Source organism: Triturus cristatus, chromosome 7 (assembly GCF_964204655.1).
Source record: "Triturus cristatus chromosome 7, aTriCri1.1, whole genome shotgun sequence".
In the NCBI taxonomy this organism is placed as follows: Eukaryota; Metazoa; Chordata; class Amphibia; order Caudata; family Salamandridae; genus Triturus; species Triturus cristatus.
Window position 1 is genome coordinate 808141924 of NC_140590.1, and position 1153433 is coordinate 809295356.

The following is a 1153433-nucleotide window of genomic DNA, read 5'->3' on the forward strand; positions in this document are numbered from 1 at the left end:
TCCCCCCCTCAGAGTGCGAGAGAGAAAATGGCGGCCGCCGCTTCCTGGTTTCGACCGATTCGAATGTTTACTAAGATCTAACAGCCAATCAGAATCGCGCTCGCGCACGTCACCGTACGCGTACGGTAAGCGCACCGTAAGCGCACCGTAAGCTGGCTCAGATATATATATTGATTTAAAGGCTATTTTCTCAGAATCTACTGAACAGATTTACACCAAACCTACAAAAGGCACTTCCTTGACCTGTAGACTACCTCTCTGCAAAATTTCAAGGAACTCTGTTCAGCCGTTCGGGCTGTAGCTGTGTCTAAAGGTCCTATGGAAAAATGCATGGGAAAAACGCGTTTTGGGACCCCCCTTTTATCTCAGCCCCCACTTGACGAATCCCCCCGAGACTTTCAGGGTAGGAGCGGAGCGTAGCGCCCCACCTATTTTGAAAATTTCGCGAGGATTCGTCGACCGGCGCCAAAGTTATTCAAAATAGAATGTTGCGGTTTTCCTATGGTAAGAGGGTCCTAACTATAACTACCTACTGGCGACCGCCAGTAGGTAATATATATATATATATATATTCAGTGAAAAAACCATAGGTTTCACACATGATATAGTTAGCTGGACATTTTACTCGTAAAAAACCAATGAAATTGCCCCGTTATAGTTAGTTCAGCTAACTATAACTCGCGCGCCCGCAATGCACTGCTGATGACGTCACATATTACATCACTCATGACATGGTCAGTGACATCACTCATGACATCACTGATGACATCTCAAATGACATCACTGATGACATCACTGATGACATCATCCAGTGAATGTGGGTTTTTCTGAAAATTAAATATGTTTTATATATGTATATCTCAAGGTCGATGGAAGAATAAATGGGTATATAAGTGTCTAAATGGATGAATTGTTTTTGAAAATTTGATTGTTTAACTGACTGATTAAGTGTATCATAGTGAATACATGTTTTAGTGAGTAATGTTTAAATATGTATATATCTGTATCAGTCTCTCACTTTGTGTATAAGTGGCTGCATGGGTTGGTGAGTAGCTACATGGGTGTCTATATAGGTTATTAGTTGGTTTTTTGAGTATCAGTCTGAGTGTCTGCATGGTTCGGTGGGGGGTATTACGTAGTGCATAGGTGCATGAATGAGTGACTCACTGTTTGTATGTGTTGAACAGACCATGTGTGCAGGACTGCATGGGTGGATGAGTGTGTGTATGGGTGTGTTAGTGAGTGAATGACTGTCTCAATAGTGTCTTTATGAGTAACTACATATGTTTAAAACTAGTATATGTGACTATTGGTGTATATATGTGAGTATATGCAAGGGTGAGAGATTGGAAGAGTTCCTGTATGAATAAGTATGTGTTTCTATAAGTGATTGTTTAAAAGACTAAGTATGTGTAAGTTTCCGTAGAAGTAAGTATGGTGGTGTGTGTATAACTGTATATGCAAGTAAATGTATGTTTGATTCTTTATTAGTACGAGTGACTATGTGTGTGAGTAACTCTATGGATGAGTGGCATTGTGTAACAGGATGTATAGGTGTATGAGTACATATGATGAGTGAGTACATGTATGAGTGACTGTATTGGACTGTTGGTGAATGAGTGGATGTGTATGTGGATCTTAGAATTACTGAAGAGGTTGTTGTAACTGGTATTGGTATGTCCATTGTTTTGAAAATTTTAGTCTCTATTTTTGAATGTGTGTGTCAAAGGTTATATTAGGGTGAGAGGAGGTCTGCCACTCTATCACAAGGATGATGTCATCAGTGATGTCATCAGTGATGTCATTTGAGATGTCATCAGTGATGTCATGAGTGATGTCACTGACCATGTCATGAGTGATGTAATATGTGACGTCATCAGCAGTGCATTGCGGGCGCGCGAGTTATAGTTAGCTGAACTAACTATAACGGGGCAATTTCATTGGTTTTTTACGAGTAAAATGTCCAGCTAACTATAACATGTGTGAAACCTATGGTTTTTTCACTGAATTTCTAAGGTTTTTTAAATGCTAATTCCTAACTATAACGTGTGTGAAACCTATGGTTTTTTCACTGAATTTCTAAGGTTTTTTAAATGCTAATTCCTAACTATAACGTGTGTGAAACCCATGGTTTTTTCAGTGAATTTGCAAGGTTTTTTAAATGCTAATTATTATTATTTTTTTTTTTTTCTAACATATTTTTAATTTAATTATCTTACCTTTTATAAAGACTATGATTACATTTTTAAAATTCTTTAATATGTTTTTTTAAATATATTTTTTAAAATAAACATGTAAAATTTATTTGCAGTACTTTTTAAAAAAAAAAAATATTTTTTTAGTACGCGTACCGTAAGCTCACGGTAAGCGTACGGTTTACGCAACGTCCGTAATCTATCTACGCTGCTTGCGTATAGTTACGCACTTTGCGTAGCCGCGCGTACTGCGCGTGGGACGCGTGCGCGCTTACGCTACACGCGCACGTTACGTGGAAGTGTCGGGTAGTGACTGTTATGCGCATGCGCGCAAGCGCGTGTCTTTTTTACGCGCATGCGTACTTTTTGCCGTAAGCGTACCGTAAGCGTACCGTAAGCGTACGGTAGGTCATGTGATCATGAAACACAACTTTTGATTGGTTGAAACTACTTTCAGTTCTAGAACTCTCCTACACCACACCCATTCCCCTCATTTCTGCTTGTGATCCCTTGGGAGAAGGAGCTGGTTTGTCTTTGGGATACGATGGCAGAACAGCAGAGCTCTTCTGAGAGTGAGGCTAGCACTAGCAGCACTGTCTTGAGGCAGAGATCGAGGAAACAAAAGCCCTCTTATGTATGGGATTATTTTACTTTTCCTGAAGGCCAGCAAAAGGTAAATGCACCCTTAGTGACTTGTAAGCTATGTAAGCGTGTACTTTCTAGAGGTAATCCTAACAGGAAGTATTCCTTTGGGAATCACACCATGAAGAGACACCTCCAGGATGTACACAGAAGGACACATGGTCATCTTTTTGGAGGTAACTCTTCAGAAAGACGAGCCAGTACATCCACAGTAGCTCAGCCTGGACCATCATCTGCAGGGCTGACTCCTTCTTCTGCAGGTCAGGTGAGCCCTTCATCTGTGGGGGGAGAATCTCCTTTTGCTGGCCCTCTGGAAATGAACCCTCGATTTCGGAAGGTTGATATTCATTGCACATTTTGTAAAGATCTAATTTGCCATAGGGAGACCAGTGTTTCCCTAGTGAACAACAAAATAGATCAGCACATTTGTCGCTTTGAATAATTTTCCCATGCTTCCTTTCCTCTGTCCCTGCATGAACACAACGGTTCTTTTAAGAGCCAACCTTATCTTTCATCTTTTTTTTACATATGTTTTTAAAAACTTTTTTTTATTTTTTTTTTACCGTACGCGTACTTTTTTTTTTTTTTTAAAAAACACTAAAAATCATTTATCACATTACATTGTCCTTGAGAGACTACAATTATTATTATTGACTTACCATACTCACTGAAAAAATATTTATTCATTTGTTTTTTTAAAAAATAGTTTTAAAAATGTTTGTAGTTTTCGAAAATTTTCTATATCTATCTGGAAAAAAAGAAAAAAGTATTAATATTTTTAAAACATTTTATAATACAGTACACATATTTACATTTTTTTCCAAAAAATATTTTTGCCTTATTTTTGCTGTTTTCAGAATATATTGCATTTCACTATAAATTGTGAAAGCAATTGCATTCATCATTTTACAGCGGGCAAAAAAAAATACCAATCACAAAGATTGTATTAAAAATGCCCTGATTCTTTTTTTACTTAAACTTAACATTATAGAAATGCATAATATTGTAAAAAAATATCATCTAATACCAATAGTTATTTCTTTAAAATACCGTCTGATATGTTTGTTTCAGAAGTATAATCACAATATTATATCTCAAATAACTCCAAAATACATCTGATTTCATTTCCTTTAGACCAAATAGTAATTTAAAAATTTTTTTGGGAATAAATTTCCAACGGTAATCCAATAAAATTCTAAAGTTTAATTTGTCCAGATCTCACCGATTCTCTGTAACATTTTGGTTCACGAAAATTTTTTGAATAATTTATTAAGTCCACAATAGAATTGGTTACTTTTCCACATGGCCAAATAGTAATTTTTTAAAACATTTTTGAAAAAATTTCCAATGGCAGTCCAATAACATTCCAAAATTTAAAATGTGCAGAAGTTACCGATAATCTCTAAATTATTGGTTTTTCAAAGTTTCATTAAAAATTAAAAAAGTCCACATTACAATTGGTTATCTTTCCATTAGGCCAAATGATAATTTAAAAAATCTTTTTTTTACAAAATTGCAATGGTAATCCAGTAAAATGGTAAAATTGTTTTGTCCAGATCTTGCCAAGTCTCTCTAAAATTTAGGTTTCAGGAAGATTAGATAGGAATTTGCTAAATCAAAAGGCAAAGGGAACAGAGTCTTCCTCTTGAACCTTAGACTCTGCATCGGTACTTACTTGTAGGTACCACTAAAAAAATGACTTCATAAACACAACAGCTCTTTTTAGAGCTCCCTAATATCTAAACTCTTAAATCTGCTTTTCATTTATTTATTTTTATTTTTTTTACCGTACGCTTACCGTAAGCTTACCGTACGCGTACCCCGTGATTTTTTTTAAAATCAATAAATGTTTTTTTTGTACTTTTCTGTCCTTCTTTGACCCCCTTACAAATGTTAGGGGGTCTGTAACTCTCCTCATTGCCCCCTTTCCTTGTTTTCACTCTTTTTTTTCAGAGTGAAATACACAAAATGGCGGCCGCCGCTTCCTGGTTTCGACCGATTCGAATGTTTACTAAGATCTAAGAGCCAATCAGAATCGCGCTCGCGCACGCCACCGTACGCTTACCGTAAGCGTACGGTAAGCGTACCGTAAGCGGGCTCAGATATATATATTGATTTAAAGGCTATTTTCTCAGAATCTACTGAACAGATTTACACCAAACCTACAAAAGGCACTTCCTTGACCTAGGGACTACCTCTCTGCCAAATTTTGAGTAATTCTGTTCAGCCGTTCGGGCTGTAGCTCGTTCTAAAGGTCCTATGGAAAAATGCATGGGAAAAACGCGTTTTGGGACCCCCCTTTTATCTCAGCCCCCGCTTGACGGATCCCCCCGAGACTTTCAGGGTAGGAGCGGAGCGTAGCGCCCCACCTATTTTGAGAAATTCGCGAGGATTCGTCGACCGGCGCCAAAGTTATTCAAAATAGAATGTTGAGGTTTTCCTATGGAAACGTGGTCCTAACTATAACTACCTACTGGCGACCGCCAGTAGGTAATATACATATATATATATATATTCACTGAAAAAACCATAGGTTGTCACTGACCATGTCATGAGTGATGTAATATGTGACGTCATCAGCAGTGCATTGCGGGGGCAAGCGAGTTATAGTTAGCTGAACTAACTATAACGGGGGAATTTCTAGGGTTTTGTACGAGGGAAATGTCCAGCTAACTATAACACCCCTGAAACCTATGGTTTTTTCAGTGAATTTCTAAGGTTTTTTAAATGCTAATTCCTATCTATAATTTATCTCTAAAGCTATGATGTTTAATGATTTTCATTGAATTTCTAAATTTTTTCAATTTCAGTGTGTCAATTCCTTTAATTATGTTTTTTTAAAATACGTTTTTATCACCTTTTTTTAACTTATTTTTTCAACTAATTCTTTTAAAAGTTAAAAAATATTTGTTTTTATTGGGTTTTTAAAAAAAAATTGTTAATGTTTTAAAATATAGTTTTATATTTTTTAAAATATTTTTTAACCCATATTTTCAAAGCTTTCTTTTTTATTTTTATTCCATTTTTTTGGGATCCGCGCACCCAACGCGCTAGGAACCGCGCACTCTGCGTGCATTTCGCTGTTTAAAAAAAAAGGGGGCCCCAGGGGGTTCTTCTGAGACACCCTAAGCAACACTAGAGGGTCAGAGTATTTCTACCCTGCCCCTTCACATCTTTCACACACTTATTTACCTTACTTAATCAGCCTCGCTTCTACTGAGGCACAAAATGGCTGCCAACAGTTCCTGGTTTCGAATGTAGACAGACAATTAGCATTCAGCGCGTGATCGGGAGGATGCGCGCTCGGTTCGGGGAGGGTGCGCTTAGGGTGCGCGGATCCTCCGAGGCCATAGATATATCTAATTTTCTCAGGAACTACTGAACGGATTTACACCATTTATGCAAAAGGCACGAGTCTGAACTGAGGACTACCTCTTTGCCAAATTTGGTGTAATTCCGTTCAGCAGTTCGGGCTGTAGCTGCGTCAACAGGTCCTATGGGAAATTGCATGGGGAAAACGCGTTTTGAGACCCCCTTTTTTTCTCAGCCCCCGCTTGACGAATCTCCACGAAAGTTTCAGGATAGGAGCGGACCGGAGCTGGCCAAACGTTTGGAAAATTTCACGAAGATCCGTCAACCGGCGCCAGACTTATTGGGAATAGAATGTTGTGGATTTCCTATGGAAAATAGGTCCTAACTATAAGTACCTACTGGCGACCGCCATTAGGTAATATATATATATATATACACACACATATATATGAACACCAAGACTCACTCCCAGGTAGGAAAGGAGAGACGATGCAGCTCCGGTGATAAAAGTCTTTATTTGCTGTTTCCTGAACAAGTAAATGAAAGTCAAAGAAACGCTTTTGGCAGACCTGCAAGGATTTTGCCTTTAGTTGTCCCCTTCTCAGGCAATCAGTGTTGCCTCCTCTCTCCCCAATTGGGTGGGCGACGCGTTGCAGGTTAATGCACAGCCAAGAGTTGCAGACTCTACGCATTGCTCCAGAACAAGAGGGCGGTCTTCAAGCCAGCGCCTGCTTGCTGGCGAAACACGAACACCAAGACTCCCTCCCAGGTAGGAAAGGAGAGACGACGCAGCTCTGGGGATAAAATGCCTTATTTGCTGTTTCCTGCACAAGTAAATGAAAGTCAAAGAAATGCTTTTGGCAGATGCGTTTCAGCCTTCAAATGGCTTCATCAGTGTCGGTTTTGATGGCTTCTCGTTCTCACAGGGGGGCCAACCCCTTTGAGAACGAGATAGTAATAGTTAGAACCATGTTGCCATAGAAAATGCATTTTATTTATTTGCTTATAGCTTTGGTGTTGTTTGATGAATCTTTACGACATTTTCCCCAAAGTTCCTCTTTTTAGGTCAGCTCCTATCCTGAAAGTTTGGGGGTGATTGGTCAAGGGGGGGCTGAGAAAAAAGGGGGGTCCCAAAACGTGTTTTCTCCATGCAATTTCCATAGGAAACTTTAGACAAGGCTACAGGTCAAACTGCTGAATGGAATTACGCCAAATGTGGCAGGGAGAAAGGTCTTGGTTCAGAAAGCTTGCTTTTGTTTAAATGGGGTAAGTCCGTTCAGTAGTTTTAGAGAAACATAAAAATTTACAGATATAGATATTTGCGAATTCTGACATCTGATTGACTGAGGTGTTACGAGCACGAGCGTGCAGCTCATTGGCTGCAAACTGTTGAAACTAGGAAGTGTTGGCAGCCATTTTGTGACTGAGTTGAAAGGTGTAGGCTGGAAAACAAGAAAATAATTGTATAGCAGGGTATAGTAGGAACACTGTGGTCTTAGTTTAAGCAGTCTGTACGGTGCAGAGGCAGGAAGTTTGAATGTTGCGTAGGCCATGGAAATGACGTCCGCAGAACAACGGTGCGCGGAATTGCGGCAAGGTTGCGTAGGGTCTGGAAATCCCGTCGGGAAAACAATGAACCGTATTGCAGCAAGCAGTGTGTAGGGTGTACACACAGGTAGTGTGAATGTGCGGTATTGCGGCAATGTTCAGTAGGCTGTGTAACGGTGCACACACAGGTAGTGTGAATGTGTGGTATTGCGGCAATGTTCAGTAGGCTATGTAAATCATATTGGGAAAAAAATAAAGCGCCGTATTGCAGCTTTCCTTTAATATAATGCGCAGTAATGATTACTTATAATGCTGTGTTCACTTTTATTACGAACAGTGTCACTTTCTTAGAAGAAATGTAATATTATGTGGGAGAGCATGTTCTGTTCCTGTGCCCGGAACAAAATTAACGTTTAATTGGCTGAGGTGTTGCAACAACGAGCTCAATGTTCATTGGCTGCGAACCATTGAAAGTAGAACTGTTGCCAGCCATTTCCTCCCCGTCCGTGGAGTAGCAGGGACATCTGATTGGCTGACGTGTTCCAAGCAGGACCTTCCCAAGCTTAATGTTCATTGGGTGCAAACCATTGAAAGTAGAAGTGTTGCCAGCCATTTCCTCCGCTTTTGCAGAGTAGCAGGGATATCTGATTGACTGACGTGTTTCAAGCAGGACCTTCCCAAGCTTAATGTTCATTGGCTGTAAACCATTGAAAGTAAAAGTGTTGCCAGCCATTCCCTCACCCTCTGCGGAGCTTCAGGAACATCTGATTGGGTAATGTGTTCCAAGCAGGAACTTCCCAAGGTTAATGTTCATTGGCTGTAAACCATTGAAAGTAGAATTGACGGCAGCGATTCCCTCCCCCTCTGCGGAACACCATGGACATTTTATTGGCTACAGTGTTCCGAGTACAACTTTGCTCATTATTGGCTGGGAACGGTTCACTGTTGTGAACCATTTTGTGATGCACTTCAATGGAGTACAGGAAAAAAAAGTAGTAGCGGGGAAGGTAGGAACACTATGAACTCGATATATTTTAAGGGCCATTTATATAATTGGCGTGGGGTGTACAAATCACGGCGGCAAAATAAGTGGTTTGCGGTCTTCTTTTTATTGAGTTTGCAGGTGGGATACTTCCCAGGAGCACTATTGACTTATAAAGTGGTGTTTACTTTTCTGACGGGGAGTTGTGGTTGCGCAGCAAAAATTTCAGTCTAGGTTTGAAACAGTTTTTATTAAGCAATTACAAATATACTTTCTTCGGAAACTGAAGCTGTATATATCAAAGGTGTGACAAATAAAAATGCAATTCATAAAATATCCCTTAAGCGTGGCCACACCCTCCCTTTTTTTCTGCTATAGTTTGTAAAAGTGCTGCACCATATTCTTCATAATATAAGAGGGCATGAGTTGCTTTTAGATAAAGCAGAAAGGAAGTGCTACAAGAAACACTCCCGCATTACATCATCTCAGGTCGAACAATGACAAGTAAAAACAGTTAAACACAAATAACTTTATATTACATACAAATGTACGCTTTATCATTTTTAAAAATGTCTATTCTGCAGAATTTGGGAAAGTTCTGTCGTAGTGCATAGAGGTCGCTCACTGCTCCGCTAACAAATCACGTACTCCTTTAAGAACATATAGGATAGTAGTATAATAATATACACTATTGGTCTTATATATTCAATAGCGAGAAGGTGAATAGGAACCGCAACAAAGAAAAATAGAAATACCCTTAATAAATGTAGGGTTCATCAAAGATATTTACTAAGAAAGTATGCAAACTAACATTTTTTAAACTGTACTTTCCTAAAATATTATCATTGTGAAAATATTTGATCAAGTAAGTTATAAAGGTTAGTAAGCTGTATTTCAGATGGGTTACTCCTGGCGGCGACAAATCTCCACTTCCTGTTGTGTGGAAATATGACACTCTATTACAATATACAGAGTGTCACTGATGTCACACAAAAAGGAAAAGGAGCATAAACTCATGAATACAAAAGAAGACCAATAACTAAATACATTTCAGTGATGAATATGTTCAGAGCTTCTTTTCTCCGGGACTTCAAAATCTTTCATCTTCGCGCCAACAGGTCATAAACTCCTCTGAGATCACAATGACTGTTTATATTAAAATATACATATTCACAGTATATGATCCCAAAGGGGGAAACAGAAGCTGCTGACGTTACATATAAATCTGTAGTCTTTGCGCCGACGGGTCACCAACACCTCTGACGTCAAGTTCAGTGACAATATTATAATATACAAAGTCACACTATATGAGCTCAAAGGAGCCAGAAAAGGAACAATGTTTGCTGTATTCTGTCTGTTTCTGAAAACAAGCTGCTGACGTTACATATAAATGGCAAAAACAATCAATAACACTATTTTCTAAATACAAGTGTTTAAATATTGACAGATAGCTACGTATTATAAATATCTACTATGCCATAATCAAACAACTTACAACTCTGGATTATGTTTTGTGGCCGCAAAAGAAGAATCTGACTCTAGAAAAGAGCACCTGCATCACTGAATGGACACGCGTAAATAACTTGCAAAAACGAAACTAATCAATCAACGGGTGTGGTTTATATACTTTTTGGTTATTGAGTAGTCTATGGAAGGAAGATGCGGCGCCGCCCATTTATATGTCACGTTTTACAGTTGACACGTGCCCACGTTTTAACTGTTTAACTTGTGCACATGTTGGGAAAAGTTACAAAATGTGAAGTGGTAAAGGTTTCGATTTCGATGCTAACACTTATAAGGTCCTTAATATGTACATACGTTGGAGAGCTTAAAAACTGATACCCGGCAAACCATGTCATTTCCATTCTCATGACTAAATACATCTATTAATTGCCGTAATTCTAAATAAAAGACATTAAAAAATATATCTTTCAAAATAAAAAAAATAAAAAACATGCTAATATTTCTCATCACTATGGTTTTAAATGTTAAAAATGCGAGCATTTGTAAAGCGTACAGCTACCCCTGGAAAGGTGTGCTGGCGCTCGGGGGCGTCTGAAAGATTAAGCAAGGTGTTGCCCACAGTGACATAGTGGTGGGCTAACGTGCCGCTGGAGCCGGGAATCGAACTGTGAATGCTGTTGTTCGAAGTCAGGTATCATAGCTGCTGTGTCACACTTTTTCCACACTTATATGTTAATTACTGCTAATTACGTTTCAAACATTGTTAAATTATAATTTATAACAGACTACTGTTACAGTTGGTTTTTCACTACAAAAAGTATGCACGTCTTTTTAAAATTTACTTAAAGAAAATATTGGTTTCAGGGACATTGTAGTTAGAAATTAGCATTTAAAAAACCATTGAAATTCACTGAAAAAACCATAGGTTTCAGGTACGTTATAGTTAGAAATTAGCATTTAAAAAACCTTTGAAATTCACTGAAAAAAACATAGGTTTCAGGTACGTTATAGTTAGAAATTAGCATTTTAAAAAACTTTTGAAATTCACTGAAAAAACCATAGGTTTCAGGGGCGATATAGCTAGCTGGACATTTCACACGTACAAAACCATAGAAATTCCACCATTATAGTTAGTTCAGCTAACTATAACTCATGCCCCCGCAACGCACTGCTCATGACGTCACATATTACATCATTCATGGCATGGTCAGTGACATCACTGATGACATCTCAAATTACATCACTGATGACATGATCCACATGAAAATCTGATGCACCTCCTCACAGTCTAATATAACCGTTGATACACCCACTGTAAAATACAGACTACCATTTTCGAAACCATCGAGACATCAATACCAGTTACTACATATGCACTCACTGATTCCTAGGTCTACACACACATCCACTCATTCACCCATACAATCACTTATCCATAGAGTCACTCATCAATACAACACTATCATATACACTCATATACATATTCAGACACTCACATACCGCCACTCATCCATAGATTTACTCACTCACCTAGTCAGTCATACAAAGCATCAATCACACTCCCATTTATTCACCGATACAGTTATACACACACCACCTCATGAATTCAGACAGATACTAACGCATACTTAATTTCTTATATAATCACTGATACAAGTACACACTCATCCATACAGCCACTCTCACAATCACTCACTCTCATGTATAGTTATTCATATACACTATCACTCACATATACTGCCTTTTACATATGTAGTTACTCACACATATACCACTGAGACATCCATTCACTCACCATCACACCCATACACACACTCACTCACCCATACAGCTGTTTCCACATGCACTCTTGAATCCATACACCCAGTGAATGAACTACTCGCACATCTATGCACAGGGTCACACACCTCAAACCCACCCACACACACACTCAGTCTCCCATACAAATACTCCTGCAAACAATCAATAGCCCATATACACACTCATGTAGCTACTGACCAACCCGTATAGCAGCTTACACAACAACGGACAGACTGATACAGAGATTCACACAATTTAGTCACTGACCTATGCATTCACAAAGACATGTTTAATCAGTCACTTATACAATCAGTCACACACCTGCTAAATCCCCTATCCAGACACTTATACAACCACTCATTCTTCAATACAGTTTGGCATATATATAAAAAAACAAATTTAAACTTTACAGAAACACACAGTCACTGGATGATGTCATCAGTGAGGTAATTTGAGATGTCATCAGTGATGTCATCAGTGATGTCACTGACCATGCCATGATTGATGTAATATGTGACGTCAAGAGCAGTGCATTGCGGGGGCACAAATTATAGTTAGCTGAATTAACTATAACGGTGGAATTTCTATGGTTTTGTATGTGTGAAATGTCCAGCTACCTATAACGCCCCTGAAACCTATGGTTTTTTCAGTGAATATATATATATATATATATATATATATATATATATATATATATATATATATATATATATATATATATATATATATACACACACACACACACACACACACACACACATATATATATATACATACACACACACACATATATATATATAGCTAAGAAAATAACTTTTTATATGATCACCCTTTCCCCCCTAAACCTTTGGACTGATGCTGCTGGTTTTCCAACTCTGAAGTGCACTGGGCCCTGCTGACCATACCCCAGTACATGTGTTCTGGCCCCTTAAAGTATATGTGTAAATGTTTAATACCTGATTGGCATATTTTAACATACTAATAGGTCCCTAGTATGTGGTACCAAATGTACCCAGGACTAGCAAGTTAAATGTCACAAGTGGACTGCATAACTTATTGTGCCACCACTGCAGTGACAAAGTGAAAGCATGACTCTAGGTCTGCCACTGCAACCTACTAGGACAGCTTCCAAACTGCCAACCCAACATGGGAAAATAAAACCTTTTGCCAAGTACTAATATTAAGGAAGGAAAAGTTTATTTTATGATTTACATGTCCAGACTGTGAAAACTCACCGTTGTCATTTTCACTGTGGCAAGGCTGGAAGTGCCAATGACTAGTATGTGGTTACACTAGCCTAACCACTGAGTGCTAACTTCCATTTGGAATTGAATTGAATTGAATTGAATAGGCTCTTATATAGCGCATGGCTACTCAAAAGCATCCCAGCGCTCAACAAGGATCACCCAAGGACAAAAAAAAGTACCATTAACTAGAGCACGGCTCTATGTCCCCGGAAAGAGCCAGGTTTTCAGCTTCTGCCGGAACACAAGCAAACAAGGCTCCTGGCGAAGAGTCAGAGGAAGGGAGTTCCAAAGTTTGGAGGCATTTAATGAAAAAAGACGCCCACCAGAACGAGATCTATTTATTCGGGGGATCACAGCCAAGTTTTGATCATTGGACCGAAGATTTAGAGGGGATTTGTGGGGAATGACCACATTTTCTAAGATGGGAGGGCCTTTCCCATGGAGGAGTTTGTGTGTCAAACACAAAGATTTAAAGAAAACCCGCTCTTTCACCGGAAGCCAGTGAAGGGATTTGAGAGAGGGTTTGGCTGATGTGCGGTGGTTGACACGCATTAGAAGTCTTGCCGCCGCATTCTGAACGACTTGAAGTCGCTTAGTCGTAGAGGCTGGTACTCCCAAGTACATGGCATTCCCATAATCTATCCTAGAAAGGATCAGAGATTGTACTAAAATTTTTCTGGCCCTTTCTGGCAGTTGTGGGAGGATTTTTCGTATGGTTTTTAGATTCCCAAAGCAGGTAGCAGCAACTTTTCTGGCCTGAGTTCTGAACGTAAGTTCCGCATCGAGCCAGAGCCCAAGGCTTTTAATTTCTGATTTAGAAGTAGGGCCCAGCCCCATACACACAGGCCAGAGGGTTGCGTTGTCAAAGCTAGCCTGCCGTCCCAACAACAACAGCTCTGTTTTCCCACCATTCAGTTTGAGGTGGGACTGATCCATCCAGCGTGCTACAGCCTCTAGACAGTTACGCAGCTGCAGCGGAGACTGTCTAAACTGATTCAAGGAAAACACCAGCTGAGTATCAGCGGCGTAGCTCACCAGCTGGACCCCGAAAGGGGCCACTATCCCCGCCAGAGGAGCCATATACACATTAAACAACGTGGGGCTGAGGGACGACCCCTGCGGAACCCCACATTGTAGTGGAACCGGACCAGAGCAAAAATCATCCTCAAAGACCTTAAAAAATCTGTCCTCAAGGAAAGATTCCAGCCACTTAAGAGCCTTGCCCGTGATTCCCACATTACTAAGACGGGTAACCAGAGTGTGATGGTTAACCGTGTCGAAGGCGGCGCTGAGGTCCAGGAGGATAATGGCTGCGCTGCCACCGTCATCCAGAATCCTCCTGGCATCCTCCACCACCCTCAACAGGGCTGTTTCTGATCCCTGTCCTTTCCTGAATCCAGTTTGTGATGGATGAAGCAAATTATAAGTTTCCAAAAAGGAAGCTAATTGTGAATTGACAAATTTCTCAGTAAGTTTACTGATGCCCGGTAGTAAGGAGATAGGGCGATAGTTGGAAAAATCCCCTGGGTCCAAACTAGGTTTCTTAAGAAAGGCCCTGACCATTGCTATCTTTCTTTCTCTAGGCACAATGGCAGAGATCAAAGAGGCATTTACCATATTCACAATTGATTTGCTAACAGTTGGAAGGACAGCATTTAAAATGCTCATCGGGGCGGGATCACACGGGGAGCCACTCTTTATGGCATTCAGCAAGGTAGGCAGGAGATCCTCCCTAAGAGGAGAGAAAGCGGAAAGCCTAGGATGATCCGATTGATACTGACTAACAGATGGCGCTTTAGAGTCGATTGAGGAAAGTGGGGGAAGCGTATCAATGATCTTTTTAATCTTGGTACGAAAGAAAATCGCCAATTCCTCACATCGGCTAGCTGCTTCATCTGAATCAGGCCGCGGATCGGGGACTTTAGTCAGTAATTTCACTATTCTAAATATCTCCCTGGGAGCATTGGCAGAGGACTCGATTTTACTAGCAAAGAAAGCAGATTTAGTGTTAATCAGGGCGGTCTTGTATTTCTTTAGAGCCGCTCTGTATCTGCTTTTTTTTTCACCGCTAAACTCTCTCCTCCATTGCCTCTCTTCCCTCTTACACTCTTGTTTGAGAGCTCTTAGCTCCTGATTAAACCACGGATGCTTGGTGAGGCCTTTCTTAGTTGTGATCGATTTTTTAGGCACCAAACTGTCCAAGGAGCGTTCTATCCACAGGTTGAACTCCTGATTAGCTCTCTCCACGTCTAAGTGGATTGAAGGTTCAGTATGCTTCAAGATGTTTATCCATTTAGAGAGGTCGAGCTTGGACCAATGCCTAGCTAGCCCTTTACAAAAATTTGAGGACGAGCTAGGCTGAGCCACCTTCCAACCAAAAGGAACCACCATATGGTCTGACCAGGGGACCGGGACGGGTACCTCGATGACGAGGCCAGGGATGTTACAAAAAACAGGGTCCAACAAGTTACCCTTTGAGTGAGTAGGATGTGATACCTTTTGGCTTAGGCCATAACTACCTAGATCCTTTATAACTTCTAAAGCGGCCAGATCCGAGTGTTTATTAAAATAAAGGTTAAAATCTCCCAGCACCAGAAAGTTAGAGACAGTAGTGGCTACATCCATCACTGTTTCAATCAGGTTTTCCTGAAAAAGCCCCAAAGGGCCCGGGGGGCGGTAGATCAGGAAGCCTGCAAAAGAAGTAGCTGGGGATATTGTAATAGCAAAGTGAGCACTCTCACTGTCCGAAATTGAAAGCTCGAGTAAGCGGCAAGTGATGTAGTCCTTATAGATGATGGCGATCCCTCCCCCGGTTTTAGCGACTCTATCCTTGTGCTGGATCAGATATCCAGGGGGCAATGACCGCACAATATCCGGATCTGAAGTGGGGCTCAGCCAAGTTTCCGTAAGAAACAGGATATCCAGAGATTTGTCAACAAGTGAGAAATCTCAACAGCATGTTTGGGCAATGAGCGGCAATTTACTAGTGCCATTTTTAAATCCCGTTCACATCGACTTCTCGACTTATCACTCTCTGTAGTTCTAAATGCACAGGTCGTACACAAAAATTGTCCACGAGCTAAATTTAACGCATGATGGCAGTTCATGGGTATGTTGCTCTTTAATGATAGTAAAGACTGACGTGAATACACAAGAGGCAACATACATACTGAGGCAGACGGTCCTGGCCCTAGGCCCAACCGTGCGCGAACGGGCGCAAACGGGCTTACCTCTGGCGCACCTCCGGCGCATAAACGGCGCTCCCGCTGCGCTAGACCGCTGCGCGTATCCATGAGTCGTTTAAGTAGGCTGACGACCTGACCACCGGAGCGCTAGAGCGCTAACAACAATGGCGCTCCCAAACGGACCTTCCTCCCCCCAATATGGCGGCAATATCAGGACAGGGACCCGCTCTAAAAGCGGTGAAATCACCGATTTAAAGTGCAAGAAATGCGTGACTGGGGAGATAGCTCAACATCCGATGCCACAGATTAAAAACTGGGCAGAACAAATAAAGTCCAACATAAATACAAAACGAGGGGTAAATTAAAAACACACCACAGCAGAGGCTGTGCAAATGGCAGCGTATTCCAGTAGCAAGCAGCGCTTCCAGCACCCAAGGGTACCTTGTTCTAACTGACCCACCTGAGTATGGGATTTAAGTAGGCTGACGACCTGACCACCGGAGCGCTAGAGCGCTAACAACAATGGCGTTCCCAAATGGACCTTCCTCCCCCCAATATGGCGGCAATATCGGGACAGGGACCCGCTCTAAAAGCAGTGAAATCACTGATTTAAAGTGCAAGAAATGCGTGACTGGGGAGATAGCTCAACATCCGATGCCACAGATTAAAAACAGGGCAGAACAAATAAAGTCCAACATAAATACAAAACGAGGGGTAAATTAAAAACACACCACAGCAGAGGCTGTGCAAATGGCAGCGTATTCCAGTAGCAAGCAGCGCTTCCAGCACCCAAGGGAACCATCAAATATAGCACTTCAAGATATTAAATTAATTGTTACACTAAATACGACTTATTGCTGAAGTTGCATTTAAGGTAGCTTTTAATATAAATGTGACTGTAGAAAGTCACCACTTTCCTGTTCTAAAGTTCTTATAGAATTTTTTGATTCACTACAGTGGTTGTTACCTAAAGCAGCCTGTTTCCCTCCTGCTAGGAGATGTGAATGGCTCTCACGAAAGTGGAACAAAAGGCCTTTTGTTGGGAGAAGGTGTAACCTCATCATGCCAGGAGGCCAGAGCTATCTGCCAAGAGACGGCCAAGCTTCAAAGGGCCAGCCAGCTGTCACAGGCAAATGCAAGTCACAAGTTAGCTTGCTCTCTCCTGTGTGCAGATACACAGGTGGACCCACTGCAAAAATGGTTTTCCAGGAGGAGTTGCTCACTATACTGGGCACACCTCAGTGGTGTGCCAGTAGTGCTAACCAAAGGAGCTCATTATGATGGAGGGCGGACATTAGTCCGCCTGCCATCATAATGGTGATGGGATTGCCCGCCAGACGACGGCGGTCCCACCAGCCCAATTAGGATGAGCCCGCCATACTGGCGGGTGCATCCTGGTCTTTTACCATTTCGGACGATGCTGCTGGCTACAGCACTGTCCACAATGGTAAAAGAGCATGCACAGAATTTCCCTGCACCACGTGGCAGGCACCTCGTGGCGCCTGCCACTTGGTGCAGGGAACTGCAGGGGGTACCATGGGTACCCCCAGTGCACCCCCAACACCCCCCGAGGGGGCCCGCAATGGGCCCCCAAAGCCAATCCCCGCCAGCCTTTCCATGGCGGGCTCATCCTAGCTAAAATGTAACTGTATTTGACACAGCATCAGAGACTCATACACTACCACTGGATTGCTGTTTTATAGGTAGCCTCAAACTCCTGCCAAGAATCAAGGCTCCCGGCAGATAGCTGGGTTTTGCTTATCCATCAAAGTTGAACCCAATCTTTGACCCAAATTTTCAATGGACTCTGCCGAAGAGTCCATCAGCAAGAATAAGAAACAAAAAATGTTTTCCATGCGAAGGTAAATGTTTGACTGGGACCACCCCGCACTCAAACTTTGACTTTAGTCTAGACCCTCACATTCAAGGCTCATATACTAGCACTACATGACAAGTGAAAAGCCCTGATTTATAAAACGTTTTCATTCATTGTCTGTGATCTATGAAAATCTTGCAGAAATCATAACTCAGGTCCCCTTCATCCGATTTTTGTCATTTTGGTGTCTAAAGATGAAACAAAATGTAATATTTTTATAAATTGGATTTAATTTTGTGACTTTTACTTATTAACTGTTTTGATACTGATAAATGCTTTACACAGTTTTTTCCTTTGAGTTGAGCATGACTGCTCTGTGCCACAACTACCCAGGAAAGAGCTATGGTCTGATTTAAAGAAACCTACCTGGACCTGATTCAGAATTGTGAAATTATTACTTGGTGTAGTCTCACAACCCATCCCCTAATAATCCACTTTCTCACAACCTTCTTCTCTTGTCTTGTGACATGTCTCAGACTCGGCCGGGATCCAATCCATGTCCAGATCATTAGAAAGGAGGGGGGCTTGGAGAAGATGAGGGAGTGCTCTTTCTTTTCCTTGCTGAAGAACATATAGCCAGTGTGGAAAGGGAAGTCTCAACAACATTTTGCTCAGTAACAGCTGTAAGCTCAACCTCCTGCTATGCTCCTACTTCCAGAAGATCTGTTGCTGGCGGCTGTGGATCCTTTTGTTGACTTTCCTGTGATGATTCAGTTTATTTCTAAGACAATTCAATTTCTGACTCACTACTCACTTTTGACTACAGTGCTCAGAGAAGTGGACTTAAGGTTTGGTGATGGTGTGACTGATGTAGGAGTAATCCTCCTCCCAGCCTCTTCCTGCCCAGAGAGTGCAGTAGGCACCTCACGTTTACAGAAAAAGAATGAGCACTTTATGCCAGTGGCCACTATGTTTGCAGATAACTCCTTCTTTGGGGCTATTTTCGTTTATGGGTTAGCAGTTCACTTAGTACAAGCAGAAGCACTTAGAAAACACTTGGGTGTCGCTGGCAGCTAAGTCCCAGACTTCTCTCTGTCTGAGTTTTGTGTGTGACGTGAAGTCTTATGAACCTGTAGGCAATACAAATTAAAGAGGAAGTAGGTGAGACTTGGGCAATCTAGCCAAAGCAATATTAGTCACCATCAACATTAATGATTAACAGTAGTATACCTATGCTTAAACTATGTTTTGCTAGACATTACACAGGAAAAGGTAACTTGGTGCCATTCCAGATCCCATGGGGACTCTGAGAGCCAGTGGGAGGAATGCATAAATCAAATAAAATGATTACAGTTATTGCTGATGTCCCTCCATGGGGACTCTATGGGAGGTAGGGCGATGCAGACAAAAATCAAATACATTAATAGAATACTTGCTGGTGCCACTCCAAGGACCATGGAGACTCTATGAGAGGCAGGCAAAATTTAAATAAACAAATAAAATAATTGCTGGTGCCCCTCAAGGGCACATTGGGACTTTCTCGGGGTGAGGGGCAAGCAAACATAAAAAAATAATTAAATAATTGTGGGTCGTCCAGAGCCCATAGGGACTCCATGAGAGGTAGGCAAAAATCAAATAAATAACTACTGGCGCCCCCCACGAAGGGCTGATGGGAACTCAATGGTTGGCAGGGCAGGCAAACATCCTCTCCAGGGCCCATGTGTACTCTATAGGGCGCAGGGCAAAAATGTAATAAATTAAATAGCTGCTGGAGTCCCTGCAGAGCCCAATGGGAAACTATAGGAGACAAAGGCAATGAAAGCAGAAATCAAATACTTGAGTAAAAAACTAGTCAGCCTCAAGCACAAATAAACATATCAGGAAAAGAAAAAAGATAAGTTAACAAAAATGAAATGGGCCTCTTGAGTCAATGTTTCTAGAAAATGGCTTTTAAAAGTGGAATGGAATAAAATGATACACATACATGCTGCACAAAATGGTGATAGGCAGCTTATCCACCAAATGGCTTCTGACGGAGGCGTGGAAAAGAGACAAAATGGCAAACAAATACCCTAAGCAAAACTCACCAGATACAGAAAATGGTGGTTGCTGCATGGCCAACAAAGAAGGAAGCACAGAGTACAATGGCAAAATGTTCACACAGACACACGGGCTATAAAAATGACGACAGCCCCATGTCCAGTAAAGAAGGAGGCATGATGAACAAAGCATTTTTGCCCTGCCCTACCTGGACCTGCTTGCCTCCCCAAAAACACGCTGTAGCACTGCAAGAAAATAATTGCGCAGACAAGTATATTATTTCGCCGAAATCTTTACCCACAAACATTAAATCAGCATTACCCAAAATTAACTAAACTTTAAAAACGTACCAAACACAAACAGGGCAAGGGAACATCAATTACACCTCAAAAAACTATTTATGTTTGCAAGAAAACAAGTAAAACATAATAACAAGCATATAACACTTATACAAACTCACAGAAACAATGGTGGTCATGCACATGGGGAAGAAGGTAACTGAGAACAAAAGAACATATGTGGCTACATGGACCTTGACTCCAGGAGCCACCCCGACCCTAACTACCAACAGGCACAGGCAGACAAAAAAATAACCCACATCTTGCATTTAATACAAGGCCATCCCCAAGCCCATTATTGTTTTTAAAACATTCAGCACAGCAGCAAGTATGTAAAAGAAAAAGAATACATCAAAAATACACCTAAGGCCTAGTACAAGGCAGACTAGACCCGAATCAAAACATCATCACAGTACCATCATAAACAAATCAGTACACGTTTCACACAAAAACATAAGATGGCAAGAAGGTATATTTAACCCAAGGCCTCCAGCATCCAAAAATTGTACAAACATTTTCCTTTAAAATAGTTAATTTCACATGGGTCCCTACTCCAAACTACAGGCCATACACCAAAAAAGACATAAAAAGAAAAATACAAAAAATAACAAAAATAATAGTTCCCACCCTCCCCCAAGCACCAAACATTTTCAAAAGGACTCCATTGCACCTAAATGATTTTTCCCAAAAAGTGAAGATTCCAAGTGTGTGAATGTAGCAGAGATGACAAACAAAAAGAGAGCAATGCTTTTCCACCAAAATCCAAATCCAAAATTACCAAGGGCTGAACAAAGTAGTGGAAGGAGTCTTCAGGACAGGAAGAGGAAGGTCCTACAGTATACTCAGCCTCTATGGTACTGCCTTCAAGTTTCAAGATAAAATGCATTTTTTACTCATAATATTACCCTGAACGTGTATAAATTCAACTAAAAATTTTCATTTTGAGTTGATTTTGAGTTGATTTACTGGTCCCTTGCATTCAAAACACTGTCGCTTGCATTCAGATTTGTAGTTTGACACTCAAAAATTACTCAAACTGCCTGCTCTGATAAAACATCTGCCGTTCGCTGTGTTGATGCTACTCCGGTTTGGCTTTATAGTTTACCCGAACGGCCCGCTCGGGTAAAAAAATCTACCTGATCTGTTTATTGACTGCCTGCACTACTCTCTCATTAGGAAGATGCTGCTTGTGCTCATGATGACTTGTTTCCATACATCGCTCATTATGATTTCACCTGATTGAAGTATCATTACCCGATGTGGTGCAACAGCGGTATCTCTGAAATGACTCCCTACACCGGCGTAGTTAAAATTTTGCCCATGCGGGGGGGCCTGGCTAGCAGCCGAAGCAAATAGCGGCTGGCTAGCGGAGCTCCGGATCCCCGGCACTAATCCGACACTATCCTGACCTCATAACAGCAGCATCAGTACCAGAAAAGACGGCTCCCACCACCGGGGACACTGCTGGCAGGCAGTTGGTTCCACTAGCATCGACAGGTGTCGGGAATCACCTGCAAAACCAGAGGCGGATGGCAGAAGCGGATGGCGGCTGATGAATGATACGGCACCCGAGCCCGTAGCGGAGGCAGCGAAGATTCCGGCGGCATCAGACCAGACATAACTGGAGGTGACTCCCCTTGGCAGCGCAGCGGCTGGTGTGCCGGGCGCCGGGGTTGATTGAGAGCCTGCCCGGGGAAAGGAGACTGAGCGCGGGAGGAGTGCGCGTGAAGCTGCCGGGTGACGTCGATACTCGAGGTCCCAGCTTTGCAGGCCCGGGTGGAGGTCTCCCCGAGCCCTGGTGTCGTTGGAGGAGGAGCCAGTGCAGCGCAAGAGGACACGGTGGGGAACAGCCGCGCGTGGTGCCAGGACTCTGACTGGCCCTGCCTTCGCTCGCAGATGATCCTGTGCCCCCGAGCGGGTTTTGGTGGATTCGCGGGCCGGGCTGAGCGCGATTGACCTGGTGTCTCCGACGTGATCCAGGCCCAGCGGAAGGTGCTCCGAGCGCGGAGCAGGCGCCTGTTTCGGCCGCGCTCGGGGGACGGCAGGCCTGGGCCTACGCCTGAGGACGTTGGGTGGCCTGGGCTCTCCACCCCCTTCCCGCTGTTTCTGCCTGGAATACAACTGCCTGCTGCAGCCCCCCCCCCCTTCCCAGAGGACCTGCACAGACTTCCGTGCAGGGGGGGGCGCCCCTGAGTCTCACCCCTGAGGCTGCTGAGAGAGGTAGGAGCTTACACTGCTGGACCATAAAGGCTGCACTTAACGCCAGAGGTGCCAGCATCGGGGTCTGACCCCTCCCTATGGTCAGGGGAGGTTCGCTGCAGCAGAAGAAGGCGATAGTGAGCCATTGGCCTGACAGCTGCAAGGGGCTGGGAGGGGTCCTCTCCAGGGCAACCTCGTGATCCGAGTCGACAGTAAGCCTACCCATTGGAGCCGTAGACTGCGGCGGTAACAGGACCGAAGTGGGCTAATCCTAGGCACGACCATATTGCCCTGATCGGTACCACCTCTCAGCTGCTGTCCCGTATACAGCGACGTCAGTCATGGCGACTGGTCGAGGCCCGAAGGCGAGCGTACAAGGTAAGCTTGCAAAATTCACCTGGAATAAGACTGGGGAAGACCGTGAGACGCAGCGACCGGAGGACCCAGGGTCGCAAAAAGAGTCGGGACCGCAGTCGGAACCTACCATATGGGATGTGTTGAAGGCCATCGGTGGAGTGAGGTCCTCCCTGGACTCCGTCACCACTGAAGTATCCCTACTGCGGGCAGACTTTCGGAAGATGGACGAAAAAGTTAAGGACCTAAAACTGACCACGTCGTCGCTGCAGGATGATACGGCTCAACTCCAAACCCAGGTTGCCGAGCTTCAAAGCCAACACGTGAAAATGGCGCAACAGTTAGATGAGTATGAAGGGAGGGCCCGCAGGAACAATATCCGCATTTTAGGTGTGCCCGAACGGGCGGAGGGGCCATCAGCGGACCTCTTTGTCGAAGGTCTTATAGTTAAACGTCTGCAGCCTAAAAGTCTCTCCAAGTATTTCTCCATTGAACGTGCACATCGGATCCCGGGAGGGAGGCCAAAACCTGGGGCCCCTCCGAGACCCTTAATAGCCCGAGTATTTAACTACAGAGACAGAGATGTCATCCTGCAAACGGCACGGGCGGGGCCCTCACTAAAGGTAGAAAACAGCGACATAACGTTCTTCCCAGACTTCACGGCCAGGGTCCAGGCCCAACGGCGTAGCTTTCAGGCAGTACAGAAAGAGCTCCGGGATCGAGAGGTGAAATATGCCATGTTGGTTCCAGCGAAACTGAGAGTGGAATCGGAAGGAAAGACGTGGTTCTTCACCTCGCCAGAAGACGCGTGGGACTGGTTGGAGGGATGGTGCAAAAGAGGTGGCCACCGTCGAGATCGCAATACAGGGACGAGAAGGCACAAAGAGACCGAGGAGACACCTACAGAGGATGGCCCCGCTGGTACTACAGACCCATAGACGTAACTTTGGTCGAACAGCTGTACAGATGTACAGATGCGGTGGACTGCAGAGAATTCTATCTCCAGGGATGCTTCGGGACATTAGTGAGAACGTTCCGATCTTAACAGTGACTTACTGATTTGAAAGGCATTTGATAGAGTATTTGTTATTGGCGCTCGGCTCTCTTCGAGATAAAGGTTACTTTGTTCCTCCATGGGTCGGGCTGGGAGACCCTAAAATTGAGGTATACCATTGATGACTGCAAAAGGGGATGGGAGACTGCATACCCAAATTTATTTATATGTTTGGGTGGGGAAGAGGCACTCTGCCTAGTTGGGGGGTGGGTAGTTCTGAATCCACGGGCAGGGAGGAAGGGAGGGGGGCAGCGGGGGGTGGCGGTGTTTATCGTCTTTAGGAAAGTTAGATTCACAAAGTGGTCTATGCATACTGCCACATGTACAGTCCGCACCTGGTGTTAGTGACCGGAAGGACAAGCCAGGCTATGCCGTGGCTATATCCCCATCGGGGATGGTTAAACATGTTATTCTGCTAAACTGTTGCATTTTTGTTGTCGCCACTTGGAATGATGGGGGGTAAAATGGATTCGTTGATCTCTATACTTTCATGGAACGTAAACGGACTGGGGGATAAAATTAAACGTGGGGTTGTCCAGCTGTATTTGAAATTACAGGCCCCGGACATAGTATTGCTGCCAGAAAAGCACATGGTGGGGAACAAAAGTAAAGCCCTCACACGATGGGGGTATAAACTACTAGTGCACGCTGACTTTACTATGGGATCCAGGGGGACTGGGATTCTAGTTAAGAAGAGCCTAGCTATTATGGTAAAGAATACATGGGCAGACCCGGGGGGGGTAGATTTGCTGTCCTAGAAGCCCAATGGGAAGGGAGAGCGATTAACATAATTTCAGTCTATCTGGCTCCTGCGTTGGGTGAAGCAGCTCTGATAGCTCTTGGGAAAATCTTGACTGACCTTCCGGTGGGCACACTGATAATGGGGGGAGACTACAACATGATCATGGAGGAAGAAAAAGATAGATACCCCCGGCGGGCCGGGACACGTCCTAATGTGCAGATGAGGGAATTCACCACAGCTAGGGGTCTAGTAGATGTGTGGCGCACTCTAAAACCCAATGATACTCACTTCACGCACTATTCCAATGCGCATAGAAGCTCATCTCGAATAGATTATTTCCTAACGCACGCGGCTTCCATTGGCAATTTCCAAAATCCCAATGTACTGCCAAGAGGCATCTCAGATCACTCTCCAATTACAGTTGAACTCACGCACTGGGAAAGTCAGCCACGTTCCACAATAGTACTAAACCCGTGGTTACTGAAAATCCCGGATATTAAAGCAGCACTATGTCAGCCAACTTGTAATTACTTCAATGAAAATGCAGGCTCGGTAGACTCAGCGGAAACTCTATGGGAGGCTTGTAAAGTGGTGATAAAGGGACATGCTTTGTCCCTGAAGGTGGGATACATAAAGAAGAAGCAGAGCCAGTTAGCCCACTTGGAAAACGAACTTCGTGACTTAGAACAAGAAAGCTCAGATAAACCCGCAGAGGAAGTGGAGCATCTCCTTGAAATAAAACGTGAAGAGTATAGGATCAAAACTAGGGAACATATGTTAGCCAAACACCTCAACATACAACATCGTCTATATGAACTCGGAGACAGGACAGGGAAGACGCTGGCCTGGTTAGAAAAGAGAGAGCAAGGGGAAAGGTGGGTACCGAGCCTGACCAAGTCTGATGGTAGTGCCATAACGCATCCTAAAGATATAGCGCAAGCCTTCGCAGATCATCTAGAGCGCATCTACTCTCCCTCCACCACATACACTGCAGAGGATTCCTGCCAACTTCTCTCTGATAGCAATATAGCAACTCTTTCAGAAATAGAAAGGGAAGCACTGGAGGGTGACTTGACGGATGAAGAGATCCACAAGGCGATAAGTCGAATCCACTCCAGGAAGACCCATTGAATTTTTTAAAGCAACGGCTTCACAGGTTACCCCTCACTTGCGTGCCATGTATAATCACAGCTACAAGTGAGGGAAGCTGCCCAGTGACCAACGAGTAGCATCTATACTTGTAATCCATAAACCAGGGAAGCCTGGGGATCAGTGTGGCTCCTACCGGCCGATCTCATTGATCAATTCGGAAGCTAAGATCCTAGCTAAAGTTTTGGCCACCAGATTGGCCCCGGTTCTCTCATCACTAGTACACCCTAACCAGTCGGGGTTTATGCCCGGGCGCAACACAGCACTGAACATCTGTCAACTTAACAATGTGCTGGCACGGAGGGAGTTTCTGGAGGAGGATGCAGTGGTGTTAACGTTAGACGCCTCTATGGCGTTTGATTCCATTGAGTGGCCATATTTGTTTGAAGTCCTCACCAAGATGGGATTTGGCCCGAAATTCTTAGGCTGGATCAAATTACTTTACACAGATATAAAGGGCCAAGTGAGAGTTAATAACTATACCTCATGCACATTCACATTACGTAGGGGAACTCGACAGGGTTGCCCTCTGTCACCATTGATATTTTCCTTGATGCTGCAACCGCTGGCCGCCTGGATCTGTCGAGATGGGATGGTGTGGGGCTTAAAATGGGCGGAGGGTCAAGAAGATCGAATATCCCTATACGCAGACGATATCTTGCTGTACCTAGCCTCCCCATATAAGTCCATTCGCGGCGTCCTGGATATATTTACGAATTTTGGAAAGTACTCGGGCTACCAAATAAACTGGAGTATGGCGGTGCTATTTATGCTCCGGGGGCAGGTACCCTGTCTACCCCCAAACTGCGCAATCGAGGTGGCGGGGGACGGCTTTCGATACCTGGGAATATTTGCTACTGCTGATCAGGCCTTTTTTTATGGTCGTAACCTGGCCCCTCCACTGGCCCGGCTTAAAATAGATGTTAAACACTGGAGATCCTTGCCCCTGTCATTGATTCGTCGTGCTGCCCTATTTAAGATGCTAGCACTCTCCCGCTTTTTATATATCCTTCAGAATTGCCCATACCGAGTTCCGGACGCATATTTCACAGAGGTGGAGAGTGAGGTAAGAACCTTGCTCTGGGATGAAAAGGCCCCCCGCATTGCCACCAAAAAACTAACGAAAGGTTGGTACGATGGGGGAATAGCCCTCCCAGACCTTCGACTCTACTACTGGGCCTCGCAATTAGTGGTGATAAATCAGTGGATTTACCGCTCTCCCAATGATCCTGCATATATGCTCGACAAATATCAGACGGGGCGTTCAGGATATCTAGGAGCATTGTACTCCAAAGTGAAGCGCGGGAGATATTTGGGACCTCTCGCTCATACAGTTGATATCTGGCACTGAGCCAACTCTCGACTAGGGTGGTCGAATGTCCTCACAAAGGCTACGCCATTGTGGTATGCCCAAAAGTTGGGTTCTCTCTACCATCAACCTGGCTTTGATAGGTGGGACACCATCGGGATCTCCATCATAGGAGACCTGATTAAAAAGGGGTCGATCCTCAGTTTTAAGGAGCTTCATGATCAATACGCAATGGCGCAGGGGGAACAGTTTAGATATATGCAGATCCGGCACGCCCTTATCACTGCATTGCCGAACCCCGCAGAGATACCGGAGTCGTCACCATTGGAAGATCGGCTGCTTGATGGGCCACTACACTCCAAAGCCATTTCACTGACCTACAAAAAACTGTGTAATAACATACCTGACACACTGTACAAGCTTAGAGATCAATGGGAGGGAGACTTGGGAACACTTGAAGATGAAGATTGGCAGGCAGCACAGATGTCCCCTAGAGAGGCGGCCATCACCCTCCGCTTCCAATTGATACAATTCAAAATTTTCCATAGATCGTATTTAACGGGAGTAACACTTACAAAGATGGGAGCCAGGACTGATCCACTCTGTCTCAGGGGTTGTAACCAGACGGCTACCTTTTATCATATGATATGGGAATGCCCGCAGCTTCTACAGATATGGGAGGGGGCCACGACTCATATCCAAACAGCCCTAGGGAAAGTACTGACTCATACACCGGGGCTGGGTCTGCTTGATATATATGGCCGGCAACAGATCTTACAGAGGTGGAACAACAGCTAGCCACACTCGGATACACCCTGGTCAAAAGAAAAATAGCCAAGAGGTGGGGGCATCGAACTTTCCAACCACAAGAGCATGGCTACAGGAGGTTGATAAATGTATGATCACAGAAAAGGAAGTTTTTATAATCCAGGGATGCCCAAAGTAGTGGGATAGGAAATGGGGCAAGTGGAATGTTTTCCGTGGTAATCTCTGTATTTCCCCGACGTTGGAGCTGGAAATGAGACGTGGGGGTGATCGAGCAGCAGAGAACCTGTTAATGTGATTTTCCCTGCCACTGTACATACATACTCATTGATTGCTGAAATATTGATTCTAATGTATGCATAACTACAATTGAAACTAAAAAAAAAAAAAATTAAAATAATAATTTTGCCCATGCATAATCGGAGTAAAGTATGAAGAAATTTCTTTTTTAGTAAAGTAATAAAATAGATGCAGTGCTCACCACATGTGAGATCCAGAGTGTACTGAAGCAGTTATTTGCAACAGTGTATGATTTGTGTGACTTTTTTTCTAGGAGAATATAGGCTTGGTGTGTACACTGTTCTGAGGCAAAGCTGTCAAAGACAATGATCTTTTCTGTATCTAAAAACAAAGCTGTCCATTGAGCTCCTTTTATATAGTGGGTGTCTGTGTTAAAAACAAGGAGCCAATAGGAGTATTTGAGTGGGTTTCCTTGCACCACCCTAATTTCACCTGGCACGCTGTGCCAATGAGAAGCAAGAGTTTGGAAGCAAGAGTTTGACCATTGCCCTTGATCACCATCTACGGATGAGATGTCACAGGAGCCAACCAGAGTGCTAGAGTGGGGTCCCTTGTGCCTCAATGTGGACTGGCACACTGTGCCAAGAATGAACTGCAGCCTGCACTCTCCCTGTGCTGTGCCTGAGGCTTGGTGGCTGGTGCCAACACAGCCCATGACCTCTGATCAACTGAAGCGAACCTTGCTTAGAGCACAAGGATGTCTTCTTCAACTTGTCGGTGGATGGCTTTGGATTGAGCACATTTGCGCCTCAAGAGCTCACAGCTGTATTTGCAAATTGGCCACATCACTTGACGCGCTCTCAACACCGCCACAGGAGGCAGGGGCTGCCCAGCAAGGACCAGGCACCAGGGTACCAGTGCCATGACAGTAGTTTAAGCTGAACTGATTAGGGCTTAAGTCGATATGAGGGTCTGCACTGGAGCATAACTGCTAAGCCAACTGAGATTGTGTGCCTTCGAGAGCGAAATCACAGAGACAGCTATCTATTTGCACTTTTACTGCAAGCCTGCATCTGTGATTTTAGCCTGCTAATTATGTTAGTGCCTTTTCCTGTAGAACCTCATTAGATCTCTGTGCCCCTGTTTATAATCTTTTTGTGCATTGCCTAATAAAGAACTTCTCTTTTTCATAAAAATAAGCACTGGATAGGACAGTTGTTATTTTATTCTATTGGGTGAATATTGTGTGCCGAATATATTACGCACACTACCTCCAAGAAGCCTTGGACTACTCATTACACCAATCTGCGAGTCAAGTGCTGAAAGTATGTACTTGGTCTTGAATGCTATGGTAATTCAAATTGCAGGGCCTCAGCACAGCAGTTGTGGACTAGTCGCACCTGCTTAGCCATGGACTACCTGGAAGGGTCCCAACAGCAGTGCACATTAGGACTGTGTTGGTCCTTTATTGGCTTATGTTTACAGTATTGTTCTTCATTTATATGAGGTTGTATGCCTACGGTAATATTTCCCATTCATTTTTTTGTGTTTATAAAATAACATTGATTTGAGCAGCAAGGCAGCTATATTTGATAGTGTGCAGTTTTTGATACATCAATTTTCTTTTGTATTTAAGATGAATGTGAAGAAAACACTGCCTTTCTATATAAAACTGATTAATCGTGTGATTTCTCCCTTTTCAAAAGTGCTCCTGGTTCCCAAGCATATGCACCTAGCCGTTCTAATAGTGTATTGTACCGCAGAGTTCATGTATAGCTTCGGACTACTGACCCTGCTACAAAGTCTATTAAAGGTGAGTTCTATGATGGGGAACATGAATTATATTAAGGGCAAATGTGACCTGCCTTTTGATACTTCTCAACTGGGTAGCAGCCAACACAGTCTCTCATTCATAGATCTGTATCGTGAATTAACACTGAAGCCCATGTCCTACTCTGGTTCATATGACAACTAAGAAACAAGTTACTTGCCTGTATCTATAGTTCTCCGTCATTGGTACCTTTCATAGATTCACATGCTTGAATCACTCTCCATTGCTGAGGTAGGAGTCCTACAATAATGTATTAGCTCACTCACCTCATTAAACAAAAAGACTCAAAGTCCAGCCAATGAGTTAAGAGTGCCCTGGACAACACACCTCTTCCCCCTCAATCAGTGGCCATCTAACCTCAGATTTCTAGCACAAGTTTGAAAAGAGTAAAGGACTTAAATAGATGAACCTCAAACAGGAAGAAATAGGACAATATGAATGATACAGACACTGGAAAACTAGAGTTCCAGATAGGTAACTTGTTTCATATTCAGTATAGGCTGTTTCATAGATTAACATGCTTGAAGAACAAGTTACCTACCTTCGGTAACGCATTATCTGGCAGACAAGATTTAGCTGCAGATTCCTTACCCTTGAATTTCCCAAGTGTCAGACTGGATCCAGAAGAATGAATATATATATATATATATATATATATATATATATATATATATATATATATATATATATATATATATATATATATATATATATTTCATCATTTCACAACAGGATTCGTTTCCGGGATCCATCTCCCATAGTCAGGTGGCGTGTTGTACTCGGCCAATCCCACCGCCGAGTTTAGATTCAATAAAGTTTTCAGCTCCAGTAAGCAAAACACGCACTCAGAAAGGTACAGCTCGTTGGCGATTTATTCACAAGGTAACGCTACGCGTTTCAGCACAGAAGTGCCTTGATCACACGTTAAACCTTCTACCAATCAGAAACATCTTATGTACAAACACCAGGACTGGTAAATTGAAAACAACATAGTGGAAGGACACTCGCAAGAGAAATAATGATTCGGCCATTTTGAAATGGTTCCTTTCCATTGAATCCCTATTGCATCATAGAGATATGTAATACAGAACAATGGGTCCGATAATTCAAGTGAAACATCCGGACTACATCTGATATGAAAAATACAAAAAATACAAGAATAACAAGATATGCGCATACTAAGTAATATCGCATATATGCATCAGAAACAACATTGTACTCGGTCTAGTGCCCGAAAGGAATCAGTATCTGTAATACAAAAATTGATCAAGCCCAATGGCGAGTAACTAACGTGTCCAATATCAATAAGGTGATCCCGATGGGTGTGACTAGGGATGTTCCAACATGGTAATTAGAGTGCATCTAGATCCAAGGATCAAGATAATTTCCAACGAAAAAAGGGAGGAAAAAAGGGGGGGTAAAAATAACAAAAGTGACAAAGTGTATCTTAGCTTTATCGTGGTGAGGTGATAGTCTTCTATTCAGTTCAGAATGTGAAGATCAGTGCAGTGCTCAGGTTTTCTAAGGAGTGACGTGCCCCCGGCTGACTCCTAGAAAGAAGTGACAAAAACATTGATTAAAATGGATTAAAAACAATATTATTAGTTAATAATTAGCAAGAACAATCAGAAAACAATCAAGCATCAGGACATGAAGGTTTACCCTGGACAACTATGGACAATAACTGGATGAATTAATCAGTATGTAGATGGGTTGCAAGTTCCTCGTCCAAATTATGCCCCCCAGGGAATTTGGTCTCTAATTCCAATATCCATTTAGATTCTCTAGTTCTGAGGGCAAGTTCTCGATTCCCTCCACGCCTACCCACATTGACCTGTTCAATCGCATAGTATCTCAATAGATCGCTATTTGATTGGTGTACATTTTGGAAATGTCTGGCAATGGGATATTTGGGGTCTTTGTTATAGATGGCTCTCAAGTGTTCCTGGACTCTCTTTTTGGCCATGCACGACGTGCTGCCCACATACTTTTTTTGACAAGGACATTCCAAAATGTAGATTACATAGGTGGAGCTACAAGTAAGAAATTGTCTGATCTGTTTTTTTTGTTTGGGTCCCTGGTATTGCAAACTCTTTAACCATCACACTAGACCGGCAGGCCCTACAATGTCCACATGGATAAAATCCACTCAGTCCTTGGATATGTTGGCCCCTTTTATCAGTGATGTCACTTTTCACCAACATGTCCCTAAGGTTGCGACCTCTTCTGTATGTTATGAGTGGTCTATTGGTCAATTTTGGGCCTAAGATGGAATCTGATTTTAAAATTTTCCAATTATCGGCCACTATTTTTTGGACTTGTTTAGATTTTTGGTTGTAGGTAGTTATTATTCTAGGTGGTTGTGATGAGACAATGGGTTTAGGTGTAGGGTTCAGGGTCTCTGATCTCTGGATGATCGATGCTTTGGAAAGGGCTTTAGTCAGTACCCACTCAGGGTATCCCCTGTCCCGAAACCGTTGGTGTATGTTGCTACTCTCGTGTGTGTAATCTGTCTCTTTAGTGCAATTTCTTTTAGCTCTTAAGAGCTCCCCATAAGGGATGCTCCATTTGAGTGATTCAGGATGGGAGCTCAAGGCATGGAGAAGGCTGTTGCCAGCCGTGTCCTTTCTATGGAGTTTGGAAGTAAGTCTACCCTCTTGGATCGTGATGCTAGTGTCCAAGAAATCCACATGGTGTTCACTAATGTTGTATGTCAGAAGTATATTATAGCTGTTTTGGTTGAGCTTTGCAATGAAGCTAACAGCCTCTTCCATGGTGCCCTGCCAGATGACAAAAAGGTCATCAATGTATCTTGACCAAAATTGTACCTTTGTAAAATGCTCTTTGAGATCTTCATTAGACCTAATTTCTTCTTCCCACTTCCCCAAAAATAAATTCGCGAAGTTAGGAGAAAACGCCGAACCCATGGCAGCGCCACGGATTTGCTTAAAAAAGGTTCCGTCAAACATAAATATATTATTACGTAGACAGAGTTTCATCATCTCTATAAGCATAGCAGTATGGTCTCTAAATCCTATTTCACGATTTTTAAAAAAATAGTAACAAGCCTCCATACCCTGGGTATGATCAATAACAGTATAGAGGGCACTGACATCCATTGTGATAAGCATGGAACCTTCAGACAATGTAATGGTCTCAATTTTTTTCAGAAAGTCAGTAGTGTCCTTGATGAAGGAAGGGAGTTGGAAAACATATTCTTTCAGGAAGTGATCTACGTACACTGACAGATTTTCGTTGACACTTCCTATGGAAGATATGATGGGTCTGCCTGGGGGTTCTAAGAGGTTTTTATGAACTTTAGGCAGTAGATAGAAAATAGGGAGTTTAGGAAAATCACGTTTAAGGAAGCAGAATTCATGCCAAGAAAGGAGCCCTTCAATTTGCCAATCATGAAGTCTATTCCATGTTTCCTCTATGCTAATATTGTATTCGTTGGAGTTGGATTTGATGTAAAAGACATCACCTTCAAGTTGTCTGAGGGCTTCTTTGACATAAAGATCTCTTCCCCAGAGAACAATATTGCCTCCCTTATCAGAGGGTCTGAGTATAACAGAGTTATCGTTTGCCAGTGATAGGATGAAGTCACAGTCATGTTTAGACAAATTTCTATTCCTGTTCTCTCTGTTGTATTTTTTATGTTTAAGCTTGGCAAGTTCTTTGCTCACTACTTCTTGGAAGGTATCTATAGGGTCATGTGGCATGATGGGGTAAAAGACTGATTTCGGTCTAAAGCTAGTACATGCAGCCCTATTCATATTTGTTTCCCTCACACCTACAATAGAATCATCAGGTTGACTATCAGATGATATACCCCCTAATACATACATATCTAGAAGAAGGTTTTGGTCATGAATATTAAGTTCAGGTGAATCTACTATTGCCATGGATTGAGGAGTATCTTATATAGTTCTTAATGAATGCCATTTCTGGAGTTTTAGTTTCCTGCCGAATTTGTACAGGTCTATTCGGGTATCAGGATAACTGAACAGTTCACTGGGGCAAAAAGTCAATCCCAAGCAGAGAGTACGTTTTTCTTTTATAGTCAAAGTTCTAGACGATAAGTTTATGATTGTTTTATTTACCATGTCGTCATCCATGGTTAACGTCTTCGTCTGTAGCCGCCTCTTTTGGATCCCACCGGCTTTGTACTCTTTGCGTTTTCTCTGCTGGAACTTGAATCTTCTCTTCTGTGATCTGCTCTTCCTCTTGCTTGTCCTCTTGGTCTCCCACGAGTTGGTGTTTTCTGGGAGGACTGTTGTTGTTGGTATGATTCGGCTTCTTTTTTCCGTCTGGTCCGTAGAACCCTGAACTCTTCTAAAAAAGTCGCCGGTTTCTTAACAACTATTTCAGTCTCGGATGCAGTGCTGGCAGAATTTCTCGAGATATCTGAATCTGGTTCGCTGACCATGGCATTTGAAGAACATGCTTCCTCAGTGTCGTGTACATCAAGAATCTCAATTGGGGGATTTTGTTGTTTATATAAGTAGTCATATTTTGGACTATAGGTGAGTATCCGTCCGCTATCATAGTCCCCGCAATCTCTATGTAGCTTGCGCTGTTTACGATATTTAATGTCCTCCTCGTTCTTTTTTAAGCGCCCTTTGAGCTCTTCCTTAAATTTATTAATCGTATCTTGGTTGGGGTGTTTACTGAATTCCTCCTCAAGATCTTTCAACTGTTTGATTATGGTGGCACGGTCTTCCCACGCATACTTGATAAGGATGCACAACATGTTCTTGCTACTAGTGGCTGAGTTCTGCGACCATTCTTCTAACATTTGCGCATTGGGTGATTCGTGCGATGGGGTGATGTAAATCCTCAGTCCCCGGGGTACCATGCCCTTATCCACATAATCTTGAAGGGATGTAGCCTCCCACCATTTTGATGTTTCTTGTTTCCTCAATTTCTCATATTTTCTTAATTGAAATATCAATAAACTGCTTTCTGTCTTTTCAATTGTCACGGGGCCAGTTCCTGCTTGCCCCGGTCCGCGTGCAAATAATGTGGCAGCCTCTCTTCTTCTTTCGTCCTCTTCCTCCATGCTTATATTGCTATATGATTGTTCTAAGCGAATATGACATGGGATGCACTCGTAGGTTATACCTTGTGAGATATTGATGTATATTTTCGTTTAATGTCTCAATGCTGTTACCTTTCCCTGCCACAATTGGCAGTTCCTGATACCGTATGATAGTTTGTGTAGCCAGAGAAACAGTGGCAGACGTATAGGTATCAACTGATAGTTCCGTATTACACAATAAGATAAATATCTTCTCGGATTTATACGTCTCGCATATACCGCTAGCCCTGGGTTCGAACTAACTCACACTAGTCACCCCGCCCAAACAGAGCCACGTCGCAGATGCGCCGGTGCTTTGAAAAGAAGGGTAAAGAGACGAGAATAGCTCTTACCTTAAGGGCGGATGGCGGTGTTTCTGCTTCTGTGGTTGTCAAAACGAAGTCGTATTTCAATTCGGCCGGTTTGGGTCCCTCCGTATTATTTCATCATTTCACAACAGGATTCGTTTCCGGGATCCATCTCCCATAGTCAGGTGGCGTGTTGTACTCGGCCAATCCCACCGCCGAGTTTAGATTCAATAAAGTTTTCAGCTCCAGTAAGCAAAACACGCACTCAGAAAGGTACAGCTCGTTGGCGATTTATTCACAAGGTAACGCTACGCGTTTCAGCACAGAAGTGCCTTGATCACACGTTAAACCTTCTACCAATCAGAAACATCTTATGTACAAACACCAGGACTGGTCAATTGAAAACAACATAGTGGAAGGACACTCGCAAGAGAAATAATGATTCGGCCATTTTGAAATGGTTCCTTTCCATTGAATCCCTATTGCATCATAGAGATATGTAATACAGAACAATGGGTCCGATAATTCAAGTGAAACATCCGGACTACATCTGATATGAAAAATACAAAAAATACAAGAATAACAAGATATGCGCATACTAAGTAATATCGCATATATGCATCAGAAACAACAATGTTGTTTCTGATGCATATATGCGATATTACTTAGTATGCGATATTACTTAGTATGCGCATATCTTGTTATTCTTGTATTTTTTGTATTTTTCATATCAGATGTAGTCCGGATGTTTCACTTGAATTATCGGACCCATTGTTCTGTATTACATATCTCTATGATGCAATAGGGATTCAATGGAAAGGAACCATTTCAAAATGGCCGAATCATTATTTCTCTTGCGAGTGTCCTTCCACTATGTTGTTTTCAATTGACCAGTCCTGGTGTTTGTACATAAGATGTTTCTGATTGGTAGAAGGTTTAACGTGTGATCAAGGCACTTCTGTGCTGAAACGCGTAGCGTTACCTTGTGAATAAATCGCCAACGAGCTGTACCTTTCTGAGTGCGTGTTTTGCTTACTGGAGCTGAAAACTTTATTGAATCTAAACTCGGCGGTGGGATTGGCCGAGTACAACACGCCACCTGACTATGGGAGATGGATCCCGGAAACGAATCCTGTTGTGAAATGATGAAATAATACGGAGGGACCCAAACCGGCCGAATTGAAATACGACTTCGTTTTGACAACCACAGAAGCAGAAACACCGCCATCCGCCCTTAAGGTAAGAGCTATTCTCGTCTCTTTACCCTTCTTTTCAAAGCACCGGCGCATCTGCGACGTGGCTCTGTTTGGGCGGGGTGACTAGTGTGAGTTAGTTCGAACCCAGGGCTAGCGGTATATGCGAGACGTATAAATCCGAGAAGATATTTATCTTATTGTGTAATACGGAACTATCAGTTGATACCTATACGTCTGCCACTGTTTCTCTGGCTACACAAACTATCATACGGTATCAGGAACTGCCAATTGTGGCAGGGAAAGGTAACAGCATTGAGACATTAAACGAAAATATACATCAATATCTCACAAGGTATAACCTACGAGTGCATCCCATGTCATATTCGCTTAGAACAATCATATAGCAATATAAGCATGGAGGAAGAGGACGAAAGAAGAAGAGAGGCTGCCACATTATTTGCACGCGGACCGGGGCAAGCAGGAACTGGCCCCGTGACAATTGAAAAGACAGAAAGCAGTTTATTGATATTTCAATTAAGAAAATATGAGAAATTGAGGAAACAAGAAACATCAAAATGGTGGGAGGCTACATCCCTTCAAGATTATGTGGATAAGGGCATGGTACCCCGGGGACTGAGGATTTACATCACCCCATCGCACGAATCACCCAATGCGCAAATGTTAGAAGAATGGTCGCAGAACTCAGCCACTAGTAGCAAGAACATGTTGTGCATCCTTATCAAGTATGCGTGGGAAGACCGTGCCACCATAATCAAACAGTTGAAAGATCTTGAGGAGGAATTCAGTAAACACCCCAACCAAGATACGATTAATAAATTTAAGGAAGAGCTCAAAGGGCGCTTAAAAAAGAACGAGGAGGACATTAAATATCGTAAACAGCGCAAGCTACATAGAGATTGCGGGGACTATGATAGCGGACGGATACTCACCTATAGTCCAAAATATGACTACTTATATAAACAACAAAATCCCCCAATTGAGATTCTTGATGTACACGACACTGAGGAAGCATGTTCTTCAAATGCCATGGTCAGCGAACCAGATTCAGATATCTCGAGAAATTCTGCCAGCACTGCATCCGAGACTGAAATAGTTGTTAAGAAACCGGCGACTTTTTTAGAAGAGTTCAGAGTTCTACGGACCAGACGGAAAAAAGAAGCCGAATCATACCAACAACAACAGTCCTCCCAGAAAACACCAACTCGTGGGAGACCAAGAGGACAAGCAAGAGGAAGAGCAGATCACAGAAGAGAAGATTCAAGTTCCAGCAGAGAAAACGCAAAGAGTACAAAGCCGGTGGGATCCAAAAGAGGCGGCTACAGACGAAGACGTTAACCATGGATGACGACATGGTAAATAAAACAATCATAAACTTATCGTCTAGAACTTTGACTATAAAAGAAAAACGTACTCTCTGCTTGGGATTGACTTTTTGCCCCAGTGAACTGTTCAGTTATCCTGATACCCGAATAGACCTGTACAAATTCGGCAGGAAACTAAAACTCCAGAAATGGCATTCATTAAGAACTATAAAAGATACTCCTCAATCCATGGCAATAGTAGATACACCTGAACTTAATATTCATGACCAAAACCTTCTTCTAGATGTGTATGTATTAGGGGGTATATCATCTGATAGTCAACCTGATGATTCTATTGTAGGTGTGAGGGAAACAAATATGAATAGGGCTGCATGTACTAGCTTTAGACCGAAATCAGTCTTTTACCCCATCATGCCACATGACCCTATAGATACCTTCCAAGAAGTAGTGAGCAAAGAACTTGCCAAGCTTAAACATAAAAAATACAACAGAGAGAACAGGAATAGAAATTTGTCTAAACATGACTGTGACTTCATCCTATCACTGGCAAACGATAACTCTGTTATACTCAGACCCTCTGATAAGGGAGGCAATATTGTTCTCTGGGGAAGAGATCTTTATGTCAAAGAAGCCCTCAGACAACTTGAAGGTGATGTCTTTTACATCAAATCCAACTCCAACGAATACAATATTAGCATAGAGGAAACATGGAATAGACTTCATGATTGGCAAATTGAAGGGCTCCTTTCTTGGCATGAATTCTGCTTCCTTAAACGTGATTTTCCTAAACTCCCTATTTTCTATCTACTGCCTAAAGTTCATAAAAACCTCTTAGAACCCCCAGGCAGACCCATCATATCTTCCATAGGAAGTGTCAACGAAAATCTGTCAGTGTACGTAGATCACTTCCTGAAAGAATATGTTTTCCAACTCCCTTCCTTCATCAAGGACACTACTGACTTTCTGAAAAAAATTGAGACCATTACATTGTCTGAAGGTTCCATGCTTATCACAATGGATGTCAGTGCCCTCTATACTGTTATTGATCATACCCAGGGTATGGAGGCTTGTTACTATTTTTTAAAAAATCGTGAAATAGGATTTAGAGACCATACTGCTATGCTTATAGAGATGATGAAACTCTGTCTACGTAATAATATATTTATGTTTGACGGAACCTTTTTTAAGCAAATCCGTGGCGCTGCCATGGGTTCGGCGTTTTCTCCTAACTTCGCGAATTTATTTTTGGGGAAGTGGGAAGAAGAAATTAGGTCTAATGAAGATCTCAAAGAGCATTTTACAAAGGTACAATTTTGGTCAAGATACATTGATGACCTTTTTGTCATCTGGCAGGGCACCATGGAAGAGGCTGTTAGCTTCATTGCAAAGCTCAACCAAAACAGCTATAATATACTTCTGACATACAACATTAGTGAACACCATGTGGATTTCTTGGACACTAGCATCACGATCCAAGAGGGTAGACTTACTTCCAAACTCCATAGAAAGGACACGGCTGGCAACAGCCTTCTCCATGCCTTGAGCTCCCATCCTGAATCACTCAAATGGAGCATCCCTTAAGGGGAGCTCTTAAGAGCTAAAAGAAATTGCACTAAAGAGACAGATTACACACACGAGAGTAGCAACATACTCCAACGGTTTCGGGACAGGGGATACCCTGAGTGGGTACTGACTAAAGCCCTTTCCAAAGCATCGATCATCCAGAGATCAGAGACCCTGAACCCTACACCTAAACCCATTGTCTCATCACAACCACCTAGAATAATAACTACCTACAACCAAAAATCTAAACAAGTCCAAAAAATAGTGGCCGATAATTGGAAAATTTTAAAATCAGATTCCATCTTAGGCCCAAAATTGACCAATAGACCACTCATAACATACAGAAGAGGTCGCAACCTGTTGGTGAAAAGTGACATCACTGATAAAAGGGGCCAACATATCCAAGGACTGAGTGGATTTTATCCATGTGGACATTGTAGGGCCTGCCGGTCTAGTGTGATGGTTAAAGAGTTTGCAATACCAGGGACCCAAACAAAAAAACAGATCAGACAATTTCTTACTTGTAGCTCCACCTATGTAATCTACATTTTGGAATGTCCTTGTCAAAAAAAGTATGTGGGCAGCACGTCGTGCATGGCCAAAAAGAGAGTCCAGGAACACTTGAGAGCCATCTATAACAAAGACCCCAAATATCCCATTGCCAGACATTTCCAAAATGTACACCAATCAAATAGCGATCTATTGAGATACTATGCGATTGAACAGGTCAATGTGGGTAGGCGTGGAGGGAATCGAGAACTTGCCCTCAGAACTAGAGAATCTAAATGGATATTGGAATTAGAGACCAAATTCCCTGGGGGGCATAATTTGGACGAGGAACTTGCAACCCATCTACATACTGATTAATTCATCCAGTTATTGTCCATAGTTGTCCAGGGTAAACCTTCATGTCCTGATGCTTGATTGTTTTCTGATTGTTCTTGCTAATTATTAACTAATGATATTGTTTTTAATCCATTTTAATCAATGTTTTTGTCACTTCTTTCTAGGAGTCAGCCGGGGGCACGTCACTCCTTAGAAAACCTGAGCACTGCACTGATCTTCACATTCTGAACTGAATAGAAGACTATCACCTCACCACGATAAAGCTAAGATACACTTTGTCACTTTTGTTATTTTTACCCCCCCTTTTTTCCTCCCTTTTTTCGTTGGAAATTATCTTGATCCTTGGATCTAGATGCACTCTAATTACCATGTTGGAACATCCCTAGTCACACCCATCGGGATCACCTTATTGATATTGGACACGTTAGTTACTCGCCATTGGGCTTGATCAATTTTTGTATTACAGATACTGATTCCTTTCGGGCACTAGACCGAGTACAATGTTGTTTCTGATGCATATATGCGACATTACTTAGTATGCGCATATCTTGTTATTCTTGTATTTTTTGTATTTTTCATATCAGATGTAGTCCGGATGTTTCACTTGAATTATCGGACCCATTGTTCTGTATTACATATCTCTATGATGCAATAGGGATTCAATGGAAAGGAACCATTTCAAAATGGCCGAATCATTATTTCTCTTGCGAGTGTCCTTCCACTATGTTGTTTTCAATTGACCAGTCCTGGTGTTTGTACATAAGATGTTTCTGATTGGTAGAAGGTTTAACGTGTGATCAAGGCACTTCTGTGCTGAAACGCGTAGCGTTACCTTGTGAATAAATCGCCAACGAGCTGTACCTTTCTGAGTGCGTGTTTTGCTTACTGGAGCTGAAAACTTTATATATATATATATATATATATATATATATATATATATATATATATATATATATATTACCTACTGGCGGTCGCCAGTAGGTAGTTATAGTTAGGACCACGTTTCCATAGGAAATCCGCAACATTCTATTTTGAATAACTTTGGCGCCGGTCGACGAATCCTCGCGAATTTTTCAAAATAGGTGGGGCGCTACGCTCCGCTCCTACCCTGAAAGTCTCGGGGGGATTCGTCAAGCGGGGGCTGAGATAAAAGGGGGGTCCCAAAACGCGTTTTTCCCATGCATTTTTCCATAGGACCTTTAGACAGGGCTACAGCCCGAACGGCTGAACAGAATTACTAGAAATTTGGCAGAGAGGTAGTCCTCAGGTCAAGGAAGTGCCTTTTGTAGGTTTGGTGTAAATCTGTTCAGTAGATTCTGAGAAAATAGCCTTTAAATCAATATATATATCTGAGCCAGCTTACGGTGCGCTAACGGTACGCTTACCGTACGCGTACGGTGGCGTGCGCGAGCGCGATTCTGATTGGCTCTTAGATCTTAGTAAACATTCGACTCGGCCGAAACCAGGAAGCGGCGGCCGCCATTTTCTCTCTCGCACCGAGAGTTAGGTTTTAAAATAAAGCCAAAAAACATGTAAAGGGGCTGTTTAGACAGCTCCCACACACATAGCCATGTTGAGGGAGTCCCCAAAGATCCCCCAAGGCCAAAAATTTAATTTTTATTTTTTCGCTAATTTCGCCGATTACGCTTATCGTACGAGTACGGTAAAAAATTATAAAAAAAAAAAAACTATCCACACTCTCCCCACCCCGTGTGCAATTGTTGGCCGAAGGCCACCAATTGTGCATGGCTTATTAGATATGTGATAAACTCTAATATTTTTAAAAAAAATAATAAAAGAAAAAATTATCCACACTCTCTCCACCCCGTGTGCAAATGGCTTATAAAAATTACGAAAAATTAAAATATTACCTTTCAAAACGAAGTGCATCATATGTCCTCCATGTGCGCACGGTGCGCGAAGCGCATCGTGCGTACATGGCCCATCTAGCGTAACGTGGGCACGCGGTGCGCGTAGCACGGCACTAACTGCGTAAAGTGGGCGCGAAATTTGGCAGAGAGGTAGTCCCTAGGTCAAGGAAGTGCCTTTTGTAGGTTTGGTGTAAATCTGTTCAGTAGATTCTGAGAAAATAGCCTTTAAATCAATATATATATCTGAGCCCGCTTACGGTACGCTTACCGTACGCTTACCGTACGCGTACGGTGGCGTGCGCGAGCGCGATTCTGATTGGCTCTTAGATCTTAGTAAACATTCGAATCGGCCGAAACCAGGAAGCGGCGGCCGCCATTTTGTGTATTTCACTCTGAAAAAAAGAGTGAAAACAAGAAAAGGGGGCAAAGAGGAGAGTTACAGACCCCCTTACATTTGTGAGGGGGTCAAAGAAGGACTGTAAAGTACAAAAAAAACATTTATTGTTTTTTAAAAAAATCACGGGGTACGCGTACGGTAAGCTTACGGTAAGCGTACGGTAGAAAAAAAAATAAAAAAATAAATGAAATTCAGATTTAAGTGTTTAGATATTAGGGGGCTCTAAAAAGAGCCGTTGTGTTTATGAAATGATTTTTTAGTGGTACCTACAAGTAAGTACCGATGCAGAGTCTAAGGTTCAAGAGGAAGACTCTGTTCCCTTCATCATTGAAGTGCACACCATCTCCTCTATAAATGTCTTGCATGTCATAACGCAAGTTGTTGTGGTAAATGGCACCCATACCATAGTCACGGAGGAAAGCAGAAACAGATTTGTTGACGTGCTTTCTTGCTTTGTCAATCTGCGGACAGAAATGATTGGACCAGTTCCATTTTTGCCTTTCGCATATGTTGGAAAACACAAAGGCAGTTTTAGGGAAAAGTGAAAACAGTTGTGCAAAGGTGTCCTTCATAAGCATTTCCAGACCTACCCCAGTCAAAGTGCCTAGGTCATTGCCACCACAGTGCACTATTATGAGGTCAGGGTGTTGGATTTGCATGAAGGATTTCACCAATGGCATCAATTGGTGCCACTTTAACCCTCTCTGACCAATCCATTTAATGTCTACATTTGGCAAAGCAAGGTCTCTCACCATATCTGTTTTCTCTGCAAACTTTTCACTCCAGAAGACATAGCTGTGCCCTACAATCCACACTGTGAACATCTTCAAAGGAGAACTGGATGCACTCAGGAGGTGTCTTTCAGTAGAATGGCAATATGAAAAGAAAGACAGTTTGGAAATGGAGGCATACATATTTTTTTCAAAACAAAAAGAACTGATTGGCTGTTTCATACCATTCTAGAATAAAAACTAGGCTGTATGTGTAAATTAATAGAAGCATGTTTTGTATTGGTACAAAAAAATGTGTTACCAAAGAACAGTACTATGGATTTGCTGTTAGGTTTGAAAAGTCAAGCACTCTTGCTCTGTGGAATTGAAACATTGTGTGGCGAACTTCTGACCTAACTCCACACAGCAGTGTTCCATGAGCTGTTGCTATGGTAGCAGGCAGAAGTCAAGTTGGGGGAAGGGTACTAGGCAGAAGTCAAGTTGGGGGCAGGGTACTTTTGGAAAAGGGTTGGTTTTCAACCAATAGAAATGTGTGATTACATTTGAAAAAAAGGGGGAAGCACTGAGATTTGAAACTTACATGTATATGTGTGGAAAAATAGAGGGAAAGTTTGCCATTATCTGGTTCTGCTGAGAGGAGAGAGGTGAACAGAACAGAGATCCTGGCTCTGATAATCTGCTGTTTGAGTGCCACATTTCTTTCACAACTAACTAATTTTAAAGGTGAGGTTAGAGTTTGAGAGGAGATGTATATGGTAAATTAAGAAATGAATAATAGAAATGGAAATTCTTTTTGTTGAAGTTGCGTTTATCATTTTCTGTTTTGGGAGAAATTTAAATGTGAGGAACATGTAAAATAATATGGACTATGTTTTCACGATAAATTAAGGTGTACTGGAAAAAAAAAGAATAGTTTAAGGGTTTGAGGTTGGACTCAGTAATGCAAATACATTCAGCATCACTAAGGCTGGTTGCCCTTGCTGGAATGTAGGCAGCCACCCAGGTTACACATGGTGGTGGTCTGAAAAAGCAGTTTGGACATGTGCATTTAAAAAAATCAAAAAAGTGGTTTCATAATGTGTCAGTCTGTAAAAGTGATTTTCACTTGCCAAAAAAAAAGAGCAATAAGTGTGCTTTCAAATTGGCAAAGAAATTTCGTTTTGTGACTAATGTGAAAACATGACTCTGTGTGCAAATAGGAATTACAGGCAGAGAATCATTTTTAAAGCAATTTTTAAAAAAAACAAATGAATAAATATTTTTTTGAGTGGGTATGGTAAGTCAATAATAATAATTGTACTCTCAAAGACCTTGTAATGTGATAATTGATTTTTAGTTTTTTTTTTAAAAAAAAAAAAGGTACGCGCACCGTAGGCGTACGGTAAAAAAAAAAAAAAAGTTTTTAAAAACATATGTAAAAAAAAGATGAAAGATAAGGTTGGCTCTTAAAAGAACCGTTGTGTTCATGCAGGGACAGAGGAAAGAAAGAATGGGAAAATTATTCAAAGTGACAAGTGTGCTGATCTATTTTGTTGTTCACTAGGGAAACACTGGTCTCCCTATGGCAAATTAGATCTTGACAAAAGGCGCATCGAATATCAACCCTCCGAAATCGAGGGTTCATTTCCAGAGGGCCAGCAAAAGGAGATGCTCCCCCCACAGATGAAGGGCTCACCTGACCTGCAGAAGAAGGAGTCAGCTCTGCAGATGATGGTCCAGGCTGAGCTGCTGTGGATGTACTTGCTTGTCTTTCTGAAGAGTTACCTCCAAAAAGATGACCATGTGTCCTTCTGTGTACATCCTGGAGGTGTCTCTTCATGGTGTGATTCCCAAAGGAATACTTCCTGTCAGGATTACCTCTTGAAAGTACACGCTGACACAGCTTGCAAGTTACTAAGGGTGCATTCACCTTTTGCTGGCCTTCAGGAAAAGTAAAATAATCCCATACATAAGAGGGCTTTTGTTTCCTCGCTCTCTGCCTCAAAACAGTGCTGCTAGTGCTAGCCTCACTCTCAGAAGAGCTCTGCTGTTCTGCCATCGTATCACAAAGACAACCCAGCTCCTTCTCCTAAGGGATCACAAGCAGAAATGAGGGGAATGGGTGTGGTGTAGGAGAGTTCTAGAACTGAAAGTAGTTTCAACCAATCAAAAGTTGTGTTTCATGATCACATGACCTACCGTACGCTTACGGTACGCTTACGGCAAAAGTGCGCATGCGCGTAAAAAAGACACGCGCTTGCGCGCATGCGCATAACAGTCACTCCCCGACACTTCCGCGTAACGTGCGCATGTAGCGTACACGCGTACGCGTCCCACGCAGAGTACGCGCGGCTACGCAAATTGCGTAACTATACGCAAGCAGCGTAGGGAAATTACGGGCGTTGCGTAAACCGTACGCTTACCGTAAGCTTACGGTACGCGTACTAAAAAAATAATAAAAAAAATAGAAAAAAAGTACTGCTAATAAATTTTACATGTTTATTTTAAAAAATATATAAAAAAAAACATATTAAAGAATTTTAAAAATTTAATCATAGTCTTTATAAAAGGTAAGAAAATTAAAATAAAAATATGTTAGAAAAAATAGAAGAAAAAAAAAAAATTAGCATTTAAAAAACCTTGCAAATTCACTGAAAAAACCATGGGTTTCACACACGTTATAGTTAGGACTTAGCATTTAAAAAACCTTAGAAATTCAGTGAAAAAACCATAGGTTTCACACACGTTATAGTTAGGAATTAGCATTTAAAAAACCTTAGAAATTCAGTGAAAAAAACCATAGGTTTCACACATGTTATAGTTAGCTGGACATTTTACTCGTAAAAAACCATTGAAATTGCCCCGTTATAGTTAGTTCAGCTAACTATAACTCGCGCGCCCGCAATGCACTGCTGATGACGTCACACATTACATCACTCATGACATGGTCAGTGACATCACTCATGACGTCACTGATGACATCTCAAATGACATCACTGATGACATCATCCAGTGAATGTGTGTTTTTCTGAAAATTAAATATGTTTTATATATGTATATCTCAAGGTCGATGAAAGAATAAATGGGTATATTACTGTCTAAATGGATGATTTCTTATTGAAAAATTGATTGTGTAACTGACTGATTAAGTGTATCATAGTGAATACATGGCTTAGTGAGTAATGTTTAAATATATAAATATCTGTATCAGTCTCTCACTTTGTGTATAAGTGGCTGCATGGGTTGGTGAGTATCTACATGGGTGTCTATATAGGATATTAGTTGGTTTTTTGAGTATCAGTCTGAGTGTCTGCATGGTTCGGTGGGGGGTATTACGTAGTGCATAGGTGCATGAATGATTGACTCACTGTTTGTATGTGTTGATCAGAGCATGTGTGCAGGACTGCATGGGTATATGAGTGTGTGTATGGGTGTGTTAGTGAGTGAATGACTGTCTCAATAGTGTCTTTATGAGTAACTACATATGTTTTAAACTAGTATATGTGACTATTGGTGTAAATAATTGAGTATATGTGAGAGTGAGACATTGGAAGAGTTCCTGTATGAATAAGTATGTGTTTCTATAAGTGATTGTTTAAAAGACTAAGTATGTGTAAGTTTCCGTAGAAGTAAGTGTGGTGGTGTGTGAATAACTGTATATGCAAGTAAATGTATGTTTTATTCTTTATTAGCATGGGTGACTATGTGTGTGAGTAGCTCTATGGATAAGTGGCATTGTGTAACAGGATGTATAGGTGTATGAGTACATATGATAAGTGAGTACATGTATGAGTGACTGTATTGAACTGTTGGTGAATGAATGGATGTGTATGTGGATCTTAGAATTACTGAAGAGGTTGTTGTAACTGTTATTGGTATGTCCATTCTTTTGTAAATTTTAGTCTCTATTTTTGTATGTGTGTATCAAAGGTTATATTAGGGTGAGAGGAGGTCTGCCACTCTATCACAAGGATGATGTCATCAGTGATGTCATTTGAGATGTCATCAGTGATGTCATGAGTGATGTCACTGACCATGTCATGAGTGATGTAATATGTGACGTCATCAGCAGTGCATTGCGGGCGCGCGAGTTATAGTTAGCTGAACTAACTATAACGGGGCAATTTCAATGGTTTTTTACGAGGAAAATGTCCAGCTAACTATAACATGTGTGAAACCTATGGTTTTTTTCACTGAATTTCTAAGGTTTTTTAAATGCTAATTCCTAACTATAACGTGTGTGAAACCTATGGTTTTTTCACTGAATTTCTAAGGTTTTTTAAATGCTAAGTCCTAACTATAACGTGTGTGAAACCCATGTTTTTTTCAGTGAATATATATATATATATATATATATATATATATATATATATATATATATTTTTTTTTTTTTTTCATTTTTCAACAAAACAATTTGCTTAAGACAGGTGCCACATATTACAATTGGGAATCAATCGCAAGATAGTGCAAGCATTATCATCAACATCGGGCCACCTATCACCCTCCCTCTCGATCTGTCACGAGTGTCTTATCGTTCTGTTCCTGTCGCTTCATTGATCCAGAAGAGTTTTTCACAAGCAGTACTCCTGCGTGCCAGTAGGTAGCATCGATCGTCTCCGCACAGTGTCATCCGCACCGGAAGTGATGTACACGTCACCTATATAGGCGCCACCTTGGTGTGCTGACGTCAGTTACTTTTCACGACTTTCCACACCAGGAGGGCGGAGCCATAAAGTGCACTGACAAATTAGGGCCCTAAAAGGGATCAGCCTTGACCCTAGTGGAGGAAGCAGGCTCTGTATATGATATCGCCACTAGGTGGTAATACCGTGCACAGAGTCCAGGGGTTCCTCAAGAGTGTTGATTCATACGAATGGCTGTTTGTTATGTCTAAGGCGCTCATACAACCATCACATTCAATTTTTACTCAAAAAAGGGTTTTCACCCCCGGTGCTCTCTAATGATGGGGAGATATACTCTACTCTGCCAAATACAATTCAAGAATTGAACAACAATGATTAACCTCACGAGGCACACTAAATCGATATCAACAAATTCAACTACAGTTTACAGTATAAAGAACAGAGAAAACTTATTTTCTTGACTTGTGGGTTTATTCTGGGTTTTTCTTTCTTGTTAGACCTCCTTGCAGCTTTGGCCAACCTGTGTTTCATGGTTGGGAGGGAACTGTCTCTACGACTTCATCAAGGCTAACATGTTCAAATGTCCTCTGGAGTAAGTCCTTATTGCCGATGTGAAACTCCAAACCGAAAAATGTCACATCATTGTGCCGCTAAAAGGCACTGATGCCAAGAGATGGTAGCCTGCGAGGCACCACTATATGGTTGCAGTTTGTGCAGGAGCGTTCTCCCTAGTAATGGTCTCAGAGATAATCAGCAATGACGTATCTTGCACTCCTTCATGCAATAGTGGCAGTGGAAACTCTCTATTTAAATGTATCTAAAGCCCAATGTGAGAGTGATCCCTAGCAGGAGTATTCATGTTGAACGTCCTGGCGAGTCAGCTCCAGACAAGCCAAAAGTGTACAGGACTCAATGTATAACCCAAAGTGCTCTATTAGTGGTAGTGTGGGTGAGCAGCCTTGGGCCTAACACAGAGGAGTGTAAGACATTTATTGCCAGAAGTGATCAATAATGGACACAACTCAAGAAAGAGATCCAGACCAATTTAAGAAAAGTATACTTTATTCATATTTTATTTTTAAGACCTAGGTCTTTGCCTCACAGTAAGTACGGTTCTCATTAAAAATACTTTTCAGGTTTTAGAAGTTTAACAGTGCAAATGTTATAGCAGTTCAATATTCTAATGTGGAGGAAAACAATTGTGTGCTGTAACAGGAACATATACCACTTACAGTTCCAGTTCAGTCTTCGGGTGTCTCAGGCCAACACTGCGGGCCGTGTCGGTCATGGGTGACTGGGGGTTTCCCACAAGGGGCGGGATCCACTATCTATGCCAAGGCGGTCGATACGGATGATGATATTTACCCTCGCGGTCCGTGGAGAGTATTGTAGCAGGTTGGTTTTCAGCAGACCACCAACACAGTTGCCGTTGCCGTTGCCTGTGCCAGGCTTCTATAGTTCAGTTGGTGGGGTTCTGCCATCATCAAACCATCACAGGGAGGTCTCAGTCGGGTGGCAGTGCAAGCGGGGCAGGAGGCGGTTGACAGGACCCTTGCAGGAGATGCAGGCTTTCGGGCACAGGGCTGGGCACAGCTCAGGTCGTGGGGGCCGTCCTGCTGCGAGGGGTTCTTCCAGCCAGATAAAGTCACGTTAAGACAAGTGCCAGCCTTATACCACTGAGATCGTGGAGTTCTTTTGTAGCAGTGAGTCGCGTCGACACAAGGGTCAGCCCTCAGCACTGTGGTTTGGGGGTTCTTTGGTAGTAGTGAGTCGCGTTGACACAAGGGTCGGTCCTCACCACTGTGGTTCTGGTACCAGCGGATTCCGAGGACTAGAGCCTCTAGTCCGAAGGTAGGTTATTGGCACTTTGATGAAGGTTGAAAGGTTTCTGGGGTTTCTTGGAGGCATTACAGAGTTTCAGGAAGAGCAGCAGGTCCAGTGGTGGAACCGGTTGCAGGTGGCGGGGTTCTTGCCGGAGTTTGTCTGCAGTGGTTCAGTTCCTAGTCTGGCAGCAGTCTTCCGTCTTCTTCTTTGGCCCGTCGAATCTGAGGGCCAGGTGTGGGGGAGCCACCAAAATACTGAATATAGGAGGCAATTTAGGTGAGATAGCAGGTAGGGCCAATGGGCACCTTACCTGGGGTAACTACACCCTCTATTATGCCACCCTCCCGGGGGACGGGGTATAGACCTAGCCCTGATTGGAGGGGTCCCCCCATCTTCAACATGGGGGGGACCAAAAGTTGTGCTTCACCTTGCTTCCCCCACTTTAAAGATAGGAGTGGCAGAGGTGGGCATACCTCTTTTTGAATGTTCCCACCCAAAGTGGGGATGTAAAAAGGAGCTGCCATCTGCTGCTAGAAGCAGAGGCTGGGGGTCACATTCCAAAGGCAGCAGGCCTTTGAAGCTCCCCCATTTGAGTACTGGCCAATCCTGGGGCAGAAGGCATGACACCTCTGTCTAGTCTGTGCATTGTTTCTGTTCCCAGAGAGCAGGGACTCTCTACCCAGGGGCCTAGAAACATGTCTGGTGGTAGCTGGCTGCCTGCAGCCGGTCAGAGACCACACCAGGGTATTTAGGGATTCAGGGGCCACTCTGAGGTGCCCTCTCAGGACATGGTACAATAAATCCTGCACTGGCATCAGTGTGGATTTATTGAAAGGGGCAGTTTGGTACAAAACTGTATTCAGTGAAGCCATCATGGTGCTATGGAACAGGATTTGTCGAGTTCCCAGCCCATGTAGTCTCTATGGCTTTACTGGCATTTACAATATTAGGAAATGGTGCCAAATATTGTAGAGCCATATTTGCTCATGCAGATATGCCCTCACCTAGAGAACAGTGAACCCTGCCTTAAGGCTGTGAGGCCTGCTAGAGGGGTGACTTACCTATGCTGTCAGGCAGCGCTAGCAGGCATGGCGTTCAGGCAGAGTGCATATCAACTCTGTTGTTTTCTCCCTCACAGGGGCATGCAGGTTAAAAGAGCAGTGGCATGGCCGAGTGAGGGGAGTCCCTAGGGATCCTCCTCAGCTCCCAGGCTCTAGGTACCCAGGGTACCATTTAATAGGGATTTACAGGGGACAGAAGTACCAATTGGGGGGTTTGATTTAGGGAAGGAATTCTGGCACAAGGGATCTGGTTGGCAAGGACTCTGTGCAATGCATTTGAAACCACATCAAAACCAGACAAAAAGTGATGGGTTAGCCATGCAAAAGTGGCCCTTTCTCACATGAGCCACCTCTCCCACCCCCCAGACAGAAGAAGATGAAACTAACCTTCCTCTGTTGAGTCTTCTTCTAAGTGGGAGAACCTGGAAAGGCCATCTGCATTGGCATGGGTAGTCCCAAGTCTGTGTTCCACTGCGAAGTGAATTCCATGTAGGGATATGGACCACCTTAGCAGTTTGGGGTTCTCATCTTTGATATGTTGTAACCACCTGAGAGGCCTGTGGTCTGTCTGAACTAGGAAGTGAGTTCCAAACGGGTATGGCCTCAGCTTCTTCTGGGCCCAGACCACAGCCGTGGCTTCCCTCTCTATGACGCTCCAACACTGTTCTCTCAGGAGTAGTCTTCTGCTTATAAAAGCAACACATTGGTCACGTCCCTCATAATGTGTTTGGGCTAGGACTGCACCCATCCTATGCTCATAGGCATTTGTCTGCACAATGAACTGCGTGGTATAGCCTGGAGCATTCAGGACTGGGGCAGAGCACATTGCATCCTTCAGAGTATCCAACGTCTTTTTTACAGTTCACTGTCCAGTTTAATTTCTTTGGCATCCTTTTGGAGATTCGTTCTGTGAGGGGAGTCACTATGAGCCCATAGTCCTTCGCAAACCTCCTATAGTATCCTGTCAAGCCAAGGAATACCTTGACTTGGGTCTGGGTTGTTGGAGCTACCCAGTCCAGAATTGGATTGGAGTGGCTGAACTTGGCCTTCACCTACCAGGTGACTCAAGTACACAAAATGTCTCTGCTCTGTCTGGCACTTACTTGCCTTGATTGTGAGGTCTGCACTTCTCAGGTCCTCAAGAGCCTTGCCAAGGTGGATCAGGTGATTCTGCCAGGTGAAGTTGTAGACAGCAATATCATCAAGACAAGATGCACTGAAGGATTCCAGTCCAGGTCACCAACCATTGGAAGGTGGCAGGGACATTTTTTAGTCCAGAGGGCATCACAGTAATCTGGAAGTGCCGATTTGGGGTGCACAATGCTGATTTTTCTTTTCTTTTGCTCCAGGGGTTAGACCTATCTGCCAGTACCCAGATGTGAGATCAAAGGTACTGAGATATTTGGCTAACCTATCAATTAGTTCATATGCTCTAGGGATTGGGTGTGCATCTATTTTTGTCACAAAGCGATACCAAAGGGGATGATGGACGGAGCGTTAGAGCAAATCAAACACTCACCCCCAGTCAACTGATCTGGTTTTAATCCATCATCATTCTTTAGCTCACTCCACCACCCCAGTTCAGACATGGCCATATGCAAATCAGTCTGACCCTGTGCCTCATGGGAACAGTCCAGCCCGAACTGCCAAGCCATGTTTTCCCTGGACCGGAGACAAGCATCCTGGGACCGGTTTCGGGTTCATAACCCTCATCAGCCAGGCCATCTTGAATCCAGTGGCAAAGTGAGCAAGGGACCCACGTCTGGGCATACCCTGCCAACTTAGGGCGAACAAAGCGATACCAAAGGGGATGATGGACGGAGCGTTAGAGCAAATCAAACACTCACCCCCAGTCAACTGATCTGGTTTTAATCCATCATCATTCTTTAGCTCACTCCACCACCCCAGTTCAGACCTGGCCATATGCAAATCAGTCTGACCCTGTGACTCATGGGAACAGTCCAGCCCGAACTGCCAAGCCATGTCTTCCCTGGACCGGAAACAAGCATCCTGGAACCGGTTTCGGGTTCATAACCCTCACCAGCCAGGCTATCTTGAATCCAGTGGCAAAGTGAGCAAGGGACCCACGTCTGGGCATACCCTGCCAACTTAGGGTGAACAAAGCGATACCAAAGGGGATGATGGACGGAGCGTTAGAGCAAATCAAACACTCACCCCCAGTCAACTGATCTGGGTTTAATCCATCATCATTCTTTAGCTCACTCCACCACCCCAGTTCAGACATGGCCATATGCAAATCAGTCTGACCCTGTGCCTCATGGGAACAGTCCAGCCCGAACTGCCAAGCCATGTCTAGCCCTGGACCGGAAACAAGCATCCTGGGACCGGTTTTGCGTTCATAACCCACATCAGCCAGGTTATCTTGAATCCAGTGGCAAAGTGAGCAAGGGTCCCACGTCTGGGCATACCCTGCCAACTTAGGGCGAACAAAGCGATACCAAAGGGGATGATGGACGGAGCGTTAGAACAAATCAAACACTCACCCCCAGTCAACTGATCTGGGTTTAATCCATCATCATTCTTTAGCTCACGCCAGCACCCCAGTTAATAATAATAATAATAATAATAATAATCTGGCATTTGTAAAGCGCGCAGCTACCTACCAACGGAGGTGTCCCGGCGCTGTACTTATACCGCAGAGGAACCCATCCTGGCTTTCCCTGTGAAGTGTCCACTCCTGGGCACCCCCAAGGTGCAGCCAGGCATCCCCTGCGCTGTTGGGGCCGTTGTGGAGATTAAGCAAGCTATTGCCCAGAGTTGCAGAGTGGGACCCATGATTAGAATAGGCACCGAGGCGAGAAATATCGGTCTGAGGAAATTAAGCCCAAGACCAGCCGAAGCGGGAATTGATCCCTGGTCCCGGGCCGGACCTCTGCATCAGGGTCTGCCCCTCTAACCATTGAGCTAAACTTCTCCACATATGTTCAGACATGGCCATATGCAAATCAGTCTGACCCTGTGCCTCATGGAAACAGTCCAGCCCGAACTGCCAAGCCATGTCTTCCCTGGACCGGAAACAAGCACCCTGGAACCGGTTTCGGGTTCATGACCCTCATCAGCCAGGCTATCTTGAATCCAGTGGCAAAGTGAGCAAGGGTCCCACATCTGGGCATACCCTGCCAAATTAGGGCGAACAAAGCGATACCAAAGGGGATGATGGACGGAGCGTTAGAGCAAATCAAACACTCACCCCAGTCAACTGATCTGGGTTTAATCCATCATCATTCTTTAGCTCACTCCACCACCCCAGTTCAGACATGGCCATATGCAAATCAGTCTGACCCTGTGCCTCATGGGAACAGTCCAGCCCGAACTGCCAAGCCATGTCTAGCCCTGGACCGGAAACAAGCATCCTGGGACCGGTTTTGCGTTCATAACCCACATCAGCCAGGTTATCTTGAATCCAGTGGCAAAGTGAGCAAGGGTCCCACGTCTGGGCATACCCTGCCAACTTAGGGCGAACAAAGTGATACCAAAGGGGATGATGGACGGAGCGTTCGAGCAAATCAAACACTCACCCCCAGTCAACTGATCTGGGTTTAATCCATCATCATTCTTTAGCTCACTCCACCACCCCAGTTCAGACATGGTCATATGAAAATCAGTCTGACCCTGTGCCTCATGGGAACAGTCCAGCCCGAACTGCCAAGCCATGTCTTCCCTGGACCGGAAACAAGCATCCTGGGACCGGTTTCAGGTTCATAACCCTCATCAGCCAGCTATCTTGAATCCAGTGGCAAAGTGAGCAAGGGACCCACGTCTGGGCATACCCTGCCAACTTAGGGCAAACAAAGCTATTCTCTGGACGGAAACAAGCATCCTAGGACCGGTTTGTCACAGCACTGAGGCCCATATAGTCCACACAAAACCTAATTTTGTTCTTTTCACCCTTGAAGCGAGGTTTGGAAACTAGGACAACTGGGCTGGCCCAGGGGCTCTCTGAGAATTAAATGACACCCAATTCCAGCATCTTGCTGACCTCAGCTCGGATGCTCTCTCTGACATTGTCAGACTGCATGTTAATATGTTTTTTACAGGTAGGCTGTCACCAGTGTCCATATCATGGGTACACCAGCTAGTCTGAACAGGGGTCAGAGAAAAGAGTTCAGCATAATGACTTAGGACTTGTTTGCCTGCAGTCAGCTTGCTGTTGGGCAGTGAGGGTGTCTGAAAAGATCACTCCATCCGCAGAACCATCTTGGGGATCAGGGAGAGGTTCAATTTCATTTTCATGTCCCTCATCTGTGACCATGAGCATGGTCATGTCAGCTGAGTCATAATAGGGCATCATACAGTTGACATGCATCACCCTTTAAGGGGTATTTGCAACTGCTAAGGTCCACCAGGTAGGTGACCTTCAAGAACAGGGTAGTGCCCACTCCACTTGTCTTGGAGGGCCCTAGGGGCCACATGCTCCTATACCCATACCCTCTGCCCCGGTTTCAACTCTACCAGAGCAGTCTTTTGGCCATACCACTGCTTTTGCAGTTCTTGCTGGCCTGAGGGTTTTGGATTGCTTTCTCCACGTACTCAGCCATCCAGGACCGAAGGCCAAGCACCTAGTTCACTATGTCTTGTTTTGGTTCTTTGAGAGGTTTTTCCCAACCTCAGAGTACCTCTAACAGGGTGCCCAAACAAATGTTCACAGGGTAAAAACCCCACTCCCTTTTGTGGCACTTCCCAGTAGGTAAAAAGCGAGCATAGAAGTAGGATAAAACATCTCCATCTGAGCTTTTCAGGGAGCCCACCAATCATGCCTTTCAATGTCTGAATAACTCTCTCCACCAGGCCATTGGTTTGTGAATGATAGGGTGTGGTGAATTTGTAGTTCACTCCACACTCATCCCACGTGTTTTAGGTATCCAGACGTGAAGTTTGTACCTCTTCCTGATACCACCTCCTTTGGGAAACCAACCCTTGTAAATACACCAAGGAGGGCTTTTGCCCCCACTGGAGCAGTCATAGCCCTTATGGGAAATAGCTTACGGATACTTGGTGGCATGATCCACTACCACCAGAATATGTTTGTTCCTGGAGGGTCCATGGGGCCAACAATGTTGAGTCCTACCCTTTCAAAGGGTACTCCAACCACTGGAAGTGGAATTAAGGGAGCTTTTCAGTGGCCACCTGCCGTCCCACTGCTTGACAGGTAACACAGGACTGACAAAAGTACTTCACCTTCTGAGATATCCCTGGCCAGTAGAAGTGGTTAATTAACCTACTCCAAGTTGTATTCTGGCCAAGGTGCCCAGCTAAGGCGATATCATGGGCCAAAGTAAGGAGGAACTCTCTAAAATTCTGAGGCACTACCCGCCTCCTGGTTGTAACAGGTTTGGGGTCTTGGCCTCAGTGTATAGGAGCCCATCCTCCCAATAGACCCTGTGGGTGACACTAATATCCCCTTTTTCTGTGCAGCAGCTTGCTGACTCACGCTTTCAAGAGTGGGGCGGGTTTCTTGTCCCTGGCACAGATCCATCCTTGAGGATCCCCCTGCGCCCAAGAGATCTGCCTGGTAAGGCCCAATCTCTTCAGGCTCAGTTCCCTCTAGGATTTACAAGTGCTCTTCCTGGGAAGACGGGGTTCTGACTTTGGATCTTTTTAAAAGCTGGTCCCTCAGTCTTCATGCCCTTTCTCTTGGAGGGCTGGCCCATTCTTCTAGGATGCAGCTCATCTTTTTCAATCAGAGCTCTGCTCTGTGCTCTGGTTGTAATACAACCCCATCCTGAGATACCAACCATGCTGGCATAGATCCTCAGCTCAACTTTAGTCCAAAGAGAAGTCTCCAAGTCATTTCCAAGCAGACAATCTACAGAAACATCAGGTCACACAACCACTTCTTTTTGTCCAACTACTCCCCCTAGTCCAAAGTGGCCATAGCCATGGGATAGACTGTGATGACATTATTAGCATTGGTGACTGGATAGGATCTTGAAGTCAGGTACTGATCTGGGCAAACTACCTGCTGGGCCACCAATGTGACACTAGCCCCAGTATCCCTCAAGGCCTCTATCCTGGACTCATTAATCTTGGGAAGCTGCCTGTATTTTTTTATGTTATCCCGCCAGGCAGCACAAACTAAGTGCACTTCTCCCTCAAAGACTAATATTGCCTCAGTGGAGTTACTGACATGGTCAGGCCACACCTGGGATCCTATCTGGATGTTAGCAACTGCAAGTACTGCAGGTGGGCTAGAGACATTGATCTTTGTTTTACAGCTAAGGTCTCCAGTTCGGTGTCCTAGTGCTTTACAGTCATGACAGTAAGCTTTGTTGGGGTCCCAGTTCTTACCCTGGTACCCACCCTTAGACCGTGTAGAGGCTCTGGGACCACCCTTCTGGGCAGGTTTTGGTCTCCCCCACCAGTGTTAGTTTTGGTGACCTTGTCTTGACCCAGAGATCTGCTTTCTTTCCAAAATCTTGAGGAGCAAGTGGACCTGGGTCTACCAGGAATTGATATAGTTTATTTTGGTGACAATTACTTAAAAGGTACTCCTTCATAACCAAATTATACAGCCCTTCATAATCATCTACATTGTTACCACTTAACCAACCATCCAGTGTTTTTACTGAGTAATCAACAGGATTGGCCTTGGGTTTCCTTGGCTCCCTGAATTTGATCCTGTATTCCTCAGTGCTGAATCCAAAGCCCTCAATCAAGGTACCCTTCAAGAGGTCATAGTATATAGCATCTTTCTCTCTGAGTATCAAGAGTCCATCTCTGCATTTTCTTGAGAACATTTCCCACACGTTCGTACTCCATAGCTTCCTGTGGACCTGCCTACTAAGAAAGACTCCGTCGAATGAAATGAGCCACTTGGTGATATCCTCACCTTCAAAATATTTAGGGACAATCCCTTTGGGGAATTTGGAGTCAATGAAGGCTACCTCCCTATTCATTATTTTGCTGCCACCAGAGATGGGTTCTAGGCCCACCACAGCTCTTTCTTTTTCTATGGCAAGGAGCTTAGCTTCTAGAGCTATCATCTTGGGCAGTTTCTGAAGATCTGCATCTTCATTATCTACCTCATCTGGGACAGTGCTGGGATCACTTCCACCAGTGGTGTTGGTATCTGAAGGGGCAGTGACACAGTCAGTGTCTCCTCCATCCAACTCATCTTCTTCTTCTACTACTACTACTTTCTCCCCGGTGGGGGGGGGGGGGGTTCTGTTTGCCAGGGCCATATCGTTATCTACCAGCAACTGCTGGAGATGAGCTTTATCAGGTTTAGGACCCAAGGCAACTTTCCATGCTTTGCACACATCTCTAAGTTGAGAAACTTTAAGATGTGCATAGGGACCCAGGCTGAGTTCCTGGCTGGTCCCTGCAGTCTCAGTCATGGTGTTTAAAGTAAGTGGGGTCTTATTAGAGGTTTGCAAAAATTCAAAGTATTTCTAAGGCCTTAACTACTTTTTTAATTGTTTTTAAACAGTAGGGGACTTAACCAAGTCCCTAACACTATTTTTAAACAATTTGGAAAAAGAGTCGGCAATCGATAATAAATTCTATCAAAAGACATTTTTTGGACTTCCTCAGTGAAAACAATTATCACTCAAGTGGTACAACAAATGGCAAAGGCTTGTACCACCACCAATGTAGGAAGCCGACTCTGTATATAATATTGCCACTAGGTATTAGTAATGTGCACAGAGTCCAGGGATTCTCCAAAAGTGTACAGGGCTCAATGTAAAACCCAAATGCTCTATTAGTGGTAGTGTGGGAAAGCAGCCTTAGGTCTAACACAGAGGAGTGTAAGACATTTATTGCACAAGAGTGATCAATAATAGACACATGACTCAAGGAGATACAGACCAATTTAAGAAAATTATACTTTGTTTATATTTTATTTTTAAGACCAAGGTCTTTGCCTTGCAGTAAGTACGGTTCTCATTAAAAATACTTTTCAGGTTTCAGAAGTTTGACAGTGCAAATTTCATAGCCATTCAATATTCCCCTGTGTAGGAAAACAATTGTGTGGTGTAACAGGTGCAAATACCACTTACATTTCCAGTCCAGTCTTCAGGTGTCTCAGGCCAACACTTTGAGCATTATCGATCATGGGGGCCTGGGGGTCTCCACAAGGGGCGGGATCCAGTATCCACGGCGAGGCAGTCAATATCATCGATATTTACCCTCACGGTCTGTGGATAGTAATGTACCGGGTTGGTTTTCAGCAGACCACCAACACAATTACTGTCGCGGTCACTGGCTGCAAGCTGCTGTAGTCCGGATGGTGCGGTTCCGCCATCGTCAGACCACGAGGAGGTTGTGGTCGGACGGCATGGTAGGAGGAGACTGATAGGGCCACTTGCAGAAGGGTGTGGGATCTTGGGCACAGGGCTGGGCACAGCTCAGGTCATGGGACCGAGGGGATACCTCGAGGTCATGGAGGCCATCGTGCTGCGAGGTGAGGTGAGCGGTAAGGGCCAATAAGGGTCGGCCCTCACCACTGTGGTTCAGCAGTTCTTTTGTAGTAGTGAGTTGCATCGACACATGGGTCGGTCTTCACCACTGTGGTTCTGTTACTGTCAGATGCCGGTAACCAGAGCCTCTAGTCCGAAATGAGGTTCTTGGCACTTTGGGGAAGGTTGAAAGGTCTCTGGGGTTTTTTGGAGACCTTGCAGAGTTTCGGGAAGAGCAGCAGGTCCAGTGGTGGAACCGGTTGTAGTTGGCAGAGTTCTTGCCGAGGTTTGTCTGCAGCTGTTCAGTTCCTGGTCCGGCAGTGGCCGTATTCCGTCTTCTTCTTTGGTCTGTCGAATATGACGGACGGGCCTGGGGATACTGAATTTAGGAGGCGTTTTAGGTGGAGTAGCAGGTAGGGCCAATGGGTACCTTACCAGGGGTGACTACACCCTCTATTATACCACCCTGGGAGGGGGCATGGACCTAGCACTGATTCGAGGAATCATCCCATCTTCAAGATGGCGGGTACTGAAAGTTGTGCTTCACGTTGTTTTCCCCACCTTAGGGGTAAGGTTGGCACACCTCCTATCTTTTTGATTTTTTCCACCGGTTTTCCCGCCCAAAGTGAGGGGGTGCACCAGGGGCTGCCATCTACTGCTAGCAGCAGAGGCATGGATTCGCAGTCCAAAGGCGTTGGGCCTTTGTAGCTCTCTTCTTTGAGTACTGGCCCCATCTGGGGGAGAAAGCATGACACATCTGTCCAGGATGTGCATTGTTTCTGGTCCAGAGAGCAGGGGCTCTCAATCCAGAGGTCCAGAAACATGTCTGGTGGCAGCTGGCTGCGTACAGTTGGTCAGAGACCACACCAGGGTTGTTCGGGACCCAGGAGGTGCCACTGAAGTGCCCTTTGGGTACATGGTACAATAAATCCTACACTGGCATCAGTGTGGATTTATTGAAAGGAGTACTTTAATACCAAACACTCCTGCATTCAGTGAAGCCATCATGGTGCTGTAGAACTCGAGTTGTTAAGTTCCCAGCCCATTAACTCTCTACGGCTTCACTGGCACTTACAATATTAGGAAATGGTGCCCAATATTGTAGGGGTATATCTGCTCATGCAGATATGCCCTCACCCGTTGTATAGTGTACCCTTCCTTAGGGGTGTGAGGCCTGCTAGAGGGGTGACCTACTTATGCTGTCAGGCAGTGCTAGCTGGCACAGCACTCAGGCACAGTGTCAAGCCAACTGTTGTTTTCTACCTCACAGAGGCATACAGGCTGCAAGGGCAGTGGCATAGTCCCAGTGAGGGGAATCTCTAGGGACACTCTTCAGCTCCCAGGCCCTAGGTACAGGGTACCATTTCAAATCAAATCAATCAAGCTTTATTCGGTGCATAATATACAACCATAAAAGCATTCTAATAAAAAAAAAAGATTACATCTCTAGTAATCATTAAAAGTAAACTAAAATTATTTTTCTTACATACAGACATTCCATCTACAATCTCTATATGGCTACTATTCCAATATCGAACACAGTTACTGTCTTATAACAGAGAAACAATTGATTATACATGAACGTTTTGTCATTACAGAATTAGGTTAAAATCATTCATAAAATATTTTAATCCATACGAATATTAAAAACATTGTTACCCTATAAAAACTACATGTATAAAAACTAAGACTTAAGGACTCGGGACAGTGCTTATTCCAATTTTTCGTATTCGTTTAGCTTATATGAAAAAAGGTAATAAAGTGCAATTTTTCATAATCGTTTAGATCACATAGACAAAGGTAATAAAGTGCAAAATGTGCAAGGCGATGACTAATATCAGGATGAGAATTATAGTCCTTCGTGTGTTCAAATGTCGTGATTCTCATACGTTAAGGCTTCTAAATGAGAATTATCTTTTCTTCTCCCGATTGCTATTTGTATAAAAACAATAAGTGCATTTCTAATTTTATCGTTTTCCAAACTACAGATATAATTAAAAGCATGTTTGTAATAATATAGGTTATTATCTAAAAAAATAAAAAAAGGGGGTTTTATCATGTCCCGAAAAAACTACAATAAATAATAAAATGCAGGATGGATTGAGGGGACTTTACATCACAAGGACAGTTTGGAAGGTTATGACTTAACTTTCCCAATCTGGGGAAAGCTATTAGGTAGTGTAAGAAGCCCATCCTTAGTCTGGTTAAATAGAATTTGTGCTGGATGTTTCTTACCGAAATAAGGTATGGTTGAATGCCCGTCAATAGTGGGCACTCACAGTAAGATTTGACGCTCTGTTTTAAACCAGCTTCATTAGCTCTTGCACATTCCATAAAAATGGCTAGCCTTGTCTTTAAGTCTTTTTTGCTATGAACCTGGATGGACAATGGCTCATGAAGATCAGAGTCCACCTTACAGTCTTTTAAAAGATTGTGAATATACTCTAACCAGGGGATATTCCTACTGTGGTCAAGGGCAAGGCAATCCATGATTATATCCTTACTAAACTTAGTTTCATCTTTCGTCCAGATTCCATGCTAAAAAGTAAGTGCTGCCGTGCTTATAAAATCACTAATGTAAGGTGCGCAAAGCTCTTTATGAACTATGAATGAGGCAGTGGAACTTGGGACTGCCAACACCCTTTTTAATAATTTGTTTTCCTCGGTTTGTAACAGGGTTGTGTTAGCCCTCCCCCATATGGCTGCCCCAGAGCATGCACCTGTTATGCACTTGCTCCTATACAGAGTAAGGATTTCCCATACCGGTTTGTTGCCTATTTTAGTAGAAAATCTAAACATGCCCTCGCATGATCGCAAAAATTTCAATTTACATAGGTCAGTATGTGCCCCCCCAAGTACCATTCCTATTAAAAAGAATTCCCAAATAAGTGAAGAATGTTACTCTGTTAATTTGTGCAACTCCCACGTGATGTTGCCTACTCTGCTTTTCCCACAGGTCATGACGAAAGCTTTGCTAAGGTTCAACTGTAAATCTTTTTCTGTCATGAATTGTGTGAATTTTTCTATTAAACATTGTAGACAATTTGCAGTCCTCAACAACAGGACCGTGCCGTCTGCATATAGGAGTACAGGGGTAGCACATGTGCCAACTCTGGGGGCATCAACACTTAAGTTTTGTAATAATAGATCAACATTATTAATATATAATGAGAATAAAAGGGACGCTAAAACACATCCTTGTCGTATCCCCCGAGTGACTCTAAAATCGGGGGTACATTCGCCTTTTCAGCCAAACCGTACTCTAGAAGTTAAGAAGGTGTAAATCTGCGATAAATAAATAATATCATTTGGAGCACCCAACCCCATTTACTAGGGACTTTACTTGGGACGTACAGGGGGCACAGGTACCAATTGGAGGGTTGTTTTAGGGAAGGAGCACTGGCACAGAAAACCTTGTTGGCAGGGACCCAGTGTACTACATTTGAAACCACATCAAAACCAGGCAAAAGTGGGGGGCTAACCATGCAAAAGAGGCACTTTCTCAAACCTAGAAACTTGTCCGTAGTGCGGGGAGGATGGATGGGTCGGTAAGGAATCTACGGCTAGATCTTGTCTCTACCAGATATCGCGTTACCAAAGGGAAGTAACTTGTTGAGACATTTAGCTGCACATTCCTTACTTTTGAATAGATACCCAAGCAATACCATCCCCGGTGGTGGGCTGCTGGCAAATTCAAAACTAAAAGGTCCTGCAGGACCGATTGGGCGAAGCGCCTACCCCAGCAGACTGGACTGTCCATGTAAAGAAAACAGTGGTTCTGTTGGGTGAAACAATATTTCTTTGTACATATAGCATGAGTCATGCGTTATTCAAACATATGCAATTTTTAGTCATAAGCAACACACAAAACAGTTTATATGGTAGTTTGATTTTTTATATATATAAATTGCGTCATTCATATATATATATATCCACAAGTATTTGGAAAGGCCGTCAAAAAACAAAGTGATAACAAATAGTGACAAAGTGACAAGTGGTGCTCAGTGACAAAGTGCGTGATATGTACAAGATGGTTTAAAAGGTTAAAGATTTCATGGTGGCCAGAAAAACAAATATTAATAGAAAGTCTGCGAAATCAATTAATTCGTTTAACGCAGGTTCTATACACTGGTCCAGGGGATAATGTCGACGTTTCAACCCAGGTACTGCACTACTGTGAGGTCAGTGCGGGTCTTCATCAGGACTTAGGCAAGGGGTGACGGCCTAAGTGTGGTTCAAATTCAAGTGTGGTCTGGACCCTTCAGAGCAGTACGCATCCGATGTAAGTCTCAGGATGGAAATTCCAATTATGGATCAATTAGTGGTAATGGGTCTATGTGGAGTATGTGGGCGGTTGACTCGCACCTCAACCTTGCTGTTCACGTTGCACTCGGGATATACGATGTGCAAATGGAGGCTCCCCGAATATACCTAGTATAGGCCTATCCTACCAGATGAGCCAGGACGTTTGCCTGCCGCCCTTACTTCTGATTAAGAGAGATCCTAAGAAACTCCCGGAATAGAGACGGCCAGCCTCCCGACCTATATTTGAACGAAGATATATTCGGGGAGCCTCCATTTGCACATCGTATATCCCGAGTGCAACGTGAACAGCAAGGTTGAGGTACGAGTCAACCGCCCACATACTCCACATAGACCCATTACCACTAATTGATCGATAATTGGAATTTCCATGATGTAGGGTAGAAAGGCTTTCAATGCCAGTCAGATCATTCAGAGCTCCAGCATGTTTATGTGGAGTTCAGATTCTGATGGAGACCAGAGTCCTCTGATCTCCACCTCTCCCAGATGGTCGCCCCATCCCAAGAGTGATACATCCGTGTTAGAAATGGGGGGGGTCTCTAGTTGGCAAGGGTTTGCACCTTCGTCTGAGTAGGGACCCTTCTTTTAAGTCAGTATAAAAGAGTTACACTCCTAAAATAACACCTGCTCACCCCTTGGTAGCTTGGCACGAGCAGTCAGACTTATCTTAGAGGCTCTGTGTAAAGCTTCTGCACATAACCAACAGTAATACAGTGTAAGCACTACAAAAGGACACCACACCAGTTTAAACAATATCCAATATTTTTATATACTCAAGACAAGACCAAAATCGATAAAAACCCACAATAAAGTACTTCAGTTATCAAAATAACCTTGAAAATCAGTTCCTTGAAGTTGATAGCTCCCTCTGGGGCTATCACGGCATCGTGAACAAACAACTCCAAACAGTTCTGGCTGACCGCGGAGTCACGGGCCAGCTACAGTGTCGGGAAGACCCGCAAAACAGTACCTTTAGAAATGCAGGGTGTCGGCGACCTCTCATTGAGCTCTGAAAGCACGGCATCCACAGGCAGCAGATCTGGAGGTCTGTGCAGGAGTCGCTGGGCCCTTGAAGTCACGCGGGTTGCAGATCGAACTCCTCGCGGTTGAAATCAGGAGCGCTGGCGTTGGCAGGCGTTGGGTGCTGCGGTGCAGGTGCAGCGGTGCGGTGTCCTCAGGTCGCGGTGCGAGAAGCGGCTCGTGGCGGCGTCAGATGGCATTGTCGGTGAGACCAGGGTAGAGGTCCAAAGTGATGCGGTGCTGGCAGGTCAGGGTGCAAGCAGCGGCGTCATCGTTGCTAAAGCCCTGTCGCTGGCTGACAAACTGAAGTCGATGGTGCCGGCAGGCCAAGGCTGCGTTGCGGGATGAGGGCGGTGCGTCGTGTAACCTTACGATCGGTGCCCTCGAACCACGGTGCAAACGTCAGCATCAATTTCGGCGTGAAGCAGTGTAGCCGGGGATATTAAGGCGGAGTCATGAAGCGAGGCGGTGCAGAGTGCGGTACCCACAGGTTGGGGTGCGAGCAGAGGCTCGGTGGTGGTGTCAGCAGGCGTCGTTGGTAAGACCAGGGTCGTGGTGCGGCGTTGCGTCGGTGCCCTCTGGACACTGAGTCAGCAGCAGCATCGCATACGGCATCGGGTTCTTTTTCTTCTGTTGCAGCACAAAACACACAGTTCTCTGTGCTGATGGCAGAAGAACTTAAAGTCTTTGCACAGGGGGCAAGATCTACCTTAAGCCCTTGGAGATACTCAAAGAAAGAAGTTGCAGAAAGTTCAGTCCAGTCCTTTCACTGCCCAAGACAGAAGCAGCCACTGCAAGCCAACACAGCAAAGCACACAGCAAAGGGGTAGTTCCTCCTCACAGCTTCTCCAGCTCTTCTTCTTGGCAGTCTTTTTGGTCCAAAAGAGTTCTGAAATTCAGAGGTTTGGGCCTCACTTTTAATAGCCCAAAATCCATTGCCCTCTCAGGCAGACAGTGCCTGTGCCCAGTCAGAACCAGTTCTGCCCTCTCTGGTGTGGCTTCTCTGCAGGAGGTAGAGACTGCATTGTCAGAGGTAGACCAGGCCCATTCAGGTGAAAGGATATCTCCTCCCCCTACTCTAAATGCAGCCCGGATCTATTAAGCCCTTTCCTGACCCACCTAGCCTCAGCTCCTCCCCAGCCCTTGTCATCCAAAACCCAGACAGTCAATCCACATACCTAGCAGAGGCCTAGTGGATGGCTGAGCAAGAAAATACCTACTTTCTAAAAGTGGTATTTTCAAACACAGAATGTAAAAATCACCTTCACTAAAAGATGCATCTTTAGATTCTGAGTTCAGGCATACTAAACTTTATTTCCCTACCTAGTTCCTAGGGCCAGTTATGTTTATAAGATGTTCTAAACAAACTCCCCATTCTTTCCTATTGGAACAGGTAGCCTTGCAATAGTGAAAAACGAAATTGGCACTAATCCAATATCAGGACATTTCACACACACCAGGGCATGTCCTACCTTTCACATACACTGCACACTGCCCACAGGGGTACTGTGGGCTTACATTAGGGGTGGCTGGCATGTACAAAAAGGGAATGTTAGGGCCTGGCAAGTGGGTACACTTGCCAAGTCGACATGGCAGTCCCAGACTGCACACAGGCTCTGCAATGGTAGGCCAGAGTTACATTTACAGTCTGTTTGCATGGGTGGCACAATCCAGTGCTGCAGCCCACTAACAATATTTGATTTACAGGTCCTGGCACACTTAGTGCACTTTACTATGGACTGACAAGTAAATCAAATCTGCCAATCATGGAAACACCAATCCATAACACAATTTACAACAGCAGCGCTTTCACTTTAACACTGAACAGCAGTGAGAAAGTGCGCAGAGACACTAAGCCAGCAAAAACACCGGGGGGATCAGAAAGCAAAAACACCAGTGAAACACGCCAAAAAAATGCCAAGTCTAACACATGTCTCCCCCCCCCCCCCCCCCCCTAGCAGAAAGTAGGGAGAACTACCCAACCTCCTGGGAGTTTTCTTCACTAAGGCGGAAGAACCTGGACAGACCATCTGCGTTGGCGTGTTCTGTGCCATGGCGGTGTTCCACCGTAAAGTCCATTCCCTGTAGGGAGATGGACCACCTCAACAGTTTTGGATTCTCACCCTTCATTTGCATCAACCATCTGAGGGGCCTGTGGTCTGTCTGAACCCAGAAGTCAGTAGGAAGACTACAGGCTGGTCTAGGCCCTCTTAATTCAGTTCTGAGAGCAGCGCTCCCACACCATGCTCTGAAGCGTCAGTCTACACGACGAATTCCTAGGAGAAGTCGGGTGCCTTGAGCATGGGCGCCATGCACATGGCGCCTTCAGGGCATCATAAGCCAACTGGCGGGAATCAGTTCAGATCACCTTCTTGGGCTGATTCCTGGAAGTCAGCTCTGTTAAGGGGGCAACAATGGTGCCACAGCCCTTAACAAACCTCCTGTAGTAACCAGTGAGACCTAAAAAGGTTCTCACCTCTGTCTGGGTCTTGGGGGATTCCCAAGCCAGAATGGTGTCAATCTTGGGCTGTAGGGGCACCACCTGGCCGCTTCCTACCTGTCGTCCCAAGTACACCACAGAACTCTGCCCGATCTGGCACTTACTGGCCTTGATCATGAGGCCTTCCCTCTGCAGAGCTCTCAACACTTCACTGAGGTGCTGCAAGTGCTCTTCCCAGCTGGAACTAAACACTGCAATGTCATCCAGGTATGCGGCACTGAAATCCTCCAGCCCAACCAACACTTATAGGCTCTGCGCATTGAAATAATATACACTACAGATTTGCATAGGTCAGTGTGCTCCTATCGAGTACATTAAACTTAATTACTTGTATGTGCCAGCTAACTCAGTGGTCGCTAGAAAGTTCTCGAATGAACAAGAAGGGATTCGTTTCTGACAACCGCATAAACATGACAACTTTGTTTCCCTTAGAATCGGAACGCGTTTCAGAATCGTGGAAACAATAGATAACAGTTTCACTCAGTCAATCGTGCATTAGTTCATTCATAATAGATGAGTTCTTGGAGAAATCAATAATCCTAGCTAGGGAAAGTCCCGTTCGGCTTAAGGGTCTGGTTTCTAAGAACTCGTTGTGACGTCGGATGGATGAATGTAGGTGACCATGCCTGTATTTGGTTAGCATGGCTAATGCCTAAATAAGGACTGGGATTCTATGCCTAAATAAGGGCAATGCGAATTGTGCCTATATAAGGACATGAGTCAGGGAAACCTATATACGGGTATCTAAATCGAAACACAACACCCACTCCATTGATGAATGATCAATATTACTAAGTGCTAAACATATAAAATTGAGTATCACATGTTCACTAAAAACATTTGTAAAAGCATACTAATAGATCTTTGTTAAAAGAATGCTACACATGAAATGCAAAGGTGCTGTACATATAAAAGCAATGTTTCATTCTAAGCATATATTTACAGCGAATGCTAAGAGAATGAACAGAAATATATACACATATGTAATGAAATGGACCAGTTTTACAGAAAGGAAAAAAACATTCCAGAGCCATTTCACGACATGATTACATAAATGTGGAAAAAGGTGACAATGTGTCCCTGGAAGTGTTTCAAAGAAGTCTGTTCTCTATGAATAGTTCTACTGTAAGCAGAGCTGTTAGCCATAAAAGAAAAAGTCAAAAGTGCGATCTTAGGAAGTTCCAATTTTTTTGTTTTGAAAAAATGAAGGCCAAATTCCTAGATAATATGGTACACTGTGAGCCAAATCAAAAGTTATTTGACGATGCTGGGGAAAACATGAAATCTTCTAATCCTGTAGACAAAAAGTTGTTTATTGTTGTCGGTGATAGGTCGATTACCTCATTTAGAAGACTAACTGCACATAGATGTGATGCATCGTCAGTAGCAGTGTTTTTTTTTTTTTTTAACACTTTATTCATGACCGCAATGTGTCAAATACATAACATAGGCAATATGCAGTCTATACAGTCTGTGTTTTCCTTTGCCCTTAGTACATCAATTACAATATATATGCCCCCACAGAAATTCTTTTTCCATTGTCCTATAAAACAATAAATCAGTAGCAGTGTTCGTTGATACCTGTGTGCCTGTTGATTCATCTCGTACCTCAGCAGTAGCATGTTGTGTCAGTGAGATCTCAATGAATGCCGTCATCACGATTGGTAGCCACTGGGGACAACACAGAGCATGGGCCGCTATCAGGTCCAACAGAGTATCGATATCCGTTGGCATGACTGATGGGAGTGTTAGACAGATGTCTACCATGCATTCTTCACCGCAAAGCAGGCAGCGTAGAACAGGTAAGATGCAATCGTGCCAGATTGGTCTGAACGACAGAAACCATGTGGTATTTAGTTCTTGTAGACGAGGTAAACCCAATAGTTGCACTATGCGCTCACAACACTTCCTTTCCAGGAGAGCATTCTCCAACGTGCTGTGAGTGACGCTGGTGGATTGGCTTGCCATATCGTAGCAGAAGGAATAAAAACAGGATTCCTGCAACGAGTACTAGAATTAGCGGCAGACCACTAAACACCGAATGCATGAAGTTTGGAATGATTCCGAGGACTGCTTGAAAAGGTGTTAACAGTCCTGAACATATGGTCTTAAATACATGCACAATACCGCTCGTATCAGACATGTTTAAGATACGTCCCAAAATTTTTGTGAAATGTGTAGGGCAATTTGTCCTTAACAGAGTCTGTATCTCAGCCGAAGTCCTTGCGATTTGTAGATCATAGGTTTCTTTGGCCGAGGTCAAAGGCACGGTTTGTTGTAAAAGAATGGCTTTTATTCTGCCTAAAGTATCAATTCGTATAGAAGAGATGTTCAGTGAAGACCATAAAGGCAACTCCCTGACTGTGTCTATTTGGGGGCACAAGACTTGCATACAGCAAGTGGCCCTGGAAGTAACCGTTACTAGATATGGGATGCCTGGCAACATGCCACAACAGCTCTGATCATTCAACATGAGGTAACTCCCATTTGAAAGTTGTCCAAACGTTGGATCAATCACAGCGGCTGGTGAACCTTGCAGGTGGCAGGATAAATTTGCAGTGGAACCACTACAAGCCCCGTGTAAACTAATATTCCGACATATGAGTGAACAGCTCAGTGCATTTTCACAGTGTGTACTGCTAATAAACACTTCACTCCCCCCACTCCAACATCTGTGCGTGTAAGGTAAATCCCAGGATGCCCTGATGTATTCTTTACCCAACCTTTCATATTTGCCTACTGGCATGTGTTTAAGGCAATACTGGAAATGGAAAGTTGTAACAGGCAGAGTTATTTTGCCATGTATGATCCATTCAGTAGCTGGTTTTTCTGCTACCGTACATGGCAATTTTTCCAGTTTCTCAATGCTCAGCACTGTATACTTTGTGCCAGTGAAATTGTAATCAGAAAACAGAGAAGACGTGTTGCTGAAATGCCAAGGCACATAGCCTGCACGCAGGTTTTGTAGCGTCCAGCCTAATGACAGATTAGAACGTAATTGAGACTAGCCTTGACGCAGCAGGACTAAATCTTGTTCCACAAGGTCTATAGCAGAGGATACAATGTTGTTCAATGAATATATCCTGGATGACAGAGTCGTTAACTGATTGTCGACCACAGCAAGAGATTTCTCTAAATTAATACGATCAAGTTCTCGTATTCTTTCTGCAGCGTCTGCTTGGGTAACCTTCCATATTTCATTTTAAGCAGCATTGATGCCGGCATATATGAAACGTTTTTGATGCGTTTTTTTTTACCTAGCAAGAATTCCCCAAGGTCTGCATCTTCTTTAAGTAAAGATAAGTGTTGTTTCACATCCTCTAGTGTAGATGTCTGTAGCCAATCAAGGCATAATTTTCATACACTATATGTTGTTCCTACCCCTGGATGCCGTCTTTGAACATAGCGTGGGTCTGGCCTATTGATTGTTAAACCTTGTGTTTTGTTTAGGAATCTTTCTTGACAGATGTTTGTGTCTGTGGGCCAGAGCAACCATTTTATCCATTCGGAATCTGATCTGTTGTTTTGTAAGATAGTATGTACATCGACCACCCCCTGTGTAGTGCTATTACTTGCAGGTGTAGGTATGGACGGTTTGTTCATGTCTTTGATCTTGTCTAACCCAAGGCAAGACGTTTGTTGGACAGTCTCATTCAAAAACATTATCTGCTGTGGAATGATGCAGGCTCTAAACCAAGCTTCTATCCCCTGCACTTGCCAATCTTTTGTACCGCAGACAGATTTCGTGTCAATTGGCTTTTTCCAAAGGTCGAAACCCTGTCTAGACAGTTGGGCAATAAAGGCTGCAGAATAAATCGGTTTTGTATTAGTTAACATATTTTTCGTTCCTGTTTTGTTCACATTTTTAAAGTAAAATGTTTCTGGATTGGATGTATTGTACCCTGAAAAATATGGAAACTTCATTTCAAACGTTTTTGAGCTACCCCTTGGTGGTGTAGGACAATGTTCCCATTGGTTATACATGAATACATTTCTAGCTGTTGCAGATTTATGCAAGAAATGATGACCATAGTGGTTGTAACAAAAAAGATGTTCATAGTCTGTTGAACCCTCTTAGTATTCATGGTTAGAGAATGCAGCAGATCTTTCTAGATCAGACATCATGTTATAAACAGTCTCAAAGTCCCAATCATCAGAATAGGTACTAGAGGTAATAAAGTCACTTAATGATATCTTGAATAAGTGTGGAATCTTCAAAAGTTCAGACGGACCGAATATATCATAATCCGTTTTGTCTCAAACTATACCATCTTGTATAGGAACGGATGTGATGTTCACTGCTGACAAGTCTCTTGCTTCACGATGGGATGATTTGTGTGGTTTCAAAAGTAAGTTCACATTTTTACTTCCTCTGTCCAAATGAATATATCTTCCATCTAAGCTAGCCAAAGTAGAAAGAAAAATATACCAGAAATAATCCATAGTTCCATCCATGGTGAAACCAGATAAGTCTTTTTCATGTGTTGAAAAAAGTCTTGTGCTTGTTCTTTGAAAGTTCTTTTCGCTGGCGTCATTTCAGGCTCGCTGGCATCCTCAGAAAAAGTATCAAAGTTAATGAAATAGCCAGAAGCATTTCTGTCAATGGTTGAAAATGCAGCAGGATTCATTGAAATCGCTGGAACCAGTGGATCACTTGCTACGTTGGTGTAGAGCGGTGTTTCAGGACAAATTGTTATTTGGGTTTTAAGAGGAATGAGTTCCATAGCATTGTTGCTCAGTCCTTCATTTCTTACTATTGGATTCTCAATGGTGATGAGTTTTTCACTTTGAACCTCTTGGATAGTAGCTAGAGGAGTGCGTCTGCTACTTGGTCGGAGTCCACAAGGCCTACTGCTTAGTATCGGCCACATAGTGTGGTTTGATGAGGTCAATGGACACAAATCTTTTCTCCTTTTTACCAGAAAGGGGCATCAGAAGTACTGTTCTTGATCCGTGGATTGCTAAGACAGGTACTGGTTGTCTGTAAGAAGGCCCAAACTCCTTCTTGTCTGCGATCTTTTCTCTGACTAGATCCCCAAGCTTTGGGATCCAGACAGGCCTTGCTGGGACAGCTGGATTGTCCCCAGTGGTGGTTGGCTTCAGGAACACATTGCTTTGTTTCGATCTTAGTTCATTTAAGTCCTGTAAAACAGCCAAACGATCTTTGATATTAAATGGTTTATTTTCCACCACTGTGCCTTTACATTCGAGATCTGGAACCCACATTCTTGTCCCAAATAGGACCTCATATGGAGTGACCCCTCCTAGAGAACATCTTGATAAATAGTTTAATGAGCGTTGGACCCCATAAAGATGTTTGACCCACCCCTCACCCAAACCTAATACCCCAGCTGTTATAGACCGCTTTATGTCCCGGTTTTTCCTTTCCACAACCAAATTTACCTCAGGATGGAATGGAGAGGAGTACCGCAATGCAACGCCCAAACTGGCCATGGCTTCTTTGTAAGCCCTAGAGCTAAACGCAGGGCCGTGGTCAGAGTGTAGCGTGCCTATTGCATATGTGCCGATAAAGACTCGCAAATCTTTTATAACAGTTCGAGCGTCAGCCGAGCGCTGAGGCCACATCCATAGGAACCTTGAGCACAAATCCACTGCGACCATGATATATTTATAGTTACCATTCCTTTGCAAGGGACCGCAGTGATCCAGGTAAACACAAGCTAATGGTTTATCTAAACTTAACAGGGTCGTCTGCGCAGGACGTTTCACTGTAGAGACTTTCATCTTTTGCCATATTTCACATTCCAAAACATAGTTTTTGGTCTGTTTCCTAATGCCGGGCCACCAATATCTCTGTTTTAATAACGATACTGTGGCGGAAACATCTGCATGAGCAGAGGCTATCCCTTCATGTGCTGCTAGGATTAGTCCTAATCTACGTTCTATGTTTGGAATTACCCTATCCCCCACTCCAGGGATTCGAGCAAACGGAACGTTGTTCGCATCAATTATATACGAGTATTTGAGTGTAAACTTTTTAGGTAACGCTGCACCACTGCCTTTGCTTGAAGCATTGACAGCCAACTATATCTCACTGTCTATTTTCGTTTTTGAATGAGTGATCACAGTTACGGAAGCCGTTTGCATAGCCCCCTTTGCGGCTTCGTCAGCCAATGAATTCCCTGCACCGTGAACGCCATCACGTTGATGACTCAGCGTGTGTATCACGTGAGTGTTTTGTAGTGTGTTTCGTAACTGAACTACTTGTTCCCAAAGCGTTTTATGCTTGATTGTGCCACCTTTTGCATCTTTGAAACCATTTTGATGCCAATTCTGTAAATATTCATTGTATGATTGTACACAGTAAAAAGTATTGCACACTGTAAGTGGGGGGAATTCGCGATCTGTATTTTCAAGTGCCAATTTGAATGCTTGTAGTTCAGCTCGCTGAGCTGTACAATCTCCTAGTAATTGTGTTTTAGTAACCATCGGTCGTAATTTACCATTGCGCATACGACCTTTAACGATCGCGCAGGCTGCACTGTGAGCTTGCTTACTTTCCGTAGCGGGTTGTGCTGATTCGTCAGTATAAATTATGAATTCATACTCATCAAGAGGGAGAATCTCAATAGGCAGAGAACAATAGTGTTCGTATTGCAGGAATGCTTGTGTTTTTAAATAAGGATCAAAAACATATTCAACATCTGTTGCAGCAAGAGAATTAACCTATTTTATCCATCTTGGATGTAAAGCTTTCGCATTCGGAATGCTTGCTTTTGTTACCGCCTCTAAGGCTGGTACTGGAGTCACGACACTAATGTGTTTCCCCTGAGGTAGAGCTCTTTCTTTTGCTACAGTGGTCTGAACTGCTGTCAGAATTTTTTCTGTCGCAGTGAATCGCATTTCCGCTTGTGTGTGCAAATGTGATTTGTATGCAATTGGTACTTTTTCACCTTCATTAAAAGTTAAGTAGGTGAATCTGCATTGACCCAAAATTATTCGGATCACTAAATTGCGTGTATTTACGCGTGTTTGTAAGTGATTTGTTGCTAACATGTGAGCTTGAAGTGAACACAGGATTTCCGTGTGTTCCTGTGTCCAATCTTTGATTTTGAAATCAGGTTTGATTAGTTCGTAGAGAGGTTTAACCCTTTCTGCGTAATTTAGAATGTAAGTTCTTCCAAAATTCAGGAAACCTAGAATCGACTGTAAGTTTTTCAGCGTTTTTAGAGGTTGGAGCAGCACACACTTTTCTAAAAAGTTTGCTGCAAGGCTTTTGCCTTCACTTGAAAGTTCATATCCTAGGAAAAGGACATTGAGATTGGCAATTCTAGATTTTTTAAAGTTGAATTGATAGCCCTCAGAGGCGAAGCCCAGTATAATGGTGTTCACCCTGTTCAAGTGCCTATCCAGGTCATCGTCTGTCAGATAGATATCATGACATATGACAATTCCTCGTCATCATAAATTTGTAGTAACTCTGTTACTCTTGCTGAGAATAACCCCGGGCTGTTCTTGAACCCTTGTGGGAGTCGACAGAAGTGACGCTGGGTCCCCATTATTGAGAAAGCTGTCAAATAGCTACTTTCAGGTGCTATATTTTGACAAAAGAAACCATCTGAAATATCCAATGTGGTTTTATATTTTTTATGCACAATGGTATTCATTAATGCAAAAGTTTTAGAACAAGTGTTCAGGTGTCTGTAATCCAAAACTAGACGATTTGTGTTGTCTGGTTTGGAAACAGGAAAAAAAGGATTGTTCATTGACGAGGTGCATGTTTCAATCACCCCTTGGTATTCAAGTTGATCTAAGATCTCCCTGACCTGTTTTTTAGCTTCTTGCATAATTGGGTACTGCCTTTGTGCAGTAGGTTGACATTTTAATTGGATTTTATGGTGAGGCGAGTCCTCATCCCATCCTACATGACTTTTGTATAATGCTGGGGCCTGGGCTACTGCCCTTTTCCTGGCATAAGTATATTTAAATGTATAGGAACATCGTTGGAGAAAGCTGGCATAATGATGTCTTCGCCATGTGGGCACTCCCTGACAAATTCTGGTGGCCAGTCTTTTTCTGCTAGAAGTATATCATAACCCCATGAAAGCTTTTCCCAAAAGAGCGCTTTCACTTTCCTTGGTATGTCTCCCTCCATCCGGAGTGTTATTTCATATAACTTTTGTGGAGAACTAACCCCTGGTCTCTACAGTTTCAACTGTTATGTATTCATTCAAGTCCACTGTCTCCAGAAGTTCCTTCAGGTACGGGCGAACTATTGTTACTTCTGCTGCACTGTCCAGCATTGTGTGAGCCCATTCTCCGTTCTTGAGTTGTGTCCTCAGTATTTTCGGCATATCTGATCTTCAGACCTGCTACCTTTTTCTTGTTGAATTTAGTTTTTTTTTTCTGAACGTGTTTATCGTCTCTGGACTTCACGCATTCTTCTTTGTGATCTGACCGTCCTCTTCTTTCGGATGTCTGTGAAGATGTCTGAAAGGTACGAGAGGAACATGTATCAGTATCTTGATACCTGTCAGGTTTTTTCAAATTATCCCTATTCCTGAGGTTATACCTCCTGTCAGAGGGCTCCTTTTGAGGAGACCTACCACGGGATTGAGAACATTTCTCTTTTGAATGTTGTTTGTTGTTTTCCCACTTCTTTTTAGAAGATGTAGGATTGTGTTTAATTGAGTCTTTTTCAGGACCCTCAGACAGTTGTGGTTTAACTGTGTAACTCTATTAATTCTTGTATTTGATTAAGAAACTGCTTATCTGACATTGCCTCAATGCCATATTGCTCCTGGTCTACCTAGTGGACCGAGCCTGGAAATGTGATTGTAATGTTTTAGGGTGCCTTTAAACCAGAGATGATGCTCCTGGTATGTGAGTGGAATTTCAACATCCTCGAAAGGAATGTATTCCTCTGGTTGTTCATCTTCTTTGAAGAAGTGAAACATTTTTATTACTGGATTTGATTCTGGGAATACTATCCATGAATAGAATACCTCTGTCTGAAAAGATTCATGTGCCTCTATCACAAAAACTGCTCTACCACCTCTTGGTGTTAGGCCATGTTTTATAAGTTTTAGAGTGATGGCTCTCCTTAGATTTGGATGGATGTTTATAACACCCTCATCGGTTTCATTTAAACCTGTAGTATTAAGAGCTGCTACGACTTGGTCAGCCGGAGCCTCTGTATCAGACATTTTTGTTTAATGAAAAATGTAGAACAAGTTTCAAGGAAACAAAGATAAGGTGCACAATATTTTGGAACACTGTATCCTTCAACGTTGAACAAACCAAACAGCTAATACATAGGATTCTTGTCCTACTCAGCTATGGCGGATATTATCCATACCCACTCCAGACGTCTTATGGAGTATTATGAGTAGGGGTCTCTGAGAAAAGCACGACTGAGTTACTTCAGTATCTAGCGTTAGATTAGTGGCTTACCAAATGTTGGGCGCCATGTAGTGTAGTTCCTATTTCCCTTATAGGCTCTGCGCATTGGAATAATATACCCTATAGTTTTTGCATAGGACTAAGGTCAGTATGCTCCTATCGAGTACATTAAACTTAATTACTTGTATGTGCCAGCTGACTCAGAGGTCACTAGAAAGCTCTCGAATGAACAAGAAGGGATTAGTTTATGAAAACCGCATAAACATCGATACAAAAAACAATGGTCCTAGACCTTCATTTATAAATCGATAAATGATTATATAAATTGTTAGTTTATATAACTAATTTTAGTTTTGTACAACATAAAAGTGCAAATGACCAAGGAACTCGATCACCACATATTTTATTTAGAATAATTGGTGAAAAACCAAACAATATTCAATACGTTTTACGTTTACGTGCATGAAGGAAGGTGCTCAAGTGTGAAGTGAAAGGAAGAGAATTCAAGGAAAGGACTTAAAAAAGGTTAAACATGTCAGAGCAAAAGGAGGACTGGTATAATTCACCGTCCTTGGATATCCTGGCCACAAATCAATCACAATTATATTACATTATTGATTTCAACTAGACATAATTTCTAGATTAGCACGTAGGGGAAGAAAGGGTTCGAGATCCAGGCTGAATGAAAAGAGAGTCGAGCTTTCGATCCGTCTTAAGGCCATAGGGCGATTAATTCCTCGGCCGTGCCGTGGGGCAACCCATCAAATAATTGTCATCTATTAATCAGAGGGATGAACTAAGTTCCATCATTCCATAAACGCGGCAAAGGGCACGGGTAGATATGTTTATCCACGGTAATCTCAAAGGGTGGCAGTGGGATTATATCCAAGAGCATCAAGGTACTTAATTATTATTTAAGGTCCACAGGGATAGGCAAATCAAAACCAACTGATATTTGCTGTTACTTAGGGAAAGATTAATTCCGAAGGTTTAACCATCCAAAAACCGCGTCCGTCTCCTGCCGTATACAGGGGCATACTGTAATAGCAACCGCATAAACATGACAACTTTGTTTCCCTTAGAATCGGAACAATCTCAGAATCGTGGAAACAATAGATAACAGTTTCACTCAGTCAATCATGCATGCTTAGTTTCTCCAGAGTTACACATAAATAGCTAGACGGGCGTTTCAATAAAAGGGTTTATTGAACAGTCTTGTTTCTCGTGTAAGAGATATGAGCTGTTACAATCATTAGTAAGCAAGATATAATATGCACAGCGTAAGCAATAAGAAGAAATGATACTGCAATAGCATTGTCTATTAGCTATGACATATAATCATATATACATACATAAATAACACAGGCTAAGAAGTGAATACTCATCTGATGCTTCTAAAATAGTCCTACCCCGGTGTACCTACCCTAAGTGTAGTACGAGGTAAAAGTAGGTGCTGCTTTCTTATAGTATGGTATATACTAAGTTTAGTATGCCAAGAGTCCCTCTAGGTTCTACTCGGCTCCATACCTTTAGAATGAGCGAGGTGGGAATCTCTATCCGGGTCTCAAACACCCCGCAAAGGGAGTCAGAACACTGGAAGCTGGATTCTCGTGCCGTGATTTGCCATGGTAAGGGAAGGCATATTTATACCTGGAAGGTGCTTAGGAATGCTAGCATTGACGTAAAGTCGGGCAGAGGAAGACGTCATGGATGAAGCCCTAAGGAATAGTAGTTCATGCATAATAGATGAGTTCTTGGAGAAATCAATAATCCTAGCTAGGGAAAGTCCTGTTCGACTTAAGGGTCTGGTTTCTAAGAACTCGTGACATGGAATGGACGGATGTAGGTGTCCATGCCTTTATTTGGTTAGCATGGCTAATGCCTAAATAAGGACTGGGATTCTATGCCTAAATAAGGGCAATGCAAATTGTGCCTATATAAGGACAGGATTCAGGGAAACCTATATACGGGTATCTAAATCGAAACACAATACTCTGAAAGGTGGCAAGGGCATTCTTCAACCCAAAGGGCATCACCCGGAACTGGTTGTGTCCTTCTGGGGTTGAGAATGCTGACCTCTCCTTGGCCCCATCGGTTAAGGCAATCTGCCAATACCCAGACGTTAAATCAAACATGCTGAGGAACTTGCCAGCTCCTAACCGATCAATAAGCTTAGCAGCTCTCGGGATGGGGTGCACATCAGTCCTGGTGACGGGATTTAGCCCACAGCAGTCCACACAAAAGCGCAGTTCTGGAGTGGCACCAGGTGCAGCAGCCTTTGGGAACATAATAAATTGATACTTGTATAGCGCACTACTCACCCGCAAGGGTCTCAAGGCACTTGTACGAATACCGCTGTGGAACCCATCCTGGCTTTCCCTGTGAGGCGTCCACTCCTAGGCACCCCCAAGGTGGAGGCCAGGCATCCTTAGCGTTGTGGGGGCCGTTGTGGAGATTAAGCAAGCTATTGCCCAGAGTTGCAGAGTGGGACTCCATGATTGGAATGGCACCGAGGCGAGAATTATCAGGTCCGTGGAATTTTTGAGCCCAAGACCCGCCGAGGCGGGGAATTGAACCCTGGTCCCGGGCTAGACCTCTGCATCTGGGTCTGCCGCTCTAATCATTGAGCCACACTTCTCCACATGACCACTGGGCTGGCCCAAGGACTGTTGGAGGGCTCAATTACCCCTAACGCCAGTGAGTAACACCTGGGGTCAGAGAGCAGTGGGTCAAACTGTCCCAACAACTGGTGACAGTCGCTCTTCTGCTCTGGGGTCAGTGTAGGGGAGAGGATCACACCTTTCACTGACCCATCATGCTCCTTGGTGGAAAGGAGGTCAGGGAGAGGTTCACTCTCCTCTTCCACCCCATCATCGGTCACAAAGAGCATGCTCACTTCAAGCCTCTCGATGTGGGGCTTGAGGCGGTTCACGTGCAGGACCCTCAAAGGGTTCCTTGGAGTCCGCAAATCTACCAGGTAAGTGACATCACTTTTGCGCTCCACCACCTCAAACGGCCCAGTCCACTTGTCCTGCAAGGCACAAGGTTTCACTGGGGCCATGACCCACACTTTTTGCCCAGGTTGAAACTGGACTATAGTGGCATTCTGGACATACCACTTCATTTCTTCCAGGCTTGCTTCTAGGTTTGCCTGAGAGAGTTTCCTGAAGCGGGCAGTTTGGTTTCTAAAGGCCAGCATGTAACTAAACACATCCTGGGGAGTTTTCCTGGGAGCTGCCTCCCAGTCTTCCTTCACCAGACTCAGAGGTCCTCTCATAGGGTGACCATACAGAAGCTCAAAGGGACTGAACCCAAGAGACTTCTGTGGCACCTCCCTGTATACAAAGAGAAGGCATGGCAAGAGGACATCCCACTTACATCTCATGGGTTCTGTTAGACCCTCAATCATGCCCTTCAAGGTCTGGTTGAATCTCTCCACCAGACCGTTACCTCGTGGGCGGTAAGGAGTGGTGAACTTGTAGGTTACACCACACTCCTTCCACAGGGATGTCATATACTTGGATATGGAATTGGTCCCCCTGTCAGAAACCACCTCTCTGGGGAACCCCATGCGGGAAAAGATCCCCATTAACGACCGGCCCACCACTGGCGCCGTCGCGGTCCTGAGAGGGATTGTCTCCCGGTACCGGGTGGCATGGTCCACCAAGACCAGGATGTACCTGTTGCCCATGGCTGTCTTGGGATCCAGTGGCCCCACAATGTCCATCCCTATCCTTTTAAAGGGTGTTCCAACAACTGGAAAGGGTTGGAGAGGAGCTTAGACCTTCCCCTCACTCATACCACTTGCCTGGCAAGTTTGGCAAGACCTACAAAGTCCATCCGACTGCCTTTGCATTTGGGGCCAGACGAAGTGGGTGACAACACTATCAAAGGTCTTGTCCCGCCCCAAATGTCCTGCCAAAGGCATGTCATGAGTCAGACCCAGTAGGAAGGTGCTGAATCGCTGGGGTACCACCAGCACACGGGCTGACCCAGGCTCAGCGACCTTAGGCTCACTATACAGGAGGCCATTCTTCCAGTAGATCCAATGTGATCCAGACTGATCACCAGCTGCCTGGTCTGCAGCCTGCCACCGCAGACCCTCCAGAGAAGGACACTCTTACTGCTCCCAGCAGAATTCTTCCCTGGTGGGACCCCCTTCTTGCTGCCAATGGGTCAGCTCAGAGATGTCCCCCAGTTCAGCTACCTGCTGCCCTGTAGTTCCCGGGGCGTCCCCCTCAAGGTCCGCCTCCTCCCGGTCCATGGGAACTTCAGGGGCCGGTTTCCCGCACCCCCTGCCCTTTCTCTTGGCAGGGACCTGGGCCACTGTCTCAGGCTCCAGGTCCTTCTGATCACCCTTTCTGGCCGCCATTGACCGAGTGGACACGCATGCCCACTCTGGCAACCCAAGCATCTACAAGTGAGACCTGAGCTCAACATCCTTCCTTAAGGACTGCTCCAGGTTGTTACCGAGCAGACAATCTACAGGCATGGTAGGGCTCACAACCACCCTCAAGGGACCTGAGCCCCCCCCCCCATTCAAAGGCAACCTGTGCCACCATAAACTGGCGCTCTGATTTCTCCACAGCAACTACTGGGTGGAATGCCCCTGGAACTACCTGCTCTTCAGAGACCAGGTGACACCGGATTGAGGTCACACTGGCTCCAGTATCTCTGAGAGCCTCTACCCTTTTCCCATTGATGGTCACCCAGGTGCTATATTTCTTTGTGTTAGGGGGCACCTGATTTCCTGGGACCATCTCACTGTCCCCTTGTGAGACAAGGGTCATTTCTGAAGGATCCCCACCCTCCTTTGGGCACCCCTCCTCCCCAAGCGCTAGACTCGCCAACACCTTGGTCTGCCCACCAGTGGGTGGCTGTGCACTTTTGGGTCACTTTGGGTCCCCCTTCAAGTGACCCACCTGGTCACATAAAAAACACTTGCAGGGGCCGGTCTCAGCATGCTTTGCTGAAGAGATCCCTTGCTTTTTATCTCCTGGGGGATGGGAACCTTTACCCTGGGTATTAGTTTGGGAACCTTTAGATAACTCCTGTGCTTTACCCTTGTCCTCCCCCACTTTTCTGCTGGGGACCTTGCCCACCTTTGGCTGAGTCTCCCCCAAACGCTTTCTTGTGGACTCTGGTACTCATCCAGCGGTCTGCCTCCATAGCCAGCTTCCTGGGGTCAGTCAGCTTATTATCAACCAAGTGCTGGCGCAGCTCTGCAAAACATAGACTAGATAAGTGTTCCCATGCAATCAAATTGTAGTGCCCCTGAAAATCTATTACATTACTGCACTTCACCCAACCATCCAGAGACCTGCAGAACGAATCCACACATTAAAACCAAGGGTTGGCATCAGACTTCTTACTGGACCTGAACTGATCCCTGTACTTTTTAGGAGTGAGTCCATACCTGGTGAGGAGAGCATCTTTCATGGCAGCATAGGTGAGGTTCTGACCCTTACCCAAAGCTATCAGAGTATCCTTAGCTTCTTCTGGGAAGCGAGGCCACAACCCTACTCCCTAATTCCTTTCAGGAACCCCATTCATATGAATAGACTCCTCATACCCTTGGAACCACCTATGTATGTCATCCCCCTTATTGAATTCCTTGCCTACATTCTTGGGGATGTGCACAATTCTGTCTGACTGCCCTGACGAATTACTGCCACCATCTGAGCTGGCCTACTCCTTATCTCCAGCTCCTTAAGACTTTGCTCATGACCTAAGACCATCTTCCTTTCCTCCATGGCTATTCTTTTGTCTTCCCTCTCACTTTCCATCCTGAGTTTTTCCAACTCGAACTTCTTCACTGCCCGCCTGTCCCCCAGCTCCTCTGGGGACAGGCCACTGCTGCCTGGCCTAGAGGGTTCTCCCCCTCCCAAAAGCTCATTCACCCTAGGAATAGGCTCCTCCGCTTCTCCACTGAGATCTCAAGACTGCTCGCTGGCATGTCTGGCTGCTACCCAGGCCCTCAGCGCCTTTTGTAGCTCCTCCTTCCTGGTGAGGCCTCTGACTTGGACTTTTAGGTTTTTGCAAATAACCTTCAATTCTTTCACATTGTAGGATTCCAACCTATCCTCCCCAAAGGCCACTTCTAAAGATGCAGCAGATAATGCTCTTGATTCAGACATGATGAAGTAGCAAGTTCAAGTTCTTAGAAATCTGGCAAGATCAAAAATAGGCCAAAAAGAAAGAGAACCAGTATGTGGTACGTAATGGTCTGTGGTATGGTAGTAGTGCACACCAATCACTGCAAGTCAAGTGCAAACGCGAGTCCTATCCTCACTGCTGACAGCTAATGTTAGAAATGAGGGTCTCTAGTTGGCAAGGGTTTGCACCTTTGTTCAAGTAGGGACCCTTCTTCCTGGTCAGGATAAGAGAGTTACACTCCTAAAATAACCCCTGCTCACCCCCTTGGTAGCTTGGCACGAACAGTCAGGCTTACCTTTGAGGCTGTGTGGAAAGCATTGGCACATAACCAACAGTAATACAGTGTAAGCACTACAAAAGGACACAACACCAGTTTAGAAAAATATCCAATATTTTTATATACTCAAGACAAGACCAAAAATGATTTAAAAAAATCCACAATACAGTACTTAGAAATCTTCAGTTATCAAAATAAATGAAAAACTGTTCCTTGAAGTTGATAGCTCCCTCTGGGGTTATCACGGTATCGTAAACAAACAAATCCAAACAGTTCTGGCTGACCGTGGAGTCGTGAACCAGATACAGTGTCGGGAAGACCCGCAAAACAGTACCTTTAGAAATGCAGAGCGTCGGTGACCTCTTGTTGCTCTCCGAAAGCACAGCGTCCGCAGGCATCGGTTCCAGAGGTCGGTGCAGGAGTTGTTGGGCCGTTGAAGTCACACGCGTTGCAGATCGAATTCCTCGCGGTTGAACTCAGGAGTGCTGGCGTCGGCAGGCATAGGGTGCTGAGTAGCGTAGGGTGCTGAGGTGTGAAATGCAGCAGTGCGGCGTGCGGTGCCCTCAGGTCGAGGTGTGAGCATTGTCGCGGTGCGAAGTGATGCGGTGCTCATCGCAGTGCTGGCAGGTCACTGTGCAAGCAGCGTCGTCGTCATTGCTGAAGCACTGTCGACGGCTGACGAACTGGAGTCCATAGGGCCGGTGTCGGTAGGCCAAGGCTGCAGTGTAGGATGAGGGCGGTGCATAGTGTAACCTTATGTGCGGTACCCTCTAACCACGGTGCAAGCAGTGGTCTTGATTTCGGCGAGGAGCGTCGTCGGGGATACCAAGGCGGCGCAGTGAAGTGAGGCGGTGTGGAGTGCAGTGCCCACAGGTCGTGGGGCAAGCAGCGGCTCAGTGGCAGCATCAGCAGGCGTCGTGGGACCAGGTTTGCGGTGCAGCGTTGCCCTCTGCGGTGCCTTCAGGACACGGAGTCAGCAGCAGCGTCGGGTTACTTTTTATTCTGTTGCAACACAAAACACACAGTTCCCAGTGCTGATGGCAGAAGAACTTGAAGTCTTTGCTAATCCTGAGACTTCTTGAACAGGGGGCAAGTTCTACCTCAAGCTCTTGGAGATAATCAAAGAAAGAAGTAGCTGAAAGCTCAGTTCAGTCCTTTCACTGCCCAAGGCAGAAGCAGCCACTGCAGGCCAACACAGCAAAGTGGTAGTTCCGCCTCACAGCTTCTCCAGGTCTTCTTCTTGGCAGTCTTTTTGGTCCAAAAGAGTTCTGAAATTCAGGGATTGGGCACCCATTTTTTATAGCCCAAAATCCTTTGTCCGCTCAGGAAGAGTGTGTCTGTGCCCAGTCAGAACCAGTTATGCCCTCTCTGGTGTGGCTTCCTCACAGGAGGTGGAGACAGCATTGTCAGAGGCAGACCAGGTTCATTCTGGTGAAAGGAAATATCCTCCCCCTACTCTAAATGCAGCCCAGGTCTATTCAGCCCTTTCCTGCCCCACCTAGACTATCTGGAGCCACTGCTCCTCCCCAGCCCCTTTCATCCAAAACCCAGACAGTCAATCCACAAACCTAGCAGAGGCCTACTGGATGGCTGAGCAAGAAAATACCTACTTTCTAAAAGTGGTATTTTCAAACACAGAATGTAAAAATCAACTTCACTAAAAGATGCATCTTTAGATTCTGAGTTCAGGCATACTAAACTTTATTTCCCTACCTAGTTCCAAGGGCCGATTATGTTTATAAGATGTTATAAACAAACTCTCCATTCTGTCCTATGGGAACAGGTAGCCTTGCAATAGTGAAAAACGAAATTGGCAGTAATTCACTATCAGGACATGTCACACACACCAGGGTATGTCCTACCTTTCACATACACTGCTCCCTGCCCACAGTGATACCTTGGGCCTACCTTAGGAGTGACTGACATGCATAAAAAGGGAATGTTAGGGCCTGGCAAGTGGGTACACTTGCCAAGTCAACATGGCAGTCCCAGACTGCACACAGGCTCTGCAATGGCAGGCCAGAGTTACATTTACAGGCTGTTTGCATGGGTGGCACAATCCAGTGCTGCAGCCCATTTACATTTGATTTACAGGCCCTGGCACACTCAGTGCACTTTACTAGGGACTGACAAGTAAATCAAATATGTCAATCATGGAAACACCAATCCATAACACAATTTACAACAGGAGCACTTGCACTTTAACACTGAACAGCAGTGAGAAAGTGCGCAGAGACACTAACCCAGCAAAAACAGAGTCAAAACTGGGAGGCCAGAAAGCAAAAACTCAGGGGAAACACGCCAAAAAGATGCCAAGTCTAACAAACCGTCACTACTGTGTGATCTGGTTGGGGAAGGGAGAGAGTTCTTCCTCTGACCTAATCGTGGTTTGTTAACCTCCACTGCAGTTCTTTTGCAGTTCCCTCTGAGATATGGATCATGTCGGTGAGACTCCCCTGGTGCTGAGTCCACTGGCACCTCAGCTCCCACTGCAGAGCCCACATATGCCATCTGGCATGTCACTAGTAGGATGCAGGCGGCCATGAGGCCCAGCAGCCTCAAAGTCATTCTCACCGAAATCGAGGATAGAGGCTGAAACATTGGTATCATAGCCTGAATATCCTGGACTCGCCGCTAGAGGGGATAAGCCTAAAACTGTACTGCTTCCAGAATGGCTTTGATGAAAGGAAGCATCAGAGTGGGAGTTTGGTGTGACTTTGGCACGTTTGATAGTGAACCCCAGCGAATACAGAAGGTTTGCCTTAGTCTGGAGGTGGGAGATAACAGCCTGGGGCGATCCCATTTTCAGCAGCCAGTCGTCAAGATAGGGGAAGACTGGTACCCATGATCTGCACAGATGAGCTGCGACCACTGCCATTACCTTGGTGAGCACCCGAGGGGCGCTGGTATGGGCAAAAGGGGGCACAATGAATTGAAATTGCTGGAGGCCTAGTATAAACAGCAAATAACGCCAATGGGAAGGCAGGACAGGAGTATGAAAATAGGCGTCCTGCAAGTCCAACGCTACCTTCCAGTCTCCTAGGTTCAGGGCAGACAAACAATGAGTCAAGGTGAGCATCTTGAACTTCTTGAAGAAGAGGTTGAGGGTTCTAAGATCTAAGACAGGGCAAAGCCTTTTGTTCTTTTTGCGAATCAGAAAGTCGCGGGAATAGCAACCACTGCCTACTTCGGACACCAGAACCCTCTCTATGGCTCCCTTGGCTAAGAGAGCCGTGACTACCTCGCAGATCAAGGGCAAATGATCCTCCGTCTGCCAGTCGAGAGTTAGAGGTAAAGGGGGAGGGGAGGATTTGAACAGAAGGGAGCAGCCCCTCCAAATGATCTGTAAGACCCACTTGTCCAAAGGTATGGACTGCCAGTGGTGGAGAAGATGGCTGATTCTGCCACCAACTGGAGGCCCTTGATCTTGTAGGGCAAGATTGGGAGGGCCTAAAGGCTATGGCTGCAGGGGGTATTGGTGGTTGTGACAGACCTCTGGCTACCTGACCCACAGGGTCAACATTAACTGCATTCTTGCCCCTTCACAGTCTGGAAAGCTTGCATGGGGAGGTGATTGGAGTATGGTTGGTGTGATTGAAAAACTTTTATGTAGCCACAAAAGTAGTAATAAGAAGACTTGGCTGTAGCCCGCTAGTCCTTCAAGCACTCCAGCGCCGATTATGCCTTGTCTCTGAGGAGACAGTTGCCATCAAAGGGCATGTCCATGAGTAAAGCTTGGACATCCCCTGAAAAGCCTGATGTTCTCAGCAAGGCATGGCGTCTAAGTGCCACCCTCATCAAAACTGCTCTGCCCAGCGGGTCAGTCGTATCTAAACTACACCGAATGGTGAACTTTGCTGCATCTTTCCCATCCTTGACTGCTTGGAAGAGCACGGCCTGGGCCTCCTCCGGGACCTGTGGCAGCATTTGCGCAACTATGTCCCACAGAGTGTGGGAGTAGCGGTCCAATAAGTTTGCGGAGTTCACCGACTGCAATGCAAGGCTTGTGAATGAAAACCTCTTCTTCCCCAAGCTGTCCAGCCTCTTGAATTCCCTGTCCATGGATGCGGTAGGGAATGCGCTCCGGGACGTAGAGGCTTGGACCACCAAGCTCTCAGGAGTGGGGTGTTGAGTGAGGAAGTTCGGATCTCCAGGTGCGGGGAATTGGTGGTGGGCAATTGTCCTGTTCACAGAAGCCCCTGATCCGGGCTTGGCCCAGGTTCCCAGTAGGACATCCATAAGTGCTTCTTTATAAGGGAGCAAGGGTTTGGAAGATAAAGCTACTGGCTGTAGCACTTCTGTAAAGATGTTAGTCATGACTGCCACCAAGGGCAACTCAAGATCCAGGACTTCAGCTACCCTCCTTACCACCATGGAATAAGATACTCTCTCCTCCATAGCCACAGTAGGGAGAGAAAGCATACCAGTATCTGGTGATGTGTCCAGACGACTGGCATTGCCAAGTTCCTCACACCAGTCCATTTCCTGACCTTCTAACTGGTATTCTAAAGGGTCCAGTGACCCCCTCCTTGTATTCCTTGAAGCCTAGCCCTTCAGAATAGGCCTCAGGCCATTCTAGAACCCATGGGTCCGGTTGTCACAGGAATCGGCGTCAATCGACACCGTTCCCGGGTCAGTGTAGGGTTCTGGAATGTAAAAGGGACTGGCACTGCTGGTGGGTGCCCACGGCATCAGGAGCATCGGTATTTGGGCCGGCGTCAGAGGAGGTAGCTGTGGCACGACGGGCACCGGTTCGGATATGGGATTGTATCCACGCGGGCCCGTCGGAGCCGAAGCTGCTGGTGCAGAATTCGATGGGGCCCCCTCTGACCCAGCAGGGCCCAAAGGCACACTGGAGGGGTCGGTCTGCTCAAATACTGGGCGCATGGCCTCGTAAAATTGTTTTATTTGAGTGGGGTTGCTCTGGCTCCCGGAAAAGGTGTGAGGCGCCGAGTCGGTCCTGGCAACGATACTGAGGAACAGAGCTTCAAACGTTGATGCTCCTTCGTCTCATCAGCCGATGGACGAGGAGTAGTCGAAGCATGCTTCGACTTCTTGTGCTTCTTCCCTGAATGACCTGATGACCTTAAATGCGAGGAAGAGAACTTGGGGCTCTTGGAGCGGTTTAGCAACATCCCTCTCGATTGGGACTGAGACCTCCAAGTCATCACCTACCAGGCAGCTAGCAGCTTCAGACACCGCTCCGTAAAAGCTTTCGATGCCATGGCCTGGCAGTCCGAGCATGACTTGGAGTTGTGGTTGCACTTGAGACAAGTGAGTCTGTAACAGACATGGCACTATGACAAGTGCCACACAGTTTAAAACCGGTCTTCCTCAAAGACATCACCTCAACACACCAGAAGGAAAAATTCCTCAAAAAAATAATTAGCCAAAATGTTGAAAAAACTTCAAAAAGTGACAAGGGGTAGCTCTTTCTCCAGCTCGGCACTAACTGGCGTGGAAAAAAAGAACTGACATCAGCGCACTGAGGTAGCGCCTATATAGGTGACGTGGACGTTACTTCTGGTGCAGATGATGCAGACAACACCACCGGCACACAGGGGTACTGCTCGCACAAAAATCTCCCAGATCCAGTCTTACACCTGGGGAATTCAAAGGTAAGGAATCTGCAGCCAGATGTCCCTATCAGATTTAGGGCAGTAAGCAGTCTCGAGTACAATCAACATGAACATTATGGACAGAGGGTAGGAAAGACAAAAAGTTCTCCTTATTGACAAAGATGAAAAACTGCTTTTCCCACCAGTTTCATCATCTGCTGCTGTCTGGATAGAATTACTGGGTCGATATTTGGCGATTCTTCCATGTCGCAGCTCGGCAAATGTGCAACAAATGCACACCTGCGTCTAGAGCTGCTGATGCCACTACAGTTTTTGTGGAATGTGCTGTGACTGACTTCATCAGCAAACTACCTCCTTTAGTATGGCAGAACGTGACTGCAGCTGCCACCCATCTTGAAATGCCTTGCTTGGATAAAGAATATCTATTATGTGGGGGGTTGAAATGGACACAAACAGCTAGCCGGATTTCCTGAAATCCTTTGTTCTGTCTAGGGAAACCTTCAAACACCTTTTTTCATTAAGAAAAGGTAGGGCTATTTAATCTACATTAGACGGGTGTTGAAAGAAAGCCTCAATGACTAGCTCATTAAACTAGAACTTGGAAGGCACTTTTAGTATAAAATGTGGATTTGTGAGTATTATCTTTTTCTTGATGAAATGAAGAAATGGCTCTTGAACAGTGAATGCTTAGATTTTGCTCACTAACCCTGCGGATTTTAAGAATAGCACTGCAGTTTTCCTTGTAAATTACTTGGGACATGCCATTAGGATACGTTTGAAAGGGCTCCTCAATAATTGTGAAAAACCCCATTTTGAGTTTCTACCTTCTACTTGGGTGCAAAATGGGTAGAAAGGCCATACATAAACAATACTAGCTTTAGGTAACACTCTTTCCAATAGTTACTCCATATAAACGTAGATTCTGCATCTTTAGAATATTCCTAGCTGCCGGAGTAGAACTGCAAACTTTCAACAGCGGTACACACGCACCAGCAGCTGGCATCATGCAGCTCCACATCGGCATCATATCACCAGAGAAGTGACAGTGTGAACTGCATACACGCGCAACCACTGCACACTGACATTAGTTTCTTCCCTTTCACTGGCCTCAGACACAAAGCATAGAACACTTGTTGGTTAGCGACAGTCTCCAACGTAGGACATTTTTTAGATGTTAAAGAGGGCATTCAATGGCATGCAGAAGAGGTAGGGCAGTGAGGAATCTACCAGACTGATTCCTCTTGGTTTTCTGATGGATACTTCTAACCATTGATTCTTCACCTTTAGAATCGGTACCAAAGCAGTACCTCCTATAAGTGCAGATTCTGGGGAGGGAATTTTGAACCAAAAAGTCCTGCAGAACCAAGAGAAGAGATCTTTATTGTCTTTGGACCTGGCTGTCAAGGCAGTAGTGCTTCCGATGGATACTTCTACCCACAGATTCCTCACTTTTAGAATATTCCCCAAGGTGGTAGGTTTAATCCAGACACGTTTTAGAAATGCCCGGTGTGCACCACTTGGTGGTGCTGTGCAGCTCCTCACTGGTTCTGTACCTACCCGAAAAAGAGTGTGGAGCTGCATTTAAGCTCAACCAAATGTGTTGGTTAGTTCCTTTCTATGCCTTCCGACACAGATCTGAAGCTTTGCTCCCAATTGTGTTGGTCTTCCAACATATATTTAACAAAGTCCATTGCACTACGAAACAATGTCCCCTCCTATAACTTCAAACTATGCATACACTGTTGAAAACAAATGTGAGTGATAGACTCACACAAGGTGCATGTCTGGTGTTTAAACTCTGGGCATGACTTGAAGTCTTGGGAAAAGTGAGTCATCATGCACCAAAGGTGGTCTGTGAAGAGAATCTGTAGTGAAGACAAGAAGTTGCAGACCTCAAGGAAGTCTCAATTACTATCCAGGTCGAGGCTGCGGACCTGCTGTAGTTATCGAGGTCACTCTCGCGAGAGGACAACTTTGCAGCCTAAGCACTGCAGTAAGTCACAGATCAAGCAAATGCAAGAAGGCGAAGTGAGATTCAACCCCATCCCACTACTACCGATATAAAGAGAAGGCGCAAGGGTATTATTATACCAGTCAGTCTTCCACTGGTTCTCCAATTGTGGAGCTAATTTCTCATTTGGTTTTTGTGCACCCTGAATGCTCCAGGACACCAGCAATACTATAACAGATAGATACCTTTAAACAAGACAAGTATTGGATATTTGCACTATGCCGGCTCTCTCTGGTGTGCCTTTGGGCCCCAAAAATCTGCAGGGGCGTTCAGTCAGGTTACAATAGACTGATCTGTCTCAGCACCGACTGGCCCCCATATGGCCCGACACTGACTCCGTACTGGCTATGATTCAAACTTCCACCTCACCACCACAACCTTCGTCAATCTCTCCCTTGTCGATGACGCTGGAGTCAGTGGAAGATCCAGTGTTGGTTCCAATGTCTAACCACGAAACGACCTCAACATTATGTTGACCAATGTTGCACTACAAAATCACAAAAATGCAAGTGGTGACCATACATCAAGGTTCGACTCTAATTCCTCTTCTAGAGCAGACATCCCCTCGGGATTCAGTGTCTTTTTGGCCCAAGTTCTGAGCAAAGCTTGACACCACCCAGAGATGTTGGTATAGATGAAGATGATTTACCCCATATAATTATACTTTTTTCATGGACTAACAAGAGACCAGTGGACTTGATACTTCCCCTGATGCAACGTTGAGCTCACATGTGGCCCACCAATGGAAGTGGGGGCTTCATTTGCAATGTTAATTCGGCATGCAGCTGTAATCTTGAACCGATAACTACCCTCTCTTGAGGTTAGGATGAACAAGTTACTTACCTTCGGTAACGATAGATCTGTAAGAAACATAGGTTAGTTATAGATTCCTTACCTTAGAATTACCCCCAGGTATCAGACCGGATCCAGAAAGTTTTTTCTTCAACAGTACCTCTGCGCGTCGAAAGGTGGCTTCGGTTGGATCCATGTCCTTCGTTGGCGTCATGGTCGCCGGAATGACGTCGCAGCAGCAGCTACTTAGACGCCGCCCTCGCACGCTGACGTCAGTTCTGTACACAACTTTCCCACCAGAAACGCAGAGCCATGCAAGACACTGACCACTGGTGCACAAAACTAGGGCCCTGAAGGGATGTCCTTAACCCTAGAAATCAGTTCGCAGAACGGAGAGGATGGGTGGGGCGGTAAGGAATCTATAACTAACCTATGTTTCTTATAGATATATCGTTACCGAAGGTAAGTAACTTGTTCATCTGAAAGAAACATGTTAGTTATAGATTACCTACCTTAGAACAGATACCCCAGCAATACCAACCCCGGAGGTGGGTCTGCAAACCAAGATCACACCAGAAAGTCCTGGAGACGACCCATCGGGATATAGTCCACTTGTATACGGCCCAACCTTTCTTGGCGTCCACGTAGCCAACAAAGAGCTGGTCATCCACCCGGAACGGTTTGGAGCGATTCAGCTAAAAGGAAAGTGCACGTTTTGGGTCCAGAAGGTGGAGCATCTCTTCCTCTTTCGAAGGATGCGGAAAGAAGGTGGGCAAAGCGATGGTCTGCCCAATGTGAAAGGCAGTGACAACCTTGGGAAGGAAGGATGGACGAGTCCTGAGAAACACCTTGCCCGGATCGACAGACAGGAAAGGAGGCTTGGAGGAAAGAGCCTGGAGCTCACTCACCTTTCTGGCAGATGTGATGGCGACCAGGAATGCAGTTATAAGCGTCAGAAGCCTCAAAGGACAGTTGTGAAGCGGCTCAAAGGAGCGCACATTAAATAGGTTAAGACTACATTCAAGTCCCACTGAGGCATAACGAAGGGAATAGGAGGAAAAAGATGAGTTATGCCTTTCAAGAAACGATTAACAACCAGGGACTGGAAAAGAGAAGGTTCATCTGGAAGCCGAAGGAAGGCAGAGATGGCCGAGAGATAGCCCTTGATAGTGCCCAGAGCAGAGCCCTGCTGGGCCAAAGAAAGGAGAAACAAGAGAACCTCAGAAAGAGGGGCAGAAAGGGGAGCCACAGCCTTTGCTGTGCACCAAGCCACAAATTTGTTCCACCGGCAGGCATATACCGTCTTAGCGGAGGGACGCCTGGCTGCCAAGATGATATCACAAACTTCGGGAGGCAGGTCAAAAGACGTCAACTGCCGCCACTCAATCTCCACGCAAGGAGGTGGAGGCTGGACAGGTTCGGGTGGAGGACCATCCCCTGTTGCTGCGACAGAAGATCCTCCCAAAGCGGCAGATGAGTCGGAGGATCGATGGCCATGTTGAGCAGCTCGGGATACCAGACTCTTCGTGCCCAATCTGGAGCCACAAAGATGACTTGGGCCAGGTTGCGCCTGATCTTCTTCAGCACTCTGGGCAGGAGTGATATAGGCAGAAAGGCGTACAACAGACCGCAACTCCACTCGCAACGAAAAGCGTCGTCTAGCGAGTGCTGCCTTCGAAATTCCAACGCACAGAATTGCTGACATTGCCAGTTCTCTTTGGTGGTAAATAGATCTAACCAAGGTACTCCCCACTGTCGAAAGAGACCTTGCACCACCTCCGAGTGAAGACCCCATTCGTGATCCATCATGCACCTGCGGATGAGTTCGTCCGCCCTGGAATTCAGGGAACCTGCCAGGTGTTGAACCACCAGGAATATGCCCTGATGTTCCAGCCATGTCCATGCCTCCTGACATAGGGTCCACGATCCCACCCAGCCCTGTTTGTTGCAGTACCACATGGCGGTGGTGTTGTCCGTGAACACCTGCACTACTCTCCGCCAGACAGAGGGAAGGAATGCCTTGAGTGCAAGATGGAGCGCCCGGAGCTCCAGAAGGTTGATATTGAGCCCAGAATCCGCCGGAGACCAAAGGCCTCTGATCTCTGCCTCTCCCATGTGGCCACCCCATCCCAGAAGGAATGAGTCTGTCACCACTGGGTGATCTAGTTGGGGAGAGGGAGAGGGATCTGCTGTTGACCCAATCCTGGTTTGTGAGCCACCACTGCAACTGTCGTGCAGTGCCCTCCAAGATCTGGACACAATCGGACAGATTCCCATGATGCTGCGCCCACTGGAACTTCAGGTCCACTGCAGAGCCCGCATATGCCACCTGGCATGATCGACTAGTAGGATGCAGGAGACTATGAGGCCCAGCAGCCTCAGGCTCATCCTGACCGAAACCCGGGATAGAGGCTGAAAGATCGGAATCATAGCCCGAATATCCCGGACTCACTGTTCGGGAGGAATAACTCCAAACCACGTCGTGTCCAGAACCTCTCCGATAAAGGAGCTTCTGAGAGGGAATCAGGTGTGACTTCGGCACATCGATGGAGAACCCCAGCGAATGAAGGAGGTCGGCCGTAGACTGGAGGCGGGAGATGACTGCCTGGGGCGAGTCCGCCTTCAACAGCCAGTCGTCGAGATAGGGGAAGACTGAAACCCCCGATCTGCGCAGATGAGCTGCAACCACGCCATCACTTTCGTGAACACCCGAGGGGCAGTGGTAAGGCCAAAGGGGAGCATGGTAAACTGAAAGCGCTCGTGGCCTACCGTGAAACACAGGTGACGCCGGTGGGCTGACAGGACGGGGATGTGAAAATAAGCGTTGTGCAAGTCCAACGCTACCATCCAGTCTTCAGGGTCGAGGGCAGACAAGACCTGACTGAGCGTCAACATCTTGAACTTCTCCTTCCGGAGCAAGCGGTTAACGTTCCTGAGATCCAAGATAGGACGCAGGCCTTTGTCCTTCTTGGGTACCAGAAAGTAGTGGGAGTAACAACCACGACCTACATCTAGGACAGGAACGGGCTCGATGGCTCCCTTCGCCAAGAGAGCCGCAACTTCCTGTTGGAGAAGGCCCAGGTGATCCTCCGACATGCGGTGGTATTGAGGTGGTATGACTGGAGGGGTTGCCTGAAGGAGAGGGAGTAGCCCCTTCTGACTATCAAAAAACCCCACCTGTCCGACGTGATGGTGCGCCAGTGGGGGAGGTGATGGCGGATCCTGCCACCCACTGGCATTTGATGGGCCTGAAAAGCCGGACAAGGAAGGTTTGGAGGCTGCTGCAGAGGGGGGTTGGTGGACTGGCCCGCCCGCTGGCCCCCTGAACCACGGTGGGGGTTCCCACGTCCCCGGCTGCGCGAAGATTGGGAAACTTGCTGCGGCCTGTGGCTCTGGGCGGGATGTATTGTGGGGTACCCCTTCCGTAGCCATGAAAGTGGTGAAAAGCAGACTGCACAGGGCGGCTGGAGAGGCCCAAGGACTTGGCCGTAGCCTGTGAGCCCTTGAAACGCTCTAGAGCGTTGTCCACTGTGTCGCCAAAAAGGCAACGGCCATCAAAAGGCATGTCCAGGAGGGTATTCTGGACATCCCCCGAAAAGTAAGTCGATCTCATCCAGGCGTAGCGACGAAGGGCTACTGATGTGGAAATCGTCCTGCCTAGAGAGTCGGCAGTATCCAGCCACCAACGGATGGTAAACTTTGCTGCATACCTCCCAGCCGCAACAGCCTGGGAGAGCACTGTCCGGGCCTCCTCCGGACACTGAGGCAGCACCTGCACAACCATGTCCCACACAGAGTGGGAATAACGGCCCAATAGACATGCGGTTTTTACCGACCGCAGTCCCAAGCTGGCGGAAGAGAAACTCTTCTTTCCAAGATGGTCCAGCTTCTTGGATTCCCTTTCCGGTGGAGCGATAGGGAATGCGCTCTTGGAAGTGGCGGCTTGGACCACCAAGCTCTCAGGGGTGGGTTGTTGGGAGAGGAAAGTGGGGTCACCTGGAGCCGGGCGGTGGCGTCGGGCAATCATCCTATCCAGGGGAGCCCCGTGTTGGGTCTAGACCAGGTGCCCTAAAAGACGTCAGTAAGGGCTTCATTAAATGGCAGCAGTGGCTGCGAAGAGCTCGCAGCCGGCTAAAGCACCTCAGTCAGGTTGGTCCTGACTGACACCGTAGGAAGCTCAAGGTTGAGAGCCTTTGCCGCCCTACGCAACACCACTGCTTATGACGCTCCCTCCTCCATAGCCACGGTAGGAGGAGACACCATGCCAAGGTCAGGGGAGGTGTCTAGACCACTAGCATCCCCCAGTTCCTGTCTCTAGTCCTGCTCAGAGTCTAGCTGATCAGTCAGAGGGTCACCTGATCCCTCCCAGTCCTCATCCTGTGTGCGCTAATCTGGCCGAACAGGGACCCCAGGAGTGAACAGGGGCACAAAAACCCAGCTCCGGGTCCATATCAGGATGGAGGCTGGGGTCGACGCCGGCCGGGGGCACAGCCGATGTCGGCTGCGGTAGCGGTGCCGGAGGAAGCGGCGCCGGTGGAAGTGTTATAAGGTCAACCGGCGCAGATCTGGATCCAGGCCTGGATCCAAGGGGGGGCCTGTGGCGCTGGGGGCGTCGCCGAAGGCCTAGGCCCCCCCAACCGAGTCCGCAGGGACCGAAGGCGCGCCAGCGGGTTCGGGCTGCCCAAAGATGGCGTGCATCACCTCGTAAAATTTACGGAGCTGGGCAGGAGTTGCTCCGGGTCCCAGAAAGGGAGGGAAGCCCGGAGTAGACTTTTCCCTCGTCATGTCAGCCGACTAACAGGGAGAAGTCGAAGAGCGATGATGCTTCGAGCTATTCTTATGCTTCGACTTATCCGACCCAGAGTGCGAAGATTTCAAAGACTTGAAAGAGTGATGATGGCTCCGCGACCGGTCCCTCGACCTCCCTTGCGACCGGGACCTCGAACGGCACGGAGCAGACTGCCGGCGCTCAAGAAGCTTTCGGGACCACTCCCACAAAGCCTTCGGAGCCATGGACCTGCAGTCGGAGCACGACTTGGGGTGGTGGTCGTGCTCCAGGCAAAAGAGGCACACGAGGTGCGGATATGTAACCGACATCAGTCGGCTACAGGAACCGCAGGCCTTGAAGCCAGGCATCCCTACATGCATCAGGAGTCGTAGACTCAAAAGAGACGTCGGCAAAAGTTACTCAAATAGTTCAATCAAAAAGTGACTGGAGATACCGCTCTCTCCAGATCTGCGCTGTCAGGGAGCGAGGGCTGCGTCTAAATAGCTGCCGCGTCGTCATCCCGGCGACCACAACGCCAAAGATTGATGCGGTGCCGACCGACGCCAACTTTTGACGCGCAGAGGTACGGCTGACGAAAAAACTTTCCAGATCCAGTCTGACGCCTGGGGGTAATTCTAAGGTAAGGAATCTATAACTAACATGTTTCTTTCAGATAAATGTTCTTACAAAATCTTGACACCTGGGCCAGCAATATCTGAATCATTGCTCCCATGTAATGAGGCCCTTACTGGTACTTTAATGACCACCCGGTTAAAGCCCTGTTCTTTCCCAGCCATGAATAGGCAAGTGGCCAGTCGTTGCAGACCAGCACCTGAAATTCTCCCACCCTGCTCTTGAAAGTCTGGTGGTTCAGGCTTCAAGCAGCAAGGTGAACCCCAACTCATTCCTGGGTGTCTAGGAGGAGTGAGGAGTTCAGAAAACAAATGTTCTCTTTAGCCAATCTGACATTGCTAGTAGCAGTTTTTTTGTTGGGCAGAAATGCACATGCCCTCTAGAACATGGCCAGTGCGATCTTGCCGGCAGTTCCTAAAGACCATAGGGCATTATTGGCTCAAACCATGCAGGGTGTGGTCAGAAACGTGTTGTGCTGATCTTGTTAATGATTGTCTGGGAAAATCTGTTGGCACTAATGTGGTGCTCCTCCTTCCTACATGGATGTGCTCCATAGAATTCTCTGAAGACATACAGCCCTCTCTCATGGACATTCCTTATGATGGTTTACATCGGTTAATTGACAAAGCTTTAGAACGCTTTATTAAAATTAGAACCATGGCATACTCTCTGGGTCTCTTCACTCCTGCCAAACTATTTCCTCATCATGCAAAAGCTATTCTAGGGCACTGGCTAATAGACATCAGCCTCCCCAAACTCTGTTGCAATCACCCCAGTCCTTTAGAGGTTGGGGACAAGAACTATGCAGACACTGTGCAGGCCATCAGGAGCACCAGGCTTCTCAGTTCCATTCCTCCGAGCCAAAAGCTGCAATAGATTGTCATTAGTGGCGCACAATCAATGGGTGGGAGGCAGAAGCCAGCATTTTCTCACAGGGTGGCGATCCATAACACCTGCCAGATGGGTAATTGAAATCGTTCAGCATGACTACACCCTAACATTAATTTCTGTTCTGATGAATCTCTCTCCCCCCCACCCCCCGTGAATCTCAGAGGAACACCTGTCCATTGTATTGCAGAAAGTGCAAGTTACGCCCTCAGAAGCCAGGAAGGTTTTCAGACTCAGAAATAGCAGTGTTGCTACTCTTGCTATTTCCTTGTATCGATTGGCTTTGTCCTACTTAGATCTTCAATCTTCGAATACCTGCCTACCGAAGAACAAATTGAAAATGCTCAAGCTGGGCCAGCTTCTCTATTCCATGGAAGTGGGCGACTGTATCGCATCCTTGGACCCGCAGGATGCACATTTTCCTATACTTATCCTGCAGTCTCAAAGACATTGTCTGCAGTTCAAAGTAAGCAAGGAGCATTTTCAGTTTTCCATGCTCTCCGGCCTCACCAGTGCTCCTCGGGTGCTCATGACTGTGATGGTGTGGTAGCAGCTCATCTTCGGAGGTCAGGGATACCAGTATATCACTACCTTGATAACTGGCTGTAGAAGGCAGGCTCACCACGGCCAGTCATACACCACCCCCAGACCACAGTGAACTTTCTGACATTGGGCTTAACGATCAACAAGTCACAGTCCCAGGTAAATCCTTCGCAGAGGCTTTTCATTGGAGCTATCCTGGATACGATAGTTTTCGGCCTTCACTCCATTGCAATGAGACCAGAACATTCAGGCTATGATCTTAAGTTTTAGTCCCAGCCTTAGATCTTGGTGAGAGTAGCTGTGAGGCTTCATAGCCGGTTAGCCTCCTGCATCCTGCTTAAAAACTACATCAGGTGGCATATGTGATCTCTGCAATTTTTTGTGAAATTCCAGTGGGTCCAGCACCAAGGCAACTGCTCAGATGCCATCCAGTTTCAGAGGTGACTGCACATGATCTGCAGTGCTGGCAGCTTGACCACAATTGAACCAGTGACAGACCCTGTGCCCCTTCCCACCCAGAGCTGAGGGTGGTGACAGACACATCATTCTAAGTTGCGGAGCTCATCTAGGAGAGTCAGAGATCAGAAGACAATGGTCTCTGGCTGAACCTTGGCTCCATATCAATCAGTTGGTGTTGAAGGCCATTTGCCTGGGGCTGAAGACCTTCCTGCCAGCCATCAAGGGAGGTTGGTACAGAACCTTGCGAACACCACCACTGCCAGGTGGTACTGCAACAAGCAGGGCAGAGTGGGGTTCTGTAAGAAGCGGCTCTTCGCCTATGGAAATGGGTAGAGCATCAGTGCTTCTTGATTGTGAACCAGCTGACAGAATCCTTGAATACCAGGGCGAACAAGCTCAGCTGGCAGCGCTTGGCGGATCAATAGCATCTGCATCCAGAGTCCATGACAGCATCTGGAACCCTGGCTAGATCTTTTCACCAGTCGAGAACATGCAGTGCCAAAACTATTGAATACTGGAGTATTGGTGAAATCACTCATCAGGAAACTCATTTGGGCTGGAATGGAGCACTTAACTCATGTATGCCTGCTTGGCTCTGCTATCCAGAGTTCTGGAAAAGATCAGGCACAACCAGGTACAAGTCATCTTAGTGGCTCTGGATTGGTCCTGGAGAGTATAGTATCCAGGAATTCTGGGCATGAGCCAATCATGTTGTCACTTTGGGATGATCTGCTATTGCAACAGCACGGCAGGATCCTGCTCCCAAACTTGCACAACGTACACATTAATTTATCGAGATTAGGCAGTAGCAGTTGGCAGCATAGGCTCCATCACCAGAGGTTTTTGATGATATCCTTGCAGCCAGGCAGTCCATTCATGCAGAACACTGGGACAAATGTGTGACCTGGTGTGTAGTGTGCAAGACTCTTTAAAAGACAAACTGCTGGATGTTTTATTGTGTGGGGATTTTGTTTTTGTCTTTGGCCCAGCAAGGTTTTACAGTGGGCACTATGAAAGGGTATTTGTCAGCCCTTTTGTTTGCTGGACAGATTAAATTTACCAATTGTGATACATTTGAAAGATTTGCCAGACATTTACTCCCAAACCGTTTGTGATGCCAAAGTGGAAACTTAATTTGGTCTTGATATTCTCACATGTACTTCCTTTGAGCCGATGCACAGCAGCTCATTACATCTTCTGAATTTCTAAATTGGTTGAATTTAAAGACTATCTTCCACATAACAAACACTTCAGCCAGTCACGTAAGTGAAGTAGAGGTTCTATTGGTACAATCACCTTAACACCACTTTTTTTTTTTTACAAACTGGAGCTCAAGACTCAGGCAGCCATCTTGCTGAAAGTTGTAACGTCTTTGCACCTTGAGTAACCCATAGCTCTCAACGGCATTCTTCCCACCTTACCCCTCGAAAGCAGAATCAAGGCTCCATTTGTTGGATCTCAAGAGCTCTAAGCCTCTACATCAATAGTACCAAGGACCCTCTGGTGGACAATTAACTTTTTGTGGGGTTCTCCAGTGTGAAGAAATGAAGGTTGTGTAGAGGAGGGCTATGTTGAGGTGGATGGTCCTTTGTATTAAAGTTTGATACACACAGGCTGAAAAGTAGCCACCAGATCTCAAAGAACCCATTTTACCAGGGCTAAGGCTGCAACCACGGTGTTGGTACGAGGAGTGCCTTTTAAAAAAAAAAATATATTTTTATTGAAGATTTCCCACACAAAATCCCAAAAACCAGAGCAGTATCGAAGTCTCCTATATAGCTCACCTGTACACAGCAATAAGTGACCTTCCTGCGTACGTTGTAGTACATGCTCTTTCCCCCAGCCACATTATAATCCATGGGCCTAACCTGCTCAGGAAAGCGGTCACTGAGATATTCATGGCGGCCAGATCCATTCCCACTTTATTTTTTACAGACATCTACAACTCTTGTAAATCTTTCTTTTGTAAGGAACACCAGTCCATGTCCATTTTCCATTGGTCTAGGAAGTAAGTTTTTGTGAATGTATGCTAGGAAGCACATGGTGCCACCGAACAGATCTGGAAATGAAACTCTGCATGCTAATGCAGAGGTCTCTGCTTTAGCTCTGGTGAAATGAGCACGCAAGCCCTCAGGTGTTAGCTTTTTCGGCCAAAGCGTAGCAGATCTTTATACAGAGCACAATCTATAGGGAGATGGTCCGCTTCAACAAGCCCCGTCCTGTCTTTGCTCTAACATACCCCACAAAGAGTTGGTCGTCCACCCGGAACTAGTACGCGGTCAAAGTAGAACTACAGAGCTCTTTATTTTGGGGTTACAGACGGTGAAGTTACTCCTTCTTTAGAAGGATGTGATGGAACATAAAACGTAGGCAGAGTGATGGACTGGCCTATGTGAAAGGAAGTACCCACTTTCGGTTGAAGGAAAGCTTGTTCGAAGTACCAGTTAGTCTCAATAGATGTTAAAGTACGGAGACTTGAATGGCAAAGCCTGAAGCTCGCTGATGCTCCGGGTAGATGTGATGGCCACAAGAAAGGCTGTCTTGATGGTAAGAAGCCAGAGAGGACAATTGTGCACAGGTTCAAAATCAGCACACAAGGAAAGTAAGGACAAGATTGAGGTCCCATTGAGGAATAATGAAAGGAGAAGGTGGGGAAAAACTGTTGCAAACCTTTCAAAAAGCTCACAAGAGGGGATCTGAAAAAGCATTGCTGGTCGGGCAACCACAGAAAAGCTGAAATGGCACAAAGAGAGCCCTTGAGAGTGCCGAGAGCAGAGCCCTGCTTCATTAAGAGAAAGAATGAAGAGTAGAACCTGAGAAAGGGGGGGCAGAAAGGGGATTAATCAGTATTTCTGCACACCATGCCACAAATTTTCCCCAGCGGCAAGCATATACAGTCTTGGTGGAGGGACGCCTGGCTACCAAGGTAACACAGCAAACAAGGAAAAGATGGACAGACACTCACCCCCAGTCACTATTAGATCTGGGTTGAATCCATCATAATTCTTTAGCTCACTTCGCCACCCCAGTTCAGACCCAGCCATTTGCAAATCAGTGTTGACCCTGTTCCTCATGGGAACAGTCCAACCTGAACTGCTTAGCAAGGTCCTGCCACTGGGTTCAAACTAGCCTGGTTGATGATGGGTGTTACCCCAAAACCGTTCCTAGGATGCTTGTTTTCGGTCCAGGGATGAGGTCAGGCTGGACTGTTCCCATGAGAAATAGGGTCAAGACTGATTTGTATATGGCTGGGTCTTAATTGGGGTGAAGTGAGCTAAAGAACAATGATGATTCAACCCAGAACTATTAGTGACTGAGGGCGAGTGTCTGAAAAGTTTCAGTTCTCTGTCCATCTTTTCCTTGGGTTTTCTTTCCAAGATAACACTGCAGTCTTTGGGAGGAAGGTCGAAAGCAGTCAACTGTCGCTGCACAATCTCCACACGTGAACAGTGGACAGATTCGGGTGGAGGACTCTCCCCTGCTGCTGCAACAGGAGCTCCTCCCAAAGGGGCAGCCTGATGGGAGGACCCATGGCCAAGCGCAACAGCTCAGCATACCAGACTCTCCATGCCCAGTCTGGAGCCACAAGAATGACTTGGCCCCGGTCTTTCCCGAACTGCTTGAGAATTGTGGGAAGGAGTGGTAAGGGCAGAAAGGCGTACAGAGGGTCTGAGCTCCACAAGACTAAAAGCGTCTGAGCAAGGGCCGACTTGGAAACTCCAGAGTGCCGAACTACTGACATTGCATGTTCTCGTCAGTGACAAACAGATCTAACCAAGGCTCTACCCACTTCTGAAATAGACCTTGTGCCATCTTTGGATTAAGATGCCATTCATAACCAACGAGGCAAATTCGGCTGAGTTCATCCACCCTGGCGTTCAGAAAGCCTGCCAGATGGTGAACCACAAGGGATATGCCCCGACGTTCTATCCGTGTACAGAAACAAACCATCCACGACCCCACCCTGCCCTGTTTGTTGCAGTACAACATGGTGGTGGCGTTGTCCGTGAACACCTGTACTAGCCTTCCCTTGATGGAGGGTAGAAAGGCTTTTAATGTGAGCCGAATCGCCCGGCGCTCCAACAGGGTGCTATGTGTGAGAAGTTGGCCTGATATATGATGTCACTAATTCTAGTGTACACCTTGTATCAGTCCAAACAACCCTTATGGTGATTGGTTGTAAAGTTAACCTTATAGACCAGCTATCCTAGTGGTAGCATGGACAAGAGCAGTCTTAGGCTAAACTCTGAATGGCATGTGAAGCCAGCTGTGATACCATGTGTAATCCCTTGAATACCAAATGAAAGGACACCACAACAGATATATATAAAAATAGAATGTATTTATTCTAGTCCAACCCTCAGCACTCTTTATGAGATTCGAGCTAAGTACAACACAGTCTTATTTAAGCATACATTAAGTCACACAGGTAAGTAATACAGTTAGGCCCTAGGGGCCACGCAAACCATATACTAAGTAAGTGGTATAAGAACCACTGTCACGAACACAGGATAGGCCTAGGGGATCGCTGGGGCTACACTATACTACCAAAGATTAGGAAGTGGGAGGCCCACGGGATTCAGGTGCAGAGTGGAAACACTCATGCGTAATGCGTAAAAGTCGATAGAAATGCAAGTTATTAGAAATTAGCAGTTTTAGGACACTTCTGGTATAGCTAGGAAGTCGAGACTCGGAAACTAGACCCTTGGATAGTCAATACCCTAGTGAGCACCGAAATGCTCAAGTTACCTAGCCCACGGGCTGCGGGTGCATAGGTGTGAACTTGCGTCGGGTTTCGTCATCGACTCCTATGGATGCCTGAAGGAAAGTTGCTGACAGGCAGTCAGTGAAGAGTGTCCGGTGGATCCCAAGGCTGGGATCAAGAAGAGAGGAGACCTGCAAGCAGAAGGGACAGAGTCTAGGTCACTAGCCAGGAGCCGGGAAGGAACCAGGCGATGTTGTGAAGATGCAGGTGAAGAGGTGAAGCTTGTCGCAGCAGTCACGGGTACCAGGAGGCGTCGAGGACGAACAGGACCAGGAGGTGAGCTGTCCCACGAAGGCTCTTGCTGTCGGCAGCATCGAAGTCGAGTCAGGACCCAACAAGCCTTGGCAAGCGGAACCCACGCAGGATGGAGGACTTGCTTCTGGTGCAGACCAGGATGGTCTGGGGTGCTTCTCTTTCACAGAGGAGCGGGTGCCAGTCTGGAGGAGCCGGACCAGCAAGATGAAAACAAAGGTTCGTCGTCGCAGAGGTCACTAACCAACGGGCCAGCAACCGGACAACACATCGAGCAACTCAGGTGCAGAAGGGCCCCACGCAGAACACATGAAGTGTGGGGAGCTGATCTTCTTTGCAGATGGTGCTCGGGAGGAGGACTTCTCAATTCCCCAAGCACAGCCTCGAGGGAGCCTCGGAAGTCACGCTAGTCAGGTACTAGCCACTTTTCCCAAGTCGCCGGTCCCACGTCCCTCGTCGCCTCCACAGGTCTCAGCTTCGCTGCAGATGTGGATCTGGGTCAGAGGTGTCTGGAAGTCTCGGCGCTAGTCAGTCTCTGCAGTCGTCCCTCGTAGGATCAGTCGCAAAGCAAGCAGCGGTCGCTGGATGGTGCCTGGTTGCCCAGGGTGGTCACTCCTTGGCCACAAGGGAGATTTCTTCAGTCTTCTTCCTGAGGTCAAATGTCGAAGGTCCAGAGATTCTGTACAAGTTGCAGATTCAGGTTAATCTAATTTAGCAGGGCTCAGCTACCTACTGATATACTGGGCTAGGCTACCTGCAAGGTCCCTCCTATGGGTGGGACCAGGAAGGGGAGTTGTTACACCCACTTTCCTTTGTCCAGTTTCGTGCCAGAGCTGGGGCTGGAGTGCCCCAGCGCCGGTTTGAACTGGACTATGCATGGGACACCTTGTGTGCCCCAGGCAGTGTCTAGTTTCATTCAACCCTCCCTGCCCCAATACACTAAATCCTGTCTAGGGTGGTGCTCGCACCTCCCAAGGCAGGAAACCTATTGTCCAAGCCTCCCTCGCTGGAAGGACTCCCAGCAGCAGGAGGTCAGACTTGTGTCTGTGACAGCAGCATCCATTTTGTGATGCTGGGGCTCTGGTTAACTTTAACCGGGTAAGTAGGTTTCAATATGTCTTCTCCCTCTAGAAGGGAGGAATAATATCCTCATTGCCAGAAATGGTATGGGGGTATTATTCCAAAGTGTTAGACACCTTACACGACATGTTTTGATAAAGCCAGACCATAGTTACCGTAACCGTTTAAGATTATAAGGCACTTTAAGAGTATATGGTAGGCTATATCCTAGAACAAATATAAGGACATGGTTCCGAAAGCTGCAGACAGGCTCAGCTCATGCTAGAGCACCATCTCACATGTTACTCTGCCTCCAGGATTGTTAAGGCCTGCCATAGCAGTGGCTGATAGGTACACATGTGTCTAAATATAAGGTAGGTATAGGAATGCTACACCTAAGCAAGGAGTGATTACACGACCTTGCCCCAGCTGAATGATCAGCCAGTTGTGTCATAATGGAAGGCCAGGCCAGGGGTGGCATAATACATGCTGCAGCCCCTGGTAGGCCTAGGGTACACCTATGCCCTGGGTACCTAAGGTACACTGTACAGGGGGCCAATAAGGTGATCCTAACCAATTGGGTTATGCACCTAAAGCACATAGTATAAATTTAGAGAGAGAACAGCAGGGCTGTGGGTCTGATTGGCAGGCCCACAGCCACATCTAAGTCGAAAACCAGTGAAGCAAAAGCAAAAAGTGGGGGTGAACATAGAAAGCAGATCCTACTCTCCTACACAACCCCCCCCCCCCCCCCAAAACTTAGGGACATTAAACTAACCTTGACCAGTTGAATCTTCATGTTCTAAGTGGAAATATCTGGAGAGTCCATCTGCATTGGCATGGTCAGTCCCAGGTCTATGTTCCACTGTGAAGTCCATCCCCTGTAGGGAAATGGACCATCTAAGAAGTTTGGGATTTTCACCCTTCATCTGATTTAGCCACAAGAGGGGCTTATGGTCTGTCTGAATCTTGAAGTGAGTGCCAAACAAGTATGGCCTCAGCTTCTTCAGGGCCCAAACCACAGCAAAGGCCTCCCTCTCAATAGCTGACCAACGTTTCTCTCTAGGGGTCAGCCTTCAACTAATAAAAGCAATGGGCTGGTCTTGACCATCTACATTCAGTTGTGAAAGAACAGCTCCCACACCCAACTCAGAAGCATCTGTCTGGACTATGAACTCTTTGGAGTAGTCTGGACTTTTCAGAATAGGTGCACTGCACATGGCCTGCTTCAGGTCATCAAATGCTTTTTGACAGCTCACTGTCCACTGAACTTTCTTTGGCATCTTCTTAGAGGTCAAGTTATTAAGTGGTGTCACAATGGACCCATAGTTCTTAACAAACTTTCTGTAGTACCCAGTCAGGACCAAGAAAGCTCTGACCTGAGTCTGGGTAGTTGGAGGAGTCCAATTCTTTATGGTCTGGATCTTGCTCTCCAGTGGTTGAACCTGACCCCCACCGACTAGGTGGCCCAGGTATACAACCTTGCTCTGCCCTATCTGGCACTTAGTGGCCTTGATAGTGAGGCCTGCCTTTTGCAGGGCCTCTAAAACATTCCTCAGGTGGACCAGGTGATCCTCCCAGGTGGAGCTAAAGACAGCAATATCATCAAGATAAGCTGCACAGTAGTCATCCAGGCCTGTAAGGACTTGATTCACCAACCTTTGGAAAGTGGCAGGTGCATTCTTCAAACCAAAGGGCATTACCACAAATTGATAATGTCCTCCTGGGGTCGAGAAAGCAGTTTTGGCCTTTGCATCCTCAGCTAGTCTGATTTGCCAGTAGCCTGCTGTTAGGTCAAATGTGCTCAAAAACTTGGCAGCTGCCAATCTGTCAATGAGCTCATCTGCCCTAGGTATTGGGTGGGCATCTGTCCTAGTGACAGCATTGAGACCTCTGTAATCCACGCAAAACCTCATCTCTCTCTTACCATTTTGGGTGTGAGGTTTTGGCACCAGAACTACAGGACTAGCCCATGGGCTCTCTGAAGGTTCAATGACTCCCAGCTCCAACATCTTTTGTACCTCAACTTTTATGCAGTCCCTGACATGGTCAGGTTGCCTGTAGATTTTACTCTTCACAGGCAGACTGTCACCAGTGTCCACCTCATGGGTGCACCAGTTTGTCTGACTTGGGGTCAGAGAGAACATATGTCTGTAGGATTGCAGAACTTGTCTGCAGTCCTGTTGCTGATGTTCAGTGAGGCTGTCAGAAAAGACCACACCATCAACTGAGCCATCATCAGGGTTCTGAGTCAACAGGTCTGGGAGAGGGTCACTCTCTTACTCCTGCCCCTCATCTGTAGCCATGAGTAAGCCCATGTCTGCCCTGTCAACATATGCCTTCAATCTGTTGACATGAAGCACCCTGTGGGGGCTTCTGGGAGTCCCAAGGTCCACCAAGTAGGTGACTTCTCCCTTTTTCTCAACAATAGTGTGGGGTCCAGACCATTTGTCTTGGAGTGCTGCTGGGGCCACTGGCTCCAACACCCACACTTTCTGCCCTGGCTAGTAAACAGTCAGCACAGCCTTTTGGTCATGCCAAGCTTTTTGAAGTTCTTGACTTGCCTCAAGGTTTTTAGAAGCCTTCTTCATATACTCTGCCATCCTGGAGCGGAGGCCAAGTACATAATCCACTATGTCCAGTTTGGGTTGTCTGAGAGGACTCTCCCATCCTTCCCTTACTAAACACAGGGGTCCCCTTACAGGATGCCCAAACAAAAGCTCAAAAGGGCTGTAGCCAACCCCCTTTTGTGGGACCTCTCTGTAAACAAACAGAAGCCAGGGTAAAAGGATGTCCCATCTTCGCCTAAGCTTGTCTGGTAAACCTTTTATCATCCCTTTTAGGGTCTTGTTGAATCTCTCCACAAGCCCATTGCACTGTGGGTGATAGGGTGTGGTGAACTTGTAGTTCACACCACACTCCTTCCACATTGCAGTCAAATATCCTGACATTAAGTTGGCACCTCTGTCAGAAATAACCTCCTTTGGAAAGCGCACTCTGGAGAATACTCCAAGTAGGGACCTTGCCACAACAGGTGCTGTTGTGGTCCTTAGGGGTATAGCTTCTGAATACCTGGTGGCATGGTCCACTATCACCAGTATGAATCTGTGCCCAGATGCTGTTTGGGGGTCCATTGGTCCTACAATGTCTATCCCCACTCTCTCAAAGGGAACCCCCACCACAGGTAGTGTCATGAGGGGGGCCTTTGTGGTGCCACCTGATTTGCCACTGGCTTGGCAGGTGACACAGGAGCGACAAAACTCTTTGGTATCTTCTGACATATGAGGCCAGTGAAAGTGAGGGACAAGCCTGTCCCAAGTCTTTTTCTGACCTAAGTGTCCTGCAAGGGGAATATCATGGGCCAAGGTAAGAAGGAAGCCTCTGAAACTCAATGGTATGACCAACCTCCTGTACACACCAGGCTTGGGGTCTCTAGCCTCTGAGTACAGTAGCCCTTCATCCCAATACACTCTATGGGTACCGTGAGCATTCCCTGCAGCCTCAGCAGCAGCCTGCTGTCTGAGGGGTTCAAGAGAAGGACAGTCTAATTGTGCCTGCCTCAGATCTGCCCTTGAAGGTCCCCCTGTCCCAAGAAACTCAACCTGATCAGGTTCAAGTTCTTCTAGGACAGTTCCTTCAGGGCTCTCAGAATCATCCTCCTGTGAGGGCTGATCCACTACCTGAGGCAGGGGGGAAGGCACAGCCTTGACCCTACTGCTCTTTCTCTTGGGTTGTGTCTGGTCCATTGTCCCAGGATCCAGCACTTGTTCAGTGTTACACGTTTTGGCCTGTGACCCGGTCACAGCAAAGACATGTGCATCTATCCCAAGCATTTCTGCATGGGTCCTATACTCCACTTCAGACCAAACTGAAGTTTCAAGGTCATTTCCCAACAAACACTCTAAGCGAAGGTCTGAACTTACCACAACCTTCTTGAGGCCAGTTACCCTTCCCCAGGAGAAGTTAACAATTGCCACACTATGGGAAGTAGTGGCATTGCTAGCATTGGTCACTAGGTAGTTCTCACCTAGCATGATCTGTCCAGGGTCCACAAAGGCAGGTGTCACCATTGTGACACTAGCCCCAGTGTCCCTGTAGGCCCGAGCCATTCTTTGGTTGATAAAAGGAGTCTGTCTGTACTTGCTCAGGTTACTGGGACCTACAGTAGAGGACAAAGCTATGTCCCCATCACAGATCAGAACAGCCTGAGTAGGTATCCTGACTAGGCCAGAATCCTCCTCAGTTCCCAGGGTTAACCCTACTACACCCTTTTGCTGGGAACCACCACTTACAGCTGGACTAGGGGGTACAGTTGCCTTAGGGGCAATGGTGGCTGGGGGCTTATCCTTTTTGGTGAACTCACTAAACCAATGTGAGTTTGACTTACAATAGTTGCACCAGGGTTTCTTTGGCCATCTTTCTTCTTATCCTTTTTGGAACCACCCTCCCCCTGAGCCTTTTGGGGGCCTGGTGAAGACTTCTGGTCTTTTTGTTTCTGATCATTACCCTTCTGGTCTGCCTTTTTCTGATCACCGCCCTGGTTCTGGTTTTTCTGCTTAACTCTAGTCCTGACCCACCTATCTGCCTTCTTTCCCAATTCCTGGGGAGAAGTTAGGTCAGAGTCAATCAAGTGTTGATGCAACAGCTGGTTTTGACAGTTATTAAGGATTTTTTCTCTCATGATCAAATTATACAATCCTGTATAGTCCTTAACCTTACTACCCAATAACCAGCCTTCCAAAGCCTTAGTGGCACAATCTACAAAGTCAGTCCAGTCCTGAGTCTGTGTCTTCTGGGTATCCCTGAACAACAACCTGTATTGTTCAGTGGTTAGGCCAAACCCATCAATCAGAGCACTCTTCAGGACAGTGTAATTGTCAGCATCCTCATCACTAACTGTGAGGAGCTTGTCTCTACCTTTCTCAGAGAAGGAGAGCCACAAGATAGCTGCCCACTGACTTTGGGGTACCTGCTGTACTTTGCAAGCCCTTTCCAAAGCAGTTATCCATTTGTGGATGTCATCCCCACACTTGTAGGAAGGGACAATCTTGCTCAGGTTTCTATTATCATAGGTCCTGTCTCTATCCTTAGGGATATTGCTGCCACCAGTGGGTTCTAACCCACTTAACTTCTGCTCTCTGGCCAGAGCAAGCTTCTCCTTGGCAAGGGCAAGTTCTTCCCTCTCAATCCTCAGATTAGCTTCCCTCATTCTGGCCTCATGCTCTTTTCTCTGTGGGGAAGTCATTCCCCTGTGAGAAGAGGCATTGGAGCTGTTAGAGATATGGGAGTGGATGGATTCCCTTGAAGGGGATCGGTCTCTCCTGTTTCTCTGGTTAAGCCCACTTGGGGGTCTGAATGGAGGGGCCCCATTCAGACTCCCATGGAGGCTTAAGTTAGCCTGGCTAAGTCTCCCAACTTTGACCTGGCTGTCTACCTCATCTTCTGAAGTCCCATCTGACTCATCTGTAGTGGGTAGACCCTCACCTGTACCTAGGGTACTAGCCTGGGAGGCCCTATGAGCATCATACTCCTCTAGGATCTCTACTAGCTGAATGAGGGTAGGGTTTGACCCCCGTTTTAACTTTCTGGAGGTACACAATTGTCTCATCTCCTGAAAAGTTAGGGTATCAGACGGAGGGGAGTCAGTACTTAAGGCGAGCATTGGTTAGCGTTGGCGAGGAAACGGTAGATTTTACTGACCGCAGTGCTTTGTATCTAGCTTGCGCTTAGCGAGCGAGCGTAATTACGAACTTATCTGTGTGTTTTTAACGGTACATCCTATTTTGTATCTTGGTTGGTTTTCCTTTAGCATTATTCCCTGTTTTTAAAGATACTTACTGCCCTCACACTCACACTTAAATTGTGACCCCACCGCTGCTTTAGCGGCCAGAATTGGTAGTCTTACCTGTGTTTGCGACGCCATCTTGGAAACCCTCGTAGCGCCACCACGCTGAGCGCTCTAGTGCTCAGACGGAGGGGAGGGGAGTCAGTACTTAACCCTCGCATTGGATCGCGCAGCGGTGACGCGCAGCGGCAGCGCCTGACTCGTGCCTAAGTCGGGCCAGAGTCTAGCCCGTCTGCGCCCGTCAGCGTCTCGGCAGCGGCCGGAGCGGGACGGTGGGTTGCCTATTGTTGTTATCTCACAGATATGATTTGCTATATTTCGGGAGACTTACTTGCCTTACGCCCCCCTAGTGGCCAATGTCATTCTTTCTTTCCTGGCAGCCGGGCCTTAAGAAAAGGGTGTCCTACTTGCGGTTGGCGTCTTTCAACGTCTATCGGAACGGCGCTGGATAAAAGTCCGGCCCCTTATCAATGCCTTCTTCTTAATACCAGATCCTTGACCTGTCACTCCCTTGATATCTGGAATTTATTACAGAATTCCAATATATCATGCTTATTTCTTACTGAGACCTGGCTGAGTGACTGCTCTGCACCTGATTTAGCCAACGCCATCCCTCCGGAATATAACATCTTTAGGAGGGATAGAATATCAGGCAGAGGGGGAGGTGTAGCTCTTGTGGTAAATAAAAACATTCCCTGCTCAACCTTCCCGGTAGAGAATATTCAGGGATGTGAAGCCTTGGGTTTCACCCTTCAGCTCTCCCCCCTCCAGGCTTGTACCGGGATTCTCCTGTATAGAGCCCCGGGACTTGCAGGGCCGTTCTTTGATGAACTACAAGTAGCTCTCTCAGTCCCTTGTCTCAGATCTGAGCATTGTATTCTTCTTGGGGATCTCAATGTTCACATGGATAATACAGTGGACCTCGATGCAATGAAACTTAGTGATATCACAGTTCCATTAGGATTGTCTCCGTTTCTGCAGAAACCGACGCACAACAAAGGCCATACTCTTGACCAGATTTTCTCAACAAAATCTATTACGATAACGTCTATACAACCAGTATTATGGTCTGATCATTTTTTGATCTCCTTTTTTGTGCCTGCCACTGCTCTTACTCGGGTGAGAGAATCAATGGAGTCCACGCGAACTTCACGCCCTTTCCATCTGCTTTCGGTGGATATGGTATCTGAGGCCCTTAAATGTAAATGTAAATGTGTGTGTACTTGTAAAGCGCACTATCACTCCTGTCGGAGTATCCTGGCGCTGGGGAACCCGTCCTGGTTTTCCCTGTGAGATGGTCCCTTACTGGGTATCTCCAAGGTGAAACCAGGCATCCCCGGCGTCTGTGGGGGGCCGTTGTAGAGATGAGGCAAGCTTAATGCCCAGAGTTGCAGAGTGTGTTCCTGGTTAGAGTAGGTACCGAGGCGAGAATTATCAAGTCCGTTTTGACCCTGGTCCACGACCCTGCCGCGTCGGGAATTGAACCCTGGTCCCTGGCCGATTCTCTGCTTACGGGTCTGCCGCCTCTAACCAGTGAGCCACACCTCTCCACCTTACCACCGTTCCATGTCCTCTTTTGGGTAATTTGGAAGAGAATCTCAGTCTCTTTCAGAATTGGCTGACAGCCAGATTTCAGGCCTTAATCCCCGAAAAAAAGCTTAAATCAGGCGAACGCAGTGCGTCGGCCCCATGGTTCACTCCCCAGTTAAGGGAGCAGCGGCAGGGTTGTAAAAGGGCTGAGAGAGTTTGGAGACGGACCTATGATATGACTGAGAAATTGAAACTTCGAGTAATAACTAAAGCCTACCACCAGTCAATTTGGAAGGAAAAAAAGGCCTATCTTGAGCGTCGCATTGATGAGGCTGAAAATGGCTGTAAAGAATTTTTTTAAGTTGTTCTGGAATTCACCTCTCCAGCTATCTGTACATCATCTCATACTCATTCAGAAGTATGGATAAAACAGCTTGCAACTTTCTTTACCAGTAAAATCACAACCATTCAAGCCTCTCTTTTCCACCCTAGCTCTCAGTTGGTCGTGGGTCCCTCATCCCCCCTTCATGTAGGGAGGGTCTAGGCCCTTCTCTCTTACAATTTCCACATCTATGCCTTGACACTTCTCTTGAGCTTTTGTCAAGCTTGAAATCAGGTTCTCCACTTGATCCGTGCCCGGCTAAATATCTGGGGAAGGTGGCACCTGCTTTAAATGCCTTGCTGAACCCCCTTCTGAATTCTTCGCTGTCAACGGGAGTGGTCCCGCAGGCATGGAAACATGCTCTGATCCTGCCATTGATCAAGAAGCCTTCCTTGGACCCCCTCATCCATGCCAACTATAGGCCTATTTCCCTTCTCCCTGCCCTGGCGAAAGTGGCCGAGAAATTTGCACATCGGACGATTTCCAATTTCATCGAAGGAAACGACCTGTTGCATGATACGCAATCTGGGTTCCGTGCAAATTTCAGCACGGAGTCGGCTCTTCTCGAGGCCACGGATGCCATCAGGGAAGTTCTCGATTCCGGAGGAAGGGCCATGTTGGTAATGTTAGATCTGTCGGCGGCCTTCGACACCGTCCCTCATGATCGCCTCCTTGTAAGACTCTGGGAGAGCGGCATTCGGGGAACGGTGTGGAATTGGCTTAAATCTTTTCTGGCCGGCCGCCGGCAAACGATCTGGGCGCCTCCTTTCTCCGCTGATATGGCTCCACTAGAGGTAGGGGTACCGCAGGGTTCCATCCTTAGCCCTATGCTATTTAACATCTTTATGGCCCCCCCTGGCGGTAGTCGCGGAGTCTTTTGGCGCCCAGATCGTATCTTACGCCGATGACACCCAGCTCCTGTTCACTTGTGATAGGGGCGGGTTATTCGACGGCGTACAGATCAGGGATTGCCTTGGTGCGGTTTTTGAGTGGTTCAGGTGTAATGGATTAAAGTGCAATTCCGATAAGTCGGAGTTGCTCTTTTTTGGTTGCACCTGTGAACCAGATTGGAAAGCTTGGTGGCCACAAGATCTGTTTCCACCTGACAATGTGTCTCTTAAGGCTAAAAATTTGGGAGTTATTGTGGACAGTGAATTGTCCTTTGGGCCACATGTTTTGTGCCTCTCAGGTAAATGCTTTGGCATTTTACGGATGCTGAGGAAGTTTCTTCCTCTAGTATCTTTCCAGCATAGGAAGATTATTGTTCAGGCCTTGATCGGATCTCGACTGAACTACGCAAACGCCCTTCTCTTGGGTCTACCAAAATATCTTTTGACCCGTTTGCAAGTGGTACAGAACTCGGCTGCCCGTGCTATTTACGGGCTCCCGAGAAGAGCAGGTGCCACGGCTTTACTGAATTCTTTACACTGGCTACCGATCGCTAAAAGAATTCTTTTTAAGTGCCTGACTTTTGCCTTCAAAGCTTTACAAGGATCTGGCCCTAAGTACTTAAGGAAACGTCTCTCCCGATATGTACCTAGCAGGTCTTTGAGATCATCTTTTCTATCCAAAATGACAGTCCCGGTTATCAGGCATGCAAGGATGGGAGGTCGATCGTTCCGCTACCTTGCCCCGAAGGAGTGGAATGAACTACCACTTTCTCTTAGACAGGCTCCCAGTCTCCTTGCTTTTAGAAAAGAGCTTAAAACGTGGCTTTTTACTAAATCCATTTTTTATTAACTAAACTTGATCCTTCTCTTCTGTCTGCTTTTTTAGTTGTTATGTCTCGTTTTGTCTGCCGATATTCTTCATCAAAGCGCCGGGATGCTCCTTGGAGTAGCCGAGCACTATAGAAGAAATAAATTAACATAACATAACATATCTAGAGGGGATCTTTCTAGGATCTACCCCTCCTGGGAGAGAATCACCTTGATCTCCTCTCAGAGACATGATCTAGTGAGGGTGTGGTGTGTGCACCTACCTACACTAGTTGTATCTACTAAACCTTTCTACTAGTTGTAGTCAGGGTGTGCTAGGCCCTTCAACCTACAACAACTAAGTCCAGTAGGACTTAAGTATTTATAATCTATGTTATATGTACCTAACAATATTTTATGTGATCTTTCAATTTAGTATCTCAAGATTACAATGGTATTACAACAGCAAGCTCAGATCCCACCGCTGCTCACCAATGTGAGAAGTTGGCCTGATATATGATGTCACTAATTCTAGTGTACATCTTGTATCAGTCCAAACAACCCTTATGGTGATTGGTTGTAAAGTCAACCTTATAGACCAGCTATCCTAGTGGTAGCATGGACAAGAGCAGTCTTAGGCTAAACTCTGAATGGCATGTGAAGCCAGCTGTGATACCATGTGTAATCCCTTGAATACCAAATGGAAGGACACCACAACAGATATATATAAAAATAGAATGTATTTATTCTAGTCCAACCCTCAGCACTCTTTATGAGATTCGAGGTAAATACAACACAGTCTTATTTAAGCATACATTAAGTCACACAGGTAAGTAATACAGTTAGGCCCTAGGGGCCAAGCAAACCATATACTAAGTAAGTGGTATAAGAACCACTGTCACGAACACAGGATAGGCCTAGGCCTAGGGGATCGCTGGGGCTACACTATACTACCAAAGATTAGGAAGTGGGAGGCCCACGGGATTCAGGTGCAGAGTGGAAACACTCGCGCGTAATGCGTAAAAGTCGATAGAAATGCAAGTTATTAGAAATTAGCAGTTTTAGGACACTTCTGGTATAGCTAGGAAGTCGAGACTCGGAAACTAGACCCTTGGATAGTCAATACCCTAGTGAGCACCGAAATGCTCAAGTTACCTAGCCCACGGGCTGCGGGTGCATAGGTGTGAACTTGCGTCGGGTTTCGTCGTCGACTCCTATGGATGCCTGAAGGAAAGTTGCTGACAGGCAGTCAGTGAAGAGTGTCCGGTGGATCCCAAGGTGGGGATCAAGAAGGAAGGAACCTGCAAGCAGAAGGGACAGAGTCTAGGTCACCAGCCAGGAGCCGGGAAGGAACCAGGCGATGTGAAGATGCAGGTGAAGAGGTGAAGCTTGTCGCAGCAGTCACGGGTACCAGGAGGCGTCAAGGACAAAAAAGACCAGGAGGCGAGCTGTCCCACGAAGGCTCTTGCTGTCGGCGGCGTCGAAGTCGAGTCAGGACCCAACAAGCCTTGGCAAGCGGAACCCACGCAGCATGGAGGACTTGCTTCTGGTGCAGACCAGGAAGGTCTGGGGTGCTTCTCTTTCACAGAGGAGCGGGTGCCAGTCTGGAGGAGCCGGACCAGCAAGATGAAAACAAAGGTTCGTCGTCGCAGAGGTCACTAGCCAACGGGCCAGCAACCGGACAACACGTCGAGCAACTCAGGTGCAGAAGGGCCCCACGCAGAACACGTGAAGTGTGGGGAGCTGATCTTCTTTGCAGATGGTGCTCGGGAGGGGGGCTTCTCAATTCCCCAAGCACAGCCTCGAGGGAGCCTCAGAAGTCGCGCTAGTCAGGTACTAGCCACTTTTCCCAAGTCGCCGGTCCCACGTCCCTCCACGGGTCTCAGCTTCACTGCAGATGTGGATATGGGTCAGAGGTGTCTGGAAGTCTCAGCGCTGGTCAGTCTCTGCAGTCGTCCCACGTAGGATCAGTCGCAAAGCAAGCAGCGGTCGCTGGATGGTGCCTGATTGCCCAGGGTGGTCACTCCTTGGCCACAAGGGAGATTTCTTCAGTCTTCTTCCTGAGGTCGAATGTCGAAGGTCCAGAGTTTCTGTACAAGTTGCAGATTCAGGTTAATCTAATTTAGCAGGGCTCAGCTACCTACTGATATACTGGGCTAGTGGGCTGGGCTACCTGCAAGGTCCCTCCTATGGGTGGGACCAGGAAGGGGAGTGGTTACACCCCCTTTCCTTTGTCCAGTTTCACGCCAGAGCTGGGGCTGGAGTGCCCCAGCGCCGGTTTGAACTGGACTATGCATGGGACACCTTGTGTGCCCCAGGCAGTGTCTAGTTTCATTCAACCCTCCCTGCCCCAATACACTAAATCCTGTCTAGGGTGGTGCTCGCACCTCCCAAGGCAGGAAACCTATTGTCCAAGCCTCCCTCGCTGGAAGGACTCCCAGCAGCAGGAGGTCAGACTTGTGTCTGTGGCAGAAGCATCCATTTTGTGATGTTGGGGCTCTGGTTAACTTTAACCGGGTAAGTAGGTTTCAATATGTCTTCTCCCTCTAGAAGGGAGGAATAATATCCTCATTGCCAGAAATGGTATGGGGGTATTATTCCAAAGTGTTAGACACCTTACACGACATGTTTTGATAAAGCCAAACCATAGTTACCATAACCGTTTAAGATAAGGCACTTTAAGAGTATATGGTAGGCTATATCATAGAACAGCTATAAGGACATGGTTCCGAAAGCTGCAGACAGGCTCAGCTCATGCAAGAGCACCATCTCACATGTTACCAAGCACTCTGCCTCCAGGATTGTTAAGGCCTGCCATAGGAGTGGCTGATAGGTACACATGTGTCTATATATAAGGTAGGTATAGGAATACTACACCTAAGCAAGGAGTGATTACACAACCTTGCCCCAGCTGAATGATCAGCCAGTTGTGTCATAATGGAAGGCCAGGCCAGGGGTAGCATAATACATGCTGCAGCCCCTGGTAGGCCTAGGGTACACCTATGCCCTGGGTACCTAAGGTACACTGTACAGGGGCCAATAAGGTGATCCTAACCAATTGGGTTATGCACCTAAAGTACATAGTATAAATTTAGAGAGAGAACAGCAGGGCTATGGGTCTGATTGGCAGGCCCACAGCCACATTTAAGTCGAAAACCAGTGAAGCAAAAGCAAAAAGTGGGGGTGAACATAGAAAGCAGACCCTACTCTATGGACTCCAGAATCGACCAGATAGCAGAGGCCTCCGATCTCCACCTCTCTAGATGGCTGTCCCATCCCACAAGTTGTGGAAATTTAGCGTGCAAACTGAACATTATCTGCGCCATCTTGCCTCTCCCCAGCGCCACGCACAACGAATGCACGGCCGCCATTTTAGACACCCCGCTCTCTCCCCGCTCACTCTCGACCGCCAGCGTTTTCCCTTGGCGCTGCAAGCATCCCCCGCGCGCCGGCCACCCCCGCTCTCTCATACAGGCCATAAACCCTCTCCTTCTGCGCGACCCTGCTACGGAACCACTTCCAACCGACAACCCATACATGGTCATGCCTCTCCTTTGATAACCCCCTTCCTCTGCGCCCCATTGTCTGAACTGGTCCCAGGCCATCACCTAGCCCTGCGGATGCAGTTTATTGCCCCTACTGTAAGGGAAACACCCCACATCAAAGGGATTACAGTAGAATCAAAGCCCCTACCCCCTGAGACCCGGCCGGTTGCACACACCCCCGGGAATTAGCGGAATTCCCTGCTGCGCGATAGCCATCTCCCACTGCGGGTAGGGTGGGAACCTCTACTGTAACCATGTGTGGGATCGGATCTGAGCCGGGGCTTCAGGGGATATTTCCCCGCACATCAAGGGAATCACAAGAATATACTATGTGTAATAAAGCAATAAACCAGTGTATAAGAGACCAGGTCTCAGAGATGCAGTTAGAGCACCTCGTGACGATACCTTGCTGTCTGATCTGATGTGTTCTGCTCCGACGGAATAAAACTTTGTTTCCTGCCTTCCAGTCTCCGGCGCCTGCCTCTTTTATTGGTAAATTATCGAGTGGTATGAGAGGCGATTACCGCCGGGCAAATACTTGAAAGATTATCGACTGAAACTGCCGCTACCATTTAACAATTGGCGTCCCAAACGTGGGGCCCATCAGAGACACGTGGATCCAGTGGGAGAGGTCCCGACGACAGAGTGAACGACTGCAACGATCGGGAGAGCTCCTGCCCAATAGACCCTCGTCTGGCAGCCGATCATCCGAACTTCACTGGTTCCGAGCAGACCTCTCTCGAGTGATCTACGGTCCTGACTGGGAACCATCAGGAGTGCCGCGGCAAATACGGAGAATAGAGGACGATCGGGCGCTGGAGGCGGAAGACGAGAAACTGTCCACGCGGTCCGGGTAAGGTCGTGAAATACGACAAAAGTGCGAAATAATTGATTGATTGTTTGAATACTAGTATTGCTCATTGATTGTGCTCATTGATTGTTCTCTTTGAGATATTCGCTGTCTACAAACGGGGAGGAGTAGAAATACTCTCTCTCTCTCTCTCCCTTTGCAGATGGTGAAGGGTAGGTAACGCAGACTTTTGTCCCCGTTGAAACCCGTCGTGCCTATCTTTATCTCCCCATTGATTGATTGTCCGAACATTGATTGTTTTGAAGAATAGTGCTTTTTGAGATATTCTCTGTTTGCAAATAACGTAGAATAGGAATATTCTGTCTAGTCTTTGCAAATAGTGAAGGGTAGGTAACGCAGACTTTTGTCCCCGTTGAAACCCGTCGTGCCTATCTTTATCTCCCCATTGATTGATTGATTGATTGTCCGAACACTAGTTGTTCGATATTGGTTCTTTGGAGGTATTCTCTGCTTACAAATAACGAAGAATAGAGATATTCTGTCTAGTCTTTGCAAGCAGTGAAAAGATAGGTAGTGCTGACTTTTGTCCCCGTTGAAACCCGTCATGCCTATCTTCTCCCCACTGATTGGTAGTTGGTTCTGCCCGGACCGCTTATTAGAGGTGAACCATCCGGCTCCACTGGAAGGCACCCCTAATAAGGACATGTTCACTAAATATGGACTAGTCGCCGTAGCTTATAGCAAGCTGTGGCATAAATATACCAAGAAGGACCCCGAAAGTCAGTGGCCACTGATGGGATCCTTCGACGACCGCAAGATAGAAGCGCTAGAAGTAGCTCTGCGTAGCAATAAGACGACGCCTACTATGCTTGACAGTATTGGCATGTGGCGCAAAGAAGCGACGCAACGGAAAAAGAGGGAAGAAGTAAAAGCAGAAAAGGAATTACGAAAGGCAGCTCACCTAGCCGCTAAAAAGTTAGAAGAAGACATAAAGGAGAGAAGGGAAACTAAACTAAGACAGGAGCCCGAAACCTCAGGCCAGTACGCTGTTAGGACCCCTTCTTTGCTCTACCCTGTATTGTCCTCCAAGCAGCAAACGAATGACGAATTACTGTTAGGTCCCCCGACCATTTACATGCCCCCTCCGTATGCACCCTCCCAATCGGTAGTGCAACACCCACAACCCCCGAACACGAACGAAAGCAGTACAGGGGCCTCGGCCCTCACGGCCTCCGCGCCGGCTGAGCCTCTTGTACTGAACCTAACGTCGACTACAACGCTAGACGACCATGAGATGGGAAAGAAAGAGTCCACCAGAATGAATCGGTTAACTAAAGATGAACGAGCAGGAATTGACAAGATAGTAGGGACGCTGGTGGAGCGAAAAGAAAGTGAGGAGTATATAACGGACGTGTATAAATCGTATGCCGACAGCCGCAGACGACACTTCGTCGTACGGCTCTGTTATCACACCCTGAATACATATGAGGATAGGTACCACGATAAAGGTCCCGAAGGCTTAGCGGCCCTATATAGGAAGGTAGACATTGGGGAAGAAGGCGAGGGCGATGTAACGAACCTCTTCACTCGTACACTCGAGGTCTACCGACACCTTAAAGAACATGGACAGACCACCAAAACAGAAACCCCCATAGCAACTAAGCCCCAGGGAGGAAGGGCCGATGCCATGATGCCCATTAAAGAAGCTGCCCCCTATTGGGTCCCCCCACGGGGTCAGGGAACGCACGACGACATCAACCACCAAGATGCGAAGGGAAGGGTTGTATATAACTGGGTCTACCAGCCGTGGGACCGGCAAGATATTTTGACCTTTAGAAAGACCCTACCCGACTTGAGAAAGAACCCGACTGCCTTCTACACTGAATTAGGCACAGCCTTAGGCTCAACGATAATGACGTTAGCAGATATCGACTTGTTCTTTGGGCTATGTCTGCCGGCTGATGTGTGGAAACAAATCCGGAAAGTTGACCACGCTGAGCCGTTCGGATATACCTGGGTACAACTCGATACCATAGATAAACAGCGAGAACCTGGACAGAAACCCCCGAAAGCCATCTTAGAGCTCCCAGACAAGATTGTACAAAAGCTGAAGACTTTAATCCCAGAAAGAAAGGTAGACTGGTCGATAGTGACGGCTTGCCGCCAGAAACCCCAGGAGGATGTGTCTGAATACTTCTCCCGATTCGAGACTGTGTTTTCCGATTACAGTGGCCAAGACATGACCACCGCAACCGGACACCACCTCTTTGTCCAGAATTATGTAAAGGGTCTGTCTCAAGAAGTCTCCCAGAAGCTACAGACCAGCGAGAGTAGCTGGGCAGCCTCCAAACCCGCAGCAATTCTCCAGATGGCCCAATACTACGAAAATCAGAAGAACGAGAACGATAGGGCATCAGAGAAGAAGAAAAAGGAATTAAAGGAGAGGGTGATGATAGCACAGTTGCAAGGGGTGACCATAGGAAGGGAACCCCCAAAAGAGAATTACCAACCAACCGCCCCTAGAAAGCTACCCCCTAGAGACCATACACCTACACCCTACAACGGACGGAGAGACTTAGATGGAAATCAATGTGCGTTCTGTAGAGGGTTCGGACACTGGAAATCCCAGTGCCCGGTCCTTCTGGAAATAAACAAGAATAGGGACCCCAGAGACGCAGCATACGACCACAGAAATAGAGGACAGGGACGAGGGCACACGAACAACACCATCAACGACAGGCCAGGCAGACCAAACACCTTTGATCGCCCCCGCCAAAACCAGTGTCAGCAGTCCGACTATGAGAGCACTCATGACTTCGCATAGGACCGCCAGGGGCAAGGGAGGGATCCAGTCGAACTCCGTGTTGACCAGCAAGGTCCTTACGTCACCGCTAAGGTCTTGGGCACAAAATCTCCATTCCTGGTAGATACTGGGGCGACACGTAGTGCGTTATCTAAACGACTGATTCCTAGGGCACCCTTGTCTGGCTCACACGTAACCTCAATAGGCTTTGACGGAACGCCCTCCACTAACCCCTTATCAGCACCAATCTCCTTTGACTTAGAAGATAACACCACTGACACGACCTTTCTGCTCTCCTCCAACACCCCCGATGCTATTATGGGACTTGATTTGCTAAAACATTTTCGAGCCACTATCAGATGCTCCCCAGACGGAGTTCGAGTCATCCTACACGATAACCCAGATCTGTCCAGACCCTGTCACACTCGGCGTATGCTCTCTATAACCGATGCTGATATGTCCCTACTCGACACATTACCTTCACATCTATGGGCTAAAACCGACTCAGATGTAGGCGCATGGTGATCGACCCGGTACACATAACCGTCCGACCGGACGCAGTGCTCCCAAAGCTTCCACAGTATCGGATATCACCCGAAGGCGAGAGGGCATTGGTGGAAATCATCGAGTCCCTGGTCGAGGCAGGAGTGGTAGAAGAAGTAGTGAGTAATGTTTGCAACAGCCCTATCCTACCCATTGTAAAGAAGCAAGGCGAGGGGGATGAGAAAGCCTACCGTTTCATTGTTGACTTGCGAGAGGTTAACAAAGTAGTCATACCCCAGTACCCCGTAGTCTCAGACATCACCACCATCCTCACCCTGATTCCATCCACCGCCACCATCTTTACTGTTATTGACCTCAAGAACGCATTCTTTTCCATCCCCATCCACCCAGACAGCCGCTACCTGTTCGGCTTCACTTTAAAAGCCCGTTCGTACAGATTCTGCAGGGCACCCCAGGGCTACACTGAGAGTCCCAGTATTTACAGCCAAGCCCTCAAGAGGCAACTGGATGCAGTCCAACTGCCCGATGGAGTGGTATTGATACAGTACGTCGATGACATTCTTTTGGCGGCCGACACCACTCCTCTTGCCGTCACAGCCACCATTCACCTCCTCCGCTTCCTTGCGGAGAACGGTCACAAGGTCTCCAGAAAGAAATTGCAATTCTGCCAGCCCCAGGTAACTTATCTAGGCCACCTACTATCCAAAGACGGGAGGAAACTTACCCCTGACCGAATTCAAACCATCCTAGAAACCCCTGTTCCCAAAACTCAGAAGCAAGTACGATCCCTAGTGGGCCTCACCTCCTTTTGTCGACAGTGGTTGCCAAACTTCAGTCTCACCATAAAGCCTCTGCTTTCCCTGCTGGCTAAGGATGTCCCCTTCCCCCTCCCCTGGACACCCGAATGCCAATCCTCCTTCAAAGAATTACGAGACGCCCTCTGCTCGGCCCCAGTCCTAGGAACCCCAGACTACACTAAACCTTTCTCCCTCTACACCCACGAAAGGGAGGGATGTGCGTTGTCTGTCCTAACCCAGTCCATAGGCCCTAAGCAACGCCCTTGTGCCTACTTCTCTGCCACTCTCGACCCTGTAGCCAGAGCCTTGCCCGCCTGCCTTCGAGCAGTAGCCGCCGCTGCTGTCTCTATCCGACAAAGTGAGGGGATCGTGCTCTCGAACCCCCTCACAGTATTGGTACCCCATGCTGTTGATACCCTCCTGAACCAAACCAAGACTCAACACCTGACTAGCGCACGACTGACTGGGTATGAACTGACTCTGCTTGCACCCCATATCACATTGAAACGATGCACCACTCTGAATCCAGCTACTCTACTACCTCTCCCTGACGCTGACCCCAATGCATCCCCTATACATGACTGCGTGACCCTCACCGACGAACAAACCAAGAGTAGGGTTGACCTCCGGGATACTGCCTTCCCGGACCCTGACGGAGAACTGTGGGTGGATGGCTCATGCATCAAGCTCCCTGATGGCACCACCTCAGCTGCCTATGCAGTCACCACAGCTCGAACAGTTGTTGAGACAGCCCGCATCACACAGCGATCCGCACAGGCGGCTGAACTAATTGCCCTCACACGAGCCTGCATCCTGGCAGCAGGGACAACCACAAACATTTACACAGACAGTCAGTATGCCTTTGGGGTAGTTCACCACTTCGGGCTCTTATGGAAAGAGAGGGGATTCTTGACTTCTCATGGCACACCCATCCTGCATGGAGACCTAGTCTCTGCCCTGACCGAAGCAGTCCTCCTCCCCACACGGTTAGCTGTGATCAAATGCCAGGCACACAAGAAGGTGACAGACATTATAGGTCAGGGAAATGCACTAGCTGACATTACTGCCCGAACCACAGCCGAGAATAGGTCCACGACCCGTATGTACGTGACCAGGTCACAAACTGAGAAATGGAAGGATGCTAGGGAAACGATTAGGGATATCCAACTAGCCAGCACACCACACGAATTAACTGAATGGGCCCGGGTAGGATTGAAGGACGATGACGGTTGTTGGCGAACTAAAGACTCGAACAAATGGCTGCTACCCGACTCATACTTGATCCCCGTGCTGACCATGGCACACTCCCCCGCACACATAGGGTCTGCCCCCATGATCGAACTCATCTCCAAAGTCTGGCACAACGACAGAATACCAGACTCAGCCAAACGTCTGGTCCAACAATGCCTAGTATGCCTCCAACACAACCCTGGGAAAGGAACTGCTGTACCCCGGGGAGGGTTTGGGGTCCCCAATCACCCCTTTGAAGTCCTACAAATGGACTACGTCCAGCTAGAAAGGTGCCAAGGTTTAAAGTATGTGCTTGTCGTTGTATGTGCCTTCAGCAAGTGGGTGGAAGCCTACCCGACCCATGATAACACCGCTATGACTACCGCAAAAGTACTACTGAAGGAATCTTCCCCCGATACGGCCTTTGTCGAATTTTGTGGAGCGACAATGGCCCCCACTTCGTAGCCGAAGTTATCCAACTCATCTTAAAAGGGTTGGGTGTAAAACAGAAGTTCCATGCGGTCTTCCATCCCCAATCGGCAGGCCTGGTTGAGCGACACAATGCCACATTGAAGCTTAAGATAGCAAAAATAGTCGCCACCACAGGACTAAGATGGCCAGACGCTCTCCCACTAGCATTGCTATCAATGCGTTCCACCCCCACCAAACACCACTTAACCCCCTACGAGGTCGTCTTTGGGCGGCCCATGAACCTTTGGACTGCACCAAAACCATCATCCATCCACGACGTCCCGGACGTCCTTATGTCTGACTATTTGTATAACCTAACTAAGACGTTGTCTGTTATCCACCAGCAGGTGCTGCACGCCATTCCCGATGTTTCCAGGGGCCCGGGACACGACATCCAACCCGGCGACTTCGTCTTAGTGCGTAACTTCCAGCGCACCAAGAGTCTGGAGCCCCGGTGGACGGGCCCCCTGCAAGTCCTGATCACCACCCGAACAGCTCTTCGAGTGGAGGGGAAACGCAATTGGCTGCATGCACACCACTGCAAGAAGGTATCACCGACCCTGACAACCACGGACAACATCACCACCCAAGAGGAACTACTGGACAAAGACCGACCATCCCTGAACCGCTGCCCGGATACAGAGACACTTGAGTTGATTGAATATCCCGATCCCACTGTGCCATCCAAAGAAGGGTATAACTTGCGACGAAAGGAGAGAACTTCGGCTAAGCAGACCACAGGCTAAGTGGAAATCTCAGAACGGTAGCCTAGTCACCTAAAAGGCCACCAGGAGAGAAACTAAAACAAAGTCTGTGGTTCTGCCCGCTACCGAGTCTCTTGAAGGTGATGGAAGCGCCCGACATGAAGATGATGGAAGCAACCGGACGTCCGAAGATCCACTACAGAAACCCAAAGACTGACCGAATGCACAGCTTAAAGACTATTGCACTTTTCATTACCCTTCTCTTTTGCCTTCTCCTCGTGGTCACCTTCTGGATCATGGAGGAGAGCACACCCGCTCATAAGACATTACTGACCACCGTTCAACCTACCACCACGAAAGAACATCATCTGATCTCGCTTTCACCCCAACTCCGAGAAAGGCGTAAGGAGTTCTGGAATAACTCTTTTGTGCAGTTGCTCCACCAACACAATCTTGCTACCAACGCCACTAATTGCTGGATCTGTGGACTGCTACCACATGCCACTGGACACTCTATCCCTTTCATCCCTTCACCTTTTTCTGTCCATGGTTCCTGCCTCGCCTGGCTAATCCTCCTGCAAGAAAGCTACAAGGACAATGCCACTTCCGGCAGAACCATGTCACACTTTTACCATGGGTTCTGGCTGAACAAAACTGGAAGAACTTCTGCCCTCTTCTGCCCTCTGAGATCGAACACTTCCTTTCACATGGACATCCCTGCCAAAGAACGAGTTGAAATGCAAGTGTTCAACAATCCAGCCAGACCCACCTTCTCTTACCTCCGGAAACGGACGGCCGCCGCCCTAACAGTGGCCCTGTCCGTCATCAACATCACTGGGTCTGTATGCCTCGAAGGCCTGGGGGCTCAGCTGGTGGGCCACAGCTCCTGCCTCATCACCCGAACATTGGACTCAGTTGACCCACCCTCCTTTGTTGCCTCCCCGAATATGTACTTCGTCTGTGGTACTAAGGCCTACACCTGGCTTCCGAAAGGTTGGGGAGGCACCTGCTACATCGCCTTTGTCCTTCCTCCGACGTATGTGGCTCCAGCAAACCATCACCGACAGAAACGGGCCAAAGACATTGTGCAGGCCGACTCCACCGGAGCACAGTTCATGGACGCAGTCAAAGGCCTTGTTCCACTCTGGGGTCCGATGGCAAACAGCCGTGCCATCCGCCACTTAACCCAGGCAGTCGAAACGGCAATGAACATTACAGCTGGCGCCCTCGCCAACAACACCGCTGAGCTTCAGGCCGTCCGCCTGGTAGCTCTCCAGAACCGCCTTGTTCTAGACGTGGTTCTGGCAGATCGTGGAGGAGCATGCCGCATCATTGGGTCCAGCTGTTGTACCTACGTACCGGATAACTCACCCTCAGTCTACAAAGCAATTGAACATCTCCACAGACTGTCCGCAGAGGTTCATCAAGAACAAGAAGAATGGTCACTGGGGAGTTGGTTTTGGGACACTATTAAAGGTTGGGGATGGAGGCTGTTTTCATTTATCCTGATACCGATTGTGTTACTATGTGGATGTTGCTTGGGGATTCAGTGTCTGCCACCTTTATGTTCGCTTTTTATGAACTACATCTGCCCTAAGACTTTGGACTTTGAAACTGAGCGGATGAAAGCTCTGAACGAGGTGGAGGTACGGGGTATTATGGGGATAGATCCAAACTAGGCAAGCTGGCGAGACATGTTAAAAGGGAGGACTGTGGAAATTTAGCGTGCAAACTGAACATTATCTGCGCCATCTTGCCTCTCCCCAGCGCCACGCACAACGAATGCACGGCCGCCATTTTAGGCACCCCGCTCTCTCCCCGCTCACTCTCGACCGCCAGCGTTTTCCCTTGGCGCTGCAAGCATCCCCCGCGCGCCGGCCACCCCCGCTCTCTCATACAGGCCATAAACCCTCTCCTTCTGCGCGACCCTGCTACGGAACCACTTCCAACCGACAACCCATACATGGTCATGCCTCTCCTTTGATAACCCCCTTCCTCTGCGCCCCATTGTCTGAACTGGTCCCAGGCCATCACCTAGCCCTGCGGATGCAGTTTATTGCCCCTACTGTAAGGGAAACACCCCACATCAAAGGGATTACAGTAGAATCAAAGCCCCTACCCCCTGAGACCCGGCCGGTTGCACACACCCCCGGGAATTAGCGGAATTCCCTGCTGCGCGATAGCCATCTCCCACTGCGGGTAGGGTGGGAACCTCTACTGTAACCATGTGTGGGATCGGATCTGAGCCGGGGCTTCAGGGGATATTTCCCCGCACATCAAGGGAATCACAAGAATATACTATGTGTAATAAAGCAATAAACCAGTGTATAAGAGACCAGGTCTCAGAGATGCAGTTAGAGCACCTCGTGACGATACCTTGCTGTCTGATCTGATGTGTTCTGCTCCGACGGAATAAAACTTTGTTTCCTGCCTTCCAGTCTCCGGCGCCTGCCTCTTTTATTGGTAAATTATCGAGTGGTATGAGAGGCGATTACCGCCGGGCAAATACTTGAAAGATTATCGACTGAAACTGCCGCTACCATTTAACAAAGTGACACATCTGTCACTAATGTCCGATGTGGTTACGAGAGGAGTCTGCTGCTGACCCAATCATGGTTTGTTAACCACCACTGCATACCTTTTGCAATTCCATCTACAATCTGCACCATGTTGGACAGATTCCACCGAGGCTGCACCCACTGGAACTTCAGGTCCTAATGTAGAACCTTCATATATCAGCAGGCATGTATCACAAGAAGGATGCATGAGGCCCAGCAGCCTCAGTCTCACCAGAATCATGGATAGAGACTTAAACATCAGTATCATAGCCTGAATATCCTGGACTCGCCGTTCAGGAGGATAAGCAGGAAACCGCACTGTGTCCAGAACAGCTCAGATGAAAGGGAGAACCTGAGAGGGAGTCAGGTTAGACTTCGGCACATTGATAGTAAAGCCCAGCAAATGCAGGAGGTCCGTGTAGGAAGGTGGAATCTGACTATATGGTTGCCCCCACTTTTTTCTGGTTTATGACTTAGTTGGACTGGGATCCTGCTATTCAGGGCCCCAGTCTATCTGCTTTCTCTGTAAAATGGTTTTCATGTACATTAGGTACATTTCTAATTGGATTCTGGAGTGCCTTATAAGCCCCTAGTATATGGTATACTATGTACCTAGGGCATAGGTACCTCAGAGGCCTACCAGGGGCTGAAGCATGTATTATGCCACCCCTGGGAAGCACTACAAAATGACACCACAGGTCTGCTACAGCAGCCTGGGTAAGGTGGTGCTTGCACCCCTTACAGTGGTATAGGCTACCTAGATCACTACCATTGCACACACATAAAACCTATAAGTAACTCCTATGGCAGGCCTTAACAATCCTGAAGGCAGAGTGCTTGGTTTTTATGTGAGAGGGTGCCCCTGCATGTGCAGAGCCCCACTGCAGCGTTCGGAGTACCTCCTCTGATGCGGTTTGTGGTGCAGCCTGACAATATACTCTTAAGTGCATTATAACCTCGCGGTAAATGCTAACTTTGGGATGACTGCACAGAAACATGTCGTGTTTGGTGTCAAACGCTTTGGAATACTACCCCCCACCAGTTCTGGCGGCGGGGGTAGCATTCCACCCTTCTAGAGGGAGAGACATGTTCACACTGGTCTAACCCGGTAGGACTTTCGACAGCCCTGGCATCACAAAATGGATGCCACTGTCACAGACACAGGTCTGGCCTCCTGCCCGAAACTCCGGCATGGGAGGCCTGGACAATAGGTTTCCTGTCCCAGGGAGGTGAAACCACCTCCGCAGACAGGCAGATGTTTATTGGGGCTGGGCGGGAGCACTCTCTGGTGCTTTGAAGTCCTGCACTGTGGGGGGGGGGGCACACTTGGCATCCCTGTGCATAGTCCAGTTCAAACCGGTTGCAGGGGCTACCTGCCCCTGATCTGGCGCAAAACTGGACAAAGGAAATGGGTGTAACCACCCCTCTTTCCAAACCCTCCCATAGGTGGGTCCCTAGAGTATGCCCAGCCCCCAAACTTTGTATCAGTATGGGAACCCAGTCCTTGCGACTTCAGATTAACCTGGACGAAACTCTGCAATATATATCCTGGACTTTCGACATTCTACTTTGCTTAGAAGACTGAAGAAACATCGCTTGGGGTCAAGGAGTGACTCCCCTGCTTGGCAGGCACCAAAGAAGCAACTGGCCGGTCTGCATCGCTGAAGCTCCTGCTGGACGCCGAAGTCTTTGCATCACCAGATGTGGATTTCCAGCGTTCCCTGAGGCTACCCGGAGTCCACAGCAAAGCTGAGGCCCGTGGCTATCGTGGGTGACATGGAACCATGACCCCTGGACACTGTGAACTTTTGCAGCACCATCATCTTCCTGGTCTTCCTCGAAGTTGTGCTTTGGGCTCCGAGAAGCCCCAGCCTTGAGCATCTCCTGCACCGAAGATTTCTGGCCTCCACTCCACGAGTGACCCGTGGGCCAGTTTCCAGTGGAACCGCTCGAGGCTCCTTCGCGATCGCTAGCCCGTTGGCTAGTAGGTCTCCACGAAGGCAACTCCTCTTCTGATTGGGCTTTCCTGGTTGCTCCAGACGTGCCCTGACTTACCCTCGCTGGGCGAGTCCCACAGACCTTGCTGGTCTGCACCGCCGTCCTTTCTGATTCCAAGTGACTTGCCGTTGCCAAGGCTTGCTGGGTCCAATCTGGTCACCGACACCACAGCACTCGACAGACTTCGTGGGACAGCTCGAAACCAGCTCCTAGTCGTCATCGGCAGCGTCTGGACCTCGTGGCTGAAGAGTCAAGACACCCGTCAACTCACCTGAAGCACCCGACATCTGTGGGCATTGGTCTATCGTGCACTTGGTCACTGGTAAGTGACCCAGACTCTGTCCCCTCTGCTTTCAGGTTCCTTCCATCCTAGATCCAGGCTTGGATCGCTTCGGACACTTCTCTTCATGGCAGCAGCACTTCTTCGCCAGCTTCCATTGAAATCGACGGCACGACCCCACACCAAAAGACACCTATGCACCCGGCTTCCCTGGGTGAGGTAACACGATTAGTCCGGTGCTCCCGTGGGTGCTAGCCCTAAAACTTCCTAAGTCCAAAAGGGTTTGGTCCGGACTCATTTCTAAGTGTCCCTAATCTTTAAATGTCCAACCGCGACATTTCCCATAGAAGCTAACGGGAACCTGTGGCTGTGTTCACACACTGCACACGGCCCCCGTGGGTCCCCTGTGTCACTACCTTGGGTGGTTCCTTGGGGTCCAAGCACTTCTACAGGCTCTAGGCCTTGTGTCTAGTTCAGTCGTGGTTCTTATACCACTTTATTGGTATATGGTTTGGTACGCCCCTAGGGCCCAAACGTGTATTTGTGCTATTACTGTGGATTGCTAACTTGTAACTTAAGTACTTCGAACTCCAGTCTCATAAAGAGACTAGAGGGTTGTGTTTTATCTTAAATACATATTTTATAGATATATACCTGGTGTGGCTGTCCTTTCATTTGGTCATTCAAGAGATTATAGACTGGTAAAACAAGCTGCTTTACATTCCTTCAAGACTTAGCCTGAAGGCTGCTCTCCATAGCTACCACTAGGATAGCTTTCAATAAAGGTCGTCTTTAAGCTATCAACATAAGGGGTTGTTTGGACTGATACAGAGTGCCCACTATAACTAGTGGACAGCATATATCAGGACAACTTCTCACAGTCCGCCATAGTCCAGAGGTGAGAAACGACAGCCTGGGGAGAGCCAGACTTCAACAGGTTAAGAGGTGAAGACTGACACCCCTGATCTCCGCAGAGGAGCTACAACCACCATCATCTTGGTGAACGTGGAGCTGAACAACGCCACCTACCAGCGTGCAGGGGTACTCAGAGAGAATAAATCTAGATCGAGTCTCACGCCTAGAAGTCTAAAACAGATGGAAAATTCTACTTACCAGTATGCATCTGTTCTTGGCATGTAGAGTTGAAGATTCGTATACTTGTGCATAGATCGCCATCTGGTGTTGGGCTCGGATGTTTGCACTTAGTTTTTGTCTTGGAAGAAGTCTTTGTAGTCACAAGGTAGGTGACTCCTCCTTAGACGATAGTGCGCATAGGCATCAACTCCATCTCTAGATTGTTTTTGCCATTAAGGGTTATGATGGAGTTAGTAAGAAATAGAAAGAGATGTCCATGTGTAATGTATCTAAGTAAGATAGTACTGGAACAGATAGAGGTATCCGGGGAGGCAGGTGGGCGTATACGAATCTACAGCTCTACATGCCAAGAACAGATGCATACAGGTAAGTAGCATTTTCTGTTTGAGGCATACGAGCTGTAGATCGTATACTTGTGCATAGACTATACAGCAATTACCTCCTTAGCGGTGGCTGCCTTTATCTGTTGCAGTGGTTTGAAAAAGTGTTCTTAATACAGCCTGGCCCACACTAGCTTGTTGTTTTGCTTGCACATCAAACACAATAGTGTTTTGTGAAAGTGTGGGGCGTAGACCAAGTTGCTGCTTTGCAGATGTCATCTAGGGGAATGTTCCCTAAGAATGCTATAGAAGCCCGTAGTTTGCGTGTGGAATGAGCTCTAGGGTGAATGATTAATGTGTGTTTGGCTTTAAGATAGAATATTTGGATGCATTTAACAATCCACCTTGCAATCCCCACTTTTGAAATGGGAGCTCTGGGTGGAATTATTCTTTTAAGTCCTTCCATAAATGCTTTGATAGCAGGTACTCTAAACAAAGACAAGTGTTGTCTGTTTTGGAGATAAGCTGCTATTGCAGCGAGATGTAGTCTTATGGATGTATATACTAGGTTACATTGTTGTAGGTGTAAGAGATGTTTTGAATAGAAGCATCTAGTGGATTGATTTTGTTGTTTGTACAGTAGATTACAAATTGTTTCCACTTTGCGGCGTAACATGCTCTGGTGGTAGGACGTCTAGCCTCTTTAATGATGTTCATGCAGTCTGGCGGGAGATTGAGGTAGCCAAACTCTAAGACTCCAGGAGCCAGACCGCAAGGTTGAGTTGATTGGGATCTGGATGTCTTTTCTCTCCATGGTTCTGACTGAGAAGCTTGGGTGAGAGGCGTAGCTTTTGATGAGGAACTACTGATAGTTCCAAGAGGGTTGTGAACCATGGTTGTTGGGCCCATGTTGGAGCAACCAGGATCATTGTGAGGGAATGCTGTTTGAGCTTGCGAACCACTAACGGAATTAGTGGGGGGAGGCGGAAAAGCATAGGCAAATTTGCCTGACCAGTTCATCCATAGTGCATTGCCTTTGGACAATGGGTGTGAATACCTAGACGCGAAGCTGGGGCATTTTGATGTGTGGTGAACAGATCTATTTCTGGGTGGCCCCACATCTGAAAGAATGGAAGAACAACTTGAGGATGAAGTTCCCATTCGTGGATCTGCTGTGTTTGACGACTGAGTAGATCTGCAATCTGATTGTGTACCCATGGGAGGTGTTCCGCAAGGAGATATATGTTTTGTGGAATGGCCCATCTCCATATGATTTGAGCTAGGTGTGAAAGCTGTAGTGTGTCCCCCCCCCCCCCTTGTTTCTGTATGTAGTACATTGCTGTCATGTCTGTACAGACCAGGACAGCTTTGCCTACTAGATGGAGTTGAGAAGATTTTAATGCCAGAAAGATCGCCAACAATTCTAGGTAATTTATATGGAATTGTTTTTGCCGAGGGGTCCATATGCCCTGAAGGGTATGGTTTTGAAGATGAGCTCCCCAGCCGGAGAGCGATGGGTCTGCTGTTTGCACTATCTGTGGAACCGGGTCGAGGAACGGCCACCCTTTGGAAAGGTTTTGAGTGTTCCACCACTGCAGAGAGCGATGTGTGCGGCTGTTTACCAACACCAGATCTGTTAGCTGACCTTGAGCCTGGTTCCATTGACGTGCCAAACACTCCTGTAAGTGACGCATTGGTAGCCTTGCATAAGTGACAATGAGAATGCAAGAGGCCATCATCCCGATCATCTGCATGAACACTCGAGCTGGTAATGAGTGGTGAGGCTGAAATGTGGCTATTAGAGCTTGCATAGTGCTTATCCTGAGGGTTGGGGTATGCTAAAGCTTTTGAAGTGTTTATTGTAGCTCCTAGATATTGTTGTGTGTTGGCCGGTTGGAGGTGAGATTCACCGTGAAGCCCAAGTTGTGAAGCAGCTGGATTGTTTAGTGTATGTGTGTTGCACATAGCTGCTGTGTGACTTGGCTTTTGTGAGCCAGTTGTCCAGATAAGGAAACACGTGAATGTGTTGTCTTCGAAGTGGGCCGCCACAACTGCAAGGCACTTGAAGACTCTGGGTGCTGTAGTCACCCCGAACAGGAGGACTTTGAATTGGTAGTGTTGACCGTCCATCACGAACCTGAGATTTCCTGTGAGCGGGGTGAGTGGGAATATGAAAGTAGGCATCCTTTAGATCTAGCGTGGAGAGAAAGTCGCCTTGTTGACGCAGTGGGAGCACCTGTTGGAGAGTGACCATGTGGAAGTGGTCTGACTGAATGTAGAAGTTTAACGGTCTGAGGTCCAGTAGTGGCCTGAGAGAACCGTCCTTTTTGGGGATTAGAAAGTAGAGGGAGTAAACCCCTGTGCCTTGATGAGGTAAGGGGACTGGTTCTATTGCATGTTTTTGTAATATAGAGAGAATCTCTTGTTTTAGAAGAGTAAGATGTTCTGAGGACATTGGACGTTGTCTGGGAGGGATATTTGGGGGGAGTAGGGGTGAGTTCCAGGCAATAACCATACTGGATAATTTGTCTTACACACTTGTCTGTTGTGATGGAATTCCAGACAGGCAGGAACTGTGAGAGGCGCCCCCCGACAGGAGTGGGATGATCAGGGGGAAGTGAAGGGAAGTCACAGATTGGTGGTAAGAGAGTTATGGGTATTGTTACTGCAACCTCTTCCCTTACCGTTGTTGCCTCTGAAACCTCCGCAAAAGTATCCTCTGGAGGACATTTGATTGGGGCTCTTATAGGAAGAAGAGGGATGTTCTGAACCCATGGTTTTGGAGCCAGCCCTGTAGAAGGAGCAGCGAAAAGAACCTCTGGGGAAGGTAATTGCAAGGCCCCCATAGACTTTGCAGTGTCCAAATCTTTTCTAAAGATGTGTCAACTGTGGGCCCGAACAGATGCTCTTGATCAAAGGGCTGATTAAGAATAGCAGATTGCACTTCCTGTTTGAATCCGGAGCCAAGCGTGACTGCGTAGCAAAACGCTAGTGTTAATGGCATGGGATGCAGTATCAGCTGCAGCGAGCGCACATCTAATTGAGGTGTTAGTTATTAATTTCCCCTTCTGTATAAGGTTGTTAGCTTTTTCTTTATATTGGTCAGGAAGGTGTTGCATGAGCTTTTCAAGCTCATCATAGTGAGCTCTGTCATACCTGGCCAACAAAGCTTGGCCATTAGCAATCCGCCAAGTATTTGCAGACTGTGACGAGATACGTTTTCCTGAGGAGTCTATCAGTTTGGATTCCTTATCAGGAAGAGGGGTGTCGCCTGTACTTTGTGAGTTTGCCCTTCTGCGTGCATTTGACACCACAAAGAGAATCCAGAGAGAGCCGACCTTTAATGTAAACTCGGTCATTGGGAGCTGCTTTGTATTTCTTGTCCACACTGGTGTCGGTAGAGGGTCCTTACAAACTTCTGGCACATGTTTTAGCATGCCTTTTCACATTGGCAGGGTGTGCATGGACTTTTGTGAGGGTGCAAAGATTTCGTGTAAAAAGTCTTCCTCTAAAGGGTAAGAATGTAATTGTACCCCGTGATATTGAGCAGCCCTATTAATTAGTGGCGCAAAACCAATATTGTCATCTGGTGGTGATGGCCTAGATGGAGAGAGGTCCGGGTCATTATGGGGGTCGGGATCTGTGTTGTAGTCATCCCATGGGTCTATGTTGTGTGGGATCGTGTGTGCATCATCCTCATCTGGATCTGCATTCCCATCCCCCATAGGTGGTATCATCCTCATCATCTTGTGGTTGAGGTGAAAAAATATGTTGTTGAGTGTGTTCTGGAGAAATTAAGAGATTTGGATCAGGAGGGGAAGTGTTAGTGCCCATTTCCTTTCCTGGGTATTTCATACTTCTGTAAAGTGTCCAGTCTTGTCTTTTTAGGAGCTTTGGTGACATCTTTACCAGTTTCTGGTTCAATATAAAGAGTTTTTTATTTTTGATCCTAAAGAACAAGTTACTTACCTTCTGTAAGAAACATTAGTTAGATTCCTCACCTTAGAATATCCCCAGGCATCATGCTGGATCCGGAAATATTTTTCGTCAGCAATACCCTTGCGCGTCGCTAGGCATCGTCTGCGGCTCCGCGTCCGTCGTCGTGAATGCCGGGATGACGTCGGAGTACTTAGACACCGCCCTCGCGCACTGACATCAGTTTCCGCGCCAGGAACGCAATGCAAGAGACCGACACTGATGCAAAGAATCTAGGGCCCTGAAAGGGAGGACCTCAACCCTGGATATCGGTTCGCAGAACGGGGAGGATGGGTGGGGCAGTGAGGAATCTAACTAATGTTTCTTACAGATATATTGTTACCGAAGGTAAGTAACTTGTTCATCTGAAAGAAACACGTTAGTTAGATTCCTCACCTTAGAATAGATACCCCAGCAATACCAACCCCGGTGGTGGGTCTGCGAATCAAGATCACACCAGAAAGTCCTGGAGAACAAAACGGCCAAAGAAGCCGTCTCTCCAGACTTGGCTGTCCAGGCAATAATGTTTGGCAAACGTGTGCAGCAAGGCCCACGTTGCTGCCTGACAAATGTCCTGCAAAGGGACTCCCCGGCCCAGGGCAGTGGTCGCCGCTGTAGCCCGAGTGGAATGGGCCCTCAGCCCTACAGGAGGTTCCTTTTTAGCTAAGGAATAAAAAGGCCTTGATACACAAAACGACCCACCGAGAGATGGTTCGCTTGTGCACCGCCCGCCCCTTCTTAGCACCCACGTAGCCAACAAAGAGTTGGTCGTCCACCCGGGAACTGTTTGGTGCAGTCCAGATAAGACAATGCCCGTTTTGGGTCCAGACGGTGGAGCCTCTCTTCCTTTTTCGAAGGATGCGGAGACGGAAAGAAGGTGGGCAGTGTAACAGACTGGACGATGTGAAAGGCAGTTACCACCTTAGGGAGAAAGGAAGGACGAGTCCTGAGAACAACTTTGTCCGGTTGGACAGAAAGGAGAGGAGGCTTAGAAGAGAGAGTCTGGAGCTCACTCACCCTTCTAGCAGAGGTGATGGCAACCAGGAAAGCAGTCTTAAGAGTCAGAAGACGAAGGGGACAATTATGAAGTGGCTCAAAGGGAGCGCACATCAGATAGGTCAATACTAAATTCAAATCCCACTGAGACATTACGAAAGGGACAGGAGGAAACATGTTAGTAAAGCCCTTAAAGAATCGAGAAACAACAGGGGATTTAAAAAGAGAAGGCTGATCAGGAAGCCGTAAGAAAGCAGAAATAGCCGAAAGGTATCCCTTGAGGGTGCCCAGAGCAGAGCACTGCTGGACCAGGGAAAGAAGGAAGAGGAGAACCTCAGAAAGAGGGGCGGAAAGGGGATCCACAGCCTTTGCTGGGCAACATGCCACAGCTTTGTTCCACCTGCAGACGTATACCAATTTTGTGGAGGGACGCCTGGCTGCCAGAATAACATTACAGACTTCAGGAGGCAAGTCAAATGGCATCAACTGCCGCCGCTCAATCTCCACGCATGGAGGTAGAGGCTGGACAGGTTCAGGTGGAGGACCGCCCCCTGCTGCTGCGACAGAAGGTCCTCCTGAAGAGGCAGTCAAATCGGGGGATCGATCTATAGACTGAGTAGCTCGGGATACCAGTATCTAAGTGCCCAATCCGGAGCCACAAGGATGACTTGGGCCCGGTCGCGCCTGATCTTCTTCAGCACTCTGGGCAGAAGTGGTATAGGCGGAAGGCGTACAACAGACCACAACTCCACTCGCGACGAAAAGTGTCTCCGATCGAGTGCCGCCTTGGAAATTCCAATGCGCAGAACTGCTGACATTGGCGTTCTCTTCGGTGACGAATAGATCTATCCAAGGCTCTCCCCACTGCCAAAAGAGGCCTTGCGCCACGTCCGAGTTCAGGCACCATTCGTGATCCATCATGCACCGGCAGCTGAGTTCGTCCACCCTGGCGTTCAGAGAGCCCGCCAGGTGTTCAACCACCAGGGTGATGCCCTGATGTTCCAGCCATGTCCAGAGGCGCAGAGCCTTCTGACAAACTGCCCACGACCCCACCCCGCCCTGTTTGTTGCAATACCACATGGCGGTGGTGTTGTCCGTGAACACCTGCACTACACTTCCCCGAACAGAGGGAAGGAATGCCTTCAGTGCAAGACAGATCGCCCGCAGCTCCAATAGGTTGATATGGAGCCGGGACTCCGCCAGAGGCCTCTGACCTCCGCCTCTCCTATGTGGCACCCCCATCCCAGGAGGGACGCATCCGTCACTACTGTGTGCTCCGGTTGGGGAAGGGACAGGGATCTGCCACTGACCCAATCGCGGTCCGTGAGCTACCACTGCAACTGTCTTGCAGTGTCCTCCGAGATCAAGACATGGTCGGACAGGTTGCCCTGATGCTGGGCCCACTGAAACTTCAGGTCCCACTGCAGAGCCCACATCCACCACCTGGCGTGATGTACCAGCAGGATGCAGGAGGCCATCAGACCCAGAAGCCGCAGCACCATCCTGACCGAAATCCTGGATAGAGGCCGAAAGATCGGCATCAGAGTCTGAATATCCCGAACCCGCTGTTCCGGAGGATAGACCCGGAACTGCGCAGAGTCCAGAACCGCTCCGATGAAGAGGAGCTTCTGAGACTCAGATGTGACTTCTGCACATTGATGGAGAACCCCAGCAAATGCAGGAGGTCGGCCGCAGTCTGGAGGTGGGAGACGACTGCCTGGGGCGAGCCCGCCTTCAACAACCAGTCATCGAGATAGGGGAAGACTGGAACCCCTAATCTGCGCAGGTGAGCTGCGACCACCGCCATCACTTTCGTGAACACCCGAGGGGCACTGGTGAGGCCGAAGGGGGGCATGGTAAACTGAAAGTGCTCGTGGCCTACCGTAAACCACAGGTAACGCCGGCAGGACGGTGATATGGAAATAAGCGTCCTGCAAGTCCTACCTGAGCTAAGGTGAGCATCTTGAACTTCTCCTTCCGGAGGAAGGCGTTGACACTCCTGAGGTCCAAGATAGGGCGTAGGCCCCCTCTGCCCTTCTTGGGAACCAGAAAGTAGTGGGAGTAACAACCCCGACCTACTTCTGGGCCAGGAACACACTCGATGGCCCCCTTGGACAAAAGGGCCGTAACTTCCTCCTGCAGAAGTTGCAAGTGATCCCCCGACATGCGGTGGCATGGCTGGAGGGTTCGCCTCGAAGGGAAGGGAGCAGCCCCTTCGGACGATTTGCAGCACCCACCTGTCCAATGTGATGGTACGCCAGTGGAGCAGGTGATGGCGAACTTTGCCTCCCACTGGCGTGGAATGGGGCTGAAAGCTCGGACTAGGAGGGCTTTGAGACGGATGCTGCTGCTCTGCCTCGGCGGAATCCACGCCAAGGCTAGTTCTGTGGCTAGACAGACGTGAGGGGGCACCCCTTCCTTGGGCAAGAAAGGGGTGGAAAGGGGTGAAAAGCGGAAGTTTGCGGGCGCGGGGCCGCGAGGCCCAAGGACTTAGCTGTAACCCTGGAGTCCTTAAAGCGGTCCAGCGCACTATCCGCTTTGTCGCCAAAAAGGCGACGGCCATCGAAGGGCATGTCCATGAGGGTGCTTTGGACATCCCCGGAGAAATTTGTGGACCTCAGCCAGGCGTAGCGATGAATCGCCACCGTGGTCGCAATTGCCCTGCCTAGCGAGTCAGTTGTGTCCAGTCCACATCAGATTGAATACCGTGCCGCATCCCACCCCTCGGCAAGAGCCTGGGCGAGCCATGTCCAAGCCTCCTCCGGACACTGGGGCAGCACGTCCTCCACCGTATCCAACAAGGAGTGGGTGTAATGGTCCAAAAGGCACGCGGTGTTGATAGACCGCAACCCCAAACTAAGGGAGGAGAACAGTTTCTTCCCAAACTGTTCCAATCTTTTGGAGTCCCGATCCGGGGGAGCGGACGGGAAGGAGGTCAGGGAGGTAGAGGCCTGGATAACCAGGCTCTCGGGCGTGGGCTGCACGACAGAAACTGGGGTCGCCTGGTGCAGGGCGGTGGCGCCGGGCCACGTTCCGGTCCACAGGAGGGACTGTGGCAGGCTTGGAGCAGGTGCTCATCAGAATGTCTGTCAGTGCATCGTTGAACTGCAGCAGAGGCTCCGAGGAGCTTACCGGCAGTTGAAGCACTTCAGTGGGCAGATTAGTCCTCACGGACACAGCAGGCAGCTCCAGCCTGAGGGCTTCGGCCGCCTTGCGCAGCACCACAGAATACATAGCACCCTCCCCCATAGCCACGGAGGGAGGAGAGATGAAGCCAGTGTCAGGGGAGGTATCAAGACCACTGGCATCCCCCAGTTCGTCTGCCCAGTCCTGAGATAACTGGCACCGCTGTGCCAGAGGGTCCTCAGACCCCTCCCAACCGTCTGTCATCTGAATCCTGGTATACAGGTGGAAGGGTCAGAGCCGGGCAGTAGATTAATCGGCCATCTATCCGGCACTGCTCCGACACTGAGCCCGGACCGGGACTAAACCGGGGAACGGTGTCAGTCGAGGGCGGCACCGGAGGGGTCGGCGGAGGGGTCGTAAGGTCGACCAGGATCCATGCCTGGATCCCGCGGGGGCCTGCGGCGTCAGGACCAAAGTCGACGCTGGAGCCGCCAGCTCGCTAGGCCTCCCAGTCGAGCCTGCGTGGCCCGAAGGCGCACCGGCAGGCATTGACGGCAGAGCCAGGCTCCTCATGGCCACGAGGAAGTCTCTGATCTCCGCCGTAGGAGAGTCAGACCCAGGGACCGGAGGGTATGGGGGTCGGACGGGACTCCTGCGGCTCAGACGGAGCTGCGCGGGTGGTGCCACCTGAACCCTCAGCCAAGTCACACGACCGGCGAGGGGAGTCAGAAGGGTGATGTCGCCTCTTCGACTTCTTCTTACTGTGCCTCGACTTACCTGAATGTGAGGACTTCGACCCAGACGAGCGGTGATGGCTGCGGCTCCGCGACCGGTCCCTCGACCGGGACCGTGAGCGGCGCGGAGCAGACTGCCGGATCTCGAGCAGCTTGCGGGACCACTCCCGCCTAGCCTTCGAGGTCAAGGCCCGGCAGTCGAGGCACGACTCGGCATCGTGGTCGGCCCCAAAGCAATAGAGACACCGGCGGTGGTGATCCGTGACCGAAATCAGTCAGTGACCAGCGTCACAAGGTTTAAATCCAGGCATCCCTACCGGCAACAAAGTCGAGGTCGACTGGAAATGGAACCAAAAGAGTTCAAAAAGTTTAGTCAAAAAGTGACTAAAAGGGTATGCTCTTTCCAGATCGGCGCTTACTGGCACGGAGGGCAGCATGTAAGTACTCAGACGACGTCATCCTGTTGATCACGACACCGACGACGGACGCAGAGCCGCAGACAACGCCTAGCGACGCGCAAGGGTATTGCTGACGAAAAATCTATCCGGATCCAGCCAGATGCCTGGGGATATTCTAAGGTGAGGAATCTAACCAACGTGTTTCTTTCAGATAATCTGGTACAGACTGTGTAGGTAGTGTTGTAAATTAAAGCAGAATGTGATTAAGCATTTACTGAAAACATTAATGCTTCCCCTTTAGATCGTGTTTTCCTCGTTATGTTGACAGAAGTCCGGACTCCATTTTGTATTGACATGCTGCCATGTGTTCACCACGAGGAGAGTCCGACCTCTGTGTTAGTTGCTCTTGTAATCTGCCTAGCAACAGTTTATAAATAGCTCCCTCTTGTCCATCTGGCGCATGCCCAGACTTGACCACATCTGTTATAATTAGCCTTGCTTGACCATGTGTTTTCGCGGGCTCAAAGAGTGTGTTAGCTCCGCCCATGTATTGATTCAGTATCGAGAATGACCATAAACGGTAATGTTCTTCGGCCTTACGTTGTATCCACCCACTATGAGCCCCTCTGTTGTGTATAAAAGGGGACTGTGTACGAATGTTCTTTGTGCTACTCCATGCAATACTGAAGAGTGTTGTGTGGATTGTAGGACCACCCTTAAGGGTTAATAAATGCTGTTTTTGTACTTTGCAGTTTCCGTGCCAACTTCCTTATAGATTCCGTTACAGGAGAGCGAACCCTTGTGCCTTGCGGGCCTAGCTGGGGCCTGTATTCATCAATTGGCGCCCGTCACGTGGGGCTCATCGGCGACTCGGATGCTCGAAGGACTGGTCGCGACGAAGGTGAGGAGTTTGGCCGGGGACGTGATCACTGCCAGCGGCGTCTTAGCCCTGGCATCCCGAGGTTTTTCTTCCTTCCCTTCCGAGCTGACCGTCTGGGTGGCGCCGGTCATCGACTGAGACCTCTTCTGTCGGTCCTGCCGTGAGAGCCGTTTGGGCGATTGTGGAGCTTGGCAGTTGGAACCTGGACTCTTGATTGGTAAGAACCGTTGTACGGTACTTGCTCCGAGTTTTTGAAGCCTGGGTTGGCTATTTGAGTTTGATTGATGATGACTAGTCATATTTTGAATTTGTCTTTGTGAAAATATATGCGTTGCAACACATATAGGCAGGTAATGTGGAGAGATTTCTCCAGGAGCTGTGTAAACTTTGAACGGCGCAACGATTAAGTGCCATTTTTCCTTATAATATTGCATATTTTGCATTATTTCTAGCATGCCTGCTTTTAGCGCACTCCGTAAGTGGTGCTGCTGTTTTGGAAATCGGTTGAACCTCGAGGAATCTGCTCCAGCTCCCCCAGAGGGGACTCCTAATAGGGATATGTACGTGAAGCATGGTCTTTCTTCCATAATGTACAGCACGTTATGGAGGAAATACACGAGGAAGGATCCTGAGTTGCGATGGCCTTTGTATGGATCGTTTGATATACGTAAGATTGAGTATGTGGAACAGTGTATGTGTAAGCGGCGTGCTCGTCAGGATATGTTTGAGTGTGTGCGATTATGGGTGAAGGAAGTGCGTGAGCGAGAGAAGCGTGAGAAAGCGCTGTTTGATAAAGAACAACGGAAGAATGATCATGTGCGAGCGCAGGAAGCGAAGCGTCGGGAGGACAAAGAGCAAACGGACAGACAAGAGAAAGAGCGTAGGCTACAGGTTTCGGGTCAATATGTTGTTCGTCAGCCACTTTATCCTGTCCTTAATAATCCTGATGATGATTTTTATTTGCTAGATCGCTCTCCGCCCCCTTATGTTGGCGCATCTGCTCCGCGGCCGCAAGATTCTGGCCCGGCTCCGGGTAAGGTCGACACACGGTCCATGTTATCAGCCGAGCATATGGCTGAGCTTCGGAAACTTTCCCTCCGTGCACTTAAGGGCAAGATGTCTAAGGAGGAGTTGTTCCATACTTGGGGGTCGTGGCAAGATAGAGAGAGGGTGTATTTTCTGTCTCATTTCGCAGATGAAGTAATTGCTGCTTTCCGAAAATATTCTAGTGTCCTTGAGCCTGACGAAGTGTCTTCGGATGCCGGAGCATTACGTAATGGTGTTTTTTCTCCCCCTAAGGCTCCTGAGGCGGCTCGGCGGTTGTTCGCTTTGCGGGACGAGGTGCTGGCCCTTAGAGAGAAAGCACGCCAACAAACGGAGGAGGAGAAGCAGTCGGATTCGTCTGCAGCAGGGGGCCACCCATCCGCCTCCCAGTCAGATAAGGATGACATAGTGCATGCTAAACCAATGCGAGAGGCGGCGCCTTTGTATGTTCCTCCTAAGGGAGCAGGGACTAGCTCGGATATTAACTCCGCCGATGCAAGGGGATATTTTGTATATAATTGGGTTTACACTCCATGGCATAGGGCCGATGTTATGGCATTAAAGAATGCGCTGCCTGACCCCCGCAAGAATCCAGCGGCCTTCTATGAAGAAGTCGAGGGGGCCTTGAATTCTTGCATTATGACTTTAGTGGATATAGACCTGTTCTTTGGCCTTATCCTACCGCCGGATACGTGGCGCTCTGTCCGAAAGGTAGATGATGCGGTTGCCTTTAAGGCCCGGTGGTCTGACCTTGAGGATGAGGATAGGGAACGGAAGCCTGCACAGAAACCACCCCAGAATATTTTAGATCTCCCCGCTGCTATTGTGACTAAGTTGAAGACGATTATCCCCCCTAAAAAGATTGACTGGAATATGTTAGCTGCATGTAAGCAGAAAGTTGACGAGTCAGTTGCGGACTTCTTTACGCGCTTTGAGGGGACGTTTCATGATTTTAGTGGCCAGTCGCTTACTGACGACACGGGCCGCCACCTTTTCGCGGACAAATATGTGGCTAATATGCTACCGGCAGTTGCGGCCCGGTTAAAAGCGAGCGAGAGTTCCTGGTCCTCCGCGACGCCGACGGCCCTTCTGACTATCGCTCAGTATTATGAGCGTCAGGAGCACGAGGCGAAGGGCCAGGAAGAGAAGAAATCGAAAGACCTCAAGACTAAGGTGATGTTAGCACAAGTATATGGCCCGCCCCGACGGGGTAATAATAGAGGAAGGGGCGGATCTTATGGTCCCCCTCCGGGCCGATCTGATTTGAATAGGAACCAGTGTGCTTATTGCAAGCAATTGGGCCATTGGGCCAGGGATTGCCCAGTGTTGCGCGCTTCCCGTCAGGGGCATACTCCGGGTGGTCCGAGAGGTAGAGGGGGTTCCTCGAACTTTAGAGGGAATTCTAATGATAATGCCCGTTTCGATACTGCTGGGCAGCACCGAGATAGCTCAAATGTTTTTGATCGCCAGCACCAGTATCATGTATCGGACATCGATCGATCGGGATATCACGATTCTCAACATGCATAGGAATGCGTTGGATGGGGGTCTGAATCAGTCGAGGTGCCGGTCGATCAGACGGGTCCTTATGTATCGGCTGAGGTTTTAGGTTCTACTGATCAGTTCCTAGTAGATACAGGAGCGACTCGTAGTGCATTGTCTAGGTACTTGGTTCCGGGGGCTCCCCCATCCGGCTCAGTGGTTACATCGGTAGGGTTTGACGGTACACTCTCCCGAAGCCCTCTTTCACAGCCCCTTACATTTAAGGTTGATTCTTTTTCTGCGCCCTGTCCGTTTCTGCTTGCTCCGTATACACCGGATAACATCATGGGCCTTGATATATTAAAGTATTTTAGGGCTACAATCCGCTGCTCCCCTGAGGGTGTGAGGGTGATCTTAAATGACAACTACCCCCGGTCTGGGCGGATGTGTACGATATCAGAGGATGCGTTGTTGGCTACCCTCCCACGTGCTTTATGGGCGACTTCGGACACAGATGTGGGACAAATGGTGATTCCTCCGGTCCACATTAGTGTCCAGGAGGGGGCAGTGCTACCACGCCTCCCGCAGTATCGTATTTCCCAGGAGGGCGAGGAAGCTCTCATACAGATTGTGCAAGATTTGATCGCAGTAGGAGTAGTGGAAGAAGTTCCCTATAATATCTGTAACAGTCCGATTCTCCCAATTTTGAAAAAGGACACGGATGCAAAGGTCTATCGGTTCATAATTGATTTGAGGGAGGTAAACAAGATCGTGATACCTCAGTACCCGGTGGTTTCTGATATCACGACGTTGCTTACCTTGGTCCCGCCTACGGCAACCATGTTCTCAGTGATTGATTTGAAAAATGCCTTCTTTTCTATTCCCATTCACCCTGATAGCCGATTTCTTTTTGGGTTCACATTAAACAATAGATCTTATCGTTTTTGTAGAATTCCCCAAGGCTATACAGAAAGCCCTAGTATTTACAGTCAGGCTTTGAAACGGCAATTGAATTCCTTTGTTTTACTCGAGGGGGTCGCCCTCATTCAATATGTCGACGACATCTTGTTGGCGGCTGACACCCTGGAGTTGTGTGAGAAAAGCACGTTATCCTTACTTTCCTTTTTAGCATCCCACAATCACAAGGTCTCTAGGAAGAAATTGCAATTCTGTAGACCAAAGGTGACTTATTTGGGTCACCTTTTGTCTAAGGAGGGACGTGCACTCACATCAGATCGTATCCAAGTAATTTTGGACACACCGAGACCATCCACGCAGAAGGATGTGCGTGCATTTTTGGGTCTCGTTTCTTTTTGTAGACAGTGGATATTGGGGTTTTCACACATAGCTAAGCCATTACTAGCTCTCTTGACAAAAGACACGCCCATCCCGATCCCCTGGTCAGATGAGTGTGATGCTGCTTTTCAGCAATTGAGACAGGCCCTTTGTTCAGCACCAGTGTTAGGGACCCCTGATTATACAAAACCCTTTTCGTTGTATGTGCATGAGAAAGATGGATGTGCATTATCAGTCTTAGTGCAGATGCACGGCGATAAGCAACGCCCTTGTGCATACTTTTCGGCTGTACTTGATCCTGTCGCCCGAGCATTGCCAGGGTGTTTTCGCTCGGTTGCGGCGACAGCTGTGTCAATACGGCAGAGTGAAGGAATTGTGTTGTCCCATAAGCTGTTGGTGTTAGTCCCCCACGCTGTTGATGCCCTGCTTAATCAAACAAAGACGCAGCATTTGACCAGTGCCCGTTTAACGGGATATGAGCTGACGCTTTTGGCTCCTCATATTACGTTGAAAAGGTGCGTGACATTAAACCCGGCCACATTGTTGCCATACCCCGAAACTCAGCCTGAGGCGCGGAAAGCGCATGATTGTATTCTTGTGACTGAGGAACAAACAAAGGGTCGTATTGATCTCCAGGATACGCCCTTTCCAGATGTAGATGGAGAATTGTGGGTAGACGGATCATGCCTGAAGCTACCAGATGGTACGACTTCAGCAGCGTATGCAATTACCACATTACACACGATAGTGGAGACAGCACGCATACCACAGAAATCAGCTCAAGCAGCGGAACTGATAGCATTAACACGAGCATGTGAGCTCAGTACAGGATTATGTGTGAATGTTTATACAGATAGCCGCTATGCCTTCGGAGTAGCGCATGACTTCGGCCTACTCTGGAAGGAGAGAGGGTTTTTAACGTCACATGGAGTACAGATAATGCATGGAGAATTAGTTCATAATCTTTTAACTGCATTGACATACCCAAAGAAAATTGCTATCGTTAAGTGTAGCGCCCATAGGAAAGTGGTTGATAAAGTTGGAGAAGGGAATGCGTTAGCGGATCGAGTAGCACGGGAGACTGCGATGCAGCCCGGCGCTACTGCCATGTATGTAGTAAAATCACAGGTGGAGAGATGGCGTGATGCGAAGGAGGAAGTGCGAGAAATGCAAAGGACCGCTTCTGATAAAGAGCGGGAGAAATGGGCTAGCGAGGGAGAGTTGGATGATGAGGGTTGTTGGAGAAATAAACAGATGGATAGATGGAAGTTACCCACGGCTTTTGTACAACCTATGGTTCAGATGGCACATGGGCTAGCACATGTTGGAGCTTCCGCAATTGTGAAATTGCTTACCCAAGTCTGGGAGCATCCAGAGATTGCTAGCACAGCAAAGAGGGTGGTGCAGACCTGTATGATCTGCCTGAAGTATAACCCAGGGAAAGGCACTCGAACTCCAGCAGGAGGATTTGCGACGCCCACTGCACCCTTTGAGGTTCTGCAGATGGACTACATCCAGCTTGAGCGCTGTAACAATTTGAAGTATGTTCTAGTAGTGGTCTGCGCCTTCAGTAAATGGGTTGAGGCGTACCCTACGAAAGACAATACTGCAATGACCACGGCGAAGCTACTGCTAAAAGAGTTTTTCCCTCGATACGGCGTCTGTAGACTTCTGTGGAGTGATAATGGCCCACACTTTGTAGCGGATGTTATAAAGTATGTCTTGAAGGGCCTAGGCATCACCCAGAAGTTCCACGCCGTATTCCACCCCCAGTCTGCAGGACTAGTCGAGAAATATAATGGTACATTGAAGCTTAAGATCGCCAAAATCCAAGCTTCAACGTCTTTGACTTGGCCAGACGCCCTGCCGCTGGCGTTATTGTCAATTAGGTCAGTGCCACATTCTCGAACCGGCCTTACGCCATACGAAATAGTATTCGGACGCCCAATGAACATTTGGGGTCCACCAAGGCCTAAGGCCGTGTATGATGTACCTTGTGTAATGATGAGCGATTATCTGGCACAGTTAACGGATAACTTGGTTTCTATTCATCAACAGGTCCGAGAGGCGCTCCCTGATCGGTCTACCGGCGAAGGACATGGTCTCCGGCCTGGAGATCATGTTATGGTGAAAGTCTTCGACAGAACGAACAGTTTGGAGCCGAGATGGGTAGGACCTGAACAAGTCCTCCTTGCAACGAGGACGGCTGTGCGAGTCTCGAACCGAAAGAATTGGATCCATTCCTTGCACTGTCGAAAGGTACCGCCCGGATTGGTGGAGTCTGCCGTGCTGACCGATCAACGAGAAATCCTAGCAGCAGAGACAGGCCGTGCTGCGGAGCCAAACGACACTGAGGAGCTCTTTCCGGACCACGCGACTTCTGGAGGAAGGCGATATCATCTGCGACCAAGGAAGTGAGGTTTCCAGTACCGGGACATACTGTCAGAACGGCCCTTGGGTTAGTGAAACGGAGAGCCGATGAGGCAAGGGGGGGGGATCAGCCCTGCATTAGTGTAGCGACACCCGTCTTGGCCCGCTGGTGAAGAAATCAACCGCTGCCCAAGGGGAAGAGTTCTGACAGACTTTTTAGTTTCAGGAAGATATCAGGGTATTGTTTCTTTTGACATGGAGAAGAAGAAAATCCTTTGTGCGTTGGGGTTCATGCTAACAGTAGCTATTGTTGGGATAACCACATGGTTTGTGGAGGAGGTAACTCCTGCTCGGAAAACACTTGTGTTGACAACTCCGGTGCCCGAGGAGCACTACTTTTATACATTACCGTATCAAGAGTTGAAGCATCGACAATCCTATTTGAATAACACTTTCATTCAGATGCTGCATCACACCCACGTTGCTACGAACGCTACGAACTGTTGGATATGTGGGATGATGCCAGCCCATCAGAAGAAAGGAGGTACGCCATTCATACCACTTCCTTTCTCTCATAATGGCTCTTGTAGAGCATGGTACACTTTGCTGTTTGCCACTCGGAAACCGACAGTGGGACGATTGCTTTTTAGACTTAATAAAGAATGCCATCAGGACAAGAATGGGTATCCACAAGCAAATGGGACAATTTGGGAATGGGAAGAGTACCGACCGGACAATGAATCCATTCCCTATATCTTCACGAACACCAGAGACACTGTGGGGAAGGACAAATTCGTAATCCAAGTAGCACAAGCTCAAGCGGACCTGTGTGTCCAGAGTGTGGGTTTTATCCCTGTTGGTGTCAGTGATTGCATAACCGTATTGAACATTGACGGGTTGAATGACAGTACCTTCCTAGCGTCCCATAATACCTACTTTGTGTGTGGAAATAAAGGTTATTACCGTTTGCCGGCTGGGTGGTCTGGGGTATGCTATGTATCATTCCTATTACCTCCTGTATTCCTAGCACCCGCGTCATATCATAAGGATTTGAAACTTTTGAATAATGTGACTGTAAATAGATACAAACGTACTCTATCAATTGATGATGTGGATCAAACCGATACCAGCTTGCAACAGTATATTGATTTTAACTTAGGACTGTTTTTCTTTGTTGGAGCCGCTTTGAATAGTAGGAAGATCCGAAGATTAACAAGAGTGGTAGAAGCTGTGACCAATCAGACTGCTGCTGCTCTTGGGAATCTTACGGAAGAGTTACAAATAACTAGGATTGTTGCATTGCAGAATCGTATGGTATTAGATGTAATGCTAGCTGATCGAGGTGGAGCCTGTAAAATTATTGGAAGTAGCTGCTGTGTGTTCATCCCTGATCATACGCCATCCGTTTATAACGCCATTAACAAGCTGCATAAAATAGCAGCTGAAATCCACACAGAAAACGGCACTTGGTCCTTTTCTGGATGGTTTTGGGCGTTGGTTACTGCCTGGGGATGGAAGGTCTTAACTGGTCTCTGCATTATTATAGCAGTTCTGTTCCTTTTCTGTATGTGTATTCAATGTGGACCATTGTGCTGTTCCGTATGCATTTCATTCTGCATTCCAGATAAGAAAGCTATTGCCAATGTTGCTCGCCAGAAGGGTCTAGCTAAAGAGGTTAAGGGAATGATGATAATTGATATATATGATGATTATTCTTGGAAGCCGGATGTCTTCAGTAAAGGCTGAAAGGGTCGTCTGTTGTAAATTAAAGCAGAATGTGATTAAGCATTTACTGAAAACATTAATGCTTCCCCTTTAGATCGTGTTTTCCTCGTTATGTTGACAGAAGTCCGGACTCCATTTTGTATTGACATGCTGCCATGTGTTCACCACGAGGAGAGTCCGACCTCTGTGTTAGTTGCTCTTGTAATCTGCCTAGCAACAGTTTATAAATAGCTCCCTCTTGTCCATCTGGCGCATGCCCAGACTTGACCACATCTGTTATAATTAGCCTTGCTTGACCATGTGTTTTCGCGGGCTCAAAGAGTGTGTTAGCTCCGCCCATGTATTGATTCAGTATCGAGAATGACCATAAACGGTAATGTTCTTCGGCCTTACGTTGTATCCACCCACTATGAGCCCCTCTGTTGTGTATAAAAGGGGACTGTGTACGAATGTTCTTTGTGCTACTCCATGCAATACTGAAGAGTGTTGTGTGGATTGTAGGACCACCCTTAAGGGTTAATAAATGCTGTTTTTGTACTTTGCAGTTTCCGTGCCAACTTCCTTATAGATTCCGTTACAGGAGAGCGAACCCTTGTGCCTTGCGGGCCTAGCTGGGGCCTGTATTCATCAGTAGGATGTCCTTTTTCGGTGCAGAAGATTTAGGGTCAGAATGTTCTTTAGATTGAGTCTGAGGCCTTCTGCGGGGTCTTGGACCCCTTAGGCTTTGGTAGAGGAGTTTGTGGCTCCGATACTTTTTTGGGCTCTGAAGATTTTTTTGGTTCCGAATGTTTGTCCTTGGTGTGTTTCGATGCAGAGGGCTTCAAGCGTCGAAGCTGTTTTCGGTGCCGACAAAGAAGGGCGTGGCACATCTTTAGTCTTGTGCTTTGGTGCCGAAGGTGACTTTTCGGCACCAGAATGGGGCTGGCTCAAGCCCGAGCCGGAAGGCTCGTCTTTCGGTTTCATTGCTGGGCCCGAGGCATCGGAGACATGTTGCCGGTGTTGACCTGAGCCCGAGGGCGAAGGTGTTACTGGAGACTTCGGTTTGGTGTTTGGGAGAGAGGTTACGGTACTCACGGACCGCTGAGCCGGGGTGACTGTCGCCTCTTCGACGTTGTCTGAGACGGGGATGTCTTCATCAACTTGTTGTTCCATCTGGACATTGGGATCTGCACCGAAGATGTCCGGAATCGAGCTGCTTCTGCAAGAAATTTCGTGTCGTTGAGCCAGACGGTCACGGACGGTTTTCTTCTACCTGAACGAGGCACAGGCCTCGCAGTTCTCGTCTTCGTGCTCCGGGGAGAGGCAGAGATTACAAACTTCGTGCAAGCCCATGTGTGGGAACTTAGCACCACACCCGGGGTATTTTTCGAAAGGAGTCCTTTACATTGACTGCTGGCGTGGTCAGCGCAGATAGGTCCAACGGCCCGCGTCGAGGATCGAGGAGTTTGCTTTAAAGATGCGTGTTGAAAGGGAAAGGCGATCGAGACAATATCGTCGAGTGGAGAGGGATTACCCGTCGAAGGGAGATTCGAAACAGTTATCGACACGGAGCGCAGCAAATCACAACCGAAGTGCAAACATCCGACACCAGATGGCGATCTATGCACAAGTATATGATCTACAGCTCATATGCCTCGAACATTAGTTTTCAAACGGGAATTAATAGAATACATAATGGCAGCACTCCTTGCAATCTTTAACAATCGCATTGTACCAGTGGGCTGTCACTGAATTTGAGTTAAGTGACAGTCAGAACAATACGCTTTACTCTCTAGGGTATTCAGTATAACACCTAAAAAACGAAACAGGGCAAAACCTTGCAGTGTTAACATTTTGAATAACTAAACACAAGCCAAGGTATTGCATTTCGTACACAGGAAGGAACTGCTTTTGATCAGCCAGTTGTCAAGGTATGGGAATACTTTATGACCTCGTAGTCTTGATGTTATGTCACTGGTGCCAACATTTTCTGAAAATCCTCAGCTGCTTTGAGGTTAAAGGGAAGAATATGAGACTTAATGGTGACCAGCTACCACTAAAAACAAGAAGGGAATACGAAGGTGTCTGGATATCTCAAGTAGTAATGAACTCTCAGTCAATAACAAGTTAAGTACTTCTTGCAATATCAAAAAGCAGAATGATTGCTTCCACAGGAAGATGTGGCATTGACAAAGGTCTAGAGTGGGTGTTTATTCTGATAATTTCTTTCTTGACTGGAAGAATCTGAAAGAGAAAACTGAAGTCCTTGGAACATACTCGAGGTCTCATTTTTTTTAATGGTTATAAAGGACCCCAGCTTTGAGCAAGAATTTGTAATGGTGTTTGGTTCTGAGTTTAAGAGGGGGGTGCAGAATAAACTCAAGAAAGTAACCACATTGAATTAGCTGGCAGACCAATTCGTTTGATGTTATTCTGGATTGCTACTTTCAGAAAGAAGGCATCCATCTTCTCTTGCCACACTCCCTCTCTTTAGTCAGCACTGTGGGAAACAAAGAACGGTAGTCTGCACCAAGTAAGTGCAATGCCCATTTTAAATCTTTGATTTCCATTATTGCTCTTGGTTTGTAAATGGGTGTACAGTGACACAGGTGGCAGCCTGTACAACTATTGCTGCCCACAGAAATTACAGCAACATGCTTTTGATTCGTTTTCATATCATGGATATCTGCAACAATGAAAGTTGACTCCTCCCAGTGGCAGCTCTAAAGAGCTGAATGATTGAAGAGCATTGTCAATGTTTTCCAAGCAAGAGTTTGCCAAACATCAGATCTAGTTACGTCTGCAATTCGGATTCTAGTGTTGCACAGAGCTATCCTTATCTGCAGAGTACCACAGTTCGTACCTGCAGTCTAAATCCAATATCAGCCATATCCATAAGCGGAGTCGATATTAGCTGCAAAAACCCTCTCACCCTCGGAGGATTACTTTGGTCTCCTGCATTTTGGAAGCAGGTCAATATACACGACTAAGTCAGACCACATTTGGTAGTCCAAAGATGGCTAAGGAGTTGACTACTCTTATAGATTTGACTTACCAAAAGTATCCATACTTCACCCTTCCCTATCCAGAGAAGCTGTACATGGGGTAGTTAGATTCCTGGATCTACAATGTACTGCTTGCAAAACACTCCGGCCCTAGGGGATTTCCAACTAGATACACTGGAGTGTTGTCTGGAGCCTTGCACTTTCTATGAAATCTTGGGACAATGGTCACAATCATTGATGGTGTTTGCATAAGCTTTAGTACCTCCCGTCAAATATAGGCCCTTATTGGATGAGTTCAAAGATTTTCTGGCTGATTCTCACAAAAGGACAAGTTATTTACCTTCTGTAACGCCTTATCTGGTAGATACGTGATCTAGTTGCAAATGCCTTACTTTTGAATTTCCCAGGTTTCAGACTGCATCTGGCCGATTTTTCTTTGAGCAATACCCCCGAGCGCCAGTTGGTGGTGTTGGATACATTGGCAACATTGCCCGCACCGGAAGGGACGTCTGCATCACCTATATAGGAATCACCTTGGCACATGGACGTCAGTTGCTTTTCAGGACTTTCAACACCAGAAACAAGGAGCCATGAAGAGTACAGCTTTTGGTGTGTTTTTAATAAACTGGGGCCTGTAAGGGAACATCTGAGATACTTGTCTGCAATGAGGGGAGGAGGAGTGGGTTGGTTGGTTGGTAAGGAATCTGCAGCTAGATCATGTCTCTACCAGATAAGACTTTACCAAAGGTAAGCAACTTGTCCATCTGATAGAGACATATAGCCGCAGATTCATTACCTTTGAATAGATACCCAAATAATACCATCCCCGGAGGACAGGCTGCAGACAATTTTCATACTGAAGTCCTGCAGGACTGAGCAGCCAAAAAGGCCGTCCCTGCAGACTTGACTGTCTAGGCAGTAATGCTTGGTAAACTTGTGCAGGGAAGCCCACGTTGCAGTCTGACAGATGTCGAAGACTGGGACTCCATGTTGCAGCGCAGTAATAGTATCCTTAGGTCTGGTGGAATGAGCCCTTAAACCTTCAGGAGACAGCTCCTTTGCTAGAGCGTAGCAAAACTTGATGCAGAGGATGACCCATTGTGAGTTGGTCCTCTTCTACACCGTTCGACCTTAGATGATCAAACTCAATTGAAACTCTGCCCAGGTACCTTCTCCGGAAATTGGAATCATAAACCTCAACTTCTTTTGTGACACAGTGGCACTTCATCTGCTACTCCTACTGAGAGCCTAGATGAATTTGATGAGGAAATAGACTGGCAAACACTGGGCAGCAATACTCATGCCCCTCTTAGAAGAACCAAATCAATTTGACAAGAGGCGTCTGAATGGTTCTCGGAAGATTTAAAGCTAGCCAAACAAACTCCCCCAGGCGGAACGGAAATGGTGAAAAACCTACCTGCCCCAAAAAAAAAAAAAAAAAAAAAAAAAAAGGACATTTGTGTCCAATATCTGAAGTAATACAATCTATTCTGCATGCTAAAACTATTTTCAGAGAAACACACAAACTCTGGAAAAAAAAAAACTAAAGATTTTTAAATTGTCAGTGATTTAACTAAGCCAGAACGAGTGACCTTAACAGTCATTCCTACACAAAATCTATGCGATGCTTTAGACTCCTTTTTTTGCTGATAAAAAAAAAAGGGATAAAATATACAATACCTCCAAAACCAGCTGACATGAAGACTCCTCTTGAAGACATGAACTCCATCTCTTTCGACCTTTCTCATTATCAATCAAAATCGCCAGATGGATTTTACTGGCTAAAGTTAAATCAGGATCCCCGAAAGATGTCTACCCCCCCCTCAGATTCATAAACTATCTTCTACCTCTTCCCGCAAAAAGCTACTTCCCTCCTTAATTTATCCTTAAATCAGGACTGTGTCCCTCAATCCTTTTTGGAGGCAATGCTAATCCCATTCCAAAACGAAAAGAAACACGGGTGAGGGTAACTGAAAAACTAGAGATTAATCTCTACTCCCCTACTTAGCAAAACTTCTAGATGCCCAGGTATCGCAACCTTTATGTTCCTTCCTCAGCCTAATCAGTCCACCTTTTTTGCTATTGCTCAGCCAAGGTCCAACTAAGCTGCGGTATACCACAGGGATCATCCTTATCCCTCCATATTTTTAATCTCTACATACGCCCTCTGGTATCAGAAGCAGAAGGTGCAAATATAGAATTATGCTGACCCAACACCTTGGAATCCATGGAGTTCTTCCAAAACACCATGCTATATATTACAAATTGGATGAACAGCCATCAGTTGAAGTTTAACTCAGACAAGATAGAGATTGTTATTACAAACAAGATCACCCACTGAAATCCCTCTTATTGTTCTCCCGGATGGGATTCCCCTCCACCTCCATACCCAAGAAAGCCGTAAAAAGTCTGGGTATCCAAACTGATGAGGATCTATCCATAAAATCGCAGATAGGAGCAGTGAACTCCTATTTCCTTCAACTTAGGAAAATTAAGAAATACAGGAAGTTTTTCATGGTTAAAAAACTGCCATCAGTCATTATTGCCTTAGTCCTATCAAGGATTGACTATGCAAACGCCCTCAATTTGGGACTTCAACTGGCCTAACATGCAGGTTCCAATTGGCGCAAAATCAAGCAGCGAGACCTGTCTTTTGACAACCCAATTATTGTCATACTTAACCTCTGATAGTACATTGAGCTACAGGGAGCCAATACAGCTTCTCCATCTTCAAAACAGGCTGCACCATCTTTAAATCACTTTACAAAAAAACCCTATCTTTACATCCTCTAGAATCTAGAGTTACACCCTGAAGCATAATGTCAGATCGGCCCACAATAATATTTTAATGGTACCTAGATGCAAGAGCAAGATATTGGGCTGGGCAAGATTCTCATTGATAGAACCCCACACATGGAACTCCTTACCTCTTGAAATAAGATCAGCAGCCAACTAGGAGCTTCAGGAAGCTCCAGAAAACCTGGCGGTTCAGACAATCCTATGGCTAATTTCCTGCTATAGGTCGCCTCTCTAACGCCGCGCAAACGAAACCTTTTTGGTGTGCTTGCACTATACAAGTCTCATAAGGATTAGTTACCTGTAATCCTAGTGATCATCCAGGGGTATACTCATCAAAGTCATAATCTATGAATAATCCCCACCCACATGCAGGATCCCGGAGCATATAGAAAATACATATATATGCATATGTGAAAACATATACATGCAGCCTAAAATGTTTAAAACATGGCAAAAATGCTGAAATTACATAGGATTGCATTGTAGTACCCCTAACCCATAATGAAAAAAGGAAGCACTAAACCAACTGTCTCACAACAATGCTTTATTGCCATAAAGCAATCTTGAAATTGCAGGCATTTGCCTGTAGGCTGCAGCAGAGTATCAAGAAAACAAAGAAAACGGACACCTTGCCTTTAAGGCATTAGAGTAGGGGGACCGTGCCTTTAAGACCTGTAGGAGACCCCCTGCTCCCATGATGCACCACAGGTGAGAGTTAGGTCAGTTATTTTTTATGGTGCACAGGCACCTGAGTAGATCTGCAATCAATTAACAATAGCTTGAAGAGAATGCTCGTCCGGGGAGGTGGGTGGGACTTTGATGAGTATACCCCTGGATGAGAACTAGGATTACAGGTAAGTAACTAATCCTTCTCATCCAGGGGATACTCATCAATAGTCATAATCTATGAATAGAGTAGCAAGCCCATACCCAAAGCCTCGCGGACGAGCACAGAGCATATAGAACATGAAGTAAAATCCCATTCAAATAGCAGTTATGCAAATAAATTCCTCAGAGGCCTGCCCCACGTGGGCATCGGCCTGTGCGTCTGAATCTAGGCAGTAATGGCGTGTAAAGGTATGTATCGAGCGCCATGTAGCCGCTTTGCAAATTTCAGATATAGGAACGTTGCGAAGGAGAGCTGTAGTAGAAGCTTTCCCTCTGGTAGAGTGTGCTCTTGGTCTGCCCTGCAGAACCTTGTGGGCTAGTTGCTAAGACAAGGCTATACAGGAAACAATCCATCTAGAAATAGATCTTTTGGCAGCAGCCAGTCCGGTATTTGTTAAACCATAATTGACAAAGAGCCTGTCAGACTTTCTAAGCGAAAGGGTTTTAGCAAGGTAAAACTTCAATACCCTCCGGAGGTCTAGAGAATGCAAGGCTCTCTCCGGGGGGAGTGGTTGGCTGAGGAAAGAAAGTGGGCAACGTGATCACCTGATTTATGTGAAAATCCGAGACCACCTTGGGCAGGAAGCTCTGATGAGTCCGTAGCACCACTCTATTCGCGTGGAAAACAGTATAAGGCTCCTTGCAGCACAGGGCCTGAATCTCACTTACCCTGCGGGCTGAAGTGATGGCTACTAAGAAAGCAGCCGTCCAGGTCAAATGCTGCAAAGATGCCTTATGGATAGGCTCAAAAGGAGCACCCATCAATTTGGAGAGAACGATGTTAAGCTCCCAGGGAGGAGAAGGGGACCTCACTGGTGGAAACACTTCTTAAGCCCCTCTAGGAAATCTTTGACTACAGGCAGTTGGAAGAATGAGGCCTGGGTAGAGGACTTTCTATAAGCTGTGATAGCAGCTAAGTGGAATCTGATGGAGGAGTACTTTAGACCAGACGTTGCCAAGTGCAGTAAGTATGGAAGAATCACTTGCTCTTGACCTTCAGTCGGATCAAGAGCGTTACCCCTACACCAAATGTAAAACCTCTTCCACTTGAAGGCATAAGACTTTCTAGTGGAGGGCCTCTTTGCTTCTCGAAGAATGTTCATACAGTCAGCCGAAAGATCTAGATGTCCATACTGGATGACTTCAGGAGCCATGCAGTCAACCAGAGGGAGGGGAGATTGGGATGGAACACTCTCCCCTGGTTCTTGGTCAATAAGTTCGGGAGGCAGGGCAACCTCCGGTGTGGCACCTCTGACAGTTGGAGGAGATCTGGGTACCACCACTGGCGTGGCCACTCTGGTGCTATCAGGATCATTCTGGTGTTGGTCCTGTAGAACTTCTGTATGACCGCTGAGATGAGAGGGAGAGGAGGAAAAGTGTACAGCAATGTCTGCGACCAGCTGATCAAAAGTGTATTCCCCCGTGATCCCTGCTGGGGGAATCTGGAGGCGAAGACGGGGCATTTCTTGTTTGCCGTGTCTGCGAACAGATCGATGTCCAGCACTCCCCATTGCCGGAAGACCTCCTGAGCGAAGTCTTCGTTGAGCACCCAGTCGTGCGCTTCTACGAAGTCTCTGCTGAGGCCGTCTGCCTGCACGTTCAGGGTTCCTGGCAGGTGGACTGCAATGATTGAAAGGCCTCTCGCCAGCAGCCACTGCCAAATGGATTGGGCTTCCAGAGACAGGACATGTGACCTGGTACCTCCTTGCTTGTTCAGATAGAACATAGTTGTGTTGTCTATCTGAATGCGGCTGGATTGAAGAGACTGATCCAGGGATTTGAGCGCCAGATGGACCGCTCGTAGCACCAAGAAGTTGATGTGATAACTTCTCTGTGTCGGACCACAGGCCTTGTACCTGAAGCTGGTCTATATGAGCACCCCAGCCCTGCATTGAGGCATCTGTGACCACTGTCCGTGTTGGAGGCGTCTGATGAAATGGGACCCCTTGCAGCAGGTGAGAACGTTTCATCCACCATCTGATGGAGTCCCTGGCAGCTTGGTGGAGAGAGACACTATCTTCCCAGCGACCTGACCTCTGAGATCATTGATCTTCGAGTGCTTGATGTGAAGGCGTGCATTGGGTACAATGTAGATGCACGAGGCCATCGACCCCAGTAGTGAAGACACTTGCCTGGCTGTGGGAAATGCAGTGTCGAGAAGAGTGTGGCACTTGAGAAGCATTGATGATAACCTCTCCTCCGAAGGACACACGTTTGCCTCTGCGGAGTCCAGGGAGGCGCCCAGATAGTGTATCCGCTGAGTGGGATTGAGGACCGACTTCTTGTAGTTGACTTGCAATCCCAAGGACTGTAGCAGGTTGAGGCAGTACGAGAGATGGCTCTGGAGTAGTACAGGTGTGGAACTTTTCAGGAGCCAGTAGTCTAGATAGGGACAGACTATCTTCCGCCTGAGGAGGAAGGCAGCTACCACCGCCATGCACTTGGAGAATGTCCGTGTGGCGGATTTGAGGCCGAACGGCAGTACTCGGTATTGGTAGTGGTGACGAGAGACCTGAAACCCGAGGAATTTGATGTTTCACTGAGACAGGAATGTGGAAGTAGGCGTCCTGCAGGTCGATGGCACACATCCAGTCTCCCTGGTGAAGATGCAGAAAGATTTGATGAAGGGGTAGCATTCAGAATTTTTCCTTCCTGATAAACCTGTTTAGCAGGCGCAGGTCGAGGATAGGTCTGTACTCTTTGGTCACTCCTCGCTTTTGAACTAGAAAGTAGCAGGAGTATACTCCCTGATTTCTTTGGAGAGGTGGAACTTCCTCTATGGTGTTCTTGGAGAGAATAGCTACTTCGTCCTGTAAAAGCCGATTTTGAAGTTGAGGAAGGTGCTTCAATTGCGGGGGCACTTGCAGAGGGGGAGACTTGAACCTTAGCAAGTAACCAATCTGTACAATATTCAGTACCCATTTGTCTCTTGTTATGGTTTCCCACTCTTGCAGGTGAAAAACGATACTTCCTCCTACCGGAGTGGTGAACGAGCGCAGAGGGAGTAAGGCCTCACTGTTTGGGAGGCTGCTCCGTGGTGGACTGTTGCTGCTTGGTGTTCCCTCATCCTCGGCCACAACCCCTCTGTTGGAACTGGGGCCTTTGCTGGTTCTGGGAGGACCTTTGAGGGGTTTGAACCCTCTGCTGAAAGGAACATTTGTCGCCCTGACGAAAGCGCTTCTGATATTCCTTGCGCTTCTCCAGCCCAACCGTCTTGACAGTATCCATTTCTGTCTTCATTTTATTCATTTCGTCATCGGCGTGAGCCCCGAACAAGGAAGAGCCGTTAAAAGGTAGATTTAAAATCTTTTTCTGCGCATCAGACTTAAGGCCTGTTAGTCGCAGCCAGGCTAAGCACCGAGAACAAACGCCATGGGAGTAACCATGAGCGGCGAGGTCTGAAGCATCTGCTGCCGCACTTATGATTTGATTGGCTACAAGCCCACCTTCAAGAAGAATTTTGTTGAAGTCCTGCCTGTCTTCTCTAGGGAGCTTTTCAGCGAACCTGGAGAGGGAATCCCAAAGAGATCGGTCATAACGCCCTAGAAGGGCTGAGGCACTCGCAATTTTCATGTACGAAGCAGACGTATTGCACATTTTCCTGCCATAGGAGTCCATCTGCTTACTGTCCTTCTCTGGGGGGACAGAAGATGACACCGACGCAGAGTGCGACCTCATGGCAGCCGCCACAATAACGGAGTCCACTGGTGGATCCGCTCTGAGGAATAAGGGATCCTCGGCAGGGGCCTTATACTCTTTGGCGATCCTGGAAGGCACGGAGCCCACCGTAGCAGGAGTGAGAAATGTGGCCATAGCTGGTTCCAAGAGTCCTGGCACCAAAGGAAGCAGTGGTCTGGAAGCTGTGCGATGATAAGGTGTCAAATATGATCGATGTGGGAACCACAGGGGTGTGCAACGTGATGTTCAGTTTCTGCGCACCCCTACCCAGGACATCGGAGAAGGTAGCGATGTCATCGATGGAAGACACCCGCGATGGAGGAGTCGAGGAGAAGGTCGGAGAATAGTCCCGGACCAAGGACCTCGTGGAGGAAGACCATGTGGGTGATCTGGTGCGTCGTCTCTTGTGGGGACAGTCGCTGTGATGAGCCCTGGACCTTGATCGGTGTCTAGAAGGTGATCTTGGTCTTCTGGGAGGAGAGGAACGATCTCTGGACCGTGATCGGCATGTCGAAGGCGATCTTGGTCTACCAGGAGGAGACTTGCTTCTCCGCAAGGAGATTCTAGAGGGCGAATACGTGCAAGAGTAGTCCGAGCCCGGACTTCTGCAGTCACCTGTACCCACATCCTCCAGCTAGCGAGGTGAGAGACCGTACTTTTCTGCAGCTTTAGGGTATTTCTCCGGAGAAATTTGCACGATATGCAGTCCTGGGGACGATGACTGGTTCCCCGATGACTATCTGGACCTGGACATCACTTTACGCCGGGTCTCCTCTGTGCCCGCTGCATTTTTATCCCTCGACGTCGATGAAGTCTGCGTCACCATCGGCATCGAACGAGGAGATCTGCTCTGGGAACGCCGTTCCGCTAGACGGTGGTCTCGACGTCGATTGCCTACAGCGATGTGGAGACCTCGACCTTCGCCGTCCGGCTGGAGATCTCAACGTCGACCTTCGCCGTCGGGCTGTTGATCTCGATGTCGACCTTCCATGACGTCGAGTCGGGGTCGATCTTCTTGACGTCGAATGATGGGACTTCGACGAAGCTCTCGACGTCGACAGGCCCACCTGCGGCAAGATGTTCGCCGTCGCAACTCTCGACGCCGACCCCCTCGAGGGTGGAGTGTGTCTCGACGTCGACGGAAGCCTCGACGTCGACGGAGACTTTCCGGGTCTCATAGGACAAACCACCTTCGAGCCCTAAGTGCTGCGCCTCGACGCCGACTTACTTGCATGCGGCGGAGAATCTACGTCGAGATGGTGTTTCGTCTCTTGACGCCGAAGAATGCCTGGGTCTTTTCGACGTCGAATCTTCTGGAACCTTCTTCTTCCTGGGCTCAGGAGAGGTGGTATGTCGCAGTTTTCGGTGTTTGTCTGAAGAGGGTGGTTTGAAGGGTCCATGGTCGCCTCCATGACGGCTTCTTTCCTTCTCCAGCTGGGCATGAAGCTTTATGCGCTCTCTATCGCGTAGAGTGCGCCTGGAAAATTTCTGGCAGTGGGGGCACTGGTCAGGATTGTGTGAGGATGGAAGAAACACAATACACACAGAGTGTGGATCTGCCAGTGGCATCTTATTGCCACAGGAAGGGTATTTCCTGAATAAGGTAGGCATTCTGACTGGAAAAAATTAGAATTAAACCAAAAAAACAGCAGAATAAGCTTTAAGGCGTCAGAAAATGTTGAGTTTTCTGAGAAAATCTGAAGAAAAGTCACTTTCAGTCAAAAAACTGAAGAGCTCAAGCTCCAGGATCCTCATAGAAGGAGCTGGAAAAAATAACTGACCTGTCACCTGTGGTGCATCATGGGAGCAGGGGGTCTCCTACAGGTCTTAAAGGCACGGTCCCCCCTACTCTAATGCCTTAAAGGCAAGGTGTCAGTTTTCTTTGTTTTCTTGATACTCTGCTGCAGCCTACAGGCAAATGCCGGCAATTACAAGTTTGCTTTATGGTAATAAAGCATTGTTATGAGACAATTGGTTTAGTGCTTCATTTTTTCCTTATGGGTTTGGGGTACTACAATGCAAACCTATGTAATTTCAGCATTTTTGCCATGTTTGAAACATTTTAAGCTGCATGTATATGTTTTCACATAAGCATATATATAGCAGACGAGAGGCTATTTAAACACACGTGAGACTTTGACAGTGGCAGAAGCTTTTATACCCCTGAAGAAAGAGCGTACAGCTTTGAAACGCGTTGGGTAAAAGGATTGAATTACGGATGGAACTTCGCCCTCACACGCAATATTAAAGTGAGGTTTTGAAACCTACCTGCTGTGGAGTGCTTCGTTGCTGAGCCCATGTTGAACACAAATTGACACGACAGCTGCGTCGTGGAAGGAGCACTACCCAGTTACTGAGGAAGGAGCCGCCGGAGTATGGGGCCGTATGCACACGAACTTTCAAGTGCGAGATTGGGGCAGCAGTGCGATAAACTAATGAAGGTGACGTTTACATGCCGGGGCCCACTGGGGGCTTCAATATCACAGTGAGACCAAGATAAATCACTGTGACCGTCAAATTTGGAAGCTATACTGCGGAACCCACTGTGGGTTAATTAAAACAATACAAGTCCCACAATGCACACTACTAAGCAGGCAGACGAGAGGCTATTTAAACACACGTGAGACTTTGTGACAGCTGCAGAAGCTTTTATACCCCTGAACAAAGAGCGTACAGCTTTGAAACGCGTTGGGTAAAAGGATTGAATTACGGATGGAACTTCGCCCTCACATGCAATATTAAAGTGAGTTTTTGAAACCTACCTGCTGTGGAGTGCTTCTTCGTTGCTGAGCCCTTGTTGAACATATATATTTATATATATATAATTGTTGGACACACTACGAAGACCATAATTCTTTGCTCATACAGGGCATGGTATCAATTTAAAAGAAGGTGTGTCTGACGTTGCACGTTACAGCCGAGGCTTTGAGAAAGAAGCATGGTAGCTTCAAAACGCGACAGCGGCTGTATTTCTAAAGGACTGTAAAGGCATTCTTTCCTGGAGGTGCATTTTTACCAAATAAAATTACGTTATGCCAATTGTCGGAGTGCGTGTCTGCCCTAGGGGCACTTTGGAGCTTTATGTGAAATGCGGCCGCCCTTGCCGCGAGGACATGCACCAACCCTGGAACTGTGGGTGCCACGAGGCTTCGCATTGGCTTTGCCTTTATGTGGGACAATTGCGACTGGATCTTAAGTGCAACTCTGGAACAGAGGCCCATTTGGGGGCTTGGAACTTTGCCAGTAACAGTAAAGAAAATTGTTGGACACACTATGAAGACCATAATTCTTTGCTCATACAGGGCGTGGTATCAATTTAAAAGAAGGTGTGTCTGACGTTGCACGTTACAGCCGAGGCTTTGAGAAAGAAGCATGGTAGCTTCGAAACGCGTCAGCGGCTGTATTTCTAAAGGACTGTAAAGGCATTCTGTCCTGGAGATGCATTTTTACCAAATAAAGGAATATGCTACTTACCAGTATGCATCTGTTCTTGGCATGTAGAGCTGCAGAGTCACACACTGAGGATAAGATCGCCATCTGGTGTTGGGCTCGGATGATTGCAGGTTGTTGTTGTCTTCGGAAGAAGCCTTTGGTCACGAGATGGGTGACTCCTCCCCTGGACAACAGTGCGCATGGGCATCCACTCCATCGTCAGATTGTTTTTCGCCATGATGGGAAAAGATGGAGTGTATAGGAATGAAAAGAAAGGATGTCCATGTGCGATGTCTAAGTAAGACAAATGCTGGAACAGATACAGGTCCCGGGGAGGCGGGTGGGCGTGTTACTCTGCAGCTCTACATGCCAAGAACAGATGCATACTGGTAAGTAGCATATTCCGTTCGAGGCATATGAGCTGCAGATCACACACTGAGGATAGACTATATAGCAGTGTCTCCCCTTAGCGGTGGTCACCCGTATCCGTTGCAGCAGTTTGAAATAAAGTTTTTAGGACAGCCTGGCCCACTGAGGCCTGTTGTTTGGCTTGCACATCAACACAGTAGTGTTTAGTGAAGGTATGCGTGGTAGACCACGTGGCTGCCTTGCAAATGTCTTCTAAGGGAATGTTACCTAAGAAGGCCATAGAAGCCCCTATTTTGCGCGTGGAGTGCGCCCTAGGGGGAACTGTAAGAGTACGTTTAGCCTTTTGGTAGCATATTTGGATGCACTTAACTATCCACCGGGCTATACCGGATTTGGAGATGGGATTGCCTTTATGTGGTGGTGCGAAAGCAACAAAAAGTTGTTTTGTCTTTCGAAAAGGTTTTGTCCTGTCGAAGTAATAAAGCAAGGCTCTTTTAACATCTAAGGTATGTAGGGCCCTTTCAGCTACGGAGTCTGGGTTAGGGAAAAAGACCGGTAGCTCTACTGATTGGTTAAGGTGGAAAGGGGAAATCACTTTTGGAAGAAATTTAGGATTTGTCCTAAGAACTACTTTGTTACGGTGTAGTTGTAAGAAAGGTTCCTCTAGCGTAAGGGCTTGTATTTCACTTACTCTGCGTAGGGAAGTGATTGCGATAAGGAAAGCTACCTTCCATGTTAGGAACTGTAATTCACATTTGTGCATAGGTTCAAATGGGGGACCCATAAGTCTTGTTAGAACATTGAGATTCCACACTGGGGAAGGTGGTAATCTTGGGGGAAGAATTCTTTTCAGACCTTCCATAAACGCTTTGATGGCTGGTACCTTAAAGAGGGACAGGTGTTGCCTATTTTGCAAGTAGGCTGCCAAGGCTGCTAGGTGTAAACGTATAGAGGAATACGCTAGATTGCATCTTTGCAAGTGTAGTAGATAGCAAATGATGTTTTGGATGGAAGCATCCAATGGATGTATGTCATTATTAGCGCAGTAGATGGCAAATCGTTTCCATTTTGCGGCATAACATGCTCTAGTAGTAGGTCGTCTGGCTTCCTTTATGATATTCATACAGTCTGGAGGGAGGTTGAGGTACCCGAACTCTAAGACTTCAGGAGCCAGATCGCTAGGTTCAGTGTTTGAGGATCTGGGTGTCTGATTTCTCCATGGTTCTGGGTTAATAGATCCGGGAGAGGTGTAGCTTTTGATGTGGAACTAAAGATAGTTCCAGAAGTGTGGTGAACCACGGTTGACATGCCCAAGTGGGAGCTACCAGAATTAGTGTTAGCGACTGTTTCAGTTTGCGTACCACAAATGGAACGAGTGGGAGAGGCGGAAAAGCGTATGCAAATCTGCCTGACCAGCATTGCCCTTCGACTGTGGGTGTGGAAACCTGGCGGCGAAGGTTGGGCATTTTGTGTTTTCGGGAGTGGCGAACAGATCTATGTCTGGTTGTCCCCATTTTTGGAAGAATGGGAGTAGAACCTTGGGGTGTAATTCCCATTCGTGGATCTGCTGTGTGTGGCGACTTAGGAGGTCGGCCACCTGGTTGTGGATTCCTGGGAGATGTTCTGCCAACAGGTAGATGTTTTGGGGAATTGCCCATCTCCAGATTTGCTGTGCCAGTTGGGACAGTTGGAGAGAATGTGTCGCCCCTTGCTTCTGTATATAATACATTGTCGTCATGTTGTCTGTGCGTATGACAGTTTTGTTCTTTAGGTGTACATGAAAGGATTTTAGTGCCAGGAACACTGCTAGGAGTTCCAGGTGATTGATGTGGAGCAGTTTTTGTTGACTGGTCCATCTGCCCTGAGTGGTATGTTGGAGGAGGTGGGCTCCCCACCCCGTGAGAGATGCGTCGGTAGTCAGCACAACTTGTGGAAGAGGCTCTAAGAACGGCCGCCCTTTGGACAGGTTGATGGTGTTCCACCATTTCAGTGAGCGACTGTCCACCAACACCAGATCGGTAAGTTGTCCGTGAGCTTGGTTCCACTGTTGTGCTAGACATTCCTGTAAGGGACGCATTTGAAGTTGTGCGTGTGGGACTATGGAGATGCATGACGCCATCATGCCTAGGAGCTGCATGAACACTCTTGCTGGAAGAGATTGATGAGTTTGAAATTGAGAGATGAGATTTTGTATACTGGTTATCCTGGCAGTGCTGGGATAAGCTATGGCTTTGGATGTATCTATGGTTGCTCCTAGATACTGGTGTAAGTGGGAGGGTTGTAGATGGGATTTGGGGTAGTTGATAGTGAATCCCAAGTTGTGGAGGGTTTGAATAGTGCGATGAGTGTGGAGAACGCATTTTTGGTGAGTATTGGCTTTTATGAGCCAATCGTCCAGATAGGGGATGACATGGATCTGTTGTCTTCTGAGGTGCGCTGCCACGACTGCTAAGCACTTGGTGAACACTCTGGGTGCTGTTGTTACTCCGAATGGGAGAACTGTAAATTGATAGTGTTGCCCATCTACTAAAAATCGTAGATATTTTCTGTGAGCGGGATGCATAGGGATGTGAAAGTACGCGTCCTTGAGGTCCAATGTGGCGAGGAAGTCTCCGTGTTGTAATAGTGGGAGGACTTGTTGGAGGGTGGTTATATGAAAATGATCTGATTGTATATACTGGTTTAGTAGTCTGAGATCCAGTATGGGCCTTAACGTTTTGTCCTTTTTGGGAATGAGGAAGTATAGGGAATATACTCCTGTTCCCTGATGTTGAAGAGGGACTGGTTCTATCGCATTTTTTTGTAACAGGGATTGAACTTCTTGTTTGAGGAGAGAGAGATGATGTGAGGACATTGGACGTTGCTTGGGCGGTATGTTTGGGGGGGATTGTATTAGTTCGAGGCAGTAGCCAGACTGGATAATTTGTCTTACCCACCTGTCTGTGGTGATGGAAGTCCAGACAGGTAGGAATTGTTGGAGCCGCCCCCCGACCGGAGTGGAATGGTCTGGGGGGAGTGGTGGCAAGTCACTGTTTAGTGGCTGGGGAGGTGCGGGTGTTGTTATTGTTTCCCCCATAACCCCCTCGAAAATATCCTCTGTTAGGGGATGTTTGTCCAGAATTTTTAAAGGTGGACGTGGTCTCAGTTCCCAGAAATTTGGAGGCTCCTCTATAAAAGGAGCGACGAAAGGAACCCCGGGTTTGAGGAGACTGCAGTGCTCCCATAGATTTGGCAGTCTCATTATCTTTCTTCATTTTTTCTAATGCAGTGTCCACTGCAGGGCCAAATAGCTGCTCTTGGTTGAAAGGTTGAGCTAGAATTGTGGTTTGAATACGAAGCCAGGCATGTCGTCTGAGTAAGACGCTGGTATTGACCGCCCTAGAAGCAGTGTCTGCCGCATCTAAGGCGCATTTAATGGAGGCATTAGATATTAATTTGCCTTCTTGAATGAGGTCAGTAGCCTGGGATTTAAAGGGCTCAGGCAGATGTTGCATAAGGTCCTCAAGTTGGTCATAATGCGCCCTATCATACCGGGCTAACAGGGCTTGGGTATTGGCAATACGCCAGTGGTTCGCTGCCTGTGCGGCGACTCGTTTGCCTGAGGCCTCTAAAAGCTTAGACTCCTTGTACGGGGGAGGCGTTTCTCCAGTTGTCTGTGAGTTAACACGCTTCCTGGCATTTGACACGACCAAGGAGTCTAAAGGGAGCTGAGCTTTAATGTATGCATGGTCCTGCGGGGCTGGTCTGTATTTTTTTTCGATGCGGGGGTTGAGAACCCTAGCTCTAACAGGGTCTTTAAAGACTTCAGTGGCATGCTTTATAACCCCTTTAATCATGGGCAGTATGTGAACAGCTTTTTGTGACTGCTCAAAAGTATCGAGGAGAAAGTCCTCTTCAAGGGCGTCCGTGTGCATCGTGACACCATGGAATGTTGCTGCCCTATTTATGAGTTGGCCAAACCCCAAATGGTCATCAGGAGGGGAGGGCTTGGAAGGGTAGGTAGCGGGGTCAGGCATGTCAGGTATTGGATAAGACCAGTCATCTACTGGTGCTGTGTCTGGGAACGTAAAAGGGTCGTTTGGATCAAGAGGACCATTAAATAAATCAGGGTCCGCCCCTCCCCCTAAATCATCATGATCATCCTGTGGAGGAGGTGAATGAGAAGGAGATAGTAAAGGTAAAGGAGGAGGAGGAGGGGGGGGGGGATGGGTTAGGAGGTAACACAGGAGAGGAAGGACGAAGTGGTGAAGTAGCACAGTCCTTCTTCCGTATGGGAGCTGGAGGTGGTGTGATGTCCAGCTTCCGTTTCTTGTATGGGACTGCAGTCACATGTCCGGTTTTGGGATTGATGTAGATCCGCTTTTGATTAGGATCTGGGCGAAAAAGTTCATCTGGCTCCGAAAGTGGTGGTGGCGATGGCCGTTTCGGATCTTTATGAACTTTTTTCGGTGTGGACGGAGTTTTCGGTGCCGATGGATTTTTCGGTGCCGACGGAGTTTTTGACGCCGATGGAATCTTCGGTGCCGAGGGACTTTTAGGCATCGATGTGGAAGAACGTTTCGGTGCCGGTGGAGACTTAGGTGCCGAGGAACGTTTTGGTGCCGAAGGAGATTTCGGTCTTGAAGCCTGTTTCGGTGCCGACAGTGGAGTTTTCGGTGCCGAAGGTATTATAGGCACAATAACATGAGGTTTGCTCGAGCCCGAGCCACCTACAGGCTTAGATGTCTTCGGAGCCGGGCCCGAGGGCGGGGCTTCTGAAGAGGATTTTCGGTCGCGACTGGGCCCAGCTGGCGGAGTCTTGACCAATGTCTTTTTGGATGGGGTAGGGGCAGGGGGGGGTGGTACTCACACGCTGCCCTGGAGTGATGAGGTCATCGGAATCGTCGGCCTCGGACACGATCGAGATCTTCGGTGTCATCTTCAGGAACATCCTGAGCAAAGATGTCCTCCGGTTCTGGAGCTGGTTTGGCCATGATGTGGCGTCGAGCTCTTCGGTCCCGGATGGTCTTCTTGGAACGGAAAGCGGCACAAGCTGGACAGTTCGATTCGTTGTGTTCCGGCGACAGGCAGAGGTTGCAAACCTCGTGGTGGTCACTGTGGGGGAACTTCGCTCCACACTGGGGGCATTTTTTAAAGGGTGTCCTGTCCATCAGCCGCTTCCGGAACCGGTCCGAGTTGATTTCGACGTCGATGGAATGAAGATTGAGAAGTTATTTTGATTGCTGGAAGTTTTCTGCTGGAGCGGAAAAAAGATCATCCGAACCCAATGGCGGAAAAAAACAATCTGACGATGGAGTGGATGCCCATGCGCACTGTTGTCCAGGGGAGGAGTCACCTATCTCGTGACCAAAGGCTTCTTCCGAAGACAACAACAACCTGCAATCATCCGAGCCCAACACCAGATGGCGATCTTATCCTCAGTGTGTGATCTGCAGCTCATATGCCTCGAACATGACGTTATGCCAATTGTCCGAGTGTGTGTCTGCCCTAGGGGCACTTTGGAGCTTTATGTGAAATGCGGCCGCCCTTGCCGCGAGGACATGCACCAACCCTGGAACTGTGGGTGCCACGAGGCTTCGCATTGGCTTTGCCTTTATGTGGGACAATTGCGACTAGATCTTAAGTGCAACTCTGGAACGGAGGCCCATTTGGGGGCTTGGAACTTTGCCAGTAACAGTAAAGAAAATTGTTGGACACACTACGAAGACCATAATTCTTTCCTCATACAGGGCGTGGTATCAATTTAAAAGAAGGTGTGTCTGACGTTGCACGTTACAGCCGAGGCTTTGAGAAAGAAGCATGGTAGCTTCGAAACGCGTCAGCGGCTGTATTTCTAAAGGACTGCAAAGGCATTCTGTCCTGGAGGTGCATTTTTACCAAATAAAATGACGTTATGCCAATTGTCCGAGTGCATGTCTGCCCTAGGGGCACTTTGGAGCTTTATATATATATATATATATATATATATATATATATACACACACACACATATATTCACTTAAAAAAACCATAGGTTTCACACATGTTATAGTTAGCTGGACATTTCACTCGTAAAAAACCATTGAAATTCCCCCGTTATAGTTAGTTCAGATAACTATAACTCGCGCGACCGCCACTCTATCACAAGGATGATGTCATGAGTGATGTCACTGACCATGTCATGAGTGATGTACTATGTGACGTCTTCAGCAGTGGATTGCGGTCGCACGAGTTATAGTTATCTGAACTAACTATAACGGGGGAATTTCAATGGTTTTTTACGAGGGAAATGTCCAGCTAACTATAACATGTGTGAAACCCATGGTTTTTTAAGTGAATTTGCAAGGTTTTTTAAATGCTAATTCCTAACTAGAACGTGTGTGAAACCTATGGTTTTTTAAGTGAATATATATATATATTCACTTAAAAAACCATAGGTTTCACACACGTTCTAGTTAGGAATTAGCATTTAAAAAACCTTGCAAATTCACTTAAAAAAACATGGGTTTCACACATGTTATAGTTAGCTGGACATTTCCCTCGTAAAAAACCAATGAAATTCCCCCGTTATAGTTCGTGCAGGCAACTATAACTCACGCGACCGCAATCCTCTGCGGATGACGTCAGATATTACATCACTGTATTTAGACACCTATTTACCCAGGTCTTCTTCCATTAATCTTTAGCTATACATATATTACAAATATTTATTTTTCAGAAAGACACATATGTAATCAGTGATGTAATATCTGACGTCATCAGCAGAGGATTGCGGTCGCGTGAGTTATAGTTGCCTGCACTAACTATAACGGGGGAATTTCATTGGTTTTTTACGAGGGAAATGTCCAGCTAACTATAACATGTGTGAAACCTATGGTTTTTTAAGTGAATTTGCAAGGTTTTTTAAATGCTAATTCCTAACTATAACGTGTGTGAAACCTATGGTTTTTTAAGTGAAGTTAAAGTTTTTTTAAATGCTAAGTTATGTATTTATTAATATTTTTTTCCTTAGGTTTTTCACTGTGCGCGCACAGTGCGCTATATATATATATATATATATATATATATATATATATATATATATATATATATATATGTATTTTCTATATGCTCCGGGATCCTGCACGTGGGCGGGGATTATTCATAGATTATGACTATTGATGAGCATCCCCTGGATGAGAACATGCCAAGCATGGCATCTGACAGCCACTGCTGGTAAAATTGCTCTGCTCAGAGAGTTGTGTCTAAACCACATCAAATGGCTAACTCGGTTGTATTTCTCCCATCTGACACTGCTTGGGAAAGGACACTGTGGACCGCCTTCGGAACCTGTGGCTGCACTTGAGCAACGTTTTTTCCCCTGAGTGTGGGACTAACAGCCCAAGAAGAATCCGGTGTTCACCACGTGCAATGCAATGCTGGCGGAAGAAAAAAAAAAACCTTTTCGTGCCCCAACTATCCAGCCACTTCCCTATATGGGGAATGGAAAGGAATGCTCCATGGGACATAGAAGCCTGGACTACCAAGCTCCCTTGGGTAGGGTGGGTAGTGAGGAAATTAGGGTTGCCAGGACAGGGTGGTGGGCAATTGTCCTATTCACAGGAGTCTCTGTGCTCGGCTTGGACCATGTTCCCAGTAGGACGTATGTGAGGGCTTCATTAAAGGGAAGGAGGGATTCAGAGGAGGAAACTCCTGGATGCAGCACCTCCATCAAGATGTTGGTCTTCCCTGCCACTGAAGGAGGCTGAAGGCCAAGGAACTTAGACGCCCTTCGCACCACCATAGCATAAGTCGCTCCCTCCTACATAGCTGCGGTAGAGGGAGAAAGCATGGCAGTATTTGGAGAAGTAGCCAGTCCACTGACGTCACCCAGTTCCTCATACCAATCCATTTCCTCATCAGGCTGGTCTTTTAAAGGGTACTGCGACCCCTCCCAATCTTCATCCACTCTCAACTCTTCAGGAAACGACCTAGAACCAGGAGGGCCGGTCATTGCCGGATTTGTGTTGGTCTACGCGATACCGGGTCCGGGCCATTGGGGATGAGAATGGGAATGGGACTGATGTCCCTGGTGGGAGCATCTGTGTCGGGGAAGGTCGAAATTGCACAACCCGTACCGGTCTGGATCCATAGTGGGACATCGATGCCTGAGCTGCTGGAGCAGAACCCAATGGGGGCCCCCTTTGACCACATGGGGTCCGAAGGCGCAGCAGTGGAGTCGGGCCATGCAAAAACTAGGCGCCTGGCCTCAAAATTCTCGAAAGTTGAGCGGGTGTGGCTCCAGCTCAGGAAAAATGGGGAGGCACGGAGCTGACCTAGGCACGCGTTCCAGAGAACGAGGCTTTGAAAGCAGAGGCTCCTCCGTCGCATTGGCCGATGTACCAGGAGAAGTCGAAGTACGCTTCGATTTCTTGTGCGGATCAGTGCTAGACTAGCGCTGAAATAAATGTCAGTGCGCCGAGGTGGAACCTATATAGGTGATGTGGATGTCACTTATGGCGCAGACGACGTCCCATGGAGCCAACCAACACCACTTACCAGGGCACAGGGGTATTGTGAATTTGTTTTTTTAATCTTCTGGATCCAGTCCGACATCGATCAGATATACAGCAATCAGTCTATTTCTCTACTGAAAATAGCAGAGACTTTCCCCTAGAGTGTGAAGTAGGGCAAAAAGGTCTGGAGGAGTGCGATTCAGAGGAAGCGTAGCTAGGTCTACTATAGGTGCTATGTAGGGGTCTCATATGACCTAACAAGGGTGAAAAACCTCCTAATTAATTCTTGAAATAATCATTCAGAGTGGGGGTTATCACTTGAGCCACCAAGGGCCTGGCTATCATGCAATGGTGTATTCTGGGCATGCTCGTGGTGACAGTGCATCCGTGTGGGGTAATTGAAGAGCAGACTGTGGCAGCAGCGTAGGAGGATTCAGCAGTAGCTGATGACAAGGAGGTGGTTGAAAAGGTTCTCCCACTGAAAACTTTTATAAAAACCCACCACCAAATACTGTAAGGCTAAGATGGGATCCACTAGTACTTTGAGCATTGGTGGTTCGTGGCATCCTTGTAGTTAGTGTTCATAACGGTAATAACGACTAAGACTGGTTGACAGGATACTCATACCTGAAACATGGATAAATGTGATTGTGCTGTTGTAGTGCAGGTTGGCAGTGCTCAGGACGGGAGAAATATGCTCTCTACATACTGATATTTGACTTTTAACTTGCATGGCTTGGTAGGTATGTTCCATAAACTGTCTTCATATGATTGTTTAGTTTCAATTTTTTTTTTTAAAGGTCTGTTTTGATATAAAGTAAATGTATTACACTGTAAAACAATTGTGTACTTTGAATTGATGAACAATTGTATGTACAGAAACGTTTTGAATATAAACATATATAAATAGAACAGTGTCCTATAGAGAAGGACATTCACCATGCAGATTGTGGTTGGTACGATACTTGCAGAACAAAATTGATAGGTCTCTGTAGCTGCTGCTGGGTTTGGGATAAATTACCCACAAACATTCTTTAAATGAAATTAAATTTTCATTTGCACTAATACCCGAGGGTGTCTAGGCATTTCCTGACGGAATACACTGGGAGCTAGAGCCAAACTCCCTAGAGCTTCTTTCACATGGGTTTTGGCAGAAAAGCCAAAGAATGAGACCTCTGTGGGTGTGGAACACAGCACCATCACTTAAGCAGAGTGAATACCAACACAATAAGGATTGTGTGTTTCATACACCATACAATGCACAATTACTGCTGCTTTAATTTACCAGCCTGATAACTTTGAATTGCTCAAACCTCCAAGTCAACGAACAATCCAATATTGAAAAAAAACTACTTGCCACAAGAGAAAAAAACTCACTGCTCCATCCTATCCCCAGAAGGTGTTCTGGCCATAGAGTATTAAAACTGTACACCAACTACTGAGAATGTCATCCATTGCTTCAAATTCAAATCATACCCATCACTCATGCAGCACTGTATAGGCTATGTTAAGTTCAGCTCCAAAATACTGAATTCCTACTCCTTTCCAACACCAGGCACTTCCACCCCCAGGCAAGGCTAAGTGGAAGTATTTTACTATGGTGGTGAGCAAGGGAACAAATCCTTTTTTAAGTTCCACAACAACTCACAGTCCACTTTCAACTAACCATGCCTAGGTACGACTACATGACACAATAGGACCTCCCACCACAAAAATAACAAGCTAAATGCCGGTCTACTTAACTCACCAAGAGACAACTGAAGTATGTATGACACAAACATTGTTTAAATTACATTGGCTCCTACTGCAAGCTTCTACAGCCCTCAAAAGCTACAGCCTCACTATAAATCTATGTTGGCAAAGTTTTAATTTACTTAAGAGTTCAAACTAGCCATATAAGGATGACAACACAACTGGAAGGCAAACTCTCTGACAAAGCTTTGAAACATACAAACTTTACACACTCTCCTCCCAATCTCTTCCATTTATAAAATAAAACAAATTAAAATTCAAATGCTTTGAATCTCCAACTCAACATTCTGCTTGCTTAACATCTGTTGCTAACCTAAATGATACAGGGCTTCTAGCAATGTTTTCCACTGAGAATCCAAATATCAGCCTCCTACCCCCAAAACAGTACCCATTTCTTGAATGAACAACCTCCTCTCAACCGAACCTGTACAGGGCTTTGCAGCAAATTTTTAAAAGAAATATCCAGTAGCGTCAACCTACAAAATCTGGAGATAAATCCATGCTGATGTTTTCTGAAGAGGGAACAACATTTGCTGAATTGCAGACAATTCTCAGTTCACACAACATTTCTTCAAGCACAACTATCAGATGATTAGTTTCAAATACTAAATCCTATCACTTGTTTGATATGTGCATAATGCAAACAATAATATGCTGACATTACCTTCGACCAAGTAAGTAGGCAAGCTGCAAATAGCGCTGTGAGTGCTTCAGCGTTTGTCAGGTGTTTCACTGAGCAAATCATCTTTCTTTGTTCTTTTATTATTTTAACAATTCTCCAAGACCGGAATGAGTTAAATAGACGGCACAAAAAAAAGCGGTTTCTTCGGTTCCCCGTCAAATTAAACACAGACACAAGACAAACTCCCTGTTGCAATGTAACAAGAAATCTATTTCAGGAGACACTTAAGAGCCAAGCAGCCAGATATTTAAAAAACCTTTCCCACAATTTCCCTCAAAACATATGAGTGGTAAAAACAGTAGTTTATTTCTCTCAGTGATCGTGTTAAGATACATTAAAAAAAAATTCTGATGAATACTTGTTTTCCCTAAGTTTCCTTTAGGCAGCGCCACAGAGTAAAAGTGACTTAAATAGCTGTCGGCGGCTCTCACAGCTTTGAGATGTGGCAAGGTGGGAAGAGGGATGGTACATTAGAGTCTCTGGATGCAAATCAAGTGCTTGGTCTTTCTAAAGGCCTGTCATGTGCAAGTGAAGAGGAAGCTTAACTCTGTTCACTGAAATACACCCAATTTCAGTTTTGCTTTTAAAGAATATCCTTTAAGAAAAAGGCAGAACCACTTCAAAATGAAGGTGGAGAGCAAGAGGGGGAAATGAATCCTGTACATATTTTCAGTGAAAATGGGAGGTCTCTTGGTTTAAATGATCCACTTCTCCTAAAACATTGTTCCACACAAGCTGAAATCTGGGACAAAACTAGAAGAAAAAAAAACCAATGAGACGTAGGGCAGCTGAACAGTATCAAAGGTAGCAGTCCACCAGGATGGGCAACCATTCCAAGGAGCACAACGCTGAAACTCAAAAGGCTGCAATGGAATGGGGAGTTCGGTGCCACTGTGAGTCATCTTCTTGCAGCCAGGTCATTGACGTGGGCCAACAATGCCTCTTCCAGTCCCAAAACCAGGTTTTGTGGGCATACCACCACGGGGAGGTCCCCGAATGCCGCCACCTAGACCACCACGAGGCCCAATCCCACGGGGCCTATTGTCTCGTCGGTCACCCTCCCTGGCAGCTCGTGTTTTTTTCTCTTCCACATTTAGACGCACCTCTCCCCTAAACATGATTGGCTGTGGAAGAAGAAAACATTTAAGAATTAGTGCTATGGCTTGAAGGATTCACACACAATCTAAAGGAACCATGTAGGACGGAGGTAATACAATTTTATACAAACTGCCAAACAGGAAACCAAAATAGAAGAATGACTGCCAGCTGCTAATCTTACTAACTCTTGGAAGCTAAATATTCAACGTCATTTGTGTGTACTAAATTAAATTATATACAAGTTCTCCTTGAGCATTACTATTTATCCACTATCCAGAATGGAGCAATTTGCAGTACCACATAGCCCAAAATGACAATTTCACAGAATTTGTGGACTGAATATCTCCACACATGCGCAGGTTCTCAGTGCTATTCGGAGGTAAAACATAAAACCAACAACCTACCATTCTTTAAATTATTTTAAATTAGCTAACCGAGACCTACCCAAGTGCACCTCAATTCATTCTAACAACAAAAATTAGGAAGGCTCTTGAGTTTTGTTATGAAAAACAGTTCAAAGGTGAAAAAAACACAAAAGACAAGTTGGGTGTGTGTCCATAAATTCAATGAAGGCATTCAATGAACAACAGATAACCTAAATAAAGTCATCTTTCCATCAATGATATTCAGGAACACTAAAAATGAAGCTCATTCCTAAAAGGGCTGGGGCAATTTTTTAAATCTTTTTTTTAAATTTTATTTTGATTATCCAAAAAGTGATACAATACAGTGCAAGAGACATAACATTACAGTGGTGTGTAACAGCCATGTACATAGCGGAGATGCAAAACATATTCACTTTGTCCAAATCAACTACATAGTGATATCCGTGATGCCCGATGACTGCAGAGAGACCACATCTAACTTTGCATTGATTTTTAAGTCGGCGCTACACAACTAAGCCAGCAACCAGGGAGGGCACCCCTCCCGGAGCGCGCCATTACATGCGATCATTATCTACCTTGAACCACAGTTAAGCCTTTCAGTTACATAACTCATTTGAGAGGTCCCCCAGGCACTACAGCAGCTTCAGCACCCACGGCTGTGACGGAATCATTAGATTGCGCCCGGGCCCAGTCAAGAAACGGCTCCCAAATCTCCCTGGGCCTGGAGGCAGGTGGCATAAGCTCCCAGTATGCTGCCAACTGAGTTTGGCCATATGTGACTTCCCTCAACCATTCTTTAATTGTAGGTTTCTTTCGCTTCCCCCAGACAATAGCTATCTGTCTAGCAAATAACAAAAGCAGTGCATGCAACTTGCGCTTTTTAATGTGCGTATGTTTAACATTTCCCAGTAGGCACAACACCGGGGATGGAGGCACCTGGATGCCCAGGATCTGATTGATGGTTTCGAAACATTTTGTCCAGTATACAGCAATGTCCGGACATTCCCAAGCCATGTGGAGGAACGAGGCGGAAGCAGCCCCGCCAGCAGCAATCGTCGTCCCTTAATCCCACCCTACGTAAGCCAATGGGCGTCCTATAGTAACGGTGTAAAAATGTAAAGTGAATTAGTCGAAGTTTGTAGTTAGGTGAGAGTTCGGTCATTTGGGCGCAACAGTAGGCCCATTCGACGTCTGTCAGGGGCGTGGGTAGCTCGACGTCCTATTTAGAGCGAGCACCGGAGGTAACCGCGGGGGCATCTGTCTGCATGTGTGTGTAAAGTCTGGTAATCAATTTGCGTGGCGACGGTGTAGTCAACAGATTTTCCAGGGCATTTAACGTAGGTGGCTGGGATGGGAAATTTGCGTGCAGCTCACAGCAAGCCGCTCGAAGTTTGTGGTGCAAAAATACCTCCCCGAAGGGAACCCTCTCACCATCCACTGCTTTCGGATAGTCCCTGAATACCCCTCCAGGCTATAGGTCTGCAAAGGTATGGCGCTTCATCACCTGTGCAATTTTACTATTTATCTCGTCCTGCACGTTAGGCAGGAGTGGGTTATGTGAGATTGGGATCGAGGGAGCGTACAGTATTGGTATTTTTGCTCTTCTCCGCAGTCCCTCCCACGCCCATCTGATCGTTTCAGTAGTATCCAACCCATCCGTGGGGCGTTTGTAGCTCTGATATACTGCCACACGCAACAGCACCGGTGCAACCGCAGCCTCCTCAACAGCGACATGCGCCTGAAATGGTGTCTGATGGACCCAATATTGTAAGAATTGCGCCTGCGCACAAAATGCATATAACTCCATATCTGGGGCACCAAGCCCTCCCTGCTTAGTCGGTAATGTCAACAGGTCCCACGACACCCTAGCCTGAGCTCCCGCCCACACCAGCGAGATCAACAACGACCGTAACGTATTGAAAAAGGACTGAGTGAGTATGAGTGGCAAGTTCACGAATAGATATAAAGATTTAGGCAGGATAACCATTTTGGTCAGTGTAACTCTGCCAGTCAGCGGGAGCCTGCCCCACAAAGCTACCTTGTCTTCCAACCACTTAACAGCCCTGCCAAAATGTAGGTTCCAGAGTTCTTGCATATCTCGGCTAATCCATATACCTAAATACTTCACTGTGTCGTTTTCCCACTGTAGCGGGAATTCCGAGGTGTCCGCCTTGGTGTTGTCTGTGAGGGGAAAGATCACCGATTTATTCCAGTTAATTGATATTCCAGACAGGCCGCCAACTTTGATAAATTCCTTCAACACCACATCCAAGTTGCGTTCCGGGTTCGAGATGTACAGCGTGACGTCATCTGCGTAGAGCGATATTAGCAGACTTCGAGCACTAAAGCCGATCCCCTTATCAGTATGATGTTGTCTAATCCGCGCAGCCAGGGGTTCCATCGCTATTGCGAAAAATAATGGGGACAGCGGGCACCCCTGTCGTGTGCCACGTGTAATCGGAAGAGGGTCCGAAATAAGATTGTTGACTCGCACCCGGGCGGATGGTTTAGTATACAACAGCTTTATCCACCGGAGGAACAGCGGGCCAAATCCCATACTTTCCAGGATTCTAAATAAGTAAGGCCATTCGAGCGTGTCGAATGACTTTGTGGCATCCAAAAACGCTATCGCCACCTGCACGTCCGGATGGAGGGAATGTATCACTGAAAAAAACGTTCGGAGGTTGTGGGAGGTGGATCTGCCGATTGATCCGGCAAAGCAATCATGGGGAGCATAGGCTGCAGCCTGTTAGCTATCAATTTGGCCAGAATCTTTACATCTACATTTATAAGTGATAATGGCCTGTATGAGTCTAGCTCATTATCAGGTTTGCCCAGCTTCAGTAATGCAATTATAATGGCTTTACGCATGGATGGAGGTAATACCCCTGTTTCGTGTGCTTCCTCATAAACTGCCAAGAGTCGAGGAGCAAGCTCCTCCACATACGCTTTGTAAAATGCTGCAGTCAGCCCGTCCGACCCCGGGGCCTTATCCAGTGTCAAGCTCCTAATGACACTAGTCACGTCTTCTATTGTCTATGGCAAATGCATGTATTCCCTGTGGCTGCCATTAAACCATGCCAATGCCACAGAATCTAGGAATTCCTGCATGCCCTCCTGGCACTCTGCTAGCGTGGCTTTATATAACTGCGCATAAACCGAGAAGAATTCCTCTAAGATGGCAGGAGAACCCCTTATCGTGCTGACCCCATTGTTGATAATTTTGGGAACAAAGGCTGTGGGGCGCTGGACTCTAAGCAAACCTGCAAGTGAGCGCCCTGGTCTCTCCCCCTCGCCATATCTGCGCGCTTCAGCGTATTTTCCTACGAATTTTATGTCTGTGTGCTTCCTCTTCGTATTCAAACATTTTGCTTTTCAGATCTGCAAGCAGGGCAGGTCCTCCCCCGTTTTGTATACGGGTCTCCAACTCTTTTATCTGGGACTCAATGTTGCCCAATGTAGTTCTGATGGCCGTTAAGACGCCAGCCTGCCTAGAGATGCACTTCCCCCTGATAACTACTTTAAAAGCTTCCCAAAGCGAAGCCTCCGTATCCACAGACCCAGTGTTCAATGCAAAGTATTCTGATATATCCGTGCGTATTTCTTCCTTAAATGACTCGTCCAGAAGCGCACTTGGGGGAAGCCTCCAGGTGAATTCCTTGCGTGTAGTGTTGGGTAGGGATAAGGTCAGCAAAAATGGGGAGTGGTCTGATACGGTTCGACAAATGTTTCACCCCGATCACCTAACTGGACACATCCCTCGTCAACAGCCAATAATCTAGGCGAGACCAAGCGCGGCGGTGCTCCGAGAAGCATGTGCCCTCCCTAGTCAAAGGATTTCGGAGTCACCAAATGTCCACCATATCTCCATCCTCCAGCAGGGCATTTAGGACCTTACCGGCCGCAGGGTGGTACGTCCTCGCTGTGCCCTATCTATCTAGATCATCATGCAGAATGGCATTAAAGTCCCCACCCCAGAGGATCGTGGCGCACCCAGTAGCCCTGGCCCAGACTTCCTGAAAGAAATCTGGCGAATCGACATTTGTGCCATACAGTGCAACCAGTGTCAGCAACTTACCCCCCAGGTATCCCAAGAGTATAATGTATCGTCCGTCGGTGTCTGTGTATACCCCCGCTCCCTCCAGTCTAAACCACGTTTTATTAGAACAGCCACCCCTCTGGCATAGTTGGAGTATACGTAGGCGTATGATGACCCCCATTTTTTGTGTCCGAGCTTCGCAGATGTTGGGGTACTGAGAGGAGTCTCTTGTAACATGCATATATCAATATTGTGTCTTGCAAGATAAGCATTTACCATGCGGGACTTCCTACCGTCGTTGAGGCCGCGTATGTTCCAGGTCAAACAATTTATTGTAGTCTCGTGCATGTTAGATCAGTCATATATGTTTCCTCATGGCATCCCCCCGTAAAAGTGAATGTTTCTCTGTATCGTATGTCGTACCAACCATGGCATGGCCACACACCACCAACCCAATATAAAACTGACCCCAACCCCACCCTTCCACCCACATCAACCCCCCCAACTAGGATGAAGCAAAACCCCCCCTTGAAACACAACCAATAGAATACACCAGGGAAACTTCCCATGGGGACGAGTGAGTGCAGAGCGGTATCCCCTACTTGCGTGGGGTGGCCAAGAAACTGCAAGGGATGGAGTTTGAAATGTGCCTCAGCAGGAACATCCCATTGGCTCCAGTAAAATTACCTCGCCCCACCTCCACTTGCGGTTACAATCCGGTACATCCCTCCTACAGCCAGTAGCGCGACCAGAGTATATGCACGATACCGTAACAGAATCACATGTAATAAAACCCAAATACTGTGCATTAGACTAATTTCAATCTGACAATACAAAATAGAGTTATAAAAGCTACAGTGTTCACGGTAGTCCAGAGTCTTTGTGTCGCTCACAACCAATCAGACCAACAATAATACCCCCTGAGCGCAGGCACAGTCAAGAAAGGAGAACCAAGGGAGAACCACAGCACACATATCAGTCATTATCACTTAACTGGTTTTCAGTAGCAACACCAGGTCGAGGGCTGGATTTTTTCGACTTGCCTCCCACGTTTGGCAAACTTCAGGGCGGATTTGGCGTGGGTGAAAAAATTAGCGGATCCATCATATGACACTTTCAGTTTGGCTGGGTAGAGCAGGGAGTAGGGGATCTGTGATTGCATAAGGATCCGTTTCGCTGGCAGAAATCCCCGTCTGTCCGCCTGGACCGCCGGGGTGAAATATGGGTAGAAGGCGACTTGATTACCTTGATATTGTATGGACCCCATCGTGCGAGCTTGGCGCAGTACCAAATCACGATCCTGGTAATTTAAGATCCTTACCAATATAGGACGCGGCGGCGCCCCTACTGGTGGCAGAGGCACCAGAGTGCGATGCGCTCGTTCCACAGCAAACTGAGGTGATAAGTGCGTAGCAAACAAGTCTCGCAAAAGATCAGTTACGTACACTTCCATCTTCGTGATCGCTGTCGTCTCCGTAACCCCCGTGATGCGCATGTCATTTCGCCGCGATCTAGCCTCCAAATCCTCATTCTTCGCCCGGATCACACCTAGTAGTCTGTCCATTTGCGACAGCTGGTCCTTGGTCTGTACCTGAAAGTCGTGGAAATCGGACTGCTTATTTTCAAGAACATCCAATCTGTGTTCGTGCACTCCCACCTGGGTCCTCACGGATTCTATCTGGGACGTCAGAGTATCCAGCTTCGGGTTTATGTTTCGCAGGCTAGAGCGCATTTCCAGCATGAGGGATCGCATGTCTTCACCGCGTTCTTCTTGCCGTCCCACCGTTGCCCCCCCAGAGGCCGATTCCGCGTCTGATTCCAGTTGCCTGGTCGACCTGCGCTACTCAAAGTTGAACTTGGGCTGCTTGGCGTCCTGTTTGCCCATGGTGCTCGGCTGTTCAGGCGCCCACAGGCCGCAGCGTATAGCTGTCTCCCCCTCTTAAACCACAGTTGCCGCAGTATATGCTTGGGCTGCACCACCTTTCTGGTTTGGCATGAAAATGGTCCACGCAAACCCAGTGTGCCTGAAGCATCCACGACACTCCCCTCCACAAGCGCCCGCAGGACCTGGCAAGAGCGTCCAGACAAGTAAATGCGGTGGGCCACCCTCTACACCAAAATTGCGCAGGTGTCTGCCAATGGTTGGGCCTCCGTTCCTTTATTGCGCCCTTCAGCGAGCTGCGGGTTCCTCCTATGTTCGTCGGTGAAAAGCTGCCAATTCGCCCACTTTAACGGAATATTCAGCCAGCCTCTCAGGATGTACTCTCACGGCCGGTCAGTCCCCGAATCGAACACTGGTCAGGCAGCAACCCAGGGGCAGTGACTCTTCGCGCGGGAATCCACTTGCATTGATACTCCTCACCGTTTTGGAGCCCCGCTTCTATGCTGCCACCAGTCTGTCCACATCAGCATACAAAATGGCGGCGGTGGCAGGGTTCTTCACCAGACTCCCCTCCACGACTCCGGGCAGCGCCCGTGCCTTCAGAAACTGGCGGCAGCCTTCAGTAGTTTCCTCCGAGTCTCCGACACGCTCTCGGGCCAGAGAGGCCGCCCCTCCGTACAGCCTCTGCCCTCAGGCCCGATCTCAGACCACGTCCTCGGGCAGCCGCGGCCCGGCTCCACAGCGTGCCGCGCGTGTCCCGTCCACAGCGTCACTGAGCCTGAAAGTCTTCCCGGGATCATCAGATTTGGCCAAAAAGAACACGGCTTGTGGCCACAGGTGTTCCGACGTCAGAATAGCAACAGGAGCAGAAATCCGTCCCTGTATTATGAGCGGATATGTGAAGGATTCTGTCTCGGCCGGCGGAGGTCGCTCAAGTAGCAGCCATTCCGCAGCCTGGCAAGCCACGCCCCCAAGGGCTGGGGCAATTTAACTTAAAATTAGGTGAAAATCAAATGAATACAGAAATGAAAATATAGATCTACGGGAGGTTTATAGGTATTTGAGCTTGCATTAGCCAAGGAAGTAGATTTTTACTAAATTGTGGCTGCCCTCCATCTGGACAGATTTGAAAACAAGTACTTACCTTAAGAAATGCTTTTTCTAAAAGTGCTTCCAAAACTATGCATCTTGTTCAACCAATACATATTCCTTTCAGCAGATTACTACTCTTTGAAGATGTTAATATCAGCAATGATCAGAGAACCTCAGAGTTACAAGAGCACAACCTTCAGTCAAAAAAAAAAAAAACCCACAAAAAACTCCTCTGCCAACCCGCTCCAATACTGGCACGGAAATAAAGATAATACTGGGCAAATGCACGCATTAATGACAAAGCTGCAGCATGCCCAGCACATACAGATTCACCTTTTAAACATGTGATCGTAAGGTAGGCCATAATTCCCTCTGGGGCCTGTCAACTCATTCCATAGCTTCACACATAGCACAACATAACATGCATTTGTAAAGCACACGTTAACCCGTGGTCATCTTGGCGCTGAATAACAGATGTTTGTTGCCCAACTCAATAGTAGTCATTTTATCAACCTCAAAAGGATTAAAGCCAGAGGGGACCCGCTGGGATTTTAACCTGTGACCATGGTGTCAAACAGGCCCCTACATTGGATACATTAGCCCACCAAGCCACGAGACCAGATAAGAAATCTGCATAAAAACAGACCGTGAAAAACAAAATTCACAACTGCATGCTGAAAGCAAGAAAACCCCTTTACAGCAGTAGCGATTTTTCAGAAATCCCCGCTTCGCGGATGGTAAAATTAACCGTTTGACTGAAGGAGCAGTTAAACCGTTTGCACGTCGTAATCATCGAATCCTGGTATGGGAGGAGCCTTGCGCGCAGACTATTTTTAATAGGGTTAGTCATAAAATAGAAGTACAAGTTAATTACCTTCGGTAAAGACGTATCTGGTATAGACGATTCTAGCCGCAAATTCCTTAACGTAGAATAATCCCCAGGCATGAGACTGGACCTGGAAAATGTTCTTGCCCCAGCATCTCTGCGCACCGGAGGGGAACACCACACGACTTCGCCCCGACGTCATCCGCAGGCGTGATGACAGCAAGGTCACATAAGCCTCACCCCGGCGCGCTGACGTCAGTTTGCTTCGGAGAACTTTTCCGCGCCATAACGCGGAGCCATCACAACAAAACTAAGGAGAGCATGGGAACAGTGTGTGAAAAAAGCAGGGAAACAAAACAGAGAAAAACCAAGGGTGATGAACCGCACAAGTTGGCACCAAGGTACCAGAAGGCTTTAGTGGCGAACTCAGCAGGGAAGGAGCAGAGCACCACTTGAGGAACAACTGTGCAAGCCAAAGCGACAGCACAAGTGGGCTCCAAAGTTACAGAAGGCAATAGCAGCGAAAAACCATCCAGGAGGCACAAGCATGTAAAAGCGCTGGAGCAGAAAGAGAGGGAGAGAGAGACTGCAACCATAAACCACACAGTGAAGGGCCACAAGCCCGGAACAGAGGAGCAACAGCAATCCACCCCCAGACTACACTGTCAAGGAGGGCCATATCCCCTGAAAGGAGCAGGAGGCAAAAGGACAGGCAAAAGAATCCCCAACGCAGAAGGGGATCAGAAACCCCAAACAAACAGAGGGAAAAAGAACAAAAGGAGGCCCCTACACTGGAGAGAAACCAGCAGGAGGGAAGCAAAGGCACCCAGAAACCAACCATCCCTGTATCAAAAGAAAAAGGGGGGGTGGAACAATCAAGCAGAACCGGACAGCCTGACCGGAAGAAAGTGAAGAGGACACCCACAGAAGACAAGCCACCCATAGGGAGGCGATTGCAGAAAACCAAGCGGAGGGTCCTCGCAGAACAGGGAGGAAGGGCGGGTCGTGAAGGAATCTACCGAAGGTAAGTAACTTGTACATCTGATAGAGACTACTAGCCGCAGATTCCTTAACGTAGAATAGATACCCTAGCCATACACAGAAGTGAGGAGAGCCCCACCCAGCAGGAGTGACACAGGGCCCTGGCAGGGGACATGTCACAGGAACAAGAAGGGAAGGCCAGGAGATTCCAAGCCCAACTAAGGGAGAACCGCCCAACACCCCGAAGGGGCAGACAATGCCCGAAGGGCCTCAAGGAACAAAAGAACCACCTCGAACCCCAGGGAGAAGAGGTAGAACCGGAGGCAGGGCCCGCCGTAAGAAGCATACACAGTGATAGGAAACAGCAGAGCACACCTCTGCCGCAAGCAATGGACAAGGCAGGACCGGCCCCACCGCTAATAGCGCAGGCGTAAGAAGAAAGGCACAGGTGCATTAAACCCCAGCGGAACCAGAGGCAGGGGCACAAGAGAACACAGCAAAGGGCACGACGGTAGACCAGAACAATCAGGCATGCGCAGCCAGCAGCAGGCAACACCATGGGGCAGTGCACCAGAACAAGCCAGGCGCAAGCCGAAGGCAGAGACCAGGACACACCCCAAATGAGGGGCCAGTCCAGAAACACACTGACCCACAAAAGAAGTGAGACCAGGCAGATGAGAAAGACACGGAGGACGAGCCCAGGACGTCAACCATAACACAGAAAGCCAAGGAAAGCCAGTCCCTCTGGTACACCAAACAGAGGACCAGGCCGAAACGCCAGACAGAAGGGCGCAATCGCCACAACACGATGCCGCAGACAGCAGGCCAGACTTGGCTAGCGACGTAGCGAACCTGGAGAAGGACAGACCTGGGCGCAACATAAGCTGCGCAGAACAAGTGTCAAAGAGACTGCACCTGCGATATACCGTGAGGCCAAGGAGAGCAAGGAACCAGAAAAAGGGTGACCACCCCTCCCCAGCACGTCAGAGCTATGTAATAGCTACAAGTACCCCACATAGGGTAGGCTACGTCCCAAGAAAACATGGGAACACCTCTTAGGAAACAATTCCGCAGCAGAGGACAAACAAAGGCCTGCAGGTAGAACCACAGACGGCTTGCCAAGCAGCCAATAAGAAGACACAAAAGGCCCAATCTCAGGACCTACACGGGCTTACCAACAGCCAAAACCACAAGGTAAACAAGCATTGGCATAGCCAATAAGGTCTCGCCTTTGGGACCTTATAAGTGTTTAACCATGCAACAGTATGTTGTTGCAGGAAGGATATTGTGCTGCATAACTAAATACTTATAAGGCCCCAAAGGCGAGACCTATTGGCTATGCCAATGCTTGTTGATTCTTTTGGATGGATATTGAAGATGGTCTCATTCCGATTCCTCCTTCAAAACTAAAATGCACATCTCAGAAAAATTATCGATTTTATTGTTTCATAGTATAATGGTTCTATTGCTGCATTTCAGTGCAAAAGTATGGAATAGCAACAGCCTGAAAGGATCCTCATGCAATCCTATTGTTGACAAATTAACATTGAATGCAGCTTTCTTTCTTATTTGAATGGTCATAAAAACGTAGCTACATATACATTTTTTCTTGATATTGCTCCCAGTTCTACTTATATTTCTGTTTTACTTTGTAGCCAATCTTTCCTGATAAGGCGCTGCATTTTCCTGCTTTTCGTTATCATGCTTTGAAAATGTGCTGTATAAATGAGGCTCAACATCTGCGAATAATGCAAAAAAGTTGTAAGAAGTGGCCTTCCGTATTCATTTAGCTTGGCAATTATGGTGGTGTTGTAACCAGTACTTTAAAGGGACAGGTGCTCACACGCACTGAGTACTTGCACTGCTTGAGTTTCAAAGGGCGGGTACCTTCTCAGTGGCAGTACAGTACTTTTGATGGGAGAGTTCCGGCACTTCTCAGTAGCACTTAGGTATTCGGGACAATGGGAACCTGGTTGTAACAGTGGGAAAGACCAAACTTCAAAGCATGACGACATCATGGGAGGCAGATTAAAAACTCCGAACGCTCGCGTGCTTCAATTCCAAGCGCTGAAATGAGGCTGTCGGTTGTTTTGGGGCGTTTTAAATAAATGATGCGTTTCACGCCGAGGGCAGCGGCTCCTGCGCAGCGATCGGCTGACGATAAGCGCATGAAATAGACTGGCACATCCAGGGAGCATGAGATGGGGAACGGGTGCAGCGCTTGCCAGGAAAGGGCTAGCTTCAAGGGAGCTTGTTTCTGTAAAAAAATTTGACAGGCAGCAAAAGCACACAGCTGCCAAATATAAAGCAAGGTAGCAGTTGTGTGTTGATTTTAATTTAAAAAATGCAAGCATGGTCCTAAAAAACTTAACATAAAGCACAACGTGCTTCACACTGGCAAAAAAACACCTACAAAACTGTTGCACTCGCACTTAAAGGTGCGGTCACCATTATTACAGCCCAAAAAACATAATAAAACGCGCGGCTTGCATCGTGCTGGCAAAAAAAAACAAGCGTTGGCCGCGCGCGAGCGGCCGGAGACGCAATATGTGGTGGGGGAGGGGGAGAAAAGCGGGAGTTGTGTGTGCGCGTGCGTCATCGTGATCGCTCTGAAAGCGAAAGTGATCGCGATGACGCACGAGTTTTCAAAGTGCTGCTAGCGGCCGGCTTCGCGCGTGCACGATCGCGTGAACGCAAGCGTTAGGCCAGCCAGCAGCACTTTGAAAAGCCCACATACAAAATGTCTCTCCGAGCCAGCGCTCATGCGCTGGGCTCAGCGAGACCTAAAAAGGGGCTGAACCAGCAGCCAACAGCACCAAAGGGCCCACCGAAGAACCCTGAAGGCATACCAACCACACAGAACACACAACCGGGGCTACCGAACACTAGACCCCAGAAAACAATAGGAGACCGCCTCCCAGAACCTAGCAGAGGACCGACATCCATGGGGCAGGAGGATGAAGAGGAGGAGGAAGCCCCACAAAGAACCGCTTAATGGCAGAATCCGCAGGGACGTGAAACAAAAGAGCACCATGAAAAGGGAGGTCAACCAGACGCTCCCTAACATTCTCAGGGAAAACACTCCCTCAGCCAAGCATGGCGACGGAGGGCTACCGAAGAAGCCATAGTGCGACCAAGACCCTATGAAACATCCAGAGCAGAGTGAAGAATAAACGCGGCCAACTCCCGGCCATCCAACACATGGTGCCGCAGATCGGCGCAGGCATCCTCCTGAGAAGCACAAGACAGAAGGGATTCCGCGGAATCCCACAAGCTGGAAATGGCTCTGGCCAATACACAAAGCGTGTTGAGCGCCTGCAAGGCAGCACTGGAGGAATCGAAGATGTTACGCCCCCATGAATCCAACCACTGGGCCTCCTGTGATGGAGGAGAAAACACCGATGGCAAGGAGGGAAAGGCAGTCTGCAGAAGATGACCCCTGGTAGAAGGGTGGAAGGAAAGGCAGACAGGATCATGTGGAGCATGACGGTGGCGGTGCAGGAGGTGCTGGCGCACCGGGTCCCCCGTGGCAGGACAACCCCAGGCCCCCAGAAGAGAATTATGGAGAGAAGCTTCGAAGGGAAGAAGCAGCTCCCGTCTGTAGGAGAGTAGGGTCTGCTTTCTATGTTCACCCCCACTTTTTGCTTTTGCTTTACTGGTTTTCGACTTAGATGTGGCTGTGGGCCTGCTAATCAGACCCACAGCCCTGCTGTTCTCTCTCTAAATTACTACTATGTACTTTAGGTGCATAACCCATTTGGATAGGATCACCTTATTGGCCCCTGTACAGTGTACCCTAGGTACCCAGGGCATAGGTGTACCCTAGGCCTACCAGGGGCTGCAGCATGTATTGTGCCACCCCTGGCCTGGCCTTCCATTTTGACACAACTGGCTGATCACTCAGCTGGGGCAAGGTCGTGTAATCACCCCTTGCTTAGGTGTAGTATTCCTATACCTAACTTACATATAGACACATGTGTACCTATCAGTCACTCCTATGGCAGGCCTTGACAATCCTGGAGGCAGAGTGCTTGGTAACATGTGAGATGGTGCTCTAGCATGAGCTGAGCCTGTCTGCAGGTTTCGGAACCATGTCCTTATAGCTGTTCTATGATATAGCCTACCATATACTCTTAAAGTACCTTATAATCTTAGACGGTTATGGTAACTATGGTTTGGCTTTATCAAAACATGTCGTGTAAGGTGTCTAACACTCGGGAATAATACCCCCATGCCATTTCTGGACATGAGAATATTATTCCCCCTTCTAGAGGGAAAGACATGTTAAAATCATACTTCAACTGTTAGCCTCTGACCAAAGCCTCAGCATCACAAAATGGATGCTGCTGCCACGACACAAGTCTGACCTCCTGCAGCTGGGAGTGATCCCAGCCAGGGAGGCCTGGACAATAGGTTTCCTGCTTGGGGAGGTGCTAGCACCTCCCCAGACAGCCTTTAGTGTATTGGGGCAGGGTGGGCTGAAAGGAATGAGACATGCCTGGGGCACACAAGGTGTTCCTTGCATAGTCCAGTTCAAACCGGCGCTGGGGCACTCCAGCCCCAGCTCTGGCGCGAAACTGGACAAAGGGAAGTGGGTGTAACCACCCCCTCCCAGGTCCCACCCATAAGGCGTGACCTAGCAGGTATCCCAGCCCCCCAGATTAGTATAAGAGTGGGAGTTGGGCCTCAAGAGATTAGATTATCCTGAACCTGCAAAACTGAACAGAAACTCTGGACCTTCGACATTCGACGAAAGAAGAAGACTGAAGAATCTCCCTTGTAGCCAAGGAGTGGCTACCCTGTGCAAACAGGCACCATCAAGAGACTACCCATTGCTTTGTGAAACGTTCAACGAGGAACCGACTGCAGAGCCCGACCAGAGCCTTGATTTCCAGACTTCTCCGACCCTCATCCACATCTGCAGCAGAGCTGAGATCCGTGGAGGCGACGAGCGACGTGGGACCGGCTACCTGGGAAAAGTGGCTAGTAACTTACAGCGCAGCTTCTGAGGTACCCTCGAAGTTGTGCACCGGGGATTGAGAAGCCCCAACCCCAAGCACCATCTGCACCGAAGACCAGCCCCCCACACTCCACGAGTCCTGCGTGGGGCCCTTCAGCATTTTCCTGCTTGCCGCGTCTGTCCGGTTGCTTGCCCGCTGGCTAGTGGCCTTTGTGACGACGCTCCCTGAAATCTTCTGCGCTGGTTTGGCTCCTCCAGACTGGCTCCCGCTTCTCTGCAAAGAAGAAGCACCCCAGACCTTCCTGGTCTGCACCAGAAGCAAGTCCTTTGTTCTTCGTGGGCTCCGCTTGCCAAGGCTTGGGGAGTCCTAGTCCAACTTCGACGCCGCCGACAGCAAGAGCCTTCGTGGGACAGCTCGCCTCCTGGTCCTGGTCGTCATCGACGCTTCCTGGTCCTCCTGGCTGCAGCGACAAGCTTCACCTTCACCTGCAACTCTTCACGACATCGCCTGGTTCCTTCCTGGTTCCACGTGGTCACTGGCTAGTGACCTTGACTCTGTCCCCTCTGCTTGCAGGTCTCTTCTCTTCTTGATCCCAGCCTTGGGATCCACCGGACCCTCTCCCCTGACTGCCTGTCAGCATCTTTCTTCAGGCATCCATAGGAGTCGACGACGAAAACGACGCATCTTCACCCCTATGCACCCGCAGCCTGTGGGCTAGGTAACTTGGGTACTCCGGTGCTCATCAGGATAGTGACTATCCTAGTGTCTAGTTTTCAAGTCTCAACTTCCTAGCTACTCCGGAAGTGTTCTAAATCTATCTATTTCTAAACTGTAACATTGCTATTGACTTTTACGCATTACGCGTGAGTGTTTCCACTCTGCACACGAATCCCGTGGGCCTCCCACTTCCTAACTAACGCTAGTGTAGTGTAGCCCCAGCGATTCCCTAGGCCTAGGCCTATTCTATTTCCGTGACAGTGGTTCTTATACCACTTATTTAGTATATGGTTTGCGTGGCCCCTAGGGCCTAACTGTATTACTTACCTGTGTGACTTACTGTATGCCTTAATAAGACTGTGTTGTACTTACCTCTAAACTCATAAAGAGTGCTGAGGGTTTGCTTAGAATAAATACACTTTATTTTATATATATATCTGTTGTGGTGTCCTTTCATTTGGTATTCAAGGGATTATATATGGTATCACAGCTGGCTTCACATGCCATTCAGAGTTTAGCCTAAGACTGCTCTTGTCCATGCTACCACTAGGATAGCTGGTCTATAAGGTTGACTTTACAACCAATCACCATAAGGGTATTTGGACTGATATAAGGTGTACACTATAACTAGTGACATCATACATCAGGCCAACTTCTCACATTGGTGGCAGCGGTGGGATCTGAGCTTGCTGTTGTAATACCATTGTAATCTTGAGATACTAAATTGAAAGATCACACAGATATTGTCTAGGTACATATAACATAGATTATTATACTTAAGTCCTACTGGACTTTGTAGTTGTAGGTTGAAGGGAATAACACAGCCTGACTACAACTACTAGAAAGGTTTAGTAGATACAACTAGTGTAGGTAGGTGCACACACCACACCCTCACTAGATCATGCCTCTGGGAGGAGATCAAGTAGATGCTCTCTCAGGAGGGGCAGGTCTGCAAAAGACCCCCTCTAGGTATGATACCTTAACATTCCAGGAGATGAGACAATTGTGTACCTCCAGAGGAATAAAACAGGGTGCAAACCCTACCCTCCTTCAGTTAAGACAACTCCTAGAGGAGTATGATGCTCAGAGGGCATCACAGGAAGGTGCCCTAGGCACAGAGGAGGGTCTACCCACCACAGAGGAGTCAGATGGGGCTTCAGATGGGGAGGTAGACAGCCAGAGCCAAGTAAGGAGACTTAGCCAGGCTAACTTAAGTTTACATGGGAGTTTGCATGGGGTCCCCCCATACAGACCCACAAGTAGACATTCACAGAGAAACAGGAAGGACAGATCCCCTTCAGGGGAATCCATCCACTCCCATGTCTCTAACATCTCTAATGCTTCCTCTCACAGGGGAATGACTTCACCTGAGAGAAAGGAGCATGCAGCCAGAATGAGGGAGGCTAATCTGAGGATTCAGAGGGAAGAACTTGCCCTTGCCAAAGAGAAGCTTGCTCTGGCTAGAGAACAAAAGTTAAGTGGGTTAGAACCCACTGGTGGCAGCAACATTCCTAGAGATAGAGACAGGCACTATGATAATAGAAACCTGAGCAAGATTGTCCCTCCCTACAAGTGTGGGGATGACATCCACAAATGGATAACTGCTTTGGAGAGAGCTTGCAAAGTACAGCAGGTACCCCAAAGTCAGTGGGCAGCTATCTTGTGGCTCTCCTTCTCTGAGAAAGGAAGAGACAAGCTCCTCACAGTTAGTGATGAGGATGCAGATAATTACACTGTCCTGAAGAGTGCTCTGATTGATGGGTTTGGCCTAACCACTGAACAATACAGGTTGTTGTTCAGGGATACCCAGAAGACACAGACTCAGGACTGGACTGACTTTGTAGATTGTGCCACTAAGGCTCTGGAAGGCTGGCTATTGGGAAGTAAGGTTAAGGACTATACAGGATTGTATAATTTGATCATGAGAGAACAAATACTTAACAACTGTCAAAACCAGCTATTGCATCAACACCTGATTGATTCTGATCTGACTTCTCCCCAAGAATTGGGAAAGAAGGCAGATAGATGGGTCAGGACTAGAGTTAAGCAGAAAAACCAGAACCAGGGCGGTGATCAGAAAAAGGCAGACCAGAAGGGTAATGAGCAGAAACAAAAAGACCAGAAGTCTTCACCAGGCCCCCAAAAGGCTCAGGGGGAGGGTGGTTCCAAAAAGGATAAGAAGAAAGAAGGCCAAAAGAAACCATGGTGCAACTATTGTAAGTCTACCTCACATTGGTTTAGTGAGTGCACCAAAAAGGATAAGCCCCCAGCCACCATTGCCCCTAAGGCAACTGTACCCCCTAGTTCAGCTGTAAGTGGTGGTTCCCAGCAAAAGGGTGTAGTAGGGTTAACCCTGGGAACTGAGGAGGATTCTGGCCTAGTCAGAGTACCTACTCAGGCTGTCCTGATCTGTGATGGGGACTTAGCTTTGTCCTCTACTGTAGGCCCCAGTAACCTGGGCAAGTACAGACAGACACCTTTTATCAACCAAAGAATGGCTCAGGCCTACAGGGACACTGGGGCTAGTGTCACAATGGTGACACCTGCTTTTGGGGACCCTGGACAGATCATACTCGGTGAGAATTACCTAGTGACCAACGCTAGCAATGCCACTACCTCCCATAGTGTGGCTATTGTTAACTTCTCCTGGGGAGGGGTAACTGGCCTCAAGAAAGTTGTTGTTAGTTCAGACCTTCCTGTAGAGTGTTTACTGGGCAATGATCTTGAAACTTCAGTTTGGTCTGAAGTGGAGTATAGGACCCATGCAGAAATGCTGGGGATAGATGCACATGTCCTTGCTGTGACCAGGTCACAGGCCAAAAAGTGCAACACTGAACAAGTGCTGGATCCTGAAACTATGGACCAGTCACAATCCAAGAGAAAGAGCAGTAGGGTTAAGGCTGTGCCTTCCCCCCTGCCTCAGGTGGTGGATCAGTCCTCCCAGGAGGATGATTCTGAGAGCCCTGAAGGAACTGTCCTAGAAGAACTTGAACCTGATCAGGTTGAGTTTCTTGGGACAGGGGGACCTTCAAGGGCAGATCTGAGGCAGGCTCAATTAGACTGCCCCTCTCTTGAACCCCTCAGACAGCTGGCTGCTGCTGAGGCTGCAGGGAATGCTCAAGGTACCCATAGAGTGTATTGGGATGAAGGGCTACTGTACTCAGAGGCTAGAGACCCCAAGCCTGGTGCATCCAGGAGGTTGGTCATACCACTGAAGTTCAGAGGCTTCCTTCTAACCTTGGCCCATGATATTCCCCTTGCAGGACATTTAGGCCAGAACAAGACTTGGGACAGGCTTGTCCCTCACTTTCACTGGCCCCATATGTCAGAAGATACTAAGGAGTTTTGTCGCTCCTGTGTCACCTGCCAAGCCAGTGGCAAATCAGGTGGCACCACAAAGGCCCCCCTCATACCACTACCTGTGGTGGGGGTCCCCTTTGAAAGAGTGGGCATAGATATTGTAGGACCAATGGACCCACAAACAGCATCTGGGCACAGATTCATACTGGTGATAGTGGACCATGCCACCAGGTACCCAGAAGCAATTCCCCTGAGGACCACAACAGCTCCTGTTGTGGCAAGGGCCCTGCTTGGAGTATTCTCCAGAGTGGGCTTTCCAAAGGAGGTCATTTCTGACAGAGGTGCCAACTTTATGTCAGGATACTTGACTGCAATGTGGAAGGAGTGTGGTGTTAACTATAAATTCACCACACCCTATCACCCACAGTGCAATGGGCTTGTTGAGAGATTCAACAAGACCCTAAAGGGAATGATAAAAGGATTACCAGACAAGCTTAGGCGAAGATGGGACATCCTTTTACCCTGCCTTCTGTTTGCTTACAGAGAGGTCCCACAAAAGGGGGTTGGCTACAGCCCTTTTGAGCTTTTGTTTGGGCATCCTGTAAGAGGACCCCTGTGTTTGGTGAAGGAAGGATGGGAGAGACCTCTCAGACAACCCAAACTAGACATAGTGGATTATGTACTTGGTCTCCGCTCCAGGATGGCAGAGTATATGAAGAAGGCTTCTAAAAACCTTGAGGCAAGCCAAGAACTCCAAAAAGCTTGGCATGACCAAAAGGCTGTACTGACTGTTTACCAGCCAGGGCAGAAAGTGTGGGTGTTGGAGCCAGTGGCCCCAGCAGCACTCCAAGACAAATGGTCTGGACCCCACACTATTGTTGAGAAAAAGGGAGAAGTCACCTACTTGGTGGACCTTGGGACTCCCAGAAGCCCCCACAGGGTGCTTCATGTCAACAGATTGAAGGCATATGTTGACAGGGCAGACATGGGGCTACTCATGGCTACAGATGAGGGGCAGGAGGAAGAGAGTGACCCTCTCCCAGACCTGTTGACTCAGAACCCTGATGATGGCTCAGTTGATGGTGTGGTCTTTTCTGACAGCCTCACTGTCCATCAGCAACAGGACTGCAGACAAGTTCTGCAGGCCTACAGACATATGTTCTCTCTGACCCCAAGTCAGACAAACTGGTGCACCCATGAGGTGGACACTGGTGACAGTCTGCCTGTGAAGAGTAAAATCTACAGGCAACCTGACCATGTCAGGGACTGCATAAAAGTTGAGGTACAAAAGATGTTGGAGCTGGGAGTCATTGAACCTTCAGAGAGCCCTTGGGCTAGTCCTGTAGTCCTTGTGCCAAAACCTCACACCCAAGATGGTAAGAGAGAGATGAGGTTTTGCGTGGATTACAGAGGTCTCAATGCTGTCACTAGGACAGATGCCCACCCAATACCTAGGGCAGATGAGCTCATTGACAGACTGGCAGCTGCTAAGTTTTTGAGCACATTTGACCTAACAGCAGGCTACTGGCAAATCAGACTAGCTGAGAGTGCAAAGGCCAAAACGGCTTTCTCGACCCCAGGAGGACATTATCAATTTGTGGTAATGCCCTTTGGTTTGAAGAATGCACCTGCCACTTTCCAAAGGCTGGTGAATCAAGTCCTTACTAGGTTGGATGATTATTGTGCAGCTTATCTTGATGATATTGCTGTCTTTAGCTCCACCTGGGAGGATCACCTGGTCCACCTGAGGAATGTTTTAGAGGCCCTGCAAAAGGCAGGCCTCACTATCAAGGCCACTAAGTGCCAGATAGGGCAGAGCAAGGTTGTATACCTGGGCCACCTAGTTGGTGGGGGTCAGGTTCAACCACTGGAGAGCAAGATCCAGACCATAAAGGACTGGGCTCCTCCAACTACCCAGACTCAGGTCAGAGCTTTCTTGGGCCTGTCTGGGTACTACAGAAAGTTTGTTAAGAACTATGGGTCCATAGTGACACCACTTAATGACTTGACCTCCAAGAAGATGCCAAAGAAAGTTCAGTGGACAGCAAGCTGTCAAAAAGCATTTGATGACCTGAAGCAGGCCATGTGCAGTGCACCTATTCTGAAAAGTCCAGACTACTCCAAAGAGTTCATAGTCCAGACAGATGCTTCTGAGTTGGGTGTGGGAGCTGTTCTTTCACAACTGAATGTAGATGGTCAAGACCAGCCCATTGCTTTTATAAGTAGAAGGCTGACCCCTAGAGAGAAACGTTGGTCAGCTATTGAGAGGGAGGCCTTTGCTGTGGTTTGGGCCCTGAAGAAGCTGAGGCCATACTTGTTTGGCACTCACTTCAAGATTCAGACAGACCATAAGCCCCTCTTGTGGCTAAATCAGATGAAGGGTGAAAATCCCAAACTTCTTAGGTGGTCCATTTCCCTACAGGGGATGGACTTCACAGTGGAACATAGACCTGGGACTGACCACGCCAATGCAGATGGACTCTCCAGATATTTCCACTTAGAACATGAAGACTCAACTGGTCAAGGTTAGTTTAATGTCCCTAAGTTTGGGGGGGGGGTTGTGTAGGAGAGTAGGGTCTGCTTTCTATGTTCACCCCCACTTTTTGCTTTTGCTTTACTGGTTTTCGACTTAGATGTGGCTGTGGGCCTGCTAATCAGACCCACAGCCCTGCTGTTCTCTCTCTAAATTACTACTATGTACTTTAGGTGCATAACCCATTTGGATAGGATCACCTTATTGGCCCCTGTACAGTGTACCCTAGGTACCCAGGGCATAGGTGTACCCTAGGCCTACCAGGGGCTGCAGCATGTATTGTGCCACCCCTGGCCTGGCCTTCCATTTTGACACAACTGGCTGATCACTCAGCTGGGGCAAGGTCGTGTAATCACCCCTTGCTTAGGTGTAGTATTCCTATACCTAACTTACATATAGACACATGTGTACCTATCAGTCACTCCTATGGCAGGCCTTGACAATCCTGGAGGCAGAGTGCTTGGTAACATGTGAGATGGTGCTCTAGCATGAGCTGAGCCTGTCTGCAGCTTTCGGAACCATGTCCTTATAGCTGTTCTATGATATAGCCTACCATATACTCTTAAAGTACCTTATAATCTTAGACGGTTATGGTAACTATGGTTTGGCTTTATCAAAACATGTCGTGTAAGGTGTCTAACACTCGGGAATAATACCCCCATGCCATTTCTGGACATGAGAATATTATTCCCCCCTTCTAGAGGGAAAGACATGTTAAAATCATACTTCAACTGTTAGCCTCTGACCAAAGCCTCAGCATCACAAAATGGATGCTGCTGCCACGACACAAGTCTGACCTCCTGCAGCTGGGAGTGATCCCAGCCAGGGAGGCCTGGACAATAGGTTTCCTGCTTGGGGAGGTGCTAGCACCTCCCCAGACAGCCTTTAGTGTATTGGGGCAGGGTGGGCTGAAAGGAATGAGACATGCCTGGGGCACACAAGGTGTTCCTTGCATAGTCCAGTTCAAACCGGCGCTGGGGCACTCCAGCCCCAGCTCTGGCGCGAAACTGGACAAAGGGAAGTGGGTGTAACCACCCCCTCCCAGGTCCCACCCATAAGGCGTGACCTAGCAGGTATCCCAGCCCCCCAGATTAGTATAAGAGTGGGAGTTGGGCCTCAAGAGATTAGATTATCCTGAACCTGCAAAACTGAACAGAAACTCTGGACCTTCGACATTCGACGAAAGAAGAAGACTGAAGAATCTCCCTTGTAGCCAAGGAGTGGCTACCCTGTGCAAACAGGCACCATCAAGAGACTACCCATTGCTTTGTGAAACGTTCAACGAGGAACCGACTGCAGAGCCCGACCAGAGCCTTGATTTCCAGACTTCTCCGACCCTCATCCACATCTGCAGCAGAGCTGAGATCCGTGGAGGCGACGAGCGACGTGGGACCGGCTACCTGGGAAAAGTGGCTAGTAACTTACAGCGCAGCTTCTGAGGTACCCTCGAAGTTGTGCACCGGGGATTGAGAAGCCCCAACCCCAAGCACCATCTGCACCGAAGACCAGCCCCCCACACTCCACGAGTCCTGCGTGGGGCCCTTCAGCATTTTCCTGCTTGCCGCGTCTGTCCGGTTGCTTGCCCGCTGGCTAGTGGCCTTTGTGACGACGCTCCCTGAAATCTTCTGCGCTGGTTTGGCTCCTCCAGACTGGCTCCCGCTTCTCTGCAAAGAAGAAGCACCCCAGACCTTCCTGGTCTGCACCAGAAGCAAGTCCTTTGTTCTTCGTGGGCTCCGCTTGCCAAGGCTTGGGGAGTCCTAGTCCAACTTCGACGCCGCCGACAGCAAGAGCCTTCGTGGGACAGCTCGCCTCCTGGTCCTGGTCGTCATCGACGCTTCCTGGTCCTCCTGGCTGCAGCGACAAGCTTCACCTTCACCTGCAACTCTTCACGACATCGCCTGGTTCCTTCCTGGTTCCACGTGGTCACTGGCTAGTGACCTTGACTCTGTCCCCTCTGCTTGCAGGTCTCTTCTCTTCTTGATCCCAGCCTTGGGATCCACCGGACCCTCTCCCCTGACTGCCTGTCAGCATCTTTCTTCAGGCATCCATAGGAGTCGACGACGAAAACGACGCATCTTCACCCCTATGCACCCGCAGCCTGTGGGCTAGGTAACTTGGGTACTCCGGTGCTCATCAGGATAGTGACTATCCTAGTGTCTAGTTTTCAAGTCTCAACTTCCTAGCTACTCCGGAAGTGTTCTAAATCTATCTATTTCTAAACTGTAACATTGCTATTGACTTTTACGCATTACGCGTGAGTGTTTCCACTCTGCACACGAATCCCGTGGGCCTCCCACTTCCTAACTAACGCTAGTGTAGTGTAGCCCCAGCGATTCCCTAGGCCTAGGCCTATTCTATTTCCGTGACAGTGGTTCTTATACCACTTATTTAGTATATGGTTTGCGTGGCCCCTAGGGCCTAACTGTATTACTTACCTGTGTGACTTACTGTATGCCTTAATAAGACTGTGTTGTACTTACCTCTAAACTCATAAAGAGTGCTGAGGGTTTGCTTAGAATAAATACACTTTATTTTATATATATATATCTGTTGTGGTGTCCTTTCATTTGGTATTCAAGGGATTATATATGGTATCACAGCTGGCTTCACATGCCATTCAGAGTTTAGCCTAAGACTGCTCTTGTCCATGCTACCACTAGGATAGCTGGTCTATAAGGTTGACTTTACAACCAATCACCATAAGGGTATTTGGACTGATATAAGGTGTACACTATAACTAGTGACATCATACATCAGGCCAACTTCTCACACCGTCCACCAGAGCCCTGATGGAGAACCTCAAGCAAATGATCCGCGGGGAAATGGGCAGCCGGGTCGCCAATGCGCAAAATCCCTGCGGCCGTGGAGACAGCCCGGGCAAAGGCAGCACTCTACTTCGTAGGGCAACGCAGTGGGGAGAGCAATTCCTCCGTGGGCGACTGCTGTAAGCTAAGCCGGCCGTCCCTCAGACCAACCGGAGGAAGAAAAGGCCAAACTCGGAATGGGGGAAGGTTGACAGACGAGTGGGGATCCTGAGGTGCCTCTGGAGAACACAGTGGGCGCGGGGACGGCGAAGAGCCCTCCTTGGAAGACGCCGGGGAAAAAGCCATGACGCGGCATCCCGTCTCCGGGGACGAAGAGACAAAAAGTTGCCGAACCTCTGGAGAAGAGGGGGTCTCCGGAGACTAATAGATGACCAGGCGCCGGCACGGAGGAGTCCGTCACTGGTGCCAGCGCGACATCGACCGGCGCCTAAGGGGACGCCGAGACGACGACCACCACCACCACCTGCGCAGCGGGAGAACGCGGCGGGGGTCAGAGCCGGGGCAGCTAAAGAACGGCGCTGAAAAGGCACCGACTCGACCTCCGACGAGGCAGCGGCCTGCGTGGAGAGACGAGGGGGACCCGGGGACGCACCCGGACCCCTAGCCAGCCCCTGCGGTGCCGATAGCCGCCTGCACCAGAGTGGCATCAGCTCGGCCTCGGACAAGGCCGCCGCCTGCCCAGAGGACCAAGGGGGACTCTAGGACGAGACACGAGTCCCGGCAACCTCAGGGCCAACACCACAGGGATACTCACGGGGGTTTGCGGCGAGGCAGAGGCGCGGTGGGCCGAAGGAGGGAACCCCGTAGGGCCGCACCCCGACAACACCACATCTCCAAGACCTGAAGCCGAACCGGTCGGTGCTGGAGCCAAAAGGCGACTCCGCAGAAGGCCCGAACATGGCAAGGGATCTGCGGACGTCCCAGGAAGAGGAGGAGGAGGAGCCAAGGAGGCCTGCCTCCATCTGGGCTCTGGTCGTCCCCACGCCGGGAAACTGCGGGTAGGGTGGCGATGCGCGAGGCCGCACGACCCACGGAGAACCTGCGCCACCCACAGGACTGGGACCGGGCCTCGGGGACAAGCTGTGACACTTACCAACGGGCGAGCGACGCCCTTGTGGCCTCGGAGAGAGACTATGTCGGAGAGAGACTATTTCGGAGAGAGACTATGTCGGTGACTGAAGCGGCGGTTCTTGAACCCTTTCGCGGGGGACGGACGCGGTGATGACGCCGACCTGGACATGCAGGCCGAAAGGAGTGTCATCCGGCGGTAGCGCCGGGACTTCGGCTTTATCTGCTGACAAGCCTCGCAGTCCGTGGAGTCATGGTGCTCATATCAACACCACATACAAATGGGGTGAGGGTCCGTCGCCGACATCTGGCACGCGCAAGACAAGTACGTCTTGAAGCCCGAAGGCATTCGCACTCTGTTACCTACAGGAAACGCAAAGCGTGAAAAGAAGGCCTGAAAACAGGCCAGGGACACGATCCGGATCCGCGTGGCACACGGAAAAGAAGGAAACTGACGTCAGCGGGGTGGGGCTTATGTGACCTCGCTGATATCACGCCTGCGGAAGACGTCTGGCAGAGTCGCGTGGTGCCACCCCTCCGGCGCGCAGAGATGAAGGGGCAAGAAAATTTTCCGGGTCCAGTCCCACGCCTGGGGATAATTCTACGTTAAGGAATCTGCGGCTAGTAGTCTCTATCAGATAGTAGCTTTAAATTAACTTGAAGATGGACAGGAAGTTGAATCCATTGCAAAATTTCTCATATCTGAAAAATGGAATAAAGAATCTAGTTGAAAGCTCCCAGAAGTTAAAGCGTTGCGGGATTTTGGTAAATTAGATTCTAAAGACAGTTTCAATAGCCTTTCAAGCCTCGAAGTCAGGCGAACAAAGAGAATAAGTTAAACTAACTTATTTTGTAACTTTTCTTTTAACAAACAGTGGAAAACTTATCTGGGTAAACAAAGGACGCTTTTTATTGTCTGGTGAATCGTCCGCCGGATTATTACGTAAGCATTACTACAACTAGAGATTTAGCTCCGCCCACATGTTGAAAGCCAGGGGTCAGATTTTGATTGGACTGAAGTGGGTGTTCGCACAAAAAAAATTCCTTGCCCTCCACCCAGCTGTGATCATTTTATTTATTCGATCCCTCAACTTGAACGCTGAGGTTTAGGTCTGGATTGACAGTGCAACTGACACCCGACCTGTCAACCTACAATAATATGCTACAGTTCACACAAATATAAATCTATTCTCATGCTATTTACTTATAATGCTTCACATTACCATACATCACACCTTTAAAGCCAGACCTATTGGCATTGCCCATACTTGTTGAATTGGGGAACAAACTTAATGCTGCCAGAACCAGTCAGAAATCACTCTGTGTTAACGGCATTCTCTGCGTACAGGTTACCTCAATATGTGCATCACCTCAACAGCGGAATCCACCCCAAAGCAGGTCACTCATGAGTAAGGTGAGAGGCCCAGGAGAGAAGATCAGGATGCAAGACACAAACTTAACAATAAGGTGTAATGTGCCTTGTAAAGAAAATTATGTCTGCAATACGTAATAGTGGTCATGGGATGACTTTACATGGTTACAACCAGTACGGAACCAGTGCTTCTGAATGAAAAAAATTGACTTAAATGCATTTTTATCAATTTGTTCAAAGGAATGTAAGAAATATTAGAGATGTTCAGACAGTTAAACCCGAGGGGCTGATGCACAAAGCCTCCTACAACAATAGGTCTTCAAGAGATCGGGGCAGCGACGGCTTCAGTGAATTTTTCAAACCAGTATTAAAAACTGGAAACCTTTCATGCTTTAAGGTTTTTATTTATCTGTGCAACGATCTTCTGTAAACCTAGAAGCTTGGGGGTAGATATATTTTTGCTATTAGTTATGCTACAGTTTCTGCTAAACAATGCTCGTAGGGGTAAACGTATAATTATTTGCAATATTTATGTAAACACCAACAAACCAGGTTAAAAAGAAATTCTTCAGAATGTACCTAGAACAGTGTGTGATCATTGCGTGGTTTAAGAGCAGCGGGAGGGGGTTGATTGATTGGACAATGGGATCATGGAGAAAGGTCATTCAGCGGATGAGTCCATTGTGGTGCTCAGAGTGGAGGTCTGCACACTTAAAAATCAGATGGGCGGGATGATCACACTAACCGGGTCACTGGAAGACTGGGCAGAGCATGCCCAGGGAAGCTCCCACCAAAAAAAATCTCCAACTGCTTGGCTTCTCTGAAAGAGCGTAGGATAACACTGCGGAAAATCTACAGTGCTGGAACCGGAACAAGCTAAAAACACAGGGACTTATCGCTATGTTCGTACTGGAAGAGGTGCACAGAGCCCCGATTGCGGCGCCACCACAGGGTGCCCCCCCCTCCCCCCATGGGCATTAATTGCATGGATCCTCAGTAATAGAGACAGACTACATTCTATGGGCTGCAGGAGACAGCGCGGCTGACAAGTACAACAAACATAACATTGCTATCTTCCTAGATTAAAACCCAAAAGCTGCATACACAAAGAAAATCCTTCTTGAACGCAAAGCAAAAACCCAATCTCATGAATTTAAACACATGCTGCTTTATCCGGCACGGATAAGGTTGGTAGCCAATGCCAAGTCAAACTTCTTTGAGAACCTGAGGAGGTCTGGAGTTGGCTGTAAATGCGTAATTAGGTGACTTTTCATGGACCGGCAAGTTGAGTGGTCACGCCGTTCAGGGAGAGGTCAGCACATGACAGAGGGCTCGAGAAGTTAACACCCAGATCTCCCCACGTATTGTTATTCAGGACAGCACCATGGTGTCAAGGGGAGGGGGTGTCCTCAGAGGAGCGAAATGAGGGTCTCTCACCCACATGCAACAACAAAGATAGAGGAGGAACGAAGATAGACCATGGGGTAGAATAGGACTCCAAACTCTCAAGCTTCCTCTTTGTGTGCCTGACAAACCAGTTTGTGGTGCAGGGGGGGGGGGGATTGTGAAGGTGGCTCTGGGTTGTGATGGTACAAGTGGGGCTTATTCACAGTCACATTATGTGATGTTGTGTTTTAGTTATCAGCACATTACAGATGTGTAGTAATCAAGAACAAAAGTTACTTACCTGTAAACTGTGGTTCTCCAGTATTGGTGTCTTTCATAGATTCACATGCTTGAATATTCCTCGAAGTGGGAGTCCCACGGTACATAACATAGCAATGTAGTAATAACATAAGCCTAATAGGCATAAAAAAGTAAAACCATAGAGTTTTTATGGATAGACAACTTGGCACATATATAACATATTACTGTCATTATGTTTTAGTCCAAAATCCAGCCAATCAGGCGTCCACACCCTCTAGAACCTTCTCCCCAGAGGCCCTCAGATTTTCGTAGCACAAGAGTGACATAATAGTCAAATACATGATTGGAGCCTCTGAGGGGAGGTGGGTGGGTCGCATGTGAATCTATGAAAGACACCAATACTGGAGAACCACAGTTTACAGGTAAGTAACTTTTGTTCTTCTCCAGTATTGGGGTGTCTTTCATAGATTCACATGCTTGAATAAGAGTAGTGAGCAGTGATCTCAGAATAATGTGACAGAGTTCTTTCCTCATTTTCCGCAGAACCTTGGGGACTAGAGGTATTGGCGGAAAAGCGTAAGCATATATTTTTGACCAGTTCATCAAGAAGGCATTCCCGCATGACTTTGGATGGGGAAGCCAACTTGCGTAGAATAGGTATGTGCAGTTCAGATATGTTGCGAACCGCTCCAGATCTGGGGGACCCCATAATTGAAAAATGTGATCCAGAGTGGGTTGGTGAAATTCCCATTCGTGATTGGTCGTGGACGATCTGCTTAGGGAATCCGCAAGATTGTCCGACGCTCCCAGAACATGAACTGCTGTGAGGACGATGTCATGTTGAATCGCCCAATTCCAAATTTGTTGAGCCTGAAGGGACAACAAGACGGACCTTGTGCCTCCCTGTTTGTTGATGTAGAGCATGCACGTTGTGTTGTCCGTACGGATCAACACCGAGCTTCCTTGAATGATGGTTTGGAAAGCTTTCAGAGCCATAAAAATGGCCAGTAACTCTAAAAGGTTGATGTGGCTTGTCTTTTGTTCAACGGTCCACTTGCCTTTTACAGTCCGTCCTTGTAAGTGGGCGCCCCAACCCTCGAGAGACGCATCGGTCGTGAGGTGAAATTTGGAGTGTCCGCCAGAAATGGACGCCCTGAGGAGATATTTTCTTCGTGAGTCCACCATAAAAGAGCTCTTTATTCGATGTGTGACTCTGACTAAGTCGTTGAAGGTTCCTGAGACTTGAGCCCATTGTTTGTCCAATTCCTCCTGAACAGGTCTCATTTTTAAGGCGGCAGTGAGGGACTAGAGGAATGCACGAGGACAACATCCCTAGGAAAGATTTCAACTGTCGGACAGAAACTGACTCTTTTAGATGGATAGAAATCACTAGATTGCGAAGACGTGGACGTCTTTCGTGCGACACAAACGCTTTTCCTTGCCTGGTGTCTAGAATGGCTTCCAAGAACAGTCTGTTTTGAGCTGGGAGAAACAGAGATTTGTCCATGTTTAATGTGAGGCCCAGAGATTGGAAGAGGGACCTACAGAACAGAGTTTGTTTGGATGCCAGTTCGAACGACTTAGCCTTCAGTAGGCAGTCGTCTAAGTATGGAAGGATTTGCACTCCTTGTAGACGAAGGTAAGCTGCCACCGGTGCAAGGACTTTTGTAAACACTCGGGGAGCAGAACGAAGGCCGAATGGAAGAACCTCGAATTGGAAGTCCTTTCCGGCTACTCTGAATCTGAGAAACTTTGTGTCTCTGCAGTATGTGAAGATGGAAATGGGCATCTTGAAGATCCAAAGTTGTCATAAACTCTCCTTGGTTTACAAAATGAAGCACTTCTTGAAGTGACAATATGCAAAAAGTTTGCCTTTTGATATATTTGTTTAGGGCACGTATATCCAAGGCGCCAGTCTCCCGACTTTTTCTGTATGAGGAAGAACTTTAAATAAAACCCCCTGCCCTTCTGTAGTTTTGGCACCACTTCGATCGCGCCCTTTCGTAGTAAAATGTTTAACTGATTCAAAAGTTTTTAGGTGAGCAGGAGGGGGACCTTTTGGTGGAGAATTGGGAGGAATCTTTTCGAATTTCAACTCGTGTCCCCTGCGCACAATATCCAGCACCCATTGATCGGTAGTAATTTGTGACCATTTGGAGTAGAAGTGGGAGATTCGACCTCCAACTTTTGAAAAAGCAGGAGGACTCTAGGACGGTGTGCGGTGAAAGTCATTGTTTTTTGGAGGAATCCTTTCCTCTGCAAGAGGATTTCCCTCTGTATTGTCTATAGGTGGAAGAATGCTGCTGTCTATATGACTGCTGATTCTGGGAGGAGTAGCGGTTTTGGCTTTGTCTGTACTGATTAGAATTTCCTCGAAAGGAAGAAGAGGAGCCACGACCTCTTGCGCCTCGAAAAGGCTGCTTTTTGAACTGTAAAGTCCCAAGAGCACGAGCAGTGTCAGTGTCCTTTTTAATAGTTTGAAGGGCATCGTCTACATGCTGGCCAAACAATGATTCACCGTCGTAAGGCATGTCCAGTATTTTTGTCTGTACTTCCCGACGAAAAGACGTGGCCCGTAACCAGCCCTGACGCCTGAGGACTGCTGCACCAGCCAAAAGATAAACCAGTGGACGATGCATCAACAGCGCAATCGATAATTTCCAAGGAAATTCTTTCTCCTTCTTGGAAAAAGTTTTATGCCTCTGGCCTAGACACTTCAGGGATAAGGTCTATAAGAGATGATATGTCTGACCACATTTGGCGGTCGTAACGGCCCAAGATAGCTAAAGAATTGGCCGCACGAACTGTAGTTTCAGCCAAAGTGAAATTTTTTTTCCCTATACCATCCAGGCGTCTACCCTCTCGATCTGGCAGTGCAGACAATGGAGACGATGGGTTTCTGGATCGACACTGAGCTGCCTGAGTAATGATGGAATCAGGCTTTGTTTGCGAAATTAGATAAGCAGGAGAATTTGGAGGGGCTTTGTATTTTTTTATCTAGCCTAGGAAGGATTTTGCATTAGCTTGAGGCCTTCCTGCCAGATAAAATCGATAATTGGAATACAACGGACTTGTTTTTGAGGTTAATCCTTAAAATCATACAGGAAACAATCTTCCTCTCTGGTGGTCATAGGAAGGTGGAATCTTTTAGCTGCTCTTTCCATGAGCAAATGAGAACCACCAATGTCGACCGGTGGAGAATCCAAAGGAGCTGGATCAGCGGGAGATGGCGTTTGGATTTGATAGTTGTCCCATTCAGAAAGAAGGGATCAGTCATCCAGCTCATCTTCTTTGTCACAGTCATCATCCTGCTCGTCGACAATGTCTTCCTCTATGATTTGAGGAACTTCAAGGCGTTGAACTCTGGTCGCCGACGTAGGTGTGGCCACTGATTCCTTATTTGGAAGAGGTTGTGGAGGTACCTGCGGCGTTGGGGAAGTCACAAGAGAACGTGGAAAACAGCGGTAGTAATCATGGATTAGTTACTTACCTGTAATCCTAGTTCTCATCCAGGGGTATACTCAAAGTCATAATCTATGAATAATCCCCGCCCACGTGCGGGATCCCGGAGCATATAGAAAATACATATATATGTTTTCCAAGAGTTCCCCAGATGCGGGACCGCACTCCGTATTAGGTCGGAAACATTCCTTTATTCTTTAAGACATGTGGCTTTCCCTCCCCGTATCTCGTCCCTGGCCTAACGCGTTTCAAAGCGTTCTTAGCTTCTCATCAGAGGCCCTTGCAACAGGTTTAGTTAACAGCAATGCCACACCCCCTCCACACGTATTCATTAATTGACAGGCTTCCAGTGTGCCCTCACAATGGATGACTGTAGCTGATGCACGCTGGGAAGTGTAGTTTATTTCGCCAATTCATACCCTCCAGTGGGTTACCCTGCCGCACTCAATGTAGGACAACAGTGTTCGCAGCCCTCTGGTGGGCTTCAGAAGCTCTCGACGCTGACCCCCTCGAGGTCGGCGGAGAGTGTCTCGACGTCGACGGAAGCCTCGACGTCGACGGAGACTGTCGGGATCTCATCGGACTAACAGCCTTTGAGCCCGAAGGGCTGAGCCTCGACGCCGACTTACTTATAAGCGGCGGAGAATCTTAACGTCGAGATGAATCTCTTGACGCAGAAGTAGTCCTGGGTCTTTTAGACAGTGACTTCGACGGCGAATCTCCTGGAACCTTGGTCTTCCTGGGGTCAGGAGAGGTGGTATGTCGCAGTTTCTGAAGCCGTCTAGCTGAAGAGGGTGGTTTTAAGGATGAATGGTCGCCTTCACGACGGCTTCTTTCCTTCTCCAGCTGGGCATGCAGCTTAATGCGCTCTCCATCGCGCAGAGTGCGCCTGGAAAATTTCTGGCAGTGGGGGCACCGGTCAGGATTGTGTGAAGTTGGCAGACACACAATACACACAGAGCGTGGATCTGCCAGTGCCATCTTATTGCCACAGGAAGGGCATTTCCTGAATAAAGCAGGCATTCTGACTGGAAAACAATTGAAATTATTCAGTAAACCAGCAGAATAAGCTTTCAGGAGCCAGAAAACGTCGAATTTTCTGAAAAAATCTGAAATGAAAAAGTTTCAGTCAAAAAACTGAAGAGTTCAAGCTCCAGGATCCTCATAGAAGGAGCCGGAAAAAAGAACTGCCCTAACTGTCACCTGTGGTGCATCATGGGAGCAAGGGGTCTCCTGCAGGTCTTAAAGGCACGGTCCTCCTACTCTAATGCCTTAAAGGCAAGGTGTCAGTTTTCTTTGTTTTCTTGATACTCTACTGCAGCCTACAGGCAAATGCCTGCAATTACAAGTTTGCTTTATGGCAATAAAGCATTGTTGTGTTGCAATTGGCTTAGTGCTTACTTTTTTCCTTATGGGTTAGGGGTACTACAATGCAAACCTATGTAATTTCAGCATTTTTGCCATGTTTGAAACATTTTAGGCTGCATGTATATGTTTTCACATATGCATATATATGTATATATATGTATTTTCTATATGCTCCGGGATCCTGCACATGGGCGGGGATTATTCATAGATTATGACTATTGATGAGTATCCCCTGGATGAGAACCAACATATACTGGAGGTTGGAAATAAGACTTAAAGGCATTTGTGCCATAGGTAGTTCCTGCGCCGGTTGTGTGTCACAAGTAGAGAAATCTTCCTCTTGTAAGTAATCATCATCATCATCAGATTCCTGACACTTGATTAGAAGTTCAGAGGGACTGCGAGCAGCCCGAAATTGGTCATCTTCGGATTCCTCATCGTCAGACGTAAATAGCACCTTTTGAGGCTGAGAAGGCGCTTGAATTGGCAATAAGGTATCTAAAGAGTAATGTCATTGTTGAAGCAAAGAGCTTGAAGCCTTTAGTGGTACCAGATCTATGGATGGAGTCGTAGCCGGTATTCCCGACGATAAAAGTAGAAGAAGCCACCGTCGACGACGAAGCCACTGTCGTCGACGACGAAGCCACTGTCGTCGACGACGAAGCCACTGTCGTCGACGACGAAGCCACTGTCGTCGACGACGACGAAGCCACCGTCGATGAAATGGGTCTCACCTTAACAGATACCAAAGTCGATGGTGAATATGCAGACGACAGGATCATAGCCGGCTTCATAGACACAGAAGTCGAAGTCGTCGAAGTAGATGCGGCGACGGCAGCTCTCGTCGACGGAGGAAGCGTTGATGAGCTAGTCGGCGAGAGAGGCCATTTCTGAGGTAAAAACTGCGCAGACGGAGTCTTTGACGCCTGAGAATCAGATCTCAGGGGCGTAAAGTATTCAGATAGGCTCCGGTGGGGGTGGGGGGGGGGGGGGGGGGGGGGGGGTTGGGTAGTGGGCTTATCAACATGATGTTTCTTCACCACTTTAGGTCTTGGAGAAACCTTCTGAGAGTCACTTGTTCTCTTCAAGGAGGGAGCAGTTTTGATTGAAGAGACACTCTCCACATCTGAGAGGGGATTATCTGTTCTGTAGCCACAGAAGGAGACGCCCTTATCTGTCTTTTAAAGTCTTCTGAGAGAAGGTCCTACAAATTTTACAATCTTTTACCTGATGTTCAGGATATAAGCAATAAGGAATATGCTACTTACCAGTATGCATCTGTTCTTGGCATGTAGAGCTGCAGAGTTGTACACTTAGCATAGATCGCCATTTGGTGTTGGGCCCGGATGTTTGCAGTTTGTTTTTGTTCTTTGGAAGTCACGAGTTCGGTGACTCCTCCTTTGGTCCGTACTGCGCATGGGCTTCGGCTCCATCCTCAGATTGTTTTTCGCCAACAGGGAAATGATGGAGCGTAGTAATAACAGTGAGAAACCCATGTGTGTTGTATCTAAATAAGATGGACTGGAACGGATACAGGTAGCCGGGGAGGCGTGTGGGCGTGTACAACTCTGCAGCTCTACATGCCAAGAACAGATGCATACTGGTAAGTAGCATATTCCGTTCGAGGCATATGAGCTGCAGATTGTACACTTGGCATAGATTATATAGCAGTACCCAACCTTAGCGGCGACCACCGGTATCCGTTGCAGCGGTTTGAAAAAGTGTCTTTAGTACAGCCTGGCCCACACTAGCTTGTTGCTTGGAATGCACGTCTACACAGTAATGTTTTGTGAAGGTGTGCGGTGTTGACCATGTGGCTGCTTTGCAGATGTCATCTAAGGGTATGTTCCCTAGAAAAGCCATAGACCCCCCTAACTTTCTAGTAGAGTGGGCTTTAGGTGGAACAGATAATGTTCTTTTTGCCTTTTGATAGCAAATTTGTATGCACTTTACAATCCACCTAGCTATCCCTGATTTAGAGATGGGGTTGCCTTTATGTGGTGGAGAGAAGGAAACAAACAATTGTTTAGTCTTCCTGAAAGGTTGCGTTCTTTGTATGTAGTACAGTAAAGCCCTCTTAACATCAAGTGTGTTTAAGGCCCTTTCTGCAACAGATTGAGGTTGCGAGAAAAAGACCGGTAATTCCACCGATTGATTGAGATGGAAGGGGGAAATGACCTTGGGCAGAAACTTCGGATTTGTACGAAGTATGACCTTGCTGTGATGTATTTGTAAGTAGGGTTCCTGTATAGTGAACGCTTGTATTTCACCGACCCTTCTAAGGGAAGTGATAGCTACGAGGAAAGCTGTTTTCCAGGTGAGGAACTGTAGCTCGCATTTATGCATTGGTTCGAAGGGTGGACCCATTAGCCGTGTAAGAACTACATTTAGATTCCATACAGGGGAAGGTGGTGCCCTGGGAGGAATTACTCGTTTAAGGCCTGCCATAAAGGCTTTAATAGCGGGCACTCTGAACAGTGATAAATGCTGTCTGTTTTGTAGATAAGCAGCGATCGCTGCTAGGTGTAGGCGTATGGATGAATATGCCAGGTTACACCTGTGAAGATGGAGCAGATAGCATATGATGTGCTGTATGGATGCATCTAAAGGGTTGATTGTATTGTTACGGCAGTAAATTACAAATCTTTTCCACTTTGCGGCATAGCATGCTCTAGTGGTAGGACGTCTGGCTTCCATGATGATGTTCATGCAATCAGGGGGAAGGTTAAGGTATCCAAATTCTAAGATTTCAGGAGCCAGATCGCAAGGTTGAGCTGAGCTGGGTCCGGGTGCCTGATTTCTCCATGGTTCTGGGTTAGGAGGCATGGGGATAGGTGCAGTTTTTGATGTGGTACCACTGATAGTTGTAGTAGTGTGGTGTACCACGGCTGCCTGGCCCACGTCGGAGCTACTAGAATGAGTGTGAGGGAGTGTTGTTGTAGCCTCCTTACCACTAATGGAATTAGTGGGAGAGGTGGAAAGGCGTATGCAAATCTGCCTGACCAGTTCATCCATATCGCATTTCCCTTGGACAATGGGTGTGGGTATCTGGCGGCGAAGCTTGGGCATTTTTTGTTTTCGTGGGTGGCGAAGAGGTCTATCTGAGGATGCCCCCACTGTTGAAAGAATGGGTGAAGAACTTGTGGATGCAGTTCCCATACGTGTAGTTGTTGCGTTTGTCTGCTGAGCAGATCTGCCATGGTGTTTTGTACGCCTGGAACGTGCTGCGCCAGGAGAAAGATGTTTTGGGGAATTGCCCATCTCCATATGCTCTGGGCTAAGCGGGAGAGCTGGGGAGAGTGTCCCCCCCCCCCCCTGTTTTTGGATATAATACATTGCAGTCATGTTGTCTGTGCGAATGAGGACTGCTTTGCCTGAAATCTGTTTTTGGAAAGATTTTAGGGCTAGAAAGATCGCCAAGAGCTCCAGATGGTTGATGTGGAGCGATTTTTGCTGTGGCGTCCATAGACCTTGCATTGTGAGGTGTAGGAGGTGCGCTCCCCAGCCGGAGAGCGATGCGTCCGCTGTTAGAATCACCTGAGGAACCGGGTTCAGGAACGGCCGCCCTTTGGAAAGGTTTGTGGTGTTCCACCACTGCAGAGAGTGATGTGTGCGGCCGTCCACCAACACCAGATCCGTCAGCTGACCCTGGGCCTGGTTCCACTGTTGTGCTAGGCACTCTTGAAGTGGACGCATGTGGAGTCTTGCATGGGGCACTATGAAAATGCAAGACGCCATCATTCCTATGAGCTTCATAAACACTCTTGCTGGAAGAGAGTGTTGAGGAAGGAATGTTTTGCGTAAGGCTTGAATGCTTGTGATTCTGGCTGAGTTTGGATAGGCAATACCCTTGGAGGTGTCTATAGTGGCCCCGAGATATTGCTTTGTGTGAGATGGTATGAGGTGGGACTTTTGGTAGTTCACCGTGAAGCCTAGCTGGTGGAGCAGTTGAATGGTGCTGTTTGTATGTTGCACACATTGGTCGTAGGACGCGGCTTTTATCAGCCAGTCGTCTAAGTAAGGGAAGACGTGAATATGTTGACGTCTGAGGTGTGCTGCTACTACCGCTAGGCATTTGGTAAACACCAGTGGTGCGGTGGTGACCCCGAAGGGGAGAACCGTGAATTGGTAATGCTGCCCGTCCACCACGAACCTGAGGTACTTCCTGTGAGAGGGGTGTATTGGAATGTGAAAGTATGCGTCTTTCAGATCCAAGGTAGTGAGAAAGTCTCCCTGACAGAGGAGCGGGAGGACTTGTTGTAGGGTGACCATGTGGAAATGGTCTGAATGTATGTAGGCATTTAGAGGCCGGAGGTCCAGAATGGGCCTGAGGGTCCCGTCTTTCTTGGGTATTAAGAAATATAGGGAGTAGACCCCTAGATTTTGTTGATTGACGGGGACCTGCTCTATAACGTGTTTTTGGAGGAGGGAGAGTACCTCCTGTTTGAGCAGTGTGGAATGTTCTTGAGACATTGGACGGTGCCTTGGTGGGATATTGGGTGGGGTAGATGTTAGCTCGAGACAGTACCCTGACCGAATGATTTGGGTCACCCATTTGTCCGATGTTATGGACTCCCATGCGTGGATAAAGTTTTGTAGCCTGCCCCCGACCGGAGTGGGATGGTCTGGGGGGAGCAGAGGGAAGTCATTGTGCGGGTGGGGTGGCAGAACGGGTGGTGATAGTTTTGCCCCTGCCCTTATTGTTGTTGCCTCTGTAACCACCCCTTTGATTGCCCTTTGAAAAGGTATTTTGAGGAGGGGACTTGTAGGAGGTAGAGGCGCTATCGGTGGAGAAGCCTCTGCCTGTGCCACGAAAGGATGAGCGTCGAAAGGAACGTTCAGAGGCTTGTGTTTGGAGTGCCCCCATAGACTTTGCTGTGTCTGTGTCCTTTTTCACCTTTTCCAACGCTTCGTCCACCTTTGGCCCAGAGAGAGTTTGTTGGTTAAAAGGGTGATTGAGTATGGACGCCTGGACTTCAGGCTTGAACCCTGAGATCCTGAGCCAGGCATGGCGGCGAAGCAGGACACTGGTATTTATGGCTCTAGAAGCAGTGTCTGCTGCATCGAGGGCACACTTAATGGAGGTGTTTGTAACTAGTTTACCCTCCTGTATCAGGTCATGAGCCTTGCGCTTGTGTTTTTCTGGAAGGTGCTGCATAAGAGCCTCAAGTTCGTCGTAGTGTGCTCTGTCATAGCGCGCAAGTAGTGCTTGTGTATTTGCAATGCGCCACATGTTTGCAGCTTGGGAGGCGGTGCGTTTGCCAGACGCGTCTAAAAGTTTTGATTCCTTGTCTGGCGGTGGGGCTTCTCCTGAGGACTGGGAGTTAGCCCGCTTTCTAGCTGTGGAGACTAGGGAATCTAAGGGAGCAGGGCCCTTAATGTATGCAGGGTCTGTGGGTGCCGCCTTGTACTTTTTCTCTATTCTAGGGTTCAGTACCCTGGCCCTGACAGGGTCTTTGAACACCTCTGCAGCATGCTTGGTGACACCCTTAAGCATGGGCAAAATAGACGTGGATTTGTCCTAAATGTCAAATGTGTCCAGTAGGAAGTCGTCTTCCACTGGTTCGCTGTGCATGTCCACCCCATGGTAGTGTGCTGCTCTCTGCACTAAGTGATGGAACCCTAAGGAGTCCTCTGGGGGAGACGGCCTAGATGGGTATAGGTCGTCCTGAGGCATATCAGGTATGTCAGGGTTGTGGTAGTCTTCCCATGGGTCTGGGGTCCCCGGTGGAGTGGGGTCCATTGGGGCGTCCGCGGGTCATAATCCGGGTCCCCGTCATGCGGATCTGGGGTCGGGGAGTAATGAGGTAAAGGTGGCGGAGACCTGGGAGGGGGAGGGGGTGGAGGAGGGGGAGGGGGTGGAGGCAGAGGAGGAGGTAGTGGGGAGGGCACTCTGAGGGGAGAAGTAGCAGAGTCCTTCCGTTTGGGTGGTGGAGGAGGAGCCGGAGTGTCAAGGCGTCTTTTCTTGACAACTAAAGTCAATAGCCCAGTCTTTGGATCTTTAGATAGAGTCTTTTGCAAAGGGTCTGGTGTAAACAGGGCCAGTGGAGCTGAATCGTCCGCTGGCGCTGATGATTTCGGAGCCGAGGGCTTTGATGGTTTCTGTGCGCCATGCTTTTTTGGGGCCTCCGGTTTTTTCGGCGAAGGATTTTTCGGCGCCGGAGCGTCGGTGCCGACGGATTTTTGTTTGTGTTTGGTCGGCACCGAGAGTCCAGGCTTCGGCACCGGTGGCTTCGGAGTCGAGCTGGGTATTACTTTCTTCGGTGCCGGATGCTGTTTTTCGGCACCAGGCGTCGGCTGGCTCGAGCCCGAGCTGCCGTGAGACTTTGAAGGCTTCGACACCGGGCCCGAAGGTGGGGTGATAGAAGCTTTGTGCTTGGTTTTACCCAGGCCTGCAGGCGAGGGTGTAACCTGAGTCTCTTTGGTTTTGGGCGCGGGGGTGGGAGGGGGTACAGTACTCACGACCCGCTGCGCCGGTGTGATGTCCTCCACGTCGGAGTCGTCAGCCTCGGAAGCGCTGACGACGTCGTCGTCCTGCTCGGTGTGTAGTTGCCCCGAAGCTTCGGCGCCGTCTCCGAAGATGTCCGGTGGAGCTGCAGACGATGAGTGCACCATGGTGCGTCGAGCTCTTCGATCCCGGATGGTCTTCTTTGATCGAAAAGACTTACAGGCGGGGCAGTCTCTAGCCTCGTGTTCTGGAGAGAGGCAAAGGTTACACACCTGGTGGAGGTCGGTGTGGGGAAATTTAGACCCACATTTTGGGCACTTTTTGAACGGAGTCCTTTCCATCGGCCGGGACCGGAGTCGAGGAGGGCCCGAAGGTCGGTGCCGATGTACGGGATGGAGAAAAGTGCCGCTTCGAGAGATGAAGATGATGATGAAGAAACTCGAAGAAAACGAGGATTTTCCGTCGAGGCTGGAACCGTAGAAGTTCGAAGCCGGAGCACGAAGTATCACATCCGAGCCCGATGGCGGAAAAAAGCAATCTGAGGATGGAGCTGAAGCCCATGCGCAGTACGGACCGAAGGAGGAGTCACCGAACTCGTGACTTCCAAAGACTGTCCAAAGAACAAAAACAAACTGCAAACATCCGGGCCCAACACCAGATGGCGATCTATGCTAAGTGTACAATCTGCAGCTCATATGCCTCGAACATAGTGTTCTTAAAACTGCATGGCCCACACTAGCTGCTTGTTTTGTTAACACATCTACATAATAGTGCTTTGTGAATGTGTGTGGTGTAGACCATGTTGCAGCCTTGTAGATGTCATCTAAGGGTATGTTCCCTAAGAATGCCATAGAAGCCCCTAGCTTGCGTGTAGAGTGCGCTCCAGGGGGAATTGTTAAGGTGCGTTTAGCTTTAAGGTAGCATATTTGGATACACCGTGCAATACCTGCTTTTGAAATGGGATTGCCTTAATGTGGTGGGGAAAAAGCAACAAAGTTGTTTCGTTTTCAAAAAGATTTGGTTCATTCAATGTAATAAAGTATCACTTTTCATATCTAATGTGTGAAGAGCACGTTCTGCTACCGAGTCTGGTTGAGGAAAAAACACTGGTAACTCAACAGACTGGTTGAGATGAAAGGCAGAAACGACTTTGGGTAAAAATGTTGGGTTAGTCCTAATAACCACTTTATTGTAGTGAATTTGCAAAAATGGTTCTTGTATGGTTAGTGCCTGGAGCTCACCAACTCTTCTAAGAGATGTGATGGCAATAAGGAAGGCTACCTTCCAAGTCAGAAACTGTAGTTCGCATTTGTGCAAAGGCTCAAATGGCGGGCCCATGAGTCTTGTAAGGACTATATTAAGATTCCACACGGGAGAAGGTGGAAGTCTAGGAGGAATGATTCTTTTGAGTCCTTCCCTAAAGGCCTTGATAGCGGGTACACAAAACAAGGACAAGTGTCTGTTTTGTAGGTAAGCCGCTATTTCAGCAAGATGAAGTCTTATTGATGTATATGAACAATTGTTACTTACCTGTAAACAGGTGGTTCTCCAGTATTGGTGTCTTTCATAGATTCACATGCTTGAATATTCCCCGTCGTCGGAGTGGGAGTCCCACGGTAAATAATATAGCAATATATACAGCCATAATATATATACATATACATAAATAATCATATAAAAACAGAGATATAAGTAAGTGATAACATCAAGAATGTCCCTATATGAAATCTCCATAGAGATACATGGAAAGAGAAAAAAGACATTCGCAGTCTATCTCTGTCATTATGTTAGTCCAAACTACGGCCAATCAGGCGCCAGCTCCTCTCTAGAACCTTCTCCTCAGAGCTCCTCACCTCAGATTTTCGTAGCACCAAAGTGACTTTTAGAGTGTATGAGGAGAAGAGAGCCTCTGAAGGGAGGAGGGAGGGTCGCATGTGAATCTATGAAAGACACCAATACTGGAGAACCACCTGTGTACAGGTAAGTAACAATTGTTCCTTCTCCAGTATTGGGGTGTCTTTCATAGATTCACATGCTTGAATATAGAATAGCTAGCAGTAACAATCATCATTGTTTCCATGATCACACAGCTTCGAAATTGCAATGACAATCAATCTTCTTATGCATATGACAGTACTGAAAAACTGTAACGGTATAAATGCATCATTATGTCAATATAAATGGAAACAATATGGAGGCGGGAGGAAGAGGCTCACCTTATTTAAAAAGATTGCGTAGCACTGCCTGTCCAACTGCAGCGTCCTCTTCGCTTAAAGTTGCCAAGCAGTAGTGCTTAGTAAACGTGTGTCTGGTCGACCACGTAGCTGCTCTGCAGATGTGTTGTAAAGGTACTCCAGCAAATAAGGCGGTAGATGATGATACTGCCCTAGTGGAGTGTGCTCTCACTGAAGACTGTAGGGGTTTGTTTGCTCTTTGGTGGCAGAAAACAATAGCTGCCGAAATCCAGCATGCAATCGTCGGCTTAGTAACCTGACGTCCTTTATGACAACGTCCATATGCTACAAAAAGTTGATCGGATTTTCGAAACGAAATTGTCCTACTGATGTAGAACTTTAGGCATCGCTTCACGTCCAAAGAGTGTAATCTTTGCTCTGCAGGTGTCTGAGGATTGGCAAAAAAGGTCCTTAATATTACTGGTTCATTAATATGAAAATCAGTAGGCATCTTGGGTAGGAATGATGGATTGGTGCGTAACACTACAGCATCCGGTTTGAACTGCAGGAACGGAGGTTTGATGGTAAAAGCATGAATGTCACTGACACGACGTGAAGACGTTAATGCCAGAAGTAGTGCGACCTTCGAAGTTAGATATTTTAAGTCGGCCTTGTGAATGGGCTCGAACGGAGGTCTCATCAATTGCGCCAACACAACGTTAAGATGCCACAACGGAGGAGGGCGCCGAATCGGCGGGAATCTCCGAAACAAACCTTTGAAAAATTGGCGGATTATTCTTGAGGAACAAAGGGAATTTGATCCATCCTGCCGGAAACGGGAAATTGCTGCTAGGAAAACCCGTAGGGTTGCATGAGACAGTCCAGAATTAGCTAGGTGCAAGAAGAAAGGTAGTAATTGGTGCGCCGTGGAGTGTATCGGGTGGACTCCGTTAGAAGCACACCAGTGGCAGAATCTTTTCCATTTGAACTTGTACGTCCTGATTGTAGAGGGTGCTCTTGCTTGGGCCAAAATATCCCTACAATCCTGCGGGATGTCTAGATGGGCGAACTCATGGTGTTCAGGTTCCAGGCCGATAAGCTCAGTGAGGAGGGATTTGGATGACAAATTCTCCCTTCGCTCATTGTGAGCAGATCTGTCCGATGTTGCAGGAGGATTGGTTGACATTGGGACATCAGGAGCAGTTCTGAGAACCACGCTTGTCGGGGCCAGCGTGGGGCTATTAGAATCAGGTGGCAAGGTTGTCTCTTCATTTTCCAAAGGACCCGAGGTATGAGGGGAATTGGAGGAAAGGCGTACGCAAATAGATTGCACCAGTTTATCAAAAGGGCATTCCCCTGCGACTCTTTGTGGGGATGCCAGCTTGCATAATTCCGGCATTTCCGGTTCTCCGGCGTAGCAAAGAGATCCAGTTGCGGACGACCCCATAGTTGGAATATCCTCTCTAGAGTGGGCTGGTGTAATTCCCACTCGTGGGTCGACGAGGAGGACCTGCTCAGGGAATCCGCTAGGACATTGGATACTCCTGGTAGGTGTACCGCTCTAATCATGATTTGATGACTGAGAGACCAGTCCCAAATTCTTTGAGCTAACCTGGACAGATTTGGGGATTTTGTTCCGCCCTGTTTGTTGACATAGTGCATACAGGTTGTGTTGTCTGTCTGTATTAGCACTGATTCTCCTTGGATCAAGGGCAGAAATGACTTTAGAGCGAGATAAATCGCCATCAACTCCAACCTGTTGATGTGCCAAGTTCTTTGATGTGTTGACCATCTCCCTTTTACCGAGAGATCCTCCAAATGTGCACCCGATCCCTCTAATGAGGCGTCTGTCGTGATTGTCCTGTCCGGCGGCACCGACAGAAAAGACCTGCCTTCTGTCAAATTGGCTGGATTTGTCCACCATGCGAGTGCTGACCTCATTTGATCTGTGACACGTACCATGTCGTGGAAAGAACCCGTTACTTGACGCCACTGAACATCCAGTGCTTCCTGAATAGGACGTGTTCTCAGCCTGCAATGGGGAACTAAGGCAATGGAGGATGACGCCATCCCCAGAAACGATTTTAACAATCTCACAGAAACTGACTCTTTTGACCTGATCAAAGCCACCAGCCGTAGAATCTTTTGCAGACGCTCTTGGGAGAGAAACGCTTTTGCTGATACCGTTTCCAGAGTTGCTCCCAGAAAATCCCTTTGTTGAGCAGGATGAGGTTGGGATTTCGCTGCATTTATGGACAGACCTAATGAGCGAAACACGTTCTGGCATAGAAGTATGTGTTGTTTTAGGTGAGTGCTTGACTGAGATTTCAGGAGAAAATCGCCCAGATATGGAAAAATTTGCACTCCCTGAAGTCGCAGAAACGCTATCACTGGAGCTAGTACCTTCGTGAACACACGAGGGGGCGAGCGCAGACCAAACGGCAACACTTTGAATTGGTAATCGTGTTGACCCACTCGAAAGCGCAGGAACTTCCGATGCCTTTGTAATATAGGAATATGAAAATAGGCATCCTGGAGATCTATTGTAGCCATGAAATCTTCCTGCGAGAGTAGACGCAAGATGTCTACTAGCGTCATCATACGAAAGGATTGGCTCTTTAGGTATTTGTTTAGTGCCCTTAGATCGAGGATGGGCCTCCACTCTCCGTTCTTCTTTGTGATCAGAAAGAATCGGGAATAAAAACCCTTTCCCCTTTGAGATACTGGCACCAATTCTACAGCGCCCTTCTGCTTTAGAAGTCGAACTTGATGTAAAAGTTCTTTCATGTGAGCAGGTGGTGGTCCGGAGGGTGGTGTGGAAGGAGGGAATTTGGTGAATTCTAAGGCGTGTCCTTTTTTCACAATGTCCAAAACCCAACAGTCCCTTGTGACGGAGGACCATTGAGAAAAGAACAGAGAGATTCGACCTCCAACCCTGCATGTCCGGAATGAGTCACTGTCTTTTAGATGCGTTTCCTCTGTATGAGGATTTCCCTCTATACGACTTGGAGGCCTGCTGTCGTGAAGACTGCTGTTGCTGGCCATTCGAATATCGGTTGGATCCTTGATTATAGGGTCTGTATTGATTACTACCCCTGCGAAAATTGGAGGAGGTGCCGCGTCCGCGTGCACCACGAAAATTCTGCCTTTGAAATTGTAGATTTCCTAAGGATCTAGCTGTCTCCGTATCCTTCTTTATGGACTGGAGTGCCTCATCAACGTGACTTCCAAATAACGCCTCGCCGTCATAAGCCATGTTAAGGATCATGGACTGTACCTCCTGACGAAAGGATGTTGATCTTAACCATCCTTGCCTGCGCAGAACAGCCGCTCCGGCAAGCTGACGGAACCCCGTGCAGGCGATGTCTACTGCACAATCAATTATCTCCGCCGATGCTGCTTCTCCCTCTTGAAGCAACTTCATTGAGTCTGCCTTAGATGGCTCCGGCAAATCTTGCAGCACATCTGAAATATCAGCCCACACTTGTCGGTCATAGCGACCCAATATGGCCAAGGCATTAGCTGCTCTAACCACAGTAGAGGCCATTGAAGAGAATTTACGCCCTATGGCATCCATTCGACGTCCGTCACGATCCGGTGGTGCGGTGACAGTCGACGCCAGATTTTTCGCCTTACGTTGCGCTGCCTGCGTAACGACTGACTCAGGTTTAGCCTGTCCCGTGAGGCATGCTGGGGTTCCTATTGGTGCCTTATATTTCTTCTCTAATCGAGGCACCTGTGCCGGCAAGGTATTCGGTGTTTGCATCAACTTCTTGCCTTCTTCCCAAATAAATTCCACAATAGGAATAGCATGAGTCTGTTTAAAAGGTTGACTTTTGAAATCATAAAGGAAACAATCTTCCTCTCTGCGCTCCGTTGTCAGTTTAAAACGTTGCGCTGCCCTCTCCATTAGTTGGTGAAAATTCGCTATGTCCACTGGAGGTGAATCCCCTGTTACTATCTGAGAGAGGGATGGTGTTTGTGCTTGGTAATTGTCCCACTCCGCCATATCATCGTCATCGTTATCCACATCCCCATTATCATCTGGGATTTCACCCTCTTCTGTTTCTTGAGGGACTTCCTGCGGAGGCTCATAGTGAGGCAACACTCTCTCTGGGACCTGTCTTGGTGGGGCAGAGGGTAGCAGAGGTAAAGGATTTACAATTGGTATCTGTGGTATAGTTGTTGGAACCACAGGAGTTGACGGGACCTCAGAACGTTGTGGAGAATGAGGAAAGCGTTGATTATAGTCCAACATGCGTTGGAGATTAGTTATGAGCGACAATGGAAGAGTCGCCGTTGCCTGTTTCGCAGGCACCTGCTGTATGTAAACTGGATCTTCATCCTCACTGCTGTCATCCTGGCATTTAATTATCAAGTCGGATGGGCTTTGCGCCGTTCCAAAGGACTCCGGTAAACCCTCGGACTCCTGATCAGAATCCGTAGCAAATAAAGGTGAAGGAGGCTGCGCATCCCCTACAGGAATAATCTCTTCCTGTGTAGTTGGTAATGGAGTCAAAGGAACCCCAGTGAATGATGAAAGCGACGCTGAAGTTGCGTGAGGTAGCTGTTCCCTCCTTGACCTTTGGGCAGACGATATCCTGTTCACCTTTATCTTTATGAAAGAACCTGCCGTTGACTGCTGCATGGTATGCACTATGGACGTCTTCGGAGAAGGCCTCGTCGACGGAGCTGTCGATAATGGAACGATGGTCGACGGAATAGTCGGCGGAATCTGTGCCAACGAAATCGACGTCGACGGAGCCGCCGTCGACGAGGCTTTAGTCGACGAAGCCGCCGTCGACGATCCCGTCGACGGGATCTTCTTCTTCTTCGTCGACGGAGTGGATGCCGACGAGATAGACGACGTCTTCGTCGACGACACGGGTAGCGTCGACGGTACCTTTACCTTCTTTGTCGACGACGATGTAATGGGCAAAATAGAAGTCACCGCCCTTGTAGTACTGATGGTCACCGTCGACGAGGATAACGTCGACAGAACACTCGTCGACGACGAAGCAGCTGATGTCGTCGTCAGAGTCAGCGTCGACGAGCCTGATACAGCAGATCTCGTCGTCGGCAGCATCGTCGACGAGGCGGACAGTCTTTTTCCTGAGGACTGGGAAGAAGACGCCTCTACAGCCTGAGAACTATGTCCCGAAGGCGACAAAACAGTAGGTGAGACAGCAGAAGTGGCAGCTGTCAGAGTCAAAGACAGTTTCTTTTCTTGAGGAAAGGAGATGGTAACTCCTGCACACTACTGCGCTTAGAGGCTGTCTGAGAACGGCCAGAAAGAAGACTTTCCATATCAGACACAGGGTCATCTTTATCCTTCAGTCTCTGTAGCCATATTAAGAGACGGCCTTCTCTGTCCTTTAAAGTCTTTGTAGAAAAAGTTCTACAAAATTTACATTTTGCCACTTCATGATCTGGGTACAAACAGTAAATACACTTACTGTGTGGGTCCTCAGAAAATAAACGCAGCTTTCCACACGAAGAACATGGTCTAAACAAAGATTTCTTACTTGAAGACATTCTGACTGACAAAAACTGAGCAGAGGTCAGGGAGACTCCCTGTCACACGACGTGCGGTAGAAAATCTGAGGTGAGGAGCTCTGAGGAGAAGGTTCTAGAGAGGAGGTGGCGCCTGATTGGCCGTAGTTTGGACTAACATAATGACAGAGATAGACTGCGAATGTCTTTTTTTCTCTTTCCATGTATCTCTATGGAGATTTCATATAGGGACATTCTTGATGTTATCACTTACTTATATCTCTGTTTTTATATAATTATTTATGTATATGTATATGTATATGTATATATATATGTATATGTATATATATATATATATATATATATATATAATGGCTGTATATATTGCTATATTATTTACCGTGGGACTCCCACTCCGACGACGGGGAATATTCAAGCATGTGAATCTATGAAAGACACCCCAATACTGGAGAAGCTAAGTTAGCTCGTTGTAGGTGTAACAGATAGCAAGGAATATGCTACTTACTAGTATGCATCTGTTCTTGGCATGTAGAGCTGCAGAGCCACACACTTCGGATAGTAGATCGCCATCTGGTGTTGGGCTCGGATGCTTGCAGGTTTTTGTTGTCTTCGGAAGAAGTCTTTGGTCACGAGATAGGTGACTCCTCCCTTGGACTACAGTGCGCATGGGCATCCACTCCATCCTCAGATTGTTTTTCGCCATGATGGGAAATGATGAAGTTTGTAAAAAGAGAGATGTCCATGTGTAATGTCTAAGTAAGACGATGCTGGAACAGATACAGGTCCCGGGGAGGTGGGTGGGCGTGTGTGGCTTTGCAGCTGTACATGCCAAGAACAGATGCATACTGGTAAGTAGCATATTCCGTTCGAGGCATATGAGTTGCAGATCACACACTTAGGATAGACTATATAGCAGTGTCTCTCCTAGCGGTGGTTACCTGTATCGGTTGCAGCAGTTTGGAATAAGGTTTTAAGGACAGCCTGACCTACAGAAGCTTGTTGTTTTCCTGGCACGTCAACACAGTAGTGTTTAGTGAAGGTATGTGTTGTAGACCATGTGGCTGCCTTACAAATGTCTTCTAAGGGAATGTTTCCTAAGAATGCCATGGAAGCCCCTATTTTGCGTGTGGAATGCGCTCTAGGGGGAACTGATAGTGTGCGTTTAGCCTTGTGGTAGCATATTTGGATACATTTAACTATCCACCTGGCTATCCTGGATTTGGAAATGGGGTTGCCTTTATGTGGTGGAGAGAAAGCAACAAAAATGTTTTGCGGAATGATTTGGTTCTGTCAATGTAGTAAAGCAGGGCTCTTTTAACGTCTAAGGTATGAAGAGCTCTTTCAGCTACCGAGTCCGGATTTGGGAAGAACACTGGTAGCTCAATTGATTGGATAAGATGGAACGGAGATATGACTTTTGGCAGGAATTTTGGATTTGTTCTAAGAACCACTTTGCTGCGGTGTAATTGTAGGAATGGTTCTTGTATGGTTGAAGCCTGGATTTCACTTACCCTTCTAAGGGATGTGATCGCAATAAGGAAAGCCACTTTCCATGCGAGGAACTGCAGTTCGCATTTATGCATAGGTTCAAATGGGGGTCCCATGAGCCTTGTAAAAACAATGTTTAGATTCCACACTGGAGAGGGTCGTAATCTGGGCGCAATAATCCTTTTAAGGCCTTCCATGAAGGCTTTAATCGCAGGTACTCTAAATACTGACAAGTGTTGTCGATTTAGTAAGTAGGCTGCTAATGCTGCTAGGTGGAGACGTATGGATGAGTACGCTAAATTACATCTTTGCAAGTGTAGTAAGTAGCAAATGATGTTCTGGATGGATGCATCCAGTGGGCGTATATCATTGTTAGTGCAGTAAATGGCAAATCTTTTCCATTTTGCAGCGTAGCAGGCTCTAGTGGTAGGTCGTCTGGCCTCTTTTATAATATTCATTCAGTCTGGTGGTAGGTTGAGGTAACCGAACTCTAGGACTTCAGGAGCCAGATCGCTAGATTCACTTGACCTGGATCTGGGTGTCTGATTTCTCCATGGTTCTGGGTTAATAAGGACGGGGAGAGGCGCAGTTTTTGGTGTGGAACTAGAGAGAGTTCCAGTAGTGTTGTGAACCAGGGCTGGCGTGCCCATGTGGGAGCTACTAGGATCAGTTTGAGAGACTGCTGCCAGAGCTTGCGTACCACGAATGGAATGAGTGGGAGAGGCGGAAAAGCGTACGCAAATCTGCCAGACCAGTTCATCCATATCGCATTTCCCTTCGACTGTGGGTGGGGAAACCTGGCGGCGAAGGTTGGGCATTTTGCGTTTTCGTGTGTGGCGAACAGATCTATGTCTATTGTTGGAAAAAGGGGAGTAGGACTTGTGGGTGTAATTCCCATTCGTGAGTCTGTTGAGTCTGTCGACTTAACAGGTCGGCAATCTGATTGTGAACCCCTGGAAGGGGTTCTGCAAGTAGGTATATGTTCTGGGGAACGGCCCATCTCCAAATGTTCTGTGCGAGCTGGGACAGCTGGAGAGAATGTGTGCCTCCTTGTTTTTGTATATAATACATGGCTGTCATGTTGTCCGTACGGATGAGGACAGTCTTGTTCTGGAGATGTATTTGGAATGATTTTAGTGCTAGGAATATTGCCAGTAGTTCCAGGTATTTGATATGGAGCACTTTCTGTTGAGTGGTCCATTTGCCCTGAGTGGTGTGTCCTAGGAGATGGGCTTCCCATCCCGTGAGTGATGCATCCGTTGTAAGCACTATTTGTGGAAGAGGCTCCAGGAACGGCCGCCCTTTGGACAGGTTTATAGTGTTCCATCATTTTAGAGAGCGATGTGAGCGGCTGTCCACCAACACCAGATCTGTTAGTTGTCCGTGAGCCTGATTCCACTGACGTGCTAGACACTCTTGCAAGGGACGCATTTGTAGTCTTGCATAAGGCACAATGAAGATGCATGACGCCATCATGCCTATGAGTTGCATGAACATTCTTGCTGGAAGAGTGTGTTGGGTTTGAAATTTTGTGATTAGAGCTTGTATATTGGCTATCCTGGCTGGGCTGGGATATGCCAGGGCTTTGGAGGTATTTATGGTGGCTCCCAGATATTGATGTATGTGGGAGGGTTGGAGATGAGATTTGTGATAGTTTATTATGAATCCCAAGCTGTGTAAGAGTTGAATAGTTTGGTGAGTGTGTAGAACGCATTTGTTGAATGAGTAGGCTTTTATTAGCCAGTCGTCTAGATACGGGAAGACGTGAATTTGTTGTCTTCTGAGATGCGCTGCTACAACTGCTAGACATTTGGTGAATACTCTGGGCGCAATTGTCACCCCGAATGGAAGGACTGTAAACTGATAGTGTTGTCTGTCCACCACAAACCTTAGGTACTTTCTGTGAGCAGGATGTATGGGAATGTGAAAATAAGCGTCCTTGAGATCTAGTGTGGCAAGGAAATCGCCTTGTTGTAGTAGTGGGAGCACTTGTTGAAGAGTGATCATATGGAAATGATCTGAGTTTATATACAGATATAGGGGCCTGAGGTCGAGTATTGGGCTTGGAGTCCCGTCCTTTTTGGGGATTAGGAAGTACAGTGAGTATACCCCTGTACCCTGATGTTGTAAGGGTACTGGTTCTATTGCGTGTTTTTGAAGCAATGAGAGAACCTCTTGTTTGAGGAGCGTAAGATGGCCTGGTGACATGGAACGCTGCTTGGGTGGTATGTGTGTGTGTGGGGGGGGGGGGGTGGGGGGGGGGTAGTGGTGTGTTCCAGGCAGTAACCATACTGGATAATTTGTCTTACCCACTTGTCTGTTGTGATGGAGTTCCAGACAGGTAGGAAATGTTTTGAGTCTTCCCCCGACTGGAGTTGAATGGTCTGGGGGGAGTGGAGGAAAGTCACTGTTTTGTGGCGGGGGAGGTACGAGTGTTGGTATTGCCTCGACCTCGTCCCTTGGTGTTGTTTCCTCTATATACTCCTCTAAAATATCCTCTGCTGGGGGATGTTTGTTGAGAGGTTTTGAAGGTAGAGGAGGTGTCTGCTCCCATATTTTTGGAGGCTCCTCTGTAGAAGGAGCGCCGAAAGGAGCCTCGTGGTTGTGGAGACTGCAATGCTCACATGGACTTAGCAGTCTCGGTGTCTTTTTTCATTTTTTCGAGTGCAGTGTCTACTGATGGCCCAAATAGCTGTTCTTGGTTAAATGGTTGGCTGAGTATGGTACTTTGTACTTCTGGCTTAAAGCCTGAAATGCGTAGCCAGGCATGGCGTCTGAGGAGTACACTTGTGTTTATTGCTCTAGAGGCGGTGTCTGCGGCATCAAGTGCGCATTTAATTGACGCATTTGAGATAAGTTTTCCCTCTTGTATAAGGTCATTTGCCTGGGTCTTGTATTGGTCTGGCAGGTGTTGTAGCAGATTTTCCAACTGATCGTAGTGATCCCTATCATAGCGTGCTAGTAGGGCTTGGGTGTTGGCAATACGCCAATGATTAGCAGCTTGTGCTGCTACTCGTTTGCCCGAGGCTTCTAATAGTTTAGATTCTTTGTTAGGGGGTGGTGTATCTCCCGTGGTTTGGGAGTTGGCGCGTTTCCTTGCGTTGGAAACGACCAAATAACCAAGAGGGAGCTGTCCTTTGATGTAACAAGGATCTTCTGGGGCAGGTTTATATTTTTTCTCAATTCTTGGGTTAAGTACCCTGGCATGGACGGGGTCTTTAAATACTTCTGTGGTGTGTTTAGTGACACCCGTAATCATAGGTAGAATTTGTACTGTTTTTTGAGACTGTTCAAATGTGTCTAAGAGGAAATCTTCCTCGGGTGCATTGGAGTGCATGGTGACGCCATGGTAAAGTGCTGCCCTGTTTACTAGTTGTCCAAACCCCAGGTGATCATCTGGAGGTGATGGTTTGGAGGGATATGGTGCAGGGTCAGGCATATCTGGTAGAGGGTATGCCCAATCGTCCAATGGTGCGGTATCTGGATCCGTGAACGGATCATTAGGATCACCAGGATCACCCCCTCCCCCTAGGTCATCATCATCTTGTGGAGGTGGTGTATGTGATGGAGATGGTAGAGGTAAGGGTGGTGTAGGCAGAGGGGGTGGGGTAGAAGGTTGTATGGGAGAGGAAGGAGGAATAGGTGATGTTGCAGAGTCCTTCTTTGTTATAGGAACTGGGGCAGGTGTGTCCAGTTTCCGTTTCTTACATGGCACTGCAGTGACATGTCCAGTCTTTGGATTAATATAGATCCTTTTTGTGTTGGATCTGGATGGAAAAGTTCTTGTTCTTCAGGAACAGATTTTGGCGCCGATTTTTTCGGTTCCGATCGAGGTTTTGGTTGATCGGTCGAGTCTTTGGCTTTAGGAGGTGTATTATAGTGCTTAGCCGGTGGTTTTGGTGCCGAAGAAGGTTTCGGTGCCTAAGTTAAGTCTTTCGGTTTGGGAAGTTTCGGTGCCGAGGGTGTCGGATCCGATTTCGGTGCCGAGGGGTCTTTTGTCTTCGGTGCCAGGGGTACAATTACATGCGGCTTACTCGGGCCCGAGCCACCGGAAGGCTTATGTTTCTTCGGAGCCGAGCCAGGAGGCGGGGCTTCTGAAGGATGTTTTCGGTCTCGACTGAGGCCAGCTGGCGAAGTCTTGACCAATGCCTTTGGTTTTGGAGGGGTTGGGGCAGGGGCAGTGGTACTCACGTGTTGCTCAGGAGTAATGGGGTCGTCTGAGTTGTCTGCTTCTGAGATGAATTGAAGTTCCTCGGAATCTTCTTCTGGGACATCGGGACCCTCATCAAAGATGTTTTCTGGTTCCGGGGCTGGTTTGTGTGCCATGATATGGCGTCGAGCTCTTCGATCCCGACTGGTCTTTTTGGATCGAAATGCTGCGCAGGCTGGACAGCTGGCTTCGTCGTGTTCCGGTGATAGGCACAGGTTGCAGACTTTGTGATTGTCACTGTGCGGTAATTTTGCTCCACACTGGGGGCATTTTTTAAACGGCGTCCTTTCCATGAGCCGTAGGCCTCACGACGTGGATAGGTCCAGCAGCCCGCGTCGACATCCGGAATCGAGCCGATTAATTCGACGTCGAGTGAAGGTGCTTCGATGTAGTTGAAGACGTTTTTTCGCTTCGAAAAGCTTGTATTTGAGATTTTCAACCGGAGTGGAAAAGTTACATCCGAACCCAATGGCGGAAAAAAACAATCTGAGGATGGAGTGGATGCCCATGCGCACTGTAGTCCAAGGGAGGAGTCACCTATCTGTTGACCAAAGACTTCTTCCGAAGACAACAACAACCTGCAAGCATCCGAGCCCAACACCAGATGGCGATCTACTATCCTAAGTGTGTGATCTGCAGCGCATATGCCTCGAACACGATGTTTTGAATTGAAGCATCAAGCGGATTTATTTGATTGTTATCACAATAAATTACAAAATGGTTTAATTTTTGCTTCGTAGCATGCTCTTGTGGTAGGGCGTCTAGCCTCTCTAATGACGTTCATGCAATCTGGTGGGAGATTAAGGTAGCCAAACTATTTCAGGTGCCAGATCGCAAGGATGAGTAGACTGGGATCTGGATGCCTTATCTCTCCATGGTTCTGTGTGAGAAGCTTGGGGGAGAGGTGTAGTTTTTGATGAGGAACTACTGATAGTTTCAACAGTGTTGTGAACCATGGTTGCCGAGCCCATGTGGGAGCAACTAGGATCATTGTGAGGGAATGTTGTTTGAGCTTCCGAACCACCAATGGAATTAGCGGGAGAGGTGAAAAAGCGTAAGCAAATATCCCTGACCAATTGATCCGTATCACATTGACTTTGGACAATAGGTGTGGATAACTGGATGCGAAGTTTGGGCATTTTGCGTTGAGGTGCGTGGCGAACAGATCCATCTCTGGGTAGCTTGAGGGTGTAGTTCGCATTTGTGTATCTGTTGTCTTTGATGAATGAGCAGATCAGCAATTTGGATTGTGTACTCCTGGGAGATGTTCTGCAAGGAGATATTTATGAGGTATGGCCCATCTCCATATGCTTTGAGCTAGGTGTGAAAGCTGTAGAGTGTGTGCCCCTCCCTGTTTTTGTATGTAGTACATCGCTATCATGTTGTCTGTACGAACTAGGACAGCTTTGCCTACAAGATGTAGCTGAAAAGCTTTCAGTGCTAGATAAACTGCTAGCAGTTCCAGATGGTTTATGTGGAATCGTCTTTGTTGTAGAGTCCACATGCCCTGAATGGTATTTTTTTGGAAGATGAGCTCCCCAACCGGTGAGGGATGCGTCTGCTGTGAGCACTATCTGTGGAACCGGGTCGATGAATGGCCGTCCTTTGGAAAGGTTTTGTGTATTCCACCACTGCAGAGAGCGATGAGTGCGGCCGACTACCAACACCAGATCCGTTAACGGACCGTGAGCCTGGTTCCACTGACGTGCTAAGCATTCTTGTAGGGGACGCATTTGGAGTCTTACGGAAGGAAAATTAGAATGCAAGCCGCAATCATTCCGATCAACTGCATAAACAACCATGCTGGCAGTGAATTCTGTGGTTGAAACTGATATTAGGGTTTGCATGTTGCGTATTATGACAGGGTTGGGGTACGCTAGAGCTTTGCAAGTGTCTATTGTGGCTCCTAAGTACGTTTGCGTATTAGAGGGTTGAAGATGAGACTTGGTGAGGTTGACAGTGAATCCTAAGTCGTGAAGCAGCTGAACTGTCTTGTGTGTGGTGTATGCAGCTGTGTTACGACTTGGCTTTTATTAGCCAGTCGTCTAAGTAAAGGAAGACGTGAATGTGTTGTCTTCTTAAATGAGCTGCGACTACTGCTAGGCACTTGGTGAGGACTCTTGGTACTGTAGTTACCCCGAATGGGAGGACTTTGAATTGGTAATGTTGTCCGTCCACCACAAACCTAAGATATTTCCTGTGAGCTGGGTGAATGGGAATATGGAAGTAGGCGTCCTTTAAATCGAATGTGGAAAGAAAGTCGCCTTGCTGAAGTAATGGGAGCACCTGCTGAAGGGTGATCATATGGAAGTGGTCCGATTGAATGTAGAGGTTTAGTTGTCTCAGGTCCAATATGGGCCTGAGGGAGCAGCCTTTTTTTGGAATCAAAAAGTATAGGGAGTACACTCCCGTCCCTTGACATAATGGGAACGGTTCCATTGCATGTTTGTCTAACAGAGAGAGGACTTCTTGTTTTAACAGGGTGAGATGTTCTGGTGACATTGCACACTGTCTCGGAAGGATTGTTGGTGGAGTACTGGTAATTTCCAGGCAATAACCATGTTGGATAATTTGCATTACCCACTTGTCTGAGGGGATTGAGTACCAGACAGACAGGAACTGTGAGACGTCCCCCGACAGGAGTGGCATGATCGGGGGTTAATGGAGGGAAGTCACTGTTTATTGGCAGGGGAAGTGCGAGTGGAGTTAACTCTACCTCTTCCCTTGTTATTATTACCTCTGTAACCTCCTTGAAAATATCCTCAGGAGGAGTTAGATTGGTTGTTCCCTTTGTAAGAGGAGGAGGAGGGATTTTCTGACAGTGTTTTTGAGCCACCCCTGTAAAAGGAGCCACGGAAGGAACCCCTGCTAGAAGGTAATTGTAGGGCTCCCATGGATTTTGCAGTTTGTGTCTTTCTTCATTTTATCTAATGAAGTATCTACTGATGGCCCGAAAAGATGCTCTTTATCGAAGGGCTGATTATCTATGGGGGATTGTGCATCCAGGGAAGTGAAGCCAAGCGTGTCTTCGCAACAGTATGCTAGAGTTAATAGCACGAGAACCTGTGTGCGCTGCATCTAGGGCGCATTTTATGGAAGTGGTGGTGATGAGCTTCCCTTTTTAAGAAAGTGGCTCAGTATATACTGTTCCCAAATAGGTACAGTGTGCACAGAGTTCACAGTCCCCAGAGGTTTGGCAGAGTCTAAAGTTAGATATAACCTTACTCTCTAAAGTGGTAGCTTCGTCGAGCAGTAAGGGAGTATCAGAGGACAGTGTGTAAAGCATTTGTTGTACACACTCAGTCAGCAAATGGTCTCACACACTCAAGACCTGAACTCTAGGCCAATGGTTTGTATAAAAATATATGCTTGTTTTATTTTAGAACCAATAGGTATCAAAATGTACTTTCTCAGAATGCGATGCTTTAGATCAATACTTTCAATAGGCAATAGACTTTTGAATGCAATAGTTACAGTTGTTGCAATAGGCAACACAATTTCAAACACAATTATACATTGAGCTCAATGGGAATTTCTAGTTGAATGCAATAGATTACTTTCTGGATTACTTTTCTTACCACAGGACTGGATCCTAGATTCAGTCCTGTGACATCTCCTGTAAACAGTTGAGTAAAAACGTTTTGATTACAGTATTGATTTTTAAGGAATATTATTGTATTTTAAAAGTTGACAATTAGAAACTTTTTCACATAGAATCACCAATATTATCCTATGGGAGGAAATTCACTTAGCAGATAAGTGGGGTTATGATTACTTTTTCTAACTCAGTGTTGGATCCTGGATCCAGCACTGGGGCATCTCCTGTAAACAGTTGAAAGAATGTGTTTTTGTGATACAAGCGATTTTTAATGAGTATTTGTAAGTTTGCAAAATCGACACTTAGATGAATTTCTGGTGAAAACCAGGCAAAGATATCCTATGGAGGAAAACCAAGTTATAGGTAAGTACGGTTGTAATTACTTTTCAGGGTCAGTGCTGGGCACCAAGATCCAGCACTGGGATCTCTCCTGATAACAGGTGAGTAAATTAGTTTTCGTAATTCGGCTGATTTTAGATGAATATTTTAAAGTTTCAAAACTCGACACAGAAATATTTCCAAGTGAAACCAGTCAATATTACCCTATTGAACAAAAGTGAGTTATCGGCTTTTGTGAAATTACTCGACTGGCACAGTTAAGGTTCTGGGCATAGACTCAGGGGTCTCCCAGGGTCAGGTAAGTACAGTTGTTACACCCTCAGTGGCACAGGGGCAGCCAGGTGCAAAGTGAGTTAGGCCCAAGGTTATCCTATGGGCGGCAGGGGGCCATTGGTTGGTGGCTGCTGGCTAGCAGGCCACGCGGCTGTGGGAGCTGGGCTCCTGGTCACTTGCTGAGGGCAAATGGGGAAGTAGATTAGAGTAGAAGTTGCACTGCCAGGGGCACTAAGGCGGCTGGGTGCAGGGTGCTTTTGAGCCATCAGGCGCTCATTGGATTTCAATGGAGAAGCTCAAGAACGAACAAAGGCTGCAAGCTCGGGGACGAAGATTTTTCAGGTGCGACCACCACTTTGAGAGGTAAGTTGGGTAGTTGGAGGATAGGTAGGCACCCAGGAGTTGGGCACAGGGGGCCGCAGGGCGCCAGGGTGCCTTTCGGCATCGGGAAATCTTACCCTCTGCTGGTCGGGGTTGGAGGGGTCCCTGGTTCTGAGACTGCAGGCATCGACAGGAGTGTCGAGGTGGGTACTTGGGTGCTGGATTTGGGGTCACAGTCGGTGGGGGGACGTCCTCGTGGTCTTTGTCGCCTCCGGCATAGGCCAGGCTTGGCGCCGAGTGTGCAGGGTTCGCGGTTCCTGACTGATGCCAGGGGTCAGTTACTTGCTTTGAGCAGTACCACTGCTCGTGGGAGTCCAAGTTGGTTAGAGTCACAAGGTAGCCAGGTCCTCAGGAGTTTGTGAGGTTGCAGAGCACTGGAGATGCCGGGGTTTAGCAGGAGCAGGTTCAAGGGTTGACAGGCCGGTAGGGCTGGGGCCAAAGGAGTTGGTGTCTTCCTCTTGTTAGCAGCTGCACAACAGGTCTTCTTGTTTCTTGATCTTCTTTGCGGTTTCGGAATCTGGATCTGAGGAAGGAGGGTTCAGGGTGCCCCTAAATACTAAATGTAGGGGCGTTACAGGTAGGTAAAGGGCAGGGACCAATGGGTCCCTTCCCTGGGGTGGATACACCCCCTATCCTGCCACTCTCCTGTGGGAGGGGGGCAGTAGCCTAGTCCTGATTGGGCAGGGCTCCCTATCTTCAAGATGGCGAGAGCCCGGGGATGTGCTTCACCTCGCCTCCCCCACCTGAGGGGTGGGGTTGGCAGAGGCTGGCACACCCCCTTTCCACACTTAGCTTTTCCCGCCGATCTTCCCACCAGAGAGTGGGTCAGAACCGGTGGGGGCCAGTTGCCGAGTACAGCAAGTGGCCTGGAGAAGCTCACAAAGGCAGCATGCCTTTGAAGCTTCCCCTGCCCATCCTGGGGGAGGAGACCTAGCACCTCGCCCAGGGTGTGCATTGTTGCAGGCCCAGGAGAGCGGATGGCTCTCTACCCAGGGGTTCAGCAACATGTCTGCTGTGTGGCAGCATAGGCAGCCCCTCAGATAGGAAGTGGATTGTAGGTTAGGTTCAGGGGGCATCACTAAAAAGTCATTTGCCGTGCATCTTACAGTAAATCCCACACTGGCATCAGTGTGGGTTTACTGTGCTGAGAAGTTTGATACCAAACTTCAGTCTTCAGTGTTGCCATCATGGTCTTGTAGATTACCTGTTGATGACCTCTCAGCACCATATACTCTTAATGGCAGCACTGCACTTAGTGCCCAGGAATGGACCTGGGTACTGTAGGGGCACAGGCTCATGCACCTGTGCCCACACCACTGGCAGAGGGCACCCAGCTAGAGGGGTGACTGAGGTATGCCAGGGCAGTGTGTGTTGTGGGCATGTCACACAGGGATGTGTGCCATGTCGACTGTTTAGTTCTGCACCAAGACACTCAGCCTGCAAAGGCAGTGTGTGTGTGTGTCAGGGTACAGGGCCTCCAAGGGTGGCACAATAAGTGCTGCTGCCCTTAGGGGCCTTCTCTGGTCACAAGGTCCTGGGTACCATTTTCCAAGGGCTGACATGTGGCCAGAGATGCCTATTGGGTTTTGGCTGCTAGGCAGTTTTTAGGGAAGGAACACAGGCCCTGGGCACCTGATTGGCAGGAGCCCAGGGCACACCAATTCAAAGAGCATCAGTAGTCTGGCAACAAAAAATTAAAAAGGAAGGGGGGGGGGGGGGGTTTACTGCAACAAAAACCCACTTTCTCACACTGTTCTTAAACGCGGTTGTTTGCTTTAGTTTTATATTCCTCTGGTAAAAGTTGCATGAGTTCTTACAACTCATCATAGTGTGCCCTGTCGTAGCGTGCCAACAGAGCCTGAGCATTGGCAATGCGCAAATAATTGACGGCTTGTGAAGCTACTCTTGCCAGAGGCATCAATAAGTTTAGACTCCTTATCAGGAGGAGGAGCGTCGCCTGTAGTTTGAGAGTTAGCTCTCTTGCGGGCGTTGGACACAAGAGAGTCTAATGGTAATTGACCTTTTATGTATACATGGTCTGTAGTAATGGGCTTGTATTTTTTATCCTCCCTAGGTGTCAGTATCCTGGCTCTAACTGGGTCTTCCAATACCTCGTCTGTATGTTTTAACATGCCCTTCAGCATGGGTAAAGTGTTAGTAGACCTCTAAGTGTGTGAATGTTTCTACAAGGAAACCCTCTTCTAGAGGGTCTGTATGTAGTTCAAATCCATGATATTGGGCAGCCCTGTTGATAAGTTGTGTAAAGCCAATGTTGTCATCAGGTGGGGAAGGTCTGAAGGGATACAGGTCAGGGTCATTAGGTTGATCTGGATCCTTATCATAATCATCCCAGGGATCAGTGTCATGTGATATGTCTGGATCTTTAGGGATATGATGATAGTCATTCCCATCCCCAACCCCAAAATAGTCATCCTGTGAGTCAGGTGACATTGCAGGTGGTGAATTTGATGGTGTAATGTCGGGAATAGGAGGAGGAGATGGAGAAGGGTTAGTGCCCATATCTCTTTTTCTTCAGAGGTATAGGGTCATCTTGTGGGAGGTATAACTTCTGTTTTTTAGGAACAGTAGCCAGAAGGTGTCCAGTTTTCAGATCAATACTAAGTCTTTTTTGTTTTGGATCCAGAAGTGTGTCTTGGGATGGAAGTTGTTTGGAAGGAGTATCTGTCCCTTTAGGAGTGGATTTCGGGCATCGAGGATTTGGGCTCAGTGTCGAGAATCCGAATGCTTAGTTTTAGCCGGTTTAGGCTGTGGAGTCTTCGGAGTGGTATGTTTCGACTTCGAACTTTTCGCAGCACAAGTTGCCAGCTCCGAGCTTTTGGGTGTGGAGCGTTTCGGCTCAGAGGCTTCAGGCTTGGACGATTTTGGTTAGGAGTTTTGTTTTGGAGGGTTACGGCTCCGAGGTTTTCGGTGTCGAAGAGGTTTTCAGTGCAGACGGCGTGGGAAGTGGCACATGTTTCTCCTTATGTTTCGGTGCCGAAGGTGTTGGTTCGGCACTGGACTGGGGCTGGCTCGAGCCCGAGACGGAAGGCTTGTGTTTCTGTTTCATAGCCGGGCTAGTGGGCAGGGCATCTGAAACTTTTTCTTGATGTCAACTGGAGCCCGAGGGCTATACCGGAGCCTTATCTATTATTTGAGTGGGTACATGGGAATCTGTACTTACGGTACATTGACCTGGGGTGACGCTCAGGTCTTCTTCCATGTCGGAGTCTGCTTCGGACACGGAGACCAGTTCATCTTATGCAGCAGGACGGTGTTCTTCACCGAAGATGTCCAGTACGGAGCCGCTGCCGCGTTGCATCTTGTGGCGTCGAGCCCGCATTCACTGATGGTCTTCTTCGATCGGAATGATAGACAGGCTTCGCAAGATTTTTCTTCGTGTTACGGGGAAAAGCACAGGTTGCAGACCTCGTGCAAGTCGGTGCGTGAAAACTTAGCACGACACCCAGGACAAAGCTTGAACGTAGTCCATTCCATCGGCTGCTGGTGTGGTCGGCACGGGTAGGCCAGACTGCCCGCCTCGAAGTTCTCAATCAAATGTTTTTACAGTGTACACGATACGCGTCGAAAGGGAAACCGTGATCGAAAGACAATACCATCGAAGGTAGAGGACTGCGCGTTGGAGGGGTTTGAAAACGACACCGAACCGCAGCAATACACATCCGGACCCGATGGTGGAAAAAAATCTGGAGATGGAGTCGATGCCCAAAGGCTGATCAAGAAACCTAAGGATGGCTGAAATGGCCGAGAGGTAGCCCTTTACAGTGCCCAGAGCAGAGCCCTGCTGGGACAAAGAAAGGAGGAACAAGAGAACCTCAGAAAGAGGGACGGAAAGGGGATCAACAGCCTTTGCTGTACACCATGCCACAAATCTGTTCCATCGGCAGGCGTATACTGTCATAGTGGAGGGAAGCCTGGCTGCCAAGATAACCTCGCAGACTTCGGGAGGCAGGTCAAATGACGTCAACTGCCACCACTCAATATCCACGCAAGGAGGTAGAGGCTGGACAGGTTTGGGTGGAGAACCGTCCGAGACTGTCCCCCCCCCGCTGCTGCGACAGAAGATCCTCCCGAAGAGGCAGTCGGATCGGAGGATCGATGGCCATGTTGAGCAGCTCGGGATACCAGCCTCTTCCTGCCCAATCCAGAGCCACAAGAATGAGTTGGGACCGGTCACGCTTGATCTTCAGCACTCTGGGCAAAAGTGGTATAGGTAGAAAGGCGTATAGAAGACCGCAACTGCACTCGCGGAAAAAAGCGATCGACTAGCGAGGGCCGCCTTAAATATTCCAAGGTGCAGAACGGCTGACATTGCGTGTTCTCTTTGGTGGCGAATAGATCTACCCAAGGCTCTCCCCACTACTGAAAGAGCCCTTGCACCACCTCCGAGTGAAGATATCATTCGTGATCCATCATGCACCTGCGGCTGAGTTTGTCCGCCCTGGCGTTCAGGGAACTTGCCAGGTGTTGAACCACCAGGGATATGCCCTGATGTTCCAGCCATGTCCAGAGGCGGAGGGCCTCCTGACATAGGGTCCACAACCCCACCGCGCCTTGTTTATTGCAGTACCACATGGCAGTGGTGTTGTCAGTAAACACCTGCACTACTCTTCCCCAGACAGAGGGAAGGAATGCTTTGAGTGCAAGACAAAATCGCCCAAAGGTTGATGTGGAGCCTGGACTCCACCGGAGACCAGAGGCCTCTGATCTCTGCCTCCCCCATGTGGCCACCCCATCTCAGAAGTGATGCATCGGTCACCACTGTGAACTCTGGTTGAGGAAGTGAGAGGGATCTGCTGTAGAACCAATCCTGGTTCGTTAGCCACCACTGCAATTGGTGTGCAGTGCCCTCTGAGATTTGGACTCAATCGGACATGTTCCCCTGATGTTGGGCCCACTGGAACTTCAGGTCCCACTACAGAACCCCCATATGCCATGTGGCATGGTTCACCAGCAGGATGCAGGAGGCAGTCAGACCCAGTAGCCTGAAGGTCATCCTGACTGAAACCCGGGATAGAGGCTGAAAGATCGGAATCATAGCCCGAATATCCCGAACTCGCTGTTCGGGAGGATAAACCAGAAACTGCGTCGTGTCCAGAACCACTCTGATAAAAGGATCTTCTGAGAGGGGTGACAGGTGTGACTTTGGCACGTTGATGGAGAACCCCAGCAAATGCAGGAGGTTGACCTTAGTCTGGAAGTGGGTGACGACAGCCTGGGGCGAGCCCGCCTTCAACAGCCAGTCGTCGAGATACGGGAAGCCTGGAACCCCTGATCTGAGTAGATGAGCTGCGACCACCGCCATCACTTTCATATACACTCGAGGGGCGCTGGTAAGGGCAAAGGGGTGCACGGTAAACTGCAAGTGACCGCAGGTAATGCCGGCAGGACGGGGACAGCAAAGTAAGCATCCTCGAAGTCCAACGCTACCATCCAGTCTCAAGGGCAGACAAGACCTGATCGAGCGTCAACATTTTGAACTTTTCCTTCCGGAGGAAGCGGTTGACGTTCCTCAGATACAAGATAGGACGCAGGCCTTTGTCCTTCTTGGGCACCAGAAAGAAGTGGGAATAGCAACCCGCCCTACTTCTGGGACAGGAACACGCTTGGTGGCTCCCTTGGCCAAGAGTGCCGAAACTTCCTGTTGGAGAAGGGCCAGATGATCCTCCGACATACGATGGTAGTGAGGTGGCATGGATGGAGGGGTTGTCTCGAAGGGGAGGGATTAGCCCCTTTGGACTATCTGAAAAACCCATCTGTCCGACATGATGGAGCACCAGTGGGGAGGTGATGGCGAATACTGCCACCACTGGTGTTTGGTGGCCCTGGAAGGTCGGACTAGGAGGATTTGGAGGCTGCTGCAGAGGGGACTAGGGGACTGGTGGACTGGCCTGCCCGCTGGCCCCCAGAACCACGGCACGTGGTCCCATGTCCCCGGCCGCGCAGAGGCTGAATAGCTTGCGCCGGTCTGTGGCTCTGGGCGTGACGTGGTGGGGCACCCCTTTCGTAGCCGCAAAAGGTGGACTGCACGCCGGGAGGGTGGGGGTAGAGGTAGGTGGAGAGGCCTAAAGACCGGGCCGTAGCCTGAGAGTCCTTAAAGAGCTCCAGCGCTTTGTCAGCCTTGTCGCTGAAAAGGCGATGACCATCAAAGGGCATGTCCATAAGAGTGGATTGGACATCCGTGGAAAAACCAGTTGACCTCAACCAGTCACAGCGTCGAAGGGCTACTGACGTGGAAATAGTCCTGCCCAGTGAGTCGGCGGTATCCAGCCCACAGCGGATAGTAAACTTCTCTGCGTCTCTCCCTTCTGCAATTGCCAGAGAGTACGGCCCGGGCCTCCTACAGGCACTGAGGCAGCACTTGCGGAACCATGTCCCACATGGAGTGAGTAACAGCCCAATAGACATGCAGTGTTTACTGACCGCAGTCCCAAGCCGGAGGAAGAAAACATCTTCCCAAGATGATCCAGCTTTTTGGATTCCCTGTCCGGGTGAGAATCAGGGAATGAGCCCTTGCAAGTGGAGGCTTGGACTACCAAGCTCTCACGGGTGGAGTGTTGGGAGCAGACAGTAGGGTCGCCGAGGGCTGGGAGGTGGCATCGGGCAATCATCCTGTCTACAGGAGCACCTGTGTTGGGCCTGGACAAGGTGCCCAAAATATGTCTGTAAGGGCTTCATTAAACGGCAGCAGGGGCTCCGAAAAGCTTGCTGACGGTTGTAGAGCACATCTGTCAGGAGGTTAGTCCTGACTGCCACCGTAGGTAGCTCGAGGTGGAGAGCCTGAGTCGCCTTAAGCTACACCACAGCGTATGCCACTCCCTCCTCCGTAGCCACGGTAGGAGGACACAACTTGCCACGGTCTGGTGAGGTATCCAAACCACTGGCTTCCCTCAGCTCCTCTCTCCAGTCTGGTTCATACACAAACTGGTCGGTTAAAGGGTCCCATGACCTCTCCCAGTCCTCACCCTCCTCGGGCTGCCAATCTGGCATGAAAGTACCCGTCTGCGTCGGATCTGGCGCCGGTCCGACTCAGTGTCTACCTCGAGGTGGAGGCTGGAGTAGACGTCGGCTGGGGACACAGCTGACGCTGGTGGCAGACGTGGTGGCGGTGGAATCTGCGCCGGGGGAGTCTTAACAAGGTCGACCGGCGCAGATCCGTGTCCAGGCTTGGATCCAAAGGGACCCTGCGGCACTGAGGCTGAAGACCCAGGGCCCCCAGCCGAGCCCGTGGCGCCCGAAGACACGCCGGGGGAGTCTGGCTGCCCAAAAATGGCATGCATCGCTTCGTAAAACTGACGAAGCTGGGCAGGGGTCGCTCCTGGTCCTGGGAAATTTGGGGGTGGGGGGACCAAGAGCTGACCCTACGGGGAGGGGTACCACCCGCATCCCTCGTCGCGTCGGCCGGGGAGAAGTCGAAGAGCGATGATGCTTCTTCGACTTACCGGACCCCAAGTGCGAAGACAGAGGAAGAATGGTGTTGGCTCCGCGACTGCTCCCTCGACCTAAGCGACCTTGAACAACGCGTGCCGACTGCCGGGCCTCAAGTAGCTTTTGGGACCGCTCCCGCATAGACTTCAGGGCCATGGTCCGGCAGTCAGAGCACGTCTTGGGGTCGTGGTCGCGCTCCAGGCAGTAGACGCACACGCGGTGCGGGTCAGTCACCGACAGCAGTCGGTTACAGGAACTGCAAGCCTTAAAGCCTGGTATCTCTTGTGCACCAGGAAAGGATGGACTCAAAGTTGTCGACAAAAGTCGAGAAAAAGTTCAGTCCAAAAGTGACTGGAGGTACCGCTCTCTCCGGATCTGCGCTTGCTGGCACAGAAGAAAGAAAGAACTGATGTCAGTGCGCGAGGGCTGCATCTATGTAGCTACCGCACCGTTATCCCGGCGACCGCGACGAACGCAGTCGACCAACGCCACCTTCCGACTGTAGGAGAGTAGGATCTGCTTCACATGTATACCCCCATTTTTTTGTTTGCTGGTGTTTCACTGTTTCTCGACTTTAGTCTGGCTGGGACCCCGCTATTCAGGGCCCCAGCCTAGCTGCTTCCTCTCTAAATTGACTGCATGTACTTTAGGTACATTACAGATTGGATCTGGAGTGACTAAGTCCCTAGTACATGGTATACTATGTACCCAGGGCATAGGTACCCCAGAGGCCTACCAGGGGCTGAAGCATGCGTTATGCCACCCCTGGAAAGCCACCCAAAATGACACCACAGGTCTGCTACTGCAGCCTGGGTAAGGTGGTGCATGCACCCCTTACAGAGATATAGGTTCACTATATCTCACCATATTCTGCACATAGAAACCTATCAATCACCCCTATGACTGGCCTCATCAATGCTGAAGGCAGGGTGCTTGGTTATATGTGAGAGGGTGCCCAGGCATGAGCTGAGCCCCTCTGCAGCCTTCGGATTCAATCCTCCAGGGTTGTCAGTAGTGCAGCCTGACCATATACTCTTAAATGCATTATAACCAAACGGTAAATGCTAACTTTGGACTGGCTGCACAGAAACAGGTCATGTTTGGTGCCAAACACCTTGGAATCATACCCCCACCCCAGTAACTGGTGTGGGAGTATGATCCCGCCCTTCTAGAGGGAGACATGGCAGTACTGGGTTACCCGGCAGAAACTTAGAGCCCTGGCATCACAAAATGGATGCCACAGACACGGGTCTGGCCGCCTGCTGCTGACCGAAACTCCGGCAGGGGAGGCCTGGACAATAGGCTTCCTGTCACAGGGAGGTGTAACCACCTCCAAGACAAGCTTATGTGTATGGGGGCTGGGTGGGATCACTCGGAGTGCTTTGAAGTCCTGCACTGGGGGCACATTTGGTGTCCCTGTGCATAGTCCAGCTCAAACCGGTTCAGGGGCTTCCAGACTGAGGACTGAAGAAATCTCCCTTGGGGTCAAGGAGTGACTCCCCTGCTTGGCAGGCACCAACGAAGCAATTTGCCAGTCTGCATTTCCAAAGCTCCCGCCGGTCTCCGAAGTATTTACAGCCCAGGAAGAGGATTTCCAGACATCTCAGAGGCCGACCCGAGTCCCCAGCAAAGGTGAGACCTGCAGCCCTCGTGAGTAGCATGGAACCGGAACTCCTGGTCACCATGCACTTTTGCAAGTGTATTGACTTCGACGTCTCCCGAAGTTGTGCTTGGGCTGACTTGTAGCCCCCACCTAGAGCACAGAATCCACCGAAGATTGTCAACCTAGTCACCCCGAGTGACCCGTGGGTACCATTTTGGGTTTCGTCTCAAAGTCCCTTCGCGATTCCTGGTCCGTCGACTGGTGGGTCCCTGAGGGGGTAACTTTGAATTTCCTTGGGCTTCCCAGGTTGCTCCAGATGTGCCCTGACTCCCAACCAAGTGTTGAGTCTCCCAGACCTTGCTGGTCTGCACCGAAGCATTTCCTCTTTCTGCGTGGGTTGCTGTTGCCAAGGCTTGTTGAGCCCAATCCGGGCACCGGCGCTGCAGCACTCGACATCCTTCATGGGACAGCTCGAATCCAGCTCCTGGCTGCCTCGGCACCTCCTGGTTCTCGTGGCTGAAGAATCAAGCTTTACCTCCTTCACCTGAAATCACCCGTCATCGGTGGGCATCTGCCTATCGCCTCCCTGGTCACTGGCTAGTGACCCAGACTCTGACCCCTCTGCTTTCAGGTTCTTCTCATCTCCGATCCAAGCTTGGATCTCTTCGGACACTTCGCATCTTCCAGGCAGCAGCACTTCTTCGCCAGCCTCCATTGAAATTGACGACGCGGCCCGACACCATTTGACACCTATGCACCTGGCTTCCCTGGGTGAGGTAACACGAGTACTCCGGTGCTCCCGTGGGTGATGACCCAAAGGGTTTGGTCCTGACTCATTTCCAAGTGTCCCTAATCTTTAAAAATCTAACCGAGACTTTCCCCATAGAAGCTAACGGGAGCTAGAGGCTGTTCACACACGGCCCCGTGGGTCTCCTGTGTCACTACCTTGGGTGGTTCCTTGGGGGAGATATATATATGGAATATGCTACTTACCAGTATGCATCTGTTCTTGGCATGTAGAGCTGCAGAGTCACACACTGAGGATAAGATCGCCATCTGGTGTTGGGCTCAGATGATTGCAGGTTGTTGTTGTCTTCGGAAGAAGCCTTTGGTCACGAGATTGGTGACTCCCCTGGACAACAGTGCGCATGGGCATCCACTCCATCGTCAGATTGTTTTTTCGCCATGATGGGAAAAGATGGTGTATAGGAATGAAAGAAAGGATGTCCATGTGCAATGTCTAAGTAAGACAGATGCTGGAACAGATACAGGTCCCGGGGAGGCGGGCGGGCGTGTGTGACTCTGCAGCTCTACATGCCAAGAACAGATGCATACTGGTAAGTAGCATATTCCGTTCGAGGCATATGAGCTGCAGATCACACACTGAGGATAGATTATATAGCAGTGCTTACCCTTAGCGGTGGTCGCCTGTATCCGTTGCAGCAGTTTGAAGGAATATGCTACTTACCAGTATGCATCTGTTCTTGGCATGTAGAGCTGCAGAGTTGTACACTTAGCATAGATCGCCATCTGGTGTTGGGCCCGGATGTTTGCAGTTTGTTTTTGTTCTTTGGACAGTCTTTGGAAGTCACGAGTTCGGTGACTCCTCCTTCGGTCCGTACTGCGCATGGGCTTCGGCTCCATCCTCGGATTGTTTTTCGCCAACAGGGAAATGATGGAGCGTAGTAATAACAGTGAGAAACCCATGTGTGTTGTATCTAAATAAGATGGACTGGAACGGATACAGGTAGCCGGGGAGGCGGGTGGGCGTGTACAACTCTGCAGCTCTACATGCCAAGAACAGATGCATACTGGTAAGTAGCATATTCCGTTCGAGGCATATGAGCTGCAGATTGTACACAGCATAGATTATATAGCAGTACCCAACCTTAGCGGCGACCACCGGCATCCGTTGCAGTTGTTTGAAAAAGTGTCTTTAGTACAGCCTGGCCCACACTAACTTGCTGCTTGGAATGCACATCTACACAGTAATGTTTTGTGAAGGTGTGCGGTGTTGACCATGTGGCTGCTTTGCAGATGTCATCTAAGGGTATGTTCCCTAGAAAAGCCATAGAAGCCCCTAACTTTCTAGTAGAGTGGGCTTTAGGTGGAACAGATAATGTTCTTTTTGCCTTTTGATAGCAAATTTGTATGCACTTTACAATCCACCTAGCTATCCCTGATTTAGAGATGGGGTTGCCTTTATGTGGTGGAGAGAAGGAGATGAACAATTGTTTAGTCTTCCTGAAAGGTTGTGTTCTCTGTATGTAGTACAGCAAAGCCCTCTTAACATCAAGAGTGTGTAAAGCCCTTTCTGCAACAGATTGAGGTTGCGAAAAGAAGACAGGTAATTCCACCGATTGATTGAGATGGAAGGGGGAAATGACCTTGGGCAGAAACTTCGGATTTGTGCGAAGTATGACCTTGCTGTGATGTATTTGTAGGAAGGGTTCCTGTATAGTGAACGCTTGTATTTCACCAACCCTTCTAAGGGAAGTGATAGCTACGAGAAAAGCTGTTTTCCAGGTGAGAAACTGTAGCTCACATTTATGCATTGGTTCGAAGGGCGGACCCATTAGCCGTGTAAGAACTACATTTAGATTCCATACTGGGGAAGGTGGTGCCCTGGGAGGAATTACTCGTTTAAGGCCTTCCATAAAGGCTTTAATAGCGGGCACTCTGAACAGTGATAAATGCTGTCTGTTTGTAGATAAGCAGCGATCGCTGCTAGGTGTAGGCGTATGGATGAATATGCCAGGTTACACCTGTGAAGATGGAGCAGATAGCATATGATGTGCTGTATGGATGCATCTAAAGGGTTGATTGTATTGTTACGGCAGTAAATTACAAATCTTTTCCACTTTGCGGCATAGCATGCTCTAGTGGTAGGACGTCTGGCTTCCATGATGATGTTCATGCAATCAGGGAGAAGGTTAAGGTATCCAAATTCTAAGATTTCAGGAGCCAGATCGCAAGGTTGAGCTGAGCTGGGTCCGGGTGCCTGATTTCTCCATGGTTCTGGGTTAGGAGGCATGGGGATAGGTGCAGTTTTTGATGTGGTACCACTGATAGTTGTAGTAGTGTGGTGTACCACGGCTGCCTGGCCCACGTTGGAGCTACTAGAATGAGTGTGAGGGAGTGTTGTTGTAGCTTCCTTACCACTAATGGAATTAGTGGGAGAGGTGGAAAGGCGTATGCAAATCTGCCTGACCAGTTCATCCATATCGCATTGCCCTTGGACAATGGGTGTGGGTATCTGGCGGCGAAGCTTGGGCATTTTTTGTTTTCGTGGGTGGCGAAGAGGTCTATCTGAGGATGCCCCCACTGTTGAAAGAATGGGTGAAGAACTTGTGGATGCAGTTCCCATTCGTGTAGTTGTTGCGTTTGTCTGCTGAGCAGATCTGCCATGGTGTTTTGTACGCCTGGAACGTGCTGTGCCAGGAGAAAGATGTTTTGGGGAATTGCCCATCTCCATATGCTCTGGGCTAAGCGGGAGAGCTGGGGAGAGTGTGTCCCCCCCTGTTTTTGGATATAATACATTGCAGTCATGTTGTCTGTGCGAATGAGGACTGCTTTGCCTGAAATCTGTTTTTGGAAGGATTTTAGGGCTAGGAAGATCGCCAAGAGCTCCAGATGGTTGATGTGGAGTGATTTTTGCTGTGGCGTCCATAGACCTTGCATTGTGAGGTGTAGGAGGTGCGCTCCCCAGCCGGAGAGCGATGCGTCTGCTGTTAGAATCACCTGAGGAACCGGGTCCAGGAACGGCCGCCCTTTGGAAAGGTTTGTGGTGTTCCACCACTGCAGAGAGTGATGTGTGCGGCCGTCCACCAACACCAGATCCGTCAGCTGACCCTGGGCCTGGTTCCACTGTTGTGCTAGGCACTCTTGAAGTGGACGCATGTGGAGTCTTGCATGGGGCACTATGAAAATGCAAGACGCCATCATTCCTATGAGCTTCATAAACACTCTTGCTGGAAGAGTGTGTTGAGGAAGGAATGTTTTGCGTAAGGCTTGAATGCTTGTGATTCTGGCTGAGTTTGGATAGGCAATACCCTTGGAGGTGTCTATAGTGGCCCCGAGATATTGCTTTGTGTGAGATGGTATGAGGTGGGACTTTTGGTAGTTCACCGTGAAGCCTAGCTGGTGGAGCAGTTGGATGGTGCTGTTTGTATGTTGCACACATTGGTGGTAGGACGCGGCTTTTATCAGCCAGTCGTCTAAGTAAGGGAAGACGTGAATATGTTGACGTCTGAGGTGTGCTGCCACTACCGCTAGGCATTTGGTAAACACACGTGGTGCGGTGGTAACCCCGAAGGGGAGAACCGTGAATTGGTAATGTTGCCCGTCCACCACGAACCTGAGGTACTTCCTGTGAGAGGGGTGTATTGGGATGTGAAAGTATGCGTCTTTCAGATCCAAGGTGGTGAGAAAGTCTCCCTGAGAGAGGAGCGGGAGGACTTGTTGTAGGGTGACCATGTGGAAATGGTCTGAATGTATGAAGGCATTTAGAGGCCGGAGGTCCAGAATGGGCCTGAGGGTCCAGTCTTTCTTTGGTATTAAGAAATATAGGGAGTAGACCCCTAGATTTTGCTGATTGACGGGAACCCGCTCTATAGCGTGTTTTTGGAGGAGGGAGAGCACCTCCTGTTTGAGCAGTGTGGAATGTTCTTGAGACATTGGACGGTGCCTTGGTGGGATATTGGGTGGGGTGGATGTTAGCTCGAGACAGTACCCTGACCGAATGATTTGGGTCACCCATTTGTCCGATGTTATGGATTCCCATGCGTGGATAAAGTTTTGTAGCCTGCCCCCGACCGGAGTGGGATGGTCTGGGGGAAGCGGAGGGAAGTCATTGAGCGGGCGGGGTGGCAGAACGGGTGGTGTTAGTTTTGCCCCTGCCCTTATTGTTGTTGCCTCTGTAACCACCCCTTTGGTTGCCCTTTGAAAAGGTATTTTGAGGAGGGGACTTGTAGGAGGTAGAGGCGCTATCGGTGGAGAAGCCTCTGCCTGTGCCACGAAAGGATGAGCGTCGAAAGGAACGTTTAGAGGCTTGTGTTTGGAGTGCCCCCATAGACTTTGCTGTGTCTGTGTCCTTTTTCATCTTTTCCAACGCTTCGTCTACCTTTGGCCCAAAGAGAGTTTGTTGGTCAAAAGGGTGATTGAGTATGGACGCCTGGACTTCAGGCTTGAACCCTAAGATCCTGAGCCAGGCATGGCGACGAAGCAGGACACTGGTATTTATGGCTCTAGAAGCAGTGTCGGCTGCATCGAGGGCACACTTAATGGAGGTGTTTGTAATTAGTTTACCCTCCTGTATTAGTTCATGAGCCCTGCGCTTGTGTTTTTCGGGAAGGTGCTGCATAAGAGCCTCAAGTTCGTCGTAGTGTGCTCTGTCATAGCGCGCAAGTAGCGCTTGTGTATTTGCAATGCGCCACATGTTTGCAGCTTGGGAGGCGGTGCGTTTGCCAGACGCGTCTAGAAGTTTCGATTCCTTGTCTGGCGGTGGGGCTTCTCCGGAGGACTGGGAGTTAGCCCGCTTTCTAGCTGTGGAGACAACTAGGGAATCTAAGGGAGCAGGGCCCTTAATGTATGCAGGGTCTGTGGGTGCCGCCTTGTATTTTTTCTCTATTCTAGGGTTCAGTACCCTGGCCCTGACAGGGTCTTTGAACACTTCTGCAGCATGCTTGGTGACACCTTTAAGCATGGGCAAAATAGATGTGGATTTGTCCTGGATGTCAAATGTGTCCAGTAGGAAGTCGTCTTCCACTGGTTCGCTGTGCATGTCCACCCCATGGTAGTGTGCTGCTCTCTGCACTAAATGATGAAACCCTAAGGAGTCCTCAGGAGGAGACGGCCTGGATGGGTATAGGTCGTCCTGAGGCGTATCAGGTATGTCAGGGTTGTGGTAGTCTTCCCATGGGTCTGGGGTCCCCGGTGGAGTGGGGTCCATTGGGGCGTCCGCCGGGTCATAATCCGGGTCCCCGTCGTCCGGATCTGGGGACGGGGTCGGAGAGTAATGAGGTAAGGGTGGCGGAGACCTGGGAGGGGGAGGGGGTGGAGGAGGCAGGGGAGGAGGTAGTGGGGAGGACACTCTGAGGGGAGAAGTAGCAGAGTCCTTCCGTTTGGGTGGTGGAGGAGGAGCCGGAGTGTCAAGGCGCCTTTTCTTGACAAGTAAAGTCAATAGCCCAGTCTTTGGATCTTTAGATAGAGTCTTTTGCAAAGGGTCTGGTGTAAACAGGGCCAGTGGCGTTGAATCGTCCGCTGGCGCCGATGATTTCGGAGCCGAGGGCTTCGATGGTTTCTGTGCCTTTTTTGGGGCCTCCGGTGTTCTCGGCGTCGAAGGAGTTTTCGGCGCCGGAGCGTCGGTGCCGACAGATTTTTGTTTGTGTTTGGTCGGCACCGAGAGTCCAGGCTTCGGCACCGGTGGCTTCGGAGTCGAGCTGGGTATTACTTTCTTCGGTGCCGGATGCTGTTTTTCGGCACCAGGCGTCGGCTGGCTCGAGCCCGAGCTGCCGTGAGACTTTGAAGGCTTCGACACCGGGCCCGAAGGTGGGGTGATAGAAGCTTTGTGCTTGGTTTTACCCAGGCCTGCAGGCGAGGGTGTAACCTGAGTCTCTTTGGTTTTGGGCGCGGGGGTGGGAGGGGGTACAGTACTCACGACCCGCTGCGCCGGTGTGATGTCCTCCACGTCGGAGTCGTCGGCCTCGGAAGCGCTGACGACGTCGTCGTCCTGCTCGGTGTGTAGTTGCCCCGAAGCTTCGGCGCCGTCTCCGAAGATGTCCGGTGGAGCTGCGGATGATGAGTGCGCCATGGTGCGTTGAGCTCTTCGATCCCGGATGGTCTTCTTTGATCGAAAAGACTTACAGGCGGGGCAGTCTCTGGCCTCGTGTTCTGGCGAGAGGCAAAGGTTACACACCTGATGGAGGTCGGTGTGGGGAAATTTAGACCCACATTTTGGGCACTTTTTGAACGGAGTCCTTTCCATCGGCCGGGACCGGAGTCGAGGAGGGCCCGAAGGCCGGTGCCGATGTACGGGATGGAGAAAAGTGCCGCTTCGAGAGATGAAGATGATGATGAAGCTCGAAGAAAACGAGGATTTTCCGTCGAGGCTGGAACCGTAGAAGTTCGAAGCCGGAGCACGAAGTATCACATCCGAGCCCGATGGCGGAAAAAAACAATCTGAGGATGGAGCCGAAGCCCATGCGCAGTACGGACCGAAGGAGGAGTCACCGAACTCGTGACTTCCAAAGACTGTCCAAAGAACAAAAACAAACTGCAAACATCCGGGCCCAACACCAGATGGCGATCTATGCTAAGTGTACAATCTGCAGCTCATATGCCTCGAACATAAAGTTTTTAGGACAGCCTGGCCCACTGAGGCCTGTTTGGCTTGCACATCAACACAGTAGTGTTTAGTGAAGGTATGCGTGGTAGACCACGTGGCTGCCTTGCAAATGTCTTCTAAGGGAATGTTACCTAAGAAGGCCATAGAAGCCCCTATTTTACGCGTGGAGTGCGCCCTAGGGGGAACTGTAAGTGTACGTTTAGCCTTTTGGTAGCATATTGAATATGCTACTTACCAGTATGCATCTGTTCTTGGCATGTAGGGCTGCTGACATTCATATCTGTGCATAGATCGCCGCCTAGTGTTGGGTCCGGATGATTGCACATTGTTGTCCTGGAAGAGTCTTCGAAGTATCACGAGATAGGTGGCTCCTCCCCTGGACTACAGTGCGCATGGGCATCCTCTCCATCCTTAGATTGTTTTTCGCCATTGTGGCAGTGATGGAGTAGATACAGTAAGTGATGACCATGCTATACAGTAATTCTGAGTGCTGCAGCCGCTACAGGCGCCGGGGAGGAGGGTGGGCGATATGAATGTCAGCAGCCCTACATGCCAAGAACAGATGCATACTGGTAAGTAGCATATTCAGTTCGAGGCATGTGGGCTGCTGAATTCATATCTGTGCATAGAATACATAGCAGTGCCCTCTATTGGCGGCGGCTACCCGTGCCAGCTGCAGCGGTCTGAAAAAGTGTTTTGAGAACAGCCTGTCCTACAGCTGCCTGCTGTTTTGACTGCACATCTACGCAATAGTGTTTTGTAAATGTGTGTGTAGTGGACCATGTGGCTGCTCTGCATATATCATGCAGGGGAATATTTCCTAGGAAGGCCATGGAAGCCCCCAACTTGCGTGTTGAGTGGGCTCGTGGTGGAATAGTTAATGTGCGTTTTGCCTTTTGATAACAGATTTGAATACACTTAACTATCCATCTGGCTATCCCTGCTTTGGAGATGGCGTTACCTTTGTGGTGTGGGGCAAAGGCAACGAATAGTTGTTTTGTCTTCCTGAAGGGTTTAGTCCTGTCGATGTAGTACATGAGGGCCCTCCGTACATCTAGTGTATGTAATGCCCGCTCTGCAACAGTTTGTGGGTTTTGGAAGAAAACGGGCAGTTCAATAGTCTGGTTCATGTGGAACTGCGATATTACTTTGGGCATGAATTTGGGGTTGGTACGTAGTACGACCCTGTTGGCGTGAACCTGAATAAATGGCTCTTGAACGGTTAGTGCCTGGAGTTCACTAACTCTTCTTAGGGAAGTGATCGCTACCAGGAAGGCTACTTTCCAGGTAAGGAATTGAATCTCGCATGAGTGTAGAGGTTCAAAGGGTGGACCCATCAGGCGTGTGAGGACCAAGTTGAGGTTCCACATTGGAGCCGGTGGGTGACTAGGTGGAATGACTCGTTTGAGTCCTTCCAAGAATGCTTTGATGGCAGGCACTCTGAATAGAGAGAGGTGCTGCCTGGTTTGCAGATAGGCTGATATTGCGGTCAAATGGACACGTATAGAGGTGTACGCCAGATTGCATCGGTATAGGTGTAAGAGGTAACATATGATGTCGTGGATGGATGCGTCCAGCGGGTTAATGTCATTATTACCGCAATAAATGACGAACCTTTTCCATTTGGCTGCATAGCAAGCTCTTGTAGTGGGTCTCCTGGCCTCCTTGATGATGTCCATGCAGTCAGGTGGCAGATTGAGATAGCCAAACTCTAGGACTTCAGGAGCCAGATCGCCAGGTTCAGCTGTTGCGGATCTGGGTGCTGAACCTCTCCATGGTTCTGCGTCAAATGCGCGGGTTTGATCCGCAGCCTTTGATGCGGTACCACGGAAAGTTCGAGGAAGGTGGTGTACCACGGCTGGCGTGCCCACGTGGGAGCAACTAGGACGAGTGTCAGGGAGTGTTGTCGGAGTTTGCGAGCCACCAGCGGTATCAACGGTGCTGGGGGAAAAGCGTACGCAAATCTGCCGGACCAGTTCATCCATATCGCATTGCCCTGCGACTGCGGATGTGGGAATCTGGCGGCGAAGCTTTGGCATTTTGCGTTTTCGCTTGTCGCGAATAGGTCTATCTCTGGGTGACCCCACTGCTGGAAGTACGGTTGGAGTACTGATGGGTGTAACTCCCACTCGTGCATCTGGTGGCTGTGTCTGCTGAGCAGATCCGCCATCTGGTTGTCCTTGCCGGGGAGGTGTTCTGCCATGAGGAACATGTTCCTCTGAATGGCCCACTTCCACATGCTCTGAGCCAGATGAGACAACTGTGGAGAGTGTGTCCCTCCCTGTTTCTGTATGTAGTACATTGCGGTCATGTTGTCCGTCCGGATCAACACGACCTTGTTGCACAGATGTACTTTGAAAGCCTTCATGGCCAGGAAGATTGCCATCAGTTCCAGAAGGTTGATGTGCATCTTCTTCTGTTGTGTCGTCCATAGTCCCTGCACTGTGTAGTGTAGTACATGAGCTCCCCATCCCTGGAGAGACGCGTCCGCTGTCAGTACTATTTGTGGAACAGGCTCTTGGAACGGTCGCCCCTTGCAAAGGTTTTGTGGATTCCACCAATGCAGAGAGTTGTATGCCCGACCGCTCACCAACACTAGGTCTTTCAACTGTCCTTGAGCCTGATTCCACTGACGTGCTAGGCACTCCTGAAGTGGGCGCATATGTAATCTCGCGTGCGGGACTATGAAGATGCAGGAGGCCATCATGCCTATCAACTGCATAAACACTCGCGCTGGAAGCGAGTGATTGTGTTTGAACTTGGAGATCAGCAGTTGTATGCTGTTGATCCTCACTAAACTTGGCTGAGCTGAGGCCGCCAGAGTGTCTATAGTCGCGCCCAGGTACTGTTGTACGTGTGCGGGCTGGAGATGGGACTTTGGGTAATTTAGTGAGAATCCCAGACTGTGAAGAAGGTGAATGGTGCGGGACATATGGCTTGCACATTGCTGGGCCGACTTCGCTTGAACGAGCCAGTCGTCTAGGTAGGGGTAGACGTGTATATGCTGCCTCCGTAAGTGTGCTGCCACCGTAGCTAGGCACTTCGTGAAAACCCTGGGCGCTGTTGTCACGCCGAAGGGAAGGACTTTGAACTGATAGTGCTGCCCCTGAACAGTAAACCTGAGGTATTTTTTGTGTGAGGGGTGGATGGGTATGTGGAAGTACGCATCCTTGAGGTCCAGTGATGCTAGGAAGTCTCCCTGCTTGAGAAGCGGAAGGACTTGCTGTAGAGTGAGCATGTGAAAGTGCTCTGAAAGAATGTACTGGTTCAGGGGTCTCAGGTCTAATATAGGCCTGAGCGACCCGTCCTTTTTTGGAATTAAGAAGTAGAGGGAGTAAACCCCCGTGCCCTGCTCGTGGATGGGTACGAGCTCGATAGCGCCTTTTAGAAGCATACTTTCTACCTCTTGCTGTAAGAGCGTTAAGTGCTCTGAGGACATAGGACGGTTTCTTGGTGGTATTGTGGGTGGAGTGGAAGTTAACTCCAGACAGTAACCGTGTTTTATAATATCTTTGACCCACCTGTCCGTGGTGATGGAGTTCCACGTGGACAGGAACCGTTGTAGCCTTCCCCCGACAGGTGTTATGTGGTCGGGAGGAAGGGAGAGGGCGTCACTGCTTGTTCTTGGGGGAGGACCTGGTGTTGCCGTAGCCACGTCCTCTGCCCTTGGTACTGGAGCCACGATAGCCACCTCGGGTGTTCTTATCGTAGGTGGTCTGCGTATTACCCTTGTTATATGTTTGTTGTGACCCCTGTCCTCTACCTGCCCCCTTGTTTCCGGGGCGACGAAAGGAGCCGCTCCGAAAGGACTGAGTTTGTAGGGCGCCCATGGACTTTGCAGTGTCCGTGTCCTTTTTTATCTTCTCGAGGGTGGTGTCAACCTCAGGTCCGAACAAAAAGTCGGGGTTGACGGGCTGATTGAGTATATTGTTTTGTACCTCAGGCTTGAATCCTGAGATACGTAGCCAGGCGTGACGTCGTAGGATGACGCTAGTGTTGATGGCCCTGGCAGCCGTGTCTGCAGCGTCTAGTGCACATTTAATGGCAGCATTTGTGAGTAGCTGTCCCTCTCTGATAAGGATTTCTGCACCTTCTTTGTAGGGGTCAGGGAGGTGCTGAAGAAGTTGCTCCAGTGTGTCATAGTGCGCTCTATCGTAGCGAGCGAGGAGCGCTTGAGTGTTAGCTATGCGCCATATGTTTGCAGCTTGTGCGGCAACTCGCTTGCCGGAGGTCTCTAGCACCTTGGACTCTTTGTCCGGGGGAGGAGCGTCACCCGTTGTCTGCGAGTGTGCCCTCTTGCGGGCATTCGCCACAACGATGGAGTCGAGTGGTAATTGGCCTCTGATGTAAGTAGGATCCCCAGGTGCTGATCTGTATTTTTTATCGATCCTGGGGTTTATCACTCGTGCCCTGGTGGGTTCCTTGAAAATGTCAGTGGCTGGCTTGAGGACCCCCTTCAACATTGGCAGAGTCTTTACATGTCTTTCTGAGGATGCAAAGGTGTCCATTAGAAAGTCATCTTCGATGATATCAGAGTGAAGCTGTACATCATGGTTGTTTGCCGCACGTTCAATCAGAGCGTTGAACGCCGCAGTATCCTCTGTGGGTGATGTTTTTGGCCCATATAGTTGTGTGTCCTGTGCATCAAGAGGTGCACTGGGGTCTGCAGGGTCGCCCCAAGTTTGGTCAGGGTCCTGCTGGTCATCAGGGTCCGTGTCCACATGGTAGGGGACTTGTTCATCCAAGTAGTCCCCCAATGCATCCGTGTCGGAGCGTGTGGGGGAGGCCCGGTGTGGGTCCTGGTAGGGTGAATAGAAGGGTTCATACAGGAGAGGTTCTGAGTCCACAGGCAGCTTCCTCTTTAGCGGGATCCTGAAAGGCTCCAATGGCGGTTCCGAAGTTATCCTTCGGCCGTGGAGAATCATCCTGCCAGTGTCGGCGTCGATGACGTGTGACGGAGACGGCTCGACAGGTGTAACCGCAGTTTTGGTGACCTGTGTCCTGAGTTGAAACGCCTTCGGGATTGTGGGTGGAGGCAAGCCGAAGGTAATGCTGGTCGGCACCGACGAAACCGCCGGAGCCGAACCGGAACCCGACGGGTCCTGGAGGGCGTCCTTGGATCTGCAGCCTGGCATCGCGCCAGGCCGTACTCGGGGCGCCTTAGAGGTCGTGGCCCCCGCCAGGGTCGTCGAGGCGGCTGCAGATATCTTCTGCGCCCGTGGCGCATCGAGTCGAGGTGCGGAGATCACCGTCGACGTCTTCGACACGTGAGGTTTTGGTGTCGTCGAGGGAGTGCTGCGAGGCGTAGCAGGCGGGACGGCCCTCGGTGTCGGTGGCGTCGACGCCGGTAACCGGGCAGGTTTGTCGGCGCCGATGACCTTCTTCCGTTTGTCGACTCCCATGTCGCCCGTCTCGAGTTCGGCACCGAAGTCTCTCTTGGTGCGGTCGGTGCCGACCCGGTGCGCTGGCGTCGAAGGTGTTGAAGGCCTCGATCCGACTAGCGCCACTTTCAGTTTCGGTTTCGTAGGAACCTGAGCAGCTTTCGGTTTCGGTTTCGTGGAAGGGAAACCAGCTGGCTTAAGCGGTAATGGCTGCCGCTGAACGTCCGAGGCCGGGCCCGAGGGCGGGGCCGAAGGACTGCGTGATAGGTCTCGGGTAAGGCCCGAAGGCGATCCCTCGACCGGAGCCATAGTCTGTGGCGCTGGTGAAATTTCGGTCTGAACAGGTAGGCCTTGTTCATCATCGGAGCTACTCTCTTCGGCTCCTAAGGCCTCCTCGTCGTCTCCTACCTCGGTGTCGTCTTCACCTCTGTGGAAGAGTGACTCGTCGGCCTCGTCCGATCCGGGTTCGTGTTCGTGTTCGGAAACGGGACTGGAGGGTAAGACTTCTACTTCTTCGACGTCGTCAGCCTCGTCGAAGATGTCAGCTGGGGCCGGTGCCGCGTGCTGCGCTTCGAGCCTCGCCGCTCGACGATTCCGCAGAGTCTTCTTTGAACGGAACCGGGCACAGGCCATACATGTCGATTCGTCGTGGTCCGGCGAAAGGCATTTGTTGCACACCGGATGGACGTCGATGTGTGGGTACTTCGCATTGCATACCGGACACCTTTTGAATGGCGTCCTGGATTCCATCGTCGAAGTAGAGTCGATGGACAGGCAAATGCGAACAAAGTCGGTGCTGAAAGTTAGTAAACTAACAAAAAGTATCGAAACCCGATCGATAAACAGTACCGACGCGAACTAAAGGCCTTGTGGCCTCGACAAAAGTTTTTCCTAACTTGAGCTAAGATAGCACATCCGAACCCAATGGCGGAAAAAAACAATCTGAGGATGGAGAGGATGCCCATGCGCACTGTAGTCCATGGGAGGAGTCACCTATCCAAGGATACTTCGAAGACTCTTCCAGGACAACAACGTGCAAACATCCGGACCCAACACTAGGCGGCGATCTATGCACAGATATGAATTCAGCAGCCCACATGCCTCGAACTTGGATGCACTTACCTATCCACCGGCTATACCGGATTTGGAGAAGGGATTGTCCTTTATGTGGTGGTGCGAAAGCAACAAAGAGTTGTTTTGTCTTTCGAAAAGGTTTTGTCCTGTCGATGTAATAAAGCAAGGCTCTTTTGACATCTAAGGTATGTAGGGCCCTTTCAGCTACGGAGTCTGGGTTGGGAAAAAAGACCGGTAGCTCTACTGATTGGTTAAGGTGGAAAGGGGAAATCACTTTTGGAAGAAATTTAGGGTTTGTCCTAAGAACTACTTTGTTACGGTGTAGTTGTAAGAAAGGTTCCTCTAGCGTAAGGGCTTGTATTTCACTTACTCTTCGTAGGGAAGTGATTGCGATAAGGAAAGCTACCTTCCATGTTAGGAATTGTAATTCACATTTGTGCATAGGTTCAAATGGGGGACCCATAAGTCTTGTTAGAACCACATTGAGATTCCACACTGGGGAAGGTGGTAATCTTGGGGGAAGAATTCTTTTGAGACCTTCCATAAACGCTTTGATGGCTGGTACCTTAAAAAGGGACAGGTGTTGCCTATTTTGCAAGTAGGCTGCCAAGGCTGCTAGGTGTAAACGTATAGAGGAATACGCTAGATTGCATCTTTGCAAGTGTAGTAGATAGCAAATGATGTTTTGGATGGAAGCATCCAATGGATGTATGTCATTATTAGCGCAGTAGATGGCAAATCGTTTCCATTTTGCGGCATAACATACTCTAGTGGTAGGTCGTCTGGCTTCCTTTATGATATTCATACAGTCTGGAGGGAGATTGAGGTATCCGAACTCTAAGACCTCAGGAGCCAGATCGCTAGGTTCAGTGTTTGAGGATCTGGGTGTCTGATTTCTCCATGGTTCTGGGTTAATAGATCCGGGGAGAGGCGTAGCCTTTGATGTGGAACTAAAGATAGTTCCAGAAGTGTGGTGAACCACGGTTGACGTGCCCAGGTGGGAGCTACCAGTATTAGTGTTAGCGACTGTTGTTTCAGTTTGCGTACCACAAATGGAACTAGTGGGAGAGGCGGAAAAGCGTACGCAAATCTGCCTGACCAGTTCATCCATAGGGCATTGCCCTTCGACTGTGGGTGTGGAAACCTGGCGGCGAAGGTTGGGCATTTTGTGTTTTCGGGAGTGGCGAACAGGTCTATGTCTGGTTGTCCCCATTTTTGGAAGAAGGGGAGTAGAACTTTGGGGTGTAATTCCCATTTGTGGATCTGCTGTGTGTGGCGACTTAGGAGGTCGGCCACCTGATTGTGGATTCCTGGGAGATGTTCTGCTAAGAGGTAGATGTTTTGGGGAATTGCCCATCTCCAGATTTGCTGTGCCAGTTGGGACAGTTGGGGAGAATGTGTCCCTCCCTGTTTCTGTATACAATACATTGTCGTCATGTTGTCTGTGCGTATGAGGACAGTTTTGTTCTTTAGTGTACCTGAAAGGATTTTAGTGCTAGGAACACTGCTAAGAGTTCCAGGTGGTTGATGTGGAGCAGTTTTTGTTGACTGGTCCATCTGCCCTGAGTGGTATGGTGAAGGAGGTGGGCTCCCCACCCTGTGAGAGATGCGTCGGTAGTTAGCACAACTTGTGGAAGAGGCTCTAAGAACGGCCGCCCTTTGGACAGGTTGATGGTGTTCCACCATTTCAGTGAGCGAAGAGAGCGACTGTCCACCAACACCAGATCGGTAAGTTGTCCGTGAGCTTGGTTCCACTGTTGTGCTAGACATTCCTGTAAGGGACGCATTTGAAGTCGTGCGTGTGGGACTATGGAGATGCATGACGCCATCATGCCTAGGAGCTGCATGAATACTCTTGCTGGAAGAGATGGATGAGTTTGAAATTGAGAGATGAGATTTTGTATACTGGCTATCCTGGCAGTGCTGGGATAAGCAATGGCTTTGGATGTATCTATGGTTGCTCCTAGATACTGATGTAAGTGGGAAGGCTGTAGATGGGATTTGGGGTAGTTGATAGTGAATCCCAAATTGTGGAGGGTTTGAATAGTGCGATGAGTGTGGAGAACGCATTTTTGGTGAGTATTGGCTTTTATGAGCCAATCGTCCAGATAGGGGAAGACATGGATCTGTTGTCTTCGGAGGTGCGCTGCCACGACTGCTAAGCACTTGGTGAACACTCTGGGTGCTGTTGTTACTCCGAATGGGAGAACTGTAAATTGATAGTGTTGCCCATCTACCACAAATCGTAGATATTTTCTGTGAGCGGGATGCATAGGGATGTGAAAGTACGCATCCTTGAGGTCCAATGTGGCAAGGAAGTCTCCCTGTTGTAATAGTGGGAGGACTTGTTGGAGGGTGGTCATATGAAAATGATCCGAATGTATATACTGGTTTAGTAGTCTGAGATCCAGTATGGGCCTTAATGTTTTGTCCTTTTTGGGAATGAGGAAGTATAGAGAATATACCCCTGTTCCCTGATGTTGAAGAGGGACTGGTTCTATCGCATGTTTTTGTAACAGGGATTGAACTTCTTGTTTGAGGAGAGAGAGATGATGTGAGGACATTGGACGTTGTTTGGGTGGTATGTTTGGGGGGGGATTGTATGAGTTCGAGGCAGTAGCCAGACTGGATAATTTGTCTTACCCATCTGTCTGTGGTGATGGAAGTCCAGACAGGTAGGAATTGTTGGAGCCGCCCCCCGACCGGAGTGGAATGGTCTGGGGGGAGTGGTGGCAAGTCAGTGTTTGGTGGCTGGGGAGGTGCGGGTGTTGTTGTTGTTGCCCCGCCCTCGACCTTTGTTATTGTTTCCCCTATAACCTCCTCGGAAATATCCTCCGTTAGGGGATGTTTGTCCAGAATTTTTAAAGGTGGACGTGGTCTCAGTTCCCGCGTTTTTGGAGCCTCCTCTATAAAAGGAGCGACAAAAGGAACCCCGGGTTTGAGGAGACTGCAATGCTCCCATAGGCTTGGCAGTCTCATTATCCTTCTTCATTTTTTCTAATGCAGTGTCCACTGCAGGGCCAAATAGCTGCTCTTGGTTGAAAGGTTGAGCTAGAATTGCGGTTTGAACCTCCGGTTTAAAACCGTAAATACGGAGCCAGGCATGTCGTCTGAGTAAGACGCTAGTATTGACCGCCCTAGAAGCAGTGTCTGCCGCATCTAAGGCGCATTTAATGGAGGCATTAGATATTAATTTGCCTTCTTGAATGAGGTCAGTGGCCTGGGATTTACAGGGTTCAGGCAGATGTTGCATAAGGTCCTCAAGTTGGTCATAATGCACCCTATCATACCGGGCTAACAGGGCCTGGGTATTGGCAATACGCCAGTGGTTCGCCGCCTGTGCGGCGACTCGTTTGCCTGAGGCCTCTAAAAGCTTAGACTCCTTGTCCGGGGGAGGCGTTTCTCCAGTTGTCTGTGAGTTAACGCGCTTCCTGGCATTTGATACGACCAAGGAGTCTAAAGGGAGCTGGGCTTTAATGTATGCAGGGTCCTGCGGGGCTGGTCGGTACTTTTTTTCGATGCGTGGGTTGAGAACCCTAGCTCTAACAGGGTCTTTAAAGACTTCAGTGGCATGTTTTATAACCCCTTTAATCATGGGCAGTATGTGAACAGTTTTTTGTGACTGCTCAAAAGTATCGAGGAGAAAGTCCTCCTCAAGGGCGTCCGTGTGCATTGTGACGCCATGGAATGTTGCTGCCCTATTTATTAGTTGGCCAAACCCCAAATGGTCATCAGGAGGGGAGGGGTAGGTAGTGGGGTCAGGCATTGGATAAGACCAGTCATCTACTGGTGCTGTGTCAGGGAACGTAAAAGGGTCGTTTGGATCAACAGGATCATTAAATAAATCAGGGTCCGCCCCTCCCCCTAAGTCATCATTATCATCCTGTGGAGGAGGTGAATGATAGGGAGATGGTAAAGGTAAAGGAGAAGGAGGAGGAGGAGGAGGAGGAGGAGGGGGGGACGGGTTAGGAGGTAATACAGGAGAGGAAGGACGAAGTGGTGAAGTAGCACAGTCCTTCTTCCGTATGGGAGCTGGAGGTGGTGTGATGTCCAGCTTCCGTTTCTTGTATGGGACGGCAGTCACATGTCCGGTTTCGGGATTGATGTAGATCCGCTTTTGAGTAGGATCTGGGCGAAAAAGTTCATCCGGCTCCGAAGGAGGTGGCGGTGATGACCGTTTCGGGTCTTTATGAACTTTTTTCGGTGTGGACGTATTCTTCGGTGCCGATGGAAGCTTCGGTGTGGACGTATTCTTCGGTGCCGATGGAAGCTTCGGTGCCGATGGAAGCTTCGGTGCCGATGGAAGCTTCGGTGCCGATGGAAGCTTCGGTGCCGATGGAAGCTTCGGTGCCGATGGAAGCTTCGGTGCCGAGGGACTTTTAGGCATCGATGTCGAAGAACGTTTCGGCGCTGGTGGAGACTTCGGTGCCGAGGAACGTTTCGGTGCCGAAGGAGATTTCGGTCTTGAAGCCTGTTTCGGTGCCGACAGTGGAGTTTTCGGTGCCGAAGGTGTTATAGGTACAATAACATGAGGTTTGCTCGAGCCCGAGCCACCTACAGGCTTAGATGTCTTCGGAGCCGGGCCCGAGGGCGGGGCTTCTGAAGAGGATTTCCGGTCGCGACTGGGCCCAGCTGGCGGAGTCTTGACCAATGTCTTTTTGGATGGGGCAGGGGCAGGGGGGGGTGGTACTCACACGCTGCCCTGGAGTGATGAGGTCATCGGAATAGTCGGCCTCGGATACGATCGAGATCTTCGGTGTCATCTTCAGGAACATCCTGAGCAAAGATGTCCTCCGGTTCTGGAGCTGGTTTGGCCATAATATGGCGTCGAGCTCTTCGGTCCCGGAGGGTCTTCTTGGAACGGAAAGCGGCACAAGCTGGACAGGTCGATTCGTTGTGTTCCGGCGACAGGCAGAGGTTACAAACCTCGTGGTGGTCACTGTGGGGGAACTTCGCTCCACACTGGGGGCATTTTTTGAAGGGTGTCCTGTCCATCAGCCGCTTCCGGAACCGGTCCGAGTTGATTTCGATGTCGATGGAATGAAGATTGAAGAGTTAAATCGATTGCTGTAAGTTTTCTGCTGGAGCGGAGAAAAGTTCATCCGAACCCAATGGCGGAAAAAAACAATCTGACGATGGAGTGGATGCCCATGCGCACTGTTGTCCAGGGGAGGAGTCACCAATCTCGTGACCAAAGACTTCTTCCGAAGACAACAACAACCTGCAATCATCCGAGCCCAACACCAGATGGCGATCTTATCCTCAGTGTGTGATCTGCAGCTCATATGCCTCGAACATTACATTCCTTCAAGACTTAGCCTGAAGGCTGCTCTCCATAGCTACCACTAGGATAGCTTTCAATAAAGGTTGTCTTTAACCTAAAACCAATAAGGGGTTGTTTGGACTGGTACAGGGTGCCCACTATAACTAGTGGACAGCATATACCAGGCCAACTTCTCACACCGACGTGCAGGGGTACTGCTGACGGAAAACGTTCCGGATCCAGTCTGACGCCTGGGGGTAATTTTAAGGTAAGGAATCTATAACTAACTGTTTCTTTCAGATGTCTGGTTATTACAATATAAATAAACATTTTCCACTTAGCTGCATAGTATGCTCTAGTGGTAGGTTTCCTTGCTTCCTTAAGAATCGTCATGCAATCTGGTGGTAGATTTAGGTATCCAAACTGACTTCAGGAGCCAAATTACTAGGTTGAACTCCTTAGGGTTTGAAGGTCTGATTTCTCCATGGTTCTCGGTGCGAAGGTTTGAGTTGAGGTGAAGGTTCTGGTGTGGACTTACTGAGAGTTCTAGTAGTGTGGTTAACCATGGCAGAGAAGCCCATTTGGAAGCCACTAGAATAAGGGTAAGAGAGGTTTGCCCGAGTTTCCGAACCAGCAATGGAAGAAGAGGGAGAGGCGGGAAAGCTTAAGCAAATATCCCTGACCAATTTATCCACAGGGCATTGCCTTTAGATAGAGGGTGTGGGAACCTGGAGGAAAAGTTTGGGTATTTAAAATTCTGCTGTTGGAAAGAGATCTATTTGTGGAAACCCCCATTTGTGGAAGTATGGGAGGAGGATTTGGGGGTGGAGTCCTCAATCATGGACTCGTTGCAATCCTGCTTAGGTCGTCAGCAAATTTGTTGTCTGTCCCTGGAAGGTCTTCTGTCAGCAATTGGATATTGTGATGTATTGCCCAAAGCCAAATGGTTAGGGAAGCACGACAACTGTAGAGAGCGTTGTGTGTACCCCCCCCCCCCCCCTGTTTTTGTACATAGAACATAGCCATCATATTGTCTGTCCGGACTACGACAACTTTTCCTATCAGGCGAGGTAGAAATGCTTTTAGCGCTAGGTGAACAGCTAGGAGCACTAGGTAGTTGATGTGGAGAGGTTTGTGTTTGGTGTCCCAGAGACCCTGAACTGTTGTACATGGGCACCCCACCCCGTGAGGGATGAGTCTCCGCTGTGAGCACTATCTGTGGAACAGGGTTGATAAAGGGCTGCCATCTTGTAAGTTTTTTTTGTGTTCCAATACTGCAGAGAGCGCTGGATGTGGCTGTCTATCAACACTAGATCTTTTAGCTTATACTGTGATGGATTCCATTGACGTGCTAAGCATTCTTGTAGAGGACGCAGGTTTAATCTTGCATGAGGCACTATGGCAATGCATGATGCCATCATGCCAAGGAGTTGCATGAAAGTTCTGACTGTTCGATAATGATCGCTTTGGAATAGTAGCAGTATTTGAAAATTGTGAATCCTGGCTGCATTGGGATAGGCTAAACCAGTCTGAGTTTTTAGCATAGCTCCTGCATAGGGCTGTAGCTGTGTGGGTTGAAGATGGGATTTCTGTGCACTGACTTAAGCCCTGGACGCCTCGTATATCAAGGGGAAACCCCAACCATACCTTAATTACTCCCTTCAACCACAGACTCCCAACAAAATCATTTATATGAGGCTGTTAGCCCTTCCGCTTTGGGCTCGGAGGAATGGACAGCTAACTTGTAGGCTTTGTAATTACCCAGATGAGTCTTGGTTACATCTGCTATGCTGTTGTCTCCACCTTGCTCATGACCGCCGTCGACTATTGTTCCCAGTCTATCAGGACAAGCTGCTGAGGCATTGCAGGGAAGCATCCGATTTGTGTTTCAGCAACAATTCCGCTCAGGTTCTAGCAAGGGCTGGGAAGTTTATTAACATTATTTTAACCACACTGCACACAGCTCAACACTAAGAAATAGTCAAAGAACATGACTGGGTCCAGGGGGTCAAATCGGATCTGCTTGCAGGGTCTAACAACGCACTCGCAGAGGTAGCTCACTAAGAGCTGTTGAAGCAATCTCAAGTTCCTTCTTATATTGCCATTGTACAAATGGACTTTGCTGAAAGCTAGGTATTGGCAACTGTAATAAACTCTGGGACATTCTGCTATTGCCTTTTGCACTCCACACTTTCCTTCTGGCTCTAAATGGCCAACTTTGACATTCTTGCCATCAACCAGAAATGCTGCTTGGGAACGGTTATTAATCATTTACTGCTTGCCTTTATAATGTGCTTTTAAACTTTAATCCCTGTTTTAAGTATCAATGCAATGTATGTTATGGTTTTAATTAACTGTATAATAAAGAGAGACTATTATTCCCAGCTGAATTATGGTAATCTAAGTGTGTTGTAAACACTTGTGGTGTGTGTTGGTTTTGGTGAGCCAATAGTCTAGATATGGGAAGACATGAATTTGTCATCTTCTTAGATGAGCTGCTATCACTGCTAAACATTTTGTGAATACGATGGGTGCAGCAGTGACTCCGAATGGGAGTACTTTTAATTGATAGATATTTCCTGCCATCACAAACCTGAGATATTTGCGATGTGCTGGTTGAATACTAGGGACATGAACGTATGCATCCTTAAATTCCACGGTTGACAAAGATGCCTTGCTATAAGAGCAGAAGCACCTGTTGAAGTGTGACCATATGGAAATGTTCTGATAGTATGTGTAAGTTTAATGGCTTTAGATCTAAGATTGGCCGCAGAGAACCGTCTTTTTGGGGGATTAGGAAGTAAAGTGAGTAAACCCCCGACACTTGGTGTTGAACTGGAACTGGTTCTATAGCTCCTTTTGTTAAAAGAGCTTGTAGCTCTTATTTGAACAGTTGTTGGTGCTCCTGAGAGAGCTTGTGAATGCAAGGTGGAATATTGGGAGGATTGCTTGTGAGTTCCAGGCAATAACCATGTTGGATAATGTCCAACACCCATTTGTCTGACGGTACCGATTGCCAAATGGCAAGGCATTGTTGCAGTCTTTTCCAGACAGGTGTATGATGACCAAGGGGAATGGTATTATGTCACAGCTTGTTGGGAGAAAGAGCGGTGTGTGTTGGTGTACCGCTACCTCACCCTTTGAAATGCTTTCCTCTATAACCACCCTTGCAGAATCCTCTAGAGGGGGAGGATGGAGTATGACTCTTATAGGAAGATACGTTAGCATCTGCAGGGGTACGTTTTGAGCTTCCCCTATAAAAAGAACGGCGAAAGGAGGCTGAGAAGAATACTGGTGTTAACTCCTCTGGCTGCAGTATCAGCAGTGTCCAGTGCACACCTGCTGGAGGAGTTGAAAGGAATATGCTACTTACCAGTATGCATCTGTTCTTGGCATGTAGAGCTGCAGATCTATACACTGTGCATAGATCGCCATCTGGTGTTGGGCCCGGATGTTTGCAGTTTGTTTTTCCTCTTGGAAAGTCTTTGGGAGTCACGAGGTCGGTGACTCCTCCTCTGGTTAGTATTGCGCATGGGCTTCGGCTCCATCCTCAGATTGTTTTTCGCCAGCAGGGAAAGATGGAGCGTAGTAGTAACAGTAAAGAAACCCATGTGTATTGTATCTAAATAAGATAAGACTGGAACGGATACAGGTAGCCGGGGAGGCGGGTGGGCGTGTATAGATCTGCAGCTCTACATGCCAAGAACAGATGCATACTGGTAAGTAGCATATTCCGTTCGAGGCATATGAGCTGCAGATTATACACTGTGCATAGATTATATAGCAGTACCCAACCCTAGCGGCGACCACCGGCATCCGTTGCAGTTGTCTGAAACAGTGTTTTTAGTACAGCTTGGCCCACACTAGCTTGTTGATTGGTTTGCACATCGACACAATGTTTTGTGAAGGTGTGTGGTGTTGACCATGTCGCTGCTTTGCAGATGTCATCTAGTGGTATGTTCCCTAGGAAAGCCATAGAAGCCCCTATCTTCCTTGTAGAGTGGGCTTTAGGGGGAACCAATAGCGTTCGTTTTTCTTTGTGGTAGCAAATCTGTATGCATTTTACAATCCACCTAGCTATCCCTGATTTGGAAATAGGGTTGCCTTTGTGTGGTGGGGAGAAGGAAACAAATAGCGGTTTGGTTTTTCTGAAAGGTTGTGTTCTCTGGATGTAGTAAAGTAAAGTCCTTTTGACATCCAGTGTGTGTAGGGCTCTTTCTGCAACTGTTTGGGGTTGCGAGAAAAAGACTGGTAATTCTACCGACTGGTTTAGATGGAATGGAGAAATGACTTTGGGTAGAAATTTGGGATTGGTGCGGAGTACAACCTTGTTGTGATGCATCTGAAGAAAAGGTTCCTGTATAGTGAGTGCTTGTATTTCACTAACCCTTCTGAGGGAAGTGATGGCCACTAGAAGAGCTGTCTTCCATGTGAGGAATTGCAGCTCGCACTTATGTAATGGTTCGAAAGGGGGTCCCATTAACCGTGTGAGGACTATATTCAATTTTTTGTTTTCGTGGGTGGCGAATAGGTCTATGTGTGGATGCGCCCACTTCTGAAAGAACGGGTGAAGAACCTGTGGGTGAAGTTCCCACTCGTGGATCTGCTGTGTCTGTCTGCTCAGCAGATCTGCCACGGTGTTTTGTACTCCTGGGACGTGTTGGGCTAGGAGAAAAATCTTTTGTGGAATTGCCCATCTCCATATGCTCTGTGCTAACAGAGAACTGTGGAGAGTGTGTGCCCCCCTGTTTTTGAATGTAGTACATGGCAGTCATGTTGTCTGTGCGAATGAGGACTGCCTTGCCTGAAATCTGCGCCTGGAAGGATTTTAGGGCGAGGAAGATCGCCAGTAACCCCAGATGGTTTATGTGGAGTAACTTCTGTTGCGGCGTCCATGTGCCCTGTGCTGTGAGATGTAACAGATGAGCTCCCCAGCCGGAGAGCGATGCATCTGCCGTTAGGACTATTTGTGGGACCGGGTCCAGGAACGGTCGACCTCTGGAAAGGTTTGTGGTGTTCCACCACTGCAGAGAGCGATGGGTGCGACAGTCTACCAACACCAGATGTGTCAGTTGCCCCTGGGCCTGGTTCCACTGGCGCGCCAAACACTCTTGGAGTGGGCGCATTTGGAGTCTTGCATGTGGCACTATAAAGATGCAAGAGGCCATCATCCCTATGAGCTGCATAAACACTCTTGCTGGGAGAGAGTGTTGGGATAGGAATTTTTGACGCAGCGCCTGTATTTTTGCAATCCTGGCAGGATTGAGATAGGCTATGGCCTTTGAGGTGTTTATGGTGGCACCGAGATATTGTTTTGTGTTTGATGGTACCAGGTGGGATTTTTGATGGTTCACCGTGAAGCCTAGCTGGTGAAGTAGTTGGACTGTAGCAGCGGTATGGTGCACACACTGTTGGTAGGACATGGCTTTTATGAGCCAATCGTCCAGATAGGGGAAGACGTGAATGTGCTGTCTTCTGAGATGTGCAGCCACTACTGCCAGGCACTTGGTGAACACCCTTGGTGCTGTTGTTACCCCGAACGGGAGCACCTTGAACTGGTAGTGTTGTCTGTCTACCACAAACCTGAGGTACTTTCTGTGAGATTGGTGTACTGGGATGTGAAAGTACGCGTCTTTCAAGTCCAGAGTGGTGAGAAAGTCGTTCTGGGAGAGAAGTGGAAGAACCTGTTGGAGGGTTACCATGTGAAAATGGTCCAAATGAATGTAAGTGTTTAGAGGTCTGAGATCTAAGATAGGTCTTAGGGTCTCGTCTGTCTTTGGAATTAGAAAGTACAGGGAGTAGACCCCTAAATTTCGTTGATTTATGGGGACCTGCTCTATTGCTCCTTTTTGGAGGCGGGAGATCACCTCTTGTGTCAGTAGTGCAGTATGTTCTTGCGACATAGGGCGGTGCCTGGGTGGAATGTTGGGGGGGTGTAGATGTTAATTCTAGGCAATACCCTGACTGAATAATTTGTTTCACCCATTTGTCTGAGGTGATTGTCTCCCAGACGTGAAGGAAATGTCGTAGTCTGCCTCCGACCGGAGTGGAATGGTCTGGAGGGAGCGGGGGAAAAGTCATTGGGCAGGAGGTGTGGCAGAGCGGGCGGTATTTGTTTTGCCTCTGCTCTTATTATTATTGCCTCTGTATTCGCCTCTTTGATAACTGTGAGAAGTTGGCCTGATGTATGATGTCACTAGTTATAGTGAACACCTTGTATCAGTCCAAATACCCTTATGGTGATTGGTTGTAAAGTCAACCTTATAGACCAGCTATCCTAGTGGTAGCATGGACAAGAGCAGTCTTAGGCTAAACTCTGAATGGCATGTGAAGCCAGCTGTGATACCATATATAATCCCTTGAATACCAAATGAAAGGACACCACAACAGATATATATATAAAATAAAGTGTATTTATTCTAAGCAAACCCTCAGCACTCTTTATGAGATTAGAGGTAAGTACAACACAGTCTTATTAATGCATACAGTAAGTCACACAGGTAAGTAATACAGTTAGGCCCTAGGGGCCACGCAAACCATATACTAAGTAAGTGGTATAAGAACCACTGCCACGGAAATAGAATAGGCCTAGGCCTAGGGAATCGCTGGGGCTACACTACACTAGCGTTAGTTAGGAAGTGGGAGGCCCACGGGATTCGTGTGCAGAGTGGAAACACTCACGCGTAATGCGTAAAAGTCAATAGCAATAATACAGTTTAGGAAACGGTAGATTTAGGACACTTCCGGAGTAGCTAGGAAGTTGAGACTTGAAAACTAGACACTAGGATAGTCACTATCCTGATGAGCACCGGAGTACCCAAGTTACCTAGCCCACAGGCTGCGGGTGCATAGGGGTGAAGATGCGTCGTTTTCGTCGTCGACTCCTATGGATGCCTGAAGAAAGATGCTGACAGGCAGTCAGGGGAGAGTGTCCGGTGGATCCCAAGGCTGGGATCAAGAAGGGAAGAAACCTGCAAGCAGAAGGGACAGAGTCAAGGTCACTAGCCAGTGACCACGTGGAACCAGGAAGGAACCAGGCGATGTCGTGAAGAGTTGCAGGTGAAGGTGAAGCTTGTCGCTGCAGCCAGGAGGACCAGGAAGCGTCGAGGACGACCAGGAGGCGAGCTGTCCCACGAAGGCTCTTGCTGTCGGCGGCGTCGAAGTTGGACTAGGACTCACCAAGCCTTGGCAAGCGGAACCCACGAAGAACAAAGGACTTGCTTCTGGTGCAGACCAGGAAGGTCTGGGGTGCTTCTTCTTTGCAGAGAAGCGGGAGCCAGTCTGGAGGAGCCAAACCAGCGCAGAAGATTTCAGGGTGCGTCGTCACAGAGGCCACTAGCCAGCGGGCAAGCAACCGGACAGACGCGGCAAGCAGGAAAATGCTGAAGGGCCCCACGCAGGACTCGTGGAGTGTGGGGGGCTGATCTTCGGTGCAGATGGTGCTTGGGGTTGGGGCTTCTCAATCCCCGGTGCACAACTTCGAGGGTACCTCAGAAGCTGCGCTGTAAGTTACTAGCCACTTTTCCCAGGTAGCCGGTCCCACGTCGCTCGTCGCCTCCACGGATCTCAGCTCTGCTACAGATGTGGATGAGGGTCGGAGAAGTCTGGAAGTCAAGGCTCTGGTCGGGCTCTGCAGTCGGTTCCTCGTAGAACGGTCGCAAAGCAAAGGGTAGTCTCTTGATGGTGCCTGTTTGCACAGGGTAGCCACTCCTTGGCTACAAGGGAGATTCTTCAGTCTTCTTCTTTCGTCGAATGTCGAAGGTCCAGAGTTTCTGTTCAGTTTTGCAGGTTCAGGATAATCTAAAGTCTTGAGGCCCAACTCCCACTCTTATACTAATCTGGGGGGCTGGGATACCTGCTAGGTCACGCCTTATGGGTGGGACCTGGGAGGGGGGTGGTTACACCCACTTCCCTTTGTCCAGTTTCGCGCCAGAGCTGGGGCTGGAGTGCCCCAGCACCGGTTTGAACTGGACTATGCAAGGAACACCTTGTGTGCCCCAGGCATGTCTCATTCCTTTCAGCCCACCCTGCCCCAATACACTAAAGGCTGTCTGGGGAGGTGCTAGCACCTCCCCAAGCAGGAAACCTATTGTCCAGGCCTCCCTGGCTGGGATCACTCCCAGCAGCAGGAGGTCAGACTTGTGTCTGTGGCAGCAGCATCCATTTTGTGATGCTGAGGCTTTGGTTAGAGTTAAACAGCAAAGTAGGATTTTAACATGTCTCTCCCTCTAGAAGGGAGGAATAATATCCTCATCACCAGAAATGGTATGGGGGTATTATTCCAAAGTGTTAGACACCTTACACGACATGTTTTGATAAAGCCAAACCATAGTTACCATAACCGTTTAAGATTATAAGGCACTTTAAGAGTATATGGTAGGCTATATCATAGAACAGCTATAAGGACTTGGTTCCGAAAGCTGCAGACAGGCTCAGCTCATGCTAGAGCACCATCTCACATGTTACCAAGCACTCTGCCTCCAGGATTGTTAAGGCCTGCCATAGGAGTGACTGATAGGTACACATGTGTCTATATATAAGGGTAGATATAGGCATACTATATCTAAGCAAGGGGTGATTACACGACCTTGCCCCAGCTGAGTGATCAGCCAGTTGTGTCTGATTGGAAGGCCAGACCAGGGGTGGCATAATACATGCTGCAGCCCCTGGGAGGCCTAGGGTACACCTATGCCCTGGGTACCTAGGGTACACTGTACAGGGTCCAATAAGGTGATCCTTACCAATTGGTTATGTACCTAGGGTACATGGAGTCCATTTTACAGAGAGAGCAGACAGCCGGAGACCCTGAATGGCAGGATCTCAGGCCAACTAAGTCGAAAAACCAGCTAGACACTAGGCAAAAAGTTGGGGGTAACCATAGTCAGATATCCACCTTCCTACAATAACCTTTTGTAAAGGTAGACTGAGAGGGGATTTATAGGACGTGGATGCACTGTCCGATGAGTAGCCTCTGCCCGTGCCCCGAAAGGGAGAACGGCGAAAGGACCGCCTGGGAGTCTGTGTTTGTAGGGCTCCCATAGATTTCGCCGTGACTATCTTTTTTCATTTTTTCCAGGGCTTCATCTACTTTAGGACCAAATAGATGATATTGGTCGAATGGGTGATTTAGTATAGAGGCTTGAACCTCTGGTTTAAACCCTGAAACCCTGAGCCAGGCATGGCGACGGAGGAGGACACTGGTGTTTATGGCCCTGGAGGCTGTATCTGCCGCATCTAGGGCACATCGTATCGAGTTATTGGTTATTGTTTTTCCCTCTTGAATAAGTTCATTAGCCCTAGTCTTGTACTTTTCAGGGAGATGGTGCATGATGGTCTCTAGCTCATCATAATGCGCCCTGTCGTATCGTGCCAACAGTGCTTGCGTATTGGCAATACGCCATATATTGGCCGCTTGTGACGCAGTGCGCTTCCCTGACGCATCTAGGAGCTTGGACTCTGTCAGGTGGGGGCGCTTCGCCTGACGCCTGAGAATTTGAGCGCTTCTTGGCTGTGGATACCACTAGGGAATCTAATGGTGCAGGGCCCTTAATGTAAGAAGGGTCTGTAGGAGCGGCTTTGTACTTCTTTTCTATTCGAGGGTTTAGGACCCTGGCCCTGACTGGGTCTTTAAAAACCTCAGGGGCATGTTTAATTACGCCCTTTAACATAGGTAGAATGGCAGTGGACCTATGTGTATCATCGAAGGTGTCTAGGAGGAAGTCCTCCTCCACTGGGTCGGTATGCAACTCCACCCCGTGGTAGTGTGCCGCCCTTTGTAACAAGTGGTGAAAACCCAAGGAATCTTCAGGAGGGGATGGCCTAGATGGATAAAGGTCATCCTGTGGGACATCTGGGATGTCCGGATTGTTATAATCATCCCATGGGTCTGGGGATCCAGTAGGGGTGGGATCTTGTGGCACATCTGCTGGATCCAAGTAAGGGTCCCCCAAATCGTCCGGGACAGGGGACAAGGTGGGGGGAACGATGTGGAGGTGGAGAGGGTGGAGGAGGTAAAGGAGGAGGGGAAGGCACCCTGAAAGGAGAGGTGGCAATGTCCTTTCTCTTTGGAGGTGGAGCCGGCTTGTCCAAGTGTCTCTTTTTGGAAGACAATGTCAAGTGTCCGGTCTTTGGATCCTTGGCGAGTGTTTTCTGCAAAGGATCCGGCGTGAAGAGCTCCTGTGACACCGGTTGATCGGTCGGCGCCTACTGTTTCGGGGCCCGACTGCTTCTTAGGTTTGTCGAAGCCGTGCTTCCTGGGAACCTCCGGTTTTTTGGTCGGTGCCGAAGGGGGTCTCGGCATGGGAGTGTCGGTGCCGAGGGTCTTATGATGTTTGGTCGGCACCGGAGCAGGTTTCGGCACCGAAGATTTCGGTGCCGGGTTTGGTGTGGAGGCCGATATTTTCTTCGGTGCCGAAGAGTGTTTGTCGGCACCGGTGGCCGGCTGACTCGAGCCCGAGCTTCCGGAAGGCTTAGAAAGCTTCTTTACCGGGCCCAGAGGTGGGGTGTCAGAAGCAGGTCTTGCCTAGGCCCGGAGGCGAAGGTGTGACCGAAGCCTTTTTCGGGATCGGCGGGGGTGGGGGAATTGTACTCCCGACCCGCTGCGCCGTGGTGATGTCCTTCACATCTGAGTCGTCGGCCTCGGAAGCGCTGACGAGGTAGTCGTCTTCCTGTTCGATGTCCTGCTGTCCCGGAGCTTCGACGTCGTCCCCGAAGATGTTGACTGGAGCGGAGGTCGAGGAGTGCGCCATGTTGCGTCTAGCCCGTCGATCTCTAAAGGTCTTTTTTGAGCGAAAAGACTTGCAGGCGGGACAGTCTCGGGCCTCGTGTTGTGGGGAGAGGCAGAGGTTGCACACCTCATGGAGATCGGTGCGGGGAAACTTGGACCCACATCGAGGGCCCTTCTTGAAGGGAGTTCTTTCCATCAGCCGAGACCGGAGCCGGAATAGGCCCGAAGGCTGCCGTCGACGACCGGAATCGAAGAAGTGCCGAAGAGAAGATGAATAAGATGATTTATGTCTTTGAAGAAGCTCGATGAGCGAGGATTTATGCGTCGATTGGTGAACTGGGAAGTTCGGAACCGGAGCGCGAAGTTTTACATCCGAGCCCGATGGCGGAAAAATACAATCTGAGGATGGAGCCGAAGCCCATGCGCAATACTAACCAGAGGAGGAGTCACCGACCTCGTGACTCCCAAAGACTTTCCAAGAGGAAAAACAAACTGCAAACATCCGGGCCCAACACCAGATGGCGATCTATGCACAGTGTATAATCTGCAGCTCATATGCCTCGAACATTAGTTTTCCCCTCCAGTACTAGTTCCTGCCCTTTTTCCTATGCTCCTCTGGGAAGTATTGGAGTGCCTCCTCTATTTCTTCCCAGTGGGCCCTATCATACCTAGCCAAAAAACCTTGTGTTGGCTATGTGCCAATGATTGGCTTGTTGTGCAGCCACTCTCTTGCCTGAGGCATCTATTAATTTTGGAGATGGTGCTTCGCCTGAGGTTTGCTCTTTTACAAGCATTGGACACAACCAAGGAGTCTAAAGTGGGGGGGTTTGTATATGTATGTATGTATGTATGTATGTATGTATGTATGTATGTATGTATGTATGTATGTATGTATGTATGTATGTATGTATGTATGTATGTATGTATGTATGTATGTATGTATGTATGTATGTATGTATGTATGTATGTATGTATGTATGTATGTATGTATGTATGTATATATATATATATATATATATATATATATATATATATATATATATATATATATATATATATATATATATATATATATATATATATATATATATATATATATATTACCTACTGGCGGTCGCCAGTAGGTAGTTATAGTTAGGACCACGTTTCCATAGGAAAACCTCAACATTCTATTTTGAATAACTTTGGCGCCGGTCGACGAATCCTCGCGAATTTCTCAAAATAGGTGGGGCGCTATGCTCCGCTCCTACCCTGAAAGTCTCGGGGGGATTCATCAAGCGGGGGCTGAGATAAAAGGGGGGTCCCAAAACGCGTTTTTCCCATGCATTTTTCCATAGGACCTTTAGAACGAGCTACAGCCCGAATGGCTGAACAGAATTACTCAAAATTTGGCAGAGAGGTAGTCCCTAGGTCAAGGAAGTGCCTTTTGTAGGTTTGGTGTAAATCTGTTCAGTAGATTCTGAGAAAATAGCCTTTAAATCAATATATATATCTGAGCCCGCTTACGGTACGCTTACCGTACGCTTACGGTAAGCGTACGGTGGCGTGCGCGAGCGCGATTCTGATTGGCTCTTAGATCTTAGTAAACATTCGAATCGGTCGAAACCAAGAAGCGGCGGCCGCCATTTTGTGTATTTCACTCTGAAAAAAAAGAGTGAAAACAAGGAAAGGGGGCAATGAGGAGAGTTACAGACCCCCTAACATTTGTAAGGGGGTCAAAGAAGGACAGAAAAGTACAAAAAAAACATTTATTGATTTTAAAAAAAATCACGGGGTACGCGTACGGTAAGCTTACGGTAAGCGTACGGTAAAAAAAATAAAAAAAAATAAATGAAAAGCAGATTTAAGAGTTTAGATATTAGGGAGCTCTAAAAAGAGCTGTTGTGTTTATGAAGTCATTTTTTTAGTGGTACCTACAAGGTTTCACACACGTTATAGTTAGGAATTAGCATTTAAAAAACCTTGCAAATTCACTGAAAAAACCATAGGTTTCACACATGTTATAGTTAGCTGGACATTTTACTGATAAAAAACCAATGAAATTCCCCCGTTATAGTTACTGTAGGCAACTATAACTCACGCGACCGTAATCCTCTGCTGATGACATATGTGTCTTTATGAAAAAAAAATATTTGTAATATATGTATAGCTAAAATTTAATGGAAGAAGACATGAGCAAATAAGTGTCTAAATACAGTATTAGCATCAGCAGAGGATTGCGGTCGCGTGAGTTATAGTTGCCTACAGTAACTATAACGGGGGAATTTCATTGGTTTTTTATCAGTAAAATGTCCAGCTAACTATAACATGTGTGAAACCTATGGTTTTTTCAGTGAATATATATATATATACATACATATATATATATATATATATATATACACATACAACCCTGGGTGTTATGATACATGCACATACTGGGTCTTTAAAAATGTATTCCGCATGGCGCATCATGCCTTTTAACATTGAGAACGACTGTGTAATGTGTGGTCCCCAATCTTTCAAATAAAAACACTTCTAAAGATTCCTTATGTATAGTGATATGTGGCTACCCTGGCAGTTAACTCCTGATATGATGTGTTGTCATCAGGAGGGGAAGTTTTTGAAGGGTATACATCTGAATCTGTGTCTGTTGGAGGATCTATATCCTCATCCCATGGATCTGGTGGTGGTTAGTCATCAGAGCAATCCCCAGCATCAAGATCTGCATGAGGAGAACTCTGTGGTGTAATGTCTAGAGAGTCTTAACTTGGTATTAAAGGTACTGGTTAAGATGATGGAAGGATACAAGGAATGAGGTGAGAAGCCTAGTAGCCATGTCCTTTTTCAGCGGATTTTTTTATCTTGTGTCCTGTGAGGTAGGTATCTTCCTTTTGGAGGATGGTATCACAGGTTTGTTGAAATATGTCCAGTGTATGGATTTTACATTTTCTTATGTTTTGGATCCAGCTTTTCTTGCATGGTTTCCAGAATTGGCTCGAGGCTTTTAAGGAGCATCTTTCAGTTTCAGAGCAGACATTTTCGGTATGGAGCCGATTTTTCCTTCTTGTCCTTGAACCAAAGTTTTAGGCACCAAAGCCAGAGCCGGAATGCTTCACTTGCGCTTTCGGTGCAGAGCCGGAGGGCGGGGGATTCGAAGCAGAGTCTTGGTGCCTACCACGGCTGAATGACAGCGGTGGCCAAGAAGCCTTTTTATTTGGTGGAAGCGGGCTTTGTAGCCAAAGGGGTTTTGGTACTCACGGCAACTTGACCGGCTGGGACATCCAGGGATTCCAGTTCGATCTCCATTCAGAATTGGAGTACTGTACAGAGAAGGCCTCTTCCACTAAGGATGCTTCCATTTCTTCCTGTTCAATATCGTCTCTGAAGATATCATGGGTGTCTTCGATACTATGCTGCTGCATTTCTCTTCGAGCCAGACAGTCCCACAGGGTCTTTTTAGATCGAAATGAGCAATAGACGTCACAGTCTTCTTCATTGTTCTCCTTGGAGAGGCACAGGTTACAGACCTTGTGAAGATCAGTGTGCGGATATTTAGAGTGGTTCTGGGGGCAGAATTGGAACGGAGTCTGTTCCATCAGCAGATTACTCAAAGTTTTCATTGATTGGAAGTTAGTGGAAATGGCTGAAGGCTGCGGTTGGAGTTTAAGCAATCAAACTAGGAAGTTTTCGATTTTTGACATGCGGAGAATGGGAAACTCAATCGAAACAATATAGACAAGGGTTCAGTGGGTTGCAAACTGAAAGGATCTCGAAGAAAGGTCTCACACTGGGGCACCGCAAACCACATCCGAACTCATGGCGCAAAGAAAACAATTCAACAATAGAGTTGATGCCCTGTGCACTATCACCGAAAGGAGGAGTCTCCTTACCTTGTAACTGGAAAAAACGTAATTGAAGGAAAACAACTTGCAAACATCCTGACCAAACACTAGATAGCAGGAGTATGCAAAGCATGTGTACCTCCAGCACACATGCCTCGAACATAGGATTTTCTTTAAAAGCATTTAGTCAAAAAGCACTTTTCATAACACAGGTGTTTATCTTTTGTATTGTTTACAAGATTATCAATGAATATCTAAAATCAGGCTATACAGTACTTTAGGATGAACAGGGCAATCACGCTGCGATCTCCCAGTGTGGAATCTAGCTGTCCTCTGTGTCCAAAGCTATAAAACATCAGGTATCCTACTACACTGTCATGAAGTAATTTTCCATGTACATCCTTGTGGAATAACAGCTGGAAACGACTAAGTGTGGATCATCAAGGTGCCTATTTGCCAAAAGACAATTGAGGTTTTTGTAAAAAAAGATAAGAATTAACAGACTGCGCTCAAATGCAGTGCTAAGACAGCTCAACAAAGACTAGATTACACGTGGTCAGTGCACATTTATAAAATAAAACTACAATATCAAATGTTTTGTTCAGCACTCCGACAGGTTATTAATCAAAAAACAAGCTGCAGGAAATTCAAGGCTCAGGTTTTACTGTACGCATAACTCACCCTGCTGCCCAGGATTTTCTGAACCGGTTCCGAATCATCAAATACCACAAAACCAAAATTAGGAAGTTTCCCGCCACTGTTAATGCGAAGCTCCAAGACATTGCCCCAAGCTGTGAAAGTAAGAAAATAAGTAACTTTGGTGCAAACTTTACATTTGCAACTATACCTTCAGAAACAAAAATGCATTAGGCAGAGCTGCAGAAGGAGGAAAATCTAGAGAGTTCTTCCCCTTGGCACAAAGCAAGTTTATAGTGGGTTTCAGATTAAATATGTTACTTACCTATCTCAACAAGGCAAGGTTGGTGTATTTCGCAGAGCTACATGCTTGAATCATTCCCAGTGAGGAGGTACCAGTAGTTTTAAACACAGGAGTAAACATCAACATAAAAAATGTTTTAGTAGCACATTCAACTTACTGAAGACTGCCCAAACTAACTAGTGAGGTCAAAGTACTGACTATTTACTCTCCTTTTAGACCACTACAGCTAATATTTCAAAACATTTGTGAGTAAGGATGGAGTGCAAATGTGTCCGCAAAAAAAAAAAAAAAAAGAAAAATGTGTCCAATGCTTAATTTGAACCTGTGGTTTCTGGTGCTCTCCCCCAGGCACTTACTTGTCAACACGGCACAAGGTGGCGCTGATTGCATAAATTAGAGATGAACACAAAAACTGCAGTTTAATTAAATATGCACAACAAATTACTAATACCTGTTGCCCAAGCCATTCTCATAGATTTGGGGGATTGGAATAGTATTAAATGTAATACAACAAGGAGTGTGATGGTTAGTTGTGTTGGTTCTGGCAGTGGCTATGGGTGGTGCAAGCTGCACTGGCCTCCTGACAAGGGCCCTGTCACTTATTTAAAAAAAAATATTAAGCACTGCTGATGTCTTAAACCTGTGAAAGATATGCAGGCCGGAGAACAGCATAGAATTTTTCATAGTCACATGCTTCAATCAGAACAGCAAGCAGTACAATATCAAAGAAGGATGTGAGTACAAACACACTTTACTGAAACAAGCGTGGAGGGCAATCTAGGCAACTGCTGATTCTCTCATGACATCTTTGTTCAGTGTTTACTTCTTCAGGTGAATGTTCTTCAGATACCTGATGAAGACACTTCCATGCATCTCCAGCGATGGTGAGAAGACTGCTTGAATGCCGATCGACATACTATGCAAACATACCATACATGTAGATAGAAATGAAATGAAATGCAATCACTGTAACATGAGCGTAACTTAAAATAAATCATAGCGAGGAGGGGAAACTACACCTAGCAGCATTAAACTGTAGGTCACTAGCTAAACAAATACGAGATCCACGACCTCTTCAGGGAGCAAGCACTGGATGCTCTTTTCCTGACCGAGACCTGGCTCAATGAGTGCTCCACCCCAGATGTCCTGGACACAATACCTGACGAATATAGGATAGAAAGGCAGGACCGTGACGGTCAGAGAGGCGGCGGTATTGCCATAATCTACAAGTCTACACTGAAATGTAAGATTATAGGAATGGATTTAGTAGACTGCGAGGCCTTCTTATTTACACTAGCAGCTACGGAAGATAACACGATAGCTGGCCTACTAATTTACCGCCCTCCAGGTCCATCAGCTAATTTTATTACAAGCCTAGAAGAAATGATAGTACACCCAGCTCTCCGATATAAAAACTTTCTGGTACTAGGTGACCTGAACATACATTTTGACGATAAACAGAACAAAGATGCTAATAATATATGTAAGGAACTTCTGACTTTTAACTTAGAACAAAAAGTGAAGTCACCTACGCACCAAGGGGGGCACACTCTGGATCCCATTTTCTCCAATATCATGGAGATAAAGGTTGATATACCCTGGCCAGTTCCATGATCTGACCACTATCTTGTCCAGTTTACAATACCCTCCCACAGAAGGAGGCAGAAACAGCAGAACAAGGAGATTACTACTAGGAAATTGAATAATTTTAACGCTACTTCCTTCACCCAGGCGTTGTTGGGAGAAAAACCTATGCTAGATACAGACATCAATCAAGCCAACACTAATCTGGAAACTTGGATCACAGAGGCACTAGATATGACAGCACCATGGAGTACTAGAACCCCTAAGAGATAAAAGGAAATGGCACTTTGGTTCAATGATGAACTGAAGATGACTAAACAAAAATGTAAATCGTTTGAACGAGTATGGAGGAAGGAGTATTGCAGTAGGGCGAAAGAAGATTACAAAAAGGAACTAAAACAATATCACACACTTATTAAAAAATCCAGAAGTACTTTCTATACTGAAAGAATTGAAGGAGCAGTAACTCCTCCAAAGAAATGTTTACCATACTTGCGTCCCTCAGAACACACATAGCTAGAGACGACTCGATCGCCTCTACTGAGAGCTGTAACAAGGTAGCAGAGTTCTTTGCGAACAAATGGACAAAAATATACGACACCTTCCCGGTAGAAGCACGACAGGGTATAGGCCTGACACACGGAAGCCAGGAAATTTTTGCAGGGGTGACGCTGGACGGCTTTGATATTCTGGAAATAGATGAACTTACAGCCTTAGCTAAAGGTATAAAATCCGGTTCCCCGCTTGATCCAGCCCAACCTAAAATAATAATGGAGGGAGCCAGTGTAATTATGCTGTACATATCGGACCTTATCCAACGCTCCTTCCAAACCGGCATTGTCCCCACAAAATGGAAGCAGGCCATTGTCAAGCCACTAAAAAAAGAAGCCTTCATTAGATCAAAATATATTGGATAATCTCCGCCCTATCTCACTATTGCTATTTGTGGCTAAAATTGCAGAGAAGGTAGCAAACAAACAGCTGGTAGAGCACATAAATAGGAATGACCTATTGTACCCCTCCCAATCAGGTTTCAGGAGAGCTCACTCCACTGAGTCTGCGCTACTCATGACCTCTGAAACTGAGAAAATATGCAGACGAAGGGCAAACGGCTGCACTGATCCTGCTAGATCTCAGTGCGGAGTTTGACACCGTCTCCCACAAACTGCTCCTACATAGGCTAGAGACGTGTGCCATCAGACAGTGTGCTGAACTGGCTAGCATCGTTCCTCTCGTCAAGGAGCTTTCAGCTTACACAACAATCATATGGCTCCAAGAGCATTCCCCTGTCTCAGGGTGTACCACAGGGCTCAATTTTGAGCCCCACTCTTTTCAATGTTTACGTGGGACCACTAGCAGAGAAAGTGGAGAAGTATGAGGTATCAATTGTCTCTTACGCAGATGATACGCAGCTGATTGTTTTGCTTTCTCAAAACAAGGACCAGGCAGCTGTACGTTTCTCTGAATGTTTAAAAGAAGCAGCACACTGGATGGCAAGACAGTGCCTCAAACTAAATGGCAGCAAGACTGAGTTACTGATCGTAGGTAAGATGCCATCCATATGGTCAAGCGCATGGTGGCCTGACTCTAGGCCAAATACTGACCCCAAAGGCTTAAGTAAAAAACCTCAGAGTGTGGTTCGACTCAGAATTTACATTTCGAGAGCCAAATCAGGAAGGTAGCGGGAAAATGTGATGGCACGATGAAAACTCTGCAGAAAATCCTGGATTTCTTACCACCCAATGCCTGGAAGACCATTGTTCATTCAGTGGTGACTTCCCAACTGGACTATGGGAATGTATTATATCTTGGAACCACTAAGAAGGATCTGGCCAGACTACAGAGGGTACGGAATGCGGCAGCTCGTTTGGTACTGGGTCTGCCAAGAAGAGTCAACGCCACAAAAACCCTGACAGCTCTCCACTGGCTGCCAGTGGAGAAGCGAGTAGTGTTTAAGGCAATGTACCACTGCCATCGAATTCTTCTAAAGAAAGGACCAAGGTACCTGCAACCTTTAATCACTAAATACATACCAGGGCGCTGTTTAAGTTCACTGTATAAGGACTTGGTGACCGTACCAAGAACTTTTAGAGCCAGAATGGGCGAACGCTCTTTCAGGTACCAAGCCGCAAAACTATGGAATAGCCTACCTGCTAACTTAAGAAGAGAGCCATGCGTAATTAAATTTCGTAGGCAACTAAAAACCTCGCTATTTGTACATCCACTTCAAGGATAATCCTCAACTGGCCCTACACTAGTCATACGTGCAGATTGCTACCACATCTCCTAGAACTCTTGAAGCGCAGGGACACACCGGTGGTGTAACCAGGCGCTCTATAAATGAATGAATAAATAAATAAATGGACAGTTGAATACTTGATCTGGGGAGACCCAATACTTTGCTAGGGACTTCAAGTCCCAGGATACGTAGTCAAGGAAGAAAATAAGTTACTTAACTGTGGCTCTCCAGTACTGGTATCTTTCATAGATTCACATGCTTGAATCATTCCCCGAAGTTATTGGAGAAAAGAAATTTGCTTCTATAGCTTGTCCTAGTCATTAGGAAAGGTCAAAAGCTCAGCCAATCAGGAGACAGCACCCTTTAGAACCCCACCACAGAGCCTCCATGCTTTTAGATTTTCTAGCACAAGTGATAATTTAAGAGTATGATATAGTAGAGGAGCCTCTATGGGGAGGAGGGTGGGTTGCATGTGAATCTATGAAAGATATCAATACTGGAGAACCACAGTTAAAGGTAAGTAACTTATTTTCTTCTTCAGCATTGGATCTTTCATAGATTCACATGCTTGAATCCAAACAGATAGCAGTGATACTGTAGGAAGACATTCGTATTTCAGAAAAAACAAAAATATACATTTGGATCAACATACATACACCTGTCAAATATCTGTTAAATCTCAACTTTGTTTCAAATAACATAAGGATAATGCAATCATATAGGAAGGTGGGAAGTAAGAGGCTCACCGTATTGAAAGATTACGGAGAACCGCTTGTCCCACAGCTTTATCAGTATTGTGTGCAGCATCCAGATAGTAATGTCGAATAAAAGTATGCCTGCTGGACCAGTTGCTGCTCTTTAGATCTGTTGAATGGACACATGGCAAAGAGGGCTGTTGATGAGGAGACAGCTCTGGCTGAGTGGGCTTTTGCTGAAGAAAATAGTGACTTGCCTGCTTGGTGATGGCAAAACTGTATGGCTGATGATATCCATCGTGCTATTAGTCTGTTTAGTAACAAGATATCCTTTTCTGGCGCTTTCATATGCCACAAACGGTTGGTCTGCCTTGCGTATGCTGACAGTCTTCTGCAAATAGAATTTAATACATCTTTTGAAATAAAGGGAATGTAGGGATCTTTCCACTGGTGTTTGCGGATTTGGGGAAAACGTCTTTAAGATGAACAACTCATTTAGATGAAAAAATCGAATAGGAGGGATGAAAGTAGGATTAGTACAAAGGATTATGCACTTCTTTGTGAATTGAAGGTTACGTTTCCGAATAGTGAAAGCTTGCATCTCACTTACTCGTCAAGCTGATGTAAGCGCTAGTACGAGAGATGTTTTCCACAAGATATACTTTAGCTCGGCCCTATGAATGGGCTCAAACGGTCCTTTCATTAATTGTGCTAGCATAATGTTGAGATGCCAAAGTGGTGGTGGCAGCTTTATTGGTCAAAATATCCTAAATAATCTCTTTAGAAATTGTTTATGATTCTTGAAGAGCAAAGTGATTGTGAACGATTATGTCGTCGAAATTCGGATCTTGCGGCTAGGTTGACCTTTATAGAAGAATAGAAGAGACTGGATCTTGCCAAATGAAAGAGGTAGAGAAGTATTTGCTCTGGTAGTGACTGGATAGTAGGATGCACCTAGGAGTTTGAACACCAGTGACAAAATATTTTCCATTTGAGTTTGTATGTTTTGTTAGTGGACTGTGCCCTAGCATTACCAAGGACTTCTCGGCAACCCAAAGGGATGGCTAAACCGGCAAACTTAGTTACAGGAGCCGATATTTTAAGAGATGTCGGGTCTGGATGATGGACCTGGCCCCGATTCGTCATCAACAGGTTCAGTATTGATCGTAACTGAATGGATTTGCACTCCGAGAGGAGGAGAAGTTCCGTAAACCAGAACTGATGGGCCACCTGGGTGCTATGAGCAGGATCCAACAAGGTTCTTTCTTCATATCATCCTTGGGATTAAAGGAATCAGAGGAAAAGCGTAGGCATATATCGGATCATTTGATCAAAAATGCATTCTCCCACAATGCCTGTTGGGGTTACCAACTTGTGAAGTACTGGCATTTGCAGTTTTTGCTGGTCGCAAACAGATCCAAACTTTGTTTGCCCCACAACTGAAAGAGGTGGTCTAACATTGGTTGGTGCAGTTCGCACTCGTGGCTGGCCGGGCTTGCCCTGCTCAGGGAATCTGCAAAAACATTGGATACACCTGGAAAGTGTTCAGTTGTCAAGTTTATATTGTGTTCCATATTTGCTGAGCTTGAAGAGACAGTGTAGTCGATCTTGTTCCATCCGGTTTGTTTAGATAGTGCATACTTGTAGTATTATCGCTTCAAATTGGCACCAATGTCCCTGAGATCTTTGAAAGGAAAGACTTTAGAGCCGGCAAAATAGCCTTGAGTTCAAACAGGTTGATATGTAGGCACTGTTGTTGGATGTACCATTTGCCCTTACCTGTTAAACCTTGCAGGTGCGCTCCCCAACCCTCAAGGTACATGTTGTAATTACATATTGTGTTAAGCCGATCAAGAATGAGCTGCCTCTGGATACATTTGGGACGTGCGTCCAACATTTAAATGGCAGACTGATTCATCTTTCCCAGCCCAAATTCAGCAGGTGACAGGAGCGTGCTTGAGCAGGCTGAGAAACCTGAGAAAAGTTTTACATCTTTTGCCTGAAACTACCAGCGGGTCGTGGTCCATTCCATAGTAACGTCTCGCTTGGACTACGCAAATGGCCTTTATCTGGGCCTACTGGCATACCTGAAATAAATTGCAAATGGTTCAGAATGCGGCTGCGAGATTGATCAAACGTGTCCCATTCAGACAACATATCTCTCCACATCTGAAGGAACTGCACTGGCAGCCGGTCGCCAATTGAATCAAATTCAAGGCATTAACCCTAGCCTTTCGAGCATTCCATGGAACTTTCCCCAGCTATCTGAAGCATAGGCTAGGGGCATACAAGCAGGACCGTCTACTTAGGTCTAGCTCGCGGAACCTGCTATGTATCCCTTGAGTCAGGAAAGCACGGATGGGCGGTAGATCTTTCATGCTCAGGGCAGCCATGATATGGAATGCCTTGCCCAATGCCCTCTGCCAGATTACCTCAGAAACGCAGTTTAGGAAAACAGCTAAAACATGGCTTTTTAATCAAGATTAATCTCCCTGGACTCCTGTTTTACGGCATGCTTTCGTACGTGCCACCTGTTTGCTATAGCGCCGGGACACCTCTTCGGAGGTTGTTGTTCGCACTCTATAAATGGCAGTATTATTATTGAAGCGCATCTTTCATCTGTGGTGTTATTGGAGTTATATCCTCGAAGAAGCCCGAGGTCTAACCATTGACTGTCCAGTACATCCTGTAGAGGCCTCATGTGCAAGTGGCAGTTGGGAAGTAGGGGAATGAAGGACGAAAGCATACCCAGTAGTGACTTGCACCTTTGTACTGAAACAGACTTTTACGAGGAGTAGAGCTGCCAGACTGCGTATCTTTTCCTGCCTCTCCTGTGATGTGAAGACCTTGCAAACACAAGGAGACTATGGACGGAGCGCTGAAACTTTTCAGACACTCACCCCCAGTCCCAGATCTGGGTTGAATCTATCATCGTTATTTAGCTCACTTCGCCACCTCAGCTCAGACCCAGCTATATGCAAATCAATCTTGACCCTGTGCCTCATGGGAACAGTCCAGCCTGAACTGCCAAGCCAGGTTTTCCCTGAACCGGAAACAAGCATCCCGGGACCGGTTTCGGGGTAACACCCCTCATCAGCTAGGTTAGTTTGAATCCAGTGGCAAAGTGATCAAAGGACCCACGTCTGGGCATACCCTGCCAACTTAGGGCGTACAAAGCAAACACAAGGAGATGATGGACGGAGCGCTGAAACCTTTCAGACACTCAATCCTAGTCACAGATCTGGGTTGAATCCATCATCGTTCTTTAGCTCACTTAGCCACCTCAGTTCAGACCCAGCTATATGCACATCAGTCTCAACCCTGTGCCTCATGGGCCTTGGCCTGCATGGTGTCGATAGCTGCTCCTAAAAAACGTTCTGACATTTGAGGGAATTAATTGAGACTTTTGAATGTTGATTGACAGCCCTAGAGACTGGAATAGAGATAGGCACTATTGCGTATGTCTGTTTGCCACTGATGAGGAGGTTGCTTTTATAAGGCAAACGTTGAGGTATGGGAATATTTGAATTCCTGCTAGTCTTAGATGAGCAGCCACCGGGGCTAATACTGGGTGAACACTGGAGGTGCTGAAAGAAGGCCAAAAGGCAAGACTGTAATTATAATCAGCACCGGCCACTCTGAAGCATAAAAAATTCCAGTGTTTGGTATGAATGGGGATGTGGAAATAGGAGTCTTGAAGATCCAAGCTCGTCTTATGATCGCCTCGATTCAAGAGTTGTAAGACTTTCTGAAGAGAACATATGAAATGTTTGCTTCTTTAGCAACTTGTTGAGGTGGCGAACGTCCAAGATGGGGCACCAGTCTCCGGATTTCTTTTCCTTACAAGGAAAAATCTTTAATAAAATCCTGTCCCTCTTTGCGTTCTTGGTACCACTTCAATCGCTCCCTTTGTTTATCGGAGACAGCAGTTTCTTTTAGATGAAAGGAGGGCCCAGAGGTGGAAACTTTGGAGGAATCTATTGAAATTCCAATTTGTGTCCGTTGGAAACTATATTGAGGACCCATTTGTCCGTGGTTACGGTGGATCATTTGGGAAGGAAACAGGACATCTTTCCACCAACCTCTAGGAAAGAGGTGTGAGTTGTGGCCGGCACTAGGGATTCGTCACTGCATCTTAAGAAGAGTAACTCTGGAGGATGCCTTTCCTCTATAATGTTTGTAAAAGGTGGCGGTTTGTAGGATTGTTGATTTGTTGTGCAGTGGAGTATCGGGATTGTCCTGGATACGGCTGAAACAGTTTGTACTGGTTGTAACCTTCCTTCTGGGGAGAGGTGCCTCGGCCTCAAGCTCCACGAAATGTCTGTTTTTCATATTGCAGGGTGCTTGGCGCCTTCGCTGTGTCTATCCTTTTTGATTGCTTGTAGAGCCTCAATGAGCTGACCAAAAAGGGATTTTCCATCATAATGTATATCGATTACCTTTGTTTGCACCTCCTGACATAAAGAAGTCTGTCAACCATCCCTATCTTAATACTGCCGCGCCAGCCAACTGACGGAAGCCTGTCGACGATGCCTCTAATGCACAATCAATTACTTCCATGGAGATCCTTTCCCTGTCCTGAAGGATCTTACTTGCTTCTGCTCTTGACTCCTCAGGCAAAAGATCAATAAACAGTGAAATGTTCAACCACATTTGGCGGTAATATCTACCCAAGATTGTGAGTGAATTTGCTGCCCTAACTGTGGTCGCTGCCATAGTGGAGAATTATTTACCAATGGTGTCAAGACATCTACCATCCCTATCTGGAGGAGCGGATAGAGGCGAATCGGGATCTCTGGCACGACATTGAGCTGCCTGCGAAATTACAGCATCCGGCTTTGGCTGACTGATGAGGCAGGCAGGATAGGTGCCTTGTATTTCTTTTCCAGCTTAGGTAGGACTGCTGGAATGGAAGCCAGTGTTTGCCTGACTTTCAGGCCTTCCTCCCATATGAAATCCACTATGGAAATTGACCGAACTTGCCTCTTACTCTGCTCTTTAAAATCGTATGGGAAACAATTAGATTGTTTGGTGATCATGGGGAGCTGAAATCTTTTTGCCGCTCTTTCCATTAGAGTATGAAAACCTCCTGTGTCTTCCGGTGGCGAGTCTACAAGGAGGTGGGGTTGATGGAGAAGGTGTTTGTATTTAGTAATCTTCCCATTCATTGGGAAGGGACACTTCTTCCAGTTCTCCTTCTCTTTCCCCATCAGTAGTTTAATGGTCCTCCACCTGAGGTTTTGGGGTTGTAGGCGGTTAAGTTATGGGAGACGACCTTGAAATCTGATTTGACCTACGAATCGGAGTTTAAGGGATTAAGGTATCTGGTTCGGATGGTGGGAATCTGCTGTAGTAATCTTCCACCATGTGCTGTAGATTTAAAACTAGAGAAGCAGGCATCTGAATAGCCTGTTCTCCGTCTATTCTGGTGGCTAGGGTCCTGATGGGAATAGTAGTAATATTGTTGGTCATCATCCTCTTGGCATTTAATGCAAGATCTGAAGGGCTGTGTGCTACATAAAACATGCCCTCGTCATCAGAATGCTCATTATCATACTCAAAAAGCTCTTCTAGAGGAATAAGAGGTTCCTTACTAGGAGAGATATGCACAGGTAATATTTCCTGCAAAGATCTTCTAGGCTAGGATACTGCAGATTTAAGAGCAGTGTCCTGGACTGTTTGCACATTCGTCGACCTAAGCTCATATATATCCTTCCGTGTAGTAGACAAAATCATTAACGAAGGAACGATCGATGGGGTACCGGACTATGGAATAGTCTATGCTAAAACAACCGTCGACGGAGCTCTCGTTGACAGAGCAGCCGCCAATTAATCTTTCGTCAACATCTTGGGCATCAATGTCCGTTGTTGCAAGCCCGTTGTCAAAGAATTTGGGTCAGTCCTATGCAGCTATCGTCGATAAAAGATTATGTACAAGGGCCGTTGACAACTGCAGCGGCGATGAGAAAGCCAGATGAATCTTTCGCCAACGGTCCTTTTCCCGATGTGGCCGAATCAGTCAATGATGAAGTCTTGTACGCCTAAGTCGAGGTTTTCCGAGACGGTGTTGCCTTCGACATAGAAGGTCTCACCTTCACAGCAACTATGGTTGACGGAGACGTAGCAGAGGCCAGGATAAGCTTAGACTGCGGAGATGAAAAGGTTGGCGTTGTAGTACTAGTGACAGAGGCGGTCGCCGAAGAGGGAGTTTGGCGACATTTTCGTCAATGGTAAATCAGTCTCCGACTTTTGAGGTGACAAAATCATCTCCGGTAGAGATTTTACAGCAGTTTTGACCATAGTGGAGGCCATGGACGGCATAGAGGGTAAAGAACCTCCCATATGAGAGGCAGACTGCTTCCTGGAGGTGGAAGGCTAATCATAAGCATTCGACGAATGGTGTGGTCTCTTTACCACCTAAGAAGCCTTAGGGGAGATGTTTTCTATGTTACTTGCTCTCTTTTTTTTGAGGCAATAGTTTTGAAGGCGGTATCGCTGTTATCAGTCCTTGGTTTTTAACTTCTACAACCACAGAAGAAGACTTCCATCCCTCTCAAGGTCTTCAGAGAGACAGTTCTACAGATTTTGCAATCTCTCACCTGGTGGTCAGGGTGAAGGCAGTAAATGCACTTCTAGTGAGGGTCGTCCAAATGAAGTCTCAGCTTTCCACACCCATCACAGTGCCTATACAGAGATCTTTTAGTTGTAGACATGTTATTTAGAAGCAACAATTTGTCGAGTAGGCCAGAAAAAAATACTGACCAGAGCTCAGAGCAGAAAATCTGAAAGCCTAAAGCCTCTGTGGTGAGGATTCTAAAGGCGGCTGTCGCCTGATTGGCTTGACTGTGGATCTTTCCTAATAACTAGGAAAAGTTATTAAAGTGAATATTCTTTCTCCATCAACTTCAGTGTTTAAGTCATTACTAACTACTTTAAATGTACTGTGGGACCTCCACTGCGAACACAGGGAATAATTTAAGCATGTGAATCTATGAAAGATCCAATGCAGGAGAAGAGGTGGGCCCTTTTAGCCAGCAAGAGCTATAAAGGACCACCATCTGCCCCACTGTGGAGGATATGCATGGGCAGGGACATCCAAGCCCATCAAATGTAGGGAAGGGACACCTCCCTTACATTTAGTTTTATTTCACTATATTTGCCTTCATTCTATTAGAAAAGGGGTTTTTTGTTTACACATTGTTGCATTCCCATGTTATATTGTGAAATATTGCCTTTATGGTGCCCCTATAGCTTGTACGGTTAATTGGTTTTAGTACTTATTTATAAGACCAAATTAAAAATCTAAGTATGGGGAAAAGGAAGGGTGTCTGCAGTCCGATATGTCAGCAAATTGTAAAGAAAGCAAGAATGCAGGTGAGAACTGCACAACTGATGCTACTGACAACTGAAGTGAGGTACATTTGTTATTGCACAAAAAGAATCTGGATAAGCGTATCATGCCGGATGGGAACAAGCACTGGCAAAGCCAACAGGTCTTGCCTAAGCATTGTGTATTAGAGTGGTGCAGAGTGCAGTTGCCTAGAGTAGAGTGATGCAGAATAGTGTGGAGTGGCATAGAATGCAGTAGTGCAGAGTCGAGTGGCATAGAGTTCAGTGGGGTAGAGTGCAGTGTTGCAGAGCATTGTGCACAGTTTTGTAGAGTACACTGGTGCAGAGTGGTGTTGAGCAGTGGCGTAGAGTGCTGTAGAGTAGAATACACAGTAGAGGGGCATAAAGTTCACTGACTTCAAGTACTTCGTAGAGTGTGTGGCGTAGAGTGCATTGACAGAGCAATGGTGTTGTGTAGTGGCGTAGAGTGCTGAAGAGCAGAATGCATTGACATGGAGTAGTGCAGAGTGGACTGGTGTAGGTTATATGGGTGTAGAGTGATGCAGAGTATAGTGTTGTAGACTGCAGTTACACAGTGCATCGGTGTAGAATTCAGCAGTGTACAATACAGTGTCGCAGAATGCAATGGAGTACATTAAACTGGTGCATAATTGAGGGAAGTGGTGCTGAATGAAGTGGCATAGAGAGCAGCTGTATTGATTGTTAGGGAGTGCAGTTGCGTAGAGCCGTGTGGAGTGGCGTAGAGCCGAGTGATGCAAAGTGCAGTGGTGTAGAATGCCTTGGCATAGAGTGCAGTGTTGCAGAGTAGTGTGTCGTAGAGGGCAGTGGTGTAGAGTGGCGAAGAGCACAGTAGCATAGAGCATAGTGGTGTAGCATAGAGTATAGGGGTGCAGCATAGAGTGCATTGGCGTAGCGTGCGGTGGTTAAGAGTAGCCTTTTAGTAGAGTGTAATGGAGGAGAGTACTGCAGGGTAGAGTGATGTAGAGCGTACTGAGATAAAATAGCATAGATAGCAGTGGTGCAGAGTAGGTTAGAGTGGATTGGCATAGAGTACAGGAACGTAGTAGAATGCTACAGAGTACAGTGCAGTGGCGTAGAGTGCAATTATGCAGAGTAAATGGGAGTGGACTGGAGTAGTGTAGAGTGCAGTACAGTAAAGTTGTGTAGAGTGCATTAGCACAGTGTAGAGGTGCAGTCACTTGGTGCAGAGTAAAATGTAGTAGCATTGAATGGAGTAGAGTATGCATGGTGTGGTGGCACACTACCATTACAGACAGCATTTTTTATTGAAATGACCATTACATTTGCACAGACATATCGTTTTAACAAAACTATACAGCATACAAACGATAATGTGTGGAAATGGAATCATCTAGTATATGGATTTGTTTTGATCATATTAAAGTATTCGTTTTCAAAACACTTCTGAATTACCGTAAAATGTGCTACATTTGTGCGTTCGTAATGCTGATATTTTGTGAAATACTTTGATTTAAATATGTGCTAAAAAAAGAAACCTTCCCTACCCCCAGTATCCGGCATGATTGTCACAAAAATCCTCTCACTTTGAAGTCAGAGAAAGAAAAGTAAACACCAAGCCCCCTCAGAAAACAGAGCCTGACATTTGACCTTTGTCTTTTAATGCACAGCAAATTTAACACGATCAGAATAAGATTTACAGGCCTGTTTACAGAAAGCGTTACAACAAACAAATGATGGACGGAATGCTGACAATGCAGACATTCTCCCCCAGTCAAGAGATCTGGGTTAAATCCATCGTTCTTTTGCCCACTACGCCACCCCAGTTCAGACATGGCCATATGCAAATCAGTCTTGACCCTGTGCCTCATGGGAACAGTCCAGCCCGAACTGCCAAGCCTTCCCTGGACCGGAATCAAGCATCCTAGGACCGGTTTCTGGCTATCAGCCGTCATCAGCCAGGATAGCTTGAGGGGTCCCACGTCTGGGAATACCCATCCCACTTAGGGCGCAAAGCGTTACAACAAACAAAGTGGGCAAAAGAACGATGGATTTAACCCAGATCTCTTGACTGGGGGAGAATGTCTGCATTGTCAGCATTCCGTCCATCATTTGTTTGTTGTAACGCTTTTCGCCCTAAGTGGGATGGGTATTCCCAGATGTGGGACCCGTGCTTACTTTTGTAATCCGACGCCGACCTTGACCCTCGACGTCGATTTCCGGCCAGGTGTTGGAACGGATTCCGACGCCGACTCTGTTCCTAGACGTCGAGTGCCTCGCAGATGACATCGTAGTCCTTCTGCGCCTCGACGCTGATCGTCGCCGGGTAGACGACTGCGGAGGGCTTTTGATCCTCGATGCCGATCGTCGCCGGGTTGACGACAGCGGAGGACTCTTGCTTCTTGACGCCAATCGTCATTGGATTGACGATGGCAGAGGGCTCCCTGCCTTCGACGCCGAACGTCGAGTTGAAGGCGGAGGACTTCTGCTCCCCGACGCAGGTCGTCGCCGGGTTGACGACGGCGGAGGCTCACGATTATTCGACGTCGAATGATGTGACGCACCTGTCTGTTGGCGTTCTCTCGACGGCGAGCCCGCCGAAGGTCTTCCATTGGACGTATGTCCCACCGGTGCTAGTTTTCTCAGCGCCGAGCCCGACGCTGAAGAAGAAGAACGAGGAATCTTGCTTCTAGAAGACGATCTGGCCCTCTTAGAGCCCTTTCTCACCGGTGACCTGCCTCTGGAAGATGATTTATCCTTTTCTGCCAGTCCATAAATCCTGATTCGTTCTCTGTCTTTTAGAGTTCCGTTAGATAAAAACTGGCAATGAGGGCAAGTCTTGGGGACATGGTCCTTAGGTAGACAAAGAATAAAGACTGCATGAGAGTCTGACCAGGACTTTTTTCCACAAGGGCAGGGGTCAAAAAGAGATGGCATTTTGGAGTGGAAAAAATGCCAAATTCTGTAAAAAAAAAAAAAGAGCACCTTACTTGACAATTTGAAAAACGTCGAAGTAAGACCAATTTTTCCAGAAATCTGAAGATTATTTCTGACTAAAATCAGAAAGAAGTGGAGCTGTGTAACCAGGGTCCTGTCTGAAGCAGCCGGAAAGAACAACTATCCTGTCACCCCTGAGGCATGATGGGAAGCTAGGGGTCATGGCTGCCTTAAAGGCACGGTGCCAGTTTATTTCTATGTTGCTATGAGTTATCTTTTCAGCCTTTCTAGGCTATGTTTTCTGCAATGCAGCCTGTGAGCTGTCAATGCTTTCAGTCCTATCAGAGATTATGCTAAGCATTAAAACAGTCTTCAAACATGCTTTGCTGTTGTTTTTCCCTGGTTTTTAATGAATAGTTTATGATATACAGGCGAGTCCTTACAGCATCATTCAGCTCCAATAATTAAAGGCTGCATTTGCTTTTTTAATATATATATATATATATATACACATACACACACACACACACACACACATACACGTTTGTCATATACGATTGTGTTTCCTGGGTCCCGCGCATGGGCGGGAATATTCTAGTGCTTATGACTATTGATGATCCCCAGGAAAAGAAATGTGAGTTACAAACCACAAAGCCAACAGTAAGCAACGGGTGGAATTAATTCCCAGAAAAGCTTTCTGAATGTCCCTAATGGGTCTTTAGCAAACCAGAAAGGTGAGCTGTCTGGTAGAGTTCAAACTAAAAAGGTAGCAAAATTGTTTGTAAAGAAAAATAAACTTTCAAAGATAAGTGATTTGCATTTAAAAGAGAAATAAGGAAAGGCTAGCTGCAAGTTGTACATTTTTGGCAAGGGAAACCATGCCCTTTTCTTTAAGCAACTGTGCTTACATCAAGCCCGTTCCAACAGGCTCGAGCCATGTACACTAATTAATTCTGAGGTTGTGGGAGATAGCAATAAAGAGGTGGAGTGCGGTAGCCAACTGTCTTCCCAGGGAGTGGCACCTACTCATCATGTAAATACCTTGACAATGCATGTAATTAATTTAGGGAATTGAAAATAGAAAAAAAAACGATATTAGGCAGGCTAGGAGTTCATTAATTGTTTTTATAAAAAAAACAAAAAAAACATTTTATTTTAAAAGTTGAATGCTCCAAAGCACTGTCTATATCGGAGGGCCTTCTTTTTTTTAATCACCTTTTACTTCCCTTTGGGGAAGAAAGCACAAGGTGCAGAAAAACAGCAAGCTTTGGAAGGATAACTGCTCCTAGCACCTTGGCCACGTCTCTTTACCCTCACAGAATGTATAGCCCGATTGGGGTGCGTAGATGCAATTCTACTGAGCAGAGGTCTGACTCTGCTAGTAACACTGGGCTGTGATATTATACATAAGTCTATGGGTAATAGGTTGGATACCTTTATGGGCTATAAAAAGGTTGAGGAGAGGGATTATCGGGAGATACGACTCCTCAGAACACAAATCCACTTACAAACTGATTACAAGGCAAGATCGACCTAGCCAAATACAGTATTTATGATCCATGTCCCAAACCTAAGAGCTTACAAGAAGATCAGAATTCATTAAACAATAGAGCTATTCATTGGATTAGAAATGTTCAGCAAGGTTGTTCTATTTATTTGGACTTCATTTAGGTTGAGAATCATTCTGATCCAGTGGAGAAGAGGGATCAAATAGAGGTGAAGCCATTAAGTTCCTGGGCAAGATTTCAGATTATCTTGCTTGAACATAGATTTCCCTTTAAGGGGGGCTCTAGAATCCAGTTTAAAACAAAACCTCAGCAATGCAAGACAGCTTGTGTTGCGAATGTCAAAAGGTTTTAAAATATCCTAACATAATATAATCTCCTGAACCTTGTGCAAGTCCTCTGAAGGCAGTCAAGATTGACTCCCACAGGCTATGCCAAAATGTTGTGTGGAGACAGCCTTAACACCTGAAGTGCTCGACTCGTTTGAACAACACAGAGAACTGAAAACCAACATTTGATGTTTAGATACTTTGAACTCTTAAAGTACTGAGACTTTTAGCCCCTCTGGTACCAATGAAAATCTAAAGGATTTCAGCAGTCTTCCCCATTTCAACAAATATTATTCATGAGCAGGTGATTCCTCCGGTCGCATCTACTACATTGCTCAGCTGGGACATAGCTGAAATTAAATCTAAATTAGTAGATATTGACCTGGGGCCTATTTAGTGATCAATTCCATCTTTGTGTTTTTTCAGGAGACACTGACAACTGCTTCAGTATTTAGGCTTGATTTTAAAACTTTAAGCATCGAGGCACATGGATTTATGAAAGGAATACCATCGGAGTTTAATAACATGGGTAAAAAAAAGTCACAAAGTTCAAGCAAATTAATCTGAACTCCGATGAAATCCTAGTATTGATCAGCAAGAACAAAAGTTACTTACCTGTAAACTGTGGTTCTCCAGTATTGGTGTCTTTCATAGATTCACATGCTTGAATATTCCCCGTCGTCGAAGTGGGAGTCCCACGGTTAATAAAGCAATGTAGTAATAACATAAGCCTATTAGGCCTACAGGAAAGAAAAAACCATAGAGTTTTCATGGATAGACAACTTGTCACCTTTATAACATATCACTGTCGTTATGTTCTAGGTCAAAACCAGCCAATCAGGTGTCCGCACCCTCTAGAACCCTCTCCCCAGAGACTCAGGCTCTCAGATTTTCGTAGCACAAGAAGGAAGAGCCTCTGAGGGGAGGTGGGTGGGTCGCATGTGAATCTATGAAAGACACCAATCCTGGAGAACCACAGTTTACAGGCAAGTAACTTTTGTTCTTCTCCAGTATTGGGGTGTCTTTCATAGATTCACATGCTTGAATAAGAGTAGTGAGCAGTAGTAGCAGAATAATACAAGGTACAGAAGAAGCCAGATAGTAGTATAGACAGTGCAAAGATTATATGCATAAAATCGATGTCTATATATATATATATATATATATATATATATATATATATATATATATATATATATATATATAACATCTTATACATAAATATATAAAGAAATAAAAGTACCTTGTATGCAGGAGGAGGGAAGCAACAGAGGCTCACCTTATTTAAAAAGATTACGAAGGACTGCCTGTCCCACAGCTGTATCCGTGTTGTCTGCAGCATCCAGACAGTAGTGTCTCGTAAAGGTGTGTCTGCTGGACCATGTCGCCGCTTTACAGATGGCTTGAAGAGGAACTCCAGCAAACAGCGCAGTGGAAGAAGAAACCTTCCTTGTGGAGTGCGCTTTCACAGCAGCAGCGAGAGGTTTTCCTGCTTGTAGATGGCAAAAGGCAATAGCAGAGGATATCCAACGTGCTATAGATGGTTTGGTGACAGGATGACCTTGCCGCATGCGCCCGTAGGCGACAAAGAGTTGGTCAGTTTTTCGAATGGCGGCAGTTCTCTGAAGATAGAATTTGAGACATCTCTTGATATCCAAAGAATGAAGTGACTTTTCTGCAAACGTCTGAGGATTAGGAAAAAATGTTTTCAAAACAACCGGCTGATTGAGGTGGAAATCAGATGGCACCTTCGGGATATAGGCCGGATTGGTGCGAAGCAGAACAGAGTCTTTAGTAAATTGAAGAAAAGGAGGGTTAATGGTAAAGGCTTGCAAGTCACTGACCCGGCGAGAGGATGTAAGCACCAGGAGAAGAGAAGTCTTCCAGGTGACATGTTTGAGGCTGGCCTTATGTATAGGCTCGAAAGGCGATTTCATCAGCTGCGCCAATACCATGTTTAGATGCCAAGGAGGAGGAGGCCGACGTATCGGAGGAAACATACGAAACAGTCCCTTGAAGAATTGTTTCATTACTCTCGACAAGTAAAGGGAGTTCGAGCCATCTTGGCGGAATCGTGAGATCGCTGCTAAAAAGACCTTAAGGGTAGCATATGACAGGCCTGATTTTGCGAGGTGCAAAAAGAAAGGTAGTAGTTGTTCAGGCTTGGAATGGATAGGATGAATTTTGACATCACTGCACCAGGAAGAAAAGAGTTTCCATTTGAGTTTGTAAGTTTACAGTAGAGGGAGCTCTAGCCTTTGCCAATACTTTTCTGCATTCCACAGGGATGTCCATATTCACAAATTCAAAGTACTCAGGTTCCAAGCTGCTAAGTGTAGAGACGCAGGATCAGGATGGCAAATTTGACCGTGTTCCATGGTCAAGAGATTCGGAAGAGGACGAAGCATGATTGGGTCGCACTGAGACAGAAGCAGCAGCTCCGTGAACCATATTTGTCGAGGCCATCGGGGGGCTATTAAGATGAGCCGACAGGGTTCTCTCCTCATTTTCCGTAGGACCTTGGGGACTAGAGGTATTGGTGGAAAAGCGTAAGCATAAATTTTGGACCAGTTCATCAAAAAGGCATTCCCGCATGACTTTGGTTGGGGAAGCCAACTTGCGTAGAGATCCAGATTCGGGGGACCCCATAGCTGGAATATGCGATCCAGAATGGGTTGGTGTAATTCCCATTCGTGATTGGTCGTGGAGGATCTGCTTAGGGAATCCGCGAGTATGTTGGACGCTCCCGGAACATGGACTGCAGTGAGGGCGATGTGGTGTTGAATCGCCCAATTCCAAATCTTTTGGGTCTGAAGGGACAACAGAACGGACCTCGTGCCTCCTTGTTTGTTGATATAATGCATGCACGTTGTGTTGTCCGTTCTGATCAATACCGTGCTTCCATAAATGATGCTTCGGAAAGCTTTCAGAGCCAGAAAGATGGCCAGTAATTCTAACAGGTTGATGTGTCTTGTCTTTTGATGAACAGACCACCTGCCTTTCACAGTAAGACCCTGCAGGTGAGCGCCCCAACCTTCGAGAGAGGCGTCGGTGGTGAGGGTGAATTGTGGAGAGTCCGCCAGAAAAGGACGCCCCGAGGAGACATGTTCTTCGTGAGTCCACCATAGAAGAGCCTTTCTGAGGCGAGGAGTGACTGACTAGGTCGTTGAAATTGCCGGAGACCTGAGCCCATTGCTTGTCCAGTTCTTCTTGGACAGGTCTCATCTTCAGGCGGCAGTGAGGGACTAGAGGAATGCAGGAGGACAACATCCCTAGGAATTACTTCAACTGTCGGACAGAAACGAACTCTTTTAGATGGATAGAGGCCGCTAGATTGCGAAGACGTTGTCGTCGTTCGTGCGACACAAAAGCTTTCCCTAGAGTTGTATCCAGAATGGCTCCCAAGAACAGTCTGTTTTGAGCTGGGTGCAACTGAGATTTTTCCAAGTTCAGCGTGAGGCCCAGAGATTGGAACAGGGAGCTGCACACCAGGGTTTGTGTTGACGCTAGTTCGAAGGACTTTGCCTTCAGAAGGCAGTCGTCTAGGTAGGGAAAGATTTGGACTCCCTGAAGGCGAAGGTAAGCTGCCACCGGTGCAAGGACTTTTGTGAACACTCGGGGAGCCGAACGAAGGCCGAACGGCAGGACTTTGAATTGAAAATCCCGTCCGGCCACCCTGAATCGGAGGAACTTTCTGTGTCTTGGCAAGATGGGAAGATGAAAGTAAGCATCTTGTAGATCTAGGGTTGTCATGAAATCTCCGTGAGAGAGAAGAGGAAGGACCTCTTGTAGGGACAACATACGAAAAGTTTGTGTCTTGATAAATTTGTTTAGGGCTCTCAAATCCAAAATGGGACGCCATTCTCCCGACTTCTTCTGAATAAGGAAAAACCTTGAGTAGAACCCCCTGCCCTTCTGTAGTTTTGGCACCACTTCGATCGCGCCCTTTCTCAATAAGATGTTTAGCTGAATCAAAAGCTCCTTCAAATGTGCAGGAGGGGGACCTCTTGGTGGAGAATTTGGAGGAATCTTTATGAATTCCAAAGCGTGTCCCCTGCGCACAAGATCGAGAACCCATCGATCTGTGGTGATTTGCGACCATTTGCAGAAGAAGCGGGAGATTCGACCTCCATGTTTTGGAGGAGTCCGTGAGTGAGGGTAAGGAGAGTCATTGTTTCTTTGAGGAATCCTTTCCTCTGTAGGAAAATTTGCCTCTGTATTGCCTGTAATTGGAGGAATTTTGCTGCCGATACGATTGTTGGTTCTGCGAGGAGTAGCGGCCTTGTCCTTGCCTGTACTGGTTGGAATTGCCTCGAAAGGAAGAAGAGGAACCACGACCTCTTGCGCCTCGAAATGGCTGTTTTTTGAATTGTAAAGACCCTAGAGCACGAGCTGTGTCAGTGTCTTTTTTGATTGCTTGAAGGGCATCATCTATATGTTGGCCGAAAAGGGATTCGCCGTCGTAAGGCATGTCCAGGATCTTCGTTTGCACCTCTTGACGAAAGGACGTGGCCCGTAACCAGCCCTGACGCCTGAGGACTGCAGCGCCCGCCAAAAGACGGAAGCCAGAAGAGGACACATCGATGGCGCAATCTATAATCTCTGAAGAAATTCTTTCTCCCTCTTGGAGAATCTTCAAAGCCTCTGGTCTGGATGATTCGGGAATAAGATTGATCAAAGATGAAATGTCCGACCACATTTGGCGATCGTAGCGGCCCAAGATCGCCAAAGAATTGGCAGCGCGTACCGTTGCCGCCGCCATAGTGGAACATTTTTTCCCTATACCATCCAGTCTGCGACCTTCGCGATCTGGAGGTGCCGACACAGGCGATGAAGGATTTCTGGATCGGCGTTAGGCTGCCTGAGAATATTACCGCTCCAAACAAAGACTCTGTATATTAAACTCAGACTTGCCACTCTTCCACTAGCCATTTTAACTTCAAAATGGCCATCTAACAGACCCAATTCACACCTAAATCCAGTTTGTAATATTTTGAATGAGTGAGGAATATTCTGTTTTTCGTGTGGCATAACTCAAACCAAGATCTAAATGGCTTGCCCACTCGTGTAGAGTTTTGGGAATCTCACAGTGGAGGGTGACATGAAGCATATGCAAAACCAATTCTAGTGCTTGCATAGTTGCTTACATTTTTTACAGTCCGCATAATGTACATAAATGAAATTAATCCAGTCCAACTGATGCTTTGCACATTTTAATGAATGTTATGCTTGTGAAATAACTGGATTACAGTGAATGTAATTTATCTGCCGATGATCAAGTTACTTACCATCGGTAACTATATATCTGTAAGAGACAGATTAGTAATGGATTCCTCACCTTAGAATTAGCCCCAGGCTTCAGACTGGATCCGGAGAATGTTTTTACTGAGCAGTACCTCTGAGCATCGATAGGTTGGCATCGTGGTCGCCAGAATGACATTGCGGTATCTACTTAGACACCTTACTCGCGCACTAATGTCAGTTCTATACATTACATTCCACGCCAGAAGCTCATAGCCATGCAAGACACTGACCACTGGTGCACGCAAACTAGGGCCCTGAAAGGGAGTTCCTTACCCTAGAAGTCAGTTCTCAGAATGGGGAGAATGGGTGGGGCGGTGAGGAATCCATAACTAATCTATGTCTCTTACAGATGGAATATGCTACTTACCAGTATGCATCTGTTCAAGGCATGTAGAGCTGCAGATCTACACACTTGTGCATAGATCGCCATCTGGTGTTGGGCCCGGATGTTTGCAGTTGTTTTTCCTTTTGGAAAGTCTTTGGAAGTCACGAGGTCGGTGACTCCTCCTTTGGATCGTATTGTGCATGGGCTTCGGCTCCATCCTCAGATTGTTTTTCGCCAGCAGGGAAATGATGGAGCGTAGTAATAAACAGTGAAGATGCCCATGTGTGTTGTATCTAAATATGATAAACTGGAACAGATAAAGGTAGCCGAGGAGGCGGGTGGGCGTGTGTAGATCTGCAGCTCTACATTCCAAGAACAGATGCATACTGGTAAGTAGCATATTCCGTTTGAGGCATATGAGCTGCAGATTACACACTTGTGCATAGATTATATAGCAGTACCCACCCTTAGCGGTGACCACCCGTATCTGTTGCAGTGGTCAGTAATAATGTTTTGAGTACAGCCTGGCCCAAACTAGCTTGTTGCTTAGTTTGCACATCTACACAATAGTGTTTAGTTAAAGTGTGCGGTGTTGACCATGTAGCTGCTTTGCAGATATCTAATGGAATGTTTCCTAGAAAAGCCATTGAAGCCCCTATTTTGCGTGTAGAATGGGCTTTAGGGGGAACGGATAGCGTTCGTTTTGCTTTGTGGTAGCAAATCTGAATGCATGTGACAATCCACCTAGCGATCCCCGACTTGGAGATGGGGTTGCCCTTGTGTGGTGGAGAGAAAGATACAAACAGTTGTTTGGTCTTACGGAAAGGTTGTGTTCTCTTGATGTAGTAGAGTAAGGCTCGTTTGACATCTAGTGTGTGGAGAGCTCTTTCTGCAACGGTCTGTGGTTGCGAGAAGAATACTGCTAGTTCTACAGATTGGTTTAGGTGAAAAGGAGAAATGACTTTAGGGAGGAATTTTGGGTTGGTACGGAGAACGACTTTGTTATGGTGCATTTGTAGAAAAGGTTCTTGAATGGTAAATGCTTGTATCTCACTGACCCTTCTGAGGGAAGTGATGGCTACGAGAAAAACGGTTTTCCACGTTAAAAATTGGAGTTCACATTTGTGCAGTGGTTCGAAGGGAGGCCCCATTAGTCTGGTGAGAACGATATTTAGGTTCCACACAGGCGAGGGTGGCACTCTGGGGGGAATTATTCTTTTAAGGCCTTCCATGAAGGCTTTAATGGCAGGTACTCTAAAGAGTGATAGATGTTGCCTGTTTTGTAGGTAAGCTGCTATGGCTGCGAGGTGCAGGCTAATGGACGTATAGGCTAGATTACACCTTTGTAGGTGGAGTAAGTAGCCTATGATGTGTTGAATGGAGACATCTAGGGGATTGATGGTGTTGTTGTGACAGTAGACAACAAAACGTTTCCACTTGGCGGCGTAGCACGCTCTAGTGGTGGGTCGCCTAGCTTCCCTGATGACGTTCATACAGTCAGGGGGAAGATTTAGATAACTGAATTGAATATGCTACTTACCAGTATGCATCTGTTCTTGGCATGTAGGGCTGCTGACATTCATATCTGTGCATAGATCGCCGCCTAGTGTTGGGTCCGGATGTTTGCACGTTGTTGTCCTGGAAGAGTCTTCGAAGTATCCTTGGATAGGTGACTCCTCCCCTGGACTACAGTGCGCATGGGCATCCTCTCCATCCTCAGATTGTTTTTCGCCATTGTGGCAGTGATGGAGTAGATACAGAAAGTGATGACCATGCTTGCAGTAATTCTGAGAGCTGCAGCTGCGACAGGCGCCGGGGAGGAGGGAGGGCGATATGAATGTCAGCAGCCCTACATGCAAAGAACAGATGCATACTGGTAAGTAGCATATTCAGTTCGAGGCATGTGGGTTGCTGAATTCATATCTGTGCATAGAATACATAGCAGTGCCCTCTATTAGCGGCGGCTACCCGTGCCAGCTGCAGCGGTCTGAAAAAGTGTCTTGAGAACAGCCTGTCCTACAGCTGCCTGCTGTTTTGACTGCACATCTACACAATAGTGTTTTGTAAATGTGTGTGTAGTGGACCATGTGGCTGCTCTGCATATATCATGCAGGGGAATATTTCCTAGGAAGGCCATGGAAGCCCCCAACTTACGTGTTGAGTGGGCTCGTGGTGGAATAGTTAATGTGCGTTTTGCCTTTTGATAACAGATTTGAATACACTTAACTATCCATCTGGCTATCCCTGCCTTGGAGATGGCGTTACCTTTGTGGTGTGGGGCAAAGGCAACGAACAGTTGTTTTGTCTTCCTGAATGGTTTAGTCCTGTCGATGTAGTACATGAGGGCCCTCCGTACATCTAGTGTATGTAGTGCCCTTTCTGCAACAGTTTGTGGGTTTTGGAAGAAAACGGGCAGTTCAATAGTCTGATTCATGTGGAACTGCGATATTACCTTGGGCATGAATTTGGGGTTGGTACGTAGTACGACCCTGTTGGCGTGAACCTGAATAAATGGCTCTTGAACGGTTAGTGCCTGGAGTTCACTAACTCTTCTTAGGGAAGTGATTGCTACTAGGAAGGCCACTTTCCAGGTAAGGAATTGAATCTCGCAGGAGTGTAGAGGTTCAAAGGGTGGACCCATCAGGCGTGTGAGGACCAAGTTGAGGTTCCACATTGGAGCCGGTGGGTGACTAGGTGGAATGACTCGTTTGAGCCCTTCCAAGAATGCTTTGATGGCAGGCACTCTGAATAGAGAGAGGTGCTGCCTGGTTTGCAGATAGGCTGATATTGCGGTCAAATGGACACGTATAGAGGTGTACGCCAGATTGCATCGGTATAGGTGTAAGAGGTAACAGATGATGTTGTGGATGGATGCGTCCAGCGGGTTGATGTCATTATTACCGCAATAAATGACGAACCTTTTCCATTTGGCTGCATAGCAAGCCCTGGTAGTGGGTCTCCTGGCCTCCTTGATGATGTCCATACAGTCAGGTGGCAGGTTGAGATAGCCAAACTCTAGGACTTCAGGAGCCAGATCGCCAGGTTCAGCTGTTGCGGATCTGGGTGCTGAACCTCTCCATGGTTCTGCGTCAAATGCGCGGGTTTGATCCGCAGCCTTTGATGCGGCACCACGGAAAGTTCGAGGAAGGTGGTGTACCACGGCTGGCGTGCCCACGTGGGAGCAACTAGGACGAGTGTCAGGGAGTGTTGTCGTAGTTTGCGAGCCACCAGCGGTATCAGCGGCGCTGGGGGAAAAGCGTACGCAAATCTGCCGGACCAGTTCATCCATATCGCATTGCCCTGCGACTGCGGATGTGGGAATCTGGCAACGAAGCTTTGGCATTTTGCGTTTTCGCTTGTCGCGAATAGGTCTATCTCTGGATGACCCCACTGCTGGAAGTACGGTTGGAGTACTGATGGGTGTAACTCCCACTCGTGCATCTGGTGGCTGTGTCTGCTGAGCAGATCCGCCATCTGGTTGTCCTTGCCAGGGAGGTGTTCCGCCATGAGGAACATGTTCCTCTGAATGGCCCACTTCCACATGCTCTGAGCCAGATGAGACAACTGTGGAGAGTGTGTTCCTCCCTGCTTCTGTATGTAGTACATGGCAGTCATGTTGTCCGTCCGGATCAACACGACTTTGTTGCACAGATGTACTTTGAATGCCTTCATGGCCAGGAAGATTGCCATCAGTTCCAGAAGGTTGATGTGCATCTTCTTCTGTTGTGTCGTCCATAGTCCCTGCACTGTGTAGTGGAGTACATGAGCTCCCCATCCCTGGAGAGACGCGTCCGCTGTCAGTACTATTTGCGGAACAGGCTCTTGGAACGGTCGGCCCTTGCAAAGGTTTTGTGGATTCCACCAATGCAGAGAGTTGTATGCCCGACCGCTCACCAACACTAGGTCTTTCAACTGTCCTTGAGCCTGATTCCACTGACGTGCTAGGCACTCCTGAAGTGGGCGCATATGTAACCTCGCGTGCGGGACTATGAAGATGCAGGAGGCCATCATGCCTATCAACTGCATAAACACTCGCGCTGGAAGCGAGTGATTGGGTTTGAACTTGGAGATCAGCAGTTGTATGCTGTTGATCCTCACTAAATTTGGCTGAGCTGTGGCCGCCAGAGTGTCTATAGTCGCACCTAGGTACTGTTGTACGTGTGCGGGCTGGAGATGGGACTTTGGGTAATTTAGTGAGAATCCCAGACTGTGAAGAAGGTGAATGGTGCGGGACATGTGGCTTGCACATTGCTGGGCTGACTTCGCTTGAACGAGCCAGTCGTCTAGGTAGGGGTAGACGTGTATATGCTGCCTCCGTAAATGTGCTGCCACCGTAGCTAGGCACTTCGTGAAAACCCTGGGCGCTGTTGTCACGCCGAAGGGAAGGACTTTGAACTGATAGTGCTGCCCCTGAACAGTGAACCTGAGGTATTTTTTGTGTGAGGGGTGGATGGGTATGTGAAAGTACGCATCCTTGAGGTCCAGTGATGCTAGGAAGTCTCCCTGCTTGAGAAGCGGAAGGACTTGCTGTAGGGTGAGCATGTGAAAGTGTTCTGAAAGAATGTACTGGTTCAGGGGTCTCAGGTCTAATATAGGCCTGAGCGACCCGTCCTTCTTTGGAATTAAAAAGTAGAGGGAGTAAACCCCCGTACCCTGCTCGTGGATGGGGACGACCTCTATAGCGCCTTTTAGAAGCATACTTTGCACCTCTTGCTGTAAGAGCGTTAAGTGCTCTGAGGACATAGGACGGTTTCTTGGTGGTATTGTGGGTGGAGTGGAGGTTAACTCCAGACAGTAACCGTATTTTACAATATCTTTGACCCACCTGTCCGTGGTGATGGAGTTCCACGTGGACAGGAACCTTTGTAGTCTTCCCCCGACAGGTGTTACGTGGTCGGGAGGAAGGGAGAGGGCGTCACTGCTTGTTCTTGGGGGGAGGACCTGGTGTTGCCGTAGCCACGTCCTCTGCCCTTTGTACTGGAGCCACGATATCCACCTCGGGTGTTTTTATCGTAGGTGGTCTGTGTATTGCCTTTGTTATACGTTTGTTGTGACCCCTGTCCTCTACCTGCCCCCTTGTTTCCGGGGCGACGAAAGGAGCCGCTCCGAAAGGACTGAGTTTGGAGGGCGCCCATGGACTTTGCAGTGTCCGTGTCCTTTTTTATCTTTTCGAGGGTGGTGTCAACCTCTGGGCCGAATAAATAGTCGGGGTTGACGGGCTGGTTCAGTATGTTGTTTTGTACCTCAGGCTTGAATCCTGAGATTCGTAGCCAGGCATGTCGTCGCAGCATGACGCTTGTGTTTATGGCCCTGGCAGCCGTGTCTGCAGCATCTAGTGCACATTTGATGGAAGCATTTGTGAGTAGCTGTCCCTCTCTGATAAGAATTTCTGCACCTTCTTTGAACTGGTCAGGGAGATGTTGGAGTAGTTGCTCCAATGTGTCATAGTGCGCTCTATCGTAGCGAGCGAGGAGCGCTTGAGTATTGGCTATGCGCCATATGTTGGCAGCCTGGGCGGCAACTCGCTTGCCGGAGGTCTCTAGCACCTTGGACTCTTTGTCCGGGGGAGGAGCGTCACCTGTCGTTTGCGAGTGTGCCCTCTTGCGAGCATTCGCTACGACGATGGAGTCGAGTGGTAATTGTCCTTTGATGTAAGTAGGATCCCCAGGTGCTGACCTGTATTTTTTATCAATCCTGGGGTTTATCACTCGTGCCCTGGTGGGTTCCTTGAAAATGTCCTTAGCTGGTTTGAGGACCCCCTTCAGCATTGGCAGAGTTTTTACATGTCTTTCTGAGGATGCAAAAGTGTCCATTAGAAAGTCATCCTCGATGGTATCTGAGTGAAGCTGTACCCCATGGTTATTTGCAGCACGTTCAATAAGAGCGTTGAACGCCGCAGTATCCTCCGTGGGAGATGTTTTTGCCCCATAGAGTTGTGGGTCCTGTGTATCGAGAGGTGCACTGGGGTCTGCAGGGTCGCCCCAAGTTTGATCAGGGTCCTGCTGGTCATCAGGGTCTGTGTCTACATGGTAGGGTGCTTGGTCATCCATGTAGTCCTCCAATGCATCCGTGTCGGAGCGTGTGGGGGAGAACCGGTGTGGATCCTGGTAGGAGGAATGGAACGGTTCGTAAAGGAGAGGTTCTGATTCCACAGGCAGCTTCCTTTTTAGTGGGATCCTGAAAGGGCCCAATGGCGGTTCCGAAGTTATTCTTCGGTCGTGGAGAATCATCCTGCCAGTGTTGGCGTCGATGACACGTGACGGAGACGTCTCGTCCGGTGGAACCGGAGGCTGGGTAACCCGTGTCCTGAGTTGGAACATCTTCGGGATTGTTGACGGAGGCAAGCCGAAGGTAATGTTGGCTGGCCCCGTAGAGGTTGCTGGAGCTCCGATCGGGCCGGAACCCGACGGGTCTTTGAGGGCCGCCGTGGTTTTGTTGCTTTGCGTCGCAGCAGGCCGCACTTGGGGCGTCTTTGAGGCTGTGGCACCGGGCAGGTTCGTAGAGCCGGGCGTGGATTTTTTCGGTGCCGGCGGGTCCTCGAGTCGAGGTGTGGAGATCACCGTCGACGTCCTCGATACGGGAGGCATCGGCGTCGTCGAGGGAGCGACGCGAGGCGAAGCAGGCGGTATTGCCCTCGGTGTCGTTGGCGTCGGTAGCCGAGTAGGTTTCTCGGTGCCGATGGCCTTTTTCCGTTTGTCGACTCCGATGTCGCCCGATTCCAGTTCGGCACCGAAGTCCCTCTTGGTGCGGTCGGTGCCGACGCGTTGCGCTGGCGTCGAAGGCGTGGAAGGCCTCGATCCGACCAGCGCCACTTTCAGTTTCGGTTTCGTATGAACCGGAGCAGCTTTCGGTTTCGGTTTTGTGGTAGGGAAACCAGCTGGCTTATGCAGCAATGGCTGCCGCTGAACGTCCGAGGCCGGGCCCGAGGGCGGGGCCGAAGAACTACGGGATGGGTCTCGGGTAAGGCCCGAAGGCGATCCCTCGACCGGAGCCAAAGGCTGTGGCGCTGGTGTTCCTTCGGTTTGAACAGGTAGGCCTTGTTCATCATTGGAGCTACTCTCTTCGGCCCCTAAGGCCTCCTCGTCGTCTCCTACCTCGGTGTCGTCTTCACCTCTGTGGAAGAGTGACTCGTCGCCCTCGTCCGATCCGGGGTCGTGTTCGGAAACGGGACTGGAGGGTATGACTTCTAATTCTTCGACGTCGGCCTCGTCGAAGATGTCTGTTGGGGCCGGTGCCGCGTGCCGCGCCTCGAGTCTCGCCGCTCTTCGGTTCCTTAGAGTCTTCTTGGAACGGAACCCGGCACAGGCCATGCATGTCGATTCGTCGTGGTCCGGCGAAAGGCATTTGTTGCACACCGGATGGACGTCGATGTGTGGGTACTTCGCATTGCATACCGGACACCTTTTGAATGGCGTCCTGGATTCCATCGTCGAAGTAGTCGATGGACAGGTAAATGCGAAAGAAGTCGGTGCTGAAAGTTAGTAAACTAACAAAATGCTATCGAAACCCGATCGATAAACAGTACCGACGCGAACTAAAGGCCTTTTGGCCTCGACCAAAGATTTTCCTAACTTGAGCTAAGATAGCACATCCGAACCCAATGGCGGAAAAAAACAATCTGAGGATGGAGAGGATGCCCATGCGCACTGTAGTCCAGGGGAGGAGTCACCTATCCAAGGATACTTCGAAGACTCTTCCAGGACAACAACGTGCAAACATCCGGACCCAACACTAGGCGGCGATCTATGCACAGATATGAATTCAGCAGCCCACATGCCTCGAACTCTAGGATTTCAGGAGCCAGATCGAAAGGTTGAGCTGAGCTGGGTCTGGGTGTCTGATCTCTCCATGGTTCTGGGTTAAGAGGTGTGGAGAGAGGTGTAATATTTGGTGCGGTACTACAGATAGTTCCAGCAGTGTGGTGTACCACGGTTGTCTGGCCCAAGTTGGAGCTACTAGGATCAGTGTGAGGGAGTGTTGCTGTAGTTTGCGCACCACTAGTGGGAGAGGCGGAAAAGCGTACGCAAATCTGCCTGACAAGTTCATCCATATCGCATTTCCTTTGGACAACGGGTGTGGATATCTGGCGTCGAAGCTTGGGCATTTGGTGTTTTCGTGGGTGGCGAAGAGGTCTATCTGTGGATGCCCCCACATCTGAAAGTACGGGTGTAGAACTTGTGGGTGGAGTTCCCACTCGTGGATTTGTTGTGTTTGTCTGCTGAGCAGATCTGCCATAGTGTTTTGGACTCCTGAGACATGCTGAGCTAGGATACATTTTTTCTGGGGTATGGGCCATCTCCATATGCTCTGTGCTAGTTGAGAGCTGTGGAGAGTGCGTGCCCCCTTGTTTTTTAATATAGTACATGGCTGTCATGTTGTCTGTGCGGATTAGGACTGCCTTGCCTGAAATCTGTTTGAAAAGATTTTAGGGCTAAGAAGATCGCTAGTAACTCCAGATGGTTGATATGGAGTAATTTTTGTTGAGGTGTCCATGTGCCCTGCACGGTGAGATGTGATAGATGAGCTCCCCAGCCGGAGAGCGATGCGTCTGTTAGTACTATCTGGGGAACCGGGTCCAGGAACGGTCGACCTTTGGAAAGGTTTGTGGTGGTCCACCACTGCAGAGAGCGATGGGTGTGACTGTCTACCAACACCAGATCTGTTAATTGACCTTGGGCCTGGTTCCATTGGCGCGCTAAGCACTCTTGGAGAGGACACATCTGGAGTCTTGCGTGAGGTACTATGAAGATGCAAGAGGCCATCATCCCTATGAGTTGCATAAACACTCGAGCTGGAAGGGAGTGTTGTGCCATGAATTTTGCGCGTAGAGCCTGAATGCTTGTAATCCTGGCAGGATTGGGGTAGGCTAGCGCTTTTGAGGTGTCTATGGTGGCACAGAGGTATTGTTTTATGTGGGATGGTTGTAGATTGGACTTTGCGTGGTTTACTGTGAAGCCCAGTTGGTGAAGTAGCTGGATAGTGGCATGCGTGTGTTGTACACACTGGCTGTATGAACTGGATTTTATTAGCCAGTCGTCTAGGTATGGGAAGACATGGATGTGTTGCCTCCTGACGTGTGCTGCCACTACTGCTAGGCACTTGGTGAATACTCGTGGTGCTGTGACTCCGAACGGGAGTACTTTGAATTGGTAGTGTTGGCCGTCCGCTACAAATCTGAGGAACTTCCTGTGAGCGTTGCGCACTGGAATGTGGAAATAAGAGTCTTTTAGGTCTAAAGTGGTCAGGAAGTCGTTTTGGGAAAGCAGTGGAAGTACCTGCTGAAGCGTTACCATGTGAAAATGGTCTGAGTGTCTGTATTTGTTCAGGGGCCTGAGGTCTAGGATGGGCCGCAGAGTCTCGGCCTTTTTTGGTATGAGAAAATATAGGGAGTAGACCCCCATATTTTGTTGGTTGGTAGGAACGTATTCTATCGTCCTTTTCTGTAGGAGAGAGATTACCTCCTGCTTTAGTAGTGTTAGATGTTCTTGTGACATTGGGCGTTGTCTGGGTGTAATGTTTGGGGGGGTAGATATTAGTTCTAGGCAGTAGCCTGACCGAATTATTTGTGTTACCCATTTGTCTGAGGTGATGGTAGCCCAGACAGGGAGGAAATTTTGGAGTCTGCCCCCGACCGGAGTGGGATGGTCTGGGGGGAGTGGAGGGAAGTCATTGGGTAGGTACGGTGGCAGAGCTGGCGGTGTTTGTTTTGCCTCTGCCTTTGTTATTGTTGCCCCTGTAGCCGCCTCTTTGGTAGCCCCTTGTAAAAGTGGACTGGGTAGGGGCCTTATATGAAGTGGAAGCGGTGTCGGAGGAGTAGCCTCTGGACGTGCTCCGAAAGGAAGAGCGGCAAAAGGAGAGCCTGGGAGGGTGTGATTGTAAAGCTCCCATGGATTTTGCCGTGTAGGTGTCCTTTTTCATATTTTCTAGGGCCTCATCCACTTTTGGGCCAAACAGATGTTCCTGGTCAAAGGGATGGTTGAGGATGGAGGCCTGTACCTCCGGTTTAAAACCTGAGATCCTTAGCCAGGCATGGCGACGGAGGACACTAGTATTGATGGCCCTGGAGGCTGTGTCTGCTGCATCTAGGGCACAACGTATAGAGATATTAGTAATGGTTTTGCCCTCCTGAATTAGCTCGTTGGCCCTAGGTTTGTATTGATCAGGGAGATGTCGCATTATGGCTTCTAATTCGTCATAATGGGCCCTGTCATACCTGGCTAGTAGCGCTTGTGTATTAGCGATACGCCATATGTTAGCAGCTTGGGATGCAGTACGCTTGCCTGATGCGTCCGAGAGTTTAGACTCTTTGTCAGGTGGTGGTGCTGCGCCTGACGCTTGGGAGTTGGCCCTTTTACGTACTGTGGACACTACCAGAGAATCTAGTGGTGCTGGCCCTCTGATGTAGGAGGGATCTGTAGGGGCGGATTTATATTTCTTTTCAATGCGTGGGTTAATGACCCTGGCTCTGACTGGGTCTTTAAAGACCTCTGGCGCATGTTTTAGAACTCCCTTGAGCATAGGCAATATGGAGGTAGTCCTATATGTGGTGTCAAACGTATCGAGGAGGAAATCCTCCTCCACGGGGTCGGTATGGAGATCTACCCCGTGATAGTGTGCTGCCCTTTGTAGTAGATGAATTAACCTCAGTGAGTCTTCTGGTGGGGAAGGTCTGGGACGTTAGGGATGTCAGGGATATTATAATCGTCCCATAGGTCTGGGGAGCCTGTAGGAGTGGGGTCCCCTGTAGGTAAATGTTGGCGCACGTCTCCTATGTCATCATATGGGTCCCCCTGATCATCATCATAATTATCCGGAGAGGGTGTTGGGGAATGATGAGGTGGGGGCGGAGATGGTGGAGGAAGGGAAGGTGGAGGGGGCGGTGGAGGTGGGGAAGGTATTCTGAAAGGAGAGGTAGCAGAGTCCTTCCTCTTTGGAGGTGGAGGCGGAGCAGGTTTTTCCAGCTGTCTCTTTTTGATGGAGAGCATCAAATGTCCGGTTTAAGGATCCTTGGTTAGTGTTTTTTGTAATGGATCCGGTGTAGAGTTCTGGTGATGTTAGTTGGTCCATCGGCACCAAAGGCGTCGGGCCGTTGGTTTTTTGGCTTTATCTGCGCTGGTTCGTTGTTTGGAACTATGCTTAGAAAAGTCTGATTGTTTGGTCGGTGCCAAGATGGATTTCGGCTTTGAAGTGTCGGTGCCGGTGGCCTTATGTGCTTTTGTCGGTGCCGAAGATGGTGTCGGCACCGAGGAGCTGGAGCTGGTTCTCGACACAGAGTGTTTCGGTGCGGGGCTCGGTGTCGAAGCGGAGGCCCTTTTCTTTTTCGGTGTCGAAGAGTGTTTATCGGCACCGACGGTGGGCTAGCTCGAGCCCGAGCCGCCGGAAGGCTTAACCGGCTTCTTGACCGGGCCCGAAGGTGCGGTGTGGGAAGCTGTGTCTTTGGTCTTGCTTAGGCCCGGAGGCGAAGGCGTGACCGAAGCCTTTTTCGATGTGGGTGTGTGTGTGTGGAGGGGTGTTCTCGAGCGTCTACGCCTTATCCGAAGATGTGGTCCGGAATCGCCGTCGACGAGTGTGCCATGGTTCTTCTGGCCCTTCGGTCTCGAATGGTTTTCTTGGACCGGAAGGACTTACACGCCGGACAATCTCGAGCCTCGTGTTCAGGGGAGAGGCAGAGATTGCATACTTCGTGGAGATCGGTGTGGGGGAACTTGGACCCACATCGAGGGCACTTCTTGAAGGGAGTCCTTTCCATTAGCCAGAACCGGAGCTTGGGTAGGCCCGAAGGCCGTCGCTGACGACCGGAATCGAAGGTTCTTGCCGATGAGAGGCGCGTCGAGTGGGGAGATCGCGATCGAAAACAATACCGCGAGTTGGGGTGAGGATTGCGCGTCGATCGTCAAACTGGAAGCTGTTCAGAACCAGAGCGCGAAGATCACATCCGAGCCCGATGGCTTAAAAAAACAATCTGAGGATGGAGCCGAAGCCCATGCGCAATACGATCCAAAGGAGGAGTCACCGACCTCGTGACTTCCAAAGACTTTCCCATCCGGGCCCAACACCAGATGGCGATCTATGCACAAGTGTGTGACATGCAGCTCATATGCCTCGAACATATCGTTACCAACGGCAAGTAACTTGTTCATCTGAAAGAGAAAATTAGTTATGGATTCCTCACCTCATAATAGATACCCTAGCAATACCAAACCCGGTGGTGGGTCTGCGAACCAAGTTCACACCAGAAAGTCCTGGAGAACCGAACGGCCGAAGAAGCCGTCTCTCCGGACTTGGCAGTAGTGTTTGGTAAATGTGTGCTGTGAAGCCCACATAGCTGCCTGGCAGATGTCATAAATGGATACTCCATGTCCCAAAGCAGTAGTAGTCGCCATTGCCCAGGTGGAACGGGCACACAACCCTACTGGAGGTTCCTTTTTTGCAAAGGAATAGCAGATTTTTATACAAAGACAGACCCACCGAGACATTGTCCGTTTTTGAATGGCCTGACCTTTCTTGGTGCCCACGTAGCTAACAAAGAGTTGGTCATTCACCCGGAATTGGCTTGTGCGATCCAAAAAGAAGGAAAGCGCACGTTTTGGATCCAGAGGATGGAGCCGCTCTTCCTCTTTAGAAGGATGCAGAGGCGGAAAGAAGGTGGGCAAAGTGATGGTCTGCCCTATGTGGAAAGAGGTAACCACTTTTGGACGGAATGAAGTCCTAGTGTGAACGACAACCTTGTCCGGATGAACAGCCAAGAAAGGAGGTTTAGAAGAAAGGGCTTGAAGCTCACTCACACTGCGAGCAGCAGTGATGGCAACCAAGAAGGCAGTTTTCAAAGTTAAAAGTCTGCGAAGACAATTATGTAGCGGCTCAAAGGGAGGGCACATAAGATAAGTCAGAACCAGGTTCAAGTCTCACTGAGGCATTACGAAAGGAATAGGAGGGAAGAGATTAGTAATGCCATTAAGGAATCTATTTACAATAGGGGACCTGAAAAGAGAAGGTTGATCAGAAAGCCTAAGAAAGGCTGACATGGCTGAGAGATAGCCCTTAAGAGTGCCCAGAGCAGAGCCCGGCTGGGCCAAAGAAAGGAGGAACAAGAGAACCTCAGAAAGAGGGGCGGAAAGGGGATCCACAGCCTTTGCTGTGCAACATGCCAAACGTTTGTTCCATCTGCAGGCGTTTACAGTTATAGTGGTGGGACGCCTGGCTGCCAAGATAACATTACAGACTTCGGGAGGAAGGTCGAAAGCGGTTAGCTGCTGCCGCTCAATCTCCACGCAAGGAGGTGGAAACTGTACAGGTTCGAGTGGAGGACCATCCCCTGCTGCTGCGACAGAAGATCCTCCAGAAGAGGCAGTCTGATCGGAGGATTGATGGCCATGTGTAACAGCTCGGGATACCAGACTCTTCGTGACCAATCCGGTGCCACAAGGATGACCAGGGCCCGGTCACGCTTGATCTTCAGTCCTCTGGGTAGAAGTGGTATAGGCGGAAAGGTGTATAGAAGACTGTGAGAAAGTGGCTCTGTATACACTGTTCCCAAATAGGTACAGTGTGTACAGAGTCCACATTCCCCAGAGGTTTGGCAGAGGCTAAAGTTAGATATAACCTTACTCTCTAAAGTGGTAGCTTGGTCGAGCAGTAAGGCAGTATCAGAGGACAGTGTAAAGCATTTGTTGTACACACTCAGTCAGCAAATGGTCTCACACACTCAAGAACTGAACTCTAGGCCAATGATTTATATAAAAAAAATATATGTTTGTTTTATTTTAGAACCAACAATAGGTATTAAAATATACTTTCTCAGAATGACATGGTAAATACTTTTGCAATATGCAATTGGCTTTTGTAGATAGTTACAGGTTGTTGCAATAGGCAACACAATTTCAAACACAATAATGCATTGAGTTCAATGGAAGTTTCAAGTTATTTGCAATAGATTACTTTCAGGATTACTTTTGTAATTCCAGGACTGGATCCTAGATTCAGTCCTGGGTCAGTTCTTAGAAACAAGTGATAAAAGTCGACTTAGTTGCTGGTATGATTTTTAGGCAATTTTTTACTATTTTAAAAAGTTAACACTTAGAGAATCATTGACTGTTTTCTATGAAATTTAATCTATGGAAGAAAATTCAAGTTGCAGGTATAGTATGTTCTTGTTACTTTTGTAATCCAGTACTGGGTGCCTAGACTCAGTACTGGGACCTCTATCTAAAACAGGTAAGTAATTACGTTTTCACAGTTTGTACGATTTTTAAAGAATATTTGAAGTTTGCAAAAATCGAAATTTCACAGAAAAACAGTCAATGATTTCCTATGAAAGAAAATTGGGTTACTGGTAAGTACGGTTGTGAATATTTTTCAGGATCAGTCCTGGGCACCAAGATCCAGCACTGGGATCTCTCCTAATAGCAGGTGAGTATTTTCGTTTTCGTTACTCAGCTGATTTTGGTGAATATTTTAAGTTTTAGAAACTCCACACTTAGAAGAAATTTCAGAACAAACCAATCAATGTTAGCCTAAGGAGAAAATCGAGTTATCGGCTTTTGGATAATGTTAGAAATGGGATTTCTGGTTGGCTAGGGCTTGCGCCAAAGCCAGGCAGAAACCACCACTCTAGTCAAGGCTGGGGAGTTACACGCCAAAGATAACCCCTGCTCACCCCCTTGGTAGCTTGGCACGAGCAGTCAGGCTTATCCCGGAGGCGATGTGTAAAGCGTTTCCGCGCGCACCCAGCAACAACACCCAAGGCCCACCACAAAGGAAACTCCACACAAGGTATTCTATCAAAATAGCCTTTGTATTATACACAACACATTAGATAAAAAGACACACTTTACAATGTGCCAACAGGCACGGGCAGAATTTACAAGGGATTATATGTACAGGGGACAGGGCCACATGGACCACTGTCAGGAATTAGCACTTTGTAGAAATTAGCACATAGGATATAAAATACTGTAGTACAAAATAACATATATAGCACACAACCAGTAACTACTGGTATCAGGTAAGTACCACCTACGCAACCCTAACCACCTTAGGAAAATGTCACGCAGGGAAACATGAACACACTAGCATAACCACTACTAGTAAAACAATCTCCAATGCATAAACACAGTTTAGGAAGACAAATATCATGAAGACATTGCGCAGGCGGAAAAGTACATATCTGAAAATCACCAGGTACCCTAGGGGAGGGCACAACACAGCAGAACTGTCCCCAGGCCAACTGGCCTCTCAGGGGTGCAGAAATGGCCAATATCCAACTGTCAGGGCGCGACTGCGCAGGCTGCGCAAGCCAGGCGCACAATGCACAGGGGCACAACCTACACGATGCAGCTGCCCACTAAGTGCTGGGCAGCTGGAGAAAATGAGCGTGGGCACCACTGTGCCTTTGGAGCCCTCTCTGGGCCACGACAATAGGGGCGCCTTGTGGGTTCAAAACAACAAATGAACTGCCCCCTAGAGCCTTTCAGGGCTCTTAAAATATGGCCCCCGATGTTGGAGCCACGGGGCTCTGAACACAAAAATGCCGAGTTGGAGCCTTCACGGCTCGTGAACAAATGTGCCCCGGTAGAGCCTGTCAGGGCTCTTTCAATTATGCCTCGTTGGAGCGCACTAGCGCTCGGAATCAAACCATGCGGGGTGTTGGACCCCACGAGCGCTCTAAAATGATATCCCTTTGGACTCGAAGATGATGCCTTTTCTGACACGGCGGCCGCTGCCCACTGTCAGGCGGGGCAGCGGGGAGGGGGAACGAGGACGGCGCTCGCCGGCCCGGACTTCGATAGGGGGGGGTGGGGGGGGGGGGGGGGGGCGGGCACCGAGAAGCGTGCCCCGACACACCCCAACCACCCAGTGGCCGAGCCCCACTCACCGGCAGCACCACGTTGGAGTCCCCCTCTGGGACTCAGGAATTCCTGACACCACTCACCGGGGTGAAGGCTCCCTCCGGGCGACGCGGGGCTCTCCGTCACCGACGGAGGCGGGGTAGGCTCCCGCCCTCCGTCCGGATTCCGGCTGACGCTCGTCTTCCTGATCTCCGTCACAGGAGCGCGGGGTAGGCTCCCGTCCGCTTCCTGTTTTGAACGAGGCCCCGCCCACGTCCCAACCAGGACAGCCTGACTTCCTGTCCCAGCCCGGCCTGCGGCGGTGATCCCAACTTCGGCACAAAGAGGGGTAGGCTCCCTCGGTAGAGGAGATATACGGCGGGGTGAGCACCCGCCGTAAGAATAATCAAATAAGCGGGGTGGGCACCCGCCAACACGCACAGCAATGTCCCTGGCAGGGTGGGCACCTGCCAGTGGACGTAGGAATCGGCAAAGACGGGGCAAACGCCGGGTGGCCACCAGCTTTCCGAAATAAAGCGCTCCTGAGCGCTAAAGGGAAATAAAAGCGCTTCCAGGCGCTTAAGGATGCCAAGGAACACAAAGTCTAGCAAAGTTCTTCCCTGCATGCAGCAGGGCAGGGGTGGGGGGCAAGGCTGGACCCAGAGCCAGCTCACTGGGCCTCCAGGCAGGGAGGTAGTCCAAGTGGCGGTCCTCTGGTCCAGCAGCAGCAGCAGCCCCCCTCAGGTAAGATCCTGGCAGAGAACAACTTCTGTGGGGACACAGCCCCATTTTTATACATCTTTTCCCTTTGTTCTGGGTTCAGGGTGAGGGGGAAAACCAGTCGCAGCTGGTTGGGGAGCACCCTTGATGTGCTCAGCCCCTCACTCTATTCACTGGCAGGGCTAGGGTCATCAGTCGCACCACAGGGGGCGGAGCCAGCATTGTGTGGGGAAAACCCTGCCCTATTCAGGACCCAGGTGTACTCCTCCCACCCATCTAGCTGCTGATCTCCCCATTCACCACTGGGTGACTCATCCTGACTCTGGGGAATCCCTAGCCCTTCACATGACCTCAACCAGCCAATCACGCGACAAGGCACACATTTTACACTGCACACCGAAGTGCCCACTTCTAGAAGTGGCACTTCCACACTAGGTACATGCACGCCGCACACATCATCGCGCAGCATTCAATCACACGAGTCCGCACATACCAAACTCGGGCCTGCACACCCCACGCATCAGGAACTACTAGGGACACATACATTCCCCATGCATTCCTATGGGAGGGCAGGCCTATCTCACCACATGCACTCAGAGTGCGCACGCACTTTACCCTGGGACACAGGGAAAGTGCGCAGAAACCAAAAATCACCACACCAAGTCACCAATAAAAACAAAAAAAGTTCAGGGGTGAACCTGCCAGAAGGGCCAAGTCCAACAGGTAAGTACTCGACTGGCAGAGTTAAGGTTCTGGGCACAGACTCAGGGGTCTCCCAGGGTCAGGTAGGTACAGTTGTTACACCCTCAGCGGCACAGGGGCGGCCGGGTGCAGAGTGAGTTAGGCCCAATGTTATCCTATGGGAGGCAGGGGGGCCTTGGTTGGTGGCTGCTGACTAGCAGGCCACACGGCTCTGGGCCTTGGGCTCCTGGTCACTTGCTCAGGGCAAATGGGGAAGTAGATAGGTGTAGAGGTTACACTGCCAGGGTCACTCGGGCGGCTGGGTGCAGGGTGCTTTTGAGCCTTCGGGCACTAAATTGATTTCAATGGGAAAGCTCCTGGTTGAAAAAAGGCTGCAAGCTCGGGGACGAAGATTCTTCAGGTGCCACCACCACTTTGAGAGTTAAGTTGGGTAGTTGGATCCCTGTCCTGGGGTGGGTACACCCCCTATTCTGCCACTCTCCTGTGGGAGGGGGGCAGTAGCATAGTCCTGATTGGGCAGGGCCTCCCATCTTCAAGATGGCGAGCGCCCAGAAATGTGCGTCACCTCGCCTCCCCCACCTGAGGGGTGGGGTTGGCAGGCTGGCACATCCCCTGTCCTTATTTGGGGTTTCCGGCCAGGCTTCCCGCCAGAGTGGGGGCTGCAAGTGGCCTGGGGAAGCTCAGAGGCGGCATGCCTTTGAAGCTTCCCCCTGTCCATCCTGGGGAAGGAGACCTAGCACCTCGCCCAGGATGTGCATTGTTGCAGGCCCAGGAGAGCAGGGGCTCTCCTACCCAGGGGTCCAGCAACATGTCTGCTGTGTGGCAGACTAGGCAGCCTCTCAGACCAGACGTGGATTGTAGGTTAGGTTTCAGGGGGCATCTCTAAGATGCCCTCTGTGGTGCTTGGTACATTAAATCCCACACTGGCATCAGTGCGGGTTTAATGTGCTGAGAAGTTTGATACCAAACTTCTCAGTCTTCAGTGTTGCCATTATGGTGCTGCGGAGTTCGTGTTTGACGAGCTCTCAGCACCATGTACTCTTAAATGGCAGCACTGCACTTACATGAATGGACCTGGGTACTGTAGGGGCACAGGGCTCATGCTCCTGTGCCCACACCACTGGCATAGGGCACCCAGCTAGAGGGGTGGCTGATGTATGCCAGGGCAGTGTAGGTGGTGGGCATGGCACACAGTGATGTGTGCCATGTCGACTCTTTGTTTTGTCTTGTACGCAGACACTCAGCCTGCCAGGGCAGTGTGTGTGTGTGTTAGGGTACAGGGCCTCTAAGGGTGGCACAATGAGTGCTGCAGCCCTTAGAGGCCTTCCCTGGTCACAAGGCCCTGGGTACCATTTACTAGGGGCTGACATGTGGCCAGAGTTTGCCAATTTGGGTTTGAGGTTTTTAGGGCTGGAACATAGGCCCTGGGCACCTGATTGGCAGGAGACCAGGGCACACTCAGTCAAAGTACATTCAGCAATTCAGCAAAAAGTGGGGGCATACCATGCAAGAAAGATGGCACTTTCTCACAAAGGCCGCAACTCCACTCGGGATGAAAAGCGTCGCCTAGCGAGTGCAGCCTTGGAAATTCCAAAACGCAGAACAGACATTGCACGTTCTCTTCGGTGGCGAATAGATCTTACCAAGGCTCTCCCCACTGCTGAAAGATGCCTTTCACCACCTCAGAGTGAAGATGCCATTCGTGCTCTATAATGACCCTACGGCTGAGTTTGTCCGCTCTGGCTTTCAGAGAACCTGCCAGATGTTGAACCACCATGGACAAGCCCTGATGTTCCAGCCATGCCCAAAGGGGAGTGCCTCTTGACATAGGGTCCATGACCCCACCCGCCTTGTTTGTTGCAGTACCACATGGCGGTGGTGTTGTCTGTGAACACCTGCACTACTCTTCCCATGACAGAGCGTAGGAATGCCTTTAGTGCAAGACGAATCACCCAAATCTCCAGAAGGTTTATGTGGAGCCCGGACTCTGCCGGAGACCAGAGGCCTCTGATCTCCGCTTCTCCCATGTGGCCAACCCACCCCAGAAGTGATGCATCCGTCACCAATGTAAACTCTGGTTGGAGAAGGGATCTGCCATTGACCCATCCTGGTTCGTGAGCCACCATTGCAATTGTTGAGCAGTGCCCTTCTAGATCCGGACGCAATCCGTCAGATTCCCCTGATGCTGTGTCCACTCGAACTTTAGGTCCCACTGCAGAGCCCGCATATGCCACCTGGCATGATCCACCAGCGGATGTAGGAGGCAATGAGGGACAGCAGCCTCAGGGTCAATCTGACTGAAATCCAGGATAGAGGCTGAAAGATGGGAATCAATGCCAGAATATCCCCGACCCACTGCTCAGGAGGTTACACCCGAAACTGCGTCATGTCCAGAACCGCTCCGATGAAAAGGAGCTTCTGAGAGGGAGTCAGGTGTTACTTCGGCACGTTGATAGTGAACCCCAGCGAATACAGGAGGCCCACCATGGTCTGGAGGTGAGAGACGACTGCCTGGAGCAAGCCCGCCTTCAACAGCCAGTCCTCAAGATAGGGGAAGACTGAAACCACTGATCTGCGCAGTTGAGCTGTGACCACAGCCATCACTTTCGTGAACACCTGAGGGGTGCTGGTAAGGCCAAAGGGGAGCACGGTAAACTGAAAGTGCTGGTAGACTACCGTGAACCGCAGGTAATGCTGGTTGGCCGGTAGGGCGGGGATGTGAAAATAAGCGTCCTGCAAGTCCAACGCTACCATCCAGTCTCCAGGGTCGAGAGCAGACAGGACCTGAGCTAGAGCCAACATCTTGAACTTCTCCTTCCGGAGGAAGCAGTTGACGGTCCTGAGATTCAAGCTAGGACGCAGGCCCTTGTCCTCCTTGGCACCAGAAAGTAGTGGGAACAACGACCACGACCTACTTCTGGGACAGGAACACTCTAGAAGGCTCCCTAGGCCAAGAGAGCCGTAACTTTCTGTTGGAGAAGGTCCAGGTGATCCTCCGACATGCGATGGAATTGAGGTGGCATGGATGGAGGGGTAGTCTCGAAGGGGAGGCAGTAGCTTCTTCGGACTATCTGCAAAACCCACCTGTCCGACGTGATGTTGAGCCAGTGGGGGAGGTGATGGTGAATCCTGCCACCCACTGGCGAATGATGGGCCTGAAAGGTCGGACTAGGAGGGTTTGGAGGCTGCTGCAGAGGGGGCGCTGGTAGACTGGCCCACCCGCTGGCCCCCGACGGTGGAATCCACGTACTCGGCCGCGCAGAGGTTGGACAGCTTGTGCAGGCCTGTGGCTCTGGGCAGGATGTGGCTGGGCACCCCTTCCGTAGCCACGAAAGTGGTGAAAGGCGACTGCGCTGGGCAGGAGGTGGAAGCAAGGCCTAAGGATCTGGCCATAGCCCTAGAATCCTTAAAGTGCTCGAGCGCGTTGTCTGCCTTGTCCCCAAATAGGCAATGGCCATCAAAGGGCATGTCCAAAAGTGTTGCTTGGACATCCCCTAAAAAACCAGTGGAGCTCAACCAGGCGTACCGTCTCAGTGCTACTGGCATGGAAATCGTCCTGCCCAATCTGTCGACGGTGTCCAGCCTACATCGGATGGTGAACTTCGCTGCGACTCTCCCTTCGGCAACAGCCCGGGAGAGCACGGCCCGGGCCTCCTCCGGGCACTGTGGCAGCACTTGTGCAACCATGTCCCACATCGAGTGGGAGTAACGGCCCAATAGGCATGCGGTATTCACCGACCGCAGGCCCAAGCTGGAGGAAGAAAACACCTTCTTCCCAAGGTGGTCCAGCGTCTTGGATTCCCTATTAGGTGGTGCTTTAGGTAATGCACCTTTGGACATGGAGGCTTGGAGTACCAAGCTCTCAGGAGTAGGATGGTAAGAGGAAAATGGGGTCGCCCGGGGGCGGGCGGTGGAGTCGGGCAATCATCTTGTCTAGGTGACATCAGTCCGGCGCCGTGTCCTCATTGAGGGGTAGGCTGGGCTCGATGCCGGCTGGGAACACAACCGGCACTGGAGGCGGCGGGGGTGTAGTCACTGGATTCGGTGCCGGAGTTGTCACGAGGTCGACCAGCGCCGATCCAGGCCTTGATCTTTGGGGCCCTGCGCCTCCAGAGCCGAAGTCGCAGACATCGAAGGCCTAGGGTCCCCAACCGAGTTCGCGGAGCCCGAAGGCACATCGGCCAAGTCGGGCTGCCCGAAAGTCGAATGTAAATGCTTTGAAGCTGGAGGGAAGGCAGGAGTCGACCCAACAGGCTCCACGGGTGGAGTCGGACGACTCCCTTCTGCGTCGGCCGACAGGGGGCGAACGCGAAGAGCAACAATGCTTCTTCGCCTTCTTATTTTATTTATTTCTAAAGTGTTGTATAGTGCGAACACGATACCGAAGGATATCAGAGCGCTTTACAATAAGATAGAGGGGAGGACAAAATGCAATATCGAAACATCAAATGGGCAAAGGAGAGAAATACAGTAAACAGATGTAAGTGGGTAACGTAAGGGTAATAATAAGCAGTAAAACAGTGCCATATCAAAATGGAGTTTCTATCAAAGCAGAAACAATGCCACAGAGCAAGTGTGCTGATCTCTCTTAAGGTAAGAATTTGCTAATTTGGAATCTTTTAGCTTCCAATTTGAACGCCGTCATCGAGGAGAGACTGCGTACATCCGGTGGAAGGGAGTTCCATATCTTTGGGGCAGCACCAGAGAAGGCTCGGTCGCCAGATCTCTTTTTGCAGAGGATGAGTGGTTTCAGGAGGAAAGTAGGGGCACTCTTGATGCTCTCCCCACAAGATAGTTCAAGTTTTTGAGCCAGGTACCTGGGGGTATTGAAATGAAGGGCTTTGTGCGAAAGAACTGCAATCTTCAACTGAATTCGTGCTTCGTAAGGTAGCCATTTGAGAGATTTTAGGACTGGGAATATGTGCTTGTTTCGTTTGGTGCCTGTAACCAGCCTAGCCACGGTGTTCAGTGAGGCCATTAGTGGAGCCAGGGCGTATTTGGGAAGGCCACAGAGGTTAGCACTGCCATAATCTAGCCTCGGCAAGACAAGTGCTTGGACCACCTGCTTGAAATCATTTTGTGGCAGGAAGGATCGAATATGCTACTTACCAGTATGCATCTGTTCTTGGCATGTAGGGCTGCTGACATTCATATCTGTGCATAGATCGCCGCCTAGTGTTGGGTCCGGATGATTGCATATTGTTGTCCTGGAAGAGTCTTCGAAGTATCACGAGATATGTGGCTCCTCCCCTGGACTACAGTGCGCATGGGCATCCCCTCCATCCTTAGATTGTTTTTCGCCATTGTGGCATAAATGGAGTGTAATATAGTGAATGATGACCATGCTAACTAGTAATTACTGAATGCTACAGCTGCTACAGGCACCGGGGAGGAGGGCGGGCGATATGAATGTCAGCAGCCCTACATGCCAAGAACAGATGCATACTGGTAAGTAGCATATTCGGTTCGAGGCATGTGGGCTGCTGAATTCATATCTGTGCATAGATTATATCGCAGTCCCTCCATTTAGCGGCGGCTGTCCGTGCCAGCTGCAGCAGTCTGAAAAAGAGTGTTTTGTAAATGTATGTATAGTGGACCATGTGGCTGCTCTACATATCTCCTGTAAAGGAATATTCCCTAGGAAAGCCATGGAGGCCCCTAACTTTCGTGTGGAGTGGGCTCTTGGAGGAATCGTTAGTGTGCGCTTAGCTTTTTCATAGCAAATCTGTATACACTTAACGAACCACCTAGCTATTCCTGCTTTGGAAATGGGGTTGCCTTTTCTGCTGTGGAGAAAAGGCAACAAACAGTTGTTTTGTCTTCCTGAAAGTCTGTGTTCTGTCAATATAGTACACGAGAGCTCTCTTGCCATCAAGTGTGTGGAGCATTCTCTGCTACATTCTCAGGATTAGGATAAAACACCGGTAGTTCTATGGATTGGTTCATATGGAACTGCGATATCACCTTGGGCATGAATGTAGGGTTGGTGCGTAGTACGACCCTGTTTGCATGAACCTGTATAAATGGCTCTTGAATGGTTAGTGCCTGGAGTTCACTAACTCTTCTTAGTGAAGTAATGGCTACTAGGAAAGCTACTTTCTAGGTTAGAAATTGAATCTCACAGGAGTGTAGAGGTTCAAAAGGTGGTCCCGTGAGTCTGGTGAGGACCACATTTAGGTTCCAGACTGGTGAAGGTGGGTGTGTAGGAGGAATCACTCGTTTGAGTCCCTCCAAGAAGGCTTTGATGGCAGGCACTCTGAACAGTGAGAGGTGCTGCCTGTTCTGAAGGTAAGCTGCCAGTGCGGTTAAATGTATACGGATGGAATTGTATGCTAGATTGCATCTGTATAAGTGTAATAGATAACAGATAATGTGATGAGTTGATGCATCCAGCGGATTGATGTCATTATTTTTACAATAAATGACAAATCTTTTCCACTTAGCCGCATAGCATGCTCTGGTCGTGGGTCTCCTTGCCTCCTCGATGATATTCATACATTCTGGAGGCAAGTTTAGGTATCCAAATTCTAAGATCTCAGGAGCCAGATCGCCAGGTTTAGCTGTTGCGGATCTGGGTGCTGAATCTCGCCATGGCTCTGCGTTAAAAGCCTGGGTGTGAGCCGCAGTCTTTGATGCGGTACCACGGAGAGTTCTAGAAACATGGTGTACCATGGCTGGCGTGCCCACGTTGGAGCAACCAGGATGAGCGTCATCGAGTGTTGCCTCAGTTTGCGTGCCACTAGCGGTATCAATGGTGCCGGGGGAAAAGCGTACGCAAATCTGCCTGACCAGTTCATCCATATCGCATCGCCCTACGACTGTGGATGTGGGAACCAGGCGGCAAAGCTTTGGCATTTTGCGTTTTCCCTTGTGGCGAATAGGTCTATCTCTGGATGACCCCACTGCTGGAAGTACGGTTGGAGTACTGATGGATGTATCTCCCATTCGTGCATCTGGTGGCTGTGTCTGCTGAGCAGATCCGCCATTTGGTTGTCCTTGCCCGGGAGGTGTTGCGCCATGAGGAAGATGTTTCTCTGAATAGCCCACTTCCACATGCTCTGAGCCAGATGAGACAACTGTGGAGAGTGTGTTCCTCCCTACTTCTGTATGTAGTACATGGCAGTCATGTTGTCCGTCCGGATCAACACGACTTTGTTGCACAAGTGTACTTTGAATGCCTTCATTGCTAGGAAGATTGCCATCAGTTCCAGTAGGTTGATGTGCATCCCCCTCTGCTGTGTTGTCCATAGTCCCTGCACTGTGTAATTGAGTACATGAGCTCCCCATCCCTGGAGAGAAGCGTTCGCCGTTAGTATTATTTGTGGTACATGCTCTTGGAACGGTCGGCCCTTGGTAAGGTTTTGTGGATTCCACCAATGCAGAGAGTTGTATGCCCGACCGCTGACCAACACTAGGTCCTACAACTGTCCTTGAGCCCGATTCCACTGACGTGCTAAGCACTCCTGAAGCGGACGCATATATAATCTTGCGTGCGGGACTATAAAGATGCAGGAAGCCATCATGCCTATCAACTGCATAAACACTCGTGCCGGTAGTGAGTGTTGAGGTCTGAACTTTTGTATTAGCAACTGCATGCTGTTGATCCTCATGGAATTTGGCTGTGCCTTGGTTGCCAGAGTGTCTATGGTCGCACCTAGGTACTGCCATACGTGGGCGGGTTGAAGGTGGGACTTTGGATAATTCAGTGAGAATCCCAGGCTGTGAAGAAGGTGAATGGTGTGGGATATGTGGTTGGCCCACTGCTGGGCTGACTTTGCCTGGATAAGCCAGTCGTCCAGATAAGGATAGACATGTATGTGCTGTCTCCTTAAGTGTGCCGCCACTGTTGCCAGGCACTTGGTGAACACCCTTGGTGCCGTTGTTACTCTGAAAGGGGACTTTGAACTGGTAATGTTGATCTTGAATAGTGAACCTGAGATACTTTGTGTGATGGGTGCATGGGTATATGGAAATACGCATCTTTGAGATCTAGTGTTGCGAGAAAGTCTCCCTGACTGAGCAACGGCAGCACCTGCTGCAGGGTGAGCATGTGAAAATGCTCTGATAGAATGTAACGGTTCAGAGGTCTTAGATCCAGTATGGGTCTGAGAGACCCGTCCTTTTTGGGGATCAGAAAATACAGTGAGTACACCCCTGATCCTTGGTCTTGTACAGGCACGAGTTCTATGGCTCCTTTGTGGAGCATACTGAGCACTTCCTGGTGCAATAAGTGCAAGTGCTCTGCGGACATAGGACGGTGTCGTGGTGGTATGTTTGGTGGAGTGGATGTTAGCTCCAGACAATAACCGTACTGGACAATTTCTCTCACCCACCTGTCTGTAGTGATGGATTTCCAGACCGGCAGGAACTGTTGGAGTCTCCCCCCGACAGGTGTTATGTGGTCGGGGGGCAGTGACAAGGCGTCACTGTTTGTTGGTGGCGGAGGACCTGGAGCTGTTGTTTCCTCGGCCTCTGCCCTGGACGTTGTTTCCACGGTATCCACCTCTGTTATTCTTATTATAGGTGGTCTGTGTACCTTGTTTAGTGTAATGCGACTGTTGGGAGTTCTGGCCTCTAGATGGTCCTCTGTTGGTAGAGCGACGAAAGGACCCACTCCTAAACTGCTGTGATTGCAGAGCCCCCATAGACTTTGCAGTCTCTGTATCTTTTTTGATTTTTTCGAGGGTGGTTTCAACTTCGGGGCCAAAGAGGGAGTGAGGGTTGACAGGTTGATTGAGTATAGTTGTCTGTATCTCTGGTTTGAATCCTGAGATTCTCAACCAAGCATGCCTTCTTAACATGACGCTGGTGTCAATAGCCCTAGCTGCAGTGTCAGCTGCGTCAAGAGCGCACTTAATGGAAGCGTTGCTTATGAGCTTCCCTTCTGTAATTAGTGACTCTGAACCTTCCTTATACTGATCTGGGAGGTGCTGTAGCAGTGTCTCCAGGGTATCATAATGCGCCCTGTCATACCTAGCCAGAAGTGCCCGAGTGTTGGCAATTCTCCATATGTTAGCTGCCTGTGCAGCAACTCTTTCCTGATGTTTCCAAGACCTTAGACTCCTTGTCAGGGGGAGGAGCATCACCCGTTGTCTGTGAGTTGGCCCTCTTCCGAGCATTGGAAACCACCAACGAGTCCAAAGGCAGCTGGCCTCTTATGTAGGTAGGGTCCACTGGAGCTGGCCTATATTTTTTCTCAATCCTAGGGTTTAGTACTCTCGCCCTCGTGGTCTCCTTAAAAATGTCAGTAGCCTGTTTTAGGACACCCTTCAGCATGGGCAGAGTCTTAACAGATCTTTCTGAGGTAGAGAAGGTATCCATCAGAAAGTCCTCCTCAATAGGATCAGTGTGGAGCTGTACATCATGGTTCTCAGCTGCTCTCTCAATCAATGCATTGAAGGCAGCAGTATCCTCAGTTGGAGATGTCTTCACCGCATATGCTTGTGTGTCTGGAGCAGTATGTGGGTCCCCTGTACCAGTATTGTCCACCCAAGGTTGGTTTTGGTCTTCAGGGTCAGTGGTCAACGGATAAGTGCCCTCATCATAACCAGCATCCCCTGCATCCACATCAGACTGTGTGGGTGAGAATGACTGAGGCTCCTGGCTATAATATTGAATATGTTCCACAAGAACTGGTGATGTGGTTCTCCTTTTCTTTAATGGAATTTTGTATGGCTCCATAGATTTCTCTGGCACTATCTTTCTTTTATGTATTGAAAGTTGACTAGTCCCTGCATAGATAAACTGCCTCGGCTCCTCATCTTCTTGAGGTACTTCAACAGCTGCTTGTCCCATTGATACCCCTTGTGGCGCTTCGACAGTTTTCTTCGTGTCGATACCTTTCTTCGGTTCGGGACCCTTCTTTGCGTCGAACATCTTCGGTCGTACCGCCGGCGGTAATCCGAACTTGATGTGCGTCGACGCGGTCTGAACCGTGCTGCCCGTTTTCGGCTGCGGGGCTGTTTTCGTGGTGAACAGCGAAGCCCTGTCTTGGATGCGCAATAACGACTCTGACACCGTCTTCTTTAAGAAGGGAGATGGTGTTGTCGACTCGACATGGTCCTTTGAGACCTTCTTTGTAGTGGCATGGAGCCCCGTACCAGACGTCTGTTTCTCGGCACGAGGACTGGGAGGGGTCGGCTCTTGAGGGTCGCCCTCTTTCTGCATCGACGATCCTCAGCGCCGATTTTTTCGGGTCGACCACCTTGACCTTGGTCTTAGGTGCCGTCTTTTGGGTCTTCGGCTCAGACGGCTTCGAGGCCTTGTTGCCGATTAGAGACATTTTCTCTTTCGGTTTCGGTGCCTTCAGTTTCGATTTATCTTGATCGAATGATGGCGCTTTCGATACCGATGGCTCTTTAGGACAGTTCGAAGCCGGGTCTTTAGGCAGGGCTGTAGAACGGGAGGAAAGATCTTGGGTAAGGCCATGTGGGGATCCCTCGACCTGAGCCTTATCGAGTGCCTCTTCGGGCCCTGTACCGACATTTGGGCCTAGCTCATCTTCCGAGCTATCTTCCTCGGCCCCAAGGGCCTCTTCGTCGTCTCCTACCTTGTCGACGACCTCATCTTCCTCTTCATCTACGAGACGCTCGTCTTCGGCATCATAGTCGGATTCACGCTCCGAAGCCGGATCCGATATCCCCTCCTGAACTTCAAGGTCCACGACCTCTTCATCTTCGGTCCCGAAGATGTTGTCCGGGTTTGGCGCCGCTTTCTGCGCCTCGAGCCGAGCTGCTCGACGAATGCGAAGAGTTTTCTTCGATCGGAACCTGGAACACGCCATACAGGTGGCTTCGTCGTGTGTTGGAGAGAGGCACTTGTTGCACACTGGGTGCACGTCGAAGCGAGCATACTTCGCGTTGCAAAGAGGGCAACGCTTAAAGGGGTTATTCGATTTCTTTGGACTATTTGATTCCATCGTCGATCTCGATCGGGCCTCTGGTGTCGAAGGGCAAACGGCTAACTTCGATGCTCTTCTTGAGAACTAACTCGACAAAAGTACTTGGCGCCGAACGAAAACAATACCGACGAGTTTAAAGGCCTTTTGGCCTAATAAAAATAAAGTTTTTCCTAAATACTCAAAGAGTTAAGATTAGGACATCCGAACCCAATGGCGGAAAAAAACAATCTAAGGATGGAGGGGATGCCCATGCGCACTGTAGTCCAGGGGAGGAGCCACCTATCTCGTGATACTTCGAAGACTCTTCCAGGACAACAATATGCAATCATCCGGACCCAACACTAGGCGGCGATCTATGCACAGATATGAATTCAGCAGCCCACATGCCTCGAACTTAATATTTCAGAGAGTCCTCATCAAGTGTTTTTCTCCCTTACATACGTTGCTATGATTTTTCATATTCAAGTGCTTGTCCATGGTGACTCCTAGAGATCTGGCTGAGTCTATGATGTTCGGAGTGCAGTTGAAAGCAGTGAAGTGCGTCAAGCAGAGGTCTAACTTAGGGATGTGATTCAGGGAGTGGGGGGGGGGGGGGGGGGGGGGGAGATGAGCAGGAATTCCGTTTGGAGGTGTTGAGCAGGAGATGGTTCTCAGTTAACCAGCTTTGAGTAGACATTAGGATATTGTTGTGCGAGATGTTTTCCGGGGATAAGATTTTCAAATAGAGTTGTGTGTCGTCAGCATACATGTGGAAGAGAATGTGGAGTTTAGTGAGTTAGCTGGAGGTTCCATGAAGAGCTTGGAGAGGATAGGAGAAAGGGCGGACTAGTGGGGGACCCCCATGAGTACTAGAGAGAGCTGGGACAGAGAGTGGTTTGCCTTGACTCTTTGTGATCTGTGGTGAAGGAAGGATGAGAACCATTGTAGCACCCGATCTGAAAAACCCATTCTGTTTTGCAGGATGGATAGGAGGTTGTCATGATTAACCGTGTCAAATGCTTAGGAAAGGTCAAGGAGGACCAGGAGGCAGGATTAGTTTTGGTCAAGCATTTTTAAAATGTCATCCATAACGTGTGTGATGCTTGTCTAGGAGTTGGTACTTCTAGGTCAGCACAAAGTTGGTATTGTACACATTTTTCTAGGAGTTCCGCTAGTGTAGGGATGTTGGAGATGGGGCGGATGTTGTTGAGATCAGATTTGTCAACGTTTTTTTTTTGTATAGGTGAAACCTGAGCTGCTTTTAGGCAGTCGGGGATCATGCCTTGCGATAGGGAAGCATTTACAATCCTTGTCCAAGTGGGGATGAGTGCATTCTTGATTTCTTTGAAGATGACCGGAGGCAATGGGTCACCAAAGTGGTTGGAAGGGTTGATATTCTGAAGAATCTTGTGGATGTCTATTTCACTAAGTGAGGTAAAAGTGCCCCATGACGCATTGTTCTTGGTGTTCGTGATGGTCGAGTTGCGCTTATCGAAGATGTCCAGGGGTCGAGCGGCAGTAGAGGAAGGCAATAGTGCCTTCTTAGAGGCAAGGTCAGTAGAAAGGAGTCTTGATTTCTCGGTGAAGAAAGCATGACATTTTTCACAGGAAGGTGTGTTGCCACCAGGGTCTGGGAGGTTTGGACCTATAACCGATTGCTGTTTGTCCAACTCGAAAAGCTTCTTGGGGTGGTTTGCAGCTTGGTCTAGTTTGAGTCTGAAATAGTGAGCCCTAGCGATCTTGATCTGTTTGTTGTAGAGGCTCCTGACATCTCTAAGGAGTTTTAGTTGGTCCGAGGAGGGATTGGATCGCCATGAGCGTTCAGTTGCCCTAAGGTTGCGGCGTTCCGTGTTTAAGTTCTCATTATACCATGGTTTGGATATTTTTGGAGACATTTTTACGTTGGAGTGGAGCAAGGTCATCCATGATGTTGGCGATGGTCAAATTGTAGGAGTCAGCGAGTGATTGCACCTCGACCAAGTTGGCTTGGGAGGAGAGGGCAGATTTACAGTGGGCAGCGAGATGGACAGGGTTTATTGATCTGAGGTCCCTTTTCCATATCTTTGTTTTCGAAGGTTGAGCCTTCCTCATAACCACCTCCCTGTGAATATAAAAAAGGATGGTATGGTGGTCAGACCAGTCACACGGGGATATGGAGTCTAAGGTGATGGTTTGCCCTTTCGAGATGATGAGGTCTAGAGTTTCTCTTTAATATGAGTTAGTTGGTCACAGTGCTAAGTCAAATCTTCATCAATTAAAAATGATTTAAGGCAAGATACCGCAGGGTCATTGGGGTGAGACCAATGCAGGTTGAAATCCCCTAGGAAGATTTGGGACACGGCTGAGTCGACATTGCTAGAGACGATTTCCATTAGTTGCTCAATGAAGGGGAGATTGTCTCCCGGGGGACGGTAAAAGGTGTGTAGTTTGCAAATCGGTAGGTTCTTACTTGAAATGCTGAGGCAAAGGTATTCACAGCAGGAAGGGGGAAGAGGACTCCAAGTGAGAGATCGATAGTGTGTTCCTGTGAATACAGGCTAGCCCCCCCCACCAACTTCAGAGCTCTGTCTAGTCTGATTATATCACGAGTGGGAAGTACTAGGTCTAAGATAGGAGTGGAAGCGGAATTTAGCCACGTTTCGGTAAGGATGATAACGTCTAAATCATTGTGTTGGATGAGGGTGACGATATCGGAGGCTTGTTTACTGGCTGATCTGCAGTTTAGTAGAACACATTTGAGACATAGTGGGTTAGGGTGGGGAAGGAGCCTGGGTGATGTTTACCCTGGTGAGATTGTCAGTATTGCTACTTCTCAGATTGCGGGGAGGGTCTCTGTTCGGGTTGGAAAGAAAGGAGTGTATTTGCCTCGGCGCGGTCAAGTTAGGTTTGGACCAGATAGAGCAGGAGTTCAAAGAGCTGAGGGTTGGGTGCACTCAAAACCGAGCTACGAGTGATTGAGCGTTCCTTCTCAGAGGAGGGCAGATTTTCATTTGAAAATAGCGAACCATTTGATAATGCGGTGTTTGGGTGGATATGGGTGTCATTGGGATTAAGGGAAACCAGGTTGTGTAGCGGGAGGATGGTGGATATCATAGGACGATCAGGGGCCAGGGAGGATCGTCGTATCAGACTGGCGCTCAGCGAGGAGATTGAGCCCAAATATCTGTCAACCAGCTGAGAGGGTGTTCTATAGGGTTGGCATAAATCGACCGGGGACAAGGCGGCTCTGGGATCACCCGAGTGTGTTTGCCCCCGGCAGCAGGAAATCCAGAAACTGTGAACCGGCAGGTTGCAGGTGAACGGAGGAGCCAGCTGTGGCAGAAACCAAGGGCTCGTATCAGTGTAAATCTGCCCTAACGGCAGCGGACAGACCTGAGACTGTCCCTGGAGTAGAACGTACGTCGGGCGGGTAGAAATGGAGACTGGGCAGTGATCTGCCTCGGCAGACAATCCGGCAGGTAAGGAATATGCTGCTTACCAGTATGCATCTGTTCTTGGCATGTAGAGCTGCAGATCTACACACTTTTGCATAGATCGCCATCTGGTGTTGGGCCCAGATGTTTGCAGTTTGTTTTTCCTCTTGGAAAGTCTTTTGAAGTCACGAGGTCGGTGACTCCTCGCTTGGTTCGTATTGCGCATGGGCTTCGGCTCCATCCTCAGATTGTTTTTCGCCAACAGGGAAAGATGGAGCGTAATAATAATAGTGAAGAAACCCAAGTGTGTTGTATCTAAATAAGATAGACTGGAACAGATACAGGTAGCCGGGGAGGCGGGTGGGCGTGTGTAGATCTGCAGCTCTACATGCCAAGAACAGATGCATACTGGCAAGTAGCATATTCCGTTCGAGGCATATGAGCTGCAGATTACACACTTTTGCATAGACTATATAGCAGTTCCCAACCTTAGCGGCGACCACCGGTATCTGTTGCAGTGGTTTGTAATAGTGTTTTTAGTACAGCCTGGCCCACAGTAGCTTGTTGCTTGGTTTGCACATCTACACAGTAATGTTTAGTGAAAGTGTGCGGTGTTGACCATGTAGCTGCCTTGCAGATATCATCTAATGGGATGTTCCCTAGAAAAGCCATAGAAGCCCCTATCTTTCTTGTAGAGTGGGCTTTAGGGGGAACAGATAGCGTGTGTTTTGCTTTGTGGTAGCAAATCTGTATGCATTTTACAATCCACCTAGCTATCCCTGATTTAGAGATGGGGTTGCCTTTATGAGGTGGAGAGAAAGAGACAAACAGTTGCTTTTATCTTTCTGAAAGGTTGTGTTCTCTGGATATAGTAAATCAAGGCCCTTTTAACATCCAGTGTGTGTAGAGCCCTTTCTGCAACAGTTTGAGGTTGCGAGAAAAAAAAACGGTAATTCTACCGTTCTAGGTTCTTGCATAGTAAGTGCTTGTATTTCACTGACCCTTCTAAGGGAGGTGATGGCTACAAGCAAAGCTGTTTTCCAGGTGAGGAATTGCAGTTCGCATTTATGCAATGGTTCGAAAGGCGGTCCCATTAGCCTTGTGAGCACTATATTTAAGTTCCACACAGGTGAGGGTGGCACTCTGGGGGGAATTATTCGTTTTAGGCCTTCCATGAAGGCTTTAATGGCAGGCACTCTGAAAAGTGATAGGTGCTGTCTGTTTTGTAGGTAAGCGGCAATTGCTGCGAGGTGTAGCCGAATGGATGTATATGCTAGGTTACATCTTTGTAGATGTAGTTAGTAGCATATGATGTGCTGTATGGATGCGTCTAGAGGGTTGATTGTGTTATTATGGCAATAAACAACAAATCTTTTCCACTTGGCAGCGTAGCAGGCTCTAGTGGGAGGGCGTCTAGCCTCTCTGATAACGTTCAGTCAGTGGGAGGGTTAAGGTATCCGAATACTAGGATCTCAGGAGCCAGATCGCAAGGTTGAGCTGAGCTGGGTCCGGGTGTCTGATCTCTCCATGGTTCTGGGTTAGGAGGCATGGTGAGAGGTGTAGTGTTTGGTGTGGCACTACTGAGAGTTCCAGCAGCGTGGTGTACCACGGATGTCTGGCCCATGTTGGAGCTACTAGAATGAGTGTTAGGGAGTGCTGTTGTAGCTTTCGCACCACTAATAGAATTAGTGGGAGAGGTGGAAAGGCGTATGCAAATTTGCCTGACCAGTTCATCCATATCGCATTGCCTTTGGACAATGGGTGTGGGTATCTGGCGGCGAAGCTTGGGCATTTTTTGTTTTCGTGGGTGGCGAATAGGTCTATCTGTGGATGCCCCCACATCTGAAAGAACGGTTGAAGAACCTGCGGGTGAAGTTCCCACTCGTGGATCTGCTGCGTCTGTCTGCTGAGCAGATCTGCCAAGGTGTTTTGGACTCCTGGGACATGTTGGGCTAGGAGAAAGATTTTGTGTGGAATTGCCCATCTCCATATGCTCTGTGCTAGTTGAGAGAGCTGTGGAGAGTGTGTGCCGCCTTGTTTTTGGATGTAGTACATGGCGGTCATGTTGTCTGTGTGGATAAGGACTGCCTTGACTAAAATCTGGGTGTGAAAGGATTTTAGGGCTAGAAAGATTGCCAGTAACTCCAGATGATTGATGTGGAGTAACTTTTGTTGCGGCGTCCATGTGCCCTGCACTGTGAGGTGTAGTAGATGAGCTCCCCAGCCAGAGAGCGATGCGTCTTGTCAGGATTATTTGTGGAACCGGGTCCAGGAACGGTCGACCTCTGGAAAGATTTGTGGTGTTCCACCACTGCAGAGAGAGATGGGTGCGACCATCTACCAACACCAGATCTGTCAGTTGCCCCTGGGCCTGGTTCCATTGGCGAGCTAAGCACTCTTGGAGTGGACGCATCTGGAGTCTTGCATGAGGTACTATGAAAATGCAAGAGGCCATCATCCCTATCAGTTGCATAAACACTCTTGCTGGGAGGGAGTGTTGAAGTATGAATTTTTGACGCAAAGCCTGAATGCTTGCAATCCTGGCCGGATTGGGGTAGGCTATGGCTTTTGAGGTGTCTATGGTGGCACCGAGGTATTGCTTTATGTGGGATGGTGTTAACTGGGACTTTTGGTGGTTCACCGTGAAGCCTAGTTGGTGAAGTAGTTGGATTATAGTGGCGGTGTGGTGTACACATTGGTTGTAGGACGCGGATTTTATCAGCCAGTCGTCCAGATACGGAAAGACGTGAATGTGCTGTCTTCTGAGATGTGCCGCCACTACCGCTAGGCACTTGGTGAATACCCGTGGTGCTGTTGTGACCCCGAATGGGAGCACCTTGAACTGGTAGTGTTGCCCGTCCACTACAAATCGGAGGTACTTTCTGTGGGAATGGTGTACCGGAATGTGAAAGCATGCGTCTTTCAAGTCCAGTGTGGTGAGAAAGTCGTTCTGGGAGAGGAGCGGAAGTACCTGCTGAAGTGTTACCATGTGAAAATGGTCCGAATGCATGTATGTGTTTAGAGGCCGGAGATCTAAGATAGGTCGTAGAGTCTCGTCTCTTTTTGGTATCAGAAAATATAGGGAGTAGATCCCTACATTTTGCCGATTGTGGGGGACCTGTTCTATTGCGTGTTTTTGTAGGAGGGAAATTACCTCCTGTTTTAGTAACGTGGAATGTTCTTCTGACATTGGGCGTTGCCTGGGTGGAATGTTGGGGGGGTAGATGCGAGTTCTAGGCAGTACCCTGAACGAATAATTTGGGTCACCCATTTGTCTGATGTGATGGACTCCCAGACGTGAAGGAAATTTTGTAGTCTGCCCCCGGCCGGAGTGGGATGGTCTGGAGGGAGCGGGGGAAAGTCATTGGGTAGGCGGTGTGGCAGAGCGGGCGGTATTTGTTTTGCCTCTGCCTTTATTGTTATTGCCTCTATATCCGCCTCTTTGATAACCTTTTGTGAAGGTGGACTGAGGAGGGGATTTGTAGGACGTGGACGCGCTGAGGAGTAGCCTCTGCCCGTGCCCCGAAAGGAAGAGCGGCAAAAGGAGCGCCTAGGAGGGTGTGATTGAAGGGCTCCCATAGATTTCGCCGTATCTGTGTCTTTCTTCATCCTCGAGGGCCTCATCTATCTTTGGACCGAATAAATGTTCCTGATCAAATGGATGATTTAATATAGAGGCTTGTACCTCCGGTTTAAAGCCTGAAACTCTAAGCCAAGCGTGTCGACGGAGGAGGACACTAGTGTTAATGGCCCTGGAGGCTGTGTCTGCTGCATCCAAGGCACAGCGTATAGAGGTATTAGTTATGGTCTTACCCTCTTGAATTAATTCATTGGCCCTATTTTTATATTTTTATGGGAGATGGTGCATGATGGTTTCTAATTCATCATAATGCACTCTGTCGTATCTGGCCAATAGCGCTTCAGTGTTGGCGATACGCCATATATTGGCTGCCTGGGACGCAGTGCGTTTTCCTGAAGCGTCCAGGAGCTTTGACTCTTTGTCCGGCGGCGGTGCTTCGCCTGATGCCTGGGAATTCGATCTTTTCCTTGCAGTGAATACCACTAGGGAATCCAGTGGCGCTGGCCCTTTGATATATGCAGGATCTGTGGGGGCGGCTTTATACTTTTTTTCTATGCGTAGGTTTAGGACCCTAGCCCTGACTGGGTCTTTAAAAACCTCTGGCCCATGTTTGATTACCCCCTTGAGCATAGGTAGTATAGCAGTAGACCTATGTGCATTATGAAAGGTGTCTAGGAGGAAATCTTCCTCTACTGGGTCAGTGTGTAGCTCTACCCCGTGATAATGTGCCGCCCTCTGAAGTAGGTGGTGAAAACCTAGTGAGTCTTCTGGTGGAGATGGCCTGGATGGATAAAGGTCATCTTGTGGGACATCTGGAATGTGTGGATTATTCTAATCATCCCAGGGGTCTGGGGATCCCGTAGGGGTGGGATCTTGTGGCACATCTGCTGGGTCGTAGTATGGGTCCCCCTGATCATCATGGTCTGGAGACGGGGTCGGAGAGCTAGGAGGCAGGGGTGGAGAAGGTGGAGGGGGCAGGGGTGGAGAAGGTGGAGGGGGCAGGGGTGGAGAAGGTGGAGGGGGCAGGGGTGGAGAAGGTGGAGGGGGCAGGGGTGGAGAAGGTGGAGGGGGCAGGGGTGGAGAAGGTGGAGGAGGTGGGGAAGGCACTCTGAAAGGGGAGGTAGCACTTTGGAGGTGGAGGTGGAGCTGGTTTGTCCAAATATCTCTTTTTCGAAGACAGTGCCAAATGTCCAGTTTTTGGATCCTTGGTAAGTGTCTTTTGCAAAGGATCCGGTGTAAAAAGTTCTTGCGACACTGGTTGTTCGATCGGCGCCGACGTTTTCGGGGCCGATGGCTTTTTAGGCTTGTCTGTGCCGTGCTTTTTTGGGACCTCCGATTTTTTGTTCGGTGTCGAGACAGGCTTCGGCGCGGGAGTGTCGGCGCCGAGGGCCTCATGATGTTTGGTCGGCACCGAGAGGCTGGGTTTGGACACCGAGGGCTTTGGTACGGGGCTCGGTGTCGAGGTAGAGGCCGATCTCTTCTTCGGTGCCGAAGGGTGTTTTTCGGCACCGCTGGCAGGCTGGCTCGAGCCCGAGCCGCCGGAAGGCTTACTTGGCTCCTTCACCGGGCCCGAAGGTGGGGTGTTCGAAGCAGTGTCTTTGGTCTTGCCTAGGCCCGGAGGCGAAGCCGTGACCGAAGCCTTTTTGGGTGTCGGCGCGGGTTTGGGAGGGGGTATTTTACTCACGACCCTCTGCGCCGGGGTGATGTCCTCCACATTCGAGTCGTCGGCTTCGGAAGCATTGACTAGGTCCTCTTCGGTGTGCTGCTGTCCCGGAGCTTCGACGTCGTCCCCGAAGATGTCGACTGGAACGGAAGTCGAGGAGTGCGCCATTTTCCGTCTGGCCCTTCGATCTCGAATAGTCTTTTTGGATCTAAAAGACTTGCAGGCGGGACAGTCTCGAGCCTCGTGTTCAGGGGAGAGGCAGAGGTTGCACACCTCATGAAGATCGGTGTGGGGGAATTTGGACCCACATCGAGGGCACTTCTTGAATGGAGTTCTTTCCATCAGCCGGGACCGGAGCCTGCATAGGCCCCAAGGCCGCCGTCGATGACTGGAATCGAAGGTGTGTCGAAGAAGAAGGTGATTGAGGAGATCAGTATCTAAACAATACCGTGGAGAGCGAGGATTCCGCTACGATCGTCGAACTGGAATGTTCAGGACCGGAGCGCGAAGTATTACATCCTAGCCCGATGGCGGAAAAAAACAATCTGAGGATGGAGCCGAAGCCCATGCGCAATACGAACCAAGGGAGGAGTCACGGACCTCGTGACTTCCAAAGACTTTCCAAGAGGAAAAACAAACTGCAAACATCCGGGCCCAACACCAGATGCCGATCTATGCAAAAGTGTGTAATCTGCAGCTCATATGCCTCGAACATTTATCTTCTGCTGTGCTTTGGTAGGGGTCCAATCCAAGGGCAGGTGGGTAGAGGGAGGGGCAGTGAGGCGGTTTATACGGGGATAACTACCAAAATTGGTAATCCCCAAACCAGGAGCTCCTTGGGAGGCTCCTACTCGGCGGCCATCTTCTCGACTTCTCTTCCTCTTGTGCTTCGACTTACCTGAAGACAAAGACTTCAATGACGAGTGGTGGTAGTGGCTTTGCGACCGGTCCTGCAACCTCCCTCTCGACCGGGACCTCGAATGGCACGCAGCGGACTGCCGGGCCTTGAGAAGCTTTTGGGACCGCTCCCGCAAAGACTTCGGATTCATGGCCCAGCAGTCGTAGCACGACTTTGGGTCGTGGTCGCACTCCAGGCACCAAAGTCACACGAGGTGTGGGTCCGTGACCATCAATTTGTGACGGGAGTCACAAGCCTTGAAGCCGATCCGACGTGACATCACTGTGCACCAGGAGTCGCTAGACTCCGGATCTGTGCTGGCTGGAGCGGAAAAACAAAGAACTGACGTTCGCGCGCGAGGACGCAGTCTGAGTAGATACCGCAACATTATTCCGGCGACCACAACGCAGTCGACCGACGCCACCTATCGACGTGCAGAGGTACTGCTGAGGAAAAAAATCTCTGGATCCAGTCTGACGCCTGGGGGTAAATCTAAGGTGAGGAATCCATAACTAATTGGCTCTTTCATAGATTATCTTATACTACTTACAGAGTATGATAGGATTAGGTTGAATTTTTTGAAGGCTCATTTATGATGAGTATATTTTTTAATTGTTTGCAAATACTTAGTCTATAGATGTTGATGGGTCAAGGTACTCAAGCAGCAGCAGCTACTACTAAAACTGCTAGAGAATAATAAAATTAACAAGAACAAAAACAAAAATAACTTGGCATGGGTCTGTAAAAAGTACTGGGCTGAGGGAAGATACGCCAGGATAAGTCCAACTGAAGGCACCTGCATATATTTAGGGCCGAAGGCACGCCAGAAGAAGCTTGTAAAATGGCACAAATGCACAGCAGGGCCTCTGTGAATGCCTTTACTTGCTGCAACATTGTCAACGGACCGAGGACTTCAGAATGCGATGAGACCAGACTCTGAATAAGCACCAGTGGAGATTAGCAAGAATGCTGAGGTCCTTGCGCCCCCACTGTTGTCTGAGAGAGGCGGTTGATTCAAACTTTGGCTTCTTATGCTTTTCTTGGACTTACCCTAATACTTTGCCCACGATGAGGATTGTCAAAGGAACAGGACCTTCCTTACAACTTCATCTGGTCGCTTTGTGAAGTCGTCTTGTGTTTGATGGCGTAAAGTTTGACCTCTTAGCCCCCTACAGACTTCGGGTTCATCTGGAAGCAGTTTTTGCAGGCCCTGGAGTTGTGCTCTGACCTCTGACATAAGGGTTTGTGAGGGTGTGTCACAGACATCTGTTTGAGACAGTCCCTACACAGTTTGAATCCGATCATCACAGAGGGTGACTTTCCTTTGCACACTTGTAGATCATTTTATTTTTCACACATTGCTCATCACACAGAGTGTACAGAAAATGACAGTAGATTATCGCACTTCATGCACAGTAATAAAGGGCTACAGTATTAACCCCTTCCCCGCTCATGACGGAGCCGCTCCGTCATGAGCCACGGTTGCCGTGTGCTCATGACGGAACGGTTCAGTCATGTTGCGGCTGTTGGCGGCCGCTCCGCTTACGCGGCGCTGTTTCCCCGCCTGTGCGGGGGGACAACGCAAATGGGCTCCGTCATGACGGAACCGTTCCGTCATGAGCACAGCTCAACCGTGGCTCATGACGGAGCGGCTCCGTCATGAGCACAGCGCCACCGCGCTGCCCCCCCGCAACCCCCAGCACCGCGGCGGAATTCCCGCCGCGGCGAAAGGGTTAAATGCAAAGCATGGACTGTAGGAAGTTGATTACGTATATACTATACCAAGGTAAGGTATAGTGTGCACAGAGTTCAGTGGATCCCCAAAGGCTTACAGATATTAAAGTAGATAATACCTTACTCTCTATTTGTGGTAGTGTGGGAGAGCAATAAGGCTTTATAAGAGGGTAGTGTAAAGCATTTATTGTACACACTCGGGCAAGAAATGATTACACACACTCAGACTGAACTTTGACCAATTGTTTTGTATAACAATATTGCTTTGTTGTATTTTATTTTTTAGAACCAAGCCAGACTTGGTGCAGGTAAGTAAAATAATACTTTTCTCATGTAATACAGTTTAATGCAGTTACAGGTAGGTCAAATGTTCAGAAACAGTTGAATTACTGTTTTGATACTTTGTAATTACTTTGGGATTACTTTAAGTTACTTTTCAGATTACTTTTTCTACTCAGTGTGATAGGTCTCGACATTTCCTGGATAAAAGGGGAGTAAGGCATATGCTACTTACCAGTAAGCATCTGTTCTTGGCATGTAGAGCTGCAGAGCCACACACTTAGGATAAGATCGCCATCTGGTGTTGGGCTCGGATGATTGCAGGTTGTTATTGTCTTCGGAAGAAGCCTTTTGGTCACGAGATAGGTGATTCCTCCTCTGGACAACAGTGCGCATGGGCATCCACTCCAACCTCAGATTGTTTTTCGCCATGATGGGAAATGATGGAGTGTATAAGAATAAAGAGAAAGGATGCCCATGTGTAATGTCTAATTAAGACAATGCTGGAACAGATACAGGTCCCGGGGAGGCAGGTGGGCGTGTGTGGCTCTGCAGCTCTACAGCTCTACATGCCAAGAACAGATGCATACTGGTAAGTAGCATATTCCGTTCGAGGCATATGAGCTGCAGATCACACACTTAGGATAGACTATATAGCAGTGTCTCCCCTAGCGGTGGTCACCTGTATCTGTTGCAGCAGTTTGGAATAGAGTTTTTAGGACAGCTTGGCCTACGGAAGCTTGTTGTTTGGATTGCACATCAACACAGTAATGTTTAGTGAAGGTGTGTGTGGTAGACCATGTGGTTGCTTTGCAAATATCTTCTATGGGGATGTTCCCTAAGAATGCCATGGAAGCCCCTATTTTACGCGTGGAGTGCGCTCTAGGGGAACTGTAAGAGTGCGTTTAGCTTTTTGGTAACATATTTGGATACATATTTGGATACATTTAACTATCCACCTGGCTATACCTGATTTTGAAATGGGGTTGCCTTTATGTGGTGGAGAGAAGCAACAAACAGTTGTTTGGTTTTGCGAAAAGGTTTGGTTCTGTCGATGTAATAAAGCATGGCTCTTTTAACATCTAAGGTATGAAGGGCTCTCAGCTACTGAGTCTGGATTAGGGAAGAAGACTGGTAGCTCGACTGATTGGTTAAGATGGAAAGGGGAAATGACTTTTGGTAGGAATTTTGGGTTTGTCCTAAGAACCACTTTGTTACGATGTAGTTGTAGGAATGGTTCTTCAATAGTTAAGGCCTGTATCTCACTTACCCTTCGCAGGGATGTGATTGCGATAAGGAATGCCACTTTCCATGTAAGGAATTGCAATTCGCATTTATGCATAGGTTCAAATGGAGGGCCCATGAGCCTTGTTAGAACAATATTTAGATTCCACACTGGGGAAGGTGGTAATCTTGGAGGAATAATTCTTTTGAGACCTTCCATGAAGGCTTTGATGGCTGGTACCTTAAATAGTGACAAGTGTTGTCTATTTTGTAAGTAGGCTGCTAACGCTGCTAGGTGTAGACGTATGGAGGAATACGCTAAATTGCATCTTTGCAAGTGTAGTAAATAGCAAATGTTTTGGATGGAAGCATCCAGTGGACGTATATTATTGTTAGTGCAGTAAATGGCAAATCTTTTCCATTTTGCAGCATAACATGCCCTAGTAGTAGGTCTTCTAGCTTCTTTTATGATATTCATACAGTCTGGTGGGAGGTTGAGGTAACCGAACTCTAAGACTTCAGGAGCCAGATCGCCAAGTTCAGTTGCTGTGGATCTGGGTGTCTGATTTCTCCATGGTTCTGGGTTAATAAGGCCGGGCAAAGGCACAGTTTTTGATGTGGAACTAGCGATAGTTCCAGAAGTGTCGTGAACCAGGGTTGACGTGCCCAAGTGGGAGCTACTAGAATTAGTTTTAGAGACTGTTGTTTGAGCTTACGTACCAAAAATGGAATGAGTGGGAGAGGCGGAAAAGCGTACGCAAATCTGCCTGACCAGTTCATCCATATTGCATTGCCCTTCGACTGTGGGTGTGGAAACCTGGCGGCGAAGGTTGGGCATTTTGCGTTTTCGTGTGTGGCGAACAGGTCTAGGTCTGGTTGGCCCCATTTTTGGAAGAATAGGAGTTTGGGGTGTAATTCCCATTTGTGGATTTGTTGTGTCTGTCGACTTAGGAGATCGGCAACCTGGTTGTGAACCCCTGGAAGGGGTTCCGCTAGCAGGTAGATGTTTTGGGGAATTGCCCGTCTCCAGATGTTCTGTGCGAGTTGGGACAGTTGGAGAGAACGTGTCCCCCCCCTGTTTTTGTATGTAATACATGGTCGTCATGTTGTCTGTGCGGATGACAGTTTTGTTCCTTAGATGTACTTGAAAGGATTTCAGTGCTAGGAACACCGCTAGAAGTTCTAGGTGATTGATATGGAGCAGTTTTTGTTGAGTGGTCCATCTGCCCTGAGTGGTGTGTTGAAGGAGATGGGCTCCCCACCCTGTGAGATGTGTCGGTCGTCAGCACTACTTGTGGAAGAGGCTCTAAGAACGGTTGCCCTTTGGACAGGTTGATGGTGTTCCACGATTTCAGTGAGCGAAGTGAGCGACTGTCCACCAACACCAGATCGGTAAGTTGTCCGTGAGCCTGGTTCCACTGTTGTGCTAGACATTCTTGCAAGGGACGCATTTGAAGTCGTGCGTGAGGCACAATGGAGATGCAGGACGCCATCATGCCTAACAGTTGCATAAACACTCTTGCTGGAAGAGAGTGTTGAGTTTGAAATTTTAAGATGAGGTTTTGTATGTTGGCTATCCTGGCTGTGCTGGGATAAGCTATGGCTTTGGAAGTATTTATGGTGGCTCCCAGATATTGATGTATGTGGGAGGGTTGCAGTTGAGATTTGGGATAGTTGATGGTAAATGCCAAGTTGTGTAGGGTTTGAATAGTGCGGTGAGAGTGGAGAACGCATTTGTCGAAAGTACTGGCTTTTATGAGCCAATCGTCGAGATACGGGAAGACATGGATTTGTTGTCTCCTGAGGTGCGCTGCCACTACTGCTAAGCATTTGGTGAATACCCTGGGTGCAGTTGTTACTCCGAATGGGAGGACTGTAAACTGATAGTGCTGTCCGTCTACCACAAATCTTAGGTACTTCCTGTGAGCAGGATGTATGGGGATGTGAAAGTATGTGTCCTTGAGGTCCAATGTGGCAAGGAAGTCGTCTTGTTGAAGTAGTGGGAGGACTTGTTGGAGAGTGATCATATGGAAGTGATCTGAGTGTATGTACTGATTTAGTAGGCTGAGGTAGAGTGTGGGTCTTAAGGTCTTGTCCTTTTTGGGAATTAGGAAGTATAGAGAATATACTCCTGTACCCCGATGTTGGAGTGGAACTGGTTCTATTGCGTGTTTTTGAAGCAAGGACCGAAATTCCTGTTTGAGGAGTGCAAGATGGTGTGGTGACATTGGACGGTGTTTGGGTGCCATGTGTGGGGGGTTGTTTGTGAGTTCGAGGCAGTAACCAAACTGGATAATTTGTCTTTGATTGATGCGTTAGATATGAGTTTTCCCTCTTGGATGAGGTCATTGGCCTGGGATTTGTACTGATCTGGCAGGTGTTGTAAAAGATCTTCTAATTGATCATAATGAGCCCTATCATATCGGGCTAATAGGGCTTGTGTGTTGGCAATACGCCAATGGTTAGCAGCTTGTGCTGCAACTCTTTTGCCCGAGGCCTCTAATAGCTTAGACTCTTTGTCTGGGGGCGGTGTGTCTCCTGTTGTTTGGGAGTTAGCCCGCTTTCTTGCGTTTGAAACTACTAAAGAGTCTAGAGGGAGCTGTGCTTTAATGTACGCGGGATCCTGTGGGGCAGGTCTATATATTTTTTTCAATTCGGGGGTTTAGAACCCTAGCTCTAACAGGGTCTTTAAAAACCTCTGTGGCATGTTTTATGACTCCCTTAATCATGGGCAAGATCTGAACTGATTTTTGCGACTGTTCGAATGTGTCTAGAAGAAAGTCCTCTTCGGGTGTGTCTGAGTGCATGGTGACGCCATGGAAAAGCACCGCCCTGTTTATCAGCTGCCCAAACCCTAGGTGGTCATCAGGAGGGGAGGGTTTGGAGGGGTATGTAGTGGGATCAGGAATTTCAGGTAAAGGGTAAGCCCAGTCATCTAAGGGTGCCGTATCCGGGAGTGTGAAAAAATCATTAGGATCATTAAGGTCATCCGGATCACCCCCTCCCCCCAAGTCATCATTATCATCCTGTGGAGGTGCTGTATGTGAAGGAGATGGTAGAGGAGATGGTAGAGGAGAAGGAGATGGGGGCAGGGGGGGGTGGGATGAGAGGTGATATAGGAGAGGAAGGACAAATGGGTGAGGTGGCGAAGTCCTTCTTCTTTATGGGAGCTGGAGGAGGTGTTGTGTCCAGCTTCCTTTTCTTGTATGGCACAGCGGTGACATGTCCGGTTTTTGGATTGATATAAATCCTTTTTTGCGTAGGATCAGGGCAAAAAAGTTCTTCATTGTCCGAAAGTGGCTTTGGTGCCGACTTTTTCGGTTTCGATCTATGTTTTGGATGATCAGTAGAGTCTTTTTGGACTTTTTTCGGCGCCGATGATGGTTTCGGTGCCGATGATGGTTTCGGTGCCGATGATGGTTTCGGCCTCGATGGTTTCGGAGCCTTCTTCGGTGCCGAAGGTATTGTGGGCACCATAACGTGGATTGCTCGAGCCCGAGCCACCTGTAGGCTTATATTTCTTCGGAGCCGGGCCCGAGGGCGGGGCTTCTGAAGACTATTTTCGGTCGCGACTGGGGCCAGCTGGCGGAGTCTTGACCAATGTCTTTTTTGGGGGGGGTTGGGGTAGGGGCACTGGTACTCACTCGTTGCCCCGGAGTGATGAGGTCATCAGAATCGTCCGCTTCGGATACGATTTGGAGGTCTTCGGAATCGTCTTCCGGGACATCCTGGGCAAAGAAGTCCTCTGGTTCTGGAGCTGGTTTGGCCATGATATGGCGTCGAGCTCTTCGTCCCGGATGGTTTTCTTGGAACGGAATGCAGCGCAGGCTGGAAAGCTGGATTCGTTATGTTCCAGCGAGAGGCACAGGTTGTAGACCTCGTGGTGGTCACTGTGGGGGAAACTTTGCTCCACATTGGGGGCATTTTTTTTTAAAAGGTGTCCTTTCCATGAGCCGTATCCGGGACCGGTCCGATTGGATTTCAACGTCGCGTTGTAAAGGTTTTTGGTTTCGAAAGCTGGATTTTCAGAAGTTTTCAGCCGGAGTGGAAAAGTTCATCCGAACCCAATGGCGGAAAAAAACAATCTGAGGATGGAGTGGATGCCCATGCGCACTGTTGTCCAGAGGACGAGTCACCTATCTCGTGACCAAAAGGCTTCTTCCGAAGACAACAACAACCTGCAATCATCCGAGCCCAACACCAGATGGCGATCTTATCCTAAGTGTGTGATCTGCAGCTCATATGCCTCGAACATCAGTTTATCAAAACACAGTTTCTTAGGTTTCCATACAAAACACCCTCAACACTGGAAGTTTTTCAGAGGAAAACATTCAATGCAAAAGAAGTGGCTGGCTACAGGGTGCTATTTTGGTGTTGGGTGTCCAGTTGTTTACAATGGGGATTGGAGAGGTAAATTGGGATGCTGTGGGTTACTGGGACACTCTCGGTTGGACCACCCTAAGGAGTGGGCCATAGGGTGCAGAGGTGTCTTGGAGTCCGGGTTTATTTTACTGGTTCCGGTTGTGGGGGTTCCTCCAGAAAAGGCTGCAGGCGTTGTCGGGAGACTTGAGGTAGGTCAGGATCACCAGATCCCAGGTCAGCATCGCCAGGCAGACCACCTCATGGTGTTGGGTCACTCGTACTCAGGCCGTGGGCTTCTGGTGCAGAGTGGTGCACTCAAATTTGGCCAGATCCAAAGTCTGCTGGTGAGCAAATCTGTTGCTCACAGGAGAAAAATTCTTGTTGGGGAACACACAGTAGGTCCTCCGGGTTCTGGGGGGCTGCTGGCTGCCGGGGATTCTGTTGGAGCAAGTCGAAGTCAGGACAGGCCGGTAGGGCTGCGGCCAAGTCAGTTGGTGTCCTACTCTTCTTTCAGCATGGCTCTTCGGTCCTTCTTATTTCTTCTTTTCTGAGGGGGCAAGGTTTGGGGTTGCCGCTAGATACTAGATTTAGGGGTCTTTCAGGTAGGTACAGGTGGGGACCAAAGGGTCCCCTCCTTGGGGTGGGTACACCCCCTATTATGCCACACTCCTGTGGGAGGGGGGCGTAAGCCCCACTCTGGTTGGCTGGTTTCCCCCATCTTCAAGATGACGGGGACTGCAAGTTGTGCTTCACCTCTCCTTCCCCACCCGAGATGTGGGGTTGGCAAAGGTGGGTACACCTCTCCTCCTAGCATGGTTTTCTTGCAGATTCTCCCGACCAAAGTGGGGGTCAGAACCGGTCAGAGCCAGTTGCTGATAGCAGCAAAAAGCTGGGGGCAGTTAAAGGCGGAAGGACTTTGAAGCTCCCTCTTCGAGGACACTGCTCCTCTGCGCAGGATGGGCTGTTTACAGACCCAGACAGCGGAGGGCTCTCTACATAGGGGTTCAGAAACCTGTCTGGTGGTGGCAAATGGCTTGGATCCAGTTGAGAACCACACCAGAGTTGGTCATTTTTCAGGGGCCATCTCTAAGATGCCCTCTGAGTGTATTTTTCCATAAATCTAACACTAGCTTCAGTGTGGGTTTAATGTAGACTTTAGTAAAGCCATCATGGAGCTGTGGAGTACTTGTATCAAAATGACTTCACTACACTTACAATGCCTGTGAATGGCACATAAACTGTAGGGGCATTTTGCTCTTGTAGCTATGCCCTGACCTGGGTATGATGCACCCTGCCTTTAGGACTAAGGTCTGCTAGAGGGGCGACTTACCCATGCCACAGGCAGTGTTGGTGGGCATGACACACAGGGATGTGTGCTATGTCAACTCCGTGGTTTGGTCTGCACCAAAACACCCAGTCTGCATTGGCAGGATGAGAGTGCTGAGGTGAGGGGTCTCAGGGTGGTGCAATACATGCTGTAGCTCTCAGAGGACCTCTCTGGTCACAAGGCCCTTGGTACCAAGGGTATCTTTTACAAGGGTCTTAGAGATGGCCCAGAGGTGTGCCAATTGTGGGTACAAAGGCACAGTTTGAGGAAATAACACAGGTGCTGGGGCCTGGTCAGCAGGATCCCAACACAGTCAGTCAAGTTAGCATCAGGTATCTGGCAACAAATTAGGGGGGTAACCATGCAAAAAAGGGTCTCTTTCCTACAACTCCTCACTTATGAATATTTCCCAGATGTCAGACTGGATCGAGAGACGTTCCAACAGTACCTCTGTGCACCAGAAGGTGACACCTTGAGGATCAGCACTGTTGCTTTTCCGCTCTGAAGTGGACGTGCAGGTCCTATATAGGCGCCACTTTCATGCTGTCAGTTGATTTCAAAACTGTCCACACCCCTAGACGCAGAGCCCCAAAAGCAAATTGGTAGACAGTGCACGTTTCTAGACTCAAGGTCTTATTAAAAGGTCCAAACAGAAAAAGTGGGAGGGTCAGTTGAGAAATCGGCAGCTAGATAGAGTCTCTACCAGAAGGAATATGCTACTTACCAGTATGCATCTGTTCTTGGCATGTAGAGCTGCAGATCTATACACTTTTGCATAGATCGCCATCTGGTGTTGGGCCCGGATGTTTGCAGTTTGTTTTTCTTCTTGGACAGTCTTTGGAAGTCACGAGTTCGGTGACTCCTCCTTCGGTCCGTACTGCGCATGGGCTTCGGCTCCATCCTCAGATTGTTTTTCGCCAGCAGGGAAAAGATGGAGCGTAGTGATAATAGTGAGAAGCCCATGTGTGTTATATCTAAATAAGATAGACTGGAACGGATACAGGTAGCCGGGGAGGCGGGTGGGCGTGTATAGATCTGCAGCTCTACATGCCAAGAACAGATGCATACTGGAAAGTAGCATATTCCGTTTGAGGCATATGAGCTGCAGATTATACACTTTTGCATAGATTATATAGCAGTACCCAGCCCTAGCGGCGACCACCGGTATCCGTTGCAGTGGTTTGAAATAGTGTCTTTAGTACAGCCTGGCCCACACTACCTTGCTGTTTCGAGTGCACGTCTACACAGTAATGTTTTGTGAAGGTGTGCGGTGTTGACCATGTGGCTGCTTTGCAGATGTCATCTAAGGGTATGTTCCCTAGAAAAGCCATAGAAGCCCCTATCTTTCTTGTAGAGTGGGCTTTAGGTGGAACCAATAATGTTTTTTGCTTTGTGATAGCAAATTTGTATGCACTTTACAATCCACCTAGCTATCCCTGATTTAGAGATGGGGTTGCCTTTATGCGGTGGAGAGAAGGAGACAAACAATTGTTTAGTCTTTCTGAAAGGTTGCGTTCTTTGTATGTAGTACAGTAAAGCCCTTTTAACATCAAGTGTATGTAGAGCCCTTTCCGCAACAGATTGAGGTTGCGAGAAAAAAACCGGTAATTCCACCGATTGATTAAGATGGAAGGGGGAAATGACCGTGGGCAGAAATTTTGGATTTGTGCGAAGTATCACCTTGCTGTGACGTATCTGTAAAAAGGGTTCTTGTATAGTGAACGCTTGTATCTCACTAACCCTTCTAAGGGAAGTGATAGCTACGAGGAAAGCTGTTTTCCAAGTGAGGAATTGTAGCTCACATTTATGCATCGGTTCGAAAGGCGGACCCATTAGCCTTGTAAGAACTATGTTTAGATTCCATACAGGGGAAGGTGGTGCCCTGGGTGGAATTACTTGTTTAAGACCTTTCATAAAGGCTTTAATAGCAGGCACTCTGAACAGTGATAAATGCTGTCTGTTTTGTAGGTAAGCAGCAATTGCTGCTAGGTGTAGACGTATGGATGAATATGCCAGGTTACACCTTTGAAGATGGAGCAGATAGCATATGACGTGCTGTATGGATGCATCTAAAGGGTTGATTGTATTGTTACGGCAGTAAACAACAAATCTCTTCCACTTTGCGGCATAGCATGCTCGAGTGGTAGGACGTCTGGCTTCCTTGATAATGTTCATGCAATCGGGGGGAAGCTTAAGGTATCCAAATTCTAAGATTTCAGGAGCCAGATCGCTGAGCTGGGTCCGGGTGCCTGATTTCTCCATGGTTCTGGGTTAGGAGGCATGGGGACAGGTGCAGTTTTTGATGTGGTACCACCGATAGCTGCAGTAGTGTGGTGTACCACGGCTGTCTGGCCCATGTTGGAGCTACCAGAATGAGTCTGAGGGAGTGCTGTTGTAGCTTCCTTACCACTAATGGAATTAGCGGGAGAGGTGGAAAGGCGTATGCAAATTTGCCTGACCAGTTCATCCATATCGCATTGCCTTTGGACAATGGGTGTGGGTATCTGGCGGCGAAGCTTGGGCATTTTTTGTTTTCGTGGGTGGCGAAGAGGTCTGAGGATGCCCCCACTTGTGGAAGAATGGGCGAAGAACTTGTGGATGCAGTTCCCATTCGTGCATTTGCTGCGTTTGTCTGCTGAGCAGATCTGCCATGGTGTTTGATATGCCTGGGACGTGTTGTGCCAGGAGAAAGATTTTTTGTGGAATTGCCCATCTCCATATGCTCTGTGCTAAGCGTGAGAGCTGGGGAGAGTGTGTCCCCCCCCTGTTTTTAAATACAATACATTGCAGTCATATTGTCTGTGCGAATGAGGACTGCTTTGGCTGAAATTTGTTTCTGAAAGGATTTCAGGGCTAGAAAGATCGCCAATAGCTCCAGATGGTTGATGTGGAGTAATTTTTGCTGTGGCGTCCATAGACCTTGCACTGAGGTGTAGAAGGTGTGCTCCCCAGCCGGAGAGCGATGCGTCCGTTGTTAGAATCACCTGAGGAACCGGGTCCAGGAACGGCCGTCCTTTGGAAAGGTTTGTGGTGTTCCACCACGGCAGAGAGTGATGGGTGCGGCCGTCCACCAACACCAGATCCGTCAGCTGTCCCTGGGCCTGGTTCCACTGCCGTGCTAGGCACTCTTGGGAGTGGACGCATGTGGAGTCTTGCATGGGCACTATGAAGATGCAAGATGCCATCATCCCTATTAGCTTCATAAACACTCTTGCTGGGTGCTGAAGAATGAATGTTTGGCGCAAGGCTTGTATGCTTGCGATTCTGGCTGAATTGGGATAGGCTATAGCTTTGGAGGTGTCTATAGTGGCCCCGAGATATTGCTTTGTGTGAGATGGTATGAGGTGGGACTTTTGATGATTCACCGTGAAGCCTAGCTGGTGGAGCAGTTGGATGGTGCTGTTTGTATGTTGCACACACTGGTTGTAGGACGCGGCTTTTATCAGCCAGTCATCCAAGTAAGGGAAGACATGAATGTGTTGTCTTCTGAGGTGTGCTGCTACTACCGCTAGGCATTTGGTAAACACCCGTGGTGCGGTTGTGACCCCGAAGGGGAGAACCCTGAATTGGTAATGCTGACCGTCCACCACAAACCTGAGGACTTCCTGTGAGAAGGGTGTATTGGAATATGAAAGTATGCGTCTTTCATGTCCAGTGTAGTGAGAAAGTCTCCCTGGCAGAGGAGTGGGAGAACTTGTTGGAGGGTTACCATGTGAAAATGGTCTGAATGTATGTATGCATTTAGGGGCCGGAGGTCTAGAATGGGCCGTAGAGTCCCATCTTTCTTTGGTATCAGAAAGTACAGAGAGTAGACCCCTAAATCTTGCTGATTGACGGGGACCTGCTCTATAGCTTGTTTTTGCAGGAGGGAGATTACCTCCTGTTTGAGCAATGTGGTGTGTTCTTGCGACATTGTACGGTGCCTGGGTGGAATATTGGGTGGGGTAGATGTTAGTTCGAGACAGTAGCCTGACTGAACAATTTGTGTCACCCATTTGTCTGATGTTATGATCTCCCAGGTGGGAAGAAAATGCCGTAGTCTGCCCCCGACTGGAGTGGAATGGTCTGGGGGGAGCGGGGGAAAGTCATTGGGCGGGCGGTGTGGCAGAACGGGTGGTGTTGGTTTTGCCCCTGCCCTTATTATTGTTTCCTCTATATCCACCTCTTTGATAGCCCTTCGAGAAGGTAGTCTGAGGAGGGGACTTGTAGGAAGTAGAGGCGCTATCGGCAGAGTAACCTCTGCCTGTGCCACGAAAGGAGGAACGACGAAATGAACGTCTAGGGGTATGGGATTGTAATGCCCCCATAGACTTTGCTCTATCCGTGTCCTTTTTCATTTTCTCCAATGCTTCGTCAACCTTTGGACCAAATAGGTGTTGTTGGTCAAAGGGGTGATTTAATATAGATGCCTGGACTTCTGGCTTAAACCCTGAGATTCTGAGCCAGGCATGACGATGAAGCAAAACACTGGTATTTATAGCTCTAGAAGCCGTGTCTGCTGCGTCGAGGACACATTTAATTGAGGTGTTGGTAATGAGCTTTCCCTCCTGTATTAGCTCATGAGCCCTGTGTATGTTTGTCTGGGAGGTGTTGCATGATAGCCTCCAGCTCATCGTAATGTGCTCAGTCATAACGTGCAAGCAGTGCTTGCGTGTGGACGATGCGCCACATATTTGCATCTTGCAAGGCAGTGCGTTTACCAGACGCATCTAAGAGCTTTAACTCCTTATCTGGTGGTGGAGCCTCCCCTGATGATTGAGCGTTAGACCGCTTCCTAGCTGTGGATACCACTAATGAGTCTAAGGGAGCAGGTCCTTTAATATATGCAGGATCTGTGGGGGCTGCTTTATAATTCTTCTCTATCCTGGGGTTTAATACCCTAGCTCTGACTGGGTCCTTGAACACCTCTGCAGCATGTTTGGTTACTCCTTTTAGCATGGGCAATATTGCTGTGGCCTTATCTTGTATGTCAAAAGTGTCCAGTAGGAAATCGTCCTCAACTGGCTCACTGTGTAATTCTACCCCATGGTAGTGTGCCGCCCGCTGTATCAAGTGGTGGAACCCCAGGGAGTCCTCTGGAGGAGATGGCCTGGATGGATAAATGTTCTCCTGAGGCATATCTGGTACATCGGGGTTGTGGTAATCCTCCCATGGGTCTGGTGTCCCTGGAGGTGTGGGGTCTAGTGAGGCATCTGCTGAATCATAATCCGGATCTCCATAATCAGGGTCTGGAGATGGGGTTGGAGAGCGGTGAGGCAAAGGTGGCGGAGATATGGGAGGTGGAGGAGGTGGTGGGGAGGGTACTCTGAAGGGAGATGTGGCAGAGTCCTTCCGTTTTGGTGGTGGAGGAGGATCTGGCTTGTTTAAATGTCTTTTTTTGGAAGACAAAGTTAAATGCCCAGTCTTTGGATCCTTTGTTAAAGTCTTTTGATAAGGATCTGGCGTAAATAGTTCTTCTGGCACCGAATAGTCTGTCGGTGCCGATGTTTTCGGAGCCGAGGGCTTCGATGGTTTCTCCATGCCATGCTTTTTCGGGACCTCTGATTTCTTCGGTGCCGAGGCAGGCTTCGGCGCCGGAGCGTCGGTGCCGAGGGATTTATGTTTATGTTTTGTCGGCACCGAGAGTGCAGGTTTCGAGCCCGATGGCGTCGGAGCCGAACTGGGTGTAGTTTTCTTCGGTGCCGAACTGTGTTTTTCGGCACCAGGAGTAGGCTGGCTCGAGCCTGAGCCGCCGGGAGACTTATGATGCTTCGACACCGGGCCCGAAGGTGGGGTGATAGAAGCTGTATGTTTGGTTTTCCCTAGGCCCGGAGGCGAAGGTGTAACCGGAGTCTCTTTCGTGTGGGTACGGGAGGGGGTAGAGTACTCACGACCCTCTGCGCCGGTGTGATCTCCTCCAGGTCGGAGTCGTCGGCCTCGGAAGCGCTGACTATTTCTTCCTCCTGCTCGGTGTGCTGCTGCCCCGAAGCTCCGGTGTCGTCTCCGAAGATGTCAGGTGGAGCCGAAGTCGATGAGTGCGCCATGGTGCGTCGAGCTCTTCGATCCCGGATGGTCTTTTTCGATCGAAAAGACTTGCAGGCGGGGCAGTCTCAGGCCTCGTGTTCGGGAGAGGCAGAGGTTACACACCTGATGCAGGTCGGTGTGGGGAAATTTAGACACACATTTTGGGCACTTTTTGAAGGGAGTCCTTTCCATCGGCCGAGACCGGAGTCGAGGGAGGCCCGAAGGCCGGTGCCGATGTCTGGAATCGAGAAGTGCCGCCGATAGAGATGAAGATAATTTTTGTCTTAAGAATCTCGATGGACGAGGATTTTCCGTCGAAGGTCGAACTGGAAAAGTTCGAAGCCGGAGCACGAAGCATCACATCCGAGCCCGATGGCGGAAAAAAACAATCTGAGGATGGAGCCGAAGCCCATGCGCAGTGCGGACCGAAGGAGGAGTCACCGAACTCGTGACTTCCAAAGACTGTCCAAGAAGAAAAACAAACTGCAAACATCCGGGCCCAACACCAGATGGCGATCTATGCAAAAGTGTATAATCTGCAGCTCATATGCCTCGAACAGTGTTTTTCTGGTGTTAATGGAACGTTTTACGTTTATTATTTATTGCTTGTATTCTGAACTGATGCATGGTATATAGACCGTATATATGAAGTGTATATGAGGTCCAAATACATTTTTACAAATTAAACTTATTATAGTACACCATACAATACTTCTTCAGTGAGTCTTTATTCATGCGTGCTCACGCTTTCCTTCCCATGTAAACTTTGATCTGTGAATAGGCCCTCTTAACATAGGCATTTGAGACAGGCAATGCCAAAACAGCCAGTACACAATTTGCCAACTCTGGCCCCTGACATAGCTTTCCATGCCAATAATGATGCACCTGAAAATGGCGATTCTCTGGGACAGGTTCTGTAGCATACGCGTTGACCTGAACGCATATACCCTCAAAGTTATTAAGGCAATACTTTTCAAAGTGCATAGAAAATTCCCCTTTACGGAAGGGATCTAGAACTTGTGCAGAGTACCACAGTGAGGCTTCATTGACTTCAAATGCCATGGTTGGTGAAGGGACATTTCTATGCATCATTGCAAACAACTTCTCATGCACTGTAAAACAAAATGTCCTGAATTGTTCCAACATTTCTCTGCTTACCAAGTGTCAAGCATTCCAACATGGAACATGTTGCAGTGCCAAAGTCACTAAAAGTGTCACCCGGCCTACTTTCAAGGAGATGTTTCACATCTACACCAATTACGATGAACACTTGGTAGACGAGGGTGTTTTCAGGCTCTAGTTTTTGGATTATGTCCACTACAGCAGTCATGTTTTCCTGTAAAAATCTAATGCGGTAGAGAGTACTTTTTTTCACATCACTATCAATATACGACCTAAGATCCTCACAATTCTAGCCTTTGGAATCATTACTTAGCAAAAAATGTGTAAATGTTCACCACATGCATTCACGGCCTCTAGGATTGACAGCCATCAGCTAATGACACAAATGATGCCACACAAAGCACAAAATGAGAATTATTTGTGCTTTAGTTCCTGTACATAACGAAACAGCGTACCAGAATGGACTACAAAGTCAATAGCATTCTTAATAACTCTAAAGATGGTAAAGGTGCTTTCAGTAAGTGGCAAGGATCTCCTACAGGGAAGCACCAACTCAGGTATCGATTTTAACAGGTCATCACAAAACGCTTTCATATACATAGCCGAATCACTGCAAATACAAACAATATCACTCCACTCTTTGTTGAACTTGATAAGAACTCTTTGCAGCAGCATTCTGAGTGACACTGCATTAACTTTTTTCCAAAAGTCTGGTGTCATGTTTTCACCACTATCGCAGATGCTTGGTGACAGCACTTTTTCACAGATGTCATTACACCTTGCATTGACTCTTTAAAGCCTGAGCCTGAGGCTTTCAATACAGAGTCACTAAAGAAGGGGACTGATGTATCAAAGGGTTTCACTCATTCTCTGTCTTTGGGTGAATGTGATGGTACATATTGGGAAAGATTCTATTGAAACCTGTCATTTTACCCATCAGTGAACTAATCAAATGTAGCCAAAATATCAAACAAGATTGATATTTCCTGATTCTCTACAGTTTATAAAATAATTTATTAAGACCAAAAACAAGCTTCTGCATCTTCAGACTAAAGACCACAAAACTGAGAAAGAAAAAAACAATATTTTTGTGACATCCCTAAACAACAAAACTCAAGCAGAATACTATTAGCCCAGTCTTTCTTGCGGCTACCTTGTATAACAAATTTACATTGTATTGGCCCCTTCAGGAGGAAATCTAAATGCCCTTTTTCACTCTCCTTTTCCTTTGTTTAAAATGGCATTTAGTTTGTAGATGTGCAGGTGTTTATATGTTTACTCTGGTGATGGCTAATTCACTTTCAGTGGGGTTTTATCAGTTGTTATAGATTTAAACCTAAAACAGGATAGCCTAATTATAGTCACCCTATGGATCTGCTGCTACATGACTATTGCCATCGCCATCATCCCCTACATCAGGCTGCATATGTGGAGACCCCTGAGGTGTTGTGTAAAGGATCTGAGCCTGGCAATGTTGGTAGTGGTTAAGATGGTGGAGGGGATTGAGGATTAGGGTAAATAGGGCTTGTAGCCATGTCCTTTTTCGTTAGAGGAATTTTATAGCTAGTGTTCTCTGAGCTAACTTTCCTTTTGGAAGAGGTTTCTGACAAAATATGTCTAGTATCTGGATTGCTGTAAAATATTTTCAGCTTGGGATCTAACTTTCCTGTCATAAGCTCTAGGATCGGTTCTGGAGGTTTTGGAAGGACATATTTTGATTTAGACAGCGAAAGTTTCGGTGCCGAATCAGACTTGTCTTCTGGAGCGGAAGGTTTTGGTTCTGGAGACAGCTGTTCTTGACTCTGTCCCGAGCCGGAAGGCTTGACTGGTTGATTCCGTGTCGGGCCCGAGGGCGGAGTATTGGAAACATCGTCTCGGTGCCAACCATGGCCCGAAGGCAGAGGTGGTCCTGAAGCCTTTTGTTTGGCCGAAGAGAGTTTGGGGAGGTAAAGAGGCTTTAGTACTCACTGTATCCTGTCCCGGTGGAACGTCTTCCGACTGCAACTCGATTTCTAGCTTGAAATCAGATTCGGGATAGAGAAGGCTTCCTTCTCTTCCACCTTCGACGCTTCACCCTCTTAGTGTTCAGATTCTTCCCTGAAGATAACAGGAGTATGGTGTATGTTTTGTCGCAGCATGTCCCTTCGTCGAGCCAGACGATCCCGCAGTCTTTTTCGATCAGAACGACCGACAAGCCTCACAATTATCTTTGTGCTCCGGTGAAAGACAAGTTGCAGACTTTATGCAGGTCAGTGTGAAGCTACTTGGAGTGGCACAAAGGACAAAATTGAAACAAGTCCGTTCTATAGGCAGATGGCTGGCTAATATGGAACGGAGTAGAAGTCAATCGACGTGGCTAGGTTCAAAGGCCATCCACGTTTTCAACCGAAGATGAAGAGTTTCCCGATCGAATCGACACATGGAGAACAGTGAAAATGCATACCATAATACAGTTGATGGTACAGTGGATTGCGCACCGAGGGGAACCCGGAGGATGGTTTCAAACCGGAGCGTCGCAAACCACGTCCGAAGTAGATAGCGGAAAGAAAACAATCCAACAATGGAGACGATGCCCATGCGCGATATCCCCAGGAGTCACCTTGCATTGTGACTGGGAAAGACTTCTTCGAAGAAAAACTTGCAAACATCTAGAACCAACACTAGATGGCAGGAGTATGCAAAGCATGAGTATCTATATAGGCCCACTTATTTCCAGAGCGGAACTGTCAGTGCGGAGCTGTACTGCATCATTTCCCGGGACGCACAGGTATTCGGAAAAAAGATTTCAGATACAGTCTGAAGCCTGGAGAATATTCATAAAGTGACGAATCTGTGTCTAAAAGTCTCTATCATAATGATATGGACAGTTCAACTTTTTCTCTGGCAATAAAAGCTAAAGTAATCCCAGGAAGATCTCTCAAAGTGCAAATGAAGCTAGGAGTGGCAGAATTTGAAGACATATTTGACATTTTGTAAAATGTAGCAAATAAGCAGGCACAGATGATTCCAATTATGGGACTCCTTCACACATGGTGTGCAAGAGAAATCTGTGCTGAAATGGTGACCTTAAGAGGCAGTACACAGCTTAGCAAATGAACTTCATTTGCAGACTTATTGGCTGATTCAAATAAGGTTGCCAAGGCCTTATTAAAACTGTTTATTGTGAATTTAAAAGTACCCATTATTGCCAGATTGACGGTGAAAGACTCCTGCAAGTGAATCTATGTAACATCCAATGACAGAAAACCAAAGGCGCATCGCTTATCACCAATGGCCCAGCTGGAGTATTCAGCAGCATGTCCACAGTCAACAGTTTGACAGGTGGATTTAGAAATCGGGAAATTCATCCCCGTTTTAGTCCTTGGATCATGTGATCTGAACTCTAGTCAGCGTTACGTACAACAGGATAGGAAGCTGAGAGGAGTGCCATCACTAGTCTTCAGCTTCCCACTCAAAACATCTAAAGCAAACTGTGGTTAGAGGTCAGCATGGAAATAAAACTTCCACTTGGGTCTTGGGGAAGATAGGACAAAGAGGAAACCACAGCAGCCACTGGCCCGATGGATCAGACTAATAACATGTCAGCCCTGATAACTTTGCCCAAGAAGGGACAGCCAGGGAACACAGTCCTGAGGAGACAATCTTAGTACTAATAAACTGAGACCTTTTGTAAATGTACATGGGAGACCAGTGCCATGTACGGGTGCTCCAAGATCAGAATCAGCAGGGTGGCAAGGTCATGTACTGTTTGGTATGGTGCTGAGTGACTTTTCCAAAAAAGTAATGTAGAGTATGAGCAGCAGGTTAGGCACAGGCTCATTCACCTATGCTTTTTATTCCACTTCTTGTTCCCCCTCTTCTTCCAAGGGAGGAGTCCAAGAAGAAACTAGTTACATACTAGTAACAACAACCTGAACACTGAAATGGTTCTAGACTTAGATGCTGTGTCTTTTTCATCCATTTAGTGGTTGTGTCTACAAAAGTTCTGGAAATACAGTCTTTCAATGTCATCCACAAGCTTTATGCTAACTGAATAATTATCTACTTCCAAGCCATCACCTGCACAACAGGGGGGGGGGGGGGGTATTTTAGGGGTGGGATAAATGAAGAGAAACTTGAAACTATACAATCTTCGATAGAAATGCAGAGGCTTTGGAATGCTGACTGAAAACAGAGTGAGAGCATGGTTGAGCGTATTAAACTTCTAAACTTGAAATAAAGCTTAGAATATGGCTTACCTTGGAAGAAGTCCTTCAGTTCTGACTTGTCCACATCATGAGGCAGGTTACCGACAAAAAGCTGCTGGTTGTCTGGATACCGGATCATACGCCTTGTGTCAAACTCTCCTTGCTCACCTTCTCGAACTAAAGACAAATATGAGTTTGAAGTCATGATTCCGAATTGACTATTATTCCACCTTCTACTTTCCTAAGTAGGTCTTGAACCTATAAACGTAACAATTTCTAAATGACCAACTAATTGTCATACATGAATAGGCTTAATGGATTTGGAAAGAAGGTTACTATAGGATTGGAAAACAAAAGCGGTCATCTCTTCAGTCCATCACTTTTGTCACCTACAAAAAGATTACTAGGATGTTGCTGCAGATCAAGAACATAGAAGCTACACAAAACAAGATGGCTTTGATTCTGTGACCCTTGTACGAAAATGGCTACAAATGTTCAATCACTATGAAATCCAAATCCATATGGTTATTTACTAATTATATTTTGAACTTTTATGCAGTGACTGACTGATGTATAAAATAGTCCAGCTCATACCAGGTCTTGGTCCTCTGGGGGGTGGCATAGTAGGCCGCTGCTCCCTTAGCCTTGGGTCTCTCTGAGGTGGTCTCTGTGCAGAAATCTGAGAGTCTGGCTTGGATTCTGGACGGGGCTGCATAAGTGTACATAGGAAAAACAGACATGTCTAGTTTACATACTGACTAATTACAGTGCCAAGACAGAAGAGACTCAACATCTTACCAAACGCTGGTTAAAAACAAGCATGCACAGAACACAATGTACATTTGTTAGGTTTAATACAGAAGAGCAATATTTTGCCAGGTACTGATAGCCAGACTATGGTGAATTAACCAATCAATAACTTGCAATATAGTAAGTCAGGAGTGTTTTGCTAACTTAACAGGTTTACTTAATAATAGAGAATCTAATAATTTAAACTGGCCCTACAAGCACTACACGAACTTCATGTTAAACGACAATGCATTTTTTTGTGGGTTTTGAAAACCTGCAAGCGCGCACTTTCTACTTCTAGTACTTGCTTACAAGATGCAAGGCTTGCAATAACTGCGCCTCTTTTACTGCCAGCCTTGCTTCTCGTAAGCAAGGACTAAAAGTACAAAGTGCGTGTTTACGCACCGCTTGCAGCTTTTCAAAACACAAATAAAAGGCATTGTCATTTACAATGCCAATAGCCCGAGCTCTCGCAAAAGCGAGACCTTTAGTTATCTAATTCACGAAGTGAGCCACTTTTATTTTGGTACCCGGGACTATTTTCTGCCCCTGTTCGCCCCTGGTTACATTAAAAAAGAACATTATTTTTTAAATGAAGAAATGCTCCATAAAAGTTAGCTGCAACCGCTGCTGCAGAACATATGTACAGTCACGCCGGAAGTGTTAGTTCAACTATCAGAACCGGAAATCCTGAAGTTTAGGAGTTTTTTTGCGGGTGCCTGTCCTGAACAGATTTCCAGATCCAGGGTGGCACTTTTAAAAACATCCATGAATGGGCGCTACATTATTAGGCAGAAGCAGCTGCAAACTCTGCATCTCCGATGTGCTTGTTTCTAATCGAACACCTCACACGTCGAGACAAATTGACCCGTGCGCTCTCAGCAGGGAGTTTTAGAGAGGTTTCACAGCTCTGATGTTATTCGTAAAAAAAAAAAACTACGACCCATACTGTGCTGTCCTTGAAGCGTCAGGGGGGTTCAACGGCATTGCAAATAGGTTTCCGGAATGACCTCAAATATGACTTGCGTCACAAACACCTCAGTTTTGTTAGAATTCGATTTAAAGAGTTAGTCTTCATGCGGTTGGTAATGCTAACTTTTAAGGCCGAGGTGAAAAAGCAGCTGTAAGAGTCACTAATAAGCATTTAATTAAAAAAAAGTTACAATTAAATAAAAAAGGCACAATTTTTCAACAGCCTATCAGTATGTCAGATGCATATGACATTTCGAAACCAGTTATCTCTGCAAACTCTTGTGGCACCCTCCTACACCTTAATAGAGCGTATAGATGTCCAGTGGAGTAAACATCAGTGAGTAATTACATTGTGGACCCTTTTTTGCGTACCGTACATTGCGATGGGGCGTGACCTATGAACCCAACGGCGCCTCGGGCTGTTTCCTTCTTTTTTAAAACTGAAATCTGCTTGACACAAACACCGCTCACATCACTGCCCACATACACATGTGACGCGATGAATAATCACCACTATACTAGTCAAGTTTGTCTGGCTGCCATCCTTGATTATAACTGGACAACGACCTAAGATACTGCATTCTGCTGCACGGACAGCTTTTGGAAAAATGCTTGTTTAATTTACCTGTTCTTTCCTTGTCTGACATCACCCTGCCTCCGTCGACTTTGAGATCAAGGCATACGGGATCTCCATCTGTGTCGGAGTTTCTTCTTTGTCTGTATGGCCGTACGGGAAATTTGGAGGACGCGGGCGGAGGCCGAGGGGTGTAGGAGTGACTCTCGCGGAGACATCAATTTAAGTTCAAGGGAAGAGGCCAGGCTGTGTGGCCATACGAAATCACTTACGGGCAGAGCGCTATAAAGCAACAGAATGCCCCGGAGGGGAAGGGTTTCGGCACGGTCGGTCCCAGAGCTATTAAGACCCATCCCGAAGGGACAAGGGATGGCACTGGGTCACAAATCCCCCGGCTGTGATCATGGGGGAACGGATGGGGCGTGCGTGCGTGTGTAAGGGGGAGGGGGCAGGCTGGCAGTCAGAGGACGTTCATGCTTTCAGGCCACAGCCAAATTGTTCTCTGAAACATCCTTCTGTTCCCCTTGTGTTGCTGAACCTGTGATGTGACCTTGTTGCTTTTCGTTTCCTCAGAGCTGCACGGGTTGCAATCTGCGAGCAGCCTCTGAGGTGTGGAAGAGGCGGGCACGTGCTGACGGGTGAAGCAGAGCAGGAGAAAGCGCTGTGTGAAATGCTGGATGGCGCATCATCCTCGCTCCTCGCATTGTGCAGCATAAGGCCAAGGTTTGGTAAACACCGTGAAACTGCTTCTCGCATCTCTTCCCCTTGCACAGCTAACGCAATTCACAGTGCTTGTTACGATACAGCGTGAAAACCGCTCTGTACATTCCGACGTTGTTTAATATCTATAAGGGTGAAGGTGTGCTACGTACTATGTGATATGTCATAGTGTGATTTGGTTTTTGTCTTTTGTAGACTATGGATAGTTATGTAATGATTTACTGGTCCTTACCTGATACGTCCCTGTCTTCTAATGTTCTTAATATTGGCACTCTGGAACCCTGATGCATGAGGGGTTCCAGGCAACGGCTTTTTCAGGCGCTCGTGCTGATGAATGCGCTCCAATGGGATCCTTGTTTCGATAATACTAAAGTTCAGTGAAGTTCTCGGATTTGTGGCATTTCTATCATAGCAGGACCCTTCCGGCAGTTTAACTGTTATACATGAGTCGCCGCTGTGCGCCAAAGAGCATGACTTGTCGCCAGTCCAATCCATGGCCCTCCCGCGAGGGGAAGCTTCAATCCAAGTATATACTTATAGGACACATAACAAAATACCGTCTGTGGAACTAAAGATACATTATCAACGAAGCCTTCCAATAGTAGCGATCCTTCAACTTGAACTTCTGAGGGACGTGCACCCAAGTGACTCTTAACTGTAACACATTGTGACCAAGTCAATCGTTTTGGCTTTACAAAGTGAGATGTTTTTCAGCGAGGCCCTCTTCCACCTGCAGGACAGGTATACCGTGGGCATAACCAAGAAAAGTATAACTACTTTTGGATTTACGGTATGAATGCCGACCATAGCTAAAGTACTCTAGCCAGCAACAAAAGTGAAAGTAACTGCGAGCAGGCAAACAGCGTGCACGCAGAGGGGGAGCCAGCGGCTGAGCCGTAATAAATCATGCGCCCGGTGGGAGACGCCATGCGCGTGCCCATCGCGTGTCTGCACATACTTTCGGAGAGAGGGGACCGGTGTCCTGGAGCTGTCCCTGGGCAGGTGAGAGTTATGTGGTAGAGTAATTAATCGACTAGGAGTTGCCGAGAGGCGCACGCCTGATCCCTAGCATGGGGTTTGCAACGGCTTAAGGTGGGGGTCCATTGCGGAAGTTGGTTTTCAAGCTATCTGGAACTAATTTACGTTAACGGTCTGCTTTAATCCGGCTGCTGTCAGAGCTGTTATAGGATAGACAGGCTGTTAGAAGAAAAAGCGCGTCGCTCACCAGGCTTGAGGACATCCCGAGTTGAGCGCGCGTGGCATTAAGAAAACAAAAGTGAAATTGCATGAGGCTTGCGAGGAATGAAGGGGGACAGGAGATGTGCACATCGCGTGTCTGTACGGGCGCGTTCACAATTGCAGTCAGTCCTGCGCATGCACATCTCCGGTCTCCCTTCCAAAGCAAGTCGGTAACAATAGATCTCACTAGCGACAGCGCTTTTGCGCTGCGTCGCTAGGAGAGACCTAAAAAACAGAAGAAGTCATTAGCCCAAGGAGAAGCTTGTAGAGCTGTAGATTCACATGCTTTGCATACTCCTGCCAGCTAGTGTTGGGTCTGGATATTTGCAAGTGGTTTTTCTTCGAAGAAGTCTTTTCCAGTCACAAGGTAAAGTGATTCCTCCTTTTCGGTGATAGAATGCATGGGCATCGACTCCATTGTTAAATTGTTTTCCCACAAGAGGGTGAGAATGGAGTAAGTAAATGTAGTACAGAGATATCCATCTGTGTACAATGAGAATAACTAATGCAACAACCATAGGTGTGCAGGGAGAAGGGATGGCACATGTGAATCTACAGCTCTGCATGCTAAGAACAGAAGCTTACAGGGTAGGCAACAATCCGTTCGAGGCATGTATGCTGTAGATACACGTTTTGCATAGACTGTGTAGCAGTGCTCCTGCCAAAACAATGGCTAACCAGTAGGCATTGCAGTTGTTTGAAAAAGTGTTCTTAGGACTGCCTGTCCCACATAGGCCTGTTGACATTCAAATACATCCACACAATAGTGTTTGATAAAGGAGTATGATGAAGACATTGCAGCTGCTTTCAAAATGTCAACTATGGGAATGGTACCTAAAAAAAGGCCATAGATACTACATTTTACGAGTACAATGTGTTCTAGAAGGTATAGACCGTTATTTTGGCTTTCATATAGCATGTTTGGATACATTTTACTATCCATATAGAAATACCAGATTTAGAGATAATTTCCCTTTAGGAGGTGGAGCAAAGGCAACAAAAAGTTTTGTTTGGTGAAAATCTTTAGTTCCATCAACGTAATACAATAATGCACTTTTGACATCTAATGTATGTAGAGCTCTTTCAGCAACAGAATCAGGTTGAGGGAAGAAAATCGGTCATTTCAACTGATTGGTTAATATGAAAAGCAGAAACTACTTTTGGAAAAAACTTTGAGTTGGGGGATAGAACCATTCTGTCGTTATGGAGTTAGAAGAATGGTTCTTCCAAGGTTAGTGCCTGAAGCTCACCGACACGTCTTAGAGAAGTGATAGCAATCAAGAAAGTAACCTTCCAAGAAAGAAACTGCCGTGGGCAGTTGTGCAATGGTTTAAAAGGTGGACCCGTTAGTCTTGTTAGAACAATATTAAGGTTCCATGCAGGTGCAGGTGGAACGTTTGGTGGCATTACTCTTTTAAGGACTTCCATAAAGGCTTTAATTACAGGTAATCTGAAAAGGGATGTGTTGCCTGTTTTGAAGATATACAGCCACCGCTGCAAGGTGTAAGATTATGGATGTGTAGTCAAGGCTTACACGTTGTAGATGCAATAGGTAAGTGATTTGTTGCATCACAGCATCTAGTGGGACAATTGTCTGGTTATTACAATATATAAAATAGCCTTTTCCACTTAGCTGCATAGCATGCCCTAGTGGTTGTTTTCCTTGCTTTTTAAAGAATTTTCATACAATCTGAAGGTAGATTTAGGTATCCAAACTAGGACTTCAAGAACCAAATCACTAGGTTGAGCTCCTTGGACGTCTGATTTCTCCATGGTTCTGGGTGAGAAGGTTTGAGTTGAGGTGAAGCTTCTGGTGTGGAACTACTGAGAGTTCTAGAAGTGTGGTAAACCATGGTTGACGAGCCCATGTGGGAGCCACTAGAATAAGGGTGAGATGTTTGCCTGAGCTTCCGAACCAGAAACGGAAGAGGACGAGGCAGAAAAGCATAAGCAAATTTCCCTGACCAATTCCTCTATGGGGCATTGCCTTTGGATAGAGGGTGTAGGAACCTGGAGCCGAAGTATGGGCATTTTGATTTCTCTGCTTTTGCAAAGAGATCTATTAGTGGAAACACCCATTTGTGGAAGTATGGAAGTAGGACTTGGAGGTAGAGTTCCCACTCATGGACTTGTTGCCGCAACCGTGGTGAGGTCGGCAAATTTGTGGTATGTCCCTGGAAGGTGTTCTGCTAGCAACTGAATTTTCTGATGTATTGCGTAACACCAAATGGTCTGAGAGAGGCATGATAACTATAGAGTATAAGTATGTCCTCCCTGTTTTTGTACGTAGCAGTCTGTCCGGACAAGGATAACTTTCCCCATCAAGTGAGGCAGAAATGCTTTTAGCGTTATGTAAACAGCTAGAAGCTCTAGGTAGTTGATATGGAGATGTGTGTTTCGAGTCCCAGAGACCCTGAACTGTTAAATGTTGTAGAAGGGCATACCGCCCCGTGAGTAATGTGTCCGCACGATCTGTGGAACAGTGTCAATTAAGGGCTGCCATTTTGTGTGTTCCACCACTGTAGAGAGCCATGGGTGTGGCGGTCTACCAACACTAGATCTTTTAGCAGACTCTGTGATTGATTCCATTGACGTGCTAAGCATTCCTGTAGAGGAAGCAAGCTTAATCTTGCATGACAAAAGTGGGTGGTGATGGACAGAGCATCAGAAGCAATCAAACACTCACACCCAGTCAACAGATCTGGGTTTGATCCATCACCGTTCTTTAGCCCACTCTGCCACCCCAGTTCAGACATGGCCATATGCAAATAAGTCTGACCCTGTGCCTCATGGGAACAGTCCAGCCCGAACTGCCAAGCCATGCCTTCCCTGGACCGGACACAAGCTTCCTAGGACCGGTTTCTGGCATTTCCGCCGTCGCCAGGCTTGCTTGAATCCATTGGCAAAGTGAGCAAGGGACTCACGTCTGAGCATACCCTGCCAACTTATGGCGAACAAAGCGGTACAAAAGGGGGTGGTGATGGACGGAGCATCAGAACCAATCAAACACTCACACCCAGTCAACAGATCTGGGTTTGATCCATCACCATTCTTTAGCCCACTCTGCCACCCCAGTTCAGACATGGCCATATGCAAATCAGTCTGACCCTGTGCCTCATGGGAACAGACCAGCCCGAACTGCCAAGCCATGCCTTCCCTGGACCGGACACAAGCTTCCTAGGACCGGTTTCTGGCATTTCAGCCGTCTTCAGCCAGGCTTGCTTGAATCCAGTGGCAAAGTGAGCAAGGGACTCACGTCTGAGCATACCCTGCCAACTTATGGCGAACAAAGCGGTACAAAAGGGGGTGGTGATGGACGGAGCATCAGAACCAATCAAACACTCACACCCAGTCAACAGATCTGGGTTTGATCCATCACCGTTCTTTAGCCCACTCTGCCACCAAAGTTCAGACATGGCCATATGCAAATCAGACCCTGTGCCTCATGGGAACAGTCCAGCCCGAACTGCCAAGCCATGCCTTCCTTGGACCGGACACAAGCTTCCTAGCAAAGACTATTGGCCCCGATACGTCAGTTTTTAAGATTCTAAATGCAATCTGATATTGCCCGACTCCAAGGTTTAGGCAGATTGGTCTTATCCACCTCCTGCAAATCTGCTGGTATGTAGGGCAAAAGAAAAGTACACGTTCTTCAGTCTCTTTTGCTCTAGTGCAGGTAGTACATAAATCTATTAATAAACCAACATCCTCATTTCTGGAAAACTATAGGAGAAGGTTGCCATATCTGAATCTAACAAACTTTTAGCAAGGGCAGCGAGATTTGATCAAAAAAGGGTTCGAATTGCAGATATGATTTAACAATTACAATTTTTAATTTTAGCTGGCCATTAGCATAATGCTCCCCCACCACCATCCAATACCTGGCTTTTAGTCTCAGTAGATCACATCTTATTTCCTAATCTGGGCATTCCCATAAATCCAACATATTCATCGATTTGCACCAATCTGCAATGTGTTTAAACCACTGTAGTTTTTAGCACCACTGATCATCAATACCTCCCTCAGAGTTACGATAATCAGTGAGCTGGGGGTTGTCCACAATCACAGCGAACAGGTTAGGGGTTTCAAAGCGGCCATGTCACCTAGTCTCTGCATCCCTATGTCACAAAACAGGGGGGGGATCAATTGGGTGGCGATGGGTACCGAAATAAGTGATATGACAAAGATGTTTTCACAGATCATTAATTGGTTTACATTAGTATGGCCCCATATCTCTGCTCCATACAGTGCTCCACTTTGGGCTTTGACACAATAGACTTCCAGTGCTGGAGTTAGGGATTGAGTATGACTGTTTATGGAATCTCAGTATTGATTTAGACCTATGACATAAGACAAGGTAACTCTTGTCCAACTATTTTTCCCAACTAAGTGACTCACTCAGTCTTATGCCAAGGTAATCAAGATGCTTTACCCGCTCAAGAGTTTCGCGTACAACCCTGATCTCACGTAGTCCCCCCCCCCCCCCCCCCCCCCCCCACACTTTCCTAAACACCATACATTTTGTTTTAGCAGCGTTGAGTTCCAAACTTCTGTCCCTGCACAAGTCTAAAAATGTATCCACTAAAATTTGCAGGCCCATGGCTGTTGTGGATATGAGTAAAGAATCGTCTGCAAAAAGCAGGATTGAGACTTTTGCACCGTTCATGGTGGGGGAATCATTCCTGCAGTCCAACAATCTGCTTGCCACGTTGTTAATAAACAGATAAAATAATGTGGGGGTCAAGGACACACCCCTGGCGCACCCCTCACACTATCGGTATCCTCAGTTAATTCACCATTTTACCCCCACCTGATCTGGGCATAGTTATCCTTGCGTAATTTGGCTATCAATGTTACTAGATCTACTGGAGCATCCAAGTCAAGCACTGTTTTCCATAGCAAATTACGTGGTACTAAATCAAAAGCGGCTCTCAGATCAACGAATGATACATAAAGTTTGTTTTCTTATTAGCACATATTTCCATATTAATATGGTAAATCTGAAATACTGGTCGCATGTGCTTATTTTTGAACGAAAACCTGCCTGATAAGGGGACAATATCACAGTATCATCCATCCAGTCTTGAAGTTTGGCTAGAACTTGTCCGGCAAAAATCTTTTGCAAATTGTCCCTCAGGCTGATGGGTCTATAGTTGGAGGGGATGGAGTCATTGCTTTTTTTAGGTCTCGACTGAGCCAGCGTGCATGCGCTGCGGGACTTTTTGTAAGGGCTTCAAGCTTCACTCAGTACTTTTCACACGCTTGTGTGTTTTTTTTGGGTGCTTTTTCCTATTGGGCTTTGCGTGCAAAGACTGCACGCAATTGGGAAAGGCGGGTGCATGTCCCGTCTTTCCCAAGAAATGTATCCGCCCAGGGCTACGCCTACGAGCCGGGGCGCGCAGTGTACCATCTGTTATCTGTCAGATGTCACACAAGCGCGCACCAGGCAGCTCGCATGTTGGTGACTTGTTGCTTTTTGCCACTAATTATCTTTTTTTTGATAAGCAAATTTTTATTTCTTTATAGAAAGCAAAAACAAGGATGACATACAGCAGTTTGATTAACTCGGCATCAATAAAACCTATCATGGAAGCATTGACAATCAATTGCAAGACCCTCCCCTCCCCCCCAGCCCTACGCGCCCGCCCCCGCACTCCCCTCCCCTTAAAACAGGCCCCCAAGCCATTTCCCCCATACTTTAAGACATTTTTTGGGGCAGCCCCGGGCAGCGTACAACGTCCGCTCCTGAGCGGCACACCAGTCCACCCCTCTTCTCCAAGTAGCACTTCTGGGTGGGTCGGTTTGTTTCCATGCGGCCGCGATATCTCTTTTGGCCACCACTAGGGCAGTAGTTAGAAAGTACTTTTTGGTACGGGGCCCATCTAGCCCATCCGTGATGCCCAGCAGAGCCATTCTAGGGTCATGAGGAACCTCCCATCCCAGGACCTCAGTTAACTCAGTTTCAATCTCGTCCCAATAGCTTCCCAGGCGTGAACAAGACCATACCATGTGGAATAAGTCCGCCGGATCTACCCCACAGCGAGCACATGAAGCGTCTTGACGGAGGCCCGCACGATATAAGCGGTCCAGGGTCAGATAGGCGGCGTGGAGGTAGTAGAGTTGGATGAGCCGCAGTCTAGCGGAAGTGGTAAGCGTTCGGGGTGCCATAAGGGCGTCTCTCCAGTCAGCTTCATCCAAGGGACCCACCCAGGTCTCCCACCGCTGCTGCAATCCGCTCCAATCTACCGGGGTATTGTTGATCAGGGATTTATAAATACGAGATATCCCCCCCCCCCCCCCCTCCCAAGACACCCCAACATCACCTGAGCCTCAGGCGGACTATGGTCAGGTAGTCTGGAATCTAGAGGGACATGGGACTGGACCGCATGGCGTGGCTGTAGGTATTTATAAAACTGCGAAGGCTGTAAAGAGAAGAGGTTCTGAAGCTCATGGAAGGAACACATGTGGCTCCCCCGCCAGACATCACCCAAGCAGGAGATCCCTAGAAGATCCCACGTTCGAAATCCCTCAAGCCCCACCACCTACCGCAGCCAAGTCCCGTGCCAAAGTGGTGTGACCAAGTTCACTGTTCCCGACCAACGGGTATGCCGCAAGGCAGCACGCCACGTCAGAAAAGAGGCCCGCACAACATCTGGAAGCGACTGGGAAACCGTCGCCCCATAGAGCATATTCTGAATAGATGAGAACTCGGTAAGCTGCACCTCGAGTCTATAGGCCGGATCGTCCCACCCATTCGAGAACCAGTCCTGAATCACCAGCAGCTGGGTGGCCAAATAGTACAAGTAAAGATTTGTCATGCTCAGGCCTCCATCATATGAGGGGACCCGGCAGCGGTCCAACGCCAAACGGGGTCTGCCGCCGCCCCAAAGAAATTTAGTCGCCATCTTATCCAGATCCCGGAACCACGAGCGGGGAAAGGGGCACTGAGTGTTCTGTAGCATATATAAGAACTTGGGAAGTATCATCATCTTATAGAGGGCGATCCTCCCCAGTGGGTTCAACGGGAGCGACTGCCACCTGATCATATCTGATCTGGTCTTATTGACCACAGGGGCCACATTGAGGGCTCAACAGAGTTCCGGAAGGAGGGTGACCCAGATCCCCAGATATTTAAAGGAGAGCCTCCGGAGGGGAATATCAGACTGCCAGTCGAAACACTCCCTCGACGTGCAGCGGGACCAGTTCGGATTTCTTGGGGTTCAGATGAAGACCCGATGCCTGGACAAACCGGCAAAGAATCCGGCGGATCCGGGGCCCCGAGACCGCCGGGTCAGAGAGATATAGAAGGACGTCGTCCGCGTATAGAGCGATTTTGTCAGGGGTCATACCCGGCCAATCCCACCCACGGAGAGTGGGGTCCGACCAGATCAGCACGGCCAGGGGCTCCATGGCCAGAGCGAAAAGGAGGGGCAAGAGCGGACAGCCCTGCCGCGTCCCCCGTTCTATGGGAAACGGGCGGGATAGAGCCCCTTGACCAACACACGGGCTCGAGTACAGGACACTCGAGCATAGCACGGAACCGGGGACCAAAGCCCATTCGCTCCAAGACATCACCCAGGTAGTCCCACCCCACTGAGTCAAAGGCTTTTTCGAAGTCAACCAGCTGAAGGGCCAGATATGGGGAAAGGCGCTCGCGGTGTGCCAGGGCAAGATGCAAGCTCCGCAGGCAGGGTCTGGTTCCCCGGTTAGGCATAAATCCACATTGGTCCGGGTGGACCAATGATGCAAGGAACGGGCGCAACCGCTGCGCGAGGACAGTGGCATATATCTGGAGCTCGGTATTAATAAGGGATATCGGCCGGTAATCCGAGCAGGACTGTGATGGGGGCTGCGTCTTAGGAAGGACAACTATAGTGGCTGTGTCGGTGTCCTGCGGGAACGAGCCCCCCTCCACCACTTCTGCAAAAAGGTCCCGAAGCCTCGGGGCCAGGGTCTCACGGTAGTGAGCATAGTATTCCTGTGGGAAACCATCTGGTCCGGGGGTCTTCCCGGACGCCAGGCGGCTAATCGCCTCCTCAATTTCTTGCAGCGTGATGGGCAGGTCGAGGGTCTCGCATACCTCCTGTGCCCAAGAACCGCCCCACTCGCCCCCAGCAACTCCGCAAGGGAGATCTCCGACGCTCGGGTCCGGTATAGCTGGGAGTAATAGTCAGCAAAGGTCTGGGCCATTGCCACCGAGACCGTGTGGGTCCCGCCTGCAGAGTCAGTGATGGCAGGAATGATCCTGCCCGCCCGGGGGCAAGTAGCCAACCGGTGGAGGAGTGTACCATTTTTATCCCCCCATCCATAGACCCGGGCCACCGAGGAGCGCCAAAGAGTCTTCGCCGCCTCCAGAGAGTGCAGGCGTATCTCCTCCCGCAGAAAGGCCAGTCGGCGTGCCCGCGTGGCGTCTCCCAACACCCCCTGGGTCCGCTCTAGCTCCAAGGCCTGAGCTTCGCAAACCGCGAGTTGTCGGATTTGTCTACGTCTCTGCCGTTGCACATGCCCCTTTGCAGCCCCCCTAAGCGTCGCCTTGCCGGCCTCCCAAAGGATGGCAGCGGAGGAGACGGAGCCCGCATTGTGAGAGTAATAATCGGCTATCTCACCTCCCACCACGGTTCGAAAAGCTTTGTCTTGAAGGAACCAAGCATTCAGACGCCATATCGGGCGGGCAGAGAGGGGAGGCGGGCCAAGAGCAAGGAGCACCGGCGAGTGGTCCGATAGGCCCCTCGGAAGAATGCGTGCATCCTGCACCCCCACGCATTCGGTAGACGGGACGAAGAGGAGGTCGATCCGGGCGTGAGAGTGGTGCGCTGCCGAAGTGTGAGTGTATTGGCGAGCCTGTGGGTGCCAAATCCTCCAGACATCACACAGGCCCGGGGATTCGGCCCAAGTCGACAGCTGCTTCGCGCGAGCGGCTCGGACAGGGGAGATCGGTCCCATCGAGTCCAGATGGGGCGCGTAGACAGCATTAAAGTCCCCTCCAAGAACGAGGGAGCCCGCCGGAAGCGTCGGGAGCAGCCCCGCGGTGTATGAAAGGGCCGTCGAGAAAAGGGACGGCGCCGCATAAAGGGACAGCAATGTGAGGGGTCGCCCCTCAAGAGTACCACAAACCGCAACTGCCATGCCCTGGGGGTCCAAATGCACCTGAGCCAGTACAAAGGGAAAGGACCTGCGAAGTAAGATAGCCACCCCCTGGGATCCCCTCGCAAAACCTGAGTGCCACACCCTATCGTAGCCGTAGCGGGCGAGAAAGGGACATTTATTGCCAAGAAGACGGGTCTCCTGAAGGAGGAGCACGTCAATCTCCGCACGCTGTGCATATTTAAGGACAGCCATGCGTTTAAAACGATCTAGAAGACCATTGACATTCCAGGACAATAAGTGCATGGCGGCCTTAGGAACGGGCGTGTCAGCCATGGTCGTGGACATAAAAAGGGGTCAATGGAGGCGCGGCTGCGCGGGTCCCCAGAGAGGAGGGAGAGCAGGACATCGAACAGGAGAGCAGGTCAAAGGTTACATGACGCCTTGGAACAACAGCAGAGAGGAGGTCACCCTCTACCAACAAAACCCTCCCTAGGAGGAAGAAACAACCCCAAACCAGCCCCAACCCCCCACCCTATACTTCGAAAACAGAAGCATCTGTCGCCCTAACGAAACGGAACAACCACCAAGCTAAAACGCTCGGGCTTGAGCACTAGTGGACCCCCTAATATAGCAGAACAAGCCTGATTCACCTGCCCTGGCCGAGAGCAACAAGCACAATGGAGCACTCCAGCCCAGGTAGGGCTGCGAGAAAGGTCCGAGGTGTCCATTTGCACGGCAGGCCGGGCCGCGGTACCCTCCCGCCGGGGCATCCCCCGCCCGCCCACAGGTGATCCACATCCAGGGCGATGCAGGGGGTCTCCTCCATTAACCAGGTCCAGGCCGCCCGTGATGTGTCAAAGAACAGTGTCTTATGCTGGAAGATGACTCTAAGGCGGGCCGGGAACTGAAGCTGGTACTGGACGCCCAGGGAGCGCATCTTTTTTCACCTCAGTATAGGATCGTCGCAGTTCCTAGACTTCTCGAGTGTAGTCCGGGAAAATCATGATCGTGTGGTTTTGGTGTTTGAGGGTGTCCGTGCGCCGGGCTTCGCGAAGAATTGCATCCTTGTCCCGGAAATTAAGGATCTTGAGGATGAAGGGCCGGGGGGGCGCTCCTGGGGGCCTAGGGGCCAGGAGCGATGGGCCCTCTCCACCACGAATGAGGCAGACAGGCTGTCCGCCGGCATCCAGGATTTAAACCAGCGCTCCAGAAAGTCATCTGCACGGCCCGTTTCGACCCCCTCCGGGAATCCCACCAGGCGGAGGTTACTGCGCCGAGCGCGGTTTTCTGCATCTTCGACCCGGCGGTGCAGTTCCTTGGAATGGGTGGTCAGTTCTCGTACTTGGTCCTGCAGTTGGCGGATATCATCCTCAGCCTTCGATATTCTCGATTCGGCTTCTGAGATGCGGGCGGTGGCGTTGCGCAGGTCCTGCCGGAGAAGAACGACATCCACCTTGACTTCTCCCACCATACCCTCCAAGGAGGTGCGAGACGAATTTATGGCTTGCAGGATGACAGCGAGGTCTGTGGCGGGGTCTGAGCCGGCTCGCCGGTGGGGCCCGTTCCCCTCTCGGAGGTTGTAAATTGGTCCATCCTGGTTTGGGTGGCCGCGGGTGTCTCTTTGGCTGTCTTGTCTTTACCCATGGTGGTGGCACCCTGGGCGCGGAGGCCAGATGACGGGCAGTGTATGCACCTCTGGTGCGTCCACGAAGATCGAGGAGGCAAAAGGCAGGCGGAAGGAGGCCCGATCAGGGCACCCCGCAAAGGTAGAAGGCCAGGCACCACCAGAAACACAGATCGTTCCTCAGCGAGCCTCCCACTATGACAGCCAGCTATCTCCGGGAGTTCTGCACCACATCCTCACCAGCCACCATCCACGACCAAGGCGAGGCTTCACAACTTAATTCAAGGCTCCGGGCCCAGACACCCTCCACCAACTCTCCCGCGTCTGCACGCTGATGATCCCTCGCAATGAGCCCCACACCACCACGGTCTCCGTCCAGCTCAAAAGGGGGAGCCAGTACAGTTCGGACCTCTCCCCCCAGGGGTCCCGATCACTTCGCCCCAGCAAAGTCAACCTCAGAGCGGGAGGAAGCCACACACCCCTTGACCGCCAGACTGCTGCCCGAACCCAGAAGGGGACTCCTCGCCGCTCGGATCACCCCAGATGGCCTCAGTCGAGTGGATCCGTTGCCAGTGCTGCAGGCGGGAGGAGGAAGGGAGGGGGGCCGGCCCCCGGCACCCGGCCCGATGGGGGGGTATCCCCACCTCTCCCGGCCCCCACAGCAGCCCCGACAGGCCCCGCCGATGTCTCCTCCGCCGCCGCATTCACCGCCTGCTCCCCTGTAGTATTCTGCCGCCAGGAGCCAGTCTCACGTCTCCAGGGCCCCCACGGACAGATACCGGACAGGAGCTTTGCTGTCTCGTCCTCGGTGGGGCTCGCGGAGGCCGAGGGACCGCCTCCTCCTCTCCGCCAGCAGAATCAGGCCTACACTCCCTCGTGGGCGTCGCGTGCTCAGTTGGTAGCCCGCCAGCGCCACAGTACCAGGGCCGCTGCTCTCCCCAGTCGGTCCGCTACGGAGGCTCCGGGACAAGCCCTGCGAGGGCAGAGGCACCGCAAATTCGAGCCCGGGATAGCAGAACAGCTCCGCACTCCGATACACTCGGAGGGAGCTGGCCAGGGCAGTGCAGAGCGGAGCCAGAAGGACTCATGGGGTCCGGCGCCGGGAGCCTCACTGGAAGGCGGCCATGCTGGTCGGGCGCCACCTAGCGCTCCCACTAATTATCTTTTATACTGAAAAGAGGCCAGCAGCTTACACAACATGTCATGCTGGTGTCTGTCCCCGCGATGTGGGGGGTGGGGGGGTTTGGATTTCCTGGTCTTTCTGAACATATTTATCGAAAAACACTAATCCGAAAGCCCAGGACAAATTGATCATGAAAGAAAATCCACATCGAACGGCTTGGAAGGCTGTACATTTTGCCTTTGGTAAGAGCCGCACACTGGTGTATCTAAAAGCCATTTGTGACATTTAATCCTTAAATATCCATCCTACCACCCCGAGGCTTTAAATTGTAAAACGAGACGAGTAACCGAGCGGACAAAACTGCAGCTTATACGGTTTTGTCCATAACAGGTTTGGCGGTTACAATGTTCCTGCTGGCAAGTCGTTCATAACATGCAGCACAAAATAAATAAATAGTTAAATACAGATTTCAGAGGAAGCAATGTTAAACTCGCTCTCCGGCTTTAAATACCAATAATACCACCGATTCTTCCTACATGAAAATAGGTTATTTAGAGCGCAGCGGAAGAGGCAAAATTAGTCAGAAGCTATATTAAAAAAAAAAAAGTACTTTTAATGAGTGTGTGAATAAATGCACTGCAATATGTAGCATACACTCTGAACAGCTTCTCACGCGTTTCTGTACTTTCAGTTTTCGGTGGTAAACCACAACAGAAGGGTAGATCATTTACCACAGCCACAAGTTACGCTTCAGAAAGGATTTCTAAGTGACAAAATTAAGTCATTTTGGTTTTGTCCTCCAACATCAAATTTAATGCAAAAATGAGAGTCAAAATATGGCAACTTTCTGCAAGGGGTTACAAAGAAGTGTTAGTTGTGACCCCCACAGTCATATTGCAGATTTACTTTGGGAAAAAATTTTTAGAGGGCAATGGATAATCTTCAACATTGTGGGGAAAGCACGACTCCCTGAAAAAAATCCACTGGTGAAACGTCCTCCCCAACAATATGTCTAAAATGCAGGAAAACCAACAGATGGATGGCTTTTTGTCTGATTTAGCAGACCTCCTAGGATATTGTAACCACAGTTTGCAAAATCTGTGGCAAGAGTGCAGATTTTAATTCAAAAGCCACACTCTGCCACATAGCAGCCCACTTTGCAGCCGCTGCAGGTGCCCAAAGTGACATGGAGCAACGGAGGGCACAGGAAATACGGGAGAGAGCACAGAGTCACAGGGCAGCAGGGAAAGGAGGTGCACCGTAGGCATGGAGCGGCGGGTCATACGACACTTGAAATTAAGTTTTCATCCAAGAAAACGTCCACGTACATTTTGCGCAATACATGAGATTTATTTTTCCGTAAAATTTAAGCAGATTTTGAAAGAGAAACATTTTGTAAGTTCACCCAGGCCTAATCGTGGCCTTAAGACTGCTGTGGTCCAGACCCAGGAGCCTAAAAAACACAGATATGGAAACTCATGCTTTGGTTATTCAACCCAGAGGTTAAAATCAGTAAAGGTCGATAAGGGGCCAGTGAAGGTATTTACAGGACACATGATGGGTGCTACAAGTGGGTGTCTGGCAATCAAAAATCACATTTGGAGGCTACGTATATAATTAGCATGAATCCTTCCAAAGCATCTAGGACACACAAATCATACCATCTGGAAATCAATTTCTTAGACATCGGGTTGCCGATGCATTTCTACTATAAGCTACATAGAGAGAGTGATGGTAATTGTGCTGACATCTGAGAGCACATGCAGAGGAGCCACAATCATGGCACCCTGCATATAGATTTGCATCGGTCATCACTTGGCCCATACGGCCTCTATGAGACACATGAGGAGCCTGTTGTACTGCAGGCACACACCTGCTAGCAACACAGCAGGATCCGTTATACTGGAATACCAACCAGCCATCATCTACATTTTATTAAGTTTAGCAATACAACCAGCACTTCTGGCAAAACGTTTCACACTGCAGCTCAGTGTCCATTTTTTCACACCACTGAAATGCCCAAGTAAAGCAAAATAATGTGCTGAAAACAAATAAGGACCTAATTAAGTACATTTTAGTGCGATCTGAGGCAGCGGGATATTCTGCACAGGGCAGTAAGGTCCAGGCATGAAGCAAATCTGGCATTAATCCCCCAATGAAAGGGATAGCGCTTCATTTGCAGAGCAACACCCCTATACAAATGAGCTGTAGTGGTGAGGGACAGACACCTGCCAGCTGGATCATCATACCAACAGGAACCTCCATCAGTTACCGGTAGACAATGCGTGCCGCTAAGCATTACGAACCATCAATTGTACGCAATGCCCAAGGACTCTGCAATGTTGTCAGCATATAGAAAAATACAGGAAGTGGTACCTGATCAGATGCAAAATAGAAATGTCAAGAGCCCGGAAGAACCTTACAGACATTTTCTAGTGGTGTAGCTAAAGTAGCAAAATCTTATGTCAGCAAAAGCCATAAACATTACAGCATAGATTTGTACTGCTACTAGTTTTCTACACACAGCACAGGCTATAACTGAGCTCTGTTGCAAACAATCAGACTACAGGATAAAAATGCATTTCTCGTATGCCCCTTACGAGATGTGAATGAACCCGGTACGTACTAAAGTGGAAGACAACTTTTCCCATTAACCATAGTTTTTAAAATGCATTCCCCAATTACTCGTGTTTCTTGGTTGCTTTGGGTGTGGGTACCACAGGCAGTAATAGTATGTTTGCCCAATGGAGAATCTGTGCAGAACGAGTTCTAATAACCTGAGTGAGGTCCTCGTTAACAACTTTATTCGATTTTTGTAACAAAACCCATACAAGTAATGCAACATAAATACACTCCACATAATACCACTCATTGCCATATAATTACACGCCACATAATTGCACTGTACTAAATGCAACATAAATACACTCCACATAATACCACACAGTGCCACATAATTATATGCTATATAATTACACTGCACTCAATGCAACATACACCACACAATACCACTCAGTGCTACATAATTATATGCTACATATTTACACGTCACATAATTACACTATTCAATACAACATAAATACACTCCACATAATACCACTGTGGCACATAATTACACGCAACATAATTACACTCTACTCAATGCAACAAATAAATCCCTCATACCACTCAGTACCACATAATTCCAAGCCACATAATTACACTCTACTCAATGAAACATTAATACACTCCACATATTACCACTCGGTGCCACATAATTACACGCCACATAATTGCACTGTACTCAATTCAACATAAATACACGCCACATAATGCACTCTATACCACATACCACCAATCAACATAAATGCACTCCACACCAAGACACAATTTCACTAAGCATAATTTCACTCAACACCACAATTCAACTCCACACATTTCCAATCCACACCACATAATTACACACCAAACATTTTAACTGCACAATCCACAACGTACCTCCAATCCACACCATATAGTGTCACCACCTAAGCACCAAACATCATTCACCACCACCATTTTGCATCAGCGCACCAACTAAGCATCACGTCAGTCTGCCCTTGGAATCTGGCATCTGTTGATTCTCCCCTAGTGTCCGTCCACTGCTCGTGTTCTAATTAAATTACTGTTTTCCAACCTTCACTTCCCCGGTATTTATGTCCCGCTCCCTCATAACAAAAAAAAATAACAAGCATGAGAACAGGGAAGAAGTTTCCAGCAGTGCAAGTCAAAAAAAATCTAGAAGACATTTATGCTAAAATCTTGTTTTAATCATGTTTTTCAGTTGTATATGTCGACTTAGTTTGTATAAACGGAACAAGAATGCCTAACACTTTATTATAACTCGTCAACATAATGCACAGCAGCCACAATGCTCTACAACATAGCCAAAAGTTCTGGCTAAACACATAAGGTCCCAAAGGCAAGACCTATTGGCTATGCCAATGCTTATTATATATAGCGATTATCTCTGCTCCTCTCCAAGTTGCCGGAATATTCCCACTAGCCTATATACAATTAGACAAAAGATTTATGTACGGGGTCCATTTCGTGGTTCTGATTTATACAGATCGCCAGGTATCTGATCGGGGCCAAGGGCTTTACCTACCTTTAATCTATTGATTGCTGACAGTGTGTCATCTAAGGTGAAAACTAATGCAGTGCCAGTCGTAGTCGTAACAGGGACAGTATTAATAATGTTCTGATCAGATCTAGGAGTGATTAAGCAGCCAGAGTCCTCAACCCTGGTATATAGTTTGGAAAAATGTTCCACCCAAACCTCCGGCTGGATTTGATAACAGAGCGGATACTTCTCCGAACTACCCTTTGCAATAATATGCCAAAACAAGCGGCTATCATTACATTTTGTGGCTAGTACGAAGTCTTGACAGTTTTTGTCTGCGAAATCACACTTAGCTTTGGTTAGCACAGTTTTGTATCTATTACAGGCCAGAGCTACCTCCACTCTGCTATGCTCCTTAACTGCTAGTTGCAGTACCCCCTTTGCTAGCTTACATTTGCTGTTAAACCATTTACTTTCCCCTGTACCAACGGGCCTTCTACCAGAGCTATTTTTGGGGAAAGCAGTTTGGAGAGCTTCAAAAAATTCTGTGTACCTAGGTTATGGGAATTAATTCAAAGAAATGTGCAGAGTCCAGACTGCTGCTCAAACCAGTCAAATAATGTGTAAATAGCTCAGAGATTCTAGTGTATAAGCCCTGGTCTGCTAAGACTTTGGGCCAGGTAACTTCTACGATTGTTGGTTACAAGGGGCTCTTTTATTCTGGAAATACAGCTTAGCGGGTTCCTGTCCAAGGCAGTACCCATCATTTTTAACAAAGGATTGTGATCGCTGTTAGACCTCTGATCAATAGTCATATCCTCCACTAGGAACCAAATTCTTACATATAGATAGATAACGCTGGTACTGGCACCCCATTTAAAAGTAGCCTGCCTGCCTGCTTAAGTCCAATGCAGTTCTCCCGTTGCATGCCCTCAAGCTCCTTCCTGTAATCAGAGAAGCAATCTGCAGGGAGACTGACGTTATACGGTGGCAATGTTCACTAGCTACCAAATTAGGTACGCCCTACGCCTCATCCTCAAGTAAGGTGCTCAAAAAAAAAAAAAAGAGGGTTCGAAGAAAGCATTTAAGTCCCCGGCAACTTTGATTTTTGAGTTGGTTTGATGGGCTCCTACCAAGTCATCTAGCAGCAAAAGTACAGGAGATTCGCTGCTATATGGTTCTGACCTACCATAAAAATTAAACAAAGTCATGTTTAGGCCCGTCGAGAAGGCAAGCTGGATCCCCAGGATATTTTGAGATTTTATTGATAGTTGCTTGTACTTACGGGCTAAAGTGTTCTTTACAAGGAATATCTGCCCACCGTTAGCCCTGCCCATTGCTTTAGGTGGGTTAGCTTCCACGCTATATGTAGTATAGCCATTCATGTGCATCGTGTCCACAGCCCAGGTCTCTTGGAAAATAATTGTCGTTTTTACCTATGTAAGAATACCATTCGGGGTCTTGGAGTTTAGAATGAATCCCGCCAAGTTCCAAGAGATTAAAGTTAATCTATTTTTTACCTCATTGTTCCATATGGGTGGGCATCCATAAGTATCTACATTACATAGCGGGACGTTGCCACTAGCCGAATAAGACAATCGGGTAGTTGAATATAGTTGCACCGGGAGCATGGTCTTGGCTATACGAATGGTGTTATTAAGTAGGGAGTCAGTATTTACTGCCAGATGCAAATTACTAGTGGACAGTTCAGCAATGTAGGTATCTCCCAGGGGTTTAGGAATTTAATCACTTTCGTGAGCTAAATAATCTGGGAAGAACCTCCATACTTCCCTATGTGGCCACACTGGCACATTCAAGTTGGATTCACCCCTTTTACTATTACTGAATGATTGTATTTGGGTAATCTTATCTGGCTTTGCTATAGGTATACTACAATTTTTTGGCCAGAACGGTACTGGAGTATGACGTGAGAAGCTGGTAAAGTTCCTGAGTCAATATACCTCTTGTAGCTCAGATGCGGACCCCTCCCTTAGTTTAAGGCACTGTGCTGCATCCGCTCCAGGGCCTACAGTACTTAAATCTAATGGAGTAGTTACTTGAGGGATTTGTCCTGATATCTGGGGCAACTAGGTCTTCTACCATCCTAGCGTCTTTTAGTGTAAGAGCTATCACATCAAAGACTGAGTTAAGAGAGCTCCTGTGAGCGCAGACGATGTCGTCTCAAATAACCGAGCGATAGCCTTAAGTGTGCCTAATCCAATGGATAACTTTATTAATCAAAGAATCTTCAGATTCATACTTGATATAAGACTGTAGTTTTGGTACCCTGGACATAACTTGATTTTTTGAGTCATTGGGCCGGTTTCTGGGGCAAGGGGCGGGAGGAAAATGCTACTTACCAGTATGCATCTGTTCTTGGCATGTAGAGTTGTATACTTCATCATAGATCACCATCTGGTGTTGGGCTCGGATGTTTGCAGTTTGTTTTTGTTCGAAGAAGTCTTTGTAGTCACAAGATAGGTGACTCCTCCTTATGGTGATAGTGCGCATGGGCATCGACTATCTTCAGATTGTTTTTCCCCATAAAGGGTTATGGAGTTAGTAAGAGAATAGAAAAGGATGTTCATGTAATGTATCTAAGTAAGATAATACTGCAACAGATAAAGGTATCCGGGGAGGTGGGAGGGCGTATACAACTCTACATGCCAAGAACAATGCATCCTGGTAAGTAGCATTTTCCGCTCAAGGAATAGGAACTGTAGATTGTATTGAATATGCTACTTACCAGTATGCATCTGTTCTTGGCATGTAGGGCTGCTGACATTCATATCTGTGCATAGATCGCCGCCTAGTGTTGGGTCCGGATGATTGCACATTGTTGTCCTGGAAGAGTCTTCGAAGTATCACGAGATAGGTGGCTCCTCCCCTGGACTACAGTGCGCATGGGCATCCTCTCCATCCTTAGATTGTTTTTCGCCATTGTGGCAGTGATGGAGTAGATACAGTAAGTGATGACCATGCTATACAGTAATTCTGAGTGCTGCAGCCGCTACAGGCGCCGGGGAGGAGGGTGGGCGATATGAATGTCAGCAGCCCTACATACCAAGAACAGATGCATACTGGTAAGTAGCATATTCAGTTCGAGGCATGTGGGCTGCTGAATTCATATCTGTGCATAGAATATATAGCAGTTCCTCCATTAGCGGCGGCTACCCGTGCCAGCTGCAGCAGTCTGAAAAGCGTTTTGAGAACAGCCTGTCCTACAGCTGCCTGCTGTTTTGAGTGTACATCTACACAGTAGTGTTTGGTAAATGTATGTATAGTGGACCATGTGGCTGCTCTATATATTTCCTGTAAAGGAATGTTTCCTAGGAAAGCCATGGACGCCCCTAACTTTCGTGTTGAGTGGGCTCGTGGGGGAATCGTTAATGTGCGTTTAGCTTTTTGATAGCAAATTTGAATACATTTAACGATCCATCTGGCTATCCCTGCTTTGGAAATGGCGTTGCCCTTGTGTTGTGGAGAAAAGGCAATGAAAAGTTGTTTTGTTTTCCTAAAGTCCTTAGTTCTGTGTATATAGTACATGAGGGCCCTCTTTACATCTAGTGTGTGGAGCATTCTCTCTGCGACATTTTGTGGATTTTGAAAGAAAACAGGCAGTTCAATAGTTTGATTCATGTGGAACTGCGATACCACTTTGGGCATGAATTTGGGGTTGGTGCGTAGTACAACCCTGTTTGCGTGAACCTGTATGAATGGCTCTTGAATGGTTAGTGCCTGGAGTTCACTAACTCTTCTTAAGGAAGTGATTGCCACCAAGAAAGCTACTTTCCAAGTGAGGAATTGAATCTCACATGAATGGAGAGGTTCAAAGGGTGGACCAATTAATCTGGTGAGGACCAAATTGAGGTTCCACACTGGTGCCGGTGGGTGTTGTGGGGGAATTACTCGTTTGAGTCCCTCCAAGAAGGCTTTGATGGCAGGCACTCTGAATAAAGAGAGGTGCTGCCTGTTTTGGAGATAGGCCGCTATTGCGGTTAAATGGATACGGATTGAGTTGTATGCCAGATTGCATCGGTATCCTGGCTTCCTTGATGATATCCATACAGTCAGGTGGCAGGTTGAGGTAGCCAAACTGTAGGACCTCAGGAGCCAGATAGCCAGGTTCAGCTGTTGCGGATCTGGGTGCTGAATTTCACCATGGTTCTGCGTTAAAAGTGCAGGTTTGATCCGCAGCCTTTGATGCGGCACCACGGAAAGTTCTAGAAAGGTGTTGTACCATGGTTGGCGTGCCCATGTGGGAGCAACTAGGATGAGTGTTAGTGAGTGCTGTCGCAGTTGCGTGCCACTAGCGGTATCAATGGCGCTGGGGGAAAAGCGTACGCAAATCTGCCGGACCAGTTCATCCATATCGCATTGCCCTGAGACTGGATGTGGGAATCTGGCGGCAAAGCTTTGGCATTTTGCGTTTTCCCTTGTGGCGAATAGGTCTATCTCTGGATGACCCCACTGCTGGAAGTACAGTTGGAGTACTGACGGATGTAGCTCCCACTCGTGCATCTGGTGGCTGTGTCTGCTGAGCAGATCCACCATCTGGTTGTCCTTGCCAGGGAGGTGTTCCGCCATGAGGAATATGTTCCTCTGAATGTCCCACTTCCACATGCTCTGAGCCAGATGAGACAACTGTGGAGAGTGTGTTCCTCCCTGCTTCTGTATGTAGTACATGGCAGTCATGTCCGTCCGGATCAACACGACCTTGTTGCACAAGTGTACTTTGAATGCCTTCATGGCTAGGAAGATTGCTATCAGTTCCAGAACGTTGATGTGCATCTTCTTTTGTTGCGTCGTCCATAGCCCCTGCACTGTGTAATTGAGTACATGAGCTCCCCAACCCTGGAGAGAGGCGTCCGCCGTCCGTATTCTTTGTGGAACAGGCTCTTGAAACGGTGGGCCCTTGCAAAGGTTTTGTGGATTCCACCAATGCAGAGAGTTGTATGCCACATATCCATGTCCTTATGTAAAAAGGACCAAAGTTTGGCGATTAGCCAATCAGCTAGCACCACCCTCTAGAACCTTCCTGGAAGGAGCTCTAGTCCCTCAGATTTTTGCTAAGTAGTTGTATCACTGAGAGATCCAAGAGAGCCCTTCCAGGGGAGGTGGGTGGGTTGCATGTGAATCTATGAAAGATACCAATACTGGATAACCGCAGTTACAGGTAAGTAACGCGTTCCTTATCCAGTATTAGGGTATCTTTCATAGATTCACATGCCTGAATCAGAATAGTAAGCAATGGAAAGCACATTTCGCAAGGTACAGCATATAAACATTCACAGATAACATATCCATGTGAAAAATTAGAAAGTACCAAGAAGCAATGACATAGCAGAGGCAAAAATCACAGAAGAGAAATGTGCGTAACAAGGAATGAAATAGATGACGGAGCACCGCTTGACCCACTGCAGCATCCTTCAGGAGTTCCGTATCCAGGCAGTAATGCTTGGTGAATGTATGCGGCGTCTTCCATGTGGCCGCTCTAAAAATGTCCACAATGGGCACTCCTGAAAACAGTGCCATGGAAGTAGACATTACCCTCGTGGAATGGGCACGAACTGTTGAGTAGTGAACGCCCTGCTTGCTGGTGACAGAAGGTAATGGCTGAAGAGATCCAGCAGGAGATACTTTGTTTGGTTAGTGGTAGCCCTTTTCTAGGCCTACTGTACGCTATGAAGAGTTGGTTAGATTTACGAAATGGTTTCGTTCCGTCAATGTAAAACTTTAGGCAGCGCTTAAGGTCCAAGGAATGCAGGGTTTTCTCTGCCGCTGTCTGCGGATTTGAAAAGAATGAACGCAGCACAATGGGCTCATTAAGATGGAACTGTGAGGGAACTTTAGGGATAAACTTCGGATTTGTTCGAAGAATGACCCTATCCTGTTTGAATTGAAGGAAAGGGTCTTGGATTGAGAAAGCCTGGAGTTCCCCCACTCGCCTTGCCGAGGTAAGGGCCAGAAGGAGCAGTCTTCCAGGAGAGATACTTAAGATCTGCTCTGTGTATTGGCTCAAACGGGTGTTTCATAAGTTGAGCCAGAACCGTGTTGAGATGCCAAGCCGGAGGTACAGGTTTTACTGGAGGGAATGTTCTAACCAGTCCTTTAAGGAATTGCTTAATACGCCTATGAGACCACAGAGAAGGACCTGTAGAGGATCTCCTGAAGTGCGAGATTGCTGCCAGGTGAACTTTAACGGAGGCATGAGCCAGACCAGATTTTGCCAGATGTAGAAGGTACGGCAATATTTGTTCCGGTGTGGAAGAGAGGGTGTATTTTGTTTGATTTGCACCAGATACAAAACCTCTTCCATTTTAATGAATACGTTCTGTTTGTACTATCTGCTCGGGCTCGAGCTAGAACTTGTCTACAATCGGGAGGAATGTCTAAACCCTGAAACTCTCTGAACTCCGGAGCCAAGCTGATAATTTGAGAGATGCCGGATCCGGATGCTGGACTTGTTGGTTGTTGAGCGTTAGAAGAGATGGAAACGGTTTCAACCTGATCGGCGGTCCCAGGGAGAGAAGGTGAAGCTCTGTAAACCAATGTTGGCGTGGCCAAGCTGGAGCTATCAAGATGAGTGTGCAGGGCTCCGCTTTCAACTTCCGGAGAACCCTGGGAATGAGGGGAATTGGCGGAAAGGCGTACGCAAAGACGTTGCACCATGCGATCGAAAATGCATTCCCCAGAGACCCTTGCTGGGGATGCCAGCTTGCAAAGTGTTGGCATTTGGCGTTCTGCTGGGTAGCGAAGAGGTCCAGAAGAGGGGTGCCCCATCGAGCGAATATGCTGTTGAGGACCGGCTGATCCAACTCCCACTCATGGCATTCCGCCTGCCTTCTGCTCAGAGAATCCGCCAACACGTTGTGGGCACCTGGAACATACTCTGCTCGGAGAGAGATGTTGTGACTGAGCAGCCAGTTTCAAATTTTTTGCGACTCGTGAGAGAGCGTCAGAGAACGAGTCCCACCCTGTTTGTTCAAATAGTGCATTGTGGGTTCGGACAAGCACTAGGGAGTTTTTGATTCGTGGAAGAAAAGCCACCAGAGCGAGATATACTGCGCGCAGCTCCAGAAGATTTATGTGAAGTACGTTCTCGGAAGGGGACCACTTTCCGCCTATCTGCAGTTCTTGAAGGAAAGCTCCCCCAGCCTTCTAAGGAGGCAGCCGTGGTGATGATATGTGGAGCAGCAGGAAGCAAGAAAGGCAAGCCGTGAGAAAGGTTCTGGGTGCAAGTCCACCACCGTGGAGCCTTTTTGATCGCAGGGGTCATCTGGATGACGTCGAAGGACCCCGTACACTGGACCCATTGATCCGACAACGCTTCCTGAAGAGGCCACATGCGAAGGCAACAGTGCGGAACTAACAGGATGCAAGAAGACATCCCGAGTAGGGACTTGAAGAGATGCACTGACAGCGTCTTCTTGGACCTTATACGGAGCGCCAATCAATGAAGTTTGTCTTTGCGTTCCTGTGATGGAAACGCCCTCCTCTGCATGGTGTCTAGGGTAGCACCCAGAAAACTTATGCGCTGGGAAGGCTGAAGGACGGACTTGTCCCGATTGAGCGTCAGCCCCAGATAATCTAAAAGCCTCAGACAGGCGCTGGAAGACCTGGACGTGCCTTCTAGAAAGGGCGATTTGATGAGCCAGTCGTCCAGATATGGGAAGACTTGATGGTGATGTTGTCGTAGGTACGCAGCCACTGGAGCTAGACATTTGGTAAAAATGCATGGCGCCGATTTGAGTCCACACGGCAGAACCCGGAACTGGTAATGTCTGCCCGCCACCATGAATCTCAGATATTTCTTGTGGTTGCGGTGTATTGGAATATGAAAATAGGCTTCTTGCAGGTCTAAAGACAGCATGTAATCGTCCGCATTGAGAAGCTGTAACACTTCCTGAATGGTGACCATACGAAACTACTTTTTTCAAAAACTTGTTTAGATCCCTCAAGTCCAATATCAGTCTCAATTTCTTCTCCTTCTTTCGAATGAGGAAAAAACGAGAGTAAAACCCCTTTCCCCTTTGACCTGGGGGAACCCTCTTGATAGCTCCCTTCTGGAGCAGGAGTGCCACCTCCAGGAGTAAAGCGCGCACATTTTTGTGATGCATAGGGCGGGGAGGGGTTTGGGGAGGAATCTGGATGAACTCCAGAGAATGTCCAAATTGAACTAATTGTAGAACCCAACGGTCCGTAGTTACTTTTTGCCAATTTGTGAGAAAATGGGAAATTCTTCCCCCAACTTTGGAGGGCAGAGAGGAGTTGGAGACCGGTAGTAGTTGAAAGTCATTGCCGGCGAGCGGCGTCCTTTTGCCTCCCTCCCTTTCCACGAAAGGAAGATTTAGTGTAGGAGGAGGGTTGTTGACGCTGCTGATATTGCGAACGGTATTGCTGAGAGGAAGGGAAGGAAGATCGGTGTTGGAAATCTCCTCGAGTTGATGTCTGACCTCTCCCTCTTGAGCCTCGAAAAGAAGGGTTCTGGAACTGGTACCCAACGCCCTAGCGGTGTCGGTATCCTTCTGAATACCTTGTAATGCCTCATCAATATGCGTGCCAAAGAGAAGTTGGCCATCATATGGCAAGTCTAGTACCTTGGTTTGTACCTCCGGTCTGAAGGAAGTTGTTTTCAACCAACCCAGGCGCCGTAACACAGCTATGCCCGCTAGTTGGCGAAATCCGGTTGAAGCAATATCCATTGCGCAATCTATAATTTCAGAGGCAGATCTCTCCCCCTCCAGTAAGATCTTCTTTGCCTCCTCTTTCGAATCTTCAGGTAAGTTAGCTAGGTATGGCGCAATATCTGCCCACATCTGCCGATTGTAACGTCCCAACAGTGCTAAGGAGTTGGAAGCACGCACTGTCAAAGCCGACATGGACGAAAAGCGCTTACCAATGTTATCAAGTCGCCTACCCTCTTTATCCGGTGGAGCAGTCAACAAAGCAAATGGATTTTTTTACTTTCTCTGAGCGGCTTGGGTAATGATAGAGTCCGGTTTCGGATGGCCTGTGAGGCAAGCTGGAGCGGTATCTGGTGCTTTATATTTCTTATCCAGCAGAGGCAAGACTGGAGGGACCGAGAAAGGGTTCTGCATAATCTTTATGCCTTGTTCCCAAATGTAGTTTATTATAGGGATCGAGCGAACCGACTTTTTGAAAGGCTCTTTAAAATCGTAGAGGAAACAATCCTGTTGGTGCGAGGGGATAGGTATTTGAAAGCGCTGGGCCGCTCCCTCTGCGATATTATGAAAGCCTCCAATGTCCTCTGGAGGCGAGTCGGCTGTGGTAGGAACGGGAGAAGCAGGACAGGGAAGAATGTAGTCATCCCATTCATCCTGATGAGATTGGGCATCCTGAAGCTCTCCTTTCTCATGCTCCTCATCATCTTCGTCATCTGTAGGGAGACGAGGCGGTGATGTGATAGGCTCAGACTGTAAAACCAATGGACGCGGTCGTGGCCTTGGTGTTGGAGGCACAACCGGTATCAGAGAAGGAGCCTGCGTTGGAAACCGCTGCTTGTAGTCGGATATAAGGAACTGGAGATCAGAGACCAGGGATGCAGGCAGACAAACCATGGAAGGTGGAGGTTGCGTATAGTCCTCAGGTGCAACATCCTGATATTCCTGTCCGTTATCCTCATAGTCAGAGCTATCTTGAGATTTCACACGGACCTGCGACGGACTTGTCGCTGTACGGAACATACTTCCGGCGTCAGTCTTCCTCCTCCAAAAGTTGAGCCGGAGGCAAGAGTTGGACCCTACTAGGTGAAGTCAGGGCCGATGTCCGTGCACGTTTGGTAATCTTGAGGTGCACATATGTACTTTGCACATATATACTTTGTACATCGGAGTCCATAGCCGTCGTCGACGATGTAGTGGGGACCAGCATCGTTGAAAGTTGTGACGCCGTCGTCGAGGCCTTCGTCGACGACAATGATTAATGCTTCGTCGACTACGTAGTCAACGATGAAGGCTTCGTCCTCGACGACGATGAAGTCGACGAGGTAGCTTTTGTCGATGGCGTCGTCGTCGATGCGGTCGTCGGCGATCGCAGTGTCGACGGCAGCTTGGCTGACGACGATGTCTTTTTAATTTTCAGCGTCGACGAGACAGATTTACCGGCCGTCGACGATGGAGTTGTCGATGTAGTCAAGGAATGTGACGAGACAGAAGTAGACACTGTTGTCGTCGACGAAGTAACATGGACTGCCGTCGATGGAGATCTCCTTGTCGATGAAGCCTACGTCGACGAGGTCGTCGTCGTCGGCAGGGTGGAAGTAGGCTTCTTAAAGGCATGTGGAACTTCTTGAGGAGAAACTGTCCCTGGCAGAGTCTTAGCCGGGACCGCTGAAGACTTTTTGTGCGTCTTCTTTTGAGGTGGCTGCGACGAAGGGCCCGGAGATGCCACCCCTTGGTCTCTTCTGAGAGGACAGAGGAGATGGAAGAGCCCTCACTTTCCTCATAGGACAATACAGTATCCTTGTCCTTAAGTCTCTGCAGCCAGATTATGAGGCGCCCTTCCCGGTCTTTAAGGGTCTTGGAGGAGAAGGTACGACATACCTTACAATCCTTGGAAGAGTGGCTAGGATAAAGACAGTAGAGACAGTCCTTATGTTGGTCGTCCACATGAAGCCTCTTTTTCCCACAGGAAGCACAAGACCTGAAAAGGCCCTTCTTCGGGGTGTCAGTGTGAGAAGTTGGCCTGGTATATGCTGCTCACTAATTCTAGGGATCTCCTTGTACCATGCCAAACAACCCTTATGGTGGTGGTTGAAGTCAACCTTGATAGACCAGCTATCCTAGTGGTAGCGTGGACAGTGCAGTCTGCAGGCTAAACTCTTGAGGGCATGGGAAGCCAGCTGTTTTACCATATGTAACCTCCTTGAATACCAAATGAAAGGACACCACATAGATATATATTCAAAATATATATTTATTTATTTACTAAAAGTATCCCCTATACTCTTTATGAGCACAGAAGCACATTCGTTTAAAACAAGGCAGTGTTTAAATATACAAAAGTTGCACAATAATGGATGGGCCAGGTGGCCAGCTAAACCATATACTAAAATAGTGGTATAAGAACCACGAATAGAAAGGAAAGAAGGCCTAGGGCCTTGGGAATCGCTGGGACGACAAGGAGCTAACTGTAGTTAGTGACCAGGAGGCCCACAGGATGCGTGTGCAGTGTTAAAAGTTACACGCGTGCACCTATTGATTTCAATGGGTGCGTAAAAGTCACAAAGTTAAAGGAAAAGGAGTCTTCCGGATGGACCAGAACCTAACAATTTGAAACCTAGACACTAGAGATGTTTCTCTACCCAGGAGCACCGGAGTGCCAGCATTACCTCACCCACAGGAAGCGGGTGCATAGGGGTCAAAGTGCGTCGGGTTTCGTCGTGCAGGTCTATGGAGCCTGAAGATGAAGATGCTGCAGGCGGCCAGGCAGGAAGAGTTCTGGTGGATCCAAGGATGGATCTGAAGAGTAGACAACCTGCAAGCAGAGGGGACAATGTTCAAAATCACTAGCCAGTGACCGGCGTGGCACCAGGAAGGAACCAGGCGATGTCGGGTGCCAACAGGTGAAGAAAGGAAGCTCGTTTCTGCAGCCACGTGAAAGTGAAGAGGTTGACGACGTCCAGGAGTCACTCACGAGCTGTCCCGCGAAGGCTCTAGCTGATGGCGGTGTCTGCTTCTTGATCGGAGCAAACAGACCTTGGCTAATGCAAGCCACGCAGGAATCGAGGAAAGCTTGGTGCTCTGGCCAGCAAGGTCAGAGGGGCTGCTCCTTTTCACAGGAGCAAGGGCCAGTCTGGAGCAACCAGACCAGCAGTGTTAGTTGTAGTTTGTCGCCAAGATGGCCACTAGCCAACGGGCCAGTAACCTGGATGACGCGTCGAGTGGCAAAAAGCAAAAGGGCCCCACGCAGGTCTCGTGGATGTTGGAGGGCTGGTCTTTGGTGCAAATGCTGCTCGGTGTTGGGGCTTCTCAGGGCCCGAAGCACAGCGTTGAGGATGCCTCAGGTGCTGCGCAGTCAGCTTGTCGTGGACGTTCCAAGATGGCCGGTCACACGTCTCTCGGTGCTTCCACGGGTCTCTTCTTTGCAGGGACTGTGGATCTGGCTCAGAGATGTCTGGGAGTCTGGGTCTTGTCGGGCTCTGGGCTCGGTCTCCGGCAGGAGGCAAAGCAGTCGTTGAGTTGCTGGATGGTGCCTGTATTCACAGGGTGGTCACTCCTTGGCCACAAGGGAGATTCTCTTCAGTCTTCTGTGCAGCAGAACGTCGAAGTCCTGTAGTTCTTATTAAAGTCGAGTTTCAGGATGATCCGAAGTCTTGGGACACAGCTCCTACTCTTATTCCAAATCTAGGGGCCGGATTACCTGCTAGGTCCCTCCTCTGGGTGGGACCAGGAAGGGGGGCGGTTACTCCCCCTTTCCTTTGTCCAGTTTCGCCCCAGGACTGGGGCTGGAGAGCCCCAGCTCCGGTTTGAACTGGCATATGCACAGGGACACCTTGTGTGCCCCAGGCATGTCTCAATCTATTCAGCCCTCCCTAACCCACTACACAAAATCCTGTCTGGGGTGGTGCAAGCACCTCCCCTGACAGGAAACCCTTTGTCCACACCTCCCAAGCTGGAAGGACTCCCAGCAGGAGGAGGGCAGACTTGTGTCTGTGGTGGCAGCATCCATTTTGTGATGCTGAGGCTCTGTCCAACTTTACCCGGGTTTCAGGTTATGTCGTGTCCCTCTAAAAGGGTGGAATGCTACCCCCGTCGCCAGAATTGGCGAGGGGGTAGTATTCCAAATCGTATGACACCTTCCTCGACATGTTTTGATAAAGCCAAACCAAAGTTAGCATTTGACCGCGAGGTACATAATGCACTTAAGAGTATATGGTATGGCAATATCATGAAACAGCTAAAGGACGTTGTTCCGAAAGCTGCAGACAGGCTCAGCTCATGCCAGAGCACCATCTCACATGAAACCAAGCACTCTGCCTCCAGGATCGTTAAGGCCTGCCATAGGAGTGACTGATAGGTTACCATGTGTCCATATATGTTAGATATAGATATACTATATCTAAGTAAGAGGTGATTACACCAACTTACCCCAGCTGAGTGATCAGCCAGTTGTGTCAAATAGTGAGGCTAGGCCAGGGGTGGCATAATACATGCTGCAGCCCCTGGTAGGCCTTGGATCCACCTATGCCCTGGGTAACTGGGGTACACTGTTACAGGGTCCAATAAGGTGGACCAGTTCCAATTGGTAATGCACCTAGCGTGCATTGGCATTAATTTAGGGAGAGAGCAGCAGGGCTGTGGGTCTGATTAGCAGGCCCACAGCCACACTAAGTCATAAAACCAGTGAAGCAAAAGCAAAAATTTGGGGTGACCATAACCCTACTCTCCTACAGTCAGCCATGCCGAACCAAGAAATCCTCACAGAAAATACAAATGTGAAGCAAGAAACACTGGAAATCCAGTTGAAGTGAGCACAGCTCAGTGGAGACTCCCTTAGCACGACGTGCGGTAGAAAATCTGAGGGACTAGAGCTCCTTCCAGGAAGGTTCTAGAGGGTGGTGCTAGCTGATTGGCTAATCGCCAAACTTTGGTCCTTTTTACACAAGGACGTGGATATGTTATTAAGATAAGGCCTGTTGGGCCTCTTACTCTATATGTCTACTGAGACATTGCTTTGTTTATTTACCGGGGACTCCCATCCCGACGACGGGGAATGATTCAGGCATGTGAATCTATGAAAGATACCCTAATACTGGATAAGCTACAAAGTTGTTTTGTGTTTCTAAAGGTCTTAGTTCTTTCGATGTAGTAGAGTATCACTCTTTTAACGTCTAGCGTGTGGAGAATGCGTTCTGCCACGGAGTCTGGTTGAGGGAAAAATACTGGAAGTTCAACCGACTGATTAAGGTGGAAGGCAGATACTACATTAGGCAGAAATGTTGGGTTAGGCCTAAGATCCATTTTACTATGGTGTATTTGTAAAAATGGTTCTTGTATGGTTAATGCCTGGAGTTCAGTAACTCTCCTAAGGTATGTGATAGCTACCAGGAAGGCTACTTTCCAAATGAGGTACTGTAGTTCGCATTTGTGCAGAGGTTCAAATGGGGGACCTATGAGTCTGGTAAGGACTATATTGAGATTCCATACAGGAGCAGGTGGAACTCTAGGTGGAAATATTCTTTTAAGTCCTTCCATAAACGCTTTGATAGCGGGTACCCTAAACAAAGACAAATGTCTGTTTTGGAGGTAAGCAGCGATTGCAGCCAGATGTAGCCGTAAAGGTGTATGCAATGTTACATTGTTGTATATGCAAAAGATAACAGATAATGTTTTTGGATGGAAGCATCTAGCGGATTGATTTTGTTGTCTGTACAGTAAATGACAAATTGTTTCCACTTTGCCGCATAGCATGCTCTAGTGGTAGGACGTCTGGGCTCTTTAATGATGTTCATGCAGTCTGGCGGGAGATTGAGGTAGCCAAACTCTAGGACTTCAGAAGCCAGATCGCAAGATTGTGTTGATTGGGATCTGGATGCCTCATCTTTCCATGGTTCTGAGTGAGGAACTTGGGGAAGAGGTGCAGCTTTTGATGAGGTACTACTGAGAGTTCCAACAGGGTTGTGAACCTAGGTTGGCGTGCCCATGTTGGAGCAACAAGGATCATTGTGAGGAGTGTTGTTTGAGCTTCCGAACCACTAACGGAATGAGTGGGAGAGGCGGAAAAGTGTGTGCAAATTTGCCTGACCAATCATCCATAGAGCATTGCCTTTGGACAATGGGTGTGGATACCTGGAGGCGAAACTTGGGCATTTTGCGGTTTGGTGTGTGGCGAACAGGTCTATTTCTGGGTAGCCCTACATGTGAAAGAATGGAAGGAGAACTAGAGGATGAAATTCCCATTCGTGGATCTGCTGTGTTTGACGACTGAGCAGATCCGCGATCTGATTGTGTACTCCCAGGAGATGTGCGAGGAGGTACATGTTTTGAGAAATAGCCCACCTCCATATGCTTTGCGCTAGTCGTGAAAGCTAAAGAGTGTCCCCCCCTGTTTTTGTATGTAGTACATTGCTGTCCTTATCTGTACATACCAAGACCGCTTTGCCTACTAGCAAGAGTTGAAAAGACTCTAGTGCTAGATAGATTGCCAGTAATTTTGATTTATGTGGAGTTGTTTTTGTTCATGGGTCCATATGCCTTGAACGGTTTGGTTTTGGAGATGAGCTCCCCAGCCGGTGAGCGATTCGTCTGTTAGCACTATCTGTGGAACTGGGTCGAGGAACGGCCGCCCTTTGGACAGGTTTTGTGTGTTCCACCACTGCTGAGAGTGATGTGTGCGGCTGTCCACCAACCCCAGATCGGTCAACTGAATTTGAGCCTGGTTCCACTCATGTGCCAAACATTCCTGTAATGTGGAATCTGGAGTCTTGCATAAGGGACGATGAGGATGCAAGAGGCCATCATTCCTATCAGCTGCATTAAGACTCGAGCTGCCAATGAATGGGGAGGCTGAAATTGGGACTATGAACCTCAGGTATTTTTTGAGAGAGGGATGAATAGAAATATGAAAGTAGGCGTCCTTTAGATCCAGAGTGGAGAGGAAGTCGCCTTGTTGAAGTATCAACCAGACCGGAGGAGGCATCGCCATCATCCACAGGAACACCATCCGCATCACGACCAACACCGACGACACCCTAACAACCGCCGAACACCTTCACTTCCAGGTCCACATCAACCCCAAGACCACCCTCAGAGGCACCCTCATCTACAGACCCCCGGGACCACGCACACAATTCAGCGAAGACATCGCCGACTTCATCAGCCCGCACGCACTCCTCTCCGCTGACTACATCCTCCTCGGGGACCTCAACTTCCACCTAGAGAACAACAACGACCGCAACACCACCACCCTGCTGGACAACCTCTCTAACCTCGGACTCAAGCAGCTGGTGACCACCCCCACCCACTACGCCGGACACACACTCGACCCAGTCTTCTCATCCAGCAAGGACATCGCCTTCAGCCACACCACCGGACTCCACTGGACGGACCACAGCTGCGTCCACTTCAGCTTCAGAAGGACCACGATCCACCACCACCAGCAACAGGTTGCACGCAGAAGCTGGAACAAGATCACAGCCAATCAGCTCGCGTCCTCCCTGAGCATAAACCCCCCCACCAGCACAACGGACCCAAGCCAGGCGGCCACCAACCTCACGAAGTGGATCAGCGACTGCGCAGACGACCTCGCCCCCCTGAGGACCCCTCCTAGCAGACACGGCAGCAAGAAGGCCCCATGGTTCACCGACGAAATCAAGAGCTCCAAGAAGCACTGCCGAGCCCTCGAGAGAACCTGGCGCAGAGACCCAACCCCGGACAACATGGCGGCCCTCAAGCTCGTCACCCGAAAGCACCACCAACTCATCCGCACCACCAAGAAAACTGCATTCAAGGACCGACTGGACAACAACGCACACAACAGCAAGGAACTCTTCAACATCGTCAAAGAGCTCTCCAACCCCAACGCCGGAAACAACGACATCACCCCTTCGCAAGACCTCTGCAACTCCCTCGCCTCCTACTTCCACAACAAGATCGCGGACATACACAACAGCTTCAGCACTCAACCGATGCACGCAACAACCAAACCACCGCCCCCCACCACCACCCTCCGCGCCTGGACCCCGATCAGCACCAGAGACACCGTCCGCACGATGAACTCCATCCACTCCGGATCTCCGACCGACCCCTGCCCTCACCACGTCTTCAACAAGGCCGACGCTATCATCGCACCCCACCTGCGGGACATCATCAACACCTCCTTCGACACCGCCACTTTCCCGGAGAGCTGGAAGCACGCCGAACTCAGCGCTCTACTGAAGAAGCCTTCAGCCGACCCCACCGAACTCAAAAACTACCGCCCCATCTCGCTGCTCCCGTTTCCTGCTAAAGTCCTCGAGAAGACAGTCAACAAACAGCTGGCCGCCTTCCTCGAGACGAACGGATCCCTCGACCCCTCGCAGTCTGGCTTCAGGGCCAACCACAGCACCGAGACCGCCCTGATCGCAGCCACCGATGACATCCGAGCGCTGCTCGACAACGGAGAAACAGCGGCCCTCATCCTCCTAGACCTCTCCGCGGCCTTCGACACTGTCTGCCACCGTACACTAGTGCAGCGACTCAGCAACGTCGGAATCCAGGAGAAGGCACTGGAGTGGATCATCTCCTTCCTCGCCGGAAGGACACAGAGTCCGCCTCCCCCCGTTCAGATCTGAAGCCACCGAAGTCATCTGCGGCGTTCCTCAAGGCTCCTCGCTCAGTCCTACTCTCTTCAACGTCTACATGAGCCCCCTCGCAGACATCGCACGCCAGCACAACCTCAACATCATCTCCTACGCCGACGACACCCAGCTGATCCTCTCCCTCACCAACGACCCCACCACCGCCAGAGCCAACCTTCACGAAGGGATGAAAGAGGTAGCCGAATGGATGAAGAGCAGCCGCCTGAAACTGAACTCGGACAAGACGGAAGTCCTCATCCTGGGATCCTCACCCTCCGCCTGGGACGACTCCTGGTGGCCCCCCGCCCTAGGCAACGCACCCAAACCCACAGACCACGCACGCAACCTGGGCTTCATCCTGGACTCCTCCCTCTCCATGACCAGACAAGTCAACGCAGTCTCCTCGTCGTGCTTCAACATCCTGCGCATGCTACGTAAGATCTTCCGGTGGATCCCCACCGAGACCAGGAAGACGGTCACCCAGGCCCTCGTCACCAGCCGTCTGGACTACGGCAACTCCCTCTACGCCGGAACCACCGCCAAACTCCAGAAGAGACTCCAGCGGATCCAGAACGCCTCAGCACGACTCATCCTGGATATCCCCCGTCGCAGCCACATCTCCGGTCACCTGAGAGACCTGCACTGGCTCCCGGTCAACAGGAGAATCACCTTCCGACTCCTCACCCACGCACACAAAGCCCTACACAACCAAGGCCCAGGATGCCTCAACAGCCGCCTCAACTTCTACGCCCCCAAACGCCAGCTTCGATCGACCGGCCAAGCCCTCGCCGCCGTCCCCCGCATCCGAAGAGCCACCACAGGGGGACGGTCCTTCTCCTTCCTCGCCGCCAAGACATGGAACTCCCTCCCGACCCACCTCCGCCTGACCCAGGACCACCTCGCCTTCAGGAAGCAACTCAAGACCTGGCTGTTCGAGCAGTAGCGGACCCCCCTCCCCCAGCGACTTGAGACCCTCTGGGTGAGTAGCGCGCTATATAAATGCTTTGATTGATTGATTGATTGGGAGCACCTGTTGGAGAGTGAGCATGTGGAAGTGGTCTGATTGAATGTAGAGGTTTAGGGGTCTGAGGTCCAGTATTAGCCTGAGAGCCATCTTTTTTTGGGATTAGAAAATAGTGAGTAAACCCCTGTGCCCTGATGATGTAAGGTGACTGGTTCTATTGCATTTTAGAAGGGTCAAATGTTCCGTGGACATTGGACGGTGTTTGGGAGGGATGTGTGGGGGATTGGAGGAGAGTTACAGGTAGTAACCATACTGGATAATTTGTATTACCCACCTGTCTGTGGTGATGGAATGCCAGACAGGTAGGAACTGTGATAGACGTCCCCCGACAGGTGTGGAATGGTCGGAGGGAAGTCATTGCTTGGTGGTAGGGGAGGTGAAACGCGTTACTTACCTGTAACAGCAGTTATCCAGTATTGGTGTCTTTCATAGATTCACATGCCTGAATCATTCCCCGTCGTCGAGACGGGAGCCTCCGGTACATAAAAAAGTAATGTCCTATAGACATACATAGAGAAAAATAGGCCTAAGGGCCTCCCCTTAGCCGCCTATCCTAGTCCTTATGTAAAAAGGACCAAACTCTTAGAGTCAGCCAATCAGCTATCACCTCCCTCTAGAACCTTCCTGGCAGGAGCCTCAGTCCCTCAGATTTTCGTACGCACCAAGCTAGGTAGGCGTAATACAGTTAGAGAGAGAGAAGTGAGTCCTTCCAGGGGAGGCGGGAGGGTTGCATGTGAATCTATGAAAGACACCAATACTGGATAACTGCTGTTACAGGTAAGTAACGCGTTTCTTATCCAGTATTAGGGGTGTCTTTCATAGATTCACATGCCTGAATCAGAGTAGTTAGCAATACATTATGCACATTTCTGAGGTAACATGCCATATAGTTATTTTAGATAATACACATATTACCATAACAGTTTGAAACATTGGCATACCACCAACAGTAAAACAGTAAAGAATGTGCATACCAGGAAGGCGGGTTGTTGGAAGGCTCACCTCACTGGAACAGATGGCGGAGCACCGCCTGGCCCACTGCCGCATCCTTCGTAAGTTCGGCATCCAGGCAGTAGTGTCTGGAGAAGGTATGCGGTGACTTCCACGTCGCCGCTCTACAGATGTCCAAAATCGGCACTCCAGCGAACAGCGCTGCTGATGTGGACATCGCTCTGGTGGAGTGTGCTTCCACCCTGTCTCGCAACGGCCGTCCGGCCCCTTCATGGCAGAACGTTATTGCAGAAGAGATCCACCTTGAAATGCTCTGTTTTGTTAGTGGCATACCCAGCCTTGGTCTGCTGTAGGCCACAAATAACTGCGAAGACTTTCTGAAGGTTTTTGTCTTGTCTATATAAAACTTAAGACACCGTTTGAGATCCAGAGAATGGAGCGTCCTTTCTGCTGCCGTGGTAGGGTTTGCAAAGAAGGAGCGTAGGACCACCGGCTCGTTGAGGTGAAAGTCTGAAGGCACTTTCGGTATAAACTTGGGATTTGTCCTCAGCACCACCCTGTCCTGTTTGAACTGCATGAAGGGCTCCTGAATGGAGAGAGAGCTTGCAACTCGCTGACTCTCCTGGCAGATGTTAGAGCGAGTAATAGAGCCGTTTTCCATGAGATGTACTTGATGGAAGCTCGGTGGATGGGCTCAAAGGGGTGCTTCATGAGTTGGTTAAGGACCAAGTTGAGGTGCCATGTCGGTGGAATCCTTCGAGGTCTTGGAAAGGACCTATAAAGACCCTTAAGGAACTGTTTAACAAGTCTACTGGACCAGAGAGACGGGCCTTTGAAAGTCCTGGTAAAACGTGAAATTGCCGCCAGATGCACCTTTATGGATGCATGCGCTAATCCGGACTGTGCCAAGAGCAAGAGATATGGCAATATCTGTTCGGGCGTGATATGAAGTGGTCTCAGGCCCTTCTCCGAGCACCAAACGCAGAAGCGTTTCCATTTGAGAGAGTAGGTTTTGTTGGTACTGTCCGCCCTTGCTTTCGCTAGCACGTCCCTGCATTCCTGCGGGATGTTCAAATGGCAGACCTCTCTGTGCTCAGGAGCCAGGCCGATAACCTGAGCGATTGGAGGTTCGGGTAGTGCACCTGCCCGTTGGACATCGTCAGTAGGTTCGGGTGCTGTGTTAGACGAATCGGAGTCCTGATGGAGAGGCGATGAAGGTCCGAGAACCAGTGCTGCCTCGGCCAGTACGGGGCGATCAGAATTAGAGTACAGGGCTCCGCCTTCATCTTCCTGAGGACCCTGGGAATCATCGGGAACGGTGGAAAAGCGTACGCAAATACGCTGAACCAGCCTATGGAAAAGGCATTTCCGAGTGACTCCGGTTGGGGATGCCAACTTGCGAAGCTTGGGCATTTGGCGTTCTCCCTGGTGGCGAACAGGTCGATTCCTGGAACCCCCCACTCCGAGAATACGTGTGTTAGTGCACTCTCGTTGAGCTCCCATTCGTGGGAGAGGGATTTCTGCCTGCTTAGGGCGTCCGCAATGGTGTTGTCCTTTCCCGGGACGTAGTCCGCCCTGAGGGTGATCCCATGGAGAACAAGCCAGTTCCAGATCTTCTGTGATTCGCGCGATGGAGGAACGCGTTCGCTCACTCTCTGCTTGTTCAGATAATGCATCGTCGTGGTGTTGTCCGTTCTGACGAGCACCTGGGAGTTCTGGATGCGTGGTAAAAAGGGCCTGCAGCGCTAGATACACAGCCCTCAACTCCAGCAGATTGATATGGAGGCGTTGTTCCCGATCCGACCATTTGCCACTTACTCTGAGGTCCTGAAGGACAGCTCCCCAGCCCGCTAGGGATGCATCTGTGGTGATCACCAGTGGCGCTGCTGGGAGCAGGAACGGTAGTCCTCTCGAGAGGTTTGTGGAGTCCTTCCACCACTCGAGACTCTTGGATATTTGCGGTGTTATGCTTATAATGTCTTCGAACGAACCTGTACTCTGAGTCCACTGGTTCGAGAGGGCCTCCTGCAGTGGACGCATCCGGAGCCTGCAGTGAGGGATCAGTAGTATACATGAAGACATCATTCCCAGGAGTGACTTGAAGGTGCGAACCCTCAGGGATTTCCTTGATGCCACCGTCTTGGCCAGCGATATGATCCTGTGTTTTCTTTCGTCTGAAGGAAATGCTCTCGCACATTCCGTATTTAAGGTAGCCCCGAGAAAGGTGATGCTTCTCGTTGGGGACATATGTGATTTCTGAAGATTGAGTGTCAGTCCTAGATGTTGGAAAAGATTGGTACAAGCGTTGGAGGATTTGGTTGCGCCTACGGCCGTGGGCGCCTTGACCAGCCAGTCGTCTAGGTAGGGGAAAACTTGGTGACCCATTTGACGTAGGAAAGCTGCCACAGGAGAAAGGCACTTGGTGAAAATCCGCGGAGCGGATTTGAGGCCAAACGGGAGGACCTTGAACTGGTAGTGCTGTCCTGCCACCTCGAAACGTAGAAACTTTCTGTGCCCCCTGAGAATCGGGATGTGATAGTAAGCATCCTGAAGATCCAAGGATGTCATGAAATCTCCTTCCTCCAGAATGCCTAGGATTTCTTGGAGCGTCACCATCCTGAACGACTGACTCTTCAGGAAAGAGTTGAGTGCTCTGAGATCCAAGATAGGCCTCCACTTCTTTTCTTTCTTTCGTATCAGAAAGAAACGGGAGTGGAATCCTTTCTCCTTCTGAGCTGATGGAACTCGCTCTATTGCTCCCTTGCGTAACATCTCCGATATTTCCCGGAGCAGCAGCCGCAGATGTCTGTGTGGAAATTTGCGGGGAGGGGTTGTAGGCGGGATGGCGGTAAATTCTAGGGAATGGCCGAATCTGAGGAGTTGGAGCACCCAACGATCTGAGGTGATGATGCGCCAATTTTTTAGGAAATGGGTCAACTTTCCTCCAATTTGTGAAGAAGAAGATGGTAGCTGGACTGGCTGGAGTAAGCGGTCACTGGCGTCCGCCGGTGCCTCTCTTCTGGTTCTTACCCTTGAAATTAGATCTTCCGTAAGATGACTGTCGACCCTGTTGATGCTTTTGCTGGTACTGGGTCTTATTCTGGAAAGAATATGAGGACTTATTCTGGAAGGATCCTCTGTAGGAGGACTGACCTCTAGATTTGTTGCCTCGAAAGGACTGGTTCCTTGCCTGCAGGGTTCCAAGCGCTCTAGCCGTGTCCGTGTCCTTTTAATGGCTTGTAGCGCCTCGTCTATTTTATCTCCAAATAGATGCGGTCCGTCGAAGGGCATATCTAGCACCTTCGTCTGTACTTCCTGCCTGAACGATGTCGCCTTGAGCCATCCTTGACGGCGCAGGACTGCAGCCCCAGCCAGTTGGCGAAAGCCTGTCATGGCTACATCTATGGCGCAGTCGATAATCTCTGCCGCAGAAGTCTGGCCTTCGGACAGTAGTGCCTTCACCTCATCATGAACCGCACTCGGAAGTTCTTCTAAATATGGGGCAATATCCTCCCAAAGTTGGCGGTTATAACGCCCTAAAAGGGCTATGGAATTGGCCACCTTGATGGTCATTGCCGAAGTGGTCGAAAACCTTTTGCCTATAGTGTCTAATTTTCTGCCCTCCTTGTCCGGTGGTGCTGACAGAGGCGAGGAGGGATTTCGAGAATTTTTCTGGGCTGCTTGAGTCACGACAGAATCCGGCTTCGGGTGGCCAGTCAGGCAAGCTGGTGCCGTGGACAGTGCCTTATACTTCTTATCCAGGCGCGGAACAACCGCAGGAACTGAGGCTGGCGTCAGCATCAACTTCTTTCCCTGGTCCCAGAGGAAGTCGATGATAGGGATTGATTTGGTTGTCTTCTTTGTCTGCTCTTTAAAGTCATGGAGGAAGCATTCCGTCTCCGCCGACTCCATGACCATATGGAAGCGCGTTGCAGCCCGTTCAACGAGCTTATGAAAACCACTAATGTCCACAGGTGGTGAATCCGCCTGGCGCGGTTGCGGGGAAGGTGGTGAAGATGCTACATACTCCTCCTCCTCCTCATCCTGGTCTGTTTGGTCTCCCTGGACCTCTCCCTCTTCCATCTCCTCAGCCTCCTCATCCGATGACTATCACCTGAGGTGGCGGCTCGTGGCAGACCTTCGTAACCGGCCGTGATTGCCTTGGGGCTGTCGATGGGGGGTTTGTAGTTGGCCTTGGGACCCCTGTATCCATCCTTGGTGGTTCTGGGAAACGTTGTTTGTAATCCCTGATAAGGAACTTGAGGTCCTTAACTATTGCCAGAGGGAGGAAGACCATTGGAGTGACCTCCGTGCGGACCTGTTCCTGGACGGGGCGCTCCTGCGCGCTTGAATCTTCCTGCTCCTCGTCCGTGCTTTGGTATTTGACAAACAGCTCGGAAGGGGAAGTAGCTTGCTGAAAGAGTTCCTCCTCGGACTCCTCGCTCTGCAGAATCTCCAGAGGTAAATTGGTTTGGACCTTGCTTGGAGATGTTGTTTCCGGGGTAATCTGTGGTCTGGAAAGTTTGCCAGCAGATCCTTGCACAGAAACCTCCGTGGTTTTCTGCCCCATGGACGACGACGACATTCCCGTCGATGGCTCCGTTGTTGTCACCAACGGGGTCCCCATCGACGATAATTTCCTCGTCGACGAAGACTTCGTCGACGATGCGCTCGTAGACGATTCAGTTGTCGTCGACGCTTCCGTCGTCGACGATGCCTTGGTCGTCGACGATGCCTTGGTCGTCGACGATGCCTTGGTCGTCGACGATGCCTTGGTCGTCGACGATGCCTTGGTCGTCGACGATGCCTTGGTCGTCGACGATGCCTTGGTCGTCGACGATGCCTTGGTCGTCGACGATGCCTTGGTCGTCGACGATGCCTTGGTCGTCGACGATGCCTTGGTCGTCGACGATGCCTTGGTCGTCGACGATGCCTTGGTCGTCGACGATGCCTTGGTCGTCGACGATGCCTTGGTCGTCGACGATGCCTTGGTCGTCGACGATGCCTTGGTCGTCGACATCTTCGTCGACATCTTCGTCGACGATGCCTTCGTCGTCGACGCGCTCGTAATTGATATCCTCGTCGTCGACTCTTCCGTCGACGGAGGGCTCCTCATCGACTAGGTCCTCAACGGGACTATCTTCGTCGTCGACGATGATTTAGACGACGGTTTTAAGAGTATAATAGAGGAGATAGGGGTACCTGCAGACGATGATGAAGGGGTTGTCGTCGTCGACGAGCGGACTGACGCCTCCGTGGATGTGGACACGGTCGTCGTTGCTGTGGAGACATGTCCTGATGGCCTTTTTTTTGCGCAGAGGATGGTGTCGCAATTTTTGTGGCCGACAGAGTAGGCTTCTTGAAAGTGAGAGAGACCTTGCCAGACGCTGAAGATTTCGAAGATCTTGCCTCTGAAGAAGTCTTGTGTGTCTTCTTAGGAGGAGCGTCTGAGGGGCCAGGAGATGTCACTCTCGGCCCCTTCAGGGAGACTTCAGAGGTTCCGGAAAAGCTCGCCTCTGAGGACACCACACTGTCTTTGTCCTTGAGCCTGTCCAGCCAGATAAGCAGGCGGCCCTCCCTGTCTCTCAAGGTCTTATGTGGAAAAGACCTACATATTTTACAGTCCTTAGGGACGTGGTCCGGATAAAGGCAATACAAGCATAGTTCATGCTTGTCGTCCACATGCAGCCTCTTCTTCCCACATGAAGAACAAGCCCTGAAAAGGGCTTTCTTCTGGGATTCAGACATGCCAGGAGTTGTAGATGAAATAAACACTCACTGCAGCAATAAGAGGCCTGAAGTAGTCAGCGTTGAAATCCTGAAGGAAAAAGTCACCAAAAAACGTGAATAATCTGGCTTGAAAGAGATCCTGAGGAGAACTCAGGCTGGAGACTCCCTAGCACAACGTGCGGTAGAAAATCTGAGGGACTGAGGCTCCTGCCAGGAAGGTTCTAGAGGGAGGTGATAGCTGATTGGCTGACTCTAAGAGTTTGGTCCTTTTTACATAAGGACTAGGATAGGCGGCTAAGGGGAGGCCCTTAGGCCTATTTTTCTCTATGTATGTCTATAGGACATTACTTTTTTATGTACCGGAGACTCCCGTCTCGACGACGGGGAATGATTCAGGCATGTGAATCTATGAAAGACACCCCTAATACTGGATAAGCAGGTGTTACCGCGTCCTCTTCCTTTGTTGCCCCTGTATCCTCCCCTAAAATATCCTTTGCAAAAGGAACTTTGATTTGGGCTTTTGTAAGATGAGGAAGGCTGCTCCGATGTATTGGTTTTGGAGCCCTCCTATAAAAGGAGCGACGAAAAGAACCTCTATGGGAAGGCGATTGCAAGGCCCCCATAGATTTTGAAGTGTTAGAAACAAGGGTCTCTAGTTGGCAATGGTATACACCTTTGTCCAAATAGGGACCCTTGCTTTTAGTCATGGAAATGGGGGCACTTCTGAATAACCCCTGCTCACCCCCTTGGTAGCTTGGCACGAGCAGACAGGCTTATCTCAGAGGAAGTGTGCAAAGCATTTGTGAACATATACAGTAATACAGTGAAAACACAACAAATGTACACCACACCAGTTTAGAAAAATAAGTAATCTTTACTAGATTTAACACTAGACCAAACGACAAAAAGCCACAATACTGTAATAAAAATATGACTTTAAAATGATAGAAATAGCTTAGTTCAATGTATATGGTAAATGCGACACTTTACTCTCAAAGTATCTTGGATGTGCCACGCAATACAAACAAAAGGGGTCGCAGGGAAGGTGATGCGTCGGTTCCTTACCGGAAAGGAGGTGATGCGTTGGTTTCTTACTGTGATCCGGTGCGATGAGATGGCGCCTCGATGCGATGATCCGGCGCGATGCGAAAACGTGGATGCGATGCGTGCATGCCTTATGGCGAAACGGATGACCTTTGGAGCCGCGACAGGCCCTGCGACATGCTTTTCCAGTGATGCGACGGCGACCTTTGCAGCGGTGGCACGCTTCTCCGGTGATGCGACACACTTAGTCTGCGATGCGATAGCGAACAGCTGCGGCGGCCACACGCTTCATTTGGCGATGCAACGGCAACTGCTGCTGCGGCATGCTTCTCGTTGCGTCGCGCTTCCCAGCTCCCAGCGACAAACAGTCTCTTGAGGTCCTGAACAGCTGCAGGCACCTCTCTGTAGGTTAGAATTCCCATCAAGAATATTCAGGGGGAGCTGGTGGTCACGTCTTTGTGTCCCTGAGACCTCAGACAGGAGGAAAGCTCTGTTCAAGTCCTTGGAGATCTTCCTCCAAATGACAAAGCAAACAGCAAAGTCCTTTTCTCCTTCCCTTGGCAACAAGTAACCACTGCAGGCAAACCCCAGACAGCAAACAGCATAGGGGCAGACATCCTCCTTTAGCTGCTCCGGTTTCTTCTCCTTGGCAAAGGTTCCTCTTGATTTCCTAGAAGTGATCTAAAGTTCTGGGGTCTGCGTTCCCCTTTTCATACACACAAATACTTTGCCTCTGAAGGCAGACAGTGTCTGTACCTAGTCCAAACCAATTCTGGGTGCATTCTGCCAGTGCACAACTTCTTCCTTTGTCAGTGTGGGTCAGAAGACACCACAGGAGGTGGAGCCAGCATTGTGGAAGGCAGGCCCAGCCCTATTCAGGCCCAGGTGCTACTCCTCCCACCACTCCCAATGCAGATAAGTCTATTCAGCCTAGTGCTGACTCACCCTGTCTCCTGGAGCCACCCCAGCCTCTGCCACTCACAAACCAGACATGCAATACACAACCTAGCAGAGGCAGGCTGGATGGTTATGCAAGAAAATACCTACTTTCTAAAAGTGGCATTTGCAAACACAATGTTAAAACCAACTTCACTAAAAGATGTATTTTATCATGTATTTTATCATTCTGAGTTCAGGCATACTAAATTAGTTTTTCTACCATGTTCCCTGGGTCAGATAGGATTGTAAGATGCTATAAACAAACTGCCCATTCTGCCCTATGGGAACAAGTAGCCTCGCAATAGTGAAAAACTAAAATGGTGGTAATTCACTATCAGGACATGTCACACACATCAGGGCATGTCCTACCTTTTACATACAATGCACCCTGCCCTCGGGCCTACCTTAGGGATGGCGAACATGTAGAGAAGGGAAGGTTTAGGGACTGGTAAGTGGGTGCACTTATCAAGTCAACATGGCAGTACTGGACTGCACATAGGCTCTGCAATGGCAGGCCAGAGACACTTTACAAGCTGCTTCTGTGGGTGGCACAACCAGTGCTGCAAGCTCGCCAGCAGTATTTGATTTAAAGGCCCTGGGCACACATGGTGCACTGTACTAGGGTCTGACAAGTAAATCAAATAAACCAATCATGGAGTCACTAATCCATAACAATTTACAATAGAGAGCATATGCACTTTAGCACTGATCAGCAGTGGTAAAGTGCCCAGAGTCATAAAACCACCAACAACAGGTCAGAAAAAATACAGGAGGAAGGCAAAAAGTTCAGGGATGACCCTGCAAAAAGGGCCAAGTCCAACATGCAGTCTATCTTTTTTCATCTTTTCTAAAGATGTGTCGACTGTGGGGTCAAAGAGATGTTCTTGGTCGAAAGGCTGGTTAAGAATACTGGTTTGCACCTATGGTTTGAAACTGGATATCCGGAGCCAAGCATGCCTGCATAACAAAACGCTGGTATTAACGGCACAAGATGTGGTATCAGCGGCATCAAGAGCACATTTAATGGATGTATTTGTAATTAATTTACCTTCTGTATAAGGTCATTTCTCTTGTCCTTCTATTGCTCAGGGAGATGCTGCATAAGCTTCAAGCTCATCATAGTGAGCCCTGTCATATCTTGCCAGCAAAGCTTGGGTTTTGGCAATTCTCCAATTTGCAGTTTGTGACGCAATGCATTTTAGGGATGCGTCTAAAAGTTTTGATTCCTTGTAAGGAGGTGGGGCGTCTCCTATGGTTTGTGAATTGGCCCTTTTACGTGAATTAGACACCACCAGGGAGTCTAAAGGGACCAGACCCTTGATGTATATTGGGTTGTTGGGAGCTGCCTCATATTTATCATCTATTCTAGGGTTAAGAACCCTGGCCCTGACAGGGGTCTTTAAATACTTCTGGTGCATGTTTAAGCAAGCCCTTCAACATTGGTAGGGTGTGTGTGGACTTTTGTGGCTGAGCGAAGGTTTCTAATAGAAAGTCTTCCTCTAAGGGATCCGAGTGTAATTGTACCCCGTGATATTGTGCAGCCCTGGTGATTAGTTGTGCAAACCCCACATTGTCTTCTGGAGGGGATGGGCAAAAGGGACATAGGTCCAGGTCATTTTGTAGATCTGGATCAGTATTATAATCCTGCCTGGGATCTGCATCTTGTGCGTCGTCGTCATCACCCCCTTGTGGATATGCGTTCCCATCCCTATCCCCACCCCCATAATCACTATCTTCATCTAGTGGTGGAGGTGAAATTGAGGGTTGTGAGGAATGTACTGGAGAAATTAGATTGGGATCAGAGGGAGAGGGTGGAGGAGGAGGAAGAGTTGGAGAGGTATTATTGCCTATATTTCTTTTTTTAGGAGGAACTGGAGAATCTTGTGAATAGTCCGGTTTTCTTTTTGGTGTGGAAGTAATATAACCAGTCCCTGGATCAATATGTATTGTTTACTGCTTTGGATCTGGAAGGTCTGGTACAGAAGGGTGTTTGGATCCAGTGTCCTTTTTCGGAGTGGAAGATTTATGGTCCGTATGGTCCTTTGCCTTATGAGGGGTTTTTATTCGGTTTTGGCTTAGGTGGAAATATTTTGGCTCCAAAGACTTCGGTTTAGGCTGTTTTGGCTCCAAAGACTTGTCTTTTGGCTGTTTCGGCACCGAGGATTTCGGCGTCAAAGGTGTTTTCAGCGCCGGTGATGGCACATTTATGTGTTTGGGCTTTGGTAACGAAGGTGTTTTATTGGTACCGGAGTGGTGTTGGCCCGAGCTAGAAGGATTATCTTTCGGTTTCATAGCCGGGCTGGAGGGCGGGGCGTCTGAAATATTTGGCCGGTGTGGTCCTAGGCCCGAGGGCGGAGGTGTTACCAGAGCCTCCTGTGTGGGAGGGGGTAGGACCGGGGTCTCGGTACTCACAGACCACCGAGCTGGAGTGATTGTGTAGTCGGAGTCATCGGCCTCGGAGACTGAGATCTGTTCTTCCTCGGCTACTTGTTCTGGAAAGGTATCAGGACCCGATTCAAAGATGTCCGGAATCGAAGTGCTTCCCCGGGACATTTCGTGGCGTCGAGCCAGACGATCACGGATGGTTTTCTTGAACTTGAAAGATGAACAGGCCTTGCAGGGTTTTTCTTCATGCTCCCGAGAGAGGTAAAGATAACACACCTCGTGTAGGTCAGAATGTGGGAACTTAGCACCACACTGGGGACAATTTTTGAAGGGAGTCCGTTCCATCGACATCCAAAGTGGTGGGCGCGGGTAGGCCCAACAGCTCGCGTTGAAGTCTACGTCGAGTAGCTAGATTGTAGAGGATGTGCGTCGAAACAGAAACACGATCGAGACAATACCGTCGAGAGGTGAGTGATTGCACGTCGAAGGGGTTTCGATAATGATACCGACCAGAGCGCAGCAATTCACATCCGAACCCAATGGCGGAAAAAACAATCTGAAGATGGAGTCGATGCGCACTATCACCATAAGGAGGAGTCACCCATCTCATGACTACAAAGACTTATTCTAACAAAAACAAACTGCAAACATCCGAGCCCAACACCAGATGGTGATCTATGCTAAAGTATACAATCTACAGCTCATATGCCTCGAACACATAATTCCGCTCTCTATTAGTTGTATCATATTGGGGCTTAAGGATCCTTGTCGGATTCGATCGCTGCAACCATAGGTTGTGCTGCTGCCTTTCCAAACATGTTAGGTATGCGCGGCTGGACAGTGCGAGTGCCTACTGGGGTGGGGTCCAGAGTAATTACGGTCTCTCGAGGTACTGATGCATCCGAATGTAACAGTTCCTCACATTCAACAATTAAATCCTCTTCCCCATGATTAAGATTTTAATGGGGTACTGTTTTACAGCACTAATACAGAACACGATGAACCAAGGAGCAAGAAGAAGTCAAACAATGGTATCAGTAGGACCGTCTAATAGTGTCCCTAGTCTTGCCACTGAGTCTCTAGGACCCAATCACTTTAACCAAGCGGAGGCCAAACAGTCAGAACAAGCTTAAGAATAACACCCAGCCACAATATAGAGTAGCAATAACAAGTAAGGGCGCAGTGGCATACCTCATGTAAAACAGTTGTTAAAGGGGTAGCCCAGCCCAGCTTCCTCCAGGTGCGCCGCGGGAATGCCAGCGCACGTCCCACGCTGCCGGAGCCCAAGAGTTCCTTTATGCGTGGAGCGTGACAGCGCCTCCAGGTGCAAGGGTCATTGGGGGTTGGAGTCCCCGGCTGCCTCTGGCCAAAGTGCTGGTGCAAAAAAAGCAAACAAGAACAGGCTCCTCTACCTAGAACTTTAAAATTATTTCCTCTGTAACCACCCTAGTAAAATCCTATAGAGGGGGAGGATTAAGTTTGGGTCTTGTAGGAAGATGTTCTGGCATCTGTGGAGGTATTTTGTAAGCATTCCCTATAAAATGAGGAACCTCTGTTAGAGGGTGACTGAAGTGCTTCCATGAATTTTGCCACCAGTGTTTAGGTGCTTTGTCCACTTGACCCAAAAAGATGTTCCTGGTCTACGGGATCATTAAGTATTGTCTGTTGTACCTCTGGTTTAAACCCAGAGATTTGCAGCCATGCTGGTCTTCTGAGAATACTCATGTTAACTCCTCTGGCTGCAGTATCAGCGTCTAGCGCATATCTGATGGAGGAGTTGGAAATTAGTTTCCCTCCTGCACTAGTGTGTTCTTTTTTCCGATGCTCCTCTGGAATGTATTGGAACACACTCCTCCATTTCGTCCAAGTGGGCCCTATGGTACCTGGCCAAAAGACCCACTTTATTGGCTATGCGACAATGATTGGCTGATTGTGCAGCCATTCTTTTGCTATTAATTTTGACACTTTGTCTGGAGATGGTGAATCGCCTGATGTTTGGAAATTTGCTCTTTTAGGAGCACTGGGCACAGCCAAAGAATCTAATGGTAGCTGGACCTTACTTAAAATTGGGTCAGATGGTAGGGGTTTGTAATTTTTTTTTTTTTTTTAATCAACCCTGGGTGTTATAATATGTGCGCGTACAGGGTTTTCCACACGGCACATCATGCCTTTTATCATTGGTGACGACTTACTTGTGTAGACCCCAATTTTTCAAATAAAAAACATCTTCAAAATATTCTTTATGTAAAGTAACTCCATGGTATGTGGCTGCCCTGGCAATTAACTCCTGATATGATGTGTTGTCATCGGGAGGTGAAGGGTTTGCATCTGTGGGAGGATCTATGTTCTAATCATCCCATGGATCGGTGGTGGTTGGCCAGAAGTGTCGCCCTCAGCCCTTGCATCAGGACCTGTATGAGGGGAGCCCTGTTGCGTAACGTCCAGAGGGTCTGAACTGGGTACTAAAAAGGTACTGGTAAAGATGTTGGAGGGGTATAATGAATGGGATGAAGAGGGCTAGTAGCCATGTCCTTTTTCTTTTTTAAAGGAGTTTTATGTCCTGTGAGCTAGGAATCTTCCTTTAGGAGGATGATGATTTCATATGTTTTGTAGAAATATGTCCAGTGTCTGGATTAACAAATTGTTTTGGATAAAGCTTTTCATTCATAGTTTCCAGAATTGGCTCCAGAGACCTCTGAGGAGCATATTTCTGTTTCGGTTCCGAGACGGATTTTTCCTTTTTGTTCTTCGGAACCAAAGCTTTACGTGCTGAATGTGTGGTGTCTCGACTCGAACCGGAAGGCTTGACTTGCGCTTTCTATGTCGGTCCCTACCATGGCCAGATGACAGTGGTGACCACAAGCCTTTTGTTTGGTGGAAGCGGGTTTTTAGGGCAAAGGACTTTTAGTTCTCACAACACTGACCGGCTAGAACATCCTGGGACTCCAGTTTGTAATCAGATTCATGGACAGAAAAGGACTCTTCCGCTGCAGACGCTTCCACTTCATGTTCGATATCTTCTCCAGAGATATTGGGGGTGTCTTCAATAACCTGCAGCTGAATCTTTCTTCGTCAAACCAGACGGTCCTGGAATATCTGTTTTGATCGAAATGAGCAACAGGAGTCATGCTTCTTCCTGGTGCTCCGGAGACAGGCACAGGTTACAGACCTTGTGAAGGTCAGTATGCGGATATTTAGAGCAGCACCAAGGGCAGAATTGGAACGGAGTCCGTTCCATCAGGGGAATACTCTATGTAAATGGAAACGGGCTAGGCCTGAGGGCCGCAGTTGGAGTTTTCACAATCCAACTAGGAAAGTTTTCCGATTTTCGACACGGAGGATGCGCAACGTGATTGAGACAATAACGATGAGGGAACAGTGGGTTGCGCACCAAAGGGATCCCGAAGAATGGTCTTGCTGCAAACCACGTCCGAACCAGATGGCTGAAAGAAAATGTAACAATGGAGTCAATGCCCATGGATACTATAACCAAAAGGAGGAGTCACCTTACACTGTGACTGGATAAGACTTCTGTGAAGAAAAACAACTTGCAAACATCCAGACCCAACACTAGATGGCAGGAGTATGTAAAACCTGTTCATCTACAGCACACGTGTGAAGCTGGCTGTGTATATGGATTAGTTACTTACCTAATCCTAGTTCTCTTCCAGGGGTATCCTCAAAGTCATAAGCATTAGAATATTCCCGCCCATGCGCGGGATCCCGGAAACAGTATATTATATGTGCCCCACATATATATATCCATACATATATACCTATATGTATACACAAGCAACTACAGCCAATAAACACTAGAGCTGAAACATGCTGTAAGGAATTTCCACTATACATAAAAAAATAGCATTATAAACACGAGAAACAACATTATAACTTGTTTAGAAACTGTTTTAATGCTCAGAAAACAGCAGAAATTCTTATAAATCACTGAAAGCATAGGAAGCTCCCAGGCTGCATTGCAAATACCCAGTCTAAAAAGACTGAAAAGCTAACTAATAGCTGCATAGCAAAAAACTGACTCCGTGCCTTTACGGCACACCTGACCCCCAACTTCCCATCATGCCTCAGGGGTGGCAGTTAGGTCAGTTGTTCTTTGCGGAGACTGAAAAGTCATGGCACAAAGAAATAATAACCTCTGAAAAAGATAGCACACCTTTGCCCGGGGAGGCGGGAGGGTTGCTTATGACTTTGATGAGGATACCCCTGGAAGAGAACTAGGATTAGAGGTAAGTAACTAATCCTTCTCTTCCAGGGGATCCTCATCAATAGTCATAAGCATTAGAATAGAATAGCGAGCCTCACCTCATCCCCCTGCGGGCAAAGGAAAGAAACAGAGAATGAACAGTATGCTTAGATAGACCAAGGTACCCAAAATGGTTCCTCAAGGAGTCTTGGCCTACTTGGGCATCCGCCCTGGAATCTGATTCTAGGCAGTAGTGCCTGGTAAAGGTATGAACCGATTTCCAGGTGGCCGCCTTGCAAATCTCTGCCATTGGAACGTCATGCAAGAAAGCTACTGTGGCCGCTTTCCCCCTAGTAGAATGAGCCTTAGGGGCCAAAGGTAAGGGCCTTTTCGCCAGCTGGTAGGCTAGGGAAATGCAGGAAACAATCCATCTGGAAATGGATCTCTTAGCTGCTGGGAAGCCTGTTCTCATGGCGCCATAGTTGACAAATAGTTGATCCGTCTTCCTAATGCCTGTGGTACTTTCTAGGTAGAATTTAAGTACCCTCTTGAGGTCTAAGGAATGAAGCGACCGCTCAGCCGGGGTCGCTGGGTTCGGGAAGAAGGATGGAAGAGAAATGGACTGATTAATATGAAAATCAGACACTACCTTAGGGAGAAAAGATGGATGTGCCCTCAAGACCACTTTGTGCTGGTGAAAAACTGTGTACGGCTCTTTAGTACACAGCGCCTGGATTTCGCTTACTCTGCGTGCCGATGTAATGGCTACCAGAAAAGCGGCCTTCCAAGACAGATGCTGCAAGGAAGCTCTGTGGATTGGCTCAAAAGGTGGGCCCATCAATTTGGACAATACTAAGTTCAACTCCCACGGAGGAGAAGGGTTTCGAACAGGGGGGTAAACTTTCTTCAACCCCTGTAAGAAGTCCTTGACGACCTGCATCTGGAAAAAAGAAGGTTGATTGGGAGACCTCCTGTACGCTGTAATGGCAGACAAGTGGACCCTGATTGATGCATACTTTAAGCCTGATCTCGCTAAGTGCAGAAGGTAAGGGAGAATGACATCCTCCTGCCCCTTCGTAGGATCAAGGTGATTCTCTCTACACCAAATGAAAAACCTCTTCCACTTAAAACGCATAAGACGCTCTTGAGGAGGGTCGCTTCGCTTCTTTCAGAATATGCATGCAATCAGGCGGCAGACCTAAATGTCCGTATTGCAGGACCTCAGGAGCCATGCTGTTAAGTTCAGTGAGGGAAGGTTGGGATGCAGAATCCTCCCGCCCATCTTGGACAGCAGGTCCGGCCTGCAAGGCAGTCGCCTGTGAGGTCGCATCGACAGATGGAGAAGGTCCGGGTACCACCACTGGCGCGGCCAGTCCGGAGCTATGAGGATCATCTTCATGTCGGATCTGAGCAGCTTGGATACCACCTTCGGAATCAGAGGCAGGGGCGGAAAGGCGTAGGCAAATGTCCCTGACCAGTCCATCAAAAGAGCATTCCCCCTGGTCCCTGGACGGTGGAATTTGGACGCGAAGGCGTGGCATTTTGAATTTTCGTCGTCTGCAAACAGATCTATTTCTGGACGACCCCAACAATGGAACAGGTCCGCCACCACTTCGTCGTGTAGCACCCAGTCTGGCTGATCTTCGAAGTGCCTGCTGAGTGCGTCTGCTTTGAGATTCAACTCCCCAGAAGGTGCACTGCCACTACCGAGAGGTTCCGGGCGAGCAGCCAGTGCCAGATCGCCTGTGCCTCCAGGGAAAGAGGACGTGACCGAGTCCCGCCCTGTTTGTTCAGGTAGAACATGGTCGTGGTGTTGTCGGTCTGCACCAGGACTGAATCGGCCTTGATTGCAGGGAGGAACGCCTTTAGAGCAAGGTGGACTGCCCGGAGTTCCAGCATATTTATGTGGTAGCCCTGCTCTTTTGTAGACCACCGACCCTGTATCTGGAGGCACCCCATGTGGGCCCCCCCAACCTTGCAGCGACGCATCTGTCACCACCGATTGCACCGGAAGTGGCTGGTGAAAAGGGACTCCCACCATCAGATTGTCCTGACGAGTCCACCATGCAAGGGAAGATTTCGCCACCTGGGAGAGAGAGATTTGATCTCCCCAACGGCCTGTGGACTGATCCCATTGGTACTCTAGAGCTTGCTGCAAAGGTCGCATTCGCAGTCTGGCGTTGGGAATGAGAAAAATGCAGGACGCCATGGATCCCAGCAGAGATGCTACCTGCCGGGCTGACGGCCTCTGCATCTGCTGCATAAGCCTGCATTTCCGCTTCATTGAAGACAGTCCCGAAGGATACGCTCTTCCCACGCTTGTGTCCAGAACGGAGCCAAGGTAGTGGATGGTCTGAGTGGGCTGCTGCACGGACTTTGCCATGTTGACGTGAAGGCCGAGAGCGTGCAACTGTCTCAGACAGGTCTGGAAGTCTTTCCTCACCTGTTGCTGGGATGGAGACTTCAGCAACCAGTCGTCCAAGTAAGGGTAGACGAATAGACCCTGCTTGTGTAGGCAAGCCGCCACCACTGCCATACATTTGGTGAAGACTCGCGGAGCAGACTTGAGCCCGAATGGAAGGACTTTGTACTGATAATGCTTGCTTCCGACCACAAACCGCAGGTACCTGCGGTGATGTCTCGCAATTGAAATGTGGAAGTACGCATCTTGGAGGTCCACCGAACACATCCAATCCCCTACTTGCAGATGTGGACATATTTGATGAAGCGCCAACATACGAAACTTCTCCTTGACGATGACTTTGTTTAGGAGACGAAGGTCCAGAATCGGCCGAAACTTGTGCTCTTGATCTTTTTTGGGCACAAGAAAGTACCGGGAGTACACTCCTTTTCCGATTTGCAAAGGAGGAACTTTTTCTATGGCCTGTTTTAGCAGAAGGGCCCTCACCTCCTTTTGGAGCAGCTTTAAGTGGTGAGGACGGGACTTTTTTGGCGGTATGTCTTTTGGACGCGCTCGAAAACGTAGCGCATATCCATTTCGCAGTATATTCAGCACCCAGCGATCTTTTGTGATGCTGTCCCACTCTGCCAGATGTTGTGACGCACTTCCCCCCCACTGGAGTGGGCAACGGTCGTAGAGGAAGCCCCAGTTCATGACTTTCCTCCTCTTGTGGTAGTGGAGGACTGTTGCTGGTGTCCACCTCTGCCCCTGGTGGACTTTCCGCCTCGAAACTGCGATTTTCCTTGGGGTTTACTCTGAGACCACTGAGAAGTTTGAACCCTCTGTTGAGGCCCCTTGCGTTGGGTGGGTCTAAAACGGCGCTTGAATTCTTTTTTCTTCTCCAACCCCACAGCTTTGAGGGTGTCCAGTTCTGTTTTCATGCGCCCCATCTCCTCATCCGTGTGAGTGCCGAAGAGGGAGGTGCCAGAGAACGGGAGGTTTAAAATCCGTTGCTGCGCATCCGGCTTGAGCCCTGTCAGCCGCAACCAGGACGACCTCCTGGTGCATACGCCGTGTGTGTAAGAATGAGCTGAGAGCAGCGCACCATCCGCCGCCGTGCTAATCGACTGATTAGCCACCAGTGACCCTTCCGTGACTATTTCTTCGAAGTCCTTTTGGTCCTTCTTTGGGAGCTTGGACTTGAACCGCTCCATAGAGTCCCAGAGAGCCCTATCGTATCTGCCCAACAGCGCCGCCGCGCTGGAGATCTTGAGGGAAGCCGCTGCGGACGAGCAGGCCCTGCGCCCCCAGGAGTCCTGGGTTCTGCTCTCCTTATCCGGAGGAACGGAGGAGGACGCCGATACAGCATGACCCTTTCTTGCAGCCGCCACTATTACTGAGTCCGCAGGAGGGTCCATTTTTACAAAGACAGGATCAGAGGTAGCCGGCTTATATTTTTTGAGGATACGAGCCGGAACCGCTTTGACGGTCGCTGGGGTGAGGAAGGTGTCCATGACGGGTTCCATGATCCCTGGGACCAAAGGCAGCAGTGGACGAGAGGCAGACTTCTGGTGAAGTGTTTCGAAAATCACCGACGTGGTGACTTGGGGGACGGACATCTCAATCCCCAACTTCTGTGCCCCCCCTCTGCAGCACCTCATGGTAGGTGTTGATGTAGTCTATGGGCGAGACCCTGGACACTGGGCTGCCCGATAGCGTGGGTGAATAGTCCCTTATTGAGGACCTGGTGGACGAGGAAGATGACGTTGATGGTGACCTCCGATCCCGGCGATGATCACGAGCCCGTGATCCGGCTGAACGCCCCTCCCGCCTGGGGGAGTGCGATCTGCGTCGCCGGCTCTCAGGCGACTTCTCACGTGCTGGCCTGGGAGGACTTGCTCTGTCCACTGCCTCCACCAACTGTTGCAGCGGAGAGTCATGCACTTGACTGACATATTCCCGCAGTCTCCTTGTAGCCCCTGAGTCCTGCCAATGATGTGCTGGCAGCAGCCATCTGGGCGACAGTCGTACCGCACAAATGGTCCCTTGAGTCTGAGGGGAAGACCTGCGGAGTTGGCTGGCAGACTCTCGTGGAATTGCCGGTCGTGGAGATGCCCCTGAGCGTGAGGAGGAATGGCGCGAAGCCGATTCCGTGACCAGGACCACTGACCTGTCCGAGGCCTGCCTCGACGTCGAGCGTTGTCTTGACGTCGATCCGTGGCTTCGCCGTCTCTCGCCGGGACTCTCCTCTTCTCGACGCCTCGATGTGGACCGGCGGCCATGTTCAGCCGGCGAAGAATGCCGCCTCGACGTCGAACGGCGGCGTGAAGCCGACGACGGAGGCCCTCTCTCCCTCGACGCCGTCTTGACGCCGGCGGAGATGCTGCCACTCTCGACGTCGACGTGGAAGGTACCCTCGACGCCGAACGTCGTCTGGATGACGACGGCGGAGGACTCTTCCCTCTCGACGTTGATCGCTGATGGAGTCGCGACGACGGAGGGGATCGCGCCCTCAACGACGGAGGGGTGACACTCCTCGACGCCGATCGTCGCCTGGTTGACGACGGCGGAGGTTCCCTGCTCCTAGACGCCGATCGTCGTCGAGATGACGACGGCGGAGGTTCCCTGCTCCTCGACGCCGATCGCCGCCGGGTTGACGACAGCGGAGGTTCTCTGCTTCTTGACGCCGATCGTCGCCTGGTTGACGACGGCGGAGGATCCCTGCTCCTCGACGCCGATCGTCGCCGGGTTGACGATGGCGGAGGGGTGGTGTCTCTCGACGCCGATCGTCGCCGGGTTGACGACGGCGGAGAGGCTCTGGTTCTCGACGCCGATCGCCGCCGAGTTGACGATGGCGGTCTAGACTTAGACGTCGACGACGTACCTGCTCTCGACGGCGAGCCCGCTGTCGAAGGTCTCTTCATAGAAACATGACCTACCGGAAGATCTTTTCTCAGCGCCGGTCCCGACGCTGAGGTGGAAGGACGAGAGGACTTGCTTCTAGATGTATCTCTAGGCCTCTTGGAGCCCTTCCTCACCGGAGACCGTCCTCTGGATGGTTATGCCAGGCCATAAATGCGAATTCGCTCTCTGTCCTTCACAGTTCTCTTGGACAAGCTCTGGCAGTGAGGACATGTCTTGGAATCATGATCCTCCGGTAGACACCGGATACAGACCCTATGAGAGTCAGTCCTGGCTTCTTCTTGCCACAAGCAGGGCAAGGATCGAAAAGAGATGGCATTTTAAGGTAGAAAAAATGCCCAAAACTGCCTAAAAAAAGACAGCCTCCTACTTCTTTAGATGTAAAACGTCGAAGTAAGGGAAAAAACTGTTGAAAAACAGACAATATTTTCTGACAAACTCAGAAAAAAGTGGAGCTCTGTTGCCAGGATCCTTCCAGAAGGAGCCGGAAAGAACAACTGACCTAACTGCCACCCCTGAGGCATGATGGGAAGTTGGGGGTCAGGTGTGCCTTAAAGGCACGGTGTCAGTTTTTTGCTATGCAGCTATTAGTTAGCTTTTCAGTCTTTTTAGACTGGGTATTTGCAATGCAGCCTGGGAGCTTCCTATGCTTTCAGTGATTTATAAGAATTTCTGCTGTTTTCTGAGCATTAAAACAGTTTCTAAACAAGTTATAATGTTGTTTCTTGTGTTTATACTGCTATTTTTTTATGTATAGTGGAAATTCCTCACAGCATGTTTCAGCTCTAGTGTTTAGTGGCTGCAGTTGCTTGTGTATACATATAGGTATATATGTATGGATATATATATATATATGTGGGGCACATATAATATACTGTTTCCGGGATCCTGCGCATGGGCGGGAATATTCTAATGCTTATGACTATTGATGAGGATCCCCTGGAAGAGAAACTGGAAGTATCACATGGTGACGCTACTGGGGGATCGCTTCTCGAGTAACGCTCTGACGAATGCCCGGGACCCATACGGGCCAATAGAGTAGGGCAGAAACATGTTGGCACTTGGAGCTTAGGGTCATAGGACCGCAACATCCTGATTGCCCCTCTCCTTTCTTGTTTTTACCATCCCTGTTCACCCCACCAATAAAGGGATACATGGGGTGAACTAGGGAGTTTTAGCTTAATTCTGAAAAAATCCCCTTAAGAACATTAATTCTACCGTATTTTAAATGCTCCCTGGAATACGGTTGAGCCCACCCTGACCTTTAGGAGTGAGGGTGAACCCGATGATGAAGCATGCCACTATGAGAGTGGGTGAGGATTATATATAAAAAAGGCTCTCCTCTTCCCGCCTCTTTTAGGCGGTAACAAGTCAGTTACTCACTTTCCACCTCTTTCTAGCGTGTTTAATTTCAGTGAGTGGATACTCGCTTTTGTATTTGAGTTCTGTATATACTATACCAAAGTAAGGTATAGTGTGCACAGAGTACAGTGGAACCCCAAAGGTAGGCAGAGGTAAAAGTTGATAATCCCTTACTCTCTATTTGTGGTAGTGCGGGCGATCAGTAAGGCTTTATCAGAGGGTAGTGTGAAGCATTTATTTTATACACTCAGGCAAGAAATGATGTCACACACTCGGACTGAACTCAGACCAATTTGTTTATTTAAAAAGAATATTTAGTTTGTATTTTATTTTCTAGAGCCAAGCCTGGTACAGGTCAGTATAATAACACTTTGCCGGAATAATGCAGTTAAATTCAGTTTGAATGCAGTAGGATTAGTTACAGTCATTTGGTTGTAAAGCAGTTACAATTACTTTTCTACTCTGTGATATGCCGAGATATCACACTGGGACATTTCCAAGAGACAAGGTACGTAAATCAGATTTTGTCCATTTGCTGTTTCTTACCAACTCCAAACTTGGAAGATCTTTCAAGGAAAAGCAGTCCTATGAGAGAAAACAGTGTAAAAAAAAAACACAGCGGCACTAGGGCGGCCGGGAACAGAGTGCTGAGGCCCAGTGTTATCCAATGGGGGACAGGGGACCTCCGGTAGGTGGCTGCTCACGAGCAGGTCACAAGGTTGTGGGCGCAAAGCTCCTGGACTTAAGCTCAGGGCAAAGGTTATCAGAGTTAGCACACTAGGTGCACCCATAGCAGCACAGGGGCGGCAGGGGGCAGTTTTGGCTTTGGGTGCCCTGTTTTCAATAGGGATTGCAGTTTTTGGTTTTTAGCTGCAGGCTCGGTCCAGGAATTCTTCCAAGAGGAACCAACAGCTGGACAGTTAATTTGGTGGGCTCGGGAACGTAGGTGCAGTTCAGGTCCTGTTCTGCAGGGCAGCTGGATACAGGGCTATCTTTTGAGGTCAGATTTAAACTTACCAGGCCACCTGTGGTTGGTTGGGGGGGGGGGGGGGGGTCTCTATGCATAGAATGCAGGTGACGTCGGGGAGTCCTGGAGGGGTCAACCCATGGTGGACTAGGACTCTGGAGCCCTGAGGGACCTCGCTGGGACTGGTGGGTCACTCGGGCCGTAGGCGTCCGTGCAGTGGTGGTTCCAGGCGTTTTGTTTGTCCTCCGCAGGCTCAGAGTCTGTCTTGGGAGTTTCTTTTGAACAGAGCTTCTGTTCACAGGAGATTTGGTCTTTGTTTGAAGGTAGTCAGTCCTCTCAGGGGTTCCCGGAGGTTGCTGGCAGCAGGACAAGGCAACTTTAGACGCAGGATCTCTGGAAACTGCAGACGGGCCAGTAGGGCTGGGGCCAAGTCATTTCTTATCTGCAGTATCCTCTGCTAGGAGTCTTCTTTCGTCCTTCGTAGGTTGCGGGAATCGGTCTTCTTGGTTCAGGGATGCACCCTAAATACTGAATTTAGGGGGCATTTTAGGAGTTTTGAGGTCAGTAGCCAATGGGCTACTGACCCAAGTGACTACACCCTTGGTGTGCTCACCCCACGTGGGGGAGTGGTCACAATCCCTAATCCTGATTGGAGAGTGCCTGCTATCTGCAAGATAGTGGGCACCTAAGAGTAGACTTCACCTCGCCTCCCCCACCTGAGGGGTGGGGTTGGCAGAAGTGGGCACACTTTCAGGGCTGTGCTCATTTTTCCTGCCTGTCTTCCCGCAGAAAAGGAGGGGAGGCAGGAAGGCGGCCTGCTCCGGATACAGGAGAGGCTGGGGGTCGTGTTACAAAGGCAGCAAGGCATTCGAAGCTCCCCTGCCACAGATGGCTCTCCCTGACCTGGGGGGGAGGTGTTCACACCTCCGCCCAGTGAAGGCTTGGTTTCTGGGCTCAGGGAGCAATGGCTCCCATCCCAGGGGTCCAGAAACATGTGCTGTGGCGGCAGGCTGGTGTTTACCAGTCAGGGAACCCACCAGAGGCTGGTCGTTTTTCAAGCGACATCTCTAAGATGCCCTCTGAGTGCATTGTATAATGCACTCCCAAACTTCACAGAATTCCGTAAAGCCATTATGGTGCCGAGGAGTTCGTATTGACAAAACTCCCAGACAATATGGAAAATGTTAATTACCCAGTAAGCATCTGTTCTTGGCATGCAGAGGTGTACATTCACATGCTTCGTGTACTCCTGCCATCTAGTGTTGGGTCCGGATGTTTGCACTTTGTTTTTCTCCATAGAAGTCTTTCCAGTCACAAGATAGGCAACTCCTAGTGCGCATGGGCATCAACTTCATTGTTAGATTGTTTTCCCGCAGAGGGTGAGAATGGAGTTAGTAAAGGTAGAATAGAGATGTCCATGCGTATGTATATAAGATAAGAAAGAAAATGCAACAGGTACAGGTACCTGGGGAGGCGGGTGGGCGCATGTTAATCTACAGCTCTGCATGCCAAGAACAGATGCTTACTGGGTAAGTAACATTTTTCATTCGAGGCATGTGAGCTTTAGATCACGTGCTTTGCATGAACTATACAACAGATTTCTCCCAAAGCGGTGGCTAACCTGTAGCTGTTGCAGTTGTCTGTTTTAAGTACTGCCTTGCCTACATTAGCTGGTTGTCTCGCCAACACATCTACACAATGGTGTTTGGTGAATGTGTGCGGTGTAGACCATGTTGCAGCTTTATAGATGTCAGCTATGGGGATGCTTCCTAAGAAAGCCATAATAGCCCCTATTTTGCGGGTGGAATGCGCTCTAGGGGGAATTGGTAAAGTCCTCTTTGCACAACATGTTTTAATACATTTAACTATCCACCTAGCAATACTGGATTTAGAGATGGGATTGCCTTTGTGTGGTGGAGCAAAAGCTACAAAGAGCTGTTTAGTTTTACGAAAAGGTTTTGTTCTTTCTATGCAATACAATAATGCTCGTTTAACTTCTAATGTGTGTAGAGCTCGTTCTGCCACTGAATCTGGTTGAGGAAAGAACACAGGCAACTCAACCAATTGATGGATATGAAAGGCAGATGCGAGTAGGAATTTTGAATTAGTGCGAAGGACCACTTTGTTTTGGTGGACTTGACAAAATGGTTACTCTATGGTTAGTGCCTGAAGCTCACCCACTCTCCTCAGTGATGTAATCGCAATGAGGAAAGCAACTTTCCAAGTGATAAATTGCATTTCACATTTGTGCAATGGCTCAAAGGGGAGACCCATTAGTCTGGTAAGGACAATGTTAAGATTCCACACTGGTGAAGGTGGGAGTCTTGGTGAAATAACTTTTGAGTCCTTCCATAAAAGCCTTGGTAACGGGTACTCTGAAAAGGGACAGGTGCTGTCTGTTTTAAAGGTATGCAGTTTTTGCAGCGAGATATAAGCGTATGGATGTATAAGCTAACCCGGACAGCTGCAAGTGTAGTAACAAATGACATTTTGAGTGGAAGCATCTAGGGGATTGATATGGTTGTTACAATATATAACAAACCGCTTCCATTTAGCTGCGTAGCAAGCCCTTGTAGTAGGCCCTCTGGCCTCTTTAATGATATTCATACAGTCTGGCGGACGTTTCTGGTACTATAGACCACATGGGACCGGGGAGCATGCTCCACCAGCACCAAGGGGTGAGAGGTTAGGAAGTAGATACACCCTCCCGGCTGAACTATAACTACAGTAAGGTATCCAGAACCATCAAGCTCGAAAATAAAACTTATGTGACGTACACCACTGGGTGCAGAAAGGAGGCAACTCCTTTTTGGTATTCAACCCTCACACACCCTATTGGGGTCATACTTCATCATCGGGTTCACCCGATGATGAAGCAGGACACCAATAGGGTATGCGAGGGTTAAATAGCAGATGTTTCAGGTAGCCAAACTATGATTTCAGGTGCCAGATCACTAGGTTGAGATCTTTGGGATCTGGATGTCTTATCTCTCCATGGCTCTGAATGAGGAGACTGGGTGTGAGATGTAATTTTAGATGAGGAACTACTGAGAGCCAAGGTTGAGGGGCCCATTTGGGATCTACTAGGATCAGTGTGAGGGATGTTTGTCTGAGCTTCCGAACCACTATTGGAATGAGTGGGAGAGGCGGAAAATCGTAGGCAAATATTCCTGAGCAGTTCATCCTTAGTGCATTGCCTTTGGACAATGGGTTTGGAAACCTGGAGACAAAGTTTGGTTATTTTGCGTTTGAGTGTTGCCAACAGATCTATCTGTGAAAATCTCTACATTAGAAAGTATGGGAGAACTTGCCGGTGAATCTCCCACTCGTGTATCTGTTGTCTCTGCCTACTGAGTAGATCTGCGATCTGATTGTTCACTCCTGGGAAATGTTCTGCCAGGAGATACATTCTGTGATGTATGGCCCACCTCCACATGGCTTGTGCAAGGAGTGACAGCTGGGAGTGTGTCCCCCTTTGTGTCTGTATGCAATACATGGTGGTCATGTTGTCGGTGCGTATCAGGACAGTTTTGCCTGCAAGGTGAGTCTGGAAGGCTTTGAACACTAGAAATACTGCTAGCAGCTCTTGATGTATGTGCTTTTGCTTCCACAACCCTTGAATGGTGCGAGTCTGGACATGAGCTCCAACCATTGAGCGATGTGTCTGTTGTAAACACAGTCTGTGGAACTGGGTCGATAAAGGGCCACAGTTTGGCTAGGTTTTGTGGATTCCACCACAACGGAGAGCGATGGGTGCGGCCGTCTACCAACACTAGATCTGACAATTAACACAGATGGATTCCGCTGACGTGCTAAGCATTCTTGAAGTGGAAGAACTATCATGATGCAAAAGACCATAATTCCCAGTAGTTGCATATACACTCGAGCTGGTAATAACTGAAACTGAAATTAGAGCCTGCATATTGCAGATTCTGGCTGCATTGGGACAGGCTAGAGCTTTGAGAGCGGCTCCCAAATATGTTTGTATTTTGGAGGGAGAAGATGGCACTTCAACACATTTACTGTAAATCCAAGATTTTGCAGTAATTGCAGTATTATTTGAGTGTGTTGGAGACACTGAGTAAGAGTTGGCTCTGATGAGCCAGTCGTCCAAGTATGGGAAGACCTGAATCTGCGGTCTTCCCAGGTGCGCAGCGACTACTGCCAGCCATTTGGTGAATACTCCGGGAGCAGCGGTGACACCAAATGGAAGCACTTTGTACTGGTAGTGTTTTCCTGCTATTACAAACCTGAGATATTTGTGATGAGCGGGATGTATTGGGATATGGAAGTATGCATCCTTTAAGTCTAGAGTAGACAAAGTTGCCTAGCGGTAGTAGTGGGAGCACTTGTTAAAATTTCACTATGTGAAAGTGAACTGAGTGAATGTATCGATTTAACTCGGAGGTCCAGTACAGGCCTGAGAGAGCCGTCCTTTTTGGGTATTGGAAAGTATAGGGAGTACACACCGAAAGGGAAAGGCTCTATAGCTCCCCTTTGCAGAAGAGAGTGAACCCTCCAGTTTGAGGAGGTGTCGATGCTCCGGTGACATTTTGTGTGAACGTGGAGGAAAGTTTGGGAGATTGTTGGTAAGCTCAAGGCAATAACCAGATTGGATAATTCCTAGGACCCATCTGTCCAAAGTTATTGTATGCCAGATGGGAAGGAATTGAGAGGGACGTCCCCAGACAGGTGTGGAATGATGGGGCGGAAGAGGAGGCAAGTCACTGTTTATTTGTTGAGTTGGGAGGTGCGGAAACTTTACCTCTTCCCTTGCCATTATTGCCTCTATATCCGAAAGTAACCTCTTGAAGAGGGTGACTGGCTGTTGCCTCTATATGACGTTGAGGTGTGGTCTGTAGATCTAGTTTTGTAGCCGCCCCCCCCCTGTAGAAAGAGCGACAAAAGGAACCCCGATTGGATGGGGACTGCAGGCCTCCCACTGATTTCACAACATGTGTCCTTCATCTTTTCCAATGAAGTGTCTTCCACAGGACCAAAGAGATGCTCTTTATCAAAAGGTATATTTAAGATAGAAGCTTGGACTTCGGGTTTAAACCCTGAAATTCTAAGCTAGGCGTGCCTACATAGCAAGACACTGGTGTTGATTGAACAAGCGGCAGGGTCAGCTGCATCTAAAGCGCATCAAAAGGAATTGTTTGAAATTAGTTTCTCCTCTTGAATCAGGTCGTGTGCTTTAGCCTTGTGTTCGTCAGGTAAAAATTTGAGTAATTGTTCCAATTCATCTTAGTGCGCTCTGTCGTATCTAGCTAAGAGAGTCCGAATATTGGCATTATGCCAGCAATTGGCTGCCTGTGCAGCCACTCCTTTGCCTGAGGCATCTATTAATTAAGATTCTTTTTCCAGAGGAGGGGCATCCCCCGAGGTTTGTGAGTTTGCCCGTTTACAGACATTAGAAACCACAAGGGAATCTAATGGTAATGGACCCTTGATATAAGCTGGGTCTGTTGGTGCAAATTTATATTTTTTTTATCTACCCTTGGTGTAAGGATTCTTGCGCTAATAGGATCTTTAAAAAGATCGTCCACATGCTTAAGCATACCTTAAGCATCGGCAGTGTATGAGTGGATCTCTGGGAAGACCTTAATGTTTCAAAGAGAATCTTCCTCAAGTGACTCCTTATGAAGCAGAACTCCATGAAATTCAGCAGCCCTATTTATTAATTCTATGTACCCTACATTATCATCAGGTGGAGAGGGTTTTGTAGGGTTTAAGTCTGGACCATTATCAATGTTAGGATCTGTATTATAATCGTCCAATGGATCAGGACTATTGTCATCTAACGCATCTCCATCCCCATCATCCTGGTTGTCAGGTGATTGTGGTGTTGATGAATTTGTGGGTGTAATTAACAAATTTGGGTCAGATGGGGAAGAAGGTGATAGAGGAGGAGGAGGAGGAGGAGGAGGAGGAGGGGTTAGTCCCAGCAGGTTTCCTCTTAAGAGGGATGTGGCAAGTGTCCTCTGGTTTGCACTTCAATGGCAATTTTGCATGAATATGTTCAGTTTTGGGATTGATAACCAGTTCCTTTTGCTTCAGATCCGTGTTTAAAGGCGGGACGTCGAAACGATGCTCCGTTGAGTCGGAGGGGTTTTTTGTTTCGATGCCAATATTTTCGGTGCAGATGTTTTCGGAATGAAAGTGTTTGGAACCCGAAAAGGATTTCAGTGATGGAGGGATTGTTACTAAAACGTGCTTCGGTGCCCGAATGGGGCCGACGCGGTCCTGAGCCGGAAGGCTTTAATGTCTGTTTCGGTGCCGGGCCCCAAAGGCGGCAGGACCGGAGTCTTTTTCTTGGGCAGAGGTAGAGTCTGGGACAGTTGGTACTCATGGAACATTCACACTGCGGAATGTCTTCATCCATGTCGGACTCTGCATGAGACAGGGAAATGTGCTCTTCCTCGGCTCCTTGCGCGTGGTCTGCATCTTGTTCCGACTCTTCTCCAAAGAAGTCCGGAATGGAGCCGCTGTGTTGATGTTGCATTTCGTGACGTCAAGCCCGACACTCACAGAGTGTCTTCTTAGATCGAAAGGACTTGCAAGCGTCGCAGTCTGGTTAGTCGTGCTCCGGAGAGAGACAAGTTCACACTTCGTGTGAGTCGGTGCGCAGGTACTTGGTGTGGCACCGAGGACAGAATTTAAATGGAGTCCGTTCCATCAACTGCAAGCTTGCCCGACGCGTCTAGGCCCAACGGCCTTCCACGAAGTTTCCGATCGAAAGTGGTTTTCCTGTACGATACGATACACAGAGAATGGGAAACGTGATTGAACAACAACAGCGTCGAGGGTAAGTGGATTGCGCACAGAGGGGAATCCGAGAAACTGTCGAACCGGATGGAGGAAAAAAAAAACTTAGTCGATGCCCATGTGCACCATCACCAAAAGGAGTCGCCGCCTACCTTGTGCCTGGAAAGACTTCTGCGAAGAAAAACAAAGTGCAAACATCCGACCCAACACTAGATGGCAGGAGTATGCAAAGCATAAGATCTACAGCTCACATGCCTCGAACACTCTTATGGCTTTACTACACTTAGAGTCGAAGAATGGGCTTAGACACTGTAGGAGTACAGTGCTCATGCAACTGTACCCTAACCGGTGGTACACCAGTGCACCATAGGCAGTGGGTTGCAGGCATGGCACACAGCTATGTGTACCATGTAGACTTCACTTTTCTCTGCACCATATCACACAGCCTGCAATATGGGGGGCACAGGACCTCTAAGGGTGGCACAATATGTGCTGCAGCCCTTTGAAGCTATCCCTGGTCACAGTGCCCTCGGTACCCATGGCATCTTTTACAAGGGACTTACATGTGGCCAGAGGTGCCCATTGGGGGTACAAAGGTACAGTATTGGGAAAGAACAGACCCTGGGAACCTGATTGGCAATGACCCAGGGCACATCAAGTCGAAGTGCATCACAAATCTCCCAAAAAGTGAGAGGGGGGCGGGGAGAATCACTGCAACAGGAACTCAGCTTCCTACAACATGCCTCAAACATATGTTTTTAGTGCATTTTCCCCTAGTTTTGTATGCAGCATACAGACTCACCATACTTTGGTGTTATACATTTCATTCTATTACACCCTGTGTGGCCATTTTCAAAGCACACATTCTGCTTTCAATACATCAGTCTTGCACACTCACCTGAGATGCTGGGACCTTCACAACATGCGGTGGTATTCCAGATACCGGGACGGCACCACTAGGTGGAAGGTGTTTACTGGTTACTGAGGCCCAGGAGAAAGCCTGTGGAAATTACCAAATCCAAATGGTGAGCAGCTGCGTCAAATGTTTCATGAGCTTAAAATCCAAGGCATACAACAGTGCACAAGTTTAGCAGCTTGAGTTAGGTACATATCCAGCAAGTCAATACAGATTAACATTTTCTAAAAGCACCCTTTTTCTTGTACATTAGGAATGATCGCAGGGCCATTTTGGACAATTGAAGAGGATAAACTATGGCGGGCAGATGCTTACATTCAGGCCACTACCAGAGGAACATGCAGCCTATTTAACACCACACATCAATGTCACACCATGAGAGGAATCTAAGACAAAGGCACAATATACCTCACAGAAATCCAAACGCATGACGAGGATCAGTTATCTACACATTTATCAATAGAGTGGTGGTTAGTCTCATGACTTGTACCATCTCTATCGATGAGAGCACACTTTAGAAGTTAGCCTTAAAATTAGAAGAACATGGATAAACTCGAAGAATACAGGGTGACCTAGGATACCTCAGTAAGAAGGATAAAGAAAAGAACACCATACAACACAGACGTACTCAAGACAACATATCTGTTGTGAAATCACAAAGGAACTGATTGAAGGCAGAAGGCATACAACCTCAACTGTTTCAGAGCACCCTCCCCTGGGACCAATTATTCACTAAGCACCTATAATCCAACTGTGGCAATACGAATAGACAACCTTCACTATATCAAAATCCATTTAACATTATCAAAACATGCAAACTGTGGAGAAAAAGTGCCGCCCCCCCCAATCATAAAAGATATGCTACATACCAGATCTCCATCTCAAGTAACTTCATTTAGTTCATAAACTATGCCTGGGTAGCAGATTAACCAACTATTATAAAATTACCAGGCCTCACCTTGTTGAACTAATGGATCTGCCAACTTTTTGGCAATGCAGTGCAGCATAGCCACAAAAACCCCAATGAGGTTGCATCATTCTGTAGGCATGCGCGTCATCAAGCAGGCACATACCTACAGTGTGAAACCGGTACCAACTAGTTTTATTTACCAATCCAACGGGGCGGGCACCACTTAGGTCGGTAAGAAAAGAAAACTACATATATATGCAATTGTACTTGCTCAAAAACAGTTTTTAGAATGCAGTGCAGCTAACAGCAAAAAGCAGCTGCCAAGCTCTCTAAAAAAATTAATTTTGCTTTTTTTGAAGGACTGCGAGGAGTTGGCAGATGAAAGGGAGTGCAAGGGAGTGTTTTGAGGGAGAAAAGCAGTATGCAAGAAATATTAAAAAAGACACATGCTCTCTCATTGAGTGCTCAAAAAAAGTAGCTGCCTAAATGGAAGCAGTAGAAGAATACAAGTCAGACAATCAAAAGAATGGTAAAGAGGCTATCCTCCAGTGGAGGGATAAACACAAGAGGAAGGCAAGCCATTGAATAAGAAGAAACCAAATCAAAGTGACAAAGCCAACCAATAGTAAGCAATGAGCAAGCTCTCAACCCACTAAGTATTTGGTATGGTATGAAAGAGGTCGTTCACAAATGACAGCTTAAATCTGTCTAAAATGAATTTTGAAAACTGCATTACCAACTAATCCTTTTTTGATTTCTCCATTTAAAAAACAAAAATAGATTGTTGTATTACACAAACCAGGGAAGAACTCCCCATTAAGACCGCCAATGAGCTCCAAAGACCCCAGAGAATGAAGGCAATTCCAAGATTGACTGTCAGCAGATTAAAGGGTATAGAAGGATTTTAAACTGAAAAGATGCTACAATTATTGGTGTGACAGGGAGATGAATGTTGCTCACATTGTGATTCTGGCAGTGTGCCTGGTGAGTGCGCTATTTGACTAGGGTTTAATGCCTACCACATTCATGAGACTCAGGAATAGTTTTGTTGAGCGATAATTGGTTTTGGAGGTCTGTTAAAAAGTCACTGTGGCAAGATCAGTCAGTCAGTCAAATTCACTTTATTCGGTTAATTAAAACCATAAAAGCATACTACAAAAAATACATAAAATATTTCAATTGCACAACATCAACAAGGTACAAAAAATATATGGTATGATCATACACAAAACATCATGATAGGAAAGTTAAAAATTTCTCGAGGTTAAAAATGATCTAATTCATAGTAATCCTTTTTTTCTTTATTCTGACCGCTGCCGTCAGAAAACTAGCAATGTTAAAAATTTCCCACACATTCATCAGCATCTGTAAATACATAAAAGCAGGTCTAGCCTGTAAAAATCCTTTGCCCCTTAAAATAGGTAGAATGAACTGACTGCCTCCAAATATGGATAAAATGTTCACAAAATAAAGTAAAATGCATTGAGTCCTGGGACGAAAAACTAACACATGAACAAACACCCAGGTCCTCAATCTTTTTCCATCCCTCCGGTTCGGCCAGAAGTAAATGTAGTTGATTGAATCTAAATCTTACTAAAAGGAAACGGTGATGCTGATTTGTAACTAAGTTTAAATAGGGTTCCATGGTACTTGAAGTGGACAATAATTGATGTGTCCGCACCAACGGTTTTTTAATCTCACTGGCCTCCCTATCCATCTGTGCAACCAGCAAAAAAGTATTTTTAGCCCAGATCAAATCTGCTTTAATCAAGTTTTCTGGGGAATTAAACATTTCTGGCCTTCCTAGGTTGGTAGCGAGCTTTTTTACATGGCTCAGCCAAGGGATACTGCTTGCATAATCAAGTGCTAAACACTCACGAATAATTTCACGATTCATCCCTAGCTCTGGATTTGTCCAAATGCCTATCCACTTTAATAAGGGCGCCATGCTGATTAGGTCAGATACAAAGCCTAACCCAGTTTCTTGATGGATTATAAAGGAGGATGTTGACTGCGGGACAGATAAGTTTCTAAGAAATTTATTTTCAACTATTTGAATGTCCCTCGATTCCCTGTATCCCCATATGTCGGACCCATAACATGCTATGGTAATACATTTGGCCCTATAGATGTTTAACATTGCTTGCATAGGCTTTGGCCCCAATTTGCGGGCAAAGTTAAGAACAGCTAAGGTGGATCTGGCCATAACATTTCTTTTAGCTTTCATTTGTGGAATCCACCATCCTCTTTCAGACAATAAAACCCCTAAATAAGTAAACAAATTAACCCATGATATCACATTGTTTTCACAAACAAGAGTCTTTAGTTTCCTTGGTTTACGTTCCAAGATCATTGTGTGCGATTTAGAAAAATTAACATCCAGGTCTAATGACTTCATAAAATCGGCAAAGGAAGTTAAAAGGTGCTGGAGGCCAATTGCAGTTCTAGCTATCAAGGCAGCATCATCCGCGTATAGGAGAGCCGGGATTAACTGCTCTCCTACACGTGGGATGTCCTTGCTTGCTCCTATTAAGACAGACTCCAAATTATTAATATATAAAGGGAATAGGAGTGGTGATAGAATGCATCCCTTTAACAATACGGATGCTACTGGTGAGGTGGCTTTTTTGGTCAAATCTAACTGTGGCGGATAGGTCTTTGTGTAAATCAGCCAGAAAATTTACAATGTTCTTATCTAGACAGAGTTTTAATAACTGCCAGAGTTTTTATCTATTTAGTCTATCAAAGGCAGAAGAAAGGTCCATAAAGGCCAGATAAAGTGAACCTTTCTTCGCGATCGTATATTTCTCGGCCAATAAAGATAAATTTAAACACTGGTCCATGGTTCCTCTCCCTTTCCTAAACCCATACTGTAGGTTTGAGAGGATATTACAATCATTTAACCAGTCAGTGAGTTTACCAAGGACAGCTCTGCCTTAAACTTTCACAGCAGAGTCTATCAATGAGATAGGCCTATAACATAGAGAGTCTCCTCTATTTCCCTTTTTAAAGACCGGGACTATAATTGACCGAGACCAAGATTGTGGTAGGCCAAACTTACATGCCGCAGAAAAAACATCTGCAAGTATGTTAGACCATAATAGAACATTAGTTTTAAAAGGATCCACCGGGACACCATTCGAACCAGGTGCTTTATTACTTGACATCTGGTCAATAGCCGCAACTACTTCATTAGCAGTAAACACTAGGGTATAGTTCTCCACGACATAGGGTGTTCTTTGGGGCCCCTTTCCCCTTGATTCCCGTAAATATGTTTAAAAAGTGGTCGAGCCATTCCTCTTGTGGTATGTTGCAATCCAACAAGCCGCTCTTATTATTTTAAAAGAACAGCTTGTTGACATGCCAGAACTTGGTGCTATTTTTAATTACGTCAGTGGAAAGTAACTCAATCCAAGCTTCCTCTTTAATTTCTTTTTTACAAGTATATACTGCTAGTTTATAGTTTTTCCTGAGGTTGGCTATAAGGGGTTTGTCTTGGGGTGTTTGTTTCAGAGCAACCATCAACTTTGGGTGAGCCGTAGTGCTCTCGTAGTCAAACCATTTCTCACCTCTATTAAGGTATTCCTTACAGGTGAACGTTAAAGCTCCAGCCACTTGATTGCATATTTCAACGAAGGCCACAAGAATCTTGCTATCCAAAGTCCTAGGGTCACGGCAGAGCTCCGACACCGATCCCACTTTAACATCTAGCTCGTTACAAAACTCTTCAGGGATCACCTTACACCATTTAAGTCTACGCCCCTGACCTTTAGATTTAATAGGTAGATTAGGGATACATCTGTCAAACTCAGAATTAAGCCCTATTCCTCCAAACAAAATCAAATGCAACAGATTGTGGTCACCAAACTGTGACCATAAAGCAGCAAGTTCATTAACAAACTTCCAAGGAAGAACCAATGAGAATGTAGTCAATAGTTGTGTTCATTCCCCTACCTTTAAAAGGAGATGCAACAACCTCGAAAATCCCTCCAATTGGGTATAGGGGACCAAACTCCGCCAGGATGTCTTCAAGAAATACACCTTGTTGCGTATGTTCAAAATGTGTGTTCATATATTTCCCCGGGCCTAAACTATCTGTGACCTGACAATTTTTTTGACATAAATGAATATTAAAATCACCCAAAATTATTCCCGAATAAAGTGTGACTTGTTTCTCCTTATAGGATTCCAGAAACAATTTAAGACTAGATAGATGCTCTATAGCATTAGATCTATCAAATGAATTATAAAGGTTCACAATTAAAATCCTAGTTGCATTGGTGGGAACAATTTCAACAGCTAGACAGTTCGGTAAACCGAGATCCAGTTTACGATGGCTTCCTGCAACCTTTAATGAGATCATAGTTATAAGACCACCTTTGGATCTGCCTGCTAGAGGGCGTTGCTGGCTCAACATATGTTGCATAACCTTCCAGCCAGAAAATATTGTCAACTTCCCAAGTTTCTTGGAGCCCGATGACCTCATAATCCCTTAGTAAATCATTCCATAAGGGGTCATCCATTTTATTTCTTAATCCTATGTTCTAACTCAGTATTTTAACTTGACTTGGCGCTTTTGGCCCATTTCTATTGGGCAGAATGTTTGGATCCACCCTCTGAGTATGTACAACTTGCCACTGTATAGGGAACCACCAATCATTCCCGTCCATCTGGCTCAATGGCGAAAATCTATTTGTTAATAAGCCTGTGGTTACAGAGCTTACTCCTACCTCTCTCCCCAAAATTAGGGGAGCAGCAGGATTACCACCTAATCCCTCCTGAAAGTGATGGTCACCCCTAGACCTAGAACTAATGTCCAGTTCATGCCTGTGTGTGTCTAATTGCCAGTTAAACCGGGGAGTGAGGTTGTATGGTCGATCAACAATTTTGGGCGGGTAAAAGAAGCCCAAGGGTAATGCAATAATAACCTCGTTGCCCCCCTGTTTGTTACCTTGAAAAAGCAAACCCGCAATATCCCTCTGGTCAAAATTAGTAACACAATCACCCTCCGTCTGTTTGGGGCAGGGACCGACCCACCTGACCCATCTAGCCATACCATGGGAAGATGCATTAAATCCTCCTTCAGAGTGCGAAGCACACCAGAATTTAACTTTACGAATTAACTCATCAGGTGCTTCCACAACATTTTCCTTAAGAGGGGGTACCCCGGTTAAAACTGCCACTAACGGGGTGGCTTCAGGTGGCAGATGGAGCCTGACCTGGTTAACTCACCCCCCAATTAAATTACAAATTTCCGCCCTTGATCTTATTTCCGACTTCCTAGGTAACCCAACCTGATAATCACTTATATCGGCTTCTTGGGGGGGACTTCCCAGGCGTAATCCCGGAGTGAGGCACAATTGCACCACCATCCCCCATGGAAGTCACCTTGGTAACATGTAGGGTATTCTTGTTACAAAGCGTTTTGCTACATTGTATATTACTATTCAACTCCCTGGTAATGGCATGAGGACGACACACCCTCCCATTTTCTTTCTAGACAAGCTAGTTTCTTCATGATCCCCTCAGTCCCAAATTTCATACAATTAATTATATCAACTCTTAGTGTGTCGAAGAGTGTGTCAATATGGGTTAGAACTAATTCAATGTCCATTGTGTTGTTTACAGGATGGACGGGCAGCCGCTCCTCCACAGTTGAACGAGTTCTTCCCCCCCCCCCCCCCTCTGCAATACCAGCTCCTTATTTTTCAAACCCAGCTTGGTGCCCTTCTTTCTCTTTTTCCTTACGGGGGCCAAAACAGACTCCTTAAATAGGATTTTGTCCGGACTATCAACATCTCTAATTGATGGTTCAGGGTATGAGTTCAATCAAGAGATACTGTCCCGCGTTAAGCCACAAACTTCCTCCGGAGGATCCTCAACCGGATTAAGATTAGGAATCTCATCAGATGGGGGCTCCAACTGACGGGGATTGCCAACAGCCTCACCTCCCATAGCCAGTTGGGCTTCCACATTATGAATTTCAGATGTAATGGCACCCACAGCAGTCGTTAAGTAAGATATTATGGAGGCACAATTCCGGGAGAGTTTTGCTTTTATCTTCAACATGTCATTCGAGGAAGCTAATTTGCGCTTACCCATTCTGGCTCCAAAACGTAAGAGGGGATGCCCAGCCCAGCCTCGGTCGCAGACGGGCCCGCCCTTAGACTTGGTTTTGCCTGGGCACGCCCGCGCTCGACCCGGCGCGAAAAGCTGGCATCGTTTGTAGTGGCAGCAGCAGGAGCCACAGGGAGCCTGGGACTTGTAGTCCGGCTCCGCTCCCCTCCCTCAGGCCAGTCAGCAGGACAGCGGGACACCGCAGCAACAGCAATTACGGGCTTCCCGCGCTGCGGGAGCCCGGTGTTGAATTTATGCGCCGCCTCCTGGCGCAAAAAGCTGGCGTCGTTAGTAGTGGAGGCAGCAGGAGCCACAGGGAGCCTGGGACTTGTAGTCCCGCTCCGCTCCGCTCCCCTCAGGCCAATGTCAGCGGGACACAGCAGCAACAGCAATTACGGGCAAGATCAAAGTTATGAATTGTAAACAAAACATTAAGGAAATTGATTGCAAACGTGGACCTAGGGTTTACATAAACAATACATAACCACCCAAGTGTTAGGTAACAAAAATATTTTTTATTTATATAGACAATTTTATCTTAATATAAATGGTAAAAAGGAGAAAAAAGAGAAGACATTTTCCCCTGGATACAATATCTCAATGTGCACAATAGTGGTGTATTCAGTACACTTTGCTACATTGGATATCCATGTTTCTTAAGGTGAATATTCAGACATACTAATACATTCACACTGTGCCTAATAGTACACAATATTGAATGTGAAAATGTCACACAAAGTTTAAAAAAAAAATATATAAAAAGAACATGGATTATACAAAACAAATCACTTCAATTCATTGAGGGACAATCATCTTTGGCATTGCTCTTGAAAGTTCAGTTTCAAGAGCCATGCCAAAGATGATTGTCCCTCAATGTTTTTGCAAGGGCGTTCTGGTGTGGATTGCTACCAGGGTTCCTTTTGCAGTGAAACACACCAGTATTGACTCAGGCAGGTATGTTGTGGTTGAGGGGTTATTGGATGGGGAACCTTCATCATTTGGACATACGAGATTGGCACGCCCCTTGCCGTTTGAAAGGGGTGACTTTTATTGCATGTGCAATACAGACTAGGACCATTCCAGCCCACCCCGCCCTGGTACTGCAGAGGTTAAACAAACATTTCTAAAAGTGGGCAGCGCATAGCAAACTACAAGAGATGTGGTGACTTGCATCCATACGCTAGTGAGTGCTCCTTTCATTCCCTGAATGACTGTCTGCATACTAGAATGGACTTATTCTTCTGTAATGATGCAATGTAGATGAAGGTGGCAGGTGCTGAATATATGGACAATCTCTCAGATTACAATCTGCTTCGAACTGAGCATACATTGGGGAAGGGGGCAGATCCTGTGTCCCAATTGGGAAACTGCGAGCTAAGGCATGATTAAATACCCCATTTCGGGAAGCCATAGTGACAATGGCATATGGCTATATATGGTACCTTGGAATAGGACACCTTTAAGATGGTCATTCACTGAAATGGTTTCAAAGCCTGCTTGAGACTTGAAACGTATGCTAATTAGGGACCTAATGAAGGTGGAGCAGGATATTAGTGCAGAGAAGTATCTATCGTCAACCATGCCTGATAGAGGGCTTCGCCTCAGAGTACTGAGGCAGAAGCATTCTGAACGAGTAGAGTACTGGGAGTATGTAGGCAGGAAGCATGCAGACGGGGATAAAACTGGCAGGATGCTGGCCTGGCTCTGCGTTCACGCATTTCCAAAACACCAATAGGTGCGATCAAAACTACTGATGGTGCAATGATCAATTCACACATGGGGAATAATGAGGCATTTGCACAATATTACAAGTTCTTATAAGATGCTGGGGCTGTTTCTAATGTACTACAGGCTTATTTCCATGAGCCCCTCTGTTCCCCAATAGATCCACTTCAGTGTCAGGACCTAAAGTCTTATATTCAGATAAAGAAGGTCCAGGCAGTCATAAAACAGATGTGCAATAAAACCCAAGTTATGATCACCCAACCCACTGCCTATGTTGCCACTCTAGCACCCCTGATAACTGACGATGTATAGGGCCGTAAAGGATTTTGGCAAGCTACCAGCATTAATGAGGGAGGCACCAATTGTTGCCCTTGCCAAGCAAAGCAGGCAATCAGACGTGCATTCATGTAACCCCTCTCAATGCCGAGTTAGGACTAGAAGATCTGGAGTCATATTCTGGCCAACAGTTTGCTGTCAATTTTGCAGGGACTGATACACACTGATCAAAACAGGACTATTGTGACTACAAATAACTTTTCTTAATCTTAGGTGGTTGTGTGACCTTACGGATGGGATGGACAGCGTTGCAAAACCATGGGTGGCAGTCTCATTTGATATTGAAAAGGACTTTGATATGCTGAGATGGTCTTACTTATTCGATGCCCTCAGGAAGATGGGGCTGAGCCCTTAGCTCCTCAGCTGAATGCGATTACTGTAATGAAACCGGATGGCTAGTGTACGAACTGGACAGATCTCGGACCCCTTTATGGTGGGCAGAGCAGAGCTGCCCTTTGTTCCCTATCATTTTTGCCATGGGGATGGAACCACTTGCGTGTCTTAAAATGAAGATCAGAGGATTGGGGCATTTGACTGATGGGCTTTTGACACGTAGTATCAATGTACACGGATGAAGCACTGATCTACTTTCGGAGGACAACTGAGTCACTCCCTACTCTGATGGAACTACTGAATTCGCTTAGGAAGGTTTCACGCCTCAGGATAAATTGGATCCAATCCGGTTTGTTCCCTCTCAAATGGTCGATCGAGTACAGTTGGGCCCATCAAGCACGTGCCTGGCATGGCAAAACCTTGAAATATTTCGTTTTGCAGATCCTTCGAAAGATGGCATGGTGAAAGTTAACTTGGGCAAGATCCTGGTTGCGAATGGTCACCAACTTCCCTTCTGGACCTCCCTTCCATTGTCAACAATGGATCAAGTGGGGACAGCCAAAATGCTGATCTTTCCAAGGTTGTTAGAAATAATTTCCGCCAATCAGGCGGTCAGCCGGAGATTTATTTTACGGAATTGCACGAAAAACTCAGATTAAAAATGGGGTCACAGGTGGAAAAGTGTAGTGCTAAGTAAAGTACAGGTCTCCCTTTCAGAGGGTAGCTTGGGAGCACCAAATTTTGAATAGTATTATGCGGTGGCACAGCTGCAATGGCCCATGCGGTGATTAAGCAGTGTGAGTAGCCGGAGAGCTTGGACTATTATCAGCTGGATAGGTTAATATTGGAATAGTTAATGTCTCCGATGCAACTGGTGCCAGGTCTAAGCAAGTCTGCTGCACTGGCTTTGCCATGTTGGCCTAGATTTGTAACTGTGAAAGGAAACCACCTGCTGTATGCTCCACAGTTGCCACTACAGCTTTTGAGGGACGTTGCTGGAACATATAGAAGGCGATAGGCAGACGCAGGGGTGCTGCAGTTGGACGACCTACACAGACAGGGTATGCTATGTGCTTTCCAGGAGTTGTATATTATGGAGTTGGACAGGAGCACTGCCTGGCATATCATGCAATGAATATTAGATTATGGCAAACATTAGGATGTATTGGGACAGCAGTTTCTGTGCCTCTGCTGTACCTGAAAACACACGGGAGCATTTGACAGGCAGGGCAATCTCAGTCCATGTGCACATGCACAGATGTCAAACAAATGGCCCATGGCTTTGGATCAGTTGCTAATAGATAAGCAAGGGACGGCCTCTGAAGTACGTTCAGAAAGTCTCCGGAAACTTTAGGCTGAAATTTACGCAAGTTAATGTCCTGCACAAGGCATGTTACTCCTAAATCATTGAGCACATGTTTCCGCCTATGCCTCAACAGCGTGTCCCAGGTGCAGGCATCAAACGTCTGCCATATTGTATGGGAGGCCGATCCTGCAAGGGGGGGGTGGGGGTGGAGGGAGATTGCGGGGAGACTAACAGGTTGTTTTGTGGATTTGAGGCTCATTCTGTATAAGCTGGTTACAAGATGGATGCTGGATCCGCAGAAATGGGCAGGGTCAGAAGTTTATGCATTTCGACAAGTGTTTATGATTGGACAAGTGTTCAAGTGAATCACCTGCTGGAGTACAAAGAAGGGGACAGCCCGATATGTCTGACTCGCTGTGGTACATGCGATATATATTGGCTCTTATATTAAATCCTGAAGCTTTACATGGATGTTGGCTGGGTCTGCCTTGTTATCCCTATGCAAAGGTTTGCAGACGTTCAGTACAATTGGATATGCTACCTGGATCTCCTTTACGTTGTTTTATAGGTATTATGTATCCAGTTCTTCAGCATCTTCTTTCTTCTGCATATTTTTTTTTGCTTTGAAGCAGGTCTACGTACCTGATGCTTCATGCTGGACTGGTCCTCGGGCAGTTCAAATTATGCTATACTCTACACTACTGTGCTTGTATTAAAATCACTTTTTAAGAAAGATATATACACACACACACAGACATATAGACCTATATATACATACACACAAATAGATATTTTATATTGAGATTCAGAGAGAGTTTTCATATCTTTTAATTTGGAGAGGAGTTTTGCTTTAAAGCAGGTCTGCGTACCTGGTGCTACATGCTGGGCTGGTCCTCAGGCAGTTTTTAAAATAATGACGCTATATACTAGACACTACTGTGCTTGTATTAAAATCACAATTTAAGAAAGATATGTACACACATTTATATATAGACATATACACACACAGTTATTTTATTTTGAGAGAAAATGTAAAATCTTTTCAATTTGAAGAGGAGTTTTCTGCGGTACAAGATATTACGAAAGAAGGGTAAGAAGAGTGGGCCCAGTCTGCATCGAGGTAGTCCGATTTTATGGTAGTTATTTAATTTTTGCTGTAGAGAGGTACTCATTTAATGATGGCACAATATACTAAGCGCATTGCTTTAAAGGAAGTAGGTTTAGGGAGAGGCAGCTAGCGTAGAGACTGAAGAGCAGTGTAGAGAGGTTAAGGATGTCACTTTACCCTGTAGGCATCTGTTCTTGGCATGTAGTGCTGTAGATTCACATGCTTTGCATAAGTCCGCCATCTAGTGTTTGGTTCGGATGATTACAAGTTGTTTTTGTTCCAAAAAGCTTTCTTTTTGGTATTTAGAGACACTTCGGACAGAAGTGGAACGGAGTTTGTTCCATTAACAGGTCATTCTCTGAAGGACCACAGAAGTGAAGAAAAGGCCCATCTGGGCATGGCCCGTGGAAGTGGGTGGAAGACTCACTACGCAGAAGGTTGATCGCTTGGAATACAATAAAAATATGAGATAGAGACAATATCGAGAGGAGATCTACTAGAGAACAGAAGGAAGCCCAAAAGTCTCAAACTGAAGAGCGAGAGATTACATCTGAACCAGTCAGTGGACAATAATCTGGAAATGGAGTCGATGACCATGTGCAGTATCAACAAGAGAAGGAGTTGCACAGCCTTGTGACTCGAAGAAAACTTCTTGGAACAAAAACAACTTGTAATCAACCGAGTCCAACAATAGATGGTTGACTTATGCAAAGCACGTGTATCTGCAGCACAAAAGCTTGAACAGAGTAGTTTCATAACAGAATTCTCTAAAGGACTGGAATCTCCAAATACCCCTTTTGTGTGTTCAAATGTAAAGTAGTAGACTAACTGTGGCTTTCATCTTTTTGGTGGAATTCTAGGTAAGTATTTGGATATGTAGCAGTGCACCTCAATGTCTATCTCTGCATTAAACACCACTTGCTCAAACCATTCTACCAGCAGGATAGAATTGCTTGTGTGGCAATTAAAGTAATAGTAATGAAGTCCTGGCCCAAGAGCTAGTAAAGCTGGCTGAAGCTTAGACCTTCCCCACACCAGACAAGGGCATGAAAGAACAAGTTACTTTCCATCAGTAACGCCTAATCTGGTAGAGACTATCTAGCCGCAGATTCCTTACCTTAGAATTACTCCCAGGCCTCAGACTGGATCCGGACTTTTTTTTCCCGAGAGCAGTACCCCAGTATGCTGGTAGGTGGCATCGTTTGGCCCCACTTGGCGTCGTCAGAAGTGGCGCGCACTGTGCCTAGACGCAACCCCAGTGCGCGGACATCAGATACCTTTTGCGACTTCCCAAACCAGGAGAGCATAGCCACGAAGAACACTGACCAGTGGTTTATCAAACCAGTGCCATGAAAAGCAACACACCCGTACATAAAAGTGTTTGCAGAGAGGCGAGGATGGGTGGGTTGGTAAGAAATCTGCAGCTAGAGTCTCTAGCAGATAAGGCATTATCGAAGATAAGTAACTTGTTCATCCGATAGACTTTTAGCTGCAGATTCCTTGCCCTGGAATAATAAGGCAAAACCTTCTGGAGGAGGGTCTGTGAAACAGATTTAGATTGGAAAGTCCTTCAGGCCCAAACTGGCAAAGTACACATCCCAACAGATCGGACTATCCAGGCAGTGAAAGTGTGCAGAGAATTCCCCGTTGCTGCCGGACCGACGTCCAGGATAGGAACTCCACCTGCTAACACAGTGACTGCAGCCTTGGCTGTAGTGGAATGAGCACGCAATCCCTTTGAGGGTTGCTTCTTGGCCAATGTGACAGAGATTTTAATGCAGCGCACAATCCATCATGAGATTGTTAGCTTCTGCACGGCCTTACCTTTCTTAGCTCAGACACACCCATAAAGAGTTGATAAAATACCCAGAACAGTTGTGTGCAGTCAAGGTAGAGCGACAATGCTCTTTCAGGGCACAGCTAGTGTTGTTTCTCCTCTTAGAGGGATGAGGTAGAAGGTACGCAAGGAGATGGACTACTAGACTAAGTGGACCAGGGTGACTACCTATGAAGGATGCCAGAGTCAGAAGGATCAGTTTGTATGGGTAAAAAGATATACGGAAGCCAAAAGATGATGGCGGCTGCAGTCAACTGACCCTCAGGGCAGATGTAATTATTGCCAGAAAGGCCTTCTTGATAGTGAGTTTAAAAGGTCAGCCATGGAAAGGCTCAAAGGGAGGGTAAATTAGAAAAGTATGGACCCAATTGAGGTCCCATTTAGTCATAATGAAGGCAGCTGGAGAGAACATGGGTTAAAGATCTTTAAGGAACCCATTTACAATAGAAGACTTAAAAAGGGTGGGCTGATCTGGCGGCCAGAGCAAGGCCGAGATAGCAGATCAGGGTTGAGACACCAGATAAGGAAAATGCTACTTACCAGTATGCATCTGTTCTTGGCATGTAGAGCTGCAGATCCACACACTTAGCATTAGATTGCCATCTGGTGTTGGGCTCAGATGCTTGCACCTTGTTGTTGTGTTGGAAGAAGTTTTTGTAGTCACAAGATAGGTGACTCCTCCCTTGGACGATAGTGCGCATGGGCTTCGACTCCATCCTCAGATGGTTTTTCGCCATGATGGAGTTAGTAGAAAAGAAAGATGTCCATGTGTGTATATCTAACTAAGATAGAACTGGAACAGGTCCCAGGGAGGTGGGTGGGCGCGTGTGGATCTGCAGCTCTACATGCCAAGAACAGATGCATACTGGTAAGTAGCATTTTCCGTTCAAGGCATATGAGCTGCAGATCACACACTTAGCATAGACTGTACAGCAGTGTCTCCCCTAGCGGTGGTCACCTGTATCGGTTGCTGTAGTTTGAAAGAGATTTAAGAACAGCTTGGCCTACAGAAGCTTGTTGCTTGGCTTGCACGTCAACACAATAGTGTTTAGTGAAGGTGTGTGTGGTAGACCATGTCGCTGCCTTACAAATTTCTTCTAGGGGAATGTTCACTAAGAAAGCCATGGAAGCTCCTAGTTTGTGTGTGGAATGCGATCTAGGGGGAATAGATAATGTGCGTTTAGCCTTTTGGTGGCATATTTGGATACATTTAACAATCCACCGTGCAATCCCAGCTTTGGAGAAAGCTACAAACAATTGTTTTGTCTTGCGAAAGGATTTATTTCTGTCAATGTAATAAAGTAGAGCTCTTTTGACGACTAGAGTTTGGAGAGCTCTCTCTGCCTGCTACAGAGACTGGGTTTTGAAAAAACACCGGTAGCTCCACTGATTGGTTTAAGTGAAATGCAGAGATTACTTTAGGAAGGAATTTTGGATTTGTTCTTAGAACCACTTTGTTACGATGTATTTGTAAGAACTGTTCTTGTATGGTTAAAGCCTGGATCTCACTCAACCTTCTGAGAGAGGTGATTGCAATAAGGAAAGCTAGTTTCCATGTGAGGAACTGAAGTTCACAATTGTGTAGAGGTTCAAACGGGGGTCCCATGAGCCTAGTAAGTACAATGTTGAGATTCCATACTGGAGAGGGTGGTAATCTGGTAGGAACGATCCTTTTAAGACCCTCCATAAAGGCTTTAATTGCTGGGACCCTAAACAGTGACAAGTGTTGTCTGTTTTGTAAATAAGCGGCAAGTGCTGCTAGATGTAGGCGAATGGATGAGTATGCTAAATTACATCTTTGCAAGTGTAGTAAATAGCAAATGATGTTCTGGATGGACGCATCCAGTGGATCGATATGATTGTTAGTGCATTAAAAGGCAAATCTCTTCCATTTCGCTGCATAGCAAGCTCTGGTGGTAGGGCGCCTGGCTTTTTTCATGCTGTTCATACAGTCCGGTGGAAGGTTAAGGTAACCGAATTCTAGGACTTCAGGAGCCAGATGACCAGATTCATTTGAGTTGGATCGGGGTGCCTTATCTCTCCATGGTTCTGCGTTAGTAGTGATAGGGAGAGGCGTAGTTTTGGTGTGGGACTAGTGAGAGTTCCAACAGTGTTGTGAACAACGGTTGGCGTGCCCATGTGGAAGCCACTAGGATCATTTTTAGAGATTGTTGTCGGAGCTTGCGTACCACTAGTGGAATCAGTGGGAGTGGTGGAAAAGCGCACGCAAATCTGCCTGACCAGTTCATCCCTATCGCATTGCCCTTTGACAGCAGGTGTGGAAACCTGGCGGTGAAGGTTGGGCATTTTGCGTTTTTGTGTGTGGCAAACAGATCTAGGTCTGGTTGGCCCCACATTTGGAAAAACGGTAGAAGAACTTGCGGATGTAGTTCCCATTCTTGAATCTGCTGTGTCGGTCTACTTAACAGATCTGCAATCTGATTGTGAACTCCTGGAAGGTGTTCTGCAAGCAGGTGTATGTTTTGTGGGATGGCCCACCTCCAAATGTTCTGTGCTAGCTGAGACAGCTGTAGAGAATGTGTGCCACTTTGTTTTCGTATGTAATACATGGCTGTCATGTTGTCCGTACGGATTAGGACAGCCTTGTTCTGTACATGAACTTGGAATGATTTTAAAGCCAGGAATATTGCTAGCAGTTCCAGATGATTGATATGGAGCACTTTTTGTTGAGTGGTCCATTTGCCTTGGGTTGTGTGATTGAGGAGGTGTGCTCCCCATCCTGTGAGTGATGCGTCTGTTAGTACTATCTGTGGAACAGGCTCGAGGAACGACCGCCCTTTGGATACGTTTGTTGTGTTCCACCACTGCAGAGAGCGATGTGTGCAGCTGTCCACCAACACCAGATCTGAGAGTTGTTTGTGAGCCCGATTCCACGGATGTGCCAGACATTCCTGTAAGGGACGCATCTTAAGTCTTGCATTAAGGTACAATAAATATGCAAGCTGCCATCATGCCTACGAGTTTTATGAACACTCTGGCTGGGAGATTGTGTTGGGTTTGAAATTGGTTGATGAGAGCTTGTATACTGGCTGGACTGGGATATGCTAGAGCTGTGGAAGTATTTATTGTGGCCCCTAGGTATTGATGTACATGAAAGGGCTGGAGTTGAGACTTGGTATAGTTAATTGTGAACCCAAAGTTGTGCAGTGTTTGGACGGTATGATGAGTGTGTTGAACACACTCGTTTAAAGATTTGGCTTTTATTAACCAGTCGTCCAGATATATGGAAGACGTGGATTTGGAGTCTTTTTAGGTGTGCTGCTACCACTGTGAGACATTTGGTAAATACTCTGGGAGCGGTGGTGACTCCGAATGGAAGGACTTTGAACTGATAGTGTAGTCCGTTCACTACGAACCTTAGATCCTTCCTGCGTCCTTGAGATCTAGTGTGGCAAGGAAGTCTTGTTGGAGTAGTGGAAGCACTTGTTGGAGAGTGATCATGTGAAAATGATCTGAGTATGTACAGATTGAGGGGTCTGAGGTCGAGTATTGGCCTTGGGGTCCCATCCTTTTGGGGGATTAGGAAATACAGAGCATAAACCCCTGTTCCCTGATGTAGTAATGGGACTGGCTCTATGGCCTGCTTTTGAAGCAGCAAGAGAACTTCCTGTCTTAAAAGGGTCAGATGTTCTGTGGACATTGCTTGGGTGGTATGTTTGGAGGGGTAGCTGTAAGTTCCAGGCAGTAACCATATTGGATAATTTGTCTTACCCACTGGTCTGTTGTGATGGATTCCCAGACAGGCAGGAACTGTGATAGTCTTCCCCCGACTGGAGTGGAATGGTCTGGGGGAAGTGGAGGGAAGTCACTGTTTACCAGCAGGGGGGGGGTGCAAGTGTTGTTGTTACCTCGGCCTCTCCCCCTATTGTTATACCCTCTGTATCCTCCTCTAAAATATCCTCTATTGGGGGATGTTTGGGTAGTGTTTTTAAAAGAAGATGAGGTATCTGCGCCCATGTTTTTGGAGGCTCATCTGTAAAAGAAGCGACGAAAGGAGCCACGCATTTGCGGAGACTGTAATGCTCCCATGGACTTAGTCTCTGTGTCTTTCTTCATCTTTTCAAGAGCAGTATCTACAGCCGACCCAAAAAGTTGTTGTTGATTGAACAGCTGGTTTAGAATGCTTGTCTGGACCTCTTGTTTAAAGCCTGGAATGTGTGGCATGTTGTCTGAGCAATACACTGGTATTAATGGACCTAGAGGCAGTGTCTACTGCATCAAGGGCACATTTGAGGAGTTTGTTATTAGTTTGCCCTCTTAGATTAAATAGTTTGCCTGAGTTTTATATTGGTCAGGCAAATGCTGTAATAGGGTTTCCAGCTGGTCATAATGGGCCCTATCATATCTAGCCAGCAATGCTTGCGTGTATAGATTGGCCACCTGTGCAGCTACTCTTGCCAGATGAGTCTATTAATTTGGATTCTTTATCCGGGGGTGGTGCATCCCCAGAGGTTTGTGAATTGGCGCGCTTCCTAGCATTTGAAACTACTAGTGAATCCAGAGGCAGCTGTCCTTTGATGTACGCATGGTCGTCTGGGGCAGGTCTATTTTTTTTAATATATAAATCGATCCTAGGATTAAGAATCCTGGCTCGCACTGGATCTTTGAATACGTCAGGGGCATGTTTAATTGATCATTGGTAATATTTGTACAGTTTTTTGGGACTGTGCAAATGTATCTAAAAGGAAATCCTCCTCTGCTGTGTCGGAGTGCATTGTCACACCGTGAAAAACGGCAGCCCCATTGATCAATTGTCCAAAACCAATGTTATCGTCTCGGGGAGATGGTTTTGTTGGGTATGGCGGAGGGCTTGGGAGGTCTGGTAGATCTATTGGGTAATTGCAATCATCCTGTGGTGGGTCATCTGGATCTGTGAACGGATCATTGGGGTCTCCACCCATCGCTAGGTCATCATCGTCTGGTGGTGTATGTGGTGAAGAAGTTACAGGCAGAGGTGGTGTAATGGGTTTAGGGAGAGGAAGGGGGTTAGAAGGAAGTACAGGAGAAGGGGGCATAGGTGATGTAGCAGAGTCCTTCTTGACACGCACTCGAGGGGCGTGTGCTGTGTCCAACTTCCTCTTCTTGCATGGCACAGCTGCGACATGTCCTGTTTTAGGGTTAATGTAGATTTTTTTCTGTCTGGGATCGACAGGATCTGGGTGAAAGAGTTCCTCTTTCTAGACAACCGCTTTCGGCGCCGATTCTTTCGGTTGGGAGCAGGGTTGTTGTTGAGTTTTTTGCTCTTTGGCCTTAGGAGGCGTGGTAGAATCCTTAGGCCTGCTTTTGGGTTCCGAAGGTTTTGGTTTGGATCCTTAGGCTTAGAAGTGTTCAACGCCGGTTTATCTATGGGCCTCGAGGTGTTCGGGCCGGTTTGTCTTTGGGCGTGGAAAAAGTCAGAGCCGATTTGCGGAGCAGACTGTTCTTTCGGTTTTGGTGCCGATGGGACTATTACATGCGGTTTGCTCGGTCCCGAGCTACCGGAAGGCTTGTCTTTTTTTCTTCGGAGCCGGGCACAGGGCTTCTGAAGTGTGTTTTCGGTCGCGACTTGGGCCAACAGGCGAAGTCTTGACCAGGGTCTTCAGTTTCGGTGGTGGGGTTGGGGTAGGGGCAGTAGTACTCTCTCGTTGACCAGGAGTGATGGGGTCGTCAAGAGTCTTCTGCCTCTGACACGATTTCCAGATCTTCGGAATCATCTTCTGGGACATCTGGACCCTCGAAGATGTCCTCTGGTTCCGGAGCGGATCTCTGCGCCATGATGCGTCGTCGAGCCAGACGATCTCGAATAGTCTTTTTTGATCAAAAAGAGGCGCAGGCTGGGCAGCTGGACTCATCGTGTTCTGGCGAGAGGCACAGGTTGCAGACCTTATGATGGTCACTGTGTGGAAAGTTTGCTCCACAGTGGGGTCATTTTTTGAACGGCATCCTTTCCATGAACCGTAGGCCTTACGGCGTCGATAGGCCCAGCGGCCCGCGTCGACGACTGGAATCAAAGCGTCGAAAAGCGCGTCTAAGATTTCGATGTCGAAGTCAATCGGAAGAATTTGATGAAGTTGAGCGCGTCCAAAAAGTTTGAAAAGTAAGTTTCAAACTGGAGCGCAAAAGTTGCATCCGTACTCAATGGCGGAAAAAAAACAATCTGAGGATGGAGTCGATGCCCATGTGCACTATCGTCCAAGGGAGGAGTCACCTATCTCGGGACTAGAAAGACATGTTCCAACACAACAACAAGGTGCAAGCAGCCGAGCCCAACACCAGATGGCGATCTAATGCCAAGTGTGTGATCTGCAGCTCATATGCCTCGAACATGCCAGGGTAAGGATATACAAAAGCACTTGGGGAAGGTGTGCAGAAAAAGGGTCGACCTAGTTGTCTGTACACCATGCCACAAACTTGCTATAAAGGCAGGCCTTTGCAGACTTGGTGGGGCTGCCTGGCCGCCAAAATAACATTAAAGACTTCGGGCAGAAGGTCAACAGCTGTCAACTGTCGCTGTTCAATCTCCACTGTTAAAGGTGGAGTGTTGACAGGTTCAGATGGAGAGCCCTTCCTTGCTGCTTTGACAGAAGATCCTTCCAAAGGGACAGCCTGATCGGAGGACTGATGGACCTGCTCAACAGCACATGATACAAAACTCTGAGCCCTCTCCGGAGCCACAAGGATGACTTCAGCCCGGCAGTTCCTGATCTTCTTGAGAACTCTGGGCAGGAGTGGTACTGTCAGAAAGGCGTACAAGAGGAAGGAGCTCCACTCAAGATAAAAAGCATCTCTGAGCGAGAGATGCCTTGGAAACTCCAGCATGCAGAACTGAGGACATTGTGCGTTCTTGGCGGTGGCTAACAGATCTAACAAAGGCTCTCCCCACTGCTGAAACAGGCCATGAATCACTTCTGGTTGGAGAAGCCCCTCATGATCCACTAGGCATAGGTGTATAAGTTAGTTCGTTCTGACATTCAGAGAGCCCACTAGGTGTTGAACCACCAGAGAAATGCCCCAATGTTCCAGCATTGTCCAGAGACGCAGGGTCTCTTCACAGCTGGTCTACATCCCCATTCAACCCGGTTTGTTGTCAAAACACCTGCATTAGCCTTCCCTTGATGGAGGGTTGAAAGGCTTTCAATGCAAACCGGATAGCTTGGAGCTCCAACAGGTTTATGTGGAGTCCAGAATCCACCAGAGACCAGAGTCTTTGATCTCCACCTCTCCCAGATGGCCGCCCCAGCCCAGGTGTGACGCGTGTCACATCTGATCTCGTTGGGGAAGGGGTCTGCCTCTGACCCAATCGCAGTTCATCAGCCACCACTGCAGATATTTTGCAGTGCCGTCCGAAATCTGGACCAGTCTCAGATATTCCCCTGATGCTGCACTCACTGGAACTTCATATCACAATGCAGAACCAACATATGACAGCAGGCATGTCTCACAAGCAGGATGCACAAAGCCACGTGGCCCAGCAGCCTCAGAGTCAGTATCAACGAAATCCAGGATTGAGGCTGAAACATCAGTGTCAGAGCCAGAATATCCTCGACTTGCCGCTTAGGATGATAAGCCCGAAACTGCAGTGTGTCCAGAATAGCCCCAATGAAAGGGAGCATCTGAAAAGGGATCAGGTGTGACTTCAACACATTGATAGTGAACCTCAGTGAGTGCAGAGGGTCTGCTGCGAGGTGGGAGGCAACCACCTGGGGCAAGCCCGTCTTTAATAGCCAGTCGTCGAGATAGGAGAAGACTGGCACCATTGAGCTGCACAGATGAGCTGCGACCACTGGCATCGCCTTGCTGAACACCCAAGGGGCGCAGGTAACGCCAAAGTGGGGTATGGTAAACCGAAAATGCTCATGGCCTACCATGAACCTCAGGTATCCTCCAAGTCCAACGCTACCATTCAGTCTACTGGGTCCAGGACAGACAGAACTTAAGGGAGCATCTTAAATTTCTCCTTTTTTAGCAAGGAATTGAGGGCGCGTCGGTCCAGGATAGAACAAAGGCGTCAGTCCTTCATGGGCACTAGAAAGTAGCAGAAACCACTACCCACTTCTGATACCAGAACACACTCTATGGCTCCCTTGGCCAAGAGAGCTGCCAATTCGTGGAGCAGTCATGTGATGTGGTGCTCCGTCAACCTATCGCAAGTGGGTGGCAAGAGTGGAGGGGATGTCACAAAGGAGAGGTAGTTGCTCCTTTAAACAATATGAAGAACCCAGTGGTCAAATGTTATTGACCTACAGTGGTGCAGGTGATGGCGTATCCTAACTCCCACCTGACGAACATGGTAGTTGGAGGTCAAACTAAAGAGGCTTGGGGGTTGCGGCTGGCAGAGGTGAAAGGGTGCACTTGCCCACCCTCTGCTACCTGGCCAATTAGGTCTGTGGGTACTGCGTCCTCAGTTACACAAGGGCTGGATCGCCTGCGGACGATGGTGGCTGGGCGGGTAGAGACATGGCTGGACACCCCTTCATGGCCATGAAAGGAGCAAAAAGCAGACTGAGGTGGGCAAGGGGCCATGGAAAGGCCCAAGGATCTGGCTGTAGCCCTGCTGTTCTTTAAATGCTCAAAAGCCAAGTCTACCTTGTCTCCGAAGAAACGGGAGCTGTAGAAGGGCATGTCCATGAGCGAGGCCTGGACATCGCCTGTAAAGCCAGTGGTTCTCAACCAGGTGTGTCGCCTAAGGGCCACCTGCGATGAAATTGCTCTGCCTAGTGAGTCGCCATATCCAGCTCACAGCGTATGGCGAACTCAGCTGCATCTCTCCCATCAACAATAGCTTGGGAAAATATGGCTCAGTCCTTCTCTGAGACTATAGGCGGCACCTACGCAACCAAGCCCCAGGATGAGTGGAAAAAGCGATGTGGTGTTCACCGACCACAGTGCCAGGCTAGTGGAAGAAAACATCTTTCCCAAGGTATCCAGCCTCTTGGGTTTCCCGTCCTGGCACGTGGTAGGGAACGCACCAGGATGTACTCTGGAAGTTGGGGTTTGGACCACCAAGCTCTCCAGGGCAGCATGCTGGGTGGTGGGCAATTGACCTATTCACAAGTGCCCTTGTGCAGGGCTTGGACCAGGCCCAGAGTACGAAGTCTATGAAAGCTTAATTCAATAGGAAAAGAGGTTTAGATGAGGTAAGGGGTGAAGCACCTCCGTCAAGACAGTCTTGACAGCCACAGAGGGCAACAGAAGGTCCAAGACCTCGGCCGCCTGTAGGAAAGTACTTTCTGTTGCAGTAACCCCCCCTACTTTTTGCCAGACGACTGATGCACTTTTGGCTTGATGTGGCCTGGGTCCCTACCAATCGGGTTCCCAGGCCTGTGTTCTTTCAACAAAACTAATCCAATCGGCATCTCTGGCCACAGGTCAGCACCTGGTAAATGGTACCACATGTACCCAGGGAAGACCTCTAAGGGCTGCAGAACTTATTGTGCGATCCTTAGAGGCAGACACACACACACACACACACACAGACACACACACACACACAGACACAGACACAGACACAGACACACAGACACACAGACACAGACACACAGACACAGACACAGACACAGACACAGACACACAGACACAGACACACACACAGACACACACACACACACACACACGCACACACACGCGCACACAGAGACACACAGAGACACACACACACACACAGAGAGACACACCTTTTTTTTTTTTGCAGGCTGCACGTTTTGGTGCAGAACAAAGTGAAGAGTCGACATGGTGCACATTACTGTGTGTCATGCCTACAACCCACTGCCCTGGTATATATCACTCACCCCTCTAGCTGGGTGCCCTATACCGGTGGTGAGGGTGTGTGAGAAAGTGCCCTCTTTCTTGCATGGTATGCCCCCACTTTTGGCTGAATAGCTGAAGTACTACGAGTGTGCCCTGGGCTCCTGCCAAATAGGTACCGAGGGCCTGTGTTCCTTCCCTAAAACTGCATTGAAGCCTAACCCCAATTGGCATCTCTGGCCACATGTCAGCCTCTGGTAAATGGTACCATAGGAACCCAGGGCACAGTGACCAGAGAAGGACCCTAAGGGCTACAGCACTTATTGTGCCACCCGTAGATGCCCTGTACCCTAACACAGACACACACACAGACACACACAGACACCCCCCCCCCCCACCCCTTTGCAGGCCGAGTGTCTGGGTGCAGAACAAGAAACAGTCGACATGGCACACATCCTTGTGTGCCATGCCCACAAACCACTGCCCTGGCATTCATCAGTCACCCCTCTAGCTGGATGCCCTATGCCAGTGGTGAGGGTACAGGTGCATGAACCCTGTACCACTACAGTCCCCAGGTCCATTCCTGGGCCCTGTGAGTGCAGTGCTGCCATTAAGAGTATATGGTGCTGGGAGGTTGTCATTACGAACTCCACAGCACCATAATGGCCACACTGAAGACTGGGAAGTTTGGTATCAAACTTATCACACCTTAAACCCACACTGATGCCAGTGTGAGATTAAATGTAAAATGCACCACAGAGGGCATCTTAGAGATGCCCCCTGAAAAACGACCAACTCCCAGTGACCTGACTAAGTGGCTGCGCAGGCTGCCACCACCAGACATGTTTCTAGACCCCTGGATCGAGAGCTTGCTGCTCTCGGGGGCCTGAAACAATGCACATCCTGGGACGAGGTGCCAAGCCTCCTCCCCCATGATGGGCAGGGTTCACGAAGGAGAAGCTTCAAAGGCATGCCACCTTTGTGAGCTTCTCCAGACCATTTGCTGCTTTCAGCAACTGGTCTCCACTGGTTCTACCCAACACTATGGGCGGGAGAACCGGCAGGAAAAACAAGTGAGGAAGAGAGGTGTGCCCACCTCTGCCAACTCCACCCCTAAGGTGGGGGAGGCGAGGTGAAGCACAACCTAGAGTCCCTGCCATCTTGAGGATGGGGGGGGAGGGGGGAGGCTTGCAGCCTCAATCCAGGAGACCCCCCCCCCCCCCGTACCACGACCAGAGCGGGTAAAAAAATCCGACGTCTAAAGACACCTCTACACCCGACGCCCCACGGCCTGGTGTGCTCAACCATCCCTCTACATCCCAACTTACCCCTCTAAGTGGTGGTCACTCCTGGAAGATTTGTCCCAGAGCCTGCAGTGTTTCTTTGTCCCGGAGAATCTCCATTGAATTCAACAGGGCACCCAACCTCAAAACTGCACCCTGCACCCGGCTGCCCTAGCGCAGCTGAGGGTGTCCCTTTGGTGCTAACTTGGTCCCCAACGTGCCCCAAGCTTAACCCTAGGAGCTTTGCCCCCACAACCCTGTGGCCTGCTTGCCAGCAGCCACCAACCGGAGTCCCCCTATCCCACATAGCATAACATTGGGCCGCAAAACTCTGCACCTGGCCGCCCGAGTCCCGCTGAAGGTGCAAAAACAGTGCATCACTAACCCTGGGAGACCCCCCCCCGATTACCGATTACTTACCTTTAAACCGATAACTCATTTTTCCTCATAGGATAACATTTAAACTTTTTCTCTCAAAATGTTTTTAAGTGTCAACTTTTGAAAACTGCAAAAATTCCTTAAAAATCAGCCGATTAACCAAAACGCATTTTCTCAACTGCTTTCAGGAAATGTCCCAGTGCTGAATCCAGGATCCAGCACGGAGTAAGAAAAAGTAACGATAGCCTAACTTACCTCCTAAGTGAATTTCCTCCCATAGGATAACATTGGTGATTCTATGTGAAAAAGACTCTTAAGTGTCAACTTTTGAAATACAATAATATTACTTAAAAATCATACCTTTAACCAAAGCGCATTTACAAACCTGTTTTCAGGAAATGTCCCAGGGCTGAATCTAGGATCCAGTCCTGTGGTTAGAAAAGTAATCTGAAAAGTAATTAACTGCATTTTACTTAAAAAGCCCATTCAAATGAATGTACTATACCTGCAATGTGTTGCAATCTGCTTTCTTAAACCTGTAATGTGAGAAAGTGCCATCTTTCTTGCATGGTATGCCCCCACTTTTTGCTGAATGTACTTTGACTGAGTGTGCCCTGGACTCCTGCCAATCAGGTGCCCAGGGCCTATGTTCCTTCCCTAAAACACACAAAATCCAAATTGGCAAACCCTGGCCACATTTGAGGCCCTGGTAAATGGTACCCTAGGTACCAAGGGCCACCCTTAGGGGCCCTATATATATATATATACACACACACACACACACACACACACACACACACACACACACACACACACACACACACACACACACACACACACACACACACACACACACACACACACACACACACACACACACACACACACACACACACACACACACACACACACACACATACACGTGTTACCATCCTTGTGGGGACTATGTGTGAATACCTGCCTTGTGGGGACTAACCTTTCCCAATGTTTTTAAAATACTCTAATAACAGAAAAATGTTAAGAAAAAAATCATGATACAGGATCCTGCTTCAAATTTGCAAATATATTGTTATTTAATCGTGCGCACAGCACCATACTTGTGGGGACTTGAACACGTGCTACCATCCTTGTGGGGACCTAGTCCGTAACACTATTTGTGAATTAATACAGTTGAAGGCACATGGCTAAATGTTTATTTTATCGACAATATACACAAACAACATTATAATCTATTCATATATGAATTGCTGCATATATACTAGGGGTATACATTATGGACAGATGATGTTAATGTGCCAGAAAATATCATATCACGCTTAAAGAAAGACCCTTAAAGCTGTATTTAACCTATTTATCAGTGCTTAAAATCTTAGGAGATAAGGGAACTAACACATAAAGAAATTAACATATGGAACTAAGGAATATGGTCAAGTGGAACCCAGAGCTTGATTAGCTGCTAACATTTTTGCCAAAATAGATGTTCAAGTCCCCACAGAGATAGTGGGTGAAGATCATTGTGTTTAAGTCTCTATAGAAATAGTGTGTACATTCAAAGCTTAAATCCTATTATAGAGTGTGAAGCTAATGATGTTCAAGTCCACATAGAGGTTATGTGTAATTATAGGAATGCTCAAGTCCCCACAGAGATGGTATGTTAATATAGTGATGTTTAAGTCCCCACAGAGATAGTGTGTTATCATAGAGACGTTCAAGTCCCCACAGAGATGGTGTGTTATTATAGTGATGTTCAAGTCCCCACAGAGATGGTGTGTTATTATAGTAATGTTCAAGTCCCCACAAAGATAGTGTGTTATTATAGCGATGTTTAAGTCCCCACAGAGATAGTACATGAAGGTGATTGTGTTTAAGTCCTCATTAAAATAGAACCCGATTCACAAAGGTAAACTTAAACAAAAAGTCTAACTTTACTACTTTTCAGTATTCACGAAGGTAAATTTAGACCAAAAGTCTAACTTTACTACTTTTCAATATTCACAAAGCCCCATACAAAGAATGTGAAGCTGATTATGTTCACGTCGAAGCAAACACAAGGAGATGGACGGAGTGCTGAAACTTTTCAGTCACTCACCCCCAGTCACAGATCTGGGTTAAATCCATCTTTGGGGCATATTATCAAGACAGGCGTTAAAATTATCGCCGCTTTAGCGGCAGAAAACTGCCGCTAAAACGGCGATAATGGGCTTGATAATATGCTCTATGGTATTCCAATTGAAGCCCATGTTAGATGTGAAGGACATCTAACATGGGCTTCAATTGGAATTCGATAGAGCATATTATCAAGCCCATTATCGCTGTTTTAGCGGCAGTTTTCTGCCGCCAAAGCGGCGATAATTTTATTGCCTGTCTTGATAATATGCCCCTTTGTTCTTTAGCTCACTTCGCCACCCCAGTTCATACCCAGCTATATGCAAATCAGTCTTGACTCTGTGCCTCATGGGAACAGTCCAGCTCGAACTGCCAAGCCATGTCTTTCCTTGATTGGAAACACGCATCCTGGGACCAGTTTTGGGGTAACACCCCCTCATCAGCCAGGCTTGCTTGAATCCAGTGACAAAGTGAGCAAGGGACCCACGTCTGGGCATACCCTGCCAACTTACGGTGAACAAAGCGAACACAAGGAGATGATGGACGGAGTGCTGAAACTTTTCAATCACTCACCCCCAGTCTCAGATCTGGATTGAATCCATCATTGTTCTTTAGCTCACTTTGCCACCCCAGTTCAGACCCAGCTATATGCAAATCAGTCTTGACCCTGTGCCTCATGGCACCCCCTGGTGCTTCAAGTCGAAACAGAGCTTGCGTTTAGTTACAGGAATGCTAGAGTCCCTACAGAGATGGTATGTTTTTATAGTAATGTTCAAGTCCCCACAAAGATAATGTTTTATTATAGTTTTTTTCAAGCCCCCACAAAGATAGTGCGTTATTATAGCGATGTTTAAGTCTCCACAGAGATAGTGCATGAAGATGATTGTGTTTAAGTCCTCATTAAAATAGGGCCTCGTTCACAAAGGTAAACTTAGACAAAAAATCTAACTTTTCTACTTTTCAGTTTTACAAATGTAAGCTTAGACCAAAAGTCTAACTTTACTACTTTTCCGTATTCACAAAGCCCCATACAGAGAATGCGAAGCTGATGATGCTCAAACCAAAACAGAGCTTGCGCGTAATTACAGGAATGCTCAAGTCCCCACAGAGATGGTGTGTGACTATAGTATTACCATTGTCACCAAAGAGAATGAGTGTGATTATAGACATGCCCAGGTCCCCACTGAGATAGTGTGTGATTATAGAGATGTCAAGGTCCCCACAGAGATAGTGTGTGATTATAGAGATGTTGAGGTCCCCACAGAGATAGTGTGTGATTATAGAAATGCCCAGGTCCCCACAGAGATAGTGTGTGACTATAGAGATGTTGAGGTCCCTACAGAGATGGTGTGTGACTATAATATTGCCACGGATGCCAAAGAGAATGTGTGAGATCATAGACATCCCTAGGTCCCCTCAAATACCTACACCCACCTAAACCCCAAAAATTAACGTGCCACCCAAAAACCCATACCCACCATAAAAAAAACTTGTGACCCAAATACCCATACAAGCACTAAACTTTAAACGATTCATTATCACCTAAAACCCTATACCAGCCCTAACCCCTAAATGCTCCCTTAGCACCAAAAACCCATGTCCCCCTAAACCCTAAAAAATCTCGTACCGCTCAAAAACCTACACCCACCCAAAACCCTAAAAATTCACTTGCCTCCCAACACCCTGAAAAATCCCTTGCCACCTAAAAACCCATACAAACACTACACCTAAACGATTCATTACCACCGAAAAAACCCATACCCAACCTAAATCCTAAAATATTTCTTACCAACCAAAAATCAAAACCCACCTGAGACCATAACATTTCCCTTGCCCCCAAAAACCCACACCCACCCTAAACCTTAAAATTTCCCTTGCCACCCAAAAAGTCATAACAACCGTAAACCCTAAAAAATCCCTTGTCACTCAGAAACCCATAACCACCCTAGAAATAAAAATTTCTTGCCACCTAAAAAACCATACCCACCCTAAGCCCTAAACATTCCCTTACCACCCAAAAAAACAAAACTCACGCTAAACCCTACACATTCCTAGCGACCCTACCCCCAAAAGTCCCTGCCCACCCAAAAACCCATACCCACCCTAAACCCATAAGAAATTTACTGGCCACCCAAAAAACTATACCCAAAAAACTGAAAAAGTACCTTACCACCCAAAAACACACATCCACTCTAATCCCTAAATATTCCCTTGTCATCCAAAAACCCAACCCACCCAAAACCATAAATTTCCCTTCCCCCCAAAATCCACACCCACTCTAAACCTTAAAAATTCCTTTGACACTTAAAAACCCACACCCATCCCAAATGCTGAGAAATCCCTTACCACTCAAAAACATACACACACCCTAAACCCTAAAAATTCACTTTCCTCCCAAAAACCCACACCCACCATGAAAAATCTCTTGACACCCAAAACCCCATACAAACACTACACCAAAACGAGTAATTACCATCCAAAAAACCCATACCCAGCCTAAACCCTAAGAAATCCCTTACCACCCAAAAATCCGTACCCACCCTAAACCCTAAAAATTCCCTTATCACCCAAAAACCCATACCCACCCAAAACCATAACATTTCCCTTGCCCCAAAAATCCACACCCACCCTAAACCTTAAAATTTCCCCTGCCACCCAAAAAAACATACCCACCCTAAACCCTAAAAAAATCCCTTGCCAATCAAAAACCCATACCCACCCTAAACCCTAAAAAATCCCTTGCCACCTAAAGACCCATACCCATCCTAAGCCCTAAACATTCCTTTACCACCGAAAAAAAGATACCCACGCTACACCTATAAAATTCTTTGCGACCCTAACCCCAAAAATTCCCTTACCACCCAAAAACCCTACCGTTAAAAAATCCCTCACCTCCCAAAAACCTAAACCCACCCTAACCCCATAAAAATTCACTGGCCAGCCAAAAAAACATACCCAACCTAAATCCAAAAAGTACCTTAACACTCAAAAACACACATCCACTCTAATCCCTAAAAATTCCCTTATCATCCAAAAACCCATACCCACCCAAAACCATGAAGTTGCCTTGCCCCCAAAAATCCACACCCACTCTAAACATTAAAAATTCCTTTGCCACACCCATCCTAAATGCTGAAATTTCCCTTGCAACCCAAAAACCTATACCCACACTAAACCCTAAAAATTCCCTTGCACCTAAAAACCCATACCCAACCTAAACCCTAAAATGTCCCTTGCTACACAAAAATCCAAACTTACCCTAAAACCTAAAACATCCCTTACCACCCAAATACCCACACCCACCCTAAAAACTAAATATTCACTTGCCAGACAAAACCAACCATACTCACCCAAAACCCTAAAAAGCCCTTATCTCCTAAAAACCTATACTCACCCTAAACCCTAAAAACTCTCTTGCTGCACAAAAACCCACACCAACCCGAAAACCTAAAAAATCTGCTTGTGACTCACATACCCATACGCACCATAAACCCTATAAAATCCCTTGCCACCAAGAATATGGCACCCATCTTAAACACTAAAAATTCCATTGAAGCCCATAAAACCCATTCCCCCTAAACCCTAAAAATCCCTTACCACTCAAAAACCTACACCCACCTAAACCCCAAAAATTCAGTTGCCACCCAAAAACCCACACCCACCATAAAACATCACTTGTGACCCAAATACCCATACAAACACTGAACCTTGAATGATTCATTACCACCGAAAAAACCCATACCAGACCAAATCCCTAAATGTTCCCTTGCCACCTAAAACCCATGCCCACCCTAAACCCTAAAAAATCCCTTGTCACTCAGAAACCCATAACCACCCTAGAAATAAAAATTTCTTGCCACCTAAAAAACCATACCCACCCTAAGCCCTAAACATTCCCTTACCACCCAAAAAAACAAAACTCACGCTAAACCCTACACATTCCTAGCGACCCTACCCCCAAAAGTCCCTGCCCACCCAAAAACCCATACCCACCCTAAACCCATAAGAAATTTACTGGCCACCCAAAAAACTATACCCAAAAAACTGAAAAAGTACCTTACCACCCAAAAACACACATCCACTCTAATCCCTAAATATTCCCTTGTCATCCAAAAACCCAACCCACCCAAAACCATAAATTTCCCTTCCCCCCAAAATCCACACCCACTCTAAACCTTAAAAATTCCTTTGACACTTAAAAACCCACACCCATCCCAAATGCTGAGAAATCCCTTACCACTCAAAAACATACACACACCCTAAACCCTAAAAATTCACTTTCCTCCCAAAAACCCACACCCACCATGAAAAATCTCTTGACACCCAAAACCCCATACAAACACTACACCAAAACGAGTAATTACCATCCAAAAAACCCATACCCAGCCTAAACCCTAAGAAATCCCTTACCACCCAAAAATCCGTACCCACCCTAAACCCTAAAAATTCCCTTATCACCCAAAAACCCATACCCACCCAAAACCATAACATTTCCCTTGCCCCAAAAATCCACACCCACCCTAAACCTTAAAATTTCCCCTGCCACCCAAAAAAACATACCCACCCTAAACCCTAAAAAAATCCCTTGCCAATCAAAAACCCATACCCACCCTAAACCCTAAAAAATCCCTTGCCACCTAAAGACCCATACCCATCCTAAGCCCTAAACATTCCTTTACCACCGAAAAAAAGATACCCACGCTACACCTATAAAATTCTTTGCGACCCTAACCCCAAAAATTCCCTTACCACCCAAAAACCCTACCGTTAAAAAATCCCTCACCTCCCAAAAACCTAAACCCACCCTAACCCCATAAAAATTCACTGGCCAGCCAAAAAAACATACCCAACCTAAATCCAAAAAGTACCTTAACACTCAAAAACACACATCCACTCTAATCCCTAAAAATTCCCTTATCATCCAAAAACCCATACCCACCCAAAACCATGAAGTTGCCTTGCCCCCAAAAATCCACACCCACTCTAAACATTAAAAATTCCTTTGCCACACCCATCCTAAATGCTGAAATTTCCCTTGCAACCCAAAAACCTATACCCACACTAAACCCTAAAAATTCCCTTGCACCTAAAAACCCATACCCAACCTAAACCCTAAAATGTCCCTTGCTACACAAAAATCCAAACTTACCCTAAAACCTAAAACATCCCTTACCACCCAAATACCCACACCCACCCTAAAAACTAAATATTCACTTGCCAGACAAAACCAACCATACTCACCCAAAACCCTAAAAAGCCCTTATCTCCTAAAAACCTATACTCACCCTAAACCCTAAAAACTCTCTTGCTGCACAAAAACCCACACCAACCCGAAAACCTAAAAAATCTGCTTGTGACTCACATACCCATACGCACCATAAACCCTATAAAATCCCTTGCCACCAAGAATATGGCACCCATCTTAAACACTAAAAATTCCATTGAAGCCCATAAAACCCATTCCCCCTAAACCCTAAAAATCCCTTACCACTCAAAAACCTACACCCACCTAAACCCCAAAAATTCAGTTGCCACCCAAAAACCCACACCCACCATAAAACATCACTTGTGACCCAAATACCCATACAAACACTGAACCTTGAATGATTCATTACCACCGAAAAAACCCATACCAGACCAAATCCCTAAATGTTCCCTTGCCACCTAAAACCCATGCCCACCCTAAACCCTAAAAAATCCCTTGTCACTCAGAAACCCATAACCACCCTAGAAATAAAAATTTCTTGCCACCTAAAAAACCATACCCACCCTAAGCCCTAAACATTCCCTTACCACCCAAAAAAACAAAACTCACGCTAAACCCTACACATTCCTAGCGACCCTACCCCCAAAAGTCCCTGCCCACCCAAAAACCCATACCCACCCTAAACCCATAAGAAATTTACTGGCCACCCAAAAAACTATACCCAAAAAACTGAAAAAGTACCTTACCACCCAAAAACACACATCCACTCTAATCCCTAAATATTCCCTTGTCATCCAAAAACCCAACCCACCCAAAACCATAAATTTCCCTTCCCCCCAAAATCCACACCCACTCTAAACCTTAAAAATTCCTTTGACACTTAAAAACCCACACCCATCCCAAATGCTGAGAAATCCCTTACCACTCAAAAACATACACACACCCTAAACCCTAAAAATTCACTTTCCTCCCAAAAACCCACACCCACCATGAAAAATCTCTTGACACCCAAAACCCCATACAAACACTACACCAAAACGAGTAATTACCATCCAAAAAACCCATACCCAGCCTAAACCCTAAGAAATCCCTTACCACCCAAAAATCCGTACCCACCCTAAACCCTAAAAATTCCCTTATCACCCAAAAACCCATACCCACCCAAAACCATAACATTTCCCTTGCCCCAAAAATCCACACCCACCCTAAACCTTAAAATTTCCCCTGCCACCCAAAAAAACATACCCACCCTAAACCCTAAAAAAATCCCTTGCCAATCAAAAACCCATACCCACCCTAAACCCTAAAAAATCCCGTGCCACCTAAAGACCCATACCCATCCTAAGCCCTAAACATTCCTTTACCACCGAAAAAAAGATACCCACGCTACACCTATAAAATTCTTTGCGACCCTAACCCCAAAAATTCCCTTACCACCCAAAAACCCTACCGTTAAAAAATCCCTCACCTCCCAAAAACCTAAACCCACCCTAACCCCATAAAAATTCACTGGCCAGCCAAAAAAACATACCCAACCTAAATCCAAAAATTACCTTAACACTCAAAAACACACATCCACTCTAATCCCTAAAAATTCCCTTATCATCCAAAAACCCATACCCACCCAAAACCATGAAGTTGCCTTGCCCCCAAAAATCCACACCCACTCTAAACATTAAAAATTCCTTTGCCACACCCATCCTAAATGCTGAAATTTCCCTTGCAACCCAAAAACCTATACCCACACTAAACCCTAAAAATTCCCTTGCACCTAAAAACCCATACCCAACCTAAACCCTAAAATGTCCCTTGCTACACAAAAATCCAAACTTACCCTAAAACCTAAAACATCCCTTACCACCCAAATACCCACACCCACCCTAAAAACTAAATATTCACTTGCCAGACAAAACCAACCATACTCACCCAAAACCCTAAAAAGCCCTTATCTCCTAAAAACCTATACTCACCCTAAACCCTAAAAACTCTCTTGCTGCACAAAAACCCACACCAACCCGAAAACCTAAAAAATCTGCTTGTGACTCACATACCCATACGCACCATAAACCCTATAAAATCCCTTGCCACCAAGAATATGGCACCCATCTTAAACACTAAAAATTCCATTGAAGCCCATAAAACCCATTCCCCCTAAACCCTAAAAATCCCTTACCACTCAAAAACCTACACCCACCTAAACCCCAAAAATTCAGTTGCCACCCAAAAACCCACACCCACCATAAAACATCACTTGTGACCCAAATACCCATACAAACACTGAACCTTGAATGATTCATTACCACCGAAAAAACACATACCAGACCAAATCCCTAAATGTTCCCTTGCCACCTAAAACCCATGCCCACCCTAAATCCTAAAAAATCCCTTTCCACCCAAATATCCACACCCACCCAAAACGTTAACAATTCCCTTGCAACCCAAAAACCCATACACATTGTAAAATTTACAATATCCCTTGCCAGCAAAATCTCACATCCACCCTAAACACGTAAATTTCGCTTGCCACCCATAAAACCCATACCCACCCTAAACCCTACAAAATCTCTTATCACTCAAAAAACTGCACCCAACCTAAACCCTAAAAATTCACTTGCCTCCCAAAAATCCATACCCACCCTGAAAAATCCCTTGCCACCCAAAAACCCATACAAACACTACACCTAAACGATTGACCCATACCCAGCCTAAACCCTAAAAAATCCCTCACCACCCAAAAATCCATACCCACCCTAAACCCTAAAAATTACCTTATCACCCAAAAATCCATACCCACCCAAAACCCTAACATATCCATTGTCCCCAAAAATCCAGACCCACCCTAAACCTTAAAATGTCCCTTTCCACCCAAATAAACATCCTCATCCTAAACTCTAAAAAATCTCTTACCACTCCAAAACCTACACCCACCCTAAACCCCAAAAACTCACTTGCCTCCCAAAAGCCCATACCCACCCTGAAAAATCCCTTGCCACCCAAAAACCCATACAGACGCTACACCTAAACGATTCATTACCACCCTAAAAAAATCCTTGCCACCCAAAAATCCATACCCACCGAAACCATAACATTTCCCTTGCCCCCAAAAATTCACACTCACCCTAAACAGTAAAAATTCCCTTCCACCCAAAAAACCATACCCACCCTAAACCCTAAAAAATCCCTTACCAATCAGAAACCCATACCCACCCTAGAAATAACAATTCCCTTGCCTCACTAAACCTTAAGAAATCCCTTAACACCCAAAAACCCAAACCACCCTAAACCCTAAAAATTCCCTTACCACCCAAACAAATGATACTCGCGCTAAACCCTAAAAATTACTTGCGACCCTAACCCCCAAAAATCCCTTACCACTGAAAAACCCATACCTACCCTAACCTTAAAAAATCCCTCGCCTCTCAAAAACCCATACCCACCCTAATCCCATAAAAATTCTCTGGCCACCAAAAAAACTATATCCAACTTAAACCCGAAAAAGTACTATACCACTCAAAAGCACACATCCACTCTAATTCCTATGTGGACGTGAAGGGTGCAGCTTCTCTTCAGTACTGACAAGATGGCCGCTAGGTAGGAACTCTGCTTCAGAGCTCCCAGGTTGGGGATCACCAAAATCGGTATCTATCCCTGGTAAACCCTGCCATCCACCTAGCGCTGCAGCACTCCACAAAAATACCGCAAGCTGCGTTCCCTGAGCAACAAGGTGCGTGATATTGGGCTTACCTACATCGAAGATCTCTGGGAGAAGGTTGCTGCATTCCCTCCGACGCCGACCGTCTTGATTGCCTCTCGTGGAGACACCGCAGCGCCCTGTTGTGAAGCGGGTCCTCGACTTGCTCTACCGGAGGGATCGTCCAACGAAACTTCAAAGGTGCCCTTGTGAGGAGCTGGTCTTGCTTGCCGCGACGTCCTCAGCCAGAGTGGATGGCGATGCTGAGCCCCCCTTCCACCCGCATTTGATGCTGGAGTTGAGGCCTGTGCTTCCCGCCTGCCTTTGATGCCGGTGTTGAGCCCGCCTTCCGCCCGCCTTTGATGCCGTTTTTCTTCACGGCGCCCCAGCGTAGAGCCGACTGGTACGCGTCTGGTTTCTTCATGGGTCTCAACGAGCGAGTCCTGCGATTTATTTCACTTGGCGGACCTCCCTGACTCAAATTGCCAATTAGAAGCGGGGAGCGCCCTGCATGGCGTCTCACTGAGTCCCTCTGACTTCGGATCCCGGCTCGCCTGCTGTGACATTTCTGCTGACTGTCTGCCTAACCTAACAAACGGTGAGCGCCACACTATCTACTATAATCTTATAGGGGTGGTCTTTATATGTGCCGACTTAACCAATTGAAAGACGCCTACTTTGTATACACCCTAACATTGAAACTGTTTGAGACGGCCATCTTGACCATTTAAGTGCTGGTTCATCCATTTTGAAGACGCTTGCATTACATAATAGAAGCTGTCCTCACTTGCCCTATTCATAGTAAGTGAAAGAGGACAGATCCATGCTTTCACAACAAGATTAAGAGGAGTGAGCCAGAAGCTACCTACAATAACAGAAAGAGGACTTCTACAGTGGCCATCTTGGCATGGGCTTTTGTTCTACAGTCCTTTTAACTTACTCTACTGAAAGAGACCTGGTAAACCCCACCCTAGAATAGGCATATGACTAACTGCCCTTGCACTTGCTTTTCGCTGCTCATTTATGATGGGCCATCTTGGCTCGGTAGAACTTTCCGTAAGCAAACCTTGATAGTAGGGCAGACCTGCGGATACATCTCACCACACAAACCAACCACTGGGGCAGTAGTCTCATCACTCTCCCCAGCATGGCAGAGCCCTTCTTGACCTCCACGGGAGACAATTACTACACCATTATCTATCCTCCTAATCTCTCCAAATCTGCCTCCAAATCCCTTGAACATTCCATCCTGAAAAGTCATCCCGAGACCCTGATATCTGACCATCGTCTCTGCGTAAACCAGGGCACTGTCATCAGTGACCTCATCTTCCATTCCAGGAAATTGTCTCTCTGGCACAATGCCTTCTCGAGCCTCCTCAAAGTACAGGAAGCCAGGAACATCCCTCATGGAACAACAAACAGACATTTCACTCAGTTAAGAACTTACTCCATGCATGTATGAATGCCATTTGGCTCTTCTGTGCTGAGAAAGTATTCAGTTGGGAAAAAACGTTGTTTTCTGAAATGAGAACTTCTTATGGAAGGGTTGGGCCTAAAAGGTCCAGCATATGGGTCATGGCCGGTTATACCGCGTCAAAGCTGAGCAATTGAGTCAACAGCAGATCCTGTCATTTTTTTTATTCATTGGAATGGTTTTCTGGGCTGCCCAGTATCTCTTGTTATTTTTGGACTGACCTTGTAATTACTGGTCAAATATACGTTCCTTAATTCTACTTTTACAGGGATAAAGATTAACCAAGATGATTTCAATTTATCAAATATATGTAGAACAGTTTATGGTGTCTCTACCTGACCCAATGCATTCTGGCCATCCTTTGATTTAACTACTGGCCATATTGTCATTTGGTTACAGGATTCCACATCTGAGGAACTTAGCATCATGGCACCCCTGAAACAGGAAGGTTGGCTTGGTGAATTACTCCTTCTTTAATGGACCTATGAATCTTTCAAACATGTAGGTATTTCAATAGCACCCACTAGTGTCCAATCAATCCCACTAACTACCTTCCGATCCTCTGAGATACACCGAGGGATCACCAAGCTTGACACATAAGTGCACTCACGTTGCCTGGGGGAATGTGGTCGTTAAAATGAGTATTACCTAGGAACTTGTACCTTTTCCAGACAATACCATCACAGGTGTCCCCTTTACTGCTAAAACAAAAAGTCATACTAATTTGGTGTCAGATGAGAAAACCCCAGGAAAGTGACCAAATTGCTATATATGCCCCTAGCAAAGGAAGGTATGGATTTTCTCAATAATCTTTATTATTTTTAGGCTAAGCATCTATGTTTTCTTATGAAGTGTGGTAAGACCAACTCCAATAAATAGTGATGCTTTATTGATCTTATTATTGCAGGCATCCCCTCTCAATAGTTCTGTCAGTTGAGAAGAGGTATAGTAGCTGGAAACTGTACTCTTCACTGATTTCAAGGATCACCTTGATAACCTGATATTAAGTGTGCATAACAAAGGAACTTACCTCCTTTCATTCATCAATTACTCCCATTGGCTACTATCAAGATTTCACCTGAGCTCTGGAGGAGGGACGGATCCATGGCGGAAAGCAGAATAGATATTACAAAACAGAAGATTTGAACAAGACTAAAATGGTTAGAATTTCTGAGGAACTTAGGGTTGAGTTTTGGTCTATCAGAATCCAAATTATTCTACTATTACCAGGTATGGCATTGAGAGTTAGTGGGTGGCAAAAGTAAACACATAGGTGCCGATCACGATCCGGTAAAAAAATTCCCCGTACGACTCGTATCCGGTCTTTTTACTGTACGAATCGCACAAGTGCCGTACAAACTGCCAATTACGATTCGCATGGTAAAAAGTCCATACGAATCGCATTGGGAAGTATTCCCCACACGTCCTCGGGTCGGAAAATGTGTCCGACACGTCCACGGACGATTTACCGTACAAATGTGAAAAGTGAAGTCCGACCGAGGAATTACGATCCATCCCGTGCGTCCGATGTTACAACCGTATGGAAAAAACACCGTCCGCACCGAACTCCCATAGCAACCATGGAGACATGTGCCCGCATACACGCTGACCCCCCCCAGCCCCCGTACGTTCGAGTCGTACCCCCCCAGCCCCGTACGTTTGAGTCATACCCCCCCAGCCCCCATACGTTCGAATCGAACCCCCCCCAGCCCCCGTACGTTCGAGTCGTACCCCCACCCGTGTATGTACACCCTTGTACGTGTCGAACCCCCCCGTGTATGTACACCCGTGTATGTGTCGAACCCCCCCTTGTATGTACACCCCTGTACGTTCGAGTCATACCCCCACCCGTGTATGTACACCCTTGTACGTGTCGAATCCCCCCGTGTATGTACACCCGTGTACGTGTCGAAACCCCCATGTATGTACACCCGTGTACGTTCGAGTCGTACCCCCACCCGTGTATGTACGGTGCGTACGCCCAGCCTCATAATCTTGACAGCACTTTGGCAAAAAAGACAATCGAAAAGCAGATAGAGTGCAACCTGCTAGCAATATAGGAACTCATTTTGTCAATAAAACATAAACGTAAACCTGAAGCCTTTTAGTTGAAGTGCTCACCTTGTTAGTACTATTTATGAACAGAATTTGGAGAGCTTCTAGACTATAGTTATTTGAGAGCCCACGCCCTCAAATGGCAAAGAAGAAGAAGATGCCAGGGCTAAACTGATTGTCTATTATAGAATTGCCATGCTGCCTGCCACTATGGTTGTCATCAAAAGCATTGGCTCAATCCTGAACCGAGGTGGGATTGGGAAGTCAGGGCAGAGGGGGAGTTCCCTACGGGCTATTATATTGGTAGGTTTGCTTTGCCATGTATATGCTTTGGGGAATTCTGCAATTCTCAACGACTAGTCTGGATGTAGGTGAGGGGATGTGTTTCAACACAAAAACCAATTAAAATAGTTAATCAATAGTACTGTGTCCTGCCTTTCCTCTTTAATCTCAGCTTTCTGTTGGAGTTCCTATAGCTCTCAGGCTGAGCAGCACCCAGTATGTCTTTGCTCATTCAATTCTTTTTTACATCATAATATTTGTATTTCTTGTTTTGCATATTACTAAAATTTCAACACAAGTGTTTCAATGTAAGGAAAAAATCAGGTCTAGAATATCTACCCAAGTATGACATGGGACAACATCAATGCAATGTGTGCTGCTTGCCATTTGCTTTCTTATCTGTTCCTTTCCCCAGCTGCTCCTGTTCACCATCCGTTTCTGTGTCTGCCCATCCTCCCTTGATAGTTGCAGTGTCTCTATTTCTTTCAGTTCCCTATATTTAATTTTGCACAGTGCTCTCTCCTAGGCAGATCATGTTTCTATGTGCATGTTTACTTCACTTATAGGAGTTCTCTAAGGTTATTGGTCTCCACACACTCTTCTTCTCCTGCCTCTTCCTCTCCCTGTATTTCTTTTTTTACGGTTTTCGTTTTGTTTTCTCTTCTCCTCCATAACTGCATTTGTATGTCATTGATTTCTCTGCCCCCAAACTGATTTCCCAAATGAAAGGAATATTTTGTAATGCAGTCACGTATCCACAGGTCTATTTTGAATCAGTCAAGGAAACCATGTTTTAAAACATAAAGAAAGAAAAAAAAGGAAGAAAAAAACTCATATTGCTGAGTCTGTAAAAGTGTCTCATCTGTAATGCCTTTAACAGTTCGCAAATTCTGACCCACCTGCAACCAAGACAGGCTTTAACAATGCAATCATTAACACAAAAAGTGTGTGCTTACGCACATGGAATTTTGTAAAGCACTTACACATGCTATATTTTAATTTTCGGTCTGTGTTATAAAATTGCTCCGAGCTCGAGCCAGTGTCACTGTGAGTCTCTCTTCCGTGTGCCTCGGACGTACTAGCTTCTGTCAGGGTATAATGTCCGTCAAATTCAATGCTGCTTTCTGTAGGCTGAGTTTCAAGGTGCATTCCTTGCAGGACAGCCTTTCCCCCACTCTGGGAGTTTTCATGCGCTTTAGGTGTGTCAGCCACAGGTCTCTTGTTATGCTAATTTACCTTTTCCTGTGCGCGATCGTGCATTTACATTCTGTGAATGGCTGTGCTGAGGTAGAAGCCCTGCTTCTGGTTTCCTTTCCGTTAATGGTTATAATGAATACTAGTTTGGGGATTCTCGCACAACATGGTTTATTTATACATTTCTTTTGCTGGCTTCTAAATAGGAAGAAGAAAATATATCGTAGCATGGAATGCAACTTTAGAATGTAATATGTCTGTTTGCCATGGCATGTTTTAAATTCCTGGCTTTCACTAGATTAGAAAATCATGTGTTTATGCAACTTGTACAATTTTTGTCTCTGACAATATTATTCATGCTATTTAAGTTTTGTATACAACTAAACATTAATATTGTAAGTAATGCGCTGCCTTTTCACATGTATTTTGTTAACCACTTAACATGCTCGCAAACTAAATTACTTTCAACCTGTTGCACATCACCGAACAGCTAAAGAACTAGCGAGCAACCTAACAAGGTGCTAGTTTGTCCCAGTGGAAAATTAGAATGCTTCGCACCCATAACATAAAATGACCTGTATATTCACTATTTCTAAAAGTAAACAAGCATTGACAAAGCGAATATTTGTGGCATGTGTGGAGTGACAAGTATTTATTTGCGTGCACACATACACAGATGTATTTGGCAGAGAGGGATGCTTGAAGAGAGAGAGAGAGAGAGAGAGAGAGAGAGAGAGAGGGACAGAGAGAGAGAGAGAGAGAAAGAGAGAGAGGATTCAGAAGAAGCAGCAAATGGCACAGCATGAAATACTGAACTTAAAATATATGAAGATGATAGATTACGTGGCAAGCACAGTAAAATCCACAATTATGCAGAAAACAACACAGAATTCCATTATTCCTGTGGCCATACGTGTTAGTGAAAAAAAGACTGGAAGTGGAATCAAGTTTGGCAACCAGAGTAGAAATAATGCAATCTTTATAAAGCCAATATTTTATCTCCCTCTCCTAGGCAGAAGAAAGCCTGAATTTTAGAGCTAGTAGGATATAAGCAGTGGAGAACGTATGGGAAAGAGACAAGATATAGGCAGGTGTAGACCAACAATGTTATTAGCAGGGGTAGAGGTAGTCCGATATATGAGAGGGTAGCGGCACTAAAGAACAAGTAATTTACCTTCAACAATACTCTTTCTCATGGATACTCAATCTAACTGTATATGTCTCACTTTTGGACTACTCCCAGGTGCCAGACTGGATCTGGAAGATTTTTCAGCATAGTCCCTACATGCTGAAAGGTAGCATCATGCAGCCATGTGTTGATTCTGCCCTTCCCTGGAAGTGTCAACCAAAACTGTATATAGGCACCACCCAAATGCTCTGACAACACTTTCATCCTGGATGCCCTCAGATAGAAATCTCAAAAGTAGTAAATTATGCCAGGGAGCATAGTGTGCATATCTCTAACTTCGGGCCTTTTTAGATGGAAAGGAGTCCATTCCACAAAATGGGAAGGTAGGAGGAATGTGAGGAGTCTGGGGTTATATAGAGCATCCAGCAGAAAGTGAGTTACCGAAGGTATGTAACTTATTTGTCTGATGGATACTTCTAACCACAGATTTCTCGCCATTAAAATTGATGCCTAAGCAGTTTTCCACCCAGGGAGTGGGTGTTTGAAATGACTCAGACTAAAATGTTCTGCAGGACTAACCAGAGAAAATGCCCTTTCCATCAGTTCTGGCTGTAAATTCAGTAGTACTTCATTAACATGTGCATTGATGCCCACCTTTCCTTCTGACAGATATCGAGGACCAGAACCCCATATGCCAATGCAGTGGTAGCAGCCTTGGCCATTGGTGGAATGTCCCCTCAACCCTTCTGGAGGTTTCTCCTTTGCCACTGTATAGCAGATCTTGATGCAGATAACGATCCACCTAGATATTGTCCTCTTCTGCACTGCCTTGCCTTTCTTTGCCTGAGAAACCCCCACAAATAGCTGATCATTCACCTGATGTTCCTTGGCATGACTGATATAAAAACTTGGGCCCAAATGATTTTAAAAGGGTGAGGAAGGGTGAACAATATCGGAATAGTGATGGATTACCTGATGTGAAAAGAGGTCACAACATCCAGGAGAAAAGCCGCTCTGGTCCTCAGCACCAGCTTGTCCAGAAAGAAGGTGGTATAAGGGTTCTGAACTAACAGAGCTGGAAGCTCACTCACTTGATGTGCTGATGTTATCACAATTAGAAAAAATTGCCTCAAAAGGAGTACTCACGAAAACATCATAAGAACCAAAATAAAGTCCAACCCTGGCATCACAAGGGATTTTGGAGGAAACATAAGGAACAAACATTTGAGAAAACGCATTACAACAGGTGATTTGAACAAGGTTGATTCGGCAAACAAAAGGAGGCTGAAAGCCACAAACGTGTCCCAGCATTCTGTGTAGTTGGATTTTATAGTACAACACCTTTCTGTTAGGATGACATCCACAATTTCTGGTGGTACATCACGTGGAGTAAACTCCTGCCTCTCAATGCCCACTCATGGACATGTACATTGCACAAGGTGCACCATCATGCACAACCCCTCATAATCTGAATTTACCCATACACGTAGAGAAGTCTCAGTACAAGGTTTATGCATTATATAAGGATCGCAAGTAGCCTGGAAATAAACTGAAGCCAACATTCTCTCCTCTGTAAAGGACAACTTTGTTCTCTGTGGATACTCTCTCTCTCCTTTCATGATACTGCCTCCTCTGTAAGTACCATGTTTTGAATAGTCTCTTCTCTATGGATATGTTCCATGTGAGTATTAGTTTATCGTCTGATATTTCAATGAGCTTCAGAATCCACCTGGTGCTCCAGTAGTTAAGACCCCAAAAGCAGCTCTGACAATGCACCTCACACCTAATTAACAATTCATTACCACCCAAAAACCCATACCCAGCCTAAATCCTAAACAATCCCTTACCACCCACAAATCCATACCCACCTTAACCCTAAAAATTGTCTCATCACCCAAAAAACGATACCCATCCAAAACCCTAACAGATCCCTTGCCCCCAAACATCCACACCGACCCTATACCAATCGTATACTTGATAATTTAGGACCTAACAGAGGCATATTGAACAGAGGCATGTTCTATTGTGTGCGTGTTGATGTTTTGTGTGATAAACCTGGTAAACATCGAAGCCACCTCACAATAGATAATATGGCATATAGGAGCTGTCTGGGATGTAAATGAAGTGTTCTGCGCAAAGATTTCACCCCGTTAGGACCAGTTTAACAACCAACTACAGAAAGCAGCAACTGAAAGATGACACACATTTTTAGTACTTTTTGACCTTTTTGCACTAGAAACTTTTTGTTGGTAAAATTTGCAGATTAAGCAGCAGATGACAGATTATGTGGCAAATGCGGCAAATTAGTAATATAAAGGGCAACCTCAGAATTGCACAATTCTAGTTGCCCTGGTTATAAGGCATATTTATGCGTAGATGTTTGGGTGTGCCTCTTGGTGCCATTACCAATAGTTCCAATCCCATGAAAGGGGCAGCTATCCTGAAGTGATTGTAAAGTCTGAACAAAGGCCAGAAATCCTGTTCATAAACATATCAGCCACCATGAGAAGTGCTATTGTCTTTCCGACTCATCCTGGCATTCTCTATCTCAGTCTTTCTATGTCTGCAAATGTATTTCTCTCTGTCTTTTCCCATGTCTCTCTCTCCTTTTGTCTTTCTCTGTCCCGTTCTTTTTGTCCTGTTCTCTCACTCTGACTCCCCCTGACTTATCTTTGCAGCTTGCTGTCTCTCTCACATCCCTTTTTCTCTTTCTCGGACTTTGTATGTATCTCTCTGTCTTTTTCTCTTTCAGTTTCCCTCTATCCATGATTTTCTTTCGCCTCATTTCTCCCTGTCCTAGGACGTTCTTATTATCTTGGACAAATTCCAAATGTTTTCAAACTCTGCACTTAATCTTTGCAGCCTGCTTTGCAAACTGGAAAGTTTCATAAGCGAAATTGTTTGAATGGGCTTGTCAGTTCTCAATGTAGTCCGCTGTGCATTTTTAGGTCTCGCTGGGGCCAGCGCATGCGCTGGCTCGGAGAGACATTTTGTAGTTGGGATTTTTAAAGTGCTGCCTGTGGCCTAAAGCTTGAGTGCACGTGAGCGTGCACGCGCGCAGCCGCCAATCACTGCTGCGCGCGCACCACTCGCGTGCATGCCCCACAGCGCTCCCGTCCAAGCGATCGCGATCACTTTTGCTTCGATCGCGATCGCTATTACTTTCGTTTTCACGGCCGCGCGGCCGAATGCTTGTATAATATTGCCGCCTCTTCTGCATTCTTATATCTCCATACACATGCCTTTTTACAGTTGTTTTATTGTTGCCCGCATCATTTTACCGGAATTACCACTAAATACCGGTTTACCATAACGCACCTTCTGCTTTCTTCCTCCCTCCCTCCTTCTCTCTAAAGCCCATTCAACTTTCAATCCCTACCTTCTCCTTGCTCTAAGTCCCTGGCACAGCCATTATCAAGCTGTCTCATGCTGCAAGTGTTAAAACAATAAAGCAAACTCACTGTTCCTTATCATTTTTAACTCACATTTGCAATCTACTGCCAAAGCTAGCGACTATGTTCAAAGTAGCGACGTTCACAAGTAAAAACTGTAACCTCACTTACACACTCCAAGCCGCCGCCCTAACCGACGCCACTTCCCTATAAACACTCAGCAACACCGCTTATCCAACCGCCAAAACTAAAAACTCCACTGCGCATTAACGCAAGCCCCAAACCTCTGCAGGCCACGTGCCACAAACTTACTCATAATGCTTTACCAAGGACTTACCGTTTAAACTGCTAATCCAATGCTGCTCAGCTTCTCGCCACCCACCCCAAATATGTGCAAACGTACAAACAGCAGCTGTACACGCGTATAACTCCGTTAGCAAAACTCCGAGGACAGGACATGTGCACACGTACGGCAAGCGGCACATTAACACGCCCCCTCCTTCCTCGCACACGTACAACAGCGTTAACCACTAAAAACACAAAAAAATATGCACCCGTCCTGGGATACCTTTTAGATATATATATGCACGTGTCCTGCGCACGGCATCATCACACTTCCTGCTCGCTCGCTCCCTAGCTCTGTGCCATCCCTTATTTAAATGTTATGGTTCAGCTACATAGCTACCAAGGCATTGGATTGCTATGTGTGACATCTTCTTAATTTCAGTGTAATTATCGGTGACATTTCAATGACTATCAGTGACATTTTCTCGTAAGCAAACTCAAGCAGTGAAAATTAGGGAAACATAAATATCAGAAATTAAACCCATGTGAATAACAAGGAACTCTAATACGAGTCACATCATAAGCCACAACCTGTATTACTTTGTTGTGCGCCCTGGTCCTGCATGCTGCCCACTACCTGCAAAGTGCCACCACCCCACAACCTGTATTACTTTGTTGTGCGCCCCGGTCCTGCATGCTGCCCACTACCTGCAAAGTGCCACCACCCCACAACCTGTATTACTTTGTTGTGCGCCCCGGTCGTGCATGCTGCCCACTACCTGCAAAGTGCCACCTACATACCTCGCAGCCGGTTACACAAAGCTACACAACTGGCTCTTCTGACTCAGTGATGCTTGGCGCGCTGAAAAGTTTTGTTAGCAAGCACCACAATGGCTCTCACAGTCACCTTACCAAAAACAAGTTAGTGCAAGCAACTACTAACACAGCTTACTGTCAGTAAGAACACACACTGCTGTGTGATGTACAGTTAACAGCTGTAACAGGGCAGCTCAGAAAATGATAATGACTGACTGTATCTTTCCAACTAAATTACCAGCTTTTTGCATGCTGTACAAAATGTTTCCCTCTTATTTCTGCTTACAGAAAATTCCTTATGATACTATTTTTTTATATGCACTGCTTAAAGCCTAAACAGGCAACTAAACAAGCAGTTACAAGTAAAGTTACCTTGCACAACAGAACACACTATAAATAAATTGCTACAGCAAATACATAATATTACTATATTTTATCATAATATAAGCACACACAATCCCACTCTATAAACCTTCCTCCACTTTACTCAACTCCACTACACTCTATAATAATTTCCTCTACTCTATACTACACAACTTCACTGTACCACACTACACTCTATAGGTCTACATTAACAAAATTCGAGCTAGTAATGTTGCATTAATATTTGCTAAGCCAAATACTAAAACTTATACTAATGTGAGACCTATTGCATTGCAAATGCTTGTTATTACTGCCATTTGACCCTGCATTGACGGGGTCAGTGGACACTTCATCTTCTTAAATCTCAACTATGCTTTTCTCTATTTATAAATGTTGGATGTAAGTCATCCTCTTCCCTCCCACATCACTCTAGATCTTACCATTTGTACCTACTCACATATTCCACATACCAGACCGTCAATTAACTTCAACGTGAGAACCTTATGAAAAAGCTACAAATATGTATTCAGCATTTGAAGGGATCTGAGAAATATTTGTCCCTTTTACTGAGTAAAAACGCCTCAGACATCTGTAGACGTAGAAGGAATTATTTGTGAATTTATAACTGTAACTAGAAAACATGGATACATTTAAATGTACTATGCGCTTTAAAATTGCATATGTTGTTTCATTGTTTTCAATGTAAACTCGCGCTGAGCAGCAGGAGGATGCGATCAGTCGGCCTCTTTTTGAACACCATAGGCGCATCCTTGCTGCAGCCAGGGTCTTAGAACAGAGGCACCTGATGCTCCTTGTTCCTCGAAAGTGTTTCCCTTGCAACAGGGCCCATCCCCCAGTCTGCAGGGTAAACTGATTTCATGAGATCCCGGCACACCGCCTCTTAATATTCTAATGGCCCTTGTAATGCACAGGTGCCTATTTGCACGTTGTTAGCTGCCCAAATCGAAGTCCTGCCATAAGCTTCCTCTCAAGGCACATATTTTAACATCTTCAATGGTAGACTGAGGAAAGGGCTTTGCCTACACGCTATGGAGTAAAAAAAAAAAGGCTTTCATGCTTTAAAAGCAAATATTGTGAATTGCATGGACCCCTAATCATCAGGCATTTGTAAAAATGCGCCATGTCAATAATATTTTTTTAAACTTCCATGTAAGCCTTCTGCAACTTTGGCACTGTAAAAGAAACGAATTTCTAACAATTAGTCTTCAATGAGAGATTAGCGCTAACAGCAGTTTTAATTTGACCTCATCAGAAGACCTGAAATAATTTGGTGCTGAAGCCATGTTAAAATATCATATAGTGAGCAGTCTTTACATGCATCCAGAATAAGAAGATATCGAGCCTATGCCGAAATTCCAACACTCCCCAGTTCTTAAAGGCGGCAGCTCTGGTCATTTCCCCACATCCTCTACTTTCCTGGATTTCTCTTTGGTCACAACATTGTGTTCCAGTCCCCAGCCATATAATTTGTGTTTACTCACATGTCCCCGTTTGTAGTGCGCACTAGTGAAGATGCGAAAAGCCTAAAAAAAACCTCAGCACCGTAACTCCAAATGTTCAGCTGGTGAAGAGATCAGAGAATCATGTAACCCTTTCACTCTGCGCAAGCTCGCCATGGAGCTGCAGTATTTGTAAGTACAAATTAAATAATTTACACAGTAAACTATTCTGCGCCTTTAAATCATACATCACTTAACAGTTGCACTGGTTTGTTTAACTTCTCGCAGTTTGAAGCTTTACAGAGACAGCCTCGGTTTACACTCCTGAATCCTATGCTGCTTTTCTGTAGAAAGGTGTGTTAGAGGCAGGGCCCATCCCCCAGTCAGAGTTAAGAAAACGCGGGTCTCTTGCAATGCTAATTGTCCCTTTGTTATGCTGAGAGATGCATTTGCATCTCCAGTCCGGCGGCATCCTGAGGCCCTGCCCTGAGTTTCCTCTCAAAGCAGGGAGTGTTCACAGACGCTTTTGAGAAAGGCCTCACAGATTTTAGAATCATGCCAAACAAGCGCACCTCTCTTTTAAGACCTGATGACTTTAATCAGTTAACCTCCAAGTGCCTAAAACAAACAAAATTGAATGTGTCCGTGTGTAATGTTACCCAGGCTACATACAGCACACAATATACACAATTGGGAATTGAAGACAATTGGGAAGTGCAGAATGAAACAGGCATACCTTTTGTTTTATATAGTGTGTACATGCATTTTTAATTTCTGTCTTTTAACATAGTCTTACACAAGCTTTTCTGGTGCAGTGCGAGCACCTGCTTCTGTAGGCCTGTAGTGGATAAAGAAAACGTATTTACGCCATATTTATGTCAGTTACTACATTATTTTCAGACAGTACAGCTCAGAAATAGCAGTCAAAGCTTGACTATTTTTATTTCTGACCTTTGCTGTCTGAAACTAAAGCACCAATTTCGAGAAATATCATGATGCTGTCCCGTCACCTAAATAATTCATAGTTAATATTTAGGTTCTGAACAGAGTATAGGGAAGTTGTTTCGGGTACCTATTGCTATAGCAGGAGGAGTGGTAGCACTGGATATACAATTGTGGCACACCTGCTCCCTGGCATACATTTCGTGCTCATACAATAAATAAGTGTACATACAAAATCAACACAACTATAAGGTGCACTGCAAATGTGTTTATAACTATAATCGTGACCAAGACATGTAGGGCTATGTGTATGTTACCTGTTGCGCCCACCACCAGCACACAACACTTCTATATCAGCAAATGCTTCACAACTTGTGGGTCCTTAAAGCAGGCGTGTACATAGTCAAAGAGTGATTGGTTCTAACGTCTCTCTCCAGTGCTGTGCCAAAATTGATTTTTAAAGGGGCACAGATTATGGAAGAATATACATTGCAAATAGTTTCTTTATACCCATAAAGAATGGGAATTTGTTATTCTGCGCCCTCAGTGTTCATAATTTCTAAAATATGAAAAAGAGCTGTGGTTGAAAGCATCTAACTAAGGAAAATAAATTACTTTGAGGGCATCACCTTTTCCTGCTTCTTTGTTCAATATTGCATGGACAACAGAGAAGCATGTTTAATTTTTCAAGGTGTAAATACAGGCCCTCAAGAGCAACTGGTCACAAAGGGAAGTGCAAACATCTACCCATCCAGAACTGGTATGAAGCAAGCACAGTACAGAGGTGTCTAGCAAGGCACTTTAAAGAACTAACAAAATGTTTCAAAGTCCCTGGGCCTGGTGATTTGGCAAGCAAATTATTATGCTGTAGCACTTGTATCAAATTTTGGTGCAATTTATTTTTTTTTTTGCGCGAAAGTTGATCAGCACTGCTCATTTGAACGCTTTGCATAATGAAGCATTGCACAGAGTTGTGGAAACATTCATGTAAAATTATAATAAATATTGGCCTCACATGGTGAAGTAGAGAGGTATAAACAGTACTAATAGACTACCCTATGATAAGCAGTTTGATATTTGGAATATCAAGGCACCAAGCTCCTTGTACAAGTAACAGACATGCATTTTTACTGCCACACTATTCTTCCAGGGTTCCACAGAAATTGCATAACAATCTGTGGCCACAGGGGAAGTCAGTCTTATTGCCGGACACGGGTGCTATTTGGGAAGCACTTCTAAAATATTTTAATCTTTTCCAAAAATCTTTTTGGGGTTTCCTGAGGCTCTCACATTGGAAGCTATGTGGTCACAAGCTAAACTTTTGAAGGATCCTAGTGCCTGAAAGAGGCAGCGTTTATTACCAAGTGAAGTGTTGCCATAAAGATTTTGCATAATATTCAAATAAAAAGCTGTGCTTAAGTGCTGTGAAGAATTTTGTCTTTGGATTTCTTAAGAGTCTGTTCAGGGACCAGCTCACAATTGAGTGTTGGATCATCATATAGCAGCCTTGAATGCCAGTACTGGTCTATCTTGCTACAGCGACAGATTATGTGGGAGAATCCCACTCTGTGCTCCCTAAAACTCAGGCATTCATCTGTTTGAGTTGGACATATCCTGCTAAGCCTCATGCGGGCCAAGTACAGTCTGTGAAGAATGTTGAAATGGGCCAACTTACAGTGTGCATTGAATGACACCTCCTTCTCGAGGGCACCAGTTTTGATCCATTCCGCATCAGATATGGGTTCCGGTAAGTCCTTTCCCACCGACCCCATGCCAGGAAGGCGACTTGAAATTGGTTGTCCTTAAAGGCTCCATTCAAGTTAGAGACTAATCGTCTGGATGATTCCAAATTTAATAGTATGACCAGAGTAAAGTTCTGTTTAGGAGTCAGAGGGACGTCGGGCCACAGCATTTGTGCCACACCAGTCAGGGCAGCAAACTGCAGGAACCACCCAGGGACCACCCAAAATGTCTCACCACCTTCTCAATGGTGATGCAGTTGTCAGCGTGAAAGATGTCTCCAAGTGTCTTGCATCCTCCTTCCTTCCTTCTACCCAGCCAGGGGTGTGAAACATCCATTACAACAGTCATTACATCGCACTGCTTTTACAACGCAACTGTTACAAAGCAACTGCCTTTACATTGCATGCCATTACAACGCATGCCATTACAAAGCATTTCACTACAATGCATGCCATTACAACGCATACCATTACAACGCATGCCATTGCAACGCATTGTAATGGATTTGTTTTGTTTTAGGGTGGTTATGGGCTTTGGGGTAGATGGGAATAGTCATTTTTATCCCTACGCTATCCAACATTTACCCTACTGTTGCACTTAATGGAGTGGGAATAGTAATTTTTACCCTTACACTATCCAACACTTACCCTACTGTTGCACTATAAATATTATGCATTGTAATTGTATGCGTTGTAATGGTAGATTTAAAAAATGCATAGCAATGGCATGTGTTGTAAAATCATGCGATCTAATGGTAGTTGCAATGTAAAAACCGTGTTGTAAAAGCATGCGTTGTAATTGTTTGTGTTGTAAGGTCATATTCGCCAGGGTTACCTCGTGATTCTACTCTCTAATAGTATAGGCAGTGCTCTAAATGGAAATATAGAAGTGTACTTACTGAGTGCAGGACAGTACCTGCCCATTTAAAGCACTGAGTATAACTAAAATATATGGAAACTACAGCGCTATATTAAAAAATACATACATATGGCTAACATTTTGTTTTTGATAGAGGAAGAAAAGACCGTTTTAGGTATTTGGAGTACAAAAGAACATAACTATTCTTATACTTGACCCCTGCAGTACGCTCCTTTCTGTTTCACCATATCAAGAGAGAAACAAAACTACTTGTGTGTTAATGAGACATGAACCGTCCTGTAAAAAGGCGTGACCCTTCCGGGTCTGTGCGGTTTGGGAGTGACAACAGCTCTTAGCAGTTTCATCCTAATTAGTAAAGAGTGTCTGCCACTAAAGGCCAAAATAAAAACACAAGAAAAACTGAGTAGTGGTATTATCCAAGCCTGAACTTTGCTCCCGGGTTGCATCACAAAAGTGTGTGCTTGTAATATTCTGGTAGGCCCTGACCACAATCTAAGAAGCCCTCCCTCATCCATGTAAAACCTGCAAGCACTTTAGGCAAATTCCAAAGAAGAAACACAATTCAATCTCCCCTATAATAATATTCTTTCTAAATCTAAATTCAATAGCTTCATTTAAAATAAAGTTTCCTTTTAATAAATAGGGAAATGGTTAATTGACATGAAAAATATTTGGATATGCAGCTTTTCCTTCGAGAGATCTGTCCTTTCTGCTGCAAGTTTGAGTTTCCAATGAGGAAAGTGTGTTTAAATGCAAAGTGTGTTTAAGACTGCAGTACCGCCTCCTGTCTACAGGGGCAGTGCTGAGCAGAAATATAAACACACTTGATGAAACACAGGTCCCCACAAGGCAATTTTTCAAAATGTTGTAAAAATTGACACAGATGTTCCTTTAGTCATTTTTTATCATTTAGAAGACATTGCCTTGTGGGGACCTGGGCTCAGGTCCCCACAGTGCAATCAAGTCCCCACAGCGTGAGTGTGTTATCACACCCAAGTCCCCACAAGGATAGTAACACAAACCCACACACACACACACACACACACACACACACACACACACACACACACACACACACACACACACACACACACACACACACACACACACACACACACACACACACACACGCACGCACGCGTACACACACGCACGTGTACACGTACACACACACACGCACGTGTACACGTACACACACACACACACACACACACACACACACACACACACACACACACACACACACACACACACTTCCTTTGCAGGCTGGGTGTCTGGGTTCAAGACAAAACCAAGTCGACATGGCACACATTCCTGTGTGCCATGCCCATCACCTACACTGCCATGGCATACATCAGCCACCCCTCTAGCTGGGTGCCTTATGCCAATGGTGTGGGCACAGGAGCAGGTGCCCCTACAGTACCGAGGTCCATTCCTGAACACTGTAAGTGCAGTGCTACCATTTAAGAGTACATGGTGCTGTGGAGCTCGTCAAACACGAACTCCACAGCACATAATGGCAACACTGAAGACTGAAGTTTGGTATCAAACTTCTCAGCACATTAAACCCACACTGATGCCAGTGTGGGATTTAATGTACCAAGCACACCAGAGGGCATCTTAGAGATGCCTCCTTAAACCTAAACAACAATCCACGTCTGCTCTGAGGCTGCCTAGGCTGCCACACAGCAGACATGTTGCTGGACCCCTGGGTGGGAGGGCCCCTGCTCTCCTGGGGCTGCAACAATGCACATCCTGGGCGAGGTGCTAAATCTCCTCCCCCAGGATGGGCAGGGGGAAGCTTCAAAGGCATGCTGCCTCTGTGAGCTTCCCCAGGCCACTGCAACCCCCCACTCTGGTGGGAAGCTTGGCCGGAAACCCCAAATAAGGACAGGGGATGTGCCAGCCTGCCAACCCCACCCCTCAGGTGGGGGAGGCGAGGTGAAGCACATCTCCGGGCTCTCGCCATCTTGAAGATGGGAAGCCCTACCCTATCAGGACTAGGCTACTGCCCCCCTCCCACAGAGGGAGAGGCAGGATAGGGGGTGTACCCACCCCAGGACAGGGACCCATTGGTCCCAGCCCTTCACCTACCTGTAACGCCCCTAAATCTAGTATTTAGGGGCACCCTGAACCTTCCTTCCCCAGATTCCTGAATACAAAGAAGACCTGCCCTGCAGCTGCTAAGAAGAGGAAGACACCAACTGCTTTGGTCCCAGCCCTACCGGCCTGTCGACCCTCGAACCTGCTCCTGCTCCAACCCGGCATCTCTTGTGGTCAGCAACCTCACAAACCCCGGAGGACCTGGCTACCTTTTGGCTCTAAGCCCCTGGGACTCCCAGGAGTAGAGGCTCTACTCAAAACCTACCTCTAATACCTGGCAGCAGCCCGGAACCGCAAACCCAGCACACTCTGCACCAGCCAAGCCTGGCCAGTGCCGGGGTGAACAAAGACCACGAGGACGGCCCCACGGCGACTGTGACCCCGAGTCCGGCACCCAAGGACCTCCCTCGACACTCCTGAAGAAGCCTGCAGCCTCAGAACAAGGTGCCCCCCTACTGCGAACAACAGAGGGTAAGATTTCCCGACACCAAAAGGAACCCCTGCACGCGGCGCCCCTCGGCCCCCTGTGCCCAATCCCGGGGTACCTACCTATCCTCCAACTACCCAACTTACCTCTCGAAGTGGTGGTGGCACCTGAAGAATCCTCGTCCCCGAGCTTGCAGTCTTTTTCTAAACCGGAGATTTCCCATTGAAATCAATTGAGCGCCCGAAGGCTCAAAAGCACCCTGCACCCAGCCGCCCTGGCAGTGCAACCTCTACACCTACCTACTTCCCCACTTGCCCAGAGTAAGTGACCAGGAGCCCAGCTCCCCCAGCCGCGTGGCTTGCTAGTCAGCAGCCACCAACCAAGGCCCCCCCTATCCCTCATAGGAGAACATTGGGCCTAACTCTCTCTGCACCCGGCCGCCCTAGAGTCGCTGAGGGTGAACCAACGGTACCTACCTGACCCTGGGGGACCCCTGAGTCTTTGCCCAGAACCTCAACTCTGCCAGTCGAGTACTTACCTATAAACCGATAACTATTTTCTTCATAGGGCAACATTGACTGACTTTTTCCTGAAATTTCTGCTCAGTGTGGACTTTTCAAATCTTAAAATATTCACCAAAAATCAGCCGATTAACAAAAACGAAAATACTCACCTGCTCTTAGGTGAGCTCCAGTGCTGGATCTTGGTGCCCAGCACTGACTCTGAAAAATACTTACAACTGTACTTACCAGTAACCCAATTTTCTCCCATAGGAAATCATTGACTGTTTTTCTGTGAAATTTCTTCTAAGTGTGAATTTCTGCAATCTTTAAATATTCTTTAAAAATCGTTTAATATCTGAAAACGTAATTACTTACCTGTTTTGGATAAAGGTCCCAGTACGGAGCCTAGGCACCCAGTACTGGATTACAAAAGTAACGAGAACATACTGTACCTGCAACTTGAATTTTCTTCCATAGGGAATCATTGACTGTTCTCTTTTAAATATGTTTTAAGTGTCAACTTTTAAAATAGCTAAATATTGTTTAAAAATCATCACAGTAATTAAGTCGACTTTCATCACTTGATTCTAAGTACTGACCCAGGACTGAATCTTGGATCCAGTCCTGGAATTCCAAAAGTAATCCTAAAAGTAATCTGTTGCAAATAACTTAAAATTTCCATTGAGCTCAATGCATGGTTGTGTTTAAAATAGAGTTGCCTATTGCAACCACTTGTAACTGTTTACAAAAGTCAATTGCATATTGCAAAAGTATTTATATAAAGTATCTCATTCTGAGAAGGAATATGCTACTTACCAGTATGCATCTGTTCTTGGCATGCAGGGCTGCTGACATTCATATCTGTGCATAGATCGCTGCCTAGTGTTGGGTCCGGATGATTGCACATTGTTGTCCTGGAAGAGTCTTCGAAGTATCACGAGATAGGTGGCTCCTCCCCTGGACTACAGTGCGCATGGGCATCCCCTCCATCCTTAGATTGTTTTTCGCCATTGTGGCAGAGATGGAGTGTAATACAGTGAATGATGACCATGCTAACTAGTAATTACTGAATGCTACAGCTGCTACAGGCGCCGGGGAGGAGGGTGGGCGATATGAATGTCAGCAGCCCTACATGCCAAGAGCAGATGCATACTGGTAAGTAGCATATTCGGTTCGAGGCATGTGGGCTGCTGAATTCATATCTGTGCATAGATTATATAGCAGTCCCTCCATTTAGCGGCGGCTTCCCGTGCCAGCTGCAGCAGTCTGAAGGAATATGCTACTTACCAGTATGCATCTGTTCTTGGCATGTAGAGCTGCAGAGTTGTACACTTTGCATAGATCGCCATCTGGTGTTGGACCCGGATGTTTGCAGTTTGTTTTTGTTCTTGGACAGTCTTTGGAAGTCACGAGTTCGGTGACTCCTCCTTCGGTCCGTACTGCGCATGGGCTTCGGCTCCATCCTCAGATTGTTTTTCGCCAGCAGGGAAATGATGGAGCGTAGTGATAACAGTAAGAAACCCATGTGTGTTAAATCTAAATAAGATAGACTGTAACGGATACAGGTAGCAGGGGAGGCGGGTGGGCGTGTACAACTCTGCAGCTCTACATGCCAAGAACAGATGCATACTGGTAAGTAGCATATTCCGTTCGAGGCATATGAGCTGCAGATTGTACACTTTGCATAGATTATATAGCAGTACCCAGCCCTAGCGGCGACCACCGGTATCCTTTCCAGCGGTTTGAAATAGTGTCTTTAGTACAGCCTGGCCCACACTAGCTTGTTGCTTGGAGTGCACGTCTACACAGTAATGTTTTGTGAAGGTGTGCGGTGTTGACCATGTGGCTGCTTTGCAGGTGTCATCTAAGGGTATGTTCCCTAGAAAAGCCATAGAAGCCCCTAACTTTCTTGTAGAGTGGGCTTTAGGTGGAACAGATAATGTTCTTTTTGCCTTGTGACAGCAAATTTGTATGCACTTTACAATCCACCTAGCTATGTAAATTGTAAATTGATACTTGTATAGCGCACTACTCACCCGCAAGGGTCTCAAGGCGCTTGTACGAATACCGCTGTGGAACCCATCCTGGCTTTCCCTGTGAGGCATCCACTCCTGGGCACCCCCAAGGTGGAGGCCAGGCATCCTTAACGTTGTGGGGGCAGTTGTGGAGATTAAGCAAGCTATTGCCCAGAGTTGCAGAGTGGGACTCCATGATTAGAATGGCACCGAGGCGAGAATTATCAGGTCCGTGGAATTTTTGAGCCCAAGACCCACCGAGGCGGGGAATTGAACCCTGGTCCCGGGCTAGACCTCTGCATCAGGGTCTGCCGCTCTAATCATTGAGCCACACTTCTCCACTATCCCTGATTTAGAGATGGGGTTGCCTTTATGCGGAGGAGAGAAGGAGACAAACAATTGTTTAGTCTTTCTGAAAGGTTGCGTTCTTTGTATGTAGTACAGTAAAGCCCTTTTAACATCAAGTGTATGTAGAGCCCTTTCCGCAACAGATTGAGGTTGCGAGAAAAAAAACAGGTAATTCCACCGATTGAGATGGAAGGGGGAAATTACCTTGGGCAGAAATGTTGGATTCATACGAAGTATCACTTTGCTGTGATGTATCTGTAAGAAGGGTTCCTGTATAGTGAACGCTTGTATTTCACTGACCCTCCTAAGGGAAGTGATAGCTACGAGAAAAGCTGTTTTCCAGGTGAGGAACTGTAGCTCACATTTATGCAGTGGTTCGAAGGGCGGACCCATTAGCCTTGTAAGAACTACATTTAGATTCCATACAGGAGAAGGTGGTGCCCTGGGTGGAATTATGCGTTTAAGGCCTTCCATAAAGGCTTTAATAGCAGGCACTCTGAACAGTGATAAATGCTGTCTGTTTTGCAGGTAAGCAGCAATCGCTGCTAGGTGTAGGCGTATGGAAGAATATGCCAGGTTACACCTTTGAAGATGGAGTAGATAGCATATAATGTGTTGTATGGATGCATCTAAAGGGTTGATTGTATTGTTACGGCAGTAAACAAATCTCTTCCACTTTGCGGCATAGCATGCTCGAGTGGTAGGACGTCTGGCTTCCTTGATAATATTCATGCAGTCAGGGGGAAGGTTAAGGTACCCAAATTCTAAGATTTCAGGAGCCAGATCGCAAGGTTGAGCTGAGCTGGGTCCGGGTGTCTGATTTCTCCATGGTTCTGAGTTAGGAGGCATGGGGACAGGTGCAGTTTTTGATGTGGTACCACTGATAGCTGTAATAGTGTGGTGTACCACGGCTGCCTGGCCCATGTTGGGGCTACCAGAAGGAGTGTGAGGGAGTGCTGTTGTAGTTTCCTGACCACTAATGGAATTAGTGGGAGAGGTGGAAAGGCGTATGCAAATTTGCCTGACCAGTTCATCCATATCGCATTGCCTTTGGACAATGGGTGTGGGTATCTGGCGGCGAAGCTTGGGCAATTTTTGTTTTCGTGGGTGGCGAAGAGGTCTATCTGAGGATGCCCCCACTGTTGAAAGAATGGGTGAAGAACTTGTGGATGCAGTTCCCATACGTGTAGTTGTTGCGTTTGTCTGCTGAGCAGATCTGCAATGGTGTTTTGTATGCCTGGGACGTGCTGTGCCAGGAGAAAGATGTTTTGTGGAATTGCCCATCTCCATATGCTCTGTGCTAAGCGGGAGAGCTGGGGAGAGTGTGTCCCCCCCTGTTTTTGAATATAATACATTGCAGTCATATTGTCTGTGCGAATGAGGACTGCTTTGGCTGAAATCTGTTTCTGAAAGGCTTTTAGGGCTAGAAAGATCGCCAATAGCTCCAGATGGTTGATGTGGAGCGATTTTTGCTGTGGCGTCCATAGACCTTGCATTGTGAGGTGTAGGAGGTGCGCTCCCCAGCCGGAGAGCGATGCGTCCGCTGTTAGAATCACCTGAGGAACCAGGTCCAGGAACGGCCGCCCTTTGGAACGGTTTGTGGTGTTCCACCACTGCAGAGAGTGATGGGTGCGGCCGTCCACCAACACCAGATCCGTCAGCTGTCCCTGGGCCTGGTTCCACTGTCGTGCTAGGCACTCTTGGAGTGGACGCATGTGGAGTCTTGCATGGGGCACTATGAAAATGCAAGATGCCATCATCCCAATTAGCTTCATGAACACTGTTGCTGGGAGAGAGTGCTGAGCAATGAACGTTTGGCGCAAGGCTTGTATGCTTGCGATCCTGGCTGAATTGGGATAGGCTATACCCTTGGAGGAGTCTATAGTGGCCCCGAGATATTGCTTTGTGTGAGATGGTATGAGGTGGGACTTTTGGTAGTTCACCGTGAAGCCTAGCTGGTGGAGCAGTTGGATGGTGCTGTTTGTATGTTGCACACATTGGTCGTAGGACGCGGCTTTTATCAGCCAGTCGTCTAAGTAAGGGAAGACGTGAATACTTTGACGTCTGAGGTGTGCTGCTACTACCGCTAGGCATTTGGTAAACACCCGTGGTGCAGTGGTGACCCCGAAGGGGAGAACCATGAATTGGTAATGCTGCCCGTCCACCACAAACCTGAGGTACTTCCTGTGAGAAGGATGAATTGGAATATGAAAGTATGCGTCTTTCAGATCCAAGGTAGTGAAAAAGTCTCCCTGACAGAGGAGTGGGAGGACTTGTTGTAGGGTGACCATGTGGAAATGGTCGGAATGTATGTATGCATTTAGAGGCCGGAGGTCCAGAATGGGCCGTAGGGTCCCGTCTTTTTTCGGTATTAGAAAATACAGAGAGTAGACCCCTAAATTTTGCTGATTGACGGGGACTTGCTCTATAGCGTGTTTTTGGAGGAGGGAGAGCACCTCCTGTTTGAGCAGTGTGGAATGCTCCTGTGACATTGGACGGTGCCTTGGTGGGATATTGGGTGGGGTGGATGTTAGCTCGAGACAGTACCCTGAGCGAATAATTTGGGTCACCCATTTGTCCGATGTTATGGACTCCCAGGCGTGAATAAGGTTTTGTAGTCTGCCCCCGACCGGAGTGGGATGGTCTGGGGGGAGCGAGGGGAAGTCATTGTGCGGGCGGTGTGGCAGAACGGGTGGTGTTGGTTTTGCCCCTGCCCTTATTGTTGTTGCCCCTGTATCCACCTCTTTGGTAGCCCTTTGAGAAGGTATTTTGAGGAGGGGACTTGTAGGAGGTAGAGGCACTATCGGTGGAGTAACCTCTGCCTGTGCTACGAAAGGACGAACGTCGAAAGGAGCGTCTAGGGGTTTGGGATTGTAATGCCCCCATAGACTTTGCTGTGTCCGTGTCCTTTTTCATTTTTTCTAATGCTTCGTCCACCTTTGGCCCAAATAGGTGTTGTTGGTCAAAGGGGTGATTTAGTATGGATGCCTGGACTTCTGGCTTAAACCCGGAGATCCTGAGCCAGGCATGACGGCGAGTATTTATAGCTCTTGAAGCAGTGTCCGCTGCATCGAGGGCACATTTAATGGAGGTGTTAGTAATGAGCTTTCCCTCTTGTATTAGGTCATGAGCTTTACGTTTGTGTTTCTCTGGGAGGTGTTGCATAAGAGCCTCAAGCTCATCGTAGTGTGCTCTGTCATAACGCGCAAGTAGCGCCTGTGTATTCGCAATGCGCCAGATGTTTGCGGCTTGCGAGGCAGTGCGTTTACCAGACGCATCTAAGAGTTTTGATTCCTTATCTGGCGGTGGAGCCTCACCTGAGGACTGGGAGTTGGACCGCTTTCTAGCTGTGGACACAACCAAGGAATCTAAAGGAGCAGGGACTTTAATGTATGCAGGATCTGTGGGGGCTGCTTTGTACTTTTTTTCTATCCTGGGGTTTAAGACTCTGGCCCTGACAGGGTCTTTGAACACCTCTGCAGCATGTTTGGTAACCCCCTTAAGCATGGGCAATATGGCTGTGGATTTATCCTGAATATCAAATGTATCCAGTAAGAAGTCTTCTTCCACTGGTTCGCTGTGTAGTTCCACCCCATGATAGTGTGCTGCTCGCTGCACTAAGTGGTGAAACCCTAGTGAGTCCTCCGGGGGAGATGGCCTGGATGGGTAGAGGTCATCTTGAGGCACATCTGGTATGTCAGGGTTTTGGTAATCCTCCCATGGGTCTGGGGTCCCTGGGGGTGTGGGGTCCATCAGGGCGTCCGCTGGATCATAATCTGGATCCCCGTAATCCGGTTCTGGGGACAGGGTTGGGGAGTGATGAGGCAAGGGTGGCGGGGACCTGGGAGGGAGAGGAGGTGGGAGAGGTGGAGGAGGTGGAGGAGGTGGTGGGGAGGGCACTCTGAGAGGAGATGTGGCAGAGTCCTTCCGTTTCGGCGGTGGAGGAGGAGCTGGTATATCGAGACGTCTTTTCTTGATAGACAAAGTCAATAACCCAGTCTTTGGATCCTTTGATAAGGTTTTTTGTGAAGGATCAGGTGTAAATAGTTCCGTCGGTGCCGAATCGTCCGCTGGCGCCGATGTTTTCGGAGCCGGGGACTTGGGTGGTTTGTCTGCGCCATGCTTTTTTGGAACCTCCGTTTTTTTCGGCGTCGAGGTAGGCTTCGACGCGGAAGCGTCGGTGCCGAGGGATTTATGCTTGTGTTTCGTCGGCACCGAGAGTCCAGGCTTCGGCACCGGTGGTTTCGGAGTCGAAATGGGTGTCACTTTCTTCGGTGCCGAACGGTGTTTATTGGCACCAGGAGTAGGCTAGCTCGAGCCGTCGTGAGACTTGTGATGCTTCGACACCGGGCCCGAAGGTGGGGTGATAGAAGCTGCATGTTTGGTTTTCCCTAGGCCCGGAGGCGAAGGTGTAACCTGAGTCTCTTTGGATATGGGCGCTGGGGTGGGAGGGGGTAGAGTACTCGCGACCCTCTGCGCCGGTGTGATGTCCTCCAGGTCGGAGTCGTCGGCTTCGGAAGCGCTGACGACATCGTCCTCCTGCTCGGTGTGTTGTTGCCCCGAAGCTCCGGTGTCGTCTCCGAAGATGTCCGGTGGAGCCGAGGTCGATGAGTGCGCCATGGTGCGTCGAGCTCTTCGATCCCGGATGGTCTTTTTTGATCGAAAAGACTTGCAGGCGGGGCAGTCTCTGGCCTCGTGTCTTGGAGAGAGGCAGGTCGGTGTGGGGAAATTTAGACCCACATTGCGGGCACTTTTTGAACGGAGTCCTTTCCATCGGCCGGGACCGGAGTCGAGGAGGGCCCGAAGGGCGGTGCCGATGCGTGGAATCGAGAAAGTGCCTCTACGAGAGATGAAGAAGAAAACAAGTTACTTACCTGTAACTACAGTTATCCAGTATTGGTATCTTTCATAGATTCACATGCCTGAATCATTCCCCGTCGCCGAGGCGGGAGTCCCCGGTAAATAAAAAAGTAGTGCCAAAATGCTAGTAGTAGGCCCAAAGAAAAGGCCAAAAGCCTGTATCTTAGCAGCCTATCTACCTCATTATGCCAAAAGAACCAAGAATTTGGTAACAACCAATCAGACACCAGCACCCTTCTAGAACCCTCTCAGCAGAGCCAGTTCTCCTCAGATTTTCGTAGCACAAGTGGGAAGTGAACGTCCCAAATTATATAGAACTGACTCTACGGGGAGGAGGGTGGGTGCATGTGAATCTATGAAAGATACCAATACTGGATAACTGTAGTTACAGGTAAGTAACTTGTTTTCTTATCCAGTATTGGGGTATCTTTCATAGATTCACATGCCTGAATCAGAATAGCGAGCAGTATACCAAGTATACAGTCGTTTGCGGATGGCGGGAGACTAGTACTGATACTCCCTAATTGCATCCACAGCTTGTTAACAAGAGGTATAAGAAAAATCTTAAAATTCGAAATATGCAATCTATAAAGAGAAAGCATGTAAACATGAAAGCAAATCATCATTGTAACACATTGCATTGTTATACTAAAGATATCAACATCTTACATATTAAAATATGAAAAAAGGGTACCTGAAGGTATCTCAAAGAAACAGATGTCGTAGTACAGCTTGCCCAACTGCTGCATCATCACGATGCGTAGATTGGAGGCAGTAATGTCTGGTAAAAGTGTGGACATTTTTCCATGTCGCAGCACGGCAGATATTTTCTAGAGTCACACCAGCAAACAATGCTGTAGACGCTGCTACTGTCCTCGTGGAATGGGCCTTTGGTTTCCTCAACAAATGCCTGTGAGCCTTGTCATGGCAGAAAAGTATTGTAGATGCTATCCATCTGGCAATGGTGGATTTTGTAACCGCCTTTCCCAGAGTAGTTTGGCCATAAGCCACAAATAATTAATCGGACTTTCTAAGGTTCTTTGTTTTCAGAAGATAGAATTTAAGACATCTCTTGATAGATATCGAGAGACTGTAAGGCTCGTTCCACTGGAGTGGATGGATTAGGAAAGAAAGTTTTTAACGTCACTGGTTCATTAAGATGAAACTGTGAAGGAACCTTGGGGATAAACGTTGGATTAGTTCGGAGGTGCACATAGTCTTGAGTGAAGTGTAGAAAAGGTTCCTTTACAGTAAACGCCTGAATTTCACTCACTCTTCGAGCTGATGTTAAAGCCAGAAGTAAAGCAACCTTCCATGTAAGGAATTTTAGGTCAGCCTTGTGTATGGGCTCGAATGGATGCTTCATTAATTGCATTAAGACTGTGTTGAGTTCCCATTCCGGTGGCGGAAGTCTGACCGGAGGAAACTCTCGGAATAGTCCTTTCATAAACTGTTTAATTAAAGAGGATGAACAAAGAGAAGGGCCATGAGCACCCCTTCTGAATCTGGAAAGTGCAGCTAAGTGGACCTTGACCGAAGGGAAAGAAAGTCCAGATCTTGCCAGGTGTAACAAGTAAGGAAGGATCTTTTCTGCAGGATCGTCCACCGGGTGCACCTGGTTTGCTTCACACCAGCAGCAAAACCATTTCCATTTTAGACGGTAAGTTTTTATCGTGCTCTGAGCTCGTGATTTTGTTAATATATCCCTACAGTCTTGAGGGATATCCAGGTCCTTAAACTCTAAGAAGTCAGGAGCCATGCGTGTAAATGTAGGGACTGAGGGTCCGGGTGGAGAACCTGACCTCTGTTCCTTGACAGCATTGTGGGCGTCGGGCGAAGACGGATCGGCTGGTCCTGTGATAGCAATAGGAACTCCTGAAACCAGTATTGGCGTGGCCATCTGGGTGCAATCAAGATGAGACGACAGCCCTCCAACTTCATCTTGCGTATGACCCTCGGTATCAGGGGTATCGGGGGAAAAGCGTAAGCACAAGTCCCTGACCATCGCATGGACAGGGCATTCCCCCTTGAGCCCTGTTGAGGGTATCTGCTGGCATAGAAGCGGCATTTCTTGTTCTCCTTCGTGGCGAACAAATCCAGCGGTGGTGTTCCCCAAGCTCTGAATATTCTGAGCACCTGAGCTTGCTCTAGCTCCCATTCGTGGCAATCTGATTGGGATCTGCTGAGCGTGTCCGCTAATGTATTGCAGAGACCTCTGACATGTTCTGCTCTCAGGGTTATGTTGTGGAGTGTGACCCATTCCCACAACTCCTGAGCCTCCGTGGACAAAGTTGCTGATCTTGTTCCTCCTGGTTTGTTCACGTAGAACATGCTGGTGGTATTGTCGGTTCGAATCGGAACCGAAGAACCTGCAATCCTTGGAAGGAAAGCTTGCAGAGACAGGAAAATTGCTCGCAATTCCAGACTGTTGATGTGCTTGTTTTTGTACTCTGGGGACCACTTCCCCTGTATCTGTAAATCTTGGAGATGACCTCCCCATCCTTCCATGGAAGCATCGGTAGTGAGGACAAAGTCTGGAATCTTCTGAATGAAAGTAAGCCCTTCTGACAAGTTGGGAATATGGGACCACCAACGTAGAGCGCTCTTCATGCCTGAAGTAACTCTGATGATGTCGTCGAAGGAGCCCATCACCTGCTGCCACTGAAGGTGTAACTCCTCCTGCAAGGGCCGCATGCGGAGCCGCGCCAGAGGAACGAGGTGTATTGCAGAGGGGCACATCCCTAGGAGCGACGCGAACATCCAGACAGAAACTGACTTTCTTTTGGAAATTCGGATTGCTAAGTTTTGAAGACGAACCTGCCGTTCGTGACACAAGAATGCCTTGCAGCGGGCGGTATCTAACAGCGCGCCCAGAAAAGGAAGGATCTGCCTTGGTTGTAATTGAGATTTGCTCCTGTTGATCGTAAGTCCCAGAGACTGGAACAGACGAAGAGATGTTGTCACGGCAGTCTTGACTGATCTTTCCGAAGGACCCTTTATTAACCAGTCGTCTAAATACGGAAAGACTTGGATTCCTTGGGAGCGCAACACTGCTGCCACTGGAGCTAGGCACTTCGTAAAGATCCTTGGGGCAGATTTTAACCCAAACGGGAGCACCTTGAACTGGTAATGGGCGCCAGCCACTGTGAAGCGAAGATACTTGCGATGCTTCGGATGTATTGGGATGTGAAAGTAAGCGTCTTCCATATCTAAGGAGTGACCATGCGAAATCCCTGCTTCTTGAGGAATCTGTTCAGATTGCGAAGGTCTAAGATTGGGCGCCACTCCCCTGATTTCTTCTTGATGAGAAAAAAGCGGGAATAGAAACCTGTCCCCTTTTGAAGCGCAGGAACCTTCGATTGCGTTCTTGAGGAGTATCGTTAAAGCTTCTTTGAATAGTAAGTGAAGACGAGGGGGAGGGGGTCCCTTGGGTGGTTTGGTGACAAACTCTAAGGTATGACCGTTGTGAACCAGGTCCAGAACCCACTGGTCCGACGTAATGTCTTGCCACTTGGTCGCAAAAGTTGAAATTTTCGCACCCACAGGCAGGGGAAAAGGAGTGGAAGGCGCCCTGCAGAAATCATTGCTTCCGTGAGGTGTCTCTTCCCTGATTCTGCCATCTTTTTCGTCCGCCCTGACGAGAGAAACCAGATGTATTGGTCTGTCTGTAGGAAGACTGATATGATTGCCGATACTGAGGCTGGTACCTATTTTGTTGGGTATGATAACTTCCACTGGAAGAAAATCCACGGCCCCTTGCTCCTCTGAAGGTACCTCTTTTGTATTGCAAGGAGCCCAACGATCTTGCAGTATCAGTATCCGTTTTAATTGCTTGGAGTGCGTCATCTATGTGTTTTCCAACCAATGATTCGCCATCATAGGCCATGTCCAATATTTTTGTCTGGACTTCTGGCCTGAACGTGGTAGCTTTCAGCCAACCTTGGCGCCTAAGAACCGCAGCCCCAGCCAACTGGCGAAAGTTAGTATTCGCAATATCCAGTGCGCAGTCGATAGTCTCGGAGGCTGCACGCTCACCCTCCAACAAAATCTTTCGAGCATCTTGCCTGCTATCCTCTGGGATGAGGTCGATAAAGCTTGCCATTTCTGACCACATCTGGCGGTCATAACGCCCTATTATCGCTAGGGAGTTGGCTGCCCTGATGGAAGCAGCTGCCATAGTTGAAAACTTTTTTCCAATTAGATCCAGTCGGCGTCCTTCCCTATCCGGTGGTGTAGTAACCGGTGCTGCCGGATTCTTAGACTTTTGTTGGGCTGCCTGAGATATAACCGAGTCTGGACGCGGTTGGCCAATGAGACAAGAGGGACTGTCGGCTGGAGCACAGTATTTTTTGTCAATCCGTGGAAGCACCGCTGGTACTGATGCCGGGTTTTTCATGATTTTAACCCCTTCTTTCCAAATATAGTCAATGATAGGGATAGCTCTCGTAACCTTTCTTGACTCTTCTTTAAAGTCATGCAGAAAGCAGTCAGACTGCTCAATGGTGACTGGCAAGTTGAACCTGGTCGCAGCTCGCTGCATAAGGTTATGGAACCCCCCTATATCCTCTGGAGGCGAATCAGATGGTAGAGGGGTAGGTGGCGAAGGCATAGGGATTATATATGAATCCCAAGGGTCTGCTGGGTCTGGCAGCTCACCCTCTTCGTATTCCTCCTCCGAGGTTGTATCTTGATGCGGGTCCTGTGGAGGATCAGGCAGTTGAGGCATTGGGGCTGGACCCTCAGGCAGAGGCAAAAGGTCCGGCTGCGGCGCAGTCTGTGGAACCTGTGGAACGTTTGGCTGCGGTGGAAAACGCTGCTTATAATCTGCAAGCATGGCTTGTAGGTCTTGTATTAAAGTAGGAGGCAGATGTGACATCTCGTTCCTACGAGGTTGTGTGTAGCAGGGTCTATGATGCGGAACGACTATGTCTTCCTGATAGTAATGCCCTTGATAATTGTCATCTTCCCCATCATCATCGTCCTCCTGACATTTGATGTGCAGTTCCGAAGGATGGCGAGCAATCCCAAAGGGCCCTTCGTCCTCGTCGTCCACATAATCATCATCGTCACACTGCACATAAGTTTCCAGGAGATGCGAGGGAGTAAGCGGTGAAATGTCCTGCCTTTGAAAAGACTTAATTGAAAAGTCCTGGTGGAAACTGGAGTAGAGGTAATCGTCGACGAGATCGTCGACGGGATCGTCGACGGGATCGTCGACGGGATCGTCGACGGGATCGTAGACGGGATCGTAGACGGGATCGTAGACGGGATCGTAGACGGGATCGTAGACGGTGCCATCGTCGTCGACGGGCTCAACGTCGACGGAGCCGTCGTCGACGGGCTCGACGTCGACGGGATCTTCGTCGACGGTGGAATCTTCGTCGACGAGCTCGACGTCGACAGGCTTTTCAATGGCGGAATCGTCGACGGCGGTACAGCTGACTTCGTCGACGACACCTCGACGGCGGGCTTCTTTGTGAGGATAGTAATCTTCGTAGACATAACAGGAGAGGTAAGTGCCGTCGTTGTGAAGGTTTGTGTCAATGAAGAAGTAGACGAGGTGACAGAAACTGAAGATTGAGAGTAAGCCAAAGATTTTGAAAGGCTTTTACTCACAGTTTTTGTAGGTTCCTGAGGAGAGAGCGCATCAGAAGTAGAATGATGCGATTTCTGACGCTTCTTCCCTTCGCTGGAAGAGCTGTCCTGCGATCTAGCTCTCTTGCTAGAAGTAGAGGCTTTGTCATCCTCCTCAGCCGAAGAGGATTTAAGCCACAAAAGCACTCTCGCCTCCGTATCCCTGAGAGTTTTTGTAGGGAAGGTGCGGCAAATCTTGCAATCTTTTGCCTCATGTTTAGGGTAGAGGCAGTAGATGCAGTCTACATGTTGATCATCAACATGGACTCTCTTCTTGGTGCAGGTCCTGCAGGACTTAAACAAAGCCTTCTTGTCTGACATGCTGAAGCAAGTTGAAAGAAAACTGAGAGGCACTAAGGGAGACTCCCTTCCACACGACGTGCGGTGAAAATCTGAGGAGAACTGGCTCTGCTGAGAGGGTTCTAGAAGGGTGCTGGTGTCTGATTGGTTGTTACCAAATTCTTGGTTCTTTTGGCAGAATGAGGTAGATAGGCTGCTAAGATACAGGATTTTGGCCTTTTCTTTAGGCCTACTACTACTACTAGCATTTTGGCACTACTTTTTTATTTACCGGGGACTCCCGCCTCGGCGACGGGGAATGATTCAGGCATGTGAATCTATGAAAGATACCCCAATACTGGATAAGATGAAGAATCTCGATGAACGAGGATTTTCCGTCGAGGCTGGAACCGGGAAAGTTCTAAGCCGGAGCACGAAGTATCACATCCGAGCCCGATGGCGGAAAAAAACAATCTGAGGATGGAGCCGAAGCCCATGCGCAGTACGGACCGAAGGAGGAGTCACCGAACTCGTGACTTCCAAAGACTGTCCAAGAACAAAAACAAACTGCAAACATCCGGGCCCAACACCAGATGGCGATCTATGCAAAGTGTACAATCTGCAGCTCATATGCCTCGAACAAAGTTTTGAGAAACGCCTGTCCTACAGCTGCCTGCTGTCTTGAGTGTACATCTACACAGTGGTGCTTGGTAAATGTATGTATAGTGGACCATGTGGCTGCTCTACATATCTCCTCTAAAGGAATATTTCCCAGGAAAGCCATGGAGGCCCCTAACTTTCGTGTGGAGTGGGCTCTTGGAGGAATTGTTAGTGTGCGCTTAGCTTTTTCATAGCAAATCTGTATACACTTAACGATCCACCTAGCTATTCCTGCTTTGGAAATGGGGTTGCCTTTGTGCTGTGGAGAAAAGGCAACAAACAGTTGTTTAGTTTTCCTGAAATGTTGTGTTCTGTCAATGTAGTACAGGAGAGCTCTTTTGATATCAAGTGTGTGGAGCATTCTCTGCTACATTCTCAGGATTAGGATAAAAAAACTGGTAGTTCTATGGATTGGTTCATATGGAACTGCGAAATTACCTTGGGCATGAAAGTAGGGTTGGTGCGTAGTACGACCCTGTTGGCATGAACCTGTATGAATGGCTCTTGAATGGTTAGTGCCTGAAGTTCACTAACTCTTCTTAGTGAAGTAATGGCAACCAGGAACGCTACTTTCCATGTTAGAAATTGAATCTCGCAAGAGTGGAGAGGTTCAAAAGGTGGTCCCATCAGTCTGGTGAGGACCACATTTAGGTTCCAGACTGGTGAAGGAGGGTGTCTTGGAGGAATCACACGTTTGAGTCCCTCCAAGAAAGCTCTGATGGCAGGCACTCTGAACAGTGAGAGGTGCTGCCTGTTCTGAAGGCAAGCTGCCAGTGCGGTTAAATGTATACGGATGGAATTGTATGCTAGATTGCATCTGTATAAGTGTAATAGATAACCGATAATGTTTTGCGTTGATGCATCCAGCGGATTGATGTCATTATTATTACAATAAATGACAAATCTTTTCCACTTAGCCGCGTAGCAGGCTCTGGTAGTGGGTCTCCGTGCCTCCTTGATGATATTCATACATTCTGGAGGCAAGTTTAGGTAGCCAAATTCTAAGATCTCAGGAGCCAGATCGCCAGGTTTAGCTGTTGCGGATCTGGGTGCTGAATCTCGCCATGGCTCTGCGTTAAAAGCCTGGGTGTGAGCCGCAGTCTTTGATGCGGTACCACGGAGAGTTCTAGAAACATGGTGTACCATGGTTGGCGTGCCCACGTTGGAGCAACCAGGATGAGCGTCATTGAGTGTTGCCTCAGTTTGCGTGCCACCAGCGGTATTAATGGTGCTGGGGGAAAAGCGTACGCAAATCTGCCTGACCAGTTCATCCATATTGCATTGCCCTGCGACTGTGGATGTGGGAACCTGGCGGCAAAGTGTTGGCATTTTGCGTTTTCCTTTGTGGCGAATAGGTCTATCTCTGGATGACCCCACCGTTGGAAGTACGGTTGGAGTACTGATGGATGTATCTCCCACTCGTGTATTTGGTGGCTGTGTCTGCTGAGCAGATCCGCCATCTGGTTGTCCTTGCCCGGGAGGTGTTCCGCCATGAGGAACATGTTCCTCTGAATGGCCCACTTCCACATGCTCTGAGCCAGATGAGACCACTGTGGAGAGTGTGTTCCTCCCTGCTTCTGTATGTAGTACATGGCAGTCATGTTGTCCGTCCGGATCAACACGACTTTGTTGCACAAGTGTACTTTGAATGCCTTCATTGCAAGGAAGATTGCCATGAGTTCCAGAATGTTGATGTGCATCCTCCTTTGCTGTGTCGTCCATAGTCCCTGCACTGTGTAATTGAGTACATGAGCTCCCCATCCCTGGAGACGCGTCCGCCGTCAGTATGATTTGTGAGACAGGCTCTTGGAACGGTCGGCCCTTGCAAAGGTTTTGTGGATTCCACCAATGCAGAGAGTTGTATGCCCGACCGCTCACCAACACTAGGTCCTTCAACTGTCCATGAGCCTGATTCCACTGACGTGCCAAGCACTCCTGAAGCGGGCGCATATGTAACCTCGCGTGCGGGACTATGAAGATGCAGGAGGCCATCATGCCTATCAACTGCATAAACACTCGTGCCGGTAGTGAGTGTTGAGGCTTGAACTTTTTTATGAGCAACTGCATGCTGTTGATCCTCACTGAATTGGGCTGTGCCTTGGCCGCCAGAGTGTCTATGGTCGCGCCTAGGTACTGCTGTACGTGGGTGGGTTGAAGGTGGGACTTTGGATAATTCAGGGAGAATCCAAGGCTGTGAAGAAGGTGAATGGTGTGGGTTATGTGGTTGGCACACTGCTGGGCCGACTTTCCCTGGATAAGCCAGTCGTCCAGATAAGGATAGACATGTATGTGCTGTCTCCTTAAGTGCGCCGCCACTGTTGCCAGGCACTTGGTGAACACTCTGGGTGCCGTTATTACTCCGAAAGGAAGGACTTTGAACTGGTAATGTTGATTGAGAACAGTGAACCGGAGATATTTTCTGTGTGATGGGTGCATGGGTATATGGAAATACGCATCTTTGAGATCTAGTGTTGCGAGAAAGTCTCCCTGCTTGAGCAACGGCAGCACCTGTTGCAAGGTGAGCATGTGAAAATGCTCTGACAGAATGTAACGGTTTAGAGGTCTTAAATCCAGTATGGGTCTGAGAGACCCGTCCTTTTTGGGGATCAGAAAATTACAGTGAGTACACTCCTGATCCCTGTTCTTCTGCTGGCACGAGTTCTATGGCTCCTTTTTGGAGCATACAGAGAACTTCCTGGTGTAATAAGTGCAAGTGCTCTGCGGACATAGGACGGTGTCTTGGCGGTATGTTTGGTGGAGTGGATGGGAGCTCCAGACAATAACCGTACTGGACAATGTCTCTCACCCACATGTCTGTAGTGATGGACTTCCAGACCGGCATGAACTCCTGGAGTCTCCCCCCGACAGGTGTTATGTGGTCGGGGGGCAGTGACAAGGCGTCACTGTTTGTTGGTGGCGGAGGACCTGGAGCTGTTGTTTCCTCGGCCTCTGCCCTTGACGTTGTTTCCACGGTATCCACCGGTTATTCTTATTATAGGTGGTCTGTGTACCTTGTTTAGTGTAATGCGACTGTTGGGAGTTCTGGCCTCTAGATGGTCCTCTGTTGGTAGAACGACGAAAGGACCCACTCCTAAACTGCTGTGATTGCAGAGCACCCATAGACTTTGCAGTCTCTGTATCTTTTTTGATCTTTTCTAGGGTGGTGTCAACTTCGGGGCCAAAAAAGGAGTCAGGGTTGACAGGTTGATTGAGTATCGTTGTCTGTATCTCTGGTTTGAATCCTGAGATTCTCAACCAAGCATGCCTTCTTAACATGACGCTGGTGTTAACAGCCCTAGCTGCAGTGTCCGCTACGTCAAGAGCGCACTTAATGGAAGCGTTGCTTATGAGCTTCCCTTCTGTAATAAGCGACTCTGCTCCTTCCTTAAACTGATCTGGGAGGTGCTGTAGCAGTGTCTCTAGGGTATCATAATGCGCCCTGTCGTATCGAGCCAGAAGGGCCGGAGTGTTGGCAATTCTCCAGATGTTAGCTGCCTGTGCAGCAACTCTTTTCCCTTAAGTTTCCAAGACCTTAGACTCCTTGTCAGGGGGAGGAGCATCACCTGTTGTCTGCGAATTGGCTCTCTTCCGAGCATTGGACACCACCAACGAGTCCAAAGGCAACTGGCCTCTTATGTAGGTAGGGTCCACAGGAGCTGGCCTATATTTTTTGTCAATCCTAGGGTTTAGTACTCTCGCCCTTGTGGTCTCCTTAAAAATGTCATTAGCCGGTTTTAGGACCCCCTTCAGCATGGGCAGAGTCTTAACAGATCTTTCTGAGGTAGAGAAGGTATCCATCAGAAAATCATCTTCAATAGGATCAGTGTGGAGCTGTACATCATGATTTTTAGCTGCTCTCTCAATCAAGGCATTGAAAGCAGCAGTATCCTCAGTAGGAGATGATTTTACCACATATGACTGTCTGGAGCAGTATGTGTGTCCCCTGTACCAATATCGTCCACCCAAGGTTGGTTTTGATCTTCAGGGTCAGTGTCCACAGGATAAGTGTCCTCAACATCACCAGTATCCACATCAAATTGTGTGGGTGAGAATGACTGAGGCTCCTGGTCATAATAGTGAACATGTTCTACTAGAACTGGTGACATGGTCCTCTTCTTCTTCAATGGAATTTTGTAAGGCTCCATTGATTGCTCTGGCAGTATCTTTCTTTTATATATTGACAGTCTACCAGTCTCCGCATCGATAAACTGCCTTGGCTCCTCATCTTCCTGAGGTACTTCGACAGCTCTGTCCCATTGGCATTCCTGTTGGTGCTTCGACAGGTTTCTTCGGGTCGACCCCTTTTTGCGGCTCGAGACCCTTTGCGTCGAACATCTTCGGTCGTACCGCCGGTGGTAGTCCGAATTTTATGTGCGTCGACGCGATGTGAACTGTGCTGACCGTCTTCGGCTGCGTGGGTGCTTTTGCGCCGAGCACGGAAGCCGCGTCGTGGATGTGGACTAACTACTCCGACACCTTCGTCTCTAGGAAGGGAGACAGAGTTGTTGAGTCGACACGTTCCGTCGATACCCTTTTGGACGTGGCATCCAACCCTGAGCCAGAAGCCGTGTTCTCGACACGAGGACCAGGATGGGTCGGCCGTCGCGAGGTGCTCTGTATTTTCGTGTCGACGATCCTCGGCGCCGATTTTTTTGGGTCGGCTACCTTGACCTTGGTTGTTGGCGCCGCCTTCGGCTCGACGTCCCCATGAAGTCTCCGTGCGTCGACGGCCTTCTTTTGTTTGTTCGGCTCCGTGGGCTTCGAGGCCTTGTTGCCGATGAGAGGCTCTTTCACTTTCGGTTTCGAGGTAGGTGCCTGTGCCTTCAGTTTTGATTTCGTTTGATCGAATGATGGCGCTTTCGATACCGATGGCTCTTTAGGGTAGTTCGTAGCCGGGCCTTTATGCGGGGCTGAAGAACGAGAGGAATGATCTTGGGTAAGGCCTTGTGGCGATCCCTCGACCTGAGCCTCATCGAGTGCCTCGTTGGGCCCTGTACCGACATGTGGGCCTAGCTCATCTTCTGAGCCATCTTCCTCGGCCCCAAGGGCCTCCTCGTCGTCTCCTACCTCTTCGACGACACCATCTTCCTGTTAGTCTACTATACGCTCGTCTTCGGCATCATAGTCGGATTCTCGCTCCGAATCCGGATCCGAGAGCTCCCCCCGAACTTCAAGGTCCACGACCTCCTCATCTTCTGTCCCGAAGATGTTGTCCGGGTGCGGCGTCGCTCTCTGCGCCTCGAGCCGAGCTGCTCGACGAATGCGAAGGGTCTTCTTCGATCGAAACCTGGAACACGCCATACAGGTGGCTTCGTCGTGGTTTGGAGAGAGGCACTTGTTGCACACCGGGTGCACGTCGAAGCGAGCATACTTAGCGTTGCAAAGAGGGCAACGCTTAAAGGGGCTATTCGATGTCTTTGGTTCCATCGTTGATGATCTACTCGAGAACGCCCTCGACAAATATACTTGGCGCCGAACGAAAACAATACCGACAAATGTAAAGGCCTAAATAATCAAAGAGCTAAGACTAGGACATCCGAACCCAATGGCGGAAAAAAACAATCTAAGGATGGACGGGATGCCCATGCGCACTGTAGTCCAGGGGAGGAGCCACCTATCTCGTGATACTTCGAAGACTCTTCCAGGACAACAATGTGCAATCATTCGGACCCAACGTGGAGAGGTGTGGCTCACTGGTTAGAGGCGGCAGACCCGTAAGCAGAGAATCGGCCAGGGACCAGGGTTCAATTCCCGATGCGGCAGGGTCGTGGACCAGGGTCAAAACGGACTCGATAATTCTCGCCTCGGTACCTACTCTAACCAGGAACACACTCGGCAACTCTGGGCATTAAGCTTACCTCATCTCTACAACGGCCCCCCACAGACGCCGGGGATGCCTGGTTTCACCTTGGAGATACCCAGAAAGGGACCATCTCACAGGGATAGCCAGGACGGGTTCCCCAGCGGTCTACAGCGCCGGGACGCCCCGTTGCTGGGGCAGCTGTGCGCTTTACAAGTCTACAACATTTACACTAGGCGGCGATCTATGCACAGATATGAATTCAGCAGCCCACATGCCTCGAACATACACACTTTTGCATAGATCGCCATCTGGTGTTGGGCCCGAATGTTTGCAGTTTGTTTTTCCTCTTGGAAAGTCTTTGGAAGTCACGAGGTCGGTGACTCCTCCTTTGGTTGGTATTGCGCTGGGCTTCGGCTCCATCCTCAGATTGTTTTTCGCCAGCAGGGAAAGATGGAGCGTAGTAATAACAGTGAAGAAACCCATGTGTGTATCTAAAGAAGATAAACTGGAATAGATACAGGTAGCCGGGGAGGCGGGTGGGCGTGTGTAGATCTGCAGCTCTACATGCCAAGAACAGATGCATACTGGTAAGTAGCATATTCCGTTCGAGGCATATGAGCTGCAGATTACACACTTTTGCATAGACTATATAGCAGTTTCCAACCTTAGCAGCGACCACCGGTATCTGTTGCAGTGGTCTGAAATAATGTTTTGAGTACAGCCTGGCCCACACTAGCTTGTTGCTTAGTTTGCACATCTACACAATAGTATTTAGTGAAAGTGTGCGGTGTTGACCATGTAGCTGCTTTGCAGATATCATCTAATGGGATGTTCCCTAAAAATGCCATAGAAGCCCCCATCTTTCGTGTAGAATGGGCTTTAGGGGGAACGGATAGCGTTAGTTTTGCTTTGTGGTAGCAAATCTGAATGCATTTTACAATCCACCTAGCTATCCCTGATTTTGAGATGGGGTTGCCCTTGTGTGGTGGAGAGAAAGAGACAAACAGTTGTTTGGTCTTGCGGAAAGGTTGTGTTCTCTCGATGTAGTAGAGTAAGATTCGTTTGACATCTAGTGTGTGCAGAGCCCTTTCTGCAACGGTCTGTGGTTGCGAGAAAAATACTGGTAGTTCTACCGATTGGTTTAGGTGAAAAGGGGAAAGGACTTTAGGTAGCAATTTTGGGTTGGTACGGAGAACAACCTTGTTATGGTGCATTTGAAGAAAAGGTTCTTGTATGGTAAGTGCTTGTGTCTCAAGCACTTACCTTCCAAGGGAAGTGTTGGCTACAAGGAAAGCTGTTTTCCATGTTAGGAATTGTAGTTCACATTTGTGCAAAGGTTCGAAGGGAGGCCCCATTAGCCTTGTGAGAACAATATTTAAGTTCCACACAGGTGAGGGTGGTACTCTGGGGGGAATTATTCTTTTTAGGCCTTCCATGAAGGCTTTAATGGCAGGGACTCTAAAGAGTGAAAGATGTTGCCTGTTTTGTAAGTAAGCTGCAATTGCTGCAAGGTGTAGTCGAATGGACGTATAGGCTAGACTACACCTTTGTAGGTGGAGTAAGTATCCTATGATGTGCTGAATGGACACGTCCAGGGGATTGATGGTGTTATGGCAATAAACAACAAATCGTTTCCACTTGGCAGCGTAGCACGCTCTAGTGGTAGGTCGTCTAGCTTCTCGGATGATGTTCATACAGTCGGGGGAAGATTTAGGTACCCAAATTCTAGGATTTCAGGAGCCAGATCGTAAGGTTGAGCTGAGCTGGGTCCGGGTGTCTGATCTCTCCATGGTTCTGGGTTAGGAGGCATGGTGAGAGGTGTAGTTTTTGGTGTGGTACTACAGCGTTCCAGCAGCGTGGTATACCACGGTTGTCTGGCCCACGTTGGAGCTACTAGGATTAGTGTGAGGGAGTGTTGTAGTTTGCGCACCACTAATGGAATGAGTGGGAGAGGAGGAAAGGCGTACGCAAATTTGCCTGACCAGTTCATCCATATTGCATTTCCTTTGGACAATGGATGTGGGAATCTGGCGGCGAAGCTTGGGCATTTGGTGTTTAAGTGGGTGGCAAAGAGGTCTATCTGTGGATGCCCCCACATTTGAAAGAAGGGGTGAAGAACCTGTGGGTGAAGTTCCCACTCGTGGATTTGTTGTGCACGGCTGCTGAGCAGATCTGCCACGGTGTTTAGGACTCCTGGGACATGTTGAGCTAGGATAAAGATTTTGTGGGGAATTGCCCATCTCCATATGCTCTGTGCTAATTGAGAGAGCTGTGGAGAGTGTGTGCCGCCTTGTTTTTGTATATAATACATGGCCGTCATGTTGTCTGTGCGAATGAGGACTGCCTTGCCTGAAATCTGTATTTGAAAAGATTTTAGGGCTAAAAAGATTGCTAGTAACTCCAGATGGTTGATATGGAGTAACTTTTATTGAGGTGTCCATGTGCCCTGCACGGTGAGGTGTAATAGGTGAGCTCCCCAGCCGGAGAGCGATGCGTCCGTTGTTGGTATTATCTGGGGAACCGGGTCCAGGAACGGTCGACCTTTGGAAAGGTTTGTGGTGTTCCACCACTGCAGAGAGCGATGGGTGCGACCGTCTACCAACACCAGATGTGTTAGTTGACCATGGGCCTGGTTCCACTGGTGCGCTAAACACTCTTGGAGGGGACGCATCTGGAGTCTTGCGTGGGGCACTATGAAAATGCAAGAGGCCATCATCCCTATTAGTTGCATGAACACTCGTGCTGGAAGGGAGTGTTGAGGTATGAATTTTTGTCGCAAAGCCTGCATGCTTGCAATCCTGGCCGGATTGGGGTAGGCTATCGCTTACGAGGTGTCTATGGTGGCACCGAGGTATTGTTTTATGTGGGAAGGTTGTAGCTGTGACTTTTGGTGGTTCACTGTGAAGCCTAGTTGGTGAAGTAGTTAGATTGTGGTGGAGGTGTGTTGTACACACTGATTGTATGAAGTGGCTTTTATCAGCCAATCGTCTAGGTATGGGAAGACGTGAATGTACTGTCTTCTCAAGTGTGCCGCCACCACTGCTAGGCGCTTGGTGAATACCCGTGGTGCTGTTGTGACTCCGAACGGTAGCACTTTGAATTGGTAGTGTTGTCCGTCCACTACAAATCTGAGGTACTTTCTGTGAGCATGGTGCACTGGAATGTGGAAGTATGCGTCTTTCAAGTCCAGAGTGGTGAGGAAGTCGTTTTGGGAGAGGAGCGGAAGTACCTGCTGAAGCATTACCATATGAAAATGGTCTGAGTGTATGTATGTGTTTAGGGGCCGGAAATCTAGAATGGGTCGTAGAGTCTCGTCCCTTTTTAGTATGAGAAAATATAGGGAGTAGACCCCCCATATTTTGTTGATTGACAGGAACGTGTTCTATTGCCTGTTTTTGTAGGAGGGAGATTACCTCCTGCTTTAGTAATTTTGAATGTTCTTGTGACATTGGGCGTTGCCTGGGTGGAATATTTGGGGGTGTAGATGTTAATTCCAGGCAGTAGCCTGACCGAATTATTTGGGTCACTCATTTGTCTGAGGTGATGGTCTCCCAGACATGAACGAAATTTTGGAGTCTGCCCCCGACCGGAGTGGAATGGTCTGGGGGGAGCGGGGGGTCATTGGGTAGGAGGTGTGGCAGAACGGGCGTTGTTTGTTTTGCCTCTGCCCTTGTTGTTGTTACCCCTGTAGCCGCCTCTTTGGTAACCTTTTGTAAAGGTGGTCTGAGTAGGGGATTTGTATGATGTGGACACTGTGTCTGAGGAGTAGCCTCTGGATGCACTCCGAAAGGAGGAGCGGCGAAAGGAGCATCTGGGCGGGTGAGACTGTAAGGCCCCCATGTATTTTGCGGTATCAGTATCTTTTTTCATCTTTTCTAAGGCCTTATCCACCTTTGGCCAAAATAGATGTTCCTGGTCAAAGGGATGGTTAAGGATGGAGGCTTGTACTTCTGGTTTAAAACCAGATACCCTTAGCCAAGCATGGCGACGGAGAAGGACGCTGGTGTTGATGGCCCTGGAGGCTGTGTCTGCTGCATCTAGGGCACAACGTATGGAGGTATTCATGATTGTTTTACCCTCTTGAATTAACTCGTTGGCCCTAGCTTTATATTTTTCAGGGAGATGGTGCATTATGCTTTCTAACTCGTCATAATGAGCCCTGTCATATCTGGCCAGTAGTGCCCGAGTGTTTGCTATACGCCATATGTTGGCCGCCTGGGATGCTGTGCGTTTGCCGGATGCATCTAGTAGTTTTGATTCCTTGTCAGGTGGTGATGCATCACCCGACGCTTGTGAATTTGCCCTTTTACGTGCCGTAGATACTACTAAAGAATCTAGTGGCGCTGGTCCTCTGATGTAGGAGGGATCTGAGGGAGCAGGTCTGTATTTTTTTTCAATACGTGGGTTGATGACCCTGGCTCTAACTGGGTCCTTAAAAACTTCTGCCGCATGCTTTACCACCCCTTTGAGCATGGGCAGTATGGAGGTGGACCTATGTGAGGTATCAAATGTGTCTAGGAGGAAGTCTTCCTCCACGGGGTCGGTATGCAAGTCCACCCCGTGATAATGTGCCACCCTTTGCAGAAGATGGTTGAACCCTAATGAATCTTCTGGTGGAGATAGTCTAGAAGGGTAAAGATCGTCTTGTGGGACGTTGGGGATATCTGGAATATTGTAATCGTCCCATGGATCTGGGGATCCTGTAGGGGTGGGATCCTGTGGCACATCCCCTATATCATGATATGGGTCCCCCTGATCATTATTGTCTGTAGACTGGGTCGGAGAACGATGAGGTGGAGGCGGAGGGGGTGGAGGTGGGGAAGGAGGAGGAGGTGGAGGTGGAGGGGGAGGGGGAAGGTATTCTGAACGGAGAGGTAGCAGAGTCCTTCCTCTTTGGAGGTGGAGGCAGAGCAGGCTTCTCCAAATGTCTCCTTTTGGTAGAGAGTGTCAAATGTCCAGTTTTTGGATCCTTGGTGAGAGTTTTTTGCAAGGGATCCGGTGTAAATAGCTCTGGTGAGGTTATTTGGTCCGTCGGCGACGAAGGCGTCGGGACTGATGTCTTTTTAGGTTTTTCTGTGCCGGTTTGGGGCTTAGAACCCGGCTTGGGACCCTCCGGTCTCTTGATCGGCGCCGAGATGGTCTTCGTCTTGGAAGTGTCGGTGCCGGTGGCCTTGTGTGGTTTGGTCGGTACCGAAGATGGCGTCGGTACCGAAGAGCCGGGTTTCGACCCCGAGGGTTTCGGTGCGCAGCTCGGTATCGAGGTGGAAGCAGGTTTGTTTTTCGGTGCCGAAGTGTGTTTCTCGGCACCGCTGGTAGGCTGGCTCGAGCCTGAGCAACCGGAAGGCTTACTTGGCTTCTTCACCGGACCCGAAGGTGGGGTGTGTGAAGCAGTGTCTCTGGTCTTGCCTAGGGCCGGAGGCGAAGGCGTGACCGAAGCCTTTTTGGGTGTCGGCGCGGGTGTGGGGGGGTAGATTGGTACTCACGACCCTCTGCGCCGGAGTGATGTCTTCCACATCTGACTCGTCGGCCTCGGAAGCGCTGACGAGGTCCTCTTCGGTCCGATGATGTTCCGGATAGTCGATGTCGTCGCCGAAGATGTCAACTGGAATGGACGTCGAGGAGTGTGCCATGTTCCTTCTGGCTCTTCAGTCCAGAATAGTCTTTTGGGATCAGAAAGACTTACAGGCCGGACAGTCTCGAGCCTCGTGTTCAGGGGAGAGGCAGAGGTTGCATACCTCATGAAGATCGGTGTGGGGAAATTTGGACCCACATCGAGGGCACTTTTTAAATGGAGTTCTTTCCATGAGTCGGGACCAGAGCTTGGGTAGGCCCGAAGGCCGCCGTCGACAACTGGAACCGAAGGTTTGTGCCGATGAGAAGGCGCGTTGCTTGAAGAGATCGTGATCGAAACAATACAGCGAATTGGGGTGAGGATTGCGCGTCGATCGTCGAACTGGAAGCTGTTCGGAACCGGAGCGCGAAGATTACATCCGAGCCCGATGGCGGAAAAAAACAATCTGAGGATGGAGCGGAAGCCCATGCGCAAAACCACCCAAAGGAGGAGTCAACTACCTCGTGACTTCCAAAGACTTTCCAAGAGGAAAAACAAACTGCAAACATCCGGGCCCAACACCAGATGGCGATCTATGCAAAAGTGTGTAATCTGCAGCTCATATGCCTCGAACAGTATATTTTAAACCCAATTGTTGGTTCTAAAATAAAACAAGCATATATTTTTTTATATATAAACCATTGGCCTAGAGTTCAGTTATTGAGTGTGTGAGACCATTTGCTGACTCAGTGTGTACAACAAATGCTTTACACTGTCCTCTGATACTGCCTTACTGCTCGACCACACTACCACAAATAGAGATTGAGGTGCTATCTAACTTTACCTCTGCCAACCTTTGGGGTACCACTGGATTCTGTGCACACTATACCTCACTTTGGTATAGTATATACAGAGCCAGCTACACCGCCCTCCTCATCACCATAGCAAATGAAGCTTCCTCCTCTGTAGCCATGGTGAGAGGAGAGACCAAGCCAGCATCAGGGAGATGTGCAGATCACTGGCATCCCCCAGATCCTCAAACCAGTTGTTCTCTGACATCTAGGGCCTGGTATTTATCAGGGTCCAGAGACCTCTCCTAATCATCCCCAAGAACTAGCCCATAGGACTAGGGCGCAGGCTCCGGCCTGGAAGAATGCCTCCAGTCAGCATCGGACGACTCCTATCTGACTTCGTGTCGGAGTTTGAGATGAGTGAATATGCGGACTGTGCCGCCAGTGGACACAGGGATCGTTGGCTATGGTGCAGGTTGAGGTAGCTCGACCGACGCCATTATGGATCCGTCCATGGAACCTAAGAGACCAACTGGCGCCAGGTGTGAACCGGCCAGCAGAAGACCAGCAGGGTCCCCTCCTAAACTCGCAGGGTCAGAGGGCATGCTAGCAGGGACCGGTTGCCCAAATATGGGTTACGCTCAACCGCCGAGTAAGGCCTCGAATGCAGATGTTTCCTCATCTCCTAGGCTGGCTGACTGACAAGGCGAAGTCTTCTTGTTCTTTTTCAGTTTGTGGGACTTAACCAAACGCCCACACGACTTTGACAATCGTTTGGAGTGGCTCTGCAACGATCCCGGAACCTTCCTTTCGACCGGGATCAAGACCTTCAGTGTTGCAGGTAGAGGAGCAAGGCGCTTCTGCAACCACTCCTCACGGATTCAGGGTGCTTGGCAACACAACCAACGCACGTCTTGATGTCCTGGTCACACTCGAGGCACCAGAGAAAGCCACAGGGCTTGAAACCAGCCTTCCTAGTGGACATCCCTGCCACACCAGGAGATTGTCTCAATCTTCGGCAAAAAGAAAAAAAGCCAGTCAAAAAGTGACTGGGGGTAGCTCTTCTTCAGATCGGCACTGACTGGTGTGGAAAGAAAGGAGAGGACATCAGCACACTGATGTGGCGCCTGTAGGAAACTGCCTCTATATATACTACACCAAAGTGAGGTATAGGGTGTATAGAGACCAGGTGACCCAGAAGTAGGCAGTGGTTAAAGTTAGGGTAAGTTACATTTTACATTACTTTTCTAACTCAGTGCTGCATACCTAGATGCAGCACTGGGACATTTCCTGCAAACAGGTAAGTAAATAAGTTTTGGTTATTTGTGCGATTTTTAAACAATATTTTTATATTTCAAAACTCCACTCTTAGAAACTTTTTGGAAGAAAATTGTCAATGTTATCCTATGGAGGAAAAACAGGTTATCGGTTCACGGGTAAGTAATCAACTGTGGGAGTTAAGGTTCTGGGGTTAGACTCAGGGGTCCCAAAGGGTCAATGACGCACTGTTGTTGCACCCTCAGCAGCACTAGGGCGGCTGGGAGCAGAGTGTTGAGGCCGAATGTTATCCAATGGGGGATAGAGGGCCTCCGGTTGGTGGCTGCTGGCAAGCAGGCCACTGGGTTGTGGGAGCAAAGCTCCTAGGGTTTAGGTCAGGGCAAATGGGGAAACAAACTAGCACAAAAGTTGCACCCTCAGCGGCACTGGGGCGGCTAGGTGCAGAGTGCTGTTTCGACGTCAGGCACCCTGTTTTCTATGGAGAACCTCCCGTTCGCAAATGCACTGCAGGCAGGGAGACGAAGGACTTCTGGGTGCGACCACCACTTGGAGAGGTAAGTTGGGAAGTTAAGGGTTGGTTAGGCATATTCAGTTTGGGCACACAAGGCCGTGGGGCATCGGGTGCAGGGGTGCCTTTTGGGGCTTAGATCTTCTTACCAGCTCCTGGTCGTGGTTAGAGGGGCCTTCTGGATTTCAACTGCAGGCATCGGCTGGAGGCTTGAGGCAGATCAGGGGTCGCAGGATCTCGGGTCAGGATCGCCGCGGTCACCTCCTCGTGGTGTTTTTCCGCTCGGGCCAGGTTCGGCGGGTGCAGAGTGGGCTGGATTTGCGGAAGGCAGGTCCTCTGGGTTTTCGAGGTAGCTGGCTGCAGGACACACCGGGATTTCGCAGGAGCAGGTTCGAGGGGAGACAGGCCGGTGGGGCTGGAGCAAAGTCAGTGGGCGTCGTCCTCTTGTTAGCTGGCTGCACGGCTGTTCGGTCCTTTTCTTCTGGTCATCAGGCTGGATCTGAGGAAGCAAGGTTCAGGGTGCCCCTAAATACTAGATATAGGGGCGTTACAGGTAGGTAAACGGCAGGGACCGATGGGTCCCTTCCCTGGGGTGGGTACACCCCCTATCGTGCCACCCTCCAGTGGGAGGGGGGCAGGAGCCTGTCCCTGGTTGGTTGGGTCCCCCCCATCCTCAAGATGGCGGGGACTCAGTTGTGCTTCACCTCACCTCCCCCACCTGAGGGGTGGAGTTGGCAGAGGTGGGCACACCTCTTTCCCTCACTTGTTTTTCCCGCCGGCTCTCCCGCCTAAAGTGGGGGGTAAAACCAGTGGGGACCAGTTGTTGAAAGCAGCAAATGTCTAGGGAGGCTCACAAAGGCGACATGCCTTTGAAGCTTCCCCTTCGTGAACCCTGCCCATCTTTGGGAAGGAGGCTTGGCACCTCGCCCCTGGATGTGCTTTATTTCAGGCCCCCGAGAGCAGCAGGCTCTCGACCCAGGGGTCCAGAAACATGTCTGTAGGTGGCAGCCTAAGCAGCCACTCAGTGAGGTCACTAGAAGTTAGTGCATTTTACATTAAATCTCACACTGGCATCAGTGTGGGTTTAATGTGCTGAGAAGGTTGATACAAAACGTCCCAGTTTTCAGTGGAGCCATTATGGTGTTGTGGAGTTCGTAATTACAAACTCCCAGCACCATATACGCTTAATGGCAGCACTGCACTTACAGGGCCCAGGAATGGACCTGGGCACTGGGCACCTGTACCCTCACCACTGGCATAGTGCACCCTGCTAGAGGGGTGACTGATCTATGCTAGGGCAGTGGTTTTGTGGGCATGGCACACAAGGACGTGTGCCAAAGCGACTCTTCATTTTGTTCTGCACCAAGACACGCAGCCTGCAAAGGCAGTGTGTGTGTGTGTGTCAGGCTAAAGGACCTCTGAGGGTGGCACAATAATTGCGGCAGCCCTTAGAGGCCTTCTCTGGTCACAGTGCCCTGGGTACCTGTGGTACCATTTACCAGGGGCTGATATGTGATCAGAGATGCCAAATGGGTTTAGGCTTCAATGCAATTTTAGGGAATGGGACATAGGCCCTGGGTACCTGATTAGCAGGAGCCCAGGGCACACTCAGTCAAAGAACATTAGCAATTCAGCAAAAAGTGGGGGCATACCATGCAGAAAGAAGGCACTTTCTCACCGCGCCTAGAGACACTGCACACGTACCTTCCTGCGCGGACGCCAGAAACCGGAGCCACCTACCGGTGCACAGGGGTACTGCTCACAGAAAAACTTCGTATACAGTCTCGCATAGGGATAATTCTAGGGTAAGGAATCTGCGGCTAGAAGTAACCATCAGATTAGTATATTTTGTTCTGCAAATCTGTGCCTATAACAATAAAGATCTAGACAAACTGAACATGTTACATTATCATAAGCAAGTTTAAAAGACTCTGTATAAAATGTTGCAGGATTTCTCTGCAAAAACAACGGTTGGACAGAATGCAGAACAATGCCAGACATTCACACCAGTACAGAGATCTGGGTCTAAATCCATTGTTTTTTTGCTCACCATGCCATTCCAGTTTGAACCCAACCATATGCAAATCAGTCTTGACCCTGTGCCTCATGGGAACAGTCCAGCCCGAACTGCCAAGCCAGGTCCTCACTGTGCCATTGGAATCAAGCTATCCTGGCTTAAGAGGGGTGAAACCCCAAAACCGGTCCTAGGATGCTTGTTTCTGGTCCAGGGGGGACCTGGCTTGGCAGTTCGGGCTGGACTGTTGCCATGAGGCACAGGGTCAAGACTGATTTGCATATGGCCAGGTCTAAACTAGGGTGGCATAGTGAGCAAAAGAATGATGGATTTAACCCAGATCTCTTGACTGGGGGTGAACGTTTTGATTTGTTCTGCATTCCGTCCATCAATTGTGTGTCTTTTGTTTTGCAGGATTTCTCTGGCCCTCTATTTCTCTCCCCTTCATCCCAGGTAGAGGTATTCATTGTTTATGAACAATGAAAATCCAACAACGGTGGAAGATTAGAGTAAAAAGCATCTACGCCTCCTCTTGAATGTTTGCATCAAGCAAAAGTATTCTATGTATGAGTACAAGTGCGAGTACTGGGTTAGAATGTGCTAATCTACTGTAACGTATAGTATACCTGTTGGTGTAGTTTTGCAGCTTGAAGACTTTCTGGATTCACTATGTTGTGCATTATTCCGCCATCTAGTGGTTGGGTCCGGAATTGTAGTATTTTCTCTTTTTTTTCGTGGCCCAGGTGGGTGTTGACATACCACCATTTGGTGTTCCTTCGTGACGTCAACGTGCTTCCTCCGGAAGCTCCCACCTTTGGTCACCATCTTTGGATTATTTTTCTTCTCTTGTGTTACTCTCTCTCTTCTCTTAACTTTAAGGTCTTTCTCCTGTTTTAGTAGTGTTCCTCCGGACTCCTTTTTCTGGCGGAGGAGGGTGGGATCGCTAGTGAATCCAGAAAGTCTTCAAGCTGCAAAACTACACCGACAGGTAAGAAACTATACGTTTTGCAGCGTGAATCTTTCTGGATTCACTATGCTGTGCATAGAGTTTGTGGCAGTTTGTTAGTTTTGTGGTGGCTAGGTGGAAGATGAGCTCTGGTTAGTGAATATGTGTTGTAAGACCTTCTGTCCCACTTGCGCTTCTTTGTTCATTTGAATATCTACACAGTAGTGCTTAGTGAACGTGTGCACTGATGAACATGTTGCGGCTTGGCAAATGTCTTGAATAAGTGTGTTAGCTAGAAACCAATTGTTGCTCCTTTCTTCCTTGTTGAGTGAGCATGAGCTGTTCCTTGTAACTGTTGCCCTGCTTGTCTGTGGCAGAGTTGTATGGTTTGTGCAATCCACCGTGCAATGGTATTTTTGGTAACTGGTCGTCCCAAAAAACTGCTGACAAAAGATACAAAGAATTGCTTTGTTTTTCTGCACTCCTTTGTCCTTTCTATATAGTGCATTACTGCCCTCCTGGCATCCAGTGTGTGTCACACCCTTTTTCTGCTTGTGGATGGTTTTTGGAAAAAACTTGGTATTTGAATTGTCTGATTGATGTGGAACCGTGACACCACCTTTAGCATGAAATGTGGGTCAGTTCTCATTACAATCTTGCCATTGTGTAGTTGTAGGTAGGGCTCTTGAATGTTAGCGCTTGTAATTCACTCACTCTTCGTAGCGATGTGATAGCTACTAAGAAGGCTGTCTTTAGCGTGAGCATGTGCAGTGTAGCTTTGTGAATAGGTTCAAATGGTGATTTTATCAATTGAGTTAGTACTATTAGTATTAGTGTCATGTTGCTGAATCTGCATTTGTTTAGTACCCTGTGTAGAAGTGGTATCGGTGGAAAAGCATAGGCAAAAGTCCCTGACCAGCTTATCCATAGCACATTTCCTAGGGACTGTTAGCACGGTAGCCTGGATGCGAAGTTTTGGCATTTTGAATTTTGGTGTGTTGCAAATAGGTCTATTTGCAGAGTTCACCATTTGTGGAATATCTTTTGGATTTCTTGGTGATTGATTTTCCATTCGTGGGATGCGGACGTCTGTCTTGTGAGCCCGTCTGCTTCCACATTGTCCTTCCCTGGTAGATGTCTCGCTAACAAGTCTATTTGTCTTGGGATTGCCCATCTCCATATTTCCTGTGCTAGCAGTGATAGTGTCACTGACTGTGTCCCTTCTTGCTTGTTGGAGAACATGGTGGTTGTATTGTCTGATTGTATCAGTACCCTGTGTCTGTACAGCTGTTTCTGAAAGGCTTTTAAGGCTAGAAACACTGTCTTTAGTTCTAGGTAGTTGATGTGCTTTATCGCATTGTGTTGTGACCACAATCCCCTTACCTTGAGGGTGTTTGTGTGCGCTGACCACCCCATCTGGGAGGCGTCTGTGGTGATGGTCACTGTTGGAGTTGGTTGTGTGAATGGTCTCCCTTGTGCCATGTTCTTTTTGTTCCACCATGCTATTTCTTGCGGTACTGCTTGCGTGACAACCACTAGATCCTCCCAACTCCATGTTGCTTGTGACCATTGTTGCTGGATCCATTCTTGGAATGGTCTCATGTGTAGGCGGATATTTGGGACCAAATGTATGCATGACGCCATAATCCCCATCAGTTTGCGGACTGTCCCCACAGGAAGAACTTGCCCCTTGTGGTACAGACGTGTCTCCTTCAATATTGCCAAGGTTCTCTTTGCACTTGGAATCACCTTGCTCTGTATGGTGTTGATGTCTACACCTAAGAATCTTTACTTGTTCTGGTTGTATTGATGATTTTCCCCAATGGATTGAAAACCCGAGTTGGCCTAGTGTGTGAATGACCTCTTCCATGTGCTGCTTGCACTTGCTGTATGAGATTGCTTTTACCAGCCAGTCGTCTAGATACGGGTATACATGTATCCCATGCCTCCTTAAGTGTGCTGCTATTGCTGCCAGGCATTTTGTGAAAACCCTTGGTGCAGATTTGAGTCCGAATGCCAGCACTGTGAACTGGTAGTGAGTCTTGTTGATCAGAAACCTTAGGAGAGGTTTGTGTTTGCTGTTGACGGGGATGTGCAAGTAAGCGTCCTTTAAGTCTATGGTTGCCATGTAATCTTCTTGTAGCTGTGGTATGACCTCTTGGAGTGATGTTATCTTGAACCTTTGAATTTTTATGAACCTGTTCAAGAATCTTAGATCTAGAATTGGTCATAAGGTTCCGTCTACCTTTGGTATGAGGAAGTAGGTGGCGTAGACCCCCTTGTTCCGTTCCTTGTAGGATACTATTTCTATGGCTCTTTTCCTTAGAAGTTCTCGTGCTTCCTGCAGCAAATGTGTATACTCCTTTGTGGAATGTACTCTGCCTCTTGGCTTACTGTTTGGAGGTGGTTTTTCTAGGTCTATACAGTACCCGTATTGTATGAGGTTTAGTATCCATTTGTCTGATGTTATCTTTCTCCACTCCTGGAGGAAGTGTTTTATCCTGCCTCCTACTGGTGTTGTGTGTTGGAACTGTTGTTGATCTTGATTTGTTTTTTGTCTTTGTATTGACTTTCCGCACCCCTCGAGATATTGGCCGGATGTGCGTTGGACCTGCTGAGGAGTCACTTGGATGAGGGTTGCTGACTCCCTCTCTGCCCGTTACCCCTTCCTCGGGCTCGCCCTCGAAAGGATTCTCGGGATGGTACTGCCAGTTTTGTTGCTGCTGTCCCTGCTGTTGTACCTGGTTACGTCCTTGATAACCTTGTTGGAATGTTTGGTGTGGTGCCACAGGTTGGTGGTTCCCCCTACCAGTTGGCCTCCTTGATGGTATTCCTCTTCTCATACCTCTGAACTGCAGCGCCCCCATGAACCTAACTGTTTCGTTGTCCTTTTTTAGTTGATTGTTTGTCATCAACTGGTGTGCCGAACAGTTCACCATTGAAGGGTGTGTTGAGGATGTTGTTCTGAACTTCATTCTTGAAGCCCGAGATCCTTAGCCAGGCATGCCTCCTTTCTGTTATTCCAAGCATCATCTGCCTGCTTGATGTCTCCGCTGCGTCTAGGGCAGACTTCAAACATGCATTTGCCAAGTTTTTCCCTTCTTCTACCAGGTGGCTCGCCCTTTTCTGGTATTGTTCTGGTAAGGTGTTTTAGGAGTTTGCCCACTTCTTCCCAGTGCTGGTATGCGTGTGTTGATGTACACATTGGAATTGGCGATGCGCCATTGTATCGCTGCACTTATTTCCATTTTTCTACCTATTAGGTCCATCATCCTGCTCTCCTTGTCTGGTGGTGGGCCAGTATTTGTGGGTATATTCGCCCTCTTCCTAGCCGTGGATGTGATGATTGAGTCGGCTGGTACTGATCCCCTAATGTACATGGGGTCCTCTGAAGAATGTTTATATTTCTTCTCTGCTCGTGGAGTTGCTGCTTTACACATAGCAGGTTCCTAGAAGGCATCCTTCCCCATGTCCAGCAAACTTGGGAGCATGGGCAGGAACTGGCTTCTAGTTTGTGATGGCAACAACGTCTCCAAGAGGAAGCAAGATTTGGGGTTTTCTTCCTCTAGCTGCACTCCATATGTGTCTGCAGCTCTTTTGATGACCTGATTGTAGATCCCCGTCGCCTGGCGGCAAAGGCCTCGAAAGATAGGATTATACACCCTCTTCCGGTGATTCGACGTCTTGCCACTGCAAGTCCTCAGACTCCGAGGATGTTGAGCCCTGGTAAGTTAGCTAGTCTTCCTCCCCTTCGGTGTCGCCGTAGTACAGCTCTTCCTCTTCCTCTCCAGTTTCTGGTGTGGTCGGTGGTAGAATTTCCTCGACGCACCTTTCGGCTTCGGGCGTAGTTTGACGGAATGCTGTAAAATTTCATTTTTTCGTCAAAGTTTTTCTTGTGTTGCAAGATGTTTGCCATTTCGGCCTCGAGCCTTTTCTTCTTTTTTCCCCCATCTCAGCCGCGTGTTCGGCGTAGAGGGTTTCGGCCTTTCTCTTCGCCGTTGTCGAAGTCGTAACCGCTTTCAGGCCTTAGTTTTTCGACGTCGATGCCTTTTCCATGGCTGCTTTTCGACGCCTTTTCTTGGGATTTCGCCATCAGGGAGTCCTTTTCGAAGGAACCGACAGGCTGTTTGTCCTTGGATGCAGTTGCAGACGTCGAGTGCTTAGACGGCAATGCTCCCTTCGAGGACTTTGACTCGCTTCTGCGAGTATCAGTGGAGTGTTTGGGGTTCAACGACTTACCTCCTTCGGTATTTTATTTTCGAACTAGACTATGGCATCCTCCGGTACCTCGGCGATGATGTCTTCCTCTCCACTGGAGTCTCCCAAATCTCGGAGCGATGAAGGTGTCCCCTGCATGCTGTAGTTTGCTCTTTTTGCCTCTCTCTTACTCGGAGGGTCTTCAGGGTGAATGCCGCGCAGGCGTTGCAGTCCTCGCTTCGATGGTCAAACGGCATGCGGAGATTGCAAACTGGTAGTTGGTCCTTTTACGCGTACTTGTGGTGGCAGTTTGAGCAGAATTTAAAGGGAATTTTGTCCATCACCGCGCCCAGGGTGCCCCCTGTATGCGCATTCTACGAAGAAACGTTGAAGTCTTCGATGTTCTCTCAGCTTTCGTCGACCTCTGTACTTTACTTGTAATCCGGTATCTTCATCGGTGATCTTTTTGATGTCTTTGTAGATTTTTCGTCGATTCTTCTCTCCAAAGTTTCGGAGCTCCTTCCCTGTTGATCCAGACCCAACGGCGGAAAAAAGAATCTAAAGATGGCAACCAAAGGAGGGAGCTTCCGGAGGCAGCGCGTCGACGTCACGAAGAAACACCAAATGGTGATATGTCGACACCCACCTGGGCCACGAAAAAAAAAAAAAAGAAATACTACAATTCCGGACCCAACCACTAGACAGCGGAATAATGCACAGCATAGTGAATCCAGAAAGATTCACGCTGCAATACTGAAGTTTTCAAAATCTGAAATAAAAGTAGACAGTTACGGCTTACCCGAGATTCTTCTTGCGTGGTAGGAGCTGGCTGGACAGGCACAGGACCTGGGCTCTTCTCGATGACCTCCTCCTCTGGGACCTGCTCCTCCAGTTCCGGTTCAGACTTTTCCTCCTGGGTTTCAGGCTCAGGTTCCTGTTCTGGCTCAGGTTCAGGCTCCGGTTCCAACTCTGGGATCGGTTCCTCTAACTGCTCATCTGGGTCATTGGAGCTGGACAAAAGAGGAAGATGGTGTTGAAATGGCATAACCAACAACACTACCTTAAAGTTTGCACACAAATTCAAGTCCTTCTAGCAAAGACAAAAGACAATATCATAACATCCAAGTACAGCAATACCTTCTGCTTACACAACACAAAATCGTAGCTTTTAATCCATATGAAAGACTTGAGTCTTTACCTCCCGGGAGCATCATAATATGCTCCAGCATCGTCAGCCGGGACCTCGGGGCTCTGCTGCCTTTCTTCTGCATCATCAACCTCCTCTTCCTCCTCCTCCTCAGAGTCTAGAATGTTTGGGGAAGAAAACAGATACGGTTTGTAGGCCATGCTTAAGTAAGCACACCAATAAAAATGGAATGCGGCTATCAGCAGTTGGTATAATTCAGCACTGTGGTACAATTACTGAAGAGACTGAAGCACACACTGAAACAAGTCTACATTCATGTGTCCTACTGATTAAGCAAAAGAACAGAGGTTGCCCTAAAAGCTGTAGGTTGAATAGTGTGGAAAACTAATGTTAAACTAAAGAAGTGGGGGTGGGGGGGGGAACAGTAAGTCAATTTTTAAACAATCATTAAGGAAAAGGAATAAAAGCAAGAACGACTGTGCAAGGTTTAAAATCTACACAATGAAGATTTCCTCTACCACTTCACCTTCAAAGTACCAATGGCCAATGTGTCTATCGCTCGCATGCAGCATATAGAGCTGTGAGTTACAGGCTTACTAACAAAAAGTATGCATGTACAGTAAAGATAGGCAGCACTGCACTTTAATGTCAGAATTAGGGATGGGCAGCATGGTCGGTCAAAAAAAAAAGAAAAAAAAAAAAAGAGTGTGACAGCTATGATCGTAAGGCAGATAATTTACTGGTGCAAGAAAACATTTATATGCCAATTTTATTGCAGGCTACATTGACAACGTCATCTGCATTTTCATTCACAAATCTGTAATTAAACCAATACAAACTACCAATGAAAAACTAAATATAATTTTATCAAAATGACAAACTAAAAACATAAAACAAATTAAGGAAATTGGGCCAGATTGGCAACAATTTACCAGAGCTTAAATTATGACATTAACATACTACTACCACAGCAAAGGAGGAGAAGAACAATGAAGATTACCATGATTACGGTTAACTTTTCTACCCTCCAATATGGAACGGACAGTCAAACTGTGGATAGAATACCAATCTAATACCCAAATAAATGTAGTAGAAAAAAAAGGAATGGGCAGGAAGGTTGCGTTTCTAACTATATGGGCAGGAAGGTTGCGTTTCTAACTATGGAAGAATGTGCATACAGGTACTGGTTTACAGTTTCTTGTGTTACGGATTCACATGCTGTGCATCCTTATATAATCGTTTTGGGTTCGAAATATTTTAACTTAGTTTTCATTGGAAGTCTTAAGCTCAGAGTCAGACAGGAATCAAATAACTCATGGTCACATGTTGCAAGGGACCCACAATCCAAAAGGGACAGACTTCAAATGATTCTCAAACGCTCTAATGATCGCAATTCTGGAAATGGACACGAAGTAAATTAAGTAGGGTGGAGATGGGCAGTATGACTCACATATAGAATAGTATCATATCGTAACTCACGCACTGGTCACGGAACTGAGGTTACACAGGCATAGGAGTAACTCCATTACTAAGCAGTGTGAAAAGTAAGTGAGGGGATATTGACTTCTCACTCGTTAAGCAGCGACATGCGCAAGCTCAGCGTACTGTCGGATTTTAGCTAACAGTTTGTGAGGGACCCCGAAAAAGTACAGTGCACATTGAGAATCCACCACAGCACAATGTGGGTCTCTGTTGACATAACTGGGTATATACATGACTGGATTAGGGCATGTGAGAGGCCCTGGAGTGGATCCACAGTATCTGAATAATGGTGCAAGGATACGATACACACCGGACTCATGAGATGAACCAGGGCTACTTCGGGTGAAATTGTTGGAACATTCAGATGATGTACACGAAATGACTGATGGTCGGGTCAGAAGGGGGCCCTTCAGTTGATGCTGAATATATTAGCTGTGACAGAAAACATGAAACAGAAGGGAGAGGAAAGCTCCTATTGCTCTGGTACTAGCAAAAACCACATAGTACACAACAGACAGGGACCATATATATATTGGTGACCTTCCTTGTACCCATACAGCACATGACTACAGGGCGACGTTCCCACTCCCAGTATCCCAGTTTTGGAATAATGTTGGTGAAACTCTGGGCAGGAGTTCTGAGATGGATTTTGTGGCAATATTTTGAGGCGTTAGTGTAGGTTCACTGTGCCCTCCACCAGGTGTTTGCTCACTGTGGGTGTGTAAGAAATCACTGGCTCAATGTACCACATGTATGATTTCCAACGTAGAAAACACGTCCAGAACAGGAAAGCATGGCCAGGATTTGATCCCTTATCTCCACTTCATATTGAGTAATGAAGGTGAAAGTAAGGGGAGTAAAAATGGGGATCATCATCCGGACAAAGGCAGTCTATCCTGAGGGCCGGTAGAAAGGCTGAAACATGTTAATGAACAGAATAAACTTGGGGAGAGGATGGAGCCTTACGACCTCGAAACTGGGGAACCAGGTTCGAGTCTCGACAACGACGCTTAACATCCTGTGATTCTGGGCAAATCACTTAATCTCCCCGTGCCTAACAAAAAACATTGTGTTCTTCTGTTACGAAACTGGTGCTCATGTAAAGCGCTCTGATACCCGATGTCTCGGGTCTAGTTCGCGCTATAGAACTAAAAAAATAAAAATATTTAGGGGACCGGGTACTAATGATTGATTGATTAGGGATTTATAATGCGCAACTTTGCCCAGAGGCGTCAAGGCGCAGATGATGGAAACAACAATCAAACAAAACAAAACTAAAGGGGAAAGAGAGCTTTAGGGGTAGGATTCGGCGAAAAGGAAAGTTATAAGCGCTCGACGAAACAGAAAAAAGGAGTCCTGATTCCTTAGATCAAGAGGGAGCTCGTTCCAAAGTCTAGGGGCAAGGGCAAAAAAGGCCCTGCCTCCCCACCTTGCCTTGGCAAAACGGGGGACCGTAAGCAACTTCAAACTGGAAGAACGGAGAGCTCTACCTGGGGTGTAATACGACACCAAGGACCTGATGTCCTCTGCCCCTGCATCATGAAGAGCCCGATAGATGATAGTCAGGGTTTTAAATTGTATCCTGGCATGAACAGGGAGCCAGTGAAGCTGTTTCCTGATGGCAGTTCCAGAGGAGCGTCTGGGGGCGTTGACAACAAACCTTGCTGCCACGTTCTGAACAACTTGCAGCCGATGAACCAGGTTGTTGCTCATCCCAAGATAGAGGGCATTGCAATAGTCCAGGCGCGAGGACAGAAGGGCAACCGAAACTTGTTTCCGAGCATCAGGAGAAAGGTACTGAGTGAGCTTTCTCAACACCCTCAGCACCCCACAGCAGGTGGAGACAGTCCTGTTCACTTGCTTGTCAAAAGCCAGAGATGTATCAAATAAAACTCCCAAATTACGGGCAACAGAGGAGGGTTGTGGGCAGACTCCCAGAGCCACGGCCACCAGTCAGATGACCAGACCTCTTTGTTTCCCCCAAAGACAAGAATTTCTGTCTTCTCCCCGTTCAACTTTAAAAAGTTTGAGGTCATCCAACCTGCCACAGCTCCCATGCAGTTCTTAAAGTTGAGAGCCGTGGAACCGACCGATTGTGACAGGGAGACCATAATTTGGGTATCGTCGGCATAGGAAAGAACTTCCAACCCAAAGGATCTAACAAGCCTAGCAAGAGGGGCCACATAAACGTTGAAAAGGGTGGGGCTCAAAGAGGAGCCCTGTGGGACCCCGCAGTGCAATGGCTTGGCAGTGGAGAGGAAGTCGCCCAACTTTACCTTTTGCTCCCTATTATTGAGAAAGGAGGTGAGGAGACTGAGAGCCAGCCCCTCCACCCCCATCTCACCTAGTCGGGAGGCCAAGATGGTAGGAGACAGGGTGTCAAATGCGGCTGTAAGGTCGAGCAGGATCAGAAGCGTAGTCTGACCCCTATCGACCTTAGCACGGATGTTATTGACCACTACTGTAAGAGCTGACTCAGTACTGTGCTCCTTTCTGAAACCATGCTGAGATGGATCAAGCAGGCCGATTTTATCAAGAAAGGAGCTGAGATGAAAGTTAAGGTGAGCCTCTAACATCTAATGGTCTAGGTATACCCCCCCCCCATGGACATTTTTCTTTAACCCAGCCAAGAGGCCCAGAATAAAATTAGGTGGGGGCTCTCTTAGGTAGTTTACAAGGCTTGTGTTTGGAGGATCCCACTTTTTTAGCGCTATTTCTGTCCTCAGAAAAACATCTTTTTTTGCTTCACTTAGAGCGTTGGTCTGCGCCACTGTTGTAGCACACCCTATGAAGAAGGATGACACTATTTAGGGTTTGGGGCCAGTTTTAAAACAATGGAGGGTTCCTATCAAGAATTGAGATTGATTGGACTTCCTTCCTCTTCCTTTCTGTGTGGGTTTATAAATGTGCTTAGAACAAAGGGAGGGTAGTACATCTTGCCCCTTTTTAGGTCTCGCCTACGCAGCGCGCATGCGCTGCATAGGAGGACTTTTAGCCGTTGCTCTGGTCATTTTAAAGCACACACCAATGTTGCCAGATTGGGCTATTTCCCGCACAATTGGGCGACTTTTTTCCCAGTTGTGCGGGAAAAAACCATGCCTGGCGGGGGGCTACTTTTTGGGCTAGTTTTGGATGGTTGTGCGCAATTTTGTGGCCTGGGCGGGCGTCGACCACGAGGAGTCCGTCGTGTGAGTGCGCGGGCCAATGTGGGGGTCCCCCAGGGCCGTCAATCCAGTAGCGCGCAAAAACGCTACCAATGACGGCCCTGGGAATCATTTTTTGGCCAGCCCCTGCGTGCGTGCGTCACAGTGCGGTGCGTGACCTCAGCCTGACGGAGCTCTTACTTTCGGCTCAACGGTGGACGCCAGCCGAGCCTGTAACCGGTGCCAGCCCACAGCAGCAGGCACGCATGGAGTGAGCGTGGATGCTAATCTAGGGGCCCTGTCTCCCTCTCTTTAAATGCTGGGGGCTGAGCGCTCCCCGCCTGGAGGCAGCAGCTTCAGTCGGATGTGTGAATTCCTCGCTCAGTGCTGGTGAGGCAGCCGGCCGGGCTGCTGCTCGCGTTACGAGGCAGACATGAGTCGCTCACCTCGGCAAGTCCCACTTCCGGAATCAGGCAGGACCGAGATCACCTCACCTCCGTGAGGGAACGACACTACCTCTGGAGGCCCCTCTGACGAAGCCCTGTGTCCTGGGGCGGAGAGCTGGTCTTCCCCAGAACGGTGAGTGCAATGTTCATGCTCAGTGCACGGAGCTCACCTGCGGAGAGTTCAGTGGCGGGGGCGCAGGGTTCAAACTTAGCTCTCCTTTCTCTCGCTTTTGGGAGTGGGGCAGACTGGGGTCTAGTGAATGCTGGCGAGTTCAGGGCCAGCCGGTGTCAAGTCTGTGCGGCGGTGTCAAGTGTGGGGATCGGGGCTGACACCATGACATTGAATGACTTTGGCAGACCTGCGCTACCAGGCATCAGCCGTCACTTGTAAATAAGTACTTTTACAAGTACATCCAGGGTCCTGTGCGTGCACCTACAGGAGGCCGTACTACATATTAGAGCAGCCCATGCCTACGTTTTATGCATATCACGACGCTGGCAGGTAAAACCCCAGCAGTGCGTGGCACCCTGAGCCCTCCCCGCAGACTTATCTGGACAGGTGGATGGATGGATGAGTGAAAGGGTGGCTGATCGGTGAGTGAATGGGTGGATGGATGAGTGAATGGATGGATGGATGAGTGAGTGATAGGGTCAATGGATGGATTCATGAGTGGATGAGTTGAAGTATGGGTGGATCGAAGAAAGGAAGGAAGGATGGCTAAGTGAAAGGGTCAAAGAAGAGAGAAAGGGAGGATGAATGGATGACTGAAAAGGGGAGTGGGTGGTAGGATGAGTAACTGGGTGGATGGATGAGTAAGTGAAAGGATGGCTGGATGGGTGAGTGGATAAATGGCTGGATGGATCAGTAGATGGTTGGGTGGAAGAGTGGCTGGATGAATGTACAGATGGATAGGGTGAAAGGGTGGATGAATGGATGAGTGAAATGATGGATGGAAAGATACGTACGTTTTCAAGTGGATGAATGTTTGGATACAGATGGAATTACTTATTATACACTATTACGCGACCACCTTTAATGCGTCTGTAAAACGTACCTTTTGTCCCTAAGTTTTGTCCTGAATTTTGACCTCCCGTCCTGAATTTTTGTCCTGAATTTTGACCCTTTGTCCTGAATTTTACACTCACCGTCCTGAATTTGCACCCATGCCAGTTGGTCACCCTATTTGTAGGAAGTGATGAATATTGATAGATGCCAGGAAGTTGACGTAGGTAAAGAGTGTTTTAACACCCAAACCAAAACTGACCACATCGGTTGTTCGTAGGCCAGCCCAGCTTCGATAATGGTCGTGCAGGGGCCACCCCACCTCGCACGCACCTGCTGGCAGCACCGCATGCGTCTGTTCACCACTGTCCTGGCATGGATCTGACACTCCGTGCTTCACCACGTTGCTGATGCCAAGGCGCGCACTGACGCACCTGGATACCCGTAGGGTCGCAGTCTTTTTGCGCTTTATAAATATCTATACAATACAATACGACGCACACTGTTTGCCGCTCGAACTGGAGCTGATTTCGGGGGGGGGGGGGGGCTGAATCTTTAAGCAATAGGCAGAGTGGAGCTGCAGGGGGTCTTAGAAGTCGCAGTGAGAACTGGTCTTAAAAATTAATAGCATTAAGGCAGGTGCCCAGTTAACACCCTCCCACCATCTGTATATTGAATAGAATGTATATTTGTCGTTAAAATTGTTTCCGATGACAATTTGTGCATAATTGGAGACTTGCTAATTTGGGCTGGTTTTTGGGCTGGAACTGGTCTGATTGGGCTTATATTCGAGAGGCTTTGGGCTTGGGACGGGTCTAAAAGCACACACTCGTGCTTGTGGCAGCATCCACCTTGCGGGAGCGCACAGCGACGCGCCACAAGCACGAGTGCAGTGCTTGAAAATGACCAGACTGCTCTCCCAAGCAGGCGTGCCTCGCCCACACGTCCCGGCAACTCGCTCCGCCCTCTCCGTCTCCTTTTTGCTCGTGCTTCTTGTTTACACCACATCTCTCACTTCATTTGGAAGTCCCACAACCGTCTTGGCATCCCCCGCGCAATTCAAACAGGTTCACTAGACAAACGCCCCCCAATCAACCAGAGATCCTCTCCACCTGCCCCCATCCCCCCAACCCCCCCCCCTCCCCCCGCCACTCCGGTGGCTGTCAAGGATTTCCAACTAGAGTGCTCCTCCCACATCTTCTCAGCCGAGGCCAATAAACCAAAGTACAGCACGTTCATTCTGAGGACTCCTAAGTAAATAACGCCTTGTGCTCTGTAATTCACCTTCCTCTTCTCGTTTAGGTTTTTATTCTGAGAATGGACTTTCCATTGCTCAGTATCGCCTGTCTCTCTGTATTTATTCAGGACGGTTTCTGCCGTAAACAGCCTGCGGACGGCACATGCAGTCATAACTTGAGCATCATCCCCGCACCTCTTGAAAGAAATGAAGTGAACGTAGGTCCTTGTTCACCTTCTGCCAGGCTGTAAGAAATGGGAGCATATTTGTCGACAGCCACTGTTGTCCTATTTGCTGTCAGGTTGAATATTATTAAGCTTTCATGACCATGGGGGATGTCATAACTCGTTTCTATTTTATGACGTAGCCCACATGTTCAGGCGGCCTCAAACAAGCGGTGTCCTCGTGCAGCCCTTAATATCGAGTTTTGTCATGGAGTAGCGATACAAACACAACATCAGAACCACCCTTTAGTGTCTTGGGCATTACTCCGAGATGCTGTCCATGGAGATTATGCATCCACACTGGTGCAGATGCGTGTAAATGTTGTTGCTGCCAGCAACCCTTTCCCTAAATAACATTTTCCTAGAATTAGTGCACGATTTGACTCTACAGCCTTTGGATCCTTTACCCCCCCCCCCCCCCCCCCCCCCGATTTGACTCTACAGCCTTTGGATCCTTTACCCCCCCCCCACCCCCCCCCCCCCACCCCCATTAAATTGTTTGGAGTACGATATACGAACACGCGCATAAATGAAAGTGCACCTTGCAAGATAATGGCGCAATTGCGCCACCTACAGGACACTGGGAAAGTAGTTGTAAATGCGCTATCCATAGGTCAGTTACATCGACATTTGTACTAAAGTATAACTTCGTAGCTGTAGGCGCCGTTTGCAGTTTACTTAGAAACTGTTTAGTTAACAAGTTCACCAATTATTTTAGGGAGTCATTTTAATCCGCAGAATGCATTTGCAGCGGCTGGAAAGTGACCAGTCCTTACTCTGCCAGGCATATTTTTGGGTCCTGAAAGCCATACAAAACCACCCCATCCAATCTCTATATAATGCTTTTTTGCCCCCACTATGTTCTGTCAGATCCTAATGATTAAATTCAGCATTTAAAGCCCGGAATTTCAGTACATAAACATTTGCTCCCAGCTTCGAATATTCAAAGTTGAAGTCCTAGAAGAAAGTTTCACAGTGATCTTGGGAGAGGGTCCCTCTGTTACTCTCTTAATTAATTAGAACTGATTGGAAAGACAAGTGTGTCGTTTACGGCACCACTATCGTACAATAAGTGCCTCTTTGGTTAATCTGCACCCACTAGAGCCCTGTTAGAAATCTGATTGACATTTTGAGGCTTCTTGGATTTGCTATGGGAATTGTATTAGTAGGGGGAATATTTTTTCGTCTTTTTGCAGGTATACCATATAGCACTGAATTAACTCCAAGTTGAAGCATATTTTTTAATATGTCAAGCAAAGTGTAGTAGTGGGTTAGTATTCTTGTATTGGTAATTAAGCGTGTTTCTCCTTTAATAGAATTTAGATTGTAGAATTGTATTAAGTAGCTTGTATATATAACAACGTTATGGAATGTGGTTGGCAGAACGCAGCAGGTTCATGTAGGTAGGCTGTGAACATCCCTGTGTGCACGGAGCAAGTCCAATAAATGGTACTCTGAATTTAGGCTCCGTGTACTGAGATACTACATGGAGCCTAGGCCCTTTTTTTCTCTACATAGAGCAGCATTATGGGTCCAGAAGAGACCGTAATTCAGAAGCTAGAACGTGAGGAGTGGCTGGGCTATAAAAAAACTGGAATTGGATTAGTCTACTGTGCGGTTGTTTTTAGGTATCGCCTAGGCAGCGCTCATGCGCTGCCCTAGGAGGGCCTTTAGCCATCGGTCTGCTCCTTTTCAAGCACACTCGTGCTTGTGCTGGCATCCACCTTGCGGGAGCGAGCAGCGGCGCCTGTGGTAATTGAAAACATATGGCTCTTGCGCGCCGTTGCTCGCTCCCGCAAGGCGGATGCCAGCACAAGCACATTTGCCTGCTCTTTCGGGGCCGCGCCACGCTCCCTCACGCTTGTTCATTATTTCCATGTGCCGCAAAGAACTTCTTTTGAAAGTCCGCTTTTCATTATTTTTTTGATGTGCCGCTAATCAGTTCCAGCGCAGCACACCGTGCTTTCAATGCCCTTGCAGCGCCGGTTTCATGAGTGCTGCTTTTTTACTTTTCAGTACAAGGCTCTTTTCAAAACAACCTCGCCTTCTTTTTTAGCCGAGGGCTTGTTGTATCTAATATTCGTCCAACACCACCACCACGTCCGCCTCCATGTCCTCCACCACCACGTCCTCCTCCATGTCCACCGCCACCACGTCCTCCACCTCTTCAACCACCACCACGTCCTCCACCTCTTCAACCACCACCACGTCCTCCACCTCTTCAACCACCACCACGTCCTCCACCTCTTCCACCAATCCTCCACCACCACTAATCCACCACCACCACCACCACTAATCCACCACCACCACCACTAATCCACCACCATGTAAAGTGTCACTGGAGAGCAGGGGTAATAGGAGTGTCAACCCCGGCTGTACATGGGACATTTAAGAATGCATTGGGTGCAAGAAGACTGGAATAGGGGCTAAACGTATTACACCAGACCCAAGATACATTTTGAAGAGGCGCAATGTCACAGGGGCTCCTGTAAAAGCACTTGCGACATCTCTTACCTCACAGTGGCATACCTGCACGAGCCACTCACTCAAAACATGCATTGGCATAGCCAATAGGTCTCGCCTTTGGGACCTTATAAGTGTTTAGCCATGCAACACTTGATGTTGTTGCACCAAGGATATTGTGCTGGATAACTAAACACTTATAAGGTCCTAAAGGCGAGAACTATTGGCTATGCCAATGCTTGTTAGAGTATGTAGCTAATTTTCCAACTTGTCCTGGTGCCAAATGGGCCATGGGCAAGTCTGGGGGAAGCCAGGTCACATATCAAAGGCAGCAGAGGTCTTTGAAGCCTTCTGCCTTGATATGCGGATTACTAGCAATCCTGCTTGGAGGAGGTGACAATGCCTCCGGCCAGAGTAGACAGTTTCTACCCTCAGAGAGCGTGTGCTCTCACCTGTAGGGGTTGGAAACCGGTCTGTGGTGGCAGACTGGTCTACACCAGTCAGCCAGTTCACTAGAGGTTGGCAGGGGGTCAGGGAGCACTTCTAAGGTGCCCTCTGGGTTCATGGTTTAATAACTCTGGCGTCAGTAGGGATTTATTAAGACATAGTGTTTGAAACCAAACGCCCTATGTTTCAGTGAAGCTATTATGTAACTGGGTAACTCTTAATGACCAGTGTCCAGTACATGTACTTAAGACGGCTTGCCTATTCATTTGTACTATCTGGTAATTGAACTACAGCTCAGGGGCATATCTGCTCATGCAGATATGACCACACATGCAATATAATGCACCCTGCCCAAGGGCTGTAAGGCCTGATGTAGAAGTGACAAATATACTGCATGCAGTATCTGAGGACATGGCACACAGGGTGTGTTGCCAGGTCTTGTTTTCACTTTTGTCTGCATCATTTCAAGCAGCCTGCATGGGTTTGGTGGTGGAGCCCTTAGGGTGGCAAAATACATGCTGTAGCCCTTAGGGACACTCTTTAGGACCCATGCCCTAGGTACCAAGGGTACCATTTACGAGGGGCTTACAGGGGTGCTAAAGGGCTTGCCAATTATGGAACAATTGCGCAGTTACCTGGTTTTGGGGCACAAACACTGGGCTTGGGTTCCTGGTAAGCAGGAACCCAGTGTGGTCAAAGTTGCATCTAATACCAGGCAATAAATAGGGGTGACCATGTCAAAAAGGGGCACTTTCCTACACCTAGTATGTGCCACTATTGCAGATTAGTGTACCCATAATGTAGCATAAATTATGCATTTCAATAGATACATTGAGTAATGCAGCAGGACTTTGTAAGTCAGATTGTAAGATTATTTTTTGACAATCCGTTAGGGACAGAGACTATTTTGTGTCCTAGCATTTCCAATTGAATCTTATACAGTCAAAGCACTTTTTGGATAACTGTAAATGTAAAAATATCTAACAACCCAGGAACCATACAGCTAAATTTAATATGTTTCATTGGTTTTGGTTTGGATAGATCTCCCTCCCTGCTTCCATTTTAAGTATCCCCAAGAATACTGGCAATTTTGAAACACTGCTTCCCTCGACACCCTTGCCCATGTTGGTCTTGGACATTGTGGAGCAACTACAACCATTTTCATATTCTATCTTTGAAACTGTTCAGGATTGTTGAGATTAGTAGCACTGGGGGGAAAACAAAGTGCATGCAAAGAACCCATTACGTCTTTAACAGCGCATTCCCTAGCCATTGTGGCTGCACATGCATCAATACGAAGTCATGGAATTTTTATTCATTTTTGTTTTAAAGATCTGTGAATGGTTCTCCACACTAGAAACATGAGCAATACTATGTACTACTGCAATTTCCATTCGTATAAAGTACCTATTTGCCTCCTTTAGTCATCTGATTAAGTTTTCTTCTCCTAGGACATGATGGGCAACAAGAGTAATGCCTCTTTCTGGTACTCCGTGTCATCTGTTCTAGTTTTGACAACAGGTAGAATTGAGTTTCCACTTGATATTCTATTTTTTATTTAAGAAGTTTTATATAGCGCTGGCCTGACCCGAGGGTATCGGAGTGCTTTACAACAGTTACAAAGCAAACAAAAGGAGATGCTGAAACGCACAAGTTACTACTTGTGTAACTATATATCTGTAAGAGACATAAGTTAGTGATAGATTCCTTACCTTACCTTAGAATATTCCCCAGGCGTCAGTCTGGATCCGGAAAGTTTTCTGCTTAGCGGTATCCCTGTGCGCCAGTAGGTGGCGCTGTGCCGCTCCATGCCAGTCTGTGGCATCGTGCGCGCCGGGATGACGTCACGGAGGCTACTTAGGCACCACCCATGCGCGCCGTCAGTTCTGTACACAACTTTCCGCTCCGAAACGCAGAGCCATGCGAGAAACTGACCTTTGGTGCATAAAACTAGGGCCCTAAAAGGGGATGACCTTAACCCTGGTAATCAGTTCGCAGAACGGATAGGATGGGTGGCGCGGTAAGGAATCTATCACTAATAATGTCTCATACAGATATATCGTTACACAAGTAATAACTTGTGCATCTGAAAGAGACACGTTGGTGATAGATTCCTTATCTTAGAATAGATACCCCAGCAATACCAACCCCGGTGGTGGGTCTGCGAACAACATTACACCAGAAAGTCACGGAGCACAGAACGGCCAAAGAAGCCGTCTCTCCGGACCGTCAAGACAGTAGGGCTTGGTAAACGTGTGTAGCGAGGTCCACGTAGCTGCCTGACAAATATAGTGCATGGGGACACCGCGTCCCAAGGCAGTAGTGGCTGCAGTTGCCCTGGTCGAATGCTCACTCAGTCCCATAGGAGGCTCCTTCTTGGCCAAGGAGTAGCGGGCTTTGATGCACAGAACGACCCACTGGGAGATGGTCCGTTTGTGCACCGCCCAACCTCTTTTGGCACCCACGTAGCCAACACAGAGCTGATCATCCACCCGGAACTGCTGTGTACGCTGCAGATAGAATGAGAGCGCACGTTTTGGGTCCAGACGGTGGAGCCGCACCTCTTCCCTTGAAGGATGCGGAGGCAGAAAAAAGGTGGGCAAAGTGATGGTCTGCCCGATGTGGAAGGGCGTGACAACCTTTGGCAAGAAAGGACGTGTCCTCAGAACCACCTTGTCCGGATGAACAGAAAGGAAAGGAGGTTTGGAAGAAGGAGTCTGGAGCTCGCTCACTCACTCACTCTCCTGGCAGAGGTGATAGCTACCAGGAAAGCCGTCTTGAGAGTAAGAAGACGTAAGGGGCAGTTATGAAGGGGCTCAAAGGGAGCGCACATCAGAAAAGTCAAGACAAGATTCAAGTCCCACTGAGGCATTATGAAGGGCACAGGTGGGAACGTATGCGTAATGCCCTTAAGAAAACAGTTAACAACCAGGGACTTAAAAAGAGAAGGCTGATCTGGAAGCCGTAGAAAGGCAGAGATGGCCGAAACATAACCTTTAACAGTGCCCAGAGCAGTGCCCTGCTGGGCCACAGAGAGAAGGAGCAGAAGAACCTCAGAAAAGAGGGGCAGAAAGGGGATCCACAGTCTTAGCTGTGCACCATGCCACAAATCTGTTCCACCTACCGGCATACACCATTTTAGTGGAGGGACGCCTGGCTGCCAGGATGACATCACAGACTTCGGGAGGAAGATCGAAAGGCGTCAACTGTCGCCATTCGATCTCCAAGCAGGTGGAAGCTGGACAGGTTCGGGTGGAGGGCCTTCCCCTGCTGCTGCGACAGAAGATCCTCCCGGAGAGGCAGACGGATCAGGGGAAATTGATGCTCATACAGAGTAGCTCGGGATACCCTACTCTTCGAGCCCAGTCTGGAGCCACAAGAATAACTTGGGCCAGGTCGCGCCTGATCTTCAGCACTCTGGGCAGAAGTGGTATAGGCGGAAAGGCTTACAACAGACCTCAGCTCCACTCGAGACGATAAGCGTCTCCGAGCAAGTGCCGCCTTGGAAATTCCAACGCGCAGAACTGCTGACACATGGCGGTGGTGTTGTCCGCGAACACTTGCACTACACTTCCCCGGACGGAGGGAAGGAATGCCTTCAGTGCAGCCGGATCACCCGCAGCTCCAGAAGGTGGATATGGAGCTGGGACTCCGCCGGAGACCAGAGGCCTCTGATCTCCACCTCTCCCATGTGGCCTCCCCAAACCAGGAGGGATGCATCCGTCACTACTGTGTGCTCCGGTTGGGGACAGGATCTGCCACTAACCCAATCGCAATCCGTGAGCCACCACTGCAACTGTCGTGCAGTACCCTCCGAGAGCTGGACGAGATCGGACAGGTTGCCCTGATGCTGTGCCCACTGCAACTTCAGGTCCCACTGCAGAACCCGCATACGCCATCTGGCATGCGGAACTAGCAGGATGCAGGAGGCCATCAGGCCCAGAAGCCGGAGGGTCATCCTGACAAACCCGGGATGGAGGCTGAAAGAGCAGAACCATATCCTGAATATCCCAGACTCGCTGTTCAGGAGGATAAACCCGAAACAGCGTTGAATACAGAACTGCTCCGATGAAGGGGAACTTCTGAGAGGGACTCGGGTGCGACTTCGGCACATTGATGGAGAACCCCAGCAGATGCAGGAGGCCAGCCGTAGTCTGGAGGTGGGAGACAACTGCCTGGGGCGTACCTGCCTTCAACAGCCAGTCATCGAGGTAGGGGAAGACTGACACCCCTGACCTGCACAGATGAGCTGCGACCACCGCCATCACTTTCGTGAACACCCGAGGGGCGCTGGTAAGGCTGAAGGGGAGCATGGCAAACTGAAAATGCTCCTGGCCTACCGTGAACCGCAGGTAACGCCGGTGGGCCAGCAGGACGGGAATGTGAAAATAAGCGTCCTGCAAGTCCAACGCTACCATCCAGTCTCCAGGGCAGACAGGACCTGAGCCAGAGTCAGCATCTTGAACTTCTCCTTCCGGAGGAAGAGATTGACGTCCTAGAGGTCCAAGATGTGGCGCAGGCCCCCCCTTGTCCTTCTTGGGGACCAGAAAGTAGTGGGAATAGCAACCACTCCCTACTTCCTAATCGGGAACGTACTCGATGGCCCCCTTGGCCAGGAGGGCAGCGACTTCCTGACGGAGGAGAACCAAATGATCCCCCGACATGCGGTGGTACCAAGGTGGCATGGCTGGAGGGGAGGACAGAATGGGGAGCGAGTAACCTTGGCAGATTATCTGCAGCACCCACTTGTCCGAAGTGATACCACGCCAGTGGTGGAGGTGGTGATGGATCCTGCCTCCTACCGGCGTGGGATGCCCCTTGAAGCTGATTGGAGGTGGAAGCAGCGGGTGTGGAGGTGGACTGCCCCGCCCGCTGGTTACCAGACCCACCCCTGCGGAAGCCACGTCCACGGCCACGCTGAGGAAGGTTCTGCACAGTCTTTGCGGAGGAGCCCGTCTGGGCGCCTTTACCCTGGCAATGACAGGAATGAAACCCAGGCGTGGCAGGGCTCTTAGTGGAAAGACCCAAAGACTTAGTCGTGGCCATGAGTCCTTAAAGCGCTCCAGGGCACTGTCCGCCTTGTCGCCAAAGGGGCGAGAGCCATCAAAGGGCATGTCCATTAGCAAGCTCTGGACATCAAGTGAGAACCCAGTAGACCGCAACCAGGCATGACATCGCAGTGCCACAGTCGTGGAAATCGCTTGCCCAAGGAATCAGCTGTGTCCAGACCACACCTGATGGCAAACTTTGCCGCTTCCTTGTCCTCCGCAATCGCTTGGGAAAGGACAGCCTGGACCTCTTAAGAACACTGAGGCAGGACCTCAGCTACCGTATACCACACGGCGTGGGAGTAACGGCCCAACAAGCAGGCGGTATTAACCGACCCCAACCCCAAGCTGGCCGAGAACAACCTCTTGCCATATTGGTCCAGCTTCTTAGGGTCCTTATCCGGCAGACCCATGGGAAAGGTACTCTGCGACGTCGAGGTCTGAATGACCAGACTCAGGCGTGGGGTGATTGGTCAAGAAGGCAGGGTCACCAGGTGCCGGGCGATGACGCCTAGCGACGTTCTTATCCACCGGTGCCCCCGAGGCCGGCCACAACCAAGTGCCCAAAAGGACTTCGGTAAGGGCCTCATTGAAAGGGAGCAGCGGTTCCGACGACGTAGACGCCGTCTGGAGCACCTCAGTAAGGAGGTTGGTCTTAAGGGCCACTGTATGGAGGTCGAGATGGAGAGCCTCCGCAGCTCGACGCAGCACCATAGTGTAGGAAGCGCCCTCGTCCATAGAAGCCGGATGGGAGGCAAACCCCGGGTCAGAAGACACATCAAGTTCACCCGCATCTTGAAGGTCATCCACCCAATCCTGCTCGGAGTCACACAGCCGCGCAATGGGGTCCTCGGAGCCGGCTCCGGGGTAGAAGGACTGGAGCCGGAGAGGGGGCCAGCGGCGCCAGCCGGGGCCGAACCGGAACTGCATCCCAATGAGGATCAGAGGTCGGAACGAAATGGTCCGAGAACCGGGGCAGGGTAAACTGTACCCAGTGCGGCGCCTGTGGCGGAGCTAGGAGCTGCGCCGGGGCCAGAGCCATAGGTGCTGCACCGTGTGGCGCCGGAGCCGCAGGTGCTGGATCCAGTGGCTCCGGGGCCGGCGCCGCCGGGTCAACAGGATTTGGACACGTGGCCGCGGGAGCCCGAGGCCTAAACAGGCAGTCCATGGCAGCAAGAAACTCTTGCATCTGTTCGCGAGTCGCCGACGGACCAGGAAATAGCGGGTAGGCCGTGGGACTCCCAGGCTCCGGAAGCCGCAGGGGCGGAGCCTCTGTCCCCCTCGTCCGCTGGAGCGACGAGGGGACGCCGGAGAGCGAACACGATTCTTCGACTTCTTATGACGTCGCTTACCAGAATCTGAAGGTGAAGACTAAGAGTCCGAGGAGCAACGGCTCCGGTCCCACGAACGGCCCCTAGACACGGAGCGGTGGTGAGTGCCGGACCTCCAGCAACTTCCGGTGCCGCTCCCGCAAGGCCTTCGGGGCCAAGGCACAGCAGTCCCGAGAGTCATGGTCGGTCTCCAGGCAGTAGAGGCAGACATCATGGGGGTCCGCCACCGACATATTACGGCGGCACGAACCACAAGACTTAAAGCCAGGCATCCCTACGTGCACCAGGAGACAAGAGAAGGAGACAAAAGTCTAAAAAAAAAAAAAAGTGGTCAAAAATTGACTGGGGTACGTGCTCAATCCAGATCTTTCTTTTTCCGTGCCGAAAGCGCAGAACTGACATCAGCAAGCATGGGTGGTGCCTAAGTAGCCTCCGTGACGTCATCCCGGCGCGCACGACGCGAGTGATGGGCGTGGAGCCGCACGCCGCCACCTACTGGCGCGTAGGGGTACTGCCAAGCAGAAAACTTTCCGGATCCAGACTGACGCCTGGGGAATTTTCCAAGGTAAGGAATCTATCACTAACGTGTCTCTTTCAGAATTTTCAAACACTGACCCCTAGTCACAGATCTAGGTTGTATCCATCATCTTTCTTTAGCTCACTTTGACACCCCAATTCAGACACAGCAATGCAAATCAGTCGTGACCCTGTGCCTCATGGGAACAGTCCAGCCCGAACTGCCAAGCCCTGTCTTCCCTGGACCGGAAACGAGCATCCTGGGACCGGTTTCGGGCTAATAGCCCTCTTTAGCCAGGCTAGCTTGAATCCAGTGGCAAAGTGAGCAAGGTACCCACGTCTGGGCATACCCTGCCAACTTAGGACAAACAAAGCAAACAAAAGGAGATGAACGAACTGGACTGTTCCCATGAGGCACAGGGTCAGGACTGATTTGCATATGGTTGTGTTCAAACTGGAACGGCATTGTGAGCAAAAAAACGATGGATTTAGGTCCAGATCTATATACTGGGGTGAATGCATGACATTGTTCTGCATTCTGTCCATCAACTGTTTTTGCATTTGTCACCCCGAGTGGTAAGGGTATGCCCAGACGCGGGTCCTGTCCTCCCCATGCCACTGGAAGAAAACAAGTTACTTACCTGTAACTTTCATAGATTCTCATGCTTTCCATCATTCCCCGTCGTCGGAATGGGAGCCTCGGTAAATAAAAAATATAACCATAGAAACAAAAGAGAAAATAGGCTTAGGCCTCATCTCATTTTGTAGTATATCACCCTCTTTGTGTAAAAGAGCCCAAACTTTTGCCAGGACCAATCAGCACAGCCTCACCCTTTGGAACCTTCCTGAGAGAGCTCAGAGCCTCAGATTTTCGTAGCCGTTGTGCAAATAGCCACTACCTCAGTAAACAGGCAGAGCTTTCCCCGGGGAGGTGGGTGGGCGCATGAGAATCTATGAAAGTTACCAATACTGGGGAACCAAAGTTACAGGTAAGTAACTTGTTTTCTTACCCCAGTATTGGAACTTTCATAGATTCTCATGCTTTGTATCAGAATAGTTAGCAGTAAATCACAAAAGCACATTTTGGTAGACACTTGGCCTTACATAACCATCTCAGTTTACAGTAAAAACTAGTACATGGTAATCAAGAAAAAACAATCATTACTGAACCAAATGTGCTTACCAGGATGGAGGGATTGTAGGGAAAGCTCACCTCTCAATGAAAAAGATTCCTGAGGACTGCTTGACCAACAGCAGCGTCATCTCGTCCCACCGACTCCAGGCAGTAGTGTTTCGTGAAGGTGTGTACACTGCTCCACGTTGCTGCCCTGCAAATGTCTTTGACAGCAACTCCAGCAAAAAGAGCCACTGAAGACGCCATCGCTCTTGTAGAATGAGCACGGGCCCTTCTGTCCAAAGGTTTGCCCGCAGCATGACAGAATTGAATTGCACTGGAGATCCAGCGGGAAATGCCACTCTTAGCGAGAGGCAATCCCTTCCGTGGTGCACTGTAGGAAATAAATAACTGTGTAGACTTCCTGAAAGATCGTGTGCGCTCGAGATAGAATTTCAGACATCTCTGGACATCCAAAGAATGCAATGTTCGTTCCGCCTGGGTAGAAGGACGTGGAAAAAAGGAATTCAAAATCAAGGGTTCATTCAGATGAAAATCCGAAGGCACCTTCGGGATGAATTTTGGGTTGGTTCTCAATATTAGCACATCCTTTTTGAACTGCAGAAAAGGCTCCACTATGGACAGAGCCTGGAGTTCACTAACCCTTCTAGCCGATGTCAACGCTAAGAGGAGGGCTAGCTTCCAAGAGAGGAACTTCAAGTCCGCCCTGTGAATCGGCTCAAAGGGAGCTTTCATGAGCTGAGCCAGTACTAGGTTGAGCTGCCAGATCGGTGAAGGTGCTCGGACCGGAGGATACATCCCAAACAACCCTTTAAGGAACTGTTTTACAATCCTCGCGGACCATAGAGATGGCCCCGATGTCTTTTGTCGAAAACGGGATATGGCAGCCAGATGTACCTTGACAGAAGAGTGCACCAGACCCGATTTAGCCAGCGACAGGATGTAAGGTAAAACCTGATGTGGCAGGGATTTATAAGGATGGAGTTTATTCCTCTGGCACCACAGACAAAATCTCTTCCATTTTGCCCTGTATGTCTTATTAGTGCTTGGCGCCCGCGCCCGAGACAAAACATCCCTGCACTCCCTGGAGAGATTCAGATGACGGAATTCTCTGTACTCAGGTGCCACGCTGTCAAGTGTAGTGACTTCGGATCCGGATGGAGCACCTGTCCCTGATCCCGCGACAACAGAGATGGAATCAGCAGCAAGCGAATTGGGCGATCCTGGGAGAGAAGCAGGAGTTCCGTGAACCAGAACTGCCGTGCCCACGCTGGAGCAATGAGAATCATCTTGCACGGTTCCGCCTTGGCCTTCCTGAGAACTCGAGGAATGAGGGGAATGGGAGGAAAAGCGTGGCAAAATGCGCCGAACCAAGCAATCGAAAGGGCATTCCCCAGAGATCCTCGATGGGGAACCTTGCTTGCGTAAAACCGACATTTGGCGTTCTCCGGGGACGCAAAGAGGTCTATGGTCGGAGTACCCCATATCTCAAACTCTCTCTCCAGCGTGGCTTGGTCTAATTCCCACTCGTGAGTCACCTCCGTCTGACGACTCAGAGCATCCGCCGTGATGTTGAGGCATCCTGCTAGGTGCTCGGCATGTAGGTTGACCCTGTGAGAAATCGCAAAATCCCAGATCGTCTGAGCTTCCTTGGACAGAGTTCGCGATCTTGTTCCCCCTTGCTTGTTGATGTAGTGCATGGCCGTCGTATTGTCCGTCCGGACCAGCACTGCACGATTCTGAATTCTGGGAAGGAACGCCAGCAAGGCTAAGCGAATGGCCATCAGCTCCAAGAGGTTGATGTGGTTTAGGCTCTGTGCTGGACTCCAGTGACCCCTGATTTGAAGCTCCTGGAGTACCGCTCCCCAGCCTTCTAAGGAGGCATCTGTGGTCACCACCATAGGAGACGGTGGAGTCCGGAATGTTAATCCTACTGCGATGTTCTCCTTTACCAGCCACCACTCGCAGGCCTTGCGCATACCTGGTATTACCCATACCTTGTCGTTGAGACCCTTCTGCCTGGCGCCATTGTTTGTCTAACTCCTCCTGCAGAGGACGAATATGAAGCCTGCAATGCGGTATTAATGGTATGCAGGATGATATCGATCAGAGTAAGGACTTGTACAGGCGAACCGGCAAATATTTCCTCTGCAGCACTTGACGAGCGGAGGCGATCAGCTTGCGTTGACGCTCCTCCGATGGCCGAGCGGTGCATAGTGTCGTGTCCAGAATAGCTCCCAGGAACCTTTGCGACCTGGAGGGTATCAGCACCGACTTGGACCTGTTGAGCTGAAGACCTAAGTGGGCGAACAATTGAATGCAAGTTGAAACGGCTTGAGAAGTCGCCTTGAGCGATGGAGCTTTGACGAGCCAGTCGTCCAAGTATGGGAACACTTCTAGCGATTGCTTTCTGAGAAAAGCAGCGACTGGTGCCAGCATCTTCGTGAATATCCGAGGTGCAGACCGAAGGCCAAACGGAAGCACTTTGAACTGGAAATGGCTCTTGCCTACTGTGAAGCGTAGATATTGCCTGTGAGCTGGGTGGATTGGAACGTGGAAGTACGCATCCTCTAAATCCAGGGACGCCAAAAAAATCGCCCGGATTCAGTAGACGGAGAATATCCTGGAGAGTGACCATCCTGAAGGAGAGCTTGATGAGATAGGTGTTGAGCTCCCTTAGGTCTAGTATAGGACGCCACGTATCTTCAGTCGTCCGAACCAGGAAGAACCTGGAATAGAAACCCTTGCCCCTCTGCGAAAGAGGTACCGGTTCTATCGCCCCCCTTGATGAATAGTTGGTGGGCTTCGAGATGTAACAGTCGGAGATGTTTTGAGGGACGGGCGTCCGGAGCTCTCGTTGGAGGAAGATCTTGGAATTCCAACGTATGGCCACTCTGAACAATATTCAAAACCCACCGGTCCGATGTTATAAGGACCCAGCTGTCCAGACAATAGGAGATCCTGCCCCCAACCGGTGTCCTTGGTAGGGGAGGAACAGTAGTCAGAGCCAGGAGGCCGCTATTGCCTCTTGGCATTGTCTCGTCCCTGACGATTCTGACGTCCTCTCTGGGACCGACGAGAGATAGACGCCGATTGACCTTGGCGTTGGTTCGAGTACTGAGCCTTGTATGATTGTCCTGACTGCGTTGAATACTGACGCTGGTTGCCTTTGTAAGAAGTGAACCCTCGTCCACGAGCCCCTCTGAATGGAACCTTCCAATAATTTAAGGATCCTAAGGACTTTGCCGTGTCCGTGTCCTTCTTGATGCTTTGCAGGGCCTCATCGACATGCTTGCCAAAAAGCATTTCCCCGTCAAATGGAAGGTCCAGGATCTTATTTTGGACCTCCTGACGGAACCAGGTTGCTCTTAACCAGCCTTGACGGCGCAAGTCCGCTGACCCTGCCAAAGCCCTGAAAGCGGTAGAGGCTATGTCCATAGCACAGTCAATGACCTCAGAGGAACATCTCTCTCCTTCCATGAGCACTTGCTTGGCCTCCTCCTGACTAGAGTCTGGTAGTAGATCCATAAACGGCTCCATGTCGCACCACATCTGGCGGTCGTACCTGCCTAGAATGGCTAATGAATTTGCTGCCCGAACCAACAAACTGGCCATGGTGGAAAATCTCTTCCCTACATTGTCCAGCCGCCTGCCATCCTTATCCGGAGGCGTAGTCAAAGGTGTCGAAGGATTCTTGGACTTGCTCTGTGCGGCCTGAGATATCACAGAGTCAGGCTTTGGTTGTCCAAGAAGACATGCAGGACTGCCCTCAGGGGCCTTGTATTTCTTCTCCAGCCGGGGAAGAACCGGGATGACAGTAGCCGAGTTCTGCATAATCTTGATTCCCTCATCCCACACATGCTCAATGATGGGAATTGACCTGACAGACTTTTTGTATTGTGCCTTAAAGTCATAAAGAAAACAGTCCGACTGTTCCACTGTGAGAGGCAGACCAAATCTTTTGGATGCACGCTCCATAAGATTATGGAACCCCCCAATATCTGCCGGAGGCGACACGTTTGTGTCCCGCCCTGCAGCATCCAGATCTTGCATTCCAGTGTCATCAGGATCCACATCCGGATCCCCTGGATCAGTGAGTGGGACCACGTGCACCTCATCCTTTTCATCCGTATCAACATCTTGTGTATCCTCATTGGTAGGTTCCGGATACGAAGTCTGAGGAACCACTACTGGTACCACCACTGGTGAGGTACGTGGTATGTCTTTAGGGAGAGGTGGCAAGTCCACTGCCGGCCCTCGCGGAACCACTGATGTAGATGGATGCACTGGTGGAACGTCAGGGTGTGATGGAAATCGAGCTCTGTTGTCCTGCAACACCATCTGCAAGTCCGTAACCAGAGCAACTGGTAAAGCTATCATGTCCTGTCTTAAAGTGCGAGGACGTACTTCCTGCTGAACATATTGTTGTTCCTCCTGCTCATCTTGTCCTTAATACTCCTCAGGATCAGTCTCTTGCTGCTTTACATGCAGATCTGAGGGACTGTAGGCATCCCCATACTGCTCACCCTCATCCTCCGACTCATCTAGAAGCATAGATGGTGGTAAAGACGTAACCCGCCTAGGTGAAGTCATGTCCGGTGTAATTTTCAACCTCTGTATTGAAAATCCTGAATTTTTCAGCGTCGACGGTCCCGTCGACGGAGTCGTCGTCGAAGGAATCCCAAGCGTCGACGAAATAGACGATGAAATCGTCGACGGTACGGTCGCCGTCGTTGTCATCGTCGTGGTCTTAGTCGTCGACACCGCCGTCGAAGACGAGAATGAAGCTGTCGTAGACGATGAAGCAGACCTCGTCGACGGTCCCGTCGACGACACCAAGGAAACAGTCTTTACTATGGAAATAGTCGTCGACGTACCTGCTTTAGTCAGCGTCGGCGGACGCTGTTTCTTCACCGGAGCCATCTGAGGAGTTCCTGCAGAGTGTTTCTTCGCAGGCTTTTCCTTTTGGGACGGAAGAGAAGATATGGAAACCTCCTTTTTGTCCCTAGAGGCTGTGTCCACACCAGCAGCCTGTCCCTGCCTCTCCTTTTCACTTCCGGGAGGAGATTTCATGGGACCAGCCTCCTCAGACCTTTCAGAGATCCCGTGAGGGGCTTTGACAGGGGGTTCCGCAGAGATGGAGGGAGACGACCTACCCCTCTTCTTTGATCTCCTGGAGGAGGTGCCAGAAATCGAATCCTCCTCATCTGAAGAGAGAGCCTCCTTCCTGGTCTTCAGCTTTTGCAGCCATGTCAGCAACCGACCTTCTCTGTCCCGCAAAGTCTTGGTAGATAAGGTCCGACAAATCTTGCAGTCTGTGGCCTTGTGTTCCGGGTATAAGCAGTAAATACAACTCTCATGCTTATCCTCAATGAAAAGTCTCTTCTTTCCACAAGAAGCACAGGGTCTGAATAAGGCTTTCTTTTCCTTTTCTGACATAATGTCACTATAGATGGTAAAATGTAGATTTCTAAAAGAAAAATTTGTGAAAACTGAGCAGAGCTCAGTGGAGACTCCCTAGCACAACGTGCGGTAGAAAAATCTGAGGTTCTGAGCTCTCTCAGGAAGGTTCCAAAGGCTGAGACAGTGCTGATTGGTCCTGGCAAAAGTTTGGGCTCTTTTACACAAAGAGGGTGATATACTACAAAATGAGATGAGGCCTAAGCCTATTTTCTCTTTTGTTTCTATGGTTATGATATTTTTTATTTACCGAGGCTCCCATTCCGACGACGGGGAATGATACAAAGCATGAGAATCTATGAAAGTTCCAATACTGGGGTAACTTTGAATAGAACCCCCTGCCCTTCTGTAGTTTTGGCACCACTTAGATCGCGCCCTTTCTTAATAACATTTTCAGCTGATTCAAAAGTTCTTTTAGGTGAGCAGGAGGGGGAACTCTTGGTGGAGTATTGGGAGGAATCTTTACGAATTCCAATGCGTGTCCCCTGAGCACAATATCCAGAACCCATTGATCGGTAGTAATTTGACCATTTGGAGTAGAAGTGGAAGATTCGACCTCCAAGTTTCGAAAAAGCGGGAGGATTTTGCGACGGTGTGTGGTGAGAGTCAGTTTCTTGGAGGAATCCTTTCCTCTGTAAGAGGATTTTCCTCTTTATTGCCTGTAGGTGGAAGAATGCCGTTGCCTATATGACTGCCGATTCTGGGAGGAGTAGCGGTTTTGACCTTGTTTGTACTGATTAGAATTTCCTCGAAAGGAAGAAGAGGAGCCACGACCTCTCGCACCTCGAAAAGGCTGCTTTTTGAACTGTAAAGACCCAAGAGCACGAGCAGTGTCAGTGTCTTTTTTAATTGTTTGAAGGGCATCGTCTATATGCTGGCCAAACAATGATTCACCGTCGTAAGGCATGTCCAGTATTTTTGTCTGTACCTCCTGACGGAAAGTCGTGGCCCGTAACCAGCCCTGACGCCGGAGGACTGCTGCACCAGCCAAAAGACGGAAACCAGTGGAGGATACATCAACAGCGCAATCGATAATTTGAGGAAATTCTTTCCCCCTCTTGGAGAATCTTTAATGCCTCTGGCCTAGACACTTCAGGGATAAGGTCTATAAGAGATGATATGTCTGACCACATTTGGCGGTCGTAACGGCCCAAGATCGCTAAAGAATTGGCCGCACGTACTGTAGTTGCAGCCATAGTGGAAAATGTCTTTCCTATACCATCCAGGCGTCGACCCTCTCGATCTGGTGGTGCAGACAATGGAGGTGATGGGTTTCTGGATCGACGCTGAACTGCCCGAGTAATGATGGAATCCGGCTTTGTTTGCGAAATTAAACAAGCAGGAGAATTTGAAGGGTCTTTGTATTTTTTATCTATCCTAGGAAGGATAGCTGGAATAGGAGTTTGCATCAGCTTGAGGCCTTCTTGCCAGATAAAATCGATAATTGGAATACAACTGACTTGTTTTTGAGGTTGATCCTTAAAATCATATAGGAAACAATCTTCCTCCCTGGTGGTCATAGGAAGGTGGAATCTCTTAGCCGCTCTTTCCATGAGCAAATGAAAACCACCGATGTCAACCGGTGGAGAATCCAAAGGAGGTGGATCAGCAGGAGATTGCGTTTGTATTTGATAGTTGTCCCATTCTGAAAGAAGGGATCCGTCATCCAGCTCACCTTGTTTGTCACAGTCATCATCCTGCTCGTCGACAATGTCTTCCTCTATGATTTGACGAACTGCAAGATGTTGAACTCTTGTCGCCGACGTAGGTGTGGCCACTGATTCCTTATTTGAAACAGGCTGTGGAGGTACCTGCGGCGTTGGAGAAGTCTCCACAGAACGTGGAAAACGGCGGTTGTAATCATTCAACATATATTGGAGGTTGGAAATAAGACTTAAAGGCAGTTGTGCCATAGGAAGTTCTTGCGCCGGGTGCGTGTCACAAGTAGAGAAATCGTCCTCTTGTAAGTCGTCGTCATCAACAGATTCCTGACACTTTATAAGAAGTTCAGAGGGACTGCGAGCAGCCCGAAATCAGTCATCCTCGGATTCCTCATCGTCAGATGTAAATAGCACCTCTGGAGGCTGAGAAGGAGCTTTAATTGGCATTAGGGTATCCAAAGAGGAATGTCGTCGTTGAAGCAAAGAGTTTGAAGCCTTTAGTGGTATCAGATCTATAGATTGAGTCGTAGCCGTTGTTGCTGATGATAAAAATCGTTGAGCCACCGTCTACGTCGACGACCAAGCAGCTACCGTCGACGACCAAGCAGCTACCGTCGACGACCAAGCAGCTACCGTCGACGACCAAGCAGCTACCCTAGACGACCAAGCAGCTACCCTAGACGACCAAGCAGCTACCCTAGACAACCAAGCAGCTACCCTAGACGACCAAGCAGCTACCCTAGACAACCAAGCAGCTACCCTAGACAACCAAGCAGCTACCCTAGACGACGAAGCTACCCTAGACGACGAAGCTACCCTAGACGACGAAGCTACCCTAGACGACGAAGCTACCCTAGACGACGAAGCTACCCTAGACGACGAAGCTACCCTAGACGACGAAGCTACCCTAGACGACGAAGCTACCCTAGACGACGAAGCTACCCTAGACGACGAAGCTACCCTAGACGACGAAGCTACCCTAGACGACGAAGCTCCCGTCGACGAAGAAGCTACCGTCGACGAAGAAGCTACCCTCCACGAAGAAGCTACCGTCGACGAAGAAGCTACCGTCGACGAAGAAGCTACCGTCGACGAAGAAGCTACCCTCCACGAAGAAGCTACCCTCCACGAAGAAGCTACCCTCCACGAAGAAGCTACAGTCGACGAAGAAGCTACAGTCGACGAAGAAGCTACAGTCGACGAAGAAGCTACAGTCGACGAAGAAGCTACAGTCGACGAAGAAGCTACAGTCGACGAAGAAGCTACAGTCGACGAAGAAGCTACAGTCGACGAAGAAGCTACAGTCGACGAAGAAGCTACAGTCGACGAAGAAGCTACAGTCGACGAAGAAGCTACAGTCGACGACGCTACAGTCGACGAAGCTACAGTCGACGAAGCTACAGTCGACGAAGCTACAGTCGACGACGTATGCTTTTTTCTATGTTTGCTTGCCGTCGTCGACAAAGTTAAAGGTACTGTAGACGAAATGGGTCTCACCTTAACAGATACCATCGTCAGCGGTGAAGATGCCGACGACAGGATCATAGCCGGCTTCATAGACATAGAAGTTGAAGTCGTCGACGTAGATGCGACGATGGCAGCTCTCGTCGACGGAGGAAGCTTTGATGAGCTCGTCGACGAGAGAGGCAGTTTCTAAGGTAAAAACTGCACAGATGGAGTCTTTGACGCCTGAGAATCAGATCTCGGGGGCGTAAAGGATTCGGATAGTCTCTTGGGGGGGTGGGAGGGGGGGGGGAAATCACCCATTTTGAAGTTGAAGGTTGGGTAGTGGGCTTATCAACATGTTGCTTCTTCACCACTTTAGGTCTTGGAGAAACCTTCTCAGAGTCACTTGTTAACTTCTGAGAGTCACTTGTTCCCTTCAAGGAGGGAGCAGTTTTGATTGAAGACACACTCTCCACATCTGAAAGAGGATTCTCTGAAGTCTTCAACTTCTGTAGCCACAGAAGGAGACGCCCTTCTCTGTCTTTTAAAGTCTTCGGTGAGAAGGTCCTACAAATTTTACAATCTTTTACCTGATGTTCAGGATATAAGCAATAAATACATTTTTTGTGAGGGTCTTCAGAATGAAGCCTCAGTTTACCACAACTTCCACAAGGTCTGAAGAGGGATTTCTTGGAAGTAGACATCATAGAGGTAATCTTCTGAGGAGATATGAGAAGAAAGAAAAATGAGCAAGCTCAGGGAGACTCCCTTCACATGACGTGCAGTAGAAAATCGGAGGGCCTGAGCCTCTGGGGAGAAGGTTCTAGTGGGTGCGGACGCTTGATTGGCTGGATTTTGGACTAAAACATAATGACAATAATATGTTATACATGTGACAAGTTGTCTGTCCATAAAAACTCTTTGGTTTCACTTTCTTTTATGCCTATTAGGCTTATGTTATTACTACATTGCTATGTTATGTACCGTGGGACTCCCACTTCGACAACGGGGGAATATTCAAGCATGTGAATCTATGAAAGAGACACGAATACTGGAGAACATTTCTTTCCAGCACGTCAAGCAAGGAGGTAGGTGTTTTGCCTCCGGTGCGGCGGGGGGCCATTTTAGGATGCCTTGAGGCATCGGGGGAGAGGAAAGTATTTCCTCTCCCCGGATGTCTCAATGCAGGGCATTCCTGCTTCACGATCACGCACAGCGTCGCGATCATGGAGCAGGAATGCCCCACTACACACCAGGGGATGGGTTTTTTTGGAAAAGGAAGTGACCCCTTAGGCAAGCTTCGCTTCCTATGGGGCCCATTTAGAATTAAGACTTTTCTGCCCCCCATGGGAGCAGATCGGACATTTTTTCGGCCGATTCTGGGCCCGGGGGGGGGGGGGGGGGGGGGGCAGAAAAGCCCACTAGACCCAGGGATTCACAGTCAAGGGAAGCGACCCCTTGGGCAAGGGTCGCTTCCTGGGTGGCAATTCTGTTTGTTTACATATTCTGCCTCCCCTGGGGGCAGATCGCCACGTTTCTTTGGCTTTTCTGCCCCGGGCAGAAACCCCCCTAGACACCAGGGAATTATTTTAAATAAAAATGGAAGCAACCCCTTGGGCAAGGATTTTTTTTTTTTTTTTAAATGTGTATTCTGTATTCGGCATTTTTATTGGGCCTTCTGCCCCCCCGGGGGGGGGGGCAGAAAACCCCACTAGACACCAGGGACTCATTCATAAAAATGAAATGGGAGTGACTCCTTGTATGCGTATTCTGACCCCCCCCCCCCCCCCCCCCCGGGACAGATTAGCCTGTTTTTTTTGCCTTTCTGCCCGGGGGTGTGGGGAGCCCCAAGGGTCACTCCCAGGGGGCAGATATTTTTTTATATGCGTAGGCAGATCAGCCTATTTTTGTGCCCTTTCTGTCCCCGGGAGGGGCAGAAAACCCCACTAGGCTCCAGGGATTTTCTATTGTGAGTAATGGAAGCGACGTGGTTGCTTCCTGGGGACAGATCTGCCCCTTTTTTGGCCTTTCTGCCCTAGGCAGGAGGGGGCAGAAAATCCTACTAGGCACTAGGGATTCATTACTTTTGCAAGGGGGCAAAGCCCTGTCTCCTGTTTTCTGCCCCACCTGGCAGACAACCCGATTGACCATTTGGGTAGTAACATAGCATGTTATAATGTTAATTGTTTTATTTTTTGTGAATTGCAATTGTAATGCTTTTTTTCTTTTTTGTTCTAGGTGAAGGCTTTTGCTCTTTCGACTCTTCCAGTTTGCGGTTTCGTTACTGGTGGTTCTGCTGTTTGTGTAGTTGCATGTGTTTGGTAAGAGACTTTTCTGTACAATGTAAATGAGTTTCGTTTCTCTGCATGAATTGTTTTTTGCAAATGGTGTAATAATAGCAGTATGTTTGGCTTTTGGTTTTTGAGTGTCAAAAACGTTTTGCATTTGTGCTCGATTTGTATTTTGTTGTCTTGCGAGTCATTTGTTTTTTAATTCTAGTGCGATATCGTTGGTTTTTGCTGCGTCTCTGTAGAGTAGGTGCTGTCTCTTGCAAGTGAATTGTATAGTTTGAATATATAGATCTTTGTGATAAAGGTACACATTTCTTTACTTACTTGTTTTGCACAGAGTTGGTTGTTGACTTGTTTGTGCAGTCTCCTTTCTTAGTAAGGATAATGGCTAGCCGCAGGATTACTGCTCAGCAGGTTGTTGGTATGCTTTTTGAGTCTTCCTCTGACCATGGTTCAGAGACTGACTCTGCATCGGAGGCAGGGGACGATTCTGGCAGTGAGTTTTCTCTCCATATAGAATCATCGGATGATGAAGATACTGTTAGTGCGGATAAAGTGCCTGTGTTAAGAGGAGGAGATTGATGTGCCGATAGTGCGTCAAGAGGCATCTGGGCTGCAGCCTGGGGCTGCAAGGCTTCCCGTTGGTGTAGTGCGTCACAAGGCATCTGGGCTGCAGCCTGCGGCTGCAAGGCTTCCCGTTGGTGTAGTGCGGCAAGAGGCATCTGGGCTGCAGGCTGGGGCTGCAAGGCTTCCCTTTGAAAGTGATGACCTCTGGGTTGCCCCTGGTATGGTGCAGCTGGCATTGCCAGACTTTACTGGTGTTCCAGGGTGTAGAGTGAATACTGAAAACTTTTTGCAGAGAATTTTTTTCAGTTGTTTATGGACGATGTGTTTTTGGCAGAGATTGTTGAGCAGACTAATTTGTATGCTAACAGTTTTTGAGGTACAACAGTGCCAGTCTTAAGCCACACTCTAGAGCTACCCGGTGGACTCCCACAAATCTCAAAGAGATGAAGAAATTCTTGGGTTTAACTTTTTTGATGGGCTTGCTAAGGAAGCCATCAATGTCTTCATATTGGTCTACTAGTCCCTTGATGGCAACTGCTATTTTTCCGGCAGTCATGAGTCGTGACAGGTATTTGCTTCTGCTTCGGATAATGCATTTTGTCGATAATGGTTTAGTGTTGCCACAAGATCACCCTGAGTGTGACCGTCTTTTTAAGATTCGGCCTGTCATTGATCCCTTTGTTAAGCGATTTTCTGAGATCTATGCTCCTGGGAAAGAAATTGCAGTGGATGAGTCTTTGGTGTTGTTCAAGGGCCGCTTGGTTTTTAGGCAATACATTCCTAGTAAGAGGGCACGCTATGGAATTAAGCTGTATATGCTGTGTGACAGTAGGACTGGATATGTCTCTAATTTCAGGGTGTACACCGGTAAGGAATCCAGGATTAACCCCCCTGGTTGTCCGTCCACTTTTGGAGTGACTGAGAAAATTGTTTGGGAACTTGGTAGAGGATTTTTTAGCAAAGGCCACCATTTATATGGGGATAACTTCTACACTGGTGTGCGGTTGTTCAGGGAATTGGCCAAAGTGGACACTGTTGCTTGTGGCACAATCCGCTCGAACCGTAAAGCTTTCCCAAAAGAACTTGTTTGTCAAAAGCTTGTGCGGGGACAGTGCAGTGTGTTGCGTTGCGAGGAGCTTCTAGCTGTGTAGTTTCCAGACAGGAGAGATGTCTACATGCGGACTACCATCCATGATGAAAGCACTGCACCTGTGACTGTTTGGGGTCAGGTTGCTATAGCGCACAAACCTGTGTGCATTTTAGACTATAATAGGCACATGGGTGATATTGACAGAGTAGATCAGAGGTTGGAACCTTCCGCTGCTCTTCGTAAGGCTTACATTTGGTAAGGCTTACATTTGGTACAAGTAGTTGGCTATCCATCTTTTCCACTTGGCAACCTTTAATGCTTTTGTTGAGTTCCAGGATTCTTGTCCTGAGTCAAAGAGGACTTTTGCTAAGTTTCAGGAGTCTGTAATAGGCAGCCTTGTTTTAATGGAACAGGCAAGTGTTCCTAGAGTTGGAGTGGTGGAGGATGTTGCTAGATTGAAAGGTCGCCACTTTCCTGATCACATTCCTCCCAGGCCCTCAAAAGACTTTCCGAGTAGGAGATGTAGAGTCTGTTGGCGAAGAGGTACGCGGAAGGAGACTCTTATGTACTGCCCAGAGTGTCCTTCTAACCCTGGGCTGTGTGTCCCTGCTCGTTTTAGAGCGTACCACGCGCAAAATAATTTTTGGGAGCATCCATAAGTGGTAAAGTGAACTGCCTGGTCTGTATTCTTCAAAAAATGCGACTCTGTTTCAAGGTTGGCATTAGTGCAATGTATTTAATTTGTGATCTTGTGTTCGTAGATTTGTATCTATTTGCAATTTGCTTGTGTTTTTATTTTTGTCAAAAAAAAATCCTAAATGTGATGGCGGTGTGTGTAGGCTGGCGCTTGGCTGGCGGTGTGCGTGGACTGGCGCTTGGCTGGCGGTGTGCATGGACTGGCGCTCGGCTGGCGGTGTGCATGGACTAGCGCTCGGCTAGCGGTGTGTGAGTAGTGACTTGCTGCTCGTCACTACACACACTGCTAGCTGAGTGCCACTCCACGCAATCCATCAGCTTGTGTGGTTACTGTGTCAGGAATGTGGGCGTGTGAAAGTTATGGGCCCTTGAATGGCGCTGTTTGCTGGTGTGAGTATTGTAATGTAATGGGTCCGCGGCTGGCGGTGTGAATGGTTTTGTATGTGTGTCACGTATGAAATGTGCATGAATGGCCTGTAAAGAGGTTGGTGCCTTGTCGTGGCATTATAGCTCACGAGCTGCTAGTCAATAGTTCAGTTTCTCGCCCTTTCAATTATTAACCGTGCATTTCATTTTTGTGAAATCACTTGCTTATATAATTGTATATACTGAACCATCACTCGCCCTCGTGCCAAATCCAACCAGTATGTGTGTGTGCTTGAGGATTAGATGGCTGTGCAGTAATATTTGTCTTTCTGAAGCAGGGTGTACCTTGTCCCTTTTTGTGAATGTTGTAATGTGTGGTTTTTGTGCCTGGTGGTGTGAATGGTCTTGTGTGTATCACGTATGAAAGGTGTGTGAATGGCCTGTAAAGCGGTTGGTGCCTTGCCGTGGCTTTACAGCTCACGAGCTGCAAGTCATTGGTTCGGTTTTTTGTCCATTTAATTGACAGTGCATTTCATTTTGGTGAAATCTCGTTAATAAAATGTAATATACTGAACCATCATTCGCCCTCGTGCCAAATCCAAGCAGTATGTGTGTGTGTGTGTTTGAGGAATAGATGGCTGTGCAGGAATCTTTGTCTTTTTAGTTTCTCTGCCAAGGTGTACATTCCATACAAGAATAACCCACTAACTGTAGATATTGTCATAAACCCATGGGAGTTCATGGTGATGTCTCTTGTGAATTCCAAAAAGTTATTTTATCCACATTGTCCTGCAAACCTCAAAATGTCGGTCACATTTTCCTTGCAATATTGTGCCGAAATTCTCACGCTGTAGAAACAAACAACTAATTATGTCAAAACGATCTAGTTTTGCAAGGGGGGGGGGGGGGTCACCTGGGATTTTGGCCCCGTGCTGGGCGGCCAGCTAGGGAAACCTACCAAACCCATACACTTCTGAAAACTAGACACCCGGGGACTTCCAGGGAGGTATGGCTTGCGTGGATCCCCCAACGTTTCCTTACCCAGAATCCCCTGCAAACCTCAATTTTAGCTGAAAAAATCCTTTTTCACACATTTTTGTGTGGGAAAGTTGTAGGATCACTGGGCTCATACAAATTTACCACCCAGCGTTCCCCCAGGTCTCCCGGTAAAAATGGTCCTTCACTTGTGTGGGAGGCCCAAGTACCCGCGACAGGCAAGGGCCCAAAACGTAGTGAGGCGACATCAAAGTTGCCAATCTCAAAACCACCTGGTTTTGTAAGAGGGGTCCACCTGAGTTTTTGGCCCCGTGCTCGGCGGCCATCTACGGAAACCTACCAAACCCACACATTTCTGAAAACTAGAAACACGGGGGCTTCCAGGGAGGTATGGCTTGCGTGGATCCCCCAACGTTTCCTTACACAGAATCCCCTGCTAGAAGCGAAGGGGTTAATTAGATAACATCTAGTGTGAAATCAGACGGACTTTCAAAACAAGCACCTTTCTTTCTTATTTAGAAGCGGCCATCTTAGTACTATCAAAATATATATAGTGCGCAGTTCTATGCATTGTTAATTCATCGTCACATATTACATTACATATTGCTTTAGACTACCAGTGGACTTATATATATATTTACACTGATGGAATTCAGATCTAGCATATTTTAACATTGTGGACTGAAATGTCTATGGCCGAGTGTTCGAAATTACAATCTCGTATTCCTTCTTCATTTAACCAATTGTGCCTTGAATGGGCTAAATTCTAAAGTAAACCAATGCATAAACTTAATTACAAGACTTCTTAGGCATTTCAATATATTGGGTTACAATATCATCGTGCTCCAGGTCAAACATGATTAGGCCCTGAATGGGTTTACACTTTAATATACCAGTAAATGATCTGCGAATTGCAACATTCTATTAGGCAACAGTTAATAGGCCCTATATGGGCAGAAGCCAGGAAGCACTATGTGCACAGTATTGTATATAGTGTCTAGCTATAGGCGGCATACGACCACAAAGGGGCCCATTTAGTCTTGCCTAGATGGAAAGAGAAGGCAGGTAAAGGAGAAACAACAATCCCTAACTGATCTGCAACCCAAGAGCTTTAGAGATATGTTCAAATACCTGACAGGTTCTACTTTAACTAAAGATATGGGACACAGTTTCAATCATATGAAATTTAATCTCCAAGATGCAACGCTAATTCCTCATTACTAATCAGCCTGTGTGGTATCTTTGTCTCGATATCTAGAACGTAGCAAGATTCCAATCTTCTAAGCTTAAGGATCCTGTTGCCCTTCTCTGTCTCCTTGGGGGTATATGGAGAAGACAGAAGAACTTAATCCTATAACTTTGGTGATATTCTTCTAAACATGCGAGTGTATGAGTGCCCATAAAGGTGTTTGAGTACACACACAGCAATATACCACAAAACCTAAATTAGATAATTAAATGGACGTCTTAACATGGACTGAAAATTTTTATGGAATTTGATATGGCAGTTTGAGTTCGGTACACAGAGAATAAGGGGAGGATATTTTATCAAACAACAGCACCCCAAAAAAAATGTTAAGACGCCACATTGAATTAAGGATTTTGGCAAGACTGATTTATGTTGCCAAGTCTCTACAGGAATTTTTTTTCATTTCCCAAAAACAGTGAATGAACAAGGTTTTAAAAAAACACTAGGTAATTTAGATTTTGAAGTCATGTAATCAATGAACCTTTAATACCCCTTTCCCCAACATACACATACATTTGCTTTGTAGAGATCTATTTATCTTGGGACCTAGATCGGCACTTCGAGCATACATAAAATTGACATTCAAAGAATTTAAATCTTACAATAAAACTAGTTTCACAAGCCTGTCACTGAAATTGTTCCCTTCCCTCTACTTCTTCCTTTACACATGGAAAGGTACCCCCCCTCTATTCAGAGGACAATAAAATGATGCAGTATGCTGTTATGACACATACCCTCCTCAGGAGGCTCGGTATCAGAATCTCCAAACACCTCATCTTGATAGCGGAAGATATCATTGTGGACATAAAACTTGTTTGCCACAGAACCCTGTAAAGTATACAAAATGTAGAATTTAATTTCACTACGTCTTATGAGCACAAATACACTAAAAATGTAACACTACTGAGACCAAATTACCTAAAGCGTAGCAGGGAATAATAATCATCATTACCAAGTGGTAAAGTCAATGAAGGAAGCCTGAAAATCCTTTAGTATGAGTGCTTAGTTAGCTTTTACCTTATCTTGTGATCTGCTGCAGTCTAGCTATTGCAGTAGCCCCTTGCATTTGATGATCCAGGAGGATTTAGCAAAGGCTAGAGAAGTAGGTCTCTTTAGCCCATACACTGGGCTGAATAGGCATAAAGACGAATTGTAGAACACAAGAAGCTCACTATATTATATATAAAAATATATATTTATATATTAAAAAAAAAATATATATATATATATATACATACACATATACATACATATATTCACTTAAAAAACCATAGGTTTCACAAATGTTATAGTTAGCTGTACATTTCACTCGTAAAAAACCAATGAAATTCCACGTTATAGTTAGATCAGGTAACTATAACTTGCGCGCCCACAATAAACTGCTGATGACGTCACATATTACATCACTCATGACATGGTCAGTGACATCACTCATGACATCAATGATGACATCTGAAATTACACATTGTGGATTGTGGTCGCGCGAGTTATAGTTACCTGATCTAACTATAACGTGGAATTTCATTGGTTTTTTACGAGTGAAATGTACAGCTAACTATAACATGTGTGAAACCTATGGTTTTTTCAGTGAATTTGCAAGGTTTTTTAAATGCCAATTCCTAACTATAACGTGTGTGAAACCTATGGTTTTTTCAGTGAATTTGTACGGTTTTTTAAATGCTAAGTTATGTATTTATTTTTTATTTTTTTTTCTGGTTTTTCACTGTGCGCACACCCTGCGCGCACGGTGCGCTTCGCAGTCCATGCCGTGCGCGCCTCGCCTTTTTTTACACAGTAACATTTGTTTTTTTCTCCCTTGTGGGTCCTTTAATTTATTTAATAAATGTGATTGTGACTTCTTTTTTATTTTTTTTTACCGTACGCGTACGGTAAGCTTACCGTACGCGCACCCCGCGATTTTTTTTTAAAATTATTAAATGTATTTCATACTTTTTGGTCCTTCATGAACCCCCTGACGAACGCTAGGGGGTCTGCAACTCTCTTCGTTGCCCCCTTTTCACGTTATCCACCTTAGTTTCTCAGTGCGAGAGACAGAAAATGGCGGCCGACACTTCCTGATTTCGACCGATTCGAATGTTTACAGTCATGTAACCACCAATCAGAATTGAGCTCGCGCACGGCACCTTACGCGTACGGTAAGTGCACGGAGCGCGCTTACAGATATATATATGGATTTAAATGCTATTTTCTCAGGACCTACTGAACAGATTTACACCAGACCTACAAAAGGCACATCCTTGACCTGAGGACTACCTCTCTGCCAAATTTCAAGTAATTCTGTTCAGCCGTTCGGGCTGTAGCTGTGTCTAAAGGTCCTATGGAAAAATGCATGGGGAAAACGCGTTTTGGGACCCCCCTTTTTTCTCAGCCCCCGCTTGACGAATCTCCCCCCCCCCCCCCGAGACTTTCAGGGTAGGAGCGGAGCGTAGCGCCCCATTAGTTTTGAAAACTTCGCGAGGATTCGTCGACCGGCGCCAAAGTTATTCCAAATAGAATGTTGCGGATTTCCTATGGAAACAGGGTCCTAACTATAACTACCTACTGGCGAGTAGGTAATATATATACACATATACATACATATATATACACATATACATACATATATATACACATACATATACACATATATACATACATATATATACACATATATATACACATATATATATATATATATATATACACACACACACACACATACATATATATATTCACTGAAAAAACCATAGGTTTCACACGTTATAGTTAGCGGAAATTTTACTGATAAAAAACCAGTGAAATTCCCCCGTTATAGTTAGTGCAGGCAACTATAACTCACGCGACCGCAATCCTCTGCTGATGCTAATACTGTATTTAGACACTTATTTGCCCAGGTCTTCTTCCATACATTTTTAGCTATACATATATTACAAATATTTTTTTTTCATAAAGACACATATGTCATCAGCAGAAGATTGCGGTCGCGTGAGTTATAGTTGCCTGCACTAACTATAACGGGGGAATTTCACTGGTTTTTTATCAGTAAAATTTCCGCTAACTATAACATGTGTGAAACCTATGGTTTTTTCAGTGAATTTGCAAGGTTTTTTAAATGCTAATTCCTAACTATAACGTGTGTGAAACCTATGGTTTTTTCAGTGAATTTGTACGTTTTTTTAAATGCTAAGTTACTTTACGCCATTCGTGGCGTGCGCGCCCACTTAACGCAGTTCGTTGCGTGCGCGCACGGTGCGCTTCGCGCACCGTGCGCGCACAGTAAGCACGCGGTGCTTACTGTGCTTACGGTGCTTATAAGCCATGCACAAATGGTGCCCTTCGCGCACCATTTGCACACGGAGTGGAGAGAGTGTGGATAATTTTTTCTTTTATTATTTTTGTTAAAAATATTGTGGTTTTTCACACCACTGATAAGCCATGCACATTTGGTGGCCTGCGGCCACCAAAAGCACAGGGGGTGGGGAGAGTGTGGATAGTGTTTTTTTTTTTTTACATTTTTTACCGTACGCGTACGGTAAGCGTAATCGGCGAAATTAGCGAAAAAATAAAAATGGCATTTTTGGCCTTGGGGGGTCTTGGGGGACTCCCTCAACATGGCTATGTGTGTGTGAGCTGTCAAAACAGCTCCTTTACATGTGTATTGGTTTTATTTAACAACCTAACTCTCAGTGCGAGAGAGAAAATGGCGGCCGCCGCTTCCTGGTTTCGGCCGATTCGAATGTTTACTAAGATCTAAGAGCCAATCAGAATCGCGCTCGCCACCGTACGCGTACGGTAAGCTTACGGTAAGCGTACCGTAAGCTGGCTCAGATATATATATTGATTTAAAGGCTATTTTCTCAGAATCTACTGAACAGATTTACACCAAACCTACAAAAGGCACTTCCTTGACCTGAGGACTACCTCTCTGCCAAATTTCAAGTAATTCTGTTCAGCCGTTCGGGCTGTAGCCCTGTCTAAAGGTCCTATGGAAAAATGCATGGGAAAAACGCGTTTTGGGACCCCCCTTTTATCTCAGCCCCCGCTTGACGAATCCTCCCGAGACTTTCAGGGTAGGAGCGGAGCGTAGCGCCCCACCTATTTTGAGAAATTCGCGAGGATTCGTCGACCGGCGCCAAAGTTATTCAAAATAGAATGTTGCGGATTTCCTATGGAAAAGGGGTCCTAACTATAACTACCTACTGGCGACCGCCAGTAGGTAATAATATACACACATACATATATATATATGAAACACGTTACTTACCTTTAACAGCAGTTATCCAGTATTGGTGTCTTTCATAGATTCACATGCCTGAATCATTCCCCGTCGTCGAGACGGGAGCCTCCGGTACATAGAAAAGTAATGTCCTATAGACATACAAAGAGAAAAATAGGCCTAGGGCCTCCCCTTAGTAGCCTATCTTAGTCCTTATGCAAAAAGGACCAAACTTTTAGAGCCAGACAATCAGCTGTCACCTCCCTCTAGAACCTTCCTGACAGGAGGCTCAGTCCCTCAGATTTTCGTACGCACCAAGCTAGGTAGGCGTAACATAGTTCGAGACGTGAGTTCTTCCAGGGGAGGCGGGAGGGTTGCATGTGAATCTATGAAAGACACCAATACTGGATAACTGCTGTTACAGGTAAGTAACGCGTTTCTTATCCAGTATTAGGGGTGTCTTTCATAGATTCACATGCCTGAATCAGAGTAGTCAGCAATACATTATGCACATTTCTGATGTAATCATGCCATATAGCTATTTAGATAAAACACATATTACTATGCGAGTTTAAAACATTGGCATACATCAATACAATAAATCAGCAAGAGATGTGCATACCAGGATGGCGGGATGTTGGAAGGCTCACCTCACTGGAATAGATGGCGAAGCACCGCCTGGCCCACTGCCGCATCCTTCGTAAGCTCAGCATCCAGGCAGTAGTGTCTGGAGAAGGTGTGCGGTGACTTCCACGTCGCCGCTCTACATATGTCCAAAATCGGCACTCCAGCGAACAGTGCTGCTGATGTGGACATCGCTCTGGTGGAATGCGCTTTCACCCTGTCTCTCAAAGGCCGACCGGCCCCGTTATGGCAGAATGCTATCGCTGAGGAGATCCACCGTGAGATGCTCTGTTTCGTTAGAGGCATACCCATCCTTGGCCTACTGTAGGACACAAATAGCTGAGATGACTTCCTGAAGCTCTTTGTTTTGTCTACCTTTTGAGGTCCAGAGAGTGGAGCGTCCTTTCTGCTGCCGTGGAAGGGTTTGCAAAGAAGGAACGGAGAACCACCGGTTCATTGAGGTGAAAGTCTGAAGGCACTTTCGGTATGAATTTGGGATTTGTCCTCAGTACTACCCTGTCCTGTTTGAACTGCATGAAGGGTTCCTGAATGGAGAGAGCTTGAAGCTCGCTGACTCTCCTGGCAGATGTTAGAGCGAGCAGCAGAGCCGTTTTCCATGAAATGTACTTGATGGAAGCTCGGTGAATGGGCTCAAAAGGGTGCCTCATGAGTTGGTTAAGGACCAAATTGAGGTGCCACGTCGGTGGGACCCGTCTAGGTCTTGGGAAGGATCTATATAGTCCCTTGAGGAACTGTTTGATAAGCCTACTGGACCAGAGAGACTGGCCTTTGTAAGTCCTGGTGAAACGTGAAATGGCCGCCAGATGCACCTTTATAGATGCATGCGCCAATCCCGACTGTGCCAAGTGCAGTAGATATGGCAATATCTGTTCAGGTGTGATATGGAGTGGGCGCAGGCCTTTCTCTAAACACCATACGCAGAATCGTTTCCATTTGAGAGAGTAGGTTTTGTTGGTACTGTCCGCTCTCGCCTTTGCCAGCACGTCCCTGCATTCCTGCGGGATGTTTAAATGACAGAACTCTCTGTGCTCAGGAGCCAGGCCGATAACCTGAGCGATTGCAGGTTCGGGTATTGCAACTGCCCGTTGGACATTGTCAGCAGGTTCGGGTGCTGTTTCAGACGAATCGGTGTCCTGATGGAGAGGCGATGAAGATCCGAGAACCAGTGCTGCCTCGGCCAGAACGGAGCAATTAGGATCAGGGTACATGGCTCCGCCTTCATCTTCCTGAGGACTCTGGAATTTCTGTCTGCTTAGGGCGTCTGCAATGGTGTTGTCCTTGCCCGGGACATAGTCCGCCCTGAGAGTGATCCCATGGAAAACAAGCCAGTTCCAGATCTTTTGCGATTCGAGTGATAGAGTGAGCGAACGCGTTCCTCCCTGTTTGTTGAGATAGTGCATCGTCTTGGTGTTGTCCGTTCTGACGAGCACCTGGGAGTTCTGGATGCGTGGTAAAAAAGGCTTGTAGCGCCAGATACACAGCTCTCAATTCCAGAAGATTGATATGGAGATGCTGCTCCTGATCTGTCCATTTGCCGCTTACTCGGAGGTCCTGTAGGACGGCTCCCCAGCCTGCCAGAGATGAATCGGTGGTGATCACCAGCGGTGCTGCTGGAAGCAGGAATGGCAGTCCTATAGACAGATTCCTGTTATCTCTCCACCATTCCAGGCTCTTGGATATTTGCGGTGTTATCCTCACAATGTCTTCGAACGAACCTGTACTCTGAGTCCATTGGCTCGCGAGGGCTTCTTGCAATGGACGCATCCGAAGTCTGCAGTGAGGGATGAGGAGTATACAAGAAGACATCATTCCTAGGAGTGATTTGTAGGTTCGAACTCTTAGGGACTTCCTTGATGCCACAGCCGTGGCCAGAGACATTATCTTGTTTTTCCTTTCCTCTGAAGGGAATGCCCTTGCGCATTCCGTGTTCAAGGTCGCCCCGAGGAAGGTGATGCTTCGTGTTGGGGACATATAGGATTTCTGGTGATTGAGAGTCAATCCTAGATGCTGAAAAAGATTGGTGCAGGCGTTGGAGGATTTGGTTGCGCCTGCAGCTGAAGGTGCCTTTACCAGCCAGTCGTCGAGGTAGGGGAAGACTTGGTGACCCATTTGACGCAGGAAAGCTGCCACAGGTGAAAGGCACTTGGTGAAAATCCGCAGAGCGGATTTGAGGCCAAACAGCAGGACCTTGAATTGGTAGTGCTGTCCTGCCACCTCGAAACGTAGAAACTTTCTGTGCCCCCTGAGTATCGGGATGTGATAGTAGGCGTCCTGGAGATCCAGCGATGTCATGAAATCTCCTTTTTCTAGAATGCCTAGTTTTTCTTGGATCGTCACCATCCTGAATGACTGACTCTTGAGGAAAGAGTTGAGTGCCCTGAGGTCTAGAATGGGCCTCCACTTCTTCTCCTTCTTGCGTATAAGAAAGAAGCGGGAATAGAATCCTTTCTCCCTCTGAGACGATGGAACCCGCTCGATCGCTCCTTTCTTCAACATCGCAGATATTTCTCGGAGTAGCAGTCGCAGATGTTTGTGTGGGAACCTGCGGGGAGGGGTTGCAGGTGGGATGGTGGTGAATTCCAGGGAATGGCCGAATCTTATTAATTGAAGTACCCATCGATCTGTGGTGATGAGATGCCAATTTTTTAGGAAATGGGTCAATTTGCCTCCAATCTTTGATGAGGGAGATAGTCGCTGGACTGGCTGGAGTAACTGGTCACTGGCGTCCGCCGGTGCCCCTCTTCTGGTTTTTGCCCCTGAAGTTTGATCTCCATAAGAAGCCTGACGACCTTGTTGTTGTTTCTGCTGGTACTGGGATTTATTCTGGGAGGAATACGAAGACCTACTCTGATAGGATCCCCTATAGGAGGACTGGCCTCTGGACTTGTTGCCTCGAAAGGACTGATTCCTTGCCTGTAAAGTACCAAGCGCTCTAGCCGTATCAGTGTCCTTCTTGATTGCTTGGAGCGCCTCGTCAATTTTATCTCCGAAAAGGTGCTGGCCGTCGAAGGGCATGTCCAGCACCTTTGTCTGCACTTCCTGCCTGAACGATGTTGCCTTCAGCCATCCCGGACGGCGCAGGACTGCAGCCCCAGCCAGTTGGCGAAAGCCTGTCATGGCCACATCTATGGCACAATCAATGATCTCGGCCGCCGAGGTTTGGCCCTCAGTAAGTAGTGCCTTGACCTCCTCTTGAACTGTGCTTGGCAGCTCCGCTAAATATGGGGCTATATCTTCCCAAAGTTGGCGGTTATAACGCCCCAACAGGGCTATGGAGTTGGCCACCTTGATGGTCATTGCCGACGTGGTAGAAAACCTTTTACCAATCGTGTCCAACTTCCTGCCTTCCTTGTCTGGTGGGGCTGACAGAGGAGAGGAAGGGTTTCGAGAATTCTTCTGGGCCGCCTGGGTTACCACCGAATCCGGTTTCGGGTGCCCATTAAGGCAAGCTGGCGCCGTGGATGGAGCCTTGTACTTTTTGTCCAGGCGTGGAACAACCGCAGGTACGGAGGCCGGCGTCAGCAACAGTTTCTTTCCCTGGTCCCAGAGAAAGTCAATAATGGGGATTGACTTCGTCGTCTTCTTTGTCTGCTCCTTGAAGTCATGCAAGAAGCACTCAGTCTCAGTCGATTCCATTACCATATGAAACCGCGTCGCTGCTCTTTCTACTATCTTATGGAAACCGCCAATATCCACTGGCGGTGAATCTGCTTGGCGCGGTTGCAGGGAAGGTGGCCACATACTCCTCCTCCTCATCCTGATCCGTCTGGTCTTCCTGGACTTCCCCCTCTTCCATCTCTTCAGCCTCCTCATCCGATGACTATCACTTGAGGAGGCACTTTCTCCTGGCGGACCTGGGTAGCTGGTCGTGTTTGAGTTGGGGCTGACTTCGGTGGAGGCATCGGGCCCCCTGTCTCAAGCGCCGGTGATTCCGGGAAACGTTGTTTGTAGTCCCGGATAAGGTATTTGAGGTCATTAACAATCGACAGGGGAAGGCATACCATCGGGGTGACCTCCGTGCGAACGGGGAATGATTCAGGCATGTGAATCTATGAAAGACACCCCTAATACTGGATAAATACACACACACACACACACACACACATCACCCCACCCCACCCCCCACCCCAGCACAATCGTGATTTTAATTCATCAGACTTTCCATAGGAAAGGCATTTTCTTTTATTTAACAACTTTGGCGGCGGCGACTGCCGAATCTGCCCAAACCTTTCCAAAAAAATTTATCCACTTTGACTCCATAGACATTTTGCACCAATCCGTAGAGCAAAGGCCAAGAAATGGGGAGTGGGGGGCTTCCAATAGTGTAATTGGCCATTTTACCTCAAAACAGGTGTATTCTGAAATATTGACCTTAAAAATAATTTAATAATGGGAAACAGAAAAACAAATTAGGGAGGAAGACTGGCAAGTCTATAGCAACTGGCAAAAGGCCTACAGAACCTGTTGCAGTCTCCCATCCAAGTATTAACCCTGCTTAGCTCGGAGATCAGATGAAATTGGGGTCATTGAGGATGCTAGGTCTATGAAGCAGATATAGGCACCAGCTCACAGCCGCCTTCTTCCATCACCCTTCGACATTCCTCCGTAACAAATGACCTCCTTGCTCTTCTCAAACACTTGTTATGGACAGCCAAAGCCAGGGAATATCCCTTACTTGCACACGTGTCACCCTTATTTCATATGCACGTCCATGGGGCTCCTCAGTACGCACTCTTAGGTACCAGCAAAAGCAGCTGCAATACAGCACGTCATAAGCGGACTTCCAGCCCTGCTGCCCTGTGCTTGTAAGTGAGGTCATAAGTAGGAGTTGAAATAACACTAGAACCTATGTTTAAAAACAAAAAACCACTGGCAGTTATAGTTCAGAGAGCCAACTATAACTTGAGCCCCAGTCATACAATGCTTATGAACTCACATATTTCATCTTCATGAAATGTTAAATAACATCATTGATGACCTCACTGATTATCTACAATAAATGTGACCGTGAGCTATACGCTTTGTGGACTGAAAGTGAATTGGCAAGTGAATCCTGGGACCAATTTTCCCCTACTATTTAAGTGCTAATGGGCATAACCTTTCACATCATTCAGGACACGTGGAATATCCGTCAATTCACTCAAATTTAGGAGATGTGATCCTCTTTTTACTCTTATTCAGCTGCTGAAGAAACAAATTGGTTCCATAAACTTTAATTGTGTTAACAACTTAAGTCTTGCATACCCTCCAAAAATAGGGCCCGTTGTTCACTTACCTTAGTGGGATCATCCTGTTAAACACCTCATCTGACGCTGAATTACAACTCAAGAGCTTCACCTCTATACATAAGCCATGTCCTATGGACAACCATCTGTAGTTTCTTTTAAAATACACTACACATTCCTAAAATGTGCAGAATATTGTGCAACCTTAGTCATGCTCACAATCAGATTATGAGATACCTATTTTTAAGTAGGCCATTTATACATAGCAAACACAACAAGATAATGGGCGGAGTGATAAAACTTTTCAGCCACTCCCCCCCCCCCCCCCCCCCCCCAGTCAAGAGGACTGGTTTTAATCCATCAGTCTTTTGCTCACTATGTCACCCCAGTATGGACCTAGCCACATGCAAATCAGTATTAACCCTGCTCCTCATGGGGACAGTACAGCCCCGAACTGCCGGCCAGGTCCTCCCTGGACCAGAAACAAGCATCCTGGGACCAGTTTCGGGGTATCACCCCACATCATCCATGCTAGCTTGAATTCAGTTGCACAACGAGCAAGGGACCCACGTCTGGGCATACCCATGGCCACTTTGAGCTAACATAGCAAACACAACAAGATATTGGAAGGAGTGCTGAAACCTTTCAACCACCCTTACCCCCTCCATTCCCCCCCACCCCCTCCCTCCCTCCAAGAGATCTGGGTTAAATCCATCATTATTTTGCTCACTGTCTCATGGGCAGGTGTGGGCATACATACACTTACAACAATGGAAGAATATAACGAATATTACACAGGAGGATTACTCCTAGTTCCCGGTCACAGATGAATTCTGTGATACAGTGGACGCCTCAATAATCAAGGCTGTCTCATAGGCAGTGCCCCACTGGAGAAGAAACTAATAGATATGGCCCAACGGTGCGTACAAACCCTCCCACTAAGGAAAGAACTCCAGGGCCCTTCAGCCCCCTAACCTCCAGGGTTGCCCACTGTACCCCCACAAGAACCCACGCAAATGCCCACAATCTTTAGGGGTGGACCTGGACACTTTTTCTAGACTCCAACCTCCTCCTATGACACCTGGAAGCCACGCGCCCCCCTTCCACCCTCGGGTATGTAGTGACCCCCCTGATGGACCCCATATGGGATCAGAAAGCGAATCAGAGTACGAGTGGTCCTGGAGACCGAATTCCATCCATTCTTAGGCATCAGATCCTGCCACAAAGGGTCCCCAAGGAGGGCAATTTGACATATTAGACCCATAGGAGCTCATGCACCCCGCTTATCCAATTGGTGTCCGGGGCACAAACCAGGTCGTTTTGTAATAGATATGTGGACACCTGTGTTTTTGGTCCCAGGCTTGCAGATTAAGGGAACCTACAAAACCCAGACATTTCTGAAAACTAGATACCGGTGGGAGTCCAGGGGGATGTGGCTTGCATTGCGTTTTCCTTTCCAGAATCCACAGCAAACTTCAAATATTAACTAAAAAGTCACATTTTCCCTAATATCTGAGTGGGAATGTTGTGGGATCACTGCACAGCACAAATTTCCTACCACTCAGCATTCCCCCTCAGTCTCCCGATAAAAATGATACCTTATTTGTGTTGATGGGATAAGTGCCTATTACATGGAAGGGCCAAAAATGTGTAGAGATTGAGGGGGTGGGGTGGACCCTAAGGCAGGTCCAAAATGGCAGTTTGTTTATACGTTTTTAGGCTGACGCTACTTTAGGCACCCACACAAGTGAGGTACCAATTTTCTCGGCAGACCAAGGGGAACGCTGGGTGGTAGGAAATCTGTGCCTGCGCGTGATCTGACTACTTACGCGCACAGAAATGTGAGGAACATGTGACTTTGAAAGTAAATTGGAGGTTTGCAGGGGATTCTGGGTAAGAAAATGCTGGGGGATCCATGCAAATCACACCGCCAGCCAAGCACCATCCCCGCACACCGTCAGCCAAGCACCATCCCCGCACACCGTCAGCCAAGCCCCATCCCCGCACACCGTCAGCCAAGCGCCATCCCCGCACACTGTCAGCCAAGCGCCATCCCCGCACACCGTCAGCCAAGCTCCATCCCCGCACACCGTCAGCCAAGCACCAGTCCACATACACTACCAGGCAAGTGCGAGTCCACAAACACCATTAACCAAGTGCAAGCCTACAGACACCGCCAGCAAAATGCCAGCCAAAGGTCAGTACATGCAGACCTTCAGCCAAACTCAATTTCACATTCACACAAACTCTCCCTGGTTTCTATTGGTTTTCGGCCTCCGCTTGGGAATAGATGAGACCAAAAATATCACTGAAACAGCCAAAATCTATGCCCAAAAAAAAAGAAAAGGGAGTGACCTGTGGCTATGGGGCTTCTCTCCGACATACCCATAAACATCTCCCTGGTTCATAGTGGGCTTACTATTGCGCGCCCCCCCCCCCCCCCTGCAGAGGGGCCGATAAGGGGCTATTACCCCGATCTGCCTTTCAGGTGGGGGGGGGGGCGAAAGACTTTGTGGTGTGGGGGCATTACCATGCCTATTTTGAGCAGCCCCCACCAGGGGCTTTTGCCCCCATCTGCCCAATTGGTAGGGGAGGGGTGCGGTATTACTGTGGAATATTGGGGGGAGGGGGCATTACCATGCCCATTTTGGACATTGCCCACCCCTAAATACATAATAAAATCCCTTGTGCCTAGTGTGCTTTCTGCCCCCTCCCCCACAAAGGGCAGATTCGGGGCATTTGCCCCCCCCCCCTTCTGCCTCCCAGGGGGGAGGGAGACAATGTGCCCAAAATATTGGGGGGTGGGGGGGGAAGCAAAAGCCCTTGCCCAAGGGGCCTCTCCCCCTCCCTGGTGCCTAGTGGGTGGATCCCTGCTTGTGGATCGCCCTCCTGAGGCGATCCCCAAAGCAGGAATCCACTTTCCAATGATACCTCTCCCATCTGCCTCGGTACTCAGGGGGCAGAGATAGCCCCCTGAGCACAGACGTAGTGAAACTGAAACTGTGTTTCAGTTTCCCTGAAATTACATAAGTGCAACGATCATCATTTCAGAAAATGTATCCGAACACCCTCAGGAGCTGGAGAAGCTCTTCCCCCAGCTCTCGAGGGTGATTTGACAGGAAGGAAATCCCTCTGGTGCCCGCACCAGAGAGATTTCCTGTGCCATGTGCGTGGACGGCCAGGAGCCGTCTGATGCACATGAGCACTGGTCCGACACACCGAAGTGGTTAACTATAGCGGCCACTTTTATTTATTTAATTTACAGCTCGGGGTGCTTTCACTTTAGCGGCTGTGCTACAGAACCTTTCGAATTAATATTTTTTTTCATTTTGGGTGAATGCGCTCTATACGAGCTTGTATTAAAATGTGGCCTGCGCTCCTTTCTTTAGATGCTGCTCACTGTAACCTGAATACACGAGCAGCATCTAAAAAATAAATAAATAAATAAAGAGTTTGAGCTCTTGGCATTAAAAGAACAATGCCTTTTATACATATGTTGCCTTTAAAAACACAAATAAAAGACATTGTCATTTACAATGCCAATAGCTTAAATGCTCACAAATGCAAGACCTATTGCATTGAAAATGCTTGTTCATTTTGCCTGGCTGTTTACCCTTTTACAAGCAGTAGTTGCAACAATGGAGTCCGGTGGAACCAGACTCTGGATAAAGAGGGGGCCAGAAGATGCAGCTCTCTTTTTTGTCCACCCTTGGGGTGATGACCTGGGCACGGTCTGGCACTTTGAAAAGGTCCTCAGCATGTCTCATCAAGCTAGGAAGAATAAGCAAATACTGGGTGTCCTTGCGAGTGGAAGAGAGGGTATTAAATTGAAAATACTGCTTTAGGGGTTCTTTATGTAGCTCAAAACTATGAAAAGCTGCTGCCCTAGCGATAACCTAATAAAAGGAAGTGGCATCTTTAGGCAGGGAGGGACAAGCTGGATATGAATCTAGAGTGTTAGCAGTAGTGGGATCAGTGTCATATAGCAAGAATCAGGATTCCCCTAATGCCCCCCTTAAGCCCCACTGCCTGAACGTGGTGACCCTTCAGGTGAAGCATCGAATGGGTCATGTGTTTGAGACAGTGTGGTGGAGGAGAGGGAGGAGTGGATGGAAGTGTTGGAGGAGAGAGAGGAGGGGATGAAAGCGGTGTTGATCGTGGTGGAAGTGGTGGCGGTGGAATAATAGGAGGAGGAGGCTGGTGGGGAGGACTGGTAGCTTTAATCCTTTTCTTCTTGGGAGGAAAAGGAATGTCTCTAGTGCCTCCTCAAATGTTCATTTCCTCTTTGGTGGAGGAGGGGGAAGAATCAGATCAGTTCCTTTTTTAAACCAAATCCCTCCGACGAATGGCCATCTTTTCCAGAATGAGTTGGACAGGAGAGGTGGAAGCCAATGCAGGTCTGGAGTCTTTCGGCACCAAAGATCTCGGTATTGATGTTTTCGATTTGGAACGGTTTCGCTTGCTCAGCACCAAGGTAGATGGGGTTGGTTGCCAGGTCGGTACCGAAAGGTCAGGTCAATACCAAAGCATGTCCTCGGTACCAAGGCTTTGCAGTGGGATCAATTTTCGGTGCCAAGCCAGAGTGTCCAAAAAGGTTTTTCAGATCAGACAATAGTGCGAAGGGAGTGGTGGTCTGGCAACCTCTAACAGTGGGACTGGGGAATATTTTGGGGTGACTTGAACAGAAGAGATGGGGCTGAGGTCACAGTACTCACAAATTGGCCGGATCATCTCTATATCCTGCTCTACGTCGGACCTTTCATCAAAACACTGCATCATAACAATTTGAGGGCAAACAAAGACTAAGAATGCCAGAGAATCACAAACTAAAATGCTGCGGTCCAGATGCTCAAAAGGGAGAAAATTAGCTCAAAAAGGCAGAAAGCAGGCTAGTAATCAGTTATAGGGTGTCTGTGGATGGGTATGAAGAGCCCTACGGGGGGCAAAATTATCGATAGGTCCTTAATTATTAAATAATCTATTTGATGTGTGTACACTACAGGAAAAGAGCATGGATGGATGTGAGAAAGGCGTTTTCGCTAATTTGCCACTGCATCGTGCTGTCAATTTCATCAGGAGTTTGGGGGAAGGTAGTTATAGGATTCAGATGTGTAGTTTCCCATTTGCCTGTCTTTCCACCAAAAGAAGTATTCATGTGAGTTAAATTCCAATGCATAAATAGCACAAATAATTATGGTTTGGGTTTTCTAGGTGGATTCTATGAAACAAACAAGCATTTCCAAAACCAATAGTTTTGACTTTAATGAGCCAAAACAGGCATCATAAGCACATTAAAACCAAAGAAACAAAAAGACGGACTGTATAATGTTAGATTGCCTTTGATCTAGTACCCAAATTCCATTTGTTTTCCATATAAAATAACGGTCAGTTTGCAAGGGAGCCCTCTTAATTTCCCTTCAATGTATATACTTTTTAGACTTTGCCCTCTATGCAAGATCAGCCTCAAAATGTTTGCCTTCACCCTCCTGAGCCCATTTTTTGTGTTTACTACTTTTAGGACTCTGTGCACTTTATAACTGCTAGCCATTGACAAAGTGCTTGTACTTTCTCCAATAAACATGGCACAAATTGCTTTACTCCCAACTGGCACTTAAATTTACTTGCAAGTCCCTAGTAAAGTGATCCTGCATGTATCAGGGCCTGTAAATTAAACACCACTAGTGGGACTGCAGTTCTAATTGTCACCCATTTAAGTATCCATTGAAACCTATCTCTGGCAAGCCACTGCAGCCTGTGTGTGCAGTTTTAATCTGCCATTTCGACCCGGCAAAATAAACCTTTTGTCAGGCTTAAGCCTTCCTTTTTAATACATATAAGTCACAACTAGAGATGGTCCTAAACAGCACCTAGGGAGAAGTGTGTTGTAATTGAAAAGTTGGACAGGTACTTTTGACTTCTACATGTCCTGGTAGTGAAAAATTCAAATTCTTTTCACTACTGCAAGGCCTACCGCTCCGATAGACTAACACTGAAGTTACCTTAGTACATGTAAAATGATGACTCACGATTGGGAGCAGGAAGCAAAATACTGTTTGGTGTCATGTAATTTAACTTTAATGTAAAACCCTCTTTAATGGTACAGTCAGATTTAAAGTTACAATTCTGCAAATGCAGCTTTAAGAAAGTTTGATATTTTCTTGTCCTAACCATTTGATGTCTACAGCCGGTTCCTGGGTCACATGACTATGTATAGTTGGCAGTTGGCTTTTGTGCATTTTGCCCCACACAGTATCACAATAGAGGATCAGAGTGTTGGCAGGATGGCCATCCTGGCTTAATGAGAGGGCAGAGCTGCCATTTACCACACTCTCACTTAAAACGCATTGGCCCAGCACCCTCAGTAAGTACGTCACATTAGCCTATTGTACCCCCCAGACAGAGTGGGACAAGGGCAGTGAGGCAGGAAATTCCAGGCACCTATGTAAAGGAAAACTTCAAAGGCTTCTTCCATGCCAAAAAGGGCACCAGGTATAACTATTGGCCCCTCGAAACCCAACTCTTCAGATCACATCTGAACCTGTGAAAGACTCAGAAGGAGGACTGCTCTGCTGAAAGGAGGACTGCTCTGTTGCATAAGGAAGAAGGAATGGACCTGCAACTTGAACTTAAGTTCGCCATAGAGACTCAAAGGGCTATTTAGCTGGCCTCCTGTTCTGAAGCTACAGGGACACAAGAAGCTTCACAAGGGCCCTTTAACCCTGGACCTGATTCGGTCTCCTGAAAGTCCTGACTCCCACCCAGCATCAGAGATGCCTCCCCAGTTCTGGAACCTTGAAAGGGAGACTGAATGTGCTCTGCCAGCCCAGATGTGCTCCCCATCAGAACTGAAGCAGCGCCACATAACACAGCCCTCAAAGCTCCTCATCGGAAAACTTACGAAGAGCAATGCAACTCGACGTACGACCCCCACATCGCTCCTCATAACCACCGCTGCGCACCACAATGCCCTGCATCCTGGACATAAGGTACAAATTTCACGAGCCTAACCTGGTCTCTGTGTTTGGCCAGCGCTCCTTCACAGTAGGCCTGAACTTGTGACTTTGTACCGGAAGCTTTGTGCTTCGATTCACTATTTTTACCAAAGACTTTAAAGTTCCATATCTCCAGTTCAACTAATTGGATTTTTGTCTTTTTGGTGTCCATGCATTAAAATCAGCACTACCCTACATTAGACGGCATCCAAAAGCAGTTACTTTTCATGATCAAGCATCAATTTGAACGGTGAAATGAACAAGCGCCTCCTACAAATATCTTACCTCCGGGGCCAGTACAAAGGTCTGCATGAACCTCCGCATGGGTTGGCGGTTATTAGAAAGTTCTCCCATCACCTGAACCACCACTCCATCATTCAGAGTAGCATGGGCATCCACATGGCGTATCTTTGTATGGCAGTCTTTGAAGTTCAAGGACATGACTTTCTTGTGGATTTCCTGCAGATGGAAAAGGGTGATAAAAGTTCACAACGCTGTATGAGCCATAATTCCTAGTCCAGCTCTAGTTCGGTTTTCTCACACAAGTACTTTTTCAGGGAAGCATTGACTGCAGCTTAGAGAAAGATATCAGAACTAAATCAGCAAGACAACGGGTACAAACATGATCCACATTAAAATACATACTGTGTTTGATAAAACTTGGTTTATTTACAACTTCGGGTTCTGAGGAGTCCGCTACACAGATGTGAGTTTTGCAAGGCGAAGCAAAGTGTGTCTAAGAAGCGAACATTTTGGACCACGTTTTTGACAGCTAATTTATGATAACCTAGTTCATCAATACGAAGAGGAAACCTTAGGTGCTTCTACCTAGCACCAAATTTTGTATTCTAAAACATACCAACTGGTTCTATAACCTTGCATACAAGAAAAGCAAATGAGATCAAGTGTAGAGGAGAACAGGCTTTGCTAGTAGCAAAAACAAAATCCGTGTGAATAAAATCTCAAGCTGCAAAGTCAACTGTTCACTTTTTTAAGTTGAATTTACAACTGTTAAGAGGATTCAAGATTCATAATTAAACTGTAGACCTTTTCTTCAATAGCATTTCCTTTTTAACATAAAGACGAATAACTGAAAGTATGAGCATTTACAGTCAGAGATGTTAAAGTTGTTGGATTTCCTGAAAAACTGCTAAACAGAACCTGAAGGTTGCCCAAAATTCAGTAAAAGTAGATATTTCAGAACATGAACTATGACTAGCTACTACTTAACTTACCCACAGATTTGGAAACTGCAGTCACTAGTCAGTCACTTTTTCTTGGGCAGATTATCTACTCTAAATAGATCTGTCCAATTCAGATCCAGCAAGTAATTTACTGAAATTGTATTTGGCACATAGGTCTGCATCTTCAGTGATTAATATATCCGCATGCAGCAACACACATGAATGCGTTTCACATTGTATCTAATAACACTCAGACGCAATTTAAACAGTGTTACAGGGTATATTACAATGCCATTCTTTATTGCAAGGTTACCAGACTTCCAGTACACTATTAAAATGAGAAGTACAAGACGCTCTGGGCGCTCTACGTATCAGTGTTAAAAGCACACATCAAATCTAAGTAGAATGCTTACAGATTGGCCGTACACTGCATCTGCAGGTTTTCCAGTGGGATCCAAACCTCCATGGACATAGGAAGAACTCTTTCCATAGAACCTAGAAAATAAAAAATATATATATATTCAAGCATCTGCCTTACTTAAACAAAACTTTTACTTATATTTCAAGATTACCGGTGGGGATGAACAAAGGGGTTAATAGCTCAAATCTATTCTCAGACCTTGAAAGTCTTTTTCCAATTGCTACGATATCCAGCATTACAAGAGTAAGATCAACAACATTATCACACAGTAAAATGGACCTCAATAGTGAGGGGCTGCAGCAACGAACTCTCTAGCCAAGAGCACAGAAAGGCTGGTTTACCTGTGCAGATAATCAGGAGCCTGGTTCAGTAAAGTGTAGTACTGTCTCACAAATTCCCGCCCGACCAGCAGGGGACTTGGCTTCTCCATCACCATTTCTTTGGTCAACTGAAAACTAAGACAACAAAATGTTACATTAGGCCAGGGGTGAACGTCCAAGAGGAAAGTGCGGAAATTGTATCAAAGCAAACATTTTGAAAAAAAATAAAAAGCTAACTGCCTTTAAAGTTCAAATTAGTGCACATAAAACAGATTCCGTAATAGCAACAAGGACAGGCAGACACTGAACAATATATTATAAGAATATGCTTTCATAATACAGACACAAGATCTTTTAAGTATCAGCTAGCACACTTTTTGTGCAAATATTTTGCAGTAAAAAAGAAATAAGATGCAATATACACAAACAACATTTTAAGGTGCTTATTTACACCTTGTGGATTTGGAGGGAATAATATTTGAGGGGGACATTGACACGGACCCCACTTTGTACAAAATTATTTCTACTACAAATCTCACGGTGATTGCTGACACCAAGCTACATTGGCCTTTCCAAAATGCAAATGTATTGACGGCCAATTCCCAGCTGTAGGAAGGTGGAATCTGACTGCATATTTTACCCCCACTTTTTGCCTGGTGTTTTGCTGGTTTTCGACTTAGTTTGACTGGGATCCTGCTAATCAGGACCCCAGTCTATCTGCTTTCTCCCTAAGTTGGTTGTTTTTGTACTTTAGGTACACTCCAGATTGGATTCTGGGGTACTCTTTTCAGTCCCCAGTATATGGTATACTATGTACCCAGGGTATAGGTACCCCAGAGGCCTCTTAGGGGCTCCAGCATGTATTATACCACCCCTGGGAGGCCATTCAAAATGACACAACAGGTCTGCTACAGCAGCCTGTGTAAGGTGGTGCATGCACCCCTTACTTAAATATAGGTTCACTATATCTATCCTTATCACTGCACATATAAACCTATCAGTCACCCCTATGGCAGGCCGTATCAATCCTGAAGGCAGGGTGCTGGGTTTTATGTGAGAGGGTGGCAATGCATGAGCAGAGCCCCTCTGCAGCCTTCGGAACCTATATTCCGGGGTGGTTTGTGATGGAGCCAACCATATATACTTAAGTGCATTATAACCTTGCGGTAAATGCCGACTTTAAAACGGCTGCATGGAAACATGTTGTGTTTGGTGTCAAACACCTTGGAATCATACCTCCACATCAGTAACTGGTGTGGGAGGTATGACTCCACCCTACTAGAGGGAGAAATATGAGAGCACCGGTACACCGGCTTTGCAAATCCGGTCATCACAAAATGGACGCTGCCAGCCACAGACACGAGTCTGCCCTCCTGCTGCTGGACGAAACTCTGGCAGGGCACAGCTGGATAACAGGTTTCCTGTCACAGGGAGGTGTGACCACCTCCCAGACAGGCTTTAGTGTATTGGGGGTGGGTGCACTCAGGAGTGCTTTGATGTCTGCACTGGGGGCACATTTGGTGTCCCTGTGCATAGTCCAGCTCAAACCGGTTGCAGGGGCTATCAGCCCCTGCTCTGGAGCGAAACTGGACAAAGGACATGGGTATAGCCACCCCTCTGTCCTGACTCCCATAGGTGGGTCCCCAGAGTTTGTCCCACCCCTTCCATGGGTATAAAGTAGGAACCCCCGACTACAGGACTTTAGATTTACCTGGACGAAACTCTGCTACAGAAACCAAGTACTTCAACTATCTACACTACGTTGGATGACTGATGAATCTCCCTTGGAGTAAAGGAGTTACTCCCCAGCAAGGCAAGCACCTGAAACGCATCTGACCGGTTTGCATCTACGCAGCTCCTGAAGGACTCCAAAGAGTTTTGCAATACAGGAGGTGGGTTCCTGTGGTCTCGGAGGTTGATCCGTGCTCTCAACAATTCTGAGATCCGCATCCCTCGTGGGGACTGTGCAACCCGAACCCCTGGGCACCTTGTACATTTGCAGCAGCATATGCTTTTTGGCGACCCCGGAGGCTGTGCTTTGGGCTACTTGTAGTCCTGACCCCGAGCAGTGTTTCCACCAAAGATTACCGGCCTACACTCCACGAGTGTTCTGTGGGCTGGTATTTTGTGATTCAGCTAGAGGTCCCTTCACAATCCCTGGTCCATCGACCTGTGGGTCCCTGTGAAGAAAACAAGTTACTTACCTGTAACTTTAGTTCTCCAGTATTTGGGGTGTCTTTCATAGATTCATATGCCTGAATCATTCCCCTGGTAACCTGAACCAGGAAGTAAAGTAGCCTAAGCTACAAGGGAAAAAACTTCCACAGCTATGACTATCACAGTCATTATATCCAGTCCAAACTGCAGCCAATCAGGCGACAGCACCCACCAGAATGTTCTCCTCAGAGGCTCAGGCTCTCAGATTTTCTACCGCACGTCGTGTGAAGGGAGTCTCCCTGAGCTCTGCTCAGTACTTCAAGTTTTTTCTGCTGTTTCTTCAACTTCTAGGATGTCAACTACAAAGAGATCCCTCTTCAGACCTTGTGAGTCCTGTGGGAAGCTTCGGCTTTTTTCTGACGACCCTCACAAAAAATGCATCTATTGCCTCTATCCTGATCATGAGGTGAAGGAGTGTAAGATTTGCCGGGCTTTCCCTCAGAAAACCCTAAGGGATAGGGAAGGACGCCTTCTTCTGTGGCTACAGAAGCTCAAGGATAAAGATGCTCCTTTGTCAGAGATAGAAAGTGCCTCCTCTATCTCTTCCAGAAAGAGGGTGGCTGAAGAAAAAAAAATTTCTACTGGGGCGAAGTTGTTGAGGAGAGCCCAGTCTGTTAAGGGCTCAGGTCAGTCTTTGTCTTCATCTAAGAAGACGTCTCCACCTTCAGGAACCAAGCCCTCTACGCCCCAGAGGAAATCAGGAAAAACTCTACCAGCTAAAAGTTTTCCTGACAGGAATTTACCTCAGGTGAGATTGCCGTCGTCGACGGCAGTGGCGCCGACAGTTATTATCGTCGACGCGGTGTCAACGTCGACGATTACATTCTCGTCGCCGAGACCTGCAATGATAATGTCATCAGCTTCGTCGCCGTCGACGCTGGTCTCGGTGAGTGTTAAACCCATCTCGTCGACGAAGGAGGTGTCATCGCTCGTCTCCGCTCCGTCGACGGTAAGAAGCAAGAAAGTTGCTCCGTCTACGAAGACTTCCTCGCCTGCTCAGTCGACGAAGATTGTGGTACCGTCGACAGTTGCCCCGTCGACGAAGAGTGGCTCGTCGACTAAGATTCATGCGTCGACGAAGATGGACTCGTCGACGAAGATTACCTCGTCGTCGATGCCCCCGTCGACGAAGATTGCCTCGTCGACGGCTACCACCTCGTCGACGAAACCAGCCTCGTCGTCGAAAATGGCTTCTACGTCAGGATTACCACCGACGCGACTGTCACCACCTCCTTTATCTACATGCATGGATATGCAGGTATGGACTGTGACTCCGGCGTCTGCCGTATCTGATCAAACGGCAACAGCGACTACGCCTCTTCAGCGCCGAAGATCGTCTTTAGGAGCTATTTCGCCTCTAAAATTGCCGGCGCAACTTTTACAATCGGAGGAGGATGAGGATAACAACTCCGGAGAGGACGAGAGGTTTCGGACTGCAAGGAGTCCATCGGAGCTTCTCATCAAATATCAAGATGATGATGATGATGATGATGATGATGATGACCAGGACGAAGATCCCAATACGGAACCACAGCTGACACCTCCTGCACCGGTGCCGTCTGGTCAAATGCCATTGGAACTGCTTGATAATCTGCAGTATATGTTGCAAGATTATTATAGACGTTTCCCTCCTTCGGAAATGGCGGAATCTCTTCCGTCCACACCTAGGCCAGGAGTGCAGTTGTCGTCTTTTCAGTCTCCAAGACCACCTTCTCCGTTGCCATCTCTTCAATTGCAAGTTACTGACGATGAAAGGGAGGAAGGAGAGGTAGTTGATCAATCTAGCATGTTGGAGTGGGATAATTATCAGGAACAAAGTGCTCCGGCACCGGTGGACTCTTCCCCCGGTGGACATTGGGAATTTCCATTCACTTATGGAAAGAGCGACCAAGAGATTCCTGATCCCCATGGAAACAAAGGAGGATGACTGCTTCCTGTATGATTTTAAGGACCAACCAAGGAAGCAGATTCGGGCAATACCAATCATTGACTTTATTTGGAAGGAGGGATTGAGACTGATGGCTACCCCAAATTCTCTTCCAGCAGTGTTACCACAGCTGGACAAGAAATATAAAGCCCCAAGTAACTCGCCAGCATGCCTTATTGGTCAACCTAAGGCGGACTCTGTTATAGCACAAGCGGCTCAGAGACTAGCTAGAAATCCATCAACGCCCATTATCAGCTCCACCTTATAAGAGATGGTAGAAGATTGGACGCAATAGGAAAGAAGGTTTCCACGATGGCAGCAACCACAGTTCGGGCTGCAAACTCCCTGGCGATTTTAGGGAGATACGACCGCCAGATGTGGTCCGACATCTCTCCTTTCCTCGACATGTTATCGGAGCCTTCAAAATCCGAGGCCATAAAGATCTTGCAGGAAGGGGTGTATGCATCAGCGGAGATCATTGATGCAGCAGTGGATGTGGCATCAACTGGGTTCAGGCAGTTGGCAGGAGCTGCAGTGCTGAGGAGGCTGGGTTGGCTAAAGTCAACATCTTTTCGCCAGGAGGTGCAGTCTAAAATCATAGACATGCCATTTGATGGTGAGTCCTTGTTCGGTGCACATGTGGATGAAGCACTACAGGCGATTAAGAAGGAGACGGAGACAGCAAGGTCCCTGGGTAGTTTGCAATTTCGAAAGTCTTCCTTCCGTGGAGCCAGAGGACGTGGATCCTTCTCTAGCAGGGGAGGTTAGAATCAGCAGCGTTCCTTCCAAACCTCCCAAACTGGCCAAAGATCTCAGAATTATCGCCAGCAATATTACGGACAGCGAAACCAACCATATTCGCTGTCGCGAAGGAAACAGTCCTTTCGTGGACGAGAGTCCAGTAAGAAGCAATGAGTTCTGCCACCTGCCACCATCTCTACCGTTACCACGTACAAAGATTGGAGGTCAAATATCCCACTTCTATTCAAATTGGTCCAAGATTACCACAGACAAGTGGGTATTAGATATAGTATCCAGAGGCCATGCTCTGGAATTCACAAAAATTCCGCCAAATTCTCCTCCCAAGGGCCCACCCCCTGCTCATCTCAAGGAGATTTTTTCCCAAATAAATTTGATGATTCAAAAAAGGAGCAATCGAAAAAGTCCCTCTCCTACAGAAAGGAACAGGCTTTTATTCAAGGTTTTTCCTCATCCGGAAAAAGTCAGGAGAGTGGCGTCCAATTCTCGACCTTCGCGCTCTCAACACATTTTTAAAGAAAATGTCTTTCCGGATGTTAACGCTCCAAGAAATTCTGCAGTTGCTTTCGATGGGAGATTACATGGCCACCCTCGACCTGCAGGACGCTTATTTTCATGTACCAATCCTACCCAGGCACAGAAAATTTCTACAGTTCAGAGTGGCTGGCAGGGATTTTCAATTCAGAGTCCTCCAATTTGGACTCCGTTCTGCACCCAGAGTCTTCACAAAGGTCATAGCGCCAGTGACTGCGCATCTCCGTCTGCAAGGAGTTCAAATATTCCCTTACCTGGACGACTGCCTTATCAAGGCGAGTTCCGCCAAGGTAGCATCCGAGCATGTTCAAAAATGCCTCTTACTCTTCCAGTCCCTGGGTCTGTCAACAAATCTGGAGAAATCACATTTAGCTCCTTCGCAAAGAAGAACGTTCCTAGGAGCGACATTGGACACGGATCTGTCCAAGGCCTTTGTGTCAAAAGAAAGGCAAATCAAGATATGCAACCATGCGCGCTCACTACTATCAAAAGAGTGCGTTTCAGTCCGTGTGTACAAATCCTTCCTAGGGATGATTTCTTCTTGCATTCATCTCATTCCCAACTGTCGGTACAGAATGAGACTGTTGCAAGAGGAGCTCAATCTGCAATGGCTTCAGATCACAGGGTAATTAGAGGATATCATTCACATCACCTCACGAATGCGAGACGCCTTTCAATAGTGGGGTCAGATGAACCACTTGAAAGAGGGTTGTCCATTTCTGGTCGAAATGCCGGATTTCACAGTCACCACAGATGCATCCCTCGAGGGTTGGGGAGCGCACCTTCAAGGAATGACAGTCAATGGCAGGTGGACTCTCGAACAAAGAAAGTGGCATATCAACCTGCTAGAGCTGCGAGCCATATTCTTGGCTCTAAAATCCTTCCAAGCCATCATCCGAGGAGCATGCATACTTGTAAGAACAGACAATACAACAAGTATGCATTACTTGAACAAACAAGGCGGGACGAGGTCAGCCCTCCTATCTCAGCAAGCGCAAGAGATTTGGGATTGGGCGATTCGCCACAAGATCAACCTCAAAGCCATTCACGTCCCAGGAATCATGAATGTTCTGGCGGATTCCCTCAGCAGAACCACAAGGTCGAATCACGAATGGGAGCTACACCAACCATTCCTAGACTGGGTATTTCACGAATGGGGGCATCCCGATCTAGACCTCTTTGCAACCAGCCAGAACCGCAAATGCCCATTCTTTGCAAGTTGGGCTCCCCACAAGGACTCGCTGGGAAATGCCTTTTCGATTAATTGGTCGCAAATATATGCCTACGCTTTTCCACCAATCCCATTGGTTCCACGAGTTCTGCGCAAGATCAAACAACAGCCTTGCCGCATGATTTTAATTGCTCCCAGGTGGCCCCGCCAGTACTGGTTCACAGAACTTCTCCTCCTCTCGGAGGCCGAGCCCATACAGTTTCGACCAATTCCACATCTTCGGACCCTTCAGAACGGTCAAATTTGTCATCCGGACCCAGCATCGCTGAGATTAGCGGCATGGCTCCTCAACAGCTTGAATTTGCACACCTAGATATCCCTCCAGACTGTCAAGAGGTTTTGGCCAATGCTCGAGCACCCGCAGCTGTTAAAACTTACAAACTAAAGTGGAAGAGGTTTTGCATGTGGTGTCAATCTGTTAATCTCCATCCGATCCACGCAAGACCAGAGCAAATTCTGCCTTTCTTTCTTCAGTTGGCGAGGTCAGGTCTTTCCCACTCTACTCTGAAGGTGTTCTTGGCTGCAATTTCAAGGTTTCGGCAGGATGGTGTTAACTCTCTCTATTCCAATAGAGTCATCCAACAATTTAAGGGATTATTTAGGATGTTCCTGCCTATTCGGCGTCCACCTCCTTCTTGGCACCTTATTATAGTACTTTCACAACTAATGCGGCATCCTTTCAAGCCCATCCACAAGGCGGATCTAAAGTTCCTTTCTTGGAAGGTTGCTTTATTATTGGCTCTAACTTCAACAAGAAGGGTTAGTGATCTCCAAGCGTTCACTGTTCATCCACCCTTTCTGCAATTCACATCTGAGTCTGTGGTGCTGCGCACTAATCCAAAGTTTATGCCGAAGGTTCCGACGGATTTCCATCTTAATGAACCCATAGTTTTGAAAACATTCTTCTCAAATCCGATAACAACTGCAGAAAGGGCCTTGCACTCCCTAGACATCAAAAGATGTCTGAAGTTTTACTTACAGCGAACAGCATCACTGCGCAAATCGGACCAACTCTTGGTAGCATATGGTAAACCACGCCAAGGCCATTCAGTATCAAAGCCAACCATAGCTCGTTGGATCTCGGCTGCAATTTGTTTATGCCATGATCAAGCTGGAAGACCATTGCAAGCGACCCCAAAAGCACACTCTACGAGAGCAATCTCTTCATCTACAGCTCTTTTCGCCGGTGTGCCTCTTCACCAGATCTGTAAAGCGGCAACATGGTCCAGCTGCCATACGTTTACCAGACACTACTGTTTGGAAGCTGCAAGTGATGTGGATGGATCAGTGGGACAAGCTGTTCTAGGCAATCTTTTCAAATAAGGTGAGTTTCTGTTCTCCCTCCTCCACTATGCTTTTATAAGACGCTCTTTTCCATACTGTTTCTGTCTTGAAATTGTTTTGCATATGGTGAAACACACATGTATTTCTTTATGGTTATACTGTTTCATAATGTATATGTCTATGATACAAAGTGGCGTCTTATGAGCATAAGGTTATATACTGCTATCTACTCTGATTCAGGCATGTGAATCTATGAAAGACACCCCAAATACTGGAGAAGAACAATAGTTACTTACCTGTAACCTGTGGTTCTCCAGTATTGGTGTCTTTCATAGATTCACATGCAACCCGCCCACCTCCCCTCAGAGGCTTTTTAGGCTATTATGTATTGCTTCACTCCTGTGCGAGAAAATCTGAGAGCCTGAGCCTCTGAGGAGAACATTCTGGGGGTGCGGTCACCTGATTGGCTGCAGTTTGGACAGGATATAATGACTGTGATAGTCATAGCTGTGGAAGTTTTTTCCCTTGTAGCTTAGACTACTTTACTTCCTGGTTCAGGTTACCAGGGTTTTTTGGTTGTTATATGCATAATTATTGCTTTTCTATGTACCGTGGGGCTCCCACTCCGACGACGGGGAATGATTCAGGCATGTGAATCTATGAAAGACACCAATACTGGAGAACCACAGATTACAGGTAAGTAACTATTGTTGTTCTCCAGTATTGGTAACATTCATAGATTCCCATAGTTTGCATCATTCCCCGTCGTTGGAATGGGAGCCTCGGTAAACAAAATAACATAGCAGTAGGTACAAAAGAGAAAGAAAAAGGCCTGGGCCTCATTCCCTTTTGTAGCATATCCACCTCTTTTTGTAAAAGAGACCATAATAAAGCAACAGTTAATCAGATTAGCCTCACCCCATAGAACCCTCCTGAGAACACCTCAGAGCCTTGTAGCATATCCACCTCTTTTTGTAAAAGAGACCAAAATAAAGCAACAGCCAATCAGATTAGCCTCACCCCATAGAACCTTCCTGAGAACACCTCAGAGCCTCAGATTTTCGTAGCCGTTGTGTAACAGTATAACCAAAACCTGCTGAGGGCTGAGCTTTCCCAGGGGAGGAGGGTGGGCGCATGGGAATCTATGAAAGTTACCAATACTGGAGAACCAAAGTTACAGGTAAGTAACTTGTTTTCTTACTCCAGTATTGTAACTTTCATAGATTCCCATAGCTTGTATCAGAGTAGCTAGCAGTCAGAAGCACATTTTGCTCCCTTATTGACATCTCTTCCTCTATTCCCTTTTCTTTTTTTCCAAAGTAAAACATCAATCAACAGTGCAATCACATAAAGAACATATAGCAAAATGTGCAAATAAGAAAGGAAGGAAGGAGGGAAGAAAGGAAAGCTCACCACTCAATGGAAGAGGTTCCTCAGGACTGCCTGGCCTACAGCCGTGTCTTCTTGTGCCAAGGTCTCCAGGCAGTAATGTCTTGTGAAGGTGTGCATGCTGCTCCACGTTGCAGCCCTGCAGATGTCTTTAATCTGGACTCCCGCAAAGAGAGCCGCAGAGGAAGCCATGGACCTTGTCGAGTGTGCTCTAATTCTGCCCTCTAGAGGCTTGTCCGCTGCAGAATGACAGAACTGTATCGCACTGGAGATCCATCGAGCAATACCCTGCTTGGACAGGGGTAAGCCTTTGCGGGGAGCACTGAATGCAATGAACAATTGAGAAGATTTCCGAAATTCTTTAGTATGGTCCAGATACAATTTCAAGCACCGCTGCACGTCCAGCAAATGAAGTGCTCTTTCTACCAGCGTAGAAGGCTGAGGAAAGAAAGCCTTGAGAATCACCGGCTCATTTAAATAAAAGTCCGAAGGCACCTTTGGTATGAACTTTGGATTAGTGCTTAGAATCACTGTATTCCTTTTGAATTGGAGGAAAGGTTCCTGGATTGTGAGAGCTTGTAATTCTGGATAACCAGAGAGAAGGTCCAGATGCAGTGTGTATGTAGTGAGAAACTGCAGCCAAGTGAACTTTTATGGATGAATGAGCCAGACCTGCCTTAGCCAAGGACAGGAAATAAGGAAGAACCTGGATTGGTTGAGACGAGAAAGGGTCCACACCTTTCTGTTGGCACTAGATGCAAAATCGTTTCCATTTCAAACGATAAGTCTTGTTAGTGGAAGGAGCTCTAGCCTGAGAGAGATGACATCTCCTATCTCTTCCGAGAGATGAAGATATAGGAATTCTCGCTGCTCATGAGCCATGCTGACAGGTGTAGGGAACGAGGATCCGGATGCCAGATCTGGCCCTGGGACATTGTGAGAAGATCCGGGATCGCCCGTAGAGGACGTGGAGGGGCCAGAGAAAGGAGGTGAAGCTCCGTCAACCAAAACTGCCTCGGCCAAGCTGGAGCTATTAGGATCATCTTGCACAGCTCCGTTTTGATCTTCCTCAGTATTCTCGGTATTAAGGTAATGGAGGGGGGGGGGGAGGGGCATATACAAATGCTCCTGACCAAGCCATCGAAAGCGCATTCCCCAGCGAACCGCGATGGTGTAATTTGCTTGCGTAAAACTGGCATTTTCTGTTCACCAGGGTAGCAAACATCTATTGAAGGTTTGCCCCACCGGTGGAAAATCTCCTCCAAGACCATCTAGTTTAGTTCCCATTCGTGGCTGACTGACGAAAGCCTGCTGAGCCTGTCCGCCTTTTCGTTTAGCACTCCTGGTAGGTGTTCTGCCTTGAGTGATATTCCGTGTAGATCGCCCACTCTCAAATATTCTGGGCCTCCTGCGACAACGGAAGAGATCTGGTACCCCCTTCCTAGTTTATGTAGTGCATGGCTGTGGTGTTGTCCGTGCGGACGAGAACCGTTGAACCCTGCAATCGTGGAAGAAATGCTTGCAGTGCCAGACGAATCGCTCTGAGCTCCAGGAGGTTGATGTGAAGAAGGCGGTGCCGGGGCAACCAATGCCCGCTTACATGCAAGTCTTGAAGCACCGCACCCCAGCCTTCCAGCAAGGCATCTGTTACAACTTTGAGGAGCCGGATTGCTTACGAAGGATAGACCTTGGGATACATTTTCTTCCTTTGTCCACCCCAAGGCTGCTTTTTTCATAGCCGCAGTAATCACCACCTTGTCATCGTAGGAGCCGTGTACTTGCTGCTATTGCATGTCTAGTTGCTCCTGAAGAGATCGCATCCGCAACCTGCAGTGGGGTATCAGAGGGATGCATGAAGAGATCACTCCTAGAAGGGATTTGTAACGGCGTACTGAAAGACACTTTCTTTTTCTCAACAGATGAGCCATGGACCTCTATTTTTCTTGCCTTTCGAAGGATGGAGAAGCCTGGTTGAGAGACGTGTCCAGGATAGCCCCTAGGAATCATGCTTTCTTGGACAGACAGAGAGAGGACTTCTCCCTGTTGAGAGTCAGACCCAGATTGCTGAACAGAGTCGTACATGCCTCGACTGTCTCCTCCGCTGTCCGCCTGGACGGAGCCCTCAGCAACCAGTCGTCCAGGTAGGGGAAGATTTGAAAATGATGTTTCCTTAGGAAAGCTGCCACCGGTGCCAGTACCTTGGTAAAGATCCTCGGGGCAGAGCGAAGTCCAAAGGGTAAATCTTTGAATTGGAGGTGGCTCTTGGCTACTGTGAATTGAAGAAACGTCCTCTGGGCTGGATGAATGGGTATGTGAAAATGCGCATCTTCGAGATCGAGAGTGGCCATGAAATCTCCCGGGTTGAGGAGACGCAAGATATCCTGGAGAGAGACCATCCAAAAGGATTGACTGATGACATAGGTGTTTAGCTCCCTGAGATCTAAAATGGGGCGCCATTTCCCCAGCTACTTCTTGACCAGGAAAAACCTGGAGTAGAAACCTTCCCCTTTCTGAGACAGGGGAACCGGCTCCACTGCTCCCTTGAGGAGCATCTGATGAACTGAGCCGTAAGAGACGCAGATGTTTTGAAGGCATAGCGACAGGGGGCTTGGAAGGTGGCATATGAATAAACTCCAGCGTATGGCCATTTTGAATGATGTTGAGCACCCAACGGTCCGATGTTATCCGTTTACAGTTGAGGAGGTATTGAGACACCCTGCCTCCCACAGATGTTGATGGGGAGGTGGGTACAGCAGGCAGAGCCAGAACGCCGCTATTGCCTCTTGGAGGTGTCACGTCCCTGGCGATTTTGTTTTAGGTGTTGGACCTAGAGAAAGAAGAGGTCTTTGTTGGTATGTTGGTTGATAAGACAGACGTTGAACCATAAGAAGAGTACCGTTGTTGCTGGTACGAACCTCTGTAGGATGTGGTACTCTTCCCCCTGGCCCCACGGAAAGGAACCATCCGATACTGAAGAGTTCCTAGAGATCTTGCCGTCTCCATATCCTATTTAATGTCCTGGAGGGCATCGTCGATATGTTAGCAAAATAATGCCTCACCATCAAACGGAAGGTCCAGAATTTTGTTCTTGACCTCCGGCCGGAACCATGTCACCCGGAGCCAGGCTTGGCGACGAAGAACAGCTGCGCCTGCCAGTGAACGGAAAGCCGTTGTGGCAATATCCATGGCACAGTCGATCACTTCCGCTGATGTAGCCTCTCCCTCCTGTAGAATCTTCTTGGCCTCCACCTTGGACTCCTGTGGGAGCTGGTCCAAATATGGTGAGAGGTCGCATCACATTTGGCGATCGTATCTACCAAGGATCGCCAACGCATTCGCTGCCCGTACCAAAAGACTTGCCATAGAGGAAAACCTTTTCCCCGCATTATCAAGGCGCCTGCCTTCTTTATCGGGAGGAGTCGTCAAGGGTGCAGAAGGATTGCATGACTTTTTTGCGCTGCCTGCGATACTACCGAATCCGGCTTTGGTTGACCAATCAAGGACGCTGGACTATTTTCAGGAGCCTTGTACTTCTTCTCCAGGCGTTGCAAAACTGGTATGACAATAGCCGGGTTTTTCATTGCCTTCAAACCCTCGTCCCAGACATGGCTGACAATGGGAAATGGACCACTTTCCTGTAGGGCTCCTTAAAATCATAAAGGAAGCATTCAGTTTGAACTGAAGGCATAGGAAGTTTTAATCTATTGGAGGCCCTTTCCATCAGTTTGTGAAATCCCCCAATGTCTATCAGGGGAGAATCCACTGGATCCGGAGTAGGTGAAGCTGGATCCAGGATCACATAATCATCCCACTCTACACACTGGTTAGACCTGTTGCCATCATCCTGATCCCCTTCCGAGGAATCATCTTGGCCCACTGGAGGTATACCTGGGCTGGATACCTGCGGCTGTGAAACCATCTGGGATGGTTCTCCCGGAGAAAACACTGCAGAAGCTGAAGGTGTAGGCACAGCATGTACTACAGAAAAAGTCGAAGGAGGAGGAGTAGCTTGAGAAAACCTCTTCCTATAATCCTGCAACATGCCCTGGATTCTGCCAGGAGGGAAGAAGGGACTGAATCCATCTCCTGGCCTGAGTCTTCCTGACGACGATAGGATTGCTGGTATGAGCACCCATGAATGTATTCGCCCTCAGAATCAGTGTCTTGCCATTTTACCAATAATTGTGAGGGGCTATGGGCATAATCATGCCCGTCAGAGTCCTCTTATTCCTCGAGCAACAGTGTGGGAGGCAAGGGGGTAACCCTCCTTGGAGACGTCATATCAGGCGTTATCCTCTAAGGAAAAAGTGATCCTCTCCGTCGACGAAGATGTCGTCGACGGTACCGTCGGCAATGGGGTTGTAAGAGAATCCATCGTCAATGAGGTAGTCGACGGAAGGTCCACCGTCGACAGTTGAATCGTCGACGAAAGATGGGCGTCGTCGACACTGCCGTCGTCGACAGTCGACACCCCTGCTGTCGTTGTCATAGTCATCGTAGTTGCTCTCGTTGACGACAGTCGTCGACGTCATCGTCGATGCTCCCGTCGACACTGAAATCGATATGTGCCTAGAAGATACCGTCGACGAGCCAGTTGACGGTGCAACTTTTTCACCTGGAATTTTGAAGTCTTCGTCGACGGAGTCTTCTGCAGCATCGGCGACGAATTGGAATCTTTCTCTGACTTCTCAGATGTTAGAGAAGAGGGGTTTTAAAAAGCTTTAGCAGACTCCACCACTGCTGCAACTGAAGATAGTCCTTCCCTCTCCTTTGCACCATGGTGAGGAGATTTGCTAGGACTCCGGCTCTCAGACTAACGGGGGATCTTTTTTGAGGCCTTAACAGGACATTCTGAGGATGGTGAAGGGGAAGCCCTACCCCTTTCCACTGACCTTCTAGATGAGGTGCCAGATGATGAGTCCTCACTGTCACCAGACATAGTTTCCTTCCTAGACTTCAGCTTCTGGAGCCAAGTGAGGAGGCGACCCTCACGTTTCCAGAGGGTCTTTGTAGAGAAGGTGCGGCAGACCTTGCAGTCCGCTGCCTTGTGATCAGGGTACAGGCAATAAATGCAGTCCTTATGCCTGTCCTCCACATACAGCCTATTCTTGCCACAGGTGGAACAAGCCTTGAAAAGGGCTTTCTTCTCCTTGTCAGACACTTCCAGATGAAATACCAAACAATTCTGAAGAAAAAATGTTGGAGTAGTAAACTAGAGTTGAAGTGAGCAGAGCTCAAAGGAGACTCCCTTAGCACAACATGCAGTAGAAAATCTGAGGCTCGGAGGATCTCTCAGGAGGGTTCTATGGGGTGAGGCTAATCTGATTGGCTGTTGCTTTATTTTGGTCTCTTATACAAAAAGAGGTGGATATGCTACAAAAGGGAATGAGGCCTAGGCCTTTTTCTCTTTTGTACCTACTGCTATGTTATTTTGTTTACAGAGAATCCCATTCCGACGACCGGGAATGATACAAGCTATGGTAATCTATGAAAGTTCCAATACTGGAGTAAGGTAACTAACTTTAAGTGGATTTTCCTTGTTGCTCCAGAAGTGCCCGGACTCTCCAACTCTTGCAGAGTCCCCAGGACCTTGCTGGTCCCCACCGAAGCATCTTTTCTCGGACCTCATGGGTTGCAGTTGCCAAGGCTTGTTGGTCTACAATCCGGACACTGACCCCCCCACAGCAGTCGACATCCTTCGTGGGACAGCTCACCTGTGGGCTTTGGTCGCCGATGTCTCCTCGTCCCCGTGGCTGCAGTGTCAAGTTTCACCTCAACTCACCTGAAACACCCGACATTGGTGGGAATTCCTGTCACTGAAGTGACCCAGACTCTGTCCCCTCTGCTTTCAGGTTTTTCTCAGCTCCGATCCAGGCTTGGATCACACCGGACACTTCTCTTCATCCCAGCAACAGCACTTCTTCGCATCACACCATTGAAATCAACTAGCGTTTCCGACACCACTTGACCCCTATGCACCCGGCTCTCCTGGGATAGGTAGCACGGGTACCTCGGTACTCTCAAGGGTGCTGGCCTTTGAACCTTCTATGTTCCAAAGGGTTTGCTTGAAGTCCTCTCCTAAGTGTCCTTAATCTTTAAAATTCCAACTGTGACTTTCCCATAGGATTGTACGGCGCTCACGGCTGTGTTCTCACACTGCACGCGTCCCCGTGGGTCCCCTGTGTCACTACCTTGGGTGGTTCCTTGGGGTCCCAGCGATTCTACGTGCTCTAGGCACTGTGTCTAGTTAAGTCGTGGTTGTTATAACTTTTTGTATATGGTTTGGTCTCTTCCCCCCCCCCCCCGGAGCTCACTGTGTATTGTACTATTTACTGTCGTTCTAGTGCTTCAATATTGTGTACCTTGTGCTCTGATCTCATAGAGGTTAGTAGAGTGTTTAGTAATAAATACAAATATTTTATATATACCTTGTGTGGTTCTCCTTTAATTTGGTCATTCAGGAGGTTATAATCTGGTAAACCAGTGGGGGGGCGTGGCTTGGCGCGCGACTAAGATGGTCGCAGCCCTGTAGAGCTCCGTCGTGCTGGTGCCCTTATCCTGGGTTTATCCTGCAGGGGAACCCCTCCTGGGTGCTGTGAGCTGTGGCGGGGGCGGCTCGCTCACCCCCCAACACATCGGCGTGACAATCGGCACGCGTGGACATTGTATGTGCGGCGGGGGGCGCCTGCAAGTTGCGGCCGGCAGTCCAGGAGTGAGGCTGGAGCTCGGCGCCCGGCAGCGAGCCCGACTGGACACCGCGGCTTGGTGGAGGCCCACTGGGCCGCGGCAGTTACGGCGCCGGAGCTCGTGATCCGGAGGTAACGCGGAGGACCCGTGGAGGTGCCAGTGCGGTGCGCATGCTGTGAGGAGCCGGCATTGAGGACCCCTGTAGAGGAGCAGGTGTCCGGTGCTGAAGGAGTGCACGGCGGGGAACCCTGGAAGACGGACGACCTGGCTGGCTGCGGTGAGAGCGGGGCGGGCTTGACGACCCAGTGGGAGCCATCCTGTGGCTCGGAGCCCGCCGAGGCGCGATCGCATTGCCGGGAAGGGGGAGGCGCTCCCCGCTGCGACCCCCGGCTGCCCGTGGTGAACTATGGCGCAAGGTAGCGGGAGGACCGGGGAGTGAGACGCTGCCTGGGGCCCACAGATAGCAGGTCTTCCGCTGCTGCCCCGTTGCCCCGCTGTGTGTCCTGGGAGTGCGACACCTTGCCCTGAGGAGCCACGCGGAGGAGCGGGTGTCTGGCGCCGACGGTGTGGACGGTGGACAGCTCTGGGAGGCGGACGATCTGGCCGGCTGCGGAGAGAGCGGAGTAGGCCTGAAACCCCGGCGGGAGCCACCCTGCGGTTCAGAGCCCACCGAGGCGTGATCACGTTGCTGTGGAGGGGGAGGTGGCCCCCGTTGGGGCACCCGTCTGCCAGCGGAGGACTATCGTGGAGGTAACGAGAGGATCGGGGAGTGTGACACCGCCCGGGGCCCGCGGATAGCGGCTCTTCCTCTGCTGCCCACGCGGTGTGCCCAGGGAGTGCGGCGCCTTGCGCAGGGTCATTGCTGGGAGCTACCTGGCAGTACACAGGCGCTTGACTACCGACGTGGAGGCCCGCACATGAGGGTTTGTGTGGGAGCGTAGCGAGTGGATCCACGGTGCTGCGGAGGGACAGACGGCTTGTACTAGACGGGACGTGGTCGCCGGTCGCGTGGACTGCGGGCGGATGCCCACTGCACAGCAGCTGGTCATGGGTCGGCTGCGCAATGCCCAGAGGGATGGCCAGCCACCGGCGGCCGGCCCGGGCCGGGCTGCGGCGCCTGGAGACTCTGGCCCGGCTCCACAAACTGAGCTACTGGCGGCTAAACTGGACTCTGTGCTGGCCGCAGTGGAGCGGATAGGATCCTCGCTCGAGCAAACGAGATCCTCCTTGGAGGCCCGCATTGACAAAGTCACCGTTGACTTCACGTTGCTCCACGCGGATCATCGCAAGCTGGCGGACAAGGTGACGCTGCAGGGGCAAACTCTACAAGACGTACGGCCGGTCGTAGCCACTCACACGGCCGCCCTCCAGGACCTGCTTGACCGCGTCCATGCTCTGGAGGATCGCGTGGACGATGCCGAAGGACGTTCACGGCGCAGCAATGTGCGCGTGGTGGGCCTGCCGGAGGGGGGAGGAGGGGCGGCAGCCGGAGCACTACGTGGAGGAATGGCTGCGCGGCCTGATCGGCCCCGAGAAGCTTTCGCCGCACTTTGTGGTGGAGCGGGCCCACAGGGTGCCGGCGCGGCGGCCCGGCCCCGGGTCTCGCCCTCGACCCTTCCCGTTTAAGCTCCTGAACTACCGGGATAGAGATGTGGTGCTCCGGGAGACCCGGCGACTTGGCAACATCGCTGTCGGCAATGGACAGGTACAATTCTTCCCAGACTATACTGCCCTGGTGCAGAGGCGTCGCAGCAACTATCTGGCGGTCAAGCGTCGCCTGCGCGAGTTGGAGATATCATACTCCCTTTTGTTTCCTTCCCGTCTGCGGGTGGTCACCGCCGATGGCACTCGCTTCTTCGATGCACCATCTGAGGTTTGGGACTGGCTGGAGGAAACTGGGCGCAGCGATGGCCGGCGGCCGCCGGACGTGGAAGCAGCTCCGCGGCGTCGCAGGAGATCTCGGCAGCGCAGGGGGGAGAGGACACTGGCGAGCGGAGGAACGCACCCTGGGAGTGGCCCCTAGCCCGGAGAGGAGCAGAATGGAACGGCAAGAGGCGCTGGAAGCGGTGGCCACTCTTGGGTCCCCGGACAGCAGGAGTGGGGAAGCTACCCGAGAGCAGGGTGGACTGGTGGCCAGCGGCTCCTCTTCTCCGTCCACTGTAATATCGGATGACCAGCTGCTGCCGCAGGTCACCCCACAGACATCGGACCATGTCATGTAGGGCATGGGTGGTGGGGAGGTTGGGGTCATCGCCAAAGGTACTCCCCAGCATTGGGCCTGACTCGTGTGGGCTGTTGCCACTTGACCCGGGCCTGTGGGGTGGAGGGGGTGCTGGGGGGTGGACGGAGGGGAGGCCTGTTGTCGGGGTATCTGGAGGGGTTAGCGGGGAGGCTGAGATGAGGAAGAGGCGACCGGGCTTGTGTTTCTCTCTAGTGGGGTGCGCACCTGTTGTGCTGGACGTTCCCGAGTGCGGACACACGCTGTGGGGGCCGCGCGCTCCTCCGGCTCGCATTGCGCCCTGCGCAGGGGAGGCCCTTGCACCGCATATACACAGGCACATTTACAGGGGACCACACATACGCAGCGACCACCACTCGCCCGCCCCATCAGCCACAATTAGGCTCAGTTTAATATTGTGAGCGTTGCCTCATGGTTTGGACGAACGCCCGCAGAGGGGTTTGCCCTGATGGTTACTTTGGCCTGTTTGGTCTGGTTTTGTGGTTGATTGTACGTTTACATGATGTTGTTCTAACTGGTTATCAATGCAGCTCCCTATATAATCTAGTGACAGTCCTCTGCCTCCCGCTCTGGGGCGGAGTCCCTGGCCCCGGTCGCAGATCTCCACTTTGGATCTACCCATGGCTGTTACCAATGTAATTACGTGGAATGTCCGAGGCATGCACACGCCGGCGCGTAGGTACTCGGTCTATGCATACATGCAGCGACACGCAGTGGCCATAGCTCTCCTGCAGGAAACACATATGACACCGAGGGAACTGGAAAGACTGCGCATGCGCTGGAGGGGTCAGGTATACGGCACCACATGTTCGGCGCACGCTAGGGGCACGCTGATATGGGTGAGGGCGGGTACCCCATTTGCTTGTTTGGAGGTGCTGGTGGACCCGGAGGGGAGGTATACCCTGGTACACGGGAAGATTGATGGGCAACAGGTGCTGCTGGGGTCCCTTTATGCGCCCAATGTAGAACAGCCCTCTTACCTGGCCGGGCTGTCGACGGTGCTGGCGCCGTACGCTGGCCTTCCCTGGCTCTTGGGCGGAGATTTTAATTCCGTCCTAGATGTGCACTTAGACCGGTCCTTCCCACCCCTGCGGAGCACACAGGTGGGGTCGAATGCTAGAGCCCTGACCGCCTGGCTATCGCAGTGGACCCTGATTGACCTGTGGCGGAGCATGCACCCCGGCGACCGCGTCTACTCCTTCTATTCAGCGGTTCACGGCCTCCATGTTCGGTTGGACAGGGTGGTGGGTACCCAATCGGTGCTTCCGTGGGTGGTTCGGGCGGAGTATATGGGTAGGACACACTCGGACCATAACCCCCTCATCCTGGGACTTCGGTGGCGCCCGGATAGACCTCCGGTTCCGACCTGGCGCCTTCAGACGGTAGCTTTGGAGGACTCGGAGTTCCGTGCCTCCCTGGGTACAGCGATCGAACAATACTTTGACCTAAATGAGGGCACTACGGATAGTGAGCTGCTGGAATGGGACGCCCATAAGGTGTATATTAGGGGGCACTGCTTGGGTGCGACGTGGAATATTCGTAGGCAGTTGGCGCGAACTCTTGCCGCCCTGGAATCCCGCCTCCTCGCGTGTGAATTGCCTGGGGAGGGTGGCGGTACAGGCTCAAGTGGCTTATTGGAGCTCAGGGCACGCCATGCTGAACTTCTAGAACGGCTGCGCTGCCTTAATTATGCGGCCCACTCGGCTAGGGTGCACGCTACGTCGGATAGAGCCGGGCGGCTCCTGGCCTGGCTGATTCGGCAGGAGACCGCGCGGAGCCCTATAGGCGCCATTGCTGGCCCCGATGGTACGCTTGTCCATACCCAATGGGAAATCCATCAAGCATTCACGGCGTACTATACCTCTCTGTACCGGTCAACTGGAAGGAGGAGAGAGTGTGACCTAGATGACTTTTTGGGCAGTGTAGTACTGCCCGTGGTGCCGGAGGAGCACCATGATCTTCTGGAGGGCCCCCCCACGGTGGAAGAGATAGGAGATGCTGTCTCCTCGCTGGCGACGGGTAAGGCGCCGGGGCCGGATGGGCTCCCGGCGGAATACTATAAGGCCTACCGCGAGTCCCTGATACCAAAACTCCACAGCCTCTACTTAACAGCTCTGGAGAACGGCACGTTACCGGAGTCGATGAAGGAGGCCTATCTGATTTCCCTGCTTAAGCCGGGCCGCGATGCTACCCAGCTGGGGTCTTACCGCCCGCTCGCCCTGCTCAACACAGACTATAAAATCCTGGCGAAGATACTGGCGGAGAGGCTGGCGCCGGTGGTGCCTGCGCTGATACACGGTGACCAAAACGGCTTCGTGCCTAAACGCAGCACCTCTCTCAATTTGAGGCGGTTCTTTCGAGTCATGGCGGAGAGCACCCGCCTCTGGCCCCGGGCAGGATGCCTGATTTTAGACCTGGAAAAGGCCTTTGATAGCCTGGAATGGGGGTACCTAGTGACTACGCTGTCGCGCTTCGGGATGGGGCTCGGCTTTCTCCAACTGGCGGCTCTCCTGTATAAAGGTCCGACGGTGAGAGTGCGTACGGGCCCATATGTTTCAGAACCCATTAAGGTCGGACGCGGCACCAGACAGGGCTGCCCGCTGTCGCCTCTCCTGTTTGCGCTCGCAATGGAGCCGCTGGCGGCGACGCTTCGTAGGGACCTGGCAGACGGCATTCCGCTGGGGGATGCGGTGCACCAGGTGTCCCTTTACGCGGATGACCTCCTAGTCTTTGTTAGGGATGTGTCTTCTATCCCTGTAGACTTGGAACGAGTCTTGTCCACTTTTGAACAGCTCTCGGGACTCCGGGTGAATGCCGCCAAATCCTGCCTCTATGCATTTCGAGACGACACTCAGGACCCCGCTTACCAGCTTGGTGGGGTGCGAGTGCGGTGGCAGTCGGACACCTTTCGTTACTTAGGAGTCCAGATCTATCGCCGGCCAGAGGACCTGATGGAGGGCAACCTGGGGCGTGCCGTGACGGCGCTTCGGACTCAGATGGCCTTCTGGAGTACGCTAGCCCTATCTGTCACTGGCCGTATAGCGCTGGTCAAGATGGTAGTGCTGCCTCGGTTGTTGTACTACTTCGCCAATCTGCCGCTGTACCTGCCGGCATCTTTCTTCGCAGGCCTCATGCGCTCCCTCCGGGATTTCGTCTGGGGAGCGGCACGCCATAGGGTTGCGTTGCCCAAGCTATGCCTTCCCGTTGGCCAGGGCGGGCTCGCAATGCCCTGTCTTGAACACTACTATTTGGCGGCGCAGTTGCAATGGATAGCCCGGTGGCTGGCGGACAGATGTCGGGAGGATACTGCAACAGCGGAGAGTCCTCCGATGACGGTGGCGGAGCTTCTGCGGATCTTTCACCCGACGACGGGGGCTTCCCGGCCAGCACCGGCGCTGCTGGCGGTGGCGTGCAAATGCTACCGCAGAAGCCTCCGGCTCACCAGTACCAGGACCCCTTATGCCCCGGCTATGCCCCTGGAGGGTTCCCCTTGCGGCCGGGACACACTTGGGGCCGTGGAGCTGAGGGACTGGCATGCGGTGGATATCCACACATTGGAGGATCTCTACCGTGAGGGGGAATTGTTGTCATTCGCGGCCCTTGCGGAGGAGACGGGACTGGCACAGGGCCAGTTCCTCCGCCATCGGGCCCTGGTAGAGACGCTCACGGGGCACTGGGGAGACCTACGGGAAGAGCCGGAACAACACTTGGTGATGCAGTATCTCCACGTCTTGGGCCGCGGGGGACACCTGATCAGGTGGTTTGCTGCGGCACTGCGCGCGCATGCTGTGCCGGGTCTGGGTGCACTACGCGAGAAATGGGAGGGAGACCTCGCCCGCCCCATGACAGACAAGGAATGGGACAGGGTGTTGCAGGGGCCGAGGAGGGTACCTCGAAATATGAGATTTCGTCAAATACAATTCTTCGTCTTGCATAGGGCCTACCTAACGCCTGCCGCCATTAATAGGTATTTCCACCGTGGGGATGCCAGCTGCCCCCGTTGTGCGGAAGCTGATGCTGATCTACTTCACATGCTGTGGGGCTGCCCGGAACTGAGTACATACTGGCAGGCGATACACGGGATACTCCGTCGGTGTACGGGACGGGAGATCCCTCCTGAGTGGCCTACTTACCTGTTGCACCTCTTTCATAGGTCACCCCCGGTCAAGGTAGCATCTCGTTTTATAGACCTGGGGGTCATAGTGGCAAAGCGACTCATCACTAAACGCTGGAAAGCAGACGCTGCGCCACACGTACGGGCGTGGCGCGGCTCTTTTCTAGTCTGGGCCAAGGCGGAAGAGGTGGCACTTCGGAGAGAGGAGACGCTGGGTCTCCGGATGACACCGATCGCATCCCAATGGGGAGAGATGCTGCAGGTCCTGCTACAATCTGATGGGGTGACTCTGGCTGGGGTCGAGGGTGAGCTGCAGGACCCGGGTTAGCTGCGGGGAGGTGGTCCGATCTGACGGGGTGCCGCAGCGCTGGGGCTGATTTGCTTGGATTCTGGCATTCCTGCGCGTCGCAGCCCGGATGTTCCTACACATGACGTTCCTGGGGTGGGAGCCGGGGGGGGGACTTGACGGGAGGGGGGGTTTGAGGGAGAAGGACGCCTGGAATTGAGACAGGAGAGCTGCTGTTAGATGTTGTTTTCGTTGTTCTGTGGCAAGCAGGCCAGTTCCCCAGTTGCAGTATGGGTGCGCAAGGCTGTTTGATTATTGATCTGGGGGTACACTGGGCAGCACGCGTCTATAGTGAATAAGGCGGTGACTTGCTACTCTCAACTGACACAGTGACTGCAACAACACGCGTGATGGTAGTGGTCATTCCAGACTCACGGGTCACAACTTTAGCCCATACTGATTGCTCCTCAATTGGCGTAAAGTGTTATGCTTATATGTGGCATACTACGAGTCCTTACTGTGTATCAACTGTAATTATGCTTTTTGCCATTCTGCACTGCATTGTATAATCTTCTTGCTGCAAACTTTAAAATTCAATAAACAGATTTCTAAATAATCTGGTAAACCAAGCTGCTTTACATTCCTTCGAGACTTAGCCTGAAGGCTGCTCTCCATCGATTCCACTAGGATAGCTTTCAATAAAGGTGGTCTTTAACCTAATCATCAATATGGGTTGTTTAGACTGGTGCAATGTGCCCACTATAACTAGTGGACAGCATATACCAGGCCAACTTCTCACACCAGCTATCACCACAATACAAACAACGTAAAATAAAATTCCATTCACTTCTAACACTCACCCGTTGCTTACTTACATCCCACAAACTATTTCTATTGGTGCAGGGAGACACTTAGAAATGATCAAAAGGTGATTTTCTGCACAAACTTTTTTTTGTAACACTTGCCCCACCATACCCCAACACAAAGAAAACAGTAAGAAAAAAGCATGTAGATGATCAGAGTACATATTCTTGCAAAATGAACTGCAAATGCATTAAACATCGACTGTATGTGACAGACTTAAGTACACTACAATGATTCACAAAATAAGTGCATCTATGGATATCAGCACTAAAAAAATTTGCTCTCAGGAGCAGAGAAATTAGGGGGGAAAAAACAGAAATACTGATGGTATGCTTGCCGCACTACAAAGGATCTTGATCAAGGTAAGAGTACAATAATGTCATAAGTAACAGTATCATAATTCAGAAGGTTCAGTAAGCTGCACACAAGTGTGAAGCTGGCCCTTGAACTACAAAACAGTCATCCTTTTCCCAACAGTCAAATCTAACTAACATACCTGCTATGTAGCCTTGAATGATCAATTGTTAGCCCCAATAAATCCACTTGAGTTTGAGGTATAAGGTTCTACTACTATTGCTTTCTGGGATGGTGGCAAACTCCCCACAAAATGTGGTAATAGCAAACAAACTAGAGCACAGATGAAAATATGCATCTTGTACCAAATACCTGCTGAAATTACAGTACACACAAGCATGTATGGGAAAGATCAATTTAAATTTAAACTCAAATGGAGCAATCTATGCTTCTAGTTCAGGGGCATCCGCTTTGATACCGGGAAAAAGTAAAATCAATAAGAAGTCGTGATCCCATCGTTGCCCCACTGATTCTCTCTTAACCAGAACCTGATACTCAAGAAATACTACTAAGCAGCCAAGACAGCCTGGTGCCAGCTCTTTAAAGAAAGAAAACAAACCTGTCTGGAGCTCTGCCCTTGGACTCTTGGATCTCGATTATGGCCATGATCACCCAGACTCCACAATGCTCCAGAAAAAAGCAGCACAGGCACTCATCAGCATACCTCATAAAGGACTTAAAAACATTTGACCATCTCACTCAATCCCCCCCTGCTGCGGCCCATGCAGGTAAGAGCGGTGGGGCCTGGTGGGGGGGATGTAGACAGACGATGAAGAGGGAAAATGATATCTTTACTTTTCTCTCATCATGTCGAAATCCCCCCACCGCGCTTACTTACCTGCAGTGGCCGCGGTTGTCAGAAAGGTTAGTTAGTTGCAACTTGAAAGGAGCGCTGAATAGATCCCCAAAATAAGCACATCAAAATCAGTCGTGGCCTGTGCAGGTAAGAGCGGTGGGGCCCGGTGGGAGGGGATTGCGACAGAAGACTAGGGAAAATTAAATAATTTTCCCTCGTTATCATCCGTCAAAATCCCGCCCCACCGTTCTTACCTGCACGAACCGCGGCTGATTTCCCCCCCCCCCCCCCACCCCTCCAAACGAACTCAACTGGCAGTCTGCACAGTCTCCAAGAGCAGTTGAATCATCCACAAAGCCATTACAATCAGCCCCCTGGATCCTCCCCCACCCATTCCCCACAACCTGTACAACATCAAATGCAGACAAATGAGTTAAAAGGAAAAAAGCACAGAAAAGAGGCCTTCATTTACATATCTAGATTATATGGAGCAACAGCCCCTCATTTACAAGGTTATGACAACCGCTCTTCACTTTAGAAAAGCGCTGCAGATGCACCTCTTTAAAGAACAATGCCCATCAATGTAGTTAAAGCCTGCATCCTCTCAGAACCCAGCAAACACCCAACCCTCAGAAATTGCTGTGTGTGCAATTCGGATTTTGGCTCCACTAACTTCAGCTGGGTACACTCTATACAAATAGTACATACTTACAGGGTGTTTAGGTAACAACCATAATCTGAGATATCAATAGTGTGCCAAGTCACTGTAAAGATCCTGGGTCAGTACTGCATTTTTACCAAATGCCAAACACAAAGGGGTTGATCACTACAATGTGGCTGATCATATTCGTAACAAAATGTAGAGGGGGGGCGCTAATTTAGAAAGAAATGGGTCCAGTACCAGTGCTCCCAAAGATTTACGTTCAATACACTAGTTGGTAACTGTTCCTGTCAGAAAAGCAGTCATCAATCTATTGTGGTTGAGAGTTAATGTCAATGTGGTCTGCTAAGAAGATGGTTGGGTCTAGGTGAAGGTGGGGGAATTCCTCCTTTTGAAATTAGTTCGCTCACACACCCTTGCGGGTGTCATGCATCATTGGGCTGAGCTTCTCGTGGGGGTGGTGCTGCTGTCCCCCACGGGCCCCGCGAGAGGGCTCTTTTTCTGAAATCTTTTGTAGGAGGTGCCGCAGTTGTGCATGCAGGTGTGTGGGCCTTGTAAAAAAGTGTGTGAATGGATAAAATTAACTTGCCGGTACCTGAAAAAAAAAATTTGAGGGTCCAGAAGGTAAGGTTAAGAAAGGTTTGGAATGGAGCCTCTCCTTAAAGCAAATGTGGCAAATGTGGTGGAGGGACAAGTATATTCCCACTGCTCTCAATCCGTGAAAGTGATAAAGTGCAGTCTGGTCAACATGTTTCGCGCATCAGGCGGGTCCCTAGTGGATCCCTGTGCGCTTCTTCAGGACCATGAAATGTGAAAAGAAACGTGGGAAAAGACACCCTATAATCCCACCATACCTACAATGAGGTCAAGTGCGTTTTTTTGCGCTGCAAGGAACGTATTGGTTGTGTTCCTTAATCCCAACCTGGTGGAGACACAGAGAGAAGACATACAGAAGTACAGAATACCATACAATGAAAAAACATTGTATTCTTGTTAGAATGCTGTCATAGTGGTTCAATTTCCACTTAGTATACATAGCATGCTCAGTGTAACATGCCGTAGTAATCGTGATCAAGTACACATGCGTGTGACAGAAGCCTGCACGCAATTACGGCCAGCGTGAAATGAATATTCCCACAGGCAGTGTTGTTACCATCATGAGGCATATTTAACGGTGACACGTTACATCATGCATTCATCAATTCTGAAGACCCAGGATAAGTGTCAAATGACGGTCAAGTTAAAAAGGCAAGAAATGCCTGTGTGATCCTGACTGTCCGTTACCGCTATCTGACACTGAGCGAATAGTGGCTGATACCTACATCCGGTATATATGTGTTTATGGCAGTCCGTGCATAATAAAGAGCACAGAACGGTCTGCGGCTAACGTCTATATCTGTGCGCCGCTGGTAACGTGTAAAAATCGGTAAAAAATTGGGATAGTGGGACAATGTGCGCCACTCATTGTATACATAACACAAATATCACATGGTAAATAAAGGACGCCTACCCCTCTGAACGTAAGGATTGGCGTACCCGGTGAGTACTGCGGTCGCAAAGAGGCAAAACTCTAAAGTGCGCGAAAGTAAGTGAAGGCTACGTTAGCTCGTGTAGTATGTGAGCCAATGGTGCAGTAAAGTTACCAGAGTCCGTAGTGGTGAACAGCCGGAATATACTTACAGTGTTCTCTTGCTTGATAGCCCGTTACCTGCCCTGCCGATCAGGATCACCGGTGGTGTGAGGAGAAATGGTTGCCTAGTTATATAGGCCGTTTACTTCCTGGAATCGGAAGGGCCAGGGTGTGAGTTTCCCATAACGTCGCTTCACGTCGGGCAAAGGTCGTGTTACTGTGGCAGTCATACTGACCAAGGGTTCACTTCTGGTTTGATAGTGATCATAGGCAATACAAACAAAATGATGTTACTGTGGCAGCCCTCTTAGAAAAAGAGTCTTGTATGGTTTGATCGTGCGAATGGGCAAAAAACACAAGAGGACGTTTGTCCCTATACTGACCATAAATGGATTAATGGGATTCAGAAGGGAGGTAAATGACCAGCCTAGGTAAGCATGAGCTACACGTGTGCTCCCTAATCCTAAAATGCACCCAGTTAAGGCATGCGGGTCGAAAATGTCAATAAATAATGGATATGGAATTGTTGGAATTCCTTTAGTGAGCAGATACTCATGAGGTGATCTCATACGTTAGACAGTGAAGAGGTCTCTTGCCCCACTAAGTAGTTAGTGTCTTTGTGAGGCAGGATTTGTCCCTATGGTATGTGGGGTGGGTACGGGAGTGGTAAGTAGTACATCATATGGTGGATCTCATACGGTCATAAAGCCCTGGTCTGATGGTTGTGTTTATTTTGATTGCACCAGTCATGTGATTAGAACATCAATTCCACCCAAGGAATGTCGTCATTGAGGCCCCCTATGTTGCTTTTCAATTGAAAAACCCACCGTTGTTCTTGCCTGAATAGTGTGCTGGTGGCCCAGATGGGGTTAGATTCAAGGATTGTCCACCCAAGACTGTCTGGAGGATGTTTTTTCTCCAGAAAATTATTCTGTAACCTAGTACTTGTTTTTCTGCAGCAAATTGTGCTTTTATGCTCCCCAATGCAGATTTTAACCGGTCTGGTAGTCATCCCTACATACCTCATCCCGCAGGGGTAGGTGATGAGGTATATGCAGTTTGTGTTGCAGTTCGTGTGGCGTTTCTGATGCCAAGGTCTAGCCAGACCTAGGTCAATCTGTTTTGATGGTGTAGTCAGGGTACAGACAAAGCATGTCCCACAGGGGTAGTGTCCTTCTACTGGTGGCAAGGCCCATAGAGTAGGTGGTCTCTGGATTGTTAGTTTGGAACGTGTATGAACCAGGATCTCTTTACGGTTCCGAGTGCGTTTGAACGCGAAAAGAGGGGGTGGACCTGGGGTAAAACTCCCTGTCTCAAGAATCCTCCAGTGTTTATTTTATAATTTTTTGGATCCTGTTGGAGTTGGAAGTAAACGTGGTAACGCATGTCAATGACGGTCGCTGATCTCCAGGAGGGCCTCGCTATGATTGTTTCTAGCCCTTTTGTGAGCCTGTCTTATCATTTTCTTCGGATAGTGTCATTCTGACAGGTTCTCAGAGAGTATTCTGGACTGGGTTTCAAACTCGTTGAGTGTACTTCAGTTTCTGCAGAAGCGCAGGGACTGGCCCACCGGGAGATTGTTCTTTAGTGCTGTTGTGTGGTGGCTTTTATACATAAGCAAACTATTCCTATCTGTAGGTTTTCTGTAGTAGCACGCCATCCTGTAGGGAGATGAGGCGGAATGCTTTCTTTTGATCTGGTGCCTGTGAATTTCAGATTGGGGTCAAAGGTGTTGATCCACTCAAAAAAGGTCTTGCACGGTTACTCATCACCTCGCAAGAAAAGGAGGATAATGTCGATGTATCGTCGCCACGTTAGGATACTGGTCCTATGCTAGGTCCACTAGTCATTTTTGCCGATGTTGTAAAGAGAAAAATAAAAGCTAGAACTATGGAACGTAGCGGGCACCCCACTGATGCTTGAGATGTAGTTCGCAGCCCTGCAGAAAGAGAGAGCAACTTAAATGCAGTGACTGATGTCATTAACTCTGCTGAGCAGGGACATTGTACCCTGGTAGCATAAAAATAATTGTTAAAAAAGTGAAGCCCTTTTCTATATAGGAGTAATTGTGTGATGCGTAGATTGTGTTGTGTGTGTAGATAAAAGTCAATATAAATAGTTGCTCGAGTGCAGTGGAAGGATACAACTCATTTGGCCTGCCTATTGATCATGTGAATTCATTGGTGGTCAGCAGGATTGAAAGGGGCCATTCATTGTAGGGGGGAAAACAGTTCTCAGCTCTGCATGCTAATAATCATCAACAAGCTTTCTACACTTCCTTTGATGATGCCTGCAAGGGTGTTGTGGTGCATTTCGATGTCATTCACGAGATGCTCTCTTTAAAAGAGAAAAATTGTCACCTCCCACCCAGACATACAAACCAGAATATTAAGTGTAGATAAGTCTTTATTCCGATAAGAACATGGGGGCGTGGATGAGCATTATTTTCCCACCTTCAATCACAAGAGATGGGGATACATTTATCTTTTTACTGTGACAAATGTTGGAATCTAGTTTTATGAAATAGCTAAACCATTCTTTGGAGAGCAAAGATTCTTTAATTTAAAGGGTCAGATTATCAAAGAACCTGGGGTCACAACTTTGCAAGAGGACAATTTAATCAAGTGCAATATGGGTAATCCAATAAGAGCAGGGTAGAAAGATTCTCAGACAATAAATAGCCTGTGCCACAAGGGGTAAGAAAGTTTTGTAACTTTAAATTACTGAATGTACTGTGCATTTCTTCAGTGTCACTTGGAAGGACAATGTGTGGGGAGAGTTCCGAAGTCAGTCAAGCTGGACTCCGCTGGCCTGGTAACATACTCCTATCAAGTTCACTCTTCATTCAATGGAATATTTATACCTCAAGAGGAAACTATGATCACTTCAGTTTGGTGACCTCTAGCCAGTCAGACCCACAAAATTAGACTGAAAGGAGTGGTGTCAATGAACCTACTTAGTATTTCACCCGAAACTATGTTGCAACTTCGCAATAATCCCAAACAGGAGAAAGGCAGGTAGGTCTCATTTTATTCAGCATCCATGAATATGTTCAGTGTATAAAAGAGACCCAGGCCAGCTGCCATTCTCTGGAATATTGGTGCACACCTTGGTCGCAAAGATTTTACAACTAGATTCCAGTTGGAATGCCAGACATCCCCTTCCACAGTACAATACAGAAGAAAAACAACAATATCTTTAAAACTATATTACATCATAAAATAAAATAAATTTGCCAAAAACGAATACTAACAAATGTAAAACCTTTACCTAGGTTAACGAATATATACATTTGAGTTAAAACTCCTAGAAAAACATCAGGAACATGCTGCAATATTAAAGATTATTCATTACACCAATAGTCCATTTGATATAAATGAAATTCATTACACCTTCAAAGATAATTATATTGCTGCCTGGCATCACGACGTTTTATCTCCATATAACATCTTCAGATTTACAATCATTGAAGAATTTTTGCAAGAGCCACATTTTGACATTCACAACCTCTCAAATTCCAAACATTACCATCCGACAATTCAACCACCCGTTTACTATCACCGCTCTCAATGGTTCTGAAAATTTCGATGATCCAGCTTTGACAAATCTACTTTTCTTCACACGAACCGGATCTCCTATTTCAACTACTCCGGAACAAAACACTTAAAATCTTCACAACCAGTTCTCAATTGCATACAACATCCATTTTTGTTCCAAATTACAATTTGGAACCTGAACCAAATGGAGATTTTTCACATGCCAATCTGGGAGTGGTATGATCAGACCAAACCATTTGTTCAATGGTTTGCTTACAATCCTTACCATTAACAAAGGCTAACCTCAATCCCTTTAACACGTTTATCCACGTCTCCAAAATGCCATTACTTAGAGGGCAATACTCAGACATGCAAATGTGCTCAATACCGCGATCTGACAAAAAGTTCTTCATCTACAAAGATATCAACTGCACTCCATTACCGCTAACCATGCTATTGGGAAAACCCTCTCTCTCAAAAAACGTCGTTCATAAAGTCAATGCCATTTTTTTTATATGACGTGACTCACCACTTTCACTTCAGGCCACAGAGGCAGCTGATCAAACATAACGCAAAAAACTTGTTTTTTTGGCAATCTTATAGAACCAGCAATATCCACTGAAAACCTTTCCCAAACTCTTCCTGGTCTTAACATCAGTAATTTAATACACTCTAATGTGCACAGAGATTAATCATTTGTGGCACATTCTATGCATGACCTCACTTTGTTCTCCGCCTGCCTGTTCACTTCTGGCCACCAAAAGTCACTCCTGACCACATTTTTCATACTGCTCATTCCAGGATAAACCCCATGAGCCATATCGATATCCGAATCCAAAGTCATATGCTTCAAACCCTCCAGAACTACTAGTTGTCCACTCCCCATCAAAACACTATCCAGATCCGACAGTTGGCAATTTTGACTTAAAGGAACAACACTTTCTGGACGATTTCATCCTTTCACATGCCTCCTTTTACACAGACTCAATGATACAACCATTTGACAACTCACAGATGGAAATCAGTCTTCCTAAATCATCTTCAACACATTCATCATCCATTGCACTGACCAAGTCCAAACAAACAATCCGATAGACCATTTGTAGCACCCACAGCATATTCAACATGAAAATGAAATTCTTGCAATTTATACTGCCATCTCACAACTCTGGGTGTTGCTTTCATACCACCCTTAGCAGGTAAATACCTCTACAAGTAGTTGATGAGAAAATTTACATACAAATATTTTCTTAAGTATTCAATGCCCCACCTGCATGCAAACTTTTTTTTCTACAATGTGGAATATCTATCTTCTGCATCTCTTAATGGCCGGAACACATACACTGTTACCACCTACCCATTCTGACTCTGCAAAAGCACAGCACTAATACAAACATTATTGGCATCAGTCATAATAAATCTATTTCGACTTAATATCATATGGACTAACGTAAGTGCAGGGGCATTAGCAACAGCTCTCTTCAAATTGTTAAATACACTAACACAGGAGGATGCAGTTGAGACGGACGGGTTCGCTTTCGGTTGGCTGGGCGGCGAGGGGGGCTGGCGTGACTGAAGGTGCGGTTGCAGTTTTGGTAGGCAAAAAAGTCCAAGAGCCTTCTTTAGTGATACTAGATGGCAGGCGGCGTGGCGTCCAGGGTTGAGAGCGAGGAGGGGGCTGGCTTCGTAGCGGTGAAGTGCCCAAGAAGCAGGGTCTCTGGCACTGTCCGGGCGCAGATGGGCTTGCCTTTGGCGCACCCACTATGTGCAGCCATCATTAACTAGTGGAGGGTGGTGGTTGGGGGGGGGGGGGGGGGGCTTTACAGCTGGGAGGCGGGAAAAAGACACTGGAGGGGGGGCGGCCGAGGGGGATCGCAGCACCAAGGAGGGAAATGGACAGAAAAAAGTGGGAGGGAAAAGAGGATGCAGCAAGAAAGCCAGAGTAAAAAAAAAACAGGCATAAAAAGAAAAGAAAAAAAGCAGAGAGGGGGACAGAAGGGCAGTCAAGGAGTAGTGACTCTCTACCACTGGACCACCAGGAATGAGGCGCAGGCAGGAGCTAATGGGTGGAGGTGGGCTTCAAACTCCTGACTTCCGAGTCAGCAGCAGATGACCGGGGCAGCAGCAGCTACAGGATGGTGCTGCGCTGCAAAGGATCAAGTCCACTAAAGAATAGTGGATTGCACCTTCACCGCGCAGCGACCGTCATTAAGAAGTGCTACTGGCCAGGAGGGGCTGGACAGCTGGGAGACAGGAGCAGGAAAAGACACTGAAGGGGTGGAGCTGCGGGAGATCGCAGCAGCATCGAGGGAAAAGGACAGAACAAAGCGGGAGAGAACAGATGATGCAGCGAGGAAGCAAGAGGAAAAAAACAAAGCCAAAGGCAGAAAAACAAAAGAGAGAAGGACAGAACAGCAAAGGAGGGACAGGAGGGCTGTCAAGCAGCAGAGCAGTAATGAGGCCCTGCTTCTTTAGCATACCTATGAAGCAGAAATCAACCCAACAGCATCAGTTTATACTGAAAAGCCCCCTCCGGTGTAATGAATGGCGTATAATGTTTCGACTTCTCATAATGAGGAATCTGGAGATATGCACTAGAGAAATCTAGTGTTGTAAATTCCGTATCACCACCAGTCATAGCAAACATCTTACCTAAGTTTGGTAAAGGATGAGGATCCACCCACACACAATCATTCAACTATTGAGCTATGTATGTGCCAGTATCAGCCTCAACTCTGATCTTTTGTCCACCAATATCTACCTCACAATAAGGTGTATCCTTTCATTAACTTTATAAATCTCCAAAATGAACTCCTCAGGAACTTCATTATCGTTCTTGATAAACATCTTTAATCTGACTAGATTAGATTTCCTTCACTCGATCAAACTTCGCAAACTTGTTTTTACACATTCTAGCATAGTGACCTTTAACCCCCACAGTGTCTGCATATTTATCCAGTGGCAGTACAAAACGTATTCACCGAGTTATGACCAGATAACGCACACTTAAAACGTACCCTTTACCCATTATCTGTATTGATATACGTCTTACTCCGACCACTCTTGTATGGTTTATTCCACTCCCCATTTATCTATTTTACACAGCACTCTCCTATTTGACCTCTTCTGTACTACTCCAGTACCGTTCTGTGACTATCATTTCCTCAAATCGATAAGTAATATTAATGGCTTTCTCCAATGTTAAATCAACCAAAAGTAATTTCTCCCGTAACATACAATCCCTCATTGTGTGAACCAACTGATATCTTAAAATCTGATCATGAAACCCCCGTAGTTATCATTTGTATGACAATACCCTCAAATCATTAATAAAGGCATCTATTGAATCATTGGGAAATTGACCCCTTCCAAGAAGCAGGTCTTTGAACAACTTCATTTATCAGTTTTTGTACTGTATGCCAAGTTGTTCATTGCTCTCATAGCAATCCAGCTCTTCTCAATCTTCTTTCTCATTTATAGTTGGTAAATGCTTTAACACCCACCTTCCTTCTGCTCCCAAACAAGGTTTCAAAACAGCAAATTTATTTTTGTCTGTGTTAATGTCTCCACCAATCGCTTCCCAAAAGGCTTCAAAGCTTTCTTTCCACTGAGACCACTAACAGTGGCTCACCAGGATTAGGTAAATACAGACTCTGAGCACCACCAGGATTAGGTAAATACAGACTGAGCAGCAATCCCTTTCATGCTGTGAACACAAATGGACAATTAATTGATACCAATTACAAAGGGAATGAACAAATATCACCTGCTATTATTCTCATATAAATTCACAACCTTATATATGCATTTTCTTTTTCCTAAAATGTTGAATCACCAAATATCTGGACACATCAATCAATTTGTCAGTTTAACGTATAATACACAATCTTATTTTTACTAATCTTTCTATTTTTTCCATATTAAATATTGAAGAATCATATGCATGCTACACTCCATATCTCTGCCACATGTATACAAGCTCAATATGGTAGTTGGTAAATCAGTGATCAGTAAACATGCGCTGACAGACAAGCATTAGACTTGATGTGACAGCAGACAAGACAACCAACATTATCCGCACATTTGTCTTGCTCACTAAACATTTTGGCTCAATGCCCCAAAAATGTTTTACACTTCTGACCTCAGCTCCTGCACACCAGAATCCTTCGCTGGCACAAATGCTTTGACATCAGGGAAACAGCTAGTGATATGCAGTCACCAAACTGACCAGCATTCTGCCCCCTCCGGTATGGCTTCAGGTCTCTTACTGGGAAAACCCATTCGTCGGCACTGTCGACTTCACAACAAGCAATAATCGCGTGCCAGAGAAAGGTGGCCTTATTTTATTCAGCATCCAGGAGTATGTCCAGTATATAAAAAAAAGCCCTGAGCCAACTGCCAATCTCTTGAATCTTGGTGTATGCCCTAGTCGCAAAGGTTCTATACTAAAATTCCGATAAGAATGCCACACACTACTGCCTGAGGATTAAGTCAGTTGGCACAAGGTACTGTTTGGTTACCCCACACTTCAGGAATTAGTCATTCATTTGGATTTTCTACTCCATGCGCAGCTCCAAAAACAATTTACATTCTATGGGCATAGAGAGAAAGCTGCCACTGCAGAGCGAGAACAAGCCTCTGCCATACTGAAGGGTCAGGGGATCTTGCTAACCAGCGTCTAACAGCTGCTGGAGAACATGGGCAGTGTAGGGTGTCACACGAGGAACACAGTATGTCAAAGCAGCATGAGGGATGGCTATAGGCGCACTTCCTATAGCACGCTCAAGGCAGCTGTACTTCGTAACTCTGGTGACTTGCACTGCCTGCCAGGTTAGAGTTAAGCTGCAGAATCTAGGAGGAGCAGGAAAGCCAGACCCTGCAACCTGAGAGGTTCGGCATTCCAACAAAACGTGCCTACTGGATTGATTAAAAGGATCATCACACTCAGAGTAGTCACAAGAGAAATCAAAGCCTGAGCTCAATACACAGCCAACTAGCTGTCAGCTGCCACATTGATGCATGGAGGGCATATCTGCAACCTCACTATTTAAAATGGGTGGCAGGCGGTATTAATACAGCAACCGTTTGGTGTCCATTACAGTTTAGTAAACGTTTTGCAGTCTATGAGAAGAGATTGGGCAGAACCAAAACTCAACGCCTCAAGTTGGCTGATTTGTGACAATATCATCTTTGGTAATTTCAGAAAGGGCCTTTTTGCAGTGAATCATTTACCATCCCAATATGAATTCAGCCACCGTTTTTCCTAGAGCAACAAGCGCCACCACACACAGTGTCGGAAGAATGGATTAGAACCATTTGAAAACTATGTGGCGCATCTTCATGGTTGAGACTACACTGCTTACAGAAAGAAACCACTACCAGTTAGTGCCATGGGAACGAAGGGACAACAGATTTTCACGTTCATTCCCGATGTCAAAGACCAACAAGGGTATGATATAGCTGATGTGTATGAGGAAGCCAAGCGGAGGTTGAGGAACAAACTTGCTGAATCAATCAACTTGGCTATGACTCACACACTTTATAGCCAACCTCAGACTTAGAGGGGATAGATGAGTTTGTTACAAGGCTGAGACAATCCGCAATTCTACTGCCAATTTGGAACAACGGCATACAAGTTAATTATAGGTCAACTGATAGGGTAAAAAGATGCAAAAGAAGTTGTGGGCTGCTAGGAACCCAAAATTAGGAGAGGCCAGATAATTGTTAAAACAACTGAGAAACCAAGCACATGCATGAGTGAAATGGACGATTTAGGGCACAGAAAGGGTGCCGATGTGTCTACAGCAGGAGAGCCAACTAACAATGGATGCAGTGGAGGTCACGGGAGAAGGGAATAAGTTAACAGGAAAAAAAAAATGGGTTTAACAAAAATATTGGTGGACCAGATAAGAGTGCAAAACTGGGCATGTAGCAGGTGTGGGAGTAGCTATCACTTGACTCGAAGAGTTGCTTTGCAATTTGTCAACAGTGGAGAAGGTGTGGGCAGCGAAGACACTTCAAAAGTGTTTATCAGGGAAAGAGAAATACGCATTTTTAAGTGAAGACTGAGAACCTTGAACAGATTAAAAGTGTATAAAGTGAGGGAGGTGCCCTTATTAGGAGTTGCCAGCCAAAAGCAAGCTCTGTAGTCAATAACAATTGGGTGGATAGTAGTTTTTGAAGCAATGTATACTATTATTCCAGGGAAAAAACGATCCAATAACTTAGAAAAGTTACATTATAGAAGGATACCAATACCAAAGGTTTCCAGGGAAGCAATATTGTACTAGGGTGTAACCAGCCAGCTACTGGTTTAAAGACAGGCAGATACAAGGGGAAGTTTTAACTGCCCATTTTGAGGTGGACTCACCAATATGAAACTTCCTATGATAATCAACCTAAGGTCTCAGGGCCAGGTCATGGAGGTTGGTGATATCAATGTAGAAAAAATCATCGGGACTGCCAACTGCCAAGCAAGATTTTTCAGAGAAGTTAGGAATGAGAAACAGTATGTGCACAAAATGGTGCTAAGAGCAGGTGTGCTAATAAGACATGGGTGAGGAGAATACCAAGATCAACGAGAAGGTTAAAGTTAAGTTAGATGTTGTGGTTAAGAATGGGGTCACAGAGGTGTTAGAGGCTGTAGACTGGGTTTTACAAGTGGTTATCATGAAGAGGGCAGACTGAAAGTTGAGATCCTACATCACTCTAAGGAGTCTCGACCGCAACAGTAATGGTCAGTTTTCCATTGCCAAATATGAGTGAAATTAAGTTGAGGTTGGATAGATGTAGGTGCATCTCAAAGCTGCATCTGAGGAGTGCCTAATACCAAATAAAGTTACATACAATGCCTTCATCACTCCATATGGAGTTTTCCAATTCACAGATCTGCCTTTCTGGCTCATCTCTGGATCTGGAGCCAGTAAGGTAAAGATGATAATGAGCTGCAACACCAAAGATCATGGCCACATACTGGTTTTCCTGGATGATTTAGTCTTGTTCAGGAAAAAAAGGTGAAGGAATAATTTAGTGCTGAAAAAGGCCCTTGATAGATTAGAGCAACTAGTGCTAGTCCTAGTCCTAAAAAGGGATAAAGGTACGTCTTTGGTGTTGATATGCAACATGCCCAGGTATTTCTTTTAATTTCCCCACCCTCTTTGTTGATTTTTCATTGGCCTTAGCTGCATTTTATTTTGTGTTCATGTTTATGAATAATACTCTACAGTTTAATTTATCTTTTCTGATGTTAGAATCCCTTCCTGTCATTTGCACAAGCCGTTCTATTGTTTTGTTTGTGCGTTCTCAACTTTAATCCGGGGTTGACAGTGGAGCGTTCTCCTGAGCACAAGGCCCTGATGTGGACTCTGCATTATCACTTAATAATTACAGGCTGGACTTCTTTACTTTCGCCTATAACCTGGTGATGGGCAACCTAGGTTATAACTCCTGGTAGATTCCACAGACCAAGGCTGGGAAGGAACAAGCGGCTGGCTGCAGTACATATTGACTAATGGAGCACTGACTGACGTTTTGCTATGTTTAAGTCATCACAGAAACTACAGCAAGAATAATTTACTTCTTTATGGAAATATGTCCGACAACCTTCAGACAGTGACTAAAATCCATCGCCTGCATACATCAGCAACTTTGCTCTCCACTTAGGCAGCCACCTACATACAGCGAATGTGGCAGTTATTTTGAATTTGGCAAACCAGCTTGGCACTTGACTATTGTAAACCAAGGCTACAACAGCTGATCGTCCCACTTCCTCGGTGCTGACCACCCACAGGAAAAAGATAAATTAGGAAACACCAGCCAAACTTATATGCTTACTGATTAACTATTTTATCAACGTTTTGGCTGTTATGTGGTACAGGTTTAATTTTTCTTCAATACTACAATGTTTTACATCTCCATGCCTTTCTAGTTGTTTGCTGGCACGGTTTACCTCATATCACGGAGCCTCTGCCCGGACAACAGGTTCATTGAGTGTCCAGCAACTTTGCCCAAGTGCACATGGTCCTGGCCCCCGGCTGAGCTCCATGCTGAGTTGTTCGCTATAATCAGGTGTACAACCCGAGAGGAAACACCTCTTACACATATAAGCACCGTAGCGTGTGCTTTACACACAGGGCACTGAAACTCATAACCCCTGTAACACCCCACACATATAAGGTCCTGACGAAAGCCAGTAGAAGAAAAGGCCTGGCTGAAACTAGTTGACCGCACAGGACGTCGGAGGCCATAAGCCTACCGTGCACGTCCGATAGCCTTTGTTTTTATTGACTGCCTGGGGCCCACCATTAAAAGTCTTTGGGACACCCAGGACAGTATTTTAAACCTCACTCCGAGCACACCCACAGCACCCTCACGAACCAAAAAAAACCGCTCCGCAGTAATCTGGCGTCGAAGCACACCTGAGGTACACTCGGAACCTCGGGTGGGGCTCAATGATGAAGCATGCCACCAACTAGGTTGGTGGGTGAGGGCCTTCATAAAAACCTAATGGTTTTCCACCACCCGCGGACATACAAACAATTTAAACAAGAGCTAGTTCTAATTGATTATTAACAAATACCTCATATCGTAAACACATATTGTAATTCAATCTATAACATTTTTACAGCATTCTGAAAAACCACTCCTCAGGAGGAAACAATGGCTCAGGCATTTTAAAAACAACTGACAATCAATGGTAAAAAGTAATGCAGAGAGAAAGAAAAGCACTCTGGGATTGCAGGCCATTAAGTTTTTAATAGCCTACTTAAAACGTAAAACACCCAAGATGTTTGGATGTTGGGACATGTATGTAGAGGTGATATAGCGCAAAGAAAAACAGTTTTAGGAAGAGATTAGTTTAGCGTTAGAAAGGTATTTTTCTTAAAAAAAAAAAAAAAAACAAGAGCCAGGAAAATTTAGGGCATGACATATCAAATTGTGAATCTGAAAAACACATCAATATTGGCCTCTGATCAGTTGGTCTTTAAAAAAAAAAAAAAAAAAAAAAAAAGACGCTTAAGCTGTGGCAATCCTACATTAAAGAAGGTATTAGACACTGCCAAGGGCATTCAAAGGCCAGTGCTCTTGAAGGTGCTAGCAAGTTAGGCGCACCATCAGTTTGTGTAGGAGAGGAAAATATTCCTGTGAGTGGGCGTCTTCTTTTAAAGGCAAGAATAGCAAAGTTAGCTTCTAAGAGAATGCTAGTTTTAGGTGTCTTTCCAAATCATACTTGAGCAATAACCCATCATGTACTACCATCGAAAAAAGCAGGAAGAGATGGCATTCATGAAGCATGCTTAGAAGTACGGTGGTTACAATGCTGTTGGAACAAGCAATGTCAAGTAATTTAGTGCCAACTGTGGGCACTACGCAAAAGAAATAAAAGAGGCCACTACGTTCGGTGAGTAACGGTGATGTAGTACGAAACATTAGGAAAGACTTCAGTTGATACATAACAGTTTTGCCTTACCAAGCTTTATCAAAATGGTTTTAACCGTAAGCATTTGGAGACTGAAACAATTGATTATTTTGACAATATGTTTGAGTTTACTGGCTGAGCCAATAGAATTTAAAAATATACATGTAACCATTAAGGGTAGAGACATTATGGGCCAGCAATATCAGGTCAAGTTAGGAATTGCACTACACCCCGGTTGGTGTCAAGTTACCCTAGAACTACTAATATCAAGTGATAATCTAGGGTTTCTCTGCCCTTTAACTGGTGTTAGATATTTACAGACGTTTTTGAATCCAGTGTGTGAATTATCAATTGTTTTGATCATCATATAAACCTGAAAGAAAATGCACCCCAGTTCCATATTGTTATTACATCTACCAATTCCCGAATAGGTAGCTGCAGTGATCATGGCCCACAGGACATTAGGCATCATTTGGCTCTATGCCTACTTGCACACTCAGTAAGAGCATTTTGGCAGGCTGCTGCACCTTTCTAAAGATTTCGGAGCGGCTGGTGGCTATCGGGAAATCAAGGTGCCACTCATTGATCTAAAAGTCAGACTGCCACTAGGTAACTTTGTTAACTAACAAGATCTTACCACTTTTCTGACGCATTTAAGGGCATGCACATACTTAAGGGTACAATCTGGCCTTGACTCAGCGACCAGGATGTTCCAGAAACTGGTGGTATAAAGGCAATCAGGCTCTCTATAGGGCTGGAGAAAAATTGAAAATCTAAATGTGGGGTACACAGTCCGATCTTTTTAGTGATCATAAGCCCATTATACGGTAATGGGGTTTAAGTGTCTTCAAGGCTTATGAGGTAGTTAATTGAAGTTGCAGGCGTATACGTTTGAGATAAAGTATGTTAGTAGTGGCAGCAACTTCAGGACGGACTGTCAAGGTTGCCTCTGACTTGTGCAGAGTTATATGATTCTGTTGAAGAGGTGGCCTCTACATGCCCCGTTGTTAAAGAAATGGCTCTTACAAAACAGTGGTTTGTCCTTCCAGGAACTCAGAGTTTATAAATGGATTAACCCAACCCACAGTGGTCACTAAAAGACTACTAAAAAAATCTTTTGGTGACCACCCATGGATGCCAAAGTTAAATATTGTGAATAATTGCCATGAGTGTTTTATGTCTAATAAACACATGAAGAGAACTGAAAAACCATCACGTCCGGTTCCACTTCCAGACCTTTGGAGAATGGCGTCTGGATTTCATCATCATCATCATCATCATGGCATTATTTCGATCAAAAGCAGATCATAAAAGCACAGTACAAATAATTATTGCATATTTTGATTTTATACAACCATACATTTTACAATGATCACCCCACTCCTCTCCAGTTGAATCAAGATGCAGCCCCAAGGGCTATACACAATGATAAGTGTAATAACAGCATCTCTTGTTCCCAGGGACTTACATCTCGTTTGTGGAGAGGAAGGGACACATCTTGATTCATGTGAAGTGTTAATGCAAACAGATTTAAGACAATAAAATTCATAAGAACTTCTTAAATTACCAACACAAAGCAATAAACTAAAAAAGAAAAAAAATAGCTTTTACAAAGTACATATAATAAAGGTTCTTAAACAGTGAGAACTTTTAAGCGTTTATACGTTATATGGATACTTAAATCAGGGATGTAGAATTCCTATAGCCTGACGCCCAGGACATATTGTTTGGGGTCAGGACAACAAGTTTATGTTTATTTTGTCCTTGGGACCAGAACCCCTTGCAGCACAAACCTTAGGCTGCCAGTTTACAGTACATTATGGATCATGGAAGGGCACTGTCAGTAGTTAAAGTTATTTTTATGGCCATAACTTAATGCTATTTAAACTTGTATTTATGGCTCATTAATGCAAAGCCTTTTTTTATTAGGGTGAGCGCTCCAAGGAAATGTAAACTGACTATAAAATGTGTACTCACATTTGCTAAAATGTGTACACAATATGATGCTACCAACAACTGCTGGTGGCCCTTAACCGATTTGGAAATCAGGAGTGTGGTCTGCAAAAAGCAGAGCAGCTACTCTCCTAACCCCTACATCACAGCCATCCCTGTCCAGGAAGTTAAGCACGTCATTTATAACTAGCATTTACAATGCAATACGTCTCGCATTTATGCGAGTTTTAGCTATTGGCATTGTAAATGACAATGCAGGAGGGCGATTACTAACTGCTAAAGGGAAAGTCACACACTCTATATACTTAAAGCACAAATAGTCTGAGTACCCAAATAGAGAGGACCCTTCTTTCGTTAACCCCCATCTGTTGGCTGCAGAAGAAGTTGCTTACAGAGTGAGGGGATCATAGCAGAACTGCCAACAGACATCTGCTGGGACGTGCTGCTGGGGTCGCTCATGAAATTGGCAAGTTTTAATCTGCACCTTTGCCACTGCAGGTGAATGTTCTTCTCGACTGTCTGCTTAGGTGGTACGTTTTTTAAATACATTTTCAGAGCTGTAGACACCTACCTTGCAAGTCATCCAGCCCTTCCTTTGACTGTTCTTCTGTTTGTCCTCTTCTGCACCGCTTCATAACTAATTGTTTGTTTCAGCACCCTCTAGCCCGAGACCCGGAGTTCTGCACTAACTGGGGCAGCAGAGAATCTGATTTTGTTCTGTTCTGTTCAGTCAATAGGTTAACCTCAGATCCACAAACCAGCAGTTCAGGAGCATCCCTTCTGACATCACTTGGCTGCTCTGTATCTGGCTTAGCACCTGCAGGGAGCACAGGTGGATTGTCAACACGTAGGTGTCCGGCATCCCTCATTTAGGAAACCTCTAGCAATTAACAAGCTGCCTATTCAGCAGCTTTAGGATACTGGGGAAGGAACACCTGCAGTCTCGCTGTAATTCACTGCATACCACTCAGAAAGAGATTAGAGCACACTTCAGCACAACTTTCATTGGTACAGCGACCAATTCACTTATCACCACACATAACGTGAGAGGGGCTAAATAACCTGCATAACAGGCTCTCTATTCGCCATGAATTAACCTTACTACATGCAGATATCAGGCGCTGCCCAGAGGCATCTGCTGCAGAACGTGTCAGGCATAAGGAGAAACGGAGAGCTTACTGCAACAGACCGCGCATCGCCATGTGAAGGAGCCTGGAGGTGCGACGTCACAAAGGTGACGACATCCCGGTCGAGGACGGACCTCTGTGGCATCGGCGTGTGCGAGGCCAGGCCGGCGAGGGGAGCCAGAGAAGTAAAGACCCGGCAGCACAGAGGTGATGCGGCTGATCGTGCAACAGAGGCCAGGCGCGATCATGTGGGCGGGACTGCAAGCCTGTGGGGGAGACGGCTGCAGGTCACTGCCCAGGTAGAGGAGAGGAAGAGTACGTGTGCAGGCAGTCAAGAGGCCAGCACCGGCCCATCTGAAGCGCAAGATCTCCCCTCCCTCTAGGGTTGACATGGTGGAAGTGCGCAGGAGTACCAGCTGAGACAGAAGAAGTGTCTCCAAAAGCCCGATACAATAAACAACAAGGCGGAAGAAACGCGGCGAGGCGACGTGCACAATCTGCTGTCTGGGCAGGCACAGCAGCATGCACATCTCCTGTCCCCCTTCGGACGCGAAACCCACAACAATAGATCGCCCCAAAAAATTAGTGCTGGTGGGCCCCACAGGTTCAAATTAAGCACTGGATACAATACAATGTCTTTTAGCTAAATTGGTATGTCAATGTTGACGAAAGTTCCTTATATTTAGCAGAGATGAAAGTCGACCAGTGTGAATGGGGTTATGTTCCACAGACAGGATATTCAGATATCAAACCACAAGAGCAGATCTAACAGAGGCAGGACCGGCTCTGCAGTTTCAATGGTGAAACTGGTGCCCAGTTCAGTCTGTTCCTTGGCTGCAAAGATGCTAATTAGAGTGCGCCTCAGCAGGTGGCCACTCAAGCCTGCACCTAAATTATTATCTCCAAAAAAACAAAAAGGCCGATACCTTTGGTTGGGAAAAGGAAGGACTCTCAAAGCAACTGAAAGCTAGCTCCTCTTTTTCAGAAGAGAATTTTTGGTAGCATTGCCAGACAAATGCAGAATTCCATACGGTTTTCACATTTCTGTACATAAAAAATATCTGAGAAGAGAATGGTATATTGAAAGAAGCTTTCACTGCTGCGAAGTGTTACTATCTACACGGGGATCACCATCTTGCACTGTCCACATCTTTGATGAGGAAAACAGAATTAATGTAATGTAATGTAAAAGTAAACTTATATAGCGCGGCTACCACTCCAAGGAGTATCTTGGCGCTAAGTCAACCAGATGGAATGGTTGGGGGGAGACAGACACATTTCACGCTAAACACTAATATATATACCATTGCTGAGCAAGCTGCATCAGTGAGGGAAAATACCCATGTCTTTAAAGCCTTCCTAAACTGGGATTCCTGAGACAGGGATCGTATAGAAGGAGGAAGTTTATTCCAGGCCTTAGCACCCAAAACAAAAAGAGACTTGCCACCTTTTGTGGCTAGCCTGAATCTGGGGATTGTAAACAGATTCAGACCTGAAGATCTTAAGCAACGTGTCGGGTGGTAACGTTTAAAGCCATTGCATAGATATTTAGGACCTAGATGATGAAAGGCCCTGAAAGTAAGTAAAAGGATCTTAAAAAGAATCCTTTTACCGATTGGGAGCCAATGAAGCGCATTCAGTGCTGCTGAAGCTGTTGACTTACGAGGCCAGCGTAGTACTAAACGAGCTGCAGCATGGTGGACCATTTGTAGTCTGTGGAGTACTGATTTATTGGCTCCAGCATATAGACTATTACAATAGTCCAACCTGGAGGCAATTAAGGCAACTGCGACCGTTTTCCTAGCTGGCAAAGGAAGAAGGTCCAAAAACTTCCTTAAAGTTTTTATTATGTGGAAGCATGAACCAGCTACAGCCAGCGCTTGTTGTTTGAAGGATAACTGACAATCAAACTTAATGCCCATGTTTCGGGCAGAGGTGATGGTCTTAGGGGGGGCTTCTGCATCATCAGGCCAGCAAGTTGTCGGGGAAAACAGATTTTGCTTTCCGAATGGAATGATTTCCGTTTTGCCAGCATTGCATTTAAGATGATTGTCAGACATCCAGTGAAATATAGCTGCTAGGCACTCTAAGATTTTCCTCAGTACCCGACCGCTCACTGTCCAGTACTAAAATAAGCTGAGTATCATCAGCATACGAGATAGTACTGATCTGAAAGCTTGCGATCAATTTCACCAGGGGAACCATATACAGATTGAAAAGTAAAGGACTTAAGCTTGATCCCTGGGGAACTCCAGAGCTAAGGGCCTTAGCCTCCGATTGGAAACCACCTAGCACTGTAGTTTGGCGTCTATCTGTAAGGAAATTCTTAAGCCAAGCCAAAACCACCCCGCCTACTCCTGCGGCAGCTAAACGGTTCACAAGAATGTTATGTGACACCGTATCGAAGACTGCCGACAGGTCGAGTAGGATTAAAACAGCCTTCTTTCCCTGATCCAATGCCGTCCGAAGGGTCTCTGCTGTAAACAGCAGGGCAGACTCGGTAGAATGGTTAGACCGAAATCCTGACTGATTTGGGTGCAGAATATTATTTTCTTCCAGGAAGCTCGTGAGTTGGTATTTCACAAACTTCTCAGTCATTTTGGATAAAGCCGGGAGCAGGGAAATCGGCCGTAAGTTGGAAAGGGTGGTCGGGTCAGCTAATGCCTTTTTATGAAGAGGTTTAACAGCAGCAAGTTTCCAATCGTTTGGAACATCAGCTGTGGCTAAAGATGAATTAATGATCTCATTAATGATGGGGTTAATTGCTAATGTATTTTTTTATTTTTATAAGGTCTCTCAATTTGTTAGGAGGAATAAGTACCACTAAACAGGATGAGTGCTAAAACTAATAAAATACTTACGTCTGATGTGCGAGGTCTCCCCTCCCTCTAGTGTTGACAAGGTGGAAGTGCACAGGAGTAACGGCTGAGACAGAAGAAGTGTTTCCAAAAGCCCAGTATAATAAATAAGGCGGAAGAGACGTGGCGAGACGACGTGTGCGTACACAATCTGCTGTCCAGGCAGGCATGGCAGCGTGCACATGTCCTGTCCCCCTTCGGACGCAAAACCCACAACAATAGATCTCGCCGAGGCGAGCAGCGCATGCGCTGCATCGTTAGGCAAGAACTAAAAAGGGAGAACAAAGTGAGGGGCAGGACACAGCCCGGTCTAAACCTGGTCGAATGCTTATTGGTAAAGTGAGCTGCCCCTGGTTCCTCCACCGAACCCTAGCACGATTCCCTTCATGCAAACGTACTAAAATAGCAAAGCTCATAGACTAGGTCAAAGGCTGCAAGCAAGTCAACAAAGGCAATTAAAGGTTTACCTCTGTTGACTGCTAGTCTTCGGTAGAGACAACTACACCAGAAGGCCATCTACAGTGCCAATAACACTTTTGAAACCCGCCTGAAGCTCAGATAATATACTTTAATCATCAATCCAATCTTGGAGGTGGTTTAGTACTTGCTTACAAAAGATCTTTTGTTAAGCTTGATTGACGCTTATGGGTCTGTAATTGCTTGGGACGCTATGCCCTTCTTGTAGACTGGAATGGTTTCAGCTTCGCGCCAGGCGGTGGGGATCTGCACTCCATTCAAGATGGCGTTTGACAGGTGGTTAACATAAGGTCCCCAGATGGCTAAAAAAAATGTTTTTATTTCTTTTTATTAAACAGTTCAGCCAACAAAGAAACACATCAAGTGACATACTCATAGATTCCCAAGGTTTCTCAATGACATTCCATACATTTGAAAATATTACACAGACCAGACCGCTAAATTTGATTTAAATAACATTTGGTATCTGGACGGGCATGGAGCTTTCCCTAATAAAGTGGAGATGATAACTCCTCAGGTCTCCCTCAGATCAATCTACAGGGTAACCTGATCTTCAAGTTCGGCAACCAACTGGGGATCAATATCAACCCATGCCGCCAAGTCAATGCACTAGTACAGATTGCTGAAATGAGATACCCAGCCATGGGGTTGGACAAAAAAAACTTCACAGGTTCTTTCCCTCATTGGTTTTCAATGCCAAAGTAGCCCAAAACCATACATTGTCGTTTAACTTCATAGCACTGATCATTTTATCCCAAAGCAAATCCTCCCATTCCCCTTAAGCAATATCCAGTTCTTTTTTATATTTGGATCTACATATCACAAGCTGTGGTCTATTCCTGGCCTTGACAGCTAGTAGCATTTGTGTTTTAGTCAGTCTGCACGCATTGTGGGACCAAGGGGTATCTGCCGACTCATGTGATTGCATTTGATGTCTTGCACCATAGAACCCCTTATGTCATTAAAACATTTTAATGGGACTTGGCCAAAAACAAAACCCATCTATTGATTTCTCGGGATCACTGACCTGGCTTTCTACCAACATCAAATATTTGATTGTTGTGGCCCATTTCTCAAAGTGGTATTATTACACTTTAGAGAAGTCAAATACCTCCGCAAGTTGTAGCAGAATCTTTGAACAGTTGGTTTTCTTATGGAATTTGCACCCAAAATGTTTGTTTTCAATAATGGTGTAAATGTTTTGATAAACAGAAAGGAGATATTCCTAGAGCGTCATGGCATTTAACATCTCAAAGTCGCACAAGGGCATCCTCAAACGAGCAGGAGGCCGATCACCTTAATCTAAAGGCAGTCATTCAATGGTTTTAGCATCAAAACTGGAAGTTAATCTGTATTTACAGGCAAAATTGTAGAATTAAATCAATACACCAAATTGTAGAATTAAATCAATACACCAAGTTCTATGATAAGTGTTACATTCATTTGTATTACTAAGTGATCATGAAGCAAGGACCAAACATAGCTCTAATGGTAATTAATATATTTTCTAGCTGATATGAAGATAAAAGTTGCTGGGAGGATGCAATTTGCAAGGTTTATCATGCGGTTTGTAGAAAGGTGAACTATACCACTAGGTTTTGGGGTGTTGGTCATCATCCAATAACCAGATTGGGTGTGTCAAAGTGATAAAGTTTACCACACTTGTCAGAATGATTACGTTGTTGAAGTGTCCTATTTTGCTTGATTGGAGAAGACTGTGTAACAAAACCTGTGTAAACGGATTTAAAAAGGTATGCAGACAGATTATTTTGAATTCGAGGCAACAGTTGGATCAATAATTAGTCTGGTCCAGAGGTGTGCATGATTGTGGCAAGGGTCAATTTGAGCTATATTCTAACCCTGGTGAACATATGGATTTTGGGGGTGAGAGTGAATATGGAAAAGAACACAAAAAATAACTGGAGACATAGAGGAGGCTGATAAACAGCAAGTGGATTTAGAGTTTTGTTTGACTGGCAGAGCGTTTGATAAGAAATGCTGACTTTTGCAAGCGGCCCACCTTATAAGGAGGTACACCGGGCGGTTTAATCACCCATAACCCCAAACATACTTAAAATAGAAAGAAAAAAAATCAGATTCAATTGAAACAGCTCTTACTAAGTTCCACCCACAGCAATTCATACAATTTCCAGTTCAGTGACAAGAGCCACTTCACTTTAAGTGCAGAACAATTTACATAGGCATCCAATAACCTGATACAGGGACCAATTCCCATCATTTAGCTTCCTCTCAAAATATTTGTGTAAAAGCAGGAAGTCTAAATGAATAGCCTATCACATAGAACCCCGGATATATAATGAGGGCTATCTTTTTATTCTGAGAGGAAAATCCAGTACACACCGGAGAGTGCATGGTGCAAAATCAATGCTAAGCAACCATTTAAGCAGCTCAAAGATCAGTTATATATATATTAGACTGTCACAACACCTCAGTGATTATTTCGTTCTTTGTACATTACATTCTGTTCTTGGTCCTCATTTTACAGCCTTTCCCCGCATTTTACTCCTATTGTACCCTGGGACTCAAAGACGCCGCTTGCCTGTATGGGCTAGCACAGTGACAATGTTCCCGAATGTCTACAGACCTTTCTAACAGGTCTAAAGATACTCCTTTATATAAGCCACTTTACTTCGGTGATTCCGGTTATTCTTACTGTAGCATGCACTGCATGATACAGTCCCTATATGCAATTGTGTCGTATAACATATGTCATTAAAAAAAAGTCACCCTTCAAGCAGATACCGAAGCATAAAGTGGGAGAAAGTTGAAATGAATAGATTGTGCTATTGTGTCCGTGCAAGCAATGATTGGGTGGGGTGGTCGGGGTGATGGAGGATACTCCTGCTTTAGGTGTGCTACTGAAAATATTATGAGAATGGACAAAAGACTAGCAGTTATAGAAAACAAGCATTGGCATAGCCAATAGGTCTCACCTTTGGGACCTTATAAGTGTTTAGCTATGCAACAGTTGCATAACTAAATAGTTATAAGGTCCCAAAAGCGAGACCTATTGGCTATGCGAAGCGGCCGCAAAAGTAAACGTGATCGCGATCACGATCAAACATCAAAGCGGCCGCGCGGCCGCCAAAGTGAAAGTAATTGCGGTAAAGCGCAGCGCGCGCCCGCGCACATGCACTGTAGCTCTAGGCTGGCCTTGTAGCACTTTTGGGAGCCCTCTCAATAAGTCTCGCCAGACCAGCGCATGCGCCGGGTCAGGCGAGACCTAAACATAGAAAGGAAGTACACTTAAATCTCAATACATAATTTACAAGAAGCAATTGGCAAAGTATTGAGATCATTCTGTAAGGAGAAAATCACTCATCAGGGCTACTGGAATTATGCAATTTGTGACCGTGGCATTTCCCCCACAATTATGGTCGCATTTACCACTTAATCCATCATCTCCTGTATAATGTTCAGATTTTACTCCCAAAAAAATGTGTTCCAAGCTCAAACGGAAACAAAGTTATTAAAGACTTGAAAGGTGTTGCAGAGCAGAGAAAGGGTCTTCGCAGAAGTTTGCTGGTCACCTTTCTTTTCCTTATTACAGTATTTGGGTGTTAAACAAGTACTAATGCGGTGAAACCTTTGTTCAGACAGTACTAACATGTTTAACAAGCAAAAGGCAAAGCCAACAGATTTCAACTCTGCGAGAGCAATTGGCTTTGACAGTGGCTTTTAGCCATGTTGTACAAGAGAGCGGCGCACAAGTACTTGGTCCATGCTACAGGGGAGGGCCAAATAGAAGAAGAGGACATGACCGACGCATGCCATGGCAAATGGGACAAAGGAAATGAGAGCGATGAGGACGCAAACAAATACTAAGCTATCTGTGTGCTGTAAGCAGGCCCGGTTCTAGCGGGTGGGCCAGGTGGGCCAGGCCCATCCAAACATGAGCCTTGGCCCTGGCAGTCGGGGCCGGTGCTAGGTATAGGCAGCGTGGGCAGCTGCCCAGGGCCCCGTGTCTGTGAGGCCTCGTACCTTCAAAGACTTCAGTGTTTCCTGGCCCAAGGGGCCCCCTAAGAGTTTAAAGGTTTTCTTTGTTTTATCAATTTCCCCTGCTGGTCCCTCTCTCAGAGCCTAATCGCGGCATCTGCATGATGGCAGCGATTTGATGGGTACTTAAACTGCTCCTATGTGTGCAGTGCGCCCTGCCCCCCTGTATGAATGAACAAGCATTGGCATAGCCAATAGGTCTCGCCTTTGGGACCTTATAAGTGTTTAGCCATGCAACAGTTGCATAACTAAATACTTATAAGGTCCCAAAAGCGAGACCTATTGGCTATGCCAAGCGGCCGTGCGGCCGTGAAAGTGATCACGATCAAACATCAAAGCGACCGCGAAAGTGAAAGTAGCCGCAAAAGTGAAAGTAATCGCGGTAAAGTGTGGCACGCGCGCCCGCGCACATGCACTGTAGCTCTAGGCTGGCCTGGTAGCACTTTTTGGAGCCCTCTCAATAAGTCTCGCCAGACCAGCGCATGCGCTGGGTCAGGCGAGACCTAAAAACAGGATAATCTGCAGGGCGCAGAACAAAGGATAGAATGATGACGCATCGCAGAAAAACTGATGACATAGGATGAGGGAAAACTGGGAAAGGAAGCATAGAGGTGAGAAAAAAGGGTAAGAAAAACGGATTAAAGTGAGGTGGAAGAGCAGATAGGTGTGAGTATGGAGGCAGAGGAGCAGACACAGCATAAACAAGTGCCTTTATGTGTCTTAGACCCGGCAGTAAATTAGAACGGATATTGAAACGGGGCCCCATATCTGGTCCTATATTCATGTCCTTACTTGACTTGCATAAAAATTGGTCTAGTGTCTGCACAACACGTTTGAAAGGTCGGACTGACCTATAGGGCAATCAGGCTGTGCCCGAAGGTCTAATCTGTCAGGTCAGTATGCAGGCTGTTTTTTTGGCTGTTTATTCACCTGCTTTATGGTCATATGAGCGTGTTTTTTACTGTTGATTTTCGTGATACTGAAACAAACATTGCTTGCATCAAACTCAAATCTATGCAGTCTTCCATACCTTACAACATCATATACAGCATGTCTTTACAAGTTAAAAACTGCTCTAATTTGCAAATACAGGACATTTTTCTAGCTGCCCAATTCACTAATGGGGGCCACTTTTATTTCGGTGCTGGGGCCTATTTCCGGTCTCTGACATTGCACGTTAGGGTAATAGATGGCAGCAAATTAGTTCGTTTGTAGTTCATATGCTTCACTTAATTTTTCATTCCTTCAGAATGTTCCTCATTGTCAGGATGTGTGTTCCTGTGTATCGTTTCACAGCATATTACTCTTGTATTGAGCACACTTTATACTGAGTCGCCTCCAGGTGTTTATAACAGGCTACAATTGAGAGCTTTGAAGTGGAGGCTGAAGGCAGTTAAACTTTCACACTGTCTACCTGGGGGTCAAAAAGGTGTTCAGAATGGATGATCATTCAATACATGGCCTCTCTGCAGAGAACATAGAACAACAGTACAGTATTCAAGTTGCAGTTGTGATTCTGTGCAAATGTGTGTGAAGGAGGTACTCATTGGTCAAAACGGTGACAATGTGAAAATAAAATAATTTATTGTTGTTACTCATTTATCCTAAACAGTAAACCATCAACAAAATCAATACTTATGGCTGTTTTCAGGTGTATGTCAGTTGTTGTGTTATATTTCTGGATTCAATCATGGAAAGTCCAGAGAGGAAACAAAGTACCAGTCAGATGAACTATGTGGAATCACAGGCATTTAGATCACCTGTTTAAGGTACACCTTTAATTACATAGACCACACCCCTTTTAGAGATGCACTCATTTTTTTCAGCCAGCTTAAAGGCCTGGCTGGCAGAAAGGGAGACAGGGAAGAGGAGAGATGGATGTAATGGGCAGAATCCATGCAAACAGGCTTGTAGAGAGGTGAAGAGACTAGGTGAAGGGCATTACATTCAAAAGACAATGATGCAAGAGGGGTAGAATCCATGCAAAATGGTAGGAGGCAGGAAAACTGGTGAACTTTAAAATGCAGAGGTTCCTAATGAAATATTCAATAATTTGTTGTGTGCCAGGCATGCCTCACACTTCCTAGTGGTTTTGGGGTTTCACCCTCCTCAAGACTACTGTGAAAAATGGCAGAAGATAGTATTTTTGCCCCAATTTCCCTAAAAAGTGGTCCAGAGGTCACATGTGTGACCTATTCTTACAAGTCTGCACCACTTTCTTGAGCCTCATTCTCATGTAAGAACTGCACTCCTGTCTTTTTCTTTCTGTAATCCCAACTTTCCCATATGCTCCAATTTACCCTTTCAATCAACACACTTCCCTGTCTGCACATTAGCCCCCATTTATCACCTCTCTTTATTGTGTAATGTTCTCTAGTGTGCAACATTCTGCTCTCTAAGCTCCTTTCTCTTTAGAACACCATTATAATCCCATGTGTACTCTGCCTACGTTGTCTCCTCTCTTCCTAGTGGACAAAGCAGGAGCAAGCGCCATTTGCATGCGACTATTGTAAACATTACCGCTAATTCAGGTGAAAATTCTTTTTGCAAATAATTCTGCCATAATTGCAATGGCCAGCAGGTCACAAGTTTACAGAGTGGCAAATGTGTGAAAGTACACGATTTATAAAAAAGTTATTATTCCATTTAGTTTTGTTTGCAATGGAAGCATTTCCACCCCTTGAAATGGGTTCTTACTCAAGGGTAGACATTGCAGTCTAAACTATTTCAATCAAATTATTATATGTCTGCTTTATACCATGGACTCTAACTGTTTTCCACAAAATATACGTTTATGTTCATACTCGGAAACAGGAAATACTGCAACACAGGAGGTACATGAGAGAATAGTGCCAACAAACCATATTGATCCATTGTCCTAGCTTTTAAAATAAACTCCATGTACAATTATGGTTACTACTTACAGAATACATCTTTATTTACACATTCAATAAGGCTCTGTTATTCAACACTCAAAAAGTCAGCATGCCGTGACAGTCTTCTCAGGTAGGTGCCACAATGATCATAGGCGATTCCCAGCTCAAAGATTTTTCACAGTGTGTGATCACAGGCTAAGAAAGCTGACCCAATGTGTGACCACCCGTACAGCATGCTAAGGCTTTAGTGTGGAAACACTACCTGGCCAGTGGTGAGCAAAACGGACAGGAGAAACCACGAGCAGTGGAAACAGTCCAACTTACCAACTGGTACTGAGACCGGTTTCTACGTACAAGCTCTTATCTTATGGTTCACTCAGTCCTCAAGTCTGTGTCTCTGCCATGAGTTTGCTGGCAGGATAGGAACAGGGGCAGACCCTTCTACAGCCCTACTGTATCATGGCTTCTGATAGGGCTTGAGCTGACAATGCTACAAATGCATCACCGCCCAAGCATGCTCATGTGTTTCACAGATGTGCATTTCAGGGAGCATGCTCAGCTTCTCTATGGCTTGTGAATGTGTGAAGAGTGTGAAAAGGAGCATAGTACTGACAAAAGCAAACACGCAATCTGACTGTTAGTTTATACTTTTTGCCTTTCAAAGCTGTTAAAAGTAGCTTCTTTTTGGCCTTCTGATACTAGGCAGCGACGCTCTCGCGGCCTCAGGCACCAGCTGGCACTGGTAAAAGGATTGGGGACAGAGGAAGGGTAGAGGTGGATGTAAAGAAGGAGAACAAGTAAAACAAAACAAGAGACTGAGGGAAGAGTGGCGAAGATCAGCACATGGAGAGCAGAAGTAAATGTTAAAGGGTCAGAACCAGCACAAGGAGAGTAGAGATGGGGGAGAGCTGAAACATGAGGAATAGAACATGAAGGGAAGAGGTCGATCTAAAGAGTGTAGAACCAGTGAAAACAACGTGAGGCTGAAGAGAAAAAAAAGGTGCAAGATATTGCATGAATGGGAGCAGTAGATATAAAAGAAAGCAGCAGCATTAGGAAAATTTAAGGAGCAGGAAGAGGGGAAAGTGAGAGGTTGATGTAAGAGGTCAGGACCACCAATAGAAGGTAGGAGGCTGGGTAGGGAGGGAGGGAGAAGTAGCTATTACATGGGCAGAATCAGTGAGACAAGATTAGAGGCTGGGGAGAGATGAAGTGTGCAGCACGGAGGAGGTAGGGGGTGAAAGAGAAACAGAATCAGTGAGGAAAAAAAAGTCAGATGGATGTAAGAGATTCAGAAACAGTGAGACAAGGTACGAGGCTGGAGTGAGATGAGAGGTGAAGGGTAGCACATGGATGGGAGCTGGTCAGAGACACAGAACCAGCAGAGAGCTAAAGTGAAGGGGGAGAGAGAGGGACTAGTGAGGTGGATGTAAGAGGGGCAGAATCAATGGGTACTCTAAGAGTCAGGCAAAGAGATGATGTGAAGTGTAAAGCATTGAGGAGAGAGAATACCTCATTGTCTAAAGTTTACATAAATCTATATACAATAATTACTTTACATAAGACTTCACAAAATGCTGATAAAAAGCACCATTAAAACTAAACACATTTGAATTAAAGATTAAAGACAAAGTTAAGTATTTTTCTCCCAGAGCTTAACCGTATGTCTCAAGAGCTTTACAAGGTTACCCACCCCTTTTACAGAACCGCCTTTAAAGCACAATAATACAGCCTCTGGTATTGTTCTTATGACCTCAGCATTAAACATTGACTTTAAATATATGTTACGCACGTCTAGTAGGGCTGGACATAGGCACATTTTATGTTTAATGGACTCTTCGGTTAACTTGCACATCCTACATGACTTGTCAGTGCAGCCCTTTAGTTTCCATGGACCGTCAAAAGCCTTTAAAGGGAGGTAAAAAAAAAAACTGAATCTCAGAAATGCGTTTTTTGTCCTGAGACTGCAAATCAAAATCTAAGGTTCCTTTAGGCTAGAAAAGGTGTCTGAAATATATCTGCTATGCTTATATCAGGAGGCTGCATCTATGTCACTACTCAAGAGTAGGTTTTTCACTCGCTTTTTTTAATACCAATTTGCGTACTGCTCTTGGCATGGATGCTAGTGCCATTTTCGAGGGGAGATGTTATTCTTACAGTAGCTCTTCCAGCTTTTCTCCATTGAGGAGGAGATAGGTGGATATAAGAGATAGAACCAGTTGGAAATTGGATGAACTTGGGGGCATGGGAGAGATGGATGTAAGAGACAGAGTACACATGGTAAGGTAAGGTCGGAGTCTGAGAGAAAGATGAGAAAAAGGGTAGAGCATTGAGGGATAGGTGATTTAAGAGGGACAGAATCAACAAGAAAAGTTCAGATGCTCTGGGAGGATGGAAGTGGAGACATGGATGCAAATAAAGCAGAGCAAGGAAAGAAGGAATGAGGCTGGGAGAGAGATGAAAGTTGAAGGGGAGCATGTGGATAAGATGTGTGTGCTTATAAGAGACAGAACCCGCAAGGGAACATAAGCAGAGTGGAGAGAAGTAGTGGTGAGAAGGAGGTCAATGGGGGGGGGGGGGGCTACAGAGAGATGAGGTGCACTGGAGGAGGGTGGCAGTGAGGGAATCTGAGGAGGAGGTCAATAGGGGGTGGGCCTACGGAGAGATGAGGGGCACTGGAGGAGGGTGGTAGTGAGGGAGTCCGAGGAGGAGGTCATGAGGGAGAGCCCGAGAAGTGTCACTTGCCTGATACTCCCACCTCCCCAACTGCCACAATGTTTACCTGCAGAAGCTCCCCCCCCCCCATCTTCCACTGGCAGGGATCCTGAGGAAGATACCCCTCTTCCACTGGTAGGGATTCTGAGGGCACGTCAAATTGCATGGAGCAGCTGCAGAAACCCAAAATACAAGCTCGGAGAGCAGAAAGGCGATGGTGTGATGTGGCCGGCGATGTACCCGATGAGGCGGAGAGAGCCCAATAAAACAAGCATTAGCATAGCCAATAGGTCTCGCTTTTGGGACCTTATAAGTATTTAGTTATGCAGCACAATATCCTTGGTGCAACAATATCAACTGTTGCATGGCTAAACACTTATAAGGTCCCAAATGTGAGACCTATTGGCTATGCCAATGCTTGTTTATTTTTAGTTACCAATCAGATCTATAAATAAAAAGAAAAAAATTGCCTGCGTCACGGTGTGCATGCCTACGAAATGACGCTAGTGGCCACGTCATAGGCTTTTTTGTCATTCTTCTTTACCCATGCTGCACAGTTTCATAGATGCGGCACAGCATGGCTAAAAACCATTGGCAAGTCTAATGGGCACCAAATGCGAAACCTATTGACTTTGCCAGTGCTCGTTGTTACAGCAGCTTAAAATAACGAAAATTTCCTTTGTGAATAGTGTATTACTTAATAGAGAGTTCTTGTTTTCCTATAGTTTCCTTCAAGTGGCCTGTGAAAGCCTGTGAAAGTAGCATTTGCGCTGCGTAGGCGAGACCTAAAAAAGGAGATAGACCCCCGGTGGATATTTTGCCCATCAATGGAAAGCCTGGGACGCAACTGAAGGGCTGTGAAATGCAAATCCGTATAAGCAACGAAGCGGCTGAAGGCCGAGGGGAGGACTTGAAGCAGGCGCTGCGACTGGCTTGTGTGGCTAGGCTGGCCTATGCTGGCGGCCCACACATAAGGAGAGCCAGCGGCGCCAAACAGCAAACCCACCTCCCCCCTGATGACGCACTGGATAGGACAAGGTGGCCATCGCCCCCTCCCCCCTCTCCCCCCCCCCCCCATTTCCCACCACATTGACCCCCACGGAGTGTTCGGTTTCATATAGGTACCCTAATATAGGCCCAGGTAATATACACCTTCCCCTACATTATCTCCCTTAAACTACACAATAACGAGCCTTTAGGATTGAACCTTAACCTAGTTCTAGTCCTGGATGTAGAAGGAGGGTTTTTCCTGAACAATAGCGTCCTATAACTTCATCAATGAACTCGTACAGTATGAATGAATATTCATGAAGGTTCTTGGAAACCAGGCAGGGGCTACACCACCTACCCCACCATATCTACATACAAGGTTCATCCTCAAATCCAACAATGGCTAATACATGACAAGGGACAAAGAAACCCCAGATACTTTTTGTATAAATAAAGCACATCGTGCTAGGGTTGGTAGAGGAAACCAGACTTCCAGGCCGACACGGACCTGAGACGCTGAGGATCCTGCATGCAGACGCTCCAGCCGACAGTGGTCTAACACATCCCTTGCAGGGTGTCCAACTCGAGACCAGGACAGGGTCCCTCACTTCAGGTAATGGAGTTAGACTAAATCCTAGAGGGATTCTTGGCTTCACACCTACTTACATGCGAGGTACACTTAGGTACATTTAGATAGCCATCGTAGGAGTATGCGCACTTTTATCATACATTTTATATTCATGTATTCATTCATGCTTATTGCAAGATGGTAGAACTGTACTATCCTTTTATATTCACTGTACTACTAATCCTATATATCTGCTACTGTAACAGTTGTTGCAGCACATTCATTTTACACTAGAAGAACAACTGGGCAATGAATTCTTTTTGTAACACGCCAGACCGTTTCTTCTGTGCAACTCTGAGACCGAATAAGTGAGTAAGAGTGACTGAGCGAAAAGTAGTACATGGTCTCCACGATCCTGTGGGATCAGGGTTGTCATGTTCTTAGGTTGCCAGAAACTATTCTCTTCCCGATTAGAGGAGATTCTAGTGGCACTGTGAGCTAGCTAAAACGGAAAGGCTAACATTCTCGGTGGGGGTGCTCAGAGCCAGTCTGCCACCAAACCCACAGTTTGTTAGCCAAACGTGCAGATCCTGTATGGGTAATATTGAAACTACACAACAGGAGCTGGGAGGAGCCTGAAGCCATAACAGTGCAGACCGTGGCCCTAAGCCACACACGGAGAGGCCTTGTGCGCGGATGGGGCCGCAGATGGACACTATAAGGTGAGGCTGGGGGAAACTAAGGCCAGGACTTGAAAAAGCATTTAAAAGTCTGCAGGTCTAGTGACTTGTATCATCTACTCGACCTAACTGCAATGTGCTCAACCCATGAACCAGCCTCACAATTTTTCTTTTTTTTTTTTTTTTTTTAACACATTAGTAGATCCACCAACCCAAGGAAACATGTTACTAGCAAACAGTAAATATGAATTTGCACCAAAGTACCTTTTTCAGAAATTAACCTAGTGCATCAGAGGTGGTGGTTTGCGAGAATACCAAAATGTTAAGTACATCAAAGAATGTCTTTAGGCAACATATCAGGCTAAAGAAGCACTATCGTTTTACAGGGAACACATGTCCAGTCCTTATTGTCTCCATGCATTCAAAGCACACTGCGAGTAGTAACAGATAGTCAGCACTGTTGAAAATGATTCATGAAAAAAAAAAGAAAATTAAAACCACTGTTAAGTAATATAGCATTACTAACTGCTCAAACCACACAGCAGTTTATTAATCGGTACTGGGAGGAATGTGAAAGACTAAATCAGTGTCAAACTCAGGTCGGAGTGGGTCGAAAAGTAGATGGCAGACAGTGTGAGCATTCACTTTAGTCAGGCAGGCCCCCAGGCGGCGGACAGTTTTGTGCGCACTCAAGCACCTAAAAAAACGTTTCTCCTGATGTTGGATTTGGAAGGGAGGCTTTTAAGACTGGTTTCTCACCAATCAGGAACCAAAGGCCCACATGTAGTCCAAATCAATGTATGGCAATGGGAATTATGCCTGGCGGCATAGCTGCACCATACAGACAGTGTGGAATGGTCGTGGAGAGCTGAGACTCCCTCCACTACTACTCGTGCATTGGACTTTCCAGCTAATTAACGGACCAGCCTGCCTTCAAAAGCAGTGAAATAGGTTGGGGTAGAGGTTAAGAACCAACTAGAGTCCAGTTCTTACTCCCTTCTCCCTTCAAGGCAGCCTTGTGCATAAGAAGAGGCAGCAAGCCAACAAATTAAAAAGGAGAGCTAAGCCCTGAACATATTTGGTATGTAAATCAGGCACTGAACAGTACATTATGATACAGTGTCCTCTAAATTCCTTTTTTTCTTAGTGCATCAGTATATTTGAAAAGTATTTAGTTATTTTTTAAACATGAACTGAGAACCATTCCTGCACACCCTGATGACTAAGCTATTAGTGAACTAAAATGAAAAATCAGTTTTCATATATAGCTTAAATGTTACCTAAATTCTAATTCCATTATAGGCTAATAAGACAAATACCAAAGAGGATGTTTTGTTCAGCACACATCCCAAACTCACAAATTTTAAAACGCTCTACTATTGAACAATGACGGGGGAGCGTAGCCAACTGCCGACCATAATGGCCGCAGCTTAGCAGAGCTCCAACCATCCGCTGGGAAGAGACCCCCGCAAATCTGTACAAACATCCGTAAAACTGCCAACCACGACTGCAGCAGCGGACACAATCGCCAACAGTGCCCGGGTGGGAGCCATATGACAGAGGGAAGGTCCAGAGAGTGTCTGATCTGCAGCGGTCTGTGAGGACAGCGAGCAATGCCAAGCAGCGGTGGGGCGGAGCTAGAGATGATTGCGGCCAGACGTCTGCAAAGCCATGGCGCCGGAGGGCCTCACACAAGTAGTGCAGATGAACTAGACTGAACCGGAAGGGGCGTCACTACCGTCCAAGGGCACTGCGGTTTGGACTGCAGCTCCGGAGAACAGACCTATGGCTGATGTGCCCTCTAGGTGCTGTTAGGTGAGGAGGCGCTCTGGCGGTGTGGGGTTTCTAAAATCAAGGCCCCAGGGGAGATTCTGCAGATCGCCTGAGCCCAGGGAGAGCAACTGCATTACAGTGACCAGAGCAGTGGGCCACTGGACGCGATCCTGGACCCATTATAAAAACTGTAGGCTTTGACGACGGAGGAAGGGCGGGACGCTCAGACTCTGATAGTCCAGAGTGGACCGAGAACTGTAGAGACTGGACACTACCATCGGAATGTGCTCCACCCATACCCAAGAAGATTAGTACACCTGCAGCACTCGGTGGGCCCGTTACAGCACACAGACTCCATGAGCAGTGATGGGTTGGCCACACTAGGGCATTGGTGCCCAGTGCATGACACCAGGAGCTTATTACATGGACCAGTGCCATACTGGACTCCCGCCCAGGAACAGGTACGCAACACTAATCAAGGTTTAACATAGCAAGCAGCTGGTGGCGCACCCTGGGGGAAAGCTAAGCTAGTGGCACAAACAGGAGGACCTTGACCAAGTGTGGCGGATGTTTGGGGGTGCAGGTACCAGACAGGCCACAGGAGTTGTAACACCCCTTAGTAGGAAGCGGGGATCCCCCCTCCCAGCTTCGACGGAAGGGTGTCACTGGGGAGCACGAGAGGCGAAGGAACCGCATAATGACTGCGAATGACATCGGACAGCCCTACAGACAAAGATGGACAAATACACCCACCCAAGAACGGAGGCCCCCACTATGCTGAGGACCCACTACCATTGAAGCAAATCTCGAAGAAAGAGGAATCCCAGACCACGCAGGACAATGTCTGCAATACAAAACGTAAAAACTTCCTTGGAAGGCAAGATTGACACAGTGACCACTAAGATGACTGATGCAGGCCAATTTACGAAAAAAAGGCACACAGGTTAAAGAGAATGAAGACTATCACACCTCTCCAGACCAAGCATTCCGAACTCAAGTCGAAGAGTTGAAAGAAGTGGTACAGATGTTGGAAGCTAGAATGGAATACACAGAGGGACGCTCCGGGCTAAATAAAATCTGCATCATCGGAATTCGAGAGAGCAAAAAGGTACGGCAGTTGCCCTATCTTTTGAGGACGTAATACTTGAACACCTCCAACCCAGATGTCTGTCAAAATATTTATCTGTAGTGCGCACCCAGTGGGTGCCCGGAGCAGCTCCAAGACCGAGAGCTTCCTCGCACCCAATCATAGCCCACATCTTCAACTATAGGGATAGAGACGTCAACTTGCACGCAGCGCCCTGCCAGTCACATGGAGTAACGGTACCGTCCGCTTCTTCCTGGACTTTACCCTCAGAGTACAGAAAAGGAGGCGCTCATTCCTGGAAGTGTAGACTGTTTTGAGAGAAAAAGAACTGAAATACTGAAAAGACAGCTCCTGAGGCGGAAGCCGGGAGTATTGCTCGCTATTTTTAAAAAATCAATCTGCTACAAAATTGTTTTTTACCTGTGTGTCACTCTGCCCTGAGCACTCCCCCCTGAATTCGAGTCGCCGTTCACACCGCACAGCCGATCTAAACGCTGCTGCGGGTGTAACCATTCTCTAGCCGGCAATTACGAGGACAGTGAGGCCACGCCCATCGCCCTGAGGCCACGCCCCCTCCTTCCCCTTACAAAACATGTGCCTGGGCCGGACGCGCAGCGGACGAGCGCAGTGGGCGCACCGCCAGCACGCCGGAGGCGCGCCAAAGGTAAGCCCGTCTGCGCCCGTCCGCGACCGGCCGGGACTAGGGGCTATACCCCCTGCTGGTTCGACTCAAAACTCGTCCACACCCACCCGCTACTCTCGCAATGAATTGCTAGCCTTTCATAATGATAATAAGGGTATAAAAACACATCTATGTACCCAAACGGGGCCAGGATTATCCTATGGACCAATCTCCTGCCTCGCTTGTCGCTGGTCCAGCATGGGTCAAACCCCATCAGGAAACCACACAACCCATGCAAAAAAAATCACTTGACTCTTAACGGTCTATATTTTAACGCTAGATCCTTACCTAGACACGCCCTGGACATCTGGGATCTACTTATATCTAAGACCCCGGACCTAGTTTTCATTGCCGAAACCTGGCTATCCGAGACCAATGCTCCAGACTTAGCAAACGCCCTCCCCTCCTTGGGACCTCCTTGAACAGGAACCGACAGAGGCTGAGATAACTCAGGCGATTCAAGACCAAAGGTCCGGCAAAGCGGGCGGCCCCAAAGGCCTGCCAACCGTACAAATCAACTGCGATGAAAGTAGCACCGCTTCTACGGCATATGTTTAAGGAGAGCTGTGATAAAGGGAGACTCCCAAGAGACCAAAGAATAGCCAACATCATGGTAATTCAGAAGGAAGGTAAACCCTTCAGTGAATCCGGCTTATATAGGCCTATCTTCCTTCTAAATGCAGAAATAAAAATCTTGGCCAAGTTACTCGCAACTCTGACTCGGGTGTTGCAAACTTTAGTTCACCCTGATCAATCCAGCTTTATGCAGGGACGAAACACAGCACTCAATCTTAAGACAGCTACATGGGGTCATAGGTAGAGCAGCAACTATCCATGAAGAGGCAGTGGTGTTGTCTTTGGATGCCCGCATGGCGTTTGACACAGTAGAATGGCCATTTCTATATGCAGTGTTGGAGAGGCTAGGCTTTGGACCAAGATTCCTAGCGGGGATTAAGCGCTTATATATTGGAGCCCCTGGCGCAGGTCTCAGTGAATGGGAACGTGTCCAGGGTATTTGCGTTGCAAAGAGGGGCCAGGCAGAGATGCTCTCTTCTTCCCTCCTCCCCCTCCTTCCCGTCATTAGTCTTATTGGTATTGGAACCCCTGGCAGTATGGATACACGGTAATCCCATGATCCAGGGACTGCGTAGGACCCCGGAGTGGGAAGATAACATTTCCCTATACGCTGATATCTTATTGTATGTGGCAAGCCCCAATACACACGATCCACAGGATGCTGCAAATATTCGACCTATTCTGTAAATACCCGGGTTACACCATCAATTGGGAGAAGTCAGTGAAATACGTCCTAGCGGGACACCCACCCAGACAACGCAAGATCTGTATAGACTCAAACGGGTTCCGGTATCTATGGATATGCTTTACAAGGGATCCTACAATTTTCTATAAACAAAATTTAGCACCCCCACTGGATCGCCTAAAGAAAGACATTCAGCACTGGCTGTCATTGCCACTGTCCCTTCTGGGTAGGGCAGCACTCTTCAAAATGATGGCATTGCCCAGATTTTTGTATGTACTTCATAATATGCCCTACATGGTGCCCCCATCCTACTTCCAACGAATAGACACTGCAGTGCGACAGCCATTATGGGATGTGGCGCGTCACGAATCTCCCTAACAAAATTGTCCAGGGGATGGTATGATGGTGGGATAGCACTTTCTGCCCCCCCCCCCCCCCTTCAGAGATACTACTGGATGGCCCAACTTACTGTGATCAATCACTGGGTACATAGACCCTGGATGATCCTGCGTGCAGAATGGACCATCATAATATGTAGCCAGGTTGCTATCCCAGAGTGATCTATGGAGGAGGGGGGGGGGGGGGGGGTAATGAGCAAAAAAAAAAAAGGAAAAAATAAAAAAAAAAAAGATAGGCTCGTTCCACGTGCCGACCTAGACAACACTCCAAATCTGTCAAGAGGGAAAAAGAGTACTGAGCTGGCAAGACAGAATCACCCTAATGACTCCGTCGTGGGACTGCAAGAGATTGCGTCTAATGGCACAACAGAAAGGTTTTAACAAGTAGGACATAATTGGAATCTCCAGGATGGGCAGCCTGTTGGAAGGAGGGTATGTTAAATCCTTCTCAACCCTGCATAAAATGTCGCAGTCTGAGACCTTTAGATACCTTCAGATTACCCATGCATTGAAAGCAGCAATACCGAAGGGGACAGTACTACCCGCAGCCTCCCCATTGGAGCATAGACTGGTAAATGACTACTTAGACAAAAAAAGCCATCTCTCTAGTAAATCGTAAAATTATGAACAACGCCCCGGAGCCATTGTCAGTTCTCCGAGCTCGCTGCGAGGGAGACCAGGGCGCCCTCAAGGCTGTGGACTGCTTGAAAGCAATGGCCTCAACCAGAGAGGTGGCCATATGCTTGCATTTCAAGTTGGTGCAGCTTAAGATTTTACAAAAAGCCTACTTTGCAAGCACCACTGGTGAGGATGGGGAGAATGGACTCGCCACTCTGCCCTAGGGGGTACGGACGGGCCGGCACTTTGTTCCACATGATATGGGGCAGCCCACCTCTCCAAGAGTACTGGGAGACAATACTGGCAGGTATGAGAGAAGTATATAAGGTTGAGGAGGCCAAGTCGCGGAGGTGGTGTCTGCTGAATATATGTTGGGGACTCAGACCTCACCAACGGAGAGCGTCTATGGGTAACGCTGGGATTTATGGTAGCAAAGCGCAATATCGTGCGAATGTGGAGAGCAGGGTCGACCCAGACGTTGAGTGAAAGGAAGGCTGAAACAGATTGATGTATGCTTGCAGAGAGAGCAGTCTTGAAGAGTAGAGGCTACCCACAAATGGACAAAAGTTTGGCGGGGGGGGGGGGGGGGGGGGGGAATGTAACGAATATCGAGGCATGATATGCAGACCAGTTGAGCGATTAAGACAATATCGAAAAGCAAAATTGCCAGATGAATGAGACGATAGAGTGGTGGGGGATGGACTGGGGAAAATCAGCTGTTGTACAATAATTGTACATTACTTACCATTGTACTGATGTGTCATTGTATTGTCATAAGTATCTCATCATGAATGGCAAAGTGGTCGTTTCAATAAAAATTATTTACAAAAAAATAGAGTAATACTGAACAAGGACTAAAAGGAGGCTTCCTAAAATATAACCTTTGCCTAGGATCACACATTTGGTCAAACAGTAAACCCAGGATTGATCCCATATTTCAAAGTTTCACCCTGTGCAATTCAGCCACTAATGGTAGCTGTTCCTGATATCAAAGGTTACTCCTTGTCCTTATTTCTTGAAGAATTTGATTGAGCGTGGCTGACAAGCAGCACCTTTAAATTATGAGCATTTTAAACAGGGCAAACATAGCCCTATAACATAAAAGCACTTCACAGCAGACAGACTAATTGTGGCAGTTTTTATTTTTGGGGAAAAGGGTTCAAATCCCGGCCTCTGCTAAATAATGTGTGAAAGCCACCAAATCTCCCATTTGCGCATGAAATATTTTCGGCAGTTGTAGTTGGAAAGTAACAGGCGCAGTTTTGCCTGGGTCAAGGTGAAGCAACTTTCCATTCCCAGCCAAGCGCAGCCGGAAATCTTATAATGGCCCACATGAGGTATACCTTTAAATGTTGCCTATGTGGGGGCGTGGCCAAGATGGCGGTGTGAGCAGACGTGTTACTCTGAAGCTCCCGCCGACGGCCTGCTGCAGCACCGGCCTTCTGGCCGTTTTAGCATCTGTCGACCCATGCAACGCAGCCTGCTGGGTACCGGAGCGGATAAGCTGTTGGTCTGGGGCAATAGTGGAGACCAGGAGGGCTCACCTGACGAGTTGAGCAGTGGCGCCCGACCAGCGCGACGTGCCAGCGCGAAGTGAGGCCTGGTGCTGGCGGTTAGTGTATCGCGAGGCCTGAGTGGCGGGGAGACTGCTTGAACAGCCTGACAAGAGAGGCGGCCGCCAGCCGGGGCTCCGACCCCTCGGATGAAGTCTGCGGGCGGTGGTGCTGCAGAGATGCACGAACGGCAGACAGGTGAGGTGACGAGGAGATGCCGGAGGACTCGTGCCATCATCTGCCAACTCCCAATCTGCACGGCCGCTGTTGTGGGCCCCACAGTGATTTTGGCACCCTCTGATTGTTGAGTGCCCAGCAGCGTCCCACACGAGGTGACCCCAACACTACGAACAAAGAGGTAGGAGGGCCGACGATCACTGAGCTGTCGAGTCGGAGGCCCGGAAGGCAGAGCTGTCTGCGCCCGAGCCTGGAACTGCTCCCTGGAGGGGTCCGGAGGAACCTGAAGGCAAGTGAGGCGACGAGTGGGTCGGGCCAATTGTGGAGGAGACCAGAGGCAGGCTGAATAAGCAGAGACCTGGTCCTTGGGAGCAGCGGATCTCTCACGGGGCCCGGCCGTGCGGGGCCAGCCAGTGAACGGTTGCAAGGTCAGTGCGTGCATCCCTCATGGACCAGTCTGCGAGGAGATAGTCGCCGGGGGCCAGATAACGGGACGGGAGAGAGGAGGTAGAAGCCGGCAGCCATCACCGCGAGGGAAGTGACGACCGCCATTTTAGAGACTCTGGGCGAGAACGCGGCCTGACGGGAGGATTGCGACCTGGTCATTGCCTTTGACAGATGGGGCCAGACAGGAGCCGGAGGAGCGTTTGCTGCAGGAGGTTCATTGTGGTGCCATGCCCCGGTACGGCCGGCGAGGGTGCATAGGGTTCAGCACCTGCCGCGGCGAGGTTTGCTTCGTGCGCAGGCAAAGGCCCCCCCCCTGATTACCCTCAGCTGTATGTGCGCGGCGGGAGAGGGCAGCGAGCTAGACAAGCCTAATCCGGTAAGAGACGAACATTCCTCACACGGGCAGATTCTCACAATTCCTGCCACCGGGGGGGCTACACACAAGGTTGGGAGCGAGCGAAGAGGCGGCATTGGACTGTCCATATTGCAGGAGGGTCGAAGATCGCTATTAGCGGGGGCGAGAGAGTGTCTCCATAGACGGACTGAGGCTGATCCCCAAGTGCTGCTGCGTGAGGGTGGGGGGTGGGGGGGGGGGGGTAAGACGAACAGCCAGTCCGGTGAGTCTATTGTGGAGCCAGTCACCAGAGCAGCTGAAGGGGGCATGCACAGGATCCTACCCATTGCGACAGGGTGCACACCAGAGAGCGGGCGGTTCCTCCGCCACTCCTTAATTTGACTGCTTCCAAGCGGCAGGGGGACCGGAGAACACGGCACGCCGGAGCTAGATGGCCCCACTGTCCACCGGGAGTGGTGGGATGCCCTCCAGCTGACGGCACTATTGGCGGGGATTCAGACGTCCTGGTTGGAGGTCTTGCGGGGCCACAGTGGAGTGAGCAAGCTGGGTGGATCATGCAGTGCAGCAGGGGATATTCTGCGGTGGTGGAGCCCGCGGGTGTACTGAGGCGCACTGCTTTGACAGCTCTTTGCTGGGATGCCCGCTACTGACAGGTGCTGAGAAGGTTGGGCACCACAAATCGAGCGTCTGCGATGGCGGAGTGACCAGAGAGAAACGAGGGCATAGTCAGCTGGGGTCCTCACTGGTCTTGATTGCGGTACGCTATGGTCCCCCCCAAGGGGCGCAAAGACAAGACCCTGAAGGACCCGTTTGCGAAAGTGCAGGTTGATCAACAGCCTGACGACATGGTGACGGGCGTGGCCCACCCAGCATCCAAGAGGGGAGACGGGGCTTAACCAATCACCAAAGCCTTTCTTGAGTCTATGTTTGCAGCCCTGAGAGACTATATTCAAACACTTAAACGGGAGTTTGCGGCGGAGCTTAAGGAGGTTCGAAGGGATGTGGACGGCATCGGGGAGAGAGTCGCCGCGTTAGAGGACAAAAGTGACAGGCGGGACACAGAGCTAGCAGCGTTGCAACAGGAGGTCCTCAGGATACATGAGCAGCAGGTCGATCTCCAGACGCACGTCGAGGACCTGGAAAATCGTTCCCGGCACCACAATATACGGATCCGCGGAGTGAAGATGGATGACTATTCGAAAGACCTTTTTAGATATACAAGATACAAGAGAGCTCTTCAACCACATCCTGGGCAGACCACTCGAGATGGAATTGCGGATCGACCGTGCACACAGAGTGGGGCCCCCACGGGCTCCATTCCCCCGCCGGACATCTTAGTATGTGTCCAAGACTACCGCACCAAAGAGGACATACTCCAAAAGGCCCGCCAAATGCACCCCCGACGTTCCGCGACCAAACGCTGGTTCTGTCTCAGGACCTATCTGCACTCCCGCTTCACAAACGCAGAACCTTCAGGCCTATCACTGTGCATCTCCAGCAACGCAGTATCCCTTACAGCTGGGGCCATCCTTTCCGCTTGGTGTTCCGTATAGACAATACGCTATATCAACTGCGCTCTTTGTCTGAAGCGGGCAGGTTGCTGGGAGTGGAGCGCCTGACGGAAGATAGCAGTGACAATCCCCCAGCAGATGCAAATGACTCCAGGCCCAGATGGCGTCAACAGGGCCGCAGACTACGCACCAAGAAACCTCCAATGGCAGAAATACTCAAAGGCCAGCAGGCAGCTCTGGAGACTGCCTCCACGGAACTGACCAAATCCCCATCTAGCGGACTCCGGCAACAACAATGAGCCGGCTAGCTGATTGTTTCCTATACAGGTCGTTGGCGGGAGGGGGGCTTTTTCACCGCAGGCAAATCACCCCAGGATGCTGTATCTCCATTCACCGGGAGGTGGAGGACAATTGGTCACCATTCACTTTTTTCACTTGTTGACTATTGCCTTGGTTTTTGGGGAATTTGTTGGGGGGGGGGGGGGGGGGGGGGTGAATCCGGGGTTCCACGTCCACCATCTAACAGGGTCAACGCGGCTCCAAAGGCCTATGGCGCATACGCCGACTGCTCACTTCACACCTCTTCAACACGCGCCACAGCGCCTTCCCTGCGCCTCCTGGGTCTCTTGCTCAACGTGAATGCCTGCCATCACGCTTAAAATACTAACCCTCAATGTCCGAGGTCTCAATAATCCCGTGAAGCGTAGGGCTGTCCTGTCATGCTTGGAAAACACTCAAGCCGATCTGTGCCTTTTACAAGAAACCCACCTATTAGCTAAGGACTGTCACAGCTTCAGATCCAGGAAATTCCCGATGCAGTTCCTTTCCTCCGGCCCTACTAAGTCCGCAGGGGTGGCGATCCTAGTGGCGCAGCAGTTTAAAGGGGAAGTTCTGCAGAAAGAGGCAGAAATCAGGGTCCGGCTACCAGTCTATAGATTTGCCCTGGGCACCTCAACCTTCACTGTTGGCTCTCTCTATGCCCCAAACGAGGGCCAAGAACAATTCCTGCACTCCGCCCTCACAAACGTCACGGCCACGACTGACCGCAACATTATTCTAGGGGGGGGGGGATTTAAATCTAGTTTTTGATAACAGGACAGATCCCGTCAACGCACACACCAAACAAGCGCAGTCTCGGCAACAGGGCTGGAACGTTTGCAGGACCTGGGGCTATGCGACTTGTGGCGCAGTTTCCATCCACATAGCCGGGAATACTCTTCCTACTCCCACGCACACAAGACATATGCTAGGCTGGACAACCTCTTGGCATCTACATCGGTCCGAGCGATAGCAACAGGGGTTGAGATAGGGGTTGCTTCACACTCTGATCATACACCAGTGCTTACTACTCTTACCCTACCACCCATATCATAGCCCACCAGGGTATGGCGTCTCAGGGATACTCTCCTACACAGAGAAGACATAGTCACACGTATAAGGAGCTCCATCACAGATTTCCTTTCACATAACGCCAACACTGAAACACTGGCAACAGAGTGGGCGGCACTGAAGGCAGTCTTCCGGGGGGAGTTTATCGCTATCTCAGCGGCTGACAATTTAGAACACAGATGCAAACTGGAAGACCTCACCCAACAAAACTAGAGAGCTGGAGCAGATGCACCAGAGAACGGGACCTCCCTGTGCCCCCCACCACCCGTGCCCCCCCGGTGCCCCTTCCCCGAGTCTGGCGTCAGCTCAAAGCTGTACGCCATCAACTCGCAGCACTTGATCAGGATAGAGCAGAGTTTGCAGCCTTGAGATTGAGACATGCCTACTATACTGGGGATGACAGGTGCAGGCGCCTTCTTGCACACAAGTTACGGGAGGCCCAGCAACAAAGATCACTGCAGGGCTGAAGGTGTTCTCTTGATAAGGTGTCAGGCCAGACTGATGGAGGCAATGACCGATGGCTGCCACGTCATGATGACATAGGTTGCGCTGTGTGAACAAAGAGAAGGGAAATCCCGAGAGAAAATGTCTCTCTTCAAAGGATTTCCCTTCCTGCTACAGCGCTCACCAGGCGCGTAACACCCATTGAACTCAAAGGGCTTCAGCCGTCCCCCGCCCCCCCCTCGTGTGTGGCAGCCCGGGATGAGACCGCTTCCCGGGCATGCCAGAGCACTTCACAGGTCTTTAAAAAGACCATTTGCATTTAATGAGGCCTCGCTGTTGTTTCACCCCTTCTAAGAGCCCCTGCAGCTCCACTCTGTCTAGATTCAGCCCCCGGCCCCCACCCCCGAAATCAGCGCCACTCTGCCTACTGTTTAAAGATTTAGCCCCCCCAAACTTTTTGCTTAGCCCCCCCGAAATTTGGCTCTAGTTGCGCCTCTGGCGCTCACCACAGTGAAGTCACACGCAGTGAAAACAGAGCATGCGCGCGGAACAGTAAAAAACCGGGACATTTCTGTGTTTAACCCGGACACTGTTATAAAACGGGGACATTTGACTCACTTGGAGAGAAGTTTTGGGACACGGGGACACTTCTCTAAAAACGGGGACCGTCCGGGGAAAACCGGGACGTCTGGTCACCCTAGGTATAGGATGAATATCGTCCCAGCCCAATTAGCTTTCGTACATTACACCAGACTTTATATGCACTAGATATAGTCTTAACCCCTTCAGTGCCCGCCCCTTTCCCCGCCCTGTGCCGGCCGTTGTATTAGCGGGCGGGGTCTATGACGAGCTGGACTCGTCATGGGCACAGCGCCACCGCGGCCCATGACGAGTCCAGCTCGTCATGGGCACTGAAGGGGTTAAACTTAGTTCTCTTGAAATAACAATCGTTGATGTGTCGCCAAAAGCATCCTTCACAACCCTCCCCTAGAATAATTTCTTTTGGTATCGGTAGAATATGATCATAGGAATCCTGGGAAATCAAGTTTACACTATACCTTAGGACAGTGGCCCAATAGTATAATTTAGAATTGGGTAATGCTAATCCCCCTACTTCCTTAGGTAAGGTCCATCTGAGGGCCCGACGAGGATTATATCCCCAAATGAATCTCGAAAAAATTGCATCTATTGCTTTTAATAATTCTGTAGGGAACTCCATACAAGTAGCTCGAAAAAAAATATAAAAATCTTGGTGGAAACAGCATCTTAATTACGTTGCATCTGCCCCCTTTTGTCAGGTGCAAATTATTCAATCGAGCCAGTTCTTCTTTGGTGCAGGCAATTAAGGGGGTTATATTAATACTGACTACATTTTCTATTTTGGCACTTATGTTAACCCCTAGATATACCGCATTATCGGTAACTCTTATGTCCCTCATCTTGATTTTATCATTCAGAACAATCTGAGTTTTCCCAGGGTTTAATTTATACCCTGAGACAGTTTCAAATTGTTGTGCCTCATCTTCTATAGCAGCTATAGCACTATGAGGATTGGGGGTGACAATTGCTATATCGTCTGCATATACTAAAATATTAGTTTCACGATTAAGTGTTTGAATAGGTAATATTGACGTATGGTTCTCTAGCAGGCAAATGAATGAATCAATATAGATTGAAAAAAGGAGAGGAGAACATGGGCATCCCTGTCTAGTTCCCCGGATAATAGTAAATCTTTCAGAGAAAAGCCCATTAATCAAAACACGGGCCCCCCGATTGATGTACAGTCCTTGTATAGCTTTTATAAATCGGTGATCCCAGAGTAAGACAGGGCGGCCCAAAGAAATCTCCAGGAGACCCTATCGAATGCTTTTTCCGCATCAAGCAGAATAAGCGCCATAGGGTCTCCTGTTGTCTCTGTATAATCAAATAGGGAGATGACTCTGCACATGATCGATTGTTGATCTACCGGGAATGAACCCATGTTGACGTTCGGACACGATTTTGTGTATAATCGGTGCCAATCGAGAGGCCAAAAGTTTAGAATAGATTTTGGGATCCCCATTTATCAGGGTTATAGAGCGGTAAGATCCCATTTCTGTGGCTATTTTGTTTTTTTGGGGAAAAACCAAAATCTTAGCATCCGACTAAGAGGCCGGTGGTGTACCTCCCTGAAAGATATGTGCGAATAGATCGATCATGATAACCCTAAGTTGTTCTACAAACTTAGTATAGAACGCCGTCGGGATCCCATCAACGCCTGCTGCTTTTCCGTTTGACAATGAGTTTAGAGAGAGAAGAATTTCATCCCAGACAAGGGGATTATCTAACTTATCTTGATCCTCTTTTTTACATTTATTACGGATAGTTGACTCTAAATATGCTTCTGGGTAATCCTGTCCTTTGTCTGGCTCTGTATAAAGAGCTTGATAGAATTTCTGGAATGATGTTCTAATTTCCGATGAATCTGGTCTCAAACCTAGTTCTGGATCTTGGATTTCTTTTATTGTTGTTGCAGAAAATTCTTCTCTTGTACGAACCGCTAACTGATGTCCCACTTGTTCACTCAATTCATAAACCTTCTCTTTACATTATGTCGCTTTAGCTATTGCCTTTTCTATAAAAATATCAGAAATGAGGTTTCTAACAATTGCTACCCTGGCCAAGTCATTTTCTGTTGTCCTTCCTTCTTGTACAGCTTTGATTAGATCTTCTTCTGCGCTTCCAAGTTTCTCTAGTAATATGGCCATGTGCTGTTTACCCTCTCTATTAGAACGAAATGAGAACTGCTGTGTTTCCCCTCTAATACCTCCTTTCAGGGTATCCCAGACCACATTTATCGGTGCACTACCCAAATTATCCAATTAAAAAAAAAAAGGGATCCATTCTCTCATCTTTTGACAATTCTCATTTTTCAAGAGTGCCCTTTCAAAAGTCCATAATCTAATTGTTGGATTGCTTTTAATACAGTTTAGATTTAACTCTAATGGGTTATGGTCGGATAAAACTCTCGGTAATTTTTCTATTGAGCAATTAAATTTCAAGGAGTTTGAGATAAGCATATAATCTAAACGGGCATGACGTGAATGTGGATGTGAATAATATGTGAACCTGGGATCCATTGCATGATGGAGTAGGCAATAACGGACTCATAGTATACACCTCACCCCAACGCTAAGCACCCCATGGCACTCCCCAGTTCAGTTCTCCCCCCTAGTTTTTCTTTCACTGGCACAGACCTGCTATACCGCAGACCACATTCACACCAACCACGATGTAAATGTAAACTTGAAATCAATGATGGTCTACCCCGCTGCGTATATGTTGCATACATTGATGTGAAACGTGATAAATGTACGTTTATATAACTAAATGCCAATAAAAAGAATTTTCAAAAAAAAAAAAATGTGAACCCGGGATCCTTAAGATGTTTGCCTTGCCAACTATCCGTCAAATCATGTAGTGTGCAAAGATCTTGAAGTGCCCGGTAAACTTTAGGTTTCCTGCCTTGATATTTAAACTTGTTCCCCGACAACCAGTTTCCTGGTAGATGTAAGTTTAGTCTCTGTATTGTTTCCTTTATCGGGACATGTGCCCACTGTCGTGTGCATACTCCCAAGCTGACTTGTTCAGTCATATATCCTACGTCAGCAAGGAGTTGATAACTCAACCTGTCAGATTTTCTCTGTGTGTTCTTGAAAAGATTTAACCCATAAATGTTGCCTATGTATTCCTATTGCAGACAGATTATTGTAGTGTATTAAAACATGTTTTTTGTTGGTTTTTTTGTTGGTTCAGAGCACATTCAACAACACTTATTTGAAAATGCTGCAGTCTGGAATACTGCCAAAAGAAGGTTCTGTAAAATAAAGTATTTGCCTCGGATCACACAATTTGGTCAAGCAAGGACAGAGCCCAGATTTTGCTGTTCCACAATGACAATTCACCCACTGTATCTTTCTGATATAAAAGGTTACTCTATGTACTTTATTTATGAAGGATTGCATTAGAGTGTGGGTTACAGCCCGGCAGAATCCACATTTTACTATGTGCAGTTTTGCATAGCGCAAACCTCTCCCAGGAGCATAAAAGCACGACACGAAAGACAAACTACTTTCGACTTATTTTTTAGTAACAGGGAAATTTGCCGGTATTCAAAGCATACTGAGCTTAAGTCAGAATTTGAACCCAGTTGACCATGATAAATTTCGACAGCAGAAATTTGAGATCTATGGGTGCAGTTTCGCCCGGGTGAAGGGGAAGCTAGATTCCATTAGCGCCTGCTAATATTATAATGCACGTTGTATGGGGTGCACAGAGAAAGAAGTTCCAGCCATGTAAATTCAACACTTTTTAATTTGGTGAAGATAAAATTAAGGTGTGGTCAAGGACAGAAGCCACATTTTATTTTTTGCAACTTTACATGGCACATATTTTGCTCCAGAACATACAAGAGTTTCACAAAAGACCCAGACTGCTAATATGTTAGACTGTGGCTCCGTAAGTCTCATCCTGGTAAACAAGCTCTGTATAGAATTCTTTAGATGTATCTGCGACCCACGTGTAACGATGCATTTGCATTGCATTCCAGTAGGCATGCATTTATTGAATTAACTGCTATAGGTCTTGGGATTATTATTCTCTGAAGAAATTGTACGTTTTCGTTTGCTCTTGTGTCCGTGCTCACTCGCCCTGTGTTTTCCAAACGACTCTGCTATACAGTTGCTGCTGGAAGCTACAGGAGGATCCCCCGGACGTGGGCTCCTCTTACTAAACTGAACTTGGAAGGATCTACTAAGTTTGATGTGCATTTCTTCCATCACATTTGGCGACTAGAAAGTCTTATGAGGAGCTCACCATTTTGAGGATTTTTTTTGTTGGTATTTATCTGCATATGGAAAATTGACTCACCTCGGACTCTATATCTTCCTGCTCGCACAGCGTTTTGGGAGTGTGTTGCAGTAATGTCTGTAACATGAGCTTATTAAAATTGCAGCCTGCCTCTCACATCCACAGTCTGTTCATCAGTGAACACACAACATGCCTTGGGCGTGTTTCTAACCCAGCAGGACTCAATTGGGCTTTTGAATCACATGACTGATATCACGCAACATGGTTCGACCACCTTCGATTGGTTTCATCTTCAAATCAGCATTACAAACATAACTGGTTATTTCACTCTGGTTTTAAACAATCAAATTTTACAAGACATTAGTGGCAGGAACAGTGACAGGAAATTTCCACCTCGGCTCTTGTCATTTTGGTTAGGATCTTTGTTTTAAACGAGGATTTTAAAATACGGGTTGGCTCTTACAACACAATGGCAAGTTCAAAAGTTTGTATAATTAACCCCATTTCTGGTACTTCCGGGCAAATCACAAGTACCGTGGAAAGTTTGGGTTCGCTCATTTGAGAATTTTCTGATTGCCATTGATGGAGAGAAGTTTACAGCTAAGAGAAAGATTGCAGTATTGTTTAGTCACTTGAGGCAAGAAGGGCAACAAGTGTTTGACAATTACCAGAGTTAACTCCTCCTGCAGGAGATTGTGTGTGATAACTAAGATGTTGATACTGAAGCTGTAAAGAGATTGAGCAACAAATGTATGCAACAACCCAGTGTATTACTTGAAAGGTACAATTTCATCAGACAAGCAGCATTGTTGTGAATGATGCCAAAACTCCAACGAAGTAGATATGTAGCTTTATTATAAATACGCAGCACCACCAGATGACATCCGCATACGACCCAGACTGCCCTCCAAGAACCCCACGGCACGGACCCAAGACTCTAGATCATCAATAGAGTCTAAACGGGGTCCGTGCCAACAACATGTTTACATTTGTACAGCCAACCACATAACATAATACATCTTCCTCCCTCAAATAAAAGAAACAGAAAAAAAACAAAAAAAACAAAGAAAGAAAAAGGGAAAAGAAAAAAAACAATTATGAGTACATTTTTTTTTTTTTAATAAGAGTTACAAAATCAGATAACCATGCAAGTTTTTTACGTAAACGTTTAGTCTCTGAAAAACTTCCATTGTCCTGGCTGACATCAGAGCTAATAGAGTTGGAGGGTAACACAACATCATCACAAATGTTCGGACGTGAAGTATTGTTATTATCAACACTACCATTGTCGTGACTATCAACTCTACACTCTACTGGGATATCCTCCAAAACATGATTTTTTTTAGGAGAAGAATGAACCACTTTATACAACTTTCTATCACCTTTAAGTACAGCAATTTTGTTCAAATTCCACACCTTACCATTAGAAAGTCTGACAGCATTTTTCAAAACTTCTTTCACAACAAAGATACCTTCCATGGTTTCTTAACTTTCACAAACATACCTACTTCTACATTAGGATCTGATCTAAAACATCTACTAAAGTTAAACCTATGTTTGTTCACAAAATGGGACTTCTCTAATCTCTTCCTCACTTTATCAAGATCTATGCGGCATTTGGTGGAAGAAATAAGCCAAGAAGGATTGACTTTTGTCCTTGGTAATCTACCTCTCATAATCTCGAAAAGAGCACAATTAGTCATAATTGGGAGTGGTCCTGTACTTCCACACATGGTCTTCATTACCTGACACTCCCACTTTCCATCACTAACACCAAACATTTGAATAGCAGCTTTAAGTACTCTGTTGAACCTCTCAATTATTCCATTACCACTTGGATTATATAGTGAAGTGGTACAATGAATAACACCAGTCTTTCTAAAGTATTCTTTCGCCTCATTGGATAAGAATTGTACACAGGTATCAGTAATCAAACTTACAGGCAAGCCTTCCTCTGTAAAAACCTCATCCAAGAATAGCAAAACAGTGTCGGTATTAACCTTATCAACTACTTTTACAACAGGCCATTTAGAAAATAACTCAATGGCAGCAACAATGTATTTGCTCAATGAGCCGATTGGAACCATAATGTCCATAGCAATGCTTTCCCAAGAGCCATTAGGAATATGATGTCCTTGCAGAATAGGTTTTAAAGTCTTCAAAGACTTGTCAGCATTTGCACAATGGACATCTCTGACAATTCGTTCAACAAAAATGTCTAATCCAGGCCACCAGAACGTCTTTTTGACAGACTGTTTAGTTCTGATGATGCCATTGTGGGCTTCAGGACCATGTTTGACAATAATAACTCTCAAACCGGAAGGAGGAACGGCTTTATCACCTCTCCAGATAGTATAGTCGGAAAAAGACAATTCATCTTTCACCTCCCAAAAGTGTCTCAACTCAGGAGAAAGATTATTTTTAATGGGCCAACCTCCAATTAAATACTTCTGAACTTCTTGTAATACTTTATCTTTGGAATAGTCAATGTTCCAATATTCAACCTTAATAGGCAGCGCAGCCTCATCATGAACCAATGCGAAAATCATCCCAAGTATTCGGAATGCACTCTTTCAGGTGTAAAGGGAGTCTAGATAAAAACAAAATCAGCTGTGACATTGTCTCGACCAGGAACATAAACCATCTTATAAATGAAATCTTTTAATCTCATGGACATACGTGCAATCCTAGCTGATGCTTTAATTAAACCATCAGTAGCGAGTAATCGTACAAGAGGTTTGTGGTCAGATCTTATCTCACATTCTTTTCCCCATACAAACACCCAAAAATGTTCAAGTGCCCACACCACAGCTAACGTTTCTCTTTCAATTGTGGAATATTTCTCTTCAGTTGGGGTTAAAGCTCTTGACGCATATGCAATGGTGGATTCACTACCATTTTCTCTTTTCTGAGACAAAACGGCTCCCAATCCCTTCGAACTAGCATCAGTGGTGACAATACAAAGAAGCTGAGGATCAAACTTATTCAATGCGGCAGCATTACTAATAGCTGACTTGACATCCATAAACTCTTTCACATTCTGCGTCCCATGAAAATTTTCTCTTATTTTTTAAAAGCTGTCTAATGTTAAACACCCTACAAGAAAAATTTCGTACATATTTGGAATGAAATTCTGTCAACCCTAAAAAGGATCGGATGTCATCTTTAGATCTAGGAGAAGGGGCAAGTTGAATGGCTTCCACAAGGTCAGGTTTAGGTCTGACACCATCAGCACATAGAATATGCCCTAGGTATGTAACAGAGTTAACTCCAAATTTACACTTACAACGTTTAACCGCAAGTCCATTAACGGATAATCTACTGAGGACTACCTCTAGAGCTTGATCATGAGTAGATTTGTTGTCGCCAAACACAAGTATATCATCTTGGAAACAAACTGCATTCTTACAATCACCAAAAATATTGTGCGTGACCCGTTGAAACACAGCAGCAGCTGAGGCAAGACCAAATGGCATTCTCTTAAATTGAAAACACCCAAATGGAGTGATAAAAGCAGTGTAGTTCTTACAATTTTCATCTAAAACAATTTGGTGGTATGCAGATGACAAATCAATACATGAGAAAAACTTAGCCCCAGCAACCAAAGCTAGCATTTCAGAAATACGGGGAAGAGGGAATTGGTCAACTACAATATTGTTGTTAAGATGGCGCAGATCAATACATAACCTGATATTCCCATTTGAACGTCTGGCCACAACAATGGGAGAGACCCATTCAGAGGATTCAACTCTCTCTATAATGTCATTCTCTACCAATTTATCAAGTTCTTTTTTGACTTCATCCCTAACTGTAATAGGAATGTTTCTTGCTTTGTAAATTTTGGGGCATGCATTGTCCTTTAAAACGATTTATGTTTGAAATGAATCAACTCCCCAATACTATCTTTAAATACATTGGGGAACTTACTCAACATGGCGCTACCACATTGGTTAGGTTCCCCAATAACCATGACAGCGTCTGGACTATTGGGATTGAGAATAATATGAAGTTTTCCTTGTTCAAACCACCCTAGAACGGAAGGTCCGTGTTTGGATACATATAATTTAGGAGTACATTCACAACCTTTAAATTTGAATACCAGTACTCTAAAACCAAGAATGTAAATTCTCTCACCTGAATACCCTTGCGGGTTAATGTCCCCAGGATACAACATGGGACCAAGTTTATCTATAAATTTAGACTTCCATACACTCTCGTTAATTATAGAATAAGGAGAAACTGAATCTGCGTAAATTTGTATCTGTACTCCCCCAATAGTCATCTCACAGATAGGTTTTTTTCTTGATTAAATTATTGTCAATATTCAAAATGATAGACTGTCCTTCTGTAATATTTAACATGTACGATTTTTCAAAATCACCCTCTTTAGTGTCAAAGTCATTCTCATTGAATTCACCATCCTCAACACACCATACTTTATTTTTACTTTTTCTACAAGCCTTGGCAATATGGCCTAAGACACCGCAGACAGAACACCTCTGTTTAATTGCTGGGCAACCCTTAAAATTTGCTAAATGTGAACCACTGTCGCACCTGTAGCACCTGAACTTGTTGGAGTCCATCGGGTATTCTTTAACAGAATTGTTTATAATTGGATTTAATTTTTGTATTATCGACCTTAGCTACGACATTGCTAGATTTATTATTTATCAACCTTAACTTCTTTTGCACTTCTGCTAGACATTTCTGCCTTTCTAACAAATCGCTAGAATATCTTCTAATTTCGAGTCACCATTCACCCACAATCTATCCTGAATAGAAGTGTCCTTAATGAGCATGACAACCTGATCCCTAATGAAATCTTCTAGTAGATTCCCAAATTGGCAATCCAGAGAAAGCGTTCTTAAAGCAGATACATAGTTATCCACAGATTTGTCAGCATTCTGTTTTCTCTGAAAAAACTTGTACCTTAAAATACCAATGCACGCTTTGGGCGAAAAGTAAGGGTCAAAGTCGTTGACAGCAACTGTAAAAACATTCTGATCACTGCCACCACTACTTTTAGTCATTTGATTGTAGGCTTTAAGACCTTCAGGCCCTACAGAATGCAGAAAACTCCCTTTTTTTCCCCCACTGGAGACATTTTGCCTTTCACATCTAATGTCTCCATGTAGTTGATGAAATATGCTTTCCACTATGACCACTCCATGCAGGGATTGCCACCAGCCGGCCAGAAGCATTGAGGAGGTGCCAAGTTATAATTTTGAGCACTCGCCATCTTAATTAGAAGAAATGCTAAAAAAAAAAAAAAAAAAAAAAAAAAAAAAAAAAAAAAAAATCGAGTGGAGAATCTTTTGCTGATAAATAAAAATAAAGGGCTCACCTAATAAAAATGCAAAGTGAATGAATAATTTTGAAAGATAGGCATGGAATACCTCGTAGGAGATCAGCGTGTAATGCTCGGTCCACAACGTTGATGACTCGTTGCTAGGCAACCTTGTGAACACCAAGTGAATGAGAGAAACTAAATGGCGGCACGTTACGCGCTGGCAACCATAGAAAGACACGTTGAAGGCAGGAAAGTCCGTGTATCCCTGGCGCTGTACAAGGAACACTACTCCGAGCCTTGTAGAATGCGCAGAAGATCGGCGGAAGACGTCACGCCGAGCTCATAGAGCACCGCAGGAACAATGGAACCTTGAAGTAAGCAGTTGCAGCGAGCGTATTTTCCAAAATAAACAATGAATTTGCTCAAAATTCATAAAAATGGAATAAACGCAAGAAGAAAATCCGGGGTAAAAATTTCAGGTATATCCCGAAGTGTAGACGTCGAAACACACACTCGAAGCAGGGATAGTATTGTTTAAGCGCATACGCGAGTTAGTCTTGAATGGTGGTGCCGCTGATATGAGCTTTCTGATCGTCGCCAAGTTTGTTGTGAATGATGCCAAAACTCCAACAAAGTAGATATGTAGTAGGTTTATTATAAATACGCAGCACCACCAGATGACATCCGCATACGACCCAGACAGGCTAGTAACTGCCCTCCAAGAAACCCACGGCATGGACCCAAGACTCTAGAACATCAATAGAGTCTAAACGGGGTCCGTGTCAACAACATGTTTACATTTGTACATGTTTACTTTTGTACAGCCCACCACATAATAACATAACAAGCATCTAGAGGAGACTGAAAAATACATTTCGGCATTGCGAATTTTAGTTTCAACCTGCAATTTTGGGACAGCTTTAAATACTTATGTAAGAGACCAGTTTCTTTATAGCGGTTCTTCTAAAAACAAAATATGACACTAGCATCTCCTCAGTTGTAGAGATCCATCCCTTGCTGAAGTCATGGACTAGGCAAAGGGTATTGAATGTGCCATCATTGTGACGCAACTAACTTCCTCACATAATTTGGTCTCTGTTAATGCAATCTCTTTTAAAGACAGGGTAACAAAACCTTTTCAGAAAATGGGGTTTGCAGCATGCTACAGATGTGGGTTGCAAACACGTTTGAGCAACAGTACTCCTTGCCCAGCACTTGGTAAACGGTGCATGAAATGTCGCAAAACAGGACATTTTCAGTGTGTATGTAGAGATGGTAGGAATACAGTTCCAGTGACCACATCTTAAGGAACGCGTGCAAGCAGAATGCTTGCAGGATTGTGTTTGTAACGTAAGCAAGATGGTACTTACAACTGATGTTAATCTCCCTTTGAGTACAAAGGCGAAGGGCCCATTTTGTGACATTAAAGTTGGAGGTTTCATATTAAACATAATGGCAGATTCGAGGCACAGCCAGTAACCATAATTTCGGGTACGTTGTACACCTAGCACTGGTCAGACAATGTACTCTTATAGCCCACTTATATGATACCCAAGGTGTTTGGGGATCAGAATATCCCCGCGTCGCCCGGCTGCATGACCTCAACATCTCATACGCTGACGACACCCAGCTGATCCTCTCCCTCACCAAGGACCCCCTCACCGCCAAAACCAACCTCCACGAAGGAATGAAAGCCGTCGCCGAGTGGATGAAGAACATCCGTCTGAAGCTGAACTCGGACACGACGGAGGTACTCATCCTCAGCTCCACCCCCTCAGCCTGGCACGACTCCTGGTGGCCGACCACACTGGGAGCAGCATCGACACCCACCGACCACGCACGCAACCTGGGGTTTACCCTCGACTCAACACTCTCCATGGTCAAGCAAGTCAACACCGTCTCGTCCACCTGCTTCAACACCCTCCGCAAGATCTACAGGTGGATCCCCACCGAAACAAGAAAAATGGTCACCCAGGGCAGACTACAGAAACTCCCTCTACGCAGGAACCTCGGCCAAACTCCTGAAACAACTACAACGCATACAGAACGCCTCTGCACGCCTGATCCTCGACATACCTCGACACAGCCACATCACACCCCACCTGAGAGACCTGCACTGGCTTCCCGTCAACAAGAGGATCACCTTCAAGCTCCTCACCCACGCACACAAGACACTCCACAACACCGGACCAGCATACCTCAACAGAAGACTCACCTTCTACACCCAGAATCGCCAGCTCCACTCCGCCGACCTCGCCCTCGACACCGTCCCCCGCATCCGTAGAGCAACCATCGGCGGCAGATCGTTCTCCCACCTCACCGCCAAGACCTGGAACTCCCTCCCCATCCTCCTACGGCAGACCCACCACCTACTAACCTTCAGGAGGCTACTCAAGACCTGGCTATTTGAGCAGTAGCAGCACCCCCCCCCCCCCCTCCCCAAGCGCCTCACGGGTGAGTAGTGCGCTTTACAAATGTTCTGATTGTTTGAATAGCATAATGTTGGGATACTTTGTGGAGCATTTAGTGTGTCTAGAGAGATGCATCAAAACAAGTCTATGTAGTGGTTAAAGCGAAAAACTGTTTGGTGGCAGGACTTGGCAAAGATGGGCTTAAAACTTGTCCCTGGAGCAGAGAATCCTGTACAACGTAATGACCTGTGTGGCTCTGGTAAAGGATTATCACATTGATATAGATTTCATTGTAAAGAAATACCCTAAAGTGTTCAATTCAAAGATTGGCAATATTAAGAAGTTTGAGCATTTGATATGACCAAGCTAAAACAAGACGCAGTGCCTGTAGCACACAAGGTTAGACCAATCCTACTCAGTCTGAGAAGATCTCAAATGCTACTAGATAAATAGGTTGCTGAGGGGGTTATTACTACTACAGACACTTCAGAACGGGCCTGCCCCATTGTTATAGTCTGAAAAGAGGCTTGGGAAATCAGCTTGTGTGCCAATTTATGCACCCTTAATAAAAATATTTTTGTTATCCCATCCCAAAAATTAAGGACTTGTCCAATATTGGTTCTGCAATAATTTTCACTCAGACTTAAGGTCAGCCTATCAACAGATTCCATTGGTCCCTGAATCATGTGAACTTACCACGTTTGTGACACCATTTGGGGTCTATACGTTTCAGGACATCTTTTCTTTCGGATGAGCTTCAGCAGTGAGCGTATTTCAGAAACCTATTGACATGTTAGCAGGGGTGGATGGTATTCAAGCATATCAGGACGACATTGATATTACCTGAATCGCTGTGTGAACAAAATTATTTTGGAGAAAGATTTAAATGTGTTCAGAGGAGTGGGAATCACTCAAACATGACAAATGCCAATTTCTAACCACTACATTGGATTCTTGTGGTCATACCCTCACTCCTTCTGATATCAAACAAAAACATTCGCTCATTCAGGCCATTTCTGAGGTCACGCTTCCCAAGGATAAAGATGCCTTAAGGTCATTTCTGGGAATGAGTGAATAGTACTCTACATTTGTTTGTGGATATGCTCAAGTTGTACAGCCCCTTAGTAATCTTCTCAAAAAAAGGTGTGACATTTAATTGGGACAGCATGGCTAATGAGTCATTTGAAAAGATAATAATGTTGATTAAGGCTCCAGCTTTTTCACAGTACTCAGCTGGTAAAAAAGGTTTTGTTACTGTGGATATACCAATCAGCATGGGTTAGGTGAGTTGTCCCAGTGGGTCTCTGGCACAGAAAATACTGTTGCCTTTGCTTTTAGTGGTTTGAAACAAGCCTGATCCCACTCCAGAACAATAAAGAGAGAAGCTCTTTCCTGTTCTTGGGCAGTTAAAAACTGTAAAACATTTTTATGGGGTACAAGTTTTGAAATGCACACATCATAAATCGTGCTTGCATTTGCATAATGGGGCTGGCAAAGCCTCTGCCAGATTGGTTAGAATTTTGTCACATCTGCAAGAGTTTAACTTTGTCATCAAATACATTTCTGGTGGGCATAAAACCAGGACTGATTGATTGTCTAGAATGTCTACACAGTCACAATTTGAGGATGAAGTTTGAGATGAGGTTGAATGAGTTTTAGCCATGATGCAGGATATTTTAGAGTCCTCAAGAGTTTTTCAGTACAAAGACTGCTTGATTGCAATGGAAAAAGTGTTGTGTGAAGCCTTGGATTTTGTAAAAAAAAAACTAAACAATTTTTTTTTAAAAAAATTAAAAAAAAGGGCCCAAGCAAAGTTTATTAGCTAACAACAACAGTAGTCTCCCTGTTTATAACTTTCAAAAGGGTAGTATATCCATAGATTCGCATGTCCCAAAGACAAGTAGTTTTTTTATATATAGTTTATTAAATGTTCTAATACATACAAGACATTAATACAAATAACACGCAAGGATCACAAAGTGAAAATTATCATAAAAGCCACAATAGTGGACAATAGTTCTGGAGCCCCATAATCATGATCAGTAGACCAATGGACAGAATGCAATTACAAACTTCAAAACAGTACACAAACATAAAATAAGTCAGGTACATACAAAAACGACAAAGCAAAAATAATATACACAAAATATACAATACAAGTGTTTACAAGAACACGGGACATGCACTGACGCGCGTTTTTGGAGGTGAAATTATTTTTTTTTTCTTTCCCCAATTCCTTCTTCGGGGCACTGAGAAATCAAGTAGGGTGGTGGCCAACAGCCATCCTGGATATAAGCACTATTCCTCAAGTGCAATAAGAGGGGCTCAATAAAAATACAAACTACATACGTTTATGGTAGTGATGTCATCTGGTAACAGAAAATGATGAAACTGTTACAGGACAGTGACGATGGATCCTCTCCCCACGTAACGAAGTACTTAGAGTAGCTATGCTGCTTTAGACAAGAAGAAGCGGACCACTTGGATAGGGATCTACAGCTAGAGGTACCGATTAAGAAAGCCAGAATAGCAAAAATTAGACTGGCGCAGTGCGGGCTACACCATGGGGAGGGCTGGGTGCCAAAAGAGTGCAAGGCAACTCCCTTCTCCTGGAATAAGGAGCTGCTCAACATATAATGGGGAGCTCAATGAAGTCTGCTCCTCCTCCCAACAGAGGGAACTGGCCGGTGGGCAATTCTGTCCTCAAAGTTCATTACCATCACCTCTAAAACTATATGCTCAAACTGCAAGCGAGTTATCCATTGTAAAAGGTCTCCTCAAGCGTGCTGATATCTGCATACCTCTCACGGCTGTTCCTGACCTGCTTACCAAGACTGCTCATGAAGGACATCTAAGAGAGGTGAGTCGTGGGGGGAGGGGGCTACTTCAAGGAACCTAAACAGCATTTTTGGTGGCCCTCTATGGACTCTCAAGTATCTAAGTTGATTGATAATTGCAACACGTCTTACCTGATAAACGATGGAAAACTAATTATACGCCTTTACATACTGTGCCATTATCTGTAGATGATGCATGGTGCAAAGCTGCCTTAGACTTTGCGGGACCATTTGACCCGTTACCACTTGACAAAACATACCTTATTGTTCTAATTACTACTCCAAGTGGGTATATTTTGAGTTTGTGTTCGCTAACTCCAGGGTTGTCAAAGTTTCTTACTTACGTTTTTTTACATTGAGGGCTCAGCCAAAGAGCCAATTACAAACAATGGCACACACTTCACTTCTTTGCGAATGCAAATGTTTATTACAGTACACCACATAAAACACAATTTGCAATTTATTCACCACCCTCCAATGGTCTTGTGGAGAAGATGAACAAATTCTTGGGAGGGAGTTCAAATGGCCTTGGCCGCCAAAACCCTAGTAGCGGAGTTCTTTAAACAAACACTTGGACAAATATAATTACACCACATAACATTACAGTGATCTCCCCTTCTAGCAAAAAAGGGATCCCATGTCCGAGGTGTAACCCGATTGGGTCAAGAATCTTAATCCTGAATCGATTTGTCATGCCTGTGCAGGCAAAAGAAGAGTAATGAACACTACCTTACCCAAGCAGTATCTCCAGAAAAAATACTTTGATAAACCCAACGTGAAAGAACAAGAATATGAAATTGGTGATTGGGTCTTGATTAAGAACCTAATCAGTGTCAAGAAAGGCGTTTCCATTTTCTCACCACCCATTCAAGTTGTGAAGGTTTCTAAAGGTTCCCTAATTTTTAATAAAAGGGGGTGGTGGGGGAAGAGATGCGTGGTCAAACTCGACCAAGAACAGGCTAGAAAGATCCTGCGTTGTAATAATCTTCAGGTTGATGACTTGGAAAATAACACACTTTGGTTTGCTTCAAATCCAGATTCAGTGGTGCAAATGATCCTTGACCAACAATGTGCAATACTGACATTAACGTCAGTGATCGTGCCAGGCGTGCGGACATACTTAGCGAGGGGTATTCATCTTTTACCAATGTTTCAGATTCAGCCTATTCTTTCTGATGAATCACAACAGGTTCATGTGGAACCAGTTCTTGGTATGAAGACTATCATACAAAATGAGGTAAGCTTGGGAAAGAAGTTCTCACGATGTTGCTATGCCCGTAAAATGCTAATATTATTTTCTTCAAAGCTCAAACTGGTATTCACAGGTCTTCCTTACATTAGGGGGAAGAAGTTGTAATGATGCATTTGCATTACATTCATACAGTTCTGCATTTATTATAGTAACTTCGAGTCTTGAAATTATTATTCCTTGAAGTAATTGCACATCCTTTAAGCAATTGTACATATTGTTTTCATTTGATCTTGCATCCGTGCTCGCTTTCTCGCCCTATGTGTTCCAAACACCTCTGCTCTACAGTTGCTGCTGGAAACCACAGGACGAGGATCGTCCGGACGTGGGCTCTTATTAAACTTAAAAGGATCTTTTAAGTTTGATGCGCTCTTCTTCCATCACACCAAGACGCATAAGTCACAGATACATATCAATTTAAAAAAGTTAAATCGACCTGATCAGTGTCTCCGCCACATAGGTTTTTCCACCCACTCCACTGCTTGGGCTCTCACCCTTCAGTCATGCTTCCTGGAGCTGCAGGGGGGTTGCCACACGTGCCTGACAGCCAGTGTGGAGGAGGGAGCTGCACCTCTGGGTTTTTGCTGCCAACCTTGTGGCTACTAAGTGAAATGCCAGAAACCGGTCCTAGGATGCTTGTTTCCAGTCCAGGGAGGACCTGGCTTGGCAGTTCGGGCTGGACTGTACCCATGAGGCACAGGGTCAAGACCGATTTGCATATGGCTGGGTTCAAACTGGAACGGCATGGTGAGCAAAAAAACGATGGATTAAGGCCCAGATCTCTGTACTGGGGTGAATGTATGACATTGTTCTGCATTCTGTCCATCAATTGTTGTTTTTGCACTTTAAAAAAGAGTGGCACAACTTGTATACGGCGCTATACAGTGCCCAATCAGTCGGACACAGCCACCTCATTCCTGTAAGACGCAATGAGGCACCACACAAAGGGCTGAAAAAGGCACGCGTCTCAGGGCTGTATATCTTGTATGGGCAGATAGTAATCAGGAAATAAGCAGCGAGTAACTGTAGTACATACTTAGTATTGGCAGTTCTAGGAATGCTCCTTTCTGCTGTGTTCTAGGTTTACCTGGAATTCTACGTTCTCTTCCACGGCAGTTGCGAGTTGCTTCTGTCGTGGAGAGTCCGGTCTTGTTGTTCCTCTCGACTTGAAATAAATCTCTCTCTCAATTGATGACAGTGTGACGACGATTGATTTACAACAATTTTGGCGACGATTTTACTTCTCCTACCAACCCGCGCTCAAGCTCAACGCCCGTGTGGAACACTACAACAAGAGCAGAGCTTTATTCCAATTATTTCTCCACTCAAGTCGATCCTCTATGCACCTTATCCAGCCTTCATAGTTTGGGGTCAGCGCTTCTACTTCTTCTCACTAGTCAAAGTTGAGCCCTCATCTGTCTTGAAGTTTGCTGTTGGGAGTACCCCAGTCTGATCACAAACGAACTGTTCGTTTAAGAGGTGGTGCGTGAGGGTGTGTGTAAAGTCAACCTGGTCAAAGTTTATAGAAGAAGCAACTCATCATTATCGTTTAGTCACTTCTTTCTGCCGTTCTAACACGACAGTTGCATCCTTGGGAGCTCCGCTGTCTTCCTCTCCTGCTGTGTTTTGATGACAACACGGAACCTTCAGCGGTGTTGGTGGAGCAGGTTCCTACGCACTCATTCGTCACTTCATGCTGCCAGCTCTGTGATGCGTTCTCCTGTCCCTCTCATCCGACGTCTCACGTCGTTATGCCTCACACACTCAGCGGCGCCCATCTTAGTGGTTGTTCGTTGCCGTGACAACTGTTCTCCTGTCAGCTTTCGACGGCGATACACACGCCTTTGTGTATCCTTTGAAGTGCCACGCAAATACATGTGGCGATACACATGCCTTTGATTCGTTGTTTCTTTCGTCAGAATATTCCAGTTTGTCTACCTTGTCTTCATTCCACTTGTTTTTGGGCATTCTTCTCAGTGCAAGGAATTTCGGGACATGAACTGTTTTCGGTGATACACACGCCTTTGTGTATTTGTTTTCCAAGGTACTGTCCAACGTTTCGCTTGAGACTTTCACCACTATTATATGTATGCGTCATGTTGTAATCACATAATTACCATTGTTCAATGAGATTGGTCAATGATATTATCTCTTGCACAATTCATTTACTTTTAAACCTATACATCTTTTACATTGTGCTTATTTTTGGCTGTTTGTAAGGCGATTTCTTTTGGACAGTATATCTTGCATAATTTTGTTTTTGCTCCACTTCATTATCAGTAATAGCTTATTGTTAATAGGTCTAATGAAAACCCCTCTGTTGTTCTTCCCCCAAGCTTTTTACCCCTTCCTGGTCAACCGAGTATTCCTTGGGAGGATTGGTTCCCTATGTTTGAAAATTATCTGGATGCCTTAGATGCACAAGAATACTCACCAAAGAGAAAGAAGGACTTACTGTTCGGTTCCTTGGGCAAAGAGAGTCAACGCATTTTTCGTTATTTACCTCAAGCTATACAAGCCAATGGCCAGCCTCTTCCAGATGAGTATAAGGAGGCAATTTGTCGGCTAGAAGTTAGATACGCTAAAGAAGAGAATTTAGTTATGAATAGGTACAGATTTTACACCAAGAGTCAAACAAGCATTGGCATAGCCAATAGGTCTCGCCTTTGGGACCTTTTACGTGTTTAGCCATGCAACAGTTGCATAACTAAATACTTATAAGGTCCCAAAAGCGAGAACTATTGGCTATGCCAAGCGGGCGTGAAAGTTAAAGTGATCGCGATCAAACATCAAAGTGAAAGTAAATCGCGGTAAAGCGCCCGCGCACATGCACTGTAGCTCTAGGCTGGCCTGGTAGCACTTTTTGGAGCCCTCTCAATAAGCCTTGCCAGACCAGCGCATGCGCTGGGTCAGGCGAGACCTAAAAATGGGCGAGTCAATTGATGACTTTGAAGCAAGATTGAGAGAAATGTCTGTAAAGTGCAAGTTTGGTAACATGACAGATGAACTTATAAGGGACCAACTTGTAGTTCAGTGTAACAATAAGAAAATACAGGAACGACTTTGGGCAGCAAAAAACCCCAATTTACTAACCGCTATAGACTTAGCGAACATAGTCGGAGAGTCAGAAGGCTGCATGAAAGAACTAGAGAAAAAGGCATCTTCAAATGACGTTAACGAAATTTCTGGTCAAGAGCCTCTTGACCAAGGCCAGGCTGTTGATGAACAAAACGAAGTTGCATCAGTGAAAAACAAGAAAACTATCAAGAAGAATCCTTTTAGGCCCAATGCCACACAAAAGTCTCTTTCGTCTCGCATGTGTAACAGATGTGGTAGTACTGTACATTCTTCTGATTCTAAATTTTGCTTTGCAGCTAAACAAAAGTATTTAAAATGTGGTCGCATGGGTCACTACGCGAGAGTCTGTCGTAGTAAACCTCGTTCTACTGTAGCTACTGTGGGGACTTCTTCTCTGTTAGATGAAGGAGACAAGATTTTGGTCATAGTGCATGATTCTTTTATTGAACCAGAAGATAAACGTAAAATTAGGCCCAAGGCACTTTTCCTCATAGACGGTAAGGAATTACACTTAATGGTGGCTACTGGCTCGAAATACAACATCATACCGCACGAGCTCTTCCAGAATAAATGGGTACACTACCTTTACTTCCCAAGGATATCTCCCCGGGGGACTATCAAGGTGAGACTATTGATATCTTGGGATATTTTACAGCACGCATTATCTTTTCACACAGACACATACAAGGAAAGGTTTATGTATCAAAGTCAGGACCAGCCATACTTGGGTGGGTTCACCAGTATGATCTAGGAATAATTGTAAATCCTCGAGCTACCCCTCAAGTCATGATTATTGAAGATAATGGGTTAGATAAAATTCTAGCGGATGCTAGCAGTGTGTTTAGGGAGAGTTTAGGTCAACTCAAAGGGTACTCCCATCGCATTGTTTTAAAAGAAAACTCTATTTCCATACAACACAAGGTTATGCGTGTCCCAATAGTAGTCAGACAGGAGGTTAAGAAAATGATTGATGATATGGTAGCTACGGGGGTCATTGAACCTGTGGAAGCTTTGCCATGGATTTCTACCATAGTCGTCACCAAGAAATCTGATGGCAAGCTCCGCTTCTGTGTGGATTTGAGGTCTCTAAATGAATGTGTAGTTGCAGACACCTCCTCTTCCGAATATCTCAGAGTTTGTCACAACACTACATGGTGCCAAGGTGTTCTCAAAGCTAGACCTTAGAAGTGCTTATCATCAAATCAACCTACACAAAGACTCTAAGCACTTGACTGCATTTATTACACCCTTTGGAACGTTTCAGTTCACACGTTTACCTTTCGGACTCAATTCTGTGGCAAGTGTTTTCCAAAGAATGGTGTCCAATATCTTTGATGGTGTAGGCAATACTATTTACTTTCAAGACGATATTTTGGTCTATGGTCAATCTGTTGAACAACACAATACTACCCTCAAAATAGTCTTAGACAGACTTTCTTCTGCAGGTCTGACACTACGTAAGAATAAGTGTCAGTTCTTGGCTGAACAAATTGATTACCTGGGTTACACCATTAGCGCTAGTGGGGTACGGCCAAAAAAAGACCTTTGCCGTGCTATTCACTCTGCTCCCAGCCTAAAGACAAAGATAAAGTGCGTTCTTTTATGGGGCTCATTGAGTATTATTCGAAATTTGTAAGAAATGTTTCTGACAAAACTTCAAGCATGAGGTCACTTTTAAAGAGGGGCACAAACTTTTCATGGTCTGCTCAACTGCAAGAAGCTTTTGATGCTATTAAGAAGGAGATTTGTGTGAGGAGGAGCCTAGCGCGCAACCAAGATGGCCGCGTAGGTGCGAGGCTCCCGAGGACCTCCGTGACCTCCTGAATTAATCCTGGCGATATCCTGTCCTTGTTGAGGGGACTGTGTCGGGGAACCCGAGCTGAGGCGCCACCCGTTTTTCGGGCTCGAATTGGACCCCGGACACCGGTGGGAGCACCGATCGAAGGTTGCGGCCTTCTCCTCGCCGGCCCCCCGGATTGGAGTAGTGGGGCGATCCGGGGACAAAGTGAACAACAGCGGCGGGCAAGGCTGGGCGACTCGCGTACCCCGCACTTTCACTTTCGCTTTTGCGCCCTCCTTGCCCTCAAGCGAGGTAGGGTTGCGGAGCGGGGTGCGGTGGTGTGGTCTTGTCTAAGTGCCCGGCTGACCCGCCGGCTGTGGGTTGACCTGCGGTTCGGTGGTCGCCCCCGCCTCCCCCCGGCGCCCGTGAATTGGTATAGCGGCCCGTTCGAGGAGATTGGCACGACGGTGGGAGAGCAAGCATGTCCACCAAACAAGATGGCGACCGGGCGAAGGTGAAGACGACCCGCCGTGGCACGGCGCACCAAGCTAACAGTATGGACCGCTACACTCTCCAGAAGGGTTCTCCGGAGACATCGCGCACATCCCCGGCGGGCCCGACGGAGGCATCTGCTCAGCCTGTGGATCTGACCCTCCGGGACGTCATGGGCGCCATCGCAGAGATGAAGGCCTCGGTGGACCAGCGTTTCGACACCCTAGCGCAAAAAATAGACTCGGTCCTGGTGGATGTGAGCCTTGTGAGGGCAGACTTGTCCAAAACGAACGACCGGGTTGATTCCCTGGCCCACACCGCAACTAGCCTCACGACGGATGTGGTGGCCCTCCAAAAGGAGGTGCGCCGGCTTGGCCAGGCGAGCGCCCTGATGGACCGGCGACTGGAGGATTCCGAGGGTCGGGCCCGGAGGAATAATGTCCGTATTGTGGGGGTGCCGGAGGGACGAGAGGCGGAGGCGGCGGATCTTTTTGTGGAAGAATTGATCCTTACCCATCTCCAGCCCCGGGGGCTGAGTAAGCTTTTTGCGGTGGAGCGTGCTCACCGGGTCCCTGGGGGCAGACCTAAGACCGGTGCCCCGCCGCGGCCTCTCATTGCCCGGTTTTTTAACTTTCGGGACAGAGATGCTATTCTCCAGACCTCCAGGCAACAGGGACCGGTCAAGCTTGACAACATGGATGTGCATTTCTACCCAGACTTTACTCCGGCGGTTCAGAAGCAGAGACAGAGCTTTCTTGGTGTTAAACGTCGCCTACGGGACCTGCACCTTAAGTACTCAATGCTTTATCCAGCTAAGCTGAGGGTGGAGGTCGATGGTCGCACGCACTTCTTTGACCGGCCCGAGGCGGCTGGGGACTGGTTGGACACTCTGCCTGGAGATCGGGGGCGGGGGGGGCGCGGCTGGCGAGGAGGGCCCGCCGGATCAGAATTGAGGGGTGACTGAATAGGCCTTGCTCTGGACGATGTTCCTTCCCCATTTATTGATTGCATATGTTCCCCTCCTATGGAGGTCGTGCGGGGTCTGTTGGGGGCTTCCCTCCTCCTCTGGGGGACTAGTTAGTTTTTAGCTATGGGGCGACAGGCACACTGCACTTTGGGGGGGCTGTCTGGGCTCATGCAGGGGTGCAGGGAGGGGGGAGTTCTGTTGGGATGGGGGGGTGGGGGGGGTGTGTTGTTTGTTTGCACCGCAAGGCAAACCCGCTACTATATTGTTGTTTTTAAGATGCTCTGTGGGGGACGACCGATTGTTTCGACGTATGATGGGGGGTAGGGATTTGACTGTGTTGTCATGGAATGTTAACGGCCTGGGGGATAGGATTAAGCGTGGTGTGGTCCTGCAGTACTTGAAACGTATTTCACCAGATGTTGTCTTCCTGCAGGAGACACACCTTATAGGTAACTCCTTTCAGGCAATGAATCGGCGGGGCTATCGTTTGGCGGCCCATTCTGGCTTCACTTCGGGCTCGCGGGGGGTGGGTATTATGATCAAGAACTCGCTCCCGTTGGAGATCGACGAGGTGCGCCATGATGAGAGGGGACGCTACACTGTCCTGGTGGGAAGAATGGAGGGTAGAGTGTTTATTTTGATATCAGTGTACGTCCCGCCTGGGTTACAAGCCACCACATTTGCGGACCTGGGGCACCTCCTCCTGGACCTTCCGAGTGGCCTGCTGGTGGTTGGAGGGGACTTTAATGCGGTAGCTTCTGGGTCTATGGATCGCCATCCCCCCAGGGACCTCCCCCGGGCACAGGCGTGGCTGCCCGGCCTTTTAGACACGTTGGGCCTGGTGGATTGCTGGCGACTAAAGCATCCCGCACAGCGGCAATACACCTTCCACTCGGGTGCCCATGGTAGCCTCTCGCGGCTTGATTACATCCTTGTCCCGGCGGCCCATGCAGGGAGGGTGGGGGAGGTGCGCCATCTGGCGCGGGGTATCTCAGACCACTCCCCATTGCTGTTACATTTCGATGTCTTCCCGAGGGGGGATGGCAGGGTGGCTCCAATCAATGCATGGTATTTGCGCGACCCCACCATTCGTGCCGATTTGATCAAATCCTTACAGCGTTATTTCGACGAGAATGTGGGGTCGGTCCCTTCGGCCATCTCCCTGTGGGAGGCTTTTAAGGTAGTTCTTAGAGGGGAGGCCCTCTCCTTTATCTCCCATGCCCGGCGGCGCGAGCGGGAGGAGGTGACCCGGGTAGAGGCCGAGATTGCAGAACTGGAGGGTGACCTGGGGAGCGGGGTAACAGATGCCAAGCTGCATGTTCTACACCTAAAGCAGGCGGCCTATCGGGCCCTCGTCACGGAGGCGGCCAGGGGCCTCAGTCGAGAGCAGCAGGGGCGATTGTATGATGTGGGTGATAAGGCTGGCAAATTGATTGCGTGGTTGGACAAGAGGGAGAGAGCGAGTCGCGTGGTTCCTTTGATTGAGAGTGCGGATGGTGCGTGTGTCACCGAGCCGGAAGCCATTGTCTCCTGCTTTGCGGATTATTTCCGCGAAGTCTACTCCCCGGTTTCCCCCTGCTCGGAGGAAGATTCCCATGCCCTGCTTCGGGACATCGCACTGCCCTCCCTTACGGTGGAGGACAGGGATTCGCTGGACGCTCCTCCCACCTCGGACGAAATTGCCTTGGCTATTCGCTCGGTTGCATCCGGCAAGGCCATGGGCCCCAATGGTATCCCCATCGAACTATACAAGCTACGCCCGGATGTGTTGGCGCCCCACCTGCGTGCGATGTTCCTGGCGGCACACTCGCAGGGTTCCCTCCCGCCGGACCAGCGTCTGGCTACAATCGTGGTGATCCACAAGGAGGGGAAGCCCCGTGAACGGGTCGCATCCTATAGGCCGATCTCGCTCTTGAACGCGGAGCCCAAAATCCTCGCCAAGGTGTTGGCCAACCGGTTGGTTGGCGTGGTGGGCGACTTGGTCCACCAAGACTAATCTGGCTTTATACCACACCGCAACACGGCGCTCAATCTACGGCGCTTGCAGTGTGCTCGCGCGTGTCCCATTTGTGCGGGAGCCGGCCATCTTGGCGTCCTTGGACGCCACCATGGCGTTTGACACGCTTGAGTGGCCATACATCTGGGCGATGCTGGCGAAATTTGGATTTGGACCGGGCTTTATTAGCTGGGTCAAACTGTTGTACTCGGGCCCCTTGGCGCAGGTGGTGGTGAATGGGCGAGTCTCGGCCCCGTTCGCGCTGGGGCGGGGCACGCGACAGGGTTGCCCCTTGTCACCTCTCCTGTTTGCACTGGCCCTGGAGCCCCTGGCGGAGTGGCTGCGGTGGCACCCTTCCATCCGTGGTCTCCGCTGGACCCCCGAGCATGAGGACCGTGTGTCCCTCTATGCTGATGATATCCTCCTCTATCTCGCCTCCCCGCGTAAATCACTGATCGTCCTGGTTGATGTTTTGCGCTCATTCGGTCGCAACTCAGGCCTTGTCATCAACTGGGCGAAATCCTGTGTATATGTGCTTTCCGGGGAGGCTCCGGTCCTACCACGGGACTGTCCGATCCAGATTGCCTCCCAGGGGTTTCGGTACCTGGGGATATATATCACTCTTGACCCGGAGGCCCGTTACGAGCGGAATTTGCTGCCCCCCCTCCAGCGCTTGAAGGAGGACGTGGTGCGCTGGCGGCGTCTGCCGCTTTCGCCGCTCGGCCTTGTTTAAAATGATGTCCTTGCCGCGCTTCCTCTACGCCCTCCAGAATACTATGGACTTGGTTCCGGCACGCTACTTCCGTGAGGTGGAGGGCCTCCAGCGGCGCCTGTTCTGGGACGGGAGGCCGCGCATTGCTCTGGCTAAATTGACGCTCCCGTGGTACGATGGGGGGGTCGCCCTCCCGGACATTAAACGGTATTACTGGGCCACCCAACTGGCTGCAATTAATCATGGCCTTTACGGGCCCGCCTTGAACCCGGCGTTTGAGATGGACAAGATGCTCCTGCCCGGTGGCGACTACAATCGAGCGCTTTACTCTGCCGCGCCCAGCCCCCGTCTGACGGGACCGACGCGTGTCATGGTGCGTGTCTGGCACGCGGCTAATGCAGCTATGGGGTGGAAGGACCGTTTGACCCGGGCGTCACCGCTATATGCGTCAGAGAGGTTGGGCTCCCTGTGGACATCGAAGGGCTTTGAGAAGTGGGACACGATCGGAATCAGCACTGTGGGAGATCTCTGGACGAGGGGGGGATTCAAGACTTTTGCGACGCTGCAGACGGAGTTTCAGCTGCAGGGCAGTGAGTACTTTCGGTACCTACAAGTCCGCCATGCGCTGGGCTCCGTCTTCCCGGATGTCGCGTCCATTCCGGAGTCTTCCCCCCGGGAGGACAGAGTGCTGGATGGCCATGTCCCAGACAGCACGATCTCCCTCATATATAAAAAACTGATCAACGACAGATCGTGCCTGCTGACTAGTCTCCGCGAGGCCTGGGTTGCCGACGGGCTAGAGCTGGACGACGAGGATTGGATTTCCGCGGTGGCCTCTCCAAAAGAGGTGGCCATCCCGGCTCGCCTTCGTTTCGTCCAGCTTAAGATCCTTCACCGGGTTTACGTGACGGGGCCAAGGCTTCTACGTATGGGCTTTGCTGGTGACGGAATGTGTAAGCGTGGCTGTGGCGCGTTGGCAACTTTCATGCATATACTGTGGGAGTGCCCAAAGGTGGAGCGATTCTGGCGTGGTGTGCATGAGGTCCTGCGTGTGGTTACACGTGTCGCGCTGTTGCCTGAAGCGAGGAGATGCTTGCTGAATGTGTGGGAACCAAATGACTATTCGGTCCCGCAGACGCGGTGGGTGACTCTGGGATACATGATAGCTAAGCGTGACATTGCTCAATTGTGGGGATCCCAGAGGCCCCCTGCGGTGTTGGCCTGGAAAGAACATATGGATTGGTGTATGTTTCGTGAAAAGGTGGTGTATGTGGCGAGGGGTAAGCCTGGGGCGTGGGTGAAAATCTGGGGCCCCTGGAACGCCTACCGCGGGGGTATTTGTGAGCCGCCACAGCTACCGGCTGCCTCGCCTGCTCCGTCTCCCTAGATGGCCCCCCTCCCTTTGGCCTTGGGCACGCGGTCCCCCAGTCCCTGCTCTATTCCCATTCCCCTTTCCAGAGTTCTGCTGCTGGTTGGGATCCCCCACTTATGGAGCACGTGCTGTCACTTTGGATCGCGGGTTGCCTTGCGGGTGTGGTTTTTTGTGTTGTTTTGTTTTGATAAAAGGGAACCGTACTGTGGGCATGGAGCTATGCGACCTGCAACATTGATTTCTCCTGTTTTGCTAATCTGCACTGCCAAGAGACTCTTACTGTATGTATGCAATATGCTTTTGTCACTCTAGCGGCCGGCCGAGTGGTTGTAGGCCCATACCTGTAACTTTTTCAAACTGCAATAAACGGTTTCAAAAAAAAAAAAAAAAAAAAAAAAAAAAAAAAGAAGGAGATTTGTGACGCTTAAGTACTTGCTCCTTTTGGCATTCATAGAAAATCTGTCGTAACGGTAGATGCCAGTGCCACTGGATTAGGAGCTATGCTTTCGCAGCTCACTGGTCAGAATGAGCATACAATTGCTTTCGCTTCCAGAACCTTAACTGAAGCTGAGAAGAATTATTCTGTCATCGAGAGGGAGGCTCTGGCTGCCTCCTGTGCTGTAGAGTACTTCAGAACATATTTGTGGGGTACGAAGTTTATTTTAAGAACAGACCATAAACCTCTCATTAAAATTCTTTCTCCTGGTGGGACTGGTAAAGGGTCAGCTAGACTAGTTAGGCTTGCTACAAAGCTTCAGGAGTTTCAATACACTGTTCAGTACATTCAGGGATGGAAAAATATTCAGGCTGATTGCCTCTCAAGGATGTCAGTAGATTGGCACACTGTTGATCTGTGCGTTTCTTTATCTACTGAGGACATTGCAGTAGCCTCTATTGAAGATGCCGTGCTTGTAGGTGAAGGTGCTTTTGAGGCAAATGATTGGGAACGGGAAATGGCTTCTGATGTTACTTTGCAGGAAGTTGTAAAGCTCATCACTTTGGGCCCTAGAAGAGAGAGTTCTGTTTCCATCTCTGTGCGTCCTTATGTTAAAGTCTTTGAAGATCTTTCCCTTATTAGTGGCAATGTTATTGTAAAAGGGGAGAAGTTCATACCTCCCCTTGGTTTGATAAGTAAACTTTTAGCCTTAGCGCACGAAGGCCATTTAGGTCAGACTCTCACACAACGCCGCCTTAAGGACCATTTCTGGTGGCCAGGTATGGATTCACAAGTAATGGAGTGGGTAGAGAATTGTTCTGCTTGCAGAGAAGGGGAAAAAAGACAAAGTAGGTCCCAAATCCTCTCAAGGTCACTTACAAAATCCTGGTTCACCCTGTCATAGTATTTGCCTGGACTTCATTGGTCCCATGGGTGAACTACATGAAAAGGATAGATTTGCCATCGTTGTAATTGAGATCTACTCTAAATGGTTAGTTGTAGAGTTTACCAACAGTGTCACTACTGAGAGCACTATTAAGTTCTTAGGGAATTTGTTTAGAGATGAGGGCATTCCATCAATCATTATTACTGACAATGGCACTCAGCTCACTTCCATTGAAATGCAGACATTTATCAAAGATTGTGGTATTTCTCATCACCGCACTTCGCTATACAACCCACAAGGGAATGGAATTTGTGAAAGGGCCAACAGGATTGTGAAAGGTATACAAATGGCGTCATCTAATGATTCTGTGGTAAGGAAAATGGTTAATGAAATGTTGTGGGCTTATCGCACTACTGCCTTGGTGGACGGGCACCTTTCTCCTTTTCAACTCATGAGAGGGCGTGTTCCTGGTTCTAAACTCATTCCTTCTTGGATGAAACATGTTGTTACTTTGCAAAATAATCCTTCAGCTTTATCTCCTTTTCAAGAATGTCCTTGTCCTTTCATTATTGGCGATCTGGTCAAAGTTAAGAGTGGCAGAATTATTAAAGGGTTATCTAAGTTTAAGGGACCTTTCACCGTCAAGAAAGTTCTTGATCATTGTGTAATTCTCAATAATGGCGAATGTTGGAACTTCAGGCGTGTGAACTTGTATAAAAGGGGTGTTCCTTTTCTTGGCTATAAAAAACCTCTTCCCTCTACAAATAACAGTGGTTACCTTTTAGCCCAACCACCACCTGAGACCAATTCTTCAATTCCCACACCTCAACACCACGTGGGCCAGAGTGGTGATTCACTCACATCTGAAGTTCATCCTGTGTCAAGTTCATTTTCCTCGCCTGTGTCTCTTGTTCCTAATCGCACTCCAAGGTATCGCAAGCCTCCAGCATATTTGCGGGATTTTATATGTTGATTGCGGGGTTTTTTTTCTGTGTTTTTTTTACATTAGAAAGGAAGAAGATGTGTAGTACATACTTAGTATTGGCAGTTCTAAGAATGCTCCTTTCTGCTGTGTTCTAGGTTTACTAAGTTCTCTTCCACGGCAGTTGCGAGTTGCTTCCGTCGTGGAGAGTCCGCTCTTGTTGTTCCTCTCGACTTGAAATAAATCTCTCTCTCAATTGATGACAGTGTGAAGACGATTGATTTACAACAGTAACCAACAGCATACCACAACGTTCAAATGAAAGCAGAAGTGTTTAGCTGCAATCTGACTGGCTGATTCCAATGCAGACTCGGCAGCCCAAGCTGCAGTTACCCAAATAAAAACACCCGTTCTTCAGTTTGTTTTTTTAAAGATTCAGACGGCTGTGCCCCAGAGCGTTGTGCTCCACTAGCTATACAGTATGTAATTAGTTCACTCATTTTAGCATGAGCAAGTGGGTATGTAGATTTTTTGAGGCCTGCAAGATTGGCACTGCAGACTGTCTGGGCTGCCACAAGATCACCGGGGCACTACCAGGCACTGATGGGAATACAGAAAGCCCAGTTTGGCCTGGAGGCTTGAACTCATTTTAGACCTGGTGCACTGGAGAAGGTCTGGGCGCCCAAGAGGAGGGGATTATAAGTGCTACACCAAGAAGACAAATTGTGTGGGAGGCCTATACGACAGTCCTATGGGACAAAACAAATGCTGGCGGAATGTAAAAAAACAAAGCAGCAGACAGGATTGTCACCCTTAAAAAGACACATCTTAGAGCTGGAAAGGAGAGTTGTTACACTGCTGAAGGACAGTGCACTCCAGCGGCTAGATGCCACTAGGGAGGAATATTGTAATGCAGCAGAGGACGCGTATGACTGTATGAAGTGGGAGCTAAAGCTGGACGTTTTGTGCCTGAGTGGAAGAGGCAAGATAGGTGGAGCGGTAGCTCGTTTCCCCAACCAGTCGCCGACCAGTCTGGGAGACACCGACAGTAAGGAAATAGCTCCCGAGTTCTCCCGATATTACTGTGCATTTTGCAAGGCACGGCCACAGGCAGATGACCAGGAGTCGTAACAATTCCTGGGAGCACTGTGCCTCCCAAATGTCGCAGGAAGATGTGATGGTGCTGTACTGTGCACCAACACTCGAGAAGTTCGCGAGGCACTGGTGGGCCCACCCCCATCAACAATGTTTGAAGATGCTGGAACGCAGGGGGCGCTACCGCCTGACCTTCGGCACACACTAATTACGGTAAGAAAGAGGGAAAGCCAAAAACAGAGATTCAGTATTATTCCCCAATCTTGCTTCTTGGAGACATTACTAGCAGCCATACGGCCCTGCAGCCTCAGTCATCACATCGCTCATTCACTTTGACCTGAATGGGTTCATGCCCCACAGGTCTGCCCGACGGAGCCTCGGAAGGCTATATAACTGGCTAGATGCAGTAAAGGAGGCGCAAACTCCCGAGGCCATGGTGTCCACAGATGCGGAAAATGTATTGGATTCAATTTACTGCCCATATTGAGGCCGGGTCTTGAGACACTTTGGATGCGGACCCCATTTTCACAGTTAAATGGCCCTGCTATATGCGAAGCCCATGGCAGCAGTAAGAGTGAGCGTGGAGGAGTCTTCCCACTGGAACAAAAGGCCAGAAAACGATACCCCCATTCCCTCCTCCTCTTTGCCTTGTGCATTGAGCCACTGAAAGCCAGGATAAAATCAGGAAAGGACGCTAGCAGTCGCAGTGCTCTGGCAGAATGAGAGAAGGAAACAATCTCCCTATATGCTGACACTGTCCTTTATATATCAGATCCCGAAAGGATGTTGAACCCCCTCTTGAAGGTCTTCGGAGATTACTCTAGCTACAGAATAAACTGGCAGAATTTGATGCTATAATTGACTTGGACTCTGGGACCCAAAGGTTGGTGTCAGGGGCCCTCTGCAGAGGATGGTTTCAGACATTTAGGAATTTGTCATCACAAATTCGAAACAGTTCAGGAATGCTAACCTGAAGCAGACATTGATGGACAAGCAAAGTGACGTTACCGGATGGCCTAAGTGGCTGCTAACACTGCTTGGTACAGAAGCCATTGTTATGGTGTGGCACTGTTGTCAGACAGTTAGGTGAGTATCACTAGAGAGGGGCTCTGGCTCCACCCACTTGCGGAGAGACAGGAGAACATGTTTTGATTGGGCAGAGGTTGCGTGCTTCAATAAGAAAAGTGCTTGCCCTCAACAATCGTAATCATTAAATTCATTTATACAGCTGTCAGATCTTGAACTTTAAGGGGCCCACACACGACACTGTAAATGTATTAAAGTGTCTTAGATAACTAGAAAACGTACGCAGTTTTTCTCTGGTGGCAGCACAGATGGGAGGAGGGCAGTGATTAACCTAAATGATGTTTAGCTCTGGCTTGACAATGCAACGGTCATCTAATCTTTTAACCTAACCCAATATTATTTTACAGTTATTTGCTTCCACACAAAAAAATATCCATCCCCAACCTATTTACTTGTAATGGTTCACTGTACCATATATTATTTCTTTAATTCCAAACCTATTGCTAGTTAAAATGATTACCCTACTGAAACTCTTATATGGCATGCAGAACATACCCTACCTGATGTCTGAATCCCAGTTCCTTAGAGTAAATAGAGGTGAGCCTACTGTTATAGGACTAAGCATCCCCCACCTTCCCCGGTTTCCCATGAAAATCCTTTATCGATCCAAGTACAACAGAGAGCCTTGCTGCACATGCAGGCATATTACTATGTCCTCCATTACCAGAACATTAACGTTTGGATCCACGCACGACTGAAGAACCAGCAGTCCAGCTTGACAGGTGTGCTATGGTCAGACTTACCTAGTAGAACTACTTCTATGATGGGAAAGGCAGTAGCCATGCCCGCTCGGGTGGCCTGGGCCAGGTCCGCCCCCACATGAGATGGAAAGGGAGGGTCACAAAAAACTCCGCTGTGGGTGGGTCTGTGCTAAAAGAGCTGCAGGGCTTTGCCAGATGAGATCTGAGTAGGTTTTCTAGAGAACAGTTCTTCATAAAAAATGGAGTCATTAGGTCATTCAAGAGCCTCCGAGTGGACTACGACATTTCACATACTCAATTACATAAATATTCACAGCTCAGACATGCCCTTCATGCTGATGGGTTAGATAAGGTGGACCTGCCTGAGTCGGTTTTCTTAGAAAGTCTCCTGCTGTAGAAACTGCTGGGTAGGGGAGCGGTATCCATCCTCTATAAGGCCATTGTAAATAGTATCCTGGACAACCTGGGGAGTGGGACATGGGGAGGAGGATGTGGACTTGGAGGCCACTTTGACACATTCCCCGTAAGACACCATAAGGGTGCACCTGATTCAATTGAAGATACTTCACATGATCCACCTGAATAGGGCCAAGCTCCATAAAATAGGGAAGATTGCTCCTCTCAACTATCTCATATACCAGGATGCTGTGGGCTTGTTCTATCACACAGTGTGGGAGTGCCCAGGGTGATCGTGAGATACTGGGTGGGGCATTAGCCTGCGTATACTCAGCAGCATAGGTGAAGATGAAATATTGCACAATCCACAAATCATGCTGCTGGGACTTGCTAGGGACTTTGATCTCCTGTGTGATAATAAAATATTTTGTTCACTGGGGCGGATAGCGGCGAAGAAAGACATTACACAGAACGGGAGATTGGGGGGAGGGGGTTGCCCATTATACCAACAACGAGTTTGTGGCTTGCTGGGATGGACACATGCTTGGGGGATGCGAAAGTCATTTACTCTGCCAGAGGTTGCCCTTGGAAATTCGACCAGGTCTAGGGTAAGTAGACAGAATACTATGGGCTGGCAACTACTGAATCACAGGATCTCGCGTATCAAGATGCCGAGGCTGAACGCCAATGCCAAATATAATTGTTCTGCGATGGGTTTTGGGTAGGCAGGAAGAATGGCGCTCAGGCTGATTAATGGTACGGTACAGGAAGAATTAGTAAGGTTACGGTGCTACCAGGTCAGGGGAAAACCCGTACAACCCCTGCAGTTGTGTGGGTTCGGACCCACACTTATGATTGAGAAAGAGTCCTGGGCACACGTGTAAGATGATGAATCAGAGTGTCAGTGTACAAACTGTAATACTCAATGTTAAAAATCACAGAGGTCGACACCAATGGATGTTTTGGTAGATAGTGTTTATACAAGTCTTGCAGTGTGTCAATATATGAATGCCAGCCGACACGTGTTTCGTCACCTGGGTGGTAACCCGTGACTCTTGAGGGCTGACTGTAGATAATAAAGCCTGTGCGAAATCGCTGGACCGGTGATAATTCCAACCCGGTCTTAAAACGGATATTAATGCTGCAAGGTAGTGCGGCTGCGAGGGTAGTTTGGTGGGGTAGGCAAAAGGACCCTGGACCCCACCGGTAGGGATTCCAAGAACGATAAACAACGGGCGGGTGCGTCCGTGTTCAAAGCTGGAGGCATGTGCATGGATCCGTCTCTCATTCCGAAAGCAGAGTCATGGGTAAACACTATCTACCAAAACATCCATTGGTGTCGACCTCAGATTTTAACATTGAGAATTACAGTTTGTACACTGACACTCCGATTCATAATCTTAACCGTGTGCCAATGCCAAATATGGGTAGGGATAGGGGAGTACCAGGGCTGGTAGCCGTGGTCGACCATCTCTTGGGTGCCCACCCCGCCCCCAAATGGTGCCGTAGCGTGGACGCACTATGGCTATGGGGGCTTAGACGAGCAAGTCGTTCAGTTCTCGGCTGCCGCACTGTGCGCTTTACATAAACTTTTTTATGTAGTGCCATTGATTCTGATGAAGTTTATGTATTTTTAGGACTTGTTAAAATCTGTTTTTATGGCGTTTAAACCTATTGCTCTTAATCACCTGTTTTTAAATAGTCTGCACCTTTTAATTCACGCTTTTGTCACTGGGCTAGACGGCATTGACAGCAGTTACTGCCTGCGAGGGACTAGGGGGAGCACACTTCCCTTCGGCTCGGTAGGGCGGAGACAATCGGGAGGCACCGTCTTAGTGGAGTGCGCTGTCTAGTGGTGCTGCCCTCCCCGCCCCATGCGCATAAATGGTGCCGCAGCACAGACGCGCAGCGGGTGCACCGCTGGCACGCCAAATGCGTGCCAAAGGTAAGCTCGTCTGCGCCAGTCAGCGTTCCGGAAGCGACCAGCGCCAGCCACTGTGCCGGTATGTTATCAGACGATGCGCAGCGTGTCTGCTTTGATAGGGTCTCTTTACTCAGTATAGCTACTAAAATTAAATGTTCTCCAATTTGGTCTCTGGACACACCCTGCGAAGAGTTAGTTTGCCGCAGCTGCGTCTGGACCCCTGTGATTTCGGCCCCCCCATCGGCCTGTTCACAGTTTTGCAGTAACTAAGACAACGCAGAAAAAGTTTAGGGCAACCTGTTCAACACGAGATCGCTTCAGAAACATAAAAGTCTAATTTAATCTACTCAAGTATGAGGCTCCAGATGTACTCTTCCTCACAGAGACATGGCTATCGGATATAGCCAATCCCATACTAGCATCAGCCATCCCTGAAAACGATAGAATTCTTAGGAAGGACCGCAACTTGGGCAGAGGAGGAGGGATACCAATCATTTTAAAAAAAAGAATGTGAATGCACATGTTTCGAATTAGCAGGCCTCCACGAGATCGAAGCTTTAGGTTTCTGCCTTTCCCTCTCGCCGAATCAGTCGCTAGCAAGGGGTCCTTGTTTACGGACTACCTCGCCCTGCCAGTAAGTGCCTCCGCTCATTGGAAAGCGCACTGGCACCATGGGCAAGGAGGTATGCTAACTTCCTGGTACTTGGTGACTTTAACATTCACATAGATAATACAACAGGGCCAGAAACCATTGCTTTACAGGATCCATTGAGTCCTTAGAGGATCAAACAAGAGGTCTTTGGACCTACTCACCTGGCCGGACACACTCTCGACCAAGTTTTGTCTAACCTGAATTTAGCAACTACCCTGGACAGACCTCATCTCTTTCACTTGGTCCGAGATGTGCAGCAAGCTGCCCACAAGAAGTAGCGCTCCCTCCACCTATCGGGCTTATCACAAGCTACAACCAGAGGTCATTAACCATGCCATCTTCCACCTCCCCAGTCCGGACAGGGAATCTAGAATGCGACACCGCCCACCTGGATAGCTGGAATAGTGAGACGGCCAATGCACAAGCAACTATCAGTAAGATCTCTCAGGCAAGATCTTGCTCGATGGCCCTATGTTATAATACCGAGCTTAGCTTCTGTAAAGGCCAATGCAAGAAGCTGGAAACGAAATTACTGCACTGACAACAAAGAGGTTTATGAAGCTGCATTAAAGGTGTACCAAGGGAAGCTGCACCTCGCAAAAAAAAAAAAATGATTTTTTGACACTAGGATTATGGAAGCGTATAAAACAATGGAAATTTTTAAGACTCCTTTCTGCACCCTATGGTCTCTTCGAGAGCCTGCACCCCATCAGCGGAATGGTGCAAAAAGTGTGACCAGTTTCATTGAAAAAATTACTTCCATTCAAAAAAAACTTTGACCCCAGCACCCTCCTCTCAGAGTCAGGGATTGAGACTAGCTCCTGCCTCCCTCACATATGCCACCTTAGACATATTTACCCCCATCCCCCTCCCCCAGTCCTTAGTCCTTAGTGGCATTAAAAAGCCTTAAATCTGGTTTCCCTCCCCCCCCCCCCCTTGATCCCTGCCCTACCATGGTGCTCTATTTGGTGGTTCCAGCAATTAATCCCTCTGTAAACCATATTTTTCATTCCTCATTCCTCCTACGCTGTTCAACGTTTACCGGACCCCCTTTGCAGAGTCACTTGGCGCTAAGGTCATCTCATATGCCGATGACAGCTGCTGTCCACATGTGAGAAAGACATGGACTTAGATGAGAAGGCGATCTCCTGTTGTCTTTCCAAAGTCTTTCAATGGCTGGAGTTGCATCATTTGAGATGCAACCCAGATAAAACAGAGATTGTGACCTTTGGAACTGTCCCTCACAGCTTTGTGGAAAACTGCTGGCCAAGTAATCGGCCACACTCGGGCCCCTTGCAAAACTGTGTCAAGAATCTTGGAATCAAAATTGAGAGCTTACTCTCTTTCGTCCAGCAGATCCAAGCCTTGACAGGGTCCTGCTACAGCGTGCTCTGCATGCCAAAATTTTTCCTACCACTTCTATCCGAGGCAGCAGGTAGAAAGGTGGAGTAGGCCCTGATCACATCCAAGCTGGACTATGGGAATGCATTGTACTTGGGCCTCCCAGACTACTTTTTCAATAGACTTCAAGTGGTACAGAACGCTGCAGCAAGGCTGTTTCTCAGAATCCCTCCCAGATCCTACATGACTCCCCACCTAAGGGCCCTCCATTGGCTCCCGATGAAACAAAGGGTGACGTTTAAAGCCTTGGTCCTCATGCATAAGTCCTTGAATGGGACTGGGCCATTATATCTCAAAGAGAGAATTAGATCAAATATCCCCAATGGTACCCTCCTCTCCTCCTCGGCACACATGGCAAGGGTACCTCGAATCAATCGACTCAGAATGGTGGGAGATCCTTTTCCGATCTTTGACCCCTCTCCTGGAACAGGCTCCCACCCTACCTGAGGCTGATTGACAGCCTTGAACTGTTTAAAAAGCAGCTCAAACCCCACCTCTTTAACAACTAGTATCCCACATGCGACTCCCTGCCTGCACTGCCAGCGCTGGGACACTCCTCGGAGTAGCCGTGCGCTCTATAAATGTTTATAACATAACAATTTTCTATATCTCGATGAGGTCTGCGTTGTGCTACATGCTCACATTGTAGGTTATACAGAAACATTTCTAATTATTATAAATAGACAAATTTGTTAAGACAGACTATCACAAACATTAAGCTACACAATTTGCTGTATATTGCTGCATAATTCTGTGACACGAGTAGCTGTGCGCTATAGAAAATACCCTCATTCATTTCTGCGGCATAATTTGGTACTCAGCTGCCGCATAATTTCAGTGGCCCTGCTCAAGATCTGCTGGAGGGGGTGGTGGAGAGGGGGTGGAGGGTTTGGAGGGTTCCCAAGATGGCAGCCGCACCAAGGGTGCTCTCGTGAGTCTTGGACCTGCACTGTATCCCATCTTATAAGTATATTCCGCCCTAGACAGAGCCCACATAGTGTGTGTGTGTGTGTGTGTTGGGGGGCTGACTCCTCTTGCTGCGACACCAGTGACTACCACTGCCCGAGATAGCAAACTCCCACGGTCTGGATTTCTGCGGCAAAGGTGTGGCGATTGCTGCCAGGGCTTGGAGGGTGAAATATGGGGAGGCTCGCAGTGTCGCAAACTGAACTCTGCTTGCTAGAGTGTCATTGCTCTGTGGAAAGACCACAAAGACAGTAGCAGCAGGAAGGGGCTGGCGTGCAGGGACCCATTAACACCACTGGGCGACCTGGTGGCTTAAAGAGATTGGTGTGGCCCCGCAGAGTGTGTTGTCCCTGGAGAGGTGGTCCAGAGGGCACACTGACATGCCTGAGGCTGTAATGGGCAACCCAGGGGAGCTGCTGCGGCCCCAATGCAATTTTGTTCTGTCCCGGGACAGCCTCCGAGTGCCATGGGGGTTGACTTCAGTGGACCATCCTTAGGCCCTGTCGTCTGGAGGACGGCAGAAGAGTTTAGCAGAAGTTTAGCAGAATTTAGCTTAAGTCAGTTATTAACCATCCATATATTATGCATACAGTCCCTAAATCTAGAATCTATAAGTGGATCATTCGGTCTTAAGGAAACGACAATGTGTGTTGCTAGCAAGAGGTTAACAAGAACACAAACTGTGATCAGAACTGCCAAATTAGAAACAGAAATTAAACACAGTCTGGCTCAGTGAATAGCCCTGAGGCACGCCGCAAGGCAGAATTTAGAGAGACGTATTGTTTTCGGCCAGTCAGAAAAGATTTTAGGAGGGCAAGAGCAGCTCTTCTGATACTGATGTCCACTAATCGGCCTGTTAGTAGCTTGTGGTTAATGGATCAAAAGCTTCCGACAGGCCGAGCAATCTGCCTCCCTGATCAAGGTTGTCTCCGACTTCTTCTGTTGCCTTAATTAAAGCGGTCTCTGCTTTGCCCACTTCTAAAACCATATTGAATGGGGTCTAGGTGGTTATGGTCTTGTATAAACTAGGCCAGCTGGAGATTGATGAGATTTTTCTGCAATTTTTGCCAGAAAGGGCAGTCTTGGGATAGGCCGGTTGCTGTTCGTGTCTGTTGGGCTAAGAAAGGATTTCTTAATGAGAGGCAGTATTGAAGCGACCTTCCATTGGTTAGGAAAAAGACCAGTAGTAAATATGCGCTGAAAGATTGTGGTGAGATTCAAAGCAATTGGTTCTGCTGCTAGTTTGGCTCCCAGGAGGAAGGGGGCAGAGTGGTGCACAGGGATCTAGTGGGGTGCCAGATTTTATGGACTTTATGAGTGAGGTAACCTGTTCTAGGGTACGATCCACAAATTTAGTTAAATAATTATTGTTGTCGTAAGAAGAAGGAAAGAAGGTGACTGAACTGGGGGATGAAGTTTAACAGAAGAAAACATATTTGACTTTATTTTGGAAAAAGCCAGTCAGGTCATTACAGTATTCTTGATTACCGCAGCTATCTGTCTCAAAATCTGCAGTTGTCAATTTTCTTACTGTTTGAAAGTTATTTCACCAAATTATTGGTTGCTTCTATTCTTTGCATCAAATAAGAACTTTTCCTTCACTATTATTTTATTAATGGCCAGTTCCTGTTTATATTTGGTTTTATCTGACTCAGTTGTCCTTCCTCCAACGGTACGCTTACCTTCTGCATTTTGTTTTTGGGTTCGGAGGGTCTCGGAAAACCAGGGTGCTGTATGATGAGGTCTCTTGTTGCGAGGAATTCTAGTGGCGGCTGAAGTTAGCAAAGACATATAGTGATCTACCATGATATCAATCTCCTCCATGAACAGAAGTGTGGATTCTAACGGTGCTTGCTGTAGTTGATCTGGCTGATGCTTGTGCCATGGACATGTTTTAAGTTTGTTAGAGCAAGTCTTGTCTCGCTATGGGAGGTGTGGTAGAATCAGATCGCATTTTATTGCAGAATGATCGGACCAAGTCAAGGGTAGTATACTAAAATTGGCTAAAGAAGAATGGTTGGGGAGAATACAGTTGAGACAGGGCCCAGTGGAGTGGGTTGAGATTATCACTACCTGGGAGAGACCAAGGTTAGCTGTCATCTCAAGTAGGGTTTTGGTGTCTTTATCAGTGAGATTTTTCAGGTAAAAATATGTCTCCTAAAAGGGTAGCTTTAATTGTGTACCAGATGTGGCTAGGGATCACTCTGTCTCCCCACCCCCACCCCCTTTTAATAGCACCTTCTTTAACGCACATCACTATACTTTTGTGACTGGATGGCTCATGCCCGACTGTGCGACATGTGGCGCCTGAGCCATCTCACTGACGAGTCTTCATTTTTCTCCCACAGTCTGTGGCATCCACACTAGGTTGGAACTCTTACTATGTAGTAAGCCACTAGGAATCCAAATTGCCAGGGAGTATTTGGCACATACTCCGACTGGTCACTACCCATTGCTGTTGACTCTCAGATTGGGGAGGTGGGGGCCTTTAAAAGATCAGCAGGCACCCGCTGATTGGGGACATCGATCTGGAGGATGGCACAGTGGTTAATACTCAGGCTGCCATCAACAATGCATTTCAGGAGTATTATCAGATCCTATAAGCGGCAGAGACTGCTCCATCCCTTGATCTAATAATAAGATTCCTACCGGATTCCTGGCTGCCCAAGCTGACCCCGCTACAACGAGCCGACTTGGGCGCACCTCTCCAATTGGAGGAGATATGGACAGCCATAGCTCAGGTTGCCCAAAATAAAACCCCAGGAACAGATGGGCTTCCAATCGATTGTTAACGCACCTTAGGCACATACCTCTCAGAGGTACTCTTACAGGTAAACAATGGAACAAGACTGTTAAGCCAGCTTCCGTAATCCCTCTGGAAGTGCCAATTGTGGATCTTCCCAAATCAGGCCATGACCCCTTAGATCAGGGTTCTCCATAGTCCGTCCTAGAGGGCTGGATACATGCCAGATCTTAACGATAACTACATTTATCCAACTGCGGATATGATAATAATCTGGCATGGATCTAACCCGCCAGGACTGACTTTGGAGAAACCTGCCCTAGATGTTCATTCTGACCACCCACTATCTCTCAAATTTAGATTATAATATACTGGGGAAGGTTCTGACAAACAGGTTACTCCCCGTAATCGGTACCCTCGAACATGGGGATCAGTCCGGGTTTATTACTAGAGCATTGGACTTTTTTTTAAACATTAGTCGACTGCTGTGCATGGTGGAGGATACCCCAACTGATGCACTGGGGCAGGTTGCCGTGTCGGTAGACAGAGAAAGCATTTGACACCTTGGGGTGGAATTAACTAATGGTTTCCCTGGAGGGCATGGATATGGAACCGAATTACCTCGGCTGTATCCGCACCCTGTATAAGAACCCATCAGCGCGGGTTTGAACAGGCCTGATGGTCTCCAACAGATTTGATATCTAGAGAGGCATCAAACAGAGCTGTTGCCTGTCCCCATTAAGCTGTGTCCTGGCCACAGAGCCCTGGCCTGTAGTTTGCAAGCGCGACAATGGCACAAGGTGACCATTATATGGTCTTCACTTTATGGTGATGAGGACTTGGTGTACCTGCGGGACGCGGCCATTTTGCTTCCGGCTGAAATAACTACGCTCGAGGAATTCAGGGCAGTATCGGGCCTTAGGGAGAATTGGACCAAGTCATGTTTGTTTCCCCAGTCCCGGAACCTAAACAGGGGACTTTACCAGGTTTTAGGCTAAAATGGTGTTCTGGGTCGTTTAAGTATCTAGGCGTACCAATATATGCAAGGTTTCTTGTCAAATAACTTAAAAGAAGCCACACAAAGTAACACTTTATCCCACATTGCATACAGGAGGTGTAGCACTGAGAGTCCAATCATAGAAGCTAAATCACAAGTCTAACTTTGCTGCTAACCAGAAGTAATTGACTACACCTCCATTAATTCTCATGGCGAGCCCAAGGCAAAACCGCTACCCCATCAACAATTCCAAGGCAACAGTCTACATCTCAGTATACCATCACCTCACGTGAGCACATTAACATAGTGCGTATCCAATTCAGCCCTACCAATATACAACGTGTTTTCACACTCAGACCCTTGCACACCTTGGCTTAGACTGTCAGGGGCCTGAAACACCACTATTACCAATAGGATTCATTAAGCAGCATATTCTTACATCTTACCCCACTTAATCTTTACTCCAGAGCTTCCAATCCCTAAGGTTTTCATGTCAATTTTAGTCATTTTAAAACCCAGTATCAGCAATTACTCCCAAACAAAGGTATCACATCAATCAAAGTTCTCCACACTTTTCTGACCTTCAGTTTCTCAGAATTTTCAATTCATACTGTAACAGAGATTACCAGCAGAATGGAGAATCAGAGAGGTGCAGCACTAACACATGTAATCTTACTGCAGTGACTGATTCAAGAGGACTAATTTGCTAGCTGAAACCTGAGGAATAACCTCCAGAAAAGGGATTGAAGGTGGGAACTATGAGGGGAATTCAGTGTGGAAACAGTGATTTCTACAGGACTTTTCAGGGGACAACACAGAATAGTGCAATACTACCACACCCATAAATTACCACATCCGAGACATTTGGGAATTCCTGGTGTAATATCACCTTATTACACAAACTGCAGCACTATGAATAAACCATACAAACCATCTCATGACAGCTAAGAGTCTTATACAAAAAAAAGGTATCTGCAGCCGCAAATGTATGCTTACAGCAAGAAAAACCTAATTTAAACACGACAAGAACTCACAAAGATTCTAGGCAGTGTAAATGCATGTACCACTGAAGATTTCTCTGCAAACGGTGCAGAGCAATATGCAGTAGTAAATGGCACTTAAGTGGTGGGAATGGGGGGGGGGGGGGGGGGGGGGGGAGGGGGAAGGGATGTTAGCCGTAGTGTTTTGGGAAAAATCACAAACATGTATGTTTGTGATAATTCTTTATTTCCGAACCAATCCTGGAAATGGTTTGAGATTTACTCCTGCAATGGGCTGGAGTAAGTAACTGCCCTTCCAAGAAAGGTAAGCGAACACATCACTACCGATTTTGGTAGGGGTGCTGGGGAAGTGATTTCTCTAGGCTCTAGAGGGAAAGCTTTTCCTCAGAGATGAAAGAAAATAAGTGTTTGCTCTGAACAAATCGTATGCTATTTTGAACTAAGGGACCAGGACCTCAAAGGATAAGTTACATGGCATAACCAGAAACACAACAGGAAACATGCACCTGACGCAGCTTTCCATGCATACGTCTGGGAAAGTTTGTGAACAGGAAAATAAATAAAAGCTTAATATAATAATATGCCTAGGTGGCGATGTAAATCTCTGTACATACCTTTAGAGGTTTTTTATGAACAGGGTCATTTCCATCTGGCAGAAATCCTCACACCAAACTCATGCCTACTACCCACCACAATTGTTACTGCCAACTACCAATCTTATTAAACACTACAGGTCCCCAACATGCCGCAAACTCAGTGCCAAGCCTCCACATACCACAAACTAGAAATAAATATTAACCTTCACATCAGCAGTAACTTCATGCTGGGCCCGCAGGCTATCCCATCTTGCCATGAACTCCTGGATCCTTACCTTTCATCAACACAACCCATGAAATTCCTAACACGCTAGGGGCACATTCTCATCCTCAATATATTATTTCACCCCCCCTTCAAAATCAATGAGTTTTGGCATGACAGCTTCACCAATTTGCTTTTTGCTAATGCCATTCAGCATTGGCAATAAAATAATTTAAAGCGCTAATATGCACTGACATGCATAAGCAGTTGTGTGTCATGATGCTCGGCTACTATATAGTGGGAAGAGGTGTGGCGCCAGGGCGACTAACTCCGGAATCTGGGGATCACGGTTCGATCCCCGGCACCGGAGGCAGATTAGCCCAGCACCATATGACTCTGGGCAATAGCTTGCTTAATCTTCCCGACGGCCCTCAACGCCTAGAGACCCTTACGGGTGATTGTTCGCGCTTTACAAGTGTGGATTATTATTATTATTTATTATAACAAGCATGGGCACATATGCATCATGAGGCAGACTTTTTTTTCAATTCACTGTTCCAAGATTAACACAAACGTCCACTTAGAAAGATCCATAAAAACACAGAAAAGGCAGTGATGAACTTTTTTTGTACAAAGAAAAAAGCTGTCAGCAAATCGCAGCTACCGGGCCCATCAAAAATACTTTTTCTTTTTTTTTAAATAAGATGAGAAGATGGGTCTGGCAAATAGTGAGTGGGTGAAGTAGATGGCAATTTAAGGGGGGGGCTAGAGAGAAAAAGGCAAACAACTGTAGCAGGGTGGAGAGCTAAGATACTGAAAGATTGAGAGCTTGGGAGAGGGAGAATCCACAGACAAGCTAGAAGGAGCTACATGGAGAACATGAGTGGGGAAAGAACTGGAGTGCTGAAAGGAAAATGTTCCTGAATGAGAGTAGTGGAAAGATATCAGTTGTCCAATCAAAAGAATGGTAAAGAAGCTACTTCTAGGGGAGGTACAAACATGAAGCAGGAAATCCAGTGAATAAAAAGCAAGCAAACTAGTGACAAGAAAGCCAACCAATGATAAAGAATTGGCTTGCTCTACACCCACTACATTTTTACGTCTTACCTAGGCAGCGCTTGCACGGTCTGTTCGAGACGTGCTGCACACAGGATATTGGCATTAAGCACCAGCCATCTTTACAACTGGCTCCTCTTACTGTCCTTTTAATGTGATGGCTTTTGATTTGTCAATAGGCTTGGTAGTCCCTCATTAGTACCTCCCTCTCTCCTGTTAACTCTCATAAGAACAGATCCTCTTACATGTGTCCTTCTCTAGCTTTCATTAGCAGTTAGGGAGAACTATTTAGTAAATGTCTTGCAGAAGCAGGCACGACATGCTGTGCGAGTGCGAGTTAATATCTAGCTCGACAGCACTGCATCTTTAAAGCAGCACTTTAGCAGGACGTCCACCACCTCATCCCACCCCCCTTTCCCGGATTTTAAATAATCAATTGTTTCAAGCAGCCCAACATCCCACGCTTCAGCAGTGGCACACTGCTGGAGCAATGGCAGACGCTTAGGTTTTTTTTCCCCCCAGCATGCCATGCATGCTTTCACAAAGACAGCTGCACACACCACATACAGGACGCTGCCCTTCAGCAATGGTGGTCAGGTTGATTTCTAGAAATAATCCAAGTGCTTCTCTCTTAGAAACCCTTGGTTCTTCCGCCCAGCGCTTTTAGGAAGCTATTTGCAATAGTATTGCATGTTAACATCTTGACATTATACGGCAGGGGGTCGCTTTGGAGAACAAGCGGTTACCTGCTGCGAGCAGAGTACAAACATGCAGGCTTCCTGAAGTGACACGGCTGACACGGAGGGCTTTAAACAAGCCTTCCCTGGTCACCTTGACCTGAGTGGGCGCAGATGGTAGCTTTGGAGAGGAGCGTTCAGGACAGGGCTTATCGTGATGTGAGGGGGTGCGAGTCAGGATAACCCACGGCAGCGGCCTCCCTCCCACACACAGTATTTCTGACATTCAAGGTGTGCGGATAATTGATGGTTTTTGGTTGCAACAAGAGTAATCTGTTTCTGGAAAGGATTAGGGCTGCAATGCTCAATTTTATGTCAAGACTGGAGGCTAACATTATTGCAATCTTCCTTAAATTGCCACCACTCAGCCTCTTTAAAGAATTCAGCACACTTCTTTACAAAAAATTCCAACCTAAAAGGCCAGAACACTGAACTCTTACTTCTTTTTTTGGCTGCCACTGAGCAAATAAGTATAAAATTTATTGAGAGTTGATGTTGAGAGCTGGAACAACGGTGTTTGTGTGCGACTGTCTCAATACTGTGGATTGGTATGTAGATAACGAAGGGTAAATTTCAGGTCTGAATTCCTTTGCAAAATATTAATAGTGGCTATTGAATTAGTTTGGATAGGAATATGGAGGCACATTGAGTGGGTGTGCTCCGCAGAGCGCGTTTCGCTTGTTTGCGATGAGGTTTTGGTGCTGGTGAACAATTTATCATTTTGTACCTTCTGGTGACGGCTAGGCTGGGGTGCGTTGTTCAGAGGCCCGTGCGGAGCTCTCTTGCTGCTCACGCAACCTTCCACATGGTGTTGGCTTGGGCGCATGGTGCCTGTGGAGAGCGCGAGAGGTGGGGAACGCTGGTCTAGGGTGCGGGACCGCAAGGAGCTCATGTTGCCCAGCGCGGTTTACTCACAGAGTGAAGGGGCTCGTTCATCCCACGCACTCCATGTTTTTGTGCCCGAGTCTAGTCGTATAGCAACACAATGAGGCAGAGATGTGCTCGGCTATCCGGACTTTGACGCGATAACAGCTCGGTCAAAGACATGATGCGAGCACAGTGAACAATGAGTAAGGACTAGGTTTGGCACGTCGTTCCACGTTGATTTACGTGAACAGGCAGCGATTTTAGAGGTTTGAGATACCTCTTATTCAGTAGTTATTTATCATTTTGACTGTTCGGCAACAACCGTTAAAAATCAATTAGGGTTTTTCTCGGAGCCACATCTAAGGAGTTGCTCTTCGGTGTAGTATAAAATAGTTATAATAATTTTGTTAACCCTTCGCAGTTTGTTTCAGGTAGATTGAGATAGCTTTTTGTTGTTGAGTCGGATACTCAGTTTCTTGTACGATGTCTGAGGAAAATATTTTAGGAAGTGTGGAGATAACTTTGGAGGATAAGTTCTTTGGAATGCCAAGGAAATTTACGAAGGATCTTGATGATAGGAAGCTAGAGAACGTAATACAAGACAAAAGAGCAATATCGGTAGAGGAAATGTTTGTTAGCAGGTGAAGGATCCCAAAATAAGGAAGAAGGAAAAGTAAGCAGGAAAAGAAAACACCTAGATTTTGTAGGTTTTTAGTCTTAAAGAGGCAAGCTTGACGAGGGCAAAAATAGATTGGGAGTTTCAATAAGATGTGGTGGTGTCGAGAACACACAAGGGGACTAAAAGTCTTGAAAATATAAAAAGAATAAAAACAACACGCAAACACTCAGTTGTGCAATGCGATGACTCTTCGGGGAGAGCAGAGGTTGAAAAAAGCCGCTAGTCAGACTTTGACTCATAAGGAAGAGAGGTGTGATTAAAAAGTGAAAAGGTCTGCAAAGTGATATGGAAGAGCAGCAGAATGGGGTATTAACAGAGCCATAGGGGGAGTTCATGTTTGACCCCCAAGATAATAAAACTTGCACTATCTTCAGAATGGGCACCAGCTGCACACGTAGCAGACTACGTGCAGGCTTGGTTAAGAAAATAAATATTTAAAGATGTTGGCTTACGGCTCAGGTCAGAATGTCCGAGACCAAGTTTGGCCAATAGGGTTATGCAAACTCCTGATTTAGATGCTAAAATATTTGCTTTCATTGGTAAAGGAGGACGGGACCCCAGAAAGGGACTATCAATCATCTTTATTCGATCTTAGAAAATACGATCATAACAGTACAGTACATCATACAGCACATGCTCAATATTATATTACACAATTTCAGTAATTAAATACAGATAAATACAGCTAAAAACGATGTAAAAAGCTGTAGCTAGAAAAACCTCTATTAAAACATAGTAAATTCATCCAATGCATATTATAAAATACATAAATCCAGTTAAAGTGCAATTTATAAGGCAATCAATCGCCTAGTTGTTAAAGTCATACATAAGTGCGATGCAAGAGAAAAGCTTACATATGGGTCAGGGAGCATTTGGAGAAAAGACAGAGCTGGGCGACATTGTACAAAGTTATATTTTCGCAATAGAGGGAGGATATATTTTTTACTTTCATGCATATAGAATTTACAGAAAAATAATCAGATAGGGATTGAGGGGAGGTACCATCACATGGACAAGCTGGAAATTCAGTAACTGAATAAACTCCAGCAGGATAGCCCAGCATGCACGTGATGAGATTTAATCTAAATTGCACCGATTCATACAGATGGCGGATGTTTGTAGCAAAGACCAGGTATGAGTTTGCTTCATCAGTAATAATAGGAAACCCCAGATATATTGCTACCATGGTTCTGTTACAATTTTGTGCATGTCTTTCGTTGCCCCTGTGAATATTGGAGCGAGATTTAATTTCGGCTTTACAAATTGCGTGACAGTTGAGTGGGTCCTTGGATTCAAGACCAAATTTGGCCAATTTTTTTTTACATATATATTCAAGCCACGGTACCTTATGCGCCTGCTCAAGGGTAAACAATACCTAATGTTCTGTGTTAGTACCACCGTATCCCTCCGCCAGTTCGAGTGCCATCATAGAACCGAGGCAAGGAATATTAAATCTGAGATATATGGGGTGTTTAACTCTTGATGCATGTTAAAATTCAAACAGCTTTTGGGAATTTTTAAATAAAAATAATCTTTTTGTTGTAATACATCCGCCTTCGTTATTCCCCAGATCCCTGGCCCTTATGTGGCTGATGCCATATCTTTAGCAGAATATATCTTTTTAATTGGTTCTGCTGGCTTTGTACTAAGTTTTTTCATGAAGGAAAATATGGCCATAATGCGTTACATCTATTTGTTCTCATATTTGTCCATGTTCCCGAGCTGTTAAATAGAATGCCCAAATATAGAAAAGACTTTGTGATTTATTTCAACTCTACGAAAAGCAATGTAAAAAGAGGGTGATTTTCTTGGTTGTTTCCCTGCGATTAAAATATAGGTTTTTGAATTGTTGACATGGAGATCCAATAAAGCTATACAAGACACATAATTATTAATAAGCTTTGGCAGCACTAAACCAGTCCTGACAATCAGTACGGCATTATCTGCATATAGCAATATGGGAATGCATTGCTTATTTACCATGGGGACGTCAGTTACGGAGTGATCCACTGCTGCTTCTATGCCCTTACGATACAGTGAGAACAGGAAGGGGGCCATGACCCACCCCTGCCTGACACCTCTTAAAATAGGGAATGATCTAGAATATTCCCCCCCGACTGCCTTATCAAGCGCACGAAGAAGGCTGGGAGCATAACTGACGTATAAAAGATATTATAATTTCATCCACACCCATGTCCACCATGATACTGCATAATTTGCTATGTGAGACACAATCGAATGCCGCCGAGCGGTCCATAAATGCCATATAAATATTTCCTTCTTTAACTTGGGTATACTTAGCTGTGATTAAATTCAAGTTTAAAACACTGATACAAAGTCCCCCTTTCTTTTTTAAAACCATATTGTACCGCTGTTAATATATTTTTGTCAGTGGCCCACTCCTCCAATCTGTTTAATAACACGCAGACCATTATTTTAACTGTTCCAACCAATAGTGTAATGGGTCTATAGTTTTTGGGCAGTGATTTACCCCCTTTCTTATGTATCGGTACAATAATTGTCTTTTTCCATGAGACAGGGGGACCTGCTACTGTAATTGCATTGAAAACATTCATCAAGAATGGAATCCAGAGGTCTGGGTTTTCAAAAAAGAAGTCAATCGGGCCCCATCCGGGCTTGGGGCTTTAACGCTGCTGCATTGCAACGGACCACATTTTACCTCTGCCATAGAAAAGACAATAGGGGTATGCAGTTCATTGGTTAAACCATCAGCAGTTAAATGTTCCCTTTCTGAAACGGACCCAAATATATTTGTGTAATGGTCAACAAAGGCATCCTCCCCCACATGAACATCTAGAGAAGATCCCGTGTATTGGTTCAGGAATGGGGTATTGTCTATCGCCCAGAATTCTTTTTAATTTTTTTTTTAGAATGAGGCGAGCTGTAATTTTTCCGAAGCATCCTCCATTAAGGCTTAAAGTCTAACCCACCTACTTTCCTTATATTGAAAGCAGAGATAAGTGACGAGTACTTTGCCTCTTGGTATTTCCTTTTGGGCCACATGTAGTTTACTGAGTGCCTTGGTGCATAATTTTCAATTGTTATGAATACTTGTGTTGTGGCAAGGAGAATGATATATGTCCAAATATAAATTTGTCTTATTTGACATAATTACCATATTTTGAGTACTGAACCACCTATAATGTATGTTGCTTGTAAATTCTGTGCTTCGGGTTCATTGCACCACCGGTATTATTTTACACTTTGCCCAATATCTCTTTCTACCAAGTGCGGTACTCTATTGCCTCGAACCCTCTCTGTATGTGAAAGAGTATTTTACGTTTGGAAAGGATATCTCTGAAAATGTTAGCAAAAGTGGCAGGTTTGTTGTCCTCTACAATTCAAGCAATTTTTCCAGGACCTTTGGATTATCGTGCTCTTCAGAGGTTGAAGGTGAAACATCTGAGAAAGGGTTTGAGGTACTCGGAGGAGATTGCGCTTTCAGAGGAGTCCAAGGAGGAACTTGGTTGGTGGTTAAAAAAAAATATGGAGGTGTGGAATGGGAGACCTATTTTTGGAACTATACCAGATAATGTCAGAGTCAGATGTGAGTTTGATAGGATGGGGTGCAACCTCTACATGAGGATTTTGGTCAGAAGAGAAAACCAATTGGCACATAAATTGTTTGGAACTTCTGGAGGGTTCTTTTGAGATAAAGGGTTTTACAAAGGACAAGGCGAAGTGCTCAATCCTTCTGCGGATGGACAATATGTCTGCTGTAAGGTATGTGAACAAGTTAGGGGAACGAAGTCGAAAGATATGGCAGATTTGGCAAAAGTATTTTGGGAGTACCGATTGAAACAGAACATTGAGGTACAGACAAAAATATCTCAGGGTTGAGCAATGTGGAGGCAGATTGAGAATGCTTGAGAACCAGATTTTAGCAACTGGAGACTGAACAGAGTGTTTTTTTTTTTTATGTAGATGGATCTTTCAGAACCTTTTTAAGTGGATTTGTTTTGCGGACTGATTAAATACACAGTTGGAAGTATTTTACAGTTGCAGGTCTCGAAAAATCATAACAATGTTACTAGACCTGCAGGTTTAGTGACTTAAAGAATCTATTCACCCTACTTGTAATGGTCTTGACACACAAACTGGTTTCAAACAAAGTGATCTGATTATGGGCAAGTATAGTTCATTGAGCCACTACTTTCTTCATTAGTACATATGAGAGCACCTTCAAACGTGAGAGTTTAGCAGGTCTGCTGTACAAAAAACTAGTTTGATTTAATAAACCTAACTTTCTTTACATATATAATACAAATCTAGCCACTGTAGCGCATCACTTCCACAACCAAGCCATCATATTGAACATTAAAGTAGCAGCCCACACACCATACTTGCACGCCGGTCCGGTCTCTGCTCCACCCGAAAGATACTCTAGACACTGGAATCATACACCCTTGGTTAACCGATATCTCTTTTTTGTTGTTTTACATTATTATGTATTGTTGTTGGATGCGGTTGAACTGGTGTTACAAAAAAAAGAAAAAACATAATATCTAATGCACAGACTAGACGTTGGAACGCTCATGGAGCTATTTACTTATGACACGTTATATGATGCAATTCCAGAGTTGGATCTCATTCTGAAATGTACTTTCAGTATGCATTGATGTTCTTACGAATTGCCCTCGCTGCCATGGAGAGGCGTACTTAGCACCTTCACCCTGGCCCTCCACTGGAGATATTCTAAGTAACAAGAGCAACCCTTATGTCCCTGTGAACCGGGTAAGTACAAAGTACAAAAAACAATATTCACAAGGAACTCATTTATAAACATTGATCTGTCATGTGCAACATCAGTCGTTGCAATGAATCAATCACAAACATAAATATCAAAAATGACCTAGTAAGAAATGCAATATCACTCAAATAATAATATTCACAATAAGCCCACACAAAACCTTTTTCCTTCCGGAATATACCAAACCTCAGCCGAGGTAGGTTTATTTAATATACAATGTCTATGTCACAGACATATATTGTCGACGGCGGTTCGACCCGCTCTAGATATTGGGTCTCATCAGGACTGTATTTCTGGGGACAGTATAACTCATACAGGCGTCCATGTAGGATCCAGTATGTGATTGATATGCTGGATGAAGAAATCTATCCAGACTTTGGTTTATCTTCATCCAAAATTATTGGTTTGGGATATTAATCTTCTTATTATGAAGGAATCTTACAGAATATAGATTCCCTATGATTTAAATCACTTCTGCGTCGGAATTTTAGTCTCTCTTGTCTGACCTCCGTTAGGAGAGAGAGGGTCTTCTTACTTTAGTTGTTTCATCGATGGTTACCCTCTATGAGGCGCTGACCCATTGATAACAGTCGCCCAGTCCACAATTAAATTGTTTCCGTGCTGTTTGTAGCTGACTAAATCCCGCTCTATTTCTTCGTCCAGCATATCAATCACATACTGGATCCTACATGGACGCATGTATGAGTTATACTGTCCCCAGAAATACAGTCCTGATGAGACCCAGTATCTAGAGCGGGTCGAAACGCCGTCGACAATATATAAAGAGACAGCTTTGACTGAATTATTGTAAATTGTATAAAATCTGTCATTATAATTTTCCAATAACCTTTTTAAGTCTTTTTTCACTCTGTCACATAATAAGAGGTTATTGTTCTTTCACTTGGGGGTCACAAATCACTGTTAATGTTAGGAATAAGTGTATCTTTTTGTATATGGATAAGAAGTCTGTGACATAGACATTGTATATTAAATAAACCTACCTCGGCTGAGGTTTGGTATATTCCGGAAGGAAAAAGGTTTTGTGTGGGCTTATTGTGAATATTATTATTGGAGATGACAGAATGTGCAGGCTGTAGGATCCTGAAGGAACTTGTATACGTAAATGTAACCCCCACGCCCCAGGCATGGCTGACAATTACGTAAAATGACGGAAATTTTTGATTTATATGCAAAGTGTTCAGGAACAAGTGATATCGTTGACATATTGATGTGTACAGCTACCTGTGGACTAATGTACCAGAAAAGATAAAATGCAATAAAGATATTTTTTAAAAAATAATTATACAAATCTAGCCACATTTAGGATACATGTGACCCCTGACTTGCCTCTTAGTTCATTAACAGCATTTTCATCAGGACGAGGGCAGGAAGGTTTCTGAAATCATGTTTCAAAACTATCACTTTTAATAAATAAATAACTAAAGTATAAGCACACTGTCATTTATAATCAGCGGATTTTAGACTGAAACGGCCACAAACCTTCCCACTGACATGCAGCTTTACTGATAAAACTATACTATTTTCAAACATTGTTTGAACACTAATTTTCTGCAAATATTTGTCACTTGCACATCACCTAGTAAAGTGTTCTTGTTTGTTGTGCTTCTATTTAACTCTGCATCACATTTCTTAATTGTAAAAAATGTGCATTTGAAATTCCTGATATTTGTCAAATTAATTTACAGACTATTTATTTAATGTGTTAGAGAAAACCAATTGACATCTTCAGACAGCTCACTTGACAAAAACCACTAACTCTAATAAGGGAGAAAAAGCTAAGCCTCATTTTCCAAGCAGCAATTGGTTAAAAGTCTAACTGACATTTGATTTCTTTCCTTGAACAGACAGCAAATGCGTCAAGATAAAAACAAGATTGAATGGCATTTTTTTGCTCATTCACTTTCTGCATTACTAGAACACCTGTTCCTTTCCAGCCTGAGTTTACTCGCCAGATGGGACTAGTAGGTGCTAAAAATAGCTAGTGCAAAAGGAAAAATTGATGGCGAGAATGCAGAACAATGTCATACATTCACCCCAGTGGAGAGATCTGGGCCTAAAGCCCTCGTTTTTTTGCTCACCATGCCATTCCAGTTTGGACCCAGCCATATGCAAATCAGTCTTGACCCTGCGCAAAATGGGAACAGTCCAGCCCGAACTGCCTGGCCAGGTCCTCCTTGGTGAGTAAAAAACAATGGATTTAAGCCCACATCGGCTGGACTGTTCCCATATAGGCGCAAGGTCAAGACTGATTTGCATATGGCTGGGTCCAAACTGGAAAGGCATGGTGAGCAAAAAAATGATGGATTTAGGGCCCAGATCTCTGTACTAGGGTGAATGTATGACATTGTTCTGCATTCTGTCCATCAATTGTTCTTTTTGCTAAAAATAGCTAGATCTGATAAAATTTTACTTGCAACTGCGAGTGGGCGAGTAGATTTTTTGAGGCATGAGTTGGAGTCTGATCTAGAGTGTGCAGGGATAGATGCGTTCAGACAGGATTGGAATGGTCCAAGGTGTTATGCTATTCCACTATTTTCAACTATAGCTCAAGCAGCTATGCTGGTTCGCAGGTGCAAGGAGACAGTGGTATTAGTAACTCCCCCATGGAAATCACAGGTGTGGTACCCAATATTATTGGAAATGCTGGTGGATTATCCGATTCAGTTACCAGTGTTTCCAGAGATCTTGGTGGGCCTAGTAGGGGAACTACACAATTTGGTTCTAGAGGGTCAACTGAGAAATGATGGCATGGAATATGTCAGGAGAGGATGGAAGTAACAGGACTTTCATAAGGGGCATCTAACCTTATCAAGGAATCGTGGGCACCAGGAACACGAAGGTGTATAGATTGACTTGGCAAAAATGGATTTGCTGGTGTGTGGAGAGGGGTTTGGATCCTGTTTCAGTGGATATCGCGGAAGTACTAAATTACTTATGAGAGCTGTTCTTAAGGGTTTTTGTCTTATAGGACAATTAATGTTCACCGTTCAACTATTGCAGCCAGACATGTTCTTTTTAATGGTATTTCAATGTGGCAAAATGTCCTAGTGAGGAGACTTAGAAGTATAAGAATTTCAAAGCTGCCGGTTTCAAGGTACAATTCAGTTTGGGATGTGGGCGAGGTATTTGGATGGTCTAGAGACTAATTTCTAGATATTAAATCTTCATTGGGAAAATTAACGATTTTATTATCTTTAATATAATAGGAGAGTGTCAGATGTAAGGGCATTAGGGGTTACAAACAGGATTTTATCACCAGAGGGTGTGTATTTTTATTTAAATAAAAGAACAAAGACACACTTGTAAACTATTTTTTACCCTTATTTTGATAACCATGAAAAGAACTTCACATTTGAGAAAGGCGAATGTGAGTAAGATGTTGATCTCCTTCGGGTATCCTCATAAAGGCGTATCATTGTCAACTCTTGCAAGGTGGGAGAAAGAGGTGATACGAAATTCAGGTGTGGTTGTGAGATTGGGGCACATTCTGTAAGGGAAGCATCTGCTTCTCAAGCATTTATGTTAGGAGGAGCTTTACAGGACATACTGAGAAGTGTGGACTGGTCAAATTACGTGGTTTTTCACAGATTTTATTTTAAACCGGTTGATAATGCAGCTTGTCGTTTATTTAAAAAGCCTTGAACTTGCAATAATGATAGCCTTTGGTCTTGTGATAAAATGTAGATTTTCCCCAGCCCTGATGGTCAGAAAATCTACATTTTATTAAAAACACATAGGCTAATATTATTCCCTCCCAGGACGCAACCCTGTTTGATAATTTATATTATTTTGTAGGATGTGGTAAACAATAGAAGATGAGGAGGATGAAGTACTTCAAGGTTCGGGACTGCATGAGGCGATGGATTTAGTTACGTTCTTGGAAATGGCTTATGGATTTGGACTTGTTATTTCTTATTTTTCTTCTTCTTGTTTTGGGAGAATAGTAAGAACATGTTTACGGTTATGAACTGTTACAAGTAAAAAAAAAAATGTAAAAAAAATAAAGGAAGAGTTCCGTGTTCTGGCGTTTTATTAGGTTGAAATGTTTTGTAAAGAAGTGTTCTGAATCCTTTTAAGAGGCTGAGTGGTAGCAACTAAAGGAAGATTGGAATAATATTAGCCTCCGTGTCTTTAATAAAATCCTGATTTTCTGACCCTCAGGGCTGGGGAAAATCTACATTTTCCACTCTTATAAGTAACTATAACTTGAGTGGAAATCTCAGTTCTTGTGCCTGAACATCCACACACATACTACACAAGTGTAAGATTGGTTTGTCTGTTGTGGCACCAGTACATATTCCCAACTCGTCTCTGGTAGGATCCGTCATCTGTGCTTCCGTCATTTGATGTTACGGATGCCTCCACCTCATGTCAAATGGGCCGACTCGACATACCTTTCGTGATTTAGGACGCTAGAGCTCACACTTGGATTTCATGACATCAGGGTACACTTTCTACTCTTCTCTTGCTACATAACTTCTAATTCCCCAGTTGTCTATTGTGATGACCTGTGCTCACCCGGACCCAACTTTCGTGACTCGACTACCCGCTCCATGTTCTTTTTTCGAGGCTCTAGTGCCTGGTCCCTAATTCTGACCTGGCATCAATGGTCATTCCATTTTGTTCTCTTGTGTCATTGGAGAAAAGTCTACAATCATCTCTCGTGTCACAATTCCCATCTTGAATTGTTGACAAGTGACATCAGATCCTAGTCCATAATCTCCTCTTCTTACTTGAGTTTTCACTCCTTAAGTCTCTTGTGCCTTTATTACCCACTCTCCATTTTCTATTGTGACCAATGTACACTTAACTACTGTGACATCATAGCTCACTTCCAAGACATTATTTCTCTTGCCACTACCATTTCACCTCATGTGACAACCCTGAGCATTCTACAGCAATCTCTTGTGACCTTCGTACCCCTTCAACAAATCTCTCGTCACTTTCTGCTCTTCGCTTGCGGCATCTGTGTTCACTCCCAACTGGTCTCATCATGCTTGTGTCCACTCCAGGTTCACCATTCCTCGTTATGTGGGAGCACACATATTCCTTGCAAGAGTACTCACTATTTCCTCATGACATCAAGGCCCTTTCCACTTGTCTCCTGAACCATCACTCATACCTTCTCACTCATATTGTGGTTACAGCTCTCATATCGCGGCCTGCTTGTCTATCATGAACGAGTGCATACTCATCCCTTGGCTACATGAGTGCACTTTGTAGTGAACTGAAGAACTCATTTATATTTCACGGTGGGCACACGTGGATGAATGGAGGTATGAATGTTAAGGACAAATACGAGTGCGTGCTTGGAGTGGGAGCAGTGGCACCTTCTGAATTACATGCAACACTGTAGGCGGAGCATTGGAATGAAAAAACCTCTGCATGGGCCTCATGAAAGAGTGCGGGCACATGCTTGGGGCATCAATTTACATAGTTTTCTTCCAGTTGTCGCACACCATTTGAAATTTTATTTTTAAAAACAGTTCTTTTTTATTTTTTCTCCCACCGAATAGGTTTGTACCTCATGGTAAAAATGTATCAAAACACTGAACCCTTCCAGTCTAATCAATACCAACGGTCCCTGGTTCAACCTGTATGATCTGTTCATATTCTGACAACTCACATATGAATGAACTTGAGGGCTGAAAGCATTAACAATTCTTAATTGCTCTTGCTTTTCTGTAAATCTCATTAAAATTGGTATTATAAAAAAATCCCAATGTGTTAAAAAATGTTACTAAAGTAATCAATATCACACAAAATTGCTGAAAAGAACCCCACACTTCCAATACAGCAAAGATTGACATCTACTGAATTTCACCTGGATCAGACAAATCTGTCACAATGTTTGTTTTCGTATTTGGCTGCGTCTGTTTGCTTCCTGCCCTGGAGTGTTGTCTTCATATCCTTTGGGTTTCTTATCTAAGCGCTTAGAATCAGGCTGAACCCAAGTAATATGTTCCTTGTAACAGAAAGACGCATTTGCAATGCGTCTTATATTACTGAAAGCGTGAGCTTACTCTTTAAACCCTTATACATAGTCTTACATTGAAAACTGACAAGGCAGCAACACCTATGCCTCTCAGTCTTGAGCATACTCAAATGTCCGACTCCCCCCTTCAAACTTCCAGTGATAGGACTGTATGCAAATTTTTACTAATTAGAAAATGATGCCTAATTTAGATGTTTACTTAGCATGACCGAGGATCAGTCAGCTTTTATTGGCAGCTATTCATATTTTCAGAATAATAGTGCACGTCAATATTATGTGGGTACGCTTTTCTCTCGCTCAGTGCTAGTGTGTTTTTTCCATTTTAAGCAAATCATAAAAAATTAAGCCTAACTATGGTGTGTATATGAACAGAATTATATAATATTTGTGTTCACTCAACGAACCAAAGTGCAGGATCTTCCTCTAATCTGTACCTTTCAAGTATCCAGACGATGTTCTTCATAGTTCATTCATTAGCTGAACAAACCAATGTATTGTTGTGCTACATTAAATTTGAATTCGTTTATTTAATTCGTTAATTATTTATGAATAGACTTCCCAATGAGCTGCATTAGAAAGAAATTGCATCTACATAATTCACGTTTATAAGAGTATTAATTGGTTTATGTGTTTGCAAGAACTACTAGTTCAACCCTGTCGTGTCATATCGGGCCACGAAATTTATGTGGCTGCACTAATCTGGACCATTATAAAAACAGCTTTATTCTGGAAATTAACCAGTTGTTTCTAGGCTTACTAACGGAACATATTGGTGTCTACGTGATTTATACCTACACTTTCTTTGGCTCTCTAAATGAGCAGACTCCGCGCTAGTCTGTTTATTGATTAGTTCTTTCCATGGGTTTCCTTCAATGGCTGACCTTAGTTTAATACTTTGGCAGAATTATATTTTGATTATCAATGCTAATTCCCAATAGCTGCTTGCTTTCTGTAATGATTACATTTTGAAATACACCCATTAAATGTTTTCCTAGAATTCTTGTCACGCGCAGATTTTTTTGCCTTGGGAAAGCCTTACGGAGACTCACAAGTGCTTACGAAGGCTCAGATAGTCCCAATCTTGTATATCTACCCTCTTCACTGGTTACATAGATTATCACGTCTCAACCGCACAACCCCCTCACCCGTTAAACTAAACAATCGCACCAATCGCTTTCCCATTGGCACGACTTTTAGTATTCAAGCCTGCTCAAAGGCCATCACACCCTTCAACATTAGCGCCGCAATAAAGTCTCTAACACTTCAAGCTCCGCCCTACAAGTCCCAGGCAGCAAATACGTGGATCTCCTTAACACAGCGGTTCATCCTTCAATCTCAGACTCTTTTTCTTTATTCTGTTTCAGCCTCACCCTTCAACCTCATCCAATACAAGGCCTCGCATCCCAAAAGTCAAGTCACATCCTCAATACCCAGCCCTATAAGCCTCACCATCTAGGAATCACCATAAACGTCCTCTGGACTCTTCTGCGTAAAATTCACCCCTCGTTTGCGGTCGCATTACTTATCCACCCCACGGGTCTCACAGGTCAGTTTTAGACCTCCGACAAACAGCATACAGCATCTACCTCATCCCCACGCCAAGAAAACCACTGACCTCATGAACTCAATGCCTTCATCTGCTATCCTCTGCTCCCAAATAGTTCCTTTTTTACAGTCAATCATCATGTAATGATATTTTACCCTCTTGCCTCCTTCTTTAATGACGCATTTGATTTCGCACACCAGTCCAACACTTATCCGGCTACTACCAAGGTTAGAATTCCCTTCCACATCTCAACCCTGCGGTCCAAACTCAGACTCTCCCTGCGACTTCCAGATCCGAACCTGTAGCCTCAAACACCCTCTCTCAAGCCAGATTAGGATAGGTAAGGTAGCGGGGGGGTTAAACCTCGCACCCGTCAGATCTAACGCGCCCATCCTCATAACAGCTCGTTGTGCAGTGTTGAAAGACTAACTCCTTAAAATTGATTCTTCTGCGTCCCACACGCCCTTACCTACGGGAGCTCAGCAGAGCAGGGCCTTTCACTCTCCTCAGGACTCGGGGCAGGCGGCGTGCTCAGGGCCGGCTACATACAGCAAAGGACCTACCTAACCCAAAGCGAGGCTCTCCACCCAATCACCAAACGCAGCTGGCAGTTTCTCGACTGTCCATTCGCTACAACAACCACCAGGAGGCCGAATATTCAGAAAGTGACAAGATGTTCGACCAATAGGACATCGTCGCACGCATCTCCAACGAAGACGCAGACTGACAAACACTCCTACCAATAGAAGGCAGCTCCGCGAACCTGTAAAGGGTCATGCAAAACGAACAGACTGCTGAGAAGCAGCTTAAGGTTTGATTGACTAAAAAAAACAGAAGGGCGGGCACAAACCAGCAAAGGTTGGTTGACTGAGAGAAAACAGAAGCCCAAGTAATCTTGTCCAGGAAACCCTGAGAAAGGAGAACGGTGTCGGGGAGGTTACTGTTGAAGGGGTGTGGCGAGCTAAAGACATCAGCCAATCAGCGGAATTGACACAACTGTAATGACAGGTCGCGCAGAGGACGCTGCTTAAAGTGACAGCTGTAAACAAAATGGAAGTCTGAGTCTAGTTTAACGCACAGAATACCAGACTGCTGGCCTGATTGCAAGTGGGCCAATTAGTTTCAATCTGCGCAGGTGAAGTAATCATATCAAGAAAGAAAACAAGCATTGGCACACCCAATAGGTGGCGCCTCCCAGAGTGCTATTGGTTTTGTCAATTTCTTTTAGCCATTCATGCGTTTTTATATAGCATGAGTATTACACAGAGAGGTCACAACACTGTACAATAAAGCAAAGAAAGTTACATGAGAAATTGTAGAAATGATGAAAAGACGCATGGAATCGTGAAATGAAGTGAGCTTATTCCAACAAACCCCTTACACGTTTATGCAGATGCTGGCTTCTAAGTAACTGTCCGCACCTCACAGGTAACGGACACAGATGGAATGGGGTGACAGGGAGTACCAATGAAAACAGGGGAATGCAATTACATCATGGAGTTGTCTCGTACCACCTCGTACCACGCTCTACAGAAAGAGGTATGTGTTAAGAAGATAAAGGCTGAATGAAGTAGAAAGATTCCTTTATTCATAAACACCAACACATGCTCCGACAGGGGAGGAGCGAATAACGACTTGCTGGATCGGCGATCAGCTGTCAACTGTCAGTGAACAGTTGGACAGCTGATGACCTCACAGGTATGGTGTCCACGCAGGGACACAGGGGAGGCAAACTAGGACGGTGTCCCAAGAGGGAAATAAAAGGAACGTAACACATCTTCCCCCTTTGCAATCAACGTGGAAAGTCTGAAAGCTGTGGAGGGGTTAACAGGTCTCCGATAAGGTGAGGTTCATTCACAAACAAAGTCCTTGAGCTTCATCGGTGCTCCCAACAACCTTCCTGCACGTGTTCTGCGGACTTGTGGTGAACTTTCTTCAAGCGGTGTGGGTGGCAACTTGCGCCGGTTTCCCTTAACAGCCTGAGTGTCGTTCATTGTCATTGATGGATAAATGGTGGTTCTAGTGTCACTTCTTCCCACGTTCATGGGTGTAGTAGGGAACTCATAGTCAGACTCGTAGTCCGAAAAGTCTATGGATGTCTTGTTGTCTTTGGCAGCTGTCTCTTGATCATTCCCGTAGCTTTCTGGACCGGGATCCTTCTTGGATTCAGCTTCAGGGTTTGCTGGGTACTTGTATGCCGACAGTGCTGAGAAATGCCACACTCTTCCGTCGCTCAAACGTGCTGAGTTTCCATAAACGTTTCTTACCGTCAAAGGAGGGGTATATCTATTCTGCGTTTTCCCCACGTGACCACTCCTTTTCACCTTGACAAGATCTCCCACTTTGATTTCTACCTCCTTGCATCCATGTTTTTTGTCATAGTAATCTTTTGTTTTGTGTTGGGCTTGCCTAAGTCTCTCTCGGATTGCACTGGCTGACCACTCCACTCTTTTGGCTGCATTTATCCACCCCACATTGTCTTTTGATAACGGAGTTCTACCGCGCATAAGTTCAAATGGGCTATGACCCGTGGTGTCACTAGGTGTAATGCGGTAAGCCCACACAGTTTTCAACACTTCTTGTTTCCAGTCGAGATTATTGTTCGCTGCCAATTTGATAGTGCCCTTCAACACTCTATTAAATCTTTCGACTGCACCATTGGCAGCGGGGTGATACACAGATGTGGTTTTATGTTTTATATTGTGTTTTTGTATATAATTCTGAAAAATGTGAGACAAGAATTGTGCCCCATTGTCACTAATAATTTGCTTGGGCAGACCTTCCCTGGAAAATGTCTCATCCATAAATTTCACAATGTTGTGTGTGTCTGGCTTGCTGGTTATTTTTACCTCAGGCCATTTGCTGAAATGATCTTTAATTACTATCACATACCATTGTTCCTGCGCTTCAGTGATGGGTCCCATCACATCAATCCCTATTTTCTCCCACGGCATAGTGGGTGAGACAATGGGTTGTAATGGTGGTCTGAATGTGACTTGAGATTTGTCTGCATCCATGCATAATTTGCATTCTCTGATTGCTCTTTCAACGTCTCTGCTCACGCCCGGCCACCAGTACATGTTTTTCACCCTGCTCTTAGTCTTGGCAATACCTAGATGCCCTTCATGGCATATGTTAAGAATTTTGGTGCGTAATGACTCAGGTGGTATGAATCTTCCACTTCTGATCAAAAATCCATCCTCCTGGCACAATTCATTCTTGACTTCCCAAAAATGTTTTAGTTTTTCTTGTAGTCTATTCTTTGCTGGCCATCCCTTATTAATTTTTTCCATCACTTGAATGATGGTGTCATCTTTTTCTTGTTCGGCGAACCATTCCTCTTTCTCTAACCTGCTGTCCTCATCAAAGATTTTAGCAACGCACATTTCATCATTATCCTCATCAGTCTGCTCCCTGCACTTCAAAGGCATTCTGCTGAGATAGTCAGCCACGACATTCTTCACACCTGGTATGTAATGTACCTTGTATACAAAGTCAAACAAGCGTACAGACATCCTCGCCAACCTTGATGATGCAGTGTATAATCCTTTGGTTGTTAGCACTTTGACTAGTGGTTTGTGGTCAGTGCAGAGGTGGACCATCCTTCCCCAGATGTACTGCCGGAAATGCTCCAATGCCCATACACACGCAAGTGCTTCGCGTTCTATCACGGAATACTTTTCCTCCGCTGGAGTTAGTGATCGCGAAGCGAAAGCCACAGTGTTCTCATTACCCTTGGAGTCTTTTTGGGTTAGGACAGCACCAATACCTTTGTTACTGGCATCAGTTGTCAAATAATTTTGCAAGGTAGAATCATATCCTTGCAATGGTAACGCCGTGCACATGTCGTTTTTAAGGTTTTGAAAAGCTGTTTCACAGTCCTTGTTCCATTCGAATTTGTTTTTTGTTTTGAGTTGTTGTCTAAGATCGTATGTTTTCAATGCAAAATTTTTGATAAATTTGGAGTAAAACTCCACAAGTCCTAAGAACGATCTTACTTCATCCTTGTTGGATGGAACAGGGGAATCCTTAATTGCTTGTAATAACTCCAGTTTGGGGCTAATACCTTCACCTGTTATCTTGTGGCCCAGGTAATTTACAGATTTACATGCAAATTTGCACTTGGCATGTTCTGCGGTAAGGCCTTTACTCTCCAGAATCCCGAGGACTTGCTCAACTCTTACATCGTGTTCTTCCTTGGTCTTCCCCATAATCAGGATATCATCCTGAAATAGTAAAATACCTGTAACTCCCTTGAAGACATGGTTCATAAGTCTTTGAAACATAGCTGCAGCTGAGGCCAAGCCAAATGGTACTCGGGTGAACCTGAAACAACCATGAGGAGTTATGAAAGTTGTAAGTGACCTGCTGTCACGATGTAGAGGCACTTGGTGGTATGCGGACTTCAAGTCCACAGTTGAAAACCATTTTATACCCTTGGTTGCAGCTAACATTTCGTTTATTTTTGGAAGTGGGTATTGTTCTACGACAATGTTCTGATTGAGGTCTCTTAGATCGACGCAAAGCCTCAATTTTCCGTTGGCTCGTTTGGCAATAACCAAAGGTGCGACCCATTCAGAGGCATCGATTCTTTCAATTATCCCTTCATTTAGAAGTTGATTCAATTGAGATTCCACCTCCTCTCTGATTGCAAAAGGGATATTTCTTGCTTTATGTATCACGGGTGTGTTAACTGGTTTAAGTTGTATTTTATGTTGGTATCCCTTAAGCTCTCCAACAGTCCCACTAAACACTTTTGGGTATTTTTTGAGCAAGGAGTCTGCGTAGTTCTCATCATCAAAAAGACTTAGAACGGGATCCTCTCTGCTTGGATCAAGGATGATTCCTAAACTTCCCTGGTCCATCCACCCCAATACAGATGGACCAACTTCAGAAACATACAGTTTACTGTCAGAGTCGCGACTTTTTATATTTGAAATTGAGTCTCTTGTAGCCACATACCTCAATAGGCTCTCCAGTAAATGACCTTATTTTTATATCTGGTTTCTCTAGGTCATTCCCTAGTTTGGATTCGAACTTATCCTTCCATACTTGCTTGTTAACTATGGTGTACGGTGACCCAGAATCCGCCACAATGTCAATATTTATTCCTCCAATCGTCATGTGACAAATTGGTTTCCTTGTCCTGGTTATTTTTTCTGTGGTATTTATTACATTGACGTTCTCGCCCTTTTCTTCATCAATGTTTAGTACGTACATGTTAACGTCATCATAGTCATCTTCATTTTCACTTGAGTTCTCACTGTACTCAATCATTTTAATTTTCTGCGGTTTTCTTTTGTTGCAAGCTTTTACATAATGCCCTTTGACCCCGCAATGCGTGCATTTAATTTCTTTGGCCGTACATTTGGGATCATTGGCCAAGTGAGATGGGCTCAAACATCGATAACAATGAAATTCTGTTTTGGCTTCATTTTTCTTGTACACTTTTCTATAGTTTTTTTGACTTACATGGGTTTTGTTATAGTTCTTTTTCTCAATCACTCTTCCCACGACCTCACCTTTATTTTTCTCTTTCGTTTCTGCCAGAACTGCCTTGGCGCAACGCCCTGTAAGTTCTGCCTTTCTGGCTATATCAATTATGTTCTGCAATGGATACTCTCCTTTAGCCCACAGATTATCTTGTATGTTGGAATTAGATCCTTGCATTACAATCTGATCACGTATAAGTTCATCATGTAGGTCTCCGAAACGACAATTCAATGCCAGGTTTTTCAATGCAGACACGTAGTCGTCAATAGATTCATTGTCACCTTGTTTTCTGTGGAAAAATTTGTAGCGGTCCACACCAACGCAGACTCTGGGTTTATAGTACGTATTGAGGTCGTCAATGGCATTTATGAAAACGTCGCCCTCATTTTCGGCCCTAATCTTTTTGTTTATAGCATTATACACTTTTATGCCACCGGCCCCCAATGAATGCATGAGTAACTTATACTTCCTTTCAGGTTTAACTTCGTCATCTTCTTCCAGTGTGGAAATGTAGTTTAAAAAATAATCTCTCCACTCTTCCCATCTGAGAACTGGCTCGTCCCCTGCTCTTAAAAATGTTTCGGGAGGTGCGAGATTCCACACGTATCCAGATGCCATGGCTCTGAATTTTTGTAAACAGGTCAGTCAAAGATGACAGAAATGTGAGGCAAGTACACGTGGAGAAATAGTGGGTGTGAATATAATGGGAGACGAAGAAAACTGCTTAAGTGTGCAAGGAATCACAGTATTTGCCCAACCATGAGGAGCACAAAGGGTTATATAGCCCACAAAATGCCAGTATTTTTAGTCAAATTTGAGGAATTTATGACATTCTTACTAGTTGTGATGTTTCAAGGGAAGGTCCTGTTACACCGTGTAGATTTTCCTCGAGCGCGCGCTGCACCAGTGGAGGTTTAATTGCTAAATCCGGTGCGCGCGTTGAAATTGACTGAAGAATGCCGAATAATAGCGTAGAGCGACATGCGTCATCAAGGAACACTAGACCGCTAGAGAGGAAGGTAATCCAAAATGGCGGCACGTATCACGTAGGAGCGTGATGACGTTTGGAGCAGCTGAGATGCAAGTTCATTACAGATGACAGTTGACGGATGACAGTTCGATGACAGTTGCAGCGGTTGAGGGAACCGTTGAATTTCAGTCAATGAGGCGAAGGTTTCCTCACAGCCACTTAGCTACTGCACAATAGTTGATCAGAGCGTACGAAGTTGCCACAACAAATTATGTCCTCCTTTTTTTTTTTAATTACCGTGGAAGCGTCTCAAACGCAAATGTTCACTTGAGAAGACGCAGTCGTTCCTTGAGAAATTCGTTTAAATTCCACTGGGCACAACAAGGAAATGACAAAGTCCGTGGATTTTGAAATCACATAAATTACCCCTTGGTTGGGCGAAATCCTGTCGAAATTCACTTAGGAATTGTTAGAAAGTCCGACCCATGAAACTGCAAGCCTCTAGTCAGGAAAGAATTAATTCTTCTTTTGCGGCGAACGTGGGTTCCGTGTTGGCACTCGTCGCCAAGTTGTTAAGAAGATAAAGGCTGAATGAAGTAGAAAGATTCCTTTATTCATAAACACCAACACATGCTCCGACAGGGGAGGAGCGAATAACGACTTGCTGGATCGGCGATCAGCTGTCAACTGTCAGTGAACAGTTGGACAGCTGATGACCTCACAGGTATGGTGTCCACGCAGGGACACAGGGGAGGCAAACTAGGACGGTGTCCCAAGAGGGACATAAAAGGAACGTAACAGTATGTCGCTTGTCACGTAGTGCCACGCGCTGACCTACCTCATTACAACACATCTGCCCAGGCCCGGCTCCAGGAATTTTTATTTGGGTGGGCCAAGGGTGCATTGGGGTGGGCCCTTGCGGGCCAGATTTGTTACTTATATGTTTAGCCAGGCCTGCCTACTTCCGGGCCCTCCTTTATCTCTTCTTAGTCTTACAAGGCCCAGTAAAATGCACTCTTTTCCAAATCTCTTTCTAAATGTTATCACTCTCAAAAAGTGTCTTTTTCCATGTTATGTCCCTTTGATGGGAAGAGGAGGTTTCTGAGGAGGGAGTATCAGGCAAGGGACACTACTCGGGCTCCCTCTGTGCGAGACTTTAGGGAGAACACCTCTTCATTACTACCTCCACCTGACCACTGACTCTGCAGCGCACTCCCTTACAGGCTTGATTATCCACTTTTCTACCACCCCTCTCCATTGCACGTTATCTCATAGCTGACTTTGGGCCCCAGCCCTATGTCAGACACCATCCAGTTCCACTTTCATTGTTTCCGGGGAAAAAACATTAGTAAAATCACCTTCAAACTTGAAATATTGAATATAGCAGTACATGTAATTAGCATGTACTTTGAAGTATGTTCCACAGTTGCCCTAATGACCCAACTGTTAATTAAATAACCAAAAACTGAAAGGCCATGACAGGGCCGGCTGTAGCGCTGGTGCGAAAGTCTTTTCTGGCAACCCACCAATGACCTCTTTCTACGTAGATACCTTTACTACCACCCTCCAACAGTGCTCTTCATCTCTCCGTAGCCTCTCCCCCTCTTGACCTCCTCCTCAGACTCCCTCACTACCACCCTCCACCAGTGTCCCTCATCTCTCCATAGCCTCACCACCCCATGACTTCCTCCTCGGATTCCCTCACTACCACCCTCCACTAGTGCCCCTCATCTCTCCGTAACTCCCCCACCCCATGACCTCCTCCTCAGATTCCCTCATTGCCACCCTTCACTAGGGCCCCTCATCTCTCCATAGCTCCCCCAACCCCATCACCTCTGCCTCGGATTCCCTCACTACCACCCTCCACTAGTACCCCTCATCTCTCCGTAACCCCCCATCCCATGACCTCCTCCTCGGATTCCCTCTTTGCCACCCTTCAACAATGTCCCTCATCTCTCCATAGCCCCTCCCCCTTTTGACCTTCTCCTCGGATTCCCTCACTGCCACCCTCCTCCAGTTCCCTCATCTCTCCATAGCCCCTCCCCCTATTGACTTCCTCCTCAGATTCAGTCACTGCCACCCTCCACCAGTTCCCCTCATCGCTCCATAGCCCCACCCCTATTGTCCTCCTCAGATTCCCTCAATACTACCCTCCACCGGTGCCCTTCATCTCCTGTAGCTCCCCCCACCACCCCATGACCTCCTCCTCCGACTGCCTCACTTCCAACCTCCAACAGTGCCTCTCATCACTCCGTAGCCCCTGCTCAATGACCTCCTCCTCAGATTCCCTCACTACCATGCTCATCCCTCGGTAGCTCCCCCTCATGAACTCCTCCTCGGATTCCCTAACTGCCACCCTCCAACAGTGCCCCTCATCTCTCCATAGCCCCTCCCCCAATGAGCTCCTCCTCGGATTCCCTCATTGCCACCCTCCACCAGTGCTCCTCATCTCTCCGTAGCCCCTCACTCATATGCATTTCATTTGTTATATAGCGCTACTCATATCAGTGTAGGGTGTCACAGTACTTTACATCATGCACACATTATACAGAGACAATAAATCAGTCTACAAGGAATGTCACATAAATTAATAAGGATTACAAGGTGTAGGAATCACGTCATCTGTATTGGTGGGCAATATATTTTAAAAGGGTTTGGTCTGGAGAAGCACAAACACAGGATTTAAAGAGTACTCCAGTGGTTGCGGGTTGGCTTTACTGATAAAATGTATATCTGCCCGAACAAACTCCTTTTAGCAACATTATAATAACGAAAGACTGGGTAAATTCTAACTATATCACAACCCAAAAAAAACAAAGTTTGCATGCAGCTCTTTGATGACAGTTCAGAGGTCACTGTCCTATTTTAGGATTGTAACTTCTGAACTGCAAGTAACACAAGGATCTCTGTGACAAAGGCAGTATCCCACTGAGCTATCCACATAAAATACAGTCTATCTGCATTTATAAACTACCAACAGACAAATGACTTCTCTCCAGCAGGATCATAAATCACCAGTTATCTGAACATTCACTGCGAGGGCCAAGGCTCATGTTTGGGTGGGCCAGGCTCATCTTTGGGTGGGCCTGGCCCACCCGGCCCACCCTCTAGAACCAGGCCTGCATCTGCCTCTCATAATACCAAAACAACAAAAACGTAAATAAGATTACAACTTTAGGATGAAATTGTACCTATTCCAAAATGACAATCATTAAACGTTTTGGGTTTGATAACAGCTCTGCCAAATCTTCCTGTAGCACCTTGGTTTAATGCCATTTAATTCAGACATGCTCATCCCCATGGTGTGGCACAAGACTGCAGGAAGGTTCAGTAGACAATGGAAATGCATTAACAACAGTAATTCTTTTATTTACACTTTCATTGTTATGTGTAGAAGTTTGAGACTTGGTTACAGAATTATCAAAATCCAACCACAAATCCCTGTTAAAATTCCATTTGCCCTGGATTTTCTGTGGTAATCCTGCTCCAGCTATATATTTGTCAAGCTTGTTCAGGTGCTAGACCTTGCCATCACTGGGTTCAGCAGAATTGCGAAAAAGCTTGAATATCCGTAGGGGACAAGTGAACCTACTTCCACCATTCCTGTTCTTTTTTTCTAAACGTGCTCTAACCAAATCCCCACATTTGAATAAATGATATTTGACACCATGTTTTTTGTCGTAACAGTCTTTGTAGCACTTTTGAGCTAAAGCAATTTTTTTCCTCACTGATTCTGGTGACCATACCACTTGTTTCGAAACAGGCATCCAACCAAGATCTTTGCTTAAGGCCTGTCTACTTCTCATCAAAACAAATGGACTTTTGCTCGTGATCACATTTGGTGTTATTCTGTACGCCCAGATTAACTTGAAGATCTCACCTTCCCAACTCAAATTACTGTTCCTAGACAATTGTATGCACCCTTTAAGTACTCGGTTGAAACACTCGACAAGGCCATGTCCTTCCAGGTGGTACAGTGAAGTGATGTTGTGCTTGATACAATTTCTCTCCAGAAAACGTTTGAAAGATGTGGACGTGAATTGTGGGTCAGTTGTCAGTCATTTGGGTAATCCTTCACTCACAAAGAGTTTATCAAGGAACTTGATTATACTGGTACAATCAGCATTGGGAGCTATTTTAATTTCTTGTCATTTAGAGAAATGATCCTTCAGAACCAAAATATATTTAATTTTTACATCATGACCTTCTACAGGTCCCAAAATGTCAAGTCCAACCCTTTCCCAGAATATGCTTGGACATTCGATGGAGTTTAAAGGATCCTTAAATGTTTTAAGACTCTTGTTAGAGTTACAGCAAGCTACGCATTCTATGACTACAATGTCGATTTGTTTGTCAAGGCCAGGCCACCAGTAATCACTTTTATCCTCTGTTTAGTTTTGGAAATACCAAGATCACCTTCATGGCAGAGTTTGAGTAACCTTTCCTTAAACCGACTGGGAGAACCACTTTTCTCATCAGAAATAGTAAGTCATTCTCAACGCACAACTCATTCTTGAGTTCCCAATAGGCTGTTTCATTCAAATTAAGATTCTTTTTCTCTGGCCCTTTGCTGTTAATGAACTTACAAATGCACTGTAAAGTACTATCTCTGTACATATGCTCTTTCCATTCAGATAAATCAATTCCATCCAACCCTTCACAGAAGAGTAAAGCTACTTTGTCATCATCATTCAGATGGTTTTCTCCATCAACATGGGCCAACGGCAATCTGCTCAAAAAATCTGCGACCGTGTTCTTAACACCAGGCCAGTATTATACTTCATATGTGTAATCTAGTAGTTTAACAGACATTTTACTTAACCTTGGAGATGCATTCTGAAGACCTGCTGTGGCTAGAATTTTAACAATCGGTTTATGGTCAGACCGTAGTAGTACATGGTAACCCCAAATGTACAAACGAAAATGGTTGAGTGCCCACACATAGGCTAGCGCTTCACGCTCAATAACAGAATACTTCTCTTCTGCTGTTGGAAGGGAGTGTGAAGCGAAAGCAACTATCCACTCGTTTGTTTTGTCGTCTCTCTGCGATAAGACTGCCCCTAATCCTTTATTACTAGCATCAGTGGTAATAAATATGGGCGCTGATGGATCAATTAAGTAAGGGTGCATTGGATATTCCATTTTTTATATTATCAAAAGCATTCTGGCACGTTTAGGACCATTCAAATTTCACCCTGTTTTTAAGAAGCTGCCTTATGTGGTATGTTTTCTCTGAAAAATTACGAATAAACTTGGAATAGTATTCAGTTAAACCAAGAAACGCTCTTACATCATCTTTGCTGGTTGGACAGGGTGCATTAACAATTTCTTCAACTAAACCTTGTTTGCGTTGAAATCCACCTCTACTGATGCTGTGGCCCAGATACACAACTTCACTTTGAGCAAATTTACATTTATTTAGTTCAACTGTTAACCCATTTGATTTTAGGATCTCAAAAACGTGTCTTAATCGCGCATCATGTTCTGCTTTGTTAATACCCATGACCAAAATATCATCTTGGAAAATCTTTACGCCGACCACACCTTCAAAAATATTGGACATTATTCTTTGAAAGAGTGTGGTGGCAGAACCCAAGCCAAATGGTACATGGGTGTAGTAGTAACAACCAAAGGATGGTATGAAAGTGGTATAGTTCATGCTATCCTCATGCAAAGGTACTTGGTGGTATGCCAATTTTAAATCAATGGTAGAGAACCAACGTATGCCTTTGGTGACGCTAAACATTTCATTAAGGCGAGGCAGGGGAAATTAATCGACAAGTTTATTTCTATTGAGATCTCTGAGGTCAATACAGAGTCTGACTTTACCATTAGGGCACTTAACAACCATCAATGGAGACACCCATTCACCTGACTCCACCTTCTCAATGATGCCATCATCGACTAGTTTTTTTAGTTCATTTTGTACTTTTTCTCTAATTGAAATTGGTAGGTGTTTAACCTTCTGTATGCAAAGTGTAGAATTGAGTTTCATTTCTATTTGATGTTCAACATTTTTTAATAAACCCACCATGTCAGAAAATATCTCAGGGTATTCCTCATGGATGTTTGAGTTATTCTTGTGTAGATCATTAATTGAAAGAACTGGGTCAGCACAATTTGGATCAAGAATGATACCTAGTACAGCCTGATCACTCCAGCCAAGGACAGAAGGTCCTTTCTTTGCTACAAAAACTTTACACATTGCCTTCCTGTTTTCAAGTCTCGCTTACGCACGCGCATGTGCTGCATAGGTAGCCGTTGCTCTGATCATTTTCAAGCACACACTCGTGCTTGTGGCAGCATCCACCTTGCGGGAGCGAGCAGGGGCGCACCACAAGCACGATTGCAGTGCTTATAAATGAGCAGACTGTGCGCGCGTGCACACGCACTACTCACGGGCTCACCTCCTGCTCCCCCTCTCTCTCATGCACATTCCTTGTTTTGTCATCTTGTGGATGACTCATCTCCCCGATTTCCCTATTTAACTTTATTACTGACAGCACTTTTAATCAATTCCCTTTGGGGAAATTAAAAGTGAAAGCCTTTAATTTTTCAAACAGTCAAAATATTTGTATGTGTCTTTTTAAATAGCATCCGATATTTCACTCATACGGTGGAAGTTTTGTTGAAGCAAATGTCCTGTATCACCATGCTGTATGGATCCTGACGGCAAATGTGCCAGCTATTTGAACACCACATCCACCACCACCACATCCACCACCACCACCACGTCCACCACCACGAACACCACCACCATGTCAACCACCACCACGTCCACCACCACGTCCACCACCACCACATCCACCACCACCATGTCCACCACCACTATGTCCACCACCACATCCACCACCACCACCATGTCCACCACCACATACACCACCACCACGTCCATCAACACCACACCCTCCACCCCCACTACGTCCACCACGTCCACCACCACGTCCACCACCACCATGTCCAACACCACCACGTCCACCACCACCACATCCACCACCACCACATCCACCACCACGTCCACCACCACGTCCACCACCACCACCACGTCCACCACCACCATGTCCATCACCAGGTCCACCACCACCACATCCACCACCACCACATCCACCACCACCACGTCCACCACCACCATGTCCACCACCACATCCACCACCACCACCACCATGTCCACCACCACGTACACCACCACCACGCCCACCACGTCCATCAACACCACACCCTCCACCACCACTATGTCCACCACGTCCACCACCACGTTCACCACCATGTCCACCACCACGTCCACCACCACCACGTCCACCACCACGTCCACCACCACCATGTCCAACACCACCACGTCCTCCACCACCAACACATCCACCACCACCATGTCCACCACCACCATGCCCACCACCACCATGTCCACCACCAGGTCCACCACCACCACGTCCACCACCACGTCCACCACCACCACATCCACCACTAAATCCACCACCACCACGTCCACCACCACCACGTCCATCACCACCACCACATCCGTCACCACGTCCACCACTACCACTACCACGTCCACCACCACCACCACGTCCACCACCACCACCATGTCCACCAACACCACGTCCACCACCACGTCTACCACCACCATGTCCACCACCACTTCCACCACCACTACTTCCACCACCACCATGTCCACTACCACCATCATGTCCACCACCAGGTCCACCACCACGTCCACCCCCAAGTCCACCACCATGTCCACTACCACCACGTCCACCACCACATCCACCACCACCACGTCCACCACCATCACATCCACCACCAGCACCACATCCATCACCACCACCATATCCACCACCACCATGTCCACCACCAACACATCCCCCACCATGTCCACCACCATGTCCACCACCACCACGTCCACCACCACATCCACCACCACCACATCCACCACCACCATGTCCACCACGACCACGTCCACCACCACCACGTCCACCACCACCACCACCATGTCCACCACCCCATCCACCACCCCATCCACCACGTCCACCACCACATCCACTACCACCACGTCCACCACCACATCCACCACCACGTCCACCACCACCACATAAAGCACCACCACATCCACCACCATGTCGACCACCACCACGTCCTCCACCACCACCACATCTTCGTCCACCACCACCACGTCCACCACCACCACCACCACCACTACCACGTCCACCACCACCACATCCACCACCACCACCACTTCCACCACCACCACATCCACCACCACCACCACGTCCACCACCACTGCGTCCACCACCACATCCACCACCACCACATACACCACCACCGTGTCCACCACCACATCCACCACCACCACGTCCACCACCATCACGTCCACCACCACGTCCACCACCACTTCAACCACCACCACATCCACCACCACCACCACGTCCACCACCACCACGTCCACCACCACCAGATCCACCACCACCACATCCCCCACCACCACATCTGCCACCACATCCACCACCACGTCCACTACCACCACGTCCACCACCACCATGTCCACCACCACCACCACCACCTCCACCACCACCATGTCCACCACCACCACCACCATGTCCACCACCACCACATCCACCACCATGTCCACCACATCCACCACCACCACCACATCAACCACCACCACATCCACCACCACCATGTCCACCACCACCACGTCCACCACCACCACATCTACCACCACCACATCCCCCACCACCACATCCACCACCACGTCCACTACCACCACGTCCACCACCACCATGTCCACCACCACCACCACCTCCACCACCACCACCACCATGTCCACCACCATGTCCACCATGTCCACCACCACCACCACCACATCCACCACCACTTCCACCACCACATCCACCACCACCACGCCACCACCACCATGTCCACCACCACCATGTCCACCACATCCACGTCCACCACCAACACCACATCCACCACCACATCCACCACCACCATGTCCACCACCACGTCCACCACATCCATCACCACATCTACCACCACCATGTCCACCATCACCACCACCATCACCACCACCATGTCCACCACCATGTCCACCACCACCACATCCACCACCACCATGTCCACCACCACGTCCACCACCACCACATCCACCACCACCACCACGTACATGACCACCATGTCCACCACCACCACCACCACGTCCACCACCTTGTCCACCACCACCACCACGTCCACCACCACCACGTCCACCACCACATCCACCACCACGTCCACCACCACCACCATGTCCACACCACCACGTCCACCACCACCATGTCCACCACCACGTCCATCAACACCACGTCCACCACCACCACATCCACCACCACATCCACCACCACCACATCCACCACCACATCCACCACCACGTCCATCAGCATGTCCACCACCACCACATCCACCACCACATCCACCACCACCATGTCCACCACCACCACCACATTCAGCAACACATCCACCACCACCATCACGTCCACCACCACCATCACGTCCACCACCACCATGTCCACCACCACCACATCCACCATCATGTCCACCACGTCCACCACCACCACCACATCCACCACCACATCCACCACCACCACGTCCACCACCTCCATGTCCACCACCACCATGTCCACCACATCCACATCCACCACCACCACGTCCACCACCACATCCACCACCACCTTGTCCACCACCATGTCCACCACCACATCCACCACCACATCTACCACCACCATGTCCACCACCACCATGTCCACCACCACCATGTCCACCACCACCATGTCCACCACCACCACATCCACCACCACCATGTCCACCACTAACACGTCCACCACCACGTCCACCACCACCACATCCACCACCATGTCCACCAACACCACCACCACCACATCCACCACCACCACCATGTACACGACCACCATGTCCACCACCACGTCCACCACCACCACCACATCCACCACCATCACGTCCACCACCACCACCATGTCCACCACCACGTCCACCACCACATCCACCACTACGTCCACCACCACCACCACGTCCACACCACCACGTCCACCACCACCATGTCCACCACCACGTCCACCACCACCACGTCCACCGCCACCACCACCACATCCACCACCACGTCCACCACCACCACATCCTCCACGACATCCACCACCACGTCCATCACCACGTCCACCACCATCACATCCACCACTACCACGTCCACCACCACCATGTCCTCCACCACCACCATGTCCACCACCACATCCACCACCACATTCCCCACCACCACCACGTCCACCACCACCACATTCACCACCACCACATCTACCACCACGTCCACCACCATGCCCACCCACCACCACATCCACCACCACGTCCACCACCACATCCACCACCACCATGTCCACCACCACCACGTCCTCCACCACCATCACCACCATGTCCACCACCACATCCACCACCACGTCCACCACCGCCACGTCCACCACCACCACATTCACCACCACCACCACCACGTCCACCACCACACCCACCACCACATTGACCACCACCACGTCCACCACCACCACGTCTACCACCACCACGTCCACCACCACGTCCACCACCACGTCCACCACCACGCCACTCACCCAAAACAAGCATTGGCATAGCCAATAGGTCTCGTCTTTGGGACCTTATGAGTGTTTAACCATGCAACACTTGATGTTATTGCACCAAGGATATTGTGCTGGATAACTAAACACTTATAAGGTCCCAAAGGCGAGACCTATTGGCTATGCCAATGCTTGTTAAATTTCAATTCGAGATTCCGCGTTCCACTTAATTAAATGCTGTTACCAGTATATCTTTTTGCGATAACATTGGAATTGTTGAGACCTGCGTCTAGTTTTTCAGCAAAATGTTGAATCCATATTTCCTCATTAACAATGCGAAAGGATGACCCTGAATCTGCGACAACATTCATCATTACACCAACCATGTTTACCGCAAACAAATAGGTTTCTTAACTTTTTAAAGATTTACATCCAAAATATCATAGTCAATGCAAAATACACCATTTACATTTGAGTCCTCTCATTCATCAGAGTTCACAGGATCATTTTCATGAACATGCTGTACTAATCTTCCCCTTTTTGTATTTTTATTTCTGCAAACCTTCGCAAAATGTCCTAGCATACCACATGATGCACATTTCGGGTATTTAGCTGGACATTTCTTAAAATTAGCCAAATGTTCGCTAGAACCACAACAATAGCATTTCAAATCTGAATTATAGTCACTAACTGGTTTTCCTGTACTCTTCTTTTCATCATTTGGATTTTTCTTACGGAACTACCATTGTTCTTGTTGCTGTGCCTATTGTATTTGGTAGTATAAGACTTGTTTATATGTTTAATTTCGTTCAAATCATCTAACACAGCGTTAGCACATCTCCTTGTGAGCTCCACCTTCTTGACCAAAGCAACAACCTCTTTGAGCGGAGACTCACCATTGACCCATAGTTTATCCTGAATGTTAGGATTGCCAGTGTGCATAATGATTTGATCTCAAATAAATTCTTCCTGTATATTACCAAATCTGCAAGTTAGCGCCAAAGTACTTAAAGCAGAAACATATTCATCAATGTTTTCTATTTTACCTTGATTGCGTTGAAAAAATTTGAATCTGTCTACAGCTACACTAACAATTGGTAAAAAATGTGCATCTAGATCCTCCAACACATGTTTAAATACATCATCTCCTTCACATTGCTTTTTCTCAATTTGGTTTTAAGTTTTTAAACCACCAGGACCAAAGCAATACAGTAAAACTTTTTTCTTCTTTTCTGGTGTGAAAGCCTCCTCATCATAGGTTTCTATATAATTGCAAAAGTATTCTTTCCATTCCTTACATGGCATGCAAGGTTCACCCTTAGATGGAAGGAAAGGTTGAGGATTTGTTAAGTTCATTAAATTCATGGCACATGTGACTGTTGTGCGCTGCTGATGTATTTGTTTTAAAGCTGTGGAGAGCACAGACTGAAACTCAGCAATTACAGAACATCTGTTATTCAGAGCCAAGATACCCAAGGGTGAACGTGCGCTTCACAAATACACGTTATGTTATGTTATGTTATGTTATTGAAGTAAAATCTAGCAATGGGTATTGTATCAATTGTGCACTGCTAAATGTATAATCCTTGCAAATAAATAAGGTGTCAGAGCACACAGTTTAAATATCCTAAAGATATCCCGCAGAATAAAAGTATCCTTTCAATTCTTTTAAATGGCGTGAGATGAAATGTTCAGGTAGTGAACTGCCCTAACTATTTTCCAAAATTCTTACTGAAATCACTTTGCTGACAGTGCTTCAGAATGTATCCCTGTATAATGTTGAGAAAGAACGTTTCCTCAATAAGAAGTAGCGTAAATTGAATTAAGGATGTTTTAAGATACGAAAGCACACCGGCTTAATAAAGTGTTTTCTTTCCCTCAGGCGAGATGCGTATTCCGTGGGTGCTGCGCGCACAATGAGTAAATCAAAATGGCTGCCAGAGTCATTTAACGTGATGTTTCAAAAGGCGATGGGCACACACTGCTGGAGGATGCATGCTCGAACTTACGTTGATGACGTGCACTTCACGCCATCATTTCAGATCAAAACTGAATAATGGGAGCTCCAGAAGCTAACCAACGATGGTTCGTGCAGATCCCATCAAGGGTGTGTCCCAATGAATGGGTGTAGGCATCTATCAGTTGGGGGAGCCGTATAATCTTTAGGGTGTCTTGGAGGTTAGTAGCTTCTGAGTTGTCTGGGTCGTCAAAATGAAAGTTGAAGTCTCCCAGGGTAGTGAAATTAGCGTAGTGAAGTAAGACCGGGTAAGTGCCTCCCCAAAAGTGGTTAGGAAGCTAGGTCCAGGGCCCGGAGGGCAATAGAGTAGGCAAATAGTGAAAGATTGGGAGGTGTTGATCTAGAGGCAGAAGCCTAGGCTTTCTTCTTTAAGGGAGTCTAAGTCAAAGGAGCTGCATTGAAAACTATCATGAGAAATGATTGCTAATCCACCACCTCAGCCTTCTGCTCTTTCCTGTCTCAGGGTCATATTTTAGGGGGAGATGGCCGTGGTTATATAGGGATTGCACCACTGTTTGAGCCAGGTTTCGGTGATAGCCTTTCTGCTAAAAGATGCGGAAAGAGGTGGTGGTTTGAAGGTTTGGAGATAGCGAGATCCAAATTCTAGTCGCATTACCTGAGAAAGATTGCGCTATAAGCCTTTCCCTTTTGAAAGTTGGAGGTTCGAGGAGCAGATTTTCAGCATTCCGTAAAAATCTAGAGCACCTGATATCTTGAGTTTGTTTCCTAGGTAGTGAGAGGTGGAAGTGGGAATGGCTTTATGGGTTATACAAGCAGTCTTGTATATGGTCTTAGCTTCAATAGGAAACCAGACAAGAGTTATCAGCGTAGGTGTGATAGGGTCATTTCATATGGCCCCGTGGACGAAACATGCAGCCTAGTGAAGGATAGATTTTAAAGGAGATAAGTGGGTCTTGGCGAGGTCTGCACGGAGAGAATTACAGTAGTCCAGTCTGGAGAGTACCAAAAATTGGACATGAGTTTTCAGGTCTTGCTCAGGAATGTAACGTTGGATCCCCCAGAGAAGGCACAGTTGGAAGCATCCATTCTTGGCCATGGTGTTGATTTGGGAGTGAAGGTTAAGTCGTTTGTCCAGGATGACACTTAGGGAGTTTGCACTCTCAACAATTGGAGGTTTACTGTGAAGAATGTTCAGATTATCCATCCATGACTGAACAGTAGGTCAAGAGTTTGAGGTAGGTAGAAGAAGGAATTTGGTAAAAGAGGGAAAAGGTTTTAGGTGATGAGACGTCATCCATTCTTGGATGGAGTTGAGGGTGGTGGCGAGAAGAGAGATGTTGCATGCAGAGGACACCTTAAGGTAGAGTTGGATTTTGTCAACATAGGGGTGATAAAGGATCCTGGCCTCTTTTAACAGGGCTCCTAGCGGTTCAATGTAAAGATTAATTAGGGTCTGGGCAAGGATAGAGCCTTGAGGGACACCTTGATCCACAGCCTTAGGAGTTGAGAGACAGTTTGTAATTTTAATCACCAGAGACCTCCCCGTAAAGCAAGATTCAAACCACTTAAGTACTATGCCTTCAATTCCCATTCTTTGTTTTAGTGTGTTAAAAAAGTGTGAGTTGGTTTACCGTATAAAAGGCTGCAGAAGGGTCAAGAAGGATCAGGAGGCAGGAGCTGCCTGAGTCTAGGATTTAAAGGGCATCATTGATAACCTGTAGCAGTGCTGTTTCGGTGCAACAGCCTTAACTGAAGCCAGATTGAAATTTGTGCAGCAGTGCAGGTGGTGTGCAGCATGGCTGAAAATTAGTTTTAAAAAAGCGCTATGACATGGCTAACACTCACCTCGAGGGGCAGTGACCTGTTGTCTTAGTATGGGATTATTCCATACCTTCACAAAAAAAATTTATCTGATGTCCAATCCGAAATTCTCTGCTAAGGCCCCATATGAAGACAGCACCAAAGAGGCATGGCAGAGCAAGGAGCTGTCAGAGCTGTATTCCTTAAATGAATTAGAAAGACCATGTTTACATTGTCCTCAATCTTGAACCATTGTCTCAATACACTATGTGACAATCACTACTATTGTTCCCCTATTCTAGATGAACAATTTCAAACTCCACACTAACAACTGAGAGTGCTCCCAGAGACTTCACCCACAACATTCCTAATCAAGGGCATCCCAACTGTCCCAGGTCAATGTTTTACAATGTGCCTAAGTGCATGCTTGAATTAACTGTGAGAACAGCTAAACTCAACCTACTGCTATGAGGGAATACTCAAATGTATTTGTTGTAAAATGTTTCTTCTTGCTTGTTCTTCATTGGTGCATATCCAAAGAACCATGTACTTGTTTAGACATCTATGGAAGTTGTTGTCTAAAATCCTATAAATGGACTTGCTTTTCTCTGTACCCTGGAATCCCCTATTCCCCACTGTCATGAGGTGAATCTAATGTATTTGTCATTTGGGCAGATTCACCCACAAGGTTAGAGGAATTTGTGTTGCATCTAAATCAGACACAGCCCAATATGCAATTTGCGTGTAACTGGGATAACCAACAGAGCCTTTTTTGGACCTCTAATCCAGAATAATGAGGGTAAACTGATTCCATCTTTATATAGAAAACCAACAGATAGAAGTACTCTCCTGTCATATACATTTTCACACACAATCCCTCAGAGAAGGGCGCCCCTACAGTCAATTTAGAGATTAAGACGGAACTGTACTAACAAGAGTGGAGGACAATGTGTCTGGAAGTTTAGGAGGTTGCTGCTGATGGCCAGGGGACTCAATGTCCCAGACTGCTGAGCTGTTGGAGAAGGGCTGTGCCTGATTCCCCCATGCCGTGCTCTTTTAAGCTCCCTGCCACCTCCTGCAGTGACTTGGGACGTTCAGGAGGTTGCTGCTGCCCAGGGGACTCACTGTCCCAGACTGGCCGTATCTGAGTCTCCCGTGCTGCATGCTTTTTAAGCACCCAATCACCTCCCACGGCACAGTACGTTCAGGAGGTTGCTGCTGCCCGGGGGACTCACTGTCCCAGACTGGCCGTACCTGAGTCCCCCGTGCTGCATGCTTTTTAAGCACCCAATTACCTCCCACGGCACAGTACGTTCAGGAGGTTGCTGCTGCCCAGGGGACTCACTGTCCCAGAATGCTGTGCTGTTGGAGGAGGGATCTTGCAAGATTCCCCAACACTGTGTGCTTTTTAAGAGACGCATCCAGAAGAAGCCTGAGCCCAGGGCGGGCCGTCCTGTGCCCGCCATCGCCAGGAAGAGGCAGGGCCGACCTGTCGCCCTTAGATCATCACAGAGACTCCTTGTACTTTGTGGTAAGACTACCTTTCAACACCTTAGTTGTTCGTCTATAGTAGCGCCTGCCGGCAACCCCCCTGCCCGACTGTTGTTCCAAGGCTATTGAGTTGCAATGTTAAGGAGGGGCCCCTGTGTGCTAGTGGCTCTGCTGGTTTTCGCCTTACTGGATACGAGCTTTTGTTTTCCAGGCAAAGGGGTCAAGACCTGCGCAGTAATGCTGGACAGCCTGCGGTGTGGGTAAACTGTTCCTTGATTACCTCTCTTGAAATCCGTTTGAAGAAGTGGGATTACTCGCTCTAGATGCTCCCCTTGGGCCTAGGATTGCAGTAATTTGCGAAAATCTTGCTTACATATCATCGCTCATACTACTGCAAGCTGGTAGCCGTGTTACCCCCTCGACTACCTCAGCCTTATTGGGCACACTTGGACGCACCTTTGTCAGCTTGCAACAGGGCTTTTTATGCCCCACGAGTTGCACTGAATTTATCTGAACTAGAGCAGCACTGGCCTGTGATGTGGGTCTAGGGATGCATTTTCTGACCAATTTTTATCTTGCTATATAGTAGTAAATTAAGTTTTATTCCCGGCGGACTAGACTTGATTGTTATGTCAATATAGAGCGCTCTATTCAAGAACTCTATGGTTTCTAGCCCCCTTTTGAGTTACTAAGCGTCAACGCATTTGTTTAGGTGTTTTGTTTTTTATCTGTAATGGGGAAAAGAAAAACTACAGATTATTTAGCTGAAGCAAAAAAGGCTAAAAAAAACAGGCCACGCACACAATGTTGAATTGTGCCCTCAATGAAATTGATTTTCTTATAGAAGAAGTTGAGGGCTTGTTGAAAACTAGTGAGATGGGGAAAGCCCTGCTAAATCCAGAAGTACGCAGGGCAATAGTAAAATCTATCTGGTTAAGTCGCATGGAAGGGAGACACGGGAAACACTACGGAAGCTATTGTATGTGAAGTTAGCTCGCAAGTCGCATGCAATAATTCAGTGGCTCCAGGAGATCGAGGGGTTTAATCTGTAGCCTGTGAACCCATCCTTGGTACAATTTCGGTTGTGTACAAACAGATTTCAGATATTGGGGGAACTGTAGAATGATGTGTTGCATTTTGCCCCTTTACCTAAGGACATTTCTCCCATTATTGATCTGCAACAACACTCATCCCAACACACAGAGGCGATGGTTGGGGCCCAGCTTAATTTATTAAAAATAGAAATCATGGGGGGTTGAAATCCGCTGTTACCTCATTCACACATCTTCTAACAGAGAATGTGGAGACGGGGCTGCTTCTGGTGTCTTTGGTCAAGGTAGGGCTGGACAATAATCCAAGCCGCCCTGCGACACAAGTACCAATGCTTCCTAACATGAGTTCCCAGGATCTGACCCAAGCCAGAGACATTTTCCCCACAGTGTTGTAAATTGAAACAGAATGTGATTAAGCATTTACTAAAGACATTAATGCTTTCCCTTTAGATCATGTTTTCTTCGTTATGTTGACCGAAGTCCGGACTCCATTTTGTATTGACATGCTGCCATGTGTTCACCACGAGGAGAGTCCGACCTCTGTGTTAGTTGCTCTTGTAATCTGCCTAGTAACAGTTTATAAATAGCTCTCTCCTGTCCATCTGGCGCATGCCCAGACTTGACCACATCTGTTATAATTAGCCTTGCTTGACCATGTGTTTTCGCGGGCTCAAGGAGTGTGTTGGCTCCGCCCATGTATTGATTCAGTATTGAGAATGACCATAAATGGTAATGTTCTTCGGCCTCATGTTGTATCCACCCACTTATGAGCCCCTCTGTTGTGTATAAAAGGGGACTGTGTACGAATGTTCTGTGTGCTACTCCATGCAATACTGAAGAGTGTTGTATGGATTGTAGGACCACCCTTAAGGGTTAATAAATGCTGTTTTTGTACTTTGCAGTTTCCGTGCCAACTTCCTTATAGATTCCGTTACAGGAGAGCGAACCCTTGTGTCCTGCGGGCCTAGCTGGGGCCTGTATTCATAAATTGGCGCCCGTCACGTGGGGCTCATCGGCGACTCGGATGCTCGAAGGACTGGTCGCGACGAAGGTGAGGAGTTTGGCCGGGGACGTGATCACTGCCAGCGGCGTCTTAGCCCTGGCATCCCGAGGTTTTTCTTCCTTCCCTTCCGAGCTGACCGTCTGGGTGGCGCCGGTCATCGACTGAGACCTCTTCTGTCGGTCCTGCCGTGAGAGCCGTTTGGGCGATTGTGGAGCTTGGCAGTTGGAACCTGGACTCTTGATTGGTAAGAACCGTTGTACGGTACTTGCTCCGAGTTTTTGAAGCCTGGGTTGGCTATTTGAGTTTGATTGATGATGACTAGTCATATTGTGAATTTGTCTTTGTGAAAATATATGCGTTGCAACACATATAGGCAGGTAATGTGGAGAGATTTCTCCGGAGCTGTGTAAACTTTGAACGGCGCAACGATTAAGTGCCATTTTTCCTTATAATATTGCATATTTTGCATTATTCCTAGCATGCCTGCTTTTAGCGCACTCCGTAAGTGGTGTTGCTGCTTTGGAAACCGGTTGAACCTCGAGGAATCTGCTCCAGCTCCCCCAGAGGGGACTCCTAATAGGGATATGTATGTGAAGCATGGTCTTTCTTCCATAATGTACAGCACACTATGGAGGAAATACACGAAGAAGGATCCTGAGTTGCGATGGCCTTTGTATGGATCGTTTGATATACGTAAGATTGAGTATGTGGAACAGTGTATGTGTAAGCGACGTGCTCGTCAGGATATGTTTGAATGTGTGCGGTTGTGGGTGAAGGAGGTGCGTGAGCGAGAGAAACGTGAGAAAGCGCTGTTTGATAAAGAGCAACGGAAGAATGATCATGTGCGAGCGCAGGAAGCGAAGCGTCGGGAGGACAAAGAGCAAACGGACAGACAAGAGAAAGAGCGTAGGCTACAGGTCTCGGGTCAATATGTTGTTCGTCAGCCACTTTATCCTGTCCTTAATAATCCTGATGATGATTTTTATTTACTAGATCGCTCTCCGCCCCCTTATGTTGGCGCATCCGCTCCGCGGCCGCAAGATTCTGGCCCGGCTTCGGGTAAGGTAGACACACGGTCCATGTTATCGGCCGAGCATATGGCTGAGCTTCGGAAACTTTCCCTCCGTGCACTTAAGGGCAAGATGTCTAAGGAGGAGTTGTTCCATACTTGGGGGTCGTGGCAAGATAGAGAGAGGGTGTATTTTCTGTCTCATTTCGCGGATGAAGTAATTGCTGCTTTCCGAAAATATTCTAGTGTCCTTGAGCCTGACGAAGTGTCTTCGGATGCCGGAGCATTACGTAATGGTGTTTTTTCTCCCCCTAAGGCTCCTGAGGCGGCTCGGCGGCTGTTCGCTTTGCGGGACGAGGTGCTGGCCCTTAGAGAGAAAGCACGCCAACAAACGGAGGAGGAGAAGCAGTCGGATTCGTCTGCAGCAGGGGGCCACCCATCCGCCTCCCAGTCAGATAAGGATGACATAGTGCATGCTAAACCAATGCGAGAGGCGGCGCCTTTGTATGTTCCTCCTAAGGGAGCAGGGACTAGCTCGGATATTAACTCCGCCGATGCAAGGGGATATTTCGTATATAATTGGGTTTATACTCCATGGCATAGGGCCGATGTTATGGCGTTAAAGAATGCATTGCCTGACCCCCGCAAGAATCCAGCGGCCTTCTATGAAGAAGTCGAGGGGGCCTTGAATTCTTGCATTATGACCTTAGCGGATATAGACCTGTTCTTTGGCCTTATCCTACCGCCGGATACGTGGCGCTCTGTCCGAAAGGTAGATGATGCGGTTGCCTTCAAGGCCCGGTGGTCTGACCTTGAGGATGAGGATAGGGAACGGAAGCCCGCACAGAAACCACCCCAGAATATTTTAGATCTCCCTGCTGCTATTGTGACTAAGTTAAAGACGATTATCCCCCCTAAAAAGATTGACTGGAATATGTTAGCTGCATGTAAACAGAAAGTTGACGAGTCAGTTGCAGATTTCTTCACGCGCTTTGAGGAAACGTTTCATGATTTTAGTGGCCAGTCGCTTACTGACGACACGGGCCGCCACCTTTTCGCGGACAAATATGTGGCTAATCTGCTACCGGCAGTTGCGGCCCGGTTAAAAGCGAGCGAGAGTTCCTGGTCCTCCGCGACGCCGACGGCCCTTCTGACTATCGCTCAGTATTATGAGCGTCAGGAGCACGAGGCGAAGGGCCAGGAAGAGAAGAAATCGAAAGACCTCAAGACTAAGGTGATGTTAGCACAAGTATATGGCCCGCCCCGACGGGGTAATAATAGAGGAAGGGGCGGATCTTATGGTCCCCCTTCGGGCCGATCTGATTTGAATAGGAACCAGTGTGCGTATTGTAAGCAATTGGGCCATTGGGCCAGGGATTGCCCAGTGTTGCGTGCTTCACGTCAGGGGCATACTCCGGGTGGCCCGAGAGGTAGAGGGGGTTCCTCGAACTTTGGAGGGAATTCTAATGATAATGCCCGTTTCGATACTGCTGGGCAGCACCGAGATAGCTCAAATGTGTTCGATCGCCAGCACCAGTATCATGTGTCGGACATCGATCGATCGGGATATCACGATTCGCAGCATGCATAGGAATGCGTTGGATGGGGGTCCGAATCAGTTGAGGTGCCGGTCGATCAGACGGGTCCTTATGTATCGGCTGAGGTTTTAGGTTCTACTGATCAGTTCCTAGTGGATACAGGAGCGACACGTAGTGCATTGTCTAGGTACTTGGTTCCGGGGGCTCCCCCATCCGGCTCAATGGTTACATCGGTAGGGTTTGACGGTACACTCTCCCGAAGCCCTCTTTCACAGCCCCTTACATTTAAGGTTGATTCTTTTTCTGCGCCCTGTCCGTTCCTGCTTGCTCCGTATACACCGGATAACATTATGGGCCTTGATATGTTAAAGCACTTTAGGGCTACAATCCGCTGCTCCCCTGAGGGTGTGAGGGTGATCTTAAATGACAACTACCCCCGGTCTGGGCGGATGTGTACGATATCAGAGGATGCGTTGTTGGCTACCCTCCCCCGAGCTTTATGGGCGACTTCGGACACAGATGTGGGACAAATGGTGATTCCTCCGGTCCACATTAGTGTCCAGGAGGGGGCGGTGTTACCACGCCTCCCGCAGTATCGTATTTCCCAGGAGGGCGAGGAAGCTCTCATACAGATTGTGCAAGATTTGATCGCAGTAGGAGTAGTGGAAGAAGTTCCCTATAATATCTGTAACAGTCCGATTCTCCCAATTTTGAAAAAGGACACGGATGCAAAGGTCTATCGGTTCATAATTGATTTGAGGGAGGTGAACAAGATCGTGATACCTCAGTACCCGGTGGTTTCCGATATCACGACGTTGCTTACCTTGGTCCCGCCTACGGCGACCATGTTTTCAGTGATTGATTTGAAAAATGCCTTCTTTTCCATTCCCATTCATCCTGATAGCCGATTTCTTTTTGGGTTCACATTAAATAATAGATCTTATCGTTTTTGTAGAATTCCCCAAGGCTACACAGAAAGCCCTAGTATTTACAGTCAGGCTTTGAAACGACAGTTGGATTCCTTTGTTTTACTCGAGGGGGTCGCCCTCATTCAATATGTCGATGACATCTTGTTGGCGGCTGACACCCTGGAGTTGTGTGAGACGAGCACGTTATCCCTACTTTCCTTTTTAGCATCCCACAATCATAAAGTATCTAGGAAGAAATTGCAATTCTGTAGACCAAAGGTGACTTATTTAGGTCACCTTTTGTCTAAGGAGGGGCGTGCACTCACACCAGATCGTATCCAAGTAATTTTGGACACACCGAGACCATCCACGCAGAAGGATGTGCGTGCATTTTTGGGCCTTGTTTCTTTTTGTAGACAGTGGATATTGGGGTTTTCACACATAGCTAAGCCATTACTAGCTCTTTTGACAAAAGACACGCCTATCCCAATCCCTTGGTCAGATGAGTGTGATGCTGCTTTTCAGCAACTGCGACAGGCCCTTTGTTCAGCACCAGTGTTAGGGACCCCTGATTATGCAAAACCCTTTTCGTTGTATGTGCATGAGAAAGATGGATGTGCATTATCAGTTTTAGTGCAGATGCACGGCGACAAGCAGCGCCCTTGTGCATACTTTTCGGCTGTGCTTGATCCTGTCGCCCGAGCATTACCAGGGTGTTTTCGCTCGGTAGCGGCGACAGCTGTGTCAATACGCCAAAGTGAAGGAATTGTGTTGTCCCATAAATTGTTGGTGTTAGTTCCCCATGCTGTGGATGCCCTGCTCAATCAAACAAAGACGCAGCATTTGACCAGTGCCCGCTTAACGGGATATGAGTTGACGCTTTTGGCTCCTCATATTACGTTGAAAAGGTGCGTAACGTTAAACCCGGCCACATTGTTGCCATACCCCGAGACCCAGCCTGAGGCGCAGAAAGCGCATGATTGTATTCTTGTGACTGAGGAACAAACAAAGGGTCGTATTGATCTCCAGGATACGCCCTTTTCAGATGTAGATGGAGAGTTGTGGGTAGACGGATCATGCCTGAAGCTACCAGATGGTACAACTTCAGCAGCGTATGCAATTACCACATTACACACGATAGTGGAGACAGCACGCATACCACAGAAATCAGCTCAAGCAGCGGAACTGATAGTATTAACACGAGCATGTGAGCTCAGTACAGGACTGTGTGTGAATGTTTATACAGATAGCCGCTATGCCTTCGGAGTAGCACATGACTTCGGCCTACTCTGGAAGGAGAGAGGTTTTTTAACGTCACATGGAGTACAGATAATGCATGGAGAGTTAGTTCATAATCTTTTAACTGCATTGACATACCCAAAGAAAATTGCTATCGTTAAGTGTAGCGCCCATAGGAAAGTGGTTGATAAAGTTGGAGAAGGGAATGCGTTAGCGGATCGAGTAGCACGGGAGACTGCGATGCAGCCCGGCGCTACTGCCATGTATGTAGTAAAATCACAGGTGGAGAGATGGCGTGATGCGAAGGAGGAAGTGCGAGAAATGCAAAGGACCGCTTCTGATAAAGAGCGGGAGAAATGGGCTAGCGAGGGAGAGTTGGATGATGAGGGTTGTTGGAGAAATAAACAGATGGATAGATGGAAGTTACCCACGGCTTTCGTACAACCTATGGTTCAGATGGCACATGGGCTAGCACATGTTGGAGCTTATTCGGACGCCCAATGAACATTTGGGGTCTACCAAGGCCTAAGGCTGTGTATGATGTACCTTGTGTAATGATGAGCGATTATCTGGCACAGTTAATGGATAACTTGGTTTCTATTCATCAACAGGTTCGAGAGGCGCTCCCTGATCGGTCTACCGGCGAAGGACATGGTCTCCGGCCTGGAGATCATGTTATGGTGAAAGTCTTCGACAGAACGAACAGTTTGGAGCCGAGGTGGGTAGGACCTGAACAAGTCCTCCTTGCAACGAGGACGGCTGTGCGAGTCTCGAACCGAAAGAATTGGATCCATTCCTTGCACTGTCGAAAGGTACCGCCCGGATTGGTGGAGTCTGCCGTGCTGACCGATCAACGAGAAATCCTGGCAGCAGAGACAGGCCGTGCTGCGGAGCCGAGTGACACTGAGGAGCTCTTTCCGGACCACACGACTTCTGGAGGACGGCGATATCATCTTCGACCGAGGAAGTGAGGTTTCCAGTACCGGGACATACTGTCAGAACGGCCCTTGGGTTAGTGAAACGGAGAGCCGATGAGGCAAGGGGGGGGGATCAGCCCTGCATTAGTGTAGTGACACCCGTCTTGGCCCGCTGGTGAAGAAATCAACCGCTGCCCAAGGGGAAGAGTTCTGACAGACCTTTTTAGTTTCAGGAAGATATCAGGGTATTGTTTCTTTTGACATGGAGAAGAAGAAAATCCTTTGTGCGTTGGGGTTCATGCTAACAGTAGCTATTGTTGGGATAACCACATGGTTTGTGGAGGAGGTAACTCCTGCTCGGAAAACACTTGTGTTGACAACTCCGGTGCCTGAGGAGCACTACTTTTATACATTACCGTATCAAGAGTTGAAGCATCGACAATCTTACTTGAACAACACTTTCATCCAGATGCTGCATCATACCCACGTTGCTACGAACGCTACGAACTGTTGGATATGTGGGATGATGCCGGCTCATCAGAAGAAAGGAGGTACGCCGTTCATACCACTCCCTTTCTCTCATAATGGCTCTTGTAGAGCATGGTACACTTTGCTTTTTGCCACTCGGAAACCGACAGTGGGTCGATTGCTTTTTAGACTTAATAGAGAATGCCATCAAGACAAGAATGGGTATCCACAAGCGAATGGGACAATTTGGGAATGGGAAGAGTACCGACCGGACAATGAATCCATTCCCTATATCTTCACGAACACCAGAGACACTGTGGGGAAGGACAAATTCGTGATCCAAGTGGCACAAGCTCAAGCGGACCTGTGTGTCCAGAGTGTGGGTTTTATCCCTGTTGGTGTCAGTGATTGCATAACTGTACTGAATATTGACGGGTTGAACAACAGTACCTTCCTAGCGTCCCATAATACTTACTTTGTATGTGGGAATAAAGGTTATTACCGTTTGCCGGCTGGGTGGTCTGGGGTATGCTATGTATCATTCCTATTACCTCCTGTATTTCTAGCACCCGCGTCATATCATAAGGATTTGAAATTGTTGAATAATGTGACTGTAAATAGGTATAAACGTACTCTATCAATTGATGATGTGGATCAAACCGATACCAGCTTGCAACAGTATATTGATTTTAACTTAGGACTGTTTTTCTTTGTTGGAGCCGCTTTGAATAGTAGGAAGATCCGAAGATTAACAAGAGTGGTAGAAGCTGTGACCAATCAGACTGCTGCTGCTCTTGGGAATCTTACGGAAGAGTTACAAATAACTAGGATTGTTGCATTACAGAATCGTATGGTATTAGATGTAATGCTAGCTGATCGAGGTGGAGCCTGTAAAATTATTGGAAGTAGCTGCTGTGTGTTCATCCCTGATCATACGCCATCCGTTTATAACGCCATTAACAAGCTGCATAAAATAGCAGCTGAAATCCACACAGAAAACGGCACTTGGTCCTTTTCTGGATGGTTTTGGGCGTTGGTTACTGCCTGGGGATGGAAGGTCTTAACTGGCTTCTGTATTATTATAGCAATTCTGTTCTTCTTCTGTATGTGTGTTCAATGTGGACCATTGTTCTGTTCCGTATGCATTTCATTCTGCATTCCGGATAAGAAAGCTATTGCCGATGTTGCTCATCAGAAGCGTCTAGCTAAAGAGGTTAAAGGAATGATGATAATTGACATATATGATGATTTTTGGAAACCGGATGTCTTCAGTAAATGCTGAAAGGGTCGTCTGTTGTAAATTGAAACAGAATGTGATTAAGCATTTACTAAAGACATTAATGCTTTCCCTTTAGATCATGTTTTCTTCGTTATGTTGACCGAAGTCCGGACTCCATTTTGTATTGACATGCTGCCATGTGTTCACCACGAGGAGAGTCCGACCTCTGTGTTAGTTGCTCTTGTAATCTGCCTAGTAACAGTTTATAAATAGCTCTCTCCTGTCCATCTGGCGCATGCCCAGACTTGACCACATCTGTTATAATTAGCCTTGCTTGACCATGTGTTTTCGCGGGCTCAAGGAGTGTGTTGGCTCCGCCCATGTATTGATTCAGTATTGAGAATGACCATAAATGGTAATGTTCTTCGGCCTCATGTTGTATCCACCCACTTATGAGCCCCTCTGTTGTGTATAAAAGGGGACTGTGTACGAATGTTCTGTGTGCTACTCCATGCAATACTGAAGAGTGTTGTGTGGATTGTAGGACCACCCTTAAGGGTTAATAAATGCTGTTTTTGTACTTTGCAGTTTCCGTGCCAACTTCCTTATAGATTCCGTTACAGGAGAGCGAACCCTTGTGTCCTGCGGGCCTAGCTGGGGCCTGTATTCATCAACAGAGAGTAGTAATTTGTGGAAGAGGACATTGCCAACAGCGGGTCCCAATGCAAATCCTATCATTGGCGGTGGAGTCAAACGAAATCCTCTAGTCCCATACACTAGGAATCCTGTACTTCCAATAGATAACAGGAGCACTGCAATTAACTGTGCCTCTAATCACAAACTTCAGGCAATTAATTTTGAGCCTCCTCCTAGAACGCCCTTTTTTCTCCATCTTAAGGGCAACAGAAAGAGTCTCCCGTATAGGCAACTGAGTAGAGAAGTGTTTTTGATTAATGTCCCAAAATGTTCGCCATCTAGCCTTGAAAGTAATGAATCTCTGACCAACAAAATGATACATTTGGCTTAGGCATGTTCGCAATTGCAGATCTGTGATCAGAGAAGACTTCGTTATCACAACAAGATATGTGAACAAGTATAGCAGAACTTATTGTATTGGTGAGCAACTTGTGAGTAGTGCTTTAGTGGATGGCCTAATTTGTACAGAGTTCTGTGGAGCTCCGTACTGCCTTGAATAGTGGTTTTTCTTTTCATTTAAAAATTAACCTTCCTGATGAATATCTATCCAAAAGCAAGAGAGTGCCGGTGTTGCCACCGGTCTTGTCCACAAATAACTGTGCCCAAAGATTCTGTTCATTTGGGGCTTCTGACATCGACTGACTGCAGCCTCCTCAGCCACTTGTCTATGGGGAAAACGAGGGTGGTGGCCCTACGTGCTTATTCCCAAACCACAGTTGCCCATTGTTCCTGGGGCTGAGCCAGCTGAATTAGTGAAACTGATGACTTTGAATTTGACAGGAATCCACTCAAACTCGTAGATTTGGAATAGGGGGGGGGGGGGATTTATTGATAGGCATCATATCATTTTACTATAGGAAACGTGGGCAACCCATCCCGAGTATAGGCCTGGCTACTTAAGTTTTTACAGCAAGCTTCCACTGCCACTGCTGGACAAGCCTTGGTGGGCTTTTAATCTGGGTTAAGTCCACAATTTTCGTCAAGTTAGGAACACTAGACACTGGCTCCAAGGATATCTTGGCTATTAAACTATCCTTTCAGAACACTCCAAGATCAAAGTACAGACATATTTTGGTGATCAACATTTATGTTCACTCTGCTAATGTGAAATCACAAATACTCCTCTGTCTTCATCTTTTGCGTGTATCTAAAGCAAGAATGGTCATGATTATAGCTGGGGACTGTAATATGAACCATTTGAACCACTCTTGTCCCTATCATTACCTGAGGATGAGGTGTGTCGAATTCCAGAGTTTACGGCAAACTTGGCCAAAAAATGGTCAAAAGTCACGAACCAGATCTTTCACTTGAGCTTAGAATATGGGCTAAGAGCAAGCATCGGACGTTCCATCTCTGCCCCCCCCCCCCCCAACCATTCCTACTTTCAAGAAGACCTTTGAATGGACAGTGGTATTGAGTTAGGTGAAAAGGCGCCACTCGGGAAAATCGCACATATATTAGTTTCAATAGATCCTAAATTCTGAACGGTGCTGTAAGGTGAGGAGAACCATCACCCTCCCCGAACATTGCGGCCAAGGCCACTGAATGAATACACAAAGGATATCCTCATCAGACGTCTGTAGTGTAGATAAACATTTATCTGCACATTGCATGTATAAATATTAACACAGTATTTTGAGTTTCTTGTTTTTCTTTCTTTATTCTTATAGTTTCACTTCAGCCAACATGTGTTTCGTCGCATACACTGGAAAATTGTCCCTCGCCTTTCTCAAGGCTGTATAAACACAAACAAAAGACCGATGTAACACCCTACATGCACTGGTGTACAATATCACATTAGACGTACCCCATGTCTAGAGGTATAATTATACACCTAAAAGGAGAAACATGTGGGAAAACGCACAAGGTAGAAAAAATGAACATGACACTCATGCTAATCAAGGGCCCAGCCGTATTATCAAGCCAAACTATAGGTGTGAAAAAGAGAAATCCCCGATCACCTGGTGATTGGTGATGGAGAAAAAATAATTGTGACGACAAAGTGAAAAGGCTAAATACCAATCTGTAACCGTGTGCTGATTCAAAAACCGTGATGACACTTATCTGGCATTGATTAAAGAACAGCCTAAATAGAGACTGTAGATTGTCAGATGCAAGCACCAAATCACATAAACAGACAATAAGTGATGGGAGAGTGATCAACATGTCCACCTTAAAACCCAAAGTCATGCGTATGTGAGAACGCATTTCAAATACCTCTACAATCTTTGGTATATTCTTCTGTGAAATTAAGGAAACCTATCATTAGAACAAATTCCCCTTGTGTATGCCTACTTCCATTTCTAAATCTGCCACGCAGATGGAGAACCTACTTCTTATTTGGTGATAATTCCAACCCACAAAGGGTTAAATATCTGTCTTCTGCTTTAAAGCAGTTGTTTATTCAGGATAGGCCTCCGTCTGACCAACCCACGAGCTCTGAAAATATATATATATATCCGAGGATGTAATAATGTATAAACTCCTCCAAAGAAATACTCGTATCTATCATTAGGTAAGATCCATACAATACTGTCAGTTCACATATCTCAACTTTCAAGCCAGAAATCAATAGACACCGGGGCGCAGTGCCGCCTTATTCATCCCATAACACACCAACCAGCCACAACCTTTTGAGGTCATGCATGCTTGTTCAAAATGCAAACGCGTGTCCCCGCTTGCATTTCCATTATGTTGTCAGAGTAGCAACACATGCGTTAACGTATCTATGATAGAACCGTATATGTCCCATCACGACCCCAACATAAATCCATATGTACTGCACCGAATTACAACACAGATATTTAACAGATGTCTCCATAACACATGCCCAATTCGCACAAGTATACTATCTCAAACTCCCCGCATAGTCCCTCAAAGTGTAACAATATTTCACCCTGATAGCGATAACAATGCCATGGTTGCCCACTTTTTTGTAAGCATTTTGCCTGCCCCTCAGAATCATGGGAACAAGTCTTATATAGCACCATTATTACATGCTAACAACATTAGAAATGTAAAATGGGGCAATATAATTAATAATGGTCTTTTATTGGAAGGAACTTATCAAGCTTTTGCTAAATCTTTTTAAGGCTTATGAAACTATTGATTTTGATTGGACATATTTTTCTCTGTATCATTCTGACTTTTGTACTACTCTAAGATAATTTTTCATGATTGGTTCCAAACAGGAAAGCACTTCAAACATATCTTGCCCTTGGTTTTCAAAGGAGTGTATAGTGGCCAAGAAGGGGTTGATTGATGCCCCCAGAAAGGGCAATAAACTTGAATTAAATGTTGGCCATAAGAAGTCAACTCTAAGCGTCACAAAGTGAGACTGAGAAGGGGGCCCAGTGGAGTGAACTCACTGAAGCTCTGGCTAGGAAGTTGACTCAAGCCTTTTGGAAAATTATCACATTCAATAGTTGTTTGAGTGCTACCCAGCCCGAATCTTCGGTTGTCGCGGCCAGTGGGTTGCTCATTTTACTTCTCTTTATAAAGAACGGGAAATTTGTGTCACAACTTCTCCTGATAACGCTGAGCATGACATTTGTTCCTTGGGATTGCTATTGCCTGATTATTCACCTTCTGGGGGCTTCTTTTCATTGAAAGAAACTGAGGTTGCCTTAAACTCAATGAAGCATGGTAAAGCTCCTGGCTCCGATATCATACCAGGTGACCTGTTTCTTTCTGATTCAGCAATCTGGATACCTTACTTGAATGCCCTCACTAATTCAGTAGTTGGGGGAAAAAATATCCCTAAGTCGTGAAGATGAGCGATCATCATCATCCCCATACACAAGTAGGGAAAGAGAGATAACCCTGGGAATTATAAGCCCATTAGCCTAATAGGTACGTAACAAGAGATCTTTGCTAGGCATGTTCTTGCCCGCCTCCAGACTTGGATGAAAGATCAACAGATATTGTTTGACTTCCAGGCAGGTTTTCATGAGAAAACAAACGCAATGGACCAGGCATTTCGGATTACAAACATATGTTGGAAATACATTCTATTGCAGCAAGTCCATCTCTATGTGGCCTTCATGAACCTGAAGGCTGCATTTGATCCAGTTCCAAGGAAATGTATGTGGGAAGTTCTCAGACAATACAATGTCCCCAAAGATCTTTTACATATTTTAATCAAATTACACACTGATAATTAAGTCCAAGTTAGGGGGAGTAGCCAAAGGGACCTCACCGATACGATTCCCATTTACTGTGTTGTAAGACAGGGGTGCGTTCTTGCCACTGCACTGTTTTATCTGTTCATCAGCAGACTGGTGGGTTGTCAACATGATGCCCCCAAATTAGCAAACATCAGCACTCATGTGCTGATGTTTGCTGATGACACGGTAATCCTGTCCCGCACCTCTTTGGGTCTTCAAGCACTTCTGGGTGAATATCAAAAGTTTTGCTGGCAAAATGAAATTCATGGCCTTAAATCCCCACCATTTGTTTGAAAATAAAATGGAGGTAGATGGAATACTAATTGAGTGAGTCAAGAGCTTTAATTATTTAGGTCTCAGACTTTCAGACAATTTATCCTCAAAGTCACAGCCCGAGAAAAGTAAATCTCTGCTACAGCACAGATCCACCGCAATTCGGAAAACGTATAGACTTACTTCAATTAGGGCATTATCTCTGGTCCTTGAGGTCTATAGAGCAGTTGCATTAGGCGGGGCTCTCTATGGGGCAGAACTCTGGGGCTGTGGTGACACTAGTTTTTTAACAAGAACGGAAAATGTTTTTTTAAGGCCAGTACTAAATTTGCCTAGCAGTACCCATGTGCTGCCACTGAGATAGGATCTGAACATCCAGCAGCTGGACCATATCGCTCAACTTAGAATTTGAAAGTACTGGATTAGACTCTGGACAACCCCCAAACTGGCCTCTTATAGAATGGCCCTTAAGGAGTTGATTACGCTTGACCAGAACTGCTCCACGCCATGGCTTAAAGGCTGTTAAAGAGCTCTGCCTTAGTTTACATCTGTCTGAGGTATGGGAAGATCCAGAAAATATGTCATGAGATCTAGGCACCCAGATTACACACCTCTTTATTGGGAATATATGCTTTCAAAAGCCTGGCATGAACCTTGCTCATAGGGTCTGATTGATAAGTGTTTAGCAGACAGATATCTATCCAGATATGAAGCATTCATTTATTGGATCATTCTTCATACAGCCAAATTTCTGTAGTTTCGTTTCAGAATTGGCTAGCTTCCCCCAAACTTGCTGACCGCCCAATGGAAGAAGAGAGAAGGTGATGAAGGGGAATGTCCCTTCTGCCCGGTGGCCACGGAAACTGCCCCATTTTTAATTTTTCTGCTTAAGGTACACCTTACCACGCACAAAGTGTATCATTCCAATTTGTCACCACCTAGTCATTGGCCACTGCTGGGAGTCTTTGCATATCCTTAGTCACGAGACACACACACCGATTGCCTTTGTGACTCCAACATTCCTAAATTGGGCATGGTCCCTTAGACTGATTTCCTTCCCCAAACCTAGCATCACAGCCGGGGGTAATACCATTGTGATGTAACAGTATCTGACGTAACTGTCACTGTGACGCTTGCACCTTCACAGGTTGACTCTCCTCACTCCCTACAGTCTGTCTCAACTAAGAGGGTTTCTTACATATGTTCCTTGATGAATTTCTCCTACGATGAGAAAGCACATGGCATTTTAGTGTACTATTACTGTCATGAATGAGCTATCCCAGGGTTATTAATAAACTAGATTGGAGTACTCGATTTTGATAACCGTTTTCCTGGTCACGGCAATCTTCAGAGTTTTTACTAACATGAGGGCCTTCTTGACATTTGAATTGATTAACATTTTATCTCAGGAGAGCCACTTCAATATGATTCTATGTCTATTGTTATGCAACGTTGGTTCCTTATAGGGGTACGTCATCCCTTAATGCCCTATTATATCAAGGAAACCCTCTGTTGCTCAGATAAGGCTAAGTCCTGCATTTTTACCCTTGATGAAAGGTGGCATATTTTGCATATAATAACCCTTATTTTTTTATGGAAACTGTTGAGCTTCCTACCAAAGCAAGTTCCTAAAGGTGAGGGCTCTCTATAGCTAAATGCCTCAATGTACTCTCCCTTCAAGGTTCAAGCACAAGTCACTTTTTAAAGATTCTTTTTTCATTGGCATATAACGTCAGATACCAGTGGCACTTGACCTTCTAAATGCTTAATTCTCTTATGGAAATCTTTTGTTGTTCCAATCAGGACAAGCCTAGTGTCTCTAGTTTCTAATGCCAGCTGTTTGTTTGGTATAGAATCATTTTAATGTTCCTGTGTTCTTATTGTGTTTTTTAAATTGTTTTTACTTTATTTTTAAAATGTATGTTTATGGTTATATCTATGTAACCAAATAAAGTTATTACTACTATAAATAACAAGAGTGTCTACTTTAAAGAAGCCGCTATTTTAAAATGGAGACAATTAGAGACGCAAAAAGATTGTGAAATCAGCTCTTAAGAGGGCATGGTCCAACCAAAGAGACGATATTTTAACAACTAAACCTGAGACTAAGTGTAATCAAATGGTCTGTGATACCACATTTTGTTAACATACAAACAAGATAACCGCATCTATCAGGAAGATTTGGCACATTTATAAGTGGTAGATCCCTCATTGGAATTACCATTATTTTCCTTTAAAAGAGGAAAGAATATCCGTGACCATTTAGTCTATTCAGCAGGCCATAGAGTCACAGAAAGGGATACCCTCGACCGTGCATGGGGCCGCCCACCTCTAAAAGGTCGCTACAATTGTGAGAAGTGTGTAGTGATACACCTATGAACAATTTATTTTTCACATAATGTGATTAACTTGGAATTTAAAAACAAAATCGAACTTTAATACTACAAATTTAGTGTATTGTTTGTGGTGCCACTGCTCCCTGATTTATATTGAGCAGACTACTCAACAGGTGAAGCCACGTATTGGTCAGCACCGAAGCAGGATCCGATGCAGAATAACTATGGCTTTGTTTGTAACACACTATATGGAGAAGCAGCATACCGCTAATGACATCAGATTGCAAGTATTAGATGTGACCAGAAGAGAGAAGAGGAAACGTCTCTGTTATTTTACAAAGTTTTAAATGCAAATGGATCACTCCTTGTGATTCTATCTCTAATAGACTGAATTCCATGGAGGAATGAAAGGGACTGGTAGCCCTACAACATGAATAAGGATATAGGGTATACTAAAGGACCCTAATATCTACCCCCCTTTTGTGTGAATTACAGTGGAGTGGGACTATACATTTTCTATGATCTTCCTTCATGTTTTGATTCCATATTTGTTCTATTTGGATTATTAGTATTCCTTCCATTTCCATATATTTTTGGACACTATCTTGCTTCCTTGGCACTTCTGTAAATTGTGGTGCTTACCCCTTGTTATGTCTCGCCTACGCAGTGTGCATGGACTGCATAGGAGACCTTTAGCCACCGTGCAGCTCTTTTTACAAAGCACATACTCATGCTTGTGGCGACATACGGCTTGCGGGAGTGCGCAGCCACCCGCCACAAGCACGAGTATGTGCTTTGAAAAAGAGCAGGATGCGCACGCACGCACCCGCTCATCACCAGCGCACTCACTCAAGTGCCTCTGAGCATCACTCGCGTGCTTTTATTTATTTTCTTTTAGCGCGCACACAACTCCCGGGCTTGTTATTTCATTGTATTTATTTGGACGTTTTTAGAGCGCCTAAGTGGAGCCTTACGGGAACTCCAGGGCGCGTGCTGGTATTGCTTCTTTTCTGATGCCAGCTCATGAGCGCGGCTTAAGGCTGCCTCTGGTCTCATGCGGTGAGCCAATGGTGGTGAGTTTTAGGGATAGAAACCTCATACTGTGAGCAGGAGCCAGTGTCACTGGGCAGGGTGCCTTGGGTCAAAGGGCAAGGAGCCTTTAGTCTCGTGCAGAGGGTGCTTGCTTGAAACGTACAGTGCGTAGGGCTTTAAGTGCGCCGGGTCCCTCCTGGTCGTAGACCTGCCAGCAATTAACAAGCATTTGCAATGCAATAGGTCTCGCATTTACGCGAGTTTGAGCTATTGACATTGCAAATAACAATGCATTTTATTTTTGTTTTTGTTTCTAAAACATCAATAAAAGGCATTGTCATTTACAATGCCAATAGCTTACACTCACGTTAATGCGAGACCTATTGCATTGCAAATGCTTGTTTCTTTTCCCCCTACCCTCCCCCCACCTCCCATCTCAGACTGAGATTTGACCTGTATTCCATGCCTTAGCCTCGTTTTGGATGAAGCAGTTAGTGCATTTCTCCCAAGAGCATGCTAGTGCTCCCAGCACTGACAGGGACAGTTCTAGACCTGCCTTTAGTATCAGAGCATTGTCTTCATCTTTGGACTGTGGTCTTGAGCCGGGTGTGGCTTATTCGGGGTGTGCTACTGCTACTGTGTATGAGGGCTGTCTAATTTGTAAGAGGGCAACGAGATTTGGTCTTCAGCAGCCCTCCCTGGCCAGGTGTATATCTTTTTGGTACTTTCTGGGGAAGTGCCTTGCTTATTAGATCATGCTTTTGATTCTAATTAGCATGTTTCTGTATATTATATATGTCTAATTATTGACACTTCATTACCCAAGCAGGGCCGGTCCCCCTATATAAGTTCCTTCACACTCATCACCTTTTCACTGAAGTCATACTGGTATAATTGGGCCGTATGGCAGTAGTTGTCCCATTTAGGACACCTCAGGTAACATTGTTCCCAGTATTCTGGAGTGTGGACTAACACACTCTCCTAATGGTATTATCCTTATTACAGATTTCCTCATATCTTTACAGCCTTGATGAGACCCTTGTAGCTAGTGTGGGTCAAAACGCCGTCAACACCAAGAAGTAACAAACTAATCAATTAAGGAATTATTATTTCAAGGATTATTAAAGGTATTTTGCGGACCGTTTGTTACCAATAGATTAGCACTTTTTCATATCCTGTGGCACATGGTTGCTATATATGGTGGTTTTATGGGCTCATTGCACTAGTTTGGTACTGTTTATCTGTAAATATTCCATAGTTTGTGTTTTATATAAACACATGTGTTCTAATAACTCTATTTGTATGGTGGTGGTCTTCTATACGTTTGTTAGCATTATTTGCATCAGGGTATTTTACCTCTAATTATTTATGTTCTGTCTGAATGATACCAAAGAGAATCATTGCTGCACATAAAATACATTTGAATCAAGACCAGACACTGGAAACAGGAGTGTTGTTAAAACCCTAACAGAGTTGTAATTGATATTCAAGCCGTGAATCATACAGCGCAAGAAGAGATTTCCTCAGTACCTAGAACCCCTGTGTAAGCCCAGTAGGCCCCAAAGTCCGGCATACAGCAGAACCCCCATACCCAAAACAGATACAGGAAGGGATTCCACTCTTCCAATAAAATAACCGAGTGCCCCACAACCTGATGATGTCCCAAAACAGCCCAGTCCCTATGATGTTCAAGACTTCTACAGACTTTGATCAGGCTCAATAAGGTGCCGGAGGGGGTAGGAGGAGTATGTACTTGCCCAGTCCTAGAAGTGGACCAGAGTTGACTGTACCTAATAGAAACAGGAGCCACTCACTCGACTGTTAGAACAATTGAGGTCTCTTTTGGAAAAGAAGTCCAAGTTGTAGGCATCACAAAACAGCAGCATACCAACCAAATTACCACCCCTGTTCCAGTAAACACAGGAAACATTTGAGAGCAACATCAGTTTGTGGTTTGTGATTCAAGTCCTGTAAACTTGTTAGGGAGGGATCTTCTCTTTAAATTCAACTGCATCATTTACTGTATACAGGACAGAGTTTGGATTGAGACCCAAGCAGCTGATGCAGAGTTCAAGCTACAGACACCAGAATCTGATGTCAGATTATATCTGCTCATTGCTAAAGAGGACCAGACAACTGATTTGAGAGAGAGAGACAGTCATAGAGGACACCTGGGGTTTAACAGGGAAAAATTGGATTGATTAAGGTTGCTAAACCTCTAAAAATAGGCCTCTGATCAAATGCTGTTTTCCTCAAAACCCATCCTTACAAAATTACACCAGATGCCATTTAAGGAATCACTCCTGTCATCAAGAGCATGATGGAACAGAGCATTCTAAAGGAGGTCATGAGAAGTCTATGTAGCTCCCCGACGATGTCCCTATAAAAAGCAAACAGAAAGTGGAGGATAGTTCAGGAATCCTCATTAACCAAATTGTCATTTTATGCTATCCTGTGTGTTAGAACTGGGGGTATCTAGTTGGCAATGGTATGCACCTTTGTCCAAATAGGGACCCTTGCTTCTAGTCAGGGAAAGGGGGATACACTTCTGAATAACCTCTGCTCACCCCCTTGGTAGCTTGGCACAAGCAGACAGGCTTATCTCAGAGGCAGTGTGTAAAGCATTTATGAACAGATACAGTAATACAGTGAAAACACTACAAATGGACGCCACACCAGTTTAGAAAAATAAGTAATCTTTATCTAGACTTAACGCAAGACCAAACAACAAACATCCACAATACAGTAGTCAAAGTATCCTTCAACATAGGTTCTTCACTTAAATGCAGGTTCTAGCAACAAATAACTCCACTCTGAGTTATTACGACGTCGTGACAGAAGAAATCCCAAAGGACGGCACCGACCGCAAGGTGCGCGGCATCGGGCCTGGAGTCAAGCTGGCCCCCAAGAAGTACCTTGGAATTAATGAAGCAAAAGACAGTTCACAGTGTCGGGGAGGTACGGCTTTGTAGGCGCTGCGAGGCATCAGTTCCTTACAACCCCAGGGGAGGAGTAGACTCGGTTCCTTACTGCAGCGCAGGGTAGTTGAGATGACGGTTCCTTACTGAGTAGGGGAGGTGACGTCACAATGGCGCCAAAACCACTGTTCCTTATGATGTCAATGGATTTGGGGTCACCTAGGTCGAGGATCGGCAACGCAATGATGTCGGCTACGGAGTTGTTGGGGCAGAGCAGCAGGCGTCGGGCCCACGTTGTAGTAGCTCAAACGCTCCGTCCATCATCCCCTTTGGTATCACTTTGTTCGCCCAAAGGTGGCAGGGAATGCCCAGACGTGGGTCCCTTGCTCACTTTGCCACTCGATTCAAGAGAGCCTGGCTGATGAGGGTTATGAACCCAAAACCGGTCCCAGGATGCTGTTTTCCGGTCCAGGGAAGACATGGCTTGGCAGTTCGAGGATGGACTGTTCCCATGAGGCACAGATTCAGACTCATTTGCATATGGCCATGTCTGAACTGGGGTGGTGGAGTGAGCTAAAGAATGATGATGGATTAAATCCAGATCAGTTGATTGGGGGTGAGTGTTTGATTTGCTCAAATGCTCCGTCCATCATCCCCTTTGGTATCGCTTTGTTCGCCCTAAGTTGGCAGGGTATGCCCAGACGTGGGTCCTTGCTCACTTTGCCTCTGGATTCAAGATAGCCTGGCTGATGAGGGTTATGAACCCGAAACCGGTCCCAGGATGCTTGTTTCCGGTCCAGGGAAGACATGGCTTGGCAGTTCGGGCTGGACTGTTCCCATGAGGCACAGGGTCAGACTAATTTGCAGATGGCCATGTCTGAACTGGGGTGGTGGAGTGAGCTAAAGAATGATGATGGATTAAATCCAGATCAGTTGATTGGGGGTGAGTGTTTGATTTGCTCAAATGCTCTGTCAATCATCCCCTTTGGTATCGCTTTGTTCGCCCTAAGTTGGCAGGGTATGCCCAGACGTGGGTCCCAGGATGCTTGTTTCCGGTCCAGGGAAGACATGGCTTGGCAGTTCTGGCTGGACTGTTCCCATGAGGCACAGCGTCAGACTTATTTGCATATGGCCATGTCTGAACTGGGGTGCTGGAGTGAGCTAAAGAATGATGATGGATTAAACCCAGATCAGTTGACTGGGGGGGAGTGTTTGATTTGCTCAAACGCACCGTCCATCATCCCCTTTGGTATTGCTTTGTTCGCCCTAAATTGGCTGGGTATGCCCAGACGTGGGTCCCTTGCTCACTTTGCCACTGGATTCAAGATAGCCTGGCTGATGAGGGTTATGAACCCGAAACCGGTCCCAGGATGCTTGTTTCCGGTCCAGGGAAGACATAGCTTGGCAGTTCGGGCTGGACTGTTTCCATGAGGCACAGGGTCAGACTGATTTGCAAATGGCCATGTCTGAACTGGGGTGGTGGAGTGAGCTAAAGAATGATGATGGATTAAACCCAGATCAGTTGACTGGGGGTCAGTGCTTGATTTGCTCAAATGCTCCGTCTATCATCCCCTTTGGTATCGCTCATGTTGTAGTAGGAGCAGCGCTCACGGCTTCGGGCAAGTTACAGTGTCGTTCGCTAGCGTCAATGTTGCAATTTCCTTCTGTAGCAGCTGAAACAGCAGTTACAGATGCAGAGGGACAGAAGGGGGGGAAGTCTTTGTGTCCCTGAGACTTCAGAACAGGAGGTAAGCTCCGCTTCAAGCCCTTGGAGATCTTCTTCAAGATGATAAAGTACACACAAAGTTCCTATTCTCCTTTCCTTGGCAATAAGTAACCACTGCAGGCCAACCCCAAACAACAAACAGCACAGGGGCAGTCTCCTCCTTCAGCTTTCTTGGTTTCTCTCCTTGGCAAAGGTTTGTCTTGATTCCCAGAAGTGATCTAAAGTTCTGGGGTCTGGGCCCCAATATTTATACTGCAAAATCCTTTGTTCTCTGAAGGCCGAGAGTGTCTGTATCCAGCCAAAAACAGTTCTGCCCTCCCTGGGGCAGCTTCCTGGCAGGAGGTGGAGACAGCATTGTTGAAAGCAGACCTGGCCCAGGTAGCTAAAAGGAAATCTCCTCCCCCTACCCTTTATTCTATGAAAGCTCAGGCAAGTGAAAGGACATTTCCTCCCCCTACTCTCTATTCCATGCAGGTCCTATTCAGCCCAGCCCTGACCCATCAGACTGCTGGAGCCAAGGCCCTCTCCAGCCCCCTGTTACTCACAAACCAGACATGGAATACACAAACCTAGCAGAGGCATACTGGATGGTTAGGCAAGAAAATACCTACTTTCTAAAAGTGGTATTTTCAAACACAGAATGTAAAAATCACCCATACTAAAAGATGTATTTTAACATTCTGAGTTCAGGCATACTAAACCTTATATTCCTATCTTGTTCCTATGGTCAGTGAGGATTATAAGATGTCATAATCAAACTGCCCATACTGGCCTATAGGAACAGATAGCCTTGCAACAGTGAAAAACGAAATGGACTGTAATTCACTATCAGGACATGCCACACACATCAGGGCATGTCCTACCTTTCACATACAATACACCCTGCCCGGGGGGGGGGGGGACCTTGGGCCTACCTTAGGGGTGACTAACAGACAGAAAAGGGAAGGTTTAGGGACTGGCAAGGGGGTGCACTTACTAAGTCTGCATGGCAGTCCCGGACTGCACACAGGCTCTGTAATGGTAGGCCTGAGCCATATTTTACAAGATGCTTCTGTGGGTGACACAATCAGCGCTGCAAGCCCACCAGCAGCATTTGATTTACAGACCCTGGGCACACATTGTGCACTGTACTAAGGTCTGACAAGTAAATCAAATAAGCCAATCGTGGAGTCACCAATCCATTACAACATTTTACAATAGGGAGCACAGGCACGTTGGCACTGAATAGCAGTGGCAAAGTGTCCAAAGCATCTAGACCAGAAAAACATAGCAAAAACATAGTAGGCAACAGCAAAAAAATGGAAGGGAGATCCACGCCAATGTTGCCAGGTCCAACACTGTGGTAGAGAGCCTGGCTGTAATCTTGTTCCAAATTACCCCAGTGGTTTTCAGTCATCAACCTTTGTCAAGCCTTCTTTTTTTCTTCTTGGTTCCATTACATGAAGAGAACCAGTTTCTATTCACGTTTTAGTTCCAAGAGATGACTCTTGTGTTGTGTCGCACTTCTCAAGGATATACTGAGAGCCCATCATACTTCAGATACTCAAAAAGAATGTAGAATCTCTATAGCTGCCATGCAATTCAATCCTGATCCAATACATCAATGATTTTTTGATTGCATCAATAACTAAGGGCCCGATTCACAGAACTAACTTAAGACAAAATCCTAAACTTACTACCATTTTGGTATTCACAGAAGGCACTTACTCATTTTGGTATTCACAGAAGGCACTTACTCATTTCGGTATTCACAGAAGTTAGGAGTCCTAACTTTAGGCCTCCTAAATGCCTTCTGTGAATACCGAAAGTCCTAAAATTAGGATTTTTCTCAATTCAGTAGTAGTAAAGTTAGGACTCCTAACTTTAGGACTCCTAAATGCCTTCTGTGAATACCGAAAGCCTTAAAATTAGGATTTTTCTCAGTTTAGTAGTAGTAAAGTTAGGACTCCTAACTTTAGGACCCCTAAATGCCTTCTGTGAATACCAAAAGCCTTAAAATTAGGATTTTTCTAAGTTTAGTAGTAGTAAAGTTAGGAGTCCTAACTTTAGGACTCCTAATCTGAGAAAAATCCTAATTTTAAGACTTTCGGTATTCACAGAAGGCATTTAGGAGTCCTAAAGTTAGGACTCCTAACTTCTGTGAATACCGAAGTGAGTAAGTGTCTTCTGTCAATACCAAAATGAGTAAGTGCCTTCTGTGAATACGAAAATGGTAGTAAGTTTAGGATTTTGTCTTAAGTTAGTTCTGTGAATCGGGCCCTAAGGAAGCCTGTAAACAGGACACCCATTTAGCTAAGAATGGGCATAAAGTTTCACCCAAGAAATTACAGTACTCTCAAAAAGAAGTCATGTACCTGGGATATCGGATAGAAAAGGGAGTGAGGCGAGTGTCCCATGAATGCATTGAGACAGTCCTTTAAATTAAATTCCCAATCACAAAGAGAGATGTGCGAATGTTCTTGGGCATTGTTGGCTACTGCCGACAGTGAATCACAAGCCTTACGCACACTTTTGCTAGTGACTCAGTACCAAAGGGTAACAAAAGAATGGAAGCCATCCAGGAGCTTAAAAACCTACTTTGCAGCGCACCCGCTCTTGGAATGCCTGACTATATTAAATATTTTGTACTGTTTTGTCATGAAAGAGACAATTTTGCATTGTCTGTACTAACACAAGCCCTTTCTGTAGCCAACCATACTCTTTGTTGATGGATCCTGCTTGAGATACTGGTGCAGAATTTTAAGAGCCGCCAATGCTGTATGCACCCTAAATGGGGTAGTAGAAGCATCCTATTTGTGCCATGTAACATCTGCACAAGTGAAAGAATTGATTGGCCTTGATAGAACTTGCTGTACTTTAGAAAGGTTCACGACTTACCATTTACACTGGCAGCCAGTATGAATTTGGAGTCGTGCACGATTTTGGGCAGCTGTGATCCTAACGTTGTTTCATGACCTCTGCTGGTTCTCCCATCCAAAATGGACAGTTGCCAAGGAACATTGCAGTGGGGAACTGTGCTACACACAAGTGTCAGTGCTGTTGAGTCCAGCACCTTTCACATGAATGAGCCGTGTAATGCTGGGGGAGAGACGAGTTCTAATATGTTACAGTATACATGAGTTCTAATATGAACAGTATACATACCTTCAATGAGCTAAGAGAATTGCAACATACCATCCCAGAATTAGAGGTAACAATGAGGTAACAAAAAATGTGTGTGTCCTCCAAGAAATTTTCATGCAGTTCTTTGCAAAATTATTGAGCCAATACGAGTGGGAAGTATATTAGTAAAAAACAAATTCAATCCCAAAGCAATATATTCCTGGTTCTGTACTTTTGTTGTTCTTCCAGAGTAACACTGTTTATAGCCAGCACGTGTTTTTTGCCCTATCGCGACATGCAGGCCTAGGGCTTCTTCAAGGCTAAATAAAACAAAGAACATAGAGCCTTACTGTAATATGTAATCAGTTTTTTCTAGCATATTTCAAAGATAGGTGAGAGTTGTATTCGGGGACAAATCATCACATGACTTTGTGGCTATATATCTACAGGGTCCGCTTAAAAGAGGGTGTTTCCAGGTTCCAAGCCACCATCCCCCTCTTGTGACCCATGGTACAATGCACGATTGTACTACCTAATAAACTCGGATCCTCTCTAATTTCGAGGAAATCTGAACTCTTAGTGTTTTTAAAGATTTTTCACACTAGCAGCCCCTGGTCAGGGTGGGCCTTAGCGCTCCCATACCGCCGGGGTTCATCACTACATTTTGGTCCTGACGAAAGCCTGAATAGCAATTCACACATGGGCAGAAACATGTTGACCACACCCCCAGGGATAAAACCAAACTTTTAATTTAGTTCTTTATCCCACACAACACACATTTTATCCATCTCTGATTGGCAAAACGAATAAATTGATTTTCTGACACAGTCTAGACATTTTTAAAACTCACTATTCACTCTTCACCAAACACCAATTACTAGCTCCGCAGTAAGCTGGCGTCGCAGCACACTAGGGTGGCATTCGGCCACTTCTGGTGGGGCCCTATGATGAAGCATGTCACCAACTAGGTTGGTGAGTGAGGGCTTTTTTAGAAACCTAATGGGTCTTTCTCTACAGTAAAGTCTAACTGTTATTTTCTACATGCTTGCTCTTCTTCTATTTTGATGATACACTCCTTTGTTGATTTTCTTTAATTTTTTTAAAAATATCTACTCCGTCATAAAAAAGGGGTCTAAAAATTACATCATAAACCAAAGAAATAAAAAAAAAACTTGCGCTTAAATGTGAAAGTTTTTGAAAAATATAGAGAAAAAATCAAAGAATTACCAGTAAACTAAGAAACATTACTGATGTGCAACTCATAATTAACAACACTGGCAGCGATTATAACTGTCAATTTGGCATTTTACAAGTTTACTCATTAGTGTATATATAAAGCATCTGTGGTCACAAAGAAGAGCAAATTCTGGAATGTAAAATCCTGAAAAAGAAAAAAGGGTAGCCCGGAGGTAAGGATACAGCAGTGGGGACTTTCTATAGGTGGTTTTTACAAAGTCAAATTTGATTAGGTCACTTCACATCCTAACCATTATTCAGAAATACATGTCCATAATATAAGGCATAAAGATCCATCATCTAGTCCACCCAACATTTTTCATTAAAGGGATAACTGTAAGTTATTGGATAGTCCGAATAGTGAAGGTTAACGTCCCAGAATTAGAGAATGCTAAATGGGAAAAGAGGGGATGTGTGAAAGATGCCATTGACATTTGGTTGTGTAGTGATGGGAAACCAGCCCTTCCGGACTCGATATTGCCCGCTTTGAAACAGCCCATGCATGGTCCCATAAATGTGTGTTGGGACGGAATTGTGTCTTCCTTCAAGATGTACTGGTATAATCCCTACTTTCAATCAATAGCAGAGTGTTTGTGTCAATGTTGTACTATTTGTCAGAAGCTAAATGTGGGCAAAAGAAATAGAGTGACCATGAGCCACATTAGAAAATCTGATGGCCCCTTCAAATGACTTTGTGGAGCTGCCCTTTTGCAATCAATTGAAGAACATCCTCATCTTTGTGTGTTTGTTCTCATGATGGGTTGAGGCATACCCCACTCTGAGATGTGACAGTCTGACTGTCACCAAGCTATTGCTGTGGGAGTTGATACAGTTCAGGAAGCCAGTTCATCATGAAGCGGATCAAGGAACTCACTTTAAAAGTGAGGGGTTGCAGTTTTTGTGTACATCATTAGGGATCGACCAGAAATTACACTGTAGCTATAGACCAGAAGCTAATGGCAGTGTAGAGAGATTGAACAGGATGATCAAAGCAAAATTGGCCAAAGCCTGTGCCTCCATGTTACTTGAATGGCCTGACACTTTTCCCTCTTTATTCATGAGCATTCGAAGTACCCCTTGTAAGCGAACAGGATTATCTCCACATGAGGTGTCGATGGAGAGTGCTATGCAAATTACTTCTGTTCCTGCAGCCGCTCTTGTGAATATCAAAGATGGCCTGGTTCTTAAATACTGCAAGGGATTTGATGTGGTGCGTTCTGTCTACTATCAGGTTGACGCTACTACTCCAGCTTTCTGAGACTCCCCAGGACATGATTTGAACCTCAGCTGTTGCGTTCATATAAGGAAACATGTTTGCAAATTCTGTATGGAGGAGCACTGGAAAGTCCCTTATCAAGTAATCCTGGTCTCTAACATTGCTTTCAAGTGTGATGGTCTGCCTTACTTGATACATGCCTCCTACACCAAAAGGGTAAGACATGAAGAGGAAGAAGCATAGTCAAGACCCACTAACTCCTCAAGTCGCCCTAGGTTTGAGATTTCTGAGGCTTTAGAAGAAGAATGAGTCTAGTCGGAAGGCACACAGACTCCACCAGCAGAACATCATTCGAGATAAGAACCAGGTGGAGATGTTGTTATCCCAACAACCACTGTGATACTGACCATTGGATTGCGAAAATGCATTCACCAAGACAGCAAAAACTCATGGAGAGCTGAAACCGACCTGCCAGGCATAAGATCTCAAGAATCTGAGGATAGTGGGGTACAAGGAAGTTCCACATCTGACAGCAAATCAACCTCATCAGAACCAGAAATCTCATGCACCTCCAAGGATCGATGCCCTTCTTAGGAAGGCTGACCAAAGACTACCACACCTTAAAAGAGGCTCTTGACAACTAGAAAGTGGCCTGAGATGATAATGAAAGTTAGTGAGATAGAAGTACCAGAACAAGCTGACCAGCCTGAAATTGTGGATGAAAGTTTACACTTGAATGTTTCTAAATGAGACAAAAAGATACATAAAAAATATTCAGGCCTGGAGAAACATTGCTAAAATCAACTTCAAGCAAGATGATTGCATGACCTACGTTGAGGAGCTTCCTCAACGTATAACAAATGTTATAAAGGATGGCTAGAGAGACAGGGTAAAGGGTCAGAGGACTTTAGATCCTTAGGCCTCCAGATGACGCAGAATAAAAAAATCTATTACATGATTGTTAGTCAGGGTAGATTTTATTTTTTACTTCTGTAGCCTCTTTCTCAGTAATATAAGTCTCTTTTTTTCATTTTGGCAAGGTTCACTCGATGTTCATCTGGAAGAAGTCCCGGGATCACTCTTTCATTCACTTTCCTTCCGTTCTTCCCTTTCCTGATGGAAGTAACCTGTCCGTAGTCCCTCAGGAAGAGAAAGTAAATCACAGGTAAGTACTCTATTCGTATGTCATTTTAACTACCCTTTCTTTCTTCTCTAGGAACTCTCACAGTGCGTTTACTTTCCTTTGTATAGTTCTTAGTTAATTAGTTCTTCCAAGACTCAGTTCTTTCTGGTTTTCAACAGCAGACTTCTCCTTACTGATCTTGGCTCTACTACTATGTAGGAATTTCACAAAAAACTGAAGAAGTTCTCAACTGAAGTCATCCTTACCAGGTTTAATTTTATGTATCCCTTTGGGGGGCATGGCCTGGAGCCATTGGAAATGGCCACACATTAGAAGAGCTCCAGGCGCCGGAGAAAAAAAAAAGCCAGATATCCGTACTGAATCCAGATTGCTACATTGGAGAACAGTGCTGAGGGGATCGCTATACCTCCGAGCATGAAATCGAGGGAGAAAAACATTATATAAGGGGCAAAACGCTGAGTACATCGTGACCATGCTGTGTGGCCCAGCCAATTACGGAAAGCAAGAGCTGACGTTGGCAAAACCAGGAGGCGGTCAAAGGGCATGAAGCCGCTACAGGAATAACTCAGCTGCATCGATCGATGTGGATGGAGGTGGAGGAGTCATTGCCGTTTTAAGGGTAAGGGGGCGGGGCTAGGGTTGGAGAGCGTCGTGGGACGAGAAGCAACAGGATTGTGGGGAAGTGCAAGCGTCAGGGGGCGTTGTAGAAATGGCAGAACCGGAGATGGCCACCTCCAGGATTGAGAAGAGTGCAGCCAGAGGAAAGCTGAAGAACACTGGTGCTGGGAGTGAAGTGTGGGGCCCGCTTGGAGGTACCTGATTAAGAGGAGCAAAGAACATAGTGAGCTGCTACTGGGCCTAGCACAAGCGGGGCACAAGAGTCGCCACCGAGGAGCAAATTGAAGACCAGAAGATGACCGAAAGAAGTAAAATCATAGAAGGTAAAATAATCCGCTTGGCTCGCTCGAGTTCCTCCCCCCCCCCCCCTAAATCTGACAAAGATTGGGACAGGCTGCCTAAAGAAGTAAAAAGAGAGTGGTGAATGGAAGTCTGAGGCGTATAAGTGCTGGGAGAGCGTTGCAAGGCCTGAACGTGGGTGCCTGACTGGGCGCAAGAGACACCGGAGTGAGAAACCACAGGAACTTGGTGGGGGTAGCCGGGGAGCAGGCCGGAGATTGGCACGGAACCCTCAGGCCACGACTCACCAGAGAGAAAAGGAGGCAGTGGGAGCTATATAGCCACCGCCTATCACAATGGAGCCTGGACGTTTTAACCTAAGGTGATAATATTAACTTTAAAAAGAGTGTGCAGCCCAAGTCTGAGTTGCAAAGGCCACCCCAACTGAGTGAAGCAGTGAGGAGGACTAGTAATTAACCCCATACTGAGACAGCGACGCCCAGAGGTCCGGGACAGCTTCACGAAGAGGTGCAGAAACCGTGACTCAGTGGGAATGCCTCGGGATACCCCACCAGGAGCAAACGCCCCAGAAATGGTGAAACCAAAAGGCCCATCTAATATACAAAGAAACAAAATGGACAAATACGTGGTTGCCAAGCCCCACACTGCAGACTCAGAAGCTCAAATGGTAAACATGGGAGCAGTGGAACCCTCACTAGCAACAATCATGGCAGCAATCACACATTTGAAGGAATCTCTCGAACCTAAAACAGACAGTCACAGTGGAAGAATCGCCTGCTGGCACATTTCCGGGAAATGTCAAAAAAAGTAACCAATGCAGAGGGGCATATTACCCAGCTACAGAGCATCACTCAAAACCTAGAGGAACAAGGGAAACACCTCAAGCGACAACAGGATGTGCTGGCAGCTCGACGATCAGGAGGGGCGAGCACGCCGGAACAATCTACAATTGGTGGGAGTGCCAGAGGGGATGGAGGGTCCAAGTGTTGAACTCTTTGTAGAAGATGTGATACTAAAACATCTTTGACCTAAACGGATGTCAAACTTTTTTACCGTTGAGCGGGCGCATAGGGCACCCATCCCAAGGCCAGGGGCTCCACCATGAACAATAATTGCCAAAATCCTTAACTACAGGGATAGGGATGCGGTGTTACAAGCGGCAAGATCACACGGCAGCCTTAAATATGAAAATGCAACGATTCATTTCTTCCCCGACTTTACTCTCCAGGTTCAAAAGTTGCGTCGAAGTTTTGAGAAAGTGAAGAGAGAGATGCGATCCAAAAACATCCAGTAAATAATATTTTACCCGGCACGGTGGCGAGTGATGGCCGAAGGGATGTCCTGGTACTTGCTCACGCCGGAGGAAGCATGGGAGTGGCTGGAGGTGTGGCAAGTGGTGAAACAAAATCCTCAAAAGAAGATAGACCAAAGGAAAATCCAGGATATGGAGGAGTCAGACAGAGCTGAGAACTCTCACAGAGCGGACGAGAGAGACATACAGTAAAGTAGAAACCTGAAACTCAGTTGAGGGGATGCCGTGTTTCCACAACATTAATCTGAAATCGGCGGTGAATGAACCCGGCTACACAGCATTGGCCGCTGGTGGTCTCAGGTGGGGGGATGAGGATGGGACTGAACAGCAGACTAAGGGAGAAAATGGTCCAAGATTTGAAACCCTGGACACTTAGCAATGGAATAAAGCATAGTTAGTTTAAATGGGCTGAAATATAAGCAAGAGCGAGACCAATGAGGTCTCCGGCCTACCCTAGCGAGAAGCAAGTTCTATGGGGCGCCAGGCTATCTGCAAGCTGACGGGGCGGGTAGTTGTAGACCTGTCTAGCAGGGAAGCGGGGAGGGGGTCCAAGTTTAAGGATCAGAGATTCAACAAGTTAGCAAGTTTTTTGTAAAAATTAGTAGCTATAGGCTCAGGAGTATTAAAATGGAAAATGCACAAGGGTATATCAACAGGGACATTCAGACATGCAAATTGACTCTAAGGGATGACATACAACAAGACGAGGAGCTCATACCACACAGTAGTAAATCTGACAGCCAGACAATCCTTCTTTACCATAATAAGACGGGCTTTCCCAGATGCCTCTTAGGGTACTGACCTGGAATGTTACTGGGTTGGGAAGTAAGATAAAACGAAGGCTGGTGCTCCAGTACCTTCGGAGACATACTCCAGATGTGGTGCTCCTCCATGAAACTCACTTGTTGGGCAACTACTGCATGGCGTTGGACAGATATGGATACAAACTCCAAGTGCATGCGGTGTATACCTCAGGCTCTAGACGTACGGGGATACTAACCAAGACCTCAGTCACGCTGATTGTGAATAAATGTTGGCAAGATAAGCTAGGAAGGTATGCAGCGCTCACTGCCACATGGGAAGGGAAAACTCTAAATATTTGCTCTGTGTATATTCCACCAAGACTTCATAGTGATACCCTAACAGCTTTGGGAGGCATTATACTTGAGATGCCCTTAGGCACGCTCATCCTGGGAGGGGATATGAATGCAGTCATGGACCCGCAACAGGAAAGGATGACGGGAGCTACGGGAACACACAATACAGGATTATTGGAGGGGTTTATAACAGCGATGGGCATGGTTGACTTGTGGCACGCACACAATCCAATGGAATGACAATACACACACACCTCACCTGCACGTAAAAGTCACTCCAGAATAGACTATATTTTTACACTTCTAGCACAGGCGGGACAATTCAGAGGAGCTGCACATCAGGGCACGGGGCATTTCTTACCATTCCCCGGTTGAAGTGCTGCTACAGGGACCAACGGAAAATACTGTACTTCCCCCGAGAATAGACCAATGCCATTTCAGAAGCAAACAATTCCCACAAAAAATACAAACATGTACGATGCAATATTTCCACAAAAATGAGGGCTCAGTGGATTCAGCGGTAATGCTATGGGAGGCCTATAAGACCATAGATAGAGGATATAAGCAGGCGCAAATCAGCATTCAGAAACAGGAACAGAATAGGGAGCTAGTACAACTTGAAGTAGAGATCTATGCTTTGGAGAAAGAACTAGGGAAGAACAATTCGGAAGACGAATCAGTAACACGACTTAAACTCAAACGAAAGGAGTTAAAAGATGCGGGGAAACAAAAGATGAGAACACATGCTTTGGCCGTTCAAAGGAAACTATATGATGTGGGGGACAAAGCCAACAAAATGATTGCCTGGTTGGAAAAATAGATAGGGACAGAAATTGGGTAGTGGAAATACAAACTAAGGAGGGAGGAATCCATCGCATAGGTAAAGAAATAGCAGATGCATTTGTGCAATATTATGAATAACTCTATACGTCCACAATGATGAGAACAGCAGAGGACTGTACGATTGCTACGAGAAATAAATCTCCCAGTCCTAGGAGCGGAAGACAGATAGACACTAGAGTGGAATATTACAGTGGAAGAAATCACAGGGGCCATAGGGGACTTACAATCAGAAAAGGCAGCCGGTCCAAATGGGCTTCCGGTAGAACTTTATACAAGTGTAGCAAGTAAGGTTGCTCCCCATCTCCTTTAATATGTATCGAGAGTCGAGAGAAAACTTGAAACGTCCCTTGGACCAACGCATTGCCACAATAGTGGTGGTTCCCAAAAAGGGTAAATCGCCGGTAGAGTGTGAATCATACATACCAATTTCTCTGTTAATTGTTGAGGCAAAAGTGCTGGCAAAGGTACTGGCAACCAGGCTACGGGCAGTCATATCCACGTTAGTGCACTCGGATCAATCTGGGTTTATGCCACATAGGGGCACACAGCTTAATCTCTGAAGGTTGCATGGGGTGTTAAATCGGACAAAGATGGTAAAAACAGAAGGGGCAGTGCTGCTCTCCCAGGATGGCCAAATGGCAATTCATATTCGCAACATTAGACAGACTGGGATTTGAACCTAATTTCAGAGTGTGGGTAAACTCCTATATCAAGACCCTCAGGCGAGGGTGAAGGTCAATGGAGAGGTGTCTCGTTCATTCCAGCTAGGATAGGGCACTCGGCAGGGCTGCCCGCTCCAGCAGATGATCTTTGCCCTGGCATTGGAGCCACTAGCCGCTTGTGTCCGAAATGACCTAATACTACAAGGCATACAGGGAGGGGGCAACTGGGAAGATAGAATATCATTGTATGCCGATTACATACTCCTGTATTTGACCAAACCATAGAGATCAGTTCATAGGGTGCTCCAAATATTCCATTTGTTTGGTACCTATTCGGGGTACACAATAAATTGGAATAAATCCCTCCTCTTCCCATTGATGGGGACAGTCCCCCAGAAACTGGTAGGTTCCACTCAGCTAGAAATCAATACAAGCTTCACATACTTGGATATCCAGATATCCACAAAGGAAGAAGACTTCCTAACAGACAATTTATATCCTCAAATACAACTACTAGGGAACGATGTGGAGCATTGGCGAAAACTACCGGTGTCCCTGATGGGCAGGGCAGTCATCTTCAAAATAATGTCCCTGCATAGGATACTATATGTGTTCCAGAATACCCTGTATAAAATACCAAAGAAGGTGTTCTGAGATATAAATAGTGAATTGCGAAAACTCCTATGGGATGGAGGCAGTTCTAGAATTGCTCTTGGTAAGCTCCAGCGAGGAGTCTACGAGGGAGGGGCTTGCAGTCCCAGACTTAGGAAAATACTACTGGGCTTCACAGTTAATAGTAGTAAATGATTAGGCCTCTACGAAACCGTGGAGATCCAGCTTTCAGGGCAGATCACTGGGCCCTGGGTGAAAAAGTAATATCTGGCAGCATTGTAAAGTAGAAGCAAAGAAAAACAACTCCCGCCACACACTCAGACAGTAATACGAGCCTGGAGAGCAGTGCTCAAACACATAGGCTGGGAAGGAAAATTGACAGGTAAAACACCATTGTGGGACAGTAACCAACTGGCAGAAGTGAGAGCCCTAAGAGGAACGGGAAATGCTGGGAATTGAAAGGCTGAAGGATATATGAGGGAAGAGGTGTGGCGCCGCGGCCAGGGCAACTGACTCCGGAATCTGGGGATCATGGTTCGATCCCTGGCGCCGGCAGCAGGTTAGCCCAGCACCATGTGACTCTGGGCATTAGCTTGCTTAATCTTCCCGACGGCCCCCAGCACCTAGAGACCCTTACGGGTGATTGTTCGCGCTTTACAAATGTGGATTTATATGGAGGGGACAGAGGCAGCACACCATTGAAGACCTACAAGGGGAGGACGAAATGACAGAGACAGAACGATATTGATACATGCAATTAAGCCATGCTATTTGTCAGTATCTCAGGGAGGGGGGAGACTGCCTGACTACTTGCCATTGGAAGACAGATTATTGATGGACCCAATGGCTACGCAGGCCACTTACTAACATATAAGAAAATAATGTACACTACACCTAATCCAGTAGACCCCTTGAGGCAGCATGGGAGACTGAGTTAGGACTTTTGGAGGATGATGATTGGGAGGAGGCAGTACAGAGCCCACGTGAGGTAGCTATAAGGGCACGGTTTCGCCTGGTCCAACTGCGTATACTCCATAGATCCTATGCATCCAGAACACTATTGTATCGAATGGGGCGAGAAGTGTCTATGTAATGTGTGAGAGGATGCGGTGAAATAGGTTCCTTCTGCCACATCCTATGGGAATGTAAATGTATCCAGTTCTTCTGGAGAGAGGTGATGAGAGTCATGGCTGAAGTCACTGACGTGGAAATACCAACAGACCTGAGATGGCTATTATTATGTGTCACAGGAGAATAAAACTGGCCCAAGTATACATTAATGTGGTTGAAGGTAGCAGCAATGGTGGTAAAAAGGAATATAGTCAAAAAATGCGCAAGATACAACACTTAACGGAATGGGAAGCCAACTTGAATTGGTGTTCCGGAGCAGAAAAGGTAATCTACAAAGCTAGAGGATGCCCACAGAAAAGGAGCAAAGTTTGGGGTAGGTGAAGTGAGTATAGAGGTCTATAAAAGGGAGGAGCGGGGGTATATAGGAAAGGTTGGTATATCCATGTAAGACTAGGGGCCGCTGGATTCTGTGAACCATCAGAAAGGGTGGGAATACAGTGTTGATATATGCTTATCCCTTGTATTGTAAATGCAAAAGTGATCTGAGCAACTGTTTGATTAAAAGAGTTTAAATTATTTTTTTTTATGTATCCCTAGTTGTTCTGTTTCTCTCAGCATAATCTATTTTGCCCTTTTGTCACGGCTTTCCTGCTTTTTCCCGGCTAGGCTCCCTTTGCCTATTAGTTCAAACTTCCCCTGCTCACTCTCATTATCGGGTTCTACCCCCCTTTATTAATTGTTCATGCTATTTTGTGCTCACACTTGCCCTCTAATAACCCTTTACTCTGTCATGCAGCTGGGCTATGCACGCTCCTTCAGGAGAGAGGTGGGACAGTGAGCTTCTCTGGAGGTGTCTGTCACCAGGCGGTCCTTTGGTAAGCACAGCTGTCTCCTGTTCATCTCTCCGTCTCCCTGATTGCATCAGAGCTTCTCTGTCAAGCAGGGCCTGCGGCATCTCTCTCGCGTCTTCTGGACTCTCAGCCCCTCCTGGCCCCTCCTTCTATCATTGTCCATCCTCTCTCTCGTTTTTTGTCTTTTTCCTTTTGGGAGTGGAGTCTTTTCTACGTTTCTGGGTGTTTTTTTTGTTTCCTGTCTGTGTCCTTCCTTTGTTTTACCTAATCTTTCTCCTGATTCCATTATAGGTTGTAAACCCAGCTCACATCATAGCAGGAGATCAGATAAGTCCTCGTCAGTCACTTCCTCCTGTTGTAAAACCACGGGACCCTCACATGTAGTGACTGTAGGATATAGTTTAGAGGACTAGCTACAATGATCTGAGATCATGATATTTCCTTGATCTGATTTAAGTTAAAATGGCGCCGCAACACTGCAAATACTTGCTTGTAACATTGGTAGTTGCCATTTCTGTCTCTTCAATTGGATGGGTGTTGTATGTTTATCTGCTGGGAGGTGATAACTCATACTACAATTAAACTTGTTGTTAGTAAACCAGTACCCGAGAATATGGTTTCACATGTTCCACAGCACAGACGTTTTTACAGTTACAATGTTTGTTTGAAGATGTTAGGTGAATACAGGAAATGTATGCAGGTAGAGAACTGCTACGTATGCTCCTATACTCCAGTCCCTGCGGGTGAAGGAGCAGAATATTTTCTATTACTCCTGTCTTACTCATTTTCCTGTTGTGTTTTTCTAAATCTTTTACCAGCAAAATTCTATTACGATGTTTTATTCTGATTATGATAAACTGCTAGAAAATGTGCCTGTTGTGAATGATGCAGAAGTATTTATGGGCTACTAAACATGCTATTCATTTTTACAAGACCTTTAAGTAAAGGGATCAGCTTTAGTATATGATGAAATTCTTTACTACTTTAACTAACATGAGTGCATCTAACCAAAGCATGCATGATGTAACCTGCAGAATTAGTAAAGATGAGTCAGAAAACTAGAAAGCTCACCCCTTCTACAGGGAATAAAGGTGAGTGTTAATCAATCACCCCTGCCTTCTCCTCTGAGATCTTTGTGATATAGTGGGGTAAGTTACTACTTCAATCCCAACAACTCTTAGCACCTGTTCTCATAGACAGCAGAGCCTCAAATGTCTTCATGGATATTCAGTGGGCTATGAACGATCACATACCAGTTCAAAAGAAAGACATTCCAGTTGCTATAGAGGCTGTTCATGGGATCTTAGTGGCTTCTGGTCTAGGCACGGAGTAAACTCAGCCTTTGTCCCTCTGGATTGCTGCACATTAATAGAAGCTTTCTTTTGATTTAAATTCTTCTCCTATTTCTCCTATTATTTTGAGTATCAATTGGCTTGCCTGACATAACCCATATATAAACTGGTCTGCAGAAACCCTATTCCTGGGTTTAGAAGTTTGGTTTACTCATTGTGCTGCTGACCACCTTTCTTCTACTGAACACTCTGAAATCCCTTAAAGCAGATCCATACTATGAGTCACACAACTAACTAAAATTCCTGTTTTTACCATAAAAGTCTCGATTTTTTTTCAGGAGTTAACTACAAAGAAGTTACCTCCTCATTGACTTTTCGATTGTGCAATTGAAAGCCTTCCTAAGGCTATAGTTCAGTATGGGCATATCTTTTCTCTTTTCCCGTTGGAACATCAAGCTCTAAAAGAGTATCTTGATGCTGATCTAGAGAATGGGCTGGTTGCACCATCTAAATCCTCTCCTGGAACCTCCTTATTTTTTGTGCCTGAGAAAGGCTCCTTAGAACCTGGGCATTGTATAGACTACAGTGATTTAAACCTAGTAACTATCTAAGATCATTATCTCCTGCCCCTCATTTCTGATATTCTGCAGACAGTTCAAGGGGCTAAAATATTCACTAAATTAGATATATCTGAGAGTAGCCTATCACCTGCCCCAGATTCAATCAGGTGATGAGTGGAAGTCAGCTGAAGAACACCTTTTAGGCATTACGAATATAGGGCAAGGCAGCAAATTACACAAGTTTTGCATATCCCTGCTCTTGACAATGGACATGCTTCAGAGGTGGCGTGGATCCCTCTTAGTGAGAAGAATGGACTGGTACCTGTAGCACTATTGGGAGACATTCTGTAAGCCGACAATTGTTCATAAAAGGTTTCGGAAAAGGGAATGTGACCTTGGAAGGCTTGGTGTACAGTTAGTCCTCAAGTGCATTATTCCATGAAGACGGAGGAAAACAGTAATTTTGAAGGAAGTAAGTAGCACTCTATGTTAAAATAGTCTCTGGAAAGCCCTCCTTACTAAAAACGTCCTTGAAGAATTAAACAAATTCTGAAGTAGTTGCTCTCTTAACAAACATAACCTCTGACCATTTAGAATGATGATTGATGAGGACCAGAGCATACTGGATGTGAGAGGGAAGTTTGTGAAAGGGTCCAGCAATATCAAATACCAACTTCTGATGTTTGAATTCAGGCCACCAAACTGCTTGGCAAGGGGTACATGAGGTCTTCAAATTTTTAGTGCTGGACATACAAGCCTGACTCTTTGATGCAACATTCGGCAATCCTGTTTATTACGGAAATGCATCATACGCTACCTCATGAGGACAGAGACCCCCACGTGTCCCTTGTGGCAAGACATAACAATGTTTAAGCGAACACCCTTGAGAGGAACCCATACATTGCTATGAAAGACAAATCCATTCACTAAACTTAAATCTGCAGTCACTTAGCTAAAGGAATGTATAGAACCACTTAGAGATTTAAAAGGAGGAAACCTACCTGCACATAATTTTTTACCAAACTCAACACACCATCCTTATCCTCAACCCACTACAGTTACTCATCTAAGTAATAATTTGGGGGGTGCAAACCACTCAAATTCTCCACCACATCAATTTCCTCACTCCGTTGCCCAGTTCTTCTCCATTCTGACAAAGCATGCAGGATAAAAAAATCTGCAAGATGATTGTTCCTTCGAGGGACATACTGAACTTTAAAGCAGTTTTTTTGTCTATCTTTGAAGAGGTGAAACATTGCATTCTGAAACACAGTTGCCACTGATGCTAGGCAAAACATTATCCTACACAGTTTAAACAGTGTGAGAAAGGCAGTGAGAGATACTGGCTCCTCCGTAAATTCAAACTGATCATTGGCGTGTCTGAGGTCAAGGGTGGAAGATACCATGGCAGCATCCAGGAGCACAAGGATTTAATTTATTCTAGGTAAGGCATCGCTGTCAATGACAATTAAAGAATTCAGGGCACGAAGATCAACACACACGCAACACGCAAGTTGCCAACATTTTTGGCTAAAACTATGGGTAAGACCTAATCCAACGAATTGGTTTTCTCTATAATTTTATCATTCTTTAGCACATCTACATTTTTTAAATGTACCTCTAACAGAAGGAGGCACGTCTCTTAACATTTAATTGACTGGATGGGTGCCTTCTCTGAGCTTAATGCAGTAAATGTATCTCTTGAGCTTGCCCACATTGTTGATGAACACTTGTGGAAAAGCTTGGAAGATTTGCAGTCCAGGGTCAGATTGGTTGGCAGCTAAAACTGTTTCACCAGCACAGTGATAAAAGGTAATGTGGAGTAAAACGTTGATCTTTTCATCCAAAGATCAGTGGCAGCTGGCGCTGACCGGAGGTGGTGAGGCAGGGGAGGAGGAGGGGGGGGGGGGGGGGGGTGCAGTAAAAAAGTCACTTTCCTCTTCGGCCGAATGCGTCTCTCCTCCGCTTCCCTTTGGACGAGCCCTGGAATGAATGCAGAAAGCACACAGGCTCCCCAAAGCCAATCATGACTCTGTTGTCACGGTGACAGCAGCGTCGTGATTGGTCTGAGCGATGTGGTTCAGCACTCAGACAGGGACTATGAGCCTGTGCATGTTCTTCACCAGGCTGTAATACAGTCTGGGTGAGAACATGCAAAGTGCGCATGACTGTTTGGTTAGGCCAAGACTGCCAGCCAAACCATCATGCACACGTAGAAAGTGCCCCAACCACTCCTCCCACTGCTCAATGAGCAGCCTAGCCCCACCTCACAAAACTGCCACAGCAGGGAAAAATAAAATGATAATAACATTATTTTATTTTTTCGTTTTTGCACTGCTGAAAGCAGTGGGGAGATGCTCCTCCACCCTAGCGGAGGAGCTGCCCCTGCCAAGGATACATACTCCTTTATGAGCCACATAAATCCTAATTGTAGCTGTGTGGTCCTTGAAGACTACCTGGGCGAAGAAATATCCTAGGAAGTCTATTCACCAACCTTCAAAGATGACATCCTTGTATGTGAGGTGCAAGTAGATGCAAGTAGAGAGGTCACGCATGCCAAGACAGATTAAAAACATTTCTTACTGATAATCATGAATAGGACACTGAGTGAGGATGTAAATCTTCACACAAAGTGCAGGGGAAAACATGGTGGCCGGCACGTAGCGGGTCACGGGAGTACCCTCGGAGCGGAGGAATTATAGTTGCAGGGATTTTGCTCATGCACAGAACTATGCGCAGGAAACCAGGACCTCGGTGAATTGTTGTGTACCAAAAAAGCCACCTCAGTGCCCAGAACCCCAATCCGACTAGCAATAGTGTCTCATTCGTTCTCCGTACTACAGCGAAGCTACCAATGATTAGACAATCTAGAACATGCGACTTAGTAAACTTATAGTAGGAAACAAGAACATTCTTTCATTCACACTCATACATGTCCACAACGTAAGTAATCAGAGACACTGTATAGTTTAAAATGTTCATTTTTAACTATCGTGCTCTAAGGTGCAGTACTCTAGCCAATACGAGCAGCATAATGCATAAGAACAATATAATCAGCATTGTTACAATTCCATAAAACGCAAAAGGGGCAAACATATTATAATGACAGTGGAAACAGGACTATAGCGCCTTCTACCACCCTCCTCGTGCTCATGAGCTAGTTTAGAACAATTATAGAAGACCTCTGGGCTTTGTCAGCGAGACCCCATACCTACAAGATCAGATGCAATGAATTACATCCCAGGATCAGCACAGCTCTTCTATGTTGGAAAGGTTTTCTCCAAGTGCTTCCTTATGCATGTAATGCCATATTAAAAAGCACCCGAGTTTTAGTTGGGCTGTTGTGCTTCATGTTATGTCTATGTGCATGGGACTGACCAAAGTGAATCAACAGCATACATTGTTATTCGACCTTGAACACGCTGTGCAGACAGAGAGCGTGGTGTCCAGCTGGATATGTGAAAGGTAGACAGTTCTCATGTGAAGCAGCGCCAGCAAAGTATTTCACGAGAACAGAGCCATGTAGTGTTGTGTGCAAAAGTGGCAAAATGGCAACCAAGCATATACTACTTATGCTAACATAGCAATGTCTGCAGTTTACCCCATTTCCTCACTACACCCTCCCCTTGGTCAGGCCAATGGACAGTGGACTCAATAGAATACAGAGTTCAAGTCAGAGTGAGCAAGAATTAAGAGCAGCAGTCATATTTGGACAAAGAGTCAAATGGTGCACTAATTCGTGTGTAAAAACTCGATTAGAGAGAAAAAAGTGAAAAAGAAAAACCATTACAAAAATGTTCCTGCAGATCATAGAAGTTATCCAGGTTAATCCATTAAGGTGTATGAGCAGTAAGTTGCAACAGCCTCCAAGCGGAAGTCATTGATATTGTCAGCAAAGAGAGAAGTCATCCATTCCAGCAAATAGAATGAACATACATGTTCATCAACAATGGGAGCTTCTAGCACCATCAGTGGACAACTTACGTGTTCCTCAAGAAAACTTTGTTGTAGGAAATCATGTGCAGCTGCACAGACATCCCATTCCGCTAAAACTCCAAGCGCAGCTGCGCAGGCCATAATCCCAACACCAGAACAGTTCAGCTCATGCACCATTAGAGGACTCATTAGCAGGGCATAATCCGGGGCAGGAGACACCGTATTGTAGAACAAAGATCCAATGCCCATTCAAACAAACATTCCAGGCAGTGAAAGACTGGTTGCACTCAAGTGAAATATCCAAAACCAAAGGATAATCCATAAGCCACGCTCAGAGTGGCCAGTGGTAAAGTACGGTAGCATTCAAGCATACGACTACGAAGCAGCAGCAGCCGGTCTCGGTTGTTTGGTGCCACAGGAAGAGCATCCATTTTGGAGCAAGCAAATTAACAGCAGAATCCCAGCGGCTAGGGCCAGTAATAGTGGCAAGCCACCGAAGACGCTGGAAAAAATAGAATGGATAAATGCTGGTATCACACCAAATATAGTTTGAAAAGAGCTCACAAGGCCATAGCCCACAACCTTAAAAAAATGGGCAATGCCTGTAGTGTTAGAAGCATTGAAGACCGTGTGAATCAACGCACCGAAATGTAGTGGGAGTTCGGTATTAAGAAGCGCATGTACCTCTGTACGGGTGTTAACCACGTGAAGGACGAAGGTCTCACGGGTAGATGTGAGAGCAAATTCTTTTTGGGAAAATAATGCTCTTATTCTGCTCAATTTGTTGAACTCTGCCTTCATTTTCACATAGGGAACTTTATCGGGACTTAAATGATGTGAATAGTTTGAAGGGAAACCCTGTGGGTTGTTACTTCCCTTCTCTGTGGCAGCTATAGCTGTCAAGATGTCATCATCAATCTTAGTCATGGATCTTGTAACTGAATCAAGGCCAAATCGAGATGTCGAGTCTCCCATGTGGGGGTGGAAAAAGTACATTTTCACAGCAAACCACACGCTGTGAGACTGTTACAATGTAAGGGATGCCAGCAAGCATGCCGCAGCAATCTTCATTATTTAAAAGCAAATAGCTACCGTTTGCTAGCAGGGTAAACGTAGGTGTGATAGCTGGTATTGGATGACCCTTCAAAACACATGCCAAATTTGGTGCTGTTAAGTTACATGCTCCATGCAATTGTATATTCTACACACAAGGGAATGATGAGGCGAGGAATCACATGATTCCCCAGTGAGGTACACCTCTTTGTCATCCCGTAAGCATCTGTATGTAAATGGTAAAGACCACACCTCGTGAAGAAATACAGTACCTAAAGGTTCATAGCGGCCCAAGGGATAATGTTTCATACATGAACTAAATTTAAACAAGGAAAATGGCAGAGTTATTACCCCATGGGTGAGCCACCCTGCTGAATTAGTTTCAGAAACAGAAAAAGGCAAATGTTCTAATGTTTCAATATGTAACAGAGTGTATGTGGAATCCTTTATGGACATAAACTGTTGTCTATCTGTTAAGTTAAATGGCGTAAATAACGATGACGTGTTCATGTAATCCCATGGAACTTCCCCCATCTTCAAAGTTTGCAATGTCCATGCAAACTGCATAATTGAACGTAATTGATTTTGACCATGATACAAAACAGATACTTCATCATGAACAATATTCACAACAGATGAAACAATATTGTCTAATGTGAAAATAAGGGAAGAAAGAGTGTTAATACTATTATCAACACCAGCAAGCACTTTCTCTAAATTAGCTTGGTCTATTGCCCTTAAACGCGAAGCAACTTCAATTTGTGACAGCTTCCAGATTTCATTGTAAGTGGCATAAATAAATCTTTTAGATCTAGGACCAGCAGGCCCTTCTATAAAATCTGTCAAGTCAACGTCACTTGACAAAAACGACAAATGGCGTTTAACTTACGTAAGGGTCGAGTGTTGCAACCAATTTTGACATAATTTTCCTACTGAATAGGTAGTAACGAATGGGAAACATGGATCAGATCTATCCTGAATGTATCCTGGGGCCTTGCCTAGAAAGCGGTGTTGGCAAGATTCTGAACTTGTTTGCCAAACCAACCAACCCTGGGGGTCCAGGCTAGAGATATTAAAAGTATTATTGGTAAGCAACAATTGCAAATCATCAATGGCCAAATCAGCATGATTAATCCAGTTCTCATAAGGAGCCAGTGTAGGTACTTTAGGTGCATTCATTTGTTTTGCAGTGGGCAAACCTAAAGAGGTTGTTTGATATATTGAACTATTCAAAAATAGGATTTGTTTTGGGATAAGGCACGTACAATGCAAAGCTTTAGAGCCTTGCACCTGCCAGAATTTAGAACCCCAAACAGACTTAAGATCTACTGTATCCTTCCACAGCTTATAGCCACCCACTGCCAGTTGATTAATTTAAGAATTTGGAATACACTAATTTAGTGTGGGTGAGCATGACTTTAGAATTGGACGTAGTATTCTATTTAAAATGAAATGAATCCGGATTAGATTTATTGAAATCAGTGAAATATATTAAAACATTTCAAACGTTTTCGTACTGCCTTCAATGGGAGCTGGACAATGTTCCCATTGTGTGTAATTAAAAACATTTCTAAATACATTAGCTTTATGCAGGTAATGATTGCCATAATGCTGGTAACAAAATAAATCAGCATAATTTGCAGTATTCAAATACAAATCCTCAGCATCAAATGCAGCATAATACTTTAAATCAGAAAATAAAGATTGAACGGCTTGTACGTCCCAATCATCAGAGCGTATGTTATGTTTCACCACATCCCCCATAGAAACGCGAAGTACATTTGGAACGTTAACCACCTCTGTGGGGCCATGAATTTGGACGTTTACTGCATCCCAAACTATTCCATCCGCAACTGGCCAGGAAGTGATGTTGACAAAAGTCTTTTCATGATGTGTGATGAGGAGTGCGGTTCCAAAGTCCCATCAATTTCTTTTACTGCAGAGCGTTCAGTGAGGTAGTGACCATTTATTAAAAGGAAGAAAAATTTCACAAATCCAATCGACATGAACAAAAAAATGTCAATGAGCACCAACCAAATGTATGTCCAAGCAGGTATCAAATAATTTCTTTTAAACCAGGTGAAAAAACAGAAAATGTGGACGGGGGACTCGATGATGTGGAGTTAGAGTCAAAAGAAAAACGTGACTGGTTTAGTGTGTTGTCTTGTAAACCAGGCAATTACTCTGTAGCGGGATACGCATATTCAGTTTCTTCATGAAGACTGCAAGCCGGTGGGTTTAACAAAGGATCAGTAACAGCAGTCGTCTCTATGGCAGTGTCAGGCCTGATGTTGTTGGAAATGGCCAAGACTGTATTCCTGGATATTGTTGGACAGGAAGCAGCAGGTGTCATACTATGTAGAATCAGCAGCCAGGCGTTGTAGTTTGACATTTTACACTGAGATGTATCTGTTATCTTTGCGACCAGAAAGTGGTGGTCAAATGACTGTACGAGTACCCTTCACGCCAAGCACTGGGACAGGTGCAAGATAAGAGGGGCCAAACTCTTTCTTGTCCTCCACCTTCTCACGAACCAGGTCACCGATCTTGGGTAGCCAGCCGACTACCGGAATCTGCAGCGCCTCTTCAGTGGAGGAGGGTAAATGTTCCTTTCTAAGACCGTTTGTAGTTTCTGTAACACATCCGAATGATTATCTACGTCAAAGGATGCGGCTGTTGCCGCCATGTCTAGACCATCAAGGTCCGGAACAAACATTTTCATGCCAAAGAGCATTTGGTTTGGGGTCAGCCCACCCAGAGCTCTTCTAGGGAGATTATTTAGTGCACGTTGTACGCTATAGAAATGGGCAAACCAGTTCCTGCCAGTACCTCTAACTCTAGCTGTCAAGGATTGCTTCAAGTCACAGTTCATTTGCTCCACAACTGATTTGCCCTCAGGCCTGTTTGGAGACAAAAATTTGACTTGCACCCCCAAAGACCTCATGGCATCCTTGTAAGCCTTAGAGTTGAATGCGGGACTCTGGTCAGAATGAAAGGAGCCACATGCAAATATTCCCACAAAGACACGCAAATCCCTGATAACAGTTCGTGCGTTAGCACTGCTTTGTGGCCAAACTCAAAGAAAACGTGTTTACGAATCAACTGCAACCAAGATAAACGTATACGCAGTATCAGAAGAAAACTGACCGCAGTGATCTAAATAAACACAATTGAATCGTTTATTAGAAATGTACAACTGTGTTTGTGGCAGGCGTGCCGCCGTTGAAGGTTTAACCTTCTGACAAATGTCACAAGAAAGCACATAATTACGGGTTTGTTTATATAACCCCCGCTACCAGTAACGATGCTGCTAAATAGAGACAATCGCCGAAACGCCTGAATGAGCCGAGGTATGCCTTCGTGCGCGGCTGTTATCAATGCTAGTCTGCGGTCCTCGTTGGGAATCAACCTGTCACCAACGTCATTAATTCTCACATAGGGAACTTTATCGGGACTTAAATGATAAGAATATTTCGAAGGGAAACACTGTGGGTAGTTACTTCCCTTCTCTGTAGCAGCTATAGCTGCCAAGATGTCATCATCAATCTTAGTAATGGATCTTGTAACTGCTGCAATAGAATATGTGGCTACTGCTGTTTTAGCTGCTTCATCAACCAAACTGTTACCGACCGCGTGTACTCCTACTCGCTGGTGGCCAAGAGTATGAATTACTATTGTGAGAATATATATGAACAATGGTTCCGTAGGGGAAATTATATTTACAATGAAGAAAAATCAATAGAACAAAAACACAGCAATCAATGATCTGGCAAGCAATTAATCTTAAAGAATGAATAATACTTCAAAAAACGTAACAATTTATTTTTAGTATTTCATGTGAATTTTAAATCATTCATCAACTCCTTTAGATATGTACAAAAAATGAGAACGGGCTGTATATACAATAGTATTTACAAAACAACGTCGCAGTGACAAAGTGAATAAGGTGACTCTGTGTGATAGTGCAGAAGTGGATATTTACAATATCAGTAAAATACAAAGGAAGTTTTTTACACAAAAAGTCCTCGGCTGATTTATGGATAGGTAATGAGCCTTGTATGACACACGTCCTGTAATCTGTATATACAAGGGATTCCAATTAGTGCAGGACTGTGGAACCGTCAACGTTTCGACCCTGTATCGACCAGTTGTTCTATATGGTCATGTCGGGTCTTCTTCAGGACATTGGGGATGTATAACAGCCCAATTAAAGGTGAAAGGACCGATGTCAAACAGTATGGCGTGATTACCGCTCAGTGCCAGTCAGAGGAGAATACCAATATCACAGAAGGTCTAGATTCTTCTTCGCCTAGTTATCTACTCTTTTTCTTCTTTTGTCGTTCTGGTTAGCGTGCCCGCTGTGAGTCACTGACTTCAGGGTAATTTATTTAGCGCTGCTGGAGTCTAGGTCATCAGGATATCACTTCAACTGATGTGTGAAATGTATTCTCAGCGTCTCGGGGAGTCAGTCTAAAGCGCAGACGTTCTTTAAGCTCTGCGACTCAAACCCAAAGCATTTTATGCTTAATTGCGCTGCCTTTAGAATCACGATAGTCATTCTGTGACCAAAAAAATAAGTTGTCATTAAAAGACTGTACACAATAGTAAGAGTCACTCACAATCAAGGTAGTCACATTAGGATCAGCAAACTCCAGTGCTACCAGATCCCGCTAACTGGGCGGTACAGTCCCCTAGTGCCTGCGTGTGCACGACATTGGACTTGGACTCACAGTTCACTATGGTACCTGCCACTATAGCGCATGCTGCAGAGTAAGAATGTTTTGATCCGGTTGCGCAGAACCGTCGGTATAAATTATACAATGGTAGTCCTCGAGCGGGCGCATTGACAGAGGAGCAGGATGAACAAATTCATACTGTAAGAACTCCTGAGTTTGCAATGAGGAGTCAAAGATATAGGTGACATCAGATGATGTCAATGAAGTAGCCCATTGTATCCAACGCGGATGTAAAGCTTTTGAGTTTGGTACACTGGCTTTTGTCACAGCTTCAAGAGCAGGATATGGTGTTACAACCATCATGCGTTTTCCTTGCGCCAGTTCATGTTCCTTTAGGATCGCCATCTGGACTGCGGTCAATAATTTTTCAACTGTTGAAAAACGCAGTTCAGCTGAAGTGTACAAATGTGACTTGTAAGCAATAGGTACTGTGTCACCTTCATTAAATGTCAAGTAGGTGAAACCCACTACCCCTGGCACAATTCTTATCACCAGGTTTGTGTGGTTATCACGCGTTAACAAGTATTTAGAATCAAGAAGATTAGACTGCAAAGATAGCAGAATAGCTGAATGTTCTGGAAGCCAGCAGGCTTTTGTAAAGATAGGTTGTATCAAGGCATACAGCGGCTTGATACGCTGGGCATAATCGGGAATGTAAGTTCGTCCGAAGTTTAAAAATCCCAGCAAAGATTGCAATTTTTTCAGGGTTGTAGGAGAGCGCAAACGTGCGCATTTCTCCAAGAAGTGAGGCGCCAGGCCTCTCCCTTCGTTATTGAGCTCATAGTCCAGGAACATCACTGTGTACTTTGCAATGTGTGATTTTGCAAAGTTAAATTTGTAACCGTTGTCCGCAAACAAAACTATGATGCGGTCCACGCGACAAAGATGCGGCCATAATTCGTCGTCCGTGAGATAAATATCATCAACGTACGAGTACGCACAAGGGTCTTTGTCGTCTAACAGAGAGACAACACGTGTGGCAAAAACGCCCGGGCTGTTTTTGTTTACCACCCAAGGCGAATGCTGTCCATTGACTACTTCTAGAGGACAGATTGTGGCTAAAAAGCCATTGGAAATGTCAAGTGTAGTTTTATATTTTTTACGCACAAGACTGTCTACAAGTCCTGAGCTATGGGTATTCTGAACCACACAATTACGACAATGAGAGTTCAAATGTTGGTAATCCAAAACTAAGCGGTACAATCCATCGGGTTTGGTTACTTTAAAAAGAGGGTAATTCATCGGTGACACATATGTCTCAATCACTTATTGATACTCTAATTGTTCAAGAATTTCAGAAACGGGAGCTTTTGCTTCCTGCCGTAGGGGATATTGGGGTTGTGGCTGTGGCATGGACCGCAATGGTATCTCATGAGGCGGAGAGTTTTTATCCCAGCCCACCTGAGTACGGTACAGAGACGGTGCAAGCACCAAAGCCCACTCTTTCGCAAAAGCCATTGCTTGCTCCTTGGCTACGTTGTGTGAAAAACTAGGGAGGATCACCTCCTCCCCCTGTGGAGCGGCTAAAACAAAAGGTGGGGGCCAGTCTGCCTCAGCTAACAAGATGTCATACGAAGAAGCCAGATTTTCCCGAAAAATCCCTATAATAACAAGTTGTATATCACCTTTAATTAAAAATACAATTTCATATAATCTATCAGGGGGAGCCACTCGGGTGTCAGCAGTTTCTACTTTGATGAAAGTGTCAGTTGCTGTCGCCTCCAGAAATGGACGCAGTGCTTGCTGCACTATTGTAACCTCCGCTGCGCTGTCTAGCAGCGTTACTGCCCAACTTAGATTCCGAAGACGGGTTCTCACTGTATGTGGCATATCTTGTTGTTAAAGCAGCAACTTTCTTTTTCTGAAATGGAGGGCACTGACGAGGAAAATCGGCCTGCTTTCCTTTACCGTCAGTCTGACGAGGCACCTCGACCTCTGCCGCGATCCTGGCGATCTCCTCCACTGGCTTGTGAGCCTGATGTTTCCTGTGAAGAATGAGGCGAACGCCGGTCAGGTACCTGAAACCTGTCAGGAGACCTAATTCTCGTGCGGTCGCGCAAATCATAAGTGAGTTCAGAGGGTTAAGTGCCAGTGACTCTGCACGTGACCCTTGTTTCTGTTGTTGCTTCCTCTGTTTTTTATTTTTTAAATTAGTTTTAGGAAAAATAGGATGTCGTCTTTATTCGACTGCGCCGTCTGAGTTTGCTGTTGTGTCGGTATTTTAGCAAAAGGCTTAAAACCTAAACTATTGCGTCCAATGGTCTTATAGGCATCTGCAATAATTGTTGGCAACACTCTGGGTTTCTCTTCCTCTGGGACAAGACGCAAAGCATTAGACACCTGAAAGTTAACTGCATCCCCCTTGACGTTTGCAAGTATGAGATCAGCAATTACGTCAAACACTCTGACAATCCTCATCCCCAACTCCACCACCTCCTCCGGGCCGGGCTCATCCTGAACACGCTTAATCACGGAAGGCAGCACAGTCCTAGAAGGTGTGCCAAAACACTTCGCATACACTGCTGCGAACACTTTACCCCAATTCTCACAATCGGTTACCTCTGGCATTAAGACTTTCTGCAAACTTATTGGTAAGATCCTGTGTTTCTCCACAGGAGTGGTATTAGGAAATACCGCTTCCTGCTGGTCAAATTTCTCAGCAAGCCAGTAAGGTAAATCATCTTTATTCTGTGGTCACTTACCCATAACTGAATGAACCATGACAGGACTAATAGACATCCGGGCCGGGCCAGCTGGTTGCGCCGCAACCCCAGGTGCTCCCATCTGGAGATTGCGGGAAACGTATTGTACTAGAGCCCTATGCACCTCAATTAAGGAGGTGGGCAAGACACGTAATTAATCTACAGTGGCTGCTAGATAACGCGGATGTGGTGTGTACCCGGCCAAAACTTGCAAAGTGGCCCCTGGAATCGACAAAGGGCCTAAACGGACCGGAGTCACTGTGTGGGGGAGGGCGCCATTAAACCAAATACGGTGTTGCCATGCTGAAATCGGAACCTCGAGAGTCGTATATGGCCGATACGCTATAGGTATTGCAGGGGGAGTGTATGTATGAAACAAATTATCATCACCGTTCACTGCCAGAAACGTTACTAAAGAGTAAAATACCTCAAAGTGGAAAGCCGGATTGGCTCCAACCACAAAGATTAGTGCGATGCCAGCGTCTGTCACTCCATATGCGGCCAAATGATGACGGACTGGCGTGCGGCTATGCGCCGCAATATCGACTTCAGCCATATGGACTAGGAAAAGGAATACAACTTAAAAGCATGGCAGCGCAACAGGTTCGTAACTCATATGAATGTGAAAACCATTTTATAATATCGAGCTTGAAAATACAGGCAAGTTATGCCGTCACCACTGTTTACCGGAAAACAGGAGTGAGGGTATTGTGGACAAGTAGAAGCACTACTAAAGCGTCTCGTAAATAAGTACCAGACCAAACATGCAGGGATTCTGCTCATGTACAGAACTATGCACAGGAAACCAGGACCTCGGTGTATTTTTGTGTAGCAAAAAAGCCACCTCAGTGTTCAGAACCCCAATCCGACTAGCAATAGTGTTTCATTCGTTCTCCATACTACAGCGAAGCTACGAATGATTAGACAACCTAGAACATGTGACTTAGTAAACTCTCAGGAATAGTTCGAAACAAGAACACTCTTTCGTTCACACTCATACTTGTCCACAAACGTGAGTAATCAGAGACACTGTACAGTTTAAAATGTTTATTTTTAATGAACGTGCTCTAAGGTGCAGTACTCTAGCCAATACGAGCAGTATAATGCATAAGAACAATATAATCAGCATTGTTACAATTCCATAAAGCACAAAAGGGGAAATCATATTATAATGACAGTGGAAACAGGACTATAGCGCCTTCTACCACCCTCCGCGTACTCATGAGCTAGTTTAGAATAATTATAGAATACCTCTGGGGTTTGTCAGCGAGACCCTATACCTATGAGATCAGATGCAATGAATTACATCCCAGGATCAGTACAGCTCTTCTATGTTGGAAAGGTTTTCTCCAAGTGCTTCCTCATGCATGTAATGCCATATTAAAAAGCACCTGAGTTTCAGTTGGGCTGCTGTGCTTCATGTTATGTCTATGTGCGTGGGACTGACCAAAGTGAATCAACAGCATACATTGTTATTCGACCTTGAACACGCTGTGCAGACAGAGAGAGCGGTGCCCGGCTGGATATGTGAAAGGTAGGCAGTTCTCATGTGAAGCACCGCGAGCAAAGTGTTTCACAAGAACAGAGCCATGTAGTGTCGTGTGCAAAAGCGGCAACATGGCAGCCAAGCATATACTATTTATGCTAACTTAGCAATGACTGCAGTTAACCCCATTTCCTCACTCCACTAGGCTCACACAAGGCTCAGCAGTTTAAATTCGGGAACTGGAGGAAAGCAGCGAGCACGCCGGCAGCAACGGAACGGCCGTGGAGAAGAGCGGCCCTGAAGCTCCGCAGGGTCAGAGGCGCGGCAGTGAGGATCCCCTTCCGGGGGAAAGGAGGTCGCGGCAGCAGCGGCGTAGGCTACACAGCCGCGAGATACTCCAGGCTGGAAAAACACTTGGAATAAGGTAGAATGGAGTCGGCAGGCAAACAAAGCAGGCCCCTTCTCCAGAAATCACTATTAACGGAAGATCTGAAGACACCAGATGATATCTTTAAAGACTCTTCTATCCAAGAAAAATCTTTTGAGGCGAGAAAGAAGGCGGTGAGTGGGGCTGCTAAAGGGGAGGTTTGTTATGCCCTAAGAAATTTGAAAAAAGAGAAGGCAAAGAGATTTGTCAGGTTCGATCAAAAATATTGGTAGTAGACAAGCATTTAGTAGCGAAAAGGACTGTTCAGTGGCTAAATTAAAGCTAGTTCCAAGAAGAAAGTGATAAGGAAACGTAATTCAGATCAAAAGGTAAAGGTTACACCGTCCCTTAAAACATATTTTAAAGCCCTGCCCCAAACGATAATTCTGGCGGGCAATAAAATGAAGGGCCTAATAATTTCTGAGAAGGAAGGTAGTACTAATCAGGCAGAAACTTCTGCAGGTATGGGTACAGTAAATGGGATGGATTGGTGCAAAATTGCGTCAGCAAATAAGTATCAAGTCCTTGCTACACTTTCCACATAAGAATGTAGGGGCAATGACCAGCCTCTTGTAGATTGGAGACAGGACGTGGTACTGCAAACAAACCCTGAGCAAATTTCAGAGCAGGCAGAGAAGGAGGATCCGACAATAGGTACGCTTCTAAAGATGCTGACTGCTGAGATTAAGAGTAGATTTGAGAAATCGTAAGGGAACCAGAAGGAGATGAGACATGCTTGTGAAACTCTAGAAAGGAAGATAGATGATCTCAGCAATAGGACAACTATGTTAGAGGATGAGGTTAAAGAGCTTAGAGAAAAGGTAGGCACAAATTGCTCTGAAATCATAAAATTGAAATCAGTCGAGAGGAGTATTCAGGCAGGGTGGAAAAGTTAGAACCTTTACAAAGAAGAAACAATATAAAAATTCTGAAGGTGCCAGAGGGTAGAGAAAAAAGCCTTTGTCGTGAGACTGATCAAAAAAGAGCTACTGATAGAAGAAACAGAAGAAGAAATCGGGAAAGACCTACAACGCTTACACAGAGATCCGTATAGATTAAAAACAAATAGGACTAAGCCCAAAAAGATTCTGCTCAATTTTTTAACCTTTTCCTTAAAGGAGAAAATGTTACCGAAGGCCTTGAGCATGAAAAGGATAGCGGTCGATGGGGCTAAATATGAGTTTAGGTCTGACATCTCAAATGCTACTTTAAATAGAAAATGGGAGCTGGGGCAGAAGATGGATCTGCTCAAAAGTTTGGGTGCAGTAGTTCAGCTGAGGTTTCCGGCTTTTTTGAAGGTGATGCATGATAATAAAATGCACATCTTTCACTCCTGTGAGAAGGTATACGAGTTCATTAAAGATCTGCAGGCAGGAGGCCCGAAACCCTAAATCACTTAGAGTATGAGGGACGTAATAATAATGTAAAGAAAAGAAGAAAAAAAAGTTTAAACCATTGCTGTGAGAAACTAAATTATTCTCCGAGTCCTTTTTGATAAATCTATTGGAATAGAGGGAGGAAGGGAAAAAAGAAAGAAAAAAATACATAACATTACATATGAATAAAAAACATTTCTATTTTGTTTTTTGTTTTTTCACTAGTTAGTTTAGTTTGTTAGCTTAGTTTTGGATATGTCAAGAACACTCAGAGATAAAATACTTTAAGAATAGAACGCTCTGAGGGGGTGCCCATATGGCTTTCAGCCTAGTAGAGGTAGGGAAGGGTTTGCCACGGGGGAGCACAGGGTGGGGTGCAGTGGGAGAAAAAGAAAAAAAATAAAGGGGCATATGTATCAAATACCGTATTTGCGATTCTCAAATAGCGATTTTTAGGGAATCGCTATTTGAGAATCGCAAACGGGATGTAACAAATAATTCGCAAATATTTTGCGATTTCTTGGCATGCCTTAATTGCGATTAGAAAATTGCTAATCGCAATTAAGGAATACCTTCCCATTCATTCCTATGGGCTAGGAGGCCCATAGGAATGAATGGGAAGACATTCTCAATTTGGGATTTGCAATTTGAGAATCGCAATTCGAGAATGCGATTTCAAGCCTGCCAGGGTGTCAAAAGGACACCCTGTTGCACCCCTGAAATATGTATGTGTGCACATGTGGCGCACATACATGCCCCAAGGGCATGTCTGTGCGTCACATGGCACTCTGAAAAATGCCAAAAAGTGAATTTTCCAAAGAAATCGCAAATTACCACCAACTTGAAGTTGGTGGTAATTTGAGATTCCTTACAGTCAAATTGCACTTTTTTTGTGCTTTATACATTGCATTTAAGGAATCGCAATTTGCGATTCCTTAAATGCAATCGCAATTTGTGATGCCCTTTTGGGATGATACATCCCAAAAGGCCTTTTCCCGTTCGCAAACGGGCCGATTCTGAGAATCTGCCGTTTGCGAACGGGAAAAGGGCTTGATACATATGCCCCCTAGTTCCTCTGAAGCCCCTTTAATTTCCAGAAGCTGGTTATTTCATTTAGTCAGTACCAGCGATGGGTGAAAAGAAAGAGCATCATTAAAATCCTTTCATGGCATTTGAATGGCCTTAGGGTATGTGGAAGACATAAAAGGAGCAAGTCAGATATAGAATAGATCAGGTTGTATGTGAACAAACTGGGACCCTGATTGATGACAGTAGAGGGATTGAGCAAAACTTTCTATAATGTATTTAGTAAAGTCTACCGGCAGAGCTTAATCCATCGGAAGATGAACTAAAAAGTTGGTTAGCGCAAGATCTTGCAAACCCTCTTACACCAGAAAAAACTGGAAAGCCTAATAGAAAAATTGACACCAGTGAGGTAGAAATGGTAATCAATCAGCTTAAGAAGGGGAAGGCTCCAAGGTCCAATGGTTTGCCCCAAGAGGTCTATAAAGTTCTGGCAAGTACTCTTACGCCCATCTTAGTGAAGTTTTTTAAAGATCTCTTTATTGCAGGGTCTAGTATGCCAACCTCCTGTAAGGAAGCTACAATGTCTTTAATTTTAAAGCCAGGAAAATGCCCTTCGAAATGTGAATCCTACTGGCCAATTTTGTTATTAAATAGCGATTATAAGATCTACGCAAAAATTTTGGCCGATAGGTTGAACGGTTTAATGGCAGAGTTGGTACACGACGGCCAGAAGGGTTTTATATGGGGAAGGTCCTTGAAAGATCTGACTTTTGCATTAATTAGCTCAATAGATCTAGCAACCTCCTACAGTTTGCCTTTGGATGCCACAAAGACTTTCGACCGTGTAAACTGGGTCTATTTAAAAGCCGTGGCAAAATCTTTGAATTTAGGGTCACATTTTTGTAAGGCACTGGCAGGTTTCTATCAAGTTTTAAACAAGAGAGAGGGGCTCAATATTTACCAAAAGGAAATAGAGCACCAAATGACTGTAAAGTAAAAAGATTTTTTTCCTTTTGGATAAGATACTCATCAACTCATTCAATCACTCTATTCAATCAGAATCCCAATATCGGGTTTATACAACACACTCCCTCTGATGAAACACTTACATACAAAGAGCGCCAATCGTGTCAGAGCAAACTATTTATTTGCATCAAAAAATATTTTCATAAACATATAGTCAATATAAAATATACATTTCATTTATATAAAAAACGACGGAAATTAAAAACATTTCAGCATTTAGTACACTAGGAGAAAAGGAGAATAAAAGACAATATACTTTGTCATATCGCAGTTAATTCAGACCCTTCATGGGCAACATCGAATAAGGATTTACTTCCCTATTGCAAAGAGTTTGTATGCCCCTTCCGAATTTAACACATATACATTGCGTCGACGCGTTTCGGAGGCTTTCGCTGTATGTAGCCTCCTTCTTCAGGACAATAACTATTTGTATCTCCTTGTTCAGAAATAGTTGCCTAATACAGAAATAAAAACATTTTTTTCACTTATCATGTAAATCATATTTTCTACATGCAATAATGCTCTGCCTAATCTTGCATCTCTTTAGGTACATTATGGATATCATTATTTTAACCGAACCAACAATTTAGTCCTAAATGTACGTACATAGATACAGAATTTTTCAAAGCACAGGCTTTGTTTAAAAAGACGTTGTTTGCATAGTAAGTGTTTCCATCCATTCACACCGCACATTCTTAGCACTCTCAATTATGCTTGACAATTATAAGGACTCGCCTTTATAACAATCACTCGATAATTCCTGAGAAACTCACCTGTGCAAACGCACTAGGGTTTGAGCTCTTGAGAGAGATTTTCTCAGTGTTTTACAGTTTCCCAAGCTGTCGAGAAATATTAAATTCTTTTATTTAAAATCACCCCATTGTTTGATAATCAAGGGAATAGAACTCCCTGATTCGGAATCAATTGTCTGATTTCCAATTTACACTTATTATTTTCATTTTTTTATAATTTTTCAATATAAGTCTATGTAGTACCTCTCGGGTTATTCATAGAAGTGGACACATAGAGTCCTATCTTGCGCACTTATTTGTCTTTGGATCACAAAGCAACTCCGTGCCGTTCGATTTATTCCTTATTTTTGGACATGTGGAGTCAATAGTCAAAACAACAAAGAACCAGGCAAGGCTTATCTTTTATGGTATATTACTGGCAAGGAGAGAGATATATAAACAATGGGTGGCAGTAGCCCCTCCTAGATTTGATGATTGGGTGCGTTCCCTTCAACATATAGCCTCTTTAGATATGATGGGTAACAGAAACCATGAATTTTGGCTCCCGCTATTTGGATGGTGTGACCATCTAAGTGCTAGCAGATGAAATCAGAGGTCCGATGATTAAGCCTGCTCAGCCTCAACAGGTTTTTTATTATGTCTCTCGGTTGGACAGAGAGTGGGCAGAGACATATAAAAGTAAAATATGGGAGAACCCGAGGGTCCTGCAGATTGCGATCTCCCCTGTTTTTTTTCCCTACCTGTAACAAGCACATGACGCCAGGTCACCATCACCCATCAAAATGTGCAGGTCGAAGAACGTTACTGTTTTTCTTTTCCATTAAAGAGGCTAATGAGGAAAAAAAAAAGTGTGCATGACTGTTTGGCCAGGCCAAGACTGCCAGCCAAGCCATCATGCACACGTAGAAAGTGCCCCAACCACTCCTCCCACTGCTCAATGAGCAGCCTAGCCCCACCTCACAAAACTGCCCCAGCAGGGAAAAATAAAATGATAATAACATTGTTTTATTATCATTTTATTGTTCAGTTTTTGCAGTGCTGAAAGCAGTGGGGAGACGCCCCTCCACCCTAGCGGAGGAGCTGCCCATGCCAAGGATACATACTCCTTTATGAGCCACATAAATCCTAATTGTAGCTGTGTGGTCCTTGAAGACTACCTGGGCGAAGAAATATCCTAGGAAGTCTATTCACCAGCCATCAAAGAGGACATCCTTGTATGTGAGGTGCAAGTAGATGCAAGTAGAGGTCACGCATGCCAAGACAGATTAAAAACATTTCTTAGTGATAATCATGAATGGGACACTGAGTCCACCATGACTATTAATGTTTCTACATGACTTGCAAAATACACATGGGTGGCTTGACTGTCCTGTCCTCATTTATGCTGATCACATTTTGTGTAACCAGCATCGTATTGTCAGCCTTGCTGCTAGACTTATTGTCATTATTGCCTGGGGCTTCTTCAGATATTGCTTCTTTTTTCTTGCCTGTATTCATCTACATGTGGTGTTGACCATGCGTTGGTCTCTTAGCATTTCATCATTGGATGCTCCAAAGTTGCTTCTACAAGTAGTGAACAAATTATCAAAAGTCTCAGATATCTTTTATCACTTAATGTACTTGTGGTATCTTTGTAAAGGGATGGTCAGTGCAAGTTTGAAGTACTCTTTATTGCCTCCCCATAGTCATCGCATGCCACGTTATCTTTAGGATGCTCAATTTTGGAACTGTGCTAAAAAGCTCCTGCCCTGGTGAGCCCATGAGTGAAAGGCATTTTCTACTATCCACAGGCATTTTATTAGTGTTAGTATCACCATGGTATGTTAACCACTCCTTCCATCGCTTACTTGGAATGAAGGTTCTTCTTGGCATTGCAGACATTTTGGTGGTGGATCAAATTGTATTTTGGATGAAAGGTAGAACAGACCCCCAGTGCATTAATTGATGAAGGATCCAAACTGGATGACAGCAGAAAATCTGCAGGAAGTGTTAACAGTGAAAACGCTACGCTGCTAGTTATGTACTGAATTTGATGACACTTAGAAAGAGGCAAAGTACATATAGCAAAATAGTGCAGAATTCAAATAATCCTACGAAAAGTACTTGTAGTTCCATAAAATCACAAAGGTTGAAAGTCAGTGACAAACTGGGCACACTAACATGGCTACTGTAATTGTTGGAACACAGAAATCCATAAACTATTAATGGGTTTCAAAATCTGAAATGACTGACTAAAATGACTGACTGGAAAGGTTTTGCCTCGAAGTAGGTCTCGAACATTCAGGAAAGGGTGAAGCCGAAGGCGGCTCAGGTGGCAGACTAAAATGGTGATGGAGCAAGGAATGACGCAGCTCCTGAAGTCAAGTCAGTCTGAGATCAGCTCAGTAGAAGCAGTGGCGGCTGGTGACATTTTAAAGTGGTGGGGCGTAATCTGATTGGTATACTTCACCGTTGCGAGCGAGCGTAGCGAGCGAGCCCGAACCCCTATAAGGAGGGTTCGGGGGGGTTCTCCCCCCGAGAAAATTTTGAAAAAAGAGGAGAGAAATGGTGCATTTTCAAGCAAATTTGAGAAAGCAGGAAGGTTAATAAAGCAATTGTGAAAGTGCAGTTATAACATTAATAAAGAGATGTCATATAACATAGGTAGCTGCTTATTCAGTGTATAACCACAGAGCTTCATAACAGACTTCGAGATACAATGCATTTCTGAGTACCTCACTCACAGATGTTTTTTATTTAACAAACTAAACTGGTTGCAAAGTAGCAGCATTCAACATTGTTTACTTTTTGTAAATGAAATCAGCACGTCTCTCTCTAAGAGCAGCAAACTTTTCAATAACTTTAGTGTTAAAGTCCGGGATTTTCTGAACTAGCTTGCTCTCTACAGAGAGCATTGCCAAAGCATTGAGTCTTTCCTCAAGCATGGTGTTTCTCAGGAATGTCTTAATCCTCTTTAAGGCTGAAAAACATCGTTCTGCCTCGACTGTTGTCATAGGAGTGGTTATGACAATTTTAAGTAAAGCCACTGTCTCTCCAAGTGACTTTTCCATATTAAGTTTATGGATTAAAGCCAGCAAAGACAAGGCACTTGTGGCCTTCCGGTACACAGGCATTCCGTACAGTACAGTCAACTCAGTTCTCAGCTCTTCTTTATTGAGCATAGGATAAGCTCCCACAGCCTCATTCAGAGCACGCTCCGGGAAGGATTCATCATATTTGGCAAACTGTTGACTTTGCAATAATGTGGCACTCACCAAATGTTTAGTGAAAGAAAAACGCTCTCGTGCCTGCACAATTACAATGTCACAGATCTCCTTTGCAATTCGGACCATAGTGGTGATGTTTTTCCTGTGGTTTGTGAAAAAAGATTTCTCTGGCAGTTTGCTGTCTAAATTGTCAACCCCATCTCTCACTTTGCTTATGCTTTGTACAAACATAGTAGTATATACTTGCACTTTGACAGTATCTATCTCTCGTGCTTGTAACTGATTGTATAACAGGTCGACAGCTAGCATTATATCATGAAATAAATACAGTAAGAACTGAAACTCTCTGTCTTGTAGTGTTCTACCAAAGCCATGGGCTTCAATCTGACTTTTGTAATCAAACTCATCATTGGCTTCTATGGCTTCAAAACATTTCAGAAGGTCCTCTCTATGTTCATAGATTAGGTTGACTGTACGGATGTTAAAGTTCCAACGAGTTGAGGATCCCCTTGGAACGCTTTTGTCTACAATGTCATGAAGTGCTTCTGTTCTTTTGGGGGAACGCGAGAAGAATGCTGCCATGCCTCCTATATCCTGAAAGAAAATCCGTGTCTCGGTGATCTTTGATACTGCCTGTTGCATAATAAGATTAAGTTGGTGAGCGTAACAGTGCACATAATGAGCATTAGGGTACACATCTCGAATTCTCTTTTGTACTCCACTAAGGCTTCCACTCATTACGGACGCACCATCATAGCTTTGCGCAATAAGTTTTTTTTTTTGAGGCAGCTCTGGAAAAATTAAGCTCAGTTGACGCAGTATAGCTGCAGTAATGGTTTCTGCACTAGAGTCTCTTAAATGTGTGAAACCATAGAACCTCTCCACAACTTGTCTGTCATTGTCAATGTATCGAAACACTAATACGGACTGTGTTTTAGTGGCCACATCAGTGGTGTCATCAGCCTGAATAGCCACAAAGTCTGTGTTTTGCAATTCTTGCACAATATGGCTTCTCATAATTTCGAGCATACACTCAAGAAGTTCATTTTGTATTGTTTTAGAGGTGCCCTTAAAGACTGTAGCACGTGCTAAATGTGCTTCCATATCCTTGTCTATGCTTGCTATTAAATCCACAAGGCCTTTGAATATTCCAGGATTTGGGGAACCTTCCGATTCATCATGACCTCGTAATGCCAGTTCAAAAGCACCACAGAAACGAATGCAATCAATTATTTTGGATAGAATCTGTCTGTTCCTATCAACTGCTTCATTGTGTTTCTGTATTGCTTTGCGGTATGCATCACTTATCTGCTGCTCAATCGGAGCATCTTCCCCCAACATCCCCAGTCTAGTCAGGTTTTCCATATGCTTTCTTGTGCGTGAATGCTTCTTTATTTTTTCAGACAAATGCTTCAAGTCTGTTACTCCTTGATTTGTCCAAGTAAACTCACCACCAAACAGCAAGCAGGGGAAGCAGAACAGAGAATTTCTTAATGGGCACCCTGTAAGCCAATCAGCTTTTGTGTACCAGGCGTTTGAGAATGTACGTGTGGACATTTTTCCTCTGTCCTGGGAAGTTTGCTGTAGTTTTAGGTCAGGCCGATGAGGTCCCAATTGCTTTAAATCTATTTTCTCGTGAAGTGGCCGTGCCTGGAATGACCTTGTAATCAGCTCTTGTACTGTATTCATGATGACGATGCTGGCCTTACCAATATATATTAAAGAAACCTGCCAATAATCAAAGTACAACATATAAGGTGCGGTGCAATAATATAAAATTGCAGTATAAATACATATATCTTGTGCAGTATCGCAATAAATCTCCAACAGCTCCCCTTTGCACAACATGACTGCTAAAAATACAGCCTTACTGTCTGCTGCCTCTGTGTGCCATAGTGGTTGCTGAAGGCACTGAAACAGACACTGCTTGAGGGCTTTGAACAGGGCAAGGGATAGATAGTGCTGTTAACAACCGTTATTGCCCAAATCACAGGGCTAAGGGTGTTAGTAAATTCCATCCACTGAGGGTACAATGTTCAGAATGTGTGCCTACCCCAACCACCATGTACAGTGACCACACACATACCTCTAACTCCAATCTAAAAAAAAAATAGCATCAGTTTCCTTACCTTTAACTCTGGTGTTTGCTGGGTCGTAGCCGGGGTGAAAGAGCAGCAAAGGAGGTCTTGTTCTTCGCCTGAAATATGTCCAAAAATTTGGTAAGGGTTGTCAAGCTTTGGAAGGTGCTGAAAATAAAAATAACGTGCTGTAACTAGACAAGCATTGCTTTTCAAATACAAGTAATCCCAATGAATTTTACCAGCGTCAGTTCTTCAAGTTAACATAAAATAACTACAGTGTTCTTAAAATATTTATTTTGTTTGATGTTCGGGGAAACCAGACTTTTTTTAGTCTGCTACGTTAAAATTATCCATTGGAATCTGCTTACATTTAAATGTAATAATTATATGATTTTTAGCTTTCAGTATCTTTATGGAATATAATAGATCACAATTTTAAATTCAAATTATCCTTTAATCAATACATTAAGAAGTGCAGCAGAGAACCATAACTTGTGAAATAGTGTAAATATGTGCAAGAACCTATTCAGTCTCCGCTCCAGCAGTGTAGGCGGATCTACAGAACCCAGGCAGCGAGTGTATTGTGTAAGTGTGTTTGCGTCAGTAAATTCCTCTGTGCCTGAAACAAATAGAACACCGGGCTTAACTAATTGAGGCTAGTAGTCTGATTGCCGACTTTGGGGCTGGAAACCAGGGTTCGAGCCTCGGGTTCGCGTCCACATCCTGTGATTCTGGGCAAATCACTTAACCTCCCCGTGCCTGAATGTGTCCTTGTGTAATGTAACCGGTGCGTATGTACAGCGCCCCAATACCTTCGGGTCGAGTTCACGCTATATAAATCTGCATAAAAACAAAAGTGTGCAGTACCATGGGTTTATTTTTCCACAGAAAGCTTGGTCACTGACAGATAACACAAAACAGAGCCTTGAACCCACCCAAGAAACTGCACCTTGACGCAGCCTTACAGAAAAATGTAAGCTAAAGAATCTGAACAGTAGGAAAATCGGCGTGCTAATTTTGGTATCAAAGCTGAAGCGGAGCATAATTTACGTACACAGTTGCCACCTTCTTAACCCCCCCCCCCCCCCCCATATACTGTGTCCATCTCATGCAGGCTACAGTTAAGAATACAAAGTATGAGCGAGCAATGAGAAAGGTTTTCACACGTGATACTAGACAACTTGCTAGCACTGTGTTTTAGTGCCCAGGTAGAGAAGCCCAAGGGAACTGCCTCACAGCCAGCTGTACCCCATTTCCTCAGACCCAGAGCAATAACTCGTACCGGCCAGCAAAGCTCTCTCCGAACCGAACGTCATATTCATAAAGAGCACGGCCCGGGCTGCAAATTCAGCATCTCACTTTTTGAAAGCCGCAGGGATCCGTGCAGCGACAACAACGCCATTCCGTGCCACTGCCAACCCTAAAATGGCGGACGCCTCTGCGCACCGCCACTGCGTGAAGAGTGACTGTGTCAAGGTGAGGGGCACGCGTGAGAAACAAGCCAGCCTGGAAACTGGCCTGGTCTTGCAAACATGGTGAACACCACTAGTAGTTATCATTAAGATATTGGCTCCGAATGGATGGTAATCGTGTTCCATTGACAAAGCGCTGCCCTCCACAGTTACCATCTAGAGCTCGAGCCGTGTTAACACTCGGAGTAAATGCTCATGCATAAATGGATATTTAGATATGAGTGCCCTGAGGAAAAAGCCGAGACTAGAAAATACAAAGCTTTACTGGAAGCAGGAGCTGAAAGAAGCCGGTACTGTCAGAATATGTGCGTTTCTACACAGAAAGTGTTCGCTCCGACGGTACCAGGCATGTTTAGTAGCAAAGATTACCCCAACACTATCCAGGACCTTCGGTAAATAGTATTTCTTATCACTAAATAATAGACACTGCTGGCAGGCAGAGGCTCCAAATTATTGGAACCACAACATTTGAAACTTTAAATTAACATGTTACTTCAATGAATTGTGTTATGCGTCTAGGACTTGCCTTCGCACACACTTACTTTATGCAGTGATGGCCGAGAGAGCAGTTGCATTTCCATGTTGGCTGCCCGTGGCCTCCACTTGTCTGATGCCTGGCAGCCCCAGCTCACGTGGGCTGGCTCAGTGTCAGCTGAGAGCTGAAGTCAAGGGTCCCGGGCCGGCTTGCTCGGGCGCCGTCAAGACCGCGGTGGTCCCCGTGGGGTCCTCGGGGGTCGGACTCACGCTTAGTTGCAAAACCACAGGACTCATTTTAGAGCGAGCGGACTCAGTGCAGAATTCAACTGCGGCCCGGTGTCGTTAGCACATGCTGGGACTCGGAGGTTGGCCTAAGCAGTCAGTGAACCCCTATTAATTATCTGAACGCCACAACACCCCCTCCCCCCCCACACACACACGCACTTCTCTTGTACTGGTGACAGTGTGCACGGAGATGTCACACCACCTCAGTTTGCCTTCTTTGAGGAGTGCGCAGTCACCACATAAGCTTCTGGAAAAGCCTCCCATTCATGGTTTTTTTTGGGGGGGGGAGGGGGGGTGGCAAATGATACACGGCGCATAAACCTGGGTGAAACAGTCTTCGCCGGTGCACTCAGTGCAGCCGTGCACGCCTCGCCTCGGTTGGGAAATGCACGGCACATCCCTTGATTAAAATAAAGTGACGTATGGATTTTCACAGACACGGGACAGGAAGGAGGCAAGAGTGCAGCGGGCATTATGCAGATCCGAGAGTATTGCAGACCCGGGGCATCACTGCACTAGTACTCACCACCAATGGACAAGTCCGGAACAGTAGAGTACGCAAGGTGACAAGAGTTAATTGTCAGTCACCAGCACCACACCACGACAGTGACGAGTCCGACACACGAGGCACTCAGTCACACGACGGATCCTGACTCACTCCTGTAGTGTACGCACCGCCGCCACGAGGTTATGCAGACACAGACAGTGTGGCACCACCGCGTGCGTGATGACGCGACCGACTGCTGGAGTGCGCACCTCATGGCCAATCACTGTCACTGTGTTCAGACATAAGCCACAGTGATTGGCCATAGTTGCGCGGCACCCAATTAGCGGTTACTCGTAGGCTGCCACGGGTCTGAGAGACTGTATCAGGCTCTCAGCCAATCCAGAGACGCTGCATTAGCAGCGCCTGCCCTGGATTGGCGAAAGAGCACGGATAGGGCTCGCCCGGATACCGAGAGGGGGGCTGCTGCATGAGGCAACCCTCGGCTTCTCGGCCCCCTCCTCTCAGTAGTAGGCAGTAGCAGACAGTGCAGCGAATGCGCATGCTCGTGCTTGTCGTGAGACAAACTCGAGCATGCGCAATAAAATTGCGAGCCGCTGCCTGTCAACTGTGTCAGTGCTCGCCCCCGGCCCCACCCCCTTCATGTCCGACGCAACGCATCATTACATTGCCATTGCTGCCGGTCTGGGATTGATTTGCGTGCGTGTCGGACCGGACGGTAAGTGGGGCTCCGCCCCTGCGCCCCAATGGACGCACCGCCGCTGAGTAGAAGTGTCAAACAATCAGGAGACATGAAAAACAAGCCCATATCCTAGATACAGCATGTCTCGAAGAGACAGCGCAAGTGCTGCCTAGGTGAGGCTTAAAAAACAAAGGTACAAATGGAGTGCAACCTATCCCGTCCACGTTGCCCAAAATGAGCTCTGTTACAAGGCATTGTAATTAATTGCAATTTACACGTGTGAATAATTAGGAACCGATACACTCAAAGCTTTATCATGAAATACAGTTAGAAACCGACAAACGGACAATTAGAATGTTTGTGGAATTCTATAGCCACAACCACAGGAGGATGTGAAGAAGGGGGAGAAATAAAGGGAAGAGATTTATGATATAAATAGGGGTAAATAAAACAAACAACTGTGTGAGCTTTTCTTACATTTTTTAAAAAAGAAGCTTGCAGAAAGTTGGAGAATTGAGATATAGCATCTCTATGCCTTTGGATTGTTACAGCACGGAGAGTTAATTTTTAACTGTAGGGCAAGGCAAGGCACCCTCAAAGTGTCATTTGACGGCTGACTTTCCAGCAGCCCTGATCCACTAAGTGTATTTAAATCCTCATAGTCTGAATCTCTCAGTTGCAGTCTGAAACTTTTTGAAACAATCATTTTTAAGCATAATCCACAAACAGTGGTAAAAACTGGCAGGGAAAATATAAATGGTACCCTCTCCAAAGCATTTTGGACCAGTATCATTTCTGATTTGTCTTAAATATCACTTTCGGGGACTTGTGAGGGCCGCCCTCAAGAAATATATTCCATTGTTGATAAAAATGTAGTCTTATTACATAGGGTCAGTAATATTGGTGAGAGTGTTATGACTTAAATCTTATTGAGGGGGGGGGGGGTTTAGAGGTCTCCCTGAATATATTTTTGAAAGTGTTGTGGGAAAAGCTTTATTATAAAGCACAATGGGCCAATAGAGGCAGAAATGTCACAGTTCAAAGACCATTTTACAGGGAATAGTGAGGGTCTAACCCTATAACTCCTTTGACCTATTTCCACGGAGTAAAGTATGTTAAAGCTCTCTGGGCTAGTAACATTTGTCAGGAATTACATAACTTAAAGATGACTTTGTAGATGGGTTTGAGCACTGCTTCAAAGAAAATATTAATAGCACATGTATCCACGTTCCCAAAGTACGTGTTTGTCTTTAAGAAGTACTGGCACTCCCTTTAAAATGTTGCAGCCCTGTTGAAAAGTGCTTCTACTTTCACCTTTAAATTTAAGAACTGCAGGTACTCAGTACTTGTCAGTGTCAGCCCAATTAAAGCACCAGTTTGGGGAGTCACCACCAAAAACTGTTTAGACGTATTGCAGGAAATGCACCATTGTTGGTCAGTAACACTTGCTAGATCTGATGTTGTTTATTCACCTTTGATCACCATTTTACAGAGGTGTTTGGAGACACCCCACCCAAAAGAAAATTGGGAAATTTTGTAGGTAAAGGTAAATTTGAAATTGAATCTCATTAAGCCAGCAACACTGGCCATAATTTAAATGCCTCTTTACAAGGGTCTAAGTTAACAGGTACCTGGTACTGGCTTTAGCTTAATCACCAAGTTACAGAATCGTAGGTATATCTTTCCTAAATATTACATTTATAAATGTTGGTATTGGGGCATTTTAAAATGCATAGGACCAGTACTATCGACCAGAACTTGCAATAGCTTGACTACTTTATGGCTAAGGGAGAAGTAGAATATTGTGGTTTCCACCTGAGGATTTTTTTAATTACGTGCAAACCATGCATTTTAGCTGTGGATGAGTAACACCATTTAGAATTAGATATAATTTCCATACCACTATATGGCTGATGCTGAGACCGTGGGTTCTACCACAAAAGATTTTCTGGGGAACTATATTGTACATGGAGTGTTTTTTAAAACTCTTAGGGACATTGTGCTTGTACTGTTTGGCCAGTTAAATTCAGCCTGTTTAACAAACGCATATACTGTTTTAAAAAAAATCTACAGTAGAACACTTTTGGGCATCCGACTTAGGAATAGGGATTTTCTTTTTAATACTTGTCCTTAGAAATGTTAAATTATAAGCAGATAAACCAAGGTAGCTGCACCAAGTCAGAACTAAGGCGTTTTGCCAAATAATGTGGCAGTGAAGTGCTACTACTGCAACAGAGGGAAGTGTAAGCAATCGCTCAAGGCATTGAAGCAGAGCTGCCTCTTGGAGTGTTATTCTTTGAACAAATGAACACCAATGGTTGATGTACATCAGAATAAAAAGAACATTAGCACAGGTGTGCTTAGTGTTCTAGTATAATAAGATGAGAGGTGATGCAGGTCAGAATTGGGGTGTTTTAGCAGCACTTTATGGCTATTAGCTTGCCGTGCATTAGCATACCTATGGCGGTGCTGCATGTCAGAAATTAGTCAGAAATGTGAGCCAGCCGTGGGATGACTACCACAGTCAGTTGCTGAAGGCAATGTTCAGGCACATTGACAAAGTTGTATTTTGATCCCAGTGCAGTAATATGGAAGTGTTACAGTCAGGAATAATATAGTTCATACTTCAATTTGTAATGATTCACGAATTGTGTACAACAGGTATCATGTAACCTAATTTTATGATACACGTTTTATAATCTGCAGAAACATGAGAGGCAGAATCAGTGTTTCTGGGATGTCAGTCTGTGAACTGCACCGTGCACACCTATCTCAGCAGCAAAAGCTTAACAAACTGGATTTTTATGCTTGTTCATCAGCCGTGCCTTGCCTGGGCCCCACTGCTTGAATAGCAGGGATTGCTCAACGTGTCCTAATAGAGATGGTCTTAATAATTAAATAGTACGCATTAGAAGTGTGCGTCTCAGTAATGAAACGAGAGTGCTGCATATGAGGGGTGGGAATGTTCATATTTATTTTACCCAGCCATTAACCCTCTCTTGCCAGTCTTATTGGAATTTGTAAAAATCTCATATTGCTGTTGGCACAGTGCATGATCTTGAGCATGTGGTGGCACGACACTGCCTCCTATCACATCCTTATCAACAGACTTCACCAAACAGGGATCCAGGGAGACGCCCTCAGATGGATCACCTCACTGACAGAACCCAGAGAATCTGTCTCCTACTGTTCAATTCGAAGCCCAAGAAGATCATTTTCGGAATCCCTCAAGGATTGTTTCTCTGCCCCACCCTCTTCAACGCCTACATGACCCTCCTGGCTGACACCGTCAGATCACATAGAATCAACATCTATTACGCCAGCGACACCCAGCTCATCCTCCCACCTCCAAAGCCAACTTCCATAGATGCATGATGAAGATCAGGGATTAGATAAAGAACAACTGTCTTGAAAACAACACGGACAAGACGGAAGTCCTCATCTTTGGGAACAACACCTCGACATGGAACGAGACGCATGGTGACTCGTGGAACTCGGCCCACCCTCCCCCTGCTCCGACAGACCATGCCCGCAACCTCAGCATCATCCTGGATAGCAAGTTATCCATGAAGAAACAAGTCAACGCAGTCTCATCCACACACTTCGCATACTTCGTAAGATTTTCAAGTGGCCTTCAGCCAAAACCAGAAGAATCATCATGCAGGCCCTCATTGCCAGCAGATTCGACCATGGAAACACACACTATGTAGGAACTACTGCACGCCTCATGAAGAAACTCAAGACTATACAAAATTCAGTCGCAAGACACATCCTAGACCTCCCCAGATGAACCCACGTCACTCTCCATCTAAGAAACTTACACTGGATCCCAATTCAGAAGAGACGCCAGTTCAAGATGTTGACCCATGCCTACAAGACCCTGCACAACAAAGGTCCTGCGTACATCAACAAATGCTTTATTTTGTTGGGGAAGGGACCAAGTACTGTTTCTTTATGCTTTGGTTGTTTATCTGTTGTTTGGGGGACTATTTTTTTCGCCGTATGTCCTTGCAGTGCTGTCGAAAAGACGGTGTTAACATTATAACAGCTGTTCTGCCAGGTTTCAGTAGATTGCATCGGACATCAACGAATGCCATTACCAAAGCTGCTCTGACACAAATAAGATTTACGACTATTTACGTGCTTTTTATGTCTGCAGTAGCTGGAGTGGAGCTGTGGAGGCCAGCAGCAGTTCCTCCTTGCTTTAGCTGGGCGACAGAAACTGAAAAGAGAGCTGAATCAGTCACGACTCTTCCACTGAGTTACAGAGATCTTCTAAACAACCTAAAAGAACGTCTGGATTCTGTTAAAGATAAAGATACGGAGGCTGGTATAATGCTTCTCATAACTTTACTAATCCAACAGCAAATAGAGCACATCTAACTTTTATCTTAAGAAAAACTTCTGTACCCACAGGCTTTGTAATAAATGCAAACATACCCCTGCCCACAAGAATAGTCCCTTAGTCCATAATATTCCTGAGTAGGACTTCCACTTACTATTTTGTTTGATACAAAGTAACACTCTTCATAGACATCACATTTCCTCCTCCAATATTTTTAGTCTGTCTTCTGAACCTCACCTTAACATAGTTAACCAAAAGTAATTACATTCATCATTTCTGGGATGGATGAGGACAAAAATACATTCACACATAATTTCCACATGCACACATCTCTAAAGATGCTCATCCATGTTCTCCCACAAAACTTCTCTTCCAGTCCTACAGTTCTTTCCTTCTTATTTCTGAAGGGTGGTATAATACCTGCCTCAATATCTTTAATAGACTTTAGACTTTCTTTTATGTTGATTAGAAAAATCCCCATTCTATGTCAAGAAAAAGAGGGTTCTGTTGTGCTACTTTAAAGCTTTCTAAAAAGAACTTGAAGCTACACCCTCAACAGGTTTGATATACAACTCGTTAAATACTGAAACACCCAAATGATCTGCCGCATTCATGATATCATTCTAAACATGTACAGCCATTGCACCTTTAACAGATTGTGCTCCAAACATTATAGTAACCACACAAGCCTACTACATCACCCATTTAAACTATGTTTGCCAATATGGGTGAGGCCACTGCTTACTGAAGTATCTTCAAGTCAATCAATTACTTTCTAACTACAATAGTTATTTGCTCATATTATTTAGAGATTTCACCACACACAACTTTCTGTTTGCTGTAAAGGCCAGATAAGATACCAACCTAGAATTTGACACCTGATACTTTTTTTTTTGTGGAAAAAATTTTTATTTATCAAATGCACATACAGCTGAGCTCTGTATCCCAGAGTCTTCCAAAACATCAATGAACACTATCCTGACTTTGACAGTTTTCTCATATAATACCAAAATAATGAAGGGACGTGCATATGAAATACGACAAAATGAATCAACAAAACAAATAACACCCCCCACCCCACACCCCATCGCACTGTCAACCCAGCAAAATTTGCAAGTATGATCGGAGCACCAGTTCTACAATTGCTATGAAAAATGCCCAAGAGACACCCCGCAGCCCAATACACATATAATACAGGCCCCCCAAAGACAAGGGAGAAGACTACAACCCACACAATCCCTGCTCTGGAATGGGTTCCAATTCCAAGCCCCTGTAGTCCGCCCAGCGCTTCCAGATTCTGTGATGTTTACGCCTCGAGGCCCATAAAGAAATCCAGTCCTGCCTTCCATACCGAGACGGATGGTGCGGCAGTCACCTTCCAGGCCTTAGCAATGTCGCGCTTGGCAAGGGTGAAACCCAGGAGCATCAGGTGGCGCTTGTAGATGTTACCCCCTATATCATCCATAACATGCAGGAGTACTAATTTAGGGGAACGGGGGAGATCCCAACCCAGGACCTCTGAGAGGCATGCCAGTACACCCCTCCAAAACCTAGCTAGCGCAGAACAATCCCATATAGTATGCAGCAGAGTACTCTCTTCATGCAGGCAGCGGAGACATCCCGAGGATGCCACTAAACCAGCCCTGTACAGTCTGACTCTGGTAAAATAGACCCTATGGAGATATTTAAACTGAATGAGTCGGAGGCTCATAGCAATAGCCGCCCCGCGCGGGGAGGCCAGGGCCTCCGTCCAGTCCTCCTCCTTGAGTGAGCCCACATCCTCCCCCCATACCCCGCGGAGACGCTGCAAAGAAGGAGAGCAGTGCATGACCAGGGACTGGTAAATCCTAGAAATGTCATGGTCATACAGGTCCCCCATGAAAACTTTCGCCTCTACCGGACTAAAGTCGGCCAACTCCTCCAGGCCCACCAAGCTAGGGGAGAGAGCATGCCGAAATTGCAAATATTTAAAAAATTGAGTACACTGCATTTGAAAGTCCTTCTGCAAGCCCTGAAATGATTTCAGGACGGGTCCCCTCATAACATCCCCCAGGGTGGAGATCCCGATTGCATCCCTATCTTGGAAGCCAGGCAAGGCCGCCAACTGCGGCAGACGTCCATTGCGCCATAACGGCATCTCTCGAGTTAGGCGATTCCACCAGCCCATCCTCTGCAATGCCTGCCGCTAAACCTGAAACACCAGCTGTGTCACACTCGGCAGAGAGCACCGCAAGGGCGCAAAATAGAGGACCGTATGTAGCGAGTGATCACCCATCAAATATCGCTCCAAGGATAAGCCGGGTCTGACCGATCGCCATACCACCATTCATTGAGAACCAACAGGTGTGAGGCCATATAGTACGATAGAATGTCCGAGGTAGGGAGTCCCCCACAATACGTGGTTTTGAAGCACGTATGGAGAGCAACCCTGACAACCCCCCCCACCCCATAGAAACTGGCTCAAGACCGCATTAACCTAGCGGAACCAACCCGGAGATATAGGATATGGATGATTTTGCAACTGATAAAGCAGACGTGGAAGAGAAACCATTTTGAAGATGGCTAAGCGACCATATATAGATAGGGGCATGTGGGACCAAACTTTAAGATCTTCACGCACCCTGTTCCACACCGGCACCACTTTCCCTTCCCAGGTAATCGACCGCGCGTCTGAGAGAAACACAGCCAAATATTTCAGCCCCCCCACGTGCCACCTGAATCGCGGAGGCCCAGGCACCAGGGTCTGCCCCTCCACCCAGGACCCAAAGGGTAGACTTTCACTCATTCATATAAAGGCCAGTAGTCTCCCCGAACACCTACATGATACACAGCAACCGCGGGCCAGTCCTATCCAGCTGAGTAAGGAAAAACAGCACATTGTCCGCATATAAGTCTATACGAACCGACAGTCCGTTGGCCCATTCAAGTAGGCCACTTGTGCATCAATACGCACCCATGCGGCCAGAGGCTCCATTGCCAGGGCGAACAAATATGGGGACAGGGGGCACCCCTGCCTGGTGCCTCGACCAATGGGAAAGACCGACGAGACAGAACCCGCCACGCGCACCGACGCCGTTATGTCCGTGTAGAGTAAAGTCAGATAGTAGAGAAAACGAGGTCCTAGATTCAGTCTGCGGAGGAGGGCAAATAAATACTCCCAGCTCAGTGAATCAAAAGCTCGATCCATATCTGCGAGCAATAAGGCCGCGTGTACCCCCAAACTCCCGGCTGCCGCAATTGCTGCATGAGCTCTACGGATATTGTTGCGGGTCGCCCGCTGTGGCATAAACCCGGCTTGGTCCGGATGGACAATAGAAGAAACATGGTGATGGAGGCGATTAGCCAGCGCCTTGGCCAGAACCTCAGCCTAAACATTGAGAAGGGAGATGGGACGGTAAGATGCTTGGTGTTCTGGAGGCCTGCCAGGTTTGTGGAAAACCACCACCTCAGCATGCCGCCAGTCTCTGGGCAAACGACCAAGCTCCCTGGCCTCCTCCACAACCTTGCAATAATGGGGACCAAGCTGCTGGAAATACAGTTTAAAGAATTCATTCGGGAAGCTATTGGGACCCGGTGCCTTACCAGGCCGCAGCTCCTGGAGAGCAGAATTCAGTTCATCCGCTGAAAATGGACAGTCAAGGTCCGCGCTTACCTCGTCGGTCAGAGCCCTGGGTGGAAGATCATCCAAAAATCGCCCAATATCCGCTGCCGACACACATTCCCAGGGAACATAGAGGTTCGCATAATAGACAGCGAAGCTTTCTGCGATGGCCGACGGATCTGAGATCAGTATCCCATCGGAATCGACAATTCCGGGGAGGACCAGGGAGCCCGTCGCCCCTTGACACAATCTATGTAAGAGTTTGCTCGACTTGTCCCCCCACTGATAAATCCTGCTTCGGGTTGCCAGCCATGCCTGACGGGCCTCATCTAACAAGAGGGATGAGTAAGCCCGTTCTGCCAACAGCAGCTGACGGCGGACCAGCTGCCCCCCCTCATCTCTACTACGCGCATCTAGGTCCAAGACTTTAGCTTCTGCTTGAATGAGAGATTCCCTATGGGCCCTACACAGTAGGAGATGTCTACCCCGCAAAGTGTGGGCTTCATCGCCTCCCACAAAGACGCCGCCGCCGAAACCGATACCATATTGCGCAACAAATACTGGTCCACGGCATCCCCCATGTGTTCCCTATACTCAGCGTTTTGGAGATTCCATGTGGAAAGACACCACCGGAAAGGTCCGCGAGCAAGGCCAGCACGCAGGGTGATGGCTACATGCGAGTGATCAGAAAGCCCTTGAGGGAGAATATCCACCTCCGCCACCCTGCCAGCATCCCCCGGGACACAAAACTATAATGAAGACGAGAAAAGGAGTTGTGGACTGCCGAGAGATAAGTGAATCCCAGGGTCCCGCCATGTAACCGACGCCATGGGTCATCCCAATCCTGGCCCACTACGAGGTAATGAAGCTTGGTGGGATTACGAACCGTCGGGGCCCCATTGGCCTCCACCTGTCAAGAGCCAGATCTAACACATCATTCCAGGCCCCGCCCACCACTGCCAGGCCCTCCGGGATCTCTGACCACACGGTCACTAGTTTCTCTACAGAACCCCAGGATAACGGCAGTGGGGCATAGACGCTACCCAATATCGTGGACTCACCCCTCAACGTACCCTGGAGAAAAAGATATCTGCCCTGTGCATCACCCCACGTTCTAATGTGGATATAAGGGACTCGTCTGTGGATCAAGACTGCCACCCCCTGGATCCTCGCACAAAGCCTGCATGTTAACACTTGTATATATCCGAAGTGCTGAAAACAGAGTGCTTTAGTCCCCATAAGGTGTATCTCTTGCAGCATAAGGACGTCAGCGCTGGCGCGCTTAGCCTGCTTAAGGATGGCTCCATGCTTAATCTTATCTAGTATACTACAAAACAATGTTCACAAGGAACTAATTTAAAAATAATCATCTATCGCATACAACATCAATAGTTGTGTTTGAATTAATCTCTCATAGAACTAACATGAAGTCAATACTAAACACAGTAAGCCTACACAGAACCTTTCATAATTTACCAAGCCTCAGCCGAGGTCTTTTATTTAACACAAATTTTTAGATCACATATAAAAACATATTATATATACATTACTCCTCTCTTTCTTACATTCGCAGTGCAAAGTGAACCCCAGTGAAGAAAACCATAACCTCACAAACATGAATAAACAAAAAATAATGAAGGTGCAAAAGGTTATTGGAAAAATTAACAAGGACAGTTTGTAAATAATATATGATAATTCAGTCAAAGCTGTCTCTTATTTCGTTTGTCGACGGCGTTTCGACCCACTTCTAAATACCGGGTCTCATCAGGACTGTAAATATGGGGACTGGTGGAGGGAAGAAAAAAGAGGGCGAGTATAACTATATTGGAATCAAGATACTAATATATACAGTTAAAAACTTTAAAGGTATTGTGAATTGTTACTTTATGGCTTACCAGTTTTTAGCATACATTAGTCCATCTCGGATCCAGTATGCAAAAGAATGAGCAAAATAAAGTTTTGTGTCCAAACCTGTAGGTAAGGAACATATATGTATTTTAATTCATGGTGTAAATTCAATTGTGACGTTAATCATCGAATCACCACGGTGTGGAATATTTAAATGTACTTACTTTGACTTTTTTAACAAAATATTTTATATTATTTTTCATCCACGGATAATGGTCAAATGGTAGACCGAATATATGGCGAGACACGCTTCCCTACAAATAAGGAATAGGTGTTGTTAATTGTATTTCATGAATATTCAATCATGGGGGTCCTAAAGTAACACCACGGTGTCGTGAATTCCTTTAAAACCACTTACTTGGGCTTTATATTAATATTCCTCCATGATTCAGAGGTGCCCCAACTATTCAGGGAGATACGACCTGTTCTTATCTCGACTTTTCTGTAATGTATCGAAAGAGTTAATCAATACATGACTCACCACAGAGTCTCCACGCTGAAGCAGCGACTGCCATTACTTACATGTCCAATTATCTGCAGAGAAGGAAACGTAGTCCGTAGTCAGGAAGGGCAGTAAACATTTGGCCCTAAACTCAGTGCGCGATTAATCCGTGTCGTGCCAGTAGCGGAATGAATCTCGCTGGCTCCCAGACCCGGAAGTGAGTGAGAACTTTATCTATCAATACCGGCCGGAGAAAGGAGAGCAATAACAGCGGCCATCTTGTAGTGGCTAACGGTGTTCCACTACTCAAAAAATGAAATGATGAAATCGCATATGCTTAAATGATCAAATCCTAATCATGAAAATGCACAAATATTGTACCTAAAAGCGACATATCAGGTAACTTTTTTCATTTACGAAACGTCCTGGTCTATGTCTTAAGGGACCGATTTTGGTGAAGAAAATCGTGGCCATTTTGGATTGGGAAAAACGAAAAGGGGAGAAACTTCCCAGTTATCTAGTTAACAATACAAAACAGTGAGAAAGATGTATTACATATGGCATTTACATGGATACATGCTAAAATACAATAATTACTGATGCAGGACCAATTCCCCATGCAGGGTCAAATCAGTTTGTGATACAATTCCCATTAATGTCATAATACAATCATAGTTTATCAATTCACATCATTATCCCATTGTAACAGCCATGTTTGCATATACGACAATTTCAACACACAAAAAATTGATTTTTCTATTTTTTGAAAACATTTTCCTATCAATTCACATCTCGCTAGTATGACATTTGCTGAGATCAAGACATGTACTCCTACCTAGTTTGGTCTAGATGTTATACAGAGATTTACTCATTGACTGAACCCTGTCAAATATTCAGTGTAGACTAATGAATTTTCGCCACTCCTCAAGATTATTTAGACCTTTTTTGATAGACCCACACTTGTCTATCCATTTACATTCCAAAGTCTGGAGAATCAGGGACATGTCACCACCTCTGCGTGGAAGTGTAGCTTTCTCCACCACCTGCCAAGTTAGATCATTGGCTGTGTGGTCCTTTTCAATAAAGTGATCGACCAAAGGGGCATTCAACACTTTGCACCGGATTCGGCTCCTATGTTGGCCGATCCGCGCTTTTACTGGTTGCATAGTTTGTCCTATATAAATTAGATCACACGGACACCAAATGCAGTAAATGACATTAGAGGTTGAGCAATTTGTTAGATCATGCAGTTTGGTCTTGATGTCGCCATGTTCAAAGAATTTTGTCTCTCTTGTGAGGCTACAGGCCACGCAGTTCCCGCATTTATAATGCCCTGTCACCGCTGGTAATGACCAAAGTTCTTGTATGCTCCTTTCGTTTTTAAACACACTCGTGTCTGAGTGAACCAGGTGATCTCTGATATTTTTTCCTTTTTTAAAAGAAAATAGGGGCATTTCTTTGCAGCAATCTAAAGTGTTCAGGGTGGACCAATGTTTTTTGATTATCCGTTGTATCTGTGTGCTCCAAGGGCAGAAGGTGGTGACACACACAACTTTTTTTATTGGTTCTCTCACCGTTTTCTCCAACAAAACCTCCCTAGGACTAAACCAGGCCCTCTTCATTGAGGTTTTAACCAATCTCTTGGGATATCCTCTTTCACGTAACCTAGAACTCAAAAGGTTGGCTTCTGTGAAGAAATCCTGTTTCTCTGTGCAATTTCGTCTCAACCTCAGAAATTGGCCATACGGTAGGCCATCTCTGAGGGACCTAGGATGGAGGTCCCCACAGAATTTATCATCGATCTGTTAAACATTGCCCTGACCAAAAATTATTTTAGGTTCAATTCTGACTACTACCAGCAATGTTCAGGTACATCAATGAGTGCAATTTTTGCCCCAAATTTGGCAAATCTTTACGTTGGAGACCTAGAAGAAAAGTATATCATCAATACCAACAATCCCTTCCATACTAACATCAAGTGTTGGAAAAGATATATAGATGATATCTTCTTCGTATGGGTAGACACTGAAGATCTGGATAAATTCATAACATACTTACACACCTGCCAGTCTGCACTCACTTTCACCTATTACAAAAATAAAGAAATGGTACCTTTCTTAGACCTTAAAATCAGATGTCGAGGTGACCACCTAAATGTTACACTGTATCGAAAACCGATGGACAGGAACACACTATTGCATTATAACAGTTTCCATCCTAGGTCCCTCAGAGATGGCCTACCGTATGGCCAATTTCTGAGGTTGAGACGAAATTGCACAGAGAAACAGGATTTCTTCACAGAAGCCAACCTTTTGAGTTCTAGGTTACGTGAAAGAGGATATCCCAAGAGATTGGTTAAAACCTCAATGAAGAGGGCCTGGTTTAGTCCTAGGGAGGTTTTGTTGGAGAAAACGGTGAGAGAACCAATAAAAAAAGTTGTGTGTGTCACCACCTTCTGCCCTTGGAGCACACAGATACAACGGATAATCAAAAAACATTGGTCCACCCTGAACACTTTAGATTGCTGCAAAGAAATGCCCCTATTTTCTTTTAAAAAAGGAAAAAATATCAGAGATCACCTGGTTCACTCAGACACGAGTGTGTTTAAAAACGAAAGGAGCATACAAGAACTTTGGTCATTACCAGCGGTGACAGGGCATTATAAATGCGGGAACTGCGTGGCCTGTAGCCTCACAAGAGAGACAAAATTCTTTGAACATGGCGACATCAAGACCAAACTGCATGATCTAACAAATTGCTCAACCTCTAATGTCATTTACTGCATTTGGTGTCCGTGTGATCTAATTTATATAGGACAAACTATGCAACCAGTAAAAGCGCGGATCGGCCAACATAGGAGCCGAATCCGGTGCAAAGTGTTGAATGCCCCTTTGGTCGATCACTTTATTGAAAAGGACCACACAGCCAATGATCTAACTTGGCAGGTGGTGGAGAAAGCTACACTTCCACGCAGAGGTGGTGACATGTCCCTGATTCTCCAGACTTTGGAATGTAAATGGATAGACAAGTGTGGGTCTATAAAAAAAGGTCTCAATAATCTTGAGGAGTGGCGAAAATTCATTAGTCTACACTGAATATTTGACAGGGTTCAGTCAATGAGTAAATCTCTGTATAACATCTAGACCAAACTAGGTAGGAGTACATGTCTTGATCTCAGCAAATGTCATACTAGCGAGATGTGAATTGATAGGAAAATGTTTTCAAAAAATAGAAAAATCGATTTTTTGTGTGTTGAAATTGTCGTATATGCAAACATGGCTGTTACAATGGGATAATGGTGTGAATTGATAAACTATGATTGTATTATGACATTAATGGGAATTGTATCACAAACTGATTTGACCCTGCATGGGGAATTGGTCCTGCATCAGTAATTATTGTATTTTAGCATGTATCCATGTAAATGCCATATGTAATACATCTTTCTCACTGTTTTGTATTGTTAACTAGATAACTGGGAAGTTTCTCCCCTTTTCGTTTTTCCCAATCCAAAATGGCCACGATTTTCTTCACCAAAATCGGTCCCTTAAGACATAGACCAGGATGTTTCGTAAATGAAAAAAGTTACCTGATATGTCGCTTTTAGGTACAATATTTGTGCATTTTCATGATTAGGATTTGATCATTTAAGCATATGCGATTTCATCATTTCATATTTTGAGTAGTGGAACACCGTTAGCCACTACAAGATGGCCGCTGTTATTGCTCTCCTTTCTCCGGCCGGGATTGATAGATAAAGTTCTCACTCACTTCCGGGTCTGGGAGCCAGCGAGATTCATTCCGCTACTGGCACGACACGGATTAATCGCGCACTGAGTTTAGGGCCAAATGTTTACTGCCCTTCCTGACTACGGACTACGTTTCCTTCTCTGCAGATAATTGGACATGTAAGTAATGGCAGTCGCTGCTTCAGCGTGGAGACTCTGTGGTGAGTCATGTATTGATTAACTCTTTCGATACATTACAGAAAAGTCGAGATAAGAACAGGTCGTATCTCCCTGAATAGTTGGGGCACCTCTGAATCATGGAGGAATATTAATATAAAGCCCAAGTAAGTGGTTTTAAAGGAATTCACGACACCGTGGTGTTACTTTAGGACCCCCATGATTGAATATTCATGAAATACAATTAACAACACCTATTCCTTATTTGTAGGGAAGCGTGTCTCGCCATATATTCGGTCTACCATTTGACCATTATCCGTGGATGAAAAATAATATAAAAAATTTTGTTAAAAAAGTCAAAGTAAGTACATTTAAATATTCCACACCGTGGTGATTCGATGATTAACGTCACAATTGAATTTACACCATGAATTAAAATACATATATGTTCCTTACCTACAGGTTTGGACACAAAACTTTATTTTGCTCATTCTTTTGCATACTGGATCCGAGATGGACTAATGTATGCTAAAAACTGGTAAGCCATAAAGTAACAATTCACAATACCTTTAAAGTTTTTAACTGTATATATTAGTATCTTGATTCCAATATAGTTATACTCGCCCTCTTTTTTCTTCCCTCCACCAGTCCCCATATTTACAGTCCTGATGAGACCCGGTATTTAGAAGTGGGTCGAAACGCCGTCGACAAACGAAATAAGAGACAGCTTTGACTGAATTATCATATATTATTTACAAACTGTCCTTGTTAATTTATCCAATAACCTTTTGCACCTTCATTATTTTTTGTTTATTCATGTTTGTGAGGTTATGGTTTTCTTCACTGGGGTTCACTTTGCACTGCGAATGTAAGAAAGAGAGGAGTAATGTATATATAATATGTTTTTATATGTGATCTAAAAATTTGTGTTAAATAAAAGACCTCGGCTGAGGCTTGGTAAATTATGAAAGGTTCTGTGTAGGCTTACTGTGTTTAGTATTGACTTCATGTTAGTTCTATGAGAGATTAATTCAAACACAACTATTGATGTTGTATGCGATAGATGATTATTTTTAAATTAGTTCCTTGTGAACATTGTTTTGTAGTACAGTGTACTTACCCGGTTCGCAGGGACATAAGGGTTGCTCTTGTAACTTTGAATAATAATCTTATCTAGCGCCCCTCTGACATTCCAGCTCAAAATGCGCAGGGACCCCGAGGAGTCTAATGGACTACCCACAATGGCGGCCATGCAAAAACATCAGAAACAGAATGGGCCCTGGTGGACCCAGACAAGCAACATAGCCCGGCCCGACCTCCAATTGAACAGTGCGATGAAAGAAGAACAACAATTCCCCTGAACACCCCAACCAACCCCCCGCCCCCACCCTATACCTCAAAAACAGTGAAGTACCTGTCGCGGCAGGCAGAGCAGGCAGACCCCAACAGGAAGTACCACCACTCACCCACCAATGGATCCCCAAACTACAGCCCATCATCCCTTAGCCCCTATCCCTGTCTGAAATAACAGACAGAGATAGTGGCCCTCATCGGGCTCCTCCGGCCACTTCTAACATCTCTAAGAACTATAAGTGTGCAGACACAGAAATAAATCAGTCAGCTGGTGCAGCCGGATCCGAGGCAGATACCACACGTGACGGAACATCACTGGATTTGGACCACTTCCTAGACCTGGAGCGGCGAGACCCCTTCACCCGGCCACCGGGCACGCTCCAGACTGCTCCGCTCGAGGACGAACCAGAGTCTCTCCCGGGCAGGGAGTGAGGGCGCAGCCGCACTGACTCATCAGTCCAACAGAAGACCTCCTCCAGGGAATAAAAAAAAATATGTGCGAGAACGATATAAAACCTGCAACCGGGCCGGGTAAAGCAAGGTATATGGGAGTTTGAATTCTCGCAGGCGGGCCTTCGCTGCGAGGAAAGATTGACGCTGTTGTTGGGTCTGCTTAGTGTAGTCAGGGAATATCAGGATACGGGGATTTTCATACAGCAAAGGTTCTTGGGCCCTGGCCTGCTTCAGGATCACATCACTATCGTGATAGTTAAGCAGCCTCGCAATCACCAGCCGCGGCCGAGCCCCCGGAGGAGGCTTCTGCGTCAGGGCCCTATGTGCATGCTCCACAACAAAGCATTTAGACAAGGAGTCGGGGGTAGCCAGCTCTCCAACCACTGGGTGAGAAACCTTGCCATGTATCCAGATTCACACCCCTCCAGAAAAACCAACAAAGCGGAGGTCCTTCACCCAAGACGCCAAACCTCGCTGAGCAATCTCCAGAGATGCCACTCGCTGCAGTGTCCTCACCACATCCTCCACTCCCGAGATTTGCGTCTCAGTTTCAGTGATGTGTGCCACCGCATTCCACAGGTCCTGGCGTAGCAACATCAACATAACGTCTGAACCCACTGCCCCTATTTTGGCATCCAGGGCATCCCTGGATTGGGGAAATCGCCACTAGGAGGGCAGCATTGTCTGGAACATTTCCCTGAGCCCCTCCCGCCACCACCGCAGATCCGCCAGGGCCAGCAAATTTGTCCAGCGTACTTTGCTTAGATGATCCCCCACCGGTTTTGTCTCTCGTCATGGCTGAGCAGCGTAGCAGCACAGGGGTGACACTGCCATCTGGCAGTGGTCCGTGCAGCTCGATCCAACTGCCGAAGCGGCCGCCTGCCAAGTTACCCTCTCCGAGTGTCCGGGCGCCAAGCGGCACCGCTCCACCCAGCCCGCCAACGATCCCCGGGTGGGTGAGTCTCAGTGCCCCGCAGTGAACCAGAGGGCAATGAGGGGTCCGCCAGGGCATCCAAAAGCACCGCACGGGCGCAGGTCAATATGTCTCAAAGCCTGGACCCCCGATGGTAGCCCACAGATACAAGAAGAGGCCTCCGGGACGAACAGGATGAGCCACAGGGCCACCCAAAGGAACCAGAAGGTTCAGTGGGCCGCGGTCACCATCCCATACCCCCACACGGTCCGATAGCACCGCCGATCCCCCGCACAGACCTGAAGATGACGAGGGGGGAAGAGAAAGCGGAGGATCCAGACCCACCAGATGAAGCAGCCCACCGCCAACGGCCCTCCGCAGCATGCCCCCGGGCCCAGCGGGGGATATGACCACTTACCCGGCAGCACCTGGGCCCTCCCCGCAGCCCGATCTGGCTGCCGAACAAAGAGGGGCGATCCCCGTGGAAACCAGGGATCGCCAGTGGCACAGTGCAAATGAGCAGGAGCACACCCGTGTATGTCGATGGATGGGCCAACCCCCGCAGCCCAGCACTCCACAAAGATGTGTCCGGGGGCCATGCACCAGGCCCCGGCCCCCCGATGCTGCACCAGGCAGAGCCCCAGGTTGGGCGGGCCTCGGCCGACCGCCGACACCACCAGGCTGGCCACAGGTGCCAATGGGGCCGCCACAGGATCTGCAACGGGCCGAGAGCTCCACTGACGGGCCGCCCAAGATGGCGGCAACAGCAACAATCGCCTCCCCTACCGTCTACACCCTCCCCCTCAGTCCGACTGACCGCCGAGCATTGCGGGGAGCGTCCGCAGGCAGTCAAAGTGGAGCAGGTTGGCTCGCTCCGCGCCACCAGCGGCGTGGGCCGCACCATCCACAGCCGCTCTGCCTCTACAGGATCTGCCGGCTGGGCCACACTCGAGGCCATGGTCTCGGCGCCGCCCGCAGGCCTCAGGGCCAAACTGTGCCACACCACTGCTGCAGGCTGGAACACCGGCCCGCTGACACCACCAACAAGCGTCGCCTCGTCTCCCAACCACCAGACACCGCAGGGGGGAGTTATTGTGGCCGAGGGAGCAGGATCAATGAAGGATACATGAAGAGCTGGACGGAGCCTACTTAGAACACGTCCGCCATGCTGGCTTGCTAAGCCACGCCCCCCCACCTGATACTTTTTGACATTAAATAAAATACAATATAATTGTAAGATAAGTATTCATTGTCTTCCTAAGATAATAGTAACTCAAAAACCTTATTCACATCCCACATATGTCTGTAATATGACTGATAAGGAATCTTTTCAGCTTTCAACAATCTACGTACAAGATGATGCTCACCCACAGGTGCTCCATCCACCTACGTATCTCCTGAAAAAACAGCTGACCCATAAGAATTCACTGTCCAGTATGCCCTTCCTTGTTGTGCCAATTCTGGCACAAATTCTGAAACATGCACTGCATGTGCCAAAGTGGGTTGTAGATTACTTTCCATACACCAGCTGGCCCATTAGTCCAGGCTATCCTATAGCTTTTGAGCATTGCAAGTGCCCAAGGCACTTTGATAAACTGCTCAAAAGACTAGGAAAGTATGTGGACGCCCCATCATTCCTGTGAATTCTCCATTACATTAGATTCAATAGGTTCTGTATTAGAGGATGCACTCCCCCACAGTGATTGTTCAACATGTATAGTTTGATGGCAGGATCACTAGTACTTGAACAAACAGTTACAAAATATCTGGGTTCCACTCTTGAGTTGGCCAAAATGGTGTAATCAAGATAAAGTCCGCTGCTCGTCTTTAGGCCTCTAACACAACTATTGGAATCATTCTGAATGAGAAAAATGCATAGTTCAGCTGAGTGGCCCACTTTTGAATGAAGGCATCAGTTTCCAATGCTTTTGGATGGGGTCTCCAGCAGAAAGAATGTTCAATCTGACAAATCAGCCTGGAAGCAAACAGATCTAAAAGATGTCAACCACCATCTGTCCCGAGAGCTTCCACTAAAGCTGGATCCAATCTCCAGTCGCTTGGGTCTTCAAACTTTCTTCACTCCCAATCTACTACCTCATTGTAGAGTCCCTACAGAAACTCCGCGCTCACTGATGTCTGGCAGTCCAAGCAAAAGTGCCTAAATCCCTTGTCAACATCCTTAGAATCTGTGTTTTTTGTTCCCATTTGGTTCTGATATACCTCGCAGCTGACTTTTTGTCTATTCTGACAAGAATCCAACATTTCTCTGTCACGCTCTTCCTTTCGTGAATGTCTTTACTGTGAAAGACCCTGCTAATAAATCTAAGTAGTTGATAGGAAGTCCTATCTCCTGCTCTGATCATAGACATCCTGCTGACATATTTCAGCAACTCGTCCTCCGCATACATGGATGGCATCTAATTTCACAACCATTTTTGGCCTCATGCTGAATACTGTTCAACCAATACAGGCCCCAATGTGAGTCAACCACCACCTCAACCCCATCTTGACTTCCTCTGACCATGGGACCAGGTCTGCAAATGAGAAGCCGCTTCTTAGATATATTTTTATTCTCTTTAATGCTCGATAGTGCAAATGCCCAGAGAATATCACCTACATTGAAACAGACTGTCTCCCCAACTATCCTGGCCTCATTCCTCAAGGAAATCTGTCACTAATTCAACACCGTCCTTATTTCTTTCTTTATCGCCTTAATCTATTTCCCAGGGAGCATCAATTGCACTCCAATTCAACACTGAGAAAATCTACACACTGGGATGGGTTTAGGACCAGTTTCTTTCAGTTTATCACTCACCATAAGCGCTGAAATAAGATAGCCAATGAACGGTTCTCCTGCAAAATTGTTTTGTCTTGTGCCATGAATAGCATGTCATCCAGTCTACTACTAGGGGCAGGGTCATGGCTAATATACCGCCCTAAGTGGTATAGGTATGCCCAGATTTGGATTCCATGCTCAGTGTCACTGGAGCCACACTGTACCTGGCTGATGAGCCCATAACTGGGTGAACTGGTCAAAGGTTGCTTGTGCTCTAGTTCAGGAAGGACATTGCTTGGCAATTCGTGCTGGACTGTTCCCATGAGGAGCAGGGTCAAGACTGATTTGCATATAGCTGGGTCCAAACTGAGGTGGCATGGTGAGCAAAAGAACGATGGGTTGGGATGCTATCCTAAGCAATTGCCAGTGGTTTGACAAACTGCAAGCATTTCTCCCATCATCTTTTGTGTGTTTCATGTGCACTTACAACTGCCATTTCAACCTGGCAAGATAAACCTCTTATCAGGCTCAGACCCTCTATTGATATAGATATAAGTCACCCCTCAGGTAGGTCCTGGAAAACTGAGGGGGCAGGGTACAATGTATTTAAAAGGCAAGACATTTACTTTTAAGTTTTACATGTCCTGGTATTGAAAAACGCTCACATTAGTTTTTCACTACTACAAGGCCTACCTCTCCGATACAATAACAGTGGGATTACCTTAGTCCATTGTCTAAGTGTAATTCCGAATTGTGAAGAGATAGACTTTCCCAGGTTTGGTGTCTCTGGAATCCTAATTTAAAATCCTAACATATGGTGAAGCCGGATTTTGAATTACAGTTCTGAAAATGCCACTTTTATAAAGTTGACATTTTCTTATTTAACCATTTGATGTCTGCTGCCTGAAACTGATCCCATGTCTGGGGTGGGTGACAGTTGGCCTTTGTGTATTCCTCTTAGAAAGCCACACACAATGGGAGCTTAGGGGGGACTTAATTGGCCATCCTTACATGATGAGAGGTGGAGCTGTATCCAAACTCACTCACACCTGAATAGGCTGGGCTCTGTCCCCACACCTTTAAAGGCTGCATACCCCCCTGTAGTGAGTCTGGAGCCAGGGCAGAAAGGGAGGACCTTTGCACTTCAGGTATGTCTTTGAGCCCCCTCCCCCACCACTTCAGTACACTTCTGGTCCTGTGAAGACTCTGCAGGAAGAAGGACTGGTGTGCTGCTGAAGGACTGCCACTCTGCTATACTGCTGCTTTGCTGGCCTCCTGTCTTGATGTGCTGCCCTGTTGCCTGCTGTTACCCTGCGTGGGCGAGAAGGATTGGCCCATCATCACTTGAACCCAGAGTAACTCCAAGGGCTAGCTGGCTGGCCTCCTGATTTAATGTCTCGAGACATAAAAGACCTCCAACCACACCACTCTGCACCTGGACTCTGCCATCTGTGAGTCTGCTCTGCGAAGTGATGCCACCCCAGGCCTTTACCCTTGAAGTGGGCCCAAGGTGCTTGTTCTAGTTCGACTGCTGCATGAATCAGACCTGACACATCACCTGAGGAGCCGACTGATGTGGGCATCACGGTCTGTAGTTCAGGAAACTGGGATTGTTTTGCCCAGAAATCCAGGAGATGACGTTTGACTAAATTGTTGCCCTAGAGATATTGAGACAGACCTTTTATCTGTACTGCAAGATAAGCAGCCATTCTAAGCCACTCCTGCCTTATTTCCTGTGCTATTCTGTCAGAGATTTCTCTCTTCCACCCATAAAGGGTATCTGCTGGAGCTGTGGATATAGCGCTATGGATATAGCCCTATCTACATTTAGAACCTTATAGGGGAGCTCTGTTTTAGTTCAGAGTGGTCCACCAGGAGCAAGATTTCCCTCAGGATATACCCCTTGTCACCCTGTTATTGATGTTGTTAGTGCTCTGAAGAAGGTGTGACCAAGATTGTGGGTCTCCACCGAAATGCGTGTCAGAGCATTACTAGAAAACAGGACGTGATTATTAGGAAATTTAATGGATGATATATCAAGCAATGATTTTTAAGAAACAAACTTATTACATATCTGTATGCAAAATAACTGAATATTGATATATTTCCCGCTCTCTTTTATATATGTTTTATATCACTGTGTTTCGTTATCAATTGTCTTTGTGCTTTTATCAACTTGTTGGTCTGTTGGTTTTTGGTATGTGTAAGGATGTCTGCTGAACGAATGCGGTGTGAGCTGCATGGGTGATGAGATTGAGCATCAGTGGGGGTATGTCTATAGTCACTCCTGTGTGTAGGGTATTTCCCTTTCTTTTTTTTATGGATCTTTGGAATGTCTTATGTTGTGATATGTATGGATATATGAATATTTCTATGGATATGACCACAATTAACAATTTATATTTGTGATAAAACTTTGGATGATGAAATTGATTCCTTATGTGCCTTTTGAACGCAATTGCTAAAAAGATATACATATATATATACTATGACTTCGAGATAACTTGGTAAGCATCCTTGAAGTATGATGAGAATTCTTCAGGCATTTATTCTATGTTTTTGCTCGTGCATTTCTTCCTCTGTTTCTTCTACCTGTTATTTGTTCGATCAGGGACCCTCTTTTGCTTTTGATCAACATCGCCTTTGGAACCACCACTGCGCGGTGCACTTCCGAATGCAAAGTCCTCGCATCTCTTTCAACTGCAACCCTGATGACGACAACAAAGCCTCCGCATCGCATCTCTTGGCTCATCAGAGGCGATGTATCACATCTGCTGCGCAGATCAGGGCCAGTGCATCGCAGCCGCCATATGGATTGGCACCGATCAATTGCCTCAACTGTACCCTGATTCCACGACGTCGACTCACCTAGTAATAAGGTACTTTGGTTCAGTGGGCCTCACTAGTCCCTACATCCATCCCGTGCTCCATCGCGGTCGGCCTGAATTTTTGACTTTGTCCCAGTCCTTTACCTAAAATCTTTGAAATGTAATATCTCAAGTTATACTAGGAATGGTCCAAAGAAAGGAGTTATTTTGTTGTTTTGGTCTTGTTTTATTTATTCAATTAAGTTCTATTTTTCTAACCTGGTTTGAATCTTTTTGTGTGGTGTATTCACTGTTTTACTGTTTGAAGTGTTGCACAAATACTTTACACATTGCCTCCAAGTTAAGCCTGACTGCTCTGTGCCAAGCTACCAGAGGGTGAGCACAGGTTAATTTAGGGTTTGCTTGCTTCTTACCCGGACCAAGATTTTGTGGTTGCTGCTAGACTAGGGTTGATGCCCCAGTCAACATACAACCCAATTTCTAACATATGTGAAGTGGCGTAATGGTACAATGTCAAGAATTTCGCGTAACAAACATAATGTAAAATGCATAATTTACATTTAGCCCAAGCCTAGTCTAGAGCTGAATAGGTGCCCACAAACTTGCCCAAAAAGCTGAACTTGTGCCATTAGCAACTCATATATTATTGGGTCTCTGGTTAACACCAATCCCTTTCTTCTATCCCATCACTACATAGTGCAATTGCACAGTTCTCATTACACAGAAAACAGAATGCTCTCTGGGCCCATCCCTTCAAGATATCTGGGTCTACTGAGCTTCCAATGGTCTTGGTCTCTTCTACTACACTATGGCTGACAATCAGTCTTGGCATCCTCACTAAGCCCTATCAATACCCTTATTAGGGTCCTTTATGATTTGTGACATGAACCTCACACGCTTGGCATCTACATTTAGAGTGAGTGACACTTTCTCTAATGTCTAACTATCAGTCTTGGCATATTCACCAAGCCCTATCAATACCCCAATTAGGGGGCTTTGTGATCTGTGAAATGAACCTCACACGCTTGGCTTCTACATTTAGAGTGAGTGCCACTTTCTCTTCATTCTCCGGATGAGGGCACTCTAGCCTAAGCTTGTTCCATACCTCCTTATCCAATGGGGATCACAGAAGGTTTGCAGTGTAGCTGATCACTTAGTTGACAGCACTCGTTTAGACGATCTGGGGTGTATAATTAGCTTTGGTGCAAAGTATTAGTTCTCATCAGCCTTCACACCAGCATTCTCAGAGCTCTATACCTCTTCTCTACCCATGGAGTTAGCGCACCTATGTTTCAGTTGTAAAGACACATTTTACCTTGACTCTGTGTCTATATCCAAACCCAAAGAGGCCCTATTTTGGTCCTCATCTGAACCATCTGTTGCATTTGGTGACAACCCATCCTTGTCTGTATTTATGTGTCACCCTTTCCTACCTCCTGTGGGAAACTCATTACGTGGCCTTGAGCCACATCCAATCAAGTGTTCTAATATCTCCTTCCTCTCTATTTAGGCATTGGGAGTAGTGATGCAGGGGGTGGTGCCCCTAACCCCCAAAATGACAATGCTGGAGTTCGGAAGGCAAATTAGCAATAAAGCTGCCTTTAAGTTTTTATTTTTTTTGTTATATTTCCTGTGTGCTGAAAGATATTGGACAAATGTCAGGCTACGGTTTCTGTCAAATTGCTGCATATTCTTTTAACATTATGATTAATGTTTACTTTCCCTTCTCTGACTGTAAAGTGAGAGAGGATTTTGAACTATGTGACAATCTAGCTGGGGAACAGCGAGTGTGGAAAGTAAACCACTCTTTCCTGAAAATTGAGCTTCCCTCATAGCCCCTGTCCACCAGCTATCCTCCATGAGGCCATAGAAATTGTTAACTCACTCCTTAACTAGATCCTAAATACTTTCTTAGCCACATCAGAAGTCCTCTCAACCTAGAAACTGGCACTCATCAAGCCTTTACAAAAATTGTGAATCAACAACGTATTGCCTTTCTTGCAAGTTCCAATTCACTTCACACACAACAATCTGGAGTCAGACCTAAACATTCCACCAAGTCAGCCTTACTCAAAGTCTCAGAAACCATCTAAATGACTCTGATGCTAGAAATAATGTGGTATTGATACTGGTGGACCTCTTCGCTTCATTCAATAGTATATCACATGGCATCCTTCTCCAGCGAATTCAGGACATAGGGGTCTCCAACAAAGCCCTTTCCTGCATAAGATAATTCCTAATGAACAGGAGAAAAACAGTTGTCTTAGGAGAATTTGCTTCGAGAGAAAGATCAGTCACTAGTGGTGTTCCACAGGGCTCAGTCCATAGTCTCACCCTTCTTAACATCTATATGACCCCCCCATCTTCTTGATTACCTCTTACAGAATCGTAACTACCTCTTATTCGGATGACACACAGTTAATCTTCTCTCTCGACAAGAGGTCATCTGGTTCTGAACTTAATTTCCAAAACTGTCTCTCCAATGTCATATCATGAACGCAAAAAAATCACCTCAAATGCAATTCAGACAAAATAGAAATTCTGCTCTTTGGAAAATCTACCCTATTGCCGGAATAGTATGTTGGCGAGTTTTGTACCCCCACCACCTGCCTCGGTCAAAGTATCCACGAATCTAGTGGACACATTTTACACCGACTTCTCCTTCCAACCTCAAGAGTCGGCAGTAGCAGGGATGTGTTTCAACTTGATTAAATACCTCAAAAATGTATTCCACTTTCTCCCCGTACCGCTAGGAAAACTGTAGCCTTTGCTCTGATCACGCCAAGACTCAACTACTGCAACAGGCTATACAGTTAATTCCTAGACTTCAACTAGTCCATCTCCTGGAGCCAGAGTGGTGTTACAGCTTCCTAAGTGGAGCTGCGCATTGACTGCCCTACAAAAAGAAAACTACACTGGTTAACAATGCACAAAAGAATCCTATGCAAGACCTTGTTGCTAGTCTTCAGAGCTTTCAAGTCCACTCGCCCTAAATGGTTCACGGCTTGATTCTTCCATTATAAGACCCAAAGAACTCTTAAGTCCTCAAATGTAAATCTGCTGAGGCCTTACTTCTTTAGACTAAAAATTTGGGAAGTCCTTTACCGTATTAGGCACCAAAGCCTGGAACCAACTTCCAACTTATCTCCGTTTCATTGACACAAAAGAAACATTAAAAGAATATTTAAAGACTGGCTCTTCTAAGCCCCGGATGCACTCTGCCACACCCTTATCTAAACCGATCCATCTGGTGTCATGTTAGGATTCACAGTGTCCCAAAGCCTAGCAACACGATGCTCATTTACGAGTGACAGGGCTCTTTAGAAATGCAACAATCATTTATTCACTTATGCGCTAAAGCTAATCTATCTGCGAATCCAGGGCACTATTGGTTTCTCCTTCTGGCTAAGGTAAAATAAAGGCGCACATTATCATTTAAGAGCAAAATTATGAAAAAACAACTTATCTGACTGGCTGAGCAGCAAAGAAATGAGGAAGAGGCAGTCCTACTCATGGACTAGGGACTGTTCCGATTGGCAGAGTATGTTTTTTTTTTTACATAGCTCACAGGAGCTGCAGTTTTTATTATGAGTGTTCTCTTTGCTGCTGGATAAAATGCATAAACCATTGTAAGTCAGAATATTGTAAACAGAAATAAGGTCTAACATAAACATTTTGTCTTAACCTCGTAGCTGCTGTTCCACACCTAGAGCTGAGCGCTTTTTCTGTCGCAGCCTACCAGACAGTGCAGTTATCTGGAAATGCTAAAGACATCTTGGGGACTTTCAGAAAGTTGACCTAGGAATGCACTTCACCCGTTGCTTGCTATTAGCTTTGCGATTTGTAACTCACATTTTCTGGCTTTCCATTTGCTGGCCTTATTTTCTTAAGGCTTTCCAGGTTCCGTTTATTCCTTCCGATGCAAAAGCCGTGTACAGTATTCTTCCACGAACTCCTTTTCTGTACTAATCAGTCCTGTAAATCTTGCTCTTATCTCATCACATATGCTCTGCATTCAAAGGCTGAGGTCAAATATCAGGCATTGTCTTCCGAGGGCGCTTGTTATTCTTGTTTTTCTTCTTAATCGCTGCAGCAATGTTGATACAGACCAGAGCACTACCTGGAAAGTGTATTCCTTGTGACAGCACAATGTAAAGGGGACGGGGTGTCTTTTATTCGCAGTCATACACAGAAATTAACTTCTGAGCTCAGCTAAACATGCCCAAAAAACAGTTTCCACAAAAATCTGTGCATTTTATAGTTTATTTCCAGATGACAAGAGCTTTTTGCTGATAAGGAGTTTATGATCTGGTCTCCCTTTACGGCTCCCCAGATGCTGGGATTAACAGCCTCCCGTGACCTGCCTGTGCTTGCTGAGGAAAGAATGCGCCCGCTATTTTACTCACTTTATAAATGCTAAGATGGACCCCAGGGGTTCTCTCAGTACTCCATCTCTCAGTCCTGGAGAGTGTCAAAAAGCAGACAGGCTACTCTGAAGAACATGTGTTAAGCATTTCACATCACCAACATGGACGATAAGTAATTGACACGACTCAAGAGAAATTCGACACCAATTTATATTTATATATATTTTATACACCAAAATGAAATCAATACATACGGTATAACAGGAGTTCTCAATTTTCAAGCAATAAATAAATCAATACTTTGCAATGTGAAAAACATTAACATTGCGGACAATGTGAAAAACACATGTATGCAATCTATACTTTGGAAGGCGAGTTCACTGGAACCCACTTACAGTTAAGGAATTGTGAGTCCTTAGACCAGTTCACAACAGCTAGCACAATTTTACTTGACTCAGGGAAGCGGGGTGCAGAGGTGCACTTTCAGCTGTCTAAGTGAGCTGTCAATCAGTATCGCAGTGTTGAAATTATGCAGGATGACTCGAGCAAAACCATTTGGAGAAAATGCAAGGAGCTGGCCTTGGACCAGGAGTCTCCAGGCAGATCCGAACTACCTGGCTTGGGGGACTCAGTGCACAGATGCTCTTGGTGTCATAATTATGGCCCCGGGTCGTCCCACACGTCACCATATCCTTTTCCCCTCGCCTCGACATACACTACTATGAATGAGTGGAAGGATGTAAAACCTAGTAACTCACCCAAGTAGACGAAGGAAACAGAACTGCTGGTCCTGCTAAGATTGGCGCCATAGTCTTTGACTTCCAGGTCATGCTGGGACGAGGCAGGTCAGGTTTCCACTTCCGTGTCGCTCTCTACAAAAGACCGAAGTGTAGAACCAGACACTGCTTCATATCCAGTTTTGAACCAGAATCACGCCTGGCCATAGCCGTGCCGAGAAGTCCTTCGAACTTGCCCTGAAAGGGCTGCCTACACCCTGCTTCAACCACCAAATTATCCAGGGCACGCAAGGAACGCGGTTGCAGGGAATCTTGATCCTCAAAAGCGCAGGAGTGCTAGTAACGTATCCTGTACAACATGGAACATGGTCACAGGAACCTAAAGGCATTGTGGCGCAAGTACGCTGAAAGTGCACCATTACTGATTGTGCTGGAACGCATGTAGGGTGCATCATAGATAGTTACCGTGCAGGAGCGCCTATTGTGTTTTACTTTATTTTTCATCACCGCGCTAGAGCGCACTTGTGTGTCCACATTAGTTTGACGCGTTGGAGTGTTTGTTGTGCATTTCCCTTGTCTGTGTTACCAAGCTGGAGCGCATGTTTGTGTATTTACGTCTGGGGCATTGAGCAGGAGCGCACATTTGCTTTGTTTACTTGTGAGTATGCTGGAGCGTTTATCTGGGTACTTCCTTTATTACACAAGGAGTGTAAGATACGCCACGCAGGAACTTGGTCGAATGGAGTTTACTTTTGGTTCTCAGTGACAACTAACTGAACAATATTGGATATTCTACCAGGACTATTCTATTTAAGACAAACAAAGGTTAATATCCTTCCATTCTGGTATACTGGTATACTGGCATACTGAATATATGATTATGCGTGTTGCAAGAGCTGCTTGTATATGTATGTGATTCCCTCTCTCTCTTTATCTTTCAGCCCTTTCCCTGAAGTGAAGTATCCACTCTTGCCGATTGAGTTTACTAACTACTATCCTACACCCCGAATACCTTGTTTCAGGTAGTTACTACATATATGGGAAGGGAAAAACACAACAGGGTCTTTTCTATTAGTGCGGACTAGTAATTTTTGCCTTCTCCTCTTTAGGTGTCCTTCTACATACTAATCACAGACATCCCTGTCCTTTATAGGCCTTCTTCCCCCGCAACCAAACCTTTCTTCTCGTGTAGATCTCAGTGATTCAAGTAAAGGTAAGGGGGAGTGGAGTCTGGTCATATCGTCTCTGCAAGGTCTCACCGCAATTCAAGGTAAGAAGTGCGGTGGTCTGATACTTGGCTATTTGTGGTGCTAAATCAGATCCGCGGCCAGAGGTGCAGGTAGGCGTGCCAAGAGATGGTAAAAACAAATGCAAGATCCTTACGATTGAGCCATAAGAGTGGTTGGTTGTCGAAGCAGATGAATCTCTTATCTTGAAGCATTGATTAAAGCAAGTAGTAGTCGGACAGACCACCAACAAGCCTTGGTACCTGCAAGTACTCCAGTTGAAGAAATCTTTATCCAGAGTGATGAATACAGGCCCCAGCTAGGCCCGCAGGACACAAGGGTTCGCTCTCCTGTAATGGAATCTATAAGGAAGTTGGCACGGAAACTGCAAAGTACAAAGACAGCATTTATTAACCCTTAAGGGTGGTCCTACAATCCACACAACACTCTTCAGTATTGCATAGAGTAGCACAAAGAACTTGCATACATGGTCCCCTTTTATACACAATAGAGGGGCTCATAAGTGGGTGGATACAACATGAGGCCAAAGAACATTACCATTTATGGTCATTTTCGATACTGAATCAATATGTGGGCGGAGCTAACACACTCCTTGAGCCCGCGAAAACATGGTCAAGCAAGGCTAACTGATAACAGATGTGGTCAAGTCTGGGCATGCGCCAGATGGACAAAGGAGCTATTTATAGACTGTTACTAGGCAGATTACAAGAGCAACTAACACAGAGGTTGGACTCTTCTCGTGGGGAACACGTGGAAGCATGACAATACAAAATGGAGTCTGAACTTCGGTCAACATAACAGAGAAAACATGATCTAAAGTGAGGGAATTAATGTCTTTAGTAAATGCTTAATCACATCGTTGTCTCAATTTACAACAGACGACCCTTTCAGCATTTACTGAAGACATCTGGTTTGTTAGGATAATCATCATATATGTCAATTGTCATCATTTCTTCGACTTCTTTAGCTAAACGTTTCTGGTGAGCAACATCGGCAATAGCTTTCTTATCAGGGATACAGAATGATACGCATAAGGAGCAGAGCAAAGGACCACATTGAACACAGATACAACAAGAAAACAGAACTGCTACAATAATACAAAGACCAGTTAAAACCTTCCATCCCCAGGCAGTAATCAATGCCCAAAACCATCCAGAAAAGGACCAAGTGCCGTTTTCTGTATGGATTTCAGCTGCAATTTTATGTAGTTTGTTGATGGCATTATAAACTGATGGCGTATGATCAGGGATAAACACACAACAGCTACTCCCAATAATTTTACATGCTCCTCCTCTGTCAGCTAGCATAACGTCTAATACCATACGATTCTGCAATGCAACAATTCTAGTAATTTGCAATTCCTCCGTAAGATTCCCAAGAGCAGCAGCAGTCTGGTTTGTCACAGCCTCTACCACTCTTGTTAATCTTCGGATCTTCCTACTGTTCAGAGCAGCTCCAACAAAGAAAAACAGTCCTAAGTTAAAATCAATATACTGTTGCAGACTGGTATCAGTCTGATCTACATCATCAATTGATAAAGTACGTTTATACCTATTTACAGTCACATTATTCAATAATTTCAGATCCTTATGATAAGATGCGGGTGCTAGGAATACAGGAGGTAATAGAAATGATACATAGCATACCCCAGACCACCCAGCCGGCAGACGGTAATAACCTTTATTTCCGCACACAAAGTATGTATTATGGGACGCTAGAAAGGTACTATTATTCAATCCATCAATGTTCAGGACAGTGATGCAATCACTGACACCAACAGGAATAAAACCCACACTCTGGACACACAGGTCCGCTTGAGCTTGTGCTACTTGAATCACAAATTTGTCCTTCCCCACAGTGTCTCTTGTATTCGTGAAGATGTAGGGAATGGATTCATTGTCTGGTCGGTACTCTTCCCACTCCCAAATTGTCCCATTCGCTTGCGGATACCCATTTTTATCCTGATGACATTCTTTATTGAGTCTGAAGAGCAATCGTCCCACTGTCGGTTTCCGAGTGGCAAAAAGCAAAGTGTACCATGCTCTACAAGAGCCATTGTGAGAGAAAGGAAGTGGTATGAATGGCGTACCTCCTTTCTTCTGATGGGCTGGCATCATCCCACATATCCAACAGTTCGTAGCGTTCGTAGCAACGTGGGTATGATGCAGCATCTGGATGAAAGTGTTATTCAAGTAAGACTGTCGATGCTTCAACTCTTGATACGGTAATGTATAAAAGTAGTGCTCCTCAGGCACCGGAGTTGTCAACACAAGTATTTTCCGAGCGGGAGTTACATCCTCCACAAACCATGTGGTTATCCCAACAATAGCTACTGTCAACATGAACCCTGATGCACAAAAGATTTTCTTTTTCTCCATGTCAAAAATGAAAACCCAATATCTTCCTGAAACTAAAAGTCTGTCAGAACTCTTCCCCTTGGGCAGCGGTCGATTTCTTCACCAGCGGGCCAAGACGGGTGTCGCTACACTAATGCAGGGCTGATCCCCCCCCCCTTGCCTCATTGGCTCTCCGTTTCACTAACCCAAGGGCCGTTCTGACAGTATGTCCCGGTACTGGAGAACTCACTTCCTTGGTCGAAGATGATATCGCCTTCCTCCAGGAGTCGCGTGGTCCGGAAAGAGCTCCTCAGTGACGTTTGGCTCCGCAGCACGGCCTGTCTCTGCAGCCAGGATTTCTCGTTGATCGGTCAGCACGGCAGGTTCCACCAATCCGGGCGGCACCTTCCTACAGTGCAGGGAATGGATCCAATTCTTTCTGTTGGAGACTCGCACAGCCGTCCTCGTTGCGAGGAGGACCTGCTCAGGACCCACCCATCTCGGTTCCAAGCTGTTTGTTCTGTCAAAGATTTTCACCATCACGTGGTCACCAGGTCGGAGACCATGTCCTTCACCGGTAGACCGATCAGGGAGCGCCTCTCGGACCTGTTGATGAATAGAAACCAAGTTATCCGTTAACTGCGCCAGATAATCATTCATCATCACACAAGGTACATCATACACAGCCTTGGGTTTTGGTGGACCCCAAATATTCATTGGGCGCCCAAAAACAATCTTGTACGGTGTAAGGCCAGTTCGAGAGTGTGGTACCGATCTAATTGACAATAACGCCAGCGGTAGAGCATCCGGCCAAGTCAAAGACGTCGAAGCTTGAATTTTAGCGATCTTGAGCTTCAGTGTACCATTATACTTCTCGACTAGTCCTGCAGACTGAGGGTGGAATACCGCGTGAAACTTCTGGGTGATGCCCAGGCCCTTCAAGACGTACTTTATAACATCCGCTACAAAGTGAGGCCCATTATCACTCCACAGAAGTCTACAAACGCCATATCGGGGGAAGAACTCTTTCAGCAGCAACTTCGCAGTAGTCATTGCAGTATTGTCTTTCGTAGGGTACGCTTCAACCCATTTGCTGAAAGCGCAGACCACTACTAGAACATACTTCAGATTGTTACAGCGCTCAAGCTGGATGTAATCCATCTGCAAAACCTCGAAGGGTGCAGTAGGTGTCACAAATCCTCCTGCTGGAGTTCGAGTACCCTTTCCTGGGTTATACCTCAGGCAGATCATACAGGTCTGCACCACCCTCTTTGCTGTGCTAGCAATCTCTGGATGCTCCCAGACTTGGGTAAGCAATTTCACAATTGCGGAAGCTCCAACATGTGCTAGCCCATGTGCCATCTGAACCATAGGTTGTACAAAGGCCGTGGGTAATTTCCATCTATCCATCTGCTTATTTCTCCAGCAGCCCTCGTCATCCAGTTCTCCCTCGCTGGCCCATTGTTCCCGCTCTTTGTCAGAAGCGGTCCTCTGCATTTCTCGCACTTCCTCCTTCGCATCATGCCATCTTTCCACCTGTGACTTTACTACATACATGGCAGTAGTACCGGGCTGCATCGCAGTCTCCCGTGCTACTCGATCTGCTAACGCATTCCCTTCTCCAACTTTATCAACTACTTTCCTATGGGCGCTACACTTAACGATGGCAATTTTCTTTGGGTATGTCAATGCAGTTAAAAGATTGTGGACTAACTCTCCATGCATTATCTGTACTCCATGTGACGTTAAAAACCCTCTCTCCTTCCAGAGTAGGCCGAAGTCATGCGCTACTCCGAAGGCATAGCGGCTATCTGTATAAACATTCACACATAATCCTGTACTGAGCTCACATGCTCGTGTTAATGCTATCAGTTCCGCTGCTTGAGCTGATTTCTGTGGTATGCGTGCTGTCTCCACTATCGTTTGTAATGTGGTAATTGCATACGCTGCTGAAGTCGTACCATCTGGTAGCTTCAGGCATGATCCGTCCACCCACAGTTCTCCATCTACATCTGGAAAGGGCGTATCCTGGAGATCAATACGACCCTTTGTTTGTTCTTCAGTCACGAGAATACAATCATGTGCTTTCCGCGCCTCAGGCTGGGTTTCGGGGTATGGCAACAATGTTGCCGGGTTTAACGTTACGCACCTTTTCAACGTAATATGAGGAGCCAAAAGCGTCAACTCATATCCCGCTAAGCGGGCACTGGTCAGATGCTGCGTCTTCGTCTGATTAAGCAGGGCATCGACAGCATGGGGGACTAATACCAACAGCTTATGAGATAACACAATTCCCTCACTTTGGCGTATTGACACAGCTGTCGCCGCAACCGAGCGAAAACACCCTGGTAATGCTCGGGCGACAGGATCAAGTACAGCCGAAAAATATGCACAAGGGCGCTGCTTATCGCCGTGCATCTGCACTAAAACTGATAATGCACATCCATCTTTCTCATGCACATACAACGAAAAGGGTTTTGCATAATCAGGGGTCCCTAACACTGGTGCTGAACAAAGGGCCTGTCGTAGTTGCTGAAAAGCAGTATCACACTCATCTGACCAAGGGATTGGGATAGGCGTGTCCTTTGTCAAGAGGGCTAACAATGGCTTAGCTATATGTGAAAACCCCAATATCCACTGTCTACAAAAAGAAACAAGACCCAAAAATGCACGCACATCCTTCTGCGTGGACGGTCTCGGTGTGTCCAAAATTACTTGGATACGATCCGGTGTGAGTGCACGCCCCTCCTTAGACAAAAGGTGACCCAAATAAGTCACCTTTGGTCTACAGAATTGCAATTTCTTCCTAGATACCTTATGATTGTGGGATGCTAAAAAGGAAAGTAAGGATAACGTACTTTGTTCACACAACTCCAGGGTGTCAGCCGCCAGCAAGATGTCTTCGACATATTGAATGAGGGCGACCCCCTCGAGCAGAACAAAGGAATCCAATTGTCTTTTCAAAGCCTGACTGTAAATGCTAGGGCTTTCTGTGTAGCCCTGGGGGATCCTACAAAAACGATAAGATCTATTATTTAATGTAAACCCAAAAAGATATCGGCTATCAGGGTGAATGGGAATGGAAAAGAAGGAATTCTTCAAATCGATCACTGAGAACATAGTCGCCGTAGGCGGGACCAAAGTAAGCAACGTCGTGATATCGGAAACCACTGGGTACTGAGGTATCACGATCTTGTTTACTTCTCTCAAATCAATTATAAACCGATAAACTCTGGCATCCGTATCCTTTTTCAGTATGGGAAGAATCGGACTGTTACAGATGTTGTAGGGAACTTCCTCCACTACCCCTACCGCAATCAAATCCTGCACTATCTGTATGAGAGCCTCCTCGCCCTCCTGGGAAATACGGTACTGTGGGAGGCGTGGTAACACCGCCCCCTCCTGGACACTAATGTGGACCGGTGGAATCACCATTTGTCCCACATCAGTATCCGACGTTGCCCACAAAGCACGAGGGAGGGTAGCTAACAGCGCATCCTCTGACATCGCACACATCCGTTCAGACCGGGGGTAATTGTCATTCAATATTACCCGCACACCAGCAGGGGAGCAGCGGATCGTAGCCCGAAAATGCTTTAACATATCAAGGCCCATAATGTTGTCCGGTGTGTACGGGGCAAGCAGAAACGGACAGGGTGCAGAAAAAGAATCAACCTTAAACATGAGGGGCTGCGAAAGAGGGCTTCGGGAGAGTGTACCGTCAAACCCTACCGATGTGACCATTAAGCCGGATGGGGGAGCCCCCGGAACCAATTGCTTAGACAGCGCACTACGTGTCGCTCCTGTATCCACTAGGAACTGATCAGTAGAGCCCAAAACCTCAGCTGATACATAAGGACCCTTCTGATCGACCGGCACCTCAACTGATTCTAACCCCCATCCAACGCATTCCTATGCATGCTGAGAATCATGGTACCCCGATCGGTCAATCCCCGACACTTGATACTGATGCTGGCGATCGAAAACATTTGATCTATCTCGGTGCTGCCCAGCAGAGTCAAAACGAGCCTGTTCGTTAGAATTCCCTCTAAAGTTCGAGAAACCCCCTCTACCTCGCGGGCCACCCTGAGTATGCCCCTGATGCGAAGCATGCAACACTGGGCAGTCCCTAGCCCAATGACCCGATTGCTTACAATACGCACATTGGTTCCTATTCAAATCAGATCGGCCCGAGGGAGGACCATAAGATCCTCCCCTACCTCTATTACTACCCCGTCGGGGCGGGCCATATACTTGTGCCAACATCACCTTTGTTTTTAGATCTTTCGATTTCTTTTCCTCCTGGCCCTTTGCTTCTTGCTCCTGACGCTCATAATACTGAGCGATAGTCAGGAGGGCCGTCGGGGTTGCGGAAGACCAAGAACTCTCGCTCGCTTTCAAACGGGCCGCAACTGCCGGCAGCAGATTAGCTACATATTTATCCGCAAAAAGATGGCGACCCGTATCATCAGTAAGCGACTGGCCACTAAAATCATGAAACGTCTCCTCAAAGCGCGTAAAGAAGTCCGCCACTGACTCGTCAACTTTCTGTTTACATGAAGCTAACATATTCCAATCAATCTTTTTAGGGGGGATGATTGTCTTCAGCTTAGCCAGAATAGCAGCAGGGAGATCTAAAATACTCTGGGGTGGTTTCTGCGCGGGCTTCCGTTCCCTATCTTCATCCTCAAGGTCAGACCACCGAGCCTTAAAGGCAACTATATCATCTACCTTTCGGACAGATCGCCACATATCCGGTGGTAGAATAAGGCCAAAGAACAGGTCTATATCTGCTAAGGTCATAACGCAAGAATTCAAGGCCCCCTCGACTTCTTCGTAGAAGGCCGCTGGATTCTTGCGGGGGTCAGGCAACGCATTCTTTAATGCCATAACATCAGCTCTATGCCACGGAGTATAAACCCAATTATACACAAAATATCCCTTAGCATCGGCGGAGGTAATGTCCGAGCTAGTCCCCGCTCCTTTAGGAGGAACATACAAAGGCGCCGCCTCTCGCATTGGTTTAACATGCACTATGCCATCCTTATCTGACTGGGAGGTGGATGAGTGGCCTTCTGCTGTACACGAATCCAACTGCTTCTCCTCCCCTGCTCGTTGGCGCGCTTTTTCTTTAAGGGCCAGCACCGAGTCCCGCAAGGCGAACAGCCGCCGAGCCGTATCAGGAGCCTTAGAGGAAGAGAAAACACCATTATGCAATGCTTTAGCATCCGATGTCACTTCTTCAGGCTCAAAGACACTAGAATATTTCCGGAAGGCAGCAATCACTTCCTCAGCGAAATGACCCAGAAAATACAATTTCTCTCTATCCTGCCACGGCCCCCAAGTATGGAATAATTCATCCACGGACACCTTGCCCTTAAGTGCACGGAAGGAAATTTGCCGAAGCTCAGCCATTTGCTCAGCCGATCATGGACCGCGTATCTACCTTACCCGGACCCGGGACAGAATCTTGTGGCCTCGGAGCAGATGCGCCAACATAAGGGGGCGGAGAGCGATCTAGTAAATAAAAATCATCATCAAGATTATTAAGGACAGGATAAAGTGGCTGCCGAACAGCATATTGACCCGAGACTTGCAGCCTACGCTCTTTCTCTTGTCTCTCCGTCTGTTCTCTGTCCTCCCGACGCCTCGCTTCCTGTGCTCGCACATGATCATTCTTCCGTTGTTCTTTATCAAACAGCGCTTTCTCACGCTTCTCTCGCTCACGCACCTCCTTCACCCACAACCGCACACACTCAAACATATCCTGACGAGCACGCCGCTTACACATACACTGTTCCACATACTCAATCTTACGTATATCAAACGATCCATACAAAGGCCATCGTAACTCAGGATCTTTTTTAGTATATTTCCTCCATACTGTGCTGTACATTATGGAAGAAAGACCATGCTTCACATACATATCCCTATTAGGAGTCCCCTCTGGGGGAGCTGGAGCAGATTCCTCGAGGTTCAACCGGTTTCCAAAGCAGCAACACCACTTACGGAGTGCGCTAAAAGCAGGCATGCTCAGAAATAATGCAAAATATGCAATATTATAAAGAAAATGGCACTTAATCCTTGCGCCGTTCAAAGTTACACAGCTCCGGAGAAATCTCTCCACATTACCTGCCTATATGTGTTGCAACGCATATATTTTCACAATAACAAATACAAAACATGACTAGTCATCACAAATCAAACTCAAATAGCCGGACCAGGCTTCAAAAACTCGGAGCAAGCACCGTACACCGGTTCTTACCAATCAAGAGTCCAGATTCCAACTGCCAAGCTCCAAAATCGCCCAAACGGCTTTCACGGCAAGACCGACAGAAGAGGTCTCAGTCGAGGACCGGCGCCACCCAGACGGTCAGCTCGGAAGGGAAGGAAGAAAAACCTCGGGATGCCAGGGCTAAGACGCCGCTGGCAGTGATCACGTCCCCGGCCAAATTCCTCACCTTCGTCGCGACCAGTCCTTCGAGCATCCGAGTCGCCGATGAGCCCCACGTGACGGGCGCCAATTGATGAATACAGGCCCCAGCTAGGCCCGCAGGACACAAGGGTTCGCTCTCCTGTAATGGAATCTATAAGGAAGTTGGCACGGAAACTGCAAAGTACAAAGACAGCATTTATTAACCCTTAAGGGTGGTCCTACAATCCACACAACACTCTTCAGTATTGCATAGAGTAGCACAAAGAACTTGCGTACATGGTCCCCTTTTATACACAATAGAGGGGCTCATAAGTGGGTGGATACAACATGAGGCCAAAGAACATTACCATTTATGGTCATTTTCGATACTGAATCAATATGTGGGCGGAGCTAACACACTCCTTGAGCCCACGAAAACATGGTCAAGCAAGGCTAACTGATAACAGATGTGGTCAAGTCTGGGCATGCGCCAGATGGACAAAGGAGCTATTTATAGACTGTTACTAGGCAGATTACAAGAGCAACTAACACAGAGGTTGGACTCTTCTCGTGGGGAACACGTGGAAGCATGACAATACAAAATGGAGTCTGAACTTCGGTCAACATAACAGAGAAAACATGATCTAAAGTGAGGGAATTAATGTCTTTAGTAAATGCTTAATCACATCGTTGTCTCAATTTACAACAAGAGGACCAGATTAATGTTGTTGAAAGCAGAGCCTCACTGGGTGTCATGACTACAGTTCTTAGAAGCCACCTGCCCAAGGACTGTGAGCAGCCATGCCAGACAGCTAAGGGTACAAGACTTTAAGGTTGTGGACTTTGTGGTTTGTGCCTGCCGATTGCAGGAATCTAGTTCCTCTAGACCAAGGGAGTTCTTGTGAAGTCTGGAGTTTGCAGAGGGCTTGCCTTCCTTGTGGAACCAGTCTCTTGCCTTGGTCGAGTGGCAATCCAGCGGGTGCAGGGGGGAGGATGCCACATGTGCAGAGCTTAGCGACTTCATGGAGTCCTGCCTTGTCATGGACATGAGTCTCTTCTTTATATCACGTTAAATCTAAGGTTCTGGTGTCTGGGGTGTCCCTTAGATCTTGGATTTAGGGGGTGTTAGTGGGTGTGAGGACGAGTAGCTAATGGGCATCTAGTCATGCAGCTGTTCCACTATAGTAGTGATGACATCCTGTGGGTGCATGTCACTAAAACCTGATTTATAACCTAATTTCAAGATGTCCAAACCCATCCTTGGTCCTGCACTTCAGCTGCCATCCCCTAGAGGTGGGGTCAGCCCTGTGGATTTGGAAGCCTTCCTGCATAGCTAAGTCTGCCTGTAAAAAACAGTGCTTGGGGCAAGGGAAGGCTTTGTCCTCGAGTGGAGAGCAGTTCCTTTGTCCAGTGGCGCCTGTGAAGCCTTTGGGGATCATGCCACACCGGTGGAATAAATTAGCCATCCTGTGTGGGCGGAGGTGTCACCTCCTGCTCACAGAGGTCCTTTGTCTCTGATCTCTGGGGGAGGCACACACTCCACAGCATGGGGGCAGACCTCTGTCTTGGCCCCAAACCTTCAGAAAAGTCCACTGAGGCTCTGGGGCATTGGTTAAACTAGGTGGGCATTATCTAAAGTGCCACCTGGATACCTGCTATGTTAACCTCAAAGCCACCATCGTGTCAGGGGTTAAAAAGCATGGTGTTTGACATCGGTCAGGCCATCATGGAGCTAGACATATACTCAATGTCTTTATGTCAGCCCATGCTATCTTATGGACCGCCGGTCACTTGCAGTAAATTTACATTTTAAATGTTACCACAGGGCTATATATGCTCTTACATGTATGTCCACACATTTAATATATTGCACCCTGCCTCATGGGCTATAGCAGATGTCCTTAGGATTAAGTGACATATATTAAATGCAGTGCAAGTGACCCTGTCGCACATGGCGTGTGCATGGTCAAACTCGAGCAGGCTAGCTGCTCAAGCAGGTCTGACATGGCAGACATGCAGACTTCGTTTTTACTCGGGTCACTCAGGGTGGCATAATAAGTGCTGCAGTCCTGGTACCCCTTTTACGTACCTGCCTTGGGTACCATTGGTACCATATACTAGGTTATTACAGGGTTGTAAAAGTACTTGTCAATTGGGTTTACCAGTTCACATTTACAATTTAAGGGAATGGGTACTAATGCTGGGCCTGGTTAGCAGGACCCAGCACCCATTCAGATCAATTTCCACAGCATCTAGAAAAAAGTGGGGATCTTCAGATGTATTATCAAATAAGTCAAAGAGAAACAAGGAGCTGGAGTGGGACACATCATGGGGGCTACCTGAAACAGCAGAGCCGCCATAGCAGGCACTGCTATTTACCTGCAACACAGTGTCAGAGCTGCATCCGTACAAGCGCTGCTATAAACCCCGAACAAAACACAGCCCTTCAGCACCAAACCAGGTGCTGCTCAGCCACCAGGACTGGCACTTGCAACCCCTTTGTAGTATAGTATCCGATTTGGGGCAACATGCAAGACACTGCTCACCCACAGGGACAGACACTGCTGCTCACCTGCTGCACAGTATCAGAACAGAATCACACCAATAACTGCCCAACCACTAGGTCAGCCAGTGGTGCCCACTTGCAATGTCAGAGCTGCCACGCAGTAGCAGAACAGCAGCAGGCCATGTATTAAACAAACTCCCAGGATTGGCGCTGGTACCTATTCTATTCTATTCTAGATGTCTTATATAATGCACAGCTACCCCGAAAGGCCTTCCGGCGCTGAGACAGGCACACCTGCAAGACCTTGGCAAGCCATGCCAGAACTGGAATAGATGAGTCTTTAGGAATTTCCTAAATAAAAGTTTTGGCTGGGCCCACCTTAAATTGGGAGGGCATTCCACAGCTTAGCAGTCAGAAAGGCAAAGGAACTGCCACCACATCTAGCCCTTTTGACCCAAGGAATGGTCCAAAGAAAGTAGTTCTCAAAACGTAGGAATCTCTTAGGCATGTAAGGGCAGAGTAGTGTTTGAATCAGAATGGGGCCTTTTCCTTGCATTGATCAGTGGGCCATACATAGGACCTTGAACTGGATCACCTTTCGTATTGAGCGCCAGTGTAATGCAGCCAACGCTGGAGCTGCTGAGTGATGTTTGAGGAGCATGAAGAGTGAGTTTGCTGCGGCATTCAGAATGATTGAAGGCGTCTTAGGACATATTGAGGGCTTCCCAGAAATAGAGAGCTGCCATAATGAAGGTGGGAGTGGATTCATCCCTGTATAACTACTCTTTTGGAAGAATGTGGCAGCCACCGCCGGACCTATCTTAATGTTCGCAATAGTTCGAAACAGGTTTCTGAGAATTTACAGTCCAGCCAAAAACCAAGGCTTTTTACTGCAGTGGAGGGTACTGGTCGGTGTCCAAGATATTGAGGCCAGAACAGTTCCTCCAACAGGACTTGTTATTGCTGACAACCAACACCTCTGTCTCCCCATCTTTAAGGTTGTACGTGGCCTTCTTTAGTTTTTCAATAGGATATCACCTTCAGTTCTCAGCAAAGGTGCAATACTTTTAATGGATGAGTACTATTACTTCTTAGTAGCCGGTGGGTACTTTGACATAATGAGTTTATGCACTTCTATACTTCCATTTCAAGAGCTGAGGGCCCCCTTGCAGGAGAGGCTGCTGCCCACCTGCAGCACAGTACCAGAACATTAAGCCAAGTACTGGTGAGCCACAAGGACAGGCTATGTTGCCCAGCTCATCACAGTATCAGAGGAGCATCAGGAGGGGAACTGCTATAGACCCCCAAGAGAACACAATACATTAGTAGTAGCAGGGCAGAGACACCACAACCCCTGGGCTTGGCATTGCTTGCCCCCCTTCCGCAGCACAATATCAGCAGTAGCAGATCAGCAATTTGACAACACCCGGGACTGTACTTGTCCCACCCCTCCCTTGTAGCACATTATCAGAGCAGCACCAATAAGCTAGGTACTCCACATTGCTCTGTAATTACACTGCTGCCCACTTCCAACACAGTAGCAGATCAGCAGTACTTCACAGCCCCCGGCCTGTGGTCCACATGCAACACAGTAAAAGAACAGAAAGTGACAAGGTACCGTGCCCCTCCCCTGGAGCACCATGCAAGGTATTCCATGCAAGGTACTGTTTATCTGCAGGCACTAGGAGGATATCTAAAGCAAGGCGGTTCTACATAATCAATGCACGCATAGCTAAATATTGAGAGTTGATGTGCGTGCTGTATTACAGGCCAAGCGATTAACCAGGGTAGATAACTTTGTATGTTTCACATCCTTCAAAGCAACACCAATATGAGGAATCAGAACACCAAGCACATCTATCAACACTTGTACAAAACAATGTGTTGTTCTTCTAAGACCGACATCGTTCCTTTTACTCCTCTCGTTCGCATGATATACTCTAGGGAAGACTAGTGCAAGGAAGCAGCTTCCCCCCAATTACGAGGGAGGTTAAAATAACACAGCCATAATAAATTCCTCTAACAACTGTTTTTTTATCAATCAAAACAAAAACCCATCATCAACTATATCACTTATATTACACTCACTTTAAGCCACAAGCTTAACTGGTTCAGATCTCCCTTTCTCCCTTTGATCTCAATACCGAGCTAAAAGGTGCAGGTAGCATTATCAGTTACCAAAAAGATCTTACACACTGTAGAAGTAGAATATTTAGGTTATACACTATCGGCCAATGGGATTAAACCAAAAAGAGATTTGTTGAAAGCAATAAAGAAAGCTCCTGCTCCGTTAGATAACGACCAGCTCAGATCTTTCTTAGGTCTTATAGAATACTATGCTGAGTTTGTACATAATTTTGCGGAGAAGACGGAAAAAATAAAAGTACTGCTCAGAAAAGGCTACAAGTTTGTGTGGTCCGATGATCAAAAAAATGCTTTTGAGAGAATTAAAAAAGATATTTGTGAAGCTAATATCTTGACCCCTTTTGACACCAATTGAGGTCAATTCTAACTGTAGATGCCAGTGTGGTGGGAAATGGAGCTGTTTTAGCACAGGCACAATTCAGGAGTGAAAACTGCTGCTTTTGCATCAAGATCTCTTACAAATTCGGAAAGGAATTACTCAGTAATAGAGAAGGAAGCTTTAGCTGCAGCTTGGGGAGCTGAGTATTTTCGTATGTACTTGTGGGGTTTCCATTTCACCTTAGAAACAGACCATAAACCACTCATCAAGATTTTGTCACCAGGTGGTGCAAATAAAAGTTCAGCAAGGTTAGCCAGACTAGCGGCTCGTTTACAAGAGTATTTGTATAAAGTTGAATATATTGCAGGTTGGAAGAATTGCCAAGCAGATGGGTTATCTAGGTTGCCCTTACCGTGGCATGGAGTCGATAAGACAACTGTTGAATCTTTCCAATGTGAAGGTGCGGTTGCTACAATTGATGATTTGTTTGAAATGTGTAATGGGGCGATTGACAAAAATCAGTGGAGTGCAAGCATGGCCAAGGATGAAGCTTTAATGACAGTGAAAGAGTTGATTGTCAAAGGGGGTAGGAGGGAGAATACCCTTCCCATTACGATAAGACCTTTTGTAAAAGTTCTTGAAGATCTATCCATTTTTGATAGTGAAGCAAATATTGTAATGAAAGAGGAGAAAATCATTCCACCACAAGATCTTAGGATTGTCTTATTCAAACTTGCCCATGAAGGCCATTTAGGTCAGTCCCTTACTAAGAAGAGACTAAAAGAACATTTTTGGTGGCCTGCCATGGACCAACAAATTATTGAATGGATCGAGAGATGTCCTGAGTGTCTAGAAGGGGAAAAAAGGTTGAAAGTTGGCAACCAGGTAGACTTTGGCAAAATTGATGATCCGGGTTTACCATGGCATACTGTTTGTTTAGACTTTATTGGTTCATTCGCTGGTATCGGTGACAATATAAAGTTTGGTGTGGTCATGGTAGATGTTATGTCGAAATGGTTGATTGGCAAATTTGTTAGAGAAATTAGCACGAAAAATACCATTAAGACTTTATCTGAGATTTTTAGAGAAGAAGGTTACCCAATTAAATTGATCACAGACAACGGACCCAACTAATATCTAATGAAATGACTTTGTTTTTAAAGTCCTGTGGGATTGTACATAGCAGAACATCTTTATATAACGCGCAGGGAAATGGCATTGTTGAGAGGGCAAATCGCATGATAAAGGGGGTGATCCAAATGGCAGTTGCGAGTAAAAGCGATGTGAAAAGGATGGTGGATGAATTAGTTTGGGCCTATCGTACAACTGAGAATACAGTTTCAGGAAAAATCCCTTTTGTGGTTATGAGAGGGCGTCCTGTTAGCACCAAATTAATACCAGCATGGATGAAAGATTGTCTTGGTTTAGCGAGTATTAATTGTGATAAAGTAGGAGGCGATAAAGTTCCTACTCATAAAATAAACATAAAACCTAATGATTGGGTGAAAGTTAAACCTGGGCGCATCTCTGCTGGGTTTACCAAATTTCGTGGTCCGTATAAAGTGAAGAATGTTCATAATAGACATGTGACACTGTATAATGGCGAAAATTGGAATTTGAGAAGGGTGGCTCTCTATAAGAAAGGGAAATTACATGATGATAATGACGAGATGGAGGTAGAAAGTGGGTTCAATCCTCATTTTCTCATGAGTGATGATGAAGCAAGTGGAAGACATTCTGGAATATTACCAACTGATCATGGAGACAACATCACTAATAATGTAAGGCCTCAAAGGTCAAGATGTTCACCTAGATATCTACAGGTTTACATCTGTGGAGACTTTTAGTTTCATGTAGGAAACATGTCAATCATCCTAGGTATTTATGTTTTATTTTTCCTCTAGGTTATATTGTCTTTTCCACTAATTTTGTAGGGAAGTTGTTGGCATTATGTTATATTCTGTTATTTTATGTGAAAGAGTTAAAGGGAGGAGGATGTGTTGTATTTGTAAATTGTACTTTAATCACATGTGTTCTGCTCCTTTAATTATAAAGGTTCTAAGCATAGTTCCATCGTTGCTATGTTCTATGACATTGCTGCACTCACGAGTGGCCAGTTGTGAGCTGACCTCAGTGGGATTACCAACGATATCTCTGCACTTATAATAAAGTGCTTACTTCTTCTTTTCAACGTATTTGCAGCAGTGTCTTCATTACAACAATAACCTTATCTAGCCGCCCCAAGTTAGCCCAGAAATATCTGGCATTAAATTTGGATCATGACTCTCATCGTTTTATGACATTATTTCATATTAATTTGCTTCCATTAAAAGATTTAATAGCAAACTCGACCTCCTCTGAGATTATTGGGAAAGATTGTAATTTGTGTGATCTGGGGATTCAGGACCTCAACAATGTATTTTTTGTGTGTCCTGCACTATTGTCTTTGGAACGCCGCCGTCTTTATCCAATGTTTTTATTGAATAATGTTAAGTCGGTAGAGAGTCCCATTTCCATCCAAAGAATGAAGTAATTTGTTCAAATTAAAAAAAAAATGTATGAATTTATTTTAACTTGTTTTTCTGTCGCTGCTAAGATTGCAGCTAGGGCGTCTCTGCTTATAGAAAAATCTACACATAACGTTACTTAATGTTGGCTGCAATGTTAAGGGGAGATTGTCATCGGAACTGTTTATTGAAGAAACTAACATATATGTCTACTATTCCTGTCTTCTTTGAATTGTTTTAGCCACAAACTTTTCAATGTTTTGTTTAAGCTGGATTTACGTTAGCTGCTACATCTGGGGGGTTATCTCCCTTGGCTGCTTTTATGAAGTAATTTGCACATAATTTCTGCTATGTTGTATGGATAATTCCTTTGGTTATTTATTTGGAGGAATTTGTCTTCCAGTTTCATATTCTTGTACTCTGTTATATTTAGTCTACTTTTACGATGAATTGGTATTGTATTTTATGTACTGCATTTGTTTTACATTTCTTGTAGTCCTCTTTTGAGTGCCAAAACATGAATAAAGAGTTGAATCTAACTCATATTACATCGACTCTTAGCCACAAGCTTAGCTGGTTCAGAACTCTGAGACATTTCACACACCATACACAGTACTCCTCTTTGTTCCTGTTCCACTCTCAACCTTGAATGCATTTTCGAATGCCCGAAATTCTCCGGGAAGATGTGGGCCCCGGGAGACGTGGAACTGTGGGCTGCACCTAGGATGGTCCTTTTCTGATGCTGATGTAATGCAGTGGCAGACCCCGATTCCCTGATGGGCTCCCGGGAGCCAGACATCCAGATAAGAGACTGACCATCTTCCTGCCACATACCGACCTGTCTTGCTGGCATTGGGGGCCATGTGAGCGGGTTGCCTGGATCCGGCCTGTCTGGGCCCCATAGTGTGGATTGCTGGGATGTGGCAGGGCCTACAATAACTCGCCCGTTAAGAGCTCTGTATACTTGTACACATTATGATTTTCCCTTCTGGTGGCCCGCATTACTCCCGTGGCTGGAGACAGAGCTGGGCTCAGTGGTCTGCTCATGTCCCCCGGGAGCAGATCGCCTGGGGCATGGCAGGACTGCACCGTGGACAGGCTTGTGGGGCTTGAGGCCTGACGATCTGTGGCCGCAGCTTGTCGCTGAATGCTCCTAGGCCTTAAGATGGGGAATGCTGATGCCTTACAAAGCAAATTGTCCTTCTAACAGCGAAGACAGACACACAGTGCAGGCATATCACTGGAGGGCCAACCCCTCTGTTCAGGGAGCACTGAGGGCCCATCTCAGGAGCCTGATATCCAGGCGATATTCTGAACCTAAAGCATAGTCTGACTGCCATCAACACTGAAATAGAATTGCTTACAGACAGGTTTGATCGCCTCAAGGAGAAAGTGTCCAGTCTTGACAAATGCATCAGCCAGCTTGAGCAGCATACGTTGGCATGTTGAGGGGGATGGTTCGGCTGCAAGTGAGAAATTGCTACAATTGGAAAAGGTACTGGGTGTTATTCAAAGCAAAAAGGAAAACTTGGAGGTGCGGTCCTGCTGGAATAATCTTAGAATAATTTGGGGCCGGAGTCCAACTCAATGTGCCGTGTGGAGAACCACTCTCTCTTTGGAGAGGCACTCTCTGCTTTATGCATAGTAGAAAGGATGCACAGATCCCTGGTTCCACAACCTTCACCTGGAGCACTAGTTCGGCTTATAATAGCCCATCTCTTAAACTACAGGGATAGAGATTGGGTATTACGACTTGCCACAGACAGACAGACACTCAGTTATCAGGGGAGCAATTTGTTCTTTATTCAGACTTCACGATGGCAGTTCAGGCAGCCAGAAGAGACTTCCTGCCTGTTAAGCGTTCTCTCCTTAAGACTGATGCCAAATACTCCATCCTGTATCCAGCCAAGCTGTGCATCTTCCATGGTGGGAAGACCATGTACTTCACCGATCCCAAGGCGGACGACGGGTTTGTCAAGGGCCTCCCGCTGGTGGTGGCTAGGCCACATGCTGAACCGAACAATGTCGACTGAGGCCACATCAGTTACAATGTTTGACTACGGGCTTGATTGTGTACTGACCTCTGCCGGCTGGCTGCGTGGTCCTTTTAAACTAGGCTGAATTGGCTAAGTTGCTGCATGAGTACACCCTGCTGCCTGTGCCTCCTGTCATAGAACAAATTAAGATGTCAATCTGAGTCTCTTACTATACGGCGAGCGAGGACTGCTGCATTACTGCCTCCTCCAGCCCCCCAGCTTTCCCCTAGCTGGGAGTGTCCCGGGACTAACCCATGTGATGATGTCCTACCTGTTTTACAATGTTGCCCCCTTGAGGCTAAGTTTGGGGGGATGCCTGCACTAAGCCCAGTTTGGGGGCTGTATTGGGTTCTGGGTGGGTTATGGTTGGGGTTGTTGTTTGCAACAGTTCAGAGTGCCTTTTCTCCCTTTCTCCTGTTATTTTCCCCTCCTCGCCACGAGAGATGCAGCTACAGACCTTATCGTTAGCTTTCTTTTGCTGTTTGGGCTGATGCCTCAGTGCGCTTTACTGGCACTGCTATGGCACCCCTAGACTGTATTACATGGATTATCCGCGGTTTGAATGATGGGTGCCAGGCGCAACTTGTGATGGCATACCTGCAGCATCATGGTGCTGATATCGGATTCCTGCAAGAGCTGCAGCTGACGGAACTTTCTCTACAATGCCTGCATGTGGGATGGATAGGGGAACGATATGTTGCATGCTACTCAAACTATGCCGGAGTTGCCATTCTCATCAGGAATAGTCTACCCTGGAGCATGCGCCACGTCCTCTGCGATAAGCAGGTAAGTTATGTAATGATTTGCGGCCTCCTGCAGGGGCACCCGTTCAGGTTTAAATGTATCTACGGCCCTAATGTGGATGATCCCCTCTTTTTCACTGAGGTCCAGATGCTTGCAGGCACGCTAGGCCCTGGCACGATCATCTGGAGGGGATTTTTAATATGGTACTAGATCCACTGGTAAATAGATCTGGGGGGTGTGCGGCTGCTCATTTACAAGCTATTATGGCAAATAACAACCTTATTGATTTCTGGAGGGTCAGAGACAGTGATAAGGGAACGTGCGTTACCTCAGCTTACGGGACTTGGTTGTGCGTTGACTACTGATTAGCAACGTGGAATGTGGACGCTTGGACCTGCGAGGCTTTGCACCTGCCATGGACTCTATCAGACCACGACCCCATGCTTTGTAGGTTCTCTGCACCTGAGTTTCAGGCCCGTGCTTACACGCGGCGCTATACACATGGCGCATGCCAGCAGGTGCTCTGCAGCATCAGGTGTTAAGGGAAGGTATCCAGGCGTCCATCGTGGAATATTTTACACATAATGTTGGCACAGTGGATTTCTGCTCAACTATCTGGGAGGCATTCAAGACTGTAGCATGGGGAGAGGGTATAGCTAAGCAGTCAGGTGTGCTGCGAGCCTTGGGTAGTAAGTTAACGTGTCTTGAGGTCAAAATCCATGCACTAGAACTTCAATTGTATACAGATTGCAGCGTGACTACGCTGGCCAGCATACATAGCAAATGTAATGAATTTGAGGAAGCAGCTCAGTGGAAAATACTTTACTTAAGCAAAGATGCAGACATTATGGTGAAGGAGACAGGGTGGGCATGCTGCGAAAACCCTAGGTTAGTGATTATAGTGCAGAACTGCGGACTGATGAGGATGATCTTGTGGTCCGACTGCCATAGGTGCAAAGGGAGATAATCCGTTTCTATTCCCTATTGTATGTGACAGCTCAACCCAATAACCCACCAGACTTCGATTCTTTTTGTGACTCAGTTCAATTACTCTGGCTGGAGGGTGGCCACCATAGGTACCTAGATGAGCAGTTCACAGAGGGGGAAGTAGTGCAGGTCGTCAGGGCCCTGCCCCGAGATAGAGCCCCTGGTTCAGACAGACTTACGGCTGCATTCTATAAATAGTTTTCTCCTCTCTTGGTGCTGCACCTTAAAAGCATGTATGGGAAATGTCTTGAGTGGGGAGAGTTGCCCCCGTCCTTGTGAGAGGTACTAACAGTATTCTAAAGCCTGACAAAGACCCACAAAAATGCGAGTTACACAATCCGCTTTCCAGGGTTAATGTGGATAATAAAATCCTTGCCAAATTGATTGACTCTCAACTTCTTCCTCAGCTCCGTGTGCGAACGGACCAATTGGGCTTTGTGCCGGGTGGGCTACGTCTCACAATCTTCGCTCTTTCTTTGCACTCTCACAGACCATAGAACCCTCTTGCAGAGCCACTGCAATTTTCCTGGATGCCACTAATGCATTTGATCCACTCGAATGGCCATACCTCTTCTCTGTTCTAGCCCAGCTGGGGCCTCAGCCCCAACTTCATGAGATGAATATGCCTCCTGCATGAGAAACCAACAGCATCCCTCCAAGTCAATGGAGTGATCTCGTCCCCCTTCCCGGTCTCTCAATAAACTCACCAGAGATACCCCCGTCGCCTATCCTTTTTGCCATTGCAATAGAGCCTCTGGTGGCTAGGCTCCGGCAGCATCACACCCATTGAGGCCTGGCTTTTACAACCCGTTTGGTTCTGGTGTCTGTGTACAATGACAATGTCACTTTATACATCAAAAACCCACGTGACAATTTGGATCCCCTGATAAAGGAATACACTAGAGTTGGTGGGCTATCTGGGATTATCATCAACTAGGAATAATCTGGGATCTTTCCACTTATTTTGGTGATCAAGGAGTTTGCCCGGGAGTTTCCTCTATGATGGGCTAGCGGACCGATAAAATATTTGGGAATCTGGCTGACCTGCGACTTAGCAACCTTTGAAAGTCTAATTACGGGCGACTAATGGACTGGCTGGAGGGACCGGTGATGACCTTGACGAAGCTTCCGCTCTCTATGGCCAGTAGATTAGCTCTACCAAAGGGGATTGTGCTACCCAAATCCCTTTATTTGTTTATTAATCTTCCGCTGCCGCCCCCCCCTATATTTTAGGTGAGAATTCAGATCACTTAAGGGGGCGCTTGCGTGGGCAGAGCGACAGCGACAATAACACGATCAGGCTGCTCCATGCCCCCCTCTGGATGGCAATTATATCAGACCCCAAGGTGCCCAAGAGCAGTGCTTCATAAAATATAATGAGGTTACCCAGTATCCCTCAGAACCTGGACATTTAGAAAATATACTACAATTGGGTCTGACGGGTGCAGAATTGCTTTACAATTCCATCAGTAAATGTATACACATAAAAGAAGGAAACACTTCCATTGAATTAATCAAAATAAATATATTGTAAATTCTTTACTTTTTTTAGTTTTAGTTTTAGTTTTTTGTATCAAAACCAAATGGCTTCCAAAGGACAATATTCATAATTGGATAAGACGGCGAGTGACTTATAAGTGAATAGGTGATCTAGAAGTGACTAGGTGTTTTGAGTGAAGACAATATATACAGTGTTTTACAAGTGTATAAAATGATGAAATCAATAGACATCCGTCCATAGACATATGAATCTCGTAGAAGCCTCTATTTTGCATGGGATGGAGAGCATAGGGTATGGCTTGTCATGGTACGTCGACATTTCGACCCAGAAGCGTGCGTCATTGCGAAGGACTCACAGCGGGTCTTCTTCAGGACAACCTGTCTAAACAAAATGAATAAGCAATGAGTGGGGTGTGTTTCACATGGTGCAAAAGAAAACTAATGGTCGGAGAGCCCTACCAGTGGAAGTGGTCCATTACCACCACTTGGAATCCTGTCTGCAGCAGGTTACGTTGCAAAGTCCAGGGGCCCCCTTAGTTGATCACTTCACCGAAAAAAGTCATGATGTTGAAAATATGAGATTGTGGGTCATAGAAAGGAAGGTCCTCCCTCAACTACAAGTAATGTAAATGGATACATACTCTGAACACGGTAGATCAGGATCTGAATGAACTAGAGGTGACCAGAAGACAACTAGCACTTCTATCTAGAGATTAATGTATTTTGTACAGTATATATATTCCTCTATCTGCAAAATGATTGTATAAATGCCATTACCACACTGTGGATACTATTCATTCTCTGCAGAACATGTATGTATAAAAGTTCCATTCTTGATTATTGCAATTACTCTTTTGACTAATGTATAAGATCCACGTCCCAGTGTTTATAATTGTACTCGGGATGCTTCTACTGTACGTAATCACCTAGAACCTTGTGCCATCCCATAATCCTTCCCTTGAAGGACCGATATACAACATTGGTGACGTACACTCACTCTTGATATGTACGCCTTTGAAGTAGGAGCAATAAGAATCCCCTATATTGCAAAAGGGACTGAATAATGTATCGGTCTTGTTTCTTTAAAAATTGTAATATTCCCTTAATTTTGCATTTGGCACCCAGACACACCGGAATTTTCAAATGTCATCTTGATGAATTGTTTGTATGACTTATGTAATTAAGAAAAGTGCACTATCACTTGCGGCTACCTCACTTATTGTTAAGCTATTTGTTGCAGTATTACAGAATCTGTCAATGTTTTGCGTATTCTGTATGCACACAGATGCACCTGAATTTGCAAATGTAATCTTGATGAATTGTCTGTATGACTTATGTAATTATGACAAGTGGATTGCATGATCACTTGTGGCTACCTCACTTACTTTTAAGCCGTTCACTGCAATATTACAGAATTTGTTATTGTTCTGCGTACTCTGTATGATCGAACTCGCCTGATCGCCAATCCATCGCCTCTGCAGCTAATGATGCATTTCTCATAGAATATGACAATAGTTAGCCCATTTTGTGTCACCACCTCGTTACACTCACACTCATGGTGACAGTTACGTATCGAACACCGTGGCTACATGAACAATTGACTCCTGTCAATCACTCGCCTTGACTGACAACTTATAGCCTCGGGCCCCCAAACAGCAACACATCATCACGCGCACGCTGTCTGAGCCTGTCAAATTCTGTCCTGTCAGCCCGTGGCACCGGCTTCATGAACAGTCAGCATTCTGTCGGGTATTAGGTAAGACTCGCCACTCTCTAGCTGCATGCCATTCATTTATGTTTTTATCTTGGCGGGACTGGGGGACCCATCGACCAAATACCATGTTAATTCGGGCCAAATTCTGACTGACCCCCCTTGTAAGCAGCATGACGCACAATTTCTGGCTTGTGAAACTACCTATCTTTGCCGATATGCACGCGGTCTTTCACATCCTCTTTAGCTCACTCGGTAATCGACGCGGGCCATTCGCTTCCTGGGAACCATGACTGGCAACATCAATGTGCACATCAGCCTACTGTACTCAGTGTTATAGGCATTATTATCACTATGGTGGATTGACAGACGCAATCTCCTTGTGCCAAGTAGAACATGCTAATGCATACTAATTTCAGCATGCTATTCGGACCGGCGTTGCTACCACACTTCTGGCTCCCAACACACCTACCAACCCTGTAGCTCGTTTAAATGTGACCTCCTTGCTACATACTAGATACAGAATTTCCGCTGTCTTAATCAATTGAGCACGTTACCATGACTGAATTCACCTTACCCCATGCATGACCGGCATCACCACCACGGATCCGGCTCCTAATGCGCACACCATAACAGTGGTTTTACACGCACGTAACCCAGTCATACGCCTTAATTGTTTTCTTTCACTAAGGTCAATATACCCTATTCCACCATTTGTGATGTCTCAACACGTTAACCACATAACCTTGGATGGTGTTCCCAGGGCCATAAAAATGCTAAAATAAGGGGGGCACCCAGACCCCCTTTCTAAAACAACAATAGAAAAAAAAATCGGACATCTAGCTGGAGGGCCCGCCCCCTACCTGCACCACTATGCAAGCATGCCCCCTAGCGTGTTATAAGTTGGGGAATTGATTCCCCTTGAATACTGAGAGTCCCTGGGGGCCAACTAGCTCACCCGGTACCTTCAGTAAGGGCCACACAGCTAAATTGATGAGAGGAGGTCCACGGCTATGCCCCTTTTTACACCACTCTGCAAACGCGCCTCTTGTCGAACTGCTGGTGGAGCGATGATGTCCTCTTTTGTCCTGAGGACCTCAGGACACAAGTGGACTTCATCCCCCAAGCAGCAGTGTACCACGAGTCGCGTTTGCAGAGTCATCTTGTGGTAAATTTAAATTACCTAGACTTAATTTATGCGGTAAAATTCAATAAGAATAACTCAGTAAAAATAAGAGGCAGAATCCGTGGTATTTGAGGTTATAAAAGGGAATTTATTCCTTACAAAGGAATGATGGTTCGAACCAGGCAATCGAGTTCCGTCACCACGAAGGTTCAGGAAGGGATCAGCAATACATTATTGACAGGTTATCATATTTATAGTAAAATGCATTACAGTAAAGACATATGCAGAAGGCGTTACAGCTGAGAAGAGAGATAAGAATACACATACGTAATGAAAAAGGCGTTATAATAGGCGTGCATAAAGGCGTATACTAGAAACGTCATTATGATGATGACACAAGTGGGTGGATCCATAAGAGAATCCTGCAAAGTCAGCAAAAATACATGGCAGAGATGCGCGCGCAGCCGCGTGACGTGTGATTGACGTGTAACTAGAGGGTGAAGGGAACTTGACATTTAGCCCTACATGAGGAGACAGAAGTCTGGGATGTCAGGACAACCTAGTCCCAAATCGTATCTAATATCTTGTGTTTAAGGAACTATATTATCTAGAAGGAAAGGTCTTTTCGGACAGAGCCTATTCTATACTGACTGCTAGTGCGTGTACAAGCGTCTAAGTGTCTACATGAGATGCGAGGGGGCATGGGCCTACCATGGTAACGAAAGTCATGAATTACTTGCACGGAGACAGTAAGGCCGGGCCCTTTGCTCTGCAGCTGGAGGGATGTTTACCTAAGCTACTAGACAGGAATGCATTTCTCGAGGAGCGGAGCAGATAACTTGAAGGCTGAATACAGTTTTGGCAGGCAACAGGCCGGGCTAGGCACCGTTAGCCGCGCAGGAAGTAAGACAAAGTTCATGGATACAGATACAGGTCCAGGCTGGAGCATTCAGAGGCAGAAGCAGGAAAAGCTCGATGGCAGAATTCAGGGCCTACCTTGCCAGAGCTGGAAAACGTGAAAAGTATACCATATAAAGACGGTGGCAAGGCATACTTAGGAACAGAATATCTGACCCATTCATGGCAGATCTGAAAGAGGACATATTAACGTTGGACACAATTGTATTTGCGTCTTCATAGCTTGAAATGGAGGGAACATACATGTACTTGTAGCATGTACATGGAGCCGTTGGGGTCTAGATAGGGGACACAATTGATCATAAAAATTCATATTTCCTCATTCCCTCCTTGTCCCCTACGGACCCTTCATGAAATATCGATCTTCAGGAATCCATCAATCTGTTCATGCAACATCATTTGCTCTTCTTTCTTCTTCCGTGATTTTGAATGAAAACTTGAACGTGGAATACACGATGTGGCACACAGGCCGCAAATCGCTGGTCCACATTGTAGACACAGGCAACAACTGAATACTATGAGAAGGCCAATACCTAGGAAGGATAGAACTTTCCATCCCCAGGCTGACAACACGCTCCAGAACCAACCGGACCATGTCCAGGTGCCTGAATTCTGATGTATCTGGTTTGCAATCTTGTGAAGACGAGTTATGGCCTTATATACGGATGGCGCGTTTTCTGGAATGAAAACACAGCAACTTGATCCGATGACCCTACAGGCTCCGCCCCTATCGGCTAGGATGACGTCAAGGACAAGACGATTTTGGAGAACAACAATCCGCATCGCAGACTGCTCCTCTGTTAAGTTGCCTAGGGCGGAGGTAGTTTCATTCACTACTGCTTCAAGGGTTCTGGTTAATCTACGTATCAGTTTACTATTTGAGACCACACCTATGTAAGGAAAGAGACCTTTATTGAAGTCTGTATATTGTTACCATGCTGTTTCAGTGTAGTCAACAATCGGGATATCTCTCTGGGGTCTATGGTGTACTAGATTGGTATTTCTATGATAATCAGGAGGGGCTAGAAAAACAGGTGGCAGAAGGAATGCAATGTAACAGGTACCATCCCAATCTAGAGGTAGGCGTATATATGCGGCATGACCACATATGAAGTAAGAATGTCGGGAAGCTCTAAATGTAGACTTGCCTTGATCACTGAATTCGATCACAGTAGTACATTTACTATGACCCAGGTGTACTGAACCATTCTTTCTTACACATAATTCACCTTTGACTGGAAATACTGACATAGCAGGCAAGACTAGTGCAGCTTCAGATTCAACATTCAGAATCATGAGGTTAAGTGTAAAATTACCTAATCCATATACTTCATTTTCTAGGTCAGTTCCTGTTCTTTTGGGAAGTCCCTCCTTGTTAGGGTAACAGGTTTTAAGCAAAACTAAGTTCAGGTTTCCCCATACCCAGTTGCTCTGGTAAACTACAGTGTTTGAATCTAAAGAGTTAATCAAACTAAACCATGCTCCACAGGAACCATTGTGTGTGAACGGGTACGGAAAGAGAGGCAGAACTCCTTTGTATTTCTGATAGGGAGGGAGTCGGCCACATATCCAACAATTTGTAGCATTGCTGGTCTGATGGAAATGATGTAACATACTAATGAATGTGTTGTTGCGCAGCGCGAATCTATAGGACAACTCATGTGGAGGTAGTTCACTAAAAGAATGTTCGGCAGTAACATTGTAAGCAGAATGAGCACGCTTGAAAATAGGATAGTACATGTGCAACAGTATACTTGCAGCAATAATAAAAAGACTTAGAAAAAACATAATCAACAATGTCACTATACAGTGACTATGAAGTGATTTACAGTATGCACGTTTCTCGAGCTGTTTCTGTCTATTTCTCTCTCTAATTCGGTCTAGAGGATACATGTCAGAGACTTAATTCAACCGATTCACCTTGGAGAGGACTTAAACAATCGAATTGTCTGACTTACTAGACCTTAGTTTCAGTTTATAGTTTTGAGATTCGGTCTTTTCAACCAGGGGGAGTTTTGAATCAGTCTGTGGAAGGGGGCAGGGCTGAGAGTTCAAATCAGACGGTAGTCCATGAAATTTCTTGATATGGCTCGAGTGTAACCAACCCTTGCGACCCTCGACCTTCACTGCTGTCCTCGTCGTTAGAAGTACCAGTTTTGGCGTTTGCCAGCGAGGCTCCAACGGGCTCCTCCTGTCGAAGTTTCTTATGAAGACCAAGTCTCCAGGAACCACTTCATGGGGCTTCACCTCGGTGTTGTCGGGAAAAGCTGCAGCTACCTGTGAACGGCAAGATTGTAGTGCAGACATCAAGGAAGCAAGGTAATCTGTCAGCATATTACAATCAACATCAGTGATTTTACGAGGTATAGGCGTCCCCCACATATTTGGTGGCCTGCCGAAGACCACCTCGTACGGGGATAGCCCTGTGCGAGAATGTGCTACCATTCTCATGTAAAAGAGTGCAACTGGTAAGGCTACTATCCAGTCGACACCTTTCTCTCTACAGATTTTAGAAAGTCGTATTTTCAGGGTCTGATTATGACGTTCCACGAGACCTGCTGCCTCGGGATGTCGGACACAGTGGAATTTCCATTGATAGCCTAACAAGAGTGAAATGTGTTTCATTAGCTCGGATGAGAACGGCTGGCCATTATCTGAGTACACGATACGGGGCAAACCATACCGTGGGAAGAATTCACGAACTAACTGTTTGGCAGTAGTCGGGGCAGTGTAATCTGAGACGGGATATGCCTCTGTCCAACGGGAAAGAGCGCATACAACTACGAGGACATATTTGAATCCTCGACATCGTTCCATCTGGATATAATCCATCTGGAGGACTTCAAAAGGGTGATCGGGAGGTTGAAATCCACCCTGCTCTACAGGTACGCCTTTACCTGGATTGAACTGACAACAAATCATACAAGTTCGGACTTTCTGTTTGGCTGCAGCTCGTAAGTGTTTGTTGAACCAAATGTGTTGAATACTGTCTAACATAGCTTTTTCTCCTAGATGTGCTGGACTATGTATTGTGTTAATGATAACTTGAACCATTGAGTCGGGGAGAAACCATATATATTTTCCCTTCGTCATCCATCCCTGATCTGTTTGGATCCCTCCTAATTCAGTCCATTTCTTTATTTCCTCTGCTGTAGCATGTGTCTGTATGTCAATTACATCAAGGGCGGGATCCCTAACTGTCATGTAGTGTGTCGGCGTCGGAACTATTGTCTTTGTCAAGTCAGTTGCGTGATTCCTATTCTGTGCTGTTTGCTTAGCTGTTCGGTCTGCTAGGTCGTTACCCTGGGAAATAATATCGGTGACTTTTGTATGGGCTTTGCACTTCATGATAGATATCGCAGTAGGGAGATGTATTGCATCTAATAGAGCTTGAATGAGGGGACCGTGTTGAATGTTGGCACCGTGAGAAGTCAAATAACCTCTCTCTCGCCAAAGGACTCCGAAGTCGTGTACAACTCCGAATGCATAACGTGAATCTGTGTATATGTTAACTTTTCTATTCTTGGCTTGAATACAGGCTTGTGTCAGAGCAATGAGCTCTGCTGCTTGAGCTGATAATGTGTCAATACAATTTGTTTCAATGACTTCGGTGTCTGTCGTGACTGCATAAGCGGCCACTAACTCTCCTGTACTTGTTCTCATACATGAACCATCTACATAAAATGTCAGGTCTGGGTCTGGTAATGGGACATCTGTCAAGTCTTGTCTGGGTTTTGTCTTAATAGTAATAACTTCAATACAATCATGTGCCAGTGGGTCTGCTCCACTTAATGGCAAAAGTGTGGCAGGATTTAATGTACTACAACGTCTGATTTCTATGTGTGGCTGAAACAATGTTAGTTCGTAACCTGTCAGTCGTGCTATAGTCAAGTGTTGTGTTTGTGTCCAGTTCAAGAGAACCTCTACTGCGTGTGGTACTTGTACTGTCAATTGATGTCCTAATACTATGGAATCGCTTTGTCTGATCGCTAGAGCTGTCGCTGCAACTGATTTCAGGCACGCAGGAAGAGCTTGAGCTACGGGATCTAATGTGCTAGAAAAGTAAGCACATGGCTTGTGTGATCCTGCTTGTTCCTGAGTGAGTACTGACAAAGCAGTACCTTCACGTTCCGTAACAAAGAGTGTAAAAAGCTTACTGTAACATGGTGTTGCTAAAACAGGTGCTTGGCATAAAGCTTTCTTTAAGTCTTCAAAAGCTTGTGTATGTTCTGAAGTCCAAGGGAGGACAGTCGATGTCGCTGCCTCCTGGGTTGTCAACTGAATGAGTGGTTTTGCTAGAAATGCATATTGGGGAATCCACTGCCTACAGTATGAAGTGAGGCCTATGAAGGCCCGTACCTCCTTTTGTGTCTTGGGTGGTGGCATGTTTACAATTAACTGGATGCGGTCAGGTGTGAGCTGTCTCCCCCCCTTGGACAGCAAGTGCCCTAGGTACACAACTTGCTGGGCACAGAATTGCAGCTTCGAAGGGGACACCTTGTGCCCCTTGTCGGCCAGAAAATGTAAAACCGTCAGTGATGCTTTTTCACATTTGGGTTCGCTTCGGGCGGTGATCAGCAGATCATCGACATACTGAAGCAGTGCAGTGTTAACTGGCATGTGGATACTGTCAAGTTGTCTTTTCAGTGCTTGGCTGTAGATGCTAGGACTTTCTGTAAATCCTTGAGGTGCGCGTGCGAATTTAAAGCTTCGTCCATTTAAACTAAATCCGAACAAATATTGGCTCTCCGGATCGATTGGGACGCTAAAGAAGGCGTTCTTGAGGTCAATTACAGTAAAGAACGTTGCTTCTGAATCAATAGCTGTCAGTAATGAAGAGATATCTGGGACCACGGGATATTGTGGTACAATGCATTTATTCAATTCGCGCAGATCAATAACTAATCGATATACTGGTGGTGCTTTTGGATCAGTTCGTTTAAGAATCGGAATGATCGGAGAATTACATACATTGGAGTCGGTTTCTACAACCACTCCTTGTGCAATGAGCTCGTCAATGATTCGCAGTAAAGCCACTACAGCATCTGGAGGTAACTTGTATTGTCGCATTCGTGGTAATACCACTCCTGCTTTGAGTGTGACTCGATATGGTGTAATGTGCATACAACCTACATCAGTGGGGCCTTTTGCCCATAAATGTGCAGGTAGATTCTGTAACCGGTGATCCATGTCTCTTGACACGTAGTGACCTTTAAAGTCACGCAAAAATAGTCGTACTCCGTCTGGAGAACAACATATTATAGCTCCTAGAGCTTTCAATGTTTTTATACCTAACAAGTTTTCTGGGCATGATTTTGTAAGCAATAGATCTGTAGTCCGTGTCAATGGACCAACTGTAAATGCAAGCGGTTGCGATACTTCGTTAATAGTAGGCTTTCCTGAGAAACCAAGGGAAATATTTTGTGAGCCTGAGAGGGGTGCCCCTGGGACTTCGTCGTGACTTATAGTTGTTCTGCTTGCCCCTGTATCAAGTAGAAACTTTCTGTCTTTCCCTAATACTTGACTCTGTACATAAGGACCCTCTTGATCTACAGGAACCTCAATAAGGGGTAAGCCAACTTCCCTCTCTAGGCTATTTCATGTGTAGCGCTGATAATCTGGATAGTCATTTTGTGCATACTGGTACATCTGTTGTGTCGTGTTTTGTGTTGCGGCAATAGGCTGTGGCTGTGGTACCACTACGGTCTGTTGTGGAACCGGCATAGGCTGTACATGTTGAGGTGCTTGTTGTTGGATCTGGTCCTGTCTAGGCGGACGTGGTCTCTCTTTGGTTTTACCCGTAGAGATATTATGTTTCAGAACTGCACAATCGTTTATATAATGACCTGGCTGTTTACAGTAGTTGCATGTCCCTTTAACGGGAACCGCTGAATTACTGGACTGTGTCGCACCCTTTTTATGACCGTCAGCTGGAACTGACTGGGCGACGAGCATTTTCATTTTCGTGTCTTTCATACGTCTTTGTTCGTGTTCTTGTTCTTCTCTAATTCTATTTTGGTGATACTGTAACATTTGTAACATTTGCGAAGGAGTGTTAGCTTGCCAAGTGCTCTCAACTTTCAATACTCTATTTTTAACCTGTGGCAGGGAATTCTCGACTAGTTTTGTTACAAAAAGATGTGGATATGAATCGCTACTTGCTTTCAGGCCGCTATTAATACCAAAACATTTTTCAAATCGGGAATAAAAATCACTAGTGTCTTCATCGGGTTTCTGTTTGCAAGCTGAAATTGCTCCCCAGTCTTCCTTTTTCGTAGTTAATAAACGTGGCAATACTTGTACTAATAATCCTGGTAATGCTTTAGTTTTGTCCCCAAGCCCTACGCCTGCAGTTCGGGCATTTTCTTCGTTTTCTAATACTGTCCAATCAATCTTTTGGTCTCCCACTTCCCACTCTTTTTCTTTGAGTTTCTCGTAAATACCGGCAGGCAATAATACTTTCAATATTTTCATAATGTCAGGATAGGTATAATCACCCATGAGTAACATGTCCTTTAGTTCACGGTGAAAACCTGCTGGATCTTTGTCATGGCTGGGCACTAATTTTTTCATTTCCAATAGTTCTATTTTAGTTATGGGCGTGTACACAAACACGCGTCTAAACGTATTGTCATCATTTCTAACTGGGTGTACTTCGCGTAAGGGATTCTGTCTGTCTATGTAATACGTTTTTCTCTCCATGGAAGGAGCTGGATCATGTTCTGGACACAAAAAGGCACTATATCTATGTCGGTATTCTAGAATTACTTTAATTAGATCGGTACCTAGACCTCTCCATTTATTCAGGAGTAGTTCTATCAGTATATCAGGTAGGGGACCAGGATCGGAGTGTTGGCCTTTATATAATATAAGGAGATGTTGTATCATGTATATACTAGCTAAACGCTGCTCATCTGGTGTGAGATTCAGAAACGTGTGTGCTAGCGCATCATCACTGTATTTTTCAGAACTGTCAGCCCATTGTACTGCTGACCTGGCTAATTCTTGTTCATCCATAGAATCGAGCACATGGTACCCCCTTCGTTCTCGAAGTAGTTTATCAGTAGCCTGGAATAAGTGTTCAGGGGTCCTTGGATTTGAGATAGCTGTTTGAAAAATTCTGTTACATTCTGGACGTATCGGACGTATTGTTTTATTAAAAGATCTTCCTTTTCCTACATAAGCTATCGTTTGTCTAGCTGGTAATTCTAATTGTCCTGTGTTCATTTCCGACTGTTCCTCCTCCTCTTCCTCTGATTCAGTTTTATCTGCTTCTAATCTTCTTTCATGTATTCGTTCTACTTCTTTTCTGATCTTTCGGCACATGACTTCTATATACTTCTGTTTATCATGTTTTCCGTCTGCTATATTCTGACCCCATCTGGTAAGTACTTGCATTTCCTCCGGATCTACCTCAGGCCTATCTCTGTTTCTGATCAAGCAGTTTATGAAAAAGCGTAACAATAATTTCTGCATATCTACTTTTTGGTATTCCATGGCCTCGCCAATACTTTCAGGACCTTGCCCTGTTTGGACAAAGCGATATATTTTGTCTAGATGTTCAACCATTCCTGGTAATGTCATTAAATAGTTTGCAACTCGTCGTAAACGTACTGAAGATAGCAATATTCTGTCGTGTTTACCTGGCACTGGATCATATCTACAATCTGTAAGAGGCTCATTTAATATATTGTCATTAGCTCTTTGGGGTGTACGTTGGTGTGCTAAATCCCTATAAGTCAATCTAGTGGCTGGCGGTGGCGTGGAAAAACCTCCTGTCGCACCTCCTGAGGTGCCAAGTCCAAAAGGATTTGTTGGGTGTAGGGTAGAGAGTGTGGGTGCAGGAAGGACTGTAGAAACAGATGGAATGTTTAGAACGTGAGGAGGAGTTTGTTGCTGCGGAGGTGGGTGCAGCTGATCTTGGGGTTGAGCGTCGTTAACAGGTGGTGTGCGTGGCTGCGCACCATTAGCATATTCGGGGGCGGCATCATCTAAATAGGAAGAAAGGAAAATGTCCTTTGCGGTCTTGGGATGTACTTTAATCGGGAGTAATGGAGGTGGCAGATCTTTTGGTACCTCCAAGGTGGCCTTAGGCAAACCCTCGGCCAGAAGAGGATACATACCATTCATAAGAGTGTTTCGTTGTCTGTCTACTTGTTCTGTTTTTACTCGGATACTTTCGTCAATTAATATGTTTTCTCGGGCTCTTTCTGAATCTTCTCTACTTTTCTCTTCCTTCTTGAGCGCTTTCTCTGTGCGCCTATGCGATTCTTTACGCCATAATTCAATGGCATCTTTCTGTGACTGTCTGGCTTTCTTTTTCCATAATACGTCTTCTACTCTCATGATGCAATCTGCATCCCATGTTCCAGTAGCGGGCCATCTCTGACTCTCTGCTAAATCCTTGGTGTAGTCCACCCATAGATCAAGATATAATACGGCATCTAGGCCATGTTTATGGTACATAAAGTACCCTGGAGTGTCCCTAGGTGGAATGGGAACAGCTTCCTCGAGTATCCCTTTTCTAGATTTTATCTGTCTTAATTTTGAAAATAACGGCATCTTGAACCTTGCTACTTAATTCTTACTCGGTCTTGAACACAATAATTACAATAACCACAATAATGAAGATCGAACAATCACTCATACCACGACATTTAGAACATATCAAAAACTTTTTAGAAACGAACAATAATAATTAGAATAAAACTAATTAACTGCATAATACTAAATATACTGTATGTACTGCTAAACAGTACAGATACACTGCTAAAACAGTGCAGACCAGGTCTGTGTACCCAAACCCGTCTTGACCGGCACAAACTAATGTGCACGTCTAGATGCGTCCCCAGCAACGGTACTCACCGGGAAGCACGGAACGGAAGGCCTCGGAAGTCTGGACCGGACTAGACCAAACTGGACTGGACTCGACTCGTGACTTAGATACTTCGGAACTTCGGAATCTGGTGGGCCTCTGTATACCTCGGATCTTGCTCTCTCAGCTAGGCTCTGGTCGGGATTCTCCGCACTCCTCACCGCCTCGTCTGGGTGTTGATCGCAGCCTCAGTCGCCCCCGTTGGCCTGAGGGAGATACAGGAAATCCTGCGGGTACGCGTAATTGTCCGTCCGGCTGTGGCAGGAGACCGGGTCTGCAACGCACCTCCGGCGCGTGGGGTGTGAGAGGTGTCCCTATTCGGGCGCCAATTATGTGGTAAATTTAAATTACCTAGACTTAATTTATGCGGTAAAATTCAATAAGAATAACTCAGTAAAAATAAGAGGCAGAATCCGTGGTATTTGAGGTTATAAAAGGGAATTTATTCCTTACAAAGGAATGATGGTTCGAACCAGGCAATCGAGTTCCGTCACCACGAAGGTTCAGGAAGGGATCAGCAATACATTATTGACAGGTTATCATATTTATAGTAAAATGCATTACAGTAAAGACATATGCAGAAGGCGTTACAGCTGAGAAGAGAGATAAGAATACACATACGTAATGAAAAAGGCGTTATAATAGGCGTGCATAAAGGCGTATACTAGAAACGTCATTATGATGATGACACAAGTGGGTGGATCCATAAGAGAATCCTGCAAAGTCAGCAAAAATACATGGCAGAGATGCGCGCGCAGCCGCATGACGTGTGATTGACGTGTAACTAGAGGGTGAAGGGAACTTGACATTTAGCCCTACATGAGGAGACAGAAGTCTGGGATGTCAGGACAACCTAGTCCCAAATCGTATCTAATATCTTGTGTTTAAGGAACTATATTATCTAGAAGGAAAGGTCTTTTCGGACAGAGCCTATTCTATACTGACTGCTAGTGCGTGTACAAGCGTCTAAGTGTCTACATGAGATGCGAGGGGGCATGGGCCTACCATGGTAACGAAAGTCATGAATTACTTGCACGGAGACAGTAAGGCCGGGCCCTTTGCTCTGCAGCTGGAGGGATGTTTACCTAAGCTACTAGACAGGAATGCATTTCTCGAGGAGCGGAGCAGATAACTTGAAGGCTGAATACAGTTTTGGCAGGCAACAGGCCGGGCTAGGCACCGTTAGCCGCGCAGGAAGTAAGACAAAGTTCATGGATACAGATACAGGTCCAGGCTGGAGCATTCAGAGGCAGAAGCAGGAAAAGCTCGATGGCAGAATTCAGGGCCTACCTTGCCAGAGCTGGAAAACATGAAAAGTATACCATATAAAGACGGTGGCAAGGCATACTTAGGAACAGAATATCTGACCCATTCATGGCAGATCTGAAAGAGGACATATTAACGTTGGACACAATTGTATTTGCGTCTTCATAGCTTGAAATGGAGGGAACATACATGTACTTGTAGCATGTACATGGAGCCGTTGGGGTCTAGATAGGGGACACAATTGATCATAAAAATTCATATTTCCTCAATCTAAAAAGGGGGTGTGGCCTTTGAGCACACTCAGCAATCTAGCTACATGGGGCTTACTGGAGGTAACAGGTGGGCTAGTTGGCCCCCAGGGACCCTCAGTATTCAAGGAGATTTAATCCCCCAATTTACAACCCCCAGGAGGGGCGTTTGCAGAGTGGTGGAGAAAGGGGGCATGGTCTGTGTCCAGTTTTCAGCAATCCCACTATCTGAGACATACTGGAGGTATCAGGTAGGCTAGTTGGCCCCTAAGGACCCCAGCAGTGAAGGGGACTTCAATCACCATCCAAGATCACGCCAGGAAGTGTGTTTGCAGAATGGTGGGGAAAGGGGGCGTGGCCTGCTATGACAACTTAGCAATCCTGATGTGTGGGACTTACTGGAGGTAATTGGAGGAGTAGTTGGCCCCAAAAGATGTCCTTGGGGGCCAACTACCCCTCTTATTACCTCCAGTAAGTCCCACACAGTGGGACTGGTAAGACGTCTTCGGAGGCCATGTCCCCCTTTCTCTACCACTCCGCAAATATGCCTCCTGGCAGAGAACGGGATGGGGGAAGAAGTCCACTTTATTCCTGAGGGACTTTGCGGGCCAAGAAGCCCTTCTGGTACCTCCTGTAAGTCCTACGCAGCGGAATTCCTGAGCGCTGGCCAGAAGCCCAGCACCCTTTCTTCAGCACTCTGCAAACACAATTACTAGTTAAAGAAGTGTTTGCCATGTTATAGGTTTCGCATTCGCGAGAGTTAGAGATATTGGCAATGTAAATGTAAAAGTTTTAAAATGTTTTTCGGAGTGGAGTGAATGTGCGTTGTACGTATTGGAATTATGTGGTAAGTTGTGCAGTGAAATTATGTCAATGAAACTATGTGGAATTTATTTTATAGGAATTATGTAGAGTGGGATTATTTGTTATGGAGAGTAATTATGTGGTATGGTAGTCTGTGTTGTGGAGTGATAATGTCGGGTTTAGTGTTCCTTGTTTCCATAAGGCTCAACTATGAACTCAATGAGACTAAAAAAAGAATGAATCACTGAAGAGCACTTTTGGACCTAGTCATAGGTATGAGCAGGGCCACTGAATTTATGCGACTGTTTGGCTGCACCGACTTTCATACAAATATACATTTTCCCCGTTAGCCACATAATTCATCATCTGCTCCCTAATTTGCAGATTTAAACGAAAAAAAGGCTTTTTTCTAGCTCAAACGTTACCAAAAATGCAGCGAAAAGTGTTACTGCGTGGTGGAAGGCCTTTGCAAATCTAGAATGGTCACCTGTTACCTATTACTAAATGTGGGTGTTAAATTGGTACTAATTGTGTGCAAGCCACTCTTGCTTCCTTCTGCGCCTCTCTTGCCTCTTTCTGCATTTCTGTTGCTTCTTTCTGCACAGTTCTTTCTTTTTCTGCACTTCTCTTGCCGCTTTCTGCAAATCTCTTCTACTTTCTGCACCTCTCTTCCCTCTTTCTGCATGTCTGTTGCCTCTTTCTGTACCCTTCTTCCCTCTTTCTGTACCTCTCGTGCCTTTTTCTGTACCCCCTGACTTGTTTCTGCTCCCTTTTTGCCTCTTTCTGCACCTCTGTTCCCTCTTTCTACACTTCTTTTGTTTCTTTCTGCACCTGTCTTGCTTCTTTCTGCAACCCTCTTGCCTCTCTCTCCACCCTTCCCTCTTTCTGCACTTCTATTGCATCTTACTGCACTTATCTTGCTTCTTTCTACTCCTCACTTGCCTCTGTCTGCACCTTTATTGCCTCTCTCTGTAGTTCTCTTGAATCCTTCTGCACTTCACTTGCCTCTTTCTGTAACTCTCTTGCTTCTTTCTGTACCTCTCTTGCCTCTTTCTGCACCTCACTTGCTTCTTTCTGCACCCCTTTTGCCTTTTACTGCACCCCTCTTCCCTATTTGTGCAACTCTCTTGCCTCTTTCTACACCTCTTTCCTCTTTCTGCCCCACTCTTGCTCCTTTCTGCACCTCTGTTCCTTCTTTCTTCACCTGTCTTATCTCTTTCTGCACCCTCCGTGCCTCTTTCAGCACCTCTGTTGCTTCTCCCTGCAGTTGCCTTCCTCTTTCTGCCCCGCCTCTTTCTGTACCCCTCTTGCCTCTTTGTGCATATCTCCTACCCAGTAGCAGCCCATGGTGGGAGTGCTGCCGGGTGCTGACGTGGGGCGGGGGAGGGACAGGGTGAAGGGTAGTAAACTACGGATTACGGCCGATTAGAGGTAAGTAAACATATGAATAAAAAAACAAACTTCGTATCGCGCACTGCATTGCATTTGGCGATGCAGCTGTGTCGGAGTCTGGACTGTGCGAGCCCAGCTCCGAGCCTACCTGATGCAGCCGCCCCTTTCTTCCCCTTACAGCCACCGGATACAGAGCCCACCCTGGCCGGATCCTCGCCTTCTGCCGTTCCATACGCCTGGCCCTTTAACAGAGATATGGAAGTTCCTACATACAGCCTCTGGGGGTGGAGTCAAGCGACGTCACCAGTGGATAACGGTCTGGCAGCCTATCCCGTAGAGGAGGAAACCCGGAAGCAGGAAGACGCCGCGACAGCCGATCCCGGGAGACAGCACGAACCGGAGTCCCCGAAGACGCCTGCAGTTCTTGGCGACGAGAAGCCTGGAGGCCAACGTTCCTGTGATCCGCCCAGCCACGTTCCCGGAGGGACGTGGCTTGATCAGGTGCGTCAGCGCTTGTGAAGAAACCGGGAGACGGGCGGTGGGTCCGTTAAAACAGGGGCGCTGCTCGAGTGATCGCGTGCTGGCTGGTGAATGCAGTTCAGCCCCGGATACCTGCGCGACCTTGGTGGCAGTTTCCCCTCCTCACACCGCCTTGAGTGAACCTGGTGTTTTCCCCTCACACCCTCTCCTAATTAGAACCCCAAAAAGCACCGTAGCCCTAAAACGTGCTGTTTTCTTCTTTGCTTTCCATATATCTTCCTATGTTGGTCTGGCTGCCCTGGTCTACACCCTGAAGGAAAAGGCCCCAAGGAACAGCGCCCTGGTGGAGAAACTTATCCCCGGAAGGAACACGTGGGAGTTGTCCCTACAATTTGTTTTGTTTCCCTCATCCTACGAACCTCTGAACTTTCATGTGGGACCAATTCATTAATAAATAACACCCTTTCAAGCAACATACGTGTGGCACGCTTCCTCCTTGCGACACATGGTGGAGAATGCGGGCAGCGTAGCCTCTCGGTGACTATTCCCCATGGAGAACCTGATACAGCATATTGTGGAGGGGCAGAAAAAGCTTGAATGGGCGGTAGAGCGGCAACTAACCTCTGCACAGGCAGATAGGGACACCTTTAGGGATCTCATGAAAGCCCAGATGGAGACCATTCTAAAGGTAGTGGAAGACCCCGCCCCGACTTCTACCGGCCATAGACTGAGCAGGGGTGCCTCTGTCCTCCCTACGGTGTCACTGCAAAAATACACTCCCGGAGAGGATCCCGACGCTTTCCTGTTAAACTTTGAAAGAGCAGCCAGGGCCTCCGGTTGGCCCATAGGGAAATGGCCTTTTTTCTTGGCACCCCTTCTGACAGGCGAGGCACAAGCGGCATACCAAGTCGCAAACGCCGGCGGAGTAACCCCATACGAGGAAATCAAGGCTCTCATCCTTGATCACTTGTGGATGGACTCGGAGGCGTACAGACTGCGTTTCCGCAAAGAGAAGGGAGCACCTGTCCTCCCTACGGTGTCACTGCAAAAATACACTCCCGGAGAGGATCCCGACGCTTTCCTGTTAAACTTTGAAAGAGCAGCCAGGGCCTCCGGTTGGCCCATAGGGAAATGGCCTTTTTTCTTGGCACCCCTTCTGACAGGCGAGGCACAAGCGGCATACCAAGTCGCAAACGCCGGCGGAGTAACCCCATACAAGGAAATCAAGGCTCTCATCCTTGATCACTTGGGGATGGACACGGAGGCGTACAGACTGCGTTTCCGCAAAGAGAAGGGAGCGCCTGGCAATACCCCTAAGACCCTCTATTATAAATTAAAACTCGCAGTGGAGAAATGGTTGAAGCCCAGTGAGCGATCCAAAGAAGAGCTAATGAGTGCTGTCGTCCTAGAGCAATTCCTAGACGCCCTGCCCTACTCTACACAGAGGTGGTTAAGACAGCATGCCAATCTAACCGCTGAACAGGCAGTGGAGTTGGCAACTGCCTTCTCCCGCGCCCAACCCCGAGCATCACCCTGGGAAACCGAGAGACCCCGAACGATACCGGTCCCCAGGAAGGCGCTCCGACCCATCAAAGAGCCCGAAAAAAAGATACGCACCAACAGATCCGACCCTCTTAGTGTTAAAGGCCCACAGTGTTTTGACTGTGGCGAGTGGGGCCATATTGCCCGCACCTGCCCCCACAAGAAGACTGAAGAGCCCATGGACATTAGCTACCTTCGCCGAAGCCTTATGTATACCGCTGAGATGGGGACATGCTCTATGTAAGTCTGAAAGTTAATGGGGTGTTGGTCAAAGCCCTCCTAGACTCTGGCTGTCAACAATCGGTGATAAGAGGCTCCTTGGTAAACGTAACCCAGTTGATCCCCGGTAGGAAGGTCCTCATACGTTGTGTCCACGGGGACGTTCGAACCTACCCCATGGCATGTGTTCTGTTGAAAACCATGGAAGGTACTCCCTCCCCAGTAACTGTAGGGGTTTTGGATACCCTCCCTGAAGAAGCGATTGTAGGTACCGAGAACCCGGACTTCCTCTCCTTGTTTATGCATGTTGTGAAAAGAAAGGAAACAGCGAGTCCCCAGGGTAACGTAGCGGGTGCCCTCCTTACGCAAGAACCGTGGTTGACGGACAAATATTTTTGCTGGGCCCAGCATAATGATGCCTCCCTCACCCATGCATGGTCTGAAGCTCGAAAACCAGCAATCCAGGCCTACCCCATGTTTCAAGTCTCGAACGATTTGTTATATAGAATAGCCGGACCTGGCCAAAACCCCCAGCTGTTGGTCCCTCAGGAGTTCCACGACCAAATACTGTTTTTTGCCCATTGCCACCTCTTAGCCGGTCACTCAGGGGCCGAAAAAAACACTCAGGGGCCCTTGCATTTTTTTTTACTGGCCAGGGATCTACGCACAAACCAAAAAGTATTGGAGGGAATGTCCAATTTGTCAAAAACGAAACCCCTACATTCCTCCGCAAGTCCCCTTACAACCACTGCCCATAGTGGGAAAGCCGTTTGAGAGAGTAGGGATGGACATTATTGGGCCCCTACCTCGGTCGAAGAAGGGATTCCAGTATGTTCTAGTTCTGGTTGATTACTGTACCCGGTTCCCCGAGGCCTTCCCCCTCAGAGCCCCTACCACTACCAACATCACCGACAAGTTACTGGAATATTTCTCTAGGGTTGGATTTCCTCGTCAGATATTGACCGACCAGGGTACGCCGTTCTTCTCCAAACTGATGTCACAGGTTTGTAGGACTCTAGACGTACGGCACACAAAAACCTCCGTCTATCATCCGCAAACCGATGGCCTGGTGGAGAGATATAACGAAACCCTGAAGCAAACCCTAAAGAAACTACTGACAGGCGAAGGTAAGGACTGGGATCGGTTACTTCCCCTCTCCCTATTTGTCATTCGCGGACAGGTCCAGAGCAGCCTAGGGTGTTCTTCCTTTGAGCTGCTCTATGGGCGCCAACCACGGTCCCTGTTGGAAATGACAAAGGAAGCATGGGAGAAGGATAACAACGACACCAGTGACTTATTGGAATATACTCAACATCTACGAGCCAAAATCGGCAAACTCCAGGATCTAGCCCACGCTAACCTAGAAAGGAAACAGGCCTTACAAAAACAAGTGTACGATAAAGGTAGGAAATGGAGAACCTTGTCAGTAGGCGACTGGGTCCTAATCCTACTCCCCTCCTCCATATCCAAAGTCAAGAGCGAATGGAAAGGGCCTTTCAAGGTCATAGCTGCCCTAGGGAAGACCACCTACAGGATCCAGCTAGGCCCTAACAAACACCAAACATACCATATCAATCGGTTGAAGAAATGGATAGGACCCCCACCAACCAATAACCAGTTGATACAATCCCCTAGAACCGACCCATGCACTCTTACACAGTTAGTCATTAATGATACATTGACGCCGCGACAACGTAGCGAGCTGCTTGACGTCTTTTCAGACTACTGCCCTCTTTTTTCGGACCTGCCAGGAAAAACCATGCTGGTGGAACACTGTATTGAGACCGAGGCAGGGAAAGTAGTGAAACAGAGACCGTATCGGCTTCCGGCATCCCGTCGGAAAGCTGTCTCTGAAGAGGTCAGGCAAATGCTACACATGGGTGTCATACGACCCTCGAAAAGTGAGTGGAATTCCCCAATCGTGTTGGTCCCAAAACCTGATGGCTCTATACGGTTTTGTATAGACTTCCGCCAGATAAACGCCATCTCCAAGCTAGACGCCTACCCACTGCCTCGAGTCGACGACTTGATAGAACGGTTGGGAGACGCACGGTTCATTACTACCATCGATCTCACAAAGGGATACTGGCAGGTGCCTCTACGCTCAGCTGACCAAAAAAAGACCGCTTTTTCCACCCCAGACGGTCTTTTTGAATTTACTGTGCTTCCTTTTGGCCTACACGGTGCACCGGCCCCATTTCAGAGTTTGATGAACAAACTACTGCAACCCCACCAGGCCTTCTCCTCCGCTTATCTCGATGACATCGTCATCTATAGTTCTACCTGGGAAGATCATCTAGAGCACTGTCCTCCGGTCTTAGGGGACCTACAGAGAGCAGGGTTACACATCAACTCAAAAAAATCCAGAGCAGGGTTCCAGAAAGTGAGGTATTTAGGCTATTTGATTGGGGACGGATGCATTGAGCCCCAAGAAGACAAAATAAAGCCAATAACCAGAGCCCCCATACCCACAACAAAGAGGGAGAGCCGGGCATTCCTGGGTTTATTGGGGTATTACCGTTGTTTCATTCCCCACTATTCCGACATTTCCGCCCCTCTTACCGACCTGTTAAAAAAAAACACCCCCAAAAGTGCCCTGACTACACCATCCACTTCAGTCCAAACAGCCATCCACAAGCTGAAACAAGCCATCACCAGTCAACCTGTTCTGATCTCCCCTGATCATTCCCGTCCATTTATCCTCCAAACAGATGCCTCGGACGTAGGCATAGGAGCCGTCCTTTCGCAGAATACCACGGACGGGGTCGAGAAGCCGGTCCTGTTCATCAGTCGGAAACTTTACCCGCGTGAACGTCACTATCCTATTATCGAAAAAGAGTGTCTGGCCATCAAATGGGCCATAGACAAACTCCAATATTATCTGGAAGGCACCTGGTTCATTCTATACACTGACCACGCTCCATTAGTTTGGATGAGCCGGAACAAGGGGAACAACCCCAGGGTGATGCGATGGTTCCTGTCATTACAGCCTTATGCATTTGAGGTTCGACACCGTAAGGGGCTCCTTAACTCAAATGCCGATTTTCTATCTCGAATCCCATACATCCCCGAACGGGAAGAGTCTGGAGGGGGGGGGGGGGGGGGTCGGAGTCTGGACTGTGCGAGCCCAGCTCCGAGCCTACCTGATGCAGCCGCCCCTTTCTTCCCCTTACAGCCACCGGATACGGAGCCCACCCTGGCCGGATCCTCGCCTTCTGCCATTCCATACGCCTGGCCCTTTAACAGGGATATGGAAGTTCCTACATCCAGCCTCTGGGGGTGGAGTCAAGCGACGTCACCAGTGGATAAAGGTCTGGCAGCCTATCCCGTAGAGGAGGAAACCCGGAAGCAGGAAGACGCCGCGACAGCCGATCCCAGGAGACAGCACGAACCGGAGTTCCCAAAGACGCCTGCAGTTTCTGGCGACGAGAAGCCTGGAGGCCAACGTTCCTGTGATCCGCCGAGCCGTGTTCCCGGAGGGACATGGCTTGATCAGGTGCGTCAGCGCTTGCGGGGAAACCGGGAGACGGGCTGTGGGTCTGTTAAAACAGGGGCGCTGCTGGAGTGATCGCGTGCTGGCTGGTGAATGCAGTTCAGCCCCGGATACCTGCGCGACCTTGGTGGCAGTTTCCCCTCCTCACACCACCTTAAGTGAACCTGGTGTTTTCCCCTCACACCCTTTCCTAATTAGAACCCCAAAAAGCACCGTAGCCCTAAAACGTGCTGTTTTCTTCTTTGCTTTCCATATATCCTCTTATGTTGGTCCGGCTGCCCTGGTCTACGCCCTGAAGGAAAAGGCCCCAAGGAACAGCGCCCTGGTGGAGAAACTTATCCCCGGAAGGAACACGTGGGAGTTGTCCCTACAATTTGTTTTGTTTCCCTCATCCTACGAACCTCTGAACTTTCATGTGGGACCAGTTCATTAATAAATAACACCCTTTCAAGCAACATACGTGTGGCACGCTTCCTCCTTGCGACAAGCGTGTGCAACGAAATTCATTTTATTTATTTATATGTTTACTTACCTCTAATCGGCTGTAATCTGTATTTTACCACTCCTACCCTGCCCCTCTCCACGTCAGCGCCCGTAAGCACTCCCACCACAAGCCGCTACTGCTCCTACCCCTTTCTACAACCCTCTTGCCACTTTTTCCACCTCTGTTGGTTCTTTCTGCATCTCTTTTGCTTCGTTCCGCACTTCACTTGCTTCTTTCTGCACCCCTCCTGCCTCTTTCTGCACCGCTCTTCCCTCTTTGTGCAACTCTCTTCCTCTTTCTACACCTCTCTTCCCTCTTTCTGAACCACTGTTGCCTCTTTCAGCACCTCTGGTGATTTTTACTGCAGATCTCTTGCCTCTTTCTGCACCCCTCCTTTCTCTTTCTGCACCTGTCTTGCCTCTTTCTACACCCCTGTTCCCTCTTTCTGTACCATTCCTGCCTGTTTCTGCACTTCTCTTGCCTCTCTCTGCACCCCTTTTACCTCTTTATGCACCTCTGTTGCTTCTTTCTGCACTTCTATTGCTTCTTTCTGCATCCTTGCTGCCTCTTTCTGTACCTCTCTTGACTCTTTGTGCACCCCTCTCCCTCTTTATGCAACTCTGTTGCTTCTTTCTACACCTGTTGGTTCTTTCTTTCTGCACTGCTCTTGCTTCTTGCTGTACCTTACTTGCCTCTTTCTGCACTTCTCTTGCTTCTTTCTGCACCTCTCTTGCCTCTTTCGGCACCTCTGTTGCTTCTTTCTGCACACCTCCTGCCTCAATCCGCACCCCTCTTCCATCTGTACAACTCTCTTGCCTATTTCTATACCTCTCTTCCTTCTTTCTGCAACCCTCATACCTCCTTCTGCACCTCTGTAGCTTCTTTCTGCACTTCTCTTGCTTCTTTTTTAACCTCTGTTGCTTCTTTCTGTATTGCTCTTGCTTCTTTCTGCACCCCTCTTTCCTCTTTCTGCACCCTTCCTTTCTCTTTCTGCACCTTTCCTGCCTGTTTCTGCACCTCTCTTGGCTCTTTCTGTACCTCTTTTGCTTTTTTCTGCACCTCTCTTACCTCTTTCGGCACCGCTTTTGCTTCTTTCTGCACTTCTCTTGCCTCTTTCTGCACCTCTGAGTTAGATGTAGTTTTAATCCCCCTGCCCTATTATGTACTAAGGACTTACAGGGGAGGTCATGCCAATCACAGGGGTACCCCAACCCATAGTGTACCCCAGTGTATGTAGGTGTTTTCACTGTATTCTAAGTGTCTTTCAGCATAGCACTGGCTCCTGGCCTGGTTGACAGAGTCAGTTACCACTAGTACAAATCAGCAAAAAGTTGGAGGCACAGGATGACTTTGCAGCAAGGACTCTTTCTGCACCTCTTTTGGTTCTTTCTGCATATCTCTTGCTTCTTTCTGCACTTTTCTTCGTCTTTCTGGACTTATGTTGCTTCTTTCTGCATTTCTCTTGCTTCTTTCTGCGTCTTTCTTCCTCTTTCTGCACATGTCCGACCTCTGTAGGCATAGTTAGAAATTAGCATTTAAAAAACCTTTGAAATTCACTGAAAAAACCATAGGTTTCAGGTACGTTATAGTTAGAAATTAGCATTTAAAAAACCTTTGAAATTCACTGAAAAAAACCTAGGTTTCAGGGACGTTATAGTTAGAAATTATCATTTAAAAAACGTTAGGTATTCACTGAAAAAACGACAGGTTTTAGGGACGTTATAGTGAGTTGGACATTTCGCTGGTACAAAACCAGAGAAATTTGGCCAACTAACTATAATGTCCCCGAAACCTGTGGTTTTTTCAGTGAATATATATATATATATATATATTCACTGAAAAAAACCATAGGTTTCACACATGTTATAGTTAGCTGTAGATTTTACTGATAAAAAACCAATGAAATTCCCCCGTTATAGTTACTGTAGGCAACTATAACTCACGCGACCGCAATCCTCTGCTGATGCTAATACTGTATTTAGACACTTATTTGCCCATGTCTTCTTCCATTAAATTTTAGCTATACATATATTACAAATATTTTTTTTTCATAAAGACACATATGTCATCAGCAGAGGATTACGGTCGTGTGAGTTATAGTTGCCTACAGTAACTATAACGGGGGAATTTCATTGGATTTTTATCAGTAAAATCTACAGCTAACTATAACATGTGTGAAACCTATGGTTTTTTCAGTGAATTTGCAAGGTTTTTTAAATGCTAATTCCTAACTATAACGTGTGTGAAACCTATGGTTTTTTCAGTGAATTTGTACGGTTTTTTAAATGCTAACTTACTTTACGCCATTCGTGGCGTCCGCGCCCAGTTAACGCAGTTCGTTCCGTGCGCGCACGGTGCGCTTCGCGCACCGTGCGCGCACAGTGAGCGGTGGTCACGCGGTGCGCTGCGCGCACCGCGTGCCCACATTATGCGAGATGGGCCATGTACGCACGATGCGCTTCGCGCACCGTGCGCACATGGGGGACATATTATGCGCATCATTGTGAAATGTTTTGTTTATTGTTTTCATTTGATTGATAAGCCATGCACAAATGGTGCCCTTCGTGCACCATTTGCACATGGGGTGGGGAGAGTGTGGATACTTTTTTTTTTTTTAAATTTTTTTTACCGTACGCGTACGGTAAGCGTAATCGGCGATTTTTCGAAAAAAAAATAATATTTTTTTGGCCTTGTGGGTTGTTTGGGGGCCCGTATATCATTGCTGGGTGATTATTATCTCAATATACTGCCCCTTTACACATTTTTGGGCTTCATTTATGCTGCCCCACTCAGAGTGCGAGAGAGAAAATGGCGGCCGCCGCTTCCTGGTTTCGGCCGATTCGAATGTTTACTAAGATCTAAGAGCCAATCAGAATCGCGCTCGCGCACGTCACCGTACGCGTACGGTAAGCGCACCGTAAGCGCACCGTAAGCTGGCTCAGATATATATATTGATTTAAAGGCTATTTTCTCAGAATCTACAGAACAGATTTACACCAAACCTACAAAAGGCACTTCCTTGACCTGAGGTCTACCTCTCTGCCAAATTTCAAGTAATTCTGTTAAGCCGTTCGGGCTGTAGCTGTGTCTAAAGGTCCTATGGAAAAATGCATTGGAAAAACGTGTTTTGGGACCCCCCTTTTATCTCAGCCCCCGCTTGACGAATCCCCCCGAGACTTTCAGGGTAGGAGCGGAGCATAGCGCCCCACCTATTTTGAAAAATTCGCGAGGATTCGTCGACCGGCGCAAAAGTTATTCAAAATAGAATGTTGCGGATTTCCTATGGAAACGTGGTCCTAACTATAACTACCTACTGGCGACCGCCAGTAGGTAATATATATATATATATATATATATATACATATATATATTGCAATCGAAACTGCTCCCAGTTGAAGACACCACACACAACGTTCGATTTCACCTTTTATTGTATGGGAGGCAACAGCAGGCTGAGACAAGTCCTCACAGCATCTCGTAACACCATATCTGCCATACGCATTACGGATGTATTTCCTTTTTCACTGGCTGGCATGTAAGGGGGAAAGGAGCAGCTAGCCGGTTTATCAAGGTGGTTTTGAGTTATAGTCCCGCCCCACTGGGCGTATGCTTGCTAGGCATTCTGGATAATGCAGTTCTTGGCAAAATACTGTCCATAGTGGATGTCGCTTTACCTTTGCCTCCCCAATTATAATCCCGTTGGGTCGTTGTGAGGAAGAGTCCCAGCTCGCTGCTTTCGTGACGCCGCTCCAAACAGGTACGTTGTTCCGTTTTCTGTGCCTTTGAGCACACGGACCTGTTTCTTCAACAGTGGGGTGTTCTTCGTGGTCAGAGCGGACCACACAATATTCCAATCGAAACTGCTCCCAGTTGAAGACACCACACACAACATACGATTTCACCTTTTATTGTATGGGAGGCAACAGCAGGCTGAGACAAGTCCTCACAGCATCTCGTAACACCATATCTGCCATACGCGTTTCGGATGTATTTCCTTTTTCACTGGCTGGCGTGTAAGGGGGAAAGGAGCAGCTAGCCGGTTTATCAAGGTGGTTTTGAGTTATAGTCCCGCCCCACTGGGCGTATGCTTGCTAGGCATTCTGGATAATGCAGTTCTTGGCAAAATACTGTCCATAGTGGATGTCGCTTTCACTTTGCCTCCCCAATTATAATCCCGTTGGGATCGTTGTGAGGAAGAGTCCCAGCTCGCTGCTTTCGTGACGCCGCTCCAAACAGGTACGTTGTTCCGTTTTCTGTGCCTTTGAGCACACGGACCTGTTTCTTCAACAGTGGGGTGTTCTTCGTGGTCAGAGCGGACCACACAATATTCCAATCAAAACTGCTCCCAGTTGAAGACACCACACACAACGTTCGATTTCACCTTTTATTGTATGGGAGGCAACAGCAGGCTGAGACAAGTCCTCACAGCATCTCGTAACACCATATCTGCCATACGCGTTTCGGATGTATTTCCTTTTTCACTGGCTGGCGTGTAAGGGGGAAAGGAGCAGCTAGCCGGTTTATCAAGGTGGTTTTGAGTTATAGTCCCGCCCCACTGGGCGTATGCTTGCTAGGCATTCTGGATAACACAGTTCTTGGCAAAACACTGTCCATAGTGGATGTCGCTTTACCTTTGCCTCCCCAATTATAATCCCGTTGGGTCATTGTGAGGAAGAGTCCCAGCTCGCTGCTTTCGTGATGCCGCTCCAAACAGGTACGTTGTTCCGTTTTCTGTGCCTTTGAGCACACGGACCTGTTTCTTCAACAGTGGGGTGTTCTTCGTGGTCAGAGCGGACCACACAATATTCCAATCGAAACTGCTCCCAGTTGAAGACACCACACACAACGTTCGATTTCACCTTTTATTGTATGGGAGGCAACAGCAGGCTGAGACAAGTCCTCACAGCATCTCGTAACACCATATCTGCCATACGCGTTTCGGATGTATTTCCTTTTTCACTGGCTGGGGATATCGAACGTTGTGTGTGGTGTCTTCAACTGGGAGCAGTTTCGATTGGAAACATATATATATATATATATATATATATATATATATATATATATATATATATATATATATATATATATATATATATATATATATTTCACCAAACATTCCCCAGCATTGGGTTTCCGCTCGCACTCACAAATTTAAGAGTCTTAAATCTTAATGCCGTTTTAGCTTGGATTTATTTAGCATGCCAGTAACTCAACGCATTTCAGTCTCAGGGGAGACCTTGTTCACGAGAAAAACAAACTGCCAGAAGCTGCATTTTTTTCTTCTCTTTTTGAGTGTGCATAGAAATCTATTACATCACTTCCTGCAGCTTTCTGCTAAGCGTTATGGATACTGTAGTGCATTTTGATAAAACCAATTACCTTTTGTGAAACAAATAATAAAACATATTATAAAAACCCAATGAGACCTTGTGACATACATATTGATTTTGCACATTTGGAATTGCGTAAATTTCATGGAGTTAAATTGTATAAACCACCATTAATGTTTTATTATTTGTTTCACAAAAGGTAATTGGTTTTATCAAAATGCACTACAGTAGCCATAATGCCTAGCTGAGAAAGCAATTGTCGAATTTAACTCTATAACGCTTAACAGGAAATTGGAGAAACCCAGTAAAGATATCAGGTTCTATGACAAAAAGATAACATACCCATACCTATCAGACGACTATTACCAGCAGGAAAGTCAAGGTTTTTTCACTCAAAAGGGAAGACCAGGATCCAGAAGGTTTAATACTTTCTCTGATTCCTCACTTTGTAGCAGTTTGGATATTGAATAGACCAACTACAAGCGGGGGCTCCCGCCAATACAACCAGGGTCCCATATTCCAAGACACTCATAGCGGTCCGTCCTCTTTTTTAGGGGAACCCTCTTGGCCATCGAACCGGGGCTGGAACCAAAAATCAGGTTGGGACAGGCCCAAAGGGATGGAACAGGGGAGAAACACACAGAGGGGCAACAACAGGGTCAACTTTTATCCCAAAGAAAGCCATGGAGAGATCCAAACGAGGCACCAAAGATGCAGGTGGTTGAACAAACTCCCAACTGCAATCAAGATCAATCCAATCCCATTATCAACGTCTCCGATTACAATCTAACCAACCCAGTAAGAATGATACTATCCAAAGGACTCTCATTTATACCTACGGTACCCCCTGACTCATTTAACACCAAACTGGAACTCCATCAATTCCCTAGAAAAATCCAACTGAAATATTTCTTTCAAAGTAATGAACCAAGCCCCAAACCCTTAACTGCTACTAGCTTCAAACCACCATCCACTTTCACACCTACAGCCTACCTCATGAACCAGAAAATACTTGTTTTTGAACAGATTGTACTCACAGAAGTTATGTCCCTATGGGAAAATAGAAAATACATTCCATACAACATGACCAAAGATCAAAAACAAGCCCTCAATTCTTTGAAGACCAACAACACAATTGTAATCAAGGCCGCCAACAAAGGAGGGGTGGTTGTAGTCCAAAATACAGAAGATTATATTGCTGAGATTCAACTCCAATTGAACTGCCAAGACAGCTATACCAAATTTAATAAGGACCCAACATCATTCGTTCGGAATGCGGGACGATTTTGGAACCCGTTAATCAGTTCATAGATAGCTTCCTACAACCCTGGGTATCCAAAACCAAATCCTATGTACGGGACATGATGCATATCATTCAGATAGTGGAAAACCAGCCATTCGATATGACAACACAGTTCCTAGTGACACTAGATGTGGCTACATTGTAAACAAGCACCCCACAAGATCAAGGGATGGAATGCATACGCAAAGTACTGAATATGAGACCCGCTCCTCACTGGATTCCCACGATTTCCTGGTTGAGCTATTGGAGATTGCCATGACTAAGAACTACTTCATATTTCAAAAGGACTATTGCTTCCAATGTAAGGGAGTGGCTATTGGGGTCGGATTTGCCTCGAGCCTGGCTAATCTGTCCATTGATAAATACGAAGACACCTACATATACAGTACGTATAACCCCTTTATTGATAACATCACGCTATGGAAGCGTTACATTGACGACGTCCTTATGATATGGACGGGGACAGAGCGTAATTTGATTGACATCTGTATGTGGCTAAATGGAAGGTTGACAGACATCCAATTCACTATGAACTATGACAAGGAATCAATCTCTTTTCTGGATCTTTCGTTGAGGATTGAAGAGGCACTGATCTATACCACACTTTTTAGGAAACCCACGAGCGTAACACCCTTTTGAAATCCTGCTCCCATCACCCAAGAAGCCTCCGGGACAACTTGCCCTGTAGGCAATTCTTAAGGCTACGCAGGAATTGTTCCCATAGATTGGATTTCTTCAAAGAAACTGATACCCTGATCACCAGACTCAAGGAAAGAGGTTACCCTAAAGGATTAGGAAAGAGCACGGAAAAGTGTGTGGCACTGTCCCAGAGAGACCCTGTTAGAAGTTCGCGCAAGGACAAACACTGAAGAAAAGTTGGTCTGTGTTACAACGTTCAATACCAGGAGCCATGAAATTAAGAAAATTGTTAAAAATTATTGGAACCTTGTCTCCTCAGAAATAAATTCAGTGACTGACCCGATCTTTGCCTTCAAAAGGGCAAAGAAAGAATGTGAGAGACTATGTAGTGAATTCCTACCTGGCCTCACCCAGACCATCGGACATTAATACCCAATTGCACATACCACCACTAATGGGTAACTTTAAGTGTAGGAATTGTAAGGCGTTTAAGTTAACAGTTGAGGGTTCTACTTTTACACACCAGGGACGTGAATTCTAGCTACAACACCACACGAATTGTAATAGTTCTAACGTAATTTATGCCATCAGATGCCCTTGAAATTAAATATACGTAGAACAAACTACACAGAAAATCAAGAGTAGAATTCTACAGCACTGCAGCAGGTTACACTGCAAAGTCCAGGGGGCCCCCTTAGTTGATCACTTCACCGAAAAAAGTCATGATGTCGAAAATCTGAGATGGTGGGTCATAGAAAGGATTCTCCAACACTCAAGGGGTGGGTACATCACATCCTCCCTCAACTACAAGGAATGTAAATGGATACACACTCTAAACATGGTAGATCAGGATCTAAACGAACTAGAGGAGACCAGTAGACAACTAGAACTTCTATCTAGGAGATGAATGTATTTTGTACAGTATATATACTCCTATTTGTTCAACATGATTGTATAAATGTCCATTACCACACTGTGGATACTATTCATTCTCTGCGGAACATGAGCATATAAAAGTTCCATTCTTGATTATTGCAATTACTCTTTTGACTAATGTATAAGATCCATGTCCCAGTGTTGTTTATAATTGTACTTGGGAAGCTACTACTGTACGTAACCACCTAGAACCTTGTGCCACCCCATTATCCTTCCCTTGAAGGACTGATATACAAGATTGGTGACGTACACTCACCTATGATATGTATGCTTTTCAGGTAGGATCAATAAGAATCAGCTATATTGCAAAAGGGACTGAATAATGTATCGATCTTGTTTCTTTAAAATTTTTAACAATCCCTTAATTTTGCATTTGGCACCCAGATGCACCGGAATTTGCAAATGTCATCTTGATGAATTGTTTGTATGACTTATGTAATTATGACAAGTGGATTGCATTATCACTTGACGCTACCTCACTTACTTTTAAGCCATTCCCGCTGCAATATTACAGAATTTGTTAATGTTCTGCGTACTCTGTATGATCGAACTCGCCTGATCGCAAATCCATCACCTCCGCAGCTAATGCTACATTTCTCATAGAATATGACAATAGTTAACCCATTTCGTGTCACCACCTCGATACAACTCACACACATGGTGCCAGTTAAGTATCGAACACCGTGGCTACATGAACAATTGACTCCTGTCAATCACTCGCCTTGACTGACAACTTATAGCCTCGGGCCCCTGAACAGCAGCACGTCATCACGCGCACGCTGTCTCAGCCCATCATATTCCATCCTTTCAGCCCTTGGCACCGGCTTCACAAACAGTCAGCATTCTGCCGGGTATTAGGTATGACTCACCACTCTCTAGCTGCGTGCCATTCATTTAGGTCTTTATCTTGGTGGGGCAGGGGATCACATTGACCAAATACCATGTTAATTCGGGCCAACTTCTTACCTCCCTTGTAAGCAGCATGAAGCGCGCTTTCCGGCATGTGTAACTATCTAGTTTGGCCGATACACACGCGGGTTTTCACATCCTCTTTAGCTCAAGTGGTAATCGATGCAGGGCATTCGCTTCCTGGGAACCATGACTGGCAACATCAACGCACACATCACCCTACTTTACTCGGCATTATTACCACTACGGTGGATTGACAGATGCAATCTCCTCGTGCCAAGTAGAACATGCAAATGCATACTAATTTTAGCATGCTATTCGGACCGGCATTTCTACCATACTTCTGGCTCCCAACGCGCCTACCAACTCTGTAGCTTGTTGAATGCGACCTCCTTGCTACATACTAGATATAGAATTTTCGCTGTGTTAACCAATTTAGCAGGTTACCATGACTGAAGTCACCTTCCCGCATGCGTGACCGGCATCACCACCACGGATCCGGCTCCTAATGCACACACAATAACAGTTGTTTTACACGCATGTAACCCAGTCATACTCCTTCATTGTTTTCTTTCACTAAGGTCAATATACCCTATTCCACCATTTATGATGTCTCAACACGTCCTTTCCCCATAGCCTTGATTCTTGGAATTAGCTTACACTTTGAGTCACAAGACTAACCCCAGTTGTTGCTCCTAAAGGTAACTTTTCTTTTACTCAGCATGATCCTACGAGTTGTACTCTTCCTAGCTTCCCTTAATTGCCTTCTCTCTCTCCTGTAGCATCCGAACGGAAGGTGGATTACATGTACAACCAGACAGTATTCCAAGTGGTACTAACGAACCACTTCCACTGGTAGGTTTCACCCACCATCAGTATTCTTTTGCATCATGTGAAACACATCCCACTCCTTGCTTATTCATTTTGTTTAGACAGGCTGTCCTCCCTTTTGTCCTGCAGAAGACCCGCTGTGACTCCTTCGCAATCACGCACGCTCCTGGGTCGAAACGTCGACGTACCATGACAATCCATAGCCTATGCTCTCCATACCATGCAAAATAACAGAATATTCTAAAGGCTTCTTGGAGATTCTTGGACATTCATATGTCTAGGGACGGATGTTCATTGATTTCATCATTTTATACACTTGTAAAGCACTTGTCACTTCTAGATCACCTATTCACTTATAAGTCACTCGTCGCCTTATCCAATTATGAATATTGTCCATATGATTTAATGACAAAAACCAAAAACTAAAAAAAAAAAAGAATTTACAATATACCAATTCTGGTTAATTCAATGGATGTCTGTTTCCTTCTTTTAAGTGTATACATTTGCTGATGGAACTGTAAAGCAATTCTGCACCGACAGGACCAATTGTAGTATATTTTCCAAGAGCATTGCTTGACATGTTGGCTGCACGGTGTTGGCATGAAATGTAGAAGTGGGCTAGCCTGGACTACCTTTTTGCCCCCTCGTTCCCCTCGCTTAGTCACCCAGCCCTGCCCATCACTCAGGATGCTGACACACGCAACAGATTGCACAGATTCCAACTCACAACTACGGGGGACATATACCCAAGACGTTCCTTTATCACACCATAGCACGCCCAGTAAGATCACAACACCACTATGTTAGACAATTTTACATACTACCTGCTGCAAGCAGCAGTGCGTGTGCTTCATGCGTCCTTACCTGCAGTGCCCCCCAAGTTCCAGGCGCTTGAAAGTTTCTAGTGAACACCTCACTGCGCAGGCTTGTTACCAGGTTATATGCCGGAATGCAGAAAACGGCACCGGTGTGGGTCCCTGGAGCCCGCTAGGAGTGGGCTGATGCTTTGGCAGTGCCTATCATAGAGGTTCAGTGGCGCTTTTGTTGTGCTCAAGCTCGGGCTCTTTCACCCAACTATAGGCAACGCTTGTTGCATTTTAAATGTCTTCTTAGGCTTTATCACACCCAGGACCGACTGCACAGGTTCGGTCTCCTAGAAGATCCCCGCTGCATTAGATGCTTGGAGCTGACACCTGACATCCTTCATCTGGCTTGGACCTGAACCTGAGTGGGTCATTTTTGGCATAAAGTATTTGACGTTGTCGGTGAGATCACAGACTTGCAACTTGCGCGTATTCCCCAGGTAGTGCTGTTAGGCTATTTTAAGGAGGTTCCACCGGGGCCGCGGGAACTGACCGCCCTACTGCTCTTATTCGGCAAACGATGAGTGGTGATCCATTGTGGTCACTGCCGGGTCCTGAGGCTGGCTGACTGGCTCGAGGTTGGTGCATACTCTCAAGACAACTCAACGGTTTATTGGGAGCTGATGGTTATGTCATGCCCCAAATATATTTAGTTTCCTTTAGAATCATATTTACGATTGTGAGATGAGGAGGCGCAACTGATGCAGAGTACCGCGTGATATGGCACCCTGCCATAAGTGTCCTCAGATAAGAAAGGTTTGAGCAACGATGCGCCACATTGTAGTTGCGTTCCAATATTGGGGCATATTGAGACATCAGTGTAAGAGCCCCTGTTACCTTCCCTCCTTGTATAGGTGGCTGCCCCCAACAAACCCCTCGTCCTTCCCCCCTGCCTTAGCTTTCCTGTGTATCTCCCACAATTCTTCTTTGAATTGTTTGTTTTTGACCTCTGTGTATTGTTAAGTCGCTGTTTATTGGACAGAACTGACTGAGTCAGTGGATCAGTCTAAGGCCATAGCTGCCAAGGTTTCAAATTCCTATGTGTGACATTTTCAAAATTTCAAAATTTCAGTGTCATTATGAGTGACATTTCAACGACGAAAGACCTCTCGCCAAATATTCTATTTTTTTGTACTTCCCTTAGTTCTCCTGCTGGGGCTAGTATATAATCTAACCTTGAGAAGGCTTTGTGGGCTCCTGAATAAAAGGAGTAGGCCTCAGTCTGGGAGTGTTGCCTGTGCCATATGTCAATAAGTGTCAATGTGCCTGCAAATCGTTTAAGTGGTGTCTACTTGGGGCCGCCCGTTGGGATAGTTGTGCGATCCAATGTGGGGTCCATTACATCATTGAAGTCTCCCCCAATAATGTGAGTGTCAGAGCCCGCCTCCAGTAGGACCGCTGTGAGTTTGTCCAGTGTTTGTCTTTGCAACTTAGGGGGCGCATATACGCTAATGAAAGTGATGCTACGTCTGTCCCACACACCCTTAACTGTAACATACGTACCATTGGGGTCTATCCATGTACGCTCGGTTCTGAATAGGGGACTTTTTCTGATTAGGATGGCCACCCATGTTTCCATTCTTGTCCTATACTCCTAGATTCTGTTTTCCCACTGTTTATTCTTTACCTGACTTTCCTTTAATGTAACTAAGAGGAGCGCTCTGAACAACGGAACACAGCTCACACTGCCTGCGTCGCACTTGACAAGAGAAGAGGCACTATAAATGCACGATAATTACTTTTTGGGCACAAGAGGAGCTCACTAGTTTGGTAATCCAAATTTTGGAGCTAGAACAACGTTATCTTGTGGGACGTGACGCACAGGTCCTCCGGTGCCTGACTGACACACAACAGCGGTATAAAGCCCAAGTAACAGAAGAGGCTAAAACGCAGGCGCAGGTGACCCTCCATAGGCTGTATGATTTTGGGGATAAATCTGGTAAGCTCCTAGCCTGGCTCAGCTGTAAGGAAATGGACGCCAGATGGATAGACACCATAGTGAACCAACAGGGGCAGACACAAAAGGGGGATGCACAAATAGTACAGACATTTGCCTCCTATTTTAAGGATTTCTATGAGGCCATGGACCTGGGTGGCTCGGAGGAGATCCTAGCATATCTGCCCACTATTAAAACCCCATACTTAGCGGATGAGGATAGGGAGGAACTTGAAGCAGACATATCGGTGATCGAAATTAAAGAGGCAATAACTAAACTACGCCCTGGGAAGTCCCCAGGCCCGAATGGACTCCCAGGGGAATTTTATAAAATATGGGCAGACCTCCTGACAGTGCACTTGTTAGCACTGTTTAAGGGTACCCTTCCGTTAGATCTTAGGTTGGCCACGATCATCCTCATCCATAAACCGGGAAAGCCCCCACAAGGACTGTGCGTCCTATCGCCCAATCTCCCTCCTCAATATAGAGGTTAAACTACTGGTGACAATACTGGCCCTCCGTTTGCGCCAAGTAATCTCAGGCCTGGTGCATCGACTAGACCGGGCGACCAGACTGAACCTAAGGCGGACCCACAATTGGCTTATGGCGGACAGGGAAGGGAGGACCCACATATGCTCCTTTCCTTAGACACCGAAAAAGCATTCAACGTTGTCCACTGGCCCTTCTTAGAGGCGGCTTTGGTTAAGATCGGTATCGGCCCCAAATTCAGACACTGGGTGGGACTCCTATATGCAGACCCCAGAGCCCGGGTTAAAGTAAATGGGCTATTATCTGAGGAATTCCCCATTCGAAGGGGAACCCGACAGGGGTGTCCTCTGTCCCCCCTACTATTCGCCCTCACCATTGAAATAGTGGCATGTGAGGTCAGACAGACAAAAGAGATACGGGGTTCCAAATTACACAGAATGATTTAGAGGAAGAAAAGATTTCGCTTTACGCAGAAGATATCCTGTTATATGTTACCCAACCGGCTGCTACGGTCCTCGCACTATTCAGGCTCCTGAGCAGGTATGGCTCCTTCTCACGCTATGCGATAAACTGGCATAAATCGGCCCTGTATAGCCCACGACCTGAGGAGACGTGACCCCCTCTCCCTGGGGCTCTCCAGGTGATGCAGACGGGTTTCACGTATTTGGAGATCTACCTAACTACAGATAGAAATTTCTCCTACCCAAAAAACATTCAGCGAGTCATAACGAACTTTGCAGCTGATGCCCTACGATGGAAAGCCCTTCCCCTCACGATACTTGGCCGAGCCGCAATGTTTAAAATGATCACATTGCCCCGCTTTTTGTATGCCCTCCAAAATGAATATTTCCCTCTTCCCAGACAGATGTTTAGGGTGATAAACGCAGAAATGTGCTCCCTGTTGTGGTTGGGGAAGCAACCAAGGATAGCCCTGAGTACGTTGCAGCGAAACCAGTATAATGGAGGGATATCCCTGCCAGACATCAAGGCATACTATTGGGCGGAGCATTTGGCGCCAGTAAATGAATGACTCCACGCCCCGGCTGATCACCCCACCTACAGATTGGAACGGGATCCAATGGCACACCGCTCTTGCCTATTCTACTTATATGGAGGTCCAGGTAGGAGACGCCTACTTCCGGCCACGCAAATAACCGTAGAGGTATGGGATAGGGCGACTAAGACACTGGGATGGACACGTAAACCGACAAAGCAGACACCAATATGGAGCTGTACCTGGTTGAGGGAACTTCACAAACTCAAGGGCTTTGGAGGTTGGGATGACATCGGAATTTCTACGTTGGGGGATGTGGTGGCAAAGGGGGACCTTAAATCCTTTAGGACTCCAGCAACGGAGTTTGGGTTGCACCCCACCCAAATTTTTAAATATGCGCAACTGCGTCATGCATGGAGAGCCGAGAGCTTGCTCTCCTCTCCCCTGCCAGAATATGCCCTGCTGGAGGGTCGCCTATTACAAGAGCAGATATCCAACAAGACAGTCTCTCTAACGTTTAGGACCTTGAACAATAACATGCCAGACAGACTGGGGAAACTGAGAGAAACATGGGAGCAGAACCTGGGTTCGATGGACAAAGTAGATTGGGAGGCTGCCCTGATGCACCATAGGGAAGTGGCGATTAAATCCCGCCTCCAACTCATCAAATACAAGATACTACACAGGGTATATTTTGACAGGGTTCGACTCCACCGCATGGGCCGGGGGCCAGTGATCCAAATTGTTTGCGCTGTAGACAACCGCAGGGGGACTTCTACCATATTATCTGGGACTGCCCCGCCATCCAGACATATTGGACACAATTATTGGGAGAGATGAGTAAGGTACACTTCCTCTGGACCCTAAATTCGTACTATTGGGATATCCAACGATATTGACTTGAGCTGCCCACAACTGATTTTCGCACTATTGGCCTTAGTGGTGGCGAAGAGAGATGTGGCACGTGCATGGGGGGCACCAATTCCCCCTCAATTAGGAGAATAGAGGAGAGGAATGGACATGTATATAGCGGCAGAAAGGGTCACATATCAAGCGAGAGGATGTCCCCAGAAGTTCCGTAGAATATGGGGGAAATGGAGAAGGTATCATGGGCTGGATGGAGGTCTGGGAGCTGACTAACATAATATGGATCCTTTTGAATTTTGATGCGTGCCGGGATGGCGTGTCGGTGGACATGTGTCTCAGACCCTGGGGGAGTTTCAGTGGGGTGGGGGGAGGATTACCAAAAGTGTCACCTACGACAGAGCAGGACTCCGTTTGTGTGCATGGCATGAAAATGATATGGTGGGTGGTGGGTGGAGGGGTGGGGGAGTACTCGGGCGCGAGGATGACTATTTGTGACATGCTAGTTATTTTTGTGTTGGTTGAAAATGCGAATAAAAATATTTTTAAAAAAAGATAATTACTTTTTGATGCGGCGATGCTGCAACTTGCCTTAAAAATTTTTAGTGTAACGTGTGATGCGTGCCACTTGGCAGGGCTGCAAGGCCCATACTTGGACAATTTGCTATGGCATTTGTTTTATCTGTGCAACTGTGTTTAAAATTTCAATAAACATAAATCTTAATTAAAAATGGGCTAGTCTTCTAAGAACTCAAATTAGGATATGTGAATTGTTTCAGGTGTTTATTAATAGACTTCAACCGCTTAGTTTCCAAAAGTATTTCCAAGGAGACTTTGTAGTCTGAAAGACATGGAATAAGAAGTTCTTGATCTAAGAAAACAGTAGAAAAAACACTATAGAACAGTAAACAGGATATCAGGAGCTTGAGGTAAGTAACACCCTCTGCAGCAGAAGTTGCAACAAGGTACACATATAGCAATCCCTAACATTCATTAATTAGGCATTCTTAGACAATAAGTTTGACATTATCCTTAAAATTACCTAGAACCCTATTTTTATGTGTCAACTTTACATTTACTAAACTATTATATGGAGTAGTTAGCACTTTATTATTCTTTGTAGGAGAATCATATGCAACTGGCAAGATTAGACACAACAGTAGGTCAACTAAGGATATTGTTATGTACACCAACAAACCTCTGCATAATTTTGAACAGCAGTTCTGCTTCTCGGTTGCTATACTTCTCCCAAAAAGCACTAAGAAAAAAAGGAAAAATTTTAAATCAGAAAAATCAAACCACTAGTTTATAAGTGCAAACCCAGCAAACATTCAAACACTCTAAAGACTGCTTCATTGTTTTTTCCCCCAAGAATTTGAGTTCACTGTTTCAGTTCAGTCAATATATCAATAGTTCAAAGAAATCCCTAAATCTTAGCCTGGACACCTAAGGTACAAACAAAATGGACTTAACTGTGAAAAATATGCACAAAATTGAAAAGCCTCAAAAGGAGAATTTAGTCACTAAGTTCAATATTGATCTTCTTCAAAGTTCTTTTTATTGAAGGTTCACGGTGGTTTTTCCTAAAAAATTAACTGAAAACAACAACCTGCTATATTATAGAGTTCAACATTATTAACCTCGTCTTCTGATATGGCCACTTCGAAGTGGGTACACTCAGGACTTGCCTACTTTCTATTAAGTACTCTCTCTCAATCATTGATCTTTTGATTACTAACTGTTAGTTCACACTGTGATCAGAATCCTGCTCTTCTTGTACCAACTTCTCTTTGATTAGCTCTGATCTTTATGCTTTCTTGTGCACTCTCTTCCTGTTTCTCACTGGCTCAGGCCACTTGCGCATTATAAAGCAGAGATTCACTCATGACAACCGCTGTATCTCTTTCTTCACTTGTCACCAGATTTTCTGTCTCATCGGAAACAGTCTGACTGTCATCCTCACTCTGGGCGGAATCTCCCCAATGAAAATTTTTATTGCAGAGATTCCGCCCCAAGTGCAGACTCCCCCACAAATATGGGGCCGCCGCCAAGAGTGCGGAGGCCACTGTTGATCGGGTCCTGAATCTTCAGCTTCACTCTTTGGTTCTAAGCCTCTTTATTTTTTGCTTCCGTTGTTTGCCCTTGATGTTCTTTTGGATTTTGACTCTTAGATTTTCAAAACCCCTGCCTGGATCCACGCCACAAACCTGAGCTTCACTCTGTGAATCAGTCATTGTCACCATCCCTCTTCATCTGCAGCCCTCACTCTCTTTGTGTTAGAGGTGTGGATCCACTCCTGCAAGCCTCCACACTTTACAGTAGTATTTATTACAAGTATTACTTGAAAAGACCCCTTCTATCTGGGCTCAGTCACTTCTTTCAAAGTGTTTCTTCATCCAGGCCGAAGGGTGTGGCACAATCCTTCTTTTACAGAATGTGTAGTTAAGTTCACCTGATGAGAGATGGATCACATAGCATCAGCCATACTTTTGACATAGTCCAGTAAAATGTCACCACTTATAGGCACAAGAGCAGCTGTTGGGACACTTGTAATCCTCATGGCCCTTGCTCTTAAAATTTCATGAGGCAAGAGACAATTTCTTCTGTCTGGGGTATTTCTGATACTCATGAGCACAAGAGGGAGTGAGTCAGACCACTTTAAAATAATCAAGGCACAGACTTCTTTCTCAGTTTTCATAGCTGTGCACAACAGTTTCATTTAGACATACAATGGAACTGCACCCAGCACCCTCTTCGAGCAGTTGCCTTAATCCACAACAGTATTGGATATTAGTAAACACAAGTATATCACTAATCGAGATCAAATGTCCTTAAAGGAAACATGTAGACGTTATTTCGCAAAAATTAGCAAGATCTAATTTCTGTTTCGTGTTTTTGAAGTTGATTTCTTCTGTGGAACAACACTTCCAGCAAAACATCAGCCAACACGTGTTTCGTCTCTTTAGACTTTTTCAAGGCTGGAAATACAATTATAATACATATTGTTGGTGCTTGTCACACATTGTAATCACAACTAACGTATAAGTCACTGTAGTTAAAGTTTTAATATTCTAAATGATCTTACTAATTTTTGCGAAATAACGTCTACATGTTTCCTTACAAGGACATTTGATCTCGATTAGTGATATAATTGTGTTTACTAATATCAGATACTGTTCTGGATTAAGGCGACTGCTCAAAGAGGGTGCTGGGTGCAGTTCCATTGTATGTCTATATGATTTATATTAGTTTTCTAATGTCTAAGGGCTACCTTTGGTAGTAGGGTGCCGGAACTGCGATTGCACCGCTGTATGTGTACAAAATTTGGACAATATTTGTTGACATGTCTTACTGACAACTTGACCTGGGTATAAGTATTGGTACGAGATGCAGTAAATTTCCCATTTGGGACCACTACTACCGCTTCTTTTCCTTCACAAAAGTTTCATTGTTTAATTTTGAAAATGGCTACCTTTATTGAATTCTAAAGAAGTTGTCCAACTAGACATAAGAATTAATTCTCACATTAATAGTTTAATGCAGTCAGCTCGCCTTGTTGAATATGCTTCCACCTACCTTCAAAACATACATACCATAACAAGGATGTATTTGAGACCATTATAAACAAGCATCTCCAGGAAATCAAGCTAAATTGTAGTGAAAGGACCTTCATATTTTCCTTTGTGAGTCATAGTCACTACTGTTTTCTTGCCTGTATTGCCCTGTGTTGATACAAATGTTTAGCAACTACTCTAAATCTCAGGTTATATCAATATATATATTCACTTACAAAACCATAGGTTTCACACATGTTATAGTTAGCTGGACATTTCACTCGTAAAAAACCAATGAAATTCCCCGGTTATAGTTACTGCAGGCAACTATAACTCACGCGACCGCAATCCTCTGCTGATGACGTCAGATATTACATCACTGTATTTAGACACTTATTTACCCATGTCTTCTTCCATTAATCTTTAGCTATACATATATTACAAATATTTTTTTTTCAGAAAGACACATATGTCATCAGTGATGTAATATCTGACGTCATCAGCAGAGGATTGCGGTCGCGTGAGTTATAGTTGCCTGCAGTAACTATAACGGGGGAATTTCATTGTTTTTTTATGAGTGAAATGTCCAGCTAACTGTAACATGTGTGAAACCTATGGTTTTTTAAGTGAATTTGCAAGGTTTATTAAATGCTAATTCGTAACTATAACGTGTGTGAAACCTATGGTTTTTTCAGTGAATTTGTACGGTTTTTTAAATGCTAAGTTATGTTTTTTTTTGTTGGTTTTTTTTCAGGTTTTACACCGTGCGCGCACCGAGCGCCCACGGTTCGCAGTGCGCGCAGGGTGCGCGCACCTCGCGACTTTTTTAAAAAAAATAAATTGTTTTTTTTCTCCCTTGGGGGTCCTTCTGTGACCCCCTGACCAAGGCTAGGGGGTCAGGAACTGTCCACTCTGCCCCCTTTTCACGTTCTCCACCTTTGTTTTTCACCCCCTCAGACTGCGAGAGACAAAATGGCGGCCAACACTTCCTAGTTTCGACCGATTCGAATGTTTACCGACTTCTAACAACCAATCAGAATTGCGCTCGCGCACGGCAGGGTGCGCGCACACTGCGCGCACGGTGTGTGCGTATAGATATTGATATGCTTTTAAATGCTATTTTCTCAGGAAATACTGAACAGATTTACACCAGACCTGCAAAAGGCACTTCCTTGACCTTATGGCTACCTCTCTGCCAAATTCCACGTAATTCTGTTCAGCCGTTCGGGCTGTAGCTGCGACTAAAGGTCCTACAGAAAAATGCATGGGGAAAACGCGTTTTGGGACCCCTCCTTTTTCTCGGCGTCCGCTTGACGAATCACCCCGAGACTTTCAGGGTAGGAGCTGAACGGAGCGCCCCATTAGTTTTGAAAATTTCGCGAGGATTCGTCAACCGGCGCCAAAGTTATTCAAAATAGAATTTTGAGATTTCCTATGGAAACTAGGTTGTAACTATAACTATCTACTGGCGACCGCCAGTAGATAATTTACAGTATAACCATATCACCTTGCCCCAAATGTGTTGGACCATAAATCTGCCTAGTCACAGGGTACAACACTGAATCAGGGAGAACATAATGTCTGCCAACTGTCAATCAAAGGTGATTTTTGTCTTTTATACACACTGCCCTTTTCTATTTTATTTTCTCTGATTCTGATGCTTCATCCTGGAGCTCTTTTAATTCACTCAATGTTTGAACTGGCGTCAATAGAAAACCATTTACTTTCTCATTTTTCATTTTACATTTCTCCTGTTCATTTGAATTAATTGCAGCACGTTTAAGGGCACAATATTTTACCACTTTATCTGCATACTTATTTCCAAGTGTGACCATATCAATCCCAGATTAATGAGCTGCAAATTTCACCAATGAAAATTCTTTGGGAAGTTGTAATGATTCTAATGAGTTCAGAATGTGCTTTTCATGTCGTATGGGGGTACGAGAGAGTGCTATAAAGTCCTTTTGTGACCACACCTGGCTAAAATCATCAACCATGCCAAAACCATACTGGCTGTCAGCGTAATTGTAACACTTAATCAATCAGATAGGTAACATACTCTTGTGAACGCAATGAGTTCTGCTGTAGTTGCATCAGACAAGTTTAATGCTTCCATAGTATTCGATATGATACAAGCTGCACATGCTGCTCTGATTGTACCAGAATGGTCTTTCAAACGAGACCCATCGACAAATCACAAATTGAATTTGATCAGCTTGTTCAAGTGGAACTTCATGTACGTTTGGTCCTAGCTTAGTACATAATTCTGATGGTTGCACTATATCAAACGCTGTCTAACAGAAATTGGGTGTGTAAACCTTTGGGAGCACCCTGAGTCTGCACGCAGTGTCTTAAAGCTTGCACTCAAGAGGATGTAACCGAACTCTTTGGAAGGAGGGCTCCAGAGATCTAAGAGGGCGGGTACCTTGACTGGCGCTTTTTGGGAATTCAAGGATGTTTACTTCTTGGAAGCCTACATGGACCTCATTGAGCCCCGCTCACCAGGTCTCTTTTCTCTAAATTTTGGAATGGAAAGTTGCCGCTATGCACTTTTACTGCGAAGTGGCGTCGCCCCTTTTCCGAAGCTGATGTGAATTGCCCATTTTGCCCTGAGACCAGGGAATGTATTGATCATGTTATATTCTTCTGTCCGCAATATCATACCAGTAGGAGGGCGTGGATCTTGACATTGTGTCGCAACCTGGGCGTTAGGGACTTCAAAATTACTCAAATTACTTCAAGGATACTTAAGCCCAGTCCCTCCCGGCTGATTGCTTGCGCTGTCTCCCATATCTTACTCTCAATGTGGAGATGCCGACTGAAAAGTACTGTCCTTGGTACTCCTACCCTCCCAACCTAAGGGAATTGTTTTTACCCTTTGCTATGCCACATCTAAAGCTGCTTTTGTATGCACCTTGACTGGTTTTAAATATGGACCAATCATTAGCACAATGAATGAAGTTGAACAGTTTTTAACTTTGTAAAACACTTGTGTGTTTGTTTTATCTTTGCCTTTTTTGGCCTTCTTGTATTCCTTTTAGACCAACAATAGTGTGGATTTTCATGGTCTTATTGTATACATGTACTGTATCACATGTGCTTTGCTGGATAATCGCCGAAGATAAAGTTTTTGCTTGCTTGAAAATCAGTCTATTTATGGTCACAATCCTCCTCGCTGTCTTCATTTTCCTCCATTCTGCAATTGGCAAAAATGTTGCAGGATTCAGATTGAAATATCAGCTGCCAAAATTATTTCCTCATACTTAGTAAGACGAATGTTTGTCAGATGCTGAGTTTGTGTATGAGTCAGCAAAATTTCAACTGTATGAGAGACTAACACAATAAGTGTTTAGCCCATCACAATCCCTTTATTCTTCTGATTTGCAAGATAAACTGCTGCAACTGACGACACATATCCAGGAAGTGTGGCAGCAATTAGATCTAATGTGGCAGAAAAATAAGCCACAGGTCTTTTGATTTCACCATGTTCTTGAACTAATACAGATAATCCACACCCTTCCCTTTCATGGCAGAACAACTAAAATTCGTTTTTCATAATTTGGCATTCCTAGAGCAGGTGCGCTACAGAGTTTATATCTGAGCTTGGGGGAAAGCATTTATACATTTGTTGTCAAATGGCACTGGATCAGAATCATCACTGTGAGTAAGCCTCAGTAAAGGCCTTACAATAAGGAAAACGTTTGGAATCCACTTTCTACGATAGCTAACCGTTCTGAAAAATAACCTTACTTCTTTTTGGGCACTCAAACGAGTCCTTCTCAAGACTGCAGAACAAAATGTTTTGAAACTTTTCTAGTCTCTTTTTAATGTAAAGATCCAAAAAGATCACCTTTTTTATTCTATACTGCATTTTTGTAGAATACACCTTATGACCATTGACAGTAATATAGTTCAAGAGCACAATTATATCCAACTTGCAATCTTCTTTTGTTTTAGATGCAATTATCAGGTTTATTGATGCATTGCACCAGCCGTGAGCTCTTTGTCAATTGTGAACTCTCCAACTATTTGACTAAAGATTTAGGGGTTTCCGCATAAACAAATAGGATACAACGCCAAACGAGAATGATATTGAGGAATCTGACTATGAAAAGTTATTGGTTATCTTCATGAAGAGTAATGGAAAAGAATGCTTTGCACAAGTCGAGGACTGTGTGCCATTCTGCATCTGCAGTAATCTGAAACGAAATCTCAGTAGTATTCAGTACCACAGGACCAAATTGAACTACAATTGTATTTATCTTTCAAAGATCTTGGACCACTTTCCATTTTTTAATGACCATCTCCTGTGAATTACAGGTACCGGCCAGCAACTCTCTTAGTATTCCATATTCAACCATTTGTTTTCCAAATTAAGGGTATCATACCTTATTCTGCTTCCCCTTTCGCCTGTACTGAGGAGTTGGAGGGAAAACTGCATTTGGTTTTACTGTGATTTCAATTGGCTCTGCAGTTTTAATCTGTCCAATTTCCATAACTTCTCTGTCACTGTGTCTTAAATCAGCAGGCAAAGCATCTTTTGTGAGGACTTGGAACAAATGGACCTTAGACTCTGGTAATTTAATTCTGACGGATAAGTCTTCATCTTTGAATGGCAACACCATCTGGCGTACAATAAATAAAGCAATTCACCTTGCAAATGAGGTCCCTCTCTAACAAGTTGCAGTGGCACATATTATGAACTTGTGTTTACTTGGAAATTTGCTGAAACTAGACTAGGAATATGTTTATTGATTATTCCTCACAACTTGACTTTTTTTCAAGAGAGGGGTAGGTTTGGAACTTCCTTTGGACAAAATCTGGAGCTGGTAGCACCTGTATTGATTAAAAGTGATACTGGGTGGCCAGTCACCTTACCATCTACATATGGGTGACTCTTGTTGACATTTAAGACTGCACCAAGCATGCAATCCTCTTCCCCCATCAGGCACCATCATTGTGAATTAATAATATTTGTTGGAAACTGTGAAAACTATCATCATTAATAATCAAAGGATTTTAGTGAATGACAGGCATTTTTGATTCACAAACTTTGCTGCATTACTGGAGCTGTGGGTAGAATCATATTGAATTGCCCTTGATTCTGAACGTTCTGCACCAGAGCCAGTTGGGCTGGGACGCCCACAATAATGACAAGGAATACTCTTTTTCAGCATGTTAATGTCCATGTTACCACTCAAATCATTCATAAACCTCTACCTCTACATTGAGGAACAACCTTTGCATTCTGTACATTTCTTTGCATGTTTACTCCCTGCATCTGAATCAGTACTAGGATTTTCCCACCAACAAACCCAGAATCAACCAAATTCAGTTGCTGATTTCTAGCACCTCTCTAAAAATGTTTCATATGAGCAATTATCAACTTTTCCTTCAGTTTACGCTGCTTTGCCTCCAAACAATTGCTCCAATACTTTGCATACTTCAATATTTCATCCATAGAGTTAGCCTGCCAAGACATCAAACTCTGTTGAAGATAAGAACTAAGCTCTGGATGCAAACCCAAAACGAAGGCTGACATGAAACCACTGCTTTCTTTTGTGGGGTCTTCAACACTGAACGTCTGATAATTCTGCATAAACCTACTTTAATATTCAAGTACCGATTCCTTTGGCTCTTAAGTAACCCCCATGATATTTGACCAAGTTACTTCTTTCTGAGGGACCTTTTGCTTTAAATATGTGATTCACTTGTTTGTCCATATGACCAAAGCAGCTGGAGCTTTATGAGGAAGCATCATCTGAGGCTCCTCCGTTGGCAGATCTATAGCCACCTTACATTCTGCCTACAAATCTTTATGAATAACAATTTCACATAATGTATTCAAATCAAACCAAAGATCCTTTGGGATTGTCACTAATCAATCAACTTCCATTTACCCCTTTTCTGGTTCCTCTCTAAGCTCTGAAGAGTAGAATGAAATACATGGAGATCAGATCTCTGCCATGGAACGTGTAAATAATAACCTCTATGTACTTTCACAACGGATATCCAATCACCACTAAATTAATTTTAGGCTTTGCTTCTTTCACTACTTCAGTCTTTATCTTTTTTGCTCTGCCACCCCCTTTTTGCTCCATTTTCTCTAAAGCTTTTCAAATTCGACCAAAGTTTTCTACTATTTATTATTTATCTAATATGTGTACGTATAGTAATCAAATCCATTCCATTCACAGTCATCCTCTAAATCCATTCGATAGTTTTGCCGCCATTATTTTCTATTCTATAAATTGACATCCTACTCTTCTGCCAATTCCTTAAATAGCACATCTAGCTTCTTTGTTACTCGGAAATTTTGATTCATCTATATTTTATTAATTCAATATCTGTATGCTAATTGTACTCTGTCAAGTTTCTCCAAATCCAGTCTTCAATCTAAAGGCATCAATGCAGCCTATGCCGGATTGCTCTGTTTAAAGCAACTAACTGTTGGTTAATGTACGTGGATGGATTGGTGGTTGCCTCCCCCCCTTGGCAACTGCACTACGTTATGTACTCTGTATAGTTCCTGTTGAGCTATTTTCTAAAGTTTGGTCCCCTATGTTTAAATGGGGGAACCTAGTATTGGGCTTGTTTACGGGGAAGGTAGGCTCAGCTGTATCTATTCCACTGCTTGGAAGAACTGAGGTACTTCTCGAATGTATCAACGTACATACAAATATTAAGGATGACACAACCTAGTAAATACACGTATATCTCTTGGAATATAAGAGGGTTGGGCACAGGCTACTGGCACAACTCAATCGCAGAAAGGCTAGTCTGGTATTTCTGCAAGAGACTCACCTGATTGATGCGGAGGCTCTTAAGCTGCAAAAGAAATGGAGGGGACAGTTCTTCTGTATGTCATACTCAGCATTTGCTAGGGGGGCTGCAATTTGGGTGAGAAGTGGGTTCCCTTTCAAACCAATAGAGCAAAAGATAGACATATATGGCAGATATGTGCTGGTGCAGGGCACATTGGATGATGAGCACATTGTAATTGGTAGTATATATTCACCAAACACGGATCAGGACAAATTACTTGAGACCGTTAATACTATACTGGTTGGATGGGAGGAATACCCGTGGTTACTAGGAGGCGATTTTAATATGGTCTTGGATATAAAGTTGGATAGATCCCACCCTCCCTTACAAAATACTAGTAGCAGAAAATTAGCTGAGGCGTTGCAGGGGTGGGCCTCTGGATGGGCATTGGGAGATGTGTGGCGTCTGCACCATCCACACAGCAGGGAATACTCCTTCTTTTCACATCCCCACGGTCTACACACTCGAATAGATAGAATTTCTTGTTCATTATCTTTGGTGTCCTCAGTCAGCAATACCACTTATTTAGGGAAAACCCTATCGGAACACAACCCTCTGGAACTCACATTGATATGGGGGAAAATTCCTGCTTCAGTACCTACATGTAAATTGCATCCCATACTTTTAGAAGATCAGATATTTAGATCTGCCCTGAATGATGCAATCACAAATTATTTCTGAGAAAACGCAGGCACTGCGAGTAATTGTCAGATCGAATGGGAAACTTTTAAAACTGTAATGAGAGGGGTGGTGATCAGCACGAAGGCGGGAGTATGTAGTGCATTGATAGAGCGCATCACCGAAATAGAAGACCACATGGGAAACTTAGAGCAGAAAGCGGTAACACAAGACTCACAAAAGGCCCCACTTCAAGAGGTGTATATTAAGCATGCAGAATTATTAGAAGAGTTACGGGTAGTGGACTACGCTTTATACACGCAAAAGCAGCATGCAACAGCAGATAAAGCAGGCCCGCTCCTGGCAAGTATTATTCAAAATGTCCCAACGCAGTCTGCGGTCATAGAAGTCAAAACGGTAGAGGGTAATATAGTATGTACCAAATTGGACATTAACACTGCCTTCCAACAATATTATGAAACGCTGTATGACTCACCTAGAGTGCCGTACGATATAGATTATGCCTTCTTTGAGGATTTACACCTCTCGCACTTACCAATTGCCTATCAAGAGGATTTGAAGAAACCCGTGACTAGTATGGAGATTAGAGCTGCGATAAAAGCCCTACCCAGAAATAAAGCACCGGGTGGGGATGGCCTGCCTATAGAATTTTATATGGCTTACATAGACCTACTGACCCCTATTTTGCAACATCTAAATCAAACTTCTCTCGATACTGGTACATAACCACTTACCACTTTGCAGGCGCTGATGGTCCCACTACCAAAGCCGGGGAGGGACAGTATGGATATAGCAGGGTACAGGCCATTATCGTTGCTGAATTCGGACTACAAAATACTAAGCAAAATACTTGCAGATAGACTATCTTAATTTATCCCTAAATTAATCCATACCGACCAATGTGGTTTTGTATCAGGTAGGAGCACGGCCCTCAACATTAGGAGACTACACCAGATCATGCAGCACACGTCTATGATTGAGGGTCTTCAGGGCTGTATTTCTCTGGACCTTCGCCAGGCCTTTGATTCTTTACATTGGAATTATATGTTATACACTCTCCTGAGGTTTGGTGTACCAGAGGAATACATTAACTGGGTGAAGTTACTATACACAAACCCCACGGCTAGGGTTCGAACAGGAAAATATATCTCGAAACATTATTCAATAGCGCGTGGCACGAGACAAGGCTGCCCACTATCCCTCTTATTGTTTATAATTGCACTGGAACCGTTATTATGCACCATCCGTCACATGGCAGGGCACAAGGGCATAAAAGTAGGTATGACACCGCATATAGTCTCTGCATATGCGGATGATATCATACTATATCGCAATACCCTCACTACCGAATATAACCCTTTACCGGCTATTTTTGATAATTTTCAAAAGTTTTCAGGCCTAACAATAAACAAAAACAAATCCTATACATATTCCTTCAAAGATAAAGCACACGCAGAAACGGTTGGATTTGGGGACTGGACTTTTAAAACAGCGCCTGTGACCTTTAGATACTTAGGCATACACATCTATCGGGAAACACAGGACCTACTGGACGGTAATTTAATGCGCACTATCACAACACTTTAGTCACAGATAACATTTTGGATCTCCCTTCCCCTATCGGTGGCGGGACGTGTGGCAATTAGAAAGATGGTGCTGTTACCCAGGCTACTATACTATTTCACTAATCTTCCAGTGCTTGTCCCGGCCCCAATTTTCAACTTGCTAGACACTCTATTAATTGAATTGATATGGGAAACTGGGCGCAGGAGAATAGGCTTAAAGAAGCTGCAACTGGACACATGGAGTAGTGGGTTGGGGGCACCGGATTTGAAAGCATACTGCTACGCGAGCCAATTACAATGGTTAACATACTGGATTTTAGGCAGAAATCTACAGGAAATTGATATGTCTCAGCAATCTTGGTAGCGTGGAAGTTTACATAAGCTTATGTTACCGGGGGAAGGACTACTCCAATGACACCTCATTTATTGAAAGTGGCTTTGTCATATTGGAATAAGGCAGTGCGCTACACACAGCAACTACCCCCATATGCCCCTAACGTACCATTACTTGGACTGCCACTACAATCGGGGACGGTCACATGTAGGAATATTTTGGCTTGGGTAGACGTAGGGGTCAGTACTATCGGGGCTTTCTTTACCGATGGTATAATCATGACTCATGACGCCTTTGTCCGAAGGCACGGGGTACCAAATACACTATTTTTATTACAAGCCCACATAGCCCGTTATATACGCACAACGTGGGCCCCAACTGGCTAGGAACCTCTAACGCATGAACTACTAAACATGCAATATCTGATGGGGATCGGTAGCCACATAACCAAATGGTTATACAGGGGTATCCGTATAGTGGTGGCGACCCCACTCCTCTCCACTCGCGTGAAATGGGTCACAGAATTGGGCAACGAGTTTGCTGATAAGGAATGGGAGGCTATACTGGAACAACCCAGGAAAACTTCCAGAAACCCCAAGTTCAAATGTATTCAGTTAATGATTGTGCATAGAGCTTATTTAACACCACATAGACTGCACTAGATGTTCCCTGAGGTGGCGGACAGTTGCCCCCGTTGCCATGCGCCAAACGCGAAATTGTTACACATGATATGGAGCTGCCAGAGATTACTCCATTATTGGTCAACGGTGCACAAACTCCTGCATGAAATTGCACCAGTATTAAATGACGACTCCCCTGAATACTGCATACTCGGCTTGGGTCTTAGAGGCAAGAAGGCCGGCCCTGTCCGTAGATTCATGAATCTTGCACTTGTATTGGCAAAGCACAATATTACAATGAGGTGGAAGACCGCTAAACCTCCGTCATTACTAGACTGGTATACCGAAATGACCAGATGGGGCAGAGCAGAGGGTGCTGAAATTCAAAGAGAAGAAAAAAGGGCCTGCGTAAAGATTTGATGTCCTTAGACTGGAACGTAATGCTGGAGGGGTTTATAGCTATGGATATACACAAATACTGATTGAGAGAATTGGTACACATCAAGGTTATTGTGCCCGGTTTCGGCTAAATAAGAGATATAATACGTGCAACCACTGATTTTTCATCTGTTACTTGGATGGGATATCCATAAAGAAAGACGAGAGTACTCTGATTTTCTGAAATTTACCTGGAAATGTTTGGATGTATGATGATACAACGTGTACCATCACAACGCGGTATGTTACATCGCGGTTTTGACAACGCAAGTCGTTACATCGACTTGCGTTGGAGGGCGCTGGATTTAGGAATAGTGTGAATTACTATTCCAACTCCAGTCTACGTACAGTAGGGAAGGTGTTGGAATAGTAATTCACACTATTCCTTAGTCTAGAGCGCCCTCCAGTGCAAGTCGATGTTACGACTTTCGTTGTAAAAACCACGATGTAACCATACCGCGTTGTAATGGTTGCGTGGTAAAGGATGTTTCCCGAAATGTTTATTACAGCTGAGTCGGTGGGAGGGATGGGAGGGGGGTGTATTAGACGGTAGTTAATGGTTTTAAACAAATGTTCACTTGACAGAAAGAGATAAACAGAGTTTATTGCACAAGACGAAACTGGTCATGCTAACAGATCATTATGTAAAGAACTAGGATAAATGATACACAGGAGGTTAATAGAGTATACATATGTTGTTTATTACTCTATAGGTGTTTATGGTGACAAAGATGGAGACCACGTTATTGCTATGACTCCTTTTAATTTTCCACTGTTATCAATGCTAGCGTGTTACTATGTATGCCCATTTCATGGAAGGAAATGTTAGACATGACTTATTTTATTTTATAAAAACCCAATAAAACTATGTTATAAATGGTGGAGGTTTGGAAACTAATAAATAATCTAAGACTTTATTCTCTTCTTCTAAATCTACTTTTCTGTATCATTTGGATTTGCTTCATTTTTGGCATTATATTTCTTTTTATCTGACTTATTAACAATTGCAGGAAACACACCTGCACTCAGCATTGTGCCCTCTCTCCGTGTTATTTTCTGCTTGCCCCCTACCTTGATTCTAGCCAATGGCTCACTGTATTTTTAAATTGACTCTTCATTCTCTTGCACTCCTTTTCTATTGCAACACGGTCCCATTCATTCAGTGAATCGAAGTGTACAGGTCTAGAATGTGGTTTTCTCTCAAGAATTTTCTGTCTCAAATATTCCATCCTTTTCACATTGAAAGTACCTTCTTGCATGTTCTTGTCACTCATCAGATGATACTTGTTCCACTCATGTAACCATAGGCATGTATGAGAACCAGAATTCAACATTGTTTCATATGCACAGTAATCTTCAAGGGACACGTTTCTCCCTCAGTGTCAGGAACCTTAGACTTTTTGAGTGTGGCATCCATCTTTGCTCAAACGTATCCAAACCAAACATGCAAAAATAATCAATCAACAGCTAACCAATCAATGCGCGGCTAGACCAAAGGTCAACCAATTGCAGCACGACTAAAACAGAGACTGACCAATGACAATACAAAAAGCTTTGGTGTTTCTCCATTTTCAGCATCGCTTCTCAATGACAGTCAACAAACCGCAGTGTGGCTCTTCTTGGCCATGGCATTAAGCCAATGTAAATGTGATTTACCTCAATGCAGATATGCAAATAAACAATGCTTGTCTGCTTTAAATAATAAGAAAGTAAGAGAAAAGTAAATCCATTCCCTTCAGAGAAGGATATGCCTTTCGGCACTATGAATCACACTAAGGCAAATTATCCACCAGCAACAAATCATCCTGATCAGTGCGTCTATTTCCGTGCACAAAGAAAGAAACAATCACTGATCTAAATGGAAGCGCATTCAACTGAACAATTTAATTGTGAAAGACCCCTATTTTGCTGTGTATGTTGCACCTTACAATGCACAACCCTGTTCAGCAGACATGCTGAACAAAATGTGTATCTTGAGATCTTGGATTTCAACAAATCCATTTACTAAACCAACATAACCCCTAATATAAATAAAAATATCACAACAATTCAGTATTTTCAATGCATCTTAAAATAACACTACAACACCAAGATCTAACAATCTAACTCAAAGATATGACAAAGTCATTAACCACCTAAAGACCTACAGATCAAAATTGCAGAACCAGAGTCCACACGTAGTGTAATTCATACTGAACACTCTCAAACGACAAGTCCAACAACGCACTCGGACAAAGCCAAAATCCACTACAATACACCCAGTCCTATTGATACTCCCCTTTGCTCAGGTACAGCTCAGAGAAACTGGCACACAGCTAAGAATCCAGTTTAGCCAGGGCACACAAAATCCAGATTTTGGAATTATGGGTACTACATTTCGGGATGCAGCCTTTTTCTTCAGTGCCTGCATTCTCCCCCAAAACTGTTGATGCTTTTTGTCCAGCAATGCCTTACCAGGCTCGGGGATGGTGTTAAACCTCAAGCATGTGTGAGGGCATGTATCCCTTCACAGCACCCAAATACAAGTTCAATTATTTGTATTTAACGAAAATAAATTCTCTGAGTCTTAACTAAAATGAAAACCATTAGGGTGCATTAAATAAACTCAAGGTGCAAATCAGAAAGCAAAAATTATAATTCAATCACAAATGCATAACAATCGGCATAGAGCATTAGCATAGCTCAGTCAAATGAAGCAGTAAATAACATGTAGTGAAGGCAAAAGATTTCTACGTCAAAAGTATGAGACAAACTAACAAGGTTTCTGCTTCTAAAGTCAGGGTGTCAGAAGACAATCAATTGCTCACCTCCTGAAATGTATAATTTTATAGCCTATTTGACAATGGAAATCCCAAAATCAGCATAGGTTGATCAAATGCATCAATTAATTGACAAATCATAATACAACATTGTCCAATGCCACCATTTTAAAGGTAGCCCCTTACTTGAATATTAATATGCTCTACTCTAATCTAATGTCTTTGGAAGTAACAGTACAAACTAGTTTTAAAACAGAGGACGTCATACAAGTAAATAACTACTGGCAAAAAAGCCTTAAATGTTGCAAACGTTCCTGTGTTCCTTCAGGAATAGCAGGTCAAACCAGATCATTATGAGTGCATATTTTGATTACATGTAATGAACAGAAGAATGAACAAACACATATTGTTATGGGTGCACTGAATAGAAAATGAAGCTGATGCCTAGTTTGGTCCTAGTTGTGCCAAGCTTAGGAAAATACAGTTTTATTAAGTGCTGCTTTGTTGTTTTTTGTTTTTTTTTTAACTTATTTTTATTGCCATTTTCATATTTCACGTATTGTGCATCATACATAACTTTCAAATAGTCATATCAGATTATACATCCAGTAATGGTACATAGCAACTGTATATACTGATGATTCGTCATCGGGGAGCATACACAATGTACAGAGATATCATGATGTTTAGACCCTGTTGTCTCGGGTTCCAGATATGGCATAGGAACTGGGGTGTAACACAGGCATAAACTAGGGGACGGGCATGGAAGAACAGATCCATTTACACTAGTGAGGGTATGCAGCGTCGTATGGGTAAGGCACCTCTGTGACTCATGTTTGCCTATCCTAGTTTGTTTGACCGAGAACTGCGATAGTATACCAGATGCTAGGGCTTGTTATGAGCTCGTGTGGTCGGGATTCCGAAAAATCAGTTGGGTAGGGTCGGTGACTGTGTGTGCGGGACTGACGATGTAGGTGGGCCGTCTGTTGGGTCTGCTCCCGGGGAGAGCTGCCTAAACTGATGTGCTGCTTTGTTGTTTTAATGTAAAAATGTACATAATATTCAGCATATATTTTAAATCAAATCAGGTTTCTCACAACCTCAAACTTTGGCTACAATCACACACTTACATTTCTTTGTGGGGAAGTTCTAAAATCTGCCAAAAATCATACCACCCAGCATTCCCACACTTCTCTGATAAAAACAGTACCCCACTTGTGTGGGTGGGCATATCAACTACGACACAATAGGCCCCAAAACACATTGTGGAGACATCATTAAAAATGACTCATTTTTATGATGTTGGTAGCTGCAGTATTTAAGCTAGGGCTTGGCCACCACTCAAACAAGCCTATCAATCCCAGACAGTTTTGAAAACTAGGCACCCAGAAGAGTTCTGGATGGTGTGACTTGTGTCAATCCTGTGATGTTTTCTTATCCAGAATGCCCTGAAAACCTCAAACTTTGGCTAAAATCATGCATTTTTTCACATTTCTGTGAAGGAATGTTCCTCCCAATCTTTTGATAATAAAAGGTACCCTATTTGTGTGGCTGGAGCTATTGCCTTCAACAGGAACAAATGAAAACTGTGATCATATCAAGTCACGATGTTCTTCATATGGTCCCTGGTTTGTTTTCTCAGGTAGTCAGTAGCCTTTTGTGTACTCTTTCATCAGAGCATTGTGTTTCACAATAGAAAAATCCCAGCAAAGTAGGGGAAACAAGAAACTCTACCCTAGCATCCTAGCTTTGTTTTATAAAAAGAAAAATCTTACTGTGCTTGTTCAAGTAGAATTTTCTTGTGCACTGGGGCGGACCCACCATTCAGGTCTACTGTGCTGAGCATGTACAGCAGTGGATGGGAACGTGTTGTTCACCACAGGTAACTTGTTAAATATTTCTTACAAAAATACTGTCCCATTGGTTATGGTTTTTCTTTTAGTTTGTAAACATTATTTATGACACAATATTTATGTCAAATGATATTCTGACTTCAATATTCTAGTACCACATTATCTGAATATTGAAAACTGTGAATAAGGGCATTCACTGGCTCCTCATACTGTTAGGCTTCCGACATCATTTCCAACATCTGGGCTGCTGGGAGTATTAAGGAAACCATGGATTTCTGTGCATTTGGGAGCGGGGCTCACTGGCTCCTGCCAGTGGCATGGCCAGTGTGTCATGGATCCTAAAGCAAAGAAGAAAACAAGCCCCTTGTCTGCTGTCTGAACTGCGAAATAAAGCAATAATCAGGGTTCTGTGGGCCCCTCCTTATCAGTGGGGCCCCGTTGCCACTGCACCTGCTACACTAATGAAAGCTATGCTCCTGGCGTCAGGGCCGTAGTGAGCATTTAAAATTGCACACCTCTGTATACAAGTTAGAATGAAACTCTTTCTTTTCAGCTCTTCTGCTTCATACATCCACTTTTTCCTGATGAACAAAAATATATTACAGAACCAGGAATCTTACCTATGACTCTTTCAATTCGTTGTGTTTATTGATTTATCATTAATCAAGGTGCAAAGTGAGTGTCAATACTTCTGTTCCTGTTCAAAAGTTGTGTTTTAAACATCTACCTCTTTTAATCTGATCATTCAATTCATAATGAAAATTCAATCAATCAGTCAGTCAAAACCACTTTAATCGATTAATTAAAATCACAAAAGTACATCACAATACTACAAATAATTAATTAGACACAAATACAATATAATAACAACATGATAAAAATTAATCCCGACAAATACATATATCACTAAGATCATAAGGTGAGTTGTAGATCAAATTTTTTCCGTGCCCGAGCTGCAGCAACCAAAAAGTTAGTGATATTAAAAATGTTCCGAGGGCAATTTAATAATTGCTAGTACATCAAAGCAGGTTTTACTTGATAAAAGCCTCTCCCTTGCAAATTCAATCAATTATTCTTTTCTACTTTCTAATGATTATCTATTTTTGATGTCAGTGCTTTTAGAGCATTATCTCAGGCTTATTTTATATTTCGCTCAATAACTCATAGAGAAGATGAGTATGCCTAAACCTGTTGTGTTTCATATTCTTTCACATTCATTGTTCGCTTCAGAACATTCCTCTACTAATTCATGGACTTTTTTAATCAGAATTTTAAATGAAGAGGGGACAAGTCACAAAGGTAAATCTACATATGCAGATCTACATTACATAGGATTACGCCGATGACTTCGTCTAATATCTGTGTGGGTCAAAGCCTTGTACTGTGGGTGGAGATTCAGACCTAGTAATAAGTGTATGTGTCCCCAGTCCCTTACATGAAAGAGTAATGAGAAGTACGACTCAAAATGTGACTGTAAAGTCACTAATAATATTTTTGTGGGGGTATTTTAGGTGTAAATTGGCCAAACATAGTTCAACAGAGTGTAGACAAGGATCTCTGTCTATAGGAAGTAGAACTACTAACTGACAAGAATTGGAAAACAGGCATCATATGAGAAAAATAACGCACGTCTCACAATCATTACAAGTGGAAGCACATAGATACAGGCCACAACCTTGGCTTTGTCCTCTTCTTTTTGGATTGTGTGACGTTGTGGAGCTAAAGACTAGCAAAAACCACCACCGTGCAAGCTATTGTTGATCTGATTCCTGAGATCTTTTCAGGAAATTACATGTTCTTTCCATATGTGTTGGCTGTGTTGTGTGATATTGTGTATTTTTGGGTTTGAACACGAATGTGCTATGATGTGTTTTTAGTGTGTTTAGAGTTGTGTTTGATGTGAGATGAGTCCTATGTATATTCAGAATTCAAGAACAAATTACATGTAATATTCTATGTATGACTATATTATGTCTACATTTTCAGCAAGGTGTTTACTATGGATGTCTGCAATGTATATATTTATCTGGCATTATTTTTTTTATTTTTTATAATATGCTATATATGAGTGTCTGCAACATCTAACGTTATTGGACAATGTCTTTAAAATTGTTATTTTTTATTTAACTTCTTTGTACAGGTCTCTGCAATGTATAATGTTGTTTTCCTATTTAGCATTATTTTTGTTTTACTTTTGCCTTTGTTCTGGTAGTGTTATTCCCCACATCCATTGTTTTCAATGTAATCCCGTGCTCTGCTTCCCTGTGACTTGCTAGGTGTGGTGTGTGACTTGCTCCAAGATCGAAATGGAGGAGATTTGAGCCTGTTTGGGCTGTTCTATTTGAGTAGATGTGTTTGGAATGTCAGTGAAATTCAGCTGATGTATCATTTTGTAGTTGTGTTTTATGTTTCAACCTGGCCCTCCCGATGCCCCTCTTTGAGTTTCCCTTTGCTTCTCCCATATTATAGCAAACAATCCCCATTTTAGGCACTCTGTCTTGCCACTCCCACATTTACACCTAATATGTAGGCTTTAATGTGGTTCTCTGCCTACTCAGCAAAGTACTCCAGAATGTAGATCTATGCTAACATCTTAATGAATTGCATTTATGAGTATTTAAAATAGTACTACAAGTGTGCTACTCATGATAATCATAAATGCATTTATGAATATTCCCGAAAAATATTGTACTGGTTAAATCAATGTGCAGGTCAGTTCAGTTCAGTTCAATTAACTTTATTCGATTAATTTGAGTTAATCATAAAAGTTCAGAAGAACATCATATATATATATATATATATATATATATATATATATATATATATATATATATATATATATGCCTTAGAGTCTTCCGTATATGAAGTGCCTCCTCCTGAGCGAGAGTTGCTTCGTTGCCAATGGACCGCACGGAAGCCGGTCTCTATCAAATAAGGAAAAAATCTTCTCCCATGTATCCGGAAGAAAAACGAAGCCGTGTGCGGTTGGATAAATGCTTTATTCCTCAGTCAGCCGTTCGTCAAACGCGTTTCGAGTGCGCAGCACCCTTGTTCACTGACGCTGAGTAAAGTTTTCACAACCATTTTAACTTAGCTTTCCACGTGACTATACAACTACATAGTGAGTGTATAAGAAGACAGACTCGTAGTTTTTACATATAGTCCTACGTTATTGGCATACACATCACAATACGATTTCATTAGTATTAAACTAAAATAGTAAATCAACAGTGATTATATTTTGGAAAACATTGTTCCGTCATCCATTGCATTTGTAAAATAAACGGTGTGAATAATGCCCAAGTGGGCTTTCTTAATCCGACCATGTTGTTTGTTAAATAATGTTTTCCAGGAACCTATTCAAAGACTTTAGCCCCAGTGGGCTGTTTTGCCAATACAATGCCTTGATTTATTACATCTTGAGTCAATTTACACATGGAAAGCTCTTCATAACAGAAAATTTGGTTAGGAACGATTATTCAAATCTAATTATCACAGGTGAGTGTACATGTCCTCTTCAACATTCAAACCTTCTGGCTGCTTGGAATTCAATTTAATTATATAACGTTACTCCAATCTCCTTAATTGTTTTTCCCTATTGCCTCCCCTGGGATTTTTCTCAACAGCATCTATCACAAAATATGTGAGACCATCGGGTCGCTTGTTATGGAATTTCTCAAAGTGTCGTGCGATAGGATATGATCTGTCGTCATTTTTTATTGCTCTTAAGTGTTGTAACACTCTCTTGTGTACTTCTAAGATAGTGCTGCCAACGTACCTCAAGCCACAAGGGCATTGAAGCACGTAGACAGCATACTCAGTTTTGCATGAGAATTTTCCTCTTATTGTTTGCATTTGTTTGTTTAAACCTGGTAAATATTTTTCTGTGTTTACACCATACTTGCAAGCTTTGCACTTGGTGCATTTTATAAATCCTTGCTTCTTCGTTAACCAAGTCGTTTTTGGTTTGGATTTTTTCAAAGTATTTTTAACCAAGGTCTGTTTAAACGATTTTGCTCTGCGAAATGTAATCTGTGGTCTACTTGGGAGAACTTTTCCAAGGATTGGGTCATTCTTGATTACATGCCAGTGTTTGTTTAAAATGCCTCTTAGTTTAATGTGCTGTGTATTATACGTTGTAATGAATCTACCTGGTGAGGTTAAGGACATTTTCTTACTTTTCCCTTGATCATCTTCTTTTTTGTTAAAAATAATATTTTCTCTTTTCCTTCTCTGAACTTTATAGATTGCACTATCTATCCAATCATCCGGGTAGCCTCTCTCCTGAAATCTCCCCTTTAGTACTGTTAGTTCTTGTACAATTACCTGATCTTTGCTACAGTTGCGTTTTGTGCGTATGCATTCACCATAAGGAATACTCTTTTTGAGATTTGTGGGATGAAAACTTTTAGCATGTAAGATAGTATTACTGGAAGTAGGTTTGCGATACAGCTTGGTTTCTATCTTTCCATCTTCAATATATACTGTCAAGTCCAAAAAATTAATTTCAGTCTTGCTTATTTCGCTAGTGAATTTTAAATTGAGGTCATTGTTTTGTAGGCTGTTGATGAATATCTTAGCCTCCTCTTCTGTGCCTTTCCATATGACGAACAGGTCGTCAATAAACCTACTCCAATGTAAAATGTTATTCTCCCATTGTTGTTGATACTGCGACCTGACCACCTGCTCCTCCCACCAGCCCATATGCAAATTAGCATAGCTGGGGGCGAAGCAGGTGCCCATCGCAGTACCGCATACTTGATGGAACAGTTCATTGTGGAACAAAAAGTAATTATTTGTAAGACATCTCTCAATCATTGACAAGAGCATTTGAGTATGGGCCCACATTGTTATGGGTCTTGAACCTAGAAAATATTTGACAGCCTTTATCCCATCGGTGTGTCGTATACTCGTATAGAGTGTTGACACATCTATCGTTATTAGGAGATAATCATCTTCCCACGGTAGGTCATAGATACCCCTCAAAAAATCTCCTGTATCCTGGATATAGGGAGGTAAAGTTTGAACTAGGGGATTGATGAAGGAATCTACGTATTTTGAAGTATTCTCCAGGGCACTTCCAATTGCTGAAATAATTGGGCGCCCTGGCGGTTCTTCAATATCTTTGTGGACCTTGGGAATTAGATAAAAAACTGCCGTTGTTGGATGGTCAATTTTTAGGAACTTGTATTCATCTTGTTTGAGTAGACCCTGATCAAACCAGTGTTTCAACTGCACATTATACTCATCATTGCTAGTAAGCATGACTTTTTCATCCACTCTTACATAACATTTTTTGTTGTTGAGTTGTTTATAAGCTTCACTCAAATATTTCTGTTTGTCCCATAGGACAATGTTGCCCCCTTTGTCCGCATTGCGCACAATGCAGTTCTCATTTTCAGATCATTTCTTTAACAGGGCTTGATATTCGGTTTGCTTGGTATGTTTTTTTCTCATATTTATTTGACAACTCAGTTTTTTAAGTTCATTTGTAACAAGTTCACAAAAAATGTCAATACCATCTCTTGCTGACATTGGAATGAATCGTGAAGTGGGTTTAAAGCCCGTTGGTATCCCTTGTCCAATGGATAAGCCCTCTTCTTGTGCAATTGTTTCCACATCCAATGTGTTCGTTTCAAATGCGCTTGCTGTGTCCATTGATTTCAGTTCCATCATTAGGTCAAAGTCGGTGACTTGTAATCCGCTTGCTGTAGTTGTGGGGCTTTCCAAGATTGGTGCTTCTCCGGTGGTAGGTGCGCTCCTCTGCGTAGGGTTAATGAGAAAATGTTTCTTTAATTTAAGTGTTCTTATAAATTTAAAGAGATCTATTCTCGTTTGTACATAGTCCAGGTTAGACTCAGGGCAGAATGTTAGGCCTAGCTGTAGAATTTCTTTTTCTCGATCAGTGAGGATTATATTTGTCAGATTAATTATCGCCTCATTGTTTCGTGTCATCATTTGCTCGTTTTCTTTTCTTGCTTTTGTTGCCCTCTTCCGACAGGCTGCCCCCTTCCTCCTCGCTGTCCTTTGCCTCTTCCTCTTGGAGGTCTTTGTGGTCGTGTTTGTACCTGTTGTCTTGGTCGCAGGTTGATCCTGCGTTCTTCGCATAAAAAATCGAATTCTTCAATTACTGATGGTACTGTAGTTTGTGGGGTTGCTGCCTCATCCAAGTCAGTGTCAACTTCTGAACTGTGTATACTACTTTGTTCAGAATGTTCTTCTGCACTAGGTTTGCTCATCTGGGCAAGTTTATTCCTTCTGATGGTATCAAACTTTTTTGCGAAGGTGTAGATCTGGCCCCTGTCATAATCTTGTTTGTCTCTGATGAATTTTTGTGCTTTCCTCTCTCTTATGGTGGTTTCGTACTTCTTCATCCTTTCTTTCAATGATGACTTGAACTCAGTAATCAAATTTTGATTTTCTTCTTTGCTTAGATCACTGAGTAGACATTCTATTTCAGATAGAATTTTGCTTCGTTTTTCTTCCGGATACATGGGAGAAGATTTTTTCCTTATTTGATAGAGACCGGCTTCCGTGCGGTCCATTGGCAACGAAGCAACTCTCGCTCAGGAGGAGGCACTTCATATACGGAAGACTCTAAGGCAACCATTACTTCCTCCCCGCCGGAACGTGCAGAGACCCGACAAGACTCTCATAAACTTGGAACATCAGCGCGAGAACGCGACGCGGAGTCCGGAGGAGTTCGGCAACGCGGAAACGCGGGAATCTCTCGGTGAGTCTGATTCTTCAACAATAAGCACGGAGGGAGAGAGTGAAGTTTGGCGTGCATGTGTAATTGCAACACTGACTCGCAAACGGTTGCGGTTGGCGAGAATTTCTCGCAGTAAATAATTATATTCCTCGACATGTCAGCCTCAGAGATGCAGGAACGCGAAGAAGCAGCTTCGCAGATTTTCAATGATGCGTGTACTAATCCAATTGCTGTGGGGGCAATGGCAACTGATAAAACAGTGAGTGATTTAAATTCACGATTGAAACGTCTAGAAAAGCTTCAACGTTTAGAACTCTCAAAATGGTGGGAGTCGAGATCATTACAAAGATATCTGGAAGTAGAAAGAGTGCCCAGGGGATTGCGAATAATGGTTACTCCAACCTATGAAGAACCCAATCCAGACATGTTACGCGAATTGGCGGCTAACAATAATGATGCCTCGAGAAGAATGTTGGCGATTTTAATCAAGTATGCCGACATCGACAGAAGCAAAATTCTATCTGAAATAGAATGTCTACTCAGGGTCTACTCAACCCTGACTATATGTAAAAACTACGAGTCTGTCTTCTTATACACTCACTATGTAGTTGTATAGTCACGTGGAAAGCTAAGTTAAAATCAGTGAACAAGGGTGCTGCGCACTCGAAACGCGTTTGACGAACGGCTGACTGAGGAATAAAGCATTTATCCAACCGCACACGGCTTCGTTTTTCTTCCGGATACATGGGAGAAGATTTTTTCCTTATATATATATATATATATATATATATATATATATATATATATATATATAATCTACTGGTGGTCGCCAGTAGATAGTTATAGTTAGGACCGTGTTTCCATAGGAAATCTGAAAATTCTATTTTGAATAACTTTGGCGCCGGTTGACGAATCCTCACGAATTTTTCAAAACTAATGGGGCGCTCCGCTCAGCTCCTACCCTGAAAGTCTCGGGGTGATTCGTCAAGCGGGGGCTGAGAAAAAAGGGGGGTCCCAAAACGCTTTTTCCCCATGCATTTTCCAATAGGACCTTTAGTCGAAGGTACAGCCCGAACGGCTGAACAGAATTACTTGAAATTTGGCAAAGAGGTAGTCCTCAGGTCAGGCATGTGCCTTTTGCATATATGGTGTCAATCTGTTCAGTAGTTCCTGAGAAAATTGCAGTTAAAAGTACATAAATATCTATAGGCGCGCACAGTGCGCGCACCGTGCGCGCACCATAACGTGCGCAAGCGTAATTCTGATTGGTGGTTACATGTCAGTCAACATTCGAATCGGTCGAAATCAGGAAGTGTCGGCTGCCATTTTGTGTGTTTTGTGTGTGACAGTGAAAAAGAAAGGTGGAGAACGTGAAAAGGGGGCAGGGTAGAGAGTTCCTGACCCCTTAGCCTTTGTCAGGGGGTCCCTGAATGACCCCGAAGGGTGAAAAAAACATTTTATTTAACTTTCAAAAAACCGCGGGGTGCGTGCACGGTGAAAAACCTTAAAAAAACCTTTAAAAAAAACAACATTTTAAACGAGCCATTCCATATTCCATATTACAGGATACAGTCAATCTATAACTATATACATAGGTAGCTTATTGTAATATAAATATATAAAAAATATAATAAAACATACATAACTTAGCATTTAAAAAACCTTACAAATTCACTTAAAAAACCATAGGTTTCACACACGTTATAGTTAGGAATTAGCATTTAAAAAACCTTGCAAATTCACTTAAAAAACCATAGGTTTCACACATGTTATAGTTAGCTGGACATTTCACTCGTAAAAAACCATTGAAATTCCCCCGTTATAGTTAGTTCAGATAACTATAACTCGCGCGACCGCCACTCTATCACAAGGATGATGTCATCAGTGATGTCATGAGTAATGCCACTGACCATGTCATGAGTGATGTAATATGTGACGTCATCAGCAGTGGATTGCGGGCGCGCGAGTTATAGTTATCTGAACTAACTATAATGGGAGAATTTCAATGGTTTTTTACGAGTGAAATGTCCAGCTAACTATAACATGTGTGAAACCTATGGTTTTTTAAGTGAATTTGCAAGGTTTTTTAAATGCTAATTCCTAACTATAACCTGTGTGAAACCTATGGTTTTTTAAGTGAATATATATATATACACATACAATTAAGAAGCAAGAGATAACAGTTAAAAAACCATCAAAAGCTATTTAAAAAATATTAACAACAATTCATCTCAGCAAATGGACATTTTCCTAGTTTTCATTGACTGGCATAAAAAGGAGGCAACACAAAAGCAGCTTAGGGGGGCAGGCAATGTTCGTAAAAAATATAGAGCCGGGCGACATTGGCTAAAATTATACTTGTGCATGATTGGAATTAAAATTCTCTTACGGTGTTCTCGATAGAAATGACAAAAATAGCAAATGTGTAAATTGGATTGAAACAAAACATTTTTCTGGGGAATCAAACAGATTTCCTATGTCCAAGGCATGAAGGGTATTTTTAACATATGTTAACCACATTATACTCTGTACATGTTCTAAAGACAGACAATCCACAATGATTTGTTGAGTGAGGTTAACTATATCTCTGCTCCAAATTGTGTGCCAAAGGAGGATTGGTGCTACATTTATTTGCTCAGTGATATGAGGGATGTTCAGCTCATGGTGTAATGTAATGTTAGAGCAATTGGTGGGAAGGCTTATCATTTTCTTCCAAAATGAATTTTCAATTGTTTGTATTGACTTTCCATTAACATAGCCCCACACTCCCGCACCATAGGACGCTACAGAGTTCGATTTAGCTCCATAAACTTTTTTAACCGTATCTAAATGTCTTGTTCCCAACTTTTTAAAAAACGTTTTGATGGCATTAGTGCTCTTATCTAGTATCATTCCTCGGTTAACCACCATATTGGACCAGGATAATCTGTGATCAAAGGTTACCCCTAAGTATGAAAACTGCTCCGTTTGCACTACCTTACGATCAGAAACAAAAAAGAAATTCTTCATCTTTCGCCCTGCAACTAAGAGAAGAGACTGGGCCTCATTTGTTTTTAAGTCCAGACTTAGCATATAGTTTACATATGTGTCTAACAGTTTTTGGAGGGCCCTTCTCGTCCGGGCAATTAACACTGCACCATCTGCGTATAATAAACTTGGGATGCGCATCTTGTTTATTATGGGGAGGTCCAGGATTGATTCTAAAAGTTGGGACTCTACTCCATTTCTATAAAAGGAGAACAGAAATAGGGCGAGAACGCACCCTTGACGAACCACCCTGGTGATTTGAAATCATCGGGTGCACTCCTCCGGTTGCCCATAGCGTACACAGTCTTTGGCCTTTGAGTACAGCTGCCTTAAAAAGGTAATAATAGCTTGGCTACCCCCATTTCCTTCATAATCCTCCATAAATGGGAATAAGTAACGGAGTATATATAGTAAATATAAATGACCTTGCTTGGCATGGGTGTATTTTGCTATCAGCAGACTAAGGTTAAGACATTGGTCTTGTGTACCCTTACCCTTTTTGAATCCGTATTGGGCCAGGATCATAATATTGTTCGCCTCTGCCCTGGCCTCCAGTTTGTTTAGTAAAACTTTGTCCATGAGTTTTGCCACGCTATCAATGAGGGAGATTGGCCTGTAATTTCTGGGGTCAGCTTTGTTTCCTTTTTCTGTATGGGTATTAAAATTGCTTTATGCCAAGATAAGGGGAGCCCTCTTTGGCTACAGCATGAAACAGGCTCGTAATCACAGGCCCCCAAAGTTCGGGCAAGGCTGTAAAAAAATCTATAGGGGTGCCATCAAAGCCGGGGGCTTTATTACCTGTGCATTGTGCTAAGGCATCGATTACGTCTTGATGGTTAAAGATAAGATTACTGTTGAGGGATAGGTCTTCGTGAAACTCCCGGTCACCCTCTCACTTTCCATTAAAAATGTTATTAAAATGCTTGACCCAAGAGTCCTCACCAACGTGATTATCAAGTTTGGGATCAGTGGTTGGCTTTAAAAATGGGGCATTAACTACTGCCCAAAAGTCTCATATTGTTTGTGGTAGATGCTAGGAGCAATTTCTCCTAGGCTTCTGCCTTTAAAAACTTTACCCCATTATTCCTAGCTGTAGAATACATAAGGCGAGCCTGTTTACCAGGCAGGGAGTTTCTTGGGATGGACTTTAGAGAATGATGCAGATGGGAGAGAGCCTTAGTGCAATGTCTGTTAAACTACTTCTCGCCCTTAACTATATGATACCCCCCACTCTTCACAAGATTCTTTTTTACATGGGGCGTGGCTAAGATGGCCGCCGAGACGGACGCGGCTTGCTGAGGCTCCGAGATCGGGCTTCCACCTCGCCTGTTCTCGCGGAGCCTGGGGGCGATCTACAACACTCTGAGGCTGCCCTGAGGTGCGGGGAGTCTGGTGCTGGTGGCACGATAGCGGAGCGGCACCTGGGCACCCAGATTCCGAGGCGGGAGCTGATCGTACGAGGAGGAGCGGACCGCAAAATGGCGCCCGCCCGGCGCCGCCGCAGCCACTGATGAACTGCGAGCCCGGGATCGGAGCGCTGGAGGTGGAGATCCCGCTCCCCGCAGGGGCCAACTGACTGCCCCGGGAGCGGATTGCCCGGAGCGAGAGAGCTGCTGTGACGAACCACGGGTTCCGGTGCCCCGGGGGCGCCGGTGAGCCCCCCCTGTAAACCCCCCCCCCGTGTGGCGGACATTGGCGGTGAGTCGGGGCGCCACTGAAGCTGAGAGAGGGTGAGACCCGACGAGGGGTGCTGTGGCAGCAAGTACTGGCCAGCAGGGACTGACGCCACTGTCGGCCAACGCGGCAGGGAGGTGACCGGAGGGAGATCTGGACGTGCAGCGCGCTACTGGAGGCTGTGAAACAGGTTAGCCCGCGCGGTGGTGCACAGGTCGGAAAGTGACGCCGGGGGGGGCGACTTCCACGTGGGGAGGCCTCCGGTGGTGCCTGCAGAGGCGTCTGCCTGACTTTAAGATGGCGACCGAAGACATCCTGGCATAGCGACTCGGGAGGTGGAGCGGCGAGACTGTAGAGTGTTGCACGCCAGTTTTTGTGACTCGGGGGTGCTGCCTGGAGCCCGCACTAATTGCGGCGAACCCCCCAGGGGTCTGTCCGGAGTACAGGAGAGACGGCGGGAGGTCCACGAGGCGCTGCACTTGACTCAGTCTCCCGGACCGAGTACTGCTGATCCGGCGGCGGAGTCTGGCCCGGGGACACGCGGCGAAGGGCTCTGGCCGCAGGCAAGCGGGAACTGGTGACTGCTTTGCCCTCCTACTCCACAAGCGACACGGCCCGGCAGCGGCGCCAGGTGAAAACGGGCGGCGGCGGAGCGCCAGAGGGCTCAGGGCCTGCCACGGCCACACCTATCCCGGACACTGTGCCCGTTTCGCGTCTGCGATAGCCCTCCTGGGGGACACCATGGGCAAGACCAAGCCGGGGGCAGCATCAGGGGTCCCGGCCAGCACGCGCGGAGGGACCCCGGTGGCCGCAGGATCGAATGGGGAGCCCTCCTTGTCGACCAAGCTGGATCGGGTCCTGGAGGCGATTGAACAGTCGCGGCTATCCTCGGAGCAGCAGTTGGGCACCCTAACTACGGACGTCAATCTCCTCCGGGATGACCACCGTAAACTGGCAGATAGAGTCACGGACAACGCCAAAGCGGTCGCCGACATCCAACCTATGGTGGACGCACACCAGGAATCGATGCACGCTTTGATGAGTCGTATGTCCACCATGGAAGAGCGCGTTGATGACCTGGAGGGGCGGTCTCGACGCTGCAACATTCGCGTCATTGGGCTGCCGGAGGGAATTGAACGGGCAGATGCGGTGGAGTACGTCGAAACCTGGACTAAATCGTTCACCCCTGACGCAGACCGCACGGCCTACTTCTCTGTCGAGCGGGCGCACCGTGTGCCGGCTCGTCGGCCGCAGCCAGGAGCCCCACCTCGCCCGATGCTGGCCAAATTCCTCCACTTCAGGGACCGAGACGCGGTGCTGCGGGCGGCCCGGCAGGTGGGCCCGCTACGCGTCGAGAATAAGACTGTCATGATCTTTCCCGACTACTCGCGTGCGGTCCAACGCCAACGGGCGTCCTTCCTGGAGGTGAAACGGCGCCTTAGAGCAGAAAACATACAATACTCTCTCCTCTTCCCGGCCCGTCTGAAGATCATCCACGGCGGTGTCACCCACTTCTTCGCGGCGCCAGAGGAGGCGCACGACTGGGCGGACCAGAACTGTACGGGGGCCGGCGGCCTGGTCGCCCTCAAGAACAACGAGCGGGGGTGGGGGGACAGAGGAGGCAGCGCTCACGGAGACGACGACGCCCGGGTACCCCCGGGGGGCCGCCGCACACTTTGGGATCACCGGACTTAGAGCAGATCGTCCAGGAACGGCGCCAGGCCCTCAAGGCGGCGGCGGGCCTTTGCCCGGCCTCCCCGGCGACGGACTTGGAGCGTGCCCCCCATGTCTTCACGTCAGAGGAAGAAGAGGACAGTGAGGCGACACAGTCCGGAGTGGACTCGGGGGCTCTGCCTTCAGTCACCCCGCGAACAGCTGACGATCTGATATGACTAGCTCTGTGTAGAGGGCCACACATCCGCAGCGGAGGGTGATACTCCCCACCCTGTGTATTTGCCGGCCCGGCGCTCATGGAGTTTCCCCCGTTGCCTCGGGCACTTTCATCCCCTACAGCGCTCACATTGCCCAAGCGGCTAGCCATAGATATTGCACATAGCCCGCTTGTAGAGCCTTCAGCAGCCGCCAGTCGACCCCCCTTCATTAATAGGTTCATGCTCTCATGCAATTCGAGAGTCAGTTTGGACGTATCGCGCCTGGCAATATGTCCCCCGTGTTGGGGCAAGTTACGTTCGCCTCACCCTAGTTTCCCCTTCCCTTCCTACGCACACCTACTGCACTATGTCCCTACCCACGCGCCGCTGAGCTGCTGCGTCGATGCACTGGACCCACGGGGGTGGGACGCAGGGATTAGCGCCGGGGGCCCCTGGGGGGACCCGACTGACCTGCCCCGCGACGTACACTAGACACGGGTACTGATGGCGCAAGCCGGTAAAACCACAATCCTTACACTGAATGTGCGGGGCATGCATACAGCGCGCAAGCGATACTCCATTTACGCATACATCAAGCGCCACCAGGCACAAATTGCAATCCTGCAGGAGACACACCTAACGGCGGGGGAGGTGACAAAGCTGCACAGAGGCTGGCGGGGGCACTTTATGCCACAACTTACTCCGCATTCGCCCGCGGTGCCCTCATATGGGTGCGCCCGGGAGTGCCCTTTCAGGAATTGTCGCAAGTAATAGATCCGGAGGGCCGCTATGTACTATTACTCGGTCGGTTAGACGGCCAGACGGTATTACTAGGCAGCGTCTATGGGCCGAACGTTGATCAATCTACATTCTGGGACACACTGTCCGATCCCTTGAGCGCATACGCGCAGGTGCCGTGGATCCTGGGGGGCGATTACAATTGCGTACAAGACATAATCTTAGACAGATCTCACCCGCCCCTCCCCACTTCCCCTATTGTCACGCAGGCCAAACGGTTCACGGCCTGGATGCGTCATTGGTCTTTGGCGGATGCTTGGCGAACTCGGAACCCCACCGCTAAACTGTACTCGTTCCACTCCAGACCGCATAATTTTAGAGTGCGCCTGGACTGTTTCCTTTGTTCCCCCACCATCCTCTCTACCGTTCTGGACGCTGACTACCTGGGTAGAACTGTATCAGACCATGACGCCCACACGATAACATTGCAATGGCGCCCGCCACATCCCCCCATCCCCACTTGGCGCCTTCCACGAGACAGTCTTGAAGACCCGGTCTTCCGACAAACCTTGGCAGACCACATCAGTCACTATTTTAGGGAGAACGCCGGCACGGCCAGTACGCGAGCGTCGGAGTGGGATGCTTTTAAGGTGGTCACGCGCGGCAATTGCATTCGTCATATTGCGTGGGTCCGACGGGTTCTGGAGGGGGACATTCAGCGGGCGGAAGGGGCACTGGCCGCGCTCACTAAGGAGACAGACCCCGCTAAAGCCACACCAGCAGCGCTAGCCTGTGCCGAGACTGCGTACGCTGCAGCTTTGGCAAGCATGCGTCGGTTCAATTTCGCGGCATACGCTGCTAGGGCCCACACAGAAGGAGATCGCGCGGGCGCCCTATTGGCGTGGCTCCTACAGCAGGATTCCCGCCTTCCGACCATTACGGCCATTCGTGATGTCCAGGGTACCCTGGTGTATTCACAGGGGCGGACACTCAAGGCCTTTCAAGAGCATTATATGCGCTTGTACACTAGGCCCCATCCCCCGGTGTCGGATGATGCCCGGGCTGAGTTCCTGGACCGTGTTCAGCTTCCCCGCATAGACCGCGAAACGCGTCTGGACCTAGATCGTCCTCTCAAGGCGGCCGAGATTCGGCACGCCATGAAGGCGCTAGCCAGTCATAAGGCCCCCGGCCTGGATGGCCTCCCCCTTGAATTTTACCAGACTTTTGCGTCCCAGCTGGTCCCTCAACTAGAATTGCAGCTCCGGGCAGCTCTGGACGCGGGAGCCCTACCTCGTTCCATGCGCGAATCCGTTATAGTATCCCTCCTTAAACCCGATAGAGACCCGCATCAGCTAGGCTCCTACCGACCCATAACTCTACTGTCAGCGGATTACAAAATCTATGGGAAGGCCCTGGCGGACAGGTACTCCACGATCCTCCCACGACTCGTCCACCCGGATCAGAATGGATTCGTGCCGGGTAGGCACACCTCTTCTAATATCCGGCGGTTGTTCCACGTGCAGGACCAGGTGCGAGAACGGTTCCCTCGGGCAGCGTGTCTGGTGCTGGATCTCGAGAAAGCGTTTGACACGCTCTCCTGGGCCTACCTGTTTCAGGTCCTGCTACGCATGGGCTTCGGACCCAAACTGCTGGGTTACACTCGGCTCAGTTACTCCTCGCCCAGTTCCAGAGTGCACATAGGCCCCCTCATCTCGGACTCCTTCCCGATCCAGCGTGGTACCAGGCAGGGGTGCCCCCTCTCCCCCCTCCTATTCGCATTGGCGATGGAGCCGCTGGCGACCCTGTTGCGCGGGGCGGGCGAGGAATGGGGCATCCCGATAGGCAATTCTACCCACGTAGTATCATTGTACACTGATGACGTACTCATATATGTCCGTGACATCACGATCGACTTGACCCCTATATCACGCATCCTGCATGATTTTGCGGAGGTGTCTGGCCTTAGGGTGAATTGGGCAAAGTCCACTGTCTATCCCTTAACGCAAGTCGTGCCCCAGGGCCCGATACGAATAGGAGATGCTGACATCTCGTGGAGCCCCCAAGCGGTTCGATACCTCGGTGTTAAACTATATCATACGCCGCAAGATATCTATGAGGGGAATTACCGCGCACTGATGGGTAACATCCGATCCCTGGTACATTTCTGGAAGGGTCTCCACTTGGCTGTCCCGGGAAAGATAGCCGCCGCGAAGATGATCCTGGTCCCGCGCCTGCTTTACCTCTTCTCCAATCTTCCGGTGGTTCCCCCGCGATCCCTGTTCCAGGAGTTGGACACCCTGCTCGGGACCCTCGTTTGGGGCAACGGCCGCCGGCGTATTGCTCTGGCAAAACTGCAACTGCCCCTTGATCAGGGTGGGTTGGCGGCTCCCTCATTCGAGGCGTATTTCCTTGCCGCCCAATTACAGTGGGTGTCGCGTTGGACGGCAGGCCGGGCACAAGAGGAGCTGCTCACGGAGACGGGGCGGATTCCAATCCCCGCTGTCCATCGCATGCTGCTGCCGGGTGCGGCACCGCCGTTATCCCGGCCCCTCCAGGTCATGACGGCGCGCGCCTGCTTGGCGCGTGTTCACCTACTCAGCCGGGGTACTCCCCTGTACTCTCCGCTGCTGCCACTGGTGGGGCTCCCTAGGGGTCGGGCGTATTACACAGAGCGAATGATGCGGGTGTGGACGGATCGTGCGGTGACGGAGGTGGGGATGTTGTTCTCCGGGGAGAGCTTGCAGACCTTCGATGCATTGATCGGGGACTTCGAGCTTCCAGGGGGGCAATTCCTTCGGCACAGGCAGCTTCTCACGGACTGCCGCAGGCAGTGGGGGGGATCGATACGGAGCCCCCCACGCACCCGGTTCTCCACGCGATACTGCAGATGGGGCCGGGTCGCCATCTTGTCACTTGGATTTACAAAGCGTTGAGGACCCTGCGGAGTCCTACGTTAGTGATCCTTAGAGAACACTGGGAGGATGACTTCCAGCGGCCTCTACATGACAGGGAGTGGACCAGGGCTCTGGAATACACAAAAAAAGTGTCCCGCAACTATCGGTTTAAGAACATACAGTTGCATATATTGCACAGGGCGTATCTCACCCCCGAAAAGTTGCAGAAATATTTCCCTAACGGCGTGTTCGGCTGCCCCAGATGTCCGGAGCCTGCTGCCTCGTTTAAGCACATGTTTTGGGATTGTCCGACGCTCCACAGCTACTGGCATACAATTCACAATGCCCTCAAAACGATAACAGGGTTTCAGGACCTGGACACATGGGAGGCGTGTGCGTTGGGTATTCATGGGCGACATAAGCCACAGAAAGTTCGAAAGGAAATTTGCTTTCCTGGTGTTGCTCCTCGCTAAACGATGCATTGCTATGCATTGGAAGGCGCCAGGGGGGCCCCCTCTGGCGGCATGGGTGGGAGCAGTTAAGAAGTGGGGCAAGGCGTAGGAAACCACACTTAGAACTGAGGAGGCCCGGGGGATGCGCAAACACCCGATCTCCATGCCCTAGGCCATGTTAATGCACGCTTTCGCGCAGGAAACAGCGGCTGTGGCGAGTTCAAGGCCGATTGACCCCTCGGGAGCGCCCGCGACTCCGGAACCCACCCTGGGGCACGCGCAGGCAGTCCAAACACCTGGTGCCTCGCAGAGGCAGACACCACAGGTCCCACCGCCAGATTCCTCATAGGCTGTGATTGATGCCCCCACCCCCCCTGTCACCTCCCCGCCTCCGCGTCCGCAACCACCCCGGCCTTCCCCCACACGATGGTCCAGCTCTCGAGCGCATAGATACAAGTATTTCGGATAGGCGACATAGTGCACCCCCATTCCCTAGTTCTCTGTCCCCAGTTAGTTCGCGGTTACTCACTGGCTGCACTCCTATAGCCCCTACGACATCCCTCACAGGGATTCAATCACACTGCATGGCATCCCTGCGGCGAGGCGATCACTGCGAGCTCTGGGGGGGCATACCCGGAGACTGGTCCCGAACACACACCGGCAGCCCCACTCAGGGAAGAGGCGAATGGCCTGAGGGCCCATGAGACTGCGAGACCGACAGGGCTGTGACCGGACGCTTCTGATATGTAAGTCTCTGTGATGCTGGCGATACCGCCTGTGCCTGCGTGTAGCACTATTGTTTATAAATGCCAATAAAAATGTTTTACAAAAAGATTCTTTTTTACATCTAACAGGATTGATTCAAAGGCTACAGTGGTGCTTAATCAGGTCGTATTTAAATCAAGACTGATTTCTATTTCTAGGATCCTACTTGAAACCACCCTAGGGATGAGGACTGCCTTATCTATACTTTCCAATTTAAGTGTTAACTCATTTTTCTTAGCTACGTGTGGTTTTATATGTGTAACGTTGATACCATGAATTCCTACCCAGCATAATTGGCAGGTAACAGCCTATAAAGTGGCCGCAGTCTTCCTAAGGACCCTTCTCAGTGAAGCTGATGCTAATATAAAATTAATAGTGGAACTAGCTAAGCTAGAACGGTAAGTTTTTAACGGATGGCCGGTAGTTTCCAGCATGGGATTCATTATTGCCAGTTCTTTTGTAATAATAAACTTATTATATACATTCCCAAACTGGTTGTGGCAGAAGTGCACACCTCTCCTTCCGTCCTCATCAAGTAGGTCACATAATGGATTTAGGGCAAAGGGACAGGAATGTACATGAAAACCACCCAGCCATGACACTTCTGGATCTTTTTTGCACAAGTTAAATAACCAATTCATTTTCTCTTCCACTAGAGTTGCAACCTTATACATCTCACCCCCAAATAAATTGTTGTAAAAATTGATTAATAAAACGGTGTTGTCATCTGGGCCTTTAAGGTGCAACATATTAAAGTATTGAGATTAATTATGGGAAGAGAGTACTTCAAATTTTAGAGTTTTCTTTAAGAGTGTCGCGATCCCGTCCCTCGCCCAACCAGATTTTGAGGCAATCGCTGGGGTAGAATATTATCTATAACCGTCTATATTGATTGGTCCCAATGACCAGGTCTCTTGAAGACAATCTAGATTGAAGGTGGTGATGAACTTGAGCCAATCTGGATCTGACAATTTGTGGCCTATACCTCCAATGTTCCACGTAATAACAGTAAATATGTCTCTATCCTTTGGCAGTTCATCTTGAGAAGCCAAACCTACAGGGGTGCCGGTAGCTACTGCATTTTGAGGCCCCTCCTTAGTTTTTTGGTCAGTTGGAGGTTGGTAAGGGAGGGTACAGTAAAAACACTGTGCCACATGTGCGGTTGGGCATCCAGTACAGGAGGAGTGTGCTTATGCGACCAATTTCAATTTGTACCAGGCTGAAGTGGTAAAAGTTTATAGAAAAAACAAGCGGTATGGCAAATATTTACTTTGATATTGATGGTTTATTAGGCAATAAATGGAGGAGTTTTTCTGCCATAGCTGGAGTTTTAAAAGTTAGGACTACACTATCCCTCAGAATAGATATGTCTTGTTTGCCCACCCAAGGAACTCTTCGTGCCATTAGGATTTTGTAGTGCCCCTCTGACTGAACATTGGGAAATATGTGAATCTAATGCTGGGCTTTATTGATTAATTGAGTAGTGGATTCCTTTTGTTCACTTTTTAAACCCGGGGTATTTGCCAGAACAACCACATAGAGGCAAGCCACTGGCGGGAGGTCAAGCCTCGAACCCTCTTCAGGTTTTTGCCAAGAACGTGGGCTCCCTGACCTTTTTGCCAGTCTAACCTGATCAACCTCCTGCGGATGAGCTTGGGGTCGGGATACCCTCGGTGATTTTACAGCTTGGCTCAATGATCTTCAGTTGACAAAAAAAGAGACTGGGGCAATAGAGCCATAGAATGAATTAGGCAATTTGACAAAGGTCAGCAGCTCGGGACAATGGCATCCAGTAAACTATAGCAACTTTCCAGTGTGTGTTGATTCAATTCTGGGGAGCCACCTCTGGTTCCAACTTCGCGAGGTGGCAAATCGCTAGCTCCTTAATAGCTTTTTCAATGGACTCTAAGTGCTGGCAAATTGGGGATAGGTGCCCGCTGAGCTTTTCAAGTAGGTCATCCAGATTCAGAACCTTGTGGGGAAAATCTATGGACTGGGATTGTAAGAACTCCACGTTACCATCTGATGGATTACCTGCATGTGATTTGCATTTCCTGGGTCGCTTAGGGTTACTGCTGCAGAGAGCTTTGGGAGGACCTCTCTTTCTTTTAAGAACAGATGCTACAACAGAGGGAGTTATCTCCTCGGGGGTAGGAATAACTGTGATAACCCCGACAGCAGAGGGGGGACCGTTTATGGCAATAGGGATACAAGGAGACTCGTTATGAGTCTCTTGCGATGCAGCTTTAATTAAATTGTCAATCACACCCGTCGAAAGCCTCCTCTCAGCACGGGCAGTTTCCATAGCTATAGCTGACGAGACTTTCACTAAAAAAGTGTCTAGAGGGATCTCCCGCCCAGGGCGGTGCCAGACGAGACGCGCCAACAGCTGGAACTCCCCCTTTTGGAGGAGGAACTGGGTAAGGCCCTAGGGGAACTTAATTCGCGGAAGGCACCGGGACCCAATGGGTTCCCAAGCGAGTTTCATCGTCGCTACCATGTACAACTAGCATCATACTATCGGGCGGCGGTTGAGGAGGCCAGGGAGACCGGCCGGCTCCCACAGGACTGGCGACACGCGGAGGAGGTGGTGTTCCACAAGCCTGGTCGGCCTCCGGAACAACATGCTTCATATCGCCCCATTTCTCTCCTAAATGTTGAGGCCAAGGTTCTGGCCAAGGCCCTGGCTAATCGCCTCCTGCCTCATATCTCGACTTTGGTCCACCCGGACCAGGCCGATTTCATGCCTCATAGAGCGACGCGGCACAACATAAGGCGGGCTCATGCAGCACTGGCGGCGGTCCGAGGGACGGGGGAGCCGGCGGCGCTCTTATTGGCGGATATGGACAGGGCATTTGATTCCCTAAGCTGGGTTTACTTGTTTGCCCTCCTTCGCCGGATTAATCTTGGCCCTCGGTTCCTGTCATATGTGATGCTCTTGTATACTGAACTGACGGCCTCTGTCCGCGTGGCGGGAGCGGTCTCGTCCGGCTTCCCTATTTGTCGGGGTACTAGACAGAGGTGCCCCCTGTCGCCCTATTTATTCGCCATCGCCATGGAGCCATTGGCAGCATGTGTGCGTATGGATGCACAGTTGCAGGGATTTGAGTGGGCCCCTGGCTTATCGGACAGGATAGCCTTATCTGCCGATGACGTCCTATTCTTCCTAACAGCATTGGATAGGTCGGGACCACGCATACTGGAGATAATGCAAATTTTCAGGGAAACGTCCGGGCTGTATATGAACCCCCGTAAATCCACACTGTGGGTCTTGGGTACCCGGGTGGGGGTGGGAGCATGGGCGTCTGCGCTGCAGGTAGCCGTCGGAGGACTCAAAAACCTGGGTGTCTTCCTGTCGGAGGTGCCGGAGATATCGTGGGAGCGGAACATGGCGCCGGTGTGGGAGCGTGTCCGGGCGGACGTTACGACCTAGTCTCGTATGCCGCTGACGATATATGGTAGATCAGCGATCTTTAAGATGGTGGCACTCCCCCGCTTACTTTATCAACTAAAGAATCACCCGTACCCGATCGCGCCTCGCTGGTTCCGACTGGTGAATTCGATGCTGGGCCGGTTTCTGTGGGGGCAAGGGGCGGTGCGGGTGGTATTGCGCATGTGCTTTCTCTCCACCTATTGTGGAGGGCTGGCGACCTCAGACATGCTCTCGTACTATCAGGCATCGCACCTGTTGGTCCTCAACGAGTGGTGGTATGGAGACCGAGGGGACCCGGCTTATGCACTAGAGAGGCACCTAATGGGGCGGCATACTCGCCACACAATCCTATACTCAGCGACGCTGCGGAATGCGCTGCCGCCGGTGTCCAGAGTGGTCTTTCAGATTTGGCGGCAGTCCCTAAGGAGAATGGGGTGGTGGAACACACTGACGGGGGAAACCCCTTTGTGGCACAATGGACGACTGACGGAGCTGGCGGCGCTGCAGGGGTTTAGCGGATGGGACGACATTGGCATTTCCACCCTGGGTGACATGATGAGGAATGGGTCCCTTAAATCATTCCGGGATTTACAGGAAGAATTTGGCATGCCCCGGACACAGTTCTACCGATACCTTCAGCTCCGTCATGCGCTCTCCCCCAGCCTGGAGGGTCTTGCTGACATTCCCGAGTTTAGCCCATTGGAGGCGAAAGTCTTTATGGGCGATCTTGCAACTAAAAAGATCTCACGGATCTATCAGTCCCTGGTCACCCACAGTGCGCCCACTCTTGACAAACTGCGCAGGGTGTGGGAGGAGGATGTGGGCTCGCTGGAGGAGGAGGATTGGAGGGAGGCCCTGGCCGCCCCTCGGGGAGCGGCCATTGCGATGCGCCTCCGCCTTATCCAATTCAAATACCTACACCGGGTATACTATACTCGGGTACGACTGTATCGGGCGGGCCTGGTAGCCTCCCCGGAATGCCTCAGGTGTGGTAGGGCGGAGGGCACCTTCCTACATACGGTCTGGCATTGTTCGTCGCTCGATCGCTTTTGGAGGGGGGTCTTCTCTTGTTTGTCTAAGGTCCTGGGATGGTTGCTCCCGCGTATGCCACAGCTCGCGCTGTTACATGTCATGGATGGCATCGGGGGCAATATCTACAAACGGCATCTTATGCTGCTGGGCCTTACATTGGCGAAATGTGACATTGCCAGGATGTGGAAGGATGAGCGGGCTCCCTCGGTGGCCGCTTGGAAAAATGGCCTAGACTTCTGTATGGGGCTGGAACAGCCCATCTTTGTGGCCCAGGGCTGTCCGCGCAAGCATTATAAAATTTGGAAGCGGTGGGCGGACTATCGGGGCCTGTGGCTGGAGCCCCCAGCTGTGATGGAAGACATCCTAGTGGGATTAGGGCAGGGCTAGAGTGGTTGGGTCTGCGATCTGGGTGGGGGGGCCAATGGGGGTGTGGGTGCGCTTCGAGTGAGATGGTCCTCTACTAGAGCGAGTAGGCCGTCATTCTTATTCCTCTCATTGGGCCTTGGGCGTGGGCGGGTGAGCGGTTCTCAGTGGGAAGAGCAAAACTTGAGGGGGGGAGTTGGGGGGGGAGATCCGAGATTATACTTCAGATCAAAGAATGTGTTTGTTCTGTCCTTTGCGGTCTTATTACTGTGTAACTTGATGCAGCAGTGGCCTCTGGGGTACAGAGCCCTGTGTATATTGTGCAAATGACAAATAAAAATCTGTTGTTGAAAAAAAAAGTGTCTAGAGAAGTGATGGTTACCTCTTCAGCAGGTGTGTGGAGTGTCTTCTACCCGTATATCTTCACTTTAGCATCGGAACACTTGGAGAGCATTCACGACCAGCACTCTGCATTCTTTACAGAGCAAACCCCCTGAAGAAGGGCATGCTATATGCCAGAAATGCATTGGGGAGAATCGGCACCTTATTCTACGATGCTTCTTCAATGATGGTATAACATGACGTTTTTAATTCATTAAATCACCGGAATAATCATGATAATCTGAAATAAAAGAACTTATCGTCTCAACATTTTGAACCACAACCGAAGTTGTTTTTCCATACTGGATTCTGGCAGTGTACTTAAGGACTTTTCGCAGTGGGGAAACACAACTGTCGTGTCTTCTTCCTCCCCATCCTCTTGACGTACTTTTTCACTATATTCAAACTCCCCTTTGAAGAAACTATTGTATTGTGCATATTATTTTGTTCACCTTTAAACCTGTGATGATGTTAATGCTCTAGAATGCTGTATCCTGGTAACTGTTTGAAGTTAGCTCATTCCTGTTGGAGCTGTTAGCAGAGCTGGTCCTCCTGCCTCTGCTACCCATGTAGCCATTAAATAAACAACCTACAAGTTCCTGTGTCAGCTTGGTTACTACAAAATTGTGGCGATGGTCTGTGGCTACATGGAGGAACCCACGCAGCTGATCTGATGTTTCCTGACCATACTCCTACCGAGGTGATGGAGTTTTGCTGAAATTCAACATTGAAATATCACCGCTGGACTTTTACATTAAGGTGTTTTGCGCTTATCTATCTGTGTTTGCTTTCACAATCATTTCCCTTTAAACTTTATTTCTGCTCAGAGGATTATGTTTTTATCTTTAATCCTCCTGGCAACTGTCCTTGGCCTCGCGCAGCCTGCTCGTGCACCCAGCCTGCTTGTTCTTCTCATCACATTCACCCTACGCTGCACGCTCTACTCGGGCGTCCATTGTCTTCCACCTCCAGAGGCTGCTTAGTCTGTGTGCGATCTCCTTTTCACGGCGTGAGCTCATCACTTCACTCCACACAGCAGCCATCTTAACGAGTTGGGAAACACTTCCTTACATCTGCTTGTAATCTCCTCTTCACGTCGTAACCTCATCGCGCCACGCCATGCAGCGGCCATCTTAACGAGTAGGGAAACTCTTCCTCTATTCAAAGAGCCACTTCGAACTGCACATTGTTGCGGCCATATTTTCACGTCAGGAAGCCTCACATTTCATGCTGCACTTGTGCTGTGTACCTCAATTATTTAATCGATGATACACACATCTGTTACTGCTTCGTGAACTCTGCTACAAGGTCAAGTGTATCTACAGCAGCGTACTCGGTGATACACACACCTCTTTGCTTGTCTATTTCAACACTCCAACAGCGTGTTTTTTCAAACACATATATTTACGCTGCAATTTGTTTTGCATTTGTGTATTCACGGTGATATACACACCCACAGTTATTGTTTCATTCTTGTATTCAAAGGGTGCAACAGTGTATTTATTCAAGTTCACATATACTTACGCTGCAACTTGCTCATCAGTTGTGTATTCACGGTGATACACACACCCATGGTGATACACATGTCCGCAACAGTGTAGGTATTCAAGTTCACATATACTTACACTGCAACTTGCTCATCATTTGTGTATTCACGGTGATACACACACCCATGGTGATACGCATGTCCACAGTTACTGCTTCAAAAGTTTGCCTTGTCCAATTAACGGTGTGTTTCCATTAAATTTCTACGGTGATGCACACACCTCTACAAATTTATAACTCATTATTATTGTGAAGCATTCTCGTCTATACACTCTCTGTTTGCTTTTGTTTACTGTATATTGCTCTGCTCCCGTTATTTTCATGATTTCTTTCACAAATTTGCCAACCTTAGCAGAATTGTGTACTATGCAGTCTGTCAATCCACCACCTTTCTTTCTTGACTCTCCAGGTGATTCTCCAGTCAGGTGGGAAATTTGGTATGATGCCTTCGAAATGTACCTGGGTGCCATTGGTGCCTTACGTTTCGATGCAGAGAGGAAAACTGCCTTCTTCTTCACTCCCTGGGATTTGAAGGAAGGTCTATCTACAAACATCTACCATCTCTCTCTCAAGAACAACTTAAAGGCATTGATGAATATGAGGAAACTATTATTACATTGAAAAACAGATTTGATAAACAACCGAGCATTATGGTCCTAAAACACAAATTCTTTAAAAGAAAGCAAGTTTAAGGAGATGATGTGGACACGTATGTTTCCTCTTTACGCAGTCTAGCAGCTGACTGCAAGTTTGAAAATTTAACAGACCAACTCATCAGAGACCAGTTTGTCTGTCAGTGCAAAGACAGAACAAATGACAAAAACTATTGCGATAGTCTGATCCATCTCTAGCTGAGACTATCAAAATTGCTAAAAGCATAGAAATATCCATTGTCTCACTGAAAGAACTTGACAACAAACCTTTAGATACTGTTAATGTGGTCAATACTAATAATCCTGTAAAGTATCGTGGCAAGTCTAGTAAATCTGTTAATCAATCTTCCAAGCCCAAGTCCGGTCTAGCCAATTTTACTAGAGTTAATGATGTTAAAACATGCATCAGGTGTGGTAATCCACCACATACCAAGGGTTCCCGTTGTCCTGCTAGCAATGTCATGTGCAATTACTGCAAAAAGATGGATCACTTTGCAAAAGTGTGTTTAAAAAAAAGAAATGTCAGAAAATCAACTGTTTGTACAGTTGAATCTGATTACGAGTCTGACACTGAAGTGATCTCTGTTGTTAGGACCTCAGATTATGTAGATCCGTAAGAACCTATTTCCTGTCAAGAGGTTTTTATGGGAGATCCTTCTTCGGGCATTGATCCCATTGTGGACTTGGGGTTGGTGATCATACTTTAAAATTGTTAGCTGACTCAGGAGCAAAGATCACAATGATCACTCAAAAATTTTTGAAGAAACATGGAATGGTTCTCAAGCTCTTTCTCCACCTGATCGCTCTCCTGTCTTGTATGAAGGGCGTAAAATAGATTTAATGGGTTTATTTGAGGATGAAATGTCATTTAATGGCAGAAGAATCAAGGGAAAAATGTATGTTGCGATGAAGGGACTCTACATTTTGGGTTGGTTACACCAGGGCCTGTTTGGCATTATACTTAGACCTGGAGCCAAAGAGCAGGTTTTGGTTGTTGATTGCGAAGGTGCAAGTCTTGTATGGAAAAACAAGTACCCTGAAGTTTTTAATAATAATCTGGGAAAAATCAAGGGATTAAGGCACAAGATTATAGTTAAGGCTCCCAGTTTTCTGTTTAAACGGATTTTTACATATAAATACAGACGGAAAAATATTTTTCTTCCGTCTGTATTTATAAATAGAAGCGGAAAAATACAACCAAATTGGATTCTCGGATTCCGAGAATTGTTTGGCAATCCGTGCTCCAGCCAGGCTTGCCTGCCACAACCCTCTTCCTGATTGCCGTGTATGGCTGTCCACATTAGCACCTGCTGGGCCATTAATCTCCGGTAGGCGCGGGAAATTCCTTCAGCTGTTCCTTTAACATCTCTGGAGCTCTGGCACTGAGCCTGCACCCCAGTGAGTTTTAGGTCACAGGTTAATGAAAGGGTGGGGGTGGACTTGTATTTCACTGTTTGCAGTACTACAGGTGTTAAAATTGGAAGGGGGGGGGGGGTTGTTAGTAGCGCGAATACTTGGAGCTAATGTAAGACCGGCAGAAATGTGTGACCCAAAGAGGTCAGATAGACCGGCAGTATAAACACATTAAGAAAAGTAGGTTGCATTCACTTTCAGGCATTAAATTGAAACTTTCCTCCGTGACTTGGTGCAGCATGAAGAAATAACATTCCTGAGAGACAGAGACAGCCGGGGCATATCTGTAAGCCCCTTTTCAAGTTAAATTGTTTTTTTTTTCTCCACGGTGTGAGGAAGAACTGTGGCTGCAGCTACACTGTGTGGGATTACAGAATTAAAGTGGTAAACAGACATAATATCGAATTCAAAATATCGACAGGACAGAATATTGAGTTTTTAATATAGAATGGACAGAATATAGAATTGCCATAATATAGTGGTGAAGAATATCGAAAATCAGGTAAGAAATAAAATATCGATTTAAATAATATAGAAGTAAGTAATATCGACAGTCATAATATAGTTGTTAAAAATATCGAATTTTTTATAGTGTTTTAAGTGTATGTATAAATTTTGGAATGTATGTTTGAATATTTTTAAAGTAATGAATTTTATGTTATTTAATTTTTGTGTAATTTAATTCCGTAGCGGGTTGTGGGTTTATAGGGGATTAGGGTGGGAAGTAATTTAATTATAGTACATTAAATAATAATTTTTAGGAATTATTAATTATTTTTAATTTAATTTTGCGTCTTACTTCTGTAGCGGTTTGTGGGTTTATAGGGGAATAGGGTGGGAAGTAATTTAATTGTTATTAGGTCACTATTAATTGGTATTGAAAATTAATTGGTTGTTGATTAATTATTAATTGGTAAATAATTTGTATTAATTGGTAATTAATTAGTATTAATTGTTTAATTGATAATTATGTTAATTGTATTAATTTATTATTTGTAGCGGGTTGTGGGTTTATAGGGGAATATGGTGTGAATTAATTTAATTGTAAATAATTAATTATTGAAATAATTTTTGTATATTGCTAATTAATTTATTCTGAATTAATTATCAATTGGTATAAATTTTATTTATTAATTTTTGGTATTGAAAATTAATTGGTTAATTAATTATTAATAGGTTATTAATATAAAGACATTGGTATTTATAATAAATTAACTATTAAATATTGTGTGATTGGTAATTAATTGTAATATTTTATTTGGTATTAATAATTTATTTATTTTTAATAAAATATTAAATTATTATTTTCCCTACTATTGCACTCACTGGAGTGGGAATAGTAATTTTTACCCCTACGCTATCCAACGCTTTCCCTACTATTGCACTCACTGGAATGGGAATAATAATTTTTACCCCTACGGTATACAACGCTTACCCTAGAGTTGCACTCACTGGAGTGGGAATAGTAAATTTTACCCTCCCGCTATCCAACGCTTTCCCTACTGTTGCACTCTCTGAAGCGGGAATAGTAATTTTTACCCCTACGCTATCCAACGCTTTCCCTACTGTTGCACTCTTTGGAGTGGGAATAGTAATTTTTACCCCTACGCTATCCAACGCTTTCCCTACTGTTGCACTCTTTGGAGTGGGAATAGTAATTTTTACCCTCCCGCTATCCAACGCTTTCCCTACTTTTGCACTCTTTGGAGTGGGAATAGTAATTTTCACCCCTACGCCATCTGACGTTTTCCCTACTGTTGCACTCACTGGAGTGGGAATAGTAAATTTTGCCCTCCCGCTATCCAACGCTTTCCCTACTGTTGCACTCTCTGAAGTGGGAATAGTAATTTTTACCCCTACGCTATCCAACGCTTTCCCTACTGTTGCACTCTCTGGAGTGGGAATAGTAATTTTTAGCCCTACTCTATCCAACGCTTTTCCTACTGTTGCACTCTTTGGAGTGGGAATAGTAATTTTCACCCCTACGCTATCCAATGCTTTCCCTACTGTTGAACTCACTGGAGTGGGAATAGTAAATTTTACCCTCCCGCTATCCAACGTTTTCCCTACTGTTGCACTCTCTGGAGTGTGAATATTAATTTTTACCCCTACGCTATCCAATGCTTTCCCTATTATTACACTGTCTGGAGTGGGAATACAAATTTTTACCCTCCCGCTATCCAACGCTTTCCCTACTGTTGCACTCTTTGGAGTGGGAATAGTAATTTTCACCCCTATGCTATCCAATGCTTTCCCTACTGTTGAACTCACTGGAGTGGGAATAGTAAATTTTACCCTCCCGCTATCCAACGCTTTCCCTACTGTTGCACTCTCTGGAGTGTGAATATAAATTTTTACCCCTACGCTATCCAATGCTTTCCCTATTATTACACTGTCTGGAGTGGGAATACTAATTTTTACCCTCCCGCTATCCAACGCTTTCCCTACTGTTGCACTCTCTGGAGTAGGAATAGTAATTTTTACCCTCCCGCTATCCAACGTTTTCCCTACTATTGCACTTACTGGAGTGGTAATAGTAAATTTTACCCGCCCGCTATCCTACGCAAAAAATATTGCATTTTTTTAATAAATATTATGTTAATATATATGTATTATTATTATTGTTTTACTTACATTAATTATTTATTAATTTTAAAGTAATTTAAGTATTTTTAACTATGATTCAGTTAATTATATGTTTTATTTCATTAATTTTACATTAATTTTAAGACATTTAAAAAAATTCGATATTGTGACTAACTATATTTTTTACAACGATATTTAGGATTCTATATTTTTGTACTTACCTGTTTGGAGATAGGGCTTCGATATTTTGGCTTTTCATATTTTTCCTTCGATATTTTGGCAATTTGATATTCTTCTTCTCGATATTTCGTCAGTGATCCCATTAAAGTAAATTGTTCAAATGCTACTGGGCAGTACAAAGTAAAATAAGGGAAGTGATACACACCCAATGTCTTCAAAGCGGAGACTGTTTAACTTATGGAAAAAGGGTTTTGCAATAGCAAAGGACCTAGTTTAAAAAATGTGAATCAAAAGCTGCCAGCTCACGTGGGTGTTGTTGGATATTTTAGGCTTCATGCTTCAGGATTGTGAGGGAAATAGAGCCTGGCAGGACTAATGGCAGGGCCTTTATTTTTTTCTGAATTGAGAGCTTGCTGCCGTCTTTGGCCAGGTCACTGAAAGTGCACAGGTGCATTTGTTTAAATTCCAAATGTGTTTACATTTAATAAAAATGGCTAGTGACAGTGTTTTCAATATTGTAACACAGCATCAGATCACTAATATTACTGCAAGTAATCTCTGTGACACCACTCCCATTTCTCATATGTGGGTTCCTGTTTTGATCTAACAAAAAGGTTTTGGGTGGATGTTGCATGAAACATATTTGGCGCATATATACATATAGCTAAACCTATAACAACCATTTGCACTGTCTATTTAAATAAATGTGGAAAAATACTAGCTGCAACGTCTTTTTTTGCTTGCGACAAAAATAAATACAGATATAAACAGATAAAATGACATAAAAATAAATATGGATAAATACAGACGGAAATGTTAAAAAAATAAATACCATAAAACCGGGAGCCCCAGTTATAGTTCAAGATGGTGCCCTTCCCATCAAACACAAACCAAGAGGAGTGCCATTCAGTGTCAGGGAAGATTTAGAAAAATAATTAAAGTGTCTGTGTATGAAAGGGATCATAGAACCCACAGACTCTTCATTATGGCGTTCTCCCTTGGTTGTAGCCAGAAAAAGGGGAGGAGATCTCCATGTCTGTGTCGATTTGAGATCCCTCAATAAAGAGATATGGGTAGATTCTCATCCTCTGCCAAAAATTAATTATCTTTTTTCTTCCACCAAGGGAGCATGCTTTTTCCCTAAACTTGGCTTAGCCAATGCTTATCACCAGGTGGAACTGGATCCTGAATCACGCCATCTGACCGCTTTGTGTCATCCCTGGGAACATTTTGCTACTGTTGAATGCCCTTTGGGCTTGTGTCAGCGGACTCTGTCTTCCAGAGAATAATGAACAATATACTTAGGGACATTGAGGGCGTTCTTGTATTTCAAGATGACACTCTCTTTTTTGGTAAGGATGTCACATCTCATGGTTCTGTCTTGGAGAAAGTTCTAACTTTATTCAAAAAATGGGGTGTTGTGTTGAAAGAGAAGAAGTGTAAATTTCTGTCCAACATGCTCCTGAACCTGAGGACAAAGCGGGTGTCAATTCACTACTGAGACTTTGTGAGTACTACTCACAGTTTATTCCAAATTCTGCATCCATTGTACGTCCCATCAGTAATCTACTTAAAAAGGGAGTCAAGTTTGAGAGGCGCAATGAATGTGTTTTGGTTCTCAAGTTTGTAAAGTCTGCTCTGAGGGATAGTCCCGCTTTGAAACCTTTTGACCCGAGTCTACCATGTTGCATCACTGTCGACGCCAGTCAAGTGGGTATTGATGCCACGTTAACTCAGTTGGACAACAATTGTGAGAACACATGGTGTTTCGCCTCCAGAGTGTTAAGAACTCCTGAGCTCCAGTACTCCGTCATTGAAAAGGAGCTGTTGGCTTGGGCATGGGCCATTGAGAAGTTTAGGCCATATATCTGGGGTAAGCGGTTCCTGCTTCTATCTGACCCTAAGCCCTTCGTGAACATTCTGAGTGGGGGAATGAGCAAGTGCAGTTCCCCTAGAATTATGCGTATGGTAACAAGACTTCTTCAATACCAGTTTGATGTGAAACACATTTCCGGTGTTAAGAATGGAAGGGCAGATTCTTTATCCTGTTTCCCCGTCAAATCGAGTGAAAATTATGATGTCAATCTTGATGAATTTTCGAGTGAAGACTGTGATGACTGTCATGTGGCTGTATTGGACTTGCCTGATTTGAACTTGGGCTCTGAAACTGATTGGGTGCAAGCGCTGGAATTGGATTGTGTTATAGAAGAAGTCTGTGGTTTCATCAGAAGTGGGTGGCCCAGAGAAAGGGTACTTCCAGCCTCCCTTCAGCCTTTCTGGAAGGTTGAAGATGGTTTGAAGATGGTTTGGTTCTTAGGGCGGACAAGTTTGTACCCCCTGGTGTTTTTCACAAAACCATTATTGAAAGGGCCCACGAGGGTCATCTTGGTTCCACACTCAACAAGAGACGCGTCAAGGACACATATTGGTGGCCAGGGATGGATACTGAAATTGATCTGTTGGTTACCAATTGCTGTGTCTGTGGTGCGGCTGATAGGAGTTTTAAAGTGTCTGTTCCCCCATTGATGCCTATTGAATGCCCCAAAGGTCCGTGGTGGAAACTGGGTATCGATGTCATGGGGCCTTTTGAGGTACTCCCAGTAGGATTCCTTTTCATTTTGGTTCTCATGGATTACATGTCTAAACGGCCAGAGGTCAAGATGGTAAAGGAGGCAAACACCAAAACCATTGTGGAGTTTCTTAAAAGTGTGTGGCTGAGAGAGGGTTTTCCTGAGACTTTGGTCTCAGACAATGGGAAGCAGTTCACCAATGCTGAATTCGAGTCCTTCCTCTTTAGTTGAAAGAATTAATTGGGTGGTGGGGGAGAGTATTAAGTGGGCCAGAGCTGGGAGTCATGATATTGGCAGGGCACTGGATGCTAAGGCTTGGTTATACGGAACTACACCTCACTCCGCAACAAAGATCTCTCCCTTTGAACTTTTGAGAGGACGGAAGCCCAACACAAGTTTCCGGCCTGCGTGGATGAGCAAGTGGGTCAGGTCTGAGTTTGATGTTGCTCAGCTGATGTTCATAGCGTGTGAAAATATGACTGCCTCACAAACCAAACAGAAGCTATGGTTCGATTCCAGAAGTAGCTCCACTTGAAGTGGGGGACTTGGTCAAGATCAAAACTGCTGTTCATACTAAGAAGGGTGACAGTAAGTTCTGTGAACCGATCAAGATTATCAAAATCCTTGGAAATGCAGTTAAGGTTGAGGGTGGTCATTGGTGGAACCTCAACAGGGTGGTGAAGGTTCGAGTAAGAGATGCCACCTCATGTTCAGATGGACTTATTCCTCCCTGTATTGACTAAACTTGTTCAAGGAAAAGTTCCAGAAACATTGTTAGATCTGCTAGATACAGGTTGTAATTTCTTTTTATTTACCTTGTTTTTAATTTCTTTTTGTTGTTCTTTCTTATGTTTGCTTTTGTTTTGGAAGAAGAGAAGATATGTTGTATTGTGCATATTATGTTGTTCAGCTTTAAACCTGTGATGATGTTAATGCTCTAGAATGCTGTATCCTGGCAACTGTTTGAAGCTAGCTCATTCCTGCTGGAGCTGTTAGCAGAGCTGGTCCTCCTGCCTCTGCTACCCATGCAGCCATTAAATAACCAATCTACAATTTCCTGTGTCAGCTTGGTTACTACAGAAACGTTGGAGGTGGGGGCCAGCCCAGCCTCTTCCGGGCACTGATGGGCACAGACGGGCCTGCTCCTGGCCCGGTCTTCGTGCGGGCACACGCCTGGGCCCGTACCGCACAGCGGGATCCCTGGCAGCATTTAAACGTGCCTTCAGGCACGGGAAACTGGCAGCAGGCAGCTGCTTCAGCTGCAATCAGCTCTGGGGCTTGTGGTCCTTCCCCTCTCATCCTCAGGATCAGCTCCCGTGCAGCGGGAGCCCAGGCAGCCTTTTGAATGCACCTCTGGGAACGGGAAACTGACAGCAGGCAGCGGCTTCAGCCGTGATCAGCCCTGGGGCTTGTGGTCCACCCCCTCTCCTCATCAGGATCGGCTTCTGCACAACTGGTGTACTAACAGAACCAAACCTCCACCATTTTAGAAAAGCTCTGAAAACTCTCCTCTTCCACTGATCTTCCCGTCTTTTCCGCTACTGCTCCCTCCTGATTTTCTAGGTTCTAGCGCTGGGATGCTCACGGGTTACTACGCGCTCTACAAAAACCTTAAATAAATAAATAAATAAACATGTCATGAACTGCGATTCGCACCCATGCTGCTGACCGGCCCCGTCCCTTCGCCAACATCCTGTCCCCAGTGATGCCCGCTCTTTCCTCCAAAGCCCCCAGCTGGGCAGGCTCAGAGCTCCATGCATGGATTCCTAGCCAGTAGACACAGACCATCCGTGGCTGCCGTGTTGACAAACACCAACCAAGTCCTGTCCCTCCTGTGCCCGTGTCCTTTCGCTCTTGTGAGTTCCAATCACCAGCCATGGCCGCCGGCAAAACTCCAGCGGGAGACTACCCCAAATCCAGCGAGATCTCTAATATTTGCTGGTGTGCTGGTAGTTCAGATCATATATCCAACATACATTTCACACCACATTTTTCTTATTGTCTCTTTCTTCATCCTTTCTCAACAATGCAGGATTGATGTATTTTCCAAGTATGTTAGAACTCAAATGGACATCAAAGGCAATTCATGGGCTTTGGCACCTGAAGTTTTCTATAGCATCAGTTTCTATGCTGATGAGATATGTGTACACAGAACTAGGTTAAGGTGTTCTCCTTCACATGTAACAATGGCATTTGTTTTACTTTATTATCTTGTTGAGGCTATCATATCAGATAATTTTAGTGCCTATGCAGGATGAGGGACAGTGTTGTCTATAAAAACATATGAGGCAATGTGTTTCTTAGAAGAATAGGTAGACAGCAAATAAATCATCATAATCAATTACATAAGCCTTCTTGAAACAAATAAAAGTTAGAAAACATGAAGGTGTATTAAAAAGTGCAATAAAGAAGGCAACAATAATGGCTGGTCAAAATGTATGGTAAATCATATATATTCTTCATTGTTTGGTTAAAACCATTACAAATTAAAACTTGATTGGTTCATCGTAAAAAGGACCAGAGAGTAGAGACCCACTAGAGCACTCAGATAAATCATGGTCAATTATGGTAAATCACATAAAAGGAATTTGCATAAACCTAAGTCAAATGTAGCAAAGAATCTGACATGAACTCATGTCTCAGAGTAAAATATTCTTCGTCCTAAGCAAAAGACAGACTAACAAGGGCCGAATGTTGGTGCAAACCAGAATAGCTCACCTCCAAGTTTGTGTTCTTTTAGAACAAAACACAAAGCAAAACTCACATATTCAACATAAAGGTGTCGATTCCGATCCGGTAAAAAAAAATACCGTACGACTCGCATCCGTATTTTTTTACGTACGAGTCGCACAAGTACCGTACAAACTGGCAAGTACGAATGGGACGTGAAAAATAACTACGAATAGTGTTGGGAAAAGTCTACGAGCGTGCGTCGGAAAGTGACCACGTCCGAATATCGTCTGGAAAATTGTACGAAAGTGATCCGGACAGTTCCACTTACAAATCGTAAAACACAAGTCCGAGCGCGCAAGTACGATCCCGACCGCCCGTCCGAAAACCCAATCGCACGGAAAAAGGCCTGTACGGAGCCAACACTGAAGCACACAAGTACACGGGTAAATTCATGCCCGTGTACAAGCCGCACAGCCCCCCCCCAATACGTCTCCACCGTACACCACCCTGTCCGCACTGTACCCCCAGCCCCCCCACCGCATTAACTTGCCGTACACCAACACCGAACCCAGCACCCTCACACACCATCGCGAATGTACGGCGCCTACCAACGCGAAAATCACACATACAGAACCAGGACAGTGGAAAACAGCACAAGGAGGTCCAAAGCGACTCGCACAAACACACAAAACACGTTCACACTAAAAAACACAACTCAATGACTGACCTGCCACATCCAAACTGGCCAACAGAGGCCCCAAACACAAACACCTCTTATAACACACCCACCAAAATTCAAACACAGCCAAACCCAACAATGGACCAATAAAATGGGCCCACACACACAAACCATGAGCCCTTGCAACAGACCTACTGCGGACAGAGCTCACACACAAACCACCCCACAGAACTCATACCTTTGCTACCCCGCCACTCACACACCTTCACACAACCTCCCCCACTAACATCCCCCTCTTCACAGTCACACACACACACATTCACACCCACACACCCACAACCGCCCACACCCCACACCATGCCACACAGACAAGAATCCAAAGTTCACTACGGCGGAGCTGGAGCTCCTCGTCGACGAAGTCATCAGAGTCGAGCCACAGCTGTTTGGAACAATGGTCAGACAGACCAGCATATCTGAAAAATCTGCCATGTGGCAGAGGATCGTCGACAAGGTGAATGCTGTTGCGCCCGTTCGAAGGACCAGGCAGCCAGGTGGTACGATCTGCGCAGGGCGGTCAAGAGGAAGATGAATGAAGAACATGCCCAGGCCAACATCACTGGAGGTGGACCGCCCCGCAGACACGTACAGTACCATCCCTGGGAGGAGAAGGTGATGGCCATGCTACCGCCGGTGGGAGTACACGGAGTGGACGGAGTCGCAGAGCCTGGTGAGTACACAAACAACTCATGTAACTTGGGGGAATGGCATCCACACCCCTACCACCAGAGGCGCAACTATAGCAAAATTTCGGGGGAGGCTAAGAAAAATTGCCGTGGGGGGATGAATCTTGTAAGCCATAGGCAGAGTGGAGCTACAGGGGCTGTCAAAGGGGTGAAACAACCGCGAGGCCTCATTAACATGCAAATGGCCTCTGAAAGACCTGTGAAGTGTTCGGGTGCGGCTGTGAGTGCACCGGGAAGCTGTCTCATCCCGAGCTGCCACACACGATGGGGGTGGGGCTGAAGCCCTGTGAGTCCAATGGGTTTTGCGCGCCTGCCAACCACAACAAATGCACGCACCCACCCCCAAGCACTCACCGCACACAACCACACTCAATAACCATGGCCATGCCACGAACGTCACCATTCACCCTTCACAAATCAAGGCAAGGCCATGTCCAAGGCCACAACAACCACAAACACAAGACAGGATGTCCGGGAGGCTGGGAGGGTGGGCCCCACACAACACATCGTGAAAATGAGACGCAGACACCAATGTCCCAGCCCATATGGCATAGGGACATACCCATGCACAATGCACAGGGACTGGCAAACTACTAACAAGGTCGCTGACACTGGGCCCTGCTGTATGCAGCACAAGGCCCTCCTGGGACCACTGTACACTCAAACACCAAATCCACAAGCAAAGGCATCAAGCACAGGAACCCGCACACACTGTCATGCCAGCACACACCATGAGGGGACATACACATCACCTGGGAGACCCAATGACGACTCACACAACACACCACAGCACGCCAGGTCACCCCCCCCCCCCCACAAGCACACACCCCCGGGGCAGGCAACGGATACACCCACTCCCACAATGGACATGTGACACAACAAGACCAATCCGGAGCCAAGTAAGCATCAGAGCCAGGTGGGAAAATACAGCCAACTTCCGGGGGGGGGGGCAGTAAAAGATTGGGAGGGGGGCAAATCAACCAGCCCTAGGCAGAGTGCCTGTAAGAATGGGTGAAAACACAACAAAAGCCGAATGTTCGAGTAAATGGTCTACCATACACCTGTGAAGTTCTCGGGTCTGGATGCAATTAGACGGACGCCAGCCCGCGAGGCTGTCTCAGCCGGGCTAACACACATGACGGGGGGGGGGGGGGCACAAGCCCGGTTAGCCCAATGGGTGTTGCGCACCTGATCAGAGCCAACTATCTACAGGCCACACACTTAGGAGAACATCCCAATCTGTCCCCCGCAACATACCCATCCCCAAGTGCAGATCCAAATACCTGGGGGAACTGTGTCAACTTGAATATGTATGAAACATGGAGGTGGCATGAAACAGCATTAACATTGTCCCTCTCTCACACACAGGGCGACGTCGACGATCTCCCCCGACACTGGGGGGGAAGATTCACAGTCCCAGGCACCGCGTGACGACGATCCCACCGGCAGTGACGACTCTCACCACTCCGTGGATGACCCCGACCAACCTGGCCCCTCTGGTGTACAAGCTCCTGCAGCACCTGCGTCAGGTACATCTGTGCCAACCACCACCCCCATTCCCGCCACATCCCAGGACACACCCAGGATCCCTGCTCGCACTGAACAACACAGCCAGTCTGACCGGGAGGGACAACGTTCTGCGGGCACCCAGGAGGAGGCAGACAACCCTGCCGATGCCATCCCTCAGGGGTCCCGTAGACCCGATGTGCCCACAACGGCAGGCCAGGCACGTGTGGGCAGGGGTGGTGGGAGTGGAGGCAGGCGGAGGCGCGAACCTGACCAGCCAGCTCAGGACCCCGGTATGGCCCACCTACGCAACATCCTGGACTCATACCGGCGTGACACCAGAGGCATCGACCAGGTCGTGGTCATACTTTCCGGGATGCAGGGGACCCTCGATGAGATCAAGAACCTGCAAGTCGAGCATCATGCCAGTCACCAACAACAACAAGGACGGATGGAGGCAAGACTGGCTGAGCTCCTGGCGGTGCACAGGGACGTGAGCCAATCACTCCGTCAGATCGCCCAAAGTCTGGCAAACCCTCCCTGTGCCACCAGGCGTAGACTAGCACCAGACACAGGGAGGGAGGAGGAGGAGGATTCATCTGACAGAGCATCCCCAGCATCGTCAAGGCCTACATCTGAGGGTCCCCGGAGGAAAGTGGGTCGTCCACGTAAGAGACCGTGAGAGTCAGCGGACCATCCCCATCTCCCAGGTCACCTGGCCTGGCACCTGGCCCTCGGGCGCAACAGCAGCACCTCACCCAATGACATTCTCTGCCACATGGACTTGCTGGTCCCAGTCTGACCAATGATGACCAACACTGTGGTCTGGACTCTGATGACTTCCAATGCCAAGGATGCCATCTCCCCCAGTGAACTTTGGATTCTATTCCCCCGGTAGTGCACCTTAGCACATCTACCAAAAGACGCACCCCACCAAAAATAAAGTCACATTGTTCTGCACATGAGATGTTGCTGTCATTTTGCATTATTCTACGACATATGTGTGTGGAAATGTCTAACTATGCGTGAGTGTTGAACCAACTCCAGCCATCCATCCCCTGGGAACAGAGTCTGGTACAGGACACACATGGGTCACAAGTATCAGTCAATGTAGGCATGGAGCACAACACTCACCTGTGATGGCCTCTGGCTGCTGAGGGGGGGCTTGCTAAACTGTGCGGACAGACCTATTTGAGAGATCATCATCAAGGCGTAGAGGTCATGGCCCATGTGGAAGTACCCGGGGAGGGAGTCCCAGGGATTTGTGGCCAGGTGGGAGAACTATATCCTGTATGCTGGAGTACGGTGGATGAGAAGAACGGGCGCCAGGGAAAGGTTGGATGCACGGAGATGGACCAACGGGATCTAGGATGACAGACGTACAAGGTTGGTGTGGGGTCGGGTTTGTGGACTGCCTCCTGAGTGTGGGTGGGGTGTGCGGAGGACATCCTGCAGCAGACAGTGATCCATTGCAGCCAGCTATGGTGGACGGTGAGGTGGCTGGGGCGCAGGGCGTACAAGCTGAGGTTTGCAGATGCCCCCTGGAAGTGGACCAGTGTCCTTGGAGTGTGGATGTACTTGCTCCGTAGAGGGCAGGGCAGTATATGAGATGGATGTCGTCATGGACCTGGGGGATGGCCTGTCGTAACTTGGAGTGGATCTATCTGTGGATCATGTGCATGATGCAGAGTGCGTTGCAGCATGGGGTACAGATGCTGTGGACTAGCATGGCAAATGTGAGCGAGCAAAACATGATGCACAACATCTTGTGAGTGTGGCCACTGTGTGCCTGTGCAGGGCCTGCAGCAGCAGGCGCCATCCCCCTGCCAAATGGCCCATCTTGCACACAAACACTAGGATGCCAGAAGGGCAACTGCAACAGGCGCGTGTGTAAAGTGAGGAGTGTCCAGTGTCACATGGCACACCCAGAGACAATGCATGCCCAATCCCCAAAGAACCATTACACAGGATCAGGAAACTGAAGGTCGACCTGCGCACTGGAGACACACCCTCAGCAACTGGTGATGGCCCATTGTGTGGTTGACCTCGCTAAAAAAAAACATACACGACCATGTACTACATGCCCAATAGGGAGCCAAATCCATGAGCAACTGCTTGCATGTCGCTAAACTACACAAGGACTCCTATGCATTATCTACAGCAAGTATGCCAGAGATGCCGCATGCCAAGTGGCAAGAGACCAGCATTGACAGAGACGAGGCACCTTGGAGTATGACGAACACCTTAATTACTCAGCCTCACACTAATGGAGTTGCATCCATTGGAACAGAATCACAGGTCATTCGGCTGAACATGTGTGACCCACACTGGACGCCCCCTGCAACACACAGATGTGGTAAATCCTACTGAGCTGGCACACAAGTTAAGGGGTTGATCTCACACCCCTTGCTGCACACGGCGAGTCTACAATTCCACATTGAGCCTCATATGGGGATGTCCCACACCATGTCCAGCATGACCATCCCGTATGTTCCTGAGGGACGTTAGACACACATTGATGCCTTCATCAGAATCCACAATCCATGACAGATTACTGTCAGGAAGGTTGACTATCAATTAATGGGGGCCATGCAACACGTCACGTGGCCCATGGTGAGTCGACATGTATGCATGGTAACACAACATGCACAGGAGCAGTACCCACATATCACAAACTCGTACCACCCACAAAAGGCCTTGCTGCACTCCTTACCAAAAAAGACTTCTCACCATCTCTGTGCATGTAACTCTGATCCAGCACACGTTGGAAAAATCATGAGGAATAGCAGGAGTGCAATGATGACATGAGCAGACGACAGCCGCAGGAACCTGGGGAGGACAGACACACAACAAGTCAGCGAGGAGCTAGTAATCCGCACACATGTACATGCACCCTACAGGATTGATGTTGTCACCATGGGAATAATGATTTTTGTGCACCTGCACAAATATGGGGAATGACATTTGCACTTGTATGACACATCAGAACACACCTCCAAGTAACTTGGCACACAGTCAGCTCGACACACACATTGCAACACATGCCACACAAGGCACTAGGCATGCACACTCAGACACCGGAACTCACCATTATGAGAAGAAGTTGCGGATCAGCTGACTCCGGATGTCCTCATCCTCATCCTCATCCTCACTTGCCCCGTGCCCAAGCCCTTCATCCTCCACGGGTGGATGATCTTGCTCATCAGGATCCAGGATGAGTGGCACGGCCTTCTCCACTGCCATGTTGTGCAGCATGCAGCACACAAGGAAGATTTTGCAGACCTTCACCGGGGCATATGGGAGTGCGCCGCCGGTCTTGTGGAGGCACCTGAATCTGCTCTTCAGGAGTCCAAACGTCCTCTCAATCACGCGCCTCGTCTGCCCATGGGTGTCGTTGTACCGGTGTTCTGCGGCTGTTCTGGGGTGGCGGAGAGGCGTCATCAGCCATGGCATGTTGGGATAGCCAGCGTCCCCTACATGGAAACATCATGGACAGAAGTGGGTCAGGAGAAGCAGTAAGACATGAAGAAACGGCTAAATACAGGACTAACAGATCATACCCACCAACAAGACATGCACGTTCGTTGCACAGCTGCAGCATCATTTCGGGCACCCTGCTACGCCTCATGATGTAGGCATTGTGTGCTGATCCTGGAAAACGTGAACAGACATGGGATATCATCATGTTGGCAAGACATACCACAAGGGCATTGATGGAGTGGTAATGCTTGCGGTTACGGACGGCTACCTCCTGTGCGTGTGGTGGCACCAAAGTCACATGTGTCCCATCAATGGCCCCAATGACATGGGGCATCCCTCCCAGGGCATATAACTCACCCTTGACACCTGTCAACTGCTCACGAGTTGGAAAGGCAATGAATTCATCAAGGTGTACCAACATGGCCTCTAACACATCATGCAGGACACGGCTGAACATGGTCTGGGACATGCCACCTACATCAGCTATAGTCAATTGAAACGTACCGGTGGCAAAGAAATGTAGGGCTGCCATCACCTTCATCTTGGGTGTCAGTGCAGTAGGATACCTGTGTAGCGGTTGGAGGTGTGGCTCGAGCCTTGTGGTCAAGTCGTCAATCAACGGTTGGGTGAAGCGGTAGCGGCGTATACAGTCACATTCCCTCATGGCTGCCAAGTCTGGCATTGGTCGGGGGAGAGGCGGTGCCCTGCAGAAATTTGGAAGGAATAACGAAGATTGAGTACAGCAATACACCACTGTGAATGAACTGAGCACATGTTCAACAGCTAATACACATATGCTACATACAGAGTCTGTACTGTGCAATGCATCCAGGACACGTATGCCAGCCAGGTAACACCCCTAACAACAGTCAGCTACACACGTGGGTGTGCAAGGTCAACATGACATGACATGGAACTAGCTGTGGGCCAGTGTAAGTGAAGAGGCTGATGCATAACAGGAGTGACAGACATCCACATATGTGCATTAGATGTATTATCACACAGACCGGTTGCGGGACACTAGAGGCACAGGTCGCTTGTCCTTGAAACAGGACAGTCCACACACCTTGGCAGGAAGGGGGACATATCAGGTATGATGACACATACATTCAGACTACGCAGAATAGTCCTTGTCTCGCAAGTGCATGTGCGATGCACACATACACCCGTTACGTCTGATTCCACATGTGGCCTGGTGTGCGTAATAGTGTGCCATGCCCATCGACACGCACACACATGTTGGATGCAGCAAATGCAGATGCATGTCACGGAACTCATACAGCTAGCTCATGGGATCACATGACACTCACATGACATAGTCACAACGTGCAACGCCGGTAGTAACATTTGAGGTGTCATTAACCGTGTCCCTGGCATCGGTGGACAGTTGCGGGTGTAGGAGACCGTGGCATGCCAGTGATGCAGTGCTCGACTGTCCCCAGTGAGTAGCTCCTCTGTATCGATTTAGGACAAGTAAATTTCTGTTGTGTCATGCTCCCCATTGTTTCCCAGTGGCATGGTGGGTACACCAACTGTGTGGTGCAGGTCCTACTTATGTTTGTAGTTTTGTAGATGTCACCCATGTTGGCGTTAATGCTATGCGCTGTGTCCTATGTAGATTGGACTCATGTGTCATGTGTATACAGGTGTCTGGTCATTTCTTGTCTCTTCACCTTGGCCACAGCATCGTCGGGGTAAACAGAGGGAGACACTGGCACGGACGTGGGGGAGGTAGCCAGCACCGGGGCCACCAGTGCTGGGGAGTCTGGCGCAGCATGTGGCACGGAGGCTGAGGGGAGTCAGGCGGAAGACCCGTCCAGTCCCAACACCGACTATGACGCTGACCGGTCCGAGGCTGAGCCCCCAGAGGGGGCGGAGGCTGCCCCCAGTGCTGAAGGCAGCACTCCATCCCTCGGCGCACCCTCCATTCTCATCACCGCCCCCCCAGTTGCTCGGGTCCCTTGTGTCCGTGCTAGGCGACAACAGGTGCGTGAGAGATGGCAAGGAGGTGTATTCAAGGGGTGAAGGGTGCACTTCCACTCCGGATCATTCTGTGGTGTCTAGGCACATTCAAGTGCATGGTGCTTGTTACATGCACGCTCATGACGTGGCTTGTATACTGAAGTGGATTCGTGTGCCAGTCATGACCCCATCTTGTGCGCTGCTTGCTAATGGCAATTATGTGCTATTCAATGCAGAAGCTTGCTGTGGGATGCTTCCGGCAATTCCTGAGATCGTGACTGTATCACTACGAGTGGTTTTCTGTCATTTCGGCTTTTCCCACCCCCGCATGTCCGGCTGGATGTATCCATCTGGCCTCCCATTGCAACCTTGAAAGCGGAGTTCAACAAGATGAGCAGTATAAGGGCTCCATTGTCTCAAACACAAGTCGTGTTGACTACTTCCCGAGAAATATTTGGCCTTCACGAAGATCACACGCCCACAGAGGTGCAAGAGGCTTTTGAACACTGATCTCCCACTACATATTTGGAACTCGGATTCAGACTAACTTTCATGCCTCGTCAACAGGTGGCCTGGCTGTTTTTTTTTACATTGTGGTCTCCGGCCTCGTGACCTCCTTTCAAACTGTTTGGTGTGCTCCCCGCATTTAATCATTCGCTTTTGTCTACCATCTTCGGAGGTGTCCCTTTGCTTCTCGCCCTCGTAGCTGGGGTGCCATAATAGATCAGCGTACTACGCTGTGGCTTCACCTCTTGCGTTACAAGACAGCATGCACCGGCTGCTCCATATTCGGAACATGATGCTTGAATTATACGGCACTCTGCCGCTGCCGACCTTAAGCAGTGCCTATGGATTGTCCTTCCGGTTTCCCTTCTTTCCCTGCGTGCAACCTGTCTTTCATTGCCTAGACTGTCCATTCGAATGGGCTCTGGATGTGTGCCTGTGTAACTCGGTGCCTCCTGACCCGGATTTGGATGGACTGATGTGCCCCTTAGTGGCTCATGAGTTGGACTGTTCTGGCGTCAGTGTCATGGCCTGTACTGCTGCACATGGAGTCCTGGGGAATTGGGACATCCGAACAGCAGCAAATGAGTTCTTAACCAGGAGTTATCTTGATGTCCCCACCTGTTGTCCACAAGTTGTGCTGGATGGCCCGATTGTTGAGGAACACGTGTGTTCTTTCCCCCTGCTTAACTGGATGGCAGACAATTTTTCGGAACATGCAGATGATTTCCTCTTGGAAGCTGTTGCAACTTATAGTGCCTATGCCTTGATGGATGAACTTTAGCCATGCTCATTTCATGGTGCATCCGTCGATGTGATATTTTCCTCCCCTTTTACATGGTTGATTTCCCTGCAACATCGTTCAGGTTTGACATTTCTTTTCTGACTTTTTCGCTTCCCTTCTATGGACTTCCAGTTCATGCCCTTGGTTCCGTTCTATCAAACTTGAACTCTGCGTTCTCGAATTAGCGCCCCTAATGGATGGAGGACTTTTGCAGGAGATGGGACTAGATGATCCTGTGATGTGATACCACTGAGCTGATCTGTGCGGAGGGGGGTCCCCCCTTCTAGCTTAGGGACCTGCTATTAGTCGAATGATACTACTATTAGTTTACTGCCGACAGGAAGATTGCTGTTTCCACTGTCAGTTTCTTAAGATTGCTCCTTTCAATGTCTATGATATTGCAACAAGGCTGATGTTTCTGGCCTTGACCATTTGTCTGCTTATGTTGGCCACAGTCCTGCATCTTAGGACGCGAGGTTCATTGAGTGTACTCATTAAACTTTACCTTGTCTGTGTCTATTCTGTTGTGGACTGATCTGTGAAGCATGACGCACAGCTATGTCTGATTCACACCATTCATGAGGATGTTGTAAGTCGCTTGTTCTGGCTTGTCTATACATTGGGACTGCCGGGCCCAACCTCGGATATCGAATGGGACACTTAGCTAGTCGGATGTGGGGTTCTGGGTTTTGAGGGGAGTTTGTGGTACGCCAAACATGTCTCATTCGTGCCAGGCACCGCACCCCCTGTGGTGGGGCTGTCTGTCCCTGCAGCCACGACACCTACCCGTGCCCCTCCTGTCCCTGCGGTGTCTGGTTCTTCCCCCCACATGATGCCCCCACTTCTGCGGATAATATGGTACAGTGTACTGTGCAGGCGAGCCTGGGGAGACGCGTCACTACGTGTCCCCCCCCGGTGCTTCGCATCTGGTGTGGCCTATGGGCTTGTGGAATGGTGTACTGTGGCTACTTTCCTTCGAGATGCTGAATGTGGTTGTTATTTTCTTGTTTGCACACTATTTCTGTTCTGCTGTTGCTGCTGGTGCTGCGGCTCCCTGGGTTGGGGTGGTGATGATGTGTTGGGTGTCTAGTAAATGTTGTTGTGTCCTGCTCATGGGGTGGACCCTGGTATCTGCATGCCGTCACATGGTGTCTGCATATATTCGTGGGTCATGTTGGCTCTTACTGCATGGTGACATTGTCCCAAGGTGTGTTCCTTCCTCTGTGGCACCTGTCATCTTCCCTGCATGGTGTTTCTCAATTGTTGTGCTGAGCTGTGTCAACATTGCCTTGGTGTGTGACACATCCCTTCGACTTTGGCCATGCATGCTCTGCAATGTCTCCACCTGCATCGTTTGTGGCATTCCTTGCTGGTCACTGTACTTGTGTATGGCGTATGTTGACATGACTTCATGTGGACATTTTCCGTTTTCCGCACTTTGCATGTGTGTACTCCCTGCCTCACACACATGTGTTGCGTGTTCTGCAGAGTATTTGGGCACCTGCCTGACAATTGTGGGCATTGTATCTGTGTGTACTCCACCCTTTCACTTCCATGGGGGCCAACTGCTTGTTGGCTGCCCCGGCACCTGTGTATTCCTCTCATTCGTGGACTGTGCGTGACAGTGTGTGTTCCCTTTGGCTCGCATTGTTTAGTGGTGTTTGACATGAGGGTGCAGTCTTGTGGCAAAATCTCAGGGGTGGGTATGCATGTGTAATTTGTCCTCACACCCACATGTGGTGTGTCATGCAGTGGGGGTAGGCCGACCATCCTCCTGGGAGTGGGACACTGCTGTCAGTGATGTGTTGTTATGGCACTATCGTCATTGTCCTGAGTTAGGGATACGTACATTCACCCATGGAGCTGTGGTCATCTGATAATGATGTTGGCCCCCCCATGTCTCTGTCCACTGCTGGGGGTCCTCGGCACCCACCCCTCATATGTCTGGGCACTGCTGGGAGTGATAGGCACACACCCCTATGTATCTGTCCACTGTCGTGGTATGTGCCGTAACCACGCGCTGATGGCCTTGGTGGGGCCCGTGCCCCTAGGGCGCCCCAACTTTGGGGGTGCGGCCCGTACACATGCCTTTGGGACGTGGGTGCGGCCATACCAGCGTAGTTCGTGTGACGTAGGGGTGGGCGTGGTATGTGCCGTAACCATGCGCTGATGGCCTGGGTGGGGCCCATGCCCCTAGGGCGCCCCAACTTTGGGGGTGCGGCCCGTACACATGCCTTTGGGACGTGGGTGCGGCCATACCAGCATAGTTCGTGTGACGTAGGGGTGGGCGTGGTATGTGCCGTAACCACGCGCTGATGGCCTGGGTGGGGCCCGTGCCCCTAGGGCGCCCCAACTTTGGGGGTGCGGCCCGTTAACATGCCTTTGGGACGTGGGTGCGGCCGTACCGGCGTAGTTCGTGTGACGTAGGGGTGGGCGTGGTATGTGCCGTGCCACCATTGTGGTGGTGACGGGTGCACGTCCACGTCCACTTCCGTTGTGGCGGGACGTGGGATTGGTGGACACGCCCCCGAAGTGACCAGTCCATGGTGGCAATTGCTGTGCATGTTTTTGTAGTTATTTTTGGGGTGTGGGTTATGATTCCTGGCCCTTGCACACACCCCCCCCCCTTTGCCCCTGGGGGTTGTTCTGACCTTCTGCGGCGTCTGCGTTGGTTTCTGTATACGAGGTGGTAGGCTATGAGGGCAGGGACGACGCGTAGGTTGGGGTCCATCGCTGTCCCTGGCGTGCCGGGGCTCCTTGTTCGCGGCGTCCTCACTTTCCCGGCAGTTTTTGGCTCCCGTAAAAACTGCAGCGTGCGGAGTGACGTCGGCACGAATCGTACTTGCTGGTCCGTGAAACGCTGCCTGACTCCGTCCGGACGTCGCATGTGCGCCATCCCGACAGTGATTCGTATGTCCAAATTTTGCTGTTCGGTGTTTTTTCCGACTCGGGCGGTAATGGTATTTCTGTGCAAATCGTACTTGCGAGTTTGTAAGGTGTTTTTCCCGGGTACCATTCGGACGGCAAAAACGCTCCGTCCGACCATTCGTACCCGGGTTTTACAGGATCGGAATCGACCCCAAAATGTTGCAAGCATCAATCAACTATGATACAGCAATGTGCAACAATATTGAACTAAATAAAATAATAATCCCTACTTCAACTAATATCAACGGTTGCAACAATAAAAAACAATGACAATTGTATGCAAGAATAAGCTTACTGAGGCACAGACATGGAAAGACCTTGAAAAGTTGCAATTGTAAGGAAAGCTTCCCCCGTAGTTCTTTGAGAACAACATGTCAACACCAAGTTATTAGAGCATGTTTTGATAGGTGCAATGAGAGGAGAAATGAAGACAATCCTATCATAGCTGCATTGAAATTCAAGATGGAGTCAGACCTAATTTGGGCCCATTTTCGTGGAGCACTGAATTTATAAAGTGAATTGTTTCTTTTTATGCAAAATGTTCATGATGTTAAGAATGTATCATTTAATAATCAGAAATATGTATTATTTAATAATCAGAAATATCTTCTTCGTTCGCATGCGTTTTAAAAGCAGTAGCTCTTCCGGTGGAGCGGGGGATATTCTTGCCGCGCAAAGACTCACCAGAAGCAGGACAGTTGACCGGGGTGCCTACGCTGTGTGTCTCCCTCGCCGCCGGATAACGCTGCCGGCCGCAGTGAGGGGAGACTACAGCTCCCGTGAGCCCCTGCGCCCCACTCTACTTCCGCCACCAGCGTGCCCGGAGGCGCTTTAAAAGCAGTAGCTCCCCGGTGGAGCGGGGGATATTCTTGCCGCACAAAGACTCACAAGAAGCAGGACAGTTGACCGGGGTGCCTACGCTGTGTGTCTCCCTCGCCGCCGGATAACGCTGCCGGCCGCAGTGAGGGGAGACTACAGCTCCCGTGAGCCCCTGCGCCCCACTCTACTTCCGCCACCAGCGCGCCCGGAGGCGCTTTAAAAGCAGTAGCTCCCCCGGTGGAGCGGGGGATATTCTTGCTGCGCAAAGACTCACCAGAAGCAGGACAGTTGACCGGGGTGCCTACGCTGTGTGTCTCCCTCGCCGCCGGATAACGCTGCCGGCCGCAGTGAGGGGAGACTACAGCTCCCGTGAGCCCCTGCGCCCCACTCTACTTCCGCCACCAGCGCGCCCGGAGGCGCTTTAAAAGCAGTAGCTCCCTCAGCGTCGCGGGACGCGCGCGGGCGGCGCCGGGCTGAGCCCGGGCAGAGGGCGGGCCGTCTGTGGCCGTCCGGGGCCAACGGAGGCCGGGCCGGGCTATGTCCTGTACATTTTCCATCTTGCTGCTGCCCATCGGATAGGCATTGATACATTTCCCGTCACTGGCTTTCTGCAAAGGTGATTACCAGAGGCACGATACTGAACGTTGTTAATGAGGAAACCTATTGCCATGTTCCACGCCTCATTGATCCGGACATTTGACCATTGCCCAGGTATTTGATTTTACAACGCCAGCTAGTGTGTACAGACGGTGCCACTGTTCTATTGTTAGTGTAACACACTAGTGCTAGACCAAAAGTTATTAAGATCACACACAGAGGGATTTGTATTTGGAATAACAGTTGGTGTGTTACCTAAACATGGTAAAAAATAAGACCGCCAAGCCGAGGGCGGAAGGAGGAGTCAAAGGGACCCTTGATGCCTTCATCACAAGAGCTGAATCGCTCTTAGTACACGAGATACAACTGGCCGAGCATAGACTTTCCCTGGACTCCCAATTGGCAAAGAAACGATCCTCTTTGGGTAATATAGCCGCCTGTCTTACGCCTGGCAGACGGGAAGATTCAATCGAACCTTCACCGGTCTGCCACACTCAGGCAGACACCATAGACACACTACTAACTAGTGATCTTAGCCCGCAGGGGGATATCACGAGTGCAGGTTTGACAGGGTCATCTAATGGTAACCATCGTGCCGCTTTGAGTTTTTCTGGCTCGGAGGGCATCCGGACTATTACACAACAAAGAGCTGCACAGGGAGAAGTCATAAGGGAGGGGTCTAGTAATCAGCTAGTAGCAGGAGAATCTAATTCCATACAGAGCTTGGGTGGAGAGGTAATAACACGCTCTAAAAGACAACAAGCTTCAGCGGGGCCTTCAGTGACGGGTGGATCACAGTGTCCCACCCGAGCCAGTAAACCTAGTCGGAAGGGGATGACCCAGCCCACTAAAGGCACCAGTAAGAACCCTGAGAATATAGCTTGTCCCAAATGTTGCCACGAAAAAGGGTTGAACGGGACTAAAGAAATTATAGCAGCATTAGAAAATAAAATGGAACAACTTCTCCATCAACTGTTGGGGCCAGTAATGGCGAAAATGTCTAATCTGGAGGGGCTCATAAATAGCCTTGTGACCACAAACAGGGCACAACTCATTAAAGATCCAACTCAGGTGAGAGAGGAGGGCCCCATAGTGATCGACTGTAGTAAATTGGCAATAAATAACACAGAGACAGAACAAAGCGAGCGTAGAGACACTCCCCCGAAAAAAGACAAATCTAGTGACAAGGACCCGAGTAGGGAGCTTCCGGACTACCCAGTCACCCGGCATATGGCCAGAGACCCCTCTACGGCGCAAAGGGAGCGCATGTGGTCCTTTAGGACAGACCGTATGGACTGTATTCAGGGCACCCCAGGACTTCAGACATTAGACCTACCCCCGGCCTCCTGTCCCTATATGGTAGTGCTGGTAGGGGTACCAGGTGTAAACAAGGACACTGAGGAATCGGCCATTACTTTGATTAATAAGGCTGCGCACTGGATTAATAACAACATACCAGTAAAGAGATTCCAGCACAAGCAAATTCTCATGGCCAGGAGGGTAGCCTGGATTGGGGGCGGAGAGAAAAAATTTGCAGGAGATTGCATTATTGTAAATTTTAGACACCCGGGGTTAGTTAAAGAACTCCTAGACAATCGTCATGGGGAGAGTGAAAGAGGGTCATGCATAAGGATGCTTCCCCTTTATTACTTTTACAGGGACAGTACCCTAGACCCCGGGCAGACTTTGCAATGGCCAAGAATAGTTAAGAAAAGCAGAACTGATAATATGTGCTTGGCCCCAAATAGATTTGCAACCCTCTATAATTACTCCGCCCTGGATGAACAGGATTGACTGGGGAGTCTGGTGAGGAGGGAAGGTGAGAGACCACGAGACACCCAAGGGAACCTGGGAACTGTATTTAAAATAGGAGAAAATGCTCAGGATCCAAAAACTGGCACACCTAAAGGGCAGGTGAGGGTGGTGGAAGATATACCCCTAAAGGTAATTTGTCCGGAGATAAACCCTTTACAAAGGAGGACTAGGGGAGGAAGCAGCGGCCGGGACCAAACAGCCTCAGAGTTGAGGCTGTTATCCTGGAATACCGCGGGACTCGCAACCAAAGTCACCAACCCTGAATGGCAAGTCTTTATCAAAGAGTATAAAATTATTTGCCTACAGGAAATGTGGGAAACAGATTGTAGTGGGCTGTTACTGGAGGGATATAAGTTGTTTTTTGTACCTGCCCGTAAATCACCTATGGGTCGAGCAAAAGGTGGCCTTATTATGTACGCGGCACTGACGCTCCCAGGAAGTTGGCAAAACCTGGGGTGGGATTCCGATTGTCTTCAGGGCATAAGATACATTGCAAAGGGCCTTAAGGTAATTTTTATACATTTTTATAATGTAGGACAATCGATGTCAAATCTGGCGGAGCTAGACGATAGATTAACTGGGTTAAACGACACAGGGGATTCAAGCACACAGCTAATCTTGATGTGGGATTTCAATACCCACCCGTGCCCCTATTTAAAATGGGAAGGAGGTAAATGGGACACCTGCCCCTCGATAAAAGGATGGCATACGGAGCACTCCAGAGAGGGCATGGCTTTAGGCACAATTTTGGGCAAATCGGCCTTAACACACACAATGGATCTAGTCGCGGATGGATCACCAAACGTAATGACCCCCTCATATAAGGGACGGGGCTGTGATTCCATTATCGACTACATCTTTGTCTCTAATGCCCTAATTGGCAAGGTCAGCCATTTTGCGATAGTCCCTAGTGCATTTAGTGACCATAACCCCTTAGAATTATCAATAGGGATTTTAGACCCGTGCACTAAAGCAGGCAAAAGGACCACTGGGGGACAATACAACGCAAAGGACCAGGGCAGGAGAATCAAATGGAGTAAGATTGATGGGCTAGCACTACTTAGAGCGCTCCTTGCAGACAACGATAGTCACACGTGGAAATGCTTGGATAGCACCATAGAGGGGAGCGACCTGATTACAGCATTTGAGGGTACTGCCCAACACATTGATAGCCTCTTAAGGCGTAAGCTGAAAAAGCAGACCGATCCTTGCCCGAGATGGTTTGACAAGGAATGCTCCAAGGCCCTTAGAAATCTGAAGCAGGCACTTAAATCAGCCCCAAGGGATAGAGGTGTGATTATGGAATGCAGGAAACAATATAAAAAGGCCATTATCAGGCGGAAACATTGTCTTCAATCCCAGGCATGGGAGTCATTAAGAGAAGCAGCGGAGCGCCGAGACATGACAAGTTTCTGGAAAGTAATAAATGACCCATGCTTCCAAGCTCCGAATAAGCCACAAGTGGCATCCCACATCCTGCCAGAAGCTTGGGTAGCGCACTTCACTAACCTATATAACCGGGGCAATTATGAGATGCAGCAATCCCAAATTAGAGAACCATTCGAGGGTGAGTGTACCCCATTTACGGTCGCAGAAGTCAAAACAGGAATAGACGGCCTGGTAGTAAGAAAAGCACCTGGCCCGGATGGGATCCCGCCAGATCTATTTAAAAGTCAAGTGGATCTCTGGGCCCCAATATTGGCTAGGGTACTAAATGCAGCCAGAGAGGTGGGCATGCCGAGATCATGGTCCACTGCCGTTATCGTCCCAATATTTAAAAAGGGAAATAGAAATGACCCATAATGCTATCGCCCAATTTCCCTTATAGATGTTACGGCGAAAGTAATGGGGAGAATCATTCTAAATCGTCTCTTGGATTGGGCCGAAGAACAAAACATTATCACTGACGTGCAGTATGGATTTCGAACAGGGCGCTCGACCACAGACCAGTGCCTCAATCTTTATCTCCTGGTGGCTAAATACACTCTGGCCAGGGAAGGTACTGTATAACTAGCATTTATGGACCTCTCAGCAGCTTTCGACTGTGTCAACAGAAGAAAGCTGTGGGAGATGCTGGCAGAGATGGGCGTTGAATTGGGACTGATACGACTCTTGCAGACAGTTCACCTCGATACCACGGCACAGGTGAGATTCACCGATGACGGTGACCTCACAGATGACTTTCAATGCCGTGGAGGGGTGCGGCAAGGCTGCATTCTAGCGCCATTCCTGTTCACTCTTTATATAAATGGGCTAGATAAGGCGTTGGGAGCACTGGAGGCAGACTGCCCCTGCATAGGGAAGAGAAGTATACCAGTCCTCCTTTATGCAGATGATGCAGTCCTCCTGGCTCGTACAGGAAGGAGTCTGCAGGCACTTATTAATGGGTTTGTTAGGTTCATGGCGGACTTAGACCTAGTGCCCAACTTATCCAAATCATACATCATGGAAGTGGGCAAAAAGCCAGCCAAGAACTATAGTTTCTCTATAGGAACCCACATGCTGGAAAAAGTAAAAACTTTTAATTATCTGGGGACTGTTTTTGACCAAGATCTTAATTTTAAGCCCTTAGTAAACCTCAAATGTAGCCAACATCCTAGCGCTGCGGGGTCCCTTATGAATTATGCGACGAGATTGGGTCGCTGGTCTCCGCACGAAATCGTCCAACTATATAGCTCGGTATGTTGCCCTAAGACACTATATGGGAGTGAGGTCTGGGGTTTCTCAGAAATGGGGAGCATTCAACGGGAAGAAGATAAATTCTTAAAAAGGCTTCTGCAACTGCCAACATGCATCTCCTCGTTTATTGCACACGAGGAGCTGGGTATAGATTATCTCTCCGATAAAGCTGCCTCTAACCCAATCCTTTGCTGGATAAAAATTTGGACAAACACCGAGGCAAGCTTGAGCAGATTGATTTTAGAGGATTGCCTGAAAGGGGACAAATGGTCTCGAATATCATGGCTAAAATATGTAAGGGACGTACTGACCAGTCTGGGCCATGAAAATCTTTTTAACGAACCAAGCATGTTGGCCAGAAGAGACAAGGGCATTATAAAGAAAGATTGCAGGCAGTATTGGGTTAAGACTAGAGAGGCAACAGAAGGGACTAAAAGCACAGTAAGGTCATACCAGCGTATTAAAGTCAATCCGGGCATGGAATTCTACCTTGCCAATATGTATAATAGACATGATAGATTCCTTATGTCCAGATTTAGATTGGATTTGTTGCACCATATCCTGTCTGTTCCAGCTGGTTTTGTACATGACGTGAGTTTAAAAGGATGTTGCGGCTGCGATCTCAGATCTCCGCAAGACACCCTCCATTTTGTTTTAATTTGTCCCTTCTTTGCTTACCCACGATCACTGTTTCTAAAAACAATCCTCAAACGTGCTAATATAGGACAGGCTAAAGTGGCCCTTTTATTCCTTAAGCTCGCATTAAACATGAAAAAGATAAAGACCGGCGTTCTCTCAATAAAATTACACAGAATATTCCAAAAAGTGTTGATCCGCTCAGACCTGGTATAGTCTTCTCCCATGCATCTAAGAGATATGTAAAGACCAGCTTCCAAGAAATAGTTTTCACTGCTGTCCAAAATAATTTTACCATTACTACTGGCTTGTGTCACTGATCATAATAGGGTGTAAATTTGCACCAGAACTAACTAGTTTCACCTTGTGGAGGTGCAAAGATTTTATTATGAAAGCAAAGTCTCAGCTAGATGCTGAATATTGGCATACCAATAGTTCATGGCATTTCTGACTTTCCAATGACTGCAACCTGGCACAGATATTCCAAGCAAAATGGAAATATTTCCTGATGAGGGCTTATTGGTGCTGAACATTGTTGTGTTATACTTTTCCAACAAAACTCTAAAACCATTTGTCTCTTATCGCTGTATGGATGCATAAGTGCAGAAGAAGCCACTGTACTCTCTTAGCTGTTTTGGACAAAGAGGAGCTCACCAAACGCCACTTGCTTGGCTGTTCAGATTTTGAGGGTAATATGCGCACACCATGTGCACTCCCGGGTGTCCCTGGTTATGTGGCTGTGTGGTGGCAGCTTCCGCAGTGCTTTTCTGCACTTTTTAGTAAGTTTGTGATTGGAAAATTATATTTCAGGATACTTTCATACCCGCAGTAATTGTACATGAGTTGATGCATGTGGGTATCATGAATGTGCTAATATCACAAGCAATTTTAATATTGCACCTGATAAAACCACTTGTTGTTACAGCAAGCAGTAATATTCAATACTGATTTCTTCATAGCAGTGGTCCTTTATGCAAATTTGGCATGCTGTATAAATATTTGCAAATGCATTTTACTGCTGCAGATTTACTTTACAACTCAATGCAACCATGTTACCATTTGCAATGAACCCATCACGAGACGGAAAAAAGGCATACTATTACATTAAAAACAACCATAATCCAAAAAGAATTAATTGCCACATAGTACAGCTCGAGTTCAACGGGACATTCCCGGATTTATCAGCAAAAATGTATGACTTTTTAGGTCGAGCCTAGCAGTGTGCATGCGCTGCTCTGCGAGGCATTCTGTAGCTGCTCTGGGTGCATAGGCCACGCCCACCGCTTGCCATTTTTTCTTTCCTTTGGCTGTGAAAATTGCTTTCTTTTCATTTGTTAAAAGCTGCTTCTTGTTGTGCCTTTGGGTGGGTTTTAACTTTGGTGAGGACTGCCCCTGTCACACATCCCCTTACTTTTGGCTTTACTTCTCGTGTGTTTAGCGCACACTTTTCTTTTTTTCATCGAATGGTCATGTGCCGTTTCTAGTTGTTTGCCTGCCTTTGCTCCAACAGGCACCCCTTCACGGTCGCCAGACATCACGCATACCTATCAGGGTCGGTCATCGAAGGCGCTTTTTCAAATTCGTAAAAAACATAGCAGCCAGTAACAAAAACCCCCGCTTTGTCAGATAAGCAAGTCTCACTCCCACAAGAGAGCAAAACAGCAGTTCACGCACTTTCTTTGGAGTGAGCCTGCAGGATGCTCAGTTCCCAGGTTCTCCTGTCAGCCTGCACCCAACAACACCCCGGACCTCCCCGTGCTCCTGCCTCATTCATTCTGGTCTTGTGCTTTGAGTGCTTTGGGGAATCGTCTGCCCCACACGTGCAGCGCAGGAGCAGCTGCCACCTCTCCTCCACCGCCCTCCCGTTATGCATGGTTTTCTTTGCCACAGGTTCAGCATACTTTCACTGCTCGCTGCTTCTTGGCATCTTCGCCTCTCCAATGAAGGTAATTTATTCTCTTTAAATTTCTGTTTCTTCGTCTTCCTCAACCACTCCTGGTATAGTCACCTTCAGATCACCTTGACTATCGGCTTCTTCTCGTACTTCAGAACATATGACCATTCTGGCGACTTATACTTCTGGTTGGGCTTACTAGTCCTTCGACTTCTGAGGTTCCGTAGCGATCCGAACCCGTGTATTCGGTATCGTAGTACTGACACGATTTTGGTACCAATGAACCGCAAATGATCCATTATATACATGACAGTATTTTCGCTACGCAACGAGCTTGAATTCACTGAAGAATAGGGCATTCTGTTGTTAAGTCATGGCATCCATTTTAGATACGGCGTCCATTTTGTTTCTTGCCCTCACATAGTCAATGAACGGACGATGACCCCGGCAGAATCACCTTGTTAAGGACACGTAAGTTCGAGCCCGAGAAAGGCTGACGCTGCATGACTAGGCAGAATGAAACTGCCTCCCTTGCCTGAGGCCAGTCCTGCTATACTGGTTCTCGTGACCATTGTCCTGACTGAGAGGCCGAAGACGGTAGCCATGCCCGTTTATGATCCATAAACACCTCTTATCCTACTTTTCAATCCTTTGCACCTGGTGCCGCTCCTCTCCTTCTGGGCTTTTACAATGAGGAGGTTACGATTTTTATGATGGGGAGGATCGAGCAAAGAATGGAGAACTGACAAGGAGACCTGATCGAATGCCGAAAACCTACGACTAATTATTGTTTGATGTATATTTATTGTCTGTTTGGGATACCGGGTTGGGCATGAGAAATATTTGTGCAATGTTGCCTAAAGACATATTTTGTGTATTTAAGACGCAACCCACTTAATGCAATTTGAACAGTCTCGTAGATTCTGCCTCTGTGTGGTTCCTATGACTTCTGTGTCCCTGCAGTAAATAAACCTTGGTCTTTGACGCCACCATCGAGAAACCCGCGTCTCTGTTTATTTTGTGCACCGAGACAGGAAGGAACTCAGGGGTCTTCGGGTGTTGTTTCCCTGACACCTCTGGACTCTTAAAAGTCCAGAACCTCAAATTGGCGCCCAATGTAGGGCGACGTCATCCGGTACCGGTCCAAAGCCTGAAAAGTTCGAGGAGCTTCGTGTGAAGATTCCGGAGGGAGGTACCCCGCTTCATCGATCCCTGCATGTCGTAAAAGTGGCCCGACGATCTCTTCCACGAGGGTTCCGGTTCCCAGAAGGCTACAGAGGACCGCTGCCCTGACTGTCGCCCTGTCTTGGACCCGAGGTGCAGACCTTAGTACGGCGAGACGTAGACGGGTTCTCCTTGGTGACGTCTTCCACATTTCAGTTAAGTATTAAGTGGGTCGTGCTCAGTTTGGTTGTCTGGATACGTTTGTTTTGAATTCGTAGATTATCATTGGTTGCTCTTGTTAGGATAATCTTTGCTTTGGTATCGGTTCATTTTGGTAGGCCTAAGTTCTCTGCGCATTTTGGTTGGAATTTGTCTTTGTTTGTCATGACTAAAAGTAGTAATTGTTTCTTGTCCTGGTTACGTTGCAACGGGGATTCCCGGTTGGAGGACTCGTGTACGGTTCCTCCGATTGGAACTCCTACATATGAGCTCTATTGTAAACATGGTGTAGGTCCTATTGCGTATAATGAAGTATGGGTTCGTTATACCAGAAAAGATGGTGTCCTTAGTTGGCCACCGCATGGTAGCTTCGAAAGTGAAATTCTAGACAATCTAGAAATGAAGTTGTTTAAGAGGAAAGCCCGGCCGGCAATGTTTGATTCTTTTCGCGTATGTCGTAAAGAAGCCAAACAGAGAGAAATTAGGAAGACGAAGAAAGAACAGAAAGAGAAAGGGTTGACTTTAATGGAGTCTGCTAGGCAGCTGCATGTCAACGAGACTGAGAAAGCAATGGAGATGGCGAATAGAAAATATAATTTGGCAATTGATAAATGTTACCCTGTATTGCCATCTTGTCCTGCTAAGCCGATAGAGGACCTTGAAAAGGATCCTCTGTTGTCTTACCTGTTGAGCTCACCTCCACCGTATGCACAGGGTATTACAGCACCACAGTTACTACCTATTGTACAGCCAGCTGCTGGTCAGCCTGGAATAGGTGCTCCACTTCCTTTGATTCCAGCTCCTGTCCTTCCTGTGGTTAATGATCCCACGGCACCCCCTCTTCCTGGGTCGCCTATTCCGCCTTTGCCTGTCGTTTCGCAAACTGCTTTACCTACTACTCCCACCCTTACTATTTCATCTGCTCCAGCTGCCCTGTCCCCAAGCCCTGTCATTCTGACTCCGCTTTCTGTTCGTCGGAAAATAACCGACTCTGTAACTAACATCTTAACTCCTCTCTACAGGTCTTTAATTGGGACCCCCGTTTCTGACTCTATACAGAGACGTAGCCAGCTTCCTGGTCCCCAGGAACGAGAAATATTAGATTCGACAGCTCTTAGGTGGATGTCGAAAGCTGCGAAGTATGATGCACGAAGAGTGTTAGATACCTTTATGCAATGGAACGAAACAACTCAACGTTATGTTTTTGACGTGATGTGTTCTCTTGTGCGTGAGGAATGGGATGATGATGACTTAGATTCTGTCCCCTCTGATTTGATAAATGTTCAGCATAAATTTGCTGCAGGAATGGTGATAGGTTCAGAAGTAGGGAAAGCGATAGAACTGATTTTAGCATATAGGGATGATTCCCCTCTTCGAGCGCCAAGGGACCTTGATGGTTCACCGATTACTAGGAAAAGACGAGGTCAATATCCAATGAGAGAAGTTCCGCCCATATGGCGCGAAGCAGTTGCCGCTGATGGGGCTAATGGTATTGTAGCCGCTCCAGCACAATTCCAGAGAGTGTGGATACACATCCCTTGGAAGCGGGCTGAAGTATTAGCAGTAAAACAAGCGTTACCGGACCCGCGTAAAAATCCTGCTGGTTATTATAAAGAGTTGACGCAAACAGTCCAAGCGTGTGTCATGAATTTGGCAGATATTGAAATGCTATTTAGCAACGTAGTGCCACAGCCTATATGGGCCAAGATTCGGCAAGAGAATCACCAAGTCGCCCTAGGAGGTGATTGGCCAGCTATTGTAGCGGCAGACGCACAACAAGTTGGCGGTGCTAAACCTGAACCTCTGATTGTTGCCTTACCTGGCAGAATAATTAATCTGATGAAAACGCTGATGCCAGCGTTACGGGTAAATTGGGATAAACTATCGGCATGCAAACAGAAGAAGGACGAAAGCGTCTCTGACTTCTTCACTAGATTTGAAGAGACCTTCATAGACCACAGTGGGCAAGATATGAGTACTGAGGGAGGTCAGAGGTTGTTTGTCGACAAGTTCATGTTTAATTTACTACCTGAGCTTAGTAATAAGTTAAAGGATTCCGAAAGCGCATGGGCAGTATCGACGACAGCACAGATACTTGCAACTGCTCAGTATTATGAGAATAGAGAGGAAGAAGAGAAGGAAAAGTCAGAAAAGAAAACAAAAGATTTAAAGACTAAAGTACTATTGCAACAGGCATATCCGCCTCGCTCGAATCAGTCAGATTTACAGCAGCGACCCCAGTTTCAGCAACAGCCACAATTCCAGCAAGGGACGTCCCAAAGATTTAATTATGGATTTCCTCGACAACAGTTAGCATGGAATCAGTGTGCCTATTGTAAAAAGGAGGGCCATTATAAGAATGAGTGTCCAGTACTGCACGCACAGACCAGTGGTGTCCCAGCTCAGAGAGGTAGTGTTGGGTCTATGCAAGCTCCTAGAGGTAGAGGACATGGTACTATGATACCACAGGCCGATCGCCCATCAAATTATTTCGATCAGCGAAATGTACAACATGCGCAACCAGGTAGATCTTCACAGTATCATGTTGAAGATTACTATGATCATAATGAACAGATTCAGAGAAGCGAGTACTAGGACAGCCACAGGCAAAGAGAGGGAGTAGTATCAGTTCCAGTTGATCAGAGTGGACCTTATGTCGCAGTAGTTACATCAGGCGTGGTCGAACCGTTTCTGTTGGATACTGGTGCAGCAAAAAGTTCAATCATGCATGCGAAACTCCCTGGCGCACCTTTGTCTGGCTTAACGAACACTTCAGTAGGTTTCTCAGGCGCTCCTGTTCACAATCCTGTTTGTAGTCCTTTATCAATCTCTGTTGGGCCATGCGAACTAGAAGCACCCCTTATCCTAACAACCGGTTGTAATGAGAATCTGCTTGGTTTAGATCTGTTGAAACGCCTGCATGCGACACTGTACTGTTCTCCTTCGGGAGTGCAGCTCACATTAGGCAAGAGAGTCATTTCTCCAATGTACATGTCGATGGATAAGCTCCCACCGGAGCTGCGTTCTCTCCCTGATACTCTTTGGGCGACTGGTCCTAACGATGTAGGCCTCTTGGAAATTCCCCCTTATGTGGTAAGTCTGAAAGCGAATGTTAGATTCCCACGAATCCCACAGTATCGGATTTCGAATGAAGGTGAACGAGCACTCTTACTGATCGTGAAAGACTTAATACAGAAAGATGTGATAGAGGAAACCAGAGGAAATGTCTGCAATAGTCCTGTTCTGCCGATTTTGAAACGCACTGACCCTTCCAAACCTCCAATCTACAGATTTGTGATTGACCTCAGAGAGGTTAACAAAATTGTGATTCCGCAGTTTCCAGTGGTACCAGATATCACTGCATTATTGACGTTGATTCCTGCTTCGGCCTCATGGTTTACAGTGATCGATTTGAAAAATGCATTTTTCAGCATCCCGATAGCCGAGGAAAGTAGAGACATTTTTGGTTTCTCCCTAGGAGGTCGCAGTTTCAGGTTCAAACGCGCTCCACAAGGCTATTGTGAGAGCCCTTCAATTTACAGCCAAGCATTGAAAAGTCAATTGGATGCTCTTGTACTTCCTCCTGGTGTTGCTCTGATCCAATATGTAGATGATCTTTTACTGGCTGCCGATGACAAGGAAACTTGCAAAACAGCTACAATTTCTTTATTACGTCATTTGTCCGACTTACATCACAAGGTGTCACCTTCTAAACTGCAATATTGTTGCCAAGAAGTGACCTACTTAGGTCATCTTTTGTCAAAGGAGGGAAGAAGGTTGACCCCAGAGAGAATCAAAGCAATTTCGCAGATGACTGTACCAAGCACACAGAGAGAAGTGCGTGCGTTTCTGGGTATTACGTCATACTGCAGGCAATGGATCCCAAATTTTTCCCTCATGGCAAAACCATTGGTAGCCCTGACTGGAAAAGGTGTTCCAAGCCCTTTGCCATGGTCTGATGAATGTCAACAGAGTTTCTCCAACTTACGTGATGCGCTGTGTTCAGCTCCTGTGTTGGGTACTCCTGACTACAGTAAACCGTTTACACTATATGTCCATGAAAGAGAAGGTTGTGCATTGAGTGTATTAACGCAACAATTTGGTGACAAACAGCGGCCTTGTGCGTATTTCTCATCTACATTAGATCCGGTAGCCAGAGCGTTGCCAAGTTGTTTAAGAGCTACAGCAGCAGCTGCAGTGTCTATCCGACAGTCTGCTGGACTAGTCATGAACAACATGTTAGTAGTTATGGTTCCACATGCTGTGGATACACTCATGAATCGAACGAAAACTCAGCACCTCACCAGTGCTAGATTATCAGGCTATGAGCTGACACTTTTGGCAAGCCACATTCAGATCAAGCGATGTAACATACTGAATCCAGCAACGCTGCTGCCGACTACTCAGGAGTCGAGTGATTCAGAGCCTCATGACTGTTGTTTCAGAACTGAGGAAGAGACAAAAGGTCGGATTGATTTAAAAGACACTCCGTTACTAGATCCAGATGGCACTTTATATGTCGATGGGTCTTGTTTTAAACTACAGAATGGTGATGTGACGGCCGCGTATGCAGTTACGACTTTGAGTACAATTGTGGAGACCGCAAGAGTGAGTCAGAATTCTGCCCAGGCTGCAGAATTAATTGCACTAACAAGAGCGTGTGTTTTAGCTGAGGGAAAGAGAGTGAATGTGTTTACTGATAGCCAATATGCCTTCGGCGTAGCACATAGCTTTGGACGCCTGTGGAAAGAAAGAGGTTTTCTCACGTCCCATGGGACTAAGATCCAACATGGACAGTTAGTCAGTGATCTATTGGAATCTCTGACCCTACCGAATGAAGTTGCGATTGTGAAGTGCAGTGCACATCGAAAGATTACGGATGATGTTGGCCGTGGGAATGCGTTTGCTGATGAGGTTGCCAAAGAGACGGACAAAAACATGACAAGCCGGATGTACGGTGCAACGTTTGCGAGATGGATTGCTGAATCAGGAATGTGTGAGAACATGATTGAAAGTGTGAAGGCAATCCAGAATGAAGCAACTGAAAATGAGAAGAATGCGTGGAGGGAGAGAACGGGTAAATTGGATTCGAGTGGATGTTGGGTTGATCTGTCTGAACAGCAGCGTTGGATGTTACCTGATGCGTATGTGCTTGCAGTAGTCACGATGGCGCACGGAGCGGCGCACATCAATTCGAAAGGGATCTGTAAAATGTTAGCTCCAGTATGGAAGAATGATGGAATTACTAAGTGTGCGGAAAGAGTGGTGAAAAATTGCATGATATGCCTGATGCATAATCCTGGCAAGGGAACCCCAACCCCAGTCGGTCATTTTGCTCCCCCTTCTTGTCCCTTTGAAGTGATTCAGTTGGATTATATCCACATGGACAGGTGTAACAATCTTAAGTATGTTCTAGTGGTAGTCTGTGCCTTTTCAAGATGGATTGAGGCATACCCATTAAAGGATAACACTGCTATGTCCACTGCCAAAATCCTCCTCAAAGAGTACTTCCCTAGGTATGGTATGCCACGGATTGTTTGGTCGGACAACGGAAGTGAGTTTGTAGGGAAAGTTATGAAGAGTGTGTGTGCGGGTCTGGGGATTGTCCAGAAGTTCCACAGTGCGAATCACCCACAGTCAGCAGGTTTGGTTGAAGGGTACAATGGTACCTTGAAGCTGAAACTTGCTAAAATTCAAGCTTCCACTGGTCTTTCCTGCCCAGACGCACTGCCTTTAGCTCTACTGTCCACCAGAGCGACTGTACACTCTCGAGTAGGGCTTAGCCCATATGAGATTGTGTTCGGTCGTCCTGCCAATGTTTGGGGAGTCCCTAGGCCAAAGGAATTCAAACAGATCGAATATCCTATGTTAATTGATTACCTTTTTGATCTGACTACTAAATTAAGCCTTATTCATCAACAGGTATTCGAATCCTTGCCTAAACTGCCAGAGAGTCCAGGCCACACGTTGAAACCAGGCGACCAGGTGGTTGTACGGAATTTCGAACGAACTCGGAACCTCCAGCCAAGATTTGTGGGCCCGTACCAGGTGCTCCTGGCAACGAGAACTGCTGTACGACTAGCTGGGAAAAAGAACTGGGTACACGCTAGCCATACGAAACGTGTCCCTCTCCCACTCCCCTACGACAACTGGGTTAGACAGGGATTTGGTGTATCCGAGACAGAACCTGTTCCTAGGCTCATCCCTTTCAGTGATGCAGAGTACATAACGGACAAACGAACTGAAACGCAAAACTCTGATACCTCAGCAGGAACTGCTCTTTCAAACCCTGAACAGAGTGTTGTACAAAGTGAACATTTGTCACCTGTGGAGTCGAACATTTCTGCACCTGTAGACCAGCTATTTCAAGACCAGACAAGACCTGGAAAGTACAGATATAATCTACGTTCTCATGCTATGAACTAATGACGTTGCATAATTACTTTTCTGTTTGAAAACTGTGTTGATCTTGTCGCATTCCATTCAGTCAGGAAGTTTGCTTTAAATTTTTTATCTTTTTGTTTTTACTGTTTCTCTCACCTTGCCGTCTGGGTTACCGTAGGGTCGTAACGTGTGCCTTGTTTTAAAACTTGCAGGGAACCAGACACAAGGTCGGTTTCTTCTGTCTACTTTGGGAACTCCCAAGGTGAACAGAGGCAATTTTTAACAGGTACAAACCATCCGTTGCGAACGGTTGTAGAAGATGGAGCTTCCTGAACTGCGACGGGTTAACGTCATAAATGTGCACAAGACCAAACTATATGATATATTGCATAGCAAATGTTTCCTAATGCAATGTGCCCTGACACTTCTGATTGTTTTTATAACTTTGGTAGGCGGAATTATTTTTGGTATTCAATTGATCTTTGCACCTGTTACGTCTACAGTATCTCCCCATGTTTCTGTTTCCCCGACTATTGTTTCTATTCATTCTTTCCATCCTTTTCCTGCACACGAGCAAGCTCGACGCTCCGAGTTTATAAATAACACTTTCATTCAGCTCTTGCACCAACATCAACTAGTGGTAAACACAACAAACTGTTGGGTATGTGGCTTGATACCACATACTATGGACAAGGGCATCCCTTATCTAGTTCTGCCCTTTAGTTATAATGGATTATTCTGGGCATTTCAGACCATGTTCGCCTATGCTCTAGAGACCTATCCTCCACGACCTCCGCGTTCCACTAGGTATAACTCCGCTAACAGAGCCTTGGTAAAGGGAATTACTGACATGGTTAGAGACGTCAATAACACTCCGTTTATTCCCAAGGATGAATTGCGAGTTTACATGGGGTGGAACGTTACGGAATATGGCATTACTTTGGGTGAGAACAAACGTAAAAGCTCGACTCCGATCTGGGTCGTACCCCACCAAGGTCAAGTCTGCTTGCAAGGAAATGGGAGGAATCCGAAAGCTCGACTAGGGAAGAGTGACTGTATCGAAACATACGTTTTCCCGTCACAGTCTTCCCCTGCATTTTTAGCTGCTAAGGGTACCTATTTTGTTTGTCAAGACAGAGCATACACATGGCTGCCCGCTGACTTCTCAGGCTCATGTTATATCGCTCAACTGTCACCTCCGACATACACTGCTGCACCGGACTATCACAAAACGAGAGTTGTGAGAGGTGTTTTCAGTAAAGAAGATACTGCTGGCCAAGAAGCAGGAGACTTTTTCTAAGGTTTCCTCCCGTTCTGGGGGCCTAAGATGATCCAATCAAGTTGCTGTGTTTTTATCCCAGATAATGCGCCAACGGTATACAAGGCCATCTCAAAGTTACACAAAATCTCTGACTCCATTCATGTAGAGGAAGGTGACTGGTCATTAATAGGATGGTTCTGGAGTCTATTATCTGCTTGGGGATGGAAGGTTCTGATGGTCACTGGTGTTGTGTTGGTATTTTTATTTTCGTGCTGTCTCATCGTTCAGTGTGGTCCTGCCTTATGTAGCATTTGTGTTTCGTCATGCGTAAGAAGACCACCTGTTTTTGGAGATACGCCACGGGATAGAGTAATGCTTCAGCAACATATCAGTGACCCGATGAACATAGAAATGGACTCTGACATAGAGTAAGCCATTGCCTATGTAAGGGCAAAAGGACGGTCTGAGGTTCCGTAGCGATCCGAACCCGTGTATTCGGTATCGTAGTTCTGACACGATTTTGGTACCAATGAACCGCAAATGATCCATTATATACATGACAGTATTTTCGCTACGCAACGAGCTTGAATTCACTGAAGAATAGGGCATTCTGTTGTTAAGTCATGGCATCCATTTTAGATACGGCGTCCATTTTGTTTCTTGCCCTCACATAGTCAATGAACGGACGATGACCCCGGCAGAATCACCTTGTTAAGGACACGTAAGTTCGAGCCCGAGAAAGGCTGACGCTGCATGACTAGGCAGAATCAAACTGCCTCCCTTGCCTGAGGCCAGTCCTGCTATACTGGTTCTCGTGACCATTGTCCTGACTGAGAGGCCGAAGACGGTAGCCATGCCCGTTTATGATCCATAAACACCTCTTATCCTACTTTTCAATCCTTTGCACCTGGTGCCGCTCCTCTCCTTCTGGACTTTTACAATGAGGAGGTTACGATTTTTATGATGGGGAGGATCGAGCAAAGAATGGAGAACTGACAAGGAGACCTGATCGAATGCCGAAAACCTACGACTAATTATTGTTTGATGTATATTTATTGTCTGTTTGGGATACCGGGTTGGGTATGAGAAATATTTGTGCAATGTTGCCTAAAGACATATTTCGTGTATTTAAGACGCAACCCACTTAATGCAATTTGAACAGTCTCGTAGATTCTGCCTCTGTGTGGTTCCTATGACTTCTGTGTCCCTGCAGTAAATAAACCTTGGTCTTTGACGCCACCATCGAGAAACCCGCGTCTCTGTTTATTTTGTGCACCGAGACAGGAAGGAACTCAGGGGTCTTCGGGTGTTGTTTCCCTGACACCTCTGGACTCTTAAAAGTCCAGAACCTCACTTCCCTCTGATGGTGTCAGTTCAATGTCTTTTGTTTTCACTTGACTCAATACCTCGTTCACTTGTTCAGCTCTGGGTGAATTTACTCTTGTCAATCTGTATCTCAATCTCTTTATCTTGTTTGGACAAATTTCATCTTTTGCTGGCGTTTTTTGCTTACTTCCCTTCTCATTTCTTTCAGTTCTCCATGCTCTTTTCCTCAGGACTCAACCTTCTGGTACTTCTTCGTCACTGTCTTCCGATTCAGTTCCAACTTGGTTTTTACTTTCAGTAGTCTTTCTTTCCACCACTTCTTTTTCTTACCTACTTCTGTCCCTCCTCGTGGTTCTTCAACACAATCTTCCTGCTGACTAGCTGTCCCTTTTTCTACCTGGATGTATGGTTTCCCTACATCTCCTCGGGTTCTTCCGCGACAATCTTTCCCTTTCTCTCTGTATCTGATACCTGACTATCTACTTCTGTTATTTCAGGTGGAATTTCTCTTAACCTTTCATCAGGAATTTCTTTATCAAAAATGTCTTTAATTGTTTCTTCACTGTTTTTATCTTTTCTCGAATGTACTTGTGCTTGTTCAGTGTCTGATTCTGAGCTGGTGTCAGAAATTTGTAATTTTCTCCTCAATGGAAGGTTCTCTGGAACAATAGCCAAACTCGGTTCTGACTCTCTCCTTTCAGGAGTTTGTCTTGTTCTTGTTTCTTCGGTATCTGATTCAGAACTTGTATCAGAATCTTCAAAGTATTCTCCTTCTTTATCATCCACTGGATTTGGAATTCGCAGGGTATGACTCGCATGAATCCAGTTCTTCACTCCTGCGCATTTCACAGCTGTTGTCGTAGTCAAAATCACTTGTCGTGGTTTTCCCCAACGTGGGACCAAACAATTCCTTCTTCTATGCACTTTTATTCTCACCCAATCACCTGGGCTTAGATCATGAGCTGTCTTCTTTTCAAGGGGAGAGGAGTTGGCCTAACGGCTAGGGCGCTCGACCTCGGACCTGGGGAACTGGGTTTGAGTCTCGGTAATGATGCTGAACATCCTGTGATTCTGGGCAAATCACTTAATCTCCCCGTGCCTAACAAAGAATGAATGTGTGTCCTAATGTAACGTAACTGGTGCAATGTAAAGCGCTCTGATACCTGATTGGATTCAGGTCAAGTTCGTGCTATATAAAACTCTGCAAAAAAAAAAGGTGGTGGCATCTGATCCAACCTGATGAAACACAGAATGAACGGAATCAGCCAACCCCTTACAGTAATCCAACACCAAGTCATCAGATATAGGCAACAGCTTGTTGACTGGTATGAACACATGTCTCATTGCTCTCCCCATCACTATTTCGTGGGGACTCAAGCCTGTATTCCTATCTGGAATAGATCTAATAGTCATGACCCATGACTAAACACATTTTTCCCAATCTGTTTTTAATGGTGCCATTCACTTGTTCCACCACAGAAGAAGCCTCTGGGCGATAGGCACAATGCAGTTTTTGTTGTACATTCAATGCTTCACAAATTAATTTCATGATTTCATTATGAAAATGCTTCCCTCTATCTGACTCAATCGTGACTGGAAAACCGAACCTAGCAATGAACTCTCTCAATAGTAGCTTAGCTACGGTGATTCCATCACTTCGTCTAGTTGGGTATGCTTCCACCCATCGAGAAAACAAACAAACCATCACTAGAACATACCTCAACCTGTTGCAGGGGGTCATTTCAATGAAGTCAATCTGAATTCTGGTGAAAGGCCCTCCTTCTCGTCCTATCGTTCCTAGACTTACCACTGTTTTCCTTCCAGGATTGAACTGCTGACATATAAGGCATCTTTGACAAAGGCTTTCAGCTACAAGTCTGAATTTTGCATTATACCATGTTTGTTTAAAAAGTCTGATCATGGCATCTCTCCCTACATGTGCTTGTCCATGATACATCCGCGCCATGGCAGAGACCATGCTATCAGGCATGACTGGTCTTCCATCTCGACAAACCCACACATGATCTGTTTCCCTTGGTGCACATCCTGCTTTTACCCACTGTCTCATTTTCTCATCTCCTGCGTCTTCCTGCAACTGTCTCACTTCCTCCCATGTATTCACAGTGTTAGTAAACAACAAGGGACATGAATTCATTTCTTTTTCTTTCCCGCGGTTCACCGAATTTTGATTTCGAGCACAATACTGAGCCATATCGTTGGCAAATTGGTTGCCAGCTGATATATAATCATTGGACTTGGGATGCGCAGCACATTTCACCACGGCTAACTGTTTAGGCAGCTGTATCGCCTCAAGCAATTTTCCCACCACTTCAGCATTCTTTATAGGAGTTCCACTCGATGTCATAAACCCTCTTTGGGACCAAATTTGCCCAAAGTCATGCACTACACCGAAGCCATACTGACTATCGGTGATCACAGTCACTCTCACATTCTTTCCTAACTTGCATGCTCTTGTCAATGCGAAAAGTTCAGCAACCTGGGCAGATTTTACTCCTTTCAGACAAGATGCTTCCAGTACAGCTGCTACCGTACATACTGCATACGCTGCACTCAGAATTCCCACATCTGTTCTCAAGCATGATCCATCCACGAACATCACATAGTCACTTTCCGTCAAAGGTACATCTTTTATGTCAGGACGTGGTTTGGTACAAAAATCAAGTACTTCCAAACAATCATGATCCACGTCATCGCTGACTTCCACATTCTCCGCATCAGGTAACAATGTTGAAGGGTTCACATTCAGACATCTCACAAGACTGACATTTGTTGCACCTAGGATGACTTTCTCATACTTAGTCAGTCGACTATGTGTCATAAACTGAGTGCGGCTCCTTGTTAAAAGGATTGCCACATCATGAGGTACAAACACTCTCACAGGATATCCCATCACAATTCCTTCACTCTGTTACAGACTCTTACAAGTAGCGGCTACAGCTTTCAGACAACCAGGTAATGCTACTGCTACAGGGTCCAACATAGCTGAAAAATATGCAATTGGTCTTCGTAATTTTCCATGTTTCTGTATTAACCCAGAAAGTGCACATCCATTCCTTTCGCTGCAATAAAGTTCAAATTCCTTCTCATAGTCTGGCATGCCTAATGCTGGTGCTTCACATAAACTGTCTCTCAATTGTTTAAAAGCCTGCAACTCTTCTTTATTCAATTCAATGAGATCTTTTACATCACTCCTTGTCAAGCGTACCAAAGGTTTTGCAATTAAGGAGAAATTACTTATCCACTGGCGGCAACATCCGACCATTCCAAGAAACATTCTCACTTCTCTTTGAGTCATTGGGGCTCTCATTCCTTTTAGTATCTTTAATCTATCTGCAGTTACTTTTCTCAATCCTTTTTCAATTTTATGGCCTAAATATTGTACTTCTTTCTAGCAGAATTGCAATTTTGATGGGGATACTTTAAGTCCTCCATCTGCCAAATGATTCAGCAATGCAATGGTATCCACTACATATGCCTCTCTAGTCCTTGAAGCTACCAGCAGGTTGTCAATATATTGGACCAGTACCGAACTTTCAGGCATTTTTAAATCTTCCAATGACTTTTTCAATATCTGATTAAATATTGAGGGGCTCTCTGTATACCCCTGTGGGATTCGGCACCATGCCAAAATACGTTCACCAAACCGGAACGCAAACATTTGCTGACTATCAGGATGCAATGAAATGGAAAAGAAAGCATGACACAAATCAATCACTGTGTACCATTCGGCATCATGAGGAATCTGATATAAAATTACAGATGGATTTGGTACAATGGGACAACATGATACAACTATTTTATTTATTTTTCTCAGGTCTTGCACTATTCTAAAAGTTCTGTTAGGCTTTTTCATACCCATAATTGGTGAATTACATGGACTGCTCATTAGTTCTCTCAAAATACCTGTCGTGTTCACAGCGCTTGCCGGTGCTTCCGCTAACACACACACAGAAACGATCGGGAGACTCACTTCCGGGTGGAGGTTGAGTCCCGGTCTAGTCTTTCGCCAGAGACGAAAGGTCAGGAAAAACACTTCCGGGGGAAACGCATAAACATCGCGTTTTCCCGCCGGTTCAATGCTTCGAATTCTTGGAAGTTCCCCGAGTCGCGAGGAGTACCCCGGAGCCAAGCAGCGTCGGAGACGAGCGGACTCTCTTCCTTCGGTTGACACACCGGAGGGCTTTTCATCCCTACGCTGGAAAACGAGTCGAGGTACCATTCCTCCATCGAACCTTGAGCCTTGCAAACGCAGGAGCGTTGCGGGGTTTGTCTTTTGTTTTGCACCGCGCTGGAGCGCTTTATAGTAATTTTGTTAGCACCGCGCTGGGAGCGCTTTATAGTTATTTTGTTAGCTCCGCGCTGGAAGCGCTTTATCCTTACTTTGTTAGCACCGCGCTGGAAGCGCTTTCTAGTTGTTTTGGTAGCACCGCGTTGGAAGCGCTGAGGGGTCCTCGTGATTCAGACAACACAAGAGCGCGAGTCCAGGAGTGTTTTTACTTTGGGGTTATTGATAAGTGATGCAGTGCCCCATCGCGCATGCGCGCTGAAGTGGAACAGAGCACCACAGTAAAGAAGCAGCGTGCATCAGGACGTGTGCCTTCCTGAGGGGCCTCTGTTGTTACCAAGCAGTTTGTTCTACTATACGCGCAGGAACGCTTCTCCTTGGTTTACTGAGAAACTTGCAGTGCAGCCCCTTGCTTAGACGCTACTGCAACTGGGCTGCAAGTGGACTGAAACCCGTGGTCTACAGTGCACTGGTGAGTCTCTAGAATTTGGGACACGGGTGTTTCTGTGTGTGGATTACGGGTTGTATAACGAGTTGGGGTCCCTTACTGAACTGGGTCTTTCTCCTGTTTTCCAGTTGACATCAAGATACCCAACACACCACCTCCTACCTTCTTTCTGGCTCCCTTCCCTGCATCCATCTCATCCCTTCTGGGTTCTACTGTCCACAGGGGTCAGGTGGGTACAGGGGCGGGCGCTCTTGTCGTCCCTGCGGAATCACTCCACAAGCAGAGGTAAGCGTTGTGGGGTGCCTGACAGAATTCGAAGCCCATGTTTACCATTCCGCCTGGACGACATGGGCGACCCGGAGGTCACGTTACAAGACATAGCCATCATGCTAGCTGCCATGCAGGCAGAGAACCTCAGTTTACGCCAAGACATAACCGCCCTACAGGGCCAGGTGGCAGCCGGGGTCACCAGTCCATGGGGAACCACCCCTAGCCCCAGGGTCGTGCAGGAAGGTCTCTTGCGACAGCCTACATTCACATTTGGGGGGTCCTCCACTGCCACCAACCCGAACACAGCCATTCAAGTCATCGCCCCTCATCCCGTACAGCTGGCACCACCTGAACGCTTCTACGGTGATAGCACCAAGTACGGTATCTTCATCCATCAATGCCACCTGCATTTCATGGCCAGAAGTGTGGCTTTTCCCGACGACACATCGAAAGTAGCCTACATTCTGTCATACATGGGTGGAGACGCAGCTCAGTGGTCCATTGCATTGGTAGAACATGACGATCCCATGCTACACCACCTTCCAACGTTTAAGGAAGCCATGCGACGTATGTTCGCTCGTCACACCTTTGTGCAAGCAGCGGACAATGAGCTGCTGAACCTAAAACAAGGTAACCAGGACCTGCTTCACTACATCACCATGTTCAGAAGACTGGTGATCGAGTCACATTGGCCTGAGGATAAGAAGGTATCGGTGTTCTATCGGGGATTACGCGATGACCTGAAGGATCTCATCTCACAGTTGCCCAACCCACCGGACGAAATAGGTCCTTTCATCGATCTAGTGGTGAAAATGAATTTCCGACTTCAGGAAAGAAGAACCGAGAAGGGAAAAGGCTGTGACAACCGTTTCTTGTCCTTGGGGGAAAAAGGAATGGACAAAACCAGAGAGGAACCCACTCCACAGGGCGAGGCAACGGAACCCATGCAAATCGGGGGCGTAAGAGGGCCCTTGACTAGTCAAGAAAGAGAATGGAGGAGGAAGCAGAACCAATGCCTGTATTGCGGAAAAAGCGGACATTTCGTTAGGGAATGTCCGGTGAAGCCATCTAAACCTCGGGGCAGAAGGCCTTTCGCCCTGCCCATCACCAAAGTTGACCAGACGGGAAACGAGGTAACCCAGTAGACAACGGGATCTGTCCTCTGGGTTCTCCGTATGGCACCTTAGCGATCCCTGCTGTTTTCGACGGCAGTCACCACCTGGGGGTGGATATTTCATTACAGAATCAGGCGGGCAGAACCTAGCAGGTAACCGCTATGGTGGACTCCGGTGCTACAGGCTGTTTTATCGATACCGTTTACTCGAGTGCCTTGGGCATGAACAAAGTGTCGAAGGCCCAACCCGAAAACGTCAAGGCTGTTGATGGAACGGACCTAACCTCCGGCCCTATCAGGCATCAAACCGAGCACATGACTATGTCCTTTGCAAATCATCATGCCGAGTCCATCATCATAGACGCCCCTCAATTCAAGGTGATATTGGGTTTACCGTGGTTGGTGAAGCACAACCCCCGCATTGATTGGGTGTCCAGAGTGATACGTTTGGATTCGGAACACTGTTGTGGGACCTGTTATGCAAAGGACAACCTCCTGGGAAATCGCTCCATACAAGCACGATCGCTGCCGTTACAAGGCATGGGGGTGGTTTCCCAAGCAGCTATACCAGAGGAATACCAGGACCTAGCTGATGTGTTCGACAAAAAGGGGGCCAACACTCTGCCACCACATCGGTCTTTCGACTGCCGAATAGAACCTGATCCCCGGCTCCACGTTGCCATGCAGCAGAATATATTCCCTGACGGAGAAGGAGAACCTCCACCTTCGGTCCTATTTGGACGAGTATCTGGACAACGGTTTCATTCGCCAATCCAGGTCTCCGGTTTCCTCTCCTCTTTTCTACGTGTCGAAGAAGGAGGGTAATTTGAGGACCTGCATTGACTTTCGAGCGATGAACGCCATCACTGTAAAAAACCGTTACCCGCTATCCTTGATTACCAACCTCCTGGAGCAGGTGAAAAACGCCTCCATATACACGAAGCTTGACCTGCGGGGCGCCTACCATCTAGTCAGAGTCCGAAAGGGTGACGAATGGAAGACTGCTTTCCGGACAAAGTTTGGTCTGTTAGAATACCAGGTCATGCCTTTCGGACTCTGTAATGCCCCCGCAGCATTCCAGTACTTCATAGACGAGGTGTTGAGGGACTTCATAGACATCTTCTGTGTTGTCTACATAGACGATATCTTGATTTTTTCCCAGTCCACAGCAGAACACATACAGCATGTCCGTTCCGTCCTTCAACAACTGGGAAGACACCGTTTGTACGTGAAACTGGAGAAGAGTGTTTTTCACGTCACCTCTGTTGAGTTCCTGGGGCACATCATCACTCCAGCAGGCATCCACATGGACAACAAGGAGGTGGAAGCCATCCTATCTTGGCCTCCTCCGGAGTCCGTAAAGGGGGTTCAACGGTTCCTCGGTTTCTCCAACTACTACCGGAGGTTCATCACAGGATTCTCTGAGATGGTAGCTCCTATTACTCGCTTGTTGCGCAAAGGAGTGCGCTTTGGTTGGGATCAGGAAGCAGACAACGCTTTCCAAGAACTAAAAAGGTGCTTTACCATAGCCCCGGTTCTGATGCACCCTGACACCGAGCAGCCCTTCGTGGTGGAGGCAGACGCCTCTAAGGACGCCTTAGGGGGCGTACTCTCCCAACGGAACACCAGCACAGGACAATTGCATCCGGTAGCCTTTTATTTCAAGAAACTCCAACACGCGGAACGCAACTACACGGTGTCCGACAGGGAGCTCCTGGCTATCAAGACCGCGTTCGAAGAATGGCGCCACTTCTTAAAAGACGCGAAACACACTGTAACCATCTACACTGACCACAGGAACCTCCAGTTTCTACGGTCAGCACGCGCCCTCACCGCCCGACAACTTCGGTGGACCCTATTCTTCAATGAATACGACTTTGTGATCACGTCTCGCCCCGGGAAAGAAAATGCTAAAGCCAATGCCCTATCACGGCTAGGAGAGTCCGATGAGGAAGCTGACCACACGAGCCTGTTCCCATAATCTCAGAAAAACACTTCCAGGGCGTAGTGACATCCTCGGAGTTTATGGCTCAGGTGGAAAAAGACACGAAGCAGTCCGACCTAGAGGCTCTGGCAGATGAACACAAAGGGGTGACTTGCGTGGACGGATTGCTGTATCGAGGAGAAAGGTTGTATCTAACTGTGTTGCCCAGCCAGCAGAAGGCAGTCAGTCTGTGCCACGACCATGTCCTATCGGGCCACCCCGGTTTCCATAAGACGCTTGAGCTCGTATGAAGACAGTTTTGGTGGCCATCTATGGTGTCCGACACGAGGAACCATGTAACGAACTGTACCGTTTGTCTTTTGAGTAAGAACAGATCGGAGCCTCCTGTTGGTCTTCTGCGTTCCATCCCTGTGACACCGTATCCGTGGCACACTGTCTCCATGGATTTTGTGGTGGAACTGCCTCTCACCAAGACGGGGCATACTACGGTTCTCACCGTTGTCGATCACCTCTCTAAGATGGCGCATTTTGTGCCCTTGGCTAAATTGCCCACGGCTGCGGAACTGGCCTTGATCTTCGTGCACGAGGTGGTGCGCCTCCATGGCATTCCTTCGGTTGTTATAACGGACCGGGGATCCCAATTCGTGTCCCGCTTCTGGAAGGAGGTGTGCAAGATCCTCGAGATGGAAGTGCGCTTGTCCTCAGCGTACCACCCCCAGACCGACGGTCAGGCCGAAAGAACGAACCACACCATGGAGCAGTACCTCCGTTGTTTGCTGCTTATGGTCGAAAAGGAATGGTCCGAGGTAATCTGGATGGCGGAATACGCCTACAACAATGGCAGGCATTCGGCCATCGGCATGTCCCCCTTCTTTTGTCTCCACGGCCATCACCCTCGCACCTCTGCTTGGGAAGTTCCCCGGGCCAGCCTGTTACCAACAGTACGTGCCTATCACGATTCCCTGCGTAGACTCTGGCAGCAAGCACAGTTTGAGTTGGCCAAGGCGAAGGACGCCTACAAGACACATGCTGACGCCCATCGACAAAAGGAGCCCGTGTACAGCGTGGGAGACCGGGTGTGGCTGTCCATTCGGCACCTTAACGTGCATGGCCCCAAGAAACTGTTGCCCCGTTTCGTGGGTCCCTTTGTCATTGAGAAGGTGGTTAACCCCGTGGCTATGAGGCTCTCTCTTCCTCCGCACATGAGGATCCATCCGGTTTTCCATGTCTCCCTTCTACAGCCGGTCCGCTCTGGTGGCGCTGTTCTCTCTCCTCCTTCTCCGGTGGTGGTGGAGGACCATGTTGAGTACGAGGTCAGGGCCATCCTGGGGTCCCGTCGTACCAAGGGTAAGCTGTTCTACCTGGTGGACTGGAAGGGTTATGGCCCGGACGAGAGGTCTTGGGAGCCTTTGTCCCATGTTCGCCATGCCCCCATTCTGGTCCGTGCCTTTCATCTGAGTCACCCTTTGAGCCCCCGCCCTGCTTCTTCTTTTTGGGTTTCCGGGGGTGCTGGGGGGGGGCCTGTTTCGGGGGGGCACTGTCGTGTTCACGGCGCTTGCCGGTGCTTCCGCTAACACACACACAGAAATGATTGGGAGACTCACTTCCGGGTGGAGGTTGAGTCCCGGTCTAGTTTTTCGCCAGAGACGAAAGGTCAGGAAAAACACTTCCGGGGGAAACGCATAAACATCGGGTTTTCCCGCCGGTTCAATTTTTCGAATTATTGGAAGTTCCCCGAGTCGCGAGGAGTACCCCGGAGCCAAGCAGCGTCGGAGACGAGCGGACTCTCTTCCTTCGGTTGAGACACCGGAGGGCTTTTCATCCCTACGCTGGAAAACGAGTCGAGGTACCATTCCTCTATCGAACCTTGAGCCTTGCAAACACAGGAGCGTTGCGGGGTTTGTCTTTTGTTTTGCACCGCGCTGGAGCGCTTTATAGTAATTTTGTTAGCACCGCGCTGGGAGCGCTTTATAGTTATTTTGTTAGCTCCGCGCTGGAAGCGCTTTATCGTTCCTTTGTTAGCACCGCGCTGGAAGCGCTTTCTAGTTGTTTTGGTAGCACCGCGCTGGAAGCGCTGAGGGGTCCTCGTGATTCAGACAACACAAGAGGGCGAGTCCAGGAGTGTTTTTACTTTGGGGTTATTGATAAGTGATGCAGTGCCCTATCGCGCATGCGCGCTGAAGTGGAACAGAGCACCACAGCATAGAAGCAGCGTGCATCAGGACGTGTGCCTTCCTGAGGGGCCTCTGTTGTTACCAAGCAGTTTATTCTACTATACGCGCAGGAGCGCTTCTCCTTGGTTTACTAAGAAACTTGCAGTGCAGCCCCTTGCTTAGACGCTACTGCAACTGGGCTGCAAGCGGACTGAAACCCGTGGTCTACAGTGCATTGGTGAGTCTCTAGAATTTGGGACACGGGTGTTTCTGTGTGTGGATTACGGGTTGTATAACGAGTTGGGGTCCCTTACTGAACTGGGTCTTTTTCCTGTTTTCCAGTTGACATCAAGATACCCAACACACCACCTCCTACCTTCTTTCTGGCTCCCTTCCCTGCGTCCATCTCATCCCTTCTGGGTTCTACTGTCCACAGGGGTCAGGTGGGTACAGGGGCGGGCGCTCATGTCGTCCCTGCGGAATCACTCCACAAGCAGAGGTAAGCGTTGTGGGGTACCTGACAATACCTTGCTTAATAATTTTCTCTATTAGAGGAGTGACTCCTGCAACTATCTCGGGTGTCAATTTGTACTGTGGAATATTTGGATAACGTACTCCTTCTTTTACAGTGATTTTTACGGGATCGACATTTTTCATTAGTCCCACATCTTCTCCTGTGAAATCCTATATCTCCATTTTTACTGTCTTTTTCAATTCTTGAGGCAATTCACAGGGTCAAATACAGCAAATGCCTCGGTAATTTCAGTTTCCATATTAGCTATTGTCATTTTATACAGTACATCCTCATCAGGAGTCTCAAAAGCTATTCCATCAGGAGTACAGAATATTGTGCAATTCATTTTGCACAGCAAATCTCTTCCTAGCAAATTTATAGGGCTTGAATCGCACACGACAAAGCGGTGCATTTCAGAAAATTTCCCTATGTTAACTCTGACGGGTTCAGTGAGGTACGTTTTTATCTGTCTGTTGGATACGCCAACTACTTGGATTGTTTCATCCGAGAGAGGAAGATTTTTAACATCAGCTGACCTAACAGTTGAACAAGTAGCACCAGTATCTACTAGGAAAGTAATGTTCTCGTCATTTACCTTTCCATCCACAAAAGGGCCTGTCTGGTCTACTTCTAGAGTTGCACCAAGTACGCACTCTTCTTCCTCCCCTCGGCACCGTCAATAGCTTTTGTCTGATTCACTCTCATCGCGTAGTAGCCAATACTGTGAAACAGCACTAGCGTGCGGCAGCTTAGTTACCTGTTCTTCGTTGTAGAATCCTGTCTCATTACTGTATTTTTGTGGATTTACGCTCTGTGGAAAAGGTGGTTTTGGCACCTGACTCTGTTGGGCAACAACCTGCTGCTGTCGTTGCAGTTGACAACTCACCTCATTCGGCACCTGTGGATTCAATGATGCATTATCACCATTAGCACTTGGGGGAAATTTACACTCGGTTTTCCAATGCCCTATTCTTCCGCAATTATGACATGGCCAATTCTTTTTAGCTTTGTCTATATTAATCTGTCCCTTTCCTTTCCCAAAATTGGGTTTTTGTCTCATGCTCGTTCCATTTGCTTGTTCCATTAATTGAGCTTCCTGTCTCTCTGTCACTTTTACTTGGGCCCACATGGCTTTTTCTTTTAATTTACGCTGCTTTGCTTCAATCTTATCACTAAAATATTTTGCATGTCTCAATACTTCATCTATCTTTTTATTTTGCTAATCTACAGTATGCTGTTTAATCATTTCACTTACTTCAGGACGTAATCCATACACAAATCGATATACAAAATGACTCAAATCCTTCTCGCTTAAATTCTCATCACCACTGTATTGCTTAAAAGCCTGAATCAACCTCTCATAATATGAGTGTACGGACTCTTTTACTTCTTGATGTGTTCTATCAATCTTTACCCAATCAGTTTCTTTAGAAGGCACTTTATTTTTCAGAAAGGTGACTACTTGCTCATATTTTCTCATTACTTCTGGATCAGGGGCACCTGTTTTTGGGTCTCTAGGGTATTCTTGAGTAGGCCAACCTATTGTTATTTTGCATTCTGTCCATAAGTCTGCCGGTACAATTATGTCAAATAAACTATTTAAATCTATCCATAGTACTTATGATAATTTTACAAATCTGTCTACCTGTCTATACCACTCCACTGGCTTCTCGCGCAGTCGAGGGAAATCATTGGTAAATGACAAAATATCTTGTCTAGTCCAGGGGACATGTACATAGCCTCCGCCTGGAATTTCTCTCATGGGACATTCAGTTACCACCTTTTCTTTTTCTCTTACTGGGAAAGCTGTGAACGTTTTATCTGTTACATCGTCTCGTTTCCGAAACCATCTACTTTTCCATTTGTCTACATCACCCCATTTTCTCGGTAAAATTATTAAATCTTTAATCTGAGTTGTTCGTCCTGCAGTATTCAAATTTTCAATGTCCGTTTCAGAAAAATCTACCCTGTATGGTTTTTGTAATGACTTTACTTTTTCAAAATCAATACCCATTTCACTTGCCACCTCTTCTAGCCTTTCATGTAAATTTCTTGCTCTCCATGTTATGCTTTTGCACAAAAACATCAATTCCTCATCCTGATAAGCTTTTAACTTTTCTGTGGGAATAGTTCCTACTATTAATTCTTCTAAAACTATCTTTAATTTGGACACATCTAAAGGACGCGGTTCAGCATCTTTCTGCTGTAAACTCCTTAACCATTCACTTAATTCATCGGAAGTAGGACCTACAGGATTAATTTCATTTCGTGTTGGTTCTAAACCTTTTGGTGATCCTGGTACTGATTCTGTCGTCATTATTGCTCTATTCACTAGACTCTGATTTACAGTCAAATTTTTAGGGGTACTTTGTTCGGAAATACCTACTACTTTTCCCCATTGATTTTCTCTGGAATCTCTTTGTATTTCATTTTCTTTATTACTGTTGTAAGGAATCGACAATGCTCACTATCCTTTTGTTTATCAAAAATGGGCATTACAGGTCCTATTGTCACAGGAACAGTTACAGCTTCCATGTTTTTAGTCAATTCCCTAATCTTTTCAGTTAATTCTAATGTAGTCCTTGCTAATTCTGCGGAATTCTCATTAGCCATTTTACCAGTTTGTATATTTTCTGTCTCTCTAAAGGGATTATTTCTTCCTACGTCATGTGGTATTGTCTCAAATTTCATATTCTGTGGTCATTCTTTTACTGGGGCACTTGGTGTCAATAATGTGGAATTTTGTTGATACCGGGTGGATTTTTATAAAGCATGTCCTCAAGAACATCATCCTCTGACTCGTGCACACCATACTTATACTCTACTGGTCCTGTATTGTTTCTTTTCTACGTACATTTTCTACCACTAGTCTCTTCAGCACTTCTCATAGGAAACATACCATCAGTCATATTTGCACTTCGCCATCTCCTCATTCTATCATCATGATACTCTTGTCCATACGATCTACCAAACATGTACTTGTACCTTCTGCCACTCCGTTGCCGTTCTCTGTCATACATCTCGTCTTCCCATTCTGTCAATGCTTCAAACTGAGTAGGTCTAGGTTTCGGTTCCAGTTTCATCATTCTTTCTCTTAAGTTTCTCAATACCGCTAAATTGAATGAACCATGTTCTGGAAAAGCTAAAACTCTATCATCTTTTGTATACTTTGCCCAATTGTCAAACAAAATACATGTATGATATCCATATTTCGCAACCATGAAGGATGCGGGCGATTTTGGTGGAGGAAGCAACTGTCCCTCTCTAGTCACATTTGGTTTGTCCTTTTTAAATAAACTCTTGATCTTTCCAAACCATGACTTTTTCTCTTTTTCTGGTGGATCGTAATACATAATTTTCTCTTTTCAGTATCGCTAGATTTCTCCTACGACTATTCTGTTGTTTTTAACCAATCGTAGTGCGACTCACACTAACGCACCAATCCGGAGCATCTATGTCACTTCTGTAATTCCCAATCCCAGCGCGACTCACATTATTTCCTTTAGTCTCATCATTTTAATTAATCGAAGTTTAGAAATTTAGTCAATCAATACAAAAATGCTGGACATTTATATTGACCTATTTTCTTTAATTCATTTGGCTCTGCATAATCGAATTTTAACCGTTAATTGTCCAAATAAAGCAGGCCAAAGCTCAAAGTTCGAAAGTTCTTTGCTCAGCACGTTACAGTCCCAAAGATCTCCATAGGACCAGAAATCGTGCAAGCATCTATCATTGCCTGTTGGGTTGGTAAGATTTTGCAGTCATCGAGCGATCAGGCAGCATCTGGACCATCGAAAAAAAAACGTCAGCGGTGGCAACACCCTCTCTATTCTACTACCCTTTATATAATGAAATTCAGGATAACATGAAACATTTTTAGGTGGAAAAGGATTTTAATTGGCTGGTGGGGAATCGTCCGATTTTATTCCCATGAATTTCACTCAATCATTGCTATGACATAGTCAGTCGTTATGTTTCAATTTGTTCCGGTTTTACTTGTATATTCCAATTGTTCTTTTAGACTGACAATCCACCAAGTTCTTATCCTTGACGGGGACAGTGTGGAATAGGTTATGTGGAGGTTTACGGAGCCATCCGAGTCTGTGCAGTAGAGGTCGCGCTCACGAGACGGTGGCCACATCTGAACTCCATGTCAAGCGCCATTTTAGGTAGGCCGCAAATGCTAACTTAAGCGAAACAAACACAAAAGAATAATTAATACAAAGAAATGAAGATTCTAATTTTAACCCCGTACTAATCCCTTTATGTGCTAGTAGTATCCACACCGGACGTCACACTTTGGAGCCGTCCTTTCTCTCTAGTCTGTATTTAGCGGCTCGCTGCAATCTCACGAGCATCCTGTCCAGGTACCGGTCCTCACCTGTTCTAACGGTTTGCGTTCTACTTGTCTCCCCACATTCATGTAAGTTTTTTTCTTTGTTTTTACCGTTGAGCTTCGTTTTTTTGTTTTCATTGTTTCACGTTTGATTGATGGGATTGTCCCATCATTCTCATCTGCATATTTTTCGTTTTTTAGCCTAATACCACTGTGTTTCTACTCATGAACAGTTGTTGGTAAGTGGTAAGCCACTTTTTCTCACATTTTACCACTTCGCTTCCCAGCTCCTTGTTTCCGACCCATTGTCGTTGTTTCCCCCGCAGCAGTGCATCGGCTGGTATTTACGCTTTTGCCCGTAATTTCTCCCTTATTGAGGTCTTTTTTGGTACATTAGACGAGGTGAGTTCACCTCGCCATGTATACCTCCGTACTTCTTACCTTCTCTACATTTCTAGTAGATTACAGATTACCACCCTTTTAATTATCACCACGGTGCATTACTTTTTCTGGTGGCGTTGTTCTTGCTGCCTCCATTTCAGCACAATATATTGTTGTATGCACACACTCCACAAATAGTGGCTCGTTTCACTACCTATGTAGCGTGACTAATAGCTTGTTGAATCATCAGTAATGGTTTTCATTGAGTACTACCAGTATGTGTTCGATTATCAGTAATGTCTATTATTATTGTGTTTTTGTCCTTAGATTTCCCCTGACGAAGGGACGTGCCGGTCCCGAAATGCATTGGGCTCATCTTTATTCTCTCATGTACTAAATTGAATGAACCAAAAATGTATTTTATCTGTTTACTGACATAAATGTATCAGCATCAGGATGCACTATAAGTGATGTGTTTTGTCCAAAATAAATGAACCATAAGTATATGTGTACAAATAATTTACATATATGAATTAATATATGTCTTCTGAATCCAATTGATTTGTTTGATTACTTTGTATATGCTAAGGTGACTAATAATCAAGGGTCATAGCTACCCCCAGCACTGTGCGCAGTGGCAACTACCGCATGGTCAGTTTCTTTTTCTTACAGACTTTATGCCCGATTGACAGCGAGCATACCACTGCAGCACCTAAGTCATAAGTGATAAAATCAATGTTCTAGCTCGAACTAACAGGAGTGCGCTGTCCCCCGTCATTTATCTGATTGCACTGTCTTAGCAGCAGCATCCACTCGATAAACATGTCTTTCGATACTATCACTAATATCACAGATAACAGAGCAAACATCAAAGCTTATACCTCGGACAAAGCCACTGAAATTTATGCTCTCATACAAGAAGTCAAAACTACTGACACTCATGGAGGAACCATTACCCAACAACTACGTCAACTTGAATTCATAACAAGGAGACAGCTTAACCAAAAATTGCACGCGTCAACCCTTGTTCAATATCACAAAGCTAAGAGGATCCCAAGAGGTTTACGTCTTGCTATTAAACCAATGTTATTTCGATTCCATCTCAATACAAGCTTTATGGATAAGTGGTACGCTATCCTTAACAAATGCTCCCTAGATCTCATACTGTTGATCATAGAGGAATTATCCAAAACCATAAAAGATCTTGAGGACGAAATATATTCTCTCATAAGTGAGCTACAGATGCGTATGGAGACTGATTCTTTGAAATTGCAATTAGAAGTACTCAACCAGAAACTTGAGAAGTATGAAAGAGAACTGCAAGAAGGTAAATTACGTAAATATAGGCGGGACACAATTGATTATAAACTTAATGAGGTTTACACCTGGGCCGACATATACACCCGAAAGCGGTTTGATACCAAGAAAACACCTACATCATCTGACGAGAGTCTTGTCTCAGACAAAGATACAACCGTTGGCCGCACACCAGCATCAGCTATAATCCTTTCTCAACAAGCTGGACCCTCCACCTCATCTGCCGCTACGCCATCAGGCACTTCATCTTCTCCCCCTACTTCTTTTTTAGCTCAAGCTACGGGTCATGGGCGTTCACCGGCCCATCCCGATCAATCCAAACAAATACAACACGAAAGACACGCAGAGGGAAAGGAAGTAGGCGGAAAGTCCTTACGCAGTGGGAAAACAGTAATTTAGTGATTAATATCTCTTCCTATACACTCAACGAGCAAGAAAAGGCCCTCCTTGGACGGGGATTGTCATTTGTACCAACATCCCACACCACTTCTCTCCAAACACAGGGTGAATTCTTTAAATTCATGCGTACTATTAGATTAAAACATTTCTTCAGCAATGTTGTAATTTCTGATCATCAAGAAAGTGAACAGACTCAGTTGCGATTCAAACCCAAAAGCACATTTATGCCTCCAACTACGCATAAGACATTGGACACTTTTGAGACTCTAGTCAACAAAGACCTTGAAAAACTCAATTATCGACCAAAAAACTATAGCAATGTTTCCAAGTACGATCGCAATATCATTCAAAATCTGGCCAACAATCCATCGATTACTTTGCAACCAGCTGACAAAGGAGGGGCCATAGTGGTCATGGACACTGAGTATTATCATCTCAAAGTATCATCACATGTTTCGGACACCAACATCTACATGTTGCTTCCTTTTGATCCTACTGCCCAACTTCAAGATATGCTCAATAAACACCTTAAGGTGGCATGTGACAATGAATGGATCAATGACGCTACACGCCTTTACCTAACGACCACTAACCCACGGAGGCCTCATTTGTATATGATCCCTAAAATACACAAGGACCCTAATGATCCACCATTCCGTCCAATTGTGTCCGGATGTGGCTCCATTTTTGATCCTGTTGGGAAATTCTTGGATCACTTTTTACAACAGTTTGTCCAGAAGTGGTGTACATACGTAAAGGATTGAACACATTTTCTTCAGGTTTTACAACAAGCGGTGATTGATCCTCAAAGCTCCATCTATCTTTGTACAATTGATGTTACAGCACTTTACACCTCGATACCACATGCAGCAGGCCTTGATGCGGTCGAATGGGCGCTTCTCCAAATGGAAGACATTGACATTGAGAACATTTTCATTGTTCAACTCCTCAAATTTTGTCTACATAACAGTTACTTTGAATACCAACACAAATTCTATGCACAACTCACAGGAACATCAATGGGCTTTTCCGGAGCGCCGGCATATGCCAATATCTACATGTCGCAATACGAGCAGGATAACATCATTGCCAATCCTACTTGGTGGTCTAGAATCATTCTCTACTATCGCTACATTGACGACATTTTTCTCATTTGGAACGACTCCGTATCTTCCTTTACCACAATGATTGAGTCTCTCAACAGCATAAATCCACACATTCAACTTACCTATCAAATTCATGAAGACACTATACATTATCTTGACGTGCAAGTTGTGAAAACAGCATCCAATCATTTTCAAACCACCATTTACCATAAGCCCACAGACCGAAACAGCTTATTAGCTTTTTCAAGCTTTCATCTCATCAGGAATCTGCCTTTATCCCAGTTCATCAGGATACGTAGAATTTGTTCTGACACCGACAATAGTTCCTTTGAATTACTTGAAACCTCCAAACGGTTTTTAGCAAGGGGTTATCCACAGGAAGTTCTTACAAATTGTTTAACAAAAGCTATGGGCAAACCTCCCCATGATCTCCTCACACAACAACCACGCATTCCCCAACAACGACTGGTATTTGTGAGTAAATTCTCAACCATCTCTACCAACATAAAGAACATCATTAATTCCCGTTGGGAACTTCTCCAACAAGAGGAGGATTTCCTTGACCTATTTCAATATAAACCTTTGTTTGCGTACACCAGAGGCAGAAATCTACGTTCTCTCTTGAATTCTCCGGTCGTCACTAAGGAACCAACTGTACACCATGGGACGAGAAGATGTTTATCTTGTATTCATTGTAACAACGTAATCACAGGGAACATTCTAACTCATCCTTCATCTGGCATGAAGATACAGCTCAAACACACCAGTGACTGCAACACAGCTAACGTCATCTATTGTATCAAATGTCCTTCCGGAAAAGCATACGTAGGGAAGACCGAACGCAAAATTAAAACCCGCATAACCGAACATAAATCCAGAATTAGACACAAGAACACCACCTCAAGTTTTGCAACTCATTGGACCGAGGCCAAACATACGATTTCACAACTGCGGTTCCAAATTATTGAGACAATAAATGTTCGACCAGGTGTAGACGTAACCAACACGCTGTTACGTAAAGAAATTTTCTGGATCCAAAAACTCCATACCCTGACCCCATCTGGTCTTAATGATCATCTGGATATGTCATGCTTCTTATAATTAGACTACCTATAGTAAACCTCAGGATTCTCATTATACTCCATCCCCTACACTCATACCATCTACATTTCCTTCCAATTACTCACTTGCGCCCGGATGCCTTAACACTGTTTCTTTAGCCACTCTCTTTATAGCCATCATATCAATTTTTCAGGTTTTCGGTGTTTATTCCCTGTAGTGCTTCTACACTATCCAGGTCGCTCTGTCTCACGTTTTTCTATAGCCTTTTTCATAGTAGAAATGTTTCCCATTAGCTACCCAGCCTGTAGTGTCCCATGCCTTTGCGGGCAGTCAGCTGTCCTACTATGCTTTGTACAGATTGGCCCTGAGGCCCCACATCGGATCCGTTGCCGATCTTTGTCTCACCTCTTCTCAGTATTTGTATTTTTTCTATTTTCATTTATTATTTCCATTATGTCCCTCACGTGTCATGCTTATGATTTATTTCCCATTACACATGTACATGCCTTTAGACGGAGTAACTGTTACCATTACATTATGGCGGATGTCCGCCTGTCCCGTTTCTATTTTCATTATTATCCACACCGGACGTCACACTTTGGAGCCGTCCTTTCTCTCTAGTCTGTATTTAGCGGCTCGCTGTAATCTCGCGAGCATCCTGTCCAGGTACCGGTCCTCACCTGTTCTAACGGTTTGCGTTCTACTTGTCTCCCCGACATTCATGTAAGTTTTTTTCTTTGTTTTTACCGTTGAGCTTTGTTTTTTATGTTTTCATTGTTTTACGTTTGATTGATGGGATTGTCCCATCATTCTCATCTGCATATTTTTCGTTTTTTAGCCTAATACCACTGTGTTTCTACTCGTGAACAGTTGTTGGTAAGTGGTAAGCCACTTTTTCTCACATTTTACCACTTCGCTTCCCAGCTCCTTGTTTCCAACCCATTGTCGTTGTTTCCCCCGCAGCAGTGCATCGGCTGGTAATTACGCTTTTGCCCGTAATTTCACCCTTATTGAGGTCTTTTTTGGTACATTAGACGAGGTGAGTTCACCTCGCCATGTATACCTCCGTACTTCTTACCTTCTCTACATTTCTAGTAGATTACAGATTACCACCCTTTTAATTATCACCACGGTGCATTACTTTTTCTGGTGGCGTTGTTCTTGCTGCCTCCATTTCAGCACAATATATTGTTGTATGCACACACTCCACAAATAGTGGCTCGTTTCACTACCTATGTAGCGTGACTAATAGCTTGTTGAATCATCAGTAATGGTTTTCATTGAGTACTACCAGTATGTGTTCGATTATCAGTAATGTATATTATTATTGTCTTTTTGTCCTTAGATTTCCCCTGACGAAGGGACGTGCCGGTCCCGAAATGCATTGGGCTCATCTTTATTCTCTCATGTACTAAATTGAATGAACCAAAAATGTATTTTATCTGTTTACTGACATAAATGTATCAGCATCAGGATGCACTATAAGTGATGTGTTTTGTCCAAAAAAAATGAACCATAAGTATATGTGTACAAATAATTTACATATATGAATTAATATATGTCTTCTGAATCCAATTGATTTGTTTGATTACTTTGTATATGCTAAGGTGACTAATAATCAAGGGTCATAGCTACCCCCAGCACTGTGTGCAGTGGCAACTACCGCATGGTCAGTTTCTTTTTCTTACAGACTTTATGCCCGATTGACAGCGAGCATACCACTGCAGCACCTAAGTCATAAGTGATAAAATCAATGTTCTAGCTCGAACTAACAGGAGTGCGCTGCCCCCCGTCATTTAGTATTTTCCTGGCATATAGCATCATTTAAAGCAATAATATTTACCTTTACGGTCCTCCACGAAGATGCAAACATCACAAAAGCAACATATATCATGCGATTGTTATTACCACATGTACTATTATTAATAAGCGTACAGATTTTAGTTATCAGAGTTATTTCGCCATGCAAATAGAAGTTTCCCACGTGTAATTGGTGTATACAAAAGTTGGTTAGTACAACACTTCAAACCATTAGTAAATTATAATAAGTAGGTTATATAATTAGTATTTTCATGCAAAGTAGAGGAGGTATACAAAATTTTGCTTTACCTGCTCCATCAGCAGCAAAGCAAATGATTTCAAGGGATTGTACAATTTGATTATGGGGGAGCAGATCCTTAATAATTGCCAAAATCACCTATTGCATCAGTGCCTGGTTAACTCTGATTGACTTCTCCCCAAGAATTGGGAAAGAAGGCAGATAAGTGGGTCAGAACCAGGGTGAAGCAGAAATACCAGAACAGTGGTGGTGACCAGAAGAAGCAAGATGCTAAAACTCCAAATAAGGATGGGGACAAGGGTAAATATCAAAAGTCTTCATCAGGGCCCCAAAAAACTGCATCTGGGGGGAGTCACAATCCAACAAAAGTAAAGGCAAAAAGAAACCTTGGCGTTATCTCTGTAAACAGAAGACACATTGGACAAAGGATGCTGAATGTCCAAAAGCCAAGGAAAATCCTCCTACCACCACTGCCCCTAAGGCAATTGCGCCCCCTAGCACAAGTACAGGTGGTGGTACAGGGAACAAGGGATTAGTAGGGTTAACCTTGGGCTCTGAGATGGGTTCTGGCCTAGTCAGAACTCCAGCTCAGGCTGTGCTAGTCTGTGATGGTGGCATGGATCTTGCCACCTTATTTGTCAGTCCCAGTAACCTGGGCAAATACAGATAACAGTCTTTGATTAATGGTAAGGAGGCCATGGCATACAGCACAGGTGCAAGTGTCACTATGGTGACAGAGAATCTTGTGGGCCCTGACCAAATCCTACTTGGAGAAATGTACCAAGTGACCAATGTCAGGACTGATCATCCCTTGGCAGTTGTTAATTTCAGCTGGGGAGGGGTAACTGGCCCTAAGAAAGTTGTGGTTAGCTCAGACCTTCGAGTGGAGTGTTTGTTGAGCAATGATTTGGAAACTTCAGCTTGGGCTGAGGTGAAGTTAAGGACTCATGCAGCAATGCTGGGCGTCACTGCAGATGAGTTTGCTGTGACCAGGTCACAGGCCAAACTGGCTAACACTGAACAGGCCTTGGATCCTGGAACAATGGACCAAGGGCCTTCCAAGAGAAGAGCAGGAGGGGTAAGGCTGTGTCTTCCCCCAGACTCACTGCGAGGATCAATCTCCTGAGGGAGATGATCTCAGTCCCTATGAAGGAACTATCTCAGATGAACTGGAACCTAAACTGGTTGAGTTCTTGGGAACAGGGGGCCCTTCCAGGGCAGACTTGAGTTTGGAGCAGCAAACCTGCCCCTCTCTTGAACCCCTCAGACCAGGGCCGGACTGGCCGTAGCGGGCACCGGGCGTTTCCCCAGTGGGCCACCAGGATGGGGGCTGGTTTTGGGACCCTGGGGGGCCGTTTTTGTTACCGGGGCCGGCAATATCGGCCCCCTGTAACAAAATCGGCCAAAACCGGCACTAACTAACAGCTCGGCCTCACCTCCCTCTCACCCCTCCTGGGGGCCAGCCGAGCAGTTTGCCAGGGCAGGTTTCGCTTCTCAGTCCGGCCCTGCCTCAGACAGCAAGCTGCTGCTGAGGCTGTTGGGAGTGTCAGTGGATCTCACAAGATCTATTGGGATGACGGAGTCCTATATGCAGAGGGTAGAGACCCCAAGCCTGGTGTCACCAGGAGGTTGGTCATACATCTGAAGTTTAGGGGCTTCCTACTCACCCTAGCACATGGCATCCCCTTAGCAGGACACCTAGGCCAAAGTAAGACTTGGGACAGGCTTGTACCTCACTTTCACTGGCCTCACATATCAGAAGACACAAAGGAGTTTTGTCGCTCCTGTACCACCTGTCAAGCCAGTGGTAAGTCAGGTGGTATCACAAAGGCTCCCCTCATACCACTACCTGTGGTGGGGATTCCCTTTGAGAGGGCTGGGATTGATATCATTGGTCCCATGAACCCTCCTACTGCATCTGGGTACAGTTATACACTAGTGGTGGTGGACCGTGCCACTATGTATCCAGAGGCAATACCCCGTAGAACCACCACAGCACCTATGGTGGCCAGGGTCCTCCTGGGAATCTTTTGCGGAGTGGGTTTCCCTTTCCCTAAGGAGGTCTTAACTGACAGAGGTACAAACTTCATGTCAAGTTACATCACTGCAATGTGGAAGGAGTGTGGAGTGAACTACAAATTTACCACACCCTATCACCCACAATGCAATGGGTTAGTTGAAAGGTTCAACAAAACTCTCAAGGGGTTGATCATGAGCCTTCTAGAAAAGCTGAGTCGAAAATGGGATGTCCTGTTGCTCTCCTGTTTCTTTGCCTACAGAGAGGTCCCACAGAAGGGGGTTGGCTACAGCCCTTTTGAACTTCTGTTTGGGCACCAAGTTAGGGGTCCTTTGTGTTTGGTTAAGGATGAATGGGAGTTACCTCTCAAACCTCCTAAACAAGACATAGTGGATTATGTACTTGGTCTCTGCTCCAGGATGGCTGAGTACATGAAGAAGTAAAAACCTTGAGGCACGTCAAGAATTACAAAAATCCTAGCATGACCAAAAGGCTGTTCTGACTGTTTGTCTGCCAGGGCAGAAGGTGTGGGTGTTGGAGTCTGTGACCCAGCAGCTCTCCAAGATAAATGGAGTTGACCCCATACCATTCTTGAGCAGAAGGGAGAGGTCACCTACTTGGTGGACCTTGGTACTCCCAGGATCCCCCACAGGGTGCTCTATGTGAACAGGGTCAAGCCATACATTGACAGGGCTGACATGGGCTTGCTCATGGCAACTGATGAGGGACAGGAGGAAGAGAGTGACCCACTCCCTGACCTCCTTTCACAGAAGCCTGATGATGGATCAGTGGATGGTGTAGTCTTGGCAGACAGCCTCACTGGTCAACAGCAGATTGATTGTAGTAAAGTCCTCAATCAATACAGGCATTTGTTTTCTCTGACACCGAGTCAAACTACCTGGTGTACCCATAAAGTGGACACAGGTGAGAGTCTACCTGTCAAGAATAAAATCTGCAGGCAGCCTAGCCATGTCAGAGATTGCATCACGGAAGAGGTCCAAACTATGCTGGAACTGGGAGTGATTGAGCCCTCAGATAGCCCTTGGGCTAGCCCAGTAGTCCTGGTACCTAAACCTCACACCCAGGGTGGTAAGAGAGAGAGGAGATTTGTGTGGACTACAGAGGACTAAATGCAGTCACTAGGACTGATGCTCACCCTATTCCTAGAGTAGATGAACATATTGATAACCTGGCCTCAGCCAAGTATCTAAGTACATATGACCTAACTGCTGGCTATTGGCAAATCAGACTAGCTGATGATGCCAAACCAAAAACAGCATTTTCAACCCCTAGTGGGCATTATCAATTTATTGTGATACCCTTTGGTTTGAAGAATGCACCTGTCACATTCCAAAGGCTGGTGAACAAAGTACTTACAGGCCCGGAAGCCTATAGTGCAGCATATCTTGATGATATAGCTGTCTTTAGCTTCACCTGGGAGGTTTCAGCAGGTCCACATGAAGAATGTTTTGGAGGCTCTGCAAAGAGCAGGCCTCACTATCAAGGCTACTAAGTGCCAGATAGGGCAGAGCAAGGTTGTGTACCTGGACCACCTTGTGGGTGGAGGCCAAGTTCATCCTTTACAGAGCAAAATCCAGACCATCATGGACTGGGTTGCTCCAAATACCCAGACTCAGGTCAAAGCTTTCTTGGGCCTGACTGGGTATTACAGGAGATTTGTTAAAGGATATGGGTCTATAGTGTTTCCCTTGAATGATCTCACATCAAAGAGAATGCCCAAGAAGGTTCAGTGGACTTGTAGCTGTCAGAAGGCATTTGATTATCTCAAACAGGCCATGTGCACTGCTCCCATTATGCAGAGTCCAGACTATTCCAAGCAATTTATTGTCCAAACAGATGCATCTGAGTTGGGGGTAGGGGCTGTGTTATAACAACTTCATGCAGAGGGTCAGGATCAACCAGTAGCTTTTATCAGTAGAAGGTTGACCCCTAGAGAGAAACGTTGGTCAGCTATAGAGAGGGGCGCCTTTGCTGTGGTCTGGGCCTTGAAGAAGCTGAGGCCATACTTGTTTGGCGCTCACTTCATTGTTCAAACAGACCATACGCCTCTACTATGGCTAAAACAGATGAAGGGTGAAAACCCCAAACTTTTGAGGTGGTCCATTTTCCTACAGGGAATGGACTATACAGTGGAACATAGACCTGGGAGTAACCATGCCAATGCAGACGGACTCTCTAGATATTTCCACTTAGAAAATGAAGACTCAACTGTGGGAGGTTAGATTAATCTCCTTACGTTTGGGTGGTGGGGGTTTGTGTAGAAAAGTAGGATCTGCTTCTTATGGTTACCCCCACTTTTTGCTTCATTTGATACTGTTTTCGACTAATCTGACTGGGATCCTGCTAACCAGGACCCCAGTCTATCTGCTTCTCCCTAAACCGTTATGCCATGTACTGAAGTACACTCCAGATTGGATACCGAGGTACCCTTGTCAGTCCCTAGTATATGGTACCCGTGTACTCAGGGCATAGGCACCCCAGAGGCCTCCCATGGGCTGAAGCATGTATTATGCTACCCATAAGAGGCCATGCAAAATGGAACCACAGGCCTGCCATTGCAGCCTGTGTAAGATGGTGAATGCACCTCTTACTTTAGATATAGGTTTCCTTTTTCTAAGGGTCACAGCACTTAAATCCTATGTCACTCCTATAGCAGGCCTTAACAATCCTGAAGGAGGGAAGGATCGGGGGCGTGGTTATGCGCTGCAGCGTAATGGCCGCATTTTGAAGAGGCTCCGCTCTCCCTGACCGAAAACCCCATCTTCCGCTACACAGATCCGCATCCCGAAGTGGGGAAGGGCTGCGTTAAGTGAACGCGATCCACCCGCTTCATCTCTGGGCTCCGTTGAGCTTGAACAGATGGAAACAGGCCGGCGGCGATCCAAGGCCTCCCCGCAGCGAAAGGGCAGGGGCACTGCTAATTGACGTCGCGGCTTGCGGCCTGGTCCGCGAGTCGCGGAAGACGCCGGTTTGCTGGGAGTGCCTCAGGGGACCATCTCGCCGTGGAACAGGGAAGCGGGGCTTTTGGCCTGAGGTGCTGCGCATTCGTTAACCCCTACGGCAGCTCTATGTGACCCAAACGCAACAGCGGACTCATTGAAACCACCCTGGATTCGGAGGGTGAGGGTGACTGTGTTGATCGACCCGAGGGTGTCCGCCGCCCATTGTGACCTGCTGAGGTGGGTCTGGTGCACGGAGGGACCCGCAGTTGACTTTTGGTGGTGGTGGACTCATGTGTGGCAATAGAGTGCTACTTGTGAGGTACTGGGGCTTCGCCTAAACCCCCTGGGAGGCTTTCCAGAGAGTGACTTTGTGGGGGCCATCGCAGGTGGGCAACAGACTGTGCTGCCAAGACCCTCTGTAATAGTGGTGATGGTGAGTGGCAGGGGGCCAAAAGCGACGCAGCAAAGTAAACTCAATAAGTTCACTTGCCCCGAGGGCCTGGTACTTGAGCACGTAGTCCGGACTCACCACGCTGGCGGATTGGGGAGCGAGACTTCTGACCGCACCGAGTCCCGGGGGGATGCATGAAGCCAGGAGCCCCACCCCGTCATATGTTGGCAAGACTACTAAACTTCAGAGATTGAGACGTAATATTGCAAAATGCCAGGAGCTCGCCACCTCTCAGGTACGAAAACTCAACTGTGACTTTCTTCCCGGACTTCACGCAGACAGTGCAGAGGCAGCGGAAGTCGTTCTTGGCCATTAAAAAAACCTTGTGAGACAAAGGGATAAAATATGCTATGCTCTTCCCTGCTAAACTGAGGATTGGTTCTTCAACCGCAGGGAGGCGGACTGGCTGGAGGGCTGGAGAAATGCCAGGGAGCACAACTCACGTTGAACTGGTAGGAATGTTGCCATTTCTTTTTGTGTTGGACTGGAGGTTTTCTGAACAGACTTTGGGGCCCTTGTAGACTCTATCATTCGTATGCTGGACCCAGTGGGTGGTGCCGCACTGTCGAACTGTACCAGAGGCTACTGACGGCTCAATACCCGGGATTGTTGGACACTGGCGGCCTCCTACTTCGGGACTAATAAACCATGTTCTTTTTTCCCTTTCTTTTTGGGGGAGGGGTGTGGTTGGGGAGGGTGGGCCTTTCATCCCCAACTTTAATTTGTATTTGTATTTTTTGGGCGACAGGCACTCTGCGCAGTTCGTTTAATGAGCTGGTTTTCGCCCGAGGTGCAGGGAGGCAGGAAGGGGGGAGTTGGGAAGGGAGTTGGAGGGGTGGGATTGTTCTTTGTTGTGATGTCGGCGTCACTGATTTCCGTTGTTCTGGGTTTATTATCACCTTCTAATTTGGCACTGAGGTATGAATCCATCTTTATTATTCTACTATGGGGTCACACTGGGACAAAAGCTTCACGTTAATAAGATGGAACGTTAATGGATTGGGGGACAGGGTCAAACGCACCATAGTCCTACAGTACATAAAGAGACATTCCCCGGAGGTGGTCCTCTTGCAGGAATCACACCTGGTCGGGAATACGTTTAAAGCCCTAAATAGATGGGGATACAGGCTCTTGGCACACTCGGGCTTCACTAGCGGGTCTAGGGGAGTTGGGATTATGGCCAAACATTCCTTTCCCTTTACAGTTCAGTCTACACACACAGATAGCCGCAGGAGGTATGTGGTACTCACTGGGCAGTGGGAGGGTAGGACATTGACCTTGGTGTCGGTGTATGTCCCACCGGGGCTGCAGACACAAACATTCACTGACCTCGGCACTCTACTCCTTTCCCTCCCGGAGGGCCTATTACTAGTGGGAGGGGATTTTAACGCGGTCTCATCGGGGATACTGGATCGTCAGCCCCCGTGCTACAAGGCGCTCTGATAGTTGGCTTCCCGACTACATAGAGGCTTTTGGCCTTTCGGACGCCTGGAGGGCATTCCACCCCGCAGTACACCTTTTTCTCTGGTGCCTACCACAGCTCCTCTCGCATCGACGATTTACTCCTGCCGGCCTCTCACCTACTCCACTTGCAAGAGGTCTGCCACCTGGCACGTGGTATCTCTGATCATTCTCCTCTATGGACCAGGTTAGTGCTGGGGGATCAACGGATTGACATGGTAGCACCCATCAATCCCTGGTATCTGCGACGGCCCTCGGTCCTGCAAAAAGCGATTAACTGTTATTTTCAGGACAACCTCGGCTCAGTGGACTCTCCTCAGGCGCTCTGGGAAGCATTCAAAACTGTTGTTAGAGGGACGGCTCTCTCACTCATAGGAAAGAGAACTCCAGGGAACTCAAGGAAGTCGAGAGGGAGGTCCTGCGCCTAGAGGCGGATGTTGGGGGGGGAGCTACCCCGGAAGCGACACACCTTTTGCGATTGAAAACAAACGAGTACAAAGCCATTGTCATAGATCGTGCCAAGTCCTGGGGGAGTGAAAGAGATGGTAGGGTATATGAATGGGGGGACAAGACTGGGAAACTTATTGCCTGGCTGGATAAAAAGGAAAAAGCTAACCGCCTGGTGCCGGAGCTTACATCCGACTCGGGTGCAAGGATTACAGATCCAGTTCACATTTCCAGTGAGTTTGCCGCGCACTATGCCAATGTGTATCGGACACGCACATCACTGTTGGAGGCGGACTCGGCCGACCTCCTCAGGGATATCAAACTCCCGGTCCTCTCTGAGGATGACCGGAGCTACTTAGAGAGTGATATCACCAATGACGAGATTGCACAAGCGATCAGGGCCCTTAAGCCGGGGAAGGCAATGGGGCCCAATGGGCTGCGCATTGAGCTCTATAAATTGCGTCCAGACAAACTGGCCCTGCACCCTAAGGCCATGTTTGAGGACAGTAGGGGGGTGGGAGAACTACCGCCTGACCAGAGGTTGGCGTCCATAGTGGTCATCCCTAAAGAAGGTAAGCCAAAAGACAGGCGTGTCTCCTATAGACCCATCTCCTTAATTAATGCCGAACCAAAAATACTAGCTAAACTTCTAGCCACCGACTGTCGCGAGTGATTAGTTCCCTGGTGCACCCAGACCAATCTGGCTTCATGCCCACCGTAATACGGCTCTGAACCTGCGACGAGTTCACAGAGTGATGGAATGGGTCGAAACGATTCAAGAAAGTGCAGTCATCCTGTCTTTAGATGCATCCATGGCCTTCGACACTCTCGAATAGCCCTACCTGTTTGCAGTACTTCTCAAGTTGGGATTTGGCCCGCAATTTATATCTTGGGTTCAGCTCCTCTATTCTGCTCCTCTCGCGCAGGTGGTAGTTAACAACAAACGATCTGAGCCCTTTGCTCTCGGTCAGGGATATCCGCTGTCACCCCTACTGTTCGCCCTGTATTTGGAGCCCCTGGCGGCCTGGATTCGGTGCGACCCGGCCATACGTGAACTGCGATGTTCGGCAGAGTGGGAGGACCGTATCTCACTCTACCCAGACAACATCCTCCTCAATTTGACCTCCCCCGCAAAGTCCCTCGGATGTGTCTTAGACATCTTCACATCCTTCGGTAGATTCTCAGGCTACTCTATCAATTGGAATAAATCGCTCCTATACACCCTCTCGTGTGCAAATCCGTCTCTCCCCAGCGAGTGTCCGATACAGATGGTGTCTGATGGATTCCGATATCTGGGGATTTTTGTCACCGCAGACCCCGAACTCCGTTATGAGAAAAACCTGCTCCCGCCCTTGCAGCGTCTGTGACGCAACGTTGCACACTGGAGGGCGCTCCCTCTCTCGCTGCTTGGCCGAGCCTCGCTGTTTAAGATGATGTCCCTGCCCCGCTTCCTCTATGCCTTGCAAAACCACCCTGTCCCGGTCCCAGCGCAATATTTTAAACAGATCGAAGACCTACAGCCGCAACTACTCTGGGACGGAAGACCGAGAATAGCACTTCCCAAACTAACCCTCAACTGGTACGACGGCGGCATCAGTCTCCCTGACATAAAGAAATACTATTGGGCGGCCCATCACGCTGCCATCAACCAGGATACGTACCGTGCTCTGGGCAACCCTGGCTATACCATGGACAGATGGCTGCTGCCGGGCGGGTCGTACAATAGAGCCCTTTATGCTAATCCCAGGAAGCTCCTCCCTACTGGGCCCACTTCCCACTCGGTCCAAGTGTGGCACGCAGTCAACAAGAGTTTAGGTTGTGATCAGAGATTCACCCTAGCGACACCCCTGTGGGACTCGAAACTACTTGCCAGTCTTCATGGCTCCAAGGGATTTGATAAATGGGACCTCATAGGTATTTCCCGGGTGGGCGACCTCTGGGTGAAAGGTAGAATGTTCAGTTTCAGTCAATTGAAACAGTAATACGACCTCGCTGATTCTGAGTTTTTTCGTTACTTACAAATCCGTCACGCGCTAACCACCGCAATTACTGGGGACTCCCCCCTCCCTGACTCCTCCCCCTTAGAGACTATTAGATGGACTGCTTCCGCAGAAGCCAATCTCACTGACCTACAGAAAACTTGTAAACAACATGCCGGATCCCCTGGTCAGGTTGAGGGAGTCTTGGAAGGCGGATGGTCTCCTGTTAGATGACGAGGAGTGGAGGGAAGAAGTGACCTCCCCCAGAGAGATAGCAATCTCTGCACGTCTCCGTTTGATACAATTGAAAATTCTGCACAAGATCTACATCGCTCGGGGCAGGGCGACAGCGCACACTGCAGACAGGGTTGTGGACAAGTTGCCACTTTTATGCACATACTTTGGGAGTGTGAGAAAATTCAAAGGTATTGGAGGGGGATACATGTGATCATGAGTGAAGTTCTGCACAAATCTGTCCGCCCTGAGGCCAAACGATGTCTCCTTAATGTGTGGGAACCCACTGATTTGGGAGGGGCGGAGAAGTTGTAGGTCACACTGGGGCCTGCGGTTGCCAAAAGAGACATAGTTCAGCTATGGGGAGGACTGGTATCCCCTACTGTCATAGCATGGAAGCGAAATGTTGACTGGTGCATGTTTCCTGAAAAAACGGTCTATGTCGCAAGAGGGTGCCCCCAAAAATGGTCCAGAATCTGGGCTAAGTGGAACTCTTATAGAGGGGATATTTGTGTTGCACTAGCTGCCCCCCTCGACAATGAAACCCTGTCTCCCTGAGTAGTTGGTCCATCATAGATACTGCTTACTGTATTTGTTTTATGTCCCATGTGCAATATTGTACACAATCATGACATATCTCAATTACTGGTGCTTTGCCAACTGTTTGTTTATTATAATCAATAAAAAGATAATTTTAAAACAAACAATCCTGAAGGCAGGGTGCTTGGTTCTAAGTGAGAGGGTGCCCTTGCCTGAGCATAACACCCCTGCAGCCTACAGTGTCCATTCTCCTGAGTTGTCAGTGTATCAGCCATTTTTGACATATAGAGTGGCATTATGCGCCCGCGTAATGACCAACTCTAAAACGGCTGAAAGTAACCCTATCGTGTTTGGTATGAAACATTGTGAAATCATACCCCCATACCGGTAACCGGTGTCTCAGAAACAAGCTTTGTGAGGTTCCTGGTGTTCCCGGTACCAGCCTTCTAGTCCCGGGCAGCCCAAAATGTTTGCTGACGACTAGAGACACATTTTTGTCCTCCTGCTGCGGAGCCAAGCTCGAGCAGGGGAAGGCAGAACAACAGGATTTAGTGTATTAGGCCTGGGTGGGTGCACTTGCCAGCGACCGAAAGTCTGCATGAGTGCTACATATGGTGTCCCTGTGCATAGTCCAGTTCAAACCAGTCCTGGGAGCCGTTGGCTCCTGCTCTGGCATGCAACTGAACAAAGAACATGGGAGTATTCTCCCAACTGTCCTGACCCTCTCCTGGGTCCCCTGAACCTGTCCAACCCTCTCGCGCGGGTACAAAAGGGCTTACTTGGCTGTAGGATCCTAGATTCGACGTGGACAAGATTCTGAAACAGAAACCACTGAACTTCAACCGTCTGGACACTCTGGACTTTGCTGGACTTCGTTTGGACCTGACTTCGTCTCCCTCTCTGTCTGAAGCATCGTCTGTGCCCGTGCAACATACAGGCTCCGTTTAGGACCTGTGGAGCATCAAAGACAACTGAAGATATCTCCCTTGAAGTGAAGGAGTCACTCTCCTGCAGCCAGAGACACCACATCACAATTGACCGGTCTGCTGCTCCTGAGCTCCTAGGGACTCTGAAGGCTCCAGCAACACAGGAGGTGCTTTTCCAAGTCCCTCGAGGCCCGAGCTGCCCTCTTACCAAGTTTGAGGTCAGAATCCCTCGTGGGGGCTGCAATACCCATACCCCTGTACACTGCATCCTTTTGCAAGTGCATATGCTTGTTGCCGTCCCCAAAACAAGTGCACTGGGCTCTGAGTAGCCCGACCTCTGGCACCATTTCCACCAAAGAACTCCGGCCTCCTCACACCGAGTGCTCCATGGGCTGCTGCTTTGCGAAATTGCTTGCGGTCCCCTTGCGACTCCAGTGCCTCCAGCATGTGGGTCCTCTCAAAGGTCAACACTGCTTTTCTTGGTCTCCTCTTCTTGCTCCAGGCTTGCCCTGACTCCCCTGTGTTTGGTGAGCCTCCTGGACCTCCCTGGTCTGATCCGTAACCTTTCTTGACCTTCTTCGTGGGTTGCCGCTGCCAAGGCTTGTTGGTGCTCCCGCTGGACACCGACCCCTCAGCACTTGACATCCTTTGTGGGACAGCTCGTATCCGGCTCCTGGTCAACCTCGATGTCTCCTTGTCCCTGTGGCTGCAGATTCAAGAACCCCCTCTTCGCACCTGAAGCACTCGACATCGGTGGGCATTCCTCTACAGAGCCCCTGGTCACTCCTGAGTGACCCAGACTCTGTCCCCTCTGCTTTCAGGTATGCTTCATCAAATCCACCTTTGGATTCCAACGGACACTTTTCTTCTTCCCAGTAGTGGCTCTTCTTCGAAGCCCTCCATAGAGTTCGACAGTGGTTTCCGACGCCACTTCAGACCTATGCACCCGGCTTCCCTGGGATAGGTACCTCTGGTACTGCAGTATCCACGGGTGGGGTGGCTCTCTAACCTCCTAACTTCCACATGGTTTCTTCTAAATCCACTTAGAAGGGTCCTTAAACTTTAAAACTGCAACTGCGACTCTCCCATAGTACAGCGCATGGTGGAAGAGGTGTGGCTCAGCGTCCAGGGCGACTGACGCCAGAACATGGGGGCTAACAGTTCGATCCTGGGCACCAGCGGCAGGTCAGCCCAGCACCATGTGACTCTGGGCAATAGCTTGCTTAATCTTCCTGATAGCCTCCAGCGCCTTGACGACTTTGGGTAATTGATTGCGCTTTACAAATACTGGATTTACATTTATTTACATTTACGCTGTCGTGTTCCCACACTGCACCCATCCTCCATGGGGTCCCTACTTGCTCACCTTGGGTGGTTCCTAGGGGTCCCAGCGATTCTACATCCTCTAGACACTGTCTTGACTCGAGTTGTGGTTCTTATACTACTATTTTAGTATATGGTTTGGTCTCCCCATGGAGCCCACTGTGTATTAGTGCTACTTACGATTGTTTTTGTGCTACTGTATTGTGAGCTTTGTGTTGATCTGCATGTAGCAGATACTGTGAAGTATTTAGAGTGTGTTATAATAATAAATACATATTTTTATAACCACTGTGTGGTTCTCTTTCATTTAACCAATACAATAAGATTGCATTCTGGTAAAACAAGCTGCTTAATATTCCTTCAAGACTAAGCCTGAAGGATGCTCTCCACAGCTACCACTTGGATAGCTTCCTAAGGTTATCTTTGACCTCTTAAATCACCATAAGGGTTGTTTGGACTGGTACAAGGTGCCCACTTTAATTAGTGGACAGCATATACCAGGCCAACTTCTCACATTAAGTTAGAGCTATTGGCATTGTAAATGAGAATGTATTTTACCCATGTGTTATGGAGTGTGTGTATGCGGTGTGTAGTGGAATTATGTGGGTTTGATTGGAATTGTTCACGGGGTCTGTCATCATTCTTTGACCACCTGTTGAAAGGCTAGATCTGGCTCATCCCACGAGTGCACAAAGGCAGAGCTACCCTAACCTTTTAGAATCCTGACCCACTTTTTAATACAGCAAACTCTCAAGACCCACTCAGCTTTAATGGACATGAGACATGCAGTTTTTAAATGTAACTAAAGCATTGTGTGATAGTGTATTGTCATTTACAGACAGCACATTTCCCATTGACATGGACCCTACATTTGCACAGACATTCATGGTAGGAAGCTGGCTCTTTATAAGATATACCAACCTGAGGTATATCGTGCAAAGAGTGCAGGTATTCCCTTACTAGTGGACAGAGGATTGCTCGAGCAATTCCAAGGTGCTCTTCTAGTGTGGTCAAACAGCCTTGGGTTTATCAGCGAGGAGTGTTAGTCATCTGCAAAATACACACACAGCCAATAAATGATGCACCCGATTCAATAAGGAGATCCACACCAATTTATAAAAATAAAAGATATCTTTATATATACTTAGGCACCAGAATCAATACGATCAGGTAAGTACGTTTTGCAAGAGTAATACATTTGGTTTTAAAAAGTCTACAGTGCAATTTTCAGTAGCTGCAGTGTTAACTTTTGAGAGGAATAGCAAGGATGGCATAGAGTGGGGCAAGGCCCAAGTCAGCACCAGGAGGTCGCTTTCAGTGGCACTAGGGCGCCGGGTGCAGTGGCACAATACAGTGTCAGGAGTCCAGTGTTAGTCTATAGGGATCAGTCTGCATGGAAAGAGGATGCAGGTGTGGACTGGGAGGCCAGTTGGACTGAACCAACAGGAGGCTCCAGCCTCATGATTCTCGGGGACACCTTTTGTCCTCTTCACCTTTAGTCCAGAGGCGACAGGCGCAGAGGTGTCCCTAGGCACCTTGGGTTTTTGTCACTGGGAGCAGTCACAGTAGTAGAGGCCTGCAAACAGAAGCTGATGAAGGCATCGAGAAGACCACAGCAGGGAAACCCGTGGTGTCTGGAGGGTCTGGGGACCACGTTGGCACCATTGGCCCACTTCAGCTCGGGCTTGGTGGCTCGGGTGCAGTGGTGCTTTCCGACTTCGGGTTTTCGCGGTCTTGGAACATCACAGTTCTTTCTTGATGCCTGCAAGGTGCAGGGAAGCAGCTCCGCTGCTCCACAGACGTTTTTGGTTCCTGGGTGAAGTGCTGGCAGGTCTCCCAGGCTTTGGAGACACAGCAGCTGCAGGAAAAGTCATCTTTTGATGCAGCCGTCAAAGTCAACAGACAGGCCAGCAGGGTTGGTGCCAAGGTGAGAGGAGTAATAAACAAAGGGGTATCGTCCATGCAACGCCAGGTATGGACGTATATTAACAATGAGAGAAAAGAAAAGGGAGAACCTGGCTGTCAATTCACAAACCGCTTTTTATTTAGGCGGACCTGAGCTGCAACAGTTCTGAAGCTCGGAATGTCGTTAATTACATTCTTTTTAGAAATTTCAAAGCATTCAAAAAAACATTTTCTTATGTCTGGATGAAACACATTTCACTACACCAAGTGATATAAACTGAAACATATGTGAAATAACAAAATAATCACATACAATACATGTGAGCATATAAACAACATTAATAAAGTTTTTACAAAAAATTACACGAGCAAAATATTCATATATAGTTGTATTCTTAATCATACAAGGCAATTCCAGAAAAAAAGGGAAAGCTTAAATCTTAGTCTATCATTAGGGAACTGCTGCCACACTGGAAGGATTAGAACTCCGTGGGGTATATTTATTATTGAAACACCCTCAACAGAGGTCAAAAACAACTCTGTGAGTCCTTAGTGGCGTAGGAAGATGGAACATGCCGACGCGTTTCCAATCCCAGCACTCAATCAGGGATTTTCGTCAGGGCTAAAAGCATGGTGTAACCTGCATATTAAAATTAAATAAAATCAAATTACCTCAAATAAATGAGTCCCTTTCGCTTCCATATGTATACTGACATCGTTAAGTTAGAACTGATTTTACCTGAACTTTTAGTGGGGTTGTTATTTTTCTAAATTGTAAGAGTTTTCTTGTATACAGAACCTGAAAAACTAGGAAATACGGATCAAAATGACTGTGTGTGAAATATTTTCAATCGAAGGTATCAAAATGGATAATAGTTTCACTCACGAGCTAATGTTGTCAAGGAAGTATCTAAAGATTACTCCGTCTCTCTGGGCAGTTACTTTGTGTCGAAGTGCGAGATGGGCAGCACGACTGTCATGTTAGCTGCAAAAGAATCAACATAGTGTGTTTGTTTTATTTTGTTGAGGAGTTGGCATAACGGTTAGGGCGGTCGACCTCGGAGCAGGGGAACCAGATTCGAGTCTCGGTAGGGACGCACAACATCCTGTGATTCTGGGCCAATCACTTAATCTCCCCGTGCCTAACAAAAAATGAATGTGTCCTCATATAACGCAACTGGTGCTCGTGTAAAGCGCTCTGATACCCGATACCTTCAGGTTAAGTTTGCGCTATAAAAAACTCCATTAAAATAAAATAAAATTTAAAAAAGTCAGTTGCTGGTTCTTCTTCTTCTTCTTTCAGGTCAGCAGAATCTGATTTCCTGGTGCCAGGGGCTCCCCTACATACTACATTTAGGGGCGCAAGGGGATTGCAGATAATTAGCCAAAGGGATACTGACCCCTGACCACTTCTTGGGGTAAATGGGCATAACTTTGTCCCAGAGTTCCTACGTTTGCCATCGTCAAGATGGCAGACTCTGAAATTTCATCTTCACTTCAAGTAGCCCACCATAGGGATGGAACAAGCCTAAAGGCGAACTGACAAATAAGTTCCCCACCTTGTCCAGGCGCCAAATGGGCCCTGGTCAAGGGTCTGCATCCTTTCCTGTGAGGAAAGATTTGCATACCAAAGCAGTGGGCTCTTTGAAGCTCCCTGCCTTGTAATGCTAAGGGAGGGGGTGTAAACACCCTCTGCCCAAGCAGGCTTTGTTTCTGACTGCCTGAGAGCAAAGGCCCTCACCCTGTGGGGTCAGAAACTCATCTGTGGTGGCAGGCTGGCTAAGACCAGTCTTAGTAGTTGGTAGTTTTTCAGGGGGCACCTCTAAGGTGCCCTCTGGGTGCATGTATTAATAAATCCAACACTGGGATCAATGTGGGCTTATTAATACGAGGTGTTTGATACCAAACATCTATGGTGTCACTGAAGCCTTCATGTAGCTGGGGAACTCATTTTCACCAGTGTCCAGCACATGTACTTAAAATGGCTTCCCTGATCACTTGTACTGGCCTCAACAGAACTGGCCAAGACAGGGGCATATTTGCTCATGCAGATATGTCCACACATGTAGTATAGTGCACTCTACCATGGTGCTGTGAGGCCTGCTATAGGGGTGACTTACCTATTTCTCATGCAGTGTCTGTGGGCATGGCACACAGGGAGGAGTGCCATGTTGTGTTTTCACTTTTGTCTGCACCAATACACGCAGCCTGCAGTGTTAGGTGAGGGGTCATTTAGGGTGGCACAATTCGTGCTGCATCCCTTAAGGACCCTCTGTAGCCTCCTTGCCCTAGGTATCAGGGGTACCATTTACTAGGGACTAACAGGGAGTGCTAAAGGTATTGCCAATTAGGGAAACAATTGTACAGTTTTGGGAAAGAGATCTGGCACTGAGGAGCTGGTTAGCAGGAAGCCACTGCACTTCCAGTCAAAATGACATCAAATACCAGGAAAAAGGTTGGGATGAACATGTCAAAAAGGGGCACTTTCCTACACAGCCCCTCTCCCCCGTAAGTCGCTGCAAAGTGCCCAAATGCAGTGCATGTTTTTCCCCTGTACGATAACATTGAGCACCTAATGATCAATCAATCAATCAATCAAACCATTTGTATAGCACGCTACTCACCCGGAGGGTCTCAAGGCGCTTGGGGAAGGGGGGTCCGCTACTGCTCGAACAGCCAGGTAATGATGAAAATCACCTCTGCACCCGGCAGCTCCAGTTCCCGCCAGAGGTGACCTGTTGGTGCTGCCTTGGACCTTGCCCCATACTTACCTTAAGTCCAGGAGATAGGTCCCATAAATTGCTGTGAAGTACTTGTATGCAGTTTATGTCTTTCCTCCATAGGACAACATTACCGCTTCAGAAACCGCACTGTCAATTTATAAAAACTATAAATTCATAACTCGAAACATACTTACCTGAATATAATGATATTGGTGCCTGAAGTTAAATGAAGATATGTTTTCTTTTTATACATTGGTCCCCGGAAGTGGTTGAGCGGCCTTCTGCCAATGATCGTAGGAGGCACTGTAAGGAGGGAGCCGCGGTCACCCCCTGTCACAGCAAGGAAGAAGAATCCAGCATTGGCAGCGGTGAAACCTGAGTCAGAGGACCTGTGAATAACAGCAAGGCCGGCGGTGAGTCATACAGCACAATTGACAGGTGGGGAGATGTGCTAATTTAAAACAACGGCTATTAAGTTTACATATCCGTGGGGCTCACTAATCAACAACGTGTCAGAAGGTGTGCTGTGGGAGAGGGAGGCAGCAGCTGAGGAACTATTCGATAATTTACCGACAGTCTCTGAAAACAAACGAATAAGGGGACCAAGTAATTTGCCTATGGATAATGATGCAAATACTCTGATAAAGATTTTGGAAAAAAACATGAGGAGTGAAATGACCAATGGTGGGAGCAAAAATTGCTCCAGAAATATCAGCAAGCTGGTCATGTTCCACACGGTTTGCACATATTGGTAGCTCTGAGTTTCGAGAACCCAAGCACAATGATGTTGAAGGAATGGGCCGAAAGTAATCTAGAGGCATCCATAAGACTAGTTCAAATTCTCATAAAGTATGCTAAAATTGATTGTGAGGCACTTTTAAAGGAAATTGATAATATCGACAAGGAATTGGACAAGTCGGATTTGAAAGATCTCATTGCTAAAACCCGCAATGAAATAAAAGCAAGGCTAAAGAAACAAGAAGATGCTATCAAAACAAAAGCCTACAAATTCGCTAGGGACAAAGCGTATTATGAAATTGGACAAATGTTTACCTTTTCACGAAAATCCGATTCCGTTAAACGCCAGCAACTCACAAATTCCAACATAGCAGGGCAAAATGAAAAAATCAACAACTGTAGAGATGAGACAGTATCGGCATCTATATCTGACCTCAGTTCAATAGTCAGCTAAACGGTCTCTGAGGAGGGCACTTTGGCTTCTAGAAATGGGGGAAGGGATTTGGGAAAGATTAACATTAGCAGACAAACTTGATTTTTTATGGTGGGATCGCCGGCAAACGTTAAGACCACGGAATCCCAAACACATACCAGACAAAGGAGAAATCAAAGACGACGGGCCAGAAGGAAACTCTGGAAAAGCAAAAAGAAGGCAACAACAAGGCAAGCAATGGCAGAGAAAGTAAACAAGCAGGACAGTGCAGTCATTAATCTATAAGACATGGTGTTAAAACAAAACTTGATGTTTTTAAATACATCAGAAAACTTAAACTCACAAAATATTTTACCAGCAAACAAAATATTTTACCAACAAACAAGGAGTTGGCCACAATATTCGAGATCCCCCCATATTGTTGAGAATTATGACAGTCTGCAAGTGTCTGACGCACCTACTCTGTTAAACCTACATTATTTAGCCAATGACAGCAATGTACAAACTTCGACGCAAACAGCATTACAGGACATTGGCATCAATCCTCATACAGGGGCAATCAGTCTGTTCAAACCTACCTCTACATTTATGCCAATGATGCCGCGAGATGCAGTAGATGTTTTTCATGATCGGGTGGTGGAATAGATCAAAAAATGTCATCACAAAACTCAGCATACTCTTAATAAGTTCAAATTTCGTGAAAAGCAATATGCTAGCCTGATGAAAAAATTTAGAGATAACAATGAAATCGTTATCAATAAATTAGACAAAGGAGGCAACGTAGTCCTCTGGCCCAAAGATGATTATCTACAAGAGGCTTACAAACAACTCAATGACATTAGAAGTTATAAAAGATCCAATATTCAACAATTTAAATCCATCAGAGAGGCCCTCAAACATGATTTGATGAAATGGAAATGGGAAGGCCTTATTTAGAAAGATGAATTCCAATTTTTACACAATGAATTCCCTGTGTTGCCTGTCATCTATTTTATCCCAAAAATCCACAAAGGAGTATCCCCAGTTCTGGGGTGACCTATTATATTTGCAAAGAATGGCCTCTTTGAAAAGATCTCTCAATATGTGGATTTATTTCTACAAGAGCATGTTCAAAGGTTGCCGTCGTACATCAAGGACACTGGTGACTTTTTATCTAAATTAAACGATGCGTCCTGGTCGAGTGATTACATCCTTATAACCCTAGACATAGACATAACCTCACTTTATACCAGAATTGACCACGAAGATGGCGGTAAAACATTTTCTGAGACAAAGACCAATCAAAATGTATAGCCATTACACTATGATTTTAGAGTTGCTAAGATGGTGTTTGAATAATAACTTCTTTTTATTTGGTAAAGAGGTATTTCAACAGGTGAGGGGTGTCGCAATAGGAGCCTGTTTCTCTCCTAGCTATGTGTGGTTATATGTAGGCTAGTGGGAGGAACAGGTTCTCAGGGTGACCCATCAAAAAAAATGCGAATCCCATGTGATCAGGTGGATGAGGTACATCGATTATGTATTTATTGTGAGGAAAGGCTCTAAAGCCAGTGCTGAGGCGTTTGTAGATAACATCAATAATAACAAACTCAGTTTAGAGTTCACTGCACACATCGATGCGCATTCTAATGACTTTTTGGATGTACACATTTATGTAGCTGACAATAAACTGGATTTGACTTTACATCTTAAAACCACAAGAGGCAATTCCACACTGCATGCGTCCAGTTTTCTCCTTTCATCAATAGCATCCCTTATGGTGAATTTTTAAGACTGCGTAAGATCTGCAGTTCTGATAATGATCTAGAACTTTGTCAAGCAGAAGCCAAAGAAAGGTTTTTGGAAGAGGGATATAGCAATAAGGTGATATAACAGGCAATTTTTAATGTGAAAACGATACGAAGGGAGAATATGCTGCTGCTAACACAACCCAGCCCTGATTCCAACCAAAAGATCAGTACTGCCAGTAAAGGCGAGGAATCTAAGGTCAGGCTTATTACCACCTATAGGCAGGAAACAAAGATAAGGTCCAATATGAATAACCAATGGCCGATTATTTTAACATATGCGGTTTTGGGCCAAATATCATCCGACAAGCCTACTCTCACTTTCTGGTGAGCCTCGTCCATGAGAAATACATTTGTCAAAAGTAGTCCTGAACTGAGTACTACGACGACTTGGCTTACACCCAAGAAGGGGTTTTACAAATGCAGCTCCTTCGGGGCGTGTAAATTTGGTATCAATACTTTTCAATATACAACACCATTTAGTCCGGAACCTGTGGATTTGAAGGGAATCTACAACTGTCGAACTGAGTTCGCAGTGTATGTCCTTGAGTGCACCTGTGGACTGCGCTATGTGGGTAGCACAAAGCTTTTAGGTGCAGATGAGAATCCAGCAACATCTAAGGGCAATAGTGAATTCAGATCCCACATACCCAGTTGCAAGACATTTCAAACTTAAACATAACAATGATCTTATATGCCTTACATATTTTGTAATTGGATAGGTGCCATCTCTGAGAAGAGGTCGGAATAAAGAAAACATGCTCTGCCAACTTGTCATGCTTCATTTTAGATTTAGATTCCAAATCACCAAATGGCCTGAACAATAGGGAAGATTTGCACAATTTCTTATGAAAAATAATCTATTTATAAATATTTTGGTAACTACCGTGGTATATTTATAAACATATGTACAATATTTGTTCAGTTAGTAACATAGCACTTAATATCTAAGGGCTGATGCAATGTCTAGGATCCCTATGAAATGACAATGGATGTAATTTAGAACATTAGAATATTACGTTTGCACTATACTAATGAATGTTTTCAGATCTATTAATTAGATAAAGTTCCCCACTGCTGCGTGATACCTTCCCTTAGGTATTATGTACTGTATTAGCACTCAGTACTTTGGTAGCACATTGCACTTTTTCAAATTTAGCACTTTATTTGTACACAAAGGCTTTGATGATATTAACCCTTTTGAATTGGGAACATCATGATGTTTGTTATCATCATTTGCAAATTTGCATTATGTCAAGCATTGGTGATTTACAGTGATTGTTATTTTAAGTGTATGCAAATTCAATTGAGAATCCAATTCTGATTTTATAACTCATTTTTGTTTTGCAACAACAGACACATCTGGAACTGGAATGTATTCATAGTGAGATGAATTAATTGCACAATAGGCACTTTTTGACATTACAAAATTTTAGGCTCTGCATATAATTTTTAGATAAGCCTACCAGCATTATTTGTTATGCAGTTTGTAATTTAACCAAGTCCAGAAAAGTTGCAATTGAAGAAAGCCAGCAATCTGTTTTCTCAACCATAGTAGGGTTCTTTTAATAGTCTTTTTCTATGCCTATCGTGTGGTGAATCACGTGTGAATATTATGTGCTTGTTTTAAATGCGAACAATGCAGCAGAGCGTTGGTATGTGATCAAGGCCACCCGAGGTGGCCCAAACGCGTCATGACATGGTGTGAGCAATAAAATTTAAAAGCACCAGATCCTTGAAGTCCGTGCCCGTTTGTATCCTGGATGTCCGATTACATTGGGGATTGTTGTTTCAAAGTTAAATAAAGATATGTGTTATTTTTATACATTGGTGTGGATCTCAATGAGTTGTGTGCATCATTTATTGGGTGTGTGTGTATTGCAGATGTCTAACAATCCTCTCTGAAAAGTTTAAGGCTGCTCGACCACACTACACCCTAAAAGATCACCTTGGGATTGGTAGAGCAATCTCCTGTCCACTCATAAGGGAATACCTGGACTCTTTGCACAGTATACCTACATAAAGTTTTACTAATAAAACCATATTGCATACAAAGGATAATGTGTGGCAATCGGGTTGCAGTGAATCGTTATTGTATCTGCATCACCAGGTAAAGTGTCTTAATTTGTTTTGATCCTAATAAAATCTTTGTTTCCATCACTGTTCAGAATAGCAGAAAATGTGCTTCATATTTCCTTTCCTAACAGCTGAATGTGTATTGTTAATTTACAGGTATTTACATGTTGTTTTCTGTTTGTGAAAAAATTACATCCTACGGCCCTTCCTTTCAAACGTTATGTACCCCAGCAAGACTGTCACATAATTCACGTTGCTTTTCTTTCTCTGATTGCAAAGTGAGAGGTGCTTGTAAACACAGCTCCCATGTTAAAAAACAGCAGAAGACACATGCTGACATTGAACCTATGTCTCTCTGAAGCTCAGTAAACGTGACAAGATAAACACCTAGGTTAAAGACATCTTTATTTATTGCTTGGTCTTTTGCGACTCTAAAGGATATTTTCATACTCACCGGATTTTCCGTTTATGTAAGTAGCTACTTTCTCATTCTAACCAACGGTGCACTGCATTGACCTGGTGACTCAGAGGGGGGCCAAATTGAATATCTATTGCACTGTGATTTTCAGTTGAGCTAAAATCAACAAGAGATAAGCACACCTGGTCACAGCGCTCCCTGATTTGGGACAGAGAACCAGGCCTAGTATACAGTTATACAATGTAGCATAATGACTTCTCCCCATAGCTATTTCGAGTACTGCTCCTACTTTTTGCCAATTCAGGTTAATTTGAGAACATTTCCGGATCACGTATATGGGCTATGCTTACTCCAGCTGACTACGTGGGCATTCGTGGAAGAGTTGGGGTTTATTTTCCCTATCATCCAAGCGGTCATATTTGCCTTGTGCAGGAAGTAGTAAAAAACATATTGCAAACTTGTTGTCCGTTATATCTTCCGGGTATAAAATCCTATCCCACTCAAACACCCTCCTGATCTCCCCCTCTCATTTTTCATTAACTTGTGAAGTAGAGTAGTCCCCTCTTCCACCAATGCCCAGGAGAGCCAGGTTACAAGCCGTCTACCACTTCTCATCATATACAATGTGTTTGTACACATGCATGGGTTGATGGGCCAGAGTTTATGAAGACCCAAGTTGCACGCATGCCAGACACCAGGGAACAAGTACCAGAGGAACTGTCCTGCAGGAAGCCCTCAGTCTTTCATCAATGATTCATGGGTAATTACGCCACCAAATAAGTTGCCAAATATCTCCAGTCCCACCTGATGCCATGTCTACAGATCTCCGCCATACAGATTGGACAGCAGTAGTATGGGAATAGATCTTCTTGAGCCTTCTCTGCTGCACCTTATGTTGGCAGAATATCCAGGCGAGACAGATGTGTTTCAGAAACTAGGTACAAGTGTTTGGTGAGCGATACCAAAAATATCTAAACATTATGTAATTGATTATGAAGGATCCTGGGGAGAATCAGAATTGAATGTATATCTCCTACAGAAAGTAGATGTAGTTCCTCGCAAGGTCAATTTCCAAGATAAAAAAGTACACTAACTTTGGGTACAGACAAGAAAATCAGAGGTCTCTCTAAAACGGTTTCTAATCATGACATCTACAAGCGTATACACAATCTCCCTACTAGCTTGGAGTTAAACTTAATAACTTGTTTTCTTCTTACAGTATAGGTGTAGTGATTAAAAAACCCTCTGTTTGGCCAGACTGGTACTTTACCACACTACTAAACTGCATACAGAAAATCATAATCTTTTGGAATGCAACATTTTTATCCCCTTTATTCTACTGTGTGGAAAATGCTTTATCTTCAAAGGTTTTCTTCCACCTTTCAACTTAAGACAATGTGGGCTATTGCTGGACTTTCTCATCCATACTACAGTTATAATTGCATGTGTGGGCTAAAGAAGTTACAGAAGTGTTAAATATATCTGTTAGCTCATTTTCTGTTATTGTCGAAAATATTTATTTATGTTTTTTTTTCATAAAATGCCTTTTTTCACCCACCCTCTTGTGAAGTTTGCAACTTGGTGTACTGTCTCAATCATGTGGAGTGCTAGGAACACAGAGACAGTTTAAAACTGTTTTTTTTCCTGTTGTTTATCCAATTAGTTGTTTTTTTATGAAATGGCTTTCCTTCCCCCACACTCATTGTGAAAATAAGAGATACTGGGAAAGTTAACCATGCCTTGTGTGAGGTTGAGAAATTAGATACATTTTTTAAATAGTTTCTTTTTATAGAAAATGCCTTCCCACAAAAAAATCTGTTCTAATTCCTTAATACAGTGAACATGAAAGAAAAATATTGTTCATCTTTTCCCACACCTTCTACATCAGACAACCTGTGCCATGAGGTGGAAGCTGTAGATTTGAATATAACATGGTGTTGACTCACCCTGTGGGCATCATTAACCTTTGCAAAGAACAAGAAATGCAGAAATACTGAAACACTGTTAAGGAGAAACAGCAAACTAATAGTATGTAATTATGATAACAGATGTATCTCGAAATGATGGGCCTTCAAGCAATTGTGCACTAAATGAGCAGTGAACCAAACCTTAGGCCTGGTGCAGGCAGACCACGGCAAGCCCCCTGGTAGAGGACCACCCACTAGATTTAGAGATCCCTGCCTGGCAGTGACCCCAAAGACATCAGGGCAACTGTCATACAGCTTCTACTTTTTCAGTAGGGCCTCTATATTTGTTAGACAACATAAACGTTGTGATGGTGCCAGACTGATTCTTTGCACCCCCTCAGGATATGTTGGCGTATAGTCCTGCTAGCTCACAGTGCCACCATAAGTACCCCTAAACATGAGAAGGTAACAAATGGATTGGGCAACCTCAGAACATGACAACCCTGACTCCCCAAGAAATCATGGTAACAGATCTAGAACTTTTTCGCTCAGACACTCGTGTATACCCAGAGAGCTACACAAGAAAAACACAGAGGCATTTCAATATTTATTGAACCATTGTGATTCTTGTGTGAAATATATGTGCTGCAATGATTAATAGACAGAAGCAGATAAAAGTGATTAGCAATATGAGAACAGTAAAAGAATATACAATTCCACCATTGTGCTAAAGCAGCATACATATGCTGGCATATAATTATAGTGTATAGCGTACTCCTACTATGCTCTCCCTAACCTAGTTACCTAGGGTGGGTGATCTGCCAAAATCCACTACTGGATGATCTAACTTCCCATTATCGGTGGTTAAATATGTTGTGGTTCCCATCTTGGCTACAAGTTGGACATCCCTCCTCTCAGAGGGAAAACAGGAATCAGCTGGGCTGAGACTATGACAAACAGCGACCTCGCAGTGACAGCACAGTGCTCCTTTGATTTGAACACAGAAATGCGTGTGTATATATAATAAAAGCATCCATGCTTCCATGCCAATGCCTCATCCAGGATGACATTGTTTATCCTCTTGTGATAGCTGTGTCACCTTACGGACGAACAGCAAACAACATTTGCGCAATGTACGTTTTGGCCTTGTACTAAATGTTCAATATGTTGTGATAGTATACCTATGAAGTGGAAATGTAAGCAATGTGGTTTCAGATAAACTAATCCTGCACTGTCACACTCACAAATGTGTAAAAGAAGGCAACTTAAGAAATGTGTGCAGGTAAAATGACAGTGTTTCTTCCTGGGCCTAGCTCATCCACATGACACAACCATCAGTGTGATAGTGGCTTTGACAGCATAAGATTCTGCCGATCAGATTCCATGTTTGCTGCACACGCTGCCATGCTTCTTTAAACGCTTCTTTCAAGAATAAGTTCTCATAGCTAAAAGTTTGTTCATGGAAAACAGAAAATGACCCTGACATTAGCTTTTACCCTGTGCTTGGTGGCTATTGAACAATTTCATTGCCAGGAATAGCCACGTCTTGCATGGTGGTGCTGGCAGGGAAATATAGTGATGACGAAACACCCAAATTAAGGCAGGGTGACGGTCACTGTGACCAGACAGCCATGTGGCAGATATGTCATTAGTCAAAGGTTTCTGTGGGCACAGCCAGCTAAGACTCAACTGTCTGAAACGCTGTGGCCACATCTCTAAATGGGGCAAGGGAACAATGAGTTTGTCAGGCTAAGCAGACAGACACATTTTTGAGGTTCACCCACACTAACTAATCTGTAAATGAGGTTTCTGCAATTTCGATGAACAGATGGAGAAATCTTGTCTGGGAGGTTTTTCGTATATATGTAGTCAAGGATCAGGTGGACTTTGCTTCTAGTTGACTGGCTTCCTCTGCCTACAATGAATTCCTAGCTGTGGTAAATTAACAACTGTAGAAGGGATCTAGAGGGTTAATGACACTAGATTCCTTTGCTAACCAGAGTGAGTCCTCAAGGATGGATGGATGAGCTGTAGTCAGATTTCGGGGCTATGGCATTAAAGACTTCTTTAACAAGTGGTAATTTTACGTAACATTTGAATTGGCTAGATCAGTGGTTCTTAACCTGGGGTCTGCGACGCCTACTCAGGGGATGTACGACTACTTAGAAAATAAAATAATATTCAAATATTCATAAAGTGTATATAAACAAACAAGAACAATGTAAAATTGAAAATGTTAAAATGTTCTGCAAATGTGAAGGAATTTGAAATTGGAGGCTAAAAATTAAGTTAGCATCCTCAGATTGATTCATGGGAGTAGAATGCAGTATAAACGACGGGTGACCTCAATTGTATTTAAAAAAGCTCTAACCTTCCCATTAAAATGAATATGTTGATTTTTTTACATTTGTGAATTAAATAAAGTATTTATTCATTTTTTTATATTTGTTTTATGAATGCTTTCCCCCATAATTTTGTATTGTTTTGCGGTTCAAGTCATCGAATTAGCTTAGGCCGGTGTCCCTGGACTTCAATAATGACTCAGATGGGGTCCACAAATTCCAGTAATGATTAAATGGGGGTCCACAGGAGTCAAAAGTTTAAAAACCACTGCACTAGGTAAAAGGGCTTGGTTGGGGGAGTGGCTTACCGCACGCTGAAGATGGCCGCGTCTTCTTGAAGCTCCGGAGAGCGGCGCAGATGTTGTTGATGCGGCGGTTGCCTCCTTCCATCGTTCTTCACTGCGTGGCCCGTTTATGATGGGTAATACGTGACGGCTGCTTCCTACATGATTTCAACACTGGGGGGAAGGCCCATAAGAGGTAAAATTGGCGACTTGCTTCTCTCCTTCATGGACGGCCGCCATTTTAGCTGAAAGATGAGGCAGCTTACTCCTCATAGGAAGTGACTGGCAAACTCCTCCCTTAAAGGCATTTTATTTTCTTGAAGGCATTTTCTTCCATCTGAGTTGCCTCTTCACTTAAAGGCATTTTCTTCCTGTATGGATTTTTCCTAATTTTAATGGCATTTTACTCTTTTCAAGAGGATTTTCCTCAGTTAAAGGCACTAATGGAGCATTGTGCTAGCAGAAAAAAACTTTTCAAGCGCTTTTTTGTATGGAACTTTTGAAGGGACTTTTAGTCTTTACTCTGGGTCTCCTTTTCAATGACATGCGTGTTTTATTTATTTTTTTTTTAAACTTGTTTTTATTGTATTCATTAGCAGCAGCACAATACAGTAATCAGATACATAATTTTCCACAATGTAGAGCAATGCAGTAGCCCCTGAATGCGGCAAGTTGGCAGAAAACAGTTCAACAGCGGTACATTTCTCCAACATCCACTGTTGTAAATTGAAACCACGATGTGATTAAGCATTTACTAAAGACATGAATTCTCCTTCCTTAGAATATGTCTCTTTCGTTATGTTGACTAAAGTCTGGACTCCATTTTGTATTGTCATGTCTCCACGTGCTCAACACGAGAAGAGTCCTATCTTCGTGTTAGTTGCTCTTGTAATCTGCCTAGTAACAGTCTATAAATAGTTCCTTTGTCCGCCTGGCGCATGCCCAGGCTTGACCACATCTGTTATCAGTTAGTCCTTGCTTGACCATGTTTTCGCGGGCTCAAGGAGTATGTCAGCTCCGCCCACATATTGATCTTGTATCGAAAATGTCCTTAAAAGGTAACATTCCTTGCCTCATGTTGTATCCACCCACTTATGAGCCCCTCTGTTGTGTATAAAAGGGGACTGTGTACGCAAGTTCTTTGTGCTACTCTATGCAATACTGAAGGGTATTGTATGGATTGTAGGACCACCCTTAAGGGTTAATAAACCTTGTCTTTGTACTTTGCAGTTTCCGTGCCAACTTCCTTAAAGATTCCATTGCAGGAGAGCGAACCCTTGTGTCCTACGGGCTTAGCTGGGGCCTGTATTCATCAATTGGCGCCCGTCACGTGGGGCTCATCGGCGACTCGGATGCTCGAAGGATTGGTCGCGACGAAGGTGAGGAATTTGGCCGGGGATGTGATCACTGCCAGAGGCACTTTCGTCCTGGCATCCCGAGGTTTTTCTTCCTTCCCTTCCGACCTGACCATCTGGGTGGCGCCGGTCCTCGACTGAGACCTCTTCTGTCGGTCCTGCCGTGACAGCCGTTTGGGCGAATTTTGGAGCTTGGCAGTTGGAATCTGGACTCTTGATTGGTAAGAACCGTTGTACGGTACTTGCTCCGAGTTTTTGAAGCCTGGTTTGGCTATTTGAGTTTGATTTGTGATGACCGGTCATATCTTGTATTGATTATTGTAAGAATATATGCGTTGCAACACATATAGGCAGGTAATGTGGAGATATTTCTCCGGAACTGTGTAACTTTGAACGGCACAACGTTTAAGTGCCATTTTTTGATAATACTGCATATTCTGCATTATTTTTGAGCATGCCTGCTTTTAGCGCACTCCGTAAGTGGTGCTGCTGCTTTGGAAACCGGTTAAACCTCGAGGAATCTGCTCCAGCCCCCCCTGAGGGGACTCCTAATAGGGATATGCATGTGAAGCATGGTCTTTCCTCCATAATGTACAGCACAGTATGGAGGAAATATACCAGAAAGGATCCTGAGTTACGGTGGCCGTTGTATGGGTCGTTTGATATGCGTAAGATTGAGTATGTGGAACAGTGCATGTGTAAACGGCGTGCTCGTCAAGACATGTTTGAATGTGTGCGATTATGGGTGAAGGAAGTGCGTGAGCGAGAGAAACGTGAGAAAGCGTTGTTTGATAAAGAGCAACAAAAGAATGATCATGTGCGAGCACAGGAAGCGAAGCGTCGGGAGGAAAGAGAACAGACGGAGAGACAAGAGAAAGAGCGTAGGTTGCAAGTCTCGGGTCAATATGCTGTTCGTCAGTCACTCTATCCTGTCCTTAATAATCATGACGATGATTTTTATTTGTTAGATCGTTCTCCGCCTCCTTATGTCGGCGCGTCTGCCCCGAGGCCACAAGATTCTGGATCGGGTTCGGGTAAGGTAGACACGCGGTCCATGTTATCGGCTGAGCGAATGGGTGAGCTTCGGCAAGTTTCCTATCGTGCACTTAAGGGCAAGTTATCCCTTGCTGAGTTGTTGGATTCTTGGGTGTTGTGGCAGGATAGAGAAAGGTTGTATTTTCTAGGCCACTTTTCTGAGGAAGTGATTGTTGCTTTCCGGAAATATTCCAGTGTCTTTGAACCTGACGATGTGGTATCAGATGCTAAAGCATTGCGTAATGGTGTTTTCTCTCCCTCTAAGGCGCCTGATGCGGTTCGGCGGCTGTTTGCGTTACGGGACGCGGTGAGGGACCTTAAAGAAAAAGCACGCCAACAAGCTGAGGAGGGGAAGCAGTCGGATTCGCGTACCGGAGATGGCCATTCATCCACCTCTCAGTCAGATAAGAGCGACCTAGTGCATGCTAAACCAATGCGAGAGGCGGCGCCTTTGTATGTTCCTCCTAAAGGAGCGGGGACTAGCTCGGATACTACCTCCGCCGATGCTAAGGGATATTTTGCCTAGTCTGTGTCTGAGGCATCGTCTTCAGGATCTGAGGGCGGGTCACAGATGTCACCCCTATAGGAGTTCCACGCTCCCCATACTTTACTCCATTTGCCAGGACAGCCCCGTCTGATAAAGGCCGACTTCTCTGCAAACATGGCCTCGTCCATGTCTGTGCCCCAAGCAGTGAGGCGCGGCAGTTCCTCTGTCCCCCATTTTTGAGCTATGTTGCGTTTAGCTATCATTAATCCTAATGTGGCCCAGCCCTGCGCCAGGCGCGAGAGGTCGTTAGGCTCCCAGATATTCAGCAGGCAGCGTCTGGGCTCCGGCACCAGCGTGACTCCCCCCGACTGTGACAGCATGTTCATCACCCCCCGCCAGTACTCCTGAAGCACGGGGCATTCCCATATGGTATGGAAGAAACCTCCCACCTCCCCGCAACCACGCAGGCAGAAAGGATGTGTCGCGCTGCCGATCTTGTGCAGTGTGTGCCTGGTGTAATAGGAGCGGTGGAAGATGCGAAGCTGCACCAGCCTGAGCCTCGATGGTATACCCGCCTCCCGTGGCGAGGCCAGCGCCTCTCGCCACTCCGGTTCGTCGAATTCCCCCAGGTCACGGGACCATTTCTCGCGGAGAGGGCCCATTGGGTCCGGCAGGTTGTTAATCAGCTTACGGTATGTAAACGATGTGGCCCTTTTCGGCATATAATCCGTTAATAACCGGTCCTCCAAGGGCGATGCCTCTGGTACCGCCACACCCGGTGTTAGCCGTGCCAGCAAGGCGTGTTTAATTTGCGTGTAGCGGAACCATTCGGAGGGCGCCAGTTCATATTGCTGTTGGAGACGGTCGAATGTGATAACGTCATTCCCATGCCACATGTCGCCAATCGTAGAGATCCCTATAGCGTCCCACTTATCAAATCCCCTGCTGTGCCGGAGCCTCCCAAGCTGCCTGGAGTCCCACAGCGGCGTGAGCTTGGTCAGCACCCCGCGCCACCCTAATCTGGCCTGTGCTGCATGCCATATGGCCACCGTTTGTCTGAGAGGGCCGATGAAAGCCGGAGTCAGCCCACCACCATACAGGGTTGCCAACACACCTCGTTCCCCCATTATGTCCCTATCTGCTCTAAATGCCGGGTCCGTATGCGGGACATGAAGCCACTGGTTTATGACTTTGAGCTGCGCTGCCCAATAATAGAGCTGAATGTCGGGAAGCGCTATCCCCCCGTCGTACCAGCCGCGAGTCAATTTTGACTGCGCTATGCGCGGCGGTCTGCCACCCCACAGAAGGGTAGTCACCTGCGCCGCTATCGCGCGGAAGTAGTCTGGCGGGACGCGATACGGTGTGTTTTCCAGCACGTAGACGAACCGGGGAAGGGCCATCATTTTAAAGAGGGCCGCCTTCCCCAGCAACGCAAGCGGTAGCGTACCCCAGTGGCGCACATCACGCCGGAGGCGGTCCAGTGGGGGGTGCAGATTTAGTTGGAAGAAGTCCGTGGGGTTGGCCGTGATATGGATACCCAGATACTTAAATGACTCCGTCACCGTCTGCAACGGGCAGTCCACGGGGAGCCGGGGAGCGGGGCCGCACAGCACATAGAGCACCGATTTCGACCAGTTGATAGTATAACCGGACGCTCTCCCGAAAATATCACAAATGTTGAGTAGGGCAAGGATGGAGCGTCTCGGGGAGGAGAGATAAAGTAGCACGTCATCCGCGTAGAGGGAGATACGGTCCTCCCAGTCATTTGTCCATTTAAGTCCCCGTATCTGGGGTTCCCAGCGGATCCAAGCCGCCAAGGGTTCTAGCACCAGAGCGAAGAGCAGGGGCGACAGGGGGCATCCCTGTCGGGTGCCACGCGTAAGGGGAAAGTCTCTCGATATGTGTCCGTTCACGGCCACATGGGCCAGTGGTTGGGCGTATAAGAGCCGGACCCAGGCCCTAAATTTGGGCCCAAAGCCCAAGTGCGACAAGACGGCAAAAAGGAAGGGCCATTCGACCATGTCGAATGCCATTCGTGCATCCAATGAGAGCAGCACCGCCGGTTCTTGCACCTGACCCACACGGGCCAACACTCCGTGTAATCGTCGCAGATTAAGGGCCGTGCTCCTGCCAGGCATAAAACCCGATTGGTCCGGGTGTACAATGTCCGGCAAGTGCGGCGTGAGCCTGGATGCCAAGAGTTTCGCGAGGATCTTCGCCTCTGCGTTCAGCAGAGAGATAGGGCGATAGGAGGTGCATTCTGACGCCGGCTTGCCAGGCTTAGGGATAGCCACAATAATAGCTGTCCGTTGGTCCTGCGGGAGTACACCCGCTCGGAGACTATCCGTAAACATGTTGAGCAAATGAGGGGCGACCGTCCCGGCCAGTCGCTTGTATAGCTCAACTGGTATACCGTTGGGTCCCGTCGCCTTACCTGACTGCAGCGCAAGGATTGCCATTTGCACCTCCTCCACTGTAATGTCAGCCTCCAAGACATCCGCCGCCTCAGGGGCGAGCCGGGGCATCGCCAGATCCCGCACATACGTCCCTGCCTCCTCCTCTGTCATAGAGGAGCTGGAGGAGTAGACCCGCCGAAAGTGACGAGGCGAGCTGCGCTATCCACCTGGTTCCACCCTCCCTCCTGTCAAGCCACGCCAGGAGCTTCCCTGTCTTATCCCCCAGGTCATATATCCTGTGCCGTGTGGCCAGCAGCTGCTGCTTCGTGTGCTCCGTAAGGTGCGCCCGATACTTGGTTTGTGCAGCCCGCAGGGCTGCGGCTGACTCCAGAGTTGGGTCCCGAGCCTGCCGATCCTCCGCCAAGCGCAGTTCCCGTTCAAGCAACTGTAGCTCCGCCAGCGTCGCACGCCGGTGCGCCGCCATGGTGGTGAGCGCCTGATCTCGGAGGACTGTTTTGTACGCCTCCCATAATATCGTCGGTGAAGCAGCAGAAGGGGCATTTTCCTTAAAGAAGAGGACCGTCGCCTTTGACAGCGCTTTATGTATCGCCGGAACCTGGAGACAACCCGGACGTATCACCGGAATACGGCGACGTGCAAGGCCGTAACAGTCATATTTCAGAAGTATAGGGGAGTGATCGGAGATACCCCTAGGTCTAATCTCAACACTATCGATATTGCGAGGACAGTTAGTGGAACCCAGGAAGTAGTCAATCCTAGTAAGACTGTTATGCACCCCCGAGTGGTACGTGTATTGCTTTGTCGTTGGATGGTGCAACCGCCATAAATCCAGCAGGCCCATGGCCTCCAGAAAACCTCCGAACCGGGACAGTCCCGCCCCACCCGCTCGCCGAGGATGCCTATCAAGTTCTTCGTGCACTACAGCATTAAAATCACCGCCAATGAGCAGTTCCCCCTCCGGTAGGTCGAGGAGGAATTCGCTAAGCGCCGGCAGCGCGGTGGCGTGCATTGCAGGAGGGATGTAAACGGAGACTATGTTAAGGGGCCGTCCCTCCCACTGGACGGCTATAGCCGCAAACCGCCCCGCTCTGTCCGTTTTATGTTTGTGTATAATAAGCGGGTAGTGCTTCCGTACTAAAATACCCACCCCTCTGGACCCGGAGGTAAACTCCGAATGTACTACCATTTTGTACCCCCACCTGTCCATCGCTTTACTGGTGGTGTCGATCAGGTGGGTTTCCTGCAGCAGGACAATCGCTGGGGCGCATCACTTAAGACTGTGTAAAACGAGGCCTCGCTTGATTTTGTCCCCCAGGCCACGCACATTCCATGTGAGCAGGGAGAGCGGTGGTATCGGAGTGGAGGGGCCCAGCTCAGGCGCCTCCTCCCGGTGAGTAGCCATAAGAACGCTCGTGCACCAGGGGAACTAGCGGCGCGCAGCAAACGGCGCGCAGTGTGTGCTCTGTAGTGGTTGCATGTGCCGCACAACAAACATTACTGCCAATGTAAACCTTAACTACTAAAAAACCCCAACAGATTACCCTCATACCCTCCAACCCCCTCCCTGCCTCCCTGCCATGCGGACTCCAAACTGCCCGCCACCCCAACTCAGCAGAGCGCTTTGACCCCATATCCTAGCACCTAACTCGCGTGCAAGGAGCGGAAGGTCCGAGGAAGACCAGTACCTTCCCCATTTCGAGTGTCCATATGTCCCGGGCTACTTTAGGAAGCACGGCCATCTCCCCACCCCAGGGTCGTCCCCCTTACCCTGCACCGTCCATTTAAGTAAGCAGTGTCCCACGCCTTCGGGTTAAGCCTCGTGCTGCAGCCGCGCCGCAGCCATCAGAGCTTCATCTCGGCCAGAGGGGTCCGGCGCCTCTCCCGCCGGTCGTTTGCGCCTGTCGGAACGGCCTGACTGTTTCACTTGTTGCCACCCCTCCAGCCAGTCATGCGCTTCCTCTGGCGATTCGAAGAACAAAGTCTTTCCCTCTGCCACCACTCTCAGTCTGGCCGGAAATAACATAGAGTAGGAAAGTTCGCGGGCCCTCAAGCTCTTTTTGACTTCCAGGAAGCTCCGCCGCCTCGCCGACACCGCCGCCGTGTAGTCCGGAAAGAAGGATATTTGGGAGTTCTAGATACGCAAGGGTGGGGCCACGCGGCCCGTCTGCAAAATGGCATCGCGATCGCGGAAATTGAAAATGCGGGCCAGGACCGGCCGGGGGGGAGCCCCGACCCTCGGCCTCCCCCCGGGCACCCTGTGCGCCCGCTCCACTGAGAAGAAGGCAGAGAGCCCCCTGGGCTGCAGTTCAGTTTTTATAAGGTTCTCCACATAGAGGTCCATGGCTGGGCTCCCCTCGCTCTCCGGAATGCCCGTGATGCGGACATTGTTGCGGCGGGAGCGCCCCTCCTGATCCTCAAGCCTCTCGAGCATGCGTTTATTCTCGGCCTCCAGCCGCGACACCTTTTGGAGCAGCGTGCCAGTGTCTTTCTTCAGAGTGGTAGTCACCTGTTCAACCTCTGTGACTCTGGCGGACATTTTTTGGAAGTCCGCTCGGAGGAGCGTCACATCCGTGGATATCGACCCCACCGTCGCTTGCACAGTGGTCAGGGCGGCCATGATGTCCTCGTTACTTTAGGCGGGCCGGCCGGGTCAGAGGCCGTGCCCGCACGCTTGTCGTGGTCCGTCGGCGGGGGTGAGCCTTTAGTGAACGCATATTTGTCCAGTTTCCCTTGGTGGTGCGCCCTATTCCCCTTACCGCTCATGGTGAGGCCGGGGACCAAACTCCGTGGCGGGTCGTCGTCCCCACGACTCCAGGGGGAGGATAGAAGACCAGGGGCTGCTTCACTCCACACTGGACCCAAGGCAGTATTGCCACCCCTCAGGTATCTCCAAGGGGGCAGGGCGATCGACGGACGGCGCCTCAGCGAGTCAACACCAGCGCGCCAGGGCCGCCGCAGTCACAACTGCCCAAGGGCACACTCCTCCTCTCCCCCTGTCCCCGGTCACCGCTTCCGCTGTTTTGCACTGCTGGTGGCACCGTCAGGTCGCCCCCGCACTCATAGCGTCGCCGACGGTGCTGATCCGGGAATCCTGTCCCGCAGGGGAAGCGCCGCTGGCGCCGAGCCGCCACTGCCCCGCAACGCCACCTCGCTCCTTACTCGGCGGTGCCTCGGATGTACCAGGGGTCTGCGCGGCTAGTGGGCGCCCTCCAGGGCAGTCAGGCTCCAGGCTACTTCTCCGCACCGTCCGCCGCACATTCCGGCCAATTGCAGGGCAGGGGCGGGGGGGGGGCCGCCACTCAGCGACCCCGGGGCTCGTGCACTGTACCTGGGCACGCTGTCGCACTCGAGGTCCCGGCTTCCGTCGAAGGTACAGGCCCAAGTTCGCAACGCGGTCGCGGCCGCCCTCCCGGTCACGGAGAGACTCCCGGGTGACACAGACGGGCGCCGCTTTGTTGCGGCGTTGCAGGCGCAGTCTGGGAACTCGCCACAGGACGCGGATCAATGTGCGGATGGCGGGGAGGACGGTCTCACTCCCGGAGCTCCTTCAGGCTGCGGCCATCGAGCTCGGCAGCTAGCCACGCCCCCCGACATGGGTGTTTTTGATATTTCTACCTGCTGCATACGTTTTAGAAGTATCTGTAGCGGAGTAATAATTACCTTGCACTGGCTGCTTTGTTACTCCCATTTTGCGTGACTTTAATATATGGGCAGGACAAAAGCTTTTCACTCTACATTTCGGTCAAGAGTGGGTAAATCACTAAGGCGCTTGCTGGCACAGATTGTACCCGTTGCAATGGAGAATCACGCTCCAAATACAGGGTCCAATTCAGTCTCTTCTCATATCTCATCTGTAATCCCATCTCAAACTCATGTCAGTGAGGCACAAGTTAAGAGACTTAAAAAGTACCCACCTTCGCCTGCAAAGTCTGTACCTGGGGCTTCTCTGGACCGTTTATTTGAGTAAATTGGAGCTCTGCACCCTTTTATGGAGGACACTAATGCCAAATTGCAAACTCTCAGTAATAGATGGTCACTCATGGAGGAACGTCTGTCTTCAGTGGAGCAACAAATTACACACTTTAATAACACGTCTCTTAAAGTGAACTCCCTACAGCTACAAGTTTCTTCTTTAGAGACAGATCGAACACCTTGAAAATTGTTGGAATGACCTGCACATTTATAATCTTCCCGAGGGCACAGAAGGGGCCTACTCTATCTCTTTCTTTAAAAAGTTTTTGCCTCAGATCTTGCAATTACCAAAAAGTCTGCAATTTAACATCCAGAGAACTCATAGATTGGGTCGCCCTCCTTTGACTGCTTCACCTCCTAGAAGACCTAGAGGTGTCATCTTGTACTTTTCGGAGTATATGAATCTAAAGCAGGGTATTTTTGCTGCTTGTCATCTTAAACGAATTTCCTGGTCAGGGCTCACTATATATTTTTCGCAGGACTAAGCCAAGGCTACAGCAGACAGGACAACAGACTTTCTGAGTATGAGGCCTGCCCTTTGTTCCATAGGAGCACAGTTTGGACTTTTCAATCCCTGTTTTTTCAAAGTCACCCATAACAATAAAACAACGACCTATGAGGACCCATCTTGTTTGAGGGATTTCCTTACTTTTTGCAAAGCGGATGTAATGGATGTTGTTCCCTCAACTTCTACAACATGACTGCTTTTTGTTGTTGAGTTTGTTTGTACTTTTTGCCATTACTGGTTTATAGTATGTTATTCTTGTTGGTGAGTTTTATTCTTCTGGTATAACACTTAAGGGTTTTGTTTTTTCTATTTTAGTCTTAACATTATATATTGTTCTCTTTTACCTTACAGGTGTTTTCTTTTTGTTATGGTTGTCTTCATTCCTCATTGCTTGTTGAAACGCCAATCCTGTGCCATATCACCCCCTCTGGATCGGACGTGATGTCTTCTCCGTGTGGTCCCTCCCCTACCGTCATCAAGTTTTTGTTAGGTATGTTATGCTTTCTTGTAATTTGTTTGCTCTGTTTATGCTGTGTTCTTTTTCTCTCAATGGGTTTCCTTTAACTTTTTTTCTTCTTCTTTTTCCTTCTTCCTTTCTTATTTTGGATCTTTCATCTTTTCTTATCTCTTGTAGAACATTCTTTCCTCTATTACTTTTGTGGCTTCGTTGTATTCTTTTTCCTACCTGGTCGCTGCTGGGGGTCCGTGAAGCGGACGCGTGTTGTTTTCACGCCGCTGTTGCTGCTGTTAGCCGCCATACGAAGGGGAGGGCAGGACTACGCCTCCCAGGATCCTAGTTGACGCCGCCCCCTCCCGTCAGCACTTCCGCGCCCGGAGGCGCCAAAAGCTAACGGCTCCCTCGGTGGAGCGGGAGAAGTTCCTACCTGGTCGCTGCTGGGGGTCCGTGAAGCGGACGCGTGTTGTTTTCACGCCGCTGTTGCTGCTGTTAGCCGCCATACGAAGGGGAGGGCAGGACTACGCCTCCCAGGATCCTAGTTGACGCCGCCCCCTCCCGTCAGCACTTCCGCGCCCGGAGGCGCCAAAAGCTAACGGCTCCCTCGGTGGAGCGGGAGAAGTTCCTACCTGGTCGCTGCTGGGGGTCCGTGAAGCGGACGCGTGTTGTTTTCACGCCGCTGTTGCTGCTGTTAGCCGCCATACGAAGGGGAGGGCAGGACTACGCCTCCCAGGATCCTAGTTGACGCCGCCCCCTCCCGTCAGCACTTCCGCGCCCGGAGGCGCCAAAAGCTAACGGCTCCCTCGGTGGAGCGGGAGAAGTTCCTACCTGGTCGCTGCTGGGGGTCCGTGAAGCGGACGCGTGTTGTTTTCACGCCGCTGTTGCTGCTGTTAGCCGCCATACGAAGGGGAGGGCAGGACTACGCCTCCCAGGATCCTAGTTGACGCCGCCCCCTCCCGTCAGCACTTCCGCGCCCGGAGGCGCCAAAAGCTAACGGCTCCCTCCGCGTCGCGGGACGCGCGCGGGCGGACGCCGGGCTAAGCCCGGGCAAAGGGCGGGCCCTCTTAGGCCCTCAGAGGCCTGAGGAGACTGGACTGGGCCAGGAACGCTGGTTCTGCAAAAGTTAGTCGTCCAAGTTGTGGGGATGATATTGAGATACCTATTAGCCGCAGCTAATGTTTTGTTTTTAAAAAAATTTTAAAAATATATGTGAAATATTAGTGGATTGCACGACATATCAATTCAGCTAGCTCCAGACGGGAGTGTTACGATTCATATTTTTAAAATATGTCTAAATCGAAACCCTCTATGGGGCCACGTACAATGGATAATTACCTGGTCCAGAAGGTCAGTAAAATAAACACAGAAAGACGACAGTCGCTGGGGAAAAGTAGTACTCCGCATCTGGAGAGCCCTCTAAGAGGTCTATTAACACCTAGAACGGAGGATGCGATTAATTACTCCGATACTAGTATCTCGGAAGTGGCAGAGTCAATAGAGAAGGGACACCTTGAGAACATACAAACTACCCCCAATGAGTCAATAATAGATGACTGCCCTGATACGGTGGAGCAATGTTTATCTCCCCTAAAAGGACGGGCAGTCAGAAAATGTAGGAAACTACCGATTAAAAAGGGGTCATTGCGTAAGGGGCAGAAACCAGCTGACTCACCAGGAAAAGATACGGAAAGTATGGACCTAAGGAAAATTAATGAGGGGAGGATTAAGGATAGTACTATTACTAACATTGAGGAGATTATTGGTATCAAGATTAGGGATATTATAAACCCATTGGTCTTAAAAATTGAGGAGTTAACAAAAGAAGTTGTGAGATTGGGTGGTTTGCTAAGTAGGGCCTCAGACAAACAAGGAGAGGTGTCTGTTGCTACTACTGCTATAACTGTTGTTTCTGACACCGCTAATAATCAAGATAAGAACCAAGCCCAGGGAGACACTGCTAAGAAAGCCACAGGGAATAAAGGGAATGACGGAGCTATCTTGGTAATGCCCCAAACGAGCACGCGTTCAACTAGCAATACTCTGCCTGTTATGGATAACATAAATGAGTGGAAGGAAAAGAACGTTAAGGGCACTGTTAATCTTCCACCTGAGTGTGCCCCTTATGTAGTGGTACTTACTAATGTGCCACCGCTAGACAACAGGGGTTTTCAAGAAAGCCATGATTCCCTAAAAAACAAATGCCTGTCGTGGCTAAATAGACAATGTGGTTTCCCATTAAATTTTTCAGATAATATTCTGACAACAAGGAGAGCCAACTGGATTGGGAGCGATAGGAAAAGACTAAAGGGGGACTGTGTAATTATTAACTTTAAATATCCACAGCATGTTACTACAGTCCTACTAAGAGCGGCATCTCTCCCATTCTCTGATGGCAATGTATGTGCCCGAGCATTAGGATACTTTTATAATCACCTTAATGATAATAGGAGGGACAATACTAGAAGTAATACTAGAAGTACTACTTACCCACTTACTTGTAAACCCCATATTGATATTCCTACACAGAACAGATTTCTTGCACTTAGTACCTTGGACTCTAATGATTGACACATAAAAGAGACGGGGGTATGTGCAGGATGGAAAGAAGGACCCAATTTGGAGGACTGTGGAGAGGAATGTCGATCTATAATTTCTGTAGTAACAACCTTGGTCCCTGGATTTGTGTCTAACCAGAATGAGGCCGAGATTACACAAGAGGGTAGTATGAATAGAGGTGAACCGGGTCAAACTTATGAGGCGGCCATAACGGAGGGAAACGCCCGTGGTCCTACTAGTGGGATTATTACCAGAACAGGTATATGTTCCAGGTTGGTGTGCTGGAATGTAGCTGGTCTGAAAGCCAAAAGCAGAGACCCGGGTTGGAACTCCTTTATTAATAGGTATGATATCCTATGTTTTCAGGAAACCTGGTGCAAAGATAACATTGATTTTGAGGGGTTTATGTCATATAACCTACCAGCATATGGAGAGGGACCGGGAAGAGCCAAGGGGGGTTTACTCACCCTTGTATCGGTCCATCGCCAGATGATGATTATAAAGTATGTGCCGGTAGGTGATCTAATACAGATGATTTGGATTCGAGAAGGCAATAGCCGTAATATCCTTCTGATCAATTATTATAACAACATTTTTGACAGCACCAGGGGAAGACTCGTTACTGAATTGGCCAATGCAATAGAGAACCTAAGTTTGAACTCTAACGAAGTATTTGATATTATCTGGTGTGGGGATTTCAATGTTTCATTATGTGAACTATTATCCACAAAGGCGTGTGGGGTCACAAATAATGCTGGATGGGAGGTCCCACACTTTAAGCATGATATGTATGGGGAAAAGTTGAATGCATTAATGGGGTGCCTTGACCTGGAAATCTTGGATTGCTGCAGGGATAGTAATGGTTCACCTATCCCTACATTCAGGAATTGGCGTGCCAATTCTGTAATCGATCATGTGTTGGTATCCTCCAGTATTGCTGACTGTTTTGCCCCACTGGAAATGGAAGTAATGGGCACCAGTGACCATAATTGTATTATTGTGCCCATGACTTTGTGGGAAGGGAATGATAGAGAGGCAGGGACTATGGTTGAAAATATTGAAGCACATCGGGTTAATGGGGTAAGGTTGAGGTGGATAGGTGCAAAAGCATCAGAGCTAAGGGAATCTATTATTATGAAGAATTTAGCAGACATTGTTTTTATTTTAGAAAATAGATTAGATCATGAGCGGGTCTTATCTAGTTTTAAAGAAATCAACAAAGCCATTAACACTAAGTTTACAAGTGGTAGTAGGGGTAGTAAAAAACCTGGTTTGGTTTGGTTTGATAAAACCTGTTCTGCTGCCCTGACCGATCTTAAACAGGCCCTTGTAATTAGACCTAGAGATAAAAAACTAGTAACTACTCTGAGGCTAGAATATAAAAGTGCTATTAAAGCGAGGAAGAAGGTTCTACAGCTCCAGGCCTGGGATTCTCTTAACCAGGCGGCAGAATGTTCTAATTCTGTATTATTTTGGGCAACAGTCAACTCCCCATTCCTTAAGGAAACAAATATGCCTGAGTTAACATCAAACGTCTCTTGTGAAGGATGGATTACCCACTTCTCAAGTATTTTCAACTCAGATAAAAACACTAATGTCGGGACAGTTAGCTGGCCGATTATACCACTGGAGATTACTGTGGAAGAAGTGGAAATGGGGATTAGGGCAAGCAAAGGAGGGAAGGCCCAAGGCCCAGATGGGGTCCCTAGTGACGTATATAAGGATGCCCCAGAAGTATGGGGCCCACTGTTGGCTGTTGTTTTTAATGCCGCGGTTTGTACAGATCCTCCGTTAACATGGGAGGAGTCTATAATTGTACCAATATACAAGAAAGGATCCAGGTCAGACGCAAAAAATTATAGACCTGTTTCACTATTGGATGCTTCGGTAAAAGTTATGAGTAGGATTATGCTAGTTAGACTCGAAGAATGGGTAGAACAGGACTGTATTCTGTCAGATAGCCAATATGGCTTTAGGAAAGGTAGGGGTACACTCGATCAATGCATTAATCTAGAATTATTGATAGGGAAATATAGCGAAGCCAAATCTGGTCATATTTATATGTGCTTTGCAGATTTAAGTAGCGCATTCGACATGGTTGACCACTCTATTCTGTGGTCAACCTTGTTGGAAATAGGGGCGCCAAAGGGCATAATTTATTTTCTTGCCAGGATGTATGAGAGATTAAAAACATGTGTACGTTTTGGTAAGAAGGGTGAATGTACCCGGAACTTCAGCGTTAAGCGAGGTATAAGGCAGGGTTGTGTTTTAGCCCCACTTTTATTCATTTTATTTATAAATAACATTGATGCAATTTTAAAAGAAGTACCCGCAGATGCTCCCATGATTAACGGTGCACCAGTACCAGTGTTACTATATGCTGATGATGCTGTGTTATTATCGAGAACTCCGATAGGGTTACAACGACTAATGGATAGTTTTGCTTCTTTTATTAATGATAAAAAATTAGTTATCAACAAAAGCAAAACTTATACAATGATCTGTGGCCCAAAGAAATGTAAATATACAGCAAAAGGGTTTTTTATTGACAAAGCAAAAGTACAGCAGGTGGACAAATTCTGTTATTTAGGCATAACTTTTTCTGAAGATAAAAAGTGGACACATGAATTTAATAATATACGCAATAAAATGGCTAGAAATGCACATGGAATTTTTAGATTCGCCCAGAAAATTGGGGATCGAAGGACCAGAGACATGACAAAAATCTATCAGGCAAGATGTGTTTCGATTGCATTATATGGGGCAGGAATTTGGGGTTACAGTGATGTATATGAATTACAACTGGAACAGAATTCTTTCCTTAAAAAAGTTTTGTGTTTACCCACTTCGGCCTCTAATGCATTATGTCACCAAGAATTAAATATGAACTATCTATCCGATCTTTTGTCACTTAGACCTCTGATGGTGTGGCGGTCTATTTGGATGAATGAAGAAAAATCCTTTACTAGGGTTATTATCCAGGATTGTATGCGACTAGATAAAGCCTTAGCAATACCCTGGATTAAATACATTATTATGTGTTTTTCGGATATTTTTAACCTGAATATTGTAACTGATCCGAACGCTGTTTTATTAATCCCTAAGATCGAGTTAAAAAGGGTTTTTCTAGCCTTTGTTGAGAGGAAAAGAAATGTTATTGCTGGTACTTTGTCCACTGTTATGTTTTATAACAGATATTTGACCATGGATGGATTCCCTGTCTATTTAACTCTCGTCACCAGGCCGACACATAAATTTGTGCTGACTAGATTGAGATTCGGCACAGTGCATCATCTGGTGGCCCAACCTGTAATGAGGAAATACCCTGTAGGTCCTTGTAGTTGTGACGGGATTTCAAAGCAGAGCACAATGCACTTTATATTATTCTGCAAGCTCTACTCTAATTTTCGTATTATTTTGCTAAAACCCATGTTTGTTAAATATGGTACACGTACGGTTGAGCAAGCCATGAAACTGATTTTTAATTTACAATCGGCTGATATTTGTTTTTATACTGCTACTTTTTTAAACAAATGCATCAATGTGAGGAAGAGTATGTGTTTTTAGATGTTTATGTCATTTTAAAGGTGTAAATTATTGTTTTTTAAACTATTAATACTGTTTAATGATGTGTAATTATGTCTGCTATAAGCTGTTCATATTTTGTAATTGTGATTGTGTATGCTTTGATGGACATTAATTTGTACCGAATAAAGCTGAATTGAATTGAATTGAATTGTATTCTTTTTCAATTAATATCTGATTGTTTTTTTCAAATTGTTTTTTCTCAATGGTGTTGATAATGGTTTCCTGGAATGTCAGGGGTCTGAATTCTCCAAATAAAAGACGTGTTCTCACTCATCTGTCAAAACTTAACACTCACATAGATTTTTTGCAGGAATCTCATCTCTCAGATACTGAATCTATGAAATTGCAGAGGGGATGGGTGGGAGAAGTCTTTTTTTTGCCTGCTGTGGGGGGAAAACTTGGAGTTGTAATATTGTGTCATAAATCTTTAAAAGTTCAGTTGGTTTCTGAGAAAAAGGATAAGGAGGGGAGATGGCTATTACTTAAAGTGTATTTTGATAAGATTCCAATTGTTCTTTTCAACATATATGGGCCTAATGCACCGGACTGTCATATTTGGTCTCTAATTTCACAGACGCTTTTGCAGTATCCTGATGGCAATCTAGTTCTGGCTGGTGATTGTAACTTACCTGTTGATACTTTTCTGGACACTCCTCATCTCATTATATTCCAAACAAAGCACAAAAACTTTCACACAAGCTTTTCAAAGACGCCACCTCACTGATGCCTGGCGATTATGCAATCCCACTTTAAGAGAGTATACATTTTTCCCCCAGTGCATCATACACAATCTCAAATTGACTATGTTTTTGTTTCACACCAACTAACTCAATCTTTACATTCAGCGGATATTGGTTCCATATTGATCTCCGATCACGCCCCAATATCTGTACATTTAGACATACTGCCCAAATCCACTCTACCTACACAATGGAGATTTAATTATTCTCTATTAATGGACTCCTCCTTCACCTCTTCTTTCACAGCTTATGCCCAAGATTTTTTTGTCTTTAATCATACTGTATGGGATGCATGTGAAGCCTCAGCCCTTGACTTTATAAGTAATTTTGTTTCTAAAAAGAGACGACTATCTCAATCGTAGTCTAAACAAATTCTTAATTAAACTTTTAGAGCATTGCTACTATACGTCCTATACCCAACAATCTCTACATCAGCTAATAAAAGTCAAACTTCAATTTCATAAAATATTTACTGATAACGCTGCCTCTAACCTTCTCAAATCTAATGCTGAGTATTATGGAGGCCAAAATAAATCTGGACGGTTGCTAGCGAATTATCTTAAAATTAAACAAAATAAATTAGTAATTGAATCAATTATTGGTGTTACTGGTTCTTCTCACCACAAAATCAGGATATTCTAGCTCAATTACAGCAATTTTATACGAAGCTTTACACGCCAAACTGTCTACCCTCAGATCCTGCAATTTTAAGTTATCTATCCTCTATTTCTAAGTCGGCTTCTTCTCAAGCTGATTTCTCATCCCTTGAGATGGATATTACTCAAACAGAACTTCAGCCTGCATTGCTTTCCCTTAAAAAAGACATAGCCCCCGGGCCGGACAGTTTTACGGCTGAATTTTATAAACACTTTTACAAATTGCTTTTTCTTCTTAATCTATTGTTTTATTAATTCGGCCACCTCTTCTGCCTTGTTTCTAGATGCCTTTATCTTTCTCATACCGAAAGACGGTAAGGATCCACACTTTTGTGATTATTATCGACTCATTTCTTTAATTAACTAGGATTATAAATTTTTCTCTAAAACATTAGCTTTTTGTCTAGAACCGCTTCTTCCTGATGTTTTGGGAAAATAACAATCTGGTTTTGTCAAGGGCAGATATCTTTAGAATAATACTGATTTTTTTTAATATTGTTTCTAGGCCTGCAAGTTTGCCTGATTCTTTAGCGGCAATTGCCTTAGATGCCGAAAAAGGCTTTCAATTGTGTTACCCGGTCTTATTTATTTCAAACTTTTGCCTGGTTGGGTTTTGAACCAAAATACATGGCTTTAATTTCTCTCCTCAACACTTCCCTTAAGGCAGTCATTTGTGTGAATGGTTTGACATCCTACTATTTTATCCTTCACAGAGGAGTTCGTCAGGGTTGTCCCCTTTCCTTTTTAACCTAGCATTAGACCCATTTCTATCTCAAATTTGTCAGAACGCTAATATTCATGGGTTCATCCATGATTCACAACAGGTTAAATTGGTTGCGTATGCTGATGACATTTTGGTATTTATGTCTAAACCTTACTCTTCACTCCCTGCTTTTGCGTCAGAAGTTTCTTCTTATTCATCTGTCTTGGGTTATAAGTTGAATACCAACAAATGAGAAATGTTGCCCCTTAACAAATTTACTTTTAGTCATGCGTTTTCTTTGTCCCATTTTACATGGCAATTTAAACAACTTAGATATCTTGGTCTCCAATTCTCTTCCTCTCTCACCTCTTCTATTTATATTAATATGGACACTTGTATTCAGACGATCTCTTCTCTAACTAGTAACTGGCACCCTCTTTAACGTCTTGGTGGTGTCGTCTGAACACCATTAAGATGATGCTGCTTCCTATTACTCTTTTCACTCTTTCTAATATTCCCTTAAAACATCCCTCTTAAGCATTAGAAGAAACTAAATTAATTACTATCTACATTCCTTTGGAATAATAAAAAGCCTTGTATGTCTTTAGTTAAGCTAAAGTGGCCTAAAGTCGACGGTGGAGTACACTTTCCTGATTTCCCCAAATATCATAAGTCTTTCCTTTTACGACAGTCCTCTGATTGGATTGCACCCTCCTCATTATATACTACATTATGGGTTGATTTGGAATGAGCTTTTTTATTTCCTTATTCTTTTTCTCAATTCCTGACTTTCATGCGAAAACCTCAAAAAATGTACTTCTATAATCAATAATACCTGCAAATTATTAACTTTTGTATTTCCTATTCTCCCACAGATCTACACTCGTTTCTTAATTCTACTATTTGGAATAACCAATTTATTCAGGTGAGGAAACATCCTATTTATTGTCATCCCTGGAGAACTAAAGGGCTGATTTGGGTTCATCAATTATTTGATCGAGATTCACTTCTTACTTTTCCTCAAGTTCAGGATCTCTTCAGCCTTCTGTCTAGTTTCCAAGCCAAATTTCTTCTTCTACAGGAGGCCATAGTTCAAGCATATAATTATTTTGAATCTGTTCTGTGCTCTGATAGTTCATCACCTGCACAATTGGCTGCTATTTTACCAACATGCCCTAAGGTTTCCCCTATTTATTCCCATTTACTTGAGGCTCCAACTTTTAGATCCAAATCTAAGACTAAACTTGCAAGGGAGGAAGATCTCTCCATAACTTTACCTATACCCACTTGGAAACGAATCTGGATTACAATTAGGAAGTCCTCCTGCGCAGTCGGTACTACACAAACACAAAATTTACAACAGACTTTTAATGACACAAGGCACCTTTCATAGGATTAATTAGGATATTCCAGACACTTGTTAGACTTGTCCGCACCACATGCTGACTTGAAACACCTACTTTTCATTTGTTTCCTCGTCTCTACATTCTGGTTGCAAGTTTAGCATCAAATTAATTTTGTTTTCCAGAGTACTATTCCTTTCTCTCTCTCCAGTGTATTTTTAGGAAGTGTATCTGAAGTTTGGGTAAATGATTCATTTAACTTGCAGATACTAGACCTGTAATTAGCACTTGCTTTTCAATGAATACCTTGTAATTGGAAAGACTTTACACGATTATCTTCCAAGGAGTGGTGGTATGCAGTTTGTCACAATCACTGATTGGATACTGTTAGGCGCCAGGCTTTGTGTACGTTGATGAAACTACATCTCCCAGAATGCAGTGGGGGAGGTGCTGGTTGTGTGCTGTCCCATGCTGCATTGGGCCAAGTCAAGTGACTAGGAGGTTCTTAAGCCTTCAGCTCCTTATCCCAGTGCTTGGCTTTCCTTCTGTTAGAACCTCGCCCATATCCTTATCTGGACTAACCCTTGTTCCTATTTCCCCAAATCGGAAGTGAAGCTGCTTGTGGATCGTAAATACTCTCGGAACTTTGATCCCTTGGAGACTCAGGAAGTGGAAGAGTATTCTTTAGCGTAGCCGGCATCCACATGGTATTCAGCGCAAGGACACGCTGAAAACGTTTTACAGCTGATCTTTCCTTCTGCGCTGAACGCGCGACCGATCATCAACCGCTCAGCGTGAGGACACGCTGAGCACATTTTCCCACTAATTACTCCAGTGCGGGTTGCGCTTCCACTCCCCTCCTTCCTTCCTTTCCAGCACTAGGATGCGCTGTGTCTGCCTCTCCATTTTTTATTCTTTGTGAGCGCAGGAGCGCTCAGATATATTTTTTTGGTATAGCTAAGCCACTTGGTATCTGAACCCGGTTTTTGGTCAAAGCGCGAGGTCGCACTATATTTTTGTTTTGAGCTGCCACCTGCTGGCGACAAGCAGAAAAGAATCCTGTAGTGTATTTTGAACTTCAATGGTACACGCTGTTCCCGGGATCTGCTTCTGTTGTTTTCCCTATCAGATATCTGTAAATCACTTCATGGGCAGAAGTATGCCCTAGTATTGTTTTTTGAGTGTCTGAACACTGGACTGCTGAAAGACTGCCCACTGGCCATTATTTTTCCCTCTTTTATTTTTTACCAAGAGACCGTGTTATGGGACTAAACAAGCATTGATCCAAGTAAGTCTGGGAGAGTACACAACTTGAATTTCTTGCTCTGTTCTTTTGTGTGTTACCACTTTCTTAGATGACTGTTCTTTGTATCAACTTTATTTTTGCCTCCTTGTCACTTCTTCTGCAGGGCTCCAGGGTCTATCGGGCTGGTCGTTCTCCCTGCTGGTCGCGACTGAAGATTCTCTGGTTGTCCTTCTTGGTCTCTTCGTTCCCTGGAGATGTCTGCATTACCTTAGTGTATTTGCATAGCACAGGGTGGTGGTATCTCTGGGGAGAGAAGGGACTCACTCTTCGCTCCTGGGGAACTGGTACTTCTCAATCAACAACAGAAGAGGAAGGGTAAAAACACGACTAGTCCCCTCAAGGGAAAAGTTCCAAAACAACAAAGTCAGTGTAGTGTCTACAAGGCACTTACCATCCAAAAGGCACGGGTCTCCAGAGTCGGGACCTTCCCAAAACGTTATAGGGAGGAACACAGACCTTGGGAGGTAATACAAATTAAGTATGAAAGCCCTCACTCACCAACCTGGTTGGTGACATGCTTCATCATCGGGCTCCACTGGGTATGGCCGAGTGCCATCCCAGTGTGCTACAACGCCAGGTTACTGCGGAGCGGGATTTTGTGAGGTGACAGTGAATTTGGAATTAAAAATACCCAATTAAGTCAAAAAATATATATAATTTAATAGTTTTGCTAATTGGGAGAGATTAAAAAGGAGTGAGGGTCAAAAAATAACAGACCGGATTCACTCCATGGCGGTCAACATGTTTCTGCCTTGGGTGTGTTTCACAGGCTTTCATCAGGACCAGAGTGGGAGTGTGTGAGCCCCGGAGGTATAAACGCACTAAGGTTCACCCTACCGTGGGCTATTATGTGAAAAAATGTAAATAAACAATTCATAATCCGCCAAGTGGTATCAAGGTGGAGAGAAACGAGTTTACTCTTAAAATGAAAAAAAGACAAACAAACACAAGACAAAACATAAAAGAATTGTAAATGTGCATGGTCAATTCATTCTAAGTCGCCGTAACTACAGGCACAAAACATAGTGCATGGATGGGACTGTGCCAATAATCAGTACCTCAAGTGCCAAAAGTTGTGCTATCCGTGCTATACGCTTATCCAGGTACTAGTGTCAGGGGAGTACACCGGACTTCACCTGAATAACGTGACTAGTACTCTATATCGAAACAACCGTGGAGCCTACACGCTACGTGAGGATCTAGATCAAAAAAGGGGGGCCGGGAACTCATTGGACATGGCCCGTGCATCATTTCTAGGAGGCAAAGATGCATGAATATGGAGAAAGATTCTTACTATGAGGCCAGACCGTTCGTCGCCTCAGGGATCCCGGGGTGGGGGTGCGAACAAAATGGCACACCCTAAAGATAGAAAAGAAAGAACAAGGCCACGAGCGGCTAGGTAACCAGAACTGTGGCTTTTTAAAGAACATAAAATAATGAGTAAAGAAGCAGGTTAAGGGAATTCCACTTACGCCCTCGCTGTTCGGCACCCGTTAGAAACCTGTACAGCCTCGAGCCGCCGGGTCCAGGAAGTAAAGAGACCTGGAGCGAGGCAGATATAAACAGAAAAGATGTGGGAGTAAGCCCGATTGTGATAGGGCAAATTCCCCGAAGCTGTGTAATGATTGGCTGGGCCCCAGCCAATAGAGTGAGGGGAGAAAAAGTTCGTCAAGGAGGCTCGGCCGCTGATTCCCTAGACGCTGTCATCCGGGAAAACTTTATGCGGTGTTGAGCAAACGAACATAGTTAGTGCAGGCATCATTTAAGGATTTGAGCCTGGGAAAAATGGTAAAATGCAGAATCCACAACTCGAGGACGGGGAGGTAATCGAGCATAAGCTAAGTGCTCCAGTATTATAGAGTGTCAATTCAAGAAATGGGAGACCAACTATTCGTGAAACGACACAAATATTTTACAAGGAAGCCCAAACACAGGTATTGAGAAAAGGAATGACTAATCGTGTAAGGGGGTCCAAAATGATAAGGGCCAAAGAGGAACTATGTACTTGATAAGTATGTAGTGGGACCACCAAAGAAGAGACCGACTAAGATCAAGTAGTATTCATAAAGCAGGGGGTGGGTCTACACGGACTGGCAATACATAGTGAGTAATGAAATCATAAGTCCATGCTTAGAGTATGTTAACCCAAGGTATATTATCGTTAAGACCCACAAGATTAGTGCCCAGACGATACACCCATCTTTGTTCCTTCTCAAAAAGGATTTTCTGAGTATTACTGCGTGTCGTGATCTCTTCAATTATTGTCCAGTGTAGGTCATTAGTGGTATGGTTAGCAGACAGAAAGTGTTCACTTAGTTTCGTAGTGACTCGCTTACATCTAATGTTGCTCCGATGTTCACCGATACGGAGTTTCACTTTCCTAGTGGTCATCCCTACATAGCGTAGACCACAGGGACAAGTAATCAGGTAGACGACGTTGGGTGTATTGCAATTGGTATGTCCTGTCTGGGTCCAGACCTTGCCAGGTTCCAGGTTCAGACAGGTAGTGTGGGAGGTCAGGTGACATATACTGCAGTCCGAGCACGGGAAATGGCCAGTAATTTTAGGAAGACCCCATGCTTCAGTGATGGATCTTTGAGCAGTGTTTGTTTGGGTGATAGGGCGTGTATGTACCAGGCTATTCCGCAGGCTTTGTGCTCGTTTGAATGAGAATAGAGGTTTTTCCCATCTCCGGTTGTTGCTATTAATAATTCGCCAGTGTTTCATGACGACTTTCTTCATAGCGTTGGACAGGGTACTGTAAGTAGTGACGCATGTGAGTGGTATGGACATGACGTCTTTTACAGAGTCCTCTAAAAGGACTTCTCTAGGTTGGTTTCTGGCCCGTTTGTAACTTTTGGAGAGAAGAGGGACGGGATACCCTCTGGCTGTCATTTTGGAAGTTAGATCACTGGATTGGGCCTTAAAATCTCCCAAAGAGGTACAATTCCGCCGGAGGCGGAGGAATTGCCCATAAGGCAAATTCTCCCTCAAAGCACGAGGATGGAAGCTCGTAAAATCGAGAAGGTTATTTCTGGATGTGGGTTTATAGTGTGTCTTCGTGTGAAGAGATCCAAATTTCTTAGTGATCACAACATCGAGAAATACGACTTCCTGAAGGTCATAGGTGTACGTAAATCTTAAGTTGGGATCCAAGGTGTTGACCCACTGGAAAAAGGTTTTGAGGGCGTTGATATCGCACGAAGACACACTATAAACCCACATCCGGAAATAACCTTCTCGATTTATCCCGTCCCTCTTCTCTCCAAAAGTTACAAACGGGCCAGAAACCAACCTAGAGAAGTCCTTTTAGAGGACTCTGTAAAAGACGTCATGTCCATACCACTCACATGCGTCACTACTTACAGTACCCTGTCCAACGCTATGAAGAAAGTCGTCATGAAACACTGGCGAATTATTAATAGCAACAACCGGAGATGGGAAAAACCTCTATTCTCATTCAAACGAGCACAAAGCCTGCGGAATAGCCTGGTACATACACGCCCTATCACCCAAACAAACACTGCTCAAAGATCCATCACTGAAGCATGGGGTCTTCCTAAAATTACTGGCCATTTCCCGTGCTCGGACTGCAGTATATGTCACCTGACCTCCCACACTACCTGTCTGAACCTGGAACCTGGCAAGGTCTGGACCCAGACAGGACATACCAATTGCAATACACCCAACGTCGTCTACCTGATTACTTGTCCCTGTGGTCTACGCTATGTAGGGATGACGACTAGGAAAGTGAAACTCCGTATCGGTGAACATCGGAGCAACATTAGATGTAAGCGAGTCACTACGAAACTAAGTGAACACTTTCTGTCTGCTAACCATACCACTAATGACCTACACTGGACAATAATTGAAGAGATCACGACACGCAGTAATACTCAGAAAATCCTTTTTGAGAAGGAACAAAGATGGGTGTATCGTCTGGGCACTAATCTTGTGGGTCTTAACGATAATATACCTTGGGTTAACATACTCTAAGCATGGACTTATGATTTCATTACTCACTATGTATTGCCAGTCCGTGTAGACCCTCCCCCTGCTTTATGAATACTACTTGATCTTAGTCGGTCTCTTCTTTGGTGGTCCCACTACATACTTATCAAGTACATAGTTCCTCTTTGGCCCTTATCATTTTGGACCCCCTTACACGATTAGTCATTCCTTTTCTCAATACCTGTGTTTGGGCTTCCTTGTAAAATATTTGTGTCGTTTCACGAATAGTTGGTCTCCCATTTCTTGAATTGACACTCTATAATACTGGAGCACTTAGCTTATGCTCGATTACCTCCCCGTCCTCGAGTTGTGGATTCTGCATTTTACCATTTTTCCCAGGCTCAAATCCTTAAATGATGCCTGCACTAACTATGTTCGTTTGCTCAACACCGCATAAAGTTTTCCCGGATGACAGCGTCTAGGGAATCAGCGGCCGAGCCTCCTTGACGAACTTTTTCTCCCCTCACTCTATTGGCTGGGGCCCAGCCAATCATTACACAGCTTCGGGGAATTTGCCCTATCACAATCGGGCTTACTCCCACATCTTTTCTGTTTATATCTGCCTCGCTCCAGGTCTCTTTACTTCCTGGACCCGGCGGCTCGAGGCTGTACAGGTTTCTAACGGGTGCCGGACAGCGAGGGCGTAAGTGGACTTCCCTTAACCTGCTTCTTTACTCATTATTTTATGTTCTTTAAAAAGCCACAGTTCTGGTTACCTAGCCGCTCGTGGCCTTGTTCTTTCTTTTCTATCTTTAGGGTGTGCCATTTTGTTCGCACCCCCACCCCGGGATCCCTGAGGCGACGAACGGTCTGGCCTCATAGTAAGAATCTTTCTCCATATTCATGCATCTTTGCCTCCTAGAAATGATGCACGGGCCATGTCCAATGAGTTCCCGGCCCCCCTTTTTTGATCTAGATCCTCACGTAGCGTGTAGGCTCCACGGTTGTTTCGATATAGAGTACTAGTCACGTTATTCAGGTGAAGTCCGGTGTACTCCCCTGACACTAGTACCTGGATAAGCGTATAGCACGGATAGCACAACTTTTGGCACTTGAGGTACTGATTATTGGCACAGTCCCATCCATGCACTATGTTTTGTGCCTGTAGTTACGGCGACTTAGAATGAATTGACCATGCACATTTACAATTCTTTTATGTTTTGTCTTGTGTTTGTTTGTCTTTTTTTCATTTTAAGAGTAAACTCGTTTCTCTCCACCTTGATACCACTTGGCGGATTTTGAATTGTTTATTTACATTTTTTCACATAATAGCCCACGGTAGGGTGAACCTTAGTGCGTTTATACCTCCGGGGCTCACACACTCCCACTCTGGTCCTGATGAAAGCCTGTGAAACACACCCAAGGCAGAAACATATTGACCGCCATGGAGTGAATCCGGTCTGTTATTTTTTGACCCTCACTCCTTTTTAATCTCTCCCAATTAGCAAAACTATTAAATTATATATATTTTTTGACTTAATTGGGTATTTTTAATTCCAAATTCACTGTCACCTCACAAAATCCCGCTCCGCAGTAACCTGGCGTTGTAGCACACTGGGATGGCACTCGGCCATACCCAGTGGAGCCCGATGATGAAGCATGTCACCAACCAGGTTGGTGAGTGAGGGCTTTCATACTTAATTTGTATTACCTCCAAAGGTCTGTGTTCCTCCCTATAACGTTTTGGGAAGGTCCCGACTCTGGAGACCCGTGCCTTTTGGATGGTAAGTGCCTTGTAGACACTACACTGACTTTGTTGTTTTGGAACTGGTACTTCTGCCTGGGGAATCAGTCTCCCTGCGACAGAAACTGCATGTATGCATCATTTATCTTGTTTTAAAATGTAAGGACACTTGTTACTCAGTTCCTTGATTATTCTGCCATCACAACTTTTGCGCCCCCCCTCCTCATATCCAGGATGTTCTACAGCCGCCCTGACTTCCCTTTCTTGATTTTATTACTCATTTCTATCAAATATTACCTCATATTTCTTCTAATATGTATAGTTGATAAATAATCAGACTGTAATTTGTATGCATTGTATGCCTCTTCCTTTGTCTTTTGTTTTACTTTTCTTGTTCGATTGCTTTGTATTATTCTATTGTATGTAATTTCAAGCTCAATAAATGTATTTTAAACTTAAAAAAGGGCTTGGTTGCTTTGTTCTGTTTTGTTTTCAGGAAGCAGAGTTTCTACACAGCTGCTATCAGGTTTGGCATGTCAAGACTTGTATCAATACCGAACCCCATTAGGGTAGTTGACGGGTAATATGGTGGGGGTTCCCAATCCTAACTATAGGACATGATAAATTCATAGCTTTTAAGGTGAACGTCGCATGAATAGGTAATTTTTAATGAATGGGCGTGCTGCTAGGGACCGTTGTAACTAGCTGGTTCCCTATCCCACCTGGCTCAAGTAATCAATTTGTTTAGACCTGCCATTTTAATGACGCATAGTTCTATATACCTGCGCTTTTACAGGGGGAAAAACCATGGTCCATCTAGTACCGCATTAATACCCGCCCCGCCCTGTACAATGCACTAATCATCTATAGCGACATACGTATGTGATACTGTCACTTGTATGGCCATTTTGCACATTCCACATTAGGGAAATGACCAGTCCCCCATTAGCCATTTCTGTCCATTTATTATCTTAATCTGGCATCCCTACTAACATACTTAGGAAGGAAACCGAAGGACTAATGACAAGATGTTTAGCGGTTGAATTAGATGTATGGCAAACTTTTTTAAATTTCTCTTGTATGCTTATTTAAATTTTATGAACTGTATGATCTTGTTTATGGTTTTAATTGGCTAATAAAATATATATTCACAAAATAAAATCCCGAACCCAAGAAACTAGGCTGAGCTTAATTACAATGGCATAATGGAAAAAAGGTCTGCATTGTTAGCCACATTAGGATTTCTTACAGGGCTTTGCTTTGGAAAAAATTGGTTTCACTGTGATAATGATAAAGTCTAGAGCTGACGATCAAAGAAAAAGAACTTTGGCCATTTTGGTGTCGTTTAGAGATGACACCTCAATGTGCAGCAGGTTTACAAACGGTGGGGAGTTTATGGAAGCATGTTGTTTTTAGAGGGTGAATATCATTACAAAAAGTAGGTGAAACCAGCCTCACGACGGTGAGTTGACAAGAATGTGGAAGCGACATTCTTAGCTGTAAACTGTTCCTCTCTGCTGTTTAGGTCTCGGCCTGACGTAAGCAGCGCATGCGCTGCCCTCGTCATACGAGGCTTCTTGGAATCGATACGATTCCAGAAGCCTCGTCCCTGCTCTGCCTTCAGCTTTCATTCGTGCGCTTCGTTTGGCATCACAAATTATGCCAAAGGCAGTGCAACAAAGGCATGTCAATCCTTCCTTGTTGCCATCCGGTCTCCTTTTAGGAACGCCCACCGGGATTGGATCTTTTACCCGCGGCGTTAAACCATTGCCTTTAATTACTGGGGAAGCACTATTTGTTTCCCCTTCCGTCTGTCTGTCTCAGAGACACGTTGCTTAAATGTTGCCGTCTATCAGAATACCAATCTCTCGCCCCGTTTCCTCCTTCTTGCGATTTCGCCTCTTTTCCTTTCAGTTTCTGTCACGCTGTAATGTCATCTATCCCCCTTCCCTCCACATCAGTCCCACAAACGGTTATTTTATTAACGTGTGGTATGCATCTTTTTTTATTTAACGTTCAGTGCTCTCAGAGGCATTTCCTGTTGCTGACCAGACCGAGAGCTGGTTGCCGTGTCAATCATGTGGCTACAAATGTACATGGCGCTAGTGCACCTAAAGGTACCGTTGTGAGGCTTGTTTGTGTTTACTCCCGAGCCGCCTCATTCGACGTAAACCCCAGCCAAGGCACAGTTGTGCTCAGTGAAAGAATAGGCCCCCCCCCATCTCCTCCTCGATCCATTAAGCAGCCCTGCCCCTCCCTTTGTTGGCCTTGCTGTGCTTTCACTTCCGCTCTTTTCTTTTAGAGCAGCTGCCCTGGGGCAGTGACAGATGTCCCTCGGAGACAGAGGCGTGGTTTCATCTTCAGAGCCTGTCTCTCTACTACTCTCTCTCTAATACTCACTCTCTACTATTCTCTCTCTACTACTCACTCTCTAATACTCTCTCTCTACTACTTTCTACTACTCACTCTCTGCTCACTCTACTACTCACTCTCTACACTCACTCTACTACTCACTCTCTACCTCTACTCATGCTCTACTACTCTCTCTACACTCACTCTCTACTACTCACTGTCTACTACTCTTTACTACTACTCTCTCTACTACTCTCAACTACTACTCACTCACTACTACTCTCTCTTCTACTACTCACTCTCTACATTCACTCTACTACTCGCTCTCTACAACTCACACACTCTACTACTCATTCTCTATTACTCTCTACGACTACTCACTCTACTACTCACTCTCTACTACTCACCGTCTACTACTCACTTTCTACTACTCTCTACTGCTCACTCTCTACTACTCTCTACTACTCACTCTGTACACTCACTCTCTACTATCCACTCTCTACTATTCTACTCTATTCTCTACCACTCACTCTCTACTACTCACTCTCTGCTCTCTACCTCTCTCTCTACTACTCTTTACCTCTCTACGCACACACATTTATATACATACATATATGAACATATATACACATCTGCATATCTATATAAATGCATGCATACATATATGCATGCAGACATATGCATGTTATGTACATGAAAGTTTGAAAAACACTAATAAAAGCAAAGCTAAAAAGCCACCTAATTACAAACAGAATTGCTTAAACTTAAACGAGACCTATTGCATTTTCAATGCTTGTTTCTGTAGTCATCCCAAGAACGAGTCGGCGTTTGCGACCATACTGGACTGATTGTCATGGTTGAGGCCAAGTACAGTAATACCAAAGACGACCGTAAATGTATAAGAGATCGGAAACCTACGGTTTCGTGTAAAAGGAGTGTCGGCATTAATCATGTAGGTGCATAAACCACAAATTAGGCACGTAAACACACACGTTCGAGGTGGCCAGAATACTGACGCTATGTGGATCGTAAATCGGGTCACGACCGTGACTGCCCCGCCACACCATGCCTTCTCACTGGGTTCACCTATAAGCACTAAGATGGCCGCGGTTTGACGTATTGCCGAATGCCTTTAACAGCAAGTGCGACACGAAAGAACACAGTTCCCGGATATATGAAGGCGTGGTCAGTAAACTCCATCAGAGAGACGTCGGAAACGGAAGTGAGGTGGAATGGGATTTGTTGTTCTATTTTTTTCTGTCGGGCTTGTAGGAACAGATTCCGTGTGTGCTGTGGCGTAAAAGAGACGGAGAGATGCCGGTAAGTGGTTTAGGGATGGAGGCATCAGCGCTGTAAGTGGGATGAAAAAAGTGTGTTTGTGGGAGTGTCTCTAAAGGGGGCGTGGACTATGTAATTATAGGCATGACTTAAAACGTAAACTAAATTTCTGTGATTTCCATAGTGTGTCACACTAACGGTATTTTGAATCCTCTGCATTTTTTGGTTATTACATTCAGATATACAACACAGCAACAGACCCCTAAATCCAACCGGAACCATTGCCGTTGTCAATGGTTGCTTCTGGGTTCTGCAGAAAGGCAAATGTCCATGTATTCTGAAACCTGTTTGACTCACTGACAGGCACTGTGAGAAACTCGCAGTGCCTTCAGTTTAACTTAAGAGCTCTTATTTGGGCAAGCTATACAGAACATACCGGTTATACAAGTTTGTACATCTCAGTCATTGTGTGCCATTCGCAGAATCTGGGGGGAGGGTTGCCTGCTCTTCTTTTCAGATAAATCATTGTAGTATATGTAAACCAATGTCTTCCCATGGCCAGCTGAGGTACACTTATCGTCTGTTTGATGAATATCTCCTCGAGCATTGTCTCTGTGCTGCTTTGTTTTGCTAATCTTCTTAATTTCTATGAATAAAGGGTTGAGCACCTCCCAATAATGGTCTGTTTAGGTGGAGCCTACCAGACAGCGCAGCTGTCCGGTTTCACAAGCCCTATTGTAGGCTTTTTGAGCACTTACATGGGCTTATTAATCGTTTGCTTTACTTTCACTGTCATTTCTTTGCATCTTATTCAATGGCTTTCCTTGTTACAGTTTCAGTCTTGTCTTAGTCCCTCCCTTGGATCACAGCCTCCGTACTTACCATCTCTCTCTTTAGCTGGCTTTTAGACCTTCTATTGCCGCCTTTTGGGGAACAACTTCTTGTTGTACTGTTAGGCAGTTTTAATTTTTTTTCAACAGAGGAAGGGGGGGAAAAAGTCACCCACATCATTTTTTTTTTCTTTAGGCATGATGCTGAGCATCAGCAGTGCTGTGAAATATCGCCAAAAACATTGGCAAATCCAATAAGTCCCAAAGGCGAGATCTGTTGGCTTTGCAAGTGCTTGTTTTGTGAAGACAAAGGAAGCTGGCAATATTGACATAAAATAAGGCACACTGCCTTCCATTACGCTTAAAGTAGTGTTTTTTCCCCCAGAAATATGTTTTTATATATCTAGTGTGAAATTGATTTAACATGATGAAAGACCCTAATGCTGTGGATCCTTAGGTGGTTTGGTGGAGCCCTTGTGATTGTAATTAATCAGTTTCAGGGTGAGTGAAAGAGTCAGTCTCTGAGTGAATAAAATAGACTTGCATACCAGCCAACACTTCCTTATTTAGACCACATCACTCTCTTTTCAATTCTAGTCACACTTTCAAAACGCAAAATGCCAAATTTGACTTTAATAGGGTCTCTTTGCAGACCCTAATTACCCTCCCAAAAATAGTTTGTCCTTCGTTCAATATAACTATTACCTATCAAATCCTACCTGCATTCACGAGACAGCAGGTGAACTATGAATTTGTATTTAATATAGGTTTATAAGTTTTCATAATTAATATAATTTTCCGTGAATTATCAACTGTGGGACAGACCTTGATATTACTTTGACTTGTTAGGTGTTTGACGGCAGGAGTGGCAACCCCTTTACATTTAATGAGCTATAAATAAAATGACATGATATTTGTTTGGTTGTCAACAGGAAAGTGGTAGCGTTTTCAGAATGGGTATCAGCTGTTAGCTGAATTCACACTGACACCGAGGTTGCCCGGGAGTTAACTCCGCCAGTGTAATCAGTAAACTTGTTAATAAAAATTTCTACAAAAAGTTTTTGGTATCATTCAGTATGTTGCAGTAACTGTGAAATATGCACTGGCAGTTTCACTGACTGCCTTACAGGACTATGGGTGGCGATATTACGAACATTGACATCTAGAGAGAACACATCATCACTAGATTGTCAAATCGGGAAAATAGCAAAAGAAGGCACAATTAGAGTGATAGGAACATTCTTTAGGGAAGAGAGACATTTATGTTATTGTATGTATAAGCCCTTGTAACTATAGCCTCAGACAAGGTTCCAAAAAGCTATGCTGGTAAAGTCAACAGAAATGCCTGTTTACTTAGGAGGATCAAACTTGACAGCCTCCCAGCATTGGAATTTCACGTGCTGTAAATGATTTGCTAATCACCTTTTTGGGCGTTTTCGATTCAAACAATTTATGATTTCCCAGCTTCGAGGCAGAGTGAAGCATTGCAGGATCAAGCCTCCTGTTTCTAGGGATGCAGCACCTACGTGATTTCAGTTTCGAATTGTTTGAAATCCCTCCCAAAAAGCTGGTAACTGAACAAGGCATTTTGATTTTCCATATGCTTTTTCAGTAAATGAGCACACCTTTTGTAATCTGTATTACTCGGATTGGATCAAATGTTAAGAACTTGTGCAGAATGATGTGCCTCCAATTTGTTTTGTAATTGAGGCACGTGTTTGCTTATTTTAAGGCACACAATAGTCACTAAAAAGATTGATGCTTTGTTTTGTGATTTACGTTTGGTAACGACAATTTACTGATTCAGTAAAGTGTAAAATAGACATGCGGTGAGAGATGCTCTTAAGAGATAGTTGGACAATAGATTGTGTGTGTTATCCTCATTTTTACTAAAGGTATCCTCTGTATTTTTCTGTTGTTGCAATTGTTATTTAAGTTTCAGTGGAAAGATACAACAGCTTGTAATTACAAAGCAATGGAAAGAACATTGCCATACACAACCCCCAGGACAATGCCCTGCATTACAGCACAACATAGAATGCATTGTTCACATAGACAATGAACCCGGCCGAGTAGAGATTGAGGCTTACAATCCAAGAGGGCTGCGTCCACACGAACTAGCCACCTGAAACAAGGAGGGTTTATACAATGCTAGACATATCGGTCCCATATGCCACATTCATGTCCACCCATTATACAGTCACCCCAGAGGAACTAGCCACTATTGTGTGCCCAGGTACAGCTGTTAGTGAGCAAAACAGCCTTATTAGCACTGTCAGCCTGGGTGTCCACCAGGAGTGAGCTTGCCTTTTCTGAGGAGATAGTTACTCAGTGGATCCCAAATGTCGGTCCGTTCATAGGTGGAATTAAAAGATAATGTGTCCAGCTGTTGGCAATATTATAAGTCCTGCAACCGTTCTGCCATCACAGGCGGATTGTCCCTCGCCCAGTGGCAAGCTGCCCGTCTCATTGCCAACAGTAGATCGATGGACATATATCGGCACTTCTCCTGTGCTATATTTAAAGTGCAACTCAGTGGAGCCAGTTTAGGCAAAGTTGATAGTACCAAATATTTGGGACCAATAAGTAGCTATAGGGTAGCATATCAAAGCACAGTGGATAAAATATGCTTCAGAGATGCCACAACAGGCACATCTAGATTCTGCGCATAGTCCCCATGCACACAATTGGAGCGGGGTGTGGAATGAAGGTATCCTCTTTTTTTTTTTTCCTGAGTTTTATATAGCGCAAACTTGACCCGATGGTATCAGAGCGCTTTACATGAGCACCAGTTGCGTTACAGACGGATTTTTAATGACACTGAGAGATTAACAGAATCACAAGATATTGAGCGGCCCAGCCGAGACTCAAACCTGGTTTCCCTGCTTGGAGGTCAACCCTTCTAGCTGTTAGGCTACATTCTCCCCCTATCCTTGAGCACACATCACCATGAGTTATTACACTGATGAGATTTTGTGTAGGTGTACTTGGATTAAGTACACCTACAGAAAGAATGCAAAACGAAATCCTCAGCACACGAAAGTCATGTCACAATGATTATCACAGTGCGGAATGTGAGCACAAATTCAATGCAGTAAAGTAATTCTTGTTCTTTTTTTTTATTCCTTAGATCTTCAAACAGCGGACTCATGTTTCGTTGCTTACAAGGGAAATCGTCCCGCGACTTTATCAAGGCTATGTCTTCTTATATCCTTATATTGTGGTGATAATTCCAACCCACAGAGGGGTTTCTGTTTCTAGCGACGTCCACTATAGTCGTGCATGTATTCAAAAGGTCCAGGTGTTCCGTACTCGGATCAACACGAGGAGGGATGTCCCCTGACCAGTGTTCACGCATCACGAATCTAAGACTGTGTGATACACTTGGACCTTTTGGATACATGCACAACTATAGTGGACGTCGCTAGAAACAGAAACCCCTTTATGGGTTGGAATTATCACCACAATATAAGGATATACTTAAAGAAGACATAGCCTTGATAAAGTCGCTGGACGATTTCCATTGTAAGCGACAAAACACGTGTCGGCTGTTTGAGGATCTAAGGAATGAAGATAAAGAACAAGAATTACTTTACTGTATTGAATTTTGGCTCCCATTCAGCACTGTGATAATCATTGTGACATGACTTTCGTGTGCTGAGGATTTCGTTTTGCATGTTTAGTTGGCTTAGGTCAGCTACTTTTTAGGGGAGATCGGTGGTTCTCTTCCCCTTACAGCACCGAGACAAAGATTGGCATTTTCATATCAATATTTGTGATATTCTCCTGAGTGGCGCCAGTTTCCTAAAAAACAATACCACTGTCCAGTAGCGTCTACCTACAGAGAGAATAACTACTTATCCTCATGAATCTCTCAATGGCTTTTGATGTACTGGAGAAACCAAATCCTCAAAAGTCATATAGTCACACCTTCTAATTGAGCAACCGGCCCCTTTTGAAATGGTTTACCTGGTACCTAGGTACACAATTACCTTGTGAAAATGTAAGTTTAGTACCCACGCATTATAGCATCCATGAAGAATTGACTGTTAACTAATGAACAACAGAAAGCCCTAGAGGGAGAGATCACAGATGAAGAGATAAGAGCACAGTGTAGGAAAATGGTAAAGGGAAAGACAGCCGGACCAGATGGCCTCCCTATTGAGTTTTTTTTCTGTAAAGTTCTATTTAATGAGATAAATAACGGTGGGGAAATGGTCCCCATTTCTTGGTCAGAGGCTACAGTCACTTTGATTTTAAAACCTAATAAGGACTCGCAGAAAGTGGATTCGTATAGACTGATATCCCTTTTAAATCCGGACCGCAAGATCTTGTCCGGAGTTATAGCATCACATGTAGCTAAGGTAATAAGAGGTTATTAATCCCAATCAAAGAGGCTTTATACCAGGGAGGCAGCTTAATGAATTAACATTTCAGTTGATGGGGGGCTGTAGACATGGCAGAGGCCCGGAATTTACCCCTAACTATAGTGGCAGTTGATTCAGCCAAAGCTTTTGACCAGGTGCACTGGGCTCGCAGTATATGGTAAGGGCGGTGCAAAATCTGTATTATGGTCCTAAGGCTTAGGTGTTGGTAAATGGGGAATTGTCAAATTGGTTCAATATTTTTAGAGGGACAAGACAGGGCTGCCCCCTGTCCCCGCTTCTCTTCAATCTGTATATAGAGCCACTAGCCAACTTGATAAGGGCAGACACCACTATTCTTCTTTTTAAATCGTATGATTTCGAAGTTAAATTAGCACTATATGCAGATGATTTGAAGCTGTTTACAAGTAATCCGCAAGATGCAATTCCCAATCTGATGAGGAAGGCGGAGATATTTCTCTGGGTAAAAAGTGGATACAGTAAAAACTGAGATAATGGAATGGAACCAGGGTCTGGCGAGTCAAGGGGCAAAAACACAAATACGGTATCTTGGTGTTTTAATTACCCAGTAGATGTAGGATATTACAAAAACAAACTGGAGGAAAGTCAGTCAGGAAATAGCTGGTCTGCTGTTAAAATGGGCGAATTTACCTTTAAATATCTATGGTCGGGTAAACCTCATGAAAATGATTATCCTCCCAAAAATTACTTTCCTTTTCAACACTATTCCGCTAGTCTTTTAAAAAGAAGGTATAGCTAAACTCCAGGGGAGGATATGAAGTTTATTTGGGCGTCAAAAGGCCCTAGGATAGCCCGGTAAAAGTCAAGGAGGAGGCTAGAGGTTGGAGGATTGGCGCTACCAGACTTACTTGCCTATTGCTATGCCTTTCACTTTAAGAATGTTCGCATGCTCGCTAACCAGACCGATAAGTAATCGATTGGCTTACTTTTTGAGGCTATGTTGGTGGATATTCTGCAAGGTGGACATCGCTTCCTTTTTAGGTCTCGCCTACGCAGTACGCATGCGCTGCATAGGAGGACGTTTAGCTGTCGTTCTGCTCTTTTTGGAAGCACATACTCATGCTTGTGGCGGCATCCACCTTGCGGGAGCACGCAGGGGCGCACCACAAGCACGAGTATGTGCTTCCAAGAAGAGCAGACTGCGCGCGCAGGCACGCACGTACCACTCTGCTTTTCCAGGTCTTTCGTCTAGCCCGCCGTCCACACGGCCGCCTTACTTCTTCAGTTTCACGCTCCATCTTGTCTCAGTTGCTTCTCTTTGTATACCGATTTATCCCCCATTCTTTCCGTGTTCCCACGTTTCTCAACTAATCCTTGTCTCGCTGTCTTCGCCCTTTCTCTCCTAGTTTCTAAAGCTGTTTTCCCATCGCTCACAATTTCGCTTTCACTTGGGATTTTGCTTTCACTCGCCTTTTTCGCCTTCTCTCCCTCGGTTTCTCCTTGCCCCCCCTTCTCTCCCTCTGTTTCTCCAGCTCCTCTTTTTTTTCATAGCTCAAATGTATCAAAAGTTACTAAAAGAAACGCATTAAATGTGGGCCGCAGAGCAGCACATACTTTACAGGTTAGTCACTGATCGCTATTTTCAGCTGCTAAACTGATGCTAATTAGATAAAGCCTTTGCCCAGGCAGTATTAGTATGTCTTAAAATAACAAAATAGTGAAATACTGCCCAGAGGTTCCTTGATCAAACCATATCATGTGCCTTTTCTTTCTACCTAATTAAGTCAGCAGTTTTTAGTAGTGCTATTTGATTTGTTCCTCCATTTCCACATAATTCCTGAGACCAGAGTTGAAATGTTTGTTCATTTTGCAGTAGTGTCACTTAAAGTATTATCTCCAGGACCTGAAAACATCACAAATAAATGAACTGAAACATGGACGCTGTGCGCCTCCCATTAATGCCAGGAGAGGTCCCACCGCAGGGCCTTTCTGAGCATCCTAGGACATGCATGGTCTCTGCTTGTGTGCCCCCTGACCTGAATTACTCACCTGTTCTCGGATGCTCTGTTAGGGTGGGAGTCTTGAACTCTGGGCCCTGTAGAGAGTTTGTTCTCCCAAACTTGGATCCATAACTCGCCCACCACATGCAGTGCGTACCCACCCCTAGTGTGACAGAGGCATTTGCAAATGTAAATTATTTTACAGATGAGATTAACTCTCACATTACACTTACCTCTTAGAATGTGTTTATTGGCTTGAGTGGATGGCGTTAATTACATTTTCCTTTTTGGTCTTGCCACTTATTGATACAAATATTGTGAGGTCATAAGCGTTGCATTTTGTGTGTGAGTTTTTTGTTTGCATGACTGTTGTGCTAGTTGTAGATTGCTGTAGCTCTTTAAGTGAATTAATAAATATATATATTAAAAAGGATTTTTTTACAATTCAGTATTGATTCAATACGCCTTTTTGTTTTCACCTCAATTCATTGTTTAAATCTTCATCTGTCAATCCATGTGCATGTAATTTTATTAGAAATTGCTAATTCTTATCTCTAGTTTAATTATAAATGTTATCTATTTTTCAGTGGTAATGTTATTTTTTCATTTTAAACTCTTACCAACATGTAACAAAGTATGGAACATATTTGGATCTTTCAAATCTATCTGTTTGTTTGCCCTTATGCACAGACCTCTTTTCTTGTGCTGAGCCAAACGTTTCATAACCTGTTTCGTCTTTCTAGTGATGGTTTTTAAAGGCTTAAACTGGGTTTCCTGTTTCAGACAGGCGTAGTTTTAGGAAAAACTCCTAAACTCCAGCTCGGTTTATCGGAAGCAACGCTCTCTTCCCACTTTGAAGCTTGTCTCTCCATCATGTTTCTAGAAGGTGTAACCAGTTGTTTACATTTTGTTAGAATGTCTCCATGCACTCTTTCTCTAGGTGGTCTGTCCCTGGAGTACCGCAGGCTAGAGTGATGCAGTGATCCTTGTAGCATCTTCATCATCCTGGACGGAAATGACCCTTCCCAGACCATGGTCAGTCAGTCGGTTGTCCCTCTTCGAGCTGGTTCTTCAGAAAGAGCTGTGCTCTGCTCTGTCGTAGAGAGGTGCGTCGCTCTGTGTGTTTTTAGGTCGAGCCTGGGCAGCGCGTGCAATGCTCTGCGAGGAATGGAATACAAGCTCCGCTCATATCCCGGCCCATTTTTTCTATTGGGGAGAAAAGGAGGCGGGACTGTGCCGCGTTGCCCTGCATATCCAAAGCAAGCCCACTGCTAGAAAGATACTGGGTCTCCAAGCCATGAGCTTCACTCTTTCATCTTTTTAAAAATGTGCATAATACACAATGTGCTCTTGTGGATAATTCTTGTTGCTCCTTTGTGATGTTAGTAAAAGTAAAGGGTCAACCCATATGAAGTCACTGGGACCTGGGTAGAGAACAGTATGGAGAAAAGTGGTCCCAGCATACAGATCATTCAAAACAAAACCTTAAACACAGTTGACCAAACGGCTCAAAGAAATTCGAATGCCATTTAATCACATCGAATAGGTTAAGATGCTTCAAATGGAATCAACAATTTAAGCAACAATTTGTGAAAGAAAAACACGTGCCCAGAGAGAGGGATAGGAGAGTGAGTGAATTAGTGCGGGATTTGAGAGGAAGTGAACACAGTGGTAAATATACTAAATTATAATCAAATTGATCGGCATACTCGAATCTCTGCTGCATATTATACACAGATTAAATCCTAGTCACAATATCCACAATTCTGAGTAATGCCATATATAGACGATCACAGTGCATCCTGTACTGTTGATGATATTGGCAAAAGATGTTGTGTCGACGTTTCGACCCCTTGAGTGTTGTAGGTAATTGGTGCAACCTTACGAAATGGGGTCTTCATCAGGACTGGGGTAAACAAGAAAGGAGGTTGGGCACCATGTCTGTCGGAGGACACCATGTCTGTCGGAGGACAGGCCTCTAAGACGTCCGAAGGCTCGTAGGTACTGTCGGGAGAAACAGCCAGATTTATTCCCTGATGGTGAACTAGCGGTGTTTAATTCCCAGCAGTTCCATCGTCCAAATCACCTGGATTTATTTCCCGGCATTGCTGTTCATTGTGAAGTTTAAGACACAACCCGACAGAATAGTGTTCTACGGTGTCCACCACTCTCTATGCCCGTTTGTTACCACCGAGGAGTTTGAACCCCTCTCTCTCTGACGACCTTCGGACGTCTTAGAGGCCTGTCCTCCGACAGACATGTTGCCCAACCTCCTTTCTTGTTTACCCCAGTCCTGATGAAGACCCCATTTCGTAAGGTTGCGCCAATTACCTACAACACTCAAGGGGTCGAAACGTCGACACAACATCTTTTGCCAATATCATCAACAGTACAGGATGCACTGTGATCGTCTATATATGGCATTACTCAGAATTGTGGATATTGTGACTAGGATTTAATCTGTGTATAATATGCGGCAGAGATTCAAGTATGCCGATCAATTTGATTTATAATTTAGTATATTTACCACTGTGTTCACTTCCTCTCAAATCCCGCACTAATTCACTCACTCTCCTATCCCTCTCTCTGGGCACGTGTTTTTCTTTCACAAATTGTTGCTTAAATTGTTGATTCCATTTGAAGCATCTTAACCTATTCGATGTGATTAAATGGCATTCGAATTTCTTTGAGCCGTTTGGTCAACTGTGTTTTTTAATGTTTTGTTTTGAATGATCTGTATGCTGGGACCACTTTTCTCCATACCTTTGTGATGTTAGGCTGCAAGCTTTCGTCCTGTCTTCCTCCAAGATTCAAATAAGCTTGGGGATAGCAGGAAAGGATTTGGAAAATGGCAACCAATACTTTGCCTGAAGCCAAATGGCAGCACCATCAGAAACAAGCATTGGCATAGCCAATAGGTCTCGCCTTTGGGACCTTAAAAGTGTTTAGCCATGCAACAGTTGGTGTTGTTGCACTAAGGATATTGTGCTGCATAACTAAAAACTTATATGGTCTCAAAAGCGAGACCTATTTGCTATGCCAATCCTTGGTGAATATTGAGACCTAAAGTTTTTTAAAAAGGTGAGGCTGAAGATCTTGAAGTCCGCATTAAGTATGTGGCTGTATGTGCGGAAAAGATTAGTAATTCCATATTTTTCATCATGGGCTCCGATCTGGGACACTCCGGGTACCCTGGAATGTTTGAGGGATCAACTTAGTCAGCCCTTAAAATCAGGAGGTGTCTGCTATTGGGCAGATCTTAAGGAGGGCTTAAATTTAATGAGCTGGGAAGCATTGAACCACTGTACCAAAGTACAGCTAACAAGATTTAAATATTACCACTTGAGCTCCTGGTGGGCGACACAAGATTGGGCAGAGGAGGAGGAGTCAAAATTCGATCAGGTGATGAGAACTGACCAGTGGAAATAGGAAATCTCTTTCTGGTATTGGGCCTTCCTGGAGACGGATGTGAAGATTGAAACCAAAATTTTAAATTTGTGGGGTAAAGAGTTTGGTGATGAAGATCTGAAGCAAATATGGTGCGATTCATATGGTACGTTTATGAACAGTAGTAAAACCGGCATCACTTAAACGTAATCCCCTATTTACTACCTATAGAGTTTATTGGTCACCTGCGAAGCTTTCCAAGATTAACGGCAATACTTATAACTGCCCAAGATGTATGCTTGTAGCAGCAGATGATGTACAGTTGTTTGTTATGCCCAAAAATAGTATCCTATTGGAATTGGGTCTGTGTCTTTATAGGAGAAATTATTGGGAAACAGATTAAAGCCCTCGTCTTATTTTCTTTGGGCTAAATCCAGAGGAAGAAGTACAGACCAGAGCGATAGTTCTTGTTTTATGTAATCTTGTTAGCAGGCGTGATATCTGTAGGCTATGGAAATCTGAAAGTCCTCCGTCTCTCACTGAGTGCCTTAGAAACCTCATATATACAAGTGAGTCTGACATGGCGTGCGACCCAAGAAGTAAAGATAAAATCTGGGCTCTGTTGGTAATGTGGAGAGAGAAGGCAAGTGAGTCCAATTATTAAGCCAATCTTGCTGTTGGCCATGGTATCTCCTATTCTCCGGTGGTCTCAGTTCATAAAGGAGATGGAAGTGGAAAGAGCGGTATGCTTGTGGGACACTATTCTTTCTTTCCCTCTTCTGGTCTCCGGTCTGGTCTGCCCTTGTCAGACCTAGAGGGATCAGAGTACAACCTAGCAAGAAAGTTGGCAGAATAAGTACACACACAAAAAATGACTGTTTCACCTTCTGTTTAACGCATATACATTTAGCCTTGATAACAAAACAAGTGTTCTCATGTCACCCACCGCCATCATATAGATGATACTTCATTGTACCTCAAGGTTGAAGCGGGACAATATATCACCTATCTTGCTGATTTCCTTTCTAAAATACATAACTATTTATCATATAGCTTTCTCAATCTTATTACAAAAAGTCACAATTCCTAAACCTCTGTTCCTAATCTCCCAAATTTCTCATTATGAACAGAGCTTTGACGGTTAAGAATATTGATCTCTTTCCAACATTGGTAACCAGTTCAAATTTTGTAGTTGTGGCCTTAAATGTAATTTATAGGTTGAAACAAAAAAGTGTTACTGCATGTGACTTACATTTTCAGCGGAACATTAATCATTGGATCTAGAATCGGACATTTGCTGAGTGGTCTATGTCCCAGTCACCTCATGATTTGGCCGTGGCACTAACCACCCAGTGAGGCTCACAAAAGCCATTCAGTATGTGGCAAAACACTGTGTATTCCCACAGTCTTGATCAGGATTTGAAGCTGTGTAAATAAGCACTGTGTGTGAGTAAAAACATTCTAGGCCTATGCTCTCAGAAATACCTGGCAAGGAAAGATACAATTCAGTGAGGTTACAGGCTATCTACAGCAATTATGATTCACACCTGGAGATCCAGGACTTTCAAGTGTTAGCAAACCCTGAATAAAGGTTTTTTTTTTCTAGTTGAGTCCAAAGATGTGGAACTCTCCTCCACCCCACAGATATGATATCCCTTTTCCATCATTGTTAGGGTTCTTACATGCATTCGGCAATCAGGCATTTGTGTGTGGAAATATAGAAATGACAATATGCATATGAGCATTTAAAGAAGGGCAAATATTTCCAAATGGGGCAAAGTAAGTTGCAAGCGGACTAAACAGAAGAACTAGCTTACAAATCATACGTTTTTTGTTTAGTCGGAGGTTGGTTAGTGATCTGTTGAGCACATTTGGAAAAACCTTTATCAGTCTTGACAAAGCCTGATAATTTGCAATAGATGCATAACGCAGTGAACCATTTACCAGGCTCTCTCCAAAAAATGTGTTAACTAACTTTAAATGCTATTAGAGCCGACTTAGGCTCTTTACAAAGCAGTATGACCGGCTGTAAGAGCAGTGTTATATGTTCTGGTCTAGTTGGGTCTTTAAGGTCCAGCTAGGGGCTTTAAAGGATTTGGAAGGTTTTGTTAGTCAACTACAGGCCTCCTGGTTCCATCTCTGTTACAAGTTTCACTGACTTTTTGCCATTGTGATCCTAATCGCCCTGAACAATTTGGCCGATTTTGAAACCTTCTGTTGCAATCTGACACCCAGTTCAGTTCATAAGGCTTTATTCGGAGCTTAAAAACAAAGTACATAAAAGCACATACATACATATATAACAACATCATCATTTTAACAAATCAATCTAACATTTAAAAATACTTTAAAACAGTTTTAAAATGACATACTTGGCCTTGCTTTGATAGCCCGTAGAAGAAAAGTGGCAGTAAAAAAAACAGACATCAGGTGATGGGTTGAATAACAATTTCATAGTATCATTTACAGTCCTAACTCCATACTTCTTAAAAACGGGTTTTAAAAAAGCTGAACGAATATTCCCATAAAATGAACAAAACAGTAAGAAGTGCATGGTACTTTGTACAGTAATATTGTCACATGGGCAAGGACCAATTGGGTGTTTTCTAATGCTTGGAAATGCCACCAAATGATGAACATTACCAAAACGGAGTCTTGTCAGAACGAATCTGTGGGAGGGTCTGGAAACAAAACTCGGGTACGGTTGAAACCCTGTCGTTTCACTGAAACTTCCATAAAACCGACAGGTTGTTAAATTACCACTAATCCTCCCTCGCTTCTCGTTCCTATAGCTCATAAAAGCAGATTTCAACTCGTTTTTGGTCAAACAAGAGGCGGCATAGTGATCCTCTATTACATTAAGATCATAGATTTCCAAAAAACTATCAGAAACAAATTTAACCCATGGAATCTTTAAATGATTATCGGTAGAGAGACAGTCTTCAATAATAACTCTATTTAAAGAGGTCTCTTCCTTTACCCAAATTGCACGCCAGAGCATAAGTGGTCTAAGGGCTACGGAGTCTGAGAGATGTTGGATTCCAAACTCCTTATGCACCAAGTCGGTAGAAGCCGAAGTGGGTAGACTTAAAAGTCTTTTAAGAAAGGTATTTTCCTCCACTTGTAGACTTCCACTCGGGGCGTGCCCCCAAATACCAGCACCATAGAGAGTAATAGAAAGACACCTCATTTGGTAAATTTTCAGCATATCCATGAGCCGTTTATCCCCAAGTTTAGAAGCAAACTGAAACACCCCATGGGCACTTTTCGCCATTCTACCCCTTACATAGTTAATCTCGCTGGACCAACTACCTGATTTGGAAAAGGTGATACCTAGGTAGTTGAAAGAGTCCACCGTTTGGACCTTTTGCCCTTCGATGAAAAAGGAATGTGGTTTTTTACAACTATTACCACACTCCATGACAAAGGTTTTTGATTTATTGATCTTCAACTTCCTGTCCTTGATGAACAGAGAAAATCTGTCCATTAGACGTTGAAGGCCGATAGGGGTCCTAGATAAAATAACGGCGTCGTCAGCGTAAAGTAGAACGGGAATATGAAAATCAAGGGTTTTAGGGGTATCAGCCGCTACAGTTTTTAAGACCGAGTCAACCTCATTAATAAAGAGTGTAAAAAGTAGGGGGGCGAGTACACACCCCTGCCTGATACCACGTCTAATAGGCAACTTAGGAGTGCACTCTCCTCCCGGGCCATAACGGACACTAGATCTAAGATTGGCGTTTAGCCGGGCCAAGAAGTGGACAATGCCCTCCGGAGCTCCCATTTCCAGAAGTTTCTCACATAAAATCTTGTGGTTCACCATGTCGAAGGCACTACTCAAATCTGCAAAGCAGAGAAAAAGAGAACCTTTCTTAGCCTTCGTATATTTCCCTATTAGAAGTTCAAGGTTAAGGCACTGTTCTACTGTCCCCCGTCCCTTCCTGAAACCATATTGAGAGTTTGCCAGTATGTTATTAGAATCGGCCCATTCTTCGAGTCTGACCAGGAGCACCCTACTCATGATTTTTACGGAGGAATCTAGAAGGGAGATTGGTCGATAGTTCTTAGCATCCCTCCTCTCTCCCTTCTTGTAGATAGGTACTATAATGGATTCCTCCCATGAGGGTGGGACACCGAAGCAGACTGCTGCGTTAAACACATTTGTTAGTAGCGGGCCCCAAATCTCAGGTTCTTTTTTATAGACATCAATGGGCACCCCATCTGGCCCCTGGGCCTTACCTCCCTTACTGGCAAAAATACTATCCTGAACTTCAAAGATGGTTATATCTAAAGGAATGACAGGCCAGTCACCTCGATCTACATCCAGGGATTTATCCGACTCAAAAATCATGGAAAAGTGGGAAACCCAACTTTCTGCACTAACGTTAGCAGTCAGCTCAGGCATCTCCTCATTTTTAAGAAATGGACAGTTAACTGTTGCCCAGAAAAGAGAGGAGTCTGAGGTTTCAGCTGCCTGGTCTAACTTGTCCCAGGCGTCTTGCCTTAATTCGGCCTTCCTGTTGACAATTGCTGCCTGATAGGTGGCTCTAAGCCCCCTAACCAAATTTATGTCTCTAGGTTTAGCAGCAAGTGCCTCTTTGAGACCCTTAAGTGCAATGGTGCTAGCATGGTCAAACCATCCCTTTTGCCTGCACGATTTGCCCTTAAGGAACACTGTAAATTTTGCCTCGATAGTAGTATTAATATTAATAAACTTAGGGATAGTTACATCCGTCAGTTCTTTACTCTCTAAAATAACGGAAATATCGTTAAGACAAATATTAATAATGGAGTTGGACAAGATATCTGCTTTATCCCCTTTCCACCTAATTCTAGTACCGTTGGGACGATGGGGTTCGATATTACCTATTATGTTGGGTTTGGGGCCCCTTTTCGCCTTCCATAGTACAACCTCCATAGTTAGACAGTTATGGTCACTGATTAGGTTATCTATTATCAGAGGGGCTGTACACCACTGGTTGAGGCTAGATGAGATGCAAATATAGTCAATCACAGTATTTGCATTCCGGCCCGTGAATGTAGGGATGATTTCACCAGAGGCACCCTTCAAGTTCTCCAACAATTCCAAATCATAAGTCATCAGGATTTTATTTAGTGACTCTCCGTAGGAATTGTGGGGAAAGTGGCAGACGCCTTCCCCCCAACAATTAACAAAACCACAGGCCCTATGGACAGGGGATGGACATACAACAGTGTTAAAATCCCCTAGCCAAATGAAATCAAACATAACATTGTTGCCCGTAGCTATATCTGCCAAAGCGGACTCCAAAGCAAAAACTACCTCGTGCCTAGAATTGTCAAATACGTTATTATAAAAGTTGATTAAAAGGGTATTTCTACCCAGCTCCTGAGAAAGCCATAAAATCTGGGAATGGTCCCCAATGGTTACATGTTTCTTAACAATAAGTGGCACGTCCACAGAGATCAGAGTCAGAAGCCCACCCTTAGCTCTGCCTGAAGTGGAAGCCACAGCCGGCAAATGGTAAGAAACAAAACCCAAATAGTTAATGGGTACCAGACTCCAGGTTTCCTGAAAACAAATAATGTTAAAATTATTGATAAAATCAAACCATCCTAGACAAGTATCCTTATGTAAGAGGCCAGCAACATTCCAACATGCAATGGAGCACCGGCCTCTATTGTCTAATATGGTGGGTGTAGTTGGATCAATCTTGTCCCCAACGCCAGTGATCGGTCTTACTGGTCCGCTATCCATTGAAACAGCAATAGGATTAACATTGGGGTCTTTTAGACCAATGGTCTCTGCTAATTCATGAGCCCCCCTGGTCATACTACAACTTCCCTTTCCCATAGAAACAGTCACAGTCCCAGGGACCACCGAAGGTAGCCCCAGTCAATCATTGCAATCAAGGCCACTCAGGGGCTGAAATCTATTGAACGTGGGAATGGTAGGGCCATCATACATATTCAAACCTCTAGACCTCCCTTGATAACGCTCAGCATCCGATTGAATATCAAAGTCTCTATAGAAGAACCCCAGGGGACGTAGGGATATTCCTTCATCTCGTATGGGAAGAGAAGCAGCTTTAATCAGCGCCGTGGAGGTTAGTTGCGGATTTCGAAAGTTGATAACTATGCAATCCCCTCCACAGGTCTTGTGTGATTTCCCCACCCAATTGGTTCTTCTAGTGCTTAAAATATCCCCAGAGAGTGCAATTGGAAAACCGCACTGCCTGTGAAGCCAATCCACGGTTTTATTCTTTAGAGAGGAGTGTGATTCAACCAAGCCGTGGTTGCTTCCAGACATGCTTAAAGGGGGGACATTTGTTAACACTGCTACAAATGGTGCACAGGACGGTGGTAGATCCGGCTGGGGGCTACTAAGACTATTGTAATTCACATTGGGACCCATCTGCTTCCTTAGTACTGAGCTAAAGGAAGGTTTAGCTTGAGCCGGCGACTGCAGGAGGGAGTTAGGTACAGCAGGAGTTGCAACACGATCATTCCCTGAGTTAGAGTTACTGCTCTCAACCGTCGTCGGGTCAGATATGTGGGGATTAGAAGACGCCACAGCAGATACAAAATCTTTTTCGACAGTAGTTACTACCTTTGCGGTATTTAGGAGGGTATCCACTAAACCGCCCAGTCTGACTACTTCGTCAGAGATTGTAGCAAGTTTGGTCAGTAGGGGTGTAACAAGTAGATCAAGCTTTGCCTCGATAGCATTAAGCAAAATATCTAGTTGCTCATTGTTCAAACTGATCGTGGGACCATCCAGTAACTTAATTTGATCCTGCTGAGTATTGGGCAATAAGGGGTCAATTCTTTTAACAGGGCGATTCCCCCCTCGTTTGGGCAGATTAGTTTTGCTAATAATCCTGCAAGAACGTATTGATCTTTGTGGCCTTGGGGCCTGCACATTTGGGGCTATTGGGTCTGAAGAAATTTCTACATCCGAATCTACTTCATTGATGGGCATGGTAGTGACAATTGGCTCTCTTATGGTGTCATTGGTAGCAACCAATACGGGACTGGCCAATGAGTTCGTGTGGACACTAGCATCAAGGATGGAGGTTGACTGAGATGCTGGTTCGATAGGGGAAGGAGGGCCTATACTTTGTGGCCCTGATCGTCCTAAGGACTTCCTCCTTTCTTGATTGATTTTATCCACCATCTTTACCAGATAGTTATCCATAGTGGACAACGCAGCCGCTGGTTTGGCTTTAGGCTTTGAGAAATCAAGCTATGCCAGTACCAATAATGCAAAAACAGGAGGACACGACAATAATCAACAACCTATTACCCAAGGCAAAATAAAGCTACCCAGCACAGAGGGTCACGTCGACCAAAACCACTATGTCATTCACTGCCCCTCACTCATAGCAGTTACGACACGGCAGGTCACACAACCAATTGGGCAGAATAACAGCAAACGGTATACAGTCAAGGGTAATGGCCCCCTCCTACCCGCTCCTGTCCCGGACTGTCACAGACTGTCCGCCCTTAGTCCGGGCTTCGTCCGGCGACGTCCGCGCGCGTCCCGCGCTGCGGGAGGGCTGCTGGTAATTTATTGTCCCCGGCGCTGCTGTGACGCGATTGCCCTGCGCCACCCAGAGCCTGCTGGGAGTTGTAGTCAGTAATCAGTAACAGCCGTTCCCCTCACGGCGAGACCGGATGGTCAACGGGCGGGCTGGCCGTTCCCCTCACGGCGCGAAAGTAAGGAGCTGGAGCAAAGCTTGGCCGTTTCCCTCACGGCTGAAACAGGTATTCCTAGTGCGACACCCATTGTGACACCCTGTGGTGGTTGCCAGCAGTTGCATTAATGTAGGAATGCCCTTCTTGCATTCTTTGAGTGCTGGCACATGGTAACTTATGGTGGGCTGTTAGAAGGTTTGGGGCTAAAGTTGATGTATCTGAAATCTCTGCCTGAACCATCCTGAGGGTCAATCAGGAGTGACTCGGCATTAGTGGAGAATTGAGGTTGACTGAGGGTATGATCTGAGTTTCCTGATAAGCAGATGAGGGTCTGTAGGGGCCCGTAGAAGACGTATGAGTGTCTGTTGGAAATGGCCCTTTCTGCAGGGTTACCCCAAACGTTTTGCCTTCCTCCTCTTTTTGTGACCTTGTTTTTGTTGGCCTTAGGACTCTGAGCAGTCCCTGCTAATCAGTGCTAAAATACATGTGCTTCTTCCCTAAAGTGTGTAATTGGTGTATACGTGATTGATATAATGAATTTTCTTCTAAGTCCCTTGTAAAGTGGTATACCATATACCCAAGGCCTGTAAGTTAAATGCTGCTAGTGGGTTGCAGCACTGATTGTGCCACGCACAGAAGTAGCCTTTCAAACCTGTCTCAGGCTTGCCACTGCAGGGCTTGTGTGCTCTGTTTACTGCCACTTCAACTTAGCATTTAAAACCAACTTGCCAAGCCTTAAGCTCCCCTTTTTAGGTCGAGCCTAGTGCAGCGCGCTTGCGTTGCTTTAGAAAATGACAAATGACCTCTTGGAATCACTTCAGCTTTTCAGCAAACTCGTGCGTGTGGCTAAAAAAAGCCACATGCACGAGTTTGCTGAGAGGGCTGAAGTGATTGGCCATTGCGTGTGGCTTTCAAAAATTGAAAGCCTGCAATTGGCCAAAGGCGGGTGCATGTCCCGCCTTCTCTCTGAACGTTAACTCCCCTGGCCTAAGGAGCCCGGGAGCGAGCAGCAGCGCGGTCGGATGCCAGCTGCATTTCTGACATTCCTTGTGTAATTAGCACGGTCGCGTTAACTTTTGCGGCTGCGCTTTTTACACAATATTGTCAAGTTAGCTGCTCGAAGGTGATTGGTCACTTGCAAAGCGCCGAGTAGATGCGTCTTTGGCAAGAGTTGGTGTAGTGCACTGATGCTGAATGTGGGCCGGACAGATGCCTCCAGTGTATTTTGTTTTTTGGCACTTGAGGTACAGGGAATCTTCTTTCACAAATGAGGAGGACTCCTATTATTATCTTGAGAAGGAAACATGTATGTGCTGGCTTTGCAGAAACCAGAGATCCAAAATGAGAAGTCTAATACAGAAAATACTTCCACTGTTTGTCGTTTCCCGTGCACCCCCTCCACCCTAACAGCCAAATCTGGACAGCCAGCAGGATGGCTCAGTGAGCTGAAAACTCACCGCTGACATGCACACTAATCTACAGGTCACATGTGTGAATCCTGCAATCTAAACTCAGCCTTCCACCCTTCCGAGGTTAATCAATTGAGTGCCATTAAAATGGCTCATAGCACCCCCCTTTTATGTACAGTGCTAACAAATGCCATACGTGTGGTAGACCGCATTATATACACAACACCAGTTATTATTTTTGTTAATATTACCGTGCAACAAGTCACCATTGGACCCCTCAATTAAAGTGTAATGAAGGTGTCTAACCTCTCATTACACCCAAGATACAGGTGCAATTTAGTGCTACATGTGTCCCGTTTGCCATGCTTATTCCACACCAGAAACCCTTTCTCCACAATTTAATAAAATTAAGCTGTACCATAATACACAACGAAAGGGGGTCTAACTCTTTCAGTTTTCTGCAGCTCAGTTGGCCTTTGTTCTTTTCTAATAAAACCACAGCAGTGCAACAGTGCGAACTGATTACCCGTAAATAAACCATTTTATTTCTAGGGGCTACCAGCAGTAGAGACACAAATCCGTTCTTTACTCAGTCCTGCGTCCCGAACAATCACCAACAAGAGGCAGTCCATGTTCTCTCCTTTTGTAGGAACTTCATTTCCAAGTGTGTAAAGAACAGTTATCACAAAATTACTCAGTTGTGAGCACTATTCCTAAACCCTTCTAAGATAAAATCTGACTTTATATAGACCAACTAAATTTTTTGATTTTCGCCGTTTTAGGTGTTAGATCTTTGTGAATGAATAACGATTTGGCTTTGTACAAGCCTGCCCTGCTGTATATTCTTTCATCTTACATTTCATTATTTGTTAATAAGCCTGTTTTACTTTCCACCTACATCTCATATAAATTAACACAATCATTGGTAGGGTGAATTATCTTGAACCTTATTCACTTTCTTTGTGCTAAACCCTTCTCTTAATAATCATAACCATAATTGCGTTTAATTCTGGAAACCAGGCTACTTTGTTTCACATCCTAGCGTACTAGTGGGAAATCCCATTGCCGGTGTGGTGGGATAATATCAACCTGAAAATAACATCATGCAATAATTTCGACTCCAAGATCTAGAGTTGCACAATTTCGTCAAGTTAAGTAGATGGGGAGTTAGACCAGTAAATCTTTATTCTTCCAGTGCCTGGATACCCTCACGTGTGATAATGTTGTACAATTGAAGATTTTGGAGTCTTTATTGCTCTGTGCCAATGTTTTTTGTGGTTGATATTTTGACCTACAAATTTCATGAGCAAGTGATGTCATGTATCTAGCTACTTACTTTTTTCCATCAACTAGGTACGTTTTAAAAAAAAAAAAAAGAAATTTATTGCCTTTTATAACACTCACATCAGAACCCTGCAAAATAGCATTGCACATTGGTCTTGGGCGGGAAGTACAACCCATTGACCTGCTGCTGCTGTCGATATCCTCGCTGTGCCCCCTCTGTGCATGACAACATGGAAGTTCACAGTATTCCCGTAGCTATGTATAATGCACCTTGGCTATACCCCCCCCCCCCCCCCCACAATAAAATCTCAACAACAAAGACACCCGCCCCCCTCCCTGCTGTCTCCCCTTGAGTATCGTTCAGATCGATTGATATGCTCCCTAGTATCCCAGGCGTGGATAGGGGTGGCGCACCAGAACCTTCCGTTGTGACCCCCTTCTGCACCCATGTGTGCTAATGCTGTGCCCATTCTCGCTTAACTATTGGGGGATCCCACCTTAATCCGGTCCCTGGGGTCAACTAGGTAACTGATGAGTGATACTTAAACTATCTCCAAACCACACTTCTTGTGTACGCAGGCAAATCGGCTGCCACAAACCACAACCAGTTTTCAATCGTTATTCTGTGACTCATTGCAGCTGTGTCTGCTGTTGCCTCATCAGTGTCAAGGGGAGTAAACCTTCCAACAATACCATTCATGTGTGATCATGAAATGGTCACCTGTTATCATGTGACCACAAGGTCCACTTCTAACCCTCGCTGCCATGCTAGAGTAAGGGTTTGGTGTCACTGCCAATATTCTAAGACCCAGGGCCCTCCCTCAAATTAAGTATTTTAAACAAAATCTACCCTGGGGTTACATGCATGAAAACTCTTTGAGATCTGCTGATCAGAGCTCCTTCCCAATCTTCGTCTGAACGCTAGCTGCCTTACACACACCATTCATTCTGCAACCCCCCCCCCCCAACATGTTGTGATTCTATCATATTCTCTATGTGACTGAATCTACTAGAATCTTCCCCCCATGACAACACTGGACTCCTACCAAGATACAGAAAAGACATGTAAAATCTCATCCAATAGTACGCTTTGGGGAAAACTGTCAGAAAGCTCCTCTGAAAGCATACTTTCACTGGGGTAAACCATAACACTGTGCCCAGTGCTTATGCTTGTGCTCTGCCAGACAGTGTCCAACATCAATGGCACAACTGTAAATCTCAGTGTTATATAAGCATACGGTTCAAGTGTGACAAATTATGGCATGGCTTCAGAGGGCAAACATCTGCATGGATTGCTAAAAAAATTAGATCATTGAGTAATAGATGTATAAAATCTGCACACATTTCTTATTTCTTCATTCTTCTGTGAGTACATTGTAAAGATCATGCTATCCAAAGATCTGTAAGACAGCAACCTTTTTGTTAAAATTACTTTGTTTCATGGTAATGCTACATCTGTTTCTGCAACCAGAACTACTCTGCCCCTCACCATGTTTTGTAATTTGAACTTTGTAACTTCACCTTCCTTTACAAAGCCTTGAAGTGCTGGTCTCCCTCAGCCCTCTTCACATGATAACCATAACTGGCCAAAACGAATCATTCCGTGAAAGAGTGCGGGAACACTTGTATGTAGCACCTTCTATTGTGCTAAAGGAACTCATGGCTGGTGACTTTGGGCAGCACACTTGCGATTTAAGCAGTTTCTCTCAATCTGCTGCGTTTTTGTGTGCAATAAACACAAACGTGCACAAACACCCGTGTCTTAAGAAATCGAGGTGGCTATCATTTGCTTGCGCTTTAACAGGGAGGATGCAGATGAGTGGATCTCTGCAAGGGATACAGTCCAAGAAGGGTCCTTCGCTAGAGGCATATGTGATTAAGGGTGCACCTTAAAACATCTCCACTAAAATCCAGTTTTTCACATAGCATTCCAACTGACCCACAGCCGGGTGTCTGTCTGTGAGTTTTCTGTTATTCCATTCACACATATCATACATACAACTACGAGAATACACCTAACACATGCCAGTCCTGTTGGCTTTGGCAGTGCTTGTTAGCGATATCAGATGACTGGGTAGCAACAATGAATTGTTGTGAATGATTAGAATTTTAATTCTGAAAATATGAGGCTGTGATGTAAACATTACTAAGGTCTGTGGAAGGGAAAGTGAATCTTCATAGAGTTTCAATAACTCCTGTTCTCTTCTCACCAACTTCAACTGCAGTCCATCATTCTGTTAGACACAGCATCTTTCTGAAATCCTCCATCTCTATATCTTACACGTCATCTCCTTTCTGTTCACCACTGTCTTATCACTCTGTCCTTCTGCATGTAGTACTCCCTTTCGTCACCTCCCCTTCAAAATGGGGAGAGGAGTTGGCCTAACGGCTAGAGCGATCGACCTCGAAACTGGGGAACTGGGTTTGAGTCTCGGCAATCACGCTAAACGTTCTGTGATGCTGGGCAAATCCATTAATCTCCCCGTGCCTAACAAAAATGAATGTGTCCTCAAGTAACGCAACTGTTGCTATGTAAAGCGCTGACATGCATTCCCTTACTTTTTTTTCTGTAAATCATTGTTGAGGAATCGATCAGTTTTTTTTCCCTACGATGTTAAGGGCATGGACAGTGGGGCTGGAAGGGACCAGTTGGAAAGCTAGTTTGTAATTCTTACCGGCATTAGATTTGGCAGGAGCGGCCCCACTGCAAGTCGTGCTCTCCGATGTGTACGTGACACAATGTGCCTTTTATTGTATCATGGCGCCACCTTTGGTAACCTTAGGGTGACTTTTCCAAGAGTCTCATTTTACTCATCTCATAGGATCATAGACCTGCTCAGTGTCTGGCAGACATTAATGTTAGGACGATAGTTCACCTTGTGATAAATTCTAGCCAACATAAATACTGTGAAACTGAGGGCTTCTGCGGAGTGGTGGGCTTTACTTGGGCCTGTTTTGTACTGTTACTGTTTATGAGAACAACAATTAAACGAATTAAAACAAACAAAAAAACATTGTGACAAATTCAGGATTCTTGTGACCTGAACTCGTTATGGCATGAGCGATATTTTGTATATTCAACTACATATGCCCTGCAGGCCAAAACACAAGAAATCCTGCGGTTAATTACGTATATCAATTTAAACTAAATGCCTCAGCAAACACTGAAAACCTATTTCAAAATACAACTGAAATGTTATTCCAAGTCTTTCTGTAGTTGGAAACCCACGTACCACAAGCACGACTACGTAGAAACCACTTGAAACTGAGGAACTGCAATTTCCACCCAGGAGCGCGTCCATCACAACTGAATGCGATAGCCCTCATTTTGTAAACTGTATGTGGCCAGGCCACGCTGCCAACTCCGGGTCTGGTGGCTTAGTGGACTATTGGTGTCCACTGTAGGGGCCTGTGTTTGACCTCAGGGACACAGGGTCAAATCCTGGCAGGTCCAATCAGCCTTCCATCCTTCTGAGGTCCATAAAATGAGTACCATTGAATTGGGTAACAATAAACATCTGTTATTCAGCGCCAAGATACTCTTCTGGGTGAACATGTGTTTTACAAACCCACACATTATGTTAAACGCCAGGCTGTGCAGTGTTGTTTTGGGGCACGGGCTAGACCTATTTAGGCCCCCCCTGTTTGTTCAAGTACGAACTTTGAAGCCTACATGATGCCAAACAAACTTTCAGAAGCAGTCTACTCACAAAAGCAGTTGAAATTGTCTTTCCACCCAGGGCCCCCAAAAATCCTTAAGATATCACTGGGCAAGGTGAAACCAAGAGGTTGAAGTGCAGGTAGGCAGAGACGATATGGAAGTAGAAAGAGGTCCGTTAGTTGGAGAGAAAGCTTACTTTCCTAGGGGGAACCCCTGGGAAGGTGGGAGCCCTGGGTTGTTGTCCACTTTGACCATACCTTAAAACGTCTCTGAGACTGTGACCTCTGCTTGTGCTCTTTGCACTGTAAGACCCTTAACTCCCTTTACTCTGCGAATCCGCTGCCGCTGCTGCCAGCCATTGTACAAATGCTCAGCCTTTGAACAGCCTCCATTTCCTCCACAGGACATTGAATAGGGCCAATGACGTGAATAGGTAAGGTGTTCACTGCCGCTAGTCAGTCATCGCTTTCACTTGGTACTGAGGCACTCTTTGCAAGTATTGCCCTTTGCCTCATTACGCCCTAGCTCCATAGACTTTTTGTTTACACTTGGTGGATGTGACGTTATGTCCTCATTATTGTGGCTTCTGCAGCTTCAGGAAACCAGACCCGCAGGATGTTATGTTATTGTTACTTATTATGTGCAACAAATCACCCTAAAAGGGTCTCTAGGTGCTGCTACATATCCACAGTCTGGAAGCTACAGATTAGGGTCTTCTAAGTTACAAACTGGATAGCGAGGCAAAAACAACCATGTTTTAAGAGCTTTTTTAAACTGTCTATAGTCAGTGCAGACACAAAGATGTGTTGGAAGGTAGTTCCCGTATTGACGAGCTACATACGGTAAGTATCTGCACACATATCTAGCGGTACAGATGCGGCGAGGATGTAACAAAAGTTTCCCGCATGTCCTAAGACTTCTAGTGGGGGAATACCATTTGAGTTTTTCTGTTGATATTGTGGTCCATGCCCATAAAGGGATTTGTGGACAAAACAAAGAAGTTTAAATCATGATCACTTTTTTTTATTGGCAACCAGTGGACACTTCTGAGAATGGGTTCTTAGGGCAACTGAGGTGAAAGGTAACAAACTAACTGTGGCGCTGTATTTTGGGCCACCTGAAGTTTTGTGAACAGTCCTTCATTCATAGAAGCCAGTAGCGCATTCCCATAGTCCAGGTGACTAATTATAAGGGCCTGAACTAGGGATTTTCTTGATTTGAGCGGTAGCCACTGATCTACTTTTCGTAGGGCGCATAGTTGCAAAACACGAACCCGTAATGTAGTTAACATGTACCTTCATTGAAAGGATCTCATCCACCATTATTCCCAGGTTTCTCACCACTACTTTCGGAGTTGGGGCTATGTCTAAGGTATGAGGCCACCAGTCCTCGGACCATATTGAGTGGGCCTTCCCGAACAGTACAATCTCTGTTTTGCTTGCATCAAGTTGCAGACAATTCTGCTGCATCCATGTGGCGATATTATCCATGCAGTCTCCGAATCATACTTTAGGGGACTTCGGATTTGGTCCTATTGTGCTGACAAGCTGGGTGTCCTCTACATAAGGGATGACCTCGAAACTATAGTATTTTATCACTTGTGCTAGTGGTGCTACATAGATGTTAAAGAGATTGGGACTTAATGCTGATCCCTGTGGCACTCTCCTGTACAATGAGTATGGTTGAGGAGACAAAGGACTAGCTGCACAGCGTGAGTGCGATCACTCAGGAAATTCTTCAGTCAACCCCAGGCTTTCCCATCAACACCAGTCTTTTTATTAGGACTGCGTGAGAGATGGTGACAAAAGCTGTCGATAAATCCAATAACACCAGCATTGCTGTGTGTCCGCCATCCAGGGAAAGTCTTATGTGGTCTAAGACCTCTACCAGTGGCATCTGTGTGCGCGGAAACCTGACTTCGAAGGGGTCGAGCAGGTGGTGGCCTTCTAAGAATAAAACACCAAAAGTGGAAAGAAGAGGTTTAAATATCAGCAGTGGTTGTCTCCCCAAATCAGAACTAATAAACACAAAAGAAACCCTAAGTCTAGAGGAATAAAAGAATGCTAATGCGGTGGCATACCACTCCAAACAATGTTTTTGTATCTAATATTTCTTTTCTTTTTCACACTTGGTTACGCACACTTGTAGTAACATTCACAAAGTCTTGAAAAAGGCCGCCACATCTCTTATGAGGATATTAGGCTGAAACATGTCGCCCTATGACAGGTATTGCACTCTTAGTTTGAAACCTCCCATGAGGACTGGCCCTTTTACTTCTGTTGCTGCACGGTATGTTTTATTTCGTCTGTAAGTACTATTTTCTTTAATTGGTTTTGCCCTATTGCAGGCACGACGTGCTTTCCTTATATTCAGCGCGCCATGCATGCTTTCACTTTCCAAGCAGCCGGGACAATGGCGCCCGCTTCTTTGCAATGCCCTAGGTCTCACATTTAGGAGAGTTTGAGCTATAGGCATTGTAAATGGCAATAGCTTAAACTCTCGCAAATGCAAGACCTATTGCATTGCAAATATTTTTTTTCTCAAACCCCCATGCGGCATGGGGGCTTTGACAACAAAAATAATATGTGCAATGCAATAGTTCTCGCATTTGCAAGAGTTTAAGCTGTTGGCATTTACAATGCCATTAGCTCAAACTCTCGTAAATGCGAGACATATTGCATTGCAAATAAATGCTTGTTATTACATATGTCACCCCCTAAGGTAGGCCCTAGGTATTCCTAAGGGCAGGGTGCTCTGTGAGTAAAAGGTAGGACATGTACCTTTTATGTTGTGCTTGTCCTGGTATTGTTGAACAGCCTATTTTGTTTTTCACTAGTGTGAGGCCTACCTCTCTTATAGGGTAGCATTCTGAATTCCTTAATGATTTTCAAGCTGCAATTCCTGATCAGAGAGGAGTAGCTTCTTGATGTTTCAAATGGTGAAATAAATCCTACTTAGTGGTGAGGTTGGATCTAACTTTACAATTTTAGAAATTCTCCTTTTAGAAAGTGGATTATTTCTCTGCACTTACTGCTCTGTGTGTCTTACAGCCTGTCTCCAATACACGTCTGGGCTGAAAGGAGACCTGTGCACTTCAGAGGGTACTTTTGAAGTAACCCTCATATCAAGGGGCACTTTTAGGCATAAGTATTGGTTCCCTGACCCCATCTAATCAGACAATGTGTTGGAATTGTACCTAAACACAACTGGCTCTACATTTGTGTATTTTTGCATTTGCGTAACTGACACTCTGCTAACTGCTTTGCTGTGTTTGCCTGCTGATTGCAGGAGGGACTGCCACTTTGTTACCTGCATTGCTGTGGTGGCCTGCTACCTTTTTCTGTGCTACCTAGAACATGTCCTTCAAGGAATGGTTGGCTTGCCCCCTGACCCCGAGGCTTCGGACATCAAGGGCTTCACCACTGCCGTGGGAATCCAGTCGTTGTGTGTCCGGCAACTACACTTGCCTCACCACAGATTGTGCCTGATCACCTGCTTGTTCTGTGCTCAAAACATGCACTTGTTGGGAGAGAGATCGGGAACCCTTTTTGGTGTTTGTAGCTGACTATTTCTGATCGCCCACTTGTTCTGTGTTCCAAACGTGCACTGTGTTGGAAGAGAGGCACAGCCCTCCAGTCTGCGGTTCGTTTTGCTAGAGTCGAGCCCCTGGAGGAGGTACCGTGTACAAAGGACCGGTGTGGTCCCGGGGGAACTCACTAGAGATCTCCCATGCTCGTGCCTGTTGGGCATGACTGGCACCACTCCTTGCCAGCCGCATAACTCTTGAGCCTCTGTTTTGTGAGGCCGAACTCAATGCAACCCTGTCGAATGTCCACGCATAACCATCAAAAACACGAGTGTTCTCCCAACGCTCAAAACCATAAAACACTGCCATTTGATTGTACTTTCTTATGCTCCTAACTTAAAGGTTTATTTTTGCCTGATTTTGATAACTTGCATATCCTGCAAAGTATTTACTGTATTTATATCATTTCGGTCTCTTTTTAATCCGATACATATTCCCTGTTTTTCTAAACCCTGTATGGAGCCCTTGTGGTGTATTCATTTTGTTACTCTGTGTGTTGCACAATTACTGTAAGTAGTGCTTCTTTTTTCTAAGCCTGCCTGCTCTGTGCCAGTCTACCAGAGGGTGAGCATAGGTTATCTCAGTTGTGTATTTAACTTACCCTGTCTAGAGGGGTAGCTCCTGACAGGCCTGGGTGCATTCCTCCGCCAACCAAGAACCCCATTTCTTGCATTTCCCCCACAAAGATGCTCTGACAGATGACACAGTAGATCTGAGAAAAAAGATAGGTGCCAGCAGCCGGTCCCCGTCTCGGCCCTCTCTCCTGCATATTCGGGTTGGAACGGAACGGCTCAGAGGTGGTCCCTGCCTTCAACCTTGCCTGCCTAGAAACACAGATGGTATCAAGGAACACCACAATAGGATCCTGTCCCCAAGCTTGACGTTTTGTTGCCTGTGCTATATCTGTCCTGAGAGTGGGGTAAGCTTGCCTTACGGCTGCCGGTGATGCACCTGCTCTTTTATGTATCTCTGTAGGAGTGCTTGTATAGTGCTTGCACTGCTGCTGCAGCCTGTGCTGTATACACTGCTTATTAGCACACCTTACATGTAATGTTTAGAAGTCTGATATTTTTGTGTCAAAAACAACTGAATATCCTGTCTAGCCTGCTACCTTTTAGTATATCTTTCAAACACCCTCTAAGGTCTAATGTGCAGTGGTGTCAGTGTTTAACATAGACCAAATTATTTGTGTTTCTCTTGTTCAGTGCTCAAATACAACAGAAAGGGGTTCTGGTCCACTCACTGTGGATTAAGAATACACCAGATATCTGCTATCATACTAAACCTCACCCATGCAAATATTCTTACAATACTCACAGCCCCTCCGTCTTAACAGTGATTATTGTCCCTGCAGGTGTATTTGTGTACATATCCTTCTACAGTGACTAGTTGTATAACGGCCCTCTGACCTTGTCTTATAACATTTTCTATATTGCAGAAGCAGGAGTTTTTTGTGGACATGACATGCGGAGGCTGCTCAAGTGCAGTCACCAGGGTCCTAAACAAGCTTGATGGTGAGTATTGACTAGAGCAGAGCGAAGGTCCTAACCTAAGATTTTTGAGGCAAGAGAAGACGGTTCTGCCCAGCCTTGAAAATCTGTGGTATCTGTGGTGAAACGACATTTTCAATCCGTAGGTTCATCAGGGACAGTCTCCTACTGGATAATAACCGTTAACACAGATTGCCCTTACAATTCACAAGTTGTGTTATTGTGTAGGTATGCTCGCTTGCTGATGCTTCTTTCTAGTTGATGCCTATTAGCACTTATGTACTATTTAGGATACATTATTGCGTTGGTATTACAGGAGGGGAACGAAAGGCAGGGTGTCTGTTTGCTTCATGCATTTTGCCTCTGCAGAGTTACTCCACTGCCGTGCATCATGCCATAATATTTGTTGTGAATTCTCCGGAGTCTCTCAACATTTTCCAGTGATTATAGAGAATTTTACTTTTGTGTCTATTTGCTCTGTGTACAAGCATTGTGTGAGATGTATTTTTCCACTGAAAAAAACACAATTAAAAACCGAGTTATGGTTCTGGATTAAACGTGTATAACTACCATTTGCCCGTTCTGATTATGAATGCACTTAGCACATCATAACTCGCGGTGTTCGCCATGTTGTTCTCCTGATAAATGTTTTTGCATATGTGTGCCTTTGGCAAAAGGTGTTTTGTGCATGGTGGGCACCGTGAGTTATGATCCGTATTGTGTGTGTTCATACTTATAAGGCAGCGGTAACTTTTTTCCCCAGTGAATTCTGTTGTTTGTTTACGATGTACTTTCCAACCCCCACTCGCATCAGGGTTGGTTTGAGGTCTTGGCCCTAACCCAAGTATATAACTGGTACTGTTCTCCTACTAAGCCTCTAATTAGACCATGTTACTCCTAATTTGATGCAGTGCCCTGATGCCACACGTCTTCCTTTACATGCCATACGTCTTCCTTTACATGCCATCTAAGATGGCAATGCACACTGACAACTATTCATTTCAACGGCTACCCTAGATGTAATGCACCATTTTGTACTAAACCTCAGCCTGTTCTTGACATTCATACCCTGCCACAGCCCTGCTGTGCTCAGTCTGTGGATTGTATTGCATGGTTTCATAGCTGCCTTTCAAAAGGTCCTTCCTGCCCAAGCCTGGCATCACAAGCTTTCAAGCGTGAACTCTGCAGACATACTTTTTTTTTTTGGATCAAAGTCTTGGTCACACTTCTGTTCAGAAAGAAAATGTTAGTGCACTCTGTGGTATTCAAGGCATATTCCCTGGAGACTGAATGAGCAATATGCCAAGGAATCCTTTTCAACGTGTGAGTTAATTAGAAACCATGAATCCCTATGGCTATTCAGCAGAAAACACCTAACTGCAGTGGTGTTTTAACTAACTCCACAGTTCAAGGCATCTGTCCGCGTTTCTGATTGCACCCAGCCTCTGTCGCAAGCTAAGCTCCTTATTGAATCACTACCCTCAGGAAGCCCCACTATTCACAAAACAAGGTCTGCACACAGCACAGTCCCTTCAGCCCTCATTAAAGATTAACATTCCCCTGTCACTCAGACCTTGGTATTTTCCACATTTATTCTTGCTCTCATCCAGTACTGGTGCTGTGGGAATGTTAGTGTCTGGAGGGAAGGAGACTGCTCAGACCTACAGCTTCAGGGGCACGAGGGTACCCAGGCATCAAAGTATTCATGTTGTGACCGTAACCAGGAACATAAATACGTATTGGAATATGGCTTTGTTCCAGGATGGCTTGTGTATATTCTCAAACAATCAACAAAGGAGTGTATTAGAGTAATACCAAAAAGTAAGAGCAAGAATGCTGGTAATCGCAGTAAATTGCAGTAAATTATTACTGTTTGGAAAAAAAGATTCTTTTTTTTTTATAAAAGCCCTCACTCACCAACCTGGTTGGTGACATGCTTCATCATTGGGCCCCACCAGGAGTGGCCGAATGCCACCCTAGTGTGCTACGACGCCAGTTTACTGCGGAGCTGGTAAAAAATGTGTGAAGTGAAAGTGAATTTAGTGAAATTTAAAAATGTCCAATTGTGTCAAAAATACCTTTTATTAGTTTTGCCAATCAGACATAGATAAAAAATACTGTGTGGGATAACAAACTGACATTATAAGTTCATGTATTATCCCTGAAGGTGCGGTCAACATGTTTCTGCCTACATGAATATTAATCAGGCTTTCGTCAGGACCAAAAGTGTAAGGTGTGAAGAACCCGGCGGTATGGGTGCGCTAAGGCCCACCCTGACCAAGGGTTCACAAGTGTTTAAAAATATCAAAAAAACACTTGAAGTAGATTCCGTCAGGTTAGGAGAGGAACCAAGTTTATTCTGTCCAAAAAAGGAAAGTTGTGACAAACCGAGACGTACAACATCAAAAGACATAAAAGACAAACATTGTTGCGTCAGTATGCATCTGAGGAATGTCACAAAAGGTAAACATGCATTCGTGCTCTTCGAGGTGTACTTATGGTAGCGATAACAGGAATATTGGTGTAATGTAAATGTAATGTAATGTAAATATGCATTTGTTAAGCGCAAACTGTCGCTGGGTTAGTGTGCATGCTACATAGTAGTCGAAACAGAAGGATGACCGAGGTAGTACGTAATCACCATGTTAGCGAGAACTGGGCAGCCATGATGAAATGGAAGAATGGAACAGAATAAAGCAAAACCTTGAGAGCTATAATATTACAATTCACATAATCAAAAAATACAAGAAGGGCAATATATAAACCAATAAGTATACTGTTAAATTAACAGACCAAGTGTAAGAGAATAAACGTGGCTGCCTAAATAGTGGCATAAAGGAGTAGCAGTCCTGATTAGGCCTTATAGTATGAGGCAACGTTCTAAGTGAATCATAGGGGGTGTGTGCGACCAACAGTATCTTATGTAGGAAGTTACACCAAAGTGGTCCAGTCTTCTTGCCAGTTCTCATCATTTCCATGCGCAAGAGCCATCTGAGTTCCTCTTCATTTAGTAACTGCTCAATACCACCAACTCTTTCTGGTGTCATACGAACACCTATGACTTGCCATCATTTTTTGAGTGGCTACGTTCAATAAAGTGTTTCACTAAAGGGGCAGAGAGGACTTTGCATTGGGTCCTGCTTTGATGCCGGCATATGAGAATCTTGATTTCTCTGTTAGTCCTGTATATAGTTTATTACAAGGACTGACTATACCATAAAAAAGCTACAGCTATTGCAATTTGAGAAATTCTTTAAAGGTATCTGTAGGTCCCCATGTTCGAAAGGTTTGCATTCTATATATTATTGACATGATGTGCACTGGCCATATTTATAGTGACCAATCAAAGATGGGATCCCCAGTGTTTTGTTAATTTAGTTGGTGCTCTTAATGTGGGGATAGCTCCCCTCACAAGGTGATCTTTTAAACATGTGCCCCTTTTTAAAAGAAAGCTTTGGTGGTTCCAACGCACGGTCACCTGCTGCCTTTATCTTCCAGTGTTTCTTAATGGCTTTTGAGAGCAAATTTAATTCTGGAGAAAAAACGGTAACGCATACTAATCTATTGGAATTGCATGCTTTAGTTTTTGGTGTGAGCCATGTCTACCCAGAGCAGGCACGCTTGGGGAGCAAGGTGTTTTGGTTAGCCCTTTGACATCAATTTGTCTTATAGGATTTCCACTTTTCTGAAGAAATCCTCCTTTTGGTTAAAGTTGCGCCGGATCCTGAGAAATTCAATATTGGGGAGAAAATCAAGTAATGAGCATGGATGGTAACAAGAGTACTCTAATAGGGTGTTACTTTCTGTCAGCTTGCAGTGCAGAAGAGTGTACAGTCTATCACTACAAACTCTCCAAAAAACTTCCAGGAATGAAATCTCATTTTTGACACTGGTTATAGAAAAGGTTAGACCTTCACAGTTATGCTATTACCATTGTTGAAAAAGGCTACTGTCTCACCGGACCTTTGCCAAATGAGAAAATATAATCTATATATCTTTTCCATAATTGTATATAGCTCTAAAAGGATTTATGAGAGCACAAGAATTGCAAACTGTTGGATAACAGGAACTGGTTGTACGCGGGATGGGGTAGCAGTGGACGGAAGTAGCCTATTTGAATTAATTAGTTTGGGACGTTTGCTTCCAAATTTTTTCAATTTCTCCTCAACCTGAACATTTGCACAGAAATCAAGGAGAAATAATTCACTTTAATTCTCATCGCTCCAGCTTGGGCAGTATTTGTACAAAAAGCTGAACCACCTTTTCACAAAACTGACTTGGCTCTGATATCTAAAGAAAGGGGTCAGTTTCTACATTGTGATCTCAGTCCACTGCATTCGTCAAAGACCCCTGACCATCCGCATCAGGAGTCGGAACACTTCAACAGTCCGGCAAACTAGATATATTCTGAAAAATGCTTGACCTGTTTTTTTTTTTTATTACTATGACTTATGCATCGATCTGGAAGACAGTTTGTGATTAGCGCAGTGGAAAATGATTTTTCCCATTATCTTCACAACTACGTAATGCCTCATCTACAACTGAATGTGGTCTCAGGGTTCAACAACGGTCCACCATTTAACTCGATCTACAGCCAGATAAACCTACATTGCCAAATCAATTTTTGTACAATGAATCATTAAATAATTATTGAACAGCCTTTTTTGGCTACTTCGCTGACTGACGGGTAATATACTTTTATTGAAGTTGATTGGCTCTTCATTTTAACCAATGCCTGTGGAAATTATATGGCAGGGGAGGGCCAAATTGTGCAGCAAGAAGGCAAATTATATGGCATAATGCAGTACATTTTGTGATAGTATTACTACTTTATTTAGTCATTTTCACACTGTTTGGGTATTGGTTGCACCTCATTAGTACCAGTTTAATGCCCCAATATAGCAATAAGCTACTGTAAAGTGACCAGTCAGCCTTTGCAAAGGGCTTTTCGCTGCGCAACAACTTGTGTTGCTGCATTTTTGGTAACTTTAAACCGTTTGAGCTACAAACCTTTTTGTTTTGTTGAAATCTGCAGATCACGCAGCAGATGATTATTTGGAAAATCTGTAACTATGCTTAAAACGCCGCGACCGCATAATCACATAATTACAGTGGCCTTGATTTTAACCAGTCCACAAAGTGAAGATTATATATATGTATACCAGTCTTATGAATTCCACATTTGTGTGCATTCTTACATTGAGTAATTATAAACCCTGAACTACTTGCACATGTCTAAATATGCATCACTAGCTTTGCACCCCAAATATCCATGGGTATGCCTTCACATCTCTTATACCACATCTACCCACCTAATAGGCTTAACCCCGACAGACCAATATCAGAACACTCGGTTCTAAACCGTCTGATCCTTTTCTTGGTCTTATTATACTTTAAAAACATTCCTCTCTGCGTACTTAACTGCATCCAAGATGTTCTCCGGCTATCCTTTAAGTGGTTCCCATATGTCCCTTCGAAGCCAGCACGTGGCCTGCAGTGTCGCAATTGCTTCTTCTTTCTCATTAGATTATGCTAAGTTCCTGAACCAGTCTTTTATTTGTGGCAACATGCTCTTCATCCATCTTATAGCCACACAGTCTCTTCGACAGGAACAGCAGTAGTGCCTTTCTTACTATTTTAAGTCATCTTGACAACATGCTCAAGTATTGCTGTGATGGGGGTGAATAGAAATGTACTTTCTAATATAACATTTAATGTATCATATAACAGCAGTCTCCTGAATCTTTGCTTATCTGGGCCACTTGCTTCCTTTGGCGTATGGTAATGTTTTTAAAATATCCCAGCTCATTTGGGCCCGTTTCCGTTACCAGTGTAAATTTCAGAATCAAGGAGCATGTTTTAAAAAGTGTTTATTGGGTGTGATTGTAAAATTGACAAACGGGTAACATAGCATAGACATAACCATTTTAACAGGGACACTTTGTCCTGTCATTGATAACACAAGCCCTGGACCATGGTTTCTGTGAGCACAGCATCACTATCCAATTGTATGTTAACACCTAATTACCAAATTGAGTTTGAGCATCATCGTAAAGAGTACTGTCTCCACCGGAGCTGGGGCCTGCATGAGAGGGAAGATTTCCAATGTCTCAGTTTATATGTAGCCCTGACAGGCGTACAAATTTTACAGTTTCTTCTAGTATTGGTGACAAATTAACCCCAGGAGCATTATAACATATCATCCCCAAACCTAGATAGCAAGAGATAAACGAACCTAAAGGAAGTGGTGTGATATGCATGTCGCCCCCTCCGAGCACATGCCAATGGTCGATGCTGACACATACCCATTTACACGCATGCAAGCTTTCGGGCTCCCACACAGTAAATATATCAATCTTAGCAGGTAGGGTCCCAGCCCACACCGAGCCTGCACTGAAGTTGAATCGAATGATTTTGCTGCATTCAGAGAGACTGAGGCCCCTGTTAGTTCTAGACTGAGGTTATTCATTGCCGTAAATATGGTACAAAGGTTGTTAGCTATAGCCACGTTCAACTGATTAGGCAGTACTAGGTGTTGGTGGCTTGACTCTGAATCAACCCCACATTTATGTTGAAATATTCAACAATAGCTTCACGTAGCTCTTTATGGTACATAACATCCAGAAAAGTTTCCCCATGAAATGGACAGAATCTATCATTAATTTTAGTTGTACTGCTGAATAATCCAGCATATTTGTGTACAGGCCATGCCATGATTAAACGCACACCGACGTAGAATGAGGTTTTGTTTTTCCAAGAAATGACTGTCTGCAGTGCATGTTTTGCTACTGAGAGCACATCTTAGAAAAACTAATAGAAAAGAGGAACGTGCGTTTTAATTTTTTTTTTTTTTTTATGTTTCTGCGTTGCTGCAGAAATATTTCTTTTGGAAACCGACACCAACTTCTCTAATGTCTGTGTTGATGAAGTGTCTCTCTGCAGTCGCACACGCACTGCAGGCAGAGATATTTCTTGAAACAAAAAAGGATGCAAAGTATCATTCTACATCTCTGCGCACATGCGCATATCATTATACGACCCCAGATCTTTATATTCCTTACATGCTAGTGCTTAGAAATCTGAATGCTGGTGACTTTCAAGAGGAGCTTTTTAACCTTAAAGGCTGATGGACAATCACAACAAAGTGAGTATGCTGTGAAATGGAAGCTGTTCTATTGCTTGATAACCCACGCTGCTATTTGTAATGTTACCTGGGATTCCCTGCCCCAATAAAAAGAATGAAGGATATAAATCTATGAACTTATACCATTGCAGGAGAACTGTAGTTACATGTGAGTAGTTTTCCTTTTTTTCTATGTCCTCTCTCTGGCATTATGCCTCTGTTAATGTCTGTGTGACTATGTTCTGTATTGTATTTTGTGTCTAACGTTGAAGCATGCCTGGAGCTATATAAGAACTATGATTAAAAAATGTTCTTTCATTGTCAGGGGTGGAGTTTAACATTGATCTGGATAACAAGACTGTTTGCATTGAGTCTGACCACAGTGTGGACACACTGCTGGACACCTTAAAGAAGACTGGAAAAGAAGTAAAATACCTTGGAGAGAAGTAGCCTGAACGTCATCAGCGTCCATCCTAACGACCGGCGAAGGTGGGGAAACAGTTTCGACCATCAGGGCTGCCAGGTTGCCACACATGCATTTCTTATAGCTAGTTGTTCTCGTCCTTCAGTCAATATGTTCCAACATGGAAATTATTTGATTTATTTGCCCGAATAAAAAGCTGTTTTGAAAAGTGCACTGATCTGCTCAGAAGTATGAACAGAAATTTGCCTTTTGATACCCGATTTGTTGTGCTTTACCTCAAGAATTGGGTAAATTTCCTCGAAGACAGTTAGATGGTCATCAAACTGGTTGAAAACTCTCCTACACCCTTGGTCAAATCTCAATGTACTGTAGCATTCATTTTAATTGTACTCTGCTCCCATGTATGCCTTCACCCATACTGGCATAGTTTGCTTGATCAAAATTAATTGAGGTAATGTTCTGGAGAATATATTATGGTTGGCAGTCCACTGTGTTATAGGCAATGGCTCAGTCCTCTAGCAAAATGCCTTTGACCCGCCTGAGAATGTGTGACACGAACACATGACTAGAGCAATCTGTGTGATGTGGTGATATTTTTTTGGGTCTTGTATAAGCTGCTGCACATATGTATTAGTACATGACAGCCTCATGCATGTACTGTTTCTGATTGAATATTTATCAGGAAAATCAAAGAATGTAAATGTATTCTTGATTAAAGAGGTCATTGTGCTTCTGGTAGCACTGTAATGAGAGCAGAGGTCAACACAGTGCACGGGTGATAGAGACATTGCAAAGGATCAGGAGTACGGGGGTCCTTTGAGGTTACTGAAGATGGAGAGAGCAAAAAGGAGTAAAGCCTGGAATTATTTCACAAAAATTAGAGACGATGCAGTTCAGTGTAAATTGTGTGCAACTGAGCTGAAGTATGCAAATAGTCCTGGAACAATGTTGAACCATTTGAGGTTGAAGCATCCCTCTGTCTCTTGTGCAAAAGAAAGGAAAAATCAAACCTCGATGGCAGTCGAGTCCGGCAATTCAAGAAAATGCAGCAGACAACGTGCCGAAAAAGTGACCAATTTGTTGTGCTCCATGATCATCACAGATATGTTGCCTGTAAGTGTTGTTGAGGGCACAGGTTTCCGTGCGCTGATGAGTTTTGTTGAACCAGAGTACTGTGTACCAGGGGGACAAACGGTGATGTCTCGGTTGGAAATGTGCTATGACAACTGTGTGAAGTCTCTTAGGGAACACTTGGGAGCTGCTGTTCAAGTAGCATTCACCACCTACCGCTGGACGGCATTGACTGCAGAGAGCTACATGACGGTCATTTGTCATTATATAGAAAACTGGGAGCTTCGATCAGCAGTTCTACATACTGAAAGTCTCGCACTGCATCATGCCGCTGAAAATGTTGCTGAAAAGCTGCACTCCGTGGTTGAAAGATGGGGTCTGGCAGGACGAGTCTTGGCTTGCGTACTTGATCATACAAGCGATGTGCTTGCCGACGTACCCAAGTATGTCACATGGGAATTTATCAGTTGTTTTAACCATACTTTGCAGCTTGCCATAGATGATGGATTTTCTTCTTGTGGTGTTGCTTGCGTTGTTGCAGCTGCAAATAGACTTGCCGCTCACTTCCACCACTGCTCCGTGGCTTCAGAAGCTCTTGTAAGAAAACAAGCTAAGCTTCAGGTTAAGCAACACTGCCTGATCCAGTCGTGCAGTCGATGGATGTCTGTTCATAACATGTTTGAAAGACTCTGTGAACAGAGGTGGGCTATAACAGCTGTCCTTTCAGATGGCTCTGTAACTAAACCATCTGCTGCCCAAAAGCTTCAGATGCCAGATGAGCACTGGCAGTTCATAGAAGATATCTTGCCACTACTTTCCACTTTAAAATATGCCACAGCAGCAGTATCTGCTGAACAGTCCTTCTCAATTTCAGATATTTATCCAATTTGCAACAGCCTCCTCCAAACTCACCTCCGAAGTGGGTCACCTGCTGAAAATGGAAATGTTGCTAATTTCAAGGCTGCTGTACGTCACTCTCTGGAGCATCGAATGAAGCCCCATGATCCTGCCATAGCTGCCAAACCAGCACTGATTGCTTCCATGTTGGACCCACGCCATAAGCACATGCGGTTTCTTTCACCTGTCCTCCAAGTTACTGCTAAATCCAAGCTTCTTCAGCTTGCATCCCCAGTAGGAGTCGAAATGCTTCCGAAGGCTGGGACGGAACCAATGAAGACGGAAGTGGCTGAAGTGAAAGCACTAGCAGAACCACCCCCCCAAACAATGTGTGAGGCCAAGAAAAGCGCCATAGTTATGCTTTTAGGTGAAGATTATTCTGTAAAAGGTAATGTGGAGAATGCTGTGGAAAATGAACTGAACACTTACTTCAGAGAACCTTGTCCTTCCTTGGAATGTAGTCCTTTAGCATGGTGGAAGGTCAACGCACAGCGTTTTCCAACTCTTGGAAAACTGGCGCAGAGTTACCTGTGTGTTCCAGCATCATCTGTCCCTGCAGAACGCCTGTTTTCCAATGCTGGTCTTACTGAGAACTGTCTTATTACAAGACTAACTGCAGAGCATGTAAACATGTTGATTTTTCTAAACAAAAATCAGCATTATTTTTTAAATTTGATGTAAAGCTGTTGAATTCTTTTTTCCCCCCCTAATCAGACTTGTGGCTTTTGCACGATAATGCCATTACAAAGAATACGCACTTCCTTATTTGGGAAGCTTTAATTAAGTAATACATTGTATTACTTTCTGTGACTCTTATGATATGACGTAGGAAAAGTTCATTGTTGCCATAGGTTTGCTAACTGTTTTAACTTAAACTACTTGTAAAACGGACTTTTGACTACTTATAAGTTGAAGGACATTAAATGACTCAAATACACTTTTGAGACTGTTTTTATTGTAAGCTTGTTGGCAAAGTATGTGACAAATAAAATTATATTGGTTACATTATTAATTTCCTTTTTATAAACACTATATTTTAACGTTTTAAATGGACACCAGTCTTCATCAACACTTACTTATATTCCCATTTTATGTAGGTAAGAAGATGAAACGTTCACTACGTTGTTTCCTGGTAGTACCATACTTTCCAATGATCTACATGAGACAAATCACCTGCACTCTCACCAAAAGCCATTGTACAATCCTCTTAATCGCTGATCGTGCGCTTGCCCCACTCCCACCCATACAAATTAAGAAGGAGATGCTTTCCTCTCGTTAACTGCAGATAACAGCTGAGTGTGCGGGCGGAAGAGCTCTCAGGGTTTGTCTCTGATATGTGAAGTAGGGAGTCCATATTCTCTCAAAATGAGTTACTTCATCTTGCAAAATTACTCAACATTTCTATAGCATAAAGATTCCGTTTGTGTGGCGGGGGGTTGATGAGCCCTCCACTTTTGAGCTACCGTTAATATCGCTGCTAACTGCAAAGATATCACTTTACCTCTAAGTGTCGACAGTGGAAACAACCCCGCTTATTCTTCCTCCTCCTACTGGATCATTAGAGAGTTCAGTGCCAGACGAACTCCAGTGGTACCTTTATTTTCCTGGATGACTCTCACCCAAAAGCCCTGCACATCAACCCCCCGACCTACCCCCCTCACCCCATATGACATGAAGTACCAGAATCATCACTTCTATGTTGGCCAACCACTGGGGCTCCATACAATGCCCTCAGGCAAATACGTGCCAAGTACCATCCAATTATCATTTTGAAACTGGTCTCTTCGTATTTCTCGCAAATTGAGTATTCAGACGCCCTTCTCTAAATGAGTATTCAAAGACCTCTGAAACTTTGTCTCTATCTATAGGGTCTCGTGCCCTGTGCAACAACTTCTGGTCCTTACAGTACTAGGGTATTTTTTAATTCGAAAAACCAGGTCAAGGCTAGAGATAGCTGTGCCACTATTATATATTTATAAATATCTGACACCCTAACCCCTCCCTTCCACTGGGATCAATCCAAAAATGTCTCCCCACTCTGTGTGATCTGTCATTCCAACTGAAGGACCATATCTTTTTCTGAATGTTTTGAATGACTTTAGGAAGAAAAATCAAGGGTATTTTTCTTACAGCATACAAAAGATTCGGGAGGAAGGTAATTTTAACGCTATTCAGTCTTCCATGAGATCTCTAGCAACCCCCATCTGTATAGGTCTTTGAAAAGGGTATCCAAAGGTGGAGGGGACATTACTCCTGTATGTCTAAGTGACTTATGGTGGCAAAACCACACCCAAGTAGTCCAGTTGAAGATCAACTGATTTATTATAGTTGATTTGAAAACCCAAAAACGTTTGGAATATCTACAACTATTCTAACAGTTTAGGGAGAGAAATGGAGGGATTTGTCAAACAGCACAGCACCTAATCTGCGAACAAGGCTACCTCAATCTGCTTCAACAGTTTTCTCGATTTGGATAGAACACACATCACCCAAGAGGCTTTCCAAGGGCTTGGGCAGGTGTATGGTTGCGGGGTCCCCGAGGTGCTTATACGAAGAGCCAGGTCTTCAGGTTCTTGCAGAACTCTATAAATTAGGAGGAGGCTCTGATGTGTTAAGGGTTGTCGTTCCATGTCTTTGGTGCGATGTAGGAGAATGAGTGACCTCCCTCTTTTGTTTTTGTGGAGGCGGGTAGTTTGCACGAGTGAGAGTGAGGCAGAGCGTAGGTGTCTGATGGTTTGGCGAAAGTGTATGTGGCTGTATTCTGGGCCTATGTTTGTAGGGCTTTGTATGTGTGCATGAGAAGTTTGACTTGTCTGCGCTTGTGATTGGGGAGCCAGTGAAGCTTACTGAGGTGCGGTGTGATGTGGATGCAGTGTGGGAGGTGGAGCATGAGTCTTGCGGCAGCATTCTGGATGGTCTGGAGTCTGTGTTGGAGTTGTTTGGAGATTCCGGTGTAGAGTGTTGCCATAGTCCAGCCTGCTGGGGCTGAGTGCTTGTGTGACTGTCCATCTAGTGTGGTGACCATTTTAAGATCGTTCGCAGCATGCATAGGATGTGGAAGCACGAGGTGCTCACTGGGTGGACTTGAGCCTTCATGTTAAGCTTGTCGTCAAGGATGTTCCCTAGATTCCCTGCATGGTCTGTCGGTGTAGGTACTAGCTCTGACAGCCTCCCAAAGACCAATACTTCCGTCTTGTTAGAATTGAGCTTTAGGCAGTTGGTTGGCATCCAGTCTGCACCCATGGGTATGTAGTTGCCGAGGGGGTTCTGGTGGTGGTTTTCTTGTCCGTCACGGAGAGGATGAGTTGTGGGAGACTGTTGATTGCAGCGGAGATGTCGAGCAGGATGAGGGCAGCTGTTTCTCATCGGTCTGTGATAGTTTTAATGTAGTCTGTGGCCGCGATGAATACTGTTTCGGTGCTGTGGTTCTTTCTGAATCCTGATTGAGTTTTGTCTAGAAGATGGTAAAGCTCATGGTGGGTTGTGAGTTGCTTGTTGATGGCCTTCTCAATCACTTTGGATGCATAGGGGAGCAGGGAGATTGGTCAAACATTGCTCAGTTGATTCAGGTTGGCTGTGGGCTTATTGAGGAGTGCGTTGATCACTGCTATGATATACCCATAATCTTGTGGTTAGCGTTCACTCTATGAATCGGAGGCTTCATTGTTAATGCAAAAATAGATTGAGACAGTGGACAGCCCTGCCTCATGCCTCTTGTCAAAAAATGGGGTCTGACAGTCGAGATACGACTTTTCTGCGAGTTGAAGGCTCTTGAAAATTTGCTATTAAACTTCTGATTTTAGGCCCAGACCGGCTCATCGAGGACTAACTGTAGGTTGTCTCAAGAGGCTTCACCAATCAACTTCAGGGCTAATTGTATACTGTCTCCCATTTTCCTGTCTCATATAAAGCTTTTTAGGTAGGGTGAAACTATTAGTGGCCAAAGTCCAACTTCTGCTTGTGAGCATTCTGATGAAAATCCTGATTTCACTATTTAACAAAGCTATGTGCCTGTACGAATCACATCTAGACGGATCTTTATTGAGCTTTAATATAAGCATGAGGGTGCACTCCATCGTAAAAGTGACCTTACCCGTGACTATGAATGTTGCAAAGAGTTTAGTTAAAGGGATGGACTAGTAAAAATCCTGTTGCAGAGAAGCCATTTCTTTCTTTAATTGCGACATTCACAGATGGGTATCTGCCTTAGTGGCCTGAGCTTCTATGCTTATCTGGGAGCCAGTTCCTCCAGCTGGTCTGCAGACACAGAAGGGGCATCGGCCTGGTGCCCCAGCAGATTGTTGCTGGCCTCTCAAAAGGTTGTTCATGGCTGTTGACTTCTGTGCTTTGGGACGGAGTGCTGACATTATATAGCACCTTTAGGTGAGCGCCTCTAAACCAGCTACTTCCTCACTAGAGAGCACAGCCAAGCTGTCCGCATCCAATTGGTGTGACCAGGAGTGGATAACTGTCTCGAACAATCAGGCCTCCAGGTGTGGCAGGTAACTAATCTCTGGTATAGTTAAGTAAAATTTCCATCACTATGTCAACTGAGGAGGTGCCCACCTAAACCTCTCATGTAATATTTTGACCTGCACATTATTTAGTAAAACGTGATTGCAAAAGTCCGTGGGGCCTACGTTAACCTTCTAAGAGGACTGGTGCCTTGAAAGAGAGACTATTCCTTGAACACCACAAGCCAACTGTCCAATTCTAAGGCGCATTTCAGCCATCCACTCCTACTTTCATTAAAGCTTTCATAGTTTCACCTCCTTGTTTGTTTTATTTTTGTGTTGAGTATCTGGTTGCCTTTCAGCTGGGCTGCCAAAAGTGTCCAGCAGGCCAGTTGGAGTCAGGGAAACCCCTTCTCTGGCCCAAAGCCCCCTATTACTCCCAAGTTAGGTGCTGGTCTTGGCACCGAAAGATGGTACTGTTGGGGCCGCACCACAAATTCCTCACAGACCACCTGTTCCTCAAGTATACAGCCCACACTTTCTGGTTAAAGCAGATATGGTCCTGTACCTCCAAAGAACAGGAGGCACTTGAGAATAGCTTCGTACTGGGTCTGGACTTTGGTCTACTTATCCCAGGATTCATGTGACTCACATAGCTTGAACTGGTGAAGTGTCTCTGCTGTGACTGCAGAGAGTACATGAGATGTAGATGACCTGCAGGAATAATGCAGTCTTGCGAGGGGTAGCTAGGAAGAACCCCCAACTCTGCGCTCTCTAGGGGGGGTTAGAGGATAAAATGCTGATGGTACTGCAGTAAATGGGCCTTTAATTTGCGCTCTACTAGTGCAGTAGTACTTCACGAATATAACACTGTGGCTAGAGCCATACACGTTGGGACTACTGCCAGCCTGCATAGACATTGCAGAGGTTCGTACCAGGCATTATTTGCTAAACTGGGAAAGAAAGATTATGCACATTGTAGCTAATTGACAAGTTAGGGTTGTAATACAGTCCTGCTCCCAGAATTCAAAGAAGGCACAGGTGACCCTTGTGATGTTGCCTTCATGGTGCAGATACTTAGCTCGCGTACTCATGGAAGGCACCGTGCAGAAAATAATAGATGGTGTACACAAACAGTGGTGTCAGAGATTGAACAGGGCAGAAGGTAAATCAAGAACCTACAAGAAAGGAATGTAAAGCTTAATAAATAAACAAAAGGAAGGAATAGATACGAAAGCAGAAAGCACAGGAATTGTGAGTTAGCTAGAATTTAATTGAAGATAGAGACCCATGCAAAACAGAATCAAGATTTGAGTCAATTTTGAAATTTGTGGCAATTATTAAAATGTATGAGACTGGGCTTTGAATTAGGCAGACTAGACAGATGCAGGACTTTTAACTTAAAAGTACCAGGGGCTGGGACTTGTTCAATTTAAAGTAGTCTATGCAGGAATCCAGTGTAACAGGCAGAGACATATGAGTTTATGTAACATGACAAAAAGCACCCCTAGATTCAGAAATCCTAAACAAAGCCAATACCACAGAGGCTATAATCTCAAGACTACACCCGTTAAACAATCAAAGACAACTGTAAGATTCATGGATACAGAGGTAGAGGTAAAAGCTGCATTGGAGGAGGGTGTAACTGCAACAAATGATGAACGGAATGCTGAATGATTCAGACATTCTCCCCCAGTCAAGAGATCTGGGTTAAATCCATCGTTCTTTTGCCCACAGCCCCACCCCAGTTTGGACCCAGCCATATGCAAATCACTCTTGACCCTGTGCCTCATGGGAACAGTCCAGACAGAACTGCCAAGCCAGGTCCTCCTTGGACCGGAAACCAGCATCCTGGGACCGGTTTCAGGGCATGTCACCCTTCATCAGCCAGGCTAGCTTGAATCCAGTGGCACAGTGAGCAAGGAACCCAAGTCTGACATTCTCCCTCAGTCAAGAGATCTGGGAGGAGGGAGCATATTCCATGGCACACATTAGCATCTCTGGAAATTTGCGGAATGCAGCTTTGGACCCATGGTGGACCTATGGCTGTTATAACAGTGTGCGGATAAATCCCATCACCGAAACTGCCGAGCCCTGCTTCAATTTGCAGGGGCCTCACCGGGACTAACATTTGACTGGCATGCTTAGCACGAGTCATGATGTGGTCCTTTTGAGGATGTCCTTATCCTCTTGGGTAATCTTTGAGAATGTGATTGTCACAATGAGACTAGAGCTGGATATCCCCCAAAGAAAGGGAACATGTGTAAACAAACCATAGTTGTTGAGTTTTGCTGGTTTCAAGTGTGGCTTTTCATAGAGGAGTAATATTTATCCATTTTTAGTGAGGTGAGGGAACATCCCCGATTCTAGAAATGTGTTCATGAAGTGAAGAAAAGAGACACTTTGGATAGGGATGTGAGAGGAAGGGAGGATAATTGCTTCATATGCGTGACATTGAGTGATGTTATAGTAGGATATTTATTGTTGCTCAGTCTGTGAACTAGAACTCAGATCTCACACGGAGGCAGGCGTGCCATTGAGGAGGCAGGAGTCTGCAGGGACGAAGGTATGAGGAAGACTGGATTTGCAGAAAACATTTTACCAGTTGTAACCATCTGAGAATTTGCAGACCTGTCAACAGCAGGGTAGCACTACTGCACTGCAGGGGTATTAAAATGGCGTTGAAGAACAAAATTCAGATTTGTTGCTTTTGGCCAACAGCACAGAGGAACTACCCTCACCGAGGTTGGCATTTCCATGTGACTGGTAAATTGTGCCCCTTCAAACCTACTACACACTTCCTAATAAAGAGCAGGGTTTTTTCGAGTGGATACTAAGCTTCAATACTGGCTTTCCTTGGTAACATATCTACAAATCATATTAAAGAGCAGCATCGTCTGCAGGCATACTTGCACATGCTATAATCCTGCTTCTGTATAAGCTGATAAGAAGCAGTCATGTGGAGAACACTTTACTAAGTAACTGTTAACCACATGTCCTAATGTTCAGACTCGCCTACAGGTAAGGAAGAAGAAACCTGTAAGGGCATAGGGAGAAATGTACCCAAAATAAAAAGCTAAAGCAGCACAAGAGGGCTATCTGTAGTAGTGTTCTCTGCCTCTTAGCTGGCTCCTAATGTCAATTTAAAGGTTTCAGTCTCAGGACATCTGTTGACCTCTAGAGTGATGTCTACCTTCCCTGGCAACAGCCAGAAAGGGGCCTAAGTAGTAGGGACTACTTCCAAAAACTAATATGCAATGTGAACATTATGCTCAACAATATCTGTAGAAAAGCCTTTTCTCAAACATCTGTGGTGGTAACTAGATACTTTTCTGACTGATCCCACGCCCACAAAGCACTACACCACGCCGGACCAGCATACCTCAACAAGCGTTTCACCTTCTACACCCCGAACCGCCAGCTTCGCTCCGCCGACCTCGCCACCGTCCCACGCATCCACAGGACCTCCACCGGCGGCAGATCCTTCTCCTACCTCGCTGCCAAGACATGGAACACCCCACGCAGCTGCAACAAACCCAGGACTTGCTGACCTTTAGGAGACTTCTCAAGACCTGGCTGTTCGAGCAGTAGCTGCACCCTCCACCCCCCGCTCAGCACCTTGAGACACTCACGGGTGATTAGTGTGCTCTACAATTGATTGATTGACTGATGAGAGAGAGAGTCTGGGTGATCAGCCATAACAAGTTTCACAAAGGAAGGCAATCTGGAGAGGTAGAGGAGGGAGGAACCACACACTTAAGACACAGCTTAAGACATAGGAGTTGGCTGTTTCCTTCACTTTAGTAGTCTGTTTTGTTTTTTATTTTTTTCCTCTCACAAACTCCTCCATTGCTTCCCTTGACCATCTCCCTCTGCTCTCTGTTGATATCGCCAACGCCATCTCCCCGTTGTTGGCTTCTTCCCCAACCACCCTACATTTCACCCTCACTCATCGTGTTGTGAACTCTGTTTGTTTATATTTTAGAGCCCAACTGCTGTTATTTTCTACCAGGCCACAAATTAAAAGTTAGAAAAAAATGGCCGCTGCATCATGGCACATGCAAGGTGATGCAATTGAATGTATATGTCATTGCACTTTTATGACCTTTTTTACTTTTTGCCAGTGCTGTCCTGCATCAGCAAACAAAACATTTTCTTCTTTTTGCCACTACAGCATTGCTAAAAAAAAAAATGTCCAGCATTGGTAAAAAGCACCTGTAAAGCCAAAAGGTCAGGTAACTCCATTGAGAAGTGAGACCTCTTGCTTTACCAATGATTGTTTGTTTGTATTTGGCATGTCATAGACTAATATGCAGTTCACACCCCTAATATGCCATGCCTTTTCAAAGCGAAATTCATACTCGCTGTCCATTTCGTAGCCTGTCTCTTAAGTGTTCCAATTGCGGCTAGTGCTAGACAACCTCCTGAAAGAAGTGTAATGTGAACCTTTTCCCCTCTAGAGGTGAATACAAATGTTAGCATAAAGGAATGAGGACCAACATTTGGTTTACCCTATATTCAAGGTCCTTAGGCATTGTGGAAGGTATCCCTATCATTAAATTGGTGATACCCAATTGCAATATCTACCTATACACAGGCATTTGTAATTGCTGCTTAGAATGTTCAGTCCATGTCCAAATAGACAGCATTGTGGCTAAGACCCTTGTCAATTACCAAGGGGATTGAGTTCCAATTGCCTGGCAGTGAAACTGTTTGAGTGGTCAGACTTTCTCCTCCTATCTTCAAGCATTATGCTGTCTGGGGATTGATTGCCTTAAGGCAGGTATTCTGAGCAGGATTTTCAATGTGTCCCTAGAAATGAGCCAGAAGCAGGAATAATGTCGGTGAGAGGTTTGGTTAGTAGGTACTGGACGTGATTTCCACAAAGGGCATTTTGTTTTTCAGACTATTAAAGGATACTGGACCCACTGGTATTAAGTAGGTTGTACGGACTCCTCATTCCGGTGTTCAAAGGTCCTTTTATTTGACTTTTGTCTGCTACCACTTATCCCTAAAAAACACAGTTTAGGATCAGGAGTGCACAATCCCTGGTGTTTCTGAGGCACCTTTCTGGTTTCAAAAGTCCTAGTTTCCTCTTGACTACCAGATGGCGATTGCATAGGAGTGTTTCCACCCCCCCTCCCCTCTTCTTTCATACCACTTCTTTGGCTCATTCTCCATGTCCTTTCCCTTATCAGATGGAGAGTGATGTTCTTAACCCTTTAAACAGTGCCGGCAGGATGTCATACTGAACTCTATTCACACCATTGTAAATCTGTTCCTGGTGCCATTTTATGTTTTTTGGGCTTCCCATCTGTGTGAGGTTCTGGAATTCCTGAGAGGGGGTGTTTGTTTTTGTGCTGCCCACCCTCTGAATCCACTTGGCCGTGATCTTTTTTTTTTAATAGAATTCTGGTGGGCACTGAAGAGGTGACTAAAATCTTCCTGCCCTTTCTTGTCTTTCATGATTCAGAGGCCTAGGCTTTTCACTCCCCTCCCCTTTTAGGACCTTCTTTTGGTATTGAAAGTATTACAGTCTGTCTATTTTGAGCAGCTGGATGAGATTGAATTTCAGTACAAGCATTGAACCCCTAACATTCTTTTCCTCATGCCCATTACCATCGCCAAAGAGACTTTGAGAACTGGGAGCACTTCTTTACAAGGATCTGTTCTTAACTGAGCAGCTGTTCCTTCTCGTTTCTCCCTTAAGATGGTATCTGATTTTCACGTTCACCAAAACAGGGACCTTCCTTCCTTAGTAGCAACATATGCAGCAGTTTGATGGACTTTTCTCCATACCGTGGATGTTTGAATGGCTGAATCATTTATGCAGGCACAGAATCTCCAACAGGGTTCTGAATAACTTTTTTTTTTTTTAAACCTTTGTCTCACTTTGCAATGGCCTAAAGTCTTCCATTGTCACTCTAAGTAGGTGATTTAGGCTGGCATGTTTAGAGGGAAAATGAATAATCTGGTAACTCCTACATTGCCCTAATTTCTTATTGGTGTTCCCCATCTGATAAATAAAAGACTAACCATTTGAATGAGAAAATTTATGAAGTGCATCAAATGCGCCATCAGGAGCATCCTAGCACTAGAGGGAGAGAAGGAACACTGACAGAAGTGAACAGAGTAAAAAATGTGTGAAAAATGATCTACTGTAAAGAGCCAGTGTTTCAGCTTCTTGCAAAAGGAAGACAGTGGGAAGTTAGCGTATCTTTAGGGGAAATTGGTTAGCCAGTTTCACTGCAAGGAAAACCAAGGACCTTCCCTTTCTGATAAGATTGAAATTGGGGATTTTAAGAAGTAAGGATGAAGACCATCATAACGTACATGTAGGACAATAGTGTTGAAACTGGTTTCAATTGTATGTAGGACCAGTCCTGTGAAAGGCTTTATACATTCTAGTAAGGGCGTTCAAATTAATTTTGTCTTGGATCGGGAGCCAGAGGAGAGAGCTTAAGTGTTTGGTCACAGATTGTATTTGGGCAATTTTTGAGAATGATTTGTTACACAGTGTTCCATAATAGCTTGATCCATTGAGTAAATCTCCTAGTGAGGTCTAGGTACAGGGAATTGGCATAGTGGAGTCTGGAGGCAGTATTAGCATGTATAATGGTCTTTCAGTCTAAGGCAAGGAATTCCAGGATTTTTTTTAGGTCGAGCCTAGCTGCAGCTCGCGGGCGCTTCTTGCTCTGCAAGACTGCTGTAGTAGTATGAGAGAGAAGCCGGGCCCACTCTCCTCCCATATTTTTCATTGGCATGTGTCATTGTCTTTCGTAGATGCTGCCTTCGGATTCGGTAATAGGCTTGTTAGTCCCTCCTTATTACAGCCTTGTCTTTATTTGTAACCTCCCATGGCTACTGGCCCCTTTACTTTGGTTGTTACACGGGACCTGTTATTTAGTCTGTTAGCACTATTTACTTTATTGAGTTTCTCTTACTGCAGGCCGGACGTCCGCTGCTTCGGCGGAAACCGTCTGTGTGTGTGTGTTTTTTGGTTTTTTTTTAAGCAGTACGGCCGCCCTGTAACATGGAAGCCTGCTTTCAATAACTGTAACCCGGCATTATCTCGTCTGTTTCAACACCCCCCCCATCCCCCTCCCCCCCCCCCCTCCCCTCCCCCCTCCCCTCCCAAGTATAATGGATTTAGAAATGATTAGCAAATTAAGTCCTGTGAATTCCAGGTAGCACATAATCGTGTGCTAATGGGCTGAAGCTGACAACAGCACATCTGTGTTACATGTCATCTGCATTAACCCACCAGACAGGTTGTTTTCAAAAACCTGTTTTATTAACCCCAACAACACCACCATCAATTCCACACCTCCACCGATACCACCACTAATACCACTACCAATACCACCACCAATACCACCACTACTACTACCACCACCAATACCACCACCACCACTACCAATACCCCACCACCAATACCAGCACTTTATAAATTCCATAAATAAATACCACCACCACCAATATCACCATTACCGCCACCACCAATACCACCACCATCACCAATAACACCACCAATACCAACAATACTGTCGCTTTATAAATTCCAAAACTAAATACCACCACCTATACTACCACCACCACCACTACCACCACAAAATACCACTACCACAGCACCTCTCACTCACTAGTAATAGCAGGGGCACTGTACGAGGTCAGAGCTGCAGCCGAGACCATCCATCCATCCCTCCCTCCCTCTCTCCATGCCTGCCATAAAGCACAGCCCGCCCTGCACCAGACGGTGATGCCAGGGCCCTACTACAGCTGGAGTGTTTTTATTAGGCCAAAGATAGCAATGACATTATGCAATGCCCCACTGCACACTCAAATCACGGAGAGGGCAGGAAATAGCCCCCCCCCCCCCCGCTCTTTTTTTTCTCAGCCGCGACTGTGTAATCACAGAGCGAAAGGTTTGGGAGCGCTTTGTTAGTATTTATAGCTCAGATCATATGTAACTCTCACATCAAACTTTGTGTCTGTGTAATTTACAACACTCAAACATCTTCTTCACTGCACAGTCTCTTCCTCTGAGATTTACAATCTAACAAGCGGTTGAGAAGGCCCTTTATTGCAATGCAATAAGTCTCGCATTTGGGAGAGTTTAGGCTATTAGTGTTATAAATGACCATGCCTTTTATTTATGTTTTAAAACCCAAAACATAAATTTAAGGCATTGTCATTTACAATGCCAACAGCTCAAACTCAAGTGAATGTGAGACCTATTTCATTGTAAATGCTTGATTTAGGACTCTTAGAAGGCAAACCAGAAGGCTGCAACTAGGGTGATCTGGTTTCTGAAGGACCGAGTAGAATTTGACTCGGGTTGACCCCAGGAGCAGGACCAGATCGGCGATGCATTATCAAAGATCCTAATATCTGTTTTGTTTTAGAGTTTAATTTGAGCCTACAGTTATTCATCCATACTTCCACAGGCCTTAAAGGTTTTTAATACCTGAGAAGTAGTAGATTCAGTTGATACCAGCAACTAGGTGTCATCTGCATAAGAAACTTTTCTTAGCCTGAAGCTCTCCACTAGGACCACCAGCGGGGCCATGTATATGTTGAAGATAATTAGGCATAGAGGGAAGCCTCTAGGTACTTCGAAACTTGCTGGTAAGAGTATGATAGGTGTGAATTGATGTACACCAGATGATAAACGGTCCTTGTCCACACTATGGTGGATTGCATTCAGTTCATCAACTTATATCTTGCATTCCAGAAGTTTCTTTCAATAGAACAGAACAATATGTGTCTGGGCATTAATTGCCTTGAGTGTCACTTCTCATCACTACCACCTGCCCAAACCTTGCAAGCTTTCCCTTCCCTTCCATTCCTGGCGGCCAGAGAATTGGTGAACATTGTGTTGCACCAAAACATAATTCTAACAAGCCCCTGCTTTACATGCTAGCTCTCATAAACTAGACTGACCCACCCAGATTATTCCTTCCAATCCCTGGAACAAAATTTTACAATTAAGTATTCAGATCATCTTTGCAGTTGAAACACTTGCATATTCTTCCCGTCAAATTAGAATTTTTGTCTCCCTATGCACTTATGAAATAGCTCTCTTGAGCACGATCAGGTCCTCTTCCCCACCTTAAATTAAGTTGTCATGATCGCTCGTAGAACTACTATTTCATTATTCTGTCATAAATCTTCATCTTGCTGTCTTCCCTCTTTCAATCTTTGTTTATTTGTTGCCAATAAATGTATACCATTCTGTGCTCTGATGATTACAGCCCCACGTTGCTTTTTTTTTTTTTTTTAGATCTCACCACAGACCGCTTAGCTGTCTTGGATCTCCCCCCATCCCCCCCCCCCTCCACTTCCATTCTGTGTAGGGTGTCAATTACTTGACTAAGACCCGATTAAGAGTTTAGTGGTGCATGGGACAAATGAACTCGTGCTGGCCGTGCACCTGCCGTATTACAAGTTCGGCAGTTGGACCGCTGCTACCCCCGGATCCTTGATCCTGTGGCAGTGGCGCAGCGGTCTGAGAAAGTAATATGCTTGCTGTGCCACAGCAGCACCGCCGAGCATATTACGAGTTTCCTCACTGCCCTCCTTTTTATGGCGGTGAGCCCGCTATGAAAAGGGGTTCTGGTGAAGAAACTATGGGGGCCCTAGAGGGCTCCCTTTTACCTCTGTGCATAGGGGTGCATGCAGAGGGGGGGGCACATGTTGTGCCCCCCTGTATTTTTGCACCCCCCTGCTCCTTCGCAGACAGAAATGCACAACATTGTGCATTTTTTTTCATGCTTGAATGGGCTGCAGCGTTCCTCTGGCTGTGCCTTTCTAAGGCTCTCCTATGAGCCTTCTAAAGGCACAGCCGTGGAACTGCCGCTGCAGGACCGCCTGCCAGGATACAACTCGCAATCCGGTGGGCTGACTGACTACAGCATTGGTGGTCTTGGAGTGGGGCGCTGGCATGGCAGCCTGCTCCAAGACTTACAAAATCCTAATCATGCCCTAAGATTGCGAAAAATAAATAAGAGGCGGGATGGCTCTAGTCCAGATGTGCCACACAATGCAAAAATCTGAAAATGAAATGGTTCCCTACTTTACAAATTCTGCCAGTCGATAAAAATCTACCGTATTTCACATTGATCTCCCCCTCCACCAGCTGAAAACACCCTGCTTATTGAACAACTGATAGAACTCATTGAAGTGAAGTCCAGTCCCACCACCATCTTCTTGGGGATTTCAACCTACATAGAGGGGACTCAAAAATACAGCAACTTCTCAACTGTCCTCCAAAATAATGACCAGAAACACTTCTCAGCTTTCATACATGAAAAGGGTGCAATCAGACAGCATGAATCTAAGAATGACGCCATTAGATTTGTAAAATTTTATCCCGGTTACCTTTCCTGCCTCCACAGCCCTAAAACGTCACTCTGGGGACACTTAAAACATAAGCAAGACCTGAGTTGGAAGCTTCAGTGAACATTAACAAGCAATGGCAATGCAACTAGATCTGGCTTATGAATGAATTAGTTTTGTGCCATCGATGGGTTAAGGCACTCAATAAGTCATCACACATGCACTTTGTCACTGTAATTTACACTCTCACATCGATTCATCCAGCCACTCATTGCTGCATTCATCCTCTCATACTACCGCATTAAAACGCACAAACTCAATCAATCAATACATTTGTAGAGCGTGCTACTCACCCGTAGGGGTCTCAAGGCGCTGGGGGGGGGGGGGGGGGCCTTGAGGTGTTTCCTGAATGTGAGGTGGTCCTGGGTCAGTCGCAGGTGGGCGGAGAGGGAGTTCCACGTCTTGGCGAATGATCTTCCTCCGGCAGTGGTTCTGCGGATCCGTGAGACGATGGCTAGGGCGATGATGGCGGAGCGGAGTTTGCTTGTTGGAGTGTCGAACGTGAGACGGTTGTTGAGGTATTCGGGACCTATGTCGTGGAGTGCTTTGTGTGCGTGGGTGAGGAGCCTGAACGTGATCCTTTTGTTGACCGGGAGCCAGTGCAGGTCTCTCAGATGGGCTGATATGTGGCTGTGGCGGGGGATGTCGAGGATGAGTCGTGCGGATGCGTTCTGTATGCGTTGGAGTTTTTTCTGAAGTTTGACTGTGGTTCCTGCGTTACCGTAGTCTAGTCGACTGGTGACGAGGGCCTGGGTGACCGTCTTTCTAGTTCCGGTAGGGATCCCCCGGAGATCTTACGGAGCATGCGCAGGGTGTTGAAGCATGAGGATGAGATGGCATTGACTTGCTTGGTCATCGTGAGAAAGGAGTCCAGGATGAATCCCAGGTTGTGTGCGTGGTCAGTGGGTGTCGGTGCGGTGCCCAGTGCTGTGGGCCACCAGGAGTTGTCCCAGGCGGATGGGGATGGTCCGAGGATGAGGACCTCCGTGTTGTCGGAGTTCAGTTTCAGGCGGCTGAGTTTCATCCATTCCGCGACTTTTTTCATTCCTTCCTGGAGGTTGAGTTTGGCGGTGGCTGGGTCTTTGGTGAGGGAGAGTATCAGCTTGGTGTCGTCGGCGTATGAGATGATGTTGAGGTTGTGTTTGTATATGATGGTGGCGAGGGGGCTCATGTAGATATTGAAGAGGGTTGGGCTGAGCGATGAGCCTTGGGGTATGCCGCAGATGATCTCGGTGGCTGCGGAGCGGAAGGGAGGGATGTGGACTCTCTGGGTTCTGTCGGAGAGGAACGAGGTGATCCAGTCCAGGGCTTTACCTTGGATCCCGACGTTGTGGAGGCGGGTTATTAGGGTACGATGGCAGACTGTATCAAAGGGGGCTGAGAGGTCTAGGAGGATGAGGGCGGTTGTTCCCCGTTGTCAAGCAGGGTCCTGATGTCGTCGGTGGCTACGATGAGGGCGGTGCTGTGGTTGGCTCGAAATCCGGACTGGGATGGGTCGAGGGATCCATTGGCCTCGAGGAATGCGGTCAGCTGTTTATTGATGATTTTCTCGTTAACTTTTGCAGGGAAGGGAAGAAGAGAAATGGGGCGGATGTTTTTGAGGTCTTTAGGGTCCGCTGTGGGTTTCTTCAGTAGGGCGTTGATCTCTGCGTGCTTCCAGCTCTCTGGGAAGGTGGCGGACGCGAGGGAGTTGTTTATGATGTTCCGTAGGTGGGGAGCGATGATGGTGTCGGCTTTGTTGAAGATGTGGTGAGGGCATGGGTCGGAAGGAGAGCCGGAGTGGATGGTGTTCATAGTGTGGACGGTGTCTTCGGTGCTGATGGGAGTCCAAGCACTGAGGGTGGTTGTAGGGGGCGTTGGTTCGGTGGCTGGGGGCGGAGTCGGGGCGCTGAAACTGTCGTGGATATCGGCGATCTTGCGGTGAAAGAACGCGGCGAGGGAGTTGCTGAGGTCTTGCGACGGTGTGATGTAGTTGCTGCTGGCGCTGGGATTGAAGAGCTCTTTTACGATGCTGAAGAGTTCCTTGCTGTTGTGTGTGTGTTGTTGTCCAGCCGTTCTTCGAACAATGTCTTTTTGGTGGTGCGGGGCAGCTGGTGGTGTTTGCGGGTGGCGTTCTTGAAGGCTGTCATGTTTTCTGTCGTCTATTCACGGCACCAGGTTTTCTCGAGGGTTCGGCAGGATTTCTTCGATTCTTTGAGTTCGTCGGTGAACCATGTTGTTTTCCTGTTGCCGGGCTTGCCTGGAGGGTCCTTCAGTGGTGCAAGGGCGTCGGCTCAGTTGACGATCCACTGTGTGAGGTTGCGGGCTGCGTCGTTGGTGTCAGTAGTGTTGATTGATGGGTTCTGGCTCAGTGATGTGGTTAGCTGGTCTGCGGTGACTTTGCTCCAGCATCTACGGGGGATCTGTTGCGGGCGGTGGTGGGATGTGGTCTTCTTAAAGGTGAAGTGTTTGCAGCTGTGGTCGGTCCAGTGTAGTCCGGTGGAGTGGCTGAAGGCAACGTGGCTGCTGGCAGAGAAGATGGGGTTGAGCGTGTGGCCGGCGTAGTGGGTGGGGGTGTTCATCAGTTGCTTGAGTCCGAGGTTGGCGAGCAGGGTGGTGGTGTTGTCATTGTTGTTCTCCAGGTGGAATTTCAGGTCCCCTAGGAGGATGTAGTCTGATGAGGCCAGGGCATGTGGGCTGATGAAGTCGGCGATGGCTTCACTGAATTGTGTGTGTAGGCCCGGGGGTCTGTAGATGAGGGTTCCTCTGAGGGTGGTCTTCGGGTTGGTGTGGATCTGGAAGTGTAGGTGTTCGGCGGTGGTGAGGTCATCTTCGGAGTTGGTCGTAACGCCGATGGCGTTCCTGTAGATGATGGCGATTCCTCCTCCGGTTTGGTTGACGCGGTCCTTTCGGGTGATCTTGTAGCCGTCCGGGATGGCTGTGGCGATGTCGGGGGCTGAGGAGGCGTTCTTCCAAGTTTCTGTGAGGAAGGCGACGTCTGGTGTTGTTGTGTTGAGTAGGTCCCAGAGTTCAACGGGGTGCCTGTGGACGGAGCGGGTGTTGAGCAGGATGCACTTGAGGTGTTTGTTGTTGTTGCCTGGTCCGGTTGGTGGGGTGCAGGTTCGGACGCAGGGGAATTTGCAGATTTGGCAGGAGAAGGATACGTGGGTGCGCTTCGGATTGGCTTGGTAGCTGGCAGATGGTCGGCCGGTATTGAGTGCGTGGAGGGTGGTGGGGTCGTATCTCCGTTGGGTTTCTTGGTTTCGGCGGGGGCCAGGGGTTCTGGCGCTGGGCGCGGTCCAGGCGTGGACGGGCGCAGACGGGCTTGCCTTTGGCACGCCCGCTGCGTGGCCTCCATATGAGGGGCTGTGGGAGGGAGGAGCAGCTGGGAGGCGGGAGCAGGGCGGCGAAGGGGGCACCAGGGGGGCGGGGCCGCAGGAGAGGCAGCGGCGGGAAGCGCGAGGGAGGGGAGCGGGAGTGGGGGTGGTACAGAAGGAAAAACAGGGGGCAGGGGGTGATGCAGAAGGAAAAACAGGGCAGGGGGGGAGGGGGCACAAAGGGCACTAGAGGGTGAAAAAGAAAACAACAGTAACAAAAACAGTCACTCAAACCGTGGAAATACAGTACAGGTCGGACTCGGGCAGCAAGCAGATCCTGGTCACAGAGGGTAGCGGCAGCGGGACAGCGGCACAGGAGGACCGTGTGGCGGCTGAGGGGGCGACCTACCTGGTGACTCAACAATATATGCAAGCTAAATTAAAAGCATGCAATTAAAAAAAAAAAGAGCACGTGCTGCCGACTAAACACAGCAGGCATATGCTTGCAGTAAGTAAACTAAAAATAGCAGTGGATGTCCTTCCTGCAGAGGTATTGCAATAGTCTGTCGCCATTTTAAAGTTTCATATTTGCTGCCACATTTAGAACCAATGTGTTGGCTATCTTGGACTGTTGAAACAATGATACACTGTGGACAACGGCATTCCGTGATGGTCTCCTGGTTTAGAGGAGTTGATCACCTGGGATGTGACGTACTGCAAGTGAAATGAGAGGCAGATGATTTTTTGCACTGCTTGGAGAGACGTAGTATCCTGTTAAGAAACATTAAATTTAAAAAAGAGGAGAAATAAAGAAATGAAAGCAGAAATTTGACTAAAAGACTGGGCAATCATCCCTGACTCAAAAGCACACTCCCTTTCAGATTGATTTACACATGTGTTTAGTAAGTGACATCATTCACATGGCAAGAGAGACAATGACTGATGTGGACTGAACCATTATTCCATGCAGTAGCTGCCATGGAGTGATGAAGAGTGTATGCTACTTGGGCAGGCCAGTGGCAGAACAGAGCTAACCGAAAGGTCCTCTGTGTTTATATGGATATATATTTATAAATATGAATGAATGTATTTTTTTTAATGATCTAGGTGGCCAATTGAGAGATTCTAGCAAGAATTATTGCAGTACAAATCATCTACCCCTAAGGTTTGTCAGATTTGGTAACCAACACAGAAATACATCCCTACAAAGGTAGTATGTGACATTTCATGTAATAAAATGCCTATCTGTAGGCTTTAATATACAGAAATAGCAATTCACCCTCAAGTGCCGAATTACTTTAACATATGCTTTTCACAATCAGTACGTCCGGCTTAGTGCGTTTGTCATAATGTTTCAAAATAAACAGATCATACCTATGGCAACAGAAAAATAGTTTTCTACTGAACCATTCAGACCTCTAGCTGTTCTGGTTGACATTTAACCTACTGAGGCCTATTGTGCTGAGCTTAAGCTTTACCACAAGACCACCGTCCGGCATGCAGTCATACAATTTCATAGTATACAAAATTACAGTTGGCAAAGCAAAATACTGTCTCTCCTAGGAAGGTCATACAAGGATTCCGACAGTGTAAATTTTCTATACTTGTTTGCCAAAGGAGATAACCTACTAGAGTAATCTGTGAATTTTCATGCAACACAATATCTAACTGTAGGCTTTAATACAGAGTAATAACAATATATCCCTATACGCCTTTTGACTGTAACAAATGCTTTTCACAACCAGTATGTCAGGCCTACTGTCTTTATCATAATGATACATTGTAAACAATCGGGCCAATAATCTTAATCATTGTCCCTATAACCTATAAATAATATAAATACATACATATAACATCGGCAAAAAATGAATACATATAATCAACAACACACAGTTCCTAAGGTACAATAATTCCCACATGAGACAAACCCGAAATGATGCTACGCAGCCCATATGGGGTCGACGCCTAAACAAAAATAACTTGCAACAAATAAATCGTGGACACAAAACGAGCACAAATGTTAAAGGCACAGTTCCTGCAAATGATGCACACTTGATGACACAGCTGTGGATAAAACCAAGGCAAAATATGGTAATTCTCGCCTATCTCTCAAGCAGCGTAGGTCTTTAGCGTTGCAAAATCAGGGACACTGGTCACACAAACGTCGACACACAATCAAGGGTCACTGTTACAAAATATTTATTTCTTAAAGGATTAAAAGGAGTTCAATACTTTGTGATGTTCGTTCTATCAAACTAGAAAGGGGGATCTTCAACCTAAGTGATAACTCGCATATTCTGGACTAATGAGTGTAGCCAAAATAAGCTGCATAATTGGAGCACATCTTGCACTAGTGAGTCTTAGCTGATATGTGAGGGAATCTATTACACATCTCAAAAGTGCGCATGTAGTGCCAATATTGTACATGACTAATATTCAGTGTGGCTAGTGATGATTAGTCCAGGGACCTACTGGATGTCTAGAAATCAGTCGTCAGTGTGTACTTTGGGTTCTAAGCCAGAATAATGCCATGAGTAGTGGGAGTGAACCCAGAAATGGATGTGCGCACGGGGCGTCGGCGTGCACTCAGGGTCCTATGTTAGGGTGGAAGCACAAATAAAAGAAAAACTAAATGGTTGCTAGGTCTAAGACCGAGTGGTGTCCTGAATGGAACAGGGAAGAACAGGAAAATGGGGTGGTTAGATATGCCGCAAGTAGCAGTGATCGTGGGGGCGAGACAGGCGGATTGGCAAGCCATGGGGTACGGCGTCTGAAAAGACACAGTGACTACAGTGCCCGAAAATGGTCTGGGGCACATCCCACCTGAAGCGGTGGGGTAAGACTGTAGCAAATGAAGTAGTAACAAGATCAATAAAGTAAAGAATGACAAAGGGATACCTCTATATAAGGCCACAAATTAGGTATCCAAAAACGATATAGGGGAAAAGCAAAATCAATAAACGATCATACTGGGTAGTGCCTAAACACTCAATGATGCGTATCGTATGTTTGTACCTAACGGTTAAGTTGGATTCTGAAGTAAAATGGTCTCCTCGTAGGACTGGACCGTTTCCAAGTGTGGGGGAGGTCACATGTGTGATGGCGACTCCATGGTCAGAGAGAGCCTCCTTGATAATGGCCCAAGTGATGCGTCTGCCATGGGGGGAGGAAGCGTAATGTACAAGAGCAAGTATGTCAGGTATGTAAAGGCAAGCCCACATATTAAATAATAGGATGGGGTCTATCAAAAACCAGTGAGAAAGAGGGAACATTGTGGACAGCAGAGATCGTATGTAAAAAACGGTTGAAGGGGTTATATGCAAGCACAAGTGTAATTAGGTACCCAACTACGGCCCCGGCAGATCTAAAGCATGCCGTAGTCAAAATTAAGTAAGTAAAACACGCACGGGCCCACGGGTGGCTGTCAGGGACCCTTAGGGGTGTGGGCCGCCGTGTGGGAGTATATAAGCTGACAGAGGACAACGGAGGAGCAGCGCTACGGTGGATGACGTGGTATGTGAACAGCGAAAAGAATATATAAAGGCAAAGCCTAAAATCGGCAGGCGAGGAACCCAGGTACAGTTCCCCACAGGGAAAAGTAGAATGCGGTGTGGGGGCCAACCTTAGAATACAGGGAGGGAGAGCAGAACACCGTGGAGGGGCAGCACTAAAAAGCATTAACTACTTAGGAACAGAAAAGCGAGGACAGCGGTGATGTCCGAGATAGGCGTGCAAAGAAAACCATGCTGTGTGAATACCGGCTCCCAAGAAAGTGTAGAACCGGAAAGGAAGGCATCCCGCTTATCTGGAGCCGTGAGCGACCTGTGCTCCTTCCTCGTACCGCCTTTGGATAATGTGGAATCCATTTGCGAGGAGGCGGGCCAGTATATATAGAACAAGCGAAGAGCGTGCACCGAACAGAAAGCGGAAAGAGAGACTCAAGGGGGCGTTCATCCCCCGGGATGGTATCGCTATCTGCTAGTTATCGTGCGTGTGATGGAACGTCAGGAATGTAGGAGGTATCCAGATGCGGCGAGGCGTCCGCAGTCGGCATAGTTACCAGGCAAAGTAAAGGGCATGAAAGAGACACTATTGGAAAACACGTTGCGTATAAAAATGCATCGAACGCGATATGCGAGTATTGTGCCGGCACCCAAAATTAACGTGATGTAGGCATGTGAAAATATCAGAACCCTCCGTGCTGTATGCAGCAAAGTAATAAACCGGAACAGTAAACGGGGAAACGGCCTGGTGTAGCGAGGCGTCCACCTTCGGCATGGCTACCCAGCAGGGTAAAGGGCATGGAAAAAGGACTAACGGCAAAAGCCATGCACACGATAATACCACTTCTGAAAGTGATATATGGATAATGTATTGGCACACATGTTACCGTGATGTTGGCATGTGGTAAGGTCAGAACCCTTCATGTGGAATACGACAAAGTAATATGCAAATAAGAAAAGACGAGGAAAGGCGGAAGCTTGTGACAACCATGCCTAATAAGTAACCAATGGTAAAATAAGGTGAGGGGGAAGAAAAGCTCCCACACTGTACAGTAAAGGAGGTCAAGTGGCAAAAGGGACAAGGTTTAAAATTTGTATTCTCTGAGGGTCCAAAAATGCCGTGCATTGAACCCAAAATAAGAGCCCCTCCTACGTGATGGAGACTGGGTAATGTACCGGCGGCGAGTAAAAATCAAAAAGGAGGGGTCTAATAAAAAGGGGGAAGAAAGACATAACACAGGGTCGACAAGCGGTAGGAAACGGAAATGGTCGGTCGACCAAGAGCCCAAGCGAAATGGCAGTTTAGGCAAATATCTGAAAAGGGGGTTGGATCATCAGTTATGAGCACAGAGAATGGTAACCGCGAGAAGGGCGCGTCCAGGCTAAGTGCCCATATCATCATAAGTGAGTGGATAGGTAAACCTGTGGATAGGGCAGTGTTCGCATACAGATAGTCTAAGTGATGCAACCTCAAGGGCCGTCATGATTCAAGTAAGAAAATGATGAACATCGTGATCGGTATTGTGTCCTCTGACAACTGACTGCAATCTGCAAATCCACTTGGATTCTATTTGTCTTAAAGTCAGTTCTCGGCTTCCACCCTGTTTGTTGAGGGGGATTTGGTCAGTACCACAGAAGACAAGCATTTACAATGCAATGGTCTCTGCATTGTTAAAGTTAGAGCTGTTGGCATTGCTCATGACATTCTTGTATGTTTTTGTTTTTAAAACATTTAACCCCTTCGCTGCTAGGCCTTTTCCCCTCCTGTGCTAAGCCCTTTTTGGGCTATTTGAGGTAGTGCGCGCTTAGGCCCCTGTAACTTTTTGACCACATTAGGTATCCACGCCAAATTTGCGTCCTTTTCTTCCAACATCTTGGGGATTCTAAAGGTACCCAGGGTTTGTGGATTCTCCTAGAGGGGTCACAGAAATTAGTCAAAATACAGCAATTTTTTTTTTTTTTGTGAAAAATGTGAAAAACGGGCTGCAAATGAAAGCTTCTGGGTTTTTCTCTGCAAATGGTATCAAAAAAGGGTTTGTGGGGCTGAAATCACAATTTCTCCAGCTTTTAGGGAATGACAGACTTTTGTTAGAAAACCAACATTTTTTACACAGTTTTGGCATTTTTCTGGGACATACCCTATTTTTGCTATTTTTTGTGCTTTCAACCTCCTTCCAGTTAACGGTAGAAAAGGGTAACAAAACAATAATGGATCCTGGAAAGCTATACATTTTTGAAAAGTAGACAAAATTCTGAATTCAGCAAGGGGTCATTTGCGTAGATCCATCAAGGTTTCTTTATAGAAATTTACAGGCAAATATAGGAGAAATTAAAAATTTGTTGAAAAAAGCAGCCTCTTGAGTCAACGTTTTTACCTGTAACTTCTTCGAATTATGACATCTCTTTGAAAGCAATATACCGTTACATCCGGTAGACCTTCCTGGTTGTGTGGACATATAGGACTTGTAGGTTCATCAAGAGCCCAACGAACCCAGAGTAGAAAAATGAGCAGCATTTTGTAATGTTTTTTTTTTTTGGTCCGGGTATATAGCAATTATTGTGGGAAAATGTATACTTGGAAAAATCGGTATGAAAGTCACCTATGTATTTCTGAAATGGGAACAAATTACAGAGTTCAGAAACAGTGCATATTTGCACATTTTCGAAAGTGGGAATACTCATATTTGCATGACAATTATTGGTCATTTTTCAAAATGACTTTTTTTTTACACAATGTCTTTCATTTGGAAGGGAGAAATGCATCAAAAATCAACAGGTAATAACAGTAGCTTTACAAATTTGAACTACCCTAAGTCTCCCGAGAAAAATGGTACCTCACTTGTGTGGGTAGGCATAGTGCCCACGACAGGAAGTGGCTCAAAACCTAAGGTGAACACACCACATTTTCACACTGAAAATTTACACTTTTTTTGCAAAGAGTCTAGCTGTAGTTTTTGAACCCTAGCCCTGCCGGCACCTAGGGAAACCTAGCAAACCTATACATTTTTGAAAACTAGACACCCAGGGGAATCCAGGATGGGGTGACTTGACTGCCTCCCACCATGGTCTGTTACCCAGAATCCCTTGCAAACGTAAAAAATTGAAAAAAAAAACACATTTTCCCCACATTTCTGTGATGCAAAGTTCTGGAATCTGCGTGGATCCACAAATTTCCACCCACCCCGCGTTCCCCAAAGTCCTACGAGAAAAATGGTACCTCACTTGTGCGGGTCGGCCTAGTGCCCGCGACAGGAAACGGCGCAAAACGCAACGTGGTTTTGGAGTGAAAAATGACCCTTTTTTTGGCAAAGTGACTAGCTGTAGATTTTGTACCCTAGCCCTGCCGGCACCTAGGGAAACCTAGCAAACCTATACATTTCTGAAAACTAGACACCCAGGGGAATCCAGGATGGGGTGACTTGACTGCCTCCCACCATGGTCTGTTACCCAGAATCCCTTGCAAACGTAAAAAATTGAAAAAAAACCCACATTTTCCCCACATTTCTGTGATGCAAAGTTCTGGAATCTGCGTGGATCCACAAATTTCCACCCACCCCGCGTTCCCCAAAGTCCTACGAGAAAAATGGTACCTCACTTGTGCGGGTCGGCCTAGTGCCCGCGACAGGAAACGGCGCAAAACGCAACGTGGTTTTGGAGTGAAAAATGACCCTTTTTTTGGCAAAGTGACTAGCTGTAGATTTTGTACCCTAGCCCTGCCGGCACCTAGGGAAACCTAGCAAACCTATACATTTCTGAAAACTAGACACCCAGGGGAATCCAGGATGGGATGACTTGACTGCCTCCCACCATGGTCTGTTACCCAGAATCCCTTGCAAACGTAAAAAATTGACAAAAAAAACACATTTTCCCCACATTTCTGTGATGGAAAGTTCTGGAATCTGCGTGGATCCACAAATTTCCACCCACCCCGCGTTCCCCAAAGTCCTACGAGAAAAATGGTACCTCACTTGTGCGGGTCGGCCTAGTGCCCGCGACAGGAAAAGGCGCAAAACGCAACGTTGTTTTTGGAGTGAAAAATGACCCTTTTTTTGGCAAAGTGACTAGCTGTAGATTTTGTACCCTAGCCCTGCCGGCACCTAGGGAAACCTAGCAAACCTATACATTTCTGAAAACTAGACACCCAGGGGAATCCAGGATGGGGTGACTTGACTGCCTCCCACCATGGTCTGTTACCCAGAATCCCTTGCAAACGTAAAAAATTGACAAAAAAAACACATTTTCCCCACATTTCTGTGATGGAAAGTTCTGGAATCTGCGTGGATCCACAAATTTCCACCCACCCCGCGTTCCCCAAAGTCCTACGAGAAAAATGGTACCTCACTTGTGCGGGTCGGCCTAGTGCCCGCGACAGGAAACGGCGCAAAACGCAACATGGTTTTGGAGTGAAAAATGACCCTTTTTTTGGCAAAGTGACTAGCTGTAGATTTTGTACCCTAGCCCTGCCGGCACCTAGGGAAACCTAGCAAACCTATACATTTCTGAAAACTAGACACCCAGGGGAATCCAGGATGGGGTGACTTGACTGCCTCCCACCACGGTCTGTTACCCAGAATCCCTTGCAAACGTAAAAAATTGACAAAAAAAACACATTTTCCCCACATTTCTGTGATGGAAAGTTCTGGAATCTGCGTGGATCCACAAATTTCCACCCACCCCGCGTTCCCCAAAGTCCTACGAGAAAAATGGTACCTCACTTGTGCGGGTCGGCCTAGTGCCCGCGACAGGAAACGGCGCAAAACGCAACGTGGTTTTGGAGTGAAAAATGACCCTTTTTTTGGCAAAGTGACTAGCTGTAGATTTTGTACCCTAGCCCTGCCAGCACCTAGGGAAACCTAGCAAACCTATACATTTCTGAAAACTAGACACCCAGGGGAATCCAGGATGGGGTGACTTGACTGCCTCCCACCATGGTCTGTTACCCAGAATCCCTTGCAAACGTAAAAAATTGACAAAAAAAACACATTTTCCCCACATTTCTGTGATGGAAAGTTCTGGAATCTGCGTGGATCCACAAATTTCCACCCACCCCGCGTTCCCCAAAGTCCTACGAGAAAAATGGTACCTCACTTGTGCGGGTCGGCCTAGTGCCCGCGACAGGAAACGGCGCAAAACGCAACGTGGTTTTGGAGTGAAAAATGACCCTTTTTTTGGCAAAGTGACTAGCTGTAGATTTTGTACCCTAGCCCTGCCGGCACCTAGGGAAACCTAGCAAACCTATACATTTCTGAAAACTAGACACCCAGGGGAATCCAGGATGGGGTGACTTGACTGCCTCCCACCATGGTCTGTTACCCAGAATCCCTTGCAAATGTAAAAAATTGACAAAAAAAACACATTTTCCCCACATTTCTGTGATGGAAAGTTCTGGAATCTGCGTGGATCCACAAATTTCCACCCACCCCGCGTTCCCCAAAGTCCTACGAGAAAAATGGTACCTCACTTGTGCGGGTCGGCCTAGTGCCCGCGACAGGAAACGGCGCAAAACGCAACGTGGTTTTGGAGTGAAAAATGACCCTTTTTTTGGCAAAGTGACTAGCTGTAGATTTTGTACCCTAGCCCTGCCGGCACCTAGGGAAACCTAGCAAACCTATACATTTCTGAAAACTAGACACCCAGGGGAATCCAGGATGGGGTGACTTGACTGCCTCCCACCATGGTCTGTTACCCAGAATCCCTTGCAAACGTAAAAAATTGACAAAAAAAACACATTTTCCCCACATTTCTGTGATGGAAAGTTCTGGAATCTGCGTGGATCCACAAATTTCCACCCACCCCGCGGTCCCCAAAGTCCTACGAGAAAAATGGTACCTCACTTGTGCGGGTCGGCCTAGTGCCCGCGACAGGAAACGGCGCAAAACGCAACGTGGTTTTGGAGTGAAAAATGACCCTTTTTTTGGCAAAGTGACTAGCTGTAGATTTTGTACCCTAGCCCTGCCGGCACCTAGGGAAACCTAGCAAACCTATACATTTCTGAAAACTAGACACCCAGGGGAATCCAGGATGGGGTGACTTGACTGCCTCCCACCATGGTCTGTTACCCAGAATCCCTTGCAAACGTAAAAAATTGACAAAAAAAACACATTTTCCCCACATTTCTGTGATGGAAAGTTCTGGAATCTGCGTGGATCCACAAATTTCCACCCACCCCGCGTTCCCCAAAGTCCTACGAGAAAAATGGTACCTCACTTGTGCGGGTCGGCCTAGTGCCCGCGACAGGAAACGGCGCAAAACGCAACGTGGTTTTGGAGTGAAAAATGACCCTTTTTTTGGCAAAGTGACTAGCTGTAGATTTTGTACCCTAGCCCTGCCGGCACCTAGGGAAACCTAGCAAACCTATACATTTCTGAAAACTAGACACCCAGGGGAATCCAGGATGGGGTGACTTGACTGCCTCCCACCATGGTCTGTTACCCAGAATCCCTTGCAAACGTAAAAAATTGACAAAAAAAACACATTTTCCCCACATTTCTGTGATGGAAAGTTCTGGAATCTGCGTGGATCCACAAATTTCCACCCACCCCGCGTTCCCCAAAGTCCTACGAGAAAAATGGTACCTCACTTGTGCGGGTCGGCCTAGTGCCCGCGACAGGAAACGGCGCAAAACGCAACGTGGTTTTGGAGTGAAAAATGACCCTTTTTTTGGCAAAGTGACTAGCTGTAGATTTTGTACCCTAGCCCTGCCGGCACCTAGGGAAACCTAGCAAACCTATACATTTCTGAAAACTAGACACCCAGGGGAATCCAGGATGGGGTGACTTGACTGCCTCCCACCATGGTCTGTTACCCAGAATCCCTTGCAAACGTAAAAAATTAAAAAAAAAAACACATTTTCCCCACATTTCTGTGATGGAAAGTTCTGGAATCTGCGTGGATCCACAAATTTCCACCCACCCCGCGTTCCCCAAAGTCCTACGAGAAAAATGGTACCTCACTTGTGCGGGTCAGCCTAGTGCCCGCGACAGGAAACGGCGCAAAACGCAAAGTGGTTTTGGAGTGAAAAATGACCCTTTTTTTGGCAAAGTGACTAGCTGTAGATTTTGTACCCTAGCCCTGCCGGCACCTAGGGAAACCTACCAAACCTATACATTTCTGAAAACTAGACACCCGGCGGTTTCCAGGGAGGTATGGCTTGCGTGGATCCCCCAACGTTTCCTTACCCAGAATCCCCTGCAAACCTCAATTTTTGCTCAAAAAATCACTTTTTTCACACATTTTGGGGTGGGAAAGTAGTGGCATCACCGGGCTCACACAAATTTACCACCACCCAGCGTTCCCCCAGGTCTCCCGGTAAAAATGGTGCCTCACTTGTGTGGGAGGCCCAAGTACCCGCGGCAGGCAAGGGCCCCAAACGTAGTGAGGCCACCTCAAGATGGCCTATCGCCAAACCACCTGGTTTTGCAAGGGGGGTCACTTTGGTTTTTGGCCCGGTGCGCGGCGGCCATCTAGGGAAACCTACCAAACCCAGGCATTTTTGAAAACTAGACACCCGGCGGCTTCCAGGGAGGTATGGCTTGCGTGGATCCCCCAACGTTTCCTTACCCAGAATCCCCTGCAAACCTCAATTTTTGCCCAAAAAATCACTTTTTTCACACATTTTGGGGTGGGAAAGTAGTGGCATCACCGGGCTCACACAAATTTACCACCACCCAGCGTTCCCCCAGGTCTCCCGGTAAAAATGGTGCCTCACTTGTGTGGGAGGCCCAAGTACCCGCGGCAGGCAAGGGCCCCAAAGGTAGTGAGGCCACCTCAAGATGGCCTATCGCCAAACCACCTGGTTTTGCATGGGGGGTCACTTTGGTTTTTGGCCCGGTGCGCGGCGGCCATCTAGGGAAACCTACCAAACCCAGGCATTTTTGAAAACTAGACACCCGGCGGCTTCCAGGGAGCATTTGTGTGAGCCCGGTGATGCCACTACTTTCCCACCCCAAAATGTGTGAAAAAAGTGATTTTTTGAGCAAAAATTGAGGTTTGCAGGGGATTCTGGGTAAGGAAACGTTGGGGGATCCACGCAAGCCATAACTCCCTGGAAGCCGCCGGGTGTCTAGTTTTCAAAAATGCCTGGGTTTGGTAGGTTTCCCTAGATGGCCGCCGCGCACCGGGCCAAAAACCAAAGTGACCCCCCTTGCAAAACCAGGTGGTTTGGCGATAGGCCATCTTGAGGTGGCCTCACTACCTTTGGGGCCCTTGCCTGCCGCGGGTACTTGGGCCTCCCACACAAGTGAGGCACCATTTTTACCGGGAGACCTGGGGGAACGCTGGGTGGTGGTAAATTTGTGTGAGCCCGGTGATGCCACTACTTTCCCACCCCAAAATGAGTGAAAAAAGTGATTTTTTGGGCAAAAATTGAGGTTTGCAGGGGATTCTGGGTAAGGAAACGTTGGGGGATCCACGCAAGCCATACCTCCCTGGAAGCCGCCGGGTGTCTAGTTTTCAAAAATGCCTGGGTTTGGTAGGTTTCCCTAGATGGCCACCGCGCACCGGGCCAAAAACCAAAGTGACCCCCCATGCAAAACCAGGTGGTTTGGCGATAGGCCATCTTGAGGTGGCCTCACTACCTTTGGGGCCCTTGCCTGCCGCGGGTACTTGGGCCTCCCACACAAGTGAGGCACCATTTTTACCGGGAGACCTGGGGGAACGCTGGGTGGTGGTAAATTTGTGTGAGCCCGGTGATGCCACTACTTTCCCACCCCAAAATGTGTGAAAAAAGTGATTTTTTGAGCAAAAATTGAGGTTTGCAGGGGATTCTGGGTAAGGAAACGTTGGGGGATCCATGCAAGCCATACCTCCCTGGAAGCCGCCGGGTGTCTAGTTTTCAAAAATGCCTGGGTTTGGTAGGTTTCCCTAGATGGCCGCCGCGCACCGGGCCAAAAACCAAAGTGACCCCCCTTGCAAAACCAGGTGGTTTGGCGATAGGCCATCTTGAGGTGGCCTCACTACGTTTGGGGCCCTTGCCTGCCGCGGGTACTTGGGCCTCCCACACAAGTGAGGCACCATTTTTACCGGGAGACCTGGGGGAACGCTGGGTGGTGGTAAATTTGTGTGAGCCCGGTGATGCCACTACTTTCCCACCCCAAAATGTGTGAAAAAAGTGATTTTTTGGGCAAAAATTGAGGTTTGCAGGGGATTCTGGGTAAGGAAACGTTGGGGGATCCACGCAAGCCATACCTCCCTGGAAGCCGCCGGGTGTCTAGTTTTCAAAAATGCCTGGGTTTGGTAGGTTTCCCTAGATGGCCGCCGAGCCCTGGGCAAAAAACAAAAGTAACCCCCCTTGCATAACCAGATTACCTATTGTTACTACAGCGTGAGAATTTAGGAATAATACTGCAAAGAAAATGTGGCAGACAATTTGAGGTTTACAGGACAATGGGGATAAAAAATATTTTTCAAATCACTAGAGAGACATCACCATGAACTCCCAAAGGTTTTCGACAATATCTACAGTTGGTGGGTTATTCTTACATGGAAAGTGTACCTTGGCAGAGAAACAAAAAAAAAAGATTCCTGCACAACCATCTATTCCTCAAACACACACACATACTGGTTGGATTTGGCACGAGGGCAAGTCATGGTTCAGTGTATTAAATTTTATTAACAAGAGATTTCACAAATATGAAATGCACTGTCAATAATTAAATTCACAAAAAACCAAACCAATGACTTGCAGCTCGTGAGCTGTAAAGCCACGTCAAGGCACCAACCGCTTTACAGGCCATTCACACACCTTTCATACGTGATACAAACAAGACCATTCGCACCACCAGGTACAAAAGCAACACAGTACAAAAATCACCAAAAAGGGACAAGGTACACCCTGCTTCAAAAAAACAAATATTACTGCACAGTCATCTAACCCGCAAGCACACGCACATACTGGTTGGATTTGGCACGAGGGTGAGTGATGGTTCAGTAGATAAAATTGTATTACCAAGTGATTTCACAAAAAATGAAATGCACTGGTAATAATTGAAAGGGCAAGAAACTGAACCATTGACTCACAGCTCGTGAGCTGTAAAGCCACGACAAGGCACCAACCTCTTTACAGGCCATTCATACACCTTTCATACGTGTGAGACATACAAAACCATTCACACCGCCAGCCGCGGGCCCATCACATAACAAAACTCACACCGGCACACAGCGCCATTCAAGGGCCCATCACTTTCACACGCCCACAATCCAGACACAGCAACTACACAGGCAGAAGGATTGCGTGGAGTGGCACTCAGCTAGCAGTGTGTGTAGTGACCAGCAGAAAGTCACTACTCACACACAGCCAGCCAAGCACCGGTCGACACACACCGCTAGCCAAACGCCAGTCCACGCACACCGCTAGCCAAGCGCCAGTCCAGGCACACCACCATCCAATCGCCAGTCCAGGCACACCGGCAGCCAATCGCCAATCCACCTACACCGCCAGCCAAGCTCCAGTCCACGGACACCACCAGACAAGCACCATTCCACACACACCGCCAGCCAAGCTCCAGTCCACACACACCACCAGACAAGCTCCAGTCCACGGACACCACCAGCCAAGCTCCAGTCCACGGACACCACCAGCCAAACACCAGTCCGCACACACCACCAGTCCACACACACTGCCAGCCAAGAACCAGTCCACGCACAGCGCCAGCCAAGCACCATTCCACGCACACCACCAGCCAAGCACCATTCCACGCACACCGCCAGCCAAGCACCATTCCACGCACACCACCAGCCACGCACACCACCAGCCACGCACCAGTCCACGCACACCGCCAGTCCATGCACACCGCCAGTCCACGCACACCGTCAGCCAAGCACCATTCCACGCACACCACCAACCAAGTGCCAGTCCACACACACCAACAGCCAAGCGCAAGCCTACACACACCGCCATCACATTTTGGATTTTTTTAGAAAAAAATAAAAACACAAACAAATTGCAAATAGATAAAAATCTTCTAACAGAAAATCAGCAACTAAATACATTGCACTAACACCAACATTGAAACAGAATCAAATTATCCAAAGAATACAGACCAGCCAGTTCACTTTACCACTCAAGAATCCTCCCAAAATTTTTTTCGCGTGTGGTACGCTCTAAAACAAGCAGAGAGACACAGTGCAGGATGAGAGGGACAATCGGGGCAGTACATACGACACTCCTTCCGCGTACCTCTTCGCCAACAGACTCTACATCTCCTACTGGGAAAATCTTTTGCGGGTGTGGGAGGAATGTGATCTGGAAAGTGGCGTTCTTTCAATCTAGCAACATCCTCCACCAGTCCAACTCTAGGAACACTTGCCTGTTCCACTACAACAAGGCTGCCTATTACAGACTCCTGAAACTTAACAAAAGTCATCGTTGACTCAGGGCAAGAATCCTGGAACACAACAAAAGCATTAAACATTGCCAAGTGGAAAAGATGGATAGCCAACTTCTTGTACCAAATGTAAGCCTTACGAAGAGCAGTGTAAGGTTCCAACCTCTGATCTACTCTGTCAACACCACCCATGTACCTATTATAGTCTAAAACACATACAGGTTTGCGCGCTTCAGCGACCTGACCCCAAACAGTCACAGGTGCAGTGCTTTCATCATGGATGGAAGTCAGCATGTAGACATCTCTCCTGTCTGTAAACTTCACAGCAAGAAGCTCCTGGCAACGCAACGCACTGCACTGTCCCCGCACAAGCTTTTGACAAACAAGTTCTTTCGGAAAACCTTTACGGTTACAGCGGACTGTGCCACAAGCAAAAGTGTCCACTTTGGCCAATTCCCTGAACAACCGTACACCAGTGTAGAAGTTATCTACATATAAATGGTGGCCTTTGTTAAAAAATCCTCTTCCAAGTTCCCAAACAATTTTCTCAGTCACTCCAAAAGTGGACGGACAACCAGGGAGGTTAAACCTAGATTCCTTACCGGTGTACACCCTGAAATTAGAGACATATCCAGTCCTACTGTCACACAGCATATACAGCTTTATTCCATAGCGCGCCCTCTTACTAGGAATGTATTGCCTAAAAACCAAGCGGCCCTTGAACAACACCAAAGACTCATCCACTGCAATTTCTCTACCAGGGGCATAAATCTCAGAAAATCGATCAACAAAGTGATCAAGGACAGGCCTAATCTTAAAAAGACGGTCACAATCAGGGTGATCTCGTGGCAACGCTAAACCATTATCTACAAAGTGCATCATCCGAAGCAGAAGCAAATACCTGTCACGACTCATGACTGCCGGAAAAATAGACGTTGCCATCAAGGGACTGCTAGACCAATATGAAGCCAATGATGGCTTCCTTAGCAAGCCCATCAAAAAAGTTAAACCCAAGAACTTCTTCATCTCTTCAACATTTGTGGGAGTCCACCGGGTAGCTCTAGAGTGTGGCTTAAGACTGGCACTGTTGTCCCTCAAAAACTGTTCGGCATACAAATTAGTCTGCTCAACAATCTCTGCCAAAAACACATCGTCCATAAACAACTGAAAAAAATTTACAGGCAAAAAGTTCTCGGTATTCACTCTAGACCCTGGAACACCAGTAAACTCAGGAAATTCCGGCTGCACCATGCCAGGGGCAACCCAGAGGTCATCACTTTCAACGGGAAGACTTGCAGCCCCAGCCTGCAGCCCAGATGTCTCTTGCCGCACTACACCAACGGAAAGGCTTGCAGCCCCAGCCTGCAGCCCAGATGCCTCTTGCCGCACTACACCAACGGGAAGCCTTGCAGTCCCAGCCTGCAGCCCAGATGTCTCTTGCCGCACTACACCAACGGGAAGCCTTGCAGTCCCAGCCTGCAGCCCAGATGTCTCTTGCCGCACTACACCAACGGGAAGCCTTGCAGGCGCAGGCTGCAGCCCAGATGCCTCTTGCCGCACTATCGGCACATCAGTCTCCTCCTCTAACACAGGCACTTCATCCGCGCTAAGAGTATCTTCATCATCCGATGACCCCATACGGAGAGAAAACTCACTGCCAGAATCGTCCCCTGCCCCCTCTCCCTCAGAAGCAGAGTCAGTCTCTGACCCAATATCAGAGGAAGACTCAAACAGCAAACCAACAACCTGCTGAGCAGTCATCCTGCGGCTAGCCATTATACCTACTAAGATGGAAGACTGCACAAACAAGTCAACAACAACCAACAATGTGCAAACCAAGTAAGTAAAGAAATGTGTACCTTATATCAATAAGATCAATGTACTCAAAAACTATACAATCCAAAATCAAAAGAGACAGCTACACTCACCAGAAACAAACTCTGCAGTGACACAGCAAAGACCAACGATATCAAACTAGAAAGAAGAAAAAAAAACAAATTACTCACAAGACAACAAAATACACATCATGCACCAATGCAAAAAGTTTTTGAAACTCAAAAACCAAACATACTGCTATTATTACACCATTTGCAAAAAAAAACAGGCAGAGAAATCAAACACATTTGCATTGTACAAAAAAACAGTCTCTTACCAAACTACACAAACAGCAAAACCACCAGAACCAAAATGTCACCGTGAACAGAAGAAAAGCCTTCACCTAGAACAAAAAAGTAAACAAAAAAAACATTACAATTGGAAATCACAAAACATATAACAATAAACATTATAACATGCCATGTCACTACCCAAATGGTCAATCGGTTTGTGTGCCAGGTCAGGCAGAAAACAGCAGGAAAAAAAAGGCTATTCAGTCCCGGGGCAGGTGACCCAAATACATATAACAAATTGCACCCTGGAAGCGAGGGGTCACTTCTATTTCTAATTGAACTAATTCCCTGGTGTCTAGTGGGCTTTTCTGCCTCCAATGGGAGCAGAAACGGCAAAAAAATAAAACCGATCTGCCCACAGAGGGGGCAGAAAAGTCTTCAAAACATTTAGGGGCCCAAGGAAGCGACCCTTGCCCAAGGGGTCGCTTCCTACAATAATATTTATATCCCTGGTGTCTAGTGGGCTTTTCTGCCCCCCCCCAAAGAGCAGAAACGGACAGAAAGACGACCAATCTGCCCCCAGGGGGGGGCAGAAAAGTATTCTAAAAAATTAGGCCGCAAAGGAAGCGACCCTTGCCCAAGGGGTCGCTTCCTACATAAAGAAAAAGACATCCCTGGTGTCTAGTGGGCTTTTCTGCCCCCCCTGGGGGCAGAAACGGGCAGAAAGACGACCGATCTGCCCCCAGGGGGGGCAGAAAAGTCTCCTAATCACTTTACCACCCTAGGAAGCGACCCTTGCCCAAGGGGTCGCTTCCTACATAACGAAATAGACATCCCTGGTGTCTAGTGGGCTTTTCTGCCCCCCCTAGGGGGAGAAACGGGCAGAAAGAAGACCGATCTGCCCCCAGGGGGGGCAGAAAAGTCTTCAAATTATTTGGCCCCCAAAGGAAGCGACCCTTGCCTAAGGGGTCGCTTCCTACATAGCATAACCAATATCCCTGGTGTCTAGTGGGCTTTTCTGCCCCCCCCGGGGGCAGAAACGCGCAGAAAGCGGACCGATCTGCCCCCAGGGGGGGCAGAAAAGACTTCAACAAAATTTGCCCCCAAGGAAGCGACCCTTGCCCAAGGGGTCGCTTCCTACATAGTAGGAACAGCATCCCTGGTGACTAGTGGGCTTTTCTGCCCCCCCCGGGGGCAGAAACGCGCAGAAAGCGGGCCGATCTGCCCCCAGGGGGGGCAGAAAAGACTTTGCAAAATTTTCGTCCCCAAGGAAGCGACCCTTGCCTAAGGGGTCGCTTCCCAAACTCCAAATACAAAATCCCTGGTGTCTAGTGGGGCATCCCTACTCCACGATCGCGACGCTGTGCGCGATCGTGGAGCAGGAATGCCCTGTATTGAGAGATCGGGGGAGAGGAAATACTCTTTCCTCTCCCCCGATGCCTCAATACTAGAGATTTCACCGCCGCGGCCCCCACCAGACGCCAAACACCTACCTCTGCTCCCCTCGGACGCGCTGGAAGAAATGGATTCCAGCGCGTCCAACGCTTCCTGATGACGCCGGCGCGCGCTGTGCGCGCTGACGTCATCAGAAAGCGTGGGGGGGCTCGGGGGGGGTCGGGGGTGGCAGCGGAAGCTCTTCCGCTGCCACCCCCGTAAAGGGGGCCAAGATCGAGGGACAAGGGGGGGAGCGCCAGCGCTTCCCCCGGGGGCTGTCCTCATGACGGAACGGTTCCGTCATGAGCACAGCCCAACCGATGCTCATGACGGAACCGTTCCGTCATGAGCATCGAAGGGGTTAAAGAAACGGCATTGTTATTTACAATGTCAATAGCTTAATCACTCTCCAACGCAAGACCTATTGCATTTGCACCCACACACAGAGCCACACACACAGAGCCACCCACACATACAGAGCCACACACACACAGCCACCTACACATACAGAGCCACTCACATAGAGCAACCTACACACAGTTACCCCCACCACTCACATAGAACAACCTACACAGTTACCCCCACACAGAGCCACCCACACAGAGCCACCCCCACACACACACACACACAGCCTCCCACACACACACACAGAGCCTCCCACACACACACACACAGAGCCTCACACACACACACAGAGCCTCCCACCCACACACACACACACACACAGAGCCTCCCACACACACACACAGAGCCTCCCACACACACACACACACAGAGCCTCCCACACACACACGGAGCCAAGAATACAAAGTTACAAGCATTTATGTTCAGCAAGTCACTTAACGATAATATTTAATTTATTAGCCCGTAACAAAGAAAAGCTCAGGCTACCACTAATGAGCTTATTGGGAGGAAAACAAAACCTGAACGAATCTGACGTTTGCTTAACGCATCAAAGACCGCAACTGCGGAGCATGTGACAGTGAAACAATTTATCATCTTGTCGGCTGCTGATGCGCGCACCTCAATACTCTGTTGCTCTCACCGCTAACTAGTAAGCGGGCCGCGTTATGGCAGCAGCATGACCCTGTGCGGAGAACCACGCTGTGCCTGGCCAAGTCAGTTACTGTCCCACTTAATGCAGACAATGACCTAGGCCGTTGTCGTACTAAACAGCAGTGCAAGGGTGAAAGGTCGGACCGCTGAAATAATGCTATTCTGTTGCCACTCCGTTTACCGCTGTGGTGGAATTACCACACAACCCATGTGCGGCATAACATGCGTATTCACAACAAAATACTAACCGAAATGATCAAGTGTCTAAAACACGTAAATTACTTGGGCAGCCGAAGGCCATTCTCAAAGGTGGAGCTTTTTTCCAGCAGCTTACTGCTGTCTCTGGGTGTTAAACTCCACCCACCTTCTCGTGTGTGGAAAATAAATACTAGGAGGCGAGAAATTGATCTCTGCCCTACCAATGCACCTAAAGATACTGGAATAGTATAATGCTGGACAGGTTCCACGCCGCAACGATATTTCATTGACAAGGCTACGCCTGGCCACCGAGAATCACCGACGCCCAATCTGGAGGATAAAGAGGTAGTTGGAAAACGCGACCAGGAAACAGTTTTAGTCTGGGCGGGCTTTTACTGGCCAACAGTGTCGTTTTGCACGAATACTCCTTGAAGTTGATTTTCGGTAAGAACACACACGCTCCTCTTGCACCGGGGTCGGGTCACCCTTTGTAGGTGGTTCACTTATTTCTACCATAAGGAAATAGATACTGCCTTCAAAGCAAGTTGATAGCACCTGTTCGAAACCGGGGCATCAAATTACGGCACATTTGCTCTATAAGAGTCCTTGGGAAGCCATCGAGAGGTTCGAAGTAACATACGCCGCCATTACACGACTTGCTTAATCCGCCATTACAGCGATCCCGCCTGCCTGCCGCCATTACACGAACAGCACAGAGCCGCCATTACGCTGAGACGAGACTAAGAGGGAGACTGAAATGGCAGAAAGTCCCTTAACGGCGGCTCGTGCCGCCCGTTGGAGAGAGATAGCACGAGTCTATACCATCTTTGCGCTCACTTGCTCGGCTGTCCCACCTGCTCGACTGAAAATCGCAGTGGTATGGCGTAGGCACGCCGGTCTCAAGACTTGACACTACTGTAATACGCAATTTTATAATGCTTCACAATTGAAGCGTAGTCATTGTGCGGATTTCAAAGCCATGCAACGTTGCGATGCATATTGTTGAGTGACTGCGTTTCTAGGCACCTTTAGTCTCGGTAGCTTAAAAACAGCCTTTAACGACTCTGGTAAGATGCGCACAAAATTTATCGTGGTCGGCCACTTACAGCACTCGAAAACTAATGTTATATACTTTCAACACGTGCACAACAATCAGCATAATACCGCAAAACTAACTCTCCCTGTCAGACATTTCTATTATTAAAAGACGGGGCTTGTTTGGAGAGACAAAGCTCTTCTCCAATGGCTGACCAGTATTTAAGAGGCCAGCCAATGGAGTAGAGGGGAGAAGAGGGGCGGGTTCAAGCCCCTCTTCTGAAAACGTTAAATCTCGCGAACGAGACTGCGCAAGCGCAGCCTTCGCTAGCCGAGACCTAATAAAGGAGTTATCCCCTACATTTGCCCTGCTATAATGTTCAGTCCTGGGGTATCGTGAGTCATTGTTGATGAGGGCGCGGCGGTGTTCCTGTATTCTCTTTTTAAGACAACGCACCGTGCTCCCCACGTATACCATGCCACACGGGCACACCAGAGAGTACAGTACATATTGCGTGTTGCAATTGATGAAATGCCTGATTGTGTGTATCTTGTTGATGTTGTGGCTGAATTACTTACATCTGTTTCGGCCCAAGCAGCACACATTATATGTGGTGCATGAGTAGAAACCAGTGGGGGGGTGTTGGTAACCAAGTATTTGTGGTTTTCTGTGTGGTAACATAGCTAGGGCATAGTGACCTCCATAGTGTGTGTCCCCTTCTATAGACAAGAGAGGGATCTTCACTGATGAAGGGATGCAATCTCAGGATGTCCAGAAGCAGATGTCAATGTTTTCTAAAGGCCCTGAAAATTTTGTTACTGTGCGCGGTATAAATAATAAAGAAAGACATCCTGTCTCTTGTACGGCTTCTGCCATGTATGTTATTAGAGATATTGGGTGTCACTTGTTTGAGGGTGTGCGGTCTTGAAAGATCCAGAGCTCTGCGTTCTGCTCTGTCCAGGATTTTGGTGTCGTAGCCCCTGTGTAAGAAGCGCTGTTTGAGGTCGGTGATGTTTTCCTTAAATCTGCTCTCTTCACTGCATATACACCGAGTCTTCACCATTTCGCCATAGGGAATGTATGAAATGACTGAACTGGCATGGGCGCTGGAGACATGTAATACGCTGTTACATGCTGTCTTTTTCCTGAATAATGTGCTGTGTATCCGGCCCTCCTTGATGTAAAAGTGTATGTCAAGAAAGTCAATGTGCTCCTTGTTGTGTGACATGGTGAGTTGTACATTGTAGGGATTGTCATTTAGGTATATGAGGTATTCCTTTAGTTGAATTTCCGAGCCAGCCCATAGACGGATGATGTTGTCTATGTACCTCCCACAGAAAATGATGTGTTTGGTCCAGGGGGAGGCACATTTGTTCCAGGCATGCTCCCTCTCATACCAGCCCATGAAAAGGCCGGCATAAGAAGAAGCAAACCTAGAACCCATAGCGGTCCCCTGTAGCTGGTGGTACCACCTCTCATCATGTTTAAAGAAGTTTTTGGTCAGGATAAGGTCAATCATTTCCATGATCATGAGATTATAGGAGTAATGGTCCGCCCCCTCTTTGTCCAGGTAGTGGCGGACTGCCAACATACCGAATTCCTTGCGGACGCCAGTGTATAATCCTACCACATCAAGGGTGACAAACATTAATTCACCCAACCTCGTAAAATCTTCAAATTTTACAAGAATGTCCTTGCTGTCTTTTTGGTAAGACGGGAGGTTGATGACCTGCTTTTGCAATGTTAGGTCTACAAATTCTGACAGTCTTTCGGTCGGTGAGCCCACCCCGGAGATAATGGGTCTACCCAGGGGAACCTGCCTCCCTTGTGCACCTTGGGTAAGATGTAAATACAAGGGATGCGAGCTTGATGGACATGCAAATATTTAAATTCCTCATCAGTGAGGAGGCATTCATCCCTCCACTCAGATAGTCGCCCATTAATGGTAACTTGTGGATCGTCAATGGGGTTGGAGTTAATGAGCTCGTAACACTGGCGGCCATCCAGTTGTCGAGAGATTTCCCCCATGTAGTCCTTGATGTCCATGACGACTACATTTCCCCCCTTATCCGCTTCCCTTATTACAACATTCCCATCTTTTTGTAGTCTATTCAGGGCCTCCCTTTCCTTCTTTGTTAAGTTACAGGGGTGATGTGTGTGGGTGCTGGTGGATTCCAACTTATGTAACTCCTGTGTGATCATGTCCCCAAATTTGTCAATATTTGGATGGTAACCGCTTTGTGGGACAAACTTTGATTTACATCTGAGACCATTGTCACGGTTACAGTTTTCAGTAATATCTAAATCATTCAGAATAGTGCGTATATCAGGCATCTTATCATTCTCTATGGACAGTAAGGTTTGTACTTGTCTTATTTCCTCTATGGTTCCATCAACAGCTGGAGAATCTGACCCATTATGAACAACTGTTGGTGTTTGCTGTGGAAAAAAACATACGTAGGAATTTATACAAATCTACGTGGTCGTCCACAAGATCACCATACTGTGTAGGATATAAACCTAGTCCCTTTTTCAGAACATTGCATTTGTCTTCATCTAGTTTTCTCTGGGAGAGGTTAATGATTTATAAATCAAGTTGTGCATTCTGGGTGGCATGGGGACTAGAGATATCCCACGTGGTGGAAACCCTAGTCTGGTCAAGTAAGACCGTGGTCCCTAGTTATTTTTGGGGCAGATTTGCGTGGCGTGACGGTCTGCTCTTCTTCCTAGTCCTCACGCCTCTCCTTGTCTTTTGGGACCCTTTTTCTGTTGCCTTTCGCCTACTCTCAATCTTTCCAATTCCCTCTGGAAGTTGGTAGCGCCCTCTCCCAAAAAGGACCTCGGTGTGTGATGGGTTGGAGGTGGTGCTTTCACTAGATGCCGGTGAGGTGCTACTGGCGGACCTGTTATCAAAGCTCTCCTCTCTGGCTCTTTTTCTATCCCCTGTATTGTTGGCATTATCGTATTTTTTAGCAAAGGTATATATCCTACCAGCCCTGTAATCTGTGGTCCCTCCTAATTTTGTGCATTTTCTTGTCTCTTGGGTACTGCTGGTGTTCCTCTATTACCTTATTAAGTATGGCATAGTTTTTTTTCCACTAGGTCCTTACACTCCATGGCTTCGATTTGTTTTTCTATTTCATCAATTTCTTCTTGCAACTTTTGCCCCTTTTCACTGGCATGCTTTATCAATATTTTCATCATAGTGAGTGAGGACCTTTCTAGGTTCTGCTCCTATTCCCCCAGTAGATCTCCATTCAAGTCCTCAAATGTAGGAAAGATAAAGATTCGTAGTTCCCTGGGGACTTTGTTGTTATCAATGTACTGCTGGAGGGTAACACCATCCCACCGACGGGCAAGTTCTTGTTTTTTGATCCTTTCACGTTTGTTAAAGCATGAGCGTAATCCTATGCCTTGATGTTCTGATGGGAGTGCAGCCGCTGCTGCACTAAATCCTTTGCCAAATAAGTCCTGTGCGAGCTCTTCTCTTCTGTCAATGAGTTTAGGCATATTTTTAGGTGATGTGGGGATGTGCAAAAGAGTGCCGGCCGGTCCAAAAAAATCTAAGGAGGGCTAGGATCAACAGCGGACTCGCATACCACTTTATCCACTGTCGCGCTGCTCCTCAGTTGTCCTCTGCCAGCTTGTATACTCCCACACCCCTAAGGGTCTCTGACAGCCACCCGTAGGCCCGTGCGTGTTTTACTTACTACTCTTTGACTATGGCATGCTTTAGATCTGCCAGGGCTGTAGTTGGGTCCCTAATTACATTTGCACTTGCATACAACCTCTTCAACTGTTTTTTACATTTGATCTCTGCTGTCCACAATGTTCCCTCTTTCGCACTGGTTCTTGATAGACCCAATCCTATTATTTAAGAGGTGGGCTTGCCTTTACATCCCTGACATACTTGCTCATGTACATTGCGCTTTCTCCCCCCATGGCAGACTCATCACTTGGCCCTTATCAAGGAGGCTCTTTCTGTCCATGGAGTCGCCATCACACACGTGATTCCCCCCCCCCCCCCACACACACACTTGGAAACGGTCCAGTTCTACAAGGAGACCATTTTACTTCAGAATCCAACTTAACCATTCGGTACAACCATACGGTATGTATCATTGAGTGTTTAGGCACTACTCAGTATGATCGTTTATTGATTTTGCTTGTCCCTTATATAGTTTTTGGATACCTAATTTGGGGCCTTATATGGAGGTATCCCCCTTGTCATTCTTTACTTTATTGATCTTGTGACTACTTCATCTGCTTCAGTCTTACCCCACCGCTTCAGGTTCGATGCGTCCCAGACCATTTTCGGGCACTGTAGTCACTGTGTCTTTTCAGACGCCGTACCCCATGGCTTGCCAATCCGCTTGTCCCTCCCCCACAATCACTGCTACTTGCGGAATATCTAGCCGCCCCATTTTCCTGTTCTTCCCTGTTCCATTCAGGACACCGCTCGGTCTTAGACCTAGCAACCATTATTTAGTTTTTCTTTTATTTGTGCTTCCACCCTAACATAGGACCCTGAGTGCACACTGACGCCCCGTGCAAACGTCCATTTCTGATTTCACTCCCACTACTCATGGCATTATTCTGGCTTAGAACCCAAAGTGCACACTGACAACTGATTTCTAGACATCCAGTAGGTCCCTGGACTAATCATCACTCGCCACACTGAATATTAGTCATGTACAACATTGGTGCTACATACGCAATTTTGAGATGTGTAATAGATTCCCTCACATATCAGCCAAGACTCACAAGTGCAAGATGTGCTCCAATTATGCAGCTTATTTTGGCTACACTCATTAGTCCAGAATATGCGAGTTATCACTTTGGTTGGAGATCCCCCTTTCTAGTTTGATAGAACACGCATCACAAAGTATTGATCTCCTTTTAATCCTTTAAGAAATAAATATTTAACGGTGACCCTTGATTGTGTGTCGACGTTTGTGTGACCAGTGTCCCTGATTTTGCAACGCTAAAGACCTACGCTGCTTGAGAGATAGGCGCGAATTACCATTTTTTGCCTTGGTTTTATCCACAGCTGTGTCATCAAGTGTGCATCATTTGCAGGAACTGTGCTTTTAACATTTGTGCTTGTTTTGTGTCCACAATTTATTTGTTTTAAGTTATATTTGTTTAGGTGTCGACCCCATGTGGGGTGCGTAGCATCATTTCGGTTTTGTCTCGTGTGGGAATTATTGTACTTTTTAGGAATTGTGTGTTGATTATATTTATTCATTTTTTGTCTTGTGCCGATGTTATATGTGTGTATTTATATTATTTATGTTACACCTCTTTTCAGCCCTGACGAAGTTCAATCTTTTTGACCGAAACGCATTGGCTGAGGCTTGTTGCACATGTTGGATTACCTAATAAAGAACGTTTTTCAAAAAAAGAAAATCTACTATTCGTTGTTACTGAAACAGACTATTGGGGTAGTGCACCACTCCACTTGTTCTCAACTTTTATATATCTGCCTGGCAGTTTGCATCTTCCAACGGCAGGTGCAGAAGCAGATTGTGCACACCAATTGTGATTTCATTACGAATTACCAACAACGGGAACATAACTAAGAGGTGCGGCCATTAGAGTCCGCCGTTGATCCTCTTGTCTTACTTGCTTTGTTGTAATGTTTCAAAATAACCAGATCACCCCTATGAAGTCTGGCATGACTTTTCTCAGTAAACCATGGAAGCCTATAACCTTTACCATGGGCATGGTCCCTTCCCATCCACCAGCATATTCAAGTTCATATAAACTGGTAGCCATCATGCATACAGTTGTAGAATTACAAATATGTACAAAAATACAGCTTGCAAAACAAACCAGAATCCCTTTCCCCATACAGAAATCTGTGAGATTAGATGTAATAAAATAATGGTCTGTAACATGCGATGGCAACTAACTGTTGAAGGCTTACTGGATTTAGCAAATATTTTTCATATTAAACAAGATGGGGCAACTGCCTTTGTCATTACGCTCCGTAATAAACAGACCAGATTTACGACATCGGACATAACGCTTCCCAGTGCACCAGTCCTGCCTACAGCCTGTCACCGACTCAGGTCGACAGTCTGGAGCCTATATGATTCCACAAAGCAACCATCAAGCACAGTATAAAATTATGGAGGGCGTGGCTAGCCGAGCTGCGGAATGGCCGCTGCTTAAGCGAGCTCCGCCGGCCGGAATCAGATCCTGCAACAAATCCTGCACATTTGGGCGACTTGTGACCGCCGAGGTCTGCTGGACAACGAGCGCATGGTGTGCGGCGCCCGCCTGTGACAGTTGGTGAGCCGGGAGGCTTTGACGACGGAGATACGGCGCTCGGTGTGCTGAGGCGGTGTGAGGAGCTACGGCGGCTGGAGCCCCGAGTCGGCATCGCGAAACTCGAGGCCGAGGCGCCAGCGTGGGCGAGGGCCCGGCGTTGCTGATTGCCTGGACCACTGGCACGGAGCGCAACAGCGGGGGCGCCCTGGTGGACACTGCGAATCCTGAGGTGCTGCGAGAGGTCAGTGCTGAGGAGGAGGCTGGGTACTCGCGCTGTGGGACGTGCCGAGTGGCGGCGGCGGCTGACTGCCCAGCTGCTTATCTGGGGCCATCAGGTGAGGGGCTGACCTCTGAGTGGACCTGTGCCCTGGTAGTTGGATGTTGAGAGTGGCGGTGCCTACTGCGGGTGGCCAACTGGCGGACGAGGGAGATAGCTGTGGCCACGAGCAGACTGTCAATGACTGGAGGGAGCGAGGATATGCAAAGCTGTACCCCGGACCTAGGAGGACGTGCTTTTTGAGCCTGGCTGAGGTGGCAGCGATTCGGGCATGGGAGAGTGCCTTGTGACCTGTGGGGCTCTGCCTGGGGACGAGGCTGCTTGTGCTGCGCGGGGCTGGTGGAGCTGCGGAGAGGAGCGACCGACATTGTAGACGTGGGAGGTGTTGCTTGCACCACGAGTTGAGACCGGGCGCTGCTCCCGCCCGCTGCGACATCGGCGCCAGACGGTCCCTGCCTGGAGAATCTGAGGAGCTGCGTTGTGTGCTCGATCGGGGCGGCTCGCCCTGTGCCCGTGCGGAGCCGGTGGGATACCCGAAGAGGTGGACATGGGGAAGCACGACACGAAGCAGTCGAAGCTGACCTTCGACAGCAAGCGAGCGACTCGGCAGGCCGACACGGGACCGGAGATGCGGGCCGAGGGTGGATCTGACCTGAGGGTGGACTATCATGGAGAAGACCTGAGGACCCTGATGCCGGAGATGAGGTCCAGCCTCCGGAACATGGATACGAAACTGGATACCCTGACCTCTCAGCTCGAGACGGTGAAGACGCAGGTGACTGCGCATGAGGCGCGCCTGGATACGCTGGACGGTCGAGCTGCGGACTTCCATGAATTTCAAGTCGAGACGAAGGAGCAACTCCTGCACATGGACAGACTTGAGTGTTATTAGGGCCAAGAATGATGATTTGGAGGCCCGATCGCGCCGCAGCAACCTCCGCGTCACCGGGATTCCGGAGACGACCGCCATTTCCAAAATGGAAACTTACATCACCGATCTGCTGCACGAGCTGTTTGACCCGCATCTCTCCGCGGTCTTTGTGGTGGAGAGGGCACATAGGTCGCTTGGCCAGAAACCGCCGGTTGGGGCACCTCCGAGGCCCATCATAGCTAAACTCCTCAACTATCAGGACAGGGATGTGATCCTGCGGCTGGCTAGAGAGAAAGGCAAGATCACGCATCAAGGGAATGCAATATCCTTTTATCCGGACTTTACTTCGGCAGTGCAGGCGGCACGAAGGGAGTTCGCGCCGGCTAAGAAACTCCTCCTTCAGGCGCAGATCCCATATTCGCTGCTGTACCCGGCGAGGCTCAAGGTATCGTTTGAAGGTACCACACATTTTTTTGCGACTGCCAAGGACGCGATGAAATTCGCTAAACATGTAGGCGGCAAGAAGCTCCAACGACTGTCGAGGGTGGCGGAGAATACAGATGGCGCCCTGAGTGACAATGACTGAGGGTATTGTATAACTGGCGGACAATTTCGCTGCCTGTGCAGCTGAGCACCTGTTTGTTGGGGGGGTGTGGCGTCGGCTTCCTCTTCTGTAAAGTTCTGCCGAGACACCTTGCAACTTTATTTTGTATACTTCGACCTAGTACGGGCCATGTAGCCTGCAGACCTTCTGGCCGCCCTGTTTGAGTCAGGGTACGACGCTGGCTTTGGCACGTCCCCTTGGGAAGACTCCCGACTATGTTGGAAGCTTTTGATTCCGGGGTGGGTACTACACGACCTAATTGGGGGGGTTGGTGTGGGTGGGGGGTGGTTGGTAAGGTTAGTTCTTTGTTGGTTTGTTGTCCACTGCACGTCTTTACTGCTGGCTGTCTGTATGGGTTCTGGAGTGTTTGCACTGCTAACTGTCAACATGTCCTACTGTAATTTTCTGATTAGGTATGTGGAATGCCAGGAGTAGATAAAACTTTAAACTGCCTCACATGGAATGTGCGGGGGCTCAACGACCATCGGAAGGTTCGGTTGGTGCATGCATACCTGGTGCGTCATGGGGTGGATGTCTGCATGTTGCAGGAAACGCACCTGAACACCGCCCCCGCCCGTGGCCTGCGTCACACTAGATGGGGGCACGTATATTCAGCCATATATTCCAATTACGCCCGTGGGGTGGCGATCCTAATACGTCGTGGGCTGGACTGGCGGGAGGGTTCGGTTCAGTGTGATCCGGAGGGTAGGTTTGTGGTGGTACGGGGCATTGTATGCGGTGTGGCAGTGGTGTTTGTGGCGGTGTATGGACCGAATGTCGACTCCCCTGGCTTCTACCATAAGCTGTGGGGGCAAGTGAAGGCCACTGGCTGTGGTACGATCATCTGGGGAGGCGATTTCAATGCCGTACTGGACGACAAAGTAGATAGAAAGGGGGTGGCTCGCACTTTGAATCCGCTGGCAGGTGCCACGCTGGGGGACATCTTGACTGATGGGGCGTTAGTGGATGTCTGGCGAGGGAGACATGCGGACCTGCGGGAGGGCACCTGCATATCGGCACATAGTGGCGCGTGGTCCCGGCTAGACTTCTGGTTGGTGTCGCGGGATGTCGCGCTGTGGACGGCACGGGTGGAGCACATGCCCCGCTCGCTATCTGACCATGCCCCCTGCATGTTGCAACTGCTAATTCCTGGCGATCCCTTTCCGGCGTTTTCGTGGCGGCTCCCGCCTCACGCTTTGCTTGACGAGGCGTTCAAGGAAGAGATACGGACTGATTTTACTGATTACTTCGAGCGTAATGTAGGTTCAGTGGCTGAGGTGTCGACCCTGTGGGAGGCCTTTAAGGCCGTTATTAGGGGCCAATGTATTGCCCGGCAGGCAGGTGTGCTGAAGGCGATACGAGGCACCCTGGCGGCGCTGGAGGCGGATATCAAACGGCTTGAATGCGCCTTTTTTGAGGATGGTGGGTCGGAGGTGGCGGGGCAGCTAAAAACTAAACTATTGGAATATGATGAAGAGGCGACGAGGGAGGTCAAATTCTTAGGGAAGTATGCGGAGGCTAGGCGTTATGGCGAGGGAGGGCGTCCCGGGAAGGCCTTGGCAAATATGCTTCGACCGCCTCGGTCTGCGACTTATATTCATGAACTGCGCACGTCGGACGGCGGGCGACTCCATGATAAAAGGGATATTGTGGGAGTGTTCTCGAAGTTTTACACTCGACTATATACCAACACCCAGAATGCGTGCCCTGAAGGGCTCGCATCCTTCCTTGACTCCATCGCACTGGTGTGGTTCAACAATAAGCACAGGGAATATATGGACCTCCCTATCGATGCCGGAGACGTGGCGCAAGTTATAAGAAGCTTGCCGCCTGATAGGGCGCCGGGACCAGATGGCCTGACAACGGCTTTCTACAAGGCGTACGCGGAAGAGCTGGCGCCTCGGCTGTTGGCAGTGTACGAGGAGGCATTGGAAAAGGGGGTGTTGCCGGCTACCATGCGGGAGGCGCTAATTATCACATTGTTGAAGCCGGACAAGCCGGCGGACGATCTCAATTCCTATCGGCCCTTATCACTGATTAACGTTGACATGAAAATCCTAGCCAAACTGCTCGCGAACCGGGTGCAACCCATGTTGCCCTTTATCGACCTCCCATAACCTGCGAACTGTCTTTGCCGCGTTGCATTACCTACACCCTGAGGTCAAGGCTGCAGTGGTGTTTTTAGACGCTACTAAGGCCTTTGACACTCTCGAATGGCCTTATCTATTCCTTATATTAGAGCGAATGGGGTTCAGCGCGCTACTGCTTAAGAAAATCCGTCTGCTGTATACCATGCCAAGGGCCAGGGTACGAGTCAATGGACTGGTGTCGGCGTCGTTCCCTATCCTACGTGGTACTCGGCAGGGCTGTCCTCTATCTCCGCTGCTGTTTGCCATAGCTATGGAACCGCTGGCGGCCCGGATCAGACAACACCACACAGCAAGAGGTATAGGCTTCAGCTCTAGAAATCTCCTCATCTCACTTTACGCAGACGATGTGACCCTTTATCTTATTAATCCTGCTGACAATTTGGATCCTGTCTTGCGGGAATTTATTCGCTTTGAGGGCCTCGCGGGCATCTCCATCAATTGGTCCAAATCGGTCATCTTTTCCCTAACGGACGGTACTAGTGAGGTGCACTCTGACTACCCTCTGCGATGGGAGGCGGAGGAGGTCAAATATTTGGGGCTCTGGATTAGCCGGGACCTTCAGGAAATTTGGAACCTTAATTTTGGCAGGGCAATGATATGGCTGGGTGAGAAAGTGAAAGCCTGGGCTTCCCTGCCCCTGTCGCTCGCTGGGCGGATTGCATTGTCTAAAATGGTAGTATTACCCAAATTTCTTTACTTATTCGTCAACCTCCCTATCCCGCTTACTTCGCACTTTTTTGCTACTTTGCGGTCCCATCTGGTGGCGCTGGTATGGTCGGGCGGACAGGCCAGGGTGGCGTGGGATACGCTAGTGCTGCCGCTGAGACAGGTGGGCCTGGGCGCTCCTGACATGAAGCTGTATGCCCTCTGTGCGCAGGCTCAGTTCGTACATTTTTGGACCCACCCTACCCCATATCAACCCCACGTTGCGGTGGAACGGGACGCGGTTGCGCCCCTCCCGCTGAGCGTAGCGGTTTGTGCCAAGGCACGCGCCCAAGAACAGACGTGGACACAGCTGGGCTGCTGCAGTGGGTGTTGGAGGAGTTGCGCAGGAGGGCCGGGGTTCCATTGTTGTATGCACCCTCGCTTCCTTTGTTGCATAATCCGATACTGCCCTGTGTGGCTGATGGAATAGCCGGACACCTCGCTGATAAGCTGCATCTCCGCACTTTTGCGGACTTGTTTCCTGAGGGCCAGTTCATGCCTCCTCCGGTGCCGGAGGAGGGGGGTACGGTTCCTTTTTCCGAATTGTTTCTGTACCACAAACTGAAGGCGGCATGCCGGGCGCTGTCTGGATAATTCCCTGACGCGCCTCCAGTCTTTACGGCCTTGGAGGCTGTGGTGGGCTCCCCGTCTCCCCGGATATTGGTAACTCGTATTTATCGCCACATGCAGCACACGGACCTGGTGGGGACGCCCAAGTCTATGCAGTGTTGGAATGGTGAGCTCCAGCCTGAGATAACCGAAGAACAGTGGGTGTTTTGTTGTGGGCAGCTCACAGAGCTTTCGCCAAACTACAAGTTGCGTCTCATACATTTTAAATACCTGCATCGCGTGTACAGAACCCCCATCAGCCTAAAAAGGATGGGGTTGAGGGAGACGGACGACTGCTGGCGCTGTGGATCCGCCTTGGCTTCCTTTTTGCACATAGCATGGCCGTGCCCGAAGCTAGTGGGGTACTGGGCTCAGGTTTTTTTTTTAGTTAACCAGATTGTGGGCCGCTCTGACGCCCCCTCCCTCCTGCTCGGGCTCTTGGGTTATGTTCGAGACACTCCGCCACAGTCGCGCAAGTTGCACGCGTTGCTTCTGTTGTTTGCCCAGAGGCGGGTGGCGGTCCACTGGGGGAGAAGTGGGATACCCACGGTGAAGGGCTGGCTAGCTGACGTCACGTATGGGCATACGCAGCTAACCACGTTTGGGGAGTTGTTGCCGGCTGCGTCCAGGCCCCGTGACATCTGGGAACCGTTTGTGAGCTGGGCTCGGGAACATCAGGCGGGGGAAGTGGAGGGAAATGTTGTGAGTGAATGATTGCGGTGTGCTGGGGAGTGGTGAGGGCACTTTGAGGCCCGGGTGTCTCCCATCATGCTAACAGAACATGTCGGGCTGGAGCATCCCTATGTGCGCCCTACGCCCTTTTTTTTGTCCACGTTATCCTGTAGGGTGCGGCAGGGTGGTGGGACCCCCGGGCTCTTGAATCCAAGTCCGTGGCCTGCGATAGCTACAGATGTTGACATGTTGACCATTGAAATTTGTCATTTTTTGTATAACACCCGACAGATTCCTGTACTGCAATGTCATGCTGATGTGGACTGATATGTTTATTGGTTGTTTTGGCTGTTTTGCAAAATGTTCAATAAAAAAAAGAAGAAAAAAAAAAAGCACAGTATAAAATTAGAAAGTTACAGATAATTACAGTTGGCTAAGCAAAGTACTATCTCTCCTAAGAGAGCCTGTCAAGGATTCTCACAGAGCAACCCTTCTATATCCATAGTTTGTCTAACAGGGTAACCAACATGAAAACCCTTGCCTACTCCGGTACTGTGTGTTGCTCCATGTAACAAAATACCCATCTGCAGGCTTTAATATAAAGTAATAACCTTCACACTTAAATGCCTATTCACTTTAACATATGCTTTTCACAGTAAATACATTGAGCCTAATGCCTCCGTTACAGCGTTTCTTAATTTACAGACCAAGCCTATAGTCAAGATAATTGGCTTGCTACCATAACCAATCCAGTCCTGCCGTATCAATTTTAAGTTTGGCCACAAACCAAAAAGTGAAATGCAGTCAGTCTTTGAAGCACACAAATTCAGCCCAGTCATATCCTGTACTCAGGGTAACCAACATGTGGGTGGAGGCTAAGCCTCTGTCTTAGTAGTACTCTGAAAGCTCTTTTTGTTGTTCCTGTAAGGTCAGGCGACTAGTGCACTGTTAGTTATACCTAAAAATCCAAGTAGATTAGTATACCCATGGTCACATCATCCTTCACTCAAACACAAAACTGCACTCTGAAGTCTTAAGTTAATGATGAAAGGGGAGAGTGCCGGGACTGATACATTCCTTATGACTGCCCTCCTTTATCTGTGCTGCTACTAGAGAAAAACAAACCCCTCAAACTATCTAATTATCCAAGACACTTAACTGCATTACAATGCCATGTGTGTGTGCCGCCGAAAGTTCAGTCTCAGGCAGAGGGACGGCTGCTAGCTCAGGCAGCTGGATACATAAAATAACCACAGCTGTGTGGAGGTGAAGCACTTTTCTGTTAAAGCACACCGCTGCTGCCCAATCAAAAAATGTACTCCTGGCTGCCAACATGTGAGCAAAGCTGAAGCATCTCTCTGTACTCCTGTACTGTACTAGGTTGATCACGTTACGTCTGGTGACGGCTGCGCTATCAAGCGAGACCTAGAATTCAGTCCTGATATCCTAAATCTCTTTGAAGCTAAAGACCGCTCAAACTAAATTTGATGCTAATGCTATGTTAGTTTACTTCAACCAGCTCATGATAGATGTTGGAGTTGAACAAAAAGAGACAAAGTAATATCAAATGTGCTCAAGGGAATATAAGAGTTAACGGAAGAGAGAATTCTTAGATTCACATAACGTTTATGGCACAAGGACTACTCAAAACAAAACCTGCAAACCCTATGAAAAAAGAATGCAAAGAATACAAAAAAACATATTTAAGAGCAAGGGAACTTTACTTAGATTCGAAATCAACCTGTCAAAAAATTGGTCAACAAAACTTTTCGACATCAAAATACCACTCCCCCAATATACTTTATTATTTCTGACTCCATAGAGAGCTGTGAATAAATTCTCATAATTCTTTGAAGATAAAAGGGTAGAGTTTTCTATCTCGGAACTTTGTGAATTGGCCCTGACCCACAAACATGATGACTCTCTGCAAATTTAACAGTAACGCAAAGTGATTTGGTGTACTTCTAGGACCCTACCCCAAGTGAGTTTTCATTAAGATAAGCTTGTACTTCACTTGCTGCCTAACCTGCCCAATCAAGGAATCTGCTGCAAGGGGTAGTTGCAGAGTGCCAAAAAATTGTCCTAGTGACTCCTGTTTTAAAAATACCAGATACAGACCGTGTTGGCCTGATGAAAATTTTTCCTGTATCAAACATATGTATTATTTCTAAGGATGTGGATAGCTGTTTTGAAAAGCAGGTTAAAAACAACTTTATTGAAATACACAAACTTTTGAATGAACTCCAGTCAGGTTCCGGAGCCAGTTGCTGCAGAGGGACCACAATACTTCAGATAGTCAATAATGCGCTGTGTATGCAGAACAGTGACAAATCCGGGCACCTTGTGCTCCTTGGCCACTCTGCTACATTCGACAAGGTCAGTCGTGCCTCAGTGCTAAAATCTCTAGAAAAACAAATGGGTACCAGTGGCACAGTTCTGATATGATTCAGATTTTACCTTTTCAACTAAGCTCAGTGTAGTAGTAGTAGAAGTCGCTATACACGCTGTGTTGGTTCGTGTTGCGTATATGTTTATTAGACAAAAGAGTAAAGGATGGGAGTAGATTCAAATCAGTCTCTCAAGGCTACAGCTGTTGGTTATCATCTCCTTTCCATCAGGAAGCATCGCGTCTTTCAGGGCTCCCAAATTAAACACACAAAAAAAATAAAAAAGGAAAAAGATCCAAAATAAGGAATTAGAACGGGTCACTCTTTCTAGGGGGTTCACCAGAGTGCCATCTTCACCAGGCAGTGGTGTTTGTGTACAATAGGAAGTTGTGGCTACAACCTTTTGGTGTTGGGATTACCCTCCCATCCACATGCACTCCCACATGCACTTCTCTCTGTCCCAAGTGCCTGTTATTCCCTGGCGCCACACCAGGCCCACCAAAACTCCTGCACTTTCCTTGGTACTTGTCTCTGACCCCGACCTGTCTCCTGGGCCGTGGTATGGGCATCGGGGGCGTTCGTCTCGTCCCTTGAGTCACTGGTACCGTGATTGGCACAGCACAACTGTCCATCTTCAGACTCCTCTGTGCCAGTGTCTCTGGGGCACTCGGACGCTCCCGTAGCTTGGTCCACGATGTTGTATACTCCAACCGGTAAGTCCTCCTCCGGAACCGCGGTTGCTGCTTCCGGTTTCCAGCCGCTCGCCTTCACGTCCTCCTGTATGTCTCGTTTTAGAGTCTCCCCTTGCCATCTTTCTCCTCCCTCCTTTCCCTTCTCACGCCTGTTGTCTAGCCCTTCCCAGGGGTGTGGCAAGTCTGCAGCACTTGTAATATTTACAACCTAGGGTGCAACAAGACCACCACCTTCAAATACAACACAGGAATTCAACACAGTTCATCACTTGCCTCACATGTTTTGTAATCTACATAATAATTTGTGGTTGCAGTAAGATTTATGTGGGAAGCACAGTAAGACCGCTCAAAACCTGCATCCAGGAACACTGAAGAGCGGTCTTGAATGGGGACACATCATATGCCCTAGTCTCACACGATTGTAAGAGTGGGGTTGACAGAACTAAATTTCGCTTTCACTGCATTGATGTTGTGATGCCTAACAAGAGAGGGGGTGATAGGGAACTGACCCTGAGACAACTTGAAGCACGTTGGATTTGCACTTTACGTTCTTCCACACTGGGTCTTAACAGTGACCATGAAATGCATTACTTTTTATAAACCTATCACAACTGCACATCACTGAGATCCATGTATGAGTGCTCCACACAGATGGAGACTCAACCTTGGCGTAGTCGGATCTCTCTGCTTGGGATCTGGCTCACTTTGATCTATCCCCAATGCCTTGTACATAGCTCACGCGTTAGCCCAGTCTATGAGAGTGTTAGCTCTGGGCTTTCTGATTATAGGGATTACTGCTCAAGCACCAGTATGACATGTTACTGAATTTTGTAGTACATACCATCCTATGTTCCTGTGATCTGTCCTTGCATTACAGCTGTTGTTTACATCGCTTGAACGACTCCCCTAACACCTTTAACACACCAACTGAAATACCGTCATTTGTGTTACAATCTGGCTACGGACTATTTTATTCTCAACGTTATGTAATTTACAGATTGGTTAAGCTATTCCTGATTTACTATTTCTTATGAATACATACCATCAGAAACGTCTACATGTTCTGCCTAATTGCCCTTGTCTTGTACCACATAAACGGCCGTTGGTTTTCGAACCTCGCTACTCCTGCTTTTTCTCTGTTCACCAATAATATATTGAATATGAGGGACTACTGAATGGTCCGCTAGTTTCTTTGAATCTTGCAAACCCATAATGCATTTAATAAGATATAATGCATTTAATAAGATATCTTGACACTGTCAGCCGTATCACAAGCTGTATGTAACAGTTAAATATTGTTTTTTTGCAATTCTCTATGTCCTTTGATCACTTTCCTGTCAGCCTAACATTAGGCTTAATCACATATTCATGTTAGATCACCACAACCTCTTAGCTTGCGTGCATGTAGATCTCTGCTACATCATGATTGCATTCCTACTCTATTGAAACATCATTACCAGTCACTTTTTAAGTTTTCTCGGTAGATAGCAATTTTATTCAATTGCTTCTGCTCTGGTGCTCAAATATAACGCCTACACCCACGGATCGACGTTTCTTTAACGTATACTCTATTGGTCTCTTGGCTTTGAGCCTAGCAACATGGCCGCCCTCAGACACTGGGTTGTAGGATTAGACGTGTTTAGGCAGTGATCTTCAACCCGGAAGTACTACACAAGCTTCAACCCGGAAGTACTATACGGGTTCTATATAGATGGGAATCAGGAAGATCACGAGAGATTACTCCGTCCTGCCAGGACCAGACACCACCAGACAAAGTTCGCACACAAAGCCTTAATACAAGTAAGCAAGGGGGAGAAGAATGGTGCATCCTGAAGGGGTGAACTCGTAGGCCTTCAGTCAGCTGCGGACAGAGTGTTGTTGTGGTATCCAGCTCCTTACGAGTTGCCGCACTACCGGTCATGCAGCCGCTTCTGAGATTCGTATTGAGATTTCAATGTCAGTGGGCGCACAGACAGCCTGGATTACTAGGTTATTGTCTGCAAGTTTTTACTTTCGTTGTGGGCGCACTGAATATTTAAGCTGTTGCCATTGATTAAGTCAATAAATCCTTTCTTACACTAGGTTCATTTATGTGTATCTACCCGTAACACGTATTTCTAATATCTTTGCCCGTACGTTACTGGTTGCGTCAACACAAGCGTATACTACTTGTTTCGCTGCCACTTTTGCTTATGTGGACGCATGGCGTTCATAGCGATCAGACCGTTACCTTTGTGTTTGGCTAACTTCTAGAGTAAGTTCAAAAAAAGTTTTCCCCTCGGATGAATCATGCACTGATCATTTCCCAGTCATACATTCATATCCATTTCCAAACCATATAATCTACACGGATCGTTGATAATTGAGGCACTTATTGATCAACCACACTCTAATTAAAAATCAATTTCCTTTAATTGGAGATATATCCACATATAATACTCATATGAGTTCATTCACATATAAAATCACCAAAGATGAACGAATCTTTACATATATTACAAAAAGGAAGGATTCGTCACAGTGATAAATAAAATACATAAACAATATACTACAATATAAAACAATATAAAGCAATATGCACCAATGTAAAGTGAGGAAGAATACAAAAAGAGACAATATACTATGTCATTTTTAGCGTTAATTTGGACATTTGAATAGGCAGCAACAAGCATAGGTATAAATCCCTTGTCTTAAACTGTTTGCTGACTTCACCAAATTTAATCGCATATGTGGGCGTCGACGCGTTTCGATGGTGTAGTTTCAATAAAGACCACCTTCTTCAGGACAATATTTTTTGTCTTCCTCAATCGTTAAAATGACCATATCACATATAGGCCTTGTAATTTCATTGCTATTATTGGTATTACAGTCAGTATCGCAATAGGCCACTTCTTCTACAGGCCAATGTGCTGTATTTTAATTTCCAGAGTGCGAACCGTGATACCGTTCGTTCTATTTGGGTCACGAGCTCCGCACCTTTAGCGGATGTTTTATTTAACGCGTGGCTCTTTATTGTTAGATCACTCGCTCTTGGTATTTTATCCGGGGTTGATCAACTCGTATCCAGTCTCCACCGCGTCTAGCATCCGCGTTCAGTGGGTCGCGTCATCAGTCCGCGTCCTGAAGGTGTTTAACTTCTAGAGTATACTGTGTTCATCCACTTGTAGAGCGCGCCGCAATAGAGGATCACTGCCTTTGCTGCATTAATTGCTATAGTAATAAGACAACTGGTTACTGGACAGGACACACGCTACTATTGGTGACCATACCAGCCACATTTCAGAAGCGCAACACAGTTCAGTGCTCTGGCAAGCTACTTGCCACACTATTATGATTGAGATACCATTTTTTATACTAATGGTTAGACTTCTCTTGCGCATTTACTGCAAATCACTTCTCTCAGCCCCCCCCTCTTTTCCACAGATACCTCTTGCCTCTGACACGGACCAATACGGCAGAGACCGAGAAATATGGTTGCTTACTCAGTGGACCATTATTTCTTTTTCAATATGAGGTTGGTTGAAATGATTACCCTCACTATTCTCACCTACGTTTAATTGGAATGTTCCCTTTTTAAAATAAATACTTTCCATTGGTTAGGTAACTTCCTCATTACCTACGTCCCGACACGGACCAGAACATTTGCGGACCCTACTTTATTCCCCTGGCGAGAGTACAGCACCCTCATATCGGTAAGCGTACTCCTAACGTACTCTAGGAACATTATTCCTTTTCTTTGCGACGTTTAATCACTTCACAAAGGTATCCAGTGGTGTTTTTCCGAGCACTATGACAATTTCTGTTAGACTTCCTTTAACCCACCATACCTCACAGTTACTCAGGCCAGTCAACCGGTCTGGTTAGCCTTTTACTTTTGGGTATGGTACACTGTTTTGAACTTAACGGACACTACTATTCCACATGGTTGAATTCCCCTTCCTTATACTGCTCCTAATGTGAATTCACACACCAGCTGCTATACAGCTTTGGCTTCTCTACCTACTATCGAAAGGATTCTCTTCCCTCGATTATGCACTTCCCCTTTCTCGTTCCCTGTGCCTTTCTACCACAAGCATTTGGGATAAATTGTCACTTTTAACATGCACACAATAATTTAACGTTTGGATTTTAAATATGTATATATTGTATGATATTACAGCCCTGAAGAAGCCCATATCTGGGCGAAACATGTTGGCTGTGCATCTATGAAAACCAAGCATATCTAATAGAGACACACCAAGGCTACAAACAGCAACGTGGACTCATTTTAAAAAAAATGTTTTCTAAACCTAGACCTTGTAATTTACTGTGTATACATGTTGCCTCTCATACCCCTTGTATATAGATTCAATAAATCTACATCTAAGCCACCCATTGTCAAGATAGTGAAATCTCTTGGCTTCACTCTAGACAAACGCCTGAATCTGCATGCCCATATTAATGCCATTTTTAAGGGGAGCGAAACATGAAACTTGAGGCCTTCAGAACATCAAGTCCTTGGAGCCCCCAGAAGACTTCACAACAGATGTCTAATAACTGGTACTTTCAAGACTGGACTACAGCACCTCCCTGCTAGTTGACATAACCAAAATCTGCCTGACACTATTAAAAGCAGCACTCATTTCGGCGGCGGTACTAATATCCAGCACAAAAAGATCAGACCAGCGCACCCAGATCATGTTCACCTTAAAGATGGCATTCCAATTGAGGGCAGAAGCTTATTTACCGTGACCCGCCAGATCAACGCCGTTGCCTCCACCTGCTTCAATACCCTCCTCATCCTTCGCAAGACTTTCAAGCGGATCCCTCTGAAGCCAGAAAGACCGTCACCCATGCACTCATAACAAGCAGACTGGACTACGGAAACGCTCTCTATGCTGGAATCAACAAATCCCTGCTATGCAAACTCCAGACCATCCAGAACACCGTGGCCAGACTTGTCCTCGGCATCCCATGATATGAGCACATCACCCAACACCTGCGAGACCTCCAGTTGCTTCCCATCGAAGAGAGTAACCTTCAAGCTACTCACCCACGCCTACAAATCTCTCCACAACACCGGACCCAAATACCTCAACGAAAGAGTCTCCTTCCACGTACCCAAAAGAATCCTACACTCCGTCAACCTCGCTCTAGCAGAAACTCCCCACAGCGCCTTGAGATCCTCAATGGTGAGTAGCACGCTTCACAATTTCCTGATTGATTGATTCAAAGTGGTCTGGATTGTGCACAAACCCATGGAATAGGAATAACAGTACGTTCTTAAACAAAACCTCTACAACAGTCTTTCTTGGAAAGAGTCCACGGCATAGGGAACTCTATCCCTTCAGCTTTCAGAGCTAACCTATCCTATGACCGCTACAAAAATGAACTCAAGGAGCTACTTTTCCATAGACTTGTCCAAGTATGACTGGATTCTATCACTATTAGTTAGTGACTCAAGGCAAAGTAGGCATGAACTAGATCTTCGCTAGAGAGAAGACTGACTTCTGGACTTTACTCATATCACCATGACACTGAGACTTCTCTGTAAACCCACTTTGGTGCAAAGACACTAATATATTCTTGTTACTTCCACCATGTAGGACCATGATTTGATTTGATATTTATATAGCACAGCATTCACCCAAAGGCATCCAGGCGCTAAGAGAAATGCCATACATACCACGGAATCTAGAAGGAAAAAAAAGCAAAAGAACTCCATCTCATCGTTCGACTGTGAACAGCCAGGTTTTAAGGGACTTTCTGAATGGGAGCAGAAGAGGGATAGATCTAAGAACAAGGGGTAGGGAGTTCCAAAGTTTGCTTGCTGCCACTGAGAATGCCCTATCCCCCCACTTACTCTTCTTGGAACCAGTAGTTGCTTTTGAAGTGAGGAGCGTAGTAATCTGCTGGGAGAGTGCTGTCTGAACATATTCTTCAGCCTTGAGGGGTAGTGAGCGTGCAATGATTTATGAACCATGCAAAGAGATTAAAAAATGATGCGTTGTTCAATGGGAAGCCAATGCAGATGTTCTAGACCCTTCTTAGCAGATTGTTTTTTTGGGAATGTCCAGAATGAGTCTTGCCAAAGCATTATGCAGTACCTGGAGTTTATGCTGTAAGCTCTTATTGGCAGCCAGGTACAAGGCATTGCAGCTATCAAGTCTGGATGAAAGGGAATATTTTTTTTAACATCCTTATGAGCCAGGAGCATGTAGAGTTGGTACGATTCACTTGGGCATTTTGAAACGAAGTTCAGTGTCCATCAGGACCAGCAGGTTCTTAGCCTTTGCGCTCGGGACAGGGCAGCATCACAGAGATTGAGGCCAGCAGCTGCTATTCCATTTGACTGCCCCATATCCAAATATCATCACCTCCGTTTTCTCCCCATTAAGCTTCAAGAAGTTAACGGACATCCAGTCTGCCACTCTGGTCATGCATCCAAGGACATTTTCTGACAGTGAGCCCAGCCCCTTAGGGATGGTAACCATAATTTGAGTATCGTCCGCGTATTCCACTACCTCCAATCCAAAAGAGTGGACTATGGTTGCGAGGGGTGCCACATACAGATTAAAGAGGGTGGGACTCAGTGAAGACCCCTGCAGGACTCCACAAGGTAGAAGATAGGAGTCTGAGAGAAAAGATTTTAAATTGACCCTTTGGGATTTCCCTGTCAGATAACATTTTCATAGAGTACACTCACGCTTATATCTCCCAATCTTTTTTTTTTTTTTTTTGCCTCGCTCTCGCTCTCTCTCTAGATATATAACTATCCTCATTTTGGGGCTGTAATTTATATTCTTTGGCATTTTAGCATTGTACTTTGGTGAACTTCACTCTCCTATGCAAATCGCTCTGCTACACTGATCGGTCTAGTTCACATTATTTAAACTGCAAATAAACAATTCTGTGTGGCTATTCAAAACACGATACTGAAGTATACAAAAATGTGATGGATGGAATGCTTGAATTAATCCAGCCACTGGTTATTAGTCGGGGGTACATCACAGTCCATCGTTATTTTGCTCATTATGCTACCTCAGTTTGGACCCAACATTATGCATATCAGTCTTGATCCTGCTCCAGTAAGAACACTCAAGCCCGAGCTGCTAGGCCAGGTCCTCCCTAAACTGAAGCACAAGTAACCCAGGGCTGGTTTCACCCTTAGTTGGGGCTTATCAGCCAGGTATAGCTTGGTTCCAGTGACACAGTGTGGACTGGACCCACGTCTAGGCATACTCTTCCCACTTAGGGTGACACACTAAAGTATACAAAAAAGTGATGGATGGAATGTTTGAATTAATCTCAGCCACTTGTAATTACTTGGGCTGCATCTCAGTCTATTGTTATTTTGCACCCCATGCCATCTCAGTTTGGATGCAGCCATATGCAAATCAGTTTTGACCCTGCTCCAGTTGGAACAGTCTAGTCCCAACTGCCAGTCCAGTCCTCCCTGAACTGGAACAAAAGCAACCCAGGACTGGTTTTGCCCTAGTTATCACTGGGACCAAGCTATACCTGGCTGATGAGCCCAAATGAAGGTGAAACAAGTTCTAGATTCTAGCATCAGTTTTTTGTTTTTCTTTTTTGGAAGACTTAATAGTTCCGCAAGGCTAGACCCGTTGGATCTATTTGCACACTGTCCCTTTAGGTTTGTCACATATTTGTTAAAGTTTTTATGCTGCTCGCCGTTACAATACTTTTTAAGATACATCGGGCACATTCACTATAATTTCACGTGGCGTAGCACTGCATGAAGGGGGGTGAGCAGAAATGCTCCATGTTTACAAAGATATGATGCATTGCTGGTCTCTCCTTGCAGTGGTGCACTGTCAGCTACCTAGCGCCATTGCATGCAACCTTGTAACATAGTACAACGGTCCATGTGTTGCGAGCAGGATAGTTTTTGTGCAGGAAGGTAAACATTCCTGTACAAAAACAATCCTTTAAGGTATATTCCTCCTTGTAATGTATTCTGCAGAATGCAGCACACTTGGGAAGAGGAAGTAAAGGAGATAAAGATATTTGTCCTCGTAACGCTTCTGTGGGGTAGGGATGCCCTAGTTTTACAATGCTTTGTAAATATAGGTTTGCAGCAAAATACATGCGTAGATGAATGGAAATGCCCATGATCCACCCATATCATGCCTACCCAACGCAAAATAACACAAGACAGCACTATGCATTGCCTTGTATTACTTTGTACTTACTAATCCACGCAAAGCCTTTCAAAGTGGCTTTGCGTGGTTTAGTAAATCGACACAAATCCCGACGCAAAATCATAGTAAATCTGAGCCATTGTGTGTGAGGGGCCGGGAAGTAAAAGTGTGGATTTGGCTGTTCGTCTGAACTAAACCGCAAATTCTTAGTACTGCTTTGCATGTTCTCTCTGCTTTTGTGGTGCGAACCCCTGATCCTGTTATGTTAATCTACATATGTCCAGCAGGTGTCGCACTTTGATTGCTTAACTTTTTTTCCCTGCTTCTTTCTTTTACAGAAATGCGGAAAATGGCCGCCAGTACCCACGGGCCTGTGTGAACATGATCCGCCAGCCTTGAGCCTCAAATCAGCTGCTAGGAGAGATGGAGTGGAGGAAGCTTTGCGCCACGAGGACACTTTGTATTGTCTCGCCTTTATGTGTAATCATGCTTCTATGATGTGTTTACCCGTCTTTTAATAAAATCCCTTTGATACATTTATGAGGTGCATGAACACCTATTTTTGTCGTGAGAAGTGAAGGTGTTGGTTAGGTTGACACCAAAAAAGCATCAGCACAGCCTTCGTTCACACGCTGCACACGCAACAGAGTGTCAGGTGAAACTTGGAAGAAGCCAATCTAAGATGTTGTCACATATGGAACATGTAGGATCAGCGCCATAAACTTTAAACAACTTTCTCAGAACGGGCAACCCAATTCATTAACCAGCAAAGTGGACTGTAATAAGATATACCAAAGGAACCTTTAAAGCTGTTGAGAGCTGCCAGCTTACTGAAAACCATGAAGTGCCCGCCTAGATTTCACCCATCCTACTGCTAAGTGCTGCATCCTATTGCACGATTACAACATCTGGGTGGTCCTCATGCATGACATGGAAGCACTTCCCAAATAGGACAAAAACAATTCTCTTCCACACTCACACCCTACACTTTGCAGCATGCTGTCCATATTTGCAATTGCTTCAATACTTTAAGCACTATATAAATGTTGCATTACAGTACAACGACACAAGTGGCAAAATGCACAAGCAACAGCAGTGCAGTTACTCTTTACTTCCCCACCATGCAGAAGACATATCACAAATCACAGCACTGCAGACTTCCGCAGAAGCACACACATGTAAAGTATGGGCAGCAGCAGTTAAGCAACCCCCATCCAAAACGGGCAACATACGGACTCCAACCATCCAAGGTTTTCTTAAGCAAAGGGTAAATCATGGGCAGCAGCTTTACAAGCTACACAATAAAAAAACACTTCTAGAAGCCGTGCAAGCTTTCCTCGCATGCAGAAAAAGTGCGGCACACACCACACTTTCTTCATACTCTGAACTGGTAGATTATGAACTGCAAGAGCGCAAGCTTTCCTCCAACCAAAGAAATAGATTATATTCAGAAGCTGGACAAGCTTCAAACACACACATGTACACAACCATAATTTGCAGCACAGGAATCAGCAGGACTCTTTTGTCTCCAACACAAACCATGACCAGCATGTGCAGTTGCTGTAAAATTCTGACTCAGAAATGGTAGGTTACAGGGGCAGCATCACGCTCACAAAGTGGTGTACAGACACTAGCACTGGCAAGCTTACATCATTAAAGGAACAGGTAGGGCAAGGGAAATACCAGTGCAAGTTGCATCCAGGGGCTGAACTTCGTGGGTGGTGTTTTTTGGGGTGTTACATCTCCCAAATAAATGCCTTCTTGGCTTGATAGTTGGGTATGGAGGCTGAGTCGGGTCGTATATCTGCATCACTGTTTTTGTCGTGGTCCAAAAATAAGTCAAAACAGTGACATTTGATTTACAACCGGAGCGAGAGCAATAGAAATAATCATCTGGTGGTTGAATTTCAAATGGGAAACCAAATATCCTGGAATCAATACTGGCTTCCCTGCGTCTTTAAATGGTGTGATCCTAGTTAAACATTTTATTTCACAGAACCTCCTTTTTCTTTTTTATTACCGCATATTAGAGCAGTTTTAAATGCTCGAGTTCAGGTAATGTGCGCTATACAGCACCTCTTATGTTTAGCAGTCTATAATGTTGCTCAATCAATCAAAGCATTTGTAAAGCGCACTACATACTCGTGAGGGTCTCAAGAGGGGCGGGGCGGGGGGGGGGGGGAAGCTGCTACTGTTTGAAGAGCCAGGTCTTGAGAGGTCTTCTGAAGGTCAGAGGTCTTCGGTCTGCCGTAGGCGGATGGGGAGGGTGTTCCATGTCTTGGCGGCGAGGTGGGAGAATGATCTGCCGCCGCCGGTCACTCTTCGAGTGCGGGGGACAAGGGCGAGGTCTGCGGAGCGGAGCTGGCATGTGGGGGTGTTAAGGCTGAGTCTGTTGTTGAGATATGCTGGTCCGGTGTTGTGGAGTGCCTTGTGTGCGTGAGTGTGGAGTTTGAAGGTTATCCACTTGTTGACAGGGAGCCAGGGCAGGTCTCTCAGGTGGGGTGTGATGTGGCTGCGGCGAGGGATGTCGAGGATCAGGGGTGCGGAGGCGTTCTGGATGCGTTGGAGCCGTCTCAGGAGTTTGGCCGAGGCTTCTGTGTAGAGAGCGTTCCCGTAGTCCAGTCTGCTGCTGACGAGGGCCTGGGTGACCGTCCTTGTTTCAGTGGGGATCCACTTGAAGATCCTGCAGAGCATGCGGAGGGTGTTGAAGCAGGAGGTGGAGATGGCGTTGACCTGCTTCGTCATGGCGAGGGTAGAGTCGAGGATGACCCCTAGGTTGCGTGCGTGGTCGGTGGGTGTTGGGGGTGTTCCTAGTGCAGTCGGCCACCAGGAATCGTCCCTGGCCGAGGGGGTAGATCCGAGGATGAGGACCTCCGTCTTGTCCGAGTTCAGCTTCAGTCGGCTGTTCCTCATCCAGTCGGCGATGGCCTTCATTCCTTCGTGGAGGTTGGTTTTGGCGGTGTGGGGGTCCTTGGTGAGGGAGAGGATCAGCTGGGTGTTGTCAGCATAGGAGATGATGTTGAGGTCGTGCGACGTGGGCGAGCGGTGCCATATAGACGATGAACAGTGTTGGACTGAGGGATGAGCCTTGAGGTACACCGCAGATGATCCTGGTGGGTTCAGAGCGGAAGGGGGGGGAGGCGGACGCTCTGTGTTCTGCCGGAGAGGAAGGAGGATGTCCAGTCTAGGGCCTTCTCCTGGATTCCGGCGTCATAGAGGCGTGTTCGTAGTGTGCGGTGGCAGACCGTGTCGAAGGCGGCTGACCGGTCCAGGAGGATGAGGGCCGCGGTTTCTCCGTTGTCTAGCAGGGTCTTGATGTCATCGGTGGCGGCGATGAGGGCAGTTTTGGTGCTGTGGTTGCTGCGGAACCCGGACTGGGACGGGTCCAGGATGCTGTTCTCCTCGAGGAAGCTGGTCAGTTACTTGTTGACGGCCTTTTCAATGACCTTCGCCGGGAACGGGAGTAGTGAGATGGGCCGGAAGTTCTTGAGGTCCTTGGGGTCCGCCTTGGGTTTCTTGAGTAAGGCGTTGATCTCTGCGTGCTTCCAGCTCTCTGGGAATGTCGCTGTCTCGAAGGAGATGTTGATGGTTTTCCGGAGATGGGGCGCGATGGTGCTGCTGGCTTTGTTGAAGATGTGGTGTGGGCAAGGTTTTGTTGGGGATCCGGAGTGGACGGTGTTCATGATCTTGATGGTGTTGTCGTCGTTGATGTTGGTCCAGGAGAGTAGGCGGTTGGTGTGGGTGGTGGTCGTGGGAGCGGGGGTCTTAGTGGTTGCCGGGGTGGTCGTGGCGTTGAAGCTGTCGTGGATGTCTGCGATCTTGCGATGGAAGAAAGTGGCCAGCGTGTCGCACAGGTCTTGTGAAGGTGGGATGTCGTTGGTGTTGGAGCTGGGGTTGGAGAGTTCCTTCACGATGCTGAAGAGCTCTTTGCTGTTGTGTGCGTTGTTGTCTAGGCAGTCTTTGAAGTAGGTTCTTTTGGTGGATCTGATAAGGTGGTGGTGTCTGCGGGTGGCGTTTTTGTGGGCTGTGTAGTTTTCCGGTGTTCGTTCATGTATCCAGTTGTTTTCGAGTTTTCGGCAGGTTCGCTTGGAGGCCTGGAGGTCTTCGGTGAACCAGCTGGCTTTCTTGCTGGTGTGGGTGTTTGGGGGCTTCTTGAGTGGGGTGAGGGTGTTGGCGCAGTCAATGATCCACTGTCCGAGGTTGTGAGCGGCGGCGGCGTCGGGGTCTGTCGGGTCTGTGGGTGGGTTCTGGGCGAGGGTGCTCCATCTATAATAAGAATATGGGCCATGTTTAGGTTTTACAGGACTACTGTCACCTCTTAGTTCACTAATGGCGTTGCTGGGGGAGCCATTAATATTGCTAAGTTCATGTTTAAAAACTATCACTTTCAATGAATGTCTGTTCATGCAGTGATATAATCTGATGTACTAAGACGAAATGCTTCTGCACGTTACAGAAATATACTTTTTTTGAATTTTAAAGAGACTATCATATTTTTACATTGTTTGTTGCGTGATATGCATGCCATACGTTTTCAGGACTCGGCTCATGCATGGGCTCTTAAAGCCAAGCCAGACCTTTCTCTTAGTTCTGGCTCTGGTTTTCCTTGGTAAGCCCACCTCTATTTGCGTCTTGGGATTAGTGCATAGGGCCACTTTAGTGCATCAGTCACTTGATAAAATGATTTGTTAAAGACAAAGCCTGGAAACATGCAGCCCTGCCTACATGCACTGATTTGACAATTCTCCATCAAGACTTCTTGTAGCAAAGATGAAGAAGAGTGTGTGTAGTTAAAATTCATTTAAAATAAGTGATTCCAGAGCACGGACTCCAGGGCATTGTGTTGCACGTGACACTAGACATGAGGTCCAAGGGAGAACTAACAGACACAGGTGGGATGGTCAGGGGCCTAGCTTCTACGGACAGTGTTTGAGTTGTGAGTCTGCGGGCAGTGAGTTGGTTCTGCTCTGCGGTGATTGATTTTTCTCACTTCTCTAAGAACTTTTAACTTGTTAATTTTTTAGAGTGCAAATATAGTGACTGATTTACCAAAAAAGTAGTAAATCTGCACCCATAGGATTACTCTTTGAATAGGCGCATATTGACTACATTTTGGAATTCACAAACATTGGCAATAGTAGGCTTGGAAAGCTGTGCCAGTCTCAGGTTTTCTGGCTTACTATTGGCAATCAAACACCCAAAAGGTAATGGAATGGATACTTGCAAATAGACAAGCCTGTGTCAATTCCTCCAAGTAACATTTCAACCTATCTTGTTTCGCCCACTGTGCTACTGCCAAGACCCACCTAATGCAAATCAGTAGTGACCCTGCTCCTCAAGGGAGCAGTCCATCCCAAACCTTGTTCATCTCGTCCCTCCAACTTACTGCCCACCACTTGTTTAGTTGGGAATTTTGAGATTGACACGCCTGAATCTCAGTTACTAAACTACGCCACTGGTTGCGTCATGGGCATGTGCATTAAAATATTTCCTTGTTAGTGAAACAGGTGAATCACAGGGCACCTGTCTCTGATGCATCATGGGAAGCAGTATTGCAGATGTCCCTTGCTTACACACTGTGCACATTATGGTCAGGAAATATGTTGCCAGTCTGTTCATTTTATGCGTAGCGCTGGCAATAGCAGTACAGTACCGGGCTACCTTATTGGACAGGTACGGCACAGGCACTAACGACTGGATTAGCACTTGTAGATCAAGAGATCCCTCACACATTAAAGAAAGTAAAACAGGCAACCGCAATCAAAGGTTCCCATAGACAGCAGATGCTGTGTAAAGGCTGCAATAGTATGAGCTTCCTTCGTACAGAGGGGTTAGCATAGAAATGTGCAGTCCAAGCGTTATCTGCACACAACGTGCAGCTCAACACGTACGGTGCACACAGCAGGAGTGCAGGTTTGCCTCACACGCACAAAGCAGCCAGCACATGAAGCAGCTAGGAAACGTTCAGTTGCACAATCTGAACAAGGGAAGCATGGAAGCGGCTGTGCAAGCATTCTTCACAAACAGACCAGGTTCAATGTGAACAGCATCAGTACAGGCTCTCTTGCATAATAATGTGTACAAGAGCTATGACAGTCAGTCAGTCAGTCAAAGCTTTTATTTCGGTAAAATACCATAAAAAGACATAAATACATAAATACATTAAAAAACATGATTAAATAACATTGTATAGAGTGAAATCCATTAAAACATTAAAACAGTTCCATAGAACAAACACCATAAAAACAAGATCTGTTCCACGAAACGGGAAAAAAGTTAGAATTGATCCAGGGCCAGTAACATACACATATACCTCAAAGTACTATGATGATGAACAGGGTAGTACTGACTCAGGGGGCTAAGTAGCAGAAGACAAAAATTTGGACCTGGCGAACCACATTGAGAGGAGGAATTTAGCCATTGCAAACACTACCAAAGGGGTGGTGTCATATTTCAGAATTCTGAACACCTCCTTGTAGTCCCTAAGGCCCCTAGACTTGCATAGCTGGATGATCCATTTTTTTCGTGCAATATTGTATAAGGGGCAAAAGAGAACAACATGCAACTCTGTTTCGCGAATGGCAGAGCATAGGGGGCAAGAGCTAACGAGGTTTGCAACGTTAGACCATCTATGGGTGAAATCTCTCAGTGGAAGGGAGCCGTGTCTAAGCTGTATATAAAGTTTCTTAGCCAGAGGAGGTTGGATCACGTCTAGGAAGACTTCAAATTGGGGGCTGCACTTAATATCCAGAAAGGTATCAGTGAGCCTACCCAGGGAGGAATGGAGTAAGATACCCTTCCTAAAGGATTTCAAAACCTCCCTCAATAAGTTCTTCGAGATTGTACAGCAGGTCACTTCCGGTGCAGACCATAAATTCCTCATCCCTATTAGGTTGCAAAGGTTTTTTATGTGGGCAAGCCAGGGGATCTTATCCGAATTGCCCCTTGCCAAAATGTCACCGAGATCGAGCCTATAGCTTTCCAACTCGGGCGTTGACCAAAGACGCCTCCAGAACTGAAGAGGACGATTCAGGGCAATCTCTTCTATGGAAATCAAACCTAGATCCCATCTCAGAGGGATTAGTGGGGTGCTGACAGGTAAATTCAGCAATCTCCTAATAAAGGAATTCTCAATAGATGAGAGGGAGGCGGGGGTGGAATATCCCCATAATTCAGCACCATAAAGTGCTCCTCCTCTGGCTTGTGATTTGTAGATTTCCATCGGGGGGCCCAGAGGTTTGCACGAAGAATTATTAAACACCTTCAGGATACCCCCCACTGATTGGGCTAGTCTCAAATTAGCCTTTGCCAAATGGGATCCCCAATTCATTTTATCATTAAGGGTCACCCCCAAATAGTCAAACGTGGCAACCCTATCCAATTCAATCTCTCCTAGTTTGGGGTGGGGGCAGTTAAGCGAATTGGAACCAAACACCATAAATTTGGTCTTAGAAAGGTTCAGTTCCAGATCCCTGATTTTACAAAACGAGCAAAAGGCCTCTAATGTACGCTGTATGCCCATGTAAGATTGAGATAACAAGAGCGTATCATCAGCGAACATCAGGGCCGGGACCTTACGACCCGCCAAAACAGGGGAGTCCAGGTTAGCGGAGCACAAAAGGTACTCAATCAGCCCATTAATGAAGAGGGAGAAAAGGGTGGGGGCCAGGACGCAGCCCTGCCTCACACCCTTCTCTACCGGGAAAGGCCTAGAAAGTTCCCCGCCTCTCCCATATCTCACCCTTGCATAGGTGCCTAGGTGGAGACGTTTGAATAAGTGGCAAAGATAGGGAGGGGCACCCATCTCTAGCAAAATGGCCCAAAGTTTTTCCCTTTGCACCATATCAAAAGCGGACCGAAGGTCCACAAAGATCAAATACAAGTTACCGGCACCCATGCTGACTGTTTTCCAATAGATTAAAAGTAATCTAAATAGTTGATCAATAGTAGAAACCTTAGCTCGGAATCCCGCCTGTAGGGAGGTTAGAATGTGTTGGTCCTCCATCCAGAACTGCAGTCTGGATAATAGGACTCGGGCAAACAGCTTCTGAAGAACGTCAATCAGGCTTATGGGGCGGTAATTGGCTGGGTCCAATGGGGAAGATTTTTTATGGATGGGAATAATTTCTGCACCCAGCCAGGTGTCCGGGATCCTAAGGCCCTGCAAAATAGCATTAAAATATACACATATATAAGGTGCCCAGATTTTTACATCACTTCGGTAGAGGTCACCGGGGATCTTGTCGAGCCCTGGAGCTTTCCCCACCGAAAGGGAATTGAGGGCCAATTCAATCTCTGGGAGAGAAAAGAGGCTAGACTCAGTTTCTACCTGGCTCAGCAAGTCCATTGCAGTATCAATCTGTAAGAGGCCTGCAACGTTGCTAGCCGGAGGGTTACTGGCCGAGAAGAGGGGTTGGAAATGGGCGAGCCAGACCTCCTCACTAAGATTAGGAATAAATGCTGGGGTGCTGGCTACCGAGCCCGATCGAACAATGTTCCAAAACGCCCTCGAATCACGGTCAGCTAGAGCTTGGAGTAAATTTTGCCACCTTAGATCCTCCCACTCGGCTTTTGCTTCCTTGATCAGGTCTTTATAAGTGGCCCTGGCTGCCCGGATACTGGACAGCGTGCCCTCTTTCACTTCTATTAGCAGGGCAGACTTGGCCCGCCTACAGGTACCATTGAACCAATGCTCGGGCCTAAGGGGCCTTGGTTTTGAGACCATGGGGTTGTAGGAGAAGAAGCTAGCCAAACTACCAAGAAAATCCTTATGAATAGTCTGGAGTTCAAAAAAGCGGGACTGCGGAATATCCCCAGCAGGACTCAAAAGATGGAGGACTGCTTCCAGAGAGCAGGTCACAGCACTATATAAATCAGCCAACTTTAGATCGTCAGTCGCAACCCTTTCCCACCTGATCCGTCTGCCACCTGCCACTAGGGCCAAATTCTCACTATGTAATGGAGATTGGGGCCTAGAGGATTCACTACCACCTAGATTGTTAATCAGTTCCAGAGACAATAGGTTGTGATCGCTGTCGGCCCTTGGGATAATAGAAAAAGAGGCCAAATGGCCCCAGAATTCTACATTCACCAGAACATAGTCAATGGACGAACAGCTCCCAGCTCTGTTGAAGGTAAAAGACCCCGGAACGTCCGGGCAGAGTCTGCCATTGCAGGCCCGCAAGGAGTGTGCAATGGTAAGCCTATTAATCTCGAGGGCAAGGGGGGAGAGACGTTTGGCCGGGTAGGAAATGAGATCAGGGATTAAATACATTTCGTCCTCCTCACAGGTGGGGGAAGGAATCCCTGGGAGAGGTTCGAAGTGGCAATTGAGATCTGCTCCAATAAGTTTATGGGACGCCTGTGGAAGAGAATGTAGAACATTATCCAGGGCGCCCAGAATCGTCAAACCTAACTGAACCGGCTGGGGGCGCAAGTACACATTTATAACTGCTAGTGAATAGCTAGCAGGAAAAGTTAGTAGGAGGCATAGAATATCAGGGGACTTTGAATCCAGTGGCTTTACTGAACACCCCAGGTGTGTTGCAACCCAAACAGCTAGACCCCCTGAAGGTCTCCCACGCAACCCCTGGACTGCTGGGGCTGCAAAAGATGCGTAACCCACCCTCCGAGGTATAGACCGTAGCCAGGTTTCTTGAAATATACAGATGTCATATTTGTCCATTAACTCTCCCCACTCGGGATCAGAGAGTTTGGACTCTAAACCGGCCACATTCCAGGACCCAACTAATGGTTTCCGGAATGGTATACAAGGTGGGCTGTCAACCGGAGGGGTGGGAGAAGGGGGGCTGTGGGAAGCAGAATGGACAAGGGGGTTCGACCCTAAATAGCCCACTGGTAGACAGGGAGACAGGGACAGAGGAGAAAGGGGCTCGGGGCCATTCACCGATCCCGGGGCAACCTTCGTCATTATATCATAAACATCCTCAGCCTGGCTCCCCCCCACGGGCGTCAACTCTCCCTTGTAAGGACTCGGTTGTAGTGGTCAGTCCACCTCATTTAGCGCACCAAAACGGTTTTCAACCGGGATGTTAAAATACGAAATGTGTGGGGCCTGGTGGAAGTAAGGTAAATCAGCTGAGACCAAAGTGTTGGAGATGGAATAAAAATACCCCAAATGCAATGCCTCCAGAGCACCCCTTCTGTACTGCCCTCCCTGCATCAGAATGTAATCTACTACTCTGGGGTCCCTAAAGTTAATCAAGACACAGTCCCCCCCTATGTCTTTTGAGCGGGTCCCTAGCCAGTTAACCCTCCGAACGTGAAGGATCTCCCCTCTCCCTACTCCCTTCAAAGGTCTATTTTTGGACAGCCAGTGGATGACTTTGTTTTTTAGTTCAAGATAGGATTCCCCCCTTCCATTCATTACCGATGGAACTCCCGTGAGCACAATCACATAAGGTGCTGCCTCCGGAGGAAGCTGGACCAGAAGATGGGAATCTTCCAAGCTCCGGAGGGGTCGGTCCCCCCCCTCAGGTAGGCGGGGACCGGCCCCGTCTGTGTTCCGAGAAACTAAATCCCTGCAGTGGGTTGGCAACTCATGGGTTGGAACAACAGTAGGGACTCGGGGCACAGTCAGGGACAAATGAGGTCCAGCGTTGAGGGAGGGGGCAGTTGAATGCACCATAGGAGGCTGGCCCAGATCCGTGGACACCTGGGTCGGGGGTAAAGGTGGTTGAGAAAGGGGGGTAGAATTAGATAGATTTACTTGAAGACTAGCACCCTCCGAACTGCCCAAATTGGCCTTAGGGTCCTGGATAGGCTGCTTCTTCCCAAAACCTTTAGAGTTAACTAGGGAAACCAACCTGTCAATTTTGGATGACAGGGATTTAGCCAGGAGGTTTAGAGACTGATCTATGTGTGACTGGAGATCAATTAAAAGAGTAGTCGCCCAGGTCGGAGGGATAGAAGTAGGGGGGCGAAGGATCGGGGCCGAAGGGGGAGAGCTGTCTGGAACAGGGGCTGGTAAAAATCTCCTCTTTCTTAATTTCTGTTTTTTTTGTTTTTTCCTTGGCTTAGCCTGCTTTATAGGGGCCACAATAGAAACAAAGGAGGATGATGATAACCCCTCTTCCACTAGCGCTGGCTCATCTATTTGAGCCTGAGCGCACGGTAATTGTGTGAATGAGGGCAGCATAGAAGACATGGCATCAGGATCCACCTGGTAAGAAGAATAATCAGACAAACCATCTAGAGGGGGGGCCATATTGAATGCCGGTGTAATCGACAGCCGTTTTTCTGTGTTTTCAATGGCTGTAGCCACCACCCCAATTGTCTTTTGCAGCATCTTGTCAATCGCTGTAAGACTCGGGAACTGAGAGGTAGAGTTCGCCAGTTGTCTAGTCATCGGACGACTAGCTGTAAGTTTGGAGTGCTTCCCCATGATTCTAGTGTGCCCACGACAATAAGCAATGAAAACCTTGTGGCACAAATCGGTAAAATCCAACAATAAAAAGGAGCACACTCTACACCAAAAAGAATGACTGACTAGAATAAGAACAATAGCAATAGCCAGTGAGAGTTCAAACACTACTGAACCGGGGAGCAAAGCTTAGAGGAGGGGCCCAGCCCGGCCTCCTCCGGCCCCGGACGGCCACAGACGGTCCCGCCCTTGTCCCGGGCTTAGCCCGGCGTCGCCCGCGCGCGTCCCGCGACGCGGAGAGAGCCGTGCACTTTTAAGCGCCTCCGGGCGCGTTTGGCGGCGTCAGCGGCCGCAAGGTAGTCTGGGGGCTGTAGTCTCCCCCCGCGCTCGACCGCGATGTAAAGTGGCGGTGGCGGGGGAGACACGGAGCAGAAGGGAGCCCAGGAGCTGCAGCGTCGATGGCGGAATGCAGCCGCAGCAGCGGTATCCCCAGCAGGTAGGCAGGAATCTTCCCGGATGTATTACCCGCTCCCCCGAGGGAGCCGTGCACTTTTAAGCGCCTCCGGGCGCGTTTGGCGGCGTCAGCGGCCGCAAGGTAGTCTGGGGGCTGTAGTCTCCCCCCGCGCTCGACCGCGATGTAAAGTGGCGGTGGCGGGGGAGACACGGAGCAGAAGGGAGCCCAGGAGCTGCAGCGTCGATGGCGGAATGCAGCAGCAGCAGCGGTATCCCCAGCAGGTAGGCAGGAATCTTCCCGGATGTATTACCCGCTCCCCCGAGGGAGCCGTGCACTTTTAAGCGCCTCCGGGCGCGTTTGGCGGCGTCAGCGGCCGCAAGGTAGTCTGGGGGCTGTAGTCTCCCCCCGCGCTCGACCGCGATGTAAAGTGGCGGTGGCGGGGGAGACACGGAGCAGAAGGGAGCCCAGGAGCTGCAGCGTCGATGGCGGAATGCAGCAGCAGCAGCGGTATCCCCAGCAGGTAGGCAGGAATCTTCCCGGATGTATTACCCGCTCCCCCGAGGGAGCCGTGCACTTTTAAGCGCCTCCGGGCGCGTTTGGCGGCGTCAGCGGCCGCAAGGTAGTCTGGGGGCTGTAGTCTCCCCCCGCGCTCGACCGCGATGTAAAGTGGCGGTGGCGGGGGAGACACGGAGCAGAAGGGAGCCCAGGAGCTGCAGCGTCGATGGCGGAATGCAGCAGCAGCAGCGGTATCCCCAGCAGGTAGGCAGGAATCTTCCCGGATGTATTACCCGCTCCCCCGAGGGAGCCGTGCACTTTTAAGCGCCTCCGGGCGCGTTTGGCGGCGTCAGCGGCCGCAAGGTAGTCTGGGGGCTGTAGTCTCCCCCCGCGCTCGACCGCGATGTAAAGTGGCGGTGGCGGGGGAGACACGGAGCAGAAGGGAGCCCAGGAGCTGCAGCGTCGATGGCGGAATGCAGCAGCAGCAGCGGTATCCCCAGCAGGTAGGCAGGAATCTTCCCGGATGTATTACCCGCTCCCCCGAGGGAGCCGTGCACTTTTAAGCGCCTCCGGGCGCGTTTGGCGGCGTCAGCGGCCGCAAGGTAGTCTGGGGGCTGTAGTCTCCCCCCGCGCTCGACCGCGATGTAAAGTGGCGGTGGCGGGGGAGACACGGAGCAGAAGGGAGCCCAGGAGCTGCAGCGTCGATGGCGGAATGCAGCAGCAGCAGCGGTATCCCCAGCAGGTAGGCAGGAATCTTCCCGGATGTATGACAGTAATGTAGGCCTCACATAGAACACAAGTGGGAGCTTTCACCACTCAGTATAGGTGCTGAATGTTGGGACTTCAGTCCTCAACATGTTTAGAATTGTGCTGCGCTGTGCTGCTCTGACAATCACGCAAGTTCACTGGAGGTACATCATTCTTTTATTTTTCTAATATTTTCTGTGAGCATGAGATTCTCAAAATGTACCCCAATCTGATTGAGAATGACTGCTTTTATCTGAACCAAGACTATAAGGTAACTGGCAGTGGCGGCAGCTAATCAATAGTTTAGTGACGCAGGCCTCTTTACAGCAGCAGGGAGATGGCTATTAGCCCCCACAGTTGTAGGACTATCCAGTCACAGAACCTGGTGTTGCTTGCTTTCATTTTGTGACATGATAAGACTTAGGTGTATGTTCCTATACGTGGCTTATTCACACTTAGTGAACGGTGGTGTCACTTGGTCCCTGCGTGTGTAGTATACAAGATAGGACCCTCTTTCGTGCAGGCTACATTATTCCAAGGTGGACGTACCGCTGCTCAGGATACCCTCCCTGAAACGTATTCTCCCTGATGAGTGGGTGGAGGCTCCCGGCCCATCCCATTGATACTATAGGTTTCCCGCTCCCCCATCTTCTTGCTTTGTTGTTGGGTTGCGCACGTCTGCAACCTGTGCTGGGCACTCTGCCCTCGATACGCAAAATCATCTTTACCAAACTCCTTGCTCCAAAAGTCCTGGAAAAGTGGTGTCAAAGGGATGCTGCACTCCTCCGTGATTGGAGGTTAT

At 46.7% G+C, this 1153433-nt stretch overlaps 3 protein-coding genes across 7 annotated transcripts; 2 read left to right on the forward strand and 1 right to left on the reverse strand.

The window, feature by feature from the left end:
- Positions 1-174799: 174799 nt before the first annotated feature.
- Positions 174800-699342, reverse strand: G3BP1 (G3BP stress granule assembly factor 1). Of its 5 annotated transcripts, XM_085617665.1 has the most exons (13): positions 698906-698983; positions 603858-604060; positions 569868-569981; positions 569519-569600; positions 568207-568380; positions 551578-551671; positions 516598-516703; positions 516199-516409; positions 425371-425472; positions 356862-356976; positions 356319-356444; positions 275842-275951; positions 174800-175640 (listed from the first exon to the last, which is right to left on the reverse strand). In XM_085617665.1, the coding sequence occupies exons 3-13, from the start codon at positions 569960-569962 to the stop codon at positions 175434-175436; spliced, it is 1422 nt and encodes a 473-aa protein (XP_085473791.1). In that variant the 5' UTR covers positions 569963-569981; positions 603858-604060; positions 698906-698983; the 3' UTR covers positions 174800-175433. The 5 variants fall into 5 exon arrangements, with proteins under 5 accessions (XP_085473791.1, XP_085473792.1, XP_085473790.1 ...); XM_085617666.1 differs by lacking the exons at positions 603858-604060; positions 698906-698983 and adding an exon at positions 699287-699342; XM_085617664.1 differs by lacking the exons at positions 603858-604060; positions 698906-698983 and adding an exon at positions 699000-699255.
- Positions 699343-1037772: 338430 nt separating this feature from the next.
- On the forward strand, positions 1037773-1140092 carry ATOX1 (antioxidant 1 copper chaperone). The gene is made up of 4 exons (XM_085617667.1): positions 1037773-1038218; positions 1067795-1067870; positions 1075295-1075458; positions 1139891-1140092. The coding sequence occupies exons 1-3, from the start codon at positions 1038213-1038215 to the stop codon at positions 1075417-1075419; spliced, it is 207 nt and encodes a 68-aa protein (XP_085473793.1). The 5' UTR covers positions 1037773-1038212; the 3' UTR covers positions 1075420-1075458; positions 1139891-1140092.
- LOC146810613 (E3 SUMO-protein ligase ZBED1-like) lies at positions 1076225-1078042 on the forward strand. The gene has a single exon (XM_085614979.1). It carries the CDS (start codon positions 1076225-1076227, stop codon positions 1078040-1078042), a length of 1818 nt encoding a protein of 605 aa, XP_085471105.1.
- Positions 1140093-1153433: the final 13341 nt, after the last annotated feature.

Excerpts from the sequence above, each read along its gene's own strand:
- G3BP1 (XM_085617666.1), bottom strand. The coding sequence starts at position 569,962 with ATGGTGATGGAGAAGCCAAGTCCCCTGCTGGTCGGGCGGGAATTTGTG. Across the intron at positions 569,601-569,867 it reads GCTCCTGATTATCTGCACAG|GTTCTATGGAAAGAGTTCTT; the intron begins GTAAACCAGCCT and ends TTTATTTTCTAG. Across the intron at positions 356,445-356,861 it reads CCCCAGAGGACCAAGACCTG|TTCGAGAAGGTGAGCAAGGA; the intron begins GTATGAGCTGGA and ends ATTTGTCTTTAG.
- ATOX1 (XM_085617667.1), top strand. Across the intron at positions 1,067,871-1,075,294 it reads GGTCCTAAACAAGCTTGATG|GGGTGGAGTTTAACATTGAT; the intron begins GTGAGTATTGAC and ends TTTCATTGTCAG.
- LOC146810613 (XM_085614979.1), top strand. The coding sequence starts at position 1,076,225 with ATGGAGAGAGCAAAAAGGAGTAAAGCCTGGAATTATTTCACAAAAATT.